Genomic DNA, 1025917 nt, shown 5'->3' with positions numbered 1-1025917 from the left:
CTGCTTCCCACTAGCTCTCTATGTTACATTTGGTAGTGTATATATGTCCTTGCCACTCTCTCACTTCGTCCCAGCTTACCCTTCCCCCTCCCCGTGTCCTCAAGTCCATTCTCTACGTCTGCGTCTTTATTCCTGTCCTGCCCCTAGGTTCTTCAGAACCATTTGTTTTTATTTTTAGATTCCATATATATGTGTTAGCATACGTATTTGTTTTTCTGACTTACTTCACTCTGTATGACAGACTCTAGGTCCATCCACCTCACTACAAATAACTCAATTTCGTTTCTTTTTATGGCTGAGTAATATTCCATCGTGTATATGTGCCACATCTTCCTTATATTGATGGTTTAAATGCCTGATATTATAAATACTCAGTGGATTATTTCATGATTGTTGGAGAGAGTTTTAGTAATTTGGGGGACCTCGGGCTTTTCGAATGGGCTGAGAATGCATTATGGTATTACACCACTTAAAATCATGGAATATAGTTTCCTGTTAGCTAAAACGTTGCTCTCTGACCCATTATAAGGAGCAGCTTAGGTTGGTTTCTCACTCAGCAATCCAGCATGTAGAGCTGTAATTTGTTCTTTAAACTGTTGCATGATATTGTGTAATATGGATTATGAAATTTATTCAGCTCCTCTCTATTGATGAAAATTTAGTTTGTTTCCATTTCCACCCATTAAAAACAATCCTTTAACATCCTTGAACTGCTTCCCTTTTTTCTCCATTACAATGTTGTCGGAATCCTTCATTTTCCCTGCCTTGAACAATGCTGCCCCAAACAGCCTTGGACACAACTTTCACGCACTGCTGGTCTGACTTGTGTAGAATAGATTCCCCAAAGTGAGGCTGCTTGTTCAAAGGACAAGCATTTTAAACTTTAATAGCTATTGTAAGGTTAATTCCTGTAAAGGGTGCAGCAATTGAACTGTTTCACATGGTATGTAAACACCTGCTTTCCCACATTCCGCCAGCATTGGACGTTACTGCCCTCTTAGTCATGTGTTAATCTAATTGATGAAGAACGGTATCTCATGATCAATTTAATTTGCCTTTCTTTGGCAGCTTGTGAGTCTGAGCAGCTTTTCCTAAGCTTCGGCAATTTTGATTTCCTCCTCTGTGAATTGCCTGTTTCTGTGTTTTTGGACTACTTTTCCCTACAGTCTTGGTTTACTCATCCACAAAATGGGGGCAATGACAGTACCTGCCTCTCGGGAGTCGTGGAGACTTCCTGAGTCAATGCACACGAGGAGCTTGGTGAGACACCTTGCAGCAGAGGAAGTGCTCTGATTATCACTGCACGGCGGCCACCAAGCCTGGGTGGCTGTTTCACTGCTGATCTGCTCTCCACCTGGTGGGTGGGGCCAGCTTAGGATGCAAGTACATTCGTGGACAGGTGGAAGGCAGGAGCCCGCAGCACTGGGACCTAGAATAGGAGCCCAGCCTGGAGAACTGACATGGGGAGCAACATTGGCGGGAAGTTTTGGGGTCAAGAGAAACGGGGCTGATCGTGAGCAGTAGCCGTGGGGAAGGGTGTGCACGGAGCCCCCACCACAGTCCGAGGACTGCCTCAACAGCATCCCCGTGAGGCGGGACCAACGCTTTATCCCCATCCCGAGGCTCAGAGGCGCTAAGTGATTTGCCCAAGGTCACACAGCATAGGAACAGCAGGGCAGCAACCCGAACGCAAGGTTGTCTGGCCCCTGACCCCTGAACTCTCCGTGGTCCAGGCTTAAGAGATTGAACTGACTGGTTTCCAAGCAACCCTGCTCTTAGGCGAGGGACGCCGACCACCTGGGTCTGGCCATACCACCCCTATGGTTGCCTTTCCTTGCTTTCTGGGCTAGAATTTTAGGAAGGAAATCGAAAGCTCCCAAAATCGTTGTGCAGCTTCTGCATTTCTATATCAAGCAGGCGATGCATTTGTTACCACACTAATTGGAGCAGAAATTAACCGAAATGCTGAGTTTTAGTAGAGTGATTCTGCTGCAGGTGTCAGTAATTAGCGAAGAATGAGTCATCTGATGTTTGTAGACACAGCCTCCTCAACTTTCTGTTCAAAAATAAACTTTGTGGGCATATTGTTCTGAACGGCTCCTGCTAATGCGTGTGTCTATCTGATGCTGTAATTCAGTATAAATATTTTAAATAAATCAATAATGTTGTCCTCCAGTGGCAGTACACAAATGAAATTTTCAGACACGGAGGGAGAATGAAATACTTTTCAGTGAGAAAGGCAACACCTGCGATAGAGTAGTACAGAAATTACCGTTTTCTTGCTCTTTCTTATTTTTTCTCTCTCTTTCTTTTGGTTTCTTGGGGGTATAAATAATTCATCTCCAATATCCTGTCCTGAGCAGGGGCTGAGCAAACAAAATAAAGCGAATGCCAGGGGAGGTCTGCAGACTTTGGAAATGGCAGAAGAAATTCCACTTAGAGTAGACATTCACTGGTAAGTCCAGGATGTCACTGACTGTCACAGCCCGAGTTCTGAGATGGGAGGAGAAGAAAAGGAAACTTAGGTAGACATTGAGGTGCCTTAAAAAGAGAATCTGCCCCTTTATCAAACCAAGGTAGTTGGCCAACTCTGAGATATGAGAGCATCTGTGTTTTCAGCAGGTGGAAACGGAGCCTGGAAAGGATTTTCCCTCATGAGCAGTAGTCCTGTGCATTCGCCAGGGTGATGTGTGTGCATGTGTATGTGCAGGTGTGATGTGTGCATTTGCAGGCTTAGAATCAGTGTCTTCATCAAACATAACCCAGCAAGGCACACCCCTCACCATGGGCATCTGGGTCCAGGTTTCTCACTCTTGACCATGAATGGTGCCTGGCCCTTCCTACCACCTGGCTGGCTTCTAGAACATTCTCTGCTGATAGCTGCTCTGTGAACCATGCATCTGCTCATGGGCAGACCGTGGATTGACCAGGCGGGAGGCTACAGCCTGCGGCAAGATGAGGGGATCCCATCCTTCCCCAACTCTGTCAACCCTGATGGCGCTTGTGCTAGAAGCTGCCAAAAGCGTAAGGGTAGTTGGTCCAACGGATCCCCTTCAACGATTCAGCGTCCTTAGGGCTAGCTAGCACAATGGATGAAAACACATGGAATATGTTTAAATCAATCCATGAATCCGTGATTCCCAAAGAAAAAAATCCCCCACTGGCCACCTTTGGAGGATGCTTGTGTACCACCTCATTATTTTTAAAATTGACCCATGAAGCAGGAAAAAAATCAAGCATTTATCCTGCCTTTCTTTAGCAACTATACCTCAGGCCAGGTGGCCAAATGGTGGATGAGAGGAGGGTCCTCACTACAGAAGTATTCCAGCAAATTAATGAAGAGGGAGGTAGAATTCAGATATGACCATTTTGCAGCCTCGAATGAATTAATGGATCTAAGCAATGACCATTAAAGTCCATGAACACCCCCCCACGCCCCCCAAAGAGACACAAACCAAGGATTCTGTGCCCCAGTTGAAGAGCAGGGCACTACATAATGAAATATTCTTGCCCCAAACCAAAACCCGCATCTCACTGACCCTCTAGACCCAGCTACCAATTTACATAAAAAAACAGAGGACAGAGGGACTCCTTAAATGACACCATGGAGATGCAGCCATCAACATCTAGACTATGGTAAAGTCTATAGGACAGATGACTCATTTGCATTAAGTAAATTAAATAATTATCTAACTAGATAATTGCATGGAAAAGGAGAGGCATATATTGGAAGAGACATAGGAGCAAGATCAACCAATCACAATGGATGGGCCTTATTTAGATACTAATTTACATTTAAAATCGATAAAGAAAAAGTATCTCAGATAATTAGAGGACTTTGATTGTTGGCGGGATTTTTGAGGATATTAAGGAATTATTGTGAGTATTTTTAGCTGTGAAAATAGTACTGTGTTTACATTTTTTGAAGATGCGTACTGAACTATTTACCGATTAAAGGACAGAATGCCTGGGACTGACCTCCAAAGAACTCAGGCCCCACCGGCAATGGGTTGAAGAGTGGGTGGAACAGGATCAGCCGTGAGCTGGAAATTGTTGAAACTGGAATTGTTGAAATTGAATCACAGGGGTTCAGCGAGTGTTCTCTGTACCCTTGTGGACGCTTCACATTTTCCATAACGAGAAGTCCGTCTCTTTGGAAGGTAGCCATTGCTATCGTCCAGGACTCCCCCAGGAGGCAGTTAAGCACAGTGGTTGGAACATAGGTCTTGGCTTCAGAAAGACTGAAGTGTACCCATCTATTAAACGGGTTGGTAACAGACCCTCTCTCACATAACTGTCGGGAAGATTCTGCAAGATAACGTCGGTCTGTGCTTTTGGCATAGGGATTAATACATCATTGCTGTATGATCTCTGGATTATTTCACTCCAAAGCGTCCTGTGAAGTTGATCTATTAGGACAGATGTGATGTCTTCCAGCAGCTAGAACAGGCGAGGGGGTGGGTGGAGACAGAGCAGGAAGAAAGCTGCTAAGACAGAAGGAAGAAAAAAACCATCCTGTTAGTGAAAGAACTATACTTCCTTTCTGGAGACACACACAGGCGGTTGTGTTCAATGGATCCCACTAACCGGGAGAAGAGAGAGGAGGGGTTTCTGCGGTTTGAGATCATTCTGGGTCTCTGGATGATATTGAGCAGCCCTGAGTGCAACTAGAGATTCAGTGTCCTCTCAAGCAGGGATAGGAAAAGTTTTCTGGTAAAGGACCAGGTATTTAAGGATTTGTGAGCCATAAGGTCTCCGTGACCCCTACTCGACACTATGCTTGGGGCATGAAAGCGGCCCTAGGCCATGAATAAAGGAATGGGTAGGGCCGTGTTCTGATAAAACACTTCACAGAAAACAGTCAGGGACTGCGTTTGATTTGAGGGCTGTGGTTTGACCAGCCCTGTTCTCCTGTCCTATTGCTGTCCAGCAGGACTTTGTGACCATGAAGTGTTCTTTCTGTTCTGTCCCACATGGTAACCACTCCTTGGAGATGGAGACCCAGACTCTGGTCCTAACCACACTTCCCAGGCTGTGAGACTTCGGGAAAGCCACTGGACCTTCTGTGCGTCTTGTTTCTCTATTGGTACAATGGGGCCCTTCACCCTAAGCTCCTGTTACCGGCCTCTCCCATTCGCTCCTAGGGTTGCCCAGAAGTTCGCAGGAGACAAGTTAAGTAAAGGCCCTTTGAAAACTTCAAAGCACCCAGGAATCTAAGGATGTTTTGCATCCATTTATCTCACCCGAGGTAGAAAAGGGAAACGTTGGATATGAAAGGCTGGAGAGGAGCTGGGTGATTCATCACCTCATTGAAACCCTCCCAGGTTACATCTCTTTGTCAGAGAATTTCCTGGGGAGAATTCAGGGCTGTGTTCCAGCGAACAAATTCATCCTTTTGCTTTGACTCTGAACCAAATTCTGGGAAAGCATCAAAGCCAGCCTCCCAGGAGCCGGCCTGGGAACCATCTGGGCCCCTTGCCCTCCAAGCCGGCCCCAACTTCAGCTCTGCAGATGGTGCTGTTTTCCCCCTCCCCCCGGCAGACCCCCCACTGTACCTCACCGTGCTCCCCGCTGCTGAGCCTGGCTCGGCTAGGGTGGAAGTCTTGCTCATTAAATCAGGGAAGGGAAGCAAGTCCCTTGCCTCATTCTTTAGCCTGGAGGAGGGTGGAGGGGATGGGGGGTGGAGGGGGCAGAGCAGAGAGGCTGTGCCTCCTGTCCTGAATTGGGTCCCCTTTAGAAAGAAGAGAGTTAGAGGGAGGAGGAGGTGAACTGGGAGTGATGAAAAACATCTCTAAACTAAACAGGACAGTAAAACCTCAGCAAGACTCTCAGGCTGACTCTCCCAGTCAACGGTCAGGCCTGAGGAGTATTCTTAAGAAGCAGGCTTTTACTTCCATTTCTCTAGGAGGTGGGTCAAAAAGGATCTTGCTGTGATTTATGTCATAGAGTGTTCTGCCTATGGTTTCTTCTAAGAGTTTGATAGTGTCTGGCCTTACATTTAGGTCTTTAATCCATTTTGAGTTTATTTTTCTGTATGGTGTTAGGGAGTGTTCTAATTTCATTCTTTTCCATGTAGCTGTTCAGTTTGCCCAGCACCACTTATTGAAGAGGCTGTCTTTTCTCCACTGTATGTTCTTGCCTCCTTTATCAAAGATAAGGTGACCATATGTGCGTGAGTTTATCTCTGGGCTTTCTATCTTGTTCCATTGATCTATATTTCTGTTTTTGTGCCAGTGCCATACTGTCTTGATTACTATAGCTTTGTAGTATAGTCTGAAGTCCGGGAGCCTGATTCCTCCAGCTCCGTTTTTCTTTCTCAAGATTGCTTTGGCTATTCGGGGTCTTTTGTGTTTCCATGGAAGCAGCCAAAGTGTCCATTGACACATGAATGAATAAAGAAGATGTGGCATATATATACAATGGAATATTACTCAGCCATAAAAAGGAATGAAATTGAGTTATTTGTAGTGAGGTGGATGGACCTAGAGTCTGTCATACAGAGAGAAGTAAGTCAGAAAGAGAAAAACAAACACTGTATGCTAACACATATATATGGGATCTAAAAAAAAGAAAGGGTCATGAAGAACCTAGGGGCAAGATGGGAATAAAGATTCAGACCTACTAGAGAATGGACTTGAGGACACGGAGAGGGGGAAGGGTAAGGTAGGACAAAGTGAGAGAGTGGTAGTGTATATATGGACATCTATACACTACCAAATGTAAAATAGATAGCTAGTGGGAAGCAGTCACATAGCACAGGGAGATCAGCTCGGTGCCTTGTGACCAGCTAGAAGGGTGGGATAGGGAGGGTGGGAGGGAGGGAGACGCAAGAGGGAAGAGATACGGGGATATATGTATATGTATAACTGATTCACTTTTTTATAAAGCAGAAACTAACACACCATTGTAAAGCAATTATACTCCAATAAAAACGTTAAAAAAAAAAAAAAAAAAAAAAAAGAAGCAGGCTGCTTCCCAATAGCTATCTGTTTTACATTTGCTAGTGGGAAGCTTCTGCATAGCACAGGAAGATCAACTCAGTGCTTTGTGACCACCTAGAGGGGTGGGATAGGGAGGGAGCCGAAAGAGGGAGGGGATATGGAAATTATGCATACATATGGCTGATTCACTTTGTTATACAGCAGAAACTAACACAACATTGTAAAGCAAGTATACTCCAGTAAAGATGTTAAAAAAAAAAAAAGAAGAAGAAGCAGGCTGTGATTCTTCTTTCGAGATGAGGCTGCTTCTGAGGGGAAAGAGGACTTGTTAAACGGAAGTAGCTAACCCCATGAGGACCAACTTGTGCCATTTATGCTTGGTCAAGTTCAGTGCTGGGGATATTTCATTTTTTAAAAGGAAGGAAGCTCTGCATTCCACCAGGCTGCTCCGCCTCCTGATGTCATTAAACGAGAAAGAACTGGGACTCTTAAAGGGGCCGAATGAGGCCGTGCTCACAGATGCAGGTCTGGAAATGCTTGGCTAGAAGCCAAGAACCTAATTCAGGTCTAGGCTAGCTTCTAGAGATGATTTGATTAACAAGAGGGGATTAAACTCACCCTGTGGGCAAAGGAATTCTGTCGGATCCCCTGCAGCGAGAGGACTTGGAAACAATGTTGGAGCCATGGGGGGAGCCTCCCGCAAGGGTTTGGGGCTTCTGCGCGAGGACCTTTCTGGATTTTTCCTTCCCTCCTTGCCAACAGGAAGCCGGGATCACCCAGGGAACGGGTCCAGCTCTGACCCCTTTCTTGGGAGCTGCCAGTTCGGGGGGTCGCTGGTGGGCATCCGTGAGACCGGGCCCATCTCCATAGCCGGCTGCCTGGGCTTCCTGCCTCAGAAGCCGAACCTGCCACCTTTGGCTCCAAGACATAGCTGTGGCCAGCGGGCTGTAACAACAGCTCAGACAGGAGAGCAGCTCGGCTTAGAAACGCACCATGAGCAGGCCACCTGCCACCCGGAGAGGCAGTGGGTGGCCACGGGGTTTCCCGGGTCAGGTGCCAGAGGGAACGGCTCCATGTCCCACTTTCTAGAACTTTCCTGAAGCAGCTGGGGCAGCTGCTGTTATTGCCGCCAGCCTCTTTTTCATTTGAGGTCCATTTATTTCCAGAAGAGTAAGAATGTTTGTGGGTCACGTTTCTCATTTCGCAAAGGTTTTTGTTTTTGTTGTTTTGTGGCCACACCGTGCAGCTTGCAGGATTAGTTCTCCGACCAGGGATGGAACCCGGGCCCTTGGGAGTGAAAGGGCGGAGTCCTAACCACTGGACCTCCAGGGAATTCTCCACAAAGTTTATTTTTTTAAATTATTTTTAGATATCACAATAAACTGCATTTATACTTCGCCGTGTCTATTTCCTTGAAGTAAAACACTAAAGGATTTTAGTTTATTTTTTAATTAAAAATTTTTCTTTTTATTCAAGTGTAGCTGATTTACGATGCTGTGCCAGTCTGCTGTGCAGAAAAGTGACTCAGTTACACACCTAGAGACGTTTTTTTCAGATTCTTTTCCATTAGGGTTTATCCCAAGATAGTGAATATAGTTCCCTGTGCTCTACAGTTAGTTTAATTTAAATTGGCTAATTACAAAAAGAAAAATACTTAACCCACTGCCTGATGTCCCTAGAGTGGTGAAAGTCATGGCCACAGAAAGTAGAAAATACATCCCCAGCGGCTGGAGGAGGGGGTGGGGAGTTTGTGTTAAATGGGTGCAGAGTTTCGGCTTGGGAAGATGACAAAGCTCTGAAGATGATGTTGGTGATGGTTGTACAACAATGTGTACTAATACCACTGAACTGTACCCTCAAAATGGTTAAAATGGTAAAGTCTATGCCACGTGTTTTGACTTTGACTGCAAGGAAATAGGCATGTATTACAATCTTTAAGAGATACTAAAAGTTTCACGGGGGGTTGTGAGAAGTAAATGGGTTGGCATGTAAAGACCGTAGAATAGTGCCCAGGACTGAGCTGTCCTCAGGAAATTTTGGCTATTATTATCCTGTCTTGGTTATTGAAATAATTAAGGGGTCTGATGGCTCCCAGTTGTACTTCTCATAGAGCCCAGCAGAGGGCGATAGCTCAAGCTCGGCACAGGCTGGGGCAGGGGGAGTGGTATCCGTACGTGATCAAGGGACCATTTGGTTTCGTGGCGTGTTCTCAGTGCTCTTGGTTTCTCTTCTAGGGTCACCATCTCCTCCCAGAGCTGTGGGGTACATCCTGCTAGAAGCCCAGCTCAAAACGCAGCTCTTTCTATTCCATGTGCAAGGGAGGCTGTCTTAGTCCGTTCAAGCTGCTGTAATGAAATACCTTGGGGCTTCCCTGGTGGCGCAGCGGTTGAGAGTCCGCCTGCCGATGCGGGGGACGCGGGTTCGTGCCCCGGTCCGGGAAGATCCCACGTGCCGCGGAGCGGCTGGGCCCGTGAGCCGTGGCCGCTGAGCCTGCGCGTCCGGAGCCTGTGCTCCGCAACGGGAGAGGCCACAACAGTGAGAGGCCCGCGTGCTGCTAAAAAAAAAAAAAAAAAAAAAAACCTTGGACTGGGAGGCTTAGAAAGAACAGACATTTACTATTTACTTCTCATAGTTCTGGAGGCTGGGAAGCCTGAGATCAAGACGCCAGCAGATTCAATGCCTGGTGAGGGCCCTCGTCCTGGTTCATCTTCTCTCTGTGTCCTCACGTGGTGGAAGGGGTCCCTTTTACAAGGGCGCCGATCCCATTATGGGGCTCCACCCTCCCGACCGAAGCCCCTCCCCAAAGGCTCCACCTCCCAACACCATCGCACGCGAATTGCGGGGGAATACAGACATATTTCATCCATACAGAGGCCATGTCCATGATCGGGTCCTTGCTTTCCGGACTGTTCCTTCAGACTCCATAGGCCTGGAGATTTCTGCCCTCCTGCCGTCCTGCAGGGGGGCCACAGGTGCCTTCCAGGCTGGAGCGCCTCAGAGAAGTGCTTCTCAAGCTGTGCCCACAGCGGGGCTGAAGACCTGGGTGAAATGACTGACTCAGTGGGTGTGGGTTTGTGCTGGTCCTTGGAACACCCCTCCGAGTAGCAAGTTCAAGACTCCGAGAACGCCATTGGCAACGGCCCCAGGGAATCGAGTGGCCTGGTGGAGAAAAGGCTAAAGCGGGATCTCCCTCCAGACACTATGCACAGGGCTGGTGGGGACATGCCCAGCCTTCTGCAGCTCTGGTCAGCGGAGAGACCTCACTGGCCATGGCAGCCGCACGGCTCTTTCTACGGAGAGAGTGGAGCTGGTAACCAAGGAGGATGGGGTTTCGCTGTCAGTAGTTGGTGAGCAATTAGGAGCTCACCTCACATCCCGCTGGACTTCACTGCCTGGGGCATCAATAAAGCCCCAGGGAGCATCCGGGCAGTAGACAGTTCCAGATGCTCCTCACAAAGACCCTTCTGCATCTCCTTCCATGGCATGTTTTCCCTCCTAACAAGGAAGAAAGAACGACTTGCCCTGTCTCTGCCCAAGAATCTAACCAGAACTTTCTTGGGCACACTCCCAGGGGGAGCTGAGCGAATTCTTATTTTCTGTGGGGAGGGGGAGGCCTGTGTGCTCAAGCCAAGTTCTGCGTGGGCCACAGCCCCAGTCCTGTCTCTCAGCCTGTCCCGCCCTGGCCAGGGCGAGATGGTGGATTTGCTATGGCAGGTGAGATCACCGCCGTGGAGGGTTTCTCTCCCTCCCCTTCCTGCACCTCTCAGCATACTCTCCACTGGCTCTTCTGAGAAATCTCTGGAATTCACTGAGACCAGAGTCTGGTCACCGGCTCTGTCTGCCCCAGAGCAGAAATCCTGCTCCCGTGGCATGCAGGGGAGCTGGCTGGAAAGCTGCCGTGGTGCAGTCAGATACTCCACCCCTGCCCGGAGTGAAGGGTTAAACTCCCCAGGTCGTGAGCGAACGCTCTCGTCATCTCCTAAGGCACAGAGCAGGGCCACAGCTGCCACCGCCGCTTTACACGCCGCCCTGTATCGTTGTGTTTCCTGAACGCCGGCATCGGTGTGCTTTTCTTCCCACGTATCTGTCACTTGACAGTATAATAGCCGTTTGGTACCAGACGTTTCCTTAAATGTTTGCATACTCTCTCCCGTGTGCTGCCTCAAAGGATTTTAATAATTACTGTGTTTAATGGGAAATCCTTCCCCTCTTTTAAGCCCCTCCTGCAGAAAACTTGGTGGAGGCGCCAGCAGGCCTGGGGCTTGTCTGCATCTTGCCAGGGCAGCCCCTTGACTCTGTTATTTACGACAGGAACGAGCGTGGAGCCACCCGAAGACAGAATCCACGTGACCTGAGTGGGCAGGGCACACGGGTGGGCCCTTGGCTCTCCGACACCAGCCCTCCCTCAGCCTTCTCCGGCCTCCTCTCTGGCTGGCACCGCGCACAGGATGGGCCGGGGTGACAGAGAAAGCCATGGAAGGGTAGGGACTGACCGTGGGCGCCCCAAGCAGGCACGTCAGGCCCATCCCTTCCGGACAAACCCTGAGTGATACCAGGGTGCCCGGGCTGGCGCTCCGGGGCTCAGGACACCAGGAGGGTCTGAGAAGCCCTCTGATCCCGACGTCCTCAGGCCACAGCCGGGGGAGCAGCCCTTTGGCCTCCCTTTGTTCTGCAGAGGCTGCCGCGGGGCCAGGGGGCAGCAGGGCGGCCGGGGGGTCTGGAGGGAGGGGCCGGCCGTGCCAGGAAGAATCGCCCTGAAAACCTGCCCCTGGAGATTTGTTCAAAGGTGCAGTGAGCCGTGAAATCCCACAAAACACCAGTGACACACGGAGACGGCACCTCCAGGAGAGAAGCGCTGAGGCTTGCTGTAGGATCCGGCTGGCGCCAGGACTGGGACACTCCTGGGGTCAGAAGCCCCTGCACGTCAGACCTAGAATCTCCCCAGACAGCACCGCAGTTAGCCTCCTGGCGCTGAGGTCGGGTCTGGGTTGTAAATCCAGCTGTCACACTTAGCAGCCGTGTGACCTTGCGTAAGCTTCGAAATCTCTCCCAGTCCTGGTGATGGTTCAACTCGTGTCCCCGACAAGGGATGTTGAGGTCCTCAACCCAGTCCCTGTGACTGTGACCTTATCGGGAGATGAGGTCTTTGCAGAGGTAGTCGAGCTGAGGTCACTGGGCCGGGCCCCGATCCAGTAGGACGGGTGTCCTTATAAGAGGGGAGATTTGGGCTCAGAGACACACAAAGAGGGAAGAGGATGTGAGGGACACAGGGTGAAGACTGGTCTGAGGCCACAGCACAAACCAAAGGACATCTGGGGCTCCTGAAGCTGGAAGAGGCAAAAGGAGGGGTTCTCTGAAGGTTTGGGGGTGAGCAGGGCCCTGCAGACCCCTGGACCTCGGCCTTCTGGTGTCCAGAGCTGTGAGGACATCGACGTTCTAAGCCACCGAGACTGTGGTACCTCGTGACAGCGGCCAGAGGACTGGATCCACCGTGGCTAAGGAGGTGACTCTGGAGTCGTCGTGGGATCGTGTGAGACTCTGGAAGACACTTAGCAAAAGCTGTTGGCCCGCAGGGAGGGCTCAAACTGGCAGCGTGTGTTCCCCGGGAACCCAGGGGCCTTTCTCCCATCCTGCTGAATGTGAGCTTGACCTTGGCGTTGCACTACTTCAATTTTATTTCATGGTATTTTGTTCAGCTGGCTGGGAGTGAGAGAAGGGCAGGCAACTCAGAGACCCTGAACGTAAATGTATGTAAACTTCGAAATGCAGTTTAAGTTGCTGAGCCAAGAGCCCTGGACGTCTCGCTCCATTGTGTTCTCTCTCTGTCTCTGCCCGTCTGTCTGTCTGTCTCTACTTGCGCGCACGCGCACACGCACAGGCGCGCACACGCGCACACACGCACAGGGATTGTCTCTCTGGGCGAGAACCTGGGTGCCCGCCAGAGCTCCTAAGAACAGGCAGAGGGGCAGGACCTGGCACGTGGATCCGGCTCCTTTTCTACCTCTTGCCACAGGGCGGGAGAGGCTCGCAGACGCCTTTGTGAATGAACGGTCCACTCTCTGTCGCTTCCCCCGCGTCTCTCTTCCTTCCCTCACCCCATCCACCTTCTCGTCCTAACAGTCCGGACTCCTGTGTACCTCCTGCAGCCGACAATTAAATGTTTCAAAGGATTCTTATCCATAGTTAAGTGAAGATAAAATTTTAATGATTTAATTAGCAACCTCATGGGAAAAAAAAATCATGATGAAGAAAGGCATTTGCAGCTGTCCTGGGCTTTGAGAGTTTTTTTTTTTTTTTTTTTTTTTTTTTTTTTCGATATGCGGGCCTCTCCATGTTGTGGCCTCTCCGGTTGCGGAGCACAGGCTCCGGACGCGCAGGCTCAGCGGCCACGGCTCACGGGCCCAGCCGCTCCGCGGCACGTGGGATCCTCCCGGACCGGGGCACGAACCCGCGTCCCCTGCATCGGCAGGCGGACTCTCAACCACTGCGCCACCAGGAAAGCCCCTGAGCGTTTCTTATGATGCTGCATTTGAGTTGCAGGAGGCTGCGGCCTGAAACGTTCCTGGCCGCCCTGCCCTGACGCAGAGACCCCCGCTGCCCGCCCCCCCCGACAAGCAGGGCTTTGAGGAGCAGGGCTGGCTCTCATCTGTGTCAAAGGGGCCGCCCCCAGGAGTGCAGGGGGGAGGGCGCCCTGGAGAGGAGAGACGAGCAGCCTCGTTGGGCCCATTAACGTGGAAACCCCCGGAAGCACCTGATGCTGTTTTCCAAAGGACACTCTGGAAACCGGTGCATTTTCTCGTGCCTTTATTCCTTTTCTCCGTTTTGCTTTCGGTGTGCCGCTCTGTTAGTTTCACCGAGGGACTGAACGACTTCCAGCCACACGAATGCTCCAAGTTCGCTCAAAGACACCTCTCGGAGTTTGGGGTTGGGAAACAGGAACAGGAAAACGAATTGCCTTGTCTGAAAATGTGTGACGTTTCCTCTCTGGAGGCTCCCATATTTTAATGTGGAATATTTGTTTTCATGCAAAGAAGCCAGCAACGAGAGCCCGCCTCCTAGAAGGATCTTCCTCCAGCAGGCGCTACCCTGTCCTGCCCGCCCCGATGTCCCCCGGGGCAGCCTTTATCCCCGCTTTCCCACCTCCCACGCAGACTCCACCGACTCCCCGAGTGGCCTGGTAGTGGCCACTCAGCAGAAAACGTCGTGTCCTGAAAAGCCAGCGGATGTGTCTCCCTGGCCTCCTCTGGCAGAAGGAAGGGGGGCGTATGTGCTCAGCCGCTCTGAGAACTGGCTCTGGAAGTGGACCCCGGTGCCCGCTCCGGGCACTGACTGGATATAGGACCACAGGCGTCCTCCCCGGAGCAGACGATGCCTGCACGCACGGGGGCTCACCTCCCACCTGCTCTGAGCCGACGTCCCCGTGTCCGCATCATACGCATGACGGCGGCAGGCACCCAGTGCTTCCTGGAATTCTCCTGCGTTTAGCACAGCTCTTTATACGCAGGAGGTGCTACTAAAAAGTCGCTGGCGTACGTCCTCCCCTTTTGAACCTCTACGCTTCTTCTCTGGTCTCACCATTTATATTAATCATTTCTTTTATTTTCTCTTCTGATGCTTTGACATCTTGGGGTCTTGCTGACTCTGGAGGGACTGTCCCTCCAGGGCTGGCTAATTCCTAAAGATGGCAAACAAGTCACCCCTGAGCACACCCTTCCAGGGCAAAGCAGCCAACCCAGAGCCCTCACCCCACCGCCCCTCCACGGGGCTGCCACACTCTGGGCCGCTGCCCCCCTGCCCCCATCACGCAGGGCAGGTACCAGACAACCGGGGATGGGCCCTGCGCCCCACAGCCCGCTGGAATGATCCAGACCAGCCGGTCCTCCGCCTGCCCGCCCCGCCTTGTCCACCCCCTCCACGGAAACTGCAGTGAAGCCTCTGGTCCACGCTGCCCCACCCCCCGCCTCCTGGAAGACCCTGGTGCTTCCTCGTGTGGCCCCGCCTGGCACCGTGTGCGCCCTCCTCTCGGATCTGTGAGGAACACACGATCTTCCCTAGGCAGTCATCTCCCGATCTGTTGACCTTCCCGTACCTCGAGCTTTCTATCAGTGCACGACATCTTAGAACAGCCTTCCGTTCGGTGACTCAGCCTTCCGGGGTGCTCCCGATATAGCTCCACTGCTTCACCACGTCACATGGTCCCCACATCCTGTGGCAAGGAAAAGGGAGCGGGCACGTCGCACGCCAGCTCTTCAGTACTCCCGCCCGGAAGTGGCACGGGCCGCCTCTGCTCACCGCCCATTGGCCAGAGCCAGTCTCACACATGGTGCCACTTACGCATAGGGGGTGTGGCTGGGAAACCTGCGGGTGGGGGGTGTTACTCTCTGCACTTCTGGTTTTGATCTCCCCTCCAAGTTAAGAATGAATCAGCAATCGGAGGTCAGCACGTATTTCCTTTAATGGCGATGGCATGATGTGATTGGAGAGTACACTTTGCCGTGGACATGACCTAGTTTGTCACCAGAAAATATGGAAGCTGAACGTTGAAAAAGCAGAGACTCCAAGGAGCTGGGGCAAAGGACTGACTGGTGCTCCGGCGTTAGGGCCGTGAGTGAGATTAACGGGCCGAGGCCCAGCGAGCTCACCCGCTCTCCCCTCCGTGGGCCAAAAGCAGACGGGGGCCATCTGGGGACGGCTGGCTTGGGCTGGGATGTGACAAAGAGGAAATGTGTGTCTGTTACCACCCTGTCTTGTAACATCCTCCGGATGTGGTGTCTCGGGGACCCATAAGCTAGTTTCCCCCAGATGTTTGCTTTAAGTGGTTGCATGAAGCAACTTGACCGTGGTCAGGCTCTCCAACATTCATGACCGGGGAGGGGTCAGCAGAGGAGAGAGGCATCGCGAATACTTGAAAGCACAGACCTGCGCGAGATGATAATTCCAGCTTCTTTCTCTCCCAAATATTAACTACAGCTGCCCAGAGGGAGTGAAATGATGGAGGTTTCACCCCTCCCTTCTCCTGCCCTGGGAGACACAGAGGTGATACACCGGGTGGAGGAGGAGGCTGAAGAGAAGAGAGAGCCTTTCTGGAGGCAGGAGAGGAGCCGGACATGCAGTTCAGACCTGGGCAGAGGCTCTAAGTGCATAATTGTATTTAGTCTTCACAAATGGAAGGAGGTTCTCAGTTTTACAAATGAGGATGCAAGATTCAGAAGGGGTAGGAAACCAGCCTGGAATCACACAGGATTTGGGTGGGTGATTTTGAGCCAGGGCCCCTTCTCCTGCCGCAGTCCTACACAGACAGGCCCAGCCTGAAGCTCTGGGATCTTGAGATGAAGGCATCTCACTCCAGACCCATCGCCCACTTCCGAGATGGCCATTAACGGAGAGCAATGGCTTTAACCTCGCGGAGGATGCGTTCCCGGAGGCTGGTGAAAGCTGCACGTTCTTTCTGCAGAAAAATGCACATACCCGCAGGCAGACACATGCACCGTGGTCCCGCCCACAATTTCAGGGTGTGTGTGGGTGTCCCGGATGGAAGTACAGCTAGTGGGCTGCAGGTGAAGCACTTTCTGCTCAGCCTGGTATACTGCACACGCCTTCAAGGTAATATGCGGACACACCTGTGGTTCCAGAGCTGCTAGACCACTGAGAGGAAGCAGTGTGACCAAAGGACAGGGGACCCGGGGCAAGGAATCGGAGAGTCACGTGTTTTCTTCGTGTGCTTGTACCCCACCTCCAAGTGTGACCCCTCCCCGCCCCGTGCTAGACCTGGCCTCACCTTTGCTCGGTGAACCCCTGGGGGCGGAGGCTGTGTGTCACCCCCCAGCCTCGGGATCACACGACCACTTCTCTTCTCTTCCCACAGACCCTCTCTCATGACTTCCCATTCTACAACTTGGCTGTCGACATCCCTGATTCAGAAAACTGGTGAGGGAGAGGAGCCGCCAGCTGCAGAGGGGCCAGGACGTGGAAGACCCCACTTGGGCTTCGGCAACAGGCCTTCTGCCTTCCACGAGTAGGAGGAGACAGCTGGGGCTTGGGGAGAAAGCAGCGGCATTGCTCGTGGTTACTTGGCCTCCCGTGCCTCGGTTTCCCCATCTGTAAACTGGGGGCAATGGTAATTCTAACCTCAGAGGGTCGTTAACCTGCAAAGCACGGACAACGGCACCTGGAGCACAGAACTCACAACATACGCAGGAGTGGCTGTCACTCCAGCCCCTGTGTCCAGAGGCCAGGAGACAGGGTCCTGGGGTTGCAAGGGAATTCCTGTTAAATAACAGCACCTCCTTCCCCTGGGCTCTAAACAAGTCGAGCGAGACCAGTGAGACAGCAAAGAATCCCTTTGCATTCTTCGTGCACTTGGAGTCCGCCCCTCCACCTCCCCGGGGCGTGCGGGGGCCGGGGGGCCGGCGATGGGGGAAGGGCAGTTCTCTCGGCCACGGTCAGGCACTGCTCTCCGTGCCGTCGTGCCAGCCACGGGTCCGCGTGGCTCCTGGTCGTGCCTGTGGTCCGAGATGTGTCTGCATATTTGTGACCAGCCCCCTGGGGGTTGGCTTTGCCCCCCAGTGAACCTCAACCTGCCACGTGGACCCCATATAGAAACACAATCTCAGCTGCACCTGGGTTTTCGCTTTTTCAATTACAGTTCTTTAATCGTCTCCACTTAATTGGTTTGCTTGTGGCCAATAAACGGGCAACACAAGGAGGGCCCGAGAGCGTGCTCCCCCACCAGGTCCTGCGTTGGGGCTCAGCCAGGAGACACCGCCCCGGGGCAGGTGCAGGGCAGGGTTCAGCCACCTGTGCCCCCAGGATGGAAGGAAAAGGCCCCTCACTTCGAGGAGAACCCCTGGCATGAAGACAGTGGCTGACAGGGCAGTTTCTTCTCCAGTGTTGCCCCCCCTCATGTGGCTGCAGTGGCTCTGTCACTACACCGTCCTCCTGCATCAGCGGGTGACGCAGGAGTGCCCGGCTACCTGCAGCCCCCAAGTGACTCAGCTCAGCCTGAAAGCCCATAATGAGGACCTCACGACCCCAGCTACCTCCAACTTTGATTTTCAGCAAGACAAAAGCATCTGTAACATTAATGAAGTCAAGATTTGGGGAGAAAAAAACATATAACACTTCCAGCTGAGTTCTGGCCTTACATACATACAATGCACTCAAAGAAAAGCAACAGACTAGGAAAAATATTGTTAACACCCATCACACAAAAAGGATTACTTTTGGGCTTCCCTGGTGGCGCAGTGGTTGGGAGTCCGCCCGCCGATGCAGGGGACACGGGTTCGTGCCCCGGTCCGGGAGGATCCCACGTGCCGCGGAGCGGCTGGGCCCGTGAGCCGTGGCCGCTGAGCCTGCGCGTCCGGAGACTGTGCTCCGCAGCGGGAGAGGCCACAGCGGTGAGAGGCCCGCGTACCGCAAAAAAAAAAAAAAAAAAAAAAAAAAAAAAAGGATTACTTTTGATAATATAGAAAGAGCTCCTACCAATCGCAAACAAAAAAGACATGACCCAGTAGACAAACAGACAGTGAGCATTGTTGCAAGCAGCGCTGGTTGCCTGCTGGGACAGCCACCCCTGTGTCCCCGTCCCAGGGCCCCAGGTCTGCTCAGGTCACCACCTGCATGTGGACATGTGCCTGGGGCAGGGCCCATCCCCAGTGCCCTGGAATCTGGGTTCATCGTGGCCAGTCGCATGGGGCTGGGCTCCTTGCCTGTGACCCACAGACAGCAGTGAAGGGCAGTTGATGTCCCCTGTCCCACCTGCTGGGCACCGTGGGGAGGACGGGAAGGGGGCTTCCAGGAAAGGGCTTCCTCAGCCTTAAAAAGAGATGCTGAAGGAGAGGCCCCCTTTCCTGCTTGAAGTCACCGTCGTGAAGATGTAAATCCTGGAGAGGCTGCAGAGGTCTCGGACTCGGAGAGGCAATGGCTAAAGATGAGGGTTTCTCTGAGGATGTCAGGGCAGAAAAATGGAAAGAACCCTGGTATCACTGGACTGCTGAGTTCACCAATCTGGGAGCTACTTTTAGTCTGCACTTTTTTTTACTTAAAAAAATTATTTTTAACTGTGGTAAATGCATGTAACATAAAACGCACTGTAGTAATTAAGTGTATCGTTTTTACGTGTTCAGCTCGGTGGCCATCAGCACATTCGCACTGTTGTCAATCATCACTCACCGTCATCTCCAGCACTTGCTCATCTTCCCAAACGGGAACTCCGCCCCCATCACGCGCTAACTCCCCACCCCCCCACCCCACCCCCTCTCCCTGCCCAACTTCCCGTCTCCACGGATCTGACCCCCCCAAGGACCTCGCGTGACGTCATCCAGTAGTCGTCCCTTTACAACTGGCGTACGTCACTTAACGCCTTCCGGGTTCATCCATGTTGTATCACGTGTCAGAGTTCCCTTCTGTTTCTTTTTTTAATTATTTGTTTTATGTACTTATTTATTTGGCCGCTTCAGGTCTTAGTTGCAGCGCGTGGGATCTTTCGTTGCGGCACGCCGGCTCCTCTCTAGTTGTGGCGTGCGGGTTTTCTCTACTTGTGGTGCACAGGCTCCAGGGCGCGTGGGCTCTGCAGTGGCGGCGCACGGGCTTAGTTGCCCCACAGCGTGCAGGATCTTAGTTCCCTGACCAGGGATCGAACCCATGTCCCCTGCATCGCAAGGTGGATTCTTTACCACTGGACCACCAGGGAAGTCCCTCCCTTCCTTTTGAAGGTTGAATAACATCCCATTGTATGGATGGACCCCACTGTGTTTACCCATTCATCCATCGACGGACGCCTGAGTTGTTTCCACCTTTTGGCCGCGGGGAATAATGCTGCTATGAACGTGGGTGAACGAAGATCTCTTTAAATCCTCGCTTCTGTTCTTCTGGGTATAAACCCAGAAATGGAGTTGCTGCGTCATATAGTGATTCTCTGTTTATTTTTTTGAGAAGCAGACATACTGTTTTCCAAAGCACCTGCACCATTTTACATTCTCTCATCTCCAGCTCTTTTAATGTGAGGACATAAATTCCTTATCATCCGAGCCAGTTGAGTCATGGTTTTCTGTTCCTTGCTCCCCAAACACCCCTGATTACTACAGATAGAAACAGGCACTTTTATAGATGAGGAAGGATCGGCCAATAAACGTATGAAAATGTGCTCAGCCTAAGTAGTTACCTCAGGAAATGCAAATTGCAATAACTGATATATCGATAGTTTGTGCCCTTTAGATTGGTAAAGAGTAACAAGATTGATAATTGGTAACATCGGTGATGCTGTAGTGTAGGAGCTCTTATACACGAGTGGAGGAAGTGGCCCCTAGTAGAACAGCATTTGGGGAGGGCAGTTCAGTGTCACTAAAATCTTTTTTCAAAATGTTATTGAATAGCCAGCCAGTGGGAAGCAGCCGCACAGCACAGGGAGATCAGCTCGGTGCTCTGTGACCACCTAGAGGGGTGGGGTCGGGAGGGTGGGGTCGGGAGGGTGGGAGGGAGACGCAAGAGGGAGGGGATATGGGGATATGTATATACGTCTAGCTGACTCACTTTGTTACACAGCAGAAACTAATGCACCATTGTAAAGCAATTATGCTCCAGTAAAGATGTTAAAAAAATTTTATCGGAGTACAATTGATTTACAATGGTGTGTTAGTTTCAGGTGTACAGCAAAGTCAATCAGTTATACATACACATAGATCCACTCTCCTTTTTAGATTCTTTTCCCATGTAGGTCGTTACAGAGCATTGAGAATAGCCTCCTGTGCTCAGTATCACTAGAAATTTAAATGCACCTACGCTTTAATCTCACGCTGCCACGCCCACCTGTTTTGCAGGCACACTAGCACAGATACACAAAGCAGTAAGGAGAAAGAAGCAGATGGTCTGGAGCAATGGCAATGGGAAAAAAAAAACCGGAAACCGTCCAATGGCTTCCAAGAACTTGGTTAAATAAATCATGACGTGGTCACACCGTGGAGAACTATGCAGCTGTAGAAAGAATGAGTTTCGCCATGAATTGTGCAAGCGTGGAAAAACCTCCAAGACAATCCATTTTAAAAGTCCGGCGAAAATCAAGTCACAGAATAATGCAAATAATATAGTTGCATTTATGTCAAACCTTGTAGCTGAACGTGTATGCGTATGTGTGTGCGTGTAATACACACACAAATTCATAGAGAAAAGGCCACAAAGGAATCGACTACAGGGTCAACAATGGTTCCTCTGTAGAGAGAACGTGGAGAGCTGGGAATGAGAAGAAACTAACTTCTCACTCTATGTTCTGTCTGGAAAACATTTTTTACAGTGTATTTGCTGCGTTGTGTGATTTCTTTAAAATGCAAGACCCTCGTGATCTTCAAAGTCAATATGTAAAAGGGTTGTGTTACGGAAAGAAAGGGTTTCATTGTAAGAGGGGTGTTTCTGGCTGCCCCCCACTCCTCCGACGCCTGACCCCATTTCACAGATGCGGGCGTTTCCCTGCCAGTCAGGAAACTGAGGCAGCTCCAAGGCCACCAAAGCAAGGCCAGTGCCTCCAGTCGCTCAGCCTGGGCCCCCAAGGAGCCTGAAAACAGAGCTGTTGTCAGCAGCCCCCAGGCCTCCACCTGAGCAAACGTCAGTCGCTCCCCCATCCCCCATTTCTTCCCACCTGGTGTCCCCCGTGGAGCTCTGGCCTCAGCCTGGACCCAGCTGCCCCATATCCAAAGGCTGCAGCCACCGCAGCCACGTGTCTGAGCCACGTTCCTGGTTGGCTGCCTCGTGGCTGGAAATCTACCTTCTCACTGTCGGGTTTGCTTCTGGAGGCCCATGACAGCTCTGGGGGGGCGTCTTACCTCGCGGGAGGGGTGCTGAATTCAGGGGGTGCTGTGGGCTTCATTCACCTCTGTCCGGGGTCCTTCACCAAGAGTTCCCCTGGTACAAGTCAGAAGGTCCAGAACCTGGTACCGGGCAATCTCCTGTATTTTATGTTCTGGATTTCCACATTTTTCACAGCCCCTCCAGCTGTAAGACCCGGCCCTGACGTTTAGCAGCTGTGGACCTGGACAATGTCCCCTAACCTTCCAAGCTTCAGCTTCCTCATCTGTAAAATGGGGCTAGTGAGACCTGGCTGTGAGGAGTCGCTGTGAGGACTAATGCACAGTGTAAGGGCTGTGATCAAGGAGCCCGGGCCAAGGGGGAGGGGCACGGAAGAAGGATGATTTCACCCAGCCTAGGCATCCTGGAGGGCTTCTTGAGGGAGGGAGCGGAGAGCTGAGTTTTGAAGGCTGTCCAGTTACCACTGCTGTGTAATTAAAAAAAACACCCCAACTTAGTGGCAGAAAAGAATCATTTCATTGTGTTCACAGATCCATGGGTCATCTGCGCTCCACGGCATCTGGGACCGCACCTGGGGATACGTGAAGGCTGGGCTCTACGGCTGGGATTGGGATCATCTGGAGGTGTCTTCACTCACACGTCTGGCATTCGGTGCTGGCTGTCGGCTGGGAACTTGCTGTCCTGTCACCTGGAACACTGACCCAGGACCTCTCTGTGGTCTCTCTACATGGGCTAGTTGGTCTTCCCCATAGCATGACAGCTGGGTCCCAAGAGAGAACCTCCCAAGAGAACCAAGAGGGAGCTTTATCACCTTTGTCAACCTAGCCCCAGAAGTCACATAGCATCACCTCTGCCGTGGTCATACACTCTCCCAGATTCAAGGGGATGGAATATAGATTCCACCTCTTGATGAAAGAACTGTCATTGTAAGATCATGTGAAATGGGAGATATCGTTGCTGCCATTTTGTGGGGGGGGAGTAGAATCTGTTACAAAGGCCAGAGCAAACAGGAAGTGTCTTCTCTAGACTAAGGGGAAGGGAACGTGTTTCCAGGAACATGTTTCCTGCGTCAACTGGGACAGTCGTGCAGGTTGTGCACTGCACAAAGGCACCCAAATGAGAGGGCATGTGGGAGCTGAAATCCATGCAGTCCTCCATTCAATGAGCTCTGTGTTCATGCGCGAAGCTGCATCTGCTCAGGGGAAGGGCAGACTTTTCCTTTTCCAAGGGCATTGTCCACTTGCTAAGGTGAGCACCTACAGAGTTGTATGCACCCAGAGGGGTACACTTTCTTAATACCCATAAGATAACCATATGGACCGGCCGGGGTCCTGGGGAAGGTGAGCAGGAGAACTAGAGGCTGGAACAGGAGGTGAGCAGAGGGGAGGGGAGACCCAGGCTGAGACCAGGGGCCGTGCTCCTCTGCCATCACCCCCCGACCCTTCCCCAAACACACACACACCCAGAAAGTCATTTTCCATCTTACTTTGGCATCCTCTGGTCAGGATTCTAGTTTTGTTCTGGTCCCAAATCCAGTGCACCTCAAGTTCATGGAGGAGGTCCTGATGTCACCAATGGGTCAACATAAGCATGGAGCAAGCCTTCAACTCAGAAGAGAAGCAGGAGGCAGGACTTGGGCCAGACTCCAGGCTTCAGTGAGGATGCAGCCTCTCCTGGAGAAGAGAAGGAAAGAATCAGGACATAGACGTCCCTCCTTAGAAGGTTTGGAAGAGCATCCTTCAGGGGCCGAGGTGCTGAAGCAGGAGGCAAGGACTCCAAGTTAGATACAGCAAATGCCCCTTTGCTTAGCGTTTAATCTCTTTTTTTCCAATTTCCCTTTATGGAGATGGGGCTATTTTGAAGAATGCTCAGCGCTATAAAAATAAAGCCAGAATTGCATATCTGGGCTTCCGGAGAGCCCGCGGTAGGAAATGTGGAAGGCGAAAGCTATTTATACAGTGAGGGAGCGTTTCAGCAAGAAACTTACAACCGGTGTTTAGAATTAATTCAGCGCATTGTCTGCTCCAAGGACATATGCTATGTGTCTAGAATGATGACACCTCCAACACCATATGTGTCTGTTTGATGTGGCCGCGAAGGACCGTGGAGCCTCCTGGCATACAGGCTCCGTGTGTTGGCAATGATCACACCTCCTTAGGCCCAGGTGTCTAGAATCCTAGAGTCTTCGGAAATTAGTGGACATATGGCGTGTGTCTCAGATTTTGGCACCAGACAGAGAAAATAGAAGGTGTGTGCAGTCCAGGGTCAGGCAGGGGGTGACCTGCGCCTCTTTGCTGTCTCAAGTTCATGTGATGTGGCGGGTTCCCAGCTCAGAGGGGGCGTCCCCAGGGTTTGCATCTGAACGTACTGGAGCCCACAGTGGGGCTGCTGGAATCTGGGGAATGGGCACCCACCAGTTCCGTAACTGGCAGCTCTTGGCAGTTTTCACCTTCGAAACGCTAAAAACGTAACTGGTACATCTGGTGACACAGAGCTAGAGAATCTGAATTAGCCAGAGACTCAGCCACTGCCCACGGGTGGAAGCAGGGAGACAGATTCACGGCAACAGATGTGGGGTCACAGGGGTGTGGACTCACTGTCCCCATGGTGCCCAGACATACTCAGAAGCCCCAAGACCCATCCCTACTTTGCCTGTAAGAGCCAGAAGCAAACTCACATATGTCCTCAAAGAGAAATATCTAGTAAGCACCCCTGTAGGGGTTATTCACACAAAAGAGACAGGAGATCCAAACTCCCGTCTGCACGGAGCTGACATTCTTACGGGGTGATGGCGTTATTAGTGACGTATTGGTCGGCTCCGGCTGCCATAACAAGAGACCACAGACTGGCGGCTTAAACGACACACATTTATTCCTCACAGTTCTCAAGGCTGGGAGTGCAAGATCAAGGTGGCATCAGGGTTGGTTTCTGATGAAGCCTCTCTTCCTGGCTCGCAGACAGCTACCTTCTTGCTGCGTCCTCTGGGTGCCCTTTCCTCTGGGCAAGGAAAGAGAGAGAGATTTGGCGTCTCTTCCTCTTCTTATAGGGCCACCAGTCCTATTGGATCAGGGCCCCACCCTTACGACCTCATTTAACCTTAATTACCCCCTGAAAGGCCCCATTTCCAGATACAGTCACATTGGGGGTTGGGGCTTCAACATAAATTTTAGGGGGGACACAACCTAGTCCATAACAGGGGAAGAGAAACACACACAAGAGTGAGTCCGTTACATCAAATATTAGAAGGAAACTGCCATGAAGAAAAAGGAAGCAGGGGAGGGGAGCGGGGAGGGCAGGGTGGGTTTGCAAATTGAATGCAAGTGGTCATATGGGCCTGGCTGAGAAGCGACACCTACTTGGAACAAGCCACTCAGCCTTGCAGAGCACAGGTGCAGGTCAAGGAGCAGCAGGGAGGCCAGTTGGCAGGAGAGGTGGACACACGGGCAAGTCAAGTTCAGAGAAGACAGGTGAGGTCAGACCAACTACGGGGGACAGGTCGTGTGTGCCTGCAGAGCACGGGGAGGACTTGGCTTTCAGTCCTGGCGACGAGGAACCTCTGGGGGAGGGGGTCCAGAGCCAAGCAGCAACATGACCTGACCTCCTCGGTGCCTGACGTGTGGAGAATATTCTGTAACAGGGTAAAAGCAACATTTACAAAAAAATTTCGAACTCAACGAGTTCTTGCTGGAAAATCAGTCTTTGATTTTCCAATTCCATTTTGGACCCCGTAGAAAACGCACAGAGTCATAGTCGGGGGGCCCGGGTAGAAGCCCTCACTCTGTGATGTGGACACGCCACTTAAATTGCCCTGCCTCAGTTTCCCTATCTGTCAAGTGGGGACAGTCTGGCAGCCCTCCCCACCTCACCGGTAACCAGCATGAGCTGAGATTACAGAAACGCAGACATGCAAAGCTTTGAAAGTAAAGATGCCCTTCAGCTCTTGGGGGGGGGGGGCAGGGGGGGCAGGAGTGAAACCAAGCCCCCTTGCCCTTACGTTTCCTTGTTCGAGCCAAGACAGGGTATGGTGTCAGAGCCTCTGAAGTAACCCCACACGAGGCTGTGTCTGGAACGTGAGCTGAGCTGCAAGGAGAGTTGTCAAGCTAAACAGGGAAGTTCTCCCAAGTAGGATGATTTGCGTGGCGTTCTCTCTGTGGACTGTCCCCCTAGAGCACCCCAACCCCTGCGGCTAGCAACTTGCAGGAAATAGTTTTTTCTTTCTCACTTAACAATCACCAAATTCATCTTCAAGTTGTACAAGTTGAAAATCAGCTCACGAACCAAGAATAATATTACCAACCAGAGAGTACAAGAGCTTAAAAAAAAAAGTTAGTTTAAAAACATTAGGTACTACTCACAGAAAGGAAAGATTTCATCGGTACAAGGCAGGGGGGTGCGGTTCAGGGAGAGGTCAGTCATCACCCTTCCTGATACCCATTCCTCCTCCCCAGAGGCAGGGGCTGTTACCAATGCTCACGTGTCCTTCCAGAAGAGAGAGCCATACCTGTAACTCTGCCTTGAAATGCTTTTTATACACACATGCATATACGTAATCCCTTTAATTCCAAATGGACAGTGAATCATACTTCCTGTGACACCTTGATTTTTTTCACTTAACAATACGACTTGGATACTCTTCCAATTTGGCACTTAAAGAACTTCCTCATCCACGGGCTTCCCTGGTGGCGCAGTGGTTAAGAATCCGCCTGCCAACGCAGGGGACATGGGTTCGAGCCCTGGTCCGGGATGATCCCACATGCCGCAGGGCAACTAAGCCCATGCGCCACAACTACTGAGCCCACGAGCCACAACTGCTGAAGCCCGTGCACCTAAAGCCCGCGCTACACAACAAGAGAAGCCACCACAATGAGAAGTCCATGCACTGCAACGAAGAGTAGCCCCCGCTCGCCGCAACTAGAGAAAGCCCCCGCGCAGCAACGAAGACCCAGTGCAGCCAAAATTGAATAAATAAATTAATTTATTTATTAAAAAAAAAAAGAACTTCCTCATTCTTTTTCGTTTCATTTTGCACATTCTTTTTCATAGAGTGAAAGTACCATAATTTAGTCAAGCAGACTCCTATTGAGTTGGGTTGTTTTCCATTTTTGGCTAATTTCTACAATGTTGGAAAGAAAATGCTGTACAAACGCTCTGGTACCTCTGTGGATACATCTGTGGGATAAATTCCTAGGAGAGGAAAAGCTGGGTCAGGAAATAAGGGCTTTAGGCATTTGAATAGGTCTCCTAAAATCGCCTTCCCAAGAGCTTGTATCTACGCCACGACTCGCAGGGTATGAGAGCCATCATTCCGCAGACGGACTTTGTATCAGGTCCCTGGGGCTGCTGAAAACAAATGGCTGTAAGCTGTGGCTTAAAACCATAGAAATGCATTCTCTCCCATTTCTGGGGGTCAGAAGTCCGGATTCAAGGTGTCTGCAGGATTGGTTCCTTCTGGAAGCCCAGGGAGAATTGTTCCATATCTCTTTCCTAGTTTCTGGTGGCTGCTGGCATTTCCAACATGCGTAGCTTGTAGATGCATCACCCCAATCTCTGCTTCTGTCTTCACATGAGCTCTCTCTCCTATGGGTCACGTGTCCAAATTCCCCTTGTCTTCTACGAACACCAGCTGATGGATTAAAGCCCAATCTAATACAGTATGACTGTGTCATAAACTGATTACATCTGCAAAGACCCTATTTCCAAATAAGGTCTCATCCACAGGTACTACGGGTTAAGACTTCATCGTACCTTTTGGGAGGACAAACCTGCAACAGAGGTAAGATGCAATGTTTCCATCTCTTTTTTTTTTTTTTTTTTTTGCGGTACACGGGCCTCTCACTGCTGTGGCCTCTCCCGTTGCGGAGCACAGGCTCCGGACGCGCAGGCGCAGCGGCCACGGCTCACGGGCCCAGCCGCTCCGTGGCACGTGGTATCTTCCTGGACCGGGGCTCGAACCCGCGTCCCCCGCATCGGCAGGCGGACTCGCAACCACTGCGCCACCAGGGAAGCCCTGTTTCCATCTTTGACACTGCGAGAGACCCCAGCACTTTTTATGGCAAAGAGTCAAGTCAGTGGTGGAAATCCCAACGAGTCAGCCGCTCCACCTACCGGCTGCCTCTTCAGCGCCACTGACACCTGAAGTCCTCTGTCTGCCTGTAGCAGAGGCCTCCCGAAGCTCGCTCATGGGTGGGGTGGGGTAGAGGGGTGGGAGGAGTGGGGGGATGGGGAGTGCTGTCCTAAGATATTCCCACACATCTCCCAAACCCGGGACCGCCTGGGGAGGTTCGCCAATACTGATGCCTGGTCCCGTGGAGTCACATTTAATTGAAGCTTAAATTCTAAAGTTCTGCAAAGTAAAAATGACATGTAGTCAAAGTTATGCTTGGGAAGGCCCCTTAGATGTGCAAAAGGCACTACCCAACTTTCGTTTGTCTTTGCGTTTGGCAATGCAAAATGGTCCACGGAGGCCAAGGTCTAGCTGGGGCCCCTTATGCGTGACGGGGCGAGGGGATGCTTCTTCTGTGTACTCAGGGAAGGATGCTCCCGTCCAGGGAAAGCCTCGAACTCTGCCTCCGGAGAGGAAGTGCACTATTCCGACTCCGTCTTTCCTTCAGCTGAGCTCTGAAGGGAAAAACTCGGAAAGTGCTTAGTGCCTGGAGCACAGGCTCAGCCAACAGGGAATCCCGGCCTGCAGTCTGTCAGCAAGACGAAGGTTCCGGAAGCGGACTGGTGACCCCCAGAGACACAGAGCGTGCCTCTGACCCTCTCGGCAGGCAGTCCTGCTAGCCCTCTTTCCATTTTCTGTCAACGGGACAAAGATTTTCTCTAGGGCCAGCGCCCTGGTGGCAAGCCTGTGCCCTCGGCCTTGCCAGCACCTTCACGTCGGGGGAAGGTGGGGGGCAGCGTTGTGGAACTCCTCCCCCATCCCAGCCTGCTTGCTAATCCAGGAAGATGGCTGTGACCTGGGGAGTATAAAAGCGGGAAAGCTGAGAGCCTCCCCGGGGCCCCGACAGAGATGTAGAGAACCCCGCGTCCGGAGGACTGAGGGAATTTGCTTTGGGAAAACCCGCCGTCCACTCCATCCGATTATCCTGTCTCCTAACGAGGCTCCTAAGTGTCTGACTCCATTTAAATGATATTTAAAGACGCGCCTTTGTGATGGAGGAGCCGGGTGCAGCTCACATGAGCAAATGCAAACGTTGCGCACATTTCTTGATTTGTCGACTTACTTCTCCCAGCCAGTCTCCCACCCGGACCGCCATGGGGCTGGAAGCCGTGTGAGAATCTGCCGAACGCTGCTCGGAAGACAGGGCGTCACCCCCTGAACACGTTGCCTGCTCCAGAGAGACGACCTCCCACCGCAGAATGTATCGCTGGGGGTTCAAGGTTCCTCCCAAACACCAAACGCAATCAAGGCTCACAACCGGTTCCTGATAAATGTACCAAGGTGAGGAATTCGATTGCCAGAGTTTCCCATCAAGGAAGCTGTTTATTGATTTTCTTAAGGGTTTCTTTTTTTAAAAAGAAGGCTATTACTGCTTACAGTTTTCTTTCTTTTACTATTTCAAGAGAAACGTGATCCAATATTGGAATTATTTGTAATTAGTGTTATTTGATGGCTCGTTTCTGCCAACATGACCCTATGCTGAACAGAGCCTTGTGGGGCACGGGGGGTTACTTGAGTTACCTTTTGTGGGTCACATCGGGATTCTGGTAAAAATGTGTTGTACACAGTGTGGACCTGGGCAAAGAGAGTGTTTTCACCTCCCGGCTTCTGGACTTGTGAGGTCTGGAATTAAAGGCCCATCTGATTCGAGCCATTCGGGTTCTTGGAATACACCTGCAAATCCAGAGGGGCGTGACAGAGAGGACCCCAAACAGGAAACCACGCTTTCTGGGAAAATGCACGTTGGGGGCAAGATATTTCACGTGGAGAGCCTGAGAGTAATAGGTGAGTTCACTGAAATTGCAGAAGCTTTAAAAACCTCTTCTGGAGATACGGGAACATATGCATATGTATAGCTGATTCACTTTGTTACACAGCAGAAACTAACACACCATTGTAAAGCAATTATACTCCAATAAAGATGTTAAAAAAAAAAAGAAAAAAACACCTCTTCTGGAAAACTCTGAAGGTTTAAATTTGAAATTGGATTCACATCCCCCACACCTCCTCATGTCCAAAGACACCGAGAGTTTTTTTGTTTTGTTTTTAAAATCAGAGTCCTTTTCAGACACTGAGGAAAGTTCACCATCAGATTAGCTAAAAGTTGCTGTTCAAATTTTAAAATAATTTAAAAATTGTCTTCCAGGCATCTCTTCCTTCGACCAGTTATAATCGTATGGAATTCCAAATGCTTGAGTGCATAAAGGAATGAGAGATTGTCTTCTCATTCCACAGGACCTGACACTCGAAGCTTCATAGTAAATATCTGCAATCCATGCGTTCACCTGCGGGACCTGCTTTGCCCAGTAGAGTGAGGAACGTATGAGGCTTCCTCCCCAGCCAGCCCCCAGCCTGGGCCTCGAGCGTCTGCACGTTCGCGTTTGTCCTTTTATCCTCTGCCAGCGTCGTGAGAGGACGGGCCTGGCTAGCCGGCTGTCTCCCGAGGAAAATGAGCGACCTGTGGATTAGAGCCAGCCTTGCCAAGGCCAGTCTGGGACATGCAATCCTCAGCTGACCCTCAGCCCCGTGAGCATGAAATAATGATGGTTTTCGGCCACTGAGCTTGGGGGTGTTTTTGTTATGCCACAGTTTTATATCAATAGCTAATGGACCCACTCCCTTCCGTGAACTGCTCGGCCCTCCCCATTCCACGCATGTTAGCCCACCTGCAGCTGCACACCTCCCACACCGGTGGCTGCCCTGCACCTTGTGTGCTGATCTCGACCCCCTAACACCCTTTGGCACCGCCGCTGATTCTCCAGTCCACCTGTTTCCCGTGTATTGTTGGTGTTTCCACGTTTGGCTCTTTCTCGGGTCTGCAGCACCTTTGGCACACGGTGCTGTCTGGTCCCGCCCTGGTCCCGCCCTGGTCCCCTCCTCTCCCTGCGCTTGGTTTCCGTCCCTGCCCTTCCTGTCTCCTCTCCCATCTCTCCCGGCCTCCTAGCCCTGGGCAGGGGCTCACCTTCTCCCTGGGATCTCTGCTGCCTTCTTTGCAGGAAGGCGTTTAGAAACACTCTGTGCGGGCATTATTCATACGTGAGATACTGTCGCCGCTGATGGGGTAGGTAAAGCCCCACGGCGGGCCCGGTGACCTCCGGTGCCAGATCTCCTGGCAGAAGCAGCCGGGCTCTTGCGGAACAGATGCAGCCTTGTCTGGCAGCAGGCAATCTCTGCCAACAGCAAATTCCGTCGGCTGCAACTGTTATTTGACAGCATTTGTTAACATATTAATGATGGGAAAAGGCTTTTGGCAGAAAGAGCTCATCCCTAGGTCCTCGTCTCCGAAAGGAAGGAGTGGGGGTGTGGGGGGAGGGGAAGCGGACACAGCAGAACCCATGCCCCCTGGGAGGATCCCGGATCTCGCCGACGTCCTTTCGGAGTGTGAGGTCTCAGAGGCAGACACACGTCTGTCTGTTGAATCCCAAAGTCACACAATTTGGGTGCAGGGAACCGGGACTCACACAGCGTAACTCAAGGAAAAGGAATGTCTCCATCGGGACCCTCACAGCAAAGACGGCACGCTCAGTTCAGATGACTCAGGGCAGCCTTAAGGAAAGAGACGAGAAGTCTCCCGGGAAACCACAGGGGAAATGAAGTGTCCCAGGGCTAGTGACACTGGAGCTGCCGCCACGTCCAGGCCCAAAGGGGCAGAGAGGAGCCGACGACAGGGACCGAGGAGGAGAGAGTCATGTACAGAGCCGCCTCGAGGTGACTTATAACTTCAGTTGAGGAGCCCAACTGGCCCAAGGCAACCACACAGGAGGGAGCTGGGGAGATTGACACACGAGCCTTACCCTCTTCTGCCCCTCGGAACCCCCCACGGGAAGCCAAAGACAGGTTGGCCCACCGACATCCTCTGCATGGATCAGCCTCCCAGGCTGAGAGTGATGTGGCTGGAGAGTGGATCTGGATACTTGCAGCTCTTCTGCAAACCCCAGCACCGCTCTTCAGGGCTGGGCTCCTCCACAAAGTATGGAGAAGTGTACGGTGTTTCCTAAAACATCCAGAAAACAGAGCTACAGAGCGTAGGGTACTCTCACTCATGGGCGTACATCTTGGGAAAACCAAAAATCGACAGGACACGGGCACCCCAAAGTTTAGCGCTGCTCTGTTTACAATAACCTCGACTTGGTTACACCTTAAGTATCCCAGGAAAGAGAAAAATGGGTAAAGAAGTTGTGGTACTTATGTACAATGGAATCCTTAACCCTTTATGCTTATGTACAAAGGATCCTGAGAAGCATTCATAGGCACTTGAAACACGCAGACATGGAAACGACAGTCTTGAAAGGGGAAGATGTTATACTCACATGGCCCCGGAAGGAGGAGGCTTATGCCAGGCGGGGCCACGCGGGGAAGCACCAGGGTCTTCCAGGAGGCGGGGGTGGGGCAGTGTGGACCAGAGGCTTCACTGCAGTTTCCGTGGAAGGAGTGGACAAGGCGGGGTGGTCAGGCTGAGGACCGGCTGGTCTGGATCATTCCAGCGGGCTGTGGGGCGCAGGGCCCGTCCCTGGTTGTCTGGTACCTGCCCTGCGTGATGGGGGCAGGGGGGCAGCGGCCCAGAGTGTGGGAGCCCCGTGGAGGGGCGGTGGGGTGAGGGCTCTGGGTTGGCTGGTTGGTTTGCATTGGAAAGGTGTGCTCACGGGTGAGTAGTTTATTTCTAGGAACTAGATAACCTTGGGAGGGATAGTCCCTCGAGAGTCAGCAAGGCCCCAGATGTGACAGCATCAGAACAGAAAATAAAGGACACGGTTAATACAAAGACAACTCACATTGGGCTTTGTGGGGGGAATTAACCTGTATCATGTTAAGCCACGGAGAGCTGGGGTTGATTCACACCACGTCCGTGCACTGCTGTAGGAACACAAGGAGAAGCACGGGAATGTGGTTGTGGAGCTGAGTCTCGGTGCCAGTATGACATCTGTGACATTTGTTCATTCACTCGCTGACTCATTCATATATTTAACCAATGGTCATTGCGCACCAGCTGTGTGGCAGGCCCAGTGCTGGGTCTGGACTCACAGAGGTCAAACTGTAGCCCTGCCCTCAGTGGAACTCTCAGCCTTATGAGAAAGTGAGACACATTGAAGGATAGGGTGATAGAGGGTGAAGACTGCCAGGCAGAGGCTGGGTCCACAGTGAGTAAACAGAGGAGGGAGTGGTGACTCAGGTGGAGTAATCAGGGAGGGCTTCTCAGAGGAAGTGATGTTTGCGTCGGGTCTTGATGGAGTTATGTAAGAGTTCCCCTGCAGAAAAAATGGGCAAGGATGTTCTAACTGGTCTGGGAAAGGCATAGATAAAGGCACATCCAGACTTTGCAAAGAGTTCAGTGTGCAAAAAATAAAATCCCAGTTAAAAAATGGGCAAAGAACCTGAAGAGATATTTTTCCAAAGAAGACCTGCACATGGCCAAGCGGTATGTGAAAAGCTGCTCAGCATCACTGATCATTAGGGAAATGCAAATCAAAACCACAATGAGATATCACTCCACACCTGTTAGGATGACTATTCTCAAAAAGACAAGAAATAACAGGCTTGGCAAGGATGTGGCAAAAAGAGAACCCTTGTATTCTGTTGATAAGAATGTAAATTGGTACAGCCGTTATGGAAAACAGTATGGAGGTTCCTCAAAAAATTCAAAATAGAACTACCATATGATCCAGCAATCCCACTTCCAGGTGTACACATCAAAAGGAAATGAAATTAGTATCTTGAAGAGATATCTGCACTCTCATGTTCATTGCAGCTTTATTCACACCTTGGCCAAGATCTGGAAATACCCTAAGTGTCCACTGACAGATAAATGTATAAAGAATGTGTGGCCTGCCTTTTAGCCTTTCAAAAGAAGGAAATCCTGCCATTTGCAACAACAGGAGGAACCGGGAGGACACCATGCTGAGCGAAATAAACCAGACAGAGAAAGACAATTACTGTCGGGTCTCACTTACTTATATGTAGAATCTGAAAAAGTCAAACTGGCAGAACCAGAGGGTAGAACAGTGGTTACCATGGGAAGTGGGAGAAGTTGGTCAAAGGGTACAAACTTCCAGTTATAAGATGAGTAGGTTCTGGGGCTCTAATGTACAGCATGGTGAGTATAGTTAATAATACTTGAAAGTTGCTAAGAGAATAGATTTTAAGTGTTCTCACCACACCACACACAAAATGGTAACTATGTAAGGTGATGGATGCATTAATTTGATTGTGGTAATCAATTCACATTGTATATACATATCACATCATTGCATTATACACCCTTTAACAATCACATTGTACAGCCCAAATGTTTAAGTTTTTGGGGGGGTGTCATAATACATTGAAAAGCTCGGAAAAAAAGAGTTCCATGAGGTTGGAACAGAAAAGCACCAGGAGTATGGTCCAACACATGGCTGGAAGGCTAGGTGGGTTGACATCTGAGACGGCTCTGAGAGCAGGGACAGGGCTGTGGGCTTCCAGCGGCAGGTTCTGAGAGCCTGGGGCCATGGACAGACCAGGAGGTGACATGATGAGAGTAGCAGTCTCAGCCCTTTCTTCTTACATCCCTCCTCCAGGCGCACCCCCCCAACCCCACCCATCAGATTTTCAGTGTTTGTCCAGCACCTCCTGTTACAGCAGGGGGAAAAAAATCCCTTAAGCTCCTCTGCCCTAAGGCAGGGAAAGGAAATACTCTCTTCCCTTCTGGCACCCATGGCAGACATAACTAATCAATCGACATTCTTTGCATCAGAGGCCAGATAGAGCCTCAGGGGCTTTCTCAACACAATGCTTCAGGCAGGGCTTCCCTGGTGGCGCAGTGGTTGAGAGTCCGCCTGCCGTTGCAGGGTACACGGGTTCGTGCCCCAGTCCGGGAGGATCCCACATGCCGCGGAGCGGCTGGGCCAGTGAGCCACGGCCGCTGAGCCTGCGCGTCCGGAGCCTGTGCTCCGCAACGGGAGAGCCCACGGCAGTGAGAGGCCCGCGTACCGCAAAAAAATAAAAACAACCAATGCTTCAGGCAAGTACCACCCATGGGTGGTAGATTGGCTTGACAGATTGGCATGCATGTCAAATTATGTTATTTAAGAGATTAAGGGCATGGTATCCTCTTTCTACAAGTATTTTCATTTGGAAAAAAAGAACTGGCCTAGGGAGGGCAACGTTTAATCAGAGGAATAAATCTCTAATGGTAGAATTTTAGTCAGCAGAAGTTTGGGGAAGAGAAGGGATGTCTACATGATACCATCAAATCAGACTTGCCTCTCCCACTCAGAACTCTGTCCTGTGTGGAAACCGAGGATGTTCTTTTTGTTTTCTCACTTTCCCGCCTCCATTGTCACCAAAAACATTCCTTTTGTTTGTTTTCCTGGCCATGGTGAACACCACCGGGCAGACAGGACACGTTTCCATGGTAAGCTCCTCCCACATTGTCTCCCTTTGTGTTCCCACAATGCCCACGATCTGCAAGCAAACCATAGACTCTCAACAAACATTTATTGATTGGACCTAAACGGTGATTTTGTCTACCGCCCTCAGGGAAGCCGAGTGGAAGCAAAATTCACCCCCATACCGTGCTGAGATGCACTGATTACCAAGAAACCAACGTATGACAGCCCAGACTGCAAGATCGTGGTTTTCAAAAGCCACTGGACTCAGGACTCCTGAGGCCCCTCGGTCACTCGGGGATTCACACACTTGTTCAATCTGCTTCCCAGCGTGAGCCCCAAGAACAGCGATGGCCCATTTTCCCTGCTCAGCCCCCCGAGACCTGACCCAACACAGACACCTGTGAATGAATGAGTGAGACTGTTACTAGCACAGCGAGGAATGAGGTGGGGTTTCCACCTCCCACCCTCCTTCCCGGTCAGCAGCCGAGGCAGGGACAGTGCAGCGGGGGGGGGGGGGGCACCTGGAGGGGCAGGGGGGGGAGGGGTGGTGGGGAGAGGGGGACATGATGAGTGCAGATCTGAGCTCCGTGAACTTGACTCGTGGGACCTACTCGGGGAGCTCAGGGTTTGTGGGAGCAGACATCGCTATCCTGGGGGCAATAGGGGACCCCCAGGGTGGAGGCTAGCCGGGGAATAAGGAGAGAGGAGGGAGGGAACCCCGTCCGTTTCTGCGGCAGAGGAGGAAGCAAGGCTGGGGGGAGAGTCGGGCAAGGGACCGCTGGAGGGGAGGAGAACAGGGAGAGGAAAGCGAGGCTTCCAAGGGTGCCTTCGTGATAGAGATGCCCACAGGGTGTGGGTGCCGAGGGTGGAGCCCCGTCCAGCCGGCCCTCCCAGGCCCGCCTTCGCAGAGCCGCGCTTTGCACGGTTAAAATGGCTGAATTTCCACAGCGAGCACGTGCCCGCAGAACCGAAGACTCTCTTCCACCGGCGACCTCTTTCTTGGGGTTGTGTCCGAGGGCCAGCCCCCCGCCACGTCGCACCCCCCGGCCCTGGGTCACACCCTCGTGGTGTAATTTCCTCAGAGCCTCTGGCGCCCCCCCAAAGCCAGGCCCGCGGGCGTGACCTTGGCTCGTGCCTTCCCTCCGCCGTGCGGGACCGGCTCAGAGGCCCCGCGTGTGCTCACCGACCCGGCGTGGGGAGGAGGATTCTGGACACATCACCTCACAGGCGCGGGCCCAGCTGCAGCTGATCCCACAGGCCGGGTGGCGGTGCCTCCGGGCGATGGGACTGGGGGCAGAGAAGGAGCCCGGGACGCTTCGGCGTGCAGCGCCGCGGCTGGGGGCACGGGAGCCTGGACACCGGGCGTCGCGGACCAAAAGCTGCTGAACGTTTCCGTCCTTTGTGCCGAGAGAGGGCGAGCGGCCTTCTGCCGGGGACCTGCTTCTCATGCTATCAACGTGGACGGGAACCCGCTCAGGGGGGGCTCTGTCCTCCTGGCCCTGCAGGGGCATCTGGGAAATGACGCACAGCACCTGCCTCAGATGGCCCGGGCATGGAGTCAGGGGCTGGGGGACTTGAACCCCGACGTGGGTGTGAAAATATCCCTGGGGGGACATCGATTCCCAGGTAATCCTGGGAATTTGCTGCCATTTTCCAACAACGATCCACCAGCGATGAGGTTCTGGCCTTCAGAGATCAGGCTGCTGTGCTTGGGACAGATGAGTGGGGTCCAGGGGCTGCTGGAGGTCAGAGAGCGACCCCGAAGCATTGCAAGGGGTCCAGGACAGCTGGGGGTTTGAGAGTGAGAAGATTCTGGTAGGAGGCGGGAGAGGCCGGCCAGGGCCAGACCGTGGTGCTGGTTGCAGGCTGGGTGCAGAGCTTTGTCCTGGCTGCCCGGGGAGCCACGGAGGTGCAAACGTGGCCTGTTTGAAAGCTCATTTCAGGCTGTGGTGGGGAAGGTGTGGAGGGAGTGTGGAGAGTTTGCAGTTCCCTGGGGGAACTCTGTAGCCCGTTCCCCGCCCCCCCCCCACCCGCTGGACTCTAGGCTCCCGTTCGGAGCCTGCTGTTACGTTGTGTGACATCCGCCTTCTGACCCCGGGGGCGAGGGGGTTTTGATTGTTTGCAAAACTCTACGCACCCTTCTTTGCAATGTGACTTTCAGGCTCCTCCCATCCACGGGGCGTGGTGGGAGGGGAAATCCATTTCCCCACCCCCTGAATCCTCCGGGACTTGCGTCGGCCAATAGAGTTTGGTGGAAGTGACACGTGCTGCCTCTAAAGCTGGGCCCGTGAGGTCTCGCGTGCGTTTGCTCTCAGGGCTCTGCAGCCTCCGCGTGAGCAGGCCGGGGCTAGCCCGCTGGATGATGAGAGATGTCACCACCTGTATTCGTTATCGCGTGCTGCATGACAAATGGCCCCCCAAACTAAGCAAGGCAACATGCATTTATGATCTCGCAGTTTCTGTGGATGGGGAATCAAGGCTCGGCTGAGCCGGGCCCTTTGGCTTGGAGTCTTGTACAGCTGCACTCAAGGAGTCCGGGAAGCCAAAGTCGTCACGAAGTTCACCTGGGACAGAAGCCGCTGCCGGCTCAGTTAACAGTTAATGGTAGATTCAGTTCCTCTCGGGCTGTTGGCCAGAGCCAGGCCCTGGGTTCCGGCCACATAACTTTGCCGTAGGGAGGTTTCACAGCATGGCAGCTGGCTTTGTCAGAAGGAGAAAGTGAGAGAAAGTGAGAAAAAGAGAGAGAGGTCAAGATGGCAGTCAGACTTTTGTAACCTCATCTCAGAAGTGACATCCATCACGTTTGCTGTAATCTAGTCCTTAGAAGTGAGTCAGTGGGTCAAGGCCATTCTTACACTTGTTGAGAACTACTGCCTCTTCCATGAAGCTTCCTTGGACCTCCTGTCTTGGGGACCTCCCTTAGTGTGACCCCATTGCATCTGGAGCCTGTGCTACCACTTGGCCTTTCTCACGTCCCTCCGGGAAGAGCTGGTCTTGTTTTTGGCATGGCCCGGTCTCGGTAGCTTCCTTTGTTTCCCCTTGAGATCTTCCTTACCGACCAGTCCAGCTCCTCCTTCCCTGTGAAAGACGCTGCAATACAAGTTCTGGGCGTTGCTCCACCTCTGTGTCCGCTGGCTCACCCAGAATCATATCTTCCATTTAGCAAGAACATCAGGAATGACGTAACTTTGTGTGCCCTCTGTGTATTACGCAGGTGTGACCTTTTAAAAACACTTTATTTTGAGGTCATAGTAAATATGCAGATCGTTGTAAGAAACAAGCAGAGGATCCTGTATACCCTTCACTTACTTTCCCCTCATGATACCAACTCACGTGGCTGTATTACAATATCCCAATGGGACATTGACGTTGGTACGATCCACCAACATTGTTCGGCTTTGCAGGTTTCACAGGCTCTCATCTGGGTGTGTATATGTGTGTATTCGGCTCCGTGCGATTTTATAACGTGTGCATTGTGTGACCACTACCAGCCACGGTAGACACAGTTCCATCAAAAGGATCTCTCACGGGACTTCCCTGGCGGTCCAGTGGTTAGGACTCTGCGTTCTCACTCCTGAGGGCCCAGGTTCAATCCCTGGTCGGGGAACTTAAGACGTCACAAGGCACACAGTGCAGCCAAGGGAAAAAAAAAAAAATCTCGTGTGCTGCCTTTTTACAGCCAGAGCTACCTCTCCTTCCCCCCTCCCCTGGAAGTCGCTGGCCACCACTAATCTGGTCTCCACCTCTAGTTTTATCATTTCAAGAGGGTTATAAAAATGGAATCGTAAGCTATGTAATCTCTTGAGATTTGGCTTTTATCACTCAGCGCAATTCTCTTGAGATCCATCCAAGTTATCGTACGTATCAATAGATTGTTCTCTTTTTTAAATTGCTGAGTAGTATTTCATGGTATAGAGATATTGCCATTTGTTTAATCATCCACCCTCTGAAGGGCACTGGGTTTTTCTCCAATTTGGGGCTCTTATGAATAAGCCGCTATGACGATTCCTGGATAGATTTTAGTGTGAACATAAGTTTTAATTTCTCTGGGATAAATGCCCACTAGAACAATAGCTGGGTGGGATGATAAGCACATGTTGAGCTCTATGAGAAACTGCCACTCTCTTTTCCAGAGTGCTCGTACCGTTTTACATTCCCACTGGCACATTGTATGAGTCCTTCACCTTCTCCACATCCCCACCAGCACTTCACCTTATCGCTGCTTTTCACTCGAGCCATCTGACAGGCATGCAGGGATAGGTCATTGTGGCTTTACTTGCATTTCCCTACTGGCTAATGATGGTGAGCATTTTTTCTGTTCTTATCTGCCTCTGTGTATCCTCTTTGGTGACATGTTTGTCCATGCCTTTTGCCAATTTTCTGATTGGATTGTTTATTTCCTGGGAAGTTTGAGAGATGTTTTTATACTCTAGATATGAGTCCTTTGTCAGATACGTGATTTGTAAATATTGCCCCCCCACCTCCATCCAGAGCTTGCCTTTTCACCCTCTTAACAGGGTCTTTCACAGAGCAAAGTTTTTAATTTCGATGAACTCCAATGAACCAATTTTTCCTTCTATTAAATGTGTTTCCGGGGCTTCCCCGGTGGCACAGTGGTTAAGAATCCGCCTGCCGACGCAGGGGACACGGGTTCGATCCCTGGTCCGGGAAGATCCCACATGCCGTGGAGCGACTAAGCCCGCACGCCACAACTACTGAGCCCACGTGCCACAACTGCTGAGCCCGCGTGCCCGCAGCAAGAGAAGCCACCGCAATGAGAAGCCCACGTACTGCAACGAAGAGTAGCCCCCGCTCGCCGCAACTAGAGAAAGCCCGCATGCAGCAACGGAGACCCAATGCAGCCAAAAATAAATAAAAATTACACACAAAAAAGAAGCTTTTAAAAAAATGTGTTTCCAATAAACTCTTTATCTAGCCTTGCATCACAAAGATTTTCTCCTATTTCTTCTCCTAAGAATTGTATACAGTTGACCCTTGGATAACACGGGTTTGAACTGCGTGGGTCCGCTTACAAGCAGATTTTTTTCAATGGTAAAAACTACAGGACTACACATCCTTAGTTGGTTGGCTCCTCGGATGACAAAACCGCAGATGGGGAGGAAACTCCTATACAAAGAGCTGTCTGTCTGTAAGTGGATATTCTATACATGGATTTTCAAATACATGGAGGGCTGGCGTCCCTAACTCCCCGTATTGTTCAAGGGTCAACTGTAATTGTATTTTTACATTTAAGTCTGTGGCCCATTTTGAGTTAATTTTTGTATAAGGTGTGAGGCTTAGATAGAGGTTCATTTTGTTGTTGTTCTTTATGGGTGTCCAGTTGCTCCAGTACTGTTTGCTGAATGAACTGTCTTTTCTTCCATTGGATTGCTTTTCCTCTTTTTTCTAAAATCAGTTGGGCATTGGTGTGAGTCTATTTCTGGGTTCTCTATTCTGTTCCACTGACATATGAGTCTAATCCCTCGGGCAAAACTACAGTGTTTTGATTACTGTAACCATTATAGTAAGCCTCAATATTAGAGAAATTCCTCCCAATTTAATCTTTTTCAAGAACGTTTTTAGCTATTGATATTTGAATTCCTGTGCTTTTCCACAGAAAGTTTAGAATAAGCTTATCTATAAAAGAAAATCTTGCTGGGACATTAATAGTACTTGCATTAAACCTTTAGATCAGTTTGGGAAGAATTGTCATCTTTACTATCTGGAATCTTCCAATCCGTGGATGTGGTTTATTTCCCCATTTACTTAGGTCTTTTTCTATTTATTTTATTAGTCTTTTGTAACGGTCAAAATACAGATCCTGTACATGTTTTGTCAGTTTATACCTAAATATTTCATTTTCTTTGAAGCAATTGTAAATGTTTTCAGTTTCACTTTTCGCAGGTTCATTGTTAGTACATTGAAATGTGATCGATTTTTGTGAGCTGATCTTTCATTGTGTGACATTGCTGAGCTTCCTTATTAGTTCTGTGAGTTTTTTGATAGACTCCTTAGAATTTTCTATAAAGGCAATCATGCCTTTTGTAAATGGTGACAGTTTTATTTCTTTTCTTCCAACCTATATATCTATTTCCTTTTCTTGCCTTATTGTACTGGCTAGAACTTCCAGTACTAAGTTGAATAAATGGTGAGAGAAGATATCCTTCTTTTGTTTCCAACCTCAGGGGGAAAGCATTGAGTATTTCAGCATTGAATATAATGTTAGTTGAAAGCTTTTGGTGGATGCTCTTTATCAAGTTGTGGAAGTTCCCTCTAGTCCTAGTTTTCCAAGAGCTTTTATAATGAATGAGTGTTGGATTTTGCCAAATGTGGTGGGGGTTTTTTGCATAAATTGTTAAGACCATATGATCTTTCTTCCTTAGCTTGTCAGTTTGGTAGATTACATTGATTTTTGAATATATTGAACGAGACTTGCATCCCTAGAATAAAATTCCATTTCATTATGGTGTAAAATTCTTTTTTCTACATTACTGAATTCTATTTGCTAAAATTTTTGTTGAGGATTTTTGAATCTAAATTCATGAGACATACAGGCTTGTGTTTTTCTTTCTTTTAGCTATCTTTATCTGGTTTTGGTGTCAGGCTAATATTAGCCTCAGAAAATGAGCTGAAAGCATTACTTTCTCTTCTATTTTCTGGGAGAGATTGTGTAAAATTATTGGTTGCTGTAGGGATTACACTATATATAAACAACTTTTTGCAGTCTAGTAGTATTGATGCTTTACCACTTGAGTAAAATGTAACCTTACCTCCACTTAGGTCCCTTTAACCTCCTCATTAAAAAAATAAATATATATATATGTATAATATGTATATATACATATACTTATATATATATAATTGCCTTAAGTATATTCTCTGCATACACGAATATCACTTCAGATGTTATAATTATGCTTCAATTATCAAATACGATTTAAGACACTCATGAGAAGTGTAGTCATTATATTTATCCCTATTTCTATACATTCCAAAGTTCTTTTTTTAATCCTTTCTGAAGTTCCAAGCTTTCTTGAAACAAATGAAAAAAACAGAAATTCTCAGTAAAGAAACAGAAGTTATATTTTAAAAAGCTTCTGTTTAGACCACTTCTTGTACCCAATCTTTAAGGATGTGTTTGCCAACAATAAATTCTCTTGGTTTGCCTTCATTTGAGAATGTCTCTCTTTCCCTTCTTTTCTGAAGGATATTTTTATCAAATATAGAATTTGCAGTTGATAGTTCTTTTTACAGCACTTGGAAAATGTTGAACCACTTCTTTTTGGCCTCCATAGTTTCAGATGAGAAATCTGCTAACATTCCCATATGATGTTTCCCAAATACGTAATGTGTTGTTTCTGAATGCTTTCAATATTTTTTCTTTGTCTTAATTGGGACCCAGAAAATATAAACGTTAATTCTTTTCTTTCTGTCTCAAGGTCCCTGAAAATATTTTCTTTTTTTTTTTTTCCAGCTTATTTTTCTGTCTGTTATTGAGATTGGGAAATTCTATTGCTCTGTCCTCAAGTTTGCTTATTCTATACTTTGTCATTGCCACTCTACTGAGCCCATCCTATGAGGTTTTGGGGTTTTTTTTTTTCCCGGTTATTGTATTTTTCAGTTTTTAAATTTCCATTTGTTTCTTTTTAATAACTTCTATTTCTTTACTGAGAGTTTCTATTTTATTTGTTACAAAAGAATTCATAATTGCTTGTTGAAGCATTTTTACCATGGCTGCTTTTAAATTCTTGACCATTCCAAGCTCTGATTCATCTCTGTATGATGCCTATCGACTGTCTTTTTTCATCCAAGTTGTGATTTTCCTGGTTCTTGATATGAGGGGTGATTTTTCCCTCCTATCCTGGACATGGGGAGTGTTACATTACGAGACCCTGGATCCTATCCCAGTTTTCTTTTTGAGCAGGCAGTCTCCCTGTTGAGATGTATTGGGTTGGCCAAAAAGTTCATTCGGGGTTTTCCATACGCTGTTATGGATGAGGCTGGACGGGTTGCATGATCACCTCCCACTGAGCCCCTGACACCATCCTAGCAGGAGTGAGTGCTGACTCTACCTCACTGCGGCTGCGTAGGCAGCAGTTAGCTCTCCCCTCGGCTCTGCTGACACCTTTCCGGTGAGAGTGGAGAACCACCTTGCACCATCTTTTTGTCTCTGAGCCTCTCCCCCCCCTCGGCTAGGCTCCCCTGACACAGGGACGGGAGAGGTGGAGCTCTGAATCCTACTGCTTTGCTGTTGCAGGGTAGGGGGCAGAAGCCCTGCTGACACCAGGGAAGGGGAGGGGGAACTCTGTCTTCTGCTTCTTCGTTCTGTCATGTCTAGGGATTTTCAGTTGTAAGGAGGAGGACCTGGGAGGAATGGGGATATGCCATCTCGTCCAGAGCTGGAAGTTCAGGTGTGACATGACCCTCTTATTCTGTTTCTTTATGTGTAAAATGGGCGTAATAATACCTACTCTGCCTGCACTGCGGAACTGTTTTGAGAATTAACAAAGATGTTCAAGGGTATGAAAGTACACTGGTGAATCTGATGCTAGCAGAGAATGTTATCATAATGATTGTTATTTCTGAATCTAGGTTCTGGTAAGATGTAGCTTGAGAAGAGACAGGTTACACAGTAGGGCCTCCTCCATCTCCATCTTTCAATTTAATGTTGGTGAGAGCAAACTTGACAGCCAGAAGTCAGCCTTCTCTTGCCTATTTCCCTGTTTTTTTCGAGTCTGCGACGACCTTCGTCTTGACGATCAATAACCCTGGTGGAAGCTAGAGGAAAAGTGAAGGTTAGGGATGTGGCAAGGAGAGAGCAGCAAAGTAGCTTAAAGAGCCTAATAAACCAGGGGAGCTGCACGTTGTAAGGACCGTGGCTGGGTCAAGGGCCGTGTCTGCAGCACTGTTACCAGGAAAACAGTCACAAAAGGGAAATAACGCCGGACCTGGGAGGGAAGAAACAAGTCATAAAGGGGACCCAGAGTGGGTAGGGATAGCCGTTCAGGATGGCCAGGGATGGCCCCGCCTCACTTAGGGGCGTGGGACAGGGGCGGCAGTGGCCGCAATATTATCAACCAGGATGAGCTGGGTCTCGTGTGTCCCTGGCTCCCATTCCAGGCAGGCGAAGAGTTGTGGACCTCCTGTGTTTGAGTCTCAGCTCTGCCTCCTTGTGCCTGTGTGATCTGGGGTACGTTCCTTAACCTCTCTGAGCCTCCGTTTCTCCTGCCATCAGTTGAAGTTGGCAAAGGTGCCGACTCCACTAGGTTGTGTGAGGGTCAAATATGAGGGAGAGTATGAGTCCTCCAACCTGGGGAACCGACGTATCAGGTAGTTCTCTTCTTGGCTCCAGGCCCTGGAGTTTTGGCCGCAGTCTAGGCTGGGCTCTTGCTCTTGGAGGCACCTCTTCAAGAGCTTACTTGCTCTGCCATTGTTTCTTCCGTGGGTGGCCCAGATTTCGGAAGGGCAAGCCAAGGTCACCCTTCCCTAATCTCCTCTCCAAAATTCTCTTTGTTCCAGCGTCCTTGTTCCTCTCCCTCCCCTCTCCTGGTGGGTCTCCACTGACCTCACTGTGGGGGGCTCTGGAGGCCCGGTCCCTGGGGCTGCACCTGGGGAAGGGGCTTTCCTAGACCAGAGTGGGTGCCAGAGCAAACCGAGGGCCAATTTCATCTCCCACCCTCTGCCTTTAGTCTAAGGGAAGCTGGGTTTAATGCAGCTCAAGATCCCTCCCTAAACCGTAAGCTCAGAAGATGGGGGCCACGTCTGCCCTGTGCGTGGTTAACGCCCCTACCTGGTGCTGCATTGGAGCCAGCTCCCACCAGCTTGGGAGAGCCAACTGTTACATTTTAAGGAATATTGTAAGCTGACATTATTAAAAATTAGGTTACAAAAACAAAGTAGGCTGCAAAGATAATGAATACTCAAAACTCATCACTTTCTAATGATTGTACTATGACCTCTGCTCTTGAGGTCGTTCGCGTCTATTTATCTGTAGAGGGACACCGTGTACCGGTGTGCTGTGTGACATCGTGTTGGCACGGTGGCCACGGTGGGGGTATTTGCACTGCAGGAATCAGCAAACGCCACCAATCAGAGCTTGATTTACTGTTTGGTTGATTGTCTCGATTAAGACAGGGGGAGAAAAGGTTAATACTGTAGATTAAATTATGAATGTATGTATGTCATGTTAAATAGTAAAGAGCACAAAGAATTAAAGAGATGTTCTTGCAACATTTGGTAACTGTTATCGGACTCAGCAAAGAAGTCGCTCGGGTCATTGGTGAAGAAGAAAAGTTCGAGTACGTGCCTCTGTTGTCTTACTTTCGTCTTAACACAAACGAAGATACTAACACCAGTCATGATGGAATTCCTCCCCTAGGGCCAGTTGTTAAACACTCACCAGCACGCCACCGAGCCCCATGCCTACAGCAGTGCTGTGCTGAAAGGGCGCACACTCAATAAATACTTGTTGGGTGACTGGAATCAACGAACACCAGCAGCGGAGGGCGAGGGGGGCCGTCGCACCCATTCCGCGGTGGTGGCCCTGAATGTTTGGGATGCTGTGTCCCTCCCCATCCGTGTTCTCTGCCTCCTTTGCTCGCGTTCAGCTGTCCTCTGTCCCAGGGTTTCTCCAGCTGTGACGTGCACACAAACCCCCCGGGGGTCTTGTGAACGTGCGGGTTCTGACCCGATGGGCCTTTGGCAGGGACCCAAGCTCTGCGTTCCGGACAAGCTCACAGGTCATGGCAATGCTGGTCACGACCTCTGCACCTTAAAAACTTCCCCAGCAACGCTGCATTTATTAAGTCATAATGCATCTGTTTCCCTATATTTTATTTATCAAAGACCTCAGTAACTGTCAAGCAGAACTTCTTATCAGCAGGAACTGACGAGTGGACAAGTGTTACCTCCTGGGCCGATTATAAATCGCGGGGAGCCGGGGAGCCCTGGTGTTTTAGTTAGCTGGGACATCCTTATCAGCAGTCAATCCTGAACGCGGCATTTCCCATTGTTTGTGAACCCCTAATTGGGAACCTCTGATTGGGTCCCTCCAGGGCCACGCCTTCGCACTGGCTCCTCTGCGTTATTTCACTCTGGCGGCTGCCTTTATATTATTCAACAGACATACGGCTGACACCATCAGAGTGAGTGGTGCCTCCTCCACATCTGTGCACGGTGTAGCATCCTGAGCTGCTGAAACTAAAAAAAGAAAAAAGGGGCTTCTGTTTGTTGCTGCAGCACCAGCGAAAAAGAAAAACATAATTTTTTTTTTTTTTTTTACGTGCAACAAATAATTACTCCAGACCAAGAAAGCCAGTGGACAGATTTCCTCTTGTTTGGGCTCGTGGTGAAACTGCGGAATTTTGTGTGTGGGGGGGTCTGTTCTGCGCCAAGTCACTTTCAGTTACTCTTAATGCACCATGCAAAAGAGAAAAGGAGGAAACAAGTGATATCCGGGGAGAGTGGAGAAATGAACAAATTAAGCAACTGGGGGGGGGGGGGGGGTTGAGCTCATGCTCGCTTTCTTTCCAAAGAATAGTCGGTTTTCAGTTGATAAGAGGCCTGTTGGCTTTCTTGAAGCCTCCCTGCGGAGCTGGAGTGGAAACATTCGTCACCTCTGGCCCAGCCTGGGCCCCTCTGAAGAGAAACGCCTCCTGCTGCCTGGGGCGTGGCTGTCTGAGCATCTGTGGTTTTCATCAGGTGACCTCACCTGGCTTAGCAGGTGGGACTAGAGGTGAGGCCCTGACTGCAGGCAGCCGATCCAGAGGGTGACCAGCAATCTGCCAGGTGGTGTAAGTTGACGACAGACCACAGGGAAGCTGACAGCTGACGAGGGCCCCGTGTTGCAAGGCCGTGGCGCGTGTAGGCAGCTCCGGAGCGGCTGGAGCAGGAGGCAGAGGCGGCGGGAGGTGGAAGGGGAGGATGGAAGAGCCACGCGGAAAAGAGAGAAGCAAGAGCAGCTGCTCGTCTCTCAGAAGGCCCAGTTCAAGCACGGCTCCTCCGAGGAGACTGGGGGGCGGAAGGGATCCTCTGTTTCTTAAAGATCGAGAAAGCCATCGGGAGCAGAGAAAGACCTAAGCCTTCTAGAAAACCACGGCTCGGGAGGTCCCACGCCAAGGTTTCCCCCTCTGTCCAATAAGAAACAAATCCAGATTTTGTAAGGCGAGGCTTCACTTGGCAGGATTCTCATGAGCAGGGAGGTGGGGCTCGGGGACCCTCGCAGTTTGGGCAACGCTCTGACCGTAGACCTGCGAGTGTGGAAAGGTTAGGCGCGGGGTTTTTCTTTTATGGAGGAGAGTAAACAAGGCTAAGGCGAGAGGGTGTGGGGAAGTCGTCTGAATGGGAGTGGACGGGAGACGATGGGGCAGCAGATCAGAGAGCGTCTTACCCTAAGGACAGCCTGTTCTCCGGAGGAGCTGTCTGCCCGCTCACCTGCAGGGGGGCCGGGGTTCGGGGACCTGAGGAAGGAGAGACGCTTAACCCAAGTTCCGTTAACAGGGGTTCGTTTTGGTTGATCAGCGGCACGAGCAACCCAGCGAATCATTTACGAAGCAAAAGATGGGAATTTGTCGGGGGAGGGTCTGAGGCTGGCCTTGTGTTGGGCAAATAAGGCAGCAGCACCCTCGAGTCTTATCCAAGTCATATTGGGGGAGGGTGTTTCTTTTCCGTAAGCTGTTTCCGGAACACAGGAGGGTGGGGAATTTCTTTTTTTTTTTCTTCTTAAAAATAGATTTTTTAAATTTATTTATTTATTTAGGGCTGTGTTGGGTCTTCGCTGCTGCGCGCGGGCTTTCTCTAGTTGCGGCGAGTGGAGGCTGCTCTTCGTTGCGGTGCGCGGGCTTCTCATTGCGGTGGCTTCTCTTGTTGCGGAGCGTGAGCTCTAGGCACGCGGGCTTCAGTAGATGTGGCACGTGGGCTCAGTAGTTGTGGCGCACGGGTTTAGTCGCTCCGCGGCACGTGGGATCTTCCCGGACCGGGGCTCGAACCCGTGTCCCCCGCATCGGCAGGCGGATTCTTAACCACTGCGCCACCAGGGAAGCCCTGGAATTTCTTAATCGTGTTGTTTTCCCAGAGCACAGAGCTCAGATAAAATTCAACATTTCCAGCCCCAGGGGTTTTACCTCAAATACTTCATGGCTTATGGATGCTTCAGAACACTGTCACCTTTGCCTAAAGCCAGGTGATGGTCCTCTGGGCCTACCCCTTCTAGAACCTTCCCTCCTACCCTGTCCCCCCAAACAAGCTGGTCCCTCAACTTGTGGGAGAGTTTGGCAGTAGGAAGCAAGGGCTGAGCAGAGAGGCTGCCCTGGAGTTTGAGGGAGGATCCTCTTGAAGTCCGTCCATCCCTAACCCCATCTCAGGCCCTGTTGTAAGGAGGGGAGCCTCGGTCTCTACCCCTCTCCTAACCTCTTTCATCCTAATCTCTCACCGGCTCTTTCCCCAACAGCAGACTCTGACCCTCCCTGCCAGGTTCTGTTGCAAACCTGAAAGCTTCTCGATTGTGCAGATCTGCCTGTAAAAGTACTGCCAGGAGCTGGGTTGCCACAGAATGGCGGAGAGTTCGATAAAACTAATATTCACTGTTATCATTGTTATGATAAATAATATAACCCCTGAAAGTCCCAAGGGCATGATTACGTGCCAGGCGCTGCTGGAAGCACGTTACGCACGTGAATTGATTCAGCAGATCCAGGCAACAGCCCTGCAGAGGTAGGTAGTCTTGTTATTCCCATTTTACAGAGCAGGAGACTGAGGCACTGGGAGGTTGTTACTGAGCTAGGGTTTCAACCCAGGCAGCCTGGCCCCACAGTGGGCCTTTCGCCACCACCCTCCACCATGCTCAGGGCTCCAAGGCAGCACCGCCTTGTTTCCCATAAATGATTATTTTCTACTTCTTGGCAGCTGGAGCGAAAGGATTACCAGCTGTGAAGTTAGGGCCCGTGTTTGCTGCTGAGGCAAGTGGGCGGGTCTGTTCCCTAAAGCTGGCTGATGACAGAAGTGTCTGGTTACCCAATGCACTCTTTCTACACCAGAGTTGGGAACCTGGGTGCTTTTCCTTTCAAGAGGCTCTCAGATAGAGTTAAACGAACCTGAGATTTGATTAAGATAGCTATTGTGTAAGGAAACTGGGCAGTCTGGCTGAACAGGTTTTGGTTTGGTTTTGTTGTGTTTAAAAGAAGTACCTATTTTATTTTTTTAGACCTCTTTATTGGAGTATAATTGCTTTACAATGGTGTGTTAGTTTCTGCTGTATAACAAAGTGAATCAGCTAGATGTATACATGTATCCCCGTATCCCCTCCCTCTTGCGTCTCCCTCCCACCCTCCCTCTCTCAATCCTCTAGGTGGTCACAAAGCACCGAGCTGATCTCCCCGTGCTATGCAGCTGCTTCCCACTAGCTGTCTGTTTTACATTTGGGAGTGTATATATGTCCATGCCACTCTCTCACTTCGCCCCAGCTTACCCCCCCCACCCCCGCCCGTGTCCTCAAGTGCATTCTCTACGTCTGCGTCTTTATTCCTGTCCTGCCCCTAGGTTCTTCAGAACCATTTTTTTTTTTTTTTAGACTCCATGTATATGTGTTAGCATACTATTTTAAAATAAGTTGGGTATCAGTCTGGTGACCCTCTCTCTGCAGGCGATTCACCTCTCTCCTACACCTGGCTAGGAGGGGGTGTCACTGTGGCTGCTGCCTGCAGTGCCATGATTTGGGGTTCGCCCTGGAGATGAGCAGGGCCAGCGTGAGGACAGGAATCATAATGGCCGTGTCTACATATTGATGATTGAGTCCTACTATGTGCTGGGCACTGGGTTACGCCCTCGACATACGTTGTATCTAATTTTTACAATAACCCTGGAGATGTGTTATGAGTAAAAGCCTTGCATTGGAGTCACCCCAAAATTGGTTTAAATCTCTGCTCTACCACTTAAGAAGCTGTGGCCTTTGTAGGTTACAATCCCCGCTGTAAATTTCAGTTTCCTCATCTAAAGGTGGGCATCCTGATGGAATCTGCCTAACAGGGCTCTGGTGAGAATTAATGAAATCATGCCTATAAATAAATCATGCATATAAAGTAATGACTAAATAAATAAACATTATTTTTTAAGTGGGCATAGCTCTCCTCACTGCGCAAGAGGACACCAAAGTTCAGAGAAGGGACATGACACGTTCCCAAATGGCAAAGCTAGTCGGGGGTGGAGATGAAAGGGGCAGATCTGGATCCGAATTCTGGCCGCAGTAAGCAATTCCTCGGTGGGAGAGTATCGGTGGTAATGGTGAGTAGTATTATTATGACAAGCTGGTGGCTTGGGGTCCCCAGAACCTGAGCTGACACCCCACTGTGACTAACGAGCTGGGAGAGTGCGGCTTATGGCTGATGGTAACAACCACCACTGATTCGCTGATGCAGATGGGGCTTTTGCAAGGTGATTATTAAAACCAATTTCCTCTCACACCTTGCTTTGTTCTCTTTAGGTGCCCGTGAACCAGAGGGCAGGCTGAAGCTCACCTGACCCCTCAGAGGTGACGACGCCCTCCCCGCCTGAGATTTAAAAACCCAGCACACGTACTCAGGGATACACGTCAGGAATCCATTAGATCTTCCAGAGATGTTGTGGGACCACTTGTCTTGATAATAATAATAACAATAACAACAACGACAGAGAGGCAGTGTGTGCACTGGTTGTAAGTATAGACTAGGAGAGTCAGCTCCAGTCCTGGGTTCAAATCCTGGCTCCATCATTGGCTAGCTGTGCAACTTTGAGCAAGTTCCCTAACCTCTCTGAGCCTCAGTTTCCCCATCCATAAATGGGGACAATAAAAAGTAACTACCACTCAGAGTTGAGGTGAGGATGGAATGACTTACTGCTTGTTAAGTGCCCAGCACATAACAAAGCCCACGATAAAGTTTAGCCATTATTTGGAAAGACAGGTTCTTCTTGGCTCCCAGGGAGGCTGAGGCCATATTTGTGGGGTGGGTGGGGGGTGGGCTGATTCTGAGGCACTGTGTTCGTGTTGTCTTATCTTGGAGCACAGCACGGTGGCAGCTTTGGCCTCACGCCCGATCTCTCAGGAGGAAGTAAATAAACGAAGACCTGGCAGGTCCCACAGACAACCAGCCAAATCTACCACCCCTGCCCTTGCCCTCCCCTGCTTACCTGCCCCCAACAGACATTTGACCCCTCTCTTCGGTGTGTCTGAATTCTACCGCATCCTGGGGAGAAAGCCAAGTTCTTAGTAGTGACATTGGCCTCTTTTCCCTTCTGGTTAAAAAAAAATGGTGAGAAATCTTCCCTTCTTGCATTCCTGCACCGTCTCCTCTTTCTTGCCCTCAATTTCTTAGGAATGAAATCACCCAAGATATAAATAAAATGTTCTAAATAAATCTCTGCTCCACTGCAGCATAAGACATATCTGCGTATGTATGTGACTGTCAGCCAAGATAAATTAACCTCCAATGGAAGTCATTTTCACATAATTAATTATTCCTATATCAGCTGAAAGAGACAGGTGCACCACTGGCCTGCTTTGCCTGGACTTCTCAATGAACTTTTAAAGAAGGTTACACTTAAACATGCTAAATGACTGATACGCAGCTATGGCTTTTGTTCTGATTCTGTTTCTTGACTTGGAACCTTCACTTTTCAATTATTGCAAATGAAAAACAGAAGAACTGACATCAGAGGCATTTAAAAAAATAAATTTATTTATTTGTTTTTGGCTGTGTTGGGTCTTCGTTGCCATGCGCGGGCTTTCTCTATTTGCGGTGAGCGGGGGCTCCTCTTCGTTGTGGCACGCAGGCTTCTCGTTGCGGTGACTTCTCTTGTTGCAGAGCATGGGCTCTAGGCATGCGGGCTTCAGTAGTTGTGGCATGTGGGCTCAGTAGTTGTGGCTCGTGGGCTCTAGAGCACAAGCTTAGTAGTTGTGGGGCATGGGCTTAGTTGCTTCGCGGCATGCGGGATCTTCCCGGGCCGGGGCTTGAACCCGTGTCCCCTGAATTGGCAGGAGGATTCTCAACCACTGCGCCACCAGGGAAGCCCAAGAGGCATTTCTGAAGTACAGGATGTGCTAAATTAAGCAGCAGGAATGCAGTATCTTCCATCAGCTGATGTTTTCCTTCTCTAGCTTAAGAAAGGGTTTGAGTTGTTTGGGGTTTTACAGCAAAACAGCTTGTGATGTGGTTATGTCTGTTATTAGCAAAAGTTCTCTCAGTGTCTTGGTGGTCAAAGCCCTGGCATATTAAGATATCTGGATAAGCTGGGAAAATAGCAGGATGAATGAGAAGATGACCAGGTGACTTTGCAACTTCTAGAATGAAAGTGTCCAAATAAGGACTCTTAGGGAGTTGGTATCTCTAGTGGAGTGCCTTAGGGCTTTTTTCTTAGCCTTTTTCTGAAACCATTCAAGGCTGATCAAAGAGGGACATGTTATGAGGCAGGACAGAATCGGACCAATCAACCCCAACAGACTGGAATGATAGGGGCCCATGGAACAAACTGTTGTTTTCCAAAATAAATAAAATTCTGTGCTGGGGGTAAGAGAAATAAAAGCAACTACAGGGTACAAAGAATTAACTTAACAGCCACCTTTTGATCTTAACCTTTCTGAGTCATTTGGTTTTAAGTGTGCCTCTTGTTTATAAGCAGCATATAACCCTATTTTAAATCCAATTTGATATTTAATATGTGAGTTTAACCCAATCACATTTATTGTGATCACTGATACATCAGGATTTAATTCTGTCATCTTATTTTGTATTTTTTCTATTTGCCTTGTTTCTGCCCCTTCCTTTCCTTTCTGCTATGGATTGATAAGTTTTCTTTATTTTCTTTTGTTTCTTTCACTGTGATGGAAATGATAGCTTATATTTCTGTTCTTTCTAAGTTACTCACAAAAATTTCTAACACAATTACTTTGTGTATGTTTCTCAAAAGCCTAAAGGTATACAGTGTCTCTGTTCTTCCTTCAAGCAAGAAAAGGGCTTTAGCAAATTCAGCCTCTTCCCTCCCATTTTCTATGTTACTGCTCTATAGAAGTTCATATCTATCTTTTGTAAACACAAAAATATCTTTTCTTAGAGTCAATAGTTAACAAGACTTATCAAATTACTTAATGATGTTTTTGTTTGCTCTTGTTTCCTGTGTCCCACTCCTTCATCAGAATGTAATTGTCTTTCTTCTGAAGTACATACTTTAGTAGCTTTCTTATGGGAGGGTGGGGCCCTCTGTGGAAATAAACTTTTTAAATCATTTTGGTGTGTGAAAATATCTTTATTTTGCCCTCATGCCTGAATGACAGCTTATCCTGGTATATTATTCTAGATTGACGTGTTTTTTCCTCGGCAGTTTTATGTTTCTTGGTATCTGATGTTGCTGATGAGATGGCTTCCTAACTGTGTTTGCTTTGTGGGCAATAAATATCCTCTCCCTGGCAGCTATGAATCTTTTTCTGTTTATCCTTAATACTCTGCAGTTTCACTAAAATTGTGTGTGTGAATTCGTTTGTATTTATCCTACTCAGCGCAAGATGTGAAATTTCTAATTAAGGATCCAATATCTTTCTGCAAAAATAAACTTGAGCAAATGGAAAGACATTTCTTATTCTTGTACAGGATGGCTCAACGTTATGAAGATGTCAATTCTTCATAAAAATACCAAGTATTGTTTTGTTTTCTGCAGCTAGACAAGTTGATGTGAATGTTCAAATAGAAAGATAAACATGCAAAAAATAGGAAAACCACAAAAAGGGCAATAAAGGCTAACTACTCTTCCAGATATTAAAACATTATACAGCCTCTATAACTAAGAATGTAGTGTTGGTGCATAAACAGGAAGAAAGATCAGTAGGAAATCTGGAAATAGACCCAAGAACATATGAATATTTATTTATTTATTTATTTATTTATTTTTCTGCGGTACGCGGGCCTCTCACCGCCGTGGCCTCTCCCGCTGCGGAGCACAGGCTCAGCTGCCATGGCTCACGGGCCCAGCCGCTCCGTGGCATGTGGGATCCTCCCAGACCGGGGCACGAACCCGTGTCCCCTGCATCAGCGGGCGGACTCTCAACCGCTGCGCCACCAGGGAAGCCCATGAATATTTATTATGTGATAAATGTGGTATCTCAGATCACTGGGGATAGGAAAGACTTCTTTTTCTTTTTTGAAGTATAGTTGCTATACAATATTTTATAAGTTACAGGTGTACAATATAGTGATTCAATTTTTAAAGGTTATAATCCACTTATAGTTATTATAAGATATTGGATATATTCCCTGTGTTATACAATAGATCCTTGTAGCTTATTTTATACTTAAGCTTTATAGTTTGTACTTTTTATTCCCCTACCTTAATATTGTCCCTTCCCCTTTCCCTCTTCCCACTGGTAACCACAAATTTATTCTCTAGATCTATGAGTCTGCTTGTTTTTTGTTATATTCACTAGCTTTTTGTATTTTTTAGATTTCACATATAAGTGATCTCATACAGTATTCGTCTTTCTCAAGACAGACTTTTAAATAAATGGTTTTATGATAGGTATTTGGACATAGAATCAAAATTTAATCCATTCCTCATACTATAAACTAGAATAAATTCAAAACAGATTAGAAATCTAATGTAAATGGTGAAACCACACAAGTGTTTTTTTTTTTTTAATTATGGATGAATTCCTTTACAACCTGGCTGTGGAGAAACCCTTTCTAACTATGATGAAAAAATCTAGATGTAATAAATTAAAAGACTGGTACTTTTGATTGCATGAAAAATATACTTTTTATGGTTAAAAAATCAATGTAAGCCAAGTAAAAAACAAACTACCAAGAGAAACCAGGGAATAGGAGTATAACCTGTATAACAGATAAAGGACTGATATTCCTAATATATAAAAAATCTTTTTTAAAGGGAGGGGTGAAAGACCACAAACTTGACTGAAAAATGAGCAAAAGACATAACCACATACTTCATAAAAATCAATACACAACTAGCCCTTTTAGACATATGGAAAGGTATTCAACTTTACCCTCAATAAGAGAAATAGAAATTAAAACTACACTGAGAAATGGTACCTCAGTACCATTTCTTACCTTTCATTTTAACAAAAATTCAAGAACAGCTGAACAACACTCTATGGGAAGATGCAGTGGGGTGCAAAATAACAAAACCCTCCAGAAAGGAATTGGACTATATTCAACCAAATACCAAGCATCTACTCTTTGACCCACGAATCCTACTTCTAGGAATTCACCCTGAAGACACATCTCCACAAATATGAAATGACATATGATTTAAAGCCAGTTATTGCAGGCTTGTTTCTAATATTGGGGACAACCTAATTACCCATCCATAGGAGACCGATTGAATAAATTAGGATACATCCATGCAATAGATTATTAGGCAGCTGGAAAACACAATGAGGAAAATCCCCAAGAACTGATAGAGTGATTTCCAGAATATGTTGTTATGTAAAAAAAGCAAAGTGCAAAAGAGTGTTACAATATGCTTAATTTTGTATGTATGTATGTATTTGAATTTTTTCCTGTAAAACAACACAGGAAATATAAACCAGAAATAAATGAAAGCAGTTACTTAAAGGGTTTAGGGGACTGGGATAGGAACAGAAACTTCCCCGAGTATAACTTTTTACAGTTGGGTTATGTAGCTACCATATTTATAATTGTCTTCTATTCACAGCCCTTCTTCCTTCCCTCTTTCTTTTTTTTCTTTTTCTTTTCTTCTTTTTTTTTTTTTTGGTCTTTGTTTCTTTTTCTGCCTTCGCTGGCTTGAATTAAGCATTTTACATGATTCAATTTACTCTCCTCTATTAGTATGTCAATTATATTTCTTTTAAGAAATGCTTTAGTGGTTTCAATATATATTTACAACTAGTCCAAGTCCACTTTCAAATAACACTACATTGCTTCCTTATAACAAAGTATTCCCAATTTCTGTTATAACGTTGGTGACATGCATGTCACTTATCTATTAGATATAATCACCCAGTACATTGTTGCTATTATTATCTTGAACAGTTACCTATCAGATCAATTAAGAATAAAAAATAGAATATTTTAAAATTTTATCTTCATTTATTCCTTCTCTACTGTTCTTCCCTTCTTTATGCAGATCTGAGTTTCTGCTCTATGTCATTTCCTTTCTCTCTGAAGAATTTCTTTTTAGCATTTTTTTACCAGGCAGGTCTACTGGCAACAAGTTCCTCATTTTTTGTTTGTTTGAGAAAGTATTTCTTCTTAACCTTTGAAGGATAACTTTGCTAAATACAATTTCTAGGCTGGAAGTCCTTTCTTTTTTTTCCTTTCAAGACATTAAACATTCCACTCCACTCTCTTTTCGCTTGCATGGTTTGTGAAGAGAACTCTGATGTAAATTCTCATTCTTGCTCCTCTGTAGGTAAGGTGCTTTCTTCCTCTGTCAACTTTCAAGATTTTTCTCTGTCTTTGATTTTCTGTAATTTGAATGTGTTTCGCTTAGGTGTAGACGTTTTGGTATTTATCCTCCTTGGTGTTCATCCTCCTTGGTGTTCTCCTAATTGTAGTTTGCTGTATATCATTAATTTTGAAAAATTCTCCATCATTATTACTTTAAATATTCCCTTTTTCTGTTATTCCCATTACACAAATGTTGTACCTTTTGTAATCATTCCACAGCTCTTGGGTATTCTGTTCCTCATTTCCCCTCATTCTTCTTTCTCTTTGCATTTCAGTTTGGGAAGTGTCTATTGATGTTTTTCAAGCTCAATGGTTCTTTCCTCAACCATGTTCAGTCTACTGATTTGCCCATCAAAAGCATCCTTCATTTCTGTTACAGTTTTTTTTTTATAGCATTTCCTTTTTTTTTTTTGGTACACGGGCCTCTCACTGTCGTGATCTCTCCCATTGCGGAGCACAGGCTCTGGACGCGCAGGCTCAGCGGCCATGGCTCACGGGCCCAGCCGCTCCGCGGCATGTGGGATCTTCCCAGACCAGAGCACGAACCTGTGTCCCCTGCATCGGCAGGCGGACTCTCAACCACTGCACCACCAGGGAAGCCCCCTATAGCGTTTCCTTTTGATTCATTATTAGCATTTTCATCTCACTGCTTATAAAACCCATCTTTTATTACATGTTATCCACTTTTCCCATTAGATCCCTTAGCATATTCGTCATAGTTATTTTAAATCCCCAGCCTGATAATTTCAACATCTGTGTCATACCTGAGTTTGATTCTGGCTCTTGTTTTGTCTCTTCAGACTGTGTTTTTTCCTCGCCTTTTTTCATGCCTATAATTTTTTGTTGAAAGTCAGACATGGTGTATCAGGCCATAAGAACAGTAGTGAGTAGGCTTTTATTATGAGTTTTCTGTTTCCTGGCTGGAGGTTAGGCTGTGTTAATGCTTGCTGCAGCTTCAGTGTCAGAGGCTTCAATGTCCTCTAGTGTCCTTGTTTATTTCTCCCTGTTGTCTCTGGGTTTCCCTGGAAACGTCTTTTTAAATAGAGTCTGTGTCTTTCAGATTTCTCAGTTGTAATTCCCTATGATTATGCTGGAGACCTACTGAGGTGGTGATGAGGTACGGGGGAGGGGAGACAGTCTATCATCTTATATTAAATCTCAGGGCTTTTTCAGTTTGGGTTTTGGTTGTTTTTTGTTTTTTAGTGGACCTGAGTCCCTGAGCTATGACCTTCTCAGAGTTTCTCAGCCTTTTTTCCCTTAACTTCTGTGAGATAGGGAGGCTAGAGTGGGACCCAGTTGTCTAACTGCCCTTCCCTTAGATCGGAGAAGGTTCTGGAAGTTTCTGTTGAGAGCGGGCCTGTGTTGCTGAGAACTGAACGTTCTCAGTGTATTTCAAAGTGGTTACTTTCTGCTTCCTCCTGAAGCATGGGGCCATTTTTCTCCTTTCTTCACTGGGAGAACCTGGTGGGTCTCTTGGAGATAAAACTGTGAAATTGGGGGCCTCCCAAAACTGGGCCCCCAGGAGTTTAAATTCTCCAGTGACTTCTATTCTCCACAAGCTGTGATTCTCTGTATTCACCCATCTCTCCAAATTTCAAGGCAGAGGTTTGCCCTATGACCTCAGTTCTATGAGGGATCTAAGAAGAAAGAGTTGTTGATTTTCAGTTTGTTCAGCATTTTTTCTTCTTGGGAGGATGGGAGCTGAAAGTTGTAAATCAGATTCCTGTTTCCTTTTTCTTGCTTTCTTTTCACCATTTTTTTCTAATGCCATTTCTATTTATTTCCAGTACCTTTGATGAATACATCTCTTTTATAGATTTGTTAGTTGTTGCTCTAGGTATTACATTAGGGTCTTTGCGAAACATTTAACAGTCTACTGGTGTCCATTTTTTAGCAGATTGAGCAAAATGTAAAAACCTTACTTCTTTTTAATGTCCCTTTACCCTCCCTTATTTATATATAATATAATTACCATTGAGAATCACATCAGACGGTGTTATAATTTGTGCTTTAACCATCAAACATAATTTACAGATTTCAAGAGGAAAAGTCTATTGTGTTCTTTCTTCTTTCCTTGTGTTCCAAGATTCCTTCTTTTATCATTTCCTTTCTGTTTATAAAACTTCAGTTAGCTATTCTTTTAGCATATTTCAACTGGTGACAAATTCTCTGAGCTTCTATTCACTCCAAAAAGTCTTGACTTTTCCTCCATTCCTGAAGGAATTTTCACTGTATATAGAATTCTGGACTGGCAGTTCTTTTAGTTTGGCACTTGAAAAATGTTGTGTCACCTCCTTCTGGCCTCTGTGCTTTCTGATGGGAAATCCACTGTTGTATGAATTGTTTTTCCCCTTTAAATAAGGTCTCATTTCTCTCTGCTTTCAAGATTTTTTTCTTTTTCTATTTTCTTTTTCAACCAAAGGGTTTTCATAAATTTGGTTGTGATATGGATTTCTTGTAGTGTATCCTGTTTAGGGTTTACTCAGCTTCTTGAATCTGTAAATTTGTCCTTTGCCAAACTTAGGAACTTTTTAGCCATTATTTCTTTGAAGACTTTTTCAGTCCCACCCATTTCCTCCTCTTCTTCTGGAACTCAGATAACATGAATATTAGATATTTTGTTACAGTGCTGCAGATTCCTGAGGCTCTGTTCTTTTTTCAGGGGGGCGTATTTTCTCCTTGTTGTTCAGACGGGGTCATTTTTATTATTCTTTCTTCATTTTCACTATTGTTCTTTCCTCTCCATTCTGCTGTTAAGCCCATCCATTGAGATTTTTATTTTGGTGGTTGTATTTTTCAGTTTTAAAATTTTTATTTTATTTAAAAAATATTTTCTATTTCTGCGCTGAGACTTTCTATACTTTCATTTTGTTTCAGGTGTGTTCATAATTGTTCCCTGAAGCATTTTATGTTGAGTGCTTTAAAATCTTTGTCAGATGATTCTAACATCTGCGTCATCTCTGTGTTGGCACCTGTCTTAGTTTTCCAGGACTGCCATAACAAATTACCTTAAACTGGGTGACTTAAAGCAACAATCCTTATTCTCTCCCAGTTCTGATGGCTAGAAGCCTCAGATCAAGGTGTCAGCAGGGTTGGTTCCTTCTGCAGGCTTGAGGGAGAGTCTGCTCCAGGCCTCCCTCCCAGCTCCCGGCGGCTGCCAGCATGCTTGTCAATGCACCACTCCAGTCTCTGCGTCTGGCTTTCTTTTGGTCTCTCTATCTGTGTCATTGTTCCTATAAGAATAGGAGAGGAATCACCTAAATCCATGGCGATTTCATCTTGACCACCTTAACGGATAACACCTGCAAAGACCCTATTTCCAGATGAGGTCACGTTCTGAGGTTCCAGGTGGGCATGGACTTTAGGCGGCTGCCCTTCAACACAGTACGGCATCCGCTGATTCACTTTCCCCATTCGAGCTGAGTTTTGTTGGTTCTTCATATGGTTAGTAATAGTTGATTGAAATGACGTTTTGAGTATTTGTTATGAGATTCTGGATTTTATTTAACCCTTCTGTTTTAACATTGTTTTCTACACTGCCGCAGCTGAAGGAGGGGGTCCTCCCCTTGTTGCTCCCAGGGGTCGGGGAGGGGATGCAGCGTCCCCACTTGGTCTCCAGGGACATCAGAGAGAGCCATGTTCCTCGTCAGTGCTGAGTGGAGGGGTGGCGTTAGGCTCCCTACCAGCCACCACTGGTACCACCCTGGCCGGTGGGCACATGGGTGCTTCCTTACTCCTTTCTACGCACATGGGTGCTTCCTTACTCCTTTCTACATGGTGTCCTCTGTCATCACGTGAAGGTTGCCTTGTTGCCACTGGACAATGCTGAGCGGTCTGCTTCACCACTTGGCTTCGGAAACACTCCAGCAAGGAGGTGGATGGGCACGTAGTCCTACCAGGCATGGGGGGAAGTCTAGCCCCCCCACCCCACCCCCCGCCGTGGTCTCCACTGGCACCGTTGGCTGGGGCCTCATACCCATTCAGTGGGGATGAAAGTTCTTTTTTTTTTGTTGTTTTTTTGTTTTTTTGCGGTACGCGGGCCTCTCACTGTTGTGGCCTCTCCCGTTGCGGAGCACAGGCTCCGGACGCGCAGGCTCAGCGGCCACGGCTCACGGGCCCAGCCGCTCCGCGGCACGTGGGATCTTCCCGGACCGGGGCACGAACCCGTGTCCCCTGCATCGGCAGGCGGACTCTCAACCACGGCGCCACCAGGGAAGCCCCGGGATGAAAGTTGTGACTTTCACTCAGCCTTTGCTGGTGGGAGTATAGGTGGGGTCACAGTATTTTCTGTGATGTTTGCCTGCAGTAGAGCAGCTGTTGTCTAAAAGTTTCGTCTTTCTAGGCTGGTGCTTTCTTGGTTCATTAGCTAGAGAAAGCAGGCTTTCCTTGAGACTTTCTTTTTTGTCTGTGCCTCTTGGTATTTCCAAATTGCTAGCTTTTCTGAGGGGATGTATGAGGGATAAATGAGGCAAAAGGAAACTAAAGAACTCAGTTCTGTCTCATTTCTTCTTTCCTAGGAACACTGCCATCTTCTCTGCACCTCTCAACATCTTTCTGTGTTTGTTTTGTGTATGATCTCCAGGGTTTTTAGGAAAAAGCACATGAATTCCATCTTTCTGTGAGTAGAAGTTCTTATTTCCAGAATTGTTAATTTTTTAAAGTCTTGCTTTTTTGTTCATTCTTACCTGCTTTGTTTTTGTTTGTTCTCTTGGTCTTGTTCAAGGGGTATTGTTCCTCCTTTTATCTTTGAGAATTGGAATCACACTTATTTCAAGACCATTTTGGATTTTACCCTAATGTTTTCATTTCCTTGGGATTGATGAATTTGTTGGTCATCTCATACAACAGCGGTCCCCACCTTTTTGGCACCAGGGACCAGTTTCGTGGAAGAAAATTTTTCCATGGACTTGGGGTGGGGGTGGTTTTGATATGATTCAAGGGCATTACGTGTATTGTGCACTCTATTTCTATTCTTATTACGTTGCAATATATAATGAAATAATTATACAATTCACAATAATGCTGACAGGAGGCGGAGCTCAGGTGGTGACGTGAGCGATGAGGAGCGGCTGTAAATACAGACGAAGCTTCGTTCGCTCACCGCTCACCTCCTGCCGTGCGGCCCAGTTCCTATCAGGCCCTGGACTGGTACCCGTCCAGTCCCCAGGGCTGGGGAACCCTATTGTAAAAGGTGTGCTTTGGAACTTCAGTTTGAAAACTCATCTTGAATAGAAGTTCTGCATGTATATGGGTACATTTCCCCTCCCTGGGATCACCCCCACTGTGGCCAGCAGTCCTGCAGGGGCCTCCACCAAGCCCACTGGGTTTCTGAGTAACAAGGGGACTTATATTGGGGGTTGGGGTTTCTGTCCCACAGGGACATTGACAAGGTGTGATTTGACACAAGTTCTGCAGGTGCCTCTGCTGATTCCTGCCGCCTCAGGCAATCACCCTGGGCTACGGTTTGCAACGTTTTAGCCTCCACTCATGGGCGGAAGTGTCCTCCCCAGACTGGACGCCGTCCTGGGAATAGGTGGAGACAATTTGCTGTTTTCTGTACCTTGCAGGATTTAGCTCCCAAAGAATCTATGTGTTTTTCAAAGGAAGTTAAGTCTTAAAACATATGTTTACACTTTATTCATTATTTCTGTGATTTGGGAGGTGGAAGGGGGAAGCCTTGTGTGAACTCATGTTGCCATTTTCATGGGAGGTAACCTACTCTCCCCACCTACAGCTTTGAAAAAGCAGCTCAGCTTCATGGAGCATAGATTGCTTTGAAGTTTCAGCTGCTATCTTAATTAGCTTGTAGTCAGGCGTTGGCTTAATAACGATATTACGCCTGAATAATGATAACAATCCTTTCAAAAGATTATTGACTGATACTTTAGCTTTTTCAATCAAAAACCTTAAATTGCAAAATGACATATTTCAGGCGTGTATTAACTTGGGTAACGAAAGTAAAGAGGCCACACAGAATCTTTGAACATCACTGAAGCTCCTGCTCTGGTGCACAGTCGCAGTATTTTTGTAAAATTACAAAGGAAGGAAGAGGAGGTGATATTTCTCTCTGAAAGGCACCTTTTTCCAGCACATCCTCAGGCCTGTAATCCCCAAAGCCGGGCAGGGTTTCTGTTCCCTGGTCTTCCTGTCTGTTCACCTTCAGTCCAGGTGATCAGCCAAAACGCGTTTGAACAAAAATAGCAATTTTGCCCACCCCCAATCCACCGTATTTTCTGTCCCCCATCGCCACTCCAATTTGGCCATGATTGTACTGTTCCCATAACAACAGCCAAATAACTGGAGCTTTTTGTGGAGGGCTTATAACAGGGTTGTGCACAAAGCTGCTGGCAATGCCGTGCAGACCCTGCATATCAGCAACTCACAAAAGAGACAGCTATTGGGGCGAACGCTTCCTGGCAGCTCCAAAGCCAACTTGCAGCTGATACTGCTGCTGCATTTCTGAACGGAGGCCCAGCACCCCGTCTTTCTCCTACGTTCCTCACATGCACAAAGCCTTCAGATCGCCATTCCCTTGTGGCCTGCCTGGGACAGTTAAACATGCACACACGGAGAGAAACACACAACAAAAACTCCTCTGTGTATATTTCACCAAACTGCAGCAAAAATCAAAGAATCACATTCTCCACGAGGTCTCAGGGCTGTGCTTCAGATAATGTGGTAGCACGACACCAGCGCCCAGAATCAAAACACCTTTATGTGCCTCTCTCTACAGATAGATGCAGACGCGCACGCAGACGCGCACGCAGACGCGCACGCAGACGCGCACGCAGACGCGCACGCAGACGCGCACGCAGACGCGCACGCGCACAGCTTTCCTTTTTGCTGAGTCACCGTGTGATTTCAGGGAGCAAATTTGTCAAGGTAGAAGAGCTGGCCGAATAGGAACTTTCATGTCATGGCCTGCAGGTACATAAAGCTACGTGAGATGTGTCTCTACCATCAGCTATCTCGCTCTCTCAGTAATAACTGAGACGACCGCTGCTGGTAAAAACTGGGAGCAGAATCCCACATTGTCTGAACCGAGGGCTGCGACTCTGCAAATCGACAGCTCCCGTACCGTTGCTGGTGTGCTGCTGACACGTGAATTGGCTTCATCAAAATCTGGGGTGCAGGGGAGCAGCAAGAAGTTGTGAGCCCTGTTCATTTCAATTGCAGACTCTCAGGGTTTGGTTATAATGACGGTGACACACCAGGAGCTGCAGGGGTAAAAGCCATTGGAGGGAAATTAAACAGACCCCGGGGTCTCCCTCCTACAGAACAAGATTGCGGCTGATGGCCTCTGGTGTCCCTGGGAGCTGGGGTGGGCAGGGCGGGGACAGAACCTGACACCTGGCAGCAAGGTGGGCTCTGAGAGCTTCAGGCCCCAGGTTGGACCTTTCAGAGGGGGGGTTTCAAATCATCACTTTAGATGAAAATGAAGTTTGTAACCTGACCAGGGGCAATGCCAATATTTTCCATTGGGAGGAACTATCTAACTTTTTAAGCAAGTTCTTGTGTTTTGCTAATGATCTAATCGATCCCACGTGCATCGAAATGTGCTTGGACGTTTGATCACAGATCAGCAGGCTTGGCATCACCTGGAGCTTGTGAGAAATGCAGATGCCCTGGTCCCACCCCAGCTGTCCTGACTCGGCACCTGCAGTTTGACAAGGTGCCCAGGTGGTTCACTGCACATTAGGGTTTGGGAAGCACTATTCTGGGTTCATCCTTGGCAAGTCCTTTCCGATGCTCTTGTATTTGCATTTCCTTGGGAGGTATACATTGGTTCATTGTCTTTTATAAAATGTATTTTGGAATTGCAGTTGAAAGCTTATCTTGAATAAGTGCGTGCACACACACGTGTGTGTATGTGCATGTGTGAGCATCCTACATGCATGCATATGTGTGTTTCTTTTTCTCTTGAGATCCTGGTGACCTCAGCTGAGAGGAACACAAGGTTCACAATCCACTCTGCTTGAGTGGGGCCCCTGAATGCAGAACTGAGAAGGTATGTGGCCCTGGGCAGATGGCCTTATCTCTTTGAGCCTCAGTTTGCTTGGCTGTTTAGTGGGGAGGGTGGTACCAAACTCACCCACTTGTTGTGAGGATGAAAATAATGTCTGTGAGGTCCCTATCCTAGTGCCTTCCATGGTGAGTGTTTAATCAATGGTCAGTCACTGTTACTGTCTTCAGTTTTTACGGAGGTGGAGTGTGAGATAGAAAAGTGGACAGAGCTTCAGAGTAGAGCCCTGTGAATGTTCACACATATTCACACCTATGTAACCACCGCCCTGATCAAGCGGTGAATGTTGCCAGCACTCCAGAAAGCTCTCTTATGTCACTGTTATTTAAGAGAAATGAAAGATGCAGTCTTTGTCCTCAGGAAGCTTTAAAATTCCTCTGGGACGAGAAATCTGAAATGCCTGAAATTGTCAGTGAGCAGTCATTAGTGAATGTCTACGCAATTCTGTTTAGGGCTGGTGTCTTAGTCCATTCGGGCTGCTAAAACAAAGTTACCGTAGACTGGGCAACTTAAATAACAAATGTTTATTTCTGTGGTGGAGACTGCAAAGTCCAAGGTCAAGGTGCCGGCAGATTCTGTGTCTGGTGAGGACCCAATTCCTGGGTCACAGACGGCTGACTTCTCCCTGTGTCCTCACGTGGTGGAAGGGGTGAGGGAGCTCTGGGGTCTTTTTTATAAGGGCACTGATGCCTTTCATGAGGGCTCCACCCTCATGACCTCATCACCTCCCAAATGCTCCACCTTTTTACACCATTGCCTTGGGAGGTGGGATTTCAACATATGAACTTTGGAGTGACATAAACATTCAGTTCATTGCAGCTGGGGTTTTTTAATGATGGAAATGGGGGTTATGAGAAGCTAGAATTCAGGAAGCTTCGAGGAAGGCTATACGGGGTTAGAAGCCGCATTCTCTCCCTGTCAAGGTGAGGCAGGAATTCTTCCCCTTCTCAGATGAAGGCCCTGAGCGTTAAGTTAGGAAAAGAGGTGAGATTAAATGTTTTCATCTTCCAGTCCTTGGGCATCCTTCTTCTCTGATTTAGGACTAGATAGTCATGAAGCATGGAGGATGGCTCAGAATTTCAAGCTTGCTTGTCAGAAGTCCTTTGTAGGATCATCATGAATTTGAGAGGTAGGTAGTTTCACAAATGAGTTCAGGGAAGGCTTCCTGGAGGGGGTGACACTGACTTGCTTCTTGAAGGATGAGGTAGCAAAAGGAGACACGGGAACAGGAACAGTCTTGCTTCCTACAGAGCAGATCCATCATGCCCAACCCTGGTGAAAACCTTGACTTTGATCTCTATGTGTTTATGAGCTATGGGATGCAATACATTTAAACAGTCTGAAACCCTGGATTGCCCTTAGATGGGCGTTGAGTATTGTGGGTTTGGTAAGCCCTCAGTGCCGTGTGCTGAGAAGACAGCATGCCAGCCCGCTCCGCGTTGCCAACTGCTGACAAAGAGATGATGTGGCTCTGCTGATGGAACAGTTATAGTCCAACTCACTCATGCCTCTGGCAGTGTCACTGCTCCTGAGTTGGACCAGCCAGATGTACACACTAAGAACAGGCACATCTGTTTGAAGGCAAGAGAGGAACTGCCTCTGCCCTTAAGCTTCTCCAAGCCAACCAAGGCTGTTGGTTTACTGACAGGGCACAGACTGAGGAAATGGAGGTCCATATTATTTAACGAATGAAATGCCACCAGTGCAGACCTGTTCGATTCCATTCCACAAATACTTGGTGAAGGTCTACTTGGTGGTGGGCAATGTGTCGGGCAGGAATGTCAAAGAGAAGATCTCTGCCCTCACGGACCCTACAGATTTTTCCAGTGTTCTTGCTGTAAGAGGCTACCTTGCCAGTGGTTCAGTCACCCTCTGGCTTGTAACACAAGTATTTATTGAGCACCAGCTGTGTGCCAGGCATTGCACTGGAGTGTACTGCCAAAGCAAAGAGAGGCTGGGTGACTTATTTAAAGGAGTGTGAGATGCGAAACCCAAATCTCCCAGAACTTTTAAAAAATTAATTAATTAATTTTTGACTCCATTGTGTCTTCGTTGCTGCACGTGGGCTCTCTCTAGTTGCGGTGAGCACGGGCTATTCTTCATTGCGGTGTGCGGGCTTTTCATTGCAGTGGCTTCTCTTGTTGTGGAGCATGGGCTCTAGGCTCGTGGGCTTCAGTAGTTGTGGCACGTGGGCTCAGTATTTGTGGCACACGGGCTCAGTAGTTGTGGCTCGCAGACTCTAGAGTGCAGGCTCAGTAGTTGTGGCACACGGGCTTAGTTGCCCCGCAGCATGTGGAATCTTCCTGGATCAGGGCTCGAACCCATGTCCCCTACATTGGCAGGCGGATTCTTAACCACTGCGCCACCCGGGAAGTCCACCCCAGAACTTTTTTTAAGGGCAAAGATAGATGTTGTTGATTTTGCGACTACTCAGCTGGGTTGTTTTGGCATGAAAGCCGCCACACACAGTATATAAATGAATGAGCATGGCTGTGTTCCAATGAAACGTTATCTACAGAAATAGGCATCAGGCTGCATTTTGCCTTCTGGCTGTAGTTTGCCAACACCTGATTCAAAAAGATCATACCCGCAATACCTAGAACATACAGAATCAGAAGGAACCAGATAAGTCTTCAACTCCCTATAGCAATTGTCTCTAAGTTGCCATATGATCCAACAATCCCACTCCTGGGCATATATCTGGACAAAACTATATTTCAAAAAGATACATGCACCCCTATGTTCATAGCAGCACTATTTACAATAGCCAAGACATGGAGACAATCTAAATGTCCATCAACAGATGAATGGATAAAGAAGACGTGGTGTATATGTGTATGCAATGGAATACTACTCAGTCGTAAAAAAGAATGAAATAATGCCATTTGCAGCAACATGGATGGACCTAGAGATTTTCATACTGTGTGAAGTATGTTAGAAAGAGAAAGACAAATATCATATGATATCACATATGTGTGGAATCTAAAGTGTAACACGAATGCACTTATCTACGAAACAGAAACAGACTCACGGACATAGAGAACAGACTTATGGTTTCCAAGGGGGAAGGGTATGGGGGAGAGAGGGCTTGGGAGTTTGGGATTAGCAGATGTAAACTATTATATACAGAATGGATAAACAACAAGGTCCTACTGTAGAGCACAAGGAACTATATTCAATAACCTGTAATAAACCATAATGGAGTCAGTTATATATATATATATATATATATATATATATATATATATATATATATATATATATATATATATATATATAGCAGAAATTAGCACAGCATGGCAAATCTACTATACTTCAAAAAAATAAATTTTAAAAAATTGTCTCTAAGACATCTCTAAGGAGTAATTGGCCAGCTTCTGCTCAGGCACGGGGAGTGTAGAGTATATTCCATGTGAAGCAGCCCATCTCATGTTTGGACAGTTCTACTTGTTAGAAAGTCTCTACTGAGTATAATTTGTACCTGAATATAGGGAAACTCTAGTATCTCTGTTCCACGTCTATCCCAACAGAGTTTGCTTAATGAAAACTTGGAAGTGATCTAAATGACCATCAGTACAAGAATAGATAAATAAATTGTAGAATATGCATATAATGGAGTATCATGAGCAGTTAGTAAATAGATCCGTGCTTATCAGAATGAATAGATCTCATAAAACAAATATTTCTGAATGGTGTGAAATATATGATGCCATTTGAACAACACTGTAAGCTAGGCAGAGCAATACCTACATTATTTATGATTGTACATATATGTAGAAAAATATAAAATCAAGAATTTAATGTATTTATACCAAATTTTTGATGGTGGCTGCCTCCAGAGAGGGGAGGGAAATAATGGACAGTAAAGGAGGTAAAGCTAACTTTATTTTCACTTGTAATGCTTTCTTTCTTTATTAAAATTTTGGAGAAAATGAGAAAAATACAGCTAAGAATGGATTGCTGCTTAATCTCTGTGATCAGCTAAGTACACAGGGATTATAAAAATATTCAGATTCTCCTATTTAGTTGATAAAAATATTCTTTCTTCAAGGGTTGTTTTTAGGAGTGCATCACAATTTAAAGTAATTTTTTACATGCTTAAAGTAGTTGAGTGTTAGTATATATAACAAGTCTTTCAGTGGAGATATGAAGACAGCAAGGGGACTGGGATATGAGTCTATGACTGTTTCGAGCCTACAAGGCAGTATATCATAGCCATGACTTTGTTCCAATTTTAAACCCTCAAACCAACTTCACAACCTGAAAGAGGTGAATGGGACAGTTCCTGGTGAACATAGGTTCATTCCTTCCTTCACTCAAGACGTGTTTATTGAGCAGCTCCTCTGGGCTGCCCCTCCCCAGGCTCGGGGGCCCATGTTGGTGACATTGGTTACCAATATGGAGCTTACCATTCAGGGTGCTGGATGCTTACTGACTGGACAGTCCCACCAGCAAGTGTGAGAGTACACCCAAGGCAAACAAAGTAAAGGAGCTGCTGCTCTATGATTCTACAGTGGGGGCATTGAGCTTACCTAGAGCAGCATGACCCGAGAGTCACCTGTTCAAAGAGAGGAGGAAAGGGCATTTGGGCTGGAGGTCAGCATGTGGGTCGAGGAAAGATGGCAAGAACAAAAAACTGCAAAGATTGGTTTGGAGCAAAAGGAGAAGCTGATGAGAGATGAAGCTAGAGAAGTAGGCTGGGCCTTGTGCGCTGTGATAAATAACTTGGTTCTCATCTTGAGAGTGCCAGGAAGCCACTGGAGAGTTATAAGTGGGCTCTGGGACATGATCAGGTTTTGAAATGATCACTCTGCAGTGGAACAGCTGAACTGGAAGGAGTCAGGGTGGGTGTGGCTAGAACAGTCAGAGGCTACTGTGGGTAACATGAGGGTAGGTTGGACAAATGTGGTGGAGGTGATGGTGGTGATGGAGGTGATGGTGCTGGTGGTGGTGGTGGTGGAGGTGGTGGTGGTGGTGGTGGTGGAGGTGGTGGAGGTGGTGGTGGAGGTGATGGAGGTGATGGTGCTGGTGGTGGTAGAGGTGGTGGTGGAGGTGGTGGAGGTGATGATGGTGGTGGTGGAGGTGGTGGAGGTGATGGAGGTGATGGTGGAGGTGATGGAGGTGATGGTGGAGGTGGTGGTGGTGGAGGTGGTGGTGGTGGAGGTGGTGGAGGTGGTGGAGGTGATAATGGTGGTGGTGGTGGTGGTGGTGGAGGTGGTGGAGGTGATGGTGGTGGTGGTGGTGGTTTTGATGGTGGTGGTGGTGGTGGTGGTGACAGTGTTTGTGCTGGTGGACATGGAGAAAAATGGAAATGTGCACAATATTTAGAAGGTAAAATGAACAAGATATAGTGATTCTTGGAAATCACTTAGAAATGGAGAATGAGAAACTCGAACAAATCAAATGTGTTTTGTAAAATGTCTGGTAACGACCTTAAGGTGCTCTTGGTTGAGTTGAACACGCGTCTTTGCTAACCTGCTTTCCACGGCGCAGCGTGACGATGTGCCTCAAACACTCCGTCTCCGAAAGAGCCGCCGCCTTGCACGCGTTCCTGACCACCGCGGGTGGTGAAAGACGGCTGCACAGTCTTTGACAGCCTTTGCATCGAGAGGTGGGCTCTCTTTCCCTTCCCCTGAGGTCCAGGCTGGCCTTTGACTGTTCTGACGAACAACTTACGGGAGAAGTGATGTGCATTACTTCCTCCCGCAGCATCTGTTTGCCCCTGAAAAGGGGTCAAGACTCCGGTGATCGATGCTCCGTCCGATGGCCTCGTGCCGAGGGTGCCATGATGCCTCGTCTAGTCACTGGGCGTATTTCAATTACTCAACTTGAACAGTCCTCCCCATGCAAGAGGTTAAAGCCCAACGAACGGAAAGATACACGAGAAGCAAGGGGCAAGCGTCTGGCAACAGTGCTGTTCCACACCAACCCTCAGCTCACGAGGACGGTGCCTCTTGAGGGACTGTCAGGTGGTGAAAGCGTGTGCAATTTGGGGGACACTCCGCACAAAACGGGTAAAATCAGTTGATGATTTCATGTGGTAACTCTTAAAAAGTCTGAGGAGTTCAGTTATGTTATTTTTGTTAACATTTTCATTGTAAAATGGCATTTCTTCCCAGGATAAAAGCTCATTGAAATGATCCCTCCCTAGGAGCATATGTGCAAAGTTTACACTCTGCTGATTTTATATCTGATTAAAACTTAAATGCGTGAAGACATCCCTTGGAATAATTAAAGACACTTCAGTAGAGGTGTCGAAATGGGTCCAACTACATCCGAAATCAGCGGAGACGGAGCCAGGGAAATCAGTATGGCGTTATGTCATTTTACAGTAATTTAGAAGAAAGCGGAATTTGGCTTTCAAAGGATATACTTTTTCATTTGAGGTAAAATAAGGTGCACTCTCCATTCAGAATAAGTGCCCCATTCGTGTATAGTTAACGTATGAAGTACAGTTCATCTCCAGGTGGTTGAGAGAAAGCAATCGTTTAAGGGCCACTACTGTTCCCTGGGAAGGGAGCCTGCAAGACAGTTTTGATCCATTGATGAGTGCCGTCTAATACGCTCCCCGAGGTACAGTTTCCCTAAATCCACAGAGGCAAAGAGCAGACTGGTGTTACCAGGGGCAGGGGCTGAGGGCAATGCAGAATTACTGCTCGCTGGGCACAGGGTGACGAAAATGTTTTGGAACTAGATAGAAATGAGGGTTGCACGGCAGCTGTAATGTACTAAGGGCCACTGAATTTCTCAGGACTTTTAGTCCAAAAAAGAAAAAAGCAAAACAAAGCAGATCATAACAATCCGTTAAACAAGCTGGGGAAATGTTTTGTCTCCCGGCAGTGGCCAGTAAGACACCTTGGTTCAGGTTCAAGACCGGGCTGGGTTCTAGGGAAGCCACTGCATCCCTGGTCAAAGTTCAGACAGCTGACCTTATGTCTGCTCCCTGTTTCTTCCTGCCTTGAACATGGCTGCACTGTCTAGAGTCACAGGAGCCATTATGCGGTTATGGGCTTCAGCATGAGGGGAAGCCCCCCGTAGGACCGCGGGGAGGCCGGCCCTGCCTCTGTGCTGCTGAATCAGTGCCAGCGAGGACGCCTCTTGTCTGTTTGGTGTTGAGAAGAATCAATTCTTATTTGTTTAAGGCACTCTTAAAAAACAACAGAAGCAGCCATCTGGAGAGAGCTCGCTGCTGGGCCCTCAAGAAACTCGCAATATGGCGGGAGATGGATCTATAAAGGAAAACAAGGGCTCCCCCCCTTATCCAAGGGGGATATGTTCCAAGACCCCCAGTGATGCCCGAAACTGTGGATAGTACTGAACATTATATAGACTATGTTTTTTTCCTATACATACCTACCTATGATAAAGTTTAATTTATAAATTAGGCACAGTAAGAGAATATCCGAATTGCCAGCATTGCTACTCTTGCGCTTTGGGGCGATTATTAAATAAAATAAGGGTGACTTCAACACAAGCACTGTGATGCTGTGACGGTAGATCTGACAACAGAGACGGCTCCTAAGTGATCAACAGCAGGATATGCTGGACAAAGAGATGGTTCACGTCCCAGGAGGACGGCAAGAGATTTCATCACGCTGCAGAGAACAGGACGCAGATGAAAACTTAGGGATCGTTTATTTCTGGAATTTTCCATTTGGTATTTTTGCATCGTCGTTGACCATGCCGTTGAAGCCAAGGAAAGCGAAACCAAGGAGAAGAGGGGACAGCTGGGTGGCAGTATTGCGTGGTAACCACTCTACACGAGTTATGGTCGGGGATGCACAGGAGCCCAGAGAAGAGGCCCCTGAGCCTCTCGCCCAGGTGAAGGGGTGGGTCAATCAGGGAAGGCCTCCCCCCTGGGCTGAGCGGGCAGTAGGGCTTGAGGAGGAGAGTCAGGGGGGAAGTAGGCTGCTTGGGGCAGAGAGGACTGCGTGAGAAAAGACCTTAAGTGGCGTGGCCTCTGCAGGGAAGTTATCAGCGGTTCGGTTTTGCTGGAAATGCAGTGTGAATGGGATAACGCAAAAAACTGTCAGCATCCCTGTTTGCAATCTTCAGACCTCCCTCCCCACTGGGCTTTGCCGTGCTAACCTGGCAAGGAGTAGAGAGGACAGGGTAGGGTGCCAGGGCTGGCCACACTCTTCCCCGGAGAAAGGAGAGCAGGTGCATTGCAGGGAGAGGAGAATAAGGGGGTGACATTTGCGAATTAATGAGGGAGAAAAGGAAATGAGATGAGCAGCTCCCGTAAGGATGAGGGCTCGTGGTGAGAGGTAGGGAAAGTGGGTTTTCAGGATATTCCTCCGTGTGTTGAGACCGTCCATAAGATATTGCCAGTAAAGACTGTCACTAGAGCTCTGTGCTTTGGGGGGGTTGGATTTTCTGTTGGTTGTGCTGCTGGCTGTTGGAGCTTAGTCTCCCTTAAGGCAGGAAAAAGAAGGCTGGATTTGCCCTGGGTTACAGTGAGGTATAAGGTAGGGGATGGAGATGAGGTGGATGGATAGAGGGTCACACCATGACCCTCTTGGGTCATCTCTTGGGTCTTTATCCTGGTGGCAGAGGGGGACTTTTGGGTCTTGGACCAATTATTTATTTCCCCTAAAGCTGTTACTTCTTCTGTAAAATGGAGATCATAATGATACCTGTCCTAGAGTTTTGTTTTGGGTACTAGACAAAAGCACACATAGGAATAGACCTAAGAAATTTCCTGGCACAGAGTAGGCTCTCAGTTAATACTTATTGAATCTGGACCTTTATCTGCCCTATGTCCTATTCATCTAAGACCAACCCTCTCTCTAGAGCTGATCCAAATCTTGGATCACGGTATCCACAGGGTGTGAGTAACGTGGTAATGTCGTGTTTCATAGCAGCCTTTGCTCCTTGATCCAAAGGAGGGAGCAAACTGGACATTTTCGCGGACAGAGGAGAAACACACACACCGTCTATTTCATTCCAAGGCTCTGATCCTTGAGCTGGCTCTTTATGAGATGAAGGGCCTGAAATGAGGAACAAAAGGCCCAAGGGACAGAGATTAAATAAAAGAATAGCAAACGTACTGCATGTTTACGTGTCTCTGCGCAGTAGCTCCCTTAATTTTTGCCATAGCCCTATGACATAGATATTTGTTTCAGCTCCTCTTTACTGATAAAGAAGCAGCCCAGAGAGGTAAAGTAATTTTCCCAAGGTCACACAGCCAAGGAAGCAGCAGGTCCAAGACTTGCTGAGTCCAGACTGTTTGCCATCAGTCTGAGCTCTTGAATCATCTCCCTCAGGAAAGCCAGGAAGGCTCTTTGCAAATCCTGGTGGAGGAGTGGATATCCAAAAGGACATAAAGCACAGTCAGAAACTGACCTTGAAGGGCCCGATGGTGAGATTCGATAGCGTTACCATTTTAAAAAAAGAGGTATTTATATGTTCATCCTCACCCTCCTAAGCCATTCCGTTCAGATGAATTAACTGTGCTCAGCGATGCAGCGAGGCAGGGAGCAGCCCCAAGTCAGATGGCTCTGCGCACACGCCATTTCTCTTGCAGGATCGGTCTTGGCGGGGTTTCCCGCAGCCGGATAACTTCGCGTGTGACGACTGGAAGTGCAAACAGGATTAAAAGGAAAACATCTGTGTTTTGCAAGGCTGCTCTAACTCAAGACAAACGAGCTGTGTATGCACCCAAATGCTCAGTGACTTTTGCCGAGGAGAGAGGGTTGATCGCCGCCTGGTCTGGGCGTTGATTAGAAGACATGCAGATGATACACAGGCACCGTCATGCCTGAGCCCTTCGGGTGGCCCAGGGCGTGAGGACATGTTCAATTCCATAATGTCAGAGGAACTTGGAGACCATCTTTTTTTGTTGGTGGTGGTTAAAGTCAGTGAGTCCTTATTGCATTTCCCTCCTGGGATGAGGTCTTTGGGGTTGTAGAAATACTCCAAATACGTACGACTATTTTATGAACGAGCCTCGGATCCCATACAGGGCTCTGAACTTCAAACAAAACGAGCCAGGATTTGATCTTCAAAAGAGGAGAGAGGTCCCCGTTAAGACGCTTACATGCTTCAAGCTATGTGGTGGGTCCAAAAAAGTCTAATTTTTGTGGGGGAAAAGAAAACTTAATTACCAGTGAATGAAGCAACTCTCAGAACATATGGTTTTCCGTTTTGCCAAGATTCAAAGCCAATTTGTCACTTTATTATTATCATCGTTGTTAATCTTTACTTGAAAGATGCGTTAAGCCACTCAGGAAGTCCGTCCCTTTCTTGAGGACGCAGAAGGTGGAGAGTCTCTGGAAGGCAAGGCCTAATGGCGGGCTGCAGATCACAACAACGTTGTTGTCATATATCAACATTAAAGGGTAACTGTCAAGTGTGTCCCGGGATGGCTTTTTCCCCTCCTAACAAAGAAACAGCCACTCTCCTTTGTTTGGAAAACCTACTTTGCCGCCTCAAAAGCCAATTCGCTCTTCTGATCCTGTTCTTTTCCTTCGGCAGCTGTGTCCTGCCTGCATCCGCACCACCATTTGGAAGGGGTGTTTTCCTCTGTTTATGCTCCCGTGTTTCAGAGAAGACGTCATGGCTGAAGGAGACGCAGGTTGAGAAAAGGCCTGTTCGGCGAGCCAAGGAAAACATGTTTTTGAAATCTCGCTAACACGTTAGCTTTGGCGTCTTTAAAACCCATTTTTCTCCTCTTTTCGTCTCTCTCCAACATGGCTCTCCATGAACTGTGTGGTCTGAAGGGTGACCGGGGCAGAGATGTACACTGGAGCCCCGCCGTCCGCGGGCAGAGGGCGTCTGCTACAAGGTTACTGCCCTCCGATCTAAAGGGGGTGTTTGGAGTGGGACGGGGTGCCGCCTGTGTCTATGGAAACCGCCCGCAGTTGGGACGCTACGTGTGTGAGACCCGACGTTTGGGAACTGTTAGACTTGACCAGAGCGCGGTGAAACACAGCAGCCTACCTGGGTGTGGTGAGCAGGGTTTTAGGGCCGATGAACAGACTAAAGGCTTTACGAATGACCCTCTTACACTGTTGACACACGAGTGACCCCTGCGTCCTCAAGTGGTGCAGACCAGGCGTCTTTTCCGAGTCCTAATGGTTCCTTCTGTTTTATAAATGGCCAAATCAAAGTTCTCAGGGGGCTAAGTCTTTAAATGCCTCCTGTACCGTGGCCTCAAAGGCCCCTACCTCCTTCCTAAATGGGCCTTTCTGCAAAATCCTAGTGCACTTGGCTGCACTGTCCTCACTGACACCACGGCAGTAGCTGCTGAATATTTTATTAGCTGCTGTGCCAGTCTGTGCAGTCTGCATCTGGAAGTCACCTTTCCTGGTGTGACATCCTTTTCCTTTAAAGAAGCCACCAGTGATGATGTATTGTAGTCCATTTAGAAAAGAGGACTCAGCCGGGCTCCCAGCTAAGCTGGAGAACATTCTCCTTTCTGTGAACAGATCTTTGAAAGTTTGTGCAGATTTGGTAAAAGGGAACACTCCCTTTCGAAGGAGGGTTTCGCTTTCATGAAATCTCCTGTCTACCTCCAGTTCCCTTGCAGCTAACCCCAGGGAAGAAATTTCAAAAAGAAAATGTGAACCCAGGGCATTCCAAAGATTGCCTTTCAAAAGGCACTGATTTCTAAGACTACTGTCCTTAGGCTCTTGTTTTAGAACTAGGGTGAATTCATTTATTCCTTCAACAAATGTTTCTTTAATTACGACTGTGTCAGGCACTAAGCAAGGCACTGGGACTCAGCCCTGAAGAAGAAGACACCCACCTTGCTGTCAGAGAACAGAGGGCCCAGTGAAGGATTCATTCATTCACTCATTGCACACTGTTTATTGAGTGCCTACTATGTGCCTGGCATTGCTCTAGAGACTAGGATACACAGGGGTAGACAAAACAAACAAAAATCATTCCAGTGGGAGATAGACATTTTTCAAATAATCACACAATGTGTATAATTATAAAATGTAATGAACACAATAAAGAAAATTTCTTTAAGATGCCTTCCCTGGGATTCTATACCCAACTAAACTACTATCCAGCAGTCAAGGCTAAACAGAGACATTTTCAGACATGCAACAAATAAGAGAGTTTATTATCAGCAGATTCTCAATACCACAGGAAGCAAACCAAGAAGAAAGGCATGAAAAGTGAGAAACAGCACAAAAATTCATGAACTACATTGGAAAATGCAATGAACTACTGCTTTTTAAAAAAAAGTTATCTTTTTTGTTTTAACAGGAAAAATTAATTTTTTTAATGAAAATATGTGAAATCAAGGATCAAGGAAAAAGGATTTTTTTAAAGCTGCCTTTTTAATCAAACAAAGTAGACAAGCCTCTAGCAAGATTTAAAAGTGGATCAAAAAGGCATAAATAAACAATAGGTATAGAAAGGGGTAAACAAACACAGATACAGTTGAGATTTTTTCTAATCAGGAAGGATACAATGAATAACTTATGCCAACAAATTTGAAAACTGAAATGAATTGAATCATTTTCTAGAAAAAATATAGACTACCAAAATTGATTCAAGAAGGTTTAAATACACCAAAACTATTAAAGAAATGGAATCGACAATCAAGAATACTCCCACAACCATACCCCAGACACCGTACACAGGCAAAAGGCCTGAATTCTGTTTTACAGGTGAGTTCTAACAAAACTTCAAAGAAGAGAGAGCCCTCATCTCATAAAAGCTATTACAGAGACTAGGAAAAGAAGGTAAGCTACTGAAACAATTTTAGAAACTTAGTGCAATCATGATATAGGCAAACCATATCCTCATGATGCCACAAACAAAGAAGGTTCAAGCACTTTTGTTCTACCAGCCAGTGCCCTGTTTGTTATCCTATAAAGGGAGGTGTCAGTTACCTGGCATGTAAAAAGAGTCAGGAGAAAAGGGGTGGGTTATCATTGGTTGTCGCTCAGGCTAAACCATGTGTTAAAGTGAGAATTGTGTTGACTGCAGAAAGACCGGGATTTCTCAGACGAGATGTAGGCAAGACCATTGCAGAAGCTGGAATTACAAAGATGAGGTCTACCATGTCCATTCTGGTTCATGTAAATGCAATTGCTAATAATATCACATTAAAAATGAGAGACCTGGGACTAATGCTAAACCCGATGGGATCCCAGGACAACAGGTGTAAGCCAGAAAACTTAGATCCCATACTAATAAGAGATCAGTAATGTTTGGGGTATAAAATCAAAGTGCAAAATCAATGGCATTTTTCTATAACAATAGAAACCAGTTAGAAAATGTCATAGAAGGAAAAGACACACAAAATGTAATAGAAGGGACTTCCCTGGTGGCGCAGTGCTTAAGAATCTGCCTGCCAATGCATGGGACACGGGTTCGAGCCCTGGTCCAGGAAAATCCCACATGCCCCGGAGCAACTAAGCCTGTGTGCCACAACTACCAAGCCCGCGTGCTGCAACTACTGAAGCCCGTGTGCCCAGAGCCCAGGCTCTGCAACAAGAGAAGCCACCGCAATGAGAAGCCCGCGCACTGCAACTAAGAGTAGCCTCTGTGCCTCAATTAGAGAAAGCCCATGTGCAGCAACGAAGACCCAACGCAGCCAAAAATAAATTAATTAATTTTTAAAAAAGTAATAGAAGAAAAATACAACAGTAAACGAATGACTTACACCAACTGTGAATAGATAAATTTTACAAAAACTTTATGAAGAAAGTACAAAACATGACCAGAGGAAACATTTTTTTTAAAGCATGGATACATCATTTAAAAGGTTGGGAATCTTTAATGTAATAAAATATTAATTCTCCTCCAATTTAATTTATAAATTGAATTCAAGCCAAACAGGAATTCTCAAGGAATTTTCCCAAACTTATTCAAAATGTCATGTGAAGGAGAAAAGGCCAGAATAGTCTACAAATTTGTTGATGAAAGGAAACAAACAACATGGAACTTGCCCTACTATGTATCAAAGAGAGCTTTGGGGTTTAAAATAGTGCAATAGTAACACAAAAATAAACCGACAGGGCAACGGAATAGAAAGGAAGAATAGAGACAAACCAACATATGTGGAAACTAACTAATGTTCACATCAGTGGAGAAAGAATGCAGGCCAGTTGATAATCCATATAAAAATTAGTTGCCTCTCCACAATGTATACAAAAATAAAATCCTGATGGACTAAAGACTGATATGTAAAAAACAATATTAGAAAACTCTTAATAGAAAATATAGAAAAATATTTTTATGGCCTCCATGTAGGAAAGAATTCCTTAAGCAAGACACAAAAAAGTATAAACTGTAAGGGAAAATATGGATGGATAAATTTGACGACAATAAAACAAAATCTCTGGACAACAAGAGACAAAGTAAAAATAGAAGACACAGATGAGGAGAAGTGATAACTGATTAAGAAGAGGTTTCCAGAATACATGAAAAATTCCTACAAGAAAACAAAAAATTCAGTAGAAGGATGGACAAAGGAAATGAACAGATAATTCGCTGACAAGGAAAACTGAAGAGCAAATAAATATATGGGGGGACAAAAAGGTCAGTCTCACTAGGAATCAGTCAAATGCAAATTAAAACAAGATACTAAAAAAATATATCTATAAGAATGTTTCACACCCATTAGACAGGCAAAAATTTTAAAGTTTGACAATAATCAGAGTGTCAAGAATGGAGAGACACACAAACTCTCATATAGGCTGTGCAAATATGACTTGGCGCAAGCTTTGAAAGAACATTTGGCGGTGTCTTGTAAAACTGGACACGGGCACGCCCGCCCTCCCTCCAGGCCTGTTTCTAGGTGTGTGCCTGAAATGTTTTCACCAAATGTGTGTTTTTTCCCCTCACACCAATCAGTTCTCCAACTCTCTGATACCAACTGGGTGTCCTACAGTTCTATTCATTTCTGACACCAAGTACCCAGAGTTAGTGCAGAACCCCCACCGGTGAAGGGTTGAGGCCCTCAAGACGGCCCCTACCCACTTCCGGCGCCAGTCACAAGTTCCAGGTTACCACGTGTACTTCTGACCCACTGTCTATAAACCGGGGGTTCCCGTGATCCCCTCCTCAGGTTCAATAATTCACCAGAATGACTCACAGAACTCAGATGACAGCTTTACTTACTGTAACTGTTTGTTCTAAAGGATAACTCAAAACAGCCAGACGGGAGAGATGTACAAGGCAGGGCATGGGGCAAGGGAGCAGAGCTTCCGTGTCCCCCCTCTCTCGGTGCACTACCCCCCTCAGTGTGTTCTCTGAAGCTCTCTGAACCCCATCATGTAGGGGTTTTATGGAGGTTTCATTACATAGTCATGACTGATTAAATCATGGCTGTTGGTGATTTGACTCAATCTCTAGCCCCTCTTCCCTTCTGGGAGGTCCGTACGTAGGGGTGAAAACGCCAACCCTCTAATGACTTGATTGGTCCCTCTGGCAAATAGCCCCCATTCTGGAGTTATCGAGGGACCCACCCTGAGTCTCCTTATTGGTGTAAACCCAGGTATGGTTGAAAGGGGCTTGTTAGGAATACCAAAAGATGCTCCTATCATCACTGTCACTCGGGAAATTCTAAGGATCTTAGAAGTTCTGCATCAAGAACCTGGGACAAAGACCAAATATGTATTTCTTACTGTATCACAATGCCTTACTGAAACTCTCACACAAGAGCACAGTAAGACAGGTCCAAGATCATTCATTGCATTATTGCTTATAATGACCCCCCAAATTCTACCAGTTAGTAACAACAATGAAATGTTCAGCTGGTAGCAATAGAGACCTATCTATGTAAGGGTTTATTTTCTCAGATTGAAAGAAAAGCTCAGGGTTGGGGTGAAGGCTACACAAAGTCACCAGCGACCCAGTTCTCTTGTGTCTTCCTGCTTTGTCAGACTTAGCAAGTGGCTTCCATCCTCACCATCACCACAGGGGTTAAGGTGGCTGCTGGGGCTCCGGCTATTAAGTTCACATTCCAAGCAACAAGAAAAGGGAAGGGGAGGAAGAGCAAAAGGGCGTGCCCCAGCTTGTCCCTCTTTAAAGGAGTCTTCTCTTAAGTACCCCCCAGGAACCCCTGCTTAGATTCTAGGGGTCAGACCTGGGAGCAAGAAACGTGGGGAAATCTATCCTTTTAACTGGGCACATTGCTACTCCGAATAAATGTGGGGTCTGCTACTAAGAAAGGAAGAAGGAAGGGGCTTTGGGAAGCAACCATCAGCCTTTGTCACTCAAATGTCTATCTTTAGGAGAATGGACAAATGCATCTCAGTATATTTTCACAATGGAGTACTATATAGTGGTTAAAATGAAGGAAACAGAGCTACATGAATTCACACGGATAATCCCTCAAACAAAACCTCTTGCCTGAAAAAAGAAGATTGCAAAATGATTCAAACTATATGATAACGTTTATGTAAAGTTTAAAAGCCGACAGAACAATACAATGCATCTTTTATGGCTATACAAAATACTTACGTTGGGCAGATCTAATGAATAACGCTACAGGCAGGTTGGTGCTTTTACCTCTGGAGCGGTAGGATTAGAAACAGACACATCAGGGATTCGGTTCTACCTGTGATGCTTTATTTCTTCAAAAAGGAAAGAAAAAAATTTGGAGGAAACCACAGAACATTAAGTCTTGTTAAAGTTAAATTGTGAATACACAGCATTTAATCTATCGTTCCCTGTACATTTCTGTCTGTTTGATGTTTTGCATTGTATATGAACTAGAAGGAGAGAGAAATTATATGAAGGCATACATAATGAGGTGTAACTAACATACAGTGAGTTAACCCATCTCAAGTTTACAGCTTGATAACTCTTTACAAGGTAAATACATGCAGAGCACAGTATAGAATCCAGCACTGCAGAAGGTCCTCCCAATGATAGAGCACCTCAAAGAATAACCACTGTTGTCACGTCCAGCACCATCAGTAAATTGTGTTTGATCTTTTACGTTTGGATCAAGGAATCACGCAGAATCCTACAGGATATTCTCTTTAACGGCTGACTTCATTTTCTCAGCGTTATCTGTGAGGTTCATCCTGGGCGCTGTTTGCTAAAACTCCTCGGTGCTGATCCCATCGGAAGGCAGGGGCTCCGTGCCAACGTGCGGAAGAACTCCACTCTTCACGTCCTGGGCCCTGCAAAGCGGCGGGAGGTAGATCTAAGTTGGGGCTGGTTTTCAGAATCCTTCTGTACCTGTGGCTGTTTAGGGAGCTGGTGTCCCGCCAAAGGCTGTAGGTGGATTTGACCACGCTCCCACCCCCCCTCCCGGCCCTCCGTTTCCTGTTCCCCTCGCCTGATGTCTGCTTTAAATAAAGTAACGACCAAGTGTCAGGGACTGAGGGAGAGGCTTGGGAGAGCTTCCCATCGCAGCCTTCAGACAGCTCACCAGGGATGTACAAATACTTAAAGCTGCAAAGGGAGACGTAGATGTTATTTTTGGACGTATGTCCAAGGTTTGCCTCTCTTCAGTGCCCCAATAGGATCCCTCACTCGCAGCCAGAGTTTTTAAACGTTAACCCTTCACGTCATTTCTGTCAAAAAATGTTAACGTACACAGCAGAACTCCGAGGTATGTTACTTTAAAAGGGAGAGGCTTCGGATGCATGCTGGTGGGGTCTCGCAGCTGGGCTGGAGGAAGCAGCACTTTGAAGTTTCCCGACACGTGATCTGTTCCCTGGTGTTGCACGTTGGCGGGCTGTGCTCCATCTACCTGCTTCCAGGTGTGTGAGGACCATCCAGATGCTCCTACTGGCTGTTCAGTTCATTGGAATCTGTCATGAAAATTAATGGACGATGGGGGCTTCCCTGGTGGCGCGGTGGTTGAGAGTCCGCCTGCCGATGCAGGAGACACGGGTTCGTGCCCTGGTCCGGGAGGATCCCACGTGCCGCGGAGCGGCTGGGCCCGTGAGCCGTGGCTGCTGAGCCTGCGCGTCCGGAGCCTGTGCTCCGCAACGGGAGAGGCCACAACAGTGAGAGGCCTGCGTACCGCAAAAAAAAAAAAAATAAAATAATGGACGATGGAAGTCTCTACTTAAAACTAGAAAAATAATGGAGGTTGGTGTGAAACGCACGTACACACACACACACACGCATGCGCGCACGCGCTACACAGAGCCCAGCAGAATCCTACTTCTATTTTAAAGGAGTCATTTTTCACTTCCGTATTATCACTTTGCCTTGTCTGCAGCAGTGAGGTCAATCCGAGTTATGTACACACTCTGTGTGGTTTTCCTTGGAAGATGGCTCACCAGGATGACGGTCTGAATTGGATCACCGGACCCGTTGCCCACGTGTTTAGACCCCATTCCTAACTTACCTAGAGAATCTATACCATCATGGTTTTGTTTTTGCACCAAACGAGAGCATGACACTGATTATCTAGGTAAAACGGGGCATCTTAAAGCTCAGAAAACTCTCCCGGTGAGGACAAAATTAAAAGCCTCATCTGTGAGTGGGAAATGCAGAACTGTGACGTGGACCAGGAGAAAAAGACAACGTTTGTTGCCTTGGTGAAGCCGATTTGCTATCTGTACCAGGGCAACGTTGAGCTTATTTCAACAAAGCAAAAATGGGGTAGAGTTCATTCCCCACTCGCTTTAACCCAAACTGCATGGTGTCTATTCGCTTGTTATTCCTCTTCGACTCAAGGGACAGGAAAGAACCACGACTCTGGAGGAAGGAAGGATGGATGGGGGAACAGCAAGGCGCTGGTGAGATGCCAGCTGAATTACGGAGAGTCTGTCCAGAAGAGCGGGGAGTTGGCATATACTTGAGGATTCAGCCAAGGAGAACAGTGGAAACCAATACATTATTTTGGCTGCTGAGAATAAAAATCTGTTGGTGGAAAAGGCACAGACCAGAGTTCCCGGGAAGGAAGGAAAAGAGTGTCGAGTTAGATTTCACTTTGGTGCCCGCACCTCTAAAGTTGTAGGAGATATAGCTGGAGCGGTAGCTGTGCACGAATGCTCGTCGGCAGTTCCCCGGGGCCACCCGATGCAGTCCAGCTTTTGTCTCTGCCACCTGGAGTTCAGAGAGAAAAGCTCCTCGTTAAAACTTGAGCCACTTGCACATTTATCACATCTCGGATCTTCTGGTGTGTGCCCACACCAGGGATGAACAAACAACAAAATGCCATTAAAAGCTAAAAACAAATTTCTTTTTAAACCCTCGGAGGGAGGCAGGCACCTTTGCAGAGTTCCCTCCGAAGGAAGTGCATATGGACTTCTAATCTTGTCAAAACCACTACTAATTAATACTGTCTCACTTCCAGCTGAAAGCAAAACAATTTACAATTAAGTCAGGCAGCCTAGGCATAATCACTCTAACACCTTCTATGTATGTTTTGAAACGTGCTCTCACATTTCATGATCCGTTTATTTTACAAGATGGGTAAACAGCAGACAATTATGGCGATAATGTGGCTGAGGTGTTTGGTTTTTATCTCTTTGCAGTAAACTGTGGTTGTTCAAGCCTTCACAGTAATGGTTTCCAGGCCTCTCTCAATTTCTTGCTATCATCTGACAATAAATATGCTTTCTTTAAAAAAAAAAAAAAGAATGTTAGCTTATTATAATGACATCACCTATTCAAATAGCAATACAATTAAAAGAATTTCTTGGTAGGCACGACTGAATTAATTATACTAACAAAGATATTCTATGGTATAGGCCTCTGAAAATAGAATATTACGCATATTAACTCTGTTGTGTATCCCTGCTGCTCTGCATAGGCGGAAAGTGCTATGTGAACAACTGAGCAGGCAATTTTGGTTTTGAAAGATGCTATCAAAGGACACGAGGATTTAATTTCAGATATTTTATTAGAAGGCAGTGGTTCCACATGTGGTTCTCGGCACAGGGTCGGGACTGACGGGCTTCAGAGATTCCCAAGCAGTTGGAATGAACATTAAAAACCTATGCCAGGGCAATGGGAAGAACTGGACCACCGAGCGCTTCCTAGCATCTTAGACCTGTTCTCTTTATTGCTCCTTCCCTCTGAAATGTCCTTAGTCTACCTTTGCCAGACGCATCCTCAGACTTAGGATAAAGGAACCTGGTAGGGCTGTTTGCAGAGGTCCAAAAAGGATTAAGGTTTGAAGGTGAAAGCCCTGTTAGGATAACCTCCCTCAGAACTCTCTAAACAGTTGACAGTAATATCCTCATACCTTTTGCCCATTGGCTCTCTCCTGGGTGTGGTCTCAAAACGTTCTTGAAAAAAAGGGTTTCAAGAAAGTAGACGCTCTGTTAGTGTGATTTCGAGATTACTTCCCGAATTCTCCCCTCTGTTCTGTGCGTCGGGAAACTATGGTGACGTCACAGTGAGCCTTCCTCCACTGTGACACGAGTGGTCTCTCGTTCATTAGGTGACAGAGATGCAGAACCAAACTGCCATTTGGGGAGAGTAAAACGAAATACTCCTTTTTTTCCCTACGTCCTGTATTTTGAATGCACTGAACATGGCCACAGCCAAAGCCATCCTTTAAGACCCTCTGACATTTGAAAGTAAGAAATCTGGGGTTTAACTTTATTCCGAAGCCTGTCTCCCCTGTCCACCAACAGTACTCTAAATTTTACAAAGTGTCTTTGTAAATATTAGCTCATTTGTTTGTGACCAAGATCCTTAGCAGTTGGCAGCGGTGGTGGAGGCTGGGTGGGAGGCATGCTGGGCTCGATTTATTTTTTTCCATTGTAACGGGAACTGAAGCAAAGGGAGATCTAATCACTTCGCCCTGTAGAACCGTCTCTGCCCATCTCTCGCCCTCTCCGTGAGCTCCGAATCTGTGTCCAGCTCCTCAGACGCTCATCGTATTTTATTTGGGTGTTAGTCTTTGTGGCTAATGAACTTCGCATAGCAGTTCTGAGGGCCCCCTCAGAATGCCAGGAGTCGATCCCCTCTGCGGCCCTGGGGACCGCCCGTTCTGAAACGTGATCTCCAGTCGTTAGCACTGATATAGGGGAGCAGATCCACGGTGCGAAGCTAGCACAGCTGTTTTGTGACTCATGGGAATATCATAGCATGTTTTCCCCAGTGAAATGTTATTTACTCAGATGACACGTAATACTGTTGAAAAGCCCAGCCTGCTCTGCTCTTACACTCAGCCTTATGGAAGCCTTATGGAGGAGTGAAAAGGGCAGAAGTGACTCATCTGGGAGAGCCAGCTGGCTGGAGAGTCCTCTGGGGCCATCCGTGCCGTGAGCTCACACTGGAAATCTAAACAACAGGGAACTCGACACTGGGTACTGAACTCCAGGGCACAAGCTAGAGGAAGTAGCTTTGTAGCCAGCTCCTCCTCAGCATTTGCGGCTCACAAATGTCGCCACGGGGCCTGGGACATCGCTGATCGCACACAGGCATTCTGGAGAGAAAAACACAGTCATCTACCACTTGAGTTGATAGGGCATTTTGAGGCGTGCTAGCAGCCTTATGGCCTTTTCCTCTGTGTAGGTCATCCTCTGGAAGGTCACAAGGCTGTGAGCACTTGAACAAGCCAGATGGCCCACTCGGCAGATAGCAGACTCCCCTCCCCACCCCCCCACCCCGACCCAGTCCGCCAGTTCAGCTGTTCCCAGCCTTGGTATTACTGTGCTGGAGCTCAGAACATCCCCCAAGCATTGGGAATGTGGGGGAAATGTGGACGTGAAATTAACGTGTAAGTGACAGGCAACCTTCCCATGCTGTTTTTAACGTTCCTCGAGGTGATGTCTGAAGCATGGTGACTTTTCCAAAGCAGTCCAAGACGTCCCACTTTATTAAGAGTATCACGTTGAACGTGCTCACATTCTATCTCACCTCCTTCCTCCCTGCTCACCTGCACAGAGTCTTGAGATCTTCCTGTTTTCCTGCCATCAACTTCCAGCCCTTGTCCTTCTATCTGCTAACCCTGAGCTTTCTCTGCCATACACCGTACCCACTTCCTGCAGGCCTTGCAAAAGAATATTAAACACACCTGGGGCTGGCACTGATCTTTCAGGAGTCTTGCTCTTTACACCTCCCTGTAGAGAAAAGCCTCTGTCCCTTTATTATTGGCATTTGTTCCCTACTCTCTATCATTCCCTGACTGTGTGGATACAGCCCCCATCTCAACTGGTCAGTGGCTCAATTATTTCAAAAGGTCTTTCGGGCTTCCCTGGTGGCGCAGTGGTTGGGAGTCCGCCTGCCGATGCAGGGGACGCGGGTTCGTGCCCCGGTCCGGGAAGATCCCACATGCCGCGGAGCGGCTGGGCCCGTGAGCCATGGACGCTGAGCCTGTGCGTCCGGAACCTGTGCTTCGCAACGGGAGAGGCCACAACAGTGAGAGGCCTGCGTACTGCAAAAAAAAAAAAAAAAAAAAAAAAAAAGGTCTTTAGTGCATAAAATTCCTTGAAGCCTTGAAAGTTTATGTAGGTGTTTTTCGAACTTTTGTAGCGGCAAAATCCTTAATTACCCTACTGTTGAGCCACCACTGGACATCTGGAAGGGTGTGAGTGTATTGATCAAGACCAGAAAAGGCGCTCGGTCAATGGGTAGCTGATTATGAATAGGAACAAGGAGCCCAGGGAACGGTGCCACACAGAAAACAGCCCTTTCCTGCCTGGGTCGCCTTTCAGTCTTTGCAGAATTGGCCTCACATATAGGCTATAGGGGAGCCTATCTTTTTCATAGGTCACCCTCCATCTTCCCCTTTCAACCCAGTCCCCAGTCCAGAGTCCTGATCTCCAGCTTCTGGCTCCCTGCACAGTCAAAGTCAGGGAATATCTGTTCTAACCTGTAGGGAAAAAGAAAGCATCACAGGTTTCTGTGATGGTGGTGATAACGAGGAAGATGATGATGGTAATGACGGTGGTGGTGGTGTTGGAGATGATGTGATGGTGGCATCAGTAGCTAAGGATGCAAAGCACTATTCTTAGCAGTTTGCATTTATTACCTCGTTCAATCCTCAGGACAACCGTATGAGCCGAGTATTTTTATGATCGATCCCATTTTACAGGTGAGGAAATAGAGGCACAGAGTTGTTAAGTAACTTGCTTAAGGTGACAACAGCCAGTAAAGGCAGAGCTAGGATTTAGGCCTAGGCAGTCTGCTCCAGAGCTCCTGCTTTCAGCCACTGCCCTAAAGGTATAGACGCTGCTTCAGACTTTGGGGTGGTAAATCTAGAAGGACATGAACTTGTATTAGTATTATGTCGAGCTATCATTAATTACGTTAAATGACCCCACAAGCAGAGAGGATGGGATGTGAGGAGAGGGGACAGAGAATCCCACTATGACACACATTTTCTCAGAAAGAACCTTAGGTAGAAAATAAATAACAAGCAGAGCTGTTTGGGAAGGACAGGTAAGGAGGCCTGGAGTCTTGTTAAAGACCTTCCCAAAGACCCTCCAAAGTGGCTCTGAAGGCGTTGCCCCCAGATATACTAGGCGCTGTAGAACTCAGACGAAAAAAATCCTTTGGTTCCAGGTGTCGTCAATATCCTCGCCACTGCTTATTACGTACCTGCTACCTGCCAGGTACTTTTAAAAACAATGCAACGTGTCTTGCAGCACAAATTCCATTCTACGGAGGTGGCAGTAAATTTTCTTTGGATGTTAAAGAAATCAATTTAAATCCTCAACGCTGCTTTGGGAGTGAGGTGTGATTTTTTCCACATGTTATAGGTAAGGAAACTGAGGCTCGGTGCAGCCGGCCCAGGTTCACCTGGTCTAAATTGGTGGCAGAGCCGGGGTTGGAGCCAGGACGGCGTGACTCAGGAAACGTACTCTCCCCCGGCTGCGCGGGCTGCTGGCTGTACGTCGCCGCACGGAAACGAGAGCCTTCGGCTCTCTTCGCGCATGCGCCAACTCGCGCCCTCGGCCTTGCAGGTCTGCGGCGCGGCCCTCGGGTGTGATTTCTCTGGGCCGCACCCGGGCGGCTGCTCTTGTTCCCACACCCCGTTCATTCCTCCCCCTGTGGGTTATTTCCAAGTCCACAGGCTTCTCTTCTTCATCCCAGTCGCCACCAGCCTGGTCCAGGTGGAGGCTGAGGGCTGACCCCTCTGTGCTGTGATTCCCCGGGCCCCGCCGTGGTGAGCCGACATCCTCTCCGGCTCAGCGGTCCCGCACTCCTGCCAACCAACCACCCCAATTTCATCCATGAGCTCCCGCGGCTCTCTCAGGTGGATGCCATCTGCTTGCAGTAATTTATCTGCCCTTACTTCTCTCCAGTCTGGCTTAGAACATCCTCGTATTGACCACGGTTTGATCTAGTACCTGTCTGCTGTAGAAGCCGTTCTAATAGCCTCTGTAGACCAAGGCTGGACGTCCATTCGACCCGTTAGCTCTTTTCTTTTCATCCTTTCCCCTGTCGAGAACATCTATGAGTCATTCCATCATTTTTGGAAACGAAGCAAGCGACAGGGTTGGTGGTTTGCCCCGCCCTCCTAGCGGGGTGCTGACCTCGTCTGTGATCAGGAAGTTGTGTTGCCTAGTGACCGAGCGTATCAACTGCGGAGTCATACTGACCGGGGCTGAAGCCCTGGTCTCCTCACGTCCCATCTGGGGAGCTTGCCTGGCTAGTACCACTTCTCTCCCTTTCGGGAGCTACTCCTCCACCCTCCATCACAGTGGCTACGCTGGGGTCGCCAATCACAATACACCATCTCCTTGGCTGCAGTGATTGGTCCGGGGATGGGTCAGCCAGAATCCTTCCCTGAAGTTTTCTAAGTAGAGCCTGTTGGGGAGGCCATTTCTACACATATACTCCAGAGCTACCAAGGTCCTTCTCTCGTTTCTCCCGTAAGGGTCTGTTTGAAGCAGGTGAGTGTGCTGCCGACAAGCTCAGAGAATGAGAATCAAGAGGTGGGGAGGGATTGGGAAACAGGGAGTGAGTAGGGGAGTCTGGCCCCGCTAGAGCTCAGTTTCTGAGGTCTCCAGAGCCAGCAGCGTCACCTGCCTTTCAGTTACATGAGACAGTGGGTCCTTCTTTCCCTCTTGAGCTGGTATGTGTTGGGGTCCTGCTGATTGCAACCAATGTATCCAGACTAATCCAGCCCCCGAATGAGTTTCTTACTGAGTCTCTAGACGTCTTTCCTCTTTAATATCATTAAAAGGCCACTTTTCATGGGACTGGTATGAGAGTCTATTGCAAACTACACAACAAAATCCTGGAGGCCCAGCTGTGTCTGGCTATACCTCAGTGGCTTCTCTACTTCCACCTGGGCAAGCTTTTCTTTCTCTTTCTTCTTTTTCTTTCAGTGATCCAAACTACTTACAAAGCACTTTTATACCTTATGCCTCCTTAAAGGCTGGCAGCCACTTTTTGAGATAGAAAGCTACTCATTAGGTCAACAAAGCTACGACGCCCAGTCGTTGTTCTTGGCACTGGGAATACACAGGCGGATAAGACATAGCTCTCACCTTCATGAACTTCCATTCCAGTGAGAGAGACAAACAAGTGAATAAATACACAATATGATGTCAGGTGGCAGTCAGTCCTATGAAGACAAAATAGATCAAGTCAGAGAGCGACTGGAGGCTTGGATGCCATCTTAGACAAGGTGTTCCTAGGTGATTGTAGAAGGCCTTTCTGAAGAGTTGACATTAAACCAAAGACACGAATGAACTCAGGGAGCAAGCCACTGGGAGGAGGATTCCAGGGCTGTGTACAGCACGTCCATCGACCCTGCAGCAGGAATGAGATTCCTAATAAACTAAGAAAGCAAGGCCAATGGTGTGAAAGTGGGGGGCATGTCTGGGCGTTTATTAGCCCGTATAGTACCTTCATGTTAATTAGAAAAAGGCATCCTCTTCTGGGTAGCCCAACACCAGCCGTCATTGTGTAGGACACAACCTGGACACCTGTACCTGACAGTCATGAAGAAAGTCTTAGGAGATAAGGTCACAGAGAAACAGGAACCGGATCATGTAGGATATCTTGATACATTGAATTTTACTCCAAGTCACCACTACTCAAGAGAAATAAGACATGAGCCACATACGTAATTCAAAACTTTCCCACAATCACATTAAAAAACCAAAAAAGAGGGGCTTCCCTGGTGGCGCAGTGGTTGAGAGTCCGCCTGCTGATGCGGGGATCGCGGGTTCGTGCCCTGGTTCGGGAAGATCCCACGTGCCGTGGAGCGGCTGGGCCTGTGAGCCGTGGCCGCTGAGCCTGTGCGTCCGCAGCCTGTGTTCCGCAACGGGAGAGGCCACACAGTGAGAGGCCCGCGTACCACAAAAAAAAAAAAAACCAAAAAAGAAACAGGTGAAATCACTTTAATAACATTTTATTTAACCAGTCATACAGAGTATTAACCTTTCAACATGCAATCAATATTTTAAAAAATGAGATATTTGAAGTTCTTTCTTCATACTATTTTAAAAAATCCAGTATACGTTTTACACCTATACTTGCATGTCTCGCCTTAGGTGCTGAATTTTTATCATACATACTTGATCAGTGTTTCGATTTCATATGCTTACAGTGAGAAAGTAGATGCACGTACCCAGGTTGTCCCAAACACGCTGAAAAGGTTTACTAATAACTGAATTGGGCATCGGTTTTTAAGCTTAAATTAATTAGATTAAATTAAAAATCGACTTTCTCAGCTGCACGAACCACACTTCGTGAGCTCGACAGCCGCCTGTGGCTAGTGGCTGCCGCACCGGACAAGGCAGGTCTAAGTGCTCTGGGAACCACTGTAGGCTGGACAACAGGCAGGGACGTGAACTTGCTGACCTTTCAGAAGGATCTTTCTGGAAGCTATGTGAAGAGCAGCCTTGTAAAGGGCCTAGAATGGAAACTGGGAGACCAGCTGTAACCGTCCAGGTGGGGGATGAGGGAGCCTTGCTCGAAGGTGGTGGTGAGAGCGGGCAGGTTTGGAATACTTTGCGAAGGTTGGGCTCATAGATATCACAGGGAGAGATGGAGGATGACTGCAGGGCAGACTTTCTGGGATATTGATGAAGCTCAGCCTTCAGGAGCCCTCACTTGTGTGGGCTTCTCTCCAGGGCTCGGGTTTTGTGCTGTGTGTGGTATTTGTCAACTTTTTCAAATATGCTAATTTGTGATGGGTTTTTTTTTTCTCGTTCTAAATAAATATTCACCTTTGTTCCTGATTTTATTAATAATCTTTTTTTTTTCTTATTCCAGATTGAATAATCTTCAAATCCATTAAGACCTGGGTCAGCCTCCGCTCTAGGATGTACGAGCCCATTTTGGAGATGAGCAAACTGAGCCTTGAAGAGGTAAAAGTGACTTGTCTGAAGCAGATTGGTCAGCTCTGATTGCATGTTCTCCTGTAAGGAGGCTCTTTTCCTCCATGAAGTTGACTTAAGACAATGCTCTGTATAGAGTTATTCATTCTTTATAATGCTCCCTTCATGTTTTCTAAAAGACCACTTTTGACCGTATGATCTGTACCATCTTTCTGAAAGGAGCAGGGAAGTAGGCAAAGCTAATTCTTGGGTATGTGCTCCCCCCACTTTCCCTCAGACAATGAATTTGTTCTATGATTAGGAAGTGGTCTAACCTGATGTCTAAAATGGCATTTGCAGTCAGATGCCAGGTGTCTGAACCTTGACTCTACTGCTACCTCACTGTGTGACCCTGGGCAGATCACTGTCCCTCTCTGAGCCTCATGATGGTAAAACATGGGTGGTGGCACCTACCGTACAGGGCAGTTATGAGGGTTAAATGAGATGCTCCATGTAAAACAGTAGCCATTTGCCTTACAGGTAGTGGACTCAGTAGTTAATTGCTGCTATTATTATTATTACTGTTTTTATTAGTCTATTTTTTGGTGCCTTTCCTCCATGGCTTTCTGGTCCAGTCACTGTAATCAAGGCCAGGGTCCTAACCCACCTGTGCCAGAAAAGAGCCAGTCCGTCCGTCATCCCTTATAAAAACTTGATCTTTGCACCACCTTAACCAAGTGGTCAAACTTTGCACCACCAGCGGTGGGACAACTTGGTGTTGTGTGTGCCCTGACGAGATGCACTGAGACACCGATGTCACCTGTGTTCTCGTCAGAGTGTTTAACCTGAATGTCATCATGAGGAAACAATCAGCAAATCCAGAAAGTTCTAAAGGACAACCGGCTTGAACTTTTCCAGTTTATGTCATGAGAAACAAACAAGAAGAGGTGGTGATCTATTCTAAATTGAAAGAGTCTGGAGACACAGAAGAACCACCTACCATAGGCTAACCCTGATTGGTCCAGGTTCAGGTGAAACAAAACGAAACAAAACGGCTACAAGAAAACATTCAGGGAACAAACGGGGAAACGTACTAGGTAACTGAATTAATGTTAGTTCTTATAAGTGTGAATTGGGATCAGGGCTATTATTACCAGTAAAACATGGACAGGAATACCTCCTGTACAGGGTGGTGGAGAGGAGTAAATGAGATACTCCATTTAAAAAAAATAGGAGAACGTCTTTATTTTTAACAGACGCATGATGAAGTAATTGGTAGGGGGCAGGGTGATAGGAATGGTTGCTCAAGGAGAGAGACAGAGATGAGATGCGGAGGGAGAGAGAGAGCGAGAGAGGAGGAGGGAGGGCGGGCAAGGGAGAGAGAGCAAACACAGAGAAATCTAGCAGAAAGCTACATGTGTGTTCATTGTACTCGTTTTTCAACTTTGCTGTAAATTTGAATTTTTTTTCCAAAAAAGTAAAGCCGCTGACCTTCAAAGCCATTGACCTTTACTTTCTGTTCAATAAGATATTCGGCCCACCTATGCAGGGCCCTGGAAGGTTTCCATCAATACCGGGTCTAAATGGGCTTCTTTGCTATAATACTGTTAATGTCGCTCTCCAACCTTGGCTGTCCCCATCCAGGGCACGGCTGTGGGGGGGGGGAGGGGTGAGTGTCCCACAGCGTTATCGCGTGACATGGAATTTCCACTCCCTGGGATTCCCTCGCACACCCTTTTCCAGGTGAGTCCAGGGGCCCTGCTGCTGTCTGCGTCAACCTTCTCCAAGCAGCTTTTCTACTCCCATCCGCTGCCTCTCTCCTTCTTGCGTCATTTTTGGCCTGGAAGCCCATCTCATCTATTGTTTCCCTGCCACTGGGTCTCCTAGATGCCAGCTGCATTAACATCTCCATTTTCTGCCAAGGACCCATATGAGCTGTCTTATTATTTAGGCTCCTGGCATTGGGATATATAATCTGGCTTTGTTTATTTGGCTGCTCTCTGCCTATATAATGTCTCGTTCGATGCGTCAGCTTCTGTCTATTCCATTTATGCTTTTTAAGAAGGTTACAAGGCTTTCCTCCTGGCCTCTATAACAGAAGCCTCATCAATCTTTACCACTTTCTGGCTTCCTCCCATTTTCTTCTAAGTTTGGAAAATCCAGTAAAGGAAATGGTGGACCTTTTAAAACTCCTGTAATAGAACCTGTATTAGTTGAGCTGTGAGAGCAGGAGAATCATTTGTATTATAATTAATTGTTTCTCTCTACGTATCCCACTCTAAGTTATAAGTTCCTTGAAGCCAGGGGCTGTGTCTTATTCCCTAACCCCAACCCTCAAATTGTGTCTGGTCCATAGTAGGAACTCAACAAATGTCTGTTGAATAAAAGAAACATTCCTATAGCTATAATCCTAACCGCTTGTTAATTGGACAGTCATTCAGAAGGAACAAGCCATTTTCCCTTAAACATCAAAAGGCTAACAATTCAGAAAGACCTCTCTGCCTTTTAAGTCTTCAGCGCCATTGTTAAGCAAAGAGAGTGTTTGCAGGGGATTTTTCTGGGCTCAGGGCCTGGGAAAGAAGAGTGAAGGATTCAATACATGTATTTATTGACCTGCTACTGCCCAAGGCCTCTGCTTTCATTCAGTAAACCCTATTGGGAGCCAGTGTTCCAGGAACTTGTGAGGACCAATGAAAAAAAGATGAAGAGCCATTGACTGCTCTTAAGGAGCTCCCAGTATCTTCGGGAAGGAGGACGGAAGTACACAAGTGCTAATCAGACGAGACAAAGAGAAATAAGTGCCACGAGAAGAAAGATGAAAACATGACCCAGAGTCTGCTTCTGAAATGATCTCGAAAGCTCTTGGGATAAGAAATCGGCAAAACAGTAAGAACAACAATAGTGGTTGTGGTTGTAATTACGGAGCATTTTGACAAGATGTAGATCCTCATCTACCATGAAGCATGAAACAATTCCTCACTTCGTAGAGGAGGGAACCAAGGCTCACGGAGGGACGGTGACCTGGCCCAGACCTCCCAGCCAGGGGGTGGCCAAGCTTGGACCCCCGCCACCGCTTTCCCTCATTTATCTCTGAGGAATTGGTGTGAGCTGCTGGTTCACAGTAGACTCACCTCTTTCTCCCAACTGAGTCTGACTCAGCTGGCCTGGGGTCACTGTGTTTCAAAAGCTCCCTGAGTGATACTACTGAGAGCCATTGTGTATTAATCATATATTTTATTCTGTCTTTTTGATGCTTTGCTATCTTGGGAACTTGCAGACCCCGGAGGGACTGCTCTCTCAAGGTTAAACAATTCCTGGCGATGGCTGAACAACTCCCCTGTGAGCGTGCCTGTCACGTGCAAAGCAGCCAACCCAGAGCCCACGCCCCAGCCCCTCCTCCACGGGGCTCCCCGCATCCGGGCCACCGTCCACCTGCCCCCATCACCCAGGGCAGGTACCTGACAACCAGGGACGGGCCCTGTGCCCCTGAGCCCACGGGAACGATCCAGACCAGCCGGTCCTAAGCCTGCCCGCCCCGCCTCGCCTGTTTCTTTCCTAGACAATAACGATGAAGGCCTTTGCTACGTTTCCCCCTTTTCAACTCTGCCTCCCGAGCGGCTCTGGGGCCTCCCCGTGCTCCGCCATCCCCCCCTTGGCGCTGGCGTGCCCCTTCTTTCGGGAACCGTGAGTATAAAAACCTGTCTCTCCAATAGCAGTTGTCTCTGGATCTGTTAGTCTTGCCACACCTAAATAATGGAAACATCGTCCGTATTTTAAGAACGGTGATATGAGGAGTGGAACCGAGAAGGGCTTTGCAGATCCTCAGGAGTCGGGGGTCGCCCCTCTTCTTCCTCTTCCCCCCCAAACGGAGTGGCTTCCCGATTATCTAGTTGACAGAGCAACCCTTTCAAACGTCATTCAGGCCGTGGCTCTCTCTGGGTCAAAGCACGACCCCCAGAGCCACCGTCGTTACGGGCCCCTCGCCCTGTGGACCAGCTGACCTCCCCCTGGCACATCCTCTTCCACCAGACTGGCCTCTTTGCTGCTCCTGGAACCCTCCGGGCAGGCTCCGTCCGTCTAGCAGTTCCCTCTGCCTGGAACGCTTCGCCCCAGATAATCCCCGCAGCTAAGCCCGCCCTCCCTTCGGTCTTTGCTGAAATGCCATCTTCAGGGGGGATGCCCTGTCTTCTCTGTTCTACCTTTTTTTCCCCCATCACACTTATTCTCCTTGAATATACGATGTCATTTCTTATGCTTCCTGCTTTGTCTCTCCTCCCCTCCCCTCCCCTCCCCTCCCTACCCTTCTGCACATCAGCCCCGCTGACCAGAACTTTGCTGGCTTCCTTGATACGTTCCGAGGACTCAGGAAGGGGCACGGCACAGAGAAGCCACTACAATGATTATTTGTCGAATGAATCCATTTCCACCTAAGATTTTGTCGCACAAACTTCCTTAATTAAAAGAGTTGGCAAATGACTTACCTAGATCTCTTCGACCATCTTCAGACCGAGAAGCCCCTGGATCTGCAGGGCAGGGGTAAAGGGTATTTGTTAAAATGTCAAGGTAGGGGTGGGCTTCTAGCCAGGACTTTGAGGACGGCCAAGAGCATGTCACTTCTGCTCTGGGCAAGATGGTGTCTCAGTTATAAGCAGTAATAATCTTCGAACACCAACCAAAGGAAATGAAAGGTCCTGGGGGAAGAGCATCACGATTTTGAAGTAGGAAATCGAGCTGCCGACATCTCTGTTAGGGAGTTAGTGAGTAGAAGAGGGTACCCACGGAAATAATATTTTAGATTTTCAAAGAGCCCTTGCCAAGGTTCTGCACCAACATCTGTTTTTAAACCTTTAGTTAGCACAGGACGGCCTGGGCAGTGTGGGGTGAGACAGTGACTTAGAGACAGGGAGGAAAGAACGATAATGAAGAAGCAGCTCTGGCAGGAACAGTGCCGACTGCTGGGGCCCCGGCGAGGAGCCCTGGAAATGGTCCCTTGTCATGTTTCTGCAAACGATCTGCGAGAAGACGGGCCCAGTGAAGTCAGCTCTCGGCACGTGACCTTGGACCTTCCTGGGTGGTAGAACGTCAGGCCAGTGGAGCTGAGTGGCGGGAGGTCTTCAGGGCTGAGCGCGTGGGCAGGGAAGTGGCAGATGAGCTTCAGTGGGGGCAAACCCTGGTCCTGCCTCCAGGGAAAAGTGATGTGGAGCTAGCTGTCAGCCAGGCCCCAGGGAAAGGGCCGGGCAGGCACTGTGCACTATTTCTGGAACACATCAGGCAAGACACAAACAGAATACACTGGGTCTTCCCAGGAAGGGCATCAGGTCGCTGAAAGACATAGTTCGTTATCCTACTGCCTCATGAAACCCCTCATTTCCCGCCGTTCTCCCCCCGTGCCCTAGCCACCTCTGCTGGGGGTTCCTTTTAACTTTCCTTGCTCCCCTTTCATAACTCCATGCTATGGAACGTTGCGTTGCCCTCCGCGGAGAGTAGACTAACACCATCTTGTGAGTTCCTAGTAATCCTGACGCAGATGCCTTGAGACCTCCCCCGACTCTGGGGGCCCGTGTCACTGCTCAATCTCTCCTTCTCTGTGTTCATTCCATTCTCTGCTCAGACCCCCGTTGCAAGTGTGTCAAGACGATCTGCTGAACGTTGGCCTCTCGCAAGGTGAGCTCCTTAAGAGTGAGAAATGTTTTATACAGTCGGTGCTCAGTGACTATTTACGGGGTGCACAAAAGGAGAGCAGACCTATGCTGTGTATCTCAAGACAGACACATGGAGATGGGAGATGTCCCAAGTCAGCCACTCTGACTCTCGGGAGGGAGGGGCCACGGCAGGGAGGCAGGTCTCTTCAGCCTGGAAAGATGACGGCAAAAGTGGACACCAGTAACACGTCGAAATCCTTGAAAAGTATAGAGAAGATGAACAGGGCCCTGCTCACCAGATCACAGAATATCGCAAAGGGGAGGCAACCCTTAATGTTTAAGAAAATCTTAAAAAAAATTTTTCACATGAAAGAAACCTGCCTTAAATCTTTCTGGCTAAGGAAGCATCCTATCTTTTAAAAAATCAACTTTGTTTTGGTAAAATTTGCAAACAATTAAATACACCCATTGTGATGGCACAGTTCAGTGAGTTTCGACAAAGGTATACGACCATGTAACCTATCTGCTTTCTATCACTGTGGACCAGCTTGCCTGTTCTAGAACCTCATATGTATATTTTAGTGTCTAGCGTCTTTCCCCCAGCTGTGTGTTTTTGGGATTCATCTCTGCTGTTGCCTGTGTCAGTAGCTGCACCTTTTCCATCGCTGTATAGTATTTCATTGTGGGGCTATGGTACAGTTTGTTTATCCATTCATTTAGGTATTGAGGACGTTTGAGTTGCTTCTAGTCTGGGTCTATTTTGCACAAAACTGCCATAAACATTTGTGTCCAAGTCTTTTTGTGGCTAAGACACAGCGTTCGTAAGTAAAATAAAAGAGACAGAATCCCACGGTTGGGAGGGAAAGTTGATAGGAATCTTAACTCTGGCTGGATCCAACCCTCTGCCTGCCGCTTTTCCTTCTCTCTCGCGTTCCTGAAATCCAGCTGTTTGGTCTTCACTTGCTCCACTGACAGGGAGCTCACTACCTCTCAAGGCAGCTCATTCAGTGTGGGGAGAGCTCCAAGTGCTAGAAAGTCCTCCCTTACCTGAATTTCGACTCACCATGGGATAGGCCCCCTCGCCAACGGGTGCTGAAGTTAAGTCCGATAACTTGTCCACACAGTCGGATATTTAAGAACAGCCACCAGATCCACGCCAAGTCCTCCCCATTTTAGTCTACACGTCCTTTGTTCTGCCAACATTTTCACTGGAGATTTATGGCTCTAGCTTGCGGCCATCCCTCTTCAGCTGCATCACCGAGAAGCGAGCACATTGCTACAGCCGTGGCCAGGCTGACCCAGCCCTGGCCGGCTTGTCCTGCTCTCTGCACACCACACTGACCCCACATCAGCCCAGGACCACCACCACGTGTTGCACACCTCCCCCGTGGTGCCCACAGGCACCCAGAGAGCAGCCTGCAGCCACGTGTTGCTGTTAAACCATGTCCCCCCACCCCCACCCCGTCCTCTCCAGTGGGGAGCAGATTTATGGAAACGATACACTTGAAACTACAAATAGCTTTGAAAATGATTTGGACAACTTCATGGCTGAGAGAGTCATGATGGCTTGCTATGGCAAACTGGGATGTTCTGTTGCACAGTTCATGCTTTTCCAGCTGACAACAGGATAAAGAACTGTGTTGGACGAGATGGTTTCTGAGGCCCCTTCCAGCTCTCAGATTCTGTCATTCTTGGTCCTCCCACCATACGTTCTTTGTTGCCACTGTTGGCCCCAGAATGAAGCCGACTGGGCCAGGAAGCTGACTCCGTTGTAATGGTTTTTGAAAGGAAAAGAAGGGAGAGGAAAGAGAAAAGATGCAGAGGTAGGAAAAAGCAGCATTACTAAAAATTCCAAACATCTCCCAGTGTGAGTTGGACAAATGCTGTCTTGCCCCTCATGTGGGAGGAGAGAGCTGCGGGTACCATCTCCACATTAAAACACAACTTATTTTCGTTTACTTATTATTTATTGTAAAGAGAAATGTATTCAGTCTAGAATTCCTAGAATTTTTAATGAAAAAGTCACCTATAATCCTATACAGGAATGACCATCATTAATATTCTGGGGCATTTTCTTCCAATCGTTTTTTAGTATTTATCTGTCTTTACAGCCAGCCAGCCAGCCATCCAAAGTATACCCGTGTTTTCCACACTTAAAAGAAAAAAAAAAAAGAAAAATGACATAAACAAGTTCCCCCACTTATCCTGACCATTTTCCCACGTCATTAAATATTCTTTGAAAATATAGATCTAACAATTTCACAGTATCCCACGAAGTAAATAAGCCGTAATGTATAATAATTGCTACTTTCAGACATTTAGGGTGCTTCTGATTTTTTTTCCTATTACAAACAATGCCAGGATAAGCATTCTTTGTGCATGCATCTCAGCATTTTCAATTATTTTAAAGACGTATGTACTGGAATGTGCTCTTGGGCCAGAGAATATGAACTCTCTCGAGGATTTTCATATACGTGTTTCACCAAAGTACGTGCCGTAATCTCGACACGACCCTGCCGTCGTGTACCTCCTTCATTTAATAACTTTGCAGAATGTGATGGAGTTGATCAGCTCTGAGCTTCACTTCCTGATTGAATAGAACACAGGAGAGTGAAAGGTAGAAACGCATAGTAAACGTCCCACTTGGGGCTGAGATGTCGAGGAGCACAGGTGGGCAACCGTGTCCCTGAAGGAAGACTGTGCCCGTAGCCATGACACCCAGTCACTCACTGTACCCGTCTGCTAGGACTGCCGTACGAAACACCAGGCTGGGTGGCTTAGACGACAGAATCTAATCTCCTCACAGTTCTGGCGGCCGGAAGTCCACGATCACGGTGTTGGCAGGCTCCTTCTGAAGTCTCCCTCCTCGGTTTGCGAACGGTTGCCCGCCTGCTGCCTCTTCACACGGTCTTCTTTCTGTGTGTGCATCCCGGGTTTCCCTTTGTGTGTCCCCATTTCCACTTCTTATAAGGACACCAGTCAGATTGGAATAGGGCCTGCCCTAATGACCTCATTGTAATAACTTAATTACCTCTTTAAAAGCCTTATTCTCAAGTATGGTCACATTCTAAGGCACTGGATGTTAGGGCTTCATGTATGAATTTTTTTGGGGGGACACATAATGCCTAGTAGTAGAAGGAATGGTTGGTGTGGAGGGCTGTGTATTTCTAATCTGAAGCACGGCTTTCTAAGGCAGGACTTCTGGCCCTGCAAAGTGCCTGTTTTCCAAGTATCTCCCAGAGTCCTCAGGGGTTACCTCTGGCAGACCGTATTGTCCAAAGTGGCTACAACAGTATTTCCCATCTTTCCTGCTCTTCTGCACTGTGACTTTTTACCCTGCCACTGCCATCAAGAGGGAGACGCAAGAGGGAAGAGATATGGGGACATATGTGCATGTATAACTGATTCACTTTGTTACACAGCAGAAGCTAACACACCATTGTAAAGCGATTATACTCCAATAAAGATGTTAAAAAAAAAAAAAAAAAGAGGGAGCGTCTAATCCCCCCTCCTCTTGAATCTGGACCAGGCTTAGTGAATCTCAACCAGTAGACTGCAAGGGAAGTGATGCTGCATGCCTCCCAGGGCTAGGTCATAAGAGGTCACGCAGCTTCCAGACACGTGCTCTCAGATGCTCCCTCTTGGAACCCGGCTGCCATGTTGTGAGGAAGCCCAAGTTCCGTGGAGGAGCCACGCGGATGCAGTCTTGTTAACAGTCCCAGCCGAGCGCAGCCCGCACGTCATCCGGACTCAGGTTCCAGACATCGAGTGAAGAAGTTGCAGATGCTCTCAGTCCCCAGTCATTTCCCGGCTGTACCCCGATTAACTTCCTCACCCTCAGAACCTGTGAGCAAAGTGATGGTTTTATGCCCCATTTTGGGACAATGACACTGAAGCCAAAAGAGGGACTGTGACGTATTCGAAGTTATTCCACTGGTAAGTGATGGAACTCGGCTAAAGTCCAGCCTTCCCAAGTTTCAGTCCAGAGCTCCTTCCACTATTTACTCTAACAAACGTTTATTGTTTACATGAACCGCACACATCTTGGGGCACCAGGGAGGGAAATCAGTGACACTTGCATATATTAGCTCCCGAGTGCAGAACAAGGACGAGTAGATGGGCATCACAGGAAGGCTGATTACAATTCAGTGCCAGTGAGACTAGTAACCAGAGCTTTCTCCAAATGGAACGACCCTGTGGGTTGACAGAGAGGCACTGAGTCCCTTGGCAGACGACTGGACTTAATATGTGTTAAGGTCAGGTCCAACTCCCCCGTTCAGCTCTGAGATCCCATCACTTCCATGCCTTGTTCCCAGAGGGATTGAAGAGCTTTCTTTTATTTGACTTAAAACTTCCTTTTTTAAACAAGATGCCCTTTAAGGCCCCCTCTAATCAGTTTTCATGATGCTGTGTCTGTACAGTATTTGTCCTGCCTGCCCCCAAAGCAGGAGACAGTATCAGGACATAGAGGTTCAAATCCCAGATCTACCACTCATGGCTGGGTTCCCCAGGCAAATGATTTAAGTTTACTTGGCCTCAGTAAAGGGCAGAAACACATTTCCCATCACACAGGCACTGTTGTGAGGATTAAATATAGTGCTTATGTGAAAACCAGGTGGAAAGATGTCTACTGAATCTGTTGCTAAACTCTCTCCCTTTCTCCAAAGTAAATATCTCAAAATTCCCACACTCTATACTCTCAAAGTCAGCCAATTCCCCTCCTTTTTCTATCCCTAAAATAACTAGGTCCCCTGTTGAAGAGAGTGACGAGAGAGAGAGAGAGAGAGAGAGAGAGAGAAAATATCAACTGCATCTCCCTTAACTTTCTCCAACTGCTCACCAGGTAGGCTGTGGCCACTGCCCCTGTCCCCAGCCTCCCTCTACGGTGGACTGGACGGCCCGTCCCTGTATGAGATCAAGTCTTCACTTGCCAGGACATTCCCGGGGGTCTTCAGGACCCTGAGCTATTGATTACCACCCCCTCCTCCTGGGTCTCCTTCTCTACAGAAAAGAAACTTCCCCCAAGCCCAAATCTTCTTGCCACCTTCTGCCCTCACCTTCGCACAAAACCCGTTGAAAACGTCACCTCCATCTCCCACTCACTCCTCTACCACCTGGGGCTGGCACGGGCTCCCAATGAAACTGCTGTCACAGGTCTGGGAGGACGTCCTTGTCACTAAATCCAGGGATCACTTTTCAGTCCTGAGCTTCTGGACACTCAGTCGTCTTTGCCGTTTGTTGGCTCCATGAAGTCACCCGTCTCCACGTCCCTCGGACACCACCACCTTCTCCTGCCTTTCCCCCTACCTCTGTTCCCTCCTTCTCAGTTTTGCCCCCCAAAGGCACGTGTCTAGTGATCATATCTGTGTGAAGAGGGCCCACGGACATCTCGTGTCGAACAGAGTCAAAACGGAATCAGGTGTCCCTCCTGTCTTCATGCCTGCGATTCTGTTCCTCCACCTGTGCTGTCACTTTTTTTTTTTAAAACATACTTTATTGGAGTAGAATTGCTTTACAATGGTGTGTTAGTTTCTGCTTTACCGCAAAGTGAATCAGTTATACATATACGTATGTCCCCATATCTCTCTCCTCTTAAGAAGCAAAAGGCTGTTTTCTAGCTGCCCAAGCCAGAAAACAGGTGTCATCTTTGACACCTCCCTTTCTCAAGTACAGATCCTACCTTCTAAATAGCTCTTAACCTGCCTCTTCTCTCCCATCCCGTCTCTGTCACTTCCTATTTCAATTGCTGCAACTGTGTCCTTGCAGGTCTCCTGGCTTCCAATCTTGCCCCACGCCAATCCAACCCACCACCTGAATGATATTTCTTAAAATGTATCTGATGATGTAGCTGCCTGTTAAAAACCTTCAGTAGATGTTCGTTGCTCTCATGCTAAAGTTCACACTCTGCCTGGAACGCCCTTCCTTCTTCTCCCCTCTTTTGACTCAATTCCCACTTATCCTTCAGGTCTACATTTAGACTTGACTTCCCCTGGAAAACTTTCCCTGATTCTCCGGGGTGGTGAGATCTTCTTTTCTCAGCTGTTCCCTTAAGTGCTTTCGCTTATCATACAGTTACTGTAATTGTTTGTTTCTCTCTTGCCTAGCACTGGGGCCGACACAAATCAGGAATTTAATAAATACTTGTTGAGAAGTAAGAATGGATGGAATTACTATCCAGTGGGTCTCCAACTTGAGCATGCACCAGAATCACCTGGAGAGCTTGTGAAAACACAGGCTGCGGGGCTCACCCCCAGAGATGCTGATTGGCGTTTGATCCCGTAGTCTGCGATGATGCCCCAGAATTTGCATTTCCAACCAGGTGATGACAATGGTGCTGGTTTGGGACCACACCTGAAGAACTTCTGCTTCATACAATTTAAAGCAGCCTGAAAGGTGAAGGACAATTACTCTTAAAGAAGGCTGGTAGGGCTTCCCTGGTGGCGCAGTGGTTGAGAGTCCGCCTGCCGATGCAGGGGACGCGGGTTCGTGCCCCAGTCCGGGAGGATCCCACATGCGGCGGAGCGGCTGGGCCCGTGAGCCGTGGCCGCTGCGCCTGCGCGTCCGGAGCCTGTGCTCCGCAACGGGAGAGGCCGCAGCAGTGAGAGGCCCGCGTAACGCAAAAAAAAAAAAAAAAAAGAAGGCTGGTAGAAGTTTTTGGAGGCTTGGTAAATTTCTGGTACCTCTCTTCTTGGCTGCTTTCTTAATAGGAGCATTTCGTGAGAGAGTTTAGTCTCTGAACAGAGTCTCAGGAAACTGGGTAGGCTCTACGGTAACCAAAGCACACGCCCCGTAGGGATCAAAGGCAGCACCTGGTGGTTTGTTAATGGGTTGCTAGGCAACGGGACAAAGGTGAGGGCGAGGGTAGGATAAGTAGGTGGTGGAGATTTTCCAGTGATACTAAGGCATTCAGAGGGTGTCTATCAGAAGACCATGGAAACCAGATGTAAGGAATCCCCTTGATCTTTGCCTTGATTTGCACGTGGATGGGCACGGTATCCCCGTGCGGAGAAGTTCGTGCTGTATGTTTCCGCCTCTAATAGGATCCGGGAATATTTTTCTCAGAAGAGCCACTGAGAACCCATGAGGGACATTTCTTAATGAATAGGAAAGAAATGACTTGGGCTCATCACCATCTGCTTTTTAAAAATAACCTCTTTATTTATTATGAAATATATATTCACATTTGAAAAATTTTAAAGTAGAAAAAAATCATATAATTCCATAACCCCTAAAGGAAACTTATTAAAGTTTGGCATTCATCCTTTCAGAAAAAAGTAAAATGAACATAAAAGGGATTCTTCTATTTATACTTGTTTTATAACTTTATAAGAGAACACTTAACTGAATATCGTGGACATTTCTGTACCGATACTTTTCTTCATTTTTTTTTAACAGTCACGTGGGCTTTTATTGTGTGGACGCACAGTATTGAACTTAACCTTCCTGGATGGGGATTAGGTTGCTTTCCAGTCTTGCTATTATTAGCAATGCTGCAATGGACAACCTTAAACACACGTTTGTGCATTTGTGAGGTGCAATGCCTAGACCAAAGACAATTCTTACTTAAAGTTTAGCTACAGATCGCAGGTTTCTCTCCAGAAAGGCTGTTTAAGTTACATTTCCACCCATAACATGGACCCATTTTCACGGGCCTTCACCAACACTTGCCGTGATCAGTCCTTCAACATTTTTATAAGCCCTATTACTTTGCTTTTTCATTTCTTTGGGCACTCTTCAAACATTTGATTTTCACTTCGTATTTCTCCCAGACTTGCCTGTTCATGTGCTTTGCCCGCCTTTATATTACGAATTGTTCATGAATTTTCATACTGACTTATAAAAGCCATGTGTATAGCGTTTGTTGCTTGTTTCCCTTGACTTTTTTTTTTTCACGGTGCCATGAGTGTTTTTTGGTTTTTAATTTGTATACAGTTGAGGCTATTAATGTTCTAGGAAGATGCATATTTTCCTTTTAAGATAAAAAGTAAAATTATAATTCCATCTTTAAAAAAAGCTTCCCTTTTACTTCATGGCCCATTATGGGCAAAAGAAGAAGAGAAAGGACAGAGGAAGCAAAGAAGGAATATAGAGAGGAAGGTAAAGAAAAGAGAGCTGTATTCATCATGTTCATTAAATTCCTAAGAGACAGGGAGTGAGTCTCAAAGTTTAATTTACATGAGAATCACTTGGAGATCCTGTTAAACTGTAGATTCTGATGCAGTAGGTCCAGGAAGGGACTGAGATTCTGCATTTCTCACCAGCTCCCAGGTGAGGCTGACGGACCATGGACCACACCTGGAGGAGCTTTTATTTATGACGAGTGGAAAACATCGGCTGTCTCAGTGAACAGGCCTAACTCCACTTAAATTATCATTTGTTTTGAAAACCCCTTCTCTAAGCAAGCAGGGAGAACCCTAACTTCTTGTTCTGGAAAACAGTGAAACACCATAGCTCATTTTTGAAAGAAAAATAATTCTGCTTTCATGGAGTAATATGCCTCCACTTCACGGTCCTTTAAAATATGTATACGGCTAAAGATTTTTAAACACGTATAAAATGTTCACTTCTTGAGACCTTCTCGTTGGGCTGGATAAAATTAAACTGAGAAATTAATTGGCCCTTTTGGGCAGAAATATTCCAGGTCTGTGCTGGCTACCTCCTCTCCACGGCATTATAAAGGGGTTTCTCTGTATAATTTTTTTGAGAAAGAATACCTACAGTCTACACATACTCCCTAAGACAGTAACCCAATGGGTCATGTAAGAGGCAACACCATCTGGTGTGGAAGAAGTCTCAGAATTGGACTCAGGAGAGCTGGATTCCTGCTCGGGCTTTTATTACAGCTACTTTGCATCTATTAAACTTCCCTGGCTTGGTTCCTTCAACTGTAAAATGAGACACCATTAAAGCCTACTTACCCAGGATGATATTGGAATAAAAAATTTCCCAGAGGTGTCTCCAGACCTTTTGGAGTAACGGTGATGTCAACGCTTCTGTGACAACCTACAGCATACCGGCTTGGCTTTCCAACTTCCAAGCAAGTTTCCGTAAAGGTTTCTCTGAACTGCAAAATCAATCCCAGCAAAAGAGGCTCTGGGCATTTTTTGAGTGTCCCGATGTCAAGAAGTTCCCTGAGACATATTCTTGCCTATGCTGTAAGGGTATGTGGGCATGGGTTGCCATTTGCAAGGAAAGTAATGGGCCTATGTTTCTATATGGAAGGAAAAGGTTAAATGTAGACTGGATTCAACTGGTGGGCACAGAAAGGGTGGTTTGCTTCATAACAAGGTGGTATGAGGAAAGGGAAACTAGCATTTATTGAGCGTGAATTGCCTCACTCCTTTGCAACTACCCTGTGAGATGGGAGTTATTCCTAACTTTTTCCAGGAACATAGAGCCAGCAATTTGCCCAGATTTCACAACTAGAGAGAGTGGAGCTAAGGCGTCAAAACCCTCGTCCTCTCCACTGGTGCCTCACCCCCATCTCTGACCAAAGCAGGGGTGCTCAGCAGTGAAGCCACTTCACCTCTCTTGTCCTGCTTCCCCCACTGCACGTGGGACAGCCCCTCTCACACAGCAGGGGTGGGGTGGGGATGAGTGTCATGCTACTGCACAGGGCTGGCCTACAGGAGGGCTCAACACACAGTAGGCACGGCTCATTTCCCCCTCTAGACTCCCATATAACCCTGCGAGTTAGAAGAGGCAGAGGGCTGCTGCCGTGGAAACTGCAAGAAGACGCCTCCCCTCACCCCCCCTCATCCACGTGTCCTTAGGGCACCACTGGCCCACAGGGCTCTGCTGTGTTGTTGGAGTTGGTGCAATACGGTCCCAGAAAACCCGCTGGCTTTGGGTCGCGTGTCACTTCCCGCCCTCCTGGCATGGTGTGGGAAGCAGGCAGCGGGCAGGCCCTGGGGTCAGATCCAGTTCAGAATCCACCTCCTCCAATTGGCTGCTGTCCTCGGTCCTCAGTTTCCCCATCTTTCCTTTATAGGGTCATTATTCAGACTTAGCAGAAGTTGGGTAGCGCACAGTAGGTGCTCTGGAAGCGGGAGTAGCTCCCACTCAGGAACCTCGGGCCACAGTGACCCGCTGTCCATCCTCCCGCCTGGGGCAATAAACGGAGTAACAGCAAACCAGCACCCAGTGCTTCCTGGGGAGCCAGCGCCGAGGGAGGCTCACGCCCTGACCCGCTGCCATCTCCACTTAGTGATCTCACTCAATTATCATACGCCCCAGGGCCAGACTGTGTGTCACCTTCCAGGCCCTCCTCCCACAAAAATGCTGGCCTCCCAGCCTCCAGAGCGCTCACTTCGCCCCATCAACTCTGCTAATGCTTACCACATGCTGCTGAGCTCCGGCGACCGCGCCCACTGTCCTTCGCGGGGGCCCCAGGCCCTGCGCCTGGAGACTCTTCCCAACGGGAGATCCTCCCCCTAGGACACCCTCCCCCTTAGGGGACCCTTCCTCTAGAAGACCTTTCCCCTAGGGGACCCTTCTCCTAGGAGACCCTTCCCCTAGGGGACCCCCCCCAGGAGACCCTCCCTCTATGAGACCCTCCCCCTAGGGGACGCTTCCCCTAGTGGACCCATCCCCTAGGGGACCGGCCCACCCCACGGCATGAAGCAGCCGGCGCTGTGCTCCCCGCATGCCACCCATGACCTTGGACGCCCCTACAAAGCCTGCGTCCACTCTTCTCAACAGGCTGCGGATCTGCACCCACAGGTGCCTTTTGTTGTTGGGAATTGAAAACCCGATCAGGCGTGTTTCTCGTTTGCAATCCCGGCAACTTGGCGCATAACCACGCGAACACGAAGCCTGCCGGTGGGAGGGGCGGCTCCCGCGGGCGGCGGGGAGGGCGGGCCAGGGCGCCGGGAGGGGCGCGCCCAGTTGTCCCCGCCCGCAGCCTGCAGTCCGCGGGGCCCTCGGCCGCACGTGCGAGCCCACCTGCGCGCCGGCACTGCTGGGCTGGGCGAGGCCAGAGCCGCCCCAGCGGGAGCCGCTAGGGGCTCGCGTGCCGAGCCGGCGCCGGCCTGCAGTGCCCGCCGCGCGTCCCTAGGGGGCGCAGCCGGCGCGGGAAGCAGCCCGAGTCGAGGCCGGGGCCCGGCGCGAAATTCCAGGCGGGCGGGCGCGGCGAGTTTGAAAACAGTCGAGGGCGTGGGGGCGGGACGTGGGGGGCCCGCCAGCCGCCTCCCCTCGGCCAATCAGCGGCGGCGGCGGGCGCGGGCGGGCGGCGCGTGCGGCCGGGCTGTGAATGGGGCGCGGCGGCGGCGGGCGAGCGGCGGCGCGCTGGCGGGAGGGTGCACTTTCTCCTCCGCGCGCGGCGGGGGCGGCGGCGTCTCTTCAGCGGCCGCCCGACCCTTCTTGAGACGCGGCGCGGCCAGGGCGCTCCGGCCGCGGGGGCGGCGTGACAGGTTGTCATCTCCCCGCTGACAACTTCTCCCCCGCCGCTCCCCTCAGCGCCCGGCGCCCCTCGTACTTGGCCGCCCGGCCGGGAGGCCACCGCCCGCCGTCCCGCTCACGGGGCCCGAGGCCGGGACCGGGGGCTGCGGCTCCTCGGCATGGCCGGGGGCGTGCGGCTGGCGGCCGGCGGCGGCGCGGCGGGCTCGGGGCGGCCGCGGAGGTCCCTGCCTGGCCCCGAGCGGCAGCGGCGGCGGCCCCGGGGAGCCCGCGCGGCGTCCGGGAGCCCCAGCGAGGACGAGAGGGAGCGCGCCGGGAGGCCAGCGACAAAGTTGAGCGCGGGCCGGCGGCGCGGGTGGTGGGCGCTCGCGGCGCTGCAGCTGCACTTGCTCCGGGCGCTGGCTCAAGGTAGGTGCGGGCCGGGGAGCGGGGCGGGCGCGGGCCGGGAGCGGGGCGGACGGGGGCCGGGGAGCGGGGCGGGCGCGGGCCGGGAGCGGGGCGGACGGGGGCCGGGGAGCGGGGCGGACGGGGGCCGGGAGCGGGGCGGGCGCGGGCCGGGGAGCGGGGCGGACGCGGGGAGGCGCGCCCGAATGCCGCTCGCTGGACCTAAGCGGAGCCGGGAGCCGAGCCTCCGAGTTGGGAGCCCGCCGCTCCTCTGCGGGCTCAGTGGCTGCCTCTCGTCGGGTTCCAGGTGCCGAGGCACCTGGAGCCGCTGTCCCAGACCCCGCATCTCTCCGGTCCGGTGCCTGACCCCAGGGGGAGCCCGGCAGTTGCTAGAGCAGAACTTTGGGTGCCCACGGCCTCTCCCCTCGGCTTCGCCCCCCGACCCCCCCGTGGTTTCTGTTGCGTCGGTGCTGGTCTCTGAGTGGGTGCTGCGCCTCTGCCGGTGCCAAATGGCCGTTTGAAAAGGGAGGTGGCACCTCTCCCGAGCCGAGCTGTCCCCGAAATCTGGGTTCTTTTAACGACCCGGCACGTATCCCCTGCCTCTGAGCATACCTCCTCGCTGAAGTTTGCTTATCTGGAAAGAATAAAGGTGAAAACAAGCGGCGAAAAGGTGGAAGTAGCTACCTCCACGCGTCCGTTTGGTGTGGTCTTTTAAGATGCGTGTACCTGCGTGGGCAGCTTCAGGGGAATTGGCTTTGGTGGTCCTTAGTGTCGTGGGATATGGAAGGAGACAGGTGGACGGCAGATGGGAGCCCTAAACTTAAATTAGCCGTGTTCAGGAAAGGTGATGTGTGTGTAGCGACGGATAATGATTTAAATGGAATCACATCTTAAAGGTCTGAGCTCAAAACTGTCATCGATAGTTTAACAGATAACTCATCCTTCTTTTGTTAGTGTTAACCTAATCGGTGTGCACTGAGGTCCTTCCCGCCCTCTCCCTAAGTGCCCGCTTTCATGTTTTGCTACATGAAAATAAATTGCCAAATTTCTGGTTAATTTAACTCTCCTCCATTACTTGGGAAAATTTTCGTTTCGCTTATTTGTGCTTTTTTTGCTTAATGACAGACTTTGGTAGAAAGCATTAAGTTGTTTTGTAAAATGGGATCTGTAGATTGCCAGAGAAGCCAGGTTCAAATGAAGAAATCTAAAGCACTTAGGAATGACCTTTAAGATAGAGAAGGGTGTTTATTAAGTTTTCCTGTTTTGTTTTTTTTTCTAAAACAGTGACTTGCACTTTGCAATAAGCCCTGTACATTTATGCATCTAAAGATTAGTGCACAAATTCAAATGGTGGGGAAAAAAATCTGGCTTTGTTTTGAAGTATATTATGCAGATTTCAACTTTTTATCAGTTTGAAGGCTGTCTGGCTTGTTGCTTTTTACAATTGTAGTGTTAATGAAAATTAATTTTAAAGTACTAAGGCAACAAACTTTGTTAGGCAGGAGTATTTTATTCGTTACCAGTATAAAACATGGGTACCTATTTTCCATTTACATGGTTTATTGAGTGAACAGATCTTTTAGTGTAAAATTTCAAATAGCTTGTAACAAATTCTAAATTCATTGACAGGTTTCTGTTGTCTGTGGAATGTATAATATATCCATCATTTTTAATATTATATTGAAAAATCATATTACAGGGGAGATGTCACCATTTGACAAAAGCTCATGTATCTTGAAAATGAAAATTCTGGTGCTGCTATAGAGATTTCTGATGGGATGATGAGTTGGTCATATGCATGGGGAAGTATTCTCTTGAATCTTATTAGATAAAATGTAACATTCTAAATGGAATACCTACCACTTGGTTGGAACTGGTCATAAGTACTATATTACTATGTAGCTAGGTGAAACAGTTCCTAATTTCTCTTTAAGTGTTTCCTTCTAATGACGTTTCATGTGGCTAGGCTTGGTCATGATATCTTGGGAGAAAATAAGTGCAATATTAACCAGTAAAAGTTACATAGTTACATAGCCCAAGTTATAAGAGTGCGTAATTGACCGTTATGTTAAACAGGTTCACGTGTTCCCAATGTAACTTTAATAGTTCTGGGGTTTCTTTCTACATGGTAATGGGAATTTGAATTATATACTCTGCTTATTAGTGTCTTTGTAAGTTTTCTAGATTGCTTTATCATTGGGAAAGGCAGGTGTCAATGCATGCTTTTGGTACGTACGTTGTCCACTAGGAGCCAGACGTGAGTGTTGCAGAAGGGTGCCTTTTGAGGCGGAGGGTGGCAGGGTTGCAGGTGTCATGTGTGTGAGAGCTGTGGTGCCTTAGCTTTACTGCTGGACCTTTACAGGTGTATTGATTCTGATAATGTTCAGTGCAACCTCATGTTAAGGTTGCGCTCATCAGGTTCAGCAGGGTAGGAACGCTCTCAGTTACTGCTTGGGGTGGTTCATAGTTCTTAGTTTCTCCTTTGGAGTTATTTCTAGCCCCTTGGAACCATGGTTCTCCAACTTTGGTGTGTATCAGAATTACCTGGGGAATTGGGGGAGTCTGTAGGGGGCCAGGTCCTTTTGTTGTTCAGTGAGCCCCAAGGAAGAAATGAGCTTGCTTCCAGGCGACTCTGGTATACACCAGAGTTTGAGAACCACCGACTTGGATTGCCTGGATTTTCCTCATTCCCTTCACCTGCTGATTTCCTGGACCCTCTCTTTTGCAGCGTTTCTCGAATATATTTGCACAGTCGAATCACCTGGGAGCTCTAAACAATCCCGAAGCTTGGATCTCATACCCAGAGTTTGTTTTAATTGACTTGAGGTTTGACCTGGGCATCAGGAGATTTAAAAACTCCTCAGGTGGTTCCAGTGTTCAGCCAGGTTTGAGAACCATTGCTGTAATCCTTTTTAGGTAAGATCACATGACTTGATTTTCCTTTCAACCCTGTTTCTGGCTGGTCTTGTGGCTCTATAGTGTGTGTACCTCCCCCCTCCCCCCCACCCCAATTCCAGTGAGCTTGCTGCACTTTGAGCCGATTTTCACTTGTTCCATGTTCATGATCTCAAACTTCGACATGTCTTCCAGACTTAATTAGCTTTTCAGTCGCTCGTTCTGTTTATTCCTACTGACATCGTTGAGCTCCTGCTTTGTGCGAGTCTGGGGTTTGCATCAGTATCACCAGTGCAATTTAAAAATACTCTCATCTGGGCTCTGCCTCCAGCCTGGAGGTCTTTGGAGTAAGAATTTGTGCGCTTAAAAACTCCACATGTGATTCTTATATCTTTGTGTTACGGTTTTATCCTTGTTGGCCAATCCCATAATCTCACCCAGTTCTCTGTCATCCTTAGCCTGACTTGCTGTGGCCTGGACTTCTACCTGGATCCCCCTTCCTGGGCCGATCTCAGCCTTGAGTAAGGTCTGCTAATTAGGCTTCTCTGCCACTGGTTTGCTGGAGAAATCTCAAAATACTTCTAATTGGGTTCAGTACAAATCTAGCTTCCTTTTGTGCCCTTGTTGCTTCCCATTCTCCCTGAACTGGTTTGTTTCCCCTGTTCCTCTTACCCCTAGACCCCCTTCTCCTCACATCTTTGTAATCTGAGTTTCAAGCGGAACTTGAGTTCCAGGCTGGCAGCTTCACTAGAGAGTCTTCATAGAGAGTCCTACACTTAGTAAGTGTTCAGGTACTTATTAAATTTTATTAGACCACTGCCTGTTTAACAGATGGCAACTGGCCGCTTGGTTGGTAACCGTCTTGTAAATCTGACAATGAACGAGTGTCACCCTCTCTGCAGTCTTACGTATGGCCACCTGTACCTCACCTTTACTGAGCCCTTATTATGTGCCACGCACTAAGTGCGTTACAGGTAGGCTCATTTACTCGTCACAGCATCCCCTGAGAGGCAAGTAGCATTTTGTACTCATTTTACCTGTGAGGAAACTGAGGTACTGAACTGTTAGTTTGCTTGAGGCCTCAGGACTAGTGGTGGAAGCAGACTGGAAGGCAGGCTGACTGATCCACAGTTTATGCTCGTAACCAGTGGGCTGGAGTGTCTCCCCTGCAGCCCGTGGCTTTACATGGCGGGGGCGGGGGGGGAGAGCGATCTGATCAATGCCAGGGGGAGGACGGCGGCCGATGTTTCCCAAGTGCTGTGTACTGAGTTACTTGACCTCAAGGTTCGGGTTATACCTAATTCACTGTTCCCGTAAAACAATAGAAATTACGCTAAACGGCTTGGAAAATACAAAAGAATATGCATAGCCCCCTGCATATAACTGTCCGTCTCCCATAAGAAAATGACTTGCCATTTTGGTTTTTCTTGTTGAAGAATTTTTTTTTTTTCTCATAATGTCAGTGTCAAATTCCGGTTGAGAATGGGGTTGTGGCAGTCAGTTGGCAGATTTGAACTCCCCAGAATTGACCACTAGGAGCTTACTAACCATTTCCTTGAAGAACACTTGGAAAATTCTTTTGTCCTCACTCAAGTACATGCATAAGTCCTCTAAATGGAAATAGAAGGTGGGGTTTGTAAGGTACTGATCTTTTGTTAACATGCATTTTATCTAACGAGAGTTAAGTTTAGCTATATATTGGGATTGTGTCTAGCCAGGAAGTTTCCTTTGTCGTCAAATATTGGAGTAAAACAAAGTCACTCTGAAAAGTTAAACGGGTGATGGAGTGGAATCAAACAGGATATTGTAGTTAAATTCTACCCTCGAGTTGCCTTTGTATTCTGTTGCCTCTATAGTCTATTTCTTAAGAGTCATTGTATTGTTTTTTTTTTTTTTTTTTTTTTTTTTTTTTTGTGTCACGCGGGCCTCTCACCGCCGTGGCCTCTCCCGTTGCGGAGCACAGGCTCCGGACGCGCAGGCTCAGCGGCCACGGCCCACGGGCCCAGCCGCTCCGCGGCACGTGGGATCTTCCCGGACCAGGGCACGAACCCGCGTCCCCTGCATCGGCAGGCGGGCTCTCAACCACTGCGCCACCAGGGAAGCCCCATTGTATTGTTTTTGTTGGGAGACTCGGGGCCTTCCTCCAGGTGTCCCTGAGGTTGGAGACCATAATGTCTGCTGACTAAATCTAGAGGATGGAACAGACACAGAGTGAAAACTCAGAAGCTGGATTTTGCCTAGGTCATGACTTAAATTTCTGTAAGAAGTAAAAAAAAAAAAAAAAAAAAGCAGCAGTTTTAAGAGTACACCGTTTAAGTCCAAATCAATGAAAGTTGAGTAAAACTGAGGGTGGGGAATGAAAATCAGGTTGAAAGGTAGAGTATAAAGAGGAGTTAAAGTAGAATTATCTTTAGAAAAAAAAACGTAAAGGTGTCAATGTAAGTTTTATGATCTGGTTAATACAGTGAGCGATGGTACATTTTTACCTAATGTAACTGAGCATTTTTATACGTGTAGTCTCTTCCGATTAGTAATTTGACTTCATCAGTTCTATAAGGCATTTTCTTAAAATTTCTCCTCAATTTGTAAATCTCTTTTAATAAAACAGATTATAAATATTTGTACCTATGATTCCAGGAGAGAATATATTTTGTCATTTGGGACTGCAGTGGTGGCACCTCGTGTCATCCTTTTGTAGTAACGCATAGAAATTAGTCTTATGTGTGTTAATGATTCCCTGAACTACAAAAGCCTGTCATAGTTCGGTAGATCCCTACCTGCCAGGTATTGATCCCATACCTGAGACCTGTTCTGGAGAAATACATTATTATTAGTCTTACAGTTTCATTATTTTAACATTATTCTTACCATATCCAAATACAAAAATTAAAAATGTAGGAGAGCACTGCTTCAGGAAACTCTTGTTTCTCTGTTTGCTCTTCTGGCATTTAGGTGGTAGGGCTTCTGGCGGGCGGCTTCTAAAGCCAGAGACTTACTGCCTTAGCCGGGCTCCGGGCGCCCCATCCCCGGGGTCTCCTGTAGGTGTTGTGGGAATGAGAATGTTTACAAAGCTTTTCTAGAAACCGGGATGAGGTGAATGGAAGAGGCTTTGGGATAAGTGTTACTAGACCTGGTTTTGATTTTATTCTGTAACTAACTTGCAATATAAGCAGGTCTGTTAGCTTCTGAGTTGATTTTCTGAACTGTCAAAGTTGGGGGTTAGACTAGATCTTCAAAATCGTTCTGCTCTGATTCTTTGTTCTGTGTTTTGTCATATCCTTTCTGTCCTTCACCAAACTCTCTGTGTCTTCTATCTGGCGATTCCGTAACTCCATATGTCTTGACTCTTAGAACCTGATTCTCTTCATTTTACCTTTACCGTGATATTTACAATGTCGAAAACAACGAAGATGCAGTATAACATTTCTCCATAGGGGCTGCCATCTTACACATGATATATTTACTCTAGCCTGAAAGTGGTTCATGCTCAAATGTTAGGTTCTGTAAAATGAATTAGTGCTGTAATTTATCAGTGTAAGCCTGAAGTTTGGGGGAATAAATTTCTTTAAAATGTAAGATGCTTATTTATTTAAACGGCTGGAAGGGAAAGGGCAAGGCTAATTGAAATCTGGGAGGTACTTAATGCAGTGAGAAATTTTAGAAGATATGAAATAGTGATATGAGAATGTTTATGTTTACTGGACAGTGACCATCAGTAATAGAAGAGATTAGTAGCTGGTGTTCTCTTGATGTTTCTGGACGCAACCTAATGTTATGTTGGTTAATTGTCTTCATTAGGGACTTTCAGTAAATCAAAAGGACCTCAAAATTAACAAAATAATTACTTTTCACTTTAACAGGCTTAGCTGGCACTCTGTTGATATACAGACAATGTCTAGTGAAGATAACAGCTATCAATTAAATGATCCAATTTCTTGATAACAAGTATGTCAGCCGGGTAAATCTATTAATTTACTGATCTTTGGAGATTAGCTTGTTGAACATGATTCCGGAGTAGTTTCTGCAGTGTTTTTGGGTTTGGTGTGTGTGCGCGCATGTGTGTGTTAACTTTGGAGATGTGGACTTCAGAGAATTGGACTCCTGGGCCCACATTATCACATAGATAAATTTAGCCTTTGGTGCAATGTTTTGTTGCCTTTTCTCCCTTTCAGAACTCTACTCTGTATTCTAGACATGATTCTTTATTGTGAGAGTTTTGGAAGCTCTCAAATATGTAAGCTTGATTTTTATGAAGATGAATGATCTCTCCAAGAAAAAGAATACACGAAGGTAACTAGAGAATGACTATGGCAGCTGGAAGAGGAGTACGGCTACTCAGAGAGCCGTTAGCTGCCTTTATTAAGAATTTTACCTTAAAGGCAACTAGACAATTAACCAACATAACATTAGGTTGCGTCCAGAAACATCCAGAGAACACCAGCTACTAATCTCTTCTATTACTGATGGTCACTGTCCAGTAAACATAAACATTCTCATATCACTATTTTATATCTTCTAAAATTTCTCACTGCATTACGTACCTCCTAGATTTCAGTTAGCCTTGCCCTTTCCCTTCCAGCCGTTTAAATAAAAACCAAGCAGGCTAGTAAGGAAGAAGTTAGATTTGGGGTGAGGAGGGATATCATAGCTTATATCACATAGGTATAACCTATTCATATGTAGCTAAGGATGATTATATCCACAGGTGTCTGTGGGTTCTTCTCTTTAGTGTGATCCTTAATTTTGTGTGTGTATTTATGGTTTCGTGAAAGAGGGACTATTTTCAAAGCGAAGGTCAATTCTTTCTTGCCTTCCGCCTAGGTGTTAAATGTGATGCAAAAAGAATAGGAGGTTTTAATTCTGTGGACTGAGCCCTTCTGTACAATGAGTGTCAGTGTTGATTTAATACATGAACCACCAGATGGCAACAGAAAAAGTATTTATATAGGATGTAATCTCTAGTTTCCATAGCTATTTGTTTCCCCTTCCATGGTACACTGCTTTTCAGCACTTCATGCAATATATAAAATTCTTGTCTATGAGCAAGGTGAGTTTGTTAATACCTTACACTGGAAATCACAACCAGGAAATAGAGTAGTGGTAAAGTATGACTAGAAAAAGACATTTTATTTACATGAGTGCATGTATAAACTGTTCCCAGAGGGAGTGGGTTTCCAAGGATGCAACTTTATATGTTATCGTACAGTCATGCTTTTACTACTAATTTTTAATTCAGCATTTAGCTCTACAGTAAGCTGTGATGATTTGCAGAACATAAAACATGGCTCTTGCCCTCCAGCATTTTATGTAACACCTTTAAAAGGAGTTGATACATGAGTTTACAAACATTGAACATATTTATATATTTTCTGGCCAAAGGTATTTTTACTTAATGTGGAATTTGTTTTATTTTTGCTGTGTAGGTATGTCCCCTTTTTTTGAGTGTGTCTTCTTGCCTCTTCTAAGGTTTTTTTTTCCCCCCTTTCTAAGACTCTTGGTTGCAAACTAGAAACTTAGTCTGAATGATGTTTTTTTTTTTTTTTTTTTTTTTAAAGATTTTGGGCTTCCCTGGTGGCGCAGTGGTTGAGAGTCCGCCTGCCGATGCAGGGGACGCAGGTTCGTGCCCCGGTCCGGGAAGATCCCACGTGCCGTGGAGTGGCTGGGCCCGTGAGCCATGGCCGCTGAGCCTGCTCGTCCGTAGCCTGTGCTCCACAACGGGAGAGGCCACAACAGTGAGAGGCCCGTGTACCACAAAAAAAAAAAAAAAAAAAAATTGGAGGCATCTTGGGGTATCAGTGTAACAAGAAGAATACTTTGAAACTTGGCAGATGTAGGGTTCAGCTCCATCTCAGGGATAACTAGAACCAAGTATTTGAAACCTGTCAGGTGCTGTCCTCTTTGTCATCATCTCTGCTTCTGTTCCTGTGTCGGGGTCCTTCTTGACTCTCACTGAAATTGCCTTTCTCTTTGTGACTAAAATGGGGCTATTGCCGGTCTTTACTTTGCTGTTGCTTCAGATCCTGAAATAAAGATTGACTTAAAGCTTTGGTTGTGAAATTTGTGAAATGGTCAGGTTTGCATTTTAAAAGCGTTATCTTGAGAAGAAGAGAGCACTTTGGTTGCAAAATCAGAAGGGGTTGGGAGAAGCCAGAATGACTGTAGACAAGTTAAACTGTGTCGTCTGTTGAGAGGAAGTAGTAGCTTGGGCCAGGGTGGTAGGGTTGCAGGTGGAGAGAGGAGGGCGGACGGGTAGGGAGAGAGACGGGGAAAAGAGGGACAGGACTTGGCAGTAGGTTGGGTGTGGAGGGTGAGTGAGAATATGTCACGGGTGGTATCCAGGCTTCTGACTTGCATGACTGGTTGATGAGGGGAGTCATTCACTGAGGTTAGACCACCTCAGTTTGGGCAGCAAGGTCATGATTTTGGTGTTGAATGTATTAATGTGAGGTACCTTTGAGGCATCCAGAGAGACCTGTCAAGAAGATGTTTGGATACATGAGTTTTGCTATCTGGGCTTTTGGTATAAATACTGGTGGAGATAGTGGAGATAGTATAGCATGTTTAAAAGGAGGGGCTTGGCATAAAATAAAACTGAGTCATAAACGCTAGCTGTGCTTCCTTGGGTGGGCTACTTAATCTTCTTTAGGCATTCTTTCTCATCCCTGAAGTATAATTGTACAATTTTACCTTCTTAATAATTGTATCTACTTCATATAGCTATTCTGAGGATCAGTTGATATGATCACAGATAAGGTATGTGGCACCTTACCAAGTACATAGTATGTATCTAGTAAGTGTTAGGTGGTGGTATCGTTGTTTACACTTTTGTGAACAGGAATCATGCCTCATTCATTTTGTCTTTTCTCGTAGTACCAGGTATTAATAAGCCACTAGGACAGAATGGGGAGTGTGAACAGTTGATTTGTAGTCGTGTTAATATGGCGGTGACTTACTGGATAAATTGAAGGAGGAAGAGATTGGATTGATGAGAGTGAATTTGATGTGAGGACCAATGAAAGGCCATTGGATTTATTGATAAGGTGGTAAATGTTGATCCTTTTTAGTGTAATTTCACTAGAGTTGTAGGGCTATAAAGCAGATTGAAGTTGATTATAGAATGAATGGTCAGTGAGAAAATGGAGTCAACAGGCATTTTTCTCATACTGTTAAAATTCTCAAGAAAAGAACTATGAAGGCATTTGAAGTGTGTAGTGACAAAATGGTCTTGAAATACCTTGGGAATATTTTAAAAACAATTTAAAAACTGTTCTCGAGGCTGAAAAATATGGGCTGTTGTCATCTGGCAAAATTGTGAGTAATCATCAGGATTCTCTGAAGTGATCATTTCACAGTTTCCTACTCTGCAACTCCTGGAGCCTTCTAGTGACACTGCTGCCAGAACTGTTAGGACTTCCACTCCCACCCTGCTGCAGATGCATCGAAACTGTGGGCAAAATAGAACAAGGAAAAGCAAAAGCATTCCTGGGCCTGATAAACCAGGAAATCCTAGGTGCCACAGATGAAAAGAGAATTCAAAGGGAGGCTGTAATTGGGAACTCAAGTCCTGTGGTGGTTTCAGATCTGGGTATAGGCCCCAAGGGCATGGACCTGAGGGTCTCATGAAGAAACGAGAGACGTGGTCTTAGGTCTGTGTAAAGAAGGAAGGTAGAGTTGGTGTCCTCCTGTACAAAATCTTGAAGCTGTCCCATCTGTGAAAAGAAGACTAGAAAAGCCTTGCCCACTGGTCTGAGGGAGTACAAAGAACCGTGCTATCCTCCTGGGGCTGTGCATAATTAGGAATAAGAAAAGAGAAAAGCTGTACCTCACACTGGCGGTAGGTTAAAATTTAACACTTCTTAAAGTGCACCTAACCCTCAAGCTAAGAAATAGCACAAAATCTGGTCCAGAGCTATGGGAGCCAGTGGAGCCCTCAGATGTAAGTGTACAACTGTCCTGCGGAGCAGGTGAGTCTGGGGGGCTCTAATAGAAGGAACAGCTCATGCTAAGGGTGAACTTGCAATAAAACATTGCAGCCACACGAGGAAATGAGTCACTATGGAGGAGCTTTGGCAGATGTTGTAAATAGGAGAAAGATGTTCCTGGGACATAGAACAGAAGTCACTTGGTTAAAATTACTAGAGATAAAAGGGGTAAGACTGCAATGAAAAAACATCACAGGTTGGAAAAAGAACACATGGATTTGGAAAGGAACCAAATAGAATTTCTAGAAACCTCAAGTAACCTCAATGGACAGGTTAAACAGCTGAGTGGATATAAATGAAGAGAAAACTATTGATCTTTGAGGAGTTCCGAGGAAATTGCTTGTAATTCAGTACTGAGAGATAGAGGTGGAAAGTGAGTGGATAAGACCCATGAACTTTAGTATGAGAAAGTTCACCATTACCGATTTCTGTGAGCTTCCTGAAAGAGTGGAAGAGATACTCTCCAAAGATATAATGGTTGACAGTTTCCCATAATAAATGCAAGGCTTGAGTTCTTAGGTACAAGAAGCACAGTGAACCCAAGCAGGATAAATAAAAACAAATTCACACCTAGACACATTGTACATGAAACATTGGAAACAGGACAGAAGCAACCCGAAGAAAGTCATTGTCTAAATATCTGGAAGACATTTTGTTAGTAGCAGAAGATGATAGAATAATATCTTCAAAATGCTTTGGAGGAGAAACAAACATCAGCCTGGCATTCTGTATCCATATGAAGGAATATTCAAGAGTAAAAGTGAAATGAAAGCTTTGTCGGTAAAGACAAAGTTGATCACTTGTAGGCTTTTGCTGAAGGAACTACTGAAAGATGTATTTCAAGATGAAAGAAATTGAAAGTCGAAGGAAGGAGTGAAATACAAATAGTGAAGTGCTGACAGAGGGTTCAGAACCTAGGAGATCAGCTTAAACAGGATCCTAGTAGGGCTACAAGTAGGCAGGGCATTCAGCTTAGCACTTGGGAACGCAAAGATGGAGGATTCAGGTAGAAGAAACTGAGCCATAGGAGTGAGGAATTCATTGTCTAGATAATAACAAGATTCTTGCCAGATAGAACCAAATATCAAGACCTGCCTGTTTAGCCAACACATTCCAAAATGACCTTTACATTCCAAATTGGGATCTTAGCTGTGGAAAAATAGGACTTGGATCTTAGCTATCAGATTCAGTGCCCAAGGGTAAACTACGTTTAACAACATTTGAGGGAAAGCATACATGTTGAGGGAGGACAGTGGTTAAGATACGAAAAAGCTCAATGGATGAGGATAAATGGCAGATGAGAATGTAGACGTTTGCCATTTTGTGTCAACTTGATATGATTGGCTAGTTGTTTTTGACCAACTCCTGGACTTTGAAAATTACTTAAATCTAGTATCACAGTAGTATAGTTAGACAACAGTCATCTGCATCTCTAATTTTGCTCTTCTCTGTGGGATCAAAAGTGTGAAATGTAAGTTGTGGTATGCGTCTATTTAGATGGACACTTTGTAGCAATTTAAAATCTACAGTTTAACATTTTATTATCTGGAAATACAGCTTAAGAGGGTTTTTAAAAACTACAGTTTTTTGCATTAAAACTTGCTCTTTCTTGGGTGAGTAAACTGAATTTCATCATAGATACTACTGACAATAAAAAACATTAAAAAACCCCCACAAACAGCCAAACCCCATTTGCCCTGTGACTTCTCCCAAATCAGCTATTGAGGAAACATTGGGAGTCTTAACCTGCTCTGACTCGCATTCCCCCCTTTTAGGGGACAAGTTGGTTTGGTTGGAGTCCTCTGCCCTGTGTGTAAGAGTTAGCGGCAGGTGACACTGACCAAAATGGTGAGGATCTGAATTTTTCTTTTTCTTTTTTTTTTTTTTGCGGTACGCGGGCCTCTCCCGTTGCGGAGCACAGGCTCCGGACGCACAGCCTCAGCGGCCACGGCTCACGGGCCCAGCCGCTCCGCGGCACGTGGGATCCTCCCGGACCGGGGCACGAACCCGCGTCCCCCACATCGGCAGGCGGACTCCCAACCGCTGCGCCACCAGGGAAGCCCCCTGAATTTTTCTGACATCTTTTCTAGTGGCTGATGTAGCACATGAGAAAACTACTGTACTATGCTGGTATTAAAAAGATGTAGAAGTGGATCTAATTGACATGGAAGGCTGTTCAGAATGTATTAGGTGAAAAATGAGGTTATAGCATGGCTTGTACAGTGTAATAGTGTGTCTTTATTGAGTGCTTCTCATGCATCAGGCACTGTGCTAGGGTCTTTCTACGAAGTATCTTATAATCTTGTGACAACCCTATTTTATAGATGAGGAAATTGTGATACAGAGAGTTTAAGGTCGTCTACTTAGTAAGTGGTGCAGCTGGGCTTTCATTGCAGTGCTGGCTGACTCCAGAGCCCCTGCTCTTGGTCCTTACACTGTGCTGCCCATTGTGTGTGACATGAGCACACGTGGTGGGAAGTTTCTGACATAGGGTCATCCATATATAGGTCAATAGAAAAGGGTCTGGGAGGCGATGCACCAGGATATTGATAGCAGCTGTTTCTTGGTGACTTTTTTCCTTTTCCTTTTCTCTAATTTCTGATTTTCTGTAATGGGCTTAGATTGCTTTTGAAAAGTGTACTAGATTAAAAAAGTAATGGGGATATAATTTTAGTCAGAAATGGGTAAGAAATGACTGTTTTATAATATAAGCAGCAAGTATGGTTAAAGGAATAGACTAGCCTGCTTAAAGTGCTTGTCTCTGTGTTATGGGAAATTTTTCTTTTTTTCTGAAAGTTCTAAGTTTCAAACAACAAGCATTTATAACTTTTAAAAAATTGAGAAAGCGATTGTTATTTACCATAATGTGATATTAGTGGATTTTAGGAGGAATATGGTATTAAAGTAGTTTAGTGGTTCAGGCTGAGATTGCAGTAATGGGGACTTGAGATTTTGGTGTTTTTTCATTTTTGAGGAAACTTAAATTACTGTTTTGGGCCTTATTTTGTTCATCTACTTGAAAAAGGCATGCGGTATCTAAAATACAGGCTCATTGTAAGAACAAAAACTCTTTTGAAAGATGGGTTGATAAACACATTTGTACCATCGATTTTTAGTTAGTGCTGTTTAATCTTTGTTTTGTGATTCTGGTGTTACATTCTCCCAATAATAACTCTGATGTCAAATAAATTTAATAAGTTCAAGTTTTAATGATATTATGTACAAAAATTTTGAAGCATGTAGTTTATAAATGAAAGTTAGCGATTTTGTGTTTTACATAAATTGTGAATTATTAATAAATTTATATTAAATATAATGTAAATGCAAATTAGGAAAGTATTATGTAAGAATGAATGCAATAGTGTACAAAAGGTGCCACTTTCTGAGAATGACCCTGGTACACAGCAGGGGCCCCCATTGGCCATTTCTCTGCTGTGTCATCTCTTGGCTTGTTTTCATGGAATTCTACAAATCCTGCAGCCTTGGAGCTTCTCTGGTTCTTGCCGATACCGAAGTGTGGATGTTCAGCTTTTCCTCAAGTCTGTTTTCCAGTATGTCTCCCTTTTGCTTAAGCTAGCCAGCCTAGCTTTTTCTTTCGAGCAAACGATATCCAAACCTTTTAAAACGGGAGGGCTTAATAAGCACTGCCGATAATTTTGAATTGTGTTATAAATAAAAAAATAATTGTAGTAGTTCCACAAGTAAATATTTCAAGACAAGCAAAGAAAAATATATTGATTCTGAATGGGAGTATTATTCTTTGAATTACAGCGAAGGGGATTGGTCTCTGCGTGTTTTGATCTTGTTTTCATCTTACCACTTTCCAGACTGATTGGGAAGTGAGAATGCCTTTCCCTTACCTTGCTTAAGGTGCTTATGTGCCTTTATCTTCTTTGTCCATTTCTATGGCTTGGCTTCGTTCTCTGGCTGTGCTTCCCTGGGCCCGTCGGGGTGGGCTCGCCTCTGCCTGTTCCTGTCTCTCTTGGCTTCACTGTTTCTGAGTGGCCACTGTTCTTCCCTTCCTCACCAGCGTTTCCTACCTGCAGTCTCTCCTCCCATGTTCACCAGCATTTCTTTCTATGGGTGGCAACATGTACGGTCCACATTTAGGACGTGAGCAGTGTTAATAGGTACCCTTTCCTTGTGGAAACATCTAGAAAAGGTGCTTTATTAAAATAGATGTGCCTTTGTGGTTCTTTTTTTTTTTTGCAATACGCGGGCCTCTCACTGTTGTGGCCTCTCCCATTGCGGAGCACAGGCTCCGGACGCACAGGCTCAGCGGCCACGGCTCACGGGCCCAGCCGCTCCGCGGCACGTGGGATCTTCCCGGACCGGGGCACGAACCCGCGTCCCCTGCATTGGCAGGCGGACTCGCAACCACAGCGCCACCAGGGAAGCCCGCCTGTGTGGTTCTTAAGCCTCTTTATTTTATTTAGCTTTGGTAAGCAGGGAGGCTTAGGTATCCTTTTGTGACAGGATTTTAGTCTACAGTTATACTTTATTATGTAGCGCTTATTCTCTATGAAAAAATACATGAGTGGGTTAAAAGCTGTATCATACCAAAGTATATGTATGAAAGGATCTACTTTCCTGATCCTCATTCCCCCGGTCCTTTCTACTTGAGGTCAGCACTGTCTGCTGTTTTGAGTATTCTTTCAGTGATAGGTGTAATGCAACCATGTACATATATCCTTTAGCTTTATACAGATGGTAGCATACTGTTACATACTTTGGAGACTGGCCTCAGCATACTTCTTTCACTTAACAATGTATCTTAGATATCATTTTGTATTGGCAAATACAGGTATATCTCATTTTTAAATATGTACATTAAAAATGTGCTTTTAAGCCATTGGCTGTGGTGTATTGACATAACATGATGGTGTCTTGAGTCTTAGAGCTGGGTTCAAATCCTGGCTCTGCCATTTATAAGCTGTGTGACCTTGGGCAAGTTACAGAACCTGTCTGTTTCAGTTGCTCATTTATAAAATGAAAAGTTAATATCTCTTCACAAGGTTTTTGTAAGGATTAGAAGAGATAACGTATGTAAAGCATTTAGCACAGTGTCTTGCTTAATAAATCATAGCTGCTATTAGGTTCATGAATTTATCAGATCAAATGAACCCCTGATGTGTTTCTCCTTCCGCAGCTAAAATAAAATACACAGAAGGCATTACATGTTTCTTGACCTCATAACTTACCTTGGTTGTCCTTTTCTTCCAGTCTATTGTTTATAGTCTCTCCTCCTTCCCTCCTCACCCTCTCCCCAATAAATAATACTCTTTTACTTTTGAGGTTTCTTGGCTTGTTGATGACTTTACTGACTGCTCATATCCTCCTGCCATTGCATTGGGTACCATCAGTTATGGTTTAGTATAAACCTCAACAGAGAAGGAATATTTCTGTTGATGATATACTCTGGAATGAATTGAATACTGGCAATCAGATTTAGTCAAGTCACTAGACAGGATGCTTCTTCTTGTGGTTGGGATTTCAGCTGGGATAGAAATGAGATGTGGATACAGATGGCAATTGGCAGAGAGTATTAAGTGTGGGCCCAAGGTGCCACAGGAGCACTTCAACTGTGGGCCTGTCTGGAAGCAGCCCTAGAAGGCTGGTCCACGGGGCTAATTATGAAGGGGCGTGTGTGTGCACAGGTGGGGGGTGTGCAGTGACACATTGTTCATTAAAAACTATCAGGATAAGTCAGAGGCGCTGGGTCCTCATGGGGAATAATACGGAGGGTGTGGTGTGTTTAAAACAATTAAAAAGTTTGGTGTGCATAAACTAGATGAACTATCTTACTGAGCTGTTTTAATGTTCTGCTTCAGGGTACACGGAGTCTAGCTGTGGGAAGCCCCACCCTTTCCCACAGGGGAGGCGTGAGTCTCACTTGATGCGGTCCGCCAAGCTGTGATGCTTGGAGGACTCAGGATTGGTGCACCCGGGAATTCTGGTGTAGGGCCTTTCCAGGGGGTTGAGCGTCTGGGAGAGCATCTGGGGGCTTAGCTGCGTAGTTGAAGGTATTAGTTCATGTCAGTGTGATTGCATCTATACCTACTGGCTGGTGTGGCCTAAGCAAGCTGGCTTACATTTGAGAGGTTTCTTTTTTTTTTTTTTTTTGCGGTACGTTGGCCTCTCACTGTTGTGGCCTCTCCCGTTGTGGAGCACAGGCTCCGGACGGCTCACGGGCCCAGCCGCTCCGCGGCATGTGGGATCCTCCCGGGCCGGGGCACGAACCCACGTCCCCCGCATCGGCAGGCGGACTCTCAACCACTGCGCCACCAGGGAAGCCCTGAGAGGTTTCTTTTATCCTCTCTTCAAGATTGTGTTTTCTGGCTTCTTGGCCTTGATAGGTTTTCAGTACTTGGGTGATACATATGTGTACTGTTTGATCACCTTAATGTTTTCGTCTGCTGAGTTTCTGTCATATGCTGTGGTGATGAGTGAGGATCTATTACCTACTGCCAAGGTATCTGGTGATGGTCTGCATGTCCTTGGTCTATGTATTGCCAACTCAGCCTTTCTGCCGTAGAACTGTAATCACTGAAGGAGATATACAGAAATGTGGCACATGAGAATACGTTTGAGATGTTCCCTTCAAGGAGTTCATTTTTGTTACTGTTTCTTTATATTGAAAATCTGATTTCCTCCATTTGTCTAGATATCTTCCGTTGTTAGAAATCCTATATTCTTTTCATTTACTTTTCTGAAAATTTGAACATTTAAAGAGAAGACAGCTCAACTCCGCACCAGCGTTTCCTGAGAAAGTGGGGAAATGAATCCCACCTCAGACTCGCTCAGAAGTGGTAGAGGGTGTGATGTGGCAGAGCCACAACTCTTCTGCCTTTTGAGGCAGTTCCTCCGGGTTCATTTTCCCCGCCGCCCCATTCTGTTCTGAGGTGTGGGCCTAAGAAGCGCCAGAAGGTTCTGCTTCATACACAGTTTCCCCTCTCTCCCTCCTCACCCCTCATAGTTGCACATGTACACTGGAAGAGTTAGGCCTTCTGGCTCCAGACATCTTTGCCCTCCTTTGCAGTTGGAAGTTTTCTCCTATCCCACCTTTTTACTTTACAGGCAGTACGTTGGACTCTATAGAGAGAGCTACAAGTAAAATCGAAAATAGGTATTTTTGGTACACAGAATAAGAACTCATGTTCCTGTAGGTTGCTGCTTACCATTCAGTGTCAGAGTTCCTTCTTTAAAAAAACTGGCCCTGTTTTTCTGGGTTTTTATTTTTGGCCACGCGGTGCGGCATGAGGGATCTTAGCTCCCCGATGGGGGACCCGCACTATGCCCCCTGCTTGGGAGCATGGAGTCTTAACCACTGGACCACCAGGGAAGTCCCAAACTGGCCTTGTTTCATAGTGATTTTTTTTTTTTTTTGCAGGGTGGGGGGTCTCGGTTGGTGTATGAACACCCTAAAGATAGAAGAAGCCTTTTGACTAATTTTTGTTCTTTACAAATAAGTCATCAAATCTAACTGAATCTGTGGTGCCAGTCTATGGTCTTTGTAGATTTTTGTCAAATATTTTACATATTTTAAGCAATTTCTGTTTAAATAATAATTACAACCATCCCTGAATAAGTCCTTCTTGAGGTACAGAATTTCTTCAACTACTTACCTTTGTTAAGAGAGGAAATAAGACCTTTCATATATCTTTTGCTGCTTATAGAATAAGACCAAACTTTATATATAGTATTGAACTTGACAAAATATGTTTAAAATAATTTTGATCTCAGGAATTAGAAAAATTAGTACCTTGGTACTGAAGGAACAGTGTGGCTTAAAAATATCAGCTAAGGCTAAGCAGTCTTATTTTAAACCTTGTACTTGATAAAAATTGAATGTAGCCTATAGACTTTGACAGAGAAAATCACAAAGTTCTTGAAGTTTCTCTATCTTTCTTCTGAAATGTAACTTTTGCTAACGTAACATAGGGTATAGGGATATCTTTCTGTGCTAAAATTTTCAGATATATCAGAGCATGTCTACTGAAGGCTCTTGAAAACTGTTAAGTATTTATTGTACATAAAAAATCTTTCATGAAACTCAAAAATCTTAAAAAACAAAATCCGGAAGAAAGATGATACTACAGAATTTTTTGACAGATTACTTAGAAGCCTCAAAATCAAAGTCAAAATGAAGTAGAAAATCATCTTTGATTTTCCTGGGTCATTTGTGTTGATTTCTTTGTCACATGTAAGCTTTCTTACAGTGCAGTTCTAATGATGGGGTCTTGGGTGGTTAGGCTGCAGTCAGTGAGCTTTGGCCTTTTCTGCTTCCCCTGACTCTGGAGGCTCAGCCCAGGAATGTGAATCGATCGGGTGAGGATATCGGAACCTGTTGTTAAGAAGAACTCAAAGCCATTTTTTTTTTTTAAGGTATTATAAAGATCTATGGTATCTGAAGAAGTTTATGCAAAGAAATACTCTTCATGTTGTGAGAAAAGTTATTTTTAAAACTTAGATTTAATGAAACAAATGTGGAGTTTTTTTTGACTACTTTGTGAGCATATTTACATGATTCAGAGGTCAAACCGTGTAGGAGTGTATATAGACAGGTCTCGCTTATACTCTCGCCCTCCAGCCTGTTTGCCCCCTCCCCCATCACAGGAAACCATATTAGCTTCTTTCTTTTAAAGATAATTTTTAAAGATAATTTTAAAAATGGAGGTAAAATTTACATAACATAAAATTAACCATATAAAAGTGAACAGTTCAGTGGCATTTAGTACATTCACGGTGTTGGGCACTCACCACCTCTACCTGGTTCCGAAACATTTTCATCACCCCCAAAGGAAACCCCTACCCATTAGCAGTAGCAAACCCCCGGGCCCCCCAGCTGTCCCCTCCCCATTAATCCGCATTCTATCTGTATGCATTTACCTATTCTGGGTGTTTCATGTAAATGGAGTCATACAACATGAGAACTTTTACATATGGCTTATTTCTCTTAACAGTGTTTTCAGGGTACTCCATTTCTTTTTATGGCTGTTAATCTGGATTACTTTTTAGTCTTCGAAACTTTATTCGGCTCTCCAAAGCTGACCAAGTTGAGCCTAGTGTTAAAAGCTCTTCAGCTGCCTCTAATGTTAACCTGTTGTATGTATGTGCCATAATTTGTTTATCCATTCTTCCATTGATGGACATTTGCATTGTTTCCACCTTTTGGCTATTGTGAATAATGTAGCTATGAAAATGCATGTACATGTGTTTGAGTACTTTCATTTCCTTTGGGTATATTCCTAGGAGTGGAATTTTTGGATCATGTGATAATCCTATGTTTAACTTTTTGAATATTTGCCAAATTGTTTTCCAGAGTGGCTGAACCATTTTATATTCTCACCAGCAATGTATGAGTTTTCCCACATCCTTGCCAATCCTTATTATTCTGTCTTTGCTCCTTTCCCTCTTTGAAGGGTCAACTAAGATGCATTCTCCTTGATGAAATCTTCCTTAATTTACCCAATTTAGAATAGTACCCCAACTTTCATAGCATTTTTGGCAACTTCCCTATAGTACCCATAAGTTCCATCCATCTAGTATTGTAGTTACTGTACACATAAATTCGTATTGAATTATGTAGACTCCTTGAGACTGGAGAGTGTATCTTTCAGAACTTTGAACTTACATCATGCTGAATCAATTGTAGCTGAGCATTTTGAGTGAATTAATGTGTCAGGTTTTATGCTGTTTCCTCTCCTTCCTTCTTAACTGCATGAGTATAGATGTTCCCCAGGTTTTCATCTTTGGCTTTTTCTCCCTTTTCATCTTATCTACTCTTTGTCAGCTGTCATTCCTAAACAAATGACTTCACCTGTATCTCTCCATTCCAGCCTCTGATCTGAGCTTTGGGTCTGATTCATCCCACCAGAACCTCAAATACAGTAATCCTTCAAGTCAGAGTTGACATAGCATTATCTAGCACCATATCTGACCTGTATATAGTAAGCATTTGTAGTTTTGGAATAAATGCATAACTGAACACATTTTTTTCATCTTTTCCTGACTTCCTTTTAAAAAATGTTACTCAGACCTTGCTTTGCCTATCTATAAACAAAATAAAAGTGAGAGAGAAATAACAACTGATACCACAGAGATACAAAAAATCATAAGAGAATACTATGAGCAGTTATATAGCAACAAATTGGACAACCTAGAAGAAATGGACAAATTTCCAGATACATACAACCTTACAAGACTGAATCAGGAAGAAATAGTCTGAACAGACTGATTACTAGCAGCATTAAATGAATTTGTAGCTAAAAAAAAAAAACTCCCAGCAAACAGAAGTCCAGGACTGGATAGCTTCACAAGGGAATTCTACCAGACATATGAAGAAGAGCTAATATCTGTCCTTCTCAAACTATTCCAAAAAATTGAAGAGGCTGGAACACTTGCAGATTCATCCTATGAGGCCACCATACCATGATGCCAAACCCAGACAAAGACACTATGAAAAAGAAAATTATAGGCCAATATCTCTGAATATAGATGCAAAAATCCTCAAAATGTTAGTAAACAGAATTCAACAATATAGAAAAAGGATCATACACCATGATCAAGTGGGATTTATTCCACAGTTGGAAGGATGGTTCAGTATTCACAAATCAATCAATGTGATACACCACATTAACAAAATGAAGGATAAAAATCACATGATCATCTTGATAATGCAGAAAAGCATTTGACAAAATTCAACATCTATTTAAGATTAAAAACTCTCATTGAATTTGGTATTGAGGGAGCATAACTCAACATAATAAAGGCCAGTTATGACAAAACCACAGCTAACATCATTCACATTTTCAGTGCTGAAAAGCTGAAAAATTTTCCTCTGAAATCGGGAATAAGGCAAAAATGCCTACTCTAGCCACTTCTGTTTAACATAGTATTGGAATTCATAGCCACGGCAATCAGACAAGAAAAATAAAAGGCATCCAAATTGGAAGGGAAGAGTGAAAATTGTTGCTCTTTGCAGGTGACATACTATATGTAAAAAACCCTGAAGTTTCCACCAAAAAGCTATTAGAACTAATAAATTAGGTAAAGTTGTAGGATACAAAACTAATATACAGAAATCTGTTGCTTTTTATATACACTAATAATGAACTATCGGAGGAAACAAAACAATCCCATTTAAGATTGCATTAAAAAAGAATAAAATACCTAGGGATAAACTTAGCCAAGGAGGTGAAAGACCTATATTCTGAAAACTATAAAACATTGAAGGAAATTAAAGATGATACAAAGAAATGGAAAGATATTCTTGGATTGGAAGAATTAATATCTACACTACCCAAAGCAATCTGCAGATTTAATGCAATCCCTATAAAATATCTATGACATTTTTCACAGAACTAGAACAAGTAATCCTAAAATTTATGTGGACTCATAGAAGACCCCAAATGGCCAAAGCAGTCTTGAGAAAAACAACAAAGCTGGAGGTATTGGTATCATGCTTCCTGACATCAAACTATACTGCAAAGCTACAGTAATCAAAACAGCATGGTACTGGCACAAAAACATGTAGCTCAATGGAACAGAATAGAGAACCCAGAAATAAATCCACACACTTATGGTCAGTTAATCTATGACAGAGGAGGCAAGACTATACAATGGAGAAAAGACAGTCTCTTCAGTAAGTGGTGCTGGGAAAACTGTACAGCTACATGTAAAAGAATGAGATTGGAATGTTTCTTCATGCCATATACAAAAATAGTAGCACTGTTTCTACATGGAAGTATTTCATATACATCCCCTGTTTTTCTACTGCCTGAGCCTGAATGTGGACTCCACCTGCTGTGTGGGCTATTATAATGACTAAGAATTTTTGCAGTGAATACCTTTGGGATTACTTTTTAGTCTTCGAAACTTTATTCGGCTCTCCAAAGCTGACCAAGTTGAGCCTAGCGTTAAAAGCTCTTCACCTGCCTCTGGATGTCACTAAACACCTTTCTAGCCTGTTCTCTTATTCTTCTGTAACCTAGTCTATGTTTCAGCCAGTATTTTCTGTGTCTTTGTGTCACCATCATCCACTGAGTCACCTCAGCTAGAAACCTGAGACTCATCTTGAGTCTACCTCTTCCTTCCTGACCCTTCCCCTGCCATATCCATTTAGTCAGTTTTGAAATCCTGAGGGGTTTTACTTCTCTAAATATTTCTAAAATCTTTCATCATTCTTACTGAATTTTCTGCCCAATTCTTGGTAAAATCCATCCTCCACATAGCTTCCAAAACATGAATCTCACCATGAGTCTCTGCTTACAGTGGCTCTTATTGAAGCATTTGGAGATCATAATCTGAGCCTTGTTTTCCTCTGCTGTGTAAGCTTCCTGGGTTTCATTTGGCACTCTCAGAGTACTGAATTGCCAGTAGTTCCACTCCTTTGCTCCCTTCTCCCCAACACACTGTGTTGTTTTTACCTCCTTGCCTTTATTTTGCAAGTCCCTTTAGCCCTGAATGCTGTCCCCTAAGCCCCTTCTCTCACCCCACCTTTGGCCAGGCAAACCTCAGGTTATTTCTTGAGTCTCAGCTCAGGTATCATGGCCTCCTTGTAGCCTTTTGGATTTCTGTGTCCTCCACACAAAGAATCGTCTTGATTTCCACAGTATCCTGTGCATCTCCCTATCTTTGTACCTTCCTCATTATAGTTTATTATGTCAGTCTCTTTCACCAGTCTGAGAACCTCAAAAGATATGATTGTTTTATTTTATTCATTGTTATATTCCTTGCACCTGGCACAGTGCCCAGTGTATAATAGGAACTTGATAGATACCTGTTGAATGAATGAATACATTGTGTAATTTTTCCTTTATCACCATTTATGCCTGTGCTTATTGAATTTCCAGAGCTTGCTATATAAAAGATAAGAAAAAATATTGTTAACATGGGCCAGCATTTGGGTGGCTCATAATATAGTTGGAGATTCTAGAGGAAAACCCACTTCCAACTTCATTCATCTGTTGATCAGGTTCAGGTCCTTGCGTTTGTAGGACTGAGGTCCCTTTTCCATGTTGGCTGGGGCCACTCTGCTTCTAGAGGCCTGCCTTCTCACAGAGCCCCTCCATCTTCAAACCAGTAACAGCACCCCACATCCTTCTAATGCTCTGAAAATCTTTGACTACTGTTTTTAGCCAGGGAAACTCTCTGCTTTTAAGGGCTCATGTGCTCAGATCACTGCCTCCTTGCAGGGATAGTCTCCTTGTCTGAAAGTTTAAATGTGCCATATGTCACAGTATTCACAGGATCCAGAGATTGGGGTGGGACATTTTTGGAATTCTGCCTCCTGCAATGCTCAAAGTTTTGTGATGTTTTGACAGATTGGGTAAATGTTCTGCTTCAGCCAGTAAAATACTACATCTTTCCCTGTCTTTAACTTGAGGGTTTATATGACCTGTTTCCATTTCTTAGAGCCCTTGGTCTCATACTGCTGCATAAGGATTTTAATCATGTGATGTATCTCATAATGTGGAGGTAAGCTTGAGAGAAGTGAGTTTAAATGGACTGTTGGTCCCCATAATGAAATCTAGTGTGTATTTTTCTGGGGAAATGTGATTCATGTTTCTCTTCTTTCTCCAGTTGCAGTTTTAGGTTCAGATTGTTTTTCTTGCCTTTCTTCTCCTCTTTTATCTTAGCATTTGAAATCATTGAGGAGATTGTTTTGATTATAAACATAAAATGATTTTTCTAAAGCAACCTTCTTATTGAAATAGACATACAGAAGGGTACACAGATAATAAATATATCACTTGATAAATTTTCACAAATGGAACACATGTAATTAATACCCAAATCAAGGCATTAGAACATGTATCAGAATTCCAATAAGCCTGACTATCCTATGGCCCCTTTGAAAGCAGTGTTTTATTTGTCTGTTAATTTGATGAGCTTTTTGTCTATTTAATCCTTAAAAAAACTTATTAAAGAAGCAGATATAAAAGATAATCCTCAAACTGTTTGGAGCGTGGAATATGAGTAGTTAAGAGGTAGCTCTTGTAAGTTTGTTTGCTACGGAGGATGGGACTTAGTGACCAAAGGTGATGTGGGGCTAGGTTCCTTATCTTCTCAGTAATAGGAAATAAACTCTCACTGTATATATAACTAACTTTTAGTTATAAAAATGGGCTTTGCACTCAAAGCAGTAGTAGGCTCTTTTGCTGTTAAAATAGAAACTGGAAAACTGTTCTTTAGGAAAGTCAACATAATAGGGTCAGTTTGAAGTGGTTGTTGGTTTTATATTTTATTTTTAAGACCAGAGATTTTAGTTTTTCTCTTCTATAATTTTGTTAAACCTGTGCCCAGAAAATAGTAAAGGGCAAGATTACAGAATTTATACATTTGAAAGTTCTTAGGGGCCAGCGTTCAAAAGGAAGTCCTTTTTCCATTCTTAATTTTTCTATTTTAATATATGGCAAGTTTTCCATGTTGAACTTTTTCAAGAGAACAAGGTTTAGGAAGCTTTATTCAAGCCCCGTATGATGTGGTAGACTTTGCTAATGGGATACCTATTCATTTGTGTCCTTAGACACCATTACCAAAAGAATTATCATCACCATTACCAAAAGAATCCTGGACCCTTTGGGAAGGACAGCTTCTTAAACTTCTCTACCTATCCACAGTTGGGTGATGCTTGAGTCTTACGGGTCTATCTTAAAACACAGATTCTGATGTGGTATTCTTACATAGAAATTTGACAACTTAAAGCAGTAGACCATATCATAAATACTGATACTCGAGGGTTCATAATCTGAGCATCAATAGCCTATTTTTCTAATTACATATATTATAGCATTCCCAGTCTTATGTATAATATCCTAATCTTTGTAGGTATCATCTTAACCTATTACTCTGTATTTCTCTAACCTCATGAATTATTGCATATATCTATACATAAGTAACTTATTTTCATTAATATTCAAAGAATACTAACTTTAAAAGGAGAAGAATATAGATACATTTTAAAATGTGAATTCAACATTACACTTAAAACTCTTTATTAAAATCATACGAAGAAGCTCGTTTTATGTAATCCTGGTTCCCAGGGACCAAAATGATTTTTATTGTAGGTGATAGAATGTGAAAGTAACTATGTCCATCACAAAACCATCTTAAGAGATTGAAGTGCATATCAACAAAATAAACCAGCTTCTCATAAAATTATGAATATTGCTAAATAATATAGTTTTATATGTCTTTGAAAGTATACTAGAACCATTGCTGAGTAAAGTCTTACACATTTTTTTAAAAAACTACGTGAATAGTTTTCAGACTGCTTGAATTTCTGATGTTTTGTTCAACTAATTTTTTGTGAGCAGAAGATCTTAGAGATGGTGGTTATTATAAAAGTGGCAGGCTTTTAGAAATCATGACTAGATTGCATGAGTCAAGTATATCCCCTTTGAGAGACCTAGGAAAGGCCACCTCACTTGATTGTATCCATATACATTCCCATTGTGAGAGACAGCCAACCAAAGAAAAAGTTACATACTTAGGCATTTATATATGTTGTTAAATGTCTCAATATAATTCCAATAAGGTGATTAGTTTTTCCCTCCCAGTGGCTTAGGATTTGTGAAAATGTTACTCGTTCATTAAAAAATGTAGATTGTAGAAAACTATAGAGAGTGTAAAAACTAAACTGGGAAAGAAATGGGTGGTGATTGGTTTAAGATGGTGGAGAGGAAGGACATGCACTCACTCCCTCTTGCGAGAGCACCGGAATCACAACTAAGTGCTGAACAGTTATTGACAGGAAGACACTGGAACTCACCAGAAAAGACACCCCACATCCAGAGACAAAGGAGAAGCCACAATGAGACGGTAGGAGAGGCACAATCACAATAACATCAATTCCCATAACTGCTGGGTGGGTGACTCACAAACTGGAGAACACTTATACCACAGAAGTCCACCCACTGGAGTGAAGGTTCTGAGCCCCACGTCAGGCTTCCCAACCTGGGGGTCTGGCAACGGGAGGAGGAATTCCTAGAGAATCAGACTTTGAAGGCTAGTGGGATTTGATTGCAGGACTTTGACAGGACTGAGGGAAACAGACTCCGCTCTTGGAGGGCACACACAAAGTAATGTGCACATCGGGACCTAGGGGAAGGAGCAGTGACCCCATAGGAGACTGAACCAGACCTACCTGCTGGTGTTGGAGGGTCTCCTGCAGAGGCGGGGGACAGCTGTGGCTCACCATGAGGACAAGGACATTGGCAGCAGAAGTTCTGGGAAGTACTCCATGGCGTGTGCCCTCCCAGAGTCCTCCATTAGCCCCACCAAAGAGCCAGGTAAGCTCCAGTGCTGGGTTGCCTCAGGCCAAACAACCAACAGGGAGGGAACCCAGCCCCACCCATCAACAGACAAGCAGATTAAAGTTTTACTGAGCTCTGCCCACCAGAGCAACACCCAGCTCTACCCACCACCAGTCCTTCCCATCAGGAAACTTGCACAAGCCTCTTAGATAGCCTTATCCACCAGAGGGCAGACAGCAGAAGCAAGAAGAATTACAATCCTGCAGCCTGCGGAACAAAAAGCACATTCACAGAAAGCAAGATGAAAAGGCAGAGGGCTATGTACCAGATGAAGGAAACAGATAAAACCCCAGAAAAACAACTAAATGAAGTGGAGATAGGAAACCTTCCAGAAAAAGAATTCAAAATAATGATAGTGAAGATGATCCAGGACCACAGAAAAAGAATGGAGGCAAAGATCGAGAAGATGCAAGAAATGTTTAACAAAGACCTAGAATAATTAAAGAACAAACAAAGAGAGATGAACAATACAATAACTGAAATGAAGACTACACTAGAAGGAATCAATAGCAGAATAACTGAGGCAGAAGAACGGGTAAGTGACCTGGAAGACTGAATGGTGGAATTCACTGCCATGGAACAGAATAAAGCAAAAAGAATGAAAAGAAACGAAGACAGCCTAAGAGACCTCTGGGACAACATTAAATGCAACAACATTCGCATTATAGGGGTCCCAGAAGGAGAAGAGAGAGGGAAAGGACCCGAGAAAATATTTGAAGAGATTATAGTCGAAAACTTCCCTAACATGGGAAAGGAAATAGCCACCCAAGTCCAGGAAGCACAGAGAGTCCCGGGCAGGATAAACCCAAGGAGAAACATGCTGAGACACATAGTCATCAAACTGGCAAAAATTAAAGATAAAGAAAAATTATTGAAAGCAGGAAGGGAAAAACGACAAATAACATAAGGGAACTCCCATAAGGTTAACAGCTGATTTCTCAGCAGAAACTCTACAAGCCAGAAGGGAGGGCATGATATATTTAAAGTGATGAAAGGGAAAAACCTACAACCAAGATTACTCTACCCAGCAGGGATATCATTCAGATTTGATGGAGAAATCAAAAGCTTTATAGAGAAGCAAAAGCTAAGAGAATTCAGCACCGCCAAACCAGATCTACAACAAATGCTAAAGGAACTTCTCTAAGTGAGAAACACAGAGAAGAAAAGGACCTACAAAAACAAACACACAACAATTAAGAAAATGGTAATAGGAACATACATATCAATAATCATCTTAAACGTGAATAGATTAAATGCTCCAACCAAAAGACACAGACTTGCTGAATGGATACAAAAACAAAACCCATATATATGCTCTCTACAAGAGACCCACTTCAGACCTAGGGACACATTCAGACTGAAAGTGAGGGGATGGAAAACGATATTCCATGCAAATGGAAGTCAAAAGAAAGCTGTAGTAGCAATACTCATATCAGATGAACCAGACTTTAAAATAAAATAAAGAATGTTACAAGAGAAAAGGAAGGACACTACATAATGATCAAGGGATCAATCCAAGAAGAAGATATAACAATTATAAATGTATATGTACCCAACATAGGAACACCTTAATACATAAGGCAATTGCTAACAGATATAAAAGGGGAAATAGACAGTAACACAATAATAGTGGGGAACTTTAGCACCTCACACTGATGGACAGATCATCCAGACAGATAATTAATAAGGAAACACAAGCTTTAAATGACAGAATAGACCAGCTATATTTAATTGATATTTATAGGACATTCCATCCCAAAACAGCAGATTACACTTTCTTCTCAAGTGCACACGGAACATTCTCCAGGATAGATCACATCCTGGGTCACAAATAATGCCTCAGTAAATTTAAGAAAATTGAAATCATATCAAGCCTCTTTTCTGACCACAATGCTATGAGATTAGAAATGAATTACAGAGGAAAAAATGTAAAAAACACAAACACATGGAGGCTAAACGGTATGTTACTAAATAACCAAGAGATCACTGAAGAAATCAAAGAGGAAATCAAAAAATACCTAGAGACAAATGACAATGAAAACACAATGATCCAAAACCTATGGGATGCAGCAAAAGCAGTTCTAAGAGGGAAGTTTATAACTATAGAAGCCTACCTCAAGAAACAAGAAAAATCTCAAACAGTGTAACCTTACGCCTAAAGGAACTAGAGAAAGAAGAACAAAGAAAACCCAAAGTTAGCAGAAGGAAAGACATCATAAAGGTCAGAGCAGAAATAAGTGAAATAGAAACAAAGAAAACAATAGCAAAGATGAATAAAACTAAAAGCTGGTTCTTTGAGAAGATAAAGTTGATAAAGCATTAGCTAAACTCATCAAGAAAAAGAGGGAGAGGACTCAAATCAAAATTAGAAATGAAAAAGGGAAAGTTACAGTAGACACTGCGGAAATACAAGGCATCCTACTACAATCAACTCTATGTCAATAAAATGGACAACCTGGAAGAAATGGACAAATTCTTAGAAAGGTATAACCTTCCAAGACTGAACCAGGAAGAAATAGAAAATATGAGCAGACCAATCACAAGTAATGAAATTGAAACTGTGATTAAATATCTTCCAACAGACAAAAGTCCCGGACCAGATGGCTTCACAGGTGAGTTCTGTCAAACATTTAAAGAAGAGCTAACACACATCCTTCTCAAAGTCTTCTAAAAAATTGCAGAGGAAGGAACACTCCCAAACCCATTCTATGAGGCCACCATCACCCTGATACCCAAAGCAGACAAAGGTACTACCAAAAAAAAAAAAATTACAGACCAATATCACTGATGAATATAGATGTAAAAATCCTCAACAAAATACTAGTAAAGAGAATCCAACAGCACATGAAAAAGATCATACACCATTATCAAGTGGGATTTATCCCAGGAATGCAAGGATTCTTCAATATACGTAAATCAATCAGTGTGATACACCATATTAACAAATGAAAGAAGAAAAAACATTATCATCTCAATAGATGCAGAAAAAGCTTTTGAGAAAATTCAACACCCATTTATGATAAAAACTTTGCAGAAAGTGGGCATAGAGGGAACCTACCTGAACATAATAAAGGCTATAGAGGACAAACCCACAGCAAACATCATTCTCAATGGTAAAAAACTGAAAGCATTTCCTCTAAGATCAGGAACAAGACAAGGAAGTCCACTCTCGCCACTGTTATTCAACATAGTTTTGGAAGTCCTAGCCACGGCAATCAGAGAAGAAAAAAGAATACAAATTGGAAAAGAAGAAATAAAACTGTCACTGTTTGCAGATGACATGATAGGATACGTAGAGAATCCTAAAGATGCCACCAGAAAACCACTAGAGCTAATCAATGCATTTGGTAAAGTTGCAGGACACAAAATTAATGCACAGAAATCTGTTGCATTCCTATACACTAATGATGAAAAATCTGAAAGAGAAATTAAGGAAACACTTGCATTTGCCATTGCAACAACAAGAATAAAATACCTAGGAATAAACCTACTTAGGGAGACAAAAGACCTGTATGCAAGAAACTATAAGACACTGATGAAAGAAATTAAAGATGATAAAAATAGATGGAGAGATATACCATGTTCTTGGATTGGAAGAATCAATATTGTGAAAATGACTTTACTACCCAAAGCAATCTACAGATTCAATGCAATCCCTATCAAATTACCAATAGCATATTTTACAGAACTAGAACAAAAAGTCTTAAAATTTGTATGGAAACACAAAAGACCCCAAATAGCCAACGCAGTCTTGAGGGAACACAATAGAGCTGGAGGAATCAGACTCCCTGACTTCAGACTATACTACAGAGCTACAGTAATCAAGACAACATGGTACTGGCACAAAAACAGAAATATAGATCAATGGAACAGGATAGAAAGCCCAGAGATAAACCCATGCACCTATGGTCAACTAATCTATGAGAAAGGAGGCAAGGATATACAATGGAGAAAAGACAGTCTCTTCAATAAGTGGTGCTGGGAAAACTGGACAGCTACATGGAAAAGAATGAAATTAGAACACTCCCTAACTCCAAACACAAAAATAAACTCAGAATGGATTTGAGACCTAAATGTAAGATCAGACACTATAATACTCTTAGAGGAAAACATAGGAAGAACACTCTTTGACATAAATCACATCAAGATCTTTTTTGATCCACCTCCTAGAGTAATGGAAATAAAAACCAAAAATAAACAAATGGGACCTAATGAAACTTAAAAGCTTTTGCACAGCAAAGGAAACCATAAACGAGATGAAAAGACAACCCTCAAAATGGGAGAAAATATTTGCAAATGAATCAGTGGACAAAGGATTATTCTCCAAAATATATAAACAGCTCAAGATTAAAAAAACAAACAACCCAATCAGAAAATGGGCAGAAGACCTGAATAGACAATTCTCTAAAGAAAACATATAGATGGCCAAGAAGCACGTGAAAAGCTGCTCAACATCACTAATTATTAGAGAAATGCAAATCAGAACTACAGTGAGGTATCATCTCATACCAGTTAGAATGGGCATCATACAAACAACAGATGCTGGAGAGGGTGTGGAGAAAAGGGAACCCTCTTGTACTGTTGGTGGGAATGTAAATTGATACAGCCACTATGGAGAGCAGTATGGAGGTTCCTTAAAAAACTGAAAATAGAATTACCATATGACCCAGCAATCCCACTACTGGGCATATACCCAGAGAAAACCATAATTCAAAAAGACACACGCACCCCAGTGTTCACTGCAGCACTGTTTACAACAGCCAGGTCATGGAAGCAACCTAAATGCCCATTGACAGATGAATGGGTAAAGAAGATGTGGTACATATATACAATGGAATATTACTCAGCCATGTAAAGGAACGAAATTGGGTCATTTGTAGAGATGTGGATGGATCTAGAGACTGTTATGCAGAGTGAAGTAAGTCAGAAAGAGAAAAATGAATATCGTATATTAACGCATATATGTGGAACCTAGAAAATGATACAGATGAACTGGTTTGCAGGGCAGAAATAGAGACACAGATGTTGAGAACAAATGTATGGACACCAAGGGGGGAAGTAGCAGGCGGGGGGTGGGATGAACTGGGAGATTGGGAGTGACATGTATACAGTAATATGTGTAAAATGGATAAGTAATAAGAACTTGCTGTATAAAAAAGTAAAATTCTAACATTCAAAAAAAAATAAACTGGGAAAGAAATGAATGTAAATATCAACAGAAATCTTCCTCCGCACAGATAACCGTTGTTAGCATTTTGATGAACTGGTTTCTAGAAATCTCTCTGTACTTCCATTCGTATGTAAAAGTATACATATCCCCAGTGAAGTGGTATCAAGTTGTGTCCTTTTTTGTTACCTTTCACCCATCTATCTATTTTCAAATCTGTAAATATAGACATGCAAACATTATTTTCAGTGGATGGATACATACTCTTCCAGTGTGAGTCAGATTTTCCTTAACTCTCTGATTAATAGACACTGAAGTTGTTATAGTTCTTCATTTTAAATCATGATGTGATGAATATAATTAGGTATTCATCTCTTCCTACTCGTCTGATAATCACCTTACTTAGGGTAAATACCTTGGAGTAGGTTTGCTGCATCCCAGAGTATTTCCATTTTGTTCCCTATCACCTGGTTGCTCTTGAAAAAGGTAGTGTTAATTTATACCTCACTAAGTGAAGTCCTCATTTCCAAATCTTCTCACCAACACTGCTTTGTGGTCTATTTTAATTATTACAAATCAGAAATAGGCAAACTGATGGCTTCTTCTTTTATACTTTTTCTTTCTTTTTTATTGCTTTAACTTTTTATCATGAAAAATGTAAACATGTGCAACATTAGAATATGCACCCATCACCCAGTTTTTTCACCTAGTGATTTCAGCTCATGGCTAATCTTGTTCCGTCTACATCCCACCTGTTTCCCTTCTGTCCATTCATTTGAAGCAAGTTCCAGATATTATCATTTAATCTGTATCAAATTATCATATAGTACCTCACTTTTTTTTTTTTTTTTTGGTGGTACGTGGGCCTCTGACTGTTATGGCCTCTCCCATTGCGGAGCACTGGCTCCGGACGCGCAGGCTCAGCGACCATGGCCCGCGGGCCCAGCTGCTCCGCGGCATGTGGCATCTTCCCGGACCGGGGCATGAACCCGTGTCCCTGGCATTGGCAGGCGGATTCTCAACCACTGCGCCACCAGGGAAGCCCAGTACCTCATTTTTATTTACATCTCTCTATTACTGAGAATGATATCCTTTTATATACATATTGGGTAAAAGTGTTTATACATTTTAATTTAGTAGTGAATTAGTTGATCATCTCTCTGATTTTATACCAGTTGCATTGGTGTGATTTAGCACTTAGGTTTAATACTCTTAAGATGTTAGATGTAACAAAAATACTCAGTTCCAGGAAAGTAACTAGATTTTGTGCTGGTCAGATAACACCAGCATTTGGTCCTGGGCATGACATTTTCAGAAGGATATTGACAAACGAGTATATCCACAAGAGAGTGGTCAGTGTGGGAAAATTAGGGAATAGTGTCACCCAGAGGATGGTTGAAGGAGCCTGGTGGGGATCTTTAGTTTGGAGAAGGCAAAACTGAAGAAAGAGGGTGATGAATGGGGGCAAGATGTGTCACGTGGAAGGATTTCAGGGAGATAAAGAGGAAGAAGCTGCTAATTAAGTAGCAATAAATTATATCTCCTCTCTGCGTCTCATACTTGGATTTTACTGATTTTGTTTATATACAGCTGATGAAAGCAAGTGATTAGTTATGTGGCACAAATGATGCTTTTGTGTTTCCAGGAAAACCTGAGATGATCTTTGTCAGGTTTTACTCCACACACCCATCTCTCTCAAAAAGGATTTAACTTTGAGATTTAAAGTGATTTTGCCATACAAGAAAATACACTTGAGTAGAAAAAAGTAATTTTCCAGCTAGAAAACTGCCCAGTATAGGCCCAGAATCTAATATCTATCACTTCAGAATAAAAGTTCTAAAATGTTTTTTATAACTTATTGGAGGCAAAACTTAACCCGCACAGATGTGTCTTTCTTTACCCTACTTGGTGTGAATATTCATACATTTCTTTGCAGAAATAGTAATGCGTTAGAGTATATTGTGCTTTGCCATACCCTAGGGGGTGTTATGTTGTGCTGTTTTATTACTGTTCTAAAACCCAAAGAAGTCTGAATTCTCAAACACTTCTGGCCCAGAGTTTTTGTACCTATAATATGATGGTTGTTTTTTTCATGTATTGAATGATATACTGCATATTTTGATACCTGATCACTATGCATATATAAAAAGAGGATAATAGTTTCCCCCATTTATCCCTTTGGAGGCTGTGAAAATAAGGTTAAGATGTAGATAGAACATTCAGAATAGGATTACCTGAAAATAACATGTTACAAATATAGTATTATTCTGTACATGTTTAACATTCCTTCTGAAAATGGGAAGAATAAAGTTGAAATGTATAGTTGAAATATTACAGGTGTTGAGCAAAGAGATGTCTTCTAGAGGCAAATGACATATTTCAAAATGTTTTCACTTTGTCTTATTTGATTAGTGCATTATAATGTTATTTTGAACTGTTTGAAATGAAGTAATGTATCATAAAACAGAATCAGGCCTATTTTAAGGTCTACATTTATGAGCTCTTTGAATTTGCTTTTAGGCATATATATTGAAGTTACTTGTAAATGATGATGATGATTTCATTTTAGATCATGCTAACATCCTAGTTCAAGTAATCTAGCTTGCTTGTATTGTAAGCCACACCCCAAATGTCACACAGAAAGGCAGTATGGTTTAAAAATTTATTTATAAAAACAACAGCTCACTTGGTTGAAAAAAAATCAAACAGCCAAAAAACGTATTACATAAAAAATCTCTTTACCCTAATCTTTCTACCCAAAGGTAACTGCTATTAAAATATTTTGTGTATTTTTAGCCCTGCAAAATCTTTATTCATGTTACTATATATGTGTATTTTTAAAAAAATGATACAAGTAGGATTATATATTCTCTGTACTGACCATCGCTTTTTCACGTGTGTCTTTTAAGATCTTTCTATACGTGCACACACTGATCTTGCAGTCACTGTGTAGTAATTCTGTGTGTATCATAACTTCCATGACCAGTCCTGGAGGGACCTTTAGGTTGTTTCTTTTTTGTTATTAGACATCATGCACTGGCTATATGTGTAGTTCAACATTTTTTTTTTTTTGCAAGAAAATCCAAAAAGTTGACTCCTACCATGGAAATGCTAGATATGGACATTTAAACATACTGATAGTGTTGAATTACCCAAACAAAAGGTCTCACTGATGTATCTTCTTACTGTGTTCATGAGTGCTATTTATCCCCTCTCGCTGCTAAGTATTATTTATATAGGTATGTTTTACTTTTTTCATTTAAATTAATTCATATTTTGTTAATGCCAATTTGAAAATATTTACGTTATGAGCCATGTTGCAGACAGTGGTTGGTACTCACGTGGGTTCTCAGCTCCCATGCCTTTGGACTACCTTCTTGGGGCACTCATGGCCTTGGGGAGAAACAGATTCATTGTCCTCTCTTCATTTTCAGCTCCTTGTTCATATACTTCTAAAATTAAATAGCTTTATTGAGATACAATTCACACAGCACATAATTCACTCATTCAAAGTGTAAAATTCAACAGCTTTTAGTATATTCAGAGTTGTGCAACCGATCAACAATCAATCTTGGAACATTTTCATCACCCTTAAAAGAAACCTCACACTCCTTAGCTATAATCCCTTCAATCCTTTGAGTCCTGGGGTGGGGGTGGGTTAATTATTTTAACCCCAATCTCATCTAATTAGCAGTTAGATGAGCCACTAATCTACTTTCTGTCTCTAGATTTGCCTATTCTGGACATTTAATATAAAAGGAGTCATGCAGTATGTGGCCTTTTGTGTTTGGCTTCTTTCATTTAGCATCATATTTTCAAGGTTCATGTACCTTGTATCAGTACTTTATTCTTTTTTATAGCTGAATAGTATTTCATTGTATAGATATGCCACATTTTATTTATCCATTCATCAGTTGATGGACAAATATTTGGATTGTTTTTACCTTTTGGTGGTTATGAATAATGCTGCCATACAACTTTTTGTATAGCTATGTTTTTGTTTCTGTTGGGTGTATACCTGGAAGTGGAATTGCTGGGTCATATGACTCTGAGGAGCTGCCAGGCTGTTCCCAAAGTGGCTGCATCATTTTATATTCCCACCAACAGTGTATGAGGGTACTAACTTCTTCAAATCTTTGCTAATACTTGTTATTTTCCATTAAAAAAAATTAAATTATAGCCATCCTAGTAACTGGGAAGTGGTATCTCATTGTGGTTTTGACTTGTGTTTCCTTGATTGCTAATAAAGTTGAGCATCTTTTCATGTGCTTATTGGCCATTTACATATCCTTAGAGGGATGTGTATTCAGATTCTTTGCACATTTTAAAATTATTCAGTTTTGAATTTTAATGTTTCTTAACTGTATATGATTTCAAAATATTTTTTCCCATTCTTTGGGTTTGTTTTCATTTTCTTTTTTAAAACATAAATTTATTAATTTATGTTTGGCTGTGTTGGGTGATTGTTGCTGTGCACGGGCTTTCTTTAGTTGCAGAGAGTGGGGGCTACTCTTCATTGTGGCGCATGGGCTTCTCATTGCAGTGGCTTCTCTTGTTGCGGAGCACAGGCTCTAGGCACGAGGGCTTCAGTAGTTGTGTCACGTGGGCTCAGTAGCTGTGGTTTGCGGGCTCTAGAGTGCAGGCTCAGTAGCTGTGGCGCGTGGGCTTAGTTGCTCCGCGCCATGTGGGATCTTCCCGGACCAGAGCTTGAACCTGAGTCCCCTGCATTGGCAGGTGGATTCTTAACCCCTGTGCCACCAGGGAAGTCCTCTTTTTACCTTCTTGATTGTGTTCTTTGAAGCACAAAAGTTTTACATTTTGATGTCCAATTTCTTTTTCTTTTGTTGTGTGTGCTTTTGGTGTCATATCTCAACCTACATTTTTAGATGATGAATTTGCTTGATGAAACACCTTTCCTTTGGATACTGGTGCGACATGTTATCTCAAACATTCCTTGAACATCTCAGGTGCAGGCTATTTTAAGGCGGCATCAACTAAGTTGACTTAGATATTTTACTTGGCAGTATTTTAAAGGCATTTTCATAAGAAAATTAATCTAGGTTTTATAATATGTGACCTTGCAATGTAGTTCTGCATATTTACGATAAAACACTTGTTGTTACTTACTTTATAGGTACTAAAAAAATCTATTTTCAGCTTAAGAATGTGGCTTTCTCGTGCCTTGTTTTGATTAGCAGTAAGCCTCTTTTTTAGGCTAAGAAGATGGTGGTTAATTTATTGCAGATTAAAAACCACTTTATCCAAACTTATGTTTAAAGTTAGTATCTCTAACTTTTTTGAGCAACACTGATTGATACTGAAATTGTTTGAGATTTTAAGTTGTTATTTTTGGTCATCCACAGAAAATTAAAATTTTTTTTTCTTTATTGTAGTTTTAAATCAATCTCTTTCTTCTGGATAATTAACGTACAGGGCATGGCTTACTGATAAGTATGACTAAAGTTGTACAAATTAATGCTAGCAGGGTTCCATCCTTTAATGTCAGTGCTGTAAATTGTTCTCAGATTCTTCCTGTTATTCTGGCGTTATATCTTATGTAGATATAAATTCTTATTTTGTGGGTGTAAAGGGATATGGGTCTGTAGGATTCAAGAAGTTGAAAATTGCCTTCCTTCACACTTCTAATAAGTAATAACTCTGTTAAAGTGAAGTTAGAGTAATTATAAAGGAATGATAGTGGCATCTGTTAACCTATTTGGAAAAAACAAATTTTATAATAAATGTAAATGGCTTACCATTTATTTTAGAAATAATATATTTCTAGGCCCATGAAAGACTGCATTTCATAATTAAAGTTAGTAGAAGCTGTAACAGTGTCTGGGAATGTCATAATACGCTGTAGAGACAGTAATACTTTTAAAGATTCTGACTTTTAGCCAATAAGTTGTTTGTATTTCCAAATAACTCCCCCTCCCCTAAAGAGGTAAGAAGTATTTTTGGTAAATCTGTGAAGCTTTTTTGTGCTACTCATTATATCATTGAAGGTGCCTAAATAATAATAACATTTTAAGTTAAACAGTTAATTCAGCTTACCACTTTGACATGACCACTGATTAGAACTGAAGGCTAAATTGAGGCTGGGGACTGGGTTTCATTGTCCAGAAAAGGCTGTTATAGTTCTCCCTGTCAGTATGTCATCATCTTTTTATAAGAAGAAAAGAAGAGGCTGCTACTTCAGGCAGTGTATTTGACTGTGTCATTCTCAGGGGTGGGCTCTCTGTGAGTGAGTTTCAGATCTCTTGCTTAAGAAATTGGGAGCCTTGGTTCTGTTGCCCTGAGGGTGGCTGATTCTTAATGCAGGTCAAAATGCACTGAGCCGATGAGGCCAGGCCGTTATGGGCAGAATCACCATGCTCAGAAACTACTTGTGGGATGTCTGGAATTTCTTACTTTTAAAATCTCTCCTGTCGTGCAAATCCCTAACCCAACATAAACTCATGTTATCTGCTCTTGTGGCCACATTGCTCAGCACTTTGGGGTGAATTAGAACAATTTTGAAGACTGTTGGTCAGGGTTCAGTTGTAGAAATAGAATCTAGTTCTTTCTACTTTAAACAGAAAGGGATTTATTACAGGGAATTAAATGTCCTTCTGAATTGTTAGTAAGAAGACTGGAGTAGCTTTGAGTGAGTCAATCTATAGTATTCTCCGTAGGTGTGTGGTTTCTAACCATAGCTGGTTCTTCAAAATTGCTGTACTGTCCTTTCACTTGTCCTTGATTGGGTGATTCTTCTGTTCCTTAAAGTGGCAATTCCTACTCTACTTCACTCTGGTCCCTTTTAATCTTAGCAGATACTACAGCCCAGGCATGAAAGAAAAAGAAGCTGTGGTGTGAACTCGACTTAATCATTCTTATACCTTCTTTCCTGTCCCTTTCAAATTACTGTGAGTAGCTTGCAGTACTTAAGGAGTGTAGGAAAAAGGAAGCAAGAGTCAGCAAAGTTCCTAGGGACACAGAGACTCTTGGAATTGGGGTCCAGGAAGTGCGAAGAGTAAGAATGAGGAGGAAAATAGAGACTCCAAAAACAGCCTCTCAGGAGCATTTGATACCATCAGATTACTCGTTGCTTCTTGAATACCTGTCTTCAGAGTCTAGGACATTCCACTCTCCTGTCTCACTGACTGAAACCGTTTCTGTTCCCTTTGTTGAGTCTCCTTCTTGCCTCAGGGCTCAGTCCTTTCTTTCTTTTCTTCTCTCTTTGTGGGTAATCACCTGCCTAATTTGTCTCTAGCCTCAATCTTCCCCAGAGGTCTAGATTTATATTTTCAGTGGCCTACACCGATCTCCTCTTAGATATTTAACAGGCTTCTCAAATCGGTCTAAAACCAAACTTTTTTTCCTCCTCCAGCTCTGCCCTTTACCCAGTGTCCTCTATCTTAGTAAATGACATTATAATTTACCCAGTAACTCAGGCCCAGAACCTTGGCATTATCCTTCCTCTTCTCTTTCACATTCAGTCCATTAACAAATTCTGTTGGCTCTACCTTCAAACTAAATCCTGAAACTGACCCACCCTTTTTTTTTTTTAAATTAATTAATTAATTAATTTTTGGTTGCATTGGGTGTTTGTTGCTGTGCACAGGCCTCCTCTGGTTGTGGCGAGCAGGGGCTACTCTTCGTTGTGGTGCGCAGGCTTCTCATTGTGGTGGCTTCTCTTGTGGAGCATGGGCTCTAGGTGCATGGGCTTCAGTAGTTGTGACATGCGGGCTCAGTAGTTGTGGCTCACGGGCTCTAGAACACAGGCTCAGTACTTGTGGCACATGGGCTTAGTTGCTCTGCAGCATGTGGGATCTTCCCAGACCAGGGATCGAACCCGTGTCCCGTGCATTGGCAGGCGGATTCTTAACCACTGCGCCACCAGGGAAGTCCCTGGCCACTTGTAATTGACCCTACTATTGAAACTTTCAAATATGCAATACAGTATTATTAAATATAGTCACCGTGCCATACATTACAACTCCAGGACTTTTGACTGGCATTTTGTATCTTTTGACCACCCTCATGCCTTTCATCTACTCCTTATTCTCATAGATGTGTTTTTGTGTGTGTGTGTGAGATTCCACATACGGTATTTGTCCTTCTGTGACTTATTTCACTTGGGCATGAATGCCCTCAAGGTCCATCCATGCTGTCGCGAACGGCAGGATTTCCTTTTTTTAATGGCTGAGTAGTAGTAGTATTGTATATACACCACATTTTCTTTATCCATTCATCCATTGATGAACACTTAGGTTGTGTCCATGTCTTGGCTATTGTAAATAATGCTGCAGTGAACATGGGTGTGCAGATATCTTTTTGAGTTAGTGTTTTCACTTCCTTCAGGTAAATATCCAGAAGTAGAATTTGTGGATCATACGGTGGTTCTATTTTTAATTTATTGAGGAACCTCCATACTCTTTTCCATAGTGGCTGCACCAATTTACATTCTTGCCAGTAGTCCACAGGGATTCCCCTTTTTCCACATCCCTACCAACATTTATTTCTTATCTTTTTGATAATAGCCATTCTAATAGGTGTGAGGTTATGTCTCTTTGTGGCTTTATTTGCATTTCCCTAATGATAAGTGATGTTGAGCACCTTTTTCATGTACCTGTTGGCTGTCTGGTTGTCTTCTTTGGATATGTCTATTCAAGACTTTTGCCTGTTTTTCAGTCTAATTGGTGTTTTTGTTGTTGAGTTAAGTGAGTTCTTTATATATTTTGGATATTAACCCCTTGTCAGATACATGATTTGCAGATATTTTCTACCATTCCATAGGTTGTCTTTTCATTTTGTTGATGGTTTCCTTTGCTGTGCAAAAGCTTTTTGGTTTGATGATATCCCACTTATTCATTTTTGCTTTTGTTGCCTTTGCTTTTGGTGTCAAATTTAAAAGGCCATCATTAAGACCAATGTCAAGGAGCTTACCACCTATGTTTTCTAAGAGATTTATAATTTTAGGTCTTGTGTTTAAGTCTTTAATCCATTTTGAGTTGATTTTTTGTGTATGATGTAAGATAGTGGTCCAATTTTATTCTTTTGCATATGGCTGTCTAGTTTTCCCAATATCATTTATTGAAGAGACTGTCCTTTCCCCATTGTGTATTCTTGGCTCCTTTGTCATAAATTAATTGTCCTTGTATGTGCAGGTTTACATCTGGGCTCTCTATTTTGTTCCATAGATCTATGTGTCTGTTTTTGTGCCAGTACCATACTGTTGTGATTACTGGTGCTTTGTAATATAGTTTGAAATCAGGATTCATGATGCCTCCAGCTTTGTTGTTCTTTCTCAAGATTGTTTTGGTTATTTGGGTTCTTTTGTAGTTCTGTACAACTTTTAGGATTATTCTATTTCAGTGAAAAATGCCACTGGGATTTGGGTAGGGATTGTGTTGAATCTGTAGATTGCTTTGGGTATTATGGACAGTTTAACAATATCCTTCTAGTCCATAAGCATGGAATACCTTTCCGTTTATTGGTGTCTTCAGTTTCTTTCATTGATATCTTAGAATTTTCAGCGTACATGGCTTTTACTTCCTTGGTTAAATGTATTCGTAGGTATTTTATTTTTTTGATGCAATCGTAGATGGGATTGTTTTTTAATTTCTCTTTGTGATACTGTAGTTGATTAGTATATAGAAATGGGACAGAATTTTAATATTTTTATACCCTGTGACTTTACTGAATTTATTCTAACAGTTTTTGGTGGAATCTTTAGGATTTTCTGTATAGAATGTCATCTGCAAATAGAGACAGTTTTATTTCTCCCTTTATGATTTGGATGCTTTTTATTTTCCTTGCCTCATTGCTCCAGCTGGGACTTCCAGTACTATAGTGAATGAAGGAGGTGAGAGTAGGCACTTGTCTCATTCTCCATCTCAGAGGAAAAAACTTTCAGCTTTTCACTGTTGTGTATATTGTTAGCTGTGGGCATGTAATATATGGCTTTTATTATGTTTCCTATATACCCAGTTTGAGAGTTTTTATCATACGTGGATGCTAAATTTTGTCACATGCTTTTTCTGCATCTATTAGATGATCATGTGATTTTTATCCTTGATTTTGTCTATGTGATGAATCACATTGATTTGCAGATGTTGAACTGTCTTTGCATCCCTGGAATAAACTCCACTTGATCGTGCTTTTAATGTATTGTTGAATTTGGTTTGGTAATATTTTGTTGAGTATTTTTACATCTATGCTCATTATGGATATTGTATAGTTTTCTTGTAGTGTCCTTGTCTGATTTTGGTACTGTATTATGGTAATGCTGGCCTCATAAAATGAATTTGGAAGCGCTCCCGCTTCTTCTATTTTTTGGACGAGTTTGAGAAGGATTGGTGTTCTCCTTCAAATGGTAGAAATCTCCAGTGAAGCCATCTGGTCCTGGACTTTTGTTTGTTGGGAGATTTTTTTGATTACTGACCCAATTAGCTTTTGAAACCTCAATCAGAATTTATTTTTTATTATTTTATTTATTTATTTTTTTTTTTGCAGTATGCGGGCCTCTCATTGTTGTGTTTTCTCCCGTTGCGGAGCACAGGCTCTGGACGCGCAAGCTCAGTGGCCACGGTTCACGGGCCCAGCCACTCCGCAGCACGTGGGATCTTCCCGGACCGGGGCACGAACCTGTGTCCCCTGCATTGGCAGGCAGACTCTCAACCACTGCGCCACCAAGGAAGCCCTGGAATTTAAAAATTAATAATATTAACATTTGTGGAAGTTCTACATTTCTAGAGATGGAGCCTGAGGTCACCTTTGAGGACAAAATGCTGCTTTGGGAAATTCACTTAAGTAGGTCTTCTGGTTACGTAGAAGAACACAAGATCTTATACTGGAATGTGGAGCCAAACTGTTTGGCATAGTAAAAGCTAAAGGCTTTTCTCCCAATTCCCCCAGTGGAAGAAGTGTTGCCCTTCTAGATTGTTTTCTGTAGGTCTTTAGGGATGTCCGAGTACTGGATTTCTGGAAGATAAACATTCTTAGAAGTTTGGTAAGACTGGGCTTCCCCTAACAAGTGGAATGTGGACTCTGAGCAGTTGCATGTCCACGGCAGTACTCTGGTCTTTCAGGAGGAGTAGAAGAATTAAAACATGCGTCAGATAAGAACAGCAATATTATTGAAGTGAGAGACTGTCTTAAAAGAAAGAAACCTAAGAATAGTGAGTACTGGTAAAGAACAACCAAGCCATACTAGGTAAGGCTAGTTATATCTTTGTTAGAGATTAGATATGGCAAAAATATTAAAGGAGAACATTGATAAGAACATCAGAATCAGTAAGAAGAACAAAGCTGGTGAGACCGTACATGGAAAGAATTCGGGGTGAAGCTGAGAGAAATCTTTGTTCTTCTTTACTGAAGAAACTGGAGAAAGTTTCACTTTAGATACCGAAGTGTACACTTAAATTTTTTACTTGCCACTCCCTGAAAGACTGTCTTCTTCTTCTGTTTATTTGTTTGTGCCATTGCTTCCGTTCTCTTTTTGTTATCTCCACCATCTAGATGTTAGCCTGTTTTGTTTTTTTTTTTAAGTTTTGCTTGTCCTTATAGACCCACTCCCTCCAAGAATTCCTCTCCAGTTGCACAAAACAAAACTGATTTTTTATGTTCTTGCTTTTCTTATAGCTGTTTTGTACTCTACTCTGATAACATTTGAAGTAAGTCGTCCGATGTTCTGTAGTATACGGAGCAATCACTTTGTAGGTTAAAGAGTGTATTTAACGTGACATTAGTCGTGTTCAGGAGGAATATTGCTGGAAGACTGTGATAGATTAGAACCCCCAAATGAGCAAGCTGTGAGAGAGAATGGAAAGATAGTGGTGCCAGTTGGAGACCTGGCGATTCTTCCTAATGCCCCTGCTCTCACGCTGCCTCTCCCCAAAGTACCTGATGAAACGGGAGCAAGATAACCTTTTCTTTAATCTGCTCTTTGGTGACTATAGTCAGGTCTAGCCATTGGACCCAGATACTGTGTCCAAGGTGGTTTTCTATCCAAAAGACATAGATATTTCCAACCTCCCTTTAGTTTCATTTCTAACAAATTCTTGAGGACCAGGGGCCAGTTCACTAGAAGAGTATTTCCCTGTAGCTTGTTTTATTAATTGTATTCTGAATTTAGCTTATATTCCTAAATGGCTTTATAGGTTTTTTTCCTCCCCATACCCTCAGAGGAAGTTACGTTTTTCTGAACCTCTTGGGTACCATTTTTGTAAATTAAGAATTCAGTTCACTGAATGATACGACCTGAAAAAGTTAATACGAGTTTCTTAAGTACCGTATTAATTCCCAGGAAACAATTTATACATTAGAGTGTAACTTAGTATCTAGCCAGTTACACACACATGGAATTTTTTTCCTGTTTTGGAAAGTAGATTTAAGTCCTTGAAAACAAATGGAGATTGAGCTTAAATCTAGGAATCCTGCTTCATAAATAGCTAAACATGTGTAATGTTTCAGGGAGAGAAGGGGTATATTATAATAATAAAGATGAAGCAAGTTCATATTCTAGCTCAGCACTGTACTTCTGTGAGACTTTGGTAGATGAAGCTGTCTACTTTATTCTCACCTTTAAAGTGGGGGTTGATGCTGTGTCAGGGACAGCATAGGGCAGTTGATAAGCACTTAGGTTTTAGTATATAACCCAGGTGCACTGAGTTCAGTTCCTGGCTTTACTACTTGATAACTGTGTGACCTTAGGCAAATTAATCTCCATCTCAGACTTTTTCACTCATACACTGGAATACTACTCGTATCTAACTCATAGAGTTGCTATGAAGATTAACAACTCCGTAAATGTGAACTGTTATTTTTATTATTCATCATCACGACTTGGTAAGTGATAAAAAGTGCCAAGTACTGTGCCTGGGACATGGTAGCAAACACTGAATAGAGGATAGCTTTTGCTGTTAGTGTTATTGATTGCAGAAGGTTCATCTGCAGAGAGTTCCAGTTTTAAGGTATAGTTGGAGTAAGCCACTCAAAGAACAGAACATTTTGATGCTGTGCCCCTTGCTTCTCATGTTGTTAGCCTCTGTCCTGTCTCTGGAATATGCACTTCTCACAGCTCTGTACACGTCACTGTAGAGTTTGTGGCTGGCTTGCTCTTCCACCTCCTCCTTGCCCCCTAGACAGAAGTAACTTGAAAGTGAACTTTAGTTTTGGCATATTCTTCATTTCCCTTCTGTATCCTTGTGCCTCCACTACTTCTGCTGCCTCTTTCCTCAGTCTGCAGCTGCCCTGTGGTTGCAGTTAAACAAACAAACAAACAAAGAGCCCGTACGTACGTGTGTGACTTTGACTTCATGAGGGCTGTGGTTCTGTGATAAGGGTGTGGGCTCACCCTATGAGACTGTGGCTCATTATCACTTCAGGGGACAGTCCTTCTTGGAGTTGCTCATCTGAAAAAGAGGCTGGCTGCCCAGACGGGAGGGTGGCACAGGGGCTGGAGAGCAGGGCGGAAGGAAGAACTCTGGGTTTCCGTAGGTTGAAACTCTGCTTGACTCTTGGACCTGCGTGTGACTGACCAAGATGTCCAGGAGGGAGCTGCCCTGCTGTGCGTCCGGGAGGGACCAGCTACGAGGAGGCAGACAGAGGACTACGAAGTGAGGAATACGGGCATGTAGCCTGTGAGGGTTTACCTGCCCTTTGGGATCTTAGAGAACACCCTGTTGGTAGAGCTACGGAATTGACTTCTTGAGCATTGCTGGCTGCTGATAAAGTAGCAGGAGGGAGGATGAAGTTCGACTTTTTGTCCTTTATGTCTCATGTTTGTGCCATCTTTTTATGTAGCACAACAGTGTAAGTTCATGATGTGGGTGCTGTATGGGTGAGGTGCCCCAGTAACAGTAAGTTTGGTTTGCGAGGAGTAAACTGTCTTGAGTCAATCCGTATATAACGGATCAGAGGGGAGAGTGGGAGACCCCCCGCCTGGCAAATAACGTGATCTACAAGTAGTAACAGGATGAGTACGCCTTAAAGGGAAAAATGGGTGTTCAGCAGTGAACGCTGAACCTAGAAAGTCAAAGTTGTCAGCATTTGCGTGTAGTTTTCTTAATGTCCAAGTTTTTGACAATTCTGTATTCCAGAGATCTCCAGTATTCTTGAGAATTTTCCTTTCCCTAGAGGCTAGTGATCATCTAAATGGGATTAGGAAGTAAGTCTCTGAGCTCAAGGGGGAAAAGATCATTCCTGCTGGTGGCAGGAGAGTGTACCTTGACCAAGAAATCTGTGGGTTTACCAGAAACAGGGTATTTACATGAAGGTTTTAGTTCACAGGATGTGGTCCCTGTTTTCACTTACTTAGAGCTCTGGAGACCAGCTGAGCCTATAGTGTGACTGTGGGCTGGACTTTGAAGGAAATTTGAGGCTCAGACAGGCGGAAGTAGATTATTTCTAGTTCCATATTTAAATGATGGTAGCAGAGGCACCTGTAGGCCTTCACAGATGCACGAGTTTGGGATTTAACCATCCCTTCCCATGTCCATTTCTGTGGATAAGAGAGAAGAGGCATTTCAGATTATTACTGATTGTTGGTGATCTGGAGAAACTCCCCCATCCCCCCTTTTCTTTTTAAAAAGGAAAACAGTAGCATGAAAAGATTCAGGCATTCACTACTTCTTAAAAGGAAATGAGTTCTGGCCTATGTTTTGAAAGAGTAAGGATCTGAAGTAGGACAGACACCACGTTGAAGAACTAATTTGTCATGTCATGGATGTAGGAACACACTATACATGAAAATTGCTTGTTGAAATATGATTTGCCTCGAAGAACAAGGCATAGAAGGGTAGGTTAAGTGTCAGGTGGATACACGTGGTTTTCCAGTGATTATATCCCATTGGCTCATTAGATTTCGTTTTTAAAAAAATTTCCACATTATCCCAATTTACAGTTTCTTTTCCTGAGGCAGTTTCTCTAATTTGGATCCTGTTATTGTTACCTATTTTGAGTAGAGGCTGACTGACTAAGTGATGCAGATGATGGCATGGAAGAATTCAAGACCATGAAGTAGATTACAGTTGACCCTTGAACAACGCTGGTTTAAACAGTGCAGGTCCACTTATAAGCAGATATTTTTCACTAAATCCATAGTACTACGCAGCCTGTGGTTGGTTGAATCACAGATGCAGAACCGCATAGAGGGCCAACTGGACTGTAAAGTTAAATGCAAATTTTCAACTGTTTGGGGTTGGTGCCCCTAATCTCTGCATTGTTTAAGGGTCTGCTGTATATCCTTTTTTACTCTTCTTAAGGTGCCTGGCTTAATCTTGGATTGGTGCTTACACATTTTAGTGAATATCTTTCATTTGGGGGTTGTTTTGAAAATTGCTGGCATTTAGAATAAAAGCTGATATAAACTTAGACCACATTTGTATTTATAAAATGTACTGACCATGACTCCCAATTTTTGAAATAACCATAATTAAAAAAAATTAAAACATAAAGTGAGAGAAGTTAAATTTTACTACTACTTGGAATTAACAGCTTAACCCATATTCTGTTTCTACTGCATAAAATTCAAAAAGTATGTAGCTCTAATTAGTTGTGCCCTTTGTGTAGTTTCCTTAATGGTTCCCCCAAGAATGGGCTCTAGTCCATTTCTGAATGCTCAGTGGGGCTGCCCACCACTCGCAGAACTATTGCAAATGTTATCACTCTGTCATGAATAGAAACCACAATAACTAGGTTAGCATACACAGACCATGTGATGCGTAGTTACAGGGGTCATGTTTGTCATTGTTGGGTGAAGGACCAATCACAGTGGACTCCGTACAAATGATGAACGGAAGCATCAGTCTAATGTGCTTGAGCAGATCCTGTGTCAGCCTCTGTGCCGAGTGCTTTCCATAGGGTGGGAAGGGCATAGAGTGCCTTGTGTACTCCTCACAATGATCCCATGAGGTTGAAGATAGGGAACCAGCCCACAGCGAGGTTGACCAGTTGCCCAAGTAACGCATTTCGTGGTAGAATTGGGTTCTGAATCAACATTTTAGACCACTGTCCATTTCACCAAGGTTCAGATTATTTTTTTAAGACAAAAAACCAGAGCTGTGAACAAATCGGGACGGTATGACTTCATTTTATGTCTTATGCTTATGCCTGCATAAATGAATATAAGGAAGAGGTCTTTTAAAACAGTGTTTTTCATTGGTAATTATCATTTTAGAAATTAATTTTCTGGGGAAAATGTTGGTAAAAGCAACATCATAAAAGTTAAATTTAACAGGCCTCACATTTCATTTGCAGGAACATTTTTTGTATCATTTAATGCTTTAAAAGCTCCTGAAAAGAATTAACTCAAATGATCAGTCTATATTTTTTCATGCATATCAAAACCACTCATTTATTAAATCACAGTTAATTACATTTCATTGGCTTTCATATTGGCTTTGTAAGTCTGGCGTAGACTGTTGAGCTCTGCTAGCTAAGGCATTAACCCTTGCCCTTATGAAAAACATGTCCTGAAGGATAAGGGCAAAATATTATTAACTATATTGTGCTTAAATATCTCAAAACGAAATAGAATGAAGCAAAGTTAAATGAAGAAACTGTTGAACTTAACTATATTTGGTTGACTGCGTTAAGGAATTCTCTCTGCTATGTAACTATAGATGCTTAAAATAATTAACCAAGCAACACTTAATGCATGTGATAGTGATTTACTTTCTTATATCTATTGGGAAGTTCTAATTATATGATTATAACTAAGTTTCAGTTAGTTTATTTCCTCATTTTCTCTGATTTAAATTGGAAGGGACCTATCTGACCAAATCTAGTCCTTTACCAGTCATGTTATGTGATAAGTCCATTGATGTATTTTATTAAGATATAAGGTTTTAAAAAATACTAAGGTAAGTGAAGATTTCAGAATATCTCCTATCTAAAATTTGATTTTGAATATTCTCTGAAATTAGGGCTAAAAATCTTTGTTAAAATATGAATGAGTCATTCGTATCAATAATGGAGTTAATTTTTAATTTTTAATTTAATTTTATTCTTAATTTTCATTGGGGTATAGTTGGCTTACAATGTTGTTAGTTTCAGGTGTACAGTAAAGTGAATCTGTTATACATATACAGTACTATATATAAAATAGATAACTAATAAGGACCTACTATATAGCACAGGGAACTCCACTCAATACTCTGTCCTATATGGGAAAAGAATCTCAAAATAGAGTGGATATATGGATATGGAGTTATTTTTAAAATATAGACATCCATTGGTGAAAATGTACTCTTTGCCATTTGCAAATTTAAATCTTAAAATTTCCACTGTGTTTCCAGTCAGCTTTCTCTTCCATTCTCTACATCAACTTTACCCCATCCTTCTCAGTCCCCTGGTGTCTCCCTCCTCACAGGTGTCCTTCATAGAAGAAATAGAAGCCATTAGTGGAAACACCCTGGACTTCCTACCCATCTGTCCACATGTTTATACTTTTAGGCATGCATCCTTACCATCTGTATTTTAAGGGCTTCTGGTCCTAATTTCAGAAACTGTCCCCTGAATTCATCTATCATGCCCCAATTCATTATCCATTTCAATATCCATTATCCATATTATGTTGAAATCTGCTGTTGTATGCCTTCCATATTCTTGCTTACACGCCTTGAGAGGACGGGACGTAGGCCTTTGCAGCACATCCCAGAGTCTTCCTCTAGAGTGAATTTGATCCGGTAATTAATTCCCTTTATGTCTGGTGCTTCAAAGTTAGGAAATGACACGACAGTCCCAACATTCAGGGCCCTTCTCCATCTTACCTTCCCCCACTGCCTTACCATGAGGGCTGCATGAGTAGGACACCTCATAGCTCTTACAAGCTATAGTTGCTGACAAGCAACACTGTTGTGAAAGGAGGGTTTCATGGCCTTGTAGTGTATGAATTCCCATGACATCTTCATTAGCCTTTACGAACTATTCTTAGTTTGTAAGACTCTTGGTAGGGATTCATATTAAATATACCTGTAGCTATAGTTCTTGAAAGCATTTGCCCTTCCCCAGCCATCTGGTACCTCTTAAATTTTTTAACCTTTATTTTGTGTGAAATACGGCACATAAAATAGTGCATAAAACTGATGTGTACAGTTCATCCAACTGTCAAATAAACACCCGTGTATTCACCACTGAGATCAAGAAGTAGGACATTGCCGGCTCCTAGCAGCACTCACATTTGTTACCTCTCTTGAAAGATTAAGGCAGGTATTCCATGAGCTCATCCATAAGTTCCTACATTGTAATTCATGCAAGTTAGGAGGCTGCAGTTTATTTAGAGTATCTAAGATTCACTAATTCACTGTCTTCACCAGTCTTTGGATTTTAGTTTTCCTTTTTCCAATGTTTAGTTTTCTGTATGTATTCTGAAGATTATTTTCTTTGACCAAGAAAGTATTTGTAGAGTTATGTTTTCTGTAATTGTTAACAGTGTAGTATAACTAAATGGAACTTCATTTTTTACAAACCTCATCTTATTCTGAGATTGTTTCCCGATAATAATTCTAGAGATTCATGCTATTCTTTTATACACGACATGTCTTTGTCTTTTGAACATTTCTGAGCTTATCAGAAAAATACCTGCTTGATCATGTTAATCTCTTTAAGTATCTCTTCCATTTCTTTCTCCTTGAAATCGTGTTTGTAGTCAGAATGTAGTCTCTCTTTGAGAGATTCGGGACACTTTTGTAGTTGATGTACATGTGGATACTCGTGGTCTTAGAAAATGTGATGTTTTTAAGTCTTTTTCTCTTGCTTCACCACTTTATCGGGCTCTTTCCTCTTTCTGTTTTTTCCCTGCCTCCATCTCTGTCCACTTTTCTCTCCTACCTCTTTCTTCCTCTTACTTGAACATGATACGGAAACCAGAAAACACAGAACCAAGTTTTAAAACATAATGGCACAGGTGCTCAGATGACATAGGTGTCACTTAGCTGTGACCTGAGGGACTGAAGAGAAAGCAAACAGATATTAATGAGTTAAGTGTTAGCATGTTGAGGGCGGTCTGAGAGGTGCACATATTATTCTCTGACCACTGGGCCCGTCCTCTGTGATGACAGTACCTTCTTAAAAACCAAAAAGATGAGCTGAACTTTCTCCGCTGCTGTACTTATGATTTGTAATTAAGTGTATCTTTTTTCCGCGTTCACACTCTGTTGTAGTTATGGACAGATGTACTTTCAATTATATTTGCTTTAAAAAAACTATATTTGGTAACACAGAATGTAGCTTAATAAAACTTTAAATCATTAGTGATGTTCATAGATTGACGTGTAAGCTGTACCTATTCATTTCTGGTGCTAGAAATGGTGATCTTTGACAGTATGTTTCATTAGTAAGTTATTTTAATGAGGGAGGACATTTGGAGCAATGAGCTAATCTGATCATTAAAATGTTCTTTCAGGCTTACGGCATAAGCTAAGGTATGACTCATAAAAAATTTTTCTATGACAGCAAATCTCCAAATGTTATCTGGAAATACTGTGCGGCTAGAATTTTCTGTAGGCTTGAAGGTTTGAGTCGCTCTGAGCACGGATATTGATTTTGAAAATCAGACCCATTGGCGGTCATTCCTGGAGGACTTGATTTCTGAGACCTTTATATGTGCTTGCACTACAGTAAATAAGAAGGCATCCTAGATGGAGCCAAAATGTGGTGGGTTTTCAGCATTTAATAAAATCACTAAACATTTTAACTATTTAATTTCTCTTTGCAATTGCAAATAAGGGTTAAATAATGTTCGTTATAGATAGGAATATGGTACAACATTTCTAAGGCATGGTTTGGGACGTTAGTGCAGCTTTTCCCCAAAAGCATCTAAATCAGAGCCCAGGTTTTCAGACTGCTCCTCAGAACTCCAGGAGTTACGGGAGTTCAGGCGTCAACTGGGGCTAAGGGATGTATGTAGCAGTGGGGAGAAGACACTGCTCCTCCCCACTTTCCATCCAGCTCCGCTTTTCTCTCTTTGTTTGCCCTCTGTACAAAAGTGTACGATTTAACTTAAAGAACGGCTAACTTTTGTAAAGATGAAAAGTTAAAAAATTTGGTACAGTGAGCTATAGCAACTATAGTTTTCCATCTGGAATGGTTTTCCTCCTGTCTTGTTGTTTTTGCAAACCCGCCTTTTATCCACACTGCGAGCACGTGCCTAAACGTAGTTACTGTCCCCCTCACCCCGGCCCCCTCTTCCTGCCATAGAACTCTACAGCACCATCTTGGAGACGCAGCGTTAGTTCAGGGGGTGGGCATGTGATCCACTAGGTCGACTGGCATCCTGTTTGGTACTTTTCTGCAGGACTCCCAAAGCAAGACTGCCTTTTCTTTCTGGATTGCTGCTTGTGTGGGGGCTGCCAAGAGGCTGCCTTCTTGGCTCTGTGGGAGAGCTCCTCTGAGGAATGCAGCACTCGGAGGGAGCAGAGCCCAGGCACTCGAGCCCTGATGACACTCTAGGGATCTGGGTCCCTACAGGTAAAAGCCTTCCACTCCAGGGCTACTTACTTGCATTGTGGGTACATTCCCTTTTTTGGTTGAAGCTATGCGATTTTTTTCCACTTAGAATTGAGAACTATGAACAGTACTACCTTAAGGAAGATGGCAAATGAGGAATGATACTGTCAGGCCATTGTTGTTGTTCTTTTATTGAAGTGTGGTTGATTTACAAGGTTGTGTTAGTTTTGGGTGTACAGCAAAGTGATTCAGTTATACATATATCTATTTTTTCATATTCTTTTCCCTTATAGATTATTACAAAATATTGAGTATAGTTCCCTGTGCTATTAGTAGGTCCTTGTTGGTTCTCTACTTTATATTTAGTAGTGTGTCTATGTTAATCCCAAACTCATAATTTATCCCACTCCCCCCTTCCCCTTTGGTAACCAGAAGTTTGTTTTCTATATCTGTGGGTCTATGTCTGTTTTGTATATAAGTTCATTTGTATCTTTTTTTTTAGATTCCACATATAAGCGATATCATATGACATTTATCTTTCTCTGTAGGGCTTACTTCACTTAGTATGATAATCTCTAGATCCATCCGTGTTGCTGCAGATGGCATTATTTCATTGTTTTTTTGCAGGCCATTGTTATTGAAAGAATCATAGTCTAGGCTTTTAGGTTTTAATTTTTAAGTTTATCATTTTATATATATATATATATATTTAATTTAATTTATTTATTTATTTTTGGCTGTGTTGGGTCTTCGTTTCTGTGCGAGGGCTTTCTCCAGTTGCGGCGAGCGGGGGCCACTCACTGTCGCGGCCTCTCGTCGCGGAGCACAGGCTCCAGACGCACAGGCTCAGTAGTTGTGGCTCACAGGCCTAGTTGCTCCGCAGCATGTGGGATCTTCCCAGACCAGGGCTCGAACTTGTGTCCCCTGCATTGGCAGGCAGATTCTCAACCACTGCGCCACCAGGGAAGCCCTATCATTATATATTTTTTGCTCGTAATGAGAGACTTTACATCTGGCTAGGAATGCATTTAAATAAAACATTTTGGATACCTTCTCAACACAAGATTATTGTGTGGTCCCTTAGTGCTGACATTCTACTCCAGAGAATTTGGGGGCTCCCTGTTTGGAATCCTGTGAGAACCATAGAGAAGAGGCATCAGTTCCACAGCAGTTCCTGCCGTCACTCTTCAGTTTATGAACCCCACTTTCAAGAGTTTAGCCATTTCAAGACAGTGTCTTTAGGCTTCCTGGAGCTCTTTGGGGGATGCTGCTCTTCAGGGCGTTCTGGAGGTTCCTGTAAAAGGAATAATACTCGGTAATTAAGCCCCGGAGATAGGAATTTATACTGCAGCCATGATTCTTTGGGTCTTAGGGCAAATCGAGGAAGGTTCTTTGGCTGAATGAATCTTGAGGCTTCCGCTTCGCCTCTGGAGGTACTGTCCTCATTTAGAGCAATAGATACTTTCATAAAGATATTTTATAAGCAGGATATTGCCACACTTTCTCTGTTTTACTTCTGGCTCTGCCATTCTGCTGTCATCTTTGCAGACCACCTAACATCAGGGGCTGGAGGAGACGTGTTCCTTCCTCTTCCATGGCCTTCTTAGAATGAAGCTCCCTTTAACACGCCCGCCGCTTCTGTTAGTTTGTTTCTTCAGTGTTAGAGTGTAAACTTGGCGAGGACAGGGGGCCGGTTAGTTTTGTTCAGGGTAACCGTCTTCACTAGACCCAGTGGGGCGCCCGGCACGGCGGGTGCTCAGTATACAAGCGGTGGAAGGAACGAGTGAAGCTCCTCAGGTACCTACATCTCCGTGGCTGGCGGGGCTGACTCTCCTGAGACCGCGCGGAAGGCAGCAGCTCTTGTAAAGCAGTTAGACCTCAGAGGAGCCCTGTCGGGCAAGCGTGTGGCTCAGGGCAGCGCACTCAGATGCCAGGCCCATAGTGTTGGGGAATGAAGGCGGGTGGGGGGGGGGTGCGGTGTTCCGGGGGCAAAACAGATTTTACTCTCAGTTCTTTATCAGTGTTAGGTCTCCTTGGGGTTAGGGACATTCTTCAGCGGGACTACCTGCTGCAGATTCCTGTTGAAACATAAGCTTTTCTTTGCTTTGCGGTTTAGAACATGTCAAGAGTATGTGACAAGTCAGTGTCGGGTTGATTGCCCCAAGTTTTGTGACCCTGGCCCAGTGGTCCCTCCGCAGCCCCGGTCACCTAGGCTGCGCGTTCCTGGAGCCGTGCGAGGCGGAGCTGCCAGCTTAGCTACATGAGAAGCCCCCGAGGAAGGGAAGTCTGCCTTCTGCTGAGAAGGTGTGAGCCCACTGGGAGGAGGGGGCGAGTTTTACTTTGCGGAATTTCCATACTGGAAATGGTTCTGCCTGTGTGTTACTCCACGTACTTACACGGAGTAGCGATTCGGCACATTCGAGTAGTAAGGCCTGCGGTTGCCATTTATAGCATATGTACTGAAGAAACAAAGCGATGAGTTGGCAATCATATCTGCCATCTTCTCGCTTTGGTGGAATTTTAAAGTGACAAACGTTAAGAAATTTAATAGGATCAAAAGATAAACATATACCACAGTCTTAGAAAAAATATGTGGCCAGGTATCTCTGATACTGTTATTTCCATAATTAATTAAAAAAACCTTTATTGAAACTAGTGCTCATTTTCTGGATGTTTGTGATAAGAATATTTGTATTTCTCTTGTTGTACCTCTGTGTTACTTATTCTTTGAGTCCATTTTATGTCCCGCCTACTAGTAGGTTCTCTTCTCATTGTTTCTACTTCAGTGTCCAGGTCTGGTCTTTTCTCCATTTCCATGTATCTCTTCCTTCCTTAGGTGACTTCTCTCACATCTTCATTTCCTCATCTTCTCTGTTTATCTTTTGCTTTTGATTGACTCCATTTAAATCTACGTTTTGACTGTCTCTCATTTATTTATTTTTTAAATTACTCCTGAGTGTCAGTAGGAGGTTTCAGATAGGCTGAGAGCCAGCTAGGCTTCCTGACCACCTGCCCTGTGGTTGCTTCCTTCTTAGAATTAACTGTTGCCTAGAGTTCTTCAGTCATGCCAAGTATATAGGCCTCTACTTAATATTTATTAGAGGAAAGATACGTAGCGGCAGGTTTCTAATCTCAGTCAATTAAAAATAACTAGTGAATTTTTCAGGGTGATTATTTAAAGTGCTATACTGATAAGAGATACTGAAACTAAGCCATATGCACAACCTGGCATTTAAAAACATCTGTTTTAAGTATTCTAGATCTATACCTTGGAGCAGATTAATTTTTCAATGACAGGCCTCATTTTCTCTACATTGAGTTATGACTTGCTACCACGCTTTATTGCAAAACTCTCAGACCTAAAGGATTTAAAGTTTATTATTGCAATTTTAGAGCAGGATGGAAAGGAAAGAAAAATAATTTTCCTGAGTGAAAGGACTTAGTTCTCACAATAGCATTTTGATCTGAGGACTATACTGTGATAAATAACTCTCCCTGTAGAACCTGGATGAAATTAACCTTGAGAGAACTTATATACCCCTGAGGCATTAGGTGACTGATTATGACTTTATATAATCTGTTTTCACATAGCATAGTACGTAAATATGTGTGTGAGCTGAGTGTAAATGCAACCTTCCTTTACCTTTTTTTTTTTTGACTCTGTGGTGACTCCTTTTAGAGAGGATTTATCTAACACTGCTTGAATCGTCTCTTTTTGTCATTGTGGTAATCTTATTTGAGTAGGATTTTGATGACTGTGTTTGAACATAAATATACAGCAGTAGAAAATTTATACACCACCAAATTCATAATCGTTCTTGGATTTATTATATCTAAAGAAATGCCATTTTTAATATTTTCTGGTATCTTTGCAAACTGCATTAGAATACTAAGGTTTAAAAAATTAAGTATAATTACTTTTTTCTTTTCAGACTATTGAAGGACAAGAGTTAACACAAGAGTTAAAATTCATTAATTTTTAGAAAATAAAAAAATTTAGAAAATAAAAAAAAAATTTGCATTTATTTTTTAAACTAACACTCTGCAGTGTAAATTATAGTGTTGAAATATATAATTAAAACAGTACTTATTAACAATTACATGCATACACAACTGGTTTTTATCCCTTGGAGACTTTTTTTTTTTTAACTTTTCATTTTGTATTGGAGTACAGTTGATTAGCAATGTTGTGTTAGTTTCAGGTGTACAGCGCAGTGATTCAGTTATACATATAAATGTATCTATTTTTCAAATTCTTTTCCCATTTAGGTTGTTACAGAATATTGAGCAGAGTTCCATGTGCTATACTGTAGGTCCTTGTTGGTTATCCATTTTAAATATAGCAGTGTGTACATGTCAATCCCAAACTCCCTAACTATCCCTCCCCCAACCTCCCACCCTTTCCCGCTGGTAAGCATAAGTTCATTCTCTAAGTCTGTGAGTCTTTTTCTGTTTTGTAAATAAGTTCATTTGTATCATTTTTTTTTGATTCCCCCATAAAAGCAATATCATATGATATTTGTCTTTGTCTGACTTACTTCACTCAGTATGGCAGTCTCTAGGTCCATCCATGTTGCTGCAAATGACAGCAACATTATTTCATTCTTTTTATGGCTGAATAATATTCCATTGTGTATATATACCACATCTTCTTTATCCATTCCTCTGTCAACAGACATTTAGTTTGCTTCCATGTCTTGGCTATTGTGAACAGTGCTGCAGTGAACATTAGTGTACATGTATCCCTTCAGACCATGTTTTTCTCCAGATATATGCCCAGTAGTGGGATTGCTGGGTCGTATGGTAGTTCTATTTTTAGTTTTTTAGGGAACCTCCATACTGTTCTCCATAGTGGCTGTACCAATTTACATTCCCACCAACAGTGTAGGAGGGGTCCCTTCCCTCCATACCTCTCCAGCATGGAAGACATTTTCATGTACTGTCTAAAAGGTACTTTAGGGGATTGTTTATAGTTTATACTTTTCTTTTACAGTTTTCTATGCTTGTTTTACTAGGCTTCTAAGAAAGACTTGGGTAATTTTAGGAAATTTTAGGAAATAAACATTTGTGTCTCAATTTTTTACTTTGAGATAATTATAGATTCATATGTTGTTCTAAGATACTGTATAAGGGAGATCCTCTGCCACTTTTACCAGGTTTTCCTCAACTGTAGCAGCTTGACAGCTATAGAACATTATCATATCCAGGATATTGACATTGATACAGTCAAGATACAGAACATTTTCATCACAAGGATCCCTCTTGTTACCCTTTTATAGCCACACCCATTTTCCTCCTGCTGACCTCAGTACTACCCCTGGCAACCACTAATTTGTTCATTTCCATAATTTTATTTCAAGAACTATAGAAATGGAATAATACATTATGTAACTTTTGGGATTGCCTTTTTTCACTCAGCATAATTCTCTGGATATTCATCCAGATATCACCAATTCATTTCTTTTTAGAAATGAGTAGATTGTTTGCTAGAGAATGGTGGTAGTAGAAATGCCTCTTGATTTTAAGGACCTTTGAAGACTTTAAATATTTCATTTATTTTCAGTTTGGATATATTCTGTTTTCATCTTGTTCTTTTCCAAGACTAGAGCCAGCCTTCTCTCCAAGAAGACCTGGTTTCTTTTAGGGGAGAATGATATTTAGAAACCAAGATCTGGGCTCTATTGCAACAGGTGGCCATTGCTTCAAAATAGCTAGAAAAAACAGTGGTCAGAGCTAGGAAATGAAAATAATTATGAGTTCACATTGATATTTCAAAGTCAAATTTAACAGCAGATGGTTTTTTAACTTTTTAGCTCCTTTCACTTTATATTTCTGTCCTTTTTCTCTTACAGTGAAAATAATTGTTCCTTAATAATAAGTTATCTGCTTTATCCTACAGTATACATAAAACATTTTAAAATTATACACAAGTACGTAGATGTATATGTATTTGTATGTATGTATAGATATTTACACACGTATATATCAGTACATTAAGTTCAGAAGTCAAAATTAAATAAAAACCTATCTTTAGAGATGGCTCACTTCCATCTCTAACCCCTTCACCCATTCCCAGTGTCTCCTTCACTTTTATTAATTTTTGTCATAAAAATAAGGGAGTACATATTTCACAAAAGGCAGTGTATTGTATACTCTCTGTTCTCCATCTTTTTTAAAATTTCACAATATGTCCTGCAGATTACTCCATAATAGTACATAAAGATATTCCTTACTCCTTGCTATGGCAACATAAGTACTGGATAATTTTGCATGTGTAATTTTATTAGACATTGTAGGATTCCCCCTTATGAGGATTTTTATTTTGTACTTTTATCAACAGTGTTTGCCATTTTCAGTTACTTCTCAACCTTGACAGGAGAGAAGGTTTTTGCCAGGTAGTGAGAACTAGTGTTTCACTGTAGTTTTACTTTACATTTCTCTTATGAGTATAATTGACCGTTTTAAAAATATGTAAGAGCTTTCTTTTCTGTAAACTGTTGGTTCATCTGTTTTGCCTATTTGTCTACCAGATTTTTCATACTTATTGCTTCTATTTTTGAAGAAAAAGAAAGATTCTCTCTTTGGGAGATGAATTGTGACTATTCTGGTTTTCCATTTGTTTAGGATGATTTTGTTTTGGATGTTTAAGTTTTTTTAAAGGTTTATTATTTATTTATTTATTTTATTTATTTCGGCTGCTTCGGGTCTTAGTTGCAGCATGTGGGATCTTTGAGGCATGTGGGATCTTTCGTTGCAATGTGCGGTATTGTGCATGGACTTTTCTCTAGTTGTGGCGTGCAGAATTTCTCTTTTCTAGTTGTGGCACATAGGCTCCAGGGCACGTAGGCTCTGTAGTTGTGGCACGTGTGTTCCAGAGCACGTGGGCTCTGTAGTTTGCGGCAAGCAACCTCTCTAGTTGAGGCCTGCAAGCTCAGTAGTTGTGGCATGTGGACTTAGTTGCCCCACGGCACGTGGGATCTTAGTTCCCTGACCAGGGATCGATCCTGTGTCCCCTGCATTGCAAGGCGGATTCTTTACCCCTGGACCACCAGGGAAGTCCCATGTGTAAGTTTTGAAAAGTATCTTTTTTTAAAGTTGTAATTTCATGTGCTCTAGATCTTTATGCATATGTTCTACATAGATGGGATAGAGAAGTTAGAAATTTCTTTTCATGTCTGCATTCTCTAGCTGCTCACCTTTTGGGAGTATATTTCAAACCACCTTGTCAATAACAGTATATTATTCCAGCTCCTTTGTTGAATAATCTTGTCACCATATACCAGAAAACCACAGAAAGCCTCTACTGGCTTTTTTCTATCATAAACTTGTCATTCGTGAAACAGTTGCCTAGTGATGTTAATTCTTTTTGTGGAACGACATTCATGCCTTTTTTCAAAACCCTCTGTATTTGTTATACATTTCCATAGTCTTGTTCCTTGCATCTCTTGCCTAGAACAGGGGTTTACAATACCTTTCTGCAAAGGGCCAGAAGTATTTTAGCCTTTGCAGACTATATAGTCTTGGTCACAATTACTCAAATTTGTTTTTGTTACGTAAAGGCAACCTTAGACAATATGTAAACGAGTGTCATGGGTGTGTTCTAGCAAATTTTTATTTGCAAAAACAGGTGATGGTGGAGGGAGAGGGAGAAGAATGGGCAGATTTGGCCCATGGATTACATTCTGCTGACCCTGCTCTAGGCCATTATCATTGAACTCCCCTTCAACGTGTTTAACTGCTCACTTCCTCGCCTCATTTTGAGTAAGTGAAAAGCTATTAGAAAAACTTAACTGTAGATGGACACTTAGGTGCCCATCAACAGATGAATGGATAAAGAAGATGTGGCACATACATACAATGGAATATTACTCAGCCATCAAAAGAAACGAAACTGAGTTATTTGTAGAGAGGTGGGTGGACCTAGAGACTCATACAGAGTGGGGTAAATCAGAAAGAGAAAAACAAATACCGTAAGCTAACACATATATATGGAATCTAAGAAAAAAAGTGTCGTGAAGAGACTAGGGGTAGGACGGGAATAAAACACAGACCTACTAGAGCATGGACTTGAGGACACAGGGAGGGGGAAGGGTAAGCTGTGGCAAGGTGAGAGAGTGGCATGGACATATATACACTACCAAATGTAGGGTGGGTAGCTAGTGGGAAGCAGCCGCCTAGCACAGGGAGATCAGCTGAGGGGTTTGTGACCACCTAGAGGGGTGGGATAGGGAGGCTGAGAGGGAGGGAGACGCAAGAGGGAAGAGATATGGAAACATACGTATAGGTATAACTGATTCACTTTGGTAAAGCAGAAACTAACACACCATTGTAAAGCAATTATACTCCAATGAAGATGTTAAGAACAAAAACAAAAAACTTAACTATAAAATCAGATAGTAGAGTCGTGAACCTCCAGGGAATTCAGTATAGTGTTTGGATGATGGTGATAAGATTTTATTTATTTTTGATACACTATTATTATAGCACAAATATGCAGAAAAATTTTTAAAGAAAATCAATAACTAGAACATGATTTAATTCCTATTTATTGGGTGCTAATGTTGCTCACAATACTCCCTTTGAGGATGAACTTTGTAGAAAGACAGTGATAGCATCACACTGTCAGATCTCTCTGTAGAAGGTGATAATTCTAAGAGGAAATGATCTGCATCGGGAAGGAGTCCTGTCACATTATTGCTAGTGTTATTGTCCTCAACTAAAAGTAAACTTAATAATAATGGCTTCTATGAGTAAAAAAAAAATCTGAAATAGATAAAATACATAAAACTTAGTTAACTATTGAGTCAGTTGTGTAAGTCCTGATCATTTCTAGGTATTACAAAGAAGAAAGTGTTCCCAAGCATCTCCTTTCCTGAAAGAGTGTCTTGTGTACCTGCTATTGACAAAGATATTTGTCCTCTTGTTAGGCTAGTGTTTAAATGAACATTTAAACTCACCTATCTCCCAACTCACTTTTGTGGGAAGCATTTATTCAGTTCCAAATCTTATCAGAGGGATTGCAAATCCGGTGTCTCTCACTACCATGTTTCCATCCAGTTTTCATGGTGTTGTAGAAGGGCGGTCAGTAATAGGGTATTAGGGGATTGAGTGAAATTGACAATTTGAGAATTAAAAGCAGTATGTAAGGGTTTGGATCATGGATGGGATGGTGGAGTTGAAGGGGTAAAGCAGTAAGGACTTGCTAGGAGAGAAGACCCACTGGAAACTCTCTAGGACTTTGACAGTCTGTTACTTGAACCCAAGCATGTGGCATTTGGACCTTTTGCCATCCCAATCTTCCCTTCTATTCATTTCCACTCCTAGAAGTGAAAAGGAGCCTGGTATGACCTGGCATCTCCTCTATATCATAACACCACGATTCAAACTTCTTCGTGTTTTTATGAGGACCAAATGAGACAGTTAATGCAAAGCACTTAGAACAGTACTTGACATGTAGTAAGAGCTGAATAAGTTACATGTAAAATTTGAATAAATAATAATATAAATAATATAAGTATTGCCTCGTTTTCTCTATTTTATATATAAAAGTCAAGAAGTCTGCAGTTCTATGAAATCGTGTTGTCCCACATTTTTATATGTCATTGCACAACCTCCTGCCTCCTTTAATAATGTAAATAGTTTTGACGCACACTGATCATTTATTTATGTATTGTCTACATCTGCTTTCACTCTGCAGTGGCAGAGTTGAATAGATGAGACAGAGGTTATGTGGTTTGCAAAACAAAAATTATTTACTATCTGTGCGTTATAGGAAAAGCTTGCCAACACCTGATACATAGGGTATTCTGATTCAAAGTAAAAGTAAATAGAACTCAATTATAGAACAGCTTTCTGAAACCAGCATTTAGTCTTCATTTCTCTTAATCTCATATTGAAACAAATGATGTTGTATAAAAGAGGATAGCACAGGGCTTCCCTGGTGGCGCAGTGGTTGAGAGTCTGTCTGCCGATGCAGGGGACACGGGTTCGTGCCCCGGTCCGGGAGGATCCCACGTGCCGCGGAGCGGCTGGGCCCGTGAGCCATGGCCGCTGAGCCTGTGCGTCCGGAGCCTGTGCTCCGCAACGGGAGAGGCCACAACAGCGAGAGGCCCGCGTACCGCAAAAAAACAAAAAAACAAAACAAAAAAAAACAACCTTTGTTTTGAAATGTGTTATTACTACCACTTAGATTCAAGCCATGATAAAGAGTACGAACATAGGCCTAAGATAAAATTTGAATTTAGATATGACTTTAAATTGAAATGTGTATATGACTTTAGAGAGTATGGTTTTGATAGTGTGATCATTAATTTTTCAAAAGTGAATCTGCTTCTTGAATATGTGGGTTTTCAGAGCAGTCTTCTTATTGGCAGGGGAATATCAGACAAGTGGTGTTTTCCAGACAGCAAGGCAGACGGCTCTTTTTCTTCAGTACAGGGTGTGCCAGCCAAAGGAGACAGCTACACGAATGTTAACCCCTGAGGGAGTGAGAAAACAGTTGCTGTCGGTTGTTCTTTATAAGTCTGTAGCTTGACTTCAGAGTGATGTGGGGAAAGAAATCTTTTAAGAAACGTATGCATTAGATGCACAAGTGCAGGCTGTAATCTCAGTTCTCACTAAAACAGTGGAAGATGATGTAATTTAAAAAGGAAACGAACTCTTAGGTCTGACGTTTCTGAGATAATGTGGTGGTACGCTGCTTGGGCCTGATAGATCGCTTCCCAGCTCCTGTTAAAACACCCATGGAGATCACAAACACGGGCAATTGCACTATGAAGCAAATGCCATAGACTAAGGTCTGCGTAGAAGCTTAGTAAATATGATTGGTGGGTCGGATTGAGACTAGTTAGGGATTATATAGCACATGCTCTGCTTCTGAACTAGGATAGGGCATGCGGCCCCACCCAACGTAGGACACAGTTTAAAGGTTGATTTGCACAGCATGCCTAATTTCAGGAAGCATGCGGGTTACGCTGAGTGGCAAAAGTTTGCCATTGGTAGACTTTTTTTTTTTTGGCTTAAAAAAGAGAAATTAGGGCTTCCCTGGTGGCGCAGTGGTTGGGGGTCCGCCTGCCGATGCAGGAGACACGGGTTCGTGCCCTGGTCCGGGAGGATCCCACATGCTGCGGAGCGGCTGAGCCCGTGAGCCGTGGCCGCTGGGCCTGCGCGTCCGGAGCCTGTGCTCCGCAGCGGGAGAGGCCACAACAGTGAGAGGCCCGCGTACCGCAAAAAAAAAAAAAAAAGAGAAATTATTTTCTCACAGTTCTGGACCCTAGAAGTTTAAGATCAAGGTGTTGGCAGGGCAGGTGGCTGTTTTCTCCCTGTGCCTTCACACGATGTTCCCTCTGTATGTCTGTGTCCTCATTTCCTTTTCTTATAGGGACACCAATCATACTGGATTAAGGCCCATCTGAATGACCTTATTTAACCTTAGTCACCTCTTTTTTTTTAAACATCTTTATTGGAGTATAATTGCTTTACAATGGTGTGTTTCTGCTTTATAACAAAGTGAATCAGCTATACATGTACATATGTCCCCATATCTCTTCCCTCTTGCGTCTCCCTCCCTCCCACCCTCCCTATCCCACCCCTCTAGGTCGTCACAAAGCACCGAGCTGATCTCCCTGTGCTATGTGGCTGCTTCCCACTAGCTGTCTATTTTATGTTTGGTAGTGTATATATGTCCATGCCACTCTCTCACTTTGTCCCAGCTTACCCTACCCCCTCCACATGTCCTCAGATCCATTCTCTAGTAGGTCTGTGTCTTTATTCCCGTCTTGCCCCTAGGTTCTTCCTGACCATTTTTTTTTTTTTTAGATTCCATATATGTGTGTTAGCATATGGTATTTGTTTTTCTGACTTACTTCACTCTGTATGGCAGATGCTAGGTCCATCTGCCTCACTACAGATAACTCAATTTTGTTTCTTTTTTATGGCTGAGTAATATTCCATTGTATATATGTGCCACATCTTCTTTATCCATTCATCTGTTGATGGACACTTAGGTTGCTTCCATTTACTATTACTATTTCTATTTACTATTGTAAATAGACCTGCAATGAATATTTTGGTACATGATTCTTTTTGAATTATGGTTTTCTCAGGGTATATGCCCAGTAGTGGGATTGCTGGGTCGTATGGTAGTTCTATTTGTAGTTTTTTAAGGAACCTCCATGCTGTTCTCCATAGTGGCTGCATCAATTTACTTTCCCACCAACAGTGTAAGAGGATTCCCTTTTCTCCACACCCTCTCCAGCATTTATTGTTTGCAGATTTTTTGAGGATGGCCATTCTGACCGGTGTGAGATGATATCTCATTGTAGTTTTGATTTGCATTTCTCTAATGATTAATGATGTTGAGCATTCTTTCATGTGTCTGTTGGCAATCTGTATATCTTCTTTGGAGAAATGTCTATTTAGGTCTTCTGCCCATTTTTGGATTGGGTTCTTTGTTTTTTTTTGATATTGAGCTGCATGAGCTGCTTGTAAATTTTGGAGATTAATCCTTTGTTGCTTCATTTGCAAATATTTTCTCTCATTCTGAGGGTTGTCTTTTGGTCTTGTTTATGGTTTCCTTTGCTGCGCAAAAGCTTTTAAGTTTCATTAGGTCCCAGTTGTTTATTTTTGTTTTTATTTCCATTTCTCTAGGAGGTGGGTCAAAAAGGATCTTGCTGTGATTTATGTCATAGAGTGTTCTGCCTATGTTTTCCTCTAAGAGTTTGATAGTGTCTGGCCTTACATTTAGGTCTTTAACCCATTTTGAGTTTATTTTTGTGTATGGTGTTAGGGAGTGTTCTAATTTCATTCTTTTCCATGTAGCTGTCCAATTTTCCCAGCACCACTTATTGAAGAGGCTGTCTTTTCTCCACTGTATATTCTTGCCTCCTTTATCAAAGATAAGATGACTATATGTGTGTGGGTTTATCTCTGGGCTTTCTATCCTGTTCCTTTGATCTATATTTCTGTTTTTGTGCCAGTACCATACTATCTTGATTACTGTAGCTTTGTAGTATAGTCTGAAGTCAGGGAGCCTGATTCCTCCAGCTCCGTTTTTCTTTCTCAAGACTGCTTTGGCTATTTGGGGTCTTTTGTGTATCCATACAAATTGTGAAAATTTTTGTTCTAGTTCTGTGAAAAATGCAAGTGGTAGTTTGATAGGGATTGCATTGAATCTGTAGATTGTTTTGGGTAGTATAGTCATTTTCACAATGTTGATTCTTCCAATCCAAGAACATGGTAGATCTCTCCATCTATATGTATCATGTTTAATTTCTTTCATCAGTGTCTTATAATTTTCTGCATACAGGTCTTTTGTCTCCTTCGGTAAGTTTATTCCTAGGTATTTTATTCTTTTTGTTGCAGTGGTAAATGGGAGTGTTTTCTTAATTTCACTTTCAGGTTTTTCATCATTAGTGTATAGGAATGCAAGAGATTTCTGTGCATTAATTTTGTATCCTGCTACTTCATTGGTAGACTTTTGAGCCAGTCAATCAGTGTCCTTAACCTGCCCCCTTTCCCCATCTCCACTGGTTCATTTCCGTTCGTTTTCCTCTAAAAGCTAACTCCCATCGTGCAACCCAGTAGCGGGAGCTGGAGGGAGATGGCTGAGGGTGCCCTGCACCCTTGAATGCATGTCACTTAAAGAAAAACTTAAGTAGAAAAAGCCACGGGTGCCCATGTGTTTCATGTATTATGTACGGTGTGCGTGACAGCTGACAGGAGTACCTATCAGAGCAGGAAGAGTTTCTCTCTCCACATGCTCACATTAGAAGGAATGTCTGTCACACATCAGCAGTTGAGCTGAGAGTAGAATGCATCTCATTTCAATCTGAGTTTCATTCTGAGAGGGAGAACCTGCCAACATTTAGTGGACATTGAGGAGACTAAAGACAAGTTACCTTGTCTGCAAAAATGTTAGATTTAAATAGCCCTCTCCTCTACAAAACTACGTATAGGGAAGATGTCTATCATGTAGATTTGAAAAGACTCTCGAAAATAAGGGAAACAAAATAATGAATTTGAAGACACAGTGTGTCTCTCCAAAAATGATTGCATGTAAGAAACACATTTAGTATAAATTTACAACAAATTTAATGTAAGTCTCCTGGGATCTTAAAAGATCATGGCCTTGGGCAAAAAGGAAACCAGAGAGCCCTAAGGAGGAACAGGATGAGATGAAAGCAGAAGTGTCAAAGCTGGTTGAAATAAAAGAATGCAAGAAAACCAGAATTGTAATAAAATTTTAAATTAAGGCAGTCAGAAGAATGCTTGATATGCCAAAACAAGGAATTGTATCATGGATGACAAGCTTGAAACAGAATGCAGAGAAGAAAAGGATAAAGGTATGTAAATATGAAAAGTAGATATGGAGGACAGGTAACACCTCTTCAACCCAAGAGGTGTTCCATAGCAGGAAACTAAAGCAGTAGGCAGGGAAATCATGAGTGAACTTTCTCATGCCAGAGAGAGTGAGTAGAGATCAAAAGGGTGTCCTGAGAACCAGCCAACAATAATGATTAAAGGTTCTTACTTAGGCCTATTCTAGCAAACTATTTGAACTTTAAGGATAAAGCAAACCCAGGAATAAAGCAGGTTACCTACAAAGGAGCATACTAAGTCTGTGGCTTAGTAATTGTGTTCACTTGAGTTTATATATATATAAAATCTTGTTTGTAAATGACTGTTTTCAGATGTAAAACAACAGCATTCATGTTCCATCCCTTAAAGAGCTGCTTAGATACATATTTCATCCATGGAGGAGACCACTCTTGGGTTTTAGCTTATTTCTCTGACTTTGAAAGGAGAGCATGGAGTTGTATAGCTTCCTGACCTTTTGGGAAGTTGGAATATATTTATGTGTCGTGTCCTTTGATTGGAGGTTAGCAGTACAGGCCGTCAGACTAGTCTAGTTCAACTGGAAACCCACCAACCAAACAGAAAACCAAAAAGAATCCAGTTGTATTTCCTTTATAAAAGCTATGTGTCAGAGGCTTTGAGTCATAGCCTATGTGTCAAAGGCTGTGACTAAAAGGCTTTAAGGAAAGAAATTGGTAAATGCAAACAAAGAGAATAGAAGTTCTGTTACCCTAAGACAAAGAATTAAAATGGGACAAAAGTAATCATGAAGATGAAAAGTACAAGCCACAGTAAAGTAATGACATTAAGTTTTATGGGATAAATTACATCACAATAAACATTTATCACTGGGAATGCAAAGGAAAGCAAAGAGTAATGAGACACTAATGTTTCTTTTTGACAGATCGTTAGACAAGTCAGGACGATAGAGGGCATGAATATTCTAAGGGTGATCTAAGATATATGTTGAGAGCTTTACCCTGAAAATAGAGATGATTCCTTCTTTTCCCAGGGCCCCAGGGAATTCTTTTTCTAGATCATAAAACCTAAACTTCCAACAAACTGAATATAATAGAAAATGCATTCTCTAACCACAATGAAATTTCAAAAATGTTGTACATGAAAATTTAAAACAAAAAGTGCTGATTCCCTCTCCCCCACACTTCAAGCCATCTTATAAATAACTCTTGGGTCAAAGAGAATAGCAAAATTAAGATTAAAAAGTATCTAGAAAAAAGTATAATGGAAAGTGCATATTAACACTGAGATTTAGTCAAAGCAGTACATAGAGGAAAATTAATGTCCTTAAATAGTGACATTTCGTAGCAAGAGGGAATAAAAAGCATTTCAGCACAGACATAAAAGAAAAAGAAGTTATTAAAAAATATGTGCTAGAAGACAGACAATTGATAAATTCATGTTAATTCTTTGGGAAAAATGCTCCAGTATATAGGTAAGGCTTTAGGTAACCTAATTGAGACAGAACAAAATATGAAAAAGGGGAAAAATATATATATTTTGACTGTGTTCATAAATTTGAAGCCCAAATAAAATGGATGCTTTTCTAGTAAAGTGTAACTTACCCAAATTGACTGAAGTAGAGGAGAAGAACCATAAGGATAACAATATTAATAGCAGTAAGTGAGGGTTGTTGGAGAGCTAGCCCCCCACACTCCCAACCCAGAAGTCTATACCCAAATAGTTCCACTGGTGAATTCTTCCAAACAGATCATACCTATGGTACATAAATTGTTCCTAAACATAAAGAGATGGGAAACTTTTTTTTAAAACCTCTTTACTGGCCTATTGGTTGCCTTTTCAGTGTCTATTTGTCCTTGCTGCCCCTCTAAAAAGTTTTTGATTTTTGTCAGGGATCCATTCCATCTTCAGCTCCATGGGGTGGTCGGTGTTTAGTCTAAGAACCAATTGATGGAAAAGTAATTGTCCCAGTGCCATTTGTTATAAAGATTGTTCAGTGGGAAAGAAATAGGCTTTTCAACAAGAGGGACAATTGGATATCCACATGCAAAAAGATGAATCCAGAGCTGTGCCTTACACCATACACAAAAGTTAACTCAAAATGTATCACAGACCTAAATGTAAGAACTCAAATGACAAAACTCTTAGAAGAATACATAGCTAAGAAAGCATTTGCCTAATCCTATGTCATGAAAAGCACAAGAGATTAAAAAATTGATAAATTGAACTCCATTGAAATTGAAAATTTTAGTGCTTTAAAACACACCCAGTTGCATCTTACTACCGTTTTGCAACTGAGGTTTTTTTTTTCTGCTGGAAATTTTTTTAATTTTAAAAATTTTATATAATTTTTAAAGATTACTTTCCATTTACAGTTATTACAAAATATTGGCTATATTTCCTGTGTTATACAATACACTCTTGAGCCTCTTACACCCTATGGTTTGTACCTCCCACTCCCCCACCCCTATATTGCCCCTCCCCCTTCTAACTGGTAACTACTAGTTTGTTTTCTATATCTGTGAGTGAGTCTGTTTTGTTATATTCACTAGTTTTATTTTTTTTTAGATTCCACATATAAGTGATATCATACTGTATTTGTCTTTCTCTGTCTGCCTTACTTTACTTAGCATAATGCCCTCCAAGTCCATCTGTTTTTCTGCAAATGGCAAAATTTCATTCTCTTTTATGTCTGAGTAGTATTCCATTGTGTGTGTGTGTGTGTGTGTGTATAATCGCATCTTTATCCATTCATATATTGATACAAACTTAGGTTGCTTCCATATCTTGGCAGTTGTAAATAATGCTGCTATGAACATTGGGGTGCATGTATCTTTTTGAATTATACACCCATATACCCAGGAGTGGAATTGCTGGGTCATATGGTAATTCTATTTTTAGTTTTTTGAGAAATCTCCATACTGTTTTCCAAGAATCTGAGTTCCTGAGAACATCATTTGGCTCCTGAACAAAAGAACCCTAAAACTAGCTCTGCCTCTGTAGTGATCATTATAGGAGATGGTCAGTTTACTTTTTGTGAAAGTTTGAGTTGGAGTTTTTGTTACTTGCAGCTGAATACGTCCTAAGTGATAAACAGTGAAATGAAATAAACTAACCTCCAAAGATAGCAAATGATGTAGGATAGTATATGTTGTAGGCTGTATTGTCAGAATTGCAAATGTATTAAGGTGATGGATTTTATTTCAAAATACAGAATTACCTAAATTCTAACATTCTGGAAATGTCCTTTTATGTTTTGGTTACATTCCCAATTTAAAAATACTATAATAAGAAAACACACGAAAAATAAAATTGCAGGATTTTGGTGATGAAAATTAAATTTTAGAAACTAGAATTCAACAGTTAATTTAAAAAATATCAAGTAGAATTTATTATTTGGTATTAAGAATATAGTTGAGGGCTTCCCTGGTGGCGCAGTGGTTGAGAGTCCGCCTGCCAATGCAGGGGACACGGGTTCGTGCCCTGGTCCAGGAAGATCGCACATGCCGCGGAGCGGCTGGGCCCGTGAGCCATGGCCGCTGAGCCTGTGCATCCGGAGCCTGTGCTCCGCAACGGGAGAGGCCACAACAGTGAGAGGCCCACGTACCACACACACAAAAAAATATATAGTTGAAGTTATGAATAAATCAATGGAGGAAAACCATATGGTCTAAATAGGTATTGTGAAGTTATTTGATAGTTTCACATTTATTCCTTATTTTAAAAAGGAAAATCTTTAGTAATAGGAAAAGAAGGATTGAAGGGTGCTTTCCGATCTTAACGTTGTTAAAGATGTCTCAAAGTAATAGTTTAACATCATTTATTATAGTGGAAATTCTAGAAACACTTATTTAAAAAACGCAAATAAGGGTGTTATCAATTCCATTAAAAAATGTTTCTTTTTGGAAGTGTGACATAATGTTATTTGACACTGAAAAATAAGTGGTAAATGACAGGAGGAAGCAAAATTATTGTAATTTTGAAGATATGATTAGGAAAAAAAAGGTAAACTGACAAACTATTAGAAGCACTTTACTAAGGTGCTTCTTTACAAATTCAGTGTGTAAATTTCAGTAACTTTCTTTTACACCAGCAAGAACCATTTAGAATAAATAGCAGAGAAAACCCCATTCACAATCACAAACCCCGAAACTTGAAATACACTTGATAAGAATTGTATATGATTTATGTGAAGGAAACCATAAAACTTTTTAAAGGGACAAAAAGACTTGAGAAAAAAGTCACGCCTTGTTTTCACATGAGAATAGCCAACTTTGTAAAGTGTCAGTTTTCCCTTGGTCTGTAAATTCAGTGTAATCCCAATTCAAGTTGTAGCAGAATTTTTTTTTAAACTTGATGTTATTATACCCATGGAAATTGGAACGATGGACGTCTTCAGATTCATGGCCACTTACTATCGCCAGCTAGAGGCTGGACGATTGGGGGAGATTATCTGAGTCTGGTATCAAGAATCCACCATTGCCTTAAGTGGTTCCCTCTTTAGGAGCACGGCCACCTATTAACTGGTCTTAAATTCTCTACTTGGGACTTGTTAGCCCTCTGGAAGGTGTATGACCTTTCCCCCCTAGTGGTGTACAGGACAGGTCATCACCAGCTACCGTGGCCGCCCCAGAGGCTTTTTCCCACAATAGACTTTCTACCTTCATCCCACTCTCTCTGGGGAGTTTAGCTGCCTTACTTTAATGTCTTAGCCACTCATAGCCCTGGCCCCAACACAGTCTAACTCTTTCTCTAAAAGTTGAGGCAGTATGCCTCAACATACTACCTGAGGCAATATATGATCTTCCTCTCACCTACTTCCTTGGCCACTGTACTTCTCAGGTCACCCCACCCTCCCTACACTATAGCTTTACTGGTCTTTTTTTTTTTTTTCAGTGCTTGGAACAAGTCAAGTTCTCTCCTCAACCCAGGCCCTTTACTTATGGTGTTCCCTCTGTCTGGACCAATTCCTGACCGTTCTCCTCTCCCTGTCTCCCCACTCCCCCCACACACATCTGGTCAACTCTAATTCACCCTTCAGGTCTCTGATTAACTCTGCAGAGAGACTTCTCCTGACCTTTTAAAATTGATTAGGTCCTGTTGTTATGCTCACTGTTTCGGCCCCTGAGCTTTTCTTTCATAGCACTTAACGCTTAATCATGTGTTTATTTTGTTTATAGTCTGTCCTCATCAGAGGACAGAGACTATGTCTGCTTAGTTCACCATTGTAGGTCCAGCACCTAGATGGTACCTGCTACCTAGTAGACACTCAGTACATATTTGGTGAATGAATAAGTGTACAATAAATCAAAACATGTTTTATGAGTAGCATAATATGTTTAATGATGCTGTATAGGCATTTTACTTACACAGCTTCTACAACAACTCTTAACACTATTTATCACAGAGGCCAATCTGTCTCTCATGTCTAATAAAGTAAATTGGAAGTTCATTTTCAAGAACAGATATTTGTGAGTTGTTGAAAAAATTTTAGAAAAAGAACAGTAATGAGGGCAGACTTGCCTTTACATGTAATAAAATCATGTTAAGGCTGTGATTATTAAATCACTGCAATATTGGCCCAGGAATAGACAGAAAAATGAAATAAAGTCTAGAAGTAAACCCAAGTATATATAGGGTTTTAGTATAGGTCCAACATATTTCATTTTAAATTAGTGGAAAACTGAAAGGTGGTAACAGCTTATAAGATGGCCCCCAGTGATCCTTGTCTCCTAGTATTGTCATCCTTCTTAGACCCTCTGACATTGGATAGGTCTGACCTACATAACCTAAGGAACATTATGCAAGTGACCGTGTGTGACTTCCAAGGTTAGGTCAGAAAAGACATTGCAACTTCTGTCTTGTGTTCCCTTGGATCATTTGCTCTGGGGGAAGCCAACTACCGTGTCATGAGAGCACCCAAGCAGTGCTGTGGAGAGGATCATGTGGAGAGGAGCTGAGACCTTGGTCAACAGCCGCCATCAACTTGCCAGCCGTATGAGTGGGCTCTCTTGGAAGTGGATCCCACCGCCCCAGTCACGCCTTTAGATGAGTGCAGGTCTGGGTGACATCTTGCCCGCAAACCTCACGAGGATCACCAAAGCAGAACCACAGAGCTGAGCTGCTCCTGCATGCCTGCTCGGAAGAAGCTGTGTGAGATCATGTCTGTTGTCGTTTTAAGCCACTACGTATTGGGGTAATTTGTTAAACAGCAGTAGGTAACTGATCAGATGGATTCTTAAATAAATGGTGTTGGGGTAACCAGTCAGCCAGCCAGTATTTGGGGGAAAAGATAAGTTGGATTCTTACTACATTTCTTTTAATCAAGAAAATTCCAAGTGGATCAAAGATTTCATTGCAAAAAATGGAACTATTAATGTATTTAGGAGAAGATAAAGCTGAATATTTTTATACTTATGGGCCAGAAAAGCATTTCCTAATTATGAATATGAAGTTTCCAAACCATAAGGTAAAATTCAGAGTTTTTGTTTTATGACAAACCTTATAAGCAAGGGTAAAAGGTAAACTATGAATTAGGGAAACATGGTAGCAACCTGTATTATGAAAGTTTTTATCTCTTAAATATTGACGGCTCTTGAAAATCAGCAATAAGAAGCTTCTCTCTGTAGGTTGGCCAATAACATGAATGAGCAATTCACAAAGTAGAAATGCTAATGAATGCATGAGCAGTAGTTATCTGAGAAATATAATTAAGAACAATGAACAATCACATTTTACCTGTCAGATTGGTAGAGATTAAAAAGATTGAGATTGAAAAGATTCCTTTATCTGAAGGAAGGTTAGAAAATGTGGGTGGGAATATATAGATTTGTCTGACTTTTTTGGAGGGCAACCTGACGTGTCTCAAAATGGAAGTACAAAACTTTTCTACTTGCATGAGTGTATCCTCAGGTACAGAAGGATGTATGTATTATGAAATCCCCAAGCCTGATTTTTGGCCTAGTCAAATTTCCTTCTGCCTTTGTCTCTATCTTCCACCTCTATGAATTCTGTTTCCTGTTCAGAAATTCCTGTTGAGCGCTCCTGTATCTACTCTCTGCTTCTCAACATTATGCTCTTATTTCTCAAATGTTTCTTCTCTATATTAGTAATTTCCTTAACTTTAACTTCCATGTTGCCAACTCCTTCTTCTTCCATGTCTATTGTAACATTCAACCCTGCTTCGAAAATTTTATTTTGGCAATTAGTTTTAACTTCCAAAAATACTTTATTGTCCTTGATAAATTCTTTTTTCTAGGAGTATATTCTATGATGGGTACAATAGTTCTTTTTTTTTTTTTTTTTTTGTGGTACGTGGGCTCCTCACTGTTGTGGCCTCTCCCGTTGCGGACAGGCTCTGGACACGCAGGCTCAGTGGCCATGGCTCACGGGCCTAGCTGCTCCGCGGCATGTGGCATCTTCCCGGAGCGGGGCACGAACCCTTGTCTCCTGCATCGGCAGGCGGACTCTCAACCACTGTGCCACCAGAGAAGCCCTACAATAGTTCTTGAATGTCTCTGAGGATGCCAATTAGAAACTTGTTAAAGTTCTCTTCAGATTTCTTGATTATGGCTGTTTGTTCCAGAGTTAATTGTGTGTATTCATCTTGCTCCTTTCTTCCCATGCTATTAGACTATCTCCAAGGCCTGGTGCTTCTTGGCTAACTACTTGTACTTATGAGTGAAGGACTAGGTGAATTGGTGCTGGAGCTGCTCCAGGTTTCCTCTTCAGGTGAATAGGTCTGTTTTCCCTTGAGTGGGAGGGTTTAGTGCAGCCTCCACATGGAGTGGGGACTGTGCTGCTTGGCATGGGGCCTGTTGGGTGCTGTGTGGGTGGGGAGCCAGGCAGCAAGCTGGCATCCCTCCAAGTTGGCAGTGTAGGAAGGGCTCCACTGTGTCATGGGGTATGTCGGTGTCTATGTTATGAGGCAGAGCTGCTGCTCTCCCTCTCCACTTTTCCTCACCGCCAGTCCCTGTCTTTTCCAGAGGTTCAGAGTTTTCTTTCTCTGTTCTTCTCTCTTAACATTGTAACATCCACACTTGGAGCTCTCCCCAGGTAAACCATCTACTTTGAGTTTCTTTTTCACTGCCACATGGAGGGCAGGGGGTTATGGGTGGGGTCCAGCTATTCCCAAGTCTCCTTTTTAATCAACTTATTTGTCGAGCTACTCTTGCTTTTCTCTACTTGTTGACTCTGAGCTGGAAACTTCTCTTGGATACTTTGGGAATCCTCTAGTCTTCTGTTTGGGGCCACAATGAACACTGATCTGTTTTCCAGGAGTCCCTCATATTTTTGGTCCTGCAGTTTTTCTGATTTCCAGGCATCCTATAAAATATTTAATCTCATGGCACCATTTTTTATGCCCAGGATTCTTTAATTTTAAAAACAAAAGTCTTTTCTGTCAGTGCATGAGGCCTTGGGTGGGAGGGGAAGTAGACACTTTTGCTCAGATGCCCTGGTTTTTGGGTTTTTTTATGGGTGTGTTATCTCCTTGAAGTTGTCTGAGTGTGATTATTTAAACATTTTTCTGCTTACTGTATTAACAGTTTAGTGAGGGGTTAGGAGTGTGCACGTATCCCTCTTACACGTGAGGAGACACTGAAGTCGCGGTTAGGATTCAGACCAGGCTGGCTGACTTCAAGGCCCGTCCTTGTAACTGCTTCACTGTCTTTTCTTAGGTGCCTCTTTTTCATGCTATTTGATTACCTCAAACATCTGGTGTTTCTTGTATTTCTCTTCCCATCTCTAGGTCAGAATCTATGATGGAGTGTGTTTCTTCAGCTCAGGTGAGAATTCCCCCCTCACCGCTGGCCAGGGGAGGTTCAATATAGGAGCTTGACTCCAGATGACTTTTCAGGGGCAGCTAGGGGCATGTTTGGGGGCGCGGTATTCACTTAGCTGTCCTGCTGGGTGGGGCGGCTCTGCTCCGTTTTGTTTGGCCCTCTGTGCACCTGGCTGTCTTCCCTGTTAGAGAGCTGTGCTCAGGGCCACCCACCCCTTCCCTGGAGCAAACGCCAGAGCGCAGCAGTTGAAGTAGGGGGACTAACCCAGCACTCCCACCCTCTAGTTAGTTATTTGGCCCGTTGTCTGTGGCCAGCTCCCTCTCCCAGCCTGTGCTGTACTGATAACGGGATGATTCCGAGCTTCTGCTGGGGCAGCTGGTCAGCTATCACAGGTTCCTTGTATTTCCTTGGATTTGCCAACAATCTTAGTTTTTCCGGAAGTTCACTCATCTGTTCCACAGTGTTTATCGTGGAGGGCAGTGTGCTGAACATTAGAAGATAAAGGTGAACAAAAAGAGAAAGAGCGCCTCATGATGGAGCGTATACATAGTCATGTGGGAAACATAGGCATTAAACAGCTGCCGCACAGAAAAGGTCATGTTCTGTGAGGAAAAGGTGCATTGTGCTTTGGGGACATGTGGAAGGGCTACTTAGTGGAAGAGGGATTGTCATGGACTTCTACCCGGAGTAAGTGACAGTTGACCTGAGCAATGGCAAGAGAAAGAAGGACTAGGAGGTCTTGTGGAGGGAACAGGAGGGGAGGAGACCTTACGGATGAAGGGGAACATGGTCTGCCGGGTGTTTACTATTGCTTCGGGTTTGCTTTCATTATATATTTATTCTCCCATTTCATGGAGTTTGGGAGGGAGAAAAAGTTAGATCAGCTGTCTTGATTGAACCAAGAAGCCTCAAAGAATAATAACGTGGGAAAGATTTATGATATAAGCAATAAATGAAAACATAAGAAACTTACATATTACATGTGTTACACCATATATATATATGTATGTATGTAAGTTTGAAGGCGCTCTACCAGCACCAACAGTGATATCCTTGGGGGGTGGTCATGATGGCATGATTTGACGACCTTTTTTATACTTCTGTTTGATTTTCAAGTTTTCTATGAGTGTGGATTGCTTTTACAATCAGAAAAAAATTTTCTTCAAAGAAACTAATGTTCAACTTATGGCTTATAATGGCTTATAATGATATATATTAAAAAAAATGCAGTTTGGGAATAGGTCAAGGGAACATCCAGTGCGGTGTCCTGAAGATGTTAAGAAGGGATGACTGAGAGTGCTAGGAGGGTGGTCACCTGGTGGGTGTGGTGTTTCCTAAGCCTGAGGAGGAGAGGCAGGAAGACAGTTCATGTTGCCCTGCGTGCTGGTGGGTCCAGTCTGCCAGGAACTGAGGCAGGGACTTGAGGTTTGGAAAAAGGAAGCCATCGGTGGCCTTGGAGAAGGCAGTTTCAGTGGTGGCGGTGGGCTGTGGGGTGAAGAGGGGTTAAGTAGTGACAGTGAAAGTAAGTGACACTCAAAGGGTTCTAAGTGAAATGGAAGGGCAGGGAGGGGAGAGGAGTGATTGGAGGGAGATGTGCGTCCGAGAAGTGATGTGATCCTAGAGCATGGTTAAAGGTCGAAGATCCTTAGAAGTATTTTCCATGGAAGAATTATTTCTCAAGGGACATGGAAAGTGTTGAGGTCCAGAGCCCAGGGGAAAGGGTAAGCTTTGAAGGAAGGAAAGGTATGTGGACACAGAGGGACTTTCATAGTTCGGTGGCAGGGATATGCGAGAGAACCTCCTGATGGCTTCTGCCTTCTCTGGGAAAGGAGAAAAGACCTTACCCTCCGTGTTAGGAGAGAGACGGCAGACGTGGGGACTGAGGAGGACGGACAAGAGCATCGGTAAATGCCGTGAAGAATTTGGGAGGGTGAAGTGCGGGCAGGCGGGCTGCGTCGAGAGCCCAGTCGTGGTTCGGGAACCTGAATTAAATTGCGCGCAGCAGCGCCAGCCGGTGCGGCGCCCTCATCGTACAGACAGTGGTTTTAAAAATCGAGCTGGCGCTTCTGACTGATACCTACACGCACTTTAGAGGTATAGAACTATAGATTTGTACAAAAAGCTGTTAGAGCATGTTTAATAGTTTTCTTTGTCTCTAAGACAAGTAATGTTTAATAATAATAACTAACATTTATTGAGGGCTCCACTCTGTCCCACATGAAAAGGTAAGCACGTTACCTGCATGATTTATGCAAACTTCACAAGAAAAACCTAGGAAGCTGGTATGTTATTGTCACCATTTAAAAGATGACAAAACCTAGGCTCAGATAATTAAATAACATGTCCTAGATCACAAGGCTAGTTAGTAGTAACAACAGGGTTTGACCTGCGTCTCATAGACTCCAGAGTGGTGTTATTAACTACTATTGTGTGGATTGAACCACGTAAAATTGCCTGTTTTGTAGGTTAAAAAATGACAGAAGATTGGCAATTTTATGGTTCACCCCAGTGCTCAGTACTTACCCAGATAATTGCCAAAGTCACTGGACTGCTTTGTTCCAGGCACTGCCCTGGAAGTATTTTAATTCATAGTCTGTAACATTCTGAACTATTTATAATCTTAATTATCCTGATTTTTAAAATCATCACATTAGTGCTAATTTTTGAATAACATCCTTAGTTTTACTCTTTTTTTTTTTTGACCACACCGCACGGCTTGTGGGATCTCAGTTACCAGACCAGGGATTGAACCTGGGCCACGGCAGTGAAAACACCAAATCCTGACCAGTGGACCACCAGGGAACTCCCCAGTTTGTTTTACTTTAAATGAGTATATTTTGATAGTGATGTTACGTAAATGGTATTTTGTGGTGTTGGGGATCTGCTGGGAATATTGGCAAAAATATAGAAGAAAACAAACATTACAAGTTTAATTTCTCACAACTTAAAAATTGACTAAATTGGAATAGGTGTAAGCCTGCTTATTTAGTATTCATTTCCATTATTTATTATCTATATCCATAATTTATCTATTGTATATGAATGCATATAAAATCATTATAAGCCAAACCCCAGAATAAATGTCAGTTTAAGACTTTTTTATTATAAAAGCAATCCATCCTCATATAAAAGTTAAAAAATCAAATATATAAATATTATAGATGATAAAATACATATAAATTATATATAATCAGATATTATATATATAAAAGTCAAATAATTATATATTTGTGTCTCCACAACATCTGATTCAGTAAGGGGCAGTCACTCAAACGTGGATTAGTGTCTAATTCAGTAGGTTTCCGACTTACTACGTGTTTGTTGACTGATCAGCCTGATTCTTTATGAAGCTTGTTTTGGGTAAAGGGAAGAAATTCCTACCTAACTTCTCACTTCATCTCCAATTTGCAAACACCCACAGGTACCAATGATACTAATTAAAAGTAAACCACCCACTCTCTCATACTAATAAAATATTCTTAAATTGTATTGTGATACTTCAGTTAAAAATTCCAATTTAAAATGATGAGCTTAGAAATTGGATGATTACTTTTTTCAAATTAAAGTCTTAGTTAAAAGGATAAAAAGTTATGCTTGTGGCAGTGTTTGGTTTACCAGGCTAGTGGAGGATATTCGACCTCTTTTATCTGCTTCCATACATAATCAGTTAGATTGCGTGCATATCGAAGCACTTTAAGGTACTAATTGTACTCCATGTTGGGGACCTGATCTTAAACTGTATAGTCTCAGTATTTTCATATAACTTTTAGTTCAGGTACAAGAATTTTTAAAAGATGGCATGGGAATTAATTATGTGACTGAGAAAAATAATTTCCTCCAAGTTAATTGCGTGAATTACTATAGCCATAAAAGGTTAATGATTGTCAAATATCTTTGATGCATGGAACCTATTAAATGCCATATCATTTGAATAAGTAGCTAGAATAGTCCTTCTTGGGCAAATGGTCTTGGTCAAAGGACAACAGTACATAGTGCTTTTTTTTATGTTTTAGAGAAACATTTTTTAAACTCTTCAGGTAGAAAACTTTTAAGTCAAACTTATGAGCCACAATAGATTCTTATATTTCAAATTAAGACAGTTTACATTTCAAAAGGTAATTATGATCATTTATTATCCACACTGTACTTCATAGAACTACTGAGTTATTACTTGATGTTTATAAATAAATTTATTTTATGCAGACTCAGCATAGGCCTTAAAGAATTAGATAGAATTAATGTACAGTTATTACCGTGTATATCTGAAATGAAACTTCTTTTACAGCTGTTTATAGAAGAAAACTTTAATATTATATGGTTAATATTTTAATTTTATTTTAAAATGCCAAACTTCATTATGTGTTTCTTAATCTTTCCTTTTAATGTATACTTTTTAGTGGTTAGCCAGTTCCAAAGGAGTTAACTGGAATTTTTTTTTTTTTTTTTTTTTTTTTTGCGGTACGCGGGCCTCTCACTGCTGTGGCCTCTCCCGTTGCGGAGCACAGAGGCTCCGGACGCGCAGGCTCAGCGTCCATGGCTCACACCAGCCGGACTGGGGCACGAACCCGCGTCCCCTGCATCGGCAGGCGGACTCTCAACCACTGCGCCACCAGGGAAGCCCTGGAATGTATTTTTATTTTCAATAGCAATATATCCTAAAGGACAGTCTGAAGAATACTAATTCCTTTAAGAGATGCTTTTCTGGAAATGATTTCATGCTTCAGTAACTTTGCAAAAGACTGCATACTTTATCCTCTCCTTAGAAAGGTTACAAGGTACATTAACATTCTGAAATACCTGAGAAAATCTAGAGTAAATAAAGAAATAAATTCAGCACTGTTGAATTCAGTGTTTCCTAAACTTCACAGAAACTTCTTTAGTAAAAAAAAAAAAAAAAAAAATTATTGAAGTATAGTTGATTTACAATGTTAGTTTCAGGTGTACAGTAAAGTGATTCAGTTATACATATATATATATTCGTTTTCAGATTCTTTTCCCTTATAAGTTTGTTTTCTATGTGGGTCTATTTCTGTTTTGTATCATTTGTATCATTTTTTTTTAGATTCCACATATAAGTTATATCATGTGATATTTGTCTTACTACACTTAGTATAATAATCTCTAAGTCCATCCATGTTGCTGCAAATGGCATTATTTCATTTTTTATGGCTGAGTATTATTCCATTGTATGTATGTACCACATCTTTATCCATCATCTCTCGATAGATATTTAGGTTTATAAATAAAGATGGAATTTTTAATAGTATGCATGCTACACATATATTTGTATATCATATAAATGTAATATTTATGGAATATAAGTATATAATTAAAGGGAATTCTATCATATTCAACAAATATTATTGAATACGTACTATGTGTCAGGCACCATGCTGGATGCTGGAGTAGAGAATGATAAAGAGAAGGTAACTTGCCCAAATGGAGTTTATGTTCCAGTGGAGAAAGCAGACAATCAACAAGTAAACCAATGAGTAAATAAAATCAGTAGAAGGTGTGATACCTCCTGGGAGAGCAGTAGGACTTAGGTTGCTGTGATAGAGAGTCACTGCTGTGGTAGAGATGGGTCAACTTTTAGATAGAGCAGTGTGGAAAGGCCTCTCAGAGGAAGTAGCATTTCAACTAAAAGCTGACAGAGGGACAGGAAGGAGCCAACTCTAGGAGAAATGAGGGCAGAGGTACAGGATCGGGGGACAAGAGCCAGGTGAGCGTGGCTCCCAAAGGTCTCCGGGTCCTCACGCCTGGAACTTGTGAATATGTGATTAAGTTGAGGATGTTGAAATGGGGAGATCATCCTGGATGACCCGGGTGGGCCCCAAGTGTAGTGTCCTTATAAGAGGCAGACTTGACATCAAAAGAGAAAAAGGCCACAGGACAGAAGCAGAGGGGAGTAGAATCGGAGAGAGAAGATGGTACACCCCTAGCTTTGAAGGTGAGTAAGGGGCCGGGGAGCCAAAGAACGCAGATCTGGAAGCTGGAAAAGGCAGGGGAATGGACCCTCCCTAGGGGGCTCCAGAGAGAGCAAGGCTCTGGCTGACTTCTGCCCTTTTTAAAACAGTTTATTTTATTATTTTATTTTATTTTTTATTTTTTGGCTGCGTTGGGTCTTCGTTGCGGTGCGCGGGCTTCTCATTGCGGTGGCTTCTCTTGCTGCGGAGCGCAGGCTCTAGGCGCGAGGGCTTCAGTAGTTGTGGCTCGCGGGTTCTAGAGCACAGGCTCAGTAGTTGTGGCTCATGGGCTTAGTTGCTCTGTGGTGTGTGGGATCTTCCCGGATCAGGGCTCAAACCCGCGTCCCCTGCATTGGCAGGCGGATTCTTAACCACTGTGCCACCACGGAAGCCCGACTTTTGCCCTTCTATACTCATATTTTGGACTTCTGGCCTCCAGGACTGTTAAGAGAATAAATTGCTGTTGTTTTAAGCCATCAGTTTGTGATAGTTTTCCACTGCTGCTATAACAAATTAATACAGATTTGGGTACCTGGAGGAGGGGTGCTGCTGTAACATATACTTAAAAATGTAAAAGTGACTTTGGAAATGGTCAGTGGCTAGAGGATTGAATTTTGATGTGCATGATTGAAGAAACCTAGATTGCCTTGAACAGGCTGTTGGTAGAAATATGGATGTTCAAGGCTCTGCTGCTGAGTGCACAGAAGGAAGTGAGAAGCTTGTTCTTGGAAAGTGGGGGAGGCAGATTCTGGTTATACAGTGGCAGAAAGCTTAGCTGAATTATGTCCTGCAGTTTTATGGAAAGCAGAACTTGTGATGAAATGGAATATCTAGCTGAGGACATTTCCAAGCAAAGTGTTGAAAGTGCTATTTGGTTTTTTCTTGCTGCTTATGGTAAAAATACGAGAAGAAATTCTGCCTGTGGACTGCAGCTTCAGTGCATGCCCTAGAGTTCCAGCCTGCCCTTTCTGACAGCCTGCCCTAACGACCACACTTTGAATAGCAGGGTTGTGGAGAACCATGTTCGTTTATTTAGAGTGTCACACGTGTCATTAGGTACAAGAGTTTGAATTGGCTCATCAGTTTTCAAAATGTTTACCACTGACAATAACTTAACTGGTCTAATTACAGTGATCTAAGCCAGTATATAAAAACTATGCCTTCTCTTATTTTGAAAAGCGTTTTGGCATCTCTCCTGTACCAGGTTGAATAGCGCTCGTCCCCCCACCCGCCAATTCATGTTTACCCTGGAACCTGTGAATGTGACCTTATTTGGAAATAGGGTCTTTGCAAATATAATGAGGTTGAGATGAGGTCATACAGGATTAGGTGGGCCCCAATCTAGTGACATTCCCATATACAGTGAGGGGAATTTGGACCCCAGGGACACACAGGGAGAATACCACGTGAAGACAGAAGCAGAGATAGAAGTTATGCTGACACAAGCCAAGGAACACCAAGGGTTGTTCGCAACCACTAGGAGCTAGGAGAGAGGCATGGAGCAGATTCTGCTTCTGAGCCCCCAAGAAGGAGCTGACCCCGCCAACAGCCTTGATCTTGGACTCTGGTGTCCAGAACTGTGAGAGAATAAATTTCTGTTCTTTTAAGCCATCCAGTTTGTGGTATTTTGTTATGGCAGCTCTAGGGAACAAATTCATCTTCTAACAAGTAAAAATTAGATAAGGGACTCTAGCAAATTAATTAAAAAACCCAATAGAAAATGTTACTCTTCCACAGAGCCAGTGCCTACGATGCCTGTTTTCCAGATTTGGGATTCTGGAGTTTTCAGTTAGCTATGATAGCTCCTTGGGTACTTCTTAAACCTTTTGTACCAGGTGAGATTCAGAATGGAGTGAAAAGACCTTGAACACAAAATCAAACTTAATATCAAACTGAGAAGGGACAAGAAAGAGCTAGAAGGAAGGTTGCATAAAGTGGCACCATGTCTTTTGCAATTTGTTTCTTGTAATTTTTGCCCTGGGCTGGCCAGGGAAATAACAGACTCTATGGAAGTCAGCTCTTAAAATGTCTTTCCTGTCATTCTTTACCTCTGTTCTGTCAACCCCCGCATGACCTTTATTCCTTGTGCAGGACTTAGAAATGCACTTTGAATATAAGCAGTTTGCTTGTAGCAATGTTGGAACTGAAAGGATGCCTCACGTCGTGGAAGAGAGTTGTCCCTTGAAATTCTGCCTTGAAGTGCGTTCTATGAAGTGAAGCTATGTTTTCTTCTTTAGTTTTTCTATCGTAGAGTAAAAGCTTTCTTCCCACAAGGAAATAATTGTACCCAATATGTATTAAAAATGTTTAAAAGTAGATATGTATCCAATAAACAAACAACAGAAATATTTTGTAAAGAATATTCTATATTCAAGATAGCATAATATATTACCTAAGGCTAAATTAAAAAGAAAAACATGCAAAGCCTTCACAAAGACATAAAAGGAGACATCAGTAAATGCACTGATGTACCGTATTCACCATGGAAAATATCAATATTACAGAGGTGGCAGTTTTCCCCACATTAACCCGTAAATTCAGTTCTAATCGATAACTGAGCAGTTACAACATTTTTCATAGCAGACATTTTTAAACTTCACAGAAGAGAACGGTATAGTGAACGCCCATGTACCTGTCATCCAGCTTTGATAGTTACCAGCATTTTGGCAAATTGTTATCATTGTAGGAATTTGAGGGTCAGAGTGTTTTATTTTCCTGGAGAATTTTCAAGCAGGACTAGAAATCATCATGCCATCTTGCCTGTAATTACTTCAGTTTTCATCACTAAGTACTTATTTTTTTAAAAACGTAGCTACTGTTCCATTATCATATCCAAAGAATAGTAACTCCTTAATATCATTAACTTTCCATCCACATTCAGACGTCTCGGGTTGTATCCAAAGATGGCTTTTTCCACTTGGCTTATTTGAATTAGCATGTAAACAAAAGTCCTCACATTGTATTTGATTATGTCCTTTAAGCCTCTTTGGTTGTGTAATGGCTTCCCACTTTTTATATCCTGCAGTTTATTTGTTGCGTGTGCTTTTGTGTGTGGGGTCGTGGGGATGTGTTTGGCGGGTGTGCGTGTTCTGGTGGTACGTGCCTAATCCTTCTCTTTAAAAGCTTCCACCTCAGGTTTTATAGTCTGCTCAACCATGGTTCTATTGCCTAGAACCATGATTTCCTCAGGGGTTGAAAAACAGTGCATTTCTAATGATATCGTTCTTTATGCTTTTATTAGCTAGAATTCTTCCCTCATCAGCTATATAGTTACCCTGACATAGTTATACTAGAAGGGCTGTTAAATGCTTGATTTTTTTCCTTTGTCAATTTTCAGAGTAATAAGCTGATGCCTGCTTGGTTATCTGCTGCTGCCTAACAAATTACCCCAAAACTCAAGAGGCATAAAACAACAGCTGTTTTATTAAACAGCATTATTTGATAGGTCAGGTATTTTGGAGGGCTTGGCGGGCAGTACTGTTATATGTAGAAGAAGCTGGATGGGCTGGTCTGGAGTGTCCAAGACCGATTCACTCACATGTCTGGCACCTTGGAGGAGGGGATAGTTAGAGGGCTAGGCTCACCTGGGACTACTTACCAGAGAGCCTAAACATGTACCCTTAGACGTGATGGTCCCAGGGTAGTGTTGGGCTTTTTCCATGGCAGCTCAGAGTTCCCAGAGGGAATGTTCCAAGAGTCCCCTGTGTAAGCTGCAAAGCTTCGTATGTTTTAGCCTTGAAGTCTCAGAATATTTTACTTCTATTGCATTCTGTCAGTCAAGTAAGTCACTGATGCCAGTCTGGATTTAAGGGGAGGAGCAGGAAAGAATTTGCAGCCATCTCAGTCTACCATAATACCCTAGCAAATTCTACTGGTGAGCAATGATTTTTAAAAATCCAGTAAGATTACTGATTCATGAATTTTTATGTACTTGGTGTTTTTTCCATGTCACTCATTAGTTTTTACTGACACTCAAATGGTCACATTTTTGGCTAGTTGGGCCCCTTTAAGTTGGATCTTGTGATCCAACTTTTGGCAAGACTCAATTAGTTTTTTAAAAAATTATCTTATGGTTTAAAAAACATATAAAATATAAAATTTGACATCTTAACCATTTTTAAGTGTGTAATTCAGTGGCATTAATTTATATTCACAGTGTTGTGCAACCATCACCACTGTCTATTTCCAAAACTTTTTCACCACTCCAAACAGAAACACTATAGCCAGTAAGCACTAACTCACCGTTCCCTCCTTCTTCAACTTCTGGCAATCTCCAATCTATTTCCTGTCTCAGTGAATTTGCCTACTCCAGATATTTCATGTAGGTGGAATCATACAGTGTTTGTCCTTTTGTGATTGGACATAGCATAATGTTTTCAAGGTTCATCCATGTTGTAGCATATGTCAAAATTTTGTTCCTTCTTTGGCTGAATAACATTCCGTTGAATGGATATACCACATTTGGTGTATTCATTCATCTGTTGATGGATAATTGGGTTGTTATCGCCTTTTGACTATTGTGAATAATTCTGTGAATGATATTGATGTACAAATATGAGTCTGTTTTCCGTTCTTTTGAGTATACACCTAGAATTGAGGTTGCTCAGTCATATTGTAGTTTTATGTTTAGTTTTGTGAAGAACTGCCAAAACTGTTCTCCACAGTGGCTGCGCCGCAGTAGTACACTCCTACTAGCAGTTTCTCTACATCCTCTCTGCGTGTTAGTTTTCTTTCTTTTGTTTTAAACTATAGCCATTCTAGTAGGTGAAGTGATATCTCATTGTGGTTTTTGACTTGCAGTTCCCTAATGACTAATGATATTGAGTATCATTTCATGTGCTTATCAGCCATTTGCATATCTTCTTTGGAGAAAAGTCTGTTCAAGTCCTTTGCCCATTTTAAAATTATGTTGTTTGTCATCTTGTTTAAGAGTTGTTTAGATATTGTGGATATTAAGCCCTAATCAGATAGTGTATTTGCAAATATTTTCTTCCATTCTGTAGGCGGTTTTTTCGCTTTCTTGATAATATCTTTTGAAGCACAAATTTAAAATTTTTTGATCAAGTCCAGTTTTTTCTTTTGTTGTTTGTGCTTTTGGTGTCATGTCTAAGAATCCATTGTCAAATCTAATGTCATGAGGATTTACCCTTATGTTTTCTTCTAAGAGTTTTATGGTTTTAGCTCCTATACAGTATTTAGGTTGTTGATCCATTTGAGTTAATTTTTGTATGTTATGTGAGAGAGAGGTCTAACTTCATTCTTTTGCACGTGGACATCCATTTGTGCCAGCACCATTCGTTGGAGAACCAGTTCTTTTCCCACTGAATAGGATGTGGAAACCTTGTCAAAACTAAGGCTGTGGAGGTATGGATTTATTTCTGGACTCTCAGTTCTATCCCATTGGTCTATATGTCTGTTCTCATGCCAGTACCACACTGTTTTAATTGTTGTTGTGTTGTAGTAAGTTTTAAAATTAGGAGTGTGAGTCCTCCAACTTAGTTCTTCTTTTTCAAGATTGTTTTGCTATTTTGGGCCCCTTGCAATTCCTTATGAATTTGAGGATTGACTTTTCCATTTCTATAAAAGACTCCTGGCATTTAATAGAGATTGCATTGACTCGGCAGATCACTTCAGGTAGTCTTGATATCTTAATAATATTAAGCTTTTTGATCCATGAATATGAGATGTCTTTCCTGTTATTTAAGTCTTCTTTCATTTATTTCAGCAATATTTTATAGTTTTTAGTGTACAATTCTTGTACTTTCTTGATGAAACTTATTCCTAGGTATTTTATTCTTTTAGATTCTATTGTAAATGGAATTGGTTTCTTAATTTCCTTTTCAGATAGGTTATTGCAGATGTATAGGAATGTAACTGATTTTTCCATGTTGATTTTGGACTCTACAACTTTCCCGAATTAATTTATTAAGTTCCAGTAACTTTCTTATGGATTCTTTGGGATTTTCTGTATACAGGATCATGTCATCTTTGAATAGAGAGAGTTTACTTCTTCCTTTCCAATTTGGATCACTTTTTTCTTGTCTAAGTGCTCTGCCTAGAACTTTCAGTACAATGTTGAATAACTGTGGTGAGAGTAAGTATCCTTTTCTTATTCCTGATCTTATGTGGAAAGCTTTCAGTCTTTCACCATTGGAATGATGTTAGCTGTGGGTATTTTGTAAATTTCCTTCATTATTTTGAACAAGTTTCCTTCTATTCCTACCTTTTAAAGTGTTTTTATCATGAAAGGATATTGAATTTTCTCAAATGCCTTTTCTTGTCAGTTGTGATGATCATGTGGTTTTATTCCTTTGTTCTATTAATGTGGTGTTACATTGATTTTCTTACGTTGAAGCACCCTTGCATTCCTGGATAAATCCAATTTGATCATGGTGTGTAATCTTAATATGCTGTTGGGTTCGGTTTGTTAGTGTTCATTTTGAGACCCCCATTAGTTTTTGGTAGTTTTGTGGGTTGCTGGAGTAACAAGTGTCTTAGTCTCATGCACATTTCGTCACCTCACTGTGGAATCAAGCATTTTGGAAAGTAGCCCTTGTTCTCTTTAGTGGAAATTATATTGAGAAACCACAGTTTGGGTTATTGCTTTTTGGTGTTTACAGTGGTTAGAGCTAGGAAATACACACATACCTATCTCTGAGGTCATATATACACACATACGTATTTGTAGTAATATGGTAAGCATGTATTTATTTTAAAGTGAAAACCTTACACTTCTAAATCAAATGCAAGAGTACTAGCTCTTCTTTGATTTTATATTGCAAAGTCTGATACTACTCATTTGATTTATCCTATGATATGACTATGATAGTTAAAAAATGATGATACCACAGTATTTCTATTTACAAAAAGACTACAGAATGCTATTTGATATTTCTTTGCAGTTCTCTTCCTCCCCACACCTGCTCCTTCTCCTCCTCCATCCGCGCCCCCCCCCCCCGCCCCACCACTGCCTTAGACTGTATCCCTCTGGAGAAATGTGTAGTCAACATTCAGCATTTTTGGGGGGCCGCATCACACTGCTTGCAATTGCGCAGCTTGCAGGGTCTCAGTTCCCTGAGCAGGGATTGAACTTGGGCCACGGCACTAAAAGTGTCGCATCCTAGGCACTAGACCACCAGGGAACTCCCCAAATTCAGCATTTTAAAGTAACTTGAAGGAATTATTTTCTCTGTGTGGTTATGCCACCAACCTGATGTGCAGTTTAGTTCATTTTCTATTCGGTGACTGCCTTTTGCTTGTTTTTGTTTAATTTTGTTTTTAAATTACATAATAGGATTACATGGTTTCAGTGTCAACGTTGTAAAACAAGACATATCCAAAGAGATCAGCCCATGTTCCCTTCCTGTTTGTATTATTTTTACTTTCTCATCTAAGTTGTTGCATTTGTTGGCATAAAGTTGTTCATAGTATTTCTTCATAATTCTTTTAATTTCTGAAGAGTCAGAGGTAATCTTTCATTCCTCATTTTTGTGGTCTGTATTTTCTCTCCTTTTTCTTGCTAAGGATTTGTATACTTAAGGGTTTGTCAATTTTGTTGATATCTTTAAAGAACTTACTTTTGGTTCTTTAAATTTATCTTAGAAAATTTATTTTTCTGTTTTATAGTTCTTTAATTTCCACTCTCATCTTTATTATTTCCTACTTATGATTGCCTTCAATGTGTTTTCCTTTTTTCTTCCCCTACATTTTGAAGGGAAGTGCTTAGATTATGGATTTGAGGTCGTCTTCTTTACTAATACTAATTTAACACTATAAAGTTTCCCTTAAGTCTTGCATTAGATGTGTCCCATGCATTTTGACCTGATGTGTTTTTATTTCTGCTGATATCAAAATCCTTGCTAATTACCATTGTAATTTTTTCTTTGACCTATTGTTATTTAGAAATGTGTTGTTTAATTTCCAAATATTTGTGGATTTTTCTAAATTTTCTTTTATTGTTTATATCTAATTTAATTCCATTATGGTTGGTGAATATACTTTGTATAATTTCAATCCTTTTAAATTTATTAATGCTTTTTTTAAAATTGGCCTAGCATGTGGCTTATCTTGGAGAATGTTCTATGAGAACATGAGAACTTGAAAAGAATGTCTCTTTTTTTTGAGTGGAGTGTGCTATAGATGTTTGTTAAAGTAAGTTGGTTGGTAGTGTTTTTCAAGTCTTCCATTTCCTGTTGATCTTTCTGCATGTTTCTATCCATTGTTGAAAGTAGAGTATTGACATCTTCCACTATTACGGTTGAATTGTCTATTTCTCTCTTTAGTTTTGTCAGTTTTAGTTTTGTGTATTTTGGGGCTCTGTTATTAGGTTCATAAACATTTATAATTGTTATCTTTCCTTCTGAATTGACCCTTTTATCATAAAATTTCCATCTTTTTTTCTAGTAACATTTTTGTCTTGAAGTCTGTTTTGTCTGATATTAGTATAGCTCTACTTTGCTTAATGTTAGCGTGATTCATTGTTATCCTTTTGTTTTCGACTTGTGTCTTTCAATCTAATTTGAGTCTCTTTTGATAGCATATAGTTGAGTCATTTTTTAAAAAATATATACAGTTAATCTGGTTTTTGATTTTAGTGTTTAATCCATTTACATTTATTATAATTACTGATAAGCTAAGATAAATGTCTACCATTTTATTTGTTTTCTACATGTCATCTTTTTGGTTCATCCATTGCTCTCTCATGCCTTTTGTGTTAGGTAGATTTTTTTTCTCCCATATATATGTTATTTTCTTAGTTGTTATCTTGGGGATTACAATTAACATCTTAATTTAAAACAATCCAGTTCATATTAATCCTCACATAATTTCAATAGTACAGAATCTTGCTCTAATATAGCTCTAACCCTTTCCCTCACCTTTATGCTATTTTTATTTTACAAATTACATCTTTATACATTGTAAGCCCATTGAAGTCTTTATAATTGTTGTTTTATACAGTTGCTTTTCAAATCAAATAGAAGAAAGTCGTTACACCTTCTATCCCCCCAAAATATAATTATTGTCTTTTATATTTACCTTTGTAGTTTCCTTTACTGGTATTCTTTCCTTGGATTTGAGTTTTCATTTAGTATCATCAATGAAACTGCCATTCCTCCCCCCCGCCATATGGGTGAATTTTAATAGCAAGTGAAACAATAAGTCCATGAATATTACATATATTATGTACCCATTTAATAAACTTAGAAACAGCTAAAAGAACATAAATGCACAGAATATACATAATACACAAACACACACACACACACACACACACACACACACACACACACACACATATATGTAAAATATTTGCATCACCCAGAAATACATGAGTAGTTCCAGACAGTGGTCTCCTAAGGTGGAGGCAAGCCTAGGAATGGGATGGGCGTACGTAGGGAATATGTATGTTATAAATAAGGGCCAGTTTTATTTTGGAGTAATGGGTTCATGGGGTTTTATTACATTATTAAAAACATGTACACAAACAAAAAAATTTATGGTTGTGGTTACTTTCACACTAACACATGAGATGGGGAATCTTTCAATATTATGTAATGGAGTTTTATGAAAGAGTTTGACCTCAGCTTTCAAAGCCATTTTTATGACCAGAGGAATAACTTAGGGAGGGTATCTCTGCCCAGTCCCACATGGGGCTGCCTCAGCTTGCCCAGACTCCATTATCAGGACAAGATGGGGTAAAGGTGCAAGAAGTGATGGCCATACTGCTGCTTTGAGACACACGGTTGTCTCACACTGGCCCTCCCTAGGTCCCTGCCCCCGTCTGCAGTCTCACGGCCCCCGTCTCCGTAATGTGCTCTGAGGGGTTTAATACATATACGGGAGCGATCAGCAAGAGTCCGATAAATATACGGGAAACTCTGCCCTCATTAAATCCATATTTAAAGCATGATGTTCTCCAGTTGCTCAAGCATTCAAGAGATTTTTTAGAATAGTCAAGTGGAGATTTGGGGAGAATACCCAAAACTGCCATCAAGATGCCTTGAGCATAATATCATGCAGACAGGATCAGAAGGGAAAGGAAACTAAGAAAATGAAAATTTAAACAGTTGTAGTTTTTCTATTTTAAAGGATGACTTTTTAAAATAGAAGTGTCAGCACAGAGTGTTGATAATGGGAGTACCGCCGCTGGGTAACTTATATTACTGGAAAACTTTTTTGAGAGGCAGTATTGGTAGAGTCAGATGGTACTGCCAAACCTTTTCATGTGGGATGCATAGAAAATGGCAATTTTATGGTTTGTTGGGAAAAATAGCAAGGCTGCTCATGGCCACAGTAGCTTGAACCAGGCACAGTTCACTGGTTGTGAAGACCCAAATTTGATTTCTGGATTTACTTCTTGTACTTTGGACAGTTACATTACTCCTCTGAGCCTTAGTTTACCTATCTGAACTATGGGAATAGTTCTGCCAATTTGTAATGATTTTGTATCTACTAGTTTTAGAATATAAAAATTACCCCTTAGTTTCTCAAATACTTAAAATGTAAAATAACTTTTGAATATTGGCCAAAGTCAGAGCAAATGGCATTTGTACAAATGCATAGCCATTCAATTTTTATTTAACTATCTGGATTTGAAAACCAGTACATGGTATTTGCTAGGAATTGATATTGATGCTCTCATATATTTGTGTGGCTGTCTTTACCACTTTTGTCAATTAGGAGGTATGAACACCTGCTGTACATGTACCTTGTACCAGCTATTGGAGGAGATATAAAGAAGCAGAAAACTGGGTCCTACCCTCATGGACCTCAGTCTGGCTCATGATCTGTTGCTTTTAGGTGAATCATAAATGACAAAGTTGTGTCATTTACAGAAAATAATATTCAGAAAATAAATGTAAAAAGACCTTAAAGAAGGGAAAGCTCCATGGGGCTTAGTGTCTTGCACTCAGTAGGATATGCAGGGGATACATGTCAGGTCTAACTGAGAGTCTTAGGAAAGGATTTAATGAGGACTGAAGAACCGAATGATCAGACATAAAGGATGGTGAAGTCTGCCAATTCAGAGAGTTTTTATTGTGTCTTCCCAAGAAACTTACTTGGAAGCACAATATTCATTTCTGAAGGGACAAAGACTAAGTTTTAGAAATGAAATTTCTCCTAGATACTATTATAAAGTTTGAGTATTTCTATTATGATTTTATTACTTCCCATCTGTGGTAGATGTTTTATTGAAATTATTTGGATGTTATCAAGCTGTGACAATGATGCTTTAAAGGTCATACGTGAAACACAATTAAATTTTCCAAGTGAAATAAGAATATGCATTGTGAAAGGCAAATAATTTGAAGTAGTTTTTTTTTTTTTAAATATGGGCCATTTTATGATGACATTTTGAGGTGTTTAAATAGATCACTATGTTGATTTCTTGATTGCAATTTTTCCTTCACTATTTGTGTAGCTTAAAAATAGAAACCAATGTGTTTAAGTTTCAACATTATTGAGTCTTATAGTTAATATAAACTATTCTAAATTCAATACTAGATTCTATTATAACTGTGTGGAAACTTACTAAAATTATTTTGTTCTTATATAAATGTGATGGCTTTTGATTGATAGGGATTTAATTGTGTCCATTTTGGTTTATTATAAATTAGGTAAACCAACATTTCTGTATCTGTCATTAGCTTACTCATGAGGAGATTCCCTAAGATTCCCTCTGTCTAAAATTTTGTGATTTTATTTTACTTTACTTTTTTCCCTGTAATAGTAATGAATGATTGTTTCTTTCCATTGTTTGGAAATTAATACTGGAAAATTTTTAGTTATTATTGCCTACTGCAGGTTATTTTAATATTATGACTATTTGACAGTGTTTTCTGTTTGATTTGTGGCTCTGACTCATAAATGCCACTGGAAAAAAGGTATTTTGGTTCTAATAAAAAGAACAGTTATTTAGGTAGCAGCAAAATGACTTAGGTAAACAAAAATTTCTTTATACTTGTGAGCAAAATGACAGATGACACCTGACTATCTGAGTAAAGTGTGAAAAGAGCACAGGTATATTAAAAACGGGAGACTCAGTATTGTGTCAGTTTTTTGCTGTAAAATAGCCCAGTGGTTATTACCTGTGAAAATAGTCTGAAACTGTTGTGTGTTTGCATACGGAATGCTCACTGGTGTGCGCTTTCTGAGGGAGCAGGAGTACTTCACATCTGTGTGGGTACTGGAGTGTTTCTCAAGTTGGATTATGGTGAGATATATGGGGGTGGGGGTGTGTGTGTGTGTGTGTCTACCTGTTTATCTCAGGTAATAGAGAATCGATAGCATTACTATTAACAGTCTGTTGACTTTTCTTTGTTTATCTAAACAACTGATGAGGCTGCTCTTAGGCTTGGCGTTATTTTAGGGATACGGTAATATTCAGTGGAAAAGGAGTTTGAAATCATTAAAATTATTAAATACTTCTGGACTGGTTTTGAAAGCTTCTCTGGGCTGAAAGCCAGTTGATTCTTGTCAGTGTTTTTACATGACTGAGTTCAGTTACTTCAGAGCTAGAACAATTGCCGCCTTGGTAAATGGTTTAATTCTGCCTGGTGGTACAATATAGGATCCTTTTAAATGCTGCTGTGATTGGTGTTTAAGTAATGTGTTTTGACTGGACAACAATGGAAGAGCTATTTTGGAGTATTTTCAAAGGTAGAAATTTAAAATAAAGTAACTTGTTAATATAGTGTTCCATAATGTATATAATAAGCTTGAGGTTTCAATGTTTATCGTAAGTAAATGAAAATATTTAAATGAGCCTTTTATGTAAGAGGAATTGCCTGTATATGAAAGATTCTGAGCAAAAACAGTTGGATTTAAAAAATTGAACTAGTTGATAAAAGGCTTGGGTTCTGATCATGGCCTACCTGTAAGCAACCGTTATGACTTTGGGAAGTTTTAATATCCTCATTGTTAAAGAGGATCTGTTCCAACTCTCTCGTTTGTAAAGCTTTCCTCAGTCCTGGAATTTCTTTTTGAAAGAAATAAGTGTGGTGGTAGTGGCTGTATGAGTGTTCTGCTATCATGGCAGCTTGAAGTTTGAAGGAGAGGGTAGAGTAATTGGGAGTAAAACTTGGACATGCCACATCCAGAGGACCCAGAGCCTTACTGCTAGACAAGTCTGTACAGATTTTACACCAGAAGTGCACAAATTAGCAACACGTAGCCAGTGGGCTGACCACTGGTTTTAATGCTTATCCTGAACATTGTGTATCAAAACACGCTTACCGGTGTATACCCTCTCCATTCCCCACGATTTCTACCTTTTCTTAGTCTCATACTGGACTGTTGTAACTGCCTTTTGCCTTTGAAGTTTTGGGGGTTTATCCCATGTTGGGGTAATATGTAGACATAGAAGGGTTTTGAGAGGAGAGTGAGATCATCAGATAGGCTTATAAGGAAGCTTGCTTTAGCGAAACAGTGCGGAGTTGACAGGGCAGGCTCAAGCGTAGCGGCTGGGGAGCTAACCCTGTAAGGAAGTTAATAGCAGTATTTTTGACTTTGTTTCATTCCTGTTTTCCTCAGAATAGTTTTGAATGTTAAAATTTTTAAACAAAATATAGAACAACTTAATCCAAAATTTTTTTGCTCTCATTTAAAAGCTGATGCATTGAAATACGAACTCAGTCAATTACCATCTCACTGTGCTTATCTTGGCATAGAACTTGGATGTGTGTATTACACTGGACTCTTGGCTTAAATCTCTGTTAGATATAGATATATGTATAGATATATCTGTATACATATATCTGTGGGAAAGGTTTTCAGGTAGCCCAGACAATATAAATAACCCTAGATTTGTACTTAAGTAGCAAACGTGTTTCTCTCTCTCTGTACTGTTTGTGTCTGAGGAGAACTTGCTAGGTTATTTTTTCCTCTCCTACTGCACTGCCTTGGTGTATTATTGTCAAGTCAAGATCAGATACTCCAGAGTCAGACAGACCTTGTTCAAATCTTACCTCTCTTTCTTCCTTGGGCCAGTTCATTAATGTACCTAAGTTTTGGTTTCTTACTTGATTTGGTTTCTTAACTTGATAGATCGTTTTGTGGACATCGTAATAAAAACATTCAGCTTTACCATCCGGCCTAGCCACTAAACAAGGATATAAGCCAATCTCCTAGTATTTGGATGTGTTTCATAAGGAGGGCTATTTAAGGGAAAGTCATCAAAGACTTTTTGAATGATTGAGAAACCAAACACAACATCCACATATAAACACACAGAAACATAAGGAGATTTATGTGTGCATGAATACAAACATTGATAATAAACACAGAAAGAATTTAGAAAGTTAATGAATGGAGGAGTTTCCATTTTGTAGAATAAGAGCAAACAGTACATTTGTAACGTAATACTAACACAGAAAAGCAGAAAATACCCTCTTCTAATTTTACCTCTTTGTGGGCAAGATTGAGTAAGCTGTGGAGTTGGTGAGGCGCAGAGAATTGGTTGCCAACAGGACCAAGAATCCTGGAGGAAAGGGCAGAGGTTATCCTTTCACCGGGAATCCCTCTCTCTCTCTTCATATGGGTAGAAAAAACCAAAAAACACACAATGAACAGAGATAGGGCATACTGTCTGCACTAATGACACTCAGGGTGAACGAAGTCCTTACAAGTTGGCTTTTGTTTCTCCCTTAGTTTATGACCTACTCAGAATTCACTGGGCTTCCTGGAACTTCATATTAAAATTTTCATAGATCACAGAAGGGATTTTCAAACAGCATAATCTTTGCTGATAGCCATTACCAAGCACTTGTTCTTTGAACGACTGATTGAAAACAAAGCTTCTCTGAGCCCTGCTGCGCGGTGCCCGTCTTCACAGATCTTTGCACCCTGCCAAGTGATATTTTTTTGTGACCAGTGCCATGGTTGATTGGCCTCAGCAACCTGCTTAAATATCTGTGATTAAAAGATGCGAATGGAAGAACAGATAAATGGAGGAAAAAATAAACATAGCGACAGTATGTTTACATACAGAAATAAGTTTATCCCAGTGTGTGTCAGTCTCCTTTAATAAAGGAAATTTATTTTCAGGAAACCAGCTTTATGTGAGTGATGTATATCATAATAATTTATTTATCTATATTATAAAATTTCGAGATGGGTATAAATTGAAAATGAAGATTCTTCATTTAGCAAACATTTCTTGGGTGTGTATATGTCAGGCACTGTTCTGGGATTGGGTACACAGGGATTTGTAAGAATTGGTCCTTCCCTTCAAGGAGCTCCTACTTTTGTGGCATAATTGTAACAAATCCTACAGCTAGTCCTTACTGAGTGACTGCCATAGGCCAGGCATGGTACCGGGCTCTGGAGAAAGAGGCAGACATAGTCGTGCGGTCAGCCAGCACTGTCAATGTTATGAGAAGGGTAGAGGCAAGGGGGTGGGAAGCACAGACGGAACCTACAAAGAATCAGCTAAAGGCCAGTGTACTGTGATGACTTGGAGAATGCCGTAGGTCATGTTTTGGCTCAAATAAATTCACTTTATGACTCAAATGTTACTTTTCCTCTATTTAATGTTATTACTTATCAATCCTCAGTCTTTAATTATGAACATTGGCTTTATTGATTTTTTTAAAAATATTTACACTCTGGTTATTGTTTCCAAAGGAATTTATGAACAAATTCCATACAGCATGCCATTTGACAAATTACTGAAAAAATAATTTTAAATAATGTATTTGAGTATCTCATTAATCTTGTTATTCAAGGAGGTCTTAGCGAATTACTCTTTGTTTCCTATATGTTGAATTGATCATCCTTTTTAATTACCTGTTTGTATAAGCTTATCGATTTGACCTGTACTTGAATTAACTGCTTACATTTAATATGTTGGACAGACAGTGCCGTGGATTGCTCTATTTATGAATTGTGAGTTGTTTTATTTTAATATGCCTTTCTAAATTCTGCTTTTAGAACTTTATTTGCTTTTGCATACTCAACTATATTCACGAACATTTGATAATAGTAATGCATTATAGAACGGCAGTGCCATTTATTTACCAAGGCTTTACAATGTTTATTTTGCAGTTTCGAGTTTTGAAATAATTAAGCAGTGCTGATGTACAGTTCCCATTGCATTTCCGAGACCTAGCTAGTTAATTAGCTTAAGTGATTCTGTCAGCCCTAGTGACAGCTGGAGGCACATAGTGCCGGCTTGTCGGGCTGCTAAAATGGAACCTCTAAGAACCGAATTACCGTGGTTAGCTCTGTTCCCTCCCACCCCTGAGAGATGGGTTGGCTTTCCTTTTCACGACGTAAAAACAGAACCAGATAATGTAAACTGACACTTTTGCTCATGATTAACACGGGCCTTTTCATTCAGTGTGGGCTGCTAGTTTCCCAGTTCTTTGCCTGTGGCCGAGGTTTCACCAAACCTCACGTCCTTCATCCCACCTTTCCCATACGATGGTCTCTTTTACGATGTTGTTATGTGTTTGCTTTGGGTGCGTTCAAGGCCGTTTGAATAATACTCGTGGTTACTCTGAGAGCATGCGCGCTGTAACAGTACATTCAGGGTTATAATCTGATCACACGTTTGCCCTGCCTGCGCCGCCTGGTTGCCTGTGCAGCCGGGCACGTGGTCTCGGTTTGCTTCTCCCGCCGCGCTGCCTTTCAGACATCCTTTGTGGGTGGGGTTCGAGGGGTTGCTGCTTGCTGTTTTCATGAAACTTTATATAAATTATGGAATTCCACAGCGTACGTTTCGTACCGTTTGACTGGCTTCAGAATCTAGCGCTCTGGCAGGACAGAGGTGAAGGGGGTAGAAGCGGAGGGAAGCGGAGTACAGGTCGGGAGAAACCCAGGCTGGCGCTGGACTCTGCCACAGAGCAGGACAGCAGGGCGTCAGGGCGACTGTGAGCTGAGCGCCAGCGGCTGCGGACGTGAGCGGCAGGGGCGGAGAGGCAGGCTTTATGTGGGGCCGGGCCGGAGGAGGGCGATGGAAGGTGGAGTTTGAGTCTTGCTGTTCTTAGGTCTGCGTTGGTGAGACACCGTGTGGAGCCCCCTAGCAGAGTTTAGGTGGGTGAAGGGATCCATTTGGTGGGGTGTGTGTTTGAGAGTCACAGCCTAAAGGTAATCCTAATAGCAGCCCCCGTTTATTGAATGCTTGTTAGCTACTGCGATAAGGGCTACATGAACATGCTCTCAGCCCAGATTTTCTCATCTGTAAAAGGGGAACAATAGCATTCTTGTGAGATTTAAGTGAGTTAATATGTGTAAAGTGCTTAACAGTATCTAGCACATAATAAGTAATATTTAAATGCTAGTTATCAAAAAAAAGAAAAAAAATGCTAGTTATCATCATCATCACAATTTAATCCATCATTTGTTTGGAAAGGTATTTTTATATAGTTGACCCTTGAACAATGCAGAGGTTAGGGGATCTCAACCCCTGCTCAGTCAAAAATCTGAGTGTAACTTTTGACACCTCCCCCAAATTAACTACTGATAGCCCACTACTGATGGGAAGGCTTACCAATAACATAAACAGTTGATTAACATATATCTTGTGTATGTATTAAATATTGTATTACAATAAAGTAAGCTAGAGAAAAGAAAATGTTTTAAGAAAATCATAAGAGGAAATACATTTACAGTACATGTATGTACTTACTGAAAAAAAAAAATCTGTGTATAAGTGTAGCCATGCAGCTCAAACCCATGCTTAAGGGTCAGCTGTACGTATTGTATAGGAGAGGGATCTGTGGCTCAAGCAACTTAACTACTTAACTGCCCTGCCAGAGGTCACATAATTAGTAAGTGGTAGAAGAATTTGAACCCAGGTCCAACTGCATGCCTAGCTTCGCTTGTCTTTCTCCTTCCTTTGTGAAAATAAACTCTTCAACAGAGGCTGTGTGGTGTAGAGAAAAGATAGAGGACAAAATACCTAATGTCCAGAAAGTTGCTTTAAGTATTAAATGGGCAATGCCCTTCCAAAACATTATGAGGAGAGCTTTTAAATAGCAGTTATTGTGAGAGAAAATCTTACAGAAAGATGCAAATGAAGCTTGGCCTTTGAGAACTGCTGGGGGAGAATGAAAGGGGAAAAGGGCGAAGATCCTGTAGGACAAAGCAAAGTCAGAACGAGAGAGTGGAGAAAGGCCATGTAGTTTCTGCATTTACGGACAAGAGAGCTTTAAAAGTACCTGTTGGTTGACATTGTCAAGTGCTGCATGGAGGTAAAGGAGAATGAGACCTGAGAAAAGGCAGTCTGAATCACTCTTTGGTGTTAACAGATTAAATTTATTTCCTTTTGAGTTATAAACAATTGACTAAAAGAGTGATAAGAAACAGAAATGTAGGACCCAATGATGTAGATGAATCAGCTAAAATTTGGAGTTAGATTTATTCTTTTGACCCCCTCTTTCCAGTTCATAAGTTTTATCAGTAGAATATTCTAGTAGCATGCATTGTCTGACATGTATCAGCTTAATTAGAGATCTAGTTGGAAAACTCAGCTATCTCATGAATCTCTGATGCTTCTCCACAAATCTGAAATGCAGTAGATACACTGCCGTGAAATGATGAACATTGTGCTAATGGTAACCTGGAGAAGCTCCCTTTTAATGCAGTGATTACTCTTATTCATACTAATTCTTCCCATTTTTTCTTAATTCTTTGTGTCTGCTTTCTCCACAATCAAAAAATTGTGAGATGACTTGACCATGTTTTGAGAACAACAGGCTATGAACTCTGCAGTTTGACTTGTCTAACATCTGTGAGGGATTGATGGGGCTGGAGCTTTGCTCACCATGTATGAACCCATTGCCTAGAATCGTGCCTGGAACATAGGAGGTCCTGATTCAGTGTAATTTAAATAAGGAATGAATGAACTCTCCTTGGAGCTTCATAGTCACAAAATTTACAAAAAATTTGTGACACAATATAATGATGTACATAATTGGTGTGCTTCAAAACTAACCAAAAATAGAAAACAGACTGTAATTTGCCAGTAAGTATAATTTCTTTTAATATAATAAAATCAGGCTTTTCTACAAGTTGAGATTGTGCATGTGCGTGGGTGGTATGTAGGAGGGTTATGGAGCCAAGCTCAGGACCCTGGGCAGGGCAGGGAATGTAGACCCCCAGCCTGACTGAGCTCCCTGGGATCCATTCTTTGCAGATTTTCAGACACTGTTCCTCAAGTATTATAATTTGGCACACTATGACCATTCACTTGACTTATGATAGGGTGGCCTCCACCCTCTTTAATAAGAACTACATGTCATCTTACTGAAAGGCAAAGATTAGATAAGAATTGGTATAGTCTAGGGATGAAGTTTCCAATGAACTTCGAGTGATGAGTGCCTGTAATATTCCTGGTGCCCATATTATTGATGTAGCAAATATAACTTGAGAACCTACTGTGTATACAGAATATTTTGGGGAATGAAGAGATGTGTAATGCACATTTTGTATCCTGGGAAAGTTTATAGCTTTGAACTTTTTTGAGATATAATTAAAATACCCGCGGGCTTCCCTGGTGGCGCAGTGGTTGAGAATCCGCCTGCCGATGCAGAGGACACGGGTTCGTGCCCTGGTCCGGGAAGATCCCACATGCAGCGGAGCGGCTGGACCCGTGAGCCATGGCCGTTGAGCCTGTGTGTCCGGAGCCTATGCTCCGCAACGGGAAAGGCCACAACAGTGAGAGGCCCGCGTACCACACACACAAAAAAACCCCCATAAAATTCACCATTTTAAAGTACACAGTTCAGTGATTTTTAACATATTCACAAAGTTTATGCCAACATCACCGCTATCTAATTCCATAAGATTTGCATTACCTCAGAAAGAAATCCCATACTGATTAGAAATTACTCTATTTTCCCTCCACCTCCCTCACCCAGTCCCTGGGAACTACAAGTGTTCTTCCTGTCTTTATGAATTTGGCTATTCTGGATATTTCATATAATGGAGTCATACAATGTGTGGCATTTTGTGACTGGCTTTTTTCACTTAACGTAATATTTTCAAGTTTCATCAATGATGCAACATCTTTCACTACTTTCTGTCGTTTTCATTGCTGAATAATATTCCATTGTATGGATATACCATTCCACATTTTATTTATTCATTAGTTGATGGACATTTGGGTTGTTCCTACTTCTTGGACATTAGAAATAATACTGCTGTGAATATTCGTGTACCTGTTTTTGTGTGAAGGTATGTTTTCACTTCTCTTGGTTATGTATCTAGGAGTGGAATTGCTGGGTCATATGGTAACCTGTTTAATTTTTTGAGGTTATGTGGAACTTTACAAAGTGCTTTGTATCCTTTATTTATCGCAGTGACTGAGAAAGGAAACTGAAGATCTGAAAGATTAGGTGGGCTAGAGGAAAGCTTGCATGTGTCACAAAAATATATTTAAAATGAGGTTCATTGATGTATTGGTTACTTTAGGGCAGAACTGAAACCTAAATATTGGTCAGGAAGGGTAAATGTGTGCTATTCACATAGTAGAAGACTGTTGCGGATAGGTTTGTGTGTATAGCATTTATCTATATAGCAGAAGAAGAATATATACACACGTACAGCTCAACAGGAATAGATTTAAAACCATAGAAGAACATAATGCCCAGTGAAAAAATGAGTTGCAGAATGATAGATACAGTATAACATCATTTACATAAGGTAAGAAAACCATAAGGAAATACTATACATTGTTACCACAAGCAAAAGTATAAAAATGGGTATGGAGGACATTCATCAGTCTATGTAGCGGTTGCTTTGTGTCCCTACTTCTGAGCTTTAAAATTCCTGCCATTACTCCTTCCTATATATTTAACAAATTATTTCCATTGCAAGACTGTCAGTTTCTTTAGAATAGGGGCCATATTTTCTTCACTGTTTTATTTCCATTGTCTAGCACAATGTGCCTAGCACATGGGCATAAAGACATAATTTTGAATGGCTAAGCAAATGAACATGAGGCCACTTAAATTATTTTGGGAAGAAGGTAGGGCAAGACAAATTAAACTCGCCCTTCTCCCTTTCTGCTAATTGTCTCTTCTTTGCCTTCATATTCCCCCAGTGTTATAAAATGAGGCCTGCAATTACAAGAGTAGTTCTTTGTGACATGACATGCTAATAAAGCAGATGGTGTGTGCAAATAAGCAGGATTAAAGATACCTTTGCTGCAAAAGTCATTGCTGTCTCCTTTAAAGTATGGAGTATTTTATGATATCTCAGGAGATTTTATCTTCCTTGTCAAGGTAGTGATTATGTATCCTATAAATCTTGATGGCTTTGTTGTCTCGAGTGTCAGATTACACAGCTTAGTCAGGTAGCTGTAGAAAGAAGGATGTCTGTGATCGGACTTGGATGTAGTATTACTAATACTTTGCCTTCAAGGGGTATGTTGGTCTCACTCCTCTGTGTTTATATGGACGAAGAGAACTCTGCTTCCACTTGGGGTCTGTTCCTCCTTCCTCTTCCTTGTCTTCTCCCCACGGGAAAAAGAAGGACACGTTGTAAAGTTGGGAGCTTGACGGCAATATGGGTGAAGTTCCTGGTCTCCATGTCTCTGTTCTGACGCTCTTCCACCGAGTGCTTTGCGGGGGTAAAGACGTCCTCTTCTCCCTGCCTGCTTCACAGTACTGAAAGCACGACAGGGGGGTCGGCCCTGTGAGGCCTAGCCTGATCTGCACGTGTCTGGTCCCGTCTCAGCCTTCCCTGGGTCAGTAAACCAATTAAGGCTCTCTCTGCGAACAGGGAGCCTCCTTTTGACCTTAGGCTCAAGCTACATTCTCCAACACCATTTACCGGAAGCTGTGAGGGTGCTGTAGGTGGCTGACGCTCGTGCTTTGGTCCCCGGCTGTCTGTTTGTGGTTATGCGCAGCTGTTTAGAACCAGGAAAGGTGGTGGAAGTGAGCCACATGTTTCCTATGTATACTCCCCCCCCCCCCGTAATGATGATAGTCTTGATTTTCTCCATCCTTTACAATTGTTGAAACTTATTTCTTTATGTCTCACAGAGCCTTCAGCCAGCATCTTGGCATTATAGGAATTTACTCAGCTTTTTAGAAGCAATTTGACCTCTCTGAACCCATAAAAGCAGTTAAAATCCTAAGGGATCCTGACAGAGCACATTGTTGATAGCTGCTTTTATAGGTGGTGAAACCTTTTATTTTTACTCGTGAAAGTACCAAAACAGTCCGTCTTCCTTCAGACAAATACCTACTTAGCACAGGAATATTTTACTTAAAAAATGTAGCTTTTGTATTTAATTAAATCTAAGATGCCACTGATTAAAAAAATGCACTGTTTTATGTCTCACTAAAAAAGACGCCGCCAATTAACGGTATGATGCCGCTTGGTATAAGATGCCCACCCCCCACTCCACAGTTACTATAGTACGAAAGAAGAGAGGGGTATGGGATAAGTGATTTAAAAATGAGTGGCTCTTCATTTGCAGAATAGTTCCGTAGGGGCAGGTTGGTGTGAAGAAACATTGAATGGTGAAGTGAATGTCTGGAGACTGAGATTCCAGTTTTGGCTACAGGAGAAAATGTATATAATTTTACTTTTAAAAGGATAGAGCTCATAGAGTTTGGAACAAGTCGGGCCTCTCCCTGCCTCCCCAGCATCTTCTCGTGACACTTAGTTTGACCTTCTTTTAGTTTTTCGGGCTCAGCAGCCTCCTTTGAACCTGTGCCCTTTGCATATGCTGTTTTCTCTGCCTGAACCCTTTCCTGTTCCTTCCTCTGCTCAAGCCCTACTGGCTCCTCACGCTGCCCTTAGCTATCACCTTTGCTGGCCCTCCAGGCTAGGTTTTCCTGCTTTACGTACTAAGGCAGATACACTGAGTATGTGTCCTAACTGCCCCTTGTGGTTCTTGTTAGTCACATCTGTCACGACTGAAATAAAGTATCTGTGCAGCTGTTGTCTTGCTGCCTTTCTGCCTTTCATGATAGTCTTGCCCATGCTGTATCCCCCCTGTGTTTTCAGTGCCTGGCACACATTCCCGTGCCTAACAGAGATGCCTGGAGTGAGTAAAACGGCAGTGTCCAGCAGCGACATGTGCTGCTGAGGACGGCAGGTCCACGTCTGAAACGTGTCCATTGGGTTTGGCAAGTAGAGGTCACTAGATATTTTAGAAGGCACGATTTTAGGGGAATGGGGGGTGGACAGAAGCAGGATTGCAGACTATGTTGAAGAGAAAAGCAAGACTATTCACTATAAAACACTGGAACACTTGCGAATAATTTCTCTACTGATAGCACCTTTTCTTGAGTTTTTCTAATTCCGTAACCACTGTCAGAATCCTCCAAATTATAAGATAAAAAATAAATCCCAAGACATCCTGCTATGGTTTCTTTTCTCCGTGGATAATGGACAGAGTGGAATATTCACCTTGGCACAGAGTCCGAGGCAGGCAGTTCACAGCACTCTGCTCCAGAAGAGCAGAGAGTAACCCAGATGTTTCTCATCCCCTCTGCTTTTATCACTGAGCCAAAAGTACAGTCGTTTTTTTTTTTTTTTCCAGTACCACTGGCATTAAAAAATATGTGCTCTTTCATTGCTGTGCTCAATAGAACTTGAAACAGAACCTTAGAAGACCAACTCTTCACATAAGCATGAAGTAATTTGAAAATCCTTATATGGTGGAAGTGGCCTTGTGAAGACATTGGTTGTGAAGATCTTCCAGAGTGCATTGTGGGGGGCTCTACGGGCAGGTCCACGGGCGATGCTGTGCATGGTCCCGGCGTGTTCTACTTCTGAAAAGTAATAAAGTAACAAATACATGCAGCACTTTGGGCAGGCCACCTGCTCTGAGCACTCTACATATATTTACTCATTTAATCTTCACAACAAATCCTATGAGGAGGCTGCCCTTATTCCTTTTTTTCTTTCTTTTATCCGTCAGGAAACTGAAGCTCAGAGAGCTTCAGTAGCTTGCCGAAGAGGGCAGAATTGGCATTTGAACCCAGGCATTCTGGCTTCCGAATCCACGTTCTCCCACATTCTCCCCTGTCGTAATGTGCTTCTGAGGGCACTAATTATGAAGTCAGGACCTAGGGTTGACTGCCCTTCCCTTTTCTGCCTCCGTCCTGCCCTCTTGCTGAGCACATGTTCCTTCTTCACTTCTAGTGTGAGTGTCTAAAGAAACAACAAGGCAAAGGCTTCCACACTTTCCCACTAGGGCAGTCGCTGTTTTGGAGTGTATCAGGCTCCCCGGACACCATCACTGACTCTGTATGATTCTTTTGCAGTAGGAGATTCATTGTGGATTCAGTCGATTTTTGAATGCTGGTCACGAATCCTAGTCAACCTTCACAATGTTGATCATATGGGAAAATATGTTCCTAGTTCTGTTCCTAGGTTTTTTTTTTTTTTTTTTTTTTTTTTTTTTTTTTTTTTTGCGGTACGCGGGCCTCTCACTGTTGTGGCCTCTCCCGTTGCGGAGCACAGGCTCCGGACGCACAGGCCCAGCGGCCACGGCTCACGGGCCCAGCCGCTCCGCAGCACGTGGGATCCTCCCGGACCGGGGCACGAACCCGTGTCCCCTGCATCAGCAGGCGGACTCTCAACCACTGCGCCACCAGGGAAGCACCTGTTCCTAGTTTTACATGTACACTCTTGGAACATAATCTGTTTTGAAGTTGATAACTTACCTGTGTATGCATTAAGTGCTAAAGTTTCCAGTGTTCAAGAAATGTACTACGCTATTAAAAAAGAATTAACAGCTTTCTCTAAAGAATAGAGCTAAGCTCAGTGTGGTCTGGTATTAATCCCTGCCTAGAAGTTCCACAATCAAAAGGGCAAAATGTGGAAAAGCAAAGATAAATAAATAAAATTGGAAAATATGCAAAGCTGTTAGAGATGTACCAGTGACTCAGAAGTAGATAATACAAAGAAATGCATCCAACCCCTGGGCTGTGAACGTGCCACCAAAGCATGGGGTGTTTGAAATATTTCTGTGACGCTCAGACCTCTTTGTCAGTGGCAAACTGTAGAGCCTTCCAGAGTTATTGCAAAGAAAAACAATGCCCTAGAGTGAAAACAAAACAGAATGCTATTTAATATTCAATTTGGTATTCTTTACGTTTAAAACTATTAGTAGTAATATTATAGCTGGATTAACAGTATTGTCATATTAGTGTTAAAATTTTCCCATTATTTTTTTGGCTTGGTGAATTTGAAAGTATTGTTTAACCTAAGAGATTTTGAAAGGTTAGATGAAATAGCATTTATTTTGCACAGTTTGATGGATTGCCAGCAGCAGGGAAGGCTTTATAGCTCAGATGTTTTCAACACCCTTCTGATCCCCTTTTTGAGTTTTTCCTTTCTCATTAATTTTTCTTTCAGAGCAGTGACCATATTTTACTTTATGTAGAAGAGACACTTAAGTAGTTAGGTGTTAATGAACTTCTGTGCATTTTATGTCTGTGTGTCTGCTTTATCATAGGTCTTAATAGCCTTGCTAATGTTTTGGGGAGGGATGGGAGAGGTTTTGCTTAATTTTGTGATACACTTTGTCTTTTACAGAGTTTGGTATATGGCTCAACAATAAGTAGGATTATAATAAATTACTGTTTTAGAGAATCTGAATGTTATCTCATTGTGTTTTAATATAAAGAGAATCTTTATGGAAGAATTTACCACATCTCAGGAACAATTATTTTTTAAGCATAATACTTGGATTGCTTTACTGCATGGTTGCATAAATGGTAGTCCAAAGGAGAAAGAGTAAAACCTTTTACCAATGCTTTTTTTTTTTCTTTTTACAAGAAATTTCCTTCTCTATACTCCTACCTTTAGTTGTTACAATGTTAAATTTACTGTTTGTCACTAAATAATTGTGATGTTCACAATTACTATAGCTCTTAAAATTGCATTTTCATATTTGCCACTTTATGATAGAAAACCTTTTGACCTAAATATTTTACGAATACTTAAAAATTTCATATTATTGATTTTAGTTTAGATGTGCAAAGTTTTAATTTTTAGTACTGAGCTACCATATGTAAATTGATTATATTGTGAAATGAAATCAATGGAGAATTGACATCTTCTACTTTACATGAATGTCCAAAACTAAAGAACACCTCTAGGCAATGAGGTGTCCATGTCTACACCTCATTTAAATGTCATCTTTAAATTAGGGGAAGGGAGTTGTCTTTTGCTATAACATCCATTGTCAAGTTGTGAGAACCTGCTCTCAACCTTAAATAATAGAACTGCTCCAGGAGCTGTATCTTTCCTTTCTGATTTCTGGGTACTTGAGACTATTTTGGAAAGTAAGCAAAGTTTTTCTTAAGATAAGTTGACTGAATTGATAAGTTGAGATCCCTAGGGTAGTGGAGCTTCTCCTGTAGAATCTAAGTACTACTTCCTTGACTCCTTGACTAGGGAAGTACTAGCTTCCCTAGTATTTTTTATGACTAGCCTGAAATAAAAACTAGATAGCTTAGGTCTTAGTATACAGTGTAGATCTAAACTTCAGGAATAACATTTAAGCTGAAACCTGATAACTAAGTTTTTAGTGAAATTTTCAATGTGCTAAATCTACAAGAGACTGATATGAAAAATAATCTGAGCATGGAAGAGAATTCTTGGAGATGTAAAGCATGGTTGCTGATTAGAGGAATTAAATAGACTGCATGGTGCTCAAAATCAAATAGTAAATCAGAAGACATAATGCCTGATTAACAATGGTAGCAGGGATGTAATGAGATATATATATATATTAAGATTTCTGAATTTCAAAACAGAAAATTCTACAAGTATCTGATCAGTATAAAACATGTTAACCTCAAGTGGAAGACGGTCAGACCGAAGGATTCTATACCCAGGCAAACTACTGTTACTTAAGTGGTTAAAGGATCAATATTGGCAGACATGCTGTTGTTTTAACTGTGAATACTTTCAGAAAAAATTAAGAAAATATTGAAGGCAGTTGCAAAATCAAGGGTGAAAAACGCACACACCATTGTAGAAAAGAAACAGTGGCTTGTATGCAAAGAATTGAACTTGATTTGAATCTAAATAATTGTCAGTAGGTTGTGAAGCTAAGTGGATTCATTGCATGGAAAATACTGTAGAACATAGTCAGTTTTATTTTCTTAATAACACTGGCGGTCTTTTACAAAAGTCAAATTATTCCTTTCTATACCTCTGAGTTCACATGCATTTCTAATTAATTGACTGAAAAATCTACTCTGGCAAAACCTGGGACCAAGGGGTTGAAAGATGGGGGGGGGGTAAAATGGGGATATTTAGGATGTGGGAGAGGCAATGATACAAATACGATAGACTGTGAATTCCAGGGAAAAATACCAGAAACGATCTGATTTTCAAAAGTAATCATAAAAATAGATAGCATTTATTAAGTGTTTCAGGGTCTTGTTTTAAGTACTTCATTTTGTTATCTCATTTTACCCTGCATATTATCAGGGATATTAATGGACAGGCCAATCTTACATACCTGCTAAAGTGTAAAAAGCATTCATTAATATTATAGACACCTTAATTTTAAAGTCTTTTTAAAAATTATTTCCCCTTTACTTTTTTCAATTCTTTTTATTGGAAAAAATACATAAAATATACCATCTTAATCATTTTTAAGTACACAGTTCAGCAGTGTTAGCTATATTTACATTGTTGTGAAACAGATCTCCAGAATTTTTTCATCTTGGCGGAACTAAAATTCTGTGCCCATTAAACAATAGTTCTTTTGCTCCCTCCCCCCAGCCCCTAGTAAGCACGTTTTACTTTTATTTCTATGAATTTGACTACTTTAGATACCACATATCCGTGCAATCATGGAATCATACAGTATTTGTCCTTTTGTGACTCAGTTCTTTCTCTTTTTTTAAACTGTCAAGAGCTAATCATAATAAGGAACTGAAAGAAACTATTGTAGATGCAGCATATAAAGAGAAAATAAATTGGTTGGTGAGAGCTGTCATCCTTTCCATGAGAAAATTTAAGCACAGACGATGCCAATAATTTACATTTTTTATTATGGCACTATGGTTGGCTTGGTTTACATCAGATGGCAGAGAAGAGTAAACTTTGTATTGAGGAACCAGGACCCGAGTTTTCTGCCTTAGGAATAAAAGAATATGTAGGTAATCTTCATGATCACTATCAAAAGAACAATGAACTTTTGAACAGATTGGCTGAGCAAAGGGAGTACAGAGCAAGGCTAATTGAATCTTCAACAGGGAGAATTTCTGGAGATAAGTAGGTTTCTGTGATTTCATATGATGGGTTTTTTTTGGGCAATGAGAACATAAAAACAGTAAATTCCGGAATGAAAATTCAATCGATAAAGACCCTGAATTGTGTTTTAATCATGGAGTCAATTGCTTTCTATACTTTTTTGCTTTTATTTTCCATATAGAGAATCCCAAATATAAAGGAAATATATTTCTAGGTGGTATTGTATTATAGAACTCAGTAATTTGAATTGAATTTACTTTTGCTTTTGATATCTGAATGGATTAGGAAAATTCCTTTCTAGCAACCAGGGACCAGATGATCAGACACCATATCGTCTTCTCTGCTATGAAAATTATAATTCAACCTTGTGAAATTTTTCTAATGTTATATTTTCTGTAAATAATATAGAGAGTAAAAGTAAGTAACACCATTACTCTGTTTTTCTCCCTACCCATTCTGAACAATAAGCAACTGGTTCTTGGCAAATACATATTAATTTAATTTTAAGGATGTTATAGTTCATTTTGATCAAAGGTGTAAAAAGATTCATTATTTTATGCTCAAACGTGTGCTGACCGAGGTAACTTGCTGTAGATAATTTGGTATCTTTTCATAAATACCTATGTTTATATAAGTCTTCTCTCTGGAATCATGTCCTTAGACATTTAAACCTAGTTAGACCACCCTCAAGTATAAGGGATTTATGAACCATGTGGGATATTTCAGGAAATCTTTTCATACTGATATGAAAACAGGAGACTAGTATTACTGTGGAAAGGAAAAGAAAATGGGAGATTCATGAGTATATGTTTCATTTATGCATCAAAATTTAATTTTTCTTTTTGCTGATAGTCTGACTGATAAGCAGTTAACCTTTCTAAGAATTTCCCTTCAAAATTAATCAAACCTAAAATATTTAAGATGAACAGCAAAATATTTTTCATTGTTTGAAATGGCCATGGCTGATTAAAACTCTTTCTAGCTAAATCAACTGTATATTATTTAATATAGTTATTACATCCTCTACATGGAAAAAGTATCAAAACCTTGAGGTCTTTGATTTTCCATTCTTGTCAGTTGTAAAACTGTCAGCTTTTTGCAAGCAGTAGAAGAGTTGTAGGAACTATGGAACTAAGAATTACTTTTTCGTTTTACACATACATAATCTGCTGCTCAACGGCTGGGTGATCTCGGGGAGGCTGGCCTGTGTTATGTTCGTGTGGCAATGATGTACACTTTTTTTTTTTTTTTTTTTTGCGGTACGCGGGCTTCTCACTGTTGTGGCCTCTCCCGCTTGGAGCAGAGGCTCCGGACCCGCAGGCTCAGCGGCCACGGCTCACGGGCCCAGCCGCTCCGCGGATCTTCCCAGACCGGGGCGCAAACCCGTGTCCCCTGCATCGGCAGGCGGACTCTCAACCACTGGGCCACCAGGGAAGACCTACACTTTTATAGAGAGCAAATTTATGGCCCTTATCTGTGGAAGACTTTTATGCATGACTGGTGTAAATCAAGAATTGAATGATTATTTTTCTCTTTGGGCATAAATCTATGATTTGGAGATTGATTTCTGAGTAACTTTTTTGTAACCCATTTGAATTACCATTTTCAACCAATTTTCTATATTTTGGCATAAACTGAATAACTAAAATATAACAATACCAGTGACAGATCTGTTTTTTTTTTCTGTTAGGTATATGTTTTCTCATATAACTCAATAAATAATCTCTGTTAATAGAGTAGAAAACAAATTTATAATATATAGTGGGAATCCCATGCATGGGATTGACCAAAGCAACCATATCCACCATGTATGTGGGAGAGGGAAAATGAAATATATGTTTAATTTTAAAGGTACTTATGATAAAATGTGCCATTAGTTAGGTGAAATAAGTAGAAAGAAAAAAGTCATTTCTGGGGCATTTGCAGAGTAAATAACTTCTATTGAAAGCCCTAGAAAAGTGTAAAAAAATGTTAGCCCACGATCTGTTGAACACACTTTCCCAAGAGGCTTTCCTTTAGGAAGACGAGTCTTTCTAAAAACAAGATGGGAGACGTAGGAGCTCACATGGAAGGGAAAGCAAGAAATCAGGGGGGTTAAAAAACAGTTTCATGAACACTATTGTCGTCACAAAAAATTTTGATCTGTGGATGGAGGGATTACAGACTTGGTGAAATTATATGATTTTCTTCTCAGATAAATGCCCCTTGCTCTATCTTCCTCTTGTTCCACGCAGTCGTATGACTCGAACAGTTAACAACGTGGAAGAAGGGGTTGGTCAGGAGGTCTCGAGTTGATCCTGAGTTTTAAATGAGCAGAGGTTTAACGGGAGCTCTCACTACAGTAAGAAGGGGAGGGGGCAGTGCTGGTCACACAGCGGGTGCTTAATAAGTATTTGATGAGGCCCAGAAGGAGGAGAAGCGGCCTGGTGGGAGGCACGACGCTAAGGGAGGGGGCTCTGCACACAGCGACGGGGCCCTGCGCGAGGCGAGGGCGACCCGCGGGGTGAGTGGGTTGGCGATACGTGCAGATCGGCTCTGGAGCCGGACAGCCTGACCCCAGTGCCAGCACCATCACTTCGGACCTGTGTGACCCTAGGCAAGTTACCTCCTCCAGGCCTTGTTTTCCTCTCTCTAAATAGCGGTAATAAGAGAACTTACCTCCTACATGTGTTAGGATTGACTGAGTTGAAATGTAGTGGTAAAGCTCCTGGGATAGTACCTGACACGTGGCATTCAACACGTGGCAGCAAGTATTACCTTGGTTAGGCATGCGCAGCCGTCCTCAACTCCTGTCTCTAGTTAGTCATCACCTTTGGTCAGTTCTACATTTAAGTATTCCCTAAAGATGGGTTCTCCATCCAAGGGCCATAGTCTTAGAGACTCTTAATCTCTCATATTAATTCAGTTACTTTTTTTTAGTGAAAATTTCCTAAAATCCATCCTGCTCAGTACGACCAGTGAAATGCAGATCTTGCCCTAACAATTCCCTCAGCCCTTTCAGTGGTCCCTTGGCATACTTAAGGAATTTATGATTAATCTTCAGCATGCAAGATTCTTCAGAATTTGCTTTGTTTGCCTTTCCAAGCTCATCTCCCAGCAGATACTTTATGAACGTCACATATGAGTTAATTTTACTACAGCCTCCCAAAGGTGGTGCAGGCGTGCTCTCTCTGCAGGGCAGCGCGAGCTGGACCCCATGCAAAGCGATCTTAATAACCAGTGGGAGTGTACACATGTCCATTATACGCCACCAAACGTAAAGTAGACAGCTAGTGGGAAGCAGCCGCACAGCACAGGGAGATCAGCTCGGTGCTCTGTGACCCTCTAGAGGGGTGGGATGGGGAGGGTGGGAAGGAGATGCAAGAGGGAGGGGATATGGGGACATGTGTACAGCTGATTCACTTTGTTACACAGCAGAAACTAACACACCATTGTCAAGCAATTATACTCCAGTAAAGATGCTAAAAAGAAAAACCAATGGGAAAACTTACAGTGGTTTCAGGACCTTTAAAACTTTTTGTTAAAGCACTGAAAACTCTTACTCTCTGTTATAAATGTGTAGGGAAGTGAAAAAATAGTAAAACGAACATTGATTTAGTACACACTGTAATGTAAAACATTAGAAACATTGAAAAATAAGAACCTATCAGAGCAGTGGGAACAGTTTCTCCCTTTTTCGTCTTGTTGTGTGACGTGGAGAACCTTTTCTGTGCCTTGGTGAAGTGTCACAGTCCTTTCTAAGTTTGGATCAGCTTCCAATGTTTTATCCTTTGTGCTTTCGTGGTTGTGAAGTAGCTCCTGGAGTCCCTTCAGCCTGGAGTTTTTCACTGGTATCACTTCCTCTTGGGCATCTTCACCCTTTGGCTTGTTTACCTTGGTAACTTGCCTCCCCAACTCCCTGTGGCTGCACATCCAGAATCGTTCAAACAGCAGTGGTGCCGGTACTTCCATGGTCAGCAGCCTCTCTATAACCCCCATTTACGCTAGCTTTAAATTTCACTTCCAGCTTTACCACTGTTGGTTTCTTTGCAGCACTTTCATCTTTGTTTTGGCCAATACCCTCGTTGGGTGACCAGTTTTTGTAAGATGTACAGTGCGTTTATCATTGGGAGACAAGGAGGCAGAACAGCGACGCGCTTGGCTGTCTGCGCGTGAACGAACAGATGCACAGAGACCCGTCACTGACAGGCTTTGAAGGCAGTGACCTAATTGGTCATGGATCGTGATACACATCTGCTACTTCATGATTTGTGGACTGAAGAGCTAGTGCAGAAGTTTGTGCTTTATGTAATTATTCATGGTTAACATGGTATGGTAACCGACATTTGAACCCTGTTATTAAGGAAATGGTGTTATTTAACTAAAATGTGGTACCTGAAATGTATGCGTCTTAGAACCGTGCAAAGCAAGGGCTGTCTGTATGTTATAATCGTTCTGCAATGGAAAGATTAGCTAACTGCCTAAGGTCACATAGCTAAGAAGTGTCAGAAATCCATTAACAAAACTTTTTAATGTCTCTGGATTCTAATACTACAAGGATGCACAACCTGTCTATTGCTGTTTCTGTCGACATACTGATGGAGCTTGAATTACTAATGGCTTGTTTTCAAAAACTCATCTGCACATCTAATCAGGCCTGCAGCCCTCTAGGAGCTCTGTCCCTGCTTAGCTGGGCTGACCATGTAATATTGCCAGGGCTTGCCTGAAAAATGTATTGTACAGTGATTGTGCAAAGCTTCTTTCTGCAAGCTAGGGACACACTTGACCTTACATGAGATTGTTTCTTGGAATGAATCAAGAGTCCTTAGTTTTAGAATGAAGGAGAGATCAGCCTAGAACAAATGAAAAATCCCTGAGAAGGAAAGGAACATCCCAATAATTGAGTGAAGAAAAGTGGGCTAAATAGTTAGCAGTTGAGTTCCCTGGTTAGGTTGGGAGATAAGCAGGGTGGGTAGGGGATGTTAAGTGACCGACCTCACCTTCAGCTTCTGGGATTCAGGGGTGGCTTCAGCATAGTCTCATAGTCTCAAAACCCAAAGTTAGCAGAAGGAAAGAAATCATAAAGATCAGAGCAGAAATAAATACAAACAAAGAAAACAATAGCAAAGATGAATAAAACTAAAAGCTGGTTCTTTGAGAAGATAAAGTTGATAAAGCATTAGCTAAACTCATCAAGAAAAAGAGGGAGAGGACTCAAATCAATAAAATTAGAAATGGAAGAGGAGAAGTTATAACAGACACTGCAGAAATACAAAGCACGACAAGAGACTACTATAAGCAACTCTATGCCAATAAAATGGACAACCTGGAAGAAATGGACAAATTCTTAGAAAGGTATAACCTTCCAAGACTGAACCAGGAAGAAATAGAAAGTATGAAGAGACCAATCACAGTAATGAAATTGAAACTGATTAAAAATCTTCCAACAAACAAAAGTCCAGGACTAGATGGCTTCACAGGTGAATTCTATCAAACATTTAGAGAAGAGCTAACACCCATCCTTCTCAAACTCTTTCAAAAAATTGCAGAGGAAGGAACACTCCCAAACTCATTCTGTGAGACCACCATCACCCTGATACCAAAACCAGACAAAGATACTACAAAAAATTACAGACCAATATCACTGATGAATATAGATGTAAAAATACTCAACAAAATACTAGCAAACAGAATCCAACAGCACATTAGAAAGATCTTACACCATGAACAAGTGAGATTTATCCCAGGGATGCAAGGATTCTTCAGTATACGCAAATCAATCAGTGTGGTACACCACATTAACAAATTGAAGAATAAAAACCATAGGATTATCTCAGTAGATGTAGGAAAAGCTTTTAACAAAATTCAACACCGATTTATGATAAAAACTCTCCAGAAAGTGGGCATAGAGGGAACCTACCTCAACATAAAGGCCATAGAGGACAAACCCACAGCAAACATCATTCTCAATGGTGAATAACTGAAAGCATTTCTCTAAGATCAGGAACAAGACAAGGATGTCCACTCTCAGCACTGTTATTCAGCATAGTTTTGGAAGTCCTAGACACAGCAATCAGAGACGAAAAAGAAATAAAAGGAGTACAAATTGGAAAAGAAGGAATAAAACTGTCACTGTTTGCAGATGACATGATAGTGTACATAGAGAATCCTAAAGATGCCATCAGAAAACCACTAGAGCTAATCAATGAATTTGGTAAAGTAGCAGGTTACAAAATTAATGCACAGAAATCTGTTGCATTCCTATACACTAATGATGAAAAATCTGAAAGAGAAATTAAGGAAACACTCCCATTTACCATTGCAACACAAAGAATAAAATACCTAGGAATAAACCTACCTAGGGAGACAAAAGACCTGTATGCAGAAAACTATAAGACACTGATGAAAGAAATTAAAGATGATAAAAATAGATGGAGAGATATACCATGTTCTTAGATTGGAAGAATCAATATTGTGAAAATGACTCTACTACCCAAAGCAATCTACAGATTCAATGCAATCCCTATCAAATTACCCATGGCATTTTTTACAGAACGAGAACAAAAAGTCTTAAAATTTGTATGGAAACACAAAAGACCCCAAATAGACAAAGCAGTCTTGAGGGAAAACAACGCAGCTGGAGGAATCAGACTCCCCGAATTCACACTATACTACAGAGCTATAGTAATCAAGACAGTATGGTACTGGCACAAAAACAGAAATATAGATCACTGGGACAGGATAGAAAGCCCAGAGATAAACCCGTGCACCTATGGTCAACTAATCTATGACAGAGGATGCAAGGATATACAGTGGAGAAAAGACAGTCTCTTCAATAAGTGGTGCTGGGAAAGCTGGACAGCTACCTGTAAAAGAATGAAATTAGAACACTCTCTAACTCCCAACACAAAAATAAACTCAAAATGGATTAGAGACCTAAATGTAAGATCCGACACTATAAAACTCTTAGAGGAAAACATAGGAAGAACACTCTTTGACATAAATCACAGCAAGATCTTTTTTGATCCACCTCCTAGAGTAATGGAAATAAAAACAAAAACAAACAAATGGGACCTAATGAAACTTAAAAGCTTTTGCACAGCAAAGGAAACCATAAACAAGACCAAAAGACAACCCTCAGAATGGGAGAAAATATTTGCAAATGAAGGAACTGACAAAGGGTTAATCTCCAAAATATATAAACAGCTCATGCAGCTCAATGTTAGAAAAACAACCCAATCAAAAAATGGGCAGAAGACCTGGATAGACATTTCTCCAAAGAAGACATACAGATGGCCAGGAAGCACATGAAAAGCTGCTCAATATCACTAATTATTAGAGAAATGCAAATCAAAACTACAGTAAGGTATCACCTCACACCAGTTAGAATGGGCATCATCAGAAAATTTACAAACAACAAATGCTGGAGAGGGTGTGGAGAAAAAGGAACCCTTTTGTGCAGTTGGTGGGAATGTAAGTTGATACAGCCACTATGGAACACAGTATGGAGGTTCCTTAAAAAACTAAAAATAGAATTACCATATGATCCAGCAATCCCACTGCTGGGCATATACCCAGAGAAAACCATAATTCAAAAAGACAGGGCTTCCCTGGTGGCGCAGTGGTTGAGAATCCGCCTGCCGATGCAGGAGACACGGGTTCGTGCCCTGGTCCGGGAAGATCCCACATGCCACGGAGCAACTAAGCCCGTGAGCCATGGCCGCTGAGCCTGCGCGTCCGGAGCCTGTGCTCTGCAACGGGAGAGGCCACAACAGTGAGAGGCCCGCATACCGCAAAAACAAACAAACAAACAAACAAACAAAAAAAGACACATGCACCCCAGTGTTCACTGCAGCACTGTTTACAATAGCCAGGTCATGGAAGCAACCTAAATGCCCATTGACAGATGAATGGGTAAAGAAGATGTGGTACGTATATACAATGGAATATTATTCAGCCATAAAAAGGAACGAAATTGGGTAATTTGTAGAGGCGTGGATGAATCTAGAGTCTGTCATATAGAGTGAAGTAAGTCAGAAAGAGAAAAATATCATATATTAAGACATATATGTGGAATCTAGAAAAATGATGAACCAGTTTGCAGGGGAGAAATTGAGACACAAATGTAGAGAACAAATGTATGGACACCAAGGGGGGAAAGCGGCAGGGGGCATGGTTGTGTAATGATTTGGGAGATTGGGATTGACATATGTACACTAATATGTATAAAGTGGATAACTAATAAGAACCTGCTGTATAAAACAATAAAATTCAGAAAATAAAAATAAATTAAAAATAGTTAGTCCCATAATGGTTCCAAGTGATTACATCTTTTTATTTTCTGTATAATATGGATTTTAATTGTAACACTATTGAGCACTGAGGACGCTTTGCATTCACTCACGTAAAGTGATTTGATGAGTTGAAGTGAGGTGACAGTGGAAGTTTACGTCAATTTGCATGTCAGTTGTATTTTATGGCTGACTTTAGAAAACTTTTTTAGGTAGGATTTCTTGGTAAGTTAAAGGATTTAGGGGGATGATTATGAAATAATTGATTAACAAGTATGCAGTATTAGTTTTCACTGAACTTAAGCTTGTATGAGTTCAATTTAAAACCTAATTCAGTACTTTTAAGGTTTTATATTTCCCTGAACTTCTTTTGAAGTATTAATTTTGTCATGCTTGTCATTCTAATATAATGATGATTTAATGTTTTCAAACTTGAATAAATTTGTTTGCAAGGAGTTCTGTGGTTTTAATCAACGAAGATTAAAATTTGGCAACTGAGATGATTAAAAATGAAAAATTTTAAATAGAAAATGAAAATAATGATTATACCTTAGAAATTATTTTATTAATATTCTTGTCTATGACCCACATAATATTTTTCTCTTCTTTTTATTGAGTAACATTTAGAAGGTGATTGAACCTTAAAAGAAGTAATTACTTCTAAATTGTGAAGAATATTTAAATTAGAACAGAATCTTTGCGCTCACATTCTTCCCCCTTTCCCTGAAACCTATAATCTAGAGTTGCAAATAAGAACCAGGAGAATGCTAGACTACTTTTAAAAAGTCATCTACCGCCACCCCCACCCAGGAACCTGCACAGACAATAGAATGTTCTCTAAGGAAAGTATATCTTTACTTCATTATTACTTATTAATAAAAAAATGTAGAGCTTGGAATGTCTATTAGATCAGTTATATGAAAAAAGTCCTGCGTTAGACATCCAAGGGGCAGCAGCCCTCCTGGAAGAGAATCCCCTCTTCCCCAGCTCCAGGAGAGCCCAGTCTGGTTTAACATTGCTTTTCTTTCTCAAAGATCTTATGACACTAAAAGGCAATAAATACAGTACTTAAAAATGCATACAAGACATCTTACTGTAGTTCTTCACCTTCGTTGCTCAGTGCCCTTCAGGGGTGAAAGGAGATACTCCAATACAAAAAACAGATCTAAAAACCTAACTGAATAATAAGTAATAAATGATTCCTTAAAAAAAAAAACTTCTAACATTGTTATTTCTCAGAATTGAGAGGTGGCTTTTGAGGTGGAATAAAAGATGAATGTGATACTTTCAAGGCTAAAATTAGACTTTTCCAAAAGGATGATTTAGCATAAAAACACAAATGTTTAATAGTATAGGAAAAATAAAACTTAAAAAAATATGGAAATTTATGAAACTTGAAGTTCCCTATCAGATGTCAGCAGTTAACATTAGATATGATTAATTCAAAAAGAGACATGTACCACAGTGTTCATTGCAGCACTGATTACAGTAGCCAGGACATGGAAGCAACCTAAGTGTCCTTCGACAGACGAATGGATAAAGAAGATGTGGCACAGATATACAGTGGAATATTACTCAGCCATAAAAAGGAACGAAATTGAGTTATTTGTAGTGAGGTGGTTGGACCTAGGATCTGTCATACAGAGTGAAGTAAGTCAGAAAGAGAAAAGCAAATATTGTATGCTAACACGTATGTATGGAATCTAAAAAAAAAATGGTACTGATGAACCTAGTGGCAGGGCAGGAATAAAGATGTAGATGTAGAGCATGGACTTGAGGACCCAGGTGGGGAGGGGGAAGCTGAGGTAAAGTAAGCGTAGCATCGACATATATACACTACCGAATGTAAAATAGACAGCTAGTGGGAAGCAGCCGCGTGGCACAGGGAGATCAGCTCGGTGCTCTGTGACCACCTAGAGGGGTGGGAGGGAGGGAGACGCAGGAGGGAGGGGATATGGGGACCTGTGTATGCATATGGCTGATACACTTTGTTGGACAACAGAAACTGACAGAGTATTGTGAAGCAATTATACTCCAATAAAGATCTATTTTTTTAGAAAAATAAAAAATGGATATGATTAAGCAGAACCAGAAATTATTCACATAGGTTTGAGAAGCTTTGGCTGAATAGAAGCTTCATCCTTTGTAGTACTGGAAGTTACTAGTGAAGAAACCACATAGTTGACACCCCCTGAAAGAGGTAATGTGTTGACAGTTGAGAATACCCCCTTACAAACGTGTGAGAGACTTGAGAGTTTTCTTTATCGTCTCATTTGATCTTCTCAATCCTCAAATATTGTTAGGGCAGGTGGAATTATTCTACATTTTACAGATGAAGAAATAGACTTAGAATAATTGTTATCCAAGGCTACATGGTCAACATTTGCAACTAACCTTCCCTCCAGATCTTTTGAAACCCTCCTTTTCCCCACAGTGCTTTTAAGGTGCTGCATTGTATAGTCTTTTGATTCCTTTGATTTTATGCATCATTAACGCTAAGCCAAAATTTTGCTATTGAGATCTATATGGCCTTGTTATTTCATTTTCTCAATGAATAATCACTTCTGCCTAAAACATGTAACGAGGGTTATCATTTCATTAGTTTTCTATCTTCCAGCTAAATTGGATGCCTTCATTTAAAGACAGAAGATAGAATGTGCCACGTATTCTGAATAATTTCTCTTTCTTTAGTCATAGCATATTCTAGACCCTCAGGTTTCTGTATGAAAGAAGCCTCGTAAATGTGTGTGTTTCCTGTTGTTGCTGAGTGTGTCCTTGCTGCCTGTGCCATCTGTACAGTGTGGTCAGCGACAGAGACAGCGCCAGCTTCATGAAATGTCTGTTGGGAAGGCTGCTAGCCCATATGTTGGTTTAGTGTCGTGATCGAGAGTCTGGCTCTGGGGCAGGCTGTGTCTGGGTTCCACTCTGAGCCTGTCATGTGGCTGGTGTGGGGCCTCTCATCTTCACTGCCAGCGCTCATCTTTGATTGTTTATTTCCCCCCTCAAAGTCTTAATCTTCCTCTCCAAAGAATGTTCTTCTCTCCCCTCAGACAACCATCATATCCCCATTCTGAAAAGTTTATTCACTAATTCCCTCATTGGCAGCAGTCCTGTTTCCCCTTTGCAGTAATTGTTGAGCCTTTTGAATGTGTAGTTCATGGTAGTTTTCAGTTGAGCCTCAACTGGTTACACACAATATAGCGAACCCAGTTTTTCAAAAGATAAATAACGTTAAACTTGCCCTGAGTAAACATTCCATCCAAAACATATGTCACTTTCTTGCCTAAAAAACGATAAAACGAATGTTTTTGCAGCCATGATTATACGTGAGGAACATGCAAGCTCCGGATCCAGCTTTCCACTGGAGACCACTATTACACTCCTTACAAACCTGTGGAGAAAGTCATGAATAATACCAGATTGTTTGGGGGTGTAGTCAGTCTTTCCCAGGACTGACTCAGTGGACAGAAATCAGTTATGTGCCAAGATACGTAAGCGAAATCCAAAATTCCACATGTCGATACTCGTACTGAATTTGCGCAGCAATGCTACCGTGAGTCACTGTGTCCAGGAATGTCCTGTATTGGCTTAGTTAATACTTTCCGGTGGAGTAAAAAAAAAAAAGTTTATCCTACTTTTTAGTTTGTTTCTTAATGATCTGATACACTTTTGGATGAGTTATCAGAGTTTGCTTTATAGAACAGAAAAGAAAATTTTCATTCATACATTATTTTTATTATCATGACTTAAACCTATCAGTTTTGTGAGAAGAAGACTGTCAGGATGGCCAGCACAGCGCTAACTACACACAAGAAGACCTCCTTCCCTACCAGAAGGCCCTTTTCTTGTGCCGGAAGCATCTGAGGTGGATCAGAATGGGACATGAAGTAAAATACCTCCCAAACCTATAGTGTGCATTTGTTTAAGTTACAGCTCTATTGAGGTGTGACTGACACACAGCAATCTGAAGATATTTAGAGTCTACAATTTGGTAAGTTTTGATGTGTATGCATCATGCAAGCATCCCCACAGTCCAGGTGGTGAACATACATATCCCTCCCCTCAAGCTTCATTGAGCTGAGCTGTAATCCCTCGAGCAGGTTCTTCGCACACGTTCCCCCGTCATCAGACAATCGTTGGTCTGCTTTTAGTCACTATAGTTTGAATTTTGTAGAGTTTTATTTAAAATGAAAGCATGTGGTATGTCTTCTTTTCGTCTAGCCTTATTATTTTGAGATTCATCTCTTGTGTGTGTCAGCTGTTCATTGTTCATTTTTATTGCCGTGTAAATATTACGTCGTGTGGATATACCACAATTTGTTTATCGGTTCATCTGTTGATGGATATTTGGAGTATTTCCAGGTCTTGGCTGTTACAAATAAAGCTGGTATGAACATTTTTGTATAAGTGTTTATTTGGACTGAGGTTTACATTTTTCTTGGGCACAACGTAGGAATGGGTGGTGGGATCCTATGATGAGTATACTTCTTAGGACACTGTTCCCCAAGTCTAATTTCTTCACGTCCATGCCAACACTTCATATGGGCAGTCTTTTTAATGTTAGCAATTATAATAAATGTGTAGAGGTATCTCGTTATGGTCTTAGTTTGAATTTCCCTAATGACTAATGATTTTGAGCATCTTTTCATGTGCTTGTTTGCCGTACATATATCTTCTTTGGTGAAGTATCTTTTCAAATCCTTTGTCCAGTTGAAATTGGGTTGTTTTCTTTGTTGAATTTTGGAAGTTCTTTATTTATTTTGAAGGCAAGTATATCAGGTATGTACTTTGCAGAAATTTTTTTGCAGCCTGCACCTTTTCATGTTCTTCATGTCTTTTAAGGAGTAGAAGTTTTTAATTTTGATGTGGTCCAGTTTTCCAGTTTGTCCTTTATAGATTGTGCTTTTGGTATCATATCTAAAAAACCTTTGTCTAACCCAAGATCACAGATATTTTCTTCTAAGTTTTATTTTAGGATTTTTTTTTTGTTTTCGGCTTGTGATCCATTTTGAATTAATTTTTGTATATGGTGTGAGGGATAGATCTTCCTTCCTCCCTTCCTCCCTCCCTCCCTCCCTCCCTCCCTCCCTCCCTTCTTTCCATCCTTCCATGACGGTCTTCTCGTTCTAGCACCATTTGTTGAAAAAGCCCTCTTTTTCTCCACTGAATTGCCTTTGTACTTTCTGAAAACCATTTGTCCAGGTGTGTATGGGTTTATTTTGGGACTCTGTTTTGTTCCATTGATCTATTTGTGTCTCTGTATACCAGTACCACAGTGTTTTGTTTACAGTAGTTTCACAATAATTCTTGAAGTTAGGTGGCGTTAGCCTTCTGGCTTTGTTCTTCTTTTGTACTCCTTTTCCAGAGTTGTTTTGGCTATTCCATATGAATTTTAGAACCAGCTTGTCATTTTCTACCTGAAGTTCTGCTAGGCTTTTGATTGAGATTACATTGAGTTTACAAATCAGTTTGGGGAGGATTGACATCTTAACAAATATTGAGTCTTTCAAACGATGAACAGGGTCTCTGGAGCTCTGAAATTTAAAACAGGTATCTGAGTTTAAAATGTAAAACACTCAGGATCACTGATCGGGAGACAAAGCAAAGGGATACCTCAGGTGCCTCATAGTTAGATTAAACAGGACATTGGGAATTGGTCTTTTTTCACCTTAGTTTTGTTCAGATGTAATTGACATATAGCTTTGTATAAGTGTAAGGTGCATAGTATAATGACTTGACTTACGTCATGAAATGATTACCACAATAAATTTAGTGAACATCTATCATTGCATATAGATACAAAATTTAAATAATAGAAAAATAAATTTTTTTCCTTTTGACGAGAACTCTTAGGGTTTACTCTTAACAACTTTCATATGTAACATACAGTAGTGTTAATTTTATTTATCATGTTGTACATTATATCCCTGGTACTTATTTATCTTATAACTGGAAGTTCGTACCTTTTGACCAGCTTCATCCAATTGCTCCTCCTCACCAGCTTCTGGTAACCACAGATGTGATCTCTTTTTCTATGAATTTGTTTGCTTGTTTTTTTGAAGTGTAATTGACCTACCTCACTGTGTTAGTTCCTGGTACATAACACAGTGATTTGACATTTCCATACATTTCAAAGTGATCACCATGATTAGTTACCACCTGTCACTATACAGAGATGTTACCTAATTGCCTGTGTTCTCCACACTGTGCGTTTCATACCCGTGACTCGTTTATTTTGTAACTGGAAGTTTGTACTTTTTAATCTCCTCTGGCAAACCACCTGCTTGTTCTCTGTATCTGTGACTCTTTCTGTTTTGGTATGTTTGTTCATTTGTTTTGTTTTTTAGATTTCACATGTAAAGTGAAATCGTGTAGTATTAGTCTTTCTCTGATTTATTTAGCACTCAGCATAATGACCTCTGGGTCCATCCATGTTGCCACAAATGACAGAATTTTGTTCTTTTTTTATGGTGGAGTAATATTCCATTCTTTATACTTTCATCTATTGATGGGCACTTAGGTTGCTTCCATATCTTGGCTGTTGTAAATAATGCAATGAACATGAGGGTGCAGATATCTTTTGAAATTAGTGTTTTCATTTTCTTTGGATAAATGCCAGGAATGGAATTGCTGGATCACATGGTAGTTCTGTTATTAATTTTTTGAGGAATCGATATACTGTTTTCCATAGTGGCTGCACCAGTTTCCGTTCACTTATATTTACATTCCCATCAACAGTGCGTGAGGGCTCCCTTTTTCCACATCCTCACAAACACTTGTTATTTGTTGTCTTTTTGATAATAGCTGCTGTGACAGGTGTGAGGTGATAGATATCTCATTGTGGTTTTGATTTATGTGGGAATTGGTCTTTTTGCTTGACCAGTTCTCCACAAAATCTTCATTGAATATGAAATGTCTAAATATTCGATGTCTTACTCGATAGAAACCTCAAGCCCTCCACAAGCATCCTTGTCCCACAGATGCCAGTCAACCGTAAACAGGTATACTCACCTCGCCTGCGGATACCACACCAGTTGGTGAGCATTTGGGGTGAGGTTACGAGGGATTTAAGCCAGAGGTCCAAGAATATTCAAATCCTCCCTTGACCAGCCACCTCTCTTGGGAATTTCCTGCAGGAGAGGCAAAGGAATACGTGCAACAAAGATTAAGCCATTATTAACACGAGCAACATGATTCTGGTTATGAAAGAAAGGTCAGATACCACAAGTATTTAGATAACCGTGCCTTTTATAGAATGTAGCTTTTCATATTGGGGCTTCACGTTTTTCTGAAGGAGTGTTGACTCTAGCATGAGGCTGAGCTGTGACTCAGGTACTTGGATTGTTTATCACCACCATAACTGGTACCCACAGTCCTGCTTAGTCATTTATATAAAGATAACCAATGGAATGGTGACTGGTCATTGCAAATTAACCACAGGTTCTTCAAGAACAAGTCAGAACCTGTTTGCCGTTGAATATGTGCCTATGCTGTCCTCCTACATGTCGAATACATCTTTTCAAACTCGGGTAGTGTTGTGGTGGAGGGCATGAAGTTAGCTTGCCTGGGTTCAAGTCACCATTATATAAGCCTTTGTGCGTTGGGGAGTCAGTTTCTCTGTGCCTCTTTGCTTCAAAGGATACAGAAAATTGTAATCACAGAATGGAGAGTTTAAAAGTGAATATTTGGGTTTAGCGTGCTTGGTACATTTTGTGTTTTTAGCGTACTATATTTTTTCAACTTTTCATCTTTCATTTTGTATGTTCTTGTTGCCACTGACCACCTGTGAAAATGTGAACTGCATGTTCTGTGAACGGCTTTTGCTTTACTTTCTGTAAATTATTTGTTCTACTCACCCTGTCTCACCTCTTACATTCCCTCTTACTTTTTTGATCTTTTCACCTGTCAGCTTTCCCTTTCACTTCAAAACTAATTTCTTCCAGGAAGCCTGCCCTCCCACACCACAAATGACTTATAGATTAGAGTCTATGCTGTTACGTACATAGCCACACAAACAACCTATCCATATCCAACCTGTAAAAATAAAAAGCCAAATGCTTTTTTCTACTCCAAAGCAAAGAGAAAAGTTTTAGGGTTCTATCCTTAACATGTAACATAGAGTTCAAAATATTTTTTGTCCTATATAGTAATGCTGAGAGTATTTAATAAACACTGACAAAAAATTAACCATGTGGTAGATAGTTTTCTGCCAATTAATAATTTATTTATTGCAGAATGAACTGTCAGTTTAAGAGCTAACAGTACTTTTTTTTGACAATTTTAAAACAGGAATAAGACAAAATACTAAACAGATAAGAGTAGCTTGAAAACCTGATGTCATATATGTTAAATTTGAAATAGTTGAAGGCTAGAATCCAAATTCAGAAGTAATTAACCAAAATAGTTGACAGATAATCAGCCATGCTAATAAAATTTGTATATCCTGAATATTTTCCAGCTTGTAATTAACTGCACAGATGATGTGATCTGATTTTGTCACTAACTGCTTATTAATGAAGGAGATAGTGACTAGTTACAAAATCCGTAGTGCTAGATGAATACCAAGTTTAAATATTTCCCATACAGCTGGCATAAATAAGAGCCTTCATGCTAGTTTGATTTGTGCTTACTTTCTTCCTCTGTGATTGTCAGGGGAAAACTGAAGTTGTTAAATTCAGCTTTGAGTGACCTTGAAGATAGTAAATCTATTTCTGTTTTTTTGCTCAGCAAGCATAATGACTTTTATTTTTAGATTCTTTGTTATAAATTTAATGTCAGGCTAGGGATATCACCATTGGAAGCTTAAAAGAAAGTGCAAACAGATAACGTCAAGTTCAATTAAAGCTAAGCAGAACGTGATCTTCCAATATGACTTGACGACCTGAATGCAGAATGTTATTAACATATATAGTTTAATAACAAAAGAGCATTATTCATTATCTTCATATAATGTGGCATTTACTTTTAACACAGAGGAGAAATACTATTCGGATGGTGAGTGAAATTCTAAGCGTAAACAAAAGGCAGGGCACATACTCGCTAGCCATCATGAGCCCTTGCTTTGGGTGTCATTCATCTCTTCTATCAACCAGGGCTTACGGAGAGCTTACTGTATGCCAGGCACTGAACTAAGTGCTGGGGATACAGTAGTGAGCCAGAGGGTTCTGTATCTCTAAGCAGCTAATACTCTAGAGGGAGGTAGGCAAATAGTCACTGCAAAGATGCTAACTGTGGTGTGTGTTGTGAAGGGCTGGAACATTTTATTGTCATGCTGCTGGAGGTCAAGAACGGGTTTCTTGACGATGGACTGCTTAAACCGCAATCTGAAGCAGACCAGGTGAAAAGGGAGGCAAGAGTGTGCAGGAGAGGGAAGCTCACGCGGACCCCTGTGGTGGGAGAGCAGCCAATGCGCTTTGTGTCTGAGGCTCTCAGAGAAGACCGGGGAAGCTCGGAGCAGAGAGCTGGTCAGGTACAGGTGGTTCTGGGGAGTTAGCTAAGGCCCTCAGCTTGCAGGGCCCAGAAAGCCAATTTCAGGAGATGTGTCTTCCTGCTATCATAAGAGCAAAGGGAATCCATTGGAAGGGTTAAGGAAAGGAGGAACGTGATCAAATTTCAGTTTTGATGAAAATCTCTATGGCTGCAATTGGAAAACGGATTGAAATGAGCTAAAGCAGATGTAGACTAGAGGAGTTAGGAGGTAATTACAGTTGTTTTGGCAATAAGCATGGAAGCCTGACAAGAAGCAAAAAGATTCAGGAGATACCGTTGTGCAGCCTTCCCGTCCGTGTCCTCTGTCTCTAATAGGCTGCTACAGTGCTCTCACCTCTGCAGAAATCTTTACCCTGCACTGTTACTCTCCTACGTACTTTTTCCCTGGAGAGGACAACTGAGTCTAGTTCTGTCCTGATTTATAAGATGGAGATGATTGGTATCTCCTGAGCCCAGGCCCCAGCTCTTTGCTTTTTCCCGTGGGTGGGCGCTCCTTGCCGCTGTAGCAGAGCAGTCGTCCAGTCTTTGCGCTTGTCTGCCTGCGAACTTTGCCTGTTGGACATCTCTGGGTGGGCGCCTCCCTGACCTCTCCAGCTTCACATGTGCTGAGTGCCCCTTTGATTTGCCTTTCTCCAAACCGGTTTCTCTACCCCCTCCTCACCTTTTCTCTCTTACTCTTTTTTTTTTTTTTTTTTTTTTTCCGGTACGCGGGCCTCTCACTGTCGTGGCCTCTCCCTTTGCAGAGCACAGGCTCCGGACGCGCAGGCTCAGCGGCCACGGCTCACGGGCCCAGCCGCTCCGCGGCACGTGGGATCTTCCCGGACCGGGGCACGAACCCGCGGCCCCCGCATCGGCAGGCGGGCTCTCAACCACTGCGCCGCCAGGGAAGCCCTCTTACTCATTTTTGTATCCCTGTGTTTAGGGTAATACATATTCGTTGAATGAGTGGCTGAATTCAACATATAATTTCAGTAGTAGGTAGTTCTAAGAAGAGGGAAGGCTCTTTCCTTACTCCATCCAAGAGTATGAAAACCCCATTCATTTTACAAGAAAACTAGTTTTTCAAAGTTCTTTTAAAAGTGCGCCACTCAGAACCGGGCACACTCTTCTGTCCCCTGCTAGCTCTCCTTAGATGATCCCACGTCATGCTCCTCTCCCTAGCTGTGTATATTTCTCTTCTACAGTCAGGTGTTAGATCGCTATCCTTGATTGATACTCCATTTTTGACAGGCCAATATCCAGCTTGATTGGGGGGAGGTGCCTTATGTAAAGCAATCATCCCCATTTGCACAGATGACTCACTGAGGGGAGGCTGGGACTTGTTCCTGCTGAACGGTGGTGAGAGTCTTTTGTCTTTGAGACCACCGCAGAGGGATGGGAGGAATGGTGCCATGGTACACTGCAAGGGCGGCAATCTGGGCAGCCCACTTGGCTTCTGCTTCCAGGAGTGGGGTTTGTGGGGTTTTTTTTTCCTGAGGTATTTTGCTGGAGTCGAGTGGTCATTGTCTAAAGGTTTTCTGTCTCGTTAGGTTGTATCCTTCCTTGTGCTTTGGTTATTAGAGATAAGATTTTCTTGGAGACTTTTTTGCCTACTCCTATTGGTTTTTCTAGGTTACCATCTTCAGCGTCTGATCTGGGATGAGGAGAAAAGAAAACCAAAAGAATATACTGCTCTGTCATTCTTTGGGTCCTGGGGTCCCTAGCCAATCTTACTTGTTCTTTCCACCTTTCTGAGGCTTTTATGATTGTTTTCTATATTAGGTTTAGAGTTTTTAGCCGCACTTAGCAGGAGGAATAGGGAAAAGTATGTGTACTCCATCTTGGTTTGGAGCTGGAAGTCAGGAAGCTTTCCTCAATGATTCTCTTTCTTTTAAATAAAGTTTGCACATTAAATCAGAATATACTCTTAGGGTAAAGGAATGTTCAGCCAGTTTAACTTATACATGTTTTATGCATATTTGTGTGTATTTTGTTTTTGGAATTTTTAATAGCCTTGGTATAAATCTGAAATTTTGCTAATAATCACAGTATCAGTTACTATAATTCATGGTGCACCTGCTATGTGCTTGACATGCTGTGTGCTATCTCTAATCTTCTCTAGACCCCCATGCATTCGGTTGTATTATCTCTGTTTTGTGCATGAAGAGCTGAGGCTCATGGAAGGAGATTAACTTAGCCGAGGTCACAAAATGAAGAAATGGTTGCATGCGGTATGGACCAAAGTTTGACTAATTCTAAAATATTTGCCCACTGCCTTTATCTTACAGTTGCAGAAAATTGGATTAAAATCTTAGAGTCAACAAAATTTCCACTAGCCTTCCTCCCCCTCGAAATTAAAATTACTTTCTCAGTGCTCTGTTTGACTTGCAATTAAAGTAGGATTTTAAAAGGAGTAAAAAAGAGAGTATGAGTGAGAACAACCAAACTTTCAGAAACTTTATCAAGTTAAATATTTTGGATCCATTCGACTCTATCAAGTCTCTGCTTTTAATTTTCTCTAGTAGATTCCTGACATTGTATTGTAAAATAGCATTGGTAGAACAAGTTAACAATGACTTTAAGCAATACCTGTTCTCAAACAAAATTGATCTGTATTTGAATTCAATCCTTGAGGAATAAATAATATTACATCAGTGGCACTGTGTAGGATTAGGTTAATATCTGAGGGTATTGTTTTAGCTACAAGTACGATATTTTTGGATGTTCAACTCTACTGTCAGGTGCATTTGCTTATGAGATTATTGCTTTACCATGAATTTATTCTCTTCAAATTCTTTTTGAGACTTTCAGAAAGTCTTTATGTGGCTCATTTTTTTAGAGATCATGTAATCAATAGAACAGCTTTCAAGAGAAAAGTTGAGAAAAAGATTCATTTCTTGAAGGGACAGTTAATGAAGTGATGTGAAATATGAATAAATCTGGTGTGTTGGGTTTTAGGTCCCTTTTTTGTGCAAGTGACAGGTTACAGAGCTCTGAACTTGAAATGTTATTTAAATCTTAGAGGATGGAGATAGACTCAATCTCATTTTAAAAGTGTTCTCAGCAGGTTTGTAATTCACTCTTAGTTATATCTGTTTTCATATATTGAATATTATACCTTAAACTACATTAGAGTAAACAATTTTTATATTTAATATTTTCTTTAATTACAAGAGTAGGATAATTGTAACATTTGAAGCTATTAACATATAATGAAGGAAAAAAGGGAGAAGACTCAAATCAATAGAATTAGAAATGAAAAAGGAGATGTAACAACTGACTCTGCAGAAATACAAAAGATTATTAGAGATTACTACAAGCAACTCTATGCCAATAAAATGGACAACCTGGAAGGAATGGACAAATTCTTAGAAATGCACAACCTGCCAAGACTGAACCAGGAAGAAATAGAAAATATGAACAGACCAATCACAAGCACTGAAATTGAAACTGTGACTAAAAATCTTCCAACAAACAAAAGCCCAGGACCAGATGGCTTCACAGGCGAATTCTATCAAACATTTAGAGAAGAGCTAACACCTATCCTTCTCCAACTCTTCCAAAAGATAGCAGAGGGAGGAACACTCCCAAACTCATTCTATGAGGCCACCATCACCCTGATACCAAAACCAGACAAAGACGTCACAAAGAAAGAAAACTATAGGCCAATATCACTGATGAACATAGATGCAAAAATCCTCAACAAAATACTAGCAAACAGAATCCAACAGCACATTAAAAGGATCATACACCATGATCAAGTGGGGTTTATTCCAGGAATGCAAGGATTCTTCAATATACGCAAATCAATCAATGTGATACACCATATCAACAAACTGAAGGAGAAAAACCATATGATCATCTCAATAGATGCAGACAAAGCTTTTGACAAAATTCAACACCCATTTATGATAAAAACCCTGCAGAAAGTAGGCATAGAGGGAACTTTCCTCAATATAATAAAGGCAATATATGACAAACCCACAGCCAGCATCGTTCTCAATGGTGAAAAACTGAAACCATTTCCACTAAGATCAGGAACAAGACAAGGTTGTCCACTCTCACCACTCTTATTCAACCTAGTTTTGGAAGTTCTAGCCACAGCAATCAGAGAAAATAAAGAAATAAAAGGAATCCAAATAGGAAAAGAAGAAGTAAAGCTGTCACTGTTTGCAGATGACATGATACTATACATAGAGAATACTAAGGATGCTACCAGAAAACTACTAGAACTAATCAATGAATTTGGTAAAGTAGCAGGATACAAAATTAATGCACAGAAATCTCTGGCATTCTTATACACTAATGATGAAAAATCTGAGAATGAAATTAAGAAAACGCTCCCATTTACCATTGCAACAAAAAGAATAAAATATCTAGGAATAAACCTACCTAAGGAGACAAAAGACTTGTATGCAGAAAACTATAAGACACTGATGAAAGAAATTAAAGATGATACAAATAGGTGGAGAAATATACCATGTTCATGGATTGGAAGAATCAACACAGTGAAAATGACTCTATTACCCAAAGCAATCTACAGATTCAATGCAATCCCTATCAAATTACCACTGGCATTTTTTACAGAACTAGAACAAAGAATTTCACAATTTGTATGGAAACACAAAAGACCCCGAATAGCCAAAGCAATCTTGAGAACGAAAAATGGAGCTGGAGGAATCAGGCTCCCTGACTTCAGACTATACTACAAGGCCACAGTAATCAAGACAGTATGGTACTGGCACAAAAACAGAAATATAGATCAATGGAACAGGATAGAAAGCTCAGAGATAAACCCACACACATATGGTCACCTTATCTTTGATAAAGGAGGGAAGGAAACACAGTGGAGAAAAGACAGCCTCTTCAGTAAGTGGTGCTGGGAAAACTGGACAGCTACCTGTAGAAGTATGAAATTAGAACACTCCCTAACACCATACACAAAAATAAACTCAAAATGGGTTAAAGACCTAAATGTAAGGCCAGACACTATCAAACTCTTAGAGGAAAACATAGGCAGAACACTCTATGACATCAAATCACAGCAAGATCCTTTTTGACCCACCTCCTAGAGAAATGGAAATAAAAACAAAAATAAACAAATGGGATCTAATGAAACTTAAAAGCTTTTGCACAGCAAAGGATACCATAAACAAGACCAAAAGACAACCCTCAGAATGGGAGAAAATATTCGCAAATGAAGCAACTGACAAAGGATTAATCTCCAAAATTTATAAGCAACTCAGGCAGCTCAATAACAAAAAAACAAACAACCCAATCCAAAAATGGGCAGAAGAACTAAATAGACATTTCTCCAAAGAAGATATACAGATAGCCAACAAACACATGAAAGAATGCTCAACATCATTAATCATTAGAGAAATGCAAATCAAAACTACAATGAGATATCATCTCACACCGGCCAGATTGGCCATCATCAAAAACTCTAGAAACAATAAATGCTGGAGAGGGTGTGGAGAAAAGGGAACACTCTTGCACTGTTGGTGGGAATGTAAAATGATACAGCCACTATGGAGAACAGTATGGAGGTTCCTTAAAAAACTACAAATAGAACTACCATATGACCCAGCAATCCCACTACTGGGCATGTACCCTGAGAAAACCATAATTCAAAAAGAGTCATGTACCAAAATGTTTATTGCAGCTCTATTTACAATAGCCAGGACATGGAAGCAACCTAAGTGTCCATCAACAGATGAATGTATAAGGAAGATGTGGCACATATATACAATGGAATATTACTCAGCCATAAAAAGAAATGAAACTGAGTTACTTGTAATGAGGTGGATAGACCTGGAATCTGTCATACAGAGTGAGGTAAGTCAGAAGGATAAAAACAAATACTGTATGCTAACGCATATATATGGAATCTAAAAAAAAAAAATGTCATGAAGAGATTAGTGGTAGGATGGGAATAAAACACAGACCTACTAGAGCATGGACTTGAGGATATGGGGAGGGGGAAGGGTAAGCTGTGACGATGTGAAAGAGTGGCAGGGACATATACACACTACCAAATGTAAATTAGATAGCTAGTGGGAAGCTGCAGCATAGCACAGGGAGTTCACCTCTGTGCTTTGTGACCACCTAGAGGGGTGGGATAGGGAGGGTGGGAGGGAGGGTGACAAAAGAGGGAAGAGTTACGGGAACATATGTATATGTATAACTGATTCACTTTGTTGTAAAGGAGAAACTAACACACTATTGTAAAACAGTTATACTCAAATAAAGATGTTAAAAAAAAATTAGAGATCGCAGTAAGCATTTTCTTTCATGTAAAATAATGAAAGTATATTCTTCAACTTTGAAGTGCTTTATAGAGATAACCTGAAACAGCAGAAGACTTTGCTATACATTTTGATTTTTAAAAATTATTCTTGTCATAGGAAAGATTTCATTTTCCTGAAAACAAAATGAAACTTAAGAATAGCCAGAAGCTTTAGAAGGAATTTGTTAAATAAAAACAATATAATAGAAACATATCTAGTACCCAGAACAGAGTAGGCATTTAATACACATTGCTGGGGTTTTTTTGTATTATTTGTACTCAAATTATTCTATTTGTTGTATAGAACTGCAGGTTTAAAATTCTAGCTTATATTTTTGGGGTGACAAAAGTGTTCTAAAATGTATCGTGATGGTTGCAACTCTGTGCATATAATAAAAACCGTTTAATTGTACACTTTAAAAAAAAAAACAAAAAAAACAAAAAAACAAACATATAATGAAGAAAAAGTTACTTTTCCCAAGCAGCCTCCTCTTTATCCTCTCTCCCTCTCTCCAACTAATGTTAACATTGGAGGGTTTATCTTTCCATATCTTTCTCCATGTTCAAGTACACACACACACACACACACACACACACACACACACTTATTACTTTCATATACCCATATACATTTCAAGTGTATTAGACTTCATTAATAGTAATATGTGATCCATAAATGGGATCATTCTCTATCCATGAGTCTTCAAATTGCCTTTTTCCTCTCCTTCTTCCAGGACAATAGATATACATCAAAGTTATTTAAAATTAACTACAGTGTATAGTGTCTGTAGTATGGATGGTCAGTTTATGCAGTCATTCCCTGTTGGTGGACACTTCAGTAGTTTCCTGTGAGATTTTCATTTTTGCTTTAAGTGACATTTTCTGACTGTTGGTCATGTTGAACATCTTCATTTTTTATTGGCCACTTTAGTTTGGTCTTCTGTGAATTTCCTCTTTATGTTATTTGCCTATTTTTACATTGAGTTGTCTTTTTCTTTTCAGTCTGTGGGAGTGCTTTCTGGATCAGGAATTAACTCTTTGATCATTTATTTTGGAAGTATTTTTTACCAGTCTATAAAGTTTTGAAGTGGTTTGTTATTATTTTGCTATAGAATAAGTATAAAAAATATGTTATCACAGTTATCTGTATTGTGGAGAGTTTCCTATCTTCCCTAGTTCTACAGATATGCTCCTAAATTCTCCTAGTCTGAACGTTACTGTCTCATTTTTTTGGTATGGAAATCTTTAAGTCATCTGGAATTTACCTTTTAAAAAAATAATTTATTTTTGGCTGTGTTGGGTCTTTGTTGCTGCATGCAGGCTTTCTCTAGTTGTGGTGAGCGGGGGCTCCTCTTGTTGCAGTGCATGGGCTTCTCATTGCAGTGGCGTCTCTCGTTGTGGAGCACAGGCCCTAGAACACAAGCTTCAGTAGTTGTGGCATACAGGCTTCAGTAGTTGCGGCTTGCAGGCTGTAGAGTGCAGGCTCAGTAGCTGTGGCGCACGGGCTTAGTTGCTCTGCGGCATGAGGGGTCTTCCGGGACCAGGGCTCGAACGCATGTGCCCTGCATTGGCAGGTGGATTCTTAACCACTGTGCCACCAGGGAAGTCCTGGAATTTGCTTTTATGTATGGTGAGATACAAGGGCCAAGCTTTGCCTTTTTCTTGATAGCTAGCCATTTATTATGCTAATGGATTTTAGTAAATAAACCATCCTTTCCCCCTCTAAATTTAAATGCCATCAGTGTTCTTTTAAAATACTTAAATGATTACATTTCTTCTCCAGCTTAACCCATTTTCAGAAAGGTAATGACTTTTTAATAGCAGAATTTAGTAAATTGGAAAGGTTATTTCTCTGTGCTCAAATGTCAAATGCTACCTGATAACTCTTTATTGTTGCTGACTAAAATTGCAAGCACAAGAAGGATTACTGCTGTGAACAAATCCACTAATCAGGATGTAACTTAACAATTGTAAGACCCTGGGTAACAAAGGGAAAATTTGAGGTGTTCATTCAGTGCCTCTACAAAAGCAGTAACATATAAGCACTGTAAAGAAAATAATTTATTAAATATAAGAATGAAATCTCTTTTTTTCTTTTCACACATACACAGAGAAGTTAGGTTCACAGAAGCCTTTCTCTTTCTTCATGGCGTAAGCTACGTAGGGATGGCTCTCCAAGAAAGACGGTTGCGGTTTGGGCTCAGGGCACCTCAAAGCTGCTCCTCCAGAGGGTTCTGAAGGCAAACGCTCTATCCCCAGTTCTATCTGGGCTCATCTTTTAAGTGTGCCCTGCACAGAGAGGTCAAATCCAGGCATCTGTTACTTTCATTCATTGTGGAAATAAGTCCCTGGGCTTGGTGCTACAACATCATGCTTTCTAAAATCTTCCTGCTGAGGAATGCTGATTGGATTTATCCACCATCATACAAGGAATGAAGGAGAGGCAAAGGTGACTTCAGTATCTCTAATCAGGAGGCAGCAGCGAGAATCATATCAGTTACAGATTTGAGAAGATTTGGTTGTATATTACATTATTGTGATAATAGATCATCTTTAATTAGAAATAGGCTATTGAAGTCTGTTCAGAACACTTTACTGAACAGCTTAGCTGTCTGACAGTAAGGACCTAAGTAAACAGAATACACTATATTCCTAGGATGGAACAGTATGTAAGTATTAAACATTTTTGATGAATATTTATAGTTGATAAATATTCTCACAATATTATGTTTCATGATAAGTTAGTATCTACAGTAGATATCCAGCATTTAAACTCAAAAGATAGCAAGGAGCAAAGAGACTTGTGTGACTAATTTGTTCATTTTCACTTATTAAATAAAACTGACAGAAATGGAATAGTTAGAAAGGTAAGAAAATAGGAGGAGAGCAGTTTTGTGGAAGCCACAGGAGGAGAAAGTTTTCTAAGGGAAGCAGTAGTTAGTGTGGTCAGTTGGCACAGAGAGTTCACGTCAGCTCAGTCCTTAAAGGTGTCTGTTGGATTTGGCAACAAAGAGGTTATCAGTGGTGCAGGCCAGACCAGGTTCCTGAAGTGGCACTGAAAGATGGTAGCTTTAAGGGACCGAAGAGAGGATGGGAGATGAAGTGGAGACAAATATACTAGTATTTTATTTCAGTAGGTTGGCTATAAGAAAAGTAGACAATACAGTAGCTAGAAGGAGATGATGTAGGGCTGAGGGAGGAGTGTGTGTGTGTGTGTGTGTGAGAGAGAGAGAGAGAGAGAGAGAGAGAGAGAGAGAGAGAGAGAGAGAGAAAGATGAACAAGACTTGAGCAATGTCTTAAGTTTCGGGAATAGAGAGTAAAAATAAAGGAGGTGACGGAGGTAACTGACACAAGGTCCCTAAAGAGATGAGGGAGCATGGAGCTCTATTAAAAAATAGGGGCCCCTTTCCCACTGTGTCTGGAGAGACCGATGAAAAGAAGATGAGTATGTAAGGTGCTGGCAAGTTTGAGTCAGAGGTGAAGTAGGCAGGAGGAAGAATGAGGGCAGCTGATTTTTCTTTTGTGAATTAAGAGATGCCATCTGAGGACAGAGAGAGGAGAGGTGGAGGGCTTGGGCACTCTGGGTCAGGGAGGAGAGCTGCCTAGCAAATGTGCCTCAGCATGAGATCGGCCTCCTTGGTCCTGTTGATGTATTGAGGTGGAATCAGAATTAAGTAGATTTAATTTATTTTCCATTATCTTTCACTGCATAAGATGTTTGGTACTGAGAATTTATGTTTAATTTAGGACTGAGTAATTTACTGAAATTTAAGCTGAAGTAAATATTTGATGAACAAAACACATAAAGTTAAATAGTTCCATCAGAGTTCAGGAACTCTGCTCTACCTGATTACTTTCCGTTTTCCAATATTAACAGTTTTTCTCTCCAACTGTATATGGCCAGTCAAACCAGTGCAGTAGGGAAGAAACTTGGGGCAGTATATGAAGACATTGCTTTGGGCAGTTGCTAAGAAAATGGGCCCCAAGTAGGGGTGTTAACACAGTGTATAGGTGTCTCTGCTTATGAGCTGTGAATAATATTGATTTTTTTCATATATAATAAAAATAATTTGTTCAAAACTCATTAACGTTAGTAAACTGGTGTCTTAAAACCAGGAACAGAGGACTAAACTTTTTATTGAGTTAAATTGTGTAAATTTGTCAAGGGTCATTGAAGTGGACTCACATGATTAAAATTAATTAAGTTACAGACATTTTTGTATCTTATCTGTTTAACATATTTGGGGCCTTTGTCATGTCAGCTTTCTTTAAAACAGGTAGGATGTCATCTCAGCTCTTCAGAATAAGTAGTTACTTGCCTAAGGGTTCTAGAATGAAGTTGCCATCTCAGATTCTTAGATGCTGGCTGTACGTGGCTTTTGCTGGGCCTCTGGTTTCTTTCTGCCACACTCTCTAGAAGCAGATGATCGATACCAGCAACTGGCAGGTTGGGCGTTATGTACCTACGTATCAATAACATGGATTTATTAATTCATTTTGAATCATAGGGAAATTCTTACAATAAACATCCCTGGAATAAAGTTAACCTTGTGATTGTTGTATGAAAAATAAAAAGCAAGAAAGTTATTTGGAAACTGCTTTAATAACAAAACAAAACATTTACTACTAAAATGTCACATTAAGAAAACTCTTAGGGCTTCCCTGGTGGCGCAGTGGTTGAGAGTCCACCTGCTGATGCAGGGGACACGGGTTCGTGCCCCGGTCCGGGAGGATCCCACATGCCGCGGAGGGCCTGTGAGCCGTGGCCGCTGAGCCTGCGCATCCGGATCCTGTGCTCCGCAACGGGAGAGGCCACAACGGTGAGAGGCCTGCGTACTGCAAAAAAAAAAAAAAAAAAAAAAAAAAGAAAACTCTTACTTTTGTGTATATTTGCTTCAATACTTAGAGCTCATAATGCTGTCTTGCAAATATTAAAATAATGAAAATATTTACCAACCTGCTGTGTTATATTAGAGAAACACTTCCTACAGTATTGTCCTATTTATGGTGACATTTAGAATTCAAAGGAATACATGTAGTTATGTGAATTATCCTTCTTGTGAGAATTTCCCTTTCTTCATCGTTAGGACATTGTTTCTTCTTGTTAGGACTTCCCATTGTTAAATTTTCCAAAAGTCTTGTAAGGCTTTTTGATGAATCAGATTTCTGTTGCTATTCCTGTTGAGATATCCCTTTCTTCTCTCCCTGTTTTTGTTTTCTGGCTCTTTCTGTTTTTGTTTTTTCCCAGCACAGAGCACGTTCCGTTGTGAAGCCCTTATTGATGTCAGTTGCCCCATTCCACCTCATTCAACCATGAGAAAACTACACGCGACTGTTATTTTTAATGCCACCACTCCCTTTGTCCCAGCATTGCTTCCTCGGCTCCATCCTGACCCCATGGTAGAACTGACCCTGCATCACTGCCCCTCTGTCCACATCCTACTGCTGGTGTCTGGAACTGCGGCAGAGCTTAGACCCAGTGTACTCTGCCCACTTCTTCCAATCTTGCTGAAGCCCCTGTACCAGTGCCTGAGCAGGGTGAGTGCCTTGGTGCTGTGGGAGTCCCCTCTCCTAGTACTTAGGATAGTGGCTCTGAAACTTGACTATGCATGAGATTTGCTGGCATGTAAAGAACGCAGACCCCTGTTGCCCACAGCCAGAGATCCTGATTCAGTAGCTGTGATAGGCTGAAAAATGTCCCCCTGCAAGATATCCCACATCAAATCCCCAGAATCTGTGAATTTTACCTTATTTGGAAAAAAGATTTTTGCAAATGTGAATAAATTCAGGATCTAGAGATGAGGAGATCACTCTGGATTATGTAGGTGGGTCCTAAATGCCATCACAAGGTACTAATAAGAGGAGACATATGGAGAAGACAGAAAGGGGGGGGGGTAGTGTGACCAGGCAGAGGTTAGAATGATGCCACCACATGTAAAGGGCTGAGAGCCACCAGAAGCTGGAAAGGGCAAGGAGCAAAATTTCCCTTAGAGCCTCCAGAAGGAGGGCAGCCCAGCCAACACTGTGATTTCAGACTTCTGGCCTCCAGAAATCTAAAAGGGTGCATTTCTGTTGTCTTAAGTACCCAGTTTGCAGTATTTGTTACGGTAGCCACAGGAACTGATATGATAGCTTTGGGTAGAGCCCAGGAATATGCATTTTTAAGCAGACACCTGGGTAATTTCAACGCAGGTGTTCATCTCACTACAGTTGACACGTGTTGGCTTAGGAAGGGCTATCAGCTTGTGTTCTTTGACCTTCAGCCAGTGTAAGATGATGCCTTGCATCTCAGGTGGACATTGGGACTGTGGTATTTCTTAATAGAGCTGCGAGACAGTGGTGTACTCTACAGTTCTAGAACTGTAATTCAAGTACATCTGGATTAACTTATTTTGGATTAGTCTAGATCTATAAAGTAATTTCATTCATTATTCAATTTTGCTACAAAGCATGGCTGTGAGGTAGGAGAGGAAGAAAGGGAAAAGTTAAGAATTTTAGGTTATGTGGCATTTTTATGTTGAGAACTTTGTCATTTTCATTAAAATGCTAACTTTTTCATTATAATTTACTTCCTATTTGTAATAATAAACAACTGCTTTCTTATTTCTTATATAAACCTGGAGCCAAGGTTGGTTGGTTGTCTATTTATACATGTTTTTCTGCAAAACTTTGAGTCAGTGTTCAATAAGAATATGTAAATACAATATGCATAAGAGAAAACCAAAGTCCCAAGATAAAATTGATATAGCCAGATCATAAAAATCAACTCACTTTCTAGTGTTTCATCTTTATCATGCTTTTTAATGTTACATTTTATTGTTTTTTCTTTTAATTTTCCCTTTAAAAATGAACTTTTATTGGTATTAATACATGTATTTAGATTTTTTTCACGTTGCCCCAGATTTACTTGTCATTTGTGCTGTGTGTGCGTGCACGCACATGCGCACATTCTATGCAGTTTGATCACAGATGTAGGTTTGTGTTTCTGTAGTCAAGATACAGAGTAGTTCTGTTACTACAAGTGTCCCTTGTTGTGCTTTCATAACCATCCCCTCCCCAATTCCCGATCCACGGCAATGATGAATTTGTTTTCCATTTCTATAAGTTGTCATTTCAAAAATGTTATAGTCTGTAACCTTTCAGCATTTTCTTTTTCAGTCAGCATAATTTTCTTAGAAGTCACCTAAGTTGTTGTGTTTATCAGTAGTTCATTCCTTTTTATTGCTGAGGAGTATCCCATGATATTGATCTGCTATGGTATGTTTAACCATCTGCCCGTTGGAGGACATCTGGGTTATTTCTAGTTTTTGGCTATTGCCAATAAAGCTACTGTGAACATTTATGTGCAGGTTTTTGTGTGAATGTAATTTTTCATTTCTCTGGGGCAATGCCCAAATGTGCAGTTGCTGTGTTGTATAGTAATTGCATTTTTAGTTTTATAAGACACTATCAAACTATTTTCCAGAGTGGCTGTGCCATTTTAGTATTCCACCAGCAATGTATGAGTGGCACAGTTTCTCTGCATTCTTGCCAGTACTTGGTATATTCATTTTTAAAATTTAGACATTCTGGTAAGTATGTAGTAATATCTTATTGTGATTTCACAGTGCTCTGATGGTTATTGATGTTGAACATCTTTTGATGTCTGTTCATGTTGTTTGCCCATTTTATGATCGCGTTGGCTTTTTTTTCTTTTTATTGTTGAGTTGTTGTTGTTTTTTTTTTTTTTGGTTTTTTTGGCCCCACTGTTCAGCTTGCAGGATCTTAGTTCCCTGACCAGGGATTGAACCTGCGCCCTCGGCAGTGAAAGTGCAGAGGCCTAACCACTGTGCTGCCAGGGAATTCCCTACTGTTGAGTTTTGATAGTTCTTTATATATTCAGATACTTGTTCTTTATTGGATATGTGGATTTGCAAATATTTTCTCCCAGTCTGTAGTTTTTTTCATCCTCTTAACAGGGTCTTTACAGATCAAAAGTTTTAAATTTCGATGAAGTCCAATTTACTGGTTTTTCCTGTATGGATTTATGTGTTTTTAGAGTCAAGTCTAAGAATTATTTTCTTACCATAATTTCTGGAAGATTTTTCCCCTATTTTTTCTAAAATTTACAGAGTTTTAAGCTTTATACTTACATCTGTGATCCATTTTGAGTTAATTTTAGCATAAGATGTGACACTTTAGGTTGAGATTCTTCTTTTTTTATTAATTTTAAACCCATGGTTGCCCAGTTGTTCCAGATCTATGTATTGAAAAGACTGTTCTTCTTTCATTGAGTTATTTTTGCATCTTTGTCAAAAGTAAGTTGGGCATAGTTATATGTATATATTTCTGGGTTCTCTATTTTGTTCCATTTATTTGTGTATCTGTCCTGCTGACAATATCACACAGTTTTGATTAACGTAGTATTATAGTAGGGCTTAATATTGGGTAACATGATGCCTTTCATTTTGTTCTTCTCTGTCAAGATTGTTGTAGTTATTTGCCTTTTCATGTAACTTTTTGAATAATCTTGTCTATTTCTGCAATGTCTGTTTGTACTGGGATTGTGATAGAAGTCATGTTAGACCAATAGATCCGTTTGGGGGAATGATTTTTTTTTTTTTTTTTTGCGGTACGCGGGCCTCTCATTGTTGTGGCCTCTCGCGTTGCGGAGCACAGGCTCCGGACGCGCAGGCCTAGCGGCCATGGCTCACGGGCTTAGTTGCTCCGCGGCATGTGGGATCTTCCCGGACCAGGGCACGAAGCCGTGTCTCCTGCATCGGCAGGCGGATTCTCAACCACTGCGCCACCAGGGAAGCCCTGGGGGAATGATTGACATTCTTCAAGAAAGGTTTATTAGTCATGAATTCTTTCAGTTTTCCTTTGTCTCAGAATGTTTTTATTTTTTCTTCATTTCTTGAGGATAATTTTGTTGATATAGAAGTTGTAGTTGACAGTTTTTTTCTTTCAGCACTTGAAAAATATGTCACTTCCTTCTGGCCTTCATGGTTCTGCTGAGAAATCTGTCATTCGAGTTCTTATCCCTCTGTAGGTGAGGTGTTGTTTCTCTCTCACTGATTTCAGTAATTTTTAAGTTTTCATTAATTTGTCTTGATATGGATTTTTTGGCATTTATCCTTTTTGGGAGTCATTCAGCTTCTTGAATCTGTAGGTTTTACATTTTTTGGCTAAATTTGGGAAATAGTCATTATTTCTTCATATACTCTTTCTGCCCCACTAGCTTTCACCTCTCCTTCTGGTATTCCAATGATACAAATTTTGTAACTTTTGTTATTTCACTACAGGTCCTGAGTCTCTGTTATATTTTTCCCCTGGTGTATTTTTTTCTCTCATTCTGATTGGTAAATTGTACTTTTATTTTCAAGTTCACCAGTTCTATCCTGTGATCTACACTGTCCTATTAAGCACTTGCAGCAAGTTTCTTTTTCCATTTCTATTATTGTATTTTTCAATTCTGTAAATTTTGTTCAGTTTCTTTTTTATAACTTCTATTTTATTTTTTGCTGAGATTATCTTTTCGTTTTTTAAAAAATTTGTTCCAAGAGAATTTGTAATTGCTTATTGATGCATCTTTTTTTTTTTTTTTTTTTTTTGTGGTATGCCGGCCTCTCAGTTTTGTGGCCTCCCCCGTTGCGGAGCACAGGTTCCAGACATGCAGGCTCAGCGGCCACGGCTCACGGGCCCAGCCGCTCCACGGCACGCGGGATCTTCCCGGACCTGGGCACAAACCCGCGTCCCCTGCATCGGCAGGCGGACTCTCAACTGCTGTGCCACCAGGGAAGCCCCGATGCATCTTTATGATGGCTACTTAAAAGCTCCTGTTAGGTGATTCTAACAAGTACATCTTAGTGTTGGCATCAGTCAATAGTCTTTCTCATTCAAGTTGTGATTTTCCTGGTGTTTGTATGATTTTCCTGGTGATGTATGATTTTTAAATTGTGTTTTAGACATTTTGGCTATTATGTTGGGAGACTCTTGGTCTTGCTTAAACCTTTTATTTTAGCCAACAGTCACCTTGTTTAGGTTCAGTGTTCAGATTCTAGTCTACTTTTTTTTTAGTGGTTCCAGTGACACCTTAATTTTTAGAGCCTTGGTCTTGCTGTTTCGATCTGTTCTGTTCTTCTGGTGCCTGCAGGACTTGCACTGATTCCTGCTGGTGCCTACTGAGGGTACAGAAGGTGTTTCCCCAGTCTGGGCTGCATGCTTGCTTTGGGGAAATTGAGTCTCAGACCTGGTAGGGGGAAGAGGAGCATTGCTTCTGGCTGCTTATTCTCGGTGAGGTTCTTAGTTGAACCCCCTTTCTGGTGTTGCTGTGCTTGCCTGGTGTCATTGCTGAGATTCTTACTGACCAAGGGAAGGAATGGGCCCACCTTAGCTGCCTCCTTTGCTAGTTTAGAGATCGAGAAACACCAGGCCTGGTTTGTTTTTATGTTAGGTGGGTGTTCATAATATGCACTGCCATTTTGCTGTTCCTCCAATCCTGGCATCCCTAACCAATTCATTTCTTCTTTCTATCTTTCACAGTTCTTGTGGGGTGAGGATTTAACTCTTTTAGCTGATTCTTGAGCCTTTCCCCAACCTATTGCCACAGATATTACACACGTTGTCCTCTCCCCTCCTTTCATCCTCCCAATTTCACAACTTTTGGTTGAATCTGAACATGGTGCTTACATTGTTATGACTATAATTATTGTCCATAGCTGGCCCACACAGTGTACTATGGAGGATATTTCTTTTCTTCACAGGTTTTCTATATACCTGTTACTGGTTTATCCTTGAACTCTATGAAATTCAGCTTAATACAGTCAAACACATCAGGTGGCTTATTAGTTCCTTTTTCATCTTAGAGATGTTCCCCCAAGAGCCAGACTTCAATCTGAGCTGTTGTTTTCTGGGCCTTCTGTGCAGCTCCCATCCTAGAACTTCACATCACTAACACTCCACCTGCTTCCTTCACCGGTCTCCTTTGTTGTCTCTGGTTTACGGGATTCCACGTCTCCTTTGTTATTTTGCTTCTTGCTTGTTGAAACATACCCTCTAGGAGTGCCCTGAGAATGTGCGTGTGAGATGTTCATTTTTAGACCCTTTAGATCTTTGAAAATACCTGTTTTACCCTTACACTTGTCTAGGTATGAACTTCTTAATTGAGAATTATTTTCCTTCATCCCAGTTTCTATGCCAGTTCTGAGAGCTGTGTTCTGCAGGGTATGAAGCAGACAGTGAGCTGCTCCATCGTGGGCGCTGCTTCCCCAAAGAGGGGGTAACCGGAAGCACGGCAGTGTCACATCTGACTTTCTCTCCCAGTTCTGAGAGCTGGGTTCTGCCGGGTATGAAGCAGACAATGAGCTGCTCCATCATGGGCGCCGCTTCCCCAAAGAGGGGGTAACAGGAAGCACGGCAGTGTCACATCCCACTTTCTCTCTGATGGCGGGTACATTCTGAGTGCTCACCTGAACAGAGTGAATGCTTTTCTTTCACAGACAGGGCTCTTATCCAGCTTGCATCCTCACCTCAAGAATGTAGTTGGGTTGTGTCTTGTCACGTGGGTTCTTTAACCTGGGCCATGAGCTCAGCCTTGCACTGTGTCTGGGCCTTGAGCTCAGCCTTGCACTGTGTCTGGGCCATGAGCTCAGCCTTGCACTGTGTCGGGCAGGGTTACCCATCTCCATCCACTCTGTCTCAGGATGAGTATATGTTTTTTGAGCCACGTTCTATATCCACAGTTCATAGGAAATTGCTTGTCATTCTTGCTTCTTACATAAAATAATAACTGGCTCCTGTTCTATTGTAGCATTTGTAGTAATTGCAGAACTATCCAAACGATTATGATAATCTGTCAAGAGGATTACACAAAGTATTCCCCCACCCCTGTTCTCCGTAGCAGAGTTGAATTGAACAACATAAAGGGAATTTTCATAGCTTGGGATTTTGACTAGTAGTTTACTGTGTGTTTAAATTGATGTGAAATGACCGGAGGCGTTGAGTTTTTTAAGTTGGAAATACTTACGAATCATCCATGGTAAACAGTATGTACCATTAGTGTCTTCAGTTCCTTTGATAAATATGCTGGTAAAAATCTGTCTCTCTCTCTCTCTCTCTCCATGTGTGTGTGTGTCTGTGTGTGTGTGTGTGTGTGTAGTCAACTATGTGAAAACAACAATACATGCAGTTAGTAAGGAAAGACACAAAATGTTGATAAATGTTGTTTATACCTGGGTGGTAGAATTTAGGCTACTTTTACTTCTTTATACTTTGATCTATGCTTCATGGAGACCATGTGTTATTTTTAGTGAAATCAGTAAAAAAAATTTTTCTATAAGCACATATTACTTTCACGGTAGAAAAAAGTACTTTTAAAAATTGCCAATAATTGGGGCTTCCCTGGTGGCGCAGTGGTTGTGAGTCGTCCTGCCAATGCAGGGGACACGGGTTCGTGCCCCGGTCCGGGAAGATCCCACATGCCACGGAGCGGCTAGGCCCGTGAGCCATGGCTGCTGAGCCTGTGCGTCCGGAGCCCGTGCTCCGCAACGGGAGAGGCCACGACAGAGAGAGGCCCGCGTACCACAAAGAAAAAAAAATATTACCAATAATTGAAAACGGTAAAATTTGTATATTGAGCAACATTTGAATTAAAGCTAAATACCACTTACATTCCCTTAAAAAGGAGAATATTTTTACTCATGAATGTAAGAGCTGTATTCACAGGCATTTAAGAATTGTTGCCCACTGTACTTGTGGTATACATAAAAACTGTACCTGGTAAAACAACAATCTTATTGGTGTTTGGAGAGATGGGCTAGATGTTCCTTTCCTTGAGTGAGTTTATTTGTTTTTAGGTAATTCTTTATTATTGTAAGTTTTTAAAAAATTGTTATCTTTACTAGAATACAATGGAAATCATAGTGCATGTTTTGTAGCTATCAAAGAACAAAGAACAAAGTTTGCTGAAACCTTTAAGAATTTGTCTTATAACCAGTTTCCTTATTAGTGATTTTTTTCTACTTTTTTTGGATTTGTAAATAGAGGTAGGATTAAAGATACATCTAATTTTACAGTAAAAGTAATTGGACAGTGTTTAATTAAAACTTATTCTCCAAATGAAAACTTAGTTACTTTTCCTTAGTATTAGATTTTATTAGCTTATGCACTGGAACGGTGCTTGGAAAAATCTGAAAATGCATCACAGTTTTATTAGAGATCTTGCTTTTGCATAATTTTTAGGCTTCCTGGCTTTCTAATTGTTATACATAGATGACATTATCCTTCTGTTACTGTATTTGTTGAGGATTTTAAGCAGTTCTTTGCCTCAGACATTGATAATGTATATCCAAAAACATAATTATCTTAATACTTTAGAATGGAAAAAATAAAGCATAGAGAATCAGTTGTTCCATTGTGAAAAAGTTCAGATAAATGTTCAACATTTCTTTATTCTTACCTCATGTGATATTCATGTTGTCCAAGAAAAGGATGTTTTCCTTTACTACTAGTGAAATATGATTTTCTCATGCCCAATGATGTGTTTTCTGGAAGGATATAAACAAATTAGTTTATGGAATTTGGGGGGCTGTTTACACAATTTGGGCTTTTCTCTAATTCCATGAAGTTATGAAATAGTGAGGAACAATATGTTGTCAGGTTGAAAGACTGATTTTTCTGGTTATGTGATTATGTATAGGCTGATTTTAAATTTGGAATTTTGTGTCAATTAAGTGATTCCATCAGAAATTCTTTAGAAATTAAGACTTTCAGTAAATAGCATCAGGTTGTGTATACTTCTTTAGTATTTTTAAATATTTATGAAGAGCTCGTCTACTTAATTGTGACTAGTTTTCCAGGTAGGGCTTATTTCTAGGTTGGTTTTCCAAGGAAAGTTTTTTGTGTGTGTGTGAATGCCATGCTTTTCCTTTCCCATTGACATTTCTGAAGAGCTTGTATTCTCTATTTAATGCCTAATTGTTTAAGGATTCTCTGAGCAGTTTGCTTAAAGTCTGTTTTCCCCCCATAGCCATTGACGGCAAAACACATCTGCCTGAGTGAGGCCCCTTTGATCTTCAGAGAGCTTTATCTAGAGGGAGATTAAAAGGAAGTCTGTCAGGCATTTTCCCAAGGAAATTGAAAGTGCTTCCTAAGATTTCAGATCAGGTGGAGCTTCATCTCTGAATTAAGACCTAGGAAAATAACTGTGCTGATTAATGGTTTAATCATTGGTTAGAGATTTCAGAGATTTGTTTGACTTGGTATGAGAGAATATTTTAAATTTCACCTCGGGCACAAAATTCATGCAATAATATTGACAGCCAGAAACAACTTCTTTTCATTAATTTTACCATATTTAACACTACTCGTGTCCATGGCGAAGAGACTAGCTAGGTTGTGTTTGTTTTCAGCCTTGTTGGGGCCTGGTGTCTTTAGAAGGATTTGCAACTGGGCCTTTCTGAATCTCATTGATAATTTTCAAAAATGTGTATACCAGCTTCCCTCCCTTCTTTTAAACAAATATATAGAGAGTGCTTATTTTGTGCCAGACTCTGGGTTTGTACTATTTACCAGGAGCAAACCCAACAGATATAGGATCTAATAGGCAATGGGCTTCAGAGAGTCAAAGTACTGTCCTCAAAACACTGTGTACGACTGTTTAACGATCTCTTAACGGGTCTCAGTTTTAGTAAAGAAATATAAAGTCTGTAATCAAACTAAATTTAATTTCTGACTTACTATTAATTTAGGTTAGAGCTAGGGATAGCTAATGAGCTGTTAATTTATAATATAAAACATGTCCATAAAAAGAAGTCTGCTTTGAGGCTCTCATTCAGTCAGTAAGAAAACCTTGGAGAGGAAGCTATAACTGTGTATAATGGAGACTTTTTATTGAGGTTAGGGTTATGGAAGGAGAGGAAACAATATGAAAGTCTAATGAACGGTTACAGTCTGATTTCTGAAATGAATGGTTGAAAGGACATGGGAAATAAGGGACTGACAGGAGAAACAAGCTTTCCAAATTTCTTTTCAGAAATTCCTGGCTTTTTATGAACTTTTGAGAAAATGGCTTAGCCTTATGTTCTTCCATTTTGAGCTGCTTGGAAGAAAGTGTCATATAAATGCAAATTTCTACTATAATAATTTGTTCACCTTGTATTATGTGCCTAAAGAGTTGGGAGAGTCCAGAAGCTGTTTAACATACAAAGCATTGCCTATAAAATATTCCTTTATCACATAAATAGTTTGCTGTATTGGATAAGCACCTACCTGTGCTTCCTTCTCCTCATTTACACCCAGGTTAGTCTCTGAGTTGACCAAAAAGAACCTGTCAACATCTGGCAGCTATTGTATCTGTTTGAGGACTCTTGGTATATGGGATTTTAAGCTGCTCTTAGTTGATAACATTTTGATGTCCTTCATTTCATTAATTAGTTTAGGAAAAACAATATGGATTTCATGTTCAAGTGCATGCTAATTACTTGAGTCATGAGAAGACTGAGAGAGGTCCAAGTGTCCTGTTAATTCCTTTGAGTCCAAAAATTTCTCATAATTGGTTTGGCAAGAAGAGTAAGTGAGATTAGTTGCTAATGAGGAGACAAGGATGTAATTTTAGCATGAACTAGAGCTGTGATTGTCAGTAAGTGGTATTGGGAATCTAGATTATTTTTATTAGACCTTGTTTCTCTCTACAAAATCATTATCATCTCCTGATATTGTAAATTGGGTTATTTCACACTGTTATTTTTAACATGTGTTAATCCTCAAACTATAGGTACTTAAAACCTTGCTAATTAAGGAGTCATTAATAAAGTTAACAATATGAGCAGTCAATTTAGATTCTCCAACTAATTCAGATGAAATTCAGTTTTACATATTTACACTTTGTTTTCAATTTGCCTGAAATGTTTGAAGTAAGTCAAGAATAAGAAATGTTGTCAACTTACTTACATAGACCAATTTAGTTTGTGTTCAAGTGAAGGACTGGTAACATTGCTAAGAATCAGATAAAATACTACTTTTAACAAAATGAGTGTTGTGTAGTTTTACTTTTTATAGTCTCTTTGGCTTCTGTTTTTAATATAAAACTTCCTGATTATATTATACTAGTTTGAAACACTCTGGGACTTTAAACTTCAATTATAACATGAAATGTCTCTGAAACAAACATTGAAGTGTTTTGCATTTGATTTGTGAATAAGGCTTTTTTTCCTCTTAGAAAATATCAAGCTCTTCAAATTATTAATAACCACAATCACTTTTACTTGAAGCATGTGTTGTAGTCTTGAGCATTTTTTCAGTTTTTCACTTTTGTCATCTTTATATCCTTCTTTTGTATTTCGGCTTACGTAAAAATAGTGTTACAGCGAACATGAGTGCTTCCTTATCCTTTATCCATGTCTCCTTCTCTACTGTGTTTTGAGTTAGTAAATTCATACTTCCCTCCACTACATTTTGTTGGCAAAAAGGATTTGTTGGTAAAAATATTTGCATCTCTTGTTTTTTAGATATACACAGAATTCCATTTTTAGCTATTATGTTTTCACAATTTTGAGACACCTTTTGCTGAGGGAGGAAGGATTGTAAAGAACAGTTGAGTTTCTACATGTTACACATTTTGCATAAATTTTACTGAGTGTCTGGCATATGCCCAGTGTGTTACTAGGTACTGTGAAGGACATGAGAAGAATTAATCATCCTTCTTGGCTGAAGAGCTTTTTATTATGTAGTTAGAGGGACAAGGCTAATAAGTTAGAAAACAATACAAGCTAAAGACAATATATAAGTGTGTTTGAAAGAACAAATAAATAAGATTATTTTTATATCTTAGCAGGATAATTGTAATTGATAATGACATTCTTTATTTAGTTAAAATTGGTTACTTCCCCATCACAGGGCCTTGAAATGAACAGGATACTACCATTTGAATTTTAAAGAAAGTGAATCACTATCTTATTAAAGTGAAGTTTGTGGAGAACCAGAAAGCTTTGAAAACTTAGAACTTTAGCTTAAATTACTCAATTTACATTTGAAGAAATTAAGACCAGTGACTTGCCTAAGTTATACAGCTACCTAATAGTAGTGTCAGCATTAGAACATGGGGTAACACATGAGTTTGAGTTGTCGGCCATACTTAGGGAAGAAGCTCTCATAAGCATTACTGATGTAATAAATGAAAGGTCATTATATTTGACCCTTTCCCTCCCCCCCTCCTTTTTGTCTCCTTCTTCCTCTTACTACTGTTCTTTCTCCATCATTATCAACATCAGTGTCATTATGCCTTCTATTTGAATGGCTCCTTATAGTTTAAAAAAAAAAAAGTATATATATATATATATATATTTTTTTTTTTTTTGGTACGCGGGCCTCTCACTGTTGTGGCCTCTCCCGTTGCGGAGCACAGGCTCTGGACGCGCAGGCTCAGTAGCCATGGCTCACCGGCCCAGCTGCTCCGCGGCATGTGGGATATTCCCAGACCAGGGCACGAACCCGCGTCCCCTGCATCGGCAGGCGGATTCTCAACTGCTGCGCCACCAGGGAAGCCCTAAAAAATATTTTTATATATACCAGTTTACCTGAGCATAACAGAAACCTGTGAGGTACGTCAAGATTGACTGATCCAAGGTGAGAAAACACACCTGCAAATCAGTGAAATAATTTGCTGAAGCAAGTGAAACAAGACCTCAAACTCAAATGTCCTTCTGCAAGCCTTTCCCACTGCTTCTCAGAAAGCTGGTCCCATCCCAAATCCTTTCCCAAACCAGGGAATCATTTAGAACATGTGGAAAATGAGAAGTGAAATTGTGATTAAATGCTTATTGTAATTACTTGGCTTGTGCCTTTAAAAAATGCTTTATAAATTTACTTCTTTAATAATCCTTGTAGATTTGTGTTATATGTACTATTAGTAGTTAGATAGTATAAACAAAAATATAGGCTGGTTTGAAGACTAGCTTTGTGGAGTTTTTAAACCCGAGGGACCATGTATCTCTAGATGGGATTCTTGCATGAAGTGGGATGTTTGCAGTCCTACATGACTAGAAAAGCCTTTTGAATTCAGCTGTGTGCTTCCATGTGCTTATTGATTACTACATTTTTCCTCTGGGTTCAGCTGCTAATATATCTTCAATTATTGCTTTTTTTTTTTTTTCATTTTATCTTTCTAGTTACCTTCATTCTACTTCTAGCTTCTTCTTCCTAAACCCTAGCTCCCAAAATAAGGTGCAAACTTATAATGTTTAGGAGTATGATAGAAACTAGGTGATCATTTTAGACCATTGTATTGTCTTCATTTATTTTTCTTAGGCTATTTTTCCAAATTCGTATATGTTCTTAGCTAGCACAGCAGTGAAGGGTATTGGAAGGATCTGGTCTTTCAAGTCAGAGTGGTTTGGGTTGAAAGATTCTCTCCACCACTTGCTAGCCATGTCATGTAGTCGCAGGGTCCCTTGAATGTGGGGTAGGGAGGCAGGAGGAGAGGTCAGAGTGGTGTGGCGTGGGAAACACTCCATCAGCTTTGCTGGCTTTGAAGATGGGAGCAGACATGAGTCAAAGGAGGCAGGCAGCTTCTAGAAGGTTGAAAAGGCAAGGAAATGTCTTCTTCCTACAGCCTCCAGGAAGGATGCAGCTCTGCTGATTGTAGCCCAGTGAGACTTGCATCAGGCTTCTGGTTAGTATTTCCCCAGTGTATCTTTTTTCTTTATCTTTCTACATTTCACTGTGCTTGTGTTTTGTGTCTCTTGTAAGCGTTATGTATGTGGATTTTGAATTTTTTACCTAGTTAGACAATATTTGTTTTTAGTTGGAGAACCCAACAATTATACTTACTATGATTACTGATATATTTGGAACCATTTTTACCACTGTATTTCTACCATTTTATTTTGTCCCCATTTTGATTTAAAAACCTTCTCCTTTTCATATTTTCCTCCATGACTTAAGATTTAATTAATTATATTTATTAAACTTGTATTAAACATATTATTACATGTATAAACATATAAAGGTTTGACATGCATATTTAAAGTCTAAAAACTTTTCCCTAACAATCCAACGACCTCTAAATGACCTCTTAATTCTGGTCATTTCTCTTCCACATTCTTATTTTCCAGTATATTTAGTTCTGTCTCTTCTTTCTTAATCCCAAATGCAGTATCCTTATTGTTATTTTATATGGTAATATGTGTTTAGGATTAACCACATGTTTACTCTTTCCTGTGGCCAGCTTTTTGTCTTGCATTCTCAGACCATCCTTCTGGGTTTGCTTTCTTTTTCAAGTATATATCATTCAGAAGTTCTTTTTCACATTGTTTGGTTTTGTTTGCCTGAAAAAATATTTTTATTTTTGTATTGCATTTGAAAGTAGTTTTATTTGCTATAGAATTCTAGGTTAACACTTATTTTCTTTCTGCATCATAGAATATTCTGTTATCTTCTGGCTTCCCAATATTGCTGTTGAGAATTCTGTGTAAATTGACATGCTGTTGCTGAGATGGGCTGTCTTTGATGGTTTGTAGTTTCATGGTAATGTGCCAACGTGTGAATTCTTTGTAATTACCCCAATTGAATTGGGATTCATTGTGCTTCCGGAATCTGAGGATTTATGTCTGTCATCAACTCTGGAAGATTTTTAGTCATTATTTCTTCCCTCTTATCATTTTCTTTGGGAATTCCTATTACATGTGTTTTAGTACTTCTCTATCTGTGTCTCTTCACCTTTTTTTTTTTTCTGACTATTTGCCTTATGCCACTTTCTAGTTACTTTTCTATCTCCTGCTTCAGAAGTTCTCTTTTCAGCTATATCTAATTGGCTGTTTAGTTAATTCTATTTATTTTTAGAAGGTGTATTTTTTACTTTGTAAAATATACTTGTTCATACTTCCATTGTCTCTTGGTGCTTTCCTGTGACTTTAATTGCCTATTATTTTTCAAAATGTATTGAGTACCTTACTTTGTTTTCTATATCTCAATGTTATGTGTATCTTAAGTTTTTTAATGAGTCTCATCACATTTGCTCTTTCTATTGACCCTCACTATGATGCTTTCTTTTCTTATATGTTATCATTTTTATTATGAGCTCATGTGTATGGAGATTTTAATTGTAAAAATTCTGTGAGTGTTGTGTCACGGGGAGATTTTCTCTAGAGGCAATTATGTTTTCTCTTTCTTTGGAACAGCTACCAAGATGGGACTACTTCACATTAATTTCTCTATTTGGAGTGCTTTAGACTGTACAGATAGGGTAAAATTAAATTTCATTCATTCATTAAGGTCAATTTGTGATTAGAATTCAGACTTGTTTTCCCTCCTTTATCCAGAATTAAGACCAAAAAAACAAGCTTTTTAAATCTTTTCACAGTAAATGTAGGGACCTTTAATGGCTCTGTCTTTATTTTAGTTTCCCACCTTATATAGACCCGAGGTCTTGTCCTTGTTTTTTGTGCAGTCATTGAAAACAGAAGCTCTGGTTTCTGGGACCACCAATTTAAGCTGCTTGGGCTCTGTGTTCCATCTTTATGTTTCATATTTATTTGTTCTATCCTTTGAAAAGGAGTTCCCCCTCTTCTTTGCAAGCTAAGCTATGCACATAAAAGCAGTTCCAAATATTCATCTTTCTTTGTGTATTTTATTGCAACAAAAAGCTTTTGAGGGGTCTAGATTAGTTTATTTTCTATTTTTTATAATATACACATTTTTAGAATGTGAACATTTATGAACAGTGCTACTTTTTGAATGTGTTATTTAAAAAACTATATAAACAATATACTATGTTCTTAAATGCTGTTTTACTAATCATATTTTTTAGATTTATCCATATAATATAGTATATACCTTTTAACTGCTACATGAAATTCTGTCTTATGAATAAACAGTGCTGTGTTAGTTATCCATTCCCTATCAATAAGCATTTGGGTTGTTTTCACTTTTTTTGCTGTTATAAACAAAAATATTCTCATGCATTTATTTCTTTGTGCATATTTGGGAGAGTTTCTCTAAGGTATGTAATTAAAAGTGGAAATGAAATCAGTTAAGTTGATAAGGTGAGCCATTCCATATTTCAGCTGGTTTGGTCTTTTCATCAAGTCTGTCATGAAAAAATATGTTGGTGACTACTTGAGATTAAAATGAGATTAGCTCACATGTAAGAGTGAGCTAATGACTGAATGCATTCTGTTGCCTTTGACTGGATCCTGATTTGAACTAACCAACTGTAAAAGTAATTTTTTTTAAGTTTCTGTAGAAATTTGAATATGGGCAGAGGGTAAGATGATTTTAAGGGATTATTGTTAATTTTGTTAGCTGTGACAATAGTGTGATCATGTAGGAAAATATTTTTAAAAATGCATGCTGCAGTATGCATGAGGCTATGTCATGATTTCTAGTATTTACTCGAAAATAATTCAACAAGATATTGATAAGACAAATATACCAAAATGTTCATATTAAACCTGGATGGTGGGTATATAGATATTCATTAGACTGTTTTTTTAAATACTTTATATTTGAAACTTTCACAATAGGTAAACAAACGAACAAACAAAGACAAATTTTTCTTCGTTCTGTATTAGGGGTTGACAAACATAGCCATACTCATTTATGTGTGGTCTGTGGTGACTTTTGTGCTATATGGGTTGAGTTCAGCACACCTCAGAGATATTGCAGGTTCAGTTCCAGACCACTGCAATAAAGCGAATATTGCATTAAAGCGAGTCACATGAAATTTTTTGGCTTCCCAGTGCTTGGAATAGTTGTTTACACTATCATCTATTAAGTGTGCAGTGATATTATGTCTAAAAAATATACATACCTTGATTAAAAATACTTTAAGAAAAAAATGCTAATCATCTGAGCCTTCAGAGAGTTGTTATCTTTTTGCTGGTTGAAGGTCTTGCCTCAGTGTTGTTGGCTACTGATTAATAAGGGTGGTGGTTGCTAAAGTTTGGGGCGGCCATGGCAATTTCTTAAAATAAGACCATAATGAAATTTGCTGCATCGATTGACTTTTCCTTTCACAAACGATTTCTCTGTAGTGTACAATGCTGTTTGATAGCATTTTATCCACAGTAGAACGTCTTTCAAAATTTGAGTCAATCCTCAAGTCCTGCCACTCCTTTGTCAGCTAAATTTATGTACTATTCTAAATCCTTTGCTGTCATTTCAACAATCTTCACAGCATCTTCACTAGGAGTAGATTCCATCTCAGGAAACCACTTTCTTGCTCATCCATAAGAAGCAACTTCTCATCCTTCAAGTTTTATCATGAGATCGCAGCAATTCAGTCACATCTTCAGATTCCACTTCTAAATCTAATTCTCTTGCTGTTTCTGCAAGATCTGCAGTTACTTCCTCCAGTGAAGTCTTGAACCTTTCAAAGTTATTCATGAGGATCGGAATCGACTTCTTCTGAACTGCTGTTAGTATGGATTATTTTGACCTCTTCCCATGAATCACAGATGTCCTTAGTGATATCTAGAATGGTGAATCCTTTCCAGAAGGTTTTTGATTGACTTTGCCCAGATCCATGAAAGAATCACTATCTATGGCAGCTATAGCCTTATGAAATATATTTCTTAAATAGTAAAATTAGTTGAAATTACTCCTTGATCTGTGGGCTGCAGAATACATGTTGTGTTAGCAGGCATGAAACTACATTAATCTCATTGTCCATCTTTGTCAGAGCTCTTGGGTGATCAGGAGCATTGTCAGTGAGCTGTAATGATTTGAAAGGAATCCTTTTTTTCCAAGCAGTAGATCTCAACAGTGGACTTAAAATATTTAGTAAACCATGTTGTAAACAGATGCGCTGTCATCTAGGCTTTATTGTTGCATTAACGGAGCACACACAGAATAGATTTAGCATAATTCTGAACAGCCCTAGGATTTTTGGAATGGTAAATGAGCACTGGCTTCCACTTAAAGTGACCAGCTGCTAACAAGAGGGTCTGCCTGTCCTTTGAAGCTTTGAAGCCAGATATTGACTTCTCCTTTCTTGCCAAGAAAGTCCTGGATGGCATCTTCTTCAAATGTAAGGCTGTTTCATCTACATTGAAAATCTGTTGTTTAGTGTGGCCACCTTCATGAATTATCTTTTCTGGATCTTCTGGATTACCTGCTGCAGCTTCTACATCAGCACTTGCTGCTTCACCTTGCACTTTTATGTTATGGAGATGGCTTCTTTCCTTAAACCTCATGAATGAACTTCTGTTAGCTTCAGTCTTTTCTTCTGCATCTTCCTCATCTCTCTCAGCCTTTATAGAATTGAACAGAGTTGAGGCCTCATTCAGTGGAGTATGACTTTTAATTTTCTTCAAGAACTTTTATTTTATTTTTTATTTTATTTATTTATTTTTTATTTTTTTTTGCGGTTGGGGGGCCTCCCACTGCTGTGGCCTCTCCCGTTGCAGAGCACAGGCTCCGGACGCGCAGGCCCAGTGGCCACGGCTCACGGGCCCAGCCGCTCCGCGGCACGTGGGATCTTCCCGAACCGGGGCACGAACCCGTGTCCCCTGCATCGGCAGGCGGGCTCTCAACCACTGCGCCACCAGGGAAGCCCCCTTCAAGAACTTTTAGTTGGAGCTCACAACTTGGCTAACTGAGGCCTAGCTTTTGGCTTATCTCAGTGTTTGACATACCTTCCTCACGAAGCTTAATCACTTCCAGCTTCTAATTTAAAATGAGAGAGATGCCACTCTTCCTTTCAGTTGAACTCTTAGAGGCCATTGTAGTGTTATTAATTGGCCTAATTTCAATATTGTTGTGTCTCAGAATAGGGAGGCTCGAAGAGAGGGAGAGGGACGGGGAGATGGCTGGTCACTGGAGCAGTTGGAACACAACGGGCATTTGTAGACGGAGTTTACTGTCTTATATGGGCAGGTTTGTGGCACCCCAAAAGCATTACAGTAGTAACATCAAAGATCACTGATCACAGGTCACCCTAACAAATATAATGACGACGAAAATGTTTGAGATATTGTGAGAGTTACCAAGATGTGACACAGAGATGCAAAGTGAGCAAATGCTGTTGGAAAATGGTGTAGATAGACTTGCTTGACTCAGGGTTGCCACGGAGATTCAATTGTAAAAAATACAGTATCTTATGAAGTGCAGTAAAGTGAAGAGCAATAAAATGAGGAATGCCAGTAGTTTTGACTGAGGCCATTTGTCCTGTAACATCCTGAAATATTTACCATCTGACCTTTTACAGAAAATATTTGCAGACCTCTGCTCTGTATATTTACCCTAATTTATTTTTCTTTATAGCTCTTAATTCTGCCCCTCCCTCTCTCCTTAACATATAATTCTTTATTACTTGGCTCTGGTCACTGTAATTTAAGCTTCAAAGCAGACTTTATGTTTTCACCAAAATAATACCAGGTATATAGGAGCTCAATAAATATTTTGTTGAATAATGAATGAGTTAGCAACATGTGAGAGTTCAGTTTTCCCACATCCTTGTTAACACCTAATATTATGAGATTTATAAATTTTGCCAGTCAAGTGGGTGCGGTGGTGTCGTGTTGTTGTTTTTATTTGCATATCTCTTGCACTTGGTGAGATGATGCATCTTTTTCTGTGTTCTCTGTTTACTGACAATGTACACTTTATCCTGTGTGAATTGCTTGTTAATCCTTTACCTGTTTTTCTATTTGCTGCCTTAGTGCTCTGAATCCTGGGTTGAAGCTCTTTGCCTCCAGAGAGGATTTGTATTTGCTTTTGCCAGTTGGCTGGGGTCACAGCTACCTGAAGAGGGTACATTTAAAAAATTGTTAGCTTAAGGTTGTTTTGGACTTCCTGGTAGTGTAGTGGGAATTTGGACCTCAGACCTGCATGAGGCCCCCTGGTGGTTAGAAATTCCCGGGGAAGAGCTTTCGCTTCTAAACCAGTAAGCCAGACCTGTCTTTGCCTTTTTCTTCTATACAGGGGTTTATTCCTCATTCACCTTTACACTGTGGGTGAAGGGCTTTGTGATTGCAACTGTATTCAGAAGTCTCTTTGGAGCTTCCCGCATTGTAGAGCCCACAGGCTTTATTGCTTACCTCTGATGCCCCATGCAGTCCTCAAATCAGGGGCTCCCGGCCACCAGAGTTCAGAGAGAGGGTGAAATCTCACTGCCATCCCAGAGCACAGCTTTCACTTTTTTCCCCTGACAATTTCTTACCCTCTTGCCTGATCAGAGATACATTTTGCAATACCTTTTAAAAATTATTTCATCTAAGATTTTAAATTGCTGTCAGTAGGTGCATAGTTTAAGGCATCTGATCTGTCATAATACTGTAAAATAACACCTGTCTCTTTTTTACATTTTATTGCTGTAGTTTTACAATATGTCTAGTAGAACGTGTTCTTTCACTTTACTATTGTGTGGCTTATTTTTATGGGTGCTTTGACATCCTTTTTATGCCTTAATTATTAATCCTTTCCTGTAAGTTCTGACTGCCAAATCTGTTGCTTTTTTTTGTCACACAAAAATTTTAATTTTGATGTCATCAAATTCATTAAGTTTTTCTCTTATGTGTTTTGAGTTTTTTGTCTTTTTAAAGAAGGAATTCTTACCCAGGGTTATAAAATATTTATTTTCCTGTACCTTCTATTAATATTTATATAGCTTATTTTGAATATATTGATCTTCAGTTTGTCTATAATTTTTGTGTGTGTGACTGGTATGAGGTAAGCTTTAACCATGATTCCCCCCAAAGATTAGCTGATTTGATTAACTGATCCTTTCTCAGTGTATCAGTCAGGGTCCTGGCAGAAAACAGATTGGTCAAGTAAACAGGGATCGTTTTTGAAGAGTTTAATGGAAAGACTTTCACAAACGTGTGGCGGTTGAGGGAACCCGAAAGGAATTCTGCCGTACTCTGGAGCGAGTAACAACTGCTTTTTCCACCTTAGGCCTTTAGGGATAAGGTCAATGGAAGTGGAAAATAGGTGTGGAGAGGGCCACCTGATAGGAGCTGTGACATTTTGCCGAGGGATGTGGTGAGCTTTGTGGCAACCCTGTGGAAAGAGATCTGATGTGTATGTGTGTGTGGCGGTGGGGGCGCGGTTGGGGCTCAGGGGCCAGAATAAAGATCTTGACCTAATTATGTACCCTTATTCCCCACCGGGTGAAACCAACTGGAAGTCATAGGAGCCCCCACTGATGTAGTCCAAACAGGCCAACGTCTTGCGCACAGAGCAGGGTGCCGAAGGGCGTATCTAGCGTATCTAGAGACGTATGTGGAAGATGTTAAGCGTGTCTGATGATTGGAAATGTTACCTTTTCAAATTCTCAACCTCCATAAACTATATGGCGCTGTACCAGGATACTATGGTGGTTACTGTAGTCGGATACGCTGGGTTTGAATCCCAGTCTACCAAGCGTTAGTTGTGCGACCTTAGACAACTTACTTAACCTCTCTGAGCCTTAGTTTCCTCAGCTATAAAGTGGGGATAATAAAAATATACCTACTTACAAGGATTGTTGTAAGAATTAAATGAGCTAATCTGTGCAATAAATTTAGAACCATGTCTGGCACTTAATAAGTGCCAAGTAAATGTTGGCTGTGATGATGACGGCGACGACGGCAACAGTGATGACATTCATGCTTTCAAGGCTTTTTAATTCTCTTAATTGCTTTTCTCTCTTCCTGTATTACTGTCACACTCTTTCATTAAACATAGTGCTGTTTTGTTTATTACTTCATATAGCTCAAACTCTTTCATTGTTCTTTCTAAAAATATTCTTCCATATTTTTAAATTTAATGTAAGTTTTAGGATTAACTTGTCAAGTTCCTGAAAAATCATGTTTGAATTTTGATAGAGATAGGGATTAAATTTATCAATGAATTTGTTAAAAAGTGACATTTTTATAATATTGAGTCTCACCATTTCTTGAACAGAGTGTGTCTTTTCACTTATTCAGGCTTCGTTTATGTCCTTTAGTAAAGTTTTACAGTTGTCTTCATAAAGATCTTGCACATTTCTTTTAGTTTTATACCTACTTTAGTGTTTATGTTGCTTTTTTCTATTAGATTCTTAAACTGGCTGTTTTGGAGGTGGAAGAAAGCTATTGATTTCTGTGTTGACCTTGTATGCGGTACACTTGCCAAAATTTCTTATTTTTCTATTGCGTCTGATTTTCTAGGTGAATCATCATACTGTTTATGAATTAGGATAATCTTTTCCTTTCCAATATTTATAGTTCTAAATTTTTGTTTCTTAATTGCAGTACCCCAATCAGGTATTGAGATGTGGAATATTAATATTAGCAGGTAGAACCCAGCTCCTTGTTTTACTTTTCCTTTAATGGATGCTTCTAATATTTTACCATTGCATATAAAATTTTCTCTAAATTTCTGGTATATACCCTTTATCCGAATTTGCTAAGCATTTTTGTTAGGAATTAGAGTTGGATATCATCAAATGATATTACAGTGTCTATCTGATAATTATATGATTTTTTCCCCCTTTAATACGTTACTACAGTAAATTCATTGGGACTCTATTTCTTTTCCTTTTTAAAAATATTATTGAAACATATTTATATACCTTGGAGAAACACCACATGGTCACAACACTTGCCTAACTTTTATACTTTAAGATAATAATACTTTATTTTAAAAATGTTACATCTGTGTTCATAAATATTATTTCCGTCTAAGTTTCTGTTCTCATATTTATTGTGTTTATGAATTCAATTCTGTTGGCCTCTTAAAATATGTTAGGTAGCTCTTTAAAAGATGTTTTTCTTTGTCCGAAGACATTTTATATATAACATGAGAACTATATCTGTTCCTTGAGAATTTGGAAAACTCTTCCATAAACCATCTGAGCTTAGTGCCTTCAAGGAACTCTTGGTTTAGTTTTCCAGTTCAACTCTGTCCCATATTCATCTGTTTTTGTCTTTCATCTTTATTTTGCTTGTTTCTCTTTGCTTTCTAATATCCCTAATTGAATGATTACTTTGTTTTCTACTTCCCCTCCCCCTACTTTTATGCTGTATCTTTTTTTCTGATATAAATCGGGTAATATTTCTTTTTTTTTTCCCCATCTTTTCTTTCTCTTTTTGGTATGCAGTATTCTTGAATTATTTTCTAAAGTTTTTATAATTGCATCTTTAGCTTCTCATTTGTTTGAGAAATGATTTAGTATTTGAGAGAATTAAAAAATTTTCTTTTCCTTATTTAGCTATTTTTGTTTTATTTTTTTGTCATGAATTTCAGTTTTTATTACATTATCTTCAGAGAATGTGATTTCTGTAATTTATGTGCTTTTGAACTGAGGCTTAGTTTGTGGCATAATACGTAATCAAGTTTTATAAGTGTTCTGTGGTCACAAAATGATATTTGAAGTCTATCACAATGATCATCAGTTAGGGTGCTTTCAGCTACAGGTAATGGAAAAGCAGCTGAAAATGGCTTAAGCAGAAAGGAAGTTTATTATCTACGTTGGGATCCCTAACCCCTGGGCCACGGACTGGTACCAGTCCATGGTCTGATAGGAACAGGCTGCAGAGCAGGAGAGGAGCAGCGGGCAAGCGAGAGAAGCTTCCTCTGTATTTACAGCCGCTCCCCGTCACTCGCATTACTGCCTGAGCTCCGCCTCCTGTCAGAGCAGCGGTGGCATTAGATTCTTACAGTAGCACGAGCCCTACTGCGAACTGCACGTGGAGGGGTCTAGGTTCACGCTCCGTATGAGAATCTAATGCCTGATGATCTGAGGTGGAGCTGAGGTGGTGATGGTGATGCTGGCGCTGGGGAGGGGCTGCAGATGCCGATCATCATTAGCAGAGAGGTTTGACTGTCCGGAGACTATATAAATCAATTGCTTGCAGACTCATATCAAAACCCCATCAGTGAGTGGCAAGTGACAATTAAGCTGCATCTGCAGGCTTTATAGTGACAAATGAGTTGATGTACTTCAGTTGTATAGCTGCATCCGGTGCAGGCTTTAAGTCAGAATCCGACACTTATTTCAGTCCACGTGTGGCCCGCCCGTTATTTCATTTACCACTTCCACCTGTGCCTCTTTCCCCGCACTGCGCACTCGTCTCAGTCACAGTTTTGGTAAGCCCACAAGCTAACCCTAGACAAAATGAGTGAAAAATATACGTCGCTGGAGAGCTTCTTTGAAAAAGGGAGAAAGACCCAATGATGAGACAGCAGAAGACTCTAAGGCTGCCAATAAAAAGAAAGCTGCGTTTAAAAGAAGACACCAAGGGTCCGACTTAAATTACGGGTTCACTGCAACAGGTGATTCACATTCTCCAAGTCCGCTTTGTGAAGCATGTGGCGACCGGCTATCCAACGAAGCCAGGAAACCTTCAAAACAGCTTTGCCACGTGGAGACCTAGCACTCTGCATCAGAAGACAAGCCCTTGGAGTTTTTGAAAAGAAAGACACGTGAACATGAAGAACAGAAGCAATTATTGAGGGCCGCCACTTCATCAGATGTGTCTGCGCTGAGAGCATCGATCTTAGTGGCTGACCGCATGGCTAAGGCCGAGAAGCCCTTTCCTGTCGGTGAAGAGTCCAGCCTGCCTGCTGCTAAGCACGTTTGTTGTGAACTTTCAGGAGAGGCTGCAGTTCAAAAGGTGGCACGTGTTCCTCTTTCGGCTGGCTCCGTAACTAGACGATTTGATGAAATAGCAGAGGATATCGAGGCACAACTGATGGGATTAATGAGTCACCATGGTACGCAGTCCAGGTTGGTGAGTCTACAGATGTTGACAGCAAAGCAACAATGCTTGTTTTTGTGCGATATATTTTTCAGGAGGACGTGCGTGAGGATATGTTATGTGCACTTTTGTTGCCAACCAACACCACAGCGGCAGAACTCGTCAAGCCTTTGAATGATACACAGCAGAAAGAAATGAATCGGTCGTTTGTGTTGGTGTGTGCACGGCGCAGTGGCTGCCGCGTGCGCACGGCTTTCTGGTTTCACTCCTCGGGTCAAAGAGGTGGCTTCTGAATGTGAATCTGTGCACTGTACCGTCCATAGAGAAATGCTGGCTAGCCGGAAAATGTCACCTGAGGTTAACATTTTGCAGGATGTGATTAAAATGATCAACTGCGTTAAAGTCCATGCCCTTAACTCACGTCTGTTTGCGCAGCTCTGTGAGGAGATGGACGCAGAGCACACACGGTCTCTGATACCCAGAAGGGAGACGGCTTCCTCAAGGTAGATCACTGACCAGAGTGTTTGAGTTACCACAGCCGCTCCAGAGATTTCTTTTAGAAAAACAGTCAGAGCACATTTCAGTGACCCGGAATGGGTCGCAAAACCCGCTTACTTGTGTGACGTATTCAACCTGCTCAGCGAGCTCAGTCTGTCACTTCGGGGGAGGACGACAGCTGTGTTCAAGTCGGCAGGTAAAGTAGCCGCATTCAAAGCCAAACCGGAGTTAGGGGGGCGACGAGTGACCATTGGGATTTTTGACGTGTTTCAAACATGAGCAGAGATTTTGAAAGAGACTGAGCCGGGGCCTTCTTTCTGCCAGCTGGCGCATGGTCACCTGTCTCGGCTTTCAGAAGAGTCTGAGCGCTACTTCCCAACCACAGAAGACCCCCAAACAGGGAAGGGACGGATCTGCCACCCACTTGTGAATAAGCCAGGTGAATCGACTTTGTCCGTGCTGGAAGAGGGTCAACTGCGTGAGATCGCAAATGAAGGTGGCCTTAAAAGTATATTTGAGACAACTTCAGACCTCCATACGTTCTGGATTAAGTCAAGGCAGAATACCCTGAGGCTGCCACAAAAGCACGGAAAGGCCTGCTTCCGTTTCCAACATCCCGTCGTTGTGAAGTGGGGTCTTCTGCAGTGACAGCGACCGACGCGAGATCACGGAGCAGATGGACGTAGCAACACACGTCGGGTGTCGCCGCCTCCCATCACCCCCAGGCGGGACCACCTAGCTGCGGGAAGACAAGCTCAGGGCTCCCACTGATTCTGCACTGTGGCGAGTTGTGTAAGTATTTCATTCTATGTCGCCATGTAATAATAATAGAAATAAAGTGCCCAGTAAATGCAATGCGCTTGAATCATCCCAGACCATCCCCCGCTGCGCCCAGTCTGTGGAAAATCGTCCTCCACAGAACCGCTCCCTGGTGCTGAGAAGGTTGGGGACTGCTGGTCTATATAAGAAGCAGCCCCGAAGTAGGGTAATTCTAGGGCTTATGGGCTGCGGGCTTCAATAGCATCTTCAAAAACCTAAGTTCTTTCCATTTTTCCGTTCTCCCCTTCTCAGCTTACGTTTATCCTCTAGGCTGGTTCTCCCCGTGGTTTCAGGATGGCTCTCACAGATAACGACCAGATAAAGAGTAAATGCCCTCATTTCAGTGTCTGTGGTGTGTGGGGGGAAGGCCTTCCCAGAAGCTTCCTGCAGCTCCAGCAAGCTCTTTGAACGACCGGAATTGTGTTACAGGCCCATCCCTAAAGCAGTCCTGGGGAACAAGACCACCGTGGGTAGTAAGTGCGATAATAGTTTGCTGCTTGAGGGTAAGTCCGGATTGGAGGCACAAAAGGACAGCCGCCTTTCCCAAAGAACCTGAGCCAGAGTGAACAAACTCAGCGTTCCACAAGTAAGTGTAAAGGCAGGTGTGGCAGGGGGTGCAGGGATGGCGGTTGGGTGGGAAACCAGTGTTATTGTCTACACAGTGCAATACTTTATCAGCCATAAGATTGCACAAACAATCCATACACTTCATTTGGAATATTTTTTTCGGGTGTAACTTAAGCATCTTTTTGGCTATAAATAATTGAGTTTATCCTGGAAAGTTTGGTGTGATTTTTTTCTTTAATAAGTAATTGCTGCCCCCCAAAAATGATTACTATAAAATTCTCTATTACTATGGGTATATCAGATATATATGTATTTCTTTCTGCTATTTTGTTTATAATTCAAAATCTTAGGATTTTGAGCAGACATTGTGTCTTCTTTATTGTTCAACCAGCAGTGAGCACTGGATTTCCAGAAACTCATTATTAGTAATAATAAAAGGTATATATCTGGAGATGGATTGAAATGTAACTCAAGATGTGATTAGCTACCTAGTTTGTTATTAATAAAATGTTATTTTTTTCCTGCATATTTGTAATCCAGGGAAAGCTTCTAATATGAAAAATAGGTTTATTTTAAGGCAACATAAAAAATAATTGGTTTAACAACATTGTGTGAATACAGATGAGATAGTCCTATTAAAATTTGGTCACAAAGTGTATATGGTAATGCAACAAGATTCATGCCAAATAATTACTAGTTCAAGTTTGTTGTAAAATGCTGAATTGATGTGAAGTTGTAGTGTCACTAAATGAGTCCTGTCTTAAAGAAGTGGTGTTATAGGGAGGGTGGGAGGGAGGGAGACGCAAGAGGGAAGAGATATGGGAACATATGTATATGTATAACTGATTCACTTTGTTGTAAAGGAGAAACTAACACACCATTGTAAAACAGTTATACTCCAATAAAGATGTTAAAAAAAATAAAATTAATTTTAAAAAAAGAAGTGGTGTTGCCAGTTACACATAAAGTAGTCAAAGGCTAATATATTTGAATAACTAATTGTCAGGATGAGCTTTTTTATAACCCCTTGTGCTTACTGTTCATTTGTTTATTTTCAGTTTTGTTGAGAGAATACAAAAAATGATATATTGTCACTTGCCTTCAAGCTGGAATTATTTCTCTTGATGTTGAGATGTAGGTACCAATTAAGTAAAAAGAAATCCGTCTTTAGTAAAAATTACTACAGCTAGTATAGGTATCTTGTAACTGTTTAATTTTGTAACTGCTAGGTTCTTTACTTTGCACCCAGGTAATTTAATATGAATGATGGATTATTAAATTCTTTTTATAGGAAATAGGCAGACTTTAAGTTAATAGTCCTTATCACTGATACCGATTAGGAGAAGAGAAATGAATTCCCAGGATTTATATTTCGTAATAGCTCCTTCAGGATTGTTTGGTTACTCTTGGGGAAGTTGTGTGAAATTTGGCCTAGGAATCATATCTGGCATAGAATAAATTTATATGTTAATTCAGCTGAGTATCTGTGATTTGCCAGTCGCTATTCATGTGTTGTGTACATCATTGTATAGGTTGCTATTCCTTTTCTTCTTGTATTTCTTTGGAGATCTTATTTTGTGTTAAGAATTTACCGTGTAGAAAGCTAGGACTTCCCGGCACCTCCGTGTAACTCTCTGTCAGGAGTACAGTTCAGCGGGGACACGCATGCATGAAGCCCTCGCTGCTCAGACACTCAGCTGCGTGGAATGGCTGGTGAGGGGAGAACACTGCCTGAGCCCACATCCCTGACTCGGGGGTTCTGGGAGCACGGAGCACTCCTCCTTCAAACCGCTTCCGGATATTGCAGGGACCCTTGTTCCCTGCAATTTGGGGGCAGTCTCCCAGATTTTTGCGGGCCACGGAGCCTCTTTTAGGCTTGGATGAAGTGCATTCCCCCTCACTTCTTGGGGCGTTCTTGGAGCTTCAGTAGAAGACTAGGTGAGTAGTGGATTCCCCCTGTCCCTCGCTCCCACAGGCAAATTTTCTTCTCTTTGGCATTTACTCCTGTGTAGCATTCATCCTGGGGTCACAAATTGCAAATGTGAGAATAGCCACCATCACCAGGCTGATCAGCTTCTCCACACCTTGTGCTCTATGCACTCCTGCTCTCAGCCTCACATTACCCCACTTATTAGATTGCAGGACAGAAGGGACAAGGATCTTGTTTGGATTGCCTCGTAGAAGTTCAAGCATATGCGCGTGGAACTTCATTTTACAGGCATATGTAGCCTTAAGTGAGCAGGATGTCTCCCTGGTTGCTAAGGGGCCCCCGTTGGCTTCTGTTCATGTTGACACCGTACGATGAGACCGCACCGCGGCGGGTCAGTATACCTCACATCATAATACTACAATATGGAGTGCTGTGTGTAGGTCCCTGTCAGAGCCTCTGGGGTGGAACCCAGGCCATCAGTATTTTGAAAGTGTCCAGATGATTTCAGTATGCAGCCAAATATGAGAACCACTGGTTTAGAGCTTTGAATAATGCAGTTGCAGTTTTAGGGTAGATGTTACTGAAAAATGTTGAGTTGTCTATAAAATGAATTAAAGATTAAAGCACTTCTTTTTTTCCCCCATTCATAAACCATTGTGATAGCAGTCTTCTGCAGAATTACCTAATTTTCCCTGATGGGATTTACTTAGAAAAGGAAATAAGCATATAGCTGTATCTCTCCTGAAGTCTTTTTGCAGTAACTCATTAAGGCAATGATTAGTAATAATTAGGCATTCTTAGCTGAGGTAAAACTTTAGATATTGTCTCATTGTTCTACTGAAAGTTACCTGAGTGTTATGGCTTTTTAAATGAATCAGAGCAATAAATCCAACATTGTTGCCAAGCCAACTACTGTATGCCAACAATTATGTAATCAAAGTATAAAGTAGCCATTTAAAGAGTTCTTACTCTTGAACAGAATTTAAATTTAAGAATTAGAAATAATAATTAGCATAGACAAAAGTATCTTATTGACCACCACTTAGTTGATGCAGTGCATACAGGTCCTCTTATGAAACATACTATAGGCATTTAAAATCCTCTATCCATATGGAACACATTACCTTTTGTTCCATTTTACATTGACTCCCTGTTGGTTTCTGGATACAACTCCAGGTGTTGATTTCATTTTCAAAGCCAAATGTGATTTGGACATTTGGCGGGATAAAACTTAAATTTTCTCTAATAGACGCTTTTCAGGAACTTAAGACGTGAAGAAACTATAATAACTGCTTATTTAAATCCTGAGCATTTCCAAAAGTCTTTTCTGTTCATCTCAGACTTTCTTCCCTGCTAAAATTTATTATATGTGAGGGCAGATTTGTGAGTTAAAGGGTAATGTCTCTGATTAGAAAGCTTGTGTCTGACAGATGTCTGTGAACTTGGTGATCTTACCAGAGGAATGGGTGGACAGCAGGCGTGCATTGAGTAGTTCTCCATCAACGTTCCTCCTCCTCCACACAGCAAACCTCATCCCGTATCTCAACAGTTCACATTTAACAAGCGCTCTGTTGCTTTCTGGTTGACTGATGTTCGTTTGTTATGTGACATCCTGACATCCTATGAAGACTATAAAACAAAGTCCCAACTCATTGACAGAAAGATGCAGCTGTTTAGCCTGCTCTTCTTGATTGAGCGCAGAACTTATTTCAGCCTTTAGTTGCCCAATGACTAAACTTTTTATAGTTTAGATGAGCCGGGAAAACGCTGGGAATTTAATGGGTTTCAAATAATAAGTGGTTTATGCGTGTTCTGTGTTCCAAGAGAAGATTTAAATGCGTGTCTGTCTACCTACCTACTTAACATCTATTTATCCATCCTTGACATTACTTGAGAGCTAAAACTGAGTTTTTAGTCTTTACGTCTAGAGCTCTGCTCATTCAGTTATGGTAATAATCGTATTTTAATGATGCTTATGGATTTTGTTCTCAAAAAAGAAAATTAACAGTATTTCTTGAGTAGTGTGCTGTTCTCACTACAGAATATTGTTTCCTTTATTTCTAATTTGTACATATTTACCAGGAAGTGCCCACACAGATAAAATAGTCATAGTTAATCAAGAAATTTGATTTTCTTGGGATAATTCTTTTATTTAACTAAAGACAAGGAGGGATTATAGGAAGAATTTTATGAATCTCATCTTTATGAGTCAGGGCTTTTGCATTGTTAGGGCTTTTCAGTTTGTTTCTCTCTTGCAAGGTTAAGAGAATTATTCTTGTGTTAGCTCACAAATCCTGCATTTGATCATCCTTTCTCACTTATGACATAGCCTTGACTTATGGAACATTGGATTTCCTGTGGTAGATCAGTCTGAATCTGTCTGTACACAGAATGACGAGACTGAATTGGCGCCAAAGTTCCATACAGACCCTTCATCCGGCCTCTTCTCGTTCGAATTGGAAGTTTCAGTTCAAGCTTCTGGGTTATCCTTAGGTGAGTTTTGAAAAGTTAGATTTTTTACTAAACTTTAATCCCATTTATTTAGAATTCAGATATATTTCAAAGACCTAGGAGAAAGCAAATAAACACCTCCTTCTCACTTCAACATTCAAAATAGCTATTATAAAATCTTTTTTTCCTATTGCATAAGGAAGACTTTTATGCTTTTTTGTCTTGGATCGGTATACTTACCTTATATACGATTTTAACGAGCTTTGCTATTTGTTATTCTATTATAGTCCAGATTAAAGATAGGACTTTGGAGCGAGGTGATAAGTAGTGCAAGACGGAGCAATGAGAAATGATGGGGGAATCGTATCTGGAAGAGAGGGAAGGAGTTATAATAGTCCGGGGATATTAAGGGTGGTGCTAAGTAACTCCGAGCCAATAATAATTTGTAAGGATATCATAACATTACATTATAGTAAGAATATTAGTGTTAGAAATTATAAATTTATGAAAAAGGGTTAAATTTTATGTACTTTATTCAAGAAGACAATATATTGGGAAGGCCATCAAAGTCATTAAAATTTTAACCTAATGTTTAAAACGATAAGAGCAAATGTTTGTACAGTTCACCTATTTGGATTACCTCATTCACTGATTGTGCTGCATAATGCAGAGATTACTCCGTATACTTTATTTGGGAAACATGTACCATATGCGGGAAGTGATGTGGGGATCTCTCCTCTCACCAGGTGCCCACTCCTTGGTCCTGTGGTTTCACGTGTGTCTCTGTCTCTCCATCTGCAACCCAACCTCTTGCTTGAGTTCCAGACCATCGTCTCTTAGAGGTTAATGTTTAGCGATGTTTCTCTCTTGTGAGAACCTGAAACCTTAATGTCACTCGAACACATTTGTGCAGAAAGAGATCGAGAATAATAGTAGCATGTGTGGGGAGAATACCAAGGGCCAGTGGGACGGAAAAACTCAGTATCACCTCGGGTGGAAAACTTGGGGGCCGGTCCAGGAGTGTCTTTTGGAAATAGTTTTTCCTGGTGAACCGTATAAATTTTATCCTTCCTTGTTAAGTGCAGGAATTAACGCATAAATTCTGGATGGTGAGGCAGGCTTATAGCTTTGCTACTGTGCACTGCCTGGCAGGAGCTGGGCTGATGCCTGTGAGTGTCAGCTGTCACCTGTTCATAAACAGTGTTTTAAAATACAGAACTTGCTCTGCTGTCTCTATTTATGAACTCTTCAGGTGGGAAAAAGAACTTCCCCAGATGTGAAATTTGTAATAAAGGCACTTAAAACAAAGAACACCAACTTCTTCTCTCTGTAAGTGCTACTACTCAGGGTGTTTCCTGATTTGGTTAATGGCGACACCACCATCGGTCTCTCAGGTGTGAAGCCTTAGGGCCTCCCGATGCTTTTCTTACCGTCCACAGCCTGTTGATCACAACATTATGTTTTCCTCAGAACTGCCATCTCAGTGAGACCCCTTTCTCCCTTTCTGTTGCCTTAGTTCAGGCCAACAGCTGGAACATGTAACGGTTGTAAGTGTTTTCCCTTTGTTTCGGCTTTCCACGGTGCTGACGTAACTGTTCCCTTTAAAATGACAGCGATGATGTCATGCTTCCCGCAGACACCCCCACTAAGGGCTCGGTCGTCTGGGTCCTGCATCCGGCTTTCACTCCGGGTCCCTGCACTGCCTTCTCCTGCCGGGCAGCACCTTGGTCTCCCCCGTGGGCTGTGTGTCCTGCCGCCAACCTGGGCCTTGGCGTGTCCTCTTCTCAGTGCCTGGAGGCTCTTTTGCAATACTGAAGCCAGGGAAATAACAGCCCACTGTCTCTTGAGTTACTTCTTCTAGTGTGGATCTATTAAGCTGTACTTCTCAAAATTTCATTTCGTACATTCCAGGAAAGTTTTTACACAATTAGAACATATTTATCATATTTTCTCAGCGGACGGTTGCTGTGAAGATCAAATAGGATCTCAGCTGTAAAATAAAGTTATCGATCAACTTTTCCCAAGGAACAGAGGCAGTATAACATAGTGGTTAAGAGCTTGGACTCTGGAGTCACACAGCTTGGTTTTGAATTCCTGCTCTGGCACAGAGTAAGTAGCTGCATGACCTCCACCTCTGTTAGACCTGCTTCCTCGTCACCCAAGTGGGGGTGATATGGTACGTATCTCACTGGGCTGCTGCAGGAACAAACAAGTTAGCATTTCTGGAGCTTCAAGGATAACGTCTGGTATGCAGTCACGTGCTGTATATTTTAGCTGCTGTTGTTACTGTTTTCATGACTGTATCTGTGTTCGTAATTCCCACAGTTTATTTATGGGAATTCCGAATAAAGCTGTTCTATCTTTTTCAAACCGACACTTATACATACATACTTCTTAAAAGTTTCTATAATTTGTCAGAGTATCAAGTCCTATTTTAACATTATATTTTCAGCATTATAGAAGGAAGCTGTCTTACCTACTTTATCTTGCTTTGCTTCCTAATTATAACATATATGGAAAGTAATACTGTTCTACATTAATGAATGAGTTAATTGGATATAGGTTGCATGGTGAAGGTGAAAATTTAAAATAGGATTCAGGTCAAGTATAATACATGGGTTTATGCTCAGTGAATTTCAAAAACAGTGAATTTTCACATTTTGAATTTCTCTGTTTTGTGAAGAATATCTGTGCTTCAAATATTTTGCTTTTCATTTCCGTTTCATTTGTTCCATTCTGAGAGCATAAAGAGTGGACCGTTGGTTAATTCATTTAGTGTAGTGAAGGCATACAAATCCAAGCTAAACGTGGCTAATTTCTTCTACAGGCTGGAAGATAAAACTCCTTTGACCTCTCACAGTTAGGTTAGCAGGGCCTGAGCCCACTCCCCTTCAGAGGCCGCCTGGTCTGCTTGTGGGGGTGAAGCCGCCACGCAGTCCGAGTCCCCGCGTTCGCCTTCCCGTCCCTTCATGTTTGCAGCGTGGAAGCACGGAATTGTTGTTGGTGTTGCTCATGCCGTTTCTCCAGTGAAAAGTGTCCACAACAGATACGTGAGAGTTGGAATCATTCTAGATGAGAATGTTTATTTTTTTATTTTTTAACATCTTTATTGGAGTATAACTGTTTTACAATAGTGTGTTAGTTTCTCCTTTACAACAAAGTGAATCAGTTATACATATACATATGTTCCCATAACTCTTCCCTCTTGTGTCACCCTCCCTCCCACCCTCCCTCTCCCACCCCTCTAGGCGGTCACAAAGCACCGAGCTGATCTCCCTGTGCTATGCTGCAGCTTCCCACTAGCTGTCTAATTTACATTTGGGAGTGTGTATATGTCCCTGCCACTTAGATGAGAATGTTTATTAACAGACAAGACAGTGCTTATTCTTAAGCCTCTATTTTAACCTATGGCTTAAAAGAGAGGCCCTGAATAATGCTCCTGTGAGCACGTTACCGCTACGTGAGCGCAGTGTCGCTCTTATTTTTTAGGTTGTTTTGCCCCAAAGATAGGCATCCCCACAGGGTGGAAATTGTGAAATAGAAACCAGCACAAGGGGGCCGGGGCTATAGATCTGTGGGAGGAAACATAGTATTTGTGGGAAATGTCAAGCTACCTACTCTGCTTTACATTTTATTTTTTGATAGATGATGTTTAGCACTCTATTTGTAACTCTCTGCTACAGACATCATCGCACCTTTATCATGAAAGTGCAGTAGCTTTCCGGTTATTGCTATTCCAGAGCGAGTTTCCGAAGCAGCAGGAGTGAGATGATTTTGCAAATTGCAATATAATAATACTATATATGATCTTGTCTCAACCTGTAACACACATATCCTCACAGAAATAACGTTTAATTATGGTAATATCCTTTCTGATATCAGACACAGTGTGGTGCCTGTTAAGATTATATTGTTTGTAGTAAGATGGAGTAAAAAGTGGCTTAAGGATGAAGGAATAAAATCATATACCTTGATAAACCCCTTAGATGCTATTTAGGCTGTGGAGAGCTTTTGATTTTGTTTCTGTTCTTTACTCCCCAAATAAAAATGCAAACAATAATTTGACAAACACTGTCAAACGCTGTAACCTCATCTAGTCCCTTCACTGCACATCTTAATCCCTGATGGACTTTTCTCAGATATATGGGCTGTGAGGTTTTTGAGTTTCTGGATGTGACGCTTTTTCCAAAGTCTCCCAGTGACAGATGCAGTGACCTTATCACGCAGACAGCTCTATCCAGTTTGACAGTCCAGCCATCTGGTTTATATCGATCATAATGGATTTAAAGGAACCAGCTCTCTGAAAGTTGGTCATTTGAAACCCTGAGGCTAAACTGGCCTACATTTAATTTGAAGTTTTAAGTCATTATTCTTGAAACTTGTTTTTTTTTTGTTGTTGTTGTTTTGTTTTTGCGGTACGTGGGCCTCCCACTGTTGTGGCCTCTCCCGTGGCGGGGCACAGGCTCCGGACGCGCAGGCTCAGTGGCCATGGCTCACGGGCCCAGCCGCTCCGCGGCACGTGGGATCCTCCCGGACCGGGGCACGAACCCGTGTCCCTTGCATCGGCAGGCGGACTCTCAACCACTGCGCCACCAGGGAAGCCCTTGAAACTTGTCTTGAACTGATTTGTAAAATTGCCTTGTTTCTTGTCTGTGTGAGGTTTGGGGGTGAAAATACTTGTGGCTGGCCTTGAAAAACATCAGCTTTGTGAATAATAGTTTATACTCTGCAGACTGTATATGAATGTGCACTTATAGTTTGAATTTATGTCTCTTTTTAGATTTTGTAAGAGCTGAAAACATACGTGGAGTTTGGTGTTAGGATCGGCTTCCTTATTTATCTGCTTTCTAGATTTGAGCTCATTACTTAGCTTCCCTGAGTCACTTCAGTCTAGAACGTGGGGTGATGATATAGTACGCATTTCATTGCATTGTTGGGAGAATTAAGTGAAGTAATATGTCGTGTGCTTAACGTACTGCATAGCTCAGTGTGAGGAAAGCATTTACTTTCCTGCTGGTTTTACCATTACTGATTACTCCTTCCTTCCTTGAACTTCTCTCCTCTGCAGCTTCTGAAATCTTCCTTTTACCTTGTTTTCCTCAAGTATCACGGACACAGTGGGTCAGTCTTTTACCTGCCTCTTCATCTGTCTGCCTGTTCAGTACTGGAATTTCTCCTGTACGCATTATCTTTTGTTTACTTTACACGCTCTTGATAACCTGAGCCACAGCCAAGACCTCAGCTGTCACTTGTTTGTGTGCTGACGGCTTCCACATGGTTATCTCCAACCCAGACCTCTCTTTGGGGTTCCTCTGAAGGGCACTTCTTATCCTGCTTCCGGGGCATATCAGGGGACCCAGTGGCCATAAGGGCAGGTAGAGATCAATTTGGGAATGAATGCCATTGATCTGGAGCCAACTCTTACTGGTTAATTAAGAATATGTGGAAATCCAAAGTTTAATTAAAATGCAGGTGTTTTGTACCTTTGTTTTTTAAAATCTGATGTTGCGTGTGCGTGTCACAGCATAAAATAAGTAAATTTTAGTCAAGTGTTCCATTTCTACAGTTCCTGGCTACGATGATGCCTCTGCAATTATTTTGGAAAATCTGGTTTTCTGAATTCCTGAAATTGTACCCAGTGCAGCCCTAAATTGGTTCTTTAAGATGGACATCTTTTCAAATTTATCTTAGGCCTTGATTTAATTCAGCAGTCATATATATATACAACATTAACTTGGATAAATGCCTTGTCAAGCTATCTACTCTTTTTTACACTTTGTTTGCTATTTTTTTGATAGATATTTATCACTCTTTTTGTAACCCTCTGCTACAGACATCGTTGCACCTTTATATGAAGGTGCTATAGCTTTCCAGTCATTGTAGCTTTTCAGTCATTTTAATAAAGCACTAACTTGCTTCGTTAAAATGGGGTTTATTAACCAATTATTCTTTAATGTATTAGCCTTTTTTTCTATTTTTACTTTCTCTTTTTTAAAATTGTGAGACATATACTATATGAGGAAGCATGTGTAAAATGTGTATTATAGTTTAAAGAGTAATAGTAAAATGGACACCTAAGTAATCAACTTCCAGGTTAAGCAAATAACATTATCAATGTCTTAGAAGCCCCCTGTGGACTCATTCCCTGTTTTTTCCCTTCCCCTCACACCCAGAAGTAAACCCAAGGTGTTTCCCTGCTCTTCTTTACAGGTTAACCACCATATTGTTATTTTGCATAAAACAATTTATTGTCGTTTTGAAAAATTGAGTAACTTTTTTACATCCAGCTGTGTAAGGGAAAGGCAGTGTTGCCGCTGTGGTCTCCATAATTAGAGAAACTGAACTGAGTCTCTGGGTCATAGCTGCGCTTCATTTTTCCTGAGAGTTTACAGAGCCCCTTCTGGGGAAGTTAATGCTCAAGGTCATGAACGAGTTCTGGGAAACATAAGGTTTACCATAATCAGAAAAATTGGCAGGGCTGATGTGCGAGTCATGTGTCAGATGCCTGGCAGAGGTATGGTAAGAGGGGATGCGTGCTTCTCTGTTTTCTGTTTCCAAGTTCACTGTGGCCACCGCAGCTCTCCAGAGTAGATGAAAGTAGCCATCGTAGGGTGAAAAGAAAGTCCTCAGTGGATAAAGGCCTCAAGGTGGGATTGGGAGTTGGTGGGGAATTGAGTAGGAACTTCATTAACATGTGGTTAATTCATTAACATTTTGTATTCAGGTTGAAAAGGTGGTTAAAAAAGGGGGTGGCGTGGGGAGGGAGTGGGGTTTGTGGTGACAGCCCTCAGCATGTCTGCCGCATTAGTCACATTGCTGAGGCTGCATCAGGTCTCTGTGGACTTGTCTCACAGTTCTGGTCCAGCGATCATTCTTCACTGTGTTGTGATGATTCCATTTGCTTCTTCGCTATGCTAGATCTTGTGCTTCCTGAATCCCACATTTCCCTCTTCTTGAGATTACTTTCTTTTGGTGGAACATATCCTCCAGTATGTTTTGAGATAAAGCTGCATGGGAGATGACTTTTTTGAGATCTTATATATCTAAAAATGTTGCTATTCTACCCTCATTCTTAGGTTGAAGGATAGAGAATTCTCAGCTGGAAATAATTTTTGTCAATAACATGAAAGTGTTGCTCCACTGTCTTCCCGCTTCCAGTGTTACTGTTGAGAAGTAAAAAGCCATTCGGTTTCTTAATTCTTTTGATGTGATCCTGTGGTTTTTCTTAGGCTATTTGTAAGAACTTCTCTTTTCCCCCAGTGAATTGAGATTTCACAATGATATACCTAGGTGGAATTAGTTCTGAGTTTTCTTGAAAATTTTCATTAATGATTTTCTCTCCATTTTTTTTCTTTCCTGTTCTTTCTTTCTGGGATTCCTGTTATTTGGATGCTGCATCTCCTGGACTGGCCCTCTATTTCTTTCCTTTTCTTTAATTTTGCATTTCTTTGACTTTTTGCTCTACTTTCTGGGAGATTTCTTTAACTTCATTCTCCAACTCTTCCTTTTTTCCTGCTATCATGCGGTTAAATTGGTTTTTTTGGGGGGGTTTTTTGGGTTTTTTTGTGGTACGCGGGCCTCTCACTGTTGTGGCCTCTCCCGTTGTGGAGCACAGGCTCCGGACGCGCAGGCTCAGTGGCCACGGCTCACGGGCCCAGCCGCTCCGCAGCACGTGGGATCCTCTTGGACTGGGGCACGAACCTGTGTCCCCTGCATCGGCTGGCGGACACTCAACCACTGCGCCACCAGGGAAGCCCCATGCTATTAATTTTTAAGAGTTCTTTTTTTGTTCTTTTCCTTCTTACAGCATCCTGTTCTTATTGATTAGATGCAATGTTTTTTTCATATCTCTGAGAATTTTAATGATAGATTTTTAAAGACATTTTCTTCTTTCTCCATAGCCTTTACTTTCCAAAAATTGCTTTTCTTTTTCAATGATTGTTTTGATTTCTAACTTCTCTGTTGAAGTCTTTCCTTAGATGACTGTTAATCCTATATATGTGTTTATAATGCCAAATAGCAGGCTAACAATGTTGATTGAAAGTGCTAAGCGTGTGGGTGGGACATTTTAACTTGAAGTTTCTTTGCGGGGTGATCTACTTGAGCTCTTTTTGGGTCACCTTTGACATTAGTATCTTTAGAGAATTCCTGTTGGACTGATTAGATTCCCTAGAGAAGATTACTTCAATCACTTGCTTGGATTTTAGCTGTTGTCACTTTTTCTTCCTTTCCCTTTCTCTAATTTGCTGTTTGCAATTTTCTATAAGCTAGGGAGTCAGGGGGGAGAACCTGATTAGTATTGTTTGAAATTATAACAATTAAATCCTGAGTGACAGCCTAAGGGACTGGCCTGTGCATAAAATGCTTTAAATGTGTGGATTTTTTGGCAACTATTTTGGTGACCTAGAAACATGTTTTTGTTTATTTTGTGTTCTTGGATGTATTCTGGAAACATAATGTATTCATGTAACAGAATTCTAAGTAGATGAAGTATTAATGCACATTGTTCTGGAGTAATTTGTTTTTTTCTTAACCATTTCAGTTGATCCAGTATGTGTACTTTTCTAGCTGATTATAAAATGATTTATTTATTAATTTGTTCTCTAATCTCCCTAGTTACTGAAGTAAATACTACTGGTCCATAATTATCATAATCTTCCTTTTATTTTTGTTGAAGTAGAACAGTCATTTGACTTTTTGCAATTATAAACTATCTACAAGTTCTCAAAAGTAATGGGAGACTGTGTTTGAGAAGGACTTCTTACTTTTGATGTTCTCCAAGGTTCATATTATGATTTCCTTCTGATTTACAGACATTAGGAAATTGCAGGTGTTCTGTAACCACTTTAACTTATCCTGATTCTTGCTTCTTGTTTTGCCCTCCCAGGCCAGAGATGTTTTTCCTTTATAACTTCATATGTTTTTATATAGTTGGATTTCTAGTGATAGAAAAACCTTTAGTAAAAATTCCATTTATGCATAAGCTCATTGTCATTTCGTTACTATGAATTAACCAATTAATGTTAAAATTATGGTTTAGTCACTGCCATTAAAACAAAACTATGAAATGAAAATTCAGGTGTACACAAGGATCATTAATTGGAGATTGCTGCTTCAGAATTTTAACGTTCATTGTTTTAATAATTTTTTTTAACAAAATGTTTCATAAGATGATTTATTTTAATAGTGTCTTTTTTTTTTTTTTTTTTTTTTTGTGGTACACGGGCCTCACTGTTGTGGCCTCTCCCGTTGCGGAGCACAGGCTCCGGACGCGCAGGCTCAGCGGCCACGGCTCATGGGCCCAGCCGCTCCGCGGCATGTGGGATCTTCCCAGACCGGGGCACGAACCCGTGTCCCCTGCATCGGCAGGTGGATTCTCAACCACTGCGCCACCAGGGAAGCCCTAATAGTGTCTTTAATACATTTAAATCCTGATTATATATACAAAATTTGTATTCACATGCACTTTCAGGAAGCATATTGCATGAGCATACCACCTATAGTTTTTGACCAATGAAGGGCTTTTAAATAGAAATCAGCTCCAGCTTCTGATTTTCTGAGAGGCCTTGAACAAATTGTTTATTTGTTCTATAACACACTTTTCTAGGCTATAAAGCTGAGATGAAGATGTTGATCCTGATTCTACCAAATCATTGCACTATTGTAGGGATTAATGAACTAATGTTTGAAATATTTTGTTCTTCTTAGAATTGGAATTACCTAAATAGATGATACTATCATTAATATTATGTATTATGTTCAGTACAGTGGACTGGATAATTGTATCATCCAGTGCTTTGGATTTCTTTTCATTAAAATTACATGGAGATAGTGGCATGCTTGCCGTTGTCTTGTCCTCTGCAAATGGCAAGTGAACATTAACATAAAATATCTAACCTATACATAATTACAAGGTTCTGAAGAATTTATCAGCTCTAGGGAAAAACAGGGAGTAAGAAAATGTTAATTAAGATTCAGGAATTGCAGCAATTGTATTTGGAAAAATTAGATTATTTGGCCTGTGGTATTCATAATATTTCAGTACATTCATTTTCAGCCAGTGTTGATTGAATCTTGTCAAACACAGTATACAGCAGTAAATAATCCACAAATGAAGTTAAGAAAACAGTTACATTTATGATAGCAATAAAGAGTGAAGTACTTAAGAATAAATATAAAGAAGTGCAAGACTAGTACACTGAAAATTATAAAGCATTGTTAAAAAGCAATTAAAGAACATCTAAATACATGGAAAGGCATGACATGTTTATAGATCAGAAGACTTAATATTATTAAAGTGACATTATTTCCCAAATTGATCTACAGATTAAACACATTCATATCAAAATTCCAGCTGAATCTTTCTGTCAGTGTTGCAGAACTCACAGGCTGATCCTAAAATCACATAGAAATACAAGGGATCCAGAATAACCAAATAATATTGAAAAAAAAAGTTGGAGGATTTGCACTTCCCAGTTTCAAACACTGCAAAGCTACAGTGATCCAGACAGTGTGGGACTGGCATAAAGAAAGACATGTAGATCATTGGAATAGAATTGAAAGTCCAGAAATAAACCTTACATTTATAGTCAATTGATTTTTAAAAAAAATAAATTTATTTATTTGTTTATTTATTTTTGGCTGCGTTGGGTCTTCGTTGCTGTGTGCGGGCTTTCTCTAGTTATGGCGAGCAGGGGCTACTCTTCATTGCAGCACGCAGGCTTCTCATTGTGGTGGCTTCTCGTTGCGGAGCCCGGGCTCTAGACACTTGGGCTTCAGTACTTGTGGCTCCCAGGCTCTAGAGCGCAGCCTCAGTAGTTGTGGCGCATGGGCTCAGTTGCTTCTTGGCATGTGGGATCTTCCCAGACCAGGGCTCGAACCCGTGTCTCCTGCATTGGCAGGCGGATTCTTAACCACTGTGCCACCAGGGAAGCCCTAGTCAACTGATTTTTAACCAAAGTTCTAAGACAATTAAATGGAGGAAAAAATAGTCTTTTCAGGAAATCATGCTGAAACAGCTGTATACACATGTGTAAAGAATGTTCAGATCCTTACCTCATACCTGTACAAAAAATAGTTCAAAGTTTTTCTTATAGCTATAGAACTCTTAGAAGAAAACATAGGAGTAAATCTTGAGACCTTAGGTTAGGCAGTAGTTTCTGAAAGCACAGGAAACAAACGAAAAACAATCTCTCATGCATCGCTTGTGGGAATGTCACTTTGGAAAACAGTTCAACAGTTCTTCAAAATGTCAGATACAATTACCGTATAACCCAGCAATTGTACTCCTAGATGTGTACCCAAGAAAAATGAAAGTATACATCCATTCAAAAATCTGTGCACAGATGTTCCTAGCAGCGTTATTCATAATGGCTCAAAAGTGGAATCAATCCTAATGTCCATCAACTGATGAATTGGTAAATAAAATGTGGTATATCTATACCCTTGAATATTACTCAGCAGTAAAAAGGAATGAAATACTGATACATTCTATAACATGGAGGAACCTTGAAAACATTATACTAAGTGTAGAAGATAGACACAAAGACCACATATTGTTTGATTCCATCTATATAAAAGGTCCAGAACAGGCAAATCTATATAGAGAGAAGGATACTAGTTGCCTGGGGGTGGAAGTGAGGTGGGGGATGGGAATTAATTGTTAATAGAATTGAAGTTTCTTTTGAGGTGATGAAATATCCTAACATTGAATTGTGATAGTGATACAATTCAGAGAATTTACTAAAATCCATTAAATTGTACCCTTCAAACAGCTAAAATTTATGGCCTATGACATATCTCAATAGTCCTTTCTTAAAACCCAGCTATTTCGTAGTTGTCAGTAAAATGATGTAAAACAAAAGTTTTTTGACAATGCAGTGCTTGGTTTTTTATGTCCTGTGACAGTATTGAAACTGGGTACTGATATTCTGATGTTTTGCTTTAAAAAAACAAAGAATTAATATGGTAGATGGAGGATTAAGTGAAAAACTGAACGATTTCCATGCTTATTTGTATGAGTGGTTGAGATGTGGGGTAAATATAATTTTGTGACTATTTTTTTCCCCACTTAGCATCACAATAAAAGCTGCTTTTCCTGTGTTGTTGAAAATGCATCATGTCATTGTAAGAGCTGTGTGATTGTAATGAGATTTAATATTCACCTCTTCTTAGAAATCTTGGTTATCTTCACCTTTTAAAAATTATAAATAGCATTGCCATTAAAATAATTGTGCATAAAAACCTTTCCTGTATTTTGGATTATTTTCTTAGAGTACAGTCCCAGAAGTTAAGTGACTGGTTTGGAGAACAGAAACATTTTTGAGGGTCTACATACACATTATGAGGTTGCTTTTCAATAATTATACTAATAAAAATGATAGCAGTTAACATTGAGCCCTTTTATTCCTAGTCTTTCTGATGTTTCATCTCATTAAATCCTCCTAAACACCCTGTGGGGGGCGGGTACCTGTGACAGCCCTGTTTTATCCCTGGGGAAACTGGAGCTCAGAAAGATGGCGGAAGCCGAGCCAGGTCTCACACCCAGGTGGTCTTTCTCCTCCAAAGCCCTTGCTTTCGCATCCTCTTAGCTGTACTGCTTTGCCGGGCAAGAAAACGCTGCACTGGTTTTAAACCCTAGATCGCTAATATTATAAAGTTTCTGTTTGTAAAGTCTCACTAATTTTGTAGCTGAGGCATGGCTTCTTGTTTTGGTGTACTTTGAAAAATTAATGGAAAATTATTCAAATATGTATTACCCATTTGTATTTCTTGTTTCCTTCCTTGTCTTTTCATGTCCTTAAATTGTTATTAACTTGCTATAAAATTAATCTGTCTATATTGTGTCATATTTGTTACAAATATTTTGTCTAGGTTTGTGATTTGCTTTTGGATTTTTTTTTTTTTTTTTTTTTTTTTTGTGGTACGCGGGCCTCTCACTGCTGTGGCCTCTCCCACTGCGGAGCACAGGCTCCGGACGCGCAGGCTCAGCGGCCATGGCTCACGGGCCCAGCCGCTCCGCAGCACGTGGGATCCTCCCGGACCGGGGCACGAACCCGTGTCCCCTGCACCGGCAGGCGGACTCCCAACCACTGCGCCACCAGGGAAGCCCCCTTGCTTTTGGATTTTAAGTTGACTTTGCAAATTTTCAGTTTTAAAAAATATGGTCTGAGTAGATAAACTTGTTTCTCTTATGGTTTTTTCTATTTCTTTGAGACAGAGAAACATCATCCAGAAAGCTGATAAATATTTACATCTACATTTTCCCTTAATTCTGGGATTTTGTTTGGAATTGTGTTAAAATTATAAATCAATTTGGGACTGACATTTAAAAAACAGTCTTCCTATACATAGCAATCTCTTTATTTAAATCTTTGTCATGTTTAATGTCTCTTAATGAAGACTTAAGACTCATGTGACTGAAACATGAAATTATGGTGTACATTATAAAGAAAAGAGTATTTTAGAAATAAGGAAATAGCAGAAGGACAAGATAGGTTTCAGAGCAAATGTTTATAGACTTACCGTCTGGAGTTTTTTTTTTACCAAGTCTAATTTTTTTTTTCTGCAAGAGATTTACAATTGATATTTCTGCATTTTATAAGTTGAATATGTTGTATAATCTTCTGTTGTTTCTTGGGCATGTTTTTACGTGTTAATGTGTATTTTCTGCTAATGCAACAAGGAGACAAATACGTGGTTAAAACTCACAGATATGTTTGTAGAAAATTTACATATCGGGTAGATTACTTTTGGTTGCTTTCAATAGACAATCGGTGTGGCTTAAAGCAGAGGGAGGTTAATTTTCTCTTACACTGTGCGAGGTAGGTAGTCCAGGGCTGGTGCGGTGGCTCCACAGTCACTAGGACTCAGGCTCCATGCGAGTCACCACTCTGCCACCAACGGCATAGCGTTGTCATGGATGGATGCGCTCATCCAGCTGTCATGCATTTCTGCTTGCAGGAAGGAAGAGAGCCGAGGAAAACAGAGCAAGTGGTATAGGCTCAGCTTTCTGTTAAGGAGGTGTCTGGAAGTTGCTGTACAGTACTTGCACCCTTTCTCACTGGCTAAACGTTAGGCCTGTGGAACAAGATACGGTGTTTTGTGCCCAGCTGAAATTCAGGAGCCTGTTATTACTAAAGAGGAATGGGAGAGTGGATATTGGGCTAGATAAGTAGCCATCTCTGTTCCACCTTATTTACACTTCTCTTGTTACCTGCATACAAAGAAGCGTTTATTTCATGTGTAATAAGAGCAAAGGAAACATTTCTAACCCTAGTAAGAAAAATAATCCCTTAGGCCATTTTCACCAGTAAATGTGGAGATTCAGGATGAGACATTATCAGGCCTGGAAGGTACCTTTAACACTGTTGTTCCCTCGACATCTCTGTGTACCTGGGGGTTCAGGGGACAGGTGAGAGAAGGGGCGCACCGGACTGGCCAGGAGGAGGCTGGAGCTAGAGGTGCAGCAGCTCCTCGTTCTGCTCTGTTATTGACTATGATCTTGGGAAGTCGCGCACATCTTGGACTGAGAGCGGACTCTCAACTCTTGGGACCATCCTGAGAAATAGTCCCATAGGAGGAAAGGCTTCTGTATTTCAGGAAAAGAAGAAAATTTACTATTTTTTTGTTGTGTCTAAATTTAATTCAGAAGGAGAGGTACCCCTAATCAGCAAAATTCTGGAGGGCAAAAATTGCATCCTTATGAATTGCTTAGCACAGGTCCATGTGCATAAGGCCCAAATTACCAATTACTTTAAATTACAAATGCATTATTAAGAAATCCTAATAGTACAGTCTCAAAGCTATAAATCACAGTATTTTGATCAATTTTTAAAGACTGAAACAAAACTAATGAAAAATAGTCTTCATTAAGTATAAGAGACTTAGCTGAAATTTTTCATTTTTGACCTTTGGAAATATTCATGTAGTATAATTAGAAGGGCTTTCTGCACATGTAATTATTTCATTACTCATTGTTATTTATACCTGTAATTCATTAGATGAGAACTAAAGTATTAAGTCTTCAGTGATAAAAGTTGGAAAAATGTAAGAAAATTTTAGAACTCTCCTTTGTTCTTACCCTTTTCTTAAAAAAAATTTATTTATTATTTATTTTTGGTCGCATCAGGTCTTAGTTGCAGCACACAGGATCTTTCATTGCAGCACACAGGCTTCTCTCTAGTTGTGGTGTGTGGACCCCAGAGCGTGCGGGCTCAGTAGTTGTGGTGCGAGGGCCTAGATGCCCTGCGTCATCTGGGATCTTAGTTCTCTGACCAGGGACCGAACCCGTGTCCCCTGCACTGGAAGATGGATTCCCAACCACTGGACCACCAGCGAAGTCCCTGTTCTTACCCTTTAACTCAAAAGATATGTTCTTGTTTTTTGGTCCACTTTCAAAACAGGTATGTGTGTGTATAATGCGTAAGATACATATACAAACTCTCTCTATATGTATATATACACCTATATGATATATTTATGCAACTATATACTAAAGTTATATAGCTTATACATATTATATATGTATGTATTATGTATACTGTAAATTATTTATATATATAATGTTTATACATACATGAGCCTATAAATCTCTCTCTCTCTCTCTCTCACACACACAATCTGCCTATGTCAAACCATCCTACTGGATGATTCTATATTCTTTTAACCAAAAACTGACTTTTATATGTTGGAATTATTTGCCACAGGCTAATAGTTGAAAGTATAATAAGAAATTTTAAAGTATTTTACTTAAGAAAGCTATTTTATATTTTAAGAAATAATTGAAGACATATTTGTCAAACCTTTAATGAAGACATTCTCCTGATTTCTGAATGAAGTATTTTTAGAGCTTCCCTTCATTTTTTAGTGTACCAGTAACAATACTTTTGCAAAGTGTTCTAAAAATATATTAGGGTATAATGGCCTTTCAAGTGAATTATTGTGGGTTTGTATAAACAATAATTTGGGAAAGTTCATGGAAGACTTTTGTGAAAAACTCTGGTTATCTTCTGACAGTTAACAATTTGAAATATATCCATATTGTATATTTTTAGTTTAAAAGAAATGGATACAAAAATCATTCAAAGAAAAGTGCTTACTTTCTTAAGAATTCATTAATTGTAACAGACTTCATTACCCATAATCTGGGGACATGAAGAAGTAGTCACTTAAAGAGCTGTGAAATGCTGTGTTGGGTCAGATCGGCCTGCTAGTAGCTCTCTGATGTTGAGAAGCAGACACTGTTTTCTGGTATGTTTGCCAAAAACAAACATATGGATGATGTCATCTCAGAGGATTAGGGTTATAAGCAAACAGCCCTGATATCTCTGTGACCTGTGTTGTATACATCATTCATAAATGTATGAAAACTCTTACTGAGCCTACTTACAGTTTTAGTCTGAACCATTTCTGGAAGAAACTTATTCCTAAGCAGTTGCTTCTGAAAGAATATCATAAGTTGCTCTGGTGGTCAGGAAATTACAACTTTTAGGTTTATGAGAGTGTCCCATAATTCAAGCATCTTTATCTAAAAACTTCCATTATGCCCAATTTACTCTTCCATTTTGTAGAGCACTAACGTTTTTAATCTATCTTTATGTGGGTCTCTTCTGCCCTCTTTATTATTTTAGTTTACTTTTGTTGTATTCCCTACGTCTCCTCTTGAATCGTACATGCAAATTCAGTACCGTGTCAGAGACAGAAATGCATCATGGTTCCACAGAAGAGGAAGTCAAGTAATGTTCTGTGTCTCAGGCACTCTTCCTGATGATACTTGTCACTTGTACGTGCTTTCTGCAGGAACTTACTGAGCCCTTTTCATCATAGGAAATGCCCAGGACACCTTAGGGAGCCATGAATATGTCACCCTCCATGATTCCTAGCTCAGAGCCTGTCACCTCTGGAGTAGGTTGTTATTATCTGGACTGTGTTACCTGCAACTTGTCCATGTTGATACCCACCGCTCTTCCGATAAAGCTGTCAGCTTTTTTATGTCGCATGATCTATTAGCCTGGAACTTTACTACCAGCCAGCGCTTTCTCTTCCTAGCTCATCTAGAGAATTTCTTGTGCATTTCTTCTTCTAGGTCATCATTAAATAAGACCACTTTTCTAGCGCCTGACACTCCAGTTGAGACTGCTCTTTCCAGAAAACAAATTTCTTGTTATTGTGCTACCTTTACCCAGTGACTAAACATTTTTTCTTAATCTAATGGGTAATTCATTTTGTATTTTGTTAGTCTGTTTTAGTGCCCTCACTCTTTTTGGTGCAGAAGCCTACCAGGGTATTTAAAGAGCCAAATTAAAGTTATAGTTTTAGGCCTTTGCTTTGTCAAAGCATAATTGATCTTTCAAAGTGTTTTAGTGAGGTGTTTATGCTTATACTTACTGTTTTTGCCTAGAAGATGGGCTGAGTTTATATAGTTTACCCAGTGTTGATATGAGGCAAGAGAATATATTTCTTTAGGTGAATAATTTATTTCATACTATCCTTTCTGGGAAAAAATTAGTAATACATATTAAGAATTCTTAAAGTGTGAGCCTGTCTACCCAATAATTATACTTCTTGGAATTTATTGTAGGAAATAATAACAATAAGAGCTAATATCTCTCTACCTCTTGCTGTGTTTTAGATGCTGTTTTAAAGCCTTTTACATATATTAACTTATCTAACTCACCATAACCCTAGGAGGTAGGAACTGTTGTCATATCCATTTTTTAGATGAAAAAATTGAGATACAGAAAGTTAAGTAACTTGTCCAGTATCATTTAGCTAGTGAATGGTGAAGCCACTGTTTTATTTTGCCTCGATTACTCTCAGAGGTGTGCACTGAAGTATGTGTAGAAGATGAAAAATTTTGAATCTACTTGTATTTCCACAAATAGAGGTTATCATTGAATAAAAGAATCATACAATAGAATTCTATGAGGAGATTAAAAATTCAGGTTGTGGGAAATGCCTTCCATAATGCTAAACCTTAAAGTATGATACTATTTTTATAAAAAGGGTATTAATACGCATAAATTTGAATAAATATATTGTATAAATAAACTGGGAAATCATCTAACAGAATATTAATAATATTGACTACCTCTGGATATTGGGATTATTGATGATTTTATTTGTGCATGTCGTTTTTCTGTTTCCTAAGTTTTTTCCATTGAGCACGTTTTTCTGCATTTGGAGGAAAAAAGGTCACTTAAAATTAAAAAGGTTTCATTAGATTAAAAGTTACTACCTTTGATTATATTTTTGCCATTGTGCCAGTTAACTTGATACTTAGCATTTTTATTTAGTTATCAGACTCTCCTCTAGAGCCCTCCGGTGGGGGTGTGTTCACACTCTACCTGCATTTGACACGGTGACCTTGTAAGTTACACAGTCAAGTTCACAGTTTCACTGTGTTCCTCTAGGGCTTCTAGATAGATGCTCTGTGGTTCCATTGATTTATCTATATCTGTATCCAGTGTGTGTGTTAAGAGCATCAGGTGCAGTTATCTGTTTACTCCATTGGGCCTTTGGATGGTTATCTCCTTAGTACAGCGTTTATAATAACAAAGCTGTGTGAGCAATCGCTCTGCAGGCTATTTCCCTTTGCTGGGTTTGTGTTACAGACTGTACTCCTAATCCTGTCAGAGAAAAGGGTTTTGCCTGTTCTTGGAAACATTTTGCCTGAATGTTTAGAAATTTTGTATTCACTTCTTACTTTATTTCAAAAGCAATTGGAGCAAATAGCCTTATCATATACTATAGTTCTAATATATTTGACCCAATTATTTTATTTTATTTTTTATTTATTTTTAAAATTATTATTATTTTGCGGTACGCGGGGCCTCTCGCTGCTGTGGCCTCTCCCGTTGCGGAGCACAGGCTCCGGACGTGCAGGCTCGGCGGCCACGGCTCACCGGCCCAGCCGCTCCGCGGCACGTGGGATCTTCCCGGACCGGGGCACGAACCCGCGTCCCCTGCATCGGCAGGCGGACTCTCATCCACTGCGCCACCAGGGAAGCCCTGACCCAATTATTTTAAAGCCCAGTTTGACTACGGGGACCTCTCCAAGTTTTCCTTAATAAAAACTGAAATATTGTCTGCTCTTTACTTTTAGCTCTGTTCACATGGGCATGTTTATCTTTAACCAACTTACCAGCATTTAGCTTTTGTTTGGATAGCTTGTCTGAATTTGCATTTTGGCCTGTGTTTGACCTTGCGCTGCCATATTTGTGAGCAGATTAGTTTCTTATTGCTACCATAATAAATTACCACGCTTTTAACAACTTGAAACAATGCTCATTTATTATGTTGTTGTAGATCAGTTGTGTAGATCAGAAGTTTGAGTACATCATGGTTCGACTTATTCTAACGCTTAGAGTCTCACAAGGTCAAAATCAAGGTGTCAGCAGAGCTATGTTTCTTTCTTGATGCTCTGGGGATGAATCTGCTTCCAAGCTCACTCAGGTGTTCCCTGAAATCGATTCCTTGCAGTTGTGGGACCGAAGACCCCGTTTCCTTGCTGGCTCTCAGCCAGGGGCCGATCTCTGCTCCGGGAGAGGCCACCCACATTCCTTCTCTTGTTTTCCACGTGCCTCTCTCCAGGGACAGCAGCTTGAATCTCCTTCGAGGGAATGTTCTACTTCCCTTCTGCTACACCTCTCTGCTTTAGGAGCTCATGTGATTCGATTGGGCCCATCCAGATTATAATCCAGGATAATCTTCCCATTAGATCTGTAGAGTCCCTTTTGCCTTGTATAGTGTAACATAAAGGTTCTAGGGATTTAGGGCGTGAAAGTGTTTTGCGGGCTGGTCTGTTTTCCACAGTGAGCCTGTTTTCCTGGCTGTAAACACATTCCTTCTATGTGGTAACCATTGGTATCCACAGTAGTGGGCACCCAGAAAATAAGAGATAGAGTCCTAACACAGGAGTTGTTAAAAACTAGTTGAGGATTTGTGATAAACACTTAGACTGGTATTTTAGGATTTTAAAGGAAAGTAAATTCAGTGAAGATGGAAACAAGGAAGGCTTTATAGAGGAGGAAGCCGCTGAGTGAGCCTTTAACACTGTTTGAATGTCCAAGCTCTAAGGACTGTGGAGTTGTAGAAGACGGGAAGAACTTGATCAACTTGAACAAATATGATGTCGGACTGGACATGGTATATTTATGCCACAGCGAAGAGGCTCCATTGACTATGTTAGAAATAGTAGTAAATAATATGTACAAATTGTATAGTTTGGAGTGTCATGCAGTGGAATTTAGGGATGATTTCTAAAAATGGGAAGCCACTTTGTTTTGAGTGAGAGAGCAGTGCAAGGAAATGAGTTTCCGAAAGATTATTCTGGCAGCAATATGCAGGATGGACTTGATGGTGGAGGAGGTGGAGTTCGGACAAGTGGGGCACAGGATCTGGACTGTATACAGTAAATCTCCCTATCTCTTTGGCGGCTTTGATGTCAGCCAGTAAGAGTGATAAGCTTTTCTCCTGTGTCAGACTTTTAGTGCTTCACATACTTTTCTGATAATAGTCTTCCGAAAGCATTTGGGATAGGAAGAATTGCTTTTTCTATTTGAATATGAAGAGGTGAAATTCAGAAATCTGAGGTTACTTTATCAAGATCATTCAGCATGTCAGTGTCATAAGTAGAAGTAAAATTCTGGGCTTTAATTCTGATCCAGTTCCCTATCCTGGCAGCTGTTCTTGAAGATAAGTTGAGAGAATCTTCAGATACGCAGTTTGAACTAAACTGAATAATTTTCCTGCTAAATAAATATATGTATTTATTTAGTTACTGGTTTTTAAGTAGATGTCTTAGATGAGGCATATGATAAGTCCTCAGGAGCTGGTTGGACTCGGAGACTTGATCATCTTGTTGCTTCAGGGCTTCTTATGGGGCCTGGCTCATGGAAGGAGCCCTGAGGTGCTTATTAAATTAATGATTGATAGTTGGGGTCACCTCGGCTCACCTTTGAAAAGCTTCTTATTTCTCTTCTTCCACATTTCCAGAGGCCTGAAGGCCAGCTGACACCCTGGCCAGATCCAAACCCTGAGGGCTCGATGCATGGGCTCCAGCTTTGAGGCTCACAGCACCCTTTGAAAAACACAATCTTGTTTTAAAATAATTTCCTTGTTGATCCTTTTAGTGGGAAGGGAATTCACGAGTATTCACATCAGAGAGTATGACTAGCCTATTCTAAGGAGATCTCATTAGTTTGTTAAATTCAGACTAGCATTTTAGACATGACTTCAGTAAAGGTTACAGGCACTCTTTGGCTCTAAAATTTCATTTCAAAGTGAGAGGTCCCTAAGGGCTAGCTTGACTTATTTAATTATACCATATAGGACTTGGGTAATAGTTTTATAAAAACCCTCTTCAAGGCAAATTTATAATTTAATACAAAGTGGTAAATTGGTATACCTTTAACATTTGTATCGTGAGACAGGTGATATAGGTCAGGATTAAATAAAGGAAAAATTTAGGTATGACATTTGAATTTAAAATGACAATATTTGTATATTTTTGAGAAAACTTGGAATGAAATCTCCTGAAAAACACTAGATGCAATTGACCTGAATGCTGTAATTGTTAAAGAGCCACCAAAATTTGCAAAAGCATTTGTAAATCATAAATGAACCAGCTTATTTTCTTCTCTGTTAATAAACGGTTACTACTGTGCTTGGCACTGGGTCCTAGAGATGTAGCCTGTGCTGTCCCAGGGCTTCTGGTCTAGTGGGGAATGAGACGCAGACTCAGGCATACGTCTCCAAGGGGGTTCACTGTGGGTGCAGAGGGAGCTTGCAGTAAGTACTCAGTACATAGGAGGGTGTTGTGAAGTATTGGATTAGTGAGTGACAGTGACCCTTCTCCTAAACAGGTCTGCCTGGTGAATGGCTACTAAGCTTTTAGAGGTTTAGCTAAGCCCCATAAGTGTCCGGTAGAGGGTCATTTTTGACCCTTTACCACCTTTATGCAGGGTGTGCTTCCGTCACAGAATTTACGATACCCCAGCGGGTGTAGCCACCAGAATGAGTGCAGCATGGGGAGACCTGAGGGGCCCAGTCTCCCCGAGCGGGAGGAGAACTTGTAGCTGTCAGAAAATCAGAACCATCAAATATTAAGTAAACTGTGACAGTTGTTAACAAGCAGTCAGGCTTTTGATCTGCAGCAGTGTGAAAACTTTTTAGTTCCATCAAGCTAGAAGAAACAAACGAAAATGAGAATCCTTTAGCTCACACAGGAGTCAGCTCTGCTCCGGCGATGACACGGCCGCCTCCCCACCCTTCTCCCTCTCACCCCGCCACGTGCTGTGCTTTAGCAAGGGCTCAGTAAATGTTTCCACTTCGAAGGAAACTTTTTATTGTGCTTATTGTTTTGATCATAAATGATTGGATTGCTTAGTTTTCATTTCCTTTTTTGTGTTCTGTTGCAGAAGTCTACTTCCGTTTCACTAGCTTTGTCTGATGGTAGGCATGTGAATTTCTGGAACAAAGCTCATTTACGTGCACCACTCAGAGTCATACCATTGTGTTGTGTCCTCTTGTTTAGGAAACATGTACTTCTTTCTCCTCTTTTCCAGTTGATGGCTTCCAGATTTTCTGTCACCTATAGTTCACTTACCTATATAAAATGAATTTATTCATTTATTCAATAGATGTTTATCGGACAACTATTGCGAGCCAGGAACTCCTGTAGGTACCGGGGATAAAGCTATTCTAGAATTCAGGCGTAGTGCCTGCCCTTACAGATGTTACAGCCCAATAGAGAAAACAGAGAATTAAACCAGTAATTATAGCGTAATGAGATGGGAACTGTCTTAGGGGACATATGGAGTACTGAGAGGTCTGAGAAAAGAGGTTATTATGTTATAATAGAAACCCTGATACCGGAAATCTCTCTGAAAAATGGTTAGTAGAATCTATATGCCAAAGACAGGATTGTTGATCTCTAAGAAAAATCTTTAGAAAGTAGTCACCAGGAAGTAGTAAACCTATCAATATCAGTTAAAAGAAAAACTTAAAATTTCCAAATCACGATGTGTTATGGGTATAGGCTGTCAAGAGAAAACTGAATAATTTCACGTAAGAAAAAAAAAGATGGAGTGCAAGTATTAGTGTTTTTGTATATATTTAAAGGAAGAAATATTATCCAGTAGGCAACCAGGTGTGTGTTACAAAGGCTCTCCTTATAGTGGTGCTTCTCCAGCTATCTGTGGTGAAGGAGCAGCTTTTTCTTTTTTAAAAAGTTCAAATCCATTGCAGACTGATGAGCGGCCTTTCTGCACTTGCGTAGGATGTCGCTCACACCACGTGGAACCCAAACGATGTGTGCCTTGATCACATCCACCGACAAGTCACAGCAAGGTCAAGTTGCCTCGGAGTTGAAGCGCTTGCTCTTTCTGTCCTGACAGCGCGCAGAGCGGCGGTGCCGGGTCACGTTGGAGCCGCACTTCGGCAGGGTGACTGGACGATTAGTTTTGCCTGCACCCTACTAGATAATTTAAGTCTCTTTGTGGTGACGTTACCGGCACCAAGCCGTCTCGTGGTTGTGTGTTTGGTTTTCTGCCTACCTTAGTGGCAAAACATTACGGTGATTGTGGGTCCAGACCCCGCCGTTGGCTAACGACCTGGTGTCTGTACAAACCTGTCTCCTTTGGGTCTGGATTCTCACCCCTGGCCTGTGAGTCCATCACTGGGATTAGAATCCTGTGGTCGGTGGCCTGAGTGAGCACACCAGCTTTGTGAACAACATTGACTCATTCGTTCGTTCAGTAAATTCTGCCGGAGAAGCTGACATCCGAGCAGAGGCCTGCAGGAAGGGAGGGGGTGAACCAACTGGGTGCGTGAGGGAGAGGCTTTCCAGAAGGAAGGGACAGCACGAGGGGTTGCTGTGAGATACGCGACGCGCGAGATGAGGTCGGGGGCAGCGGGTCGTGCAGGATCCTACAGGGCTTTCGGGAGTATTTTAAAGACTTCGGCTTTTATTTGCAGTGAGCTGGCAAACCATTGGAGAACTTTGAGTAAAGGCGGAAATGACAAGATTCTAATTACATTCTAACAAAGTTACTCTGGTTGCTGTGTTGAGAACAGTTGAAGGGGGCAAGAACCGCCCCAGGGGCATCAGTCGGGAGGTGATTTACATGATCGAACAAAGGTGGCGGGATAACTGGACTAAGTGGCGTCAGGAGGGAGGGGGGGGGTGTAGGATTTTTGTATCTATTGTAAAGGTTGTGCCAGCAAGGTTTGCTGACAGATTGGATATGGAGAGTGTGTGAGAGTGTGTGTGTGTGTGTGTGTGTGTGTGTGTCTACGCCCACACGTGCATGCGTATATGTGCCCATAAAAGAAAGGAAAAACAGAAAACAGAGCCAAGGATGACCTCGAAGTCTTTGACCTGGGAAATTATGTTTCTGTCCGCTGAGAGGGGGTCACTGAGAGCAGCAGGCGGGAGGATGGCTCTCAGGAGCTTACTTGCAGGCGTGTTCACTTTGAGACGTCAGTTAGTGTCCACGTGGAGTTGCCGGATAGGCAGTTGGATGTACGAATCCGGAATTGTGCTCTGGAGACGTCCAGGTTAGAAATAAACACGGGGGTCATCAGTGTCACTAAAGGCCTGAGGGTCCCGGGATTGGATGAGATCACTAAGGGAGGAGGTGTAAATAGAAAAGAGAAGAGGTTGTCTGAACTGAACACTGGGTTCTCCAGCGTTTAGAGATTAGACAATAAAGAGGAGACAAGCAGAGCAGCAGGAGGAGACCAGGGACCTTGGTGTCCTGGCAGCTGAGGGGAGAAAGGGGGTCAGCCGTGCCAGCTGCCGCCGCTGAGTCCACCAAGAGGACACTGACACTCGAGCACTGGGTTCAGCCACTGGGATGTTATTGGAGACCTTAGAAGAACAGTTCTGATGAAGTGATACTGATGAAAGGTTTTAACTCTCTCTCCAGAGAGTCACTGGGAAAAAAGAAATTGGAGAAAGTGAAGATGAAGTTGGTTGTGAAGGAGAGGAGGGAAAAGTTAGTGACAGGGAGAGACAGGGCAGGATTGCTGGAACTAGGTCCTTGATCTGCTGTGCAAATGCAGGTTTGGTCTTAGATGGGAGCATGGCCAATAGTAATAGGTGACAGGGCAGAATATACAGGCACAGAGACAGGTGGGAGAGTAGATGGGGTGGTGGTGTTTATGTAGAGCTCCTCTGATCACATATTTTCTTAGAGAAGCAGGAGCAAACGGAAAATGAGGAAGAGGGAGGTGATGTGGGAGGTTTGGGGAAAGGTGTATGAGATTGTCACGTAGGCGATCTGGGGAGAGGGAACGGGCCAGACAGCGGGACCGCCAGACTGCAGGAAGGGCCCCACGTGAGGCTGCGATCTTGAGTTTAGAGGGAGCGCAGGCAATATGCTTGTGCGTCTCTGTCCAAACACAGTCAGTTGCCTGGGAGCAGACGTGCAGTTCGCACATGCAAGAGAGTGGACTGCTTCTGTAGCGATGGGGGGCCTCTCTATGGATTCAAGCCATGAGGAGGGGGTTCTGGGTACAGCGGGTCACTTGCTGCCTCCTGCCCTTTCTTTATCTAGTGAATTTATATCAGGCAGTTTGTTCACTTGTACTTGGGGAAGTGCCTTTTCGCTCCTAATTTTGTTGAGAGCCCACGTCTCCCTTTTCTTATCTTCTGGAAGGTTGATGGCGCAGCACATTCACTGTGGGTGTGGCTGGTTAGTAAGAAAGCAGAGCCCACTCAGTAGTGTCCCCCACACCCCAACCTGGGAAATGCTTTTGTAGCTGTTATGTGTACAGTATACTTCTGACTGCAAAAGCCTCTATCCTTGCATTGGGTCAGGCTTAATTCCTGTCACCTCTGTTTCTCTTAGAGGAACGTTTCTGGTGAAGGGGTGGCTTGTGGACAGGTGATATCAACATGGAAGCCATATTTACAGTTGGTCTTCCAAATGGCTTTCCCCACATGCCCTGTTATTTTCTGTCTCAGTTGCTTTGTAGATTTCTTCTGCCTGAAATTCCCTAACTCCCTATTCCCTGACCAGTAAAAAAACTCTCGCATTTAAAGTAATAACTTGTCGTATGTAATTTCGTTCACTTAAATTCAAATTTTACCAAGGACTTAAGATGGGGTTGGGATAGAGATTAATGAGATAATATATCCCTGCTATCAAATAATTCACATTTTGGCCTTTATAGGATTTGTTATTTTTACAATCCAATTTTCCATTGTAGGATTTACCATGGATTTTTATTATGGTACCTATTTCACTGTAAATTGGCAGTATTTTTCATACATTGGAGAAAATTTTTTAAGTCAGTGTTTTCCCCTATGATTTTGATATAACTTCTATTTAATAATCATTGTTTTTAGATTAAAATTTCTCAGCCACCTTTTTATATTATATATTTTCCTTATATGTTGTCATGTGAGTGTATTTTTTTTCATTGTCTGCGGATAGTTTTTAGGATGAATTTTTCTTTTTAGTTGTTATACTTTCCTCTGTCACTTTGCTTGGAAATGCTGGATGAAATGGTTACTTTCATTTCTCTTTTTCACTATCATGGTTGTTTCCTGCAGTCCCATTTATTTTCGTCAAGTTCTCCTTCATGCCATCAATCTGCCTCATTTGTGTACTGGTTCAGTTTCTTTTCCTTTTTTCACTGCCATGCAGAGCTATGGATGGTCTTTATTTGCTTGATTTTCATTCTTGATGCATATACAAACCATTGGAGTATGCAGTTTTGAATCCTATGTATGTCTTCCAGATTTAACTTTATATTATTATGAAGATATTTGTCATTTGGGCAGCTCTGAAAGGCTTCTTCCTTGAGACTCTCTCTACTTACCTTTTCTAGTGTTCATATGGTAGGTTGTCAGTTAAATTGCTATAAATCTATCTTCAGTTTCAGTATTCTATAATTACGTAAATTCTATTATGAATGGCACATCTCTGGTTTGGTGGTCTGTTTTTGTTTGTTTGTTTTGTTTTTTTTTTTTTTTTTGCATTACGCGGGCCTCTCACTGCTGTGGCCTCTCCTGTTGCGGAGCACAGGCTCCGGACGCGCAGGCTCAGCGGCCACGGCTCACGGGCCCAGCCGCTCCGCGGCACGTGGGATCCTCCCGGACCGGGGCACGAACCCGCGTCCCCTGCATCGGCAGGCGGGCTCTCAATCGCTGCGCCACCAGGGAAGCCCTACTTCTTTACTTTACTTTTTATTTGTAGTTTTACATAGTTGAACTCATGCTATATATACAACTGTATGTCCTGCTTTTTAAACATAATTTACCTCATAGCTATTTTACCTTCTTTTAAACATTATTTATAAGCAGCAGTTTAATGTCAAGACATAGTATTCCATCATATAAATGAGTCGTAATTCAACATTGTATAGTTTGAGTTTTAACTTTTCACTATGTGATGAACACTTTTATGGATAGACTTCTATACCTAAGAGTATTCCTTGGGATAGAGTTCTGAGAATGTAATAACTAGAAGAAAGAATAAGAACTTTTAAAGACTCTTAAAAAGTATTATTAAATTATATTCCCAAACCTAGCATCAGTTTATGCTCTGACTAGTGATTTGTATGTAAGTACCAATTATATCGGCTCAAAATGGCAATGAGTTTATTTGCATGCATTTGAAAATAATAGTACAATAAACCATAGCCTTTTTAAAAAATTTTATTTTTAAAAATTAGTTTATTTATTTTGGCTGCACGGGGTCTTAGTTGCGGCATGTGGACTCTTAGTTGCAGCATGTGAGATCTAGTTCCCTGACCAGGGATCAAACCCGGCCCCCTGCATTAGGAACGTGGAGTCCTACCCACTGGACCACCAGGGAAGTCCCTAAAAATAATGATACAATAAACCATAGTCTTAGAATGGCCATTGTGACTTGCCTAAGAGCAAGGATCCGATGTCTCTGGTTAGAAACACTTTCTCTCGAGAGTAAAACCCTGACACATGTCCATCACCCTGCTGCTTGAACACTTCCAATGTGATGTCATGGGTTTTGTTTCCTTTAAGGCTAAATGCTTATTAAAATTTTAGGCCTTTTCCAGTTACTACGAGGAAATTTGTCTTTTACCATATTATTAACCTATATTGTAGCTTATAGAAGACATCTACTCATGACTAGTTCTTAGAATGACTGTGAACAATGAGAGGAATAAGAAAACCAAGTCAGAAAGAATAAAGAAGGAATAGATAAAACATGAGTGAACCTTTAAGTTCTACAAAGGAAAATAAAGAGATAGAATGAACAATAGAGGGAAATGGTATTTCTGTTGTTTATTTGTGACATTGACAGTGAATTACCTGTTTTCAAATAGACAGGTATATAATAAGGTCAATCATCTATTTCAAAATTACCTTGAATATGAAGTTAGCATATGTGCATGAATGAGAAATAAAAATGTAAACTATGGTAGCTAAATTCATACAGGGAATATTAGGATTCATTTACTTCATGAGGAGTACTAGCGAGTCTGTGAAATTACATCTATGAACAAATTTGTGTGATAACATAATTTCTGAAAGAATTATTTGCTTGCCTTATTATTTCTCTATGTATAAAAACATAGACAACTATCCAGAAGGTCAAATCTAAATATTGTTAAAATTTGTTTCTCAATGAAAAACCTTATTGTACAGTTGATCATCTGTGCTGGAAATATATGGCTGCTATTTGGAATTATGCCGTTAGAATGTTTTACCAAGATAGCTCTGCTTCTTGTACCAGTGAATGAATGATTCATTTAGGAGTCTAATAAGATTTGACTAATGTGAGCTCGACTCTGAGCTCTACTCCCTTTAAAATCAACCCCTCTCCTCCATCCAGGCAATCACTGGTCTGGCATGTATTACTATGGGTTAGTTTTTTTCTGTTTTGAGCATCATTTGAATGAAATCCCACTCTCTGTACTCTTTTGTGTCTGACTGTTCTGTTATACATCATATCTTTATGTGTCTTCATCACTATTTTAAAGCACCTATTCGTTTTCTCAATGTTCAAGTAACCGGGCTAAAGTTGCAGAGCGAGGAAGTGCTGGAACCAGGGCTTGGTCTCAGGTTTGTGTGACCCCAGAGCTCGTTTCTCTGACCGTATGCTTGTGAATTTCCTAGGCTTGTGATAGGAAATAAAGTTGGAAAGGAGGATGGTGTCAAATTGAAATACCTTGAATGTTTTGCTAAGGAATGTGCATTTTATTCCTTATAATGAGTTCTCCACTACAATACCATGCTGCTTGGGGACTGGGAAGTACAACAAACTGCATTCATTTTATATATGTAAATAAATAAATATATGTTATATAATATATATATATGTAATATGTATATATTATGTATATATAAAATTCCAGTTTTCCTTCAGTAAGGATTCGTCAAGTCACTACTGTTCTAAGTAGCTTGCTGACTCCAAGCCCTGGCTGTGGGGTGATCTGGTGGCCTGTTGAGTCAGGGAACTTGATTTTAGATGTTGGCATTTTTGTTTCCCCTTGAGCCGATTAGTTTCTCCAGGGAAGGTTCTATTTGTTGCCCTGCCTGTAGGGTGATAGCCTGGCTGCAGCATTCAGGAAGGTGAGTTGGGGAGATTATGCATAAAATCAAATCATCTCCCTGATTTCAGGAAGGCATTCAGCTATGTCTGTCCCAGAGTCTGAGTCCATGTGCCCTTGGGTTACCCTCTCCAGAGAATAAACCTCCAGCGCTTGCCCAGAATGGCAGAGGGTGGCCCCTGATTCTGCGTAGTGGGAAAGGGACCGAGATACTGGTTGTTTTTAACCACCTTTCGTGTAATCTTCCTTGCCTCGCTCCTTTTCACTCCCTTACGGGGTAGCTCAGGCTACCCAGAATCCTTTGGGGATTTCGCATTATAAGTGGTCATCTCTGCTGTTCGTTTCCCTTTTGCCAGTTTTGGATTCAGGCTTCTTGCGTCATCTGTAGCATTTCCCACTGCTATAGCATTTTCCAGCTGTCCAGATTTTGTGTTCTCTCCTGTGTTCCCTTTACTTTTAGAAGAAAATCCTTTTACTGTCATTTCATGAAGTTTCAGAAGAGAGTTAACTATGTACTTTCAATCGGCCATCTTTACCTTGGAAGTCCCTTTTAAGAAAAATCTTAGTCTAGGAACAGATCTTTTTTAAATTAATTTTTTAATTAATGTTTCCTTCTGTTAATTCTGAGGCAGGTTCAGAAATACTGAATTTTTGTTTTTTCCAAAAATCAACGTAATTTAGACTCCAAGCACCTTCCTGTTGCCCTGTCAGCAAGTTATCTTTATTCATTCTTAAGGTACATACGTGCCCCCTTACCTGGAAAGGAAGATGGTGTTGGACTGTGAAATACTTTGGATGGCGTGCTGAAGAATTTCTGCTTTATTCCTTTTATGTGGGAATCGACTAATTCCCCATGGTCCCCTGATGTCTGCCAGCCCAGCTACTTCTGTGCTAGGCTGAGGACACAGGAATTTAAGACACTTATCACCCCAGAATGTGATGAACTTGGAGGAGGCCAGAAAGGCTCATTCGAGCCCTGATCAAGAGGAAATTACTTTGGTGGCCGGGTAATGTTTTAAGGAACAGGAGCGGGGGGGGCGAAAGAGAGACCCAGAGTGCATTATCCTGCTGCCATGATTTTATGCTTGTAGGAACCAAGAGACAGAAGGGGTTCCTCTAGAGGTGTTTTTGCTGGATTCTTTTTCCAGTTTCTGTCCTTCTCCCAAAGTGGTATCATCTCCCTCTGCCTTTTCAACCTGGTGGCTAACTGGTGAGTCTCAGCTTGTACGAAGTGGCTCTGGGTTTGTTGTTTGTGAGCTGACTACTCCCCACCGCCATTAGGGTCCAAGGGAGAGGTTTTTCGGTAGGTCCTTTCTCTTTGCTGAAGTCACCTACATCCCAGGTTGGTAAGCATCTTTCCACAAGTTAGGGCCTGTGTGGGAGGGGCCACTAGGCCATCCTGTTACTTACACTTACCAAGAAGGTGGAGCTTGGCTAGGAAGACCTTATCCAGTTGGTGTTTCATCTTTAGAAATTGCTTCCAAGCCTTGATATACGTGATTTAAAACATTATTTGAGTGTTTGTATGGAATTTTAATGGGAAAGTGAAAGAGAAATTTGGGGCCTTTGCTCTTGCTGCCTGCAATTCTCAGAAGAGGGCTTCTTGTGCGAGTTTTAGGCTGGACAGGCTGAGTTTGTGCTGGCTTTGGAGCATCCACGTGAGAGGTCCCTGCGGTCTAGAGACTGTGGGCTGGAGCTCAGCAGAGACTGATTTGCTTGCCTGGCTCCCTACCTTGGACTGCAGGCTCATTTAGAGCAGGAACACATCTCATTTGTTGTTGAACTCCTGACAGCTGGCCTCGTTCATGGCATGTACTAGGTGCTCAATAAATTATTGTAGCCTGATTGATTAAATGAGGATGTTACCATCACGGTGATCATCCACACCAAGATGAGTCCTACGAATGCGCTAGGTTGCAAAGAATTATTGCATACGTCTCCATCACAGGACTCATCAGCTCTGTGCGCACAGTGTCCAGACGAAAGAGTGCAGAGCGGCCACTCGAGGATGATCGGCGGCAGCTGCAGCGCAGCTCAGTGCCGGTGGGCAGTGGCCGGCTGGAGAGCACACGCCTTATCCGGTGAGGGCAGTTGCGGCTCAGCTGCGGCCAGTAGATAGGATGACAAACGTCCCAGTTTTTCAGAAGGCAACGTGAACTATTCTGATTTTTAAATTTAAATTTGTAGTTTCTTGAGGAACAAATAAAACAACATATAGGTCAGATTTGGTCTGTAGGCTTTCACATTGCGCTCTCCAGAAAACCAAACAAGAAGAGGGCAGGGCGCCAGGAACCCTTAAGGGGCCGGTGGAAGGAAAGGAATTCCCAGCAGGCTTGAGAAAGGCCAGTGAAAGAGCCAGAGGAGAGCAGTGAACTTGGATCTTAAGAAGGGAAGACTGAAGGAATCTGGGCGAGGTTGATTGGATATCTGCTATGATGTATGCTATGGAGAAGTCAAGTAATTAGAGAACACAGTGAATCATTCATGAATGCAGGGAGAATGCATATTAATATTATGCAGCTATTTTTGGTCTGCATAAATATGGTCCAGACTGTGACTTAGGTATCAATTTGACCAAAGTTGTTTTTAAAGTGATTTCCTTAAAGCTTTAACAAAAAATGAGTCCAAGTTCATATAAATTGACATTCTGAAAACCATTATAATACTTTAATGGAGTATTTAAAATATTTCAAGCAATTTACATGAAACTGTCAAAGGAATCATTCTTTTTATATCTTCATCATGATAGTATGGGCCTTTGTCTTGTCTGTCTGGGTAAAGTTATGACAGTAGATCCTATTCCAGGAGGTTTTATTTTATTGGAGGGAAGCCCAGTTAAATTCTCAGTGTTAATTTTCTGTCGTGTTATCTACCAAAGAACAGATTTCCGAAGTCTCTCAAATATTTGACACAATCATTTCCATTTGTTGAACTTGATCAATGTTCTTCAAGTGATATATGCATTTTAAATCAAAATCGAACAAGGTACATACATCCTTGAATATAACAAAGTGTATCCTATCTAAGGTATTGGACTAATAGAAGATGTTTTCATTTTTATTTGTTGAAATAGAAAGGTTATAATTAATTATAAATTACTCTGAGTGCTTTGTGCAAGTTGGAAATTGTCTCCCGGAACAAACAAAACCCATTTACTGCGTTCCCTCCGCGCACCCCCGTGTGCTCAAAGCCGTGCAGGTTGGTTTGTTATCATAATGCTAAAGAGGGTCTAGTGTAAGCCACACACTGATCATTCTCTGTACTTCCTTACCTCCAGGTCTTTTTCTGATGTGTTGCCCTCTGCTTGGAATGTTCCATCCATTTCCAGTCTCCTGTCCTAATCTTTTTTGTGAATTCCTACTTATGCAGCAGAGACAGTTTAAAATGTCAGTAACTCTAGAGCTATCCTTAACACCTGCTTATCATCATTCCCGTAACACTTTGTGTAAACTGTCTCTGCATCTAGGCATGTATTTGACATGGGGGTACTTTTCAACAAACGATTGTTGACTTGGATTGAATCCATTTATTAGGATAGGTATCACTCCAGTGCATGACTCAGGCAAATAAACCATTAACCCAATGTGTTATTAAATATTTAGCTTAACAGTGGGATGAACTAAATGATCTCACCTATTATTATTATGTAATTCAAACAAAGGAACAAAAATAAGAATTTTCAAGGGAAGAAGGGCTAGTATATGTTTAAGCCTTCATAAATTAATTAACTAAAAAATTGGCACTATTTTATGTTAAGATGGTTCACATTGATTTAAACATTTAATTGTTGGTTAAGAAGTCAGTGACAAAGCAAACTCTAGAATTTTCATTCAGAATGATAGAGATTTCCCTAATCTGCAATATATTTCTATTATGTCGTAGCTTGATATTACATAGTTTAGATATGCCACAAGTAAACTCATCATTCAGAAATCTAATGATTGTGAAGGTCTCACATAAGACAGCTTGGAACATTATTTTTCTCCCAATGCCAGTGTTGGAAAGGTAATCCAATATATCAAAATGATCCTTTTTAACCTCTGCTTTATGTAGAGATCATGAATATGACTCATTTTATAGAGAGCTGTATAGCCCACCTGGCCCTAGCTCCCATGCTCCAGGGCAGAGCACTAGGTCTATAAGAGAGAAGGATCAGTGTGTAGGGGCTGTGCTGGGAAACGTCTTGGTATAGCCAGCTCGTGTCGTTACCCAGCGTGGCGTATATATAGTAGCTTAGCATTTAATAAGTGTTTATGCAGTATTGCGTGATTAAAATGGCATTGATATGGTAGTCAGTAAAAATATTTGGAATATTTAAGGTTTTAAAGTAAAATATATTTTAATTTATGGAAACACCTTGCAGTAGCTATTGGCAATGTGAAATCATTTCTCTTTAAACCTCTCTTAGAAATGACATGGTAGGCTTAGTTTTAATCTTTGTTTACAAGGAGTACCTTCAGGGAATGCATAGAAGAGCTCTGAAAGGGGCCTTTTGTAAGAGTAAATGGAGAAAGGAAGAAAAAACATCAAGGACAAAGGGAAATTTCTAAGAAGGAGAGTAAAAATGGATTTACCCTAGCTTCAGAAGCTCCCAAAAAGCGGGGAGCAAGAAAAAAGGGGGTCAGAGCTTGCTGAGGGCATCCTTCCTTCCCTCTGTTGGCTGTTTTGTTCCCTGAGGCCGAGAGCCTCTCTGGGGGAGGTTAACCTTCGTGGTAAGTTTGCTGCTGTTGCTCTCACCCCCGAGGCTGGGCAAACTTGGACCTAGTTCCTGTCTGTGTTTCACAGTTCTCTGCCAAAGCGTGTATGTCTCCAAGCTAACTGAGCTTATGCTTCATTTCTATTTTATTTTTTTAAATTGACAGACTATTTCTACCAGTAGCAAGAAAAAAGCTGAGATATCACCATAGAGGAATTGTCATTGAGATGGCATTTGTGATCATCTTGACCTTTTGAAGAAATAGATCCCATTTCCCTTGGCCTCCTGTTCTACCCGGAGTGTTTAATTTGATCATTATCTGTTGTGATTGTGAGGGTAAAGCCCCAAGGCCAGATTCCTACCCTGTAGGCGCAGCCATTGTACTGAAGACATGAGCTCTCCAGTCTGAATGGGGTCTGGGCAGCAGGGGCCGCAGGCAGGTCAGGTGGGAGGCTACTGCACTTGACTAATATGCTTTCCAGGGGCCACTTCTAAGAGTGAGCAATAAAGATGACACATAGTCACATAAAGGCAGGTCTGGAAACGTGTAAGATGGTCACTCGCTGGCTTCTCAGAAAAAGGTTTGGAAAGGCATTCGGTATGTTTCTGTGTTTTGCGTGTTTATAGACACGGGCAGGAATTATCAAGACTTCATTGTTATAATGTGTTTTGAATTCTGTTGATGTTTATTTATATGGCTTGAATTTCATTTTTGGCTTATTCTGTATAAGAGGATGATTTTTTTCAGAACATTTAATAAATATTAGCATCTATATTACCTCAAAATATTCAATTATTGGTTACCTGATAATAAAAACACCAATAGCAATCTGAGTTTTTATAAGCTTTTAGTTTTTAGCATTAAGATGGGCTTGATTTTATTTTTGAAAAATGATTTATTTTTTATTTTTTTATTTTTTTCTGTACGCGGGCCTCTCACTGCTGTGGCCTCTCCCGTTGCGGAGCACAGGCTCCGGACGCGCAGGCCCAGCGGCCACGGCTGACGGGCCGAGCCGCTCCGCGGCACGTGGGATCCTCCCGGACCGGGGCACGAACCCGCGTCCCCTGCGTCGGCAGGCGGACTCCCAACCACTGCGCCACCAGGGAAACCCCAAATGATCATTTTTTGAACGAAATAATGCCATTTGCAGCAACATGGATGGACCTAGAGGTAGTCATACTGAGTGAAGTTAAGTCAGAGAAAGAGAAATATCGTATGATATCATTTATATTGGGAATCTAAAATAACCGGATACAGATGAACTTATTTACAAAACAGAAACAGACTCGCAAGCTTAGAGAATGAACTTATGGTTCCGGGGCGGGGTGGTGGGGGAAGCTTTTGTGGCGGCGGGGGCGGGGGGTGGGGGGGATAGTTAAGGAGTTTGGGATTGACATGTACACGCTGCTATATTTAAAATGGATCACCAACAGGGAACTCTGCTCAATATTCTGTAACAACCTAAATGGGAAAGAATTGGAAAAAGAATAGATACATGTATATGTACAACTGAATCACTTTGCTGTACACCTGAAACTAACACAACATTGTTCATCAACTACACTCCAAATCGTTGTTTGCTCATAGATTGTTACTACTAGCCATCTGTGCTGCTGTTCAACTTGTTTAATTCCTTCCTCAGCCATAACAATTGTATGGTTTTTATATTTGAATTATTTTCCTCATAAATTATGTTATCCTTGGCTAAAGGCTTTTCTCTTTAGTAAATGCTTTTGACTATCTGGCCTTTATAGCATCAGTTTCATTTTTAAATGCCTACGGAGACATGCTTGACTGCTTATAAATTTTCTAGTATAGTTCTGTAAGAATTCTTCACTTTCCAAGGACCATATGTATCCGTCTTGGTTCCCAACAGTTTGACTGCCAGAATAATTTAAAAGACATTTTTCCTTTGCAACTTAATTTAGAGTAGAGAGCATTTTGTCAGCAAAGGCAGTGCAGGAGAGGGCGTGGATCAAAGGCAGGGTGGGGTGTCCAGAGAATGTTGCACTGGGAGTCTGGCTTTTTAGATTTCCATTTATTTCGGGCTTAGGCTACCCATCCTGTGTGGGTAGGCTGGGGAACCACTGCTGGGCACAGTCCTAGGCTGGTGGAGGAGCCACCCTCTCAAATACCGATTCCTGCTGGAGTGGGAAGGCAGTGTGGCCCGTGTATGTGTATACAGCTCACTGGGTCCTAAGCGGCTGCCTGGAAGTGAGCTTCCTGACTTATGCTTGCATTTCATTGGCTGAAGCAAAGTGCCATACCCAATTCAGGGGGCAGGGAAATGCAGACCCACCAGGGCCTGGGAGAACTGGGAATGTTTGCAGGCAGCGGGATTGAAACTCCACTTTACAGAGGTGAACTTCCAACCAAAGCCAACTTTAGGAGAAAATTTTGGTAGGCAACAGATCTTTGCTCTAGGCGTTTCCACATTGTACATACAGAATGAGGCTGCTGGCTGGTGAAAAAGGCGTCAGACAGGAAGCAGAGACGCGTCGTGGGGTTGACGAAGGGCTAGAAAAATAGTTGTGGTGCCCAAATAAACAGAATGCCAGAGGGGGCTGGTGTTAACCGTCAATTTTAGGCCAACATGACATTGCACATTTGGGGGAAAAAAGTTGAAGATGGAGCTGTTTCCAGAAAGATAGGTTTGTAGGCTTCTTCACAGCTGTTTGCTTCAAGAGCTCTCAACATCCTTTACTCCTCATCCTACATGGCTTAATTCAAATATTGGTTATTTGTTTGCATATATTTTCCCCACTCAAATATGAATTCCTCAGGGACAAGGGGCCATTTTTGTATACTGTGTTCCTAGCCCACGGTTTGCAGGCGCTGCGAGATTGTTGAATGAATGAATTAGAACCATCTGGCAACCCTCTCCCACGGTGCCAGGTACCTGCAATCCCTTTTGGCCGGCTCAGCATTTCACACACCTACCCCGGCGTTGCCACTGGTGGGAGAGGCTGCGGCACGGTGGCATTTCTGAGCATTCCGGCCTCTGCTCTGTTCATCTTGGTGGGGCCAGTGCAAGTAGGAGGGGTAATAAAGTAGTATTTGCAGAGCTGAAAAATGAAAGGGAAAAAGTAAATTTGTACCTAATATGTAATTTTTGTTTCCTACTTTTGAGTGTATCAAAATGTAGTAAAAGGAGGAAAACCTAAATTAATATGATGTAGTCATGTAAAGACTTTATAACTTGCGGTGTTCTTGGCTTCACATTCTTTTATTATTACAAAGTTACTAAACATAATTAGACATACAATTTAACCTTTAATCATTGTGATATAGAAGAGCAGTTCTCCAACTTGAGTGCCTCGGGGTCTCCTGAAGGGCTTGCTGATACCCAGATCGCAGAGCACCGGCTCCCAGAGTTTCTGGCCCAGTTAGTCTGGGCTGGGGCCTGAGAGCCTGTGGTTCCCAGGAGGCGCCGAGACTGCCTCTCTGGGGACCACAAGTGGATAAGCAACGTTGTTGAGGAAAACGGAGTAAAAAAATGTATGCACTTGAGTCTCTGTGATGCTACTTAACGAATGTTTGGCTTTGTGTAAGTTACTCAGCCCCTCTATTTCTGTTTCCTTTTTGTGGAAAATGAAAGTCATAACTGACCTTACAGAGGATTAGATAAGGTTGTATAACAGAACCATTTTTCTTTTAAAGCAAGGCTCTGTGAAAATACCACCTTAGAATAGCCTATATATTAGGAACCATAGACATTTAACTTGCAGTCAGATGTATACAGGGTGCACCGTGCAAGGCAGCAGAGTGTAGGACGCAGAAAGGAAACGAGAGCAGCCAAAGTGTCAGGTGCCCCAAACGCCGAATGCGTGCAGTGGCCGTTCAGGATGCAGAGGAGAGCTTGCCGTGGGCTGTTGCCCGTGACCTTTGCCCGTAGTTTGCTGCGCGAAGACCATCATTTCACAGGAAAACGCTGGGTGTTCTCTGCTGTAGAACTGTCTTACCGCAGAGGTAATGTCCCGAAACCTAGAAATCTGTAATGTCGGCACATTTTGAGTGAAGTTTGTCCTTTCCAAGGACTCAACCTCAGGTTACCTACCTACTTCTTAGAGTTTGGTGAAATTAAGAGTATAAAATTATTTGTTTTGCCAGCATTTAAAACTCATCTCAGTAAGATAGTTGTAAATATAGATATCAGAAAGATATATAATGTCATTTTCTTAGCCCGTTCAGGCTGCTGTAACAAAATACCGTGCACTGGGCGGCTTATAAACAACAGACATTTATTTCTCACAGTTCTGAGGCTGACAAGTCCAAGATCAAGGCACTGGCAGATTCGGTGTCTGGTGAGTGACCCAGTTCTGGTTCATGGGGAGCCACCCTTTTGCCGCCGTGACCTCACATGATGGAGTGTACAAAGGAGTTCTCTGATGGCTCTTTTATAAGGGCACTAGACCTCCACCCCTGTGACCTGTAAACTCCTAAACCCCCCACCTCCTCATGCTGTCACACGGAGGCTTAGATGGCAACGGGTGAATTTTGGGGGGCGGTGCACACATTTAGTCTGTAGCAGTCTACCAAAACTTTTGACTTAGCCAAATGGGGTGGGTGAGGAAAATCCCTGAAAATCTCAATTTAAAAAATGTAGCTCATAATAGTTGATCAGCACTAGTATTTTTCTTTTATGATGTGTGACCTTGTCCATTCTTAGAGTTTTAGATATTTTTATTATGGTTTAACTCTAATTTTTAAGATTATACTTAATAGTAGGTTTAGAAATTAATATTGAATGCAGAATATTAATATATTTCCTTTAAGTGGTTTAATAGCCTGATATTTAAGTTTAAAGTGATAATTTATCATTAATAATATTGATTTGAGTAGAAAATATAGACTAATTTTATAGGTCGGAGCAATTTATCTGGTAAATGAAAATTATTTTTGACAATAAAATTGAGAGTTTAGAACTTATCTTGGGCAAAGACAGCATCTGAGCAGTAAGTAGATTGAGCTCTAGACAGTGAAGCGTAACTACATATGCCGGCTACCATTATGATTAATATGTTCATATAAAAGCTTGACTGCAATTGTAATAGATTTTATTATGTGTTTTTCAACCAGTGGGTACCAAAAGGCCAGTTAGTACCATATGGGTTCTGTTTAGATTCTTGGTATTAAAAGGTGGGGGGAGGGCTTCCCTGGTGGCGCAGTGGTTGAGAGTCCGCCTGCCGATGCAGGAGACACGGGTTCGTGCCCTGGTCCGGGAAGATCCCACATGCCGCGGAGCAACTAAGCCCGTGAGCCATGGCCGCTAGGCCTGCGCGTCCGGAGCCTGTGCTCCGCAACGGGAGAGGCCACAGCAGTGAGAGGCCCGCATACCGCAAAAAAAAAAAAAAAAAAAAAAAAAAGGTGGGGGGGGATCCTCATACCTGAAAAAGATTGGGAATCCCTGACCCAGTCCACGATGCTATTCTGGCCCTTCATCTTGACTTGCTGTTTGGATCACCTTGTAACAGGTTTTTTACATATTTCTTAACCTTTTGGCTAGAACTGTGTCTTCTCTAAAGGAAGCAAGGACGGAACGCCAAGAATATTAACTTAGGATGTGAGGGTACTTCAGGACTCTCTCTTAAGACTCAGCTACACCTCAGCCTCGGACGATGGCTTTTTGCTTCACTCCTTTCCCTTTGCCTGGCTGTCTCCTCTCAGAGCCTTTTCTGATCACGTCAACCCACATATTCTTGTTGGAGAACGTATTAGAAAGTGTAACCAATGTTTCCCGCCGTCCTCTTTCCTTTTATTCTTTTACAGATAACTTTTATTTCTAAAGTACCAACGGAAGAATAGATCCAAGAATTTGCCTCCCAGATTCTTTTTGTTTTTGTTTTTGCGGTAGGCGGGCCTCTCACTGTCGCGGCCTCTCCCGTTGCGGAGCACAGGCTTCGGACGCGCAGGCGCAGCGGCCACGGCTCACGGGCCCAGCCGCTCCGCGGCACGTGGGATCCTCCCGGACCGGGGCACGAACCCGCGTCCCCTGCATCGGCGGGCGGACTCTCAGCCGCTGCGCCACCACGGAAGCCCCCAGATTCTTAAAACATTTCAGTGTGGGGCAACTATAAACCATGTACTATGTACTATGAACTTCTCACAATTAAATCAGTATGAATTAACATTGAAATGGATCGGTAGAATAGATTAAAGGTCCAAGTATATATAAAGATCTGGTATACGATAAAGCTGTAAAACTCAGTTCAGAAAATATGGTTTATTTAATAAATGTCATTGACACAACTGACCATACTTCCAGAAGAAAATAATTTTAGACATCCTTCTCTACTATGTGCAAAAATAAATTTCAGTTACATTATTATTCTAAACATTCCAGTTATAGAAGTTGTAGAGGCAGGATTTGAACCCAGGTCTGTCTCATGCTTGTGTGCTACATCTTTAATATTGACAGATGTTGTCCTGTTACATTCCCTGAAGGAGAGACGGGAGAGAAATGTTTTCTGTTGCTCATCATTTGTTTTTATAAATAATGCTTGTAAATTGTCTAAATTGATAAGTGGATCCATGATTATTTTCTTAGAACCATTTCCTAGATGTGAAGTAGTTGAGTCAAAGGATACTCAGATTTTTGAAGGCTTTTGAAATGAATTTCCAAATTGCTCTTCAGAAAGGCCATGCCAATTTAATGATTTGGCTCTTGTGTTGTATTCAATATCTTACTATTTTTCTATTCCTAGACCGTCATTTGTTATAGAGACGTACTTTTCCCTCATCTTCTTTTTATATTGGCAAGTTTTTAATTAACTTAGGGCTTCCTGTGAAATCTGGAGTTAATATTCTTTTATCCTTTTTATCATCTATTGCAGAGTAACATCAATAAGGTCAGGAAGAAAGTATCACTTCTTTGACCCCAAATATCTTCTCTAGCATTAATCAGAGACCTCTGTTATGATTCAGTCACATAGAGCAGCAGTAGTAGGGTTTCCTTTGCATAATATCAATATATAATTGGTGTGGTGGCCAGAAGTCCCTCCTTCTCACACTGTCAGTGAATTACATCCCTGGTAGAGCTTTGCTGCTACACGATTTCTGTCACTCTCCAGTGTCTCGTCAGTGGAAGTGCAGTATATTTCCGAACTGTGTAAAAACATGTTGTATTAAGACTCACTCCTATGTTTAGTTATCTTTCATGCATTTACACTTCTTTTTCATGGAATCTAGAATTTACAGAGTTAATTCTGAAGGCCATGAAATGTGACTGCTGTGAGTTCAGGTCTTCCTGCGTGGATGCACTCTCTTTGTGGAAGCCGCCACAGGGTTGATACTGTATTATTTATTTTTCTTCCATACACTTTTTGTACTTTTTGTACGAAGTAATGACACCTCACCAATTATATGATGACATAAGAATTCCTTGTGTGTTGCCATTTTACTTAAAAATTTTAAATAATATATTGTGCTCAATATTATCCCTTGTGCCGAAGGAAAATAAAGTTCTTTTCAGAGCAGGGAGTTTTATGTCTTACATTATTCAATGTGAAATAGGATGGAGATGTGTCCTCAATCACAGTGCATACCAGGCTGAATTTAGAGTGTTCGTGTCCTGTGATCAGACTTACCGGGTCTCCATGCAGGTGTAAGAGGGGGTTTTGGTTCTGGTTTTACTTTTTAGCACAGACTTAGACGGTTATACTATAAATAAGGTGAAAATTATAGAAATTGTTTAAATTGACCCTACAGAGTAACGCTGACATCTTTCTGTAAATGGCTTTACTAACGCACATAAAGGCACCGCTCTTTACTCTTGCCCTTCTTTTTACTGCAAATCATTTAATATGTAAGCGGAGATCTGAGTTATGGCTCATTTTTCTTTGCAGAGTCCAGTTCTTTCCTCAAGCCAAATTTAGCCAGAAAGGAAAAAACTCCTATTTTGGTGCATGCAACACTGAAATAAAACAATGCAGCTTCATTTACAGTCTCCTTAAATCTGCATCTAAAAACATATATTTAGATATATGAAGTATATATGTTTATTAAACATCAGCACAATGATATTGATATTTGTAAAGTCAAGGTGAATTTTTAGCTTTACATATATATACATATACATTCATACGTGTATATCTCAATATATTTATTTTATATATCTGAACATACATGTGTGTCTTAGTATATCTGCATATATATTGAGATAACACAAATAACAAATGATTTATCAAGGGGGTTACAAATTTTAGGTATCTTGTGATGTTTAAATAAACTCACAGTATTTCAGTGCCTGGAATTTTTTTAACCTTTACATTTTAGTGATTTGCACTTCCTTCCCTTTTCTCAAGTACTCTTCAGATGAATTAATACACTCAAAATCAAAGTATATGGCAAAGTGAAAATGATGGGTGTTGCACGCATTACCAGGGATTAGATCAGAGTAGTCCTGATGACCACTTAAAGCATCTCATCTCACCTCTGCCTTTAAAACCTCCCCTTAATTATTGTTGGATACTTATCATTATTCCTTCTCTGATTTTATTGGAATAGTATAAATTGGAATACTTCTTTGCCTGTCTATCATATATTAGTTTGGTTTTTCTCCATCCTTAACACTTGGCACATGACTCCTGAAAGTGGACTTTTAGGACATGTAGAAAACAAGTCAGGAATCTTCTTGTGCTGATTATATCCACTTGACAGATGTATTCAGAAACTTTCTTGTAGTCATTAAAATATGAAGTAAAATTTGAAACGCTTTGTGTGATAAATTGTGCTGTGACAAATAATCGTTTAAGAAGGAAAATATTTCACATAAGAACTCTTATCATATTTCCTTCTATCTTCATGTTTTGGTATTTCTACGAAATGTTTTCCTCTATTAAAGATAAGTACTTGGACTTCCCTGGTGGCACAGTGGTTGGGAGTCCGCCTGCCGATGCAGGGGACGCGGGTTCGTGCCCCGGTCCGGGAGGATCCCACGTGCCGCGGAGCGGCTGGGCCCGTGAGCCGTGGCCGCTGAGCCTGCGCGTCCGGAGCCTGTGCTCCGCAACGGGAGAGGCCACAACGGTGAGAGGCCCGCGTACCGCAAAAAAAAAAAAAAAAAAAGATAAGTACTCATATATTTTTTTGCAGTACTGCTCTGAAGCCTAGTTGAAATGCACATACTAGCTTATTTTAAACCTTCCTTTATCATTTGTGATTGTTAAAAGAAGTAAAGGTTAAAATAACTTGTGTAAGTGTTGGGTAAACTCAAGCAGCTGTTGATACTATTTTTTAGCAGGACAGCGAGGTAGAACAACGTACTTAAGGGCCTCACCTACTTTTAAATCACGCACACTAAATTTTCTTTTTTAAAATTTGTTTAAAACTCCTTTTCCTTTTTATTCTTTTGCATTTTATTAATATTTACTGTAACGGTAGTTTGCCAGGAGTAGCTGTTTTTAGGGGGTACAACCCAGTCAAAAATAAAAAACTACATCTGTGTTTATAATGCAATATTTATTAATATAGGTCATATTACTTTACTATATCAGTACCTGATGGGTATGTGAATTATTTAAAATGAGCATCTGTGTACTATTTTATGGTATTTGAAATAAAATGAATATTTAATGTTCCTATGTAATAAGATCTGCCAAGATTATTCTGGTAAAAGTTTTCAAATCCATATGGGGAATCAGCCGCAGTGTTTCTCCCTCACTTTGTAGCAAGCCTAAATTTGGACTCAACCTTCGGTGATGTTTTCCTGCTTTAAAATGGGCTAATTATGTACATATTTATACACTATTATGTTAATAATTTTTGAGTCAGTTAAACTTCAAGCTCCCTTGCCTGCCTTTTCAGTCTTTTTTTTTTTTTTCTGGAATTAAAACTATCCAAAAATAAAAACAGAAATATCAGTTTAGCTGATCTCACTTTGCCCCTGAATTTAGTAGTTTTATATAACAGACAACCTTAAAGGTTGTCTTAAAGAAAATTTTTCTCAAGGGAATTATTTAGACCTATACATGCTGATTCATGTTATCAATCTTTAAAAAACTCTTACTGTAATCGCGAGCATTAAGTGCTGGTTTCACTGAGGTTTCAGTTTGGCACAGCTCCTAAACGTGAGATCTTGCCCTTTCGGACCCTCTGGTTACCGAAGTCATGGTCCCAAGCCCTCAGCTGATGTCTGTTGAAGGAACGCTCACTGAGCAACGCCATCCTCCAGAGGCTGCTAGCTTTTCACCTACCTATGCTCCCCGTACATCAAGGCTGACGTAGTCCGAGAGGAAGGCAGAATTTGCCTACTATGTGAGTTTGTGGTACCTATTTTTACTTTGGAAGAAATTATTTTCATTTGCGTGGACCACAGTGTGGAGAGCTCCTTGCAGTGAAGTGGATTCCGAGCACTGTTGCTGAGCTGGACTGGCCACAGAGAAGGATCTTACCTTACTCATGGCTGTGAATCATGTTAAGCCATTTATGTTAGCGGCCATGCAGTTGGCTGATTAAGTCATGCTAGGGGTTAAGGGAAGTGGAAGACTTTGAAGTAATCATTACACTCTCAGAACAAAGCAGCAGCGGTTTCAGTGCTCTTGCCCAGTCATTTTGTTCTGATGTCTCGTAAACCCAGAAATGAAGGATAAGTTTGGATCTTATTGCAGTAGGCACCATCCTCCTCACTGTATCTGAAGAATGTGCAGAAGATATTTAACTAAGAAGTGATAAAGTATAGATTTAGGTTACAGTTGTTTTAAAAGTTTTATCATCAAACGAAAACCTGTTAATTGTAGAACACTTAGAAAATACAGAGAAATATAAAAGAAGGAAATTTTAAAATACCTGTGATCCTACTATCTAGAGGTATAATTATTTAATGGATTTCATTCTGGCCCATTCTATTCATATCTTTTCACAAAATTTAATTATTGCTTTATATTTTGTGACATTTTCTGAATGCTTATTTCATAGAAGGCAGTGAGCTGAGAGCTTTGTGTGTGTTATCTATTTAATGTTCATCACAGACTATGAGACAGTTTTTAGGAATGAATCTGAGACTTAGAGAGATTTTACTCAACGTCAAAAAAATTAGAAATTTGAGATTCCCAGTCTGTACAAGATGGCATAGATCTGTTTCTCCCTCCTCCTCCCCACTAAGTACAACTATAAACCTTAGAACTAGTGCAAGAGGCCAAAAAGGAGAACTCTGAAAGGTGGTAAGAAGGAGGCCAGCTGGTTTGGGACCTCTGGAACAGAGGAACCATATACTGGTAGGACCTATTATTCATACATTCCCCGGCCAGCACAAGAGCCGGCGAGGCCTGGCGTCTTCTGACTCCCTACGCTAGCAACATAAGCAGCTCCAGTAGGCCCTTTCCTTCCCTGGATCAAACAGGAGCAAGCCTGGCATCAGCAGCAAGCGGGATCACTAGAAGCCCCTCCAACAGTTACTGGCCAGGGTATGCACTCTCCTTTCCTGACGGGACTGAGAGGTACCTGGGCATTTAGTAGTTCCTGCTACAGGGGTCCTGCCACAACAAATGGCCCAGCCAAGTAGCTCCTTTGTCACTATGGGTCTGAGACTACCCTCCCCTGTCCAGAGACACAAGGTAGCCAGGACACAGGTAAGGGGGATTCTGCCACAGTAAGTGCTAGGCCTGGGAAGCCTCTTCCAGCCTGTAGGCATTCTCCCTCTTCCACTGAGAGACAGCAGGCAGCCATACTTGGGGAAACCCCTTCCATCCTCTCAGCACCACTGGGAGCCTCACTGGCACCAGATAAATGAAGCAGAGCCAAAGAACACCGCAAAGCCTCTGAAAATTAGACGGTCATTGAAGCCACAGCCCATAAAGGTAGACCATGACCTGTATGCTGAACCTAGACAGGGTGACTGCCTAGAGAGAAGATCAGTAAGGGTATAGAAAGGCTGGACTTGGGGCTTCCCTGGTGGCGCAGTGGTTGAGAGTCCGCCTGCCGATGCAGATGCGGGTTCGTGCTCCGGTCCGGGAAGATCCCACATGCCACGGAGCGGCTGGGCCTGTGAGCCATGGCCGCTGAGCCTGCGCGTCCGGAGCCTGTGCTCCGCAACGGGAGAGGCCACAACGGTGAGAGGCCCACGTACTGCAAAAAAAAAAAAAAAAAAAAAAAAAAAAGAAAAGAAAAGCTGGACAGCACAACCAGCCAATGACCCGATTGGCATTTCTAGAACATGCCACCCAACAGTGACAGAATGCAGACTTCTCAAGAGTTCACAGGACATTTGCCAGGATGGGAGACATCCCATGTCTTAGAGCAGACCTCAGCACATTTAAAACAATTGAACTCATGCAGAGTGTGTTCTTTGACCACAGTGGAGTAAAACAAGGACTCAATAGCAGAAAGACAACAGGAAAACCTCCAGGCAGGTGAAATTGAGACAGCACACTTCTAAGCAGTATGTGGATCAAAGACATCTTAGAGGAAATAATAATATATAGAAATGAATGGAAATGAAAGCAGATGTATCAAAATATGTAGGATGCAGCTAATGCAGTTTTGAGAGGGAAGTGTATAGCACTAAAATTTTACATCAAAAATGAGGAAGGGTCTCAAATCAGTAACCTAAGTTCCTACCTCAAGATATTAGAAAAAGAAGAGGAAAAAAAACCCCGAAAGCCAGCAGAAAGAAGGAACATTAAAGAGCAGAAGTCAATGAAATTGAAAATAGGAAAATAATAGAGAAAATTAGTGAAGCAAGAAGCTGGTTCTTTGTTTAAAAAAAAAGAATAAAACTGATAAACCATTAGCAAGACTGAGAAAGAAAAAAAGACACAAATCACTAATATCAGGAATGAAATGGGATAACACTACAGATCCTGAAGCCATTAAAAATGTAAAGGACAACTTTATGCTCATACATTTACCAACTAAGAAGAAATGGACCAATTTGTCAAAAACTACAAACTACCAAAACTCAATCAAGATGAAGTAGATAATTTGAAGAGTTTTATAACCATTAAGGGAATTGATGCAGGGTAGTGGTTGTGGTTACAAAAGGGCAACACCAGGGATCTGTGTGGTGATGGAAATATTCAGTATATTGGCTGTAGTGATGGACACACGGACCTACACATGTGCTGAAATTGTAGAATCTCACACACACACACACAAGAACAGATTAAACTGGGGAAATCTGAGAAGGAGCAGTGGATTATATCCATGTCAAATCCTGGTCCCAATATTCTATAGTTTTGGAAAATATTACTGTTGCAGAAAATAGAGTGAAAGGTACTAAAAATCTGTATAATTTCTTACAAATGTGTGTGAATGTATAATTATCTCAATATAATTTTCAATTCATAAAAAAAGCTAAGAACTTGTTACTTTGAGTTGACTCCTGGCAGTGTAATTCCAGAACATGTGTCCCCAGTGACACATTTACACTGCTATGTGATTTGAGACATTGCATTACTAGAAGTTTTATGCAATCACATGGATTCATACTATGTGTAGATTTAAAAACGTGTGTGTATATGTAGAGATGTATATATGTATTTGCATATATATCTTTGTCTTTACTAGCAATGGTTAATACTAGTTAATGTAGTTTTTTTTTTCTATCACATAGTTTGAAAATTCCATTAAATATTGGCAGCTGTGGTCACCAAAGACTCTTTAAATTCTAAGTGGCATAAGTTTGACATGACCTGTTAGGCAGAACCAATTGAGATTGCCAATATGGTTGTCAAATTAGACAATTTTGATTTACAGAAATGGCAGTTTCATATGGTTCAAAGAAATTGCTGGAGCACAGAGGATTTCTTGGAAGGATCTTGTCGTAGGTAATAGGATCACAGGAATTGTGGAGGGGACAAGAGAGCTCTGGGGGTCTCTGAGACTGGAACCTGGGTCTCTTTACCTATTTCTTATCTTTTCTTCTTAAATATTGGGTTCTACTGCAGATGAGCATTCTCTATACCACCTGCAGTGCGATCTTTGGTAGCTTCTAGGGTCTTATCCTAACAGTCCTTCAGTCAGAAGGAAAGGGAACCCCTCCCTCTTTGAGGATTCCTTTGAAAAGATCCCAGGGAAGATTGAGATTAGCCTGGTTTGGGTCACATGCCCAAGCTTCTCCAGTCACTGGGGAAGGGGCAGTGATTGGTGAAGCAGCATGGGCAGTGTGGACCAGGAGATAGAGATTGTTGCTGTTGAAGGGGGTGGGGGAGGGGAGGGCGCTTGAGGGGCAGCCCAGACATGAGCACTGGGAACCAGGGGCTGCTGCAGTCCATGGCGGTAGTTATCAGGGCAAGATATCTAAATGACAGTTAAATTGTGACCGTAAAAATAATTTTTAAGATGTGCTTAATTGTAATAGCTTTTGGGTTCAGTAGACATTTCCCCTTCTGTTAATGACAAACCAATCTATATTAGCGATTATCAAAAATATTTTAAAAGTAGCATTTAAACAAGGAATATTGGTATGTTTTTAATATGCATTTTTATTAGGCAAATGTATATTCCACTCTAAATTCATATAATCACTTTTTCCTACTGTACTTGAAGTCACATATGTAAGGTTGTTTGAAAGCAGGCTTTTGACTAATGGGTATGAGAAACAACAGCTGAACGTTTTAAATTTTCCTGTTCCATATACAGGATGTATGTTTTTGAAAACTTAAGAATGGAAATAAAAAGCGTGCCCTCTCCAACTGAAGGTGTTTTCTTTGAAGCTTTCAGTCTGTAACTGAGGTGCTGAACCTAACTATGAGAGATAAATAGTTATTTTTAGTAATATTACAAAAGTCAAATGTGTACTTGGAAACAAAACCCCAAACAGAACAGAATAATGACTCTTGCAAGGATAATTTACTATTACGAAGTCTGACTTTATAACTCATCAGCACAGGAAGCATCAATTTGAACAATGCTGTTGTCTGCTGTGTAAAATGGTAGTGGGCAGTCTTCCTGTCCACTCTGTTATCCAGGATGGCTTACGTGAAGACCCAGGTGAACCCCTCTTCAGTCCATTTCCAGGAAAAATATTTTCTCTGCCAGTGAATTTTTGTGTTTCTTTTGGTAGAAAACGAAAAGACACATGCTTTAAGTTTTTCTTTAGTGCCAGGACACCTAGGGGACCGATTTAGTGCCCAGATGTAGTAATCGGCACCCTCAGATGTAAGTCATTCATTTGTACTCCATTCTGATTCATTCCTAAGTGTCTTGCAATAGCTTTTACTTTATCTGTCTGAAGCCCTGTTGTAAAAGAAGAGTCGATTCAATTTACCTGCATATCTGTTTACAATTTCTAAACTATTTTCACAATCATAAATATTTGAACCTCCAAAATAACCCTGCATAGTTTAAATAGAGATGACACTGTGTTTTCCTTTAAAAACTCACCAAAACAAAAACAAGCACAGAAGAACTTAGTATCAACATAGACTATAGACTTCACAAGGGCAGGGACTCTTGCCTTCGCGGCTGTATCCCTAGTTCCCAGTATAGTGCTTGACACTCAATAAATGTTTCAAGATGATTGATGTTGAATAAACTTAAAAACTACTGAGCTCCTCAGAACTTGAAAGAACACAGAAAAACCTGTATTGGCAGAAGAGAGAAATGCACAGCCCCAGGAGACCAGAACATAGCTCAAAACAACCTGTCACAAGTACATTTCTTTGAAGTCTGGTGTTTTATCTTAAAACCTCATACACATTTAAGATTCTACTTCATATTAAGAATGTTTGCTCTATTGCAAAAATTATTTTAAGTGTTATCTATCATAAAATAATATCATGCTTCTGGAAAATGCACTGTGTGTGTCCGCATACCCCTAACTAACACATCTCTGTTGCTTTTGAGAAATACCAATGTCCGATTCATTACATCCTGTTTGAGCCCTGTCTGTATGCAGATGACATTCAAATGTATGTCTTTTGTCTTTACCCCTCAGTTCATCTGAGTTAATGGCAACTGTCTTTCCAGTTCATTGGACAAAAAAAAATTGTTGAGTCACCCCTGACTTGCTTCTTTCTCTCACCGTCTACATCCGGTCTATCTGGAGTTACTTTTGTCTCTGCCTTGAGACTATATTCTGAATTAGATCACTTGTAACCACTCTTACTACTCCTGTCACCTGGCACCATTATCTCTTAGGTTAATTGAACAAGGAATCCATTAGACTGAAGTGACTCTAATGCCGGTGGCCTTTGTCAGCATATACCAAAGCCTAAGCTTGTAAATGCCTCAAGGTTACAAAATCAAAACACTAAGGACCGCTGACCACAACCAACCAGCTTGGCTCTACTGTAGCCAATCAGATGGTTCCTTTGCTTCTGCACCTTATATAAGTTTTTACCCTGGCTCCTTTGGGGTGGCGTGCTTCTAACCACTTCCTGTTTGGGCTGCCTGATTCAAACTGAGTTTTCGCTCAGATAAACTCAACATTTTCAATAGTGTCTCCGTTTGTCTGAGCATCTGTCACCTGGGTTTGTGCAGGAGCCTCGTAACTGGTCTTGCCATGTCTGCCGCCCAGCTCCCCCCCCACCCCCCGCCTTGCTGCCCGGCGTCCGTATGGGAACCGCGGGACCCTAGAAACACACAGGTCAGGCCACGGCCACACTTGGCACGGCGCTCTCCGGTGGCCACCCCCTGTCTGGAGCGACCCTGCACGCCCCTCTGCAACCTACCGCCTGCGGCCTCCCCGCCCCCCTGGCTCTCTGCCTGAGCCCGTCTGGCCTCCTTGCTGTTCCTCCAGCGTGCCTGAGCGGCTGCTGCTGCAAGGCTCCGCGGTTGCTCTCCCTCTGCCGGGCCAGCTCTCCCCCACATATCCAGATGGCTGGCTCCCGCTCTTCAGTTAGGTCTATGCTCAGAAGTCGCATTTGCAGTGACGTCATCCCATCCACCCTACCTGAAATTTCACCCCTACCACCAAGCATGTCCCCCTTCCCCACTTTATGTTTTTTTATACTTATCGTTATCAGCATACTATATATATTTTACACGTTGAAGGTACTTCTTATCTCTTCTTCCCTCTGCTTCCCTCCCCTGCAAAATACAGTCCTGGACTGTAAACTTGGTGGGGGTAGGACAAGATGGTACCTGTTACGTAGAACAGGCATGCGGGGAAATCTCCATTTAATCCGGATCTGTCTCCAGAGTTAGCAGAATGCTCCTTTTTTTTTTTTTTTTTTTTTTTTTTTTGCGGTACGCGGGCCTCTCACCGTTGTGGCCTCTCCCGTTGCGGAGCACAGGCTCCGGACGCGCAGGCTCAGCGGCCACGGCTCACGGGCCCAGCCGCTCCGCGGCACGTGGGATCTTCCCGGACCGGGGCACGAACCCGCGTCCCCCGCATCGGCAGGCGGATTCTCAACCACCGGGCCACCAGGGAAGCCCCTCCCTTTTAACTCTCTCTCACTCATTTCTTGAGTCAGATCCCTAACACTCATCCTCAAAGTCTAAAGCCTACATCATGTCTTTAGGATATTAGGCCAGCTTTGTGTCAGAAATACTTCCGAGCCAGCTGTCTAATTGTCTGTGCTTGCTGCTTTCTTCAGGCATCAGGGCCAGAGCTTCTAGTGGAGAAAAGAAAAAGCAGCTGTCTCCTTTCTGGTCACTTCTTTATTCCCACATGTGTACGCCAGTGCCGTTCTATATGTTAGAAACAGTAAGGGCGGTTGTGGAAGTTGGAAGTCCCTGAGAGGATAAACGTTCTCCTGATGACTTGTTTCCTAAAGAGACTTGCTCTTCAGGATGTGTATGTGTTTTCCTAAATGGTAGTTATTGGTCAGACATAATGTCCAGCGTATATAGTAAGTGCTCAGTAAATCATTTATAAATCAAGACAGGGCACCTAAATGTGAATTTGATGATTTTAGTTTGTCCCTATATAGCTTACACATGGTCTTCACATATTTACATTCTGAAGCTCCAGGAGATATTATCAGAGGCCAGGCTACAAAGAGCATGTTTCCTTCCAGAATGCACTGTTTCTAACAAGCAAACTAAATAGGTTTTTCTGAATATGGATATAAACAAGATGCATCGTAGGGCTGGCCTTGCACTGGGAACTTATTTTTATAAGGAACCTGTAAGTTATGAGTATTTCACTCTCTTTTCAAAGTGTTCTTCTTAAATTCACATTTGCTTTCATTTTCTTGTTAAAATGGATTGAGAAAGTTAATTTTAACAAAAAATGCCAGTGGGGGGAAATACAGAGAAAATCTGCAGTCATAATAAAAATGTTAGGTGTCTGTCTTTTACCACCCCGCGGCTACGTTCACATAGTTGATCTAGGACAGAATGCAATGCCATATCTCTACAATATGCTGCCTCGGAGCCAGCGTTCACCTGGGGAATATAATTTTATGTTTGGGAAACTGCATAGGGCCCTAGTGAGAAATGATTCCAAGTGCGAGGCAGATCCTGTCGCTCAGGATTTCAGACCGTCGTGTAAAGTTTCCAAAAATAACTTGCCATTATCAGCTTTGATCCTTACCTTTAAAATAACATTTTCTGTTTGTTCAAGTAAAATACGCTCATTGTAGAAAATACTTTGGCATAATCTTCTTTAGGTTTGACATCCAAGAAGCGGTGTATATGGGCTTTTAGTGCCAGCCAAAGGGTAAACTAGCATAGACTACCGACCTCCTCTTCCCACGGTCACTTCCGAGAAAGCACAGAAGCTCAGGGAAATCCCGGCGCTGAGAGCTAGCTAACAACAGAACATGAGGACCCCCTCGTGGAGACCGAAGGCTGCTTGAACTTTTGCGCAGCTGGGGGGCCTGTGACTGCGGCCTGTGCGGGAGGCAGCCGGAGGTGTCGCGGGGGAAAGCTTGCTTAGCTATTCTTTCTAACTGCGGTCAAATATACATAACATTTGCCATTTTAACTGTTTCTCAGTGTACGGCTCGGTGGCATTAAGTACATTCATGGTAAGTTTTTCTTTCACCTTTCCCACTGCCTTGAATTATATTTTCAGCCAAATTGTCATGCAAATATGAGGGCGTAATAAGTACCTTCAGCGGTACAAGGCCTTATAAAACTTTCCGTATGAAGACCCACACTGAAATATTTGGGGAGAAATATCTAAATAGGTGGGGTAACAAACACATGAGCAGCTCCAAGAGATAAGGGAAGTGAGGAGGAATCAGATGCCCTGGGAGAGTTTACTGAAGCTGTAAATGACAAAAAATAATATAATTCAATAGTGAGTTGGATAGGCTTTATTCAAGGAAAGGCATTCCTTGGAGTCAGGGAGTACAGTCCCTCACCAGCAGGGGAGCACCGTTCCCGAGGGATACAGGGTAAGAACGAGGTTTTATGGAGTGTTAAAAGCAGCCAAGCAGAAACAAGACAGAGTTGGCTAGGAGGCTGGAGAGTTCCTGGTCAGGCTAGCAGGCTCTGTTTTCTAGGGTCAGGTGAGCTAGCCCAACTGCGTTGGAGGATTGTGCTTGGTGTGTGTTACAGGTGTTTCCTGTAAGTGCAGGCTGATTTACATTTTTATTTGTGACGTGGGCTGGACCAAAGTGAAGGACCAGAATAAAAAGAGAGAAACGGGCAAAATAACCCAGGACTAAATTTCTAGACATTGTCTGCATTATTTGGTTGAGAGGAAACCAAAGGGACTTGACGGTAGGGGTAAATAAACATAAGAATGGCTCTTAAAAGCAGCCACTGTGCATACGGAGAACAGAAGGTACAGCTTTTAAACCAGCAGAAGAAAACTTGATTTTCCTAATCAGAAATAGGAAAGGGAGGTGGGGTGGGGGAAGAAGACAAAAAGAAAGCACAGTAAGTGGGAAAATGTGAAAAAAGTGATCAGAGTCTAATATGACATTAATCACAATATATGTTACTGGCTTACTCATTATAAAGAGAAATCCTTAGACTGAATAGAAAAACAAGATGCAAAAATGAGTTATCTACAAGAAACATACTTCAAACAAAAGGCAGAGAAAGGTTGAAAATGAAAGGATAGAAAAGAGAGATGCTACACAAATATGATCCAAGAGAAAGTAGCAGTAACTTAAAGTAAACATAAGGGAGAAAGGAACGTTACACACTGATAAAAGGAGCACTGGAACATCAAGACTGCAAGAAGGTATAATCATCAAAAGCATGGCTATCTAACAATACAGTCTGCAAATACACCAAGCAGAAGTTGACGACTGCTGAGAGAGAAAATCAACCACTGTATCTGAAGATTTTTAACACACTGCTGTCAGAAACATAAATCCTGAAGTTAAAAAATAAGCAGACGTGGAGAAGTCCTGAACAACACAATTAATAGGCTTGAGCTATTAGAAATATGCCTAAAACTAAGCCTAACAGAGAAATGTGATTTTTTTTGCCGGGGGGTGGGGGGCTCTCGTGGAATGGGTATATATTATGCTACAAAGGAAGCTCAGTAATTTCCGAGAATGGAAGTGACACAATATGTGCGATATAATAAGAAATTACTCACAAAATGATAACCCTCCCCTCCAATAAAAAAAATCCCTTATGATTACAATTTAAATAGCATATTTCTAAATAACCCTTGGGTTAAAAAGGAAATAAAAATGAAATTATGGTATATGTAGAATTGAAAGGTAGTGAAAACATTAAATGTCAGAATTGTGGGCTGTAGTTCAAGCCGTGCTTAAAGGGATTTTATAGTCTTAAATACCTTTATCAGTAAACAAGAATGGTTAAAAAATAAGTGAGCCAAGCATTCAACTCAAAAGTTGGTATATTAAAAAAAAAAAAAAAAAAAAGTTCAGGGAGACGAGAAGGAAGGAAATAAAGTACCAAAGGCAATAAAATACAGAACAATGATGATAATAAATGATAGAGAAGGTTAAGAAAATCCCAAAATGGATCTTTGAAAGATAGACCTCTAAGAGACTAAACGTGAAGAAAATAAAATGCAAACAGAAGATTAGGCCGTAGACCAAAGACATTTTCAGATGAAAAAAGTATTGGAACAAATATATGCTAATAAATTTGGAGGGGGGAAATTAAATTAATACATTTTCAGAAAAAATGTAAAAGGTCAAAGTTGTCATGAGAAGAAATAGAGAACATGGTTTGACCAATGTATGATTAAACCAGGCAAGGAAATAGTAGTTAAAGGCCTTTTCTCCCAAAATCTCTAGGGGAAATTTTATAGGTGATCTCTGTTAAACTTTTAGGAAACAGTCCCTTTTTCTCAGTTGTCCCAGAAATTAGAAGGTAAAGAAAAAAATGCTCAGCTCATTTTATGAAGCTACTGTAATCATTATCAGAAAATCTATGAATGTAATACTGCACATTTAAAAGCATGGAGGAAAAAAGTATCTCAGTGCAGCAAAAACATTTGACAAATTTCAACACCTATATATGATTCTTAAAACACACGCACGTAACAAATTAGTAACGAAAGGGAACTTCTTTAAGGTTACATAACAAAAACTATATCAAAGATTGCTTAATGCAGAAGTATTAGATGCGTTCCCTCTGATACTGGGAACAGGACAAGTACCTGCTATGAGTTACGGTGCAGTGTAGGAAACAAGGTGTCGCTCCAGGCTGTCGAGTGGAAGGAGAGGTAGTACTGGGTCAGATACCTAAAAAGTTCCTGGAAGGGCTTTTTCCTGGAGGAGCAGGTTTGGGGGAAAGAGTTCAAGATCACATCACTGCATTTACACTCAAAGGACAGAGGACAGGGAGGCGCTGCTGCCACTGTCATTGCATTTGCTCTTGTGTGAGTGAGGGGAACGGGTTGAGGAGGGAATCTGTACATAAATCAACCCATAGGTATACACGGTGGTTATATGATACGCCCTTCATGAACGTGGTACAGTTTGTTGAAGGCTGCCCCTTATTGTTAGGTATTTAGATTGTCTTAGGGTTTTAAAAAAGCAGTGTGATGAACCTCCTTGCAAATATTTATTTGGTCACATTCGAGGTTATCTACTGAGAAAGAACAGTGCTCTGGCATTTACCGACTGTAACCTCAGCCAAGATGTTTCTCCCCTTTGCCTTACTTTCTTCATGGGTTATTGTGAGACCTGTAACAGGATTAGAAGAGTGTCTGACACGTAATAAATGCTTGGTGAATGGTAGCTCGTTACCATGGCGTTATTCCTGGAAGCAGAAGCACTGGGTTAATTGGTGTTATAACTTTTTTTTTTTTTTTAAGACTCATCATTCATTTGTCCATTCGATAAATATTTATTAAGTGCCCACAATATGTCTTGGTACTTAGACAAAAGTGGAACTAAATTACCCCAGTGACGACAAAAGTGGATAAATAAAATGTAGCATATATCACGTGGTAATAAGTGTCACAGGTGCATGAAGCTGTGGTCCGTCGCCACGGCTCTGGCTCAAGCGTGCTCCGCACTTGGGGCATCTGCTCACCACTTCATTGGTCACTTTGTCATATTCCACAAGTATCGGCCAGAGCTGGTAACCCCCTGAGGCTTTCCTCTTACTCATCACTGGTTCCTAGTCAAGGTGGGGGTTAAAATGCTTGGCCACCTGCCACCTGTATCACATCCTCCATGGTTCTCAAGAGGGTAAGAGATTTGCTGTTTGAACCAGTGTCATAAATGGCACAGCATATGGGCCGTTTATTTACTATGTTAATCTTTGTTAGTCAGCGACTTTAGACAGCTCTGATAGACCATTCCGAATGTCTGGCTTCCTTCCAGAAGGAAGTGCATTCCTTCATGGTGCTTCCATAACTCTTTGTACCTCTGTTAAAGCGATAATCACCATCCTTCTGTGTATATGTAGTGTACGTGTTTTTTTTCCCCCGCTAGATTTCAGATTCTTCTGGTCAGGGACTGTGGGTGGTTCATCACTGAATCCCTAAAGTGGTTAACATTCAAGGAGTTTTTGTTGGGATTGAATTTTGACCTTCCCCCTTGGTATCCTTTGGACTTCTTTCTGGTAAATATTCAGCATGTCCCCCAAGGTTATTCATTACCACATTCCAAAGGACCTCAGAAATGATTTGCACCGACAGTTTATGATAAAGAGCAGACCCTTGGCAGACAGAGCCTTTATGATTTATGACTCCACCTCTGGTGATATATAGATGTGGCCTTTGGCAGGCTCCCTGATATGAAATATTTTTTTCCTAAATTTACCTCATCTTGGAGTATCTTTGATGCGTACTGTTGGTCACCAGGTCCCTTCAAACACCATATTCCAACAGGTTTTGCTCCTACATAGCAGCATATATCCATTTTATGTCGTTAATAAAATGGAAAATATTTCCCCAAAGAAATTATAGACAGGGCTTCCCTGGTGGCACAGTGGTTAAGAATCTGCCTGCCAATGCAGGGGACACGGGTTTGATCCCTGGTGCGGGAAGATCCCACATGCTGCGGAGCAACTGAGCCCGTGCGCCACAACTACTGAGCCTGCGCTCTAGAGCCTGCGAGCCACAACTGCTGAGCCCACGTGCCACAACCACTGAAGCCCATGCTCCTAGAGCCTGTGCTTCGCAGCAAGAGAGGCTGCAACAGTGAGAGGCTGGCACACCGCTATGAAGGGTGGCCCCCGCTCGCCGCAACTAGAGAAAGCCCTCACACAGAAACCAAGACCCAACACAGCCCAAAATAATAAATAAATAAATAAATTTATTTATTTTTTAAAAAAGAAATTATAGACAAATGGATTTATTATCTTTTTTCACTATGCAAACATTTAGTTTAACTTCTCTCATTTATTACTGAATATTTTAGCATGGCATATGTTTTTTCTAGTACACATTACTGTTGGCAGTTCTTTAGACCTTAATTTTCTTACTGGAAAAATTAATGTTTGTATTTTTTATACTTATTTACTCATTTAAAATTTATATCTTGTTCTAAAAATGCATTTAAAGTTGGTGGAAAGGATACAGAGAGTGCAAAAACAAATGTATCAGTTAGAAGTGAAGAAAAACAAGGAAAAAGAAAAGTAGGCCCTCCAACTAGAGCCAGATGTGAGGCTGATAGAAGCGTGCAGAGCCTGGGTCGCTGGCCATGACTGTCCCTGATTTTGGTGACATGCTGTGTTGCAGCCAACACGAAGAGGGAATCCTAGCCGGTTGCCTGGTTCCCAAGGCTCATCAGATAAGTCAAGTTCCTTGTTTCCGAGAAGCACGGATATTCAGGATGCTGGGACCAGAGGCTATGTTTCTTGAGAAGTTGGAAGTGGAGGCCACTGAGGCTTAATGAGCGGTGTCTCAGTGGCACCCTTATAAAGCCTCGTGAAGAGTCCCAAGGGCACCCAGTGCGGCCTCTCTCCACGTGGGCAGTGAGGTCCCCCTGACACGGGAGCCAGGATGAGGAGTGAAGGCTCTTCACCGGATGGTCTCTCAGGCCCGGCAGTTCTCTGAGATCCTCTGCTGGAGAGGCCAGGGGGCCTGTGCACCCAGGAATCATTGGCTTCTGCTTTGCACTTACGGAAGGAAGTTTTCACTCTGTCGGCATGCATTACAAAGTTGTTATTTTCGGAGGAACAAACAGTCTTACCTTAGACTTGTTAGTGTCTGTTGTTGCCTTCGTGTCATACAGTTGACGCTTGGTTGACTGTTTTAGTGGGAACTGCGTCCCCTTGTGCGTCTCATGTGCGATATACCACCATCTTCCTTCGAGGCTGCCTCCTTGGGGCTCAGAGTCTTTCTCTGCCTTTGGCCTTAGGACTGTTATTTTCTTATCACTGTTTTCTTCACAATTCTGAATCATGGACAGCAGCTCCATCATTTGAGAGAGGTGGGGACAGAAACCATTGGCTCTTCATTTTCTGCGTAGCACTAGCATCCAGTTGGTTGGGGAGAAGCCTTGGGCTGCTGCTTCCCTGTTTTGTCTTGTTTTGCCCCCAGTATCACCTAATTGATGGTTCCGTTTCCCCAGACTGCTCTCTCTCTGCCTCTCACTGGATGGCGAGGATCCCCATTTAATCCATCGCTCTTGTGAGGCTCTCTCAGATTCTCTCTTATCTGGGCATAGCTCTTGTTTTCTAATGGTGGTTTTATTTATAACAACACGGTCATTAACTTATGTCACAGGCACAGATGGCAGTGGCCTGGCCGTATCCTGCAGCATGGCGTGCCGTGGCATGCGAGAGCGGTGTGATTTACTGCATCAGTGGGTCCTTAAAGGCATTTAAAGCTTTGCTCCACAAAATGCTGTATTTTAACACAAATTAATGTTCTTTATTTTGTTCAGTGATTTTTTGTTAATACATAAACGCTTAGAATTCATTATAATTAGAGTTTGCTTGCTTTTCTTTCATGCTTCTTTAATCTATGGTGATTTATGTGTTTACCATCTGTAGTATGAATTTCTCTGTCAGAATATGTACTGAGATATTTGTACTTACAGTACACTCATTTGTTTTACATTTCCCCAGGGAGCTAGTATATTTTTCTCAAATATATTTATTTAATGAAAGTAGGATCTTCCCATTGGAATGTTTATTTTTAAAATTCCAGTTAAGTATTCTATGTTACGCAATTTAATTTAGAGTTGGATTATTGAAGTTGATTATTTACTTAAAAGTAATTTCTGGAGTATCTGTATCTCTCTGTCTATATATAGATATATAAACTTATTTTAGATATTTCATATTACTGATCTACAAAATATTGGTTTTGATGGTATTGTTCTTATTCTAGGCTATCTTTGTTGTTAATGAAGTAGCTTTTGGTTTTAGAGTTTGTTATAAGGGAATTCCCAGATTCACATCTTTCAAAAAGTATTAGCTCATTTAGACCCCTTTTTAAAATCAGCTTTGAGGAGTGTACAGAGCTCACTGAATACAGCATTCTTGGTAGTCAGAGAAAAGGGCCAAATTTTTAGCTTGGACAAGCAATTCCAGCATGAGTTATGAGGAAGTGTAAATTGACCTGTTTTCTTAACGTTGAGTTCAGTCTGCTGTCTGTGTTTTTTAAAGCGAATCGGTAAACCTCTACCTACTCCTTAAAAAGTCATCATTCTCTCTTCTCATCCTATTATTCCCTCTTCTTACCCAAGTTACTCCCTTGCTGTTCTATGAGGAAAATCTTCTAAATCTACTTGTTGAACATCTAAGTACGTAGGATTTACTGGCTAACTAGTTACCAATGCCTAACCGTCAAAGAAAGGGCACTCGACCCATTAAATTAAACCTTTAGATCAGCAAGAAGTGACTAATTTTTTTTATTCAATTCAACAACCATTTACTAGGTACTTACTATGTTCAAAATACTGTGGACAATAAGAGGACTAATAAGTCAATAGTTTCTAGTTTCAAGTAGCTTTCATTCTTGCTTTTTTCTACTCCTTTGCTAGAACTTGTTGACCTAAAACAATAAAACAGCCACTTATTTTTTACCAGCAAAATGGGTTCATTCAGGAACAGCAAAGAAATGCAATCGAGGACATGTGATCTCAGGGGAAGCACAGGCGATTCCAGAGACAAAGGAGAGGAACAGTCTTTTATAGAGGAGAAGGGGGAGTTGGGAGGGGCTGTTACAAACAAAAAGGCCATTGGAGGAAACTGGAAATTTTCATTGGCTGAGTTGTGACAGTCTCTCATTGGCTGGGCTGTTGCTGGGCAGGGAGAAATGCTTCCTTCCTCTCGCTGAGTGGTAAAGTAATAACCTTCTTCCTGCTGGAGATGCAAATGTTCGTTTCTTCCTGTTGTTTCTACAAGTGATGTCGGGTAGTAGGGTGTGGCAGCTCTCCCTTATGGTCTCCTGAGTCCACTTTAAATGAAGTTTCTGTTTATTAAGTTGTTTAATGGTATTTCATGTATTTCTGTAAAGACTTTTTTTAAATGACAATCCTGGTCAAAAATGCTGCATTGGAGAGGATGTGGAGCTTATTTGGCATTAGGATCCTCTAGACCCTCAGAGGGCAAGATTATGGGCATAGTGGGTGGGCATCACGACCTGGGCTTGGTGTAGACATCAGCTCTGACCGGATCGGAGTAATGTCTCCACATGCTCTATAAAGGTGCGTGGACCACTGAATGAGCATGGGAGAGACAGCTGGAATGTGCCAGAAAGAGCACGGATTAAATGAGACACACATATAAAAGGGCCGAGCTCATTGCCTCACAGCTCAATAAAGGTGGCTCCTATTATTCCTCTGTTACTATTTTTTAAAATTCTGATGAATATTCTTCAGTGAAGATAGACAGCCATTCATTAATGGCTGCTTATGGAGCGCCTGTTACTTGATAGGCACGGTACCAGGTAAAGAGGATTTCATTGCGAACTAGACAGGCCAACTCATTGCCCCCATAGAACTTGTAGTTCTGTGGGGGGTTCAGACGAGTGCACGGGCTAAACAGCACGTGTGATGGTGACAAGGTACACGGTGCCATTTGCGATGTGTTCTCCTGAAGAGGGGGTACAGGAAGAATTCCCGTTGGAAGGGGTGTTTCAGCTGGAAGTGGGTAGCAGGTGGTGAGAGAAGGTGAGGCGAGCGCTGTTCCAGCAGAGGCAGCATCCAGCGTGACCGCCCAGGAGTGAGGGAGAGTACAGAGCACCCCCGGAACGCGTGTCCAGCCCAGGTCAGGGGCTAGGTGGGCCCTGCGCGGGCAGCGCCTCTAGCTTGCGCCGAACGAGTCTGCACGTTATCCCAGAGCAGAGGGGGAGCTATAGATGAAATATTGCTGGGATCTGACAAATGCTTAGACACACTTCTCTGGTCTCAAGGTGGAGAATGGTTTGGGCTGACGGAGGAGCTGCTGCAGAACCAGAGGCGGTGGCAGCACTTGGGCTGGAACCGGGCCAGGGGCGGACACTGAGCAGCTGTGACCACGAGGGCCGGAAGAGGCCAACTGTCCCCCAGAGGTGTGCGCAGCGGCCAGTCAAGCCTCCGGAGAGGCCGAGCAGAGGGTCCTTCTCGCGGGGGCCGGTCTCGGGCTTCTCTGTGCTCCTCGGCAGTAGGAGACGGGGCGGAGCTGTTTGCTCGAGGGCCCCGGGAAGGTCCGGCATCCGGGGGCCAGCGTCGCTGGGCAGCAGGAGATCAGCTGTCCGCTGCGGAACGGGGGCCGTCGCCGCGCACAGCCCGGAAGAGGGGCGGTGCCAGCGCCTCCTCGAAGCCAGCCTTTGAATAGGCGGGGCGGTAATCCAGTGCGCCTCTCCCCGGGGGCGGTGCGTTTCCGCCATTAGCTTAGGCGGAAACCGGAAAACCGAAGGCTTCCTGGGCACGCAGCTGCCCGTGGCTCCTGCGGCTCCTGCGGCCACGAACGCTGCGCTGCCTGCTCTTCCCCTCCCTGAGGCGGCCGGGCGCCCCTCGCGGCCCCACGGTTCTTCCCGCCCCAGCGCTCAGTACGAAGGAGAAGAGAGACGCAGGAAGAAGGAAAGCAAAGGGGGGGACACCTGAACGCGTGACCAGCTCACACCCAGACACTGTGCTTTTTATCTTTTTTTTTTTTTTGCCGTACGCAGGCCTCTCACTGCCGTGGCCTCTCCCGCTGCGGAGCACAGGCTCCGGACGCTCAGGCTCAGCGGCCACGGCTCACGGGCCCAGCCGCTCCGCGGCACGTGGGATCTTCCCGGACCGGGGCACGAACCCGCGTCCCCTGCGTCGGCAGGCGGACTCCCAACCGCTGCGCCACCAGGGAAGCCCTTATCTTTTTTTTTTTTCTGATGGCTTCATCAATTCTACATGCATTTATTGAATATTTACTAAAGACAGGCTGTATTTTAGGTGCCGTTCTTTGTTTGCGGAGTTGGTGTTCTGAAGATAGGGTGTGTTGCAGCATTCCTAATAGTTTACTTTGAAGAGTGGAAAGACTTGGCTTCACAGTGAGGGCTCAGCTGGCCTTCCAAAGCAGACTCTGGTCCCTGAATTGAGCTGGTTTGTGAATTTCTGCCGTGAACTGTTGCCAGCACCTGGGTTTAAGGAACCCGTGGGGCCAGTGTGCTGTTGCCGAGAGTACATGAACCTGGGAAGGTTCCCGGCCTCCACCCCACAGCCTTGACCCTCACCAGCGCTGGCTTCAGGGCCCTGCCATTTGCAAAGTGCGACCTCGATTCCCCTCCATACCATCTCCCTCCACGCACACATTCCACGCAGCTAAAGCAGCTTATAAAGTAGTCAGTGCAACACAGTACTGCCTGGTTTCATGAAAATCACAAGGAAGACATTTCACTTCAAGTTACGAAGCAAACCAATTACTAAACCAAATAAAGGAATAAAGGAGGGACATGTGACAAAGGGTGAAAGAAAGCTGGAAAGAAAGTCAACTGAGATGAATAAGTTAGAGTTCTAGGATTGAGAAAAGAAGCAGTTATCAGGCTCACAAATTAATAATGTGAAAGGCACTTTCTCTGGGTTATAGAAGACGTCTGAGTGTGAGCTGTCATGTTGGAGCCACTTGGTATCTCCAAGTGCAGGAGAGTAATTTTCCGAGTTGCTCCTTCCAGCCCCCTCCAGGTTGTTTGAATTATCACTGCTTTACACTCCTGAGGAGCCCAAAGAACGGCCCCTTTGCCTCTCAGAAGACAGATCCTTAAGTTTGAATTGACATTTGTCTTAGCTCCAGCTCCATGACACAATACCATCGATTGGGAGGCTTAAACTACAAATTTCTCACAGTTTTGGAGGCTCAAAACCCAAGATCAATTTTCTGGCCAGTATGGTTTGCAGTGAGAGTTCTCTTCCTGGCTTGGAGACGGTCAGCTTCTTGCTGTGTCCTCACATGGTGGGGAAAGGGAGAGGGTAGAGAAAGCACAGGCTCTCAGCTGTCTCTCATGAGGACTCCACTCTCATGACTTAACCTAATCGTGATTATCTCCCAAAGGCCTCATCTCCAAATACCGTTGCATTGGGGGTTAGGGCTTCAACATACGGATTTTGGGGGGACAGAAACATTTAGTCCATAGCAACATCTCATTTAATGTTTACTTAAGCTAAAAGAATACATTTATACATTTTCTGGAAGAAAAAAAACCCGACATAGGCTGTAAATAGTGGTTTCAGCTGGCTTTTGATATTTCAAGATCAAGAAAAATCTAGAGATAAACAATAAAATTCCATTAAGTAGGAGCTTCCAAGGGACCGTCTTAGTAAAGGCAATAACTCTGTTTAGAGAAAATTTGGGGGATCAGCTTATTAATAGCATTCAAACCCATCAGGCTTTCTTTGTTCTTCAAAGTTACGGGAATGAATTAAAAACAAACTTCCCAGTCTATCATGTATCATTGAAACCCCAAACACAATAGCATTGTCTTGGTACAAACCAGGAGGCTGTAAATCTATTATTTATTTTTTATTAAAGGTGCAAGCTCCAGAGCTAGGCCTGTGAATAGCCAAGAGAAATAGGAGATGAAGCCTTTCATCTCTGCTCAGCTGTGCCCCACGTGACCCAGGTCAGCAGTGATTCAGTGTTCCTGCTCCTCTTATGAGTGTGTTTGTTTACCTGCACTATGTTCAAAGGTAAAGAAAAAAGAAAGGGAAAAATGAGGAAAATCACAAGTCTGACTTCACATTTCAGAAGAGAGTTAAAATTGTAATCAGAGGCAGGTACCCTACCATTTCCAACTCTCAGCAAAATTTTTTATCAAATGAGTTGTGCTTTGGATCGCTCACGGGTCATTATGAACAACGTAGAATGGGAATGCTGTGCTATTCAGACTTCTCTTTTATGTCCATCAGCCCCAAGCAGGTAGGTCTCTTGGGGTCACCACTGTTTACAGAGTAGATGGTGTCCTGTCCCAGGTGAAGGCTTCTGAAATTACACCAGACACCGGGGGTCTGACTCTGAACTAGCTGGGGGCCTCTGGAGCAGGTGGGCGGCATGTTGCCTGGTTCGAGAAAGCCTGCGTCTTCCTTGGGGGACCAGCGAGCAAGTGCAGAAAACATCGAGCAGAGAATCCCCACTGGGCAGCCGGGTGGCAGTGGTGACAACGGGAGATCCCTGGTGTCTTAATATGGTGGCCTTTGAGGGAACTGATCCAGTTAATGGATACCGTGCCCTCAGCTATCCAGCAAATAACTTCTTTACTTGGATACTAGGGTTGCACTATAGTAAAGCAGTCAGTATTTTTTAACTTGCTAGAACAGAGCAAGTCATAATCAATTCTACCAGTTTTCTCCAGTGTAGGAGACATTACTTACATCTGTGTGAACGATGCATGGTCATGTATGTGGCTGTGTTTTGTCTGCTTTAAGCCCACGTGAACAAACTGAAAACGGTGTTTCTTTATTGCCCCGGAAACTACAGCTTCTACATTTTGTTCCCGGTGCTTCCTTGATTCAGGTGGAAGGTGTGTACTTAAATTATATACATAGTATCTGCAGAGCTGAAGTCAGCCGCCCTTTGTTGGGACTGTCTAAACCTGCCTCTGGGGAAGGGCATGTGGATTTCCCAGGTAGCCGGTGGGCGTCTGAGCAGAGGGTGGACTCGGCGTGCATCTGTTTGCGCGCACCCGCCGCGGACAGACTTGCCCGCCTTTCCTTGGTGCCTTTGTAGCCACACCTCCTGACTGGAGTCCTGGGGTCCGGTCCGCCTGAGAGGCGGGGCCGCGCGTCAGCGCCCCTGGAGACTGGCCGTGCGGGAGGGTTTCACCCGCCCCTGAGCCCGTTCCACGCCAAGTCCAGAGGCTCCTGCGTCGGGAATCCTCGATCCCCCCGCAACACGCACAGACCGGCTTGCCGTTTCCTTTCCTTACGCTTCTCTACAAATCATCGTCTAGTCCTAGTAACAATCATGGCAGTAATAACAGAGCTCCAAGGCTGGTGCTGCTACTTGCACATTTTACAGACGAGGAGGAGGAGGCTGGGAGAGAAGGGTGCCCAGCCCAGGGTCCCCGACCAGCAGGTCCTGGTGTCAGCCTGGTCCAGGCTGTCTCGACGCGCGCGCAGTCCCTCGGGCTCCTAGGGGCTGGTGTGCGGGGTAGGGTCCTTCATGCTCTCCCGGCTCGCACACTGCGGCCTCTCCGGCCTCAAGTGTAACCTTCTGTTTATTGCACCAGGCTCTCTTGGAGGTTTCCGTCGCTCTGTGTAACCCCCATGGAAGTCTTTCATTTTCCTGCTACTTACTGACCTCTCTCTGTGTCAGACCCCGTGCTAAGAGCTTCCCATGTCTGTTGAGTTGAATTGAAGTAAACTGAGCATTTCATTGCTGCAGCAGCAAGGAAAGCATTCCCTATTTTGCTAATGAGGGACCTGGCTCACATTAAATTTTCATTTGGTTGTATCGTCCCACAATCATGTTACAAGCTTCTTGAGGGCAGAGTCGATAATTTCCTCTTTTTCTGTGTTCCCAGGCGACCCCTAATATGTCCATGCAACAAAGCGGCTTGCAGTGAGTGCCTTGATTAATTCCGTTTAAAGGAAATCTCAGGCTGTAGAGAAATGATCAGCGGAAGAAAGAGCAAGAGAAGTGGTCAAGTGGACCCTTTTGATTCCCCTTATACCGACGAGGGAGGTGGTGAGGTTCCCTCCCCTCCCTTCCCCTCCCTTGTTCTTGATTCCATCTTATTTTTTCCCCTGTAGTTTGCATTATTCTCCCCTAAAGGGGAGGCTTTATGAAAGCAGCGTCAAGGCTAGTCCTTCCGTTCCGGTCCTTGTTCTGATCGTACAGTAAAGGAAGCAGAGTCCCTTCCGTCTCTGGCAGGCCTTTAGCCATGCCCAGCACCCCCCCCCCCCATTTTTCCAGCGCCCTCTTTCTCGTGTAGCTCTGTGGCCTGAGCATGGCAAAGACTTATCATCCAGGACCTCTGCCGCGCCGGGGCGACAGACACATGGCGGGTCGCGGCAGGTAATGAGGGGCTGGCACAGGTAGTGGGGAGCGTTCAGGAATCCCGGAGCCTCAGGGAGACCCTCCCCCCCAGGCCCCGCTTCGGTTACTCAGGCCTAAGGAGGGCGAGGGGGTGGGAGTGGGGGATCCAAAGCACCTTGATAAAGAAGCTCAAATTGGAGGCTGTGGACAAATGGGTGTAAACGTTCTCCAAGCCTCGGGTTGCTTCTCGCATCTAGTCCCTGGCCGTAGCCACGGGGGCCGTACATCAGCATGACCTTGTTTATCGCTTTCAGTCTCATGGCGATTATCACTTGTGCCTGAGTGTGTGTAAATCTGGCAGTTCTGGCTCTAAAATAACATTTTCGGTCTTTCGGGAGTAAACTGCTTTCTAGGTAAACAAACTTTCAGTTTATTATGTTACCATTTAGAAACCTTCCTCTTCTTCCTCCAAATTGCTCTTAACGGTGACTGATTCATAAAGGATATTTTACTTACCTTGAAATAAGATTCTGTTTAGAACAGTTTTAGAACACAAGGAGAGTCGGCAGTCCCTCGTTAGAAGTACGCGAGGAGCTTAAAACACGGGAATCCACATCTGTGTTTGTGTTTGAGACGTTGTTTCTATCCAGTTCGTGACACTTACTTCTGACTCATTCACTGAATCGCTACTACGTGCAAGACCCTCCACGGGGGGGTCTCCTTAAGATACAGAAATGAACAACATGCAGCCATTCTCTGGCCCTTGAACCTCTACACTTCGAAAGGGGAAATAAAACAAGTACTCAAATGAGAGGCGGAGAGTCCTAGGTGTCCTCTGAGAGGTGTGGTGTGCAGAGGAAGGCACAGGGGGGAAGACCACATCTCCCTGCAAGATCGGGGGAGATGGCACAGAGAAGGTGGCATCTGGGACAGCAGGTTTACTCAGCAGTCGATGGAGGGTGGGGCAGGCATTTCCGGTGGAGGGAAAGCATGGGGCCTGTGGAGCCCTGGGAGGCCTAGTCTGGCTGGAGGGAAGGTTGAATGCCAGCAATCTATTAAGTAATAGGCTGGAACCCTGGTTTGGGGTCAGATACCAGCCTTCCTTCACCATCCCGGGAGGAACCAAATGGCAGTCTGAAGTGGCTGATGGTGGAGAAGTTTCTGAATTTTATAGAGCAAGAAAAGTAAATTGAGTTGAGTGATTTTTCCAAAGGATGTTTTTTGAACGTAGTTTGGAGTGTTGTGAGGAAAAAACGGTTCTGTGCTTTAATTAAGTGTGGGAAGTAAGCAGGTCTTTGTTATGAGATCGCTTCGTGCCTTCATTTTGCTTTGTGACTTTCTGGGTGGAGGATGTATTTTGTGCCCTTTCAAATGTCTTGGACCATAAACCTGAGTGGAACACGAGCCAGGAGCTCCTTGTTGGTTTCCCTTGGCTGCCTCCTCGTGTCTTCTGCCGGGATCTCAGTGCCCCGGGCGCAGCCCCGCCTGGCCCTCTGTCTGGGCTGCATTCTGATTCAGTTGTCCCTCCACTCCTGGCCTCGGCTAAAATGCTTCATGACAGTGTTCCTGACGGGGTGACCAAGGGCTGAGCATGATGCAACCTGGACTTCCCGGGGGAGTTAGCTTCCCAAGAGGTTAATCTTGATCAATAGGCGTTGGGAGGGAGCTGGGCTGCTGGAGTTCCTGTCCTTTGTCTCTTCGTAGTCTGTTCCGTGGTATGCTTCTCCTGAGAACCTTTCAGAGAAGTCACAGGTACCCGGACATGTCTGCCAAGTGCACTGATGTGTCTCTGAGTCTGTGCCATCACAGCTTCTGGGGCGACCCGGTACTTTACATCTCTCCTTGCCTCAGGTCTCTGTTTCTCTATGTCCTCTGACCTAGCTTGCACTTTGCAAATAAAATGTCAGCACTTAATCCTTGCCTCAGGCTCTGCTTTCTGGAGGACCTGGGCAAAGGCAGAACCTTGCTTCTGTTGTACGTTCAAGACCAGTGTTCCTCGGGGCTCACTCTGGGAGACAGTGTGGTGGCTCCGTGGGCGGCTGGGCTGGGACACCAAGGATGACCAGCCTCACAGTAGTCTAGGCCCACAGAGCACGAGGAGGAGAGAGGAGAAGAGGAAATGCCCAGCAGGTAGTGGATGAGGTAACGCAGAACTGGGACTAGAGGAGCCAGAGGAAAGGACTTGGGGGAGGGCTCGCAGAGACGATTAATAAAAAGATGGTGGTATAGACTGCATATGGGGGTGGGGTAAGCCGAAAAAGGTGGGAGATGGGACTGGCTTGGCAGGGAAAGGGAGGGGATGAGACGCTCTTGAGAGAGAGAGAGGATGACCGCAGAAGCAGGAGTGGGGTGTGGAGCCCCCCTGAGAACACTGAAGAGCGCGTGTCCTGACGGCGGAGGGGACCAGGGCCCTGGACTCCAGGGGTCACACAGTGGTGGAATCACGGTTCCCGGCGGGTGCAGTGGGTGCTGCAGGGGTGGCATTAAGACTGGAAGTTGGGTAGCGGAGGGGAGGAGGGTGGTAGCTAGAAGGTACATCTGGGTTGAGGAAAGGGAAGATAGATGAAACGGGAAAAAGCAAACTAAAAGCAAAACAGATTATAGCCACTTTTGCCTCTAAAGATGTGGTGTAATTTTTGTCATTGGAGAAATCTGTTTTTCTCTACTTTTAGAGAGATTGGTGGCTCAGGGATTAGAGGGAAAACTGACATTGCAGGGCCTCTGCCATTTTCTTGTTGCTAAAGGAAACAGAGTTTGTGGCTCTTTGTTTTAGAAGAAACAAGAATGAACTTTTGGCTATGCAAATATGGGCTCCACAACTGATTGGGTGGAAGGGAGCTATATTGCTGTGCTAAAGAAAGTGAGGGGCGTTGACTTTGGGGGTGGGACTGGCCTGGAAGAGAGGCCTGAGTAAAATGGAAGCAGAGTCATTAGGGAGGGAGAGGGCAGAGCCACTGCGCTGTTGCCCTAACTTTCAGCGACGTGTGCCATGCACACCGAAGGAAGAGGGCTGCCCTCCGCTGGGTCAGCACGGACCGGCAGGAGAGCCCAGCTGTGGGCCAGCAGCGGCGAGCAGGGGCAAGTGCGCCCGGCTGGCGTGACCCCGAGGGCCTCTCTCAGAGACCGGCAGCGAAATCGAGAGGGATCTGGACTTCCCACAGTACGTGGGAGAGGACGGCAGAAGCGCTTTTATTCCAGTGTCCGAGGACAGAGTAACCTTAGCTGTCATCTGGATGTCATGGGGGACTCTTCCTGTTTGTGTCGGCAGCGGGGAAGCACTCAGCGGAGGCGGCGATGCCGCCACTTCTGCAGAGAGGGAACGCGTGCTGCAGAAGCTGCTGGACAGTCAGCGTGATAAGGACTCCATAGGAGGTTTGTTTTTCTAAAGCAGCGAGGGTCCAAGTAGGGTCAGCCGGCCTTGTGGCGAAGCAGTCGGCATCACTGCTGGGTGTGGAAGAAGAAGGAGGAGGAGGAGGAGGAGAGGATGGGGGCCCCAGTGCAGAGGTTTGGGGCTCGGCACGGTGGGCACGGACTGAGGTTCCACCAAGGGCGGTTCTTGGGCGTGTGTGAAATCGTGTTGAAAGGGCTGCTTATGGGTCCAGACACAGTAGCTCATCCCTAACACACGGTCTGCTCGTGGACCTAGGTAAGAGGAAGTGACTGAGAATTTAGCAGCCAGACTGATGCCAAGCTTAGAGAAGAAGGGAGAGAGCAGAGGAAGGAGATGACGAGGAACAGGAGTTCAGGGGGTTTAGATGGCGGGAGACTTTCAGCATTTGCTGCTTGTATTAGAGCTCTTCATAGAGACAGAAGCAATGGGATATAACAATAGGAGGGGGAGAGAGAGAGAGAGAGAGAGAGACGTGAATTCGGAGGCTGAGAAGTCCCACAGTGTGCCATCTGCAGGCTGGAGACCCAGGAAGGCCGGTGGTAGTTTGAAAACCTGAGGGCCGGTGGTGTAGATTCCAGTCTGAGTCTTAAGGCCGGAGAACTAGGAGTGCAGAGGACAGACGCTCAATGTCCTGGCTCAGCAGTCTGGCAGGGGGTGGTGGTGAATCCAACCTTCCTCTATCCTTTTTGTTCAGGCCCTCCGTGGATTGGATGATCTCCACCCACAGCAAGAAAGGCCATCTTTACTCAGTCTGCCGTTTCAAATGCTCATCTCTTCCCAAAAGACCCTCACAGACACACCCAGAAATAATGTTTAGCCACCTATCTGGGCATCCTTTGGCCCAGTCAAGTTGACACGTGAAATTAACCGTCACATTCCTCCATGACCTTCCTTGGATGGTGACCTGGCTTTCCACGTGTGCGCATCAGATCTCCACATTCCAGTTACGAGAGAGCTCCTCCAGAGCAGGGCCCCTGTCTTCTCCCCTGTGTTCTCGGTAGCTGACAATGCTTTCCATGTACTAAATGTTCACTAAAAATGTGTTGGGTGGTTCATTGATCCGATAAACTTATGTCTATGCCAATGTAGAATTGCTCTTAAAAAGCTGTGGGTAAATCAATTCTTTGTAAATTGAATCTTATTTCAAATGTACAAGGGATCTTCAGCATTTAAAGGAACCTTAAGTCAATTTTTAGGAATCCAAGCGTCCTTTACTCTGTTATTCTCATTTTACGGATAAGGAAGCTGATTTGCAGAGAAATTAAGTGACTTGTCCCAACTGACTTGTCCTGATTTGCTGGCCAAATATAAGGTTCCTTCAAGCAAAGTATACCTGTTATTTAGGTAAAGAGAGACTCGGTGAAAAGTCCAACTATGGGATTTATAGCATTAGATTAATAACATCATATTTCCAGCAGTATTTATCTTTAGTCTGCAGATACTTAGTAGATTTGTTTAAGGTGAAACATTATTTCAGTAATACACTAATGAGTGAAATCTATATTGAACAGTTTTGTATTTTATGGCACGTTAATTAGAAAAAAAAAAAACCCACAGGAAAAGCTTCTAGCCAAGAAAATTCACTTATAAAAGGCCCCTGACTTAAAGCACTGAGTTTTTCTTTGGTGACTTGTGTGAGAAGGTGGACGTGCTGGGCAGGTGCGTGGCCGGAGTCAGGAACGTGTGTGTTCCTGGGTTCTCTGTTGAGGTGATGAAAGTCCTTGCAGCCATGACTTCATGCTGAGTGTGAGAAAGATGTTGAAAAAGGTTTAGTGAAGCCTTCTGGACGCCTCACTGATTGAATTATTCATTTAAAATTGATCAGGTTTTATCAGCCTCTGTGTTGCGTTGATTTAGTTTCTTCTTGCTGCGTTCTAGAAGAAAGTAATTTATTAGATGAGAGAAACTTGAGAAAGAAGCAAAGCTACTTTGGATCGCTCTTTTGGATGACCCAAACCAAACCAAAGGAGTAAAGGGATCAAAGCATTTGATTTGCTCTCCTGTCTCTTCATGGTCATGTTCCCATGGCTTCTGCTTTGTCAAAAATGATTTTGAAAGAAGCTTCTTCCTCTTCATTTGGGGTTGTAGTTTCCTGACATGGAACAGTGAATCAGATGTGAAGGACAGGAGTTACTTTGTACTTATATTCGATAACAGTTGTTGTGCAGATACCACCTCACTTAATTCTCTCAACTCTGCGGGGTGGAAGTTGTTAGCCCCGTTTTGCGTATCGCGAGACTCAGGGATGAACAGACTTGCTCAGCGGATTTGAAGTAGAAACAAATCCTGTTTCTTGAATTCTGAATTCTGGTTGGTTTGAAGTTTAAAAAAAAAGGATCGATTTAGACTTTTTTACCTCCTTCCCTGTTTCTGTTTCCTTTGCCTTTCTTTTGAATAAAGATTTATTATTTTTAAATTATATAACAAATTTAACGAAAAAGTGAATTGATAATTGAAAATATTCTGTTTAGCTTCTAAAAAAATGAATATTAATAAGTTTGAAATCACTAAATCACAGTGATTTCTTGCTTTGAGCAACACAGTTCTATTAATTAAAATGGAAAGTCTAAACATATATTGGGGAAGAACGCTAGTGTCAAATAATGGTGTGTGATATCCTTCACTTCCTTTAAACTGTCCTCAGCCTCAGCTGCACAATAAAATCACAAGGGAAGCTTGGAAAATGCTGATGCCTGGGCCCCACTCCCAGGCATTCAGATTCCATCGGTCTGGGGTGTGGCCTGGGTACCAGCATTTTTAAAAACTCCCCAGGAGATTCTCATGTACTTCCAAAGTTGAGAACTATGGTTGTATTATAATCATTCTTTAATCACATTTGGTTATTTTTTTTAAGTTAGAGCTCTGTATTTTAACATTTTGACGTTAGAGTTGTACAGTTCTGAGGAAGGCAGCTCAGACCAACTTACAGGCAATTCAAAGTCTTGACCTTTGTCCTTAAGGTTTTTATATTTTAGACGGCAATTACCGTAAAGATTACCCTTTTCCTTTTGCAGCGCCATAATACTGAGTGCCAGGACCTAAGTTTTTGAAACCTCTCAATAGACCCTTTTTAAGCTGCTCCGAGCCTGCTGGGTATGGCAGGACCCGGCTGCTAGTTCAGTGCTTTCATCTGATCGACACGGGGAGGATCACTGGCCACCCAGGGGGAGCCTGACCGTTATTCATTCCTTTCTGGACGTCCTTTGCGTGTTTGCCCAGAGGCCTTGGCGTTGGGCACGTTGTGAAAGTCATAAAATTAAAGAAGTGTTGTGCACTGGCTGCTCGTACAGACATTCAGAAAAACAAGTCACAGTAACGGCTGGGGCTTCCTCCGTTGCAAGAACATTCACTGAATGCCTTTTTGGTGTATATTTCTTGGTAGAATTTGCAGTGGGCCTACTGTGCGCTGATGGATAAAAAAGGGTGCATGTTCATGATGAGGCCACAGAGCTGGAAGCTATTTGTAATCTCTGCACCCATTTGTGTGTGTGTGTGAGTGTGTGTGTGTGTGTCTCCGTGCACACGCGCACATGGGCATGCTGGGATGTACATATATTGCTGGGTTTTTAAAAAATTTGAAACATGAAGCTCAATTTTTAAATGTTTGCAAAATTTGTGCAAAGGGAGAGAAACCTTTAAATGGGTGATTGTCAAACTTTTGTAGGCATATCAGGATCAGATTTAGTATCAGATTTGGGGTCCAAAGTTTGAGAGGCCAATGATTTAAATGAATTTCCCCCAAAAGCTATTTTTCTTAGATGCCCTGACAGAGATTACAAACAACTCTATTGATGGTTTCATATAGAAACAAGTGAGTGTATTTTTACCATTTGTGGAAATTATAGTTTTGAAAGTGGGAAGGCCTGTGTGTCACTATCTGCTCTATTTTTGGAAGTAATGGAGGGAGTATTTCAACCTGATTACTGCCTGTGGAGTAAGGAACTTAGTATTTGACTGACCACCTGCTGACACTTTATTTCCTTAGAGCTCCTCAAGTCATTATAACAATCACCCAACAGTCTGAAATCAAAATGATGTCTCACTATAAAATGTCAGCTATCTGTTGTAAAAAGATTACATGCCATTTAAAATATAATTGCCACCCCCCATCCCCTCCCCCTTACATGCAAACATTTGAGAATAACAGAATCCTTGCAAAGTGAGGAAGAGCATTCAAGGTTCAAGCTTTGCAAATCTGAGAAACTGCCTTCTGTTTCAAGGCTTTTAATAGTCCAGATAATTGTAACTCCACTTCCTGTCCTTTTCTTTCTCTCTACCTCCTGGTCATTCTTGCACCATTTTCATGATGCTGTTTGTATATTGCTGCCGCTGAATTCTGCCCAGTGAAGGTTATTTATTTTTTCCTAAGCTGGATTTTATCCTCTGTTGACTTACCCTGGTGTTCTGTTTCCTTTCTGAACTGCTACCAGACATCCCTTTCCATGCCATTGTGTAATGCACAGCAAGCTGGTGGAGCTTTGGGGACTCCTGCTGTGGAAGCCTGTTTAGATAAATGTCACTGCTTTAGACAAAGAAGAGCTTGGCTCAATCGCACCTCCAGAAACAGCTTAGATTGCCACCATTTAGGTGTTTTATCTGGCAGCTTGAAAGCATCTGCTTACTGTGTACTTTGAAACACTAGCTGGCTTGGCACGCGTTTTTAACTCATTGCTTATCAATATCCTTGGGGTGAAGGTGAAAAGTAGCCAGTGGGGGGTGAGCAACCTAGAGTCTGTTCCCTCCTGCCCACCTTCCCTGCACAGGCAGTTGGGAAGTTGAGACAGGCACCTAGGGAGAGAGAACTCACCTGTAAAACATTGCTGGAAAGCAGTGTTGCAGCTGGAATTTTGTGAGGCTGCAGTAGAGAGTCCTACCTCGGTCTTACTGTTGGGGAGGGCAGTTTAGTTGATTCAGCATCTGTGACAGCAGGCTAGGGTCTAGGTACTATTTTGAGAAGTCTTACTCACCTTAAGGCCTATTTCCTGACATTAAGAACATGCTTGTGTAGTAATGCTTTTTTCTTAGCACCTCCGGGCTTTTGAAAGGGGCATTTGCCTTCAGTTATTTCTACCTGACAGCCGTTGCCCCTGGGCCTCCCTGTTGAGTGTAGGGGCCCCGGGGACAGTGTAGACCATCTCCACCAGGCCAGGCCTCCCTTCTTTTGCCCTCCAGGTCCGGGAATGGCACGTGCTCCCAGTGGGCAGTGGCCGTGGGTCTGCTGCCCCTTTCCTTGAATCTTGCTTTGTTTACTCAGGGACCTCGGAGGCTCTGAAAGTACTCAGCTCATGTTTTCATAATTCTGCTTGTTTAGAGCATGATTATTTTGAAGAAAACTTTGAAGACACCTTCTCATGATGGTTTCCCTTCTTATTCTCATATGGAATCCATCAGCCTTGCCCAAGATCTTTTTGCAAAGAGGTCCCCCCGTCTACAGGGGAGATCCTTGTGGTTTTCAAGAATGTGTGTCCAAATTCAAGGCAACTGTCCTTCCATCCTTCTCCTGTTGTCCCCCCCCCGTGTCCCCTCCCCTTCCTTCTGTGCACTGACCACTGCTGACACCCACAGACAGGAACGGGCTCCTTTTAGGAGACTGTAAGGCAGACTGGGTGAGAGCACAAACTTCGCGTGAAGTTCCCTGGGCACAAGCCCAGCCTCTGCCGCTTCCCAGCTGTGTACCTTGGGCACAGCCTTGCCCCTTCTGTGCCTCAGTTTCCTCGTCTGTAGAGCAGTGAAAATCATAGTACTTAACATGCTTAGCACAGATAGCTATTATTATTATCTCCTAAACATGCTACTTTAACAGCTTTGCTGAGATAATATAAGGCCAGAAAACCCACCTGTTTGAAGTGTGAGTTCACAGTGTTTAATGTTTCCGGAGTTGTCCAGCCCTCACCACACACGAACTTTTGAACCTCCCGAATGACCCTTGTACCTGTGAGCGCTCTCTCGCCATCCTCTGCCCTCTCCCTGCTCTGCTTACCTGTCCCCAGGTAGCCACTAATCTACCTGGTCTGTAAAGATCTGCCTTATTCTGGACGTTCATAGTAATGCAGTCATAGACCGTATGATTCTCTGAGACTAGCCACTCTCACTTAGCTCGTGTTTCTAAGGTTCATCCGTTGTTGCAGCGTGTATCATTTATTTTTCTTTTTACTGCTGAGTAATATTACATTGTTTATCCGTCCATCGCTTGATAGACATTTGTGTTGTTTCCACCTTTGGGCCGTTACGACTAACGCTGCTACGAGTGTTCCTGTGCAAGTTTTTGTGTGGGCGTGTGTTTTTATTTCTCTTGGACGTGTCCCTAGGGGTGGAATTACTGGGTCACATGACAGTTCTATGTTTATCACTTTGAGGAGCTGATGGACTGTTTCCACTTTATATTCGTCCCCACCAGCAAGGCGTGAGGGCTCCAGTTTCTCTGTATCCTTGCCAACACTGGTCATTCTTTGTCTTTTTGATAATAGCCATTATGGTGGGTGGTTTGGGATAGGTTATCTCATTATGATTTTGATTTTCATTTTCCAAATGACTGATGATGTTGAGATTTTTATGTGCCTATTAGCTTAAGCACATCGACTGTACGAAAATTGTGCTTACTGCTTTAGAGATACTACAGATATGAGAAATACCAGTTCCTGCTTTAATAAAGTTTGCAACCATGGCGAGAGAGAGGATAGTTTTTAAGTCACGTGCACTTAAAGAATCGCACCTGGATCTCATTAACATTAAGAAAATGTTGGCTCTAGATAAAGCAAAGCCATCATTGATATTTAGAGTTTAATCGTTTCCTAATACGTTTATGTATAGAGAGATCATTTTGTCTGGTTTCATCTGTACTTGCATTTGTGTTTTAAGTTTAAAAATAGGTGTTTAGTAACGTGGAAAATGCCTTTTTTGCTGCCACAGTGAGCTCCAGTTTGTTCTCAGCAGCTCTTAGAAGATTGGAGTCAGATGCAGCCAGTTTTCTCGCAATTTTTTTTTTTTTTTCATCTTTGCCTGAATGATGTAAGTTTTCAACCGGCTACATAATAGTGGTTTTTCTGTAGTATAGGTGTGTTAGTGTAATTTGGCTTGTAGGAAATTATATATATATTCTTTTCTATATCTCAATTTACCCTCTCCATTGAATGCTCCCTGCAGGGACTATTTAGCTGTGGCACTGATTTTCTTTTACTGCTTTTGTATAAATCTTACCTTTACATAGCTTCATCTTGGGTAAGGGGGATATTTGTCTGTATGTTTTACGGATCTTGAAACAGAAACGTGAACCACTCCCCTTGATATAAAACTTGCCAAGACTAATGCTGCTATTTAATTATGCAATTGTATTTCTTTTCACTTTTAGTTTACATTCTGAAACAGAGGGGCAGCAGGCCAACAGTGCGGTGGTGGAATTAATTAGGGACAGAGGTGTTTGACCTTGACTCTGCCACTTAACTATCAATGTGATCTTGAACGAGTCACCTAATCACTTTCTGTCTCAGTTTCTCACCTGTCTAATGGGCGTTAAAAAATATGACCTATCTGTTGGGGTTGTCGAGGGAATGCCCGGGATACTATTTATTAAAACATGTCTTCCTTGTTATGCAGTAACTACTCAATAATTGGTAGGTAGTAGTCCTAGTGGTACAAATAGAACGATAAGCTTGTTGACTCATCGGACTGGGAGGTAAGATACACCTGGAGAGTTGAATGGTAATAGAATCAAAAGTGCAGAAACACATGGCGATCTCATTAGCATAATAGTAGAGGAGAGCGCGTCTTAAAGTGCCAGTGACCGTGCAGTGGACGCCAGTCATTGATCTAAAGCAGCTGGAGGCTGACGAAGGAGTGTCTCTGTTTCGGAGACAGTGGGCGCACGTACGCCTTAAGGACTTTTGGTTGAGGTAAAATTTGTACACTGTGAAATTCACAGATACCAAGTGTACAATTCAGTGAGTTTAGACAAATGTGTAAACGCATGCAGCTACCACTTGGTCCGGAAATGGCACATTTCTCTCACTCCATCAAATTTCTTCATGTCCATCCCTGCAGGCAGCCATTTTGTCTGATTTCTTTTCCCATAGATTAGCTTTGCCTGTGTTAAATTTCGTATAAAGGGAATCACATAATACGGGCGAAGTTTCTTTCACCCAGGGTAATGTCTGCGAAAGCCCTCCACGGTGTTGAGTTGATCAATTTGTTCATTTTTACTGATGTCATCTCTGTTGTTTTCAGTTTAGGGTCTGAGGATTAATGCCACTGTGACTATACATGTGAAGTTATTTGCGTGGACGTTTGCTTTCTTTCCTCTCAAAGAAATATCTAGGCCTGGGATTTCTGGCTCATTGAGTACGTGTTTAATTTTATAAGGAATGGCCAAACCTTATTCTCAGGCGGCTGTACTATTTTTACACCCTCACCAGTGATGGGGGAGGACGGTTGCAGTTGCAGCACATGTTTGCCCACACTCGGTGCTGTCTGTCTTTGTCAGTTTAGCCATTAGATTCCCTAATGTCCAATGACATTGGCACTTTCCTGTGTGCCTGTTGGCTATTGGTATTTCTTCCTTCGCGAAGTGCATGTTCACGTCTTTTGCTCATTTTATTTGTTTTGTCTTTTCATTGAGTAGTAGGCATTCTTTATATAAACTGACTTCAAATCTTTTCATGATAACATGTAACCAGAATATTTTCTCCCACTTTGTGGCTTTCATATTCATTATCTTAACAGTGCATTTGTTTCAATGAAAGTTTTTGAGATAATTTCATTATTTTGTTGATTAGGAAACTCAAGCATAGGAGGTTGAGTTACCCAAGCTCACAGAGCTGGTCAGGGTAGAGCCGGGGGTTTGAGCCTGGGCAGTCTGGCTCCTGAGCCCTTGCTCTAAGCCGCTATGACGTAGGAGTACTTCTCTTTGAGAAACCTTTATGGTTTGTAACTTTGCTGAAATCAATAGGCCTTATCTATTTGAATTTAGATATTCTTAAGAAGTTCTTTTCCCATGTAATTTTCCTGGTCTAAAATTAAACCTTCACCACTTAGGTATCTTTTGAGTCCCAGTTTTGTTTTGTTTTGTTTTGTTTTGTTTTTTCACAACTCACACACACACACTGTATTTTATTTTTACAAGAGATAAATAATCTGACACCAGGCATCGTAAATGGATGGCCACAACGAAAGCAACAGTGATTGCAATTACCAAACACGAAACACACTCGTACTGTGTCATGATATTGACATTCAGTCCAGTCATCCTCCACTGTAACAGCTCCTTTACTTTGCAGTGAAAATGGATTTGTGTATTTTTTGCCTCTGAGTCCTTGTGGGATTTTTTTTTTTTTTATTCCAACAGAAAGTCACAAAAATTACAATCATCCTCATCAGTTCACTCAGTCCCATGTAATTAATTTTTTTTTCATCTTGATCTTTTGTTAGCACTTTTATGAATTCATCAGTTTTCTGTTAGGATTCTGAAAATGCTTCTTCATTTAATTCAGCAGTATAGTCAGTAACCGGAAACCTGTACTTGTCAGATGAGTCCCAGTTTTTATGTCAGTACACGTGTGACAGAAACTCAGCAGTCTGTATTAATCAGGGAACGAGAAATCTCATCTCAGTTTCTTTTCTTGGACCTTTTGGCCTTTTATTTAACCTGAGTTGGAGTTTCAGGATTATTTGAAAGAATATTTGAGAGAAATATTGTACCATATTCAAGAAAAGTGTTGGTTACTTCTGATAACTCTTCTCCTTATATTGGTTGGTCATACTTTTTAACGGCAAACCATAGAAATGACGATTCGGTGCGATTGTACTTTGAAATAAAATATTGGAGAGCTGCAAGCTTATTGCAGTTTGCAGAAATAGGGGAACTACTTTTATTCCACTGGCTCTTATTATTAATTTATATGCTGAAATAGATTAGCACAGTGCAGGATCAAACCAGTACATAAGTACACCCATTTATATTTCTACCATCAGCTTCACTGTAGATTAATCTCACTGAAAGCTTGAATGGTTTCTTAGGGGAAAATATTGGAAGGGTAGTTTTACTCCACGAGTTCCCTTAAATATGCTGTTAATTCACATTGATTTTAGAGAAAACAGAGATAATCGGTTTGACTTCCCCCTGACTACATGCATTGGCAAGCTGTTCATAGTACTGCTTAGTGGAGATCTCAGGGGCCCCTCGTGCTCTCCTCTTTGCACACACAGATCCGAATACCGAGAGAGCCCTGCAGACCAGCTGCTTTCCCACCCTTCCTAGATGCACGTCTGAATGGAAAGTGATGCCTTGACCGTGCGATCTAGGAGTGCGCGGTGCGTGCTTGATCTTCCTTCTCCCTCGCATTCCGGCGCCCCCCGGAGTACAGCGGGACGGACACGTGGAAGAGGGAGGAACAGGGCGCTCGGGTGTCCTGCCCCCCGGCTTCCCAGGCTCTGTCCCTGAGCAAGCTGAGTGGGCGCTGCCTCTCCGCCCGGCCACCCCTCACCCTCCGAGGCCGCTCCAGGCGTGCGAGGACCAGGACGGTCCTGCAGCCCCGCTCACCTTGCACAGCGGGGCCCAGGCACAAACAAACAAATGACTCAGGGAAGTTTCCTTCTCAGTTGGGGTGGAGGAGTGCATTTATCTAAAAAGCTTCTCATCTGCCATCAGGGATGAGACAGTTCCTTAAGAAGCCTTCAGCAACCGGGTCGCTGCAGCAGCACGGAGGCGTGCCTGAGCCCTCGTGGGTCCGTACGGCCTCGGGGCCTCGGCCCCTGCGAAGCCCGAGGCCGTCAGGGTGCCCTGGGCACTGGCGCCCCTTCCGCTTCTGTCCTGGCCGACATGCGGACCCTCAGCCAGGGAGGTCTTCGGTCCTGAGCCCCATCGAGGGCCCTCTCGGGCAGTGGCCTCCTGCCTCTGCGCTCCGCCTCCTGTACTGCCCTTGGCTGGTCGACTAGCCTCTTGCCCCCCGGGCCGTGCCTCCTCGGGACAGGGACGAGCTGTACCCCCAGGGCAGCCGGGGACACCCAGCCGGCGCCTGAGGGGCGGTGATGGGCCTTGGTGGCGCGGGGCGGGGGCCGCCGCGGGCCTCAGTCTCGTGTCTCCTCTTGCGTGCGAAGCTCCGCCAGCTGGGGAGGGGTGAGGCTCTGGCTGCGCGTTGGTCGGCCAGAGATGCTGCAGCGCAGGGTGGAAGCCTGGCTGACAGCCCAGCCTCCACTCCTGCCCCCAGAAGTGCTTGAGAGAGAGTGAGAGCCGGAGAGCACGCTGCCCCCGTGGCTGGTGCCGTCGTGGTGGGTTACGGTGCTGGAAAGCAGATCCGCGGGTGTTCGTTCAGCTGTAGCTACCTTTGCCTTGTTGACACCTCTGCTTCTCATTCATTGTACATAAAGGGACATACAGAGAAGTTGGCTAACTTTTTCAGCCCCAGGCTGTGACGGTACATCTACTATATTTGAAAGTCTATCGCTGGGAAATATTTACAAATATTTCTGATAAGCTAGAAGAATGAAGCTTGAGAATTAGCTGGGATGGTAAGGTCACCGTCTCTTCCTCCGCTGTCTCCTCCTTCTTCATTTCGGCTTAACCACCGAAGGGTTTACATTAGGTGGTCACAGGAAGTGCAGGTTGAAACAGCTCGTCCTAAAGCACGTAGAGGACTTTGTCCTGAGACTGTTATCTTCTAGGATCATCTTTCTGCATTGTAGTGAGACCTTTCCATATTTGCATATTTCAGTATAAGAGACCATATCTAATCATATATTTAAATTCTACCTCAGAAATACATTTAGAAAGCACAACAGTTGTTTTAAAAAGATTAATACTACTGTTATGAGAAAAGCACAACATACTGTGAGATTAAATTCCTGGCTTCGATGGGTGTACATTATGACCTGCCGGCAGCTGAAATTTGAATGACTGTGTTTACCAGAAAGGAATCTTCTACCCGTGTTTTTCAGAATAGCTGTTCACAAATGATGCATTATGCCCTGTGCTTTTGTTTTTCACGGGGGTTTGAAAAATAAAACTTTCTGCTAGCGGTAAATTCGTAAGCTTGGGGCATGAAAATGTTTGAATTTGACGTAAGAGAAGCTTTGAAGGGCAGACGAGTGGTTCAGAGCAAAAGCTTAGTCGTCCTGGGGATTCAGCCGTCAAGAAAGCGGGGTCAGTAATACGGGGTCCTGCTCCGGCTCCGCCTCCCCACGCGCCGGGGCTCCTAGTGCTTCCCGCTGGGCCCGCACCCGGCCGACGGCGCTGCCGCCGGGACGTGTGGGGCTGCTCCGCTTTGGACCCCCCCAGGTTTGTGGTAGGCCGACTGCTCTACCAAGTGGAGGTGATGATTATTACCCCTTTACTCGTTACCACTTTCAAATGGAGGAAAAGAGGGGAAGCTACGGCGCAGCGTACAAATACTGACTGTCGCGGCTGACGTTCTCTCATTGGCAGCGTCGCAAGAATCGCTTGCAGTTTGGCTTTCCTGTGGCGCCGACTCGTTGACTCCTCTCCATTCTGTCGTGAAGGAGCATCTGGTAATAAATCCTCCGTATTCCACTGGGAGCAGATAGTTAAAACCCATGGCAAGGCCACTCGTCCTCACGGTGGGAAAGCCTGGGACCCCAGGACGCCGTTCTGCTTCAGACCATCTTACCCTCTGGCTGCCCCGTGGAAATGACTTTTATTGCGGCAAACGGGTCCTGGTTCCTTTCTGGGTGAGCAGAAGACTGTCTTCATATCGGACAGGCAAAGTTAAATACATTTACCCTCTATCTGAAAACCTTAAAAGTCCATTTAGGGAAGTGACCTACACATCATAAAATTATGATGTTGTCTTGAGAGAACATTAAGTCCATTCCTCTCCTTTGGATGGAACTTAAATCTGTATTATCAAGACAGACGAGACTCCTTCTTTCATAAATGATTTACGTTCTGTTTAATTGTATGTGAAAATGGAAATTTCACAGTTTTTCAGGGTTCCATGAATGTTCATTGTAAGAATACAGAAGCATACTTAATCTCTGCGCATTTTTCCTATTAGTTATTATTTGGGAAACACAGACACGTGTACACCTCCAAGAGCATCAGGTGGACCCCTGCCTTGTCCCCAGGTCAGAGTCTCATAATCTCAGAGGGACCTCAATCATTGTTGTCTTTATGGATCTTTTCAGACGCTTTTCGGTTCCATTTAAGATATATAAAGAGCACATGCTTTAGTGGGGGTCTGCGGACCTCAATACTATGCCTTCTCTCTTTCTCTCCCCAGAGCTTTTATGTTTTGTTACCTTTAAGCCCTCTTGATCTCATGATCTACTCTGTATATTTCAGTGGTAAGCAGTTCTGGGCTCAGATAGCTAACGGTGTGATTCTGCACATCGGCTAATCTATGTTAAAATACTTGTGGCAGCGATTTTAACGTAGACCCTTAGCATTCCAGAACACTGACATACTTACCCTCCCCGCTTCCTATAATTAACATCAGAGTCGGTGCCAGCCGTAGCTCTGCACTATCTCAAGGTACTTGCTTGCCGGCCCTATGAAACTACTCTTTTCTGAAAATATTTTTTTCCTACTAGATCACAATACCCAGCATAATTTGTACACGGTGTAGGCATGTTTAGTAAACTATGAATTCTAGGAAAGATTGAATTATTATGGTATTATTTACATTCAGAACCATCATGTATTAAATCGGTGATGCTCTGTCAGCTGCAAAACCAAATTCAAATTCTTAAGCATCTATCTTGAAGCCTTTTTCTTTCAAAAAGATCTGTTTTTTTAATGACTCACTCTTGTAGGACATTGGAACCATATGAAGGCATTTCTTTTTCTGTTGTTGCATACAGTGCAAATGGCAGGGCATTAATAAAGCCAGTAGCTCCGTCAATCCCAAGGTATCAAAGCCGTATCCATCACAGTTCAGCTTGATGAGACTGCTTGGGTCATGAGAGCGCGTGATTTTAGCACGTAGCAAAGAGGGAAATTGGACACACAGTTAACGATCAAAACCTAAGAGTTCACGTGAATTGTAACTTGGATTAGGTGATGTGCGACAGAAGCAGGTGGAACTTTTGGGGAGGGTCGGGGGCGACTGCTTCCTGCCTTTGTGTTAGGGTCACAGCGCCTGACGCTTTCCCGTTTCTATTCCTGTGCCAGACTTAGACTGTAACCTCCAGAGGGACAGAAACTATGTCTTATTCTTGTATTCCCCGTGCTGGTTACAGAATCAAGGTGTGTTTCTTGAACGGAAAGTTGTGCATGTCAGAGATCTAAGAGCCCTTCTGGAACCGCTCAGTCCCTTAGCCCTGTATTCGGTCCGTCGTTAAGTCTTTTTCGCCCCCTAGATCTTGTCTTAGAGCCACCCGTTTCTCTCTGTCTCCACCACCACAGTCACTGCTCTTACCTTGACCCAACCCACTGTCACCTTTCAGAGCATTTTCTTGGGTTACTGTGGTGACCTCCTAATTGGTCTGTTCCCACTACTCTGGCCCCTCTTTTTTTTTTTTTTTTTTTTTGCGGTATGCGGGCCTCTTGCTGTTGTGGCCTCTCCCGTTGCGGGGCACAGGCTCCGGACGCACAGGCCTAGCGGCCATGGCTCACGGGCTTAGTTGCTCCGCGGCACGTGGGATCTTCCCGGACCAGGGCACGAACCCGTGTCTCCTGCATCGGCAGGCGGATTCTCAACCACTGCGCCACCAGGGAAGCCCTCTGGCTCCTCTTAATTCCTTCTCCAGGTTGCAGCCAAAATGAGCGTCTAACTACATAACCCCTTCAAATCCTTTCTGCCGTCCCTTTATAATAATAGCTCATCATTATCATAATTATACTGACAGTACTTTTGACCAAGGCCTAGAAATAGGGTGGTCATGTAATTTACCATTCACATGAGAAGAACGCTTTTGAATGTGAAGTGGGCACCGTTGAAAATCACACAGGGATGATGTGGAAAGAAGACTCGTGTCTGCCTTGCCTGCGAGACCCTGCTCCCGGTCATTCTCTCTGAACCTACAGAACTGCTTGTGTTTCGGTCTTTTGTGCTTTCCAAGGTCATTCGCCATGGTTGCTACCACCACAGGGCCTTTGCACGTGGTATTGTTGGAGTATTGTCAACTACTGATCTTTTAGCTCTCGGCTCCTGCCTGGCATCTCATTGAGGTGGTTAAATCTCCTTAGTATAGGCTCTTACTACACTCACAGATACAAGTTAACATTTATTTATTTGGATAAATACTAGTAAGAGACTGGTAACATTGTATTACCAGTGTCCCAATTATGGAATACAGTGATCAGCACAGTGGCAAAATAAACTCTGTATTTAAATTCTCTATGTTCAGTACAGAAGAAACCAGCTATAGGTACAATTTAGTGTAAAAACAGTCTCGATTTTGGCACTGTTAATATGCTATTTGATGATTAAATTTGAAAAATGCAGTAATTTAAAAGTCCAGTTTAGTAATTCTACAAATTTATCAAAAATTTGAAGTTAAGATAAGGATTCTTTTATTCATTCATTCATTCATTCATTCATTCAGTGCTGGGTCTTAGTTGCGACACACGGGGTCTTCGTTGCCTCATGCGGGATCTAGTTCCATGACTAGGGATCAAACCCGGCCCCCCCTGCATTTGGAGCATGAAGTCTTAACCAGTTCCCTGGACCACCAGGGAACTCCCATTAAGATAGGGATTCTTGAGAAGAAAATTTCTCTATTGAGAAACCTGTGACATTCAGATTCATAATATATAGGGTATCTGGACTCTGGAACAGATTATCTGGGGTTTAAATCATGCTTGTACCACATACTGTCTGGGTAGCCTTGAACAAGTTAGTTTCTCTGTGCCTCTCTTTACCCATCTGTAAAATGGGTATAATAATGGCATCTATCTTGTAGGTCTTTCGTGAAAATTAAATCAAGTAAATACGTATAAAGCACTTGGAACAGTTTCCGGCATAGTAGATACTCAGTGCACGCTAGCTATTACTGTTAATTTTGTTATTATTATACTTCTTCATTGAACGAATATTTATTCAGTATCTACTTTGTTCCTGGCGTTGGTTTAGAAATTCAGAAGTGATTGAGGTCGCGCGTGGGAATCTACTGGGTGTGAGTCACGGTTTGTTAGGGCGTGTTGGTGGGAGGAGCTCGGTGAACCTGAAGCTTGCAGGGAGCTGGGGAGGAGCGCCCAGGGTGGAGGAGGAGCACAGGCAAGGCCCCCCACCCCAGCAGGGAGAAAGGGCTTAGCCTGGCTTCAGAGTGAAAAGCAGAGTGTGTGCTGCAGTGTCCATTCCTGAGTCGGGAGGCCAGGAGGCCTGAAGGACTATGTGGGTGTGCCCTGGGGATTTTATTAGAAAAATGATAGAGCTAGGACGGGAACTAAATCTCCAATCTTCATATACTTTTTCAAAATTAAGGAAGCATCATACAAAAATTGCACAAGTCAGATACAGAATGATTTTCTCTGAATTTTCACAAAGTGAGTGGCCCCGTGCCACCATCTTGAGCAATGGATCTTGATGTGCTCTCCACGAGCTGCCCTGCTACACACCCGCCGCCATCCCCACCCCCCAGAGGTAACAGCGCTCACCCTGGCTGACCTCTAACACCACAGACTAGTTTCGCCTGGTTTTGAACTTCTCTGAACTTCTGCATGGAAGCATATGCTGTAATTTTGTCCTGTCTGGCTTCTCTCACGACACACACGTCTGTCTGTGAGATCCGTCCGTGGTGTTGTGTGTTGTGTGTAGCAATAGTTGGTTCGTTCCCGTTGCTGCAAGCTGTTCCGCTGTATGAGTACACGTGGGTTCCCGGTGTGATGACCCCCGGATGTCACCGAAAGAGACAGTGTGTGTGTGAGCTGAAAGCTGGACTGTGATTCATGTCATTTATGTATATGTGTTAATCTTGCTTATCCTAGTTCCCTTTTTTTTTTAATAACTAAGCGAAGGTTATATTTTTCTTTTAGAGCCAAGGTATATACGCTTGATTGTTACTTTGAGAATATAATGCCTAGTTAAAAGCAAGGCTTGCATCTGCAGAGATTGCCCAGTATGCGGTAAGTAAGTATTAATCACAAATGGAAATAATTTGGATGAATTTGTCAGGTGCTTTCACATGGTGCTGTCGTGGAGCATTCAGCCTTTTGAAATGCTGTCTAGGGTTTTGCAGGTTTCTAGGGGGTCAAGGATAATTTGCTACTTACTTGGGGCAAATAGCCATCATTTCTGCTTTTTAAAATTAGGTCTGTTTAAATAAGTGATTGATTAATTGGATGAATGACATTTTCATGTGTACTTCATTCAGTTTTTCTCCCTTTCTTTCTCCTTTTCCTTTAATATTTCAGATGACGTTGTGCCGTATTTTAAAACAGAGCCGGGCCTTCCGCAGACGCACCTGGAAGGGAACCGCCTCGTGCTCACGTGCCTCGCCGAGGGGAGCTGGCCCTTGGAGTTCAAGTGGATGCGCAATGACAGTGAGCTCACCGCCTACAGCGGCGAATATAAGTAATTGATTGCTTGAAGATAAGATTCTGTTTCAGGGTGATGTGTCTAGAATATTTGCCTATTGGCCATAATAGCGCAAGCGGTGGGGGGCGGGGCCGGATACTGGATTTAATTTGTGATGCGTCAAGGATTAAAGGCATAGATTTGAACATATAGTCAGAACGTGATTTACTATTCTGACGCAGGTTTTGTATTCACACTTAGGAAGTCTGTCCTTATAGTTGTAAAAGTAAGCCCGTTAGTGAAGTCACCAGGCCAAAGAAGCGAGAGTTACAGAGGAATGCAAGTGACAGCGTTAGCCTGGCCGGTCTGATTTCTTGTGGCAGCCGCCCCACCCACCAGTACTGGTCCTGTCTGAGGAGCGTAAATACTTAAACAGGTACCTTTAGGTCACGGCTTCTGGAGCTCTGATTAGTCAACAGATACCTTCCTGGCTGACTTTCAGAGCTGGGGTGGGAAGCGACGGAACGACGTGAGGACGGGCATGAGTGCAGCGTCTACACTGAGCAGCAGAAGTGAGTATTTATTGAACACCTGCCCTGTGCTAGGCACTGGGGGCTGAGATGGGCGAGGCTGGAGATCAGGTGACGTCTGAGGTGCAGCCGCACCCAGGAAGCCTCAGGATCAGCTTCCCAGCCTCAGTACCTCCTTGCAGTGCTTGATGTTTTTCTAGTTTTGTATCTTTTTACCTCCCGTCCTCGGTGAGGCTTATGCTGGATGCTCCCGTTCTGAGTGGGACGGAGAATTAGCAGCTGCCTAACCCAGTCCCAGAGGCCCCCACATCAGCAGAGGTCAGCGATAACATGCTCTTATTTAAATGAAATAAGAAAGGGAATTGGCTGTCTAGAGATATTTTATTTTTATTTATTTATTTAAACATGATCTTCACTCTTGATTTATTTTTGGCTGCGTGGCGTGTGGGATCTTAGTTCCCCAACCAGGGACTGAACCCATGCCCCCTGCAATGGAAGGGCGAAGTCTTAACCACTGGACCTCCAGGGAAGTCTCTAGAGATTTTTTTTTTTTTTTTTAGAGATATTTTATATAGAGTAATGATCTTCTCAGCGTGGGGCCTAGCCCACCATGCACTCTTCACCTCAGAAGTTAAAATACGGTGCTCCATGAGCCACATTCAGCCTGCCTGGAACATGGTGTGGGTATTTAAAAAATCAGTTTAAAAATACATGTGGATATATATGCACAGTAGATATTTCTTAACTGATTTGCCAGAATTTAACACTCGTAAGATTTCACATAAAAATCTGCTTTTCAGTCCCTCTTGAACAGTCAGCAGGCATGGCTTCCTGGGTTTGCAGCCCCACACAGAAGCTGGCCCTGGCAGTGCTGCCCTGGGATACAGGCATGGATACCCAGTTCTCAGCACTCTCTGGTCCCTACCTTGTGCCCTACTTGCTTTGCCCAGTCCCATTATCCACCTGCCCTGTTTAGACAGAGGAGTTTGTGTCCTCCTCTTTCACCATTGGGCCTGTACTGTCAGGATCTGCTGTTGTGAGGACGATGCCTTGTAATAGTTAAGAGCTTGTTGAGATCAAGCAGACCTAGGTTTGAATCTCAGCCCACCGCCAATTAGTGTTAGCGGTATGACCTCGGGCAAGCAGCCCGTTAGCCCCACTTTCAGTGTCTGCAAAATGGGGGTGATCAAACCTCATTTGTCGTGGTGTGGGCATTAAAAGCCTCTCATGTATGTAGAACAACATATTTTCTGGCCCACCAGCAATGTTAATAAATTCTATTAAATTCTATTTTATCATAATATGACATGGGGCTTGGTTTGTTAGAAGGGGTATTAGAAAGCAAAAAAAAAAGAGAGAAGAGTGAGCTTAGAAATGAGAGCCATATGAGCAGTGGGCTTTGATGGCAGATGACTTGAGTTCAGATACTTCTGTTCCACTTATTATCTGTTTGACTTTGGACAAGTTGTCTAACCAGTGTGACCTTACCTTTCCCATCTGTGAAATGGGTATAATAAAATCCACCTTAGAGGGTTCTCATGAAAATTAAATGATACCATGTTTCGTATGCCCCAGGAAGAAGGAAGTGAGGTTTCAGAAGAATCCATATTGTTTTTCCTCATAAAGAGAAGGAGTGATGTGGGTGATCTATAACAGTGGTCTTAAAACTGGGGTATATGCCATGGATAGTGGCAAAGGAACAGTTTTCTAGACCTTCAGTTTCCACACGCGTGTTTTCTGAAATTGAGCTACCTGAGGACATGCCTCTGTGTTGGCACCTGCCAGTTCTCTTTTCATACCTGCTTTGCGTTATTTCTTCCACTTCACAAAAGAAGGACACACCTTTCCCAGTGAGTCTTCTGTGAAACCACACCTGCAGGGTGCAAGACGAGCACAGTTTAAAATACTGGGCTCGAAGAAGCCTCTTTTAAACATCCCATAGGAGAGCTCCTTGCCTTCACTCTATACGTACTACTTTTAAGGGCGGAGTATGACACTAGAAATGGGATCTTTTGACCAATCTTGAGGTTTTCTTAATTCAGAGGTATAGGTGGTCAGCCAGAGCTGTACCATTTTTTTGTGAACAACCTTCCCTTTTCCATTCTCCAGCCATCATCAAAGTATATATCGTGCCTTAAGGAACGTTGACGAGAACAGAGAAACATCTGCAAGAATTACCGCAGGCAAGGCGCCTTGTTTTATCCAGGCTAACTTAATGCAATGCTCTGTGGTGTACACACTTACGCATAAGAGCGTTAGAATTTTCAAGATGTGTTAGAAATAAAAAGCCCTTTGAGAAATACTCTTCTCCGAAACACACTTGTCTTCGTTTCACCTGCCCAGAAGTGAAAAGAGCTCGGGGAGGCTTCAGTGATAGACCTCAGCGAGGAGGGGTTGAAAAGTTCTCTTTATTTTCATCAGATCAGTGTGCCCTCCTGACGTAGAAGGACCATGCACTGTAGGAAAGTTTGTGCTTTATACTTTCTCATTCATTCGGAAACACTTCCGTTAACTTTTGCAGAAAGAGATCATTTGATATTCTAAATCCATATTCATTTTATTACTTCAGTGCGTTTTGCTTGCTGCTACGCATCGGCCTCTTCTCTACTTGTTTATGTCTTCGTGTACTCATTAGATTTAAATTAACTGTATGCAAATATGTGGCCAATAACCTTCTTTTCTTTTTGTAGTAAATATCTATCCAGTTCTGTTCATTCTAATAGTAAATAACTTTCCATTCAATAAAACGTGAAGTAATTGAACAAACAGCCACTTTCAAGAGACATATCTCCTTTCTAAGTCTTTAATGTTTAATAATTATTTTTCAAAATTTGTAATACATTGATGTTGTTTTCATTAGCTGTGTGGTGATAATAATTACAATCCACAAGTAATCCAGATGAAATTTTTTTTAAGTGCTTAGACTATTTTTGACAAAAGGAAATTCTTTTTAAATTACCATTTATTTGTATATTTTTATTTCAGAGAAGTATGTTGGACAATAAATAATAAGTATCTTTCAGGCACAGAAAAATGTTACATTAGAATAAAATTCTGTGGGATAAATGGATTTAATACTCAAGTTTAAAGAGTAAAAAGAAACAGTATGAAAGCTCTATCAGTTCATTTTTAAGAAATAGAAAGTGTGGATATCAAAATCATTATTTTAACTTCCATTGGATACATTTAAAACAGTGTGTGACAGTTTTATTTTCAAATGCCAAAACATATACTATGCCATTGTTATATATGCAACTATTTAAACGTCTATATGATAGAACAATTTTGGTGTCAACTTAAACATATGCGAGGAGATTGAGCTCTGTTTTGCACCAGCTAATTTACCTGTTAACCTGACACACCCGGGGTAACCCTCAAGAAGACAGAGCATTGTTGCTTGATCGAAGCGGGATGGAGAAGGTGGTTCATTATATATGCGCCATTAAAACAGGGCAGAGGCCTTCCCTGGTGGCGCAGTGGTTGAGAGTCTGCCCGCCGAAACAGGGGACACGGGTTCGTGCCCCGGTCCGGGAAGATCCCACATGCCGCGGAGCGGCTGGGCCCGTGAGCCATGGCCGCTGCGCCTGCGCGTCCGGAGCCTGTGCTCCGCAACGGGAGAGGCCCGCATACCGAAAAAAAAAAAAGAAAAAAAAAAAAAAAAAAAAAAAACAGGGCAGATGCTTCACTACCATTTCACCAGAAACTCATTAAGAAGATATTGGTTATTCTGAAGCAAAAACGGTTTAGGTTAGACGTGATAAATTATATTCTGTTCACTGAGGGCTTCAGACACTGAGATGGGTTATTAAGGATCCATTGTATTTTGTCATCATTTTTTTTCAAGATGTAAAACCTGTCTGAAAATCTTACGCTACTTTCTCAAATTACTCTTTCATCTGCTTCCTTCCAATAAGCACCTTCAGCTGTCATATGTTAACCTTCACGAGGCTGCTGTAAGTCTCAGATTGGAAAACATACTCTACAGAGACGGTAGCTGTTTCCTAACTCCACCCTTTGGTGTCAGTTACGAAAGTGCTAACCCTAAAAAAAGCAAATATTTAATATAAATTCAGCTTTCCCAGCTTTGACTAAAAATAACATTTTCTTTGCTGCTTGTGTTATAAACTGCACAGTGAATTTTAGTAAGTTTCAAATGTTATATTGTTCATATTGGTGCTTATGTCCGTGTTTAGGCGCAGGTGGCTACACTGGGAAAATGAGAGTAGTTCAGTAATTAAACAAAGTTGCCTAAGTATCATAGGCAGATTTGTATGCATATTTTTCTTCCCCAGAAAATAGTTACTGTAAATTATTTTTTCTACTTTGGGATAAAAAATAATTTGTAATTATATTCAAAATATATATATGCCCCAAATTTCTAGTGCTAGGCACAATACTTGTTCCAGCAGGAGGAATAATTGGATACTCTCAACTGCGGAAAATCTTACAGCCTCCTTACACGATCTGCCTCTGGGTTCAATTTCTGTTACAGTAGAAATTTGATGGATATTTACCTTTTTATTTCAGTAAAAAAATAGGAACGGATAAGGGAAAATTTACTTTTTCTCATGTCCTATATAAAAGGCTGAAAATTCTACAATATCAGTAAAATTTATTAAATACCTGGGAATAACCTTTATAAGAAATGAGTAGAACATGAGGAAGAGTAGAAAACCTCACTGAGAGAGTTGAAGGAGAATTCTAGATGGGTAAAATCGAAACAACCATAACACTGGACAAAGTATACGGAATGATTGTGTTCAAGATACTGGACATGAGGCAGCCGAAGGTGAAACGGCTGAGAGATGGGAAGCCAACCAGGCGAGCCCTGTGATTGCTCAGCTTACAGCCCTGAGAGCCTTTCCAGGCTGCGGCACAGAGAGGGAGGACAGGGGTGAAACCCGGAGGGGTCCCTGTGGTGAAGGGAGCTGAGAGTTCAGAGGGATCAAGGCAGAGCCCTGGAGAGGAGAGAGCCGTGTAGAGAGTGGACTCTGGAGATCCTCAGCGGTTCTTTGTCTAGTACTTAGCAGATTATTCACCAGCACGTTCATGCAAGGAGACTGCCCAAGACCGGGGGCCGGGTACCCAAAAAGTGGAGGCAGTAGACAGTGTGGGGTTCAGTGCCTCTTCTCAGCAGCCAGACTGAAAAACCTTGTAATCCATGGGGTTATTGGATAGGGAGGGTACACAGAAGTGTCCTGGGTCTGTAGTGGGGGTTTACTAACCCGGGACCGAATACAGCTCTGGTCCTGCCTAAGAAATCTTAAGAGCAAGACCAGAAAGGATCAGACCATTTCCAGGTATCTTTGTGGCACTGGAGAAGAAAGCTCAGGAATATTTATAGGAATACGAAAATATCCAGCCCCCAAATTTACAATGTCTAGAATCCGATCAGAGATTTTCAGGCATGTAAAGGAGGAAGGTGTGACCCAAAATGAGAAAAATCAATCAAGTGAAACCAAACCAAAGCTGACACAGATGTTAAAATGAGCAGAGAAGTGCGTTGAAACGTCGCAACTGCACTCCGTGTGATCAGATGAAACCTGTAACGTCGAGATGAAAAATACATCAGATGGGACTAGCAGCCGATTAGACGTTGCAGAAGAAAATATTAGTAAACGTTAAAATATAGCAACATAACCCTTCAAAATGAAAGGCGGATAGGAAAGAAAAGAAACCAAACACAGTGAAAAGACCATTAGTGAATCACAGGACGTCAAATGGCCTAATATATGTATAACTGGAATCCCAGAGGAGGCAGGGGTGGAAGAGTATTTGAATAAATAATACTGAAAAATGGTTACATTGGCTGAAAACTACAAACTCATCAATGCAAGAAGCTCGACAACAGACCCCCCAGTAATGGGGCTGCACTGGCCAGCGCACTAAGAAAACGAAAGAAAAAGCATCTAGATGGTAAGAGAAGATGTAGAAATGTATTTTATTGAGGGTTACGTGATTGCAGAAAATGTGATATTTAAAAAGCTGCTAAAATGTATGTGTTTCGCAGCGTTACAGGATACAAGATGAGCGTACAAAAATCTGTTAAACATTTCTGTATACTAGGAAAGAATAATCTGCAATTTATTAAAATTTATAATTTTTATTAAAAATATCTTACAAATATATTTTAAAAATATCTTCAGAAATCTTAGAGATAAATCTGACATGGAATTTGCAACAGTTTTACACTAAAAACTATAAAGCGTTGCCTAAGGAAATAAAAGAAGACCTAAATAAATGGACAGATATTCCAGGTTCATGTGTCTGAAAATTCATTATTGTTACTGCCGGGTCAGACCTTCCCAGATTGATCCCTTGTCTGTATCCTTTAGGCTTGAGACCCTGAGACAGAACGTCATCACTAAGCCATGAGTTAGACTCCTATACCTGTCTTTTTATTGTGTTTTGTTTTGAATCTGCTGCGTCCCCTACTCATCAGGAAAGGTGCGTTTAATTGAGAACCCTTTTCTCAGGTGAAACGTAACCGGTTGATGTCTTCATCAACCAGCCAAACGGAGTGCGACTCCCACCCACGGCTTCCCGCAGAGGGCTGAGTCCCCCAGGTTGCTGAGCTTCAGTTTTCCTGACCTTGTTTACAGTCACGCTTTTCTCCGGGTTCGCTCTTCATGGGTCCTGTCCTCGGGGAGCTGCCCAGCTCACAACGACAACGACAGCAGCAGATTGTATGTTGGTTCAAATGAACTAGCCTTGCCCAGTTTGACTAAAATAAGTATTGGGTTGGCCAAAAAGTGCCTTCAGTTTTTAAGTCACAGTAAAAGACACATTTTCCATTTTCACCAAGAGCTTTCTTGAACAACGTATTCACGCATTTGTTCCGCTACCTTCTGCCGTTTTTCAGGCAACTTCATAATTCCATCTTCCCCAAACTTTCTGTCTTTTTGCGCAAAGAACTGTTCCGGGTGCCTTTTATAGTCTTCCAGGGAATTTAAATGTTTTCCATTAAGAGAATTTTGTAATAGACGTAAATAAATGGAAATCCAAAGGGACGATGTCTGCTGAATACGGCAGATGAATCAGAACTTCCCAGCCGAGCTTTGACAGTTTTTGCCTCGTCTTCAAAGAAACAAGCAGTCTTGCATTACCCTGACGGAAGATTATGCGTTTTCTGTTGACCGATTCTGGACGCTTTTCGTCAAGCGCAGCTTTCAATTGGTCTAATTGGGATCAGTACTTGTTGGAATTAATCGTTTGGTTTCCTGAAAGGAGCTCGTAATAGAGGGCTCCCTTCCAATGCCACCATACAGACAACATCACCTTTGGATGAAGACCGGCCTTTGGTGTGGTCGGTGGTGGTTCATTTCGCTTGCCCCACGATCTCTTCCGTTCCGCAGTATTGTACGGTATCCACTTTTCATCGCCCGTCACAATTTGTTTTAAAAATGGAATGTTTTCATTATATTTAAGTAGAGGATCGCATGTGGAAATACAGTCAAGAGGGTTTTTTTTCCGCTTAACTTATGTGGAGCCCAAACGTCGAAGCGATTCACATAACCAAGCTGGTGGGAATGATTTTCAGCGCTGGGTTTGGATATTTTGAGTCTGTCGGCTGTCTCCCGCGTGGTATAGCGTTGATTATTCTCAGTTAATGTCTCAATTTGATCGCTGTCAACTTCAACTGCTCTACCCGCCCGTGGAGCATCTTCCAGCGAGAAATCTCCAGCACGAAACTTCGCAAAGCACTTCTGACATGTTCGGTCAGTCACAGCACTTTCTCCATACACTGCACAGATCTTCTTTTTGCATTTCAGTTGCACTTTTACCTTTCTTGAAGTAATAAGGCATAATATGCCAAAAATGTTGCTTGCTTCTTCTGTCTTCAGTATTAAAATGGCTGCACAAAAATTCACCAATTTTGATGTCTTTTTAAAAAGTGTATGCTGACACGACAGCTGTCACATACATTCTAACAAAATTGTTGCAAATGAAGTTAAAGACAGCTAAGTGCTACTAGAGCCATCTTGTGGAAAAAGCCAAATGAACCTTTCAGCCAGCCCAACCCAGCAGAGCCCCTTATAGTCCCAAGCTGCTTAAGGCTGGGGTAACTTTCTTATTTCCTAGTGCCCAAGATGTGAGTGATTGGGCACTTGGTGTAAAGCTTTCAACCTAATTTTGGCCCTTCTTCTGTATCACATGGTTATATTTAGGAGCCCTGGAATTAACAAATGAATTTTTCATCCCTAAGGCATCACGTCCTTTTGTCTATTTGTTTATAAGGAAGGGGAAGGGCAACTTTGGCAGGTAGAAGTGGGTGGACTCTTCTCACCTCATTCCTAGTCCTGGTATCTGACATTGATTTCCAGGGCTTCAAGTGGTATGAGTCTGTGCTGTCTTGTTTGATTTTGATCTCTAATATTATTAACATGGTGTGTCCCAATGCTTATATCTCTCCCCCAGAGTTGTGTATCATTTGTATTTGTTTCTGATTTTAATTGACCATCTTTTCAACTCCATGTGGTCATAGCAGATATGATCGTTTCTGGAGAATTTCTGAAACAGAGTAGCGCGTTGAACTTTTAAAAGTTCTTACTGGAGATGACCTGGATTTGAAGAAGTGACTCCATTGGCTCCTTCATCTCAGGGCCATCGTGGGCTCTAAGTGGAGAACTGTAGCCAGAGTGACCGGACAAGTTTGTAACGTGATTGTCCACAGGTGCTTCCATGAGACAAGTGAAAGCTTTTTCATCTACGTTTCTAATGCACTTGTGCTGCTAATATTGCAACACTTAATAGCTTAGGTCTTCTTTCCGTTGTGTTTTGGTGTGGATCCTTTTGACTGTGTAGAAACTAACATTTCCCCTCATAGTTTAGCCCTTCATATAACGGTTCTAGATTTAAAAAAAAAAATACCTCTAGAGAACCTGGCAATATAAAGAATTAAGTAAACAGAGATGAATAAAGGACTTTTAGCTCTAAAAAAATCTCTGTCTTTCACAAAGGTTTTCTGAAACTCCATTCTTACTGACTTGAGAGAGCATTTTCTCCTAGTGACAGATCTGACAGACTAGTTCTGGTCATGTGTCCATGTTTACCAAAACGTGGATTTCTCCTTTACTGTCCCTGCTTTGATAACAGAAGGTAGGAATGGAGGAAGAATGAATGATCCCAAAACACTGTTAGAGAAAATCACATCAACCACGGTCCCAGAAGAAGATTCTTAGGAACTTCTCCATGTTAACTCTAGAGATGTTGAATTGGTGTTGATAAGTGAGCATGAGGTTTAAATGTACTTATTCCTGGTATGTGGGTCCTCGGCACCCACTTGCTCCCCGGAGGGCTGACAGGGCCCAGATTTATATCCCCAGACAGATTCCACAGATGCTTACTTAGCCCATCCCCAGCGGGGACCTGCTCATTGCCTCTTTCAACTTAATGCAGAACTTTAAGTCAATGAAATGGAGATTAAAGAACTTTTGCGAGTATAACGTTCCTGTCGGCTAACTTCCATTTTTATTATGCTGTTTCCTTTAACTTCATACTGATTACTGTAACTCTTTTGAAAGGATTCAAAACATAACCCTCAACTTGCTTAGCGTTTAAGACCTATTAGTGAGCTGGACACACCTTCCCAATTTTGTGTCCATCTCTTTGTTAACAAGTTTCAGTCTGGATTTTTCATTTCACTCTTTGCTTGTGGCAAAAGCCAGCTACGGACTCACTCCACTTTTGACCGTTGCTGTATTTTAAATGTTCATATAGGAAATTTATAAAAATAAAATTGAAAATACAATTATTTGTAATCTTGTTTCCAAAAGTAGAATGGAATTAGTTCCAAGAAGGATATAAATGGCTTAGTTTTGGTGGTTTTTTTTTTCCATTTAAAGATAATAATGGGCTTTGGGCCAAGATATGAAAATTTATTATGGAACTTGGTTGTTTATTTTCATGCAGAATAGATACTTTCATACCAGACTAGATATTTTCATACTTTAATTTTTTAAAAATTTAAGCTGTGGGGAATAGTCTTGTCTGGAGTGGCATAAAATGAATGTAGACCCCCCCCCCCAAAAGAAAAAAAATCTTGTATCTAATTTTAATGGGTATGAAAATTCTTTCTCATGGATCGAGCTATGTCCACTGACCTTAGAGCGAGAAGTATTTTATCTTCTATATCAAAGGTGTGGTTTCGTTATTCTGCACTGTGATAGGTCTCCGTAGGCCTGTGTGCTTAGAGCATTTAACTCTTGCTGGGAAGAACTGTTCCAGAGCAGATAGTATTTTGTCAGACATTTTCTAAAAGTTTAGTGGCTCATGGCAGGAATACTCCTTATAAAAGATTAATTAGTCTCAGTTTTGGGGGGACTATTTACCACCTCATGATTCTTAGTGGTTAGCTGGAAAGCCATGATTTTTTGAAATGAGATGATGCAGTGAGGCAATATTTAGGTTTTTCTGTGACCGTGGTGAGTACCTAGTAACTTCAGAAACTTTTTCAACCAAAATTATTTTGGCTACATTCTGGGGAGTTCCAGGACAAGCCAAACAAACCCTCTCTGGTTGAAGCAAGAAAGGAAGTTGTCGCCTGGACGTTGGGTCGCTGTTACGGTCACTGGGCTGACTGGACACTGGGCGGGAGCAGAGGGAGGCGGGCCCATCAGAGCCAAAGAGCCTCAAGAGCCCGAGTGCCATCGGGTCCCGCCGCCGGTACTGCTGGAGCCCGGGCGCCACTGCTTGAGCCCCCGCCCCTGCTGGCGCTGGGCACTCGCACCGCTCCCCTGGTCCAGGGCTCCTTTGTGCCCCCCGCTGCTGCCGTTGGCCAGGCTCCCCTTTAGCCCTGCTCCTGAGCATCGCCAGCCCCAGGTCCGGAAGCCCAGGGCCCGTGTGTGCAGTGGTCTCTCTGTGGTCTCTCATTCCTGGGCCCCGCTGACGTAGGGGTCCGCCTCCACCGGGACTCGCGCTGGAGGATTCTCCAAATATAAGAGCACGGGGCCGACCGCAGGCACGCAGGAAATGCCAGATGCCTCTCCAGGCAGAGCCAGCCAAGTAGTTGTTCTCGGACGGAAATGGGCCTAAACCTGCTTCTTAGGGAAGTTCTAGAGCTGCTCGCGTTGCCCTTTGCGAGTGGCGGTTCGGAGCTGAGGTCGTCTCCGTAGCAGAGACGACCGTTTAAACCCTTGGGTTTGTTGTGATTTGTGCTTGATTTTCTTCAATTTGCCCTTCCTGATAATGAAGTAGCCCTGGAAAAGGTGCTGTTAGTCTAGCAGACTCTGCCTTGAAACAGTGAATACAGACATTCCCAGCTGTGCTTATTTGAAATGGGAGCAGGCATTTTCTCTATTTTAGTGGCATACGGTGCTAGGATTTTATCATACTTTCTTATAAGGAGCCAGGAAACTTTCTCTGCTTAAAAATGTGTGTTTATAAACAATAGGCTTGCAATGAATATTCCCATCTGTTGGGTAAACATAATTTGTGTAGGAATTCCTGTAATAGGTGGAGTACTTTGTCAGTTTTTTGTATATTTTTTCCCTGGTGGGACATTAAAGAGACAGTACAAAATAGCATATGCCTAATATTCAGTTTTGTATCTGTTTCTCCCAGTTGTTTGAAAGCAGTGCTGTTCTTGTGCGTTGGTACGCAGGATTACTATAGAAATTTATAAGAATATAAAATCTATTCAGGATACTGCAAAAAAGGAAAAATGAAATGAGTAACAATCATGTAAAGGTGGTTAGCTTGCAATGATGAAACCGCTCTTGTAGTTTTTCAAATATGTACTCCAATAGCTTGTGTTATTTCTTTTCCAAAATCTTTTATTGACTTTGTTTTAACCTGATCTCAAAACCCCTCCTAATCGTAATCATCGTCTGTAATCAAAGCTGCTCACCATTCTAGCCTTGATTTGCAATTCAGATAAATGGCGTTGACTCTGTGTGTTCAGTTAGCTATTGCTCTGTCTTCACTAATTAATTTTTTGTTTGAGATAAACCATTCCTCAGAATCGAATAAAACTTTGAAGACTGAGATTCAGCAGTATTTTTTCATAAAATATTTTATTAATCTTGCTGTAAGATCTCAGGACGGTTATCAGAGGGTAAACACACTCTGATTAATATTTGCTTAATACTGAATTAACCTGTATTGTCCAAATGTTTCATTCCCTTAAAAATTATGCCTATCAGTTCCTTTTTCCAGTTGACCAACTGGACATACTTGAATAAAAAGATGAGCAATTCGTTAATATAAGTGATTTTAAGGTATGTGTAAGAGCTGAGCAAATAAAGCATACCATACTTGGTGCCTTTTACCTGATTCTTTTTTTTTTTTTAGGTTTCTCTGATTGTACTTTGTAAGAGGAAATATTTTTAAATTGAAGACAACTGTGATCAGACATGTTTTTAGAAAGGATAGCATCACTGTGTTTTCTCTTTTTTTGGAAAGTAGGCTCCTATCTGATTGGGTTTTAGCTCTCTTATCCTTTCTTAGGATAGGCACCCTCCCATGTGTGAAAATCAAGCCTTATTCTTGAGTTTTGGTGAAGATGGCTTAGAAACCAATCAAAGGCACTCTTCTAGGTAGCATGAAAGGTTTGAGCTCCGGAGCTGCAGAACTCACATGAAGTGGTCCTCGGTTGTACCTCCTGCTTGTTTGTGCATTTGAAAATATCCAGAATTATAAAACTAACCATAACCCATAAAACTAACCATAGCCCAAACCAGGGCTTTTATGGAAACTGTATCTTCTAGCTACTTTGTCCCCCCTATAAAATTTACTGACGTTTTTAGAAAGGCATCGATTTGAGGGATGGTTACATATAGTCGCAGGAATGGAAAGTACAAGTGAAATAACGTCCCAGTCAATGAAGAAAGTTTGAAAAGTTGACGTCAAGCCGTATGTGAAGTGAGGAAAGTGTGTAAACGGCGTTGGGGGCCGTCTGCTCGCTGCGGGGACTGGCTGCTTTGCCTGAGTGACAGCTGTGTCTCATCCTGCATTGTTTGCACTTTGATGCAGAATTGACACAACACATTACGTTAAGACCATTGCCAGTTCTAGAAATAATTTTTAGAAATTCTGAGAGATAGAATTGTAAAAAAACCTTGACAGGTCTGGTTTACGTGTAATGATTTTTAGCCATTTAACAGTTCTTTTTCATTCAGGCAGTTTTGAGTGATATCTGTTGATACTACGTGATGGCACAGGGATACAATGGTGGACAAGAGAGTTCCAGAACCTAGCTTCATGTGATATTTACAGCATAGTTGGAGAGACAAATAGCAATGACATAATCTCACAAATAAATTGCAGTAAGTGTGTAGGTCAGGGAAGATATTGCATAGATATTAGTTTATCAAAAGTTAAATATTTTTGGCACTAGATACCAAAATATACTAGATGAGACGCCAAGGCTGGCTGCCTAGGTACGGAACCATTAACACTGCTTTTTGGTGTTTGGCAGGTATGTTATTCCATCTTTACAGAGGCTGGACGCTGGGTTTTACCGCTGTGTGGTTCGAAACAGAATGGGAGCCCTCTTGCAAAGAAGATCAGAAGTTCAAGTCGCATGTATGTGAACACTGAAAAGCTCTACAAATGTTAAATAACAAAACACTAATCAAAATCACTTTAACCAGGGTGGGAGTCGGGTTTCTATCTTGGGTTCTATTTGGAATAGTATAATTTCTCAGATCGGTTGAGAGGAGTAAATAGCTAATGCAGCTGGTCTGACGAGATCCGGGGCTAACGAGGTAAATGCCACTGTGCTCGATTCAATAGGTAAGGCTCTGCTGGGGATTTAAAAAATGAGCAAGATGCCTTCTGTTTCATGAGTTATAGCTGCGCTTAGCTTTTACCGTATCCAGGTTCCGATATTTTTAAAATAAAAGATTAAACCCAATTAGTTAAAATTTTATCAATTCATATTCAGCTCTTTCCGGTGATTTGTTTAGAAATCCTTCAGCTGCACAACAAAAAGTACGTGGATAGCACGTGTTAATGCTGTAGTGAATTAACGAACCCTCTGCTGGGCAGGCCATTTTGGAGAATGAAGCCTTTAAAGGTAACTGGAGGGGCTACCAGAATCAGAATGCAGGGGCCTTGAGTTTTGGTGTAGCGTCTTCAGGGGGATGTGGAGAGGGAGGCTGACTGATGCAAAACGTTTCACGCTTTTTCCTAGTCCAGAGTCTGCGGTGGGTGTGGGGTCCGTCGGAAATGGACCCTTCGGTAAAAGCTGTATTACATTTTGAATTTACTACCAAAATGTCTCTTCATGGGAAAGAAAGCAAGAAGTGTTCAGAAAGTTTAAATTACATAGAAGTATGTTATGATAGATTTAGAGAGCCCTAAAAAGCTCCTAAATTGGGGTGTGTGAACCAGTGGCGACAGTATTTTCTCATGTGTCCTTTTGACCCCAGTTAAGGCTTGTTGTGGTTTTCAGCGTTCCTGTATAAATTAAAATGATTTCTAGTTATTCTACTTTTCTACGGCAATTACTAGTGACTGGGTAACGTGCTGTTGCTATACGTGTTTAGTTATAGTTTTACGTACTAGGGAGGCTTACATTTTTCTGAACTGTGGTGGTGAAGTCACTCAACTAAAGCTGTCTGCAGAATAATTCAGAACCTTTATTCAATTGAATAATTGAAAACATAATTCACAAATAAAAAATTAAGGTCAATACCCAAAACATATTTGAATAAGCTTAGAATTTATTATATTTAATAAAGTGTTTAATATAATATCCTTGTTTCTGTCCTTTACCTCTACCGCTAGATTTTATCTCTTTTCTCCTTCTCTTTGATGGCAAATTTCACTTTACTTTAAAATAACCGTGCATATTTTCCTAATGTGTTTCATTTGTCTCGTCTTTTCCTGGACTATTAAACACTGCTTGTAACATAGTCAGTAATTTCTTGTGAATCACAAATCCGTTGATAATAGAGATCTTTTATGGACTGTTCCAAATTTATATACGTTCAGGCAAAAATGTAGTATTTGTGCCATATCAATGTGTGTATACATATATCTGTAGCTAATCATAATATGGAAATTTTAAAAAACTTTCAAATGGTACTGATTTAAAAATTGGCCACATATACCCACATTCTAAAGGCTGGGTTTTTTCCTGTGATCTCATTTTTTAAATGTTGTAAAACAGTAGCACAAAGACTGGAACAAAACCTACCTGCCCCCAATTAAGTCAGTAGTATGGGGTCTGGAGGACCCTCTGAAAATGAATCAGCGGTTAAATATTTCTCCCAAAAGATCTTTTAGGGAGCATTCACCCCAGAAACAGAGAAAAAGAGAAACTGAGCAGGACAGCAGCGGGTGCCTGGGTAGAACCAGCTGGAGAGATCTGGGAGCCAGGGGACGTCTGAAATCATTTTATTATCATTTCTGGGAAAATGCTTCATGTGGCGTGGGGATGCTTTTCCACAATTTATTTCAATATTAAAATTGGTTGCAAACATTTCATTGTACTGTTGCAGCGACACAAAGACCAGGAAGTTCTGCTGATCCGTGCACTTCGTGGGTACTTTGGAGGCACGTGGCTTTGCCTCACGCTTCACTTTACCACCCAGTCTGTGCTCATCAGCATCCCTGTTCATCTCTGGTCTTACTGCTTAATTATAGCAACATTGGTGACTTTGCAATAAAGTATAGTTCTTTCCATCTTTGACCTCCCGCCCCCTCAAAAAAGAATTTTCTGAAACTTAAAAGGTCTGGTTTTTCTTTGCAGATATGGGACATTTCATGGATACAGACCAGAGAACAGTGGCCTCTGCAGGACACGCAGCTGTGCTCAACTTACCACCCATCAGCAGCTGCCCCGGACCTCAAGTGACTTGGTTCAGAGAAGGGCACAAGATTATTCCAAGCAACAGAATGTAAGTTGTTCGAAACTTTGAAGTTTAAAATACATCTCATTACACTTGCTGGTACCACTTGCATATTAAGTGTGCCAATTAAAGTTTGAAAAGACTAACCTGGTCTGGTAGGCCTACCTCAATCCTTAATAAACAGCTATTGTAAGACTGGCTTGGAAATCTTTAAGCAGCTGAAGAAAACTGTCGTGTAATATTATTCTTTAATACGCCGCATACCCGAACTGAAGCACCTTTACATACTCTGCGTGGCATTTTATTTTCCCTTGTTGAATGCACTTTTTCAGATGTCATTTTCATCATGAGTTGCGTTCAGCTCCAAGTACTAATTTAATGAGTGCTTGTGTTTGCTTATAGGGCTGTGGGGTTTTTTCCCTCCTTCACTGAGCTGTGTTTGATGTTACTTTCTCTGACGATAAAACAGTAATTGCTGCTTATTTCTCTTTATCCTTTTATCCTACCATGACAGTTTTATTTCCTTTTGTCTAATAAGTGGTTCACCCATCTATTGTGGAGTAGTTGCTTTGTGATTAGTTAAGCATCATTTCTAGGTGTTCTTGCCTATTTCCCATTTAAGATATTTATCTAATGCCAAACAGTGTCTGCATTTGGAGCTTTAAGTGATTAAAAAGAACATTTGGCATATATTTTATGAGTGGGTATTTTGCAATGTAATTGAAAGATAATCTACCGAATAGAAAGGCTTTGAGGCTGGACATTTCTGAAAGACTTGTGAAACGCTGTAAGCTGGGGCTAAACGTCAGATATTGATGCCACATCAGATGGTTGCATTCAGACAAAAAAAAAAACTGTGAGAAGAAAATGCGCTTCTTTTTTTCCCCCGAAAAGGATATGTGAAGGCAGTTGGCTGAAGCAATTTTCCAACGTGCTTTCTCCCCACCCGAGCGCCCGTGCAGCCCCTTCGCTAAGCCCAGCGGCCCCGCTCTTCCGCGTGGCGAGCTCTGCTTGAGCCCACACAGGTCTCGAGCTGATGTAGCAAGTGTTTCTGTTTCGGTTCTTGGAAACAGGAAAAACATTGAAATATGTAAAATCCATATTTTAAGATTCTAGTAAAAATATAAGTTACCTTGGAAAAATGGGATAACTTCTATCCTTTTTCTTTATTTTATTAAAAGTTGCTTAGGTATCCACCTTTACATTCATTCCAACTATAACAAATGCCTCTGGAGTTGGGGTGAAACAAAGACAAGGATCAATTTCTCATTCTCTTAGAAGACTGTTAGGCTGAAAAGAAAAGGGCAGCTGAGAGAGATTCTTGTGAAATATTCTGGAAGGTCCTAGTGTTCAGCCCAGTGCGGCTGGGCAAAGGCGGGATGGGCGCTGGGGAAGGGAGGGCACAAGGAGGGGCGCGTAGACTGAATGAGGCTTCCTCTCCAACACGGGGGCTTCTAACTAATGTCAGTGGTTGAAGGATGATTTTAACTCAGTAGCAAACAACTACAGAGTAATTCATTTGTTAACCTATGGTCTAGCTATGTTCGTGAGATGACGTTTACTCAAGAAGTATACAAGGATATAGAATGAAATAACTCTTAATTTTATAAGCTTGCTTTTTTTTTTTTAACTTGCAAGTTCTTGCTAAGGACTGATTAATTCCTGCTGAGCTAACAAGGCAAAGATGCTAGGAGGGCTTTAACTTAGTGTCATAGCAAACGAATGGTCTGCTTACAACCATGAAGCTCTTGATGAATCTCCAATCTCAGTGGAATAATATGCCTGTATAGCTTTTTTTTAAGAGATGAGGTGAGGCTGATTGTGGATATTTACACGTTCTCAAGGCCCTTTCGTTTCATATTTTCCACCTCATCATCACCCCCGTATCTATTAAGTACCTGCTGTGCAAGATACCATAAATCAGCACTTGCACGGTTTTCTCCACGAGCTTATGCGTCATTCAGAGATGTATTACTTTACACATCTAATGAAGTTCAGCTTGGCCGTCACGTGGAAGGGCATTTGTGCATTGCCTCTGCCCAGACGGTTGGCAGACAGAACTCAGGTGGCATTAGATCCGTCCCGTGCCACCAGGTGTCATTTCAAAATGGAACGTCTGGCTCCCAGTGTTTCGCACCTGTCGAAACAGGTCAAGCCTCTCTCTCCTCGTGCTTTCAGCCTGGTTATCTGAGGTCGGCTCCCTAACACCGGGGACAGACGTCCCTTTGTCACGGGGAGGGAGACCCTCATCTTGCCACCCCGCCCCTGTATTTTTTAATATTATCTCATGGCCTTAAAACTGTGAGCTTTAGGCTTTCTTTCCATTTTCAAGGGAAGCAGTACGTTTAATGTTCCTCAACTTGAAAAATTAGTTGAATAGTCTATTAATAATTTTAACAGCAGCTCTTCTTTATTGAGTACTACCGTAAACATATCTTCTGTACTCCTCACACCTGCCTTCTGAGGCGGGTATAATTAGCTCTCAGAACTGAAGACTGGATATGTCAAATGACCCGGCCTCGGGCACACAGCTGACAAACGGCAGACTGGTTGGTACTCAGACCCCGGGCTGTCCCGCCCTGAATCCCACGCTCTCTCTTCTGCGTCTCAGGCCGGTTCATCTTCTTTTCACTTTACTTTGCTTGAACCTTCTTCGTGCTTTTGATTTATTTTCTCCTTACACCGCTCTCAACTTTTTTTCTCCTTTTTAGAACGCCAGGTTTCAGTGTGAAATGCTGTAGGTTGACCTGGGTTTGCCGTGAGCCGCAGACGCGCACAGCTGCACACTCTCTCTTCAACCGTGAGCATCCGTGCCTGTGCGCTGTCCACCCTTTCGGTGTTAGGTCTCTTGGTCCCTGTCTTCAGACAGTTTTGACAGAGAAGGCAGATGTGGCAGACACGCACTTTATTAAATTCAGAGGCCTAGTGGGAGACGGAGGCAGAAATTTTCTTGACATAGGGATCGTCAGGTACCTTAGCGCAGGGTGGATGGCGACAGGAGACACGGGGGTGCCGGCCGCGTGCGGAATCCGGCGCCCTGTCAGCGGCAGCCTCCTTGTTCCTCAGCTCCGTATTGTTCAATGCGGACGAGACTGTGTAGGAAAAGCAGCAGAAATTCATCACCATTTCCAGAAGAGTAGTGGTGCCTCCCTGGTGGTGGTACCTGAGCTGCTTCCCCTTCATACGGGAAAGGCTGATTGCAAAACTAACCAAGTTCTGACTGCACTTTGGGCGTTGTTTTTCATTCATTCACCAAGTCCTCGTGCAGGGCGTACTCTGAATACACAGCAGTAAACGGAAGGAAGATCCTTTTCCTCAGGGAACCTACATCCAGCTGGAAGGAAACAGATGCCAACCTGATGAGTGTATGATATGCCAGCTGATGGTACGTAGTGAGGAGAAACGAGAGCAGGGTGCGGGACGGGGTGGTGGCCGTTTTAGACATGAAATCAGACAAGGCCTCTCGGGTACTAAGCCACAAGCAGAGCCCTGAATGAATCCAGGGGGTGAGGCGTGCGGGTGTATTGGTGAGAAGAGCGCGTGCGAGAGCTCTGAGGGAGGACCGTGCCGGGGTGTTTGAGGAGCAGCAGGGAGGCCAGGGGGGCTGGTGTGGAGCCAGGGAGAGGGCTGGAGATGAGGCGGTCAGGGCCCTGGGGCCAGATTCCAGAACCAGATTACTTAGCCATAGTGAGGAGGTGGGCGTTTGCTCTGAGGAGCTGAGCCGAGGAGTGATGCAGTCTCACTCAGGGTTCTTCTATTAAGAATTACGTTGAGAACGGGACTTCGCTGGTGGCGCAGTGGTTAAGAGTCCGCCTGCCGATGCAGGGGACACAGGTTCGAGCCCCGGTCCGGGAAGATTTCACACGCCGCGGAGCAATTAAGCCCGTGCGCCACAGCTACTGAGCCCACGAGCCACAACTATTGGAACCCACGTGCCTAGATCCCATGCTGCGCAACAAGAGAAGCCACCACAATGAGAAGCCCACGTACCACAACGAAGAGTAGCCCCCGCTCGCCACGACTAGAGAAAGCCCGCGCGCAGCAACAAAGACCCAACGCAGCCAGAAATAAATTTATTTTAAAAAAAAAAAGAATTATGTTAAGAACAGGCTGTAGGGTGACAGAATCAGAAGCCAGGGGGCCTGTGCGGGGTTTCTGCAGTAATTCAGGTGGCTCGGATCAGGGTGGGGAGAACTGTCCGATGCTGATGTAGTTTGAAAGTAGGAATGATGGGATTTCCCGTTGGACTGGATGTGGGGTGTAAGAGGAGAGAAGCCATGGGTAACTCTTCAGAATTTGGGCCACAGCAGCTGATAGGATGGAGTTACCATTTTCTGAAATGGGGAGATGATTTGAGGTGAAACAGTGCTGTGTCTGTGTGCGGGGGTTGGTGGTGGTGTCTGAAACTCGTGTCGGACGTGTTAAAGGTGACGTGCTAGTAGGTGTGGCTAAGGGGTCCCAGTCGTTAGATAGTTGTATATATCAGACTCAAGGTTAGCAAAGAGATCTTGGTTAAACTTGGGGTTGTTGCTGTGTTGATATTCATAGGTTTTTAAAGCTGTGTATGGACTACATAAGCCAGTTAGCAAAGCCCAAAGAGTTCCATCGTTTCACTTAAGATGCCCTTAGCTGCAAGTTACAGAGGATGGCTCTGGCTAAGCGACAAGAAAATCTGTTGGAGTATTTAGAGAACTACAGACCAAACCACCAGAAGGAGAGGACAGGATGGTAACCGGGCCCCAGGAGCAGGGAGCAAGGCGGCACTTCCACGGCCTCCCAAGGAGATCCAGGTCCTAATGCCTGGAACAGTTGAATTTGTTACGTAACATGGCAAAGCGGGGGAAGGCAGCAGACTCCATAGGGAACTAAGCAGTTGGGGAGGTGGGACAGAGGCCCAGTGTCAGGCCAGGAGCAGTTACGCTGAGGGTCTGTACCCGTGACCTGCACAAGCCAGGCTCGGCAGCTCTTTCTCTCAGCATCTCACCTTGAGTTTAACTAGTGAGAGTCCTGAACCCCGCACTGCATGTGTCGGCCCCGTCTCAGCAAGTGGTTTCCACCTCCCCTGGGTATCGACCGTCTAAAACGTCCTTGTTTTTATAACTCTGTCTGGCCTGGTGTTGCGCAGAACAGAAACGCAATATTGGAAAGTCTGAATGAATGATTGAAGAAATGTGAAGAAAAATCATGTAATATCTGTAAACATCCAAAACAGGGGAAAAATGGCACGGCAAACCTCAGGAGAAAACGGTGCTGATGAGGGAGAAATACATCTTGGGAAAGCAAACAGTACTTTGAAGAATTGAGAGTAAGTTATACTCAGAATTATGAATTGGTAATTATAGGTTTTATTTATCTGAGAAGATGAAAAAAGTGCATGTTTATTTTTCTGATTTACTGAATCCGAACAGTTAGTTTGCTATCTTTGGGTATCAAAGATGATTATAGCCTTGTCTTACAGATGTAGTCTAATTTGATAATAAAATTGTTCTGTGTTATTTCAGTTTAGATATATGTTCTTTGTTTCCTCATATTTCTCAAAATATGAAATGTGAATGTTGATGTCAGGCAGTATTTCTCTGACCTCCGGGAGCTAATTTATGTCGGCAGCTGTCAGATCCGGACACAGAGACTCGTCCTGCGCGATTCCATTCTTTTGCTTAACTGCAGGTTCTTGGGCTCAAACTGCATCCTGTAGCCTACCTGACAGGAATGTGTAAGCACAAGTGTCCTGGCACGTGTTTTCCTAGGCGCGCGTGGTTTATAGATTAAATATTTCAAACCTCCAGTCCGCTTTGTGAGACGACGTGCCAGGAAGGATCTGAGCTGTGGAATGTGGGCAGCGGACAGCGTCCCGGTGACTCAGAAACGGCCTGACTCGGGATTCTCCGTATGCTTGGATACTGGGACACCCGCTAACCTAGTGCCGTTTCAGCCGCCGCAGGAAAGCTTTGTGTGAATTAGCACTGGTATTGGAAGTCATAACTTGATGCTTGAATGAAGTAGATCTGGTTGTAAGAATATTTTTATAGTTAACTGGGTTTTCAAAACAATATGCTTTTAAAATGTTTATATTATGTTTTGTAGGCATTTTGTGAATGTTTATAGAGTATGTCTGTACCTGTGAGTTGAGCCATATTTGGTATAAGTAAAAAAGACTAGGCGATAACGGGCTCCAGACCTGCCTCCACCGTTAATTCTGACCTTGGGAAACGTACTCTCCTTTGCCTTCATTGTCTCACGTCAGGAATGAGGACGGTGACGTGAAAGACCCCTGAGGTCCCTTCGTGTTCACGCGAGTGATGCTCAGGGGAGGTGCTCAGGGCCAGGCCCCCCCCCCTTCCTCCTTCCTGCACTCAGTAGGTATCACTGAGCACTTGTTTTGTGCTACGCACTGTTGTGGCTGCTCGGGACGGGAGGGGGCGTGAGGACATGGAAGCTTCTGCCTTCACTGCGTTAAGGTCCAGTGTGGAAACCGGTTAATAACCAGGGTTCTTTTGGGGATGATGAAATCTGTGAGGGAGACGGAGGGGGGGACAGGAGAGAACTGAGCGGGGGGGGGGGGGGGGGGGGGAGGTGGGCACTGCCTCGAGTGGTCAAGGACGCCTCTCTATGCAGGTGACATTTTAAGGTGCCACTTTATTGAGTTGTAATTTACATACAATGCAATGTGCAGATTTTAAACACACAGGTCGATGAATTTTAACAAATGCGTACACGGATGTAATCATCATCCTTAGCAAGTTCCCGAGGGCAGTTCTTACCCCCGGCCCCGCCCTGCCCTCTAATCTCATTCTAGTACCATAGGTTACTTTGCTTATGCTAGAATTGCTTATAAATAGAATCATGGCACGTGAACTCTTTTGTTTCTGCCTTCTTTCATTCGACATAATTTCTGTGATATTCTCGAGGTGGTATTAATAATGATTGTTATTAAATATTTTTTGAGTCCCAGGCGCTGTTTTAAGTGTTTTCTCTATAATGATTCACTGAATCCTCACAGCAGCCCCATGGGTTGTACTGTTAATTATGGTCACTTTGCTGAAAGGAACAACGACAGAGAGAGGCCAGCAGCTGGTTAGTGTTAGAGCCTTTGATTCTTGAGCCCACACTTTGCCTCTGTGCTGCACTGCTCTCTCGGGCTCATGTCTGAAAGATCGAGCCGTGCACACCTCTAGAGGATGAATATTCTGACCACTGGGGCCACATACATGCAAAGGCAAAGACAAAGCCTGTCGTGTTTGCTAAACTGTTGTCTGGCGCGTAGGGCCTCGTGAACGGCGGGCAAAGAGAGTGGGAAGAGAAGGCGCCCAGAAAGGAAATGGGATCCTGGAGGGGCCAGAATCCGGAAGGAAAGCTGAGTTTTATTCCATATACAGTGGGTCGTCTTTGGAAGAGTTGTGGTTTTACTTTCTGGAAAATTTTTTGAAATTGTGCTAAAATACGTGTAACGTGAAATTTACCATCTTAACTATTTTTCGCTGTAAATTCAGTGGCATTAAATACATTCACCTTGTTGCGCAGCTGTCGCCACCACCAGTCTTTGGAACTCTTTCATCTTGTGAAACTGCAGCTCTGTCCCCCTTGAAGGATAACTCTCCACTGCCCACTCCCCCCGCTCTTGGCACCCGCCCTCCTCCTCTGTCTCTCTGAATTTGACTCCACTGGGTCCCTCATGTAAGTGAAATCATACAGTACTTGTTTTTTTCCTCATTTTAAATCAAACTTAATATTTTGAGCTAATGGTAGATTCACATACAGTTGTGAAGAAGTAATACAGGGAGATCCCATACGCCCTTTAAACGGTTCCCCTCCCTGGGGAGGTTTTGTAGAGCTGTAGTACAGCATCGCAGCCAGGTGAGGCCTCGTAGAGCCGTAAGAGAGCATCGCAGCCGGGACATCAATGTTGAGACGCTGAAAACACAGAACAGTCCCCTCACCGCGGTACCCCTCACGTTGCCTCTTTATGCCAACAGCTCCTTTCCACCAGCCTTTGTCCCCACCCTAAATCCTGGCAATCATGAATCTCTTCTCCATTTCTGTAATTTTATCGTGTAGAGAATGTTTTATAAATGGAATTGTGCAGTCGGTAACCTTTTAGGATTGGCGTTTTTCACTCATCGTAATTCTCTGTTTGGTTCAGGTTGCTGCATGTGTGAGCGCTGGGTCCCTTTCCGTCGTGTAGTTAGTTTTCCGTGGTGTGGACACAGCACAGCTTGTGTAACCCTCACCAGGCGAAGGACATTTGGGCTGTGTACAGTTTTTCACCCTTAGGAAGAAAGCTGCTGTAAATATTCTTGTACATGTTTTGTGTGGACATGTCTTCATTTCTCTGGGGTAACCCAGGAGCACCGCGACTGGTTATATGGTATTTGCATGTTTCGTTTTCTTTGAGGAAATGCCCAGCTGTTTCCTGAGTTACTGTACCATTTTATAATCCCCACAACGATGTGCAAGTGGTCCCGTTTCTGTGCTTCCTCACTAGCATTCAGTGTTGTCACTATGCTTTTTTAATTTTAGCCATCTCGATGGATAATTACAACTCATTGTGTTTTTAATTTGCATTTCCCTAATGGCTAATGATGTCGAACATCTTTTAATGTGCTGATTTTAAACTGAACCAAATAGGGAAAAACTCAACTTCTTGAAGTGAAAACTGCAATCATTTATTTATAAAATCAATTGAATGGGTGAAAGAGCAGACAGTATTGCAGCTAAAGTGAGAAATATTGTTCTGGTAGGTCTGAGGAAAATACTCAGAATCAGGCACAGAGATAAAAAGGTGGAAAGCACAGAAGACAGGCAAAGAGATATAGAGGATAGTCAGTAGAAACCCAAGACGGGTCCCAGAAAGAAAGAATGGAGAGGACTGGGGCTAACGTTCAAAGGGTTAATTGTTACCATATTTCCTAACATGAGGAATCCTCAGAGACAAGAAGCAGAAAAAGCTGCAAGTAGGATAAATAAAACTAAATCCAAATCTAGGCTTGTTATAGCGTAACTGTAGAACCTCAAAGACCCAGAAGCAACAATACATGTTATTCAGATTTCCTCACTGGCACTGCAATTAGATGACTGTTGACAGCAGTAAGAGGAAAGAGGATAGTACCTGAGGATATAACTGTCATCACAGAATTTCATATCCAGCCAAACTAGTGTCCAAAAGTAAGGGAGAAAGGAAGACATTTTCAGGCTGAGAATTTACATTTCTGAGAACTTGCTAGAAGATCTACTGAGAATGGGCTTGAGGAAAAGGAATATTGAACCTAGGAGGAGATAGAATGTTAGAAATGTTGGTCTTCATTTTATTATTTCTCTCTAGTTAGGAAATGTTTGCTAATCGCAGTTTTAATACATTTAAATAGCAGAGAAGAAAGTAAAGACAGCGAGATGGGAACTCTGGGAATTTGTATGGAGAACGGCTGCAGAGAAATGGTGAGGATCCCTGAGGTCAGGGGGTTGGGTTTTTCCCTGAACGTGGGAAATAGCAGAGAATATTCATACGCTAATGGAAACTCTGTCCTAGAGAAGGAGCGTGTGGGTGAGGGGCAGAGCCCCGAGAAGGTAGAGGCCGGGTGGCCCGGGCGCCCGCACCGCCAGCACGCGCACGAGGGCCCCGGTGCGGCGCGGTCCACAGGCGTCCCCACTCCGTACGACAGCCTTTGACGGAGTCAAGGGCACCTTCCACTACAGAGCAGGGCCTGATAGGGCTTTGGACGCATGCCGTCCGGCAGACGCGCTTGCGGAACTCTGAGGGTTTTCTTGTGGATTTTCATTTCCTCCGTGAATGTTGGGAGGAGGTTATAAGTTTGGAGTAGAGCGCGTGGCACGAGAAGGGAGGTGAAGGTGTCAGTAATTACCTGGAGAGTCAAAGGCAAATCGAGCAACACGCTAGGCTTAGGGGACCGCTGAGTGCGGCGGCTCCTTTGCAGTTTGTGGTCACGGATTGTCGCGGCGCAGCTGTAGAGAAGGCTCGACGGGGAAGGAGGAAGCGCAGCCTGTCACGTGGGACCGAGAAGCGAGCACCCGGCGGGTTTACACGGGGGAGGTGGGAGGTGGCTCTCGGTTGTCTGGGGGCCGTGTGAGGGAGGAGGTGATGGGGGTGCAGGTGGGCAGAGTCAGGAGGCCGCGGCCTGTGAGGTGGGGGCCTGAGTTGGGGGCCTGGGAGGACGTGTGGGGGCTCCGGGCACCCCAGACCCCCCTCTCCTCACCGTGAGCGCGCCAGCCGTCCTCTGGCAGCAGAAGGGATCAGGTGATGCGGTCCAGGTTACATTCCTGGGGGGTAGACTTTGGCCCTTAGTGAGTCAGGGTGGGTGTGTGCAGGTGAGGGGTGCGGGCCGGCGGGCGGACTTCTCCCAGCTGGACTCTCGAGGGGCGCAGCTTCACGCAGCTTCTTACGCAGCTGCGGCCAGTGGCACCAGGCCCTCCTCGGTCTGTGCCCTCTCCTCCTGCCCCTGCTTCCTGCTTACCTGTGATGACACACACATCAGGAAGGGCTCTGCTTCCCAGAAAACTGGGCCGGGGCATCCAAGGTCTGGACTTCAGAGTGGAGTTTCTGTAGGGGCTGGCCCGGTTTAGGGGGTGGCCGTGAGCCACGGGGTGGTGTGGGGGAGACGTCGGTGGAGGACGGAGGCCACCGTGTGAGAGCGGACGGACACTTGGACGCTGAGCCATGCAGGGTGACAGCGGGAGGAGGAGCTGGGGGAGATGGAAAGCCAGGGGCCTCCTTCCTCAGTCAGCGGGCAGAGGAAGGGGACCGACACATCGGCAATAACAGTGCCGGAGCTGCGTCCCCTGGGCTTCAGAGGAGCCGGGGTCTGGGAGGAGGAAGAGAAGACGTGGCGAGGCAGCGCCTGCTGCCGGCGCGGAAGGGGTTTGCTCTGGGTAGAGCGGCGCAGCGAAGACCTCCTCGGACTGCTTCTCTGGGCGTTTGGCTCCGACGTCTGCAGCGTGGAATGTGCCGCCACTGTAGACTGAGCCTCTGTGTCCCCGCAGATTCCTGCGTTGGAGCCTGGTCCTCACTGTGGCGGTGTTAGGATGTGGGTCCTTCGGGAGGGGCTTAGGTCACGACGGTGGGGCCCCATCCTGGGATGAGTGCCCTGTAAGAGACCCCAGAGAGCTCCTCGCCCCTTCCACCACGTGAGGACACAACTGGGAAGTGCGTTCTCCCCAGCCCCTTGATCTTGGACTTCCCAGCCTCTAGAACTGTGAGAAATGATGTTTTTGCTTATGAAAGGCTTAATCTATGGTATTTTGTTGTAGTGGCCCGAATGGACTGAGACGCCCACCCAAGGGCATCTCTGTATCCTGGGGGCAGGTCACGTAAACTCACGGTGCCTCTGCTTCCTTTAGGAGCCGGAGAATGGTCTCTTCCTCCTGGAGTTGTCAGGAGATTTAACCAGAGATAATGGAGTGAGAAGTAATTTACCACCTAATGTTCAAGGAGGTGAAGACAGTACATGCTACATGTCACCCGCATGACATTGCATGTAGCGACCATGTCCTGATGCTTGCTTCAAAAAGTCCTGTCTAGATGTGGCTGTAGGTGTCTTCCGGGAGTTAGAGCCAGCTGGGAAGCAGGGACCCAGGGGGAGAGAACGTGTGGAGCCCTGGGGCACCGCACCTCTGCCTTAGCTCCTGTACGTGCTCCGTGGGCCGTTCCAAGTGCTGACTTCCGAAGCCCAGAAAGTTCTTTTTTGTTGTGGTCGTTCTAACCACACCAGGAGGAGTCCAATCCTCTGAGCCGATATTATCCTGGAGACTACTATCCATGTCCATAGAAGCAGGTTGAAGGTTGGAAGCACTGCATCTCTTTGTTGAATGGTGTACAGAACGCCGGCCAAGGCTCACGCTCACTGCGCTTTACCCTGGAGCCCCACTGCGCAGAGTGAGGGGAGGGCTGAGGTCGTGAGAATTTCACGTTTTCTTTCAGGTTGTTAATCATTGTGACACTGTTATACGAAGGGTTACCTTCTAAACGGTAGGAGACCAGGTTATGGGCTACACCTGGCAGCAGCCGGGTATTTAAGTGTGAGGCCTGCATCATGATGCAATGCAAATGGACGTAGCGAAGGCCGCTGGGCCTGTGCAGGCAGCTGACACTGCACCTGCTGCTTAGGGATTCAGGGTACATCACAGCCAGAGGGCCGTTCCGTGCAGAGGGAATAGCCTCAGGGACGGGCAGGGGCGTCTTACAATTACTTGGTTCCGTTTGAGTTGGCAATGTAGTGTTTAATGACAAGGGTCTAATAGTCTATGTGCCAATTTTTCATTTGAAAATAAAACACCACCTCATTTTACATGAGCAGATCTAGTGACAGTAATGAATTTCTTTACAAATATTAGCCTATTATACATCTTGAGTCAGTTGCACATAATTGCATCTCACCAACTCTGCATAATACTTTAATTAAAACTAGGATAATGGGGCTTCCCTGGTGGCGCAGTGGTTGACAGTCCGCCTGCCGATGCAGGGGACGCGGGTTCGTGCCCCGGTCCGGGAGGATCCCACGTGCCGCGGAGCAGCTGGGCCCGTGAGCCATGGCCGCTGCGCCTGCGCGTCCGGAGCCTGTGCTCCGCAACGGGAGAGGCCACAACAGTGAGAGGCCCGTGTACCGCAAAAAAACCCCAAAAAACAACAACGACAAAAAACTAGGATAATGAAGATACAATTTCTTTTTAATAAATTTATTTATTTTTGGTTGCGTTGGGTCCCTGCTGCTGTGCGTGGGCTTTCTCTGTTTGCGGTGAGTGGGGGCCACTCTTTGCCGCGGTGCACGGGCTTCCCACTGCGGTGGCCTTTCTTGGTGCGGAGCACGGGCTCCACGTGTGCGGGCTTCAGTAGTTGTGACTTGCGGGCTCCAGAGCGCAGGCTCAGTAGCTGCGTCGCACGGGCCCAGCTGCTCCGCGGCACGTGGGATCCTCCCCGACCAGGGCACGAACCCACACTGGCAGGCGGACTCTCAACAACTGTGCCACCAGGGAAGCCCGAAAATACAGTTTTAATGAACAGTAAATGCTGAAGTTGCCAAGCCTGGAATGTATTAGTTCGAATCATACCTCACTCTTTTTTAGCTCTTAAATCTGTGTCCACATTATGGTTTGAAATGGCAGCAATCGTGAGCAAGAGGCATTTTTTTTTAAATTTTATTTTTTTTATACAGCAGGTTCTTATTAGTTATCTATTTCATACATATCAGTGTATATATGTCAGTCCCAATCTCCCAGTTCATCCCACCCCACCACCCCCACAGCTTTCCCCCCTTGGTGTCCATACATTTGTTCTCTACATCTGTGTCTCTATTCCTGCCTTGCAAACTGGTTCGTCTGTACCATTTTTCTAGATTCCACATATATGCGTTAATATACGGTATTTGTTTTTCTCTTTCTGACTTACTTCACTCTGTATGACAGTCTCTAGGTCCATCCACGTCTCTACAAATGACCCAATTTCGTTCCTTTTTATGGCTGAGTAATATTCCATTGTATATATGTGCCACCTCTTCTTTATCCATTCATCTGTCGATGGGTATTTAGGTTGCTTCCATGACCTGGCTATTGTAAATAGTGCTGCAGTGAACACTGGGGTGCATGTGTCTTTTTGAATTATGGTTTTCTCAGGGTATATGCCCAGTAGTGGGATTGCTGGGTCGTATGGTAGTTCTATTTTTAGTTTTTTTAAGGAACCTCCATACTGTTCTCCATAGTGGCTGTACCAATTTACATTCCCACCAACAGTGTAGGAGGGGTCCCTTTTCTCCACACCCTCTCCCGCATTTGTTGTTTGTAGATTTTCTGATGATGCCCATTCTAACTGGTGTGAGGTGATACCTCATGGTAGTTTTGATTTGCATTTCTCTAATAATTAGTGATGTTGAGCAGCTTTTCATGTGCCTCTTGGCCATCTGCATGTCTTCTTTGGAGAAATGTCTATTTAGATCTTCTGCCCATTTTTTGATTGGGTTTGTTTTTTTAATATTGAGCTGCATGAGCTGTTTATATATTTTGGAGATTAACCCTTTGTCCATTGATTCATTTGCAAATATTTTCTCCCGTTCTGAGGGTTGTCTTTTCATCTTGTTTATAGTTTCCTTTGCTGTGCAAAAGCTTTTAAGTTTCATTAGGTCCCATTTGTTTGTTTTTATTTCCATTACTCTAGGAGGTGGGTCTAAAAAGATCTTGCTGTGATTTATGTCAGAGCGTTCTTCCTGTGTTTTTCTCGAAGAGTTTTATAGTGTCCAGGAGGCATTTTAAAATACGTTTATTAGTATGTACTATTAAATAATATGCTTCTTTATGGCTGTCATATATCTGTCTATCCCCCTTGCATATATAGTTGGTTGTTTGCTACTAATTATAATCTGTAGAAGCAGATTCAGGTTTTCTTTGTCTTTTTTCTCCCAGCTTTATTTAGATATAATTGACATACGACACTGTATTATTTTAAGATGCGTAACATCATGATTTGATATATATACATATATATACTACAAGAAGTTTAGCGAATACTCCTCACAACACAACACCTTGAGGTGTTTTTCTTGTGATGAGAACTTTTAGGATCTACTCCGGTAACAAGTTTCAAGTGCATAATATAGTGCTGTTAACTAGTCCCCGTGCTGTACACCACATGCTCGGGGCGTATTTGTCTTACAACTGGAAGCTCATACCTTTGGACCGCCTTCCCCCCTGGCCTCCCACTTCCCCGCTCTGGTAACCAACACAGTACTAGCAAACAGAATCTAACCACACCTTTGCCCAGTTTGTACTGGATTATTTCTTTGTCTCTGAAGGCCCAGCAACTTAGCGCAGTGCTTGGCCATACTTACTTAATGTTTGTTGGATGAATGGATAAGTATTTCTTGGATGAATAAACAAATAGTAGTACTTGGCTCATGCTGGGGAGATGGTGTGGGACTACGTACACGAGGCTGAGACTCGGAAAGTGAAGGTTTCAGTCTCAGCTTTGTCCCTTAGTAGCTGTGTGACCTTGGGCAAGTCTTTTGACTATTGCCAGCAAAGAGGATGCAATGGGATATCTCAGATGGAAATAAGGGTACCTACCCCGCCACGCTCTTGGAATCATTACGGGGAGCGTTTATCTGATGGGTAGAATTACAGGTGTGAACACACTTTCTAACCTGCAGAGTAAATGTAAACATGTGCTGCGCTGTTACTATCATTCCCTCTTCTGATCGCCATCCTAGTTCTAGAAGGGGACGCGCGTTAGTATCCAAAGGCAGCTAACTCACCTCACCGCGACTATGGATTTTTTAGGGTGTTTTTTTAAAATATAAATTTATTTATGTATTTTTGGCTGCGTTGGGTCTTCCTTGTTGCGCGCAGGCTTCCTCTAGTTGCGGCGAGCGGGGGCTGCTCTTCATTGCGGTGCACCGGCTTCTCGTTGTGGTGGCTTGTTGCGGAGCACGGGCTCTAGGCACACTGGCTTCAGAAGTTGTGGCTCGCGGGCTCTAGAGTGCAGGCTCAGCAGTTGTGGCTCGCAGGCTCTAGAGCGCAGGCTCAGTAGTTGTGGCGCACGGGTTTAGTTGCTCCGCGGCATGTGGGATCTTCCCGGACCAGGGCTCGAACCCGTGTCCCCCGCATCGGCAGGAGGATTCTTAACCACTGCGCCACCAAGGAAGCCCCATTTAGGTTGTTTTGCAGTGACTTTTCAGTCCTTGGTGAGCGGTACCTGTAGTACAGAATACAAGGAGATATGCCCCTCCCATCTCCCCTTCCTTCCTTCCTCAGTTAAAATGTCCTTGGGAAATTTAAGCCAGTCTTAATGCTGGCGGGTAATTGGGAGGCGTTTCTACCTGTGCATCTAATGTATAGTTTATTACACAGTCACATGTAAGTGACTTTTGTTAGCTTCTCTTTTAGGTTAGCAATATCAGTGTTACTCTTCCTGAATACAGGTCATTTATTCATTCACTTATCTGTTCCCTGAACAAGTACCGAATTGCACCGGTGTCACCCACAGAAGCTTCTCCCGAAGCACCAAGTTCCCTGTGAAGGCAAATATGCTCTGGCCTCTGGCCAAGCGGCACTGCCGGAGTAAGTCAAGAAGGCTTGGTGACACTGTCCCATTCGTAACCTAGAGGCAGGGCCTGGCCCGTAAGGGCAGCTTCTGGTGATGCTCCAGGGTGAACACCGCGGCGCACCCACGGAGAGCCCACGTGGCAGTGTGATTCAGCTTTCACTTGCACCGGGGGGCTCGGTGTCCCGGCGAGCCTGCTCCCATCTGGTCTTATCGCTGGGTCTTGAGGCAGAAATCTTGCACACCAGCGTGGAGTTCTCCCTCACGGAGAAGCGGGGAAAGGAACCCCAGGGAGGAAGGGATGTTCTCAGAGCTCAGAGCGAGTCGCGGGACGTGCGTCCCACTCCAGCGCCTTCGTGCACCTCAGGCCTGGGGCCGTAAGGAGCTGGGAACTGGAGAGATCGGTGCGGTGGGTGCAGCGAGAGGGTCAGAGGTCACACACAGGGGCAGTGGGCAGCTGGACCCGTCAGGAGGCGCTGCTCCGGTCGGCAGCCCGCGTCCACCGGGTGCCTCTTTGTGGGAGGAGAGGCAGCATTTCCGGAGCTCGTGCGCGGGGGGTGGTCGAGGAGCAGGAACAGGAGCCGGCGTGGTCCTGGCGCTGTGAGGTGTGCGGGCGCCAGGACGGGCTTCGGGAAGCGCTCCGGGCTTAAGCGAGGGGAGCCGACTTTGAGGGCCCGCTGCGCTCTGGTCATTTTCTGGTCCTGGGCGGCCCTGACTCACTCAGCTTTCTCACACATGAAACGGGGTAAAGCCCCTCCCGTGAGTGTCTGATGCGACAACGCTGTGCCCCCCGTTTGTTGGCGGGGTTCTGACCGGGAGTGGAGGGGGCCGGCCGTCCTCGGGGGTGAAGGTCCGCGGGGCAGGGTGGGCGAAGCACCGCCGGTGCAGATGCCGCGGAGGGTCCTGCGCGCCTCCTCTCTGTCGCCGAGACTCGGCTCTGAATCTTCACGGCGTCCGGCGCAGAGAGCAGGGCAAGTCTTACACAGCGACTTGTGGGCGAGCGCACACGGGGGAAGAGAGTGGCCACGTGATTTACGGTCAGCTCTGCTTTAGTGATGGAGCCGAGGATGGAGCTGAGCGCCTGAGCGACGCCGTTCTGGTTATCCGTGTGGGCGCGGATGGCAGAGCTGCTCCCAGCTTGCCCAGAAGGGCAGTGGTTTGCAAAAGCGGCCCCCGCAGCGGGCATCTGCCACCCGTTCTTTGACTCCACGATGCCACGTGTAGCCAGGTGTCCTAGGGCAAGTCTCTGACTTCTGTGAGGCTCCCTTTGTTCTTCTGGAAAATACAAGTGATGATATAGCAGCCTGCCCACCTCACAGGACTTTTATTTTTGCGTGTGATATTCAACTATGGTAACAGACGTAATAGCCTTTTGTGAATTACGAAGTGTCATGTCTGCGTAACGGGGAGTCATTTTCTCACGAGGGCTCATTCTTCGCTGTCATCAGATCTGACCACAGCCTAGTTAGATCTAATTGCTGGAGTATTTGCATCCAGATGTCAGTCCCTGAAGTCAAGGTCATCATTCATCCATTCAGTTTGTCCGCCAGTCAGCACTGTGCTAGGATCTGGGGATAAAAAGATCAATACAATCATTCTGGCTCAAAAGAGCTCACACTCCAGTGAATGGATTGTAGCCTTTGATTGTAGTTCATCCTGTATAATCTTTAAAAAAAAAAAAAAGCTGTATTGAGATGTAACTCACTTATTATTAATTCTTTTTAAAAAATATCTTTTTGGGGCTTCCCTGGTGGCGCAGCGGTTGAGAGTCCGCCTGCCGATGCAGGGGCCGCGGGTTTGCGCCCCGGTTCGGGAGGATCCCACGTGCTGCGGAGCGGCTGGGCCCGTGAGCCGTGGCCGCTGCGCCTGCGCGTCCGGAGCCTGTGCTCCGCAACGGGAGAGGCCACAATGGTGAGAGGCCCGCGTACCGAAAAAAAAAAAAAAAAAAAAAAAAAAATCTTCTGGGACTTCCCTGGCGGCCCAGTGGTTAAAACTCCGCGCTTCCCCTTCAGGAGGTGCAGGTTCAATCCCTGGTCCGGGAACTAAGATTCTGTGTACTGCGCAGTGCGGCCAAAAGGTAAAAATTAGAAAACAGTTGTTTTAAAAGAAAGAATATATATTTTGAACGGTATAATCAGCGGTCTTTAGGGTACAGTCGACCCTCTGTACCTGCTTCCTCTGTATCCATAGTCAGCTGACCACGGACCCTGCGTAGTACTGTAGTGTTTCCTGTGGAATAACGTCCACGTACGGGTGACCTGCGCGATTCACACCTGTGCTGTTCAGGGGTCACGCGTGTGCACAGAGTTGGATAATCGTCACCGCTGACGCCGAGAGGAGGCCCCACGCCCAGTAGCCGCCACTCACCATCCCCCTGCCCCCCCCCCCCCCCGAGCCTGGCAGCCACTAACCTGCTTTCTGTCGCTATGCATTTGTCTGTTCCGGACAGTTCATGTAAAAGCAATCTTATACCCTGTGGCTTTTTGACACCTGACACCGTGTATAGTCCTCACTCAGTTGTTTCTTTTCTTTTTTTCCCCCTTTTTTCTTTTTTGACGTTTCACTGATAATCATTAAATATTTCATTGAATCTTCTTTTTTACTTTCACTGATCATTAAATATTTCATTGGATCTTTTTTTTTTTTTTTTCCGTAACTTTCTTGAGCTAAGTTTTGGTGGGTAAAGAAAAGACATTCCTTCATTTCTTTAAGAAATATTTACCCGCTGCTTCCTTTGTGTCAGACACTCTAGCAGGTTATGATGCCACATGGGTCCCTATTCTCACAGAATTTACAGTCCGGTAAGGGTAAACAGATGCAAAATGGGCAAACGAACAAATGCATCAAGAGAATCAACCCTATCCAAGGATATAACATTGAGACCGAAATTTGAAGAGAGAGAAGGAGCCAGTGACATGAAGAAATGGGGCTGGATGTTCTGGGTGCAGCATTGGCAAAGAAGCTGAAGTGGGAAAGAGCCTGGTGGTCTAAGGCGTGAAAGGAGTCCATCCGCGTGGCGACAGTGGGTGGATTACCCCAGGTGACGTCAGGGCCACAGTCATGTGGCTATGGAAAAGGGCTTGGGTTTTATCCTAAGTGCAGTGGAGGGACATGGAGGGTGTCATGATCTGATTTGCTTTAAGAAAAATCTGGCTGCTTTGTGAAGACTTGATGGTAACAGTGGAAATGGAGTCCTTAGGAAGTTTTTGCAAACATCTTGTTTTGCAAATGAGGTACTGGTAGCTTGGATTAAGACAGGGCAGAGGAAATGGAGAAAGTGGACAAATTAGAGCTATCGGTCAAAAGTATAATCAACAGTTATATTCAACAGTGTGAATAAGTCATAACAAAATAAGGATTTAAAAAGTAGAATCAACAGGGCTTACAGATGAGCTGAGTATGCAGTGGAGTCAGGCTTTTTGTTTCTGATTTGAGCCTTGGGTATATATTTACTGAAATAACGACAGCTGGATAAGAATGCTTTGGGGTCATGATGAGTTTGAGAGAGATGCTTGTGAAGAATCAGCATAGAAAGATCAACTTTTAGGTCAACGATTGGACGTACACAAGTGTGGAGCTCAGAGGAAAGATCTAAGCTTGAGGTACAAAATTGGGAATCATCAGTATACAGGCGGTATTTAAAACCATGAGAAGGGTGAGCTCTTCTGGGGAGAGAGATACTAGACGGAAAAGAAGAGAAGCCAGCTCTGAGAACATTATTTCCCAACATTTAGAGAAATAAAATGCCCACAGAAAGATAGAGACAGCAGGAAGGGAAGAGGCAACTGGGAGTGTCTGATGTCACGGAATCACCAAGAAAAGAACATTTTGGGCTTCCCTGGTGGCGCAGTGGTTGAGAGTCCGCTTGCCGATGCAGGGGATGCGGGTTCGTGCCCCGGTCCGGGAAGATCCCACATGCGGCGGAGCGGCTGGGCCCGTGAGCCGTGGCCGCTGAGCCTGCGCGTCCGGAGCCTGCGCTCCACAATGGGAGAGGCCACAACAGTGAGAGGCCCGCGTACCGCAAAAAAAAAAAAAAAAAAAAAAAAAAGAACATTTTACCTGAATCCAGCCCACACGTAGTCTGAGTCAAGAGAACTTGAATTCTAGGACAAACAAAATCAGGAGGGGAGTGGGGGAGGAGGAGGAGGGGAGGAGGGGAAGAGGAGATCACAGGAAAAGCTCGAGCAAAGCAGAGGAGGAGAAAAGGCGGGTGTGAGTTAGAAAAGGGAAAAGTGGAGAAAGAGGGAAAAGCCTATCATTTCAGAGCTTTCAGCAGCTTTTGGGTAAAACCCGCACATAATGGACTCAGTTCTGCAGCCTGGTTGGGAAGAGGTCCAGTTTTCCTCTCTGCCATAGCCATAAATTAGAAGGCCCTCTGGAAGAAATGTGTTGTGGACAGATTAGAAAGTTTGGGCTCAAAACAACCACAACAGCCTAGTTCATGCTTCACCCAGGATGATTTTTCTTGGTGTTTTAGTGCTCTGTCTTCATCATCGCTGACGGAATTGTACTCTTTTGCCTTGGAAGATTATAAATGGGGAGCAATCCTTAGAACTTATTTGTCTTTGAAAACATGAATCTTCTTCAGTCTAGACACGCCCATTCATTATTAGGCAACGTAAGGTATTATATCCAAGAGATAAATTATGTCCTTTGGTTATATGTACAATGTGTATACTTTATTTTTGTAGTCAGAGTCTATAGTTTAATGCATGAGACAATTTTGTGTATTACCTGTGCTGAGTAATCTTGGGTATTTAGAAATTGCCTATGTGAAGTCTACCCATTTTAACACAGGCCTTTCATTCAGTAAAATCTTTGGGAAATCATTATTGCCTGCTCCGAAGGTCTAGATCACTATTTACCTGTTCTCTGTAGCTCTTAGTATTCTGTCTGAAACCTGTGTCACGCCAAGTACTTTGCACAACTAATATACTATCAATAGTCTTATTAACTTTTTCTTATTTTAAAACTAGATATAGGGCTTCCCTGGTGGCGCGGTGGTTGAGGGTCCGCCTGCCGATGCAGGGGACGCGGGTTCGTGCCCCGGTTCGGGGCGGCTGGGCCCGTGAGCCATGGCCGCTGAGCCTGCGCGTCCGGAGCCTGTGCTCCGCAACGGGAGGGGCCACAACGGTGAGAGGCCCGCGTACCGCGCGCGCGCGCGCGCACACACACACACACACACACACACACACACACACACAACTAGATATATATGGAGAAATCATAGTCTGTTTTGAAGCTGCTGTGTATGGGTTAATATTATTGAATTAAATCTTAGTTAAATTTAAGAATTTTGTCAGTGGAAATGGATGTAAAACAGTACTTGTGTTAATTAAAGTTGGAGAGGAAGGAGGAATTGGCAACCTGCCGATGGCTTATCTCTGGTCTTTAGTTGTGAGTGGAACGTCTAGCTGTTTAGTGCCTGCCTTTCATCTAACACACTCTGTATGAATTTAAATAAATTGTAAATGCCCCAGATAAATTTTAGTCATTTCTTTGATCTAATGATGAAATAAGGAATTGTGGCAATGATGGAAAATTTGAAAAGCATCTAATGATTAAAATTAAAAAAAAATACTGCTTCTAAATATTTAGTGGAAAATGTCCTTAGCATTTTCGGTTGTCTTCCTGTTCTTCTTAACATGGTTAGGAAGGATAATAGCTACAACTTGAAAAGAAGCAATATAAAATGGTGGCTAAGAATACGAACTCTGAAATCACATGGCCTGAGTTCCAACCCTGGTTCTGCCATTTAATGGTATGTGACCTTGGGCACATACCCAGCTTCTCTGTGACTCAGTTTCCTCTTCTGTGTGGCTGGAATAAGAACAACCCCCGCCTCACAGGGCTGTGCAAGCACCTGTCCATGGAGGGGGCCTGGACCAGCTCCCGGGTCGTGTAGGAGCGTCGTAACTGTTTGTGCTTCTTATTTCTCTCAGTATTATTACTCAATTGAGGGTTTCAAATAGAGGAGGAGGCAATGGTTGTGTTGTTCTCTTGGTGTTGATTCCCTTCAAGTAAATCTTGCAAAGCAAAATTGCATTTTGTATTTCTGATTACTTTCATCCCATCTAGAGATGTGAAAATCATTTCCTTAGTCCTTCATGTGAACAAACGTCCAAGTTCTCAATAGCAATAGCTAAGATGGAACTGATGAAACAGTAGTGAGGCAGATCCTGTGGGGTTAGCTGTAACGAAGTAGTGCAGGTTTTAGGGGTGTGATCCGATGTGTCACAGTATCTCCAAGAAGATCTCCTCTTCCGTTACAGGAAATAGCCCCAGAACGTTTCGCAGGGTGAGACTTGGAGCAAGGGACACATCTCTTCCTGGCCGCCTTGCCGTGCCTTGCAGCTTAGTCCTAAAAGGGGCAAAGCCATTGCTGCGGACAGCTCTCTAAGATTCCATTTGTCCGTGGAAAGACCCCATTTTAGCTAGCATGGCGGTGGTACTGCCAGGACGTACACGTCTCCCGGGCCCTGAGAACAGGGGTGCTGATGTGGACGCTTGAGGTCAGGAGCCCGCAGGCTAGGGTCGGGGCTGGCGCATTCGTGGAGAGACAGCAGAGCGGCAGCCAATGTTTAGGGTCTTGTGTCCTCCGGGTGTGTCTCACAGGTGTAAAGGAGTGCATGCCTGCATCCACACACGCATGCTCACACACGCAGACCTAGAGAGACATGCGTGTATAAAATAAATATATAACACGTATAAACATATCTGTGCATGGTGGTCGAGATATGCATGTGTGTATAACATATACCTTGTATGTATCAGACAGCTAGTACTATGCATATTTGATTTCATTTTGGACTTTGAAGGAATGCATAATTAGATTATTTCAAGTTAGTATTAATTAATGTACTCAGATTAAATATAGTTGAGTCAAATGTTTCCATATTTTTAAATCTATTACAGTGGTAAAAAGATTTGACTTGTCCATATTTGAACTGAGTAAGACTGTGATACTGACATTTAGAGTAAGATTTGTAATGATAATAAAACATCCTAGAGCAGAGAAATGAACGTCCATGTTTCTGTCCTCGAATGGGGTGATTTTAGGGGGATTATACATGGATTATAACTTTCATTATACAAAATGAAAGTTTATTTCCCTGCATGGTATTTTTTTCTCTTTTGAGTGTTTAAATAAATAAAACATTTAGGGAAGTTGAATTTATGCTTGTAACATCTCTACTTGATTTGGGGCTTGTTCTCAAGGTTTCATTTATTTTCTGTGATGTTTCCCTTCTTAGAGGTTTATGCTGGAGTTGAGGGATTTATCCAACAAAACACTGGGTAAGTTGAGAAAATAAACATATTCTTGAGACCACATGTCTGGCGGAAGGGTGCGTGTGTGACGTGTAGGGTAACCAGCTCATGCTGGTTTGCCCAGGTCTGTTCTGCTTTTAGCACCGAGAGTCTGCAGGTCCCCGGGCAAACTAAGATGCTTGACCTCCCGACCTGTTGTTTGTGGCTACTGTGGTTATAAAATCTGCCATATTGTAATGATGTGTTTTCCCTACTAGTGCCAAAGGCTCCACATCTATAAAGAAGCATGGACAGTAGTAGAAAAAGAAATCTAACGTTAGCTAACTGTCCTGTAAATGCTAAGCAAGGCTTATTTTCATGAACGGAACTTGCTTTGAAATATGCTCTGAAAATAAATGAATAGATCATTGTCAGCACGGGAAGAAGCTGATATGCTTCCACGGTACGCTAGGCATTGTCACTTTGAGAAAAGTGAACCATAAGATACTCCCTGACCCCAGCATCTCATTTTAGTCTCACAGAATGACTCAATGACTCCTCACGCCTTTTTACAAGCATTTTGGTTTACTTCCCCCTGCGTTCTCTGTCCTCTGAACAACATCCGTGCTTTTACAGGAACGTACCTCTCAAAGCCAGCTTAGTGAGCGTTTCCCAGTTTGCCACAGGGAGACCTTTTTCCTTCCTCTCGGTGGGATGCCTGTCCGAAGCACACGTGCCTTGAAGGGGATGTACACTACAAGGGGAGTGGGAGGGGCGCCGACAGCTGCGCCACTGGGATACCCTGAGTCGTGGCAGTGGTTATAGTGAGAAATGCCAGGCTGTTAATCGCCCCCACGACTCAGGGCAACTCCGGCTAAAATGCAGTCGGGTTGTGGGAAAGTGTGATGAGAAAAGCTAATATGTGTACCCTCTTCTGCTAGGCACATTTCATTCTGGTCATCTTAACGCCTTTGCTGGTGTGCTTATAAATTTGAAAAATAGAAATGGTGTAATCTAGCTTGTGGTGTGCTTAAATCTCTTTCTAGGGAAACTTTCTGTTTTGTTTTGTTTTGGTTTTTGCTCTTTTGAGGGAGTAGATGAAGTCTGCAAGAGTTCTAACGCCTTGGCATCTCGCTCGTGGCTCTCAGACAAAGGAGCACTGCCTCCAAGAGATAAAGAATGTTACCTTCATATCTTCCTGTTTGAAAAATAGCAGTGATTTTCAAGGGCAGTCTGTCATTTTCAGGAAGAATAGATATGAGCCATATCAACAGTGGAATGAGTAAGACCTTTGTAACTCTGAGTAGATTCTTTTGACTAACTTGGAGATCTTTGAATTTACATCAAAGTAGAGAAGTAAATTAATGATGTGAATCTCTGGGAAAGAATGGACTTTCTCTCTGACGGCTGTGGTTCTTCTCAAGCCTGTGAGAGCTCGTGGTTGGGCCCTTCCTCTGTGAAGTAGATTCCAGGTATGCGTTCTCTGTAGTTTCCCAGCACGAGCCTGTGTGCGTGGGCCCCCTTTCCCTGCATCCGCAACACGCTCCAGCGTCTCTTCCTCCTTATCATGATGCCTCGACCCCCCTTTTCCCCACACTTTATGACTGACGGCCTGACCTTTGGGAACGCCTGAGCCGTTTCTGCAAAGCTCTCTTTACCATGCGGGGTAACTCACCTGAATTTGGACATCCACTAAAACGGTGAATAATTCGGCTTTTATTTCTCTTCTGATCCCTGCTACCTTAAATCAGGCTAGGCTGAACTTCTTTGAGGACAGGGACTGATTTTTCTCCGCCTTTGCCCCTCTTGCATACAGCACAGTTCAGCACACATACTCGAGAAATACTTGCTGGGTGAGTGAACGAACGGAGCTTGTCTTGTGGTTGGTATCCCAGAGTTAACACATTGTCCTCCTCCCTCCCGTGACATAACGCAGCAGCCGAAGGCAGCGGGAAGTAGCGTCTGAGGTTGTCCCAGGATGTGCAGCGTGGCCCGTGGAGAAGTGGCCCTTCCCTGACGCTCACGCCTCCGCAGTCTGCAGTCAGCTTAGTGCCCCCCAGAGTCAGAGAGGAAAGTGGCAAACGGTTTATTCCCATTTGAAATACTGAGTATTATTCGTGTTGTTTTTTTCCTCCCTCTGTTAACAGACTTGGATTGATTTTTAGTGATAGAGGCAGTTTCTCCGTTGGTTTCATTAATGAAAGGGCAGAGGAAGTCACAAAGCTCTGTGCCGGCCCCCGGGGTTCCTCCCTCACCTCTCCCTTCGAATCCCAGGTGTCAAAAAGTTCTCCGCCCCCACGGCTCCCGCCTTCCTTCAGGCCGTTGGACTGTGCTGCTCAGGTCCCGGCACCAACTCTGACCCATGTCCGGGTCTCCAGCTTTGCCCTCCCCAGCTCCGTCTCTACCCTGGAGGGTAGACACCCTCTGCAGGTCACACGCCACCCCTGCCCCCCACCCCCCGCTTGAGTGGTGTCCCACGGTCTTCAGGATGACGTCTGAGCCGGGGTCCTCGCGGCAGGCGCTGCCTGCCTCGGCCTCCTCCTGCCTCACCCTTTCCCGCAACAAGACGCCACGTGCAAAGCTTGCCCCACCTGTGCTGGACCCTCTTCGTCGCAGGACCCTTGCACGTGCTATTCCACTGCTTAGAATGCCCTTCCCCTGACTGGCTTTTGCTTTGGGCGTTAGATGTCCTCTTTCTCTGAGAACACCTCCCTGGCCACTTTCCTCAGCCCAGCTGCACACTGAGACCACGTGCAGCGAGGTCTGTGTGGTCCCGTGTCTCCCATGTTTACTTCGTGGCCGGTCCTGTCAGCTCTGAGCTGTGATGGCCTGTCTGTTGGTCTCTCTCTGCACTGTGAGGGCCTTGAGGACGGACACCGTGTATCAGTCACTTGTGTGTCCCTGGCCCCAAAGCAGCACCTGGTGCCTGGCAAGCCGTTGGCTTTGTTTGAGTGAATTGGTTGATTTATGACTAGTATTAACTTTCTTTTCATACTTATCTGTCTATTAAAGTACATTTGTAGAGATAAAAAGATCAAAGAGCGACAGTGTAGTTTACCAATGTCAGTGGGAAGGTAAGTTGGTTAATTCCTTCCCGTCTCAGGTCTTGTAGGATGAAATGAGGGATAGATGCTCACATTTACTTTTATCTGGTGGTGCTGGCCGACGTAATCACATCACTCTCTTTTTGAACTTGGAATTGAACTTTTCTCTGTAAGGACTTGTGCTTTGTTACTTTGGGTGCTCTTATAGTTTGGGAAATTGTGTGGTAAGGATTTGTTTTTTCCACTAAGTGCCCTTAGAAGAAAAATAAATGATAGGAGAGACCTTCAAGATGGCGGAGGAGTAAGACGTGGAGATCACCTTCCTCCCTACAAATACATCAGAAATACATCTACATGTGGAACAACTCCTACAGAACACCTACTGAATGCGCAGAAGACCTCAGACTTCCCAAAAGGCAAGAAACTCCCCACGTACCTGGGTAGGGCAAAAGAAAAAAGAATAAACAGAGACAAAATAATAGGGACGGGACCCGCACCAGTGGGAGGGAGCCGTGAAGGAGGAAAGGTTTCCACACACTAGGAAGCCCCTTCGCGGGCAGAGACTGAGGGTGGCGGAGGGGGGAGCTTCGGAGCCGTGGAGGAGAGCGCAGCAACAGGAGTGCGGAGGGCAAAGAGGAGAGATTCCCGCACAGAGGATCGGTGCCGACCGGCACTCACCAGCCCGAGAGGCTTGTCTGCTCACCAGCCAGGGCGGGCGGGGCCGGGAGCTGAGGCTCGGGGTTCGGAGGTCAGATCCCAGGGAGAGGACTGGGGTTGGCGGCGTGAACAGGGCCTGAAGGGGGCTAGTGCGCCACAGCTAGCCAGGAGGCAGTCTGGGGAAAAGTCTGGAACTGCCTAAGAGGCAAGAGACCATTGTTTTGGGATGCACGAGGAGAGGGGGTTCAGAGCACCACCTAAACGAGCTCCAGAGACAGGTGTGAGCCATGGCTATCAGTGCGGACCCCAGAGACGGGCATGAGACGCTAAGGCCGCTGCTGCCGCCAGCAAGAAGCCTGTGGGCGAGCACAGGTCACTGTCCACACCTCCCCTCCCAGTAGCCTGTGCAGCCCGCCACTGCCGGGGTCCCGGGATCCAGGGACAGCTTCCCCGGGAGAATGCGCGGCGCGCCTCGGGCTGGTGCAACGTCATGCTGGCCTCTGCTGCCGCAGGCTCGCCCCGCGTTCCGTACCCCGCCCTCCCCCCGGCCTGAGTGAGCCAGAGCCTCCTAATCAGCTGCTGATTTAACCCCCTCCTGTCTGGGTTGGGGAACAGACGCCCTCAGGTGACCTACACGCAGAGGCGGGGCCAAACCCAAAGCTGAACCCCAGGAGCTGTTTGAACAAAGAAGAGAAAGGGAAATCTCTCCCAGCAGCCTCAGGAGCAGCGGATTAAATCTCCACAGTCAACTTGATGTGCCCTGTATCTGTGGAAAACCTGAATAGACAACAAATCATCCCAAATTGAGGCGGTGGACTTTGGGAGCAACTGTAGACTTGGGGTTTGCTTTCTGCATCTGGTTTGTTTCTGCTTTTTTTTTTTTTTTTTTTGCGGTACGCGGGCCTCTCACTATCGTGGCCTCTCCCATTGCAAGAGCACAGGCTCCGGACGCGCAGGCTCAGCGGCCACGGCTCACAGGCCCAGCCGCTCCGCGGCACGTGGGATCCTCCCGGACCGGGGCACAAACCCGTGTCCCCTGCATCGGCAGGCGGACTCACAACCGCTGCACCACCAGGGAAGCCCTGTTTCTGCTTTTATGTTTATCTTAGTTTAGTATTTAGAGCTTATAATCATTGGTAGATTTCTTTATTGATTTGGTTGCTCTCTTCCTTGTCTTATATATATGTATATATTTTCCTCTTTCTCTTTTTGTGAGTGTGTATATGTATACTTCTTTGTGTGATTTTGTCTGTATAGCTTTGCTTTTACCATTTGTCCTAGGGTTCTGTCTGCCTGTTTTGTTTTTTGTTTTTTTTTTTAGTATAGTTTTTAGTGCTTGTTATCACTGGTGGATTTCTTTTTTGGTTTTGTTAGTCTCTTCTTTCTTTTTGTAAATTACCTTTAGATTTTTAAAATTTTTAATATTTTTTTATTTTAATAACTTTATTTTATTTTATTTTATTTTTCTTTCTTTCTTTCTTTTTTTCTCCCTTTTCTTCTGAGCCATGTGGCTGACAGGGTCTTCATGCTCTGGCCAGGTGTCAGGCCTGTGCCTCTGAGGTGGGAAAGCTGAGTTCAGGACATTGGCCCACCAGAGACCTCCTAGCTCCACATAATATCAAACGGTGAAAGCTCTCCCAGAGATCTCCATCTCAACGCTAAGACCCAGCTCCACTCAACGCCCAGCAAGCTACAGTGCTGGACACCCTATGCCAAACAACTAGCAAGACAGGAACACAACCCCACCCATTAGCAGAGAGGCTGCCTAAAATCATAAGAAGGTCACAGACACCCAAAAACACACCACCGGATGCAGTCCTACCCAGCACAAAGACAAGATCCAGCCTCATCCACCAGAACACAGGCACCAGTCCCCTCCACCAGGAAGCCTACACAACCCACTGAACCAACCTTAGCCACTGGGGGCAGTCACCAAAAACAACAGGAACTACGAACCTGCAGCCTGTGAAAAGGAGACCCAGACACAGTAAAAGTTAAGCAAAATGAGAAGATGGAGAAATACACAGCAGATGAAGAAGAAAGGTAAAAACTCACCAGACCAAACAAATGAAGAGGAAATAGTCTACCTGAAAAGGAATTCAGTCATGATAGTAAAGATGATCCAAAATCTTGAAATAGAATGGAGAAAATACAAGAAACGTTTAACAAGGCCCTAGAAGAACTAAAGAGCAAACACACAATGATGAACAACACAATAAATGAAATGAAAAATTCTCTAGAAGGAATCAATAGCAGAATAACTGAGGCAGAAGAAGAGATAAGTGACCTGGAAGATAAAATAGTGGAAATAACTACTGCAGAGCAGAATAAAGAAAAAAGAATGAAAAGAATTGAGAACAGTCTCAGAGACCTCTGGGACAACATTAAATGCACCAACATTTGAATTATAGGGGTCCCAGATAAAGAAGAGAAAAAGAAAGAGACTGAGAAAATATTTGAAGAGATTATAGTTGAAAACTTCTCTAATATGGGAAAGGAAATAGTCAATCAAGTCCAGGAAGCACAGAGAGTCCCATACAGGATAAATCCAAGGAGAAACATGCCAAGACACATATTAATCAAACTATCAAAAATTAAATACAAAGAAAAAACATTAGAAGCAGCAAGGGAAAAACAACAAATAACATACAAGGGACTCCCCATAAGGTTAACAGCTGATCTTTCAGCAGAAACTCTGCAAGCCAGAAGGGAGTCACAGGACATACTTAAAGTGATTAAAGGGAAAACCTACAACCAAGATTACCCAGCAAGGATCTCATTCAGATTCGACGATGCAGAAAAAGCTTTTAACGAAATTCAACACCCATTTATGATAAAAACCCTCCTGAAAGTAGACACAGAGGGAACTTACCTCAACATAATAAAGGCCATATATGACAAAACCACAGCCAACATCGTTCTCAGTGGTGAAAAACTGAAACCATTTCCTCTAAGATCAAGAACAAGACAAGGTTGCCCACTCTCACCACTGTTATTCAACTTACTTTTGGAAGTTTTAGCCACAGCAGTCAGAGAAGAAAAAGAAATAAAAGGAATACAAATTGGAAAAAAAGAAGTAAAACTGTCACTGTTTGCAGATGACATGATACTATACCTAGAGAATCCTAAAGATGCCACCAGAAAACTACTAGAGCTAATCAATGAATTTGGTAAAGTTGCAGGATACAAAATTAATGCACAGAAATCTCTTGCATTCCTATACACTGATGATGAAAAATATGAAAGAGAAATTAAGGAAACACTCCTATTTATCACTGCAACGAAAAGAATAAAATACCTAGGAATAAACTTACCGAAGGAGACAAAAGACCTGTATGCAGAAAACTGTAAGACACTGATGAAAGAAATTAAAGACGATTCAAACAGATGGAGAGATATACCATGTTCTTAGATTGGTAGACTCAACATTGTGAAAATGACTGTACTACCCAAAGCAATCTATAGATTCAGTGCAATCCCTATCAAACTACCAATGGCATTTTTCACAGAACTAGAACAAAACACTTCACAATTTGTATGGAAACACCCCGAACAGCCAAAGCAATCCTGAGAAAGAAAAACGGAGCTGGGGGAATCAGGTTCCCTGACTTCAGACTATACTACAAAGCTACAGTAATCAAGACAGTATGGTACTGCCACAAAGACAGACATACAGATCAATGGAACAGGATAGAAAGCCCAGAGATAAACCCATTCACATATGGTCACCTTATCTTTGGTAAAGGAGGCAAGAATATACAATGGAGAAAAGACAGCCTCTTCAATAAGTGGTGCTGGGAAAAATGGACAGCTACATGTAAAACAATGAAATTAGAATACTCCCTAACACCATACACAAAAATAAACTCACAATGGATTAAAGACCTAAATGTAAGGCCAGACAATATAAAACTCTTAGAGGAAAACATAGGCAGCACACTCTATGACATAAATCACAGCAAGATCCTTTTTGACCCACCTCCTAGAGAAATGGAAATAAAAACAAAAATAAACAAATGGAACCTAGTGAAAATTAAAAGCTTTTGCACACAAAGGAAAAACATAAACAAGACGTAAAGACAACCCTCAGAATGGGAGAAAATATTTGCAAATGAAGCAACTGACAAAGGATTAATCTCCACAATTTACAAGCAGCTCCTGCAGCTCAATATAAAAAAAAAAAAAAAAAAAAAAAAACCCAATCCAAAACTGGGCAGAAGACCTAAATAGACATTTCTCCAAAGAAGATGTACAGATGGCCAACAAACATATGAAAGGATGGTCAACATCACTAATCATTAGAGAAATGCAAATCAACACTACAGTGAGGTATCACCTCACACCAGTCAGAATGGCTATCATCAAAAAATCTACAAATAATAAATGCTGGAGAGGGTGTGGAGAAAAGGGAACCCTCCTGCACTGTTGGTGTGAATGTAAATTGATACAGCCACTATGGAGAACAGTATGGAGGTTCCTTCAAAAACTAAAATAGAACTGCCATACCGCCCAGCCATCCCATTACTTGGCATATACCCTAAGAAAACCATAATTCAAAAAGAGTCATGTACCACAGTGTTCATTGCAGCCCTGTTTACAATAGCCAGGACATGGAAGCAACCTAAGTGTCCATTGACAGATAAATGGATAAAGAAGATGTAGCACATATATACAATGGAATATAACTCAGGCATAAATGAAACGAAATTGACTATTGGTAGCGAGGTGGATGGACCTAGAGTCTGTCATACAGAGTGAAGTAAGTCAGAAAGAGAAAAACAAATAACCTATGCTAACATGTATATATGGAATCTAAAAAAAAAAAAAATGGTTCTAATGAACCTAGGGGCTGGACAGGCATAAAGATGCAGATGTAGAGAACAGACTCGAGGACACAGGGAGAGGGAAGGGTAAGCTGTGGCAAAGTGAGAGAGTGGCATACACTACCAAATGTAAAATAGATAGCTAGTGGAAAGCAACAGCATAGCACAGGGAGATCAGCGTGGTGCTTTGTGACCACCTAGAGGGGTGGGATAGGGAAGGTGGGAGGGAGACACAAGAGGGAGGTGATTTGGGGGTATATGTATACATACAGCTGATTGACTTTGTTATACAGCAGAAACTAACACACCATTGTAAAGCAATTACACTCCAATAAAGATGTTTAAAAAATGATAGAAGAAAAAAATCTCAATGAATTATGACACATGCAATTTCTTGTGCATATCTGTACACCTTGCCAGGCTATTCTGACCTCACCATGGGTAAATTCTCATTTGAGAAATGTATATCCATGAAGTTTATATAGTTCAAATGTAATTTTATTATAACTATGTTATTATCAAAAATGCATCCTTGGGACTCTGCAACTTCTATTTATTCCATTATTAAAATGATAACATCATTTATTTCTTTTTCATATAAGTAATATGTAGAACAACATTTTGGCCTATAATGATCTTTTAAAGCTAGTTTTTGAAAAAATTGGGGCTAAATGAAAATCTATCAATAGCTGACTCACAAGAATTGGTAATTCTGGTTACACAGATAGAGGCAAATGGAAGTGTCTCTGATACTGTAGCAGTCACGTACCCTGCATTAACTTTGGGGGGTTCCATGTAAGTAAAAGAAGTTTAAGGTTTAATGTTCCAACAAGTTTTAATACATTACTCTCATTATTGCTTTTTCAGCTCCGATATAAAGGCACATTGTACTGAGCTGTTAAAAATCAACATATGTGAAGTGTCACGTATCTGCTTAATTTTATATAAACTAATTTATTTTGGAAAACCATCCCTGTACAATTATGATAAACACAATACAGCAATATTAAGAGAAAAACTTAAACATGCATACTTTCTAGTGGAACTCCCATATCTACATCTTTGTTTTTCCTTCAACGTTTCTAAATATCAGCAAGTATTTTACAAAATAAATCATTGTCATCTTGAACTTGTTACTTTGAAATCTACCTTCTTCCACAGCCCAGCTATACTACTAATGTCCCTCTTCAACTGATGCCACCATATTTAATTATGAAATATACAGAAATGTGGAAAAGTACATAAATCATAAATGTACAGAATTAAACATGATTATAAAGCAAACACCCTTGTGCCCACCTCTCATTCCAACATTAGAAAGGTTATACCTTTCTAAGAATTTGTCCATTTTTTCCGGGTTGTCCATTTTACTGGCATAGAGTTGCTTCTAGTAGTCTCTAAGGATGCTTTGTATTTCTGGGGTGTCTGTTGTAATTTCTCCTTTTTGATTTCTAATTTTATTGACTTAAGTCCTCTCCCTCTTTTTCTTGGTGAGTCTGGCTAATGGTTTATCAATTTTGTTTATCTCCTCAAAGAACCAGCTTTTAGTTTTATTGATCTTTGCTATTGTTTTCTTTGTTTCTATTTCATTTATTTCTGCTCTGATCATTATGATTTCTTTCCTTCTACTAACTTTGGGTTTTGTTTGTTCTTCTTTCTCTAGTTCCTTTAGGTGTAAGGTTAGATTGTTTATTTGAGATTTTTCTTGTTTCTTGAGGTAGGTTTGTATAGCTATAAACTTCCCTCTTAGAACTGCTTTTGCTGCATCATAGGTTTTGGATCGTCGTGTTTTCATTGTCATTTGTCTCTAGGTATTTTTAAATTTCCTCTTTGATTTCTTCAGTGATCTCTTGGTTATTTAGTAATGTATTGTTTAGCCTCCATGTGTTTGTGTTTTTTATGTTTTTTTCCCTGTAATTGATTTCTAATCTCACAGTGTTGTGGTCAGAAAAGATGCTTGATATGATTTCAGTTTTCTTAAATTTACTGAGGCTTGTTTTGTGACCCAAGATGTGATCTATCCTGCAGAATGTGCCATGCGCACTTGAGAGGAAAGTGTAATCTGCTGTTTTTGGATGGAATGTCCTATAAATATCAATTAAATGTATCTGGTCCATTGTGTCATTTAAAGCTTGTATTTCCTTAGTAATTGTGTTTGGATGATCTGTCCGTTGGTGTAAGTGAGGTGTTAAACTCCCCCACTATTATTGTGTTTCTGTTGATTTCCTCTTTTACAGCTGTTAGCAGTTGCCGTATGTATTGAGGTCCCCCTATATTGGGAGCATATCTACTTTTAATTGTTATATCTTCTTCTTGGATTGATCCCTTGATCATTATGTAGTGTCCTTCCTTGTCTCTTGTAACATGTATGTTAAAGTTGATTTTATCTGATATGAGTATTGCTACTCTAGCGTTCTTTTGATTTCTATTTGCATGGAATATCTTTTTCCATCCCCTCAATTTCAGTCTGAATGTGTCCCTAGGTCTGAAGTGGGTCTCTTGTAGACAGCATATATATGGGTCTTGTTTCTGTATCCATTCAGCGAACCTGTGTCTTTTGTTGGAGCATTTAATCTGTTGACATTTAAGGTAATTATCGATATGTATGTTCCTATGACCATTTTCTTAATTGTTTTGGGTTTGCTTTTGTAGGTCCTTGTCTTCTCTTGTGTTGCCCACTTAGACACCTTCCTTTAGCATTTTTTGTAGAGCTGGTTTGGTGGTGCTGACTTCTCTTAGCTTTTGCTTGTCTGTAAAGCTTTTGATTTCTCCATCAAATCTGAATGAGATCCTTGCTGGGTAGAGTAATCTTGGTTGTATGTTCTTCCCTTTCATCACTTTAAATATGTCATGCCACTCCCTTCTTGCTTGTAGAGTTTCTGCTGAGAAATCAGCTGTTAACCTTATGGGAGTTCCCTTGTATTTTATTTGCCATTTTTCCTTTGCTGCTTTCAATAATTTTTCTTTGTCTTTAATTTTTGCCAATTTGATTAATATGTGTCTTGGCATGTTTCTCCTTGTGTTTCTCCTGCCTGGGACTCTCTGCACTTCCTGGACTTGGGTGGCTATTTCGTTTCCCATGTTAGTGAAGTTTTCGACTATAATCTCTTCAAATATTTTCTCGGGTCCTTTCTGTCTCTCTTCTCCTTCTGGGGCCCCTATAATGTGAATGTTGTTGCGTTTAATGTTGTCCCAGAGGTCTCTTAGTCTGTCTTCGTTTCTTTTCGTTCTTTTTTCTTTATTCTGCTCCACAGCAGTGAATTCCACCATTCTGTCTTTCAGGTCACTTATCCGTTCTTCTGCCTCAGTTATTCTGCTATTGATTCCTGCTAGTATATTTTTCATTTCAATTATTGTATTGTTCATCTCTGTTTGTTTTTTTAATTCTTCTAGGTCTTTGTTAAACATTCTTGCATCTTCTCAGTCCTTGCCTCCATTCTTTTTTGCAAGGTCCTGGATCATCTTCGCTATCATTATTCTGAAATCTTTTTTGGAAGGTTGCCTATCTCCACTTCTTTTGATTGTTTTTCTGGGGTTTTCTCTTGTTGCTTCATCTGGTACATAGCACTCTGGCTTTTTATCTTGTCTGTCTTTCTGTGAATGTGGTTTTTGTTCCACAGGCTGCAGGACTGTAGTTCTTCTTGTTTCTGCCATCTGCCCTCTGGAGGGTGAGGCTCTCTGAAGCCCCAGTTGTTATCTTTTTCCTTATTGTGGATTCCTAATGTGTAAAATATGATGTTCTTCGGGCTTCCCTGGTGGCGCAGTGGTTGAGAATCTGCCTGCCGATTCAGGGGACACGGGTTCATGCCCCAGTACTGGAAGATCCCAAGTGCCGCGGAGCAGCTGGGCCCATGAGCCATGGCCGCTGAGCCTGCGCATCCGGAGCCTGTGCTCCGCAACAGGAGAGGCCACAACAGTGAGAGGCCCGCGTACCACAAAAAAAAAAAAAAAAAAAAAAACCAAAAAAACAAAATGATGTTCTTCCTTTTTTCTCAATATATGTGAGAAAAATATGTAGTCTATATGAATGTGATTATAGCTAATAGAAAAAAACTTATTTTTATTTAAAATAAACTTGTCTTTTCCAGGTGTTTAGCCAATCAAAAACCCTTTTTTGTTGCTGTTTTCCTTCAGAAAAAAATATTCCTTGAGGAAACAGTGTTGTGGAAAATCTAAAGCATTTTCACTTAATTTTATAATGAAATTAAGTAGAAATTAAGAGCAGAAAATAAAATCCATAGTGGGAAATCTTGAAACTGTTTTATAAGGTTTTTTTCTTGTAATTTAATTAGGTCTCACAGTATGTCCGTGAGGTTGTTAAACTTTTTGTTTGCTTGACTTCTTGCTTGTTATTTGTACTTAATAATATGAGGAAATCAGCTGATCATAACTGCTCCCTTTCCAGCTCATAAAGGCATACATAGCAATTGCTTAGAGCTAAAACCTGCAAGACCCTGAAAACTGAGAAATAGCTACCCTGAAGTCACTTTGGCTTCTGGGAGGATTTAACAATGCTTTAGGACCTACGGTCACCTGAGAGCTTCAAGAGTTTTCTTGATAACTCTGAGGAATGGTGAGTGATGGTTCAGTGACTTTTCTCCTGACCTGTAGGATTGAGGGGCAGGGAGAGTTATAAAGCGGGGCTCTGTCTGTGAGTGCTGGCGAGAACGGAAGCGTCCCCCAAGTGGTTTCCACACCAGTCCTGTTTCCGTAGTGCTGGGCTGTCATGAACACCTACCCTGCATTATTCTATCATAACAAAGTAGTTCATCTACTCCACCCAACCCTCAAAACCTCGAAATACCCTTCTATTTCCTGGCCTTATTGGAGATAGGCCAACATGAAAAACTAAATCTAGACTTATCCTTCTACAGAGAACTCTTGAGGAGAAAAACTGAGGTATCATCGAAAGAGATAGGATATACAGATGAAGAAGAGAGATGAACTGGAAACCAGTGCCTGGATGACTCCAGAAGTAATCCCATTTATAGGCTCTAGAGCTGCCTCAAAGAAGGAGGTGATGTGGAGAAGAGAGAAAGATTGAGAGAGCTCTAAGTGTGTAGAGAGTGTACTTGTGTCCAAACAGGCCCCATCCTGAGGCCCTGCCTTTGAGTGTGTGCAGTGGGCGGGGGTAAGAGCTCTATTCCAGCTCTTGAAACAGTTGAACATATTTTCTAGTGGCATCTTTCAACATCCCTTTGAAGGATTCCAAATAATTTCCTCTTAATCCTCTTATTTGCTTTTTCTCCTTTTTTTTTTTTTTTGCACTACGCGGGCCTCTCACTGTCGTGGCCTCTCCCGTTGCGGAGCACAGGCTCTGGACGCGCAGGCTCAGCGGCCATGGCTCACGGGCCCAGCTGCTCCGCGGCACGTGGGATCTTCCCGGACCGGGGCACGAACCCGCGTCCCCCGCATCGGCAGGCGGACTCTCACCACTGCGCCACCAGGGAAGCCCTTTCCTATCATTTTTAAAGGATAAATATCTTTTTTTTTCTTCTTTTGGCTCTGGGACTGCTTTTACTGATCGTAATAAATGCTTAATGTACTAAGATAGTTTTTTCTAGCATTTGACCAATTTGAAAGGTAGTGGTTTCTACATTTCAGTGATACTGCAAGCTTTTCAGAAAATGAGTTCCAAAGGGAATCGTTTTTACCTGCAAAACTCTCATCCTGTGGACAGAATATTGAGTACACTTGATAGAGTGGACGTGTGAAACCGGAATGAAGCGTTGCAGTAACAAATCTCGCAGGAGCAGTTCCTGATCAACAGGATCACTCATTGGATGGAAGTAGCTGAGAGCTAGACAGTATCGGGAGAGAAAGAAGGATGAAATGAAAGCGTTCATTTTCTGAAGGAAGCCTTAGCCTTCTCCCTGGTGTCATGTGCTGTCATGTGGCTCTTCTGTTTAGGATGCTGTCTTTTCCTAGTTGCTCATCAGCTCATAGGAGAATGTGAAACTCCTAGTAATTTGTAACCAAATATTTTAACACGTGAAACTAAAAATACTGGCATACCACAGTCCTGCCGGCATGTTACCACATCTGCGTTGACTCACATCATTTGTGAGATGCCTTGGGATAGTCTTGCTCTTGTATCTCTGTCTCATGTGATTTTGACTATTACGTTTTCCTAATGCATCAAGGTAGTTTTGTCTTCCTGTGGGAAGACAAGAAATCTCTCGTCAACACGGAGCTTCTCTTCAGGCCCACGTCCTCTCCTGCCGGCGTAGTCACTGCTTTACATCTTGGACGATAGTTTCCACTCCAAGGAGGAAAACATAAATGTTGGTTTCATTTGAGAAATACCATAAAACTGGGTTCTAAGTACCTCTTCTCAAATATTGATATCATTAACAATAAAATGATTCTAAATTATTCTTAGAAACAAGAACAAAGCAAGTTTTATCTCATTAAAAGTCACAGCAGAAATGTTATAAAGCATAAGGGATTATTTCAAGGAGGTTTTTCAATAGGTAACCGTTTGGAGATTTGTTTGATCATGGAATTTTTAAGTACTCTTGCAGGTTTGAACTCCATTAAGGCATAGAAGAGAGAATGAGAAAATATCTCTGGATAGCACAGACTGGTCATATGTTGATTGGAACAGTGTCAGTGTACATACGGGATTTGTGCATCGAGAGCTATATCATCAAAAGTAAGGGATGGACAGCATCAGAAGTTCACTCCAGTGATGAAGGGATAGTGGGAAATAAAGTTGGAGAACATGAGATTCAAACTTAGGGGCGGAGGCAGTTGGAGAAGAAGGAGGTGGAGTGGACTGGCTGTGGCAGCGAGACGCTGGGACACCTGCTCCGGCTCCAAGCCCAGTGGTGGGAGCGGTCCGGGGGGTCTAGAGAGACCTGCAAGGGTCAGAGCGCCAACAGGGGAGAGCCCGGTTTCCAGTGGAGCGAGACGCAGCAAGAAATATTCCGGGAAGAGGCCGACAACACAGGGACTTGCGCCGAGGCTGGGCCGTGACGCTCAGAGGCGCAGTAGGAGTGGTTCAGGAGCTCGGGATCCCCGGGGGATGCAGCGAACGAGGAGAGGTTCAGAGACGTCTGGGGACCTGAGCTCGAGAGATGAGAGAGGAGTTGAGATTCTGGGGCTTTGCCCGTGAATAGGAATAAAGACAGTGGTGTGCCGTTAACTGTTTAGTTAAGTGGCTCTTCCGGGAAAAGTCCTCATTTGTGGCATTTGAATTTCCACGGTGTAAATACGCCCGTCAAAGCAGATTGCAACCGCCAACGTGGCATCATTTTATAAGAATTTGGACAGAAAAGCACAAAATTGGTTCCTGTGAGTCGACAGGCACCAACTTTGGCCCACACTGGGTAGAGGGCACGCTAGAATTAATCCTGGTGGACAAGGCGGGTAATCGGGCAAGACTGTGAAAGTATAGGGGACATTTGGTATTCCCTCTTGACTGCTGCGGATAGATGCACGGTGACCTCCGTGTGCTTAGCCCACGGGCCATGTAAACCCCAGCTTGGGCTGGATTTGGCCCACAGGCCGTAATTTGCCAGTCAACTGCTATACACTTTATCGTGCCTATGAAACAGCTCCAGTTGGAAATCTAATATGTAACTCACATTCAGTTGAATTGGATAAGTGATTAATATCCAGAATATGTATTTTTAAAAGTTCCTACAACTCAGAAGTGGGTAAAAGATTTGAGTAGATATTTCCCCCAAGAAGCTGTTCAGGTGGCCAATAAGCACACGAAAAGACGCTCGACATCATTAGTCATTAGGGAAGTACAAATCAAAGCTACAGTGACATATGCCACTTCATACCCACGGGGATGGCTGTCATTTAAAAACAAAAATTGATGAGGGTGTGGAGAAGTCGGAGCCCTTGTGTATCTCGCTGGTGGGAATGTAAAATGGTGCAGCTGCTGTGGAGAACAGTTTGGCGGTTCCTCAAAATGTTAAACATAGAATTACCGTGTGACCCAGCAGTTCTCCTCCTGGGTATATACCCAAAAGAATTGAAAATAGGTACTTTATTTACACACCCATGTTCATGGCAGCATTCTTCACAGTAGCCAAAAGGTGGAAACAACCCAAGTGTTTGTCAGCAGGTAAATAATCAACAAAATGTGATGTATACATACGTTGGAGTACGATTCAACCATCAAAGGAATAAAATTTTGAAAAATGCTACTACGTCAGTGAACTTTGAAAACATGCTAAGTAAAAAAAGCTGAACATGAATATTGTGTGATTCCACTTATATCAGGTATTCAGAATAGGCAAATTCATGGAGACAGAAAGTAAAGGAGAATTTATCAGGGGTTAGAGGGAGGAGGGAATCGAGAGTTATTGTTTAATGAGTTCAGAGTTGCTGTTCAGGATGATAAAAAATAGTGGTGATGGTTGTATAACTTTGTGAATGTATTTAATGCTGTTAAACTGTAAACTTAAAAATGGTTCAAATGATAAATTTTAAGTTATATATATAATATAAACACGTATATATAATCACAATTTTAAAGAAAATTCAGTGGAGGAAGAATAATCTTTTCAACAAATGGTGCTTGACCGATTGGACATCTATAGGCAAAAAAAAAAAAGAACTTTATCCTGAATCTCACACCAAAACAACAACAAAAACCAAAAACCAGAAACACAAAGCTAAAATCATACTATAGACTTAACTGTCAAGTAGGAGAAAATCTTCAGGGCCTTGGGAGTAGTGCAGAATTCTTGGACGTGGCACCAAAAGCGTGAGTCATAGACGAAAAAAAAAACAATCAGTAAATTGGGTTTCATGAAAACTGAAAACTTTGCAATGTGAATGATGCTGTGAAGAGGATGAAAAGATAATCTACAGATGGGGAGAAAATATTTGTAAATCACATATCTTTTGAAGGATTTTTATCTGGAACGTATAGAGAATTTTCAAAACAATAGTTAAAAAATCCAATTACAAAATGAACAAAGGAAATGAATACACATTTCACCAGAGGATATACAGATGTCAAATAAGCATATAAAAATATTTTCAACATCATTAGCCATTAGGAAAATGCTAGTTCAAACCACAGTGAGATTTCATTATACACCTATCAGAACAGCTAAAATTAAAAGTAGTGACGATGCGAAATGCTGTCAAGATGTGAAGTTGAATCGCTCATACATTGCTGGCAGGTGTGCAGACGGGCACAGGCACTCGGCAAGGACAGACTTCCCAGAGGGCCCAGTGATCATTGGTACTTCTTGGCACTTATTCCAGAGAAATGAAGTCCTATGTTCAAGCAGAAACGCGTACACAGACACTAATTGCAGCTTTATGTGTAATAGCCAAATTTTAGACATTTCTTTGAAATCAGCCAAAAATTAGAGACAGAACCAGCTGTTCCTTGGGGGTGAATGAGTAAACCAACTGTGGTCCGTCCGTAACCGTGTAGTGTGACTCAGCAGTACAAAGGAATGAGCTATTTATACGGGCAACAACTTGAGTGGGTCTCAAGGACACCCTGCTGGTAGAAAAATATCCAGTCTCATAAGGTTCTATACTGTGTGACTTCATTTATATCATATTCTCAACATGGCACAATTATGGAGATGGGAAAAAGGCTAGTGGTTGTCTGGAGTTAGACATCCAGGAGAGTTTGGCGGGGGCAGAGGACAGGAGAGGAGGGATGTGCGTACAGCGGGTTAGCACAGGGACCTTGGTGGTGACAGAACAGCTCTGTGTCTTGACTGTGGTGGTTACACAAATGACGTACACATGCTGAACTTGCATAAGACTCGGGAAGTCTAAAGAAGTTCTGGAAATTGTACCAATGGCTGTTTTGGTTTTGAAATTGTACTGTAGTTATATAAGATTTTTTTGCATCTTCCTATGAATCTATTATTATTTAAAATCTATCATTGGCTTTAAAACGTAGTTGTGAAGCTTAATAAATTATTACAAAGTAAATATTTGCAGAAACAATGTTAATAAATAAAATATTGCAGCCCCTGAGAAGCCTAGGCCTTCCCTTTCCTGGTCCTACCCCCTCTTCCCTTAAAGGTAACAGCTATCCTGACTCATACGTATGTTGACCAGTTTGTAATGCTTTATAATTTATAATTAATATAGTTAATAATAAGTGTGCCCCCTAAGTGCCATAATTTAGGTTAGACTTTATATAAATGAAATCTTATTGTATATATCCTTTTTGTGTCTGACCTCTTTCGCTCAACATTTTATGAAATTCATGCTTGCTCTAAAAAGTAAACATTCGTTTTCGTTACCTTTTAATTTTCCATCGTCTGCACACAGCACAGTGTGTTTACCCATTCTAGTGTTAATGGACTTGACTTTTCTCCTGATTAGACTGTTATAAACCATCCTTATACATGTTCCCTGCTGTACTTGCACACATGTTTCTGTTAGTCTTTGCCTAGGAATGGAATTGCTGGGTCACGTTCATGGAGGCATGTTCTCAAATTCACGAAGAAACGCCTGTTTTTCAAAATGTTTCTGTCTAGGCCAGTTTTTTCCTTTAATGACTTTTAACAGGGTTTACTTATTTATAACGTCTAGGTATGACTTTCATCATTAGAGTATAAGCTCTCAAGATACTGTTTTGTGTCTTAAGCAGTCCGGTGCTTAAGACTCCACGCTTTCAATGCAGAGGATGCAGGTTCAGTTCCTGGTCAGGGAACTAGAATCCCATATGCCACACGGCCAAAAAAAAAAAAAAAAAAAAAAAGATACTGTTTTGTTTTGCTTTTTAAATTTTGTACCCCCAGCGCCTGTATCAGAGCCGGAGTCATGGCAGGCACAGTAAACATAGCAGATTGTTTGTTGAATGAATAAATTGAATTCATGGGCGTTACATCCCAAAGACAGCTTTTCTTCCCTGATCAACCCTCCCTTCACTTGAAAGAGATTAAAATAGAGGTCCACAGTGTTTTTCTGAACCCCTTGAGACCAGACGTATTTTGGAATTCAGAGTTTTAAATTTTTCCTTTTGTAGAAACGTAATACAGTTCCTACGCTGTATATTACCTAATACCCCAAGTAGGCGCTGGGAGCATTGCATAATCAAACATGCTGATGTCTCTGCAGTGAAACTGTGACAGACTAAATGGAATACGAACAGACTCTAAATAGACTTAACAGCAGTTAAAGTAATTGTTTGATGAGTAGGAGAATTTTAAAGGACCTCTCTGTCAGATCACTTGAAGATTACGACGTTAAGAATTATACAACAAAATTTATGAAACTGTTTTACCTTTCACTACGACTCTGTGAGATGACAGGCCACGTAGAGAAGATTATACTCACCTCCCAGATGAGATCATTGAGTCACTAGAAAAAAAGGATCTCACCCCAGGGTCTGCTAAACAGCACAGCTGAAACACAAACCTTGTCTTCTGATTCTGATACTTTTTCAACAGCGCCACAGCTGCTTCTCATGCGAGCGGCAGTTTTTGTGCTTCGTAAGTTAACATCTCCAGAGGGGAAGCCGCTTCTTCATGAAGAAGCTGCCCTAAAACATGCACAGCCGTGCCGAGGTTTGGAACAGCACTCACGGCGGTGCTCCCGCCGCGGCACAGGCGTGCCCTGGACGCCAGGGTCCGCCGTCGTGTGTCGGCCGCGGTGAGCGCGCTGGCCCCCCGCCCCCCGGGCCGCTTGCCGCCCTGCACTCCCCCCTCCCTCCGTGGAGAGTTTTTGTCCCACATCAGCCCCGCGGCGCCGCTCGTTACGCTGCAGCCCGCTCTCCCCTCTCAGAACAGAGGAGGCTCTGAAATCGGCCATCCAGAATTCAGACATTTAGTAGCGATTTTTACTGGGAGTGATTCTCAGGCAAGGCATTGCCTGGTAAAGCATCGGCACCGAGTGAGCTGAGTGACTGAATGAGTGGAGGTTTCAGTCTTCTTGTGGATTATGTGTGTTACTCCAGGAGCAGGGAAGCTGCGTCAGTGCAAGGCTCTGTGTTATTTTGTTTTCTGATGCTTTTCTAAAACCTCTACCAGGACCCAGGACATGCTCTGCACTTGCTCAATATCTACTTATAAGTAAATGATTATTGACCCCTTTCACTTTTAATAGCTATATGCCTTTGAGCTCTGTTAAAGACAATTTCAGGCCCGGAAGGAGCAGATAGGAGGATTTTTGTGGAGAGTCGGTAGATTTTGACACGCCCTGTGGGAGCACTCATCAGAAATTATCATGATTTTTGTGTAATCTGTCCATTAAGATTTAGGTAGCTTCATGAGGACAGGAAACTCAACTGTGCCCGGCACATAGTAGCAATTCAGAAAGTAGTCCTTGACTTCAGGTTCCGCCAAGATGGAGTAGCTCCACTGCTCCCAGGGCCTCCCCTTACAACTGAAATTCCCTGGACATGACACAACAGCAAAGCATAGGGTGTCTGTGACAGGTGGAAAGAAGAGGGAGCCTTCTTGGGGACGTGGCGCTCAAGGATCCAGGCGGTGGTAAGTTCCCCGGGTTTCCTCACTGCCACCCACGCGTCCTGGACGAGGAGCCGCGGAAAAAAGATCGTTCCTTCTCGCCAGGGCACTGGGGAAAGTCTCCACGAGGGTTGTCCTTGTAACTCTCTCCTACTCTAGCCACAGAGGAATAGGAAAAATGTCCCCCTCCCCCCCAGCCCCTCCTCGTGAGAAGGTTGATGTTTCACGCCAAGCCCTGCTCCACCCAAATAGGCAGGCGCTCTTATCTGCCCATCGGGTGTGTTGGCAGCACTGAGCAGGGAGTTGGTCCTCCATCCTCTGCCCGGAAGAAACAGGCGGTGCTCTGATTTCCCCCACCAAGGTGCCGTCAGCGGGCTCTAGAGCAGAGCCGCGCATCCCCTTAACTCAGCGGCCAGGAGACCCCAGGGGGCTGGTGGGGGGGGGGGGGCAGTCCCACTCAACACTCGTTTCATCTGGGCCCAGTGGGAGAGGAGCGGCAGCCCGCCCACCCTGCAGAAACAAAGCAGTCAGCCTCGCCTCCCCCTTCCTGGTGGCTGTGGGGCCCGCCATGGAGCTGATCTTCACTCTCACTCAGGAAATGAGGTAGCGGGAGTTGGTGCCCTACCTTTGCCGGAGCAGCGCTGCAGGGGCCCGTACAAAGCTAAACACGCACAAGTGGTCCTTATGCTACATGCCAACCATGGGACTGCCTGCTAAAACGATTACATGTGCTGCAAAGTCTTACGTACTATCCGAAGTGTCTAGGACATAATTTAAGAGGACTTACACTAAGAACCAGGAAAATCACAACTTGAGTGAGAACAGCCAGTCAAGAGACACTAATCCAGAGATAAATCAGATGCTAGTTTTATCTGAAAAAGATTTTAAAGGAGCCAATCATAAAAGTAATTTAACAAGTAGCTCTCAACTCTCCTCAGATGAATGGAAGAAATAGAAAAATAGAAAAGCTCAGCAAATAAGTTTGAAGTAACAGAAAAGAAAATGGAAATTAAAGAACTGAGAAACATGATAACCAAAATACAAAACTCACTGGATGGACTCAGTGGCAGAGATGACAGATCAGTGAACTTGAGGACGTCAAGAATTTGTCCAATCTGAGCAACAGAGAAGAAATAGAATGGAAAAAAAAAAAGGAACAGACCCATAGGGACCTGTAAACAATTATAAGAGCTAATATTTGTATCATCAAGGCTCAGGAGAGGAGAATGAAAGTGGGGCTGAAAAGTATTTGAAGGTGTAATGTCTGAAAACGTCCCAAATTGGGCAAAAACCATAAACCTATGAATTCAAGAAGCTGAGGAAACCCCAAATCACATAAATGTAAAAAACAATCACACCCAGCCACATCATAATTAAACTTCTGAACACTAAAGAAAAAGGAAAAGTCTTGAAAGAATCAGAAATGACACATTACTTATAGGGGAACATAAATTCTAATGACAAGCAGTCGTCTGAAACCATGGGGCATAAGGGAATTGGCATAACATTTGTAAGTACTGAAAGAAAAGCACTGTCAAGAGCACATTTTATATCTGCTGAAGACATCCGTCAGGAAGAAAAGGAAATCAAGACATTCTCAGGTGATGGAAAACGAAGATAATTTGTTGCTGGCAAAGGAACAGCTAAAGGAAATGCTTTAAACAGAATACGATAACAGAAAGAAAGCTTAGAACTCCAGAAAGAACATTGGAATGCATAAGAAGAGAGGTGAATGTTACAGACTGTCCTACCTCTCTTAAATTTCTTAAATCATATTCGATGGCTGAAGCAAACACTATAACACCACCTGGAATGGTGTCCAGTATAATATTATAGGGGAAATATAACTAAAACATTTCCTTTTTAAAAGTGGACAAGGTAAAGGGATCTAAATGGAAGTAAGGTTTCTAAACTTCACTCAGAGTGGTAAGTTTTCTATATACATATAGTACCTATATCAGCCTCTATGAAAACTACACAAGATACTGAAAGACACTAGAAATAAATCATTTAAGAAATGTTTAAATAACCCATAGGGAGATAAGAAAAGTGAAACAGTAACACAGAGGAACCAAACAAAAAAATACAATGGCAAATTTAAGCCGTAACATATCAATAATTAAATGTAAATGACCTAAGAGATAGGTCTGTAGAGTGAATAACAAAAGCATGATTCAACTGTTTGCTGTCTACAAGAAACTCACTTCAGATGCAATGACATGGGTGGGCTGACAGTAAAAGAATAGAAAACCATATATGATGGAACCATTAATTTAAAAATTAGGAGGGCTTCCCTGGTGGTGCAGTGGTTGAGAATCTGCCTGCCAATGCAGGGGACATGGGTTCGTGCCCCAGTCCGGGAAGATCCCACCTGCCGAGGAGCGGCTGGGCCCATGAGCCGTGGCCACTGAGCCTGCGTGTCCGGAGCCTGTGCTCCACAACGGGAGAGGCCACAACAGTGAGAGGCCCACGTACCGCAGAAAAAAAAAAAAAAAAAAAAAAAAATTAGGAGTGTCTGTATTAATATCAAACAAAGCAGTTAGGTTAGGTTACAAGGACTACTGCAAGAAAGTACCACAAACTGGGTGGCTTGAAACAGCAGAAGGTTATTTTCTTATAATATGGAGACTAAAAGCCTGGAATGAAAGTGTTGGCATGTCCATGCTTTCTCTGAAAATTGTAGGGGAATCTTTCCTCGCTTCTTCCTAACTTATAGAGGTTTTTCTGGTATTCCTTGGCATTCCTTGCCTTGCAGCTCCATAACTTGAATTTGCCTTTGTCCTCACATAACACTTTTCCATTTGTCACTGTATTCATACGGTTATCTTCTTATAAGAACACCAGTCACATTGGCATATCATACCCTACTCCAGTATGACCTCATCTCAACTAATTACATCTTCAGTGACCCTATTTCCAAATAAGGTTGCATTCTGAGGCACGGAGTTAGGACTGCATTATATGTGTGGGGAGGGGTTGGTGGGGGGTCTTCAGAGCACAGAAAATTACTAGAGACAGAAAAGGACATTCCATAATGACGAAAGAGAAATCCACCAGGAATGAATAATTTTAAATGTGTATGCACCAAAAAACAGAGCCTCAACATACATGAGGTAAAAACTGACACAGTTGAGAGGAGAAATAGGCGATCCACCATTATAGTTGTGAATTTAATCCTATCTCAGTAATTGATAGAGAATTTTTAATTTCATTTGTTGTGTTGTTCATCATTGTGTGTTTGCTCTTTAGTTCTTCTAGGGCCTTGTTAAACGTTTCTTGTATTTTCTCCATTCTATTTCAAGATTTTGGATCATCTTTACTCTCATGACTCTGAATTCTTTTTCAGGTAGTCTGCCTCTTTCCTCTTCGTTTGTTTGGTCTGGTGGATTTTTCCCTTGCTCCTTCACCTGCCTTGTGTTTCTCTGCCTTCTCATATTGCTTACGTGTCTGGGTCTCCTCTTCACAGGCTGCAGGTTCGTAGTTCCCGTTGTTTTTGGTGTCTGTCCCCAGTGGCCAAGGTTGGTTCAGTGGGTCATGTAGGCTTCCTGGTGGAGGGGACCGGTGCCTGTGTTCTGGTGGATGAGGCTGGATCTTGTCTTTCTGGTGGGCAGGACCGCATCCGGTGGTGTGTTTTGGGGTGTCTGTGACCTTGTTATGATTTTAGGCAGCCTCTCTGCTAAAGGGTGGGGTTGTGTTCCTGTCTTGCTAGTTGTTTGGCATGGGGTGTCCAGCACTGCAGCTTGTTGGGCGTTGAGTGGAGCTGGGTCTTAGCGTTGAGATGGACATCTCTGGGAGAGCTTTCGCCCTTTGATATTACGTGGAGTCAGGAGGTCTCTGGTGGACCAGTGTCCTGAACTCGGCTCTCCCACCTCAAAGGCACAGGCCTGACACCCAGCCGGAGCACCAGGACCCTGTGAGCCGCACGGCCAGTGAACAGTGTCTTCTGACCTCACTCTTCCATCGCTCTCTCCTCTGTGCTCTTGAACTCGGGTGTGCCATTTAGATGCTAATGCATTCTAATGAGCATGTAATGAGGCTCAGGGTCTACTGGAAGTGGAATCTCCCACCATCCTGGACCTAGTTGGTTCTAGCCAGTTTTTGTCTGTCCTCCAGGGCTATGTCATTCTTTTAGAGGTTGTGCCCTGCCTCCTTCCCTCCTGTTTTACTACCACAGGTTCAGACCTTGTCCCTCGGTTGCTAGGCCTTCTTTACATTCCCCTCATCATTCACGTTGGGAGAAAACGAATCAGATCTCATGAACAGGCTCAGAGTATGTTAAATGGGGAAACACTTTACAGGCGATACATTGTATCCCGTGTACCCAACTGTCACGCAAGCGCTGTACATGTGCTTTTAGCGGCACACTTAAGGCAAGCAGTGTCACACTTCATGAGTAGTTATACTGTGTGACAGTTTCACTAGGTGATTTTCTTTCCATCCAGAACATCAGGGCGAAAGTATGGCTAACATAGTAACTTTCATAAATACAGACCTCAAGAACTAGAATTTAACATCCACTGAAGCATAATATTGTTCTGTAAAAAATTAGCCACTAGGGCTTCCCTGGTGGCGCAGTGGTTGAGAATCCGCCTGCTGATGCAGGGGACGCGGGTTCGTGCCCCGGTCCGGGAGGATCCCACGTGCCGCGGAGCGGCTGGGCCCGTGAGCCATGGCCGCTGAGCCTGCGCGTCCGGAGCCTGTGCTCAGCAATGGGAGAGGCCCGCGTATCACAAAAAAAAAAAAAAAAAAAAAAAAATTAGCCACTGCCCCAAAGACCCATCTTGCCTGAGTTAGAATCCAGGCTCCCTTTATACTAAAAGGGGAGAGAGTAAAGTCAAACACTTCCTGGTTCCCATCAGCCTCCGAGAGGATGTGTTCATTTCTTCCCCCTGCAGTTATTCACAGGTGAGCTAAACAAAGGTATTTCAGCTTAATGCTCATTATGTGGGAAGCAGGGTTCCTAGAGAGGGGCCATTATGTATCATTTAAGCTTACAGGCAACATCCCATTGGTGATTAACTTGTAGTAGAACACAAAAGGTTCTTCCCTGTCACACTTTCAACTTTAGTTTCAAGTTACCAAAATCTGGAGAGACTATTAGAGATTCCCAAAACATAATTATTTCTATAGAGTTTACCTAAAAGCTCTTTTTTCTCCTTTACTCTTAGATATCACATAAGATTAAAGTTCCAGAGAGACCAGGTAGATCGTTTATATCTCAGAGGCACAAGAGAAATACCATTCGTTCTAGAAAGCTAGCTTAACCAATTACAAAGGCTCCTTTGATACAGTAGCAGAGCCATTAGGGACCACTGTTCTCCAGACCTCCTGGCAGCCCCCATTCATCAAGGACATTCACCACAGGGCCCCGCATACTAGTGGACGGCCACCCTGGGATTACACCTGCAACTAGTGGACGGGCCCCTGGAACTTTCCATTCCCCATCCTGTGTTTCCTGACATCTCTGTGCTCACGGGATTTTCCTCCGTCTCCTGTTTGCTCCACCCCACGGGCCTACAAGGCTTGCATTGGCCCAGCTTTAAACCAGAGAAAGAGCCTGGGGTCAGTATCAGATACATCAGTGGTTTAACAGATGGGGGAGCTTCCCTGTTTGAAGCAAGGTCCTCGAGTGACACGGCACTGTGTGCGGGGGACAGCACGGGGCTGCAGTCTTCACTCCACAGGGGAGGGGCGGGGCAATTACCAGTTATAGGGGAATTGACGTCAGGTGGGCTCCTTAGTTACCAGGGAAACCAGCAGCGGGCACACCCCCTCTCCGCCCCTTTAAGAACAGTCACCAGCTGGGCCTGGGGCAAGTACTAGGAAGGTCGGTCAGGTGAGCAGGTGCAGGTGAAGCAGGCCCTGGTCGGGCAGGGGATGGACCGAGAGCGAGAGGACAGCCATCTTGAGTGGCCTGACCATACAGAGGGGAACTTGTAACTTCCTCAAATTGATCGAAGCATCTGAAAAAAAACCCCAAACCTTCTCCTGTCACTAATCCGTGCGTTGCTAGTGGGAATGTAAAATGGTGTGGCCACTATGGGAATACTGGTAGTTTTTTAAAAATCTAAATGTGCAATTACATACAACCCATCAGACGTACTCTTGGGCAGTTTTATAAGATTCAAAGATTCGATTCGTGGCAGGACACAACACACTGACCCCGGGATAGGTGAAAGGCAGAACTCTTTGTTGCTTACAGCTTCCAAAGGAGAAGGCCAGCCAGGGAGTTGTAGCCCAGGACGGGGTAGCAGCAAGGGGGAGCTTGGGTACGGCAGCTAGGCTTCTTGCCCTCCTTGTGGATTGGTTAATTTGAACAATTTCAGTGAGCTCTAGGGTCTAGGGACCATCCCTGGTGGCTGGTCTTGGAGCAGTTAGGGCTAGTGCAGGATGGTCTGGCTTGTGAGAGCCCCACAGAGAGGTGATGGGGTGTGGACTTAGCACTGCTCAAGGAATGGGAACTGACTGGCCTTTAGCCAGGGCCTCAAAACTATGTCAAGACAGCATATTTTTAAAAAGAAAGCTCTTTCATATGGACGTTTTTTCCATAGAAATGAAAAATTATTTTCACATAAAAATCAGTACACGAATATATTCATAATCAACAAAAATTGAAAAAGTCCCAGGAGTGGTTAATGAATAATGAGGCTGTGGTACATGCATAACTTGGAATACTATGCAGCAGTAAAAAGGAATAAACTATTGATTATGTGCAGCAACTTGAGTGACTCTTCAGGGAATTAGGGTGAGAAAAAGATTCACTCCTAGGAGGTCACATTTATATGAACATTATTGAAATGACAAAATTACAGGAATGGAGAACAGATTAGAGGTTGCTAGGGGGTCAGGGAAGTAAGGAAGGGAAAGAGGTGGCTGTGATTATAAAAGGGCAACACAAGCGATGATGGGGCGATGGAAATGCTCTGTATCTGGATGGTGAGGTTGGACTGTAGCTTTGCAAGCGGTCACCACCGGGGGAAGTTGGGTAAGAGATGTCCGGTTTTCTCTGTATTATTTCTTACAATTGCATGGGTATCTACTATTATCTCAATACGAAAAGGTTGATTTAGGACACTATTTATTGGGTGAATAAAGGAAGGAATGCTCATGGAACACACCTCAAGGTATGTGTTGAATTTAATTTGTATGAAGTGTCTTACGTCGAGGCATCAGAAAGCCACAGGAGGGAATTCTGCCTTCTAGATGACTCTCCCCTTGGCGACAAAAAGGGGCTTTCTACGGCTTCTCGAGGTGTATGGAAAAAAGGAAAAAATAGTAATTAAGGTTTCTAGTTTCAAATGCTCTACAGAGAGCACCTCTTCTTTCCGTGAACTGGGTCAGCACATTTGTAAGCAGTTTAAAACCTCCTAAGAGCTTAGAATAAGGGAATGAGAGGGGAGCTGTGGCACCTTCAGAGATTGTTAGAAAAGGTCTTACTTCCAAAGGTTGGAAGATTCCCGAAAGGAAACTGCTCTGGAAACTGTTTTTTAACTGCCTTCAGGACAGCCCGTGTATTAAGAGCTTTAAGACAATCAATGCTTAGTGCAGTCATGATGCGGCCACTTTCCGACTTCTTCCCGAGTGCCGTATACACAAAACTAGTTGTATTATTGCTACTTCAAAACAGGTGAGGCTTTCTAAATGTTTCTTAGGAGCGTTACAAACCTTTTAAAAATCCTGGAGAGCAGTGCAGCTCACAGGAGGCTGCAGTCAGCTCAGCCTGGTGGTTTGAGAATCAGACCTGGATTCTCATTCTGGCCCCAGCTCCTGGTGGCGAGACCTTTGGCAAATTGGTTGATCTTTGGGCTTCAGTTCTTACATGCAGAGTGAGAACTGAGCAGTGAGAGTTGTACCCCTATCGAAGGGGTCTTTGAAGGATAAATGAGGTACTTAAAGTAAAGCAGTTCTAACTGCTCTGCAGATGTGAGCTTTGCTGCTGCTATTGTTAGTGTTATTAGAAGCAGGAGCAGTAGTGATGGTGCAAAGGAATCAAGAGACAGATTTCTTCTGTGCTTCTAACTAGTGGTGTGACTTCTAGAAAGTCAGTTAACTTCGCAGACCTTGGCTTCCTCTTCTATTTATAGAATCTTTGCAGAGCAGAGTAGATAATATGCAAAGTATCTTCCGGTTTTTACCTTCTTGGATTCTAAGGTGAACTTGTTGGAGATAAAATGATAAAAACAACATAGTGGTTAAAAAAAAAACCACAACATAGTGGTTGAAAGCACCGACTGTGGAATCTTCTAGGCCTTAGATTTGAGACTTCGCTCTGTTCTGTATGTGCACTGCTCGTGGCCAGACATCGGCTTTCCTAACGGGACTGGGATCTTGTTCGAGACAGTGGTGCTGTGTGCTTCCCACCCCGACCTGAATCGTGATTGCTCTATGACAGGTCAGCAGACTACAGCCAAGCAGGGGCAGATCTCTGTCCCTCCCCCCACCCCAGCCTGTTGTGTCTTTCTGTAAATATGGTTTTATTGGAATATAGTCACCTATTCATTTGTGTATTGTCTGTGGTCGTTTTCCAGCTGTATGGGCAGGGTTGGGTAGTCGTGACAGAGACCACATGGCCTGCAAACCCTCAGCTGTTTCCTCTCTGGTGCTTTGCAGAAAATGTTTGCCAGCGTCTCCTCTAAGAAAGCGATGGTACTTGCAGCCCTCGGTTTCCTAGCTTCGCGTGCAACTATAGAAAGGTGGGAGGGCAGAGTTCCTTACAGACTTCGCTGAGCTGCTGGCCTAGTTGTGGACCCTCTAACCTTTAAGATATTTTTACAGTTGCTGTTGTACCTGCTTATGACTCAGTGCAATCTAATATTATAGGCTTTTGCTATTTGTGAAACTTTGGACAAATAACTTCTCCAGGCCTCAAATTTCTTATAGTTTCTCACACTTAATAACAACAAAGATTAAATTAGATAATAAGTGTAAAGCTCTTGCTCAGTTCCTTCCATAAAATAAGCAAATAATTGGAAGTTATTTTTATTTCTGATGAATTTATACATGATTTTAAAGACTTTGAGTCTGTGTCTACACAGGCACATATTTGCCAAATTAAATACCTTTTGTAAAAACCATGTTCTATCCAGAAATGTTTTGACAGCCAGAACATGTGTTTCTATTGCAAACAACAATATTTCCAGTTTAAAAATACTTATTTTGATCATCTGTGTCGAAATGAATGTTTTGTAATACTTGAGTTAAGCTACAAAATATTTTTGCCAGATGCTTTTGCAAATACATTTGTCCATTTCTTAGAATATTGCCTTGGAGAAGCAGCCAGTGGCGATTACGCTCTTAGGTGAGATTTACAGTTTATAACCCATAGCAGATCTATAACCTTTTGAAAAAAGTCGGGGATGGCAGCTGGGGCAGCTGGGTAACTGTCAATGCAGAGGTTGGCGCTCTCGCCACGGCTCCAGCATCATCCCCAGTGCCAGCTGGACGGACTTCCAGTGATAAGTGCCACGAATCCAGAAGTAAATGATGTGTTATACTTATGTCTCAAGCATCATACGACATAGATCTGTTTATTGTAACTATAATTTTTTGAGGGCTGTGAGTAGATAACATTTTTTTTGGCCACAGTTATAGTAATTCACTTGAGGCTTACTGTTACTGTCCAGTGATAGTGGCAAAGGTTTATTCTTTTATAATTCTCACATTGTGTCTCTTCCAGATTTTGCATGTAGCAAATGAAAAAGTAAGCCCACTGGACAGCCTATGCCTTTTTCTGGCATTTAGGATAAAGAGAAATCCAATAAATCATGCATCAAGCAGCTCTGACAGTATTGGATTATGAGATCATTGTGTGACTTTTACAGATAAATCACCGAGCAGACGTCACACAGTCATCCTTGTTTAGAAAGGAGGAAAGCACGTCTTCGCTTTAACATCCCACGTTAGTTTTAACCCCATGTAACATCGTCCCAATATTTTTTCAAGTTGCTTATACTCTCCACTGCAAGGTCAAGATAAACTTTACATTAATGCAAGCCACATGACTTGTCTTTGAGTTCCAAGAAGATTTCATTTAAAAGTAATACTTTGCATTTATATACACCCTTCCTAATGTGTAGTCTCGAAACACTTCAGGAAAAAAAACACACTAATATTTTAGCCTGGATTTACAGGCAGTTCACTGGGCTGATGTTTCCTAACGAGACTCTGTGTGACCCACCAGAAACGCTCAGATACAGTGGCTTGTCTCTGTCAGATGATTTTGTTCTTCAAGGAAGATTATTTGGAAGAAAATTTCTTCAACTTCTGTTAGAAAAATACTTCTCTCATTTTCTTATCATTCAGCAGGAAGCTCACCAGTTTCTCTCAGACAATTACACCAATGTTGCATACCTTAGAATTACCTTTCAGCACGGATAACTTCAAATGTATTTGAAAAGCAATTAGAAATTTCTGAATTTCAGGCTTGCGAGGGACAGAAAAACGGCTTGAATTTTCTTAAGGTTTATGATTATCACAGAGCAGAGTAGAAATGCCGTGGAAGCAGAATGTCTTCGGACGCGAAGAGGCCAGGCTACTCCTTGGAATGGAAATGAATCGCAGGCTTAGTTTTGCACTGGAATGGACAGCTTACCCCACTTGGCTGGGGGAACCCGCAAACAGCGGCTTCGTGGAACTGCCGCATGTTGGAGATGGCTCAGAAAATAGCCTACCCTCTTCTCCTTTCAGGAACCTGTGTAAGGAGGCAGTAGTATTCGCAATCAAAAGTAGAAGATAGATGTTCTCTGGTGGTATGGTACTTTAAAGAGAAATAAAAAGATTATTATCTGACATGATCCATGGGAGCTGATCTTATTGATTTTCCTATTTTGACCTTGGCCGTCCAACGCTGACCTGGGTGCATATCTGTTACTGTCAGGTCTGCTTTCGGTGGTGTTCAGAGCGTGTCAGAGAAGAAGAAAATAGGGGCTTGTCGTATTTGTTCTTGCCTTCACTAAGCAGTAAATCTTGGTTTGTCTGCTTACTCATTTCCTCCGCATGTGTTATAAGGCAGGTAACATGCTGTGCAGCGGAGACGTCCTTGAGAAGTGGATGGTTAGAGGGGCTCCTTGTCTGCCCGATTCACCATGACCTGGCTTTCCCTTCCTCCCTTTCCTTCCTTTCATTTATTCGCTCATTCATCAATATTTCTTTCAGTTCCTACAATGTGCCAGGCCTTCAGACTAAAGCCGTTAAGCACCACGGCTGTGGGTCCTACTCTAACGTAACTGCTGATTCAGTGGGGAGACAGACATTAAATGAGTCATTGTAGGGCTTCCCTGGTGGCACAGTGGTTGGGAGTCCGCCTGCCGATGCGGGGGACGTGGGTTCGTGCCCCGGTCCGGGAAGATCCCACGTGCCGCGGAGCGGCTGGGCCCGTGAGCCGTGGCCGCTGCGCCTGCGCGTCCGGAGCCTGTGCTCCGCAGCGGGAGAGGCCACAAGAGTGGGAGGCCCGCGTACTGCAAACCCACCAACCCCAACAAAAGAACAAAATAACTGTTCTTAACATTTTGATGTATTTCCTTCCCCTTATTTCTTCTCTTTGTGTGTGTGTGTTCACATATGTGCCCACATGTGTGTGCATTTGGGATCACACTATATACTCAGTTTTGCTATTTGCTTTAAATGATCATTAAGTAGTGAGAATTTCTCATATTATTAAATACTCTTTGAAAAATATATTTTAGTTTTGCTGAATAATTTTTTATTTTATTTATGTACCCTAATTATTTAACTATTTTTCTTTGGATACATTTTGATGATGTCCACTCGATTTTTGTGTTATTTTAACTGATGTGATGATAAAAGTGTAAATCCTTGTCTCGTTTCTTGTTGCTAGCCTACAGTAGAATCTAGAATTAGAATTACTGGGTCCAAGGGTATATTTTTGTAATACAACATATACATATCACATCATCTGTGAAGCATTATAAAAATATTATGCCTTTGGACCCAATTTATGTAATATGTAATGTGAAGCACACTCCTATTTTCTAGAATTGTATCAGTTTACACACCCCATCAAGGAGTGAGTAAGTATCCAGTTTACATATCCTTGGCAATGAGTATTTTGCAGGTTTTAATTATATGTCAATCTGATGGACAAAAGTAGTAAAACCTAATATTTTACTTTAGTGTTTCCAGTTACTTGTCATCCTGTTGTATTTCATGTGTTTGTGTATGATTTCCCAATTTTCTATTATTTTAGTCTTTTTTATTAAATACATGAACATAGTCTAGATAAATAAAATTATTATAGGAGACATTATATATTATATTAATATGACAGTATATTTCCTATATAGTATATTAATATAGATATATTGTTTCTTAATGATATTGGCAATTTATTATTTTCTGCTAATAACAAAATATCCCATACTAATTTGTAATGCTAACTATAGATCATGCATTTATGCATGCATCAGAATCTGTTTCTTGATCTGTGTTCTTTTATGACCCTGTCTCCCTTTTACTAATTTCCTTTTTCTGCGTAAGAAAATGTCTTAATATTTATTATTGCAAGTTACTTCAGTTACTCAATTTTTTTGTATCATAGTGTTGCCTCTTAATTCTTCCAATCAGTTTCAGAATCATAATGGAATGTTCGAAACACTTTCTGAAAGATTTTGCTTAGAATTACATCAAAAATATAAGTTAAATTTGGGAAGAACTGACATCTTTACAATATTACATCTTCTCCTCCAGAAATATTGTCTGTCTCTCAACTAATTTCTGTTGTCCTTTATCTCTTCCAGTGATGTTTGGTAAATTTTTTTTTTCCTGGGTGCCACACTTTATAATTGCTGGCAATTTTGTGTATGTTTTTATGGTTAACAGTTTGTTTTTATTTGTCTCCTGACTCTAATTGTGACGTTTCTCTCTGGGAGACCATCGTGAAGTAAGCTGCTCAAGAGCGGGACATCCTCGCTTCCGGCGCCGGCCGGTACTTTTCACCAGCCTGAGCTTCACTCCCCGCTCCCCGGAGAGCCCAGCCGGGCAGCTGAACTGGACAAACATCTGGTTTCTGTGCACATCGCTCTGCCCCGCCCCGTCTGTACCTCCTCCTGGTTCCTTCAGTGACCGGCCCCGCCCCCACGTGTACCTGTCCACACCGATCACCGCCGGCCGCGGCTCGGCTCCCAGGCTGTCCCGCCTGCACACGAGTACTGCTTCCTCTCGGCCTTCACGGCATGTTGTTCATACCTCTTTGGAGAGTATTTTTCGTATCTGTGTTTGATGATTTACGTGCACACCTATCCTTTCCCAGAAGTGTGACAGCGTGCAAAGCAGGCTGTGAAAGACTCAGCTCTGTGGCGGTGCACACGTCATTGAAGTACCCCTTTGCTTCAGTTTTCCGACGTACCTGGGAATGTAGCGAATTCTGTCCTGCCTACCTCACAGGGCTGTGTGGAAGCACTTGGCGGTCGGGAAGATGCAAAGTCGGGAGTTGATGACCACGCCAGTCATTTCCCCTCCCGCACTGGGAGGTTCCTAAGGCAAAGCCTGTTTTTCACACCGGTGTTTCTGGGCAGGTTTCGTGTAGCATGACGCTGTCCTCCTACAGACGCTCTCAGTTAGGCTGACGCAGCGGGTGGCCAACCTTGGCACATGGGGGGCAGCACGCGGGTTCTAGCAGACTTTGGAGGGTGCGTGGAAGCTGTCTGATAGGCAAGTCTGAGATTGCAGCTGAAGACCTGGGGATTTCTGGTTTCCACCGGCTGTTCCCTTGGTCCGGAGGGGCTGTGTGTGTGTTGATGAGAATAGTCGCAAAGGGAAAATCTGAAGTTGGAAAAGTACACGATTCTTCAGATGCTCTAAAACACTCTCAGGAAAGCAATACTTAGTGTGTGTGGTGTCCTGGGAAAGCTTTTTAAAATACAGATTTCTAATCCACATCTCTTGAGGTTCTGCTCCTATAGGTTGGGCCCAGGAGCCTCCATTCTTTACAAACATCCTTGTAAGGCACACCATCAGGCAAGTTTGTGAAACCGTGCGCTAGGAAGAACAACAGGATTCTTGGCGGTGATGCTCAGACCTTGCGGAAAATCACTTCTTCTGTGAAACAAAAAGTTAAACACATGTACAAACGCAGGCACATACGCTAGAAAAATAGGCATGTCAGTGCTCTGGTGTATCTCCATGGGTTTTCTTATTGATCCACCAAATTCTGAAATACTTTTAGTATATAAATGCCTTGTTCAAGAAGGCAGATACAGAAGTGTCTCACCGGGAACTCTACATATTAGAGACAAAGCGTTCTGATGTTAACGCAACTTTTCTGTATAACTCACACTTTATTGATTGCAAAAATATTTATCAGCACGTGGTCTTAGAGTTCTTATAAGGCAGCTCTCTTAGAAAGCAGTATGGTCTATATTAGCTTCTTCACACAGCGAATTAAACAGGTATTTCCCTCCAAGAACCTGAATACTAAACATAATTGAGGGAGGATAGGAAGTTGATTGTTTTTATAACAGGATTTAATTATTGCTTTACATGATTTTTAAAATTATACAAAACACACACTCATTGTAACAGAGAAGTACAGAAGAGATTGACCAAGGATAAAAAATCACCCATAACTTTATTAACTTTATTTTATAGAAAATTAGAAGCATTTGTCATGTTTCTATTTTCTTTTACGTATGTTTTTCATTATCGAGATCCTACTTGATAAGTTGTTTTATAAACATTTTAAAACTTAGATTATATCATAGATGTTTTCCTTTTTCAAAAACCTTGTAAAAATCATTTTAATGGTGGTAAAATAGTTTGTCATACTTGGATGTGAGGTACCATACTTGGATGTGAATATTCCTAGAAAATCAGAAATACAAAACATGGAGAAATGCATTGCCAATGCATTAAGTGTTCCACATAAATAATGTAGTGAACTGAGATGTATATCATGTATACATTTTCCTTGTAAAATGTATTTATTAATCTGTGTAGCATAAATCCCTGAAAGAGAAGCAAATATGAGGCAGTCGCCAGTCTGTGCCGTGGGGAACCCTGAAGAAGGCAGGATTAGCCCCCAGGAGATCCCAGTGGAATTGCTGTCTCTTGGTTCCGCAGTGACAGCCCAGTTACCAAAGCTGAGGGACAGTTTCCCCCTTTTACAGTATGTTGCTGTTTGCCGCCTTTGGAGCTGTTATGACTTTCAGCTTCCTGACACGCCTCTTTTGCCTTCCTCGCTATTCTTTCCTATTTCGTCCTTCCACCGTTCCTCTTAGCTACTTTTTCACCTTGTCGCTAAAACGCTGGTGTTTCTGTGCAGATTCTCTCTTTGACCCTCCTTTTTTCCATTCTGAACAATCTCCCTGGGTGGTTCCTTCTTACTCCTGTGTTTGTAACTGCCTCCGAAGGATGAATGACGGCCCTCCATCCTGCATCCCGTCCTCCTCTCTCTGCCTTGGGACTCACGTAACACCTGCCGTTCGTTGGGGTCCTGGCTCAAGTCCACGCTCCTCTGTATGACCTTGACTAGCCCTTCTCTTCTCAGATCGATGTGACCATCTATTGGTGATGCAAATCTCCTCTTTTCTGTTTCTACATGCTTCTCCTTCTCTTGACCCAAGATTTGATGGTGGCGTTCTCTCTTCCTTTGAATCATTTTCCATATTTAGGGTTATTCAAAAGGCAAAGATGATTACATTTAATGTAACCATTGTCTAAATTTCTAATCCTTTGTAGCTGCTAACTTCTAAAAATAACATTAAGAAAATAAAGAATGAAAGAAATAATATATTTGATTATTTCTAATTTATTGATTCTCTAATATTGTATTAAATAGTATATTGAATTTAGAGACTGAGATATAATTATAGGAAAGTGATTAATTGTAAAGGGAGAGCATTTCATTGCTTCTTATTCCCTAGGCTTTCCAACACTAGTAGCTAGGAGACCTCTAATATTTACCATTGTAATTTCTTTTCTGCGGTACGTGGGCCTCTCCCGTTGCGGAGCACAGGCTCCGGACGCGCAGGCTCGGCGGCCACGGCTCACGGGCCCAGCCGCTCCGCGGCACGTGGGATCTTCCCGGACCGGGGCACGAACCCGCGTCCCCTGCATCGGCAGGCGGACTCTCAGCCGCTGCGCCACCAGGGAAGCCCTACCATTGTAATTTCTTAAAGAAAACAGAAGTAACATGGTACATGTGATAAATTCATTTCATATATAGAATAGCAGTGCTGAGTGAACCTTTAGTTTGAAAATCAGTCGAAGACCTTGAAAGGGATATACACTCTCAGGTTCTTGTGAGAGAATCTTTTGTTTTCTAGATTTTCCTTCTCTAGCTGTTTTGACCAGTTCTTATAATAAAACTAGATGGAGTGAATGAAGGGAATTTAAACCTTTTCTTGCTAGGTTTTTTCTTTTACCTTTGTAAAATAACAATAATGATTCTATGCAGGGCTCTGGTTTTTAAATTGCTTGTCTGCTAATTATAAGGAAAGCCGAGATATTGAAATTTGTGTAGTGCTAATTACTCATTCCTTTCTCTCCCACTGTAATTTACAGTGTGTCTTTAGGATGTCAGTTGCTGATTTGGAGCTTCTGCCTCTGCTTTTTTTCTCAGCAATTAGGTTTCATCTTCAACTAATAGAATTGAGTGACATTTGGCTAACATGGAGAATCTTTCTTCAGCTCTGCTTCATTAAAAGTTGACATGAGACATTAAAAAAGGTTTTCTGTTTTTGGTTCCTAAGGCCATGTGTGTTAACATAACTTTAATGCTCCCTTTTTTTCTTAAATTATTATTTTCTCCCTACTCTTTGCCCCGTACAGTTTTTGACTGTCCACAACTCCAAGTCATTATCTTTTGCCATAAAGCAAAACAGACGCGAGGGCCTTGCTTCTACTGCTGAGGTTGGTGTACAGTTCATAATTTGTCCATTTCTTCTTGCCACCTCACTGCTGTAGTAGGTTTTCTGTTGGGGCTCTTTTGGCGTTTCTGGGCACTCGTGGTCCTTGAATCTTATTTTGGTGATCATTGGTCTGTGGACGGGAAAGAAACACTGTTAAAAGAATCTTCTCAACTCATGCTTCTGGAAAGAGGGAATAGGTGTACATTTCCCTATTTTTCCTGCTAAGTACAGCTAAAAATCTGTGAACTTTTTATATGAAAAACATAAGAAGAGCCTGAGAGGTGGAAAGCAGAAAGCAGATTGCCTAGGAACCTTGGGACCCAATTAATGGCAGTGGTGGGTCCCTGAGCTTTCTACTTGCTTCATATATGTTGGACTGGGTGCCGGAGAAGGTGGAAACCCAGATTCCAGTGGGCACAGAGAAAAGAGTGCTCAAGAAACCCTGCCCTTTCTAGGCAAAGGACCACAAGAGGGATAGCCTTGCAGGACAGAACGCCTTTAACCAGAGTCTCCATCCAAATGCCACGGAAAACACTGTGGCCACCCTCACAAACTCCACCAGCAAAGCCAGTGCGGAGCCTGGACCTCCAACCTTGCCAGACTGTCACAGGTGGCTCCACTCCCCTACCCCTGACCACAGTGGTGAGAAAGAAGAGGCTGAGTGTGTAGCCAAGACTTAAATCCCCTCTAAGTGGTCGTGAGCTCCCTGCTTGGTTTCAGGGGAGACCTCCTGGAGATCCTGGAGTTGTATTTGCACCTAGGGCTGTTGAGGTGCCCTTCTGTCTCCTCACTAGGGCCTAGTGGAGAGTCAGGGCTTTTCACTTCCACCAGTGGTAACAGGGCCCCCTCCCCGACAGAGTCAGTGGAGTCTCTGTAAGGAGCAGCAAGAGACCCCCTCCACCTCTCAGCCAGGGTGGTGTCAGCAGAGGCCCATGGGGAGGCTGAACTCCCGCCCCAACCTAGCAGCAAGGAGGAGCCCTCCACTCCAACTCCTGGTATCTCTAGAGGCCGAGTGGGAATCCTGGACTTCTCTCCACAGCTGGCGCCAGTGAAAGGCAGTGCAGCCCTTGCTCTGTGGGAGCAGTGTTGGAAGAGGCCTGCTTAAATAGATCTGCTGAGCATCCAGAGTCTCATAGCATGACACTCAAAATGTGCAGGTTTCAACTGAAAGTCATTGGTCATAACAAGAGCCAAGAATACCTCAGCTTGAATGAGAAGAAACAACACACGCTAACAACAGCATAACACAGACGTTGGAAATTGACTAACGTTTTAAAGCAACAGTCACAAAAATCCTTCAGTGAACAATTACGAACACCCTGGAAACAAATAGGGGAAAAAAGAGAACATAAATCTCATCAAAGACATGGAAGAGATAAAGCAATACCAAATAGAGAGTTTTAGAACTGAAAAATATAATAGCTGAAATAAAAAATCTCAGTGGATGGGCTTAACAGCAGAATGAAGACAGAGAAAAGAATCCATGAACCTGAAGACAGAACAACAGACATCACTGCCTCTGAACAATAGAGAAAATAGACGGAAACAAAACCAAAAGCAGAGCCTCAGAGTCTTCTGGGACCACAACAAAGGATCTCACAGCTGTGTCGCCAGAATCCCAGAAGCGGAAAAGGAAGAAGGCTGGGGTTGGGAAGAGTCTCAGATTTGGCAAAACCCGCAAACCCACAGTTCCAGGGGCTGAGTGCATCCCAAGCAGCGTGAGTCTGAAGACATGCCTACTAAGAAACGCAACTGCTCAGCTGTTGGGACTAAAGACAAAGGAAAAATCTTCAAAGCAGCCAGGCAGAATGCACCTTACTTACAAGGGGAAAACAATTCGGATATCATCCGATTTCTCGCCAGACACCGTGAAGACCACAAGAAGATTTCAGAACATTTTTCACGTGCTGAAAGAAAAGAACTGTCAGCCACTAATGCTGTATCTGGTGAAACTGTCTTCCAGGAGTGAAGCGGAAGTTAAGACATTCTTACTTAGATGAAGGAAAACCATGAGTCTGTGTCATTATAATACCTACCCTTAAAGAATGGCTATAGGGAGCAGCTCAAAACCCAGAAATGATAAAGAAAAAAGAAAGAAAGAAAGAAAGAAAAGATGAAGGGACTCTTGGAACATCAGGAAGAAAGAACAACAGAAAGAACAAAAATATGGATAAATAAGATAGATTTTTCTTTTCCTTTTGAGTTTTCTAAATTATGGTTGATGGCTGAAGTAAAAAGTATAACACTGTAAAATGTTATTCACAGTGAACGTAGAGGAAATATTTAAGACGATTGTATTGTATATGGGGAAGGGGAAGGGATTTAAAGGAGGTGAGATTTCTATACTTCACTCAGACCGTAAAATGTTGGCACTAGCACACCATGATAAATTTATATAGATAAAATGTAATTCCTAAAAAGCTTTGCAATGGGATACACTCAAAAACACTAGATACAGCAGAATAGAATTGCAAAAGAAAAAAAAATTCAAATCACAATCAGGAAGGAAGGCAGAAATAGAAATCACAGAAATTAAAGAAACAAACAGAGAAAACAAATAGCAAATAAAAAATAAATAGTAGACTTAAGCCCCCAAATCGTATTTACAGGTAAATGGCTTAAATACACCAGGAAAAAGACAGAGATTGGTAGAGTAGATAAAAAATCATGACCCAACTGTATGCTGTTTATAAAAAACTAACTTCAAAATAATGATACAGGTACACTGAAAGTAAATGTAAAGTAAAAGATATACCATGCAAACATAAATGAAAAGAATTCAGAACTTGCTATATTAATATCAGATAAAATAGACTTCAGAGCAATGAAAATTACTAGAAACACAGACATGGCAATCCTAAAGGATTGAGGTTTTCTCTCTGGGATGAATGCTCAGGAGTGCAATTGCTAAGTCTCCTCATCAGTGTATGTTTAATTTTTTTAAGAATCTGCCAAACTGTTTTCCAGGGTGGCTGGACCCTTTAACCTTGCCACCTGCAATATATGAGCAACCCAGCTTCTCCAGATCCTTGCCAGCATTTGGTTAGGGCCACTACTTTTTATTTTAGCAGTTCTGTTAGCTCCTTAGTGATATTTCAACATGGTTTTAATTTGCATTGCTCTCAAGGCTAGTGGTGCCGAATATCTTTTCATGTGCTTATTTTCCATCTGCACACCCTCTTTCATAAAATGTCTCCTCTTGTTTTTTGCCCATTTTATAATTCAATTTTTTATTGTGGAGACTTAGGAGAATTCTCTGTGTATTCTAGAGAATATTGGCTTTCAAGTATTTTATTACAGTCCATAGCTTGTCTTTTCATTCCCTGAACAGGCTCTTTGGCAGAGCAAAAGTTTTAAAAATTTAAGAATTCCAATTTATTGATTTTTATGGACTGTGCCTTTGGTGTCATGCCTAGAAACTCTTCACCAAATCCTAAACCCCGGAGATTTCCTTGTATGTTCTCTTCCGAAAGTTTAATAGTTTTAACAGTTAATCCAGCAGATTTTGAGTGAATTTTTATATAAGGAGTAGGGTTTAGGTCAAGGCTTTTTTTTTCCTCTGGATGTTTAATCCCTTCAGCACCATTTGTTGAAAAGGCTATTCCTCCTCCACTGAATTGCTTTTGTGCCTTTGTCAAAAATCAGTTGGCTGTACCTGTGTCGGTCTCTGTCCCACTGATCTATGTGTCTTTCCCTGTGCCAATACCACAGAGTTTTTATTACTTTAGCTATGTAATAAGAATTCAAATTGGGTGGGGTGATTCCTCCGATTTTATCCTTCTTTTTTCAAACTTGTTTCAGCTTCTTTACTTTTCCACATAAGTTTTAGAATAATCTTTTCTAAATTAAAAAAAAGTTTTTTCTTAGGATTTTGATAGGAATTGCATTAAACTTATACATCAATTTGAAGGAAATTGACTTCTTTCAATCCATGGAACATATATTTAAATCTTTGATTTCCCTATTATATTTTGTAGTTTTCCGCATCAGGCCCTGAATGTGTTTTGAATATTTCTTTTTTTTAAAGTAATTATAAAAAGTATTGTATTTTTAAATTGTAATTTCCATATGTTCATCACAAATGCAGTTGATAGGCACATGTTGATCTTCTATCCTGTGACCTTGCTAAATTTACTTACTCGATGAGCTTTTTCAAAAATAGATTCCTTGAGATTTTCCAGGTAGATCGGCATGCCACCTACAAACAGGAGTGGTTACTTTCTTCCTTTCCTATCTGTATTCCTGTTACTCCTCTTCTGCATTATTGAGCTTGCTAGAGATTCCACTCCCATGTTGAAGCAGAGTGGTGAGAGTGGACCTCCCCGCCTTGGTGCCAAGCCTGCAGGAGAGCATTTGGTACACCACCAGGAGGTACGACGTCAGCTGTCGGGTTTCTGTATGTGCTGCTTACCGAGTTGAGGAAGTTCGTTCATAGTTCAGTAAGAGTTTTGGTCAGGAATGGCTATAGAATTTTGCCAGATAATTTTCCCTCATTTGTCATTGGCTTCCCAAGTGGTTTGCTTTAGTTGTTGTCTCATGCTATAGTTTTTTTGTTTTTGTTTATTCATTTGCATCAACAAATGGTTTCCTGTTCTTTAGAGTAAATTCTTTGTTGTGAAATTGGTCTTTTGCAAAACTTTTCTCAGCTGCTTTTCAGGGTGAACTAAACTTCTAATATCAGAGGAGAATTTACAAAGGTTAGAAACTCCAGGCTCTCTCCTCTTGATGTTTGCCATCAAGGACCTTAGTGATGAGCTCTATCCCAAGCCCAAGGGAGCAAAGCATGTGCCAGATGCCCCAAGACTTAAACATTCTCCTTAGTTTTGTATTTTCTTTCTCTTTTGATACATTGTTTTAAAATCATTTGATATATTGAGTATATATCAATATTTCTCTTTCAGAAAGAGATTTTATTAAAACTCTTTAGGGCTTCCCTGGTGGCGCAGTGGTTGAGAGTCCGCCTGCCCATGCAGGGGACGCAGGTTCGTGACCCAGTCCGGGAGGATCCCACAGGCTGCGGAGCTGCTGGTCCTGTGAGCCATGGCCGCTGAGCCTGCGCGTCCGGAGCCTGTGCTCCGCAACGGGAGAGGCCACAACAGTGAGAGGCCCGTGTACCGCAAAAATACACAAACAAACCAAAAAAACAACTCTTTAAACGTTTCTTATTAAACTTTTGATATTGCCTGTAATGCCTTTTACATTTTAAATCCTTTCAGGACAGGAAGAGAATTGATATTTCTCTAATTTTTCAGCAGCAGATTCTGTGATACTTATAGCCAGTAATATGCTGCAATTAGTTCTGCTGTCCCACATGTACGCATTTTGCTTTCCCGCCTGGCTTTCCTGTAGAGGCGTCGCATGAAATACCTCTGTGCCCGTCAGGCTGACTAGCTTGATGTGGGGTTGTCACCTACTGGACACACAGTTAATAACTGGTTTATTCACTGGTTATTCAACTATGCCATGTGCTGTTTTAATGAGACGGGAAAAAATCCATTGCCCACATCTGATTGTTTTTTATTAACGTTCTCATGTTAGAATTATTAAGGGCAGAGATCTGATTGGAGCTGTTTCTAATATTCATATACGAACAAGCTGTTGGGGAAAATCTTTCTCTCCTGTCTTAGTGCTTCACAGTGTACTTTTTCTTTATATACTTACTGTTTTTTCTCACCCCCTAAAACAGAGCTGTAGCATCTAAGGCAAATACTGTCAGAGTGCTAACACACCCCAGTTTAACTACAGCTGTGTCACTGCTTGAACTAAAGGGGCTCCCCGGTGATTAGGAAAGCAACAGAGAGGCTAATGTTTCCACAGGCTTAGCAGCCAACCCCCATCTACCTTTTAGAAAATATCCCGGTAATGTTTGCACACTTGATTATTTCTAGTTTCAAATTACCATATACTATTACATAACATAGTGAATACTGCATCATTAGTAAGTACCTGGTTGATATCTTTATTACTGTGGCTTCCTGTAGTAATACAGACATTTTCCTCTAAAATATAAAGTGCATTTGAAAGCTATTCTACATTTATGTCAGTTTCAAACTTTAAATTTTATTTCCAGGGAACTCTCAGGAAGTGCTTTCATGAATTCATGACCTATAATTTGATAGCAATTAATATTATTGTTCAGAAGGTAGAATAGCTTTATGTTGAGAAGTCTGAATTATGTAATTGAGGAAAGTTGATATACTTTCTCTTTTATCACAAGAAACAGTACGATTTGAATTTTTAAAACAACACAGAGGTATTTCTATATATCTTTGCAGATTTCCTTTTTTTCTTTAAAGTGAGAATAATCTCCGTTAATTTAGGAGACTGTGCTATCCATCATCTTTGCTATTAAGGACTCACTTATTTTGTCATTAAATATTTATTGAGTACTGGACTTACACTCCTGGGATACATCAGAGAGTAGACAAATAAGGTCCCTGACCTTGTAAAGTTTACATGGGAGAGACAGGGAGTTAACAAGTAAGCAAATGGATAAACAAGATAATTCTAGATAGCATTAAATTATATGAAGGGAAGTGAGTGACTTATGCACTAGGGGTGGTGGGTAACTTTGGTTGGTGGTCAAGGAAGTCTGCTGTAAGAAGTTGACATTTGCACTGATTCCTAAAGTATAAGAATGAGCCAGCAAATACCTGTGGTTAGAGCGTTTCCGGCTGTGGAGATGGGGGGCTCAGAGAGCCCGAAGTGGAAAAGCTGGGTGCATTGAAGGAGCAGGAAGAAATTGTGCATGGTGGAGAGAGTCTCAGGATACGGAAGGAGGGTTCAGCAGGGACCAGACCCTGCAGGGCTCTTTAGACCATTTCCGTCCTTGGGAATTTTATCCTGAGCACAGAGGGACACCTTTGAACTCCTCTGAGCAGGGTGCGACCCGGTCTTCTGTGCATCTGTATGGAAGCCAAGACCAGGGAGAGGAGACCTGCCATGGCTGACCCTCTAGGAAAGTTCTCCTGGGCTGTTGTCTTGTGTGAGCCTGTCTGAAGTTCAGTTCCCTCATTCGTAAATGAGAGTAATGGTAGTATCTGTGTAATAAGGTTGTCGTAAGGGTTCTATCAGAAAATGTATGTGAAATCTTACGGTTAAACAATGCTAGTGCTCAGTAATATGGTAGCGGTTGTTATAACGCATCGTCATGAAGATGAGTAAGACATTTCGCTGCCTTTGGGAAGCACACGGCAGTGGGCACACAGACAGACATGTAGAGTACCGTAGTTCCATTGTTCGAAATACATATCCAGGGCATACCTGGACACAAAGGAAAGAAGTTTATTCTGGGGGAAAATGCAGAAAAGACTACATAAAATTGTTGTCTAAACGTGGCTAAATGTAGGGTGACTGACTCTGTGATTTGGCCCAGGTGCCTTACAACTTCTCCCCCATGGACCTTCCCTGGTACCATTGGATTCCCTCCTTTGAGTTAGAGCACTATTTCCCAAAAGCGCCTGTGAAGGTGCAAACCCACACACTTGACTCTCTGTTAGTCTTGAGCCCGTCTTAAGGGGATTGAACCAACCAAGGGGATACCATGAAGCTGGGGTGAAAGGACGCCATGGCACAGGCCGCATTCCCTGGGACGGTGGCAGGGTTCCAAGTCTGGAGGAGGAGGAGATCTTGGACGGCCAGAGGGTGCAGGGAACCCCCCAGCAGTCTTGGGAGGGGGGGTGCCTCCCCGAGATAAACACCTACTTTCAAAGCCGAGTCTGGCTGGTTGACAGACTGATGGTGAAGACGTTGTCTTCCTCTGTTAGGTTAAGAAAGATCATGAGCTTCTTACTTCAGAATCCTCGGGGAACTGAGGTTCTGTGTAAAGTACAATTGGGGGTGTTTCTCTCTCCACACCTAGAGAAATCCAATTCCTCAATAAAAAGGGTTTCCAGAGAGTTTGAAGTAGGAAAGGACCTGGGTGGGGGATAGATGGACTGTCACACATCTTCTCTTTGCTTCCCCTCAGGAGTTGCTTTATTCATTGCTCTCGTCGTCTTAGATATCTCCTATTGGTTTCTTCCCGACGCAGTCTTCTACCATTGAATTGCCCTTGTCTAGACTTTAATATTTGTAACAAAAAGGGCAAAAAAGAATCTTTTCAAACATATGTCAGCTCCATTAGAACAAGACCCCATCACTCATCAGAATCTTTCAGCAGCTTTCTGTCCCACTCTTTGGTCATTGATCATGGAATCTGAACTAGAGCTTTCATCTGGAGAATGTACTAGCTTTGAAAGCAAAGCCAGTCAACAATGTAATTATTGTGTAATTTGTTTATGCTAAGCTATTATAGTCACAACCTGTCACTTGTCGACAAGTCATGTATCTAGTAACCTCTGTGATTAAGAACTAAACTGAGACCTAGGAATCAGCAAAGCAGGCTTTACACAGCCAAAATAGACATAACGTTAATTCATGGCTGGATTTAAAGGAGAGAGCTCCTCGGACCCTAATTCAAAGGCTGCTTCATTCATCTCAGTCCACAAACATATTTGAAATATCAGGTTAGAAACCGTGAGAGACAGGCGTACCGGCCGCAGCAAAGAGAGAGCCATCAGCCTAGCAGCCATGGAGGAGGCAGAGGAACGCAAAATGTGGGACCAGAATCACAACAGCAGCCACCTGAAGTCACGTCACGAAGGTGTAAAGAGCCCTGCCAGCCCGGTGCGTCAGGGATAGCTCTGGAGTCAGATTCAGGAGGGCTTAAAAAACCCACGAGCTACGGATAGCACAGGACCCAGAGGCAGAGGCCTTGGCTGTGCCGTTGTGAACACACAGTTGCTTAAAGTCTCTGAGCTTTTTCACAGTTTCCTCACTGTGAAATATGAAGGATAATAATTCTCGTTCTTAGGATTAAATGCAATAATATGTGTGAAAAGCGCTTTGGCACTATAAAAGTACACTGTGAAGTTTAGCTTTTTCAAGTCCTTTTTCTTTTGATTAGCTATTTAATCATTGACTAGTCATTCAACCTCCCTGAGACTCAGTTTCCTCCTAAGTTGAGAAAATAATTATACTTTACTTGCCCATTTCAGACGAGTAAAAGAATGTCCGTAAAGTGCTCTGCATTCTGTAAGCCTTACAGAATTTTGCAGTGCCTTAAGCTTTGCATTCTTATGTAAGTGGCTGATATGGTCATTACTACATTACAGAACAATATACAAATTGTGAAAATGGTCCTGAGGCTTCAAGAAAAGGTTAAATGTCATTCAGTATGCTTTATTTAAGAAGGAAAACAACTACTGTATAATTAATTCCAGAAAATTTTCTCTAAAATGTGACCCTAAAACAAGTTACCATGCTTGAAGCATTGAGCATCCAATGTCTGGGAAGTTTGCTTTTGTAGGAGATCTCATTTCCCAGTTACGCTAGAATGAGCTGTGTATGTCTCAAATATGGAGAAGTTCTAATTAAGTGCAAATTACAATGAAATTAATAAATGACACCAAATCTTTAGACTTTAAAATGGGCCTTGAGAGGATGCAATGCAGGCTTAGATTGATTATAATTCTAATCTTTTAAGTTTTGAATCAATATTATGTAGCATTGAAAGTCAATTAAATAAAAAATAAAGGAAGAGTCAAGTAGAGAGCACTCGTCTCTCGGTTGGTTCAACCTCTCAAATGATGACGTAAAAATCTGTTAAACGCTAAGATTGTAATTGCCCTTATTGTTCACTATATACCAAAATAATTGCATGTATAATTATAATTAGCATCCATTAATGAGAGATATTAAACTACCCTAATCACAAATATACTAGATTGTCATCAATTGTTCAAATATAATTGTAAACGTAAGGTTTTATTTCACTATTTGCAGATGAACTGCAGACTATAAGTGAATTTATGACATAACTACTTATCAGAAATTTTGTTAAAAACTATTTGATCCAGCATTTTCTTTCTTTTTTTTTTAATTAAAAAATACTTTATTGCTGAACCATCCTCTGAGCCTTCAGCGAGTCGTAGTAGTAACATCAAAGATCACTGATCACAGACCACCATGACAAATATAATAATGAAAAAGTTTAAATATAGCAGAAATTACCAAAACGTGACATAGAGACGCAAAGTGGGCAAATGCTGTTGGAAAAATGGCGCCGATAGACTTGCTCAACACAGGGTTTCCACAAACCTGCAATATGTAAAAAAAAAAAAAAACAAAAACAACACAGTATCTGCAAAGTGCAATAAAAAGAGGTCTGCCTCTTATTCATTGTACCACTATTGACACCCCAAAATCAGCTGAATAGTCATTCATCCTGATTCCTCAGAAAGTCCGCTGTGGAATATAAGTACGTTGAGGGCAGAGACTAATTCCTGAGGTTTGAAACTCACAGAGAAATTGCTCCATAATTGTTTGCTGATTTATTTAAAGATATTATGTCCCACCAGTGGCTTTTGCTACTGAATTCTCACAGGCGTCCTGATTAGAGTCAGCCTTGAGGCACTGAAGTCACAGGCTTGAGGGCCTCCAGTTTCATTTGTTTGTTTATGGTGTCATGGTCAAGTGCTTGGTCTCAAGCTGTCTGGAGTGTGTTGCTACAAGAAGGAGGAGGGGACTCAGGCTGACTCCACTGTCCAGCCTACTTGTACTAAGGGAAGTATTTAAAGAGCTACCCCTCTACTATTTTTGTTATTTTGGTTTGGATCATTCCAACTGTAGTAAGCAAGCCCAGAATGTAACACTTGGAAGCTTGTAAATGGAAAAAGTGGTGACCCAGCATTTTCTGATCCATTTTCTGGTCCTGGAAGATAGACCAGGTAGGTGCTTCCCTCCCTGCATGGCACCAGCCAAGACTGAGCAAGAACCTCACCAGTACTTGATGGCTCAGAGAAGCTCTCTCAGTCCAGAGGGCCAGGCATCCCTCACCTCGTACCCAGTGACACAGGGAGGCCTACCTAGGGAAGTGCCTTCTGTCCCCACAGGGTTACAGAGCAAGAGCCCCAGCAGACCCTACAGAACAAAGGAGACCAGAATAGTTCTGAAAAATAAATTGTCATTGGAACCACAGCCCACAAAAGTAGGCCACATCCTATACATGAAATTTATCAGACAACTGCCTGCTAAAATGAAAGATTTAAATAGGGTTAGGAGTCTCAACATAATATCCAAAATGTCCAGGATACAATTGAAAATCACTTGCCTTACCTAGAACCAGGAAAATCACAACTTGAATGAGAAAATCAACTGGGACAACATTGCAATGAATCAGGTGCTAGAATTATCTGACAAGGACTTTACAGCAGCCAGTATAAAAGTGTTTCAACAGCACATTCTTATTTCTGTTTAAATGAATGAAGAAATAGAAAATCTCAGCAAAGAAGAAGAAATTTTTAAAAATATATCAAGCGGAAATTAGCCAGTTGAAACACGATAACTGAAAGAAGAAGCTAGGTGGACGAGCTCAGTAGTGGAGTGGAGGTGATGAGGTTGGAACCACTGAATATGAGAACAAATCAACAGAAGTTACTCACTTTGAACAATAAAGAAAAAATGTACTTAAAGGAAAAAAAGAGAACAGAGCCTCAGGGACCTGTGAGACTATAACCAAAGATCTAACATTCATGTCATTGGAATGCCCAGGAGGAGAGGAGAAAGAGAAGAGGGCTGAAAAAGCATTCAAAGAAATAATGGCTGAAAAATTCCCAGATTAGGAAACAAACAAACAGCAACAACAACAAAAAACCAAACCTGGAGATTCAAGAAGCTGAGTGAATCCCAAATAAGATAAAGAAATCTATTCAAAGATACATCATACTTATAAAACGTAAAGAAAAGTGAAAACTCTTCAAACTAAAAAAAAAAGAAAAAAAAAACCTGTCAGCTGCTAATTCTATATCTGTATCTGGCAAAAATATCATTCAGGAATGAAGGGGAAAACCTGGAGTAAGGGGAACTGAGAGAATGTGTTGCTACAACACCTACACTTGGAGAATAACCAAAGGAGCCCCTCCGAACAGAAAGAAAGTGATCAGAGAAGAAGGTTCAGAACTACAGAAAGGAAAGAAGAACAAAGAACTGGAAAATGAAAGTAACTAAAACAGACTATCCTTCTCAACGAATTTCTTAAATAATATTTGAAATTTGAAGGAAAAAAAACTGTAAAACCATCTGAAGTGGTGCTAGATATGTGTAGAGGGAAAACTTAAGACAATTATATTTAAAACATGGGAAAGGGAAAGGGGAATCTCAGGACATCACTTGCAGGAGTAGAATATTGATATTGTGGTAAGTTATAAATGTATATTGTAACGTTAGAGCAACCACTAAGAAAACTATACAAAACGAGTCACTAATAAACACCATAACTAAATCAACATGGAATCCTGAAAACCTTCAAGTAAAACCCACAAGAAGGCAATAAAAGAGAACAGAAGAACAAGGAACAGAATAAATTAAAAGAGTCTAAATACACCCATTAAAAGAGAGAGAGATTGGCGGGGTGGGTTTAAAAAACCTACAAAACTGACTTCAAACATAATGACATATATAGGTTGAAAGTAGAAGGACAAAAAGTTACGTCATACAAGCATTAATTTTTTAAAAAACAGGACTGACTACATTAATATCAGATAAAGTAGACTTCAGAGCTAAGATAACTACAAGGGGAAAAAATGGCCATTACTTAATGATAAAAGGATTATTCCACCGAGAAGACATAGAAATCCTAAATGTATGTGCTCCGGAAAACTGAACTTCAAAATACATGACACAAAAACCGATTGACCTGAGACAAATTCACAGTTATATCTGGGGGCTCTCACCGACTGACAGTACCAACTGACAGCAAGGATTTGGAAGAACTGAACAATACCATCAACCAGTAAGAGCTAATCGACGTTTATAGAACAACTTTCCCCAACACACATTGTTTTAAAGCATCCATGGGACAGTATCCAAAATAGAATATGTCCTCCTGGGTCATAAACCAAACATTATTACAAATTTGAAAGAATTGAAATCATACGAAGTATATTCTGTGAACGTAATGGAATCAAATTAGAAATAAGAAAGAAAATAGGAAAATCTCTAAATATGTGAATTTACAACATCTACATAATCCATGAATCAAAGAAAAGATCTTAAAGGAAATAAAGGAAATGCATAGGACTGAATGAAAATGAAAATAAATAAACACCACAATTTGTAGTATGCTAAGGCTGTGCTGAGAGGAAAATTTATAGCATTATGTTTCTATTAGAAAAGAGGAAAGATCTCAGATCAGTAATTAAGAACCTTAGGGACCTAGAGAAAGAAGAAAAAAAGGACACAAAACTCTAATATTAGGAGTGAAACAGGAGATATTACTACAGCACCTGCAGCTAGTAAAAGAATGTTAAGGAAATACTACAGGCAACTTTGTGCCACAAATTTGAGAACTTAGATTAACTGGACCGAATTCTCAAAAACTACAAAGTATCAAAACTCAACCTTTGCGAAATAAATAAATGAAGCCGTTCTATAGCTATTAGAGAAATGTAATTTAAAAGTAAACCCTCCCCCCTCAATCTCCTAGCCTAGATGATTTTATTAAAGAAATTTACCAAATATTTAAAGAAGATTTAAAACCAATTTTACACAATCTCATCCAGTAAACAGATGAGTAGGAAACACTTCTCAGTTTGTTTTATGAGGCCAGTAAAAGAGCACAAAACAGACACTATTAACCAATATATCTAATGAATATAGATGTAAAAATCCTGAATACAACACTGGCAAATTGAATCTTGCAAAGTATGAAAAGAATTATACACCATCACCGAGTGGATTTTATTACAGGTATGCAAGGCTTGTTCAGTATTTGAAAATCAATCCATGTAACCCACCGTATCAAAAGCTGAAGAAGAAATCTTTGGAGCATATCCACTGACACAGAGAAAGCATTTGAAAAAAAACCAACACTCATCCATGATAAAAATGCTCAGCAACCTTGTCATGGAGTAACTTCTTCAGTTTCATTAACAGCATGTACAAAAACCTACAGTTAACACGGAACTTGATGGGGAAAGACTCACTGCTCTCCCCTTAAAGTAGGGAGCACAGCTAGCATGTCTGCTCTCCCACTTGTACTTAACATTGTATCAATTTGTATGATAAGGCAAGAAAAAGGGCATAACAGTTGGAAAGGAGAAATAAAACTGTTCTTATTCTCAGGCATTATTCTCTTCCTAGGAAATCTAAAGAAATTCACCAAAAAGTCCTAGGTCAGTGATTCCAGTAAGATTGCAGGATACAAAATCAACACACGAGTCAATCACTTTTCTACATAGTAACAAGCATGTGGAAACCAGAATTAAAAACACAGTATTATCACTTTTCTACATAGTAACAAGCATGTGGAAACCAGAATTAAAAACACAGTATTACTTACAATTGCTCCAAAGAAAATGAAATACTTAGGTGTAAATCAAACGTGAGGTATATGCTGGAAATTAGAAAATGGTGAGAAGTGAAATAAATCAAAAAATACCTCTCCTCCAATTGAGAGACTTACGTGTTCATGGATTGGAAAATTCAGTGTAGTAAAGATGTTAGTTCTCTTCAAATTAATCTATTGGGTTAACACAATTCCCATTAGAAAACTAACAATTTTTTGTAGACATAGACAATCTCATTATAAAATTTGTATGGCAGGGCAAAGGACCTAGAATAACTAAAACAATTGTGGGGAAAAAAAGGATAAAGTGGGAGGAATCCCTCTATGCAGTGTGGTCTTACTATATAGTGACAGTGATCATGATGGGGTGGCATTGGTGGAGGGACGGACACAGATCAATGGGAAGACATGGAGAACCCAGAAATAGACCCACACCAATATGTCCACCTGATTTTTGACAAAGGACCAAAGTGATTCAATGAAGGAAATATGGACTTTACAGTAACTGTAGTGAGAATAATTGGACATCCATAGGCAAAAAAACCCACCAACAACAACCTTGACCTAAATCTTTTACTTTATTTTAGAAAGTCAATTTGGAATGTATCACAGATTTAAATATAAAATGTAAAACTTTAAAACTGTTAGAAAAAAGCCATCAGAGAATACCTTTGGAACCTAATACTAGGAGAAGAGTTTTTTTGTTTTTTTTTTTGCTCCGCCACATGCCATGTGGGATTTTAGTTCCATGACCAGGGATCAAACCTGTGCCCCCTGCATTGGAGGTGTGAAGTCTTAATCACTGGACCACCAGGGAAGTCCCAGGAGAAGAGTTCTTAAACTTGATGATACCAAAAGTGTGATCCACAAAAGAAAAAAAAAAAAAAAGATGAATTAGACCTCATCACAATTAAAAACTTCTACAAATAACCATGTTAAGAGTATGAAAAGACAAATTACAGAGATGGAGAAGATATTTGCAAACCACATATCTGACAAATGACTAGGATATATCTAGAATATACTAGGATATATAGAATAAATAAACTACTCTTGGAACTTGACATTTTAAAAAAACTGCTGTTAGAAAATGTGCAAGAGACATGCACGGACATTTTACCAAAGAGGATGTCAGATGGCAAACAAGCACATGCAAAGATATTCAGTATCACTAGCCATTAGGGAAATGCAAGTTAAAGCCACAATGAGATGTTCCTACAAACCTGTCAGAATGACTAAAATTAAAAATGGCGATAACATCCAATGCTGGTGGGGATGCAGAGAAACTGGATCACGCATACATTTTGCTGGTGGAAATGTGAGCTCATCTAGTCACTCTGGAAAATAGGTTGGGAGTTTCTTCTAAAACTGAAAATACACTTACTGTGTGACGTACCAGTTGCACTCTCAGGCATATCCCAGAGAAATGAGAGCTATGTTCACAGAAAAGCCTATATATGGAGGTTCATAGTTGCTTTATTTGTAATAGCCCCAAACTAGAAACAGCCCAAATGTTCTGCAATATGTGAATGGTTAAAAAAACCCTGTGCTATCATAGAATACTGCTCAGTAATACAAAGCGATCGACCATTGATACATACCACTTGGACGGACTTCTAGAGGATTATGCCTAGTGAAAAGAGCCAGTCTCTAAGGGACACGTACTGTAGAATTCCCATTTAGAGAACATTCTTTTTTGCCACACCCTGCAGCATGTAGGATCTTGGTTCCCCGACGAGGGACTGAACTTGCGCCCCCTGCAGTGGAAGTGCAAAATCGTAACCCCTGGACTGCCAGGGAGGTCCCTAGATTAACAGTCTTGAAAGAACACAGTTGTAGAACTGGAGTTGAGATGATTGCTTACCAGGAGTTAGGGACTGGGTGGGGAGCAGAGGGGTGCGTTTGGTGTGCAGAAGTGGCTGGAGGGAGTTAGGTGATGGTGGGACAGTTTCGCATCTTGGCTGTGATGGTAGTTACACAGAGCTGCTCGTGTGATAAGATTGCAAAGTGTGTTTACACACCCACACAGATGAGCGCATGTCATACTGGTAAAATCTGAGTAAGCGCTGTGCATTGTACCGCGTCAGTTTCCTGATTCTGGTGTTGTGCTGTGGTTGTGCTGAAGGTGCCAGCGTTGGGAGAGGCTGGGTGAAGATACACGACCTCTGTGAATCTATACTTATTTCAGAATCAAAGTTTTTAAAAAAACTAATTAAAAATACAACTGGAATGTGCAAAAATCAAATAATGATCAAGCTTTCAAAGCATAAGCCTCTAAGTTTTGGAAAGAGGGTCTTACCATGATTTGGTGACGCTCCCACTGGTATTCCCTTAAGATGCAAAGGACTCTCGGTTGTCTGTTCTGCTCTAACGTCTGCCACAAAGGGAGTCTGGTATTTCCAGAGGAAGATAGGACGTGGTTTGGGGTGCATTGTGCTCTACCTGAGGGGAAGATGGGAGGAGAAATAGACCATAAGGAGAGAGAATCCGGAGCTGGAAGCCACAGAAACGTATTCTGCTTCGTTTTACTAGGACTTAAGGACAGGTAGCACAGTAACATGGTGAACTGTCTGCCATCCTTTAACCTCTCCCTTCTGGGTCAGTTATCTGCTGATTTTCTCATCATTCTTAGCAATAAATCTTGCTAAGAGGCTTTACACAAAAAGAACCTCTGGCTGGTAGACTTCCTGGAAGAAGAGGAGGCCCGGGGACCACATCCTATGCCATCGCCACCCTTGGGGAGACAGGGGCCCCAAGAACAGAGAAGGTAGCTGAGCTGAAGAAACAAAGCAGTCTCTTTCCTCTGGCAAGTCAGCCACAGGAAAGGGGCTCCCCGGGGAGTCAGCCCAGGGCAGAGAAGCACATACGAAGCTGTCAACACCAGGGCCACCTGGCTGTCCAGCTCACTGCAGGGGACGGCACCCGGGGTGGGCACACAGGAGCCGTCGGCCTGTGCATTGCTCCCGTCCTTTATCTCTGTCTGCGTTGTCTTTCAGAATCGGGAACTCGTTATGGGCGCGCAGTGGACACTCCACAGCGCGCCGCAGGGGTGCTTATAAAGGGCCGAAGTGTGTCCGAGAGCACTCCAGCCCAAGATGCCCAGACACATACATTGTGATATCAAGTACCCCTCACCCCTGGTTCAGGGTCCTCGGAGACGGACTGAGCCGTGGTAGGTCAGCACCCCCCCCCCCTCGCCTGTTCTTTGGGCCCTGCCCGGCGCCGGAGCAGAGTGGCCTTCTGACCTACAGAGTCACACACAACAGAGGTGGTTTTCATTCCCAGGAGAGCCCGGGATGGGAGCTCCTGGTCTTGGAATTGCCGTCTTCCTTTGGGGACTCAGAGACACAGGCTTCCACTTCCCTGTCATCCTGCCGTCCACCACTGCTCTGCGACTGGTCGGAAGGAAGAAAGAGCAAGGAGGATACACGCCTCGCCAGCCAGAGCCAGGCCTGGAAGAAGCACACGCCATGCCTAACGGCGTTCCGCTGGGGGAGCTTGGGGCCAGGCCCCACCTGCAGAGGGGTGGGGAATACAGTTCTGGCCGGCGGGCTGCTGCCCAGGCATAGCTGTGCATTTTAGAGACAGAAAGTGGATTTTGGTGGACAGTCCACCCAACTGCTGCAAGCTTGCTTTCTTCAGCTGTATTGGCTTAGACGTCCCTCTGTAGCCACATTCCGTTTCCAGATATTTGGGCCTCGACAGGTACTTTTAAGAGGATAGTTCTAGAGAGTTGAATCCCTTTTCACTTGATACAGGAATTAATTTTTCTGATTAGGATTTAGTTAAGCAAGAAAAATGTCTGAGCATTCTGAAAACTACAAGAAAATCTACCCTTAGTCTGACTGGAGAGGTGAAGGAATGCAGGGTTTAAGGAAGAGAGTCTTTCAGGCATTACTTCTAGGAATTTCGCAAACTGAGATTCAAAGTGTGTATGCTGGGCCTTGAACAAGAAGGAACTGGCCATCTCAAGTCTCAAGGCCTTATTATATGAGGGAGGGCTGCAGAAGGTCCATAAATGTACTTTCTGTTAAGTAACTCTCTGTTCCTTTCTCCTTGAAATCCAAAGATGACTTAGGTTTTGACAAATTCTGTGTTTAAAAAAAAAAAGTTTCCTAATCACAATTACAGAAGAAGGTGTAATAAACAATCCCCTTAAGAGAATATTCATACTGTCATTAAAATTACTATTATTTCAGAAACTTTAGCCCATCCTTGCTATTCTTTTGCTATCTTCTTTATAATATAAACCATGCGTAGAGAGACAGGAGCCCCAAGAAAGGAGGGGACATATAGCCACACCAGAGAAGTGACCAGAGCAGAGTCTCTGTCCCCAGGGACTCAGCCATGTGCCGTCAAACTTCACAGCTGCCGAAAGCCGAGACCACGAGAGAGAAGAAAATTGCCCGCGCCACTGTGAGAGCATACTGTCTTCTCCTCCTCCGCAAGCATGGGCATGAATGACGTCTGATTTGAAACCACAATTTACTACTGTAGTAAAGTTTCTAGGATTACTGCAGTCGGAATTCAATTGTATTGAACAGTCAGTTGATTCTGGGCTAAAACATGCTTACATTACAAAATAATGGCTGGGTGGAGAAAAAAATAAGGTTTTCAGGCACTCGTATCTCAGAGCAAGAGGGACACTATTAAAATTCTTTAGTGGAAGATAAGTTGCAGATGTGCTAAGTCTACTTGAAGTCACGTCACCTTACGTTTGCCTGACGCTCGGTCCTCCCAGAATCCCAATGAGACGAGGGGAGCAGGAATTCCCACTTCATAGAGAAAGAGTCTCCAGATCGGAGACGTCCTCGCCGAAGAGAGCTTTAGGCTCGTGCTAGAACCCGGTTTGTAAGAATCTTCACACTACTCCAGGCAGACTATGAGAGCCGCTGAGTTGGCAGATACTTTCTTTTTTTTTTTTTTTGCGGTATGTGGGCCTCTCACTGCTGTGGCCTCTCCCGCTGCGGAGCGCAGGCTCCGGACGCGCGCAGGCTCAGCCGCTCCGCGGCACGTGGGATCCTCCCAGACCGGGGCACGAACCCGTGTCCCCTGCATCGGCAGGCGGACTCTCAACCACTGCGCCACCAGGGAAGCCCCCAGATACTTTCTTTTTAAAGAGTGGATTTAGAGGCATGCTTATTAAAATCCATTAACTCTGATCAGCATGAAGAACAAAGTTAATGCTTTTGGATATTAAGATAGATGATACATGCAAACAATGAAATTGGGAGCAGGAACTCAACTGCAGATATTTCTCACTTACAGGAAATTAATTTTTTGTCGCCTTAATGGCGAGTTTTGAGGCCCAACTGTCATCCCTTTACGTGTTTTCCTTTAAGGGAGTAAATCAATCCTTTGTCTTAGTAAGAGCTTTCTAAAATATTTGATTTGCGATTTGGTTTTATCCATTGCAATGCAATTGTTTCTGAATTTATTCTTTGTCATTGAATCTGCTCCAAGGTTACAAATCAATTTTTTTTCATCTAAACCTTAAATGCTTCAAAAACTTTAAAATGTGGATAGTGCGGCATGTCGAGCTCTGGGTTCTCTCGCATAGTCAGGAGCTGGGGGAAATCACAGCTCACGACAGCAGATTTCAGCAATGACCGCAGAGCCGGCTGACCTGCCGCCTTCCACTTTTCTAGTAAATTTTCTACTACCAGCTCAATTCTTCTCTTTACTCAGTCCACTGTGTAGTCTGTAGGGGTGTAAATCCCACCAAAAGGTTTTTGCTCACCCACTTTGCTAGATATATTGGAAAGAAGCAGCATTTATACATGCTAACCAAACTGGAATTGCCTGTCTCCGTGATAAATAGATCACGAATAAGGTAGGTCTCTGAGTGACGCTCTGGCGAACGTACCTTTCCGTCTTTGCAGGCACGCTTGTGACAAGAAAGCACGCTCGCCGTTACAGAGGCAGCAATGTTTCCCTCTGTTAAAGGGAACGAATTTTTAAAATTTCACTTGCATCATAAGTAGGCATTGGAAACAGTGTCCCTCGCTGATGGTTTACATGGCAGAGAGAGGAGCAAGTTACGTTTAGTTTTAAAAGCAACCTTGTTGCCATATTGATTTAATCAGAGTTCTGTCTGTTTGTGTCTGCTGATCGAACGTGTCATCAGAACCCCTAAGTAGGAAATGGTTTCATTCCATTGCTCTCTATTCTGGAAAGAAAGTGTGATGTTGGATTTACCAGTGATATTTGCCAGGCACCATCGTCACCAGGCACCATTATTTCTGTGCTCTCGTAAGGCTGGTTCTGCCCTACCCATCCTTCTCTTTTTGCCAAGGACAACAGTCAAAAAATGACTCATCAAGAATGAATTGCATTAACTGAAGTCCATACTTTATTCACGTTTCCTTAGTTTTTACTTAGTCTCTTTTCTGTCCCAGGACCTCATCCGGGGTCCCACCTTAGTCACCATGCATGTCTCCGTTAGGCTTCTGCAGTCTGTGACAGTTTCTTAGACTTTCCTTGTTTGTGATGACCTTGACCGTTTTGATGGGGAGTGCTGGTAAATATCTTGTAGATTTTCCTTCAATTTGGGTTTTCCTGATATATTTCTTATCGTTAAACAGGGCTTAGGATCCTTGGGGAGGAGGAGTGCAGAGGTAAAATGCCATTCTCATCACGGCGTGTCTAGGGTCCACGCTCTCAACATGGTCAGTCACTGTTGATATTGACCTGTTCACCTGGCTGAGGTGTGTCTTCAGGTTTCTCCACTGGAAAGTTGGTCTTTTCTCCCCTTTCCATACTGCTTCTATTTTAATTCTGCCTGCACTGCAAAGGCTGCCTCAGGATTCACCTCCTTCTAGATATCCTCCCTTGAATCTGACCAGTCCTGTGGATTATTAGACCACAGGCTTACTATTGGAGACGAGACGTGTTGGTTGAGGGCGGCACTAGGAAGGCAGGTGAGAAGTGCTCACCGCCTCTTAGCTGAGCGACCCGCTACAATTCCGTAATATATCAAAATTATAGTTTCTCTTTTATACACTGGTGAAGCCTCAGAACTCCTCTAGGAATTGCTTTGTGGTCAGCGGTGGAGAGGGTCTGGTGACACTGAGGTGAGGGGCGGGGAAACCACCTAGTCGTGAGTTAACAAGCTCCAATGGCTGTTTCTAAGAGTGAAGATACATACTCGAGAGGAAGACAGTGTTTCCAGAAAAATATCCTGGGGGGGGATCTGTCACTTTGTTGTGATTTCAGCCTGCCTTTGCCAGCTGGCAGGATACATGAAGGTAGCTCTGTCTGCCATAAAGCTTGACTTACCTGGAACCCCTCTCCTCTCAACTCTGAGCTTTTCATTATTCTCACCCTCTGGTGTTCACTCTTATTTTATCTGAAAAATTTCCCCTGTATTAACTTTCGGCCAGAGACCGTGTATTTTATGTCTTCTGTAACTTTCAAGCTTTAGCACAGAGCTGAGCTCTCATGTGTATGTTTCTAAAGCTCTCGCTTCTTTTTCCACCATGTGTCATATATTATCCTTAGTTCTGCCTGTGCATGAAGGACTGAGTATTCTTGATCGCTTGAACCAGCAAAACAGGCATTCTAAACAGAAACAAAAATCCTTATAGCTCATAGAAGAAATTCAGTATAAAACAACCACAAGTTCCCATTGAAATGAATACATGCAGTAATTAGTGTCAGCAAGATACAAAGGAAATTGTGATTTAAAAATTATGAAGGAAAATGACTGGAGGGAGAACGTAGGGTGCCCCTGGACCTCTTGAGCTCAGCCTTTGGGATTAGCTGCTGGCAGCATGGGTCCCACTGGACAGCTCAGTTTAGCCTCTGTTGGCATGACTGTCCTTGCCTGGGTGGTGTTTGTACTTATTCTAACGTGACATCACACTACTTTGGGTATTAATGAAAGCTTGGTTGTAAGGTCCAATGAAATTAAGTGTTTTCTATCTTAGTAAATCACTTACTGTTTTGTTTTCAAGTTTGTATTCAAGTTTGTATTCAGGTGGAAAATTGTTCGTTGACCCAAATGAAAATAGACTTTCACAAAGGAACAGTATACTGGCTTGACATTGGACGTGTTCACTCTAGCGCTGCCTTCAGATGCTCACAATAGCTTCGATTAGTGGCTCCAGGGTCGGGGGAGGAGTGTATCCCTTGGGAGACACTTGACAGTGTCTGGGGACATTTATTTATGGTTGTCACAAGTGGGTGGAGGGGTGCTACTGATATCTTGCGGGTGAAGCCAGGGATGCTGCTGAACACCCGGCAATGGACAGGTGCCCCCACTCCCCCCGGCAAAGAGCTGTCTCACCCACAGCGTCAGCAGCGCCAGGCTGAGAAACCCACGCGACTGACTGTGCCGTCTCCAGTTCTTGTCTGGGGCACACGCCTCCCTAGGCCCTGAGACGCATTGTGTGTTTGGTTTGGTCCGAAAGGTGTTAAATAACCCCAGATAACGTCTGTGACCCTAGGTCCACCTAAGAATGAGCCTTCTAGAATGTTCTAGAATGACTTCTAGAACGGTGGTTTCCACTCAGCCTGTTTAAATATGAAGACCTTTCTTAATGACCAGAGCTTTCAAGGAGTCTCACGTACTTGTCGACCCATTATCATTCAGTGATGGAGAAAACGTATCATCATGCTAGCTCGCACATTCACACTCACAAAGTGGCCGTAGGCTAGTGAGATATTTACGGTAACTTCTGTCTTGGCAACAGGACATTTGAAAAACAATTACACCTGTGTGTCTGTGTGAGACCCGTTATTTGTTCAGTCTCCAGCTAGTGCTTGGGTGCATCTGCACTTGATGCCCCTGGAAGGAAACCTTTGTCCTCCTAGGGGGAAAATGGCCCACAACCCGGGGAACCATGGTTAATGAGGATTCCTTTGAGACAGAGGCGACTGGGAGAATCCTCACATTTGGAGCTGAAAAGACGGTCAGTCTAGGACAGAGGAGGAGTGTCTTAGCCCCACACACGCTCATTGACTGTCTGCTAATGATGGGGGTGCTCTGCCGCATTTTTCATGCCTTATCGCCTATCATTAAAGGACTCTGGCAGCTGAGGCACCAGGCTGCTTTCTCCAGCCCCAGTGAGGGTGGGAGCCCTGGAATGAAGCCAGTGGATAGAAGAGGCTGTTGCCAAGACACTGAATCTTCTGGGACTATCTGTGTCCACTTTTTCAAAGAGCAGATTGTGAAATGACAGGAGGGTAGAACCTGGAGCTAACCGAGATGTAAAGGAGGCAATTCTAAGAAGGCAGCGAGAGGACTGGTGCCAGGGGGCAGAGCCCCTCCAAAGAGGAGGTGTGCTGGCAGCAGGTCTGAGGGGATGAGGTGACAAATGCCCTTTTTCTCTGGGAAGGAAGCCAAAGACATGCAAGAGTTGTGGCTTGGGTTCCAGATCTTAGATCACCTTTTCTGACTTACAAAATTAAGGTCCACATTCCTTCCAGGAGACGAGCTAAAGCAAACAGATCAAGAGGCGGCCAGTTGGAAGAGCCTCAGATGTAGCCAGAGGGTGGAGGGGAGGGAGAGGATGTATCAGCGGCTATTTTGGCAGCTGTACTGTACCAACCTCTGGCCTTGAAGATTTTGCTTTGTCTCCCAAACTAGAGGCCTTTTCATGGCTGCCATCAGTCTTTGCAATACAGCATCAGGCTTAAGGTCTTAGATGAACCTCAGGACAGGTTTTATTTTGTTGATTTTGGTTCTCAGTTCATATTCTCTACATTTCCATCATGTAGTGTGTCAGTTAGCTATTGCTGTGTAACAAACCACCTGCAGACTTAGCAGTTTCAAAGAGTAACTTTTTATTGTTTCTCACAAGTCTATGGATTGGCCCGGTGGCTCTGCTGATCGGGGCTCGCTTATGCATCCATGGTCGCGGATGGGAGCTGACTGAGAGCAGCTGGTCAGGGGCGGCCTCAGACGGGGGCCTCACTTCTCTCCCACATGTCACCCGCATCCTTCTGTAAGGCTCAAGGGGCACATTTTCCTAGCAGTGTGTCCAGGAGAGAAAGAAATTCACAAGTGCTTTTTCAAGCTGCTGCTTGTATTATGTTTCCTATGGAACCACTGTCAAGCAGGTCACACAGCCAAGCTCAGAGTCAACTTGGGAGGACGTTACTCCAGAAAGTGGATACAGGCAGGTGGATATGGGACTAGTGATGCCATCACTCTACCCGAACTGGTGACGTACAAGTGAGTCAGTTGATAGGTACCAGGTGTCAGATTGACTTTTCTCCTGCGTATTCTTTTATGTTTGGTATTGCTGCTTTGGGAGCTAAACATGTCATGTATTTTAATCTACTTTGTGGTTGAGATCCACCTCGGCAGGCATCTTGACTAGGTGGTTTAAGTAGATAATTTTTCTGTCTCTGAGTCATTCTGTCAGCTACACGATGATGACAGAAACCCCGGGAGTACAAATACCACTCCAACAGGACATGTGCAGAGGAACTAAATAAAAGAAGTGTGTAGATTTAAGAAGAAACAGAATGGAATCCCCATGGAGAAAAACTTCCTGGTAATTTTATTTTTAGGATAAGATGATGAAGGAAGACGTGTCTGTTAGCTGTGACTACATAAAGCTCCAGTCGGCAAAATTCTCTTTTTTTTGGAGTAGATGGTGCAGAATAGTGAACCGCGGCGCTCCAGCCACGTGTGAGTCTTGTCCGTAGGGCGCATGTAACTGCTGGGTTTCGAATTGTTATGATCAAATGAGTAGAGGGATATTTATAAACATATATGAATAATGAGAATACATTTTTGTACTTTGTCAGGAGAGAGCTGCCACATGATTTGGAGCTTCTTTAGATAGAATAAAGTGGAACTTTCTAAAATTCCAAGAGAAGATAGGGAAGATTTTTCTAAAACTTTGTACACTAAGTTTTTACTTTATACAGTTTGTATTTACAGCATTGCCGTCGGTCTTCTCTCAATCTTAACTGTTCCTATTCATATATTGCCTTTTGTTCAGTGCTCATAATTACACTTTTGTTTTCTTTTTGGCAACACATTTCTCTGCTTTCTCCGTGTGACGCGTTCAGAGAGACCAAGTGGCGAACACTCGTTAATCTTTGCAACGTGTCTTTTTATTTGATTAATTGAGGCACAGAGTGTCTAGGAGCACCCCCAATGACATGGAATCTAGTGGCGGGCAGGGTGGGAAACCTTCAGTTCAGGCTCCATAGCTGCTGCAATCAGTATAAGGCAGTGCTCACGAGGCAGTTCAAAGTTTACATTTGACTGGAACATAGATGTGGGAATTAGGGCATCTCCACGTGACAGTCACCTTCTCTGAAAATGTCCACCCTTACTTGCGCGGGGAATGAGTTTATGTCCATTGGAGGTTGCCCTAGAGTCTAGGGAGGCAACCCCGTTTCTAGCAAGTACTCTCGGGGGCTCCAGGCTTTTGCATTTTGGTCCTTTGTCTGCACGCTGGCAAGTGAACCCCATCCCGTGAGCTCTGTGTTTTCTTCCCAATTGATAAAACAGACATTAGGCAGTTCGGTGATAAGCATGAAAGAGTTTGACAGATTTCTTGAAAAGGGGGTTTATATGAACAGGAACAGCTCCCTATGTAATGTGTTGGGTCTTTAAGGGATCTGCTCATTTAGCACCTGTGTCTTTCAGTAGGCCACTTGAATCAAATTCAGTTTCCAAGGAGATACTTCCCTTGAAGAACTTTAACAGGTTGACACGAAAATAGTTACTACCTTGGGAAGACATCTAAATGTGTGCAGTTAGACAGCCATTGTAATTTATAGTATTTCATTCAGGAGAGGCTAGCTTATGAGTTATTTTTCATGATTGATACATAGAAACTACGAGTAACAGAAGCGCCCTCTTTGCTTTGATTCGATTCACTGGGTCTTCCCTCCAGAGCGGGAGGGTCTCAGTGGCCCTGCTCTGGTGGGCAGGGCGCTGAGCGGTGCGTGACTGCGATGTCAGGCCTTCCTGGGCACCTTCTCTGGCTCCTCCCCCTTTAATTTGCTTAAGACCTGTGCTCACCTCTACCGGTGAGTTCCCGGAGCTGCGTCTGTCTCCTGTGCCTCCCGGCCCCTAGTACAGCGACAGGCAGCGAGGTGACCAGGCCAGACGGTACTGGGACGGGAAGGAGCAAAGGGAGGCCTAGTGGGGACTGGAGGCGACTTCTCTCTGAGGCGTTTCAGGGGCCGGTCGTGTCCCTGGCCTTCCCTGTGAGAGGTTCCTTCATCCCGATTCTCACCACCTGCAGTGACTGTTCTCGGGACAGACAGCTCTCAAATCTGAATGCACGTCGGAATCACCCAGGGCACTTGTTCTGGAGTCCCAGCCCGGAGCTTCTGACTCGGGATCTCCAAGGAGTAGCCCCCCCCCCCCGAGTTTCTTTTCTAAAGGTTCCAAGGCGTTTCCAATAAAACTGCCCTGAGAACCCACGCTGGGAACTGTTGGTCCAGACCCGCTACCAGCCTTGGGTGTGCCCTTGCTGAGAGCTCCTCCCTCTTGCCCAGGTTCCCGGTAAGATGAAGGTTACTACAAGCCATTTCATCCTCTGCATGGAAAGTAACTGGAATTCAGGGGCAAGAGCTCTCTTCATCCACCTGTAGCATCGGGCTGATAGTTAGCTATAGTTGTTTTTCAATTTAGTTGTATCATTGGACACCACTGCTCCTGGAGCAGAGGCCTTAGTGCTTAACGGGTGCGCTGTAGACAGCAGAGGGAGGGCACCCGCATTCTGTGACCTGTGCAAGAATGACACGAACCTTGGCGTAACTAGATCAAAGGGACGTGACGGTTCTCTCCACACAAATCAGCACGAGGAGGTGCATCTATCCACATTCGTCACAGGCCATGAAATCTGTGTTCAGACTCTGACTCACCTGTAGGTGACGTAAAAGATGATATCTCCAATAGACCATACATTTTAGAATTTGTCTATAAGCAAGCTTCGCCTTAGGTATTAAGTCAGTAATTTGGTAAGAGGGCTAAACATTTCAGCTAAAGATATTATCTGAGATTAGTTACCATTTGCAGCTTAAATAATTCTTCCCATCCAAATCTTGATCAAATGAAATAGCCATTAATTAAACACCACTTCCTGTCCAATTGGAGGAAGTGAATGTAAATAGCAGAGGCTGGCGGCCAAAGTGTTTTTGAGATGTATGGGGTATTTGTTATGGGTGCGGCTGAGGTATATCTAAGCCACTTCATCTCCTGCTGCGCAGTTTTTTAGGTGAATAGCCTCTCTCTTAAAAACAAATGACGATATCTTCAGGATCAGCCTTATTTGGGGCGAGAAGGTTCCCCACGCCCCGTACTCTTTGTTTTCTGAGTTCAGCGAGTGCAGCGGGCTCTGGTAGTTGCATGACACACTCTCAAGCTGGTTTAAGCCCAGTGGAGACTTTGTAATCAGACCATTGAGGTATCTTTGGAGTCGTAGGGCAGGAGTCCAGCTGGGACTCAGGAGGGCTTGGAATCAGAAACCTCTAGACTTTTCTCTCCTTTCTCTTTGCATCCCTTTATAAATTTGCTTCATTCATTTCTTTCAGTCAGTATCGGCTTTTGTTTCTTTTCCATTTCTTTTTAAAATTGTGGCAAAAACCACGTAACATAAAATTTACCATCTTAACCATTTTTAAGTGTATAGTTCACATGGTTGTGTATCCAGTCTCCAGAACTGTTTTGTCCTGCAAAACTGGAATTTAGTACCTGTTAAACAACTACCTCTTTCCCCATCCCGTCAGCCCCCGGTACCCACCATCGTACTTTCTGTCTCTATGAATGTGATGCTCTAGGTGCCTCATATAAGTGGAATCCTACAGTATTTGTGTTTTTGTGACCGGCTTATTTCACTTGGCATGATTTTCTAAAGTTTCATCCATGTAATAGCATGTGTCGTAGTTTCCTTCCTTTTTAAGGATGAATAATATCCCATTGTATGTATATACTACATTCTGTTTATCCGTCAGTCAGTGGATACTTGGGTTGCTTCCACCTTTGGGCTACTGTGAATAATACTGCTATGGACATGAATATACAAATATTTCTTCAAGACCTTGCTTTCAGTTTTGGGGGGATATATACCCATATGTTTGGGTCATATGATAATTCAATTTTTAATTGTTGAGGAATTGCCATACTGTTTTCCATAATGGCCACACCATTTTATATTCCCATCAACAGTGTACAGGGTTCCAATTTCTTCACATCACCACGACACTTGTTATTTTCTCTTTTTTTGATAGCAGCCATTCTTCTGGGTGTGAAGTGATCTCATAGTGGTTTTGATTTGCATTTCCCTAATGATTAGTGATGCTGAGCATCTTTTCATATGTTGTTGGCCATTTGTATATCTTCTTTGGAGAAATGTCTGTTCAAATCCTTTGCCCATTTTTAAATTGGGTTATTTGATTTTTTGTTGTTGTTGAGTTCCTTATATATTCTGAATATTAACCCTTTATTAAATATAGATTTGCAAATATATTTCCCATTCTGTGTGTTGCCTTTTAACCCTATTCGTTGTGTCCTTTGGTGCACAGAAATTTTTAATTTTGATGTAGGTCAGTTTATCTATTTTCACTATTTTTGCCTTTGCTTCTTGTGTCATATACAAGAAATAATTACTAAGTCCAATTTCATGAGGCATTTCTATTTCTTCTAAGATTTTTACAGTTTTAGGCCTTACAGTTAGGTCTTAGATCCATTTTGAGTTAATTTTTTTATGCGATATAAGGTAAGGGTCCAACTTCATTCTTTTGCATCTGGATATCTGGTTTTCCCAACATGATTTGTTGAAAAGACTGTCCTTTCCCTATTGAATGGTCTTGGCACCCTTATCAAAAATCATTTGATTAAAAATGCAAGGATTTATTTCTGGGCCCTCTATTATATTCCATTGGTATATATATGTCTGTCTTTATGCCAGTACCAAACTGTTTTGATTATTGCAGTTTTGTAATAAATTTTGAAATCAGGAAGTGTGAGACCTCCAACTTTGTTCTTTCTTTTCAAGATTGTTTTTACTATTTGGGGTGCAGTGAGATTCCATCTGCATTTTAGGATGGATTTCTCTATTTCTGCAGAAACAGCATGGGGAATTTTATAGTGATTGCATTAAATCTGTAGATCACTTTGGGTAGTATTGACATTGTAATAATAAGTCCTCCAATCCATGAACATGGAATATCTTTCCACTTATTTGTGTATTCTTTAATTTCTTTTAGCAGTATTTTGTAGTTTTCAGTGAAGAAGTCTTTCACCTCCTTGGTTAAGTTTACTCCTAAGTATTTTATTCTTTTTTGATTCTATTTTAAATGGAATTGTTTTCTTAATTTCCTTTTCAGATTGTTCATTGTTAGTGTATAGAAATGCAACAGGTTTTTGTGTGTTGATTTTCTTTGCAGCCTTGCTGGATTTGTTTGTTAGTCCTAACAGTTTTATTTTTGGAATCTTTCAGGTTTTCTACTTATAAGATTATGTTTGCAAATAGAGATCATTTTACTTCTTCTGTTTCTATTTGGATGCCTTCTATTTCTTTTTCTTACCTGATTGCTCTGGCTAGGACTTCCAATACTGTGTTGAATAGAAGTGGCTAATGTGGGCATCCTTGTTCTGTTTCTGATCATAGAGGAGAAGCTTTCAGCCTATCGCCATTAAGCATGATGTTAGCTGTAGGCTTTTCATATATGGTCTTTATTATGTTGGGACAGCTTCCTTCCATTCCTACTTTGTTGGTTGAGTGTTTTCATCATGACTTTCAACACAGAGTGAGCTCTGAGTCAGGTCAAATAAAGGCAAATACTAAGAATGAAGCTTTTCAAGGGAGCTCCTTGACAGACCAAATAATAACAATCCTGTTTTATCCCACTTAGTGGCTTCAAGGCGACTTGGTTTTCATGGCTACTGTAGTTGTAAGGCTGTTCAAGAATCCTGTGGAATTGAGGAGAGGGATATGGGAATAGGCCAAGTTAAAACACCCAAAGTTTTCTGTTCTTAACAAGAGACATCTATTTTTTTTTTTTAAATAAACACTCCTTGGATTGTTGCAAGCCTCTGACTAATTCCCAGAGTTCTGAAAAAGTCGACATTACAGTTTTTGCCAATGTTCTCAGTTGATTTTATGGAGGAGTTGAATTTCTGAGGTTTTTACTCTGCCATTCCAGAGGTGCTTCTCTCCTCAGGCAACGTCCTCTGGTTTAGTCAGATGTGGACACGGGGAGAGGCCCCTTTGTGTAGAAAAGCCGTCAGGGACCGACCTCGAGGTTTGTGTGCCTGTGCTGCTCCGCACACCTCCCAGAGTGGAACGAGGCTTATGGAAGAACACTGGCTGCTGCGGCCACATCTCCCTGAACACCCACCCCACCCTGCCACCTCCTACATGTCACGTGGATGTCCTAGGTACTTGCTGAGCCGCTGAGGAAGGTGTGACAGAGTTTCTGGGACAGTCCTCCCACCCCAACCATGGGACTGTCTGCATGGTTTTAAGTTTATCCAGTCAGAGTCTTAGAGCAACCAGAACTCTAGGAAGACCCTGTCAGCCCACCTGCATCACTGGAGCTCTGAAAGGTGTGGCAGAAATGTGCAGCTCCTGGGAGGCTCTCCCTCTTCCCCTGCTTTCCTGCAGTGGTCTGTGTGGGCGTGGTACACCCCACTGGCAGTGCCATATGTGTGTGGAGCTTATTTTAGCTGTTGTCCTAATCAGGAAATGATTCAAACAACTGTTTTTTTTTTTTTTTAAACTGCTCTCTATTTCATCTGTGTTATTCTTGAATATTGGATTTATATTAAATAGTAGTTTGCCCTTATTAACTTTAATATTACAGATTTGTGCCTTTTGAACTCAGCATGCAGATTTATGCAAATTACATGAAGCTTTTAAGCTAAGAGTCCTAACATTTACATTTATAATCCCACTTCCCTGCTGGTCCAGTGGAGAAGACTCCGAGCTCCCAATGCAGGGGCCCTGGGCTCCATCCCTGGTCAGGTAACTAGATCCCACATGCCTCAGCTAAGAGTTCGCATGCCACAACTGAAAGATCCCGTGGGCTGCAACAAAGACCGGGCACAGCCAAAGAAATATCCCATTTACACCACATGTGTCACTATATCACTAACTCACCAAAGAAAGAGATGAACTACTGGGATTGACACGCTTGATTATTTTAAGTTTACTACTGTGTAAACCGGAAAACATACAGTAAATGACTTTCCAAAGGTATATGTATATAGAGAGCTATTGACTTAGAGAACCAACCAATATCCAGGCCCAATACCCCATCCATTTTCTTGATCTGTAGTTTGTGTACCTGTACTCCAGTGTGTATACATGTATGCTGTATTTATAGTGATTTAAGAATTAGTGGTTTAAATAGAAGGGACAGAACACTAATTTGGGGGCAGTTTTAATTATGTTTTCATATATCTGTGGTTTCATTCAATCTTCTGACCCTGCCTTCTTTCCCTTTCCTTTTCTTCCTCTTCTTTCCTTCTCAATCTCTTCTGTATTTGTCAAAGTTCATGACATAAAAGATCAATGCCCTTTTGATCAGAGTTCACAGGGATCGGTTAATGGGAAGGGATCCCTGGAGAAATAGTGTAGAAAAAAATTGGTTGCAAACAAACGAGAAAATACCAGCAAACTGTGTATTAAACTGAGATTGGTTTTTTCTACACATTAGTCATTTGTATTGAGCTTTGGTGTGACGTGACTTTTGTTCATTGAAAGGCACAGATGTGATTGTACAGGATCAGACTGACCCCACGTCAGTGCACGTGGCTTGTTTCAGGGAAGGCTCTATTCAAGAATAAGAAAAGTCCTGGGTGTCTTGAATAGGAGAGGAGTACTTGGACACACAGATGGGGAAAATCTCAGTATAAGCGTGAGGGGGGAACTCCTGTGAGAGAGAGTTTAAAAGCGGTCCTTGGTTAAGTCTAGGCCTGGAGGTGACAGCGGGTACATTTGGAGTTGCAGGCTGTCTGGCCTTCTGGGTGAGCTTTGACTCAGCCTCCGTAGCCGCCACACCTGACTGGTGGGGACCCCGCTCAGGGCCCTCTGAACTCTGAACATTCAGCCTGTCCTCCCTGCCACATTCCCTCCACCTTTTTCCTTTTGTGGCCCTCTGTTTACAGAGCTGGAATTATCGGAGCAATTAGAGTTGACCTTTTAATTTATTTAATTAGCGGACAGGGCCCAGGCAGCCCCAGAGAAGGCAGAAGCCTTCTTAAAACACTCACACCCCCCAGTCTTGCTTTATTTTACTAGAACGGATGTGCTGGGATACAAAATACCCTAATACAGCAAAATAACCTCAACTAGGGCTTCCCTGGTGGCTCAGTGGTTGAGAGTCCGCCTGCCGATGCAGGGGACATGGTTTCATGCCCCAGTCTAGGAAGATCCCACATGCCGCAGAGTGGCCGGGCCCGTGAGCCATGGCCACTGAGCCTGCGCTTCGCAACAGGAGAGGCCGCAACAGTGAGAGGCCCGTGTACCACACACACAAAAAAATAAACCTCAACTATAAACAGTTAAAATAGTTAACATTTAAGAAACAATTACCATGCACCAGGAACGTGCTTAGTGCTTGATATGTACTAGCCATTGTAATTAGATGGAGGAGGAGGAGAAGCAAGAGTGACTCTATCACCATTGTGTGTCGTAGAAAGAGATGAAGACAGTGGCATGATAAGGAAACGCTCCTACTTGGATATTATCGTATATGCGGTGTAATGCCTGGAACTGTAGTAGCCGTAACTGAGGAGCCATCTGCAGTCATGAGTGGATCATAAGATGCGTCTCCCAAACGGTGATATTCTTCAGCAACAGCACCGACCCTGGAATCAGTTCCTCCATATTTATTATTCTGTGTGATTAGTAAAACAATGACAATAAACGTATTCATTAAGCACCTTTCTTCAGATATTCTGTAACTTGCATCCAAAAATCGTTCCACTGGACGTCCTGAATCATCGCCATCTCTTACACTGTGTACTGCAATGGCCTCCTAATTTGTTGCTGCCTCGGGTCCTTCTTACTGTTTGTCTGCTTTGAGTGCTGTTCCAAGACTTTTCCATAGCTCCGTCCCTCACTTAATTCAGTTGTTTTCTCAAATGTCATCTCCTCAGAAAGTTCCTCCTTATCCAAAATAGGTCCCTTTCATTTCTCTAATTGCTGCTAAACCTTACCCTGCTTTGATTTTCTTTGTAGCACTTGTCACTACGTGCCCTTATGTTTGTCTCCAGTGTCTGCTCTGTTAGAATGTAAGTCTCATTTGGGCATGGGCTTCACCTGCCAGACATTTAATAGGCATTCAGTACATCTGCTAAATGAACTAATAGTGTAAATACAATGAAGAGTCAGTTTCTTTTTGGTGGTTGTATTTTCTCTTCATGAAGGCTAAATCCTCTTGTATGCCTCCATGGCAATCAGTGACAAGGAAGTAGTATCAGGTGTCAAGTTAAGTAATAAGCCTTCTTATTATGATTGGTAGATTTACTGTTGTCTTAGAAGCAACATTTTTTATAAATCATGGATTCTCCTCTTTGCTCTGAAGTTCCCTGCCATTGCCAAATATAACCTTGGGAATTTTTTTTATCCAGTGTATAAATTATTTCAGATTAACTTAGATGAAGATCCTGTGGTATCTTGTCGTCTCTCAGTTCTGTTTCTCTGTTTTGTTGGAATATTACTCTTTAGGTACATAAATAATATGTATCTTAAACCAAAGTCATGCTATCAGTAAAATCCTAAAGCATTACTGTCAATGTCCAGAATAAGATGAAGATATCTGCTTTTGCCACTACTCTCTATTTTAAAATAGTCATAGACTCACAAGAAGTTGCAAAAATAATACAGAGTCCAGCTTCTCATGGTGACATCTTGTATAACTGCAGTAAAATATCAAGACCAAGAAACTGACGTTCATGCAATACTGTAAACTAGGCTACAAACTTTATTCAGTTTTCACCAGTTTTAACATGCCCACTTTGTTTTAAAATTTCTAGCCAATGTAATTAGACCTGATAAGTAGTAATAACACTATTGGAAAAGAAAAGAGAAAAGAAAAAAAAACATATTGTTGTTTGGAAATGATATATTTTTCTTTTCAGAAAAATCCAAAGTAAATGGTTGAAAACTATTAATTTGGAAGCTGTTAGGTTGTGGTGATTAAGAACATATACTCTGCAGCCTGGCTGTGTGGGTTTGGATCTCAGCTCCACTGCAAACTAGCTGTCATTCTTTTAGCAAACTACTTAACCTCTCTGTAAAGGTTCTCTTCATCAGTAGAATAGGAATATAATAGTAGCTACCTCACTGAATTGTTGTGAGGATTAAAAAAAATAATATATGTAAAGCATTTAGAACTATACTCAACATATAATAGGTTAAATTATATGAAATAGCTGTTTCTGTAGATGAGAATGGCTAGATATTGGCAACATCATATAGTTTCACCTAAAAGTAACGTATAAATGTTTTCTCTTATTAGTGTTATTACCACCATTAAGAGAAATCAGTAAGGGCAACCAATCGAAAGTTAGATATTAAAAAAATCAGATGATATCAACTTCTAACATCACAGTATGAAGAGCTCCACTGACCCTCTCCCCAGTGAAACTGATAAAACTATTATTATTTTTTAAATGTAGTTTCTAGAAATGGTCAGTCATAAGGGCAAGGGACAAATGTAGAAACATCTATTCAAGAAAATCTACAAAAACTCTCTAAGAAAGGTGAGAGTCTGTGGAATTTGAATCAAGATTGCTCCTTCCTCCTCCCTCCCAGCTTAACAAGGTAGAGACTCCATTTGAGACCCCTCAGCCTAGAACAGGGCTCCTTATGCCTCTACCTCCCCGGTGAAGGGCTTTCTTCCTGTGAGAGAGCATCGGCGTTTCTCATCCTGCCTCAACTGCCTGTTGCTGAGTCTCAGCTCCAGCAACTGCAGTAGAGAGGTGAAGGCTCCCTTCTTCCACCAGCCTCCACTTGTGGGTGGGACGCTCTACCTTGGATTCAGCATGTGAAGAATACTGGGGTCCTGACCACCTTTGCTCCAGGCCAAGAGAGGCAAGCTGAGAGGACCTCAGGCTTCTCCCCTGCCACCCCCCCAGCACAGAGCTCAGCTCCTAGAGGAGCAGGTGGGGTGTGACACTCAGAGAAACTTGCCTTTGTCCCCCACCCACAGCTCCAGAGCCCTGGCTCAAAGATTTTTGCCTGGGTGGGGGAGGGGGGAGTCCTCCTGAGGTTAGAACAAGTATCAAACACTGGCCTCAAAAACCATTCCTTCAAAGGAGGCAGGATTTGATTGCATTCACTTGTAGAACAACTTATGCCTTAGAGCATTATTGAAAACAATAGAGCAGTTAGTTGGCAGTTAGTGGAGTTTAACAGCTGGGCATGTTCAGGGAAAGAAAGGAAGAAAGCTACCAAAACCACTGTCACCCCAGGTGACTGTGAACATACCCAAAGAGCAACGCTGGAGGCTTAACATTCTGGAGGAGAAATACACTTTACTAAAATAATCCAGCCAGTCGATAAACAAACAAACAATCAAATAACAGTTAGAAGCTCCATAGTTGGGGGAACCAATACTCAGAGTTGTTAACAATATATGTCCAGTTTCCAGAAGAAAATTATGAGGCATGAAAAGAAGCAGGAACGTATGAGCCAAACAGTGGAGGTGGGGGTGTGTGGGGGGGAAGCAGGCAACAGAAACTGCTTCTGAGAGTGACCAGATATCAGATTTATCAGGAAAAGTCTCAAAGTAGCTATTAGGAATATAGTCACAGAACTAATGGAAACCATGATTAAAGGAGTAAAGGAAAGTATGATGAAAATCTTGCATAGAGAATGTCAGTAAACAGAAGTTATAAACAAGAACCAAATGGAAACTCTGAAGTTAAAGAGTATAATAATTTAAATTTAAAAACTTACTAGAGGGCTTCCCTGGTGGCGCAGTGGTTGAGAATCCGCCTGCCGATGCAGGAGACACGGGTTCGTGCCCTGGTCTGGGAAGATCCCACATGCCGCGGAGCAACTAAGCCCGTGAGCCATGGCCGCTAGGCCTGCGCGTCCGGAGCCTGTGCTCCGCAACGGGAGAGGCCACAACAGTGAGAGGCCCGCGTACCGCAAAAAAAAAAAAACAAAAAAACAAAAAAAACTTACTAGAGAGGGCTTCCCTGGTGGCGCGGTGGTTGAGGGTCCGCCTGCCGGCGCGAGGGACGCGGGTTCGTGCCCCGGTCCGGGAAGATCCCACGTGCCGCGGAGCGGCTGGGCCCGTGAGCCGTGGCCGCTGCGCCTGCGCGTCCGGAGCCCGTGCTCCGCCACAGGAGAGGCCGCAACGGTGAGAGGCCTGCGTACCGCAAAAAAAAAAAAAAAAAAAAATTTACTAGAGAAGCTCAAGAGTCTATCTGAGCTGGCAGGAGAAGGAATAAGCAAACGTGAAAATCTATTGATAGGGTTACGCAAGCTGAAGAGCAGAGAGAATAAAGAAAGGAAATGAAGAGAGCTGAGAAATGTCGGACACGATTAAACACACCAACATATGCATAATGGGAATACCAGAGAGAAAGAGAGAGGGAGATAGGGGCAGAAAAAGTATTTGAGGAAACAGTGGCTGAAAACACCCCAAATTTATTGAGGAACAATAATCTATCCAGCCAGCATGCTCAGTGAACTCAAAGTAGGATAATTGCAAAGAAACCCGTTATATCTTTATAAACAGATACATCATAGTAAAAACGCGGAAAGTCAAAGACAGGGAGAAAATCTTGAAAGCAGCCAGAAAGAAAAATGGCTCATTACTTGCCAGGAAACCCAAATAAGATGAGCAATTGACTTCTCAACAGAAACAGTAGAGGCCAGAAAGCGGTGGGATAACATGTTCACACTGGTCAGAGGAAAAAACCAGAAAACAACCCCGCCAACCGAGAATCCCGTATCCCGCAAAACCATCTTTCAAAAGTGAAGGCGAAGGAAAGACTTCCCCAGATAAAAAACCAGAAAACAGATAAAAAACCAGATAAAAAACCAGAAAACAACCCCGCCAACCGAGAATCCCGTATCCCACAAAACCGTCTTTCAAAAGTGAAGGCGAAGGAAAGACTTCCCCAGATAAAAACTGAGAGAATTTTTTACTAGTAGACCCTTATAAGAAACACTGAAGGAAATTCTTCCAGCCCAAAGCAAATGACTAGGTGAGTTGAATCCACATGAAAAAGCAAAGAACACTGGTATAGATCCATCAGAGAATTAAGGTCACAGGGCAAACCTCAATCCCCAAAGTTGGAGAGACAGGTGAATACAGAGGATCATAGCCGAGATCAGCTACCTAAAACAGAAGCCACTGACCCACTAATTCACAGGAACATTTAAATCGTAATCCTGATGCATTGCTGGGGGCTAAGTGTAGACTACCTGAGACTTAAAGCTCCCGGATGCCCAGTCTTGGGAGGACTCCCACCATTTTGTGAGCTTTATCTCCTGGAATCCCACAAGGTTCTTACTGTAAAAATGGGGGGAAAGTCCTTCTTGTCCTAGGCAGGGAAAAAGAAAGTAACCATTTTGAAAAATATACCCAGAGCATTCTTCATACAAGGCCAGCCCTCCATGGGAAACTAACTCACCAGAGCCTTCTCTGACCTGAGAGCAGGGCAGCTGGCCAGCTTTAGCCCCATCTAGCCTTCCTGTCTCATCTAAGGGAAGGAAAATTGGCCAAGATGTGCTTCTGAAGGTCTCTTCATAATCAGATTTCACTGATTAAATCTGTTTTTTAGGCCCAATAAAAATACTGAGATTTAATGCTAAGATTATAGAATGTTTTCCCTCCCCAACACCTTACCACCGGGTCAATAGGGCTCCAGTATAATAATAGTGGATGGCAACTGAGAGGGCTTCAGGACACAGACTCTATTTAAGGAGGAGTTCTTAGGGAAACCCAAAGAAAACAGGGGGGGAAGATAAACCAACAACAAGGGAACTGAAGTTTCTGGTACCTGCAGCTACAGCAAACATTAAACACAGCCCAGCTTTTAGCCAAACTAACATAAAACCTCACACTAAATGCCTCCTTACATCAGTTTCTATTACCCCATACATCATGCCTGGTTCTCAAAAAAAAAAAAAATTACAAGACATGCCAACAGGCAAGAAAAATCAGAGTCAGAACCAGAATCAGGAATGACACAGATTTTGGAATTATCAGATAGGGAATTTAAAGTAACTATGATTGATCTATTAAGGGCTCTAATGAAAAAAGACAACTTGCAAAGGCAGATAGATAATATAAGCAGAGAGATAGAAACTCCAAGAAAGGACCAAAGGGAATAACAGGGAAAAAAAATTCTTAAGAAACAAAAAGTGTCTTTGATGGGCTCATTAGTAGTCTGGACGTGGACAAAGAATAAATCAGTGAGCCTGAAAATATGTCAATAGAAACTTTCCAGACGGAAACGTCAGGAGAAAAAACAATGAAAACTGTAGAACAGAATATTCAAGAACTATAGGACAATTACAAAAGATGTAAATATGCATAATAAGTATATGAGAAGGAGAAGAAAGAAAAGAAGAAATATTTGAAGTAATAATGGCTGAGACTTCTCCAAAATTAACTACAAACACCCCACTAATCTTCCAGGAAACTCTTAGAACACCAGTGAGGATGAATTATAGAAATCTGCTACTAGGCAAATCATATTCAAACTGCAGAAAACCCAAAGACAGGGAGAAAATCTTGGAAAAAAGAAAGCGTAGGGAAAACACCATGCTTAGCAGGAAACTAGAATAAGAAATACATCCGATTTCTTGCTGAAAATCATGCAAGCAAAGAGAGAGTGGAGTGAAATATTTAAAGCATTAGATAACAAACCCACCAACCTAGAATTTTGTATCCAGTAAAAATTACCCTTGAAACCTGAAGGAGAAAAAGTGAAGGAGAAAGACTTTCTCAGCCAAAAACTGAAGAATTTGTTGCCAGTAGACCTGCCTGGCAAGAAGTGTTAAAGGAAGCTCTTCAAAGAGAAGGAAAATGATACAGGTCAGAAACTCTGATCCACATAAGGAAAGGAAGAGCGTTATAGAGGGGACAAAGTAACGTGAAATATTTTACTTTTTTGTACTCATAATGTAAAAAATCAGTATCTTAGAATAGTTACTGTGTAATTCCATTTTTACAAAGTTCAAAATTTAGGCAACCTCTGTTATGGTGTGTAGAGATGAACACATAGGTGGTAAATGTTCATTGTGGTGTGAAGACAGGTGATGGCCCCAGGGGGCAGCAGCCAGGAAAGTTTCCAAGGCTCTGTATTTTGACCTGGGTGATAGTTGATATGAGTGTTTGGTTTTGTTCCATATATATGTGTGTTACTTCACAATTTAACAGTTCTTTTATAGCTTTCCTATATAATTAGCAGTAACCGTATAGAAAACATCATGAAAAGAAATTCTCAGCACAACCTAATATTTGGAACAACTTTAACAAAAGGTGTAGAAGACCTTTATGAGACAAACGAAACCTTTACAAATAAATATAAATAATACCTTGACCATGTGATCAGTCATACCCATACCTTCTTCCTGAATGGGAAAACTTGACGTTGTGAGAACATAATTTCTCTCTAAATGGATTCACAGGTTGACTTCATGCAATTTCAGTCACATTCCTGGAAGATACGTGTGGAATGTTGACAAAATAGTACTCAAGTCCTAAAGGTGATAAATAAACGAGAAATAGTAAGAAAAACGTTGAAAGTAAAGTAATCACTAGTGTCCAGAGAGGACGAGGTAGAGGGATGAGTGCCTTCACTGGACGGTTTCACGCGGACTGGGTGTGGGTGCTTGTGCGCGCGCGCGCGTGCGTGTGTCTGGGGGACGGCGAATGTGGGGGGGACGGTGAATGGGAAGCTTTCCCTGGGGAAGTGGTAGAGGCTAAACGAGCCCACAGGGAGGAGAGGATGGGAGAGGGGCGTGTGCGAACGCCAGCAGAACTGGTACCGGGGAACAAGAGGATGAAACAGAGGCGCGGGAGAGGAGCTTGTGGTGACGCCGGTAAGGTAGGAAGGGAAACAGCGTGCCCGACCTGTCAGACAGTTTAAAGTTTGAGCCAGGAAAGCGATACGAAAGCAATGTTTCCAAAGAAGACAGTGATACAATATTACGTTATATAATTTATGATACAATGTTAGTATGTCATAATTATATTGTATATCATGACTATATGATTCTACTGTATATCATTATTACATATGCAATCATTAATATTAAGTAATTAATAATTTGTCATTAAATAATTAATGACATAATGATACAATAGTTAATGATATGAAATTATAAAAACGGGAGCACAGAACAGCATGTACAGTTTACTCTTAATTTTGAAAAAGAAAAACTGCATGTATGTACATGCAGAAACTGAGAAATTACTCCAAATTGTTACTCCAGTGGTTTTCTGGGTCGTAGGATGAAGGGTACTTTTCATATTCTCCTTTATTTTCTAAATTCTCTAAAGTGAATCGGTGTTACCATTTACTTAGGAAAAATATGTATTATTTCAGAAAAATAGATTCAGTTTTATCTTGGAACACTTAAATGAATATCTATATATGTTAAAATGGGCTTAAGACTTGACGTGGGAAATACCCGTTAAATGGGATGGAGTCAGGGCGAATGCTGGCTTTGTCCCTTTGAGCTCTTCAGTGTATGCTTTTCCTCTAAGGACCCTTAGGTTTCAGTGTTTTTTATTGAAATATATTATTCAAACCTATGGATTTGGGGGAGAAACTGAAACCAGCTATTAGCCTGGGGCAATGGCTTCCGAAATTCTAATACATGTGCAGTTTCTTCATGCTTCATGTATTGAGCTGTAAAAATTCTGGGTTTTTTTTACCATAGGGTGAATTAAATCTCATCCCTGTTTTATTTGACTGGGAGCAAAAACAAATCTTAAAAATTCAAAAGTACTTGATGCAACCATATAATGACTTTATATAAACTTAGAATCTCAGCTACTATATGCTTTTATTTTCAGTATTATCCACAGTACTGCAATTGTTTGGATATATATGATTTGTCATATCTAGACTTTTTTTTCTGTTCTATAGAAATCCATTAATAATAATATAATAATAATAATATAATATAATAATAATATTCTGGTTTAAAATAAGTTTCAGTATAGCAGGGAACAAAAAAATCAAGCCACAGATAGATGGGAACATACCAGTAATGAGACTATTGTAGCAGATCATATTTTCACTATTTCTGAGAATCTAATCAGATGGTCTGATAGATGAATGCATTAAAGAAGGTTAAGGGGGGCTTCCCTGGTGGCGCAGTGGTTGGGAGTCCGCCTGCCGATGCAGGGGACACGGGTTCGTGCCCCGGTCTGGGAAGATCCCACATGCCGCGGAGCAGCTGGGCCCGTGAGCCGTGGCCACTGAGCCTGTGCATCCGGAGCCTGCGCTCCACAAAGGGAGAGGCCACAACAGTGAGAGGCCCATGTACCACAAAAAAAAAAAAAAAAGGTTAAGGGGAACACCACCTCTTAAACTGAAATAGGAAAAGAAATAAAAGTCCTTTCCCCTTTCCATGCTCGCTCATAGCTAAACCCTGGTTCCGGCAGAGAAAAAGTACCTTGTATCCTTCTTTCCTCCTTGCTGGACCAGGAGCTGGGGCTAAGGTTCGTCTTTGGCTTGTACATTGGGCGGAGTTCCAGTCTCCCATTTCCCTCCCGGTGGTGGTAACGTACCCTACGGCTCCCAAGGCCGGAGCTATCCTGGTGTGAAATGACAGCAGTGCAGATTACTTTGGACCAAGTCAGTACCACAAAGGAGAAACAAAACTGAAAACAAAATCCCACCTCTCCCAGTTGTACACCAGTGTCCAGTGGTTTGACTTTCCTTCTTATTAGCGTCCAGGCACTTTTCACGCTGTTTAGTACAAAGCGCACGTGGGCTTACAGACCATGGTAATGTGTGGTCAGGGACCAAGACGGGATTTATTTGCCTACCACAAAATTGACTAAGTTATTGAACGAAATTGGCAAAAATGTTTTACTCTCAAAATACATGGTGATTTTTGACTGCTTCAATTAAAAATTAAGAGTATCGGTTTATCATTGCCGAGGGGGACCAGAGATTTAATAAGATCTTACAGCCACCTCTAAAAGAAAGTGCTTGATTCAAGCGATTAGATAAGACAACAATGAATGAGAAAGAGGTGTTAATTGCATCGCAGAAGAGTGAAAAGTAAGGCGAACTACTTAACTTTGACATCTACTCTCATGTCAAGTCAACAAGTATAAAAATATTTAAATATCTAATTTATATGTAATGCTGTCTCTAAATAAATGCTAGTGAAATAAAAGATACTCCATAGGGTCATGTCATGTGGGATAAAAGATTTCAGTTTTTACCGTCTATGCACACCTTTCTCCTCTGTACTTTTTTCTGCTTAAATTGTGGGAAGATGCCTGAATATGCTTATGACAGCAGAGCAGAGGAGAATACATGTCAAGGCTGCCCTTCTTTGTGTAATAATCTCATGCACCTGCAAGTGCAGAGCCTTTGGCTTCTGAGAATTCGCTTTTTCCTTCCGGAGCAGGCCTGCCACCCACAGCGATACCTGAGGCTCCACCTGGCCCCTGTGGTTCCAGAGGAAGCCTTGGGGGGCCCTCGCCGTCTTGTCCATAGCCCTCCCTCCGGCCCCTGCGTGGCTACCAGCCTGAGGGCTTGGCTTCGGACATTGTGGGACATTTAGGCTCTCACTAACGGGGAACTTACATTTCAGCAAGTGGTTTTCACGCGCACTTCAGTTTTCTCAAGGTCTGATAGTTCTCAAGTTATCGAATAAGAGGTCTCTAAAACTAGGAGGATGCCTCTTTTTACTTCCCGTCCCATAAACCTTGAAGTCAGCGCCTGCGTTCATAATTCATCACTGCTGCACGTTCACTCAGCCCAAGACGCTGCATGTAGCAAACAAAGTGTTAGAGTAGGGCCAGAGATGCCGGCTACAAGAAGGGGGCCGTGGGGGAGAGGGTTCTGGTCAAGTTCCTGACAGCCTGGGTGCTGTTCAGTCATCAATTGTCCAGGTGGACTATTTCCAAAGGACTGAGCCTCAGTCAGTGATGGTTCTCTGACAGCCGTACAGGCTTCCTCTTGAAAGGTCCTTCTTCTCCCAAGAAATGGTTCAACATTTGCTTGCTGGCAGTGCTAAGCTCTGATCAGACGCAGCCGACAGGAGCTGCGAACGAAGCAGAACGTTGGCCGTGGCCCCTGAAGCGGCCTTACCCAGTGCTGGCCTTGGGCTCCGGACAGCTCTCCTGAGTTTCCTCTGCGGGCCGCGGCCTTCTGAAAGCCCTGGGAAAATTGTTTTCTGCTTCCACTTCCTTTCCGGGTTCAGCTGCTAAATTTGTGTGCTTATGTCCAATTTTTAAAAACATCACTAATGATGGCCTAGAGGCGAAAGATAGTATTTCATGTGAGGCATATTTCCTATGAGCAGAGAATGAAATGAGCTCTCTACCAGTGGAAAAAGTATTTCTTTTGCCTTCTGTGATTTACATTTCAAAACAACCTTTGGGGAGAAAGTTAACTAATAAACACTTTCTAAGTCTCTGCCTACATGACGGAACATATATCCCAATTTTTGTTTTCATCTTTGCCCGATCTGATGGTTGAGGCTGAAATGGACTCCGTTGACTTGCCTTCCATATGCTCTTATTCACTCTTATTAAGGACCGCAATCTGTGTGATGAATTGTTCAGATCAAGTATTTTAATCTTAATGCATGTTTAGGACTTCAAAGACCCTTTCTTTTTTTTTTTTTTTTTTTTTTTTTTTTTGCGGTACGCGGGCCTCTCACTGTTGTGGCCTCTCCCGCAGCGGAGCACAGGCTCCGGACGCGCAGGCGCAGCGGCCATTTCTCACGGGCCCAGCCGCTCCGCGGCACGTGGGATCTTCCCGGACCGGGGCACGAACCCGCGTCCCCCGCATCGGCAGGCGGACTCTCAACCACTGCGCCACCAGGGAAGCCCAAAGACCCTTTCTTTTGAGTTTCATTCATTTAAATAGTTTCCTGAACATCACAGTTTCCGTGCCTTCACTTTGATATATAATTACTATTCTGCAAGAGCTCCCAATACTTTTAATGTCATTTGACCTTAGGAGTTTAATAGAATTAAATGCAAACAAGATGAGAAAACAAGAGTCATGGAGAAACTTTGTTACTGAGCATTCAAAGAAGTTTTAAATTCTTGCTCAAAGTGTGGCTCTGTGTTTAAGAAATCAAAAACATGCTGGGAGACGCCTTCAGAAACATCTATAGAAATTGTTTTGCCTTTAGAATTCTAGCATGCATTTATATCATCTGGGACTGTAGTCATCTGTCAGTATCCACAGTGATGGGTTCCAGAACCCCTTCCCTAACCTATTCCCGACTCCACAGATACCAAAATGGCGTAATACATGCACATAACTTACACGAATCCTCGCTTATGCTTTAAGTCACCTCTAGATCACTTACAATACTTAATACCATGTAAATGCTATGTAAATAGTTGCCAGTGTGTGGCAAATTCAAGTTTTGCTTGTTAGAACTTTATGAAATGTTTTTCTTCTGAATATTTTTTGGTCCACAGTTGGTTGAATCTGTGGGTACGGAATCAGCAGATATGGAGGGCTGACTGTATGGTATACTCTTTTCCTCTCACCCCTAATTCTTAAAACTCTGTGACTCCATTTTTTTCCTTGCATCTTTATTATTGTGAATCATGAGACCCATCTTCCAAGGTCAGAACCTTATTGAGAAACAATGTACGAAAAATCCAGATTTGTAACTTGTAAATAAGTGGCGAGTCTGTTATCTTTGTTGGAAGCCCCAACAATTTTTTTCTATCTAATTTTTGTTATTGTCACAGCTTTAAATTCTGGCTTTCCCTAATTGCTCTCTCCCCCAGTCTAAAGGGGTAGTAGTTCTGTAACCAAATAAAAGGAGAGGCACTGAACTCCCAAAGGAGTCTTTGAATTCTGTTGCTTTCAGATCAGTAAGATGTCAGGGGTGATGATCCAAAATGGAACGAATTAGAGGGGGTGGGGCAGTATTTCCAGATATGGTAATTTATACACTAGTTATGATATCAAGCTGATGAATTACCGTATCTAGAAATATTAGAATTTCAATGTTAATTTCTTTACTATTTTTATAATCTGAATTTATGAAAATGAAAAAAATCCAAACTCTCTGTCATCTTGTGAACTTGGTTTCTGAATTCTCCTTAGAAACGTCGACTGTTCAAATCATATTTCATTGTAGTAAATCGTCATCATCAATAAAAAGGAAAAAAAAAAATCACCATCGGTATTAGAGAAACAAGGAATGCAGAGTCAAAGCTGGTGCCACTTAAAGTATCTTTACTGCAAGAGAGAAAAGCAGGAGTGAACCTGGCCAGGTTGCAGTGACCCAAGGCAGCAATGATCTTGCAGGTTATTGCAGCTGTGGCTCTGGAAAGCTGGGGTATTCAGCGTGAGCGGCCATCCCGTAGACCTGTTTCTCACAGGCAAGGTCTGAGGAGCCTGACTGCACGCAGTTTTCTCATTAATGAAATGCATGGGGTAACGCTCGTAAGTTGGTGAACTGGCGTTTGGGGGCCGAACAGGCTGTGATCTGCAAATAAAACATTTAAAAAGGCATGTTTTAAAGTAGCTAGGGGCTTCCCTGGTGGCGCAGTGGTTGGGAGTCCGCCTGCTGATGCAGGGGTCATGGGTTCGTGCCCCGGGCCGGGAGGATCCCACGTGCCGCGGAGCGGCTGGGCCCGTGAGCCGTGGCCGCTGAGCCTGCGCGTCCGGAGCCTGTGCTCCGCAACGGGAGAGGCCACGACAGTGAGAGGCCCGCGTACCACACAAAAAAAAAAAGTAGCTAGAACTGGGCCCTTTGGTACCTATTGTCCGTTTTGTTTTTCTTTTTACTATATTTAATAAAATATGTTGATGAGAATTCAGTATCACCTCTAAAATAAAATGTTGAAGGAAAGTAAAATGCAAAAAAATTTAATGATCTAATGAGGAAAATCTTTCTAAAAGAGACTTGATATTTCTAGGCATTGCTCTTGGCTTTCCATTTAAGACTTCTGTCCAAACCGTAAACATAAATGACTAGGCCACGTGGAAATGGTTGTAAAAGTTGTTATAAATTAGCTGGTCACTCCGGGAGTCTTGGATGTTATGCTGGCTAATGAAGTTGGCCCTCGGAGAGTTTTTATTCAACCAACCTGAAGTTCTTTTTCTGAGAAATTCATATTACTTTTTAGTACCGTTGTCTTGGTTCGTACCCCAGGATTTATTTAAGTTTTAATTGAATATTGCATTTTTAAGATGGTTTTTAAATTTATTAATTCCTTCATCAAATTTTGCTTGTTGTTGTTCTGTCAGAATAATTTAATTTTACACCATCTAATTTAGCCTATATAACATTTCTCCTGAAATTCAAATAGCTTGGCAAGCTGTTACGGGTAGTAAGAAAGAAAACACTTTTATAGGAAGCATTAAAATGTAAAATCGTGGAATGTAATCATTTTATCAGTCCTTGGAAGCATTCCATTACTAATTCTACTGTATTCTTAAAAGAAAAGTTATCTTTTACTAAAAAAAAAAAAGCCAGTCTTTTCTTAGTTTCCCCTCTTCCCCTGCATTCCCTAACGCCCCTCCTTCCTTCCTGTCTCCTCCTGTCCCAGCAAGTTCTTCCAGGACTGCTGAGTGGAGTAACAGCAGGACCTGGTTTCTGAATAACCAAGAGAAAAGAAAAGTAAAAAAAAAAAAAAAAAATCCCTCGTCGGTAACAATACGCAGTGAATAATTCAGACACGATGAAAGAAAGTCTCATTTGACAAGCCTGTACCTGTTTCACTGAGCAGCCAGTGCGCAGTGATGATGGCTTTAGCTAGGGGAGTGCGAGGAGTCCCGGAGTGGTTTGGTGATGCTGAAAGAGCCTCGCAGCACAGGGAGCCTTCAACAGCTTCCCTGCTACTGTTCGTTTGTTCCGCGCACGGGCTTCTTACCTTACTGATTACATAGCACTCGGGCAATATTTTATCTCATGTCCGATAAGGCTTTGTTTTATAAAGTAGGTTTGCTTCTGTGGACATAAAGGCAAAGCAGAGGAGGGCAAACGGAGGCTATGGATTCGGAGCTCGCTCTAGCGAGGGAGCCTTGCTTTGGGCAGAGACGCAAAGGCAGGCCGAGGAGGGGGAGAACGTCGCGGGGAAAGAGGAGAGGGCTTCGGGTGGGCCCTGCTTGGAGGCCACTGCGCGGGCGAGCTGAAGCAGCAGTTCACGAGTCCGGTCCTGCGCTGGGAAGGCTGTGGGAGCCGGCAGTGACCGAGTCAGCGACCGAGGCTCGGCCTCCCCGGGCCCATGGCGCAGAGGATGGGCGTGGCTTGTCTCCCAGGGCTTCTGCGTGGGTGGGAGCTCTGTTGTCCATGCTCTCTCTGTGTAGTCAGTCTCTCATTCTGTACCGAGGGATTTATCTAGCCATGTGGGAACTGAATATAGTTAAGTGGGAAAGTTTAAATTGAGAAGGCTATTGGGACATTTGTAACATTTACTTTTTAATTTGTATATAGTAAAATCCACCCTTTGGGAAGGACACGGAAGCTGATCGCCAACACCACAATCAAGATACAGAACGTCACCTCCCAGCGTCCGTGTGCTGTCGCTTTGCGGCCACAGCCCCTTCCCTCTCCCCTGACCCCAAGCAACCACTCATCTATCTTCTGCCCGTACGGTTTTGCCTTTTCCCAAATGTCGTACGAGTGGATATACACAGTGTGGAGCTTTTGGATCTGGCTCTTTGCACCTATCGCAAAGTGTACGCCTCACTCATACTGTTTTCTGTGTCTCAGTCGTGTAGTCTCTTTAAGAAAAGCACCTCAACTTTAGGCTTTACCTGCACCCCACCGGCTTTTCCCGCCCCAGGATCCCACACTGCATTTACTCGTCATGTCTCCTCGGTCTCCTCCAATCTGAGGTAGCTTCTCGGCCCTTCCTTACTTTGGCGGCCGTGGCGCTTCTGAAGAGGCCTGGCCCGGTGTTCCGTGGGACATGTCCCTCCGCGTTATGTTCGCCTGCTTCCTTGTGATCAGCCTGGGGTGGTGGATTTGGAGGAAAACCCCAGGAGATGAAGTGCCCCTCCTGTGACATCATATCTGGGGCTACATGATTAGCAACGTGCCTCATTCCTGATGATGGAGACCTTGGTCACTTGGTGCAGGTGCTGCTTGACAAGTTTCTCCAAGGTACAGTTCCTAGTATTTTTTCCCTCACTCCGCTGCTGAAAGATGTTTTTGCATGTGCTTAGTATGGTGCGATTTTCCACACCAGGTCTCCAATTCTCTGACACCCGAAGGGTGCCCAGCAGTTCGGTTCGGGGAGCCGAGCTTGCGTGTCCTCTCTGGGTGCACCACCTCCCAGCACTTGCACGTGTTCACCAACCTGGAAGGTCTACAAAACCCTCAGTTTAGGGTTTTATGGATGTTTCATGACACAAGCACGATTGAGTAAATCCTTGGTCATCAGTGATTAACTCAATCCCCTAGCCCTTCCCCCCCACCCCCCAGAGACTGGGGGAATGGAACCGAGCATTGCCAAGTTTCTGATCAAGGCTTGGTCTTTCTGCAACCAGCCCCCGTCTCTGAAGCTATATAGGAGCCCACCAACAATCCCATCTTTAGAACGAAAGACACTCCTACCGTCCTTATCACTCAGGAAATACCAAGTGTCTCAGGAACTCTTTTGCCAAGAACCCAGACAGAGACCAGACGTGTATTTGCTGTTGGATTCTGGTTCCTTAGAAGTAAGTCAGACACTCTGTCCAGCCCACACTCGGGAGGGGAATCAAACTCCACTTGCTGAGGGAGGAGTATCAAACAATGTGTGGGCATGTGTTGAAACCACCACAGAAATCCGCTGATATTCTGGGGGAGTGCTTTGAAGCTACACAAATACCTGTTTCTCCTGAAATTTTATCATCAGCGGATCTTTCTTGTAGCAGTTATTGTGCTGAAGTTCTGTTTCCCTCATTCCTTCTACATTTATTATTTGGAATTCTTCTGTAACAAAGATTTGTCCCTTCTCCCCATGGTTTTTTTTTTTTTTCTGGTTATATGCCATCTTTTTAAAAAAAAATATATCTTTATTGGAGTATAATTGCTTTACAATGGTGCGTTACTTTCTGCTTTATAACAAAGTGAATCAGCTGTATGTATACATATATCCGCATATCCCCTCCCTCTTGCCTCTCCCTCCCACCCTCCCTATCCCACCCCTCTAGATGGACACAAAGCACCGAGCTGATCTCCCTGTGCTATGCGGCTGCTTCCCACTAGCTAGCTATTTTACGTTTGGTAGTGTATATATATGTCAGTACTATTATCCAGTCATTTATTATATCATTATGGACATGGGTATTTATGTCATTTCTTGGGTTATCATCTATTTTTAATTTGTAGCTTAGATTGTTCCAACTTTGGCCTTGGGAGCTTTTTACAGTCTTCTGTGTATTCGCTTTAATTTTTTTGCTTAGCACTTCCTTCCTCCCTGGCACCATGAGATGCTCCAGGCTCATTTTGTATATTACCTGCACTGGCCCCAGAATCAGCCATTTCTTAAAAGATCCCTGGTTTCTTTGACTGGAAATGGGATTAGAAAGATCTGGGTACTGGGTATGCTGGTTGCTGCTAGATTGTCCCACTTCTAGGCCTCTCAGTGGACAGAGCTAGGAAATCAACACAAATATTCAAACCCATATATACACCCAAGTCTATATTCCTGTATCTGTCTGTGTACATTCTAAAATAAGCATGGGGCTTCCCTGGTGGCGCAGTAGTTAAGAATCCGCCTGCCAATGCAGGGGACACGGGTTCGAGCCCTGGTCCGGGAAGATCCCACATGCCGTGGAGCAACTAGAGTGCCTGCGCTCTAGAGCCCGTGTGCCACAACTACTGAGCCCGCGCACCTAGAGCCCGTGCTCCACAACAAGAGAAGCCACCGCAATGAGAAGCCCACACACCGCAACGAAGAGTAGCCCCGCTCACCACAACTAGAGAAAGCCCGCCTGCAGCAAAGAAAACCTAATGCAGCCAAAAATTAATTAATTTTTAAAAGAGTATTTCTAAAACATAATAATAATAAGATAAGCATGCGTTCACGCGGGTGCCTCTGACCGTAATCCGGGACCGCGGGTTCATGCCATTTTCTTCCATCCCTTATTTGTAATCTCTCTCTTTCTCTAACAGTGAGATACCTAACTTCCATTACCTACAGTTTACTTACTCATTTAACCCCAGTGTTCACGTATGCTGGTTTCAGAATTAACTCACGTCCCTGTGAGAAACAAAGTCACCAACTGAGCGCCGTTTATGTACGGCTCCCTTACCTTTAGCCTTGAAATAACAGTCAAAACACTGTTTTCCAAGGCTAGTTAGGGCTCCTTCTTTTTCCTCGCTCCCTTCAGTGAGGTTACATCACACATTTGTACTTCATTGATCCCAGTCTGAACCCCATTCTGGGATCTTCCAGTATCCTGGCTGATTTTTTTTTTTTTTTTTGGCTGCGTTGGGTCTTCGTTGCTGCGCGCGGGCTTTCTCTAGTCGCAGCGAGCGGGGGCTACTCTTTGTTGCAGTGCGCGGTCTTCTCATCGCGGTGGCTTCTCTTTGTTGCAGGCTCTAGGCGCACGGGCTTCAGTAGTTATGGCAGGTGGGCTCAGTAGTTGTGGCTCACGGGCTCTAGAGCGCAGGCTCAGCAGTTGTGGCGCACGGGCTTAGTTGCTTCGCGGCATGTGGGATCTTCCCGGACCAGGACTCGAACCCGTGTCCCCTGCATCGGCAGGCGGATTCTCAACCGCTTCCCCACCAGGGAAGTCCCCTGATTTTTGTTTGTCGCTTTTTAGTTTGCAAACGGCGAACCTTTCTGTGGGAGCCACAGAAGCACAGAGTGGTGTCCCCACCACCGTAGTACCTACAGCACAGGTCCCTGTGTGATCCCTTTGTGCTCAGCCCTTCCCTCCAACCCCCGGCAACCAATGAGCTCTTCCTGACCCCACAGTTTTGCCATTTTCAGTATGTCATGTAAATGGGATCTTTAGGTCTTGCCTAGCAAAATGCATTTATAATTTATTCATGCTGTTATGTGAATCAACAGTTTATTCCTTTTAATGCTGAGGCGTCTTCCATTGTCTGAATGTATCACAATTTGTTTATCCATTCAACTGTTGAAGGATGTTTTGGTTGTTGGGGTGATTATGAATAAAGCTGATGTATACATTGCCTACCTAATCTTTTGTAAATATACATTTTCAGTTCCCTTGGGTAGATACCTAGGGGTGAGTCAGCTGTTACATGTTTAATTTTTATGTACGTGTTTGCAAAATGTTGGTTTGCCTGGAAGGCAGAGTGCACAGCGCCTTTTCCTTTGGGAGCATTTGGATCGCCCGAGTACGTATGGCTTCTTGAAGTGGACTGATCTTCTTCCGCCGTAATTTCTTTGAGAAATTCAGCAGTATCTATTCTGTTGATCAAGAACATTTTTCTTTCGGTCCATACTTAGCGATCTATTTAATTATGTGGTGGCACCTCTTCTAAACAAACAAATTCACATGTCATTTCATCTTTTCTTGCTTAAAAAAAAAATAGGCCTAATCTTTGTACAGGGTTGATGGGGAAGAACAAAAAAAAGGAAAAGAGAGCAAGGAGGCAGCAAAGGCAGAAGGACCCCTAGGATGCTGGGGAGAATGGGGGGGGCACAGGAAAGCCTTGCGAGTGTTGGTGACAGCAGCCTGGTTAGGGTAAAAACACACAAGCACTGCAGTGGCCAAGTGACCTTGGAAGTGGAGACAAAAACGTCATGAAGTTACACACCACTGGAACACCGAGGTTGGATAACCTGAAAAATGATTTAAAAATCACAAGAGTAGTATTTAAGAGCAAGTATGAAGTTTTTGTATTTGCTTCGATTTTGAAATAGCAGAATGTGGAGCTTTTCACTCTGGCTCAGTGGTTGAAATCCAGCCCTAGGCAGGAATAAGCAAATATTGTTTCCATATGACACGTCTTTAGCTCCTATTTGAAATGCTTTCTTTGTAGTGAAACTATAGTCACAAAACATCAGCAGAGGACTGTGTATCTGAATCTATCTTTGTGGGGTTGTGTTATTTTTAACCACAACTTGGTCGTGAATTGTTTAAAGAAATTGAAAATATCTTTGCATGGAATAGTTCAGGAATGAACACATAATAGTCTGCTAATTCGGTTTGGGGGAATATGTTTCTGCTGTTAAAGTATAAAATGTTCCTCAAACAATCCTTTAATCACCTTCGATCTGTGGCTTCTAGTGGGTGTGGGCCTGCCTCCTACGGGATGTCTGTGGGGCATCTCTGGTCCCAAGGACGGCGGCCAGTCTCAGGGCGGGCGGGGGCCAGGCTAGGCTGCCTCCGGTGCCCGGGCTGGCCCAGCATGAGGAGAACGGCTCTGTGCCCGCACGTGTCTTTCCCACGCCTCCCTGGATGTTTACAAGGGTTGAAAAAAAAAAAGAACATTATGATCTGAGCCGAGTACTCCATTTTTTAAATAAACGCATAGTATTTTTGCAGGGTTTTAACATACACTGAAATTTTCCACAAGTGCGATTACTGAGTAAATTGAGGGAAAATGGTACTTTGTTTCGTTGGGAACTTTACCCAGAGCTGTTCGCCATTTCGGCAACGCCCTTGAGGTATGTGAGCTGCTCGCAGGGCACGCCTGCATCAGTCTTCATTTGTAGCCACGGCATGCAAATCTATAACAAGGAGATCGGGGATCCATTGCAAGAGACTTAGAACCAAACGTTTTCTAATTAGTAGCGGAACGTTACACGTGACGCTATCGCACTTTAATCGTACAAGTGCTTTTAATGTCACTCACTGTCATCCTCTCTATAGTCTTTATTTTTGTAATATGACCCTATGAAATATCATATAAAATTACATATTTAATTATTGATTTGGAGGGTTGCCTGCTGCTTTTTCGTCTTACTCTGATCCTGCCCCGAGTGTCCTGCAACCTGTGTTACAGCCTCTTGGTTCTTTCCGTCTTACGTTTCAGAGAGCGGGTCTGTCACTTGGCGTGTGATGGCCGTTTGACATACGAGGTGTATTTCTGGGATCCTTTGTCAGTACCCTATCCCATGTCAAGGTAGCACATTATTTGGATACAACATTTAAAGATAAGTCTCATTATTCCTAAGAATGTCATATATTTCTTTTTCTTCAGTTTAATCACGTATAATTTGTCTTGAAACTTTATTTCAATAAATATTATATCCTCTTTCTCTTATCATTTACCAATAAGCCATCTGTTCCTATTTCGCCTAAATTGTGTAATAGTTTAAATTTTTTATTGAGGTATAACTTATATATAGTAAAGTACACAGATCTTAAGTATACAACTCAGTGAATTTTTCCAACATTTTATTATGAACATTTTCAAACGTAGAAAAAATAAAAAGTGAACACCCTTTTATACCCACCGCTACTTTCTACAGTTAACGTGTTGCCGTATTTGCTTCGTCATGTGTCTCTGCATTGGCCCATCCCTCTCTTTTCCCACCAGTCCATCTTACTGCTTGATGTTTTACAAAGTGAGTTGCAGACATCAGTACACTTACCCCTAAACACTTCACCATGTATATCATTAACTAGACTTCAATATTCCGTTACTTTATGTAAAACTTGCATACAATGAACTACATAAATTGTAAGTGTACCACCCGATTCCTTTTTACAAATGCATACGTCTGTGTGCAGGCCCAGACGCGACGGAAAATCACCATCACCCTGAACAGTTCCCTGGTGACCCTCCCCAGTCAAACCTGACCGCCACCCCTAGAGGAAACCACTCTTCTGGATTTTTTTTTTTTTGACATAGATTAGTTTAGCCCTGGTCTAGGATTCATGGGTGACCTTGGAAAAACCTTCAAGGGGGACCATGGGGCCAAAACTATTTTTGTAAAACTACATAGATCTGATTTGCCCTTTTCCATTTCATTCTCTTAAGAGTCTGCTGGGCTTTTTCCAGTTCTTCATTAACTTTTTGCATTGCAGTGTTACTGCTGCTAGGTTTCATATATCAGTGAGGCTGATGAGCTGGGAAGGAAAGGACAAACACTTGAAAACATGTTTTAAGGCAGTGTGATTCTCAATCCTACTGGACAAAATCACCCTCCCCCCCCCCTTTTTTTAACATCTTTATTGGAGTGTGATTGCTTTACAATGCTGTGTTAGTTTCTGCTGTACAACAAAGTGAATCAGTTATACATATACACATGTTCCCATATCTTTTCCCTCTGGTGTCTCCCTCCCACCCTCCCTATCCCACCCCTCTAGGTCGTCACAAAGCATCGAGCTGATCTCCCTGTGCTATGCGGCTGCTTCCCACTAGCTAGCTATTTTACATTTGGTAGTGTACATATGTCCATGCCACTCTCTCACTTCGTCCCAGCTTACCCTTCCCCCTCCCCGTATCCTCAAGTCCATTCTCTATGTCTGTGTCTTTATTCCTGACTAACCCCTAGGTTCTTCATGACCTTTTTAATTTTTTTTTCCTAGATTCCATATATATGTGTTAGCATACGGTATTTGTTTTTCTCTTTCTGACTTACTTCACTCTGTATGACAGACTCTAGGTCCATCCACCTCACTACAAATAACTCAATTTCATTTCTTTTTATGGCTGAGTAATATTCCATTGTATATATGTGCCACATCTTCTTTATCCATTCATCTGTCGATGGACACCTAGGTTGCTTCCATGTCCTGGCTGTTGTAAATAGTGCTGCAATGAACATTTTGGTACATGACTCTTTGTGAATTATGGTTTTCTCAGGGTATATGCCCAGTAGTGGGACTGCTGGGTCGTATGGTAGTTCTATTTTTAGTTTTTTAAGGAACCTCCATACTGTTCTCCATAGTGGCTGTATCAATTGACATTCCACCCTCCCCTTTTATTACAACAAATATTTAATCATGCCCCCTTACTCTTCTGCAATGAAATTCATAGATTAAAAAACTAGCCTACACGTATAATTTCAGAAAATCAATATAATGCCCTAGTGCTGCTGTAAAGAAATAAAAGAAAGTAATTCATACTGAATATGTATTTTAATATGAAAATTGAATGCAGAAGTGGCTATTAGAATCCAGCTGTCTTCTATTAAGTCAGACATTAAAGAGATTTTCAAAGATATGAAAACTGCCATTCTAAAAAAATAAAACTGCCATTCTTTTGACTCTGTTTTTGGAGAATATTATTTTTCATAAAATATTGTTATATATGTTAATATATAAGGCTTGCTATTACCATTTTTAATGAATTAATGAATATTTTAAGTGTCTTGGTTTAAAATTTAATATGAGAAATAGAAATTGATATAATCAACATAAATCAGAGCTTTTGGGGGTTCTCAATAATTATAAGTTTAAGATTGTATGAGTTTACTGAGACTAAAATCCTTGAGAGCCACAAGCTTAGCCTGTACCGGAGCTTCATGTAAGTGGAATCATACAGAAGGCGTATTGTTTTGTCTAAGGTTTATTTTACTCAAAATAATGGTTTTGAGATTCATCCATGTTGCTTGGTTTACCGGTAGTTTGTTCCTTTTTATTGATAAATAATAGTCCATCATATGAATGAATATACCACAGTCAGTGAGGTTTTTAATATATATGTAGGCATCCGGATGGGGATAGAAAATCTTTCCATCATTACTGCCCCCCTGAAGGTAACTGTGATTCTGACACCTACGGGCCTTATGTAAACAGTCTGTTACGAGCACCCACTTTTACGCCCGGCCGCTTTCACACAGCGTCATGCCTGTGCGAGCCTGCTGTGTCGCGTGTGACGGCAGTTTGTTCTTTTTCTTCACTTCTAACGCCGGTTCTTGTTCTGGTGTCCACTTGCACCTCTCCTCTTCCATTTTCCCATATCGTCTGTGGAATGGCTTTTCAGCCTGTGTTTCCACACCCAGACGTGTTGATTGATAAGAAGGTTAGAAGCATCTAACGACCTCCTTGCGCCTCCAGTGCAGTCAGGCTTAAGCATCTACGTATTGAAATGCATGTCTTTATAAACGGTTTTCTTTATGTCTCCTCTATATCGTTGATTTTTTGAAACTGTATGTAAAGTGTGGTTATTTTATCTATGAATTTCACTTCAGAAGAGTGAAGTGGGCATTATTAAATATTTGTTGTTTAAAAGGGGCTTAGATCCCAAGGGGTTGAGAATACTTCTTGGCTCATGTTTTAAAGTCTTTATTTTCTTCTCAGCTCATCATTCTTGCTGAAATATAGAACCTAGTGGCAGTAATGTTACAATACAAATAATTAATCATTTGTTTCATAAGAACATGTTTTTATTAAGTGTATCATTTACTAAAAAATGGCATTTTTCCAAGAGATGACATTTCTGGCCAGCTGGCCAAGATTTGCAGTGATGGATGGAAACGTCCTGTTTAAGGATTGGCATCCTGAATTCTATGCAAGATTCTAATAGTAATTTATAGAGGACATTATCCCTGTTGTATATAATTATATTTATCTCCTTGGCATCTGATTTGCATTGGTTAATGTAAAATAAGCAAACTAGCTATTCATTTTTCTCTCAGTCTGAACATTTTCTAAATTCATGCCTCAGGAAGATCTTTTATTCCAAGAAAATAACCCAGCCACCATGAATTGCAAAGTGTATTATCTTATTTTTCACCTTGGGAAGTAAGTAGAATGGTAGCTACAGGTGAAGTCTCTGCTGAAGTCAGACTACCTTGATTTTTTTTTTTTTTTTTTTTTTGCGGTATGCGGGCCTCTCACTGCTGTGGCCTCTCCCGTTGCGGAGCACAGGCTCCGGACGCGCAGGCCCAGCGGCCACGGCTCACGGGCTCAGTCGCTCCGCGGCATGTGGGATCTTCCCGGACCAGGGCACGAACCCGTGACCCCTGCATCGGCAGGCGGATTCTCAACCACTGCGCCACCAGGGAAGCCCTACCTTGATTTTAATCCTGGCTCTACCATACAAGTCATTTCTCTGTCTGCCTCAGTTTTCTTATCCATTAAATGGGATAAATTATACCCACTTCGTAGCAACTGTACCTACTTAATAGGGTCATTGGAATTATGAAATGGAACAATAGAATGTGAAACATTTAGAATACTGCCTGACTTTTAGTAGTGATCAATCAAAAATAACTTTTGGTTATTATTAGTTTGTATTATGAATAGTAATAAATGGTGAAATTAGGAATTGTGTTCCTCTAATGAATATTTTGGAATCAGTTTTCTCAGTAGACAGCAAATATAGCTTAACCCGTTGCGTGTGGACCCTTGGGAATTAAAGAGATGCATGAGGGATGGTTACTCCTCAGAGCCAGCTCGCGCCACTACCTTCACAGTAACATAGCCAAAGGTGGCTGCATCTAGCGCCGCAGCAGACCAGTAGCCATTCGAGGGGGCACCTTGGGTTCCAGCTGCGGCTCGGACTTGGATCGCAGGATCCTATTACTAGTCTAAGTAGGAAAACCCAGAGCAGTGCGCGGATAGAAAAGAAGTAGAAACAGTGTGGATCTGTTTTGGGAACGTCTGGATAGGATGGCCTAGAAGGGGCATCAGAGAGGTCCTTTCTTAGGGGCGGGAGAGGAAGGGCCTGGGCTGCACAGGCTGGCGGGATGGCTTGGGGACACGATGTGGAGAGGAGGTTGGGGGGCTTGCCGGCGGACTCAGGGGACCGGTCGTAGCTGCACGTGGACACCTGGGGTTTCCGAGCCCGGCTTCGAGGAGCTGACCTGGGGGCTGGGTGGAGAAGGTTTAAGATTATTGCTGAGAATGAGAACAGCCCAGAAAGATGTTTGGAAGAAAGTGCCAGGTGGTGCTGAGGCCCCTGGGATGGGAGACTGACGAGGGTGAGAATTAAGGCTTTTTCTCTTTTTTATTTTTCATCATGTTATTGCAATTACTTGTTTTAACACAAAATGAAATCCATACTTGCTGGCAGGTACTTAGTGCTTTCCGTATGCAGGCTCAGTTCTGGTCCAAATACTTTACATGTACCAGAACTCATTTCACCGCCTGGCCACCCAGAGAGGCAGGTCACACCCCTCCTGTCACTCTACTGAGATGTGAGGTGACAGGCCCAAGGAAAACATGGTCAGGAGGAGGGGCTCGGATCTGACCCGGGCAGATTAAGTCTTGACTCTCTGTTCTTAATCATGATGTGCTGCCTCACAAAACGAAACGGAGCAAGAAAACAAACTTTAGAACTATCTAGAAGGCAACCCAAAATAGAGCAAGACAGAGTTATAGTTTTCCTCCTTTCAGGTCATTCATTGTCTTGAATGACTTCTTATCAAAAAGAGGAGAGGTGATTTTATTGAACACTTATTTTGAGCCAGTTACTGGCTTAAGTCGTTTGTGTTGCTTTGCCCCCTTTTAATCCTCACAAGCCTGAAGGGTGGGTATTCTGTGCGTAACTTGCCCGAGGTCACACAGCAAGGAAGGGCTGAAGGCCTGGGGCCGCCTCAAGCTCTGGCTGGCCATTCTGACGGTTCACTGATGTCCCGTTTATTCTTCAGCTTGTCAGTTTAACAGCCAGCTTTTTAACTGCATTTACCGTTCTCTTTAAAACAGCTGTGAATGTAGTAGAAGCAAAAATTCCTCTCCTCTATCAGATGAGTTCTTTAAAACAGCTGTGAATGTAGTAGAAGCAAAAATTCCTCTCCTCTATCAGCTGTGTTTCATCTGGAAAACGGTCGCTCTGAAGGATCTGTAGCAGTACAGATTTACTCGACAGAAAGCAGAGGGTAGAGGCCCCTGAACTCAGGAGGACATTGTCCTGGGCAAAGGCAGTCGATTTAGCATGCTGATGGTGTGTTTCGCAATCACTCCCGAACCTTAAATTTCACGGAAACTAAATGAAACCCAGTCACTTCAAAGACAGCCTTTCATCAACTAGCAAGTCTTTATCATTAGACTCTCAGTACTTCTTGGCCCAGCAGCAGTGTTTGCGGCTGAGTCTAATAATTTGATTAGATCATGCAGGCATGTGCCACACATTTGGAATGTCTAGAGTTGCTTCTTGAGAAATCCGGTGCCACTGGAAGTCGGGAGTGAATTCTACACCTGTTCTCACGTGCTGGCAGAAGTTTTCACACTTGGCACTGCCTAGAGCCTAAAGCTGTAGCACACACACAGCTGTAGGAGTGCTGAGAGGTGGGCCAGAGACAGTCACCAGCGCCTGCTTATCCCTCGCAGCCCCTTCTCCCCTCTTCTGTTCTACCGGCTCCGTGGCCCAAATTGTCCTTGTCTGCTTTTTCCACTCGATTTTCCCTTCCCCCTCCCTTGGGCCCTGTTTGGCTGGCAGAACTGCTGTGGGAATACAGGACAGGATGAGGCACTCAGGGGCCGTACGTTCCTCAGGGGTTTGTTATGTCATGACCACGGCTTGTGCGTATGCTGAGTAATAGCTGCAGAATGGTTACAGTAATCGTGCTTTCTCTTGGTGCCCAAATGTGGCTTCCAGTGAATTTTGAACAGTACAGCTTTTTAAATGAAACTTTTTACTTTGAAATAATGGCCGTTTCACATGCACTTGTAAGAAATAGTACAGAGCAATGCCGCGTACCACTGACTCAGCTCCCGCAGTGGTGAGATCTTGCAGGAGTGCACTGCAGTATCGCATCTAGGTTACTGGCATCGATTAAAACAACACAACAACTCACCCGTCTTGTTCAGATTTCCCGGTTTACTTGTACTCATGCTGCGTGTGTGTCTGTGTATTTCGATCCATGTAATTTCATCACACGTGGGTTCCTGTGTCTCTACCACAGTCGGGATACAGAGTGGTGCCGTCGCCACGAGGGAGCGCCCCGTTGCTGTTCTGTAGCTGCACTCACCTGCACTGACTGCCCCACCAGCCCGGCCTCCACCCCCTGGACAGCCGCTAACCTGTTCTCCGTTTCTCTGATTACGCCCTTTCAAAAAGGTTACATAAATAGAATCATACAGTACCTAACCTTTAGATCTTAGTTTTGAGGTTGGACCTCAGCATAATTCCCTCGAAGTCCATCCTGGTTATTGTGTGTATCCGTGGCTCACTCATTGTTAAGGCTAAGGTAACGCTCCACGGTGTGGATGTGCCCCCGTAAGTTTAATCATTCACCCGCTGAAGGACATCTGGGTTGTCCACAGCTATTGGCCGTCACGAATAAAGCTGCTCTGAACATTTGTGCACAGGTTTTTGTGTGAACGCAAGCTTTCATTTCTCAGAGGTAAATATCTGAGTGCAGCTGCTGCATTGTATGATAGCTGACGTTCGGTTTTACAAGAAACTGCCAAAGTGCTTTACAGAACGGCTGTGCTATTTCACTTTCCAAGCCGCGGTGTAGGAGTCATCCATTCCTCTGCGTCCTCGTCAGCGTTCGGTGTTGTCACGGTTCTCTATTTTAGCCATCCTAGGTCTGTAGTGGTATCTCGTTGTGGTTTTAACTTGCATTTCCCTGATGGCTAATGACGTTGAACATATTTTCATCTGCTTATTTGCCATCTATATATTCCCTTCAAATCTCTCTTCACAGCATTCGCCCATCTCCTAACGGAATTTTTGTTGTTGAGTTTTGAGACCTTTTCTACATTCTAGATACTAGTCCTTTGTTGGATATCTGGGTTGCAAATATTTTCTCCCAGTCTGTATCTTGTCTTTTCACCCTCCTAACAAGCTTTTTTGCAGACAAAGGTTTTAAATTCCGATGAGTTCTCATTTATCATTTTTCCTTTTATGGATCTTGCTATCAGAATCAAGGTATTTTTTTGTTTTGTTTTGTTTTGTTTTTGCAGTACGCGGGCCTCTCACTGTCGCGGCCTCTCCCGTTGGCGGAGCACAGGCTCCGGACGCGCAGGCCCAGCGGCCGTGGCTCACGGGCCCAGCCGCTCTGCAGCATGTGGGATCCTCCCGGACCGGGGCACGAACCCGGGTCCCCTGCATCTGCAGGGAGACTCTCAACCACTGTGCCACCAGGGAAGCCCCAGAATCAAGTTTTGAGGTGGGTTTTTTTTTTTTTTTTTTTTTTTTGGCTGCATTTTGGCTTGCGGGATCTTGGTTCCCCAACTAGGGATTGAACCCAGGGCTCCAGCAGTGAAAGTACTGAGTCCTAACCACTGGACTGCCAGGGAATTCCCAAGTCTAAAAACTCTTCAACAAACCCTAGGTCCCAAAGAATTTTTCCTGTATCTTTTTCTAATAGTTTTGTAGTTTTACATTTTATATTGAAGTCCATGATCATGTGACTTAATTGTGTATAGGTGTGAGGATGAGGTCGAGGTTAATTTGCTTTTTCCTATGAATGTCCAGTTCTTAAAGACACTGTCCTTCCTCTATTCAGCTTTTGTGCCTTTGTCAAAACTCAGTTGTTCATTTTTCTATATTTCTGGGTTCTCTTTTCTGTTTCATTGATCTGTGTGTCCATCTGCCAGTACCATATTGTCGTGATTACTGTAGCTTTATGGTAAGTCTTAACATAGGGTAAAGTGATTTCTCTTATTTCAGTGTTCTTTTTCAAAATTGTTTTAGCTATCCTAGTGCCATTGCGTTTCCATATAAATTTTATAATAATCTTGTCTCTATATAGAAAGAATTTTGCTGGGATTTTGATAGGAGTTGCACTAACCCCATAGACCTGTTTGAGAGAACTGACACCTTTACTCTGTTGAGCCTTGCAGTCCTTGAACAGTACGTCTCTCCATCTATTTAGGACGTGTCTGATTTCTTTCATCAACATTTTGTAATTTCAGCATACAGAGTCTATATATGCTAAGTTTTTAGTTACTTATTTCATTTTGTTTGGAGTAAGTGTAAATGGTATTATGCTTTTCATTGTCATTCCCACATGTTTGTTAGTACATGGAAATAAATTTTGTTTATTTTTTTGCATGTGTTTATCTTGTTTTTTTAAATTTTATTTTTGGATGCTTTGGGTCTTCATTGCGTGCGGGCTTTCTCTAGTTGTGGTGAGCAGGGGCTACTCTTCGTTGCTGTGTGCGCGGACTTCCCATTGTGGTGGCTTCTCTTGTTGTGGAGCACGGGCTCTAGGCGTGTGGGCTTCAGTAGTTGCAGCACGTGGGCTCAGTAGTTGTGGCGCATGGGCTTAGTTGCTCTGAGGTGTGTGGGATCTTCCCGGACCGGGGATCAAACCTGTGTCCCCCGCACTGGCAGGCAGATTCTTAACCACTGCGCCACCAGGGAAGTCCTGCATGTGTTTATCTTGTATTCTGTGACTTTACTCAACTCATTTATTGGTTCCAGGAGGTTTTTCTTTGTAGATTCCTTAGGATTGTCCACATAGTCAATGTTATCACCTGAAAATCGGAACGACTTGACTTCTTCCTTTCCAGTTTTTCCTTATTCTTTCCTTATGTGGTGGGTGGAATACCCAGTACTATATTGAATACGAGTGGTGAGAGCAGATATCCTTGCCTTATTCTGAAGCTTAGGGATAGAACATTGGCTTCCACGCTTAACTATGATGTTAGATGTAGGTTTGTTGTAAATATTCCTTATCAAGTTGAGCTAATTGCACTCTATGCTAACTCAGAGTTTTTATCACGAATATTAGACTTTGTCAAATGCTTTTTCTGTATCAATTGATATGATTGTATGGTTTTTCTTCTTCAGCCTGTTTATATGATGGATTACACAGAACGATTTTCAAATGTTGAACCAGCTTTGCGTACCTGGTATAAATCCTGCTTGGGCATAGTGCATATAATTCTTTTTATCCATTGTTGGGCTCAATTTGCTAATATTTTATTGAGGATTTGTACATCTAAGTTTATGAGAGATATTTATCTGTAGTTTACATTTTTGTGCCATCTTTGGTTTTGGTATCAGGGTAATCTGACCTCATAAAGTTAGTTTGGAAGCGTTCCCTTCTCTTCTCTCTTGATGAGATTACAAAAAATTGGTGTTAATTACTCTTTAAATGTTTGGTAAAATTCTCCAGCAAAATCACCTCATCTGGGAGCTTTCTAATGGGGAGATTTTTTTTTTTTCCAAATTTGATTTCTTTAATGATAGGACTATTCAGGTTATCTGTTTGATCTTGGTTGAGTTTGGGCAGTTTGTAATTCAAAGAATTGGGCCATTTCATTTGCATTGTCAACTTTACGACATTGACAATTTTCAGAGGCTCTTTAATGCTGTCTAGGCCTCTGCTCTGTTTACCTGGTGCCCTTGAGTTTCCTTCCAGTCCTCTGTTGCTCTTGAAGGGGGCAGAAGTTTCCACAGGCAGAGGCGCCTGGTGCCTGCAGGGAGGGAGGGCGTCCTCAGGCCTGAGGGGAGGACAGAGCTGCTGGTACTGGGCTCTTATTTTGGCTGGATATTCCCCTGCCCGTGGGGAGTGGAAAGCACGTCCCAGGTGAGTGACACCTGGCTGCCTAGTGAAATCTCAGGCCTGCAGAAACAGGCTTCCCGGCCCGGGCACTTGTAGAGAGATCCCCTGTGCCACGGCTGCGTGGCATCTCTTGGGGAGGAGAGGAGCCTCAGGCGGGTGGAGAAAGAAGACCCTTCTTCCGGCTGCTTATGCGTAGCGGACCCTGGATTGATGAGCCCCCTTGTCTGTGCTGCCGGGCTCGCGTCTTGCTGTTCAGTTCAGGTGAGCAACGAGCCTGCCTTGGCTCTTGTGCAGCCGTGCCGGGCCCGAGTCCTTTCTTCTGTTGGTTGGGGGTGGTCATGAGTGCCCCGTGCCATCTTCCCCCGGGTCTGGGGTCCCTGAGCCGTTTGCCTGTTCACAGTGATCAGTTATTACCGCTCACGGGCCTCTGGGTCAGCCGGGTGCTTTTCCTGGTCTTGGGTGGCCTCGGCCCTGTGCTGGTGATCAGCTAAGTGTCTCTCGTGGAGCCACGCGGGGCTCTCTCTCATCTGGGGATCCGCTTCCTCTGGGCTGACCAAGGATGGCCTCAGCTTGGACCACCGTGCTCTCCTCCAGGGGGCCTCTGACCCGTCAGCAGGCCAGCCGGGGCTTGTCTGTGTGTCAGTTGCAGTGTTCCGGGAGAGTGGGGGAGGGCACGGGGCCCCTGGGACCTCGGCTTGGAGCTCGTATGCCATCCCTTCCGTCAAAGCGAGACATCTGTGGCATTTCTCTTTGCTTCGTAGGACGGATTTGGTTTTTGAACAAACCCAGCTTAAGCCAACCCCCTTGGAAAGCAATATGCTTTAACTTCTCAGAAATTTGTATCTTTGCCAGATTGTTTCTTGACATTTTTCTGCATTTTCCAAGTTTCCTAAGAAAAGTGTGTATTGTTTTTATAATCTAGAAACAATTACTAAATTTGGAGGTTTTTTTCAGGCTTTATGATCGTCTAATGAATTCTACCCCTTGTCTACCTTGTCTAAATGAATTTGTGCTCTTAGTCTTCAGGTAACTCTGACTCTCAGAGTCTGGCAAACCATGATGGGACTCCTTCTAGATGAGACTGTTAAGTACCAAACTCATGCTTTCTTCTCCGAGGGACACCTTTACCTCCGTGGTCCATCCTCTCCGGAGGGCCCACTGGTTGAGGACTCGTGGCGGCTGGGCGCCCAGGTGCCGGTGGGCAGCAGGTCAGCCCCTGCCCAGCCCTGTCCATCCCCTTCCACTGCGGTTCCTGGAGAAAATCACCTCCACCAACCTTCAGTCGCAGTCGTTTTGGAATCGCCTGGGCTTTTGCTCTGCATGTGCTGGTTTTCAGTAAATACAGGTCAAGTCGAGGTTTAGAAATAGTTCACGGCGTTTGTTTTCACGAGCTCCCCGTGGTCTCTCTTCACTGGCTTTGCCTTTTTCAGGCCGTCCTGATCTCTGTCAGGCTGAACCTCGGGGCCGTTGCCGTTCGGTAGGTCGGAGCAGTTCAGCGCCGGCAGCAGCGCTCGGCTCCACCCCCTGCAGCAGCGCTAGGCTCCACCCCCTGCGTCACCGCGCTCCGCCCGGCGGCGGCCGTCCACCCCCTGCGTCACCGCGCCCTGCCCGGCGGCCGTCCACCCCCTGCGTCACCGCGCCCTGCCCGGCGGCCGTCCACCCCATAAACATAAAATGAATGTTTTAACTGCAGACCTGCACGAAACACGAGTTTGACCTGCAAGTGACTTTTGTCCCACCCTTTCTATTCAGATGGCCGTGCACTGATTTGCCCTCATTCGTATGCTGCTTAATAGATAGCCCTCAGCCTTTTTACAGATAGTCTAATGTTTGGTAAGCTGTTACGGCTGCCAAAGTGTTTACTCATATAATCCAACTTGTTCCTCACCTTGTGAGGTAGTCAAGGCAGGTAGCAGGATTGTCATTTCACAGACGAGGAAGCATCCTCTGATGTGATGTTTAGCCTGAGCTCAGAGTGGACTTTCTGAGATTTTTGATTGACCACGAGCTTGCAGCTTCTCATGCCATATTACAAAGTGCATTTACATGTTATTTTGCACTAATTATCTTTTTTTTTTTTTTGCGGTATGCGGGCCTCTCACTGCTGTGGCCTCTCCCGCTGCGGAGCACAGGCTCCGGACGCGCAGGCGCAGCGGCCATGGCTCACGGGCTTAGTTGCTCCGCGGCACGTGGGATCTTCCCGGACCAGGGCACGAACCCGTGTCCCCTGCATCGGCAGGCGGATTCTCAACCACTGCGCCACCAGGGAAGCCCTGCACTAATTATCTTAATCTTAGGGACTTTGCAGAAAGTTGTTCTAAAAGCATTGTGGCGATTATGAAAGGAGATGTGGTCTCCTCCCCAGTTCCCACCCCAATTCTAAGCATTAATTCTATAGCACCAGCTTCCTGTAGAGAAAGGACCAGCAGGGGGTGACGGACATTGTTATTTGGTAGCTGACATTTCCTAACGTGATTTTACTTTACATAAGCAGCTTGAAGTCTTTCTTGATTTTTCTCTCATCTACCTTTAGGCAAAAGAGGTGTTTTTGATCTGTGCATATAGAAACCAACTGGTGCCATGCATTTTCCCTGCCATTATGACTGCCATCTTGGTAACAACCAGTGGTGTATAATATGAAAGTCTTTCTACTTTTAAGCAAATTTTGTTTTCCCTATTAACAAAGGTTAATAAGAAGCTAGAATTTTCTGTACTAACATTAGTCCATATTTTTATAGCATTTGCCTAAAGAAAATCATGAAAAAACAAGGTGGTAATATATTTTAGAACAAGCCCTCATGACTTAGATTTTTTAAATAATGCCTTGTTAAGTGTTTTGGACTTTGGACAAAAAGTCTCCTTGAGCAACTCCATTTCCCATTGCATCATGGTTTGTTTTTTGTTTGTTTTTTATTGTTTTTGCGGTACGCGGGCCTCTCACTGCCGTGGCCTCTCCCGTTGCGGAGCACAGCCTCCGGACGCGCAGGCCCGGCGGCCACGGCTCACGGGCCCAGCCGCTCCACGGCACGTGGGATCCTCCCTGACCGGGGCACGAACCCACATCCCCTGCATCGGCAGGCGGGCTCCCAACCACTGCGCCACCAGGGAAGCCCTGCATCATGGTTCTTTACATGGCTGGGCTATAGTTCACATTTTTATATCTGAAAAATATAGTCAGAGAATGTTTTTGTTTCATCTAACAGTTATTTCTACACATGAGCAGATGACCCGCCTGTGTCTGTATTTATGCTCTGACGCTGTGAGTGTGTGTTTTGTATTTCATCACAGTCAAGTACATCGTGTGTTTTTAGCCGGTTGAAGTGTATTTAGAGCAACCATGAATCTAGCACGATCCATAAACTAAAATACATTTCGTGTTAACAGAACAGACGTGGCAGAATGGCTGACTTTAAACGTAAAGCTTAAGCAAAATGATGAGTTCATAATCATGTAACGTGACCTGAATACAGTTGAGGGGCCCTGTGGGGTCCATTATTTCAAAGTGCTTCTATGATTACACATTACAGACTGCCTTCCTGGTAAAACACTGTTCAGGTGGGAGGCAAGCTGGTTTCAGACTAAAGAATCTGTTAGTCTTCTAGGTTTAACATCCTTGACACTTGATAGGATTTGGGATTCCAGTGTAGCTGCAGCTTTTATTGCAGACGCTTAATTGAGTGCCTCAGAGCAAAATGAAACGAACAAAGACAGTATTAAATTATGGATGTTCCTTTTTTATCTTTTGGCCAACAGTTGTGCCCAGTTTCTTTTCCAATTATATTATTTCAAATTGATTGATACAAAAAATAAACACACTATCTTTATACTAGGTATATACCATCTGGTCCAAGAAACTCTTATGGACTTGAAGTTGCCCAGGCCGCCTCTCCTAAGCTTCAGAAAGGGGTCCCCTTAGGGCTGGTGTAGTTTAATAACGGCCTGCAGTAAATCCCCACCCCTGAGTGGGCGAGGACCGGCGGATCCACCTTCTGTGCGGCAGCTACCAGAGCTGCAAATGATTCTACAGACAGATGGGAGGCACTGAGCAGTGGCTGGTGTTTGGTGGTGAAGCCACGCTCTCTTTTGTGGGGCAGAAACGAGCATCCGGTACATTTTAGAATCACGGACAGAGTTAGCCCGATTAGACCTGATTTTAGTTTTTTTAACCATCTGTGAGTGACAAATAGTTTTTGAATCTGGTCTTGATACTGCATCTCCTTCTTTGAAATGCCATTTAAGATGAAAGGAATCTTCTAACTGAAACAGAATCTTGGGGGAACAGTATATAGTTAAGAAGCTGAGGCCAGTCTGCTTAGAAAATGTGAAAACAGAAAACAAAATGCGGGAAAACATTGCAAATGAGATTATTTTTTTTAACAGACTGTTGATGTAAGTTCTTCATAAAGTAGTTGTCTCCTGGAGGGAGAATGGAGAAGAAAACAGAACACATATGGAAATTACCCAGTAAGCACAGGCATTTAATTTGAAAAATACAATTGCGCAGGGTTGTAAATGCCCTTCCAAGCTCTAGGTCTGAAGAGCGTAAGGAAAGAGGAGACGGTCTCTTAAACATTTCCCAAAGCGTTGCAAATTCAGGCGCTGCTGTCCACGGCTGTTGTGTCTTCTCCCTGTTGGTCACATCACAACCCTGTTTCGAGGGCCCTTATCTTTTTTTTTTTCTTTCTTTTTTTTTTGCAGTGCACGGGCCTCTCACCGTTGTGGCCTCTCCCGTTGCGGAGCACAGGCTCCGGACGCACAGGCGCAGCGGCCACGGCTCACGGGCCCAGCCGCTCCGCGGCACGTGGGATCCTCCTGGACCGGGGCACGAACCCGCGTCCCCTGCATCGGCAGGCGGGCTCTCAACCGCTGCACCACCACGGAAGCCCCAGAGTGCCCTTATCTTACTTCCCCACGCAAAATTGTGAGATAAATACATATTGAGTAAATAAGGTGTATGTTTCAGATACACACAGTTTTAGAGAATTGCCTACTTGTATTAGGTCACGGGTCTTGTCATCTGTGTCAGACGGTGCAGTCGTGGTCATGTATGTTATTCGCGAATGTGATGTCTTTCAAAACAGGACAAGCTGGCACCACAGTGGAGCAGAGAAGGCAGATTGCTCTCCTTAAGCACCTCTCGTTTTTGTCTTGTTTCTCTTCCTTTGAGTTCTGTCTGTCTGTTGGCTTCTGTCTCTCTCCTTCCTTCCTTCCCGCCTCCTAGTAAACAGCATTCACGTGCTGGACAGAGCATCTTCAGCTGACTTAAGCACGGTCCTCTTTTACAACTGCCGTCATTATGCATAATCAATAATCGGTGCTGTCGACTTGCTGCAGGTTAGACAGGCTTTTCCAGTGAGTGCTATGGTGTGCTCGGATAGAGGAAATAGGCCACCTCTTCCATAGCCACCACTCTGGAGTCTTTCTCCCCTTTCCCACCTAAAAACATACCAGATAGTTTCGGATTCAGGGTCTTAAATTCTGGCCTAGTGACAGTCATGTATGTGAAACACAAAAGGAGGAGAGAGGGTTCTATAAGCCTGTCCATATGAAAGAATGCAAATAGAAATGCAAAGGATACTATCAGATGTCTTCCAAGTGGCAAAGCTATTTCCATGTCACGTTCTGGGGTCCATGACCATCTATTTGCCCTGATAACGATGAATTTTATACAATAAATACGTTTACTGGTCTTTATCTCTCTTATGTAGTGAATGTTTGCTTGCATTAGGGGTAGAAGGACAGAAGAGGGAAGTTTAATGGTGCCTGAGTGCTTTACAGTTTGCTTTTCCTTAAAAAAAATTTTGTTTTGAATACATGCGAGTCCTGCTGCCCTGTGACTAGGACCCTGCAACTCCTGTGGCTCTCTTTGCTCTCCTCCACCCCGACGAACATGCTAGTTCATTAAAGGTAACATCACTGGAACTTCACGTCAACTTATTTAAAAAATAACAAAGAAGGTAGAAGAAACGGGACAAACCTTGTTCTCTTCCGTTGCTCAAACCGAATTGGTTGATGCTGTTTCCCTTACACTTTAGTGGTGCTTGACATAAACATTGCTTTTGTTTGCAGGTTGCAAATAAGAAATGCGACTCCTCTTGACAATATATTCATTATCATTAAAATTCTTTCATCCCAGGGAAGACTTATTATCGAAATCATTTTTTTAAAATCCCATAAGGAGGGCTTCCCTAGTGGCGCAGTGGTTGGGAATCCGCCTGCCATTGCAGGGGACACGGGTTCGAGCCCTGGTCCGGGAAGATCTCACATGCTGCGGAGCAACTAAGCCCGTGCGCCACAGCTACTGAGGCTAGCGCTAGAGCCCGTGAGCCACAACTACTGAGCCCGAGTGCCACAACTGCTGAAGCCCGTGCGCCTAGAGCCTGTGCTCTGCAACGAAAGAAGCCACCGCAATGAGAAACCCGTGCACCGCAACGAAGGGTAGCCCCCGCTTGCCGCAACTGGAGAAAAGCCCGCGTGCAGCAACAAAGACCCAAGGCAGCCAAAAATAAAAATAAATAAAATAAATAATTTTTTTTTTTTAATCCCATAAGGAAAACTTTTCTCCTTAGAGTATAGTCCTTAATCTTCATTCTTCTTTTGCCCACTTAATTTTAATTTTCTGGCATTGTTTGAATGCTAATTATGATTGACAAAATTCCTTCTTCTAAATGTATTCATCTAAATTCTTATTCACTAGGGAAAACACAAAGAAAATAGTGATTTCAGTCGCAGAAGTGAAGTATTTATTTCGTTTGTAGAAAGGCAAAGGTGACAAAGCACAACAACAAAGAAAAATTATCCCATTGAAGACAGACCTTGTGCTCTTCCTGCTATTTCACCGGTTTGAAGAGCATCTTCTAACGCTAGAGATGAACCTATGTAAGAAGAAGAAATGCATACCTGTAGAAACTAGTTTTAAAACATTCGTTTTTCCAAGGCATCGTTGCAAAATCTCTCCTAGTTCCCTCAATTTCTGTATCTCAGGGGTTCCCAAAGTACCTTTGTATAAATAGCAAGAATCATTCCTCTAGATGATGACTCCATTTTTTTTTTTAAGCTGGCCCAGTCCACAGGTGTCCTTTTTTTACATGTAACATTGGCCAGCTCACCATAACACGGTTCACTGAGAGATGCACTCTTCAAACCCCTGCGTATCTGACCCCCTGGCAGAGATGTAACGGATCTGCTCCCTCTGCTGTCCCTTGTACGTTTAGTAGCTGTGTGAACCGCCGCATCAAAGCATTCCTCGGCGGAAGAGGTCCCTTCACCGGGGCCTGCCCACACCTCAGGAGCGCTGGAGCTCTTTCTGCCTTCAGTGTCAGAGGCGCGTGGGGCAGGGCCTGCTCTCGGCGAGCCTGCAGACGCAGGAGCGGAATGGGAGCCGCTGCTCACACGGCCGCCGGCAGAAACGCAGGGCGGCTCTGGACCGAGCTGGGGAGTGACTCCCCGCGTAGCGCTGAGGACTCGGCCCGCTCTCAGGGGCGGGGGGCTCCCTGGCGCAAGCGGGAGGGCGGGAGGCTTCACCACCAGCGCGGCCCCAAGGCCACGCTCGCTCTGCGGGGATCGGAAGCAGGGAGCCACCTGTGCGATGCTGGCTTCCGGACAGAGCGTGGCTCGTGTGCCATCACAGGCAGCGACGTGCCCTGCCACTCGGCACGTGGGGAGTAGAGGACGTGGTCGCCGGAACCCCTGTGGCCGCTGCCGCCCACACACCAGGCACCCCCGTGTCTGCGCTTGACCGGAGAGATGGCAGACGCGTGGACCCTCAGCTCTCCCTCCCCTGCCGCAACAGTGCGCGCAGTCAGTGTGTGAAGCCCCACGCGGGCTCTGCAAACGTGGCCTTGAGCTTTGCAGCTTCTGCCGTCCGGGATGGTCTCTACCGCGAGGGGGGCGGATGGAGGCGAGCAGGCCGTGCTGTGGTGTCAGCCACCTAAATGCGCCTGCACGCAGTCTGCTCCTGCGGGCAAATGTGTCCTGTTCTGTAACGTTTTCTTTATTTCCTATGGATTAATTAATTAATTTATTATTTTTTTGGCTGCGTTGGGTCTTCGTTGCTGCTCGCGGGCTTTCTCCAGTTGCCGCGAGCGGGGGCCACTCTTCGGTGCGGTGCGCGGGCTTCTCAATGTGGTGGCTTCTCTTGTTGTAGAGCACAGGTGCTAGGCGCACGGGCCTCAGTAGTTGTGGCACGCACGCTCAGTAGTTGTGGCTCGCAGGCTGTAGAGCGCAGGCTCAGTAGTTGTGGTGCACGGGCTTAGTTGCTCCGCGGCATGTGGGATCTTCCCGGACCAGAGCTCGAACCCGTGTCGCCTGCATTGGCAGGCGGATTCTTAACCACCGCGCCACCAGGGAAGTCCCTGTAATGTTTTCTATTAGAATGCTACAAGCTGCACTGTTCTAATGTCATTATTTCTACACCTTTAGATCAATTATATGGTGTATCAAACGGTCCTCCCCTAGGGCCCCTCAGGAAGCATCGCTTTATAAGGACATGGCGTCTGCCAGTGTGAGGTGAGGAGTTGGAACTGAGGCCTGAGTCCTTAAGCTGCTTGCGTCTCCTGGTCTGTCCTTGCAGCAAGGCCTGGGCTCAGGCGGGGTTTGGAGGTAGAGCGGAGCGATTGCCAGGGCTTCCTCTCTGCCCTCTGAGCATGGCTTGTCACCGGTTGGCTGTGTACCACGAGTTCTTCTCGGAGGGAGACAGAGCTTGGCCATACACTAGATTTGATAATACTGTTTTGTAGGGGCAGATCCTGAACGAATGAAACTGACTGAGCCTTGAGAAGTCTGTTGACTGCGGAAGCTAATTCTGCTTCTGGCTGCTTTCACTAGTTTACATACGTGTGAATAAGTGTTCTTAGGAAATCCCTTTCCAAACGAATCATCTTACTAGTACTTTTTGTGTTGGGTATTTTAGAAGTGTTGACGAAGCCATTTGTATGTACTTTTCTGAATTAAGAAGGAAAGTGATAATGGACTGAAAAAATGTACCGTCTAGTTTCTGGTTAAACCTGGAACATTAACTTCACACCTTTATCTCTCCTGTTCCTCTTGAAACCCCAAGAAAATGTCAGTGAGAGAATAAGAAAGTATAAGCTACAAGGGAAGGAGTGGGAGAGACAGCAGTGTTCCGTAGCTGTGGGAGCTGCAAAGACCTCTGCAGGACAGAAAGCATTTGGAGGAGCTGGAGCTGGATTAGCAGAACTGAGGCAGTTACGACAGACTGAGGTCAGTTTGTCCACACACCCTGTAAAGACTGCAGGGCAGGTCTTGTGGATGCCGGAGGTGCAGGATGGAAGCGGCAAAATTGGCGGGAAGTTCGTAAGTAGGCTTTTTGCTAATTTTCCCAGCACTGCCCACCCCCCTCCCCAGGACCAGTTGTCTTTTCGGGGGAGGTTGACCTAGGGAGAGACCGGCACGTGGGGATACTAGGTGTAGCGGAGGCGGGGTGGGGAGATGGAGTGACAGTCTGTATGCTGAATGCTGGACCCACTGCCCATCTTCTGCCCCGTTCCCCCAAATGCCAGCAACCAGACATTTACATCACAGGCTAGAAGCCGGGGGTGGGTGGGGGGTTGTCTCTGAAGAAGCTAAATGAACTCAGGGGAAAGACTTTCAGATATTGATACTTGTCAGTCAGGAAAATAGAAGTCATTCCAGGTATTTCAGCAGAGGGGATTTAACATGTGGCGCTGATTGTTACATAGGTGTTGGAAGGCGGAAAGCAGAAAGGTGGTGACCCAGAGCTGGCAACTGTCGGAGCAGCTGCCACTGCTAGGGCTGGGGGGACCCAAGGGACAAGGCCGAGACCGTGGAGCCCGGGGTCTGCGGAGACCACCCCTCCCAGCCGGCTCAGAGGGCTGAGGGGGAGGCGCCACGTGGCGGCTGCTGCGGGCTCGGACCCGCCCTGAGCGTGCAAAGAAGAAGCGGGAGGCTGGAGCAAAGGCTGGAGCAACGGCTGCCGCTCGGCGCACGGCCACAGCCCACAGCCCGGCGTCCCGGCACAGGGTAGGACAGTGGCTTTGGAGCTCGGGGCATGGCCCACGCAGAGGCAGAGGTCAGGTGACAAGCCTCAAAGACTCGAAAGGGAGGATTGCGTCTGGGGCTGGGGCTGGGGAGATACGCAGGGGTGGCACAGGGACTGCTGTGCCTTTGGAGAGAAATTTAAGCACAGTAGACGCCCCTCAGCAGTGGCCTCACTTTGCTCAGTTTCAGTTAACCTGTGGTCAGTTGTGGTCTGAAAATGTTAAATGGAAAATTCTGGAAATAAATAATTCATAAGTTTTAAATTGAGTGTTCTTCTGAGAAGTGTGCTGAAATCTTGTGCTGTCCTGCTCTGTCCCACCTGAGACAGGGATCATTCTTTTGTCCAGCGGTGTCCCAACCTATAGCCACTTCGTAGCCGTCTTGATGATCAGCTCAACTGTCACGGTGTCACAGTGCTCGTGTCCAAGTCACCCTTATTTTATTTAATAATCGCCCCAAAGCACAAGAGTCGTGGTGCCGGCAATTTGGATATCCTCTTGCTGTGCCTAATTTATAAATTAAACTTTATCATAGGTATGTATGTATAGGAAAAAACATAGTATGTGTAGGGTTTTGTACTATCCACGGTTCAAGGCATCACTGGGGGTCTTGGAACATATCCCCCGCCGGTAAGGGAGGACCACTGTGTGGGTACGTTAGCTTGAGCTCTCAGAGTGGTCCAAAGAGCTTTGATTCTGGAGTCCTCCTGCTTAGGTTTCAATCACAGCTCCACTCTCACTAGCCGTGTGACCCTGGACAAGTGACTTCACCTCTCTGTGCCTCCGTCTCTAATAACAGTGCCTAGCTCCCAGGGTGTTGTGAGGATGATCTAGTAGCTGTAACTTGTAAAGGTGAACAGTGTCTGGCCTACAGGAAGCATTAGATAAGTGCTCGTTAAACAAAAACACCTGGACTGCGGCTTGGGCCGCTCACGGCTGAGCTGGTGAGCAAAGCCAGACTTTCGTCGAGTAGGAGCGCATAATGCTGTGAGATCGCGCCAGCTAGTGGGGCTGCAGCTGGTGAAATGGGGGGTCCAGGAGCAGGTTTCACCCCTGGGGACCACTTGGAATGATTCAGATGCCAGAGCTTCAGATATTAGAACGGAACTGTTGCAGAAACCGTGTCATGTGGACCAAGTCATGGTGTAGACATGAGGAAAGTCTGACTTGGTGGCAACCGGTTGTTCTAAAGCTTCCCCAAGCCCACTGGTCACGAGCCCAAAGCAGTGCAATGTTCCAGGTCCTACTGGCTAGTGGGAAGAGGCTGCTGGTGTGATTCCTGCCTGGCCTTCACTCCTTCAGGACCCAATCCGAGGCTGAGGTGGGAGGACGCCGGGCGCTCTCCTGGGCGGGAGGGAAACTGGGGAAGGGGAGGCTCACACCAAGCGCCCGCTCCGATGCAGGAAGCCTCCAATCCTCTCTCTGAAAGGGGGATCGATTTTGAAATAGACCTTAATCAAGGGTGATCAGCCCGGGATGTGCTCTAGGGACGCAGTTCCATCTGGGATCCTTTGGCCAAATATGGAACAAAGCTTCCAGATACCTGGCATTGCTTGGAAACTTGCGTGGACCCTAAAGCAGGGTCCAGACCATCCTGGACGCCCACTTCCACACCCCTAGTGGCCAGACCCTGGCCGGCGGCCTGTGAGTGTGGGAGTCCTGCTGTTCTTAGCCACAGAGCGCCTGAGTACTGGCCTGCGTGTGTGTTTATTCCTCCCCTTTTTGCTTTCTTTTTTCCTTTCTTCTTCAGTCATTTCTAGTGAACACTGAAGAATTCATTTTTAAATTTTCCTAAGATGCTGGTTCTTGCATGTATGCAGCATATCTTATATGTCTTTAGAATCATTGTTCCCCTGGCAGGCAGGCCCCGCAAAGAGCTGACCCTTGTTGGATGACAAGTAAATGAATCACACAGGCCAGGGCTTGTTTGCTCTAACTTTCTTTCCCACTGCCTCACTGAACGTCTTTCATCAGGGACCTGAATATCTCTTCTCTCTCTCCCACCCGCCCACCATCCCTCCATCCACCCACCCATCCGCCCATCCCTCCATCCACCCACCCATCCATCCATCCCTCCATCCACCCACCCATCCACCCACCCATCCACCCACCCATCCACCCACCCATCCACCCACCCATCCACCCATCCCTCCACCCATCCATCCCTCCACCCACCCATCCATCCACCCATCCCTCCACCCATCCCTCCACCCATCCACCCACCCATCCACCCATCCACCCATCCCTCCATCCCTCCATCCACCCATCCATCCACCCACCCATCCACCCACCCATCCACCCATCCCTCCACCCATCCCTCCACCCATCCATCCCTCCACCCACCCATCCATCCACCCATCCCTCCACCCATCCATCCACCCATCCACCCACCCATCCACCCATCCACCCATCCCTCCATCCCTCCATCCACCCATCCATCCACCCACCCATCCACCCACCCATCCCCTGTGGGTCTCTATACATCTCACTCTAAGCTCATTTACTTAACATCAGGGCCACTGCTGGCTCCTGCTTAGGATCTGATTCTCTGTAACTTCTAGCACACATACCAGCCTAGCTTTTAACATAGAAAGCTTAATAAATGCATTTATTGTAGTGAAATGTTAACATTGTAATAACTCAAGGCTTTTATACATGGGAGGGAAAAAGATTCATTTCACAGGGATACATAGAATTGTGAGGGTGATAATGGAAAGAAAAAAAAAAAAAAAAAAAAGGTCAAAGGATTCCAGAATCCTCCAAATGGGACGATAATAAAATTAGCACCATTAAGAAGAGTGATGTGCTGTTATGCAAAGTATCTACTCAAATGTCCCTTTTAAAAAAATTATAGTAACATGTAAGGGTTATAAGTTCACTATTCTGGTCTGTTTCTATAAAAGACAAATAATACATTTCTCAATTTGAAGGCAACCCCCCTCCACTATTATATAAGATCCTGTAAATGATTCGTTTACTTAGCTTGAAACCATGTCTTCTTGCTTCCCTCTGAAAAGACATGATCATTATGAATAATGAGCTACACGTACGATGTATTTTCTAATGGACAGGAAAGCGGTGTATTTGAAGATCTTCATGCCCCACAAAGAAGAGCCTGCCCAGTGATCTACATGACTAGCCCCGAGAGTTCTGCGCGGTGGTGGCCACGTTAGATCCGGGGAGGCTCCCGGGCCTCGGGGGGGGCTTCCCGTCTCTCTCTCTGTGCAGACTTTCAGCAGCGCCTCCAGCCCCTGCCTCTGCCCTTTCCAGCTTTTGCCTCCTTCTCGCCAGTCAGTTCTACGGCTGCTGTCAGCAACTAAGCAATCTCGTGTTTTCTTTAGGTTTGGGAAGCCATAGATTGCACCTCTTCTAACCTTCCACTCCTCTGCCACTTAGCTATTGGAAGTGAGATTCAGAGACTAAATGGGGTGTCAGCATTCAGAATACTGATTCTCTAATGGCTGTGCAGTGGGGTTATTCTGGAATCACAGGAAGGGAATGTGCTGAGCCTGGGCGGGGGCTGGGGAGTAGGGAGCAGCATTTTTGCACAATTGCAGTCACCTTGGAAAAGGGAGCTGGGTCTGCCTGAGCCTGATTAAGTCCGTCCCCGTCTCTTTAAAGGGGTATCTGGGAACGCAGTCCTCCTTGCCTTCTCTCTGGAGAGTCCTCAAATCCTCTGTTTCCGAAGCCCTCTTGCTCTGAGGGCGTTCCCCCGACTTAGCACAAGCCAAATTTGTCTTATTTTTAATAAACACTCTATCTTTATAAAATTACTCTAATATGTTCTTCGCGTTCATTTGGCATCTCATAATTTTTACCTCCTTTTTAAAAAAAAGTATAGGGACTTCCCTGGTGGTGCAGTAGTTAAGAATCCGCCTGCCGATGCAGGGGACGCGGGGGTTCGTGCCCCGGTCCGGGAAGATCCCACGTGCCGCGGAGCGGCTGGGCCCGTGAGCCATGGCCGCTGCGCCTGCGCGTCTGGAGCCTGTGCTCCGCGACGGGAGAGGCCACAGCAGTGAGAGGCCCGCGTACCAATCAATCAAACAATCATTTTATATATATATACATATATATATATATGAAAGCAAAGTAAGTTATCAAAGCAAGAAAATAATACCCAGCAGGGGGACGAGCTTTGGCGCACCCATGCTCTATTTCAGAAGGTCAACATCGTCCTCTCCCCCACTTGACTGGCCAGACATCTGCTTTAGATCCTCTGTCTGTTGCCTCCGTGAATTCTTGGACTCTAAATGTGTCCTTTGAGAAGAGATTAATGGGCTTATTATAAAAAATTACGATAGATATTTTGCTGTTGTCGTTACTATTACACCATTAAGGGTGAAGTCTGCCAGGGAACCTGCTAGAAACTTTTCGCGTTCTCACTCGCCGCGCCCGTCCCGTAAGGCATCCTTCTTGCTCTCCTCCCACGGGGGATGGAGCTGCCGTCAGGTCAGGGAGCTCGTCCAAGGTTAGTGGCCGAGCTGACTGACCCCAGAATCCGTCCGCCGCGCTGTACCGTCCTCGCACACGAGATGGGATTTCTTAGCCGGGACTTGGCTCGCTCAGTCCTGCCGCGTCCTTCAACGGGACAGTGTCCTCCGGCTGTGATTTTTCTTTTTTTTCTTTCCTGTACGGGAGTGCTGGATACGGCCACCTTGTAAATCGATGCCGCTTCGCATGCCAACCAAGGCTTGGCGCTCAGCGCACTGCTGGCACCTCCTGCGGTGCTGCCGGAAGGGGCCGAGTCTTACAGATTATTTTGTGAGTTTATGACCGAGAGGGGAATAGAAACAAATACAGAGGGCACAGAACGCCTTCAGAAATGGCACCGGAGAGGAGTGCTGGGGTCCGTAGAGCGCAGACGGGGGAAGGTTGGCCGCACTCGGGACATTGCTCTTTTGTGCCTCGCCATATCTGCTTGTTAAATGTCTGTCTCTCAGCTGGCATCCTCTCCCTTCATGAAAAGTAAAATTACATCAAATTGAAACGTGACACTGATGTGTCACAACCCGTCGTGTTAGGTTGGGAGCTGAGATCTAACCTCACGTGTGCCCTTTCTGAAGCCTCCACTCTGGAAAGGAGTTGGGGTTCTCCCCGTGTTATACGCAGTTACAGGATAAAGTCACAAGAATATGGGTGTGTGTCCTCATTTGTATTCTCCCTCGAGGCAGGTGGTGTAACATCTGTGCGGTTGACTGATTATACCCAGAACAGCATCAGTGAGGACAGCAAGTCTCACTTCAGCTCCTCACAGAATGTGTCTCTGGGAAGGTGAGGATTCACGACCAGCCGCACGCACAGACATCACGAGAGAGCTGAGGAATAGAAGTCGTAACCTTTGGCTTTAAAAACCGTGCACGGGGCTGTGAGCTCCACCAGCCTGCTCTGGAAACCAGTGACATGGAGCCCTGCCGTTGTGTGCAGTCTTTTTCTTTGCCTCTCTCGACTTTCTTAAAGGTGTAAGTTCTGCTTCTAGTGTTTTGGAGAGGAAATTTTTATTTTATTTTATTTTATTTTTTTTTTTTGCGGTATGCGGGCCTCTCACTGTTGTGGCCTCTCCCGTTGCGGAGCACAGGCTCCGGACGCGCAGGCTCAGCGGCCACGGCTCACGGGCTTAGTTGCTCCGCGGCACGTGGGATCTTCCCAGACCAGGGCACGAACCCGTGTCTCCTGCATCGGCAGGCGGATTCTCAACCACTGCGCCACCAGGGAAGCCCGAGAGGAAATTTTAAAAAGAAAAAAAGAAAAGAAAAGAGGGATAGAACGTAGTTCTGTAAAATGAAAGGGAGACTTGAGTTTGTACAGGTTAACAGAGGGAGGCCTAACGCGGTCTTTAAGGGTGAGTGGCGGGGACGCCTGAAGAGTTTCTAGCCGCGCCCACGGATGGCCGGATCAAAACGGAAGATGCTTAAATAGAGAGGGAGAGGCTTCCTTGCCTGTGAAAGAGAATTTCTTCAACAAGAAGGTAACAGAACGCAGAAGTGCGTCCCTGAGGGAGGCGTGGAGGCTGTTTTCCTGTTTGCATGTTGCTGTCCTTTCCTGGAAGCAGGGCTCCCTTTTAAAGACCGCTGTGCCTATACGCCTCCTGTCCTGTGTGGTGCAGGTCCGTGACATCCAGCACAGGTCTCCTGTCGCCCCTGCCTGCTGTAAACATCCAGGGTGCAACCACTTCTCACTGTCTCCCCGTGCCCCCCGTGGTCCAAGCGCTTGGGTTACTCTCTGCACCTCTGGCTTGGATAAAAACAGCATTCATTGCTTCTGTTTGTTTCCCTTTGGCTTTTGATAGCGCTGAGCTTTTTTCAAATGTGCATTATTCGGTTTTAATTCTTAAATGAATTTTATGGTGGTTTTTTTTTTTTTTTTTTTTTACATTTTTGCCAGTTTGCCTTTCAGTTTTTTAGGTAAACTAAAATTATAAACATTATGTAGTCGTTCATTAATCTTTGTTTATTAACCTTTGTTATTTATTACATAGTTTTCACATTTAGGAAAGCACATTTACATTTAGCAATTAGATATATACTGACCTAAATTTTATTTTTGTTTTATTGTGTTTAATTCTTAAGATTTAATTTCTTTAAACATATATTCACATTTACTGTCATTTTAAATATGTGTAAATAGGATCATGTACCTCTTTTTTTAAAGTTCCTCTTTTCGACGTTTTCCCTTTCGCTTCCTTCTTCTCTCCTCCTTTTTAACTTTTCATCCAGCCCGTGTTAATAGCCTGATATGTATCTGTTCTTATTCTTTGTTGTGTAGTCACATGGCTCCATGTAGACAGGTACAGACAAACACACACGCACAGTTTTTATTGCCACCGTTTGTAAAAACTGGATCACACTTTATATGCTTTTCTATATCACTTTTCATATTCAACGATACCCACACAAAACCGTTGCACTCAACTTCTTGGCTCTAATTCTTTCTCTTATGCAGTTGTGTGATATCCCATGTGTGTTTATCATAATTTATAGTCTTTTCCATTGGCGAATCTCATTGGAATTTTATATTGCTGTGTGGCATGAGGTAAGGATCTAAATTTTTTTTTTTTTTTTCTGACAGGCTAGCCAATATTTCCCTGATGTTCTGTTGAATTATTCCTTCCTGTCCTATGATTTATAGCTCTCCTTTTACTTCATATTAATCATATATATTCCATGGTCTGTCTTGAGGCTCTCTGTTCAGTACAGATGTCAGCTTCTTGTTTTTGTTCAATTTCTTTTTAAAACACTTTGTGTTTAGGAGTAACGTTAGAGTAATGAAAGGGTTGTAAGAGTGTGCCAGAGTTCCGTCACTCATTTTCCCCAAATGTTAACATCTCACATGACCACAGTACATTCATCAAAACTAAGAAATGAATATTGCTTCAGCGCTATTTACTAAGCTAGAGACTTTATTCACATTTTCCCAGCCTTTCTCCTAATGCCCTTTTCCTGCTCCAGGATATCCCACATTTCATTTACCTGTCACATCTCCTTAGTCTCCTGCAACCTCTGACAATTTCTCAGTCTTTCCTTGTGTTTCATGACCTCTACACTCTTGAAGAGCACTGGTTACTTGTTTCATAAAGTGCCCCCAAGTTTGGGCTTGTCTGATGTTTTCTCATGATTAGGCTGGGGTTATAGACTGGGGGAAAAAAAATCCCAAGGAGGTGAACTTCTCCTCATCCTCTCAGGGCCTCGTAATGTCAGCATCAGTCACGAGGTGACATCAGGCTTGGTCAGTTGATATGATAGGAATCATGTTAAATCTATAGACCTGTCTGGAGGGCACTAAGCTGTTTGCTTTGTTGAGTTTTCCAGTCTATGAACTCGGTATGTCTTTTCATTTGTTTAGAGTTTTGTTTTCTTTCTTCAGTGTTTTTGTAGTTTTTCACATGAGAATCCTGTTTCTATTTTCACCTGAGTATTTCTGTTGAGCCATTATAAACGGTATTGTATTTTTAATTTTGACTTTTGCATGCTTGTTGCTGCTATATAGAAATACGGTTGGTTTTTGTATACCTATCTTGCAGGCTGAAACCTTTACAGAACGCACTTATTAGTTCCCTGAGTTGTTTGGGGGTTTGTTTTTGGTAGATTTATGGGTATTTTCTATGGTGACTGTGCTATCTGGAGGTTGAGACAGATTATTTCTATTTTTCTGATTTGTGTGCCATCTTATTGATGCCAAATTGTGCCCTTTTAGGGCCGTGGGAGCTTCTTCACGTTGATTCCTGAGTCCTTTTGATATGACCTTGTCTTTGATTGTTTCCTCCCTATGTGATACCAGATGTTCAAGACTCATCTTGTACATTCCCTGCCCCAGACCCATAATTAATCATTTCTCCAAAAGGCCCTGGTTCCTTTTTGTGGAAACAGCATTTAGAGACCAAAGTCTGGTGTTAGCGTTGGAGCCATCACTTTAAGCCATTGTGATAGACGCCTGACCTCACAGCCCCTACTGGAGTGTGGAGACCGATGAACCCCCCTTATACTCTCTGATCTGTCAGAACACTTTCCAGTAAGGACTCAATAGTTGTTTGTCACGTGATTAACTGAATGAATGCGTGAATGAATGAACACGTGAATGAAACAGATCTTGTGCTATCCCTGCTTGATGGCAAAGCAAAAAAATATAATACAGCCCATCCAAAAAAGAAATATTGTCAAAGCAATTGAAATCACTGCCAGTCTCTCCAAGAATTACAAAATTCAGATGAACCACAATCGTCACTTCACATGCTCTCTCCTCGTAGCCAGCCTGGCCTCTTCGCCCCTCCTCTTCCTCTCTGGGTCAGTTCTGGATTTCAGTTTCTCTTCTCAGCGTGAATCCCCGAGGCCCTCCTCCTTCCTAGATCTCTGCTGTTACCCCAGACTGCTCACTAGGGCCCTAAAGTAAAGGAACAGGAAGATTATAAATGCTTTTGATTAAAAATCTTCTCTTTTCGGCTTCCCTGGTGGCGCAGCGGTTGAGAGCCCGCCTGCCGATGCGGGGGACGCGGGTTCGTGCCCCGGTCCGGGAGGATCCCACGTGCCGCGGAGCGGCTGGGCCCGTGAGCCATGGCCGCTGCGCCTGCGCGTCCGGAGCCTGCGCTCCGCAACGGGAGGGGCCGCGGCGGTGAGAGGCCCGCGTACCGCAAAAAAAAAAAAAAAAAAACTTCCCTTTTATTCTCATCACAAATAAATGAATAAATGCTGCCAAGAGTCTGTCAGAGGAAGCTCTGAGTCAATTTTGCCATAAATTTGAATTTGTGTCATATTGGGAAGTACATTGTTGAATATTTGTAGTGTCAGGCCCTATGCTTAGCACACATACATACCTTCCACTGATTTTTTCAGTACGCACAACTCTGTGAGCTGGGTAGGGAATCTCTCATTTCAGAGGTGAAGAAACTGGAGCCCAGAAAACTGCAGTTCTTCAGGAGTATTAGTTTTCCATTATTGCTATAGTATGTTACCACAAACATAGTGACTTAACACAGATTTGCTATCTTACAGTTCTGGCTGGGTGTCACAAGTCCGAAACTGGTCTCACTAGGCTAAAATCAAGGTGTCAGTAGGGCTGTGTTTTCTGGAAGGTACGGGGAGAACCTGTTTCCTGGCCTTTTGCAGCCCCCTGGGGCCCCTGCAGCCCTGGCTCTGGCCCCTCCTCCACGCCTGCCCAGCACCTGCAGGCGTCTCCCTGGTTGTGACTCCGTCCACTTTGAAGAGCCCTTGTGCTTACTTGGGCCCAGCCAGCTACTCCACGATCATCTCTCCATATCAAGACCCTAGCTTAGCTGCATCTGCAAAGCCCCTTCGCCGTGTGGGGTAACGTGTTCACAGATCCTGGGGGCCAGGACGCGGCCGTCCCTGGGGGCCACCGTTCCGCCGACCCGAAGAACGTTCACCCACCAAACACGTGGTAAGGGTTATAGGCTGCGTGTTCGCCCCGTCTTAAGCCTCCTCCCGGCAAAGGTGGCCTCTGCTTCAGGAAATCTCAAAGGTCGTTACCTTCGTGTCACTTGGGTAAGGGATGGCCCGGGTCTTTTATTCCGTCCAAAACCTGCTGCCTGGTTCACTTGAATCGCTCTGAGCTGGGGTGCTTGTGACACACCCGGGAGGCCTGTTGAGCAGCGTGGCCGGGGCCAAAAGCAAACGCACTGCCACCTACGGAACACAGTGCAGGGCGCTGTGCAGAGACAGAGGACGCCGTTACGCTTCACGCTGCCGTGTTACGTTGCTCGTGGAAATGAACTGCATGGTCGGTAACAGCGGCAAGAGGTGGGGGCCGCTGGGGAAGGCGGCTGTGGTCTGTTTGCTGCTTTTATCCCCTTTGCTCATTCTATTTCCCTTGGGGTGTCTAGGCGCTGTGAGTGATATAAGTACCTAAAGCGGCACCGCCTGTGTCTCGCGGGAGAACGTCACGCCGTGGTTAATAATGCTTCCGGCACCCTTAGGCTCTCCCGAAGGGGCCCCCTTAAATTATGTATGGCTTTATTTGGGGGCATATCGCCATTTACCCAGGCAAGTCTGAAGTCACCTGCTCGTTTTCTCATTGCAGACACATCCTAACGCCCCCGAACGTTTACAGGGTAATGTAAGCTTTTCAAGGGCAAGTCCCAAGTGGGTAGTTCTTGAGGAAAAAATGTCCCCTCCGTCCAAAAGGGAAAACCATTTTCACTCATTGTCATCGCCCACCCCCCGTCTCCTGTTCCTGACTCTCGTTTCCAGGACCGACAGCCGCGACCTGGCGGAGACAGGAACCTCTGCAGCGGTAACCAAGAGGGCCTGGCTTTGGGGTTCTGCCCGGGGAGAGGGTCCCGGACCTCCGTCTCGCACGCCTCGCAGGCGCGGGGCTCCCCACGGGGGTCTGGCGCGTCGTGGAGCCGTTGTCCCCCCGACAGATGTGGCCACACGGATGTCCTGACGCCCGGGCCCACGGCGCCGCCACCACCGCCACGTGCCCGGCGCCCTGTGGGCCACCCTGCGGCCCGACGTGAGTCCCAGAGGAGTGGGGGCGAGACAGAGGGAGCAAGGGGCCCGGACGCAGTGCCGAGCAGCCCGTGCATATGGCGCGGCCCGCCCCGAGGACGGTTCCTGCCTCCCTCCCGGGGTGGGCAGGGGAGGGCGTTGACTAGGTGCTGCAGAGCGGCCCGCAGAGAATATGCACTGGGCCTGGGCGGGGCGGAGGGGGCCGGGTGAGAGTCTGGATCCTTCCCTTTCTTCGGGAAAGCTCTTTCGCCTCTGAGAGCCTCAGCTTCCGTCCGTATGATGGGAATAAGAACCGCTTTGGAGTTTGAGGTGTGCGCCAGGCGCGCTTCTCATCGCTTTTCACGCGCCATCGCACTTGTTTCTCGCACCAGCACCGGGAAGTGGGTCCCTCTGTTCTCCCGTCAGCAGAGGGGCGTGAGGCCTGTGCCCCCCGCAGGCGGGCAGCTGGCTCGGTGCCCGCAGGGAGTGCGGGAGGAGGCCCCGCTCTGCACCCACACGCTGGCTCTTGGCCCCTGGCTGCCGGGAGGGCCCGGGGAGACGGTCCTGCAGGGGCTCAGCACCGCGCCGGGCGCCCGGAAGCCGGCTCTCATCATATGCCAGAGGAGGGGGTTCAACGGGAACTGCCGGCTGCTTCCAGGAGCTGCAAGCACGGGGGGGGGGGGGGGGGGGTGAACGCGGGAGCGGCTCGAGGGCGGGTCCTCGGGGAGATCGTCCCGGACTAACAGGCTCACCCCTGGGCGCGGAGAGAGCTGGCGGGACTCTGCAAATGCCAACGTCCGTCCCCCGGCTGCGCTCAGCGGCGCAGCTGGCTCTCCGTCCAGCGCCTTGGGACTCACTCTGGCCCCAGGGCCCCTGCTGGCCTGCGGAGGCGGTGGCGCCTCTCCCTGGAACGGATGTCTGTCTCACATCGACAAGGGGTGTGGCGACCCTTCCGGAGAGCTCGGGTCAGGGGCCCAGGGTTTGAAGTAATTGCCAACCTTGCTTGTCAATCAGCTTCCCGTTTCCCTGTGTGTGTCAGAGCCCGTGCGTAGCCACAGGTGGCTCGTGGGCCCCTGAGAAGGCAGAGAACCGCCAGACATTCTGCTTACACACGGGGGCCACGCCCATAGTCGTTTCCAGAAGGAAAAGACGTTACAAGAAAATCGTGTTGCTTCTGGATTCGTTTTCCCCTTCACTGTCAAGGGGGTCGTGTCCTTGAGCGCGAAGATCTCCCCCTGGAGACTGGGGACCCCGTCCCTGAAGAGCCAGTGCAGCGCTGGAGGCCCTGCCCTGGCCAGCTCTGCGCTCGCAGCTCTGCGGGCACAGCTCTGCCCCTTAATAATCAAAAAGAGATGAACAGAGAGGAGAACCCCTTTGTAATAAGTTCTTTTCTGTAAAAAGGAGCCAGTACTGTGACCGACTTGACAGGTGGGGGGGGGGGGGCTTTAGAAAAGCCTGTGCCCCGCGAGTGACTGTCCTGGGCCCCTCGGCCATTGTGGGCTCTCGAAGGAGAGCTCCTCTTCCATGGCAGCTGCTCCGTGCACTTGATCCTGCCGTGCAGACATAGTCCTGCACAGAGGACCCCACGCGAGACAGGGTCAAGTGCTCTGCCCACTCTGAGTGCCTTACTCTGAAGAAGGTGGGATACAGAGAGGAGCCGACCTGTCTGGAAGCTTGAATCGCCAGCCTCAGGCGTTCCTGGACCCCACCCTACACGGGAACGGCTGGGTCCACGCCCCTCTCCCCACCCTGCCTTGGGAATGACCCAGCTCACCAAGGTCGCTACACACCCTGCAGAGCCTTTCACCGGACGCTTGTCCCACTGCTGTGGCCGCCACCCTGCTCTTGATGCTCTTTTACTTTGGGGGAAAGTCTTACTTGGCCGTGGAAACACTCATTAACTTTTGGATGAATTCAGTATTGTTTTTATTAGATCACTATATAACGTGGACTGACTTCAGCTTTGCCCTCTGTGTTCAGAGGATCTCAGGGGTCGGGGGGCTCACGGAGAGCCCATCTCCAGAGAGGAGCTCACCGGTGCCCGTGTATTTTTACACGCCTTTCTGCCATCTCTGTAACTGGCTTTTAGTTTGAGTGGATGTTACATTCTGTTCAGAGTGTAAAAATGGGGTTTAGGTCTCTCTTTGGACCTAAAGACCTGAAAACACATGTTCCACCCATTTTATTTAAGTCTTCTTTCTTGTTCTTTTTTTTATAATTTTTGTTTGTTTGTTTTAGCAGAGAAGAAAAGCTTGGCGGGGAGTTTGTATGCCTCAGCCTCAGCACTGTTGAAAGCTTCCTGTTTCACTTCATTCTTTGGTATATGACCACACCAGAAGTTTGGCACCGGCCGTTTCCTTGTGCCTTATGCTGACAATTAGTTAAATAGCAAAAGGCCCCGGAGTATAAATGGACTAAAGGATAAATTGACTAAAATGCTTTCAAAAACTAGCTAGAAATTTTAAGAAACTGCTATAAATAAATACATTTCTGCTGGGCACAAGTCCCTGATGAAATAAATCCTTCACCGGCTATATCAAGCTACCCTGTAATTTCTGCATTTCTTTTCCATCCCTCACATTATTCGGTATCTTTTCTAAAGGAAAGGGGTCGATTCTATTTGTGACACATCAATACACGTTGGGAAGATGCCGGGGATTTTCCAGCATTAAGTCTTGTAAAGTGGATTTTGCCGTTTGTGTGTTAGATGGGGGCACGTATCTGAAAATGAGTTTTTCCTGGGCTTCTTTGCTAAACCATTACACTTCGGCTCCCTGAGCAGATGACTTTTAGGTAGTAGGAGCATCAGATCATTTTTGACTTTAATCTGATAATTCAGTCACCTGGCTCTGTGTGTGTGTGTGTGTGTGTGTGTGTGTGTGTGTGTGCACGGAAGGTCTGTCAACTAAAACTCTGGAACATATTTGCTGTTCAGCCCTCAAAGAGGACAGTTGTCTACATTCCTTATTTTATCGCTTGTGCAAACGCACCACACCTGGGAGCCAGACTCGGATCCAGCACACCTGAATGCACGGCTGTGTGTTGGCCTCGAGCATTTCATTGCCTGACCTGGGCTCTCGTCCTGGTGTAAGTACTGTTATCCTTCTTCCACAGCTGAAAAAACCAGGTAAGGCGCCTCAGAGAACAGACTCAGGGCCAGACCTGGTTCCAGGCCCTGCTCCGTCCGGCTCGCCCTTACTTCTCTGAGCACTTTAGGGGCCTCTCCGCGTGAGCGCCGAGCACCCGATGACCGCGCCCCCAGTTTATCTGTGGCGTTACTTCCTGTCGGCTGTAATCACCTTGTCCTGGTAGCAGAAGGACGTGTGTTCTCTGTGGGTCACGTTAGATCCTAACCTGAAGGCAGGCCCTGCCCCTACCCCAGGCTCCGGGAGCTGCGCTTGGAGAAGATGCGTGAACTCTGAGCTCCGGCCGGCTCCTGTCTGCTTTTATTCGGAGACAGACTCTTCGCTTCTTTGTGGTCCACCGTAGTTTCCTCTCTGCCGCCGTCGGCCGTGCTGAGTGGGACGCACTTCCAGGCCCAGGCCCCCAGGTTGCGGGAGAGTGGGGTGTGCTGCCTTCAGGGGAGGCGCTGCCTCAAAGGAGCCCTTGGCCAGAGCCCCAGGTGGAAGTGAGGGCGTGCGGGTGGAAGGGGCCGCAGAAGGGTACGCGTATCTCCTCCCGGGTCGCCTCCCGAGCAGCCCCCCGTTCCGGAACAATCGCAGCTGCCCTGGGTTCGAGATCCGGCTCTGTCTTCCTGACCTCGCGGTGTACTTTCAGGCAGCCGGCACTGGCACGTCGGCGTGCTCAGGCCTGCACGTTTCGCGACCTCTTTGGCTTCTCCCCTCCTCCCCCCAAATTCTGTAAAACACATGGACTGGCCGTACACGTTCGGGACCTCACGCACCTGTCGCTTGTCTTCTCCTGCCTTCGGGGATCTTCTTCCTGTGGAGCGAGAGCTCCTTGGCCCGACGACCTGTCTCCCAGCTGCCGTGCCTGGACGGTGTTACCCACGTAGCGGGCGCCCCGTGCACGTTTATTCAAAGGTTCAGTTATTCCTCTCCTTGCCTGGGTTCTGGCACCAAAATGTAGTTGCAAAAGCTCAGAAAGGAAGAGAGCAAATATGTGAATATAAATACCTGGATGTTTTCACCCTTTCATTCCTTTACATACCATTTGTCAGGCTCTGTGCCGAAATACCGGGGTCACTTGTCTATAAGGCAGAACACGTGTGCGTCTGAATATTTTTGAAATCCAGATGATTTTAAGGGAGTTACCGTTTTAGAAACTCCACCCTACAACTTACCCCCGTTTGTATCTGTTATTAGGAGTTAACGGTCAGTACAGAAGAGTTAGACTGAAGGTTAACTGACATAAATTTAATTGTATGTTTCCATATACTTGCCATTATGAAATTAACCGTACCTGTCATAGAACAGGATCCCTGAAGGGACTGAAAGGAGGGAAGTGTTTCACAGTCATGGACGGTGGCGGTCGCAGAGCTGGTGAGGGTTTGAACGGCCTCTTCCTGTCTCTAGCATCTTCCCTCTCTGGTCTCCATTGGTTCCTCTTCTACCACATGAGGGCCTTACTGCACAACCGTAGCTCTCAAATTTAACAGCGCCTCTCTCCGCAAGCCGGCAGTGCTGGGTGCACTAGCGCTAAATTGAAATCCCATTTACTTCTTGTCATCTATCCAGGGTGTTCCTGTGTTCTACAAATGAACACAGCTCAACTCAACTCATCACTTCTCTTGGTTTGAAATTTTGAGAAATAGGTTTCCCAAATTCTTCTTCACTTGCTTTTAAAATGTCCTTCTTGGACTTCCCTGGTGGCTCAGTGGTTAAGAATCCGCCTACCAATGCAGGGGACATGGGTTCGAGCCCTGGTCCAGGAATATCCCACATGCCGCGGAGCAGCTAAGCCCGTGAGCCACAACTACTGAAGCCTGCGCGCCGAGAGCCCGTGCTCCGCAACAACAGAAGCCACCGCAATGAGAAGCCCGCGCACTGCGACAAAGAGTAGCCCCCGCTCGCCGTAACTAGAGAAAGCCCGCGCGCAGCAGTGAAGATCCAACGCAGCCAAAAATAAATAAATAAATAGATAGATAAATAAAATGTTCTTCTTGCACCCAGAACAAATGGTCGGCAACAAGTGTTTACTTCTTGACTAAGTAAACATGTCAATCCAGTGCCTTAACATTTATTGAGTATCCAGAGACTCATTATGGCCAAAACTACTGGGAAGCTTGTAATTACACAAGTAAGGGAAGTTCATCAATTTTGAAGTTGTCTGCTTTGATTTTGCTATTAAACTGTGAGGGCTGAGATCCTGATTATCCTCAGAACACTAAACCTTAGAACCAACCCATTAAAAAGTTGTTTAATTAAAATGAGGACTATTTTAAATGTTTTTTTTTTTTATTTTTAAGGGCTTAAAAACTAATGTTCTGCATTTTTCTTCACTCTGATTTTTTTTTTTACATATGGAAGGCGTCACGAATTTGCGTGTCATCCTTGCGCAGGGGCCGTGCTAATCTTCTCTGTATCGTTCCAATTTTAGTATATGTGCTGCCGAAGCAAGCACCACTCTGATTTTTTTAAAGATGTAATCGAATGACAATTCAAACTAATCAAATGCTGCTTTAACATTTGTAATAGTAAAACCACAGACCCAAATTACACTTTTATATTTTATGGGCAAAGTTCTTATTTTACTGAACCCTTTACTGAATTTTCATCATAATGTATGTATCAACGTTTGTATTACCATCCTGCTGTGTGTTAAAATTGTCACAGGTCGGGACTTCCCTGGTGGCGCAGTGGTTAAGAATCCACCCCAGTGCAGGGGACATGGGTTATGCAGGGGACACATACTTATTTTAATAAAGTTAACAGAAAATCTCTGGCTTAATACTGTAATTTTCCTATAAAATCAGTGTAAGTTTTAAATTAGTACTTTGGAATTACACTGTAGTAAAAGCCACGTAGTTCATAAATACGGACAAATCATTAAACTTGGCTACATAATTACTTAGCATACCCTTGAATTCAATTTGAAAATTTTTCATTGGATAACTAAAGTGATATTTCTTATGGAAAAATTGGAAAAATATTTTAAAAAACAGAAATTGAAAGAAAATAACTTGGAATCTTTCTACTCAGCTGGCCACTGTTAACATTGCATGTATACATATAGATAGACTGATATATGGGATAATTTTTCTATGCACAGAGTATATACATGTTTTAGGTTTTCTTTGGGTTTTTTTTTAACCCTAAATTGTTGCTAATGTGTATGCTGTTTTGAAGCTGTGTCAGGATGTATTTCACTTCTAGTAACAGAAGCCCTGACTTAACAAGTGTGAGCCCCAGTAAAGTACATTACCTCGTGAAATGAAAAGTCCAGAGACAAGAAGGCCTGCAGGACAGTTCACTGATCCCACCAGGTTCTCAAGGTCAAGGACCTGGGTGCTTTCCATTCTCTTTGTCCTGCCACTGACCTTGTCAGCTTCATTTAAGGTTACTCCCCTCACAGCCGTAAAATCTTCACCATGAACATTTGGGGCAACATGCTTCCTTGTTCACATCTAGTGGAGGGAGAAAAAGCCGGAGCCCCGGCTGTGGGATGGAGATCCTGCCCCTCGATCTGATAAACTAATGAGGTGTGGCCACCCCAGACCAAGGACAGTCCCCAGGAATATGCTGTAGGCTGACCAGCTTAAGCCTTCTTTCCTGTGTTAGTCACTAGCAGGAGGGATTGGATAACCTTGACCCCCAGGTGGGGTCACTTCTCACACCACAGGGCTGCTGTCAAAGGGTGGCCTGTGGAGTAGACCTTGGACGTGAGCCGCAACGTAGTAACCTAAAGTTCTCACTGACTATTTTAGGAACAAATATAAGGGTCGTCTTAAAGGATCTCTTCGCTTACTTCTCATCGTTACATTCAGGCCGTGGTCTAATTTGTTTGTTCTGTTTCTCAAAATTCTGTCCTTCCTGCTCCTTTTCTTGGCACGCTGCCTTCCCCCGGGTTGTAAAGGCGCCACCAGCAGCCCACAGGGCAGCATGTGTCCTGACCGGCCCCCAGCACGGCCCTTCCTGTCGGTCTGACCGGGCGACTTGGGTCCCACGGCCGCTCCTCACGGTCTTGAACACGGCTGGGGGGGCAAACCTGGTGCGGGGAGCGGGGCCGGCCGGCTTCCTCACACCACGTGGCTGCCTGGGGGAGGCGTGGGCGCCACAGCAAAGTCAGGGTCTCTTGGGAAACAAGACTCAGAGCACGGATGCTTGGCACCTACTGCATTATCTTCGAAAATGGTTCTTCTTCTTAAGCGTTGTAACAATCACCAGAATTTTGAATTTGATGAATGTGTTTAGATATTTTAGTTTTCATTAAGAACATCTGTTTCTTTTGTCGAAATGCCCTGTTCCGAAAGAGACGGACCGGAAAACAGAATAGAGTCTCCTGGGGAGGTGATCCTCGTTGACCTAATGTTCTCGAACGTTGGCGCAGTCTTGTGGGGTTCTTGTTGGCAATAGATAGGTTTTTCTTCATGACTTCTGACTTTACTACCGAAATTTAAAAGAAAAAATGAGCTTAAATCTATAAATTATAACAGATGTGAACTTTAATATTTCTATTCTTTATGTACTTTTTAATTTTCAATACCCTTGAAACAACATCATAAATAATACAGAGAATTAGTGGACTTTTTGGAGAATAACTCTGAGGAATAATGGGCATATTTGGGGTTTCCCTGGTGGCACAGCGGTTGAGAGTCCGCCTGCCGATGCAGGGGACACGGGTTCGAGCCCCGGTCCGGGAGGATCCCACGCGCCGCGGAGCGGCTGGGCCCGTGAGCCGTGGCCGCTGAGCCTGCGCGTCCGGAGCCTGTGCTCCGCAACGGGAGGGGCCACAGCAGTGAGAGGCCCGCGTACCACCAAAAAAAAAATAGGCATATTTGAAATTACTACGGCAAAAATTAGATGTTAAAGAAAAAAGTTATGATATATTCAGTTTTTAAATTGTACTAATAAATGTGTAACTTCATGGGTAATAAATACTCATATTTAATTTTAGGTGCCAGTGTAACATATACTAAAGTAAAATGGAACAATTTTATGGTTCTATAAAGGAATCTATAAAGGAATCATAAATAATTATAGTAAGGCTTTTTTGAAATATTTTTATGGGACTAAAAATTGAAAACTTCGTAATAGGGAAATTTTGTTCCCTATTAAGAGAAATGAGGTAAGTTAGTCGTAGAGACCTCAAACTGTAATATATCCTGAGGTAACCCTGAATAAGCAGTAACTTCTTGAGATAATCTTATAAAATGTCTGAAAATCAAGAGGTTTTGAAAAAGGTTTTAGAAGGTAGCAGGAAGAAAAAGTTTTATTATGCTAAAATTTCTCATGAGAAGTTATTTATTTTGCATGTTGTTTTAACATCCTTATTGGAGTATAATTGCTTTACATCGTTGTGTTAGTTTCTACTGTATAACAAAGTGAATCCTCTATATGCATACATACATCCCCATGTCCCCTCCCTCTAGCGCCGCCCTCCCACCCTCCCTATCCCACACCTCCAGGTGGTCACAGGCACTGAGCTCATCTCCCTGTGCTATGCGGCTGCTTCCCACTAGCTGTCTGTTTTACATTTGGTTGTGTTTATATGTCCATGCCACTCTCTCACTTCATCCCAGCTTACCCTTCCCCTCCCCGTGTCCTCAAGTACATTCTCTACGTCTCTGTCTCTATTCCTGTCCTGCCTTTAGGTTCATCGGAACCATGTTTTTCTTTTTTTTAGATCCCATATATATGTGTTAGCATGCAGTATTTGTTTTTCTCTTTGTGACTTACTTCACTCTGTATGACAGACTCTGGGTCCATCCACCTCAGTACAAATAACTCAATTTCGTTTCTTTTTAGGGGCTGAGTAATATTCCATTGTATATATGTGCCACATCTTCTTTATCCATTTCATCTGTCGATGGACACTTAGTTTGCTTCCATGTCCTGGCTATTGTAAATAGTATTGCACTGAACATTGTGGTACATGACTCTTTTTGAATTATGGTTTTCTCAGGGTATATGCCCAGTAGTGGGATTGCTGGGTCATATGGTAGCCCTATTTTTAGTTTCTTAAGGAACCTCCATACTGTTCTCCACAGTGGCTGTATCAATTTACATTCCCACCAACAGGGTAAGAGGGTTCCCTTTTCTCCACACCCTCTCCAGCATTTATTGCTTGTAGATTTTTTGATAATGGCCATTCTGACTGGTGTGCAGTGATACCTCATTGTAGTTTTGATTTGCATTTCTCTAATGATTTGTGATGTTGAGCATCTTTTCGTGTGTTTTTTGGCCATCTGTATATCTTCTTTGGAGAAATGTCAATTTAGGTCTTCTGCCCATTTTTGGATTGGGTTGTCTATTTTTTGATATTGAGCTGCATGAGTGAGCTGCTTGTATGTTTTCGAGATTAATCCTTTGTCACTTGCTTCATTTGCAAATATTTTCTCCCATTCTGAGGGTTGTCCTTTCATCTTTTTTTATGGTTTCCTTTGTTGTGCAAAAGCTTTTAAGTTTCATTAGGTCCCATTTGTTTATTTTTCTTTTTATTTCCATTTCTCTAGGAGGTAGGTCAAAAACGATCTTGCTGTGATTTATGTCATAGAGTGTTCTGACGATGTTTTTCTCTAAGAGTTTTATAGTCCGTGGCTTTACATTTCGGTCTTTAATCCATTTTGAGTTTATTTTTGTGTATGGTGTTAAGGAGTGTTCTAATTTCATTCTTTTACATGTAGCTGTCCAGTTTTCCCAGCACCACTTATTGTAGAGGCTGTCTTTTCTCCATTGTATACTCTTGCCTCCTTTATCAAAGATCAGGTGACCATATGTGCATGGGTTTATCTCTGGGCTTTCTATCCTGTTCCATTGATCTATGTTTCTGTTTTTGTGCCAGTACCGTACTGTCTTGATTACTGTAGCTTTGTAGTATAGTCTGAAGTCAGGGAGCCTGATTCCTCCAGCTCTGTTTTTCTTTCTCAAGATTGCTTTGGCTATATGGGGTCTTTTGTGTTTCCATACAAATTGTGAATTTTTTTGTTCTAGTTCTGTGAAAAATGCCATTGGTAATTTGATAGGGATTGCGTTGAATCTGTAGATTGCTTTGGGTAGCATAGTGATTTTTGCAGTGTTGATTCTTCCAATCCAAGAACATGGTATATCTCTCCATCTGTCTGTATCATCTTTAATTTCTTTCATCAGTGTCTTATAGTTTTCTGCATACAGGTCTTTTGTCTCCTTAGGTAGGTTCATCCCTAGGTATTTTATTCTTTTTGTTGCAATGGTAAATGGGAGTGTTTCCTTAAGTTCTCTTTCAAATTTTTCATTGTTAGTGTATAGGAATGCAAGAGGTTTCTGTGCATTAATTTTGTATCCTGCTACTCTACCAAATTCATTGATTAGCTCTAGTAGTTTTCTGGTAACATCTTTAGGATTCTATGTGTATAGTATCACGTCATCTGCAAACAGTGACAGTTTTACTTCTTCTTTTCTGATTTGGATTCCTTTTATTTCTTTTTCGTCTCTGATTGCTGTGGCTAAAACTTCCAAAACTATGTTGAATAATAGTGGTGAGAGTGGGCAACCTTGTCTTGTTCCTGATCTTAGAGGAAATGGTTTCAGTTTTTCACCATTGAGAATGATGTTGGCTGTAGGTTTGTAGTATATGGCCTTTATTATGTTGAGGTAGGTTCCCTCCATGCCTACTTTCTGGAGAGTTTTTATCATAAATGGATGTTGAATTTTTTCAAAAGCTTTTTCTCCATCTATTGAGATGATCATATGGTTTTTATCCTTCGATTTGTTAATATGGTGTATCACATAGATTGATTTGCGTATACTGAAGAATCCTTGCATTTCTGGGATAAATTCCACTTGATCATGGTGTATGATCCTTTTAATGTGCTGTTGGATTCTGTTTGCTAGTACCTTGTTGAGGATTTTTGCATCTATGTTCTTCAGAGATATTGGCCTATAATTTCTTTTTTTGTGACATCTTTGTCTGGTTTTGGTGTCAGGGTGATGGTAGCCTCGTAGAATGAGTTTAGCAGTATTTCTCCCTCTGCTATATTTTGGAAGAGCTTGAGAAGGATAGGTGTTAGCTCTTCTCTAAATGTTTGGTAGAATTCACCTGTGAAGCCATCTGGTCCTGGGCTTTTGTTTGTTGGAAGATTTTTTTTTTTTTTTTGCAGTATGCGGGTCTCTCACTGTTGTGGCCTCTCCCATTGCGGAGCATAGGCTCCGAACGCGCAGGCTTAGCGGCCATGGCTCATGGGCCTAGCCGCTCCGCGGCATGTGGGATCTTCCCGGACCGGGGCACGAACCCATGTCCCCTGCATTGGCAGGCAGACTCTCAACTACTGTGCCACCAGGGAAGCCCTTGTTGGAAGATTTTTAATTACAGTTTCAATTTCAGTGCTTGTGATTGGTCTGTTTATATTTTCTATTTCTTCCTGGTTCAGTCTCAGAAGGTTGTGCTTTTCAAAGAATTTGTCCATTTCTTCCAGGTTGTCCATTTTATTGGTATATAGTTGCTTGTAGTATTCTCTCCTTTGTATTTCTTCAGTGTCTGTTGTTACTTCTCCTTTTCCTTTTCTAATTCTGTTGATTTGAGTCTTCTCCCTTTTCTTCTTGATGAGTCTGACTAAAGGTTAATCAATTTTGTTCATCTTCTCAAAGAACAAGCTTTTAGTTTTATTGATCTTTGCTATCATTTCCTTCATTTCTTTTTCATTTCTTTCTGATCTGATCTTTATGATTTCTTTCCTTCTGCTAACTTTGGGGTTTTTTTTGTTCTTCTTTCTCTAATTGCTTTAGGTATAAGGTGAGGTTGTTTATTTGAGATTTTTCTTGTTTCTTGAGGTAGGATTATATTGCTATAAACTTCCCTCTTAGAACTGCTTTTGCTGCATCCCATAGGTTTTGGATTGTTTTGTTTTCATTGTCATTTGTTTCTATGTAGTTTTTTATTTCCTCTTTGATTTCTTCAGCAATCTCTTCGCTATTTAGTAGTGTATTGTTTAGCCTCCATTTGTTTGTATTTTTTACAGTTTTTTTCCTATAATTGATATCTAGTCTCATAGCATTGTGATCGGAAAAGATACTTGATACTATTTCAATTTTCTTAAATTTACCAAGGCTTGATTTGTGACCCAAGATATGGTCTATCCTGGAGAGTGTTCCATGAGCACTTGAGAAGAAAGTGTATTCTATTGTTTTTGGATGGAATGTCCTAAAAATATCAACTTAGTCCATCTTGTTTGATGTATCATTTAAAGCTTGTGTTTCCTTATTTATTTTCATTTTGGTTGATCTGTCCATTGGTGGATGTGGGCTGTTAAATTCCCTGACTATTATTGTGTTACTGTTCATTTCCCCTTTTATGGCTGTTAGCATTTGCTTTATGTATTGAGGTGCTCCTGTGTTGGGTGCATAAATATTTACAATTGTTATATCTTCTTCTTGGATTGATCCCTTGATCATTATATAGTGTCCTTCTTTATCTCTTGTAATAGTCTTTATTTTAAAGTCCATTTTGCCTGATATGAGAATTGCTTCTCCAGCTTTCTTTTGATTTCCATTTGCATGGAATATCTTTTTCCCTCCCCTCACTTTCAGTCTGTATGTGTCCCTAGGTCTGAAGTGGGTCTCCTGTAGATAGCATATGTACGGGTCTTGTTTTTGTATCCATTCAGCCAGTCTGTGTCTTTTGGTTGGAATATTTAATCCTTTTACATTTAAGGTAATTATCAATATGTAGGTTCCTATTACCATTTTCTTAACTGTTTTGGGTTTGTTTTGTAGGTCTTTTCCTTCTCTTGTGTTTCCTTCCTTTAGCATTTGTTGTAAAGCTGGTTTGGTGGTGCTGAATTCTCTTAATTTTTGCTTATCTATAAAGGTTTTAATTTCTCCATCAAATGTGAATGACATCCTTGCTGGGTAGAGTAATCTTGGTTGTAGGTTTTTTTCCTTTCATCACTTTAAATATGTCCTGCCAACCTTATGTTATTTGTTGCTTTTCCCTTGCTGCTTTTAATATTTTTTCTTTGTATTTAATTCTTGATAGTTTGATTAATATGTGTCTCGGCATGTTTCTCTTTGGGTTTATCATGTATGGTACTCTCTGTGCTTCCTGGACTTGATTGACTGTTTCCTTTCCCATGTTAGGGAAGTTTTCGACTCTAATCTCTTCAAATATTTTCTCAGACCCTTTCTTTTTCTCTTCTTCTTCTTCTGGGACCCCTATAATTCGAATGTTGGTGTGTTTAATGTCCCAGAGGGTCTGAGGCTCTCCTCAATTCTCTTCATTCTTTTTTCTTTATTCTGCTCCCTGGCAGTTATTTCCACCTTTTATCTTCCAGCTCACTTATCTGTTCTTCTGCCTCAGTTTTTCTGTTATTGCTTCCTTCTAGAGTATTTTTAATTTCAGTAATTATGTTGTTCATCACTGTTTGTTTGCTCTTTAGTTCTTCTAGATCCTTGCTAAATGTTTCTTGTATTTTCTCCATTCTGCTTCTGAGATTTTGGATCATCTTTACTAGCATTACTCTGAATTGTTTTTCAGGTAGGTTGCCTATTTCGTCTTCATTTATTTGGTCTTTTAGGTTTTTACCTTGCTCCTTCGTCTGTAACATATTTTTTTTGTTGTTTCTTTTTTGATGGATGGTACTGTGTTCCTGTCTTACTGGTTGTGTTTGGCCTGAGACGTCCAGCAGTGGAGTTTGCAGGCAGTTGGATAGAGCTGGATCTTGGTGCTGAGAGGAGGACCTCTGGGCAGTCTCAATCCAATTGATACTCCCTGGGGTCTGAGGTTCTCTGTTAGTCCAGCAGTTTGGACTTGGAGCTCCCACCACAGGAGCTCGGGCCCGACCTCCAGACTGGGAACCAAGATCCCACAAGCATGTGGCAGGTGAAGTAATGGTCCCCCAAAGACACGGACATACAGATCCGTGGAACCACCTGGCTGGTGTGTGGCGGTGGGGACCCAGAGATGCTGGAGGGGCAGAGTGGCGGACTGGTGTCCTCAGGGTCAGAGCCGGGCCATCTGTGCTGCCCACACCGCCAAGGGACTCCGCCTGGGCTTGACAGGAGTCTGCACCCCGGATTCACGTCCAAGGTCACGGATTTACATCAGTGACCCCAGTTTTACGTCTGAGGCCCCAGTTTTATGTCCTGCATGTTTTTTTATGTTACTAGAATAGAGATCTTAGTTTAGCTGACTCTAGAAGGGTATGACTATCTAGCATTAAAAATGAACAAATAAAACTATTCACCCTTAGAGTGATGCAGTTGTGGGACTCCAGGATCCCAGGAGTTTTCTAGTGTTTTGAACATGAGTGTATAGGCTAAATGACATTTTGGTGCTCAGAATGTGTCTGACCCTCAAAGTGCACTTTACCAGCCAAGGAAAAGATCACTTACCTTTGTTTTTTTTGTTGTTGTTTGTTCTTGTTTTTTAACAGGTTCTACCCCCCCTCCCAACCTCCTTAACTAGTAAAAAGAATATAGAACTATAACATGAGCAAAGGATACTGGGGCACCCATTTACTGAAAGATTATTTGGATTTATGGAATTTGTGTCTTTGTTGCCTTTCTTCTTCTTCTTTTAGATAAGTAAGGGCGAGAGTCTGTGCATGGTATGGTTGGCAGAGCACCAGCCTACATGTGAGAAGACCTAGTCCTCCCTCTGGTACGGTTACCTTGCTGTTTACCTTGGAAAAGCAACTTAACCTCTCTGACCCTCCATCTTCTCATTTCTTAAGAGAAGGATCGTGGGCCAAATGTGTCTCAGAGATTCCTTTTCACAGTAGAATTGGAATATATGAGAAGGATTCAGGGCTGATCACCTAGACTGTTGGTCTGCACCTGAGGGTGTGCGGAGATAGCAGAGGTGGAGAATATGCAGCCCTGGGGTTAGTAATTGTGGGGAAATTGAGTTGAAGGGGTCAGCACTATGCCCACTGACAACTTTTCTTCTACCCGTTAGTCTATAAATAGATGTACAAAGTCTCTAATGAGGCTCCCTGGGAGTGGAGACATCACAGTAAATTCCGTCGCCCGGGTCCAGGGTTTGGTGGTCCAGTGTGGTCCCAGAGCCCTGCCTGAAAGAAAAAGGCCAGCTCTTGCAGAGTTTCTCCTAACCTGTCTTGTTATGAGTTCTCAGAGGAACCTTTGAGTTGCAGCGAACTCTGGAAGTGTGTGTCCCAAAAGGCCGTCTTCTGCACAAGCAGGGTAGAGGCGGACATGGCACCTGGGGGTCCCAGGCCCCTGGCAGGAGCCGGTGCCACACGGGCCTCAGCAGCCCAGCCACCACTTCATTCCTCAGGTCGGCCTGGGGATTTGCTTTTGTCCTTCCAGATTGTTTTTAACCTTTAAAGCAACAGCCACAACAACAATCACAACCGTGGACGTTCCCTTCTGGCCGGCCTGGTAAATTCCTCTGCCTGACAAACGCGGAGCTCCGTGGACCAGCCTTGACGCCGTCTCTTCTCTTCCCTGACTCAGAGCCGTCACGCTGGAGAACGAGCTGGTGATCCTGGCAGCGACGGCCAGCGACGCGGGGGCTTACTACGCGCAGGCCGTCAACGAGAGGAACGGGGAGAACGAGACCAGCCCGTTCGTCCACCTGAGCATAGCAGGTGAGTGCCCAAATCCCACACGATCGTTGTGAAAGCGGCGAATGCTGGGTTAGTTAATAGCCACCGTCTCACGGGGCATTTTGCAATAAATCTTACCGCTCTGGGCCGGTGGTTATGGTTCGGTATTGATCCAATGTCCATAATCGCTTTCTTTGAACTGATAGGCAGAAAATGTGAATCTGACCGGTAATTCTAAATACAGGATCTTATTTGTTTGGGGGCATTTAAAATAACATTTTTGCTTTTGTGCTATGTTAATGTGTATGGTTTTTAACAACAACGAAACATCCTTTGGCTTATAAGGGGTTGTATCCATGAAACTTGAGACTAGATTAGGCCACAGGTTATGTTCTTTTACTTTAATTAAAAAAAAAAAAAATCTTTGAGAAAATATATATAGTAAGTTGTGTTAAAATTAGGAGTATATCTTAAGAATAACTAAAAGCCCGGATCACTAAGAAAATACACACACATCACAGTTAAATGTTCGGCTAATTTAAGGATGTTTTGGTTTGAGGCAACTTAGTTTAAATATTTGGCCTTTGAAAGAAGGCTCCAGAAATTCTACTAGGAAGAGTTGGTTGCCGGAGAAGGGGGAAATGACCGGAAGCGAGAACTCGTAGCTAAAAGAGAGCAAAAGATGCATCTCAGAGATGCCCCCAAATGTCTGCAGCGTGAAGCTTCATGGGATGAAATGCAGTGATTATGCTGTTGAGAAAATACAGTTGGGAGGTGGTCATGGTAGATTTCAAAATATTATGATCATGTCATACAAGAGTGAGTTAAGTGGGTTTGTCTGTATAGTGGTAGATGTCATGTTTTTAAAAACCACCTTGAAAGAACGGCTTTCCCCTTCGGGTAGTTTGACAAGTTTTGTTCATTACGCGGGATAGACCGCAGTGTTTGCCTCTCCTGCTCCTTGAGGGATACAGTTGCTTTAGGCCTAACAGAGTTTACCGGGTGGACAGCACCACAGTCCGGAGACGGTGGGCGTCAACTGCGTGCGCTGCCACATGCCCCGCACCTGCCCGGCAAGTGCTCCTAGGTGGCCACCACCCTGCCACCAGCTCCTAATGTCTGGGAACTGAGTCCTCAGCTCCAGACCACAGGCGGTGCAGATCGGGCCATCCGCGGGGCCTTTGCGGCGCTTTGGAGAGTTGTGTCCATTGATTAGGTGTAGGGCTCACAAAGTCCAGTGCATGTTGTACTGCTATTTAAAGGACCCTATGAATCAAGAATCGTAGTAGAAAAGTAATGTGATTTATGGAGATTTTTCAGTACTACTAATAATAAAAGATGGAAATTTTGTTATTAAATATATTGTGATAATTTTAATGACTTCCAACTTTTATTAGAGCCTTTTTATTCTGTTTAGCAAATCTGACTCAGCACTCAATTGTAATATACGTACCAGGATAATAATAGGTCAAATTGGTGGAATTCTGAGTCAGAAACAAAAAAATTGACTTAGTCTATTAGAAGAGGGGGAAAAATTCCACAAATATTTTGGTTAACTTGATGCTAACATCACGAAGGTATGAAATAGTCCGCACCCAGTAGTTTCCTACATGCCTACTCTACAAAACCAGTAGAAAATAAAACGAGTTCGGTGAATTTGTAAGTTGCTGTACTAACGCCATACCATGCATTAGATAATTGGAATATGTAAATTTTTTAATAATTTCAGTGTCTACTCTAACCAAGAAGCATATTGGAAGTAGCTCATAAATATTATAATTAACTGCTTTGTATCTCGTTCCCTCGTGTAGTTTTATCTTTTCACTGGCACTGGGTAAAATGTGTAGAAGGTGAGATATAAAGAAGTTGATGGTATGGATGGACTTATTTTAAATCTTAGGAGAAAACCTGCATTCTGTCCCCGTCTGTGTTCTTTGCTTTTTATGGGGGACCAGGTAAAATGTGACAAGTAAGGAGGTTGAGGAAACGGCCTTATTTTAGTTCTTGGGTGAACCGCACTGTTGACGTGTTAGATTTACCTAAAATTTAAAGGGCACCCAATCATGCCTTTTCTCACTAAAATTCTATTTTGAAAAACTCTAAAGATCAGAAGTCTTGATAAATCTGCAGAAAACCCCAGAATTGATTGTTTATTTATTTATTTTTTTAAATAGTCTCTTTTTAAAAATTTTATTTATTTATTTTTGGCTGCGTTGGGTCTTCGTTGCCGTGTGCGGGCTTCCTCTAGTTGCGGCGAGCGGGGGCTGCTCTTTGTTGCGGTGCGTGGGCTTCTCATTGGGGTGGCTTCTCTTGTTGCGGAGCACGGGCTCTCTAGGCGCACAAGCTCAGTAGTTGTGGCGCACGGGCTTAGTTGCTCCGCAACATGTGGGACCTTCCCGGACTAGGGATCGAACCCTGGCAGACGGATTCGTAACCACTGCGCCACCAGGGAAGTCCCTGTTTATTTATTTTCATTTTAATTTACTTATGTTTTAGTCTTTTCGGCCATGCTACTCGGTTTGTGGGATGTTAGTTCCTCCCCCAGGGATTGAACCCTTGCACCCTGTAGTGGAAGCTTGGAGTCCTAACCACCCGACTGCTAGGGAATTCCCCATCGTTGGTTGTTAAAATGTGCTCCTTTCTGGGCTGCAACGAACGCTGTAAGGGGGGCAAACTGCAGCTCAGGACTTCCCTGCCAGCACCGTGTGAGGCTGTGAAATACGGAGGGTGCACAACGCCACCAGATTTATTATGGAATTAAATACTCTCAAGACCTATTCATGCAGGTAGTAAGATGCAGTGTGTTCTGCAGGCTTAGACATTTTTTTTTCTAATGTAGGCTTTGTAAAAACACCAGACAAGATTGATGAAAAATTTAGAAAACTTGCCAGCCAGCAATTCTGAAGAATCTAAAGATATTACAGCCAATTATCATTTAACGATGATAGATTTTCCCTTGGCATCAGGAGAATCGAGTGGGGAACGTTTCTGTAGTGAATACGATCAAGGTGGTCGGGTACGGGAAATTAAATTCCCGGTGGACTGCACCGCAATGAATTTAAAAGTGGAAAGTGCTGTGCGGCCCACCCCCTGTTTGCAGTCACCATAATAAACTGTTCCTCCCGCAGGGACAGCCTAGGGTCGGGGCGGAGTAGCACCCAGGGCCAGCCTTGCCTCGAAACGCGCTGTCCCCCAGCTAACAGGAGGAGACGGCGTATTTTCCCAAACAGCTGTGTCCTTGAGAGTTCAAAACCTCACCACCTTTCCAGTTGCTGAATATTCTGGCTGCACCTGAAGCTTATAGGAAGCAGGAGATTAAGACGGTTAAGACAAAAATAAATAAAAATTTGAAAAGCACGACAATGAGAAGTGAAATGCAGCCCCGTCACGGTGCCGCCTGCTGTTTTGTGCATCATTACCCCTTACCTCGCCCCTCCCGCCCTGGTACGTGGTCAGGAGGGTAAGTGACAGCACGTCCTGCACAGCTATTTCCCGTCGGGAAGGAGAGGACTTCTCTGAGCTCTCCGCTCTCCTGCTCCCAGTGGAAGCTTGCCACCACCCCAGGGGCGGATTCGCTTGGAAGTTTTGATGTGACGTGAAGCCAGCAGATGTCAAGGCCATGGGTGGGACTGCTGAAGCACCCTGCTTGACTTTTCCATCGCTGGCTCCCGTGGCTCAGCTGCACACCAGAAAAAGAGGGGGCTGCACTCGCCTGAGAGTACACATCTCCATTCTGAGGTCAGACTCAGGCACGCTTCATACACCCGTCAACCTGTTTTGGGTTTTCACTTTGAGGCTTTTACGTTGAGTTAAGTTGTGTGGATCAGGGCTTCCGAACTGAATTAATATATGTAGATGAGAGTTTCTTTTTGAAGATGAGAAGAATTCCGTACAGTGATTCACTAATTATTGTTTAAATGCCATTGTACTTACCTTAGACACATCATCAGCTCTGACTCAGTCCTCAGAATGTCCAGGGTAATGCGAGTCCCTGCTGGAGACGAAGCTTAAATTAGAAAAGAAATGACGGCCTCTCTCCTTCCTGAGTTTTTCGCGTCTCTCGTTTTAACGCCTGCTCCTCAGACAACACGTGCCGATGGGCTACCAGTGCAGCTGATCCGCCTTCAGGCTGGCAAACCCTTGCTTTTAATTCTGACGACCACTTAACATTCTTTTGTCCTCTGTAATTCTAATTTAACTGCAGACCTCACGTATGGTTAGTAGCTGAAAGTGAACTGAGAATAACGTCTAGGAACAGTCGTCCAAGAGGATTGATTGCCCTGTAAAACACGGCTTTTGTGCGCCCGGATAAAATTCTGTCTTTTTCTCTTCATGCTTCTAACATTATAGGGAGAGAAGGGCCAGGCATAAGCCTTTCAGTTGTTCTTTGACATGAATTGGATGGCCAAAGCCATGGGAACGGTTTGAAATGTTTCTAAAGAGCGATCCTGAGGCCGTGTCTATGTTATAAATGACCGATTTCACATCCAGCTATGGCTTTATAGGGTAAATGGTACTTTACTGCCAAAATTTTCAGAAACATAAACAGGAAGTGTACTTTACAGTAGAATGATGAGTTTAATCGTTTAGCATGTATTGACCTGCTAAGTAGGATATGTAATGAAGCATAAGACATGCTCTGCCCAGACCTCCCGGAGCTGGTTGTGGAAGGAGCTAAGTCTAGGCTGTGGTCTCTGAAGCCTTTTTATAGGCACACCATCGGTAAGGAAGCCTTGACATTCACCCCTGGTGTATGCATACTGAGCTGTTCATAAAGTATGAGTGTTTAGCTATCATACAAAAAGGTGAAATACTGAAAGGTGAAATAAACGGTATCTTGCTAATCATGAAAGTTTCAGTCCATCTTTAGTTCATGTCTCACAGCACAGAATACAGTTTGTGAATGAAAATCCATACTTCACTTGGTCTCCTATGGCGAGCTGCGTCTGACCAGCAGAATAACAGTCGCCACACGCTAGATTCTTCTCGTATCACACTTTATTGGAGTACAGCTTGGTTAGAGAAAGATGGAAGGAAGACCCCGCAGCCGTAACGGCAGCTGCCTATATAAGATTCGGGATACTGTGCAAGTCTCTGACTGGTTCATATCGAAGGCATAGTTACACGTCGCCTTCGGACTGGTTACTGCTCTAAAACCTTGTTAGCATATCTCAACGCATGCGCACTGGCTACCGGATGGATGACTCAGCTTTTTCTATCCTGCTTTGCGGCAACGCTTTGCCGCGCCCCACATCTCCCCCTTATTTATTTACTATAGCACAGTGAAGTTTTGCCGGTACGCATGCTCACACCATGGTGTGCTCACGGTTCAACGGCAGTTTTCCACTGGCACATCTATGACACCCTCCTGCGTGCAATGCCATCATAGGGCGGCAGGGTGCAAGGGCTGTCTATGGCACATCTACGACACCCTCCTGCGTGCAATGCCAGCATAGGGCGGCAGGGTGCAAGGGCTGTCGAGACCTAAAACAGAGCTCCCTATGGAGGTGCAATGGCAGCAAGGCCTCTCCGTGCAAGGGCAGTCATCTGGGATTATTCAGGGCAGAGAGCCAGGCAGCAGGGGAATCACCTTCACCGATAGCCAAAAGCGCCTGAGTGAGCAGAACCTTATCTCGACGCGCTCGGATACGAATTCGACAGACCAACCAGAGACATAGCACAATCCCAAACAGGCAGCAGGCTGCAAACATAGCTACTCCCACCCACTCTTTGAAAAAGGAGAAAGCAGAGGAGAGCCAAGAGGTAAAGTCCCCGAAAGTAACTGGCTCCAGTTTGGTAGCATTAAGCCGCAATATTTGAATCTTCCGTTTCAGTATCATCCGTTCCGCCTCTCGGGACCAATTTCCCGCTAGGAATCTTCCGATCACTCTGCTTTTATTGAGTGCATGATTATCCATTGTTGCATCATCCGTGCGACACTCGGCATCCCTTTCGAGTTTCTCTTCCACGCTCCGTGTCAATCTTGACGGCACCCAAATCGGGTCCTGATCCGACGGTTCACTCCGACGGTTCACTCCGTGTGTCGAGTTCTGAATCGGTCCTCCATGCGAGGTGCAACGGTTCCCGGGTTTCGGCACCACTTATGGCGAGCTGCGTCTGACCAGCAGAATAACAGTCGCCACACGCTAGATTCTTCTCGTATCACACTTTATTGGAGTACAGCTTGGTTAGAGAAAGATGGAAGGACGACCCCGCAGCCGTAACGGCAGCTGCCTATATAAGATTCGGGATACTGTGCAAGTCTCTGACTGGTTCATATCGAAGGCATAGCTACACGTCGCCTTCGGACTGGTTACTGCTCTAAAACCTTGTTAGCATATCTCAACGCATGCGCACTGGCTACCGGATGGATGACTCAGCTTTTTCTATCCTGCTTTGCGGCAACGCTTTGCCGCGCCCCACAGTCTCCCTGATAGTTTGTTCTCTGGACAAGTTCTTCCAACGTCCGATTACAGAGGACCGTTTGTCCCGGAACGTGGCTGATGGAGAGCACAGCCGTCAGCGTTGCCGTTTGTGTCTGTGTTGCTCATTTGTGCTAGACTTGTGAGTAACTCGCAGCTGTGATTTCTTCCCGGGTGTACTTGTGTATCCAGTTAGCTACCCTGTGAGAGTTAGTTTAGTTAAAACCAAGGACACAAATATGTAAATCCACCTACCAGGCAAAGGTAAAACCACAGCCCACTGGAAAGTTCTGAAAGCAAACAGTTGTAGGAAGGCATCCTGTGCACCTTGAAAATGAGAATTTTTAGAGGTCCCTGGGGGGCAGCTTGCATGCACAGTGTGACAGAGCCACCCCCCTGATAGACCCCGTCTGCACAATAGCATTCGGGACTTGCTTTCTCCTTACGGTCTCAGTTCCAAGACACAAGCGAAAACGGCAGTCCTAATAGTTTGTATCCGAAGCCAACGTGTGTATAAATGGTGGTGAATGAGGTTTAGAAGACGAGTACAGCTGGGGACCCTCAAGCAGACTGGAGAAAAAAAGGACAAAGCGATGAAAAAATAATGAGGCCCTGATTCTCCTCCCACCTCCACAAGACAGAACGGGGTTATTTGTGTTATATCGGCTCCTGTTCTTCCCTTGGGATTCCCCTCTCCCCTCATCCCAATCTGTCTTTCTTTTGCCCTCTGTGACTTATTGCAGCCCGACTTCACCCTTGGTGAATCTTAGGGCATCGGGTTAAGCCATGAATTGCAATTTGCCCTCAACTTTCGAACACATTTGAGATGCCCGACACCCACACTCCCCCAAAGCAGCGCTCTTCAGATGGGGCCGCGAGCGCCTCCCGCTGCGCACGGCTCTCCAAGCGGGTGCGCAGGCGCGTGTCATTCTCAGGACAGCGGTCTCCAGGTGCTTGCTTACACACTTTCTAGAAATCAGATCATCCTGGGGCTTCCCTGGCGGCCCAGCGGTTGGGACCTGGCGCTCTCCCTGCCGAGGTCCAGGTCCGGTCCCTGGTTGGGGAACTAAGGTACTGAAAGCTGCAGTGAGGCCAAAAATAATAATAATAAATTTGAGATTAAAAAATTTAGAAAACTAGAATTCTGATCATGCTGAGGCTGCCTGTGTGTCAGGGGGCCCTTCTCCTACGGGCACGCGTCACATCCGTCCCGAATCTTTAGTACAGGCCTTAGGATCTGAGGCTCCAAACTGCCAGGTGCCAAACAAAGGGATGATTCTAAATATCCGTGTCAGAGCCGGGAAAGTGAAGTGCTCTAGTAACTGGGAAATAAATCATTTTATAAATCGGGAGTTTTCGATTCCCTGCTCTCTACAAAATGAGGCAACGCCCAAATGCGCTGTCAGCTGACATTTTTATTACACATAATTTCTGGTGATTGATTGCTAAGTGATAGAAAGCCCCCTTGCTCTTAGCAGAAGAAGCCATTTCCAGCCCCGCTGCAGTTGGGCGCCGCTGACTAACCCCACTCAGTGTGGAGCGGAAGGGAGTGTGTTACCTCCAGGCCACGTGTTTCAGGGCCAGCAAGTCCTCTTCATGCTCTGCCTTCCCCCTGGGGCCCACCGAGGCCGGGCCACACGTGGAGATGGTAGAGCCGCCAGGTAGAAGCTGCCCAGAGGCTGAATTAGTGCATGGAAAGAACAGCCCTGGAGCATGACCCCGGCTGAACGGGACTCGATGTAAGTGGGAAATCAAACTTGTGCTAAGCGCCGAGATTTCAGGGTTTATTGGTTATTGGAACAAAAAGTCGTCTATCCTAACTGATAAGTTACCCTGTGACTTTTGGTGTACTCAGAGGTGTTTAAACAATTGAGAGATATTTCTATAACAAAATTCCCTCCATTCTCATCTACTTTTTTCTATGAGCAAAATTTCCCAGCAGTTATTTCTACAAAAAAGAAAGGTAGGATTAGAATTAGGGTACACCTTGCATCTGTCTCATGGAGAGATGCATTTCCAGTGATTATTTTTTTCTTTTATATATAATAGTCATCAAAATTTGTTATACATGTATTTATCTTTTACAGACTGCAAATAATAATTGTAGCAATAACTCAGTCCAAGAGGGTTTGTGTTTTTTTTTTAAACCCCAGAGTCATATGGTTGCTGGGAATTTTTAATTTATGTACATAGTTTTTTCAGAGGCTATGGTAGGGTGATCAATAAAATACTTTGAATCATTAAATATGGTAAATTAAGATAAAATTCTGTGGGAGAAGTAGAATGGAAATACCAGTTCAGGAAGAAAAATAGAAATGACGTAAACTTTCTGATGTTAAAGATTAGTGCTTGTTCATGTATTCTTTAAATGGGTGATGCTGTGTATCAAATCCTTAGACCTACTCTATCAAGTATTTCGGTTCCTTTGGATACATACAAAAGAGTGCTGCAATAGTTTATATTACTAAAATATACTAGAATATTAAAACATTAAAATACACTGGAAATTGTATTCTTTGCCGTTCTTCAAATCTGTGTTGGAAACCTTTAGATGTCCACTTGAACTGTGGAAGTGATAGTTTTAGGTGATATCAGAGCAAAGCTGTTCTAAGCTGTATCAGATTTGGTGAGAATTTACAAATAAGCTGTTACGTGATTCCCCGAGGGCACAGGTGGAGGCAGGGCGCTGGTGCCCCCTGAGCCGGTGGCACAGGCATCCGTGTGTGTGCCTTCCTTCCATATTAGCCTTAATGTGCCTTAATGACCCACCTGCCTCAGAGCTGAGGGCACCAAGGCCCGAAGCCAGGTTAGTGGTGGAAATCACAAGAGGAATAAGTGGGGAGTTGAGAATTCAGGTCAAGGTTTCTTTGACTCCTAACACGCCTCGCTTCTCCTGGAAGGAGGCTGCGCGTGCCCTTGGTGCCGACGTGTGTACAGATGAGCGAAGCCCAAGGAAAAGGCTAAACTCGGGGAAAGTAGCCGTCCTCCGAGCCAGCCCTCCTTTTGCCCTGGAGAGCCTCCATCAAGAGCTCTCACACACCCGACCTCAGAGGAGCTCGGCTGTGTTTTAAAAAGCGAGAGCTTCTGTTTTGATGCCAGAACTCAACTTTCATAATTTCTCCAAACCACCTCTCCTCCTGCCCCTTGGTTAACCGTACCAATTTCAATGGTTATATTCAGATATTTAAACACAGGACTCTTTTAATTGTGGCAGTTTTAGAGCCGTCACCGGACGCGAGTGACTTTTGTTTACCCTCGGCTCTGGGTCCGGTCTTCAGCCATATCCTGAATTTAGGTGACTGAGAATTTAAGATCATTTCACTATAGGCTCATAATATGGAAGCATAACATTTCAAAACTTATATGGAGAGTGACTCAACATTTTAACTAACTCATGCGGTAAGTATCTTCCTAGCCCTGGTCACTTTGGATATTACATTCACTGAGGTACTTTGTCTGATTTCTCTGACACTATAATTGATATGGAAAGATAAGACATTTTTAGAGGGCACAGACAAAGGGGATAGAAAACTGAATTTTCCTTACAGTCATTTTATGAACTTTAACATCTATTCGTTCTACATCTTGTTTGGGGAAACCTCAAGCAAAGTAATGGTTATTGGCTGAGATGAGACCACAGAACTAGCTGTTAGTTGTAAATACAATTTTCTCAGTCATTGAATACAAATGACGTACACTTGCCTGTACTCTTTCCTTTTATGAATGAGTTCAATATTCTGAATCTGTTAATTCAGAAACATCTGGTTAGCTTCTCTTCCTTAAGAGTTTTTGAGGTTTTCAAACTCCGGCGTGTAGGTTATTTCTATTGCAGAATTGTTTTCACTTTTAAAAATCATGTTCAAAGTCCTTAATCCGGTTGCTGCTCTGTGTATGCAGCCTGGCGTTTGGTCACCTTCTGATAACAGCTCAGATCTACCTCTACCACTTAGTCACAATGTTTTATTACTGATCACAATAAATGATGTTCTTTTGGCTCTTAATAGAAGGCAATTGCAGCAGGTAAGTAAGATTGTAGATCTTTGCACAGTAGCTGAGAAAATTAAATCAAGCCTTAAGAAAATTGGGTAAAGTATTGTTAAAGTGAAAGGCCACTTAGCTCCTGTGAAGACCATTACCAGATCCAAAGTGCTGGATTCCCCACTTTTCCGAGAATACTTTGATTCTGAGATGTAGAGGGTGGGATAGGGAGGGTGGGAAGGAGACGCAAGAGGGAGGAGATATGGGGATGTATGTATATGTATAGCTGATTCACTTTGTTACACAGCAGAAACTAACACACCATTGTAAAGCAATCATACTCCAATAAAGATGTTAAAAAATAGATGGAATTTATATCAGAGATAATAGAAGCCAGGAATTTATCTTAAGATGTAGACTCTTTCTGTGTTCTGATTAGTGAGTTCTTAGTAATGGTCTCTGCCTGTGAGTCTCTGTTAGTGCAGGTAATTATTCTGCCTATACCCTCTTACCTTTTATGATCCTCAGAAATATCCTCCCTTGGCACAAAATCAGTTCCCACTCTCAGAGCCTAGTGTAGCTCTACATGTGGCAAAGCAGGTCGTCGGAGAGTGTAAGAAACGTTAGTTCTGATTGTCAGTGTAGCTTGCCGTTGGCCCAGGAATATCTGGCAAGTGTAGCTTCTCAAGGCGGATTCTGAGGACTATTAATTTGCATAGTTTTACAAAATCATAAAAAAGCGAGCTGGGGATTTTCTGGTTCACCTTAGTTATAGACATGAATGACCCCCTGGCAGGTCTGAAGGCTGTACTGTGTGAGGGAACAAGATAGAAGCACAAACCCAGAAGTACAAAAACTCTAGTGAAAGACTTGAAAGAATGACTGTTTTTTCATTTTGGTCCCCAACTTGGACTTAGGAGTAGGAGTTAGAACTTGAAAAGAAATGTCAGTGCTGGCAGCCCATCCAGCTGACCCCGTGGAGCGAGTGGGTTGCTTGTTTGTTTGCTTCGCCTGTTTTACTGATAATGGAGTTTGTAGAGCTGCATCCCATCTGGTATGAAGTGTCCCACGCTAGGCTTCTCCCTTCACCTTCCTTGAAAGGTTGTTGCCCACGCTAGTATATCTCCCTGTCAGTGTGTCACCCCATGGCTATATTAATTCAGACAGGGCTGAGGCACGCGAAGATTTGCTCTCATTTGGGAAGGTTCCAGCACAAATATGCTCCAGAATTCAGCCTCTGCCTTTCCATTCCTTAAGACTTTGGGAAGCACACTGATGAATCAGAATGATTTATGTATAAAAACCATACAGAGAGGTTGACCTTTGGTTATTAGCTCATTTAAGAGAGTTTCAGGGGTTTCACATGCCTTTGGTCTACTCAGGAAGACCAAACGGAATAGAGAAAATGGCCTCAGAAAAAAATTATGCAAAAATATTACTATCATAAAGAAATATAAAATGAATAGGAAATATCTAGAGCCTTTCATTTCTTTGTTCACTTGAGTTACAACGTTTAAAAAAATTATGACAGGAAGCGTGTTCTTAATGAAAATCAAGGCAGCAGTTCTGCTTCCCTGAACTCGGTACTAGCATTGCGATTAGCTGGGCTGTATCCACCTCTGAAGTCCGCACCTGAAGGACCGGATGTGAGACCGTTGTGCCCGCACTGGCTTCTGTGTTCATTGGTTGGACCGCTACCATGTGGGCATGGTGGTCGTTAAGCATTTTGAACGTCACCCTACAGAGCCTGGAAGAACACTCGAGGATGCCTAGAAAAGTAGCCTTATCAGCCGTATGGGAACAGCTTGCACACTTTGCTGCTCTGGGGTCACCCCTACACAATTTCTGTGTTCATCCCTGTACATCTGAGGAACAGCAGTCACAAGTGCTGCAGGGGCGTTTCCTTTGACTTCTAGGGTCTTCGTGTCTCATTTTTGTTCCAAAATGCATAACCCCCCCCATTTAAAAAAATTCAGATTTCCTTCCTGGTATTTTGTTCAGAAACACTGAGCATCTCATATCTACTAGGCATTGTGCTTGACACTGAGGAAGCTAAATGAGTAAGACACAAGGTTCTTGCCTTTCCTGAGCGTGCTTTTTCTTGAGGAGGGGCAGATCCACGAACAAATGACAAGAATACAGCGGGTTAAATGCCAGGTGAAACGGACTTCGGTGGAAAATCTGGAAGCACCGGCAAAAGGGAGCAATCAGTTTTGCTTCCGAGGTCAGAAGAGCATCGTGAGCGGAACTTTCACCTTCCCTTTCACGTATGCGGAGATGTGGCACCAGTGAGATACTTAAGAAGAGGAGCTTTGGGGTGGGACGGCGCTCAGTGTGACTGAGGGACCATTGTAACTTCTGTCCCGTTGTCTGGTCCCCTGGTCTCCGCTTTGAGCGTCGCCCAGCAAGTCGGCGTCTCCTACACCCTCACCTCTCTATGTGTACTGTCTTATCTCCACCGGAACGGAAGTTCCGCGAGGCCAGGCAGTTGTGTCTGTTTTCCCACGCAGCTAGAAGAAGACGTGAAAAGTAATAGGGACTCCTTAAAGACTCATTCAGCGGATGCATGAAGCAATTGGGAACCAAACGCATTGCTCTCTACCCCGCCGTCATTCTCGGCCCTGTGTGATGGACCACTATTTGTCCTCTCCTTTTCTTGACCTCTCCCCATCTTTGGCTTCTCAGGTACCTTCTCACTGCCTGTGTTCTTGTTCCCCCTCCAGCTCCTTTTCTTTGGCTGTTTCCAGCTCTTTTCGGTTCTCCTCTCCCCCACATGTGAGGACTCTCCATTGTCTAGTCCGTGGATGCAATGTTTTATTTGTTTTTCTGCTGTTTACTTCTCCTTGGAGGACTCATTGATCCTGTGACTTTAAGTATCACCTTTGGTCAAATGTTCTCTCCAGACATTTCTCAGTGCTCAGTCCTTGCCAAGTGGGAAGTTGGATGAATCATTTTAAGTCCACTGTGACTCTAAAATCCTGATTCGCTTCTAATTTTTTAACTTCTTTGCCTGATTTAGTAAAGATGCCCTAAAATGGAAGACACGCCCCTGTGCCTCTCTTCAGTTACTGACTTTTTTCTGTTTAGTGACTTTGGTTCGCTGGTCTCCGGCTTCCCTCTGTGTCTGTCTCTCCCTCATCCAAGAGATTGTGCAGCTCCTGGTGACGGGACCAAGCTTGCCCGTCTGACCCGGTGATCGGGACGTCGGGCCCTGAGAACAGGATCTGTGGTGTTGCTGGACATTTTCCCTTGGAAATTAAATCAGCCTGTGTCCTTGTACCCCCCACCCCAAGGCAGGTTCTTCACCTCAATTCCATGCAAAGTTATCTCGCTGCCTTTCTGTGTTCCCAGCTCTCCCCTATCCCAAAACGTGTGCTGAGTCCCGGATTCTTACCAGAACAAAATACCAGAAAGGAAATCTGATTTTTTTTTAATTGGGGGGGGGGGTATACATTTTGGAACAAAAATGAGACACGAAGACCCTAGAAGTCAAAGGAACGTTCTTCCAGAACGTTCATCCATCCATCATCCATTATTGCCCTCACTCAGCATATACTTATTGAGCACTTGGTAAGTGCCAGCACTGTGCTGGCCATTGAGAATATACTGATGGTCACGGCAGGCTGGTTTCTGCCATCGGAGCTTTGGTGGGAGAAGACAAGCAAAAGCACTTTTCATATGGGGACGTCGGGGAGTGGATGTTTTCCCTTGTCCTGAGTTTCTGCCACTTCCATTTCTCATCCTTTGCCTGCTATCAAAATAGCGTTGGTAAGGATAAAGTTAATATATGCAAAATGTGTGTTGAAACAACACTTTTTTTAAAAAATAATTTTTTAAATTAATTTATTTTTGGCTGCATTGGGTTTTTGTTGCCGCGCGCGGGCTTTCTCTAGTTGTGAGCGGGGGCTACTCTTCGTTGGGGTGCACGGGCTTCTCACTGTGGTGGCTTCTCTTGTTGCGGAGCACGGGCTCCAGTAGTTGCAGGACGCGGGCTCAGTAGTTGTGGCTCACGGGCTCTAGAGCGCAGGCTCAGTAGTTGCGGCTCACGGGCTCTAGAGCACAGGCTCAGTAGTTGTGGCTCACGGGCTCAGTTGCTCCGCGGCACGTGGGATCTTCCCGGACCGTGTCCCCTGCATTGGCCGGCGGATTCTTAACCACTGCACCACCAGGGAAGTCCCTGAAGCAACACTTTTTTGAAAGGAGTTCACAATGGTTCTTATTTATATAACTATTAGTGTGGGCTTTTATAGAGAAAATATGGAAAATTTTCAAGAGAGGGATGATGTCAGAAATAAACAGAACAAGTCAGTGGAATTATAACCTTCAAGCCGTAGGCATCATTATTCTCATGAGTGGGGCCCTTCTGCAGGCAAAAGTGACTGAGCCGTGTGAAATAATGCAGCGCTCGTGTTCTGCAAGCCCCATATGTCAGACGGTAATTTAAAAAATGAGTTGCTTTACAAATGGACTGTTAAAATAAGTTCTTCATCTCTAAGCCATTCAATATGTGATTTGTAGAAATTGATCTCCTCACAATTTATGTATAAGTTATATACATAACATATACGTATACATAAAGTAACTTAGATATATAAGTTAAGACTCTTGTATTAGCTCGGCTGCCATAACAAGATACCACAGACAAGGCAGCTTAAATAACTTTAAAAAAAATTTTATTTATTTATTTTTGGCTGCGTCGGGTCTTCGTTGCTGCGCGCGGGCTTTCTCTCGTTGCGGCGAGAGGGGGCTACTCTTTGTTGCGGTGCGTGGGCTTCTCATTGCAGTGGCTTCTCTTTGTTGTGGAGCACGGGCTCTAGGCACGTGGGCTTCAGTAGTTGTGGCTTGCGGACTCTAGATCACAGGCTCAGTAGTTGTGGCGCGCTGGCTTACTTGCCCCGCGGCATGTGGGATCTTTCTGGACGAGGGCTCGAACCCGTGCCCCTGCATTGGCAGGCAGATTCTTAGCCACTGCACCACTAGGGAAGCCCAATAACTTTTATTTTCTTATAGTTCTGGAGGCTGGAACTCCAAGAGCCAGGTGCCAGAGGGTTGCTTTCTGGTGAGACTTCTCTCCCTGCTTGCAAAGGGCCGTGTTCTCTGTGTCCTCTGGGCACCCATGGGGAGAGGGGGAAAGGGAGGAGGGTAGAGAGAGCGAGGGATGGAGAGATGGCTGGCGTTTTTTCCTTCTCTAATAAGAACACCAGTCCTATCAAACTGGGGCCCAACCTTATTACCTCGTTGTACCTTAATTACCTCCTTAGAGGCTCTGTCTACAAATCCAGCCACAAGGGGGTTAGGGCTTCCACATATGGATTTTAGGGGGACACAGTTCAGTCCATAACAACTCCCCATTCCTTCTTCCTCTTGTGGCTTTTTTCCTAGGGTATTACTCTAGATCAGAAGTCCAAACTAGCCATTGGGGTATGTTGACTCCTTGACGGTGTTGCCTTTAGCCTGCGCAATGCCTTAAACACACGTGAGCCGGTATTTAAAAGTGGGGAGGAACTTTTCTGGCTTCAAAAACTATTTGACGGATCGGCCACCTCCCCAGTTTGAACAGTTTGTTTAGTTGAGCCCATCCTCCGAGGCAGAGGCTCTCGTCTTCCTGCGGAGCCCACTGACCTTTGTTTTGGGAAAACATTCATTGTGGAATGTTCAATTCTTGCCGATTTAGAGCTAGGTGAGGGGCAGGTGTTTTCGAGGCGAGGTGAAGGTTCTGCGTTCTGAGGTAACTTGGGTGTTTGCGTCGACAGCCCTCTTCTTTGGAGAGAGATGTTTCCGAATCTTACGTTGGTTCTTCCGCGTGAGCTGCTGAGCTGGGAGCATTTGCGCTGGGAGCTGGGAGCCGGTCGGAGTTTGTGTGACGATGGGGACCTTCTCTACTTGAACTGCACAGGGTGGTGGCCAGAGGCTGCGTGGGGCTGCTGAGTACCTGCAGGGTGACTAGTGCGCTCGAGGAGGTGGCTTTTTAATTTTATTCATTTCAATGTATTTCAATTTTAGTGCCCCGTGTGTCCAGAGGCCGTATTAAACAGGGCGGTTCTGTACGAACGCCTGACGCTCTGTGTAGGAGAAGAACTCCCGTTGAAACTACCGCATGGCCCATCTTTGATCTCTGCGTGCTCCTGGACTTGTCTAGAAGCGCTGAGGGCCGCTCATGACCAGTAAGACTTGGACTCCAGGCCCCCTTGTTCGTGTGAGAGGGGTACAGGCCTGAGGTTCAGTTACCGAAGGTGTGTGGCTGTGCAGCAGTTCACAGGGGGCGAGTTTCCTTCGGCAAACGTGATCGGTCGGTCACTCCTTTGGGGCAGCCGCACCGCACGTCTCCAGGGTCTATGATCATCTATAGTAATGGTGCCCGAAGGACACGCTCAGTGCAAGGCCTGCGTGGTGTACGCGGCAGATGCTAGCGGCCATTCCGCGGTGATTTACGGAGTATCTCTTCTGCACCGAGCCTGGTGCTGGGCAATGGACGGTTAGGGAAGCCAAGGGTGAGAGGGTCGTCTCGTTAAATCAATGATTAAAACAAGCATGTGAGCCATGACAGAGAGAAGCACAGGTCACTACGGGAACTGCAGGGTGGGGCCCCCAGCCACGTGGGGGGGTGGAGCGGAGGGGAAAGGTTTTTCCTGGGGGTCTGATGCTGAGCTGAGACCTGCATGTTGAGTAAGACTTAGACGGCTGAAGGGCTGGGGAGGAGGCCGCCCTGAGGGGAACAGCAGTGTGTGCCGTCAGCAGACGCTGCTCTGCTCACAGACTGAATATACCAACTTCCAAGACAAGAACAAGCCTCTGCCCTAGCGGAGGCCCAGATAGGGCTGCTCAGGAAACGTGAGCAACCTTTCGGGAGCCAGGAGGTTCCGTGCGAGCGCCGGAGAGCCGGTGGCGCGGGCCGCACGCCGCCCCCGGGACAGCGGGGAGCCGAGCCCATGAGCTGCGGCTCGCGCCCTGGGTGCCTCTCGCTCATCTGGCCGGTGTCCCCACTGTCCCGGACCGTGGCCCCAGCAAGGGCGCCAGCCGGGCGCCATCTCTCATAGCGTTTGCCCTGTTCTCTTTCTTATAGCAGAGGAGCCTTTTGCTCTGCCCAGTCTCTACCGAGACGAAGTGAACGAAAGGTAGACGGAGGAGTTGGAGGGCGGCTCCCAGCGCTCAGTGAAGTCGTTTCTGCTGCCTGGCCGCCTCGTCCCTGCAGGCACTCGTTTGGGCAAAGGCACGGCCCCTCTGCTCACCACTAACTGATGGGGTTAATCTAGATCCCGGACCTTCAGATCAGGGTTCACTTACCCCAGGGACCCTCAGAGCTGGATGCTTTTCCGGGAATCAGTTTCCACCCCCAAACTCACACGTGTGCTGTCTGTCTCCCAGAGTCCGCAGTAGAGGGGCAGACCCTTCACCTTCCTTTCTCAATTGCTTTTCTCCCACCGTGCAAAAGGAAAGCATCCCTCCCACCAAATGCCAATAACCTTTCTTTGGCGCATTGCTCTGGACTGCCAGGCCCTCCGCCTGCCACACAAAGGATCGTTTCAAACACTGCGGTCAGTGCTGAGAAAGTGGATGGCTTCAACGACTGGGTAAGAAATCCTCCCGCAAGGCAGGCGGCTTACAGTTCGTAACTTTCAACAAAATGGGGGGAGGACCTCATCAAGTTGTCAGCCGGTAGATCATTAAAAGTAATGTTTGATGATAAATTACTGTGTGACCTTGGGCAGAGCCATAGGAGCAAAATGTCAAAGAGGTGACGGACATTGTCACGAAAAAGCTTCCATTCCCACCTGCTTATTTATGAAAATAAGTTTTCTCAGTGCACACATACATTTACAGAGACAAAAAATAGAAGCAAAATGGACGCTGAACACGTTCTCATTTTAGCTACAAGTACTCTTCAGCCATGAATACAGGAACTAATTAAAAAGACAACACTCTCATTCACCTCATTGAGATGCATTTCCAGTAGAATTTTACTTTTTATATTCAATATTTTTCAAAATTTGTAATGATGTATATTGGCTTGATTATTAAGTATTAATAATAATTAGAATGGATAACCAACTCAGAAATTTCTTTTAACACTTAGAGTTTTAGGATCACAGGAATTTGAAAAAAATGAAATAGCTATCCTTTCTTACGTAGAGAAGTGTGGTACAGTGATAAAAGACTTTCAAACTAATACATATTACAGTGAAAAACAATTCTGCCATGGATTGAAGGATGTAAAATTTCTAGGTATTAAAAGGAGATTTTTAGGGCTTCCCTGGTGGCGCAGTGGTTGAGAATCCGCCTGCCGATGCAGGGGTCACGGGTTCGTGCCCTGGTCCGGGAAGATCCCACATGCCGCGGAGCAACTAAGCCCGTGAGCCATGGCCGCTAGGCCTGCGCGTCCGGAGCCTGTGCTCCGCAACGGGAGAGGCCACAGCAGTGAGAGGCCCGCATACCACAAAAAAAAAAAAAAAAAAAAAGGAGATTTTTAAATGAATGACGGTAGGTATCATTTCACAGTAGAATCTAGGTCTCTTTAGATTCATTGAAAATAGTGATCTGAAGTTTTGTTTAAAATACACTAGAGGGCTAGACTCCTCAGGAGACACGGGTTCGAGCCCCGGTCCGGGAAGCTCCCACGTGCCACGGAGCAACGAAGCCCGTGCACCGCCAGTACTGAACGCGCACGCCTAGAGCCCCTGCTCCTCAACAAGAGAAGCCACCGCAATGAGAAGCCCGCGCACCGCAACGAAGAGTCGCCCCCGCTCGCTGCAACTAGAGAAAAGCCAGTGCACAGCAACGCAGCCAAAAATAAATAAATAAACTTATAAAATACACTAGAAATAAAATTTACCTATTTAAGTGTAAACTTAAAATATGTGAAGGGGGTATGGTTTTTCAAAATTCTTTTATGGTTGATATGGGCAAAAATATGTAAAGCCCACGTGCAGTGAAAGCGGCAATGAGAGGTCTGCGCTTAGTTTGGAAATGAAAGTTGAAACAGGGAAGGAGGTGGCGGAGGGGTGGAGATGAGGAACCCTGGCTGCCCTACGAAGGGTGCCTGTGGGACAGGGGGAAACGGGAGGTCCACTGGCAGAGGACAGGTAGCGTGGAACTCGGGAAAGGGCCGGGCCGATATGCTTCACATAGTCATAGGAAAAGTAACAACGTAGAACAGAAATATTTTAAGTGTGTGACACTGTTTCTTAACCCTAGATGCCCATGAAAATCACCCGGGCTGGCTGAGGACTTTTTTTAAGGCACCGGATGACGTGAGTGTGTAGCCACGGCCGCAGGTGACCGGGCCAGACTTGCAGTGCGGTCCTCGGTCCGTTGTCAGACTCCGCGTCTTAACGAGATACTTGGTGACTCAGATGCGCAGCACAGTTTGAGGAAACCAAGATTCCTGACGGGTGCCCAGTTGCTGCCGCTGTTGGCCAGCAGAGGTAGCGAGGGGCGCTCTGCAGGGGCTCTGGAGCAAAGCCGCTCAAAGCGAGCCAGCGGCTTCGGCATCCCCTGGGCACCCGTTGGACGCTCAGAGCCTCGGAGTCCTCACGCTGGCTACCGACCGGCGCCCCTGGGCGTGGGGTCCGTGAGCCCGTGGTCCGGCCGGCCCCCCGGGTGATTCGGATCCTCAGCTGGCGAAGGGCCGCGCCGGGGAGAATGCACACGGGCCTCGGTAGCCGTGCGCCCGCAGTGAATTCAGGGGGCCGGCTGGGGGTTTGTGAAGACTCCGCAGGCGCAGCTTAGTGGGAGACCTGCTGCTGAAACTGGGGTCACACGCCTCACCTGTGGCCACAAGCCCGTGGGCACCTGTGCTGCCACGGGCCCGAGTGCGCGTATTGTATGTAACAGGCGGGGAAGGTCCTCTAACCACTTGGGGGGAGGGCTCGGCTACCCCAGCAGACCGGCCACCCGGCCCGGCTGACGTGCCGGCCAAGGGTGGGCAACGCACCCCTGTCTTCCTCTCCCTGCGTCCTTGGAACCGACCCCCTGACAGCCCGTAACCCTGGCTCAGACGGGGCGTCTGAGTCTGCGTGGCGGAGAGAACGCGGTGCCGCCACAGGTCCAGCCGAGAAACTACCGCGGTCTCTGCGGAGGCCCAACCCAGGAGAGCGCAGGCCAGCGAGGGGAGCAGAGGTGGCCCGGCTCGCATACCTGCGGGGGGAGGACGCACTGAGCGCCCGCGTGAACCCCTCGTCGGTCGCTGGGGACCTCGGAAAGCCGGGGTCCAACCGGGAGCAGCCTGCGGCGCTCGACAGTGGAGGGACTCGTGCGGCCGGGCCGTCCCGGCGCTCGGCTTCTGGGCGCTTAGTGTGGGGCCCCCGCGGGGCCAACCCACGAGGGAGGACTGAACCACTTTCCTGCACTTCCTGTTGACTTCAGAATTCTGCAGAGCGTGGGCTCATCTTGCTTTGCGTCCTGGACCGAGTGGAACGCTCCGGCTTGCAGCTGCCTGCCTTCTGCTTGCAGACGGGATAGGATCGATTCGCGTTGTCTCTCTAGCTAGTGTTTTAAAAAGGAGCTCTTATTGTGGAGAAGACATTGTTAAAACTGTGCGAAACAGAACTTGGCTCCTTCTTCTCCGAATTAACTCAAATCAACCTGTTTTCAATTGGTGATATTCCTTCATTAGTTTTAATTCATTCTTCAGCACCTCCGAGTTTTTTATTCGTAATGCTTTTGATGAAAATTAATTAGTTTCTTTTAGAACTGAAACAAGATGATCACAGGCACTCAGACATTGTTATACCACAAAGGCCTTATTATGAAGCTGGCCTGCGGCCTGAGGACGTCAGTCTGTGCACCTCTCGATGAACGAGGAGGCGTTTGAGCCCGGTGAACTCTCGACTTTTGTTTTACGAGCCCAACAAAACGAAGTGAACTTTATCATAGAATAGATACGGGAGGAATATCCACAAAGGTTTATGTAAGAATTATGCTGATTAACCATTTTCTTAGTTCGATGTAGAATGCCAATCAAGACTCTAACTGGTACTGCCCTAGGGAAAGGGGGAGCTCCTCAAACAGAGGGGGAGGAGGTGAGGGGAGGAGGGGAGCCCGTGCGGTGTCGGGTCCTAGACCTCAGGAGCCTCGCACCTGCTGGCCCGGCCCTCGGGACACTGAAGCTTGGCGTCTCCACCTTTGCTGGTCTTCCGCAGATACCCGGCTTCCTGCGCTGACGGTCTTTTGCAGCAGAACACCGTGAACCCAAATTTCACCAAACCACAGAAGACTCCGCTTCTCCAAACTATAATTTCAACAGTGAAGAATTTGGCGGGAATCACTTTTGAAAGACCACCTAATGCCGACAGCAGCTCCACAGCATGAGTCCCACACATAGGACATCGCTGTCTGTCTAAAGCCTTAGAGACAAAAGCCAAACCTACTTACCTACCGTGTTTCTGATTTGGTCTGATTAAACGAGAGCCTTAATTCGTCTAAAATATGCAATTGTGTGTCCAAAATCCATGAAGAGTTAACACCTCCTGAATGAATCCAATTATTACTCAACAAATAAGTGTGCTTTTTTTCCCCTCAAGAAAAGGGCTCTTAACATAATACCTCATTAGCCAGAATGTGTGTTTCAGCAGAACATCTGCTGTCACACAAGATGCAGAGAATGAATACCTGGGCTTAGCGGCCTGGCCGGGGATGCAGGGCAGCTGCCAGTGCAGCTTCAGAGGAGGGAAGTCCGAGAGCCGGGGGATGGCACGAGAGAAGGCCCGTCGAGTTCTCGTGGGTGTGCCCAGCTGGCGACAGTGCGGGGGGCAGCTGGGGGGCACAGCTGCTTCGGGCTGGAGGATGCACGAGCGTGAAAACGTCATCTGAGACGGTAAGTTGTTGGCCAGACCCTTCAAAAGAATGGAGGGAAGCTCGAGCTCTGGGGCCGGTCAGATGGCCTGAAATTTGCTTGTGCGGAAAACAGGCCACAAAGTTGCCCGACAGGAATGTAGCTGTTGACTCAGTGGCCCCTAGGCAACGGGCCTCCTTCAGCACTCCGATGCCATTCTCTCCGTGCACAATGTTTTCTTTTTAAACTTTTTTTTTACAAGTGCAGACTAGTCAATTAAAAAGAAATTCCATTTGCAGTGAATATATATTCAACACTGAACAGGCTGCTTGCTGTGCGAGTCCCAAAATAATAAAAGTAAAATGACATATTTGAGTGAATAGGTAAAATTACTGGCTATGTTTAGAAAGTGACCAGATCACCAGTATGAACAAACTGAAGCTGTGGTTTCTGGAATAAGTTCAGTGGAAATGATATCTTATTTGACATGCTCCCCTATATACAACTTTACGGAAATCCAATTTAATAATTTTAGACCATATTCCCAATTACTTGAAGAAGGTTGCATTTGCATTTCTTGATAACACGTATGTATTTCTGTTTGAAGTAAATGAAGGTAACTTGCACGTAGCAGGAGGAAAGCAAGCCCCAGAAATGTTCTTAACGGTAGGTTTAGGTTGCTGATAAATGACCCTTTATTTCCATGAACTGAATAATAAAAGGGCTCACGGGGGACACACACCCAGCCACACGTGTGTGCGTGCGTTCACCCACACACGGAGGAAACGAAATGTGCACTGGCACAGCCCTTAGGGTGTGCAGTTAATATACCGTTTAAAGGGATCTCAGTAAAGATTTCCTGTAAATTATGTTTATTGCATCAAGTAAGTAGAGTATAAGGTGTGAATTCTAAATGTGCTCAGGGAATTCTGCCCTCTGATTTTAAAAAGAGAAGGACGTTTGTTGAAGGAATTTGATTACCTACTGATAGGTCGTTTCGGACAATTACGTAACGTATTCGTCTTGGATCGCGGCTGATGTTTTCACGCGGTCGGCTCTCCCCGAGCCCCAGCTCCCTGCGTGCCTCACTCTCCACACACTGCTGACTCTTTGAGGGAAAGGAAGCCAGCGACCACTCCATAGATTCCTCCAGATCGGTGTCTGTTGACTTGCTCTTAGCTCGCCTCCCTCCTGTTCAGAAGGGCCTGCCTGCTTCTGTTCAAGCCTGAAATGCCCCCGCTTCCCGGGGCCGGCTTCTGCAGAGCCTGGAGTCCCCCTCTGCTCTCCTTTCCCCCTCGGGGGCCTCTCAGGTCTCCTGCCGCTACCACGCCCCGGTCAGCTCACCTGGATGGGACTCAGCAGAGGCTTTTGCTACTCTTCCTATGGAAAGAAGTTTAGAAAGCTGGGTGCCTCCTTGAATACTTTTTTAAAAGATATTAGAACTTTCATAAGTGTAAACAGTTTCAAGAAATATCTATTGTAAACACTGACTTTAAAAATAGAATTGTTACATCATTCTTCTGAATGGGCCCACTTGATTATATAAATACCATAGTGATTTAATATTGTCGTCTGTTTCAAAAGTATGTGAAAAATATTTTCTTCGCTATTTGGAGGTAGCGCCGGGACATTTTTGAATTCCGTTTCCCTGCCCCTCCCTGCCACCACACACACACACACACACACACACACACACACACACACACACAGAATTTTACCCTAATGTAATATTCTTTTATGCTTCAAAAGTTTTCATGGTTACCCTGTCATACTTTCCTGCAACATAGATACATATAGTCATCCATACATGTGCACACGTGTGTACACACATGCACACAAACACGCATGCACACATTTGTAAATCGCACATGAAACTTTTATTTCCAGTGACCGTAAACTTTGTTAAAAAAACTAATTCTGGGCTCCCCTGGTGGCGCAGTGGTTGAGAGTCCGCCTGCCGATGCAGGGGACGCGGGTTCGTGCCCCGGTCCGGGAGGATCCCACGTGCCGCGGAGCGACTGGGCCCGTGAGCCGTGGCCGCTGCGCCTGCGCGTCCGGAGCCTGTGCTCCGCAGCGGGAGAGGCCACAGCAGTGAGAGGCCCGCGTACCGCAAAAAAAAAAAACAAAACAAAACTAATTCTGTATTGAGTTATTATTATGGTTGGATTATTGGATTATGACTATTAAGATTATTTAATTGGAAACGCATCTCAATGAGACGGATTCAGGGGCATTTATGTTTTGCTGCCCTGATGAAATGAACTCAAACTGTGTTTTCATTTTGACACCAGAAGGGTTTTATCCGGTGTGGAAAGCCCTTGAGATTCAGCGTGGTGAGAGGTATGCCGTTCTTGTCTAGAGCAGGAGAAGGCGGGTTGGGAAAGGGAAGGCGGGGCAGGGCGACGTCTCGGGGAGACAGTGCTATAGGGAAGAGCGTGCGTGCAAATTAAGGGTCTGGAGATGGATCCCTTACCCTGCGCGCTCAGAGCAGCCCTCCTTCGGTGCCCCTTCCGCAGCGCACAGGCCCCCTCAGGTCCGCTGCAGGGGTCTCCTCTGCAGCCCCTGGCAGCCACCTGAGCCACCACCTCCCCACCCCGGGGACTTTCAGTAATGGCAGTGGAGTCCTCCTGCTAGAACGGGCCACTGCCCTTCAGAACTTAGAATCCTCGCCGCTTGGCCTCCTGTTGAAGACATTTCACACCCGCCCCAGCCTATGTTTAGAGTTTCAGTTTCCCACCCCAGCCTCTCCCCGCACCGTTCCCCCGCTGTCCTAATCTGGACAGACCCCCGCCCGGGGCGCCCTCACGCCCCTTACTGCTGCCTGTGCGTCTGCAGGCTGGTTTTCCGGAGCCGTATCGGGTCCCCGCGGCTTTGGGCGCCTCTGCCCTGGTGCCGGGCTCACGCTGCCGGTGCTTCCGCCTCACGCTGCCGGTGCTTCCGCCTCACCGGCAGAGGTTTCGAGCCCCTTCCAGATAGCGCCTGCCTCTGACCCTGTATCCTCAGGCCAAGCACAATGCCTGCTACAGAGCTGGGAGCGGAACCCAGAGTTTCAGATGCTGAGAAATTAAACTTCTTGGATACTTGTAGGAAATTGGCTTCTTAGTCTTTAGAAAGAGCATTTTTGAGGAAAATTTGTTTTTTTTTTTTTTTTTTTTTTTTTTTTTTTTTTTTTTTTTGCGGTATGCGGGCCTCTCACTGTTGTGGCCTCTCCCGTTGCGGAGCACAGGCTCCGGACGCACAGGCTCAGCGGCCATGGCTCACGGGCTTAGTTGCTCCGCGGCATGTGGGATCTTCCCGGACCAGGGCACGAACCCGTGTCTCCTGCATCGGCAGGCGGATTCTCAACCACTGCGCCACCAGGGAAGCCCGGAAAATTTGTTTTGTTTAGTTTGATATTATATTCATTTATTGAGAGTAAATTTTTTTTTTTTTTTTTTTTTTTTTTTGCGGTACGCGGGCCTCTCACCGCTGTGGCCTCTCCCGTTGCGGAGCACAGGCTCCGGACGTGCAGGCTCAGCGGCCACGGCTCACGGGCCCAGCCGCTCCGCGGCACGTGGGATCCTCCCGGACCGGGGCACGAACCCGCGTCCCCTGCATCGGCAGGCGGACTCCCGACCGCTGCGCCACCAGGGAAGCCCGAGAGTAAATTTTGACTTCAGAGAATATCACAAGGAAATATGAATTTGGAAGATCTTTTGAATCTTAGGCTGACCAGTGAATTTCAGTGTAAAGCAGGATGCAGAATTCGTGTTGATGGACGATTCTGACAGGGCGGCACATTTTGATAATAGATAGGAATGTTCTGATAGCGGCCATTACCTGTATTACAACTCACAGCCCTTTGCGTAGCGGGATCATTTGTTTCTTTCCTTTTCTTGTTATTGTGCTGATCTAAGTAACTTTCAAATAGCATAAATAAATCTTTTTTAAAAGATTTATTTTAAAAATAGGGAGCATATAATAGAAAAGCCGACAGACTTTAGCTGTGAATGCGGCGCTTGGCACCATGGCGACATATTAGCTTTAGTAGAGGGAGAATTCAGACGTTTGGAGCGATAATGTGTATTTAATTCACAGGTTGACAGGGGCCTGGAGGCGGAGTAGAATTTCTGCGATGTTGTCTAGCAGGTTAAAATATGGAGGCACGTCCTTCCGCATATGTGTGTTGCTGTCCTGTGACAAAAGCCAGTTAGGAGAGGTGGCACTTGCGGAGTGAGGAGTGCCAGCCCGGGCACGGGCCATCTGCCTTGGAGTCTGGCTGCACCGACGGCTGGGGCGGCCCCGAGCCAGCCCCTGAGTCCCCCCTGCTCTAAAGGAAGCAGCAATGACACCTACCTCGCAGGAACCTTTTAAGTATTAAATAAATACATGTGAAGTATGTATAAGAGTGCCTGGCATGTTGTATGGCGATACTTATTTTAACTATTATGGTGATTTAATTATTGTTGCCTTATTTATTTTATTTTTTATTTTTTATAAATTTATTTACTTAGTTGGTTTTGGCTGTGTTGGGTCTTTGTTGCTGCGCGCGGGCTTCCTCTAGTTGCGGCGAGCGGGGGCTACTCTTCGTTGCGGTGCGCGGGCTTCTCATTGCGGTGGCTTCTCTTGTTGAGGAGCACGGGCTGTAGGCGCACGGGCTTCAGTAGTTGTGGCTCAGTAGTTGTGGCTCACGGGCTTTGTTGCTCCACAGCATGGGGGATCTTCCCGGACCAGAGCTCGAACCCGTGTCCCCTGCATTGGCAGGAGGATTCTTAACCACTGCGCCACCAGGGAAGTCCCTATTGCTTCATTTAATAATTAATTAAGTAAAGTGACACTTATTATATTATTGTCTTAATTGATTATCACATTTTATTATTAATAAGAACAAGACATCTTTTCTAATTTCTAAAAAGTGTATGAGTTCTTGACCAAATCTGATGGACTCACTGAAAAAAATCCCACATGTGCATGATTATAATTCAAAATTATACATCTTGGAATTTTCACTTGTTAGAGTGAAAATTATCATTTTATTAAAATGCATTTAAAGCTTGTTAAAAGCAGACAAAGATACTATCTACCACAAATAATAAGGAGAATATCTCTCTTGAAGACATGATATCGTCTTTTTTTAAATTGAATTATTTGGTGATATTAACATTTTAATGAAGGAATTATCCTATTTTCATATTTCTTAAGAAATTGATATTTAGGGCTTCCCTGGTGGTGCAGTGGTTGAGAGTCCGCCTGCGGATGCAGGGGACACGGGTTCGTGCCCCGGTCCGGGAAGATCCCACGTGCCGCGGAGCGGCTGGGCCCGTGAGCCATGGCCACTGAGCCTGCGCGTCCGCAGCCTGTGCTCCGCAACGGGAGAGGCCACAACAGTGAGAGGCCCGCGTACCGCAAAAAAAAAAAAAAAATTGATATTTAATTTCTGCTTCATGTTAATAAGTATTTAACATATTTTAAATCTCAGTTAAAACTAACTTATACTTCATATTTCCATAAAGATAGAAGCATAATATGCTTCATTGTATTATGTTTATATTCTTTCTTTGTCACCAGCGTTCCCTTTAACGGAGCTGTATTTTGAAAATGCTAATCCCTAGAGCATAATAATTTAGATAAGTAATATCTTTGACGTAAGAACTTGCTAATCATACAGGTGTCGTGAGGATGCGTGTTTTAAAAACTGAGCCTCATTTACTAGGTGAGCTTTGCTGGCGTTAGGCACTCGGTACAGGTGATTTATGGGAAAGTCTCAGAGTGATTGCCCACAGCCCACCAGTAAACCCTCCTCACAAGGAGCCACTGTGAACACAGAGGATGTGTCCCCTTTGAAGAAAGACTGGACATTGGAGCAAAATGGCTAAATGGCTTTGGACACCCCCTGGAGGAAGAAAAATAGATTTAAAGTATGATTGTTAAAGAATGAGACCTATAAATGAGGTAGCGCATTCTCATATCCCTGACAGATTTTGACAAATAAGAGAAATATGTGTTTCTCATAGGAAGTATGTGTTTGAAGTGTATTTTAAACCATTTAATGCTGCCAGTGCGTTGAGAGGTTGCTTGTGGGGTTGAAGGTGAGTTCATCTGAGTGAACGAAATGAGAAGGAAGGGTTGGATCCGAGTCTGCCTTTTTATAGACAAAGTAGAGGACAGGCCGCACTGCTGGTCCCCAGGCCTCAAGTTCATGGTGACCTGTGTGCAAGGGTGTGGGTCTACTCTTGTTTGTTCTTGGGATCGTTAAGTCATTTTGAAATTTGGATTACGGAGATGGTTCTGGCTAGTGTCCTGCGGAAGCGTAGAAAGCTGAGCAGCGCCGAGGGCCGGATGGTATAAAGGCTTCGAAGGCCCGCGCGTGTGTTTGGGAGATGTGGTGGTGCTGCTGTCATCGGCCATCCCAACTGGAAACACATCCATTTTATGAGTCTGGCAAAATGTGAGGGAGGTGCTATTTGTTTAAAAAATACGTTTCTTGAAATTCACTTTAAAACATGCTATTTAAGGAAAGAGAAACATACATTTTCCTAGTCTTTAACTACCATGTGCCTTTGTCGTGGAAGTCACCCACCCCCAGAGGGTCAGCCCTTGTGAAGGCAGAGTGTTCGCTCGTGGTTATCCTGATTGGTTCTGTCTTCCTCCGTAGCAGCCTGCATGAGGGTGTGTTTCCATTTCCATGGTACCCAGTGTGCATGTTGATTTTGCTGATTGGAAAGATGGAAGGAAATCTCTTCCTCAGACTCGTCTTGGAAACAGTTTGCAGTTCTGAGTGTAGATTCTGGAGTTTGCTCATTTATTTAACAATTCTGGTTGGCATTTATGAAGTGTCAGCTGTTGAGGATATAGCAATAAATATGACTGTCCTTCAGGACCTCACAATCTAGTCTGTCTTATGTTTTACAATCCTTAGATTTTTTTTTTTAATCAACTGAATTTTCAAATTCAGTTGATTAAATTAATTTCAATTAAATATTGAAAACTATGCTATAAAATTTTGTAATTAGATTTGGAATATGTGTATGTGTATGTATGCATTCCTTTTTTAAAAAATAAAGCTTAACAAATTTCTTAACTTGAGAATATGGAATAGGAATTATAACTGAGGAATAAAGTACCTGAGGATGATATAGTAAATCTCACTTTCTTAGGAAACTTGTTGGAGCCAAATATAATACATGATACATGATATGCTGGGAGCAGGGGTTCACATCTCGACTCTGTTCCTTCCTCATCTGTGACTGTGGGAAGATTACCTTCAGACTCCTGCTAAGCTAGGAGGAAAGGCAAGAATTCTCTCCAAAGGTTACCTAGATAAGCATCCCGGTCAGCAGCAGACTCATTCCCTTCTCCCACTGCAGTGAACAGACACGGCCTATATTCTAGCATGAATTCTCAAATACTAAGATGAGCACACCACCAAGAGATGCCTCATCTGTAAAATGTGAATAAACACAACAGTCTATACCTTACAGAGGGTTGGTGCAACTTAAATCAGTTAGTATGAAAAGAGCTCCTGGAACATGGCAGACACTCAATGAATGTTAATTATTTCCCCTTCTTCTTTCCTTACCCACATTCTCAGTATGTACTTATTACCTGTATCCGTTATTAGCTGCTAGAGATGATCTGATTATTATAGGGAACATAGTGACCATATTCCATAATGCTGACAAGAAGATCTTTCCATGAGAATGGGATGCAAATTTAAGAAATATTTTGCTCATGAAATTTTATAAAGAGTCACACAACTGTACGTGAGGGCGTGTATTTATTAGAATACATAAAAGTGACAATTTGGATTTGTTCTACAATATTTTCTTCCGAAAATATAAGAAGAATACGTGAGGGGTTTCAGGTCAAATGGCAGACTAAGATTCTGCCATAGCCTTTTCCTCTCACTGTAAGTAATAGAAACCAGAACAGAGATGGATAGATGATAGATAGCTGGATGATAGACAGATAAATGCATGATAAATAGATAGGCAATAGATAAATAAATAGGTAGACAACACAGAAAAGAGGAAAAGGGATATATTATGAGCAATTCCTAAAGAGGAAGAGCAACCAGGAGTGGGTGGACAGGAAACTTAGAGAAGGTGGGGGCAGCGCCAGAGGTGGGTGACGCTGAGAGCGAGACGGCACCCAGCTGCGGACGGAGGGTGACTGATTGATCCCTCACAGCTCCGTCTATGGTGGTCACGCGGTACTTCCTCACTCCTCCTCTGCCGCGGCTGCAGGCATATCTGCCTACAGGTGAGAGCTATGAGTCCTGGGGTTCGAGTGAAAGAGAGAGGTCAGTCCTCTAGAAAGCCAGGAGGAGAGGCGAGAACTCACTCCCAGAAGACTATCTAGACGACCATCCTGGTCAGCAGCACTTGACTCCCTCCTCTCACCGCAGTGAGTAGATGCTACCGTGGGATCCCAAATACAGAGACGAGCACAACACCAAGAGTCACTAGACAGCCAGGAAACACCATGAAAGAGAGACGCCAGACTCAACAAAGGGTATTTATGCAAGGAAACATTGACGGGAACAAGTGAAAAAGCAGATAAATGTATTACTTTAGGAAAGATACAAGAAAACTTTCATCAGTAAAAAACTAGAGATCCTGGAAAGTAAAGATTGACTGCTGAAATAAAAATTCAATAGACTGAAGAAAAAAGTGAACACAACTGGAAAACAAGCTTAAGGAGCCTCCTAGAATATATCAAAAAACAAACTATGAGATATTGGGCAGGGGGTGGGAGTTAATGGTTATAGAAGATAGAGCCAGCATTTATTCAATAACAGGGGTTTTATAATAAGATAATGTGGTGTAGTTATGTGTCAAGAAATCTTAGGGAACTTTCATAACTGTAGAAAGACAAAGGAGTCATTGGGTGCCAATAAAAACAGAAACAGACAAACCTCCCAACACAATATCCTAAAATATCCCATAAAGAAAAATAAAATACTTCTAGTCAAGGTTCTGAGGGAAAATAACCTTGACTGTAGAACTCTATACTGTCTTTCAACTGTCAAAATAAAAAGACATTGCAGACGTTCAAAGTCTCAGAAATTCCCCACCTACACAGACTATGAAAGAATTAATAAAGGATATACTCCAGCAGGAAGAATACTATATATAAATGAAGTAATAATGAATAAAGAATTTCCCAAATCTTAAGTCTAAATAATGTTTATTGTTGATACTGTCAACATAGTACTAAGATTCTAAGAGTTATCAACACTGAGAGGTGTTGGGAGTTTGGGCCCCAGAAGTGAGATGGAGTAGGGGAGAAATAAAGACAAAGTATAATAATTCTTTAATCTTGTTCATGAGAAGGAGATTCTTACTGATTTAGTCTAGATATAAGGAAGAAGTAAGTTTAAATAAATGTTAAAATTTTAAGGACAGTCACTAGAAGAATAGAAATTGAATGCATAGCTTTTCCAGGAGAAAAAAATACTGGAATGAATTGGATCAATCCAAGGAAAGACAGAAAAGAGCATTTTTATAAAAAAACAACTAAGAATCACAGCAAAATAAATATTTAAAATATCAGGATTAGTCCAAAGATTACTAATCTCAGTAAATGTGACTAATTTAAACCCACCTGTTATAAAAGACAGAGCCTTTCAGATTGGGCTTTGAAAACACAGTTAAATTATATGCTACTTACAGGAACTATTTTCTCAAATAATGTTGAGAAGCTTAAGATAAAAAAATATAAAAACATATCAGACAAATGTTAACCATAGTCAGTTAGGTTTTGCAATATTAATTAGAATATATGAGATATTAGATAAATTAGAATTCAAGGCAAATTGTATTATAAAGGACAAAGAGGGGTATTTCATGTTGAAAAGGGAAGCATCTACCCAGACATTATGACAATCACAGTTAATATACCATCACCAAGTAGTGATGTAAGAATATAAAAATGTAAAGAAGGTTTAGAATTTCACTATGAAAAAAATTCAGCTCCCATTCACTGTAAAAAGTATTGTTAGCCAACGGGGAATAGAAAAACAAAATATTTTTAAATGATTGATATGCAGATTTAAACTTTCTTAATGATCAGAATTACTAAAACCAGAGTTCTTTCTTTAATCAAAAAAATAAAATTGTATCTAACAAAAATCTACTAGAAACAACCTACTGGTATATTATGAGAAACTTTGGGTTTAAAGTCTGGATCTGGACAAGGATGCCCACTGTTACATTATATCAATACTAAGGGCACAGTAAATGAAATAAGATAAGAGAGAGAGAGGGAGAGGGAGAGGGAGAGGGAGAGGGGGAGGGAGGGAGAGAGAGAGAGAGAGAGATGAATAGAGGGAGAAAAGAGTTATAGATATTGGAAAGAGGTCAAAGTATCACTTCAGGCAATGTAATTGCTTACACAGAAAATCTGAGGTAATCAATTGACTATTAGGATTTATAGGAGAGTTCTGAAAGATGGCTGGACAAGATCAACATGGAAAAAATTAACAGTTTTTCTGTTCATTGGGAGTAACTATGTAGAAAAATATCATAGAAATGTAATAAAAATTAACATATACCTTTCGCTATAGCAGGCTAAACTTTTAAATATTTTGAATAAACCCAATAAAAAATACACAAGAATCTGTAGAACTTTACTGAAGATTCTAAAAATAGGAACAAATGGAGTTGTGTACCATGTTCATGGATGGAAAGACTCAATTATGTGAAGATATCAACTGTCCTCAAATTTATAAATTCAATACAATCATGAAACAATTCAAGTTGATTTTAGAATTAATATGTAAGCCTTCTATGAGAAAATGACTTAATAAATCTTAGTATATTCATACTGTGGAATGCAATGGATCAGTTAAGGATAATGAGGTAGATTTGTGCATATGAGTATAGCTAGACCCCCCAAACATATTTCTGTGTGGGAAAAAAGAAAGTTTCAGAACAATACATATAGTATGATACCACTTCATTAGAAAACACAAAACAATACTTTATATATTACTTTATACATTTTATTAGTACACGAATATACAGCTAATTCAATTGAAAAACATACAAAAAAGAATCACATTGAACTGTTTATTACCCATGACTTTCTTAGGAGAGGGAGGATTGGGACAGAATGTAGAAAAATGTCCTAAGGTTCGTTTCACCCATCTTTCAGGAAAGAATACTGATTAAATGTCTTTCCACCAGCTACTTAAGTCATTTTTTGTTTGCTTGTTTGTTTAAATGGGATCCACCCATTGTTTTCTTTGATGTCTTTGTAAAATCGGAGCGTCTCCTGTCCGCCGAGTTGCTCCCGTGCCTCGGGGGGGGGGGGGGGGGGGGGCGGGGGGGGCGGGGGTCGGGTAGTAACACCACACAGGCGTTTGGGGGGTTTTGTGTGCTTCAAACGGAGGAGTGGAAGAGTGTTAGGTGGCCCCCTGCTGCTTGGGTGCCACCAAAAGAAATGGAATGCGCAATTTGAACACAAAGGGGAGAAAGCAAGACTCATCTCCGTCCCACGAAGAACTCGAATGTCTTCACGGGAAGGGCTGCCTCCGTTAACTGGGCGCTCGTGCAAAACCTTATGTGGGGCTAACGCTTTTTTATAAGATGCCTTCCTGCGCCTCAAGTAATTCCCAGAGATTGATTTGTGAAACATTCTGAATCAATTAAGGCTTTAATCAGCAAAGAAGCAAACTTCACATGGCTTGTGTACTAATTTTACCGTCTCCCATCAAAGTGAACCTAAGCTGAAAAAAGAAAACAATTACGAGGGTGCAATTATCTGTCCTGATTACTGAATGAGAAGAGCTTGTGTTTATCCGTCCCAGTGTGAAGGTGGGTATCTTCTGTGGAAAACTATCCCAGCGGCGGCTGGGGTACAGGAGCCTCGCTGTGGTTACAGACGCTCCTTTGTGCAGACCTACTGCGAGAGAGGATCGACTTGGCTCCCAGGAGACTCAAACTCTCAGCTTTATTTGGTGACTCAGCACAGGTCAAAGGCTCCTGGGTATTGCTTTGTATAAACATTTTTGAGAGCAAGTTTCCCAAAACTCCTTGCCTATGGCGGTGGGAGTTTCCTGCACAGACATCTCATTTGAATGACTACATCTGCAGATCTATCTGCTTATGCAACGATTAGGAAATTGGTTTCCTTTATTTAGACAAGCGCTCAGCTGTCGTCTGCGTATTAGAATCACATGCGGAGCTTTGGAAAGTCCCAGAACCCACCCAGACCTATTCCATCAGAACGTGAGGGGAGGACGCCAGGCACAGGCACTTTTTGAAGCTCCCCAGGTAATTCCAGCCTGCAGCCAAGATCGAGAACCCCCGATTGAGACAGCGTTCGCAGGCTAGTGCGGTCTCAGTCTGTGTGGCTATGATATAGCGGCCGTGTCTTTTTAGAATAGAATAATTTTTGACAGTCCTCTCCAGTAAAGGGTATGTGTTAAATATATAACCAAAGGCAACTTTTGTGACCTTATCAGACTTCTTCCCCCATATTTACGAATCAGAGATTCCTTTCTCGGATACTTCCTAATTCTCGATTTGGAAAATGTGGTCACCTGAATTATTTGTTAGGTAAGGCTTGGATAATCAGTGGCTTTCATTTAGTCTCTTCCCTGTATCTCCCCAGACACCTTGGGGGGAATGTGCAGGGAGAAGGTAGTATCACTCCTGCTCCTCTCCAGGCGCCTTGCCTCCCACGTCAGTGCACTTGTCAGACAGCTTCCTCTGCGAGAAGTTCCGGTAGAAGCTTTTCTCAACATTTCCATCGATGTCTTGGTGCCCCTTTCGGCACCCCATGGCCAGCAGGTCCTTTTGTTAAAAATTGTGATGAAGCATGCAGAGCGTAAAGTTTACCATTTTAACCAGTTTTCAGTGTGTGCTTAGTGGCCTTGGGTACAATCACAGTGTAGTGCATCCATCGCCACTGCCCATTTCCAGAGCTTTCCATCGTCCCAAACTGAAACTGTGTACCCACCACACACTGACTCCTGTTATTCCCCCCACCCATAACTTCTATTCCACTTTCTGTCTCTCGGAATTGGGTTACGTCAGGTACCTCGTCTCCGTGGGGTTATGCAACGTCTGTCCTTTTGCGCTAGACTTCTTTTGCGTAGCGCGATGTTTTCAAGCTTCATGCGTGTGGCAGCACGTGTCAGAATCGCCTTCCTTTCCAAGGCTGATTAATATTCCAGTGCAGGGATGGGCCACATTTGGTTTGGCCATTCACCCGTCAGTGGACACGCGGACTGTCTTCACCTTTTGGCTACTGTGAATAATGCTGCTGTCAACGTGGATGTGCACACACCTGCTCAAGTCTCTGCTTTCAGTTCTTTGGGTCACGTACCAAGGAATGGAGTTTCTGAAGCATACGAGATAACTCTGTGTTTAACTTTTCAGGGAGTGCCATCGTGTCCTCCACAGTGGCCGCACCGTGTCTCGTCCCCAGCAGCAACGCCCAAAGGACCAGTGTCTCCACATCCTTGCCAACACTTATTTTCTGTTCTGTTTTTTGTCCCAGTAGACATGCTAATGGGTGTGAAGCAGTTGGCTGGCCCATTTTTAGTACAACTGTGTCCGGAATGGGCTTATGTCTAATACTGTCACGCACAAAAATGATATTCTTTTTAGGTAAAACTTGGGGAGGGGCTCCAATAGCTCTGCATAGAGATAGGCAACAAATCTCCATTTGCACCCTTAATCTCAACCGAACTTTCCGTGCTATCTGCAGCCTCCAGGGCCTACCTCTTTTTCTGGGTTCTACAGTATTCACTTTTTACAGGTATCTTTTAAAACAGGCTCTTGAGTTGTAACTTGCCATCAATTCCTCTCTTCTAAGAATTTGTTGTATCACCTCTTCTGTTGGCCTTGTACTTAGAGAGCGATAATTTTTTAAAAATCTTCTACTGTCATTTTAGAAGCATTTGGGGAGGAAGACAGTAAATATACACTAACATCTGTTACGGTTTGAGGAGCCCAATAAACAGTACCCCTCTTTCCTGCCTGAGTTCTCAGCCCCTGGAGTAGGACAAAAGGGGAAGGCAGACAGGAGGTGAAAGTAGCATCTTTATGACTAAGAAAGCAGATTTTGGAGGTGTGGCTGGCATGTGCAGGGAAGTGGGTTCGCTGACGCCAGAACCAGAGCTGAATTTAGCCACTCAGTCCCGGGCGGCCGTGGGCAGCACGCGTGCAGCTCCAAGGGGAGCAGGAAGGAGCAGGGCAGGCGCACTTCCTGTGGGCTGGGTAGCCTGCCTAGGAAAGAGGAAGAGGGAGAGCTGAGCTGAGCACTCCCTGTCTATGTATTTGCCCCGAATCCACTCATTAGTTAAGTCGCACGTCTCCCCAGTGAGGGAAAGAATGACAGGGCAGAAGGAGACAGAGGAAGAGATGAGGAGTGGACGTCTCTGTGCAAACAGGAAGCGGAAGTGAGCAAGAAGCGTTCTCCCCAGAAGGAACCCTCCAAATTTAGCAGTCTCCTTTGCTCACACTTGAACTTCGGCTCCTGCTGCTGGGGTTGCTAGCGTTTTCCAGACATTTATTCAGCTTTCCATCATTCGAACCCCTTCCCCTAGACATCAGACAGGAATAGAAAGAATGTACCCTGGCCGCTGGTCTTGGGGAGTGAAGTATGTCCAAGGAGATGAGATTTTACAGGAAGCCATGTTGGAGCCACTGTGAAGCGGGCAGAGAGAGAGGGAAGGAAGAAGGAGGGGTGAAAGTGGGTGTTTGGGTAGACAGAGCCTCCTGACAAAGAGGGGCTGGACTTGGCCTTAAGCGAGTGAGTCTGACGGGGGGGGGGGGGGGGGAGGGCAGCTCATCCTTCTCCCTTTCAAGGGACGTTGGAAGGCTGGTAGTAGTATGACCACAGGCTCAGAAATTATTTTACGTGTGATGTGCCATTTACCAAACTTCTGTCTGCACGAGGAAATGCTGCAGCAGCCCCCAGCTAGGAGCCAGCCGACTCGCCTCCGCAGTCCGCCACGCATCCGTTTTATGGTTTTCTTCTGTGTGACCCACATACAACCCAAGATCCCTACCACTGATGTCTTTCCAGAAAGTATTCTGAGGTTCACAGCGAAAGGAAGGCTTTGCAGTCATAAGTGAGCAAGCTTTAAATATGCATTTGGAAAAACAAAGAGAAGAGCAGTAAACGCAGCACTGCATACCCCTGAAAGGAGACGGGACACCTGCCTGTAAGGAGAGGGGAGCCCAGTAACAGAGCAGGAGGCGAGCGGAATAGAGCACCGTGATTCTGCTTTATTAGCTGAGTCAGATGGTGTGCCGTGCGTGACGCAGAGCCCTTTCGATTATTGGGAAGCTGATTGCCCTCATCTAGAACAGCCGCATCAGAACCTCTGTTAGGTCTCAAACAACTTAGAAAGGCTGATTCATTCACATATTCATTCATTCAGCAAATATCCCTCCCCTCCCCCTCCCTCCCTCCCTCTCTCTCTCTCCCTCTCTCCCTCCCCTCCCTCTCTCTCTCTCCCTCTGTCTCTCTCCCTCTCCCTCTCGCCTCTCCCTCTTTCTCTCCCTCTCTCTCTCTCCCTCTCTCCCTCCCTCTCTCTCTCTCTCCCTCTCTCTCCCTCCCTCTCTCCCTCTCTCTCCCTCTCTCCCTCCCCTCCCTCTCTCCCTCTCCCTCCCTCTCTCCCTCTCTCTCTCTCTCCCTCCCTCCCTCTCCCCTCTCCCTCCTTCCCTCCCTCACTCTCTCCCTCCCTCTCTCTCTCTCTCCCTCCCTCCCTCCCTCTCTCCCTCTCTCTCCCTCTCTCTCTCCCTCTCCCTCTCTCTCTCCCCTCCCTCCCTCTCTCTCTCTCTCCCTAGACCTGTTCCAGGCTCTGAGAATTCAGTGGTGACCCTGCTCTGATGAGTCCCATTCCGAGGGGCAGACAGACAGCAAACAGGGGCCTCTCTGCGGCCCTTCCAGAGGCTGACGTGTGCTTTGAATGATGAAAGGGGCACGGAGCGAGCCCGAAAGGTTCAGGAAGGAAGGGGTTTGCTAGTTTAGGAGAAGGAGGCCAGCGGAGCTGGAACGTCAGTGTCAGGGGGGAGTGTAGTGTGAGGTGGTGAGCGCTGCGGACCGGCTCCTCGAACAACGCACACACTCACACATCGGCTCACACGACCCCAGGGAGCCCAGAGACGCCCCACACCGCCCACCGGTTGGTGCAGCAGAGAGAGAGGCGGGGGGCATATGCAGAAACCGAGCTGGTTAGAGACAGGAAGCATTCCGCGCCCTGCTGGGAACCACGTGATGCGTTTTAAGGGCGCTGCCGATGGAGAAACCGTGTGAGAGAGAAAGGCTCAGGACCCACCGCGAGGGACTCAGTTTCCAGCTGAAGACTTGCGATTTGACCCCATTGGTCGTGGGAGCTGGGCTGCCAAGAGAGTGAACGGCCTTGAGCCCACAGCACTCAGCTCGGTGGCCAGTGGGGTGGCGAGGCTGTGGGTTCCCGGGAGGGTTCGGGCTGCAGGACGGAGCGGTCCCTTTCCGCTGCCCTCCCGGCGAATTAACGAGGACCGGTGGGGAGATTGCAGAGCTGGCCCTTGGAAGTGGGCCTTCGTCCCTGGCGCTGATGGAGACGTCCTGCCTCTCCAAGTGCAGACGTGAGAACTAAGGGAAATTAAGGTTCAGCCAAACACAGAAAAAGCATGTCTGGAGATTTTATTGTGTTGCATTAAGATGAAATAAAAATCGGTCTTGGTCGATCAGTCTGAGGAGATGAGCTCAAACTGCCTGAAGGGAAAAAAAGGGCCTTTAACACAGGAGAGAAAAAAAAAAAAAAAAAAGAACTCTTAACTGAAAGCATATTTTCCCCAATCACGTTAAGAAATTAGACTTTGATTATTTTGGCGTGAAGATATATGAAAACGTAGGTCCTTTTGATTAAAACATGTTAAAGAAAACCCTTAAAACACACTTTTGGATCTCTAGGTTATTTTCCGGCTTTGAGATAGTGGGGTCTTTATACTCAGAATTTTCTTCGGAAATAACGGTGTGTTTTATTTCTAGCTATCATCCGTTGGCTGCTCATGGCTTCCCACTGCACTGTGTGTTCTCTTTTGTGTTTGTTTTTCTTTCATGGAAGAGATAAATGCTTTCTGGCAGACCATTACTTATCCTTTATATCTTCCTAGAGATGATCGGAGCTCACAGATTACATAAAATGTCTCATAAAAACCCTCTTTCGTAACTCGAGAGTCCTTTCGGTTTGAATGTTTAGCAGAATGTTAATTGTGGCATATTTCGCTTCCATGACGCAGGACTGCACCTCTGCGGGGTGTGAAGTTTAGAAGAGATGCCCAAACTAGTAAGTCACAGGTCAGCCTTATGAATCAGAAGGAAACATAGTGACGTAACCTACAATTACCCACGAGGAATGTTACCGCTTATTGTTTATTAATGAACAATAAACAAACCTGTCACCAATCATTGATTCCGAAAAAAATACACTGCTTGGTTTATTTCAGTGACTGGTCTCATCTGAGCAAAGGAGATTTGTCTCAGGGAAGCGCTGTGGTTATTAAATACCATCAAGAAGGCCCTTGATATAATGAGATTAAAACTGTCTGTACAGGGGAACTAGACTTTATTAAAAAAGAAATAGGAAAAGAAAGCCACCTTATCAAAGTCGGCTTTACCGACTGGGTGACATCTGGTTAATAAATTTGCTCTTTCTGTGGAAAACACAATTTGCATTACTCGTAGATGAAATAAAACATGTGGAAGTCTTCACAACCAGGTAATGTAACATGCTCTGCTACTCTGGTCAAAAACCCTGTTCTTTCCTCTATCCTTTTCTTCCACCAGAATTTACCAGTGTTTTAATACTGCTTTCTACCACAGCCTGGACTTTCATTCTAATTCTAGAATTAGCATGAATATAAATCTATACTCTTGTTTATTCTGTTTCTTCAGAAACTAAGGGCCCCTCTAAGGGCACATAAGTTACACGTCGTAGTATGGCATATTCCTTTTTCTCCATAACAGAAGTTAAATTGCAAACATTTCTGTCCATGTGTGCAAGAGCTACTGTTTATAAAAACGGTATATCCTTTTAGCCTTCGGAGTGAGAAACATCTACATGGCTTGCTTTTGTTGCCTAATATCCTGAGATGAATAAATGATGTGTACAGTATCATTGCTCTGTGCAAGAAAATGTAAGTTACTGCATTACATTGTCAAAAGGCAGTAATAGAGAAGGAAAGTATGAGGTTGATTGACATTTCTCGTTGGGGAAAAGCAAAGCTAACTCCGGTGGTTCTTACAGGGCATTGTCAGTTGAAGCTTTCTTTAAAAAAACTAAGTGGGAACTATAGCCTGGTGTGCGTTTTGGCCCAGCTGTGCTCTTCATTCCCCCTAAGGTTTCCACCAGGGGAGCAAAGCCCAGAGGGGATGGGGCGGCAGGAAGTCAGCGTGGGCTCTGAGCTCTTCGAAGCCCCGTCTCCTCCTCCTCCTCCTGCATATGCGCCACACTCCGCAGGCCAGGTGCGTTTTCCTTGCCCACGAGGAGATGGAGCCACGCTGCCTTTGACCCTTCGAAACTGCAGATTTCGAGAGCCCACCCGGAGGAGGACGTGGGCTGCCTCGGGCGGTCACGTGGCCGTGGGAGGGCCGCGCTGCCCAGCAGAAGGGCGAAGGGCTCGCACGGGCAGTTCAGACCGGAAGCGAACGTAGCACATCACGTCACGTGCAGCCTTTAACCAATCGTACGTGGGTTCCTTTGGTCCCACGGGGCAGGAGAAGGAAATGCTGTTTACATCATTTTATTTGAAAGAAATGCCGTCTGATATTTTTTAATTCCCTGAGTGTATTACGACTGAAGGAGCGTCTCGTGGAGTTATTCTGGGCCACGCGTCCGAGTGAAAGGTGAAAGGTTCGGTGTAAGTGGAGTACATACTGTCGTTGTGTCATTAGAAGTAAAAAGGATCAGAATAATAGAGGGCGTTTAAAAAATGCACTATTCTGGGCTTCCCTGGTGGCGCAGTGGTTGAGAGTCCGCCTGCCGATGCAGGGGTCACGGGTTCGTGCCCTGGTCCGGGAAGATCCCACATGCCGCGGAGCAACTAAGCCCGTGAGCCGTGGCCGCTGGGCCTGCGCGTCCGGAGCCTGTGCTCCGCAACGGGAGAGGCCACAGCAGTGAGAGGCCCGCATACCACAAAAAAAAAAAAAAAAAAAAAAAGCACTATTCTTTAATACAGAGCCTTTGTCAGCACTCAGGAAAGTTTATGTAAAGCTGTATAATGCTTTGCTTTGAAGATTCCATAAAGATATTACAATCTAGAGGCCAGAGTTCCTATGAGTTTTTGATATGTTCAACTTAACTCTCTTATTCTATACATTTATTCTAATATATCAATTAATCGCCACTTCTCGTTTTTACAGCTCTTGGCCCCGTTTAAGCTACGGCAGCTGACCTTATGTGCCAATCTCTGGGGGAAGTTGACAGCTATCAGGAATAAAATAAGTGCTCAGTGAGGGCGTAACTGCTACACTGAACAAGTCGGACATAGAAGGATGCAATAGCTTTTAAATAAATATCTTTAATTCTTGTCTCTTGCTGTCATTTCAAGACATTCTCCTTAGACCAGCCTTTCTCTGACCCCTTGGGGGAAATCTCCAGCAGGTGCTATTACCGTTTTTTAAAAGAAAGTTAACTTTTAATTTTTAATAATATTAGATTTACAGAAGAATTACATAGTTAGTACAGAAAGTTTTGTATACATTTCATCTAGTTTCCCATAACATTAACATTTTTGTAACCATAATACATTTATCAAGACTAAGAAATTAACATTAGTGCAGTACCATTAACTAACCTGCAGAGTTTATTCAGATTTCACCTGTTTTCCCACGTAGGTCCTTTTTCTGTTGCAGTATCCACTCTAGGCTGTCATGTTGCATTTAGCTGTTATGTCTCCTTATTCTCCAATCTGTAAAAGTTTCTCATTCTTTCCTTGTTTTTCATGACCTTGACATTTTGGAAGGGTCAGGTATTTTGAAGAGATTATTTGGTATTGAATTGAATCTATAGGTCAAACTTGAGAGAATTTGACATCTTCACCATATTAATCTTCCATGAATATGGTGTACCTCTCCATTTATCTAGGTCTTCTTTGATTTCCTTCATCAGTGTTTTATAGCTTTTAGCATACAGATCCTGCACAAATTTTGTTAGACTTCTACCTATGTATTTCTTTTCTTTTTTGTTTGTTTTTGGTACTAGGGTGAATGGTGGGTTCTTTTTTTCCGACAAATTCCCATTGTTTATTGCTGATATACAGGCATACAATTGACTTTCATAAATTGATCTGGTACCTTGTCATCTTGTGAAACTCACTTATTCTAGGAGCTTTTTCATAAATTCTTTAAGAGTTTCCACACAGACAAGTCATCTCACTTGTAAATAGAGAGTTTTCTCTCCTTCTCTTCAGTCTGTATTGTGTCCTTTTCTTGCCTTCTTTTATAGGTTAGGATTGAATAGGCTGTTGAATAGGAGTGGTGGAGAAGACATCCCTTCCTTATTCCTGACCTTAAAAGTCCTCAGTCTTTCTCTGTTAAGTATGGTGTTAGCTGTAGGTTTTTTGTGGATATCCTGTGCTTGGTTAAGAAACTTTCTTTTTTTTACCATTTGTTGAGAGTTTTATCATGAATGAATGTTGAATTTTATTAATTCTTTTTTTCTGCATCTATTGAGATGTTCATATGGTTTTTCTTATCTAATCTGTTAGTAAGATGAATTACATTGATTGTTTTTTTTTCAACATTGAACCCACCTTCCAATCCTGGGATAAACTCCACTTGATAATGAAGTATGTTTCTTTTGTACACTTTTTATATTCCTGTATTCAAGTTTTTAATATTTTGTTGAGAACATATACATCTATATTCATGAAGGATATTCATCTGTAGTTTTCTTTGCTTGTAATGTGTTTATCTAGCTTTGGTATTGGGGTAATGCTGGCCTCATAAAATGAGTTGGGAAGTAGTCCCTTCTCTTCTGTTTTCTGTAGAGTTGGTGTGTTTGGAAGATTTCACCACTGGTACTAACTGGGACTGGAATTTTGTTTCATTTTATTTTTAAATGTTTCAACTCCAAATATAATTTTGTTAATACATATATGACTTTTTTGATGAATTAATACTTTTGGCGTCATAAAATGTCCACCTTAATTTGTGATAATATGCCGTGCCATGTTTTGAAGTACGCTTTGTTTTAAGTTTTAAATGAATTTAATATGATAAGCATTAAAAAATAGATATATGACTATTCAGGTTATGTTTTTCTTCTTGAGTGAGCTTTGCTAACTTGTTTCTTTCAAGGAGTTAGTCCTTGTCATCTGAGTTATCAAATTTATTGGTGTAGAATTGTTTGTGGTATTTCTTTATTACCTTTTTAGTATATATGGTATCAGTAGTAATGTTCCCTCTCTCTTTTCAGTATTTGTAATTTGTGTCTTCTCTCTTTTCTCAACATCCTGCCTAGACGTTTATTACTTTATATATATATATATTTTTTTTTTTTTAAAAAACAACTTTTGGGTTCATTGACTCTGTACCTCTTTTCTGAAAACTCTTATCATGACTACTATAGAGTTTATAATATACATTTTAAAATAATTTGAATCTACTTTCAAATAGTGTTATACTGTTTCACGTATAGTATAAAGATCTTTTGACAGTATATTTCCAATTCTTCTCTGTCATCTCTTTTACTATTATCATCATAATATTACTTTTAAATATGCTATCAACACACAATACATTCTTACCATTACAGCTTTACACAGTCAGTAGTCTTTTACATAATTTAAAAATAAGAAAAGTATTTTAGGACTTCCCTGGTGGCGCAGTGGTTAAGAATCCGCCTGCCAATTCAGGAGACACAGGTTCAAGCCCTGGTCCGGGAAGATCCCACATGCCGTGGAACACCTAAGCCCGTGAGCCACAGCTACTGAGCCTGCGCCCTAGAGCCTGCAAGTCACAACTACTGAGCCTGTGAGCCACAACTACTGAAGCCCGCACGCCTAGAGCCAGTGCTCCACAACAAGAGAAGCCACCGCAATGAGAAGACCCCGCACCGCCGCAAGTAGAGAAAGAGTGGCCCCCGCTCGCCGCAAGTAGAGAAAGCCCGCGTGCAGCAACAAAGACCCAACGCAGCTCAAAAATATTGAATTAATTAGTTAATTTTAAAGAAGGAAAAGTGTTTTAATTTACCTTCATTTATTTCTTTGCTGATGCTCTTTGTTTCTTTGTGTGTATTCAAGTTCCAGGGAACTAAAGCTGCAGGGCAAACAACTAACTCCAAATCTAGAAAGAGACAGGCACCTCCAGGGAGAAACAGGACCTGAGCATTGCACTGCTTACCTGGGACAGACGCCGCGGGACAGGACTAAAGCCCACAGGAAGATTCAGCTGCCAGTTGTAAGAAATTGTCTACGGTCAAGCGTGGGCTGGTGTGACGGTGCGGCCCTAAGGGCCCCAGGCGCGCAGGCGCTCGTAGCCTGTAGTGCAGGGCTTCCTCCAGCGCGCTCGCAGGGAGCGTCGACCGAGTCTTAAGAAAGCCCCCCTCCTGGGCCTGGCTGTGGGGGAAGAACAGCAGCCGCTGCTGAAACTCTGCCCAGACCCGTCTCTTCTGTTCCCTCAAGAACAAAACCCCTCCCGTGCAGGGGAAGGACAGCACAGCCACGGCCTTTGGGAGCTGGTGGAAACCGTCCTACGGCAGCCGGAAGGGGCCAAGGGCAGTCACCATCAGTGCTGCCTGTGCGCGTCCCCTCTCATCCCCCGAACAACAAAAGCCTTACTGTTCATGTGAAAGAGCAAGGAAACCGCAGCAGGAGAACACCGTGGGCCCTAGCCGGGTGGGGGGCTCTGCCTCTGGCGGGGAGACAGAAACACATGGCAGGCCAGCATGGCACAGAGGGGAGGAACGGGAACACCTCGGGAGGCCCCAGGTTCACAGGGCCCTGCAGCTTCAGCTCTCCGGCACTTGCAAGAAAAGTCATTCGTTCGCACTGTGTCCGGCACTTTTCTTGTTCTAAGCGTGGGGGTGATGCTCTTTACCTGTAGGAGCTGACACCAGAGCTGTCCTATTTCCAGTTTCTGCCATTTACCTTTGAAGTCACTCTCAGAAAAAATAAACACCCCTTCACTGCCTTCAATACCCCAGATAATCCCCGGCTCAGAAATTACACCGACAGGACACACAGGAAATGCTCTGGAAGCTATTCGTTCCCCCGCTCTTTTCAGGCTTGTGTGGAACAGGCAGCCTGCAGTGGGAAAGGGGTTCGTGGCTGGCTTCTCCCGTTTCCCGCACTTCTGTTTCTCCTCTCTCTGTCTGCCAGCTAGCTCAGCCCTCCCCATCTGCAGACCTGAGGACAGAGGAAGGAGAGATTGACTAGAGGTTGGGTTGGGGAAGGGATATAAAGAGGATGCAGGAAAGTTCTTACTTGACTAGTACCTTCTTGAACGTGATAGGTGTTTAAAGGCGAAGTTCTCCCATGAGAGCCCTTGTGAATCCTGAGCCCAATTCATGTTGGGGATATTCAGCTAGAGATCCCTAAATATGGAAGAATGCACCTCCTCCAGCCTGCAGGTCCTTGTGTTCCCTTCCTTAGCCCCTAGGTACCAGGTGCTACCTTCTTTCACTTTCCAGGAAGTTTCCTGGGCAAGGTCCAAGACGATGCCAAGCTCGCTCGTACACGATCCACGGGAAACTTCCACACTGCCATGGGTTTGGGGGGGGGGGGGTAGTTACATTCCCAGGGGCAGCTCTTGTACTGCAGGCACCTTCTCCAGTCCTTTTGCCTCTGGTGTGAGTTGGACACCAGCTTGTTGTTTACCCTCAAATTGCCAGGGACACATAACCATACTCTGCCAGGGGTCTGCTGCAGCCCCAGTTGCTTGACTTGAGGTGAACTGGGATAAAGGTTAGATTCCCAGCATTCTGATAACTTTCTCCAAAATTTTTTTCTCATCTCCAGCTTTTTTGGTGCTACTTTCCCCAGTCTCCCTTAGGTTGCACATTTGCAAAACAGGTTTCTACAGCTGAAAGTTGCAGAACAGATTTTTTACATCCAACGTTGCAGGTCTGGTTTTGAGATCTTACACTGTGGGATATGGAAGGAATCATTACTTAAATGTCTTGGGGCCTCAATAGAACTTAGACAGGAAGAATCCAATATTATCATCCTCTTATCATCACTTATTCTATTTAAGAGAATGGATGCTTTTAGCAACTGGTTGCAGGACATTACTTTTTCTCTGGACGTTATTTTTACAATTTTAAAATGTGAACTAGATGACTCATAACATCCTAGGACACTGCAAGTTTAAGATGCTAAAGATTACATTTCGGATCTCAAAACTCAAAATGCAATGCTATAATAGATCTTCAGTGGCCAAAGGAAAGATGTTTTTAAAGGGACGTGGATACTTTCTTTTGACATGGTGGCACTTTTAATCAAGATAAGTGACCACGCTTCCACGTGAAGTAGCTAAGGTGACATATAGATACTGAGCTGCATTCACCAAACCTTAGCATTTTAATACTTTACTCTGTGTCCCCAAAACCATTTTGGGGGGGTTGAAATATATCTTAATATTAACAGGGATTGGTAAAAATAAATTATACATTGTTCTTTCTGTAAAACAAAGACTTACTGGATAAGGTAAATAACCTCTCTCTCTGTCCTCCCATTGGTCTTATATATAAATTTTAATTCTTAGATTGAGAGGTAGCATGTTCACAGATGAAACAGCACAGTTAAAAGATCCAGCTTCAGAATTAGAGAGAACTAGATTCAAATTCCAGCCAGGAACAGATCCTAACCAATCAGAATGAATTCTGACTAATCAGAATGGTCACCTGACCTATCAGAGAGCCCCTAACCCATAAGCTATTGCGGCCTCAAGCCGCTGGCCATCATCCCTTCTCTACTGCCCCTACACTCAGCCTCTCTGAGCCTTGGTTCCTTCCAGATGTGGGGACGATAATCTCTGTCTGGCGGAGCTGTTGTGAGGATTAACAGAGGGACAGTGGCTCCCTGCGCACGGTAGGCCCTCAGCAGAAGGTAGCTATTAGGACATTGTTAGATGCCGGATATCTCAGAGAGACTACCTCGTACTGTGTGTGCCTGCCCTGCGCCCATGTCATCTGGGGGGTGGTTAATCCATTCGAGATGTGAACTGTATCTGATGGAGGCTTCTCTCTGTTTGCCAGTTACGAATCTTTAGGTGATTTTCCCATTTTAATTATGGCTATAAAAGTGTGAAAAAATGAGAGAATGCAGAAAAAGTAAGAAAAAGAAATGTAAAATCACCCGCATGCTATCATAGAGAATTAACCACTGTCAACTTTGGAGGTATATCCTTCCAGATTTTTTTTGAAAATATACAAATATGTACAGGAATGGTATTATATGAAATACAATGTTTTATAATCTCCTTTTCACTTAATGCTATATCATAGACATGTTTCCACGTCAGTGTATAACATCATCATAGAATGTCATTATATGGATTTTCCAAATTAAATAAATTTGGAATAACGTCCATCAGTGGACATTTAGCTTACTTCCAGTGAACTGCAGTGATCTCCCTCACACGTATGTCTTTTCATACATATATGGTTATTTTCTTAGAAAACAGTTTTAGAAGTGGATTTGCTGGACAGAAAGAAAGCATATATACATATATATATTTGTGTGTGTGTGTGTGTGTGTGGTATGCGGGCCTCTCACGGTCATGGCTTCTCCCGTTGCGGAGCACAGGCTCCAGACACGCAGGCTCAGCGGCCACGGCTCACGGGCCCAGCCGCTCCGCGGCACGTGGGATCCTCCCGGACCGGGGCACGAACCCGCGTCCCCTGCATCGGCAGGCGGACTCTCAACCACTGCGCCACCAGGGAAGCCCGGAAGGAAAGCATATTTTATTTTATTTTATTTTATTTATTTATTTTTGCGGTATGCGGGCCTCTCACTGTTGTGGCCTCTCCCGTTGCGGAGCACAGGCTCCGGACGCACAGGCTCAGCGGCCATGGCTCACGGGCTTAGTTGCTCCGCGGCATGTGGGATCTTCCCGGACCAGGGCACGAACCCGTGTCTCCTGCATCGGCAGGCGGATTCTCAACCACTGCGCCACCAGGGAAGCCCAGGAAAGCATATTTTAAATGCAACATATTATCAAATTCACTTGGAAAGGCTGTTGTAAGTTACACTCCCATTAAAGCATATATAGCATTCAGATCTCCACATTTGAGTTTTAGAATAAAATAAAATATTTCTATATTCTTTGATAAGTGAGAGCATTTTCTTCACATTTTCTCCCTAAAATCAAAGAGTATATTTTAAAAATTTTTTCATATTAAAGTTTTTAAAAATTCACTTATCTAAAAAATAAAAGCTTTTAACTGCAAACCAAATCCTTTGGTCATAGTGACTATTAAAAATGTACTCATTGGAATCACAGTGGGGTCTTAAATTCCACCTTGGAGAAGCATCTCTCTTTAGAGATGAGCAAAGTGAAGTCTGAAGTCAGAGGCTTGGAGAGTGTCCGAGATCCTCTCTGTCACTTCCCGTCACCTGCCTCCTCACCTTGGAATAGTCATCATTTCTACTCCTAGATGAAATATCATTTTTCTCTTAACCTCAGGGCTGCCCTGTGACATTTAAGTTGTTTTAATAGAAGAGTATAACATGCATACAGAAAAGGATAAAAATCTCAGCTGAATGAATTATTACAGAGTAAACACACCTGTATAATCACCACCCAGGTCAAGAACAAAAAAAGTTTTTATTAACATTTTCTAATACAGGTGACCATAATGAAAAATGTATAATTGTCCTGCATATTCCTTAAACTGTGACCTTTACATCAGACAGTCAATAATTTCTCTTTGAGAGAATGTACCCAATTGGTCTCCCCTCCTCTGTGCTTCTCTGGGGGCGATTAATTCTCAATATTCTGTGTGTGGTAACTTGCCTGGTGTTTAGATTATCCACAGCACTGAAAAAGCTTTCAATATTCTTACTCTTTGACAGTGATACCAGACCACGAAATTGTAAGGGCAAAACACGGAGGTATGCAAAAGCATGTAATTGAAGGTACATTGCTGTACATGCTGGCCAGAAACCAGATATGAACCGTTTAGCACAACTTATTATTTGGATAAAGGTGGAGGTACAACAAGGAATTGTGCGCTTTGCATCAGGGAACGTAGCAGGGAATTAGAAGTGCCTGTGAGATTATATGGTGCAGCAGCAGCAACACAGGCCTGGGAGCTCAGCCGCAGAGGCCGCAGCCTGCCTCCTGGACCCGGTGCCAGGCTGTGCCTCACAACTGGAGCGGAGAAGATTCGAAGTCGGCCTCACCTCCCAGCTCCTCCAGCCTCGCCTTCACCCTTCCTTGCCTGTTCAGGATGGACCCCCGCTTTAGTCTTACTGTTCAGTCAGTAGCTTTTGCATTGTGTGTCTTTTTTGTGGTGAATGCACCCTTTTTCTTCTCTTTTTTCCTGCACGAACACCACCTTGCCTGCACTGCTTCCCCTGCCTGTAGAAAAGTTACAGCCTGGTCTGTAGCGGAACAGTGCTCTGATTAAAGTGATTAAAACTATATACAGCATGCATAATTAACCTTTGCGCGGCTGTCACCGCGAGCTGATGCACGGAGCTGATACTGTATCTGTCTGTGGCAGCCGGTGTATGCCACATGACCATTTATTTTTTTCCTGCAGAATTTTAATCACTTGAGATAAAGAGCCAGGAGAGAGAGATCGAGGCTGTATTAATCCTCTCAATGGCTTTATAATTTCCCTTCTATTCTGCTGCTGGTAATCAAGAAAAATAATGCCACCTTAATCCTAGATGCCAAGGTCAATCATCTCCGTGCCCTTTGATAGCAAGGATGCCATTATGAAAAGATTTTAACGAACGTAATTCTCGCCGTGCTTCGCAGAGAGAAGGGTGTGTTCCGCGACCCCAGGATGGTGAGGTGGGCCTTCCTTTCCGGCAAAAATAATTGTGAAATGTTACAGCCCTATTAGAAATGAACGCCTCATAGCTGGTCAGGGCTGCAGCAGCCCGGCCACACGCAGCAGCGGGCGGGTGAGGAACTGGGGGGCGAGCGGCACCGGCGGCTGCTGGGCGAGGAGGGCCCGGCCGGGTGATGAGCCGTCGGCGGCCGGCCGCAGGCGCAGGGCGGCAGGGACACGGCCCTGCGTGCGCTCTGCCACCTCCCCGGGGCGCTGCCGAGATCAAAATACGGGGGCAGCAACGCACAGGTGCGTGGCGGCGTCTTAAAACAACGCCCTGCTGTTCTCTTTAAGAACACGCGGACAGGTGAGAATCAAAACTCCTTCCCGCTCAGGAGCACCTGAGCTAAATCCCCAGACGGCTGCCGGCCGCCCCTTCCACCCACGCCCCCTCTTATTTGCTTCCCCCCCCCCATCTCGTCCGCGGGGTCGAGGCGACACGACGGGGCTGACACAGCCTTGGCAGGAAGTCACAGGGCCGGCGGCCGAGCGCCAGGCCAGCGCCGGGGCTGCAGCGCGGCGCGGGGGCGGGGCGCCTTAGGAAGCGCCCGGGGCGCTCATTCATCCTGCTGAGGAAAGGCGCGCGCGGGGGGGGGGGGGGGGGGGGTGTGGGGGTGTGGGGGGTGTGGACTTCCGACTCGCACGAGGCTCCTGGGAGGGGGTCGGAAGGACATGCCGCTCACCCCCGAGAGTAAAAGCAGCACCTGCCCTCCAGGCGCCGGCATCCCCGTGTGGGGGGGTGGGGGCGGGGGGGGTGGGGGGTGGGGGCGGGGGGGGCGGGGGGGGTGTCTGAAGGGAGTCCTCCCCAGCGAGGTTAACGTACGCGGCTTTTCAACGTGTCTCTACAAACGGTAGCTTCGCCTTCTCCCGAGAGGCCGCTGGGCGGCTTCCCTGCACGTTCGGGGTGGGCCGCGGGCGGCGGATGGGGCCGTCGAAGACCCTCCTGGGGTGGTGCAGGCAGGTCGACCCGCCAGCGTCCAGCGAGAAACACCGTCCTGTCAGGGCTCTCGTCTTTCTTCTCTCCTTCCTAATCTGACCCCAAACTCTGATTCTGTCCTCCTGGAATTTGTGCTCGGACTCCGCGAGCCCCCCGTTTAGGGTTTATGGTCGCCTGGCCTGGCCTGGGGTGACGCTTTCCCTTGCCGCATCTGTGAGACAGAGGGCCGGTTTGGGTCGTAAGTGGCGTTGCAGGGGCACCTATTGCCTGTTTACCCGAACAGACTCTCCTTAAGGGCTGAGGCGCCGCCGATGGCGCTGTTACCGCTGACCTTTCCTTTTCTATTGAAGTGGCCTTGGCGGGGCCTCTTTTGGGAACCACTTCGTTAGCAGTTCATTTGAGCCGTTAAAATGAATGAAACTAATTTAAGAGGAAATAGTCTATAATTTAGACTTTCTGTGCATCCTCTGAGTTACTCTACCGTACTGATGCAGAAAACAATTTAGCCATGCAGACCTAAGAGATCGCTCCGACTTTCGTTCTCTTCAAGTGTGATTTCGGTAATGCAACTTTTGCCCCATTTCCACAGGTCAGTACAAGTGTTGGCTGGAGGAGCCACACAGATGTGACCCTCGTCTGAGCTAGTGGCACGACTGATGGAGCCCAGGGGCTTTTCTGCGGGGTTCTTCAGAGCCCCGGGGTCCTGGGAAGGCGCCAGGAGGCCCCAGGCATAAAGCAGATTCCCTGGGTGGCATCGGGCAGGGCTTCGGGCGTGTCCAGCTCACACACTTCGTCTGGCGTGGCCCCCGTGTTCCCCTGATTTCTATGTTGAAGTTCCTCCTAAGATTTTTTTAGGAAGAAAAAACATGTTTCTTAAAAGTTTCAGAGCATGTGCAGCCCTTTGCTGTGTCTCAAAGGAATTTATAAATGACAGGGTGGTCTCCTTCCTGAGAGCCTTGAGGAAGGGGTGAATCCAAAGGATCAAGTTCTTTGGACAGACTCCCATAGGTTGATCCAGGGGTGTGCGTGCGTGCGTGTGCGTGCGCGTGCGTGCGTGTGCGTGCGTGCGCGTGCGTGCGCGTGCGTGCGCGTGCGTGTGGAGGGGAGGGGTGTGTGAAGCTCTGCTGTCCGAGGCTGTCTCATTGGAAAAGTGAGTTTCAGAAATTCACCCTGAAGGCTAAGCAGGGCTCCTGGGGGCCTGTGGAAGACTTTGAGGAGCCCAGGTTGGGGAGGCCTTTCATCTCCCTTCTGAGAAATGTAGACTTTACCGTGCAGACAGAACCCGACGCCTGAGAGTTATCCCCCAGGCCCCCTTCTCCTGTCAGCCCCGTTAGTAAGCGCTCTGCCAAGTGATTCGAGACGCCGGGTCTAGAATCCGGTCCCTCCTCTCTGCTCCAGACGCCCCGACTCTAACCTTCCTCAGGCTGTGAGCTTCTCGTCGTTCTGCTGTCCCAGCCTCTTCCGTCTCCTCAAGCTCCACGTGGCCTCAAGAATCCTACTTTTAAAATAGATGCAATCAGGTCACCGCCCTTAACAATAATATCGCCAGATGCCGTCCAAGCCTCTTAACGAGGTGTGTGCAAAGCTCTTCCCAAGGTACAGTCTTCTTCTGCGGGCTTCCTTTGTTGACGGCTTTTGTTGGCTGTGCGTCTGTTACATCCCACTAGGCTGGGGCTCCCTGGGGGCCTCCTGCGTCTGAATCCCTCGTGCCGTACACATGAAAGGTGTTCAGTATGTTTGAAGGGGGTTCACCGCTACTTTGCTGCTGCTGCTGTGCCCTGGCACTCCTGTGTCCTGGCCTCTGACGGAGGGACCTGGGCCTCTTTTTAACTCCGCACGAGAGCCCTGAGCGGCGGGGTGGCTGTAACTCGGTCTCTTGGATGAGGAACCATCAGCGCCTGCCTGACTTTGTCGTTATTTCACATCCTTTCATGGAGCCAGCTGGGAGCACGGATTGTGTGCCAGGCCCCTGCTGGGGACGCAGGCGGCTCACAGGCTGGCGCGGGGACAGAGGGGGAGGCTCTGAGGCACAGGAAGCGCAGGGCGCGTGGGGCAGCCGCGAAGCCCCCCACCGTACGTGAAGCAAGATGCTTAGTCTGCAAAAGTAGGTGCGCCTGTGCTGTGGCTCCTTCAGACTTCCAGAGGAAAAGGCGACCCCACCCCAAGTCGGTCATTGCCGGTGGGGTGGAGGCGTCCGTACTCATGCGCAGGCCTGGGCTCGGGGGCCTGGGTTTGGGTAGGTGAGAGCTTGTCCCCTGTCCTTGCCACTGGCCCCTGTCACTCGGGTGGGAAAATCAGAAAGGGCGGGCCGGAAGTTGCTCTCCTTGACCTCCTGCTCCCCCAGGCTTCTCTGGCAGCAAGCCCGGCGGGGCGGGGGTGGGGGGGGCGGCCCTGGGGGTGGTGGGAGGGGCGGGCCAGGTATACCTGAACCTGTCGTACTGAGCCTGAACCTGCCCGCAGGCGAGACGGCTGCAGCTGGCCGGAGTGCAGTGCGAGCGCAGCACAGGGAGCGTGGGTGGGGCGGCCTGACGTGCTGGGGGAGAGCCGGCGATGCAGATGGCAGGCAGGCCCTCAGGGCTGGCCGCTTCCTGAGTTCACACACGCAGACCGGCCGGTGCCCTTCGGGCTGCTCCCCCAGTGCGCTTGACTGGGGCCAAGGGCACCGCTGTGGCGCTGGAGCTTATGACACGCCCTCGCATTTGGTAGAGGATGCAATGCAGACCTCCGATGCTTGTCCCCTTCACGCTGGGTGTTTCCTACTCATCAGCTTTCTGCGCACGTGTCACTTACTGAGAACCTGCGACGGCTTTTATGTCAAGTCAGCGCGTGCGTCGCGCCCCGGCCATTGTCCTGAAGCCACTCCCAGCCCTCCGTGGAGCTGGGGCACTTTTGTGGGCCTGTTTTCTCTCCTGCGTTGGTGAATCCTGTAGCATGTATTATCGTTATCTTCCAATAAACAGGATGGATGCTGCTTAATTATTTAGCTGCTGCTGGCCTACTTCATTCCCCAGTGCTGACCTTCTTTGGCTGTACCGTTTCACTGGAGCCCTTCCTCTCTCTTATTTCCTCCCAGAGTTCATAGTAAATAACGACGACAGTGACGAATGCCAGCATCTAGTAAGCACTTTCTGGAGACAGGACACAGGACTGTGCGTTTTGTGTGTTGTTTTATTTTGAATTCTCCCTCTTACACCCTAAGCTGAGTTCTGAGTTTTGAATGCCCCAGAGGCGTGCCCTGAGACAAGGATTTCAATGCAAGTGGTTTGTCCAAGAGGCAGTCCTAGGACAGGGGTGACACGTGACACAGCTAAGGGAAGGCAGCCTGGCAGAGGCTTATTATCAGGCACAGTAGCGGGTAGTGCCGTAGACGAGCAGAGCTTAATCTCTCTGGGGGACACTGGAGTCAGTGCAAAACGTGTACAGGGGAGAGGGAGGGGGCCGAGGTGTGTATACGACCCGTGATCGTCGGTTTGACAGGTGCATGGGGGGAGCGAATTCTCTGGCACGTCTGGCCACTGTGGGTGAAGGCAGAGCAGGCTCCGGCCCCCAGAGAAAGCCGTCAGGGAGGGATACAGACACTGGCCTTGGGAGGGTGCCCGTGGGCACTGCCGCGGGGGACGGAGGGGATGGATGCAGACAGGGATCCACAGCCCCTGCTGCATGAGGCCGTCGTGTCACTTTCATTCGACAGATACAGTGAGTCCCCTACACACAATCCTTCAAGTTGCGAACTTTCAAACGTGCGCACGTGCGTTCCGTCAACGGCAGGCGTGAGTGACGTTGCAGCCCGCCCTCCGTCTCCCGTTGCCGACGGCCCTTCAGCTCTACCGTCTCCACCTCCTCTCCCCGCTCCAGCCGGTAACCCTCCTTGCCTGTTCCCGCGATGCCAGCCCCTGTGTGCCGGCTGCTGTGCCGCACTGCTGTACTTGTCGAGGTGCTGTGCTGTAAGATTAAAAATGTTTCCTTTTTGTGTATGTTTTTATGTACTATTTGTGTGGAAGCATTATAAGCCTGTCACAGCACAGTGCTACGTAGCCGATTTTCTTAGCTGGGTACCTAGGCTACCTTTGTTGGACTTAGGAACAGACTGGACTTAACAAAGGCGCTCTTGGAACGGAACTCGTTCGTCTGTACGGGACTTACTGTAATAAAACCGAGTCTTCACGGCCTAGGTGACTTGCTTTAGGTGACACTTGTGGGCCGTTCATGTTCTTTTCTCTGTGGAAACTCCCCTTCCTTCTTGCCAACCCCAGGATTTAACTAGCAGTTCAGCTCAACGGTGGCTTTGTGGGCTTGGTACCTCCTCCATCCGGGTTGGGGGTCTTCTCCACCTGACCCTGACCCAAAAGTCGGCTCCTGAGATGCCGAGCCTACTTGCTTCAGTGCGGGAGTGCATCTCACCCACGCTGAAGGGAAACGGGTGAGGCCGGGGAAATACTTCCGTTGGAGCGATGTGTTTTTAATTTAAACTTCGAGTAGTAGGTAGGCTAGGTGCCACTGCTGTCACAGACAACCCCGTGGTCTCAGTGCTTTGACACTAGCACTGGTTTAGCGCTCACCCACACAGAGTCCACCGCGGGTCCACGTGGTGACTTGGGGAGCTGGGCAGTGTTGATCCTGTGGCTCCCCTGCCCCGAGCTCATCGGGCCTCGGCAGGTCACAGGAACGAATGGACACTCCCACTCGGGCCTCTCCCCGATTCAGCCCTGCAATGGAGATGCCGCGTCTAGTTCCACTGTATTCACCACATCTTGTCACGTGGCGCAACTAGTTACAAGAAGGCTGGGAAGGGCCGTCTTCCGCGTGCCCAGGAAGGGCAGGGGAGGTACTGCTGGGGCTTAGTGAACCCCAGAAACCCAGAAGCGCCTTCCCCAGTAAGAGAAGCACCATTAATTAAGCAGTGGTGATCAAGGCCCGCCTGGGGCCTTTCCTGGGGGAATCTCTGAAAGGCTGGAAGAGTTTTGCCTCGGGCTGCGTCAGCTGCTCATTAATTCCTCAGAAACGCCCAGAGAGGAGGGTGATGTTGCTCATAAGATATATTTGTTTGGTTATTTAACAAATCGAAAAAAGCATGTTGTTACTTAAAAATTCAAAAGAGCGCGTTGTCATTTCCCTGGTCCTGATGGTTCTTTAGGCAGATGTGTGCTCTTCATTTTATACAGCCAGTATTAGTTGTAACATCGTTTCCCCTCCTATCCCTCCAAGTTATGCTTGGAAATAAATCTTCTTGGCATGAAATGTCATCGTGGGGTAGTAACCAACTGTTGTTCTCACAGCCGTTTTGAAACCTAATCAACTAAAAAATGAGTTTTTAAAAAAAATTTTCATTGGAGTCGAGTTGATTTACAATGTTGTGTTAGTTTCAGGTGTCCAGCAAAGTGAATCAGTTCTACATATACCTGTATCCACTCTTTTTCAGATTCTTGGCCCATATAGGCCATTCCAGAGTATTGAGGAGAGTCCCCCGTGCTCTACAGTAGGTCCTTGCTGATTATCTATTTTACATGGAGTCGTGTGTATCTGTCGATTCCGGTCTCCCAATTTATCCCCCCGCCCCCGGTAACCATAAGTTTGCTTTCTGCATCTGTGACTCGACTTCTGTTTTCTGCGGACGTGCACAGATTTGGTCTGCTGAGGGAGGAAGCCGTATTTTTACAGCTGTTCCCAGGCTGTCCTCACTCAGCGATTTGTTGTGAAAACTGTGGAAATAATTCCTTGCTCTGAGTGAGAGGGACTCCTCGCACGGTCTGATGCTGTTTTCGTAACTGTGCCCCACCCTACAGCCTGGTCTCTGGCTCCTGAGAGCAGGACAGGACAGGAACCACACCCCACTCTGGAGGGGGCTTGTGCTATTACTTGCCCTGCTGTAGAGTGGATTTACAGAGGCTTTTGAGGACCCAAAGAGAACATGTATCCAATAAATCAATGGTAATGCATTAACAGACTGCTGCTGAATTAATTGTTCACAGAATGTAATTCCTCGGTAATAGCATTTTGTACAGTATATCATCACAAAACAACGGTAATATCACCACAGTGGAAATGGCTCTGATAAATTATACACAAATAGGATCTTAGAATTCTAGTGTAGATCTGATTTGGGGTTATCAGGATTTGTGGAGCAGTAGACTTCCTCTCTGCATTGTACGGAGGCAAAAAAATCTTGCGCATATTGTGAGAAGCCAGTGTTTTCCATACTAAGGTATTGGTCCAGAATAGGCAAGGTTTTCCTATCTTTTGAATCATTCTCTTCGTATTCTGTATGGTAAGCTGTGTTCACTTCAGTTCTTTCATTTTATCTAAAAATGAATCTGTGAGCACTTCTGATAATTGCAGGAATTTTGAAAGGAACGATGAAATTTGATTTGTTTTAAGTGGCGGTGTGGGAGTGGCGTAATCTTGTTGCGCTTTATTTTTCAATGAGATGCATTGATACTACTTCAAGGATCGGGACAAAATGGTCCATAGCACTGTTGTCCTCAGGACCTGGAAATTCAAAAGCCCACCAAAGTGATGTCTAATCAACGCCTCCAGGGTCCTTGAGGGTAGAAAATATGTAATTGAATTTTTGCATACTTCCTGATACTAAGACAGGTGCCTTATGTCCAAAAGCACTTGCACTGGTGAAGGTGGCGGTGAGACCCCGTAGGGACGTGATGCTCCCGTCCTGCCACCTGGCACCCAGGAACCCGGCTCTCCCAGGACACGGGGTAGCCTGGGTGACACAAAGACAAAGGGAGGGCTGGGTTCCTCTACATAAGGCGCCGTAGCTCCTTTAGATCTCACAGTGGCCGTGTCCAAAGGTGGCATGTCCTACAGCAGTGCCAGTGACAGCCTCGCCAGACCGTTCCCACTAGAAGGTGTTGACTGTATGCTGGTCTGTCTTCTAAGACTGCCTGGCCAGCCTCTTCCTGGTTTTGTGGACCCCTGAGCACCTTCCTGGTTTCCTCCCACCCCTGGCTTTACATAAGTTGTAGCCTGAGTTGGTTTCTGTCGTTCATAACCAAGAACTCCCGAGCGACTGAGCAGTCAGTATTGGTTTGACATTTCCGAAGTGCTCAAAGCAGAAAGAAACTTGGGAAATGGTCTGATGGCTCATGTTGAGATGACTCCCAGACATAGTCCCTGTTCAGAGTTCTGTAGAGCGCTGGTAGTTGGAGCCGGTGCCGGCCTTCTCTTCTTCTCACTCGTGGCAGTTCTAATTAGGAGGAAGGGTCATCCGGGAGACCTGCACTGCTTCGTACGGCAGCCACCAGCCACGCGTGCCTATTGAGTACTTAGAGTGTGGCTCATACGAGTTGTGACATGCTGTACCAAACCGCTGTCAGCTTTTGAAGGCTTAGTATCAAAAACAGGAGACTGTCTCAAGTTTATGTTTTTGTACTGACCACATTTTGAGTGATTATATTTTAGACGTACTGGATGAGATAAAATACATTTTTAAACTTCTTACCGTTTAGTTTTTCAGCGTGGCTCCCAGTAAAACTAAAGATACATGTGTGAGTTGGAGTATATTTCTCTTGAACAAAGCTGCTGAATATGACCGTGAGAGAAGATGACATGTGGTTGTCTGGGGGTAGCCTTGGGTCTGTGGTTATTAGGCTTGAACACCAGTCAGTTTTTGCTGTGGTGACTTAATACTGCACCCATTTCAGGGGCTTACCGCAGCGCACACGTGTTTCTCACCGGGTCTCCCAGTCAGCTGGGGCCCGGTCGGGCGGGGCCGGGCGGGGCACCTCTAACCCGGGCTGCACGCGCCCCTCACTTGGGACCCAGGCTCTGGGGGGGCAGCCACTCTCTGGGGCACGTTCTCCTCACTGCAGAGGCTCCAGCGCGGGAGCAGAGACCCCCAGTGCCTCTTGGAGCCTCTGCTGGCGACTGGCACGCTGTCACTTCTCTCATGTGCCCTCGGTCAGAGCGGCTCGCGTGCCCGGGTCCGCGATAAACGTGGCAGGGGTGTGTGCCTGCCCGCTGGGAAAACGCAGCCCGAGCGGGGAGCCCCCGGGCTGCTGCGAGCACGCGATGTGTCCTGCCCCCTTCCGCCCTGTCCGCCACACGTGTTCGCTCTCCCGCCACGGGAAAGGCTGTCACACGTCTATGGCGTCAGGCAGTCAAGGTCCGTGCAGTCCGTGCAGTCAGCCCCTCCCGACGTGGACTCTCGTGACCCAAGAGGCGGGTTCATTGCTTTGGAAAGAGGAAGGGCAGGAGACCCACAGCGGCCAGTGCCAGTGCTGGCGTCCTGCTGGGAACACACTTCAGACCCGAGGTGAGGGCTCGGCTGCTCCTTGATTAGGAGGGCGCCCCAGCCTGCCCTTTGCGTGACCCTGGATCGCCCTCCGGGGGTTACACTCTTCTCTCCTCCCCCCCGGCTCCCCCTGAGGGAGGCGCTGGAGGAAATGCCCTGCCCGGGGCAAGCGGATTTCTTTTTTTTTTTTTTTTTTTTTTTTTTGCGGTACGCGGGCCTCTCACTGTCGCGGCCCCTCCCGTTGCGGAGCACAGGCTCCGGACGCGCAGGCCCAGCGGCCACGGCTCACGGGCCCAGCCGCTCCGCGGCACGTGGGATCCTCCCGGACCAGGGCACGAACCCGCGTCCCCCGCATCGGCAGGCGGACTCCCAACCGCTGCGCCACCAGGGAAGCCCGCAAGCAGATTTCTTAACTTGTCTCCTAGCCACAGGAAAGATGGAAGCTGAGGATCATTTTAGATGGCAAATGGTCCCTGTGTGTTTTCATTCAGGTTCAGGGTGTGTTTGGCGCTTCGTGAAACCATCGTTTGTTTTTCAGCTTTGATCCCAGGTCCTCCCTCTACGCTCATTCACAAGTGCTTTGAGCTTTTGGTGCTTCCAAGAGACCAAATTCCGGGTCTTTCTCCCGGGTCGTTCTGTGCAACTGAGAAGATTCCACTGGGGCATTTCGACAAAGGGAGTTAACAGTCACACATTTGATTCAGTCTTTACCAGGAGGCTGTGCCTTAATGGCCAACCTTGATTTGGTGAGAAGTATAATAGTTCCATTTGCAAATCCTTCGAGTCCTGGAATTTTGGGATTTTTCTACATTCCCTTTCATCTGCAAAGCAGTGGGTTGGTTTTTTTGTTTTTCTTTTGGGGTGGGGGGCTTCCTTCCCTGCATAGGATGTAAAGGTATTCTGTAACAATCAATTCACACTGCTAACATTCTGAAAACAAGTTTAGTAGGTGCATTTTTTACCTTCTGAGTTATCACAGGTGATATTTGTTGCCAGATGTTTCAGTGCTGCATACCTTGGGTTGCCATTTTTCCAACTTCCTGCAAGAGTTTTCTGGCACCCTATCACCTAGACCCAAAGCCAATGCCACCGATTTCAGCTTTCTGTCACGGCAGCCCCTCCTCTGTGCACCGGTTTCTGCATTAGTCAGCTTTTGCTGCAGTAACTAACAGCCCCCAAATCTCTGTGGCATCCGACAGCCAACCTTTATTTTTCACTTAAGAATCCTGCAAGTCCGCCGCAGCTCTGCTGAGCCTGGCCGTGCTTCCCCATGTCTTCTCATGCCAAGACCAGAGCGGAATGGGCAGCTGCCGTCTGGGCTGTGCTCTTCTCCCGGTGGAGGGCAGGACCTGCGGGGGCAGTGGAAGCCCACGCTGCCTCGTAAAGCCCCTGCTGGGACCCGGCACGCTGTCACCTTCTCCTGCAGGTGACATGGGAAGCGCAAAGTTAATGGGGCGGGACGCCCCCTTCCCCTTCTGGGAAGTCACGTGAAGGGCAGGGGGGAGGCAAACAATGTTGAACAAGTGCCGCTGTGTCTCAGAGGTACAGACCCCACACAGAAACCCGAGAGAGTAGATCAGCAAGGACAGCTGTGCTGCATTTTCGTAGCGGGAGAAGCGTGGGCCTGATGTAAACCTCCGGGGCCTCCGACTCAGGTGGCCCTCCGGCCGTGCCCCCGGCTCCAGGCCGCAGAGAGAGCCGTGCGGGGAGTTGCGACACCACCGCTTACGAGCGCACCGCACCTTAGGCCAGAGGCTTCTCCTCAGTGAATCTCAAGTTCCTCTTCACCAGTAACCAAGGCGATGGCTACCTCTGGATTAGACGGTGCCTCGAGTTGCTGTCAAGGATGGTGCGTTGATTCCCTGCCGAAGCACTCCATTGGCGGCAGTTACTGCGTTGTGAGGAGTGGGGGCTGTGCCGGGAAGAGCATAGGCTCAGGAGTCGGGCTGATGGGAGTTTTAACGCCACTCTGCCACCTGCCGGATGCGGGGCGCGGGTCATCTTCAGCTGCCTGCGCTGATTTCCTTGTCTGTGTAATGAAGATAACAGCGCCCGGCTCAGAGGGCGTGGTTAGGTTTATTTCAGGTAATTCCTGTGGCGAGAAAATTCTTCGTTACACTGACTCAAAACCTGACGCCCTCACCTGTGAACTTTGGCCCCAGTTCTCCCTCTGTCGGGGGCAGCGAGGCAGTTAGAAGCGCAGGTGCCGGGCTCCCCGGGTCAGAGTCCAGCTCGGCCAGCCCCTCGCCGGTGCGGCTTTGGGAAGGATGCTTAGCGCCCCTGCGCCTTAGCCCTCTCGTCTCTACGGGAGCCACCCGTCGCACCTGCTCACAGTCTGACCGTGAGGAGAGACGAGCTAACGGGCGCAATGCTAGCTGCTGTTGTTGCTCTTGCTGCTATTGTTTCAAAAGGCAGCTCTTCGGGTACCTGAACCCAGTTTTCGTGCCTTCTGTGCCCTCCCGCATTTCTCCAGGCTAAGCCACTCGGTCCCCTCGAGCATCCTGTAGGTGTCAGATTTTCTGCACTCCTCTCCAGTCTAGCTCTCCTCTTGGGAATCAGCTTCAGCAGCCGTTGTTACGGGGTGAAGGAACGGCAAGTGCATTCAGAGTTGGAGTCGATGTCCGCAGGGCCAATGGCACCCCAGGTGTCTCCAGACACGTCCGCGGACACGCAGAGTCTGTCCCAGCCCCCTCCTGTGGTGTCCTGGCCGCCGCACTCAGCTTCGCCTGGCCCTGCCCTCTCCCGAAGGTGGTGACTTAATGCTTGTCTGACCCTGTCTCTAGGACCACCCGCTTGCCGCTTGAAAGTTTTTGCCTGACTTAGATTTTCCTAGGCCAATGCTAAGGATTTTACAGGTTTGCCTTTGACAGGCCTTCTGATTCTAGCATCATAAGCATTTCTTTATTCTTTGCTTTAGGGTTATTTCTTATTCTCCAGCATTCGACTCTAATGGTCTGGAACAGTTATCTTGCTGAGTGGATCTCTGAAAGTCTTAATTTAATCAAAGAGCGGGGGTGGGGGGGTGCGGAAGGTAACAATTTCCTGGTCTTTTCAAGTAGAGAATAAGAGGGGAGATATATTATTTTTATGAAATGTATGAAATGGTCACTTATTCTTCACTTATATTTAAAGTGGAGATTGATCCTCTAGCATTTATACCGATAACATCAAGTCAACTAAGACTTCTTAAAAAATTCCTGTCTTTAGATATCAAGCACACCGTATTAGCGTTTGGAATGAAGATAGAATACCCACAGGATTTGAATAAAACTCAGTCGTCTTATAGGAAGAAGCACAGTTTACCCTAGGAATATAGGGTTTACCTGAGAGAGGCTCGTAAGGGCAAATATTCTCTGAGCACCACCAGGGTCGCACCACTGAAGAGGTAAAGTCATGGCGCACACCCTGTGTTTCCTTTCCGCACCTCTCTTAGCTTGACTGCAGTGACAGCCCACTGGTTTCTCAGTAGCCAGGCATTGTGGTGATGTTTAAGATTCGGGAATAAGGGACTTCCCTGGTGGCACAGTGGTTAAGAGTCTGCCTGCCGATGCAGGGGACATGAGTTCAAGCCCTGGTCCGGGAAGATCCCACATGCCGCGGAGCAACTGAGTCCCTGCGCTACAACTACTGAGCCTGCATGCCACAACTACTGAAGCCCGCGCGCCTAGAGCCCGTGCTTCGCAACAACAGAGGCTACTGAGGTGAGAGGCCCGCGCACCGCAACGAAGAGTGGCCCCTGCTCGACGCAACTAGAGAAGGTCCGCGCTCAGCAACAAAGACCCAGTGCAACCAAAAATAAATTTAAAAAAATTTTTTAAAAAGATTCGGGAATAAATTCACTAAAAGACAGGGGAACTTTCTTAAGCAATGTCTCCTGAGATTCCTCTCTAGATAGGGCCAGGCGTGTTTTAAGTACTTTAAGTTGGGAACTTTCCGTGCTTTCCACCATTGGAGTTGGACCCGTTTGGGAAAATATGTGCCATAAATAATCTTCAGAACATTTTAATATACTGCCGATAGTATTAAAAGCCAAAGCTTTCATAAAACTTAGTTTGCTTCTCCCTGTAACTTAAATCTGGAGCAGTTTAAAAACGTTCACGGCTCCTCTGCTGAATTATGGGTTCCGCTTTAGCCTTCTGGGGCTGGGGGCGGGCCAGCCCGGGCCTGGAAGCCTGCTGGCTCCGGCCGCGTGGAGCTCTGTGCCCCACGCTGTACTGACACCTCCTCACAGGCCGGGCAGAGCCAGTGGCCCCCAGCCCCGCCCCTCACCACTTCCCGCGGCTGACCTTAGTGTCCTCTGTTTGTGAACTTGCATACAGTGGGTTCTCAGGTCACTGCTTGGAGACCTTTTTCTTCTTTTCTAACGGAAACGCTTGACGCTGTGAACAGCTCTCTAAGCACTGATTTCGGTGCATCCCAGATATTTGATATGTTGGGTTTTCATTTTCATTCATGACAAAATATTTTCTAACAGCCCTTGTAATTTCTCCTTTGACCTGTGGGTTATTTATGTGTGTTGTTAAATTCCAACTGTCTGGAGATTGTCCAGATTATCTTTCTGTTCTGATTTAATTCTGTTGTGGTCAGAGAGCATACTTTGCATAATTCCAGTCCTTTTAAATTTATTGACGTTTGTTTAATGGCCCACAATATTTTGGCAAATGTTCTGTGTGCACTTGAAAAGACTTTCTATTTTGCTGTTGTTGTGTGGAACGTTCTATAAATATCAGTTAGGTCAAGTAGATTATAATGATGTTGAAGTCTTCTGCATCTTTACTGCTTCTCTAACTTTTCTCTCAAAGAAATTTTTTTTAATGAGAAACAAAAGTCTTTTCTGTCTACTCACATTCTTACCGTCTGGGGGGCTCTTTATTCTCCTGTGTACATCCAGCTTTCCGTCTGGCATCCTTTTCCTTCTCCCTGAGGCGCTGCTTTAACCTTTCTGGTGCAGCTGATAAAGTCCGTCCAGTGCCGGCTGTCACGGAGCACAAACTCTTTCTGGCCTTGTTGGGCTCCTGGGGGTGTACTGCCTACTTCTCCCTCCCGCCCCACCCTGGCCTGGATGGTCTCCTTAGCTGGACCACAGATGCACAGGCCAGCGCCCAGCAGGAGACGGGAGGGGACTCCCCTTCAGATCTCTGGACCTTGTGTCTGTGCTCTTACCTCCTCTCCGGGGTTCAGGCCCACAAGCTTTAGCCTCCTTGCCTCCCCAAAGTCTGAAGTCTGTCTTGTCAACTCAGGAGACCCAAAGGGACGTGTTTGGGTCCTTCGCCCTGGGATGGACACCTTGGAGGCGGTGAGCTGGGGCAGCCACACACCGTCTCTCCCTCAGGGATCAGTGCTCTCTGCTGCCTGTGCGCCGACATCTGAAAACCATTGTTTCGTACATTTCATTTGGTTTTCTAGCTGTGTCCCAGGTGAGGAAATAACTTTGATTCCTCTTTACTCCTTCAGAGCTGAAAGCCAAAGTCCTTTCCATCTACTTTTTCACTAAAAGAATTGTAATTGTGCTAAAACACACATAACATAAAATTTACCATCTTAACCATTTTAAGTGTGCACTTCAGTGGTGTTGACTGCATTCACACTGCTGTGCAGCGATCCGCACCCTCACCCCCAGAACTCTTTCTTCTTGGAAAACTGAAACTCTGTCCCCATGAAACGCTAACTCCCCCTCCCCCGGCCCCCACCCTGCTACTTCCGGTCTCCATGAATTTGACAACTTCGAGATCCCTCACGGGAGGAGAATCATGTGCTGACACGTGTCTGACTCGTGTTGATCAGCATAACGTCCTGAAGCTCCGTCCACGTTGTGGCATGTGTTACATTTACCTTCCTTTTAAAGGCTAAATTTCCATGGTATGGATGGACCGCATTTTGTTTGTTCACTAATCTGTCAGTAAACAGCTGGGTTGCTTCCACCTTTGGGCTCCTGTGGATAATGCTGCTCTTCTCTAGGGGCCTGTAATACATGCCACAAGCTTGTTAAAACTCTTCCAGTATTGACAGAGCCAGCTCACCAGATTGCCCAGTTTGTTTCTATAGGTGCATGTGAGTGTGTATATTTATTTATATAAAATTCTCATGGGACCAATAAGAGATAGATGGATATAGTTCCTTAGCCAACTCTGATCCAATTCACTTTCCGTGCCATCTTCAGTTTCTTTTTTCTCTCCTTTCCCCTTTCTCTTTATCACCTTCTCCCCTCGCTCCCTCCTTTTTCTCTTTTGCTTTTTCCCACATTCTTGGCTTTCCCTTTCCTCTTCTGCTCTTCTTAGACCATCCCTTTCCCCCTCTTCCTTCGGTGGAGGCGTGGTAGTGGCTACGAGAAGCCGCTCTGTGTGCAGAGAGCAGGCAACACAGTTGACAGGCCGACGAGGTGCCGTAACAGGAAGCAGCTCACATCCCAGGAGGGAACAGGGGGCACGAACGTCAGTGACTGCAGCCTGAATTGAAAAGAAGTGCCGATGTAGCAGTTCAGTTATTCAGTGAGGGCGAGGTTATTTTTGGCTTTCGATGACCCAGGAAGGCTTCACTGCAGTACTGATAGTTGACTTGAGTCCTGAGAATTGGGCGCAGTCGGGCTTCCCAATGATGGCAAAGCTGTTCTAGGTTGAAGAAATGATGTGAGCAAAAGCTAAAAACCTTCTGCCTTCTCATACAATGTTCTTCTCATTATGCCATTTGGCTCTCTCATCCCAAGAATTCTTTTCAGCGAACTTTTTAAATTTCAAAGCAATGTATGGAAAGTTACATATGTATGCGATGATTTAAATTGGGCAAATGAAAATTAAGTTGTTTCTTCTTCATGCACTTCGCCCATTCTTTGAACGGTTTTAGATGTTGTGCATTGCAAATATTTGTTCAATTTTATCATTTGTCTTTTGCTTTTCACATCCTATTGTTCTTAAGAAAATAATTGCTCCTGAGACAAAAGAGCAGCCTCGCAGTAATTCTGACTAATGATAAGTCATCTGAATTAGTAAAAAGCTAGAATGACTAATTTAGAGTTCTGGTTTTATTATTTTGAAGGCATTTTGTCACCCTTGGTTGTCAAACTACGTCTTAGCAATTAGAGCTCTTTGGGAACATGTTTTAATAAATAGATGGTAATTTTATCACAGCGAACGTCTTTCATTTGTAAGTGCAAAGAGGTTATTCCCGACATCTTGTTTATATTGTTGATTTGCTGAGAAGAAGTTTTATCTTTAAACAAGTGTCGATTTTTTTAACCCAATCCCTGCTAAGTGAGTTATCATGAGTTCTGAATTAACGGTTTTCCAATAATATAGTGAGATAAAACAGCCCATATGTACCTCATTTTATTATTATATCAGTATTGTTCTAGGTTTCTTTTTGATTTCAACTTTAATCATGAGACATTTATTAAAATATATTTCCTGCAATCCTCCCAGATTTACTGTCAATGTCAAGTGGGACAGTGTGTGAAAATTGTCTTGGAAAACAAAGACACTTACCTCCTTGGTCTGGTGTTGAGAGACCTCCAAACTAGCCCTGATTTTTTAGCAGCTCACCCTCAGTTCCCCTGCAGTGATATTCTGCTTTAAAACTTTCACAGGGCTGTTCCCATGGCACATCTGTCCACGCCCTCCTCTGTTTAAGGTTCTCTCATATCTCCCCGTCACCTACAGGTTAACATCCTTTTAAGAACAGAGCTCTGAAGTCAAAAAGACCTGTGTGCAAATCCTACGCCTACCCCGTACGCTGTGACTCACAGGAACGCTCATCTTCTCGAAGCATCCGTTTCCCTGTCTGTAAAACGGGAGCCACTGAGGTTCCCACAGAGGATGGCTGGGGAGACTGAATGAGGATGCAGGTGAAGCGCTCAGCTCACCTGGTCCAGACGTGTGGTGTCGCTGCCTCCACTCTCCCCGCCACCCGCCTCTCAGGCCGATCGGCAGCGTCCTCCCCTCTGCACCAGCACTTCCGTCACACCCAGCCGCGCCACGGTCCAAACGCCCGGCCCTGTTGCATCTTCGTGTTTTTGCCACCCTGTCTCTGTGTCCTGGACACCCTTAGTGTCTTCAAGTGGCAGTGCAGGCTGACACTCCTGCAGGGGGAGTTCCCTGACCCCCGAGTGCCCCGCTCCCAGGCCTTTGCCCATCTCAGCGGCAGGCGTTGTCATAGCAAATCGCCGTTCTTCCCTTGACGTTAGGTTCCCTTACTCACACGGTGCCTCACCATATAAACTGTTATGTCTTCCAGTGGATTCTTCTCTAAACAAATTAACTGTACACATCACTCTCCCCTCTTCCTCTCTTTGCTGAGGGAACCATTAACTTGAACTTGCTGTTACGCCTTCTAATCCGTGTTTTCCTATTTTCTTACACATTTACTTCCCCCCAGATTCTACAGAATGTATAGAATTTGTGTATTTTTAAATTTACGCAAAGATCTCCATTTTATAGTGGTTACCCTCAAATATCTAGCGGGCGCAGCTGAGCTAACCGAGGTCAGGCAGCTCTGAACAGAAAGGGGCCGACTTCAGCGCCGGCCAGCTTCTCCTCCTCGTCTCACGCCTGCGTGGCCTCCTGCAGGGGTTCTGTCTTGTTTCTCACCCCCAAGCTAGTTAGACTAATGACACAAAATCCCTTTTCCCGACTCGACTCGTGCTTATTTCGGTTACTCATCCTTTCTTCTGCCACGCCCCTCCTCCTGGGCTTGGTATCCTTCTCACACAAGTACTGTCTTCGGAAGTCATTTGCTACTCAAAGTCTGAAAATATCTTTATTTCACTTCACTCTTTGGTTCTCCCACTTTTATTTTGGAAAATTGTAACCTGCAGAAATGTAAGATGATAAAATGTGTATCTTACACCCTTTGCCTAGATTTACAGATTCTTAGTGGATTCCACTCATGCTTTCTCTCTCTCTCTCATACACACACACACACACACACACACACACACACACACACACACACACTTATTTTAGACTAAAGCATCTGACAATTTGTCACGCTATCCCCCTAAATACTCCGACACCCATCAACTGTAAATAGGAGAATTCTCCTCCATAATCACAGTAGAAATATAGCTCTTTACATTTTAACATTGATCTAGCACTATTAGCTAGTATATAGTTCATATCCAAATGTCCCTTATTACAACAATAAAGAACTTCTAGCTTTTTTCTGTTCTGGCATCCAATTAACGATTATTCATTGCGTTAGTTCTCATGTCCTCTTCATCTCCTTATCCTTAATCTAAGAGTTCCTGGCCTTTTGTTCTACTTAACATTGACATTTTTGAAAACCCCAGACTAGCTGTTTTGTAGAATGTTCTTCAGCCTTGAGTTTATCTGATTGTTTTATCTTTATGAGATTCGGGTTAAACATCTTGGTGATATTATGCCCTTCTCAGCGCACCACATCAGAGGCCACTGGATGTCTGTTTGTCTCATTATTGATGACTTTTGATTAAGGGATTATTTGGTTAAATGGAGGCAAACAGATTTTTCCACATGTAAAGATGCATTTTTTTTCCTTTATAATTAGTTACAAATCTGTGTGGCAATACTTTGAAACTATGTGACTGTTCTGTTTCCCAATGGTTTTAACATTTATTGATGACTCTTGCTTCAGTCAAACGCTAGTGATTTTTTAAACGTCTACCATTCTACGTTTTTAAAGTTGGCATTCTTCTGTAAAGAACTGCTTTTCCTTCTCCATACCTCCGCCCTTTAGAAAAATTTTTAGAGCGGATTCATGTGCTCTGTGTATTAATTCAACATGTTACAATATAATCCTTTAGTTATTCATTCTGACGCTCAAATCGTTCCACATTTGGCTGGCGAGGGTCCATTCAAAGCACGTCCTATATCCTTTCAACGTGTTCTCATCTGATTTTGAGAATTTCTCACCTTCTGGCACGGCAAGGCACTCGCCTTGTATTTTCCCTGCCCACGGCCCTGGGATCGGCCAAGGTTCCAAGAGGCCATGGTTTCTGTAAGTAAAGTATGGTATTTAGAAACCAAGATCTGGGAACTAGGCGTGCTCATTACTACTGAGGTATTATTGCTTTTAAGTTCTTTCAGTGGACAGAGCAAGGGGATATATAAGATATATATAATGAGATAATACAAGATATGTAATAATATAAGACATTATATAAGATATATGTTGGGCTTCCCTGGTGGCACAGTGGTTGAGAATCCGCCTGCCGATGCAGGAGACACGGGTTCGTGCCCCGGTCGGGGAAGATCCACATGCCGCGGAGCAACTAAGCCCGTGAGCCATGGCCGCTAGGCCTGCGCGTCCGGAGCCTGTGCTCCGCAACGGGAGAGGCCGCGACAGTGAGAGGCCCGCGCACCGCAAAAAAAAAAAAAAAAAAAAAAAAAAAAAAAAGATATATGTATATCTCCTTCTTCTATCCACTGAAAAAATATATTTCTATTTTTATATATTATATATATAAGTTATATGTATAATCATGCACTCATACTGGCACTTCTGAATTTCAATTTAGTACTGATATCACAGGATTCTTTCTCTCCTCCACGCATTACATATTTTATCTCCCTTATTCCACAGTGAGAACACTGATTTCCAACAAAATTAATATATTTATTTATTTTCTCAATTCTATAATTCACACTAAATTGTTTGCAATTGCTATACTAATACCACTACCTACTTTAAAGTCATTAAGTACAATTCAGGATTTCTTTCTAGGTTTTTTTGTGTGTGTGCATAAAAGATAATCCCACTGAGGAGGGAGGGATAAATTGGGAGATTGGTATCGACATATACACATTACTGTATATAAAATAGATAGCTAATAACTCAATACTCTGTAATGGCCCACATGGGAAAAGAATCTAAAAAAAAAAATAGAGTGAATATATGTGTATGTATAACGGATTCATTTTGCTCTACACCTGAAACTAGCACAACATTGTAAATCAACCACACTCCAAGAAAAATTTAAAAAAAAAAAAAAGATATCCCATTGAGAGTTACAATCAGTTACTGGGTTCCAAACTTTCTTGGATTAATTCTTTTTTTTTCTTCTGCATATTATAATTATCTATTTGATGTAGAGTTAGGTTGATTAGTTTCTGCCTGAATCAACTGCAGGAAAATTTTCTATCTCTGTTGATTTAGTAATATATTTTTGGATATGTAAATCATTAGCATAGTTCAGAAGTTAAAACTCCACGAAAAGATACACTCAGAGAAGCCCAGTCCTGTCTCCTATCTCTACATCATACTCCATTCTCAGCCATGCCCCGTAAACAGCCATTTTTCTAAGTTTCGGTTATATCCTTTCTGTGTTTCTTTTTGCAATAATAAGCATGTACCACAGAATGGGAGAAAATATTTGCAAGTCATATATCTGGTAAAGCCTGTTGTCCAGAATAGGTAAAGAAGTCTTACAATTCAACAATAAAAATACAAATAACCTAAGTTTAAAAGGGACAAAGAGTGTGTTTGTTTGTTTATATCAAAATATAATTGACCTGCAATGGTGTCAGCTCCAGGGGCACAACATAGTGATTCGATATTTCTGTATGTTACCAAATGATCACCACCATAAGTCTAGTTACTGTCCATCACCATAAAAAGCCCCTACAGTGTTAGTGACTGGATTCCCCATGCTGGACGTTCCATCCCCGTGGCGCGCTTAGTTCGTAACTGGACGTTTGTTCCTCTTAATGCCCCTCCCCTAGTTCACTCGTGCCCCAAGCCCCTCCCTTCTGGAAAAACCACCTCTTTGTTCTCTGTATCGCTGAGTTGGTTCCTGTTTTGTTTCTTCGTTTTGTTTTTTTAATCTCTCGTCTGAGTGAAATCATATGGTATTTGCCGTTCTCTGTCTGACTTCTTTCACTCAGCACAACATACCCTCTGAGTGCGTCCGCATGGTGGCAAATGGCAGGATTTCACCCCTTTTATGACTAATATTCCATTTTACCTACATAACACATCTTCTTTGTCCATTTGTCTATTAGCGGACGCGTAGGTTGCTTTCACATCTTGGCCATTGTAAGTAATGGTGCAGTGAACATGGGTGCACATGTACCTTTTCAAATTAGTGGCTTTTTTTCTTCAGAAAAGTACCCAGAGGTGGAATTGCTGGATCGTGTGGTAGTTGTATTTTTAATTTTTTGCGGAACCTCCAGACCAGTTTCCACAGAGGCTGTACCACTTTGTGTCCCCACCGACAGTGCATATGGCAGATCCCTTCTCTCCACACCCTCTACAACGATTGTTATTTGTGGTCTTTTTGGTAACAGCTGTTCTGACCAGTGTGAGGTGGTACCTCATTGTGGGTTTTACTTGCATTTCCCTGATGACTAGGGATGTGGAGCATCTTTTCATGTGTCTGTTGGCCATCTTATATCTTCCTTGGAAAAGTGTCTATTCAGGTCCTCTGCCCATTTTTAAATTGGGTTATTTGTTATTTGGAAGTTGCATCCTCTGAGTTCTTTGCATATTTTGAATATTAACCCCTTATCAGATATATAGTTTGCATATACCTTCTCCTATTCGGTAGGTGGCCTTTTCCTTTTATTGATAGTTTTCTTCGCTGTACAAAAGTTTCTAGTAGTTTGATGTAGTCCCATTTGTTTATTTTTGCTTTCGTTTCCCTTGCCTGAGGACATAAATGCAAAATAATATTGCTAAGACCAATGCTTAAGAGCTTACTGCCTTACCGCAGTAAGCTTGTCTTCTTCTAGGAGTTTCGTGGTTTCTGGGATTAGGTAGTATTGATTGTTGCAGAACCTTGTGATAATAAAAACCACTCAATTGTGCACTTTAAAATGGTGACTTTCATGGTATACGAATTATATCAATAAGAATCTAAACATTTTTTTTTATATATTAATGAGCATGCTTTGTTTTCAGTTAATATCCTGGAAATCAATTCGTAAAAACCTTCACCACTCCTTTTTTACAGCTGCTACAAATTCATTGTACCATAGTTTACAGTCTCCTGGATATTGACATTTTAATTCTTTTCCTTATTTTTCTCTCATAAGTAATGCCACAATGCATATTTGTGCATATGTTTGGGTATCGTTGGGGGTGATTTTCCCTTCAGTCCTGAATGAGGCCTGGATGTGTATCAAGTTCTAGGTTTTGATAGTTTATTTTCTGTCAACCCCTTGATGCTATTATTCCATTTTCTTTAGCCACCTTATTTTTCCGATAAGGAATCTCCTGCCAGTTCAATTATTCTTTTGTGGGTAATCTTTCTCTATGGTTGTTTTTAAGATTTTTCCCGCCGCCTTTGCTGTCTGCAGTTTCACTAGGTAGTTTATTTCCTCCTGCTTAAGATACACTACGTTTCGTAAGTCTGAAGAATCACATCTTTTATCAATTCCAAAATTCTTAGGGTTTTTTTCACAGACATTGCTTTTCTTCTTCTTATTGTAGTCTCTCTTTCTAGAACTCCTATTTAAACGTATAGTGAACCTTCTTCTTTTACCTTACTTTCTCTTAAGCCTCATTTTCATAGTTTCTATCTCTTCTGTCTTTGCTATATTCTGGGAAATTTTCTTGATCTCTCTTCCATTTGATTATTTTCATTTTAGCTCTGTCTTACTGACATTTATCCTCACCGCTGAATTTTTTTATTTCAATGACTATTTTTCATTTGGAGAAGTTCTATTTGCTACTTTTTAAATCTCCTTTTCTTTTCAAAATATTTTATGATTTTGTTAGAATTTCCATTTTTTCTTTTGTGTTTAATAATTTGAAACTTTCTTATTTTATAGGCTCTCTCAGATTACTCTCTTGCCTCACGTTCAGGGGCCGTAAAGCTTATTTTTGAATATGCTGACGCTTGGCCGTATTTTGTGTGTGTGAGAGCTCGTCTTTACTAGTACTGAATTCTCGCATTCGTGAACTGTGCAAGTGTTGTTGTGGAATGTTTTTGCACGTGTGTGTCCTTGTCCCACTGGTTTCATTGTTCTGGAAATGGTTTACATTAATGTTTCAGATTAAGTAGTCCTACAAAACACAAGTAACATTTCTTTGTCTTTTTGATCTTTCTTGTTTTCTGGCATATACTAATTGTCTTCTTTTTTTCTATCAGGCTTAGCTCTGCATTTTAAATTTCTTTCTTATATTTCACCTAGAACTTTATGTGCTTGTAGCAGGAATGGGTCCATGATAGTTCATTCTGGCAGGTAGCTAAAATCAGAAATCTTTAAATAGGTATTTTTAAATTTTTATTTTACATTGGAACATAGTCTGTTAACGATGTTGTGTTAGTTTCAGGTGTACAGCACAGTGATTCAGTTACACATATACATGTATCTATTCTTCTTCCAATTCTTTTCCCATTTAGATTATTACAAACACTGAGAAGAATTCCCTGTGCTCTACAGTAGGACCTTGTCTGTTATCTATTTTAAAGTTTATTTATTTATTTTTAGCTGTGTTGGGCCTTCGTTGCTGCGCGAGGGCTTTCTCTAGTTGCGGTGAGCGGGGGCCACTCTTCATCGCGGTGCACGGGCCTCTCACTATCGCGGCCTCTCTCGTTGCGGAGCACAGGCTCCGGACGCGCAGGCTCAGTTGTGGCTCACGGGCCCAGCCGCTCCGCGGCACGTGGGATCCTCCCGGACCGGGGCACGAACCCGCGTCCCCCGCATCGGCGGGCGGACTCTCAACCACTGAGCCACCAGGGAAAACCCCAAATCACTTTTAATATATTTTTGATGTCAAAGAGGAAATCATGCTTTTTTGTAAGAGAATACATCGCTGTGTCTTACCTGTGTCTTCCCTGGTCTCTAGAGCAGGGGTAAGGAATAGGCAGCATTCTTTGGGGGATTCAGGAGGAAAAGAAATCAGTTTTTGGATGCCTTCGAATAAAGAAGGAATAAGCCATATTTGCAAGGCGCGGATTGAAGTCCCCTGCATCTGTAGGTGTTCTTTCCACCAACATAGGTAGTCTTGGGGCTCTAGGATGGTCCATCAGGAGATGAAAGCGAGGCCACATCTAGATGGTCTTTCTCTACTCAGGTGGACAGGGCAGCGGGAAGGAGATTAGGAAGGTGGCCCCTTTGACTGTGCCTCTTGGCCCATTTTCCTCCTGGTTCCCCTGAAGGTTATTTATTCCTGGAACTGGCTTTACAAATGAATAGGGAATTTCCTGGCACAGGTACTGGAGGGGTCCCGGGGCAGACTGTCTTCAGACACAGCTGTACCTGCATGCTTGACTTCCTCGGACTGGCTTTCTTTCCACGTCTGCCTCTGCTGTCCTCCAGTCTGGCTGCATCCTCAAGCTCTCAGGCGGTGACCCGGCGGCCACCGGAAAGGCTAGTGTGAACTCCTGCCTTGGCCCTGGGCCAGCGCTCCATCTACTGTGGGGGGGGGGGGGGGTGCTGTGGGCTGGTGTTAGGAGCTGCTGGTGGAGCGGGCCTGGGCCTTGACCCTCTCCTTAGGGTGGCGTGGCCACTGACAGCACGGATTGACCCTTAATACTTTAGTGTGTCCCTGGCCCGCCCAGAGGTGATCAGCCTGGAGGGCAGGGACCATCTGTGTGGTCCGCGCAGCGCCTGGTGCGGTGTCTTCCAGGCATCAGCGTGTGCACGTGGGTTTGTTCTACATGCGCTACACAAGACGAGCTTTCAAACAAATGCGCACTTTCTGAGTACAAATATTTTAAAATTTACTACAGAGAAGCTCAATGATTAAAGAATCCTCTCTTCATTCACATGATCTTTGGCTTTATCTTTTTGCATACCTCACTTGCTTAAAGTCCCTCTTAATACATAAATCAGCCTCTTTTGGATCAACTTTAAATGCAACAGGCTTGAAACACAGCCTTGGAAACATAAATGAGCAGCAAGGATCATTATGCATCGACACCCCGGGGGAAGTAAATCTTTCGTAGGAGAAGGAGTAGAGGCCGAGGGTGAGGTTCATTTAAAACGTATACAAATAATAAAAGCGCCCATGGATTGAAAGACCATCTGAAGGGACTGCTAGCTTTTCGGTGATGCCGATGTGGAAGCATTGTGCTTCTTTGCAGGGAAAACAATGACACAGTGTACGATGCTTCCCCTCTTGCTGCATCAGCAGACAGTCGCATTGTTTTCCGGTGGAATGTGCAGAGCTCGGTACCTCTGTTCTCTCCGCAGCTCACAGAGCCTCAGCAGAGAGACAATCGGGACATTTCCGAGAGGGACGAGACAAAAACGGATTATTCTGCTGGCGCATCGCACAGCACAATACTCTGTTCCAAACTGCCTCTTGTGAGGCACATTTCAAAAGCCGTACTGTGTCTGCAAAGGCTCTCTGTGTGGGAGAATTCGCACGTGTAGGAAAAATAGCTGCATGTTGCAGAGTATTGCCTCGAGAGGCCGGATGCTTCTGGCCAGGGAATGTTTCCTTAGCATTCTGAAAGGTGCCTGAGCTTTCCAAGGTCACGAAGAAGTATTAACTGACTGCACTGTTCTGTCACACTGCTGCTCCCATCCTGGCCTGAAGCCTCCCTGGGCCACTATGAAGCTCTGCCCCAACGGTGTTTTCTGCACGCACGCAACGCACGCACGCACGCACGCACCCCGCTCTCCCTGCACTCAGGGTATACGGTCACCATTGGACGATGAGAAGATTTAGGGCTCAGGGATTCCGAGCAAAGTCTCAATAAATCAGAAACAGCTGCTTTTTTCATTCTAGTCTTCTGTTTCAGGGCCCAAGTAACTCGGTTTCATGGGCCTCCTAAGGAATCCATAGTTTTGTAGGAGTTCCCTTCTAGGCAGAGATCACGGCAATATTTTCCTTGACTGGCTCTCAGATCAGCTGCCCCAGGCACTGCCTTCCCAGCCCAAACTCAGGGGACGACCGGGAACCCCAGAAGGAGCGGGGGCCCCTGTGGCCCCCATCTCCACACCATGCTCTCCGGGAACACTCGGGAAGCATCTGTGGGTTACTCAAGTCTGTCTGTAGGAAAGGACATTGGATATCAGTTCTACCGAAAGCCTTCCTTTTTTAGCTGGCCCCATCTATCCTCTACTACTTCTCCGCATACGTGGTTTCTCGCACCCTTTTTCTCATGAACACATCTGTACCACTTACAGTGTTATATTCTGCTTCTTTTCAGATTGATCTGTTGGCACAGAATTATTCTTCTATCCATTATTATTACAACATTCAATGCAATCATCATAACTAGTACTGTCAGTGCTAACGTAGCGGCTATGAACTGAATATGGATAATTCGAGCTATCACTCGTATAATTACTATTATTAACTCTATTCCATCTCACACGATCTGTCCTCGGTGCCTCACCTCCCTCTACTCCCCTTTACCTTCCCCCTGCCTAACAAACCAAACAACCTAGCGTTCCTAGCAGGTCCTGAGAGCCGGCCTCCCCTCCCCGGGACATAACGATGTGTGTCAGTGACCAGTGGACGGTTAGTTCGTCCGCAGAGAGGCAAGACCTAGGGTGCACGGCTGGTCGTGCGGCCGTAGGTGTGCACCAGCGCTGCCCTTGCCTTCGCGTCGGATTTTGTCTTTGCTGAGGCCGGGGGCGCCACCGGAAGTTGCAGGTCAGGAAGCAGAGACGGGTGGTCACGTGCCCGGCCCTCCCCACCCACCCACCCAGCGAGCACAGAACGGAGGGCAGCTGGATGGGGGGGGGAGTGGGGGACAGAGGAGCTCGAGAGGCTTTCTCCCTCTTGCTGGTGAACTGGGAGTGTGCGCAGAGAGCGCCGATCGCGTCAAGGCGTTGACACACACACACACACACACACACACACACACACACACACAGACACACACACACACCCCGTGTTCCTCCCCCGCGGAGTCGGCCTCTGAGCGCGGCGTGGGCTTTCGGAGCACTTCAAGAGCCCGAGTGGCCGCCTGGCGGCGAGCGTGCTGTCGCGCTGGGCCCTGTGGGGTGGCCGAGCGGCTGCTGATCTGCCGGACCCCACGGTCTCGCCGGGGACCTCACGGTGTAGCTCGCTGGGACCCGCGGCACGTGTCCCACTCAGAGAGTGCGCGCGACCCGGGCTGCGCACACGCCTCACACCCCAGACGCAGACGGGACCCCGGAGAGGCCTCGGTCCTCCCGGGCCGGGACCGAGCAGAACCACAGCTAGACAGGTGATCGGCGCTGCTGAGCCCGGGAGTAAAAGCCCCAGGGGCGCTGAGCTCACGGGGGGCCCCGAGCCAGCCTGGGGGGCTGCCGGTTCCGAGCAAGCCTTACCGAGGAGAGGGCAACTCGCCGAGCCTTTCAGGATGAGAAAGAAGCAGTGGGGCCCCGGGACCAGGTGAAGGGGCCGTGCCGGCGGGGAGCCGCCGGCGGAGGCGGCGGAGGCAGCCGAGGAACAGCAGTCGTTCCGCCGCGGCTGGCGGCCAGTCCGTGTTCGGGGAGCTGATGGAACACGGGCCCGGGGCTGCGTACGGGGAGATCGTGCTGTGCGCGCCAAGCCTTTTGCACTTTACTCCGCGGGTCGTGGTAACTCGTTCAGGGCTCCAGGCCTGCGAGCGTCTGCAGACCGTGCTGGCGGCGGCGGCGGCACTCGGGCAAAGCGGAAGAAGGCTTTTGCGGTGCGTCGCCTGAGGCAACACAAGGGCTTGAGCTACAAGTGGCAAAGCGGGTACAGAGGGAAGGGACCGTACCTGTGAGCCTGGGGGAGAACGTGGAGTCAGCAGGATTTATCATGCACTAGTTTATGGGGCTAAAGCGAGGCACGTGTCTTGCATGACTTTCTAGCTTGATTTCTCATTATTACCAATGCGTTCCGGTGATCTGCGATCGGCGGGTTTTGATGGCACTGCTGTAATTGCTGGCGGGCACCACGAACCACACCCACAGAAGACAACAAACGGAACGGATCGACGCGGTGTGTGCTCTGACTGCTCCACTGACCGGCGGTTCCCCCACCCCTCTCCCTCTCCTCGGGCTTCCCTGTTCCCCGAGACACAACAGTATTGAAATTAGGCCACTTAATAATCGTACAGTCACTTCTAAGAGTTCAAGTGAAAGGACGAGTGGCACTTCTGTCACTTTAAATCAAAAGCTAGACGTGATTAAGCGCAGTGAGGAAGGCATGTCAAACACTGAGATCTCACAGGCCAAACACTAGGCCTCGTGCACCTGCTGCTTTGATTTCAAGTCAATTCAAAGTGCTACTCCGGTGAACACACAAATGGTAAGGAAGCAAAGCAGCCTGACTGCTGATATGGAGAAAGTCTCAGTGGTCTGCACAGAAGATCAAACCAGCCACGACATTCCCTTAATGCCAAAGCCAAATCCAGAGGGAGGCCCTGACTCTCTTCAGGTCTGCAAAGGCTGAGAGAGGTAAGGAAGCTGCAGAAGAAAAGTCTGAAGACAGCAGAGGTTGGTTTAGTGAGGTTTAAGGAAAGAAGCCATCTCCATAACATGAAAGTGCAAAAGGTGAAGCAGCAGGTGCTGATGTAGAAGCCGCAGCAGGTTACCCAGAAGATCCAGGTAAGATAATTCATGAAGGTGGCCACACTAAACGACAGCTTTTCAGTGTAGACGAAACAGCCTTACATTTGAAGAAGATGCCATCTGGGACTTTCATAGCAAGAGAGGAAAAGTCATTGCCTGGCTTCAGAGTTTAAAAGGACAGGCTGACCCTCTTGTTAGGGGCTAAAGCAGCTGGTGACTTTAAGTTGAAGACAGTTACCGTCCGCAAGTCCTAGGGCCCTTAAGAACTATAATTAATCTACTCTGCACGTGCTCTGCAAGTGGCAGAAGAAACTTGGATGATAGCACATCTGTTTACAACGTGATGTGATGAATATCTCAAGCCCACCGTTGAGACCTACTGCTCAGAAAAAAAGAATCCTTTCAAAATATTTCTGCTCAGACAATGCATCTGGTCACCCAAGAGCTCTGATGGAGACGTGCAGTGAGATGGATGTTTTCATGCCAGTTTCATGCAGAACATCCATTCTGCAGTCCACGGATCAGGAGTAATTTCAAATTTCAAGTTTTATGATTTAAGAAATACATCTCATAAGGCTGTAGCCGCCGTAGATAGAGATTCCTCTGATGGATCTGGGCAAAGTCAATTGAACACCTTCTGGAAAGGAGTCACCATTCTAGATTCCATTAAGGACATTCCTGATTCGTGGGACGATGTCAAGATATCGACAGTAACAGGAGTTTAGAAGAAGTTGACACCAACCCTCACGGATGACATTGAGAGGTTCGAGATTACAGTGGAGGAAATAACTGCAGATGTAGTGGACACAGCAAGAGGACCAGAATTAGAAGCGGAGCCTGAAGATGGGACTGAATTGCTGTAATCTCATGACAAAACTTTCACGGACAAGGAGGCGATCCTTACGGATGAGCAAAGAAAGTGGTTTCTTGAGCCGGAATCTACTCCTAGTGCAGATGCTGTGAAGACAGTTGCAGTGAAACGAAGGATGTAGAATAGTACACAATCTTAGTTGATAAAGGAGCAACGGGGTTTGAGAGGATTGACTCCAATTTTGAAAGAAGTTCTGCTCTGAGTAAAATGCTGTCAAACAGCACTGCAGGCTACAGAGAAATGCTTCGTGAAAGGAAATCGATCAGTGCGGCAGACTTCTCAGCTGTCTCATTTTGAGATCGCCACCCCACCTGCAGCAGTCAGCACTCTAATCAGTCAGCAGCCACGCACGTCGAGGCAGGACCTTCCACCGGCAAAAAGATTGCAACTTGCTGATTAGCATTTTTAAGCAATAAAGTATTTTCTTATTAAGGTATTACACTGTTTTTAAGACATAATGCTATTGCACACTTTATAGACTGCAGCATAGCGTAAACGTAACTATGTTTCATGTGCTCTGGGAAACCAGAAGATTCTTGTGACGTGCTTTATTTTGATATCCCCTTTATAGGGGTGGTCTGGAACCAAACCAGCAATATCTCCAAGGTCTGCCTGTATGCGTTTCATACAAATAAAAAATAGACATTTTTAGTGAAATTAGATCATACTGTATGTACTGTTTTGTAAACTTGTTCACTTAATATCTTATTACTTATACAATATTAGCTATCTACCTTATCATTTTAAATAGCTGCCTAGTGTTCTTTTTTTAAGTAAGCATCACGATTCATCAACCTAATTCTCAATCGTTGGACGTTTAGACTGTTTCCAGATTTTCACCATTATAGACGGAGTGATGAATAGCCTTTTAGCTACGTCTATGTGAATATCAAAATTATTTCTTCACACTAAATTCCTAGAAGTGGGTTATTTTAAGGGTGTTCTAGTAGAGCTCTATAATTGCAAGAAATAGATACCCATAAAAACCTGCTGGCTCCAGTGTGAAAATGGGGTTCATATGAACAAGAGGAATGAGGGCATCTCATGGAGCTCAAGAACAAGATACCAGCAGGCCTCTTGAGAAACTGAAAGAACAAACTCCCTGGACCCAAAGCACTTTCCAGCCCCTCAGGAAGCGGGCGGCCTCATCTCTGTGCCCCTTGGCTCCCTCCTCTGCTTCACCAGCCTGTTTCGCTGACTTCTTCTGCCGCCAGCCTCAATTTTACATTGCGACCACTCAGATTCAGTGGCTGACAGCCGTCTCTGTTTCTTTGCTAAGATTCCCGAGAAGGTAAGTAAGTCTGATTGCCAGATTCCTACCCGTTATAGTCTGGCCTGTTAACTTTGGGCAGCCTTGGGTTGGGGGCTTGAGGGTGGGGTTCCAGTCAGTCTGTGCTGGGGAGTGCTGACCGTAGGCTTACATGTAGCCTGAGGTACGCGGGGGGCTGGGGGGAGAGTCATTGGCGAATACTGCAGATCGGGCCGGCTGCTAAATGCTTATCGGAAAACCACTGGGTGTGGCATGGAGTAAAACTGTCAGATTCCTTGAGAAAGGTACAGCCCGTGATTGACGTCTTTAGGATGGATATTTGCGATCCAGTTTAACTCCATTAAAACTCTGTCGATGTCACTTCATCCTCTTCTAGCATTTAATGTTGTAGAGAAGAAGTCTGGAGGTTTTTGGTTTTCGTTGTTGTTTCCTTTGGGTTGATACGTTGCTTTATCTATCTTGACTCTTTAAGTTTTATTTCTCCATGAAGCTCCAACATCCTACTGGGACGTGACCGTAGTGGCTCCCTCTTTCCTGGTACTCCGGAAGCCCTGTTTTTTTTGTTTTTTTTTTTGAAAATGCAGATCTTCTGTGTTCGTGTCAGGGAATTTTTCCACATTGTTAATGTGATTTAACACTTTTCTTTCACCGACTCTACCTCTCCGTCTGCAACTCCTATTGTGCTTCTAGCGGAGCCCTTGGATCAGTCTTCCCTCTTGCTTATCTTCTCCTCATAGCTCGTTTAATCTGTCTTCTCTGAATTCTAGGAAGAACTCTCAATCCCAGCCAAATCACTGATTTGATTTTATGCACTATTTTGATCTGTTCTTCTGGGCTTCTATTGCATTTTTAATTTTGGCAATTGTATTCTCATCTAAAAACAATCTTTCCTGATCTCAGATTATTCCATTTTCAGATTTATAGTATATTATTGACTCTTCTCAATGAGTTTTTCATTCGACTCAGATTTTCCGACTCATCTGAATCAGTGTGATTCAGAAGTGTCCTGAAGTGTTCCGTTTCATAAAGGAGATGTTCCTCGGTGCTTTAAAATGAAGACTGCTCCTTCTGACCTTGGCCTCACTTATGCGGCTCCCCAGGGGGTGAGGTGGGAGTCCCTTTGACTTTTCTTCTGCAGATGGGAATTCAGATCAGTAAGCCTTTGCCCCCTGAGGGCTCATTCATACCCCCTTGCAAAAACTCTCCTGCGGCTGGAAGCAGTCCTGATTTTCAGTATTGATATAGTTATTCCCCTATTTTGTTCCTTTGGAAATTTCTATAGGGATTTAAGAAGGACAAAATGGGTGAGTTCAAATCACCTAGGGGCAGGAGTTTGATTTTTTTTTTAATGGCAGCATTCAGGATGACCCAAGGGCGTGTAACCGCAGAGACTCACAGGACCCGGGAAGCTGCCGTATCCGCCAGGTAGTCAGCGAGGCCGGCCTCTGAGGCAGCCGAGTGATGCTGGCGGCGGAGAGAAGTTGGGCTCCCACGTGTTTCTGAGCAACAGTGGCTCAACTCGATGGCAGTGGCCTGTGAGGAGAGCGAGAGAGGATGGAGCTGAGGACGGCTACGTGTGCTAGAAGGTGCAGTTTGGCTCCTGGATGATTTCTTGGAAGACATTCAGTTGTACTTGGCGTGGACAGAAGGACGCTCTGCATATGGGAACGGAAAAGGCGGCCCTTCCTGACCAGGCGTGCCGTAGCCGGGACAGCAGGATAGGCCGCCCGCTGCCCCTGAGCGTATGACGGAGCAGAGAGAGCAGCCCAGGGTCGCGCGCGGGGCTGGGGGCCTCCAGACCCAGACGAGAGCGGGAGGCACCACCTTCTTGCCGTGGGGACGGTGACATGACTGCAGCGGGGGACTGAGCCCTCGACATCGGCTCGCGCTCTCCTAACACGGCTGGCGCTCGACCTGAGGGCGAGCCCCGCGGGCCCCCGGAGCCCCGCTCGGCTGGGCGAGGTGGCGGCCAGCGACGCTACAGCAGCGCTCCAAGAGTCGCGTGTCCCCGAGAAGAGGCCGCCGCGGTCCGAGCCCGGTCGCGTGGGCGGCGGCGGTGCTGGGCGGGGCGGCGGCGGTGCTGGGCGGGGCGGAGCGGGGGGCGGGGCGCCGTGCGGGTCCCGCCCCGCAGCCCCGGGAGGGGCGGCCCGTGCTCCTGGCAGGGGCTCTTCGGGCAGGAGAACCTGGCTTCTCTCTTCAGCCCAGGGAAGGCGTCCTGAGGGCCGGCAATGTCTCGGAGCAGAAGGCGACCGACCGGGCGGAGCTGCCCCGCCTGCCCAGGGCACCCCCGCGCGGCCGCCCTGCGCGCGGACACGCCACCTGCGCTCGCTCTCTTCCAGGCCGTCATCGCGCCACCGCTTCCCATTCGTGACGTGGAAATTCTCTTTCAGGAACTGTGTTTTCGGCAGTCCCTTGCGTTTCCGCGGTTTTAGAGGTGTTTACGGGGGTGCCCCTCTCGGCGTCCTCAAGTACGGGGGCCCGAGCCGAGCCTGTGACGGGTATTGGGCGCTCCTGCAGGCGGACGGGATCAGCTCGACCGGCGCACAGTCCCGGCGTCTTGTCTAATCCTCCAGACCCCGAATAAGCGCCTCTTCAAACGCACACGAACGGGGGTCGCGGGAGCCCGAGTCTCGGCAGAAAGAGCACGGGCCGTGGGGCTGAGCAGGCCTGTAGGTGGTGCTGCGTCCGTGCCGCGAGAGGACCCCTGGCGGCTCACAGGGACCCTCGGAGGCGGGAGAACGGGCTCCACGTGAACGCCGTCAACCTCCGGCGCGGTGTGAACAGTGACTGGGCGGCGTGTGCATAGCCGCGTAGCCTAAGGCCTGGCAAAGAGGAGGCGCTCCCCACACGGTGCGCGGGGGTTGGTTGCAGGGAAATGGCGCTCAGTTGTTTTGACTTCAGACTCACCCCCTAGAGCACAGGCTGCCGTATACAAGCCACGTGTGTCTCAGGGGCAGCGAGGCGCGGTGCTCAGGGACACGGGCTGGGGCGTCACACAGATCTGGCTTCGCCTAACGTCCCAGCCACAGCGTAACTCGGTGACCAGGCCACCTTGCTTGACTTCTCCTCTTATGTCAAGCAGGAACAGCCATCCTTTCGGGATTAACCCGTCTAGGGAGAGAGCAGGCAGAAGCCCCATTTCCCACAGGACGTGTGGGGGCCTCAACTGAAATGATGGTCGGTCTCCATGGCCCGCTCATCCCTAGGACTTAGGCGGGGTCCTCAGTCCTGGGCTTCGGGCCTCAGACGGGCTCCTGATCCGTCCACCGCCGGGTTTCCGTCGGCTCGCGTTCTGCACGAGGGGCGGGGGGGGGGGGGGGCTGACTCCGTTTTGCTCCTCAGATTTCCTAGTTGGATTCGGGAGGCTCAGAAATTGAGGTCTGAGTGAACCAGGTCCGACTAGACATTGTATGGAAAAGGTGATAAACATGTTGGTATTTGAGAATCTTTTAAAAGACGTATGACGTTCTAACGCAATCACGTGACTTGGCGGAAAGAAAGCTTGTCTAATCCAGTAAAGGATGGGTTCTTGAGTTCTTCTCCTGCTTTGTAGTTGGGTGTTGGGGGCACTGGCTTTACCGAGCGCCTTCCCCGTGCCGGCCGCTGCTGTAAGCACCTACCTGCGCTCTTGTCCTTGGTCCAAGCAGCAGCGCAGCCCCGTTGCTCCCGCCGTAAGAGGAAGCTGGAGGGGAGCGAGCTTGCCACGGTCCGAGAGCGGGCAGCGCAGCCCGAACGCACCGCGGGCAAGGCCCTTGGAGGCCAGGCGTGAGCTCTTTCCGCGACACCGTCGTTCAGCGGGCGTGCGCCGTGCCCGGGCTCGGGACGAAGCCCGGCCGCCGGCGGCGCAGGAAGTGCCCCGTCGGCGCCATCTTCTGCCCTTCTGTCCGACCTGCTCGTCTGGACGTGCCTTAGGTCACTGTAGCGAGATCTGCTCGGCAGTAAAAACAATACCCTCTAATTTCAAAAGTAGATGGGATTTTGAGGTGTATTTCTTTGCAGAAATCTAGCTTCATTTAATGTCTTTAGACGGTGGAAACCGTGGTTGTGACTGAGGCTCCTACCTGAGTTAACAAATGACTGTTCCTCAGCCCAGAACTACAGCAATGACCCTTCTAAACGAACACACGCTTTGTGTGTCCTCGATGGCTGACAGCAGCTGCTGTGGGTCCTGAGGAGAAGCGTATTTAGTGACAAAAGCCAGCCTAGTGTTGCAGCAGGGGGAAAAAAATAGGAAATTGATGAATTATCTTTCTATTTGCACCTTCAGAAATAGGTTAATTGTTTCAGTGACTGGCTCTGTCTTGATCAGGAAGCATTAATAGCCATTAATGATATAACTTCAAAAAAGGTATAGGAAAATTAATAGAATTCTCAGCGAACATAAATTATAGTCATTATCTACTGTATCCAGAGCCATTAGGGCTGCTAGGCTGGTTGATTAAAGTGAAAGTGGATTTTTTGGTCGAATTCTCTAGATAGTTGAACAGATCTTTTCTTTACTTTTTCAGTATAAAATTCCGTGTAGTGAGCTAATACTATTACTTAGTTTAAGATGCCTCAATTCTACGACTTAATTAAAAAACTTTCACAAGTTAACTTTATCAATATATGCACATTTTATCTACATGTGCAAATACTATTTGATCATGATGATGAAACTTTTTTTTTAGTAAAAAAAAGAAACTGCTCAAAAGTGGCAAAGAACAGTTCAGGTCCAAAAATATAAAGCTCCAAGACAGTTTTATGTACCTTTGGTTCTACCCAGCAGCAGAAGTAGACACATTTTCTTTGGAAAGACCAATAATGCAGAGAATGACGGCAGCAGCAACAGCACTGATAGAAATGCAGAAACTAACACTGAAAACACCCTCAGTCTGTACCTGGGACTGGATCCCATGCTTCACATGCCCTTTCATCTTCACATTTACAGCAACCTTTGAGGCAGGAGGTATTGTTCCACTTTACAGATGAGGAAACTAGGACTTGGAGACGGTCGGGAATGTGTCCACGTTCGCACAGCTGAGTGGGAAGCCGAGAGTTAGACTCAGGTGGGGTGTCCCCACCTCCCCCCGCATGCCCTCTCAGCCACTGGGTCAGACTGCCATGTGGAGGGTGACTTCTTTTTTTTTTTTAAGTAATAATAAATTTCTTTCTTTCTTTCTTTCTTTCTCTCTTTCTTTCTTTCTTCCTCTCTTTCTTTCCTTCTTTCTTTCCTTCTTTCCTTCTTTCTTTCCTTCTTTCCTTCTTTCTTTCTGGCTGCGTTGGGTCTTCGTTGCTGTGCGCGGGCTTTCTCTAGTTGCGGCGAGCGGGGGCTACTCTTTGTTATGGTGCATGTGCTTCTCATTGCGGTGGCTTCTCTTTGTTGTGGAGCACGGTAAGGTAAGGTAAATTTTTAAATAAATAGATGGATCCTCTTATTGGAAGCTTTGGGAGAGGTTTGGTGGAGGTGCCTGTTGTTGGAAGATTGGCCATGATTACTTTCGGATTTCCTGTAAATTCGCTATAAATCTGTCATTCATGCTGTCACGCAGAAAGCTGAGCGCCCACGCTGCTTCACAACTACAAGAGATTGCTAAGTGTGTGAAACACGCTTAGTGCTTATTTGTTGGAATCGATAGTTTGCGCTGTCCAGATTGGCTGAGTGACCATCAACCTTCCACGTTTTAAATAGGCCCGCAGTGACCAGCTTCCTTCTTAATATATTTGAACAATCACATAAATGGGATTAGGAGTTTATGTTTTATTCACCTGCCTTCCAGGTTATGTGAACAGACGTCTTACGTTTCTACCAGCAGCGCACTCCCCTCTCATAACACCTGCAATAATTAATTTTAAGTATATCTCTTAAGTGGGACCTTAGCTGTGTTTTGTAGGCTTAATTCTTTGTATACACAGCGTCTGCTCTTTATATACTCCACCTCCTTCTGTCATCAGCCTTAGATTTATCGTTGGTGTTGATTTTAGACCAAAGTATACATGAGATGGTGTTGGCATTTAAAAACACACAAACAAACAAACGTGCTTCCTAGCAGATTGAGCAGAGGGGCAGTTGGTTTAAATAGGTAACCTTGGGTCATCTCAGAAAATGTCTTGTTCCTGCCGAGGACTCTATCCTTGCCCTGTGGGGCTGACTTTATTCATTTAAAGGAAGCTAGGGCAGACAGGAAAAGAAATATTTTCTCCTCTTAAGATTTCCTGATTTGTCTGTACCTCTGTTGTGACACCCAAGGGTAATTCTGATACAGCAACGCTAACAGAAAGCAAAGAGATGGGAAAACCGAAGGGGAAATTCCTCCAGTTATGAGCTCTCGTCCGTCACCATCAAAGCCTCCCTGGGCCCCGGCTCACGCTGGGGTCTTGTTGGCTGTGCTCCCCATCAAGGGCAATGACCCACCTGCTTTCCAGAGACAGGGGAGAGAGCGCGCGCGCACACGAGCAGGGGGGAGAGGGAGAGAGAGTTGGAGCAAGACGCAAGCCGAGAGCCCCGCTCCTGTCTCACCCGCGTGCTCAGATTGTGCGCGTGGCGCTGCCCTCTAGCCGAGTGTCCCCAGCCCGATTATTTATGCGTCTTGGGGCCGGCGCTCTCCACTCGGAATGCCGGATCTCCAAATAGGCCGAGACCAGGACCCGCGCTGGTGCTTTGGGAGCAGTCAGCCCCGCCGTGTTGGTGGAGATACAGCCCCGCCTGGCCCACCTAGAGATGAGCTGGCGTAAAGTCCTCACTCCGTCCTCCGGAGGGAAATGCTTCTTGATCCTAACGTTAGCAAACAGGATACGGTTCTCTTCCTAGAATTAGCTTGGAATGAGTACAGTTGATGGACGTGGTTGTCCATCAGGCGGTTCACGCCCTGTTTATTGTTCTGGAACATGTAGTACGTAGTACTCTCAGTTGCTCCGTGCTGGTTAGGATACCTGCAAGATTTCCTGCCTCAGAGTTTGCTCTCTTCGAAGATGAAATAAATAAGAAATCGATGACCTAAAAACACAGCAGAGGAAGTGTTCATCAATATACTTGTATGAACATTTGCATTTAAGGTGGGAACACGGAAGAAAACACCACACGATCGATCAAATATTTCTTCAGTTCTGGGTATAACCACCTGTCGGCATTTCAGTTTTATGAAACACTAAATATGTAAGTGAGAGGTTTTATTGGCCTTGGATTTCTCATTTGAGAAGCTCTGGTTTTATTTAGGATATCAGTCTTATGTGAAAAAAAAGAGAGAAGGTCATCTGTTGGTCTGTGGGGTGCCCCTTCTGGGAAGGAGCTGAAACGTTGAGGAACCTGTTTCTCAAAATACTGGCCCCTCAGCTCTTTGTGTTTTCACATGGCTGGGGCAGCTGTAAAATACAAAGCTTTCGATTTTATGTTGTTCCAGTCAAACAACGTCGTCCAAAAGTAACAGCCCTGGGAGTGTTCACCTGCGGTTCGGCTTCCCGCGCAGGCATCTTTATAACTAGACCGTGAATTCACCTTGAGCTTCAATTGCCATAATTTCTAGTCTGCGAGTTGAACAATGGTATGCGTAGCAAGGAAAATAACTTCAATTTAGTCTGGTTTTCTAAAGATCTTTATTGTATTTTAAGGAGGGGGGCACAACTGTGATTTTCCTGATATATTCTGCTTAACATACTGTGACCCCTTTCTCTCTTATTTATCTCCTTTTTTTCTTCTTTCTTTCTCTCATGTGCTCACAGCGTTTGTTAAGATAATTTTATGTTTTCTCCAGGGACTCGGGATTGCATTTCTTTGTTCTTGGTTTTATCTATGAGACACTTTTCTAGTTACAGATCCTGTTTGACATTCATGCTACGTAAAGACAATCTGATTTTCAGCAGGATTTGAGCCTGACAGAGGGTCATAAACATGTCTCAGGAGCAGAGCTGTGCTACTCTCCAGAAACTTACATGCAAAACTCTTGTCTTGGGAAGAGATTTGATTATTTTAGGAACAGATATTGATGTCTATTTGGAAACTGTAAAGTTAGATTTATTCGATTTGGCAAGCATCTGTTAGGCACTGACTGTTTGCCAGAGGCCCTGAAGACTTAAGAATCACACACCTTAAGGGGTTTACAGTGGATGGCGCAGATGTGCGCTTGTACCAGTGCCCTCGTCTGACGGAGACCAGGGTTTGTCTCACTTTCCCCCAGAAGCGGAGCGTGTGAGTTCAGTGAAAATGTGGGTGCCGGCGTTTATTTAGAGGTGATCCCGGGAAGTATGGGCAAAGGAGCGGGCCAGGGAGACGGGGAAGGGAGAGACACCAGCGGGGGTGCATCAGTGAGTGACCCCATCCCCTCAGCGAACATCTGGCCCGCGTCCCCCAGGAGCCTCAGGGAGACTGGACAGAAGCCACTGTAGTGTCGCTAACTGAGGGAGGAAGCGCAAGGATTTATTCATCAGCTCCCGTGCTTTATTCCTTGAGATTCTGCCTTCCAGGGACATTAACGTCCAGGCATGCAGGCTTATCTCTCCACCTCACCCTTGTAGGCCAGTCATACCCCTGGCCAGAGCATGACCTCAGACAGGAACGGGCAGGTGTTTGCAGAAAGTCATGGGTTTGTAAGTAAGCGGCCAGTGACAGAGGCCGTGGGCAGGGCGCGGGCAACACGAGCTCCGCGGCGATCCTGACCAAGCGCGAAAAGTGCGCCGCGAGCCTCACGCCGCGTGGCCCAGGTCCAGGGCCAGAGTGGGTCAGAGCACCTCCATCTAAGACCTAGAACCGCCAGACTCCTTGAAGAAAACACAGGGGGAACGCTTGATGGCACTGGATTCGTCAGTGATTTCTTAGATAGGACACCAAAATCACAGGCAAAGAAACAATAGAAGAGTTGGACTTCATCAAAATTAAACACTTCTGCGCATCAAAGGACACTGTCCACAGAGCGAAAAGGCCACCCGTGGAATAGGAGGGAGGACTTGTAAATCCCACGCCTGGTAAGGGGTTGACGTTCAGAAAATATAAAGCGCTCCTGCGACTCAACAACCAAACAACCAACCTGATTTAAAAACTGAGCAAAGGACCGGAATAGATGTTCCTCCAAAGAGGATATACAAATGGCTAATTAAGCACATGGGAAAATCCTCTACTTCACTAATCAGTAGGGAAATCAAAGCAAATGATACACGGCTCCCGCCCATTAGGAAGGCTACTTTGAAAAAAAATCTAAACAAAGAGAAGACAACGAAACGAGTGTTGGTGCGGATGTGGAGAAATTGGAACTCTTTTTTGCCTTGCCGGTGGGACTGTATAATTGCACAGCCGTTGTGGAAAATGGTATGATGTGTCCTTAAAAACTTAAACGCAGAATTACCATATGATTCAGCAGTTCTACTTCTGGATATATACCCAGAAGAACTGAAAACAGAGACTTGAACAGACGCTCACACACCCATGTTCATAACAGCATTATTCACAACAGCCAAAAGGCAGAAGCAACAAGCTAAGTGTCTATCAGCGGATGAATATGGATAAACGAACTGTGGTCCATCCATACGATGGACTGTTATTCAGCCTTAAAAAAGAATGGAATTCTGATACATGTTACCGCGTAGATGAACCTTGAAGGCATTATGCTCCGTGAAATAAGGCAGTCACGAAAGAACAAATACTGTACGATTCCATTTACGTGAGGCACCTGGAGTCAAACTCACAGAGACAGAAGGCAGGAGAGGGGGAGGGGGCTGGGGAGAAAGGAGTGAGGGGCAGGTGTCTAATGGGGACAGAGTCTCAGCTTGGGGAGGTGAAGTTCTGGAAAGGGTCACTGGTGATGGCTGCGCGACTGTGTCAATGGATGCCACGCTGCTGTGCACTTAAAAACGGTTAAAATGGTAAATTTCGTGTTACGTATATTTAGCCACAATTTTTGAAAAGCTGGCAGCAGGTACCGAGATGGAAGGGCACTTTAACCGAGGGCCCGGGAAGCCTTCCTGGAGGAGGTGGCATGCTCCCCGGCCCCGACGGATGGGTGGACTTCAGCGGGCAGCAGTGCAGGCGGCGGGTAGGAATGGGGAAACTTGTTGCAGGCGGAGGCACTGAGGTCAGAGGAGGGCGGCTGGATGTTCCGGAGAGCACCTGCCACGCCGCGGGTGAAGCACAGGGGCCCAAGCCCTTCTCTCCGTGTTCAGTCAGCAGATACTTGCTTGTTACCTGCTGTGCACGAGGCACCCTTGCAGAGGCCTCGAGAGAACGGCTAAAGCAGCACAGACGAAAGTGCCTGTGCTCCTGGCCTTCCTCCCGCAGGGAGAGACAGACACAAACCAGACAAGCGTAGCGAGCGGAGGGTCCCGTGGAGCTCGGAGCGAGGGGGGGAGCGCGGCTGGGAGGGATGGGCTCGCCTTTGTCCGAGGGGCCCCCGGCCTGCGGAGGCAGAGGCCCCCGTCAGCGTCGCTCCGGTCCTCCAAATGATGGCTTTATGGTCACTAAAGAAAGCAGATGTGGTTTTGATTTCTCTGCTCAAGGTAGCTCGAGCCAGTGGTGTTCTTCCTGCAGATCTACCAACCTCTAAATACTTTGTGTCTCACGGGAACTTTGAGAAAAACTCTTTCCTTGGAACCCCTCCAGCTGCGGATGCCAGGGGCCAAGGCTTCAGAGGCCCCCGCCCGGGGGCGCTGCAGTTCCCCCACTGTCCTCGCTAAGAGCCTCAGACGGACATCAGCTGCCCCGGTGGGCTTGGGCTCCACGCCCAGGTTGGCATGCTTGGCAAAATTATTCAAGGGCATTTCTCACTGAAGCTAAAAGCGGTCTGCTATTGGGCCTGGGTACCTTCTCGGTAATTTCCAAATGCCGTTCGGAAAACTGGCCTAATTTCCTGAAGAATACCCTCTTACTTCTCTATCCCACCCAAACTACATATGGTCCCAGGCTCTCTGTTGCCTGTGGTTCTTTTGCATTAAACGGTAGTTTATGCATTTATATGCTTAAATGGAAAGCTGTTGTCTCTGTATATTTGGATCACTCCAGGGTCCGACCATGCAGTTCCTAAATCCACACTCCTGTTCTGTGTTTTACCGATTTGGGCCCATCCCGAAATTAATAAATAAACAAATAAGCCTGCTGCAGAGTTGCCTTTTACCACCTTCATTTTTCTCTGCCGGTGAAAAGACATTCTTTGTAACATTCCATTGATTTCAAAATGTGCAAGTTTTCAAACATGTTATAAATGAGAAGAAAAGAAACTGCTGGATTGTTTGTCAAGCTGTCACATTATTTTATTTGTCCTCTCTTGTCGATAGAAAAGTCCAGAAGTGTATCGAGATAAAAATGGAAGTACACGTAAAGATACAATTGTAAACGGGACATACGGCTGTAGTCCCTCCCATTTTGCTTTCCCTCCCACTGTTGTACAGTAAACAGGAAGCGAGTCGGCCGCTGCGGACTCTCTTCCGGAGGGAGCGGGCGGGCTTCTGTTACGGGCCTTGCCCAGCGGCACTGCCCGCCTTCCCGCTCGCCTCCTGCCGCACCGCCCAGCGCCTTCGCGGCCGTGAGCGGGTTCTCGCTAACGAGCCGTTAAGGACACAGCATTTAGCGGGACGGGAGAGTCTTCTTCTTCGGCAGCTCCACACATGCCTGCTTCACCTGTTGGCGAGCTGGGTGGGCAGGAACTAGCAAGTGAGTTTGGGGAAAGTGCGAGGTGGGAGGAACTTTCTATTTAGTGAACAAGACTTTTCCAATCAGGAGAAAATTCATGCCGTTTATTTCAGTTTTCACAATAAAGTGCGTCTGAAAATTGCCCAGATTCTGCCTTGAGAAACTCACCTCTTGAAACCTGCGGGAATGACCCGGTTTGCCTGTTGCGTATACACCTTTTACTGTAGCACATGTGAACAACAACAAAAATAATAATAATTCCTAGGGGTTCTTGGAGCTTATATATATAATATATATACGCACACACACATACAGCTCCTGGTCTCTCTTCAAACGCATGTGCCCTGGAGGGTTCAGCTATCGAGGCGCCGGCTCCCCTGGCGGCAAGCGATCAGACACACCCGTGGAGATGCTTTTGCAGGCAGGCGCGCACTTCATCCCTTAGCCAGGCCGTTTTAATAATGCCGAGAAAGATGACAGACTCCGAAGGGTTGCAGAAGCAACTGATGGGTGGAAAGGCCACTTGAGCCCGCCCCCCGCCCGCCCCCCGGCCCCGCGGAAGCCGGGCTCCCAGGCGCGCGCTCGCCCTCCTTGCGCCACGGGCTCGGTGGAGGGTGGCGCCGGGGGGCCGAGCCGAAAACACGTTCTTGCTGCCTCTTCCGGCTGCTGCGAGAGTCGCGCGTCCGACGTCTGAGCGGGAAGCGCTTCTGGGGACCCGGTCCAGCCGCCGCAGACAAGACGGAGGGCCTGGCTTTAGGAACCTGTGGCAAAGAAAAAGAAGGTGATGTGCCCCAGTTCACAAGCGCAGGGGAGAATTTTAATAAATTGCTGTCTGGAAAGCTGAGAGAAATCTTGAGCATATGTGGACCACCGCTGAAGGCAGGCAAAGCCCGGACCTTTTATGGTCGTCCGGAGGACTTCCCCGCACGGCGGCGCTGGGCCTCGGCAAAAAGACGGCCGGAGCTGATGAACAGGAAACCGGGCGCGAAGGCAAAGCAAACGTCGGAGCCGCTGCTGCAGCGGGGGGTGCAGACAGGTTCAGGACCCGCAGGTCCCGTCCGTGGAGGCGGACCCCTGCGGAGACGCCCACGTGCAAGGAGTGCCGCTTGGGCTCTATGAGTATGGCGATCAGAGGCAGAAAAAGAAGGTGGCCGTGTCCGTGAAGCGCCGTGGAAGTGGGTATCAGGAGGCCCGGCAAAGGGGAGTCCTCTTGGCTTCTGGGCAGAGCCTGGCGTGCCACCTGATGGAGACGCCCGCCAATGAGATGACGCCAACCAGATTTTCCGGAATTACTGAGAAGAATCTCAAAAGTGCTAGTAGCAACACAGGCGTCCATGGGCTTCCTCGGTGGCGCAGTGGTTGAGAGCCCGCCCGCCGATGCGGGGGACGCGGGTTCGTGCCCCGGTCCGGGAGGATCCCACGTGCCGCGGAGCGGCTGGGCCCGTGAGCCGTGGCCGCTGAGCCTGCGCGTCCGGAGCCTGTGCTCCGCAACGGGAGGGGCCGCGGCAGTGAGAGGCCCGCGTACCGCAAAAAAAAAAAAAAAAAAAAAAAGCTACCTAACCACTTTTCAGAGTATTCGTTTGTAATTGAGGAGCAGAATTGTATTTCAGATTTGTGATGCAGGTAACAATGAACAAGCAGTTGTCAGAAACAATAAATCTAACTTTTTGTGCTTCCTGGTGTGGCTCTGATATTTACTTTTATTATAAACCCAGTGATGCTATAATATAACTGGTCTCTTCTGGCTGTGTTCTATGAACTAAGTAATTAAGTTGGGTCTCAACGTTAATAATCACTCTGGGGCACTCAGCAATGGGCTTGGGTGGGTGAGGTGGTGCTGTTTATCCCCACATTACAGATGAGGAAAATGAGGCACAAGGGAGGGTTAGTAACATGCCAGCGATGTCACCAAGCTAGTAAGTGGGAGAGCAGAGAGCAGTAGAGCTTTCTTTCTTTTTTAAAAAAAAATAAATTTATTTATTTTTTAAAAGAAAAGCCACTTGATTTTCTTTAAGTAAAATGTCTTGGAGCTGGTCTCACCCATCCCCCAAAAGGGCACGAATGCACCTTTGCTGTGCGTGGAAGAAGGTCAAGAATCATAAGAGACTCTGACCAACGGAGTTGTGTTTTTATTGCCGGAAGGCGGTTGGACATGGCCCTAGGCAGCCTGTTTGCAGAAGCTGAGCCACAGAACTGAACAAAAGAGTGGCTGGAGCTCCGCAGTGTCTGCTCGTGCGCTCCCTGGCACAATGAAACGCTTCTTGGGGGAAGGTCAGGACTCTTTTACGTGTGTATAGCTCCGCCTTCCTTAGAAATCGTCCTACGAGGCAAACTCAGAGATGCATCTTCAGAACCTGAACAGAAGCAGCCTTGACTGTCCGTGTGAGAACTCCTGTTCATGCGGAAGAGACAACAGCCTCTCTTTCCTCAGCGCCATCACGCCTCTCTCCTCCTGCCTCCACTGTCCCGACCGCCAGGCATCCCAGTCCACGTGCACTCCGCGTGCCTGCCCTTTAAGACTCCGGCGGCCTGCGGCTCCTCCAAGCCCTGTCTTCCGTGCTCATCCCCGAGCTCTCGGGCCGCTGACCGGCCAGCGCCCCTGCCCACGTGGACACCGCCGGGCCTCCTTGTCCTCCAGCTTCACACGCCCACGTCATCGCCCCAACCCGTTCCTGCTCCTGAGCTTTCGCCCTTACGAGCCGCTCCGCCACCCACCCAGACCACTCAAGCCGGAAGCCGGGAGAGCTTGCGTGCACACACCCAGCTGCCGCCGGCTCCCCTTCTTCCCGCGACGCCCGCAACAGCCCCGCACGGCCTCCGTCACCGCTTCCCTCCTCAAGGGCCTTCAGTGGCTCTCCGTTCCCTGCTGGATAACGTCCAAGCTTGGTAGCATGGCCCCCCTCCCCTGACAGCCTCCTCTGGGCTCACCCCCAGGCCCCACTTTCCCCTCGACCTTCAACAACCACTTGGCAGTTTTCCAAACAAGCCACCCCGGCTTCCACTGCCTTTCTTCCTGTTCCTGGAATGCCTTTCCTTCCCTCCCCCGCCTGGTGAGTACTGTCCGTCTTCCGAGGGCCGGGCTCACGCCCTCCCTAATTCCCCCGGAAGAGTCCATCCCGCAGCGCTCCCGACGCTGCGCCCCGCGCGTCCCTCCCCTCGGCTCCCCTGACCCCACCACCAGCTGCTGCTTCTTCCCACGTGACTCTCTTCCTCTGCTAAGCCCAGACCTCCTTGACGTCGCTGACCTCTGACCCTGTGCAGCTAACGCTCATATTCCCCACGCGTGCGCAGTGCCTGGAAATGAGAGGTACTTGCTACTGTTATCATCCTATAGCGATAAAGAGCTGACAGTAATAGCCAGCCGTGCTCTGTTTGGACAAGACTTAATTCTTCCTTCAACAAGCGCTCACGGAAGGGCTCTCGCGGCCCAGGCACTTTGCCTCGCGCAGAGATGGAGAACACGTCCGCCCCTCCTTATTCCGGAAGGTGGACAGATCTCCCCACAAACCGGGACACTGCAGTGAGGTGAGCGCTGTGGCACCCGTGGCCCTGGCTCGAGACGGCTCACTGCTTGCTCTGCCCAGAGAGCCAGTTGCCTGAATTTTAAAACATGTCTGTAATTGTTATGCCATCTGGTCAACACAGCCAGTAAATATTACCATTATTGGAGGTTGAAAACAGCTTTCAGAAAACACCGAGGAACCTGAAGCTCAGCACTGAGAGCTTCCCTAAGGCCTTTGGCTCCCGCGTGTGTTCTCAACCTTATTTTTCTCTCCTGTTCCTACACATTTTAGAGCGCTTGTTTTGGAGCAGGAAGGTTTGGAGGTTCCGAAGGGTCCTGTAGGCCCCTCAGCTGCCGCTTCTGGAGGGGTCCTCTTCTGACCTGAGTTAGAAGCCTGTAGATCTGGCCCCACTGGGAACCGGGGGGCCGGGGCTCTTTGGAGTCTCGGAGGCCGTGGCCTCCGTCGTCGCCCTGTCTTTCCCGGAACGGGGGTCGCCTCTGCTTGAATGCCTGTGCCCGTGTGGTTGGCTCATGGTGCACGTTTGTGTGTCTCCGGGCAGACATGCCTCCGCATCTCCCGGTGGAGGTGGCCTTTGAGCTCGTTATTTGCCGGGCGGCCAGCGCGACACCCAGCTCCGCGGAGGCAACGGAGGCAGAGCCGCAGCCTCGCCCCTTTGGCCGCGAGGATCCCCCGAGGTGCGTGGCCGGTGGCGCTCGCCTAGGAAGCTGGACGGGCGAGATGACGGTTCTGACAGAGGAAGCCCAAACGAGGGATCTGCTTTCTCAGATGTTCTGGAAAATTCCACCTTTCGGGCATAGGCTCTTGTTTTGAAAGGAAGGGGCTGTGTATTGAGTGAGCTGTGGAGACCTTCTTGAGGAGGCGAGTGGGGACGGGCGGGCCCGCTCCTCCCCTCCTCCCGGGCCTTCCCTCGAGGTCCAGCCCCGCGCAGCCTCACGTGCAGGGCGCGCAGGCCTTCCGAGCGTCCGCGGGGAGCCCGTCCCGGCGGAGAGGCGGGAAACCCGGGGGCAGAGCGGACGCCGAGGGCCTCGGTGCCCCCTCGCCGTGGCGCTGCGGCCCCGAGTTCCGTAGCGCTCCCTGCGCGCCGCGCGCCGCCTGATGTGTGTCGTGTACACGTACAAACGGACGTCGAAAGTGAGACTGTCAGATGTCTGCTCCTGTTTTCAATGGCCCCGTGAAACGGGCATCCGTTTACAGGTTAGGAACATAAGGCTCGGAGAAGCTGAGTAACTTGCTTCGCGTTGGGAGCCAGCGTACTTCTACTGGCTTCTAAATTCAGTTCTCTTCCTGCCGTCACTTGGCCGAGCTCCCGTGTCCTCCTTTGCCCACCTCCGTCTCCAGAGTCCGGCTCTCTGACTCCGCACGCAGATGTCCGCGGGGCTGGTTCCTTCCTTCCAGGTCTCGGTCCCCGCCTCCCGCCTCTGCTGTGCTCCTGACCCTGGGTCCACGGGACTCGCCCTTTATCCTCACGCTGTTCTCCCGCCACAGGCACTGTCTTGGTTGCCGGGAAGCAGGCTGTGTGCCATCCATCCTACTTTACCTGCTGTAATTCCACAGCTTAGCAGTTCTGGTAGACTTTGAACTTTTTTTAAAAATTTTTTTCTGCCTGAGAGATTTGATATTCTTTAAATGTACTTTTTAATTAAATGCAACCTGGACAGCTCCTCTCTACTCAGCCTCTCCAGTGATCAAGGGGTTCACGTGGGAGAAACTGACTAGGAGGAGGCCCCATTTCCCTCTGCCAGGAGCCTTTCTTCCCAGAACTACAAAGCATGCGCCTTCCTGCCTTTGAAGGTACCTGGCACCCAGCGTTGCTGACCTCGGCAGAAATCCTCTTTTGCTCCCATGTCTTCACCTCCCAGCCACCCAAACCAACCAGGGAGATGCTCAGTTGAAAACGCTACAGTAAAGTCTCAATTAAGGAAACGTTTCGGGGGAAGGAGTGTTCTAGATAATTTAATTTTTGGTTAACTGAGCACAACCAAAGTTTTTATTAGGAGGAAACATCGTTATATAAAAGAAAGATTATGAACTTTGGATGAAGACATTCCTCTATTTAAAACCCATTCTCTACCATGTTTAGTCATGTGACGTGGGGGCTCAATTTTCTCATCCATGAAAGGGGAATGCTAATAGCTATCTTAATAGCTTGTTGTTAGATTAAATTGGGCAACACTTGTAAATGTAAACGCGTAACAGAATGTTGAACGGCTGTGTGGGAACTTGGTGAAGTACAGTTTCCCTCCTGCTTCCCATTTTGTTTTCGTTCTTCTTGGAAATAATTCTTAATACATTGGCATATGGTGTTTAAAAAATGTTTTTTAATGCGGAACCCTGAAGGAGAGGGTAATTTTCCTGGTGGTGGTAGTAGTGGCTCATTATTGTAGAATACTTATGAAAAATTAACCAATCATTGAGTATTTGTTGAGTGCTTATTGTATCTTAAGACACTGTGGGAGTACCAGGAATGAAGAGGTCGTTTTATTCTTTTTTAAAATGCCCAGATTGTCTTCTTTGCATTTTTCTTCTAAAAATTGAACGTGGGAAAAAAATTGGTAGAAAAGTCAGCTTGACAGGTTACAAATGCACATCCATGACCTCCTCTCACTTAAAAAAGAAGTAAAACCCCACGAAAATGCAGTGCAGGTAGAAGAGACTGAGGTCCACAGGACGAGAAGGCGCTGTTAGTGACTGAGAGATGAAACAAGGGTCTGGATGGAGGATGCTGACCATGCGGGTGGGCGGAGGATGTCTCGGCTTGGGGAGCGGACTCGGCCACCGTGGGACTAGTTATGACCCAGAGCTAGAGCCGGGGTAGTTAATGGCTTGTGTCTGGGACACTCTGCTTCCTACCTCCTACTGTAGAGTACTCGGCAGCTAAGGCGAGTAGACAGAGAGACAGACAGACAGGTAAGGCCCCCCACCCCGCCCCGGTCTGAGAATGAATGGCCCCAGAGGAAAGAGCTCTGCACTCTGGGGTTCAGGGTCCCTTGGGGACAACACTGAGCTTCCCGCCTGATTGAAGCAAAGTTGCCTGTTGACAAGTTAAAAGTCACATTTGGGGGAGGGGGCGGGTTGTCACGTTTCGTTTTAAGCCTCTCTTTGCTGTTCTTTTTCGTCCACGCGCTCATACGAATCTGACTGAAGTTTTAAAACATTTGTTTTTAATGAAGAAAGTGTGCCAGCATCGTGTGCTACGACGAGCGCTATCCTTGCTACCGGGAGATGTGGATTCTGGGAGCTTACGGACAAGTTTCCTGAAATGTTAAGTTTCAGTAGAAAACGCACCGACTCCTCCATCACCAGACCTTGCTTTGATCTTTCTCTTGTAGTTTCCATAAGTCAAGGTCACTTTGCCGGCATGTGTGTACCTTGTGTGTGTGTGTTAGAAATGCACCCTTTAGGAACCGTCGCATTTTATGTGCATCTCTGGGACCTACTTCTCCAAGCGTCATGTGTGATTCACGCATCACCAGGAAGAACGGAGGAGTCGGCTTTGAGGGCAGGCTGACACTTGCCAGCCCCCAATCGAGCTGCTTGCTGGACTTGGTCCTGTCGACCCCATGGGTGAGGGTCCTGGACGTCATGTAATGGTTTGGGCCACCAGAGCAATACAGACAGAAGCTGCTGTTCCGTGTGAGTCCCAATTACGAACGACTTCCTCTTCCCTCGGGGCGGCTGGAATCACCGCGGAGCAGCACGTGCCCCCTCCCATTCGTCCCCGGGGCCGCGAACTCGGGCCTGGCGCTGAGCTGCCTGTCGCGTGCGGGTCTCTCGGGGTCAGCGCGGGGACCGCCCTCGGGGCGGCGACAGGTGCTGAGCACGGGCTTCCTCTCGGGCGCCAGGCGGAGCGCTCATTCATGCCAAATTAGCACCCTGCTCGGCGAGCTCTGCGCGCCCCGCTGCTGTCCTTCGCTTCACGAGACTGTTTGCGGATGTCAGCCGCTCGGGTCATTCCTCCTCATCAGCGACTTTCACCGACGACAGGCAGACATTCAGCCTCTGTCACGAACGTGTCTGTACCCCGGCATCCTCGGAGGCCTGATAACCAGCCCCAGGGTCCCCAGTCTCAGGAGCCGAGGGCGTCGGGCGCTGGGAAGGTCCCCGGGGGGCCCTGCCGGGCGTGGGGAGGGGAGGCTGCCCGGCGCTTGCCAGGAGCCCCGAGGGCCTGAAACGGCCTCGCAGTAACTAGTCGATACATGGGGTTAAAAACTTGATTTGTTGGCTCTGCCCGCCTCAAGCTTTTTTTTTTTTTTAATTCACATGAACCTTTAATTCCAGAATCTCATACTCCTTAGGCAGTGAAAGGCGGACTCAGAGCTGTGGGAAATTGACTAGAGGCCAGTCCTCTTTTCTCCCCCTGTTCTCGCTCGATGCCCTGACCGCATTGCCAGCAGCTGGAACCTTCCACGGTTCTCCTCCGCTGCTCTCAGTGGTGGCGGGTCTCTGCAGCATGAGGTCCTCCAGGAAGCATTGGGCATTTATTTGCTGTGATGTCAATTTATTTTTATTTCCAGCCTCTTCCATCTCCACCCTTTATTGAAAGTCCTGTTCTCGAAACGTGTGATCAGTCTTCATTTCCCCTAAATAAACAGTAGTAATGCGCACATAGTTTAATTTTGATATTACTTGTATTTGAGAGAAAAGCGGCAAGAACATCTCGTGGTTTTTTTCCTCCCTTGTCACCAGAGGTATGAGCTAAATTATTTATAGTTTGATACTCACACAACAGAGATGGAGTCGGAATATTTACTTTTCAGAGAGAAGGGATTAAACATGCACGCACGGAACCGAGCGCTTGGTTCATGGGACGTCTTTGCTCCAGGGACCGTGTTCGGGCCCGAGTCAGAGAGCAGCCGCTTTCCAGACACACACGTGGCCAGCAGAGGGCCCGATGCGTGAAATACTTGCGGAAGTGAACGGATTTGAAAGTAGTGGGTACACCGGGTAGCTCAATCAGCAAAGTCTAAAATTGGTAAATAAAGTCAGCAAGCATTTTGGAAAATGCACCACGGTCTAAAGCCCCTTATGGGCACGGTGCGTGGAGAAGCCTCGGGAGCTCCCTGTTCCCATGGTTCCTGGGCGGGACATGTGTTTGTGGACCAGGACCACACCGAGTGCTCCTCGAGGGCTGGGGTCGGGTCCCGAGGTGCCGGGCGTCCTGTCGGAGCATCTTGACAAGGCTCTCGTGGCACGTTGCAACCCTCACACCTTCTGTACTTCAGAGAGTTCCACGGGCTTCTGCTTTCTCTGCTGCAGGAGATGTTGGCACGCCTGAAGCCGTGGCCCCCGTCATCGTGATCCCCCCGAGCAACCGAAGCGTGGTGGCCGGGTCCAGCGAGGCCACCTTGGAATGCGTGGCCAACGCCAGGTGCGTGCCAGCCCCCCAGGCGGGGAGAGACCACCCGTGACGACACCTCCTGCGCGTGCCTGGCTCTCCAGCAATGGTGGTCTTGTTCATCCAGCCGGGCTGCGGGCACAGCGCGTGCGGGAAGATAGGACGTGGGTGTGCTGACCTTTCCCGGGCCTTGTTCTGCAGTACTTATATTGAACGTAATATTTATATTGGAAAGCAGCGCCTTTCACTTTAGCTCTGGGTCACGGTAGAGGGTCTCTCCTTCGATTCTGGCTGAGGAGCGGAGAGGAGCCTCGCCCTCCTTTGGGTGCAAAAGAAAGAGTTCCTTCTCTTCTCCTCTGTCGTCGTAGGTGTTCTCTGCCCCATTAGTGGTCACTGCAGAACGGAGTCCCCAGTGATCACGCCTCCCATGTAGCGAGTCCCCCAGCGGCATTTGTTTTAAGCGTTCTTTCCCTGAGCAAATGGCGTCATTAGCACTTATGGTCCATTGCCGCTGCAATTAGCTATCCTTGCGCAATAGCCCTCGAGCAGACTGTGTCACTGACGCGTGCCGTAAGGGAGTAGAGTAATACCTGGATTGAGTTTTAAATGTCCACTGTTCAACCCACCGTGGTTGCTGGTAGAATGATCATTATTGCCGTCTACACGATCCACAGTTACTGTCACTAAAGCCCTTCGTTCTCACAGGCCCGTCGAGGAGCTGAGTGTGACCTGGAAGAGGAACGGGGTGAGAGTCACCCGTGGGCTCCACAGCTTCGGGAGACGCCTCACCATCAGCGCCCCGACCTCCTCGGACACCGGGGAGTACTCCTGCGAGGCAGCGCTGCCAGGGAGCGCTTTCGAGCCCGCCAGAGCCAAAGCCTTCCTTTCTATCATAGGTAAGGCTCAAACCGGGAAGCGGTGGCGCCCGCGTCCTCGGAGAGTGGCGCCGCACCCCAGGCCATGGAAACAGCGTAGCTCACTCCTGTGTTCCACCGACTCTTTCTAACTCAGCACGTGGCAGTGAAGTTGAGTTTATCTCCCAGATTCAGCCTGTTCTTCTTTCCCAAGAATATCAATGCATTAAGTCCAGAGAGTTGATGTTCTGAATGCTCCCAAGAAACGTCCTTCTGAAAACTTCCAATCGTAAAGCTTGGGAAATAGAGTGTAGAAATCCTTGGCATGTTTACCACCTCCCTGCGCTGACCCTTCTGCCATGAGGCTTTTCTATAACTCTTATTTGGCCGTTACGATCCATGTTCAGAGATTAATCTATGACCGTTATTTTTTATTTTTTGACCCAGAGAAAGTCAAAGTCTTGGGTGTTACCTTTTGTTAAATTAGAAAGTGAGAACAGAGAGGCTTCCTAGAATCATGTGTTATTCTTAAACCAGGCAGAAAGGAGACAAAATTAGGCACATTTGAGCTGCTCTAAACGCTGGGAAATCTCGATGTTTAGGAAGGTGCATTGTACACAGACTAAGGGAATCCTCAGTCTATTTTCAGATTATGATAAGATTACATTAAATCGTGAGGCAAAGGCCTTTATTTCTCTCGTCTCTGGAGCTCCTGTAATACGTTGAGGCCTCTGCAGTGGCTGTGGTCACTTGTCGCAGTGATCCGTCTAGTGGCCACTGCTGATAAGAGCTGCGTTCAGGGTCCACTCCAAGTGGGAGAATCTCTGCTTCTCTCCTCCCACTCCAAACAAGGCAGATTGGGAACAGGAACGGTCACATAAGCAGAAAGCCCTTTGAGAGCAATCGCCCCTCACGTAACATATTTTGCAGTTTGCCACTTTGCAAAGTAAGGAAAAATAAAAGCTTGTGTTTTCATTAAAAAAATTAGCAAGAGTGTGAAGAAATGCTGCATAAGAGGCAGTTTGCCTTGAGTGTGTCACATTCCTTTAAATCATTAGGAAATGGCTCTGTGGCCTGAAACTGACTGCCAAACTCACGTGATGCAAACCTGTCAGCCCCTCTGAAAGATGTGCATGAATTTTAAAAGCATCAGAGAAGCAGGTTTTGAGTCACAAATCATGGCTGATTCTCCACCAGGGATCTGAGCTGCTTCTCTGCTCCCTTTCTCATCCACGCTTTAGAGATGTCAATACCCCATCCCCATTCCCGGCGAGGACCTTTCTGTCGGGGGTGATCTACAGCTACACGAGCACAGCGCATTATAGACTGAACCCAAATTAAAACTGTAAACGTGTAAATCTCCAGCAGACAGGACTATATCGTGTTAAAACATTTCAAGGTAATTTAAGCAAGAGAAGAAATTTATCTCCCTGTAAACTAGAACGTTTGTTTCCATTATAATTCCCTTTTTAAAATGTTTAAGGGCTTCCCTGGTGGCGCAGTGGTTAAGAATCCAGCTGCCAATGCAGGGGACACGGGTTCGAGCCCTGGGCTGGGAAGATCCCACATGCCGCGGAGCAACTAAGCTCGTGCGCCACAGCTACTGAGCTTGCGCTCTAGAGCCCGCGAGCCACGACTATTGAGCCCGCGTGCCACAACTACTGAAGCCTGTGCGCCTAGAGCCCATGCTCTGCAAGCCACCTCAATGAGAAGTCCTGTGCACCACAACGAAGAGTATCCCCTGCTCGCCACAACTAGAGAAAATCCCACGTGTGGCAACGAAGACCCAACACAGCCAAAAACAAATAAATTTATTGAAAACAAATTTTTTTTAATCTGTCACGTGAACTTGGGTTTTGCACTTCCATCTGGATTCCAGAGCAGATTGTTTCTGTATTCTCCTGAGTTGCCATCTCTCCGTGTTCTGGCTTTTAAAGGTACACGGACACACTCGTGTACCTTTATGATGTTCATTTAAATCCCCTTTATTCATAAGAATCTGCTGTGACAGGTAGGATTTTGCGGTTGAATCATCCTGGCAAAGCCCTCAAGAGCCTCTGTCAATTCAGAGTGATTTGGGAGATTATAGCCCCGAGCCCAGCGATCGCGGAGGGAGGGATCCCCAGGAAACCCCGGTCCTGGTTCCACGGCCCTGTCACTGGTAGAACCGTGCGGCGAACTTTCGATAGGAACGTGCAGATGAAAGAAAGCAGACCCGGATTGGCTTCCATTTACTCCTGTTTCTCACTGATGAGACAAGACAGGCTGTACAGCCCACCTGTCAACTCCGCTGCTGCATTGCTTAATTTCTGAGGTTTAAACGGGAACTCGGGTCTGACTGCAGACGGCGTCACACACGCGACTCTCCACACGGCAGGGAAGGTGGCCTCCTGGGTTTGGCGGTCCATGGTCTCCCCCGCCGGCCCCGCGGTGAGTTTGCGTCTGTTGCTTCACCGCTCGTTTCCTTACCTGCCCACACACCGCGCACCCCACGCGATGAGACGGATGCCTCAGGGCCCGTTTCCCGGCTGCGTTCTCTGGCCACTGGAGCCAGGGCTGCCCCTGGGTGAGGCCAGGGCACCCACCGTGCGGCAGGTTGGAAGTGCTGGCATCCACCACCCCCCCGCCCCGGTGCGCGCTAGTCCAGCGCCGCGCGGACCGGAGGATCGTCAGCGAAGCGTCCCCGCCCCGAGGTGGGGACGTAATTTGGAGGCTGTGGTCTTCACTGGCCTCCAGCTGTTCCCAGCGGGGTAGGCTCAGTCACCTAGAGCGGGAGCTGCCTTGGTAACGTGCTCTCGTTCAGCCGGCCCCCGCCCTCCTGATGGCGTTCCCATCACCTCCCAGATAAACCGCTGGCGGGGAACCCTGTCTCAGGTCGGCTTCTCTGGGAGGCCAACCCAAGACTTGGACCGTCGCCCTTCAGCCCCCCAAGCACCTGTGCTTAGGAGGAACGGCCGGGTCCCACCTGACCTGCCTGTGCATCTGCATGTCCCTCAGGACTCCCTCAGTCGTCGCCACTTGCCTCTGTGGCCTCTCAGACTTTGCACCAGGCCGAGGAGTGACGCCGTCCCAGCTGTTGTCCTGCAGAGAGCGGACACGCTGGCGGGTCACGGATGCGCCATGCATGATGGGACGGGCTCTGGAGACGGGGCTGGGCCCAGGTTCTCACCGCACCGCTTGCCGGCCTCCGCGGGCCCCAGCGTCCATGCCTGTGAAATGGGGGTGCTGCAGAAATGATTCCGGCTCGTATTGTGAGGATCGCATGAAGAGACGGGCACGGGAGGACTCAAACGGCAGCTTTGGGAGCTGTTGGTAGGGCTCGTGGTGACACACGTCACCCTTAGTGCTTTACCTGCGGCGGTGACATGACACATCTTCCACGCTTGCAGCCTCTGAAGTCAGCGCGTGTCTCACAACCCACGGGAGCATTTCTTCTTTCTTGGGTGTAAACAGAACGATGACGCCTCTCACCAATGCTGCAACGTCTCAACCTCAGTGAAACACGGCGGCTCCATCTCCCGTCCAGACTGATGGATCTGGTCCCACGCACAGCGCGGCCGTGCATACGCGTGTCCTGCCCGAGGCGCGATGCCTCCTTCACCCCCCGCCCAGAAACTCGGGTGGGGGGGGGGGCGTGACAGTTGTACAGAGCTTTCTCTGTATACCTCAAGTCTTTTCTGATTTTTTATACATACATCATGCAGAAACTCCAATATCTGAACTACTATTAAAATAACAAGTTACCTGTAACACCTCTCTGCTGATGGCAGCACCGCAACTGAGAAGTTGTTCTCCTAGAGCTGAGACTGAGCATCTCTTAGATGTTTGTTTGCAGCACAGATTCCTTCCTTCCTTCCCTCGGCTCGATACAGAGGGGTCTTTACTGAGCCGGCCCCCCCGATGCTGTGCTGGTCCCGGCATCCAGGGTCTTATGCAGAAGGCAGTCCCTTCACGCGGCAGTGAAGGTTCCACACGGTGAGTGCTAAGACCCTCTGCAAGGCGGGGGGTGAGGGGGCTCCCCTGGGGCTGGCAGGAGAGGGGCTTCCACAGCAATTCGGGCCAGAAGAGAATCTTGCAGAGAGCGCAGTCCTCTCCTCGTGGAGATTTACAGAGCACCTGCCTGGTAACTCGTTCACGTCGGTTTAAGAAAAGCCTGAGATGTCTTTTTTTATAGTTTGCACATACGGCCCATAGCAGAAGCACCCAAATTAATTTTCGGCATCCTATCACCAACTGCACAACTTATCCGTATGGCATCTTATCACTGATTAAAGCTCAGAAAAGAGCTCTTACACAACTGCTCCTTAAACAAAAGGAAGAGTCGTGTGAAACGAACCTCAAGCGATGCTGGTGGGACTTGCTCCTGGTGCCTCGAGACGAGCAGGAACGCTGTCTGGGGAGCAGGTGTGAATTCTTCCGCATGCCGTCCAATGCCAGGCGCCCCCCCCCCCGCCATCCTCGGCTTCTCCGCTCGCCCGCCTGTCGTTCACCAGCGCCAAGTGTGTGCCAGGCACCCGGCGGGAGCCCCAGCCTGGGTAGGATGAAGACGAGTTCGATGCAGCTCCGCCCCTGGAGGAGTTTCAGGGTCCTCAAGTCTGTGGGCGTCTCCTCTCTCTCTCCTCCAGTGGGCGGCTTCTAAGTGCCGTCTCAGAAATGGTGGCAGGTGCTAAAACGCAGAGGTGACTAAGACACGCTCTTCCCTGAGGTGGCCTCCGGCGTGGTGGGTGCATCCCACAGATGTGGGTCGTCGGTCCCAAGGGCTACGTGGGTGGGGCAGACCCAGCCCGAGGAGGGCAGGGAGCTTCTGCAGGAGAAGAAACACGGGGACTGGCCTTGAAGATCGGCCTGAGTTTGCCCGCGAGGCCACTTGAGAAAGGCTGGTCCACGGGGAGGAGCCGGGACCGGCGACGGCCCTTGTGTTGCTCTCGTGAGAAAGGACCACAAACTCAACAGCTTAAAGTAATACAGATGTGTCGCCTCGCGGTTCCGGGCCTCCCAAGGCTGCAGCCAAGGCTGTGGCTGGGCTGGGTTCTTCTCCCGGGGCCCCGGGAGGATCCACTTCCCGGCTCACCCGGAGGCTGCGGAACTCAGTTCGTGTGCTTGTGGGACTGGGCCTGTTTCCTTTCTGGCTGTTGGTGGGTCTTGCTCAGGGTCTCGAGACAACAGGCATCCCCTGCGATGGCCTCCTTCGTCTTCGGGCCAGCCGCTGGCCGAGTCCCCACCCCGCGGATCTCTGGCCTCCCCTCCTGCCGTCGTTCCACTGCCACGGCTGGAGCGAGTTCTCTGCTTTTAGGGGGTCCCCGTGATGCGGTTGGGCCCGCCCAGCTGCCCTGAAATCACCTCCCCGTTTTTATAAAGATCGGTGACCTCAGTCACGCCGGCAGAGTCCCCGCGCCACGGAGCGCAGCATGTTCACAGGTCCCGGCGACCGGGCTGGACGTCTCCTGGGGGCGCTCTGTCCACCCCAGGGGACGCAGCACGCAAGCGCGGACGACGACGGCGGCGAGTCAAGGGCGCCGCGCGGGCTCTGCCGCCTCCCGAGACGGTCGCTCTGGGAGAAGGGCAGACGGCAGAGGGGGCCTCTCCGGGCTGTGCCGTGAGCCGGGGGTGGGGGGTGCAGGAGCCAGAGCCCAGCGTCGAGGGCAGGGGGGCCTGAGGGATCCTAATTTGGGGGCTGCCTGGGAGGCATCCCTGCCTCAGGCTCTGAGGTCGGGCGGCTGGAGGCTCGCTGTGCTTGCTGACTGGAGGACAAGCGGCACGGCTGGCCCGTTCTTAACACGCCAGCGGCGCACGGGATGAGGACGTCTTCCTGCCAGCTTCATACTGTTTCAAAAGAGGCGAAAGTGTTCGTTTCGGCCCCCGGTTTGACCGGCTGCAAGCGCGATGGATCTTTGACTGTCTAGTGTGCGCCTGCGTTGGCGGGGAACCCTCTCGAGACAGAGCCGTTGCTGATTAGCCGAGCCGCGCGCCTGCGCTTTGAAGACCCCGTGGTTGGAAAGTCCCCGCGGGGATGACGCGTTCGCAGCGGGTCTTCCCCACCGGTCGCCCCAGTCTTTCTAGGCTGGTCCGCCCGGTGCTTCCCGCCACTGTTCTCCTTAAGGACAGCTACGCGCGGCAGGAGCCGAGGGCGCTGCCGAGCTGGGTCGGAGGACGGGGGCCGCCGCGAGAGGGAGAGATGACGGCACCGCCGGAAGCGCGTGCGCCTGTGAGGGCTTCGCCGGCCGCACGGCCGCTCGGAGTGCTCAGCACCCGGAAGACTTTTTCTGGAAACGGCAGGAGAATCGGTAAATGAGTGAGCGGAGCTGGCCGCTCACGCGGGCCTGGGTGTCGGCTGCGGAGGAGACAGACAGCGCTCGGCCAGCTCTGGCAGGCCGCCCGGCGGGACGCGCCCGGGGACCCTGGCGGCTCCGAGCTCAGGGCCACCGAGGATACGGGGCCGTGAGCCCGCGCTGGGCGCCCCGGGGAACTGGCCGGGCGGGGGTGACGGCGCTCGCAGGGGAGCCGCCCTGAGCAGGCCCGGGGGTCCCTAAGGCTCCTGCAGTCCCAGAGCCAGGCCTTCGGTCAGCTTGGTCCAGCCTCAGGTCCCCGTGTGAGGAGGGTCCGTTGTCTCTGTCCCTGGGGGCCTCCCCCCGGCCCCTGGGGAAGACCTGGGCACCGCAGGGCAAGGGAGAGCAGCGCCGGGACATCGGCCTCGGGAACTGTCCGGTCCTGTAGATGCTGAGCATCTATAGGCATGGGATCTTCCCACCAAAGGGTCACTCCTCTTGGAAGAATCTCGAGGGAAGTGTGCCGAGTGGGAAAAGCCAGTTCCGAAGGTTACATACTGTTTCATTCCATTTAGGTAACGTTCTTGAAAGGACAGAATTACAGAGCTGGAGAGCAGATGCGTGGTTGCCAGAGGTTCGGGGTGGGACCTTGGGGCGGGCATGGTTACAGAGGGGCAGCGTGGGGGAGCCTGGTGGTGGTGGTCCCGTTCTGCACCTTGACCGCGGTGTGGATGCACAGACGTGCACGAGCCGTACACCGAGTGCAACCAGGCCTGGGGGGCGGGGGGCGGGGAACGTTGAATACAGCAGGCCCCGCGTCTCGCTGTCAGTATCTTGGTTGGACTATAGCTTCTGCGAGACGTCCCCGCTGAGGGGACACGAGGCATCTTTACTATTTATTACAAATGTGTGGGACTCTCCAATGACCTCAAAATAAAATGTTTAAGTTACGGAAGGAAACCTGTAATCCGTCCTAGCAGATGTTGATGTTTTAACTTCGTTCTTTTCCTTTCCCCTCACATCCCTTTAACCAGACCACAGGGGTAGATATCAACTGCAGCATTTGCTGATGAAAATGGGGCGTGACCTGCACACCAGGGCCTTGGCAGGGTGCAGCTGGCGGGTAGTTAGAGCATAAGCAACGCTGTTTCGTTGTTATGGATGAAGGAGACGCGGCTGAACGTGCGCGCGGGAGTGTGCAATGAAGCCGGGCTTGGGAAACAGACGTGCGATCTCTGCAGTATTTCTTGAGGCCTGGTCTCTCCACGCACACAACTAAGTGGAGAATCTGCCTCCGTCTAGTGAATGTGCAGCCATGGCCTCAGCCAGACTGCTTCCTTCAGCAGATTGTTTGTGCTTGAGCGATGCAGGTGATGGCGGGATTGATACCTGAGTGCTTCCAGTGAGGAACCATCAGCCTCGGCTCCTTAATCATCTCCTTGAAATGCTAAGTTTTCGTTTCTGTTTTTCGTCTTTTAGGTCCCACCCTGTTTTAAAGATATAGTCCATACAAGAGGCAGGCCAAACTATGGTATCCACATTCAACACAATTACAGTGGAAATAAACCACTCTGGAAGGCAGCGCCCAGAAATTATCACACAGAAAGTGAATACAGTGGCCCTTTGTTATCATGATAATGAAATCACTACTAGCTTAATACTCCTCGAACTTGGCCGTGCCGCCGTTGAATTCCTGCTGAATAAACTGAGAAAAATATTGCAGTTTAGTCTCCAAGGAATTTCATTGTTTAATACAACCACTGCTTTTTTTTTTGCTGTTGAACAGGTGGGCGAGCGGGGTGTCTGGAGATACACAAGTGATTGGGTTTCCTTTGCTACTGAAGATGGATGAGAGGCCCATTTTCTTTCTTCTCTTAGCTAGTATTTTGCATTCCACTGAAGTATTAAATCTATATTTTGGAGAAGAAGAACTGCTAAGACTTTAAAAAATATGTTAATAGGCTGCCCTGTTCCCTGAAACAGGCCGGGTGCCTGTCTGTGCTGCTTTATTTGACATGCTTCATGAGTTGTTGTTTAGTTTAGATACTGAAGCAAACTAGACTATAAAATACTGTGCTGTAAATATAAACCTTTATGAACCTCACGGGATAGTCCTTCTAAAATGTGAATTAAGATATTCCATTATTCAAGCCCATGAACTGAAAAGTAGTCATTGCCTGAGTAGTAATTTGCTTTCCAAAACCTTAGACTATAAATTGCCTTTGGCCTCTGCGCACCGAATTCTGAGTCTGTGTGCACGACGGTAACTAATGAAGTTTTCAAAAATAGTTTTTAAAAGGAGATCAGACTCTAGTAGACCGTAAGGGTCTTCTGAAATATACCTCTCTGGCTTACGGGCGGTTTTGGTTTTTCCTTGTTTAAAGAGCCACCGTATTTTACTGCGGAACCTGAGAGTCGGATTTTAGTGGAAGTAGAAGAAACCGTGGACATCGTGTGTGGAGCCATGGGTGAGTGCGGGAGCCACAGGGCAAGCGGCGACGTGGTGGAGGAACGGAAATGGCGCCTCCAGGGCAGGGCCGTCCTCCGGGTAGCGACAGGTGGACGGTGATGATTAGAAGCGGGGCCGTGGGCGTGGAGTAGAACTCAGTTGCTGGGCATGTGACCTGCAAAGCAGGGATAATAACACGTACCCAAGGGAACAGCAAGGAAGCCTTAACCCTGTCCATCCCAGCAGAGAGAGATGAATCCTAATTGATCAAAACTCAGTTTCTGGCTTAAGTCCCCAGTATTATTTCTGCTGCTTGAAGTGATACTTGGTGGCGGGGGTGGGGGGGGACAAGGTGGGGGGCGGGGGCCCACCTCTGCACCCTGGTGACCCTTCCCCGAGCCCAAGCGGCAGAGGCAGAGACCTTCCTCCCAACCCTGCCTGAGGTCAGTCGCGGCCAGAACCGTCTGGACAAGAGCACGGGCCGCGGGAAAAGCCAGAAGGGCCTGCAGCTGCCCCGCACCGCTCCCTGGGGGCCTCTCCCTCCCCATCTTCACATAGGATGAGAAAAATGATGCCCCCCAGGGTGCTTGCGGGGGCGACTAGATGAGAAAACGCCCGTTGAGGTACTGCCATTGAGTCCTCACGTAAGGAGCTCTTGAAGCTGAAGGACTTTGTTTCACTCCTGCACAGGGGCCCCTCTTCCCACCCTCCGGTGGTTCAAGGACGCGGTCTCCATCAGCAAGCTCCAGAACCCTCGATACCAAGTGCTGTCAAGTGGAGGCCTGCGTGTCCAGAAGCTGCGTCCGGAGGACTCGGGAATCTTCCAGTGCTTCGCCAGTAACGAGGGCGGCGAGGTCCAGACCTACACCCACCTGGACGTCACCAGTGAGTACTGCCCCCCGCAGAGCCGGCCTTCCCGGCCCTCGCCCCGTGGACGTGTCAGAAAACGCTAGTGTCTGCTCAGCCCGAGCACCCCCATCCCGGGCGCTCTGCCTGTCCCTCTGGAGCCTCGATTTTCCCAGCACTTGAACACACTGCTTTATCGAGACATAGGAACAAACTCCCCATTTTTCTGGACAGAACGGGAAAGGCTGTTAAGTGCACAGCTCATCCCTAGTCTTTTTCTTTCGAGCTTTTCTCCATTTTTTATATTCATTCTCTATTTCAGTTTTATTGAACAATTATAGTTCTTTTGTGACTTTCTTTTATGGTCCCAGTAACGGAAATACTTTGGCACTCTGAAAAATAAAGGTAAAGGTTTTTATTACATTTGTGGGTTTTCTCTTTAATCTCCCATAGTCGTAATGTTGTTCTTCTAAAACGAAGTAGAATTTAGTGATTAGGGAACTCTACCTTTCACGTCTGCCCTCTTGGAAGCAAAATGCTGAGAGCCATCGGAGAAAGCAAACTGGTCGGCGTGTGCGTGGCCAGTGGCTCTCGTCGGCCAGAACTAGGAAGGGACCGAGGCAATCCTGAAATATTCATGCGTATGTTTTGGTAAACTAGGGGTCATTTCCTCCAGTCTTGGCCGGGGGTCAAATCTCCCCTCCGTTGTGGAGCATAGGAAACCAGTGTCACTTCAGGCAGCAGAAATGATACTGGGGGCTTCAGCCGGAAGCTGAGTTTTGATCAATTAGAAGTATCTAAGCCTGATTGGAGTAGTGGGCCAGGATGTTGTAGGGAAGGGATGGGCGAGCTTTTTCTGTAAAAAGCCAGATGGTGCCTGCTTCCGCCCTCGAAGGACGTGGTCTGTGTCGCTACCGCTCACCTTGCTGGCGTAGCCTGCAGGCAGCACAGACGACTCCGAGCCGACGTGGCGAGTCCGGAGGACTCCATTTACGAAAGCCGCGACGGGCTGGATTTGGCCCAGGCTGCTGGTTTGCAGAGCCTGCTCTCGGGAGAGACCCAGGGCAGGTCACCTGATTTCTCTCAGCCTCGGTTTTCTTTTCAAAATGGAACCAGCCAGCCCAGTTCACAGGGTTCTTAGGAGGATCGGTTTGGAAATTTAAATGAAAGTGCTTCTTAACCCCTGGTTACCGTGACAACTGGAGAGTGAACAAACAAATACGTGATAATGATAATGCGGCATTTGTGTTTTGTACGTACAGGGTTTGGCAAAATGGATTTTTTTTTTAATTAAAGTACTTTTAATGAAAGAAAAATAGCGTGTAAAACAATATTTATTCGTTCACTCAACAAACGTTTATTAAGCATCTGTGTCAGTTACTCTGGGCCGGTGAGGCTCGGGGACAGAGCTAAGAGGATGCTGTGAAGAAGAGGTTCTCGTGCTTCCAGGACGGAGGGTCCTGGGGGAGGGGAGACATGGCAGAGGGCGGTGAGGGCCCTACAGAGGAAGACCAGGCGAGGCCCAGAGCAGCCAGGGAAGCTCCGTTAGAGGGCGGGCGCAGCCGGGTGGGTTCTCTGAGCTGAGAGGGTTCTTGCTGGAGCTGAGGCCTGCAGGTGGGGAGGAGGCTGCCCTGCAGAGCCTCGGAGAGGTGCGTGCCGTGGTGGAGATGGGAGCTGCAGGCGCCCGACACATGCGTGGAGGGGCGAGCCGGCCCGGGTGTGTGCGGGCCCAAAGGGGGCTGACGATGTGCACGGGGCCAGCGGGGCCTTCGCGGCTCTGAGCCGGGCACTGGCCGGGCGTCGTCTGAAGCTTTCAGAGGGCCTCCGCGCCTGGTGTAGGGGGGCCGATGAGGGGACGAGCAGGAGAGAGTGGTTGGGGGGCCCCCACATCTTCCAGGGGTTCATCGCACCAGAGGTGGACACCCAGCGGGGGGGGAGGGCAGGGGCGGGCAGCTGCCCCGGGGTCCACTGGGCCTGCCCGCTTCTGCCCCGGGGGCGTTGGGCCCGGCACCCCAGGGCCCCCTGGCCAGGATTTGGGCGAGGCAGGTCACGGCTGGGACCCAGGGGCTCCGGCTTCATCTTCCGCAGAGTAGTGCAGAGTCAGCGGAGTGTCCCCGAAGCCGGCCCGAGCTGCCTCTGTCTTCCTGGGTCTGACTCGGGGCTGCCGGAAGCTGGAGGCCCGGGCGGTCCCCTGTGAACAGGAAGACCCAGCGCTGCCCCCAGGAGTTCTTCTCGGAAGCCCTTGGAATCTGGTTGTTTCAACTTTCAGAACGGATCCCAGGAAGTGTCAAAGTGTCATCTCCGGGACGATGTAGGATGCTCAGAACTTAGCTTTTTCTTCTTTCTTTACACAATGAAAGCAGCTTGTTTGATTTATCTCAACAAACATCTCTCTCCCCTTCAACGTTGGTCAGAAACAGTTCTTCCTGCTCTACCCCACTCGTGTCCATGACGTCACGAGATGGCGTTTCTCTTTAGGCTGCAAACAGAGATAGTGATTCCTGGGAGACGGGTAGTGGGGGGTCATAGTCTTCCTGAAAGGTTCAGTTTTTATCGCTCAGTTACCTCTGGGATGAGTTCTGCAAAAGCCCAGGTGGGCGACTCCACCAGGCTGGCTTGACCGTTTCCGAGGGAGGACGCGCTGAGTGTTTCACTGTTCACCTGCTCTGCCTAGATGTGGCCCCAGCCTTCACCCAGCTTCCGGCGGACACCACGGTTACCGACGGGACCACCGCCGTCCTGAGCTGCGACGTGTCCGGGGCTCCCAGGCCGGCCATCGCGTGGAGGAGAGGTAGGCGCTCGCGGCTGCTGCAGGGAGCGGCCCGGCGGCCCCGCGTTGTGTTTTAATCTCACTCGCTCGTTCGGTAAAGAGTAGAAAACCACTGACTGAGCACCCACCAGGGGCCGATGCTAGGGGCACGGGGAGGGGTGAGACGAGCAAGACCCCTTAAGCTCTGTGCAGCTCACAGCCTAGAAGAGGAAGCACGTTTCTGTACACTGTGCGAATGGCGCTTTTCCTCCGTCAAGCCCTTCACCAGGTGCCCCGGGCCTGGCGGGCTCTGGATTTCAGCTGAGGCGTCCCCTTTGCGAATGAAGGAGTGCTTCCTTGCTAACAGTCACGGTTAAGACCACATCCGCCTTCATTTCTAAGAAAGCTGCCTTAGCGCAGGATCGCTGGCTTCCTCCGCAGTTTGACGTGTGTGGCGCTCTTAATCCGACTGTAGTTTCAGTTCCCGTGAAGAGTGGTGTCACATCTTGGGCTCTTTGCAGCTCCCCTGCAGCCCTGTCTACACGTTCAGCACACCTGCCACTAAATGAACAGCACGCATAGTCTGTCCTTAACAAACCCCGGCTGAGTTGGGTTCATCCTCATAGATGAACTGGCCATGCTCAGTGGCCTGTATCTGGGTGAAACTTCAAAACTTACATCTTTTTTCACTCCCAGCAAACCACTCGGTGGCTTCCCAACTCTCAAAGGTATGACTCGTGCACTGGGGCCATGGCTTATAGACATTAAAGATCTGGGAAGCTACAGATTAGTCAGAAAGAAGGGTTCTTTCATTTTATATATTTTCTTTTTGTCTTTCCTGACTTAGAATGTAATAATGGCTTTATAGAGAAATTTTTCAAATGCATACACATATAAAGAAAACTCAAAATCAGTCACGCAAAGGAAACAATCACATAGATGGATCATATTTGTCTAACCAAATCTCTCAATATTGGACGATTAGGATGTTCTTGGTTTCTGTTATTCTCATTAACGCTACAGCAAACTGCTTTGGTTACTTTTGTGCATAAAGTTTCCACTTTCTTCTCATGATCTCCTCACATTATTTTCTTGGGTGCGGCCAGAGCATTACCTTCTCTCAGACGTTGCAGTTCTCACATTGCTGTTTTGTCTGTCGTCCTCAGGAAACCACATTCTGGCCAGCGGCTCTGTGCGGATTCCCAGGTTCATGCTCCTTGAGTCTGGGGGCCTGCAGATCACCCCTGTCTTAATCCAGGATGCTGGCAACTACACCTGCAGTGCAGCCAACTCCGAGGGCTCCCTGAACGCGTCTGCCACACTCACCGTGTGGAGTAAGGACCTCAGCCCGTGTGGAGCTTTCTGTTAATAATGGTTCAATCAGCCTGTCATCTGTGCTTGGGGGTGTCAATATGCCCTTGGACTCGCTAATCCAATCAAAGGAGAATCATTATTTTTACAACTAATTTGGAGAAATCTGTTGAGTAATTAATTTTTCAGCTTCTAAAAGAATAATTAGAAAATGTATTCAAAGATTTAATGGGGACGTTTCAGGAGAGATGAAAGATTAACTTTTTAACCTCAGTAGAGTAGGGCTATTACCCCCAAAACTAGCTCAAATTAAAAAAAAACTGATAGGTTGGCTAATCTTATAAGCATCACATAAGAAAAGTGGACCAAGAATGAAAATCGCAGAGAAAGCATTTTTTCTATACTGTCATTATGGCCAACTAAAACATTCCTCATATCTTAGATATGGATGTTTCCTATATGTTAGGAGTAAACTGAAGGATCTTTGTGGTTCCTGCAGCTTTTGTTTCTCTTAATTTCATCTATAACACGGGTTTCTGAAATGCAGAGTAAATTGTTTCCAGAACGCAGGGGTTGGATTACCAAGTATTTAGCTTCAGTGGCTGATAAACTTGTCTCTCTCTGCTTCATCCATATCTATATTACTGAAAAATTATTGTTCAAAAAAGCAAGAGACGGTCAGTGCTCACTAATAGATTTTTGTAAAGTCATCTATATGGGGAAAGAAATTTTTAACTTGCCTGAGTGAATAATTTGTTAAAATACCATCCTTGAGGGAAAACTAAATTGTTGTGCTTTATTTCGTATCTGCTTAGCGTTTCCTATGATATAGTTGGTGCCTGCTTTGATAAATGACCCTTTCTCATTTATTAGGTGTTCTAAAAGTATCACAAGTTTAAAAGGAATGAATCCAAATCCTCCCAATATTGTTAAGCACTAAAAAAGAGGTTTTGTGCCATTTGGTGGTCTGTTCTATCAACCGCATCTGATTCATCTAGTGTCCCCAAAAATTAACCATAAATTTAAAAGCTTGTGGAAAACTGATGTCTGCGTCTCTGTAGGTCCCTCACTGGAAAATTTTGTGGATCTGCTGAGATTCAAAATTATAATAGCAGTAGACTGGTTGGTGCAGTGCTGTGTGGCCTGCAGGGGTCTTCCCAGGCATCACCTACTCTGTTCTGTCCCAGCGTGAGCGATAGCAGCCCCCACTTTCATAGACAAGAAAACTAATAAGCTCAGAGGCGTTCCTCTGGGTGCCTGCCCGGTAAGCCGTCGGGCTGGGCCCTGAACCCAGTCTCATGGCTCCAAGTTCCGTCTCCTTTCCTGGTGCCAGAGCAGGGCCCTCCTGAGAGGTGTGCAGCGTGGGGACACACACACCACAGGCCCGTCTCCAGGGCCTTGGCGCTGGCAGCTGTGGAGTGTCGGGCAGCCGCAGGTCTGGACGATCTTGCGGGCCTGCACGTAGCACCGGGCCCCGCTCCTTACTGGCCCCGTGGCACCAGGCAAGACCCCGTACTCCTGAGTATCAGTTTTCCTTCCTGATCACTGGGAGAAGGATTGTCACAAGCCTCACAAGATTGCTGTGAGGATTAAGTAACACAGTATAAATGAAAGCACTTTGCAAAGTCATGACGTACTGTGTGGACGGTAGAAATTACCAGAAAGTTGATAATCATGGGAAAGAATCGCGGGTGTAGAACCTGGTGACCACCCGCAGGCCATCTTCCTTCTTGTTTCCTTCCGGAGCGCCCGCGGTCCGGGGGTGACCTGACACGGGCTGGGGGAGGCCTGTCTCCCTCTCCCTCAGCTGGGAGGCAGACACGCTTGCTTTCAATGCCCTAAACACTCCTGTGTGCTTCCATGTACACTGGGTTTCGCCGAGCTAAGAGGAAACTAGGTTTTGACGTCAGATGACCAATTCGTCACCCCCTGAGGGAGGAAACGCTCAGGCGCGTAATCTTGTCTGAGTCGCGACTTGTGTCTTTCCAGATCGAACGTCCATCGTGACCCCTCCGGAGGACCGCGTGGTGATTAAGGGGACCACGGCCACGCTGCACTGTGGGACCACCCACGACCCGCGCACTTCTCTCCGGTCAGCTCGGTCATTTACGACGTTTGGGGCTCATTAGTATTCTGGGAGCTGGGGAGCTGAAGTAGAGATGAGGAGGGAGAATTTCAGGCACTTTGATCCCAGCCACAGATCCCTGATTACAGCATCTCACGGTTCTGGCCTCCATCATTAATCACACAAATCCCATTTTCCACTCCAGCCTTATGTATTATTTACAGTGAGCTATGTTCCACTTCATGACTTCAATACAGCTCTTCATGATTTTTCTGCCAAGGTTAATACACTATCTGTAAAACGTACTTGTCAGAGGCTGATACTTAATGAGAGAAAAATCCAGAGGGATTGAATGGGATTTCAGCAGTGTTTGCGCTGGGGCTGTGCTAGACTCGAGGGGTTTTCTCTACTCCAGGGATGGCTCCACTCTGTCACGGGGAAAGGGAGCTCCGCATGGAAGAAAGGCATCCGCGGTTATCTAACCCATTTAGAGGAAACTGCGGGGCGCCAAGGGACCCAGGGGACGTGAGGGTCCACGAAGTGGGTGGTGACACCTGTCTTTGTTTGACTCAGACGGGGACGGTCGTGATGAAGGATGTGACAGCCCAGGTTAGACACGCGGCAGCAGACACGGCTGGCTGTCGGTGGTGAGCTTCTTCCCAAAGGGCTGCCACTTTCAGAATAGTTTTTAATTCTCAGAACCAGCCTTGAAAACGAATCTAGAAAGAAAGATGGAGTCATCCTAGTGTTTTCACTCTGGCCTTAGCGCCAAAGGCGTGCAGTTAGCCAAACGATAGAATCAAGAGGCCCTCCTTCTCTCTGGAGCATCTACGCGGGTCAGGCAGAGGTGGCTGCCGACGCCCACGCACGTTACTAGCGGGGTTCGGGGGCTGGGCTGTTTCCTCACTCTCCCTGGGCAGCTGTTTGACAAACCGTGAATTTCCACATCTCCACCTGTCTCTCTGGAGTTTCCCCAGAGCTCAGAAACCAAGTTTGCTTTCGTTACAAGAATGATGAATGCAAAACAAAGAATCGAAAGCCAGCAAGTTAGAGATTACCTGGAGAATTCTAGGATTCTAGGAAAGAATTCATTCATTTCTAAAGGCCTAGGGAGTGTCACCGAGCAAAGGACAAGTGAGCCAGTTTTCTGCTACCCGGAGGGCACACCAGAAACCCCCCTCAGATCGTTGTGGTTTTCTTGTAGCTTCTGTAGTGCGATTAAACAGACAAAATTGGCGCTTCCTTCCTGAGAAGGAGTTAGGCTGCTCGCTCTGGGGCACCCCTCGTCCTGGGTTCCTTTGCCCCAAGGAGCACCTGGCCCTAAGGGACACTGGCCGCCAAATGCTGCTCCCCAAGTGAGCAGCTGATTCACTTCCTTCTGGTGGAGACAGTCCTGCTCTGTCTGGGGGCAACTCCAGACGAGCAGTTTGTAAACGTCTGTGCTCTGTGTGCATGAAGCCTTTATAAAGAACTGGGTGCATTCTGGAAATCCAGTCCAGTACTTTGGAAAGGAAAGCCAGCACTTTGATCTCACCCAGCCGTGACTAGTGAGGGGCTGGACAGGCTCTTGGTGGAGTCTACATTTGAAAAGAGAAATGTGCTAAAATAGCCTAAAGAATTAAAAGAGAAAGAAATGCAGTTTTAAGGACAGTCTGCCAGAATGGTTGGATTTTTTTTAAAACATTTTTATTTCTATTCTATTCTATATTTATGGTTGCACCAGCTCTTAGTTGCAGCATGTGTACTCCTCAGTTGCGGCCGGCAGGCTCCTTAGTCATGGCATGCGAACTCTTAGTTGCGGCATGTGGGATCTAGTTCCCTGCTCAGGGATCGAACTCACGTGCCCTGCATTGGAAGGCGGATTCTTAACCACTCTGCAATCAGGGCAGTCCCCAGAATGGTTGGATTTTAAGAAAACGTGGACGGGGACACCCAGGGGACCCTTGCCCCCTGCCCAGGCTACACTCTTGTCCCCCAGGGACCTTCCTGCAGGAGCAGAAGGTACAGTTGCAGTGGTGACACGGGTGGTCAGGACCCCTCAGACTCCCCGTCCTGAACCCAAAGACAGACGAATGTCTGCACTTGTCTTTTTGTCCTGCGTTAACTTCAGCGTCTATCTTTGTGTTGTGACCACGACATCTGGTCGCTTTCCTTTTTTTTTTTAAGATGTAATTCACATAGTATTAAATATCACCCTTTTAAAGAGCACAGTTCAGCAGTTTTTACTGTACTCACAAGGTCATCAGTTGCTTGCTTTTTGTTTTTTAAATAAATTTATTTATTTATGGCTGCGTTGGCTCTTTGCTGCTGCACGAGGGCTTTCTCTAGCTGTGGCGAGCGGGGGCTACTCTTCGTTGTGGTGCACGGGCTTCTCATCGCGGTGGCTTCTCTTGTTGCAGAGCACGGGCTCTAGGCGCAAGGGCCTCAGTAGTTGTGGTGCGTGGGCTCGGTAGTTGTGGCTCACAGGCTCTAGAGCACAGGCTCAGTAGTTGTGGCGCACGGGCTTAGTTGCTCCGCGGCATGTGGTATCTTTCCGGACCAGGGCTCGAACCCGTGTCCCCTGCACTGGCAGGTGGATTCTTAACCACTGCGCCACGAGGGAAGTCCCAGTCGCTTGCTTTTTAACAGACAGGGAAGGATCAGCGACCAGGGTCCTAAGTCAGAACTGTGTGCTTGACCCACAGCTACGTGTGGAAGAAGGACAACGTGACCATCACCCCATCTGGCAGCTCCAGGATTGTGGTGGAGGAGGACGGGTCCCTCCTCATTAGCCAGACGTGGTCGGGCGACATTGGAGACTACACCTGTGGCGTCATCTCTGAGGGCGGGAACGACTCCAGGACAGCCCGCCTGGAGGTGATGTGAGTATCGCGGCTGCTCCGGGTTCAGTGTCAGCCCTCCCCCACGCGACCATCACGCGACACGCGTGGTGGGTCGCAAGCCAGCAGTCAGAGGCCGCCGCCTTGGGCCTCAGGCACGTACACTTACGGGGTTGGGTTTGTTTTGGTAACCTTGAAATTATAACGTGTTCAGCCTCGGTTTAGATGGCTTAATTATTGGTCTTCCTCATTGATCCCTTTTATCACATTCTCCCCGCTGAGCCCATATTGTGATAGACTGTTTTCCACGCCGTGTGTGAGTAATGGTGGGTCTGCTCTATCCAGTGGCGCCCGTCGGAAGTTCCGGTCAGCGCCAGGTTGGCCCGGTTCCCGGGAAAGCCAGCTGCCTCTCTGTGGGCAAACGCGTGCTTCCCGTCGCGTCCGCTGACCTCCTGGGGGTGGTGAGCAGCCGCCCGATCCCTCTACCTGGGCCTTCCTGGGGACGGGGGCCGAGGGAGCCCTGGTGGCGTCCACCTCTGTGCGTCGAGCTCATCCTCCCACAGCTCCCTCTCCTCACGGGCAGGAAGCTGAAAAGCCCGCTGACCCAGTGTGTTTTTCCGACGTGTATTTACCTGCTTTCGAAAAGTGGTGCCCCCCCGAGACGTTCCCCCAGCCCATGCGCGCAGAAGTAACACCCGAAACTAGAGAAGCAGGGCGGGGCCGGCCGGGCAGCGGCCAGCTGTGGCCGACAGGGGCGCGCTGGCCATCAGGAAAGGCCTTTGAGAGGATCCAGAGGTCTTCCTCACTGCGCTCCGCCCACTGCCATCCGGGAAGGCTTCTGTAGGCAAAAGTCATTCCCTGAAGTAGGCTGTGAACCGTCTGAGGACAGGGGCCTGTCTCACTTGCCTTTGAGTCCCCAGGCCCTGGCCGAGGGCCTTAAACACGAAAAAGAAAAACGCTTGCTCGGTGCTGCACCCAGGGCCCCCCGCGTCTGTTGCACACAGACCTGAACAAGCGGCCCTCCGCCAGCCCGTGTGTGGCATTTGGCGGGTTGCTGACGGGCAGCTGCCGGTCCAGAAAGGCTGGCTGTTGCATCTGCGGAACCTGGGAAAGCGCCGCGCTACCTCCAGGCTGGCCTCTCCCCACGATGACCTTGTTCTCCGCAGAGGCTGCTCACCTGTTGTGATCAGAGGTCACCCAGTTGCCTTTCAGCCCCAGAGGATCAGTGGGGGGCCTCCCCACCCTGCCTCTCGCCACTGGGCCCGCTGACCCTGGGCTCTTCCTGCCCTCCTGGGCCCCCGGGCCCCCATGCAGGGCACCTCAGCCTCCGCCGCCTCCACGGCTTGGCCTGGCTCCTCTCTCACCGCCCCCTGCAGGGGGCGCCCCTCCCCTGGGAATCAGTGCAGGATCCCTTCCTGCCCCCGGGATGCAGGCTGTCTCTCCCGTGCTGCCCAGCACCTGCTCCACCCTCGTCAGCACCGATCACGCGGGCGACTTCTTCCCTCTTGAAGTAGAAGGGTGGCACAGCTCTGCGTTTTGAGTGCCTGGCGGTGTTCGGCACACCGCAGGCGTTCGGTGAATACACGTTGGTTGGTTGAATGAATGTGTGTTTGTTGCCCCCGGCGATCCTCCCAGACGTTCCGCTCACACCCCTCACCTTCCCTTAGGTGCTCACGTGCCCTGGGCTCCCCCCGCCGTCGGGAGCCGGACGGCCAACCCCTGCTCAGCTCTGGTCGGCTCGCTTTCCTCCTCCATCCATAGCTCACGTGGAGGTCTTCTTAAAAATTGTTGATGACGTTGGCATCCGTGACCAGAGAATCCACATGATGCGCTGTGCTATTCACGGCTTCTCAACTACCTTTGAGAACTCTTAGATCATCCGTCGTTGGTACCACATAAATGAGGGTTAGCATTTCATAAAGACTCTGTCAGCAGAAGCCAAATTGTGTGCTTCCGATGTCGTGAACTCCTTCTGTTCTGCACAATGTTTATGTTCTGCTGATTTGCACATCTCCCCTAGTATTTGCTTATTTGATTTCCTCTAAGTAAAATACATTTTTCAGCAAATGTTGCTGTATCTGTAAAATAATAGGCTCGGTGTAATGGTAAAACACCTCATCTCTAAATATAGAAATACTTGCAGATTCGTGATTCAAACCAATTTAGGTACAACTGGTTACAGAGCTGATTTGGAAGACAGTGGTTCCTTGTGAACTGTTGGTGTAATAAGCCCTCCACTCTTCCAAATCGGAATGAATGGGGAAGGTTGTAGGTTAGAGCGCGGTGTATCGTTACATCCAATAAGGTCTTAACTCTGAGACATCAGTGATGACGATATAGCAATAACGACAGTCACAGCTCAGGATTGTAGGGCGTCTTGTGCTTCTCGGCGAACTTACAAACCCAGCGCAGTGACATTTCCCTGACTCACTCAGATGACAACAAGAAATGTCCCGTTGCAGGAGTGACTGAGAGGGGCTTACGGCTAAACAGTGTCCTTCCGAAGCGCCTGAAAGCCTGCTTCCCCGGCCTCCCCACTTGAGTTAAAAGCTACTTTGTTCAACGTGGAAATTAGGAGCATCACAAGCGGGCTTTTCAGAAGCAGCCGCCTGCCGGCAGCTCTCCTGTCGGTTTGCTCGGTAGCTGGTGCTGTGCCAGCCGGGGGCGGGGGGGCACCGTGCGGGCAGAAGCCGCAGTCCCCGCAGGGTCACGGGCTCTCGGGAGCGAGGCTGGCCTGGAGACCCCTCCCCAGTCCTCACTGCCTGTGTGACTTCGGGCAGGTCACCTCACACCTCAGTCTCAGTTTTCTCACCTGTAAACCGGGCACGCTGTCATTTACCTTAAAGGGTGGCGGTGAGGTTTGAGCGGACCGCTGTTTGTAAATCCTGGCCGGGAGCCTAGCTTAGGGCAGACACTCAATCAGTCACCGTTCCTCACCATCCCATAAAAAATGTTCCTCTTTTCATCCGCGGCACCCTCCCCGTCACCCAGGCCAGGAAGTTGCTCTCTTTCATCCTCGGACACACGAGGTGTGTCTGTCTGCTGCGGAGCCAGCCCTCCGTGCGTGGGATGGAATGGCGCCAGGTGCGTAGCAGGCGCCCCATCAGTGTCTGAGGAAGCCCTGCTCCACTTACAGGTTGAAATGGGTTTGGGATTTGGTGCCGCCGAGGAGGACTAATTTCTGAGGGTCTGCCTCACCCCCCCACCGCCCCGGCCGAGAGGAGAGGCGTCTGCACTCCCAGAGGGCCTCCTCATGCGCCTGGTAAATGAACCGCCGCTCACCAGTCGCGTCAGCTGTGTCTCTCCTACGGCCTTACAGGAAGGAACTGCTTCTGGGGTGACTCCGGGCCCCCAAAGCTTCTTGCTGTGAGGGACCAGGCGCGAAGGCTTTTTGGATTGATTGTTAATCATTTAAAGACCCAATTAGCATTGCGTCTTTCCTTCTGAGATCAGAGACTAATTCTTCTGAGCCCGGAGTACAGAGAAAAACCTGGTTTTACTGGCAGACTCGGACCCCGAGGCAGCGGGAGAGGTTTCTCTCAATGAAGCCACTTCCGACAAAGCCATAATTAGGAGCGAACAATGTAATACCACCTCTCGAGAGTTTTCAGGCCCCATCGCCTACACCCTCAGAGTGAAGTCAGAGGAGATGGCTTTGACCAAGGTGTCATGTGTGCGATAGAGGGACGGCGCTTTACGTAGGAAATACTTACCCAGTCCTCTCCCCCCACAGCAGCTCCTCGCGGCCACCCCCGGCCCAGCCGCCTTCCCTCGAGCCCCTCCCCAAGCCGTTCCTCTCAAACACACCTCGCTTCACCGCCCTCCCCTACTGCCCGGGTTTTGTTGTTGTTAATTTCTGATATTATGGCGGTGTCATTTTCCTGATGGTGATTTCTCTTTAAATCACGAAGTGACTCAGCACTGGCCTTGTCCCCCGTCGTACCTGTTGTTCTCAGAGCCTTTCAGCCGTAGCCCTGTCTGCAAATCACTGTCCCTGAGTCACTGGCCGATCATTTATCTCCTTTCAGACTTGGCGGAGGAGGTGCCAGGACACAATCTCCTGCTCTTAGATGAGCTTCTCTGAGATGGATTCAGAATATCTTAAAGCCTCATTTATCGGCTACTGATGGGTTAGTCAAGCATCTCACAAAGCTTAATTTTCCAGATAACCGAAACATCATTTAAAGAAATAGTGTACGTTTCCAATGCATATTAAAAAGTTCTTTGCATTGTGAAACAGGTAATACTGGACACGAGGTATGCTAGAGGGAGTGTCCATGGAGGGCAGAGGCTGGAACCAGAGGAAGAAAAATCTAAATTTCCTTCCAACTCTGAGCCCTGTGATGGCTGTAAAGAGCACACGTTGCGTGGGCCATCGTCCAGGGGCGACCGTGGACTCTTTGGGGCACCAGTGGACGAGGGCTCGTTATTTCCAGCTGCATCACGGACAGCGATGTCCTTGGGCGCCACTGGGCTTGAGATCTCGGTTCCTGTTCTAAATGTCTCAAGGCCACTTTGCCTTTAAAGTTCCTAAGTCTCGTCAATTTTTTTAACAGTCTTTTCTCACCTCTGCGCACCAAGCTCAGGGCCGCCATTGCTGCTGTTCAGTGTGCCTACTTCTGGCAAGCCCTGTGGCATTCTCCTTGGTGGCTTTGCAGTGCTGGGGGGGTGGGGAACGTCAGAAACCATCCTTCCCAGACTCACACCCTGGGTGGGCGTCAAGCTCTGAGGGCCGGACAGAGGGCCTTGCCTAAGCTGGGGCCCAGGGACTTCCTGAGCTCAGGCCTGGACTGGAGGCTGCTGCGGAGCGACCCGTAGATACGGAGCAGTGAGCAGCCCACCGTCTACTAAGCCCTCCAGCCCCAAGGAGAGAACTGTCCCCTCGCCTGTCGGATCGGTCATTGCTAAGTGAGTGGGCCCTCGAGTAGGCTGAGAAGCATGACCTGAAATTAAGCGTAGGCCTGGCTTTTCCCGGCTGTGGGAATTTGGCCACCGGCTCCCGTGGAGCCCCGGGACAGAGATGTGCGCAGAGGTGCGGGGGTGCGCTGGCCGCTCCGGGCCGCAGGTTGACGCTCTTCCTGTCCAGGAGGAGAGCCTGCCCCTTCCCGCCCGCCTCCCGTCCAGTCCATCCATCCTCCGGGACAAGAAGGCCGCTCTGCAAGGCCCGTCCCGAGCCAGCTGTGTGCCGCGCCTGTGGCTGCCCGTGTGTCCCGCGGACCCCAGCTGCGCCAGCCATGGCCACCTGTCTCCTCTAACCTCTAACCAGCTCCTGTTCGTGGTCTGTCCTCCCTCCCGACTGTTACAGAGGCCATCGCCTGACATTTTATCTCCAGGCCACTTCCTGAGGAGCTGCCCTTGCCGTCTCACCTCCAGCCCCAGAAAGTCAGCGTCACACAGATAAGCCAGAAATTTCTAACCCAGGCACCTCCTTCCTGCCTTCCCCCATGACCCAGTGCAAGCCCCGCGCTCCCGCCGGCAGCCCCAGAGCCCCCCCTGGTCCTACCTGGGCCCTCAGCCGGCCACTTCCCGCCCTTACCCTCCCTCTTCACCCCAGACCCTCCCAGCCGCTAGCCCTAACCTCCTCCACGAGGGGGCCCCACTGCAGGCCGGCTCCGCGTGCGGCCTCGCAGGTCCCAAGCCGCCCTGTGGCGCTCACTCTCGGCTGCCCCGTGCCATCCCGCCGGGCACGGGCCTTGCCCTCCTGGCTGTGAGCTCCGGGAGGCCAGGGCTGTGGCCCCCAGCCCGAGTCCCCGGCCCGCAGCGGCTCGGGGAGGGCTGTTTGCTCCCCCGTCCTCCCCCGTCCGGGTCAGCGTGTCTGCTCTCCCCACGCTGCACAGCACTAGTCTCCGGGCCCGGCGTCGCCGACGCAGGGTGATGAGGGGGTGGGAGGAGGAAAAGAGGCCGCAGTAGAGGAGCGGGCAGGCCCCCATCAGCCACGCGCCTGGGTCCTGCGCTGTCGGCTTCGCCGTGTTTCTTCAACCGAAAAAGCCATGAACTGCAGAGGGTCAGGGGTAAGCGTGACTAGTCAGGGCAGAGGGGGCCCGGGCAGCCTGCACAGAGGAGAGGCTGAGCCTCGGGGCTTTGGAGGCTGAGCTGGGCTTTCCGGCACAGGTGGGGACGGCCTGGCTCAGGGAGCTGCGAGCCCTTGGCGATGGCCTTGCTCACGGCCGGGCAGTTCCACGCACCGGTGTGGGGACGGGGCTCATGGGCGTGGAGGGGGAGCCGCAGAGGCTGCAGGGCTGTGGCGTGACCCCCGACAGTACAGAGGGTTCCAAGCGGCCCGAGTGTGACGGCTCTGGGAGGGCTGGTGGCGCGTGGGCCTTTCTAGGGTCCGGCAGGTAGAACTCGGTGACTCATTAGATGCCCGTGTGCAGGGCGGACGGTGGGTGGAGTGGAGATCCTGGGGGGTAAGCACCGATGGGAAGGAGGGACGGGCAGAGAAGATCTCTAGTTCGGGCAGGAGGAAAGGTTCGTGACTCACTGTCAGCCCGGAGGCAACCCTCTGGAATGTTTCATTGGAATCTCTTCCTGGCTGCTGTAAGGTGCCCCTCAGGACCCCCCAGGGTCTCATCTGCATCACGCAGGGCTTTGCAGCCTCCTGGGTTCTGCATCTGCTTCCGAGGCCTCAGGTCACCTGCATGTCTCTCCTCCTGACTTAGAAGTGAGACCGTGGTGGCCCTCAGGGGGCCTCTTTGAGCACGGCCAGTGTCCGCACGTAGAAAACGGCCCAGACCCCAGCCACCCTTGTCACCCTGCTAAGTTAACCTTCCTCGTGTCAGAAAATCTTCCATTTCAGGGCAAGTCCTTACAGCGCAGTTCTGACACTGCCTGCCTGGAGTTAGCAGACACCCCACAGGTGAAGGGCACTGTCCCCAGCAAGACTGTGCTCACTCCAACGCCAGCCGCTTGCTCCAGGGCTCACAGACCCCCGTGCTCCTGACAGACTGATCCCCCTGTCATCTCAGTGATTCCCTAGCGCAACCCCCAGAGCTCAGCTAAATGCTTATTTGGTGTCTCAGTTTTATCATAAAGAGTAAAAATCAGGACCAGACAAATGAGGAGACGCACAGGGCATGGAATGGGAGGGTCCCAAGCTCAAAGCTCGTGTCCTCAGGACGCGTCACCCTCCCGGCGCATACATGTCTGATCACCGACCAGGACACTCAGTCGAGCTTGCTGTCCAGTTCTTATGGGGTTTTATTACGTGCTCATGACTGAATCCTTGGCCACGTGATTGAACTCCGTCTCCAGCGCCCACCCCTCCACTTCCCAGGGGATCAGAAGGTCAGGCTGATGTCACTGTCTCAGAGCCCCAGCCCTCTGATACATGGTTGGTCTCTCCAGCGTGTATACCCCCCTCCTGGAACTATGCAGGGCCCCCCCCCCCACGAGCGACCTTTAGCACAAACTCAGCTGTGGCCTGAGGGGTCCACCATGAATTGCAAAGACACTCCTGGATACAAAAACAAGACCCATATATACGCTGTCTACAAGAGACCCACTTCAGACCTAGGGACACATACAGACTGAAAGTGAGGGGATGGAAAAAGATATTCCATGCAAATGGAAATCAAAAAAAAAGCTGGAGTACCAATTCTCATATCACGGCCAAATAGACTTTAAAATAAAGACGATTACAAGAGACAGAGAAGGAAGGACACTGCACAATAATCGAACGATCAATCCAAGAAGAAGATATAACAATTGTAAATATTTATGTACCAACATAGGAGCACCTCAATACATAAGGCAAATGCTAACAGCCATAAAAGGGGAAACCGACAGTAACACAATAATAGTAGGGGACTTTAACACCCTACTTTCACCAATGGACAGATCAACCAAAATGAAAATAAATAAGGAAACACAAGCTTTAAATGACACATTAAATAAGATGGACTTAATTGATATTTATAGGACATTCCATCCAAAAACAACAGAATACACTTTCTTCTCAAGTGCTCATGGAACATTCTCCAGGATACATCGTATCTTGGGTCACAAATCAAGCCTTGGTAAATTTAAGAAAACTGAAATTGTATCAAGTATCTTTTCCAACCACGACGCTATGAGACTAGATATCAATTACAGGAAAAAAACTGTAAAAAATTACAAACACATGGAGGCTAAACAATACACTACTAAATAACCAAGAGATCACTGAAGAAATCAAAGAGAAAATCAAAAAATACTTAGAAACAAATGACAATGAAAACACGATGGCCCAAAACCTGTGGGATGCAGCAAAAGCAGTTCTAAGGGGGAAGTTTATAGCAATACAATCCTACCTCAAGAAACAAGAAAAATCTCAAACAAACAACCTTACACCTAAAGCCATTAGAGAAAGAACAACAACAACAAAAACCCGCCCAAAGTTAGCAGAAGGAAAGAAATAATAAAGATCAGATCAGAAATAAATGAAAAAGAATTGAAGGAAACAATAGCAAAGATCAATAAAACTAAAAGCTTGTTCTTTGAGAAGGTAAACAAAATTGATAAACCTTTAGCCAGACTCATCAAGAAAAAAAGGGAGAAGACTCAAATCAACGGAACTAGAAATGAAAAAGGAGAAGTAACAACTGACACTGAAGAAATACAAAGGAGAGAATACTACAAGCAACTCTATGCCAATAAGATGGACAACCTGGAAGAAATGGACAAATTCTTAGAAAAGCACAGCCTTCTGAGACTGAACCAGGAAGAAATAGAAAATATAAACAGACCAATCACAAGTAGTGAAATTGAGACTGTGATTAAAAATCTTCAGGCTTCCCTGGTGGCGCAGTGGTTGAGAGTCTGCCTGCCAATGGAGGGGACATGGGTTCGTGCCCCGGTCAGGGAAGATCCCACATGCCACGGAGCGGCTGGGCCCGTGAGCCATGGCCGCTGAGCCTGCGCGTCCGGAGCCTGTGCTCCACAACGGGAGAGACCACAACAGTGAGAGGCCCGCGTACCGCAAAAAAAAAAAAAAAAAAAAAAAAAATCTTCCAAAAAACAAAAGCCCAGGACCAGATGGCTTCATAGAAAAATTCTGTCAAACATTTAGAGAAGAGCTAACACCTATCCTTCTCAAACTCTTCCAAAATATAGCAGAGGGAGGAACACTGCCAAACTCATTCTATGAGGCCACCATCACCCTGATACCAAAACCAGACAAAGATGTCACAAAAAACAAACCTACAGGCCAGTATCACTGATGAACACAGATGCAAAAATCCTCAACAAAATACTAGCAAACAGAATCCAGCAGCACATTAAAAGGATCATGCACGGTTTATCCCAGGAATGCAAGGATTCTTCAATATACGCAAATCAGTCAATGTGATACAACATATTAACAAACTGAAGGATAAAAACCATGTGATAATCTCAACAGATGCAGAAAAAGCTTTCAACAAAATTCAATACCCATTTATGATAAAAACTCTCCAGAAAGCAGGCATAGAGGGAACTTACTTCAACATAATAAAGGCCACTTTTGACAAACCCACAGCTAGCATCGTTCTCAATGGTGAAAAACTGAAACCATTTCCACTAAGATCAGGAACAAGACAAGGTTGCCTACTCTCACCACTATTATTCAACATAGTTTTGGAAGTTTTAGCCACAGCAATCAGAGAAGAGAAAGAAATGAAAGGAATACAAATCGGAAAAGAAGAAGTAAAGCTGTGCCTGTTTGCAGATGACATGATACTACACATAGAGAATCCTAAAGATGCCACCAGAAAACTACTAGGTCTGATCAATGAATTTGGTAAAGTAGCAGGATACAAAATTAATGCACAGAAATCTCTTGCATTCCTACACACTAATGATGAAAAATCTGAAAGAGAAATTAAGGAGACACTCCCATTTACCATTGCAACTAAAAGAATAAAATACCTAGCAATAAACCTCCTAAGGAGACAAAAAGATCTGTATGCAGACAACTTTATGACACTGATGAAAGAAATTAAGGATGATACAAACAGATGGAGAGATATATCAATGTATTGGATTGAAAGAATCAATACTGTGAAAATGACTCTACTACCCAAAGCAATCTACAGATTCAGTGCAATCCCTATCAAACTACCAATGGCACTTTACACAGAACTAGAACAAACAATTTCACAATTTGTATGGAAACACAAAAGGCCCTGAATAGCCAAAGCAATCTTGAGAGAGAAAAACGGAGCTGGAGGAAATCAGGCTCCCAGACTTCAGACTCTACTACAAAGCTACAGTAATCAAGACAGTATAGTACTGGCACAAAAACAGAAATATAGATCAATGGAACAGCATAGAAAGCCCAGAGGTAAACCCATGCATATATGGTCACCTTATCTTTGATAAAGGAGGCAAGAATATACAGTGGAGAAAAGACACCCTCTTCAGTAAGTGGTGCTGGGAAAACTGGACAGCTACATGTAAAAGAATGAAATCAGAACACTCCCTAACACGATACTCAAAAATTAAAAAATGGATTAAAGACCTAAATGTAAGGCCAGACATCATCAAACTCTTAGAGGAAAACAGACAGAACACTCTATGACAGAAATCACAGCAAGATCCTTTTTGACCCACCTCCTAGAGAAATGGAAATAAAAACAAAAATAAACAACTGGGACCTAATGAAACTTAAAAGCTTTTGCACAGCAAAGGATACCATAAACAAGACCAAAAGACAACCCTCAGAATGGGAGAAAATATTTGCAAATGAAGCAACTGACAAAGGATTAATCTCCAAAATATACAAGCAGCCCATGCAGCTCAATATCAAGAAAACAACCAACCTAATCCAAAAATGGGCAGAAGACCTAAATGGACATTTCTCCAAAGAAGATACACAGATTGCCAACAGACACATGAAAGAATGCTCAACATCATTAATCATTAGAGAAATGCAAATCAAAACTACAATGAGATATCACCTCACACCGGTCAGAATGGCCATTATCAAAAAATCTACAGGTGAAAAATGCTGGAGAGGGTGTGGAGAAAAGGGAACCCTCTTGCACTATCGGTGGGAATGTAAATTGATACAGCCACTATGGAGAACAGTATGGAGGTTCCTTAAAACACTAAAAATAGAACTACCATACGACCCAGCAATCGCACTACTGGGCATATACCCTGAAAAAACCATAATTCAAAAAGAGTCACGTACCACAATGTTCACTGCAGCACTGTTTACAATAGCCAGGACACAGAAGCAACCTAACTGTCCATCAACAGATGAATGGATAAAGAAGATGTGGCACATATATACAATGGAATATTACTCAGCCATGAAAAGAAACGAAATTGAGTTGTTTGTAGTGAGGTGGATGGACCTAGAGTCTGTCATACAGAGTGAAGTAAGTCAGAAAGAGAAAAACAAATACTGTATGCTAACACATATATATGGAATCTAAGGGGAAAAAATGGTTCTGAAGAACCTAGGGGCAGGACAGGAATAAAGATGCAGATGTAGAGAATGGACTTGAGGACACAGGGAGGGGGAAGGGTAAGCTGGGACGAAGTGAGAGAGTGGCATGGACATATAAACACTACCAAATGTAAAATAGCTAGTGGGAAGCAGCCACATAGCACAGGGAGATCAGCTCGGTGCTTTGTGTCCCCCTAGAGGGTTGGGATAGGGAGGGTGGGAGGGAGACACAAGATGGAGAGGATATACGGATATATGTATACATACAGCTGATTCACTTTGTTATACAGCAGAAACTAACACAGCATTGTAAAGCAAGTATACTGCAATAAAGATGTTAAATTAAATAAATAAATAAAGTCGCAGTCTATGTTAGAAATATTAGTTTTGTTTATAAACGGTGTGGTGGGTTAGAGAGAGCTGTGTTTCTTAGGTAGCTGCAAGCACATAACAGCTTAATAAATTTCAGAGTGTAATGAGTACATTTTTAAAATTAAAAATATCAAGGATAATTAAGGCTTTTTGTGCTGACCTATGTGGGTTAGCAATAATTGATGTCTAAGAGAGACCAGAAGCTAGTTAGTGGGTGAAGTGGGTGATACCCGGCCTCCCCTTTCCCAGCACTCCTTGTAGGAGAAGAAGCCATTCTTAATGGCCACAGAACAGGATCCTGCTCCCCGAGTGTGGGATGTAAAGGTTAAATATGGGCTGAGCAGTTCACGATTGCAAGGTTGCTGACCCGTCGGTGGTAGAAACCATGCAGCTGGATTTTGACGCTTTGTCACCAGTAAATCCCAATGAAGACCCTTTCTGTTAGTAACTTCTTTCCAGAATTTATTTGCTTTGTGTTTCCATTTTATAGCCTTGCTGATGCATTGTTTACTATTTCCATGGGGTTCTAGTTAGTGTTTTTACCACATTTCCCTTCTAGTGCTTTTCCCAAATCTCCATTATCCAACAGAAGACAGAACAACAGTATAACCTCGCAAGCTCAGTAACGAGGCTGCTCCGTTGTCCGAGAATACATATGGGCATTTTGGCTGGTAACTCCAAATGGCTCCTGTCAGAAACTTGCACAGTAAATTATATTTCCCAGGCCTTTTCCTATTCTATGGCTTGCTGCCTTCCCACTAACAGCCTCTAGCTGTAAAAACAAACTGTTCACCAAGTTTTCTCAACTAAATAGTCTGCTGTATAAAATCGGCGCTCCCCACTCGATTTAAGTGAGAGTCAGTAATTGTTTGATCCCTACCAGAGGGGTTAAATCAAATTATGTTTGGAAAATAAAACACATTGTGAATGCTGAAGGGTTTTCTGAGGTGGGGGGGAGTAGTTAGTATCTGTGTTCGGGGCGTGTTTGATGTTCTCCTTTCTCAAAACATTGCACACAAGGACCAGGCAACGTAAGAACCAGGAGGCTAACCTGCAATTCTGACATGCGTTTTCTTTTCTTTTCTTTTCTTTGTTCTTTTGTATCCAAGTGAACTGCCTCATTCACCCCAGAACCTCCTGGCCAGCCTGAATTCTTCCCACAGCCATACGGTGATGCTCTCCTGGGTCCGACCCTTTGACGGAAACAGCCCTGTTCTTTATTACATTGTGGAGCTGTCTGAAAACAGTAAGTAACGAAGCAACATCGTCGCCATGGACAGTAATCAGATTTCTCCCCGTGCTCGTGATGTCCTTAACCTTTACATCTGGCTCAGACCCAGAACAACTAGTAAAACGTTACGATGCTTTGCGGAGTTTCCAGTGAAAACCACAGCTCGGGCTCTGCGAGGATTAAAGGGCGGCGTGCGAGCCTAGGCGGGCAGCAGTGGCTGGCGGGCCTCCTGTGGGAGCCTGGCTTCGGGCAGAGGCCCCAGATGGCTGTGCCCACGGGGCCGCCCTGAGCCAGGGACCCAGGTCAGCACGGGACGAACTTGGAAGTGCGTGAACAGTGCCTCCACCTGGGGCTGGTCTGAGGGTCAGCAACAGTGAGAGGCTACCTGTTTGGGCAGTTGGGGCGCGGACGTCACGCTAAGGGCTCGGTGGGCGCTCTCCTTCCTCGGCCCCTCGGCAGCGGCCAGCACCATCCTTCACCAGACAGTCTCCTTCTTCACTGGCCTTCCGTCCAGCCCCGCTGGCCACCTCCCCTCCTCTCTTCTTCTGGCCTCTCCTCTCCGCTCTCTCGGAACCTCTTCCTAGGCCATCTCGTGCACCCCTGTGATTTCCGGTGGCGCCTCTTCCTGATCTTCGACCTCCGGGGCCACACCCGGAACCCACATAAGCAGTTGGCATCTCTAATCTGGTTGTCTCACAGATGCCTCCACCTGACGTTCTTCAAACTGTGTCTTTTGAAATTTTAACCCTAACTGTTCCCGCCTCATCGCTGCAGCCATTCTCATCTCAGTGTCTGCCCCCTTGGTGACCCCTCCATCGCTCAAGCCAGCAGCCCGGGAATAGTCCTGGGTCTCTCTTCCCCTCCCCCGACCCCACGCCTGCCCCAGTGCCCCAGCAGCCCTGCCCGCCCGCGCTCTAGGACGCAGCAGGGACCCGCTCTCCTCTCTCTGTGTCCCCAGAGCGTGGTGCCCTCTCACCAAGACAAGCGCCACAGCCTCTTAACTGGTCCCCTCCTTCCACGTTGGTTCTGTTCCAAACCGTTCTCACACAGGCCAGAACATCGACCTTCCTAAAATGTGACTGCGCTGTGTCCTGCCTGCCCCGTACGAGTTCAGCAGGGCCTGGGGCAGAGCCCACCCCGCCTCGGCCCCCGGGCAGCCTCCCAGGCCGCTGCCGTTCGCTCTGTGCCACCCTCCGTGTTTCATGGTGTCCCCTAAGGGCCAGGCTTCCCCCGCCCCGGCCCCCCGCCTGGCCGCTCCGCACACGGGCTCCGTTGAACCGCTTCCCGCCTTTGTCATCCGCTGTTACTCCGCGCTCCTTCCTGGCGCCTCCCCGAGGGAGGAGCTGGCCAGACCATAGGTCGCTGGGCTCTCGCGATGGCCAGCTTCCCTGGGCTGGCAGCTGGCCTCATCGTGACGGTATTGTAAGTGGCTCTCTGTTTCGGGACGGCTGGGGGCGGCGCTCTCCCGTGTCCCCCCAGCCACACCGGGCTGCCCTGCTGAGACCCCGCGGGGACTTGGCCCTGCTCGCTTCCTCAGGCAGAACGGCCTGCGGTTCGGCCGCGGCTCTTCGCAAGCAGCTCGCCCGGGCGGCCCGCTCTCCCTCTGCGCGTGGACCGAGCTCACGTGTTTCTCCGACTTACCTTTTGTTCGCCCACCTCCTCGCATGTGACGGCTGACCCCCTCTCGTCATCGCAGGCTCAGACCGCAGCAGGCCCTGTCGTTCAGTGGCGCGCGGGGCGCAGGCCCCTGGCCCGAGGTCGCAGGTAGTGGTAGGTGGGGAGGGGACCCCGCCCAGCTGTCAGCCTCTGCAGCCTGTGCTCTTGCTGATGGCCAGGCCACTGCAGAGACGTTTTAGGGGGCAGAGACCCCTCCCTCTTGTGCGTTAGCAGCGACTCTGTGGTGAAAGTGGACCCAGGATGGCACTTTGGTGTCAGTCTCCGCGGGGATTAGAGGAAGCCGCTCTGTGGATCTGCCTTTATTTGTATTGGGCTCCCCCAGCCCCTTCGGTATTCTACTTCCACGTCCTGGCTTTCTAAGTGTTCGCCCTTGACGACAATGGCTTCGGTGCCAAGCACCTCCTAGACTGAGGTGCCTGGGGCCCAGGCCCTCGCTCCCTCTCCACGGCCCTCTGCGTGGCCTGATCTGGCCTCTTTCCTCAAGGAGAGGCCAGGGTGCGAGTGGAAATCAGCCAACACCCCTCGTAGTTTTAGTTCAACAGCTCTGATCAAAGAGGGGACGGATTGGCAGTATTTATTGATGTAACTCTCGTGGGCGGCTAAGGTTTTCCCGAGGATGTCAGGGCCGCGTGGCCCATAAGCCGAACGGGCCCTGACGGTGACCTGTACGGAGAGGGCTGCCGACAGCCCTCTATTCCTGGCCCCGGCGGGTGTCGCCTCCTTGAGATCAGGACTGTGTTTTACTCGTCCGTCTTTGTGCCCTCCAGAGGCGCTCACCAGATGAACTGGCTCGGTCCCTGGTAGAGTCCCCAGCGATGGACTCAAGTTATAGTCACAGAGCATCCGCCAAAAGGGAAGTGCTCTATGGCCCCCGGGTTACATAAAATACGGCATTGTTTCAAAATGCCACACCAACTATTTTCTTATCAGCTTGCATGATCGGCCGGCTCTTTGTCAGACATCCTGCCTAAATAAGAAGCAGGTCTTACGTGCAGTCATTTATTCCATCCGTCCGTGCGTCCGTCTGTCCGTCCATCCATTCGGCACCGAGTCCTGATTGGGCGTCTGCTCTGCACCAGGCACTCTGCTGGGTGCTGGGGCGCAGAGCTAAAATGGTCAGTCTCAGCCCACCGACGGCGGGGACCCGGTCAGACGCATCAACACGTCCTGCCACGTACGGCGCTCCCGCTGAGGTCCGTCCCGAGTTCGGTAGGGGGGCGGCGTGTGGAGGCCCCAGCTGGGAGGTGGACAGGGCCCTCAGAGGGGCCGGCAGTCCCGGGGAGCGGGGCCACCAGACGACAAGGGGCGGCGTCAGCAGAGGCCCCAGAGCATGAGCCTCGAGGCGTTTAGAAACAGCCGGCTTTCAAGGTGACGCCGATGTGGGGAGGCAGGCCAGGATGCTGAGAAGGTGACCGAGGGCGTCATTCGTCCCTCATCAGCCTCTGGCTCTCCTACTGGAGCCACCTGGAGCTGGCTGATGCCCAGATGCTTTTCCTTCAGAGGAAAAGTAGTGTAGGAGAATCCGGAGAACTCGACACTATTGCTACGATCATCGCACCAAGTATGATTATTACACAGAGAATCTAAAGTGGATAAGATGCTTACCTCCGGGCTGATACTGATTTCAGTTGTATAAAGCCTGCGGCCTCGGCTGAATCCCTTCGTGTTGCTAGCGTTGCTATCCGTGGATTAGCCGCACGTCTCCCCCACGTGCGGACAGCAAGACCATCACCGTCTTCTGGGCCAATGACCTGGTTTTTATTTTTATTAGGAACCAGTGCCCTTAAGAAGCAGCTGAACATGCTGGCTAATTATGGTCTGACAAAGCAGCTTAGCTGCGAGTACACTGAAACGGAGATGGTATTTGGCCCACACCCGCTGGCGTGCAAGTGGGCCGTTCCGAGTAGCTCACTCTTCCAGCTACTCGGGGTGCCCCCCGCCGCCCGCGCCTCCCGGCCTGCTGAGTAGGATGCCGTTCTCCTGGAAACCGTGCATCCTGCAGGGGCCAGGCCGGCGGGGTTTCGTGGCGGAGGCAGGCGCTTTGTAACACCTGCCCTCACAACATGCCAGCCACCACGAAAGGGCTTCTTCAGGGCTTTTATGGAGCAGAACTCTGGAGCTTTGCCGAGTGTTTGTCCGTGCGCTGGACTGGGGCTGAAGCCCTTTACGGCGAGTTCGGGCCCCTGCAGGCATCCCGTACTTCCGCTCTGTGGAGCCAGTAGTTCTCTGGTCCCAGGCGTCTCTGTGGGAGGCCAGGGGCTGGAGAGGGCAGCGTTGCCCCAAGGCCTGGCCCGAGGCACAAGCCTGCTGGGCTGAGAGCAGGGGTCAGGCCCGGCGGCGGTGGCCAGAGGAGCCTTGGGGCATCCCTGTGCCAAGAGAGAGCAGGGATGCTTGATACCTTCATGGCAGGGCCCCTGTGAACAGGCTGAAAACTCAGTCGCGTTGCAGAAGGGCTTGGCCCATCCTCTAAAATATTTGTTAAGTTTAATGAAGAATAATCTTTCTTTAAGACTACTGTGATCACGAGGGGGAGGTTGCCAGAAAAAACTTGGGATGGACTCTGAAGTGGACCCCAAAGCAGGTCACTGGGTGTCTCGTCGAGCAGCCTTCAGGGTCACCTGATGCTTTGGGGGCCTGCACTTTTCATTGTTTTTGAGCTATTTTTACAACTCTAGATTATGGAAAACGTGTAGTGCTGCAAATAATTCTTGTCCCTAGAAATGCAGATGTGTTGGGTCCTGGTTATAAGTGGTCACTGCAGTAGTTAGTTATTGCTCTGTAGCCGTTGGTCAGTTTTGCATCTATTTGTAAATTCATCCTAGCATTCCTCATCGCGGGTCTGTGTGTGTGTTGGTCAAATGCTCTTTTGATACGTTGTAACATCTTACTGGTTCCCTCAGTTAATGACAACTAAAATCTTTGACACATGCTCATTTTATATTTGGATGAGAAACACGATTTTCCCTTTTTAAAAATGTATCCTTTAACACGAGTGCACGGGCACCCTACGGTGTTAGAAACGCCCAGACTCATCTAAGGCAGCACGTGCCACAAGCTTCCGTGATAACTGACATTTGGGGAAGGCCATCTCTGTGTCTCGGACTAATTCTCAAACCGAGCCCTTCCCTGTTTTCATGAGTTTAACTAAGGCATTTTACTGCTAAAATAGAATAAGCTTGGTCTTTGACCACTTAGAAAAAGTAAGTCTTTTCCCCATTAATTTATTCAAATCTTAGCACGTGACTCCTGTTAAGTCATTGCAGGTAACAAGCATACCTAGGTGAAAATTTCAGAATATTTCATCTTGTTTAGTTCTACTGTTAGTTTTTAACAGATATGAGTGTTCATAGCTTTATGCCTCATAATATTTAAATTTAATTAAAATATTAAAAATACCCTTGTAATTTGTTATTAAAGTTATATATGCTCATTAATAAAAAAATTCAGAAGTTACCTGCAGCACAAAGAATAAAAATAATCCCTATGACCCCGCACGTGTGGAAAGCAACCCGCCGCCCGTGTGCTCGGTCCCTCCGCGGCCGCGTCCTCCAGGACTTTGCTCCGTCGCCGAATCCCTCGGCTCTGGGTCTTGAAGCTCCGCTCTCTGCTGGCTGCTTCTGGCTCCGAGGAGAACCATCTCCGCCTCGCACGCCGTCGCTCCTCTCTGCCAAAGCCGTAGCATCATGTCCTCAGGACAGGCCCAGCGAGCACCTTCGGTCCCCCTCCGCCTGGACGTCTCTGCATCCCACGCTCTCTCCAGCCCTGCACTTACAGCTCTGCTCCCCGGCCTTGCCTTCCATCTCCCTCCTCCTCCTTACGTCTCAGTCTTTCGTCTCTTGGACCATTTTCTCCGACTCATCTGACTTCATTTCCAGTCCTGCCCTTACAGCGTTGGTGTCCCTTGGTTTTCCTTACTCAGGACGCTGGTCTTCTCTCCCCACGTTTCCCCCCGGGGTCCCTTCCCGCCACGGGCTGCAGCTCCACGGCACGTGCTTCCAACCCAGACCTCAGGTTCACGTAGACGGCTCCCCTGGACGTCCCCACCTAGACGGCCCCAGGTTCACCAAACTCAAACTGTCAACGTGGACCTCATCGCCCTCCCCCGAACCTTTCCAGGTTAGAAACAGAGACGTCATTCTTGTATCCCCACCACTCCCCGCCCCCTTCAAAGGCAGCGGTGCGTCCCTTTGGGCTGGTTTTGCGTGGTAAGCGTCTCGTCTCATCCGCTGCCCCTCCGCATTTCAGCAGCCCTGCCCCTGACTGGCTCTGCCCCGTCATACAGCCCCTCCGCCCAGGAGTCCCCCCCCGCCCCGTTCTCTGCGTGTCTGCGGAGTGCACACCCCGCTTGAGGCCCTGCAGAGGCCCCCCGAGCAGGCATCTCATCCGGGCTGGGCAGGGGGCCTCGGGTTCCCCAAATGTGCTTGAGTTTCTAGCAGCCTGGAGGCTAGTCCCCGGCCACCTTCTAACCAGGTTGCCAGCCCTAATTCCTTCCTTCTTTTTTTTTTTTTAACATCTTTATTGGAGTATGATTGCTTTACAATGGTGTGTTAGTTTCTGCTTTACAACAAAGTGAATCAGTTATACATATGTTCCCATATCTCTTCCCTCTTGCATCTCCCTCCCTCCCACCCTCCCTATCCCACCCCTCTAGGTGGTCACAAAGCACGGAGCTGATCTAATTCCTTCTTGTATAGAAGCCCTTATTGCTTAGAGAGGAGATTCCAGGCTTATTAGCACATAAATAGTGCCATTGATCACCTGACCCCCGCCTGCCTCTCCAGATTTATCTCCAGCCACTCCTCGCCGTGCTTTCCATGCTTCAGCATCAGGGCTCTTCTCGAAGCTCCCCGAGTGCACCCAAGGGCGCCACTGCACCTCTGCTCAGCCCCCCTGTCCTGCCCGGCCGTCCTCCGCCGGCTCCTCTGTAGCCTCTCCTCTGGGAACTATCCTCTCCGGGAAGCGCTGCTCCCACATGCAGGGCGGCCCTGCTGATTTGCCCAGCAGGCACAGAAGGCCCTTAGAGAGTCAGCACAGGCAGGATACCAAACCTAAGCAAAATATCTGGAAGGAGACTCTTCAATAATTGTTTCCTACTCCAAGTTTGCAAAGATATGTCCCTGTGTTTTCACCGAGAGGATTCGTGGCTCTGAGCCTTGAGTGCAGGTCTTACGGTTATTTCACTTTCATTCTTTGACCTGCTCCTGCTGAACTCATTTTCCAAGTTGGGCGCTTTTTGTACTTCCCCTGCTTTGGTCTCTCAGCTTCCTCTCCCCTGTTTTTCTATCAAGGCCTTGGGGTTTTTCCTGTCATTTGTGACAAGAATTTTTTCAATTCGTTTTTTTACCCTTAATTTTGGGGTATTGCTTGTTGACATACAGAAGGGTTTATTATGTAGTAAATCGACTGATGTTTCCCTTTATGATTTCTTTCATCACTTTTACGTTTGGATATTTCAACACTATCAAGCATAACATATATTTTTATAAGTTTTCATCTTGCTTGTAAAGCTTTAAGGTTTAATACATTTAACTCTTTAATTCATCGGGAATTTAGATGTAAGTAATCTGACATGTGACCTTTTATTTCTTCCAAACGACCCCATTTTTTTCAGCATGACTTATCGAATAATCCATTTATTTATGAAGTGCCTTTTTCATATATTAAGGGGACCTGTTTATGTAAAAGTCTATGGAGTTTGTTTGGACCCATTGATTCATCACCTGACTATGTGCCAGTTCTATAATATTTTGATTGCTTTAGTCCCAAAATATGTTTTAATAACTGATAAAGCATTCCCCTCATCTTTTCAGAAATTTTGTTAGTTCTTGTCACCTGTTTAGTCTTCCAGAAAAAAAAAATTGGAATTATTTTGTCAAATTTTGAAAATCATCACATTGACTTTTTAATCATGTTAAACCTATGATAAGTTTTATGACAACTGACTTCTTGGTGATTCTGTCTTCCCAACCAGAAAAATAATATGCTTCTCCATTTCTTCAGCTATTTTTTTATATTGCTTAGTGAAGTTTGCAGGTTTATACCCATAGGTTCTATACGTTGTTACAGTTGCCCTAAGATTTTGTCTTATTGCTAGTGTAAATGGGGTTTTCTTTCCATTTCATCTTCTAAAGAGTGATTCATTGTTGAAACATAGGAAAGCTATTGATGTTTAGGTACTTGTTTATTATTATTATAAATATTTTTCAGTTGATCCTTTTAGTTTTCAAGGTAGACAATCGTATCTTCTCCAAACAGTAAAAATGTTTTGTTTCCTTTTGCTTTTTAAAAAAAATAATTTATGTTAATCCTCTTATTTATGTACATTTTTTGGCTGCGTTGGGCCTTCGTTGCTGCGCGCGGGCTTTCTCTAGGTGCAGCGAGCGGGGTCTACTTTTCATTGCAGTGTGAGGGCTTCTCATCGCGGTGGCTTCTCTTGTTGCAGAGCACGGGCTCTAGCCGCGCGGGCTTCAGTAGTTGTGGCTCGCAGGCTCAGTAGTTGTGGCTCGCGGGTTCTAGAGCGCAGGCTCATTCGTTGTGGCGCACGGGCTTTGTTGCTTCACGGCACGTGGGATCCTCCCGGGCCAGGGCTCGAACCCGTGTCCCCTACATTGGCAGGCAGATTCTTAACCACTGCGCCACCAGGGAGGCCCTCCTTTTGCTTTCATATCTTACTGGGTTGGTCAGAATAATTTTTAAAAGTAAAGGTAATTGGCATAGTCGTTGTTTATCTGATCTCAGTGGGATGTCTAGGAGGGTTTTACTGTTATGTATGCTATTGATATTTTTGTTGTTTGTTGAGTTTTGACAAATATGTATACAGCACCTAGCTCATACCTTAAACAAGGTACAAAACATTTGCAACATTTCCGAAAGTTCCCCGTGTCCCTTTCCAGTCTTCCTCCTTCAGAGGCAAAAGCACTCTTGCGACTCCCACCTGAACTTCATGTAAATGAACACGATACTGATTTGAAACAGCCGTTTCTCATCCTGTAAGCCGTTCCTCCCATTCCTGGTTCTTAGGGTTTTTAAAATATACGTAGGGATGTTTCTTCTTTCTAAGCAAGTTTGTTTCTCGTTTTTAAATTCCATGTAGCAGGGCCCTACAATTTACGCAGGAGGATTCACGGTATGAACGCCCAGTAGGCTCGCAGCTCTGCCGTGAACTCCCAAGGTCCTGCCTCTGGACAGGTTTCCGAGCTGTGACTCTGAGGGACTTGGTCATCACGATGAGGTTCCCGAGCCTCAGGCTTGAAATCAATGTCTTTTTCCTTAACGTGGATAGAAACACTGTCTGCCCCGAGTTAGTATCTTTCTTCGTCTTTTCCAAAGATGTGCAAGAACTGTCAGGTTGGAAGGACGTTTCTGCGTCCTCCGCACCTTCGCTGCCTCTGACACGTGGAGAAGTCCGCACAGCAGGCAGCTCTGGTGTCAAGAGGCTGCTGGCTCTCCCGGGCGACTTAGCGGCTTCCTTTTGCAGCCCCACGTCCAGAGTGTTGCTTTGTTCCCTTAGCCAGTCAACAGGGAACCCAAAGCTAAACCGAGTGCTTAGCTGAGCTTCCTAAGTCCCGCAGGTGTTAGAACATCTCTCTGGCTTCTTCTCCTCCTTAGTGATTTTGGAGTGGTTTATCCTTAGTTTTCATTTCATCATCCAGTCTCATGCATATTTCACTTTAGAAGGTCTTTCACAGCAGGAGATCTCTCTCTCTCTGTCTCTCCACACACACACGTACACACTCACGCAGACAGAATGATGCCAGACTGAGGGGCGAGCCGCAGAGGGCCGTGCAGCGCCGCCGAGCAGCGCCGCGTGGAAGCAGAGCCTGGCAGCTTGGCGCGCAGAGCTGGGCCGGCGGTGCTGAGCGGGCAGCTGCCGTCCTGGTGGCAGAGGGCAGGGGCCCGGGGCCTGGGGCGGGGAGGGCCCTTATTCTGAGCTGGTGAGTGAATTTCCGGGAAGAGGGGGGCGAGGATGGCCGGGAAGCCGGGCACGGGAACGGGAAGCGCCCTGCGAGGTCATGGTCCGGGCGCTTGCTGAGTCTGAGATGGTGTTTGGGGGTTCAGGCAGCGACGGCCCAGGGCAGTTTGTCTTTCCTGGAGCGTGGAACATTCTGGTGCCGATACCTTTCTCAAGCAGGGCTTCTTGTGTCACCTGCTGGCTCAAGACTGGCTTTTGGAGAAGGTTCCCGGAGGCCCCGACGCCTGCGCCCCCCGGGCGTCCTCGGGGAGGTGGGGAGACGCCCCTTCACTGGGAGACCGTGCAGCTCGCTGGCTCTGCTGCCACCTGCCCGCCAGCCCCTCCCTGCGAGCGGGTGAGACACCCTCTCTGCCCGCTGTTAGCTGCTTCAGAGCTGACGCTGGGCTTTGCACTGTCTGGCTTGCCAGAGTGGCAAAGAGACTTTGTTCTTTATGCTTCAAATCGCTTTCATCCATCTTTGAAACACATCTCACACGAGCGGTTGCTAAAAGCCTCGGAGTGTGAGGAAGTGCTTTCGGTCTCGGCTCACTTTTCTGTGGGTTTTTGCATGTTGAACCTCACGTTAAAAGCACTTGCTCTCACTTTAAAATCCCTCCAGGAAGACAGCTTGCGTCAGTCGTTCACCGTCGCGTTGCTGTGTCGTAGGCCCAGAGAGGGGCTGAGGCGGGGGGTTTGGGGTGCTTGCCCTGCCCTCGGGCAAGATGAGGAGGTGGGCAGGGCAGCCGAGGGGCTGCACAGCCCCTGCGGGTCCTTGCCGTCCCAAGCGCGTCCCCCAGACGGGCGCGGCTTCCTGCGCGGGGACGCCCGGTGCAGAGCAGTGGCCCCAGCCGCGGTCGGACCTGTCCCCAGCCCACCGCGTGGGGCTCCCTGCCACCAAGACTCGTCTCCAGCCCCGGCTGAGTCGCCCTCCGCTTCTGCATCTGTCCAGGGCCCATGTCCAGCCTCTCTGGCCAGTGTCTCCTCTGATGCAAATGGCTTCTCCAGTTCAGGGACCGCACCCTTCCCAGGACTGTGTCGCCCCATGAGCCCATGCCTGGGGCACATCTGGTGTCTGACCAGCAGCTCAGGAGGCCCAGTCCCTTGCATGTGAACAGCCGAAGGTCTCAAAGCCGGGTCTTGGCATCACTCTGGCCGCAGTCCTTAGCAGAGAATTTCATTGAGTTCCTTAAAGGCTCAACTCTTTTGTTCTTAACTCTTAAGGCAAAGCTTGGTACACTGTACTCTAACCCCGAAGACTTTTATTGTTTCTCTAAAGACAGATACAGCCGAGAAGGCCTTCCCCAAGCAACAGGTGTGAAACTGTTTCAGCCGTCTGCTCTTTGGGCTTTTGTCTTCGGCGGAAAGTACCCGTCCGCTTCTCCTCCTCTCCTGGTCCAGTGACGACGTCTGACTAGCCTGAGTCTCTCACTCCATCCGTCCTTAGGGGACTGGCCTGTCCCTCCTGTGACCTCAGTCTTGTTCCCCACGATTCCATGAGTAGGTCTGGGTCACAGCATCCTTTCAAAATTGCGTTTCGATTCGCTCATTTTAGGCATGTTTAGTGCCTCCACAGAATCACGGAAGACCTCATGGTCTTCTCTCAAGATTACCGTCTATTCTAAAAATGTTATTTCATTTCATCAGCTCAAGCTTGAAATTCTAAAGTGTCACTACGAAGTATATTCCTTTCATTCTTTTAATAGTTTTTTAATCCAGAATCCTGCAGAAGGCTCTCATTTAACCTTGCAGAGCTTGCTGTCATCTGGGCTTCTCTTTTAATGTCCAGATGAGCTGCGAATAAACCAAGAGAGGCTGCTCCGTAGCCCCGGGTGTACTTGCCTCTGACTTTTCCCATCCGCGCGGAGCAGATGAGCGGCTCGGGGCGGGGATCCATTCCACGGCCTCCCCCCGAGCGGCCTCACTCCGTGGAGGTTGAGATTATTTGTGTGTCCGGGCTCTGACAGTGTGTCTCTGTTGACACGATGACAGTACTCGGAGGGTGCTTTAATCTAGACAAGGGAATGTCATTCATCCCGCCAAACTAATTTCAGTGACTCGTGTAGCTGAACGCTGAAGTATAGGTCAGAGTCTCTGCAAAACTTGAAAATAATTACACAAAGCACTTGAAGACTCATGAGAATGGTTCAGAAAACAACTGTAATATTGACCTGTACTTGTTTTGTTTCCTGTTTTTCTCCTACTCTTTATTTTCCAAAGAAGATTTTTGTTAATGAACTTATATGACTTTTTTCGTGAGATACATACGTATATATGTGTGTATATGTATAAAAATAAAAGTTACCTTTTTGTATTACTCTATGGATGTACAGTTCTCAGGATAGACCCAGGTCTTATAGCTTATGTAACTTTGGAGCTTTGGTTAAGAAAAGCCATTCAGAGCGGAAAGCACCCCTGCTGGGGCCTCGGGCGGGGCCAGCGCAGATCGGGGCCGAGAGCTCCAGGTCCCTCCGGAGGGGGCACAGGGCCCACCGTGAGGGCATTGGGTGACCGCTCTTTGCAGCCCGTGGAGGTCCCGGCCCCTCGTTTTCACTCCACGCAAAGGCAGCAGGTCCCCAAACACGAGAGGTTCCCGTGAGCCACGTCTGGGACAGCCCGCCCTCCAGAGCTCCGACCCCAGAAGAACCCCAGTGGCTTAAAATCCGGGCTTTCCGCGTCCAGCTGGTGGGCGCCGTGCGCGCCTGGTGTCCTCGTACACCAGCCCTGATCTCTCCTCGCGCAGGACACCCGGGGTCTCCAGTGCAGGCCCCGCACCTGCCCCTCTGCCCCTGGTCCCGCCGACCCATTAACTGACCGGCCTTTTCCCCCGCTCGGTAAACGTTGTATCTAGAACACGTTTTGGTTTACAGGATAATTGTGGAGGTCGGGGGCTCCCCGGACCCCATGCTCGGTTGCCCCTCTTATTGACACCTTGCCTTTGTGGGGGACATTTGTCACAGTCGGTGAACTGATAGCGGCCTGTGGCTGTTACCTGAAGGCCGTGCGTGACTCGGGCCTCCTCGGCGTTTGGCAGACGCCTTTCTCTGTCCCGGGACCCCGTCCAGCACCGCATCGCGTGCCGGGCCCGCGTCTCCTCGGGCTGCTCTTGGCCGGGCAGTTCCCCAGACTTGCCCTGGTTTTGATGCCGGTGGCAGCTCTGAGGAGGCGGCCCGGGCGTTCTGCAGGACGCCACCCCATTGGGGCTCGGCGGGGCGCTCTCTCATGGCTCGACGGGCGTTTGGGCTTTGGGAGAGGGAGCCACTGAGGCGAGGCGCCCCCTCCTCCCGTGCCGTCCCACCAGGCGCCTGTCCTCCGCTCTTGCCGCCGCTGATGTGGGTCGGGCTTTGCAAACGTCGGGGGCTGTAGCTGAGCCTGTGCCTAGGGTCGCGCTCTCTGCGGCCCCCGTCCTGAGTCTGCACCACCAGCCTCAGAAACCCAGAGCGCTTGCACTCGGCACCCCCACAGCCAGCCCGGGGCGGGAAAGGAGAGTGTCTGATGGGCGTGACCTTGCTGGACCCTCGAAGGCGACGGTCCGAGAGAATGGCTCCTCTTCTGAATCATCTCTGTGACCGAGCCCTCGGCTTCCTTGCTTTAATGCTAAGCAGCCACAAGCAGTCAAAACAACGACATTGGGCTTATCCGGGAGTTTCCGCGAGGTGGACCGACGAGGCCGCGGTCCGCGCCTCCGTTTCTCGGGTGTGAATGGGGAAGCTCGTCCCCGCCGCGGGTGACCGTGGAGGTTGGATGCGTCCCCGATGGAGGCGTCGCCGGGGCCTGGGGCGCAGCAGGTGCTTCCCCAGAACAGGGAGGAGTCCAGCTCCTACAGTGGGTCACGCACTCTTCTAGGTGCCGAGGATCCAACAGTGAATTAAATGCATTCGAATGGCGTTTATCTCGTGGGTGGCTATTTAAATGGGTAGCCATTATTATTGTAATACGTATGAGATTTATATTTCAGGAGACACAATACGCAGCCGGTTGTAGCCAAATCAGCAGTGGAATTACGATTAGAAAAATAAATTTGCATCTTAATTTTCCACTTAACTCACTCTGTAACCCGGGGGAAGTTATTTTAATGAAAGAAAGTTCATTCTCATCCACGTAAAAAAATACAAGGGACAGCATCAGTGAAATCATATATTTTCATCTATCAAAGGTACAATTTAAGACAGTTATAATGCTCACTGCTGGCAACGTAGTGACAAAATAGTCACTTTCTAAAAACGTTTTGTTAGGAAAAGAACTAAATACGCACAAAGGTACAGAGTATTCTTGTATTTGGTTTCAAAAACCATTAATATTTTACCACATTTGTTTCATCAGTTCCCCACCTTTTTTGCTAAAGTGTTTTAAAAGAAATCCCAGAGATTTTGTCATTTCATCCTTAAGTGGTTCAGTAAATAGCTCAAAAGAGGACATTATACCGAACAAAATTAACGGAATCCTTAATATCCTCTTATACTCAGTCCACATTTAAGTGTCCCTCATTGTTCTTTTTAAAAAGTCTTCTCACAGTTGATTTGCTTGAATCAGGATCCAAACAAGGTCCATCTGTTGTGTTGGTGGTTTTGTCTCTTTCGTCTCTTAACCGACTTTCCCTGCTTTTAGCCCCTGCCTGCCTTCCTCCCCGCTCTCGCCTGGGGTACAGGCCAGGGCACTTGCTTGTTGAATGTCCCCAGTCCGGGATTTGGCTATCCGCTTCCTCCTGGTGTCACTTACTTGGTTCCTGCATCTTCTTTATTGCCCAGACACATTCAGCTTTCGGTTTTGTGTGCTTTCTTGCGGTGTGTGGGTGTCAGCGCTTCCCGGGTGCTTCTGGATACCCCGTACCTCGTCTCACAGGGCGACACTGTGGAGGCCCGGCTGCTCTGTTCTCAGTGATGTTAGACCATCCAGGAGCCTAGGCAGTGACAGCCCGTAAGGTTTGGGAGAAGTTATTTAAACTTCCTGAGTCTTGATTTCTCCATCTGTTAAGAGGAGAGATAATACCTTCCCAAGAGGACTCGTGTGGTTACAGATGTGAAAGCACTTCCAGACTTCAAACAGCTGCACAAATGTTGGTATTAATAATAATAATGGTTCTTTTGGCGATTAAGAAAATTTTCTTTGAAAGTATTTTCCTTCCTCAAGTACCTTTAATTGAGAAAATGGTGATGCTCTTTTTTTGTTTGTTTAATCGAAAAAAACTTCGAGTACATTTGGGAAGATTGAAAGCCACCAGCTTTTTAACCAACAGACAGAGTGGAGGAGTGATTAATAACACCTCGTGGTTTCTGGGCTGCCTGAAGCCAAGAAAGAGAGCAGAGGTCTGTTTAATAGCCTGGCTGGGGAAGACTAAAATCCTTAGTCTCTTCTAGATTAGAGGAGCAAGGGGCATCCCGGAAGGGGTGCAAAACAGCGATTGAAACTTTTATGGGGTGGGTTCCTTTATCAAAAGATTCGTCTACGTTCCAGCCCTAAGACAAGCATCTTGTAATACTCTTTCGTGAGGACTGGGAGAAGAAACTTTTAAAGGGATTTTGCCTGTTGATTGTCAGGAACAGACTCGCTATTTAAATTGTTAACACTTCTCAGCAAGTCTGCAATTCCAAAGCCTGCTAGTGAGCAAATCCTTCCGAAACCACTTTTTCTTTTGTTTTCTTTTCTTTTGGTACAAATCAGGGTGCCCATGACATGGATTGGGTTCATTTGTATTCGTTTTCAGTTTAATCTCTCTTCCTGCCAGCTCTTTTATCTTCTAGAAGGAGAGGAAAAAGAGTAAATAAAAAATCCTATGGATACAACCAGAGAGCTGAGCAGAGCCCCAGGATCTAGAGCAGATTAATAGGCCCTGTTGTCCAATCAAACTGAGCAGCAGCTCCCACCACTCAGGCTGCCTACACTCTGCATGAACAAATGGCTGGGAGTCAGGGAATCGTGGGGGGCTGAGTTTGGGTGGGAGGGAGGGAGGGCGCTCGGGGCGGGAAGGAGGCGTCCGGGGCGCGTCTCTGCCCCTTCCCCGCGCGGTTAATCGTTTCAGCCCACGGGCTCGACCACCGTCCTCCTGACTTGCCCTCTTCCTGAAATTGCCACGGTTCGCTCTGTACCTGACCGAGCAGGTGAGCGGTGTGTGCTTACAGACCCTGTAACCTGCAGGAAGAGGCGGATGGAAGACGTGTTTTCTTCAGCACGTGCGGCAGGGCCCCGGCAGGAGCCGGCAGCACTCGTGACTTAGAATAATCGAGGGGGGAGTTCACGAGGGGAGCCGCAGAGCCGGGGAGAGAGGTTGTGCAGGGCTGTGCCGTAAGAAGAGCAGGGACCTCTGGGTGAAGAATGCAGACAGGCTGGGGCAACCTCCAGTGAGTAGGGAAGAGCCCTCCCTGCCAGGCAGGCCCTCCAGGGCACAGGCAGGGTGGGCAGGGTGGAGAGGGGGCCTGGGGTGAAAACGGGAACGCGCGGCGGAGTCCCTGCGGGGGCCGCGCCTGCGCCAGATGCATCGGCGCCCTTCCCTTGTTTCGTACTCATCGGTCTCGGGAGTCATGTGTTCTCCCCCTCGTGTTATGTGCGGTTCCCACCGTTTAAACTTTTTAACTGTGGTAAAATACACATAGCATGACAGTTTCCATCTCAGCCGCTTCGGCGTGTACAGGTCGGTGGTGATAAGTACATTCACGCCGCTGTGCAGCCGCCACCACCATCATTTCCAGAAGTCTTTTCATCTCGCAAAACTGAAACTCTGTCCCCATTAAACACTAACTCCCATCCCCACCCCCAGCCCCCGGTGTACTCCAGGTGCCTCATTTAAGTGGGATTATATTACATTATCTGTCCTTCGAGGACTGGTGTATTTCACTCGGCATAATGTCCTCAAGTTTCACGCATGCTGGAGCACGTGTCAGAATGTCTTTTCTTTTCAAGGCTGAATCGTATTTCGTTGTGTGGATGGACCACGCTCTGTCTGTCCGTGCATCTATCGACGGACGCTCGGGCTGCATCTCCTTTTGGCTGTTATGAATAATGCTGTTATGTTCCTAATGCTTAGCGCCACTTCCACGAAGTGAGAAGGACAGCTTGACTTCCTGTGGGTCAGTCCCCAGCACCCACATTTCACTTCACTGATAACCTGAACATGTGGTTCAGGGTCATAGCCATTCTGAGTGGAGCTGACAGAGGGCACTTGTTCATCGCAGGGCATCACTGCACGAAATGACTGGGCCCCAGCGCCTGTTTACGCTCTATAGGGAAAGTCCCCCTAAAGGGTAGGAGCCGAGAGAACCTTCTGAAGCCTTTTGCAGGCAAGAGCCCTCCTGGCTGACAGAGTCACTCTTGCACGCCTGCCGGCAAGCTGCGAGCGAAGATACTCTAAACGCTCTGTGCATTTCATTCCGTGTCTCTGCGGCCAGAGCCGCTCAGGGGCGCGGCGGTGCGACAAGCTGCCACGCAGATGGGTTGCGGGATGCCCAGCCCATCTGTCTGTATCACGCTCGTTTCCTCTTTTATTAAAATGTTAATGAATATAGGTTTTATTTATCATTTGGCGACACGCGCCGCATCCTTTTCCGGGAGACAGATCTGCAGTCGGCCACGTGAGCTGACAGAGACCTTCTTCCCGTCACATACTGAACACAGGACTGAGGAATATCGGGTTCCGCTGAAGCTGCCATACGCGGGTGGAACCCCGAAATCCCTCTGCTTGTTGACAGCAGCACGGGGCTAGCAGGAGGCACGCTGGACTCGGGAGTGGGAAACGCGAGTTCAAAGCCGGGCTCGCTGGTGACTCTCCACGGGACCGTGAGCCTCGGTTTGCCCGTCTGCTCAGTGGGGCCAACCACTCCCCCTGCCGTGGTCAGCAAACGAGCGCATCTAGGGGAACGCACTTGGCATTCACTCATTGTCATGCAGACATGTGCTTGGAGAGGCTTGACCTTGTTTTGCTCGTTCTTTCAGACTCTCCGTGGAAAGTGCATCTGTCACACGTTGGCCCCGAGATGACAGGCGTCACCGTGCGTGGCCTGACCCCGGCTCGTACCTATCAATTCAGGGTGTGCGCCGTGAACCAAGTGGGCAAGGGCCAGTACAGCGCAGAGACGAGCAGGTGTGTGACACGCACCCCTTGGAGAGGCACGCGGGGAGCCGAGGAAGCATCGAGTTAGGCCGTCCGCCACCACCCCCTTTGTCACACCGGGGGGAGCAGAGAGGAAGCACGGTGGCTCGCCGGGCTAGCCAGGGGGTCCTTCATTGCCGAGGGGGGTTTCTGAGGCTTCTCTGGTGCTCTGGCTGTGCCAACGTAAATCATTCCCGACCGCACGGCCCTCTGTATACGTGAGATCGAGAGCTTGTGCAGTTTCCGTGCCCTCTGTGTACCTGACCGCCAGCAAGGTGGGAGCTGGCAGTCAGCTACCGAGCCGCCGTCCTGACAGGTAAACACTGAGCAGGTGTCGGCAGGGAGCCACGTGAGCTCGGGCGCTTCCCTGGGGGTCCTGATGCCGCCCCCCGCACCGACCCCACCTCCCCAGGCCAGGCGGCGGCTTTCCAGCCTGTTCAGACGCGACGTGGGGAAAGGGCTTCATCCTGGCTCACTGTGCCCTCCGCCGCCAGCCTGAGCTCTCGGTGCGCTTGTGCTACAGAAGAGCTGAGAGATCTAAATGACTTTTTTTCCAAATGTGGGAGTTTGGCATGAGAAACATTGAAAGAGCCGAAGGAAGCAATTGGGAAGGAGCCTCCGACCACGGCCTGTGAGCTGCCTCACCCACACTTGCGATCCTTTAAAGAGCGGAGGTACCACGGGCCGTTCAGACGGAATAAGGTCACCTCCCGCGTCTTCCACGTCGCTCGCTGAACTGATTTTCTGTTACGTTGATTCGTCGTAACTATTCCCTGCACGTCCTTGCAGTTTGATCAGCTGTGCGTTTTGCTTTATTCAGTGCTCCACTCGAGTCAGTAGTTAGGCTCAAGATTCAGCAAGATAGAGAACACGAACGAGGACCCTTCGCTTCTGGGGCCGTGACCTCTCTTCCCCTCCCTGCCTTCTTTTTTTCAGGCTGATGCTCCCTGAAGAGCCACCCAGCGCTCCCCCGAAAAACATAGTGGCCAGTGGACGCACCAACCAATCCATCATGGTCCAGTGGCAGCCGCCCCCGGAGACAGAGCACAACGGGGTGCTGCGCGGGTACATCCTCAGGCAAGTAGCCAGCGGCTGGCCATTTCGGGACTGTCCTCAGAAAGAGGCAAGTGTCTGGTATGCTCAGGTTGCAAGCCCAAATGTCTGTAGGAGCCCAACGGTAGTCGAGAGACCCAGGCCAGCGGCGAGACCCTAGGGGCCAGTGGAGACGGCGGCAGACCGGTGAGGACGGGCGCCTGTGGGCAGCCCCACCGGACAGGCTCTGCGGCCCAGCCGTGAGGCGCACACACGGGAAACCGCTCTCGGGGGTCGCGTTTTGGCAGAAGAATGGAGGGGGATATTATGGGTTGGGAGCAAGGTGTACTTACTCCTTGTAAAGCCTTTCCCTCTTACGTTTTTACCAGGGGCACGCATTGTTAAGTAAAATAGTTTTTAATTAGCAATAATACGGTTGATTTAATCAGAAGCCAGTTTTTACCACGCGAGGTATGTTGCTCAGAATTGCCAGGTTTGCCACTGTTCCAAAGAAATTTTAAAATCCAGCTTTGGACACACATTCTCACAGCTTTTAAAAATTGGGAATGAAATCAACATATCTTGAAACACAGGGCAGGCCAGACCCTCACAGCTACGGAACAGATGTGGCCCAAGAGTGGCCGGTTTGCTGTCTCTGTCCCCGCGGGGAGGGGCGTTAGGCAGTGAACTGTACCAGCACCGGCTGGGTCGACAGAAGGAATCTGCTTTGCCAAAACTGCTGCTCATGCTAAGACTGCAGCAAAAGGGATCATTTGAGTGGTTTGTTGACACAAGCAAAAAAGAAAAAAGTAAAGCAGTATTAAAAGGATAACTATTAAACCTCTTCTAATGGACCGTGCAGCTGTGGCCGTATCCGGTACCAGCCTTATGGGGCAGGGACCGTGGGTATCCGTCATCGCCGTCCTCCAGATGCCCAGCCCGTGCCCTTTCTAGAAGTGTGATCAGAAAATACCGGGTTAACGAAGGTCTTAAGCGGAGAAGTGTGGACTCTTAGATCCGTGTAAGCAATTGTGAAAGAGTTGCTTCTTTAACTCCGTGTCTTTGCGTGTGGGAGACAGCTCATCCCCTGTGTATTTATGTAATCACCCACTCACGGTCTCATACATGTTCATCTTCACGCGTGTGTAATATTTACCTGTCACAACCACGTCACCGCTATTTTGGGGGTTTTTCCTCGAGCTTATGAATTATCCTCTGAACACAAGCCAGATCATCATCTGCCTGAAGGGGTTCGAGTGCGGCCATCCCCAGGTCTGCACGAGCGCTGGAGGGACTGATCGGCCCTCAGGGCCCCCTTGGTCTCTGCGCCCCTGGCCGTCCTTCCCCGTTTCGAAGGGGACACCGCGGATCTGTCCCCTGCGGGCAGGGGGCGCCTGTGGACTCTGGTCCTGCGGATGCTTCCAGACAATCCCATTTCCCTGGGGGAAGCAGCCTGGTGCCTCCCCCGCTAGAGGCTGGGGTTTTCTGTCACGTTCCTGCCCCTCACCGCTCACCCCAGCTGTTACCCTTGTTCCCTGCTTATCAACGAATGAAAACAATCGGCCTCCCCTCCCGGACCAGCCCTTCCTTCACATGCTTGTCATCCAGGCCGCCTCTGTCTTTTTTTGAGCGTGTGGAGGAAAAGTTTCCTTGGGCTCCGGCTGCCAGGTGAGGACTTTAAAAGTCAGGCCACAGAACCAGGCCCGGGCCATGGAGTTTAATAATAAAACCTCTCTGATGTTACGAGGCCCCATCAGGGACTGCACATTTCCCTGTTCTGCGGGATTACGACTGTTAAAAGGATTTTCTGTGATGGTCTCAGTAGAGTCGAGCACTGGAAAAGAGGGCGTCTGTGTTTGCAGGGCCTTAGATCAAGGAAGCCCTCAGATGAGGGTACACTACCCAAGGCCTGTGAATATCCCAGTTTCCAGAAACTGAAGACCCGTGCCAAGACGACTTTGCCTGGAAACGCTTCCGAATAATCCTCCCATCTGCAGATCAGCTCTGTTTGCGAGTGTGTACCCTCTGGGGCACAAGTCTCCGTGTCAGATAAACAGCACAATCCACGGAAGCACAAAATGGAAATCAATCACTGCTGTGGCTCTGGCCGTAAGAATTAGTTAAGAGTGCGTGCACGGTAATAAAATATTTATAATAATAGGCAGCGTGTTGCTTTGCGAGGAGCATAGGGGTTACGTCCTCTAAAAACATTCTCCTGTTTATTTCTGTGTAAAGAATCATCCCCTTCTCTCTGAGACTGTCTCCTGGGCAACATACCCGGCCAGTCAGAGGACGACGCCCTGCACTTCTGTTATTGATTGCGACCCTCCCAGACATCCCATGAATGTTACAAAAGCACCCCGGGCCGCTGGTCAGGGTGGGCCAAGCTGGCTGCCTCGAAGGGAGGGCTGCCGTCTCCAAGGTGTGGACTCTGCGGCCCGTCACACACAACCTCATGCCGAGGGGCCTGGGAGCAGGTGTGCAGCAGGCTTGGCTTCTCATAACGGAGTGTTCTCTCTTAGGATACTTCCTACAAGAGCAGCGTTTCCAAAAGAGAAATGTTTAGGGGGTGCTTTACACTGTCACACCTCCTGGGCACCCACTGTTTCATTTTATTCTTACAACAGGCCTGTGAGACGCCATCATTATTAGGTCAGTTTAGGGAGGAGGGAAGCAAGGCTCAGGGGCGTCAAGAATTTGCTGGAGGCCACCCAGCTCACAAGTCTTCTTCCCAGCCTGAGTCTTACGAGCCGACTGCTGTGCTTTTCCCTGGAACGTGGATCAGATAGTGGAGCGAGCTCTTCAGCAGCCGTGCCCGGCTCGTGCCACGTTGGTTACCCACGATCCTGGGCGCCAGTCACGTGCCAGGTGACCCCGGGGTCCGGTGTGGGCGTGAAGCCAATATTTACCTGTTTCAAAATGGCTGTCGGATTGCCTCAGTGCCATTGATTTCACAAGTTTATGTTTCGTAGATGGGAAGCATCTGGTACGTGGGTTGATCCACACCACGCCTGCCTCCCGTCGTCCCCCTCCTGGAAGGCAGGCCGTCCTGTTATACGGACGAACTTGACACGCTGTGAACGGCGCCTACACCTGGCGCAGGTAGCTCGGAAGCGGAGTGCCAGTTGAGTAGGACCCGAGGCTGACGGCCTGTGAAGCGCAGACGGGGTTCTTGATACGCTCACTCCCGCTTCGGGCCGCCGCGCAGCGCCTCCGACCGTCGCCGGGGGCCCTGCAGGCCCGCGTCCTGCTGCTTCCGGGCGGGAGTCGGGGAGGCCTCGGGCCTTTGTACCCTCCCAGCTGGCCCGCTCCCCAGCACTTCCGCCTCCTCTGCACAGCCCTCACCGCGTGCAGGTGGCCTGAAGCAGCAAGGGACAAAAGACGCGTCTCAGAAAATCCCGGTTTTCATGGGGTGCCTTTTCGGCCATTGTTCTCTTGGGAGGGCTGTTTTCCACCCCAGGCCTGAACTTCGGGGCTCCTTCCTTCCTCCGGGGGGGGCGGCCGCCTTGCTGGTGCGCGGCCCGCCCGCATCCGGCCGCCCCGGCCCCGGGTGCCGCGCACACGGCTGAGCGGGACTCCGCGGGGTGGCTGGTGTCCGGGAGGGGCCGCTGCGGAGAGCGGACAGCCTGCCCGCCTGGGCTCGCGGCCTCCTCCCCCTCCCCCTCCCCACTGAGCAGCCGCGCCGTGTCCTCCGGAGGCAAAGCACCAGCCCTTGGACAGAAATTCGTGCTTTTGGAAGCCAACCGACGGCGGAGGAAGGTCCGCCCACTGCACACGCCCCCCGGCTCACCCAGGGGCGCCGATTCACTTCTGGAGAACCCTGGCGACTCCAAACAACACTACAGCAGTCCTTTCACTGTGCAGACAGCAGTGTCCCAGCTCATACGTTTTCTGTGTCCAGAGCCGTGGAGGTCGCTGTTTCAAATAAATACACCTTTAACTCTCTGCCTTTAGCCCACGAAAGAGCATACACACCGCGCTCTGACGGGTCCCCTAAAAAGCCATGGGTCATACTTAGCGCTGGCCTAGCGTTTGAGGAGGGTGAAAGCCTTTGAAAAGCACTCGTTCTGGCGCCGGGACTTGGTGAGCGAGCCCAGCGGGGAGCTCCGCCCGGGGACACCGAGAGGCAGCACGCGGCTGGCTCCCTTCCCTCCCTCCTCTCCGAGCCGCAGGAGGCGGGGCTCGCTCAGACTCGTTTACAGCCACACCCGCTAGAAATCGTGTCTGGGATTTGGGGCCTTCAGTCACTGTACTCACCGCACAGCTGGCACTGAGAAAGCGATCATCTTCCCTGAGCCCTAACATAGTTGAAATGTCAGCTCTGTTGGCCCAGAGCTTACAATCACTGTGAGATTAGGTTATACCTTTCTAGCGGTGGAAGTAGAAGCAGCGTCGTCTGGGGCCGACCTCTTGGCTTTACCCTTGTTTTCACTTCCGCTTTCCTCTAACCGTGTGGAGTGACTTCAGGTAAACCCAGTTCCTTGCTCAAGTCATCGCCCCTGGGTCCGCTGCAGGTACCGCCTGGCTGGGCTGCCCGGAGAGCACCAGGAGAGGAACATCACCAGCCCCGAGGTCAGCTACTGCCTGGTGACGGAGCTCATCATCTGGACACAGTATGAGATACAGGTGGCCGCCTACAATGGGGCTGGCCTGGGCGTCTTCAGCAGGGCCGTGACCGAGTACACCTTACAAGGAGGTAAGCTTGCTTTCCCCCGAGGCTGCAGAGTCTTGGCTGGGGAACAGGACTTGCAAAGTTCAACTGGAGCATGTTCGAAATAAAAATGGTGTCCAATCCTCTAGGGAGTAGTTAGGAGGAGAGCAATCACATATTTAATTTAATCTCTCTGTCTATTCCAAAACTACAGCAAAACCACAGAAGGGAAACAGATACGGTTCTAACTGCTTTTTTCCGGTTACTAAGGACAGGATGTATCTACACACCTCCTCTAACTGGTCCACTTATTCTGTAAAAGGTCTGTGGGATTGGATTTCCCCAAATGGAATAACAGTATATTTTGCAGTGAAGCTGGCCGTGGAGTCCTGTGTGAAACCGTGAATGTTTTTCAAAGAGGATGAGTATTTAGTATTTTGCTTTTAATGACGTAATACGATTACTAGTAATGGAATTTGCAACTTGGCGCTCTCCAGCCCCCCACCCACCCCGCTTCGGTTTACTTTTTCAGTTACACAAGCAAACAATTTACTAAATCAATAAAAACTCTTCCCACACCCACCCCCCAAAAATGACCAGGCAGAATGTCATAAAGCCAGTGGGTCTTACATTTATGTGCTAAGACCCAACCCCGTTATTTTCAGTTATCTCCACTGGTTTTCTGGAGGAGCTGGGTCCCGGCGCCAGGAAGGGCCGGGCACTCAGAAACCCCCTCCATGTCTGCATTTCACTCTCAGAGCTCTTAGCGGTAATAAATAGACCCTCTGTCAGCACAGCCTCGTGTGCCCCAGAGCAGCCCAGAGCCTCGCCCGGGGAAGCGGTTTTCCCACAAAATCTGAAACCCTTTTTCGTTCAGCAGGTTTACCCTCGCCTGACTCACAGGTGTGATCTTATCTGCTTAGGCATTTGTATTGCTACCAGCCCTTGACCTTTTTCAAACGATAAGGTTTCTAACTGCCCACTTCTCTCCCCAAATCATGCCTGGGACCTAATGTTGCTTGATATTACACATGCTGTTATTACCGTCCCTTATTGATCAGCTGTCTGCTGCCATGCGTAAGTCCATAAATCCTCCTTTATAAATTAAGTGCCGTCACCTCTGCGTTCATAGTGACTAGGAGAAATATTTAACGTGCAGGACGGCCAGGAAGGGGCTGTTTATCTGCGGGTGATTCTTGATCACTCATTGAAAAATGAAAATAGCTGAAACCCTGCACAGTTCATGCTTGCTTTAATTAGTCTATTTCATAACCTAACAATAAATTTGGAAACACTTAAAATGACAGATATTTGCTGTTAGTAATCCCCATGGCTGTTTACTGGGACCGCTTCCTCGGGTTACCGGTGCGTTTGCATTCTATGCTGCCGTGGGGGCTCCGCTGGATGGAGGGGGCTGGGAGGCTGTAGAGTCTGCCCTGGGGACCCGTGGAAGGTTTCGGGCTGTGAGTGGCGTGTGATCAAAGCGCCGTATTAGAAGAGGGGCCTGTCGGTGGGTGCGGGCGAGGCGGAGGGGAGCTGAGGATGAGGTGGCAGCTCCAGAGACAAAAGAGCGATAGCGTGGCTGCGAAGTGATGAATGCCCCCGTCTCTGGCGCCGGCCCTGAGAGGGGCAAGGGGCGTGTTCGGTGCTGCTTCATGGTTTTCAGAGCAGCTCCACACGCCTTCCCTGTGCAGTGCCCCCCGGAACCCCTCCCAGACTGCAGGGGGCCCCGCGAGCCCTTCCCCAAGCGACCTGGCCGGTGGGACCGGGGCCAGCCCCTCCCTCAGCTTGCTTGCAGATTATGGCGTAGGACAGGACACGTTTTGCTCGAATTGGGCTGGTCCGAGGTCGCTCGGCTAACACACGGCGGAGCTGCGCTAACGCTGGGTCTTCTGAGTCAAGAGCTCTGTTTTGTGGGCGCCGTCAACAGCCTCTGCTGTCAGTGGGACCCACGCTCCCGCGGGGCTCGTCCATGCTCCCTGTGAGCCTCCCAGGCACCCACAGCTCAACCAAAGGGCGCAAGCACGTTCACTCTGTCCTTGCATCCGTGCTCCCGCCCAGGACAGGACAGTCAGGGGAGAGCTTTAGACACAAGGTCGGGAAGAATAGGGGCAGGGGTGTGGGGACGTGTGGCTGGCCTGGCTCTGGAGCAGGTGACTTGGTAAGCGGATGAGGAGCCCTCTGACTAGAAGGTGGCACGTTGGGAAGAAAATGGCACCAGCGAGGGGCCTGGAGTAACTTAGGGAGATGGAGATGAGGCTGCGGTGCTTGTGAGACGTCTGCCCACGCACACGCACACAGGCACGTGCACCACATGCATGCGTACTGGCATGTGCACGCACACATGCACGCACACATGCACGCACGCACAGGCACACGCGCACACATGCACGCAAGCTCGCGCACACACCCCTTTCTGTACACGTGGCCCCAGAAACGGCCCTCTCCTGGAGTCTGTAAGGCCTGATTCTTACTATTTACTCCTTATCTGCCTTCGAGAAACGCAGTAACTTTCCTGAGCCTCTGCTGTGTTCATTTGTAAAGTTGCGATATGTCTGCCTGCCCTGGCTGCTTTGAGGGCAGATGCGAAGCGAAAACAAGGCAATGCGCGTGCAAAGGCTTTGGAAACGCTGAGCTGTGATACAAACACCCGTGTTGTTGTCTGTATCCCTCCTTCCACCGTGACAGGGACCAGCATCTACTGCGGTATCTGAACGTTCTTGTACTGGTAGCTGTAGAGAAAGAGGTCTGGGGTTATTCTCTCTGCTAAGAGTAAAATCGAGAACACACATTCAGGAATTGATATGAGCGCCTACTGTGTGCTCAGCGTTGCGCGATGGGCCAGGGCAACGAGAGTGGAGGGGTCACCTGTCTCGTCAAGCCTGCGGGCTCTCAGCCTCGCCCGGGAGCAAAGCCTGGCGTTTGTGAGGCGAGATCAAGGGCTAGAACAGAATCCGGCCGCATTCACAGGCAGTCACTCCCCCATTTGCCCACAAGGTAGGCATTACTCACGTGCGGTGAAGGCTTTCCAGCCGAGATGCCCCGAGGAGTATGCCGTTGGTGGGAAGGCATCCCTGAGAAGGGGCTTTACTGGGACTGCACCAGGGAAGTAAGTGTAGCCGTCTGATTTGGTTAGGAATGGAGTCCAGCTGCTAGAAACAGACCCAAGAGAAGAGTAGCTTGAATGAGGTGGAGGTGTGTTTTCATCTCTCTCATACCGAAAGAGTGAGCAGTGGGCCGTACAGGGTCAGAGGGGCAGCTTTATGGACACCAGAGAGTCAGGCTCCTTCCTCTTGCTTTGCCACCCTTGGCATTTGCCTCATGGTTACAAGCTGACTACTGCGATGCCAGCTGTCACGTCCACATCCTAGTAGGAGGAAGGCATGGGGTGTGCCTTGTGGCCCAGCCATCAGTGTGCCCACCTCTGAAGAGCTTTCTTAGAAGTCCCGTCTGCCTCAGACGTATGCTTACAACTCATGGACTGTCTCTGTGCCGGAGAGCCTGGAAAGGGTCTTTCAGCTGGGTACATTTCTGTCCATTATGAGGGAAGGAGGCGGGAGGGGAAAGCGGAGGGCAGCTAGCAGTTTCTGCCCCACTTTGTAGGGTGACTCCTGCTGGGGAGTCAAACCCAGAGGATGTAGTTACAATGTCTAGATATAAGACCGTGGGACAGCCTGTCTCATGGCTGCTGCATGAAGAGCGTCTCACGGTCCTTCGTAATCGCCCACGTTGGAATTCGCAGAAACTGCAAACCCACAGCCCCTGCGGACCCCTCGGCCTCAGCCCTAAGCTCGGTGGGTCTGCTCGGGCAACAGCAGCCATTGCTGAGAAAGCCTGGGGGCTGCGTTGGCCCTTGAAGCTGAAAAGGGGACAATTAAAATGCTTGTATATTAAGGAGGAAAAAATAACTCATAAGATTAATTGTCCGCCTAACTGGGGAAATTATTGGAATGTATATAAACATAATTCTGGAGTCAGTCAGGAGGCCGTGGAGGAGCAGGAAGTCCTGGGCCTTGGGAAGTGCAGCTGCAGCCCAGCCAGCCTAATCTTCCCTCTCCCTTTAGCCGCGTGGCAAGCTTGATCCATCAGGCGCAAGGAGATGCAATTTATCTTGACTTTAATAAGGCTCCCCTCGAGAAGGTACGGGAACGCCAGGAGGGCTGGTGCGGCTCCCCTGCCATGAGGGGGGCGTGCGGCGTGTTAGACCGAACTTATAAATAACGCGGGGCCGGCCCGCGGGCAGGCACACAGCGGCAGGACCGCGGGGCCGGGAAGGCTGCCGCCCAGGACGCGCGGTGGCCTCGCGCTCCGGAAGCACGTGGCCTCGGCCTCAGAGGCGTTTTCTTCCGGGAAGTGAGCTATACCCCCCCTTGAGTTCAACCGACTGTGATAACTGATCCCTGAAGCGATTCGAACCCACTGTTGCACACGCCCAGGGTTTCTCTTCAGCCCCATTCATTATTAAGATACAGTAAAAATGTCTGGTTTGTCTGCTCTCGTCCTGTAAGGTTTGGACACGCAGGGATTATTTAACACAAACTTTCTCACCTGCCAACTTTTCACGTCCCCCCTCATCCCCCACCGGCCGTGATCTTGCCTGCCAATGCCATTTGACAGATTTTTAGTAATTAGCAGGGTCTCATGACCTTCTCTGCTCTAGAGAAGCATTTTTAAAGGCGAGAGATTAGTGTACACACGGGGCAGCAAAAGTCTAGTACAGCTCCAGCCACGCGCACTTTCGGGGCGGGGTCGGGGGAAGACGGGCGGTGGTTCGCTCGTCACAGTGGCCGTGGCCCGCAGCTCCACAGTACGGCGAGCCCGCTTGTCAAACCTCCATTGTGATCACCCAAAATGAATGAAAAACAACTCCGGTTTACTCGAGAATTTCTTTCAAAACCCTTCCAGAAGTCGATACGCTTTTAGTTTCAAGTAGAAGAAGCCATAGAGTCCAAGTTCTGCATGACTAAACGCGCAGTATAATTACAAGCATCTTTCTTATTGCCACTGTCCACTTCAGCAACTTTCTAATCATCTAGCATGGGAGGAAAAGCACTGTCGTCATCTGAAGCAATCAGCGGTTCAGATTTGATGCTGATGCAGTGTTTGGTTCCAGTCAGTTTCTGTTAAAAATTGTTCGACTAATGGTGAAAGACACGTGAAGAAGTGAGGTGACCACAGAGATCTGAGGTGAGCCTCGGTGTGGGATCCTACGTACTGTTAGGATATGGATGTGATAGGTGACGGTTCCATCCCAAAATAAGCCAGTGAGGCCAGCAAACTCCTCTCCCTTCCTTAAATGTATCCATTAAGATGCAGACGTTGCTTTTTCTAGAAAGGGTCCAAAGACAAATTATACTATAAATCATCATTTTTGAGCATGCCAAGGTTTTAATTTTTTCTGGTTTTATTTCTTTATCATTTTTCTTCTTACAACAGGTATTTTTGTGCTGTAATGATTTATTCTGGTTTCAGGACATTACCTTCTAATGAAAGAGAAATATTTCATATTTAAGGAGAAATGGAAAAAAAAACATTTGGTTATCCACATTTCTAAAACATTAGTAAAAGCCCTTAAATGTTCACTTGGGCTTTGCGAGGTTTTCTAAAGTAAGGATTATAAATGAACACTCCGTTTGCAAGCTCCATTCTTATCTCCTCTTGGGAAATTCTCAATGTGGCATAAATGACATTGCACAAAAGATTTGTGCAAAATCCTGAAGACTTTCTAGACCTCAAGCTGCGTCTACAGAACAGGATAATGTTCAGAATCTCCCAGCATCACCTAAAACACTAAGTAGGAACTGAACAAAGTGATATGGGATATTCCATTAGGTATGGGCTTCCTTTGGTCTTTTAGAACTTTCAGGAAAGGAAAGGATAGGAAGCGAGCATTTTAGGGGAAGCCACTCTATGCCAGTTTCGCTGTGCTGTGCTCTCCACTTGCACTCATTATCATTTCGTCGGTCGTCCCCCAGCCATCGCGTGAGAAAGGCACCGCTGTCCCTATTTTACAGAGAAAAAATGGAAGCTCAGAGAGGTAGCTAACTTTCCAAAGGTCACATAGCTTGAAAATGCTGGAAAATGCTAGAATTTATGCTTTTGCTTTTCGCTCTGCATATACCAAACATGGACATAAATTACTTCCAGATTTTTGGTGCTTATGTTCACATGGCAAGTGGGTTTGCAGTAGCTCATGGACATTTTTTACTGCAATCCACAATAAGAAGTCTGTTTTACATGGACACCCAGGACACGCACACACCCCCCCACACAAACCTGAAACAAAAGGCTCGTAGAACAATAGTCGCCCTGACGGTGTGTGATGCTCTTTAATATTTTCTATTCTATTCCATTCTGTTTCACTCTCTCCTCCTTTAACAGATGCAGGCTGTGATCACTAAATTGACTTCCTGGGCTGCTGCTAATGCATTTCTAACCCGCAGTTTTGAAAAACACTGAATTTAAGCAATACAGGATGTTTGGTTCAGCTGATCTTGAATCGCTTTCAGAACAGGCTTCTACTGGCCTGTAGGACACATTAGGGTCAGGGCTGAAGAAGGCTTCCCACGGGAGATACTGCTAAAACCAACACTGGAAGACCAAACAGGGGTCTGAGTGGGGCTTTGAGCAGGGGTGACAGGCCTGGGCACAGAGCTGAGATTGGGGGGCTGGAGGAGGCTGAGTCCAGCACCTGTATCTGTGCAGACGACCTCATGGGAGAGAAGGGGTTTGCGGGGTAAGACTTGCCCTTCAGCTGCTGCGGGAAGATACAAGGAACCATCAAACGCATCTTAAATTACTGTGACCAGCACATTACGGACTGGGCTTCCCTACAAGCCCGTGGACGCTTCAAGGGCAGGGGCTGCATCTTATTTGTCTTATTTATACCTGTATCCCTAAATCCAAGCACAACGCCTGGTGCATAAATAAACAGAATGTAAGTAGCTGATTACAGACAGACCCTTGCCGCTCCTGTTTCAGTTTCCAGCACTGCACTGACCGAATCTCCACGCACAGCACGGCGCCCGGCCTTCTCTCCCGAGTCTTCTGCCTGTCTTGGAAGGAGAGCCGGGCCCCTGCTTGCCTTGCCCCACACGCTGTGCCTCCCCAGCCTAAAAGCTGGTCCCAATCGCTTTCTCCTCAATGCCTGGCGCATGAAGAATTGGGAAAAATAAGTTCAGAAAAGGACGCACAAAACTTTTCAAGTGTTAAGATATTTTCTTACGCTGGCCATTAAAAAAAAGATTCTTGGGCTTCCCTGGTGGCGCAGCGGTTGAGAGTCCGCCTGCCGATGCGGGGGACGCGGGTTCGTGCCCCGGTCCGGGAGGATCCCACGTGCCGCGGAGCGGCTGGGCCCGTGAGCCGTGGCCGCTGCGCCTGCGCGTCCGGAGCCTGTGCTCCGCAACGGGAGAGGCCACAACAATGAGAGGCCCGCGTACCGCAAAAAAAAAAAAGATTCTTGAGCTTCTTTGTCCAACATTTGTTATCCTAATAATGTGTTAGGAATGTTTAATGCAGTTAGGACATTTAGGTGTATCCAAACCGCAAGAACCATCACAACACAAGAACTCAGCCGTAGCCTCTAAGGATCTGGAATTCACAGTAACGCCCAGCGCACAAACGGTAATATATTTGTCCCCGCAGCAGAGTGTAGCCCGGGATTCTGCTTCTCCCCTCTCCGAAAGGCACTTAATTCTGTGGGATCACCTGGAGAGGGAGATGCCTGTGAATTCTGGGAAGACACTTCAGTCCCTGAGACTAGCTCTCATAGGCTTTTAGGATAAGGCAAATCGGGGTGTGCGGTTGTGGTGGAGACCGGAGGACCCACGCTCCCTTCTGCGGTGTGGACGTTGCCGGGAGCAGCTGTCCTGCCAGCGGCTCCGCTCCCAGTGAATGGAATATGAACAGAAGTGAGGAGAGGCTCTTCTAGGCAAGGGGGTGCCCTGAATGCTCACATGCCAGGCTACTCACAACCAGGAAAACTGACCTTGCCCTGCAGGGCGACGAGAGATGAACAGCTATTGGGTAGGACACTGAGATTCCACAGTGTATCTGTAACAGATCAGGTAGATTAAGGTATCTCCGGGAGATACAGCTGAACACGTTAGCATATAGAAATTTTGTCGGGCAGTGCGCCGTAATTTCGTGCTGTGCTAAATTCGGCTGATTTTTACAGCATTATCCGTGAGCCGTTAGCGTCTTTAGGTTGAGTTTGCACCCGTCGATACGGGGAACAAGCAGGAAGCAGAAGTCAATCACTTGCCCACTACAGAGGCCATGCCCACCTGTCCCATGAGACGTTGTGAATTCCCTGCCGGCGCGTCACAGCCTCAGTTTATTAATTTTATTTGGCATGTTGTGACTGTCCCAAACACCAGGTAGCTCCATGGCCAGTGTAGGTTTCCTTCGAGTAACTGTTACTTTAAACTGATTCCGCCGTTTACGTAGATTACAGAGAAGGTGAATTTTAACGATCGACTAGAATTTACTCAGGGATCCTGCAAATAAGCTCTACGTAATCTGCATGATATTGTTTGAGTGCTTGAATGAAAGAGCAAGCATGAAAACCACTGGTGTCTCTCTTTTCAGCTGCAGAGACTGGTTCAGGAAAAGTGCTGGCCTGGCAGAGTCTCAAATTCTGTGCACTGTAAATAGCAGTAGACGTTCCTGGAAGGAAAGGGGGAAAAGAGTCGCTAGGAGTCACCTTTGGTCACTGAGAAAGGGCCGCGTGCTACCAGCCTCATTCCCTTGTGGGGGAGGGTTACCGAGTCGATGGATACAAACAGTATATTCATTCTGTGGCTTGATTTCCACCGTCATTCATGCACTCAGTCAGCAGCCCGTGGCTAAGATGGGGAATGTGGACTGGGTGGTAAAGCAACTAGACGGACCCCAAGGGCTCAGCTTTGCCCGAAGAGTGTCATTCACTTGACGGAGCACCACTGGGAGGGTGGCTCCGGTTGCAGAACCCGTCACTCTTCTGGGCTTTTCTTGGTCAGCACTTCTGTCGGTGACTCGGAGGGGATGGAGACGACATGCCTGCCTATCAAACACGCAGGTGTCACAGCTGAGACGGGTCATTCAGATATTCTGTCCCCGAGTCAGAAATAAAAATAAACTGCTGTGTTAGAGTGACGGCTGAAATCAGGCCGAACCATAAAAGGGATAAGCCAGACACTGCATTTACATGCATGCAGCCAGCCACGTGACAGAGGGAAGGAAGACAGGACTTGCCAACAGTTACCAAAAAGAAGAGTCAGGGAGGTGAGTTGAGCACAGATCCCGGGAGAGCGTTGACCACAAAATCCTGTAGGTGACACACTTCCGAATCAAGGCAGATCATAACGCCGCAGAATCCTGTCTGGGCTGGATGCCTCCCTGAGGGGCGGTGAGAGATCGGGGCCTCTGCAGAGGGGGACGGCCAGCAGTGGGCCGCGCTCTGTCAATCATGTCATGCGGGAAACGGGAGAGAAGCGGGGTGCTTACTTGGCCCGTGGGAGCAAAGCCCAGCTGGATATTTTTGTGATTTTCATACAGTCTTAACAGCTCCGTGGGCAAGGAGACAGACAGGCATCAATAGGCAGCGATTGTGGAAGGAAGGGTTTCAGTTCCGTGGAAGGAAAGTCCCTTGACAGCGTACGGCCAGGGCGCAAGTTGACTAAAGAGCAGGGAAGGCGTCTAAGAAGCTGTGCGGGCGGCAGCTGAGTGGCTGCCTGTCCGGGGAGGGGTAGGCGGGCTCCCGCCAGGACAGGTCGGTGAAGCCCAGGACCTCACGGTGCTCGAAGCATTCCTACAGGAAAAGGAGGGCACAGGAATAGAAATTAGGCTTCTCGTTGACTTTGAGACCACGTCAATATCGGGGTGGCCAAAAAGTTCATTCAGGTTTTTCCATAAGATGTTACTAAATTATTTTAAAACATCTACAAAAGACATTCTAAAAAAACTGAAGGCAAAACGAAGCAAATGATCGTAGCGGTATTCTGAATTGGTGACTCAGCCAGAAGGAAAGTAACTATTTCAAGTAACTTTAAAACATGGTAATGTGATTGACAGCCCCCATAGCACAAAACCAAAATCAAAAGCTGGAGGAAAAAGAAAAAGGTCAAAAGCTGTTTTCAGCAGTCACGTTGGTAATGGTAGTGCTGGGCTTGGTTTTTTTAAGGTGCAATTGTATGAGTATTGTGACGTGAAGCAAATAAGGATTATGTGGATGATCGGAACTGAGATTTTTGGCGAAGTTGAAGCCCTAAATTGAAATTGGCAGTACAATGATTTCATCCTCAAAGAAAAAAAGAATTTCTTGTAAAGAGGCCTGGAAATAAGAACCGACCTAGTAGCACTGAGCTTCCCAGTAACCTCCCAAGATAAACAGGCCTTCTTGGGTAAGTGGGTGATTCCAAGTCAGGGACACGCAATAAATAATATATAATATAATATATAACTCCAAAAAGTAAAGAAGCCTATCAAACACTAGTGAGGGCTTGTCAGGAAGGCCCCCGTGCCACCGTGAAGAGGCTCCCATTCGTTAAAGGTGGGGTAACGTGAAACTCAGTAATAATAACTGCAACGAACTGAAGTGTTCCAAGTACATTTCAGTCCGTGGATTCATAACAGTATATATGTTAAAAGCCTCATTAGTCATCTTCGGAGAACGCTAGGGAAACTATCGCATGCTGAGTTTGTATAAAACTTTCCAATCAAAATCTCACAATTTTTAGTGAGAAACTTGACCTTGACAGGTGGTCGTAATTGACTCACTGTCTGGTTTTATTCTCGAGATGGTCCCATTCAGACACCATCAAGACTTTTCACGATACCCTCTTCCAATGTTGGAAAGTGACCGTTGACAAGAAAGTGTTCTCACAGGTGGTCACAAATGCCTGAAGATTATTTATTGTGTTTTCCCCAGCTGAGAGAAACTTCTCTCTTGCCATTAACCAGAATGTAGCTAATTCAGCCTCTTTAAATGATCCTTTAAGTTAACAGTTCTTCCTTTATTCCTTTGACAAATGTGAGGTCAGACGGTTTCTGTGATAATGTGAATGGATTTGGAATCTGATCACATGTTTTTCATATCAAGTATTTAAAAGTAATGGGGGGCCTCCCTGGTGGCGCAGTGGTTGAGAATCCGCCTGCCGATGCAGGGGACACGGGTTCGTGCCCTGGTCCGGGAAGATCCCACATGCCGCGGAGCAACTAAGCCCATGAGCCATGGCCGCTAGGCCTGCGCGTCCAGAGCCTGTGCTCCGCAACGGGAGAGGCCACAACAGTGAGAGGCCCGCATACCGCAAAAAAATAAAATAAAATTAAATTAAAAAAAATAAAAGTAATGGGCATTTCTGTATATCTACACAGATAACTGCCGCCAGTCTTAATAATTTTTCTTTAGAGTTCAAACACTGATTCCTTTAGCATTATAAAACTGATTATTATGTCACTAGTGAGCAATTTTTAACCCTGTAAGGAAGTTGAAGTTTTGCTTTGAATCCGTACATTTTACACATACATGTTAGTATACAGTCACAAGGTCTGGGGAGTTCTCTGTTGTGTCCATTCAGGTGCTGAAAATGTCACTTAATGGCCACTTTTGGTACCAGGAACTTTTCCTTCAACAAACCTTCAAAGTGAGACCCAGTCACTAAAAACACCAACAACAATGATAATAATAATGCTTTGTTCAGTTCACAGACTCTTGCAAAAACTCTTGTAGACTTCAGTTTGAAACTGAACTCGGAAATAGGAAAGTTCCATTTGTGAATAATGCTGTCAGAAGATAGGTGGTCGGCATATGGCAGATAACCCAGAGACAGACCCAGTTCGGATCATTAAATCGACATTTCCACTGCCGGCCGATGAGTACTGACTGATGTACAGCACCAGCTGGAATCCCTCAAAAGAAAGTCTTTTGTCAAAGTGGTAATTCTGATTCCATTTCTTTCACAAGGCAAAAAACAGGTGGGACTACAGCGTCTTGGACCTCGTTAGATTTACCTTCTGATAACGTCATTTAATGAGGAGTTTAGGTGTACAGGCTACCCCTTCCAGACGAGAACTTCTCTGTGAATAAAACAATGGATTTCTTCAATCTCAGGCTTTTCAGATTGAATTTTGCCATAAAGTCTATTTTTTATCCTTTGCACTTTTTCATGTAGCTATAACTGATTCACAGTATTGTGTTAGCTTCAGGTGTACAGCTTCAGATTCTCTTCTCTTATAGGTTATTACAGGATACCTGTATGGAAGATAGTTCCCTGTGCTCTACGATAAAGCCTCCTTGTTGTTTATCAATTTTATGTATAGTGGGGTGTTTCTCTTAATCCCATAACTCCTAACTTATCCCTCCTCCCCACCTTTCCCCTTTGGTAACCATAAGTTTGTTTTCTCTGTCTGTGGGTCTGTTTCTGTTTTGTAACTAAGTTGACTTGTATTATTTTTTTAGATTCCACATACGAGTAATATCATATGATATTTGTCTTTCTCTGTCTGATTTACTTAATATGATAATCTCTAGGTCCATCCATGTTGCTGCAAGTGGTGTTATTTCATTCTTTTTTACAGCTGAGTAATATTCCATTGTGTATATGTACCACATCTTCTTTATCCATCGATGGACACTTAGGTTGCTTCTGTCTTGTCTATTGTGAATACTGCTGCAGTGAACATTGGGGTGCCTGTATCTTCTTGAATTCGCGTTTTCTTCTTTTCAGGATATATGCCCAGGAATGAGATTTCTAGATCATATGGTAATTCTATTTTTAGGTTTTTAAGGAATCTCTAGACTGTTTTCCACAGTGGCTGCACCAATTTACATTCTCACCAACAATGTAGAGGGTTCCCTTTTCTCCACACTCTCTCCAGCATTGATTATTTGTAGAATTTCATGATGGCCATTCTGACTGGTGTGAGGTGATATCTCATTGTAGTTTGATTTGCATTTCTCTAACAATTAGTGATGTTGAGCAGCTTTTCATGTGCCTCTTGGCCATCTACATGAATTCTTTGGAGAAATGCCTATTTAGGTCTTCTGCCCATTTTTTGATTGGATTGTTTGTGTTTTTTTGATATTAGGTTGCATGTTAGGTTGTATATTTTGGAAATTAAGCCTTTGTTGGCTGCATCATTTGTGAAAATTTTCTCTCCATAGGTTGTCTTTTCATTCTGTTTATGGTTTCCTTTGCTGTGCAAAAGTTTATGGGTTTGGAGTTCGGGGTTTTTTGGAGCATGAGCCACCCATCTCGTTGCGTGGCCCTGCAATAAACCTTCCCCTGCTCCAAAAAAAAAAAAGCGTGTGGGTTTATTAGGTCCCATTTGTTTATTTCTGCTTTTATTTCTTTTGACTTGGGAGACTAATCGAAGAAAATGTTACTACAATTTATGTGCGCAAATGTTTCACCTATGTTCTCTTCTAGGAGTTTTATGGTGTCATGTCTTATGTTTAGGTCTGTAAGCCATTTTGAGTTTAATTTTCTGTATGGTGTTAGGGAGTGTTCTAATTTCATTGATCTACATGAGACTGTCCAGCTTTTCTCCATTGTATATCCTTGCCTCCTTTGTTGAAAATTAATTGACCATAGGTGCGTAGGTATGTTTCTAGGCTGTCCATTCTGTTCCATTGATCCATGTGTCTGGTTTTGTGCCAGTACCATGCTATTTTGCTTGCTGTAGCTTTGTAGTATTGTCTGAAGTCTGGGAGGATTATACCTCCAGCTTTGTTCTTTTTCCTCAGGATTGATTTGGCACTTCTGGGTCTTTTGTGGCTCCATATAAATTTCAGGATTATTTGTTCTAGCTCTGTGAAAAATGTCATGGGTAATTTGATAGGGATCACGTTAAATTGGTAAATTGCTTTGGGTCGTATGGCCATTTTAGCAATATTAATTCTTCCAACCCAAGTCTTTATACCTTTCTGTCAGCATTGGTATACAAAACTTCTAAATTTGTTCTCTAGTATCTTGTTTATTCCCAGTGTCCATTTAGCTTTGACGATTTCATCCTTAGCAGCCTGTCTGGTATGGGGTACACTGTGGTGCCCCAGTCCAGAACAGTTCCTCTAGATGACACACCCATCCCCAATGCCAACACCTGACGTGTTGAGGCTCAGAGCTGTGGCCCTCCTGGGCACTGCTACTGCCAAGGGGACGTGCCCCTCCCAAGGGAACCCCCTCCCATGGGTCAGCCTATGACCAATGGCTTCAGCCTATGACCAATGGCTGGTTGCTGTGGGCACAGAAAAGTCCAGCCCCTTGGCCTCAGTTTAGGACAACTTGAAGGGGCCTCCCTGCTCTGGAACTCCCTGTGGGATCAGTGAGGCATCACTGGAAGCCTCCCCTTGTGCCCAGCCCTGGCCTCTTCTCTTCCTTGGCAGTGTGTCTACGGAGCACTCATAAAGCTTATACAGAAAACTCTTCCTGGCCAGAGTCTGTCTCCAGGGCACTCAGTCTAATGCACATATGTTTTTGAAACGTAGTGTTGTACGCATTTCTTTTGAGGCAGTCAAACTACTACTACTACGTATCAAGTGCAGTTACTAACATCAGTACCCATCAGTCGGCAATGGAAGCTTTTCTGATTTCATAATCTTCCAGACTGAGTGTGTCTCCGGGTCATCTGACCTGTCGTCCGTGCAGCTTCTAACCGTGTTCTTCAGAAATGGTACCTTGCCCGTTTCCTATGCTTCACTGGTCTCAGACTCATTGCTGACAGTTTCTACACAGCCTGGCAATGTAAGTGGTTCTGCAATTGCAGGAGGAGTTTGGCTTTAGCTATTAAATGCGGGACTCTGTGACTAGCTTCTTGTACTCAGACTGGTACAGTTGTAACCAGACTCATAAATACTTGTCCTTCTTTGTACCTGCAGACAGTTTTCCCAGTTCTAATATCTTTGTGTAAGAGCGATGTTTTGGGGAAGGGCGCTGGCATAATTTTCCTGGTATCTTTGCTTCCATCAAATGCTACATTTAGGCTGAAGAAGAAGACTCTGCTGGAGCACACGAGTCTGAATTCTAGATCAGCCTCGTTACAGTCTGATTCGAAAATGTTTCTTCTCTTCTGACTTGGTATAGCTGATGATGTTCCTTTAATCAAAACGTTGTTCATTATGGTGAGAAAATATGTCTTTATAAATATAAAATAGTATCAATGATATTGACCTAAATTATTTTAATAAATATTTACATATTTAAATATCAAGTACAATAAAGTGGATTATATGTATGTACGTAGTAACTTCAGAAATCAACTTTTCAAAAAGTTTTGGTTGAACAAATTCTTAAGAAAGTTTTCAAATAAATCGGGATGGAAAATCCAAAAAAATACATGCAGTAAGCAATATTGATACATTCCTTTTTTATTTAATTAAAGGATTAAAATTCTGAAATATCACATGTATACGTTGTGTAATCTCTCATCCAAAATATTTCAAAAAGTAAATTATTTGAAGCTGTAAAGCCCTGTAGTCCTTTCTAATGAGTTGATTTAATTAAGTAGGTTATTTTTCTTCCTTTTTTAAAATTTGAAGTATAGCTGATTTACAATGCTGTGTTAGTTTCAGATGTATAGCAAAGTGATTCAGTTATGCATATATATATACACATATATAGATAATCTTTTTCAGACTCTTTTCCATTATGGGTTATTACAAGATATAGAATATAGTTCCCTGTGCTATATAGTAGGTCCTTCAGATTCAGATTAGCCGATATGTCGATGCTACTGTCACTTCACCCTAGCTTCGCCCTCCCACCCCATGTCCTCAAGTCCATTTTCTATGTCTTCTGTAGGGTTTTTTTTAAACATCTTTATTGGAGTATAACTGCTTTACAATGGTGTGTCAGTTCCCGCTTTACAACAAAGTGAATCAGTTATACATTTACGTATGTTCCCATATCTCTTCCCTCTGTAGGTTATTATTTTTAAACATGTTTTTAAATTTCTAAAAAATGATTCATTTTGAAATTTCATCAAGAACCAGATCTTGCTGAGTTTACATCACTATCCAAGATGAAAGGAAGGGAATGAGGGAGAAGAACAGATTTTAAATCATTCGTGTTTTCTCGGGGAGCACTTAATACCAGAAAATAATCGTAAGCATAATCGCACATGCCCTGTATATGTGACTAGGTGAAAATACTAACCAAATTAATTGAAAAAAGTACCCCCCCCACGCTGAACAACAACGACAACGATTCACTGACGAGAAGCAACTTGCAGCTAAAGTAAAGCTCAGCTTGACAAGCTGGACGGGTGGGCGTCAGGGAAGGCGTGGCTTAGCCGCTCCCAGCCCCCCGGCCGCAGATACTATATATTGTAGAAAGTGCAAAATAGTGACGGATTCAGCAGGTTTACAGAACAAGTCTATGTATAGTTTCACTTTTTAAATAGACTGTAGAGGAATATTAGGTTCACAGCAAAACTGAACGGCGGGCGCAGAGACTTCCCGTCTCCCCTGCCCTTCCCACAGCGGCCTCACTGTCCGCACCCCCTGCAGGTGGCAACTCTGTTGTCGTTGATGCACCTGTCCTGACTCCTGTTTATCACCCAGAATCCGCCGTTGGCTTCAGGATCTGCTCTTGGTGTTGGACATGCTATGGGCTTGGACAAATGTAGAACGACACGTGTCCACCATCACAGTGTCTCACGCAGAACCATTTCCTTTGCCCTGGAAACCCCCTGTGTTCCGTCTATTCACCCCTCCCTCCCCACCCCTGGCAACCACTGATCTTTTTCTGTCTTCAGTTTTGCCTTTCTCAGAATGTCATAGAGTTGGACTCCTAAGGTGTGTAGCCTTTTCAGATGGCCCTTTTCCGCTTAGCAATGTATGTAACACACACGTATGGTTTTCAAATGTAACTCCAACGGTTGTAAATTTTTGAGTGGCTCTAAACAGTGGTTTACTACCGTGAAAAGTTGACAGACCTCAGTATCTCCCGGCCCAGGTGCACCCCGTGGGCGGCACCCTGGCAGGACCACTCTACCCCGCAGTGTCCCTACTCGCCACTCTCCGAGAAGTCCATTCTCAGCTCCCAGGAGTGGCCCTTGTTTCCGGTTGCAAACGGTTTGCCATGAGGAAAAAGACTCCTGTACCTGAAACCACTCCTGTGGTTTTCCTTCCACATGACCTGGTTGTTAGGTGCCCTCGAGTGCTGGGTGCTTCGCCGCAGAGCTCCTTGTCCTTGGCTCTGAGAATCGAGACAGTATCCAGCGAGCTAACGCTGCATCCAGCTTCAGACCGAGGACACGCTGGCGTCTGTGCTGGGGGAATCATCTGGGGAAAATGGATCTTTTTTTGAGCAATGAAAATCACAAAAAAGCGTAACACCCGTCACTTCACCAGGCCTCTTCAAGGCCTGCAGTTAGAGGCTTGGAAAGAATGGCACTTCAGGGCGTCCCTGGTGGCGCAGTGGTCGGGAGTCCGCCTGCCGGTGCAGGGGACGCGGGTTTGTGCCCCAGTCCGGGAAGATCCCACGTGCCGCGGAGCGGCTGGGCCCGTGGGCCATGGCCACTGAGTACCACAAAAAAAAAAAAAAAAAAAAAAAAAGAATGGCACTTCAAATGCTAATTATCTGGGGAGAAAACGTCCCTGGAGGCCTTACTCGTAGCAGCAGGAGGCCACAGCTCCCAGCTAGGCTCATGGTGAAGACTGAACCCAGCTCTGGACACATGCGCCTCCACCTTTCTGCAGACGGGGCGGGGGGTGGGGGGCAGCTCAGAGCCTAAGCCCCGCCTTTCCCAGAAGGGCAGGGTTACTTAACCGTCGCTAATTAAGACCTTTCAGCCATAGTGACTCGTTTGTTTGAAGCGCTGTCAAGAAGGATTTATGGGCTGTAGGTCTTCTCACTTGAGGGAATTTTTAATCCCGTTGTCTGCAAATCTGTGAGTCACTTTTGATGACAATAATTAGGAAAAAGGGCAGCTGAAGGATCTGAGAGAGAAGAGGGCTGAGAAAAATTGGCGAGTTTTGGAGTAAAACCCAGGATGGGCAAGAGAAAGGAATCTGGCCTCAGAGCCTCTGTCCTGTGACTTTGGGGTGGAGAGTGTGTGCCAAAGGGCTGGACCCTGTGAGCTTTGACGTGAGGGTGGCACAGACAGCGTGGCTCTCGGGTCTCATGGCCGTGTGCCGTCTTGGGTGACGAGAAGTGAGGGGGAGTTGCCTTCTTACCCGGGTCAGCCGGGCCTGGAGGCCTGGAGGCCTGGGTCCTGGGTCCTGGGTCCCGGGGTGGCGTGAGGGGCCAGAACCAGGCAAATGAGCGCCTCTCAGCATGGCTGTTTCGTGACACCAAAGCAAAGCAAGCAAAGAACAGCGGGAGATTATTGCTCATTTAGTTTATGCAAAATGCCATCTCATTAAAGTGTTTGATCCGTACGGTCTTAGTTTAGAGAGTATAACAACATCTGACTGGAAAGTTGTATGGAATTTCAGAGTCAGTGATTGGAAATGAAATCCCAGAACTAAGCCTGCAAAGAAGGAGAGCGTGGGTTCTAAGAGAAAAAGTCACAGCTCTTTTCCGTCCTTTCCCAGCAGCTCTTGATATTTTTCCTTCCCCTTCCCTTGCCCTCCTTTTCCCCTTCCTCCCCTTTCCCTCCTCCTTTCCTTCTTTCTTCCGGGGGAGATTGTCCCAGTTACCCATCGCTGCAGAATAAACTTAGAGGCTGAAGGCGCACCGTTGCATCATATCTCATGGTTGGGTGGGCTGGGAATTTGAGCCCGGAGGGGCAGTGCCTCGTGCCCGGTCAGTTGGCAGATGGGCTGGGCTGGCGGTTGGGTGTCGGGGGAGGGGAGATGGGTTTCCTCACGTGTTGGTGCCTTAGCAGGGAAGGCTGCGAGGCCGGGCACCCTGGGGCCGTCCTCCTGGGCACCTGCGCGTGGCCTCTCCGGCATGGCGGCTGCAGGGTCGCCAGACTCCTGCCATGGCCCCTCGGGGCTCCCGGAAAGGACGGCTCATCCAGAGATAAGGAGTAGAAGCTTCTAGCTCATCTAGAGATAAGGAGTAGAAGCTTCTAGCTCATCCAGAGATAAGTAGAACCTTCTAGCTCATCTAGAGATAAGGAGTAGAACCTTCTAGCTCATCTAGAGATAAGGACTAGAAGCTTCTAGCTCATCTAGAGATAAGGAGTAGAACCTTCTAGCTCATCTAGAGATAAGGAGTAGAAGCTTCTAGCTCATCCAGAGATAAGGAATAGAAGCTTCTAGCTCATCCAGAGATAAGTAGAACCTTCTAGCTCATCTAGAGATAAGGACTAGAAGCTTCTAGCTCATCTAGAGATAAGGAGTAGAACCTTCTAGCTCATCTAGAGATAAGGAGTAGAACCTTCTAGCTCATGAAGACCTGGGTTGTATTCTCTTGCTCAGAACAGTCACAGAGCCTGCGTTCAGGGGGTCCAAGCCCAGACACCACCTCTAGATGAGAAAAAGCATCACAGGATCTGCAGCATTTTTAAAGTCAGGTTTATTGCGGTATAACTGACATGCGGTAAAATTCTACCTCGAGGGTGGAGCTCTGCCCCTACCCTCAGCCCTCGGCAACCATCCGTGTTTTCTCTCCTTTAGCTTCTCCTTTTGCAGACTGTCGTAAACATGGGGAAAGCCAGCGCGTAGCCTTTTGAGTCAGGCCCCTTTCCCTAGCGTAGTGCGCTCGAGGCCCACCTCCGCTGTTGGTGAGAGTGAGGTTCCTTCCCGCTCACGGCTGAGCGGTGTTCCATCCCGTGGACGGGCCGTAGCCCGTTCTCCTCTCCACCAGCTGAAGGGCTTTGGGATGTTTCCAGTCTAGGGTGGTTATTAGTAAAACTGCCGTAAACGTGGCGTACGGATTTTTGTGCGAACTTAAGTTTTCACTCCTGTTGCATAAATAACTTAGGAGCAGGACTGCTGGATTGTGTGGCTAGAGCATGTTTAACTCTGTTAAGAAACTACCAAACTGTCTTCCAAGGAACTATGACCATTCTGCATTCCCATTAAAAGTACGAGAGTTTCAGTTGCTTTGCATCTTCACTAAAATCCGGTCATTGTTTTATTTTAACTCTTCTAGTAGGTATATAGTGGTATCACATCACAATTTGATTTGCCTGGTAGCCAGTGACGTCGATTGAGGGCCTTTTCATGTGCTTATTTCTATCGTTATATTTTCTTTGTTGAAGTAACTATTTAATTATTTTTGACAAGTTTTTGAGTTTTTGGCTTTCTTAGTATTGAGTTTTGAAAGTTTTTTGTGTATATTCTGAATAAAAGTCCTTTATTGGGATATGTGTCTTACAAGTATTTTCTCCCAATCTGAGGCCTCTCCTTTCATTTTCTCAACAGGTATCTTTCATAGAGCAGAAGTTTACTATTTTGATGAAGTCAGATTTGTCAGTTTTCTTCTTTCGTGGGTTGTACCCTTCCTGTCACGTCCAGAAATCTTTGCCCAACCCAACATCAAAACTGTTTTTTCCCAGAAGTTTTATAATTACAGATTTACATTTAAGCATGCGACCCATATCCATTTTGAGTTAGTTCTCGTATCCGGTGTAAGCTATGGACCCAGACTGGGCTTTGTGGGGGTTTTTGGCATATGGGATGTCCAGTTTGTTCCAGCACCACTTGTTGAAAAGACTCTCTTTTTCCACAGTTGGCCTTTGTGCTTTTGTTAAAAACCAGCTGATACGTGTGTGAATAATTTCTGAACTCTGTTTTATTGATTGATGTGTTCCTCCTTTCTCCAGTAACACTGTTTTCATTACTATAGATTTATAGTTAGTTTTGATATCCTGTAGTAAATAAAGGTTGTCCAATTTTGTTCTTCTTTTTTGAAATTGATTTTGCTATTCTAATTTCTTTGTTTTTCCATATACATTTTAAAGTCAACTTTTCAATTTCTCAAAAATGCTAGCTGCAATTTTGATTGGGATTGCATTCAACCTGTAGATCAGCCGGGGGAGAACTGACGTGTTTGTTATGTTGTCTTTCAATCCATTCATATATGACTCTTCATTTACTTGGGGCTTTGATTTCTTTCACCAGTTTTCAGCATAAGATCTTGCATACAGTTTATTAAATTTATATCTATTTCATGTTTTAACTGCTGTGTAAATGGTACTGTCTTTATTTTATTTTACTTATTTATTTTTGGCTGCATGGGGTCTTCGTTGCTACACACAGGCTTTCTCTAGTTGCGGCGAGCGGAGGCTTCTTTTCGTTGTGGTGCGCGGGCTTCTCATTGCTTCGCTTGTTGCAGAGCATGGGCTCTAGGCGCGCGGGCTTCAGTAGTTGCAGCACGTGGGCTCAGTAGTTGTGGCTGGCGGGCTGTAGAGCGCAGGCTCAGTAGTTGTGGTGCATGGGCTTAGTTGCTCCGCGGCATGTGGGATCTTCCCAGACCAGGGCTCGAACCCGTGTCCCCTGCATTGGCAGGTGGATTCTTAACCACTGTGCCACCAGGGAAGCCCCAGTACTGAATTTTTAATTTCAATTTCCAGTTGTCCATTGCTCATGTTTCAAAATATAGTTGACTTCGGTGTTTTGATCTTGTATCCTATGACCTTGCTAATTTCAGTTCTAGGAGTATATAGTTGGTAGACTGAGGAATTTTCTACATGAATGATCATATTGTCTGTGAATAGAGAGGTTTTTTTGTTTTGTTTTGTTTTGTTTTCCTTTTCTATCTGTATGCCTTTTATTTCTTTTTCTTGGATTACTGCACCAGCTTGCCCTTCCAGAATAGGAATGGTAAGAAAGACACCTTTGCTTTGTTGCTGATCTTAGGGGAAAGCATTCAGTTTTTCATTTTAAATAAGTTGTTGGTTGTAGGTGTTTTACAGATGCTCCTTAGCAAGTTTAGTACGTTCCTTTTAATTCCTACTTTGAGGGGTTTTTTAAAATCACTATTGGAGGTTGAATTTTGTCAGATTCTCTTTCTAAATCTATTAAGATAATAATGTTTTTTAAATTCTATTGATAATGTTGAATTACCCTGATTGATATTCAAATGTTGAGCCAGCCTTATGTTTATAAGATAAACCCCACTTGATTAGGATAAATTGTGATTTTTACATATTGCTGAATCTGACTTTCTAATATCTTATTAAGGATTTTTGCACCTGTGTTCTCAGGGATATTTGGCCTGTAGTTTGTTTTTTTTTTTTTTTTTCAACATCTGTTTCTTATTTTGGTGTCAGGATAATGCTTTAGAATGTCTTTTATTTCATTCTTCTTCAAATGCTTGGTAGACTTAACCAGTGAAACTTATATGCTTAGAGTTTTTTTTTGTTGGAAGGGTTTAATTTTGTATTCAAATATTTGATAGCTCTTTGACTACTCAGGTCATCTATTTCTTCTTGAGTAGATTGGAAGTGTGTTTCTTTTAAAGAATTTGTTCATTTCATCTAAATTGTTGAATTAATGAGCATAAAGATACTCAAAAGGTTCTTTTATTCTTTTAATCTCAGTAGGGTTTATAGAGGTGTCTCCTGATATTGGTAATTTGTGATTTCTGTCTATTCTTGATCAGTCTGGCTAGGAGTTTATTGATATTTAAAAGAACCAGCTTTTGGATTCATTGATTTTCTCAGTTATTGTTTATTTTTATTTCATTGGTTTGTGCTCTTTTTCTTTACTGTTTCTTTCCATAGGTTTAATTTACTCTCATAGATTCTTAAGGTAGAAGTTTAGATTCTAATATAAACATCTAAATGCTATAAATTCCTAACACTTCTACATCCCCAAATTTTGATATGTTGTGTTTTTCACTTTCATTAAACTGAAAATGCTTTTTCTAACTTTCCATGTGATTTCCTCTTTAACTCATGGGTTATCTTGAAATGTGCTCCTTAATTTTGAAGTTTTTAGGGATTTTCCACATATCTTTCTGTCATTAATTTCAAGTTTAATTCTATTGGGTCATAAAACATACTTTTTGTGATTTCAGTTATTTTTAACTTGTTTAGGTTTGTTTTATATGACATGTATATTTCAAATATGTCCACCTCTGTTAAGTTCCATATGTGCTTGAAACGAATGTGTAGTATGTTGTTATTGCGTAGATTTCAAAAGAAATATTAGGTAGGTCAAGTTACTTAATGATGTGGTTCTGGTCTTGTATGTAGATCCTTACTGATATTCTTTGTCTACCTTTTTTTTTAAAAAATAAAGGAGTGTTGAAGTCACCAACTATACTAATAGATTTGTCTAGTTTTTAGTTTCAGTTTTTTCAGTTTTGCCTTTTGTACTTTGAAGCTCTGTTGCATCCGCGTTTAGGATTCCTGAGTTTTCTTGATGAATAGATCACGTCATCATTATATAATATCCCTCTTTATCATTGTTTTTATTCCTTGGTAGGGTATTTACTTTGACTGATATTAATATAACCACTCCAGGTTCATTTGAATTAGTGTTTCTTGTATTTTTTTTTCCATTCTCTTACTTTTAAGCTATTTGTGTCCTCATATGCAAAGTGGGGTTGTTTTAAACACCTTGTAGTTGGGTCTTGCTCTTCACCCAACTGATAACCTCTCTTTTATTGGTATATACAATAAAATATATTGAGAATATATTACATTATATATTTAATATAACCGTTGATATGATGGGATTAAAACCTGCCATCTTGCTAATTGTTTTCTATTTGTTCTCTCTTATTTTTTTCCTTTTCTCTTCCTTTTGCCTGCCTGCTTTCTGATTCATTAGATATTTTTACAAATACATTATTTTTTCTACTCTTGCCTTATTTATATCTCTTTTTCAAATCTGTTTAGTGATTACTCTGGAGTTTAAAATATATATCATTCATTAATTACAATGTATCTTGAAATGCATTGTGTGTATAAGGTAGGGACCTTGTAACAGTATACTTTCAACCCCTTCTTCCCACCTTTTGTGCTGTTGTGGTCAGTCATTTTATTCTTAACCTATGTTATAAGCCCACAATAAATTGCTACTATTTTTTGAGAGTGAGCCAAAATAAGGAGAAAAATACATTATATTTACTTCATTTTAACTCTTTCCAGAAGTCATCAATTCTTTGCCTAGATCTAAAGTTTTGCTGTCTGATATCATATTCCTTTAACATTTGTCATAGGGCATGCAGGTCCGCCAGTAAGGAATTCTCTCAGTTTTTGTCTTTCTGAAAATGTCTTTATTTTGCTTTCATATTTAGAAGCTATTTTCACAGAATATAGAATTCTGGGGTGATAGATTTTTCTATCAGTACTTTAAAGATATCACCCCACTACCTTCTGGCTCACATAGTTTCTGATGAGAAGGGCTGCTTGTCTTGTTTTTGTGTCTTACATGCATTGTACCTTTTTGTGTATCTGCAACACAGACTTTCTATGCTCCCTTGCTAGCCCACATTCAGCAATTCATTAAGAACTTCGCTGAATTTTCCCAACTGTGTGGTGTCCATTGTTCTTTCTCTCGTGCTCTGTCACCGGTGAGCCCGTGTTCACATTCCTACCCCTTGGGGAGGTCCGTCTTTTCTTATATGTTGGACACTTGGTTGCCCTGTGACCTCAGCTTCCTTACGGGCTCAAGAAAAGTTAGGACTCTATCGTTTGTTCAGCTTTTTCTCATGCTTAATGGCTGTGATATTCTTTCCAACTTTCTACAGCCTAGGCAAAGCAATCCCCGTGGCCATTTTTAGTCCACAAATTTTGGATGGGTGCTGAGTGAGAAGTGAGACGGTCTTCTTGGTGACTTACTGAGGGAGGGACCCAGAGATAGCGCAGCCAGAGCAGATGGGAAAAGACAGGTGACTTGGAGCGTGACTGGGTGGGCTGTGATGAATTCTCTGTTTTTCACCTCTGCCTGATGAGATGAGCTTCTGCAGAAGAGCACGATGAAAGGTGTAGTAATTTTTAACGGGACCATGCTCTGTCCTCACGTGTTTTGTGCCAAGAGACTCCTGTCTTTGTTTCTGTACCTGAAGCCAAAGGATCCTTTGGGATTCAGTGTCTTTCTTTTGAAACAAGCTCCTAAAGAACCAGGACCTTCGTCTGCATCCTGCAGAAAGTTGTATGGCACAGCCAGTGGACTAGTACCCTCTCCAGAGGCCACTGAGGTTTTCATCCTTAAAAAGCTGGCCGTGTCACGTCACTGCTGTTTGTGAGGCAGTCCTCACAGTGACCTGTCTACTTCCTCCGCCCCTTTTACCCCCTGGACCCCATGTCCAGCCACGCTCACTGTTTTCTCACCAGTCACCAGGTTTTTCATAATACCACGCCTTTGCTCGCTCCATTTTCCCAGGTGCGAATGCCTTTCTCAAGGCCTTTGCCTCCTCAAAGTTCTATCCCAGACCTAGTGCAGGTGTCTTCGGGTGCGAGGCCTTCCATGCTCTCCTAGGGCAGGGGCTCTGCCCTGTGTGTTTTCTAGAGTCTCTTGCCTATTTCAATTCTCTGAGTGCCTCCCCTAGAATATGACTTCCTTGAAGACAGGCCGCTGGGCCAGGTACAGAATTGGGCTCAGTAGCTGTTCAATAAAAGAAGTGGAAAGTGGAAATTTTTTAAATGGTAATTTCTATGGCAGACAGAGAAATTTAGCCTACAAATGAATAAATAACAATACCTATGAAAAATGATTTTTTTTTTTTTTCATGTGAAGGATAATTGGGCTTGAAACACTGTGACATACAACAGGGAAGGCAGATTTCTGGTTGAAACCTTGCCTTGATCTCGCGTATCGGATAACTGAAAAAACAAAATCGGAGAAAGCTTTTGTTTGCTATCCATCCTGGGATCCCTAGGAAAGGCTCGCCCACGGGGCTAAGGTGATCCGGTCCACCTCTCTGCATGTGCCTTAAAGCATTCCCCAGCAGAAAACGCGAACTCGCCCAGTTCTTCCTCTTTGTAACGTGGCGATTCGCTTCCTGAAACGTCCATCGCCCTCCGCGTCCTGTGTGCTGCGATCGCCGATCGCCGGTGAATCGTGAGCAGCCGCTCAGAGTCTCTTCTCCTCCCCCCACCCCCCGCGCCTCCTGCCGCCTGTCCTGCCGTCTCGCGGCCGCCCCGGAGCAGTGCCGACCTCGCCCCCGCAGAACGTGCAGGTGGAAGCCGTGAACGCCACGACCATCCAGTTCCTGTGGAGCCCTCCACCCCAGCAGTTTATCAACGGCATCAACCAGGGCTACAAGGTAGGCGCCTTGGGCCGCGGCCTCCGGGCGGCCGTCGTGGTCTTGTGATGAGCGAGGGGGCTGCCCGCCGCCCATTTCATCAGGAACCCAACCCACGGCATCCGCTTACAAGAGTGTGTTGGCCTGCTGGGGTCACCTTTTATCCGAGGTCTTTTCATCAGCTCTGCTGGTTCAGAAACTCCAAGCATTGGTTATCAAGAGGATGGATGGTGCACGGGAATTCCCTGGCGGTCCAGTGGTTAGGACTCGGGGCTTTCACTGCCGAGGGCGCAGGTTCAGTCCCTGGCGGGGGAACTAAGGCTCCGCAAGCCACGCAGTGTGGCCAAAACACAAAAAGAAAGAAGAAAAGAGGATGGTTCATATGGAACCGAGCGGTGTTACGAGAAAAGACGTCCATTGTTAAGTGACCAGTGGGAGACTTCATCCCTGTCGGTCGGAATCAGCACGCGTACAAACCGCTGCTTCCCGGAAGGGCGTCCTCTCAAAGCGCGCTGGGTGCAACTGACCGATGCCTCTACCGAGTAAGGATAAGTAGGTCCCCCTCTCGCTACTGTAGGGAAAGTTCTCTTTGTAGAACTGGGGGGGACCAGCTGGCTCGGGGCACCTATCCAGACTGAATTAGAGACGAGGACAGACTCCTCTCTGCCCTTTGTCTGAGTACCAGAATATGTTACCTTCAGAGACGTACCTGGATGCAGTTTCCAGAAGTACAGGTTACCTTTTCCTTTTAGATCAGCATCTCCCGGCGGGACTGGGAGACCAGCTGAATGTTACCTGCAGTCTGTTCGCAAATCTTCTGCGACAGCAGGTGAACTCAGGGAATATCTTTGTAGAGAGTTTGCTTGCAAACTTGGTCATTGCAGATTCAGAGAGTGTTATTTCCTCAGACACACAGTTAATATTTTTTTCCATTTGGATTCAACTTACTAAAACACTTGTTTTTCACTAGAGAGGCAGACGTAGCTAGAAATTTGTCCTGCCTTTTTTTCCCCCCAGAGGTATCTACAGTCAGAAGCTTCTTAGAAAGGAAATCATATTGATCAACGAAGTTGATTCTGCCTTCTCGACTCTCCTGTCAGGTCTTGTTGGCAAGACTGGGGTGTTCATTCGATGGCTTGGTTGTCAGCCTAATCTACATAAATATGCTCCTTGCCCTGCAGAGTGTCAGTTTTCAGACCTAATTAACCCCAGAAATGTTTGGTGTCAGGGGAATTAAAAGTCACACTCATACATAGTGTTGCCAAAACATTAAAACAACTTCCTTTGGAATGTGTATATATACTATATTTCTTTAAAATTATAATCAGTCTCCTAAAATCCTTTTTTTAGAAAACTGGTGTCATGTAAATTATAAATAATTAGCATTGTTCCCATTGAACCGGGGGCTTCTTTTTGAATCAGCATAGGTGCCTAACTAGAAAAATATTTGTATTGATGTTTGATTGTACTGATGCAGGTGAATAACAGTAATGTCATCATTATTTCTAAATGTTAAAAAATAAATATGTTCTGTAACATGTTTAAGTGAACAGAAGGTGAAGGTTTGAGGAGTGTCCATTTTCCCAATATGAGTTAGAGTAGATATTTTATTTATGTACACATATATAAAACATATATATTTGTACTCAATAAGCTATGAGATATCTTTTAAACTCAGTATTTTTCGGTGAGATTATAAAATGTAGGATGTATGGGGTGTCTTAATTACAACTTTGCCTTCTTTGAAGACATTTTAATTGTGAAATAAAATTCTGGTGCAGCCTCGAGGGTGAAGACACACAATTGAAAAGATCTCTTTTTCACCCTGTTCCATCCCAGCTTCTGGCGTGGCCAGCCGATGTCCCCGAGGCCGTCACTGTCGTCACCATTGCTCCAGATTTCCATGGAGTCCACCATGGGTACATAACGAACTTGAAGAAGTTTACTGCTTACTTCACATCAGTTCTGTGTTTCACCACTCCGGGAGACGGGCCTCCAAGCACGCCTCAGCTCATACGGACACATGAAGACAGTGAGTACCCCTTTCCAAGTGTCTTATCAATAGCCTTTAGTCAATTGTCAAAGAGGTCTGGGCCACTGTCGTATCCAGCACAGGGCAGGAGCAAAGGTGGGTCACTAGGAAACTCCATGTTCTCCGTGTGTTCACAGTCTGCTCACCCTGGAGAGATACGTCGCTGAAAGTAGTAATTATGTTTGGCAGAGAGGGTCTGTGGAGTATGGAAGGAAGCCTGGCTAGAGGAAGGAGCTGTGAGGACAAGAGGGACAGTCCAGTCCCAGCTGTACAGTCAGCCTCTGGTCTCGTCTTGCTAGACTTCTCTTCACTCAGATTTCAACTTCCAATCCCCTTACCTTCTTCTTGAATCTCCCCTTAAAGCCTCCCAGCCCATGTCTTCCCTGACCTTCCCCAGGGGAATCTCACCTGCGCCTCTCTAAGACCCTGGACTTTCCATTGTCTCCAGCTGGTCAATTCAGATCAGCTGTTTCTCTGCTCCTAGGCCAACTGATGCTCCTGGAAAACATTTTCTGAGAAAATGATCACAGATGTGCACAAAGATTTATATACAATGAGGTTAACTACAATTATTAGTAACTGAATAATTGTAATTGAAAAAGTAATTGAAAAAGTGGGATAATTGAAAAACTATGGAATGACAATATACTATTTTGTAGTTATTAAAAAAAGTTTTGCAAGGAAACAGTCTTGATCTGATGTTACATGGTAAAAAAAAAAAAAACAGTATACAAAACTATATGAGTTACAAATTTTATACAAATACACTTGTATAAGACCATGTTAGCTGAGAAAAGACCTTGAAGGAAATATATCACAGTTCCGACAGTTGTTATCTCCATGTGACATGATTATGGGTATCTCTTACTATTTTCTTATTTCTCTGCATATTCTCTTTGCTACAATGGGTATGTACTCTTTTAGAAGGAGAATTAAAACTTAAATAAGTTTAAAAGGGCTGCCACTTGTCTTTCCTCCAGCTTCCTCCTCTCCCATCTCAGCTGGGCTCTGGGTGTGGTCTGACCTTTTGTATTTATCTGTGCTCGGTGCTGTCATCCACTGCTCCACTCTGCCCTGCCCCCTGAGACTCAGCTTCACTGTCCTCCCAGCAATGACATTTACAGAGGTCAAGGCCATGCAAGATGAGCTTCCTCGCTTTCCCCCTTCCATCTGAGTTTCCCTACGTTCTCACTCTTGGTCCTCTTCCGTCCTCTCTCAGAGGATGAAGAGTCTGACCTTTCCTCAGCCCACAAATATGCTCAGGTCTCCCTCACCCAGAACTGCCAACTCCCTGACCGTGCTGCCCACTGAGTCACCCAGCTCTCAGTATAAACGGTTACTCTGACTCCTATCCTCTCCCGCTCCCCATAACCCATAGCCACCTGGCTTTCACTCCACTACTCTGCTGTAACAGCCTTGAATTGACTCGAGGTCTATGTCAAATTAGTGACACAGGAAGAATAGAAATGGATTTCTTGACCCCCTGAGACCACTGATATTCCTTCCATTAAAAAGATAAAAAGTAACTCTGCCACTATTAACTGATCCTTGATTTTCTTCCCATACTCTGACTTTGATCTGCTCTCTGCTTTTTGTTTAACTTAAATTTTATTGAGATAGTTATAGATTCACATGAACTTGTAAGAAATAATACAAAGATCCCATGTACACTTTGCCCAGTTTCCCTTAATGGTAACACTTGCAAAAGTATAGTACATCACAACCAGGATATCTACGCTGATGCAACCCATCAATCCAATTTAGATCTCTGCAGTTTTATTTGTTCTCGTGTGTGTGTGTGTGTGTGTGTGTGTGTGTGTGTACGTGCATGTGCGCGCATGCATGCATGTATGTGTGTTTAGTTCTATGCAACTTACCACATGTATAGATTTGTGTATCTACCATCACAATCAAGATACTGCATGGTTCCAATACCACAAAGATTCTTCTTTTATAGGCATATCCATGTCCTTCCCTATCTTCCTTTCTAATCTATATGTCCTTTATTTCTTTTTCTTGCCATATTGCAATGGCTAGAACTTCTAGTACTATGTTGAGTAAGAGTGGTGAGAGCAGACATTCTTGCCTTGTTCTTGATCTTAGAGAAAAAACATTTGGTCTTCCACTGTTAAGTATGATATTTCTCATAGCTGTTCTTTATCAAGTTGAGGTAATTTCCCTCTGATATTAACTTGCTGAGAGTTTTTGTCATGAATAAATGTTGAATTTTTTCAGTTGCTTTTACAGCATCAATTGATATGACCATATGATTTTTCTTTTTAGTTTGTTAATTGATAAGGTGAATTGATTTTCAAATGTTGAACCAACCTTGCATGCTTGGAATAAATCCCACTTGGTCATGGTGTATAATTATTGTTCAGGTTGTGGGATTCAGTTTACTAATACCTTATGGAAGATGTTTTACATCTAAGTTCATGAGAGATATTGGTCTGAAATTTTATTTTACTGTATTTATTGTCTTTGTCTGGTTTTGGTATCAGCATAATACTGGCCTCATAAAATAAGTTCATACTCTTCTGTTTTCTGGAAGAGATTGTGTAAAATTGGTATTAATTCTTTAAATGTTTTGTAGAATTTTTCAGTGAAATCCTCTGTTCCTGGAGAGTTCTTTTTTGGGAGTTTTTAAATTATAAATTCAGTTTCTTTAATGGTTATAGTACTGTTCAGTCGTCTATTTCATTTTGGTAGTTTGTGATTTTCAAGGAATCAATCCACTAAGTTGTAGAATTTCTGAGTGTAAAGTTGTTGGTAGTACTTCCTTATTGTTTTTCTAGTGGTTGCAAAATATGTAGTCATATTCCCTATTTCATTCTTTCTTCTGTTTTGGGGGGAGGTTTTTGGTCATTCTTCCTAGAAATTTATCAGTTTTTTGGATTTTTTTGAAGAACCGCTATGTTGTTTCATTAATTTTTCTCTATCATTTTCTTATTTTCAATTTCATGGATTTCTGCTCTTATTATTTCCTTCCTTCTGCTTGATTTGGGTTTATTTTGCTTCTCTGTTTTTAATTTCTTGGGGTAAGCACTTAGGTCATTGATATTTGAGGTCTGTCCTCATTTCTGATGTAAGCACTTAGTGTTATAAATTTTCCTCTTCACACTGCTCTAGCTGCATCCCACATATTTTGATATGTTCTGTTTCATCTTCACTGAGCTCTATATATTTTTATTTCCTTTGAGACTTCCTCTTTGACCTATGGATTATTTAGAAGTGTGCCATTTAATTTCCACGTGTTGGAGATTTCCCTGTTCTTTCTGCCATTGACTTCTAGCTTGGCTCCATTACAGTCGAAGAACACACTTTGCATAATTTCACTTCTTTTAAATGTATTGAGGTTTGTTTTATGGCCCAGAATATGATCAATCTCAGTTAAGGTTTCATGAGTTCTTGAAAATAGAATGTGTATTCTGCTTTGGAATCTGCCTTATAATTATAAACTTTATATAGCCCTCATCAGATTTTAGGATTAAAGGAGACAATTGGTCAGATGTAGCCTTCTCTTTTTTTAAAAAAGTATTAAGGCTGCCTCATCAAGTTCTGTGTGTACTGGGCCTGTCATAATTACAGGGGATTCATTCATCCATCTACCGAACATACAAACATGTATATGTACTTCCATTCCGAGGTTTGTAGAATACCTATTATGTGAGAGGTAGCCAGCTGCGTGTTGAAGGGGGAGCAGAGGTAAGTAAGCACAGCCTCTGCCTTTAGAGCTCCCAGCCTAATCAGATCTGAGGTGGACAGGACTGAGGTCAGTACCACTGAGGAAGGAGGTCGTTAGCAGTGGCTGTGGCAGCCCAGTGAGGGGTGACAGAAAATACCTGGGGGAGGGCTTCCCTGGTGGCGCAGTGGTTGCGAGTCCGCCTGCCGATGCGGGGGACGCGGGTTCGTGCCCCAGTCCGGGAGGATCCCACGTGCCGCGGGGCGGCTGGGCCCGTGAGCCGTGGCCGCTGAGCCTGTGCGTGGGCTCCGCAGTGGGAGAGGCCACAGAGGTGAAAGGCCCGTGTACCGCAAAAAAAAAAAAAAGAAAGAAAGAAAGAAAGAAAATACCTGGGGGTTTCAGGTCAGTCTTGTGGAGGAGCTGAGAACTGAGGTCAGCCCTGATGGATGAGCTTTTGATGCTGAGAATGGTCGAGAAGAAATAGAACCCATAAAGGCAAAGAGAGTAGAAGAGAGCGTGAGAGGGTGCGAGGTTATTTAGCTCGGCTTCAGTGTAGTCTGTGGGGTGGGGGGGACCCTAGAGAACAAGTTGGGAGCCGACCCAGAAGAGTCTCAACTGCTAAGTTGAGACGCTTGGACAGAGGTAGCCTGGGCATTGGGGAAGCACAGAGGGATCTCCCTTAGGGCTGTGACTTGAGTGTCTCCACAGCTCTGTCCGGAGGCTTTGTGATGACGGGCTAGAGATAAAGGTGATGCAGTCTGGGAAGAAGGCAGATAATTACGTGCACCTCTACACCAGCGGTGGAGCCAGCAGCTGGGGAGGTGCCAGAGGCGCATGTCACAGAGAACTGGGGGCGGGTTAGACTTGGCGGGTGGAAAGAAGGGGCTCTCCGGGTCCCTCCACGCACTCCGGCGTAGGTGGCGGGGCAGGCGGCGACGCCCGTGACGGAAAGGTGGGAAACGGGTGAGGGTTAGGGCGCTGGCTTTAGTCAGGTCACACTGACATGGAGGCGGGTGTGGCCGACGGGCGGCAGAGAGTCTGAAGCCGTAGATTTGGGAGTCCTGGCGATTAGCGATCGTGGCCTCATTTTCCGAGGAAAATAAGCGAGGGGATATAATCGAGCCCGTGGTCTGACCACAGGTGGAAATATCTGAAATCAGTGCCATCCACCTAAGCGGGTGCAGTCGCTCTGGGAATCAGGTGGGCGTAAGAGAAACGGGAGGCTCCCCGGGCTCTGGCACCGTCGTGTGAGGGGAGGCTGCTCCGGGGACAGTGCAGGGGTGGCAAGCAGAGGGGCCTCCGGAGGAAGAAGGGAAGTTCCGCTTGCTCGGAGGGTCCGTGCTCCACTCCCCTGTGGGAAAACACAGCCTAACAGCTTTACGTTTGCAAGCGGGGTGGGAGGGCAGAGTCCCCATAGCTAAGGAAGGTGGTAGTGGATTCTAGGAGCGGCTCTCAGGCACCCCTCACGGCTCTTCACGTCGTTCGGACGTTTTCCTCCATTTCATTATTGAAGGAAGAGGCCAGGGCCGCATCTCAGCTCCAACCACAGCCAGGTCCAACTGGATATCAGGTTTTAATTTCCAGAGGACATTTGTTAAAAATAAAAAGTGGCAAAAGCAGAGAACTTCTTCAGATAAATGAGGGGAGACTCCTGGCTGAATTCTTTACTAAAAAAAAGCCCTATTGTTGCCAGTTAAACAGACAGACACTAACTATGGGGGAACATCCCATAATGCTGTGCGGCCAGGAAACAGAGCCTTAAAGGCAGCCAGGCCCACCATTAGTAAGGAAAAGAGAAGTTAGGAATGTCTTGGGAATTGAGAAAAATGGCAGTGATGTCATCGTTTTAGAATTTCCTAACTGAACCATGATTTTTTTGATAGGCAGGGAGCCTGTTCATCCTACTTAGAAAGATGGAGCATCCTTGTACATGGGGACGATCTCACTGAAACGGGGGGGGGTAGGGCTGCTGTCAGCTCTGCGGTGCGGCGGGGGGGGGGGGCGGCCTTTAAAAGAGGACTCGGGACTCTGGGTGCTGGAGAAATGGCCCGCATCGCTCTGTAGTGACCGCGCGGATGGCGCCATGCTCAGCTCCACATCCAGCTGGCCTCCTTCTCCAAAGCTCTGATGAAATAAGAACTTAGGGCCAGGGTGTGGGGAGCGGGAGGCACAGCAGAGAGGAAACAGAATATAAATGTAAAGCCTAGACACTGCCAGCTGGTTCCAGCAGAGCTAGAGGACAGGCATATTCGGGCAGGAATCCAGGAAGCAGAAACACTGAGAACAGACAAGGAACAAAAAGCTTTCTTTGCTGCTCTATCGATTGAAAAAAGAACAAGTCAGTTCAAGAATCCGTCAGACTGTCTTTCTGGAAACTCACAATTGGGGGAGGATGAGAGGGTCCTGACAGCCGTTCTACTTTACCACGTTCCACACTCAGTGAAACGTGGGCTTCCCCGGTGGCGTGGTGGTCGGGAATCCGCCTGCCGATGCGGGGGACGCGGGTTCGTGCCCTGGCCCGGGGAAGATGCCACATGCCGCGGAGCAACTAAGCCCGTGCGCCTCAACTGCTGAGCCCCCGGACGGCCCCGCGGTCCCTCCAGAGCAAGCAGGAGGCCCCCGTGCCAGGCCCGGCTCTGGGCTTGGTGGCCGTGCATCCTCGGGCAGTTGCTTCACTGCCCTGGGCCTGGCGTTGAATTTTACGGCCGCGAAGTCGGGGAGGGATCCGAGCAGATTCGTAATGTCCCTCCGGCTCTGAGAATCCGTGATCTTGGCTCCGTTGAACTCCTGTTTTGGCCTCTCAGGCCTTTTCTCTCCGGTGCTCTTCAAAGTGACAGCAAGCTCATCTTAGAAAAGACTTTGTATTCTGATGGTACGGTAAAACAGCAGCCAACGTCGATCAGCATTTTTTGTGGTGTCAGGACGCGCTAAGCGCTTCCGTGTTTTATTCCATTTCTTCTCACGATTACCTTGCAGAGTGTGTTATTTTTATTTTCCCTCTTCCACAGATGAGCAAACTAAGGCTTAGAGAGCTTAAGTCATGCACAGCCAGCAAGCAGAGGGGCCAGGCTTGAACCCCGCTGAGCCCAGCATTAAATCGCGGCTCTACTACTCTGCCCTCCTGCACTAGGAGGGGCTACGGTCAGGGAAACATGCCGTTTTGCTGGAAATTTCTCGCGCCCACCCTGCCCCTGGGGAGAGTGAGTAGGGGTTGTGGCCTGGAATTCTGGATCAGGTGGGCAGGCATCGCCCCGCAGCCAGGTGTGGCCGGGACTGCCTCCGGGCCAGGGCTCTGGGCTCTGTCCCCGCACAAGCCACACACGTGACGCGGCTGCAGAGGCCTCTGGGGACGCCGGTGCGCGCGGTGGCTTTCAGGATCCAGCCACATGGCTGTTCCAATCAGACCAGATCAGGAGAAAGACAGAGAAGGGATTGTGTCCACCTCTCCTCTGCTGCCGGCCTCCGCAGTGCCTGGCGAGGCCAGGACGAGGCCGAGTGAAATAATGTACACGTGACCGTAGCCGGCTCACCTTCAGCACCTCGGACTCCCTGTCCCTCCTGGGTTTTCTCTGACACTTCCTGCGGGCTCCTGCCCGGCTCCCTGCCCCCTTCCACAGTGAGAGCGTTCCACACAAATCTGACCAGAGAGAACTGGGCTATCTTGCTACCAGACGTCTTTGTGTTTCACTGCTAGAACCGGGAGCTGTGGGACACCTGAGTTTCACGGAGATCCTGGACACGTCTCTCAAGGTCAGCTGGCAGGAGCCCCTGGAGAAAAACGGCATCATTACAGGTAAGGGTCTCAGTCTTTAGGTAGAGGAGGAACACGTTTGCCCCAACACAGAGCGACGGACCCAGCCCCAAACACCGCGGCTGGCAGCGCGCGGCTGCCTGCGGCCCCTGCGGGGTGACTGGCCGCAGGGCCGAGGGCAGAGGGCTTGCTCGCCACCCCCAGGCGGTGCCACCGAGAGCCCCTTTCCCTCCTGGGCCGCAGCCTCGGAGTTTGGAGATTTGGCCTCCCCGCCGTATCCGCACGAGCCTCTAACGCCTCTGCTCAGCAGGAATCCGTGTTTCTGGTGCGTCCTCTCATGGGCCTTTCTCTCCCTTGGTTCTCACGGCGACTCGCCGAGGCGACGGCTGAGATTACGACCGTTTGACAGCTGAGGAGACTGAGGCTCAGGCGGGTGGGGTGACCTTTCCTCGCCAGCTGTGCCCTGGGCGCCTGCACGTGCAGGAAACGCTGCAGCCACCACCGCGCGGCGGCCCCGGTGCCCCGGCCTGCGAGTGGCCAGGCCAGGCCTGCCTCCTGCCCCCGATGCCAGTGCCAGGCCGCCGGCCCCCTGGGGACCCTCGGGGGACCTCAGGGTGAGCAGCGCCCGGGTAGCCAGGGGCGCAGGGCTGGGCGCCGGCCGCCTCTCCTCTCCTGTGGCAGCGTCTCTGGGGAACAGCTCACCTTTGTAGGGCTTTTAATGATTTTATGTTGCAGAAGCGGCTTCTGAAAAGCCTTTCAGGGTAAAGTGGAATTGAAATCTTAGTTTGGGGGAACCAAATTGCAGACTTGCACAAAATCCGCATGGCTTCCGCCTCAAGGGGAGCTGGGGGGGACCTTGTTCCGGCGGGTTCGGGGCTCCCCTCGCAGACCCCTTCCCCCCTCCCCACACACGGGCATCGAAACGCGCTCACGGGGCCGCCCGGCGTGCTCTGCCCCGGGCGGGCGGCCCTTTCCGTTCAGTCGCCAGCACTTGAACGTCCCGCCAGCGAGTGCGGCCGGCGTCTCCAGGCTGAGCGGCGGCACCGGTGCTCCCGATCGCTGGTCACCCGTCGCACCAGCTGGTAGAGCTTCATGAACCCAATTTCGTGTTTTGTTAAACAAACACCTGTAGTTACAGGCAACCGCCATTGTTTATTGTGGAGCTCGGCCTTCGCCGCCGGGGCCGTTCAGAGCTGCGTGGCCCTGCCCGCGGGCTGGGAGCCGCGGCCGCTCCGGGGGTCCGGGCCGGAGCTGCCGGCAGACGCCCCGCTGTCCTCTCTCGGGCCGCATTGTCCCACCACGTCTGGCCTGTGCCTTTCCCGACCACCCTGTAAGACGGGCTGCGGGGGAAGAGGGCCTCCCCAGAGGCGGGAGCCCGGCGGTGGTCACGTGCCGGGGACCCCTGCCCTCCGTGGGGCTCTCCCTGCCCCGGACGCTCTGCCCCGACGCGCAGGGCGGCGCTCCCCAGGTTGGCGGGGTTTCCCGTGGGGCGCGCCGGCAGCACCCAGAGGCCTTTTCCCGGCTGGGGGGAGAGAATTTTACCGAGTATAGCAAAAGAAAAGCCGTGCTTGTGGGCACCCCTGGCCTCCAAAAGCCCCTCTCAGGAAACGTCCGCAGGGCACCAGCGACCGTCCCTCCGGCGCCGATGGAGCGGCGCCGGAGGCTGTTAGCGCAGCGCCCGGGCGGACGGCCGCGTGGCGTCGGGGCCGCGTGCGGGCCGCTCCGCGGTGCAGACGGCCCTCAGGAAACTGGGTGCCGGGAGCTCCCCTGTGCCGCCGGAAGGAGAGGTGAGCGGCGGGGGCGCCGGGCGCCCGCGCGAACCGCCCACAGGCGTGCTCTGTAAATTCCAGCGTCCTCCTCTCTCCCCGCGTGAGCTCTGGTCTCGGAGGGCCTGCGTGCGGGCAGACAGCCTGGCATTGGCTGCACTGCCCTCCCGCAGAGATCGGATCCACACGGAGTTAGTTCTGAAGCCCGGCCGGCCGCTAGTCTCAGTTGGGCAGCTGTTTGGAGCAGGTAGGGCGCCAGCTGGGGGCCCCCCCCCTTCCTGCACCGGAGCCAGAGGGACACTCACGGCCAGGACGGCCCGCTCGGGGCCCTGCCCACCACACAGCCCCGCTGGGGCCCTCTGTGCGCGGCCCCCGGGCCAGCTCCCTCTCTCTGCTCGTGTTTGTCTCACCCTTTCCTGAGCACACGAGCGTCTTCAGTTGTCCGCTTGGTGGTGTTTGTATCCACAACGGCAGCACACTGCATTGTCCGTTTTGACGCCGGGAGATCCTGGAAATCCTCTTCTGCTAAAGGTGCTGGCATGGCTGTCCTTGGGCTCCGGGTTGCCATGCAGAGCAAAAGGCTATATTTTAGTAAATTTTGATAAAGAACAGCTTTGAAACCAATAAAATCGTCCGACACGCAAGGCAGTAACATTAACAACATACATAACAGCAAGCGTATATAAGAGCACAACGACAGCCTTCCCCTCCCGTGCGCTCAGGGGAGACCCCGGGCGTCGTGTCATCACCCGGCGTCGGGATGTATCAGGCTAGCGCACCGAGGCCAGGGCTGGTTTGCAGGTTTACCTGTGCGCGTCAAGACTTCGGAGGGCAGGTCTTGTGGAAGGAGGCTCCGTGGAGGATGAGGGGCCTGGGCCGTTTCTAGCCAGTTCAGGAACCTCTGGCGGCGCTGGCTTCCTCCTTCGTCAGGCGGGGGTCGTGGTGGCTCCAGCCTCAGGGCTCTGGCACGAGGTTGAGTGAATTCATGCAGGTGAAGTGCTCAGAGCACCACAGAAACGTCATAAATACTCTATGGATTTGAAGTTGTTAATCCTCACTGGCCTGAAGGTTTCTCTTTTTTTCACTGTACAATCAGCTCCACAAATCTGAACGGGCAAAAAGGACAGAACGGGTTGATCTTAGGACACCGCGGTGCTGGTGCCGGCCCATTGAGAACGCGGGAAGCCAGGGGTCAGGACGGTCCCCGGGAGGAGGGAGGTTCTAAGGCCCGGAGTCGGGAGATGGTGAGCGCTTGGCCCCCCGAGAGGCAGCGGTCCCCGCGGGCCGGGGGCGCAGCTAGGGGCTTCCGGCGTGCGGCAGGGCCCCTGCTTGCTCCACTGCCGGGTGCCCCGTCCGCCCCGCCCTAGCACAGGAGCCCCCCAGCACCCAGAGGTCGCCGGGCTGCGGGGCAGCAGACGGGCAGCGGCTTCTGACATTAAAATTTTATCCTTTTCAAAACCCAGAGGTCCCGAGACGCTCTCCTCTAAATGCTTGTCTACCTGCGAGTGCGAGTCTCTCACTGTTGATTGCTTTCATCAGAGTGAGAGGAACGAGAAGACGCCTCTCAGTGCTTCTGTCTCCCCAGTTTATTGGCCGGGAAGACGGAAGAACAAGCGTTTTCAGCACTCTGCCTTTGGGCCCGGGAGCGCCCTCCATCACCACCTCCCTCTTCAGGAGACGCTCTTAAATGTTCTCTAATCACAGGGGCTGGCAGGGTCTTTTTTTCTCTGAGCCCCAAACTGCAATGGCTGAATAAGTTGTGATTATGAGGCCCCACCGGACGATCCGAGTACAGAGGAGATCAGATGTCTCTCGGAAAACAGGCTCGACAGGGAAGGCAGAGCTGGAAGCGACACTCGTGCCCTGGGAGAGAGACACTTTAAGGCAAAAAGTGTTTTATCAGTCATTTTGTACAGGGAAAAGCGGCAGTGTTTCCACAAATTAGTTGCAAGCCAGGAGCAAGCTGCTGATATAGGGTACCGTGTAACGAGAATACCAGCTTCTCAAAATGGAAATACAGGGGCTTCCCCGGTGGCGCAGTGGTTGAGAGTCCGCCTGCCGATGCAGGGGACGCGGGTTCGTGCCCCGGTCCGGGAGGATCCCACGTGCCGTGGAGCGGCTGGGCCCGTGAGCCGTGGCCGCCGAGCCTGCGCGTCCGGAGCCTGCACTCCGTGACGGGAGAGGCCGCGACGGTGAGAGGCCCGCGCACCGCAACAAAAAAAAAAAAAAAAAAAAAAAGGAAATACAGATGAAGCACGTCCATCGTTTGACGAGAGAAGGTTGCACCGAGCACCGCACGCTGCCGGTCATTCCTCAGGCCCCTGCGTCCGCGCCCCGGGGACCGAGCTTGCCGAGGTCCCAGCCCCGTCCTCCTGCCGCCCCCCGGGGTCCAGCGGCCGCACGGAGGGGCCCAGCCCGGGCTCTCGTTTCCGCGGCTGTGGCCTCGCAGTGGACTTCAGTGGGCCCGGCTGAGCTCCCTGCTGTTGCTCAGATCCTCCGAGATAAACGGGGGGCCCAGCCTCTGTCCCCGGGACCCCGGGACTAACCATGTGCCCTCGCTTGCTTTCCAGGCTACCGGATCTCCTGGGAGGTGTACGGGAAGAGCGACTCGCGGCGGCAGCTCACGCTCAGCAGCTCGACACACGAGCATAAGATCCAAGGGCTGTCCTCCCTCACCACCTACACCATCGACGTGGCGGCCCTCACCGCCGTGGGCGCTGGCCCGGCCACCTCGTCCACTATCTCTTCCGGGGTGCCCCCAGGTCGGTGCGCGCGGGCTGCCGCGTTTCCCTGGGCCGTTTCTCGCGCTCGGAGTCGATGGGCATCTTCCTTGCAGAAGTCCCCGGGGGCCTTTAAAAGAGGGGCGTCGGCTCCTGGCTCGGAGGGTCGGCGGTCCGTGAACGTTACAGTTGAGGCCAGGAAGCACAAAACCGTATTCACTCAACAAGACAGTGACAATGTGGGTTTGAGGGAAGGGGTGAGGAGCAGGTAGGTGGGGAGAGAAGGTACAGAGGGGGAGGAGAGAGAGGAGGGGGCGTGAAGGGTGCAGAGGATGTCCACACACAGCAGGGCCGCCGTGACCCTGCTCTCGGGGCTTTCTGGAAGCCAGAGTCCTCCCACGCGTTCACCCTCATCCCGCTTTGGAAATCGCACTCAACTTTTTCTCTCCAAAGTTTATGTTTGACATGAAAGTGTTTTTCCAGGGAATTCGCAAAGTACACGTGGGTGTGAGAGGATGTCATGGGGCCCTCAGTCCAGTTCTGTAATTAAAGCCAGGGGGTCTTTTGCTCTTTAAAAATGTCAGTCGGCCTCATGTTGGTCTTGGAGAAAAAAGCACCACGGGTTTGCTCATCAGGCCCCGGAAGGCAGAAGCCAGCATTGACCCGCATCGCACCCTCCACGCCCAGTTAGGGTTTTGTAACCTAAGTAGTTTCTTGGACGCATGGCATACCACGCGGGGCCTGAAGAGAACACAAAACAAATGAAATGCGTGCAGTTTTTAAAACTCCCCGGAGGGCCGGCCGCCTCTCCACACAGAGACTGTGTTTCGGGAGAGTCTGTGGGTCTAGAGGGAGCGAGGGTTTCCTGTCCTCTGAGCGCCGTGTCCCCACGGGGCACTTTCTACCTTCCTGGCCGTCAGGGGAGCCTTGAGCCCCCAGGGCCCCGCAGCAGGGCTTTCTGTCTACTGATAAGCAGTCACCGCTGCCCTCCGTCTCAGGCAGTGATGCTTCGGGCGCCGTCGTGAGCCTCAGAATCACGAGGGCCTCCCCCCAGATCAGTGCCGGGCCCGCCCCCGCCTGGCCGACTCCTGGGTCCGGGCTGAGGCCGGAGAGCCTGCGGTGGACCGAGCCCCAGGCGGCGCCCACACTGCTGGCCGGGGGCCACGCGGGAGGCGATCCGATGTTTTTTTAAAGGTGTTTTCAAAATACATGTATCCTTTCTTAAGAAAGAAGTCTTTGGCTTCCAGGGAGATTCCGTCATTCTCCGTAAACAGCCACAGCTCCCAAAGCACACGTGTAAAATGTCGTTAGTGCTTTAGTAACTAGTGACGATGAGCTGTTGGCGGCACACGGTTTAATCTGTTAGACGCGGCTGACGCACAGCGACCGAGGTGACGCGGGAGGCCCGTCCCCGCGCGTGAGCGGCTTGCTCCCCGGGCGGCTTGCGCGCCATCCAGCCGGGGCTGGGAAGTGGGCGAGCTGACCTCACCTCCGCCCCCAGCGTGACTGTGGCCAGCTCTGCCCCGGACGGGCCACGGGCCCGGCTGTGCCGGGTGAGCCTGATACCCAGGCTCGGGGGAGCCCGCGGGGCTGCCGTTGCTTCCCTGACGGTTCGGGGCACCTGTAGCCGGGGGTCCATCCTGGGGCAGGCGGAGCAAAAGCACGTGACGCCCATCCCTTTGGGGGCCGCGTTCCGTTTGCCGTGCTTAAAGTTTACATCCATCAGCGACTGAAGAGCCAGCGGAAGGATCCAGAGAGCTGAGAAATATGCCAAAGAGTCACTTGTCCTTTGATTTAAATATTTTCCTCTTCAAATTCATCAGACGTGATGGGGAAAGGACCCTTGAGAGCCTAGCGACACTGCCTGTGCAAATACCGACTCGATCACCAAAGAGGTCTTATTGTCCCTGTGCGAGACCTGGTCTTAAATACCCCAAACACGGGCGAGTCGAGAAGCTTTTCCTCAGATACGGCGCGGCCTGAGAGCCCTTCTGCTGCTCGCATTGCAGCTCTTTCGCCTTCATTTCATCCCGCTATCTCTCTCTAGAGTTGTTGCATCGCCCAGTAACATAAGAGCTCTCATTTTGGACTCACAGTATCTCACTTCTGAGTGGGACAGGCTCCTTGGGGGGAGTGGGCAACCCGCCCAGGGGCCTGTGTTCAGCAAGGAGGCTTAGCCGCAGGCAGCCTGAGAGCGGGGGAGCCTCGTGCAGAACCCACCCGCCCCCCGTTTGGCCGCCAGAGCCACCGAGCACCGGCCAAGCGGGAAGAGTCCTGCCCTCTCACCTGAATCCAGTCGTCTTGGAAACCAGAGCCAGGCAGCCCACGGCTCAGGACCCGCACACCTCCCCCCGTCAAGCTGCCTGGAGATGCACGGGGTGCACGCTCCCCCCGCCTCTTTCGCAGCCATCAAGGTCATTGTCAGAGGGAGGAGGGACGGTCGGTCCTTTGGGTTCTTTGAGGATCCCGGAAGAACTTCCTCGGTCCATCCTTTCTTCACTCGACGAGCGTCTCCTGATCACCTGCTGTTCAGGGAGATGATGAGTGAGACGTGACCCGACCTTCGTGGTTTCTCATCTGGGAGCCACATCCGGTGACAGGTCTCCAGTGACACGGCGCGTGGCCTGGAGCCTGACGGGCCACCCCGTTGGAGTGGCAAGTCATGCCGTGAGCACGTTCCTGGAAAGCCGTGCTTCTCACCTTCGTGCTTGTGAAAACAGACCCTGTTCTGATATAAATTTGGAACCGTTTGCTCGCTGACATGCTGATACCTTTCCTAAGCTGTGACAGAACTTAATCCTCCGCCTTTCCCCTCTCATTTATCTCCAGAACTCCCTGGTGCCCCATCCAACCTGGTCATTTCCAACATCAGCCCTCGCTCAGCCACCCTGCAGTTCCGACCCGGCTACGATGGGAAGACGTCCATCTCCAGATGGATCGTGGAGGGACAGGTACGGTCTCCTTGGAGCCGAGAGGGGCGGTTTCCACAGAGTAACCCTGGGGCCTCAAGGTGAGAGACGGTTGACTGATGCCTTTGCAGAGTGACGAATCCGTAGCTGGGGCTGCCTCTGGGTCGTTTGGGGGGGGGGGGTGTTGGGAGGAGGAGAACCGGAGACCGGGATGCCGGGTTGAGGGTGTGGGAAGATGGGGAAACCGGGATGTTAGGCTGGGCTCTTACCGGAGGGTGCAAGAAGTGATCGTGGGGTGGACGTTCAAGTTGTGGTTCAATATAGAGCAAGTTCCCCCCAATGTGATGGCGTCGTTGGTTGAGATTCTGGTTTTAATTCTACATCACAGTTATAACTACCGAACAGCCTAAGAGGATTGTCTGGTACAACTTTCCTCTCAGATGAATGAATGACTATGCAGTTACTCAGCACTGTTTGTAGAGCGTGTTTATTTCCAGGCACTGTTCTAGGCGCGAGGGGCGCGCTGGTAAACAAAAACCGACAAAGTCTGTGCCGTAAAGGAGGCAGGTTCTCTCTCAGGACAAGGACCCCCAGGTTGCTGGGAGAGGAACATGCACTTTACCTGTGAGGACGGCAGGGGTGCCGTCCGGCACCGTGGAGTGAGGGTCCACACCGGCTGCAGTGAGGGCGTGTGGGGAGGAGCCAGGCGCAGGTCACGGAGACCCTGAGGGTCGACCTTGGGGAGAACTTTGCCTCCAACTCAAAGCACGATAGCAAGATAGCAAGCGGCACAGGGCTCCGTGCGTCACAGGGGCCTCGGTGAATCCCACCCGCCCAGAAGCGCCTTGTTCTAAAAGCCGAGAAAATAGACGAGGAGCCGCATGACGGGGGTGGTAAAGTTTCCAGATAGTTATTGTCCATAGTAAATCCCCAGTGATTTTCGTGGCTGTGCTCGTGCTTTATTGCAAGGCAATTCGCTCTTGGAACTTGGCCGTAAATCAGGGCACGAATTCCATCTACATCTTCAAAACTTTCATTAAGCAACTGTTTCCGGAAACCTCTGCAGGATTCTGACAGTGGGAACCAGCTATTTGGAACTGATCAATCAGTGGGGCTGGAACAATTATTTACGTAGGAAAAAAATCACCGTATGCCCCTACCTCCCATCCAAGTGAAAAAAATAAATCCCCTGGAAATGAAAACCAAAAGAATAAAAGCGGACTTCAAAACGCATCGAAGAAAATCAAGGAGGAAAGTTGTGGTATCTCCTGGAAACCGATCCCGGCGTCTCAGAGTCTGCCAGGTGGAGCCGGGCGAGTGCTCGGAGGGACACGGAAGCCGAGAGTCTGTCCTTGGTGTCACTGGGCAGCAGTCCAGCTGGGCACGGTGAACGGCAGGCACCCAAACTCCGAGGGCTTCCGAGTGGGAGTCAGGCCGGGCGGGGCCCCAGGAGTGGAAATGCCCACACCCCTCGGCGGCCCAACTCACGATCTGCGTCTCGTGCTTCCGGAGCCACAGACCCGGGGGCATCCGCACTCCTCTAACTGGGTTCCGTCTGCCGGGACGGCCACGGGCTCCAGGCAGCCTCAGGGCGTCTGGGGAGGGTCCCTCCTTCCGTCTGTGAGAGGAGGGGAAGCGGTGGGGGAACACATAGCCCTTCTCTCCACGCTACGTTGGCTTTGTGCTTCTGTCCTGCAGCCGATCTATTTACATTTTTAATCTAAAACATTTTAAACGTACCCCAAAGGAAGCAGCGTGATCTAATGAGCTCCCACACTCACCCATCACCCAGGTTGGTCTCTTGTTGCTGGAGTGTTTGGGGGGTTTTTTTTCCAATTAAAAAAAATTGTACTGAAGTATCGTCTGTTCACACTATGACATTATTTTCAATTGTACAACTTAGTGATTCAATATTTTTAACGATTATGCTCCATTTAAAGTTATTACAAAATATTGGTTATATATATTCACTGCACTGTACATGAAATCCTTCTATCTTATTTATCTCAGGCCTATGAGTTTGCACCTTTTCCTTTTAAATTGAAGTATAGTCGCGGTACAGTATTACATAGGTCACAGGTGTACAGTCATTCACAATCTTTAAAGGTCGTCCTCCATTTATAGTTACTATAAAATGCTGGCTCCATTCCCCGCGTGGTACGACACGTCCTGCAGCTTAGCCGTGCCTTGTCCTCCCCCGGCCCGCGTGCCCCCCCTTCCCTCTCTCCCCCGTGACCCCTGCGCATCTCAGACCACACGTCATTTTCTTCCCGCGTATTCAGCACGGAACAGGCACACATTTCACAAGCACAGTGCTGAGGAAGAGGAGCCAGGCTCCTGATTTGAGTCCACGGGTACAAAGTCCCAGACCAGAAAACATAATCTTTGGTGTTAGAGCGCTGGTCTCCTCTGGGGTCTTGTACCGGAAGGCTCTGGAATGTTGGGAACGTTGCCTCTCGGTCTGGATCTGGGTTGCCCACCTTTTCTCATCTTGTGCACCCGTCTCCCTTCGATGACTTTTTTTTTTTTTTTTTTTTTCCGGTATGCGGGCCTCTCACTGTTGTGGCCTCTCCCGTTGCGGAGCACAGGCTCCGGACGCGCAGGCCTAGCGGCCATGGCTCACGGGCTTAGTTGCTCCGCGGCATGTGGGATCTTCCCGGACCAGGGCACGAACCCGTGTCTCCTGCATCGGCAGGCGGATTCTCAACCACTGCGCCACCAGGGAAGCCCTCCCTTCGATGACTTTACGTTAAACTATGGATGCTTTTTTCTCATAATGAGAATGCCATGATCACACCTGACAAAATTAATAAACATTCCTTAATGTCATCGAACAATCAGTACCCATTCAAATTTCCCCAGCTTTTCCAAAAACGTCTTTTTACTGTGGCTCTGATGAGAACAGGCTCCACACGAAGTTCACATTATGCGTTTGGTTGCCGTGTCTCTTAAATCATTTTGTTTTTCATTTTCACAGCTTTTTCAAGGTGTAGTTGGCATGTGATGAACTTGACATTTCTAGAGTATACGTGCCAGAGTTGGCTAAGTTCCGGCCCAGGCGTGGGCGTCGGTATCCCTGTAAGGGCCTCGCTAGTCTGTATAGCGAGCAAGCCCGTCGCCCCCAGAAGCTCCCTCGTGCCCTTTGCAACCCTCCCTAGCACCCCCTCCAGCCCACCCAGTCCCCACCCGCCACTCGGCTGCCTTCTGCCACTAGAGGTGCCACCCTGCTCACCCAGAGCCCCTTCTGTCCCCCTGCCACTGCCTTGCCGCGAACCCCAGTCCCCTGTGCCGTGGAATGCCCTCCCCGCCTGCGTCCTTCTAGCGTCACTTCGCGTGTCGCCCTGCCCCCGGGCTGCCTGTAAACAGGAAGTTCGTTCTCAAACCGCCACTGGGTCGCTCCCACGTTGTCGCGGGCGCCGTGGTGGCGAGTAAGTCCTGGGCGGGGCTGGGGGCTCCCTGCGGCGGGCGGCGCGCCAGGACACGTGGGGTCTCGGGGTCCCACTCGAGGGAACGTAGGGACACGGCGCGAGCGGCAGCCTGCTCCCGGCCTTGTCCTCCCGTCAGCTTTGTAGGCAGCGGTCTCACCCGTCGGTGACCTTTGCCTGAATTCGGTATTATCTACAGATGCTCAAAATGGCCACTTTCTATCGCTCTTTCCGCAGGTAGCGGCTGCTACCTCTGCTTCCCTCCGTCTGTGCCCTGCCCTCTCTTCTCCTGGGTGTCAGTCGGACAGGACAGGTTCTGTGGGTATTCGGCCCGTTTATCGGTCACCTACAGTCACCATGCTTTCTGAACCTAACGCTGACCCATCTTGGCCAGAGGGCGCGAACCCTTCGTGTTCTAGGTGTTTTGACTTCACGGTAACTGATCTTGGATGATTTCCGGGTTTCCTGATGCAGCGGGATTTGCCGGGAGCTCCTTGTGCCTTCGGGCGCCGAGCTGCAGCCCAAACGGAGCCGCTGCTACCTGGTTTCGCTTAGTGTCAAATCGTATTTAAAGGCCATAATCTGGGCTCTGAGGGGAGGGGACGCTGCTCCTTGCTGCTGACTGGTCATTGTTTCTAGACTTTTCCAGCGGATAGAGAGAGGAAACGCATATCTTTGGAAACATCGTGAGTTCGTACTGATATTTCCAATTCAGATTTAAGATTACTTCACTTTGAATTTACGTCTTCAGTAACTTTTATGCTAAAAGTGTGCTTTCTAGAAATATTAACAAAATGACTTATTTTCTTTATCCTGTTATTCTGTGAAGAGTTTCAAAATTGCGACGTCCATGGCGCTGCTCAGGAGCCTGCTGAATGCAACTTACTTGTCCTTAGACCGTATCACACTGCGGACGCACAGTCGAAACACTGAGTCTAAACTCTTCTCTGTGTGTTTCTGTCACCAACCTAATACAGATCAGCTTCATTCATTTCAGTGTCTTTGTTTTGTTCTTTGGCTTCAATTTTTAGAGATTGCTTTCTTTAAATATCATTTTTACTTTTTAAAAAACTGCTCAAACATTTAAAATTTAATTTATTTTTGAGCACGTAACTCGTTTGCATGACCGCAAAGTCAAAACTACTGGTTATTTTCAGGGAACTTCGTGTTCGTCTCTCTCCCTTTAGTTGCCTCTCTCCCCAGAAGCCCCGCGGTAGGTCTCTGGCTGGCCGCCTGTTGTCTTTTGCAGCGTTGGCGATATGCGTACCCGTGTCCCCCTTCCGTACGCAGAAGGTGCTTTGCTTTCCTCAGCTGAGGACGTGTGAACATCGCGTGCCCGGCACGTGGTCTTCCCTTGTGTGGACGTGCAAGTTTGTGTGTTCAGCTGGTCCTCTGGACCCCTGGGGTGTGCGTTCCTCTCCTGCTTCTGCCACAACAAACAGCCAAAACCCAGTGGTTGGAACAGCACAGCTTTGGGCTCCGTGGGCTGAAGTCCAGGTGTGGGCAGGTTGCGTTCCTGTCCGGAGGCTCTGGAAGACCACCGTCTCCTGCTCATTCGGGCTGTTGCCAGTGGTCCTAGGACCGAGCTGGCTGTCACCGTCCCCAGCTTCTACGGCCACCACGTCCTTCCCTCCACCTTCAGAGCCAGCCATGGCGGGTAGTTCCTTCCCAGGCTCCAGCCGTCTCCTTCTGTCTCATCCGCACTGACCCAGTCCCACTCTCTTGCACTTTTCGGGACCCACCCATATAATCCAGGATAATCTCCCTATTTCAAGGCTCTTAACCTTAATCACGTCTGCAAAATCCCTTCTGTGTGGAGTAACGTCCCCACGGGTCCCAGGGATTAGGGTGTGGACACCTGGGGAGTGGTTGGAAGGGTGCCTGCAGGGGGCGTTCTTCTACCTACAGGTGTTTTTAGCCTTTTGCTTACTCATTTTGTACTTTGGCCACTGAATCTTTGGGATAGATTCCTAGGAACGGGATTTCGAGATCAAGCGATGAACATATATGTAAATTTCCTAGACATTACCAAGTCCCTCTGCTACAGGTCGTACATTTTGCATTTCCATCAGCAATATATATAATTTGTAGCCATGCCAAAAATAATTGAAGTCTAATTTATCAATCTTTTCTTGCAAGGTTTTGCACTTCAAGTCTTAGATAGAAAGGTTTTCCTCCTTCTCAAGTTAAAAAGGAATTCACCCAGTTTTTTTTTTTTTTTACTACCAGTTCTATGGTTTCATGTTTGCCTTTAGGTCTCCATCCGTTTGGAATTTGTTCTTTTTTATATGGAGTGAGGTGTGAGTCCATTTTTTATCACTTTGCAAACAGCTATGCAATTGTCCCCAAAACATCTATTAAAAAGTCCATTTTTTCCGCCTCCTGATTTGTAGTGTTAAATTCCCACAGGCACTTGGGTCTGTTTCTGAACTGTTTATTCTGTTCTATTAGTCAGGCTGTTCATGCACTAACTCCAGACTGTTTAATTACAGAGGCTTTAAAGTTTGTTTTAACGTCTGGTAAGGTCTTCCCAACCCCCCACCGACATACACGCACGCACGCACGCACGCGTGTGCACTGCTTTACTCTTCTTGCTGTTGTCTTATGATGTCGTCTTGCTATCCAAGAACGTGATACGTCTTTCCATGTGTTTAAATCCACTTCTGTCAGCTCTCTTCTTCCTGGCAAAAGCACTGGGCTGTCTATTCCTACCTTCTCTCTGCTCCCCAAGAGGCAGGCACCCTGAGAGGCCATCGGCGTGCCTCAGAAACTGTGATTGGAAAAGTGTGGACTGTGCACCAGCGGCCCTGCCCCCCGTTTCCTTGCCCCCCTTTCCTAGCTCTGTGGGCCTGGACATAGTTAACTTCTGCGCAAGCCCCGGCGTCCTTGCCTGTGAAACAGGGTCAGTAGTGCTGTTGCAGGATGGACGGGAGGATGAATCAATGTACGTACATTTTGTTACATTTTCTGTCTCTGTCGCTGGCATATAAGATCACAGTTGGTTTTTGATTTTTTTTTTTTAAATTTAATGAACTCTCCTGTGTTCTAAGCGCATTTACAAACATTAACTCATTTAATCCTCGTACTGACCGAGAGGAGGCTGCTGTGACCCAGTCCTGCAGACGAGACCCGAGGGCCTCAGTTACGCCCCCGGCCCACACGGCTCAGCCTGGGAGGACACCGGCTTGGGCGGCCTGGCCCCTGCTCCACACCTGAGGCTGCAGCTGTGCCACCACCCAGCCCGGTGTGAGGGCCTCACGGCCAGAAGCTTGGAGAATCTCTTGTGAGTCTGTTAATTCTTCTGTAGTTTTCTGTAAAGAAGTCACATCACCTGCTGCTAGCGACAGTTTTATTTCTTCCTTTGAAATCTTTCTTTCTCTTTTCTGTTTCTTTTTATTTATTGTTCTTAAAATGGGAGGGCTAGATCGTCCTGTATCATATTGAATTGGAGCAGCGTTAGAACAACCTTTGTTTTATTACTAACTTTAAAGAAATTCTTTTAAGATTTTATTATCAAGTGTGACATTTACAACACTTACCGGAGGTTTTGTGTGGGATCCCTGAGGCTTTGTTTCTGCAGCTAGCTTGTATTGGGTTCAGACGATGCTTTTCTGATCCTGGTTTGCTAGGAGGGGGTTTTTTTGCGTTTTTTTAGGATTCAAAAAATCATAAAGAAGTTTAATTTTGTCAAACTGTTTTTTGCATCTACTGAGTTGTTCGTGTTTTTTCTTCCCTCATCTGTTGGTGAGATGATTTATGTTGATATTCTAATGTTCGCCCGTCCCAGTGTTCCTGAGATAGACACAATTTGATGTTTATTTTGTTTGGTTTAGTTTGGGTAAAAGATTTATGTATTCATGTTCATAAGTGAACTTGGCTTTTCTGGTTGTTGGTTTGGCTTTTAAGAGCAAGAGTTCGCTTTCTCACCAGTTTCCATAAATAAAGCTGTGATTGCTCTGAGGGGAGCTGAGCGGGAGGGGTGCTGGCGCCCTGGCCTTGCTGGCACAGGCAGGGGCCTCGTGACCGTCATGCTAAGGCAGCCGGCGCCCCTCATCCCAGCTGCGGGTCAGTGCAGATTGCAGCGCACGCCGGCGCTCAGACCCCGCCTCACATCGATTCGTCAGCATTTCCGGGCGCGGGCTCCGTCCTGTTTGTACGTAACTTCCCAGGTGACACAGGGGGTTGAAAAGGTACCACGTCTGCTGCTCTGGTCCTGCCTCAGGGGCCCCGTGCGCGGGGCCCAGAGTAGGACGTGTCAGCGATCCGGCCTCTGCCCACGTCACTTTCCAGAGGTCCCGAGGCTCCGTTCCCCAGGGAGGCGGATCTGGGCAGGCTCCGTGCCTTTCCCCAGAGGTGGCCGTGCCCCTTCCCCAGGCCTGCGCCTGGTGTCTCACGGTGGCCAGGGCAGTGCAGGTCCATGGCACGGGGCCCGTGGGCGATGGCACAGACTCCCCCGGGGGTGCAGCTCCTGGGCTGCCGTGCTCACAGCTAGCTCACCGCCAGCCTGTAGCCATTTCTTAAAAGTTTGGATTGCCCTGAAGTTCATTTTTACCTTTCACCTTGAAAGTATTTTGAAACCACAGAAAAGTTGCAAGAATACTACAAAGAATGGCCCTTCACCCAGACACCCTATCCAAGTTTTGTCAGGTGTCCCCAGATGTCCTCGGTAGCAAAAGGATCCAGTCCAGGACCACGCATTGCACCCGGCTGTCCTGTCTCTCCGTCCCCCTCACCTGGGTTAGTTCCTCGGCCATTCCGATCGTTTCGTGACCTTGACAACTCCAGAGATCACGGGCCGTTCATTTCCTAGGATGTCCCTCAATTGGGATGTGTATATTCCTTCATGACGAGACCCAGGTTACGCATTTTTGGTCAGAATGTCACAGAAGTGACGCCGAGCTCTTCACACTGTGTCTTGGTGGGTTTAACATGGTATCGAAATGCCCCGTCTTTGGTGGAGTTAATTTTGCTCGCTCGATCAAAATGGAGTCCACCGGGTTTTGTCCACTGTAAAGTTACTTTCCTCCCTTTCCCGATGAGTAAGTATTTTGTGGGGAGATACGTCAAGATTATGTGAAAATCTCATTCGCCTTTCCACTCACATCCCTAGTTTGTCATTCACCGACTACGTTTTGCCAGAATTAATTAGCATAATGAGGCACCCACTTGTGACCTTTCTAATTCAATCATTTCTTCCACGTTTATTGACTGGACTTTTATTGTTGAAAACCAAGAGAGCTTTCTCTTCTCACTTATGTACTCATCTATGTGTTCATATCGGTGTGGACTCGTGGACTCCTCCGTTACGTAACAGACTGTAATCCATTGCTGTCATTATTTATGCTGGTGCTCAAACTTTCCTCCACTTGGCCAGTGGGAGGCCCTCCAGCCGGCACCTGTGTTCTTGTCGCGTGTTCCGGTCACTGGGAGTGCGTACCTCCTGACTTGCTGGTGCAAGGGGTTCTTGGATTATCTTATTCTTGTACCTTCCTTCCCAGCCATTCTCCAAGGAAACTTGGATCCTTTCCGTGGAGAGCGGTATTCAGAAACCAAGATCTGGGCACTAGATGTGCTCCTTGCTCCTAGGGAGTCATTGCCCCCAGGCCCTCTCAGTGCGCAGAGCTAGGAGACGCACGTGCTCACGTGCGTGCAGCTCTGCGTCCAGGGCTGTCTCTATACCTGTCTGCATACACGGAGAAGCATTAGTTGACACCAGCACCTCCACATGCAGTCCAGTACCATCCATTTACTCAGGCGACCCCCTTTCCACATCTATACTCGCCCTACTTTGCCCCCAGAACCCTCATTCTCTTTACTTACTTGCTGGGTCCCCCATATGTGGCCCAGTCCTTGGAGCTGAGCGGACACCTTCTTTGCACAGGTCCTGACTGAGCTCCTCTGCCTTGAGCTTCTGGAAGGAAGGATGAAGGCTGCCCTAAAACTCCTAAATTGCAAACTTAAGTTATCGGAATCGAAAGTTAATCATTATCTCTGGCTTCCTCCCGGTGGTACAGGATTCTAAAATTCCTTAATTGCAAGTCGTGCTTGTTACTGTGTCCAGTATTCACTTCTACCTTGTTTCCTATACCCGCAAAGGCTGCGATGACGATTACCATCTTCTCTTACAGTCGGTGCTTTGCTTAGATCTCACGGCCAGTTTGGCTGCAGCTGCACTTCCGCTCCGCTGGCCTCCAGGCATGGACCTCGCTTCCCCGTGCGCCCGGCCACGCATCTGTTACGCGTCTGTTACGCCCTCTCCAGCTCTGCTCTGGCTTGGGGGCCGGAGGCTTTTCGGGTTAGCTAGTCGGCCTGTGTCTCCAGAACTGGAGGTCCCTTTGAAATAGTCTTTCTAAAATATTTTAACGTTAACTCAGCAAGTCTAAAAATTCTGGGAGTGGTGCAGACAGTTGGAACTTCAAAACCAAAAAGGTAATTTTTTCTCCTGAAACTCGTTATTTGAGCCATTTGGGTTTCAGTATTCCTAGAGAGTAAATGTTCGTCTATAAAAAGCAGCTTAGTTCCAAACCCCAGGGGTGAGGGTTACAGATGTTTCCCGGCCAAGAGGAGACTAGAGGATGTGTCGAGCGTCTCGTCACTCGGTGGGTAGGGGCCCGAGCCGATCCCGTCCCGGAGCTGACACGCACGCGGCCCCCGTAATGACTCCTCCTGCCACGTGGACGCGGTGCCCCTTTCCTCCATCCTCTGCCCTGACCCCACCAACGGACTGCTACCTGGTTTATGTTGTACCAATCCATGCTCTCAGTCAAATTCGTCGGAACTGGTTTTCAATCGTATACTAAGTGATCCCAAGAAGATATCACGGTGATATGGCAAAGTTAGCATGAATACCCGTTCTGGGGCAAGGGAATCCTGCTTTAATTTGTGAATGGTTCCTAGTGACCTCGAAGGCACATTACAGCAGGGTGGGTGTCCATTCAAAAACCAATGAATGGGCATCTCTTTAAAGGCTTTGAAAGGCACTTCATTGCTAGGCCAGTGTTCAGTTATCTGCGGACTGAAGGCAGAAAATACTTCGAGCCACCCCCTCATCTAAAGCGCACATGGCCCCGTCCAGGTAGATGACAGACCTGAGGCCTCTGGGAGAGCTCTTTCCTCGGGCCGCCCTCCTGGCCTCCGTCACGTTCCATGCATCGTCCTGTGACCCACCCCCACGAGGGGCCACGGACAAGGTCCCTGAGGACATGCGGTACGAAGAACCAGTGACACTGTCGGTGACACAAGGACAGCACAGGCTTTGGGACCAGAAAGACCGGGCCTTGAACCCCAGCTCCGCCCCTCCCATTCCGGTCCTTCGGCTGTAGAAGAGGGGTGACGGCACCCGTCTTGCAGGCTGCTGGAGCGCTAGAACATTTGGTTATATATATGAATCCACGATGTGCGTGGCTCTGCGTCCTACAGGCACGAGGTACTTTACAAGTCACATCTCCTCCGAGAAGCCCGCCAGCCCCTCCGGACAGTGGGAGGCCACGTCCATGTCCTGTGGTCCCCCAGGAAGCCTCAGTGCACCGCCGCTACTTCTCTGAGGATGGCTTGGCGCACTGCTGGTCCGGACAGGCTCCAGCTTCCCTAGACTCAACACGATGGGGCCCTAGAGACCGTGACTGGCGTAGGTGACATCTTCTGGAACATTCCACACCCAATTCCCTTCAAATGGATGCGAGCCCCGCCCGGGCAGGCACTCTGTGCCGCAGTGCAGTCCCAGCGTTCGCTCACCCAGTGTCTCACCCAGGAAGTGGTTGTCGCCTCCTGCCCTGTGCCTGGCCGCGGGCTGGGATCCTCGGAGGGGGGAGGCTCAGGGGCCCCCCGGGCCGGCAAGACGTCGGCCACTTAGCGACTGATCACGTAGAAAGTGGGCAGGTGACCATAGTGGTTTGCTCAGGGTGCTGGCGACGCTGAGGAGGAGGGACGGAGTCCCTCGGGTGGCCGTAGAGGCCCACGAAGGGCGTGAGTCCCATCCCCGGGGACCTCGGCAGGTCGCCAGGGCGGAGGACAGCTGAGCGGCCCCCGGGAGCAGGGACTGGGCTCGAGCCACAAGGTTCTGTGGCAGGACAGCGTTTGCTTTCCTCGTCTCTGATCCACACCTCTGCAGAAAGGTTTCCTTGGGATTCTGACCGTGTGTGAAAGCGCGCCGAGCAGGCGGTGTTCTTGGAGTTGTCGGCGAGTTACGCAATTAAAGACCCTCATCTCTGGAGGCGGCCCCGGAAAGGCCCTGTAATAAGCTGACGCTCAGACGTGGGTTAAAATTCTAAATAGCGGCTCTTACGGGTATTTCTGGCTCTGTAATGCTTTGCTTAATTAGTAACCTTTGACTTCAGAGTGAGCAAAACATCTCCTCCCGCACTTGCATGGCGCGCCATAAAAGGGGACATTGCACGTGTGACGTGTTTTCCTTTGCTGCTCCTTGCCGGCCGGTGCGTCTGGGAGCCCCGCCGTTCGCGGCTGTTGGCTGTGTCTAAGAGCCAGGATAACACCCGGGCTTCTCCAAAGCCTGCTCTGAGCACGGTTTTCTGTAATGAAGATGCTGGTGGTGGCACTTGGGTGCGGATAAAACTGGTTGCATCCGAGAAGGGAAAGAAAACAGAAAAAGCCCATTTAGTGACATTTGTGCATAATAGTAGCCATTTTCTTAACAGGCGCTGTTTCAGGGAGTGTTATGGGCTCATAAAACGCAGCGCGGGCTGCTGAGTGCTGGTCTCTAGGTAACTACAGAGCAGCGGAGGTGGCGAGCCAGTGCCCAGGAGCCGCGGGCGAGGCGCTCACAGATGCCCGAGGTGGCCCAGCAGTGTCTGCGGCGGTGGCATTTGTTCAAGTTCACCTTCCGCGGAGAACTTGGGGTGCGGGGTGGAGTGACGCTCTGTCTCCCAAGTACACGCCACCCCCCAGGGGACCGGATCAGGGGCTGAAGAGTGGAAGGCCGGGCTCTGTTTCCTTTTCTTTGTGCTGATGTGCTCCCCCGAGAGACAGCTTTCGGGGTGCGTGGGGCCCCGTGTTTCCCCATCATACCTGGACAAGGCCTCTCCCAGTAAATCTCTCCTGGAGGTGAGTTCTCGGGAAAACACGGTCCTGGCAGGTGTGTGTCCACTTTCTTCGGTCACGGTTGAGGCCCGGGCTGCTGGGCTCGCAGCCAGTGCGCCGCCTGGGAGTCCCGGGCTGGGAGCCCTTCCTGCCCCTCCGAGGCCTCATCTGGTCCATGCACGCCTGCGCCCACTCCCCACGCGCCGAGGGCCGGTGGGCTCCAGTCCTGAGCTGACCTCTGGGTGCCCCCATCTCCGGCGCCGAAGGAGGAGGGACTCATCAGGAAGAAACAGGGCACCGGAACCTCACGGCAAGCGAGGGAGAAGCAGACAGCCGTGGGCCTCCGGGGAGGCTCCGTTCACCACCCTCCCTTAGAACGAGGACGGCAGGTGTGCCCCCATCAGGGCAGCAGCTCTCTGAAATGTTGCCCTCAACGGTCCACTTTGCTATGTGTGCATTCCCAGTGACTTTTTTCTCCTTAACGGTCCATGAAAGTGTTAAAAGGCAAGTTGGGAAACATCGAGGCTTAGGAAGAACGCAGGTTCCCTGGCAGAAGATACTCAGGTGCCGGCTCGGCCCGGGATCATCCAGTGTTCCATCCTCAGCTGGGCCCGGCCGTTCGCAGGATGGGACCAGCTGGGACCGGCCAGGAAGTGCGTGGCCCCAGGAAGGCCGGGGAGGGACAGGCTGACCGGCGAAGACGGTGCCGGAGCAGCAACCGGGCGCACCAGGGAGGAGGCGTCCTCAGCACGAGGCTGCTGGGCGTGTAGGGGACCCGTCGCGCCGCCAAAGCACAGGGACGGGGACCTGGCACCCAGAATGAGGCCTGCAGCCTCTCCTGGCCTCGCTCCCTCTGGAAAACGTTGGGAGAGTAACAACGCCTTGAGAGCCTCAGCGCCGGACTCACACTTGTTAAGCACTTAATAAACGCAGCACATAACAAAAATGTTAAAGTCAAGGCAAATGTTTGGACTCAAAGAGAGCTGCTTGAGTAGCTGTGGCTCCGAGGAGGGACTGTCCTTTGCACTGGGCGTGTTCCTGGGACAGGCCTGTGGAGACAGCACAGGGTTCAGCCCCGGGAAATACTGCAGAGTCAAGCCGACCGCCGGGCCGGCCCCAGGCTGGGCCCACCAAGGTCAGCGCCCTACTGGCGCTCAGGACAGGAGGTGCTGGCGTTCCATGCGGGCCTCCGGTCAAAGGACCCAGGTGGGCCGCGCCCCCAGTGGGGGCCGTGTGGGGGCCGCTCTGGGGCAGCAGCTCGTGCGGCCAAAAGCCAGCTGGGCGTCCAGCTGCTGGCGGGAGAGCTTAGTCACAGGGAACCAGAGCCATCCCGCCTCCGGCCGTCCCCGGTCCCCTTGCACAGTGGAGACTTTCCATCCTTTGTTTGTGGATCTTCTGCCTCTGGCGGTGTGCTCTGTCTCTGGCAGGGTCACAGGCCAGATGCTTTTTATCTCATCACTTCGAGGTCTGGAGCTGGGGGTTTCTGATTGCTAATTATCTCTCCTCCTTCCCTCGATATGGGTGGATATTAGGGCTGTTTGTGGCCCTCTTGATAAGTATCTGTCAGCATTTCAATTGTAATGAGCCTTGACGGTGGTTGAATTTCTTTTTCATAATAGGAAGGAACAGAGTGACATTTTTTCTGAACAGTCTGTCACGACTGCGTAAGAGGGCTGTCACCTCTCTGATGGCTCCTTCAACGGCGGCCCAGCCATCTGGGCCAACTTGCCGAGACGGGCTTCAGCTCTGTTCGGGTGTAATGCCTCTGCCGGAGCGCTTAGGTACTGAGGGGGGTGGGTGACAGTGAAATACACACTCGGATATTTCAAAATGTTTATTGTTTGCCTGACTGTCCGTAATAACAGCCTTATGATGACTTTTCTCTTGTATTTCTCAACTTGCGTAGGAAATCTGTACAAGGTGCACGCTTTGAAGGGGCTTTTTTGTTCATTAGTCTGTCAGATCCTTTTAGGTCCTATTATGGGACTTTTAAAAATAAGACAGGAGAAGAAAATGCTGCAGCGTAAGTGACAACTCAGGTACGGCCGAGGGACACGTTTTACTACAAATGTCATTTTCAAGAAATAGAGGTCAATGCACATATAAATCACAACTGTCAAACTAAATTTTACGAGAGTAATATTTTCCTGTTCTTTTTGAGGGCCGCTCAAATTCTTCCATCCTAATTCTCTTGTTGGAATTTTAGATTTACCTGTATGTTTCATTTTTCCGGTCATTAGGTTTTATACTTGTTTCATTTAGTCATACATTCATCCAGCAAACATTTATTAAGCATCTACTGTCATATAGGTTTCAGGATTCATGCTACATACTAGATTACAAAGATGGTACACTTTTGGTCCCCGCCTCCAGAAACTCACAATTTGGGGGGAAATGAGGGAGGGACGATTGAGATGTAATGTAATAATCAATAAAAATGAGGCTTGTGAGAATTGTTATAAAAAATGTTGCCAAGACAGTATCAGAAAGAAAATGGGTAACAGAAGAGGGTGATCACGGAGGGCTGCATGTAGGAGGTGAACTTTAAGTTGGGCCTTGAAGGATGCACAGTATTTTGATGGGGAGCAGGACATTCCAAGCAGAGAGAGAATAGCAGGGTGAAAGGCATGGCACCCACTGTTTTAAAATGTGAATTCCATTTCTATTCAGGTAGAGTGAGGCCAGTGGATCAGGAGACAACTCCCCGAAAAGATCATCTGTTCCTCACAGATCCCGAGACCAGGGCGCACAAGATGCCAGGCGGGGCCACACGAGGAAGCACCAGGGTCTTCCAGGAGGCGGGGGGTGGGGCAGTGTGGACCAGAGGCTTCACTGCAGTTTCCGTGGAAGGAGTGGACAAGGCGGGGTGGTCAGGCTGAGGACCGGGTGGTCTGGATCATTCCAGCGGGCTGTGGGGCACAGGGCCCTTCCCTGGTTGTCAGGTACCGGCCCTGCGTGATGGGGGCAGGGGGGCAGTGGCCCAGAGTGTGGCAGCCCCGTGGAGGGGTGGGGGGTGTGAGGGCTCTGGGTTGGCTGGTTTGGCTGCATTGGAAAGGTGTGCTCATGGGTGACTTGTTCGTTATCTCCAGGACCCGGCTGCCCTGGGAGGGGCAGAGTCCCAGCTGGGTCAGCCAGGCCCCGGATGTCAGGGCCTGAAATACGGAAACTAGAACTGTGGTTGATACACGCGTGGTGAGGGCTGAGCAGCTGCGTGGTCGGGCCACGTGTGAGCAGGCGGTGATGGGAGCCGAGACGGGAGGGGAGGCCGGAGCCGGTGTGAGCGGCCTGCGGCCCCTTTACTAAGGGTGGAGTTTGTCTCTGTCTGAAAACGCCGGCGAGAACCTGCATCTCCTGGTCTCTGAGCATGTGCCAGGGCGTCTCGGCACGCCCACGCGTCACCCCGCCAGAGTCTCCCGGCGGACCTTCACTTCGGAGCCCCAAGGCCAGGTCCCCGCGTCACGCGAGCGCGTGTCGGGCCGGTTCTGGTGTTCCAGTCCCTTTCCCGACCCTCCACACACACCCCACTCCGTGAGCGATGGGGCCCAAGCCCCGCCGGCACTGCAGGATCCTAGAAAGTGGCATGAAATCCCGCCACGGGGTGCAGGAAGGCGTGGGCAGTCCCGTTTCTCCTCGAGAGGCTTCGTGTCCGGCGGGAGAGAAGGGACAGACACAGACGCCGTCCCCCCGACACTTGGGACAGACACGGAGGAGGCCGGCTCCGCTCTCGAGGTGACCCCCGGCGGCGTGGAGCAGCTCTGGGTGCGGGGCTTGGGCCAGGCACAGCGCGCCCGCAGACTCAAGGGAGGCAGGCCCCAGGGGCCCCCAGCGCGGGGACAGCCGTGCGCGCACGGTGGCTTCCAGGAGAAGCCTCTTCTTGGGTGGGGGAGGACTTTATGGGAAAACCGGTTCCTAGAAGGATATTTCAGGGGGGACGTGAATAAGGTGGCAGACACCCAGGAGCACGTGGGGGGAGGTAAGACTGGGGGGTCGGCCTCGAGCCTGCGGACGGTGAGGGCCGTCCAGCGGAGCCTGGGCCGGCGGGTACAGCCGTGTGCCAGCTGAACTGGATGATTGACCCGGTCTCTCGCATCATGGCCGCCACAGGGGGGGCCCAGAAATTCCCAAGGCCTGTGCGCTGTGGGCATTGCAGGCCGGACCGCGTAGGGTGACCGATGGGGACAGCCGGGGCTCCGTGTGACCTGTGACTTTCTAGCTGCTCATCAGGAAAGCGGACTCGCTAGGCCAGTGGCCGTGACGGGACCTGAGGGCGGGCTAGCCGGCAACCCTGAACCTTTGCTCTGTTTCAGGGAAGAGAGGCTTTTCTAAGAGATGTCATTCTTTTCTTTTAAGTCACTGAGCTTGACTCTCCAAATAGTGCCAGGGACCGGTCAGGAGCTTCTAAACTGGGGTCCTGTCAGTGAAATCAAGTGAAGGTAAGAGAGGCCCAGGGGCCTCCCAGCATGGGGCCGGGGGGGGGGGTTGGCGGGGAGCAGCCGGCATCGTGAATGAGGCCCTGGCTCAGCGGCCGGAAGCGGGACCGTCCTCCTGGCGGTCGGGAGGCACGAAGGCCACGCGGGGGTCTGAGACGTCCTCATGGAGGGACGCCAAATGCCCGGAGGAAGGAGGACGCTGCCGAGGGGAGAAAGGAGGGGCCGGGACAGACGTCGTTTAGGGGTCACCGCGGGCAGAGGAGGAAGCAGAGGAGAGGGGGCCGGAAAGCCAGAGGAGACCAGGAGTCACAGACCCAGGAGAGCAGCATCTGAGATCGAGGAACGCTTGAGGCAGAGGACCGAATGGTCACGTCACAATCCTCCTGCTTCTGAAGAGGAGAAGAGTGTTAAATCGTTAAAAAGTAAATGAATTAGCAGCTAGCAAGGTAGTGAGGAGGCGGGGGGAGGGCGGGGATCCAGCTTCTGGCTGTTTCGGGGCAGGAAATCTCCTCCGGAGCTGACGTCAGTCAGTGCCAGGGGCCCCGCCCCGCCCCGTCCCGCCCCGCCCCGCCCCGCCCCCGCCAGCTCAGGAGGGTTGCAGGCTGTCCGGAGAGCCCCGTCCACCCTGAGTCCCTTCCTGGCTGTGCCGCGATCCGCCAGCAGTGCCACGCGGAGGGGCCCCGGCTGCCCGGGCCTCCCTGGGGGGCTCCCTGGGGGGCTCAGGCATGGGGACACAGCTCAGACCCGAGGGGACTCGGGAGCTGCGCAGGTTGCCTGGCAGAGGCAGGTTTTCCTGCTGACGCCAGCGTTTGGCAGGTTTCCAGCGAGTGGATTCCTGGAGCACCTTCCCCCCCCGCCCCCGCTCCCGCTCCTCAGCGCTGGACGAAGGGAGAGCTGCTGCCTCCCGCCCCGCCCGTCCCGCTGGTCCTCTCCCTGCGCAGCTGCAGGTACCTCGTGGGCCTGGCTAGTGCGTGTCCTCTGAGTGGCCACTGATCCCTGGCCTCCGGGGGCTGAGCTCATCGCGGCAACTCGGGCTCTGATGGAAAAACCGCTTGGCAAGGCTGGCGGGGTCTGGGACCCCAGGAATTAAAAGAGCAGGCGTGTCCGAAGGCGCCAAGTGCAGGCCGGCCGTGGGAGCAGCGGCCCAGAGCCCTGCCGTGGAGGTGGGCGGTGGGGCGGCCTCCCCCGGGGCTTTAGCAGAGGACAGCGGGCTCCGGGCTCCGCGGTGGGGCCTAATGACCACCCCTGCTGAGTGACATTTGAAATGTGTGGCATTTCTGCTCGTGTAGTAAGTATTGTAAAGTGCTGTCTGTTAGCTTTAAAAGAAAAAGAAGGAAAAAGATGTGTTAGAATCCCAGCCTCCCCACGGAACTCTGGTTTGTTTCATCTTTAAAGAATGCCGCCACGGTCTCTGCCCAGCGCATCGCAGGGAGCGGCCGCTTGCTTCTAGAAAGTCCGTCCCCGTGATGGTCTTGAAATCCAACGAGAGGAGCCCAGCAGGGATCAGAGGACTCCCCTCCCTCACTGAGAAAGATCCTGTCTCTTTAGATCCAAATGTAAACCTTTTATCAGAGAAATCTAACCCCTGCCACCGCCGAGGTCTAGAACTACAATCGTGTTTTCGGTAATAATTTGTTTCTGGAGCTCAGTGCCAGGCAGCGCGTTTTCAATACTGCCTTGGAAGTCACACACGTGTGTGTCTGTATTCACTCGTGTGTTAAACCAACGGGTCGGGCCCTGAGTTTGGGCCGGACCCTGGGGGAGGTGCTGGGGCTTCAGTGGCGAGTCAGACCCTGAACGCACCTCGGGGGCTCGTGGGACAAGTGACAGCAAGCGTGGAAGACGCCTCGGGAGGAGGCGGAAGGCGCACCGCGTGGCCTGTGGCGGGACGCGGGCAGGGTAGGTCGCGTGGTGGGGACGTAGGCTTGGGGGCCCGGGGGTCTCTGCTGCAGCTTCGCGGCTCCACTGTGAGAGCACGAATGTGGGGCCGGCCGTACACGAGCCGGAGAGCGAGGCCGCGTGCCAGTGAAACTTTACTTCCAAAGCAGGAGGTGGGCCGCAGGTTGCAGGCGCCAGCCAGAACTAGAGCCTTGTTGCACGAGTCTGCCTAAGGCTCCTCTGCCTTCAGGCCTCTGAGTGTGTCTGCCTTGCTGCCTAGGCTGTGGCCCAGACCCTGTAAAGTGAGGCGCAGGCCCAGACGTTGCCCCCGAGCTGCCCTTCTCACCGGTTCCGCGTCTCACGCTGCCGTCTCCTCGCGGCCTCCTTCCCTGCACCGACCCGGCCTCCGTCTCGGGTGCTCTCCTCTGACCACCTCCGCACTGCTGGTCCCCTCATCCGTGAGCAGCGCGAATCTCCGAGCCGCGCTGTGCGTTCGAGTGAGAACGGGGCGCGATCAGCCCCGCGCCGGGGCGCGTGGAAGGTGCCGGCACAGCACAGAATTCGGACACCGCCTTCTGGCGGCCTGGCCGGGGGCACAGTGGGGGGCGAGGGGGTCCCGTTCATGGAGGCTTCCCAAGGGCCTGGTGCCGCCCAGACCCGGAGGAGCTTGCCGGCTGCGTGGAGAAGGAGCCGGGGGCTGGGTGCGTTTTGCAGAGGTCCGGGCGTTTGGGACTATAGGATGCCGTTAGGTCGTGGGTGCTGGGCCCGCAGGGAGAGTTGGCAGGCGGGGTCCGCAGAGACAGTGTGCGGTAGCCGCCTGAGCCCCCAGAATGTGGCCTCTATTCAAATCCAGGTCTTCTAAAAAGGAGCCAGAGCACTGCTGGGGGTGGGGGGGCGACCTCGGGTGTCCCCGCCCCACACTGGCAGTTTACGCTCATCAGAGCGAAAGCCCCACAGCCAACCTGCAGCCCCTCCTGTGGGGTCCCGCGCTGAGGACGCGGCGAGCTGGGCCCCTCGGTGCAGGGCCCTGGACTCCGGCCGCGTCCTCCCGGTGTCACTTCAGCGGCTCGCTGCTTTGCTGACTCCCGGCCTCCTGCTCCTTCCCCGCCGTGTGCTTTCGGCTGGTCGCTCCATATTTGACTTGGATGCTTTCTGACCCAGGTGAAGTCACGGTAAACAGAAAGTGAACCGCGTTGGCGTGTACGGTTCACGAGTTAGCGCCTCTGCAACACGCACCCGCCCCCCTCCGTCCGGTTCCGAAGCCTTTCCCGGGCTCCACGCAACCCCCGTGTGCCCGTCGGGCTGCCACCACCCTCGCCCGCCTCCCCCAGCCCCTGGCGCCCGCCAGTCTGCATTCTGTGTCCGCGGCCTCACCTAGTCGGTGTATTTTGTGAAATGGACTCAGACAATACGGGGCCTTCGGGGCCCGGCCCCTGTCTCAGCGTCACGCTTTGGAGGCCCGCCCGCGCCGTCGCGGGTGTCGGGGCCCCGTCCTTCCCCCGGCCGAGCAGCGTCCACGCTGCGGCTGCGCCGCGCTTTGCTTCTCCATCACCCCTTGAGGGGCACTCGTGCTGCTTTTCCCTTGGCTGCTGTGAGCAGGGCGGCCGTGAGCGCGTGTGTACAAGGACTTGTGAGGGAGCCAGTTTGCACTTCTTCTGGGGGATGCACTTCTTCTTCATGTGGCGATTCTAGGTTTTCGAGGAGCTGCCAAGCCATTTTCACGCGTTTAGTCAAGGGCACTTGGAGTTTTGCGGTCGGTTTCTTGGGCACTCATGCCGCCCGGCCCCGTGTTTGCTGTCCCCCTCTCGTCCTCCGCGTCCGTCTCTCCAGTTTGCCAAGGTCGTTTGAATTCCCGCGCCAGCCTCCCATGACCACCTGCCAGCCTGCCTGGGACAGGGATGCGGGGAGCTGAGGAGAACTCAGAGGCTTCCCCGGCCGGTGCCGACCCGTGTCTCCCCGTCGTTCTCTCGCTGGGACAGGCCCCGGGGCTCTGCAAGGCGGCGCCAGTGGGGCAGAGAGACGGGGGCAGGCAGAATTCGAAGCTGCCTCAGAAGGTGGCGAGAATCACGACAGGTGTGGCTCGGGGGCAGGCTGGGTGGTCCTGGAAGGGTCAGAGCCACGTGAAAATACCTCCAGGGCAGCCGACTGGACGGGAAGTTCTCGGACGGACGGGGAGTAAGTTCAGCAGGAGGTGGATCGCTGGGCTGGACCAGAGGGCAGGCAGGGCGCCCCACTCGGAAAGGGGTCAGCTGGGCCCCGAGGCGGGTCTTTACCACCTCGGCTGGTTCCCAGGGCAGCAGCGAGTGCCCTGCGGAAGGACCTCCAGTGTCCCGGCGAGCGGCGGTGTCTTTGGTGTGTGTTTGGGCAGAAGGGGTCAGGGTGGGGGCGGGAAAGGCTGAGCCCCCTGCTCGGCCGCGGTGGAAACGGCTCTGAACCCTCCGTGAGGACGCCCGGCCACCCGGGTCCCGTGGGGTCCCGGGCAGGTCTTCTCTGACGAGTTATGCCCTCGGCAGGAGTGAAGGACCCAACGGCCAGGTCCTGTCCTACACCCGCGGTCTCAGGGCGCTCGGGCAGCTGTGCCCGCCCGGGTCCTGACTGTGAGCTGGTGACTGAAGCCCCCCAGACCCAGTGGCAGGGACAGAGGAGCCCACGTCTCAGAGGCACGAGTTGGGGGTGCGCACACACGGGGCTCAGGCCGCCCCACCCGTGGGGGCCGCTGGGCGGCCGCACGCACGTGGATGGCAGCCTCCGCCCGGCGTCGTCCGGCCGGTGCCAAGACCTCCCTTCCCCAGGTTGGAGCCGTCGGCGACGACGAGGAGTGGGTCACCCTCTACGAGGAGGAGAACGAGCCTGACGCCCAGACGCTGGAGATCCCGAACCTCACGCCGTATACCCATTACAGGTGAGAGGGGCGGGCCGTGAACCCCACACGAGGAAGGGGGTGCCCCCCACAGGTGGCCCCCATCTGCAGTAGTGAAACTAGCTGCACGAGTGTAAGCGGGACACTTCCAGGCGGCCGTAACAGCAAACTGAACCTTTCGGGGCAGGAGACACGGTCGAGCGTGATCCCAGGGGGACGGCACCCGACGCCGGGTCAGCCGCGTCCTACCACCAACGTCGCCGGCCAGGCAGCCAGCAGCGTGGCTGGTGTGTTAGGCTTAGTAGCCAAGACCCACGTGGTTGGAGATGGGGTGCTTTTCTTTACGAAACTCCACGCCCTCTGGGGACTGTTACGTGCTGTGTGTGCACAAAGCCGACGTCCTCAGAATGCCCTTCTGCTGCCCCCTCCCCGCCCGAGACTAGCGCTGATCAAGCACTTAACGTGCCCTTTAACCTTTGCTCCTTGATCCTGAAACATATCCAGGCAGTAAAGCCTCGGCCTTAACAAAGGGTAGGGTGATCCTGGGCTGGTAGAGACATCGTGACCTTCCCATAAGGTCACTGAAGGAGGTGGAATTTCCAGTTATCACCAGATGCTGAGTGTGATAAAGTCACTCTTCTGCCAGGATGGATACATTTCATAAGACCGGGGACTAACTCAGGGAGTAAAAGTGAAATTACATCTTCGCGAAGAACACTTTTCCAGTACAATACCAAACTTAGGGTTTTTTTTAAAAAAACCTAATGAGAGATGCTGTTTAACTTACATTCATTTTAACATCCTTCCCACGATTAGAGCAGATGAATCAAGATACTCTTGTTTTCAGAGAAAAACATTCAGCATAAAATGACCTGTTGGGATGCAAGACTTGCCGTGTGAAACTAGTATAAGCTATATAGTTATTTCAAAGATCAGAAAGTATGATTAGAGATCAGTGTCCCTGTCTTAAAATCACGTAAATTTAGGAAGCCCCTGTAATTAATACGTGTGTCTACTTAGGATATTTTTTCTGGTATGTAAGTTCAATTCGAGTAGTTGTACATATTAATAAAGAAGAGATCAAAACTGAGAACATTAACATCGACTTTAAAGAACATCTAATTCCGCCCTCGTTTTATAGATAAGGAAAAAGGCAAGTCACCGATGGGGTGAGAGTCGCAGGGTGTGGATTCTGGGGCCGTTGCTCCGTTCCTGAACCCGCAGAGAGTGGCTTGCAGGGCACCCTCTGTCGTTAAGAGACGCTGGAATTTCAAAGCGGTCACATCTGGTAGCGACATTCTGCCACCCCACTTCCATTAAAGGTCTACTTGAGCTCTAACCCCCTGGCCTCGCCCTAAACTGGAACCAGCCAGGGGCATCTGATGGCACAGATTCTGGCCACGTAACCCATCCAGTCATGCTTCCCTTGGAATATGGGAAATTGCTGAGCTGCGGTGCATTTACCATCCTGTGGAGGCTTTCAGGGAAAGAGGCCATATATGTAGTTCACACTTTTGATGAAACCAGGTGGAAAGAGCGCGGCCTTGAGCAATGGCCTCTGTGACGCGGGCAGCCACACATCTGCCCCCGCCCAGCCCATACCCCCGGGAGCTGTGGGCGGGTTTCCGTCCTTCCACGGCACCTCTTGTGCAGAGCAACTCGGGTCGTCGGCTCTGCTTCCAGGTTCCGAATGAGACAGGTGAACGTCGTCGGTGCCAGCGCCTTCAGCCAGTCCTCCCGGGTCATCCAGACCCTGCAGGCCCCCCCGGACGTGGCCCCCACCGGCATCACCGTCCGAACCGCAAGCGAGACCAGCCTGCGGCTCCGCTGGGTGGTGAGTTGGGAGGTTGGGGGGCCTGCGTGGGAGCCCAGAGCTTAGTCGTTTCCTAGTCTTGCCTTGTCCCGGCCAAGACTAATCTCATCGTTAGACCAGAAAGTATTGCATCTTTACAGTCGGTGTTGGATCTCAGACCAGCCCCAGCTGTCTTATTAATTAGTAGCATGACCCACTGGCTTCTCGGAACCGAGGAATATTCTTTGGGGAGGAAAGCGGGTGGCCCCACAGGCTGAACCTGCGAAGCCCTTAAGCCAGGTTGACACGGAACCGATACTGAGTATTTGTAAGAGAGCCAGGTGGATATTGAATCGGAACATTTCCCCACAAAATTAAGCTGAAATGTATTAAAAGAAATCACCTCCATCCAAAGTTACTGACAGGGCTTCATTTAATTAACAGAAGAAAAGTTCCAGGGGAAAGTAGAATAAAGGTCATGAGAATATTCACCCCAGGATATCTTTTCCACGGACTGGGCCCCCTAAGACAGGCCCGTGCATGGAGACCCTCACGGGGGGGCGGCCCCGAGACCTTGGCTCACCGCGGACTGTTGTCCACTTGCAGCCTCTGCCCGACTCACGGTACAATGGGAACCCCGAGTCCGTGGGCTACAGAGTTACGTGCTGGCGCCCCGACCTCCCGTCCCCTGCGCTGGCCCACGTCATCAGCGACCGGCTGGAGAGGGAGCTCACGGTCGAGGGGCTGCAGGAATGGACAGAGTACGAGCTGCAGATGCAGGCCTTCAACGCCATCGGGCCCGGGCCCTGGAGCGAGTCCGTGCGGGGCCGGACACGAGAGTCAGGTGAGACGAGGGCTGGCCGGGCCCTCCCCGAGTCTCCCTGGAGACCGAGCTGAGCGTCCGCGGTGCCACTGGCGTGTCTCGCTGCCTCGTCCCCCACTCCCCCGCCACGTCTGTGTTGACACTTTCCTGAGTAATTAGGTCCAACTGCATTAGAGCCCACGACGACGCTGCTTTGAAATTGGTGACGAATTCTACCAGGGGCTAGACTCGCATTATTATCTTCTTAATTAGGGGCAGTTCTCAGCAGCAGTGATGAAAAGTAGGAGTGTACAGAGACTCTGAGGAGATCTTTATAATGCCAGGTGTTCGGGACCTCCTCCTGATAAAGTCACGCGTGTGATGTGTTGAGTCTCCCCGGCGCTAGAAGATAGACGCTCAAGAGTTCGATTGCTTTAGCACAATGGTAGTTTACTTCTCTCTCATTACAGCCTAAGATGGGTGTTCTTGTTGTGGGGTGGCTCTCGTCCATGAGGTGATTCAAGGACCCAGGCTCTGCTGTCCTGTGAATGAGCCGCCACCTGCACGCGGCTGCCAGAGGGCAAGCGTGAGCAAAGGGTGGGCGCGCCTGCATCTCAGCAGCTGCCCAGGGACGGCACACATCCCTCTGCTTAGGTCCGCGGGGCTCGGGGTGCGGCTCACGCGCAGGAAGGAAAGGGGGCCTTTCAGTGGTCTCTCTGCAGAATGCTCCTCTTCTAGGCTTTGTGGTCAACAGTGGTTGGCAGGACCCTTTCTGGCCTGGTTCGAGCTCGTAGAAGCACAGAAAAGAGTGTTGCTAACACTCTCTGAGGACGCACAGGCCAGCTCTTTCCACTAGTCTGAAATAGTGAGGTTTTCTCCTGAAAAGGAAGAACGTCTCTGCTCCTCTCACCATCCCCGTGTCCCGTGATGCTCTCCCAGTGCTTGATGTATCCGGTGCAGGGGGAGGGGCGGGGGGGGCGGCGCTGTTCAATACCTTCCTGACCTCCACCCAACGAGGGGTGAGAAGAAGGTAGAAAGTCTGAGACGGTGAACTAGCTCCATTGTGACTTAGCTGTTTCCTCGGAGGCTTCCTGAGCCCAGGGCGTGTCCTGTCTCCTCAAGGCTCCACAGGTACAAAAGCAGAGAGGTCACCCTGGAAGCCCGTGTGGGACGGGAGGGCAGCCGGGGGAAGCCAGCACCTCCCAGCAGTTGTTTCCACGCTGGACACCTCAAAACGTAATAAGTACATTTAAATGAATTAAAGACTTTCAATAGGAAGATGAATAAGTTCTGAGTAACCTTGTGTACAGCATGGTGATTATAGAAAGTTGTTAAGAACTGAATCACTGTGTTGTACAACTGGAACCAGTATAATGTTGTATGTCAGTTATAATTCAAATAGAGAAAGAGAGAGAGAGTCACTAAGAGAGTAGATCTTAAACATTGTCACCACAAAAAAGGAAAATAAACAGTAATTATGTGACCTAATGGAGGCGTTAGCAAATGCTATGGTGGTAATCATCTTGCAGCATATGAGATTAAAATGTGCAATATGTTGTATGTTGTACACCTCAGTCTTACACAATGTTATATACAAATCATAAAAGTAAAACCAGAAATAAATATTAAAGTCTTTAATTATTAAAGGAAAGCGTGAAAACTTTAAATAGAGATTAAAACACCATTTTAAACAGTTTTTTTTTTAGGAAAAACAAATAAAACAGTCATTGAATAAACCACTCTGATTGAGGTCAAAAAGTGAGTTAGACACTGATAAAGAGGGAATTACCAAACTGGAAGCTGGAAATGAGTAAAAAAAAAAAAAACTCAAAATACAGTGCAAAGACATCAAGATTGAAAGTATGATAGAGAGGTTAAAAGACATAAAGAATAGAATGAGAAGGTCCAACATACATTTAATAAGACTCAGAAGAGAAAGGGGGGTGGGAAATGAGAGGGAGGAAGTATGTGGAGATGATGGCCGAGAAAGTCCAGAACTGATATAAGACATTATGTATCAGACTGAAGACATGAATCCTGAACAGAATAAATAAAAATAAGTCTGCACCGAAATGCACTGCACTACAACTGCGAATACAAAAGCCAAAGCGCAACCTTAAAAACATCTGGAGCAAAGGCGTCTTACCTACAAAGACCATTTGAAGCCAACTTCCCAAGAGCAAGAGAGGCCAGAAGACAATGGAATAATGATCTTGAAGGAGCTGAAAGAAAATAACCATCAACCTCAAATTGTACACCTAGCTGCACTTTTCAAGGGTATTGTTCAGAAAACTACAAACTAAACGTTATGTAAAGATGAAGAAAGTGTCATTAAAAACAGAAAATAATACTTTGGGGTAAATTTTCAAAGAGCAAAGTAAACCAGTGGCAAAATTGCTGCATTGAGACTATATTTTTGTAAAAGTCCTTCCAGCTGCTGAACAGCCATCTTTACAGCGGTCAGAGGCCATCACTCCATGTGTGAACTCCCTCCAGTGTTTTCTTCTACCTCTGCTCTCCTCAGACAATCTTGGATCGCCTCTTACGCGGACTCTGAAAAGACTTTGCCGAGCAGTGTCGCTGTCTGAGGTATAGATTTTGTATCCAGAAAAGCACTGTGGGCTCGCTTTCGTCTCGGTTGACAAATGTGTGTACGTGTGGCCAGAAGAGGGCCGTGTGCAGGCCAGCGGAGCTGACTGTGGCCGTGCTCACAGCTCACTTGCTGAGAAAGCTTCTGGTCTCGAGTGAGAATTGTTCCTACGGCTTACACTTTGCTTTGCCAGCTATCCTGTTCTTTCTTCTTTTGAGGGTTATGGCTTACAGAAAATTATCTTTCGTGTTTAACTGAATGTTTGTTCAGTGAGAAATTTTGGTTCAACACGTATCTCTTGAAGAAGAAGAGAACAGTTTTGGTTCAGCAGGTGTTTCCATTACAACTTGATAATGGGGTTATTGAGCTTCATTTCAAGATATGGGTGGTTCAGATTTCAGATATTTTTAATACCAGAAGAGTGGGCTCCTTGGGACCCCTTATGGGCTGTTCTCTCCTCTAGGGAAACTGGTGCTGTCATGTTGGCCCCTCCATCTGGGGCTGGTCCTGGAGGGGTTCAGTACCCCCACCTCCAAATGGAGCTTCCAGAACCTTCTGCTGCAGGAAGCTTCTCACCTCTGATCCACAAGCCCCTCCCAGCTGTGGCAGCTTTGATGTCTTGCCTTCCCTGGTGCTGCCGAGGTTGGACAGGTAGAGCCTCCCCGGCAGAGAAATCAGCCCCTTCAGAGGACTGGTCCTGCCAATCGCTGCTCAGCATTTGGCGAAGAGGGCGAAGGGGCTACACGGGCCCACTGGCGGAGTGCTACCACCACCACTGATGGGGGACGGGGACGGGTCAGAGAGAGCTGGGGAGGAGAGGAGAACTGCAGACCCACCTCTGGAACCCAGCATCACCTCAGTGAAGATAGCCGTCCATCGGTGCTTAGAAACAGCACGGTGCGCAGGCGCGCTGAAAGCCAGCGGTGGAGGCGCCGAGCAGAACGTCTTGAACCACATTTAAATGAGGTTTCCAGTTTTGAACTGCAATCACGCTGGTTTCATGACACCTTATGCTATATTAGGATATATTACAAGGGTAAATGAGGCCCTAAAAATCCAAGAGACTACGTGAGGAGCAGCTGTGAGCTGAGGGGTGAGAAACCCTGTAGAGGAGAGAGAACAACAGAAGGAAAAACGCATTTTAAACGGTATTGTTTTTAACGAAAGGGGAGATTCTAGGATGGTCTCAAAACTCAAGATATCAGGTTGGGAAAGAAGTTGAATCTCCTTCAGGTTAGGTAATGAGTAAGATTTTTTTTTTTTTTCAAATCTTAAAACCATAAATACTGGGCTTCCCTGGTGGCGCAGTGGTTGAGAATCCGCCTGCCGATGCAAGGGACACGGGTTCGTGCCCCAGTCCGGGAGGATCCCACATACCGCGGAGCGGCTGGGCCCGTGAGCCGTGGCCGCTGCGCCTGCGCGTCCGGAGCCTGTGCTCCGCAACGGGAGAGGCCACAGCAGTGAGAGGCCCGCGTACCGCAAATAAAAAAAACATAAACAGTTTGTAATTAGATGGCAGAGTTTATCCTGGTGGGACTCGAATCAGCTGAAATGTTCATCCTGAACACTGCGATTTCCTCCGCCTGTCTTTTCGTTAGGAAACCAGCCGTGCTCTAGGCGCTGGGGCTGAGTTGCTGTGATCACAGGCTCGCCCTCGTTCTCTGGAGATGTGGACGGCCCGCCAGTAAATGGATGCACATGTCACTGCATCTTAGAAAATCAGCTATTATTTGTAGATCTACAGTGAGAGTTGGGCGCTTACGGTTTCAAAGATTAACCCGAAGGAAACGAACGGTTAAGGATTGAGAGAGGTTGACCGTTTGTGTTGCCATGACAATGGCTTCTCTCTTCACAGGCAGGGAGGGGAGTTTAGAACATAGCACTCGTATCTTGGGCATAGAGTATATTTTCTGCTCTCACCTGATTCCCAATAAAGTCAGGCAACGAAGTCAGATAAATGGCAGGCTTACCTTCTCTTTGAATGGTAATGACTCCTTTAATTCACAGTTGATTCTAGGTGCCAGCTTATCACTCCGTTTTTTAGAAAATAAGCACGGGTGTAAACAATGTCCTGGTTACTGCCTCGGAAGTCGCGACACCCGGTGGGAGCCCCCAAGGCACAGAGGGCACAGGTGACGCCACGGGAGCCACCGCCAGAGGCAGGGGGACACACAGGGTGGCATGCGTGGCAGGCGTGCTCCCCTCCAGGGGCCGAGTGAACCAGAAACCAGGAAGATTCTTTTCCTGTGACGCTTGTCTGCTCTAATAAGTTAATATCGTTCTGTTGAAGGACTGAATAGCGGAATGCATGACTCTCAGCTGACATACTTGGGAGGAGAACGTTTTTATCGGCCCGGTGGGCTGACCTACATCTTCCCTCTCCAGAAATGTCGGGAGGGCCCCTGTGCTTGGGACAGACGGGCACCAGCGGTGGCATCTCTGTTTTGTGGGCGCGTCGGCTGACCCGCGCCGGCAGCCGGTCTGGTGCCTGAGTTCTGAGGACAAAAAAATCGGTCAGTGCAGCGAGTGGACAGAGAGAGAGAGGGGCCACTGCCTCGTGGGCATCGGGGCCAGGGAAGTCGCCCTGGACAGAGCACAGAGGTGGCTGAGCACGGGTCCAGCGCCCCCCGGAAGCTCTCGCCCTGGGAGGCGGCAGCCTGTTGCCGGGCCTCCTCTGCTCTCCGTCTCAGACCCGCCAGTTGTGGGCACAGCCGGGTCAAGCTTGCAGACGACGGAGCAGCACTTCTTCCAGGCCCCGCATGGATCCTGGCATGTTTCTTAAAGCCTGTGTTCATTTCCTGGGGCTGCAGTAACAAAGGACCCAAAGTGGCGGCTTCAAACAACAGATATATACTCTCTCGTAGTTCTGGAGGCCAGAAGATGGAGACCGAGGTGTCGGCAGAGCCGTACACCCCCTCTGGAGGGGCCGGGAGCGTCTGTCACAGCCAGCCCCCAGCTTCCAGAAGCTCCTGGGCTGTAGCAGCACAGGCCTAGTCCTGCCAGGGGCTTCGCCCCACGTGCACATCTGTTTCTTCTCATACGGACACCAGTCCCGTTGGATGAGGACCTACACTACCCCCGTGTGACCTCATGTTATTAATTACGTCTGCAACGACCCTGTTTCCAAATAAGGTCACATTCTGGGTATTGGGGTCTGGACTCCAGCATAGGAACTTGAGGGGACACAGTTCAACCCATAACAAAGCCCAAATCACTTCAGTGTAGGAACTCAAGGAATCATAGGTTGGGAGCACTGTCGTCGTGCACACACACATTACTTTCCAGATTCAGACTGACTGACGGACAGAGTCACCTTCACAGTGGCTGTGCCATGGGAGGAAGTACTTATGCGTGAGTGAGCGGATGGACGGAGGAGTGAGTGAATGGTTGGATGAGTGAGCAAGTGAATGAATCAGTGAGTGAATGAATGAAAGAGTGAAGCAGCCCACAGGGCGCTCCTGGGGGGTGACTGAGACGATGCCAGAGCCCCATCACGTGTTACGTACCCGTGAGATTCGTGAACTTGACGCGTTCTCCTTTTCGACTGTGGAGGCTCTGGGGGCTGCTGAGAGCGGCCCTTTTCTGGGTGCCTGTTACTCGCACACAGGGATGTGCACTTGGTAGACCTCCCCTCCCCTCCCCTCCCCTCCCCTCCCCTTGGTGCAGATCAGAACCTCACCTCCTCCCCTCTCCACCCACCTGCCCCCCCCCCCACAAAGTGCCCCGTTTAGAGATGTCAGTAAACTGGTGTCTGAAAGTGAGGATTTCCATCTAAGGTGAAAGTCGCAGGTCTCACAAGTTAATATAAGAATCAGATGAAGCTTATTGTCTTGCTGGGTGGACTCGGGTGAAACTGAGCTCCGAAATACCCCGGATCTGTGGAGTTTGTTGCTAATATTAAAGAGATTTACAGTTCTGTGCGGGCTTAATCGGATCACTGCAAAATGTTCAGAATACATTTGCTGTTTCAAGGACAACTTGATTATGTGGGTAAAAATTAGACCTTTATTTGTAGAAGCCTTTAGACTTTGGGTGCCAATCTGTTTAACTCGTTCTCTGCAGTTCCTTCAGCTGCCCCGGAAAATGTGTCAGCCGAGGCCGTCAGCTCCACCCAGATTTTACTGACGTGGGCTTCGGTGCCCGAACAGGACCAGAATGGACTCATATTGGGCTACAAGGTATGTGCTCAGGTGGCCTTCCTCTGCTCGCGCTGTGAAGGTGCTGTCACCCGTCTCCCCAAACCCGTGAGCTCGTGTTTTCCCGCCAGTCTCCAGCTCTGGCACGTTTCCTGATTCCACGTCACGTGTCTCATCTACCTTCATCACAGTCTGGAGATGAGGCACCTGTGTGCCCTGTTCACGTGGCCCAAGACAAGGCACTGCAAGCTCCGAGCCTGTCTCCTCACTTGTGAAGTGGGAGGAATGACGGTAGCTCCCTCCCAGGGTTGGTGTGAGAAGTGGCTTATTCTGTAAAATGCTAAGGACGTATCGTTAGATCCCTGTGCGTGTGTCTGCATGTGTGTCATCAGCGGTGAGGGTTGGACACCTTCCAGCTCCTCTGGAAGACATTTCTGGGTTTATTCTCGTGTGTGTTTACCCAGACCCTTAAAAACCTACTCTGTTTTTGTTCCATCCCCCCCCCCCAACCTCAAGAAGCAGGACAGAGCTTCCTGGATTTGGCCCCGAGGCCACGCTTGTCTCCCGCACTGCTGCCTTCTCCTCCCGGCTTTCCATTTAGATCCTGTTCTCTGTTTCCCCCACCTGTCCTCGCACCCTCCCCCAGCACCGGCATTCTGGTGGCTCCCTTCTGGCCCCTTTAGACATGGCGATCCCGCTGAGTGGGTTCAGTGACCAGCACTCCACACCCCCTACCTGGACCCTGGAGAAAAGCGCTCGCCAAGCCCTTTTCAAAGTCCTCCCTGATGACCGCCTCTTTCACGGCCTTCTGGTCACCGATCTTAGGGACCAGTTCCGAGAGCGCGAGCTTAGGGAATAAGGGGGAGCAGGCGGGCCGTGGAGGGGGCATCTCAGCGGGCCGTGTCTGCAGCGTGGGCAGTAAATCGCCCAGGGGCGGGGCCTCGGGTTCAGGGGGAGAGCACGGGTCTCCTGAGGCAGGAGCCTAATCTCCCGATGAGCCAGGCGAGCGAGCGGCTGCCGGCCCCTTGTACAGGAAGCAGAATGTCTCTGTGTTCCTAGCGAGCCCTGGTCTCAGTGGCTGCTGCTGGGCACCTGAAACCCTGCGAATTACAGCAGGGCGTCTGGCTCTCCCAGTCCGGCCGTGGCTGGGGCACGGCTCCAGCTCTGCCTTCCAGTCTCCCATCTTTCCCCCCAAATGCCAGCGGACGGGAATTAGATCCCTAAGCCCTCAACACAGCTGCCCAGGGGAGGACCCTCAGCGGCCCGGTCCCTGCCACGCGGTCCTGAGGCCCCTCCTCGCACACCGTCCCCCTGACCGCGCCCCCTGGTGTGTCGCGCTCAGATCCTGTTCCGCGCCAGAGACCTGGATCCCGAGCCCAGGAGCCACGCGGTCCGAGGGAACCACACGCAGTCCGCGCTCCTGGCGGGGCTGGGCAAGTTCGTGCTGTACGAGCTGCAGGTGCTGGCCTTCACCCGCATCGGGAACGGGGTCCCCAGCTCGCCCCCCATCCTGGAGCGGACCAAAGATGACGGTACGTCGACGGCCGTGCCTTGGCGCGTCTCCCAGGTTGGCTGTCGCCATCCAAGCCCTTTGGATGGCCGTCCTTTCTAACTTAATTTTCAAAACGCCCTTTCTTCCTCGTTTCAGCACGGGAAAACGAAACAAAGTTAGTTGTTTTCTGGTCACTGAGCGCCTCTGTGGCCAGTTTCAGCTGGAGTGAATGTTCACAACCTCGTTAACAGCCGGGCACAGTTTCACCGTAGCTCTGCTGTAGGCAGTGCAGTAAAGGCCGGGCAGGCCGGCCCAGAAAAACCTAAGGCCTGGTGGTGTTGGCACAAACCTGGCTGAAAAAAACCCACTGCAGAGCCCGTGCCTGGATTCTAGATTCTCTGGGCTTCCCGCTCTCGTTTGCATAGTGAGGGACCATTAGAGGCCCCGCAGAGCGCCACGCCTGACGGGCTCCCGGGGTACCCGGGATTCGCAGCCTCAGTAACAAGTACATCTTGGCGGCATTGTCTAAATCATCGGGAAATCCGTTTCTCCCCTTTGCAGATGCCAGACACCTAAGGGTTAGCTCCTTTACGTGATCTTTGTTACATAGACCGTGCTGGATATTCTGGGGCAAAATGCCAGTCTCCCCTCAAGAAACCCAGCCTCAGAAGCAGCTGACAGAAGTGAAACACCCACAGATTTTCTTAAGCATCTTTACTGAAGTAATTAAATCAACCCCCCAACGCACTGTGACCGCTGAGTTGACAACATTCTCTCCGTGTTCCTGGGAGACACCCGTAGCTGGGCCTCCCCTGGGTCAGAAGAGGGGGCGCCTTGAACCTGGTCCTTCCCTGGGAGCTGGTCTCGGGGCGGCTGGGATCTGAGAGGGACCGTGTGACCTCAAGGTCATGTCTTTGCCAAACTCTATGCTCTGTCGGGGGCCACACACATAAAAAGTAACAGGGGCTCTTAGTAACTGTTCCTCAGACGCGGGCAGTTATCGTGGTTTCTTCCCAAAGTATAGGCTGGGGAGTCATGGACTGATTTCTCCTTTTCTCTCACAATCCTGATATAAACGTGTTTCTCCTTCCCCTCATTCCATTGTGATGCAAACGATCAGCCCTGGGGACGGTGAGGGGGCAGAAACCACAGAGGACAGACAGCAGAGTTTCCTGTTCCTGAATTCGGTCCCGCTGTGTGAGCCCATGGCCTCCTCCTCTCATTTATTTTACCTGAACACAGGGGTCACAACACATGTTTATTATTTAAAGTACTGTTCTCAACTTGATGGCCCGAGGCAGAATCGCACGGCCCTGGAATGACCGTAGCACACGTCACTTTATCTTTGTATTGATCGCTGCACGCTCCTTGCGTCTCACCTGGGAACCAGTCAGCTCTTAAGTTCCAACGAGAAGTTCCCGTGCTGGCCACACGCCTACTCGCCTCTCCATTTAAGCAGATGTATTTTACGCTGGCCGTAACCCTGTGATTCAGTGGTGCCGGGATACATGGCTGGTTTTTGAATTACTGGTGCGCCAGACCGCACAGAAGCACTATTACACGTGTCTGTGGACATCGACTCTTCCTAATTCAGGCCTATGTATTTACCCTCTTACTGAGCCTATACCTACACGGCAACACATAATGACCCACCAGGCCCACTCATACCACATAGTAAACCCAAGCCCTGGACCCCTCACAGGAGCCCTCTCTGCGCTCCTCATAACATCAGGCCTAATTATATGATTCCACTTTAACTCGACTCTCCTGTTGACTCTGAGCTTCTTAACAAACGCCCTAACAATATACCAGTGGTGACGAGATGTCGTCCGAGAAAGTACCTTCCAAGGTCATCACACACCGACCGTCCAAAAGGGGCTTCGATACGGAACGGTTCTGTTCATTCTATCAGAAGTCCTATTTTTTACGGGCTTTTTCTGAGCCTTCTACCACTCAAGCCTCGCACCCACCCCCGAGCTAGGAGGATGTTGACCACCAACAGGCAAATTCTCTGGGGTGATGCAGGAGAGGGGTCGTGTGCCTAAGAGAAAGATCACTGGCTGTAGCCATGTTACTGGGTCAATCATTGTAACCTCCGTTTGGAGGTAGGAGGGCCCTTCGGCCGTCTTAGTTATCTGACGCCCGCTTGGTGGATGTCCAGCGCAGGAGAGGAATCGGCTCAGGTTGGTGAAATCTCTCCCGTGGCTTGACGTACCCTCTACGATGCTGCTGAGAGACCGGGCAGCTGGCTTTAGGTAATGCGCTCACAGGACTCGCAGCACAGCTCAGGAGCGCTGCTTAACGCCGCTTGGAAAGCAGATGAGCTGGGTTCAACATGAGGCGCTGTCTCAGAATCGTTAGGGAGACCCACAGAGATTCCAAAAGTCACTCTCCCAGAACTTAGAGCAATTCACCCATGAACGGGGTCGTCGGCAGTCCTGGCTGCCCCCGGCCAGCCCGCAGAATGCTCCCCCGTGAGGCCCCGTCGTGTACCCGCGTGACGTCCCAGCGGTGCCTGGATCACCGGTCTTTCTTTCCCTTCAGCCCCAGGCCCACCCGTGAGGCTTGTGTTCCCAGAGGTGAGACTCACGTCCGTGCGGATCGTGTGGCAGCCGCCGGAGGAGCCCAACGGCGTCATTCTGGGTAAGGGGGCGGCAGTGACGAAAGAGATCACAGCTTAGAGAGAGGTAACAGACAGAGCGATTTCATCCACTTTTATTAGATGTCTAAGAGGTTAAAAAAAAAAAAAAAAACCCGTCTACAGGCGCCTGGCATCTTCTGAACTGAGAGACTGCAGCCCTCTAACCGTCCCGCGCTAAGGTTTCTTTGCGGAACGAAAGTTACGTTCTGTTAGCCCAGAATTCCGTGTTCGTTCGTGGTTCGTGACAGCACCATCTGGAGTTGACCTTCCGTCCCCTCTGAAGTAACCCAGCTATTCTGATGTGTGTTTGGAAAACCACGGGCTTGTTTTTCATGGAAGTTTCACTCCCAGGCTTTGCCCCGAAGTCCCAGAAACGCCTGTCTTCTGCTGCAGGGCCTGCACCTAACCCTTTGAGGAAGTTTCCCGAGTGAACTGCGTGCTTAGGTCTCAGGGAAACGGTTTACTCGGAACTTTTCGTTCAGAGCGCCGGCTCTGATGGCAGCTTTGATGAAAAGCCTTAATTTGCCCTAGTTTCCCAAAGGCAGCAGATTTCCTTTTCAAAAATCATCAGCCGCTTTGTTCGTTCGCCCTTTTTCGCCGGGACAGAAAAGGGGCCTCGGATATGCCCGGCCTCGTGCTCAGAGCCGTAGGGGAGGAGTGGGTAGGATGCGGGCGGGCCGTGCTCGCGGGGTAGACACCAGCGGCACTCCCACACGGTCGCGATGCGGCAGGGGTTCCAGGAAGCGCCCCGCAAGCCGCGCCTCCTGGGCCAGGGGGCTCAGTGGGCGGAGGGCATTGTCGGGCTTTGTCTTGAGGGTGGGTGGTAGCAAACCACAACCTGGGTCCGCTAGCCGGCGCCCGGTAAAGCCAATCTACCGAGGCTGGGTCGCGGTGAGGGAAAGCGCGGCCTTCGCTGCAGGGCAACAGGCAAGGCGTCCAGGGCAGCTGGTGCTCGAAACACCCGAACTCCCCGGAGCGTTTCAGCAGAGCGGTTTTAAAGGCCAGGCGAGGGAGGGGGCTCGCGGGCTGTGCGATCAGCTCGCGCGCAGCCCTCTGAGTGCCTGGTGGTGAGGTCACAGGGGCTCGGCCACGTGCTCGATCCGCAGGCTCCGGTAGGTCTGGGGACCACGGTACGTGCTCGGGGTCATTGCGTCGTTGGCGTCTTCCACGTGGTGGAGGTTTTAGCGTCGGTAAAACACCTCGGGGTAAGGGCGTCAGCTACTGTTACCTGGGAGCCTCAGAGAGGGGCTGCAGTAGAGGATACGGGGAGGGTCCATGCTGGGAAGGCCCCAGAGGGTCCCGCTCAGTTGCATAAGTGGTTTCCAGATCCTTGAATGGAGCGCCGCCTTTTGCCTGTGGGAGCACAGACCTCCCAGAGGGAGACGGGGGCCGGGCCGGGCTCTGGTTGAACCACCGGGAGGGCCGTGCTTCGCGCGCAGGAGGGGCCAGAGGCCCAGACCTTTCAGGGTGGGCCTTTGGAGTCCGGGCACGAGTTCCGGTATTTGCCCCAGATGCAGGCCAGCACTGAGGTGCGGCGTCACCTCCTCCTCGGCCACGGCAGACCCCGCATGCGCCTGCCTGGGTTGCCGGGGCTTGACGCTGGGGCCACAGACACGGCTTACACACAGCAGTCAAACGCACCACTTCGACCGGCTTTTGAGCTGAGGATTACAAGATTCGGCTTAGGAAAGGGTTTCACTTCATTTTTTAAAAAAATTTGAAAATCTGTGCTGAGAGCCGTAGGAAGCCACCCAAGGACCTTGAGAAGCGAAGTGACACGATCGGCGATGTCTTTTGGATAATATCTGGCAGCCGTGAAAAGGGTGAAGAGAAAGGCAGAGATTTATTGAGTTCTGGCCTCGTTAAGACGGAGCCTGGGGCGCCCGAGTCGTCTGCCCGGCAGGCGGGGGGCCCTTCGGCGCCGCTCTTTCCTTCTACAGTTCCTACAAGCCACTTTGCTGTGGTGACAGTGTTTCTGAGCTAGGGGGCCTCTGGAACTGCAGGTCTTTGCTATTAAAGTCACGATAAACCGCCGGAGAAGCCTCTGTTGCAGTGTGCGCTTCGGATCCCGTGCAGCTGAGGGACCCCTGCAGGCCGGGCTCAGGCCCTGGGGCGGCAGCGGTCTGCGGAGCTGGCTGCTGCGCGCCGGGTTTCCGGGGGCCCGCACGCCGGCAGGGCCCGCCCCCGACTCAGTGCCCAGCCTACCGCCCTTCCTGGAACAAGCGGGGCGAGAACCATCTGTCTACCCAGCGGGTGCCCCAGCAACGGTGCGGCACAGGAAACGTTTTCAGAGCACAAGATGTGAGATTGCACCTGTCGCTTCCAGCCCTAGGAGCCTTCCAGAGCCGCGTTCTCTGGGAGGGTCGGGGGCCCCGGCTGCTGCCCCAGGCCCCCGCCCCCGCCTCTGCTGATACCCCGGCTCGTCCGGGTTCTGGGATCGTCTGTGTGCTCTCCGCAGCTTTCCCGGGCCGGTAAGGATTCGCTCCGACAGCAGGACTCCACGACAGCAGGACTCGCGTGGGATTCCCTCTTCGCGTAGACAGCCGTGTGCTCTGGTTTTGTTGCTGTGACTTTGAACTGCTCACCCGAGGGCTTCCCTGCCAGCACGGTGAGGTTCCGGCGTCCACCAGCTCTGGGCCGTGGTCCTCGCCTGGTTCTTTGCCAGGAGGGACCCCCTTCTCCGGGCCGCTGCTCTTCCTTTGACAGTCTCATCAGATGGCGCCTCTGCCTGCGGCCTCCCCCCTCTCCCATCCCGACCCGGGCTCGGCTCTTCTCCTCTTTGCTCCCAGAGCACCCGCGCTCACAGTCACAGCACGAATCCTCCGTCCCCGGGAGACCGACGGCTCACTTTAGAATCGTGTCAGCTGCTTTCAAGGGTGTCTTCAACATCAGGTTTTCTGAGCAGAAAAGCACGTGTACGACGCAGATAATTTAGATAGCGTTTCACATTCGTCCGGTTTAGAACCACAGGAAGTCTGCCGCTCCGCAGCAGAGGGGAGGATTCGGGGGCGCAGCGTCACACGGTCTTGTTGGGAGCGTGACCGGGCACGGCTGCGGGGGCGCGATCCGGGCATGGGTGCAGCCCGTAGCCCAGCTGCTCTCCCTCCGGGTCTTAACCCTGGAGAAATCCTCACGCCTGTTCACACGAAGAAACGCACAAGGAGATCCACGGCAGAGCTGCTTTAAAGAGCAGACAATTTTAAGAAGGCAAGAACTGGAAACGATCCAAATGTCCATCAATAAGGCAATGAAAAGGTAAATTGCGGGCTATTCATTACAGCAGAAATCACGGTAGCAATTAAAGTAACGAACAAGACCTACACGTGTCAACGTGAATAAGTCTCACAAACATCTGTTGAGTGAAGAAAAGCAAGTTGCAGAAGAATATATCCAGCTTAAGAATGTCTCTGTACATTTAAGCACTCCACAGACATTACCATGTATCATTTATGGCTACACGTATGTAGTAAAAGTGTAAAAACTTGGCAGGAATTTGCAATAAGTTGAGAATAGGGGTTACCGTTGAGGAAGAGGATCCAATAAGACCACCAGAATAGCTTCAACTTTTTTCTGTCATATTTTCTCTCTTAGAGAGATAAAAACAAAGCCCATAAAAATTTGGCAAGATCTCAAGATTTGTTCAGTGTGTGATGAATACTTGGGTGTGTGATCTGTATTATTCCAAGTATTTTTCTGCATGTTTGAAATACCTTATAATTTTAAAAGGACAACTATAAATTAAAAATAACATATTCACTATAAAATTCTTAAATACAATTCACAAAAGTAACAAGAAGGAAATGGAAATCACCCACAATTCCACCACCTAAAAATAATGTCAACTTTTTTTCTCCCAGTCACTTTTGGTATCTGAACTATAAAATAGTTCCTACTTACAAAGGAATCTCTTCATGCTAGTGTATTTATGTTATAGTGAATAATAAAAAGACACAGCTGTCCCTGCGCCCAGTGTAGGACGTAGAACGCCGCCAGTACCGCTGAAGCCCCAGCAAGAGGTAGACACGCCCCCTTGCTTTCTTTTCCTTTATGATTGTACTGGTGTTACAGTGAAGCCCAAACAACTTCATGTTAGCGTTGCACGCTGTACACTTTGTGTAAGTTCCTGTTATATATTTTTCTGTGACTTGCTTTTTCTTTCAACCTTGTGAGTCTTGCTTATCTCTATGGCGACATCAACACGCTCCCTGGTGGTCCAGTGATCCAGTCCTGCATATACAGCAGCCCACCCCTCCATTCTCTGACATGGACATTTGGAGGCTCCCCTCCGCACACCTAGGCACAGCCTCCTTGGGTCACAGAGTTTGCACATTTTCAACTTTACACAGTGTCGCCAGACTGTTTTCCTAGGCGGTAACCCCAGTTTACACAGTGTCGCCAGACTGTTTCCCTAGGCGGTAACCCCAGTTTACACAGTGTCGCCAGACTGTTTCCCTAGGCGGTAACCCCAGTTTACACAGTGTCGCCAGACTGTTTCCCTAGGCGGTAACCCCAGTTTACACAGTGTCGCCAGACTGTTTCCCTAGGCGGTAACCCCAGTTTACACAGTGTCGCCAGGCTGTTTCCCTAGGCGGTAACCCCAGTTTACACAGTGTCGCCAGGCTGTTTCCCTAGGCGGTAACCCCAGTTTACACAGTGTCGCCAGGCTGTTTTCCTAGGCGGTAACCCCAGTGTCGCCAGGCTGTTTTCCTAGGCGGTAACCCCAGTTTACACAGTGTTGCCAGGCTGTTTCCCTAGGCGGTAACCCCAGTTGACACAGTGACGCCAGGCTGTTTCCCTAGGCGGTAACCCCAGTTGACACAGTGTCGCCAGGCTGTTTCCCTCGGCGGTAACCCCAGTTGACACAGTGTCGCCAGGCTGTTTCCCTAGGCGGTAACCCCAGTTGACACAGTGTCGCCAGGCTGTTTCCCTAGGCGGTAACCCCAGTTGACACAGTGTCGCCAGGCTGTTTCCCTAGGCGGTAACCCCAGTTGACACAGTGTCGCCAGACTGTTTCCCTAGGCGGTAACCCCAGTTTACACAGTGTCGCCAGACTGTTTCCCTAGGCGGTAACCCCAGTTTACACAGTGTCGCCAGACTGTTTCCCTAGGCGGTAACCCCAGTTTACACAGTGTCGCCAGGCTGTTTCCCTAGGCGGTAACCCCAGTTTACACAGTGTCGCCAGGCTGTTTCCCTAGGCGGTGACCCCAGTTTACACAGTGTCGCCAGACTGTTTCCCTAGGCGGTAACCCCAGTTGACACAGTGTCGCCAGGCTGTTTCCCTAGGCGGTAACCCCAGTTGACACAGTGTCGCCAGGCTGTTTCCCTAGGCGGTAACCCCAGTTGACACAGTGTCGCCAGACTGTTTTCCTAGGCGGTAACCCCAGTTTACACAGTGTCGCCAGACTGTTTCCCTAGGCGGTAACCCCAGTTTACACAGTGTCGCCAGGCTGTTTTCCTAGGCGGTAACCCCAGTTTACACAGTGTCGCCAGGCTGTTTTCCTAGGCGGTAACCCCAGTGTCGCCAGGCTGTTTTCCTAGGCGGTAACCCCAGTTTACACAGTGTCGCCAGGCTGTTTCCCTAGGCGGTGACCCCAGTTTACACAGTGTCGCCAGGCTGTTTCCCTAGGCGGTGACCCCAGTTTACACAGTGTCGCCAGACTGTTTTCCTAGGCGGTAACCCCAGTTTACACAGTGTCGCCAGGCTGTTTTCCTAGGCGGTAACCCCAGTTTACACAGTGTCGCCAGGCTGTTTTCCTAGGCGGTAACCCCAGTGTCGCCAGGCTGTTTTCCTAGGCGGTAACCCCAGTTTACACAGTGTCGCCAGGCTGTTTCCCTAGGCGGTGACCCCAGTTTACACAGTGTCGCCAGGCTGTTTTCCTAGGCGGTAACCCCAGTTTACACAGTGTCGCCAGACTGTTTCCCTAGGCGGTGACCCCAGTTTACACAGTGTCGCCAGGCTGTTTTCCTAGGCGGTGACCCCAGTTTACACAGTGTCGCCAGACTGTTTTCCTAGGCGGTGACCCCAGCTTACACAGTGTCGCCAGGCTGTGTCCCTAGGCGGTGACCCCAGCTTACACAGTGTCGCCAGACTGTTTCCCTAGGCGGTGACCCCAGTTTACACAGTGTCGCCAGGCTGTTTTCCTAGGCGGTGACCCCAGTTTACACAGTGTCGCCAGGCTGTTTCCCTAGGCGGTGACCCCAGTTGACACAGTGTCGCCAGGCTGTTTCCCTAGGCGGTAACCCCAGTTTACACAGTGTCGCCAGACTGTTTCCCTAGGCGGTGACCCCAGTTTACACAGTGTCGCCAGGCTGTTTTCCTAGGCGGTGACCCCAGTTTACACAGTGTCGCCAGACTGTTTTCCTAGGCGGTGACCCCAGCTTACACAGTGTCGCCAGGCTGTGTCCCTAGGCGGTGACCCCAGCTTACACAGTGTCGCCAGGCTGTTTCCCTAGGCGGTAACCCCAGTTTACACAGTGTCGCCAGGCTGTTTCCCTAGGCGGTAACCCCAGTTTACACAGTGTCGCCAGGCTGTTTCCCTAGGCGGTGACCCCAGCTTACACAGTGTCGCCAGGCTGTGTCCCTAGGCGGTGACCCCAGCTTACACAGTGTCGCCAGGCTGTTTCCCTAGGCGGTGACCCCAGTTTACACAGTGTCGCCAGGCTGTTTCCCTAGGCGGTGACCCCAGCTTACACAGTGTCGCCAGGCTGTTTCCCTAGGCGGTAACCCCAGTTTACACAGTGTCGCCAGGCTGTTTCCCTAGGCGGTAACCCCAGTTTACACAGTGTCGCCAGGCTGTTTCCCTAGGCGGTGACCCCAGCTTACACAGTGTCGCCAGGCTGTTTCCCTAGGCGGTAACCCCAGTTTACACAGTGTCGCCAGGCTGTTTCCCTAGGCGGTAACCCCAGTTTACACAGTGTCGCCAGGCTGTTTCCCTAGGCGGTGACCCCAGCTTACACAGTGTCGCCAGGCTGTTTCCCTAGGCGGTGACCCCAGCTTACACTCCCATCAGCAGGCACGTGGATCCCCATTGCTTGATACACCTTTGCCAACACTTGGTAGACTCAGACTTTAATTTTTTGTGCCACCCTGGAAGGCTCAGCAGTGTCTCCTTGTGGTTTTATGCTGGATTTCCCCGACAGCAGATGAGCTGGGCCGTCCTTGTTCATTTGTTCCCTGGGCTGCCCTGGGCATCTTAACATCTCTGGGGCTTCCCTGGTGGCGCAGTGGTTGAGAGTCCACCTGCCGATGCAGGAGACACGGGTTCGTGCCCCGGTCCGGGAAGATCCCACATGCCACGGAGCGGCTGGGCCCGTGAGCCATGGCCGCTGGGCCTGCGCGTCCGGAGCTTGTGCTCCGCAACGGGAGAGGCCACAACAGTGAGAGGCCCGCGTACCGCCAAAAAAAAAAAAAAAAAATCTCTGAAATGCTGTTCCCATTTCCTTTCCAATCCCTATCATTTCTCCTTCTCTCTTGCCAGTTCAACGGTGCACTTAGAAGGTTTCCTTTACTTAATATCGTGTTTATTTTTTCTTCCTTTCTATTACGGCCTATTACATGATACTGAATATAGTTTCCTGTGCTGTACAGTAGGACCTTGTTGTTCATCCATTCTGTGTATGTATGTGATAGCTTTTACTCATGTTTATTATTTTTAAATGCCTTGACAGGAAGGCTTTTCATCTGAGACTACTACCATCCTTAGAGGTAAATGTTTGTAGCTTTTCTGGTGATTTCCTCAGGATATAGTCCTAGAAGTAGAATAACTCAGAGCAGGTGTGAGGACATTTTTAAGGATCTTCACACACATTTCAAAGTTTCAGAAACACTGTGTTAATTAGCCCATGTCACCCCACCCTCACCAGCACCGGATGTTGGCTTGGCCAGTTTGATAGGTAAAGTATACTATCTATATCTTGAGGGGATATTTTCAAAGTTTCTTGGCCACAGGTATTTTTTTTCGTCTTGGGAATTTCCAGTTTATGTCTTGTATTAGTTTGCTAGGACTGCATGAAGTGCCACAAAGTGGGCGGTGTAAACAACAGGAATTTATTTTCTGTCACTTCTGGAGGCCGGAAGTCCAAGATCCAGGCGTGGGTAGCGTTGGTTCCTCCCAAGGCCTCCCTCCTTGGCATGTAGACAGCCGTCTTCTCCCTGTGTCCTCACGTGGTCTGCCCTCTGCGTGTGTCTGTGTCCTGACCTCCTTTCCCTAACGCCAGTCCTGTTGGATTAGGGCCCACCCACACGACCTTACGTTACCTTAATCACCTCTGTAAAGACCCCGGCTCCCCATACAGTCACATTCTGAGGTGCTTATGGTTAGAACTTTAACATATGAATTTGGGGAGGGGACACAGTTCGGCCCATAACATGTCCTTTGACCATTGTTTCTTGGGGATTCACCCTTTCCTTGTTGATTTTCACATAGTCTTTACACAACTGGCAGCAACATGAAGACCCGGTGACTGAGGGGCCCGCCCCTGAGGTCGCATCTGGGTTGGAGGCCTGGCCCTGGGGTCAGGACCTTCAGTTCACTAAACATTAACCAACGTGATCACTAAGAATATTAAGTGTCATATCTGTTGCCAAAGTTTTCCCTCTTAGTTTTGTTTATAGTGCTTTTCACATAAACTTTAAAAGCTCACGTCATCAAATCTGTTCGTTTGGCTTTTTCCTGGTGGGTCGGGCAGTTGCTCTCACATGCAGACAGGCCTCCTCTGCTGGGGTTCAGAGCGCACCAGGGTCCCTCCGCTCTTTGCTCTAAAGTGACAGTGCTCAGGGCTTCCCTGGTGGCATGGTGGTTAAGAATCCGCCTGCCGATGCAGGAGGAAACGGGTTTGAGCCCCGGTCCGGGAAGATCCCACATGCCGCGGAGCAGCTGAGCCCATGCGCCACAAATACTGAGCCTGCGCTCTACAGCCCGCGAGCCGCAACTACTGAGCCCTCGAGCCGCAACTACTGAGCCCACATGCTGCAACTGCTGAAGCACACGCACCTCGAGTCCATGCTCCGCAGCAAGAGAAGCCACCGCAACGAGAAGCCCGCACACCGCCACGAAGAGTAGCCCCCGCTCGCCGCAGCTAGAGAAAGCCCGCGCACGGCAACGAGGACCCAAAGCAGCCAAAGATTAATTAATTAATTAATTATTTTAAAAAGTGACGGCCCTCCCCTGCCCTCCCCACCCCGGACTTGCAGTGGCATGGCCTGAAGTCCCGCCGCGGGCACTGGCCGGGCGTTGTGTCCGCGGGGACATCGGGGCAGGTGTGGCACACGACGGAGGGCGGCACGCGGCCCAGCCTCTTCGGGCTGCAGAGGGCGAGACGCAGAGACAGGAACCAGGCCCAGACCCGCTCGTCTCTCAGGATCTGGCCCCGCATCCTGAGCAGCCGGCCTCATCCTCCCGCAGATCCCCAGGCAGGCACAGTCTGCACGACCCCTCCGGCAGACCACGGGCTGCCCCCTTTGAGCCTCCCCGGTGTTTTAAACCCTGCGTGGCGGACAGGCTGGGTGGAGGGGGCCACCCCACAGCCACGTGGCCGGGCGCCGACCTCGGCGAGTGAATTTCACACCAGTCACTGAGTCCCCGTGTGCCTGGCCTTCCCCACCCTCAAGGGGCACGGCGTGTACCTCCCTGGTAGGGCCAGTACGCGGTGCGCAGAGGACCCAAAACAGGGCCGGCCTCCCAGCAAGTGCCTGGTCAGCGCCAGCTGGAACGCTGTGGCCATTCGGTGTCTCACCCCTTGTCTCGGACCGGAGAGCGTTCGGCATCGCCGTGTATTTACGCTCAGTGTTGACTCCGTACCCACCGAGGGCGAGTTGCACAGCTCTGCTCTCCGCCACCCTGGCGGCTGGAGCGGAGGGTTGATGCTGGAAGGCAGCATGGGGCCAGGTTACAGGACGCCCCCGAGGCACTGAGAAGTTTGGGTGTGGATCTGTAGTCCCCGGGGGTCACTGCAACATCACAAAACTCCAGTGAGGAGGGGGTCGTACTTTAGTCCTTTGAGGGTTCCGACCGTGGCCAAACAGAGGCTATAAGTGAAACAGCGCCCCGTGTGCCTCCAAAGTGGGAGACATCACACTTGAGCCTCCGTGGCTGTAATGGCGTTGAGTGGTCCTCGTAACGCACGCTGTCTTGGGTAACCTGTCACCTGGATATCGTTACAGCCAGCGCACTAAGTGGTAGATGCTGTAGGAAAGACGGGAAAACAATTTCTAAAGATTCAGACTGGCGTCCACAGGGGACAAAGGAAAACATCTTCCTCCGAGACTCACTTTGCATCCAGGGGCCTTGAATCAGTGTTCCCACTCCAGCGGCGTGGGCTTCTGCGTATATAACCACCTCTGAAGCGAGTGCTTTTGTAATCTTTCCCAAAACGTGTTCTCGCATTTCCAAAAGAGATTAACAGCGTGAAACACTGGAGGCGCCCGGGAGGAAAAACACTTGCTTATTTGTGTAAATATTTTACCAGGGGGAGCCGGCGGCACTTAGAGCCTTCGTTTGGGGGGCGTGGTGGGGGCCCCCTGAGAGTGGCCCTCCCCCTCCCCCACCCGCCAACTGCGCCACGATCCCTTAAATGCCGTTACGCTCAAGTGACACATGTGCTCTTCAAACCCACGGGGGTCTGCCCTGCCCGACACACGCCACGTCCTCCCCCTCCGCCCGGTTAGAAGTCCGCCTGCCCGCGAGCGCTGAACCTTGACCTTCAGCTTGTCACACGAGGGTGTGCGGGAACTCTGCTGGGGATTAGGGGCTCGACCATGATCCGAGTTCGCAAATGCATCGTTTCCTCCACTGTCGCCTTTGTCTGCCCCCAGCCCTCAAACGGATGAGCCCTAAAACCAGCGAGCCAGGTGGCATCTGGGCTAGGCTGACGCTTGCCCGCAGGGAGACTCACCTGCTGTGGCTTCTGCGAAGCGGGAAGGTGCGTCGGTGGGGCTGTCGCCCGGCCACACCCCCCGACAGTGCCTGCAGAGGGGTCGGCAGCGCCGGACCCCCCTCGTGGCCTTGGCCTCGAGGCCCCGGGGCTGGTCGCCGCACAGGCGACTCTCAGAGAGACGCCTTTTGTTTGCCCAGGAAGCATCCAGTCTTCATAAAAGCCTCTGCCACCACCTAAAATGCCTACACGATTCTCTCAAAAGAATTCCGGGGCCCTTCGACAGCCAGATTATTGCACCGAGGCGGCCGAGACCCGCGCAAAGGCCTCCCGTCCTCAGCGGCATCTCTCCGACTCTGTTTGCGCCTCCCCCGGCGGGTGGCCCGGAACCTGCCTCCTGCTTGGAGCCTCGTCCTCTTTGGCTCCTGATTTTCTAGCTGAGCCACGTTTCCTCGTCTCCCAGGCACTTCCGAGCCGCGTAGGCTTCTCTTACCCCCGGTCTTCATCCTCGCCTTGGGGCCCCGCGGCTCGTCCATGGCCTTGCTTCTCCGAACGCCCGTGTCACCGCGATTCACCGTGACCTGCAACGGCGCCCGCTCGGGCGCCTCTCCTCCCGCCGTGGGTCCCCCGCCGTTCCTGCCCCGCGCGGCTGTGGCCTCTGACCTCCCATCGCTGAGATTCAGCTCGTGTTTCTGAGCTTCCTGGAGCCAGAATCACATAACGAGCCTTGTCCCCCAGACGCCCTCATCCCTCTCCACCCCCCATCCGTGTTCCCGACGTGCGAGCCAGCGCTCGGCCGTTTCGGCGTAGAAGCCTCTCCTTTGTTGCTCATCACGTCCGCGTCAGGGTGAGGCGCGGGCATTCGTCTTTATCAACACGCCACGGAACGGGGGCGGTAGGGATATTGTCTCTCTTTTAGGGCAGATACAACAGGGAGATACAAATACATCCCTCGGGCCGAGGAATGTTCTCCCGGTGGCTCCGCGTGGGACCCGGATCAGATAGAACAGCCCAGATTTCAGGCAGTTCTCTGGGTAGACGGACGCCCTCGGTGCTCAGGCAGAAGTACCCATCGAACGGGAAGCGTCTCGTGTGGGGCAGGGCCCCGGCCTCTGTACGCCAGCCCACCCAGCTCGGGAGCTCAGCGCTCGTCTCCTGGCAGCCTGGCCGCGGTGACCCACAGCAGGCCCGTGGACCGGGACGTTCGGGGCATCCATCCTTTGAGTCACCATGCCGTCCTCGCGTCCTGCCTTGACAGCCGGCACGGCGCCCTGGCCGCGGCCGGGCCGAAGGCTGGTCCCTGCGGCCGTGGCTGAGCCCGCCTGCTGCTCGCTGCCTGTCTGTCCCCCCCTCAGACGTGGCGGCTTTGGCTCCAGGCCCTGCCGCGGGGGACCTGACCCGCCCCTCGCCTGAGCCCCTCCCTGCACGGGCACCCCAAGGCTCTTCCAGGCACCCCGTTCCTTCGGCCGCTTTCTGAAACGGCGCGTCCCCTCCAGATGGAGCGTCGCCCGGGGAGGTTCGTGCCCGGGTCCAGCCTCTGGCCGGGCAACGTGCCTCTCGCTGCGTCTGAGCGCTCTCTGATTCCTCCTGCTCTTCCACAGTCACCCTGAAAATATCCCGTTTAGTGGCCAAGTTGTTTTCTGTCTTCTCCCCCGTTCCTTGACGTCATCAGGATCCTATCATCTTAGAGCAGGAGGGAGCTCTGTCCTGTTTACTGGGTGCCCCGCGCCCCCGTCCTCGGGTGTGACGTGGAGACGCCGTCACGTGCCCCGTGGACCATAGACCACCGCGAGGTCTGCACGTGGCAGGAGTGACGCGCCCCACTGATGAGTGGGGGCTGATTGATGCTTTTCTTTATTCGTAGCTAGAAACAAAAACTCGAGAGTTGAAACTTGCCTGAGGTGAGAAAAGCTAGGCTGGGTTAGGACCCGGGTCTCCTGACGACATCCTGCTTCCGTGGTCAGGGGCTTCTGAGAGACAGACGACAGACAATAGACCATCTAGAAGCACACAACACACCATCCAATGCCAGGATGGCGAGGAGGCCGGCAAGAGAAAGGACAAGGAGTGAGCGAGGGACCGTGTGAAGGAACGCCCAGGTGGAGGCGAGGTCAAGGGTCACCCTAGGGTCATGCTCTGGGGGCGGGGCAGGGCAGAGGTGGAGCCTCTGATGGAGAGCAGACCTGAGCCAGCCCAGGAAGGGGAAGGGAGGGGAGACCGGTTCCCATTTCGTTCCCAGATCCCAGCTCACAAAGATGTGCCTTTGAACAAAGTCTGAGTTTCATCCCAGGATTTTTAATTCCAGTGGCAGATAATCTGAGAAGAGGTGAAACATCATAAAGGATAAAGGATAAAGAAAGCACATCTGTAATCATGTCCTGTTCCTAAAAGTATATAAAGCCTCATTAATTCAGGCTTCCTAGGTGAAAGGTGATTTGAATTAACGAGGAGTCTTAATCATTCACACGCATCACTCTCCGAAATACGAAGGGGCAAGTTCAGGGACCGAGCGCTGGCTGGTGGGGGTCGTGAGGGGAGCTCCCTGCCGGGTGTCGGGGGCCCCGGGACGCCGGGGGTTAGCTACACGGCAGCGGCCGCCCGGCGTCCGGTGCCTGGGCGTGCTGGCCAGCTGGTTTCGGCCCCCTCCCGCCGTCTCGGGTGTGGGCGTGCTGTCTCACACTCTGAAAAAGAAGCCCGGTCAGCTCAATCCTACGCAGAAATTCAGTGTGTACGCACACGGGGCCCGGGGCTCAGACATACATACGTTCATCTGTTTTGCAGGCCCGGTTACTCCTTTGTTCTTTGGGGAGGGTTGGTATCTCTTCATCACTAGGAGCGGTATTCAGATGGCCGTACTCACTCACCCTGGACCACACCTCCCTCTTGAGGTTTTTAAGGTACTGTGTTTGATCACGTTCTTATCGGTGGTCTGCGTCTGCCCGTGTAGTCTCTGTGCTGGATTGTAACGTTCCGTTTGTCTGTGCAAGATATCTTTCCTTAGTTCCTTGCTTTAGTTTGGGAATGTGCGTGTGACAAAGACGTTGGTCGGTTGCCTGCGTACGGGGCACAGACAGACTTTCCTCCGGTGGCCAGGGGGACATAGAGGTCCCCAGCCCCCCGCGAGGCTTGCTGCAGCCTCTGTGGTTGAAGCGCGTGCCCACGCGGGCCGCGCCGCCCTCGGACAGAGGCTGCCTCTGTGCCGCCTGATCCCCCCCGGCGCCCCTCGAAATCTGCCGGACACAGGCGTCGCATTTCACCCGCAAGTCCTGACAACGTAAAAATCATCATGTGACACCTAAAAGCCAGCGTGGGTGTACTGAGGTTAGAGCTGGTGTAAAAACATGGATTTACATCACTCTTGTAGCAGTGGGTGAGTTTCAGAAGAGAGCTGGGGGTGAGTACAGCAAATAGCGGAGAGGTAAAGGGGTCTGGAGTGTACAGGACCAGGCCAGGGAAGAAGACAAGCGATAACGTGGCCGCTCGGGACGGATGGTGCGGCAGACAAGGGGGCGGCGAGCAGAACGGGGGCCTCGCGCCTCCAGCGTGGGTCACGGCGAGGGGCCGGCTGGCGCCGTCGGAAGTCGGAGGACCGAGTCCATCGCGTCACCTGGGCCTCTGGGGCGAGGGCCAGACACAGACCCCCCCGGAGGACCGGAAGGGGAGCCGACTCTGACAAAGCAAATGCCGACCGCAGAGCTGTTAACGGGGAGGCAGAAGTGGGCAACGGGGCCCACAACGGGCTACAGGGAGTGTCCCGTCCTCCCGGAGCCCGGGGCGCAGCCCGGACACGTGCTCCCACGTCTTGTGGCTGCCGGGGTGCCCTCGTCCCTGGGAGACACGCTCTTTCTCGTGGGGCGGGACCCCACGGGCCCCGCTCCCTTTGCTGGGAGCCTGGGGCGGAGGCCTTCACTTCTCGGGACAGGAGAGTGAAGGCTTTGGAGCCGGACAGACGCAGGGCTCGGGCCAGCTCTGCTGGTGACTTTGTGTGACCTCCGGCGGACCGCCTACCTCTCTGAGCTGCGCTGCTCCCCGGAGGACCACCAGCGGCTCGGGAGGCGAGGACCGTCGGGCGCAGCGGGAGGGCTCTGCTGCGGTGACCACACCGGCCACACCGGCCACACCGACCACTTTGCCCTCATTTTCAGGACGCCAGGTGTCCGGGAGCCTCAGAGCTTGGGCTTGGGCGCCCGACGCACCCGAACTCCGGACGCCCCCTCCCCGAGGACCAGGCAGGGGCGAGGGAGGTGCTGGGGAGGCCCAGGAGAAGAGCCCCCGGTCGTCGGTCAGTGGATGGGAAGGGACAGGTGTCCAGCAGGCCACCCTGGGACAGCTGGCCGCCACGGCGGGGAGGATGGCCGCCCGAGGCGGAACAGAGCTGTAAGAGCCTGTCCAGGGCCCTGCAGACGCGCCGTGACGGTGGTCGCCGTGGACAGGGCTGGGCTGCCGGCCCCCGTCTGCGTGGCCGTGGTAGTGGCCCGCGGTGGTTAGGGGCTGGGTGCTAGGGCGCTCTCTGCGCCTGACCCCACGGGCTCGTCCTCCTGGCCCCCCACGTGGCGGGCGGGCCGAGGCTCGTTACGCAGGCGCGCAGGTGCCAGGAAGCTTGGCCACGGGCGGGGCCGAAGGCTGTGTGAGTGGGAGGGCCGAAGGAGCCCAAGGAGTTGCCCGAAGGAGCAGAGATGCCCACCCAGGGCAGGGAGGCCCGGCCCGGAGGGCCTGTCCCGAGGGCCAGCAGCCCATCTCCACAGGGGCCACCACACCCACGGGACGCCCTGCGAAGGCAGAGCCGGGTTCAGCGCTGCTGGCCTGGTCCCCTGAGGGTCCCTGTTGAACTGAGTGGCTTGGCTGTCATTAGCGGTGCGGAGGTCACGGCACCGCCGCTTCTGGTCTCAGCGCAGGACTCAGCGGCTGGACCGCAGTTGTCTGGGAGCCCAGGAGGCTCGGGCTGGGTCTGCAAGTCCGCTCGGCCTCTTCAGATGTGGGCAGAGGGGCCCCAGCAGGGCCTGGTGGGGGAGGCCTGGTCCTTAATGAAGTCCAATCAACCATGAACCCTTGATGATCAGGGGACTTTGAGAGACGGTCAGAGACGGGGGCTGCCCCGAGCTGACGTGCTCCCTTCTGCTTCCTCGACAGTGGGGCGAGCTGTTTCAGGGGAGCCCCCGGCTCAGAGCCGCAGGGGTGGGGCTTCCGGGAGGGGCGGGAGCGCTGGGCTGGCAGGAGGAAGTGGGGTGTGCAGACAGACAGACAGACGTGGCCTGAGCACAGGTGTGAGAGCCTCCGGGGCAGCCCGCTCCCAGGGAGAAGGGCGCTCCAGGCAAGAAGACCCTTGGGGGTGGAGGGCAGGGCCACTGGAAGGCGGGAGGGGGGCAGGGACAGAGAAAGCACCCGCCCTCCGCGCTGCTCCCCGGGTCCTCCGGGCGCCGAGGACCACAGGGAAGAGGAAGCTGTTTTCACGTCTAGTCCCATGAAGGAAGAGGGGCTTGGCGCCCCGAGGCCGCCCTCCCTTCATCACTGGGCCTGGCTTGTCTCCCAGGAGCCCCAGCCTGCAGCTCAGACGCTGGCCTGGGACAGGGAAACAGTGTGGAAACACGTGGCTCTGTAGGGTTTCCCGGGTGGTGGGACCGGGGGCGTCCCCGTGAGTGAGGGCACAGCTGACCAGCAGCCCTCGTGCCCCCCCAGGGTACCAGATCGCCTACCGCCTGGCCAGCAGCAGCCCTAACACGTTCACCACCGTGGAGGTCGGCGCCACCGTGAGGCAGTTCACGGCCACTGAGCTGGCCCCGGAGGCTGCGTACGTCTTCCGGCTGTCGGCCAAGACCAGGCAGGGCTGGGGGGCACCGCTGGAGGCCACCGTCATCACCACCGAGAAGAGAGGTAAGACCGACCGGGAGGCCCAGTTCCCTGCCGGGCCGGGGGAGGGGAGGTCCCGCGTGCCTGGGGAGGGCGGCTGCGCGAACTGCACGTCCTTTAAGCACCGCTGAGCCTACCTGGAGCTGAACGCACAGCGGGTCTCACAGCCTGACACTCACCCCAGGCTGGGCTCTCAGGCCTGATCCTCCCAGGTTCAAAAATAGAGAGCTCTCCCCCTCCCCTCCCCCCTCCCCCTCCCCCCTCCCCCTCCCCCTCCCCTCCCCCCTCCCCCTCCTCCCCTCCCCCTCCCCCTCCCCCCCTCCCCCTCCCCCTCCTCTCCCTCTCCCTCCCCCTCCTCCCCCTCTCCCTCCCCTCCCCCTCCTCCCCCTCTCCCTCCCCTCCCCCTCCTCCCCTCCCCCCCCTCCTCCCCCTCCCCCTCCCCCTCCCCCTCCCCCTCCTTCCCCTCTGCCTCCCCTCTCCCTCCCCTCCCTCCCCCTCCCCAGGGATACCAGAGCTTCCTGCAGGTTCCCACCACCGGAACTCCGTCAGGCCAGCACTTTCAGTGTGTGGGGAGCAGCCAGGGCTGAGTTTCTCCCCCAGGCAGCTCAGAGCCGCAGGCCTTGTTTCTGGCCAACCTCCTAAGACTCCATGCAGCCCCTCTGAAGGAGGGGGAAAGAGTTTTGCTCACGGTTTGATGTGACTTCAACCAAACCCGAGTGCAAGTACTGACATGAACTCCCTTAATGAGGCAGCCCTGTCCCCTGCCCACCACGTGCCCCCGCCTGCACCCCGGCCCGCGGCTGGAACACCTGCCCCGCCAGGGCCTGCTGGGCCCCGGTCCGCGTGGCTCGGGGAGAGGGGGCCCAGGAGCGCTTTGTCCCTTCCAGTGGGTCCGGGAGGGGCCTGAGAAGCAGGGGCAGGACTCAGGCCGCCCGGGCCGAGAGGAAACCGCCAGGCGCTTCGGCAAAAGATGCCGATTAAGTTCGACGCCGGGGCCCCCGGCAGCCCATCACCTGGGGCCGGCAATCAACTGCTGCTTTATTTCACGCCACCCCTTCGAATCGGAACCCGTGCTCTTCACGATAAACAGTTAAAGCAAGATTCCTCCCTCTGCGGGGCTCCTCTGTTGAAATCAACGGGGTGCGGCGGCAGGGCGACGGGCAGACGACCCCCACTCAGAAGCCAGGCCCCGGCCCTGCGGCCCGCGTTCCAGGCCCCGGCCCTGCAGGCACGGAGCGGCCCGGGACAGCCCCCAGGCACCCCTGCTCCACATGCCTGTACAGTTTCGGGCCCAGGCCGACGTCCAGGGAGAGGAGATCAGTGTCAAAGACACACTCATCCCCAAATCAGAAAGCGGGATCCCAGGGTCCAAAGGAGCCTGGAGGTGCTCGGGGCGCCCAGGTGGCATTCAAGATGCCTCACGTGGCGGTGCCATCGGGTCGCGTGGGTGGGTTCACCTCCAGTCTGTCTGTCTGTCTATCGCTCTTTCTCTGCCCGGAGGATGGAACACCCCAAGAGCAAGCAAGGGTCTCCAGTCAGATCCAAGCTGGGCCCCAGCCGAAGTCAGAGACCCTCGCACCCCCGCGGAACGAGAGACAGTCTGCAGGTCATCGAATCCACGCAGCCGGCTGGCTCTCTGGGCAGCCACAGTGCACGCCCCGCCCCCCACTTAATTTCACTGCGAGCCTCTCACACGTCCGTGATCTGTCCTCTTCTGGTTGCAGAGCGGCCGGCGCCCCCGAGGGAGCTCCTGGTGCCCCAAGCGGAAGTGACCGCGCGCAGCCTGTGGCTCCAGTGGGTCCCGGGCAGCGACGGGGCCTCCCCCATCCGGTACTTCACGGTGCAGCTGCGCGAGCTGCCCCGGGGACAGTGGCAGACCTACTCCTCGTCCGTCAGCCACGAGGCCACAGCCTGTGCCGTTGAAAGGTACCCAGAGGGCCAGGAGGACCCTCCCCCGGGGTACGGGGCCCTGCCCTCCCCAGCCAGCTCCTGCCCACTGAGTAGGGAGTCTGTGCAGGGCGCGGAGACGCGCCGCTGAAAGCCCACGTCTCCTCTTCTAGTCTGCGCTCCTGGGCCAGGACCCGGCAGTCCCCGCGTCCTGCGTCCGCTTCCAGACGCCCACCCGGGCCGCTTCCCCGCCGGTCCTGCTGAGCAGCCCGGCACAGACGGTCCGCCCACCCCAGGCCCCGGGCACTGGCGAGGCGCAGACGAACAGGCGCTGGGGCCCTGAGCCCGGGAGGGGGACTGAGGCCCCTCCGTGCCCGAGAGGCACGGAGTGGGCGGCGGCGGGGAGGGCAGCCCAGCCTGCCCCCGTCACCGTGTCACAGGCCGGAGAGAGGCCCTTCTCTGTGCGGTCTCTGCGTCAGCAAGGGGGACACGTTCCGCCTCGGGGCCGCCGTTCCTGAGTGGCGGCTGCTGGGGCAGGGGCAGAGCCCCGCACCCCGAGCCCGCTGTTTGGGGAACTGCTGGGCAGGAGGGAGGGGCTGCACCGCCGGCCGCAGCTGGACCTGCTGTGTCGTGATCCCACCTGGGCCTCTTCTCTCGGCCGCCCCCTCCCTTACGGTGAAGGAGACTAGGGCTGGAGGGGTTACGTCACCTGCCAGAATCCTACAGATGGAACAGTCTAGACGGGCAGGTCTACGACGTGGCCTTGGGCCCCGCGTCCTCACATCCGCCCACGTGGAAGCCCCCGCCTGGGAGGGTGCTGGCGGCAGCCCGGGGAGACACCTTGGCATCTTGGCTGTACTTCCCGCCCGGCCCTGGCGTTGTCACTTTTGCCAGGCTCAGGCTCCGGGGTTGGGGAGGGCCTCCTAAGCAGTGGGTCCCACTGTCCCCGTGGGTGCTAGAACCCTTGCCAGGACCTCCTAGGAGGATGGAGGAGGCCAGGGCCATGGTTTCCTAGGCGGACCAAGGTCCTCTCATCGTCCAGAACGAGCCCCGTGCCGGGTACTGTGCCACCTTCACGTCCACCTGCTCCTGGAATCCCCACGACAGCTCCGGGCACTGCCGCCCCAGTTCCACGGGTGAGGAGCAGGGTCAGAGGTCGGTTTGGTACCTTGCCTGCTGCCCTGCCCAGCCAGCAGGGAGCACGTGTGGGCCTCCCCCTCGCAAGGCCGCCAGTCTGCCATCCGCTGAGCAGAGACCATGAGCTGTGCCATCCTCAGAGACCCCCGGAGGCACCGCTCAGGGCTGGGGTCGGAGCGTGGCGCTGTCACTCTCTCCTACATGTGCCAGCAGCGGGGCTGAAGGAGAGGGGGGACCACGCCCCTGGTCCGAGGAGCCGGCGCCGACGGGGGTGAAGCCGGTGCCCAAGGCAGGTGCCGTCGGCTCTGGGCGGTGGTGGCCACCGTCACTGCCCTCCCGGAGGCCGTGTGGCCGGCCTGCGTCCCGACGGGGTGAACACGAGCAGCTCCAGCAGCTCTGCTTTGGCGCACGGAGCGGGCGCCCCCTTTGGAGGTGACCTTCAGAGGCGGCCACAGGCCAGGAAGGGAGGCAGCTCGGCACTTACAGCTGCGGCCTCCTGGGACCCCAAGCGATACACCTGGTCTCAGTGACTCCCTCATGCCATGATCCGAGAAGTGCTCGGCTCTGTCTGCAGACGAGGGACGGACGGTCCCCGTGCACACGTTCTGCTTCTGGAAGAGCCGAGGTCACCGCCTGCCGCTTAAAGGCGACATTTGTTCAGGTCCGTCTGCCGGCGAGTGGGGGTTTAGAAAACCGGTGGCAGTCACGGCAGCTGTAACGCCCTCCTCGTGGCGGGAGGACGAGGCTGGAATGGCATCGGCGCGGACGCGCACCCCGTGACGCTCCCCGCGGCGACCTGGCGGTGGAGCCTCCCGCGCCGCCTGCCCTGCCGTCACCGTCCTCGCCACCGTCACCGTCCCAGCATCACCCAGCCCTCCGTCAGTCCCAGAACAACTCCCACGTGTGGTCCCGCAGGACGTCCACGTGGAGAGAGAGGCCCGTGGGGTGCAGGCCAGGCGTTTTCTTCCTCCCGTCGCACGGATGAGGGCGTGGGGCGGCAGGCGCGTCTTAAGCAGCGAAGGGGCCTCAGCTTCTCTGAATGCGGGAGGGGATCCCTTTGGGGTTCAGACATTCCCTGGGCCTGAAGCTCAAAGCTTCACGGATGCAAACCAGCACCCAGCTAATTTACGCGGGTCCAGATGTAGCGAACAGTGTTTATCATCTACACCCCGAGCTCTCAGCAGTCCGTCTGCCCCTGAGTGGCCATGGCGCCTTGGAGGAGTGAGACACGGGGCTGGAGGAGCCATCCTGCGGCTCCTCTCAGCTCCGGGTCGAAGATTTACCTCGGTGACTGACAGCAGTGAACGGACGGCCGAGTAACAAGGCCCCCAGAATAGTCAAAGCGTGTCCCCGCGGAGCCCGCCAGTCTTACGGCAGCCGTGGGACCCGCAAGGCACAGCTACCCCTGCAGAGGAAGGCACTCTGCTGCGGACACACACACACCCCCGCCGGGGCCAGGATTCTCCCGCGCTGCCCGGGGGTTGCGGGTCGGGCGAGCGTGGCCAGTATGCCCAGCTGACTTCGTACAGCACACTCCAGTGCGCTGGGCGCCCGGCCCAGTTAGAATGTGCCCCCGGCCGTAAATAACCCCACCTCCTCGTGTAACCTTGGGAAAGAAAGCAGAGCAATAAAATCCAGCTGCCTCTGCTGTCATGGAGCCTCCAACGGACCCGTGGTGTGCTTGGGACTTCGCGTTGGAAAGGAGAGGTCCATGATTCAGGACACACAGTTTGATTTGGTGCAGGAGAGACTGTTGTCAGTTTCCCAGTGGGCCAGAACCGGGACACATGGTTCGTCCCCTATCAGTAGAAAACACGTCGCGGGCAGGGCCCCGGGGGGGGCGCTGCCTCGTACGCCGCCAGCGTGTCAGCTCCCCGCCTGCCGCAGAGTCTTGACAGCTACATCCTCCTTTTCTTTTTTAAACATTCTTTTTACATCTTACTTTTGCCAGTCGCGCGAAGTCTGCCAGTGGCCAAAAAGACATAAAACGTTTAAACAGAAGTTTAACGATCCACATCTCGTGCCTGGACCCACCTCTGGTGAATGTGGGCCCAGGGTACTGGGAGGGGTTGGGTCTGAGGGACCTATTTCAGCATCACCGCTTTCTGGTTGATGGTTGCATCCCATAGAAATGCGGCGCAGCTGGAGAGAAGAGCTCTGGGCACAGAGCCACGTGGACGTCCTGGATGTCCCTTTAGGACGGAGCAGTGATGGCGTGGGCTCCGGTGACGGCTGTGTGTCCGCTAACCGTGGGCCCTGCTGTTCCTCTGAACCTGCCCCCTCCGGCAGCCTTTGGGAAGACAGGAAAGAGAAAGTAACATTTACCAGGCGCCTACTATGTGACCGATTGCCAGACTTCATGAGGTGGGTTGTATCGTTTAACTTCCCCTGGAAGCGTGGGTCTCATTACCTCTGTTTTCATAGATGAACTGAGTGAGACTCGGAGAAATTAAATGGTGTGCCCCAGTTAGGAGTGGCGGGGCCAGAATGTAAATTCCTGCTTGGCCGACTCCAAAGTAGAGGCTCAAGGAGGCCTGAAAGGGTGAACAGAGGGCGGAACTGGGGGAAATCGGAGGACTTGTTCCTTATTCATTCATCAAGTGGTCATGAAGTGCTGTTGTGCCCAGGGGCGAGCCCGGAGGGAGCGAGGGGCTGGGATGGATGGGGCCACGAGGGTGTGCTCAGGGTAGAAGGTAGACCAGTAATCCAAACGCGCAGCTCCGCAGGGATGGAGACCAGGAGGCGGACACGGTAACCGTGGTCACCTCTCCAGGGCGATGGCCGCTCCCTGCACGGCCTCCGAGTCGCTCTTTGCCTGTTTTCAGGCGCCTGGCAGGGCTTCCCACTGAGAGGGTGAGTCCCGCAGCTCAGATGCCTTCCTGTCCCCTGCGACACCCAGGGACGGTCACCGGGCCTGTGAAGGGGGAGAGCCTGCACAGCGCGGGTCTGAGGCCGGGAGCCCTGCTTCCCAGAGTCTCCTTGTCCCAGCCCGTCTGTCACAGACCTGTCATCAGATGTCACCCAGTCATCAGACACCCTTTACTGCTCCCCTGCTGTGCCCCCGACCCCTGGAGACCCCGGAGGTCAGGAAAGAAAGGGGGGTCTTCAGAGAGCTTGACCTTTGGCCTCAGATTCGGAAGTCATTAGAGAAGAGTGAAGTACTGAATATAATGCAGTAAGTCGTATGCGCCGCTGTGTTCTGAGTGGCAGTGTACTTACTAGATGATAAAAGTGCTACAGATAAAGACAAGGGTCATTTCCGGGGCACCTACCGTGAGCCGGACCCGTGCTGATATTCACGCGTCCTCTTGTTCAACCCTCCCAAGAAGCTTCAGAGACAGATAGTGTCACCCCAGCCATTCACCCCTTATGCGGGTACTCACTGAGCACCTCCTGGGTGCCAGGCACTGCCATTGGTGCTGGGGACAAGGCAATAAATGAGGCCTTGGTCCCTGTGCCCAAGGAGTCCTGAGTCTTGTAAAGAAGACAGTCGTCAAGGAAACGGTTAACTACAACTTGTGACGGAGGAGACGAGGACACGAACGGGGTGTAGGGGGACAGTGGGCGGGGGACAGGCGCCGCCTGGAGCTGGTGAAGCTGACACCTGCGGGGCAGGGGCGATGAGCGCCCCTCTGTTCCGAGCGCTGGCTGTGGGCCGGACTCCCCTCCGCCCGTCTCCTGAGCTCACCCCAGCGACAGCCGCGTGGCGTGGGCGCTGCTATCGGCCCAGATGGGAAGACGGGGAGAGATGGAGGCGGGGGGGAGGAGAGACGTGGTTACCTCCACCGTTCGTGAAGTCCCCTCTAGGAAGCTGGGGACAGATGGGAACTTACTTGTCTGTTTTAACTGAATAAAGGGTGTCGCCCCCAAACCAGACCGTCCTTCAGGGTGGGACTTTGGAAGCGTCTCCACTGAAGCCAGGGCCGAGACAGGGGGGCCCGTCAGCGCTTTTCCTGGCTGGGGGATCGGGGCTCGGGTGGACTAGCAGGGGTGCCATCGGCCCTCGGGGGCCGTGAAGCACGAGCGTCCCTTGGGGTGTCAGCTCACAGAGAACCACTGCCGCCGTCAGCCTTACGCGGGAGGCGATTTGAAAACAGAGGTAGAGAAAACTGTTCTGATCATGGCTTCCGGAAATGTCTGTCAGTCTTTCAAAAAGCAGAAACCTTTCTCTAAACAGAGTGTCACCCAGAACCAACTGCAGACCAGATGGAGGTGCAGCTGCTGTTGGTTGACGCGGGGGGAACGGAGGCCCTGGACGCCCAGGGGGTTCCTTGGAGTCTCAGGGGTTCCTCAGTGCTCAGTCTGAAAACCACTGGTCTACAGGCTGGATCAGAGCCAGGGGAAGGGCCGGTTTGAGGCGGGCAGGGCTGTGCTTAGACCGAGTTGAGGAAACTTGGAGACGGCTTGGACTCGAGGGATGGGGAGGGAGCGTCTAGAATCACGTCGGATCTTCGGGTCCGGGAAACGGAGAGGACGGCGGGGCCGCCGCCTGGGACACGGCCACTGCTGGGAGGGAAGGGAGGACGCGGGGCCCTCAGCTGCTCCTGTGGAAGTAACACCCGAAGGGCGGTGACGTCGGCCGGCCGGCGGGTGCTGAACGGGGCTGAGCTAGGGATGCGCCCCCGGGGGGCGGGGGGAAGGTCTGTGTGCCGTCCACACTGCGGAGTTTGTCTGAAGCCTCGGTCGTCAGCGTGGCTCTGCGCTGGGCACGCGGACCGTCTGCGTGGGTGTGGGGATGGATGGAAGGACGGAAGCGAGGGAGGAAGCCTGCAGTGGTGGCACCGAGGAGGGCTTTCATGTCCCGAAAATCTCATCCGTGGGCCGAGGGAGACATCTTTTCACATGGACAGCCAGCGTCGTCCTGGCCGCACTTAAGGGGGGAGGCAGTGCTACTTCAGGGCGAGGCCCCTCTTCCCACCTCCGGCCCAGCCGCTGACCAGGCGTCCGGCGGAGGGCGAGGGCCTCTGTCCGCCCCGCTCTGCCCGGCGGAGCCGCCCGCGGCTTAGACGGCGTCCAGCTGCTCGAGCGCGGCGCGTGCGCCCCGCCCCGTCGGGCTCAGCCAGCGCGGCGGGCGGGGCACGGGCGGCCGCGCGGGAGCGCTCGGCCTGCGGGAGGCGGGGAGCCCGCCGAGCGCCTCTCCCCGCGCCCCGACGCTCCGAGCCTGCGCCCGCGTGACCGGCTCCTCCAGAGGAGTTCTCCGAGCTGCTCGGGGCGGCCATTTGCTGCGCACGGGTGTCCCTGACTACGGGGAGCCTAGTCCCTCCCCGGCGGCCCTGGGCGAGAGCTCCGTTCCCCCTGCTGGGAGCTCGGGGCCGCCCCCGCCCCGGGAACCTCCTGTCTCCCCAGACCGGCCGGTGGGCCAGGGTTGGGGGTCGGGGAGCTGCTCCCCAGACGGTCCCGGGCGCCCGGCTCACCGCTGCCGGCAGGGACTCGGCCCCAGCCCCGGAACGCCCGCTCCTCGCCGCCGCCCGGGCCCGCGGACAGGCCGAGGTCTCTGCGGTCACGGCTCTCTTCCGTGTTCCAGGCTGAGGCCCTTCACCTCCTACAAACTGCGCCTGAAGGCCACCAATGACGTAGGGGACAGCGACTTCAGCGCAGAGACGGAGGCGGTGACCACGCTGCAGGACGGTGAGCACGGGGCCGGCCCACTTCCCGCTGCCGCCTTGGCGCCCCGGAGCCCTGGCTCCTCGGGAGGCCCACCCTCGTCCTGAGCCCGGAGGGGGTCACCCCGGAGGGCGGGGGGGCGGCCGTGCGCAGCGGAATTCAATCAGCAGCAGAAGCTGGGCGCTCCTGTACAGCCCAGGGCCGTAAGTCAAGACTTCAGGGGCTTCCAAACGGAGGAGGTTTCTCTGATTGGCTTCCAAACCCCGGCCATCCGTTAGCATCCCTGAGACCGAATAACGTATAGGGTCATTGAAGATAGATGCCCTGGGGTAGCTGTGTTTTAAGAGGTTTTCCCCATTTTTCTCATTCACGAGCCACCCAGTTTTGTCACTTGACAAAAGCACAGTTCGGGGGTGGAAGCGAGGCCCCCCTAACAGCTCCAGGCGGCTTTTCACCTGCCCTGTCCTGCTCAGAGCAGTTGGGCCCGAAGATCCGTCGTGAGTCCGTTTGTCAACCGATGATCAAACCAGCCTCGGAGGAGCTGGGAGACGGTGTCCTCGAGTCCGCCCAGCGGACAGGCAGGTGCTTGGGTTGGAAAGGGACGCTGCCGCGTAGCGGTGCTGGCCTCTGGTCCCGGACTGCAGGCCCCAACCCTTAGCTGGCCCCGCGGTGCTTTATGATAATCCCCAGACCTGCCCCAGCACCCTCTCCTCCAGTTAACGCAACAGGGGACCGACCGAGGCTCACACCAGCCCATCTCCGCCTGCTCTCCCCGGGACCCCCCCACTTCCGCTCTGCTCTTTCTGTAACCTGGGAGGGCAGCTTCTCCAACCCCAGGCCGCCAGGGACCTGAAGGACCAGCTAAGGGGTTCCGGGGACCCTTCTAGCTCTCCAGGGGCACGCGGAGACCACTTGCAAGAGTAGAAGCTGCCAGGGCCCCCTGGTGGTCCTGACCGGGGACACGCCCGCGAGCTCATGGGGGGCTGCAGCCCCGACTTCAGGGAGGGCGCGCGGGACGTGGCCCTGAAGAAACCGAGGTGGTCTTTTGTGGCTCCCACTTTAATCCTACGTTTAACGCAACCAAGGTTCCACTTCAGCTAAGCACTGCTGGTTGGAAGAAAGAAAATGCAGCACGCTGGTTTGGGGGGTGTCTCTGAGAAGGACTCTGGAAGCAGGATGCCCCCTCACGGGCACGTCCGAAGAGGGCCTCTCTCACCCCTTTCATATTCAGATCACTCCTTTTGATGCGCTTATCGTGTCACCTTCCTTTTCGGAGATTTGCGATTTCTCTTTGCCGTGGAAGGGCCTTGTGTTTTCGTTGCATCGTCTCAAAGTCCAGCTCTCGGCACAGACCGACTCCAGGGGTGGGCAGCCTTGTGCTGGGGGAGGGGCTTGGGAGCCTGTGGATGGTTTGCTAATAAACGCTTCCTTATGACAGTGTCTAGGGTACTGAGACCACCCCGTAACTGTAATCCTGTGTGATCAGGAAAGCTGGATCAGGGCCTTAAGATAGAACAGCGGGAGGTCGGAGGGCACAGGGTAGCGAGCTGTCCCCGGGCGGGACGGGGAGGCCTGGCAGGTGCAGGGGAGACTCACAGAGCAGGGGGACCCAGGGCCCCGTCAGGAGGGTGTGCCGGGCGGGGCCGGAGAACTCCTCTGTCATAGTCTGCTCAGAGCCTACTTCCGAACCTTAACTGTGTCGGGTGTCAGGCTGTCACAGTGGGGCAGCCGGCAGGAGGCCGATCCGTCCTCTGAGACAGGGCCGCACAGGCCCAGCGGGAGCAGAGGTGGGGAAGGGGTGTCAGGAAGGCCTGCTGGGCGTGGCAGACACTCCAGAGAGCAGGGCAGGGCTGTGGGCAGGGGTCAAAGCGACCTTGTCCCCCAGGGAGCAGAGCAGAGCTGCGAGACCCAGACCAGGGCAGACGTCCCTCCAGCCCCCGGAAGTCAGCCTCCGTCCCTGACAGTCACGTCCGTGTCTAAGGCCAAGGGCACTGTGGCCTGGCTTGATCATTTGTGCTGTTCAGAAGTCGCTCTGACCTGAGTACCTCAAAAACACGATGCTCCTCTGGGGGAGGGGTGGCCCCCACGGAGATCTGGGAAGCGCAGGGGCTCCCCGGGCGCCTCCCCTGGTGTGAGCAGCGCCCCGTGGAGAGGTCCAGACTCGCGTGTCTGTCTTGGGGGTCCGCCTGGAGGGGAAGGTCAGGGACGTGAGCTGTGATCGCCAGGCCAGATTGAGGTTCCTTCTCTCCTGGACACAGGCTGGCGGGTGGGGAAAGGGCATCCGCAGGGAAGAGGGAGGCTGGATGCTGGCTGGCCAGCTTTTCCCGGCTCTCGGGGGCTGGGCCTGGCCCTGCCTCCTGACCGGACCGGGAGGGAGCCGGTCCGGGCGGCCGCCGAGCAGCCTAATCCTTGCCTTCTTCTTTCTCGTATTTCAGTTCCGGGAGAGCCTCCGAGCTCTGTCTCTGTGACGCCGCACACCACCTCGTCTGTTCTGATCCAGTGGCAGGTGAGGGCCCCAGAGTCCCACGGCGTTTGGTGGAACCGTCCATGCGACCGCGAGGTCAGCCGGCGCCTGCCGGGCCCCGGATCGGGGTGGAGTGGGAGAAAGGGGACACGGCAGTCGGGCTCGCACACTGTGCGGGGAAACGGCGAGTGTGACTTCGAGACGGGAAATGCAGGACTGTCGCGGCCCGCGCAGTGGGCTCGTGCTCAGCGCACTGAGGGGCCCCAGCAGGGCGGCAAGGGGGTGCCCAGAGCACAGACGGACTGAGCTTTGGAGACGGATGCAGGCAGAGCAAGGCCTCTGTGGCAAGACTGGTTCACGTCCTAGTGGGTCATCGTTTGTACAGAAATTATTTCCAGCCAGACAACATCAACAGGATGACATGTATCTTTGTTAGTTCCAAGTCTTGAGTCAAACCAAGGAACCTTCTCCTAAATAATCAAACAATCCTTGGTGAGCTGTTAGCAGTGCTCTGATACAGCATTGAAAGGGCCTGCTGCCCTCTCTCTGCCTGATTTCCACTTCTGGATCATTTTTGCTAACCGTGAGGCTCCTTGAGGGCAGAACCACCAAGGAAGTCTGCCCAGCTGAGGGCGAGGGATCCCGCCAGGGCGTGGGGGCTAATTCAGGAGCAGGGCTGGAGCCGGGCCGGGCAGGCACACAGACGGACGGGCAGGGGCCGGGGGCCGTGATGAGCTCGGGCACAGCATCTGGCCAACAAGGGAGGTTCCCGAGTCCAGGATGGGGGCTGCCATCCTGGGCGGGGGCTGCGCCTGCAGCCGGCGGGCCGTGGGGAGGGCAGATGGGGGGCGGGCGCTGTGGCCTGGGTTCGGAGCCACGGGGAGCTGGGGGCTGACTAGGAGTGGCCTCTGTGGGCTGGGGGTCCGGAGGGTGGGCCGCATGGGCACGAGCGTCTTCCTCCGGGTTGATGACGGTCGTCTAGATAATGCCGGAGTCACGTCCAGAATCAGCGGGAAGCAAGCACAGACGATGGTGTGCACGTGGCCTTGGAGAGCGGAGAGGGCTTATGTTGGCCGGCTGCACCGCACGGGCACAGGAGGAAAGGGCGGGACGGAAAGGGCCAGGGCGCCCCAGGAGAGGAGCAGGGCCCGGGCTTGCTCTGCAGGCCCCGGTTTGCCATTGCGTGACTCTGACCCCCAGACGCTTCTCTGGCTCCAGCTGCCTCCTCCATAAAGACAGGAGGTCCAAGGGGACCTCTGACGTCACTGCAGGGTCTCTGATCCGAGGCCCGTTAGACCTCTACAGCCTGACTTCCATCAGGGCCTCTGATGGGAGGTGAGAAACATTCGAAATGGAAATTCAAGGTCCCAGGTACCTCCGTTTCCCACCCTCCACTAACATGATCAGCCAAACGCAGATAGGTCCTTTGGGCTGTGCTGAATGAATTCCGCCAGGTTTGTGCTTTGTTTGTAGGCTTGGGGTCTGGCTGCCCAGTAACTAGGTGAAGGCCTAGTTGCTGGGAAGGCCGCGGCTCAGGGCTGTGTCACCTCATCGCCTCCGAATACGTGGCTGTGGACGAGGTGCTGGCTGTCAGCCCGGCCATCCCGCCTCTGGCCACCGGGCTGCAAGCCCTCAGTTGCGGTTAGAACACTGTGTGAAGTGGCGAGAGCCGCACCAAAGGCTCTTGGCATGTGTGTCTGTCAGCTGTCCCCCTTCAGACCCCAGCGGAACAAACTAATTCCAGGAAGCCTGAACAGGAGGTGGTCCGTATGATGCTTTGTGGAAATAAATGCCTGTCGACTGCCAGGCAATTGAAGTATAATTCAAATTACGGGTAATTTACTAGATCAGAGTGAGCAGAACAAAGGAACTACGTTTAAATAGAGATTTGCATCCCAAACGAAATGTTTCACCTGTAAACTTTTTTTTTTTTTTTTTTGTAATTTGTTTAAAAATGCAAACACCGCCTGTAATTTCAAGGCCGTTGACCCATTTGAATGGGCTGTCAGATTTGAGTCCTCATAGTAGGGCAATCAATCTGTGCCTTTCACGGGTCCAGTGCTGTCTGGAATCTAAGGATTTGCGCGTATATTCTAGACAGTGTGGGCCTTGTGTCCGCACTGAGTGCAGCCCATACTGGGCATTCACATCTCTGGACTGATCGCAGCATGTAAGCTGGCTGTTCTGAAGCCTCCAGCGGGTCACACAGTCTGTCATTCAAATGCATTTCCCCTCGTGTGGCTGCAGTGGATTCTGAGGCCGTTTTCCATCAGAGAAAACGTCCTGAAGGAACAGATCACATCATGCTCGATGGACTCCGGGGAGGGGGGACTCGGTGCTGTACAGGGCGCCTTCCTAAGAGGAGTGTTGCAGCTCCCCGGGCAGAGGGGACAGGGCGGCGGGGCCTCTTCAGGACGGCTCTTGGCCTTTGTTCCTTTCCTCACCACTTGCTCTGTTGTGTGCAGAGGACCAGCTCTGGCTTGGGGCGCTGAGCCCCTTGAGGTGAACAGGACACATTCCAGACCTTGAAGAGCTTCCATTTAGCGCACTGAGCTCTACACGCGTTAGCGCGAAGCCAGCGGAGGGCAACACCTGACTCTGGCCAGAGAGAGGTGGCGGGTGACAGGATGAATGGGCCTCCTGATCTGGGGTGGCCTCGGCCTGCGGCGGCCTGAAGCAGCCTTTCTGTTCCCCGGCCAGAGACTGAAGTCAGGTTGCAACAGTGAGAGTCCTGACTCCTATAGCCACTAGACCAGTGGCCAGGGACAAGGCCCTGGCCCGTCGGCTCTATAGAAATGAATTCCCACAAAGGGATGGAAAGTTGTGAAACTAGTAAACTGTTTATTAGGAGGAAAAAGGATATGTGTGGAGAGACTCGCACGCGTGGACTCAGAGAGAGAGTCGCGCCCGCGTGGTGCTTTGAATCACTTATGTGGGGCAGTTCTTCCGGGTTTCTTCAGCCAGTCGTCTTGCTTTGCTTGGTTCTGAGTCCGTATTCGGTTTATCTCGGAGTCCTCCCATGTGTGCGCGCGCGTTTCGTAGCCAAGATGGATTCTAGTGAAGAGGCCTATGGGTAGGTTGACATCACCTACTGCGGGGTGGCGCCCCATCCCTTTTGACCTCCGAGGGGCCTTTCTGCACACGTGTAGTCGGGGCGGGTCTCCTGGACCTCAGGAGTGAGGAATACGTGGTCTCTTTACCTTTTATCGGGCGGGGCTCAGCTCCTGTCTGCCCTTGTCCCCCCACAGGGGACAGACTCCAGCCTGGGGCCCGTCTATCCCCTGCCTCACTCCCGCAGTAAAAGGCAGGGAGACAGCTATCCAAGCATCACGTACAGCCAGAGCAAGGGCTTGGAGGTGTGACGGCTGCTGGGCTTTGGTGCTGTGTCTCAAGGGCAGGCACGCTGGTGCCGGCTTCTATAGGGCCTCCTGGGCTCCGCTGAACCATCGGGACTTAATCCCACGGGCGGGCGTCAGAGGGAATCCCCGTTCTGTGCTCCAGGAAACGGAAGTCACGGGAAGTCACGGGCTCAGGCCTCAGGACGACAGCAGCTGAGTGCCAGCTCTGTCTCGTACCTGCCGTGAGGCCTCAGACTCCACGTGGACCCTCCCCAAGCCCAGCGCCCCCCCCCGCGACCTGCCTGGTGTGGGAAAGCCCGCTGCACCGGCTCCAGCCCGTCCCTGACCGCGGCGCGTGGTGGGAGTCCTGCCCCCTCCCCACCCGGGCCCTTCCCTGCGCGCAACCCTGCCGCCTTGTATACAAGACGCCTCTCCCTTCCCACCTCGTCCGCAGCGACGATGCCCCGGGACTCTCGGGCGGGACGCTGGCGTCATCTGGGTGGACCGGGGCTCCCTGGGTGCTCGGCCGGTGCCGCACATGAGCCTGGGCGCGGGGGCCTCTCCCAGGAGAGGGGAAGCAGAAGCCCCCGGGTCTTGTCTCTCGTACCCGGGCATCTTCCCGACTCCCGATTAACAGGCTCCTGTGGACTTGAGGGCTCTCCGTTCAGGCCCGTCTCCTGGAGTTCAGCTCCACATGGGCCTGGGAGGGCCGCCCACGTGGGCGCCGGACCCAGCCTGTCCCGGCTCAGTGCCGATCGACGCCCGGGCCGGCTGCTCCTAGTGGCCGCTCCCTGCCGCCTGAGCCCCGCCCATCCCTGCACCTCCACTACGTGGGCTGCCTTTTCTCCGCCATCGAAGCCCCTCCTCCCGCGAGGGCCAGCTCCACGGTCGCCTGCCCTGTATGTTTCTCTCTGATGCTCCAGCCTGCAGCGAGCCCTCCCTTTCTGGCACCTCGTGTGTCATCACTCAGGACGTGCCCTCAACCTGCTGAGCGGGTCAGCGCCAGAAGGCAGGGCTGGGGCGAGCGCCGTGCTGCCCGGCAGTGGCGCAGGGTTTGGCGGTGCAGGCAGGTCCCCCCGCAGCAGAGGAGCTCTGCTGACCACCTGGTGGACCTCGGCCCAGGGCCTCCGCTGGGGGGGGGACGGGTGGGGCCCAGGCCTCCCCCTCCCTCAGGGGCCGCATCTGCGAGCAACCGGGGTCCCCAGGGTCAGAGGCCCTGGAGCTGCTTGGCCTCGGTCGGCAAAGGGCCACGGAGAATGCATTGCCGTGCCCTGGACCTTCTCTGTACAACTTAGGTGTTGGGTGGAGAAACGTCTCTCCTTTTGTTCTTACACGTAGACTTTTCCAACTTTTCCATCCGTTGCATTTTTTTAAAGAAGGGTGAAATAAACGTTCTGTCGCATGTTATAAGAGTTGCGTTTGAAGGGAGCCTCACAGAATAAGGACTGTAATTTGTCTCCACTGTAGCCAATAAGAAAACAGGGCTAGAGTTGACGTGGCAGATTTGCCGCCTTCCGTCCTTATGAATAGACGTGCGTGTCTTGTGCGCGCACACGCACACACGCACACACACACACACACACGATTTGCGTCTCAGCCCCTGTTGTGATGCGTTAGCACCGACCCTGTCTCCGGCATCAATTAGCGTAACAGGTCACCGCAAACCGGGCGCCTTAGTGCAACAGGGATCTACTATCCCGCAGTTCTGAAGGCCAGGGTCCAAGATCAAGGTGTCGGTTAACTCTGAAGACACAGGGAGGCAGCCTCCCTGCCGCCCCGCAGCTTCTGGAGGCCCCGGCGCTCCTTGCTGCTTGGCTCCTAGACGCTTCCCTGCAACTTCTGCCTCTGCGTTCACGTGACGTCGTCCCTGTGTCTAAATGTCCTCATCTTATAAGAACCTTGGGGTCTTTTTATAGTCTCAGCATTTGTCAGATAATTGCCAGATTGTACATTTTGCCTCTTAACATGCGCTTTGTCTTCACGGATGCGTCACGTTGAACATTTAGGTGCCGGTGTGAATTAACCATTATAATACCTGATGGCGTTCACCAGTCCAAAGTCTGCGATTATGTTTGCAAGCAATTTTGCCGTCAGTGCCCTTCAAGCTGGAAGGTCGTCCTGTTGTCTTCGTGTCATTGGAAAGACCCAGAGAGGATTGGTTTTGGCGTTGTTGGGTTTTTTGTGGTTTTTTTTTTTGGGGGGGGGTAGTCCCGAGCTTGTATTTGTAGGACTCGGGACTGCACGTCTGCGAATGTTTGTGTAGCATCGATTTCCAGACGTGTAACTGCTGGATTAAAAGGCAGGTGCGTTAAAGACTTAGACAAATAAAATGGAAGCGCCCTCCAAGAAGCAGCCAGGCATTTCCTTAGGGCCCTCCCTACCGCTGTGTGACCTCTTCCTAACTTGATTACATCTGCAGAGACCCTCTTTGCAGACAAGGTCTCACATCCACAGGTACCAGGGGTTAGGATGTCAGCATATCTCTTGGGGGGACACAGTTCAACCAGCGACAGAGGGGCTTTCCTACCAAAGCTGTGGCCTCCGTTCAGGCACCAGGACGCTGTGTACCAAGGCGCAGTGGCACCGCTTGGGCGGTGGCCTTGTAGAGTCACAGGAATCCAGGGAGCGTCCCTGTCCCCGGGCAAGGCCTCGTGACCCCTGCAGCCAGGGGTCACGGGCGTGCTCTTGGCCCGTCTGTCTGGTCACAGTTTGGGAGGTTTGATCCTTTACTCGCTGAGGGTCCCAGAGGGGAAACTGGAGCCCGAAGCCCCCAAGGCCGGCCGGGGTCGGTGCTGTGGCCTCATTGGGATTCCGTGTGGAATGAGACGACCTTTCTGCTACCGGCAGACCTGTCAGCCGCAGGGAAAGGGACAGTTGGCTGGGCCCTGCCTGACCAGACCCTGCACCCAGTGCGGGTTTGCACGGGTCCTGGGCTCACGTCCTCCCTCGAGCTGAGCCTCGTCACCGAGCTACCCGCCGCCTGGCTTCCACCGGGTTCTTAGGAGGCAGACGAGCCCCGCCGTCACGCGCTGACGTGGAAGGGGGAGGTGTGGGTTGCGGCCTGCGCCTGAGTCGGGCAGAGTGGGGTGACCGGGCACACGGAGGGGTCAGCGAGGGTCCCGGCGAGACGGCCACAGCCTGGGTGGACAGAAGGGACAGGGGCGGAGGGGACGGGGTGAGGCCAGCGGCGGACGATGCAGAGCCAGGCCACAGCCACGGTTCCCTTCAGGTCGTGGCTGGGCTGCGGGCAGCTTCCCCGCCCGTCCGAGACCCGGGCCACGGTCTCCAGCCTCAGCCCTGGGGCTCGGGGGTTTGGGCTGGGCGTGGAGGAGAGGCCCGCGCCCGCACTCACAGGTGCCAGGAGCCCCAGGCTCCGGGGAAACAGCCGCACAGCAGCCTCTGTCCCCGAGTCGCCCGCGCCCTCCTCATCAGCGTGACACCTGCCGGCTTTCTTGCCAACGGCCGAGGGCCCTCCGTGTGGACTGGTGAATCCCTTCGAGCCAGGCGGCCGCTCGCGAATCCAGGTCCCCTGACTGTGGTGTCTTTGCAGCCCCCGAGGGACGAGAGCCTGAACGGCCTCCTGCAGGGATACAGGATCTACTACCGGGAGCTGGAGTATGAGGTGGCCTCGGCCGCTGAGTCCAAGACGCTCAAGACCCCCTCCGCTCTGCGGGCCGAGCTCACAGGTGAGCGCTCTCCCCCCGCACGCACCGTCAGCAGGGAGGTGCCTGTGACCACGGTGCCTCCGCCCCCCAGGCCTGGGCCTCGGGGGCTGGAGGAGGCGCGGCTCTGCCCCCTCCCACCGACGGTGCGCACGGCCCAGGGCACAGCGAGGGGCGGTGAGCAGAGGCCCCCAGCCGGTGGGGGACCAGGGAGGCTGCCTGGAGGAGGAGCCATCTGAGGTGACTGTCGGGGCACAAAGGACGTCACCGAGGATGTGACGGGAAGCGAGGGGCGCAGGGCCCGGCGCAGCTCGGCGCGGGCAGGCAAGCAGAGCAGCAGGGGCTCGGGTGGGGCAGGGGTCGGCCGGCCAGCGCAGGGCGTGTGCCGCGCGGGGCTGCCCCCAGTGGAGCAGGTTTGGGGTGCACTGGGGCAGCTGCAGGGAGCCCCGGCTTCTGTCCCGGCTCATCCGCCTGCTCACCTGCACCCGCCAGGCCCCTCCGCGGACTCCGACAGTCCTTCCCGCAGCCATCGAGGAAGCTCTGGAGCTGCCGGGGAGGCCGCCGCGCCCCCCGCCTCCTCTCTTCCGGGCGCCCCACACACTGTCAGAGGAGCTACTTGAGCCTTCACGCCAGCGCGCCGGGGCCTGCTCGGGCCTCGCGCCTCGGCGAGGGTCACCCGTGCTCTGGGCAGCTCCTGCTGCGCCCTCCCCAGCCCGCCTTTTGGGGCCTCGGGGCTGCAGCTCGGGCCCCAGGTTCAACGTCACCCCGGGTGTCCCTTGCTGGCATCCAGACGGCAGCGAGCTCCTCCCTGGGCCGCGTCACAAAGCCGGATGCGTGGAATGAGGGGGTGCGGTGGGGTCTGGGCTCCTGGTCCCTGTCTTCGGCCCAGGGAACCGCCTGAGCACAGGTAGCCCGACAAGGTGCCTGGTAAGGCGTTGCCCGGGAGACGCCGATCTCCATCTCCTCCTGTGCCGCCTACGCTACCTCGTGCCAGATGCGAACTTGACCCGTTTAATCTGAGGGCTGAGCACACGCCACCCCCTCACGGGCCGGGGGGCCTGGCTGGCCCTCCAGGCAGCACGGGGGCCCCGGCGAGCAGACCCCACCACGCGGGGGTGGAGAGGCTTCCCGGCCAGGCCCCCTGCTCCGCGCCTGCAGCCCGTCATGGCGAGAGCTGCTCCCTGCGTGCTGACCGCCTTTCTGCTCTGCTTGCCCCTGATAGCCCAAAGCAGCTTCCAGACGGTGAACAGCAGCTCCACGTTAACGACCTACGAGTTAACGCGTAAGTGACGCCGCCCTCCGCAGGCGCCGTGTGACCGTGGGGCGGGCAGCAGCCGGCGGCACCGCGTGGCCTCTCACGGGTCCGAGGGGAAGCCAGCTTGGATTCACGGCTCTCGTTTCTGGAACTGCCCCTCAAACACTGCCTCGCGATATGCCGGAAGCACCAGGGAGACAGGAAAGGAAACTTCCAGAAGCAGAGGCTGGGAGTGTGGGGTACCGGCAGCCGGTCTTCGGGTTTGGGACAGGAGGAAAGGCAGGGGGCGGATCTCTCTGGCTCCTTCCACGTATTTTTTAAGCCCCTTAATTATTGTGGTAAAATTCGCATAACTCGCCATTTACCACGTTCACCGTTTTTAAGGGGCCGGTGCAGTGGCATTGAGCATGTTCTCACTGTAGGGCAACCGTCCCCACCGTCCGTCTCCAGAACTTTCTCATCTTCCCAGACTGAGACTCTGCCCTCGTGAAACACACGCCCCGTCCCCTCCCCCAGCCCCTGGTCCCCACCCCCTGCTTCCCATCTCTGTGGCCGTGGCTCCTCCGGGGACCTCACAGAAGTGGGGTCGCACGGTGCTGGTCCCTCCGTGTCTGCTGGGTTCACCTCTAGTTTCATCCGTGTCCTTCCTTCTCAAGCCTGAGGGACCGTCCAGCGCATGCACACACCCCATTTATTTATCCGTCCGTCCTCCGTTCCTCTTTAACCGAACTGCTCCCCCTTGGATTCCTGGCTGGGGATGGGTTTCAGCAACCGAGTGCAGGGCTAAGGGGCCCCCATGCGATTCACTTCAGCACAGAGCGGTGGCTGGATTAGAAAGAGGATAAATGGGGGCGGGGGGCCGGCCCTCCCCCGGCCCCAGGTGTGCCGGCACTGGCTGCCAGCCCGTGCCCTTTCATCCTGCCACCACCTGGGCCAGCTGACCAGCCTGGCAGCCGGGGCGGGGCTCACGGAGCTGTCCCACCTCCCCAAGAGTCACCTCGTCCATCCGTCATGTCCTCACTCACCGCCCCCGACCCATCGCTCCCTGGTTGTTTCCTTGTCTCTCCGCCAAGTCCCTCCTGGGCCGGGCACTCCCCCGGACGTGACCTCCCCGAGGAGCCAGGGGAAGGGTCCAGTGCAGGCCCGGCCCCAGCGAGGAGGGCTCCCTCCCGGGGTCTCGTCCAGGCCCTCCAATCGTGGTTACGAAGTGCGGGGGGGGGCGGCCCCGACCACGCGGCAGCCTCCGCTCTGGCGTGTCTCCGTGGATTCCCGGGCCACGCGAGTCCCGGGGTCGAGACGAAGCCGGGTTGTCTGTCTGGCCGCACGGCTGGACCACGTGGACGGAACCTTGGCCGTGAAATGTACGCAAGTCAGCAAACCGGGGCCTTTGAGGTTCTAAGGGCCGTGTCCCGGGAAGAAAATGGCGTGTGAATCCAGACACCTCGCCCAGGCCAGGTAGCCAGGCGCGAGCTCTGTGCTAGCCAACACGGTGAGAGCAGCTGACCTCTAAGCCAAAACATTCTGGAAGGTTCTCCCCGTGGCGTGGCTTTCCCGAGGCCCCAGGTGCGTGCCGGACCACCTGGGTGCGCGGCTCCTGCAAATCGTGCCTCCCAGCGAGCGGCTGGCTCAGCAGAGGTGCGGCGGATCCGAGCGCCACGCCTCCCCCTCGAAGGTGCTCAAGGTTCTGGCTGCCCTGCTGGGCCAGGGTCTCGCTCCGTCTGTTCCTACGCGTACGGAGAGGTTCTGGACCAAGAGGCGAGCCCGGGTCAGGCCCTGTATCCTAGCTTCTTTCCCTAAGAAGAGAGGCCCGCCGCCGCCGCCTTTCCCCGAGCGCAGGATGGGTCGCGTCTTTGCCTCACGAGTGCCGCTAATGCCGGGACAGAGGGTGGCAGGCCCCTCGCAGAGCTCTCTCTGCAAGAAAGAGCTCTTCCCCCGCGTCTCCTCAAGGGGCACTGGTCCCTCAGCGTGGCTCACGGAGGGAGTTTTCTGAGAAAGGGAGGGGTCCCGCCAGCTGACCCCTGTCCCCCGGCCCTTGCAGATCTGAAGAAGTACCGGCGCTATGAAGTGGTCATGACAGCCTACAACGTCATCGGCGAGAGCCCGGCCAGCGCCCCCGTGGAGGTCTTCGTCGGCGAGGCCGGTAGGTCCCGCGTGCCCGCCCCCAGCCCGGAGCTCAGGCGCCGGCGGCGTCCCCCTCGATGAAGGCCATTTTGCTGGCGGGGCGGGGGGCTTCCGGTCGTGGCTGGAAAGAGGCGGAGGGCTGGGTGTCCCGACGGGGGCAGCGGCCAAGTCTTGCTTTTGAGATCCAGGGGTGTTTAACGTCTGGATTTAGCAGGACCTGCTCTAGGGGAGCGATGCTCTCGCCTCCGTGGGAACCTAGGTGTGTGGGAGCCCCCGTGTGTGGAGGGGGAATGTTTGTCACCTGCCGTCGCTGGCCGGGCCCGGGCAGTGGCCCCGGCACTGAGTCAGCCTGACCATCTGTAACACGCCCTTCCCAGGCCTCGAAAAGCCACGTGGATCCGTGTTTGTACCCCTTTTAGGTAAGAGGTGGCCCCTGGGTTTGCTTCAAGGACCGTCCCTTCTGTGGGGCGAACCCACAGGGAGACGTGGTGTCCCGTGTGGAGGCCAGAGCGCGCCTGCCCCCAGCTGCCCTGCGGCACGGCCCTCTGGCCCACAGAGCGACCCCCCCGCCGCCGCCCGCCGCCGGCCGCCCCCTCTGGGCTTGGCAGATGACCTGAGGGTTCTGCTCAGACCTGCTGGCGCGGGGTTGGGAGGGTGAAGGACGTTGGAGTCCCTCCGAGGACAGAGACCCAGGCTTGCCGGAGGACAGAGGGGTTCTGGTCACCCGGCCGGCGCACAGAACACATCAGGTGACCTTTGCAATCTGGAGAGGGTATCGTTGTAAACCGATCAGCACTGCGGGCCTAGCGTAGCAGGATTTTTCTGGAACGGTCCCCCAGTATCTTCGTGTAAGCGAGGATAAAGCAAGTGAGCCACCAGGAGGTCGCGTTGGCCTCCACACGAGTGTCTGTCTGCGGGGGAGGTGGAGGTTCCTTGGAGCAGGTGGGGCCGGGGCCAGGCGTTCCGGGAGGACATGGGCCTGGCCACAGAAGAGCCCACGCGGGCAGACGGGGGACGTGGCAAGGGGGGGACAGTTCAGGGAGGGGACGTGGCGCGTGCCATCTGTCGGAGCAGGAGCTCTGGGCCCTCGCTGGGCGTCAGTGCGGGCCTTCGTACCGCTGGGCTGAGGGGCGCACGGCCGGCCAGCTGGGGCCTGCAGAGCTGACCTGCCCACCGCCAGCCTGCACTCCAGGGGAAGGAGCCAGCCTGGGGGGGCCCGGGCACTCCGGACGGGGCCTCGGGCCCAGGACCAAGGGCAGACGTCCAGAGAACAGGGCTGGAGCCTGGGCGGGAGAGCCGGCCGGCACTGGGGCCGCAGCCAGCCAGCGGGCGACCGCGGGGTGTGCCCGGTTCATGGGTCTAGTTCTGCGTTTGCTTGTTGGGTGTGTGTTTGTTTCGTGGTTAAAGAAGCACAGTTAACGTGAAACGTGCCGACCTCATCACTGGCAGGCGTCCGGCTCGGGGGCGTGAAGCACGTTCACCTGTTGTGTGGCCCCTGCCCCCACCCCCCCCCACCCCCGTCTCCTCCAGGGTCCTTCATCTCCCCAGACAGGAGCCGCTCGCCCGTCAGCAGACCCCTCCCCCGCCCCGCACCTCCCCCGCCCCGACGGCCTCTAACTTACTTTCTGGCTGTGAACACGCCTATAGCCTCGGCGCTTCCCACGCGGGCTCGCCGCACTTCCCCTTCGCTCCCGCCTCGCCTCACTCAGCGTGTTTTCTCGGTTCATCCGTGTTGTAGCGCGTGTCGGACTCGGTCCCTTCTCATGCAGTAGGCATGTCCGCTGTGGGCAGACACCACATTTTCTTTACCTGTGGGCCCATCCGTGGACACCTGGGTGGTTTCCACCTCTCGGGTTTGCGGTGGAGCTGCTGTGAACTCGGGTGGACCAGGTGACCAGGTGTTTCTCCCAGGTGCTGAGCTGAGGCTGAGCCCGAGTGGCCTGGCCCTGACGCAGGGCGCCGGCCGCTCCCGCCCCCTCCGTGGGGGCCCCTCTCCCCACACACACCTGCCCCCGTGCTGACTCTCCCCGGGGGGAGGAGGGGGGCTCGCCGAGAGGGACGGAAGGAGGTTGTCCATTGGCTCTGCCACCGGGGCGTGGGCGACAGCCTCCAAACAGACTCCGTCAGGAACACGGACAGCGGGGGCCGGGGCGCAGAGGCGGATGCTCGGCCCTCGGCGCGTCCCTCTGCCGTCTGTGTTTACGCTGCAGAGAACGTTCTGAGAGGAGGGTGCCCGCGCTTCCAGCGTGGCTGCCTGCTACCCTTTGCCCTCCCAGGCTCCGCCTCTCACGGCCCCAGGGCCCCTCGTCACGCGTTCGTTCCGACGCCGTGCAGTGCTGCTAACCAGGCCTGCAGAAAACAAGGTTCGCTGGGGCCGACTTCCACTCACTCGGCCAGACGCTTCGTCATGTCGCGAGCACTCAGACTTGTGCGAGAACAGCCTGGAAACAACGCGGTTCCCCGAGTTAGCCCGCCCTGAGCATCTGAGTGTCGGCTCGGCCGGCTTCCGGCTGCGTGATACTGGGCCACTTACTTCACCTCTCTGAGCCCTGGCCCTGAGGACCGTGGTGCAGAGGGGAAAGCTGCGGGCTAGGAGTGAGGAGACCGGGGTCCTTGTCCCAACTCTGCCCCCAACTTGCCTGTGCCACCTGCAGGATAAATGTCCAGGACATGCCTGGACTGGTCAGTCAGTAAGTGGTGAGTGAGTGACTGAGGGCCTTGTGGTTACTGGATTGGCCTGGCCCATCTACAGAGCAGTGAGAGGCTGAGAGTTAACGATCTTTGGGTCCCCTCCACTCCAAATATGTAACATTTAAATCCTTTTAACCTCAGAGAAAAAGCGTAATCTTTAGGAGATTTCTCATTGAGATTGATTTCTGAGTCCAGGCATTTCCAATTGATAAAGATAATACATTAGTAAGGAGTCCAGTTTGCAAGAGACAGAAACCCAAACAGGTTTAAGCTGAAAGAATCAATTATCAATTCCCGTAACAGAAAAGTTGAAGAGCCTGGGTACAGCTTCAGGCATGGCTGGATCCAGCACCCTGACAGGCTGGTCCCATGTCCCCTCTTGGTTCCACTCTCAGCTCACTCCTGTCTGGGGCGGGCTCTTCATCAAGGTGGCCCTGTAGCTTCAGGCAGCAGAAAGAGGGTTTCCTTTTTCTACGGCGCCTACAGTGGCCGTCCACTGGCCCCCGTGAGCCTGCCTTACGCGCCCATCTGCTGCAGCCAATGGCCTGAGGTCCCAAAGCCAGGGGATTATGTCATCTCTACCTGGACCACACGGACCGAATGGGAGGAAGGGTCCCCAGATCCCCAGGGGAGATCTGGATGCTGCTGCCAGAAGGGAACTGGGTATTTGCTCTATAGCTGTCAGTGCGGCACTCATGGCAGAGTCTTCCAAGGGGCCAGAGCTGCTTCTGGGAGATGTGTCTGCGGATTCCTCAGCAGGACCGCTGTACCGGACACCCCCGCCCCCACCCCTGTGAAATCTCCAGGCCCAGCTCTGTGTTCTCGGGGTTCTACAGCTGAAAGGAGCCCATATCCTGGCCTTCGGGACACTTACTACTGGAGGACAGGCCCCACCTTCAGGATGAGGCTGCCCCCCTGCCTGGGACACATCTGTGTCTCCAGACCTCCCAGGCCACTCCCCCAGAACATACGCCATCACACCCGTACCGCGCTGCACCTGCCTGGAACCCCTGCTCTCCCCTCCAGTCCCTGGAAAGACCCCCACCCCCAATCTTCCACTCAGCCCAACTTCAAGGCCAGCCCCTCAAGGCCTGGCCGCCCTGTCCCCGGCCTGGGCGGAACTAGGGACCCCTCTGCTCCGGAACACGCCACCCGTTCTGCTCTCTGCACCTCCTGTCTGTGATGCAAAGACCCCTCTGATTCACCCCGGTGTCCAGGGTCCTCGGGGCTTCGTGGTTGCCTGGTGCACAGCAAACACTCTGAAATGTTGGGGGAGTGAAAGAGGAGGAGAACAGGTTTAGACAGAAAGGAAGGAGGGAAGCAACGCAGCCTGGTCGACCCCAGAATCACACATGACAGGAAGTCCAGAGCTCTTAGCGCCCCCGAGGGAGGAGACCCCCAGGGCCCGGGGAGGGGAGGGGAGACCCCCGAGAGAGGGCCCCTGCCCGAGGCGCCTACAGCCCCAGCTCCCGCGCGCCCTGCAGCCTGTGCCCTTTCAGGGGGCGTGGTGGCTGAGAACCCCCAGGGGCTCTGACACCACGAGGGTCCCGGACAGCAGCAGAGCAGACCCAGCCCCTCCTAACAAAGCCTGAGGCTTCCATCTGAGCTCTTGTTCCAGTTGGGTCAAAAACAGATCCTTCCCTGAGTGCCTTGCAGGGAGCCATGAGGGCAGAGCATGTGTTGCCGGCTCTGGGGGTGGGGACCGTGGAAGCAGACAGGGGCCACCCCCCACCCCGCCGCCGGCTTCTTCACCCGGGACGGGGGTGACAGCACCCATCCTCGTAGAGCAGGGACCCCCTCCCGGACCCCGTCAGCAGCTGCCCCGACCGGCCCATCCCAGCCACCGGCAGGGCCAGCAGCCCCGGACTGCACGTGCTCGGCCCCTGGAGGTGCTGCTGCGGCCCCCGTGAGTTGGGGTTGAGCCCCTGAGGCGCGGGGCGCGGGGCCCCCCGTCACAGGTCACGGTGGAGATTGTTAGTGGATTCCCTTCCCGGCCGCCTGGCCTAAGAGGGCCGGGGTGGAGGCCAAGGCGAGCGGCCCCTGGCCCCGTTCATCCCGCTCCCCCGTGGACCTCGGCCCAGTTTAAAGCCAGAGCGGGTGGGCTCTGTCCGCATTCAAACCCTGCCATCCGCGGAGCTGAGACGTTCACGGTCCAGGCAGAGGAGAAGAACCCCAGTGGGAACCCAAGGCGGGGCTGGCCAGACAGGTCGCCGTCAGGCAGGAGCAGTTCCGGGCCAGAGAGCGACCGAGCCAGCCGCGTGCTGGGCCTGGGCCGGGCCCGACGCCCAGACACGCCTGATGTTCGCGGGCCGCCGTGGGGCCGGGAGCGCGGGGCTGGGGGCGGGGAGAGGGAACTCCGCACCGCCCGGCGAAACGCGCGTGGGCCCCGCGGCCCGGTGTGCGGCCGCCTGGCCGTGTCGGGCTGCAGCTCTCACTGGACGCACGGGAAGAGGGGGGCCGGGGGCCACGGCGGGCTGCTGGTAGGGGTGCCTGTGCGCGAGCCTCACGGGGAAACAGCCTCGCTCCGGGGGGGGGACCAGGCCAGTCTCAGCCGTCACCCTCCTGACGAGGGAAGTCACCATCACAAAGGTCCCCACGCGGGGACTTCGGCGCGGCGCTGGCCTGCCTCTCCCTTTGCCTCCCTTGCGGGAGTTGGTGGGTCCCTCGGGGCAGGTCCGAGCCACGGCCCGCAGTTTCCTCGTGTTGTGCTGTGATCCCAGATGTCCCAACAGCTCGCGCCTGATTAGACCCGGGGCCGAGGTCCGCCCTGTCCCTGAGACCCAGCAGGAGGACGGACGTTGTCGGCTCTTCAGTGGAGGGGGCAGGACTCACTCTGCGTCCGGCGGGACGTGCCCGTGCAAAGCTCGGGTCGGCGGTGGAACGTCCGGGCTGTATCGCTGGTTCCACGGTCCCCGGGGGAACGGGCGGACATGCAAACTCAGTATTTGTGACCCTTCAGTCGTTTCAGGCTGGCATCCGGGTTGCCTTTGGCGTACGCGTTGCTTCGGAAGACAGGAGAGTATCTTGAAACTCTTGCTTTGGTTGTCGTTAAAGGCTCAAAACACCGCTCGAGGGCTGCGGGTTCTGGCTGCCTTGTCCGGGCTCCCGGTGTGTGGTTCCCGCTAGGACGAGAGGAAAGTCCCACGCGTGTCCGCTCCCCTTCCTGGCAAGCGAAGGCAGCCCTCGAGCCTCGGGGGACGGTCGAGGGTTTTGGAGGCGCGCTGGCCTGGGACGGCGCGTGAAGCCCAGCAAGCGGCGCTCGTCTGAGAGGCGTTTGCGCGCCGTCCCTTCCCACAGCGCACAGCGCCCTGTCCCCGGGCGTCCCCAGGGCAGCGCTCGTGGAACGCAGGCCGCGAAGGTGTGAAAAGCACGGCAGGTGCTCGCCGTTTCAGTGGCCAGCCTCGCCTGCCGGCGCAGCAGCGGTGCCGTGCGCAGGTAGAGGCGTGGCTCGCACCTGGGCCGTCAGCGGGTGGAACGGCCGGTGGACGGCCTGCCGTGGCCCAGGCGTGTGTCGGCGCCATCGCTTAGGCGGGAGTCGCCTGAGTCGCTTAGATGGGAGTCTCCATCTCCCGGAGGAACAGGGGACGCTCCGAGATCATCACCCGGTCCCCCCGGGGCTCGGCCCCCTCGGCGCGCACACCCACGAGCCAGTGCCTGGAGCGCGGCCCGGGGCTCCCGCGGAGGCGGCGTCTCCAGCACCCGACCCGGGGCCGCAGGGCCCGGAGGTGGAGTGGGTGCAGACTTTGCCCGTCCCCTCGCCGTGCGGGGAGAATAGCAAGAGACCGCTGGGCCTTTGCCGCCTCTCCGGGCCCTCTGCCCTGCACCCCTGACCCCAGGACGCCTGCTCTGAGGCCCGCGTGGGGAAGGAGACAGCGAGCCCAGCGTCCGCCTTGGTTTTCAAGTGCTCTGCAAGCGCGGTGGGGGCGGGGTGGCAGGGGCAGATGCGCCGAGAACTCGGTGCGCCCCCGGAACCAGGCCCGTAGAGCAGTCAGACGCGGCCCCGGGCGCGGGCAAGAGGGAAAGCCACCGGCCCTGGTCGGGCCTCGTTAATTAATGCTGGGACAGAGGGCGGGGCAGGGGCCCCCCGGAGGTGAGCTGGCCCCCAGGCCCCTCCCGCGGGAGCGCTAGGAGCCTCTGGAGCCACCCTCCACCCGTCCTCCCCGCCCCGCCGGACTGACCCTTCCTGGGCCCAAACCCCACCCCGTCGCTTTTCCGGCTCCTCGCGTCCGCGCATCCCCGAGTCTGTAGGGAAGCACGCTGTGCTCCCGAGAGGGGCCCGTGGGGGCCTCCAGCGCGGGGCCCAGTCTGCCCGCCAGGAGGACCTCGGCTGCACCAGGCCCACCCTGCATTCCTCCAGCCACGGTGGGGTCAGCCGCTCCCCCAAACGCGGGCACCCGCCTCGCGCCCCCCGGGCTCCCCACGCCGCCCTGCCCAGGCTCTGGCCGTTCCTAGCCGACACGGGAGCCCGGGAAGCACTGGTAGAGAAATGACATTATTCCTAACTTTATTTCCATCGACGTAGGAAGGTTAGAGAGAATATTTTAACGCGTAGCACTTTATTTGGAAAGGATCGCAAACGCCACACAGTTCGACGGAGTCCGCGTCTTCGGCCAGAGTCTCCAGAGAACCATGCGGTTTACCCAACTGGTGGCTCGCGGCGCGCCCCTCGCCAGGCCCCTGCGGGCGGGGGGACCCCGGTCCTGCCCGGGACGAGGGCACACGCTCTGGGCAGAAGGGAAATGGACTCCCGTGGGTCCTGGAAGGGGCTGAGGCCATCCAGGGTCAAGCCCCACGGGGCGGGCCTCTGAGTGTCCCCGAGCTCGGGGCGGGGGGGCAGGAGCGGGGCTGCAGCTGAGCTTTGCGGGCAGGGTGGACGCTGGACCCTCCACGCCAAGGAGGCGCCGCCTCCACGTGGGCCGCTGCGGAGACGGCCACCCAGGGTCGGGTATTCCCGCACGCCGCCCGCTGGGCTCCCAGCAGCGCGGATGGAGCCGGGGATCCCGATGTGCCGCGACCCCGCGTCCCACCCGAGCCCACGTCTCACCCCAACCGCTGGCCCAGCCCTCTCCCTCCCAGTCAAGCTCTTCGTGAAAGAGCCTGCTTGCTTTCGCTTGTCTTACGTTGTTGAACTTGGGGAAACGAGGGAAGTTGGAAGTAGACAGGCCAGGGTACAGAACGCTGTGCGCTCCGCCACCAGGCACGGTGACCATCTTCCCCCATCTCGCCCCCCACCTGCGTCTCTGCTCCCCTGTTCTCAGACGTCGCGTCCTTTCTTGTAAACGTGGTATCGTTTTATTCAAAAATACCTGGATGTGTCTCTGAAAGAACTCTTTCAGAAATATACGTATAGAACCACAAAGTCAGGATCACACCCAGAACAATTAATAACGGCTTCTCAGCACAGTCGGTGCCCCGTCAGCCCGCAGACGCCCAGGGAGCCGCCCGCCGTCCCCACCCCGTTCTCGGCTCCCCGGCCGCACTGCCAGCTCCCGCCCCTCTGCCCTCGGAGCGCCTCATCGCCGGGTCGAGTGGGTGCCGCTCAGCCCTGGGCTCGGCCTGACCTCTGACCCTGGCTGACTCCGGCTTGGTCTCCGTGGCACCTGGACGTGGGAATTGCAGGCAGACCCCTCCACCCTTGCTTGTGTCCTTTGCCTTGGCTCACAGACGCACCACACCTGAGGTGTGGGGCTTAAAGTTTACCTTTGTTTTACAGCTGAGAAAAACAAGCACCAAAGTTTCCAGAGGGTTCTCCAGGAATGCTTAGCTGGTCAGGGGTCCTGGGATGCACCGGTGTGGCCACTGCATCCAAGGCCACTGTTTTTCTCTTAGAGAGCAAGGCCCCTCTGGAATCAGCATCAGAGCGGAGAGACACGGGGTTCAAAAATGTGGAAAATCAGGGCTTCCCTGGTGGCGCAGTGGTTGAGAGCCCGCCTGCCGATGCGGGGGACGCGGGTTTGTGCCCCGGTCCAGGAGGATCCCACGTGCCGCAGAGCGGCTGGGCCCGTGAGCCGTGGCCGCTGAGCCTGCGCGTCCCGAGCCTGTGCTCTGCCAACGGGAGAGGCCACAACAGTGAGAGGCCTGTGTACCGCAAAAAATATACAAAAAAAAATGTGGAAAATCAACCAGTCTGTGCCCTAGTAGAGTAGGGTTCCAGACCAGGCCCTCAGGCCAAACCCAGCCTGTGCCTGTTTTTATAAATAAAGTTTTATTCAGACGCCCACTCCCTTACCTACAAAGGCAGAGTTGCGTTCTTGCAGCAGAAACCTTCTGTCTCTTGAAGCTTAAAATGCTGCCTGGCCCTTTATGGAAAGCTTCCCAACTCTGCCCTGGGGAAGTAGCTTGGGCCCTAGAGACAGCCGACTCCAGTTCAAATCCAGTCCGTCCTGGGACAAGTGACTTAACTTCTCTAAGCCTCAGTTTTCTAAGGGGGAAAATGAGCATAAGATCCTTTCCCTACAGCTTGAATTTTGTGAATACAAACTACACGGGATGCAGTTGGTTAATTAGGGACCGTGAATTGTGTTGTGCGGACCAGGTCGGCTCCAGTACAGTCGTGGTCTGTCGGGACCTGGATCTGGCCGTTATGGGAAACTCACTCTGCAGGCAAAGAGGAAAAAAAAGAAAACCCACAACAGTCGCGAGCAGTGTAGCAGGTTTGCTCGAGTGACTTCTAACTTTGCGTCTGGTAACGGTGACAGCAGTGATTAAGCTGATAAGATGGTGTGAGCAGTGTTGTTGGTGGGAAAAGAAAGGTCACCGCTGGGTGAAACCAAGTGCTGGGTTTGTTCGACACTAACCTTTACCATGGAAATACCCGTAAGAAAAATATGCTTGTTCTACGAGTCTGGAACTCTCTGGCCTCCACCTCCTTTCAGGTTGAAACCACTGTTTTTAAAATACACTCTTTGGACGCGCGGCGTCCTCGGGCTGTCCTGGTCCGCAGCTGGAGCACCCCTAATTCTGTCCACGTGTGCGAACGGGCTCTGTCAGAGCTAAGAGCCCTCGTTAACTCACCCTGTCCTTGGTCCGAGGCACCTGTAACCAGAACCGCTCAAGCTCCTGCACTGCTCCGGAATTCTGTAATTCTGCCAGGACATCCACCAGTTGAAAAGGCCAGGAGCTTATCCTAGATTTCCCGTGCAAACTCCTGGGGCCAAGGCCACAGCTGGATCCGGGCTGGTTAGGAGGACACGTTGACCTTAACAGAGGGTGTTTCACTGGAACACCGCGAAATCCTGCGTTTACGACAGGGGCCACGCCAAATTGCAGCCAGCCTCTGGAAGCCCGGAGAGTGCAGCCTGGCCTTGGGCTGGGTGCCTTCCCTGAGGAGCTTGCACTGGTCGGGGTGCATTAGTTTATCTGCTGCTGGGTAACCAGTTGTCCCAACGTGGCTGCTCGGACAGCACACACCTGCTACCTCGCAGAGTCTGTGGGTCAGGAATCCGGGCTCAGCGCGGCTGGGTCCTCTACCTTGGGGCTCTCACGGGGTGTCACCAGGCCTGCAGCGCTGCCCAAGGGCTTGACCAGGGAGGGCCCCTTTCTGAGCTCACGGTGGTTGTGCACGGGACCCCGTCTGCCGGGCTGACAGGCAGAGGCCTCCCCCCGGTCCTCGCCTGGCCACCTCTGCGTGGAGCATCAGCGTACGGGCTGGCTTCCTCAGGGGGAGCTGGCGGGGGGGCGGTGCGAGAGGAGCCAGGAGGGGGCAGCAGCGGGAGGTGCAGCTCAGGCCCCCTGACCTGCCCGCAGGAGGCTGCCCACCCCGCCGCGCCCGCCGCGCCCTGCGTGTCCGGAGGATCGCGTGGGGCCGGGAGCAGCCGGAGTGGGGTCCCTGGAGCTGCGACCAGGATCCACGGTGACACACCTGGGCTGCTCTCGGTCCACGCGGGAGGCACCAGGGAGACGGACATCTAGACGCGTCAGCGCGTGGTGGCTCGACCGCCTGCCGTCTCTACGGGGACAGAGCCCGCACAGAGCAGTGCCCTATGTGCCCAGATAAACCCTCGGGCGATCATCTGGGCAGAGAGATCACCTCGGGGACGAGCTTGGAGGCACCACGTGCCCTTGGCCGGGCCTTGCTCTGCTCTCACACCACCCGTTTCATTGCAGCTTGAAAACCCTTTACGTCTGATATTTCCTCCAATCTTACAAACAATGGAACTGCAGCTCAGAGACTGGACAGAGTCCCAAGTCCCGCCAGCTGAGCCCAGACCTTAAACTCACCAGCCAGGGCTGCTTCCACAGCCTCCCAGCTGTGGTTTCTGTAGCCTGGAGTACATGGCATTGATTTTTTTGAAAATAGTTTTTGTGACCAGTTTCCTTATTCTTCTTGCTAAGCTTCCTTGGAGTTTTTTTTTTGGTCCTGGCTCAGCAGTGAGGTGATGGAGGACAGGCTGGGGGCCGGAGCTCGGCGGGGAGGACGGCAGCGGGGGTGAGATGCGCTGGTCCGAGGGGGCTGCTCCAGCAACCCAGGCACGGCACGTGGGGCTGAATCCCCTTCATGACAGAAAACGATTGCACTGGGGGTGTAGACAGACGGCCTTCCTGCAAGTCAGAGTCTCCCGTCAGGGTTGGAGACCCCGAGGATCTCAGCAGCCAAAGAAATAAGTCTTGAAACCGGCGTGCTTAGCTCTGTGTTCACCTGGGTTTCTCCCTCCCCTGCCGTGTTAGCATCACAAAAGTCCTTGTCACCTGCAGCATTTTTGTGGCGAGAAGGGGCTGTGCTGTAGGAACAGCTGGGGGGCGTGGAGCCCGCTCAGCCTGGGGACAGCGGCGCCTGGGCCTCGGCCGCCCGGGACGGGACCGGGGGTGGCGGTGGAGGGAGCCTTTGTCCAGCCCATGTCGACCCCAGAGCCGTCGCGGGCCCTGGGTCTGGCTGTGCTTCGAGAGGGAAACTTGGGGGACGGGGGCGGGACCACGCACACATGGTCCTAACCCACGGCCAGGGTAACGGCCGTGCTCAATTCTGCCTTTTTCACATTTTAATCGCACAACAGTAATTTTGTGGTAGAGTCGCCCATGGCAAACATGCGGAAGACATTAACTTTATTTATGTTTTGGATTATTAATGTGGCTGTTAAAATTCCTCCAGTTAGTCTTGATTGAACTGTTTTTTTGTGTGATTCTGTTGTTTAATGGAGCGGTAAATAAGAATTTCTGATACAGAGGCTGAGCGTCTGTCACCACCACCTGGTGTGGGTTATTAACATTTCCATTAACGGCAGGGTGGGCAGCGATAATACCGGAGCCACGCAGTTAGAACAAAATAAATAGTTGGCGTCAGGCTGAGTGGGTGTTAATTACTATTTTATTCTAGCCGGGGCGGCGGGGGAGCCGGCAGGGGAAGATGCCCGGAGGGGTGCCTCGAGGAGGTCATCCTCTCCCCAGGAGGCCTCTCCAGAGAGACCGTGAGCTGGGCTGTCTCCCTCCGACGCCGACGTGTGGTCCTTTGCATTCATGGCCCTAAGCAGACTTGCGTCAAGAGGCAGCGCCCGGGCCGCAGGCGGGGCCGCGGAACGTGACGGTGCTGGGTTGGCGCCCCGCCCCTGCAGCCACGCCCCCGACAGCTCCGCGGAGCGCCCCGGGGGCGGGGTCACCCAGGCGGGAGGAAGGAGAGGCTCCCGGGAGGCAGAGGACAGCCCGGCCAGAGGGGAGAAACGTCCCCAAACGTACACGCGCGTCCTCTGCATCGTTCCCAACTTACCGGCGGCTGCCTGCGAGGCCACGGCCGTGGCGCCCTGTCGGTCACCTTTCACCTTTGAGCTGCACAGTGTGGCCCTGCTGACACCAACACAGCACCCGGGGGGCCCTCGGGGTTGCGAGGGAAGGAGTGGGACCGGGTCCTCCCGGGGGGCGCGGGGCTGTGGCCTCTGTGCTCCGTCCCCGAGGAGGGGCAGCCCCGGGTCTGCAGACGTCAGCTCCACCCGGAGCAGGGCTTCATACCCCAGGATCCGGGACTCGTGGGGGGAACACAGATGCCTTTACTTATTTATTTTTGGCCGCGAGGCCTGTGGGATCGTAGTTCCCCGACCGGGGATCGAACCCAGGCCCTCGGCGGTGAAAGCGCGGAGCCCTAACCGCCGGGCTGCCAGGGAACTCCCACAACTGCCTTCATTTTCTCCGAGTTCCCCCTGGAACTTAGCATCTCCCTCGGTTATGAACGCGGCGACGTAGCAGTGCCGCGTCACCGGGGCCTGGGACTCTCTCCGCGGCCGCGCCCCCGGCCGCGCCCCCGTCGCGGCGAGACTGGCTGGTACCGCGCCGTCTGTGCTCATCCCACGTGGCCTCGGAGCCGTCGCTGGAGCAGCTCCTGAGCCTGACTTCAGGGCTCGGTCACAAGCACGTGGGTTGCTGTATCACACCTTCGTTTTCCACAGCTGTGCCGTGTCTCGATGTAACGGGTCTGCTTTGGGATCCTCCAGATTGCATTTCCCACCTCTAGAGGCGTGGTTCTGAGAAGGGTCGGCGGTCACGCTGGCGTGCAAGCGGGGTGGCCCGGGGCGGGGTCTCGACGCTTCTCAGCGGCCCCCTCTGCTCTCTCCGCAGCCCCGGCCGCGGCTCCGCAGCGCGTGCAGGTGACCCCGCTCACGGCCAGCCAGCTGGAGGTCACGTGGGACCCGCCGCCGCCCGAGAGCCAGAACGGGAACATCCAGGGCTACAAGGCAAGGCTCTCTCTCGCTTGGTTTGGCTCTTGTTTCCAGGTCACTTGTGGGCCGGGGTCGGTGGCCTAAATCCCCAGACCTCCCGAGGGCTCCGCTGGGACCCTGGCTGCCCTCGGCTCACCCGGCCCTCTCGCTTCCCCCCCTGACTCAGGCCGACGGCCCCTCGGCCCCCGGAGCCCGGGCATCGCCGAGCGGCTGGGACAGGCTCAGCCTGACCTTGCCTCTGGCCTGGGAGAGCGGGGCCCGGTTCCCCGCGCAGCCAGCAGCGCCTCCCTCCCCCTGCACCCCCTCTGGGAGTCTCCGCCGCCTTTGCTGACGGTAAAAGGGAAGCACCCAAGAGAACAGGTCCCCCCCCCCCAGCCCTGCCCTGGGTCCGAGTCTCTTGTTCGGTAGGTCCAGGATGGGGTCCGAGGAGTGCCGTGCTCCTGGGAGCCTCACTTTTGCGAACCCTTAACACTGAACTGTCGTGACTCCACATTCAGTACCCAGAGGTGGGATCCAAGAAAGGCAGCAGCCCGTTGCAGTCCGAGCGTCAGGTGACGAACAGTGACACAGAGTTGCGGGGGCAGCGAGCCCCCCGCACCGTTCCACCTCCAGCGTCACCCCTGCGTAGGGGGCTCGGGCCCCGTGAGGTCAGCGCAAAGCGTCTTGAAGTCCCCTGTCTGGCCTGTGGAGCCCCAGCTGATCAGCCCTCAGACTCGATGGGCTGGCCCACCCCAAAGACTGCTGGGCCAGTTACATGTCCCTTTACCAATGACAGTGGTAGGTGTTTTGTGAAAATAAATAGCATCCTCCACGGCAGCGCACCTGCAGTGATTAATGAGGCAACGGAAAGTCCCCTGAGCCCGGAGGCAAGGTGCTAGTTATGTATGTCCACAACGTATTTCCTCGTTTCCTCATCATAGAGACATTGAGCCTGGATATTGATTTCAGGTTAGCAAGGCCTGTCCAAGCAGAGCGTCTCGTCTGGTCAGCTCACGGAGCGGAAGCTGAACTGCGTCTTGCGGGTGGATGTACAGCGAGGCTGCCCCGCCAGCTCCGCTCCAGCCCGGCCCCGCCCGGCAGCCTCGGCTGCTCCGCGCGTGGGCCGGCGGCTCTCTCGGCCTGGCCCGTTGTAGGCCCACAGAGCCGAGGTGGACCCGTGGATTGGGGCTGCCTTTGGGTGGCCTGGCTGGCGCCGGCTTGGGCAGTGGTTCTCGGCCAGCTGTCTAGGGAAGCAGTTCTGATGACCTTAGCAGACCTTTGTGTGCGGGCATCGCGTTCGCCCACGAGCGCATTACAAACTAGACGGGAAGAAACGGAACCCAGGAGAAACAAGGGCTGCTCCAACAGGGCTGAGCTCTACGGGGTTCATCTCCGCGTTATTTGGGGCTGTTTTGATATCCAGAGTATTGGGTCGCGTGGATCCAAGCCTTCGATCTCAGCCTTAAAGAAAACGTGGGAGCGTAGGGTAGCAGTTGGGGGCTTGTTCTACCCACAGGCTGGAGCAGGGGGTAGGTTGGTCTCCCTTCTGTCCAGAAGCTTGGGGGAAGGGGCAGAGCCCCCAGAGCCAGCCCTGTGAGAGAACAGGCACTTTCCTGGCAGCCAAAGGAGATGCCACCGAAATGCCACCTCCATCCTCAGGCCCCGTCCACCCTGGCCTGGCCTCCGCCACCCCCGACTCTGCAGAGCACAGCTCGGCCCCCGGGAGCTCTCAGGCCCCGTCTGGCTCAGTGGCCGCCTGTCCCCAGGCTGAGAAACAGAGGGGGCGCCACCCCCTCCCTCCCACGCTGGCCTCCAGCCTCTGGCTCTTTCTGGCAGATCTACTGCTGGGAGGCGGACAGCCAGAACGAAACGGAGAAGATGAGGGTTCTGTTCCTGCCCGAGACCACGGCGAAGCTGAAGAACCTCACCAGCCACACCAAGTACCTGGTCAGCGTCTCGGCCTTCAACGCCGCTGGAGACGGGCCCAGGAGCGAGCCCCGGCAGGGCCGTACCCACCAGGCCGGTAGGAGGACAGTGTGTTCGCTTGCGACGGCCTGGCTCACCTCCCTGCCCTGGAGCTGTTCCCCGAGCCTCCCTCTCCGTTCCCGCTCCGCTCTGCCTGTCCTGTGAGCCAGATCCCGCGCAGCGGGGCATTTCTGGGTCCGACCCACGTGGTGTCCCCAGCGCCCAGCCCAGACGTGCTGCCGGGAGCCGCCCCGCAAACGTGCAGCGGGGGCGGGGAGGCGAGCGCAGCGTCTGCAGCGGGGGCCGGGCTTCCATCTGCGCGGGGCCTCGTCCGTCACCGGCACGACTCGCTCCAGGCCCCCGGGGGCTTCTCTCAGGGTCCAGATCCCGGGTCAGGGGGAGCTCCTCGTATGTTGATGTGCTGAGCCCAGGCCGCAGTGTTGGCCTCCCCGGGCCTCTGGGCCACAGGGTCTCCCGGAAGCAGCTGGCAGGCAGGTCCTAGGGTGTGGCCGGGCTGCCCTGCCAGGGGTCACACTGCCTGTGACCTCCTGTCCTCGCCTGGGGTACGTTCTGAGCTGCTCGCTCACTCTCCTGCGGACTCTCAGAGTCCCTAGTGGTTTGGGGCGCTTCCCGAGGCTGACCGGGCTTCCCGAGGGAACGGCGGCTGGGCCCCGGGTCCCGGGAGCTCTGGGGCCTTCTTGAGGTGCAGGGAGTAGAAGGCTGGCCTGTACGTTAGGGAGCCCGTGGGGCAGAGAGCCAGCGGCTCAGGGCTCCCCAGCCCTCTGTGGGCTCAGCCTTCCCGGGAACAGGGACTCCCTGTGAGATGACCTGGACTGGGTTGCAGTTACTGCGTCCTTGGGGCCCGTCCAGCGGCCCGGGAGGGGCTGTCTGTGGATTGTGGGCTCTGAGCGGGTAGGGTATGGGCAGACCCGTGGGGCCGGGGTAGGAGGTGGAGGCCCTGGGGCGCTGCGGGCCTGGCGGGTCACGGGGCCAAAGGGCCCCCAGGGACGGGGGAGGACGGAGGTGGGGCAAGTGGGGGCCGATTCAGTGGGCATTTCTGAGCACGGAGGGGAAGCCAGCTAGGGGGGCGTCAGTGCCCGCTGGGGTAGGGGCAGCTCTGGGTGCCAGCACCCACCCGGCCCTCCCACGGGGCCCGGGGAGACGGGAGCCGCGGGCGGGGTCGGCGTCCTCCCTGGCCACACAGCGTCTGCCTCTGCGTCTGCCAGGAGCTTCTTCCGGCTCGGGGTGGCGCGTGAGCTCCCCCGTCTCCAGACCAAGGGGGACGGTGAGATGGCCGGGCGCCCGCGGGATTTCAGATGAGGAGCAGTATGCAGGGGTATCCTCGGAGGCCTCTGGGCCCCCCAGGAGGGGAGGAGAGGGGAGGGGAGGGGAGGGGAGGTGAGAGCCCACCACCCCCCAGAGGAGCAGGTCTGGAGCCCGTGGAATCCTCCAGCAGGTGCTAGAAGATGGCGCGGACCGCACTTCATTTTCTGTTTCCATCCGTTATTTGTTTTTATGCCTTTGTCATTGCATCTCTCAGGCTCCTTTGTGTTTAAACACCGCCGTTTTCTCTGCTCTTCTCGGGAGGGTCTGAGTTTCTGCTTGACCCTGGGAAGTTCGGAGATGATCAATAAGTGTCCTTTTCATCCGCGGCATTGAGACTTCACTAAGTTGGAGATACCATCTAATAAGATCTCTATTCCACGCAGAGGCGTAGACACGTATGTAGATGACGTAAAGGGGCTTTGGTGAACGTCCTCTCTGTCCCGTCCTCCAGCTCCCGGGACCCCCAGCTTCCTGGCGTTCTCGGAAGTAACCTCCACCACGCTGAACGTTTCGTGGGGGGAGCCCACGGCAGCCAATGGCGTCCTGCAGGGCTACCGAGTGGTGTACGAGCCCTTAGCGCCTGTCCAAGGTAAGCCTCCCGGCTGCGGGGCAGCCCCCGTGTACACGGCACGGCGCCGGGAGGGGCGGGTGAACTGACTGAGCGCGCCCGGGGTTCCACACGGCCCTCTCCGCGGGGCCCCTGACCCGGCCTCTTGGTCACCCAAGACCCGCCTCTCCTGCTGCGCCTGAGATGCCAGTGCTTGTCCCACCCTGGGCGCCGCAAGCCGGAGCCACGTGGGCGGCTGGGCCCGGACACTTCCCTCGGGTGCTCCTCTGGGGCTGCCTTCATTCTTCCGGTGTTTACTCAGCGAGGTTTTTGTTTGTTTTTTGTGTCACGGGGGGGAGGCTTTTTGGGCCGCACCTTGCGGGATGTTTCCCCACCAGGGACTGAGCCCGGGCCGCCGCAGTGAAAGTGCCGCGTCCTAACCACTAGACTGCCAGGGGACTCCGCTCGGCAAGTCTCTTTGAAGCGCCTGCTGTGTGCCAGGTGCCGTTCTAGATGCTGGAGTCTGTGGATCCAGGGAAGCTGGGATCTGAGCTGCCTTGTTCATCGAGATCCTTGCTTTCCTGAGTGCAGTGAGCTGCGCTCCAGGGAGGAGAGAGCAGCACACGAGCAGACACACACACACACACACACACACACACACACACACACACACACAGTCAGATAGCCATCAGCGCCACGAAGAAGAGCGTGGGACCGCGTGAGAGCGTCGGGCGTGGAGCCGGGGGGCAGGCGCCGAGAGACAGGAAGGGCCCAGGCGCCCAGCGCCCGAGGTGAGACTGGCCCGCAGAGGCTCTGTCACGCGGGGCCTGTAGGCAGAGGGCGACGCCAGTCGGCCGGGCAGCCGCAGGGCCAGTGACACGGGGCCGAGGTGGAGCCAGAGGCACCGGCTCTGAGTTGCAGGAGACCGGGATCCCCAGCTGAATCAACCCCAGCGCCACCAGCGGGGCTGGCAGGGGGCTCCGGGCGGGGTTGATGGACGGGAGAGGAGAGGACAGGTGCAGGGGTGGACAGGGCGGCGGGAAGGAGCTGGGCCGGGCCGGCACGGCTCTGTCCCCGCGCCCCTGCTGTAGCTGTGCCGCCGGCTCTGTGTGGATTTGGTTTCTTACCCACTCGTCTCTGCCCGCTGCCCCACTCCCGGAGCGCACACTGAGGGCCGAGCGGGCGTTTCTTTCTGTCCCCACTGTGTGCCCGGCGCTGTGGTGCAGAGAAGGGAGGTGAGGCCCTGGTCACAGACACAGACAGACTGTAGAAATTATAGATTATTTAATGTCTGGGAGGAAAAGGTATCACCAACACATCAAATGATGTTGGCTCTCCATTTAAAGCTGTGATAGAAGTTTCCTTTCAAAACAAGCACGTTCAAGTAAAACGGGGAGTTGATTTGAAGAAGAAAAGTTAAGCCCTAGATTTTATTTCATTGAATCTACACTGCCATGGCCTGTGAGATTCGTTGTCATTTTACGAAGTGCTGAGAAAGAAAAAATGCTTCCACTGAACCACGGCCCGGTCCTCTTGAAGCATCGGTTCCGAGCTGCATCCCAAATCAGAGATGTAAAACCGCGAGGGGGAAAATGTGCGTCTCAGAGAATCGATGCACTTAGGTAAATAACAGTAGAGGTGACAGAGGGTCCTTCCTGCCTCTCGCGTGAACTTAGGTAAATAACAGTAGAGGTGGCGTGTGGATACGGTTTGGAAGACAGCCAAGAGGCTGGGGGCCAGCACTGATTTCGCGTGCTCCGCGGTATCTTTTCAGGACCCGGCACCTGTCTGGGGACAGGTGGCCTGGGCGTGGCTTGGGTCGAGGTCCAGAAGGAGGTGGGCCACGTTCTTGCTCGTTCAGTAGAGAGGGAGGGAGGGAGGGAGGGAGGGAGGGAGGGAGGGAGGGAGGGAGGGAGGGCCGAGAATTACTGGAGACTTTCATTTTGCTCACCAGCACTCCCTGCACACGTGCGCGCGCACAGATCCCACGAGCCCAGGTCCCAAACACCTTTTCGAGGATGTTAACCCACTAGTGCTGTTCAGATGGGAAAGGGTTGCCAGGAATGGTGCCCGACTGGCCTCCGCCTCCTTCCTCACCCAGACCGTCAGTGAGGTTTCCCACGCTTCCTCAAGTAAGCGACTGACTGCCGGGCAGAGCATCTGTGGGGGTAGGTTTGCACAGTCCTTCCAGAAACCCCAGGGCCCGCACCTGTCTCCTTGGCCTCCAGGCAGGGCCACCGCCCGGCCGAATTCCGCAGCGGGGCCTGGCTGTGCCCCCCCCTCCCCGTTACCCTCGTCTGCACGGTCGGGCGTTAGAATTGCTGCCGGGTTGCCGCAAAGCTTCCCCTCGCCCGCCCCCCGCCCCCCGCCTCATCGCCGGGGGGGCGAGGCAGCGGCTCCGGTTCCCCGGTGTCCTCGGGGTTGAGCTTGCTTGTCTGTTCCACGTTGTTTGGACAGCCAGGTTCACCGCGAGCAGCTCACAGGGCTCTCCCTGTGCTGCCGTCGACGCGACCCCACCCAGCACGCCGGCCAGTAGGTGCCGTCCCTCCGGCACTGACCACGCGCCAGGCCGCACCCACCGCTCTCGCGTGTTCTCTCCTCGTGCTCACCGCAGCCCTGCGATCTGTCCTCGTGCCACAGACAAAGCGGTCGGGCTTCAGGCCCTTAAGACATTGTCCGCGGCCTACGCTTGGGGAATGGGGTGGAGGGGGGCGGGTTCGAACCCAGGCGGGCGGGTCCAAGAGCCGCCGAGGCCTTGTCTGTCACACGACGGGTAACGTCCGTCCGGAGCACCTGTGTCTCTGTGAACGTACACGCGGTGGCGAGCGGCGGAGAGGAAGGAGCCCGAGGGGCCCCCAGGAAAGCATGTGGCTTCCCGGCCGCTCCCTGGAGAGACAGCAGGTGCAGTCACTTGGGTCACGGCCGTCTTGGCCTCGTTTCACAAGTAGCGAGACGCCCGCCGTCCGCAGCAGCGTCCCTTGTCTGTGGGGAGGCCCGCCGCTCTCAGCCTGGGTCTCCGGCCGGCGTGCCGGCCCCGCCGTCGCAGCAGGGACGGGGGCTCAGCCCCGCGCTCGCTCAGCCGCCGCCCCGGCTCCTGCGCCCTCAGCAGCACGCTGTCCAGACGCCAGGCTCTGGCTGTGCACGTCCCAGACCCACTGACGCCTGCTCGCCTGTCAAGTGGCCGGTCCAGGGCTGGGGCCACCCCACATGACAGTGACGGTGACAGGAGGCGTCCGGCCCGGCCCGAGGCGTCGCAGGGCTGCCTCTAGCACCAGGCCGGCACTAAGCCGGGCTCCCAACCGCAGGCCACCCTGCCCCCCGACAGCTCGGGCCCTGCTCCCGCTGGGGTGAGGCCGGCCACAGGCCTCGTGCCTCCCCCGGCCTCCCTGGCAACCAGCAGACACCCCTTCCCCAGGGGCAGAGCTCACCGATCCACTGCCCTGGTGCCGCCCTGGTGACCCTGTGACCTTCCCGAAGTGCCCCGCTCACTGCCAACCCGGCATCACGTCACAGGATCCCACCACGAGCCCGCCTGGACCGCGGCCCCCGGGCAGATGCCAGGGACGTGACCTCTCCGTCCTCTTGCCTTGGCGGACAGCCGGCCACCTGCCGGGCATGTGAGGACCAGCCACAGCTGCACGCGGGAGCCTGGCCGCGGTCGGCCCAGCAGGGCCAGCAGATCGCGAGCTGACTCCACGGTGGCCGCCATAAGCCCCTGGGTGCTGGGTCGGCCTGGCCACCGCGGAGTGTGAGAGCCGCAGCCGGGGACCCAGGTGGATTGCAGCGCCCGGAGTTTAACGCACTTTCCAACAGTCACAGCAGGGCCTGGAACCCGGCCCCCCTGACACTGCTGTGAGGGGGGCACTCTGCCCACTCAGGACCGACGGGAGACGGAGGCCTGCAGAGGTCAAGTGCGTCGCCCGGCGTCACATGGGGAAGGAGTAACAGGCCCGGGACGGGCTCCAAATCCCGGGGCATCTGCACTCCCCGTCCCGCCGGCCGACCCTGCGAGCTTCAGAGGGAACCTGCCCTCGGCCGGTCACGGGGCAGCGGCGCTCGCCCTGGGCGCCTCTCGGCCAGGTCTCTTTGGGGCGTTCTGACCTGCGACCGCGCCGTTGCGTAGCCGAGCAGGCCCGACACCGTGGACAGAGTCGTGGGTGAGAACGGAGAGGCTGAACGCCAGGCCGTGGCTGTGAAAGCACCACACGGCTTCCCGGACCCGCTGAGGGCGGGCTGCCCGGCCCCTCGGGCCCTGGTCCAGCCCTGGCTGCCCTACGTCCCCACACCCGGGCCCATCCCTCCCCAGCGGCCCCCAGTTCCCCGATTCTATATCTCCTCCCCTTAGGGCGGCCGGCTGATCTGATGGGTGTGCAGGCCTCTTGGAGGGCGTCTCCTGGAGAAGCCTGGCCCTCACCCCCTTCGCCGTTGGATCTGGGATTTAGGCAGGGAACCATGAAAGTAGTAAGCAGGACTCCGAACCGTTTCAGCGCTCTCATCTGCCCCAGAGGACCCGCGCGTCTCCCAGAGATACAGCTGCAAACGTAGGGAGGACCTCGAGCGTCTTTATTTTATATTAACTCTCTGCGGTAACGCCGGTTCCCTTGTGAAGATCACCGAGGCTGTGATGTTTCTGTTGATGTACACATACGCAAGTTTGTGGTAAAGACAGTAGAAAAGCGGTGGTAAAGCAGTGACCTCACCCTGGGGTGACCCTTCTCCGTGCCCCTCCCCCAGGCCCGGGCAGCGCCTGGAGGGACACCTGCAGACCCCTGTCAGGCCGCCCGCAGCCCAGGCCCCGGGAACAGGGGCGTCGACGTACCGCCGCGCTGTGGACCCCGGGTCCCTCCACCAGGAAAGTAGCCCTGGCTGCGTGGGGAGCCCCCAGGCCCTCGGAACACTGAGCCGTGTTCTTGGGAATCTGATTCCATAGAAGAGCTGTTTGTACATTTTCTTACGTGTTTGAAATGGAAGTATTTCGGGCGACTTGCACCCTGAGGTTTGGAGTGCAGGGCGCGGTTTTAAAGTTGACGAGATAGATAAGACGCGGACGTGGTTGGGACGGGGTAGACGGAGGGGAGCAGACTAGCTCTGCCTCCTGGCCGGACAGAATTCACAAAATCTGTGGGTGGGGTTGGTTTTGCTCTGAGGAGAAGGAGGGCATTTTTTAACAGAAAAAGGGGCTGCTCTCCAGGAAAACTTTATACCTGGCAGGATCCCGTGTGTTCACTGGTGACAGTCAACCACGGGTGCAGACTCTCACCCCTGAAACCCCACTCCGGAGCCACGCAGCTGCGGGGCGGCCCCTGTGCAGAAAGGGCCCCGCTTCTCTGCCGAGAAGCTCCAGTCACGCGAGAGCAGCCCAGCTTGCTCCGAAATAACTTGGAAGAGGATCCCGTAGCTGAACACATGTTTCATAAAACGCACAATATGAAGACAGCAAACCGACTAGAAGGGGTTCTGGAGACCCGTAGGCTCGGAGGAATTTGCTCTGATGACTTTGAAAGCTGGAGCCACTTTGTAGCGAGGACACACGTCGTTGGGCCCCTCTGAGGTCAAGGCCACCCTCGGATTCGAGGTGCAGATAACACCGGCCGGTCGCAGCGAGGGCAGGTGGCCCCTTGGTCTTGGGAAGCACGGCCGTTCTCTGTGGGGGGGACACGGTGGCGGACCGTGGGCAGCGTCCAGCAGACGCTGGACCCGGGGCAGCAGGCACCCGGCGTGGCTCTTCTGCACGACCTCTGCTGACAAGTCCAGGAACTGCCCCAGCCTGACATCCTCCTCCAAGAGGTGCCCGACAGACGTCGGCGTGTTGAAGGCTCTGAGAAGTCCCGCAGTCTAGAGCTTATGTAGCTTGTTTTGTTTGAATGCTTCATTTTCAGACTTGCTTTACCAAAGAACCCTATTTTCCCTTCTGGAAAACGCTGCGTCTGTGTACTTTTCCGTTTGTACGCCCCTGCCAAAGCGTCCAACCTCCATTTTCTCATTAAAGCTAGTACACCCAGCATCACCTCTGCTCGGTGCCTGCGTCTGTCAGGGAAGCGTCTCTGTGCTGGCACCGGCCTGTGGAGCTGCGTCACCCCCGCTCTCCGTGGTGACGCGCTCGTTCCGTTTCAGGGTCTGTGGGTGAAGTCGTCACGCGTTGCCGAAGCCTTTAGGCCGTAGGGTGGTCCCCACGGGGGGGCCGCCTTCAGCCCACACGCAGAGCCTCCCTCCGTCTCCCTGCTCCGCGTTCTCTCCCCGGACGAGGCTGGGAAGCCCGGGGCCGCCTCCGACGTGACGCGGGGCTTTGTGCGGCTCCGAGCCAAGTGGGGAGGGACCCTCCGGACGTCGGGGGGTGCCAGGCGCCGGGGTTCTCTCCCGCCCGACGTGGCCACTGAGCCGGGGCCTCCCCCCGCGTGCCGTGGGCGCGCTTCTCCCCCGTGTCGGCGCCCGCTTCCCAAGCTTAGACCCTCGTGGCGCTCACGTGTGCTGAGGGTCGGCCATTCCCGCCACTTACAGTCCCCGCGCTCAGGGCCCCTCTCGCCCCTCCCGGCGGCTCTAGGCGTGAGCAAGGTGGTGACGGTGGACGTGAAGGGGAACTGGCAGCGCTGGCTGAAGGTGCGCGACCTCACCAAGGGGGTGACCTACTTCTTCCGAGTGCAAGCGCGGACCATCGCCTACGGGCCCGAGCTGCGGGCCAGCGTCACGGCCGGGCCGGCCGAGGGTGAGTATCGGGCCTCCCTCGTCCCGTCAGGGCTCGGCCTGCGCTCCCGACGAGCCGTCCTGGACGCTCAGAGCTGGCGTCCGCTCAGGACCCGTGGCCCTGCCTTCCAGGCCGTGAGTTTACCGAACGTCTAGCACGTGGACGCGTTCAGTGCGGGCGAGCAGGTCCTTAGGTGTTGAGCGTGTCCAGTCTGTGTTGGCTTTCTGGGGAAAGAACGAAGAGAAAAGAAGTGCATTCGATTTTTGAAATAAGATACGTAAGAAAAATTTGAAGTTTTCCTGTCACGAATAGGAGCCACGTGGTTCCCTCGGCACAAATGCCCTTGGCCTCTGTTTCCGTGCTTTTGGGGGAGAGGGCAGTGGGTCGAGCGGGCACCTCCTCGCCTCAGCTCTCCTAATGCTCTGATGGACCCTGTGAGGCCAGTGTCAGCCCCACCCCGACTTTCAAGATGAGGGACCGGGACTGACCCAGGGTGAGCCCCCAGGCGAGCCCCGCCTGGAGGCCTAGCAGCAGAGCTGGCCCCTCTGCGGGCCCAGGAATCCCGGGCCAAAGCCCACCAGCTCTTTTCTCCTCTGTCCACAGGTTCCCCGGGCTCCCCTCGAGACGTCTCGGTCACCAGATCCGCCTCTGAGCTCACCCTGCAGTGGACGGAGGGCCGCGCGGGCAGGACGCCCACCACGGGCTATGTCATCGAGGCCAGGCCCTCAGGTAGGGTGGGCGAGACCCCGAAACGGTGTCTCTGCATCTGTTAAAGAGAGGGGACGTGTCAGAGCTTGGGGCCTCCCCGGGCCAGCATTTCCCCGATGACATGGAGACAGAGGGCATTGACTCGAAATGAGGGGCTCCCTCTCACTCCCCCACCCCCCGTCGTTTTTTTACTTTTAATATTTATTTATTATTTATTTATTTATTTTGGCCGCGCCGGGTCTCAGATGCGGCACGCGGACTCTTAGTTGCGGCCTGCGGGATCTAGTTCCCTGACCAGGGATGGAACCCCATTGGGAGCGTGGAGCCCTACCCACTGGACCACCGGGGAAGCCCCCGTCCCCCCATTTCATAACCACGGCTGCACTAGCAGCAGCCTCACGGCCATCAGACCCGTGGTGTTCCCCAGGCTTAGCGGAAGGATGACCGTCACTCAGATACACGTGCGTGAGAACTTAGGGTCCCTGAAGCACGTTCTCGGCTCCGCGGTGAGACCCACGAGTGTTTTCAGAGGCTCCGCTCGAGATCTTGGTGGAGAGCGTCCTGCTCATTTCGGATCACTATGAACCTTCCCGTTAGCAGTGAAACCCACACGCCACGCGCTGAGAGCCAGGTTGAGACCCGCCCCGACCGCATCCGCCCTAAGCGGGCTTCCGCCTTCTCTCTGTCCAAGTACTACCTAAGGGCGGTCGTCACTGGAGTCAGATGTTAGAGCTGGAGCTGGGGGGGTATCACCCTCGCAGGAGCCCCGGGCACATTCACCGCGACCTTCGGACGGCCGTACGGCTCAGCACGAACACCGGAGCGTGAAAGCACGCGGCGTGCCCGGGACGCGCTTGGAAAGCGGATCGCCGGGCCCCGCTGCCAGATGGACTGTGGCGCTGCGAGCACGTCCGTGCGATGTTTACAGAAGCCCTTTGAGCAAGAGGGGAGATCCCCAAAGCTGCAGACGCCACTGTGCCACAGGCGTCCCCCCTCCCCACCAAACGGCTTTTGAAAGAGTACTGGTTAGAAGTGCCTTCTAGAAACTTCTAAGGAGAAACCTAGAACATCAAACCAACACAGTTTCTACGCAAAGGCGATGTGAATGCTTCTTTGGCTCAAGAATGCCCATGTTCGGCCCCCGGGCCTGGGGGATCCCGACAGTTTCTGAGAAGCAGGGCATTTGGCCTTTTCTGGAAATGGAGGGTCCCAAATCCATGACGGGGCTGGACTCGCCAGAGGCCTCTGTGGTCAGTTGTCCCCCCGTACCTCTGAAAGCAGTGGCCCCCAGAAGAGCCAGCCAGCCAGCTCTCTGCTGGTGACATCTGGCCCGGGGCACTTTCGGAGATCAACAAGTGCCACTGCTGAAAGGCCCTGTGAGGTCTGTGCCCAGACTGAGGCCGTGGAGGCTGCACTGACCTCAGGAGGCAAAGCCGTTGGCTCCCCAGATCCAGGGAAAGCATTCGTTGCAAAGGTTGCCTCGCTCAGGCCCCCCAAGGGGGGCTCCATCAGCTTCGACGGGAAAAAAATACGTTTTTATCTTCACTAGCCGTCTAACTGAAATTTAGCTTTCCCTTCACTTATAAACACAAGTTAGTCTGCTTGGCTACTGGGACCGAGTGCCAAACACTGGCTGGCTTAGATAATAGAAACGTGTTCTCTCTCAGTTCTGGAGGCTGGAACCCCAGGTCGAGGTGTCGGCAGGGTTGGTTCCCTCTGGGGGCCACCGGGGAGGATCTGGCCCAGGCCTCTCCCCCGGCCTCTGGCGTGTCACTGACAACCTCTGCGGGTCCTTGGCTTGTAGCAGAAGCATCAGCCAGACCCCTACCTTCCTCTTCACGTGGCCTCCTCCCTGTGTTTCTGTCTGTGTCCAAACTTCCCCCTTTTAGAAGAACCCCAGTCGTATTGGATTAGGGGCCCCCCCCCATGACCTCATCTTAACTAATTACGTCTGCAAAGACCCTGTTTCCAAATAAGGTCGCATTCTGAGATACTAAGGACTAGGCCTTGAAGGTACGAATGATGAGGGGACCCAGTTCAACCCATCACCATAGGTGAGAAACCACGTAAGTAACTGCAGTACCTGTGAAACCGCCAGCAGTAGAAATCACAGCTATGTTCACATCACGTGCCAGCTGTGCCGGGATTTCCCAAGATCCTTCACACTCATCACGGCGTTGAAATTACGGTCGTCTGCAGACCCCTCCAGACCTTCTTATCGAACGCGTTCATGAAGAAGCGAAGACTTCTGAGTTCCCTGGGATAAGGGTGTCACCTCAACGCACATCTCTCCACCACATCTTCCAAAGACCACGTGGCTTAACGAGGGTGCAAAGAAAACCCACGTCATCCAGACCTTCTGCGTAACCAGGAGACGGACGCGACTGTGAACTTGCGGTTACTGCTAGGCATCTATGAGCATCGACCAGCGTAACTGGTTTCCTTTTCAGTTTTATTTTACGCACGAAAACCATGCTGAGATGGGGTCCTTCAGAGTCAGCGGGTTGCCGGAGGGTCCACGGCACCAAGAGAAGATTCGGAAGCCTTGCTCTAGAGGACACGCACCCAAGACTCCCGGCGGGTCCTTTCCTTCCACCTGAAGCCTTGTCTCCCCGACAAGAGTTAAAGATCCCAGTGGACAGTGGCTATAAAAGGGCCCCACGAGGCACCCCCTGAGGCGATGGAAACGCTCTGGATCAGTGTTACCAACCAGGGCTCTTGGCCTCCTTGCTCAACAGAAATTGATCAGAGGCCAGACAGGAAATTCAGGCAAGGCTTTATTGCGGGGGTGCGAGAACAAAAGCAACAGCTTCCCTTGCTGGCTCACTCCCTGATGGGGGTGGAGCAGGAGGGAGGGAGCTTGTTCCTTACGGGGGCTGAGGGTGGGGGCGTGTGCAGGAGTCGGGCCTCCCGTGTGCAGGAGTCGGGCCAGAGGGGAGGCTTAGGCGGTCTGCCCCCCTCCTAGGTGGTGGTGTGTGCAGGGGGCACGCTCAGCACCCTGCTTTTGCTCCAGTCTCTTCCAAAGGGGCAGCTGGGTTTTGGGGTCTCTGTATCTTTTGGGTCCAGAATTTGTCCCAGCTGGGCGTACGTGCAGTTATCTTTAGTCTCATGCATTTCTTTGGGTTTTGTTTCTCGAGGAGAGACGTGTCCAGGCGCAGGCACTGCAGCAAAGGGGCCCATCGGCACTGTGTCGACATCAGTTGCCCGGTTGCGCCGGGCTGTAGTTCCCCGACGTGACCCCCTTGCGGGGGAACGGGGGGCTGGAGCACGGGATAAAGGACACGTGGCACGCCTGTGCTGTTTCCCACAGCTGCACGGGAATCTGCCGTTTTCCCGAAATAAAAAGCTTAGCTTAAATGCTTTTTCTTAAATCTCCACGGACGGTCTCCTCACCCTGGCCAGTCAAATGCACTGTCTCTCTGAAACCAGCACCTTCGTGTCAGTGAGCGGCCTGCGGGCAGCAGGACTCCCCACCAACCGGACGCAGGCGGGCGGACCTGGGATCCTAGGCCTCGCGAGCGCCCGGGCCCGTCCCGGGCTGGGGAGGGTGGGTCCTCAGGCTCCCTGGGGAGCCGGTTACTTTCCCCTCGTCGCTGCTGCCGTGGCTCACGCATCTGCTGTGATGAAGGAAACGGGGTGCCTGGTGGTTACGCGTGCAGCTTCAGGGAGCCTGGGAGGTGGCGCAGCACTGACGGATGTCACCCCACACCCGAGGGCCTGGCCCAGACGCGAGCCTCCTGCGGTCAGCTGGCGGGCGGACTCACCGCGCCGCTACCGGAAGGTGGAAGCTGACCCACGGGGACCGAGACGTGCCCGGAGACTGGCCCCGAGGGCACTGTCGTTTTCAGCGCGCCCCGAAGACTCTGCCTCACTTTCTCAACACGGGAAAGCGTGTTGCGGGCGACTTCGACTGGACCAGGGCAGGCTGCCGGCCTCACCGTCCAGCCACTGAAAGTTGAGAGAGGCGCCCTCTCCCCCCCGCCGCCCCCCGCTTAACGGAGGAGGCCTGCAGCTCCTTGGAGTCAGATGAAATGCACTCACGGCTTGTCAGTATTTAAACACCTCGCCAGTACCTTGGGCTTCGGATCTCCGCTGTCACCTACCACAGGCCTCGTTACACAGAACAGTAAATGCTGCGTCCTCTCCCTCTCGCCCCGAAGCTCTTTGGCGACGCCCTCTCCGGGCAGGACGGCGGTGCCTGAAGGGAGCTTGGTAGTGGTGTTGGGCCCCGGGAGGGGTAGATTTTAATAGGGGGCCGCCCGGGTTCCCGCCACCGCGGGCGTCTGCGGAGACGGAGCCACTTTGGGGGCCCCTGGCTGCCTGCCGCCCGCCCGCCTGGCCTCGTCTCCGTCTTGCCCTTGGAAGGCGTGGAGCTCGTCCGCGTGGCCGGCGCGGGGAGGAGGGTGGTCCGCAGGCTCCAGCGGCCGGGCGGGCGGCCCCCGCAGCCTTGTGCGCCTTCACGGGAACCTCCGCAAGTTCTGCTGATGCCCCAACGTGAAGACACCGAATTGAACGGCCGCTGGTGAAACTCACACGGGACTAGGACACACCCCCCCTCTCGCTCCTGGAGAAGGGCCGTCAGCGAGTGTGGACGCGGCCCCAGGCGCCACAGGACAGCCTTGCCCAAGATTCATTCCTCCGGTTGGGCGAAGGTTCCCTCCCAGCCCCCAGTCGGTGTTGCTAAGCTCCCAGGAAGGTGGTGGAAACTATGCGGTGGGCATATGCAGATGGTTTATTTACACAAATTGTCCCGAGGCATTTTACTGTATAGATCAGGGAACCTAATTTACATATTTACACAATAGACCAGAACGGCACTAAAGGATCTATAAATATACCTTCCTCTCCGCAGCAGCCGCGAAATACATATTTAGGATGTACCCAACGCAAGGCAGAGATTGCGTTGCTTTTTTCACGAGTGATGTATTTAGCCCAGAGAGGAGAGGGGGTTAGATGGGGCAGCGCCCCTGTCCCCATGGGCCCCTCCCTGCCCACTTGCAGTCCTCCTGGGGGGCCTCCAGGCCCCTCCCCACTCATTCTGTCCACTTCTCATCTTTGCCCGCGGGACTTCTCAACTGAACAAAGAAGAAAAATCAGTGCTTTTCAGAAGGTTTAAAATCCATGGAAGGTGCCAAGTCAGCGTCCTCAGCCCGAGGGCTGCAGCTGCAGTTCTGACTCCGTCACTGGCCCGCGTTCACTTCTTCTCTCCCTCACGACCCCGAGTTGACAGGCTGTCGGGCTCTGCAGCCATTTCTCTCTGGGCTGGGTCCCGGGTCCCGGGCCATCCTTTGCATCCTTTGCGTTTCGAGGACATTCATCTCCTTGGGTGTCCTGCCTTCAGCAAGGATCGGATAACATACAATTATTTTACCATCAGATGTATTTAGCCTCGGGCGTAAGCCCCACCTGTTGCAGTTCAATCTCCGACCCAGCCCAGATACACCAAGAGAAGTGGCAGCGTTTAAGACATAAGCAGCTACCAGGCTCAGAGCTGCAAGCCGACGTCCCGGCGCTGGTTATGTGAGTTAGTGGAGCCGGGACCCTTGGGCCGTGAATGACAGTTTCCCTCAGCGTGGAGACCCTGCTGGACTGTCCACGAGGTCAAACGTCTCTCTCGGCATCTGCCTTGAAAGCTGCCCCAGACGTAGGCTTCTGGGCGCCGGCAGGGTTCGTGGAGCGCGACCCTGGGATCCGGGAGGGCCGCGTCCCTGCTCCCCGGTTGGCTGCGAGGGCACGGCCAGGAGCAGAGATGCCGGGGCCCCGCGCCGGAGAGGAGCTGCCTTGCGCCGAGCGCCGGAAACAAGTGCGGTCGGGGCAGCGACCCGTGTGGACTGGCGGCGCTCGCTCTCCTCGAGGATGTTCAGCGTCAGCCGCTCTCCTTTTTTAGTAGACAAATACTGCCGTGGGGCAGCCAGGACGGAGAGCTTATGTCCTTAAAGGAAAACCAGCCGGTGGGGCGCACGTGCGTGAGCGCGTGTGGCGGCTTTCCTTCCGAGCCCGGCGGGGATGGAGCCGTGCGAGCGGAGTGCGGCTTGTCAAGCAGCGTTCAGCCACTTTCATTTCTCCACGGTCCCCCCACCTTCACACCTCGAGGTGGCGTCTTCCCGGCAGTGTCACCGTAAGGAGAGGCCAGGAAGGTGCTGGGCGTCCAGGAAGGGGACCCAAGCCCAGCAAGATGCCACAGACACCCCGCCACAGACATCAAGAGGCCCCGGCCTGAAGGTCGACGTGACTCCCGGGAAGGTGGAAGTCCTGGCCCCGCCCGCAGGGCTGGTCCTCGGGCCTCTGGCATTGGCCACCCAGGGACGTGGCTTTGGGAAGCACGGGCGACTGGTCTCCTCGGGCCAATCACGAGTTCCCCACGCGAGGGTGATGTAGGAGTAGGAGCGCCCCCCAGTGGGGAGGGAAAGCAGGCTGGGGTCTGCTGAGCACCGGGCGGCGGGGTGACCTCGCCTGGAGTCTGACAGCCGGCTGATGGCATCCCCAGAAAAACACAAGGGCCCGCACTCCCCTCAAGTATTGATTGAGAATGTAAATCCAGGCCCGGGGATTATCCGGGTGCGTGGAAAATCAGTTGCACAAATCTCGTTATGCTTAATAGTTCCGCAATGTTATTTCTCCCCCTAGTTTGTAGACATACTTTTCTCCATCGTTGATTTATTGAGATATTTAACCACATAATACAAGCGAGGAGAACAATCCACAGTGGAGAGACGGAGCGGATGCTCCTGCCGCAGCCGCCGGGGTTTTCTGCCCGCCGTGGTCGCGGTGCGACTATTAGCGCGGATAAACAGCCCCGGGAGTCACAAGTGGAGCCTAAACTGCTGAGTATGCTAATTTTGGAAAGGCAGAAATAAGCAGAATAAAAGTGCGGAACTTCCTTCAGAAGGAGATTCTCTTGGTGGGGCTCCTCCCCTCGCAGCGTTTCTCAATGTAAAGTAAATCTTGTGTTGAGATTCTGTATCAATATTTTAAAATGTTTTTATGAAAAATGCACATAATTCCTGGAGCTATGACAGAGCGCTTAAAATAAAATGTGGACTTTAGGTGACAGCAGAGGAAGGGGAAGCAATTCTTTTTCCTCAGTAGCAGGAAAGCATTACAGAAACGTTAGTGTAAAAGACATCCAGAGAACCCAGTGCAGCGGTGTTCAGCCCGGCTGCAGATGGCCTGGGAATGCCTTTCACACTCTTAAGTCCCTTCATTTCAATGGTTTTAAGCAGTATCCGGTTTACAAGACTCTGTATTTTTTCTTCAGTCTCTTCCACAGCGTAAAATTATCTGTCTTTTTCGAGGGAAAACGTTGCACAATTTAGTCAATGTTTAAAGCCCGTAGCGTAGCGACTTGCTCATAGTAAGTGCTCAGTAAAATGGCGGTGGTTATTATTTACTGAACGCTTGCGTGTACCAGGCCCTGGGAAAGGCTGTGGAGGCACAGAGATGAATGGATGGAAGGACAGATGGGATGGAGGGATGGAGGGATGATGGATGGGTGGGTAGATGGAAAGATGGAAGGAGGAAAGGGAAGGAAAAGGAAGGAAAGGAGTAAGGAAGGGGAGATGAATCCTGTCAACGGATGATATTTATTGAACTCTTGAAAAATTCAAGGGCCCAGCGGGGCAAACAGGTAAATGTAAAGAAGTGTCCTGGAGGCCCATTGGCAGAAGCTGCCATCTCTTCCTGGAGTGTAGGAGTGAGTCAAGGCTGGCCTCAAAAAGACGAATCTGGGGCTTCCCTGGTGGCGCAGTGGTTGAGAATCCGCCTGCCGATGCGGGGGACGCGGGCTCGTGCCCCGGTCCGGGAGGATCCCACGTGCCGCGGAGCGGCTGGGCCCGTGAGCCGTGGCCGCTGAGCCTGTGCGTCCGGAGCCTGCGCTCCGCAATGGGAGAGGCCACAACAGTGAGAGGCCCGCGTACCCCCCCAAAAAAAGATGAATCTGAAAGGGTGCAATGACCTTGTTGATTTTCCTCCATCACCCCCCTCCCCCACAGACCTATAAATAGCTCACTGAGAACAGAAATCTCATCTGATCCCCTGTTGGCCGGAACAGGGCCTGACCGAAGAGGGAGCACGTTAGTATTTGTGGATCGAATGCGTGGATGAGTGAGAGGGGGTGGAGGGGGAGGACGCGCGCCGCCACACCGGGAGCTCCAGGCAGATGGAATGGCCCGGGCAGAGAAAACGCAGCCTCCGTGCCTGTTATTCCCCGATCATTCTCGCCAAACCAGAAATGAATCGCATATGACAGTCATGAGTGCAAACCTTAATATTTTTAGAAGGAAAAGAAAGGCTTAAGCTGTGACTTGCCATTTGGACATTATTAGTGGTAATGGGTAACTTGGTGAGAAACTACTGTAAATGTGAATATTTAGAAATAACTAATCATCGTACTTCCTTTTTGCCCGTACAGAGATTTATGCCTTTCAAGTCTCATTCACATCCATTCCTCCATTAACCTGTGACTACAAGGGCTTGATCAGTGCAAACTCTAAACCCTATGCAAACACAGCTTACACACTAGCGTCTCTTCCTGTTTACTGTGGGGCTGATCCTCTCAAACATATCTGGTGTTCCAAGGTGTGTGATAAGGTTGATTTCAAGATAACCGCCGGCTGTGCCCCCCCCACCCGGCCCCCGGTAAAGCTGTCAGCACGTATGCATGCATATTCAAACGTGCATGGAGATTCCTCTCCAGATCTCCTGCTGTTTTTAAAAGATCTCAAACCTGTGCCTATAAAAGAATTTATAATTCATGAAGGATCACTATTTCAAGTGAACATTTTGGGCCCTGAGCCCACTTTTTACTGAACGACCTCCTTAGAGATTGGATTTATCTTTTATTTTGCAAACACTCACAGAGTGTACTGCTTACTAAGCACTTTATCAACATTAACTTGTTTAACCCTTGCAACACACCTGTGATCTAGATGCCGTCTGTTGTCACCGTTTTACAGAAGAGGCACAGAGAGGTTACGTACTCTCCCTAAGGTCACACAGCTAATGTGCGGTGAGGCAGGCTCTGCACCAAGGCTGTCTAGCTTCTTCCTTTCTCTCTGCACCTGATTTTCTGGCTTTAATTTCAATTTTATTAATGCTTTCCTACACATCAGGGCTTAAAGAAATCCAATACGTGTTTATATTGTGGTAAAATACATAACATAAAATTTACCATTTTTAGGTGTACAGTTCAGTAGCATTAAGTATATCCACGTTGTTGCACAACCATCGCCACCCTCCACCTCCAGAACTTGTCCATCTTCCCAAACTGAAACTCTGTCCCTGTCAAACCCTAACCCCCATCCCCCACCCCCGCCCCCTGGCACCCACCCTGCTACTTCCTGTCTATGAATTTGCTCTAGGGACCTCCTATAAGTGGAATCAGACAGTATGTATCCTTTTTGTTCCTGACTTACTTCCCTGAGCTCGCTGTCCTCGGGTTCACCCACGTTCTAGCGGGTGTCAGAGTTTCCTTCCGTTTTAAGGCTGAATCATATTTCATTGTGTGGATGGACCGCCTTTTCTTTATCCATTCCTGTGCTGATGGACGTTTGGGCTGCCTCCACCTTCTGGCTGCTGTGAATAATGCTCTATGAACATAGGTGTGTCGGTGTCTGTTCAAAATTCAGTATATTTTTTTAAAAAATTTATCTTTGTATTCGGTAGCACCTGGGCATAGATTAAGTAAGTACCGGGCTTGGGGCAGGTTTGACGCTGCAGCGCTTCCAAAGGATGCTCAAACTCGAGGGCGGCGCTTGGGGAATTCGGTTTGGCAGGTTAGGGCGGGGCCCCCGGGTGAGGGAACTAGGCCCGGGCAGGGCGGTCCCAGAGCACGTGCGCCTGCACCCCGTGAGAGCACACAACCCGTTCGTTAGCGGTTATGCAACGTTGCGCCCAGCACACTGCAGCGTCCGCCCCGGGCGGGGGTGGGGGGGACAGCGTGACAGCATCACCGCCAGGCCGGCAGCCGCCTGGCAGGAGAAGCGTTGTTCAAGGTTTTCTCCTTGACCCGCCGGCTGGAGTGTCGTTTCCAGTTAGAAAGCAGTGGGACTGAGAACTCCGATCGGTGGCTGGTGCGCGCAGGCGCCCCTGGGCCAGCGGGTGTCCTCCGTGAGTCTGGAAGGTGGACTTAGGGACACGCGCGGCAGGAGGCGGGTAGGGAGCCGGAACCCTGCACCAAAGGTGAGATCCGGTCAGAAACCAGGGGCCCGGAGAGCACTGGGGAAAATGCTCCGCCCAGCTTGCAGCTTCAGCAGAGTCTGGTCACCCGGGGGAGGCCCCTCTCGCGCCCGTGCCCCCGGCCCCGCGGCTCACCCAGCCTCCGGCTCACATCCGCCCCCCGGGGGGAGCTGGGAGCCGAGGGCAGGGTGGGCGGCCACGGGCAGGGTGGGCGGCCACGCGCAGGCGCCCTGACCTCTGCTCTCGCTGCCCTGCAGATGAAGGCCTGTGGGACATGTTTGTGAAGGACATTCCGCGGGGCGCCACGTCCTACACCGCCAGCCTGGACAAGCTCAGGCAAGGAGTGACCTACGAGTTCCGGGTGGTGGCCGTGAACCAGGTGGGCTACGGGGAGCCCAGCAGCCCCCCCGCTGCCATGTCAGGTAGGAGCCCTGCCCGGGAATCCCGGGGCGACGGCCCTCCCTCGGGTGCAGGGAGGGTGACCGGGGGCCGCGGTGGCGGAAGGAGGACCGGCGCGTGCCTCCCGGGGAGCTGGGGGGACGGCGCGGGCCCCGCGCGCTCCCGACCACGCTGTCCTGCGGCCGTTCTGAATTCTCGTCTCTCCCTGAGCGCGGAGCCCCCAGCTCCGGCCGGCCGGGGTCCCCCCGGGGAGGAGGCTTCCCAGGCAAAGTGGAGCCCAAGACCCTCCATGAGGGGACGCGTCCCCACCGTGGAGCCACGGGCCGGTTTTGAAAAGCAAAGATCGCCCCCAGCAGCCACCGGGGAGTGTGTTAGCCCTTGACACGCGGTCGGGTCCGACGCGGGCCCTGGTGAGCCCTGAGCCGGAAGCTGGAGGTGCCCGCCCCCCGCCCTGCTCTGGGTGGAGCCGCAGACACGGGGGAGGCCAGGCTCCTTTTCCCAGAGCTCGAGTGTCAGCGGGCGACAGACTCTGTCGTCACCAGGGGCGTGGCCAGGGGTGTAACAGCTGGGGGTCAAAGTGACTGTCCGAAAATCAGGAAGGGCTTCTCGGAGGAGGGGGCCCGGGTCTGGGTCTTGAAGGGTGTAGGGAGACGGCCGCAGGGAAGGGAGAGCCTGGGACGAGGCAGAGGAAGTAGCAGGTGAGGAGCCCGGGGAGGACCAGCTGGCGGGGGCAGGGCAGGTGAGGCTGGTCCCAGGTGCGCGTGAGAAGCGGGTCTCCACCCCGCCTGCACCTTAGGGTCACCCCTCGGGAATGCTTAGGAAGCAGCCACGCGGGGCCCCACCCTGGACAGCAACTGCATCGCCGGGGGCACAGGTCTGGGCTTGATGATTGTCTAGCTCCGCAGCGGTCCTTACGTGCGGGCCGGGCCGCAGAGGGGTTGAGTGAGGGCTGACCGCTGGAGGTGATCTGGAGAAGAGGGCAGGTCGAGTCCGGGCCAGGTGCCACGAGAGCCTCTTCCTTCCGAGCAAGACAAGTGTGTTTCCCCTCCCTGCAGTCACATTTGTTCAAGCTGCTGACCGCACTTGTTCAAATTGAAAGCATCCTTCATCCTTTCCCTGTAGTGAGTCTGGACGAAGGTAGCGCCTTGGGCGCCCAGGCCCCTGGTCTAGGAGAAACGTGAATCCCAGGGGCGCTCGGTGAGAGGGGCTGCAGGAGGGGCCCGGGCGCCACTCGCTTGTTTAACGAACAGTACGTAGAAAAGTCAAAGTCTCCTCGCTTCCTTCTTCTTTATTAAGAAAATTGTAAACATACCCCGAAGTAGAGAGACTAGAACAAGGAACCCCCAGCACCCGTCACCCCAGTTCAGCAACTCAAGATACGCCTCCCTTGGTCCACGAACAAGAAATCATTAGAAAGCCATTCCAAATGCACAGAGCTTTTAATCCCGCACACGCGTAGCCGGTGGCAAAGGCTAGTTCCCACGGAAGCACGCGGTTCCCGGCCCTTGAGGCCACGGGGCACCGTGGCTGGACCGTTCCTCTGAAATCCGTTGCATCCCCGCGCCGGCCTCGGCTGCCAGCTGGTCGGCAGTCCGCTCGTCTCGTGGTTTCGAGAAGCCAGCAGGCCGTCACCTGCCGGCACCCCTCAGGCCCCGCTGTGCAGACCGGGGGTGGGGAGCCGGAGCCGGGGCCGGGGTCCTGTAGCCCAGCCCAGGCCTGCTCGGTGCCACTGAGCACCCAGCGGTCGGCTTGGATGTGTGGGCCTTATCAGATGGAAGACTCAATGCACAGCCTGGCAGCCAGCTCATGTATTTTGCATTTAAAGTGCTGCCATCCGTCAAGCCTCCCTGTGCTGTTACACGATCCAGAGCGGGCGCCCCCTCGCTCGCAGGGTGCACACGCTTCGCATCCGTCCAGTGAGGTATTTAGCATAAGGGAGCGGTCTTTTCTGGGGGTTTCTGCTCCTGGAGCCAGACCTTGGCCTCCACCTGTAATGGGCTTCCTGTTCCGTCCCTCACGTCCGATGCCCCGAAACAGGGAAGCTCGTGGGACCCCAGGGCCATCCGACACCTACCGAGAAGCAACTCCCATTTTTCTCGTCCTAGTAAACAGAGTAAGACATGAGGAGGACGATCCTTCTTCAAAGCAACTTTCAAGTGAAACCTTTTCCGTTCGTTCTGGGAAATCGTTATCTAAGGGGGGCCCCGTTGTTCGGCTCAGTTTTGCTGGAGGATCGAAATAAATAAAACACAGCCCAGCCTCCGGGGCTGGGGGCCCTGGTGCGGCGGAGGCGGCCGACAGGTAGTCAGGCAGGCGCACCCCGCCGGAGGGTGCGAGCAGAGGCTTCTGGGCAGGCGTGGAAGGGGCCAGCGCCCGGCACGGGCAGGGCTCGGGTCTCGGGGTTCCCAGGCTCAGACTGACCGCACCCCGAGGCCAGTAGGGGCAGCACTGAGGCCTTTAGGAGGGGCCGACTTCCCACCCGAGATCGCTCTCTGTGATGCCAGGGGTTTTGAGCACACCAGGAAGAGGCGACACAGTTGACAGTGGTTCCGGTGGCCAGGGTGGCGGTGGTGGCCCGGGGGTGGCAGCGGGAATGGAGGTATAGCCAGGGGACTGGGGGGCTGTCTGGGAGGGAAGCCCCGGCCCTGGGAGAGACGAGCAAACCCGGGCACTTTTGTTCCTCCCTCCCTTTAACCCAGACAACATCTGTAAGCAGATGAAATCGAGAGAATATAAGCACGATGGCCACGGTCCAGGACAGTGAAGCGTCTGGGGCGGGAGCAGCGCGGAGAAGGGGGGGGGGGCGGGGGGACAGGACCCCGGGCCCCAAAGAGACGGTGGAACCGCAGCCTTGTCCCTGGGTCCGTCTGCTGGCGACAGCCGTGCCCGGGGCTGCCCCTCGAGTGGCCCCCTCCCCCGTTCACCGCAGGGACCGGGCCTGTGTCCCGCGTGACCGTGTCCGCGTGCCGTGTCGCCCTCAGCTCAGGCGGAGAGCCCGTTCTACGAGCGCTGGTGGTTCGTCCTGGTGGTGGCGCTGTGCAGCCTGCTGGCCGTCCTGCCCGTGGTGTTCGCCCTGGTCCTGCGCGGCCAGAACAAGAGGCACGGGAGCTGCGGCCCAGGTGGGACGGCGCCCGCCTTTCCCTGTCTCCCCGCGGGGCAACTCGGGAGCTGAACCGTTCGGGGTTTCCCTCCTGGATCCGGGGTGCCCACATCCACGTTCCATTTCATTCGCTGAAACAGGCACAACAGACGTCCCTTCGGGGGCCGCGGCTGCGGGGGGGGGACGGGAGCTCCGGGCCTCGGCCACCAGATATCCTGCTCCAGCTCTGCCCTCAAGTGGGCCGTGGGTCCTTTGGGCCATTTGGCCTCTGTACGTCTGTTTCCTCGTCTGCACTGTTGCTCAGACGCAGGAGTGTTTTGTTAAGCGGTGATTAAAGAGTGGAAAGCGCGAAACAGATCGAGAAGTCGCGCGCCCCACCATCACGAGAACAGTGAACGGGGCGCGTCCCAGGCGTCGCGGTGTGGCTCGGGGACGGGACAGAATGGCGTCTGTGGCCCGGGCCCTCTCACTCGGAGCCCTCTGTGGGCCGGGCCCCCGGCGTTCCCAGCACAGCCCGGCGTGGCGTGTGGTAGGTGCTTAGTAAGCGTCCGTTGCTAAAGGAATCACCATCATTAGAGAAATGAATAAACTTGGGCAAAGCCGGCCACAAAAGGGCACATATAGTGTGACTTCGTTTACAGGAAGGTCAGGAACAACCTAACGAATGGATGTTTCTAGAAGGCAGGATGGTGGGTGTTCTTAGTGGAGAAGTGTAAGCAGCGAAGGTCCGTGAGGGAACCTCACGGGGGGTGCTGGAAACACTCTGGTACCTCTGTGAAGCGGGGGCCAGCAGATCCCCCCCCCCGACCCCAGCCCCCGGCACCATTGTCACGGCACCAAAAGGGTTCATAAAACCGGGCACCGAAAGTGCCTGCCATTTGCTTTTGTAACGTTAAGCCATTCATCCCTCCAAGAAAGGATTTATTTTCTTCTGTATCAATTCACTTCTAACAAGTGTTCAGAAATCAGATTTTACTCCTGCGGGATTTACAGTGTACGAATGGCACGTCATTTTACTGAGTTAATGCTATTACAGAATCCTGTGTCTGGCGCAGAGAAAATTTCCCCGCTTTCACTCTTCTTCTCCATCTGGGAAACGGACCTGAGAAGTCCGATCTGACTTGCAGCCTCTGACACTCAGCCTCACCCTGGAGCATTAATGTAACGTCATCATTGAAGCCCAGGGGGAAAAAAAAAAAGAAAAAGAAACACTTGTCTACCAGAACGTCTCCCTGCCTGCCCGGGAGACTCACGGAAGCTAAACCTTCGCTGCTGCAGCCTCGTTCTAACCCTCCTGCTCTCCTCCCACCGGCCCACATCCCTACTCGCAAGCGACTTCATCTCTCATTCACCACTCTCGGTGTTCTGCTGGCTTTTTCCCGTTGCACACGAGTAGAACACTCAGGTGAGGTGAGGGCTGTGGGGTCCCCAGCAGAGAGGACCCTTGCGGTTTAGAAAGGCTGATGAATTTTACAAACACACACGGAGCCCCTGGTGTGTGCTCGGGCGGCGTCCCGGGGGCTGGCATGTAACGAAGAGCATAACTGGGTCTGTGCTCCAAGAGCTTCGAGTCTGGTAAGGAGGACAGACAGGCTGCAGGGAACAAGCCAGCACGGGGAAAATGCAGACGTGGTGACGGCACCATGGAGAGAAAAAACACGGGGCGAAGACTTCAGGGTCCGAAAGTTCCCTGTGGTCTCACGACCCTTGAGCTGTGGTCTGAAGGAGGGGGGCAGTGAGGAGTCAGGAAGACGGCCGGGGGACGGGCTCCCAAGGTGGGGGAGGGAAAAGGGGGGTAGACGGGCCCAAGCAGAGGGACAGCCGTGAGGACACCGGCTCTCAGGCCAAACGAGGTCGGCGCCACCAGGACCTCTTCGTGTCCTCGGGTTACTTGTAACTTTGGCCGGCTCGTGTATTTTAGAATATGTTTTGATATGTATTTATAAACTTACTTTAAGGGGTTTTCAGTTACGTTCACAGACACGTGTGACCATCAGCACAGTCAACTCTGGAGCATTTTCACCACCGCAGAAAGAAACCTGCACCCTTCAGCCATCACCCCTTATCCGCTTACTCTCCACTTACTGTTTTGCTCTATGACTCTGAGGCTTTTATTTTGAAGTTTATTGAATATTTAATTTCCTCAATGGTTTAAAAAGTTCACGTATTCTGAGTACTCTTTAGTAAAATACTGATCAAAATACTCGTATTCTGGTGTCAAGCAAAACAAACACCAGACTACTAACGTCATTTTGCTGCAGGATTGACACGCAGCCTCTCTCCCCAGCCTGACTGCCTGCCTGGCTGGCTGAGGCAGGCCGGCCCGGCCCTGGGCTCCGTCCAGCGGGCCGTCGGGGAGCGACTTACTGAAGCCTCTGTGCTCGTCTCCCCGCCCGGCTTTAGGGAAGAGCATCTCCAACATGGAGGAGTCCGTGACCCTGGACAACGGGGGATTTGCCACCTTGGAGCTCAGCAGCCGCCACCTCAACGTGAAGAACACCTTCTCGAAGAAGAACGGGACCAGGTAGGGCTGCAACAGCTCCAGCCCCCGCTGCTGCCTCCACCTGAGGACCCGCTCGGCCGGGCCCACGCCCACGGGCCCCCCAGTGGGGCAGCGCCCAGCCGGGGGGTCAGGGTGGTGGGGAGTTAGGGATTTTTTTTTTTTTTTTTGGCAGTACGCGGGCCTCTCACCGCTGCGGCCTCTCCCGTTGCGGAGCACAGGCTCCGGACGCGCAGGCTCAGCGGCCACGGCTCACGGGCCCAGCCGCTCCGCGGCACATGGGATCCTCCCGGACCGGGGCACGAACCCGCGTCCCCTGCATCGGCAGGCGGACTCTCAACCGCTGCGCCACCAGGGAAGCCCCAGGGGTGTTTTAAAGACATTTCCAGAGACAGAAAGAGAGGGCAGGTCTCGGGTGCAGGGACACGGTCTCAGGAGATCTCCCGGCCCCAGATGGGGCAGGCGTCATGCGAAGGTGCAGGGGGACTGCGAATTGTTTGCACTGGGGGCCGAAATGGTGCCGGAGGCGGCGGATTTCTCCCGCTCAGCCTCGAAGCAGGCCAGAGGGTGGGTCGGGAGGCCTCAGTGGGGGGGTAACTGGTGTCCCCGTCCCGCCCAGGTCCCCGCCTCGGCCGAGCCCCGGCGGGCTACACTACTCAGATGAGGACATCTGCAACAAGTACAACGGTGCCGCGCTGACCGAGGGCGGGGCCCTGCAGGAGAAGTCGGGGGACGCCGTGGAGTCTGAGGTGGGTGCCTGTTACGCGGGGCCCCCGCCCTCCCCAGGGGCCCCGCGACCGCACGGGGCAGGCAGAGCTGGGGACAAGCGGCTCCCCTCCCCGGACGAGGAAGGTCCTCGCTCGTCTCTGGCTCCGGGTCCCTGGCTCGAGGCTGGCGCCTAGGTCAGTCACTCGCGCAAAGTGGAGGTCGGCGCCGCAAACCATCCTCGTTCCATTCTGTTTTCAGAAAGAGACCGGAGTTTTCTGGAGGTCACCGTGGAGCTTGGTGGCCTCCAGACCCCGGCTGGGTCCGGGGGGCCCCGAGCCTGCCCGACTGGTACAAGCCAGGGCCCCTGCCCCGGGCGTTGGCTTCCCCTCCCGCCAGCCCCCCCGCTTGCCTCCTTGTGCCGAAGAGGGGGCTTCGGTCACAGCGTCGCCGCGTCGGTTAACTGGGTCAGGTGAGCAGGACGGGAGCCCTGGGACCAGCGAGACCCTGGCCCGAGGGGCTGTCCGCCTCCAGCCGAGACGCCCAGGACTCTGCCCTGCACGTCTCAGGCCCCCGTCGCGCCTGGCGCTCTCCGTGGAGCTGGGTGGGCCCTGGGTGAGGCCTCCGTCGGGGGCGAGCAGGCGGCATCCCCGGCGGCGGTTCCGGGAGGGGCTCCGCTTCCCCCGCGAGCGCCGCAGTCAGTCTCTCACGTTCCCGAGCAGAACCGGTTGAAGCAGCCGGTAGAGAGCTGGGGCCCGCGCAGTCCTAGACTGTTTGGTTTCAGAGGTGCTGAGCCCTGGCAGGGATGAAATTCACCAAGCTCCTTGATGGACAGGCAGGCCCGCCCCACCCCTTGGCGTTCATACTCTAAATCAATATTTAATCTAAAATAAGTCTCACCTTCATTCTGATCTGAATTCACGGTTATATTGAGCCCTGAGGCTCAGTAAAATGGCTTCCTTTAAATTGTGGCTTGTGTATGAGCTCACAGTGGGACGGGGACAGCCGGGGGACGGCAGGGCGGCACCAGCTCGCTCGGTCGGCCTCACGTGCTCTGTTGACAAGGACGCCGGGCCCCCCGTCGGTACCGCAGCCGTGGGCACGGGGAAAACAGCAAGCAGCACTGCAGATGTTGAGAAGGAGCATCTGTCTAAAGTGCAGGGGCTTTAGATTCTCAAGTGAAAAGCTGCAGACACTGACCTGCCTCTTCCTGATAAGGAAGCCGCAGCTTGTACCCAAAGCGGCACGTTGGGAAGGGGCAGGTCCGCCGTCCAGCACGTTCTGGGTCAGCAATTAGAGACAGTCACCAGCACCTGCCTTGATCCGTCCTTGATTCCTGGGCCTGCTGCTCTTAGACCGTCAGCCTCATGGATGACGTTCACAGTGACCAGGCATCAGCCCTGCGGGCTGCGCTCCTCACGGTTCCGCGTGTGCTGGGCGCTAACTGAGCTCGCCTGCTCTGGTCCGGGCACGCTCGTTCAACGCTCACACCAGCCCTGCGAGGTAGAGCGGTTCTCGTCCTTGTTCACACACAAGCCTGAGGCCAAGGTCACCCCACATGCAGGTGCTGAGGCTGGACACACACCCACCCCCCCGCCCCCCGAATGTGTCCAGAGCTTTACTGACCCCCGCCCTCACCATCTCCTGCAGCCCACCTCCCAGGCGCCTGTGGCCATTCCCAGCGCTGCCAGGACCGGATTCATCAATTCTGGACTCTGTTCATGAAAGCATTCTCAGAATGGGTTGATAGGAGGCATTCAGTCTGTTTCTCCTCTCACACATGCGGGTGTTTGGAGATTCAGATTCAGCTGATTTGCACGGAGGATTATTAAATGCTTGCAGGCACGGAGCTAGGCACATACACACGTGCATACGTGCACACGTACGCGCGTTCCTAAGTACATACACGTGTACACACGTGCAGGAAGAAGGCAGGGAGGGAGGAAGGGAGGACGGCAGGGGGAGGAGGGGAGAGGGACGTGGCATCCACAGTACATCCTGCAAGGAGGCTGTTCGGATCCTCACGTCATAGATCAGAGAGACGAGACTTGACGAGGCTTTTGAACGTCTTCCCTAGAAGACTGATGGACCTCGGGCTCGCAGGTCCATCTCTCCTGCCAGACCTGCTGTGCAGGGCTGAGCTGCCGTAGCCCCGGGACGCGTGGCTGAGTGAAGGAGGGGCCTTGGCAAGCCCTGTGCCTGGAGGAAGGGGTTCCTTCTGTGATTCCCACAGATGCTTTTTGGTTCAAGAAAGTTGATCAAAGGTGTGGATGCTCTCTCCACCCAGGAGTTTCACCTTGAATCTGGGGCTCCAGGCCTCCCTGAAGCCTGTGGTACTCGCCTCCAGCGAAGGCCCCGTGGAGTCCAGGCTAAGAGCTCGCGTATCTGGGCTCTCTGTCTGCTCCTGGGTTCTCAGGTAGATAGGGTGAGGCCATCTTTCTTCCAGAATTCTGTGCTCTCTAATCTTGCTGGGTCCCGACACTGAGCCTTGTGACTTGGGAGAATTGCAGGCAGGTGCATGGGATCCCAACAGAGGGATCTTGGAAGTGCCACCTCCAATGGGAACATTTCCTTTGAAGCACATCTTTTAAACAACCAGATTGAGATGTAATTCACATACCACACGAGTCACCCATTCGCCATATTGGTTATTTAGGTGGGTGTGTTTTCGTTTCCTCAGATTTATGAGCTTCTCAAATCATCTTCTGTTACTGATTTTTAATTTTATTCCACTGTGGTCAAGGAACATACTTTGTATATTTTCAGTCCTTTCAAATTTATTGAGTCTTGTTTTACGGCATAGCATCGGGTCTGTGCTGCAAGAATTCACTTGAAAAGGGTGTGCTGCTCTGCTGTTGCTGTGTGGTGAGTTTCGTGTGTGTCTGTCATGCGTGGTTGATTTATAGTGCTGTTCAAGTCTTCCACACTCGTGATCTTCTGCCATCTGCTGTATCGAGTTCTCCAACTATTATTGTTAACATTGTCTATTTCTCACTTCATTTCTGTCAGTTTTAATTTCACGTATTTGCAGGCTCTGTTTTTAGGTGCATGTATGTTTATAACTGTTGTATCTTCGTGATGGACAGACCCTTTTTATTAGTACAGAGTGTCCCTCTTTGTCTCTAGTAACGATTTTGTCTTAAAGTCGCTTTGGTCTGATACTAGTACAGCCAACTCCAATTCTCTTTTGGTTCCCGTTCACAGTGTATCATTTCCATCCTTTCACTTTCAACCTATTTGAATCTTTGGATCTAAAATGTGTCTCTCGCACGCAGCATATAGTTGGATCATGTTACTTTATTCTTTCTGTCAGTCTCTACCTGTTCACCAGGTTGTTTAATCCATTCACATTTAATGTAATTACTGCTAAGGCAGAATTTACATCTGCCGTTTGGGTGTTTGCCTTCTGTAAGTCTCGTATCTCTATTTCTCTATTTTTCCTTCGCTGTCATCTTCTCTTTTGAGTGGATATTTTCTAGAGTACCATTTTAACTCCCTTGTTTTGCTTTTACTATATATTTTTTCAGTTATTGTTTATGGTGATTGCCCTTGTATCGGTATTTGCTTCAGATTTATACTAAATCTCTATATTTCTGTATAGATCGATTCCCTCCTCCCCTCTTTGTGTTATTATTATACATATTGTGTCCATATATGTGGCAAACCCAAGATTGCATTTTTATTTTTTTTTATTTTTTTGTGGTACACGGGCCTCTCACTGTTGTGGCCTCTCCCTTTGCAGAGTGCAGGCTCTGGACGCGCAGGCTCAGCGGCCACGGCTCACGGGCCCAGCCGCTCCGCAGTATGTGGGATCTTCCCAGACCGGGGCACGAACCCGCGTCCCCTGCATCGGCAGGCGGATTCTCAACCACTGCGCCACCAGGGAAGCCCCAAGATTGCATTTTTATAGGTATCATTTGATAGAATTTTGTGTCTTTTAAAGAAGTTGAGAGAAGAAAGGTGAGCAAGTATCTATTTAGAGTTTACCATTTTAACCTTTTTATTTACTATTTCTGGTTCTCCTCATTTCTTTATGCCTCTTTGCACAGCTATTGTTAAGTATGTTACATTTCTATATATTATAGGCCTAACAATACAATTATATACATATTATTTTATGAAATTGCTATTTAAATCAGATAAGAGAAGAAAGGAGAGCAAATAGGTAATTATACTGTCTTTTATAATTCCCTATGTAATTACCTTTGTTGGTACTTTTTGTTTTTTCATGTGGATTTGAATTACTCTCTGGTGTCACTTGCTTTCAACCTGACAATCTTCCCTTAGTGTTTCCTGTGAGGCAGGTCAGCTAGCAATGAATTTTTCTGTTTTTGTTTATCTCAGAATGTCTTTATTTCACCTTCATTTTGAAAATAGTTTGTTGAATATAAGATTCTTGGTTGACGGTTTTCTTTCAACACTTTGAATGTGTGACCCCATTGTCTTCTGTCCTCCATTTTTTTCTGATTAGAAGTCAGCTGTTAATATTATTTGAGATCTGTTGTACTGGGTAAGTCATTTTTCTCTTGCTGACTTCAAGAGTTTCTTTTTGTCTTTGTCTTGCAGAATTTTAACTATGATGTGTCTGGGTGTGAATCTTGTTCCATTTATCTTACTTGTGGTTTATTGAGCTTGTCAGATGTGTAGACTTTTTTCTACCAAATTTGGGATGTTTTAAGTCATTATTACTTCCAGTAATTTCTCTGCTTCTTTCTTTCTCTTCTCATCCTGGTACTCTCACTATGCTTATGTTGGTACACTCGGTGCGTTCTCACATTCGTTGGGCGCTCTGTTCTTTTTTTTTTCTTATTCTTTTTTCTGTTTGTTTTTCAGATTGCATAATCTCTATCATTCTATCTTCAAGTGCACTGAGTTTTTCCTCTGTCAGCTCAAATCTACCATTGAGTCCCCCTAGTGAATTTTTTTATTTTAGTTATGGTATTTTTCAACTCCAGAACTTCTCATTAGGTTCTTTTTAAGTCATTTCTGTCTCTTTATTGATATTTTCTACTTGGTGTGGTAGTGTCAGCATACTTTAATTCTTTACACATGGTCTCCTTCAGTTCTTTGTTAAAGTCCCCTACTATGATTGTGTTACTGTCGATTTCCCCTTTTAGGGCTGTTAGTATTTGCCTTATGTATTGAGGTGCTCCTATGTTGGGTGCATAAATATTTACAATTGTTATATTTTCTTCTTGGGTCGATCCCTTGATCATTATGTAGTGTCATTCTTTGTCTCTTGTTATAGTCTTTATTTTAAAGTCTATTTTGTCTGATATGAGAATTGCTACTCCAGATTTCTTCTGATTTCCATTTTCATGGAATATCTTTTTCCATCCCCTCACTTTCAGTCTGTATGTGTGCCTAGGTCTGAAGTGGGTCTCTTGTAGACAGCATATATACGGGTCTTGTTTTTGTATCCATTCAGCCAGTCTGTGTCTTTTGGTGGGAGCATTTAATCCATTTACATTTAAGATAATTATCGATATGTATGTTCCTATTCCCATTTACTTAATTGTTTTGGGTTTGTTATTGTAGGTCTTTTCCTTCTCTTGTCTTTCTTGCCTAGAGAAGTTCCTTTGGCATTTGTTGTAAAGCTGGTCTGGTGGTGCTGAATTCTCTCAGCTTTTGCTTGTCTGTAAAGGTTTTAATTTCACCATCAAATCTGAATGAGATCCTTGCTGGGTAGAGTAATCTTGGTTGCAGGTTTTTCTCCTTCGTCACTTTAAATATGTCCTGCCACTCCCTTCTGGCTTGCAGAGTTTCTGCTGAAAGATCAGCTGTTAACCTTATGGGGATTCCCTTGTGTGTTATTTGCTGTTTTTCCCTTGCTGCTTTTAATATGTTTTCTTTGTATTTAATTTTTGATAGTTTGATTAATATGTGTCTTGGTGTGTTTCTCCTTGGATTTCTCCTGTATGGGACTCTCTGTGCTTCCTGGACTTGATTAACTATTTCCTTTCCCATATTAGGGAAGTTTTCAACTATAATCTCTTCAAATATTTTCTCAGTCCCTTCCTTTTTCTCTTCTTCTTCTGGGACCCCTATAATTCGAATGTTGGTGTGTTTAATGTTGTCCCAGAGGTCTCTGAGACTGTCCTCAGTTCTTTTCATTCTTTTTTCTTTATTCTGCTCTGCAGTAGTTATTTCCACTACTTTATCTTCCAGGTCACTTATCTGTTCTTCTGCCTCAGTTATTTTGCTACTGATTCCTTCTAGAGTATTTTTAATTTCATTTATTGTGTTGTTCATCATTGCTTGTTTCCTCTTTAGTTCTTCTAGGTCCTTGTTAAATGTTTCTTGCATTTTCTCTATTCTATTTCCAAGATTTTGGATCATCTTTACTATCATTATTCTGAATTCTTTTTCAGGTAGACTGCCTATTTCCTCTTCATTTGTTAGGTCTGGGGTTTTTTTTACCTTGCTCGTTCACCTGCTGTGTGTTTTTCTGTCTTTTCATTTTGCTTATCTTACTTTGTTTGGGGTCTCCTTTTCACAGGCTGCAGGTTCGTAGTTCCCGTTGTTTTTGGTGTCTGTCCCCAGTGGCTAAGGTTGGTTCAGTGGGTTGTGTAGGTTTCCTGGTGGAGGGGACTAGTGCCTGTGTTCTGGTGGATGAGGCTGGATCTTGTCTTTCTGGTACTCAGATCCACGTCTGGTGGTGTGTTTTGGGGTGTCTGTGGCCTTATTATGACTTTAGGCAGCCTCTCTGCTAATGGATGGGGCTGTGTTCCTCTTTTGCTAGTTGTTTGGCATAGGGTGTCCAGCACTGTAGCTTGCTGGTCATTGAGTGAAGCTGGGTCTTGGCGTTGAGATGGAGATCTCTGGGAGATTTTCGCCCTTTGATATTACATGGAGCCGGGAGGTCTCTGGTGGACCAGTGTCCTAAAGTTGGCTCTCCCACCTCAGAGGCACAGCACTGACTCCTGGCTTGACCACCAAGAGACTTTCATCCATATGGCTCAGAATAAAAGGGAGAAAAAAAAGAAAGAGAGAGAGAGAGGGAGGGAGGGGGGAGAGAGAGAGAGAAAGGAAGGAAGGAAGGAAGGAAGGAAGGAAGGAAGGAAGGAAGGAAGGAAGGAAGAAAGAAAGAAAGAAAAGAAAAGAAAGTAGGATAAAATAAAGTTATTAAAATAAAAAATAATTATTAAGAAAAAACATTTTTTAAGTAAAAAAGAAAAAAAACACTGGACGGTCAGAACCCTAGGACAGATGGTGAAAGCAGAGCTATACAGACAAAATCTCACACAGAAGCATACACATACACACTCACAAAAAGAGGAAAAGGAAAAAATAATAAATCTTGCTCCCAAAGCCCATCTCCTCAATTTGGTATGATTCGTTGTCTATTCAGGCATTCCACAGATGCAGGTACATCAGGTTGATTGTGGAGATTTAATCCGCTGCTCCTGAGGCTGCTGGGAAAAATTTCCCTTTCTCTCCTTTGTTCGCACAGCTCCTGGGGTTCAGCTTTGTACTTGGCCCCGCCTCTGCGTGTAGGTCGCCTGAGGGCGTCTGTTCTTCGCTCAGACAGGACGGGGTTAAAGGAGCCGCTGATTCGTGGGCTCTGGCTCACTCAGGCCGGGGGGGAGGGAGGGGCACGGAGGCGGGGTGAACCTGCGGCGGCTGCAGAAGCCAGCGTGACGTTGCACCAGCCCGAGGCGCGCCGTGCGTTCTCCCCGGGAAGCTGTCCCTGGATCCCGGGACCCTGGCAGTGGCGGGCTGCACAGGCTCCCGGGAGGGGAGGTGTGGAGAGTGACCTGTGCTCACACATGGGCTTCTTGGTGGTGGCGGCAGCGGCCTTAGTGTCTCATGCCCGTCTCTGGGGTCCGCGCTGACAGCCGCGGCTCGCGCCCGTCTCTGCGGCTCCTTTGAGCGGCGCGCTTAAACCCCTCTCCTCGAGCCCCAGGAAACAAAGGGGGAAGAAAAGGTCTCTTGCCTCTTCGGCAGCTCCAGACTTCTCCCGGACTCCCTCCCGGCCAGCCGTGGCGCACTAGCCCCTTCAGGCTGTGTTCGCGCCGCCAACCCCAGTCCTCTCTCTGCTTCCGCCCGAGCCTCAGCTCCCAGCCCCCGCCCGTCCCAGCGGGTGAGCAGACGAGCCTCTCGGGCTGGTGAGCGCCGGTCGGCACCGATCCTCTGCGGGAATCTCTCCGCTTTGCCCTCCGCACTCTGTGGCCGCGCTCTCCTCCGCGGCTCCGGAGCTTCCCCCTCCGCCACCCGCAGTCTCCGCCCGCGAAGGGGCTCCTAGTGTGTGGGAACCTTTCCTCCTTCACGGCTCCCTCCCACTGGTGCAGGTCCGTCCCTATTCTTTTGTCTCTGTTTTTCCTTTTTTCTTTTGCTCTACCCAGGTATGTAGGGAGTCTCTTGCCTTTTGGGAGGTCTGAGGTCTTCTGCCAGCGTTCGGTGGGTGTTCTGTAGGAGCAGTTCCACGTGTAGATGTATTTCTGATGTCTCTGTGGGGAGGAAAGTGATCTCCGCGTCGTACTCTTCCGCCATCTTCTCTCGAAAACCTCCTTCAGTTCTTTGAACATGTTACAATAACTCCTTTCAAGGTCTTTGTGCCGATGTTTGGGGCTCCCCAGAGGCTGCCTGCTTTTTTTCCTCTGTGTGGATCACACTTTCCTGTGTTTTGAAAACAGCTCATTTTCGATAATATATTGTATCAACTTAGAATACTGATATTCAACCCCCGCTGGCTGTTGTCATTGTTGTTTGCTTATCTGCTTATTCGTTTAGTGACTTGCCTGGACTAGTTCAGGGAAGTCCGTTTCTTGAGCAATGTATACCCTCCGCTGTCACCCCTCAGAGGTGCAGTTTCCCTGACAACCAGGGATGACCGGTCTTAGCCAGGGTCCCCTTGTCTCTTGTTCTTGCCTCCCCATTAAGATTCTGGATTGTCTACCAGCACGGGTATCACACCCAGCTGTTAACCTCCACTGCCTGCTAGCTCCATTATTTCTGACGGTGCTTCAGGGTATAAATCACTCCACAGTTTGATCCAGTTACAGCCCAGCCCTTTTGCAGTGGCAGGATGTTGTGAACCTTTGGATTTTTCTCTAACGCCCAAGAGGGCTCTCCTTAACTCTTTGCCTGGTTCTGCTGCTAAACTTCTGGCCGGTTTATTATTACTTCACTTGTTGCTATCATGGAGCTGCCAGCTTCCTCTCAACTTCTCACCCCTGAGGTCGCCATTGTTTCCAACAATGCCCTTAGGCCTGCTCTGGTCCAAATACAGCCATTCCCCTTGGGCAGAGCAGAGAAGCTCTCTGTCCTTAAGGACTGACTCTCCCCCTATCAGGACCTCTGTGTCACAGCACCAAAGCTGGAGTGGGGACAACAGCCCTCTTCTCCATAGGGACGCACTTGCTGAACCAGTGAGGCGCTGGGTGGAGACGGTAGCCCCTGGTCTTCTGGGCAGTGTGGAACTTCTTCCGTACTAGCTAGCCGGGGTGGGGGCAATCAGGGCTCAGTATTCTCGACCTGCTGTGCCTGGTGCACCTCGTGCAGCCTCCCAGCGAAGACTGGGTGAGGGAAGGAAGCCCAGTTCTCTTGGCCACACCTGCCTGGAATAGAGTTCTGCACTGTGGAGCCGGGGGTGGGCAGTTGGGTGACAGATGCCGGCAGCTTCCTGCTCCGGGTCAAACCCAGTTGCGGGACTCGGAGCTGGGTCTCCTTGGCCACATGTGCTCCGAGTGGAGCGTCTGTCACCCTGGGCCGAGGGGTAAGGGAGCAGGTCATAGGTCAAGTGGCTCAGACTCTTGCTATTTTTCGTGATTTTAGATTTTCTGGAATAAGTCTTCCCCCCTCTGCTATATGCCCTTGGCACCAATTGCAGGGACTCTAAACGTTTATAAGATAATTTTCCCCAATTAAATCATTGTTGCACTAGGGAGAGGACCTGCTGGCTCCTCCGGCCATTCTGGAAGGATCTTTGTATTGATGATTGGTCGACTGGGGTGGGGTCTCCTGACCTCCCTTCCTGCCCACCCGCGCCTCCAGAGCCAGAAACCCTGTGAGGTCTTGGCCGGAAGAGTTCTGTGGCAAAGCTAATATTTCACTAAAAAAATGGCGATGCCATCCTTTTCTCCCAATTTTCAGAAATATTGCTCAAGTGAAAACTCTTAAGAATCCGTTCACAGGTGTGCAACAACCTGACTGATGAGAGTTGCTCTGAATTAGGCCATCAGCGTCACATGACACGTGCTGTGGCTCTTTATGTCCCTCTGTTTCGAAATAAGAGGCCTTGTCCCCGGTTTATCGCACAGATGCTTATGAATTACATCAGGGCTGCCGTTCGAATGGCATCTTAAAAATTGTTTTCGAAATCCAAAGAAACAGTTTTCAAGATCTCTCCTGCTCCAACCAACTTAGACCAACCCCCTCATGCTTAATTAATTCCCTAATAATATTTGAGTCTTTCATCTTGCCAACATAGCACCAAAAGTGGGGAGATTATCTCTATTAGCTGCTTGCCAGGCATCCAAGCGCCTTTAGAAACTCTCACAGCCCGTCTGCCAGCACATCCAACCACAGGCTGGCCTTCTACGGTTTCCTGGGAGACCAACACACATCGCTATTTCAGAGCACACAGGAAACTTACCAAAAAAGACCCTGCAGTGTTTCCATTTTGTCAATAATTCTAAATCACTAAAATACATCCTCATTAAAAAATAATAATGTCATATAAACAATAAGCAGGGCAGGCAGCAGAAGGACGGATGGCGTTTTAATTCGGGGCTTTCTTGTGAAGGCAAAGGCAAGACCCGAGCAGGAGCCAGGAGGCCCCGCCCCCGCCCTCGCTCCGCCCTCGCCCCGCCCCCGCCCCGCCCTCACCCCGCCCTCGTGTGCCATGAGACCTGGGTGCGCTCTCGCTCTTCCTAAATGAACAGCAAGAAGCTAAAGGAGCAGCTCTTAGTCTCTCCTTTCTGCACGATGGTTTTGTTCTCTCACAGTGGCTTTGGGGACCACTTGGCTGGACCTGCAGCCCTGCCACTCAAGGCTGACAGCCGCCCAGCTCGGTCCCCACATGAAGCACCCTGCTCTTCCACATGCAGTGGGAAAATTCCCAGGGCAGGTTCTGACTGGCTCAGCTTAAGCCACGTGCCCACCCATGAGCCAGTCACTGCTGTCTGAGCGTCAGGCCCTTCAGCCCACGTCACAGGGAAAGGGGGGACAAGGGTCACCTCCTTCAAAGGGTCACGGTTCAGACACAAACACTGGGACATCACTGGGAGCTGGACGGCCGACCCCGACGGTCTCCCGCCAGGCCCTCTTCTTAGTGCCTGCGTTTGTCACGGGCCTAGAGGACACTGAGATCTGTGGTTGAGAAAATGCATAACGGCACAAAGCTACTAAGAGGTCTCCAGTGAAACTACGTTTTGTTAATCACGTGAACACGCACGTGAGTGTGGGACACGTGACGTGTTCATTTCCGAAGCAGCGCTGGACATACTCTGAGAAGTGCTGGCTCCTGCAAGAGCTCAGAGCCCCCTTCCGGGCCGCCCCTCGGTCCCATCTGGTGACTGCGAACCCGGCTCCCCCACATCCTGAACAGCTGCAGGAGGGGGCACAAGGGTAGAAAGAGGGGAGAGAAGTGCCCCGGGCCACCCCCTGGGTGTGGGACGTGTTTATAAAACGAGTGACCGCCGCGCATATGATGGCCTCTCCATCACCGGAGAGACCTGGTGTGAGACCCACCCTTGGAAGTGTCTCTAATCTTTTATACAGCTGGGGTTGAAGGCGGCCCCGAAGGCTTACTGAGAAGCCTCTGTCTCTGCCACCTGGGCTGCGATGCCAGAGCCGGGTCTGCCCCCACTCCGTCCCCAGGCGGTATGACGCTGAGATGGTCACTCGCTTCTGTGGGCCTCCGTTCTCTCCAACACAAAATGAGACAGAACCCAATCGCGACTTCTCACATTCGTCCTCACGTGCTTGGGACGGTGGGTGGGGAGGACCCCAAACGCCGAAGGGTGAAATCTTGAATCTTAACGTTCGGTCTTCAGACCATCAAAAACCCTGACCCCGTCTGTGAAACCAGGAACCAAATTGCTGTCGTCCAATCCTGAACATTCTGTGAATTTCTCATGAGGAAAGAGGGCTTCGGTGTTTTCCTTCCCCTGAGCTTCAGGAAATTTAGAACCAAAATCAGTGTCTGAAGAAGTGACAGACCCGACCCAGGGACTGATAACAGATTCCTCAGCTTCTCTCCATGACCTCTGTCCTCCTTTCTCTGAGTTTACGCAGAGCTTGGCCCCCTAAGCCCCTCGAGGCCTCTAGAAAACAGATGAAGGATAAATCTTAACCACCAGCCGCAGATGCAGGTGCCTGATCTCTTATCTGAAAAAGATACACTTTCAAGAACTGGGCGTTTCTCAGGTTGGGGCCGAGTCCTGTATCAGGTCACACCCCCAACAGGGCCAGGGGGGCACTCTCGCGGAACCCACTCGTGTTTCTGCAGCAACCCCTGAGGACATCCACACCGGATGGCCTCCCAGCAGTTCGGCTCGGGGTCCGCGGCACTTCAGCTCAACGCAGGTCAGGCTCCGCCTCCAAACGAGCTGCAAAAACAGCCTTTGGTTTTCAGAGCATCATGGGCTTGGGACTGACGACTAGGGGATGGTGAGAGCCCGTTCAGCTGCCGTGCAGGAGGGGCTCGGAGCCGGGAACCCCGCGGCCTGGGTGGCCGGGCTCAGGGGAGGCTCCCACCTCGCAGGGTCACGGTGCAGCGACAGAGGTGGCACGAGGCTGCTCTGTCGTGAGCGGTGTCCACAGGAGAGAAGCCTGTGCCGCCTCTCGGCGTTGCCGTCCAGTGATGGAGGAGCTGTCCTCCGCCTCGGGGATGTGCTGGGAGGGCACGTTTGTCAGCCCCCGTTTCCAGGAGCTCTGCCTCGGCCATGGAGGATGTCACAACGCGAATGGTTTACATTTAACGTCCTAAGAATTCCCAGGTCTGTGACGCACCGTCGTTACTTGATGTAAATACTCCATTTAGAGCGAGGGTCTCAGTCTGTGTCCGAAAAATCCCGGAAGTCTCTGGCTCCACCGTCTGCACACGAGGGGTGTCTGCACAGCCGCGAGGCCGCCCGTCTCACAGCACCGAATGCTGCTCCCCGGGTGCGGGCCAGCGTGAGCCCTCGGGTCCGAGCTGCCTTCGGGGGCGGCCATCACCCCCAGACCGCCAGGTGAAGGCCGGAAGGCGACTGTCCCCTCCTCCCCTGCCCCCACCCCGGCCTGGCTGAGGCTCCAGGGAATACACATTCCCAGGCCCCATCCCAGACCCGCTGAGTCAGGGGAGCAGAGCGGGAGCCGCCGCCCAGGAAGCTGTGCTCTTCCAAGACTTCCCCGGAGATTCTGAGCCAGCAACAGGGGGACACCTAGTCCTTTATACCAGCCAGGCCTCCGCCACCTCCTGGGAGAGGAAAAGGGGCAGGTGTGGCTGCACCCTGACGGCTCGGGCCCTGGAGCCCAGCAAGGAGGCGCCCTGCCCGTGGGCGGCCCGAGTGTGAGGGACCCGCCAGTGGCCCGCCCGCCGCCCACGGTGACCTCCACCTGGCCGGGTGCCCCGCGAGGGGAGGGGCTTTCCTCGGCCACGATTCCTGTCCCCTCCCTGAACTTGACAGGCCGGAAGCCACCGTGCCTGCAGACCCATTTGTGGCACCCGGAAGGTGGCCTCTGTGAGGCCTGGGGTAGCGGGCGCGGGGAGGAACCCCTGTGCTTTCAGGGTCTGGGCAGCGTCTTGGGTGCGGGTCCTCACAGCAGAGCCCGGCCAGCCTGGGTGCCGTCCCCACCCACCGGGGGCAGGAAGCTCCGAGGATTCAGGGGAGGGGCCCCGGGACCACCTGGCAGGTCTGGGACAGGGGAACCGGGAGCCGTCCCCGCTCTGGGCAAACACTTCGGCCTCCACTGTCTGGATCAGCAGGCCCTCCGGCACTGAAAATCCACTCCCAGGACCACACAACACACGGCACAGAGTCTTACTTCAAGACAATGAACAAAGCAACTGTGCGCGCTGAATGCTCTTACTAGAAACTGCTGCTTTGTTTTGTAGAAAGACAGGGGGGAGAGACCCTCAGGGGCACTGATGTTGAACCATCAATGGGTGGCCCACTTCCTCCACCAGCTGCTCTGGGGCCGCATGGTGAGGGGTCAGGTCCCGCAGTGCCTGGAGAGGGAGGGGCCTGCAGCACTTTAGACACCACGACACCGCGTGCGTTTACGGTGTCCTTTCCTGGCAACCTCTCCTCGGAGGTCGGCATGGATGTGACATTCCCTGGAAATGTGTGTCCCACGAAGGACACACCTCCTCACCCCCTCTCACGCTCAGGATCGGATCCCATGCGTCTGTGGGAGCCTGCGTCACAGTCTTGGGCAGGCTACGGCCCCTAGGCCTTCCACATTCCTGTGCTCTTCTGTATTCTGCACTGCGAGGATACACAGCATCCCCTTGAGGCTGCGTAGACCCCTCCTGGGTGGGAGATGGAGTGTAGACCCCTCCTGGGTGGGAGATGGAGTGTAGACCCCTCCTGGGTGGGAGATGGAGTGTAGACCCCTCCTGGGGTGGGAGATGGAGTGTAGACCCCTCCTGGGTGGGAGATGGAGTGTAGACCCCTCCTGGGTGGGAGATGGAGTGTAGACCCCTCCTGGGGTGGGAGATGGAGTGTAGACCCCTCCTGGGGTGGGAGTGCTGCGTAGACCCTCCTGGCACGGGCTCAGGCACAGTGATGTGTTGGGGGGCAGAGACTCAAGGGCAGTGAGACAGCGCATTGCCCGGCTTGGCGTAAGCTCAGCCCGGGCCTCGAGCGGGGAGGTCTGGGGGGGTCCCTGCGCGGCTTGTGTGTAGGAGGTCTGGGGCCGGGGAAGCGGGAGGAAGCAGTCGACCGGCACCAGCCCCGCCGTGGACGGCCCGTGCTGGTCCCCGCTCGGCCCTGCTGCCCCCGCCGCCCTCCCGCGTGGGCCCCCCGTCCGTGACCGCCCCCCGCGCCCACGCCCCCCCTGAGCTCCCCCCTCCCCGGCCGCCTGGCTGACGCCTCTCTGTCCGTCCGTCTGTCCGCAGGGCACCGAGTCCGGGTCCGAGGACGCGCTCCCCCAGCACTCCTTCGTCAACCACTACCTGAGCGACCCCACCTACTACAACTCGTGGAAGCGGCGCGCGGGCGCGGCCCCGCACAGGTACGAGGCGGTGGCGGGCGCCGAGGCCGGGCCGGCCCCGCGCGCCGCCGTCACCGCGCAGAGCGCCGTGTTCGCGCCCGCCGCCCACGGCGCCCGGACTCCGCTCGCCGGCTTCTCGTCCTTCGTGTGAGCGCGCCGGGCCCGCGGCCACCCTGGTTAAGACAGTCGGCTCCGGGGACTGGGCTCCGGCCGGCGTGAAGAGGCTCTGGCGCCTGCGGATTGATTTTACCCACCTGTGAGCGCGAGATTTCAGTTAGGAAAGTTTTTTTTTTTTTTACTGGCTCTTTGTAACCTCGCTGCAGGAAGCGGGTCTCTTTGTTTTTCTTTTCTTTTTCCGAGAAGGTGTGTTTCACTGGTGCAGGGGCTCGTCACCCCGACCTGGGAAGACCTGAGCCCTCGGGTCCGGGCTTCTCCATCCTGCGCCGACTGGGAAGGCCGGGGGGGGGGGGCGGGAGACGGGGGTCCAGGGAGGCCGCGCCTCTGGCAGGCCGCTCCCTTCTCTTCTCTAACCCCTGCGCGAGAAGCAGCGGCCCGCCTGGGGCTCCCTCCCACCGTCTCCGCCTCCGGCGTGCGAGGAGCATGTGTGTGACCCAGGCTCAGGGCCTCCGGACCCCAGGGCGCCCAGCTCTGAAATGTCCTCACTCGGCAGTTTGTAGGCGCGGAATCGGCTTCAAGGTTCCTGGCCGCGGGGCCACAGATTCCAGGGCTCCGTTGGGCGTCCTTCCAGGGGTGAAATATTCGGGGCTCTCCCTTCCCTGCTTCCTTGCGACCTCGCCGCGCAGGAGCCGCCGCCGTGGCCCTCGGCGAGCTCGCTCCTTCCCTGACCGCACGGCACACGGCCAGCCCGCCAACCCGAGCGAGCGAGGCAGCGGCTGCAGAATCGCTCGCTGTGTAAGAGGTGTGCATTGTTAACCAGAGTATTTTTTAAATCTTTTTATCTTTTTTTAAAATATGTCACATGAAATGAATGAGTCTCAGCTGTCTCCAGGTGCCTTTTTATTAATTGTTTAGCTTTGTACATGGGAAAGACGAAGAGCGACAGTGTCTCCAAGTTTAGCAAAATGGCTCTGAGAAGACGGGGTCCCCAGCCCCCCCCCAGCCCCCGTGCCTGCCAGGCCCTGCCGTGTGCGTGGCCCGCGGCTTTCCTTGGAGCGCGCGCGGCCCGGGGCCTCCGGGTTCCCGCCGCTGCCGTGACTGTGGTGTGGCTGTCCCTTCCCCGACCCCAGGCCAGCTCTTAGCCTTAATGGGTTTTCTGGAAACCGTTATTTACTTTAATTGTTACTGTTTTGTTTTCATTTTTTAGCTAAATGGAAATAGTGTGAACTATTTTGAAACTCCAAACCGTAGCTCTGCCTGTAGCCCATCACATCATTTTTTGCAAAAGGTGTGTGAGCTACAGGTGGTCAAGCCGTGGTCCCAGGGCCAGATGTACCGGCAGTGCTGCTGCTGTCAGCGGGGTGTGCCCCACGCTCCCCGGGGGTGGGGGACACACTGCAGAAGGACCCCGCCGCCTGCCCAGTGAGCCGGAGCCTGTCCACAGCCCTCAGGGCACAGGACGGGCCTGCAGGTCCCCAAGGGGGGAAGGGCTGGGCCAGCCACCCACGCCACGGGGAGCTAGTCTCGTGGCCACCCGTGGGTCATGTGGTCTGCAGGGTCCCTTCTTCCCACACCTCCGGGCAGAGGGCTGTCTTAACCCTCTGATTTCAGAGAGTTGCTGGGTGCGATCTCCCCAGGAGACCAAGGAGAGTTTTGTGTTGCTGAAAAAAGGCCTCTTCTGTCTGAGAGTTTTGTGTTGGGTAAAAAAAAACCCTTTCAGTTTCTCTAAAAGTAGACGTAGGAGGTGTGGAAAGTTTCCTTTCTTGCTCTCCTCCTCCTTCCTTCTCTCTCGCCTTCCTTCCTTTCTCCCTCCCTCCCTCCCTTCCTTCCTTCCTTTTCTGTGTAGAGGAGAAACGTTCTAAACCAAAAATGCTAGACGCTCTGCCCAAAGCCTCTCCTGCATGAGAATCGCTCCCTGGACAGGACCCACCCAGGGCACAGGGCCGGCCACCTCTGTCCTCTCGGTCCCAGACGGGGAAGTGGACAGGAAGCCCCAAGGCAGCACCTCGAATTTCTCGGAAGACAAGCGATCGACAGAGAACGTGGACAAGCACTGCCTCCGGCGCTCTGCTCTCTAAGCCATACGTCCGTCGCTTTCTATACGGGGAAGTGCTGAAACGGCCTAGCGTGGGGACGGCTTGGTCTGAGGCGTGTTTCTGGCTTTGGGGCTTTTGTGACAACATGACGCCTTTTTCCCTGGGCCCGTTATGCTTCCTGTGATCTCTGTGCTCTGAGCGAACTTCTTTGGGGCGGAACAGGCGGTCCGAGGCGGCGATGGGCCTTGGCGTCCACGCTCCACCCAGTGGCCCCGGCGCTGTGGGCCGTGGGAGCTGCCGGACCAGAGGAAGAGTCGGGTGTCTCTGGTTACGTTTCAGCCTCCAGGTAGTGTGGGCGTTGAGAAGCGCCGATTCCTAACCTCTCGTCTTCAGGGAGGACAAAAGAAAATCAGGATAGGAAAATGGATACTGGATTTTAATCTCGGCTCTGAAGAAAAGGACGAGCGCCGTTCCTCTGCCCGAGGCAAGGAGGAGTGTTCTGTCCTGCCGCCGTCTGAGCCGTGATGGGTCAGACGATGGGTCCCCCATCGAAGGCCCCGTGATGGGAAGGCGAGCTGCCCCTTCCGCGAGAGGACCCGCAGCGACGCAGCCGCGGGGCCGCGCTCTCTGTTTGAGCGGCAGGGATGGGTTTGCTGGGAGCTCCCGTCCCCACTGGGGGCTCCGGGCGCAGGTTCCCAGGCCAGCGAGCGGCAGGGCGGGGCTGTGGGCAGACCCCGCGGTTAGCGGGCCGTGGAGCACACCTCCTTGATCTACTGCGCCTCTTCCCTGCGGATCAATCGGTCCAAACCGAGGCCTGCCCTTCCCGGCCATGCTTTTAAGGAGCGCTCGGTCAATGTCATCGCGGAAGAGACGTGACGTGGGGCAGCTTCGCGGGAGACCGCGGAGGGTGGCGCGCGCTCCGGAAACCCCTCGTGACGCTGTGCCTGCCCTGGGCCGCGACGGGACTGAAGCATGGTGTTTGCATAATGTTCCCAATGGTCTGTAGCATGGTTTTCAGTTTTTACGAATTCCTGGCACGCCGTAGCCCTTCTCCCAGTGAGCGGTCATATCCACGCATCCAGATGCGGCTCTTTGATTCAGCCTCCCTGTAGCGTGGACCCCCCGAAAGGTGGGAGCAGGTAGAAATCCAGGAACTGAGCCGCTCTGCTGTGCGCGCCTCGTTTCCTGTCAGCGCCGCCTGCTGGTTTATCGGGGGCTTAGGTCAGTCCTGGAGTCTCCTGGAATTGTGCAGAAAACTAGATCTCCTTTAAAAAAGAAAAAAAAAATTGTAGGAAGACAGAGAGGTGCTTATGGGTACGATTTTTAATAAAAGCATCATTTTGTTCCTTATGCGCCTGTGATTTTCTTCAGCAAGTGTGATGAAGTGACTCCTGAATTCTAGGGCTGTTAGGATCGAACGCTGCAACGTCAGCCCGGTGCTGCGCTGGCCCCTCCTGGAAATGCAGGTGGGGACGCACAGCGGAGGTGAGGTCGGAGGGGTTCCGTTGTAGATCTCCCGGGCGGCAGCCCGGCCGGGTGGCCCAGGGCCTGAGGAGAGCAGCCTGGGGCCCGCACACCCCGGAGGGGCCAGCAGCCATCCTCAGTACAGCCCCCCACCGCCTGGAGTACCCCACAAAGACTCCACAGGTGCCTGGAGGGCAGACTGCTCATTGCCAAACTTAGCCTTGACTGGGGGGAGACTGCCGGCTCCGATGGACCCCTCCCTCCCCTCTCCATGAGGGCCCAGCAGGTTCCGGGAGCCTGAGGCCCTTCCCGCCCCTTTCAGCCGGGCCCGTGTGCCCTGGGGCCAAGTTGCTGCAGGCACCGCGGTCCAGCAGGAGGGGCTCGGCTCCGCCCTCAGCCTCAGGTCCGCGCAGCCTCAGAGCGCGGCTCTGCGCGTGGTGCTTAAAAAGCCCAGCGCCCGGCCACACCCAGGCCCAGGACCTCTGGGGGTTGGGCCCAGGCATCCAATTTTCGGGGTAAAAGCTGCCCGAGTGATTCCAGGCGCCACCAAGGAGGCCACGCGCTGCGAGGACAGGGCCCGGGGGGCCTGGGTCGAAGGAGGGAGAAGGGGGCCTGTGCTTCCGACTTGCCCCTTTTGCTCCGGAAGCGAACACTGACGAGCCAGAGGTGAGAACGTTTCGTTTTCTCTCTTTTCCCCACACTGTGTGCCTGCGCTCCGCCCCCATAAGCACGCGCGTAAGGGCAGCCCACGCTCCGGTAGTTTGGACGCCGCAGCTGCCGTGTGAAGGGTTCCATTTCCGGGTGGCGCTGTGTGCGCCGCTTCCGTCCATCCGCAAGGCCCGCCGTGCCCTGTGGGTCTGTCAGGGCCCCGTTTTGCAGGCGAGGAAACGTGCCCGGGGTGAAGCCCCTTGCCCCAGGTGGACACGGGGCAGAGGCAGGGCCCAGAGCAAAGCAGTCAGGGGCTGCAGAGCAGGTAGAACCACCGCACGGCCCACCTTCCCAGACGCCATCCGCCTTCCGCCTTCCGCAAGCTTTCCTCCCGTCAGGGACGGCCGGCCTCGGGAAGGCAGGGGCCCCTGCACACGGCGCAGGGTCCAGCGTGGCGACCACACCTGCACAAAAAGGCACCTGGAGCTCAGAATGTATCCCCCCCACCCCGCCATGGGTCTCTCCTTGGTTAATAAAGAGAGAATGCAGGAGTTCACTTGCACAGTCAGGCCTGTTCTAGGCAAAGCCTGGCCGTTGTAACTGTGAATGTTGTTATTACTGAAAAGTTAATGTAAAAACTTTAGAAACGCAACCAGTGAGCCCAGAGAAAAGAAATCTCCGGTACCTTGTTGGAGGGCAGTTAGACGGACTTCCCCAAGAAGGAAAAGGACTCAGGGGGAGCCCTCACTGCACCCATCCGGCTGGGGAACAGTGGCTCCCCAGCTGTGGTCTCCAGAGCTCAGTGTGACCTCTCCATTCCCCGCAGGAGGGGAGGGAGCCATCACCTTGAAGCCTACACCTTCCTGGGAGAAGCACGTTATGCCTGGGCTTTGAGTCCCGCGGAGCCCGGCCCAGACCGGAAGGCGGGCGCCACAGGCTGGTAGCCCCTGCGTCCCCGCGAGGTCGGGTTTCTTCTGGAAGGAACTGGGGGTCAGGGTCCTCTCCTCCACAGAGAGCCCAGTCCATGGGCAGGTGAAGACCCGGGCATTGCCCTCAGCAGGGCACCTCTGAGACGAGCTGGGCCCCCAGGGCAAGCTCGGGGGTGAGGGGGCCCTAGAACGTGTCTCTCCTGCCCCACGCACCCTCGCTGCTCCTGGGGCGTTGCCTGTCCCCCGGGTGATACTGTTGGGGCAGGACGACCTCCCAGGAGACAGGTGAGCCGAGCGGGGCTGAGGGGGCAGGTGCCCCTCCCGGGAATGAGGCCCCCAAGCCGGGGAAGAAGCAGAGGCGCCCCTGAGGTTCCTCCCGGCTGCAAGAGCAGCCTTGCTTCCTGCCAATTCCAGCGCTCCCCACAGCCTCCCGGTAAGTTCGCCTGTTTAACTTAGCTGGAGACCACGCCCCTGCTGGCAGCCGGAGGGGGTCCTGGCCCCCAGGCTGAGCTCTGGGCGCCGCCTGTAAGGACACCCCGGGGGCTCCGGCAGCAACGCCCGGGGGTCCTCAGCCCCAGGGGCGGAGTCACGTCCTCGGCTGCCTGGGCTCAGGAGCAAGTCAGAACGGTCTGCTTTCCAGCTGGGACAAAGGGACGGTCGCCATCATAGACAGGATGCACCAAGCGGGCAAGGGCTAGTGCACGGCTAGCTGTGGCTGTCGCCTTACGTGTGTTTTCCACAGAACAAGGCATTTCTGGGGGGGGGGAGAAAAACACTCTGTGAAAATCATGAACTATATTTTATCTTTTTTTTTGATCGATCGATGTTCTTTACTTTTTTTTTTTTTACATTCCTTTTTTATGATATTCTTTCCCATTATGGTGTATCAAATACTGAATACTGATACTGAATATAGTTTTCTGGGCTATACAGTAGGACCCTGTCGGTTATCCATCCTGTATGTAAAAGCTGACGTCTGCTCACCCCAGCCTCCCAGTCCATGCCTCCCCCAACCCCCTCCCCCTTGGCAGCCACCAATCTGTTCTCTATGTGTCCGTGATCTTGTTTCTGTCTCATAGATAGGTTCATTTGTGTCGTATTTTAGATTCCACGTTTAAGTGATATCATATGGTATTTGTCTTTCTCTGTCTGACTTCGCATAGTGTGATATCTCCAGTGGCATCCATGTTGCTGCGAATGGCATTATTTCATTCTTTTTCATGGCTGAGTAGTATTCCATCATCTATATGTACCACATCTTCTCTATCCGTTCCTCTGTCGATGGACATTTAGGTTGCTTCCGTGTCTGGGCTGCTGTGAGCATAGGGGTGCATGTCTCTTTTGAATTAGAGTTTTGTCTGGATATATGCCCAGGAGTGGGACTGCTGGATCGCATGGTAGCTCTGTTTTTAGTTTTCATGAAGAATTTTTAAGTGGCCCAAAGTGTCCTCTAAGTCAGCATCTCTGTGCCCACCCACCCAGAACATCAGGGAAATGGTAACAGGGACCAGTGGCCCCCTGTGTACACGTGCCCCCTCCTCCACCACGGCCGGACCCTTCTCCCCGGACAGAGGCAGGGATTCTCTCTGCCTCCGCCAGTGGTGATCTCCCAGAGCTCCCGCCTGGAGGCACCGGAGACCCCCCGGCGCCAAGAACACGCAGGGCGACGAGGGCCTCCCCGGACGTCCCGGGAGAAAACTGAGGTTCACCTGGTTGTTGCCCATTTCTGTGACATCGGCACGAAAGTTTTAGAGGTTTCGTTGTGTCACGAAGCGAAACCATTTTCAGATACTTTATTTGGGAGCCGCGGAAGCTTTTGCAAACCTTCTGACCAACCGGCCTGTTTCCCCAACACGATCGGTTCGCCAGACGCCTATTTTAAAAGGATTTGAACGTGTCCATGGCTTTGCTCGTACGAGGACCTTAGGGTTTGCCAAAATCTCTTTCCCTTTAATAGCTGGAGTCAATTAACAGCCAGCGTGGACGAAAATTCCAAGCTGTTAATTGTGGGCTCTGCGGTCTTAAAAATGTCCTGCTTCTCCTCAGATAAGACAGTATTCTGCAGTCGTTAAGCAAATAACGACATTATGGTGTTGAATCTAATCCAGACTCAAACATTTTAATTAAAAAATGCATATTTCTAAGGCGTCCTGAAAATGTTTCTGTGGGATTCTCCAACCAGCCAACAGCATAATTGGCCTGCTGACTTGGGGGTCCAGACAGCCCCATGGGGCCCCCAAAGGGAGCCTAAAAAGAAACCTGATGGAGCCCCGGCGTCTGGGGGGGGACAGCCCTGTGCCCCTCTTGGTCTTCAGGAGCATTTTTTTGAGAACGTCGAGGGCAGAAAGATTGGGGACTTGCAGCTCCAGAGATGAGGGGTGACAGAAACCAGACAGAAACCCAGCAAGCCCTCCAGGGGCATCCGTGATGGAGAAAGGGGGCCACACAGCCTCCTGGGGACCCCAGCGGGGGGGACCTCGTCTGCATCTCGGGGAGCCCCCCTTTCATCAGCCACCTCGGGGGCACCCACTCACCCGAGCAGGAAGTGAATCCTGCGTCATCCACACACCGGAGCCTACGCAGCTGTTTCAACAAGATGAAATTACACGCACAGGTGCAAAGCAATCTCCAGGTTATACCATGCCGTGCAAAAGTAAGTCTGCTCGCACTTGTGTGCGTGCGTTTGCACACGTGCAGACGTGCACATACGCCGGTGCAGAACGTGGAGAGACTGTCTCCGGAAAGATGGACAGGAACTTGGCAACAGTTACCTCTAGAGAGGGGACAGAAACGGAGGGGATCGGGGTGGAGTGAGATTAACCTTGGCACCCTCTGTGTTTTTCACCGGGTACATGTATTTATCTTTTCATGTAAAAAAGAGAACAGTGGAGCAGGGCTGGCGCTCTGAGTTGACTGGGCCCCTCCCCGTCCCCGCTGCCCCGAGCCCATCCTCTCTCGGCGTCCAGGGCACCGGACGTCGACAGGCATTGAAGTCAACGGACCACTTCCTAGCTGTGTGCTCTTGGGAAGCTCACTAATCCTCTCTGGTTTTTGTTTTTTGTTTTCGGTGTTCCGAATATAACTATAGATCATTTTGAGGCTTCCGTGAAGAACGCGGGCTCCGGAGACGTGTCAGTGTGGGTTTATCCCTGTGGTCACCACGGCCACCACCTCAGGGCACCTTGAGTGAGAAATGGAGGCCACAACCCCAGGGTGTGCGAGCCGCCCCGGCCTGGCCACCCGCTGTTCACAGGGGGACCGAAGCAGAGGACAGGCCCAGGCTCCGCACCTCACACGCGCCATTCCTGCGCATAGGTTTCAGAGAAAAGTAGCCCCGTTCACAACAGAATTCCCTGTGCTGCCGTCAGCCAGTTCCCAGAGACGCTGAACCGGGGCAACTTACAGTCTTTCGGCTAAGAAACTGTGCCTTGGGCCACTTCCATCTTCCATCCAGAATACTGTCTGTGCTGGGAAGTGTCATACATTTTTTAAAATTATTTTTGAAGTTTTGGAGATACATACTTATCTAACTCGTGAGTTGAAAACGTAAGGGGCTAAGCCCGTCTCTTCTTTTGCCCCATCACATCCCCCTTGTCCTGACTTCCCGAGTAGCCTTTCATTCTGATGGTCTTTCATCCTGTCAAGGACAATGGCCACTGAATTTGTCGTCTGAATTTTCTGTTGCCTTTGAGTGAATCAGAATCCAGCTTGTACCCACACCGGAAACGCACCGGAATCACAGCGAGACTACGGAGGGTCCGGGTGGCCGTCAGCAGAGACGACCGACCGGAAAGCAGGAAGGTGAATGCCGGGCGGGAGAAAAGCCCTTGTTCCATGAGGCCGCGGTCGTCACAGCTCCCGATGCCGGGCTCTGCTCTCAGAAGGGCGGCTGTTTCGCCAGATCTACCACCCGCCAGGGTGTCTGCCCTCTGACGTGCTGCTTCCATCCAGCCGACGGGAAGAGCGACCGATCGCCGTGCCAGGGCTGAGGAAAGAGACAGCCGAGCAGGAGGCAGCTAAACAGAGGACAGGCTGTGTGGATTGTCTGTGTCCCTGAGAGGCACGGGCTTTGCATGGCTGTCTTTCCGGTTTACGGATCTCCTGGAGCTAAAATCCCACATCAGATGCTATCAGAAGCCCCCAGGCTTGCAGCGGATGATTATGAGGGTAGACTGTGAGCATGTAGATTATCTGTTTACATTTCTCTAAATCAAAAGGCACCTGCAGGGCTCCCCTGGTGGCGCAGTGGTTGGGAGTCCGCCTGCCGATGCGGGGGACGCGGGTTCGTGCCCCGGTCCGGGAAGATCCCACGTGCCGCGGAGCGGCTGGGCCCGTGAGCCGTGGCCGCTGCGCCTGCGCGTCCGGAGCCTGTGCTCCGCAATGGGAGAGGCCACAACAGTGAGAGGCCCGCGTACCGCAAAAAAAAAAAAATCCATACTCAGGGTTTTTATACTGTAAAGGGGAAAAGAAATGGGGGACTTGCATAAGAATAAAGTTCTCAGAGGGGAAACGCCAGGCTCGCTAACCAGGACAGCTCAGCTTCTTAAATAGCCATTGTGCCCGTTTTGTTTGGTCCTGGTCTTGCGTCTGCAGCGGCGTCTGTGGGGGCAGACAGCCCGTCCTGGCGCTCCTGGGTCCTGCCCTCATCAGGTAAGTTCTCGGGCGGGAGTTTTGCACCCTTTGTACCAGCCGAAGGGTACAAGGTAGTTTCCAACGTGCAGTTCCTCCTTCCCTTCGTGTTCTTGACCACAAGTGACTTCGACATGGGCTCTGTGAGCTGGCAAACTTCCCTTCCCTCCCTCTAGACCCGAGACAGGAATTCATCATCAGCTAATAGGCTTAGAGCCCTTTTTCGTATTCATTGTTCATGTCATATGCAGACGGCTTCGAAAAGCACGCTTTGGCTCATGGCAATCATGCCAGACTCTGAGATGTGGAAAATCTGCCTGTGAATTGGCGATCATTTTTGGAAGGTAGAGGCAAGTTAATGTGGAAATGACTGCACCCAATGGTGGCACCCAAAGTAACACGATTTAGCTCTCCGCTGAAGTTAAAATAGTCATATGTCAAGGCAGCTGGGATCTGTGTGGGTTCCAGGTGTAAGATGACAGGCCTTCACCAGCTGGCCGCCTCCTCTAGAGGGGACGTGAGAGGTCCCAGGCAGACCCCCCCCCCCAAACTCTCTCTCCCGTCCACTGGTCCTGATAACGACATTTCTACCTTTGGCAATTAGTTTGCCCCATTTCCCACACCCCTCCAGCAGGGACACGGGGAAGTGGCGTCTTGGGAACCCTGCCGGCGGGTCCCAGCGACACGGAGCGTGGTGGCGGGAGGCCCCGCGCGGGACCTTCTCATCCCTCAATTTTTCACCTGCACTTGCCTTTTAGGCAAAAGGGGCCAGAAGATAGCAGAGTAAACACATAGCTGACCTTTTGTAAAAGTAAAACTAAAAGGTCTCCTGGGAGTGTAACCGCTGGCTCGTACCCCCTGTCAGAGCCAATTGGGCCAAACTCACCCCCATGTCACATTCGGGGATGTCACACTGCAGCCTGAGGTCATCCCCAAAGGAGGGCTCCCACCGGGGAAACTGGTGAACACCCCAAACCGGAGCTTGTTCCCTGGAGAGTTAGCGCCTGCCCAGCCACAGTCTCCCTCCACCTAGACTCCAAGCCAGTCTCCTCTCCTGCACGGTGGTGACTTCAACTAGCGAGATCTTTAAGTCCCAGAGAGATTTATATTCAGAGACCGGACCTGCAAAAACAGGAAAGTCAATTCAAGCTTCAGAAACATTTTTAGAACCATCGTGAAATGAAAGTCCTCTTCTTGCTCAGTTTAAGTGATCAGAGTATGTCCTGCCTCTTTCAGTTCACCCGAACCCCAGCCCCTACCCCAGTCCCCGCCCCCCCATGCTTCAGCAATTCTGGTCGACAGAGGTTTTGTGCTAGATGCACCCGAATGTCTTTGGGGCGCTGGTTGCACCTATGGCTAAACACTGAATGGCTGTGACCGTGCTTCACACGTTTCCCCCTGCCCAACGCCAGGGAGACTTTCTGGTGCTAAACGTTGGGGCGGAAGGGGCTTGGAGAGCGTTGGAGAGGGTGAAGGGTCGTGTGAGCGCTGGGGAGGAGAGAGGCGGCATCTGGGTCTTTCCAGCATCCTGGAGCTGGGGCACGCGGATGGAAGGGGCATAAAGGCTCACGATTTCCTCTTCCTCTTTTTATAGACGATCATGGGAAGCCAGACGAGCCCCGTTTGCCTCTTCCCAGTCCTGCACATTATCCGGGTGGCCCAGAAGGCCCAGAGCCCACGTGAACTGAGAACCGCTATGAAAATACGGATCTGGAAGGTACGACGCGAGGCCTCGGTCACCTGAGGCTCACGCACCCGCAGGCCAGGCCGCGGGGCGTGGCGACACGTGCGGCTGTACAGAGGGGCGTCGTGGGTGACTGCGGGAAAGCTGGGGGGTCAGGGCCGGGAGACCCCGGGGGACTGACTGAACATTTAGGGATCGGGTCACAGGGCTGGATCCCGCTCTGGCTGCCACGCTGCGCTAGGGGTCTCCCGATCGTGTCCTTTTTCCATTCCTTCTAGGGTGTTCCCTCGCCTTGCGCCGCCATCGGTCGAGTGGTGGACAAGCAGGACGAGAGCTGTAGCCTCAGGATGCTTGCCTTCCAGCTGTGATGGGTGGAGACGGGCTGGCTTCCGGGTGGGAGGCCTGAGCGGGCACACGGGGCCACACGCTTGATTTGCTGCTTTGCTTAAAATTCTTACGAATTTTTCAACAAGGGGACCTGCGTTTCCATCTTGCCTTGAGCCCTGCAAATTGTGTAAATGCTCCCGGGTGGGGAGGTGGCAGAAGGGCAGCAAACAAGTCGACCAACAAAGAAGCAAGATAAACGCCAACAGTGAGACGTTCCCTGAAGGCGGCGCCGAGGCCTGCAGGTTAGGGACTGGGGGCTGGTGGGGGGGGGGGGGGGACGGGCTTGGCTGGAGGTTACACTTGGGGTCAGGTGTTCTGGGAGGCATCTCCGAGGAGGCAGCCTGAGGATAGAGCGTCCCGGGTGGAGCGGCAGGAGGTGCAGGGGCCTTGGGGCAGCAATGGGCTCCATGAACCCAGGGTGAAGGCCAGCGTGGCTGGAGTGCAGAAAATTCAGGGGAGGCCGGGGAGGAGGGCAGGGTCCAGATCCTATAGGGCTTTGTAGATGGGGTAGAGCTGGGCTTTTTATCTCTCTGCAGTGGGAAAGCACCGAGCAGTGGGGTGGGGGGGGTGGGATACACGCACGGGGCAAAAATGGAGGCAGGGAGGCCAGTGAGGATGTTGAGGCCCAGGTGGAAAAAGGACAATAGTGGACACTGAGAGGTTGATTGGATTTGAGAGATTTGGGAGGTGAAATGAATGAGACTTGCTGTTGGACTGGGCAGGGTGTGTTTAAAAATAAAGAGTCAAGGGCATGTTTAGGGTTTGTGTCTGAGCAAGTGGGTGGAGGGTAGGACCGTTGACAGAAAGACAGGAGGGGAGTCGGGAGGAGCCGTCTGGTGGGGAAAGAGAATTTTGTTTGACCATGTTGAGTTAGCCATCCCAGGGAGACAGTGAGTAGACTTCGGATATCCATACACATATAGGCACAGTCTATTCTGAGAAAGGAAAAGTCATACCAACGCTAAAAGAAGCCTAGAAGTAACCACCCCTAACCCAGTGCAAGAGACACGATGGCAAATACATGATGACAGCCAATGACGTACGGGACGGTCCAGCCCGACCTCACTGCAGCTCACAGCATCTTCTCTTGTGACAGTCATTCCCCTGGCTCTGAGCAAGCAGAGGTGCCTAGTAGAATTCTGAAAGACAGACTTCTTTTTCTTAGCATCCAGCATTGGACGCATTTCGTAACCACTTAATAAACACCTTTCTTTCCAGCAGGTGGACACCTGGAGGTGAATGAGCCCCTCAGGCTCTACTCCTCAGCGGACGTCTCAAGAGCGTCTGTAAGAAAACTCCAGAGATCCATGGGGTGACCCTCCCCAAGGGGACACTTGTTGATGACCCCATCTGCATTCTGCACCCCGACCCCAAGCGCCGGCCAGAGCCTGAGGAGTTCCATTCTGAGAGGTAAGCGGGCCAGACACTCCGATTTCTGGTAATTCTCGGGGGTGTATCATCTTGGAACCGTTTTTGATTATGAGATAACACTTGCATACAGTGAAATGCTCAGGCCGTAAGCGCAAACTTGGATGCACTTTGATAAACATATATGCCAATGGGACTACCCCACCACTCAAGATATGGAATATTTTCATCACCCGGGAAAGTTCCCTTGTGCTACTTCCCTTGATTTGATTTGCTTTTCCCTGATGGCTAATCATGTTGGTTTCCAAAGTTCTTCCCAAATTCCAGAGTCCTACAATTAGGGGCGTGATGTATCCAGATTCTAGACCGTATTTTGTAACAGGTTTACCTTGCCATGTGGGATATGAAACAGGAGTCTTCCTGGTTAATTGGTGGGAGATCTGTGTGAGTCCCTCACTGTGTCATGAAGACTTTAACCTTGCCCCCAAAGAAGTCTGGCCCTTGCCCTCAGCTTTGGGAAGTGATCTCAAAGCCCTTGGAATGTCAGGGCCGATAGAAGTGTTTGTTTTGCCAGGGGTCTTGGGTCACAGCAAGTAGTCAAAATGTGAGTCAGGCCTGGGGCTTTGGGTTTTGCGACGTTAGTCCAAGCTCCAGAGGGGCTGGAGGCTGAGCTCGGCCCCACGGGGAGTCGGAAGCCCACGTGCTGGCGCCCAGTGAAAACCCCGGCTCACAGGGGCCTCCAGGCTGGCGGTGCTCTGTGTGTGTTGTCACGAGAAAGTAATGCTGGCGTTCCTCGAAGGGCCATGCTGGAACTTTCCCGGCCTCTGCCCTGGGCACCTCTTCCCTTGGCTGCTTTCAGCCCGCATCCTGTCACTGCTACACCATGACCCTAACCGGAGCTCAGCTTTCATCGAGTCCTGTGAGTCCTAGAGAATCGTGGAACCCAAAGGTGGTCTTAGAGACCCCCGAACTTGCAACTGATGTCAAAAGGGAGGGTGTCTTAGGGACTCTTCCCTAACCTGCATCTCCGAAGTGGCTGGCTTCTTGCAGACACAACCCAAAGACCAGGGTTCTTTTGAATCAAACTGGGTTGAAAGTGGAGAGAACGCTTCTCCCCAGAGCACTCAAAACATATGCCCACACGAAAATTGTCAGGACCGTTCACAGCAGCACGATTTATAAGAGCCAAAAAGTAGGAACAACTCAAAGGTCCATCAGCTGGTGAATAGACAAATGAAATGTGGTCTGTCTGTGAAATGAACTGTTACTCAGCCGTGAAAAGGAATGAAATACTGATCTATGCTAGAACCTGCACTAAACCTTGAAAACATGCTTAGTAAAGAAACTAAGCGAAAAGACCACCTCTTGTGTGATTCCATCTATATGAATTCTCCACAATAGGCAATGCTATAGAGACAGAAAGTAGGTTAGTGGCTGCCTAAGGGGTGTAGGGTTTCTTTTCGGGGTGATAAAAATGTTCGTGGCGCTGGACGCACAGCAAAGTGAATAAACTAAAAACCATTGAATGGTTTGCTTTAAGTCAGTGAATTACATCTGAAAGTAGAAGTGTTTAAAAATAGTAATTTAATGCTTAAAACAAGTTTACTGTTCTCTGCATTTTAGAGGTTGGGAGACCAAAGCACAGAGAAGTTTCAGGAGATGAAGCCCAGATTCTGTTTCATAATTTCTGTTTCTCCAAGAGCATTTCACACCACCCACTCCTCATTGAGGAATGAAGCAAGATTATTCATTAATTGACTAAAAAGAGTTTCCCTCCTTGCATTATATATTTTAAAAAATTGTATGCTTTAAAGAGTTAAATCTAAAAACCAAGCCAACAACTAGAAAGAAATACAAGGGGTCTCAAGGTAGAAAGGACTTTCTAGGCATAAAAACATGAAAGAAATGGCAACAGAGGTGAATGAAATTATACTAATATACTGAAAATAGAAAAAAGAAACCTCACAAGCAAAATTAAAAGTGGAAAGGCAGAGTAGGAAAAATATTTGCAATGTGTACGAAAAACTGGCTTTGAAAGCATGTTCTGACGCTAGAAAAATAAATAGCTATCAAACATACACAATATCTGACTTATTCATCAAAAATTTAAAACATTGCAAAATAAGGTATTAAAAATCCAATATTTGAGCCCCCCCCCCCCCAAATAGCATACAGTGTTGGTATATGAACTAGACATTTCCATTCAACTTTTCATAGAAGAGAAAATCTCCCGATATGTCTGGAGCACCATTTAGAAATAAGCATCCCAAACTTACATAATATTTATACCTTTGACTACAAATCTTACTTAGCAATTCATTCTCAAAGAGCAAGTAAATAAACACACAAAGAATTATATATAGATATTAATTTATAACAGCCAGAAACCTCGTAAATATGTACAAATAAGTAAACAGTTAAATAAACCATGATAAATTTGTATAACAAATTATATGTGCCAGTTAAAAAGCTACTGAATGACGTGGGGAAATGCAAGAACTAAAACATTAGGTAACAAAAGCAAGATACAAAATTAAAAGTGCAGTACGTCTTAATTCTGAAATAAGTAAATACAGAGACATATACTCACAGAAAAAAATACTGAAAGGAACAGTACTTGACTTATAGTCAGCTCTCAGTAAGACAGTGGCATGTTTGAAAATTCTAATGAAACAAATACATCGAGATACGATGCCTCGCTTTTGGGAGGTGTGATTTGGGGTATATTTGTTTTGTCCAGGATTTCTGTGCATTTCCCAAAGTTACCACAATCCACACGAATCAACCTTATAATCAGAAAATAACAGTAGTTCAAGTACTGTAGAGATGTCAAGTAAAATATTTAACAGCGAGTTTAACAAGGAGGTGAAAACAGTCAAAAATCCAAACGAAACAAAAGCAGAACAGAGAGAGGCCGGGGCAGAGGAAGGAAACTCGCTCTTTGTATCTTTACCCTTCAGATTTCTAATAAATCAGTTTCGAGTTAATTTTCAATCCATTGTCCCTGCGTGGAATAAAAGTCAAAACTGTTACCCACAACGAAGACATTTTAGTGGGCTTTCTTTTACTGTTTGAGGCCCAGTCCATCCATAACTGACTGTCCCTTTCATCAGAACAGGTTGTCACTAGTGGCTCATAAGAGGTGGGAAATCGCAGTTGCTTTGTCAGAAATCACAGGAGTGTTTCAGAGGCAGGTGTGCCCCCGTGTAAAACACGGCGCGGGTGCCGGCCCTCCAAGGCCAACCGCCTTCGACAGGGACCTCTTCCTACACCTGCGAATTTGGCTGGATTCCTTTGACCACCAGCGTAATCACAGCAAATGAACACGGACGGCGAAAGTCCTTAGTAATGCACAAAATGACCCAAATTTCCAGGGAGTAGAGATATCAAAATGTAACAGTGAAATCCTAAAACCCTCTTAGGTAGGAGAGCCAGGCTCTCCTAATCTGTCTATAAGAGCAGCTAAAATGTTTCTGGAGAGCAGCTGAGGCACAGATAATATAGAAGATCTGGGATCATTTTTGAGCGAAACAGAAGAATGTGATTCATATTAACTAGCTGCTTTATGAACCCAGAGTCATTCTGTCTCGTTTATCCCAATACCCACTCCAGAAGATTATTTTTTCCACTCAGATTTACATTCACGGTCCTAAAACTACGGTTTCAAAGGCTAGATACTTGGGGAAATGTAAAATAGCATAGCGACGGCAGCCTTCTTCCCAGGGGGTGACAGACAAATCAGGGTCATTCGCTAGACCCACCCTGGGGGAGGGCTGTGTCAGGATTAAACTTCAAAGAGATGCCTGATAGAGCGCTGGCATCTCGCCTCTTTGTAGCGCCCAGCGAGGCTTGCTGGGGGGCCGCAGGCTCCTTGCGAGGCGGCAACTTGCAGCTCCCTCCCCGTCTGGCCAAGGTCTGTAATCAATAGTCACGTGGCTCTCGGTCCTTTATCTGGGAGAGATGGGGAGACCTTGGCGGTACTTTCTTTTCAGACTTCAGAATCTAGAGTTAATGTACGGATAAAAGGACTTTATTCTCCATCCGTTTTCAGTGAAATGCCCTCCTCATTTTAAAATAGCCCTCCCTTCCGGAAATCTGCTACATGTCTTCTGGGAATTTATATGGTTCATCTTATAGAAATAGAACGTTGCCTCCAGGTGCCCAAAAGTAAGAGTAAAGTTCAAACAAATAACTTCCCCCCAAAACCCCTTTTCTTAAAGAGAAAATAATTTTTTGTCCAGTTTAGAAAGAGACTGGATGTCAGGTGCCCCCACTTCCTCAGAACTGCAGGTGTTTATCCCCCAAATGTACTATGTGGTGCTGTGGGTTCGTGGCCACCTGAAAGTGAAGCTGTGCCCACCCCCAGCCTGGCACAAGAGTTATCCTCCACTAATGGTCGTTAAGAGAAAATGAAGGCCACTAGGTAAGCCCAAAACGTTGATCATGGGACTTAGGCTCCACGGGGAGGAAGGGGAAGTTACCATCTCCGTTGTCCGTGGCCGTGAAGAAAGAGTGGTTGATGAAATCAGCACACGAGCCAAGAGATGCCCCTGGATCCCTGTTCTAATCCTATCTCCACCTTTTGAGGCCCAACTCCCCAAAAACCATTAAGTAGAAGCACCCCCAAAGTGCCCCTCAAACCCTTGCCCCGTTAGCATCTTACCAACTTAGCCTAGAAGCATCTACAGCTGATTCTCATCATTCTAGTAATTATGCCCTGTAAAGTCTCCGCCAGTGTGGAACCATCGCTCCCGGGCGCAATACACCATCCCCGGGGAGCCTCTGGGCACAGCATATGCAAAACAGATCAATGCCAAACCTAGTGTAGGTGCCTTTCCGTTTAAAGACACCTTATTTAATCCACGTATGTTGTTTATTCATTAACACTGAATAGAGGGCCAACAGCCCTCCATCTCATGCCTGGACGAAGCTCACCTAACATATGCATCTTGCATTTAGGACCACGGGACAAGCAGTAAGGTTGGGGCCATTTTATGACCACTTGAATGTGCCGCCAGTGTTGACTTCGGGGTTACAAATAAATGTTACCTTGATCTTGGACTTGTAGCCTCCAGAACTGGGGGAGATTAAATTTCTGTTACTAAGCCACGCAATTTGTGGTATCTTGTTACAGCAGCCCTAGCAAACTAATACACCCAGAGAAACGGTTTTTAAATCAGATCCCTTCTCCCTGCCACTTCAAACTTACCATTTTACTTAGGAATTAATTCACCCTCCCTACAAAGGCAGACCCCCGCAAAGCCTGCTCTTTGCTGACATCTACCCCATTTTATGTCTCTCCCTGAAATTCAGTACACTCCAGGCTCACCAGACGCCCTATTCATCCACAACCATACCAGATCCTTTGGTACCTCAGGGCCTTTGCACCAGCTCACACCTTCCTCTGGACTGCTCTTTCCCCAAGTCCTTTGCCATTTTGGTTTCAGTAAAAACATCACCCCCTCTGGGAGTCCTCTCTGACAGCCCCATCTATGCCGGTGCATCCCAAGACCCCAGGCCTGTTCTAGCCCTTATCCTGTTCCATTTCTTGCATAGAACTAAGTGTGATCTGAAACTAAAAGAACTGAAATACAACCGCTGGTCACATGGTGGCTTATCTCTGATGAGATGATGTATGGCATGATTTCAAGCTTCTCTCTGCTTTCCAGAGCTCCTACCATTAACATGTATTATTTTCTAATCAGCAAAGAGGCAATAGCTGCTCAAAAAATGGTCAACAATTGACTGGCATCTGTGCCTTCAACATAGCACTGGTGCCTGTCAGAACGCTGCCCTTCTAGGTGGTTCTCTAGCAGGATGTCCTTCCAGATGATTGTGGTGGTTTTAAAACACTTCATTAGAATTCTTTGATTCTTGTCCCTCCAGTAAGAACGAGGCTGACCTTGGTGAGTTCTTTGTGATGGAACAGAAGTGATGCTGGGTGACTTCCAAGGTCAGGGCAGAAAAAGACCATTCTCTTCGAACGTTTGCTCCGGAGGCATCTAGAGGAAACCAGGTGCCATGTTAGGACAAACTCCACCAGGCTGAAGAGGCCACCGGCCCCGATGACCACCAGACCATCTTGGAAGTCCATCCCAATCCGGTCCCCAGACAACTGAACATCCCCACCGTCTGGTGGCAGCACATGAGCAGAAAGGGCGCAGATAACTCTCGCCCAGCGAGGTGAGACTCAGCATCATGCATGTGAATCCTTATGCCCGACCTCATTGCATGACATGTTTGCCGTATTCCACTGGATTGGGGGAACCTGTTTCAGAGTCTCTTGCCAAGGAGTTTCCATGGTAACGTGACAACCACGGGACTTTGGAGGCACACAGCTCTGAAAACATTTTAGCTCTGCTCTGCTACTTTATCAGGAATGCATTTTGGCTGCAGTTAAGAGAAAATTTGAATAACCAGGGTTTTTAAAAGAGGGAATTACTTTTCTCACAGAAATCTGGAGGTAGGCTTTTGCTGGCATTGCTTCAGCTGCTTTAATAACGTCATCAGGGGCTCAGGCTATGTTAGCTCCTAGACTCGTGATTTTTTTTTTTTTTTTTTGCCTCAGGGTCACAAAATGGCTGCAGTAGCACCAGATATCACTTCTGCTAACAAGGCAGTGAGAAGGGAGGAAGCAAGAGAAGTCATGCTAGCCACATCTTTCCTTTTTTTCTCTCTCTTTAACAAAAAAGCAAAAGGTTTCCCAGATGTCCAGGTAGCAGTCCTCTCCTTAGGTTTCATGGGTCAGCACTGGATCACATGGCTTCCCCTAGCTGCAGGAGAGACTGGGGAATTGGGAAACAGCTGATTCCCATGATCGTCTTAGCTAATCATAAGTCTCATAAGTCATCACTTGGGGCTGGATGCATTGCAGTATTAAACTGAAGTTCCTCTTAGCAAGGAAGCAGGGGATGACGAGTTTTAGGTGTCCGGTGAGCAGTGCCCACTCGAGCCACCTGACCAGGTTATGGCTTAGTGACGTAGAACAAGACCCTTGAGCCCTGTGAGCCTGTTCTTTGTCCATGAAACAGAACAACACCATGTCCTCAGCCCCCAGCAGGGGGGCTGGGTTTCGAAGGATATCCTGAATGAAGGCATCCCTGGAAGAAAGCCTGGCCGTGTCCTCTATACAAATACATCACACGCTCTCCAGAATTAACCTGGTGATGGGTTACATTGTGGGGACACAGAAATGTTCACAGTTCTGGCTCTGAGACCAGCAATCTGCTTCAAAAGGGGAAAAACAACAAAATTGGATGCTCCAGAGAAACCTTAGTGCTGCAAGTCACAATCATGTAAGGAGATGAAGTGAGCTGCACTTCCTCTGTCTTTATCGGGCTGGAGACCCCAGATGGAGGCAGATTTACAGCCCTAACAGCACTTCTGTCAGCTCTCTGTGCTCCGTTCATTTATATCCCGCGATTACAATGCCCAGCAGGGGACAGAGGTGCCCACCGACATCCCTCTTTGCATTTACTCAGTGGCACTTGCTCATTGATTTCCTTGGAGTTTTTCCTCTTTTCTGTAGAATCATTACCTACCTCCAAAGTGCGTCTGGGCCATTGTCTGTGGAGAGCCCAGGCTTATATTTTGCCCAGGGCAATATTATCCAGGCTGTCCCCGGGGCCGGCAGTCAGGAAGGCACGAACCCAGACGCATCCTCTCCTCCTCATCTGCTCTTGTCGTCAGTCCAGCTGATTTTCAGTCACTGGCCTAAATTGCTACTTGCCACCGTCTCTTTGCCCTCCAGAGAAATCCTTTCTACTGCCGTTTCTCAAGAGGCCAAGACCTTGGCTCCTTCTAACCAGAATAAAGTGACTCGTTAAACTATCCCATATTGCCTTTCAGAATGAACATGGCTGCGTAAGAACATTTTTTTACGTCTCCTCCTGGAAATCATGCATAAGGAGCAAGGAGAATTAAAAAAAAAAAAAAAAAAACCATAAACTGCATTTTCAGAGAAACCAGAAAATAGATAGAGTCCACAGACTTCAAAGTATGTGTACAGACTGACAAAGTAGCCGGGGTTGAGCAGGACCTGACAGGAGGGAAGGAAGTGAAGAAGTGCGGGGGCCCCAGTGGCAGTGGACGGATGCACCCCTAAGATGAGGGGTTCACCCTGAAACAACAGCTGCACCGATGTCGGCAACAGTGAGCGTGGGAGCTGGGGCAGGAGGTGGTGGAGGAAGCTCCCTCAGCCCCAGTCCGGTTCCGAGAAGCAGAGGAGGCAGGGCTGTAAAGGATGGGTGAGAAGCAGGGAAATGCAAACCAAAACCACAGCGAGACAGGATCTCCCACCCGTCAGAACGGCCATCATCAAAAAGAACACAAACAACAAACGCTGGAGAGGATGGGGAGAAAAGGGGACCCTCCTGCACTGTTGGTGGGACTGTAAACTGGTGCAGCCACTGTGGAGAACGGTATGGAGGGTCCTCAAAAAACTAAAAACAGAGCTACCACATGACCCAGCAATCCCACTCCTGGGTATATATCTGAAAACAAAAACAAAAACTCTAATTTAAAAAGATACATGCACCCCAATGTTCACTGTAGCATTATTCACAATTGCCAAGATGGAAACAAGCCCAGTGTCCATCAACAGATGAATGGATAAAGAAGGTGTGGGACACACACTCAATGGAATATTACTCAGCCATAAAAAAGAACGAAATGTTGCCATTTGCAGCAACATGGATGGACTTGGAGGGCGTTATACTTAGTGAAATAAGTCAGGCAGAGAAAGACAAATACTGCATGATCTCGCTTATAGGTGGAATCTAAAAAATACAACAAACCAGTGAATAAAACAAGAAACAGACTCACAGATAGTGAGAAAAAACTAGTGGTTACTAGTGAGGAGAGGAAAGGGGGAGGAGCAATATAGGGGTAGAAGGAAAAAGGGGTTATTATGAGATTATATGAAATCATCTGGGTGAAACTTCTGAAAACTGTAAAGCAGTGTAGAATTTAAAGAATCTTTTGTTCAATTAAAAAAAAAAAAAGAAGAATGGATAAGTGGCCTCACTCTGGCAGGAGAGAAGAAACACCTGCCTGGGGCTGACATCGTTCAGCCGTCCCTCAAGGACCTCCTGGAAAGACCGCTGCCTGTCTCCCCAAATTCTCTCTCCTTTTCCCGTGTAAACGGAGCTTTAGCCATGAGTGCATGGCCACCCGCGGAGACTACACCTCCCAGCCTCCCTTTCAGCTCCACGTGGTCATGTGACTCTGGGGACCAATGGGGTGTGAGCAGGAGGGGCGTGCAGGGCTCCGGCCTAAGGCAAAGCGCCTGTTTCGGAGGCTGGAGTTTTCCCTTCTCCAAAGACAGGAAGGCGGACGTGGGAGCAATATTGGACGTGGCTTCCACGGTATTGGATGTGGACGGAATCTGAGGGGAAGGGAGCAACAGAACGGAAGGACCTTGGGTCCCGAGTGACGTCGTGGAGCATGGAGAACCCTCCCACCGCCCAGCAGCAGCCAGGACTGAGAGCCACGGACTCTTGTGTAAGAGAGACCCGCACGGGAGCCATGCTTCCTGTATCCTCAGCCCACACCCTACGTGATACATCCTTAATATAAATGTGCACCCAGAAGTGGGGTGCGGCCGTGGCAAAAACCTTGGATAGTGCCTGGGAGGGGCCCCAGGAGAGTGGAGCGAGCCGGGTCCACCTTCCAGCCCTTCTGCATGGAATGCCCCCCTCCAGGGCCCACGGAAGCCCAGCGTCTCCAGGTTCTGGAGCCCACCTCTTCCCCCTGCCCGGTTAGGGGAATCTCTCACCCTCTACACAGTTGCCAGTTAACTTCCAAAGCTTGTTCTTAATCGGGATCCCATGTTTCAGAGATCTTTGCCCAGAAAGCCTCAAAATTGTTTTGACACGCTCAAGTGTTTTCTCTGTAACACCCCCGCTGTGAACACTGAACACTGAACACCTGCCTCTAATCTCCCCGCCTTTTCTATCTCGCAGCTCCGGGAGGGCTCCTCAGGCTTCCAGAATGTTCCGCGAGACATGAGCTCTCTGAGCAGGACGCGTGCAGCTCGCCGGGGACAAACAGCAACATTCCGGGCAAGCGGCGTCACCAGCCGGACCGCGGGCCCTGCAGGTACAGCCTTGTGCTGGGGTCTGGGGGACCTTCCGCTGAGTCTCACGGGCTTCTGCGCCCACGCTGGGCGGCCAAACGTTTGTTCGTTGATTTTCTAAAATCTCAAGCTCTTGACTGTGAAGTGGTTTCTAGCTGGAGGATGTGCTTGGTTCTGAGAAAAAGAGCTGACCTGACGTTTCCAGTCTGTGTTTGTCAAATGATGTTCTGGAGAAGAAACTCTTCTTTTTCTCCTGAAACACAGTCTTAGCCAAAGCATCACTGTGTAAAAAGAGACGAAAGTGGGTCTGACTGTAATGGATTTGGAGGGCACAAGGGGCCCCATCCCCCATTCCTCAGCCAGTCTCCAGGATCAGAAAAATCCTTGTTCAAAAGCAGTGAATCTCCCAGCCTCTCTGTGGGTCCATTATGGACCCCTTGATCCTGTCGCAGTGAGTGTAAGTCACAGACGAGCTGCTAATGCTCACAGCAGCAGCGATGAATCTCACGAACGTCTTGCTAAGTGACAGAAGCTAGGCACCAAAAGTACATACTGTTGCATCCACTGATGTGAGATTCTAGAACAGGCAAAACAAATCCTGAGTGACGGAAGTGAATCAGTAGTTGCTTCTGGCGGTGGACGTTGATGGGGAGGGACCTGAGAGAATGAGCGGGTGATGGAAAGTTCTATGTCTTGAGAGAGGTCTGCCTCACGCAGGTGTGCGCGCTTGTCAGTGTTCCTCGAATCCTAACGCTTAAGACTTGTGCGTTTCACTGTATGTAAATTTTACCTAAAAAAAGAAGCAGCATCAGCAAACGGGGAGCGTGAGGGCTGAGGGTGGGCAGAGCAAGTGGCCCGTTGTAGCCGAACAGAGTGAGGGTGGGAGGTGACGGTGAGAGCTGAGCCCCGACAGACCGGCTGAAGCCCACCACCGAGCCGTCACCAGGTGACGGGACCAGAGTTTGCATTACACGCGATGCACTGAGTTTTTTGTTTTTAGGGGGTTTTTTTTGCGGTACGCGGGCCTCTCATTGTCGCGGCCTCTCCCGTTGCGGAGCACAGGCTCCGGACGCGCAGGCGCAGCGGCCACGGCTCACGGGCTCAGTCGCTCCGCGGCACGTGGGATCCTCCCGGACCGGGGCACGAACCCGCGTCCCCTGCATGGGCAGGCGGGCTCTCAACCACTGCGCCCCCAGGGAAGCCCTGCACTGAGTTTTAGTGTAAGAGCATGACGCCACCGACTCTGCCCAGGCATGCCCCGTCCTATTGGGCTTTGCTTCATTGCACTTTGCAGATACTGTGGGTTTTTACACATCGAAGGTCTGTGGCCACCCCGAGTCCTGTAAGTCTGTTGGTGCCATTTCTCCAAAGGCGTGGGCTCACTGTGGGTCTCTGCGTCGCATGGTGGTAAATCTGGACGCATTTCAAACTTTTTATCATTGTCATACTTGTGGTGGTCTGTGTTCAGTCTTTGATGTTACTATTGTCATAGCTGTGGGGCGCCAGGAACCGGGCCGGTGTAAGATGCTGAACTTAATCCATTGTTGAGATGAGAACTAAGGATTTAGAATATTACTTAAACTTAGTTGATGAGGCAGCAGCAGGGTTTGAGAGGATTGAATTTTGAAAGTAGTTCTGCTGTGGGTAAAATGCTCTCAAACGGCACTGCAGGCTACAGAGAGATGGTTCGTAAACAGAAGAGTCAATCTATGCAGCGAACTTCCTTGTTGTCCTATTTTAAGAAATTTCGGCAGCCACCCCAGCCTTCAGCAACCCCCCAACTCCGATCAGTCAGCAGCCACCGACACAGAGGCAGGACCCCCCACCAGCAAAAACTTTAGGACTTGCTGCAAGCTCAGATGATGGCTGGCGTTTTTTAGCAGTATTTTTTTTTTTAATTAAGGTATACCTGTTGTTTTTCTAGACGTAATGCTCTTGCACGCTTAGTAGACTCCAGTGTAGTGTAAACAGCACTTTTCTGTGCCCTGGCAAACCGCAAAGTCCATGTGACTTGCTTCACTGCAGTGGTCTGGAACGGACCGCAGTCTCTCCAAGGTCTGCCTGGAGTTGAGGAAGATGGTTGTGTCGTTTGTCACTATGTCAAGTGGGCACGTCCTGCTTCTCGCGGTGACCCTGGCTGTGAACTCTGGCCACCCCACCTGCGCCGCTCCTGTGTGTCTGGGTAACTGGGCACAGGGCCTCTACCTCCCACAGACAGACTGGAAAGTGGGCGAGGGCTTGTGGCCTGGGCTCCAGTTTCTCTAGTCTTGGAGTCGATGCCAGGAGGCCAAGGAAAGGGGACCTCCTGGGTCCATCCTGCCAAGAGTGGCCATGGCAGAGCAGCCGTGTCCAGTGTCCGGAGCCAACCATAGAGGCCACCCCAACGTGTGGGATCCACGCGGTGCCCCAGGGTGGGGACTGCAGCGCCTTCCAGTGCAAGTTGGGGGCATTGTTTTTTTTGTTTTTTATTTATTTATTTATTTTTGTTTTTATTTTTTGGCTGCGTTGGGTCTTCGTTGCTGCGCGCAGGCTTTCTTCTCCAGTTGTGGCGAGCGCAGGCTTCTCTCTGCGGTGGCTTCTCTTGTTGCAGAGCACGGGCTCTAGGAGCACGGGCTTCAGTAGTTGTGGCTCGTGGGCTCAGTAGTTGTGGCACACGGGCTCTAGAGCGCAGGCTCAGTAGCTGTGGCGCACGGGCTTAGTTGCTCCGCGGCATGTGGGGTCTTCCTGGACCGGGGCTCGAACCCGTGTCCCCTGCATTGGCAGGCGGATTCTTAACCACTGCGCCACCAGGGAAGCCCTGGTTTGTTTGTTTGTTTTAATTGAAGTGGAGTTGATTTACAGTGTTGTGTTAGTTTCAAGTGTACAGCAAAGTGATTCAGTTATATATTCGTATATTCTTTTTCAGAGTCTTTTCCCTTATAGGTTCTTACAAGATATTGAATATAGTTCCCTGTGCTGTCAGGAGGTCCTTGCTGTTTAGAGTTTGGGGTGTTGTTATAGGCAAAGCAGCCTCCAGGGCATGAACCAGAGTCCGTCTCTGTTGCTTGTAAGTCAAACCCCTCACCCAGAACACTCTTCCGCTCTGAGGGTTGCTCCCTTAGGTTTGAGGGTAGCCGTGGCAGCGATGTCAAGAAGAGGTAGAGGTTGGGATTTGAAACCCAGCTCCCTCCTTCGCACACGGTCTAACCATAATGAGATCCTTGCTTTGATGTCTCTGGGCCTCCTCACCTAAGAATGTGGGAGTTCTAGCAAGTGATCTGAAGGTCTCAGATGACCTTCAGATGACCTTCATCAGACCTTCAGAGAGCTATTTTAAAATGGTCTCTTTTTGGTTTTTCCTTTTTTATTTTTCTTTCTGCTTCTCTATGTCAGCTGTAGACTACAACTTTTTTATTTTTTATTATCTTTATTTGGGGCAGTATTTATTTTGGCAGTCTCCCCTTTCTCCTTTCAGCTCCATCTACATTTCCAAGATGGTTTTACTCTTTTCTTCTACTTCTTTCCCAAGTGCTGTCAGCTTTTGCTTTATCCCTCTTTCTCTCTCACTTGAGATTTTGAATATTTTACTTATCATCTTCCTTAGTTGCAGTTGTTCCATTCATTTTTTGAAAAACATGCCTGGTGAAATGTTTGCAGTTTTCATCTGTGTACTCTGGTGTGGTCGGCAGGATAATGACCCCAGCCCCTGTCAAAGATAGTCACTTCCTAATTAGTGGAAACTGTGTATACGTTATGTTATATAATAAAGGGGAATAAATGTTGCTAGTCAGATGACCTTAAAATGGGGAGATTACCCTAGATTATCTGGTTGGGCTTCATGTACTCACAGGGGTCCTTAAATGTGGAAGCAGGAGGTAGAAGAGGAGGTCAGGGTGATGCAACATGATAAAAAACTGGCCATTGCTGGCTTTAAACGTGGAGAAAGAGGCCATGAACTAAGGAAAGCAGGCAGCGTCTAGAAGCTGGAAAAGACAAGAAAACACTTCTCCCCTCCACCCTCCAGAAAGGAACACAGCCATACCGGCATCTCAATTTTAGCCCATTTTGTGACTTCTGGCCTTCAGAATAAGCCACTTATTTTGTGGTAATTTGTTACAGCAGCAATAGGAAACTAGTGCACATTGCAACATATCTGAGTACTCTTTGTAAAAAAGTTTTGCTGCTGTTTTTCTCACTTTTTCCTCTTAGTACATTTATGTAGATGTTGTGCTGCTTATATATTTTTTTAATTACTCATTACCGAATGAGTTAGGGCTTTGTACCAACCACCGTCAAGACAATCCTATAGGTGGGAAGGGAAGTTCAGGTAGCATTCGAGCCTTGCAGGGTCTCATGATGCAAAGTCTTGCTTTTTGTCAACTGCAGCAAGAACAGATTTTTTTTCCTGTCACATGGCATGTCTTCATGATCCTTTGTGTAGACTTCTGTAAATTGGAATGGTTCCAGTGGGAGCGTTTGTCACCCTCCATTTCTCTGTCCACGTTGCAGCAGCAGGTGCAAAGCTTTTGCTCATCAGTTCTCTTACCTTACAGAACTGCATTTTTGCTGGTATTTTCTGAGATTTGCAGCACCTGGACTGTCACCATTTGGATCTCTCCTCAGTGTCTCTCCATTTCCTTCTGCCAGCTCTAGGAGGAACTGAATTGCTTTTGGCAGCATTTTACCTAGATGCTAGAGTTCATTTTCATTGGCTGAAAATGAAGTGTGCATTTTTTACTTTTTTTTTTTTTTGGAGTATGGGGGAAATTGAGTTTCATAGATATGTTCATAAGATAATTCTCATCTGAATTTTTAACAAGTGTCTCAATTGACTGAAAGAAATCTTTGGGCCACACTTTGAGAAACATCTAGAAAGTTTTCATAATTGAAGGGAGAGACTTGATCTGGAATCAAAGATAAGTTCCAGCCAAGCCAGCACCTTGCACCATGCTTGGCAAACACAAATGGCTCCATAAACTTGAGTGGACCAAATGGGGTTTTTTTTCTAGTTCTTCTGCAAAGGAAAATCCTACAGGCAAAATTGTTTGTTGGTTTGTTTGTTAAATCAAAAACTAACAACAGGACTTCCCTGGTGGTGCAGTGGTTAAGAATCCACCTGCCAATGCAGGAGACATGGGTTCAAGCACTGGTCTGGGAAGATCCCACATGCCGCGGAGTTACTAAGCCCGTGTGCCACAACTACTGAGCCTGAGCTCAAGAGCCCGCGAGCCACAACTACTGAGCCTGTGAGCCACAACTGCTGAAGCCTGTGCGCCTAGAGCCCATGCTCTACAACAAGAGAAGCCACCGCAGTGAGAAGCCTGCGCACTGCAACAAAGAGTAGCCCCCGCTCGCCGCAACTAGAGAAAGCCCACGTGCAGCAACAAAGACCCAACGCAGCCAAAAATAAAATTAATTAATTATTTTTTAAAAGAACTATTATTATTTTAAAAAACTAACAATATGTGAAGTAAGGTAGTTTAGCCCCAGTCACTGGCCAGATGAAACGCTCTTTATGAAGGCAGCTCTTAGGATCCTGGTGAGAAAAGATCAAAGGCAAGTCCAATGGCCCTGTTTGCCCAAAAATATCTCTTAGTCAATCTTCAGGGCTTGAAAACTCTCACCACTCAGTGGGCTGAAAAGTAAGGAGGGAGGAATTGTCTCTAAAAGTACGTGAGGTTGCCTGATCGAAAAGAACAGGACTGCATCAAGCCCTACCATAAGATGAGGGGTAGCCTTTGTTTATGATAGCATGAAACAACTGCTGGTGAAAAACATCTTTGATTGATTCGTTAAAGGACCAAAGACTGAAATGTAAGACTTGATACCATAAAGCTCCTGGAAGAAAATGTAGGGAAGAGCTCATCAATATTGGTCTTGGGAATGGTTTTCTTTAAGATGATTTCAAAAGCACAAACAGCAAAAGCAAAAATCAACACATGGGACTACATCCAACTCAAAAGCTTCCACCCAGCGAAAGAAACAGTTAACAAAATGAAAAGAGAGCTTACAGAATGGGAAATTTTTGCAAACCATATATCAGATAAGGAGTTAATAGATAACTATATCCAAAATAAATAAAGAACTTACAGAACAATAGCAAAAAACAAAGCCTGATTAAAAATGGGCAGGAGGGGCTTCCCTGGTGGCACAGTGGTTAGGAATCCGCCTGCCAGTGCAGGGGACACGGGTTCAAGCCCTGGTCCGGGAAGATCCCACATGCCACGGAGCAATTAAGCCTGTGCGCCACAACTACTGAGCCCATGAGCCACTACTACTGAGCCCATGCTCTAGAGCCCGTGAGCCACAACTACTGAACCCGCGTGCCACAACTACTGAAGCCCGCACGCCTGGAGCCCATGCTCCGCAACAAGAGAAGCCACCGCAATGGGAAGGCCCCACACCTCAGCGAAGAGTAACCCCCGCTCGCCACAACTAGAGAAAGCCCGCGCGCAGCAACGAAGACCCCACGCAGCCAAAAATAAATAAATAAATAAATAAATTTTTAAAATTTTAAATAAAAAAAAAACAATGGGCAGGAGAATGCAGTAGACATTTTTCCAAAGAGGACATGCAGATGGCCAACAGGCATATTAGAAGATACTCAGCGTCACTAATCATCAGGGAAATGCAAATCACAACCCCAAGGAAGGTATCACCTCACACCTGTTGGAGTGGCTGTCCTCACGAAGCGTCTGTGTTGTGCCAGGACTATGTGGTCAGATCAAAACTGTGAGTGCTAGTCTCACACTTGTTTAGACAGTAAGTAAACGTGATACTGATAGGAGAGCGTGTGCCTTGTGAGTAATGGTGGTTTTTCTCTACTTTTGATCAAAACATCATCCGTGGAATATCTAATGTTGGCATTACGACCCTGGAAAGAGTTACAAATGCTGAGTCCTCCCGAACTTGTCCTTTATTCACACGGAGGGTGTGATGGGCTGAGTTGTGTTCTGCTCCCACCTCAAAATTAATGTGGTGGCGTCCTAACCCCCAGTTCCTTAGCATATGACTGTATTTGGAGACGGGGTCTCTAGAGAGGCAATGAGGGTACAATTAGGTCACTAGGATGGGCCCTAACCCTCTGTGACCTGTTATAAGAAGCGATGAGGACACAGACAGGTGCAGAGGGGAGACCGTGGGAGGACACAAGGAGAAGACGGCCGTCTGCAAGCCAAGGAGAGAGGCCTCAGAAGGAACCAACCCTGCCGACACCTTGACTCTGGACTTGCAGGCTCCCGAACCGTGAGGAAATCAATTTCTGTTCGCTCAGCCACCCAGTCTGAGCCCGAACAAACAGGTGTGGACCCCATCACAGAACATCATTGATAAGCATCACCTGACTTCATCCTTGGAGAATCTCGTTCTCCTCACGTCAGTCTCCCACTGTCATGCTTTTCTTTGACCTTCTGTAACAAACCCCCAAAGAAATAATAAATATCTTGAAACCCAAGACTGACATGAGTGGACAACTTGGATAAATGTATGTCAAGATGCCGACAGAGGCCTGCCTTTCAGACAGGATGATGAAGGTGGATATTCCCACGTTCCCTCCGGGCTTCTACGAAGCTTCTGACTTAATCCTCCCCCTCCTCCCAACAGCAGGGGTTTATAGACGAAAGGTCAGCTGGGATTATGGGCTTTTTAACCTAATGCAATCAATGACAGCGCCCTCTCCAAGTTTATTTCCAACTCAAAAAAGACAGGCAATTATACGAAATTTATGCTCAGCTAAGAAGAAAAGCAATTATAATGATTTTTGCATGCATTTGAAGAATACTGATGCATTCCCCACAGGTGTATGGAAGCTAATTAGCATTTCCATTAATATTCGTTAACATGATTAATATTTACTTCTCCGTGCCAGGCACCGTGCTCAGTGCTGCAGACAGAAGAGATCTGGTGTGGGGCTTAGTGGAGCTTAGGGTCTCGTGAGAGAACCAGACGCTGATGAAACAAAAACAGAGATGCTTCACGAACTGTGATACGCATGGTGAAGGAAAAGGCAGGGTGCCCTGCGAGAGTGGTGCTGGCGGGGGAGGGGCAGACCCGGGCAGAGACCGACGTGAGCTGCATCTGAGAAAAAGTATGAGCGCAGAAAAGCATCGCCGTGGGGAGACAGCCTCCCCTGGGCCACTCTGTAGCCATTCAGGGCTCTGTAGCCTGCTGGAAAGACTCCTAACTTAATAGTAAAAGCAATGGGATGGTGTGTGTGTGTGTGTGTGTGTGTGTGTGTGTGTGTGTGTGTGTGTGTGTGTGAATTCATCTATTTATTTATTTTTGGCTGCATTGGGTCTTAGTAGCTGTGCACGGGCTTTCTCTAGTTGTGGCGAGCACGGGCTTCTCATTGCGGTGGCTTCTCATTGTGGTGGCTTCTCGTTGCGGAGCCCGGGCTCTAGGCACTTGGGCTTCAGTAGTTGTGGCTCCCAGGCTCTAGAGCGCAGCCTCAGTAGCTGTGGCGCACGGGCTCAATTGCTCCGTGCCATGTGGGATCTTCCCGGACCGGGGCTCGAACCCGTGTCCTCTGCATTGGCAGGCGGATTCTCAACCACTGCGCCACCAGGGAAGCCCTGTGTGTGTTTTTAAAGCAGCTTTATTGGGCTACAATTCATCCATTTAAAGTGTACAGGATCAGTGGCTCTCTGGATATTTCCAGACATGTGCAGCCATCACCACGGTCAATTTTAGAACATTTTTATCATCTCAAGAAGAAGTCCCATATACATGCAGTCATCACCCCACTGTTCCCCCCCCCCCATCGTAGCCCCTGGCAACCACTAATCTACTTGCCATCTCTGTGGATTTGCTTATTCTGGACATCACATGCAAATGAAGTCACGCAGTGCGTGGTGCTTTATGACTAATTTCTTTCAGTGAGCGTCGTGCTTCCAGGGTTCATCCATGTTATAGCGTGCGTGTCACTTCTTCATCCCTTTTTATGGCTGAATAATATCCCATCGTATGAACAGACCACATTTTGTTTACCCTTTCATCCATCAGTGGACCCTTGGGTTGCGTCTACATTCAGGCCACTGTGAGTAATGCTGCTGCGAACACGGATGTGCGTGTTTTCATGTGGATGTACGTTTTCATTTCTTATGGGTATACAGGAGTGGAACTGCTGGGTCGTACGGTAACCGTGGTGCGTCCTACAGCCCCCAGACCGTTTCCCTCAGTGGCCACACCATATTACGCTCCCGCCAGCAGTGGAAGAGGGTTCCAGGCTCTTCGCATCCTCGTGGACACTTGTCAGACTGCTGGATCTACCTGTTCTGGAGGGTGTGAGGCGTATCCCACGGTCTTTGAGTGCTTTTAAGCTGAGAGATGCCAGGACCGTTTAGGGCTACAGTTCTGAAACCTGAGCGCTCATCAGCATCACGCAGGGAGATTAAAATGCGCAAGACGGGCCCTGCTCCACTGTCTGACTCGGCAGGTCTGGGGTGGCCGGGAAGTGCACGTCTAATGAGTTCTCAGGTGAGGCTGCTGCTCCGGAGACCACACTTTGACAACCACTTTGCTAAACTACTGACGGCGTGGGTAATCATTACCCAAATCCATTTCCCCCGCCTTCACTAATTAAGGTCGTCTCCCGAAGGCTTGCGCGTCCTCCAAGCAGCACGGAGCCTAAACAATAACGCGTTTGCCGGAGTTCTGGTCCAGGAGCTTGGAGTCAGCGGCGTCTGGTTCCAGCTGAGCTGGTAAAGACCCTCCAACTGGGCATGCGCGAGTGTCCGGGCCGGAAACTCCACCCTCGGGTCGTGCTGAGGGCGGTGGCTTAGTTACGCCTGCGCAGAACGACCGCGGCCACACCTTTTCCCATCCCCTCTCCCCGGGCTCCCCACCGCCTCCACTGCCCTGCTGCTTCACGCTTCCACAAACACCCCAGCCCCTCACCTTCGCGGCGCTGAGCTGAGACCTGCTGTGTCTCCTCGCCTGGCTGCCTTGCCAAGAACCCTGTCTGTGCTGCAAACCCAGGCACTGCAGCGTCGGGGCTTTGCTGTGCGCGGGCAAAACAGACCTGGTTGGGTAACGGCTCTGAGAAAGGAAGCGAGAGTGGGCTGAGTTGAGAAGCGCGTGGGCGGTGAGGGAAGAAAGGCAGAGACAAGGAAGGCAATGGAGAAGGAGCCGTAGGGAACGGAATGAGGCGTCAGAGACTTGCCTGTGTTGAATGCAAAGACCTGCCCCTGGATGCTCGCGGCAGCCTCGCCGAAGTCGCCAAGAATTGGAAGCAGCCACGGTGCCCTCAGCAGGTGCATGGATACACATGGGCCATCCAACCAACGGATTATTTATTCAGCACAGAAAAGAAATGCGCTCTCACGCCGTGGACAGGCGTGGCGGAACCTTCAATGCGTATCGCCGGGCGAAAGCAGCCAGACTGAAAGGGCCATAGACTGTGAGGCCAAGCGCATGACATTCTGGAAAAAGTGAAACTATGTAGACCCTCGAAAGATCAGTGGTTGCCAGGGGTCGGGAGAAGGAAGGCGGGAGGGGTGAATAGGTGAGCGCAGAGGATTTTCAGGGCAGTGAGAGGACTCTGTCTGATGCAGTCACGGTGGATGCATTTGTCAAAAACCCGTGGATTGTTTGACGCAGAGTGAAACCGTGGACTCAGTTAATGACAAGGCAGCGATATTGGTCCATCGGTTGTAGCACACATCTCACACAGATAAGATGTAAACAACAGGGGGGAATGAAGGGGGGGCTCCGGGGCACAGGGGAGGGTCAGTCCCTGATCTGGGCTGCCCCCCCCCAGGGGCAGCAGGTGGAAAGGAGGAGGCAGCCCAGGCGTTGGGGCCACGTGGGCACAGCCTGGGAAAGTGAAGGAGTCTCACACTGGCGGCTTCCGTTTTCTAGGTGGAGAAGGATGCGAAGTCATGGTCTTAAAATGGAGCGGGTCTGCGGGGGTGAAGGGTGCGGGGTTTGAGAGTCCAAGCAGACACGGGATCACAGACACGGGAGCTGATGAGAGGACCTGGTGGAGGTGCTGGGGGCACGGAGGGCCTGGCCCTTAGCCGGTCATGCTGGCCGCCTGCAGACGCAGGAAGTCTGTTCCTCATACCCTCTCGAAACGGGCTTTTTTATGTGCATCTTTTTTTGTGGTTTTTTTGGCCGTTTCCCGACCAGGGATGGAACCCAGGTCCCCAGCATAAGGAGCGCAGAGTCTTTACCACTGGACCACCCGGGAAGCCCTTTATCTGCATCTTAAAGGTGCCTTTAGGCTCTTTCCTTCTGAGCTCCCCTCCCCTGTCGGGGGGTGGGGCCCGAAAGACCCATCTCAGGGGTGTGCTTCTTTTCGACATTTCCCAGGAGGCTAAGTCTTCCCTTCTTTGTGGTTTTCCAAAATGGTAAGCATCCTTCTGGCTCTTATTTACCACATATTAGTGACTTGTTTGGGGGGCTCTTTCAACTCCGAGAGGCCCTGGAGGCCAGGTCAGTGCCTTCCTTCTTCATATTTTTCTGCCAGGTGTCTGGCAGAGCTCAGTTGTTACCTTAGCGTTTTGTCTCAAATCCACGTATTTGACTTTCGTCAATTAGGAGTGAACATTTTCCCACGTCCTTGACGGCGAACACGCACTTTGTCAAGGGGTCATCCTGGCCCTGGTGTCACGACGAAGAGTCGTTTCCGGGGGAACAGATCTGGGCAGTTGTCTCACGGTCGATTCCGCCTGGTTCTCAGAATAAGTGCTGCCCTACTTTTTTTTTTTTAATGTATTTTTTATTGAGGTGAAATTCACATCACATAAAATTGCCCACTTAAAAATGAACAGCTCGGTGGTATTTAGTACATCCGCAGGGGTGTGCGGCCACCACCTCTAATTCTAGACCTTATTCATCTCAAAAGGAGCCCCTGTACCCTTAAGCAGTCTCTCCCCATTCCCCCACCCCCACCCCGGAACCCTCCGCCCTGCAGATCATGACAAATGCTAATCTGCTTTCTGTCTCTGTGGATTTGCCGATTCTGGACCTTTCATATAAACGGAATTGTATAATATGTGGCCTTTTGTGTCTGGCTTGTCTCACTTAACATGGTTTCAAGGTTCATCCATGCCGAAGTGTGAATCAGGTTTTTTTTTTTTTGGTATGAATGAATAATGTTCCACCAATATTCCATTGGGTGTGTAACTATATCATCCATTCATCTGTTGGACGCTTGGGTTTATCTGCCTTTGGGGTTGTAAATAACGATGCTGTGAACACACGTGTAGATGCCCTACTTGTGAACAAACACTGGCCTGTGCCACTCGTCCACCCACCTCCACCCTGTCCTTCTGGCCCCTCCAGACTCCCAGCCCGGTTACCACCGAAGCCCTCGCCAAGCCCTGAGGAAAGGGAGAGTGGAATCACGGGGGCCCTGCCGCTCTCAGAGCGTGTTTCCAGACCTTCCTCTGTGCACCTCTGTTTACATACACAAACGTGCAACTGAAGGAGACACTGTGTTTACATGAGAGAGGGAGTGAGAGGGAAGCATCGATGAAATTATTCTGGGCCCTTCATATGGTAATTTGCTTTTTAGTTTCCTAACGCTTGGTCTCGGTGGTCTGTCCACAGTAGTTCGTACACACAGAGGCACTGAATTATTTTGAGCTGCTGCAAAATAACCCCGCGTCCCAGTCGCTGCTGCTTAACGAGCTCCTCTCCTGTTGACGGGCACATAGGAGGTTTTCCATTTTTCACTCTACCAAGTCATTTTGCTACAGATGTCGTTGAAATGCTTCCTCTTGTAAAAGTGCCACGATTTCTGCTGATTGATACTGAAAGAGGTCTCGGTTACTGGAAATGTGCATTTTTAGTTGGAATAGAATCTAACAGTTGCCCCCCCCCCCGTCCTCCCCAGTACTTGGCCCAACACTCCACCAGGAGAACCTGTCTCCCCGGTTTTTTGCCAGCACCCCGCGTTCTCCAACTTGATGCTTTTGCAGATCTCGTGAGGAAGACAGTTCTGAATTGCTTTCGTCTCCGTTTCCCTGGATGATGTAATCGTTTGCGGATTGGATGCAGGCAGTGGTTGTCAGCCAGGGGCGATCATATCCCCTCCAGCAACAACGTAGCGGAGTCTGGAGACGTACCCTGGGGTAGACTTGATTACTGGTGTGAATTCTTCCCTCCCTTGTATTGTACATCCAGATACGCGTGGTGGGCAGAGTATTTCCCCACCACTGGACCCCGGCCTTGGCCGTATGTCATGCTTTGGCTAATAGGGTGTCAGCAGGCGAGATGCTAAGGCTTAAAATGTGCTCATCCAGTCGGGCTGCACGCTGCATGCCTCTGGTGTTCCACTAATCCCCAAATAAGAAGCACAGAGCAGGCAAGCTCTGGCCGAGCAGAGCCAAACCCAGCCTAGATCAGCCAAATCCCCACCAACTGGCGGACATGTGAGCCAGAAATAAGTGCTTGTTATTGTTAAATGCTTGCCATCGTTCACCAGTGAGTTTGGGGTCGATTTGTTACACAGCATTATTGTGGCAATAGCTGACCAATACGCTCCTGTAGTACTCTCACACTCAGGGTGCTAAGGTGAAAAGCGTTTTATGAAAGAAGATCCCAGTGTTTAAGGGGCTTGAAATCGAGCGAGGGGTGCAGACTTGTAAACTGATGCAAAACTGACAGAGGTGCTGTTACAAATGTATGAGCCAGGGTCACAGGAACCTAGAGGCAAGGCAGGGTGCTGTGCTCCTTCTAAGAGATCGTGTTACCGTGTCCAAACTCGTACTACTCACCACACGACGACGGGCCAGTAAATCAAGATAGGAGTTGCTGCACGAGGCAGAGCGACTTTATCTGCAAGATAAAGAACCATCTTAGCCAAGTCAGAATTCAGGCTCCTTTTATACTAAAAAGGGAAGGTGACCGGCTGGTGGAGGCAGACTTCTTGGTGTCAAAGGATCCTTTGTTCCTGCAGCTGTGCACGTAGGTCAGGTCGCAGCGTTCCTGTAAACCTCCGACAGGACAAATGTCTTTCTCTGTTCTGCAGCTTTTTATCTCTATCTAAATGGGAAAATGTTATACCCTTAAAGGTCAGAGCCTTGAGAATGCGCCCACCTGTGTATCTCAGGCTGTAGGCAACATTCTGAACTGGAAGCAAAAGCAATAGGGTACAAAGGTTAAAGCAGAGGGAAGAGATCCAGTATGGAGTCAGGTTTATTCTCCCCGATTATAATCAGGGTACCCTTCCTCGGGAAGGCAACCGAGACTGAGATTTATCAGACAACTAAGGGAGGGGAAAGAGCTTTTAAGCAAAGAGAAGAAATGGGTGCAGTGTCCGTGGGTCTGCTGGCACTCAGTCTGGCCAGAGTATGGGATGTTGGGGGCAGGTAGGTTGACAAATGGGGCCAGAACTGGGGCCCTGTACCCCGATGCACCCCATTGCAACCAGACCAGTAGCCGCTTCTAAAGTCCGGTGGAAAAAATCTGATGTAAAAACCTGAAAATGATTAAAGAGAGACTCTGGAATAGTGACAGAAGAATTCAGTGTGAGATGGGTGTAATAACAAATGAAATAGCAGCCTTAGACAATGCTGGCACCCCCAGATGAGACTTGATTTTTCAGCCGTGCCTGATAATGGACAAATTGAGGGTCACGGAAGCAGAAAACATCATCCAGACCGACAGGCCGTGAAAGTCAACAGAGAACTGGAGAAAAACACCAAAAGGATAAAAAGCGTATAAATGGGCTGAAATCTCCCAGACAGAGAAAATGTCAGTTGACTGAAATCTAAGCGTCTGCGTGCTGGGTGCGACGGCCCCCACTCAGCCTATCTCGTCTGCGACATCAGTAAGTATGCGAAGAGCTCCCGGGGCTGGCGGCAGGACCGTGTGTTGAAGGATCCGGCGGCCCAAGAACAGCGCCTTGCAGCTCACTGCGTCCAGGGTCAGTGCCTGGAAAGGTGTCCACGGGAAGGACCAAGGCACCGACTCGCCACCCAGCAGGGGAGCCTGGCAGCCCGAGTGAACGCAGGCAGCAGGCTCAGGTTAGGACAGCAGGGGGTGGAGGGGACTGGGGCTCACAGCCCAGAAGGGCAGCCGCTGCTCAACCCCACCCGCCTGTGGGCTCGCGGGTTTGATTTCGGAGGGGGCAGAAATCCAGATTTTTGGCGGGTCAGAAATCAAGATTCACTTAACGTGGAAAAGCTATTAAGAATTCCAATTAAACAAACAAACCAAAAACAGATAAGCGCTCCATGTGTCAGCCTAAAAACCCGGAAAGATTAAGTCCCAACAGCTGGCCAGCAGGTGAAAGTTTTCATTCAGATCCCAAGGGGAATGGAAGGGCTCGCTACCGGCGTCGGATTTCAAAAAGAGCAGGGTTTTACCCGGAATCCAAAAGCCTCCTTTGCATTAAGAGTCGGACTAGGAAAGGCTTTGTAAAATCTTGGGAGGAAGAACACAAAAGTCAAGAGGAGAAAATATCAGCTGGCTTCAAAGTGTGCGTGAAGCATCTGTGCCAGGTCTTGAGAACAAAATACAGATACAGTGGCCAGGTTTTCCTCCAAATGTGGGATCTGAGGGGCGGGGCTGTTGTGGGTTTGGGGTTTGTAGAAGTATCATACAAAGGAGTAAAAACAAAATCGCATTTAGTTATGAATTTACCTGAGGGTTTCCCTGTGTATTCTGAATACCAGCCTTTTTCACAGTACTGTGCCATCGTGAGAACCATTGCAGGGGTCTTAACCATTTCATGGCTTTTTCTTGGTGTATCTGTGAGGGTTCAATCAGGGAAGCAGGGCCACTATGAGAATTTTGGAACTAGGGGTTTAGTCTAGACATCGGACCTTTACGCACCCGGGAAGCGAAGGCTTGGGAGGTGCTTCTGGGAGATCATAGAAGAGTCATTCAGCAGTTTCCCCGGAACACGGAGCAGTGGGCAAGGTGGGTCCTTGGGAGAAATAAAAGAAGTCAAGCACACGCGGCAACTTTAGCAGACTGGGCTGGGAATTCCACGGAGAGGATGGTGGGACGCACACCTGGGTGGCTACTGCCCCTCGGGACCGTGGCCAAGGGTCTGCAGGTGAAAAGAGTAGAGGATGCTGTGACGTGGGGCCCAGAGGACGTCCGCCCCCGCCCCGGGCAGGGTGGAGGGGGTGCGGGCCACTGGCCCCAGGGGCACCTCGCGTCTGCCCCTTCTGCCGGCTGACCAGGATGTCCCGGGAACGGCAGCTGCGGCTTGTCCCTCCCTCAAATCTCCCATAAATTCCTCTTCCCACCAACTCTAACCAGAAGCTTATGGGGCGGAGACTGGGAGATGTAGTTCTCAGCCTCAGCCAAGGTGATCAGGTGATTCTGCACACATGGTGAATGATAAAGTGAAGTTAAAACACTTTATCTAGGTCAGTATAATCTTGAAAGCATATTTAACACAAGTTATTATATAAACATTTATTTCATAAAATGTAGGGAAATAGGTGGGGTTTTCCAATAAGCTATACCAAAAGCTTGACTTGTTTACTTAAAATTTTAAAATAAAAAATGCATATTGAAATCTACATTGAATTTCAACTACCTGTTACATCCTAAAAATGGACAAAAGTTGGCTAGATGCTTGAAATTCTTGAATCTTGGATTTCAAAATCATTAACGGTTTTAAAAACAAGTTTCGTGCTTTATTTTTTTTAACATCGTTATTGGAGTATAATTGCTTAACAATGGTGTGTTCGTTTCTGCTTTACAACAAAGTGAATCAGTTATACGTATACGTATGTTCCCATATCTCTTCCCTCTTGCGTCTCCCTCCTGTGTTTTATTTTTAAGGGAAAAGATGAGAGAGATGGTTTCAGGTGCTTGCTGCTGGCCTCTCTTCACAAAGAGCACAGCGGAGAGAGATGGGTAAAGACTCTCCCGGGAAGAGTCAAGTCAGGCGGGACTATTGCTTCACTCTTTGTGACACGTTTTTTAAAAGAGAAGGGAATCTCAGTGTGTCATTTTCGATACAAAGACAGCAATTTATGGCTCTTGTAAAGAGCTACTGAGTGTCATCTAGAGATAAATCTGAATTCTCCCTATTTCTTTTTTATTCTCCTATTTAACTTGTATTTAAAATTCAGCATTCAGTGTGCTTCCCATCTTTGAACAATGGTCTGGTCCATGTATGCTCTAAGCTGTGGCTAAGGATGACGGCCATGTAAAATCACACAGTTAAAACTTTTAAAACCATTTAAAACTTCACGGTGGTCAAGCCTGCCTTGGTGGCCTGAGTCATTCCACGACTGACAAAGCGGACGGAGGAGAGATGGCCACAGTCATTCGAGCTCTGGTTGCCCGTCAGGGGACCAGAGGGCCCAGTTTCTACCTTGCCTCATACGGGGCACTGGCCGAGCTGGCCGTCGGACACCAGCCAGAACGAGAGATTATAGGCTCCCCCGCCTCAAAATAAAAAAAGACGGGACATCTGGGCAGTGAGGAACAAAGACCCAGATCTCTACCAGGCTGACTGGTAAAGGTCTTTCCAGTCAAAGCCAGTCCATAACACCTGAGGTAGGCGGCTGTTTCTTCAAACACACAGACACCAGTGCAAAGCTACAAGCAACAAAAAGAATCAGGAAAACAAGAGAACAGAGTAAATCTCTGGTATCTGACCATGGATGTCCATGGGCCGCGACACGTGCCCATCATGAAGTAGCATTCAGTGAATGGTGACTGAGAGGACAGAAGGGGGTCATTCCCTGAGTCACAGGGGAAGATTTGGGGCCAGATGACTCAAGTCAAACTGGTTTCTTACAAAACAGCATTTATTGCTTTGTATAACCAAAAATCCAAGGGGGTGCCTCACCTTGATCCAGGATTGGTGTCATCAGGCCCAGCCCGGCTCCATTGCTAAGCTCTACTTTCACCATGTTATCTTCTATAATGACTAGAATCGTCTTTGACTGCAAATAACAAGACATCTGAGCAACAGCAGCTGCGTAGCACAGGAGGAGCCTCCAGGAACACTTCTGGCCAAAGCGGGGGCCTTCCTTTGTTTGCAGCAACACAAATCAGACACCTGCCCTGGAGACAGAGGTCCCCCTGAAAGGGAAGGTTGAACGCGAGAAGCAGGGCAGGTGGGACAAAGTGGAAATCACAAATAGAAGAGAGACTTTTGCTTTGTATAAAACTGCAGGCAAAAAGAAAAGAAAAAATATTAATACATAAAAAAATGTCTTGACATATAGAACAACTAACTAGAATATATAACAGAAGAAGTAATTCCCTGAAAAAAGCAGGCACATCAACAGCAAAGATAAAATACCTAAGAATAAAATATGCAAGGTCATTATGAAGAAAACTTGAATATGGTCCTGAGGGGCACAAAATAAGCCTAGAATAAATGGGGAAATATATCACATTCTTACATTGGAAGATCTACATAATAAGATGCCCATACTTCCAAAATTAGTGTGTAAATCTACCATAACCCCAAAAACAATATCAAGAAGGTGTGTGTGTGTCCAGTATACACAGCTGATGTCAAGTTGATGTGGGAAACCAGGTAAAAACAGACAGGAACATCTGAAAAAGAAGGGAAAAATCAGTCCTACCAGATATTAAAACATATTTTAAACTTACCTTCCCTAAAATAGTGTGGCACTAACATGTGAATGGACAGAAAAATCAATGGAACAGAATTAAAAGTCCAGAAATAGACTCAAACATTTATGAGAATTTCATTTATGACAAGGTTGGCATCTCGATCAATGGTTTTAGAACAACTGGACAGCCATTCTCACATCCACGTAAATAATAAGTTAGAACAAAGGTTTAAATTATTTTTTAAAAGGAAACCACAAAAGTAATAAAGAATAATACATTAGGTTTAAAAAATAATCTTGGATTTGGGGAGCTGTATATCTATGATACAAACTCAGAAACTGTAAGAGAAAAAAACAGATTTGGGGCTTCCCTGGTGGCGCAGTGGTTGAGAGTCCGCCTGCCGATGCAGGGGACGCGGGTTTGTGCCCCGGTCCGGGAGGATCCCACATGCCACGGAGCAGCTGGGCCCGTGAGCCATGGCCGCCGAGCCTGCGCGTCCGGAGCCTGTGCTCCGCAACGGGAGAGGCCACAACAGTGAGCGGCCCGCGTACCGCAAAAAACAACAAACAAACCAAAAAAACAGATTTGATCACATAATAACAATAATAATCACAACTTCTGTATGACAATCCACCCTAAGCAGACCCATGAGACAAACAGCAAACTTAGAAATATATTTGCAAGTTGTATCCCAAAGGTCTAAATTCCCTAATAAGAAGACACTAGTCTCAAAAACCTTAAAAGGACAAAGGCTATGAAGAGACGGTTCAAAGAGGAAATTTAGTGCAGAGAAAGCAGTAGACACTTTTGCCATTCTGCCTGGAAATCTTAGCCAGATCCATCCGTTCATTACAGACATTTCCTGTTTCCCATGTTACCACAGCAACCATTCAGCTAAGCTTTCTGCCACCCCAGAACCAGGGTCTCCTTCCCAGCAGCTCCCACCAGCATGTTCTCAATGGCAGCCCATCCCCTCTGCCACCACTATATGCACATGTGTGTGCATGTGTCTGTATATCTCCGTGCACATACGTGGATACACACATATACACATATATACACACACATGCACCTGGTTGGTTGTACATAGTAATTATGTCTGGAAATATATACAGTTGTCCCTCAGTGTCCACAGGGCATGGGTTCCAGGACCCCTGGAGGATACCGAAATCCACGGATGTTCAAGTCCCTTGTATAAATGATGTTATACAGTCAGCCCCCTGTGTCTGTAGTTCTGCATCCGCAGATATGGCGAGCTGACCATACACGTGTATGATGATAAACAAGATCAGTTGCATCTGGAGAAAAGAACTGGGCTTCCCTGGTGGCGCAGTGGTTGAGAATCCGCCTGCCGATGCAGGGGATACGGGTTCGTGCCCTGGTCCGGGAAGATCCCACATGCCGCGGAGCGGCTGGGCCCGTGAGCCATGGCCGCTGAGCCTGCGCATCCGGAGCCTGTGCTCCGCAACGGGAGAGGCCACAACAGTGAGAGGCCCGCATACCACAAAAAAAAAAAAAAAAAAAGAACTAAGTAGCATGAGACAGGGGTAGAAGGAAGATTTTCACTATGTCCTATTTTGTAGCTCGTGAATTTTGAACCACGTAAATGTATTATCTATTCAAAAAGCTGTTATCAACTTTGAAGAGGAAAAAGTTTTAACTTTAAAATATATATTTAAGGTTGTTGTATCTCCATGATTGTAAAACAATTATTGTTTGTGATGATTTCCATAAAAGAGACCCTCACTAAACGGTTGAGAATTCATGAACTTCCCTGAAATGCACAGTAATCAATTAAAACAGTAGGTACCATTCTATCAAAACTTGGTGTTAAGAGGTGTTGTCAGGAGGAATGAAGGAAAAGCCTCTGCACTTTCTCGGGACACGCAATGGTCAGTTTTTGCTAAGGAGGGATTCTGTCTGGGCCACGCCCTTGGTTTTACAGCGTGCTGCTAATGAGGCCAGTGCCGTGAGGTCAGTATTTCGGGGAATTGTAAGAAGGACTGCTCACCCCTCCCAGCCATCCTTTAAGTCCCAGCCAGTGATCCAAGGGGTTGCCCGTTAAGAGGGCAAATGTCTCAGTGTAAATCGTCGGTCATTACTGGCAAAAGAACAGAGGCTCCGGGTCCCACTGATGTGGGTCAGTGGTGTCATGGTTTTAGTGGGCTTCGCTTCATCCTGCGATGGCACCGCTGGTCGGTCACAGCAAAGCCCGGGCAGCGCCAGTGGGTTCCGGTCGTCCTCCCTGCTCCGTCAGCCTCTGCAACGTGTTCAGCGCTAAAACCAGGAGTCAGTGAAACTTGTGTCAGGGATTTGAGGTACAACTGAGTTGAGAACAAATCGGCCCGCAGAGCATGAATGGAGCTGGGTTCCTGGTGAGACATCTCTCTCCTCAGTCTCTGTTTTACCCACTTATGCCTCTGAGATCCAGGGCCTGTTCTCTGCAAGGTGGGGCTGTGATTCGATCAAAATCTGGATATTTGATTGTAGATGTGAGGAATAGGCCAGACACTGGGCTGGGTGACAGTCTAGTCACCCTCCACTTCATGGATGCAGTATTTGGGAATTTGCCTGCTCGCTAAAATGCATGTGAAACCCCAGGCCAGCACTGGCAGTGCTTTCACGGCCATCGTGGACACACACACAGCAGCAAAAATCTGAGTCTCTGTATTAGTTTACTAGGGCTGCCAGAACCAAATACCGTGCACTGGGGGCTGAAGTGACAGAAGTCTGTTGTTTCACAGTCCCGGAGGCTGGAAATCCACGATCAAGGTGTTGGCAGGGCTGTTTTGTCCTGAGGCCCTTCTCCCTGGCCTGCAGATGGCCACCTCCTCCCTGTGTCCTCACAGGGCCTTTCCTCGGGGCACAAGTGCCCCTGGAGTCTCTCTGCGTACTAATCTCCTCCTCTTATAAGGACACGAGTCCCGTTGGATTAGGGCCACCCTAATGACCTCATTTTAACTCAGTCACCTCTTTAGAGACCCCATCTCAAAATACAGTCACACTCTGAGGTCCCGGGGGTTAGAGCTTCAACAGGTGAATTGGAGAGGACACAGTTCATCCCAGGCGGGTTACCTGGTGACACGTTTCCAGCTGAGGTTGAACAGGTGATGCCCTGCTTTCTCAGTTCAGCTCACACTTCAGACAAGCGTGCTTCCCACGGTCTACCTAGTGAAGCTTGTTCCCATCTCTGTGCTTTCTGGTGCTGATTTTGCTGTTGAAAAAGGCCCCAAGCCTGATGCGGAAGGGCTGGCTGGTATTGCCAAGCCCAGGAAGGCTGTGATGGGCCCCATGGAGGAGACACACGTGTTACATGAGCTGTGTTCAGGTGCACATTACAGCACTGCTGGTCGTGAGTTCCATGTTAAAGAAGCAAGAATATCACTGAATTAGGTGTCCTGAAAGAGAAACACACATAAAACGAAGGAACGTGTTGATTGCTCGGCAAGAGTTTTGTGACCAGAGGCTCACAGGAACCTGACCCTGTATTTCCCCTGTGAGAAATGGTTCCATATTCTCTAATTCCACGTTCGCAGTGAGTTTATAGGACGTAACCACCACGAGTAACTAAAATCAACCGAAGCTTGATCCCGGCTTGGTCTGAAGGAGATGCGTTGTCCCGTCTTCAGCTTATTTATTCTATTACTTGTTTCCTCCCCCGCCCCCTGAGGTAATTCTCCTCACCGTGGGGTGGCCTGGATGTCCAGATGTTTTCATAGCTTTCTTCATGGAGCTTGCAGAGCCTTCTCTACAGTCATTCAGGTACAGGTTGTTTCTTCAGAAGAGGGACCACCAAGGAAAGATGGGGCTTTAATTCTAGATATTTTAGAATCTGTCTCTTGAGCTCGTGGTAATTATGCATCAAATTGTCATTCAGATTGGAAGATCTATATTTATGTGCTATTTCTTCCATAGAGAAGAAAGAAGAAGTACATGATGTATTTGAGAAGAAAGAGAAAGGAAGAAAAAGGAAGAAGGGGAGGGAGGCAAAAGGAAGGAAGGAAAGAAGGAAGGAAGACTATATGTCCAGCAAATAATCCGTAACTAAGCCCCCTATGGATGAAGCACCTCTGAATGAGGTATTTCAACCAAGGTCTCATCGCAGGTCTCCTGGAAGAGGAGGCACCTCAGTGCATCCGGTTGGCCGTCCAGAAGCCTGCTTAGTTAGTATTATCCCTGTCTTAGTTTGGATTGTCCCTAAAGCAAAGCTGGAGACAAGGACGTGGGTACAAGCATCCTCCTTGAGAGCAGTCCCAGGGAGCACGGTGAGGGCGTGGAAGGATAAGACAGGGAAGGGAGGAAGGGCAAGGAAGGCTATTCGCCACGAGAGACGGTGCAGGGTACTCAGAGCTGCCCTCTCGCATGGGTGCGGGAGCTGCGGTATCTGTCCTCCGAGCCCCTTTCTGCACTGGTGGAGGGTCTCTCCTGGGGTATCAACTCCTTGGCGCTTCCAGCCTGGCCTCCACGCACAGGCCAGGGATGTTCCCGTGGCCAGAGAACGGACTCCGGCAGGAGACATGGGGAGCTGCTGGTGTGTATAAGACCCCCTTTCAGGGACCTCTGGAAGAATCAAGGGGATGGGAGCGGGCACTGACTGCCCAGTCCCTGTCTTACGGATGAAAAACGGGAGGCAAGGTGCCCAAGGTTACCGAACAGTACCTGGGAGAGAGGGTGTAGTAGTCACGTAGCAAATTATCCCCAAACCTTGAAGCTTTAAGCGTTGTGCATTGATTATCTCACACAGTTTCTAAGGATCAGAAATCTGGGAGTGGCTCAGCTGCTTGGTTCTTGCTTGTGGGTGGGTGGGTGGGGTCTCATGAGATGCAGTCAAGCTGTCGGCTAGGGCTGAAGTTGTCTGAAGGCTTGACTGGGTTGGCAGATGGGCTTCCAAGTTCTTGGTCATGGCTGTTGGCAGGAGGCCTCAGCTCCTCCCCAGGTGGGACCCTCCAAAGGGCTGCTTGAGGCAAGGCAGCTGGCTTCCCCCAGCATGTGGGATCTGAGAGGGGCAGATCAGGATGGAAAAGGCAGTGTCTTCTATAACCTGATCTAGACGGTGACAAGCCATCACTTCTGCTGTGTTCTAATCCCCCAGGCCAGCTTGGTGCAGTATCTCTCTACTGTAGATAGAATTTGAGCCCGAATTTTCCTGACTGCAATGACCATATTCTTTTTGTTATATGTGGTCAGTGTTCCTTCGGTGGGGTGAGGTAAGCCCTTTGAAAAGGCAATATCTAAAATTCAAATCTCCGTGCTGGGAGGGAGTTTTTAATAAGACGTGATGGTGTGTCCTCTTTCTTTGCCGAGCTCACACGTGCAGACCCTCTGCCCACTTCCTGCAACCTTCACCTGGTGAGGGGCAGGGGGCAGGAATCTTGCCAGCATCTAAACTTCTGGTGTCTTTCCAAGTGTCTCCTCCTCCACAAATGCAGGGAAGATTTATTTCCTCTGGAGGGGCATGAAGTTTGGGGGTGTTGATGCCGCAGTGCTTATACCAAATCTCTCTGTCTTATATCTAAGCCTTGGTTCTTTCAGACTTAAAATTCAGTCATTTGATTTGCTGTTCCTGCCCGCGCCCCCACCTTGGACTGAGGGCTGCAAGGGAAGCCCTCTATTTACAAGTGACAGCATTGAGGGTTTAACAGAAGAAGAAAAAGAACATGGTAAATTCTTCACAATATCACCCCCAAACTTGGATGGTCTCCTTTCCTCCCTACTAGTTACCATCCTTACTTTACAGGTGAAGAAACGGGTGCAGAGATTGGTGATGTGAGTTGCCCAAGGCCATGGGCATTGTGGTACCTGAGTCCAAAATCTGTGATTTTCCACTTCGTGTCACTCAGCTATTTCTTGAATAGATGAACAGATAGCTTTCATGGTTGACTGGGCTCTAGTTCCTGTAGCTCAATGCTCAAATTATAGCATAGAATCTGAGCAAAAAACAGAATATTTGAAATCAGAGCCGTCATGTAAACTCTGGGGCATGTAGGTGCCGTGCTGAGCTTTATCAATACTAATACAATTGCATCCGTGTTGAGTACTATTAAATGTGATTTTTCCTCCTTTTCTGTGTATTTTTAAGCATGCTGTAATTCTTTTATTGTTTGGAGTGACTGCTGTTAGCAGGAACTGGCTCCATCCTGGGCAGCAGGGCATTAAACCCTCATAATACACATTTTAGATGTGTATTTTCTTCCCACTAAATCTATTTTATTTCAGTATTCTCCACTCTACGCTCTATCAACAATTTTTCTGCACTAACTCTTGTTTCCCAAGGAAAAAAATACTGTGGTAAAAATACTATGTAAACAAAAAAAATACAGTAAATGCATAAAGAACAAAGAAATGAATTAATTCATCAGTTTTCTGGACCAAGATGCCACAGAACAAAGTCAACATATTCCAAGAAGAGAATCCTTATGAAAAAGCATGACCCTAGGGCATTCGTGCTTGCGAGAGAGAGAGAGAGAGAGAGAGAGAGAGAGAGAGAGAGAGAGAGAGAGAGAGAGAGAGAGAGAGAGAGAGAGAGAGAGATGAAGAAAGATAGACAGAGACGGAGGAGGAGGAAGAGAGAGAGAGAGCCCTTCACACCACTATTGGGTATTTTCTTTGCAGAATCTGGGGAGACACTATAACACAGCGCTGAAGAGAAAAGAGTCTGACGTAAGAGCAGAGAGGTATTGACTGTCAGCTCCCCGGAAGACGACTTACCCATTGACTGAGCAGAGCTGGGTTTCTCACCCACAGCAGTTACGTCTGACCCCAGCTTATCGGAGTCTTATCTTCGGGGAGAGGGTCCGGGGTTGACGTGCGTACGGTTTTGAGGTCTAGGCGTGTATCCGTTTCCTGTGGGTGCTGTAAACGAACCACCACATACTGAGCAGCTCAAAACAACAGAAACTTCTCCGCTCACGGTTCCGGAGGCCAGAAGGCCAAAGTTCCACGTCGGTAGGATCGTGCTCCCTCCAAAGGCGCCAGGGGAGCCCTCGTGCTTTGCCTCTGCCAGCCTCCCGCGGCTGCCGGTGCCCCTTGGCTTATGGCCACATCACTCCGGTCTCCTGCTCTTGTCACACTGCTTCCGCCTCTTCTGTCCCTGTGTCTCTTGGATTTGGGGGCCACCAAGATAACCCGGCATGATCTCCTCATCTCAAGATCCTTCATAACATCTACGAGGACCTTTTTTCTGAACAAGGCCACACTCACAGAGCGCGGGGATTAGGACGTGGACATGTCTTTGGCGGGGTGGGGGGCACCCTTCAGCCCACGACATGTCACCAGTGGTTTAAGGTGGGTCTTTCAACGGGGGAGATCATACCGGGATCGGACAAAGCTCCCACTGTAACAGCACAGGTTTGACGGGCACAGGAAGGCAGGGATCCAGGAGGAGTTTTGATAAAGACACAGTTGTTTGGTGGGCAGATGCTCTGCCCACTTGAGCAGTCGCGGGTCCTAGAAGGGGTCTGTTTGGGAAATCCACGGTTCGGATAGGTTGATTTTGAAGAAGTTCCTGGAGCAAGTGACGTCAAAGGGAGATGCTGTTAGGATCCAGCATCTGGTGGGGGGTCCTCAGCCACACGTCTGGGGTCCTCAGCACCAGCACCACCGAGGCGGGACCCTACTAGTAAATGGCCAAGCTTCCTGGGGACAAGAAAACCATGGTTGTCCTAATAGGAAGGAGCTTCACACACCCAGGAATGGGACGAGGAACCCCACTTCTCAGGGGACGGCAGCCAGAGGGCCCGCAAAGGACAAAACAGCCCCTCTTCTTGGACACCGGCAGGTACGAGGCCAGGGGCTCTCACGGACCCAATGCCCTGAGGACATGGGCGCCCCTGGACCCACAGCTGCCTCCTTTGGGAGGAGATTGAACGCTGGGAGATTGAATGTTTGCCCCAAAGATGGTATTTGGGGTGGCAGAGGCTGACTGGACAAGTATGTCTCCCTCCCACCCTTCCATCCTCCAGGGAGGCACCTAATAAGGAAAATGAGCCCCGCAGTAGGAAACAGAGAAGCCGCATCTCATCTCCACATCTGAGAGGGGTCACACCTGAGACGCTGCCGGTTTTACATGGTACCAGCCCATCTGAAAGGGGTGAGAGGAAGGGATGGGGGCACCCAGAGTCAGGGACAGGGGACTGTCCGAGTGACCCCTGGGCTTGGCGGGTCAGCTAAGCAGTTTTGACCCAACAGTTCCTTGAAGGCTGCTTCCAGGGGGCACTCGGCGTTCGTGCTGCAGGTGGAGGTCTTCCGGGGAAACTGGCTTCACGGTGTGTAACTGTGCCCGCCTGTGTTCATTTCCCCTCGGATTTTTTTTTCTTCTTCTGTGGGATAACCAAGGTTGGGGGATACCACGTAACCAGAGCGGGAAGAAGAGAGATCCGAGCCCCAAGCCCTGGGCAACGCCAGTGTCTGAGGGATGCACTGCAGAGGAGGGGCGGGCAAAGGCACGGAGATGCGGTGGGAGATGCTGTGGAAGACGCTGCTGAGAAGCCAACAGACACGGAAGCTTCCAGGAGGAAACGTCTCTGTTGTCCGACCACGGTTGCCGTCGCTTCAAGGAGCGCTTCTGCGGGGGGGTTGGAAACACTGTGCTCTCGTTGAGGGGTTGGTGGGTCGGCGTGCTGTCTGTGCTCATAGGCACAGGCCCCGGCCCCCAGCATCCGTCCTCTGCCACCTCCCACGAAGGACTCTCTGTCTTCGTCCTCTCGCATGTTCAAGACCCAGCTCACGACGCCTCTGCCTTCCCAGCATCCGAGCTTCCCTGGCCTTTCCAAGTCCATTTTCCCCGGCTCCTCAGCGAAGGGGTTTCTTCTTGGAAATGCAGGATGGCATTACCACTGCCCACTGAGCTTTCTCTAGCGAAGTGGATGGTGGTGGCGCCCTGGCTGCTCCTGGAAACCAGAGGGCAGAAGGGCGGGGCTGGCGACGTCCTTTGCCCCCGGGTCTGAAGCCGGAGGGGTCCTGCGCATCTCATCAGACCGTGCTCCCAGGTGAGGCAGCGCACCCAGCCCCGGGGCCTCCCCGACAGCTGCACCGCGTCCTCTCTCCACGCCTCTCTCTTCCAGCAGGTGGAGGGGCCGCGCAGAGTCTTGACAGCATCGCTTGGGTTCCTACCTCGGAGGGAGGATTCCAACACATGAAAGAGAAGTCGGTGACCAGTAGATTCACGTCTTCACCCGAAGCAGCTAGAAGTTTCCACCTAGACTCACACCTTCTGCCGCTGCCAGTCTCTCGACAAGGATTAGTTTACCACCATAGGGCTTCTGTTCACAGTAACGAATTTTCCTGCAGAGGCAGCCGAAGGAGTAAGGCTGGGCGTCCAAGCATCAGATTCTGTCAGGACCGAAGCAATAGTTACCTTGTCGGTGGGAGGTTTCTAACGAGAACTGTGTTTCAGATGCAGCGATTCCTGGTAAGCCTAAACGTTCAACGCAGCATTCGTCACAATAGACAAAAGGTTGAAACAACCCAAGCAACCAAGCCACAGATGAACGGATAACCAAAATGTGGCCTCTACATTTTATATATGGTATTTTATTAATAGTGATTTCCACTTATGCATAAAGCTATACATAAATGGACTATTACTCAGCCTTAAAAAGCAGTGAAATCCTGCCACCTGCTACAGCATGGATCAACCATGAGGACACGATGCTCAGTGAAATAAGCCAGACACAAAAGACAAATCTTGCAGGATTCCACTTCTGTGAGGTCCCTAGAGGAGTCAAATTCATAGAGACAGAAAGTAGAAGGGTGGGTGCCAGGGGCTGGGAGGGCAGGGGCAGTCAGTGTTCAATGGGGGGGGCAGAGCCTCGGTTTGGGAAGATGAAATGAGCTCTGGAGACGGACGGTGTGAATGTGCTTAAGGCCACAGAACTGTTCACTTAAAAATGGTTAAAATGATAAATTTTATGGTGCATATATTTTACCCACATTAAAAAAAAGTTAGGGGCTTCCCTGGTGGCGCAGTGGTTGAGAATCCGCCTGCCAATGCAGGGGACACGGGTTCGTGCCCCGGTCTGGGAAGATCCCACATGCTGCAGAGCAGCTGGGCCCGTGTGCCATGGCCGCTGAGCCTGCACGTCTGGAGCCTGCGCTCTGCAACGGGAGAGGCCACAACAGTGTGAGGCCCGCATACCAAAAAAAAAAAAAAAAAAAAAGTTAAAAGCTGTTATCTGTGAAGAGTAGGGCTTGGGGATGGGAGGACTGATTTTCCTTATAAGCCTTGTGATACTATTTGATTTTTTAATACATGCACATGATACTTTGATAAATATTTTTAATTAAAAAAAAATCAAACACAATAAGTGATATCTTTTAGTTGGAAGAAAAGAAAATCTATATAAGAATATAAACTATCATTGCTCTTCATGTCTCTTATCTCGCCAGAAGAAGAAATAACATATTTTTCTCCCCTGATGGCACTGGCGGAAACTTGAAAGCAGTTTGGAATGACTTGAGTTTTACATCAGAGATCCTTCTCTAATGAAAAGACGATGCTTTTACTTCACATTTTTCAAAGTGTGCTCACAGATATCACCTTATTCAATATCACACGTTTGTATTATGAGCCGAAAGTGCTTGTTATCCTCATTTTTAAAATAAGGAAACTTAAACTTAGATGAATTCTAAGTTCCTAGAGTAGAAGGCTTCTCAGTACACAGTCAAACCACACTGCACTTGACATTTCACAAAATAGTATATTTGCCAGATATTAGTGGTCAGCTTGAGTATAGTTGGCTCTAAAATTCATTGACAGTTAGCAAAACAACCAATCAGTCTGTCATCATCTATCATCTGTCTACCTGTCATCTATCACTTAACTATCATCTGTCTATTGTCTATATCTGTGTGTCATGTATTTATCATCTATCATCTATGTGTTATCTATCATTTATTTACCTATCGTCTATCATTATTTTTCATCTCTATCTACCTATCACCTATCAACTATATATCTATCATTTATCTATGTATCATCTGTGTATCATTGTTGTTGAACCCAAGTTCATGTGCCTGATGCACAGTGAGGCCAAACAAACTGAAACATCAGAGTTTGGAGCAGAGAAAGGTTTATTGCAGGACCAAGCAAGGAGAATGGGTAGCTCATGCTCAAAAGACTCGAAATCCCTGATAAGTTCAGGGAAGAAGTTTTTATAGACAAAATTTGGGGGGAGGGCTGCACGATGTGTAACCCTCCTCTGGTTGGTTAGTGGTGAGGTAACAGGGATCTCAGTCGTCAGCCTTCTGGTTCCAGCCAGTCTGAGGTCCCCGTCTCTGTGCTCAGCCTGAAGCGACGTCCTCCACCTGGGTGAGGGCCTTTGTCGCTGGGTAAGAGCTCAGAGACACGTATCAGAGGGGTATGCACATGCCCACAGGAGGAACCAGGAAGTGCATGTTGCTGCATTTCTCTGATTGGTAACTGAATCTGCCCTTTGGAGCTCAGAGAAGGTCAAAGAGCCTGAAAGTCTGTTCCCTACAAACCAGAAACGGGGGATGTGGAAAGGTTTTTATGCCGGGAAGGGCCCCATGGGGTCCTGCTCAATTTCAGTCCCCCGTTTTCTTTGATTCTCCTCTATCTAGAGGGGAACAGGTGTTGGACAAGAAAGGGAATAACATTTTGGATAGAGAGGTTAATCACAATCTCGGCAGAGGAGCTCGGCTTTAGGGGGACGTGGTTTCATTATCTGTCACGTGTGTCTGTCATCTATCACTTACCTATTTATCATCGATAGATAGAGAGATACACGTATAGATCAGTCTCTTATCTATCATCACTAGAGTGACCCAACTTCCCGATTTGCCTGAAATAGTATCAGTTTATGCCTGTGTTCCAGGTCAGCACTTGTCTAGATTTCTCATTTCTGAGTACCCAGGGCTGTAATCGCCACATTAGCATAAGCCTAGATGGAAAGCACTCTTTCTGTACGTGTAGCTTCAGCCCTCACCTCCTCTGGTGGTGTGTGCGACATACATGCAGGAGATGGAGCTTTCACTCTCACGTGACAAAATCTGAAAGCTAAACTGAGATCATCCATCCCTTGTTTCCCCATATTTCCAACAGAAACTGATACCTGTCTTTCAAGGATAGCATGTAGGGGACCCACTGAGAAAACAAAGCAGGCTTGCTGGTCAATGGAGTGAAGTCAGGAGAGGCTGGACACAGCTAACTCCTTCCAGTTTGGGAATGAGGGGGGAAGTATTCAGTATAGCTGCCTGTGCTTTGACCTGCAAAATGTATGAAACTACCAGGCCAGCAGTTGGTGAGGCTGGTAGGCAACGGGGGAAACTATACACAGGTGCGTGTGGAATTTACATGGGAAATAGAGACTGAGCCCCTGCCGGTGACTGTGTTAACACCATCTGAGCACTCTTGCTGTAGTAGTACAGACATTTATTGCATGGAGTAAATCAACAACTAGTTATGTATTTTATGGCTAGGTAATGCCTTTTTATTTCACAACAAACTCCTACCGTAATAACAAACTGGAAACGAAAAGCAAAAGTGCATGTTTAATAAAAACTAAGGACTGAATTTCCATTTCTCCAGAAAATTGATGACAAATGCATAATTGACACAAAATGCTTGTTGACATTTACCACTCACCCCGGGGGCCATGGGGATAGCACTCCCCCCAACGAAAACCAGGAAAAGGCCAACCTGCTGAAGATGCTTCAGTATCTACTTCAAAAGTCAATGGAGGGGCTTCTCTGATGGTCCAGCAGTTAAGACTCTGTGCTCCCAACGCAGGGGGCCCGGGTTTGATCCCTGGTCAGGGAACTAGGTCCCGCGTACCACAGCTAAGAGCCCGCATGCCGCAACTGAGAGCCCACGCGCCACGCATAAAAATTCCACATGCCACAACGAAGATCCCTGGTGCTGCACCTAAGACCTGGCGCAACCAAATGATAAAATTTTTTAAAGTCAATTGAGGGGGGCTTCCCTGGTGGCGCAGGGGTTGGGAATCCACCTGCCAATGCAGGGGACATGGGTTCGAGCCCTGGTCCGGGAAGATCCCACATGCTAGCGAGCAGCTGAGCCCATGCACCACAACTACTGAGACTGCGCTCTAGAGCCTGCGAGCCACAACTACTGAGCCCGCATGCCAAGAGCCCGTGCTCTGCAACAAGAGAAGCCACCACAATGAGAAGCCCGTGCACCACAACGAAGAGTAGCCCCCGCTCGCTGCAACTAGAGAAAAGCCCACGTACAGCAACAAAGACCCAGCACAGCCAAAAATAAATAAAAATGAAAATGGCCATGATTTTAAAAAATTTTTTTTAATAAATAAAGTTAATTGAGCACAGCCTTCTTAAAATGACAAAGATGACAACAAAACGTGCAGCTGCAGAAGGTCCATTTCTATGGCACTCCATGGAGCATGACTTTTTATTTAGATCAAATGACTGTTCTTCTAAATCAGTGTTGCTAATTTTACTCCCAAATTATACTGCATATGTATAAAAAGTGAAGGAATAGCTGTTGTCAACTTCACTGGCAGAAGAATTTCACAGACAGTTAAATGATGTCAGTATTGTATCAACATCATGAGATGTCTCTAGTAGAAAATCAGTTCATTCCAGTAATAGTGTGATCTTTTTCATCCAATTCACATTATCAAAGTAAAGCCTTTGAAAATTCATCTATTTGAAGGTGAAACCTCTAAAAGTATTATAAATACTATTGAAAATTCAGCTTAAAAGTTCAACATTGAAGATAAAATAATTTAGGGGACTGTAATCATACAGTATAAAATTTTATGAAGAAAAATGTTGAGATAAAAATATTCTAAAAAATAATAGCATTCTTACTAAATTATTAAAATCTGTGGAGCAAAAACATACTTGGAACTGGTTGTGGTGCCCACATAATTGTTTCCAAATATGAAGTAAGATTCTAACAGTAGAAACAAACTGTGCCTTGTCACCATTTACAGATAGTTTTTTTTATGCACTGAGTAACTGAACTACAAAATTATTTAAATGATGTTGATGCTAAATTTAAAAGAAAAAATGTCAACACTTTCTATCTTTGCTTCCCATCATCCATGCATGTTAGAAATATTTCCACTGTTAGCGAAAACTATTTCATTTAAGCATCCTACAATGGTAGTGATTTTTTTTTGCCTTTTTATAAATGAATCTTCCAAATTTGGGGCCCATTTTTTTCCAAATATGTTGGAAATTTTAAAGTAATCATGGAGTGCCAAGAGATCTTCAGCACTTGAAGATCTTAGCCAAATGCAATTATTGAAAATAAAGTCTGCAATCAGGAAGGTATTGAAATTTGTTCCCACAAAAGTAAGCGAGGAAATAAATGATGTGAGCGTTCAAACCATGTATAGGATTTAATTTTAAAATTCTAAAATTGTGATTGGGAATATCTAGACTTGCAGAAAGAATCTTCTGATGGAGCTCCTATTTTTCATTTAATAAAGTGACAGTACTTACAATTTCTCAACATTTTTGATTAGTGACACAAGAGAGTCATAAATAGAATAAACGTCACAGAAATTTTTAAAATTTTTATTTTATATTGGAGTAGAGTTGATTTACAATGTTGTGTTAGTTTTTGGTGTACAGCAAAGTGATTCCATTATACACATACATGTATCCATTCTTTTTCAGATTCTTATCCCATATAACTTATTACAGATTATTGGGTAGAGTTCCCTGTGCTATACAGTAGGACCTTGTTGAATATCTATTTTATATATATTAGTGTGTATATGTTGATCTCAAACTCCTAATTTATCCCTCCACCAGCCTTTCCCCTTTGGTAACCGTAAGTTTTCTGTGTCTGTGAGTCTGTTTCTGTTTTATAAATAAGTTCATTTCTATCTGTTTTTAGATTCCACATATAAGTGATATATGATATTTGTCTTTCTCTGTCTGACTTACTTCACTATGACAATCTCTAGGCCCATTAATGTTGCTGCAAATGGCATTGTTTCATTCTTTTTTATGGCTGAGTAATATTCCATTGTATATATACAGCACATCTTTATCCATTCATCTGTCGATGGGCATTTAGGTTGCTTCCAAGTCTTGGCTATTGTAAATAGTGCTGCAGTGAACATTGTGGTGCATGTATCTTTTTGAAGAATGGTTTTCTCTGGATATATGCTCAGGAGTGGGATTGCTGGATCATATGTTAGCTCTGTTTTTAGTTTTTTAAGGAACCTCCATACTGTCTTCATAACGGTTGTACCAATTTACATTCCCACCAACAGTATAGGAGAGTTCCCTTTTCTCCAGACCCTCTCCAATATTTATTGTTTGTAGACATTTTGATGATGGCCATTCTTACTGGTGTGAGGTGATACCTCATTGTAGTTTTGAGTTTCATTTTTCTAATAATTTGCCATGCTGAGCATGAAAATGTGCCATCTGGCCATCTGTATGTTTTCTTCAGAGAAATGTCTATGTAGATCTCCAACCATTTTTTGATTGGGTTGTCTGTTTGTTTGTTTGTTTTTTATTGAGCTGCATGAGCTATTTGTATATTTTGGAGATTAATTCCTTGTTGGTTGCATAGTTTGCAAATATTTTCTCCCATTCTGTGTGTTGTCTTTTCATTTTTGTTTATGGTTTTCTTTGCTGTGCAAAGAAATTAATTAGGTTAATTAATTAGGTTCCATTTGTTTATTTTTGCTTTTATTTTTATTCCTCTAGGAGTGGGTCCAAGAAGATATTGCTGTGATCTGTGTCAGAGAGTGTTATGCCAGTATTTTCTTCTAAGAGTTTTAGAGTATCTGGTTTTACATTTAGGTCTTTAATCCATTTCAAGTTTATTTTCGTGTATGTTTTTAGAGAATGTTCTAATTTAATTCTTTTACATGTAACTATCCAGTTTTCCCAGCACCACTTATTGAAGAGACTATCTTTTCTCCATTGTACATTCTTGGCTCCTTTGTTGTAGATTAATTGACCGTAGGTGAATGGGTTTATTTCTAGGATTTCTATCCTGGTCCATTGATCTATAAGTCTGTCTTTGTGCAAGTACCATATTGTTTTGATTACTGTAGCTTTGTAGTATAGTTAGGTCAGGGAGCCTGATTCCTCCAGCTCCGTTTTTCTTTCTCAGGATTGCTTTGGTTATTCAGGGTCTTTTGTGTTTCCATACAAATTTTAAGATTTTTTGTTCTAGATCTACAAAAAAAAAAAAAAGTTCTGTTGGTAATTTGATAGGGATTGTATTGAATCTGTAGATTGCCGTAGTTAAAATAATCATTTGATGATATTGATTCTTCCAGTCCAAGAACATGGTATATCTCTGCATCTGTGTCATCTTTGGTTTCTTTCATCAGAGTCTTACAGTTTTCAGGGTATAGGTTTTTGCCTCCTTAGGTAGGTTTACATCTAGGTCTTTTATTCTTCTTGATGTGATGGTAAATGGGATTGTTTCCTTAATTTCTCCTTCTGATCTTTTGTTGTTAGTGTATAGAGATGCAACAGCTTTCTGTGTCTTAATTTTGTATCCTGCAACTTTACCAAATTCATTGAAAACCTCTAGTAGTTTTCTGGCAGTGTCTTTAGGATTTTCTGTGTATAGTATCATGTCATCTGCAAACAGTGACAGTTTTACTTCTTCTTTTCCAGTTTGGATTCCTTTTATTTCCTTTTCTTCTCTGATTGCCGTGACTAGGACTTCCAAAACTAGGTTGCATAGAAGTGGTGAGGGTGGTCATCCTTGTCTTGTTCCTCATCTTAGAGGAAATGCTTTCAGCTTTTCACCATCCAGTAACAGAAGGTATTCTGAATGGAAGCAAAAAAGACAGGCTCTGTAAAATTTTGGACTGAAATATTTACACATTTTAACACAAAAAATAATAAAGTTGATAATAACCTCCATTTATCAGAATTGTTCTGAGCCTACCAGATACCTCAGCACCTGTAGAGAGGAATGTTTTTATAACTTAAAATATTATGATTGACTGAGAAAAATTGATGGAGGGTGTCAGCAATTTCAAATGCATTAGTCATAAAAACCACTTTGAGGAAGATTGCAGGCAATTTTATAAAAAATAAAATAGAACAATATTGAAAAACTTTCTTTTTCAGAAAAATACCATTGAGATGGTGTTAGAAGTAGAGATGGCTAAAAAAACTGAGGAAATACGTGAATAGCTGCCAAGAATAATTATTCTTCCCATGTTGTTATCTAGTATTCAGATGATTAATATAAACATTTTACAATTCTTTTTCCTTTAATGCATGTAGATTTTGGTTGCTTTTAAAAAAATATTTATTTTTGAAAGAACTACTTTAAAGCTGCACCAATATCATGAAACCAACTTGTAAGTCAATAAATAATTTTAAAATTATTTATATTTTAGCATCACTTTTTAGCTTCAAAATTTTTCCAGTCGGGACAAAATAAAAAACTATATGGTAACCCCATCTTGTAACCTTTCTTGTTCTGGAAGAGATTTAAGGCAACATAAAAAGATATGGAACATCTCAGCTTTTAACTTTACTAAATCACTAAACCTCACTAAAGATTTTGGGAGCTTAAAGTTCTTTTCAGGATTTATCCTGCTTTTAGTTAAACTAACCAGTTTCAAGCTAGAATAATTTTGCCTTGATTAGCTTTTATGGTAAATAAAATTAGGGTGACTAAATAGCTTTTATGTTATTTTATATTTAATCATTTATCTGGCTACTCCTTGCTACCAGGAAGCAAATTACAAATATGGCATAGAGAACGTCCATCTTCAGGGGCCATTCAGGTAGCTTACTTTATACATTTTTCATTTGAAAAATAAATCAACCCAGCAGTTATTGGAACCCCGCCCCGATTTGTAGGGTAGCATGACCTTCCAGAATACAACGATGGGGGAGACAAGTGTATAACAGAGTCCTTTATCAAAACAGTTGGGTAGAATTGTGTGATTTTTGTTCAGAAACAAGTCCAATTTGTTCTAAGGTATCTCAGAGTCTGAGAGTGGGAAAGGGAATCTTGTCTCTCATTGTCCTCTGGCATGAGTTGTGTGAGATGGACAGCAGGAGCTCCTGAGATTTAGCTGAGGCATTTTATGGGGATAAACTTTGTTCAGCATGGTCAGTGAGTGAGCCAGCCAAGCCATTGGGAAACCGATGAGAGCAGATCCCAGAGATCAGAGCCTTTCTTTCCCATGAGCCACAGAGAAGAGGGTACAGGGAGTCAGCTGAGAGAAATGAGTGAATTAAAGGGACGGTTCATGCTTCTTGCGACCACTGGAGGGACGGCAAGCCTGCTGGGGCGCTTACAAAGAATTTGGGGAATGTTCCCAAAGATAGCTTGTGTCAAGCCAAGTCTTAGAGTTGGTTTCCCCCAAAGGCTAGCCCTGAGGCAAGGACTGGGGCCCACATCATCCTCCTGGAAGGAAATGTGAAAATAATAATAATAGTAGATAATAAATATTAAATAATAATCAATATCCCTTTGCTTCTCCGGGCCACCTCCAAATAAACAGTGGAAAGGAAAGCAGCTTACATCATCTACCCTGGGGTTCCATCCCCCTGGAGGACTCTGGGAGACTGCCTGGAGGGGGAGTATCCTCTCCTCCTGGCTCTGGGAGAGGCCTCGGAGGGATCATGGTGCCAGAGTGAGTTAGCTACCAGCTTCCACCAGTCGTTGTTTGAAGATGGCTCTCAGCGGCTGGGGGTGTTAACACCACAGAACTTCCAGCCTTGCTGGACAAGGGCTGATTAGGCTCCCGTCACAGGTTCAATTGGAAGCTGGCGGTCCATGCCCACAAGAACCACCTCATGGCATCCGTTGTGTGGCATAGCGCATTCGTCTGGTCTCCTGGTGACAGATGTTTATGTTATTCCCATTATTTCGTCTGTAGACACTGCTGCCATGAACGTTCCCAACCAAGTCCTTGTGAATATCTGTGCAAGGTTTTCTCCAGGATCTGCACCTGGGATTGGAATTGCTCTCTTGCACAGTGTGGGTGTCATTAACAGCACCAGATATTGCCAGATCGCTTTCCAGGATCGTTGTACCTTTTTTTTTTTTTTTTTTTGGCTGTGTGGGTCTTCGTTTCTGTGTGAGGGCTTTCTCTAGTTGCGGCGAGCCGGGGCCACTCTTCATCGCGGTGCGCGGGCCTCTCACTGTCGCAGCCTCTCGTTGCGGAGCACAGGCTCCAGACGCGCAAGCTCAGTAGTTGTGGCTCACGGGCCTAGTTGCTCCACGGCATGTGGGATCTTCCCGGACCAGGGCTTGAACCCGTGTCCCCTGCATCAGCAGGCAGATTCTCAACCACTGCGCCGCCAGGGAAGCCCAGGATCATTGTATCTTGCTGTCATCGTCTTGGCAGTATACGAGTATACCTACTGAATCACATTCTCACCAACGTTTCCTAGAGTCAACCTTTCTAAGTACTGCTAACCTGGTTAACCGTGGCTTTCATTTGCATTTCCATGATTACTAATGAGGTTGATTATGTTTTTGTATGCTTTTTGTCTAGCAGATGCCTTTTTCTTTAAAGTCTGGTGTTGACAAAAATAAACTCAAAATGGATTAAAGACCTAAATGTAAGGCCAGACACTATAAAATTCTTAGAGGAAAACATAGGAAGAACTCTCTTTGACATAAATCACAGCAAGATCCTTTTTGACCCACCTCCTAGAGAAATGGAAATAAAAACAAAACTAAACAAATGGGGCCTAATGAAACTTTAAAGCTTTTGCACAGCAAAGGAAACCGTAAACAAGACAACCCTCAGAATGGGAGAAAATATTTGCAAATGAAGCAACTGACAAAGGATTAATCTCCAGAATATACAAGCAGCTCATGCAGCTCAATATCAAAAAACCAAACAACCCAATCCAAAAATGGGCAGAAGACCTAAATAGACAGTTCTCCAAAGAAGATATACAGATTGCCAACAGACACATGAAAGAATGCTCAACATCACTAATCGTTAGAGAAATGCAAGTCAAAACTACAATGAGATATCACCTCACACCGGTCAGAATGGCCATCATCAAAAAATCTAGAAACAATAAATGCTGGAGAAGGTGTGGAGAAAAGGGAACCCTCTTGCACTGTTAGTGGGAATGTACATTGATACAGCCACTATGGAGAGAACAGTATGGAGGTTACTTAAAGAACTAAAAAACAGAACTACCATGTGACCCAGCAATCCCACTACTGGGCGTATACCCTGAGAAAACCATAATTCAAAAAGGGTCATGTACCACAATGTTCATTGCAGCACTATTTACAATATCCAGGACATGGAAGCAACCTAAGTGTCCATCGACAGATGAATGGATAAAGATGTGGCACGTATATACAATGGAATATTACTCAGCCATAAAAAGAAACAAAACTGAGTTATTTGTAGTGAGGTGGATGGACCTAGAGTCTGTCATATGGAGTAAAATAAGTCAGAAAGAGAAAAACAAATACCGTATGCTAGCACATATATATATGGAATTTAAAACTAAATGGTTCTGATGAACCTAGGGGCAGGACAGGAATAAAGATGCAGACGCAGAGAATGGAGTTGAGGACACGGGGTTGGGGAAAGGTAAGCTGGGATGAAGTGAGAGAGTAGCATTGACATATATACACTACCAAATATAAAATAGATAGCTAGTGGGAAGCAGCTGCATCGCACAGGGAGATCAATTCAGTGCTTTATGACCACCTAGAGAGGTGGGATAGGAGGGTGGGAGGGAGACGCAAGAGGGAGGAAATATGGGGATATATGTATTTATATCGCTGACTCACTTTGTTGTACAGCAGAAAGTAACACAACATTGTAAAGCAATTAAACTCCAATAAAGATGTTAAATAAATAAAGTCTGGTGTTGAATGCTTAATTCCTTAAGCCCCTGTGTCCATGTGTGTGGTCTAGGAAGGTGGGTGTTGGTTTGGGGGAGTCTTGGTTCACAGGATTTTTGTCAAGCAAAATTCTTCAAGCTCCCTAGGGAAGATATTTGTGACCGTTATTAAATAGTGTTTTTATGGAGAACCTCATAATGACTTGAGATACTGTAATACTGAAGTTATAAATAACAACGTCCTGATAAAAATCGTCATATCCCCCATTACCACCATCACAATTCCTTCACATTTACTGGAATTTCATTGTTATTAAATATTAACCTACTTTTGTATTTGTTAAACCATGCAATTGCCTAGGGAGTCTAAACAGTACCAGTTCTACATGGTTCCATCAGATTCTGAATGGCTACCTTATACTTTGATCACAATCCAAGGTTTTTCTCGCCATATGTAGCTAGCATTCCCTTTTAATCCATCTCTTCTGCCACTGTCAACATATCAGGAAGAACATCACCATCTGTCATAAATAAACCCCTTCTTAGTTTCTTGATTAGAGTTAAGAGCAAGATAAGAGAAGCAGCTGAGCAGGAGGGAGTCCAGGTAAGGACATTCTTCTTTGTCATCTCAGCCCGGGAACAAACTTCAGATCAAGGGCACAGCAGAGTTTAAATCATAAGTAGGTAACTGTTGTTGAAAGGGAGTCTGGGCAGCAAAGGGTTAAATCAGCAGGTCCAATTTGTCCAAACCTGCACATTAAAGGTTTGGCTCTTGATTGGCTCCTGGGATGTGGTGTAAGCCCTTAGCATGTTCTAGCTGATATGAGTGCCTTTGATTATCTGGGGCCTTAAACTGTGCCAGAGAGTCTATGCTAGTGATGTGATTCAGGGTGGGACTTCAGGCCACACAGTATCAGCCTGGCCACTGGAAGGACTGGAGACCAGGTTCAGCCACGTGAGTGGTCAGCCACACCTCTGCAACTGGCCCCCAGTGAGAATTCTGGACACCAAGGCATGGGTGAGCTTCCCCGGTTGGCAGTGCTCCAAATGTATCGTCACGCGTCCTTGCTGCCTCCGTGGGGACGGAGCTCCACCCAACGCACCTCTTCCCTTTGCTCACTTCAACCTGTTTTTTTTTTTTTTTTTTTTTTTTTTGCTATAATAAACCGTAACTGTGAGCATAACATCTTTTCTAGTTTGTGAGCCCTTCTAGTGAGTCACTGGACCTGAGGATGGTCTGGCAGAAACCTGCACTCGACCTCACATCATGCAGTGCACACATACGAAGCATGAATGCAGGGTACAGATGCACTGAGGTCCTGTTACTCCTACATAACCTTTGTTACCACTGTCTTAGTCAGTTCAGGCTGCTGTAACAAAAATACCATAGACTGGATGGCTTAAACAACAGACATTGGTTTCTCACTGTCCTGGAGGCTGAAGTCAGAGATTGGGGTGCCAGCATGGTTGGGTTCTTGGGGAGAGCCCTCTCCTTGGTTTGCACATGGCTGACTCAAAGAGAACTTAAAAATAATGGCGCATGAAATCGCCTTGAGGGCCAAATAAAGGCAGAACAGAGAAGTGTTCAAAGCTAAAATGTGGAAATAGGGCATCCACAAAACAGACTGAAGACTTGTTGAAAATACCACCTCTCAGCTCTCAGCTGGCATACATAGGAAAGCAAAATATGCTGGCGTGAAATTAAAGTGGTTTTTTAAATTAATTAATTAATTAGTTTATTTATTTATGGCTGCGTGGGGTCTTCTTTGCTGCGCGCGGGCTTTCTCTAGTTGCGGCGAGCGGGGGCTGCTCTTCGTTGCGGTGCGTGGGGCTCCTCATTGTGGTGGCTTCTGGTCGTGGAACATGGGCTCTAGGCGTGCGGGCTTCAGCAGTTGTGGCTCACGGGCTCTCGAGCACAGTCTCAGTAGCTGTGGCACACGGGCTTAGTTGCTCCGCGGCGTGTGGGATCTTCCTGGACCAGGGCTCGAACCCGTGTCCCCTGCATTGGCAAGTGGAATCTTAACCACTGCACCACCAGGGATGTCCCTAAAGTTTATTATACAGATATTCTCCATCAAGAAACTGGGTCAAGTAAGTTGTATGTCCTTGCTTGAAACTGTCATAACAAAATATGGTATCTTTATAGCATATTTATTTAGTGTGATTTTGGTGTAAAAGTCATGACACACACGTGCACATGTGCACACACATATATACACACGAGTCATTGTTTAAAAAGTGCTGTAACTTTCTGAGAGCCATCACGGCCAAAGCTCGTACGCTGAGGCATCGTTATGTAAGGTCCATGTGTGTCTGCTTGCAAATTCACAGAATATTTCTAAAAAGATACACAGGGAGCTGGTAACGGGCTACTTCTAGGGAGGAGGACTGGGGGACAGTGATAGGAGGGAAATTTCATTTTAACTTAAAACCTTTTTTGAAATGAATGGAGAAAAAATATATAAGGATACCAACAGGAGTTCCTGAGTGGCTCCTTGCAGCCTCAAACCAAAGTACACATTGAAAGGTATCATGGTGACTTGTTTCCCTGCAATGCCATCCTGTGGAAAAAGAGTGATTGCATCAAATTCTGAGATTGTTTGATGAAGACTGTTTCTTTCCCAGCCGCTTGATGAGAATTCACAATATTGTCCTGTGCAGATGGGCCTGTGGAGCAGACTTTATTGCCGTTCCTTCCTCCGCCCTCCTCCCAGCTGCCAGAGCCTCCTCCCACCATAGCAGCTAAAAGTGAAAAACATGTACATTGCAGCCTCCCTTGCAGCTAGGCTGGCCCAACTCCTGTCCAGTGGATCATCAAAGGACATCTGCTGAGAGAAATTCCCTGGTCAAGCAGGGAATGAGAGAATTAAGTCCTCCTTATTCTTTTGGACATGAGGTAAAGATGTGATGTCTGGAGCTGTGGTAGCCATCTGGTGGCCATGAGGAAAATTACCTAAGGGAGAAAGCTGAGGATGACTGAGCAGAAAGAGAGAAACTACCCAGGTTTGTGATGTCTTCATGGTTCCACTGAAATAACCAGTCTTGGAACAACTTACTGTTGGACTTCTTCCAATGAGAGAGACTAAACTCCTGTATCATTTAACCCTAATCATCCTAAACATCCTATTCATTTAATCAAGTTTTCAGTTACTTGTAGCTAAAGTATCCTAGCTGATGTAGCATGTCATAAACTTTTAAATAATTTTTCTAGATTTACCATGCCAATGAATGTGAATTTCACTATGACCTATTTTATGTGTAGAATCAGTGAACAAGAAATAAAAATTTAAGGGGTGAGTATTTTATTAGAGGGCCAAAGTCCAGCCAGTGTTTTATCACCAGGGATCTACGTAATGCTAATCATGAACAAGTATGTTTTGGGAAAATGTCTCTTTAAGGTTTAAAATTTCTTAAAAGTAACATATTTTATCACTACATCACACTACTTACAGATCTCTTTATAGTACAGGTAGCTGTCATTAAGTAAACCATGCCTCGGAAAACAGTTCCTGTAAGTTTGTTAAAGTCTACGTTCACCCAGCCCACTAGGCTTGCACTGCCTTCATCAGCTCCCTCCAATGGATGGAGAGTAAAGAGGGAACTAGAGGTCTTAGAATTGGAACACTTGGGTTTGAGTCCAAGTTCTGGTGCCCCAGTCCTAGCTAGGTGAACTTAAACAAGTTAGTAAACTCTTTTGTGCCTCACTCTGTTTGGCCCCAGATATAGGAAAGACAATCATCAACCATGAACATGACTCATTAACATCCTGGAGACAGTCTGGAAAACCAAGTGTTTACCTTACAGGTGCTTAGTGATACCGTGTGCTGGTTATGGTATCATTTAGAGCACCTTAGCTGCAAGTAACAGAAAACTGAACTCATAGAGGCTTACTTAGCAAGGAGATAGGTGGTGACTGCCCTTAGCTTAAAAGGGTTGTCAGGGATCCAAGATCAGTCCATCCTTTGCTTCCTTCATCTTTACAATGTGAGCGTTTTGATCTGATGTTTGTTGCTTCATGGTCACAAGATGGCTGCTGCAGCTCCAGGCATTGTTGCCTTATTCAAAAGCAGGAAACAAGGGGTGCAGTGGCAAAAGGTGGTTTTCTGTAGTGGTTCTCTTTTATGGTCACCAACAGAAAAACTTTTGTTGAAGCACTTCAGCACGTTCCCTTGGGACTATGATATATGACAATCCCTTGTGGCCCAAAATAAACAAACAGAAAAATTGGGAAAGCAAACATCTGGCCATTTTACATTCTCTCAAGTGGAAAGTAAACAAAAGGGAAGAGAGCTGGGGATGGTTGTTGTCTGACAGTGAACATCTATTTTAATTAGGGTTCATTCCAGAGATGCAGCGACTCCCAAACACTGGTAAAGTAGGTTGGTGTCATAGCCACAACCACAGAGAGTCAGGGTTAGTAAACAAGTTCGTATTGAGCATCTGTTAAACGCCAAGCAATGTACAAGACAGAGAAGATTCCAGTCCTCAAGGAATGTAGACACTTAAGTAAACATGATCATTTTAAATGGTGATACACGCCTTGAAGAAACTAAAAGAGTGTGTAAAGAGGTAGCGAGTGATGCCAGAAATGTGAATCCTTCTGGACAAAATATAAACTAACACTGGTGAAAAATGATATTGAGCACCAAGTGTATTTCTCAAAAGTCCGGTTGCTTCACTGAAAGTGATAATGTGACTTTGCTTCCCTCTTCTGAGACTGTGCTTATCCACTGCTCAGAACGTTCCTCTCATTTAGACAGAGTTTTGTGGGCCCTTTATACTCTACCACCCAGTGAAGCACTATTTATGAATGAGTTTCATGATCATTATTCATTTAAGAACATGTGTTTCCTCTCCATGGGGAGGCCCTGCTTCCTGTGCAGGTTTCTTTTTGACGGTTTTCTTTCAGTTTTGCTCATTGATCCTGCGAAGAATTCTAGGACTTCTCTGGGGAGGCGCTTTATATTCCACACTGTAAGAAGAGGGGCTGGGAACGTGACTACCGTTGTGAAAAGGAAAAGAACACAGGGTGGAAAGAGAGGTCTCCTGCTGGAGCATCTGTCTGCCTTGATGTTATCACCAGGATGAGGTGTGCTGCCTCCCTCAGGTTATGTGACCACGATCGACTGTCACAGAGCCCACGGCAAAGTGAACGATGAGGTCTTAGAGCCGCAAGTGACCTTATAAACCGTCTCGTGCAGCCTTCCTCGTGCGGTAGATACCCTCCCGATAACTGTGCAGATCTAGTTCCTTGGACCGGGTCCCATAGAGGGGAGGTTCCTGGGGATAAGCGTCCGCCGTGGGCAGCCCCAGTGGCCTTACGCTCTTTCTTACAAGACCATCACCCGTTGGTCCTGAGGTTCCTTCTGCAACCGCTGCACTTCCCCTCTTCTGACATCTCTCAGGCAGACTCCAGTCGAAGTTTCCAAGACCACTCGGTCTCAACGGCGCCTTGTCGATTCCAGCAGGAGCGCCACGCTCTTCCACCTAATGCCTGGGGTTCAGCCTGCACCCTGCTGGTTCCAGCAGAGACACCTGACGCAGCTGATCACCCGCTTCTCACCCAGCGGCGTCCTTCATTTGCATTCAGGATGCCAAACCCTCTGGGTTTCCCTCCCTCCTCTCTGGCTGCCCCCCTGGAACCCCCCTGCAGCTTCCTCCTCTTCTCCCCTCCCTCCAGTCTCCGGGGCTCCGTCCCTCAGCGGTCACGTGTTCCAGGCTGAAGCCGATGGCCCCGAGTGTACATCCCCAGCCCAGCCCTCTCCCAGCCCTCGGGCTCAGAATCCTACTTCCTTCTCCCCACCCACTGCCTAACAGGCTTCCCCGCCTTCATGGGGCTGAAGAATGGAACTCCCAGCCCCCCCCCTACCCCCCGCCGCTCAGCTCTCTCTGGGCTCCTGTCTCAGTTACTACAATACCGTCCTCCCATGGCTCAGGCCCCAGATTCATCAGTAGATCCTGCCCCTCTGCCCTCAAGGTCGTTTCCTGATGCGATACCATCACATCGCTCACATGCACCCCTCATGTAATCACATAAGAAGAGTCCCTGCACACAAATACCGCCGCTAGCTAGATGTTAGCGCTGCCTTCCCAAACTTCCACAACACTTCCAGCTTTCCGCTAGGATTTGTCCCATGCCGCCTCGTGTAATACCTGTTTGTGGTCGTGCCTTACCTTCTCTAAGACCATACAAAGCCCTTGAAGACAGAGGTTCTCCTACACGTATGTTCAGCTTTCATAGTGTAACATTCGTAACCAGGCCCTATAAGTATTTCCTGAAGAAGTGGTTATAAGTCTTACCAATTAGAGCTCAGTCTTTTTCCTTTCAGTATTTTCTAATTTATTTTTTAATTGAAGTATAAGTTGATTTACAATGTTGTGTTAGTTTCAGGTGTACAGCAAAGTGATTCAGTTATATAAATACAAATATAAATATAAATATATATTCTTTATGGGTTATTACAAAATATTGAGTATAGTTCCCTGTGCTATATACATAATTCAAAGAGATACATGCACCCCAATGTTCACTGCAGCACTATTTACAATTGCCAAGGTATGGAAGCAACCTAAATGGCCCTTGACAGATGAATGGATAAAGAAGATGTGGTATATGTATATTATACAATGGAATATTCCTCAGCCGTAAAAAAGAATGAAATAATGCCATTTGCAGCAACATGGATGGACCTAGAGATGATCATACTAAGTGAAGTCAGACAGAGAAAGACAAATGTCACGATACCACTTCTATTTGGGATCTAAAAAAAAAAAAAAGATATAAATGGACTTATTTACAAAATAGAACTCAGTCTTAAATACCGAAACCTAGGAGTTACTTGCGAACGGTGCTGTCAGTTGTGTCAGAGTGCTAACGGAGGAGGGCTGGATCCGCGAAGACCAAAGACCGCCTTTAGGGAAGGATCATCACAGTGTCCTCGAAGAGACAATGCGGTAGCCAAGTAGCCCCCTGCTGACCCCACAGTCAGGTGCAGATTTCACAAACCCCGTCTTCTAAGTTGTTCCCTGTGATCCTGTCTCATCTAAGACAGGGACTTTTTTTTTGCTGCTCTCCAGCAAAATAAACATCTGTTCCCCAAAAGAATAAATAAACATCAGCAGTACTTGATCAAAACGGGGCCTCTATCACAAAGCCATCTAGCGATCAGTCTCTCCAGTGAGCTCCACATCACTCCATCTCCAATTTTAACAAACTGAAAATTCCCAGACTTCACTTTTGTATTTTTTCCTTTAAATGGATTTATACCTTTTTTAAAAATCAAGGGCCAAGTTAATGCCTATCTTTTCCTGTCTATTATTTGTTTGTTCTTGAACATGATAAGCTACTTGAGTCATAAATACACTCAGGAAACTAATATAATTATGTTGCATATTCTTTGGATAAACTCACTGTTTGCAGAGTTGAATCGAGTTGAATTTATACAATAGGGATTTTTTTTTTTTTAACACTCAGACACAGAGAGCATCAGTGGGCCTTCTCAAATGGAGAATGCTGAACAGGTTATGACCTAGTTCTCAAGCAGACTGTCCAGAAAACATTCTAATTGGGGAGAATAGCCACAAGGGTCCGGTGCTGCCAACACCGAGCCGTCCAGCCCGCTGAACTATTTCTCATTCCTGTGTGTGCAATTTGTAAGGGATTTAAACGGGAGCTAAGAGCTTGACAGTTGAAAAGATGAGCGTTCTTCTGGGTGGTTCGAGCCTCATCTTTCAGAGGATTCCAATCTGTGAAGGTAAAACCGGCCAAGGGGCGAGGCGGGCAAGGCTGGGGGGGGTTGTGATCAGGTGAAGCCGAAGCCGGATCATCAGCCGAATCCATCGCACCCGCCTCCACCAGTCAAGGTCTCCACGATGCACGTCGTCCAAGCAGCACGGAGCCTAAACGAGAAGGCGTTTCCCCGCGTTGCGGCCCAGGAACTCGGAGCCAGCTGTGTCGTCTGCTCCTAGCTGAGCGGGTTAAGACTGGATGGGACCACCGACCCTCCAACTGGGCATGCGCGAGTGTCCGCTCCGTGACCCTTTGAGGTCAGCGGACCGAGAACTCCACCCTCGGGTCGTGCTGAGGGCCGTGGCTTAATTACGCCTGCGCAGAACGACCTCGACCACACCTTTTCCCATCCCCTCTCCCCGGGCGCCCCACCGCCGCCGACCACCCTGCTTGTTTATGCTTCATGGCATAATTTCCCCAGACCCTTGGCTTCAGGGAGGCTGATCTGGGACCCGTTCTCCCTCTTCGCGTGGCTTCCTTGCAGATAACACCCCTCTTTGCTGCAAACCTCGGTGCCTCAGCGTTTTGACCTGATGTGCGCGCGGGCAAAGCGACTCTGGTTTGGTAACAGAAATTCAGCACGGTTCCCCCTTACCAGTGGCTGAGCAAGTCGCTGTACAAGGGCACCAAGGATGCTTCTTCATTGACAGTTTGTTGGATGCTCTTTGAGTTCTTTTGTTGGTCACGTGGGCGTTTCGGAAATTGTGCTGGAAAAGTTCCAGGAATGGTAATCATAACAAAGGTCCAATTGGACGTCAGATTTGCTTCCCTTTAAAGAAGAGGAGGCTCTTCTTTTTTTTCTTTTTTAAAATTGTGTTTTATTGAAGTATGGTTGATATGCAATATTATGTTAATTTCTGCTGTACAACAAAGTGATTCGGTTATATATACATTCTTTTTCATATTCTTTTCCATTATGGTTTATCACAGGATACTGAGTATAGTTCCCCGTGCTCTACAGTAGGACCTTGTTTATCCATTCTATATGTAATAGTTTGCCTCTGCTCACCCCAAACTCCTACTCCATCCCTCCCCCACTCCCCCTCCCCCTTGGCAACTACAGTCTGTTCTCTATGTCTGGGAGTCTGTTTCTGTTTTGTAGATAAGTTCATGTGTGTCATATTTTAGATTCCACATCTTTATCATTGTTTTTTAATTTATTTTATTTATTTGTTTTTGGCTGTGTTGGGTCTTCGTTGCAGTGTGTGGGCTTCTCATCACGGTGGCTTCTCTTGCTGCGGAGCACGGGCTCTAGACGTGTGGGCTTCAGTAGCTGTGTCACTCGGGCTCAGTGGTTGTGGCCTGCGGGCTCAGTAGTTGTGGCGCACGGGCTTAGTTGCTCGGCGGCACGGGGGATCTTCCCGGACCAGCGTCGGAGGCTCTTCTGAAATAGCATCTGATGGACATGCTGACTCCAGGGCCCGGCTGGGCGGGCTGAGGCTTGGTTAGCCTCTTGGGCGGCTTCACTTTTTCCTGCTTCCTCCTGTTCTGTCTCCGGAACTCGTCCCTAATGAGCATCGCCACCCACATCTCCATCTCCGAGTCAGCTTCCAGAGAACCCAAGCCGCTGGCCTGGGTGCTGGGATGGAGTGTTTGTTCTCTTAAATGGTTCATCAGGGCCCAAGAGTCTAGCCGGTAGTCTGTGACCTCTTTTAGGTCTGAGACCCTCGCCAAATGACAAAAACCAATTTAGTAGCGAGTTCAATGTTGTTTAATTCAAAGGAAAACAGCCCATGGACTCAGGGAGTACAGTCCCTCACAAGCAGGGGAGCACCGTTCCCGAGGGATCTGGGGCAAGATTTCCTTCCTCATAAGGCTGGATGCTCAGGGAATAAGGCAAGAGTACTTCCCTTAAGTTTGATTGGCTGGGGTTGCACATTTGAACTTATTTAAAGCAAGGAAATCATGACATTTTCTTGGCCTTTGTGGACTGGTGTTTCAGGTCAAGGGGAGCATTTACAGGGACACAAAAGTTACCTAAGTTTCCATTTGCTGACACAGGGGCAGGAATGGCTCCATCTTGGGCCTAGAAACTTCAAAACCCTTTCGAAAAAACTATGCCTACATCTCCCCCCAGAAAAATGTACATACACACTTAAAATTTTGCCTGCAGTTTCGTGGAATTCGGAGCACCTCTAAAACCCCGAGAGACACAACCTCCAGTGTTAAAGTCCCCACCCAATCCTCCCGTGAGTAAAGCTCTCAAAAATTCCTTGGACTCTGGGCGTTATTAGGCATATGGAGTGGTAAAAGTTTGCCTTTCAAGGTAGATGTTTGAGGAGTTGAGATAAGCCATGAAAGTGATGGTGACTCTTGAATTAGGAAAATGAAGTATTGACTTGGCTTAGAGCTTTCCTTTCCTTTGAGAAAAACCCACGTAAGAGATTTATCAACAGAGCTGGCCTCTGAGTAGCAAACTTATCACCTTTTTTCTTTCCCACCACTGACTCTTCACACCCCTTTTCTAGACCAGTCTTTCTCACCCCTTAGTGAAATCTCAGGCAGATCACAGAGATGTTTGGATCACTTCCAGAAAATATAGACAAGTATCGTTTTCAGGGATGGAATTTTCTAATTTCATTAAATCTCCAATTTTCTTTCCTCCATCAGCTCAGGCTGGCTTTGGGGTTAGAAACCTCCCCTGGAAAGGAGAACGGTCCTCTGTTTGCCGCACTCAATAGCTATTGCTATTAGTTCCCCAGCGCCAGGCAGGGAAGGAGAAGGACAGGGGAGGAGATGTTACTTGGCTGGTGCAGTCGTGATCTGGTGTCTTTGGGGTCCCGCTAGGTAATCCCTGCTGGGAATCTGACTACATTTCCCAGATACAAGCGGAACCTCGTTCATCTGACTGCTTTCAACAATCCCAGGCTTCTTGCAATCCACCGGTCAGCTGAGTCACTTTGCCTGCCAGGTAGTCTTTCGAGGCTGGGAGCGACCTTCAGAATGACTCACTGCCTGGAATCTGCATCTGGTCGCTCCCCCCCGGCCCTCCCCCATCGCCGCCAGAACAAGCGCTTGGTTCCCTGGCCACCTGTCCCCGAGCAGCCGTCATTTCTTCGCGCTGCCACCAGGGGGCGCTCCACACCGCCCTCCACCTTTAACAGCTCTCGGAGTGCGTCCGATCCCCGAGCCTTCCAGCTCTAACTCCACGGGCTTTTCGTGGCAAGTCCCCAAAGCGTTCTCTCAAAGGCACCCTCCAAAGAAACCCTCCCTTCCCAGTCTCCTGAGCCCCCCCGTAACAAATTCCCTGTCTTCCCGTCTGTAGCCTGCTGATGGAGGATGGCCTGATGCTGGCAGATCCATCGATGTCTGCCTGTCCTGACAAAACTCCAAGACAGACAGGTTTCCAGGTCACTCTCCTGGGACAACTCCATGACTTATTCTTTAGAATAAAGTCCGTCTGTGTCCTTTCTTTCCCTCTGAACTGTGAACCATGCGGGAAAGGAGACCGTGATTTTTCTGTAGTAGAAATTCTAGCATCTTGAACTATGTAACCGTGAGCATCTTATAACCATTTTGGGCTGATCAGGAATACTTTGAAATGCTCAAGGGACTTGCCCATCTGTGTCAAAACCCCAGAGAGCATATACCTTAAGAAAATAACCCTTCAAAGGACATACATGTCCAGAGCAGCGGAGCCACTCTTTCTTTAAAATGAGTCCCACGGGGCTTCCCTGGTGGCGCAGTGGTTGGGAGTCCGCCCGCCGATGCGGGGGACGCGGGTTCGTGCCCCGGTCCGGGAGGATCCCACGTGCCGCGGAGCGGCTGGGCCCGTGAGCCGTGGCCTCTGCGCCTGCGCGTCCGGAGCCTGTGCTCCGCCACGGGAGAGGCCACAACGGTGAGAGGCCCGCGTACCGCAAAAACAAAAAAACAAAAAGAGTCCCACATCCTCAAGATTGCTGAAAGGCAACGGCCATGAACCTATTTTTGGAAAGCCTAAGATCATAGAATTTCAAACTTCCAGCACAAGCCCATGAGTTACCTAACACATGTTTTAGGGAAAGAAGGAGAAATTTTCCAGCCCTAACTTACTGAAAGGCCATTATAGTTCGAAGAGCATCAGAGAAATGCACCCCAGGGATACCCACCTCTGAATGTCCTACAGGACTGGGTAGCATTCCTGCAAATCAAGAAAAACCCAAGGATCGAAAGCTGTGGCATAAATACCGGAAATGAGCACTGTCTCTGCCCCATAACCTTGACATACAGTGAACCTGAAAGGTAACTTCTACATAACATTCCAGCATCTACAGAACAGATAAGTGCTAAATGATATAGCAAAAAGAGTGCTTGGGATGGGTGAGAAAGAAAGGTAGGTTCTGATGCAATGAAAAGTTTCATTTCTATTTATTTAGGGGAAGATGTGGTTATAGTAACAGGATATACATTTAGTAAGCAACCACTGAAAAGCAGAAGTCCTACTGAGCTTGATTTAATGAACCCATAAAAATTATTTGGAATTCACATTTATATTTCTATTTAAATCCATACTTAGAGAACATACATATATTTTTCTCAAGTTTACTTTTTTCCCTGGTGCGATTCTTACCCTTTATTGCGTTGATGATAATTAAACACTCACAACATGATTTGTACGTTAACATTTGTTATAGCTTTGAGTGGCACGAAAAGAGATTTGTCAATAGAAATCCAGCTTATGTGGTAGCAAGATGCTGGTTAGAAACTTCGAGTGACAGGACCCCTGGCTTTGATAAAAAGTAGTTTAGGCTTTGCTGGCCACCACGTGGTCTCTGTCCAAACACCCATCTCTGCTGTGTAGCCTGAAAGTAGCCAGAGATGATGTATAAACCAATGATACATTTGTGGCCATCGAAATCTGATTTTCACATAATTTTACGTGCCCTGAAATATTATTCTGTTTGGTTTTTTTGGTGTTTATTTTATTCTATTTTATTTTTAGCAATCACTTTCAAAGGTAGGGACTTCCCTGGCGGTCCGGTGGTTAAGGCTCCGCGCTTCCAATGCAGGGGATGCGGGTTCGATCCCTGGTCGGGGAACTAAGATCCCGCATGCCGTGCGGCACAGCCCAAAACTTTAAAAATAATAATTAATAAATAACAAAAATATAAAAGTCATTTTTTTTTTTTTTTTTTTTTTCTGTATGCGGGCCTCTCACTGCTGTGGCCTCTCCCGTTGCGGAGCACAGGCTCCGGACGCGCAGGCCCAACGGCCATGGCTCACGGGCTTAGCTGCTCCGTGGCATGTGGGATCTTCCCGGACCAGGGCACGAACCCGTGACCCCTGCATCGGCAGGCGGATTCTCAACCACTGCGCCACCAGGGAAGCCCTAAAAGTCATTTTTAGCTCACAGGCTCTATGGGTAGAGAGTCAGACTTAGCCAACAGGCCCCATTAAGCCATATAAAGGCCACAGCAATCCAGGAGGCGGTAATACTGTAATCGTCCCCCTTATGGATGAAGAAACTGAGCCTGGAGATATTCAGTGATTTCCTCAATTTAAACAGCTGAGGATGACAGAGCAGCGAGCAGGACAGACGTGTCTGCCTCTGAGACCCCCCCCCCCTTTAACGCTGCGTCAGATCCGTCTCTGGCAACCGTTTATATAGTGTATTTATCAGTCATTTCACCACCGTGGTACATGATGTCATTAGGTAAATGAAATTCTCCACCCAGCGCGGTGTTTGATTTCTGACACCTCCAAAGTGTTCCGTGATCGAATTTATTAACAACGAAATAGTCGTTTGCAGTCAGCCTAGCAAACAGCCTGTGACAGCGGGTGCTTTATTTTCACAGGCCTGAGATTCAGCAGACATTATCATTGTGATTATTTACTTATTTATTTACATCCTACAATGTTCCTAAAAGGGTTTGAGGTAACTAAGGGCACTATAACCTCATAAATTAATGAAGTCGTTATAAACGGGTGTTGTTAAATCTTTATAAACCATAAGGCCCGGGGTATGCTCCTGCGGGGTTATTAACTTGATTTCTTTCTCTTTCCAACACTTCAACAAGAAAAATAATTCACCCACGGGAAAAGCCAAAGGTGGGCCTGGAAGCCATCCAAGTCATGGCTTCAAGTTTCTGAGAAGGTGTTGACAATTCCCTTCCACGAACATTTCCTCATCGCCACCTTGTGTTCTCCCTGCTATGGCAAATTATTTGAGAAATTCTAAAAAATTACTGGACCCAACCCTTATGCTCAGGAAACTTAACAACCACAGAAGAAATGAGTTCTAGACGAATCCAGCACTTAAGAAATGTCACTGCAGCCATATTTGCTAGTCTTCAGCTTTTAGAACATATCCAGCAGTGACCTGCCTCAGGACCTTTGCACCTGCCCTTTCTCCCGCTCAGAACAATCCGTTCTTTACAGAATGGGCTCCTTCTCATCCTCTAGATCTCGGCTTGAGAGATCTGCCCTGAGCAACTATGTAAGGTATTTTTGTTTTGTTGGTCTGTTTCACCAAATTCTGTTTCCTTCGTACCCCTGTTCACAATCTGTAATGACACGATGCACACTCATGGTTACATCCTTGTCTGTCTCCTCCTCCAAACTGGAAGCTTCAAGGGGATCGCATCTGTTGCTTGCTCACCACTGTTTCCCCAGCACATTGCACGGGGCCCAGCACATAGTAGATGCTCAATAAATAGATAAGGAATAAACACGTGATTGAGTGAATGAATGGAGATGAGCGGGGAGGGGACCACATTGGGGGGCTTCAGCGCCCCCCTTTCCCCAGCCCCAGACACAGCAGGTCACGTCTTGCTAGAATCACACGTGGGCGTTCACAGAATTTTCTGTTTTGATTTCTAAAAGCAAAAGCAATGAGGCAAACCAACAAAAAGAAAAGAAGTTGGCCTTGCTAAACCAGAGAGACCCTCCCTCCCACCCTGCCTCCCCTGCCTCCCCTCCTCTCCCTCCCTCCCCTCCCTCCCCCCTACCCTCACCTCCTCTCCCTCCCCTCCCTCCCTCCCTCCCCCCCTCCTCCCTACCCTCCCCTCCTCTCCTTCCCCTCCCTCCCTCCCTCCCCCTCCCCTCACCTCCTCTCCCTCCCCTCCCCTCCCTTCCCTCCCCTCCCCTCCATCCCCTCCCTCCCCTCTCCCTCCCCACCCTCCCCTGCCCTCCCTCCCCTCACCTCCCCCCCCTTCCTTCTGCAATGCCTTCCTGGGTTCTTTTCTCCCGCATCCTATTTATCAAGGTCGTCACATCTGGGAAAAGTTGTGTGTTTCCTAAACAGCCCCACCTCAATTTGTTCTGAATTCCCTTCATTCAAACTGAACAGGGACACAAACATTAAAAACAGACACACATACACACAGTTAATGGATCGGGGAATACATTTACCCTTCTGTACTAGCCTAGAGATGGGCGGAAAGGTCATTTCAAATAATTATCACCCTGATAATTGAGCAGATGGCGATCACCACATCCAGCCGTCCCCGCCCGTCAGTGCCTCTGTAGCTAATCCACCTTCATGCCTGGGCAGTTTGTTCTAACTAGATTCCATCTCGTGACTGCAGCTTTGCGTCACTGCTTTTCAGGGTGCCCCAGAAACTGAATGTGCAAAGGGTTTGTATATCACAAGAAGCTGTTCCTACAGGAAGTAGGAAAATCGGCCCAGAGACCTGATGTTGGCCGCTTGAGACATCAGAATTAGACCCACTCATGCCTTTTTTCATCGCTGCCTGCGTCTTTGCCGAGCTGGGCCTCTGCCCTGTACTGTCCTCTTCCTTAAGCCACAGAGCTCTTCCCTAACAGCTTCTGCACAAGCGCTCCACACAGAAAAGGTGTTCAGTCTCTCCCACGTTTTTTTTTTGTTTTTTTTTTTTGTTTTTTTTTGCGGTACGCGGGCCTCTCCCAGTTGTGGCCTCTCCGGTTGCGGAGCACAGGCTCCGGACGCGCAGGCTCAGCACGGCTCACGGGCCCAGCCGCTCCGTGGCACGTGGGATCCTCCCGGACCGGGGCACGAACCCGCGTCCCCTGCGTCGGCAGGCGGACTCCCAACCACTGCGCCACCAGGGAAGCCCTCTCCCACGTTTTAATGACTCAAATCCAAAGGTGGGAACGTCAGCTCAATCACAGTTACCGTTCTTCTTAATTTGTCATCCTGGAGACCAACTGTTTCCCGTATTTTTTCCTACCTTTTCCTTTTCGTTTAGCTCTTTTTGTAAGAATTCTAAGGGGGTTGCCTGCCAGGGAAAAGTCCCCTCTCCCCAGGAAACCAATCACCCGCAGTGGCAGGTGCCCCCTCTGTGAATGGGTTATTACTTTTCGGCAGGGATGTGAATAGTCTATTTACTCTGAAGAAATTAGAGAGAGTATGGCAGCAACAACATATAATCACTTAATTTGGAGCAGATCCAGGGCTGCATATAAGCACCTTTGATTTAAAGGGAAAAAAAATCAATTAAAGGCAGTTGGCAGAAAGTTCTTTCAAGTCAATGAAGTCATTCAGTCAGTCCATAAAAAATGACTCGTTTTTGAAAGCACAATTTGATTTCAAGTGAGAAGAGAAGGGCGGGAAGCAAAGACTGGCATCCATGAGAAGGGAAAAAAAACTAAAACCAAATGATAGACGATTTAGGAATTTCCATGATCCCATTGGTTTTCTACTTCCGTTTTGTTTTCCAGTCAAGGGTCCCTTCTTGGTGCGTGTTTGGGGCGGGGGGGTGTGGAAGAGACAGCTCTCGAGACCAGGGCTGAAGATGCCAGACACTCACTTTCCCAGCCTCCCTTGCAGCTCAGCATCAGACAGGTGTTGCAGGAAGAGGGACCCCCTTCCAGGGCCCGAGAGTGGGCTCTTGTCTAACACTCGGAAATGAATCGTCCGAGGAGACACACGTGCTCACAAAGCGAAAGACTTTCTTGGGAAGGGGTGAGGGAACCCAGGAGATCTGCTCTGCCACGTGGCTCGCAGCCTCGGGCTTTATGCTAACGGGGTTAGTTTCCAGGTTATCCCTGGCCGGCCATCCTGCGTGGCCCATATTTGGTCTGACTCAGGGCCCTTCCGGTGGCACGCGCACCCGTCAGCCAAGATGGATCCCGGCGTGAAGGATTCTGGGAGGTTGCTAGGATCTATTATGGGCTGGCGTATCCTCCCTCCTTTGGCCCCTCCCGAACTCTCCTGGGTAGTTTCCGGGGGCTGCACCACGTTCCTCATCAGGACCTCCCGTTGTGAGACAGCTCGTGCGGGCGGTATCACCGTGCCTGCCCAAGGCAGGCAGCTTCGGTCAACAAACAGTTCCTTAACGACTGGACCTGCCCCCGCCCCCCCACCAGTCAGCACAGCCTGGTTTTGACTCCTGAGCTAGTGATAGCAGATGCAAGGGGCGGGGAGCTCTGCATCCTTCTAACCGTCCTCATCAGGACCAGTTGTGAAGCGTGGACAAGGAATTTCCCCAACCCGAGACTGCGCGTTATCTGGGAGGGGGGCATCCGTGAAAAAGAGAAGGATGAGGGGAGAGGGGCAGACAGAAACCCAAGAGACTAGATCGGGCACAGTTTTGCTTGGAGGTGAATGAGTTCAACTTGCAGCAAAAGGAGCCCAGCCCTTCACCTCCCCGCCCCCCCCCCCCCCAAGTCGAGCACTCTGCTTGTAGGCTGAACTGTAACTGCCTCCTGTCACATCACCATTAGAGGCCAACGCGCCTAATCCAACACCCTTGGGGCCGTACGCGCTCTCTCGCATTGAGAACTTTGCAGCTTTCCAAAGAATGCACGGCCGAGGCTTTCTATTACATTGAGGACACAGAAGGCTCCAGGGACGGCAACCTGTAATCAAACCCATTATTTCTGCGGGAAAGCACATGAATGTTCAGACTAAGCGGGGAAAATAATGATTATAAACAGCCTCTCACCAGGTCAGGTCAGGTTTTGAAGAACTTTTGAATTTTGGAGTGGCATGTGAGAATTTATGCACCTGTGTTTGCATACCTTTCTCCCCCACGAGACTGAACCGAGGATGGGAGACACTGGCTCCGCAGCCATCCATTAACTTGGAAGCCTCAGTACAGTGTGTGACTAAGAAAATGCTGAATGAAATTAAAGGTGGTGCTGAGGAACCAAAGGATGTCCTTCCCAGCTCCCAAGTGCTGCTCTCCTCTGGGCAACTGGTAGAATGACAGCGTGATCCAGAGCTGGATACACCTCTTCTGGCCAGGGCCACGGAGTAAAGGGTTTCCAGCTTTTCAGGCCAATAGGTTCCATTTGCAGCTACTTAGCTCTGCCATTGTAATGCAAAAGCAGCCTTAGACGATATGTAAACAGACAGGTGTGTCTGTGTCCCAATAAAACTTTATTTATAATCATGGGCTGAGGGCCGCATTGGCCCAGAGACCACATTTGCTGACTCTTGAACAAATCCATACAAATGTCTTATGTGATGATTCACTCGGCAAACACGGGACTTCTGTCATGTGCTAGGCACCATTCTCGGGCTAGAAATTTAGCAGTGATTAGAAACACAGGTTGATGGCCTCATCACGTTTCCGTTCTAGCTGGTTCCAGGAATTAGATTAGAATCTTCAGATCATCTCAGCTCTCTGCTTCACTTTGTCTCTATAGAGTGGACCGTGGCCGAAGATATTAACAGACACCTCACCAGAGGATATACAGATGTCAAATAATAGTACAGAAGATGCTCCGCGTTCTATGTCATTAGAGAAATGCAAATTAAAACAGTGAGATACCACTACACACCTATTAGGACAGACAGAATCCTGAACGCTGACAACACCGAATGCTGGTGAGGATGTAGAGCAGCAGGTACTCACATTCATTGCTGGCGGGAATGCAAAATGGTGCAGCCACTTCGGAAGACAGCTTGATGACTTCTTACAAAATTTAACTCTACCTTTACCATAGTACCACGGGATCCAGCAGTGGCGCTTCTTGGTTTCCCCCGAAGTGAAACCGTGGGTAATCTTCAGTTAAATCCATTTCACCTGTAACCTGCCTTCACTAATCAAGGTCGTTTTAATTGTTGCTGCAAAAGACTTGCACGTCCTCCAAGCTGCACGAAGCCTACACAACAAGGTGTTTGCCCGAGTTGTTTTCCAGGAACTTGGAGTCAGCTGTGTCTCATTCGAGTTGAGCTGGCTAAGACTGGATAGGGCCACCCACCCTGCAGCTAGGCGTGTGCTAGTGTCAGGGGACCTTGGCTGCACACCTCGGCTTCTCAGCCTAGTGGCTTGCTGCGCGTCAGGCAAAATGGACCCGGTTTGCAAACAGAAGGAGTGGAAAACGTCTGTACACACAGAAACCTGCACGTGGATGTTTATAACAGCTTTGTTCATAACTTGGATGTAACCAGGATCTCCTTCGGTAGGTGAGTGGATAAATAAATGGTGGTCCATCCTGACAGTGGAATATTACTCAGTGCTAAAAAGAAATGAGTTATCAACTCATGAAAAGAGGACATACTGTGTGATTCCAACTACGTGACATTCTGGAAAAGGCAAAACTATGGAGACAGTAAAAAAAAAAGCAGTGGTTTCTGGGGCGAGGGAGATGAATAAGGAGAGTGCAGAGGATTTTTAGGGCAGTGAAAATACTCGTTATGATATTATAATGGTGTATATATGTCATTACACATTTCTCCAAACCCGTAGACTGTACAGCACCCAGAGTGAACACCAAGGTAAGCTGTGGGCTTTGGGTGATGGTGATGTGTCAGTGTAGGTTCATCTTTGGTATAAACTGTACCATTCAGGTGGGGATGTTGATAGTGGGGGAGGCTGTGTGAGGGGTAGGGGAAATGGGAGATCTGCGTACCTACCCCTTAATTTTGTTATAAACCTAAAGCTGCTTTTTAAAAAAAATCAAGTCTTAAAAAAAAAAAAAAACTATCGGCACCTGCAATTGATGCTTTTTATTCGCGGGTTCCATAATTCCGGATGTGCCTTCACCCTAAAACGTATTGGTAATCCCCAAAGCAGCACTTGCAGGGCTGCTGTGCAAAGCAGAGAAAAACTTGATACACGCAATGCGACCCCTTGCCTTCGTGTTTCAGTTCTTGTGCTGTAAACAAGCAATCTTCCTGCGGTCTGTTTATGCCATGTTTTGCATTTTTCTGCTCTTTGCTGTTGAAAATACCCCCTAAGCATGGTGCTGGAGTGTGGTCTAGGGTTCCTAAGGGCATAAAGTCTGTGATGTGCGTTTCAGAGAAAGCACGTGTGTTCGATGAGCTTCATGAACGCTTAAGTTGCAGCACGGTTGGCTGTGAGTTCAATATTAATGAATCAACAGTATAAAATAAGGTGTCTTTTAACAGAAACACACATAAAACAAAGTTACGTACTGATCCGTTGATGCAAATGCTGGGACCAGAGGCTGGCGGGAACTTAACCCCAAACTTCCCGGGAGCAACCGTTAATTCAGAGTTTGTGGTGACTTTATAAAACATAGATGCCAGGAGTAACAAAAATCAACTGTATTTGGTAACAGTGTTCTCTTACCTTTTAAATCTCGACCTTATCCATAAGTGTGATTCTTTCTTCCTTTATAACATTATTTATCTGGGCCTTCTCTCCTTTTTCTCGATTGGTCTTGCTAGAACTTTATCTATATGGGTTTGTTTGGTTTGAGTTTTTTTTTTTTTTTTTTTAAGAATCAACTTTCGGCTTTTTAAGATTTCTTCTCTAACCCACAAATTGTTTAGCAGCATGCTTTAAAATTCCCAACTACTGAGCATTTTTTTTTTTTTTTTTTTTTTTTTTTTTTTTTGCGGTACGCGGGCCTCTCACTGCTGCGGCCTCTCCCGTTGCGGAGCACAGGCTCCAAACGCGCAGGCTCAGCAGCCATGGCTCACGGGCCCAGCCGCTCCGCGGCACGTGGGATCTTCCCGGACCGGGGCACGAACCCGTGTCCCCTGCATCGGCAGGCGGATTCTCAACCACTGCGCCACCGGGGAAGCCCTACTGAGCATTTTTTGATTGTCTTTTCATATTAGCTTCTAACTTAATAATATGTGATCAGAGAACAAGGGCTGTATGTAAACTATCCTGTGAGATGTATGGAGGATGCTGTGTGGCCTGGTGATGACGCCGCCAACGTTGGTGGGTGCCTGAGGGTCCTGTCCCTCTTTAGCACTGAATGCAGCATTCCACGTGGGTCCATTCAGCCACTGTTGCGATTTGTGCAGACCTCCCCCACCCTTGTTCATTTTTTGTGTGATTACCTTATCAATAACGGAAACAACTGTAAGGGTGGGTTTATCCATTTCCCCTGCAGCTCTAACCATTTTTAGCTTCCTCCCTGTAGGGCTGTTTTGTTGGGTGCATTCATGATGACAGCCGTATCTTCTCACCAAACGGAACCTCTTACCATTTTGCAGAGACCAGCGCCATGCCTTATCACGCTTTATGCCTTCAAGACTAATCTGTCTAATATTTAAGAGCAGCAGTCTTTGGGGTAGTGTATTACTGATGGGTCTTTTGCTCCATCCTTTCATTTTCGACCTCTGCGTGCCTTTTGCTTTAGATGTACCTCTTAAAAACGAGAGACGGGGGTAGAAGAGAAGAGTTGGGGTCATAGCAACGTCTCCCCTCTCCCAGAGCCAATTATAAAATCCCTGACTTCTGCAGACATGACTTAGACTGAAGGAGGGGGCTCACGTCCCGCCCCAGCCTGCCCTCTGGCTTCCCGGGTGGAATCATAGGAGCGGCTGGGGAAGGGCCAGCTTCACGTGCACCGTTAGAAGGACCAGAGGAGCCCGTTTGTCACACAAAGGGTGGGGACCGCAGCTCAGTCTCTTTCCTTTTCCTATATTTTGACTTGTTTTAGTTGCCTTCATTTTCCATGAGGTCAGACACGGGACTTGGGGGCCAGAGGCAGAAGGGGACCCACAGAGAAAAGAACCAAGCGAGCCAGTGGGAAGCCCCGCCCCATCGGGGCAGAAAGTGCCCCCTTCCCAGTTCCATTCGTCCTACAAAGCTCTGTGAAATAGAGTTCACGTGAGGTCACTTCACAAGTTCCTTATTTGCGTGTAAGACCCTTTTCTTCTAAACCAGAAGAGATTTAGAACAAAATTCTTAGATAGTGTAGCCAAAATTTGGCCTCTGTACACCAGTACTGAACTGAATCTCGGAGACAGAGTTTGGGGTGAAGTAGAATAGCTTTACTGCTTTGCCAGGCAAAGGGGGGGCCATAGCAGCCTAACCACTCAAAACTGTGTGTCCCGACCTGGAGGGCGGAGTGAGGAGTTTTATAGGAATGGCTCGAGGAGGAGGGCGTGGTCAGCTCGCGGACATTCTTCTGATTGGTCGGTGGTGAGGTAATTGGCAGTTGGCATCATCCACCTTCTGGTTCCAGCTGGGCTGGGGTCTTCCTGCTTGTGGGCAGCGTGCAGTTAACTTCTTCCACCTGCTGGGAGTTTCCGTATCTGCAGAGCAGCTCAAAGATACTACGTGTATCCCTTGAGGGGAACAGGACCCTGCTCCAAAGCTGCACTATTGTTTCTCGACTTCTCCTCTCTTGTCTCCGCATCCCCTCCCTCCCCTGATTAGCCACTGTTTGAACCCACCCTTGGGAACTCAGGGAAGGTCCTGGAGGCTGAATGAAGCTTCTTTCCTAAAAACAAGAAACGGGGGACACAGAAAGGCTTTTGTGCCCAAGGGCCCCACAGGGTCCTGCTCCAACAGGGCCATAGAAACAAGGAAGGGAAAGTAAGTGAAACAACCAGACTTAATCATTGGGGAACAGTGAGGGCTTTGTGAACAGATGTATTGGTCCCACCTAGAAGCTGCCAGTTTCCAAGCTGTGCAATTTCCCAGCCGTTGGGAGGTGTCTAGTGATTGGAGATCGGTACTGGTTTGTTGGAAGCGATTATTGACGTAGGGGTGCTGAGCTGGGAGGGGTTGAGTAAGGTACGCAGAGCATGTGAGAGCTGAGTCTCAGGAGACATGCAGTAGCACCGTCTGTCTCTTTTTTTTTTTTTTCCTGCATATGTGTAGATGTTCCCCTCTAATGAACATTGAGTTGAAAGGACCAAAATTCAAAGTTTTTGATTGAGTCACAAGGACATCAAGCTTTTAAAAACCAACTTACAGGGCTTCCCTGATGGCGCAGTGGTTGGGAGCCCGCCTGCCGATGCAGGGGACGCGGGTTCGTGCCCCGGTCCGGGAGGATCCCACGTGCCGCGGAGCGGCTGGGCCCGTGAGCCATGGCCGCTGAGCCTGCGCGTCCGGAGCCTGTGCTTTGCGGTGGGAGAGGCCACAACAGTGAGAGGCCCGCATATCACAAAAAAAAAAAAAAAAAAAAACCAACTTACAAACTTGAAAATAATAGCCTTTAACATCAAGAGAGAGACTCAGATACAGTATATGTTTCAATGGTGACATGATCATCGTATCAAAATAATTAAAGTTTTAGAGAAGACATTTAAAATTGAAACTCTGGAAGTCAGTTTACCTGAATATATCAAGTGCTTTATTCAAAAAGGATACATTCGGGGTTCCCTGGTGGCGCAGTGGTTGGGAGTCCGCCTGCCGATGCAGGGGACGCGGGTTCGTGCCCCGGTCCGGGAGGATCCCACGTGCTGCGGAGCGGCTGGGCCCGTGAGCCATGGCCGCTGAGCCTGCGCGTCCGGAGCCTGTGCCCCGCAATGGGAGAGGCCACAACAGTGAGAGGCCCACGTACAGAAAAAAAAAAAAAAAAAAAAAAAAAAAAAAGATACATTCGACCTGAAAATTCCACACATAGGAACCTGTCTTAAGGTCAAAAGGGGACTGTTGGACATAAGTGAATATATGATATTATTAACTGCATTACTCTTTTTTTTTTTTAATGTTCTTTTTTTTTTTTTTTTTTTTTTTTGCGGTACGCGGGCCTCTCACTGTTGTGGCCTCTCCCGTTGCGGAGCACAGGCTCCGGACGCGCAGGCCTAGCGGCCGTGGCTCACGGGCTTAGCTGCTCCGCGGCATGTGGGATCCTCCCGGACCAGGGCACGAACCCGTGTCTCCTGCATCGGCAGGCGGATTCTCAACCACTGCGCCACCAGGGAAGCCCATGTTCTTTTTTTTTTTTTTCTTTTTTTGGGCTGTGTTGGGTCTTCATTGCTATGCACGGGCTTCCTCTAGTTGCGGCGAGCGGGGGCTACTCTTCGTTGCGGTGCGCGGGCTTCTCATTGCATTGGCTTCTCTTGTTGGGGCGCACGGGCTCTAGGCGCGCGGTCTTCAGCAGTTGTGGCTCGTGGGCTCAGCAGTTGTGGCTCGTGGGCTCAGTAGTTGTGGCTCGTGGGCTCAATAGTTGTGGCTCGTGGGCTCAGCAGTTGTGGCTCGTGGGCTCAGCAGTTGTGGCTCGTGGGCTCAGTAGTTGTGGCTCATGGGCTCAGCAGTTGTGGCTCGTGGGCTCTAGGGCACAGGCTTAGTCGTGACGCACAAGCTTAGTTGCTCTGCGGCATGTGGGATCTCCCTGGACCAGGGATCAAACCTGTGTCCCCTGCATCGGCGGGCAGATCCTTAACCACTGCACCACAGGGAAGTCCTGCATTACTCTTTATATTAGAGAAAATAAGAAAATAGCCTAAAAGACTATTGATAGAAAATTGATTAAGCAAGTCATGGCACAGCCATGCAAAGAATACTTTGCAGCTATAAAATTATGCTGCGGTTCAATAATCATTGACATGGAAAGATGGCCATGTAATATTAAGTGAAAAGAGCAATATGATATTTTTTTTGGAAAAAGAAATATGTGTACGAAAATACACATGCCTTGGGACTTTCCTGGTGGTCCGGTGGTTAAGCCTTCACCTTCCAATGCAGAGAGTGTGGGTTCGATCCCTGGTCAGGGAGCTAAGATCCCACATGCGTCACGGCCAAAAAACCAAAACATAAAACAGAAGCAATATTGTAACAAATTTAATAAAGACTTTAAAAAATGGTCCACATCAAAACAAAAAAAAATCTTAAAAAAAAAAAAAAAGAAAATACATGTGCCTTGAAAAAATGTCTGAAAGGTTATTGATCAAAATGTTAATGGTTATTTGAAAGTTAGGATTACAGGCAATTTATTTTTTTCTTTGTTTCTCATATTTTGTAAAGTATTTGAAGTAAACACAAATGATTATAATAACTTACAAAAGTAAAGTTACTAAAGAGTGCGTTGATAAATTTCTCTCGGCATTTAAATGAATAATTGATCTATTTAGTGGCTCACTAAATAACTAATTATAACTCTAAGTTATAAATTCCCAAAGCGTGGGAGAGTGTTTTTCTTCTCTTCTGCCAGCAGCTCCATACACAGCCCTGCAGGTAACAAGGCTCCATTATGGCTGTTGACTGGGTATTTAGATGTCAAGGGCTGAGGAGGTCTTAGTGAAAATAGCGAAGAACTGAACTGCACAGCTGAGACTTTGGCACTCGGACTTTCATAATTGAAAACTAAAACCTTCAAGTCATTTCATTTTATTAGAAATGAACCCACCCCACAACTCTCTCCTTCAGTTTAGAAATCTTGCCAAGGTGTTAGTTATGACCCCATCCCTCTACTAATGGAAGAGTTTTTAAAGCTGTTTAACGACATCGTTTTCTGCAAATCATAACGAGGGAAACAAAAGTGAATCAGGTATTTGAAAAAGCCCTGCGTGGACCTGTGATTTCTGATACAGGAGCAGGGCCTGGCTGGGCAACTTTGAGGTGAGAAAAGTGTATTTTGCATCCACAGCTTCCCCACCATGTCGTTGCCTCTGCATCAGTCAGCTATCGCTGCATAAGGAATAATCACAAAAATCTCAGCGGCACAAAAAAAAAAAAAAATGGATGTGTTTGTTGATCTAGTCTGGGCTCATCTGAGCATTTTCTACTGCTTCAGGCTACGAGTCTAGCTGGCCTTTCCCCCTTCCCCATCTAGGATTAAGACTCTAGTCTGTGCCATGTGGATTCACTTTGGATCCAGGTTAAAGATGCAGAAGCTATTCAGGGGAAGCTCCTCTTGTGTCAGTGATAGAAGGTCAAGAGTACATGCCCAGCCTTGCAAGCACACTTTGAATCCCTGCCTGTGCCATCCCGCTGGCCAAAGCCAATGCCCAACAACCGTGGGCAGGAAAGACCACAGCAAGGGTGCATTACAGGAAACCATAACCAATTATTCAACTGACCAAGCCCTTATTCTCTTAGAAGGTTCTTTGGGGGGGAAGGGCGTTCCCCAAGCTGTTGTAGGCATGGCTTTTCTCATCTCGTAGTTGTAGGGGCACAAAGGGATTTCCCAGTATGTACAGGGAGCGTCCTGGAGGCTGAGGGGAGATTAGAGTCCGTTTCCCCTCCAAGTGAGATGACATACGCAGCAAGAGACAGGAGGCCCCGTGTGTGCAGCTCTGGATGGGCACCGGCCGAGGAGTATCTCCATTTCCCCCGAATTGTTGGGTGACAACAGCATCCACACTAATAACTCCTTGCTTTAAATCTCCAAGAAAAGCGTGTGCAGTGTTATTCTCTGAAGTCCTAAGTTAGGCTGGGTTCTTGGGGCCTGTGGCGAGGTACATCAGGATGTACACGGACGCGGACGATATTAGGAAAGTTGAAAGGAAAGAAGGTGTGAGCGACAGGGTACTTCTGCAGCCTCTGGTGACTAACAAACGTCAGGGAGGCTTTCTGCTTTTTCCTCCCAAGTCTAGACACCAGTTGGCAACTGGCGTGGCTATTGTGTCCTAAATGAGGAGGGGCTCACAGAGCTCCCCGAGGCTTACGTGTGGCCCAGATGAGAGGAAAAGAGGAAAGTCTAAGAAACAATACAAAGCAGCGAACGGGAAAATCTAGAGCCTCTCGGGGAGGCTTGAAAACAGGACGGATCAGAGCAGGGGGCCCTCAGACTTGGAAATGCAGGTTCTCGGGCTGCACCCCAGACCTGCTGAATCAGGAACCCCGGGCATGGGCCCCAGCTACACATGTGTTTACAAGCCCCGCCCCCCAGGTGACTGAAATTGGAGAAGCACTGGCGAAGGACGGTCTGCAGAGGAGAGAAGGGTGGGCATTTCTGGGGTGATGGGTGGCTTGAGCCGGGGGGAGGCAACAGCACAAACAGAGACAGCTGGGCACTGCCTGGCCCTGGGGCCGTGGTCTGCTAGGGCTGCCATCACCGAGTAATGACTGTGCGGCTGAAATAACAGAAATGTGTGGGTTCCCAGCTCTGGAGGCCAGAAGTCCACGATCGAGGTGCGGGCAGCGTGGGTTCCTTCCGAGGCTGCGAGGGAGGGTCCTTTCTGCGCCCCGCTCCACGCCGCAGGTGGTTTGCTGTCAGCCTTCGGCGTTCTCTGGCTTTGTCCACGCGCCACCCCGATCTCTTCCTTCTCCCTGGGCGCTTTTCTGTCCCTGTGTCCAAATGTCCTCTTTTAATGAGGATATAGCTCATAGTGGGTTCGGGCCCCCCCTAATGGCCTCATCTTAACTTGATCCTCTGCAAAGACGCTATTTCCAAATGAGGTCCCATCCTGGGTGCTGGGGTTAGGACTGCAGCATCTCTGGGGGAAACACACTTCAACTGCAGTTCAATCGCTGACAGCGGTGATTAATGCAGGGATAAGCATGTGACCCCGTAGGAGCCAATCGGATGCAGTGAGATTCCAGCTAAGAATTCTGGGTTTGACCTTGAGGGGACATGAGGTCTGGAGGCGCCCCAGCCTTCTCCGGCCTGTCAGGGAGAATAGGACTCCAGGAATATGAGTGAACCCCTCTCCCCTTGGTGGTGAGTGGGACCAGAGGATACAGGAAACCAGTGGGTCCAGGCGATGTCATTTGAGTCATTAAAGCCAGCACTCTTCCTAGACTTTCCCAGTACATGAACCCGTACATCTCCTTTCTGTCCAAGTCATTTTGGATTGTGAGTTTTCGTCCCCAGAAATCTAAAGAATTTGAACAGACACAGATAGTTCGGGGTCTATAAGGTCAAAGCTAGTTCGTACCCCCATACTGGTAAGTGTAGAAAAAGAACCAAAACCACCGGAGAAGAGGTATGAGGCTGTTCTTGGCCAGAGGGAACCAGTCCCGAGATTCAGGGCGCCCCAGGCCCTACCCGTCTGCAGAGAGTGACGTCTTAGCTCCTGGGGCCCGCGCCTGGCAGACCGTGTCTCCACCGTCTACCCCCGCTGCTCCGACTGGGGTCCACCGGGCCAGCAGTGGCTGCGCCCCCTGGGAGCTGGTCATAAATGCAGGTTCCCAGGTCCCGCCCTGGAATTTCTGGATCTGACTCTGCATTTTAACAGGATCCCCACGGATTCATATGCACATTAAACTCAAGGAGCACTGTTCCAGCCTAATTAGCAGGGAAAGTCGTGGTGGATTGAATCCTGGCTCTTTTAACAATCAAATGGAATTTCTGCTTAATCTGATTGAAAGCTATACCTCCAAGGATTGAGATCCAGGGCTGAGATGAGACAACCAAGCCATCCTATTACACAGTAATATCATACTACATTATACTATATTATATTTATGACATAATACATCCATAGTAATTTACATTATAGTGTAGTATCGTATACGGATTCCACTTTGAAGAATACAAGGCATCAGACAGTATTTTTTTGGTACATGTTATGTCTTTATTGAATTGCATCATTAATTCCGTTATAACCAAGACTGTCAGCGTCCTGAACAAAAGCTGCTGAGCGATGGCTCAGCTCTTACGTTCATACATTCCCGTTCACCGAGTGCCCAGAGCAGCCCACTGGACACTTGATCAGCACCAAATTAAGCATCCTGAGAAACCTAGACAGCCAAAAGGGCAGGAGACATCTCCAGCAATTCACCTGCTAGAGAGAGTAAATTCTGTCTTGTCTTGCTTCCTGAATTTCAAAGTGATTTTTTTCCCCGCCCTTCCACTGCGTTAAAGCCTCTGGGAGTGAGTTTCTACCTGTCGTCATTGTTCGTGGCACAATTTCAGGATACACCAAAGGTGTAAGGGTCCCTGGGTGCCACACTTCCGGAGTATCGGCAACAGTCCATAGACGGCAAATACACCAAAGTTAAACTTACCCTCACTGGCCTTTTCACATCTCTGACTCTTTATACACTTATTTTGATCAGAATGGATGCCGTCCAAGAAGAAAGCTGATCAGAGCTTAGACAAAACATGCAAAGCCGAGTCCATTCCAATGCAGACAAAGGGGGCATGTGTCCCTGAAGAAAAGTGCTGAGCAGAAATGCAGGGTTTAGATTGTAGAGGGGACCCTGGTAGTTGTGCTAATTAAAGATTGACAGCCATCATCAAAACATCTAGCAAAAATAAATGCTGGAGAGGGTGTGGAGAAAAGGGGAGGCTCTTGCACTGCTGGTGGGAACGTCAATTGATACAGCCACTATGGAGAACGGTATGGAGGTTCCTTAAAAAACTAAACATAGAACTACCATACGACCCAGCAATCCCACTACTGGGCTATATATACCCTGAGAAAACCATAATTCAAAGAGAGTCATGTACCACAATGATCATTGCAGCACTATTTACGACAGCCAGGACACGGAAGCAACCTAAGTGTCCATCGACAGATGAATGGATAAAGAAGACGTGGCACATACATACAATGGAATATTACTCAGCCATGAAAAGAAATGAAACTGAGTTATTTGTAATGAGGTGGATGGACCTGGAATCTGTCATACAGAGTGAAGTAAGTCAGAAGGAGAAAAACAAATACCGTATGCTAACACATATATATGGAATCTAAGAAAAGAAGAAAAAAAGGTCATGAAGAACCTAGGGGTAAGACGGGAATAAAACACAGACCTACTAGAGAATGGACTTGAGGATATGGGGAGGGGGAAGGGTAAGCTGTGACAAAGTGAGAGAGTGACAGGGACATAGATACACTACCAAATGTAAAACAGCTAGTGGGAAGCAGCCGCCTAGCACAGGGAGGTCAGCTCGGTGCTTTGTGTCCCCGTAGAGGGGTGGGAGGGAGACGCAAGAGGGAGGGGATATGGGGACATATGTATACACACAGCTGATTCACTTTGTTACACAGCAGAAACTAACACACCATTGTAAAGCAAGTATACTCCAATAAAGATGTTTAAAAATAAATAAAAATAAAGATCTACACAGACTAAAAGAGAAAGTAAGAGAAAAGATATTCTACGCACATAGGAACCTAAACAGAGTAGGGATGGCCATACTCATATGAAAAAAAAAAAAAAAGATTGACAGCTACCAGTGTAAACAGAGCAAGTCCAGAGGTGTGTGCACAGTGGGTTAACACGAGTCCTGCCGTTCGCTGGTCCTGCACACATCTTCAGTTTGGGCGAGTCGGGGTCGGGGGTCAGTCCACACACGGGGTCCTCCAGCAGCAGCAGCCTAGGACCAGTTGTACGATCTGGCCAAGCGGTGCCGTGAGTGGAAATTTTTCATATAAAACATCAATTCACTTAGTCAACATTTATTGATCCCCTGACACGGATTGTTTCATTCTGATCTCGGCTCAAATGTCATCGCATTGGAGAGGCTTTTCCTTATCCTCCGATCCAAGATCACACACACCCGGCCCCGCCCACTCCCCCCCCGCTGCTCTGCAGCCCCTGCCTGTTACCCTGTCCTGTGTGTGCCTGCCGCTGGGCTGTGGTCTCTTCCACGCCAAGCTGCATCCACTCCAAGCTGCAGCCGTTGTGTTTTCACACCTAGAACAGAGAATGGGTGCCCCGTTTGTGTTTCCCAGTGAAAAGCCTCAGGTGCTAGACAAAACGAGAGCTTCTGAAACAAAAACAGTATGATAAAGCCAGATGCTCTGTATTGTAGTAAGATATTTTTTAAAACTCTGTATTAAAAGCAGACGGAAGTGAGAACACTTGTATCCTGCTTTGGAAGGCAGTCTATCAGCATCCGTAAACATTTTAAATTCTCACACCTCCGATGCGAGAGTTCTGTCTCCCTGGACCTCCACCTGCCCCCACCCGCCTCGTGTATAAGAAGGGATGTGCCTGGATGTTCGTAGCGACTTTGTGAAAAATTGAAAACGGGTCTCGGGCCCCATCGGCCACGCGCTTCCCCTGGGTCCCCTCAGAGGACACAGCAGGCAGCCAGGGACAGCAGCCCTTGTTCCCCGCGGCCTCGCCCCGCCCTTATCGTGCCGCGCACATGACCGTGGCCAGGCCATTCAGTCAGCAGCCGTGATCTGTTTCCACTCTGCATGCCCCAAAGAGCGGCGTCCTTGACCTGCCCTGGTCTGAGGGTCTGCACCCCCCCCCCCGCTCAGCAGGCTGCATATCGGATGGCCAGAGCACACAGCACCGGGGTCAGCTCGGCCGGGCCCAGGCGTTTAGGGGAACATTTGTGAAGGAAGGACCCTTAAGAGCGAGTAACTCATGCTTTGCCACTTTCTCCTGTAGAGCTGAGCTGCTCTGGGGCCAGGTTGACTACAGTCCCCAAGACACCAGGCCCACCGTACACGTAAGGCTCTTGGGCCCTTCCCACCAGTCAGTGATAGGGTCCAATACACCCACTCCCCCCAAAATAGCAAGATCACGCAGACGACCCAGGCCTCTGTTTCACCAAGAGCCCGGTCGCAAGCTAGTAGCTGCTGTTTGAAAGTCATGTTATCTAACAGCTGTGTCGAAACAAGTCCAAAACCCCAAGGGGACCTCCTGGCGGAGGCTGCCTCCCTATGGAGCCCAGAGGCTCCGGTTAAGCAGGACCCTCATGCTTGTTCGGCCTCCAGTATCTAGAGAGGTTGCCAGGGTGCCGGGGCCCCGCGCAAAATCCTGACCCGTCATCAGTGGTAGCAAACGGCAGGGAAACCCACCCCCCCCGGCTCTCCACTTGCAGCCCCTACAGTGCGGAGGGCAATCTGCTAACTCAGAGCTCACCGACTTAAACGTTCACCTCACTCCAAAACAGCCTCCAAGGTGACACACAAAATAAACCCTCGCGGTGCGTTGACCCCTCCCCCCCCCCACGCTGCGCCCAGCGTCCCATCCCCCACAGGACCAGGTAGCATGGACACTTGGGTACCTGTATCCAATGGGGAGATCGACGTTGGAGGCCCTTCCTTCCAACGTATTTAGAAAGTCATCCGGGGTGCTGAGCCCTCCTCTGGCGCAGGGAGACTCGGCCTCCCCTTGAATCGTGAGAGCTGCAGGGCGGGACCCAGAGACAGGGTGTCTGTGCCGGCGCGTGAGTCACATTGACACGCAGGTCTCAGCAGCATGACAGCCTCTCCTCGTGGTTCAGTGAACAACATTCCAACGTCACGAGTCCACCCCAAGCCCTCTGCCAGCTCTGGGGACTCAGGACCCTTTCTTCTCCCACCTGGAGGAGAGAGCAAAACCCAAGAGGACCATTTGGACCACTTGTGTCGACCATACAGCCTCCTCCCCAAGCTCCCCTACTAGCGGGCGACCGAGTGGAGAGGCCCGTACGGCCCAGCTGATCGTAGTAGAGTTTGGCCAACATGTCAAGTACCGATTCCCATGACCTTCCCTCAGGTCCCATTAATTGGCCTTTGGGCCCCCCGTCTGCCTTGTCCAGGAGAGGTCAGGAGCCCAGCCTCATTACCCAAAGGGTTCATGAGAATCTGGGAAGGGCCTGGGCTTTTCCCCCCACCAGCGCGCTAAGGATTTAGCTGGCCACCATTTCACATACCGTTTTATATCCGTAGACATGGGGCAGAGACACGACTGATGTATCACTCATGGCACAAACAGTAGACAGTGGCATCTCGTGTTCTCCCACACCCGAAACCCCACAGCGCCATGCGTGAAGGGCCAGATGTCACCTGCACAGGCAGTGGGGTGCACCCCAGGACCCTAAAATGGGGAGATTCTGAACTCTTGTGGGATTTCTGGCATATCTGCTAGCCTTCCCCTCTGGAGAGGAAGATTAATCACTACCCTGGAATGCAAGCAGATATTTCCAGGAGAGGAAGGAGGTCCCTGGGACGACATCTCTAGGAAGGTACTTCTCTAAATTTCTCTGGTGGAATATTCTAGCTCCAGGTTTCAATACAGGCTTGCTGTTGAAAGGCCTGGACCATGCAAGCATACAAGAAATCCATGGAGAATTGTCTTCCAACGGTATCATCTTTTGTGAATTGTCTTTGCAAATATTTGGCCCATTTTTTATTTGGCCATTTATCTTCTTATTATCTACATATATGTGATACAAGTCCTTTGCACGATATGTGTATTACAGATATTGCAAACAAAAAAATATCCAATTATGTGACTTGCCCTGTTGTTGACTTAATGATGTTTTCAATAGGACGTTTTCAACATCTTGTAAAGTCCAGTTTATCAATTTAAAGAATTTTATAATTTGCTTTTTGTATCCTATTTAAGAATTTTTTGGTTTTTTAGTTGAAGTAGAGTTGATTTACAATATTGTGTTACTTTCAGGTGTACAGCAAAGTGATTCAGTTAAATCTATATTTATATTTTTTCAGATTCTTTTCTGTTATAGGTTATTATAAGCTATTGCATACAGTTCCCTGTGCTGTACAGTAAATCCTTGTTACTTACCTATTTTATATATAATAGTGTGTATATGTTAATCCCATAGTCTTAATTTTTTTCCCTACCCGCCTCCCTTCCCCTTTGGTAACCGTAAGTTTGTTTTCTACGTCTGTGAGTCTGTTTCTGTTTTGTAAATAAACTTGTTTGGCTCGCGGGATCTCAGTTCCCCAACCAAGGAATGAAGCCAGGCCACAGCAGTGAAAGCCCAGAATCCTAACCATTTGGCCACCAGAGAACTCCCTGTATTATATTTTAGATTCCACATGTAAGTTCTATAATATTTGTCTTTCTCTGTCTGACTTATTTCACTTAGTATGATAATCTCTAGGTCCATCTATGTTACTGCAAATGGCATTATTTCCTTCCTCTTTATGGCTGAGTAATATTGCACTGTATATATATACCACATCTTCTCAAACCAGTCGTTTCTTGATGGACACTTAGGTTGCTTCCATGTCTAGGGTACTGTAAATAGTGCTGTTGTGAACATTGGGGTGCATGTATCTTTTCAAATTAGAGTTTTCATCTTTTCCAGATATATGTCCAGGAGTGAGATTGCTGGATCATATGGTAGGTCTATTTTTAGTTTTTTAAGGAACCTCCATACTGTTTTCCATAGCGGCTGCACCAGTTTACATTCCCACCAACAGTGTACGAAGGTTCCCTTCTCTCCACACCGTCTCCAGCATTTATTATTTTTAGACTTTTTGATGATGGCTGCTCTGACTGGTGTGAGGTGATACCTTATTGATTTGCATTTCGCTAATAATTAGCGATGTTGATCATCTATTCACGTGCCTACTGGCCGTCTGTATGTCTTCTTTGGAAAAAAATAAAAAATAAAAGGAAATTCACATCTAAAATTCATTCCCATTTAATGACCATTTATTGGCTAATAAATGATGGACTATTGAATGAAAAGAAAATTGGCAGCTCAAAGGCGGCAGCATTGATATGGTGATAGGACTTGGCTACAGACTGGGTTTATATTCCAGATTCACGTCTTATGCTTAAGTGATGTGGGCGGGTCACTCCGTTTTCTTGTCTGTCTTCTCTGTAAAGCAGAGGCGATCCTCCCCACCACGCAGGGGTGCTGTGAGGCTGGGACGACGTTACAGATGTAAAGTGCAGCCAGCAAAGGACCTGGTACGTTGCATGGGAAATTCCCGGGTGGTCCAGTGGTTAGGACTCCGCGCTTTCACTGCGAGGGCGCAGGTTCGATCCCTGGTCGGGGAACTAAGATCCCGCGAGCCACGCAGCACGGCCAAAAAAAAAAAAAAAGGACCTGGTACATTGCTGCCTCTCAGTATATTATTTGCCTCCTTATCTGTTTGATGAAGTTTATGTATCTAAAACGCCCCATTCTCCATGAGGTCTCACTGCGTTGCTATTTCTCTGACTGGAAATTATAATCCACATCTCAAAAAGGAAAAAATCTTTGCATGCCCTAAGTTGCAAATATGTTTTTCCTGTGCATTCTTCTAGGAGCTTTGTTTGAGCTTTCACATTTAGGTGTATGTTCCATTTTGAGTTAATATTGTGTGTGGTCTGGTGTAAGGGTTGATGCTTATTTTTTTTCCACATGGATATCCAGTTATTCTAGCACCACTTTTTCTTCAACTTTTTTTTGGAAGTATAGTTGATTTACAGTGTCGTGTTAGGTTCAGGTGTACAGCACAGTGATTCAGATATAGAGATATAGATATATAGATATGCATACATATTGTTTTTCAGATTCTTTTCCTTTATAGGCTATTTACAGAACATTGAATATAGTTCCCTGTGCTCTACAGTAGGTCCTTATTGGTCACCTATCTTATATATAGTCGTGTGTATCTGTTAATCCCAACCTCCTAATGTATCCCTCCCCCGCTTAACGCTTTGGTAATCACAGGTTTGTTTTCTGTGTCTGTAGGTCTAACACCATTTGTTGAAAAGACATTTCCCCCCGTTGATTTGCTCCAGCATCGTTGTCAAAAATTAATCATATATGCATGGATCTATTTCTAGACTCTATTTCAGCATAGCCCAGTAGCAATATAATACAAGCTATAAATGTAAGCTATGTGTGTAATTTTAAATTTTCTAGTAGCCACATTTCAAAAGGCAGGCAGCTATTGGGATGCCATCTTAATAACTCGTTGTTTTGTCAGCCAGGAATATCTACCCACAGGTACTGTTTTATGAACGGATCCAGGCCGACCAGCACAGGTGATGGTGCATAATGAAATATGTGTATCAAGTAAAATAAATCAGATTCAGCTGGTCCATAACCTGGAGCCTCAGCTGAAAGCAGAGCCCATGAGTTGTGACTTTCAATGCAATGTTATATAATCAACGCTAAACACTTAGTCCCAAGCAAGCTCAACAGAGCAAAGAGCAAGGTGCGAGATCCGTAATCAGTACCGTGAGTAATATGAAGTTTACTTAACTCCAAGAGGCAGGCAGTTGTTAAAGACTGAAATAAATCTTAAAGGATAGTCAGAACTAACATACGATATTCTGTGCCAGCCTCATGGATTAAGTTTCTAGAAACAACTGGATGAGACTTACTGGTTCACAAACGAAGATATAAGGGAGAAGTAACATTAGGAGAACAAAGATTGTGAATAAGCATGTCTTTAGAATTATTGATCAGTTAACAAAAGATAAACAACAGACACATAACAAAATGCCGGACTAAGCATCACTTTCCTCTGACTGCAACTCCTGTAAAATGGCAGAAAATATAATTTTAATGAGAATAAATATATAATAGTTCTACACTGTAGAAGAGTTTTTTTAATTTTATTGAAGTATAGTTGATTTATGACGTGTTAATTTCTGCTGCACAGCAAAGTGATTCAGTTACATAGTACATATACATTCTTTTTTATATTCTTTTCCATGATGGTCTGTCACAGGATACTGAATCTAGTTCCCTGTGCTCGACAGTAGGACCTTGTTGTTTATCCATCCTATATATTATAGTTTGCATCTGCTGACCCCAAACTCCCAATCCTTCCCTCCCCAACTAGATTTTTTGAAGTATGGAAAGTACACAGGATATGATCAATGGAGGGAGAAAAGACAACAAAAGGAATAGCCCAAAAGCAACAGAAAAGCCGATGTTCAAGGCTGCTCCAAGCCCAGAGCAGAGCTGTCATTAGAACCCAGGACTCCTGGTTCTGTCCACTGATTTCTCCAGCACATTCCCTATCTCTGCCAAATGCTGTCCTAAATAATTTAATGTTTTAAAAGTAATGTGAAGTTACAAAACTCTGGCTTTAAAAAACAAACAGAAAAATTGCCCCATTAAAAAGCATCCCATGGGCCTCCCTGGTGGCGCAGTGGTTGAGAGTCCGCCTGCCGATGCAGGGGACACGGGTTCGTGCCCCGGTCCGGGAAGATCCCACGTGCCGCGGAGCGGCTGGGCCCGTGAGCCGTGGCCGCCGCGCCTGCGCGTCCGGAGCCGGTGCTCCGCAACGGGAGAGGCCACAGCGGTGAGAGGCCCGCGTACCAAAAAAAAAAAAAAAAAAGCATCCCATAAACAACAAGGTCCTAATCTGTACCACAGGGAACTGTATTCAATATCCTGTGACAAACCATAATGGAAAAGAAAAGAATAATAATAAATAACGATAAAAACTAAATAAAATTACAACAAAAAGAAAAAAAGCATCCCAGTTCATTACCACAAATAACATTTCTTTTATGTTTTCAAGTATATTTTACATATGCATAATCGTAAGAGGAATATACATACAATTTTGTCCTGTTTTTCATTTAACCTTATACAGCGTATTTTCCATCTTGCCACGGAATCTTCATAGCTATCGTTTTTAATGTCTACATAATACACTTTGATTATGATTTATGTTTTTTCCTTCTTTTTGACCTTTTGGGTTGTTTCCAGTTTGTGCTATTATGAATAATACTGTAATTAACATCTCTAGTTCCTCAGCTGAATTTAAATCTGTTTCATGAATTAAGAGCAGCTGAATTGACTTCTGTTTCATTCCTTTTTGAACAAAGATGGAATGTCCTGGTTTCATAACAAGGAATGGTCTAAATTTAGGGTTACAGATCGGTCTCTGTGACAAGTTAGAATCGCAGTGGCAGAGTTCTTAAAGCGTTTCAGACAGTTTCTGTTCAGCTTGCGTGTCCCTCTTTGGGGAATACAGTAAGTCCGTGTTGCTCTGGTTTAAAATGAATCTCAAGATTTTTAACTTTGCCCTTGACAGGAGTAATTTTGTTTTTAACAGTATGACTTCTGGGTGTGTTACTTTCTTCAGATCTCTCTGCACATGACCAAGGTTAAGGTCAACTATGAATGCATAGTTCTCAAGCCATGTGAAATACTGGGGAACGCTGACTGACAAGGTTTCTGTTTTTTCATGAAGTATTTTATTTCCCCAGCTAAAGCAATGCCGAGTGACATTACAGCACATTGGGGGGGGGGGGACGACTTTTTTTTTTAAGAACCAATTAGGAGTCTTAGAAATGCTGAATATGATACTGAAAATTTCAAACTCAGCAGGTCAAATGAATAGTAGATTGATGGAGCTAAAAACTGATTATTTCCTGAATAATTGAACCATTCCTATGTGCTGGAGAATCTGAAGAACTAGGTCATCTGGATCTCTGGACTTCAGCACTGGTTCCTGGACACCCCTCTCTGAGCCCAGGCACCTCAAAGGGTCACCTGGGGGCGCTCTGATCCACAGAGCCAGCTGAGCTCCAGCTGTGGGAGTGCGCCATCTTGGATGTCCACCCTGGTCCATCCTGGAGATGATGCAGCCCCAGCACCATACGACGGCAACCCCGTGCAAGGCTCCAGGGAATACCACCCATCCCTACCTCTCCCCAATTCCTGACCCACAGAATCACCAGCAAAATAAAATGGTGGTTGTAAGCCGCTAAGTTAGGGGTTAATTTGTTAACTAACAGCAGATAACTGGAACAGCCACCCAAAGGAAACTTGCATTCTGTGTGGACCTAGAGAACAGGCTTACAGAGGACAGAGTTGGCTTACGGTAGCACCAGCTCTCGCCTTTTTCCCCTCATCTCTCTCCAAGCTACAGGTAGCTTGTTGTGAGAAGCAGGAAAGGGAACAGATAGGCCAATCTCGGGTCTCCATGTCAGGCTTCCAGCCTGGAGCAGGTCCAAACCAGAATGGAGATTTAATGCTAAAACAGGCTTGGAGTTTCGATGAGTATCTCAAGTCGGATATGTTGATCTGAGATTGCTTTTGCTTCTTAAACTGACCTGGGAATGTCTGTCATGTAAGAACGAACCAAAAACTCATGGGCCAGCCACATTTTTACTGGGAGACAGAGGAAAGTTACCAAAACAACAAAAATTTTAAAAGGTATGTTTTGATTTTTGTCTGGAATCAGGTTTTATTCAACACACTGGGTAAAGATTTTTTAAAAATTTTTCCAGCATTACTGACATATAATTGACATATAACATTATGTAAGTTTAAGGTGTTGTACAATGTGATTTTTTAAAATTTATTTTATTCATTATTTTTGACTGCGTTGGCTCTTCAGTGCTGCACACGGGCTTTCTCTAGTTGTGGCGAGCGGGGGCTACTCTTCGTGGTGGTGCGCGGGCTTCCCATAGCGGTGGCTTCTCTTGTTGCAGAGCACGGGCTCTAGGCGTGTGGGCTTCAGTAGTTGTGGCGCACGGGCTCAGTAGTTGTGGCTCGTGGGCTCTAGAGTGCAGGCTTAGTAGTTGTGGCGTACAGGCTTCGTTGCTCCGCGGCATGTGGGATCTTCCCGGACAAGGGCTCAAACCCGTGTCCCCTGCATTGCCAGGCAGATTCTTAACCACTGAGGCACCAGGGAAGCCCTACAGTGTGATGTTTTATAGAAGTATATATTGTGAAATGATTTCCACGATAGAGTTAGTTAACACATTCATCAGTTGCATAATTATGATTTTATTTTGGGGTGAGAACACTTAAGATCGACTCTCTTAGCAACTTTCAAGTGTGTAATAGTTTTCTTAACTACAGTTGCCATGCTGAATACTAGATTCCCCAGCACTTATCCATCTTATAACTGGAAGTTTGTACCCTTTGACCAGCATATCCCTGCTTCTCCCACCCCCAGCCCCTGACAACCACCATTCTACTTTGTTTCTATGAATTTGGTGCTTTTTTAAAAATTTCACATATAAGCGAGATCATACAATATTTGTCTTTCTCTGTCTGACTTATTTCACTTAGCATAATGCCTTCCAAGTCCATCCATGTTTCTGCAAACGGCAAAATTTCATTTTTTTTTATGGCTGAGTAATACTCCGGTGTGTGTGTGGGTGTGTGTGGGTGTGTGTGTGTGTGTGTGTGTGTACACATCGTCTTTATCCATTTATCCGTTGATGGACACTTGTTTCCATGTCTTGGCTATTGTGAATAACGCTGCAGCGAACATGAGGGTAGAGATATCTCTTTGAGACAGTGATTTCATTTCCTTCAGATATACACCCAGAAGTAGGATTGCTGGATCATGCGGTAGTTCTACTGTTATTTTTTTTTTTTTGAGGAACTGCCATACTGCTTCCCATAGTGGCTGCACCAATTTACATTCTCACCACAGGGCTTTAGGGTCGTCTTTTCTCCACATCCTTGTAGACTCTTGTTATCTCTTGTCTTTTGAAGCCATTCTAACAGGTGTGAGGTGGTACCTCACTGTGGTTTTGATTTGTATTTCACTGATAATTAGTGATGTTGAGCAGCTTTTCACGTGTACCTGTTGGACATCTGTATGTCTTCTTTGGAGAAATGTCTCTTCAGGTCCTTCATCCATCTTTTTAATCAGATTATTTGGGTGTTTTGCTATTGAGTTGTTTGAGCTCTTTATATATTTTTGCATATTAACCTCTAAAGAGATGGTTTGCAAATATTGTCTCCCGTTCCATAGGTTGCCCCTTCACTTTGTTGATGGTTTCTTTTGCCGTGCAGAAGCTTTTTAGTTCGATGTAGGCCCCACTTGCTTATTTTTCCTTCTGTTGCTTATGCTTCTGGTGTCATATCCAAAAAAAATCATTGCCAAAGCCCACGTCAAGGACTATTTTCTCTGTTTTCCTCTAAGAGGTTTACAGTTTCAGGTCTTATATTTAAGTCTTCGATTCATTCTCAGTTAATTTTTGTGAGTGGTGTAAGATAGGGGCCCAGTTTCATTCTTTTGCCTGTGAATATGCAGGTTTCCCAGCTCTGTTTATTGAAAATACTTTCTTTTCCGCATTGAGTATTCTTGTCTCCCTTGTCAAATAGGAGTTGACCATATATGTGTGGGTTTATTTCTGAGCTCTTGATTCTGCCCCATAGTCTACGTGGCTGTTTTTAGGCCAGTACCATTTGTTTGACCTACTACAGATTTGTAGTATAGTTTTAAATCAGGAAGTGCGAGGCCTCCGCCTTTGTTCTTCTTTCTCGAGATTTTTTTGGCTGTTCGGGATCTTTCGCGCTTCTATATGAATTTCAGGATTTTTTTTTTTCTCTCTTTCTGAAGCCCAGTTACAGGGTCCTTTCAGAATCTACAGTCTGACTCAGTTTGGAGGGCTCACCTCCACAGCCAAGAGGGGCCGGGGCCAGTTCACGGGCCGCTTCAGGGCCCACAGCCAGGACGAGGGTCTGTACACCTGACACCCGGCCCGTGGGTGGGCCTGGTTCCTCCCTTGGCGCGTGGTGCTGATGACAGGACCAAGCCCAACGGGGCCGTAGCCGAGTTCTCAGGGGATACAGAGCTGTCCCTGGGTCTGTAGCTGGGACCGTGGTCATCAAATCTGCTGCCGGGGTGCGAGCCTTCCTTCTCGAAATCCTCTCCTCCGCCAAGGACCGCGTGGAGCTGTTACAGTCTCAGACCTGGACCCCAAAGCTCCTACGAGAGCATTGCTGTCGGTGGATGGACCCCAAATCGTCGTTGAGGCGGGAATGGATACACGTGAGGAACATCTCATTCTTGCTGAAGGCACCCCGGGATTTTTCATTTCATAGATTGGTTCTAGATCCCCTCACCGTGCTGGATCTTTTTATCTGATTACACTTCACGTCTGTCTGGGGTATTTTCATGAACACACGGAGCCTTACGCTTAGAATCGCAGGTTTTCAAAATCTCCCTGTCCTGATACTGTTATATCCACCCATGGACTTTCCTGCCCGGCTTTGTGGAGGGATTTAATTCACCGGAAGCTGGGGAAGGTGACCACATTCACGGGGTGATGGTTTTACAGGCCCCGGGAAGGACACACGCACCACCACCCCCAAATCAAACCTTCTCCAAATCCGTTCAGCGTTGCTCACGAATTCCCAGAAGAGAGTATTGGTGCATTTGATTCCTGCCATCCTCTCACCGGGTTACTCGGTCGTATCAGAGGTGCGGTTCACAGCCCTAGAGCGAGTCAGCAGGTGGGGAAGGGACCCTTGTTAGCAGGTAGAAAGGTGTTCCCAGAGTAGCCAAGTCTTTTAACTTTTCCCCAAAAGTCAGAAACCTGAATTCTTGTTCTTCCTGATTTCTGTACATTGCCCACAAATGAAAATAATTCTTGGGCTTCCCGGGTGGCGCAGTGGCTGAGAGTCCGCCTGCCGATGCGGGGGATGCGGGTTCGTGCCCCGGTCCGGGAAGATCCCACGTGCCGCGGAGCGGCTGGGCCCGTGAGCCGTGGCCGCTGAGCCTGCGCGTCCGGGAGCCTGTGCTCCGCGACGGGAGAGGCCACGACAGTGAGAGGCCCGCGTACCACACACACACAAAAAATTCTTAAACCTTCTATGAGCCAAGCAAAAGTTAATATATGCACCTGATTCAGAACAGACGTGCAACCCCTGATTTACGGAGAGGGCTAATTGGTGGTAAATCACAAGGGTGATGAAATTTCCAGGGCCAGGACTTTGGATCCAGCAGAGAAAGGGAGGAGAGGGGGCCGGGCAGATGAGAGGCACAGACATCTCTTTGGCGTGGAAACCCCACAGGAGAAGTGTTAGTTGTTTTTTTTAAATTTATTTTTCCTGTATTAAGAGCTCAATGGGAGATTAATAATAATCCTGTACCTTGATGGGGCACTTTCAAACTTGAGTGCTTTCTCGTCTCTAGTCTCATCGGATCCTTATAACAGCCCATGAGCTTGTCAAGAACATCCCACACTCTTAACCCGATGAGAGGGAGATAAGGACGCACGCCATTGCACTCACGGGAAGAAAGAGGAGAGACAGAAAGAGAACAGGAGGACCCAGGTTTCAGTGGAAACCTCAGAAATAAGTTCATTTTTCCCAACTTTCATCTGCTACCTCTTATCCTCTCTTTGTTTGACAGGCTGTCCTGGTCTGTGGTTGCAGGGGACCAGGGGGTGGGGGTGGGGGTGGAGGCGAGGGTCCATACAGTGAGGCGCACGGCAGAGACAGCAGTCAGGACGCCGGCCAGGGCAAGAGAACCATCTGGTGAGATCTGAAACGAAAATACCACCCGATAGTTCAGGATCCGGACACGATCCGCACTGACTTGGCCATAGCCAAACTTGACAGACGTCAGTCAAGTCCATACTCATTAAAAAAAAAAAAAAAATCATTACCTGGAGCCAATGTTTATACTCCGGTGGCTCAGAGGTAAATGAGTCTCCTAAAAAAGTGGGGTGAATCCACCCATTAGGATGGCGACTGTCCCCCCAAAAGCAGAAAATAACATGCATTGGCCAGGCTGGGGGGAAATTGGAAACCTTGTGTGCTGTGGATCAGGATGTAAAGTGGTGCAGCTGGGCTTCCCTGGTGGCGCAGTGGTTAAGAATCTGCCTGCCAATGCAGGGGACACGGGTTCAAGCCCTGGTCTGGGAAGATCCCACATGCCGCGGAGCAGCTAAGCCCGTGAGCCACAACTACTGAGCCTGCACTCTAGAACCCGCGAGCCACAACTACTGAGCCCATGTGCCACAACTACTGAAGCCCGCATGCCTAGAGCCCGTGTTCTACAAGAGAAGCCACCGCAACGAGAAGCCCGCGCGCCGCAACAAAGTGTAGCCCCCGCTCGCCGCAAGTAGAGAAAGCCCACACACAGAATAAAGACCCATCGCAGCCAAAACTAAATAAATAAATGTATTTAAAAAATAAAATTAAATGGTGCAGCTGCTATGGAAAACAGTATGGTAGTTCCTCAAAATATTAAACATAGAATTACCATAGGATCCAGCAATTCCACTTCTGGGTCTACACCCCCCAAAAATTGAAATCAGGGTCTCAAAGGGATGTTTGTACACCCATGTTCATAGCAGCATTATTCCCAGTAGCCAAAAGGTAAAAGGAAGCAATTCAGTGTTCAATGACAGATGCATAGATACGAAAATACAGCATATACATATGATAAAATAATACTCAGCCTTGAAAGGGAAGGAAATTCTAATGAAACCGTGGGTTAGATCCATTTCACCCGCGTCCACTAATCAAGGTCGGTTGAAGACTTGCACATCCTCCAGGCATCACGGAGCCTAAACCGTAAGGTGTTCACCCGAGTTATTTTCCCGGAACTTGGAGTCAGCTGTGTCTAGTTTGAGCTGAGCTGGTTGTGACTGCGTGAGACCACCGACCCTCCAACTGGGCATGCGCGAGTGTCGCCCGGTGACCTTGTAACACCGGAGGGCTGAAAACTCCACCCTCGGATGGTGCTGAGGCCCGGGAATTAGCTACGCCTGCGCAGAACGACCAGGCCCACACTTTTCCCCATGGCCCCTCCCCACGCCTCCGACCGCCCTGCCTCTGTCTTCTCCGTCAGTGTATCCCACGCACACCGCAGCCCCTTGCCCTGGGAGAGGCGGATTTGAGATTTGTTTTCCGTCTCTTCGATTGGCTGCCTTGCGAATAACCCTTCTCGGTGCTGCAAACCTCGGTGTCTGGCGGTTTGACCTGCTGCCAAGCGGGCAGAACAAAGCTGGTTCAGTAACACCTGCTACGACATGGATGAACCTGAGGGCAGCTCTGCTAAGGGAGCTGTCAGTCATGAGAAGACAAGTGCTGTGTGATTCTATGACAGAGCAGAATCTTCTAGAGAAGAATGGTGGTGATGGTTGCACGATAATGTGAATGCACGTAACGTTGCTGACCCTTACTCTTAAAAATGCTCAAGATATATGTGTATTTTACCACAATTGTAAAAGCTTTTTTGTTTTTTTCTTTTTTTTCTTTTTGCGGTACGCGGGCCACTGCCGTGGCCTCTCCCGTTGCGGAGCACAGGCTCCGGATGCGCAGGCGCAGCGGCCACGGCTCACGGGCCCAGCCGCTCCGGACGCGCAGGCGCAGCGGCCACGGCTCATGGGCCCAGCCGCTCCGGACGCGCAGGCGCAGCGGCCACGGCTCACGGGCACAGCCGCTCCGCGGCACGTGGGATCCTCCCGGACCGGGGCACGAACCCGTGTCCCCCGCATCGGCAGGCGGACTCTCAACCACTGCGCCACCGGGGAAGCCCCGTAAAAGCTTTGAAGTGGGGTAAAGTCACAGAACTAATGCGACCCCTCTGGCCTCTGCCTGCCTCTGCTCCCATGTTAGGCTTCCCAGTTTGACCCTAATTCCCAACCCGCTGGCGATCCTCTGCTGGTCTACACCTGGGTAGGTTTGCCAATTCTGTTTCCTGTCCCTGGTATTCCCTTTCCTGCTTTTTTTTTTTTTTTTTTTTGCGGTATGCGGGCCTCTCACTGTTGTGGCCTCTCCCGTTACGGAGCACAGGCTCCGGACGCGCAGGCCTAGCGGCCATGGCTCACGGGCTTAGTTGCTCCGCGGCATGTGGGATCTTCCCGGACCAGGGCACGAACCCGTGTCTCCTGCATCGGCAGGCGGATTCTCAACCACTGCGCCACCAGGGAAGCCCCCCTTTCCTGCTTTTTATCCTCTTGTTTGACCGACCCCACCTCAAATGTCAGCCTCCTGAAGCCTTTCCCCATCCGACCACCCACAGCCTGTTCGAGGGTTACTGGTCTCTTCCTGGGCCTCCTCTTTGTCGTGTCTGTATTCCTGTAGCTGTCCTTTCACAGAATATTTTGGCTATGCGTTTGCTGGTCTACATTGTCTCCCGAGCAGACGTGGGCTGTGCTGGGGAGGGCGCCTGATGGCATGAGGGTAACTGGGCATTTTCTCAGCCATTCGGGGCTGAGTGAAGACCCAAATATTTGGAGATAGGATGTAATTTAAATGGGATTATAATGGCCATAAACACACACATTTTGTGACTTTGTGGTGACTCTCCTACGTCTCTGTGTTATAAGCAGAACAGAAGGTCCTAGGCTGGTGTCACTGCAATTTTGGGGCATCCCTAGGGGCCATCAGGGTCTCAGGTGGGTCCGTGGAGAGACGAAACCCATGGGAGATGAATGGGTTCCTGGCCTGGCCCAGGTTTAAGATTCCTAGTAAACCGTGTATGGTGGGGCGGGAACCCATTCTTAAAGAAGAGTTCCTGGTATATACATGAGGCCTAGGAAACTGGGATGAGGGATGGGGCGGGAGGGGGAGAATAATTAAAATACTTGCAAAGGACATCCCTGAACACCTTTGTGCACCACACCTGACCCAACCCTTAGAGATACTTAGGCCAGATTCCCAAGAAAAAGAGATTCTATAGGAAGCAGCCAAAGAAATTCATATTTTTAAGTGCTGTCCCCAGGAATATTTAAGAACCTATTGAAAGGATAGAAATATAGATAGAAAGAGGAAACGAATTCAGAAATAGACCCACAGGACTTCCCTGGCGGTCCAGTGGTTAAGACTCTGCACTTCCACTGCAGGGGGTGCAGGTTCGATCCCTGGTCAGGGAAGTTCTGCATGCTATGGGTTGTGGCCAAAAAAAAAAAAGAGAAAGAAAGAAATAGACCCACATATGCACAGTTCATTGATTCATTACACAGGTGCCAAGGCAACCCAAAGGGAAAGAGACTGCCTTTTCAATAAATAGTGTTGGAACAATTGAACATCCATACAGGGAAAAAAAAGAAGTTAATCCTTGCCTCACGCTGTATGTCTATAAACATTAACCCAAAATGGATCAGAGACCTAAGTGTAAGAGCTAAATCTATGAAACATCTAGAAGAAAAACATTAAAGAAAATTTGTGTGACTTTGATTAAACAAAACTTTCTTAGATATGACAACAGAAGCATAATCTTTAAAAAAAAGTGATAAATTACACTTCATCAAAGTTAAAAATGTTTGCTCTTCAAAAGACACCATTAAGAAAGCAAAAAGACAAGCCACTGACTGAGAGAAGATATTTGCAAATCATGTATCTGATTAACTTGTAACATAACAGAATATTTAAGGACCTTCTATAACCCAACTGAAAATGAGTAAAAGAGTTGACTAGACATTTTGCCCAAAAGTTATACAAATAGAATGTATTCATGTATTTAAGTAGCTGTTTGCATACCCTCTCAATAAAGAAACCATTGAAGTTCACAGCTGTTTTCTAAATTTGCTTACAGGAGCGCCTCTTGCCTGGTGCCCCCTTCAGTCTGGAACAGCTAAGACCATGTTAAATTCCACGACAGCAACAGTTGCCTCAACTATCCTGTGTAAGACTTACAGCCACAAACGGTAAGAATCGCATCCGTCTGGTAACCCGGGGAGTCTGTGAGTTGAATTCAGGGTAGGAAGGTGGACCTCAGGGGTGCTGGAAGCAGGGGTGTGCCTGTAAATGCTTGACACCTGCTCTCCAGGGGACAATCCTGATTTGTCGTGTTTGCCACTTTCCATGGTGTAAATACTCCCATCCTGGCTTATTTCCAGCTAATGCCGTGATGTCACCAAACCCAGAGTTGGGAAGAGATGCATGAGATCAGCTCTCCTGAGCAGCCCAAACCAATTCCAGCACGTGCCTGGCAATGAGATGCCACTTCCCACAACTTAATAGGCAAATCAGCAAGCCTGACAGTACTGAGTGGTTTAATATAAAGATGCATTAAATGGTGGTGGGAGTGAAAATTGGTACATCCGCTTTGGTGAGCAAGGTGGCTTTATCTGGTGATGCTTGTAGTCTACCATCCAAAAATGTTTGCAGTTTTCTACCAGATGTGTACACAGGGCTTCTTGCAGCAGAGCAAAAAAGTGGAAACAAGCTAAATGTTCATCAGTAGGAAAATGTGTAAATAAATCATGAAATTCAGTAGAAGAATGCCCTACAGCATTTAAAATTAATAAGCTAATATATGTATCAAGATGGCTGTATCTTGGAAAACATAGTGTTGAATAAAAAATCAAGCTTTAGGATGTTATGTGATGCATAACATAGAACTTCTGTAGAAGTTTTAAATGCATAAAATGCTACCCTGCAATATGGTATAGAGATATGTATGCGTTGAAACGTGATGAAATCATTTTAAATAGACTAGACAAATACACACCAAATTTCTGATAATATTGCCTCTGGGGAGAGCAAACGGAGATTGAAGCTAGGGATGGATGCAAAGGGTACTTCATCTTTATTATATTATTCCAGCTCCTTTAAATGTTAAAAAAATAGTGATTTGAAATAAAAATGACAACATATTAATGGTTTAAATTCTGGATTCTGAGAAATAGGGCATAGTACTGGTTACCTTTTTCTTTGTTTTTTTTGATATTTCAAAAACTCCTTCAAAACATCAAGCCACAGCCTTTCACGACATGGGATTGTTAATTCTATCCCTGTTCACTGGCAAATCCCACAAACCAAAATACTCGGGTGGAGAAGTGCCATTAGCACATGACCATGTGGGTCCTTTCCTCTCGAGTGGACGGGACCAGAGGGGAACAGTTTATGTCCCCTTCACTGGGAAGCCCCTCTTGACTTCCTCCTCCGAGCTTCTGGTGGCATTTCATGAATGTACCTCTGGTGACATTCCTCACACTAATTGTACAATAATTAACCTCCCCATCTCTCTCTCTCTCTTTCATTAAACGTGAGATCCTCCTGGGTGGGAACCACAGTGTATTCATTTCTACATTCCTGGTGTCTTGCATGCGCCCCAGCAGGCGGTGTGATTTTGAATGAAATCAGGAATGAAGGAATCATCTCCACTTTGCAAGACCACCTTCTAAATTTAGTAAGACGGTGCTATGGTCTGAATGTTTGTGTCCCCCCCAAAAAATGTGTATATTGAGATCTTCACCCCCAGAGGGAACAAGGTGAAAGCATCAGTGTCTCTTCTGACTCAGCCCCAGTGGTCACAGAACACCACGTCCACAGGATCCCTGTGGCTTCACAGCTCAGCCCTAACCACGTGGGAGGAGATCACACAAGGGTGTGAATGTGTCACCAAGTTCAAGCTTGCACTGCTCGCCACATGACAGGCCAGTAAATCAAGAGACAAGCTGTTGGGGTGAGGAATAGTGACTTCATCTGGAAAGCCAGCAGACTGAGAAGATGGTGGACTCATGTCCCAAAGAACCATCTTGCCTGAGTTAGAATTCAGGCTCCGGACACACAGGCTCGGCGGCCACAGCTCACGGGCCCAGCCGCTCCGCAGCACGTGGGATCTTCCCAGACCGGGGCACGAACCCGCGTCCCCCACATCGGCAGGCGGATTCTCAACCACTGCGCCTCCAGGGAAGACCCAGGCTCCTTTTATACTAAAAGGGGAGAGAGTAAAGTCAAACACTTCCTGGTTCCCATCAGCCTCGGAGGGGATGTGTTCATTTCTTCCCCCCTGCAGTTATTCACAGGTGAGCTGAACAAAGGTATTTCAGCTTAATGCTCATTACCTGGGAAGCAGGGTTCCCAGAGAGGGGCCATTATGTATCATTTAAGCTTATAGGCAACATCCCTTTGGTGATTAACTTGGAATAGAACACCAAGGTTCTTCCCTGTTACAAATGCCAGGAGGAGAGAGTCACGGGAGTGCTCTTCAAAGCTGGCCGCCACAGCCTGCAGCCACCGTGTTGCCCTACTGGAAGGCCTGCTAGGGGTGGAAGGCTTGGGGTGAAGGACCCTGACACATGATAGGTCCTCAGTAAAGTCGGTGCCCTCTCTTTCCCTTTCCTGCTGACCATGTGACCCTCAAGGGCCATCCCTGCTTAGACCTTGTCACTCCTTCCTCCAAGCTGACCCACGTCCCCACTGCTGCCTCCAGCAAGGGATAAACATGAAGGTTTATCACTTCCTCCAGTCCCCTCTGTCCTCCTCTCTCTTCTGGGCCCTACACATCTTTTTTTTTTTTTTTTTTTTGCTTGCGGTATGCAGGCCTCTCACTGTCGTGGCCTCTCCCGTTGCGGAGCACAGGCTCCGGACGCGCAGGCTCAGCGGCCATGGCTCACGGGCTTAGTTGCTCCGCGGCACGTGGGATCTTCCCGGACCGGGGCACGAACCCGTGTCTCCTGCATCGGCAGGCGGATTCTCAACCACTGCGCCACCAGGGAAGCGCTGGGCCCTACACATCTTACTCTGAAGTGAAGGAGGGGTCTTCCAGTTGTCTACCGTGGCCTCACAGACTGACCCAAAGCAGTGATCTTTAATTTGCTCATGAATCTGGTGTTGACAGGGCTCAGCTGGGCAGCTCTTGCTTGGGGTCTGCCATGTGGTTGCAGACAGGCTGGAGCTGGGGTCATCCCAAATGTTCTCTTCAGGATTTCCCTGGTGGCGCAGTGGTTAAGAATCCGCCTGCCAACGCGGGGGACACGGCTTCGAGCCCTGGTCCGGGAAGATCCCACATGCCGCAGAGCAGCTAAGCCCGTGCGCCACAACTACTCAGCCTGCGCTCTAGAGCCCGTGAGCCACAACTACTGAGCCCGCGTGCCAGAACTACTGAACCCACGTGTCAGAACTACCGAGCCTGTGCTCTAGAGCCTGTGCTCCTCAACAAGAGAAGCCACCGCAATGAGAATCCCACGCACCGCAACGAAGAATCGCCCCCACTCGCCACAACTGGAGAAAGCCTGTGTGCGGCAACGAAGACCCAACACAGCCAGAAAGAAAGGAAGGAAGGAAGGAAAGAAAAGAAAGAAAGGAAAGAAAGAAAGAAAAATGTTCTCTTCATGTGTCTGGATTGGAAAGACTCAAAACAGCTGGGGGCTGGGGTGCCTGGGGTTCCTGAGACATTTCTATCTTTCTAGATAGATCCACAGATGATGAAGATAGATAGGTAGATGCAGATAGATGATAGATAAATAGGTAGATAGAATGAAGATAGATATGGATGATAAGTAAACGATAGACAGATGATAGATGTAAAAGGAGAGGTTGAGAGAGACACAGTGGTATGTTGTAAATATATCATCCCTGTTCTCTAGAAGCAATTGTTAAATATTCAGGAATTTGGTGAGCTGGTTGCCAAGACATTGGTAGCTTGAAATTGATAGTTGATGAGAGTATTTATGCCACAGAAATAAGCTGTACGTCAGGTCTTTTTTTTTGAGAGAGAGCGAGCGAGCTTGTCTGCATCACTGGATGTGGATAAAGAAATGTTTTTATTCTCAGTTCTGTTTAAACAATCCAGTTTCCAAGCTTTGTCCACTGAGCAAGACGAGAAGGTGAAGGGAAGCAAAACCTTCTCCCACAGGCACCACATGACACCTCTCCCCTGAGCTCAGCAGACCTGCAGCAGCTCCGAAAGGGAGCAGCCTCTGCAGTCAGCTGAGGTCACTCTACAAAATCATCAAGGCCATCAGCCCCCCCGGAAACATTCCGGGTCAGAAATATCCCACATCTGTTCAAAGTCAAAGGAACAGAGTCGATAAAGCAATAATTGTTTATACTTCTATTGAAAAGTCTTCCCTTAAAATTGAAAGAAGCAAACTCCACACTTGCAGAGAAAGTTACAAAAGCTGAGCAGAAATGGTCTCCCCTTCTGTTTACCTAAACCCTCAAGGCCTTCCTTAGAAAGGACATCTTTAGGGCTTCCCTGGTGGCGCAGTGGTTGAGAATCCGCCTGCCGATGCAGGGAACACGAGTTTGTGCCCCGGTCCGGGAAGATCCCACATGCTGCGGAGCGGCTGGGCCCGTGAGCCATGGCCGCTGAGCCTGCGCGCCCGGAGCCTGTGCTCCGCAACAGGAGAGGCCACAACAGTGAGAGGCCCGCATATCACCAAAAAAAAAAAAAAAAAAAAGGACAAAAAAGGACATCTTTAAATCCAAAATGTAAATGAAGGACTTTTGCTTTTTTTTTTTTAAATTTTATTAAAGTAGAGTTGATTTACAATGTTGTGTTAGTTTCAGGTGAACAGCAGAGTGATTCAGTTATACATACACATATATTCATTCTTTTTCAGATTCTTTACCCATACAGGTTATTAGAGAATATTGAGCAGAGTTCCCTGTGTTATACACTAGGTCCTTGTTGGTTATCTGTTTTATATATAGTAGTGTGTGTATGTTAATCCCAAACTCCTAATTTATCCCTCTCCCCAACATTTCCCCTTTGGTAACCAGAAGTTTGTTTTCAAAATCTGTGAGTCTCTTTCTGTTTTGTAAATACGTTCATTTGTATCATTTTTTAAAATTAGATTCTACATATGAATGATATCATGGTATTTGTCTTTCTTTGTCTGACTTCACTTAGTATGATAATCTCTAGGTCCATCCATATTGCTGCAAATGTCATTATTTCATTCTTTTTTATGGCTGAGTAATATTCCATTATATATATATATGTATATATATACATATATATATATACCACATCTTCTTTATCCATTCCTCTGTTGATGGACATTTAGGTTATTTCCATGTCTTGGCTATTGTGAATAATGCTGCTATGAACATAGGGGTGTATGTATCTTTTTGAATTATAATTTTGTCTGGATATATGCCCAGGAGTAGGATTGCTAGATCATATGGTAGCTCTATTTTTAGGGGGTTTTATTTTGTCTTTTTTAAACTCTTTTCTTTTTGTGTTTTTAAATTATTTTTGGCTGCGTTGGGTCTTCGTGGCTGCGCGTGGCTTTTCTCAAGTTGCGGCGAGCAGGCGCTACTCTTCGTTGCAGTGGGCAGGCTTCTCATTGCAGTGGCTTTTGTTGCAGACCATGGGCTGTAGGCACGCGGACTTCAGTAGTTGCAGCATGCGGGCTCAGTAGTTGTGGCTCGAGGGCTCTAGAGCGCGGGCTCAGTAGTTGTGGTGCACGGGCTTAGTTGCTCCGCGGCATGTGGGCTCTTCCTGGACCAGGGCTCGAACCCGTGTCCCCTGCATTGGCAGGCGGATTCCTAACCACTGCGCCACCAGGGAAGCCCTATGTTTAGTTTTTTAAGGAACCTCCGTACTGTTCTCCATAATGGTTGTACCAATTTACATTCCCACCCAACAGGGAGGGTTCCCTTTTCTCCACACCCTCGCCAGCATTTATTGTTTGTAGACTTTTGGATGATGTGAGGTGATACCTCATTGTAGCTTTGATTTGCGCTTCTCTAATAATTAGTGATGTTGAGCATCTTTTCATTTGCTTTCTGGCCATCTGTATGTCTTCTTTGGAGAAATATCTATTTAGCTCTTCTGCCCATTTTTTGATTGGATTGTTTGGTTTTTTGACCTAGAGCTGCATGAGCTATTTGTACATTTTGGAGTTTAATCCCCTGTTGGTCACTTTGTTTGCAAATATTTTCTCCCATTCTGTGGGTTGTCTTTTCATTTTGTTTATGGTTTCCTTTGCTGTGCAAAAGCTTTTAAGTTTCATTAGGTCCCATTTGTTTATTTTTGTTTTTGTTTTCATTCCTCTAGGAGGTGGATCCAAAAAGATCTTGCTGTGATTTATGTCAAAGAGTGTTCTGCCTGTGTCTTCCTCTAAGGGTTTTATAGTGTCCGGCCTTACATTTAGGTCTTTGATCTATATTGAGTTTATTTTTGTGTATGGTGTTAGAGAATGTACTAATTTCATTCTTTGACATGTAGCTGTCCAGTTTTCCCAGCACCACTTATTGAAGAGTCTGTCTGTTATCCGTTATATATTCTTGCTTCTTTTGTCATAGATTAATTGACCATAGATGCATGGGTTTATTTCTGGGCTTTCTGTCCTGTTCCTTTTATCTATATATCTGTTTTTGTACCATTACCATACTGTTGTGATTACTGTAGAAGGACTTCTGCTTTTAATTAGAAGTGAATCATGTGGGAAAGGGGTAATGGCAGGCATTTATGAGCACATACTAGAATGTTCTGGAATAATGCATTTTATGCAGTTAAAGGTGCCCTAAGGAGGGAAAATGGAGAAAAGGAGAATAGTGAGACACTGGACAGAAAGTGATGCCAGGGGTCCCTGGGCCTCAAAGTCTGGAGAAAAGTGATGACCTGCAGCTCTCCAGGCCTGATTCAGGCTGTGGACCTGGATACCTGCTGATATCCGGGATCCCTGGTAGAACAAGCCTCCAAAGCTTTATGATAGATGGCTTCATCTCAAGAAGCTCTGGACTGAGATTGTCCTCCACACCACAAGGGGGCGCTACATCATAATAAGTCTATGCAATGGAAGCTTCCAGAATACTGACCCCCCACATGTTCCCATACATTTTTAAAATTTTATTTTATTGACGTATAGTTGATTTACATTGTTGTGTTAATTTCTGGTGTACAGCAAAGTGATTCAGTTATACATATATATATTCTTTTTCATATTCTTTTCCACCATGGTTTATCACAGGACATTGAATATAGTTCCCTGTGCTACACAGTAGGACCTTGTTGTTTATCCATCCTGTATATTATAGTTTGCATCCACTAACGCCAACCTCCCAGTCCGTCCCTCCCCCCCTCCCCCTTGACAACCACAAGTCCATTCTCTATGTCTGTGAGTCTGTTTCTGTTTCATAGATAAGTTCATTTGTGCCATATTTTACATTCCATATATAAGTGATACCATAGGATATTTGTCTTTCTCTTTCTGACTTATGTCACTTAGTATGATAATCTCTAGGTCCATTTTTCTATACTTTTTAAAACATTTTTTGTCAAAAATCCCCAAAACTCTGCAAAGAGAAACAAAGTAAAATTTGACTAATCCAAACGTCCTGAACCCTACCTCTGCTAGGGGCAAAAACGACTTGACTCCCGTGAGATCAGGCTTACTACTTTTCCCTGGCAGTTGGAGGGAAGCTCTTACTCAGCGATGTCTTAGAGGAAAGGAGAGAAAATAGAGGAGATGTTTGAAACAGAATTTAGAATCACTCTTGAATTTTCTTTGAGTACTGTAGATACTAAACACTCACCCTTGGCAATGAATACGAAGTAACTCCTTGTCTTTCTGGAGGGTTTTGGCTTGCGCTCCTGTTACCTCTCAAGTCTCATAACCTTCTGAGTTGATCCTCCATGGACAGGTGAGGGGAGATTAGAGTGGCCCGCACACACTTTGATCTCCTAGTTAAGCAGCCTTTTCATTTATCTCATGAACCCTCTCTTGAATTCTAGCAGAATTAGGAAGTTAAAGTACCAGTGACCTCTTTGGGTCTAGCAAATGTAAACAAGTCTAAGGGGGTGTGTGGTGAGTGAGTGACGGAGTGGACTTTCTAGTTTTCTAGCTCAGCACCGAAAAGATGGGGAGATGCCACAGCTCAGCAAAGGACAGTGCAGATGAAAACACTTACCCTGAGTTTTCACTATTGTAACTTAAAAAAAAAAAAAAAAAAAAAAAAAGATCTTGTCGCTGAGTTTCTGCTGTGATATTGGATGCTTTAACTTTGTAAAAGAGAGTCCCAGAGATGTGGGTCTTGGTGTGCACCCACTAAGGGGCTCATCTGGAAAAGGTGGAGAGGAAATGATTGCTTCTTCAGAGGGAAAGGAGTTCAGGCAGTTCTTAGGCAGTAAGGAGACAGTGAAGACCTCCGTGAGGAGAATCAGGATCTGAGATACAAGCTCCACATCTGCAGGAAAGGAAATCCGAGGCAGGGAGCAGCCTGCTCGCAGGGTCATCTGGATGCAGCTCAGGACCTTCAGCTCAGGGGCCAGGCCCTGGAGGAGACATCGGGAACCACAGAGGTTCAGCCCAAATTCAGTGTCACCCGGTACATTGCGTTCAGTTAAACGTTCAATAATTGTGTCGAATCATCTCCTTTCTCGTGGCCTCGGATAAATGATTCTGCCTTGTTTTTTAAAAAAAGGAAAACACAGTTTACTTAGTGGTCAGAACCGTCCGAAGTTGATAGACAGCCACCACCTTGCCCCAGCTACACCCACTCGTGCTCTGACGCAGCCGCTAGGTGCCTCCTTCGATGGCACAGATGCAAAGCAGAAAGCTCTTGTTCCACCTCTCAAATCCGCAAAGATGTCACAGGTACAAGTGGTAGAGTAGATCATGGAAAAAACTGCAGGCGTTAGCAGTGCTTCAGAGAATCCAAGTGGGTGCAAACTCCCCGATGGTGAATACTCGGGCTGCCTTAGAAACTGAAATTAACCATCAGTCCAGGAGGACCGCCGATAAAGGCTACCCGGAGCTCCTGCTACCGACAGGAAAGCCTGACTCTAGTGTGCACAGCGTAAAACATTACATCCCTATGCAGAATCATCCCTCAGAAAGCTGCACGATGGGAGGCGAAGCACGCGTTAACGACTCTTACCGAGGTAAACATTTCACGGTACGTACGTGTGTCAAATCATCACATCGTATACCTTAAAGCTACACAATATTATTTGTAAATTATATTTCATTAAAGCTGGGAAGAAAAAGAAGAAGGTGCCCAGGTCCAGGGTGCTGGTGGAAAACAGGTGATGGGACAGAGAGAACTCATCAGATGACACAAGGAACTACTGAATCCAGAGAAAATGAAAAAATGTCGAGAACAGAAACGGAAGCGTAGACGTGTGCGTGGCTCCGGCGTGAATGATGAGAACTTAGGTCATGATAATGCGAACACCAAATGGGGATCCTTCCTTTCGATGGTTGGGGAAAGGCTGGAAGTGGGTGTGAGGCAAAGGGGATGTCAGAAACCTGAACTCCCATCAGGAAACAGTAGGACAAGTGTGTCATTGAATAACACGGTTATAAACACCAGAAGAAACTTCTACATGGGTTGAAAATGGCCACTGGAGGGAAAAACTAGAGTGGGGTCCGGGAGAACAAGGCGCCACTCATTTCGTTGCAAACCGTGTAGGACTGTTCCACTTTCTCAAGCGTGTACGTATATGGATTTGATTTTTTTAACTAAATTTTTAAATCTCCAGATCAGGGGTGTCACCTCCTCCCGAACCCCTTTGGGATGAAGTCCTCTATCTCTTGCTCCTAAAGCACTGGGGCCAACCTCCCGCCACATTGAACCGGGCTGCCCGTGGGTCTGACGTTTCCCCCCCCAAACTGGAAGTGACTCGTGACTGAGCCAGAGAGGTGGCCAGGAAGTCTCTGCGGCTCCAAACAGAAGCCCGGACAAGAACCCCCCCTGCTGACCCCCCAGACGTGTTTGAGGGTGAACCTCCTGATAGGGGGTGCTGGGAAATGCCCAGGCGGCGTACGGCTGAGCGGTGCCCGCGGGCGGCCATCGGGTGCTCCACGAGCAGCCAGGAGCTGTCCTTGCAGACGGCCTGCGGCGTGCCTCGCGGCGTGCTGGGCCCCGAGAGGACACTCACGGCGCCAACGTCAGCCTCAGAGCCCCGTGGGTGATCCAGCCCCGCAGGGGACTCGTGAGGCTGTTTGGAAACAGCGCAGCTGAACGGTTAAGGCCCCGGGTCTGGGCCGGAGTGGCTACGGCAGTCCTCGCGCACTAATCCAGATCCCTTCCGTCAGGGGGGGCGCCTCGGGGCCCCTGTCACCACGCTTGCAGCAGAAGGTCCCTGGGGGAAGCAGGGGACGGAGACCCACGGGCCTTCTGCAGACTCTAGGCTCTGCGCGCAGGGCCGCGCTCCAGACGTCGCGGTGCAGCCGGGGCTCACCCCCCCCCCCCACCGCGACATCTCAGTGAGGAACCTCAGGGTCCCACCTCCCCGTCAGCCGGGAGGACCCTCCCTCCAGGCTGGAAGCCCCAGGGCAGAGCTCGAGTGAACCCCACCCCGGACCACGGAGGCCCGCGAGGCCCTCTTTCGTATTCCCAAAAGGCCTACCCCCGCCCTGCACGCCGGACATCGTCTTGGAGGATCCGGGAAAGGGTGAGGAAGCCTCCAAGACTGAACTCAAGGAGCTCGGGTTACCCAGTCGAGGCGGAAAAGCCGCTGACCTAGCACTTCAAGGCAGGAAGCGGGCAATCCCGTTCCCCCGTCTGGCCTCTCGTTCCGCTTTTCTGGGCTTTAGCCTCTCCTAATGGAGCCCCAGAGAGTCAGACCCGAGTCCCCCGAGCACGGCAGGTATGTATGGCCCAGGCCGGAAGGGAAGCCACTGTGAGTGACGACAGGCTGCTCGGGCCAGGACCCGGGGTTCCTCTCTCACTCACCCCCACCTCCAGTCCATCCTCAAGGCCTGTCCGTTCCTCCCACAGGATGCATTTCTGCTGTGTCTGCTCTGAACCACCTCCACTTCCTGAATCTTTCACCTGAATACCTGGGCAGCTCCCAGCCGGCCCCCCACTTCCACTCTGCCCCCTCCTGGCCAGTCTCCCCACTGCCCCTGCAGGGGAAGCACCCTGTGTTGCTCTCCCGCTAAAGACCCACCGGTGGGTTCCAGATGCACTTATTAAAAGTCAGCCTCCTGCCACTGGCCCCTGAGGTCCCTTGCCCACCCCTCCAGCCTCATCTCCTTTTACTACCTGCCTCACTCGTGGCCCTCCAGACACATGGTCTTCTGTTACTGTCAGACATAAGCCAAGACCTTTCCTGCCCCAGGGCCTTTGCACTTGCTGTTTCCACCACCTGGAATGCTCCTCCCCTAATTCTTCATGTCTCCGCTCAGAACACTGCCTCCTCAGAGAGGCCTCCCCTGACCCTCTGGGCTCATCGGATCCCCCATTACTTGCCCTCTCAGCACCACGTTCACTTCCGTCCTGGCGCTTAAGTGAACACGTAGTTACTGTCTTTGTCCTCTTGTTGACTGTCTCTCTCCCCACTAGGACGTGGGCCCCTCGAGGGCAGGGACCCTGTCTGTCTAGTTTGCCCTCATACCTTCAGCACGTATCTGAAGCAGCACTGGATGTGCAGTAGGTGTTCAGCAAAGTTGGATGGATATATCAGAGTTCTTGGTTTTGGACTTCAGAAGTATGGAAGAATAGACGTGTGTCGTTTTAACCCACCCAGTGTGTGGTGCTTTGTTACGGCAGCCCTGGGACGCCAATACGGTCACTGTCCATCCAGCTCAGCCGTATCTTAGGCCTCTGAGCTCCCGGGTCATGCAGGTCAAAATAATAACAACACATGCTTCATGAGACTACTGTCAAGATTAAATGAGAAAACACATGACCAACACTTAGCCCAGTGACTCACGATTTAAGCTCTCAAAAAAGGTGAGGTTCTCTGATATCGTCATCCTCACCGTCAGCACCACCACCATCATCACTTTTGATAACTTCCTTTGGGCCAAGCAGTGATCTGGGGTCCGAGCAGTGGAAGCCAGAGTTACAAGATCCTGTGACACAAAGCAGGACAGTCTGCGTGGGAAAACCCACCTGCGGCCACTTTTCCGGGTGAAGTTAATGAACTCGTTTGACCATCGGGGACCTGGAGTGGCTTCAAGAAGCAGTCGGGGTACTTCCCAGAGCCCGTGAGCCACAACTACTGAGCCCGCGAGCCACAACTACTGAAGCCCGCGCACCTAGAGCCCGTGCTCTGCGACAGGAGAAGCCACCGCGATGAGAAGCCCGCGCACCGCAACGAAGAGTAGCCCCCGCTCGCCGCGACCAGAGAAAGCCCGCGCGCAGCGAAGAAGACCCAACGCAGCCAAAAATTAATTAATTATTTTAAAAAGAAACAATTGGCTGGGAATCCAACACAGGCAGTGTTAATAGCGGAGCAGAACCTGTATCAACACCAGCGTCTGAGTAGGACCTGAGCGGGTGCTTTCCAGCAAGGAAATGGTCAGTTCTCTCACTTCTGCTCAGGGGGTCAACTTGTTCAGTCCCGGGGGGGCGTTCTGTAACCAAGTCACACAGGAGCAGCCAGAGGAGGGGATGCCCAGGTTCCTGTTTGGAGGGGCAGGAGTCTTCTTGTCTATTACGTCAGTGTCCCTTGCATGACACCCACCGGAAAAATTCCTTTTGTAGTTTAACACCAGAGAAGATCTTTAATAACAAATGGACCAGCGTTCTCTATTAAACAGTGTAACTTAGGCAGCCTTCTTTCCCTCAATGCCCAGAACAACGGGAATCCCAGAGCCAAAGGTAAAACTTAATCACAGTAACTTTAGTGCTAGAAAGAGCCTATTTGTTCCTTTTTATGGTTCTGATTTATTTTTCTTTTCCCATCATCTTATTGCATGCGTCTTTCATTCTAAGTGGTCTTAGTATCTCTTTGGGAAATCACCAAGTCTGGTCCATGAAAGCCTCGCAATAAATGGGTTTTGGAGCCAGTTAGTGAAAATTACTAGAAAGAGAGAGTAGTCAAGTCATGCCTTGAAAAACAGTTTGAGGAGCCCTTCCCACGGGGAAGTGGGGAAGGGCAGGAAAAAGAACAATGCTCAGAGCGCAATGGCTATAGAGGCAGAGAGGTGAAGCCCTTGTGGACGTGGAAGATTCGAGAGGAGAACCAGTATCAGTAAGAGGCAACAATATATGAGAAAAAGGGGCGGGGTGGGGACACAAAATTTGAGATGCATTTGTGTAATCCTAAGAAATAACTGAGGGCTTCCCCGGCGGCGCAGTGGTTGAGAGTCTGCCTGCCGACGCAGGGGACGCGGGTTCGTGCCCCGGTCCGGGAAGATCCCACGTGCCGCGGAGCGGCTGGGCCCGTGAGCCGTGGCCGCTGCGCCTGCGCGTCCGGAGCCTGTGCTCCGCAACGGGAGAGGCCACAACAGTGAGAGGCCCGTGTACCGCAAAAAAAACAACAACAACAACAAAAAACAAACAAACAAAAAGAAATAACTGAACATTCGTGAGCTCTGAGGAAAATGGGAGTGATTTCCTGGAGATAGGAAAATAACTATAAATGTGTCTAATATTTTGATGTAAAACAATGTATTTTCATACGAAGCATATTTTATATTTATAATCTGAAAAGTGTTCTGCCGAGTCTGAGGTTTAGGTAAAGCCCTGTAACAACAGATGACAGGCTTGCTCAAGGTCACTGTCCTTGAACTTGGAGAGGTGATGCTTGAATTTGACTTTGGATAAAGAATTTTGAGAACTTCGATGTGGAACCTTGGGGCAGGATCTGCAGGCTGCCTCCTCTACTGCTGTATCTGACAGTAAATTTAAAGCAAAAAAAGGCAGGACCAGGGAGGGTATAGCTTATCTGGCCTTCTGAATTCCAAATGAAATGCAAGGGGGGCTAAATTTCAATAACAGAATAGAGGCCATCGCCAGGTAACCGCGTTAGGCCTTCCTTAATGAATGGTGTGTCATGAAGAATCGAGAATGAGTCAGCCACTGAGATACAAACATGAAGATCACCGTGACCTAGGAGTAGGTGAGCAAGGGAAGGAACCTCTGGCTTTGTAGCCATTTTAGCTTCAGCTAAAGGAGGGAATTGACAGATATCTCTTCGTCAGTCATCTTGGCCCCAGACTTCCTCTCACTCCTGGGTCCGTGTCCTCCACCATCCCTTTCTCCTACCAGATGGCGTTCCGTGGTGTGGATGACAGAAATCCTGCATCTCCCGGTGAGGCGTTCATAGTCACCTGCAGAAGCTGAGTGCACGCCTCCTGCACAGGGCACCCCGACACCCGCTCCCCGGTGGCTGGATGTACCCCAACCTCCCCGCCCCTCCACCCAACATCACCTACCAGCTCCTGGGATCTCCAGCCACCTAAGTTCCAGCTAATTTTCAGAGGTTTTTCTGCAAAGACGTATGTAAGTTTATAAACAGGACAGTCAAGGTGGAAGAAGACCCCATGAGCCGACCGAAGTCGTGGGCGTAACCCTAAACAGAAGTTTGGCATCTGTGCAGCTCCACGAGTCCAGCCTGCACGACCCAGCTGCCAGCCAGACGCTGAAAGAGGGCTCTTCAGGTGCTTTCCTTGTCGTAGGCAACGTTGAGTGTTACTGTGGGTTGAATTGCATCCTCCATTAACATACATCCAGGTCCTAAGTCCTAGTACCTGTGAACGTGACCCTGTTTGGAAGTAGAGTCTTTGCAGATGTAATTAAGTTAAGGATCTTGAGGTGAGATCATCCTGGATTGTGGGTGGGTCCCATATCCGAAGACTGGTGTCCTACTTAGACGAGAAAGAAGGGGTGGGTTTGAGACACAGAGAGATGCAGGGAAGATGGGGGCGGAGATTGGAGTGATACAGCCACAAGTCAAGGAATGCCAGGGGCCTCCAGAAGCTGGGAGAGGCAGGGAAGGATTTTCCCCCAAACCTTCCCGGGGAAGGTGGTCCTGCTGACAGCTTGACTTCCAACTTGCGGCCTCCAGGACTGTGAGGGAATAAATGTCCGTTGCTTTAAGCCACCAGCTTCTGGTAATTTGCTAGGGCAGCCCTAGGACACGAATACGCCTGCCATCCAAACCTGCTGTGGCAAAAAGAAAAAAAAGAGGGTTCCAATAAGATTGGCTTCCACGGGGGCATCTTCTGAACCTCCTGCTGGAGTGAGGTTCTCAGAGAGCCACAGCTCTTCAGGAAGAGACATGCCTGTCATCTCAGGAAGTGCCAGCTCATTACCAAAGAGCCCCAGATAACGGGAGGAACCACGGCTGAGGTCAGCCGCCCGATTCACAAGTCATATTAGCGAAATGGGGAAAGAGAGAAAGGAGGGCGAGGAAGGGGAAACCCCGGGCGAGCATGAGGGTGCGGGACGTTCAAGGAAACAAGAGTCACGCGTTCAAACAGCATTTCTCAGCACCTGCTCTTGCCTGACAGCCTTCAGAACCTTCAGGGAGAAAAGTCACAGGAAAACGTCTTTCTCTACGAGAACTCGAAATCGAGTTTAAAAAATGTGAACACATTCACTTGATTAATGGTTGCTTAAAGCTAGAGAAGATATTAGAAATCAGCCGATGGTGGTCCAGATCCCTTCATTCATCAAAGTGTTTATTACCTGCCTGCTCTTTGCCGTTCTCTGTGCTTGGCATTTCAGATACAGCACGAGCAGCAAAGCCTCCACCCTCGAAGAATTCGTATTCTAGAGGAGAAGGTAGACGATACACAAACAAGAAAAAATATGGCCAAGAGCAATTATGACAACAAACGTAGACAAAACGATAGGAAGTGATGAGGGTGGCTCAGGATGGCTGGTCAGCAAAAGCTTCTCTGAGGAGGTCGTGTTCGTGCCGGGTCTTGTGTTTTTTTTTTTAATTTTTATTTTATATTGGAATATAGTTGATTAACACCTACAGGTCCATGTCGATGATCTATTCTATATTTACTAGTGTGTATCTGTTAATCCCAAATTCCAGATTTATCCCTCCCCTCCCCCTTTCCCCTTTGGTAACCTTAAGTCTGTTTTCTATGTCTATGAGTCTTTTTCTGTTTTGTAAATAAGTTCATTTGTATCATTTTTTTAGATTCCACATATAAGTGATATCATATGATATAGTCTTTCTCTTTTTTTTTTAAGTTTTTTCTTTGATGTGGACCTTTTTTTTTTTTTTAAGTCTTTATTGAATTTGTTACAGTATTGCTTCTGTTTTATGTTTTGGTTTTCTGGCCCCTGAGGCATGTGGGATCTTAGCTCCCCGACCAGGGATTGAACCCCTACCCCCTGCATTGGAAGGTGAAGTCTTAACCACTGGACTGCCAGGGAAGTCCCTGTCTTTCTCTTTCTGACTTCCTTAAGATGATCATCTCTAGGTCCATCCATGTTCCTGCAAATGGCATTATTTCATTCCTTTTTTATGGCTGAGTAGTATTCCATTGTATGTATGCACCACATCTTATTTATCCACTCATCTGTCAATGGACATTTAGGTTGTTTCCATGTCTTGGCTATTGTGAATAGAGCTGCAGTGAACGTTGGGGTGCATGGATCTTTTTGAATTATGGTTTTCTCCAGGTATATGCCCGGGAGTGGGATTGTGGGGTCATACGGTAGTTCTATTTGTAGTTTTCTAAGGAACCTCCATACTGTTCTCCATAGTGGCTGCATCAATTTACATTCCCACCAACAGTGCAGGAGGGTTCCCTTTTCTCCACACCCTCTCCAGCATTTATTGTTTGTAGATTTGTTGATGATAGCTGTTCTGACGAGTGTGAGGTGATACCTCATTGTAGTTTTGATTTGCATTTCTCTAATGATTAGTGATGTTGAGCAGCTTTCCATGTGCCTTTTGGCCATCTGTATGTCTTCTTTGGGGAAATGTCTATTTAGATCTTCTGCCCATTTTTTGATTGGGTTGTTTGGGGGTTTTTTTTGGACATAGAGCTTCATGAGCTGTTTGTATATTCTGGAGATTAATCCCTTGTCGGTTACAAAGTTTGCAAATATTTTCTCCCATTCCGTGGGTCGTCTTTTTGTTTTGCTTATGGTTTCCTTTGCTGTGAAAAAGCTTTTACGTTAGATCCCATTTGGTTTTTTTTTTTTTTTCTTTTTTTCATTCCTCTAGAAGGTAGATCCAAAAAGATCTTGCTGCGATCTATGTCAAAGGGTGTTCTGCCTGTGTCTTCCTCTAAGAGTTTTATAGTATCCAGTCTTACATGTAGGTCTTTAATCCATTTTGAGTTTATTTTTGTGTATGGTGTTAGAGAATGTTCTAGTTTCATTATTTTACATGTAACTATACAGTTTTCCCATGTACCGGGTCTTGAATGACTGCTCAGAAGGCCTGAGTTGCCCAAACCCTGCACCTTCCAAAGAAAGGACTGGTCCTGACCAGCTCCAGGGAGATAACCTTTAAGGCCATGAAATATCTTACCTGATAAGAGTGTCTTTGTATTACATGGAGACCATGGGCCACACCAGATAGTTTATGCCAACAGTGTGAACCGTGGTTGGGGTCTTGGGCCCTGCTGTATGAGTTTGACCTCTGGAAGGGCTGGAGACTGAATAACTAAAGTCAGCCACGTGGACGGTCCATGCTTATGTGACTGACCCCCAGTAACAAACCTGGAAGCCAAGGCCTGGGTGAGCTTCCCGGGATGACAGTATGTCATAGGTGTCATTACACATCATTACTGGGAGAATTGAGAGCTGTCTGTACCGTTCCACTGGGAAAAGACAATTGGAAGCTTTGCTCCTGGTCTCTCCTGGACTCTGTCCTGTGATCCTTTTACCTTTGCTGATTTTTATCTGTATCTTCTTACTGTAATAAGCCATAACTGTGGGCATAACTGCAAAATTGAAGGGGAAGGCCCTGTCGAGACAACACTCAGTGTTAGACTCTGGTCATTTTACACATCCTTTCATATTTTTCTTGCTCCCAGTTGAATCCACATGTGGAAAAGATCACCATTTTCCCCACACCCAGTGCTTTCTCTCTTCACCTCAATTTGGGTCACCTCCACACTTTTCTTACCACTAGATTTAGCACTACAGAATTACGAGAGTATTATTATGAAATACTAGGGCGAAATGCAATAAGGTGTTCACATCACTGGTCAAACATGCCCTGCTGGTCAGAAAACGAAAGATGGCACTGCCCAGATTGACCGGGCAGGGCCCCTGGCATGTAGTAGGTCATTTGATTGGGTGACAGATGGACGTTTGGACTCACTGTAGGGGAAGGACGTCTGTTGGGGCTGCCCCTGAGTCATGTCCGAAAGTGGGGGGCCCCAGGAGTCGGACTTAACGGCAGTAACGGGAGGAGTAGGAGGTAGAGACTGGTTTACAAGCAGAAGATGACAACGTGTGTGTCAGCCACCCCGGCTGCTTCCCCGCCTGGGTCCTGCTGGGCCACCAGCTTTATCTGCTTGGATGTCCCTGGCCACAGATGCTCGCGGATACGGGTTTGCCGCAGGCTCTCCTGGCCCAGACTGGCCCCTCGGAGCTCTCCTGCCCCCGTGGGCCACCAGTCAGGAGTCCTGGCTCACCCCGCCCAGGCTGGCCCTCTCGGCCGAGCCCCGAGATCAGGCAGGACTCCCCACTGCGGCCTGACTCCTGCTGCGGGGCTCCGATGAGTCGGCCAGAGATCGAAGGCAGAGACTGACTCTTCCTCTCCCACCAGCTCTGGCCGACTTGGGTCTGCAAGTCGCGGGACTTGACACGGGAGCAAGGTAGCCTTGTTCGCCTCCTCAAGCTGCTGCTGACCAAAGCTGGCCGGATTCCAGCGGACCCGAAGCCTCCCGGATTCACCCCGGGCGCTGCCAGCTCTAGGGCGCCAAGCTCGACTTGCAAGAGATGTTCCTTTCCAAGCATGACAGTCATGCTCGTCACCATCTCCTACCTTCAGCCCGAATGAGTCTCTGAATGTGGCCATTCATCCAGCAAACATGTTCTTAGAGCCTCCTGGGGCGGGGGGCGGGGGGGGCTCCTCTACTGGGCACCATGAGGGGTTAGGAACCCAAGAATGAGCACGGCAGAGGGTATGACCCAATCTCAAACTCCAAGGAGCATAGAATTTGTGGATTTTGAATATGAATGTAATTCATTCAATTACCCATTAAACTACTTATTGGGTGCTGGGCACGCTATCCATCGCCGAGTCTATGGTGCACTTTTCCCGCCATCACCGAACTTGCACAGAACTAATAGGTGAACTAAAAATAGTAATAATTACAACAACAGCAGCAAAGCTGACATCTGCCAAGCTGGGTGTTACACAACCTTTATCCCACCACACCCTCACCCAGACAGGTTGGTATCATTACCGCTGATTCCCCAATAAAGACACCAAAGCGCGGAGAATTTAAGTATCTGTGACTCCCAGAAGTGTTTGTAAAGTCGGCTGGTGATTCATTTTTCCTTTTTTAAAAAAAAAAATATTTATTTATTTGGTTGTGCTGGCTCTTAGTTGTGGCATGCAGTGGTAACTAGTTCCCTGACCAGGGATTGAACCTGGGCCTCCTGCATTGGGAGCATGGAGTCTTAACCACTGCACCACCAGGGAAGTCCCTCAGTGATTCATTTTTCTAGCATTTGGAAACATTTGGGGACATTATGACTTCTGATTACCCTCTTTCTTGGATGTTCCATGGCTGGATTTGACATTTCCTCGGATGAAAGTTCATAAGACATGAGAAGTTAAACATAGAATATTGGATCATTGTCACCTATTTCCTCTTGGGCCACTAACAATAAATGAACAATTTTTTAAAATTAAAAGTCTTGCCAAGGTCACAGCCCTCGTAAGTGGTAGATTCAGGCAGTGGACCCCAAGTCCTGGCCCCCAGTCTTCTCCACAGTGTGTCCTCTTGACCATGACATTTGCTGAATTAATCACATAGAGTCCGTTCGCCACTGCCAGAAGCCTGAGCTCACTCCAGTTAGCGAGCACAGATTTAAAGGTGCTGAGTTCACCCTCCACCTGGCTCTGAGATGATGCTGTAATGCAGTGCGATCATGTTTTTGAACGATTAACTAATGCCTCCTTTTTTCTTTATTCTTATCGGGGTGAAACCCACGTAACACAAAATGAACTTTTTTTTTTTTTTTTTTTTTGAAATGTACAATCCCGTGGCATTTGGTACATTCACAACATTGTATAACCCTCACCTCTAATTTCAAATCATAACTGGCGTTTTCTCAGGCCTGGTATGTCCTTTGACCTTGCTTTGTGGTGCCTCAAGGAAAGAATGCAAAGCAGAAATGCAGAAAGAAAATGAGCCACTGCTGTGGTCTGGATGTTTCTCTCCCCCTGAAATTCATATGTTGAAACCCTAACCCCCAAGGTGATGGTATTAGGAGGTGAGGCCTTTGGGGGTGATTAGGTCGTGAAGGTGGAGCCCTCATGAATGGGATTAGGGTTCTTATAAAAGGGCTCTCACAGAGATCCCCTGCCCCTTCCACCATGTGAGGACTCATTGAGAAGGCTCCAGCTATGAACCAGGAAGCGGGTCCTCACCAGAATGCAACCATGCCAGCCTTGATCTTGGACTTCCAGCCTCCAGAACTGTAAGACATAAATGTCTCATTTTATAAGCCACCCGGGCTGTGGTATCTTGTTATAACAACCTGAACAGACTAAGACAGTCATTTCTTGGCGTTTGGTTTCAAAAACCTGGACCCCAGAAACCTAGAAAGTTCTCTCATATATAGATAGAGATTGGGCTAATAGGATGAATCGGATTTTTAAAAGCATCTTGATCCACCAGAAGGCAGACAGAAGAAGCAAGGAGAACTACAATCCTGCAGCCTGTGGAACAAAAACCACATTCACAGAAAGATAGACAAGATGAAAAGGCAGAGGGCTATGTACCAGATGAAGGAACAAGCTAAAACCCCAGAAAAACAACTAAAAGAAGTGGAGATAGGCAACCTTCCAGAAAAAGAATTCAGAATAATGATAGTGATGATGATCCAGGACCTCGGAAAAAGAGTGGAGGCAAAGGTCGAGAAGATGCAAGACATGTTTAACAAAAACCTAGAAGAATTAAAGAACAAACAAACAGAGATGAACAATACAATAACTGAAATGAAGACTACACTAGAAGGAATCAATAGCAGAATAACTGAGGCAGAAGAACGGGTAAGTGACCTGGAAGACTGAATGGTGGAATTCACTGCTGCGGAACAGAATAAAGCAAAAAGAATGAAAAGAAATGAAGACAGCCTAAGAGACCTCTGGGACAACATTAAATGCAACAACATTCGCATTATAGGGGTCCCAGAAGGAGAAGAGAGAGGGAAAGGACCAGAGAAAATATTTGAAGAGATTATCGTCGAAAACTTCCCTAACATGGGAAAGGAAATAGCCACCCAAGTCCAGGAAGCGCAGAGAGTCCCATACAGGATAAACCCAAGGAGAAACATGCCAAGACTCACAGTAATCAAACTGGCAAAAATTAAAGACAAAGAAAAATTATTGAAAGCAACAAGGGAAAAACGACAAATAACATACAAGGGAACTCCCATAAGGTTAAGAGCTGATTTCTCAGCAGAAACTCTACAAGCCAGAAGGGAGTGGCATGACATACTTAAAGTGATGAAAGGGAAAAACCTACAACCAAGATTACTGTACCCAGCAAGGATCTCATTCAGATTCAACAGAGAAATCAAAAGCTTTACAGACAAGCAAAAGCTAAGAGAATTCAGCACCACCAAACCAGCTCTACAGCAAATGCTGTGGTCACAGGAACATACACAATCAATAATTACCTTAAACGTGAATGGATTAAATGCCCCAACCAAAAGACACAGGCTTGCTGAATGGATACAAAAACAAGACCCATGTATATGCTGTCTACAAGAGACCACTTCAGACCTAGGGACACATACAGACTGAAAGTGAGGGGATGGAAAAAGATATTCCATGCAAATGGAAGTGAAATGAAAGCTGGAGTAGCAATACTCATATCAGATAAAATAGACTTTAAAATAAAGAATGTTACAAGAGACAAGGAAGGACACTACATAACGATCAAGGGATCAATCCAAGAAGACGATATAACAATTATAAATATATATGCACCCAACATAGGAGCACCTCAATACATAAGGCAACTGCTAACAGCTATAAAAGAGGAAATCGACAGTAACGCAATAATAGTGGGGGAGTTTAACACCTCACTTACACCAATGGACAGATCATCCAAAATGAAAATAAATAAGGAAACACAAGCTTTAAATGACACAATAGACCAGATAGATTTAATTGATATTTATAGGACATTCCATCCAAAAACAGCAGATTACACTTTCTTCTCAAGTGCACACGGAACATTCTCCAGGATAGATCACATCTTGGGTCACAAATCAAGCGTCAGTAAATTTAAGAAAATTGAAATCATATCAAGCATCTTTTCTGACCACAATGCTATGAGATTAGAAATGAATTACAGGGAAAAAAACGTAAAAAACACAAACACATGGAGGCTAAACAATACGTTACTTAATAACCAAGAGATCACTGAAGAAAGCAAAGAGGAAATCAAAAAATATCTAGAGACAAATGACAATGAAAATATGACGATCCAAAACCTAAGGGATGCAGCAAAAGCAGTTCTAAGAGGGAAGTTTATACTTATACAAGCCTACCTCAAGAAACAAGAAAAATCTCAAATAAACAGTCTAACCTTACACCTGAAGGAACTAGAGAAAGAACAAACAAAACCCAAAGTTAGCAGAAGGAAAGAAATCATAAAGATCAGAGCAGAAATAAATGAAATAGAAACAAAGAAAACAATAGCAAAGATCAATAAAACTAAAAGCTGGTTCTTTGAGAAGATAAAATTGATAAACCATTAGCCAGACTCATCAAGAAAAAGAGGGAGAGGACTCAAATCAATAAAATTAGAAATGAAAAAGGAGAAGTTACAACAGACACTGCAGAAATACAAAGCATCGAAGAGACTACTACAAGCAACTCTATGCCAATAAAATGGACAACCTGGAAGAAATGGACAACTTCTTAGAAAAGCACAACCTTCCAGACTGAACCAGGAAGAAACAGAAAATATGAACAGACCAGTCACAAGTAATGAAATTGAAACTGTGATTTAAAATCTTGCAACAAACAAAAAGTCCAGGACCAGATGGCTTCACAGGTGAATTCTATCAAACATTTAGAGAAGAGTTAACACACATCCTTCTCAAACTCTTCCAAAAAATTGCAGAGGAAGGAACACTCCCAAACTCATTCTGTGAGACCACCATCACCCTGATACCAAAACCAGACAAAGATACTACAGAAAAAGAAAATTACAGACCAATATCACTGATCAGTATAGATGCAAAAATCCTCAAAAAAATTCTAGCAAACAGAATCCAACAGCACATTAAAAGGATCTAGACCATGATCAAGTGGAATTTATCCCAGGGATGCAAGGATTCTTCAATACATGCAAATCAATCAGTGTGGTACACCACATTAACAAATTGAAGAATAAAAACCATATGATCATCTCAATAGATGCAGAAAAAGCTTTTGACAAAATTCAACACCCATTTATGATAAAAACTCTCCAGAAAGTGGGCATAGAGGGAATCTACCTCAACATAATAAAGGCCATATGTGACAAAACCACAGCAAACATCATTCTCAATGGTGAAAAACTGAAAGCATTTCCTCTAAGATCAGGAGCAAGACAAGGATGTCCACTCTCGCCACTATTATTCAACATAGTTTTGGAAGTCCTAGCCATGACAGTCAGAGAAGAAAAAGAAATAAAAGGAATACAAATTGGAAAAGAAGTGGTAAAGCTGTCAGTGTTTGCAGATGACATGATACTATACATAGAGAATCCTAAAGATGCCACCAGAAAACTACTAGAGTTAATCAATGCATTTGGTAAAGTTGCAGGATACAAAATTAATGCACAGAAATCTCTTGCATTCCTATACACTAATGATGAAAAATCTGCAAGAGAAATTCAGGAAACACTCCCATTTACCATTGCAACAAAAAGAATAAAATACCTAGGAATAAACCTACCTAGGAAGACAAAAGACCTGTATGCAGAAAACTGTAAGACACTGATGAAAGAAATTAAAGATGATACCAACAGATGGAGAGATATACCATGTTCTTGGATTGGAAGAATCAATATTGTGAAAATGACTATACTACCCAAAGCAATCTACAGATTCAAAGCAAGCCCTATCAAATTACCAATGGCATTTTTTACAGAACTAGAACAAAAAAATCTTAAAATTTGTATGGAGACGCAAAAGACCCCGAATAGCCAAAGCAGTCTTGAGGGAAGAAAACGGAGCTGGAGGAATCAGACTCCCTGACTTCAGACTATACTACAAAGCTACAGTAATCGAGACAATATAGTAGTGGCACAAAAACAGAAACATAGATCAATGGAACAAGATAGAAAGCCCAGAGGTAAACCCACGCACCTGTGGTCAATTAATCTATGACAAAGGAGGCAAGGATATACAATGGAGAAAAGACAGTCTCTTCAACAAGTGGTGCTCAGAAAACCGGACAGCTACATGTAAAAGAATGAAATTAGAACACTCCCTAACACCATACACAAAAATAAACTCAAAATGGATTCGAGACCTAAATGTAAGACTGGACACTATAAAACTCTTAGAGGAGAACATAGGAAGAACACTCTTTGACATAAATCACAGCAAGATCTTTTTGGATCCACCTCCTAGAGTAATGGAAATAAAAACAAAAATAAACAAATGAGAACTAATGAAACTTCAAAGCTTTTGCACAGCAAAGGAAACCATAAACAAGATGAAAAGACAGCCCTCAGAATGGGAGAAAATATTTGCAAATGAATCAACAGACAAAGGATTAATCTCCAAAATATATAAACAGCTCATACAGCTCAATATTAAAAACAAACAAACAACCCATTGCAAAAATGGGCAGAAGACCTAAATGGACGTTTCTCCAAAGAAGACATACAGATGGCCAAGAAGCACATGAAAAGCTGCTCAACATCACTAATTATTAGCGAAATGCAAATCAAAACCACAATGAGGTATCACCTCACACCAGTTAGAATGGGCATCATCAGAAAATCTACAAACAACAATTGCTGGAGAGGGTGTGGAGAAAAGGGAACCCCCTTGCACTGTTGGTGGGAAGGTAAATTGATACAGCCACTATGGAGAACAGTATGGAGGTTCCTGAAAAAACTAAAAATAAAATTACCATATGATCCAGCAATCCCACCACTGGGCATATACCCAGAGAAAACCACAATTCAAAAAGACACATGCACCCCAATGTTCATTGCAGCACTATTTACAATAGCCAGGTCATGGAAGCAACCTAAATGCCCATCGACAGACAAATGGATAAAGAAGCTGTGGTACATATATACAATGGAATATCACTCAGCCATAAAAAGGAACAAAATTGGGTCATTTGTAGAGACGTGGATGTATCTAGAGACTGTCATACAGAGTGAAGTAAGTTAGAAAGAGAAAAACAAATATATTAATGCATACATGAGGAACCTAGAAAAATGGTACAGATGAAGCAGTTTGCAGGGCAGAAACTGAGACACAGATGTAGAGAACAAACGTGTGGACACCAAGAGGGGAAAGCCGCGGCGGGGTGGCGATGGTGGTGTGCTGAACTGGGCGCTTGGGATTGACATGTATACACTGATGTGTATAAAAAAAGATGACTAATAAGAACCTGCTGTATAAAAAAATTAATTAACTTAAAAAATTAAAAAATAGGCTTCCCTGGTGGCGCAGTGGTTGAGAGTCCGCCTGCCGATGCGGGGGACGCGGGTTCGTGCCCTGGTCCGGGAAGATCCCACATGCCACGGAGCAGCTGGGCCCGTGAGCCATGGCCGCTGGGCCTGCGCGTCCGGGGCCTGTGCTCCGCGACGGGAGAGGCCACAGCAGTGAGAGGCCCGCATACCGCAAAAAAAAAGAAAAAAATTAAAAAATAAATAAATAAAAATTAAAAAGCGTCCTGCCTGTAAGACCACAAAGGCTCCCTGGCAGGGGAAAGTGGGGGAGGGGAAGGGAACCTGAGGTGGGAGGAACCACACGGCCAACTTCTGGAGGTCGAGTCAAGGCCACCAGTTTTCATCGTCCAGAGAGCTTCTGACGGGCAATTTATTAGTTTTCCTTCCTTTGGGAAAGCAGTCAAGCCCTACCCCCTCACCCCCACCCCGTTTTTTTAAACTCTCTGTTGCTGTACAACCTATGTGCACTTGGGCACACATCATAAGCATAGAACCCAACTTGCATTTCCTTTCTCCTCTCCGTTTACTTTGCTTTTCAGCTCAATTTCCATACATTTTGAATTAATTTAGAGCTTAATTCGTTTGATTTTTAAAGGCCATGTAATGGTTCCAGGGTTTCTTGGGACAAAGACACGTGAAGGCCCAAGCTAATAAAGCCGTTTATAGCAGCCATCCTCACAGGCTCCCTCACCCAGAAGAGGTGGCAGAGGAGTTGAGGGGGCTGGAACCATCCTCTTCGGTTCGGTCACGTCTTGGCGGTTGGTCTGTTGGCCCTGACCTCAGGAAGCCGTCGATGGAACAGGTACGGCTGGCATCTCCGCGAGGTCTCTGTGCGGCTGCTTGGGCTTCCTCACAGCATGGTGGCTACATCCAGGCACAAGCGTCCCACAGGAACAATGAGGAGATGCACCGTGATTTTATGACCCCGCTTTGGAAGTCACATGGCATCACTTCTCTGCTCTGTTGGTCGAGGCTGTCTTGAGGGTCTGTCCAGGCTCAGGAGTGGGGGAAGGACCTTGAGGAAGGGAAGCAAGGCTCTAGAAGGACACGTGGGGCATCTTTGGAAAACCTACTCTGCCACATCAGCTTCTCCTGAAGGGTCACCTCGCCTGACCTCAGCGTGTGCCCAAGACAGGCACCCTGTCTCTCAACAGAACCGCCCCTCCACAAGGGACCTGACTCCAGAAAGCTGCCCAGCTTACGTGCATCTGTGACCTGAAGGAGAAAGAAACTTGCTCAGGGTTTATCTGTCACAGCAGCTAGTGGTGCTTGTGCTGACTCATAAAACCATCTAAACGTGGGAGCTCTGCTTGCCTTGGCTTTCTCATGGTGCTGTAGGAAAAACACACACGACTGCAAGATTCATTGCCCTAAGATGCTCCCCCCTTAATTCTCGTAATAATCGATGTGATCTCTGCTCAGTTTCAACATTTACAAAGTGCTTTTATCCCCTCCCTCTAGATCAGGGTAACCACACCCAACCCGAGACCTGTCGATTTCACCACCCCAATACCTCCGGGCCCCATCGGCCTCTCTCTGTCTCCCCAGGCATCCTGGCCTGGGCTGTCCTCCTCCTCTCTCCCTGACCCACCGCGGGGACCTCCTCAGCAGTCTCCGCACACACACTCTGTTCCCACTCCATCCTTCCAGCTCCCCCGCTTACAGCCGTGCACTGCTGAGTCCAAAATCCTCACCGCGGCTATGGGGCCCCTCGGCTCCAGCCCTTGCGGCCTCGTTCCAGTTCCTCTGAGGCTGCTTAGTCTCACTCAACCACTTTTCATGAGCCACCCGGGGCCGCTGGAGTGTATTTCCTACAAAATGACCGTAAGAGTTCCTTACCAGCTGCTATGAGAACCTAATGAGGTAGGAATTAGGAACATGGCCAAGGATGCACAAGAAAATCTCCCTTTACCAGAAAAAAAAAAAAAGGGGGGGGGGAGGCCATTCACATAATAGATTCCTCTTTAAAGAAAAAGGTGCTGACAAGAATATTTATTATGGGGCTTCCCTGGTGGCGCAGTGGTTGAGAATCCGCCTGCCGATGCAGGAGACACGGGTTCGTGCCCTGGTCCGGGAAGATCCCACATGCCGCGGAGCAACTAAGCCCGTGAGCCATGGCCGCTGAGCCTGCGCGTCCGGAGCCTGTGCTCCGCAACGGGAGAGGCCACAACAGTGAGAGGCCCGCATACCGCAAAAAAAAAAAAAAAAAAAAGAATATTTATTATGCAAAGAAGTTCATAATATACTTCAGAGAGAAAAAAGGAGACATCCAAGTATGCTGATGAGTGTGCCACTAATTTTGTAAATGTGTCTACTTTGTAGTTTTACACAAATACATCATTTTATAATTATCTATAAATCATTGACAAGTTATAAATACGTGTAGTTTATGTGGGTATGGGTGGGTGTATGTACATATTTTTAAAACCACAAGATCATGATCAAAAGAGTAGTAGTGGTTACCTCTGGGTAGCAGGATGCCTGAAAGACGTTTAATCGTTGTGTTTTCTGTGGGCTGCTTGTTTGGTTGTGGTTTAGAATTTTTTTGCCTTGAGTATGAGCTGTTTGTAATAAGAAGGTGAAGCTGACCGTCCCCTGCGAGAGGAGAGACTGTGCCACTTGAACAAATGGTATAGGCTTCTTGACTCTGTGGCACCTACTGAATCGGTTTAGTTTTTTGAATTATAGATAAACTAAACTGTTTAAACCCGAACGAAAAGCCGTTCTACACCGTATCATTTGTCTGTGGAAAGTAGTTAAAATAAAACTCACGTATCCTAATAGACATTTGCAGGCAAGGAATGTTAACCCGCCCTGGGTCTGATCTGCAGGAAGTTGCTTTGTGTAGTTTGTTGTTTCGGCTCTGTTGACGTGACCTGGTGTGAACGAGGCTCGAAGGGACAGTTCTACCTTGACCTTGGATTTTTGACCCGCCTGGCCTCCCAGACACCTGGTAAACCCTCTCTGCTGAGGTGGATGGGAGGGCATCCCTATAGCGTCACAAAGATCTACCTGGAAGGGGACAGTGCACGGGTGTGACGGTGACACAGGAGAGGGGCCCAGGTCGGGGGTGGACAGGTGTGAAGGCATCAGGCAGGGGAGGCTGAGCACGCGTGGGGAGGTGGTCTCAGGAGCTGCACTGGACAGAACTCCGGCTGGACAGACATCTGCTCTGAGTGTAGCCAAGATCACCAAGGAAGGGAGTGTACGCGGAAAAGCAAGGCCAAGGCCGGGCGGTGGGGAACGCCGGTACCCTGTGGTCAAGGGCGTGGAGAGGGACCGGTCGGTCAGGTGGGAGGACACGCAAAGGCCTCTCTCCCAGAAGCAGCCAGGGAGCAAAGGGAGGGCAGAGACGGGGATGGGGCCCAGCAAAGCATGGGGGGCAGGGGAGGGGGGCAGTTCCAGTGGCCCAGAGGCCGCCCTCTGCAGAAGGGCACAGGTGCCCCAAATCTTGAGAGGGACCCGTCAAGCCATAACCGGGACCCCAAGGGATAGAGGCTGAGGACCTGCAGCGCCCCGCAGCCTCTGCTGAAGGTGTGCACGGCCCTTGGACAGATACTCCTCCCCTGGAGAAATGCCCTTGCTCTCAGACATCTTCATTCAGGTACCCCCAGGGCAAAGGGTAAGTGCACACCTCCAGGAGAGGCAGGGTCCTAGTCCAGAGCGGCCAGCGCGACGAGAGAGAAAACCTGGAGCTTCCGCTTTAAATGAGCAACCGTTTGGTATTTCTACTCTTAAGCTGCCTGATTGCCCGTGAAGCCAGCAGCCCCCGAATCTTAGAGTCAAGACAGCAACGTCACCTCTCTCCGGGTCCCTCCAGGACTCCACAGGTCCTCCCGGGTTGCTTGGTTTTCTGAGTTCAGCCTCCATCCTAGGACCCTCGTGGGTCCTAGGTGCATTCACGGTCCATTCTCCTGGCAGACTGCAAGCTAACGCCAGATGCCAGGGGGATTCTCTCCCCTTCCAACACTGTGGAGGAAGAACAGATCTCCCAGATGTGGGAGCCCCCCCACCACCAGTTCAGAAAATGATGGAGAAGCCGGAGTCTCGGTGCATCAGAGCACAAGCCTGGCTTCTGTACCCGGTCGTGTCACCTGAGCCTTCCTGGAGCGGAAGATCACACCCGGGTCTGGAGACAGAAAACGCCGGACGTGACCTTGTCAGAGCTGGGCGCACACGTCCGCTCACCCCCAGGTGACACAAGGCGGGTGCAGAGGGAGCGGGGCGCCGGACTGTTTGCCCAAGGCGAACTTGAACAGCCAACAAAAGAGGCTCTGGAGAGCATAGCTGAGGACCAGAGCCCCATCGCTGCGCTGCCCCACCGCACTTAGAAAGCCCCCCGACAGGCGGGCAGGTGGACTCAGCGCCTTATCCTCTCAGCACTGGTCACTGGTAGCCGCCCCACACCCACCCCTGCAGGGCCGGACCTCCTCCTCTCCCCCCCCACCCCCCCACCCCGCCTCTTCCCCGTCTCCATGACGACAACATCTCCAACGTGGTAAAGGGAACCCGGAGACACCGGAGACACCGGGTTCTAATCTCCCTCTCCTTCTTCCTGATCTTTCCTGATTTTCTGACGAAGGCCTGCAGGTCCGAGCTCTGCCGTTTGTCCCCTACCCGCACCCACACCTGAGCCTCCGCCACACCTCCTTCTGGACCGCGCACTCTGTTCAATAAACATCTGACGTGTCTCAAGTACGTCTCCTGGATTTGGTCGTCAAGAAGTTAGCCCAGGCCTTGCGCAGAACATTCCCGGGCGCGGGGTGCAGTAAGGTGGATTGTGGTAGCCTCTGAGGAGTTGGGGGGGAAGGAGGGTGCGGAGACGGAGCCTTTGAAGGTGATGGAGTGTTCTGGATCTTCACTGCGGGAGAGGTTCCACGACTCTGTCTGTCTGTCAACATCCACAGAAGTGCACGCTAAAAAGGATGGATTTCACTGGGCGTAAATTACGCCTCAGTGCCTTCAGTATAAACAGAAATGCAGAATAAATCATTCGCGTTCAGCAGTGACCACTTTCCTCTTCAGATACGCCTGCGCCTTTTCACTCATCACATTTCGGAGGCCGCCCGTGTACAAGGCGAGGGGCCTAAATATTTCCCTCCCGCTCTGTTGTCTACTTTCTCTGCTCACCAATTTTCTCCTCATTTTCTCCTCAGCCTGGATTTTCCTCGCTTCCCTTAATAGGCTCCGTTCTATAATTAGTCCGCTCTGATCATTCTTTTATCACGTATGTTTTATTTCTGAAATATTCACTAGCGCGGCTGTCCCATCACGCCTGAATTCCCAGTTCCCTGATCACCATTTTTACAGTCGTACAGTAGTAAATAATCTCTTCTATTTCGGTAGTGCCTTTTTTTTTTTTTTCTTTTCGTCTGATGAACAAAAATGTACCTTGAAGGCATTTTCTATCCCTGGGAGGTAGTTAGGGCAGGAAAAGAGATTTTGCAGATGGATTAAATATAGGCACTAAACGCCGTGCAGGGCGCAAGTCACGGAAGGTGGCGTCGAACGTTGGCCACAGCTCAGCTCAGAGCTTCGCATCCCAAGAAGGGTGTGGCCCCGTCCCCTCACTGCTCCTGCCTCTGGCCCCTCCAAGCCGGGGAGAATCCAGAGTCAGCCCCATTCACCGCTGGGTGGGAGCCGGACTCAGCCTCTCTCTTTACAAGGTGGAGCACAAAATCGGCCCCCTCCGCACTTAACACAAGAGACTCTGCCTGGGGGTTAGGGTAGAAAATGACCAAAAATGGACATGTCATGGACACACAGTGCTTACCTGGGGAGAAGTAAGGGATTTCTCCAAATCCAGAGGCTGCCTTTGCTAAGTCCCCTGACTATGGTTTTGTGAGCACACAGTACCCCCTCCCACCCAGGGGCAGGTCTGGAGCCAAGACCCACCCTACGGGGGCACCTTTGGACATTGTTTCCCCGGCCAATCCCCCTCCCCCGGCCAATCCCCCTCCCCCAATAGCTTTCTCTCAGCAAACGCAGGGCTTCTGGCTTGTCGGGCTGTCCCAGATTTTCCTCTTTTCTGGAAATATGTTGTCCCGGCACACAAAGTCAGCACCAAACAGGGTCAGCCTTTAGAGCGACGTGGGTTGCGTGGGGTACAGACCGCACACACAGCTGTTAAGCTGTGCAGAGCTCTCTGCCGCCGACCCGACCGCCTGTAACCAGTCCTGGTGACGCAAGCAGGCAACCTAACCACTGTCCCGTGAGCCCCCGTCTGGGGCGGGCACGTCACACACGCAGGTTGCCGTGGATGCAAGAAGATGCGGGTGACTCCGGGCATAAGTGAATGAGCTGGGGTTTGGACCACAGACCACACTCCTCCTGCCTTCTCTTTACCTAAATCAGAAACACGGGGCCTCGCTGGGCTCAGCAGAGGGTTCTTCCAAATCTTGGGACCCCCTCTTGTAACTCCCTCCCTCCAGTGTTATGGCAGGTTTTGTTCTCCAAAAGTGGCCACAGCCGTTAGCTCCCAACCGCTCTTCTTAAAATATTACCTTGACCTTCCTCCTGTGCAGTGATGGGGGCCGTGTCCCTTCCTCTTGAACCTGGGCAGGTCTGAAAGACTAGACTTATGCACTCAGTCATTTTTTTTGATTTGTTTGTTTGGAGTTTTTATGTTCTGTTTTGGTGGGGGGTTTTTTGTTTGTTTGGGGTGTTGTGGGTTTTTTTTTTTTTTTTTGCACGCGGGATCTTAGTTCCCCGACCAGGGATTGAACCCCGGCCCCCTGCAGTGGAAGCACGGAGTTTTAACCACTGGACCGCCAGGGGATTCTCCTCATTCCTTTATTTTGTAAATATTTCTTGAGCACCACCTACGTGCCTGGCAGCCTCACTCAGATTTTAAACCCTTAAGACTCTGCTTTTACATTTTAGGAGAAAAATTCCTCCCTTGCAGGGGGCTCCCTGATTTGCTTTGAGCTAGAGACAGCACCCAGGACGATGTTTCCACAAGGAACCCGGGGGACCCGGTACTGAATCTGCGCCCCCTCCCTGCCCCACTGTCTGTGCGGCTGCGCTGGTGGGCTGTGGGACAGGACAGAATCATCCAAGTCCGAGACTCCCCGCCTGCTCGTGTCAGAGCCAGGGTCACTCTCGGGTCCGTATATGAAAATGCACACCTCTTCACCACAATCCACAGCGCACACTTGCTCCCCTGAAGCTTCTGGAATACTCAGCAGGCAGATAAAATTATGCAGTTTCTAAGATCACTTGGACACTTTCAGAGTTCTGTCTGGAGATGGAAGGCAACCGCTGGAAAAAAAAGCACATCCTGTGCAATTGAGAGTGAGGACGTGGTGTATGTCGGCACGGGTGAACCCCACATAATCTATGTTCACATCCCAGGGCGGGAAATCACTCACTTTCCGCTCAGCCGACCAACCAGAAGGGTCGTCCTTCTTCTGCAAGGGGCACAGAGAATGTTGCCCTGTACAGTGTTTTTCCTTCCCAGAGACAAATAGCCCTCCTTTCTATGGAAATATGAGGAAAAGAGCAATAAGGGTCCCTCCCTCACCACATCTGAGGCTCTTCACAGCCGATTTCACCCCCTCTTCTGCCCAAGCGCGCCATGTTCTAGTCACCCAGGTGACCCTTATGCCCCCAAACTCCTTGCACTTTCCAGCCTCAGGGCCTTTGCACATGCTGTTCCTCCATCATAAATGCCGTCCCTTCTTTGTCTAATTGGAAAACATCCTACATCCTTTAAGACCTAGTGCAATGTTACCTGGTTTCAAGAACATTCCAACACCCGCCTCCCCAGCAGGGTCGGCTTTTCCCGCATCTGTGCCCCTACAGTACTTTGTCACTAGTGTGGGTGTCCATCGCTGCCTATACTTTGGGCCCCGAGGGTTGGGTTCATGCGTAAGACAAGGTATGTGATCAATAAGTGCTTTTTTTTAAGGAGGAAATAAATGAATAAGCACATCCGACCCGTTTCGACTTCTGCCCGCGGGAGGATTTTGCACACTTAGCGGCCCCCCTCCCTCCGAGGGCTCAGACGTCTCTCATTTTCTGCTCAGAGGGAAACTGCCCCGTTCTCGTGGATGGCGACTCCCTCACCATGCAAATAATCACTTTTTCGTGGCCGTAGAAAAGCGTTTGTTTGAGCTGGCCGGCGGCCGTCTCAAACGGAAGGCTCCGGTGCAAATAAAAGTGAAGCGGCGAAGCGTCAGGGAGCTCAGGACCCGCGCACCTGCTGGCCCAGAAGCCGGGAGCCCCTGCAGGGTGAGAGGGGCGAGAGGCGGGGTGGGCCGCTGGGCTCTGGAGACGCCTCCCGAGGAAAAGCCAAAGCATCTCCCGCTGTGCCCTCCTCCGTCTCATAACGCGGTGTGCCTGCCCGGAGCTGCTGTGCTTTTTCCAGACCTCTCCTGTGATCCTCGCCCTACCCGCTGCGAGGGCGGAATGCAGCTCTGATCCGGCCGCCACATCCGAGCTGAGCCCCAGCCGCAGGGCAGGAGTGAATGTACCGGAGCAAGTGTGCGGGCGGGGGCCGCCTCCCGTGGCCGCGATCAAACACGAGCTGAGGCTCCCCGGGCAGGCGGACCACGTGGGAAAGCCGCGCGCGTGGATCCGGGCTGCTGGCATCCGCCCTCGCGGGGGGGGCGGGGGGGCAGCCCGCGTCCTGATGGTGAGGGTGTAATTGCTTCCTTCGTTTCTAAAGAGCCGCGGCTCTGAGACTCGGCATGGCCGGGGCGCGGGGGGGGGGGGGGCTGGAATCCATGAGTCAGGACCCAGCCTCCCGGTTTGGGTTCCTCCACGGACGGACGGGCCCTGTGACCTTGTACAGAGCCTCAGCCCCTGCCCCCCGGGGCCTCCTGCAAGAAGAAGATGGGGTAGCACCTCCGTGGTCTTCCGCCCACGAGGCCTCAAAGCTCCCAACATCAAAGATGGGGAAGACCCGCGTTTCCGAGAAAGACACGGGCTCGGTAACGATCACAAAGCTCTAGTTTCCAGCCTAGATTTTATCTGGCGCCACCCAGGAAGAGGTTCTGCTTCCAGATCAGGTGGTATCTGAACAGAAGCGTCCAGAGCTTGAGGCCTGCAGTCAGGGCGATCCGGGTTCAAACCCAGCCCCGCCCACGTGGCGTGGTCTTAGGCAAATTGTTGAAGGCCTTTGGACTTCAGTTTGCTTGTCTGTAAAGTTAAGTCCACAACGTGGAGCTGGTAATAGCATCTGCCTTAGGGCGGAGAGCATCACTGTGAAGATTAAATGGGGTGACGCGGCACGTGGCACAGAGTAAGAGCCCAGCAGACACGGGTAATATTACGATCATTCACGTGTAACGCCCGAGCGGTTAAAGGCGCAGCCGGTCGCGGGCGCTGCTGGAGGGGCGCGGGCTCCGGGGTCACCACGGGACCCGAGGCAGCGGCCGGAGCCCGGGAGGCGCGGGGACGCGTCTGTCACCGCCCCGGGGACGGTCCACGGGGACCCCCGACGCCGCGCGGGCCCGCGAGCCGAACACCATGGAGACCTTGGATCCCGAGCCCCCAGGATGCTGACTCCACCAGAGCTGGAAGCCAGATTTAAAACGCATGAACTGTGGGACCGCGTCCGACTCATCTTTCCACCCTGGGTTCCCTCACAGCGCCCAGGATATGGCGACGACAGTTAAGAGGAAGAGGAGCTTATCAAATACGGTTAAGCTGGAGCCTGGGTGTGACCCACAGACCTTTGGATCGAAGGGGGCCTTTGGGTCTCGGCATCCCGTAACACTGACTTTACCCATTGCTAAGCGTCAAGAGTATCTGCAGGGTTCCGGGGAGAAGGCGCTGGCCAGCTTCCCCGCGCAAGCCACCATTCACTTCTACAAGCGGTCTGTCTCTCCTGCACCAGACCCGCCTCACATGTGCCCCTGGGGACAGCCCCTGGGGACAGCCGCGCCAGGACACTTTGCGTTTCAACGGGGCGTCCGAGGACTTGACTTTCCCTGGCCAGCACCCCACTCGTGGTAAGGACTCAGCTTTTACTCATGCTTCTCCTAGTGATTCTCTGTGCCTCATCTGTACCTTCGAGAAAGGGTTCTAGCTCCAGGAGGTTTGCATCCACATGGGTTGTTATCAGGCAGGGCCAACTTTCAGAGCACGGTCAGCAGTGCCACTGTGCTGATCAAGCGACAAATGATTCCATACCGATTAGTAACCCGCCCTCGCCTCTCTCTTAACCTGAGACGCTTTATTGGGCTATTTCCACTTTCGTAAATTCAGACATTGTCCGAGCTTGATGTGCTTGCTTAGTGACATTCTGAAAAAAATAAAGTTTATTTTATAAAAAACGCACAAACACACTGAATAATTTCCATAAAAGTAACAAAAATAAAAAGATAAGGATCTGGCGGGGGGACCATTCTGGATGAAAACATATATGATGCTTGTCTAAGCTCTGTGTGTATGAAGAGAGAGCCGAGCTTTAACTCTGAGCTGGGAACCGCTTTGGGCTCGTTACTTGACTAGAGTAACACTGTTTCCAATCAAAGTACCTAATGTAATACTATTTTCAGCTTTTTATATTTTGATGACCAAACGAGTGTATTTGTCAAGGTTTTTTACTTAACTATTTTGTACGTTGTTGTCTTCCCAGTATCTACATGAAGTAAATATTTTGAGAGACCAAAAAAAAAAATGATAGCTACTTCAGAGGTCGTTGATTGAGGCACTAGATTTTTTAAATTGCTAAGATATACAAATAAGTGAAAAATTCTTGAGTTCATCAAGAAACTAGTTTAACTCTGTAACATACAGATAAGGAATTTTCCACTCAGTCTCAGCCCCCTAACTGGCTAGGCTGCCGCCCCAGCCCTGATTCCTGGGACACCAGAGCTTTTCTGAGAAAGTTCTAGATGCCACCTGCTCACCCTTCACCTGCTCACGCCAGCCCCTCCTGCCCCCCCCCCTCGTGCTTCATTTCTTGGCCACCAGCTCATAAAGCACCAGCCCCGGGCTTCCCTGGTGGCGCAGTGGTTGAGAGTCCGCCTGCTGATGCGGGGGACACGGGTTCGTGCCCCGGTCCGGGAGGATCCCACGTGCCGCGGAGCGGCTGGGCCCGTGAGCCGTGGCCGCTGCGCCTGCGCGTCCGGAGCCTGTGCTCCGCAGCGGGAGAGGCCACAGCAGCGAGAGGCCCGCGTACCGCAAAAAAAAAAAAAAAAAAAAAAGCACCAGCCCCTTTGGGCAGGGCTGTCAGTGAACTCCAGTCGTTAAGCCCCTACTGTTCCATAGAGACCTTATCAGATGGGATTTTTACTCCGGTACACAGAAGAGTGGAGTTATTTTATCCCACACTCTAACGGTCAGCTTGGGATGGTTTTCCTTCCCTTGTCAATGTCAAAAGAGCGATCGCAAAGGTGTATCCACACAGCAGCAGCAAGGCAGTTACCATAAATAAGTGACGGCGCTTTGGGTGGGGGCGCCGGGGATCTGGCACTGCATTGGCTATTTTGATCTCGCTGCTGCCAACTGACAGAGGCTTTGGGGTTGAGGACAGCGGGCGTGGTAGAGACTGAGGCTAACGGGAGACCCGAGCAGATCTGCCTCTAGGTCATAATTTGAGGATGAGGGCCCACTTTTACTAGTTTCTCTGATTTTTCAGATTTTTCCTTTAAATCCCCCCAATTTTAAAATCAATAAATAATTTTAGCTCTTTTTTTTTTTTTTACACTGTGAGTCAAGTAAAACATAAACTGCACGCCAGATTCAGCTCGCGAGCCGTCGCCTTGTGAGATTTCATTAAGCCTCCTCCAGCCAGTCCTCACCATCACCTCCAGCATGTGTGAACAGGAGAGGAGAGTGGTCAGGGTCACCATGTGCGGTCGTCCAGGGAGTGCACTGCTCAAGGGCCCCCCACCCCACCTGAGAGGCTGCCTTTTCTATCCCAGGCATCCAAGATTTGTACTATGAATGTCAACCGTTGTCCAGCAGAGGGCAGTAGCGTGTCACGCTCTGACAACACAGCACATCACAGAAATTCTCAGCAGATGGATGTAAAGTGTCTTAAGGCAGGGATGTCCTTCTTCTAATTCATACAAAAGGGATGTAAGGACCAGCGGCAGCCCTGAGGGTGGAGAGTACTCAAGTGAACGGTCCCATGCATTCTGATTGGGTTGCAAAATGGAAGTTCCAAATACCAAGGTCAGTGAGGTTATGGAGAAACCAGGAACTATGCACTACCAGGGAGGGGGGCGGGAGGTGAATTGATACACCCCCTACTTTGGAAACTGTTTGGCGGCATCTACGCAAGCTGGACATGCAAATACCCAGGACCCATGGGACTTCCCTGGTAGTCCCATGGGTCATGTGGTCCAGTGGTTAAGACTTTGCCTTCCAATGCAGGGGGTGAGGATTGGATCCCTGGTCAGGGAGCTAAGATCCCACATACCTTGTGGCCAAAAAACAAAACATAAAACAGAAGCAATGGGACTTCCCTGGTGGCGCAGTGGTTAAGAATCCGCCTGCCAATGCAGGGGACATGGATTCGATCCTGGGATTCCGGGAAGATCCCACATGGCGCGGAGCAACTAAGTCCGTGCGCCACAACTGCTGAGCCTGTGAGCCACAACTACTAAAACCCGCGCGCCTGGAGCCCGCGCTCCGCAACAAGAGAAACCACCACGATGAGAAGCCTGTGCGCCGCAACGAAGAGTAGCCCCCGCTCGCCACAACTAGAGAAAAGCCCGCCCACAGCAACGAAGACCCAACGCAGCCAAAGATAAATAAATAAATACAATTTTTTAAAAAACAGAAGCGATGCTGTAACAAATTCAATAGAGACTTTTAAACAATGGTCTACATCAAAAAAACTTAAAAAAAAAATACCCGTGACCCAGCAATTCCACTAGGCGTGTGCCCACAGCACACATACATACATGCACCCGGAAACATGTCCTAGAGCATCGGCGGGCACGCCCTTTGTAAGAGCCAGAACTAGAAAGATCTCCAGTGTCCATCGGTAACGGAAAGGCTCAATAAACTATATTCACCGAGTGGATACTAGACAGCAACGCAAATGAACCAGGATATGGACAGACCTCGTGAAAGTAATATTAGGTGTGTGAAGGCAGCCACAGAAAAGGAACATCCTGTGTGATTTCATTCGTGTGAAATGTAAATGGCAGGCAAAGCTCAGCTGTGGTGTCAGAAGTCCGGATAGCACTTAGGGGTGCCTGGGTGGTGACCAGAAGGGCACACAGGGACGCTGCTGGGGTGCTGGTAAGGTTCTGGCGCTTGACCTGGTGGTGCTGACACGGATGGGGTCCCTCTGGGAAATCCACGCTTGGTTTTTGCTCCCTTTCCGTACACGTATGAGTCCAACACGCAAGTGGCACAGCAGAGAATCCTACATGTGCTTTGCACAGGCAAGAGCTCCGGAGGGGGGAGGGGGAGGAAACCCCCAGGTTCCTGCATCGCCACCTCCAGGTATAACGTTCGCTCCAGAACTACCTGGAACCACAAGGGAAACCAGCGCCCCTGGATGGGCTGTATCAACGGGCCGATGTACAGGGTTTGGCGACCAGGAATCCGTGTTTCCCTGAGGCGAGGACTTGTGTGCTAGTCATTAATGTGGGTCGCGGTTCCCGGGAGATCCGCAGGGGAGACAGAGCGGGCAAGGGAAGGCAGGGCTGCAGGGCAAAGTCCAGGCCTCTGGAAAGTAGGTTACACCTCAGGGTTTGACTCGGGCGAGGGAGCTGGGCTTTCACATTCTCACGCCTGTCGGTCCCCGGCCGAGGGCTCACCTGGGAGATGAAAACCCCTTCTTCGCCTCTGCGTGGGCAGGCAGAGCAGCTCAGGTGCAGGCCATCCAAAGCTAAGCAGCCCTTGGTGCTTTCACCTCTTGGTGAAAAGAATCATGGGAACATGGAGGAGCTCGGATAGCCTCGCCCTTCTGCGACATGAGGACCTGGAGTCTAGGCTTTGACCTCCTAGCTTTTCCTGGGTGTTTCCATTTCAGAACTGGGGAGAGGGGAGGCTGCCCGCCTCGCTGGAATCACACGTCAACTCCACCTGGCTCCAAGGCGTTGATGAATCGTTTACACGATGTGCTGGTCGCCTTGGTTTCCTCTGGCAAACGAGGCCAAGGATGCTCTCGAATTGGCGATGCCAGCCCGGAAGTCCTGGCCCGCTTGGCGTCCGCGTCTCCCCCGCAGACCTCCCTGGGACCACGACCCACGTAAACGACCTGCACGTAAACCCTCATCTCAGGGTTTGCTTCTGGGGACCCGGACCTAAAACGGAGGAGAGCATGGATTCCATCCACTTGGAGGTTTGGAAACGTGAGACCCGGAGCCGCACGCCTCCTGTCTCCCACACACGCCTGTGGATCCGGTTCTGCAAACAGAGCGAGTTGCTTGCGAGAGGCTGTCATCATTTCCAGGATTTGCTCTTACTCAAGCTGTGCTGTTTTCTTTGGGGACGGAGATGTGCTTCCCACAGGCCGGACCCCAGGCTTCCTTCCTAGTCCCCGGCGTGGAACTCGGATGCACTTTCCCACAAAAATAACAGCGACGGCTAACGTCAGTATCCATGCCACCGCTGACCAAGCCCGCTCCCCAAAACAGCCTTCTTAACCCATGCGTTGCCCAACTTGAATCTGTCAAGTGCTCGTCTGAGTTCTCCCTCCAGTCTGACGGGGGAAAAGGACATTTTCCTCTCCTGGAATCAAGGCTCCTCTACAGGACAAAGAGTGAGAACTCACTCTGTTATCCGAATAGACCCGGGATCCAGGGCTTGCCAGCTGCCCACCCTCGGCCAGGCCACTGGCCTCTGTCCTCGGTGCAATGGACCCAAGAACACGAACCTCTCAGGATTATAGTGAGTGTTGCAGATAATGCTAAATGGGAAATTGGCATACGGAAAGGTGCTTCCCGGCATTAACCATCCAAGAAACGCCCAGAAAAATTACAGCGCGATGCCAGGTTGGGCAAAAGTAAACTCTCTCCCGTCACGTGGGGACACAGCACCGTACAGCTACTTGGGAAGTCTATTTGGTAGTGCCTGTCGGGGCTAATTACACACGTTCCCCATGCCCCGGCCAGCTCACTCATCTGCAAGAGGAAAAAGGGCATGGACCCACCCAAAGAACCGTTCAAGCGTGTCCCTGCAGCTTTACTTACAACAGGCAGAAGCTGGAAACAACTCAAATGTCTGTCCTCGGTGAATGGGTAAGTAGCGTGGGTGTGTAGGCTGTAACAGTGAAATACGATACAGCAGTGAGAGTGAACAAAGCCCATCTCCGCGTGAGCCTCACATAAACCACAGTGGGCAAAGTTAGAGTGTGTGTGCTGTACGAGTCCATTCAGATCAAGTTCAAAGGCAGGCGAAACTGTCTTAGTCCTTGCAGGCTGCTCTAACAAAGCACCGTAGACTGGGTGGCTTTTGAACAACAGGAATTGATTTCTCCCGGCTCTGGAGGCTGGAAGTCCCAGATCAGGGTGCCAGCGTGGCCGAGTTCTGGTGAGGGCCCTCTTCTAGGTTGCAGATGCCTTTAACTAGAATGACCACACAACCCAGCAACTCCACCCCTAGATAGGTACCCAAAAGAACTGAAGACAGGAGCCGAAACAAAAACGTGTCCACTCATGTCCATAGCAGCACACGCACGACAGCCAAAGGGTGGAAACAACCCAAGCGCCCCGTCTGTTGATGAATGGGTCAACAAAATGCGATCTGTCTATACAGTGACTTTTTTAACATCTTTATTGGAGTAGAATTGCTTTACAATGGTGTGTTAGTTTCTGCTGTGTAACAAAGTGAATCAGCTGTATGTATACATATATCCGCATATCCCTTCCCTCTCGTGTCTCCCTCCCACCCTCCCTATCCCACCCCTCTAGGTGGTCACAGAGCACCGAGCTGACCTCCCTGTGCTATGCGGCTGCTTCCTGCTAGCTGTCTATTTTACATTTGGTAGTGTACATATGTCCATGCCACTCTCTCACTTCGTCCCAGCTTACCCTTCCCCCTCCCCGTGTCCTCAAGTCCATTCTCTACGTCTGTGTCTTTATTCTTGTCCTGCCCCTAGGTTCTTCAGAACCATTTTTCTTTTTTTAAACTCCATATATATGTGTTAGCATATGGTATTTGTTTCTCTCTTTCTGACTCACTTCACTCTCATACAGTGGGTTTTTTTAAATTGATTGAAGTATAGTTGATTTATAACGTGTTAATGTCTGCTGTGCAGAGAAGGGATTCAGTTACACATATACATACATTCATTTTCATCTTCTTTCCATTGCAGTTTATTACAGGATGTTGAATCTCGTTCCCTGTGCTCGACAGCAGGACCTTGTTGTTTATCCGTTCTATGTATAAGAGTTCGCATCCGCTCATCCCAAACTCCAGTCCGCCCCCCCCCACCCCCTCCCTCTCGGCAACGCAACCACAGGTCCGTTCTCTACGTCTGGGAGACTGTTTCCGTCTCGTAGATAC

General features: G+C 47.2%; 1 protein-coding gene and 1 non-coding gene across 7 annotated transcripts; one reads left to right on the top strand and one right to left on the bottom strand.

Moving 5' to 3' along the window:
• The first annotated feature begins 91799 nt into the window (after positions 1–91799).
• On the top strand, positions 91800–878073 carry SDK1 (sidekick cell adhesion molecule 1). 6 transcript variants are annotated; one of them, XM_067012701.1, is made up of 45 exons: positions 91800–91894; positions 366795–366923; positions 380845–380951; positions 383125–383272; positions 544617–544750; positions 645963–646074; positions 646747–646937; positions 655546–655629; positions 656301–656495; positions 659131–659247; positions 660372–660539; positions 662506–662608; positions 665266–665442; positions 678292–678428; positions 695965–696112; positions 697058–697198; positions 701668–701849; positions 727782–727897; positions 729716–729908; positions 737285–737383; positions 741678–741869; positions 744657–744778; positions 766298–766407; positions 768049–768199; positions 768764–769001; positions 775612–775727; positions 777028–777217; positions 779722–779820; positions 796367–796561; positions 798262–798463; positions 805086–805189; positions 807601–807671; positions 814518–814653; positions 815852–815911; positions 817923–818024; positions 831239–831354; positions 833155–833341; positions 835061–835198; positions 841698–841859; positions 842442–842567; positions 852980–853144; positions 856103–856240; positions 858625–858745; positions 859341–859470; positions 874476–878073. In XM_067012701.1, exons 3-45 carry the CDS (start codon positions 380909–380911, stop codon positions 874719–874721), a joined length of 6105 nt encoding a protein of 2034 aa, XP_066868802.1. In that variant the 5' UTR covers positions 91800–91894; positions 366795–366923; positions 380845–380908; the 3' UTR covers positions 874722–878073. The 6 variants fall into 6 exon arrangements, with proteins under 6 accessions (XP_066868802.1, XP_066868799.1, XP_066868803.1 ...); XM_067012698.1 differs by having other exon boundaries at positions 366795–366954; XM_067012699.1 differs by lacking the exon at positions 91800–91894 and adding an exon at positions 285835–285906 and having other exon boundaries at positions 366795–366954.
• Positions 534524–534630, bottom strand: LOC131741926 (U6 spliceosomal RNA). Its single transcript, XR_009331279.1, has one exon. It is a non-coding gene; the product is annotated as a U6 spliceosomal RNA (small nuclear RNA).
• Positions 878074–1025917: the final 147844 nt, after the last annotated feature.

This window comes from Kogia breviceps, chromosome 14 (genome assembly GCF_026419965.1).
Source record: "Kogia breviceps isolate mKogBre1 chromosome 14, mKogBre1 haplotype 1, whole genome shotgun sequence".
Lineage (NCBI taxonomy): Eukaryota > Metazoa > Chordata > Mammalia > Artiodactyla > Physeteridae > Kogia > Kogia breviceps.
This window is presented reverse-complemented; position numbering and strand designations above follow the sequence as displayed.

Coding starts and splice junctions, on each gene's coding strand:
- SDK1 (XM_067012698.1), top strand. CDS start 366,911: ATGCGCAATGACAGTGAGCTCACCGCCTACAGCGGCGAATATAA. Junction 656,496..659,130: donor CACCCACCTGGACGTCACCA/GTGAGTACTGCC, acceptor TGCTCTGCCTAG/ATGTGGCCCCAGCCTTCACC. Junction 779,821..796,366: donor GCCCAACGGCGTCATTCTGG/GTAAGGGGGCGG, acceptor GTGCCCCCCCAG/GGTACCAGATCGCCTACCGC.